Raw genomic sequence first — 1,096,605 nt, 5'->3', positions numbered from 1 at the left:
GTCTGTGATTTCAAGAGGTGATGTTTTCATGAGGACAGGGGATAGGCTACAATGACCCCTGCTGCTCCTTCAGATGCACTGAGAGATGAATCACCTCCTATGACTCCTTTTCTGCCCACACTCGCTTTGGTTTACTCTGGCAGAAGAAGAACACCGACGTTGATCCTGATGTCTATTGAGACCTTACAGTGTGCCAGGGACTGTGACAAGCATTTTTTCCATGAATTATTTCACTGAATCCTCACCTCACCCCATGAGATGGGAATTGAGGCTCACTGAGGTTAGTAACTTACCTACATATGCCCAGGAAGGAAGGGACAGAGATAGGACTTGAACCCTAACCAGTCTGGCTCCACAGTCCCTGCTCCCAACCCCTTCACAACAAAGCCCCTCCAGTCCTTTCCCCTTGGCCTGTTGCAGGGACAGTGATGGTCATCAGCATCCTCCCTGGGGGAGAGTGACTTCTGAAGGTTTGGCTGTTTGCATGTATAAGACATGAAACCATCTTAGCAAACCCCTCTCTCACCCCAATCCCTTGCTGTCACTGCCATGTCAGCTAAGGGGAGGCTATGTGGAATAATAGTAGCCATTTAGCCAAATTCCTCAAAGCACAGGCTTAGGTTATTAAATCCTCAACATATCCCTGTGGGGTAGGTACCTGCTATGATCTGAACGTCTGTGTCCCCCCAAAATCCTCATGTTGAAACATAATCCTCAATGCGACTGTATAGAGGTAGGGCCTTTAGGAGGTGATTAATTAGGTCATGAGGGTGGAGCCCTCATCACTGCAGAAATAAATACAATAAAAATAAAACATGTGCTGTTAAATTCCATGCAACACTGCTGGAAATGCCATCCTCCTGGTGAGAAAGAGCAGTGCCTGTGTTATAAAGCCTGAGTACTGGTCAAGGTAGACTCAGTTATGCTGCAGTAACAAAAGACTCCAGACCACACTGGCTTATTTCTTGCTCGTGTGATATGCTTATCACAGGTGAGCTGCAGCTGTGTCACTCTGCAACCCAGCGGAGCAGAGCAGTCTCTGCCAGGAACATCATGTTTTGTGGTAGAGCACAGGCAGACATGGCAATCGGAAGCGATACATGCTACTTTCATACACACTTCATGGGCAAAACAAATTGCTTGGCTGCTCCTGAGTTCAACAATGTGGGTAGTGGTGGTGGTATATACCCCACTCCACAGAGAGGACCACCACAAGGCACAAGGACCAAGCTTATTCCAGCAGGAGTTGTATAAGCTTCCTCTTTGGAGGGGCAGCAAATATTCTGAACAATACAACAACCTACTATAGCCTGGGTTGGGATCTTCGTTCTGCCACTGAGTGGCTGTGTGATATGGGGAAAGTAGCTTGCCTTCTCTGAGTCTCCATTCCATCTGTAAAATTTGGACAAAATGTTAAGTCTTTTTCATTCTTGACTTTCAATACGGGAGAAACAAAAGGAGATATGAAAACAGTTTCTGTAGGAATTTAGGCATTCAGAGGGGATAGAGTACCCTTTAAATGTAATTAAATGTTTTTGTTGTTGTTGTTGTTTTGAGATGTCACCCAGGCTGGAGTACAATGGCGCGATCTTGGCTCACTGCACCCTCCATCTCCCAGGTTCAAGCAATTCTCCTGCCTCAGCCTCCTGAGTAGCTGGGATTACAGGTGTGCACCACCATGCCTGGCTAATTTTTGTATTTTTAGCGGAGATGGGGTTTTACCATGTTGGACAGGCTGGTCTCGAACTCTTGACCTCAAGTGATCCGCCCGCCTCAGCCTCCCAAAGTGCTGGGATTACAGGTGTGAGCCACTGCGCCTAGCCTTGAAATTTTTATTCTCATTTATTTCGGTGCCCTAGCTTTGCTGTGCTCTGCTATCATCTGCCTTTTGGATGATCATATGCTCAATGTTATGAATTAGGATCTTTTGAATAGTCTCTATTAGATGCCAACAGAGAATGGAATAAGCCGTTTACAAGCACTGTGGTTATAAATTAGTAACAAATTGCCTGTGTCTTGTTTTCATCAACACTTGTATCCTGGAGCTAATTTTGAGGCTACCTGGTCTAGAAAAAGTGTGGACAAATTAGCCCATAGGCCAAATCCAGCCAGCCCACCTGTTTTTATAAATAAAATTTCATCAGAATGCAACCATGCTCATTTGTTAATGCATTACCTATGACAGCTTTCACATTCCAACAGCAGAGTGGAGTGACTGTGACCAAATGTATATCCTCAAAGCCCAAAATATTTACTATCTTGTTCCTTTACAGGGAAAGGTTGCTGTCTCCTGATTTGGGGCATTGGCATGGGATATGATTCACATGAGGGGGAGTTCTGTTGGTTGTCGGGATGGGGTCTGGATGGCATACCCTCCCATTGCCTGGTCTGTCTGGGGAGTCAGCAGCCTCGTGTGAGCATGAAGGAAGCAAGACAGATGGACAGAGCACAGGGACTTGCTTACTGCACTGAGCTGCTGATATACCAACCCCACAGTCACCCTATCTCTTGTCTTTTTTTTTTTAATTATAGATTCAGGGGATACGCATGCAGGTTTGTTACATGGGTATATTGTGTGATGCTGAGATTTGCGCTCCTGGTATGCCCATTACCCAAGTAGTGAAAACAGTACCCAATAGGCAGTTTTTCAACCCTTGTTCCCTCCCCACGTTTGGAGTCCCCAGTGTCTGTTGTTCCCATCTTTACGTCCGTGTGCACCCAATGTTTAGCTCCCACTTACAAGAACATGTGATATTTGCTTTTGTTTCTGTGTTAATTCACTTAGAATGATGGCCTCCAGCTGCATCCATGTTGCTGTAAAGGACATGATCTTATTCTTTTGTATAGCTCCATCCTCTTGTCCTGTTACAGAGGATACATTTTCCTTATTGTTTAATCCAGCTCTAGTTGGTCTTGCTGTTACTTGCAGCCTAAAGTGTTGTAAACAACACAGAAGAATCGCATTCTTCTCCTCCCTGGCAAGATGCTGATCCTCACCTGAGGAAAAAAGAACCCCAGTCCCTGCCCTGCGAGTTACACCATCTCCCTCCCACTCAGATGTGGCCCAAGTGAGCCAGTTCACATTCAAGCAGGGAGGAGTTTCCGATTCTCATCTGTCCCCCAAGCTTCACGTAAATTATAAATATTCCCCTTGCCTTGCCTTCCTACTGCCTGAGATCAGAAAGACCCAGAGAGAACTCACAGGATTTTATTCTTGCTGTTCAAGTGAACAGATCTGAAATTGGCCCAGAATTGTTGGTAAAATATGAAATGTTCTTTGCTAAGAGCTGGAATCACTTTGGTCAGTACAGCATGGTTTAAAATGAATTGGAAAACGCAGGAGGTCAGTTTGGGGTCAGATGGACGATCAAAGAAATCACTTTTCTTTTGGCCCTGTGTAGAAGGTCACCTCTGGGTGAGGCCAAATCAAGCATTAAAGTCTTCAAATAAATGTCGATTTCCATGGAGAGGCCCTGCCTAACTTCATGATGTGCACATTCCTGGCTTCGGCTGAAAGCTTTCCCTCTGCTGAGACCGGCGGCATTCAAGGACCAGACTGAGTCAGTTTCTATTGTTTTAGCACAAACCTGCCTCCTTCACCTGGCAAGAGCCACACCCAAAGAAGCCTCAGCTTGGTTTGTGGCAATTGTTCTGCATTGCTCTAAATAATTTTTCTTTATTATGGTAAAATGTAAATAACAACATTTACCATCTTAACAATTTTAAGTGTATAGTTCAGTGGCATTAAGTACATTCACATTGTGCAGCCATCACCATCATCCGTCTCCAGATATTTTTCATTTTTCCAAACTGAAACTCTGTGCCCACTAAACTCCCCATTCCCCTGTCCCCCTAAAACCCTGCAGCCACTATTCTACTTTCTGTCTGCATGAGGTGCCTTAGTTAAATGGAATCATATAGTATTGGTCCTTTTGTGTCTGCCTTATTTTAGTTAAGGTTCATCCATGTTGCAGCGTGTATCAGAATTTAATTCCTTTTTAAGGCCATCCTAATAAGTGTGAAGTGGTATCTCATTGTGGTTTTGATTTGCATTTCCCTAATGAGTTGTGTTGTACATCTTTTCATGTGCTGATTGGCTTTGCATTTTTTAGAAGAGAAATTGTGGTAGCCCATCTTGCAAAGTTTTTTTTTAAATGGCATCTTGCTCTGTCACCTAGGCTGGAGTGCAGTGGCGCAATATGGGCTCACTGCCACCTCTGCCTCCTAGGTTCAAACTATTCTCCTGCCTCGGCCTCCCAAGTAGCTGGGATTACAGGTGCTCACCACCACACCCAGCTAATTTTTGTATTTTTGGTAGAGACAGGGTTTCAGCATGTTGGCTAGGCTGGTCTCAAACTCCTGACCTCAAGTGATCTGCCCTGTTCGGCCTCCCAAAGTCCTGGGATTACAGGCTTGAGCCACTGCGCCTGGCCAATACAGCATTCTCAAGTGAATATTCTCACTATGTCAATGTGTGCAGGAGCTCAGAGACTATAATTATTGGCTATGGGCTAAGAACCTGGCACGCATCACATCATCAAGGCTTTAAAACAGCTCATGAGGTAGGAACGACTTTTCCTGTTTGCTCAGAGAGGTTGTGTCTTTCCCAAGGTTACCCAGATGGCAGGGAGAGGAAACTGGACTTTTACCCCAGAGCTGGCTTTTCCAGTCCCATCTCTTCACTTCACACATTAGGAAAAGAAGGCCCAGAAAACCTAAAACTGGTCCAAGTTCATTCAAAAAGTGGTAGGGGGAGGATTGGGCTCCTGAATTCTAACTTAGTGCTATGTCCATGCAGCCACATGGCATCAGACTGTTCTCCAGAGGGAAGTAAAAATCATAGCTCTTTTCCTCCGGGCAGCTCATCATGTTATTGGGGAAATGACTTAAAAGTACCAAAGAACACACAATAAAATACCAGAGGATGAAGTGTGATGTTAGGTGGTGAGCTCATTCATTCATTCTTTCATTTACTTGTTCACTCATTCAGTATTTCACCTGATTTTTCACTCTTTTGATCCTTTCTTCTATTGAAAAAGGGAGGGCTGAACGAAGGTTGGAAGAAATGAAAACAATTCTGGACATGACCAACAGTCCTTGTTGGGCAAGTATGAGTCATGAAGGTGATGAGGGCTGGGGAAGGTGTTGTTTCCAGTTGAGGAAAGCATTCAAAAAAAGATCTGGGTGTGAGGGCGAGCCTGGCTGGGGAGACAGCCAGCTACTGCCTAGCTAGGGCTGAGGACTGCTTGGAAAACGTTCAGGTACTTCACTGTCTGCATCTTCAAACAGTTGGTGAACACCAAAGGCTTGGATACAACTAGTGACGGGAGAACAGTTTGTTGTAGAAACAATTAGGGCAGGTGCTGGGGAAAAGCCCATGAGCAATAAAGGGAGTTTGGCCAAGGAAAAGTGGGGCCCCGGACAATCCCCCTGCAGCAGGGCCAACTACGTTATGGGGAGAGAAATGGGGTTTGTTCCACCACATCACCCCTCCCAGGAGAGGATGGGTGTCCTGAGGGCAGACACTGCCAGTGACAAACAAGGGTCATGTGTGCCAGTCTGTAATGATGCATGCTGCCCTTGCCAGGGGAAGCTCTTCTCCAGGCATGTGGTGGAAAAGACAGGAGAGCCAAGTTCCCTCCAGTGCATTCATTTAAATTATTTGCCTCTTTGTTTCTGCAATTGGTAAATCAGAGATCATCTACATAGCAGAATCGTTTAGGAAATGATGAGACCACTCTGTACAGAGAGTACATTTGGCTTGGCAACCAAAAGGGTTCTTTGGTAAGTGATCATAACAGTGCCACAACACTAATCAAATTCCTCCGTTTTCTCTGATGTGGGGATTTTAGAGCCAAGTGACCTCACTCTAAGCAAAGGCAGCATGTTAATATCTGGACTGACAACTGGAGGATGGGGAAGTGTGACATAGAAAATCATGAGCTCTGGGGTTCTAGTAAACACCATCAGTCAATACTCTGCCCAGAGTCCTGGCTGCTGGTGTGTTTCAGGGTGCTTTTGCTACCTGTAGTTGGTACCTTTAACTCTTCTTCCCAGGACTGCCTTGGGCTATAGAGTGAGAGTGTCCGCACCCAAGGAAGGGCCAAAGAGGCTAGAAGTGTACCTTCCTCCGGGTGAGCTCTGAGCTGATAGGCCCAGCTCCCTCGTTTTGGGAAGATCCTAAAGTGTAACTTATACCCCAAGTTCCCCTGTGGATTCAGGCTGAAGTTAACCTCCATAGTACTTTGCCTGAAATTGTATCTTTCTTCCTCCTTGTGTTACTTAGAAATTTTCCCTGAGAATATATCTTTGATGATATGGTTTGGCCGTCTCCCCACACAAATCTCATCTTGAATTGTAACTCCCATAATTCCCACTTGTTGTGGGAGGAACCCTGCAGCAGGTGATTGAATTATGGGGGCAGGTCTTTCCTGTGCTGTTTTCGTGATAGTGAATGAGTCTCATGAGATCTGATGGTTTTAAAAACAGGAGTTTCCCTGCACAAGTTCTCTCTGCCTGCTGTCATCCACACAGGATGTGACTTGCACCATCTTGCCTTCTGCCATGATTGTGAGGCCTCCCCAACTATGAGAAACTATAAGTTTATTAAACCTCTTTTCTTCCCAGTCTCGGGTATGCCTTTATCAGCAGTGTGAAAACAGACTAATACACTTGATAAGTCAGAAGCATATAAATGCCTGTCCCAGAGCCAATCTTTAGAAAATCTGACCTAGCCCAGGGGGGTCAAAGAAATCTGAGCTCAAATTCAAACCCATCATTTGCAAGTTCCCATCTCCTCTTTGGGGACCACCACTCACTCTATTCTTAGTCTGGAAACTGGGTAGTTCAGATGACGCTGACTCTACCAACTGTCCCCAGGTATGGGGCTGGGATCTAGACCAGGTGAATCAGAGGGTCACATATCAGGGGTGGTGTGAGAGGTTTGGGCTGGACACAAACCCAAGACATTAGCTAGAACTCTGGGGAGGAAAACATGAGCTCTTCTTGGATAGTGGGTACCTCAGATGCCATTTTTGACATAATGAGGAGAAATTCTGCCTGTGAATGAAGCCAACATAGAAGAAAGCAGAACAGGGGTGGAGAAGAAGCTACTGTGTGCTCAGTCATCCCTTACCTGTGATACAGCACAGTCCTTATGGGGGGATTCACTGCTGACTCCTGGTGGTCCCAGAGCTTCCAAACCCCCAGAACACCAAAGTGTTCCCACTGTGCTAAACCCATGCTGTGTTGTGCTCTGAATGGAGTGAAGAACCTTCTCCAGAAGGTCCAGCCCCACCCATGGGGCCAGGCTGGGAACTACATGCAATTTCACTGAGGATGTTTCCTGAGAAAACATAAAGCCATTTTTCTTTTAGCTGAAACATGATCTAGCTTGTTAGAGGTGACACTGGCTATCTCCAGGTGGATGGTGTCAGAATAGAATTGAATTTCAGGACACCCAGCTGGTGTCCACTGCTGCAGAATTGTGTGTGTGGAAAACCACCACATATTTGGTCACGGAAGTCTATGTGTTGATTGTTGTAGTGTGACAGCAGATGAAAAATGGGTTGAGTTTTTCCACACTTAGTGCCCTTATAAAAGAGGCCCAATAGGGTGAATCACCCGAGGTCAGGAGTTTGAGACCAGCCTGGCCAGCATGGCAAAACCTCATCTCTACTAAAAATACACACACAGACACAAAAATTAGCTGGGTGTGGCAGCGAGTGCCTATAATCCCAGCTACTCGAGAGGCTGAGGTAGGAGAATCACTTGAATCCTGGGGCAGAGGTTGCAGTGAGCTGAGATAGTGCCACTTCACCCCAGCCTGGACAAAAGAGTGAAAGTCCGTCTCAAACAAGAAAAAAAAAAAAAAAAAAAGGAGGCCCCAGGGAACTTGTCTGCCCCTTCTGCCATGTGAGGGTATGTAGAAGGCACCATCTGTGAGGAGTGGGCTCTCAGCAGACACCAAATCTGCTGGTGCCTTGCTGTTGGACTTCCTGGCCTCCAGAACTGTGAAATTACTCTGTAATATATTTCACTGTTATAGCAGCCTGGGTAGACTACAAGACAGCAAGGCATATAGGTAAGTTAAGTAACTCGCATTTTAAAAGTACCACACAATTTTTTCAGTGTGTTTACATCTTTAATCTCCTTTTATGATCACAACAGTTTCTTGAATTGGGATTATCATCCATTTGGAATTTTTAAAAAAATCTTAAAGCCCATGGTCAAAAAGTGATGCTCTAGTCAGTGCTCATTCTTAAAACCATAGACATTCAGACTTGAAAGGAACTTTGAAACCATGCAGTTCTGACTGCTCAGGTCACTGGAGGAGTGATGGGGTCTCAAAGGCAAGAGTGGTTTGCCTAAGAGCAACTTGAGCAAGTTGGGGTCTGGAGTCTTACTTTTCTCAGTTCTTTCATTCTACCGTGCTCCTCATACAGTGTGTTACTCTCTGCCTCTCTCTCTCTCTCTCTCTCTCACACACACACACACACACACACACACACACACACACCAGGGACTACTCATCTCCACCTCACCTGTGACTCCCCACCTCAGGATGGTCTCCCTCTAAATTCAGACAGAGCAGTGGGGCCACGCTAGCCTGGTCACCTCTAATGAGCTAGACAGTATTTCAGCTCAAACCAAAATAGCTTTATTTTCCCTCATGTAGGGTCCTCAGTAGGCAGTATTTCAGATTTCCCTGAAATTATATTAGAAGAAAAGCCAAGGAGGGAGACAAGTACATGATCAAGAGACCAGCATCCCCAAGTGATGGCCAGGGCACCTCTGCCCTCCAGGGCTGCTGAGAGGCCTCCTGGCTACTCCTGCCCCTCATAAATTGGGAAGATCTGCAAGGGGGAAGTGGAGGAGTCAGGCGTGGAGTGCTTGATCAATTCAACAGTCAGCAGGCTCTGCACACTCTCATGAGTACAGGGAAGACATGGTGCCTGCCTGGAGGGAGACTGCAGCCAAGGGGAGTTCACAAGACGAGATGAAAAAGAGAAACCCACGTGGACGCAAACTCTCACCTGCGCTGGAGGAGTAAAGAGAAAACCAATCTGCAGAGGCCATTCAAACTCCCACCACTCAGGCAAACCTCTCCCCTCTCCCTTGCAATAAACTAACACGTGTGGACTGGTGCATATCCCCTGAGTCAAAGTCTACAGCACATGTTGAATTAAGGAAGGCAATAGCATTGACATGCACTGTATTAATAGACCTAGGCAGAAAACAAATTAAAACAGCTTTCATAAATGAGTCCAAAGTGAGAACAGAAAGAGCATGCCTAGGACGCTAGTGTGTAGGAGAGGTGTCAGGGAGGGATGAGAAGACATTGAAAAATGATTACCAAAAGTGGTTTGTATGAAGCCTCTGGTGACAGCAACCCCAGAGATGAGCTATCTGATTAAACCGAAACATGGAAACATGGCAGTAATTCAAGGAACTGGCATCACAGAAGAGAATGAGAATGAGAGTGAAGGAAAATCTGAAATATCAAGAGTGAAGAGTACGCTGCTACGTGATTGTGTTTTGTGACTGGGAGCAAAGTGAAGCCCCTGGGGGCAGAGTTCACTGGGGAAAGACCTAGGACATTGATGGATGCCATGTCAGGGAAACACTGCCCTATACTGTCTCCTGATGGTGACAGTACCTGTACTAAAAAAAGAAGACCAGGATCAGTCAGATCTAGCAGTGATTATCATTTCCAAGGAAAATGAACCTAACACAATGGTTTCCTAAGGACTCAGGCTTCACAATGTCCCGTGAATGAATTGGAGCTGGGGCAATGGGATCTCAGGCCTGACAGTATGGGTTGGTATCTCTCCTTCAGTGGTGCCCCTATTCCTCATCCAGTGAAGAAAAGTGGAGGAAATGATATTCCTACCTGTAGTAGAGTCAGTGGTCTCACCAAACATTCCATCTACTTCTCCCCTCACCATTTCCAGGCCCTTTGCTGTTAGGGAAGGGATTTTTTGCAGTTATCTTGCAATTTCAGTTAACAGGCTTAAATGGAATTGATACATGTCCGTGCGGATGGATGCATGGAAGAGCCAGTGCAAAACCCTCTAGATGTCTCTTTCCTTGCTTTAGTTACAGATGACATTTCAAATGGAAGAGCCTCCATCCATCACCCTGAGCTTCCAAGTGAGTATGTGAAGAATCCTCCCTTCTCCTCCTGACTCCTACCACTAGCTGATCTGAATAGAACAGCTGGTATGAGCAAGAAGTCAATTTCTGGCACATTAAATGAATGATAAATCATTGTTGGGTTGAGATTTTGTTACAGCAGCAGGGCCTAGCACACTCTGACTAATGTACTACCTAGCTAATACCTGTGAAAGCATTATGATATCAGTAAGCTGTCTTAAGACTGAATTATTCAAATTAAACAAGTGTTTATTGAGTAGCTACTATTGGGACTCAGAAAACAATACTCCAAAATGAAGGCCTCAGAAGAAGTCTCAGAAGGAGTCTCAGAAGCAGAAGTTTTTCTCTGACCTCCTCCTGCCACCCTGTCTCGCTGTCCCATTCTCCCCTAAGGGTAGCCACAGAAACTAGAATCCTTCTTCCCCAAGGTGGATCATAGAAACCAGAACCCTTTTCCCCAAAGCCAGCCATAAAACCTAAAAATATTATTCTAATATTACCCTCTCCTTTTAGCGCAAAAACTGGCCATAAAGAAATTCTCTGATCTACCTTGTTTGACAGTAGGGCATAAGACTCCCCATTCCAGAGAGGGCCCTGCCCCACATCCAGAAGGAAGGAATGCTGCTCAGAGAGGCCAAGAAGAATTCAGACAGATAGGCCTTGCTGGGCTTCCCCAAGCAGTCTATTAGCATTAGACCAAACCCTTTTTGTCCAATCACATTTCTACATGGCTGTCCAGACTTTGTTGAACCTAACCATAAAAACGGATGACTTCCCTTGTATCTTTGGGTCTTCATTCTGAAGGCTCATGTGTACACATTAAACACATTCCTATACCTTTTCTCCAATTAACATGCCTTTCATCAGTTGAGTTTTCAGTGAATCTTCAGAGGGTTCAGGGAAAAATTCCCCTTGGCCCTAACAGTACAAAGCTCCAGGCATTGTGCTAGGCCCTGGAGCTGCTGAGATGAACAAGAAACAGGGTCTGCCCATCTGTCTAGGAGGCAGGGTCGTGAGTCCATGGTAATGATGCAATGGAAGACGTTTATTGTACTGGGTGTTTTATTGTACTCCATTCCCCTCCTCAGCCCCCACTTCAAACATAGCCCAGCCTCATCTAGGTTGGTGGTCCACCTCCCTGCCTCTGCAATGCCCCAGCACCCTATAGAACAGCATTTTGCAATTCTCTGCTGGCTTGTCTGTCTTCCCCATCATGCTGGAGCCTCTTGATGTCAGAGACTCACTGTAGTCCCAATGCCTGCCAGAGGGCTTGGCTCATAGTAGTTACAAAACAATTTGTGAAAAAAGTAAAGAAAAATGGGAAATGTGAGCAGTCCAATCAGAAACAACTCAAGATTTAATCACAGACCTAAGGAAACCTGTGTTCTAACTGGCTCCAGCTTCTGGGTGAGATGAGGAGGAAGGTGACAGAGGGGAGAAGCTACGCAGGCAGGAGACCAGGGGCCTCAAGCAAGTGCAGCCCAGCTGGGGAAAAATTAGCTGGGCCAGAAGAGGACTGACCTCTAAAAGCAAAAGGAGAAATAGCAATTCAGTGTGATAAGGTCACGGAGGTCCCATGAGCTATTGACTTGGTTAAATCACTAGTGAATTGGCTGTTGACCAGAAAATAACATCTCTCTTCCTCATGATTTCTAATTTATCCAAGAGCCTCTCTAGCTTTCTGGAATTTCTGTTAACACATTGAAGCATCTCAATGGTAAATTCCAAGTGTCACAGTTCTTATTAACGTTTCCTCCAGGCTGAGATCTACAGCTGATCTTGTGTCTGGGAGTCAACAAATACTCAGTGAACCCTTGTTATGGAATAGAGGCAGTGCTAGGAGCAGGGAAGGATGCAACAATAAGACATAGCTCAGTCTACCAGGGAAATAGACATGACATACACTGCACTGTCTCATGGCCCTGCAAGGTGGGAGTGAGATGCAGAACAAGCCCAGTTAACAGGCATTGGGGTGGTTCAGGAACTGAAGCCAGGCTGGGCTGGTGCTCACCCTGGAGGCTTAGGATAGGGGAGAAACAGAAGGGAGGAAAACATTTTTCTTAAGGAGAGCAAGAATCAGTAGCATGAAAGTCAATTTCTGTATTCAAGTTCAAAGAGCAATTTTGTAGCCAAAAATGGGAGAACTACTGAAAAGTCAGAAGTCAACACAGAAGACTGGAGTAGACAGTGAGGAGCAAAGATAAAAGGAGAGAGAAGATCCAAGACAGTCCCCCCATTTTTATTGGTCTTTAGCTGCACCTATGGTGAGTGGGTAGATCTGTTTAAAGGCTCAGGATCTGGATGTACATCTCAATAGTACTTTAAGCCATGACTCACAATATCCAGTCCCAAGGTGGATTTGAGGTCAAGAAAGTATAGTCCAGCAATCAGGAGTAATTTCAAAGCAAGCTCTTCTGTCCTTGACTAGTATTTTTCAAACACCAAGAAGGACACATATAGACCTCAGCCATTCTATTTTTTAAAGACAGGGTCTTAGTTGTCCAGGCTGGAGTGCAGTGGCATGATCATAGCTCACTGCAGCCTCAAATTCCCGGGTTCAAGCAATCCTCCCACCTCAGCCTCCCCAGTAGCTGGAACTACAGGCACAACACCACACCTGGCTAATATTTTTTATATTTTGTACAGGTGAGTTCTCACTATGTTGCCCAGGCTGGTCTCAAATTTTTGGACTCAAGCAGTTGGCCTCCCAAAACACTTGGATTACAGACATGAGTCCCCATGCCCTGCCAACGTCAGCCATTCTGAACACAGTCCCTTATTCTCTCTCATCTATTTTGTTCTTGTGCCACTGTAACTCTAAACTCATTTTTTCCCCCAACTACCTTGAAAAACTTTGTTTTCCAAGCCATACTCCCTAGGCCTCTTGCATTTTCCTCCCTCCTTCTTTCTCCAGATTCTGAGTATAAAGAGCTGGTCTGCCAAGCAGTGCCCTTCTCAGGGGGTGGAGGGCAGGCCCAGTCAGGATGCTTATTTGTGGGTAGGAGATCAGGAAGGTCTGGGAACATTTGTCTCTTAAACACTTTATCCAATCATGTATAGGACAGACCACCAAATGCCTAACATGTAGCCAATGCCCAGAGGAAGCCCATACACCTGTGTGTGCAGGTGCAGACAGCATTCCCTGAGTCTGCTATGAACCCTCACAGAGATTTCCTGAGCCAGTGCTGGGGGGTGTTCCAGAAAGAACATTCCATGTCCTTCCAGGGGAAGATAAATTTTCCTGGTCCATGCAGAAATTTAGAGGACATCTCCCTGTGTCTCTGTGATGTTACGGACTCCTAATGTGGGTTTGACCCAATGTTTCATGGTTGGTTTCCCTCCTTGCTGCTTCAACATCCTTAATCAACTTTATTAAATGCCTGTGCTTTGATGAGAGGGCACACCTTAGATTTTCCAGCTACCAGATGATCCTATTTTATATCACTGCAGACACTGAGTCGCTTGAATACTTCTTAGTCCTGGAATCAATCCCGTTCAAGCCAAGCTGTTGAGAAAAAGTCCCTAGTCATTTTCCATTCATCTCGAATGTTGAATTTCCTAACATAATTGCCCAATCCTGGGTGTCTCTGCCTCTCAGTCTTGCAGCTTGAGGAAATTGGTACCATTTCCTTACAGGTAGAAGAGCAGGAGGGTTAATTCTTGCATAGACAGCTACAGTATTATCTTTTTGTGAAGCATGAATCCACTAGGAACTAGCCTAATCTGCACACTGCACTTGAAGCGTGAGAACCAGAATTTAAATCTGTAGCAGCAGATGAATGTATTCAATGCCCACATTGGCCACTTCCTCTCAGACTGTCTCTGAGAGGACTCCACCCCTGGGGAGTGTCAGCTCCAGGTGTTTCTGGGTGGCCGAATATTCCCACTCAACGTCTTTCTTGCTTCACACCCTGATCATCCATGCTACCGTGCTGTCCTTGACTTCTTCCCTCTTAGGAACTCCATGACAGGTCTGCATCCTTCCCAGGGGCCAGAACCTAGCTTCCTTAAGCATCTCCTCCAGAATCCTAGCCCCTCCAGATGAACTGTGAGAAAAGGGTTTCGCCATCAGATAAATTTTGGGAAGGGCTTGGACTATAGCCCTTGCTTGGAAATTTCAAGTTGACTGTGTCTTAGTTTGAGTTCCCCACAGGCATTTATTGAGACAAAGATTCCTGTTTCCTGGAAGCGTGGGAACGAGATCAGGAAGGAAAGCAGGGGATAAAGGATGTTTTGTGGAGCCAGTTCCCATGGTGAATAGAACTTTGGCAGTCGTCAGAATAAGGGCCTCAGTGTCATCCTTCCCAAAGGGTGGTGTGGGACAGCCGGGGTATTTACACACTGTTGTCAGTCTGTTTTCATGTTGCTGATAAAGGCATACGCGAGACTGGGTAATTTACAAAGAAAAAGAGGTTTAATGGACTTACAGTTCCATGTGGCTGGGGAGGCCTCACAATCTTGGCATTGGGGTGGCAAAAGGCGAAAGCCACATCTTATATGGCAGCAGGCAAGAGAGATAAGTTGTGCAAGGGAACTTCCCTTTATAAAACCATCAGATCTCATGAGACTTATGCACAATCATGAGAACAGCATGGGAAAGACCCACCCCCATGATTCAATTACCTCCCACTGGGTCCCTCCCACAACACGTGGGAATTATGGGAGCTACAATTCAAGATGAGATTTGGGTGGGGACACAGCCAAACCATATCACACACCAACTCCAGTCTGTCTCCGATCGAGGGCTGCTCCTGGGGAGTTTTGATTCCTTCACACTTCTTGTTGCCTGTGCAGGCAAAGTGGGCTCCAAGGACCAGACAGGGCCCTCAGGTAAAGCAATGCAGGTGCTGACAGTGGCAGTGGGGCTGGTGGGTGCCAAAGTGGGAAAAGCCAGGGATGTGGGTGAACACTTAGCGTGACCACCAAAGCTTATTAACCCAGCATTTTCAAAGCTTATTTGACCACAAAACTTTCTTTGTTCTTTTTCAAAGAATATCAATTCATATACTGTGACAAATTTTGGATAAACCTGGTTCAGATATTTAGCAGGCAGACATATAAAACCCAAAACTGAATGTGGTGCTTATGTTATAAGCAGGATAGAAGATAAACAAGACACTTGAAAGATGGTGGAAAGTCTACAGGGCTTTGCCAGGCAGGGGCGCAGACCAGGCCTCCTCTTCCTGGAAGCCAGTGGACAGACTTGGCTCAGTGAAAGGAAGAAAATCTGTAATGACTGGGGCAGCCACCGACGGGATGAAGGGTCCTGAGCTTTCCAGTGGTGGAAGTGTTCTAGCAGCATCCGGTATTCTCTGTGTGTGCTTGGGGAGGCATTAGGGAGGGGACGTTTGATAGAAACCTACACATTCTGGCTCTGAGATTGTATGGCTTTAAGATCTTTGTTTTGATTCCTCCTCCAGAGTTGAAGGGCAGGAGAGGAGGAAATCCAGGGTTATTTCTCTTGTAATTGCCATGCTTAGTTGGCATTTCCAGAATTCGCTGTCTCTCAGTTCCCCCTGGAGAGCTTCTGCCATAATTTAGTTTCTGCTTGAAGGCCCCAGCTTCTGAACTTGGGACAAAAGATAAAAGATTCCCTTCAGCTCACAAACTAAATATTTCATTTACCCACCAGCAGAACTGGGCACCCCACTATGCATTTGCCCATTGGCTGAAGGGAAACCTCTTTTTTTCAGAACTGAGGTGGGAAGAGGGCGAGGGAGAGGAGAGGCCCACGGTCCTGAAGTCTGCCTGATGTGGCAAAGGCCATCCTCTTCCTTCCTTTCTCTACCACAATATGAAAAGTCCCACAAGAAACACAGCCTGTGCTGAGATTCCCCGACTGTCTCAAGGCTCCAAATTGCCAAGGAGGCTTGCAATTCTTCCAGCTTTTAACTCAGAAAGTTGTGCTTTTCTGTTGATAAGAAATAATAGTTGTTCTTTGTTCAAAGAGTCAGAAAAATGAATTAGCCCCTGCGGTAGTGAAGATTTGGCTTAAATTAATCTTCCAAAGATGTGCAGAGAACATTAAAAAAATCCCAGATTAATAATGAAAAGAACTGAAGCAGTTGTCAGGGAATAAAAATGAAAGAAAACAAGCCACTGCAATCCCCACAATCTCAGCAGCTTTCCCTTCCTGCTCTCTCTGTTATTCCAGACCCTGACAGAACAGTCCTGGGTCTGCATCGTGGTTCCAGCACCCTTCTGCCTTCTGACACTTCCCAGGTGAGAAGTGCCCTTTTGAATTTTAGTTCAGCCAAAGAGACACAATTCTGTGCTGGTTTCAGGAGAGATTAGGAAGTGGGAAAAGAGCTGTGCTTGTCGTCTACCTGTCTTCCCTCAGATCTATTTCCTGCATTCAATCTCTCTCTTTTAGAGTCAGGGTCTTGCTCCATCACCCAGGCTGGAGTGCAGTGGCACAGCCATAGCTTATTGTAGCCTCAAACTCCTGGGCTCAAGCAGTCCTCTCACCCCAGCTTCCTGAGTAGCTGGGACTACAGGTGCATGCTATCATGCTTGGCTATTATTATTTTTTTATTTTATTTATTTTTTATTTTTGTAAAGACAGGACCTCATTATGTTGCCCAATTTGTTTCAAACTCCTGAACTCAAGCAATCCTTCTGACTCAGCCTTCTAAAGTGCTGGGATTACAGGCATGAGCCACCTACATGGACTCATTCCCTGTATTCTCTATCTCTTTCGGTGTCATAAGAAACCATATCTTCCAGACTCCCTTGCTCCTTGGGACCAAGTGGTGTCATAGAAAATCATACCTTCTCGGTGCTGACTGTGCTGTCTCTGGCAGTGGCTGTGTCCCCTCCACAGCCTCTGCTTCCAAACAGCAGCAATTTAATATGGGGAACTGGTGACACTGGTAATGCAAGAGCCAAGAAGTCAAGCAGAGGATAGTGAGGAGAGCCAGTCCCTCCCTCCATTGCCCCAGGTTCTTTCCAGCAGCCCCTGCCATGGTTTTAGCTTCCCCCTGGAGGCCTGGCTCCTGGACTGCAATCCACTCCTCCCATTGTCTTTGCAGCTCATAGGTGATAGTGACTTGGTGCTCTTGCTAATTTCTGGCTCTCCTCACTATCCTCTGCTTGACTTCTTGGCTCTTGCATTACCAGTGTCTCCAGTTCCCCACATTAAACTGCTGCTGTTTGGAAGTCCTGAAATGGTTTCTGCTTTTCTTACTAAAATCCAATAAATATAGCATTAGGATGTGGACAAAAAATCCTTATTACCTTCCATTGGCCAGTGAAATGAAAAGCTGGTTCCCTTAAGTAAGTGTGCTAAGCAGAAGCCAGGCTGTGGGGAACAAGGATACGGGTCCACACCATGACCTGCAATAGCCACAGGGATCCTTAATGCCATGGCTTCCACAAACCCAATCTCTCTCATGCCTGATGAGATTGTTACTATTACTTGCTATTGTTATCCAATTTTACAAATATGGAAACTGAAGCCTCGAGAGGCAAGAGATCTTTAATTTCCAAAGATCAATGTGGGATTTGGGAAGAGGCAGTTCAACTCCAGAGCTTTGCTCCTGAATACTGCACTACTCTGCCCCCTTGATATGCAAAAAATAAGCACCACCCAAGGCCCTCTGTTTCTGATCTGCTCAGTCCTATCTTAGTTTTTTCAGGCTTTAAATAAAAGTTAAGCTAAAGATGAAGAAAAAGCAGGCTTAATTTTTCCATTCTAAATATCATTTGATTTCTGTATTAGTCCATTCTCACGTTGCTATAAAGAACTACCTGAGACTGGGTAATTTATAAAGAAAGGAGGTTTAATTGACTCACAGTTCCACAGGCTGTGCAGGAAGCATGGCTGGGGAGGCCTCAGGAAACTTACCATCATGGTGGAAGGGGAAGCAAGCACGTCTTCACACAGCAGCAGGAGAGAGAGAGAGTGAAGATGGAGGTGCTACACACTTTCAAACAACCAGATCTCGTGAGAACTCAGTCACTATCACGAGAACAGTAAGGGGGAAGTCTGTCCCCGTGATTCAATTACCTCTCACCAGGCTCCTCCTCCAACACATAGGGATTACAATTTGACGTGAGATCTCGGTGGAGACACAGAGCCAAACCATATTACCTTCTAGCCAAGATAATTCTAAATCAGACCTGCTATAAAATGAAACAGCCCCAGGTCCTAAATGCTTGGGCTATACCTGTGGTGACACTTTATGGATAAAGATGCTCTCTCCAATCCTCCCCCTCTTTCACCATCTATGTGAATACTCCAATGGCATTTGCAAGACTGAGTGAGGTTAGGGGTGAACCCCACTCACAGAATGAAGCAAAGCTCCATACTAAATGAGGGGATGCAGCCATGACTCTTGCCTCATTCGCAAATGAGTAAATATCTCTAAACAGCTGGCAACAACTATTGATGCAAACTTCTGTCCTTTCCAAAACCTTTTAGGCCATAGACTAAAAGGCTGTGTCCCTACCCATTCCCTGAGAGCAAGGCCTCGTTAAGAAAAGAACTTAGTTTGTCCAAAACTTTCTCACAATGACAAATTAACTAAGCTTTTTATAAACTGTGGCCTTGGGAATGAGGAGGAACTAGGTTATTCCCAGTGAGTCTGCTCCACTGATCCAGGAAGCCTGTTGTCTTGCAGAGTCCCGTCTAGAGTGACTGGAAAGGCACAAGGCACCTATTAAGGAAGAAAAGAATTTGCAAAAGTCAAACTCGGGCTGATCTGATTTCTTATTGGGGAACTGTTGTCCTGTGCTGAAACTAGAAATGTCAGAATTTGTTTCAGATTTTTATCATCATCACCATCATCACTGTCAACATCAAGATAACCATCTTCAGCTCCAAACAATATTTATTAAGTCTACTGGGTTAGCCACCTTGTTCTGGTAGCCAAATATATTTGGGCAGTTAATTAGGAAATTTGGGCCCATATCGGGACTCAGGTCAATCAAACATCCATCAAGCATTTTCTGAGTATCTGTGATGTGATAAATCACTGGCTCTAAGCCTAGCTGCACATTAGAATCATCTGGAAAGATTTAAAATATACCAATGCCTGGCTTCATTTCAGAATGATTAAATCTAAATCTCCGGTCATGGGACCAGGCATTTGTATTTTTTATAAAGCTCCATTGGAGACTCTAATGTGCAGCCAGTGTTGAGAAGAGCTATAATAAGAAATGTGCTAGGAACTATGGAGGGATTAAAAAAGAGTCCCATCCCCTGACTTCTAGGCACTTACTGCCTAGCTAGGGAAATAAGATGCAGTTAAAGAGCAATGCATTGTATATGTTAAATAATGACATATGACAACAATTCAAGACACCCACAATTGAAATAAGACAACAGTCTTTCAAAGTAGCAGATAACTGACACACACACACACACACACAGAGAGAGAGAGAGAGAGAGAGAGAGAGAGGTCATTGGATGAGTGGGAGAAACAAAAAGGTTCAGAAAGTGGGGAGATGAGAGAGGTGAGAGTATTCAGGAGTGCTTTATGGAAGAACTGGAAATTGAGAACGGACCCAAAAGACAGTCAGAGAGCTGTTGGGTCACTTCAAGCAGAAACAGTTTCAATCGTTCTAAAAGAGCAAATTGAACTTGCTATTTTCTGGAAGCAGTGGATAGATCAAGAATGTATTAAATGGAGCATTAGGAACAGAGAAGATAAAAAGGATGGATTGTGGATGTGCTTATTTTCCTGACTGTAGTCAGCATTTAACTACGTATCTGTATATTAAAACACTATGTTGTATACCTTAAATATGGATAACTATATATACAAAGGTAGGCTGTGGGCTGGGTTGAAAAGGTCTCTGACTGCCAGCTAAGCTGCTTGGCTTCTATCTTGTAGCAGGAGTTGTTGGTTTCTGAGCAGAGGAGGAGGAAGAGGCAGAAATTTTTGTTCCTTCATTAGGGGTTTGTATTTACAGTCAGCCCTCAGTATATGTGAGGGATGGATTCCAGAACCCCCATATATGCCAAAATCCATACCTACTCAAGTCCCTGCTGTTGGTCCTATAAAACCTGAGTCTGCAAAAAGTACCCCCGCCTCCGTAGCGGGTTTTGCATCCTGTGAATACTGTGCTTTGGTTGAAAAAAATCTGCTTATAAATGAACTGTGCAGTTCAATCCCGTGTTATTCAAGGGTCAACCATATAACATAATGAAATACAGTATGGACTGGAGTGGAAGGGAAGGGCCTGGGAGAAGAGAAGGCATCTAGAAGACTATCTGTTACCTTAGGAATGAGAATCTTGAATAAAACAGTGGCTGTATAGAAAGAGGAAGATACAAGAGATGTTCTAGAAGAAGAGTTCCTGGCCTGGGTGACTGAGCGACTGATGCTGCTATTAACTGAACAAGGAAGGGCAGCCAGCCTGGTACAGGGGAGGACTGAGGCTCAGGACAGCTGGCCTGAAGTTAAACTACGGCTTAGTCACCTGCTGATCCAATTAGCTTAGTCTCTCAGATGCAGTTTCCTCATCCGTACAGTGGGACTTACAATATCTGCCTTGAATGCTAATTAAGAAGATTTGAAATAATATGATGCCTACCACAAGACCTTGCCCAGAGTAATAATGGCTCAGTTGATATTATTAATTAATTAATTAATTTATTTATTCATTTATTTTTTAGATAGGGTTTCACTCTGTCACCCAGGCTGGAGGGCAGTGGTGTGATTTCGGCTCATTGCAGCCTCCATCTCTCGGGCTCAGTTGATCCTCCCACCTTAGCCTACTGAGTAGCTAGGACTACAGGTGTGTACCACCACACCTGGCTAACTTTTTTTTTTTTTTTTTTGATAGGGCGGGTTCTCGCTATGTTGCCCACGCTGGTCTCGAACTGCTGGGCTCAAGTGATCCACCAGTTTCAGGCTCCCAAAGTGCTGGGATTACAGGCATGAGTCACAGTGCCTCTTGGGTATCATTTTTAGTATTATTATGAAACACAGGAAAAATGTTTGAAGGGACAGAGGTTAGGTAATAAGCTGAGTTTTAAAAGGTGAAAGATTTATACCATCTGAAGAGAAACCAGAGTATTGAGTTGAGTTTTAGACATGTTATACTTCCTGCATATCTTAGGCAAAATGTCTAGTAGGCCAGAGGAAATACGGGCTCAGGATTAAAGTTAGAGCCTGACATAGAGATGTCAGGATTGGGCACAGTGGCTCATATCTATAAAAGCCCAGCTACTCCCAAAGCTAAGGTGGGAGTCTTACTTGCGTCCAGGATTTTGAGACCAGCTTGGGCAACATAGTGAGACCCCAACTCTAAATTTAAAATAAAATAAAATAGAAGGCTGGGTATGGTGGCTCATGCCTGTAATCCCAGCACATTGGGAGGCTGAGGCAGGTGGATTGTTTGAGCTCAGGAGTTTGAGACCAGCATTGGCAACATGGCGAAACCTCATTTTTACTAAAAATACAAAAAGAAAAAAAAAATTCAGCCGTGCATGGTTGCACAGGCCTGAGGTCCCAGCTACTTGGGAGTCTGAGGTGGGAGGATTACTCGAGCCTAAGAGGCAGAGGTTGCAGTGAGCCAAGATTGTACCACAACACTCCAGCCTGGGTGACAGAGAGAGACTCCATCTGAAAAAAACAAACAAACAAACAAAAAATAGGATTATAAAAATTCTATAAAAAATCTTTAGAAGATCCTGTTTTATTATTTCAAAAATAAAATAAAAAATATGCCAGGGTTATCTACATAGAGGTGACAGCAGAAACTCAGGGAGGTGGGTGATATTGCCCAGGGAAAACACATGGAGAAAGGAGAAAAGGAGCTCAAGAATGGGTTTGGGTTTGGTATCGGTCAGGACTCTGGTTATAAGTGACAGAACCCCAAAACAACTGGCTTAAGCCAAAAAAAAAAAAAAAAAGCGGTGGGGAGGGAGAAATGTTTATTGATTCAAAATAACCAAAGGCACAGACATGATTACCTGGTTGAATCCAGGGGGGTCAAAAGATGTCATGAGGCTGGGCGCGGTGCTCACGCCTGTAATCTCAGCACTTTGGGAGGTCGAGGAGGGCAGATCACGAGGTCAGGAGATCGAGACCATTCCGGCTAACACGGTGAAACCCCGTCTCTACTAAAAATTCAAAAAATTAGCCGGGCGTGGTGGCGGGCCCCTGTAGTCCCAGCTACTGGGAAGGCTGAGGCAGGAGAATGGCGAGAACCTGGGAGGAGGAGCTTGCAGTGAGCTGAGATTGCGCCACTGCACTCCAGCCTGGGCGACAGAACGAGACTCCGTCTCAAAAAAAAAAAAAAAAAAAAAAAAAAAGTCATGAATGCCATGAGGACTCTCCACTCTGCCTTCCCAGGATGGCTTAATTCTCAGGCACCTTCTCCCTGTGTTGCAGCAAAGATGGCCCCTGAGCTTCATTCTGTCAGTTTAGAAATCTCAGCAGAGGCCGAGCTCGGGTGGCTTACGCCTATAATCTCAGCACTGTGGGAGTCCGAGGCGGGTGGATGGATCACTTGAGACCAGGAGTTTGAGACCAGCCTGGCCAACATGGTGAAACCCTGTCTCTACTAAAAATACAAAAATTAGCTGGGCGTGGCGGCACACACCTGTAATCCCAGCTATTTGGGAGGCTGAGGCGGAAGAATCCCTTGAACTCGGGAGGCAGAGGCTGCAGTGAGCCAAGATCGTGCCATTGCACTGGAGTCTGGGCAACAGAGCAAGACTTAGTCTCAAAATAAAAAAATAAATAAATAAATAAAATTAAATTAAAAAAAGAAAAAAAAAAAGAAAAAGAAAAGAAATCTCAGCAGAAACAGAATATGTCTTTCCCAGCAGGCCAAAGCCCTCCTCCTTCCTACAACTATTTTTTTGGAAATAAAGTTTTATTGGAACACAGCCATGCCCATTTGTTTATGTTCTGTCTATGGCTGCTTTAGAGCTGCAGCCACAGAGCTGTAGTTACCATGGAGACCATATGGCCTGTAAAGCCTGAAATATTTACTATTTGGTCCTTCACAGAAAAGTGTTGCCAACCCTGGCACTAGAATCTAAGGCCGTAAGAGCAGGGACTTTTGTCTGTTAAATTCACGGCTGTATTCCCAGTGCTGGAAGAATGCCTGGTAGGTGGTAGGCACTCAGTAGATACTCGTAGGATGAATAAAAGGGAAGTGAACACTGGTTTGGTATAAGGAGTGGTCCTAAACCAGAAAGGGCATCAACACTTCAGGGGATTGGCTGGAAGGACTCGAGGAAAAGCAGAGGAGGAGAGGAGACTCCAGGAGGAGAGGAGACTTGAGCAGGAGCCCAGCATGGGCCGCAGCTCAGAGAGGGTCCTGATCCCCACAGGACACCTGGAAAGAGGTTGGGGAATCTGGATGTGGAGAGGACTCTAGTGAGCTCCCCAAAAGCCGTTTCAGTGGACGCAGGCTGCTGAAAGGTGAGGGGCTGGAAGGCTGGAAACAGCTAACGTGTGCCTCATTTTGGGACTTGGGTGAAGTAAATATTCAGCAACCCCCATCAGATGGAAGGCGGACAGTCTTTTTTCACATTCAAGATTTTAGAAGGGGTAAGGGCAGGCCATGACTGGAGGAGGCTCTGCTCTTAAAATGCCTGGGTCCTTTGGGGTCTGGGCTTGAGTTAACCTGTGAGTGCCCGGACTACTCCTTGTGATATCTGTCCCTCAAACAGCTGAGAGGCACATAGCACAGAGCCCAATATCACACATAAAAACACACACAATAACCAATAAAGCATCTGTGGTGTCTGCATCGACTAACTCACATTTCCCTGTAGAAGACAGAGCTTTGGGCTTTTCCCAGTGGGTTTAACATCTTCTGAGTCTTTGTAATAAGCCCTGGGGGAATTGCCCTGTATGCTCTATCATAATTTAAAACAAAGTATTCCCCCCACTTTTTAAAAAATTCCTTGCACTTAACTCAAAGTCCCCCTGCTAACTTCATCGGAGTATATTAATTGATGTCAAAATCACCCAACTCCGTTTCAGTTGTATTTGAATCCATTTAAACATTTGCAGAGTCAATTAAAGGCAGGATCAAGAGTTAAACAGTTCTGTTCTTAAGAGTCAATTCCTTCCCAGAGGAATTCTTAACGTGCTATTTTTTTCTGTGTGAGTCTGAAGTGAGTTCAGGTTGGTGAAGGAAGCACCCAGCAGTCTCAGCACTCACTAGACATTTACAAATCCATTTTCCCCTCCCTTCCCAGCCCTTCCAAAATAGGCCTGGTGCTCCACTAGCCTTTGGTTCTGGGAAGGGAGATCGTGGAGGGACTGGACTCCCTGCGAGGGAAAGCAGTCCGGGCATAAATCCATTACCTGGACTTAGGTATACAAGGAGTCCCTCTGGATGTTGTTTCAAATAAGCTTTTTTTGCATTTAGGTTTTTTTTTTTTTTTTGAGAATAGTTGTTTCAGCTGACATCCAAGCGTGGCATTTGAGGTTTTGTTAAGTCATTCCCTGGGAAGAGGGAAGATATTTAGCTGTTTCATAAAAGGCTCTGTCTCTAGGGTGCCATTATGATTTTCTCACCTTGGCTGGTGGCAGCTGCTCCTGGGGGTGTGATAGGAGCAGAGATGTGAACCCCTGAGTGGGGCGTCCCACCCCTCACTCTTTGACGACTGATTCTTCTCGACAAAAATCAAGCCAGAGCTGGGTCCTGGTTTCATGGGCACTCTGGACCAGAAGACGTGGGGGTGTGCAGAGAACTCCCCCAGCTCCTACCAGCCCTCCTGTGCGTTTCCCACCCCAGGGGCCCGTTGACCGGTGTGTCTCGCCTCACCCCACACAGTATCAGTATATGCATACGCTTGTGTGCATTCGTGTGTGTTGAAAAACCAATAGGCTAACCTCAGCCCCTAAGAAATAATAATCAGATCCATGAAAGTGAGAGGGGAGGGCGGAGGTGGGGGATGCTTTAGGCTCCGGTGAACGGCTGGAGACATTTGCGGAACAGTCCTGCGTGTTCCAGCTTGTTGCCACTAGGGGCTGCTGTGGTTAGGCAGGAGGACCAAGAGCAGAGCTGTTTACAAAGAGGGAAAACGAAAAGACACAAAGCAGCGATTATTTCAGTTCATGAATAATTTTGTTATTTCAGAGGATTTGGGGAGTGCGCTTGGCCCCTACCCTCATTTTGCAAGTATGTGACTTCTTTCTTACACAGTGGCCCTGCCAGGATGGCTCCATCAGAAAGTCCCCTCCATTTGATCCGTAGACCTTGCACTGACAGGTGCAGGCTGCTAGGACGGGCACAGGCTGGGCTAGGCTCCCTGCTGCATCTCTTACACAGTTCCCAGAGAGAAGGAGCGCTTGTCTCTGGAGAAGGTTTCCAAGGAAAATGGGTGTTGCATTCTCAGTTCCAAGTTTCCGGTAACAAACGTGGAAGAGAACAAACTAGATTGGGGAGGCACGGTATGATAGCACATTTCTCAGATTTTGCAGTTCTCCATGAGACTAAGACCCAGATAAAGAACTGTCAGTGTTTCAATTTAATTCATCTCAGTACTTATTGAGCACCTATTATATGCAGGATATCTTACTCTGCTTCCACAGTACCTATATATACTCTGTTTGGAAGAGCTGGGTTAGAAATGGGGAGGGAGTGGTAGGGATAGGGTAGAAAGGCTTTTAGAATCAGGGTCCACAGGAGCTGGGAACATAAGAAAGGCTTGTAAATTGCCCCTACTTAATTTACGAGGAAGTAGGAAATGAACGGGGAAAACAGTGAATTAAAGGGTAGGGTGCACTCTTTATTTCCTGTGGCTAAAAAAACAAGAAGACTAGAAAAATGAATCCCTGCTGAAGAGTGGTTTCCTCCATGTTGCTAAAAGATCATGGTGGCATTGTTACTCTCCGTGATTCTTATCTTAAATGTTTTTTGCTAGTGTGAGTAATTGACCATGAAGGCCATGCATCATTGCTTATCAGTTTAGCGCTTTTCAATCTGAAAAAACAAAATACGAAACAAAACCCCATTCCTCCTTGATTGGAAATAGGCCTGAAATCAGCAGCCTTAATAATGGGGTCTTCATGCTGCACCATTTTGGCCTGGACTCTGGCACCCATAGTTTGGCTCTTCAGGCTCCAGGAGAGATGTGCACTTTTTGCGAGGGCAGAGTCCAGGCAGGACTTCTGCATTCACTATCTATAGCCTTCCCCTGGGAGCAGACAACACTGGAAGAAAAACAAACAACTTGGAACCATCACCACTAGATTCTCCTCATGTGGCCAGGCAGCCCTGATCTAGGCAAGCTTTGGTGTCCTGCTCCCCAAAGATGGTAGAGGATTTCAGGACACAGAATGAGAGTCAGGACCTGTCTGTCAAGCAATAGGAGAGTAGTCTGGGACATGCTCACTTGTCTCTGAAGTCCATGAATGTGAGGAGACTTCTTTTTCTCTCTTTAACCTCCATAGTTCTCCAGTGATGGTGCAATAAGCATTAGAGGAAATGGGTGGAGTAATTCTGGTTCATTATCTGGCACACAGTAGGTGCTCAACAAATATGATTCCCTACTCCTCGCTTCCCTGTGGACTTGCATTTCCCTAACCAGAAGCTGTCAGTTCAGTGAGCTCAAGACTGCTGCCCCGTGGCTCTGGCTCTCTGGCAAGGCCAGTGTAGTCAGCTCAAGGGGCTGGAGGGCAAATTCCTTGGGCTCTCTAGGGCCAGACTGGGGAGCAGCCTCATGAGGAATGTGAAAATCTGGAAGAAAAGCTGATGACTGGAGAAATAAACTGAATGGAGAGGCTGTGGGAGTATGAAAGACTTCATTTTGCTGACAGTAACAGCACAGGGCTTTAAGTGTCTTATGGATTCTGCATGAGTTATGTATTTTCTGCCTGTAAAGCATTTGACAGGTTTTAAATGCATCAAACTGAGCAGATTTATTGTGAAATGCAGTAAACATATGCTGAGTATTTTAGTAGAATCATAGCCACCAGGAATGCTTTTTCTTCTTGTGTGAAAATACAAAGAGAAATACCTCCCCTTCTTTTGATCAGTTCACAGCACAGAGATCTCTGGATTTACATAAATATAAAGACGAACTTGTATGTCTATGAAGGAGTTCAGGAAATGCCACCTCCAAATCTGATGCTTTGGTATTTCTGATTACTTTGAACTGAAGGCACTGGGGAACAGGAGATCTGGGCTTTTTCTGTGCTCTATTGATGTGCCTAAAGACTGATCCTCCAAAAGGAACTCAACTGTCATGAATCTTCTCCCTGGGAATCTTAGCAACCAGTGAAGATTAACTTGAACTACAAGAAATAAGATTGGAGGTTGGTACCACACCCCAACTCTCATCTGCTCTTCTGAGGGCTGCTCTGAGACAACTTTTACTACCCGAGAGACCTCTTAGCTGCATAAAAACACAACCTTTTGTCAACACACATTTCTTCCCTTCACCCTCACATGGCTTTTCTCCACCAATTCTTAGAAATCCCAAACCCCTATTCCTTTCTATAGCTCAGGATATTATATAAGCTTCAATCATCTGGCCCTTCTTCAAGTCACACATGTCTGTGGGACTCTGTGCATCATATGTAATTGAATATAGTTTTTGTCTTGTTAATCTGTCTTATGTCAATTTAATTAGCAGCCCAGCCAAGGAACCTAGAAGGTTGAAGAAAGCCATTTTTTACTCTCCTACATCTGGAAATCACACCCGGCCAGATTTCTCAATCTTGTCTTTTTTATGGAAGGCTCAGCACATAGGGACTCTTAGAAATGGAAGCAACCCGAAATGATTATTGACATGAAAGGGTCGTCTGTGAACAGCAGCATCCACACTGCCTGCAAGCCCATTGGCAATGCAGAATCTCAGCTTCACCCCAGACCTACTGAATCAGAATCTGCCTTTCAACCAGATCTCCAGATAATTCAAGAGCGTAATCAAGAATGAGAAGTGCTCTTGTCCTTCAGCTCTGACCGATCTCTCTCACTTCCCCGAAAGACAGCCAGCTCTCCAAAACTTTCCTTCTCATCAGCTGTCACAGAGCTTTCCGAAGCAGTGTATATTGTCAGCCCTCTCTTCTCCAAGCAAAGCAATTAACACACTCAACAAATGTGTGTGGGGTGCTCGCTCTGTGTTATGTGTCCATGGGGAGGAGAGACACATGTGTGGGGATCCCTGCACTGTGGCCCATTCTCTCCCTTCTCCCGACTTCAGGTGTCTCAGCCAGTTCTTGGAATGACATGGCTTCCAGACCCCTTTGTCATTGTCCTTCAGCTCATACATGTTGTCAAAAATAATTCTCTAATATCATTTCATTCAAAAACATATTTGACTGAATAATTTTGAATGAAAATCTGAATAAGTCCTCCTTAAAATCTGGCAATCAAACAGGACCCTATATTTCCAAGGTTCCCTGAAAAAATGAGGAATTGAGGGGGACTTTTGTGGTCTGGATAGAATCACCTGTATGTCTCAAGTGTGAATACCATCTCTGTCTCTCACTAACTATCTCTGGTGAGTGGGGTGGGCATCTTCACCATGAAATGAGGCCCTTGGGGTGTATCACTAAGGTCCCTTGTGTTCCACATTTTATTCCTGATGCTGAAAGGAAGGAACAAGAAATGCTGCCACATTGCCCTCCTCGGCCCCTCTGTCCTTCCTTTCCACCAGTTTCCAAGCCCCCCATGTCAGGGACATCCCTTGGCCCTAGAGATGCAGCAGCGACATGAGCAAGCATGCAGATTCCATTCTAAAAAGAAAAGACTTAAAACAGAGGAACCCATAAGCGAGCATCTTAACCTGCAGCATTCTGGCCCACTCAGATGGAAACCACCTTTGCGAAAATTATAACAGTAAGAAAATTATGGCAGTAAAAGAGATATGATCTAACCCACCCCCCATCTTGCCTTTCCCTTAATTATTGCTGGGCTGAGCTAACTTTGGAAGACATTTAAGTTATAGTTTAAATGATAATAGCCCTTCCCCCAAACTCGACTCCCTCTGTAAAGCTAATGAAAGGCCATGGGGCTATGGGGGTGGAGAGGAGCCTGATTCTGCTAAGGTCCAGACATAGATTGCCAGCCATTCCTGCAGGTAATACCACTATTGTAGATTGGCCTTTTGAGGTAGCTCTGCAGGTTTTTTGAATGTCTGACACCTATGGTTCCAACCCGACCCACTGACCCCACTCCTGTGACCCCACCCAGAAGAAATTCAGCATGCAGGAGGACAGCTTCTATCCCCCCAGCCCCATGTGATTTCATCTCTGACCCAACCAATTAGCAGCAAGCACTCATTACCTGGCCGCCCTCACCTCTTCTCCCAGACTGCCTTTGGAAAACCCCTAACTATGGGCCTTCAGGGAGATTGATTTGAGTAATAACTCCATCTTCCACATGGTGTAACTGGCCTCATGTCAATTAAACTCTTTCTTTATTGCAATGCCATGGTCTTTAATTGTTCAGTGAGCAGGAAGAAGTTGTTGGGTGGTTACAAGATGGAGAGTTATTGGAAAGGGAATGAACCAGAAGAAAGTGAAACCACCTTTGGAAAATTATGACTGAGACAGTGAAAGAGATCTAATTTAACTGACTCCGTCTTGCTTCTAACTGTCCTTGTTCATTCCTGGGCATAGGCTGAACTAACTTTGGGAGAAACTTAGTTTAGTTTATAGTTTAAACAAAGATGGTAACAGCCCTTTCCCAGAGCAGACCTCCTTCTTGCCTGGGGACTAGAGTGCATTTATAGGACTAACATTAGCCACAAGATTAGAAATTATTATTTAGAAGTCATGCAACTGGAAGCTACAAGATTCTGACTCTCCCTAAACTGCTCCTAAGATCAGTGCTTGAGATATTTCACAGACCCTGCACTTGACGGATCAGCTGGCTCACCCAGATCAAGAAACTGGCTCATCCGATCTTGTGGCCTCCACCCAGGAACCGACTCAGCGTAAGAAGACAGCTTCGACTCCCTATGATTTCATCTCTGACCATTCAGCACTGCCTGCTCCCTGGCTTTTCCCCACCCACCAAGTTATCCTTAAAAACTCTACTCCCTGAAAGGTTGGGGAGACTTATTTAAGTAATAATAAAGCTCTAGTCTCCCGCACAGCTGGCTCTGTGTGAATTACTCTCTCTCTATTGCAATTCCCCTGTCTTGATGAATTGGCTCCGTCTAGTCAGTGAGCAAGGTGAACCCCCTGGGTGGTTACAAAAGGGCAGGAGGTAACACAGAAAAATAGGGTCTGGAGGCAGGGAGCATAAGGCCAACTCACACTTCACCTACAACAGGAAATATCCTCTCCATAGAGCATGCACCAAGTAAATGACTTTGTAACTTTACTTCATCTCTTCATTTACATAGGGCATACCCCAAGTCAAGGGTAGCTAAACTCTCAAAAACTCTGTAACACAGCCTTTGAGCCCCTATGCTCAGGCCCGCTCCCACACTGTGGAGTGTACTTTCATTTTCAATAAATCCCTTCATTCCTTCCTTGCTTTGTACGTTTTGTCCAATTCTTTGTTCAGGACACCAAGAACCTAGACACCCTCCACCAGTAACAGAGGGAAGGATTTGCTTCTTCTTTTGCTGTGGCCCTACCCATTGTGCTTTCTCATCTCTGTTTTGCAAGCAGCCTTCTTAAGAAGGAGGGAATGAATAAAGTAAAATAAAAGCTTTTTGGTTTCTACTAGACTCTTTCACTTACCACAAACTTCCACAATGAGCAACCGTGTTCCCTTTCTTCTGCTGTAAGAGTGTTAGCAGTAGTGAATACAGGTCTGCAGCAACTCAGTCCTTGCCTCCTCAGAGGAAAGAATATGTCTGAAGGTCATAAGGCAGAGTAAGGGACTGAGGCAAGTTTTAGAGCAGACATAAAAGTGTATTTAAAAAGATTTAAAGCAGGAATGAAAGGAAGTAAAGTACACTTGGAAGAGGGCCAAGTAGGTGACTTGAGAGATCAAATGTGTGGTTTGACCTTTGACTTGGAGTTTCATACGTTGGCATGCTTTGGGGGTCTTGCATCTCTTGTCCTCTGGTTCTTCCCTTGGAGCAGGCTGTCCACATGCACAGTGGCCTGCCAGCACTTGGGTGGGACCACGTGCACAGTGTGTTAACTGAAGTTGTGCGCATGCTCACTTGAGACATCCTTCGCTTACCAGATGAGTGTTCCTAGAGGAAGGTCATATGCCAGGTAATCTCCACCATTTGTCTCTTAATGCACATGCTTGAGTCCACTCGCTCAACTCCTGAGATCTTATCAGGAAGCGGCTGATCATTGGCCTCAGGTGTTTTCTATCTATTGAGAGACTGCCTTTCCCTGATGCTGGCTGTGATCAATGATTATTTTAGAGAGAGAGTTTAATAATTACCCGACCATCGCTTGATGGTCACCTGACATTCCTGGTGGAGGGGCCCCCTCCTGCCCTGCTTATATCTTCCTAACTACCTACTGTAATAAAAGGAGTAAAAGGAGGAGAGAAGCAGCATCAGGAAGGCATCACCTGCAGAGGGAAAGTTTCATTCGGTAGCAGGAAAGAGCCCCTTGGGGTTTACAGAGGCTTGCCTGTGGGGCTGCTTTGGTGTGCACTCTGGTAGCAAAACTCTGCCATCAAGTGGAAGATGCATGCTGATGGGCAGCCCCAGGAGTGGATGTTCTGCTCCCATACAGAGTCCAAGGGTGAAAGCTTCATGCTTAACTCAGACATTTCCCAGGCAGGGGCTTCCAAGCATCTCTTTGCCACAATAGCAGTGAGAACTGGGGGGCAGCCTTTCTACAGGGAGCCTGCCACTCTGCTGGCAGGAGGAGATGACATCTTGAATGACTTTGTGGTAGAGATGCATCTCTGGAATGTTCCTATACAAAGCCTGTGTCCCTAGGCAACCCCAGCTTAATGCAGCCTTTAGACCCAGGGTCCTCCAGGCTTGGCCTGTCTTAGTCTATTCCTGCTGCCATAGAAAAATACCACAGATGGAGTAATTCATAAATGATAAAAGTTTATTTCCTCATCCATGTCCAAAAGCTAGGAAGTCTGAAGTCAAGGTGCCGGCAGATTCAGTGCTCTCTCTGCTTCCTTGTTGCTGTGTTCTCCAGAGAGGATGAATGCTGTGTCCTCACTTGGCAGAAGGGGCGGGATGACCAGCCAGGTCTCTGAAGCCTCTTTATAAAGACATTAATCCCATTCACAAGGATGGAGCCCTCATGCCTAATCATCTCCCACCATCACTTTGGGATTTAAGTTCCAACATGAATTTTGGATGGATACATACATTAAAATCTTAGCAGCCACCAGTCCACCATCCTGGAGGCTCCAAGAGCTTCTCATGTGATTCACTGATGACTGCTGTGCACCTGCCAAATTCTGGATCTGCTCACCTGTAGCTGCACGGCCCAGCGAGGAAGGGAGGATCTATTCCTCTCTGCCCCCATCCTAATTCCTTGGCTGTCCATTAGGACCTTAATGACTAAGTATGGGGCTGGAGCTTTGGAAAGATTTTGAGTCTGCCAAACCCCTTTGCATCAGTTAGGGTTCTGGGCTACATGTGACAGAAAGCAACTTTAGCCTCTATATAAATGAAGATGTAACAGGCAGGAGCTGTTCTACCACAAAGAGGATGCCATGGCCCTTAAAACCTCCACCATTGCTATGATGAATGACCTCTAGCCATTTGCAGTTTTGCTTTTAGCATTTCCTCAACATTTAAAGTCTGTGGAGAAGACACCTCTCCCAACTGCCCTGGGATGGGTTTGGCTCCCTTCATCTCTGCAGTAAAAGTGAACATCTAAAATTATTTTGCACTAAGATTGCCCACAGTGGGGAGGGAAAGGAAGTAATTCCCCAGTGGGAAAGAGGCAGGCTATTAGGGAAAGGGTGGATGCCAGGTAACCAAAGATGATGGGGGGCCACTACCTAGCTGGCCCCAGCCTCCCCCTTGCAAAAGGCAACCAAAAGCAGCACACAGTGGAAAGTGTGTAAACTCTCCTAGTTTCATCCTGTTTGCCTTTTTTCTTTTATTGTCTTTTGAATGCAACAGAGGCACATCACATAGGAAACCACCCCCCCACCCCCAGATTAGCAGGTACCACCAGCCCTACATCTCCCAGCCTGGTGCCTTCTTCTGTGAAATGAGGTGGGTCCTGTCAACTCCGCAGAGTTGCTGAGAGGCTGAATGAGGAAACAGGTGTGGACGTTCTTGAAGAGCAAAGCACGTCCTGCAATTGAGAGATATGAAGCTTGCTCTGAATGGACCAGCTGTGCCTGTTCACCAGCTTTTCATTTCCTCCCACCCTCACCGCCTTTGCATTTGCTTTGACTCTGATTGATTTGGTTAGTTTCACCCTGCTTTATTCCACAGAAGGTTTGGCTTTCAGGTGGCAGGATTTCCTCATTTGTTCCCTGGCAGGCCTGTTTGAGCTCACTTCCTGGCCTCTGGGATTTCATGGGGGCTTTTGTCCTCCTCCTTTGCATTCTACGTGCAGCTGCTCCAAGAGCTGGGATGAATGTGGGGGTGACCTTCTGGTGCGCAGCTTTTTTCCGGCACCCACAAGTGACCAGTCCAGGGCACCCTTTCCTCCTGCGGAGTCACTGCCCACCCTAATACATGGTCCCACTCTCTCTCCTCTTTCCTCTCCTTCCCTTAGTCCTCCTTTACCTCCCCTTCCTCCTGTTCCTTTTCCTTCTCCTCTTCTTCTTCCTCTTTCTGCCCTTCCTCTTCCTCCTCCCCTTCTCCTCCTTCTTTCCCTGTCCCTCCTCCCCTTTCTCTCTTCCCCCTACTCTTCCTCCATTCCCTCCCTCTCCCCTCCCTCCTCCTGCTTCCCCTCCTCTTCCCTCTCTCTCCCCCTCCTCTGCCTCCTTCTCCTCCTAAATGCAGCTACATTTGGACTCCTGCAATCCAGCAGGCTGAGTAAGATGCTGGCAGCACCTCTATCCTCTCTGGTCACAGGGGCTGGATGTTACGCACCTTCCCAATCTATTGCCTTCCAATACCATGTCCTTCCAATGTCACAGTAGCAGAGATTCTCCTCGGGACAGAACCATGGGAGAGCAACACTCCTGAGTCCTTTTGAAAAGATCACCCAACAACAAAATTCAGCCACTTAAGAGAGGAGTCCAGATAAAGAACTAACGGTGGAGAAAAAACAGGAAAGGGGCAGGTTCTGAGCATTGGAACCATACAAATATCAACCGGGACTAAGTAAGTTGGAAATTATAATCACAGACTAACTTGTGAATGTCATAAATCTTGAAAACTTAAAAAAAACTAACAAAAATAGAGAGAGGCAGTGCTAATTTCCATGTCTTCCATAGAATGAAATGTATAAACATTATTTTAAATTTGTATACATAGCTAAAAAATGTGATTTCAACCTTTTCCAGTTTTCATTGTCATTATCATATTATTTATTTTTATTTTTATTTTTTTGAGACAAGATTTTGCTCTGTTGCGCAGGCTGGAGTACAGTGGTGCCATAATGGCTCACTGCAGCCCTGACCTCCCAGGCACAAGGGATCCTCCCATCTTAGCCTTCCAACTGGCTGGGACTACAGGCATGCACCACCAAGTCTGGCTAATTTTATTGTATTTTGTAGAGACAGAGTTTCTGCATGTTGCTCAGGATGGTCTCAAACTCCTGGGCTCAAGCAATCAATCCAAATCAGCCTCCCAAAGTGCTGGGATTGTAGGCATGATCCACCATGCCCAGCTCATTATCATTTTAAGCTAAGACGAATCTTTCAGCAATTAATACCTCTGGTGGTTTAGAAAATTTTACTTGAAATTCATAAATATTTTCAGTTTAATCACCATTTGTTTTCCTAAATTCAAGTAAAATTAAATTAAATTTATTTTTAAAAATAGTATGCATCACCTACTTCAGAGAAATGTATTTTAGTTGATTCATCTGCCCTCCTATCTGTATATATGCAAAAGAGAAAGAGGTATGTAGAGTGATATTCTTGCAACTTTTAAAATAGTCACATTATTTTAATGATATCTATTTCTGGGGGCTAGATTCAGGGTAACTCTTTTACTTTCTTCCTTATAGATTTGGCATTACTTAAAATCTTTATAATAAACACAAACTATTAAAAATATAATCATTACTCTCAAAAAAAGCATTCATCCTATAGAAGAGAACTCTGGGTTAATTGGAAAATCTGCTATATGAATGAATAATTTAACATGGATTCTTAGGTAACATGCATAGTTATTCATGTTTACGTAGACTATTTGAATATATCTAGAAATCCTGCTGACTTATAACTTGGACACATATTTTTTAAGTTTAAAGATTTCCAATTTAGGAGTTCCTCCGTCTGCTAATGGATGGTGGTATCATTGTTACAGTATGACATTTGGAGTTCACTGATCTATGCTGGGGAGCAGAGCTGGGGATAAAATTGGGGCAGAGGGGGTAAGAATGAACTCTCTGTATTAAAAGCAAATGAATGTATTATGATCAGTACCGCCAGAGTGCAGCCTAAAGGGAACAGGCAATGAATTAATGATGTGGCAGAGCAGCCGGACAGAAAGGTTCCTGTCAGAGTGACAGCAAGCCTAACATTGTGACTTAAGGCCCTGTTTTTATGCCCCTACCACCTCCAGTTTGGGCTTGATATAGTGACAGTCCCATGCTTTAAGATTCTCACTTGTTCAAGTTATTTTTCCCCAGGTGGCAATTTCTCTGCTCTCAATTCAGGGAGAGTGAACGAAGAGCAAGTGGGTTTTGGGCAAAGCCTAGGCCTGTGAAAGTCAGAGTGGTAATACACTGCTTTTCCTAATTCCCAGCCCCTACTAAGAAAAAAACACTGGAGAAAATTGATAATACCCTCTATAAAAGCAGGAGATTTTAAATTTTAATTGATCTGGAAAAATTATATTTCTACAAATTTATGCCATCATTCTGCCCCAAGCCCAGACATTGCTGCCACCAAAGCACTGACGTTTAACCAGGGATTTTAAATTTAAGCTGTAAAGCAGGGAACAAATGACCCACATTCCCTGTCCATTTCTACTAAAACCATGAGAAACTTTTGAAATTGCTTCCCACAAAGATATCAGCGAATGCATGTATATGTAATTACCCATAGAGAAATGTGGGGCATTATTTCGTGTGTATTTTAATATAAATTATGTGATACTATATATAAGCATATAAATGCATATAAAAAGTCTGTAAATCCTACCTCATAACAATGGTGGCCTTAGGCGAAAGGAGGGACCTATGGTTAGGCCTAGAAAGAAAAGGGATCTTAGCAAAGACATTTGTGATGTTCTCACCTCTATCCTCTATCTCTCCCTCCTTTCCTTCCTTTTGTTCTTCTTTTTAAAAGACACGTAGTCATACTTTACCTCCACAACTAAAAATTACTTTTAAAGATTTCAGAATAATACTCTACAGAGAAATCTAATAAGCCCAGTTATACACTTAATGATTGCCTAGTCAAATTGCTTCTTTGGTTGTTTTAAAAACTGACTTCTGCAGAGTAGCTATGTTTTGTGATGCAGCTGATCCCATATCATCACTGGGATGAATGTAAATGTCAAAGAGATAGTGTTTTGATCTGATATTTTTACCTGAATAAATATTACTTGCAACTGAAAAAAGCAAAGATTCTGTTCATGAGTGGGACACAGTAGTCACTCAACAAAATGCTGAATGCATGAAATGGATGGATGGATGGATGGATGGATGATGGCTGGTTGTTGGATGGATGGATGGATGGATGGATGGTAAATGGATGATGAATGATTGAATGGTGAATGAATGGATGGTGGATAAATGGATGTATGGTGGATGGATGATGGATGGTGAATGGATGGATGTATGGTGCATCAATGAATGGATGATAGGTGGATGATGAATAGATGGATGGATGGTGGATCAATGGATGGATGGTGGATCGATGGATGGATGGATGGATGGATGGATCAATGGATGGATGGTGAATGGATCTATTGTGAATGGATGGATGATGGAACAATGAGTGAATGGATGGATGATGAATGGATGGATGGATGGTGGAATTAATGGATAGATGGATGGATAGATGGACAGATGGTGGGTCAATGGATGGATAGTGAATGAATGGATGAATTAATCAGGTGTGAGAGACAATCACTTGTTAGATTAAGGATTACCTTGAGCACAAGTTATATAAATTTTTTTTTAAAAAAAAGAAAGTTGAAACTCATTCTCACTTACCTTTGGCCAATAGCTGGATTTGATAAAGGCAATATTTTTTTGCCTTTAGAAAATCAGCACAACAAGGAGTTGAATAAGATGATCTTAGTCTAATACAAGCTGAAGCTGAGATTTTGTAGGGGTGCAACAAGGGAGCAACAAACTGTTTTCTTCTTTCTCAACAAAATGAGGGGAAAACATACAAATAAACACTGAAATCATTTAGAATTGTAGTGGAATGATTACACAAGGCACAGGGAGAACAATGGTGCCTAGAGGGGCAGCAAAACAGTCAGGAAAACTGAATTCGCTGCATAAATATGGGTTGTTATTCCAAAAGGGACAGCTAAAGGAGACAGACAGTCACTGGCAGCCAAGTCTGCTCTCCACCTCAAATACGATAATGGAACCAATAATCCCGTAAAAAGAGGCAAGAGACTCATCTTCTCACGGGCACTCAGTGAAATGGGAATGGAGAGAGCCATTTTTGCTTGACCGGTGTGACGTCTTTTCCTCAATGACCACCTCCTGCTCCCTCACCTTCCCCTTCCCAGCTCAGGGTCCCTGTGCTGTCCTCCTTACGGTGGCTGTTTATATTTTGGCAGCTTCAGACGTGAAGAAAAATAAAGACTGAATGTGTAATTTAAAACTTTCATCCTGTGTTTGCACCACCACCCTCCCCGCGTCCTAACAGCCTGTCTCCATTCCACCTGCAGGGAGACCAAGTCCTCCCTCAGCTGACTGTTCACCTGCAGGTCTGATGTTGCCAAATCTGTGCACCTATTCGTTTGCTTCAGGAACAATCATTATCTTGCCCTTTATTTTTCTGAGTTTTGTATTTCTGATTGGCTTTAATGCGACCCCCAGAGCAAATGCCAGAGAAAAGGCAAGTAGGCAAAACAAAAAAAACCTTTATTTACAAACCAAATGTGAGGGAGGGGCGAAGTTCACCGGCCTCCAGCGGTGGAGGCCGACGAAGTCGCTCTGGCGTTCTTGGGCGAGGTTCCTAGGTCCGCACAGGAGCAGGGGCCAAGGAAGCTCGCTCTGGCGCTCTCGGGCAAGGTTCCTGGGTCCCACGCAGGAGGAGGGGCCAAGGAAGCTCGCTCGGGCATTCGCCGACGAGGTTCCCGGGTCCCGTGTAGACAAGGAGGGGCCGAGGAAGTTCGCTCCGCGGGCCCGCTGGGAGCGGCTTTTATGTCCTGGGCCTGGGAGTGGGAGGGCAGTGGGCGGGACATAGGCGGGTTGGGGGCGGGTCGATAGGCGTGGCTAGGCGGGTTCCAGTTTCTCTCCGTCGGAGGTCGGGTTGCACCTGCGCAGTCGACCCGTGTCTTTCCCGGGCACGGGAAAGTTGACAGTGAAGAACCCGGAACTGCGCCATCTTGCCTCCGTTTGTCCAAACAATTTCTTCAGGTTTGTTATTCAGTTTGCAGTAATTACTCCAGTGGCAAAGCTGTGCCATCCCCTATCTTTTAGGAAATTGTTTGGTTTTTCTTATTTCATCACTTCATGATTTTCCAGAGGCTACTTTACAAACACAATCTCTTCTTTGAGTTCTAGAAAACTTTCAGCAATCCTCTTGCCAAAAATCATCTCCGGCCTAACGTAGGAAAGAATCTCTCAGGCCACAGTGGGAAAAGCTTGGAGTCATGTGGAGCCTGAGGCTTTCCAGGAGCCGCTAGGCATGAGCACAAAGGGAATGTCTGGAAATTAATGGACGCAAGAGACAAATGGGTTTACCTATTTCATACAACCATCTAAAGAGGGCAGACTGAGGCTCTGCATGGAAAGAAGGAAGGAGGAAGAAACGAAGCCCTTCTCGCTCCCTTCCTGATTCCTCCCCACACAAAGGCTGGCAGTGATTGACTTTCTACGTGTCATATACGCATCTCTGCTTAAAACACATGCTGTCAAATGTGTTTTTCTGCACCTTGAAAAAAATCTGTCAAATGCCATAAGCCATTCTGTCAAGAAAACTCTGTTTTTAATGACTGGATCCTTTGCCTTGGCTATTTCGTCTTCAAAGCATTAACCTTCACTGGCTGTTGGCCAAATGTGAAGGAGGAAACGGATGCTCTAGTTGGTCTTCCCAGGGATTGACTATGCTATCTGGCAACACACTAAGCCGCAGGTCTCAAACTCAGATGCCTGTGGGGGCCAGGCAGGTGACATAAATGAGCAAAGCAGGCCTGACGGGAACTTTGGCAAAGTGGACTGTCCCTGTCCCACCTACAGAGGGATCCCAGTCCTCAGCACCAGCTGACAGTTGACCTGAAGGTCTGGTGTCGCCAAATCTGTGCACCTGTTCATTGGCTTCAGGAACAGTCATTATCTTGCCCTTTATTTTTCTCTGAGTTTTCTATTTCTTCAGGGTGGCTGTTCAGCTTGTAGTAATTATTCCAGCAGCAAAACTGTGCCATCCTCCATCTTTTAGGGAATTATTTGTTTTTTGTTTTTTTTAATTTTGTGACTTTAAAATGTGATTTGCTGGAGGCTACTTTATCTCCCCCATCACAGTAACTTATTTAAGGACATGCACTTAACCCAGGCTGAACCAATCCTAATACTTCATCCTCCCGGCCATAGTGATTGATCCAGCCTCGGGGCATGTGACCTGTTCAGTATCTTTTCCTGTTTTTCTCTTTCTTTTTTTTTTTTTCTTTGTTAATTGGAGCTTGGGAGCAAGAGCCTAGTTTTCATCCTAAGGCTGGGAGGGTGTCAGCTAAGGAATAATTGGTGTTCCTGGCTTCAGCCTTCAGGAAGAAGCCAGCCTCAGGGTTCTGGGGCACACAAAGAGATCACAGATAAAGTCCTGAAGTCACTCAAGTTTCCAGCTTCAGTTGTTTCAGAGAGACTTCCGTTCTTTTCAATGTTTGGAAATAAACTCCTCCTTTCTGCCTATTTTTGAGTTGAGCTTCTGTTACTTGTGACTCAAAAAAACCTGACAGATGTGGACTCTGGAGCCAAACTACGACTTAGGTTCAATCTGCATGTGACACTGGCTCACTGTGCAATCTTCAGAAGGTTCATTAGCCTCTCTGTCTCAGTGTTCTCATCTGCAAAGTGGGAACAATAATAGAACCTACCTAATATAGTTGGGATATTTGCCTCCACCCAAATCTCATGTTGAAATGTCATCCTCAGTGTTGGAGGTGGAGCCTGGTGGGAGGTGTTTGGATTATAGGGCCAGATTCCTCACGACAGGCTTGGGCCATCCCTCAGTAATAAATGAGCTCTGGCTCTGAATTCACACGTGATCTGGTGGTTTGAAAGTGTGTGGCACGGCCAGGTGTGGTGGCGCATGCCTACAATCCCAGCTACTCAGGAGGCTGAGACAGGAGAATTGCTTGAACCCAGGAGGCAGAGGTTTCAGTGACCAGAGATCACACCACTGGACTCCAGCCTGGGTGACAGAGTGAGACTCTGTCTCAGAAAAAAAAGAGAGAAAAAAAAAAATGAGGCCGGGCACAATAGCTCACACCTGTAATCCCAGCACTTTGGGAGGCTGAGGCAGGCAGATCACCTGAGATCAGGAGTTTGAGACCAGCCTGGCCAACATGGTGAAACTCCATCTCTACTAAAAATATAAAAATTAGCTGGACGTGGCGGTGGGCACCTGTAATCCCAGCTACCCGGGAGGCTGAGGCAGGAGAATCATTTGAACCCAGGACGTGGAGGTTCCAGTGGGCTGGGATGGTGCCATCACACCCTAGCCTGGGCAACAGAGTGAGACTCCATCTCAAAAAATAAAAAAAACAGAAAGAAGAAAAGAAAGTGTGTGGCACCTCTACCCACTCCCTCTCTTGCTCCTGCTTGGCCATGTGACATGCCTGCTCCCCCTTCACCTTCTGCCGTGGTTGTAACTTTCTTGAGGCCTCCCCACAAGCTGAGCAGATGCCAGCACCATGCTTCCTGTAAAGCCGCAGAACCACAAGCCAATTAAACCTCTTTTCTTTACAAATTACTCAGACTCAGGTATATCTTTATAGCAATGCAAGAACTGCCTAATACACTACCTTGTAAGGATGCTGCGAGGATTAAAAGAATCAATACATACAAAGCACAAAAAACATGTACTGTCATCAAAGTGTGAGTGAGTGGCAAAAAATGATTACACACCCCAGAACAAGGGACCCAATCTGTCTGCGACTGAAGAGCCACTGCTGCTCAAAGACAATTTGAAACCTAAAAGGTAATTCCTCTTCTATCAGTTTTTCACCCTGAGAGAGGAATAGTAACTCCACATCAGAAAGATGTTTCTCTTTTCCTTTCCCAAAGAGAAAGAAAAAAGAACTTTATAAAATCAAATTCATGTTTCATCAAGAAATTAAAAGACAAAATTAGGCAGGCAGTCCAGAATGAGGTAGAATTCATCAATATTCTGAGAGGGATGGAAAGTTGAAGAGATAGTAGAGTCATTATAATACATTTAAACACCCACCACAAAGAGAAATTACTAATGGGTGAATGTAGGTATAATTTAATGCTTGCGTTTTTGAGAAAAATCCAAAAATGACAGGTCTGTAATTTTGACTTCAGTAGAGGAGGTAATGGAAATACCGTTCAGGCTTGGAGAAGCAGAGTGTTATGAAAGTTATTATTTAATTAGAGATTGTAAGCACAGATTCAAATGAGCGAAGAAGAACTTTCTTTGTGTTTGCAGTAGGTTTGTTGGCATCGCAAAGAAATGAAGAGGCAGCCGGGAAGTGAGCTAACAACTTCTCCAAGTGAGCTAACAACTACCTGAAATCCAGTTCAGGGTGAGAATCTAGGGCCCTGTGCCCAAGGAAACCTTCCGTGCAAGCTGCCTTTATCATCCAGCACCCTTGGTACTGGTCTGAGCAGAAACAATGACATCTTCAAAAATAGGAAGGAAAAGGACAAAACTGAGCAGTGATTTTCATGTTTTAGGAAATGAACTGAAAAAGGAAGAGATTAAATGAATGTCGAAGGGATTGTAGTTTTGATAGGACAATCAGGATCTATTATTAAAGCATCAGGTTGAGGCTTTGGAGCCAGGAAGTGATGTTGCCCTTCCGGGGGGTCTGTAGGAAGAGATGGCATAACCAACCAGTAGACAATGCCAGAAACGTTGGGGAGATGGTACACTTAGGATGGTATTTATGGCTATTTTGCCCACTGCCTCCACAACACAACACATCACTGTGAGTTATATTGACATTAACAATATAACTCAAACGTGGGTTTTGGCTGTCACAGAAGGTTTTGGCACTAAATCCCTTTAAAGAGAAATGAGGATTTCATGCAAAATTCATGATGTCTGGGAAGCCCTCTTCATTAAAATGGTGGGAACAAGCATAGAAGGCTAGGAAGCAGCTGTTTGACATCACTGTTTTTCCAAGACTGGGCTTTTAAAAAGGACTTTAAAAATGGTTATTTCCAGGCCAGACATTTTCTCTCAGAGGATTAAAAAAAGGGTGGCTCACCAGCCCCAAATTTTATTTCATTCATTCTTAGTTGAAAAGAGAAAGTAAATCACACACTGTGCATTCCATGGGTCAGTCTAACTGGCACCATGACAACCTGGTCTGTCCACAAACCATGGGGTCCCATGCCCAAAAGTATTTTTAGGTTGCCTCCAAGTACAGCAATCTTTCCCCTCTTTTAAACTGATACATAATAATTGTACATATTTATGGGGTAGAGTATGATATTTCAATACATGTATACCATGTGTAATGATCAAATCAAGGTAATTAGTATCTCTGTCACTTCAAACATTAATCTTTTTTTGTGTTTGGAACATTCAAAATCTGTTCTTGTAGTTATTTGAAAGAAAACAATAAACTGTCATTAACTATAGTCACACTACAATGCTATAGAACACTATAACTTATTTCTCCTATCTAGCTGTAGTTTTGTATCTGTTAACCAACGTTTAGCTACACCTCTGCCACTTCCCAACCTCTGGTAACCAGTATTCTACTCTCTTCTTTTATGAGATCAACTCTTTTGGCTTCTGCATAGGAGTGAGAATATGCAGTATTCGTCTTTACTGGTTTGTTTTACTTAACATAAAGTCCTCCAGGTTCACCTATGTTGCCATGAATGAGAGGATTTCATTATTTTTATGGCTGAATAGTATTCCATTGTGTATATATACCACATTATTCATTTACCTGTTGATGAGCACTTAGGTCTATTCTATATCTTGGCCACTGTCAACAGTGCTGTAACAAACATGGGAGTGCAGGGAACTCTTCGAAGTACTGATTTCCTTTCCTTTGGATATACACCTAACAGTGGGACTGCTGGATCATATATTAGTTCTATTTTTAGTTTGTGAGGACTCTCCATGCCATTTTCCATAATGGCTGTGCTAACTAATTTACATTCCCACCAACACTGTGTAAGAGTTCCTTTTTGTCTGTATCCTCAGCAGCATTTGTTATTTGTCTGTTTTAGAATAGCCATTCTAACTGGGGTAAGACGATGTCTCATTGTGGTTTTGGTTTGCATTTACCTGACGATTAGTGATGTTGAGCATTTTTTTAGTACACCTGTTGGCCATTTGTATGTCTTCTTTTGAGAGAAGTCTATTCAGCTCATTTGCCCATTTTTAAATCAGATTATTTGTTTGTTTTTTTCTGTTGAGTTGTTTGAGTTCTGGATTTCAATCCCTTGTCAGATGAATCATTTGTGAATATCATCTCCCATTCTACTGTTGTCCCTTCACACTGTTGATTGTTTCCTTTGCTGTGAAGAAGCTTTTTTAGTTTAATATAATCCCACTCATCTATTTTTTCTTTTTTTGCCTGTGCTTTTGAGGTCTTTTTCATAAGACCTTTGCCCAGACCAATGTCCTAGAGCATTTCCCTTGTGTTTTCTTCTAGTTGGTTCATACTTTCAAGTCTTACATTTAAGTTTAGTCCATTTTGATTTGCTTTTTGTATATGGTGAGAGAAAGGAGTCTAGTTTCATTATTCTGCATCTAGATGTCCAGTTTTCCCAGTACCAATTATTGATGAGACTGCCATTTCCTCAGTGAATGTTCTTGGCACCTTTGTTGAAAATCAATTGGCTATAAATACATGGGTTTATTTCTGGGTTCTCTATTCTGCTCCATTGGTCTATGTGTCTGTTTTTATGCCAGTACCATACTGTTTTGGTTACCATAGCTTTGGGGTGAATTTTGAAATCAGGTAGTGTGATGCCTCCAGCTTTGTTCTTTCTGCTCAGGATTGCTTTGGCTATTTGGGGTCTTTTGTGATTCTGCATGAATTTTAGGATTGTATTTCCTATTTCTGTAAAGAATATCATTGGTATTTTGATAGGGATTGCATTGAATCTGTAGATTGCTTTTGGTAGTATAATTATTTTTCCAATATTTATTCTTGGAATTTATAAACATGGGCTGTATTTTTTTTTTCTTTTTGCCAAGGACACCAATCTTAATTCAGAGAATAGTTGTGTCTCTTTTTAGTATCTGAATGGTCATACCTTTGCATAGTTGTCCATTTAACTTCCAGGTTATGGCCCAGAGGAGGTGGCCTGGTGCAGAGAAGCAGAATTGTTTGAATCAGATGACATGGATTCTTGTTTCAACTCTGGCTCTGATTCTGGTGACCTTAGGCAAGTCATTCTACCTCTCTAAGCCAATTTCCTTTCCTGTAAACTTAAGGGAAATGGTGGTTAGCCTGTAATGTCTTGTTCAGCATTACAGTTCTATAAAGTAATTCCTTTCTATGGTAGAAAGAGAAGTTATAGTGTGAATAATATGGAAGTATGTTTGGGAGAAAGCACATTTAATAATGAATGAAATGTGGACTAGGAAGGCCAGAGAGAGCCACATCAGCACCAGGACTGCTGAAGACCAGGCAGCAGGGGTAGAACGTGGTTCTGGGGATCTTGGAGGCAAGGAAAGGAGTCTTGAAAAGCAAAGTGGCCAGAAAAAAAATCAAGAGAAAGATGAGTAGAGTCAATGCAGACAGTATGTGAGTTCTACACCAAGCTCAGTCCTGAGTTTTGTTTTTCAAAGCCAAGTTTTAGACTCACCTCCTTAAAGTTTTTCCAGACAAGTCCCACCTAACAATATTCTAGACAGGTCGGGCTTCTCTCAGAAACTATTAGTGGCTCCTCATGGCCTGAAGAAGAGTCTAAAATCCACATCTAGTTTCCAAAATTTGTTTACTACTTATCTTTCCAGACCCCTCTCTGACCTGCCTTTGTCAAGAGCTGAAGGCTTCATCCTTTCCAGACTGCTCCTGAACCTTCTCTCCTGTTTATTCTTTCTGTAAAGCCCTTCAGCTTCCCCTCTGCTGGGGGAAACATTGTCATTTATCAAGACTATTAGGCCTCATAGGATTTTCAGGAGCCTGTGACAATGTTTGGGACCTGCAGTGAAGGGGTTAGAAATAATCAGCTCCAAAATATGAAAATTGCAGAATCTAAATAATAATATTTAAAAACAAAACCACAAAAATGTTTTTGACAACAAAACATTTAGTTAATTTGGGCACTGCATGTATTTTAATATGATTACTATGTCTTGGGGTGGGGTCTTCAAAGGAAATAGTGCATAGGGCCTATAGATGTCTCACGTAAGAATGCCCTTTCTGAGACTTAGAATTGGAGTCTCTTTTTCCATATTGCTTCTTTGTTTTGGGGCTATATCTATCACAGCACTAATCTTATTGTGCCCTGTGTCAAAGTGGCCAGTGTCCACTGTTGGCTTCTCTACTACACCAGAAGTGTCTTGAAGGTCAGAATCCTACTGCCTAGGGGTCCGAATTAGCAGCCCATAGGCCAATATATAGGTGTTTCAAATAATGAGATTTCACCAAATGCCCAGGTTTCTGGCTTCATGTAAAAGTTCAGATGATCTGGTTCCACCAGTCATTCATGCTTTTGTACCAGGTAACAGGTGACTGGACTTGAGTAGGCAGAATACGCAGCCTCCCATTTGCCCAGTTTTCCTATACTCATCTCAGTTATTTGTGTCATCATAAGTCTGGGATCCTTCTGTCTTACACTTTTGGTGTAGATCCTCCTCCTCTTCATACCTAGCACAGTGTCTTGCAGAGTGCTGGTACTTAACATGTATTTGTTGAGTAAATAGGGTTTGGAACTTGACGTCACTGGAATACATTGTCAGAATCAGACTTCAAGTTGCACAAAGCAAACTTTTAGTTATTTACTGATAACATGACTCCCTTTCCCTTTTCAGTGGGCTGAGGTAGAGAACCTAATGACAGGCTATGTGGCATCTAATTCGATCACTTTACTGAAAATGATCACAAGAGCAGCAAATTATATCCATATGATGGATCTTCAGCATTACCAATTTTTTTTGTCAAATTTGCAGGCAAATTATTGTCTTAACTCCAAAATGGTGTATCCGAAGATTTGTTAATGTGAGAGCATCAGATGCGATGGAATCCGTCATCGGGGTAGAACATGAAACCAAGATAAATGTGTATCATTGAGTGCTTCCATTTTTCTTTTATCAAATAAAATTAGCCTTCCCCCATAAACTGATTAAAAATATCCTTTATGAGATGAGAAATTCGGCTGAAAGGAGTGCTAGAGCAGCCTACTTATTGTTGATCAGAGATTTCAGAGCCATCATTTCAGAAAACGGACATTTCAAATTTGCCCCTGAGACCCAAGCTACAGAGGTCAGGTTTGAGAAACATGTTCAAAAACATGCTATGCCATAGTCTCAGCCATGAAATTTAAGGTGATATTTTCAGTGAAATGGCTAGTCTATGTCAATGTGAGTGAGTATCTCAACTTTCCAACCAGACTTAAAGCAGCATGTGAATAGAAGCTGTCTCTCACCCTTCGGTCTGTTTTCACTTTCCTGCCATAGTGCCTTGTGCATAACTGGTGCCTAATACTTATAACCACTTGATAGATAAATACACCCAACTAAATTACCCTTAAATGCAACAAACCTTTGTGAAACCCTCTTAGGAAAGAGGGTTTGCTGCATTTAAGGGCAAATTAGAAAAGTGGCAAGCTCTGAAATATGGGAAGGCCACAAAAAAGTGAGTAGATTTATAAGGAGAGTCTTTGTCATTAATAATTCATGCAGGGAGAAAACTACAATTGGGAAAAATCTGCTCTTACTGCTATGGGTACATTTCTATAGTCATGCAATGGAAATACTGCCAGCTTGGTGATGAGAAATGGGATTTGTACACGGGCTGATTACATCCGATCGAATGTAGTTGTTCCATTTAGAGATACGGTTTGACCTGTGGAATACTCAAATCAAGGAAATAATGAACTAGGATGTAATAGATATCTGCGATCTCATTACTTCAAAAATCAAGAACATATCCAGCATTGTCTTTTAAGCATAATATGTGTTTCCACTCCTTGACCAAACAGTCATTGAAACTAGTAGTCATTGAGGCCCAGGTCAGTGAAGGAACGTGGCAGATTAGATTATTCTTGAAAAATGTTTCCTCTCACCTACATTATTCAATCAATCTTTATGAGAGGAATGAACTTCCCCACTCCTTGACGTTGGGCTTGGCCATGTAGCTTGCTTTGGCCAATGATAGTAGATTCTTGAGGTATGTTTGAGTAACGGGTATTACCCACTTGCACTCTGGCCATAACATGAGAAGAATATGCACTGGATGGCCAATGACCCTTCAGTCTTGGCCTACGCTGAGACCAGTGAAGTGGGAGCACCCTAGCGATATGCACATATGTGAGTGGGCATATATTTGGGGGTAATTTGTTACACAGCAATAACTGACTGATACAGTGCCCTGCCCAAGGTCAAACAGCTAGTGGTGGAGTTGTTCTACGTGTACTGGGTGATGTGAAGGTTCCCAGCATCTCAATTCCCCATCTTACAGAGCGAAGAGGCACACATGGAGCAGGGAAATACTGTCCTTGGGGACTCAGCCAGTGATTGGATAGAGACAGAGGCAGCTATGGGTGTTGATTTTAGAATTCTATAACTGGACTTCCATCACACAACTATGCTCAGAAAGACAGCCCACCTACACCGCTTTGAAAAATTCTATCATCAAAGATCTACATGAACAAACTAATTACAGACCCCCCAAAGCTCTCTTCCTCTCTCTCTCTCTGCCTAACTCTCCCTCTCTACCCTCCTTCTGCTATCCTTCATTTTAGATATGCAGGCAGTGTGGTACAATCGACTGAGCACTGGATAAAGTGTCGAGAACATGGTTCTGGTGCTGACTCTGCCACCATCCCTCTGAAATGTCGGCTAAGTTACTTCAACTCTCTGAGCTTCCTTTTTCTCATCAGTAAAACAGAGTTGATAATAACCTGCCCCACAGAGGCAGGAAGGGATTTATGAAAGAACAGTCCTCCAGCGCTCATGACAGTGTCTGGCTCAAGCGTTGCCTCTGGGGAGAGGCAGATATCTCTTCCTTTCACAGCCTCCTGTAGCAGAAAAGGTTACATATTCTCCCCCTTTGCCAGATAAAAATGTGCAGAGCCAGCAGATCCTAGCATCTTCCTGTCAAGAAAACTGGCATGTAGCAACCTTCCTGGCTGAGCAAAACAGGTCACCAGGGTCCTGCACTTCTTCTCTGAGTCCTGTGTTCTTCTAAAGACTCTTGAGCAGGTTATTGGTATTAGAAAAGTAGCACCATTTATTTTCCAATCTGGCACTTTGACTTCCCTACCTGTATCCCACATCAGGCCCTGCTAGGTTTTATTTGTGGAGCCTCAGTGAGGCTTCAACCTCCCAAATGACTTTCTTTCAGCAAAAGTGTACCCTATACAACTCTCACTCTATGCTTAGCCTGTGGAAGAGACAGAAGGGTCTCTGCCTTGTCCTCCAAGAACTCACGATCTTCCTGGGGAAAAGACTCCCAGTAGGAAATGCTCCTTTATTCAACAGGTATTTATGGAGCATCTACTACACGCCAGGCTCAGTGCCAGTTCTGGGGCTTCTATAGCAAATGAAATGGATGGTTTTGCAGACATTTTGTCTGCAGCAGAGCTGTCCAATAGAAATATAATGTGAGTCGCTTATGTCATTTTAAGTTTTCGAGTAGCTATCTTTAAAAAGTAAAATCAAACAGGGCAAATTAATTTTAATGATATATTTTGTCTAACCCAATACATCCCAAATGTTATCATTTAATACTAAAATTGTAATCAAGTGATCAAGATTTTTATATTCCTTTTTCCTACTAACTCTTTGAAATTAGGTGTGTACTTTGCACTCACAGCACATCTCAATTCGACTGGCCACAGTGCAAGTGCCTAGCAGCCACATGTAGCCAGCGGCTACTACATTGGACAGTGTAGGTCTAGAGAAATAGGTAAGCCCTGGGAGTCAAGGGGCACCTGCCTGCAGAGAGGAATGACAAGAGTAGGAAGGGCGGCTGACGCCAGGCGGGGCCGGATACTGAAGATGGGAGCCTGAGAAAGATGGCAGAAGCACCAGCAGGTGAACCCCACGCAGTTCCAGGAGTCAACTCAGCCAGGCTGATGGGGAGCATGAGGAGGAGTGGTGCCGGGTGAACCAGAGGTGCTGACCAGAGGCTGACATGAGGAATTCTCACTCTAGAATGGCACAAATTATCCCAGCCACAGAAGTGTTCTGAAGGGAGAAAAAACAGCTGTGGGTTTCATGAGCTCAACACTGGGTTTGGCCTCTAAATATTGATTGATTCATTTTTTTATTCCTGTACAAATATTTATTGAACAGCTACTATGTCTACTGTGTGAACAGGGACTATGAATACAGTGGTGAATGGGGTGGTCCAGGTCTCTTTGCCACGGAAATCCCATTATACTAGGGGAAGGTAAACAATAAACGAGCAATAAATAAACAAGATCATATCAGATCATGGTAAATGTATGATGTGACAGAGGAGAAAAGGCAAAATGACAGGCTTGGGAGGGCAGTGCACACAGTTTAGTTTGGGTGGTAAGCCAGGCTATATCCACTTACCCCTGCGAACTGACTCCTTGTTTTTTTCTGCCCTGCCCTGCGTCCTAAAAGGTTGGCCTATGTGAAGTGCACATTAGAGATTAAGGAGCCATGAGGACTGCGTGCTGAATGGTATCCTACACTGGATCCTGGAATAGGAAAAGAAAATCCAAAAAAAGTCTGTAATTTAGTTACTAATATTGCATCAATGTTGATTTCTTAGATTTGATCATTGTAATGTGGTTATGCAAGATGTTAATGTTAGGGGAGGTTGGAAGAAGGGTAGGTAGAAACTCTGCTATCTTTGTAACTCATTAAGTCTAAAATTATTTCAAAATAAAAAGTTTTTAAAAGTGCATAAAATACATGTAAATTCATGTAACAGCAAGAAATTTTCATTTAAGCATATCCACAGGACAGTATTACTAAATCACAGGAAAATTTTAATAGCATCATTATTACACTACAGGATATGGTGTTTAAAATCCATCTGTCCCAGCAAGATTGCTTTGGTGCAGAAATGAAACTAAGTACATGCTCAGAGCTCCCCTTTCTACCAACACACCTTTCAACGCAGACGCAGAGGGATGAGTTCACCCACATACACCTTCACCACTATATTCACAGTGAGTTTCAGGAGCTCAAGTTTGGCCTCTCTGGGCCTCAGTGGTTGCATCTGTAAAGTGGGAGATTGGACTGTGGGATCTCCAAGGCCCTCTGGATCTGAGATGCCCAATGCAGAGGGCAGATTTACTGGATGCTAATGATATCCCAAAGCCACTGGGGCCCAGTGGAAACAGCTAGAAACCTTGTTCTACTTATGGCATTGGAGGATAGTTCTGGTGGGAGGCAATACTAACAGCAGCTCTGCGGATGCCAAACACTTCTTGAACTTTTGCTGTGTGCTGGGCACTCCTCTAAGGCCTTACCATGTTTTAACTCACTGAATCTTCACCACAACTATCATCATCAGCCTCTTCATTTTATAGATGAGAATGCTGAGGCCCAGAGAGGTGAAGGGAGTTGCCTGGGGTTCCATTGCTAGCTCTTGACCTCTGTGTCTTGCAAGGGGCACGGGTTGTCCTGTGCCTGGAAGGAGCAGGGATGGGGCCAGGACAAGATGATGGAGTCCAGGTGAGGGTTTCCCTCTCAGATTTGGGCAGAACCTGCCTCCTATTGCAAAATGGGCACAGGGCATGCCAGCTGGTGTCTGCCTCCTCTGTATGCAGGGCCCCAGGGGCTTGAGTCCCTGCACTTAGAGGAAGGAGCACTTCAGCAACTTGCTCCCTCCAGGAGCAATTCCCTTCCAGCTGCCGGTCGTGGGGAATCGGTCTCTCACGTGGATGCTCTCCTGCCCTCTCCTGGTCTTCTCCCAGTCTGGCTCTTTATGGATGGTGTGTGCTCACATATGTACACAGTTCATTTATTTTGTTTCCTCTATTGGTTTTATAAAAATTACAAACTGACAAATGCACATTGTAAAAATAATTCAAACAGCATAGAAATGTATCATGGATGAAGTGAAAACTCCACCCTCCTCTTTCTCCCGTGCTTCTATGCTCTTCCTTGAATCTCTCTCTGCGGTAGTCACTGCAAGCAGGCATTTTCTGAGAATGTGGCACCAAGAGTTTTTTACACCAAATATAGGTCCCTTGAGAACAAGGACTGTGTCTATGTTGTTTGCTGTTGCATTCTTGGGAGAGGGCTTGGCATTAGTAGATGGACAACCACGTTTATTGATGTTGAATGAATAAATGAATGGCTTCTTATGAAATCTATTTTTTCCATGAAACAAAATAAACATTGTATGGCCCTGCTGCATACCAGATCTTAGAACTAAGCTTCATTCTTTTTTGGGGACTGCCAAGCATTTCACAATTCAGACGTACCTTAACGTATTTAACCCTCTCCTTCTTAATAAATACTTAATGTATTTAACACTCTCCTACATTATAAATGCTTAATAAATGCATTGTATGGTGTTTTTATTACATACGTGATGCAATGAGCCCTTTTACTTGTGTCTCAGAATGCACAAATGAGTACTTTAGTAAGGGGGATTTTCTGAGTCGGAGGGTACATACAGTTTAAATTTTGTCCTGGATGTGTTAAAGGGCCTTGTAGGAGCTGGACAGAGGCTATGGGGAGTGACAGGGTTTTCGAGGCCACAACCCTCCCCCCACCCTGACCCCGACAGAGTTAAATGAACATCTTTCTGCTCAGATTTGGGTTGGGGCTTATAAGGAGAGCAAGTTTCTCCTTCAGCAAGTTTCTCTTCAGGGCCATAGCCAACAAAACCCACCTTGGCAGCCTGCAGGGGGCTAAGGTTCAAGATGAGGGTCTTTCTGTCTGTACATTTGGAATTCCTTCTTGTAACTCTTACTCCAAGGACTTGTGATTTTCAAAATATCTTCACTTGCATTAGCTTCTCTGGATCTTACGATCCCATGAGGCAGGCTGGAAAGATAAAGTCTTCCCCTTTTTAGAGAAATTAATGACAGCCTGAGGTCACACACTTGTCACACTCATCAGGAGAAGTGAAAGCAACTCTACCCAGTGAGCAGGGGGAAGACAATCAGAATGGAACCTAGAGAGACTTTTTAAGGGTGAAAATATCTTTAGGGTATGCAATATGTATCTTGTCTTAGGAGGAAAAGAGAGTAAAACTTATCTGGTGTCAAAACTGCAGTAAGTTATTTTGGCCCCCAAATGAGGGTCTCCAAACAACTGAAGGTAGTGCGTGACTGGAGAAGGGGCATCAGGACAGAGAAACAAGGCAGCAGAGACACTAACAAGAAGCGAGTGTCCTTTGAGTCTTGGCTTGGAGCTTAGGACAGTTCAAGTATTGCCTCACCTAAAAAGACCACTGATGATTTGAAATTTATTCAATTTTGTTCGGGTTGGTTCTCAATGACAGTTCAATCCATTCATTTACTTGTACTGGTTGGAGGGTTTGATAACAAGATCGGCAGCCACAACAATAAAAATACCTCTTGAAACAACACCATTTTTGACTGATGGCTCTTTAGAAAACCCTTCTCTCATTCTCCATCCAAGAGGACTCATCAATCAACCCTAGAGTTTTACAAAAGCACCCTGCAAAGAGGCCCCCACTCTTGTGCTGACCTGCTGGTTGGTAAGTCCACAGCCACAATAGCCCTCTGGCCACTATGCAGAGGAAAGCTCCCCGAGGATGAGGACAATGTGATAGAAAGCAGGTTGGGAGATGGAGGGAGCCTCTGAATCCAGTTGTTCCTGAAGCCAAACTATCCCTGGACTTTCCAACTAAGAGAGTCAATGCATCCCTCTTTATGTTTAATCTAGCTTGGTGTCCATGACTGAAGGATTCCTCATTAGGAAATTGGATTTTCTTTAACAGCAAAATAGATAAGAAGAGGATTTTTGAAACTAATTGAGGATGCCTTTAAAAAGGAAAGACTGAGACAGGAGAATCATTTGAGGCCAGGAGTTTGGGACCAGCCTGGACAACATAGTGAGACCCTGTCTCTAAAAAAAAAAAATTTTTTTTAATTAACCAGGTGTGGTGGCACACTTCTCTAGTCCCAGTTACTTGTGAGCAAAGAATGAATGAGCTCATTTATTCGTGTATTAGATATGAGCTTTGGACTGATTTCTGCCTCAGGGAAATGTGGGGTTAGGAGATGCTCTCCAATATTCTACCAGAAATAAAACATATACCTATTCTGGGGGAATTTAAGTAGAATTTGTGTACATGAGTAGAGTAGGTTCCCACTAAAGGCTAGACACTATTGGTCTTTTTGGGATCAGGCAGTTCTGTGCATAGACCCAGACTTGGCCATACCTCTAGGCCACCTTACTCTTCAGATGTGTCTCTTATCTATGCTTCCCGGTGCATGTGTGCATGACATACATTCACTCACCCGTTCACTGGTTCATGCTCATTCAACAACACATTTGTGAGTATGGGCCATGCTTCAGGTCTCCCTTTTAGGATCTGGGAGTCCAGTGTAGGAAGTCTGAGAATTCAAGCTGCACTCTGTTCTGGTCATGTGAGTGGGAGTTAGATTAAATAGGTGCCAGGGATGTGCCCAGGTGATCAGAGGGGGTCTGTGTTGGCTGCATGGGAAGTGAGGAAAACACTCTGTCCAGGCCATCACCATCTTTTCCCTGGACTGTTACACACCCTAGTCTTTCCCTTTCCAATCAATCCTCTGTGCTCCTACATTAGTTTTTTGAGATGCAACTCTGAGCATTATTTATCCACATACCTTGTAAAGTGCCACATTGCGTCCAGGACAACACAGTCCTGCTAGCCTCTCCCTCCATGTTCTCTACTCTCTGAGCACACTGTTTACTATGGCTTGAATGTGTCCCCTCCAAAAACTGAATTGCCATGTAAAGATATGAAGAAGTAGAGCCCTTAAGAGGTGATTAGGTCACGATGGTCTCCTCATGAATGAGATTAAGCCCCCTACAAAAGAGGCTTCATACAGCCCTGGCTCTCTTGCCCTTCTGCCTTCTGCCACATGAGGGCATAGCACTCCTTCCCTCTGGATCACACAGCAAGAAGGCCCTCACCAGAAGCCAAATGCTTGTACCCTGATCTTGGACTTCTCAACCTCTAGAACCGTGAGAAATAAATTTGTTTTCTTTTCTTTTTTTTATTTCTTTTTTTTTTTTTTCTCTGTTGTTTATTTAAAGCAAAAAAAGGATGTTATACTGGGACACAAAATGTTAAGCATAAATAGAATAATAATTGTGGTTTTTTTCTGATAATTTTTAATGGGAGTATAATTTATGTATAGTAACATTTACAGATCTTAAGCATGCAGTTCAATGCATGCACACCTCTATCAAGACAGAACAGTACCATCACCCCAGGGAGATCCTTTGCACCCCTTCCTAGTCAACCCCTCCCCATCTCCCACCTCGGTGATAACCACTGTTGTGATTTCTTTTACCATAGACTAGTTTTGCCTCTTCTAGAACTTGAAACCAATGCCCTGCTTTGTGTCTGGCTTCTTTCACTCAGCATGATTTTCCGAATCTCATCCACATATGTGCAAATAACACCTAACATTTTTTAATACTCCTGGTGGACCAGGCACCATGTTCAAGTTACATATCTTTGTAATAATCTCATGGTGTGTTTTTAATATCCGCATTTTGTAGCTGAGAAAATGGAGACCTAGAGAAGCTAAGTCACTTGCTCAGAGTAGCATGGCTAGTAAGTTAATCATCATGATTTTAGCTCAATTGTCTGTCTCCAGAGCTTGAGGCCCGAAGGAACGTTTTGCTTCTGTCTCCTGCACTGGGCAAGTCAAACACTGAGGTAGATGAGACATCATTAAACACCTCTTTCAGGTCCGTCTTCAGCCTCCGCACACTCCTTCTTGTTCTGTTTTTGCTCTCCTTGTACCTGGGCTAAAATCTCATCTTCTATTCCCCTCTTGAAGGTGTCACCTTCACCTACCCTCCACTCCATGAGCTCTGGGGAGAAAAAATTGAGCCCACGGGGGTGCCATGCCCGCTCCATGAGTTACTGCTCTGTCTCTGCCTTCTGAGCGATGACTGTGTGCAAAGCCTGACCCATAAATGCGGTTACATTTCTGGGCCTATCTACAGAAAGAAAGATTATCTACAGCTACAAAAAAGGGTAGGGTGAAGTTAAAAAAATACGACTGCCACCCAGATAACCCAAGTTAAACAAAAGCCTTTTCCATCTCAGGTGACACCAGATTCAAAATGGAACACTGGGTGGTCAGCATTACACAGCGTGATGAGGAATGGGGACAACTGCGTCTGTTTAGAGTCTTCTGGGCTTCCTTCTACACCAGTCCACACCTTCAACCCAAATTTCTTGAGATCAAGGCCAGGAGAGAACCATGTGGTTTCTCCAGGAAGCAGGTAGGGGTAGGGAGAGACCAGGCAGCTGTGGACAAACGAGATGGGAGGGTAACAGGGTAGGACAACAGCTCCTATTTTGGCCTTGAAGGACATAGCACATTTCCTGGCTGTGCCATCTCGAGAAAGTTGCTTAATCTCTCCGTGCTATCGTTCCCCCTCTGAAAAATAGGGATCATAATAGGACACATCAGATTGTTTTGAGAAATAACTGAGTTAATACCACATACTTAGCACAGCTTCTTGTGGATAATATGTACTTAATCCATGTTTGTTATGCTGCCGGGAACATTCTAGACTGGGAGTCTAGAATGACTGGGAGTCAACGTAGATTCTCATCTTGGCTCAGCCACTTCCTTGCTGTGTGCCCCTGAACAAGTGACTTTTCCTTTCTGGGTCTCAATTTTGTCCCTGTCTGAGAAGCCAAAGAGCCATTCCAGCTCAGTTATTGTCCTGTTTGTGTGTATTGGAAGGATAGCATTCTAGCAAGCTCTGTTGGCTCTCCTCCCTGCCTGCCCCACCGCTGGAACCTGCCTGAAGGTGTCAACAACCTCTTTGCATCTCAAGATGGAACCGGGGGCCGGGCACGGTGGCTCAAGCCTGTAATCCCAGCACTTTGGGAGGCCGAGACGGGCGGATTACAAGGTTAGGAGATCGAGACCATCCTGGCTAACGCAGTGAAACCCCGTCTCTACTGAAGTACAAAAAAAAAAAAAAAAAAACTAGCCAGGAGAGACGGCAGGCGCCTGTAGTTCCAGCTACTCGGGAGGCTGAGGCAGGAGAATGGCATGAACCCGGGAGGCAGAGCTTGCAGTGAGCTGAGATCCGGCCACTGCACTCCAGCCTGGGCGACAGAGCGAGACTCTGTCTCAAAAAAAAAAAAAAAAAAAAAAATGGAACCGGGAACAGCTCTGAGCCCAGTTCAGAAAAACCAACTTCTCCCAGATGGAAAATGCATCTGTTGGCTGTCTCCCTGAAGACAGTGCTTTCAGTCAAATTGTCCAAATCCTTGCTTGGCCACTGACCAGGTGCTTGACCTTGGGCTGGTTGCTCAACGTCTCTGAGCCCCAGATTCCTCTTCTGTAAAGTGGGAGTGATAGTAGCAGCTGTCTCATACAGTTGTTGGGAAGAGTAAATGCGTTTTTCAATTAAAGAGTTTAGCACCGTGCCTGGCTCCAAATAATTACTCAACAAATGCTGGTCCTTTTTATATTAGTATGATGACGATGATCATTGGGATTTTCAGTTCTTCCTTCCCAGTCCTGTGCCTCAGGTACAAGCAGCAAACACCTCACTCAGTGAAAAACAACCTCCTCCTTCACTGCTCCTGGGAGCCGTTTGTTTTTGCTGTTCTCTTCTCGTGGGCGTGTGAGAGCACATGTACACACATGCATTCACACATGCACACCCATGCATGCACACTCGCACTCTCTGTCCCTGACAGCCTGGCTCCTAGGAGCACCTGGACTGTCTGTCCTGTTGGGTGAGGGCAGAGGCAAGGGCCTGGCATGCAGCTTCTGGCCTGAATGCAGTGATTTGCAGTTAAAAACTGGGCTATTTTTGCAGGTTTACCAACAATTTCGGCTGCTCAGTAAACACAGCCTGTGAGTCAGGGGTCAGGCAAGCTGTGTGCCTAGAACCGTATTTAAGATCATCTTTGGACAGGAGTTGGCGGTCAGAAAACGAAGTGTATAATTTTTGATTAGTGCATTACAAGCGTCCAGCTTTGCCTGGGCCATAGCAGTCTGTTCTGGAATTTGTTTTGCAACTTGCTGCCATCTACAAACAAACAGGCCCGGGACTCCTGCAACAAAAGAAAAATATTTTGTATGTGAGGATTTCTGAGGCCAAATATTTCCCTCAGTCACACACTCACCTCTCTCTCTGCTCTCTCTCCTCTCTCTTTCTTTTTCTTACACACACACACACACACGCACACACACAGCCTTGTGGTGGGGATAACAACCCCTTCCATTCATCCACCCTGGGGCTCCTCATCATGTCTCTCTTCATCTAGATGCTTTCCTTGTTCTTGCTTTTTACTGGGGCACACCTTCCTCTCTCTTTGGGCTTGGCTTTATTTCTACCTCCACTTTATCCAGGCTTGAGCTCCCAAATGACCACAATTTGGTGCACATGCCACCTTTTATATTCTTTAAAGGCAACACAACCACAATAGCAGCAGTAATAGTGATGACAATAACCATGCAGTGGCTGCTTTCTGTATGTCAAGCATGTGCTAAGTGCCTCATAGGCATTATTTCACTGCACGTTCAAAGCAGTCTTTGGGGGCTGGGCCCTACACATATTATTCTCATCTGGCTAGAAAGGAACATCTGGATTGGAGAAGTGAAGAGCTTGGCTGAAATCTCCATAGCAGTGACTGTTAATGTTGGAGCTTGGACCACGGAGGTCTGACCACAGAATGCAGATTCTTTCCTCCTGGGTCTCACTGTCTTAGGGAGTAACTGGTGTTCTTTGACAGTGTGGTTTGAATCTAGACTTGTGACCCGTGAAATCATTTTAGTGGATCATGAGCACCTTAAAAATAGTCTACCCTCAACTATCATAGAAAACATCGAAGCGCATGGTTCACATGAAAGACAAGTATTATTTCAATACTTTTATTTGGTTTGACATATACACATGTGCGTGTACCTGTTTACAACATAAAATGTATCTTCAAGTTTAGTCACAACCAAAAACAGTTTGAAAGTCTCTATTCTACGGGGTCCCTCTGGAGAAAAACCCCTAGCTGTTTTGAGCTGAGGTTCTGCCGTCCCTCTTCCCTGACTTTTCTAATTATAATAATATTGATGGCAATGATGTCTCACGGCTATGATGGATATAAAATGGCTGAGCATATTGTAAAATGTTGCCTGTGAGTAAGTTCCTGGTTGATTTTTACTTTTGCTGGATGGTTTTGTTCACATATATGGGGGTGGGGTGGCAGGAGTTAGTCATTCTGGGATCATCACTGCAGCTCCAGTGGAGTTTCCCATTTTATGGCTGCAGCCTGCCAGCCCTCAGAGTACCCCTTCCTCCAATTAGAAGCTCAATGCCCAGAGGTTAGCAGCTAAGGGGACAGGGATGGAAAAGCTTTCAGTCCTTTGGAAAGTGTTTCCAGGAGGATTTAGCCCTGTCAGCCTTTCCCCAGACATCTGAAGGCTAACCAAAACCTCAACTCGCCCGTGCCGTTAGCAGTCTCTCAGCTTCTCACAGAGAGCAGGGTAGGCATCTATAGGCTCTGTCCCCCAGGTCTGTGCTCCCCTGTTCTTTCACAGGCCAAAGAAGAGCTTGGGACTTGATTCCCAGGACAATCTGGGACTGCACCATCGGTGTCAAGAATAACAACCACCCTCTGGGTCTGCATGGAGCCTTTCTTCTAAGTTCAAAGTAATTTCCTAGATGTTGGGCTCATTTCTTCCAAGGTCACCATGGAAGGTATGGTTCTCCCTGCCAGTTCTTGATCTTGGGGTGGGGTGAAAGGATGCTAGTTTAGAAGTTCTAGCCTTGATTACCTGCATGGGGTATGGGCTGGGGATGGATCTGCCTGCAATTTGGCTTCCCAAACCTTCCATCTGATTTCCAATTTCTCAACTGTGTTTTCATCATCACCTTCCTAAAGAGGCTTTGCAGACATTTTTCCCCTATTGCCTTCCACCTCCCCCTGCTCATGAGATGTTAATAGCGCAACTCCACTGTACAGTCATTTATGGACTATATGTCTCTCTGTGCTTTATCCATAAAAAGAGTGATTTTCTTGCATTTACCACCCCCCAACCAGGAGCCAATTTTTGCTCCCTTAGGGGTGCTTTTACCCAGTTCCTCATCTGCACACTAGTGCAGAACAATGGCACCTCCTCTTGGGGGTGACTGCAAGAACTAAAGCCCACACTTCAAGTGAAGTGCTTAGCACAGTGCTTGGCATAAATTAGCACTCATTCGTTCTCACTATTGTTAGTGATCATCATAACAGTTAGCATCTACTGGGCGGGGGGCAACTGTAGGATGGATTTAGAGCTTTTCATTAATTTGGTGACTTGGTTCTCACAATAACCCTGTAAGGCAGGGATGATTATGATTATCATCATTTTACAGATAAAAAAGTGAGGCACAAAGTTGACTTATCCAAAGTGACTGATGTGGTTTGGATCTGTGTCCCTGCCCGAATGTCATGTCAAATTGTAAGCCCCAGTGTTGGAGGTTGGCCCTGATGGGAGGTGATTGGCTCATGGGGGCGGAATCTCATGAATGGGTTAGCACCTTCCCCTCACTGCTGTTCTCATGATAGTGAGAGAGTGAGTTATCACAAGATCTGGTTGTTTTAAAAGTGAGTGGCACCCTCCTCCCGCGCCTTGCTCCTGCTCCACCATGTAAAACGCCTGGATCCCCGTTGCCTGCTGCCATGATTGTAAGTTTCCTGAGGGCTCCCCAGAAGAAGATGCTGCCATGCTTCCTGTACAGCCTGTGGAACTGTGAGCCAACTTATAAAGAAACCTCACTTCTTTGTAAATCACCCAGTCTCAGGTATGTCTTTATAGCAATGTGAAGATGGACTCATACAGTGACACAGCCAGTTAGTGGCAAAGCCAGAATTCCAATCCAGGGAGTCAGGTTTCTGGGCTTATGCTCTTAACTGCAATGCTGTGTGTATTAGTCATATGAGCACAATGTTAGCATAAACATCAGTATGAACACCTGCACCCTTTCAACAATGACAGGCAGCCTTGCTGGTCTTATGGCTTCCAATGCATTCTGGCCTATATGGTCATCTTAACATTTGAAAATGAACTTTCTGATTATTCCATCCCAGGCAGAGCTGCCAGAATTACTGGCAAGGGTCAAGTTATTGAGCTGTCTCTTCCCAGACTGGGGAAAGTATTCGGGTATCCCCAAGAACCATTCCTCCTCTTTGGAGACACAATGGCACGTAGCGTGGGCTGCTGCTGTGGAGATGCATGTTGCTATGACGGCGGCTCATGCCTCCTTCCTACCCTCTCTGAGGTGCTGACACAAGCAGTAGTTTCTATGGTAACAGGGTGAGTGGAGGGTCCATAAAGAAAGGACTCATGCGTGTTCAGGCATGAGGGGAATTGAAATGAATCCAGGGCATTTGGAGGGCTACCCTGCCATATGTCAAAGAGAAATGGTCTCATCACTGCAGGAATAGTCCCAGCAAATAGAGTATTTGAGACGACAGAGTTTCTTACCTTATCCTCCCCAAAAGTTTGCCTTTTGTCTTTTTTTTTTGAAATAGGGCCTTGGCCGGGCGCGGTGGCTCAAGCCTGTAATCCCAGCACTTTGGGAGGCCGAGATGGGCGGATCACGAGGTCAGGAGATCAAGACCATCCTGGCTAACACGGTGAAACCCCGTCTCTACTAAAAATACAAAAACTAGCCGGGTGAGGTGGCGGGCGCCTGTAGTCCCAGCTACTCGGGAGGCTGAGGCAGGAGAATGGCGTAAACCCGGGAGGCGGGGCTTGCAGTGAGCTGAGATCTGGCCATGGCACTCCAGTCCGGGCGACAGAGTGAGACTCCGCCTCAAAAAAAAAAAAAAAAAAAAAAAAAAAAAAAAAAAGAAATAGGGCCTTGCTCTATCACCCAGGTTGGAGTGCATTGGCATGATCTTGGCTCACTGTAGCCTCAACCTCCTAGGCTCAGGTGATCCTCTCGCCTCAGCCTCATGAGTAACTGGGACTACAGGAGTGCATCACCATGCCCAGCTAGTTGTTTTCATATTTTTATTAGAGATGGGGTTTCACCATGTTGCCCAAGCTGGTCTTGAACTCCTGGGCTCAAGCAATCTACTCACCTTGGCCTCCCAAGTGCTGGGAATACAGCCATGAGCCACCACGCCCAGGTTGTCTTTTTTTTTTTTTTTTTTTAATAAGGACAATTTAAGACTTCAAAAGTTAAGATAAAGAGGTGGAAAACCATAGTGAGACTGAATTCTCAGGGGTGCATAAGTCAATTACTATGCAAGCAATAGACCCACAAATAACTTTCAAATATGGCTCCAGGCATCTCAGAGAAGTTTCAGAGAATAAAGGGATTGATGTTCTGCCCTCTTTGAAGCTTCTCAATGCCCAACCTCGGAAAACTCTTCCCACTGACTGACAGCCTCTGCCCTGCAGGCTGTGGTGCCCATTCAGAGCCCACGCCTTTCCTGCTGCCAGAAAGGCAAGGTGGATCCCCCTACTTCCCTGGGGCCATGGCTGGTTGCACCCCGGGATCCTGGCCCACATGTCAACACTCACTCACTTTGCACTTTGCATGCTTTAAAAGTAACAGGAGGTGTGGGAGGAAAGCCAAGTTTGTATCAGCCCAGCATTCTAAGTGCAGGCTCAGTGGGAGAGACCATTTGGCAGTGGCAACTGTTTTACATCTCCTCCTGGGTCAGCATACAGGATAAGACATGGCACCAGCTAGCTAACGGTTATTGAGTGCTTACTATGTGCTAGACACATTTCTAAGCAATTGACATCAATGGACTCACTTAGTTTTCCCCACAACCTGATGAGATAATGTTGTCCCCATTTTACAGACAAGGAATCAGACACAGAGAGTTTGAGTAACTTACTCAAAGCCTTACATTTAGGAAATAGAAGAGCTAGAATTCAACCACACATCAGGACCCTGGATTTGGGCTGTGGCCACCGGAAGAAATCAAACTAGTATTCTCAAAGAAAGCTGGGTAGAGAGTGAGCTTGCCACCGGAAGAGGTGGAAACTATTAAGATGCTTTCAGTGACAGAAATGCAGCTCAGGCGTTCTTCAGGAACAACAGGAATGTGGGGACCCATAATTCGGAGATGCCCAAGGATATGTCCAGCCTCCAGCACAGCTAATCCAGGCCCTCAACCCCCCAAGCTAAGCCCAGCCCAGGTTCCTCCTGTTGCATTCTCACACTCTCCCCAAGCAGTAGGAGCTTCAGAATGACATCCTATTTAGCTTAGCTCCAGGAGAAAAAGAGGACCTGTTTCCCGTCATTCTAGCCAAATCTTGGAGTTGATAATGTTGGCATGATTGGTCCAGTTTGGGTCCCATGTCAACCCCCAAACCAACCATTTAGTTGATCCTGTATCTCATGGACAAAACCTGGGTCATGTGCCCATCTTTGGAGTAGTGGTGGGAGGAAGCAAAACATTGGTAAGAGGGGCTCCCAGATGGAAATCAGGGTGCTGTGAGCAGAGGAGGAAGAAATGGATCCTGTGTAGGCAAAATAAAGCAGCTCCCCTTAACTCTTGCTCTCCAGAATATACAGAGAAATGGTGAAGACCAGACAGTCATTAGCCAAATCCTGCACCTATCCCTTCTGCCCACTCGGAGGCCTGAGCCATACAAGACACAGAGATGAGCCAATCTCTCCTCTCTCGAAGGAGGGAGCAGCCAGCCAGTGGGAGCCATGCCTAGCTGGTCTCTGGCACGCACTTCCCCACCTTTGCATTTCACAGGACACTCTCCTCTTTTGATGCCTGCTCTCTTCCCCACCTGCAATGGCACTGCCTCATTACCTTCACTTTCTGTGTCTCTCATCTACCTCTTTTCACATGCACCTCACTCAGGCTCTTTCATTAGAGATGCTTAAAATCTTTCATCTTTCCTTTTCTGCTTTTCCTTCTCTTGGCATTTTCCCACCGTCATTAAAAATCAAAGTCCTGATTTCTCGATTGCCTTCTGAGGGTTTTTTGTGTCCCCAGTCTGGGTACACAGGAGCCCAGAAGATTTTCTTGATGGGTCTCTGAGCATTTTCAGGCATGTGCTTTGGGGAACTGAGATTCAGGGAGATTAAGCATCTCTCTTTTGTGGTTTTATTGCTGAGGGAGCACAGCAGCTGCGTGATCTGGAATACCAAGTTTGTCTCTCTCCGCTCATCCTCCCAATGCTTCCTCCAGGCTCGGGACAAGCCATCCCTCAGTGTGAATTTACTTCATCCCTCATTGATCCTTTGTTTCTTTGAACTTCCAGACAATTTTGTGGTTACTTTGGCTCCCGGGACCTGTCTCCTGCTGTGGCTCCTACGGTCCTAAAGTAATGGAAATTAAGGCACATTTATTTGGTTGGCAGAATCTTTGGAGATCTTATTGTCTATAGTTCCTTTACTGCAGGGTGATTAGAGAGTGTTCAGAAATAAAACTGGCTCTGAAAGGCCACATGATAGGAAGGACTATTAGAGACTGAATGTTTGTGCCTCACCCCTAAATTCATAAGTTGGAGCAGAAACCCCAGGGTAATGGTGTTTGGAGGTAGGGCCTTTGGGAGGTTATTAGGTATTGATAAGTCCATGAGGGTGGTGCCCTCATAATGAGATTAGTTTATCTTGTAAGAAGAGGAAGACACAAGAGCTCTCACTTCACAAGCACACAGCAAGAAGGCTGTCATCTACAAGCCAGGAAGCAGGCCCTTGCCAAGCATGGGATGTGCCAGAACCTTGATCTTGGACTTCCCAGCCTCCAGAACTGTAAGAAATAAATTCCTGTCCTTCCAGCCACTGTCTATGCTATTTTGTTATAGAAGCCCGATATGGTTTGGCTCTGTGTCCCCACCCAAACCTCGTGTTGAATTATAATCCCCACGTGTTGGGGAAGTGGCCTGGTGGGAGGTGATTGAGTTATGGAGGAGGATTTCCCCCTTGCTGCTCTCCTGATAGAGTTCTCATGAGATCTGGTTGTTGGATACGTGTGCAACGCATCCCCCCTTCTCTCTCCATCTCTCCTACCTCCATGCAAGACTTGCCTTGCTTCCCCTTTGACTTCTGCCATGATTGTAAGTTTCCTGAGACCTCCCAGCCATGCAGAACTGTGAGTCCATTAAATCTCTTTTGCTTATAAGTTACTCAGTTGCAGGTAGTTCTTTATAGCGATGTGAAAACAAACTAATACAAGGCCCCAACAGACCAAGACACATACATTATCAACAGGAGCCAACTGTCTTCATTTGTGTAGAGAGCTCAGGCTGTGACCAAACTTCGAAATCAGAAATTCTTGATTTCATGTACCAGCTAAGTGAAAATCAAATTCTTTACCTTTCCCATGTGAGCTAGTCATTAGTGCTGCTCACTAAAATTTTCCATTCCACTGGTACGATGCAGGATTGTACTCCACTCTCCCCTTTCAGTTAGGAGTGCACAGGTAGCGCTCGTCAGCCAAGGGAATGTGTATGATCTCTTCTAGATGGAAGTTGTAAGAGCTGGTGTGTGTGGCTGATCATGTTTTCTCTTCCTTTTTTCCCCTCTGCCACAAGATCCAGCTGCTCCATCAGCCTGGGTTCTGGGGTGAGAACACCTGAAGCAGAGCCCACCCCCACACGCACCTCACCTCTGCTCTTCCATGAGCCATGAATGCAATGCAAACCCCCCTCATTAATAAACCACTGAGATTTGGAGTTGCTATTATTGTATCATAACCCGGCCTGTCCAGACCAATGGTCAAATCCTTTTAACAAACGGGCCATAAGTGGATTGAGGCCTGGAGGAACATTTGTTCAATGGAGACTTCTCAACTCCATCAGCCTAGAAGGTTCTCTTCTCCTCTACCCACCAACTCATCATATGGCTCAGTCTTTATCTTTTAGGTCTCTACCCAGATATCACCTTTTCCAGGGGAGTCCCCTGATCAGAATGTGTTAAGAAGCTCCTCCCAATCACTTTATGCCTTCACCAGGTATACATTTTAGGAATCTGGTATAATCTTATTTATTTGCTTCCGTACCGTAATGAAAGCTCCTTGAGGCCAGGTGCAGTGGCTCACCCCTGTAATCCTAACACTTTGGGAGGCCAAGGCAGGAGGATCACTTGAGTTTGAAACCAGCCTGGGCAACATAATGATACCCTGCCCCTGGTAAATAAATAAATAAATAAATAAATAAAAAATTAGCTGAGTGTGATGGCACATGCCCATAATCACAGCTATTCAGGAGGCTAAGGTGGGAGGATGGCTTGAGCCCAGGAGTTCAAGGCTGCAGTGAGCTATGATTATGCTACTGCACTCCAGTTTGGGTCACAGAACAACACCTTGTCTCAACAAATAAAATAAAATAAAATTTTAATTAATCTCCTTGAAAGCAGTGATGCCATCTTGTGCACCTCTATTTCCTCAGTATTTAGAATCCTGCCTGGAAATGAGGACTTCAAAACACTTTGTTGAATGAATAAGTGAATAGGAAAGAAGACAACAAAGAAAATCCTTTATGTTGCTATGTTTCCATTCAGAACCATTTTGGTTTGAGATGTATCATAGAAATGAATGGGGGTGGTAAAGCTTCACACTCCTCCCTCTTTCCAACTTGCTACTAATTCTATTTATTTTGATGTCAGACCTCAATTAGACTGTTATGTGTCAAAAGCAGTTAATTGCCCCAGTTCCTCCCATCATCCCTTCTGAAAGGCTGCCCTGTCCTCCAGTGGGCTCAGGATTTGTTTTACTGGGCAACTCCTAAACGCCATGGCCACAACCTATTGCACTGTTTGGTGGTGAGTTATGTGTATATGGCCCTTAGAACTTGAGCCCTTTGAGGACAGGGACTGAACCTTTTAATCTACATTTTCAGGGGCTCCCCCAGCCCCGATCCTATAGAAGGAGTTTTGGAGATGCTTGAGAGGGAATGAGCTGTCTTCTATTGTTTGTACCTATCTCCCTCCAGTCAGGGTAGAGTCAGGTTGCTGGAGGACAATATTCTGCTTTCTTCTCATCATCCTTGTATCAAGTGTGTAATAAACACTCAGTAACTGTTGCCTGCTTCCTTTTTCTTTGTCAGAGCCCACCACATTTTTCCTTTCTCACTGCATGGAGAGGACAGAGCTTGCAGCTTGCTGGTCACTCCATGAGTGGAGTCCCAGGGCTTCTTGGAGGAAAAATTAAGCTGGGAGCAAGGGTTACCACATATGGTTAATATAGTGATCTTATTTCCAAAATTTCTAAATCCCACATTACAACACGTCTGATTAAAGATTTTGGTGTCATGTTCAGGTGCATGAAATAATCTAGGAGTTGAAGTTCAGATGCCCAACAAACATTAGCCAGATGAGTAAATTGAGGTATAGCAAGAACCAAGATGAGCTGCAAAATTAAAATTTTCTGTCTCATAAGCAAATAGCATCAAGAAAATCAATCATACCTGGACTGGGATCTTCATTTTCAAAAAAAACCTTCTGAAACATCAGTGTATCCTTCAAATGAAACTGGATTCTCTCCCTTGTTTTGAGATTTTGCTGTGAAGCCCTCAGAAATTCTCCTAAGAAGGCCAGAAACATCGTGGTTATATTACAGTCAAATGCTCAATGCACACAAACGGCATTCCATAGATGGGTGCCTGGGGGGCAGGAGCCATCCTGCATTAATGTTTTCCCCACAGCTGAGTGCCTTCATGCCCCACACAGTGCAGGCTTGTGGCCACAGGAAACTCTTGTCTGGCATACTCTCTGCTCTCACTGACCCAGCAAAAGAGAGAAAACAATAAATAAATACTGGTTACAAAGGTTGACATTCTATCAGAGAAGGATACAAGGTACAGTGAACGCCGAGAAGGACATGGTTAACTGCCTGATACAGTCAGGGACAGCTTGAAAGGGATGCCTGAGCTGAGCCTTGAATGACGAACAGGAGAGGACATTCCAGGTAGTGCAGACATGCATGGCGCCTTTTGGAGAACGATCGGTGACTCAGCATTGCCGGGGAAGAGGACATCTCCATGCTGCCGTCAATCTGCTTTGCATCAGGTTTTTTGTTGTTGTTGCTGGTTGTTATTATTATTACTATTATTATTATTATTATTATTATTATTATTTTGACAGGATCTTGCTCTGTTGCCCAAGCTGGAGTGCAGTGGCACAAATATGACTCATTACAGCCTTGACATCTTGGGCTCAAGTGGTCCTTCGGCCTCAGCTTCATGTGTAGCTGAGACCACAGGCATGTGCCACTATGACCAGCTAATTTTAGTTTTTTGTAGAGATGGGGTCTCACTTTGTTGTCAAAGCTTGTTTCAAACTTCTGGGCTCAAGCAATCTTCCCACCTCTGCCTCCCAAACTGCTGGGATTATAGGTGTGAGCCACTGTGCCTGGTCTTCATCAGTTTTTATAGTCTTCCCAACATATAATCACACATATACACACACAAACACACTTGATGGCATTGACCTAAAATGCACTTTATGTGCTTCTAGTAGCCCATGAAGTCTGTTCAGAAGGCTTAGGACTCATGTAAAATGCACACACACAAGCCCGGCATGTGACCCTCGCTCAGGGCCTAAGTTAGCACATCCATTCTGCCTGTTTAAACAAAGGAAGTAGAACTGGATTTTGATTCAGAGAAATACTGGGAAAGTATCTTATATACAGATATGTAATTCCTGAATAACTTCTTTGGTTGGTTTTTGTTTGTTTGTTAAATTTAACAATCTGCTCTCTCCAAATCTTTTTGTTATACCAAATACTGCAGCAATAGCAGCTGCCAATTGCATCGATCCCTTTGCATCGATCCCATTCAAGTGTGTTTGTGTGTCCATGCTTATGTGTGTGCATATGTGGGTGAGTATGTGTCCTTGGTGTAATCCTGGATCTTCCTAGCTACCTGAAAACCAAACAAGAGCTGACTCCTTCTTGGGACTAGTGATTGAAAGAACCACCATTGCACATGCTTAACCTGACCAATGAATGAATGATCAGGGCTCATTCTGGATGACAGCTTTACAGTTTGTCATATAAAACCAAACTCCCTAAAAAGGTTAGAATTGTCAGGGCTTGTGATACAGATCTGTATGTCTCTTTGAAATCAAAATGACAGGGCCAGAATGCCTTTTCCCCAGCTGTGTTCCAATAGGCTGGCTCCACACAAACCTGAGCCACACGGGTAACATTAGGAAATGTAAAGTGGGAAGACGGCAGTGAGACTCCCACAAGCTGGCACCATCTTGGTTGGTGGGCACACTATTTTTGTTGCAGTACTGTCATTTTGGTTAAAGTTAGTTGACTTGATTTGGAACTGTGTCCCCACCAAATCTCATGTCAATTTGTAATCTCCAATGTTTGGAGGTGAGGCCTAACGGGAAGTGATTGGATCATGGGGGTGGATTTCTCATGAATGGTTTAGCACCTTGACTTTGATGTTGTTCTCATGATAGTGTGTGAGCTCTCCTGAGATCTGGTTGTTTAAAAGTGTGTGGCACCTCCTCCTTCTCTTCTTGCTCCTGCTCCTGCCATGTAACATGTACTTGCTCCCACTTTGCCTTCCATCATGACTGTAAGCTTCCTGAGGCCTCCCCAGAAGCCGAGCAGATGCCAGCAGCATGCTTCTTGTACAGCCTATAGAACTGTAAGTCAATCAAACCTTTTTTCTATACATTACCCAGTTTTAGGTATTTCTTTATAGCAATGCAGTAACAGACTAACATAGTAATAATGATTGCCTTATTTAAATATCAAGTGGTAACTTTTGTTTTCAGCAAACCCATGAGCAAAAAAGTACACTGGTATATTCTGGAGAAAAAGAAGTTAGTCAAATACCAAGATTGAAACCAGCAGCAGCCCACAGACAGAAACGGTGCCATGACACCCAACTGCCTCCAACTCCCTCTCTCACAGGATTCCTCTGTGTTTTAAATACTTACCAATAAGGCCAACTGGACTGCAAAAACTTTCAAAAAATGTGTGTTCTAACTAAGTTAGAGATTTCTTCCTTAGAAAGGCAACCAAGTGAGGTTCGTTATCTGGTGACTAAACCATTATCTCCTCTTATTCCCTAGAAAGGAGAGGCATCTGCAGAATGAAAAAGAGGTTTAAGAAGTCCATAGCTCACAGGGTGCCAGAGTGAGCTACAGGAAAGTACACCAAAGTGATCATGGCAGGGTGATGCCAACGGGATTTGACCTTGTCTCTTCCATAACTTTGTCCAAGTCCATTTCTAAAGAGTTTGTAAATATAGAATATATATTTCTGCCCATTTTTCTGAGCCTTAAACAACTTCTTTCAGAGCTATTGGCCATCTTGCAAAGGTGAATCACATTTTCTTGGAGTTAGTTACAGATAAACTCCAGTGCCTGTGTGTGTCTTCTGAAATAGAAGAAAAAGATACAAAAAGCAAGAGTAGAGTAGGGGCTCATCTAGACCCAAGCAGCACCAAGTGGCAAGCACAGTTGACACCCAGCAGATAGTTGACTCCAGCAGAGAGAGCTGGCGGTTTTACCACAGCCTCCCAATCAGGATGTTCAGAAGGGAACTATTGTAATTTTTTTTTTGTTGAGACAGAATTCTGCTCTATCACCCAGGCTAGAGTGCAGTGGCGTGATCTCAGCTCACTGCAACCTCCGCCTCCCGGGTTCAAGCAATTGTTCTGTCTCAGCCTCCTGAGTAGCTGGGATTACAGGCTCATGCTGCCACACCCAGCTAATATTTTGTATTTTAGTAGAGATGGGGTTGCACCGTGTTGCCCAGGCTGGTCTCAAACTCCTGAGCTCAGGCAATCCACCTGCCTTGACCTCCCAAAGTACTAAGATTACAGGCGTGAGCAACCGTGCCCGGCGTGTAATTTTTTTTTTTTTTCCATGCTGCACAGTTTCATGAATCTTGCCTTCCCTCAAAGGCCAGCAGCCAGCGTTCTCATGCTGGTGATTTATTTCAGTTCTGTTTTTATTAGTAGCTTCTCGTATTGGGTATAATCAAGTCATTTTGCTGCTGCCCAGAATGCAAATATGAGGCACAGGCAGAGGAGCTGGCTTGTCAGGGCATTCTCACAGATACCCACATGCATATATTTAAAGCCAAAGGACTTTTAAAAATTTACACTTTGCACTTTAAAACGCCTTCTACATTTAGCTTAGAAAAAGAAATATGTTTCAGCAGGCTGGTCTCATGCCCTCCTCCCCATTGCTTCTTCCATGTCTTTTAAAACTCAAACTCCCTTCCCCACAATATGTTATAAAAATCTCTTTCTATTCACCTCTTTTGGGGGATTTTCACCTCTACAAGTCAATGCCCTTTGAATGAATTTTGAAGACTGGTATATTTTTAATAGCATATCTGGAAAAGCAAAGGATTTGTCAGTTTGTGGATAAGAATATTACACACACAAATTCAAAATATTTTGAGGTCTGGAGGACAAAGCTAGGCATTTGGTTTTGCGAGGTCTTTTCAACATAATTCAGCTCTTGAGTTTTCCTTATTGAAATCCTGTCTTTGTTCATTGCTTTGCCTCTGGCTCGGCTCATGGTGAAAAGCTCCCCAAAGCAGGAAGATGTGCTGTCCTATCGCCCTCATCGTCTTCATGCAGCCAACTTGCTGAGGAGTCTGCTGCTGGGAGAGAATGCATCGTATGGATCAGGACCAGACTGTGTCCATTAGAAGCCACTCGCCTCAATTTCAGCTACACAAAAGGATCTTAAAATTGAGCTGTGATCAAAGCCTTTCTCTTGCTCTAAGGGGGACTCATATCCAGACCGAAGACCTCCCTCCCACACATGTGCATCTGCTCAGGCACCTGCTAGTTATCTGAGCTGGCTGGCAGCAGAGCTGAGGACCCCACATTATTTATACATGACTTTGGAGGGAACTGAATGAGTCTGGTTCTGATGGAGCCAATGTATTTTCTGGGTTACTTGTTACAGCTTGGCCTAAGAGACTCTACGTTATTAAAATGAGGTCACACAAGGCAGGGACAACTAACAATGGAATCTACAAGGGCAGGGGAGAGTCAGACTGGGGTTAGACAAAAAGCTGATGTCAGGCTCAGACACAGAGCTGATGTCAAGAAAATTATTGGCAGTGAACTCTCAGCAAAGCTGACCCTTGATTCAGAGATTTGGGAGAGAGGTGTTTTTGTTTCGTTCTTCTCAGGAGCATTTTTAAAGTATTGGGGTAAAATACACACAACATAAAATGTACCATCTTAACCATTTGTAAGTGTCCAGTTCTGTGGTGTTAGGTGCATTCACACTGATGTGCAACCAATCTCCAGAGCTCTTCTTGCAAAACTGAAATTCTGTCCCCATTAAACAGCAATCCCCCATTCCCCCTTCTACAACCCCTGGCAACCACCCTCTACTTTCTGTCTTAGGATCATCATGTTAAGTGCCTGTGCTGTTAGGGCTCTTTGAGTCATAAGTAACAGAAACACTGGAAACTGCAAAAGCAATAAAGGTTTAAGAGAATCCAAGGAGGGGTTGAGTGGTCAGCCACAAGAAAGGCAGTGACAGGCCTCAGGAACTAATGGAGCACAGGCCTTAAATGCCTTCAAACTCCTGCCCCATCCTGTGCCCCTGCTTCTTTCCACACATCAGCTCCACCTCCCTCCTTCTGCAGACAGGCTTTCTCTACAAGGCAGAGAATATGGCTGCCAGCAGTTTCATATTAACTTCATCCACCAGAGAGACACTGGGTTGGCAAGCTCTTTGGTTCCAACATAAATTCCTAGGGAAGGGGCTTACCGAATCAAGTAGATCAGATGTGCATGCCTGGACCAATTAGCCGTGACCAGGATGGTAGGGATGCTATCACTGGCCCAGCTTAAGTCAGGTGCCCACCTCTGACCAATCAACTATGGCTAGGAGAGGGGCATGGAAGATAATGACAGATCCCATGGGAACAATCTAGGTAAAGGGAGGAGCTGAAGAAGTTTCCAGCAGAAACATCAATGGTGCTGGGAGGATGTAACAGAAGGCATTCATTATCATGCTGCTGGGACTCAAAAAACAATATCCCAAAATGAAGGCCTCAGAAGCAAAAGTTTTTCTCATTCTCCTGCCTTCCTTTCTCCCAGTCTCATTCTCCTCCATGGCTACCCATAGAAACTAGAATTCCTCTTCCCCAAGGCAAGTCATAGAAACCAGAGCCCCCTTTCCCCAAAGCCAGCCAAAAAATATTAAAATAATGTTAAAATATTACTCTAACTTTCCTTTGGCCTTTTCTGTGGGGGGGAAAAAAAAAGCTGGCTGGCACGGTGGCTCATGCCTGTAATCCCAGCACTTTGAGAGGCTGAGGTGGGCAGATCATCTGAGGTCAGGAGTTAGAGACCAGCCTGGCCAACATGGAGAAACCCCATCTCTACTAAAAATACAAAAACTAGCTGGGTATGGTGGTGCACATCTGTTCTCCCAACTACTTTGGAGGCTGAAGTAGGAGAATCACTTGAACCTCGGAGGCAGAGGTTGCAGTGAGCCGAGATTGTGCCACTACATTCCAGCCTGGGCAACAGAGCGAGAATCTGTCTCAAAAACAGAACAAAACAAAAATAAAAAACTGGCCATAATGAAATGATTTGACCTCCAGTCAAAACAAAGTAGGTCCATGCCCAGAAGGATGGAATGCTGCTCAGAGAGGCCAAGAAGAAACCAAACAGACAGACCTTGCTGGGCCGCCCTACTCAGTCTATCAGTGTTAGATCAGACCATCTTTGTCCAATTGTATTTTTACATGGCTCTTAGTACTTTGTAGAACCTAATCATAAAAATGGACAGTTTCCCCTGTATCTTTGGGTCATCATTTTGAAGGCTTCTCTGTGTTACATAAAAGTATGATCAAGTAAATTTGTGTGCCTTTTCTCCTATTGACCTGCCTCTTATCAGTGATTTTTCATCAAAACTTTAGAGGATGAAGGGGAAGTTTTTCCTTGGCCCTAACAGTTTCCTTCACTTCCTCTTCCTTCACCAGCTGTCCCTGTATTTCAAAGCCATTTATGCACTTATTAGCTCCCACTCCCTCATGGTGACAAGACTTCTCCAGGAAGTACCGCCTTCCCAGATCTTCCTTTCTTACTAGCAACAGGAGATGCTGAGGTCGTCATCTGTATAGTGCCAGGCACAGTACACACATTTTCTCTCTCTCTCTCTTTCTCCCTCTCTCCTTTCCCTTTTCCTTCCCTTCCTCTCTCTCTCTCTCTCTCTTTATTCCGACAAAAGAAGAACTGCTAGGATTTTAAAATGTGATTATTTTTCCCCAGTGGTATTCTTGTACTTTACAAAAGAGACCAAGACCTTCTAAAGGGTGGTTACCCCAAATTCACTGCTCACGGTGGGATGGGAGTCATCTGGTCGCCTAATCCTCCTTCTTGAGCCTGCCCAGCAGCACTTCCCCATTGGAACAGCCTCTGAGCTGCTGGCAAGAAGACAAAGGGAGGTTTTCTCCTCTTTCTTGTTATTATCCTAATTCTCTTGTTTTGTGACATTTAACAAGGCAGGCTCCATCTGCGTTTTTATATTGGTCAGATTATCCTTCCCTTTAAAGAACTGTCTCAGCATTTGGGCTGAGCAGATTTACAGGCAGGCAAACATTTTATCCCCCAGCATATTAGCTGAGGAGAAACACCAATTGCATCCTGGGAGGCCTCCATCCAAGACCAGCCAAGGCCATAAATCTGCTGCAGCAGGGTCCCCACAAACATCCCCAGAGATACTTAGCACTCACCAGACTCCAGAGGCAGGTCAGAGGTCTCCATGCTGTCTATGTGAGAGTGCATTTAAAATAACACCACTGGGCCTGGATGGTCCCTCATATGTTTTAAAGACCCTTATCCCCAACTGAGAGTTTCCAAAGACATTTTTTAGGTCTGCTGCACCGTCTGAGGCTATTGAAATGCCATTTGCAACTTTGAGCAAAGTCAGAAAAGGGATGTTTAAAGTCTGTATATTTCTGGCCACAAGTTATTGCTCCAGACTTTTCTGCCTAAAAAGTAAGTTGGAATCATAGCATTTATAGTCAAGAAGTTTTCAATATGAGCTAGGTTTGGGACCAGCCAGGGTGAAGCAAAAGTCATTTACTGAGTGCTTACTGCAGACTCACAAAGCCTAAGGCTGTGCTCAGAAAAGCTGAAGATGTGGTCTCCACCCTCAGGAGGCTCACAGTCCACCACAGTGGAGCCATTAGTAAATAACCACTGTTTGTGTCTGCCCAATGTCCATTTTCCTTGATGCTGCTCACAGATGCCTGATTTGCTTTGGAGAACAGTTCCTGCTACATTTTCAAATTATGCAGCTTATAATGAGAGGGCTACAAATTCCATAGATGATCACATGACTCAGAGCTAACCAATCAGACTGCCCCATCCATCTGATTGGCTCATAAATGGGCACATGACCCATGACTGGCCAATCAAACTAATTTGTGGGTCTTTTACTGGACTATTGGGAAAGAGCCTTGGTCTTTCTGTCTGCTGTTTAGCTGGCAAGAGGGCAATCTGGGATATCTGATGGTTCCATAGGTCCCTATTTTGCAGATGGGAGAACTAAAGCACAGAGAAGTTAAGTAACTCATCTAAGATTACAAAGTAAGCTGGAGGAAGAGCTGGGATTCAAATCCAAACAGCCTAGTTCCAGAATCCATGCTCTAGTGATTCCCAGTGTTCCCAGAAGACCTTAAAAATTGACTTTCCAGTCAAATTGGGACTGACTGGAGGTCAGATGTGTCTTGTTGTACCCCCTCTCTTTTGCAGACAGAACAACTGACCAGCACTAATGTTAACACAGATATCATAATACTGGCAGAACAGACTATTTGTGGTAATGAGAACCTTTCATACAATCCATCCACCCTCATTGCCAGCCAACAGGGACCTCTTCACACTCCTCAAAGCTCATTTTTCCAGGAAAAGACCCCTTCCAGACCAGTCTCTAAGATCCACCAGAGATGGTGATCTCTGGATTTGGTGCATACCATAGGTTAGTAGTGTCATTTAAAAAAAAAAAAAAAAAAGAAGGAGAAAGAAGGAAAAAGAAAACATGTACACATCACAATTCGGTGTATCATGCCTGTAATTCCAGCATTTTGGGAGGCCGAGGCAGGTAGATCACCTGAGGTCAGAAGTTGGAGACCAGACTGGCCAATATGGCGAAACCCTGTCTCTCCTAAAAATACAAAAAGTTAGCCAGGCGTGGTGACGGGCGCCTGTAATTCCCGCTACTCAGTAGGCTGAGGCAGGAGAATAGCTTGAACTCGAGAGGCAGAGGTTGCAGTGAGCCGAGATCGCGCCATTGCACTCCAGCCTGGGCAATAAGAATGAAATTCCGGTAGAAAAGGAGAGAGATAGACTTTATTTCTTATAAAGGGTTACAGCCTACAAGGTGGCCATCCCACAGGGTGGGAAGCGAGCCTTTGGCAATGAGCCCCCAATCTGGCACTTCCAAGGAGGAGGGATTGGGGTGGGATCTTTGTGCTGAAAAGGTTGGTTAAACATACATAGTCAACAGATTATGGGAGGAGCTATGAGTATTCATGAATATTCATAGCCCTGACACATGCATATTGAACAAGCACGCATGTAACATAGGGCCCATGTTTGCTTTAGAGCAGAGACTTAACATTTAAATGTATTACAATTAGGCCCTGTATGTCAAAAGGTCTTTTCAGGACATGAAGGCACGCAAGTGCACAATCTCTGTAAATCGGCCAGAACCAGTCCATGGTCAGTGGTCTTCTCATCTGGAGAAAGTGATGGAAATCAGCCTCTTGTCCAATGAAAGCTATAGTTATGGCTGGTGGAGCAGGGGCTGGGGGTCAATCAGCATCTGATGGAGCTGCAAATTGTTTTAATATGGTTTATCTCAGGGCCAGCACTAATTTAGCTTTTAGAGAAAAAGGAAAACCTTGTATCAGTTAGAAAATAGTTTATTCTTTAAGTTTAGGGGTGCATGACTAAACCGTTGCTTGCCGTGGCCTTAGGTCACACTTGTAATTTGCTACCTCATTACCATAGAGAGTCTGTTCTGTCAGTCTTACGATCTCCGCGTTCAAATTAATACTGGTCAGTTGTTCTGTCTGCAAAAGACAGGGGGTATAACAAGACGCATCTGACCTCCAGTCCCATTATGGGCAGAAAGTTGATTTTTAATGTTCTTCTGGGGTCTCCTTGGCAAAAAGAGGGGTTCGTTCAATCAATGGGGACTTAGGATTTTATTTTAGGTTTACAGTAGGCTGATCTCTGGATGAAGAGCTTAAGGACCACAAAAAAAGCTAACAGCCCACCAGAGTGTCTAGAAGAAAAAAATCTTAACTTGCCTTGGGTCCCTGGCCCCCTATGAGAATTTGATGAAAGCTATGGACCCACTATCCCCAAAAGTTTGTATATACTTACAGGGTTATATATGACAAGGTTCTTATGATTTCAAGTGACAGAAGCCCAATTCAAATCATCTTGCTCAAAAAGGGGAAAGTATTGGTTTACGTAACTGTGGTAAGAGCAGAGATGCAGCCAGGTCTTACCGACAACTGGAACCAGGGACAAGGCCTTTCGTTTTTGTTTTTTCCTCTGCCTCTTTTAACACGTGAGTTTCATTCTCTCTGATTCATGGTAAACAACATGGGTGAAATTGAGTCTCATTTCACACAGAAAAACCACATCTTCACCCCAGCTCCAGCTCAAAAATATCTGAGGAAGGGACTGTAATTGCTGTGGGTGTGGGCTCACATATGTGGCCATAGGAGCAGAGAACTGAGACCACAAACAGCTATCACCCAAGAAAGAAGGTGGGATCCTCAAAAGAAGACAGTGTGTGAGGCAGACAAAACAAAGATGACCTCAGTAAAGAAACCCAGGTAGGACCCTGGGTCTGGAAGCCAGAACTGTTTCTTACAAAATAAAGTGAAAAGTTGAAGATATTTTATGACTAATTCAGAAAAACATTGACCTCACACTAAATTATTGGAATAGTTCAAGGGAATGTTTTGACCATGCTTATCCAGAATGTAGCCTCCCAACTTTTTTTTTCTTTGCTATGAATTAGTAGCACAGCCCATATTCCTGTGACCTATCAAAGAAAAATTACTTTAGAAAAATAAAAAGAAAATATGGATTTCTTTTTGGGAAATATAATGCTCTGTGAGCATGAAGTTTCTTCTGCTTCCAAATTTTAAAAGAGAAATAAAACACATTAGATCAGATTGATTTTGTTCAGGCTTTCTATATCCAATATTAATTGGGTACAATTGTTCGGAAGTGCTCAATTGTTAGGAAGTGCCTTTCTAAAGACATCCCCAACTCCAATTTTAGCCCCTTTCAACCTGTCCTCTGCACAGATGCCTGGCTAGTTTGCCTAAAACACTACTACTTCACTATGATTTTCCATAAATTCGTGGTTTTCAAAACCACACTCAATGCAGATCCACCTTCCTAAACCAATCTCATCTCCAACTACTCCATCTGGGATTGCTTCCTCAACCCTTAAAGCTTCATGCTTATCTTCATTTCTGGCATCCTCGTCTCCCTTTAACTTACTCTAAACATCCTCCGCTTTTATATATATTTGGGTTTTGTTGTTGTTTTTTGGTTTTTGTTTTTTTCTTTTTAAGATGGAGCCTCACTCTGTTGCCCAGCCTGGAGTGCGGTGGCACGATCTCAGCTCACTACAATCTCCGCCTCCTAGCTTCAAACAGTTCTCTGCCTCAGTCTTCCGAGTAGCTGAGGTTACAGGCGTGTGCCACCATGCTTGGCTAATTTTTGTACTTTTAGTAGAGATGGGGTTTTACCATCCTGGCCAGGCTGATCTTGAATTCCTGACCTCAAGATCCACCTGCCTCGGACTCCCAAAGTGCTGGGAATACAGGCATGAACTACAGCACCCGGCCTACATCCTCTACTATTGAAAGCTCCCTTCCATTTTCACCTTTGTAGAGGACTACCAAGTGTCACAGAACATACCAGTCATTTACGTTTTGCTCTCGATTCATTGCCATCTTTCTTCTGTTCCGCTCCATATGCAGGGAGCTCGTGTCTGGAAACTCCATTCCCAGGCACTCTTGTTAACTGGCTTCCAGATAGGTTTATCCGTTAAGAGGTGAGATCCAGAAGACATCTCTGAAGAGTAGCATCTCTGAGGAGTGACTTCCCTCCTTCGTGGTCAACTCTAGCTTCTGGGCTCTGGTAATAGCTTTTGCTGTCACTGATCTCTGGGCTGCTTCACTAACCCTGTTTGGTTTCCCAGGCCTTCCAACATGGCTATATCTTTGTAATGAGTCCCCCAAAATAAATTATCTTTATTTGGCTACCTGGTATGGCTTTATTTTCCCTTCATGGACTCTGTTTGAAACTCTAATCACTCTTTTCTCTGACCTCCCATAATAGACATTGTATAAATTCCCTTGTTTCAATAATATTTATTTACTTTAAAAAAGAAGTACAGTTTCTACTACTTCAAATAATATAAAATAATGAACAATGGAAAGAGTTTTCTTCTCATTCTAAATACCCAGTTCTGTTTAGAGTAAACTAGAGTTAATAATATCTTATATATTCTTCTAGAGATTTTTATATACATGTCCATTTGTACACGTTTTTAACAATGGAAGCATACCATACACATAGTTCTGCAACTTTCTATTTTCATTTAATAATATATTTTGCAGAGCATTTCTTAACTGTACATATAGATCTATTTCAGCCTTTTTAATGGCCACTTGGAATCTCCTTGTATTGGGTACCATAGTTTATCTAACCAGTCCCCTATGCATGTCATTATAAACCATCCCTGTACATGATTTTGTATACACCAACAAGTTCAGTAAATTTCTAGAATTGTTAAGAAAAAGATATGTACATTTTTATTTGCCAGACATGGCCAAATTGTCTTTAAAATAAGTTGTACTTTTTACATTCCACCAAGATTATTTGTAAGCACTGTTTACCTACAACCTTTACAAAAATTGGTATTATCAAAAGGTTTTATATTTGCCAATCTTGTAGGTGAAAAATTCTACCTCATCTCCAACCACTCAACTGGTGTTATCTGCTCAGTCCTCCGAAACTTTATGCTTATTTTAATATGCATTTTCACTATCTACTATTGTGGTTATACTAATAAATTAACTTGTAGCTCTTATTAGTACAACCACAATAGTAGATAGTGTATCAGAGCCTGTGCTAAGAGATACGCTTTTCCTCCAAATTCAACAATCCTACAAGGAAGATATTTTCCTTGTTTTGTAGAGAAATAAAGTAGAGGCTTAGAAAGGCCAAACTCCAGAAATTTGTTCAAGGCCTCACAACTGGGAGGTGGAGGAGCTGGAATCTATCACAGCAGTTTATCCCCTGAGGTTATGATCTTTCCACCACACTACATGATCTATTGAATTACAGTTAGAATGTTAATCTTCTATTTTCAATAAGGCTATTAGCTTCTTCAGCTTATCAAAATAGGGACAATGTCTTATATTGTTTGGTAAATGAATAAAGTACCAAATATTCAATTATAATCTGTTAATTGAATAGAATACTTGTCCTAAGATACTACTTACCCACAACAGTGTTTTTGTAAATGGTGAAATACTTTATAAATTACCACTATTCTTCCCATGCCAGCAACTAGCACAGCACCTAGAACAATACAGGAACTTAAAAAAGTATTTGCTGAATGAATGAGTGACTTTTGGCCTGTGTTTAGAGAAGCTTTCCTGTTCTAAAGATGACCCATGAACTAGAAGAAAATTAAAAGATGCTCAGATCCCATTAAGTTTGAAATAGTTTATCCTGGATTCCCCAAAGCCATCCTTTATGGAAGTTCTTTGATGTTTCCCAATAACCAGGCAGAATTCACATTTAGAGTATAAGCTCAGCTCCTGCTAGGTAGTATGGACAAGTGAAGGGCTAAAGGACATAGCCATGTCACACAGATGGGAACCACAATCCCCCAGCCCAGAGATCTGGATCCCTTCTGACAGGGCATCTATAGGTAGCTGGAGAAGCATGGCCTGTGCCATGATGGTAGGAGAGCCTCACAAGGACCCTAGAAGCCCATGTAAACAAACCAGGAGCAATCCATCCACAGATTGACCTAAGTTAAAACAATATTTCCAGCCTCTGCCTCCACACAAGATCAAGAATGTCATGAATTTCTACTATTCTACTGTATATTACTATACCACATGTATATTAATTGACTACTATGCCACCTGTATATTAATTGACTAATGGTCTTATTGATTCTCTTCTCAAATTTTTTTTTTTTTTTTGGCGGCGGGAGGGACTTACTTTGTTCTTCTTCCTCTGGTTTCTTAAGTTGAATACTGAGTAGTTTATTCTTAAAGTTTTCTAATTATAAAAACATTTAAAGTTTGAATTTTTCTATGAATTAACTTTATCCCATGGGTCAATTAGTCAGCCAGTGCTTAATTATTGAGCATCTATTACTTACCTTTAAAATACAATTATGAGAAAGACAAGTTTCTTACTCTGAAAGAGCTTCCATTCCAGAGGAAATGAGAGGAAGAAAATAAACAGGTCCAATAAGTGCAATGAAAAAAACAAAATAGGTAATGGGATTGAGAGTGACTTGGGAAACTGCTTTAGGCAGGTGATTCAACAAAGCTTTTTAAAGTAGATAACATTTATGTTGAATTATAAATGAAAGGAAACAGCCAGGCAAAGGTTTATAGCTGCACTATCCAAAGAGGTAGCAACTAGATGACCAAATTGAATTGATTAAAATTTATACATTCAAATTAAAATTAAATTTAAAACTCAGTTCCTCAGTTGTCAGAGTCACATTTCAGGAGCTCTGCAGTCTCGTGTGGTGAGAAGCTACTGCATGGGATGTCTTGCGCATGGAACATTTCCATCCCCACAGGAAGTTCTGTTATACAGCACTGATCCGAAGCCATGATGTATAGGCAGAGGAAAGGGTAAGACAGGAACTACCTTGGCATTCTGCTGGATGAAAAAAAGGCGGTGTGGCTGAAGGGGACTGAGTGAGGGGAGAGAGATAAGTGAGGAGGTTGGAGAGCTAGGCGGGAACAGGCCATAGAGGTCCTTGACCACCGTGGCTCTTTATGCCGATTGCTGTGGAAATCCACCAAGGTGTTTTACACAGGCTGGCAATGATTCTGATTCTGCCTCCAAAAGATCATTCTGAAGCTGTTGAAACTAAGAGCTGATAAGTCATTAATACCAAACAAGTTTTGATTTGTTATGATTTTCTCTTTGAACAAAAAAGTTATTTTAAATACAGTATTTAAAAAAAAAATTCCAAGTGGGAATTTTTTGGGGGTGGGCAGCAGGGGAAGGTTGTAATTTCATTAATTTATGTTTTTACTGCATTGTGGTCTGAAAATGTGGCCTAAAAAGTTTATGATTTGAATAACTAATTAAGGCTTTTGTTTAATTTTTCTTTGTAATTGAGTAAAGGGCCAATTTTTATAAAAAGTTTGTGGGTATAAGCAGAAAAGAAAAGCAAGAATGAGTAGTCTCTGTTTATAGAGTATCAGATATATCTCAAGATTGTTAATTATGTTACTCTTCTCATTTATATCTTTTTAATGTTTTGTTTAATTGATCTGTCAAATTTCAAAGGAGATGTATCAAAGTCTCCCAATACTAATATGGTTCTGTCAAATTCTTCAGATATTCCTAAGCACTTCTGCTATACATATCTTCTTGATTAGTTGTTTGTTGCATAAAGATTCATATCTATTATTTTCTTCTCTGCATATTATATTTTTTGCTAACAAAAATTCTTCTGTTCCTGAAAGAAAACTATTCTTCTAGTCACAACACTTCTGACACCAAAGTAGGCACCCACAACACTTTTAACACCAAAGGGGTGGATTTTCTCCACACCAAGCAACTCTTTAACTCTCTGCAGACACCAAGTGGGTGTCCTACAATTTAATTCAATTCTGACACTAACCACCTGGAGTTAGTGTAGACCCCAAAGGTTAAGGGCTCAGTCCCACAAAACTGCCTCCATTCAGATACCAATCGCAAGTCTGGGCCTCCTGTACTTATGACCAACCAGTTATAAATCAGGAGGGCCCACAACCACTCCTCAGGTTTGATCATTTGCTACAATGGCCCCCAGAACTCACTTTGCTTATGTTTTCCAGTTTATTATAAAGGATACGACTCAGGAACAGCCAAATGGAAGAAATGCATGGGCAAGGTGTCGGGGGAGGAGGACGTGGACACCTTCTAGCACCTCCATGTGTTCACTAACATGGAAGCTCATCCAATTTAATTGTTCAATAACCTTTTTAGAGTTTACTCTCCTGCACTTCTGTCCGCTTCCTGGAGGTGGGGGTGCCCATCCTGAGGCTATATATGGGCCCCATCCTAAGTCATCTCATTAGCGTAAATTCTATGGTAATCAAAAGAGGTTCCAGCCAGGCACAGTGGCTCATGCTTGTAATCCTAGCACTTTGGGAGGTCAAGGTGGGTGGATCTCCTGAGGTCAGGAGTTTGAGACCAGCCTGGCCAATATGGTGAAACTCCGCCTCTACTAAAAATATAAAATATTAGCTGGACGTGGTGGCATGTGCCTGTAATCCCAGTTACTTTGGAGGCTGAGGCAGGAGAATACCTTGCAACTTGGAGGAGGAGGTTTCAGTGAGCTAAGATTGTGCCACTGCACTACAGCATGGGCCAAAGAGTGAGACTCCATCTCAAAAGAAAAAGATGTTTCTTATGAATAACAAAAGACACTGATATCACTCAGGAAGTTCTAAGGGTTTTAGGAGCTCTGTGCCAGGAACTGGCGACAAAGACTACATATATTTCTTATTATATCACTATATATGTTTCACCTTTCTTCTATAGATAGATATTGGAACTGTTTTTAATTTTTGCTGTCTTCAACAATGCTCTTTATCCTAAACCTCTTTAGGCATATTACTTTCAATTCTGTTGTGTTGACGAAGCAAAAAAGAAAACATGAACCAATGTGTTTGAGGACACTATGAGATGGTTTTTATTAGTCAGGACCCTAAGAAATATGTGTGATGCTTTTTTAAGTTAAACTTTCTCCCTTGTTGACCCACCTTCATAGCTCTTGACACTTGGGAATCGATTTTATTACCATACTGTCAAAACTGGAGGTAACAAAATAAATTATGTTGAACAGTCTCCTTTAAGTTAGAAATTTAATACTAGTGATAAATGTTCAGAATGATTCACTGGATCACTGAGTGCAAAGTAAGAGTATTTGGAATAGAAGAAATCTTGCAGATGGTACAAAGACAACTTTGACATTTAATCCAACAGCATTAAACTGAATGAGATCAGAGGGACTTTGAAACTACAGTTCCATATGGCTGCTGTTATAGAAAATCACCAGGGACTGTTATTGAGTTTGTTGAACATTACTTACAATAAAAAATTATTATCATTTAAGGAAGGAAGAAAAATCATTGATTGCAAAGGTAGACGCTCCATTGCTGTAATTCAAATGGAATCACTTGCACATTTGTCACGCCACAGAGAATACCATTTCCAGCCTTTTCCCAACGAATTATTAATGGGGGGTTGGAGATTATTTGATGAAAGACTGACAGGGAACTACTTTGAGCAAAACAAGTGTCGTTGACACTCAGAGAAGCAGGTGCTGATGAATAAACATTGTGGCGGTAGAGTACAATGAGGCGTGGAGATGATTTGGACATGCAGTGTGTGTGGACTGATTTGAGTGACACGGCCTATTCTGGGTGAAGAAAAATAAAACAATTAGAGCCTTCAAAGAGGATATTTCCTGCCAGGGAATCTATAAATATGATTTGTTTTTGTGGTGATTCTTCTATTGAGCTACAACTCAGGCCAACAAAATATTCAAGGTGAGAATTGAACTGACTGTGAAGATATCTTCCACTCTTACATTCTGGGATGAAATTCAATTAGATTCTCCCCTTGGATCAGAAATCTCCATGAGTCTCCATGCTGAAAGCCTAGCACGCCTGTAGCACGCCTATCAGGTAGGGGGAACAGTCCCAAAGAACTAACAGACAAACACGCACTGAAATTTAGAACTACCTTTGCAAAAATTGAGACAGAAAAATCTGACATAGGAAAATCATGACAGTGAAAGAAATCTGACCTAGCCAACCCCATCTTGTTTCTAACCTCTAAACTGCTTTTGTTCATTCTTGAGTGTAGGTTGAGCTAACTATGGGAAGAATTTAGTTTATAGTTTAACTTTGAAACAAAGATAACAACCTCTTCCCAAAACAAACCCTCCCCTTGCTTGGGATTCAGACTGCCTTTCCAAACCCAACAAATTAGCCACAAGATTAGAAATTATGACTCAGGAGTCAGCCAGAGATCACAAGATTACTAACCTTCCCAGTTGCTCCTGTAGAAAACATCACTATTGTAAAACCTGAGATTGGTGTTTGAGGTGTTTTTCACACACTGCATATTGATGGACCAATTGGTGCCACCCAGGCTGGTAAACTGACTTATCTGGTCCTGTGGTCTCCTCACCCAGGAACTGACTGAGCACAAGAAGATAAGCTTTGAATCCCTGTGACTTCATGCCCAACTCAATCGCTCTCCGTTCCCTAACTCCCTGTCCACCAAACTATCTTAAAAGACCTTAGCCCCTGAATCTTCAAGGAGGCTAATTTGAGTCACAATAAACGCCTGTCCTTCCACTTAGTTGGCTCTGTGTTTATTAAATTCTTTGTCTATTGCAAAAACCTGCTGTTCTCAGTGTATCGGCTTTTTTAGGCAGCAGACAAGATGAACCCACCAGGTGATTACAAATCCAGCCAACAACTTGTTCAATGTCCAGTGCCTTAGGTGAGAAGATTTCTCTGACTTAGTGATATCCATGTCATTTCCTCCTTAGCAGATGTAAATTGCCTCTTTTTCTTGCAGAGCTGGGTCACTTATTGGCAAGGCTTATGTGGTCGCGATACACCTTTAAATTGTGAACTATCACAGTGCGTGTACAACTCCAGCACTAAGGCAGCCCCATCATCTTCCAGGGCTACAGATCCCCAGGTGTCGAGGATGGACAAGCTGGATAGACTGAAAGTTCTTGTAGCTTTTATACTCAACAATAATAAAAGGCTTCACATTGTATAAATTCATTTCCTCCTGAACTCTGAACATATGAGCAACAAGCTCTTTTTCCTCTATCTACTCTTAATGTTGAAAAAGCTTGAGCTGCTTTGGTCGAAAAGCCTTAGATTTTGTACCAAATGCACAGTTAACTGGTTCTTTTCAGCAATGTTAATGTTGTTACATTTCTAAACAAATAACAAACACAGCGTCAAAAGTAGCTGACCACCCACTTTTTCATATCTCATTTGATCCTTATCAAACTCCCTTTGCCCTCATTTAATAAAGAAACCTATGTTCCAAAATGTATGTAATTTGTCTAAGATCATACAGCCAACAAGTGGAGAAGCCAGAGTTTGAACCTATATTGGACTCCAAAGCCCAGTATTCCAATAATACCTTACTACTTATAAAGGGAGGTGGACTGTTGTAAAAACACTAAAGGCTAACTTTTTAGTTGACAAATCATAGTTGTATACATTTACAGGATACAATGTGATGTTTTGATACATGCACATAATGTGGTATGATTACGTCAAGTAAATTAACATACCCATCACTTTACTTACCTATCTTTTTTATGGTGAGACATTTGAGATGTACTGTCTTAGTTATTTTGAAATACATAATACATCATTCTTGACTATAGTTACCCTGGTGTACAATAAATTTCAAAAGCTATTCCTCCTGTCTATCTGAAACATTGTACTCTTTGATAAGCAAATCCCCACTCCCTCCCTCCCTATACCCTCCCCTCAGCCTCTGGTAACCATCATTCTACTCTCCACTTCTATGAGTTCAACTTTATCAAATTCCTCATACAACTGAGATCATGCAGTATTTGTCTTTCAGTGCCTTGCTTATTCCACTTAGCATAATGTCCTCCAGATTCATCCATATTGTTGCAAATGACAAGATTTTCACATTTTTAAAGGCTGAATAGTATTCCATGTGTATATACCACATTTTCTTTATCTAGTTATCCATTGATGGGCACCTATATTGTTTCTATATCTTGGCTATTGTGTATAATGCTGCAATAAACATAGAAGTGCAGGTAACTCATTGACATACTGACTTCTTCCCTGTGGATATATACTTAGTAGTAGGATTAGTGAATTATATGGTAGTTTTACCTTCAGGCTTTGAGGAACATCCATACCATTTTCTATAATGCTTTACATTTCTACAAACAACATATAAGAATTCTCTTTTCTCTACATCTTTTCCAACACTTATCTTTCATCTTTTTTATAAAAGTCATTCTAATAGGTGTCAGATTATATCTCATTGTGGTTATACTTTGCATATTTCTGATGATTAGTGTGTGAGCATTTTTTTTCAGGTACCTATTGGTCATTTATATGTCTTCTTTTGAAAAAGATCTGTTCAAGTACTTTGTCCATTTTTTAACCTGTTTGTTTTCTTGCTATTGAGTTATTTGAGTTCCTTACATATTTTGCATATTAATCCCTTGTCAGATGTGTGGCTTTTTTTCATCTCTATGAAAAATGATGAGTTTTTTTAATCTGAGTTTTTTTCAGATAAGTTTTTTTCATCTCTGTGAAAAAATGACATTAGTATTTTGATAGGGATTGCATTGAATCTGTAGATCACTTTGGGTAGTTTGGACATTTTCACAATATTAATTCTTCTAATCCATGAACACAGGTATCTTTTTATTTATTTGTGTCCTCTTCCATTTTTTAAGCAGTGTTTTATAGTTTCAGTATCCAGATATTTTACCTCTTTGGTTATATTTACACCTAAGTATTTAAATATTTTTATTGCTATTATAAAGGGAATTGTGTTCTTAATTTTCTTTTCTGATAGTTCATTGTTATATATAATAGAAACACTACTGATTTTTATATGTTGTATCCTGCAACTCTGCTAGATTTATCAGTTTGAATAGTTTTTTTGGTGGAGTCTTTAGGGTTTTCTCTGTATAAGATCATGTCATCAGCAAATATAGATAAGTTCCTTCTTTCCTATGCATATTCCTTTTGCTTCTTTCTCTTGTAATGGCTATCTTTTATTAAGGAGTTTCTGTGTCCCAGAAATTATGCTGAATCATAGTGCATCTATTTCTTACCAAAAACTAGTTAGAAAAGTAGTATTATTTTACAGAGGGAGAAGACACACTTGGAGAGCTAGAATGTCAGAGCTGGGGATGAAATGAGGCACATCAGCTCCGAAAGTCCAATCACTGAGCCACTGAGTCATGCTGCCTCCCTCCCAAGGTGAAGAGAAAGGAGGTAGTGTTACCTACTCTCCAAAGGACCAGAAGGCATAGTGTTTTACATCAAATTATTCCCCAAAGAAAACTGGGTTTGCTCTCTCTCGGACAGTTTCCTAAAGCAATGCTGCTTTGGCACTGATGTTGAGAACAAGGCTTCAGTCTGAGAATCCAAGGCTCAACACAAGCCTTGAGAACACAAGGTTCCAGCTTCTCTGACCCTGAGAACACAAGGCTGAAATGCCCACTTGGAACCACAGCCCTGTGACTTTCTTTTGTATACAACACACAGCTGAGTTCACCATACATCAAGGGAAAAACAGAAAACATGATGGAGTTTGAGAAGTTCTAGAGAACACTAGAAATGGAAATACAAATTATTAAAGCTTATTGAAGAAGCCTGGTATGTAAGAGACCTATTCAGTTTGGAATAAGGAAGGCTGTGAGGAGAAATGATTGAGCTGGATGGGAAAGTTGCCCTGCTGACCAAATTCTGCTATAAGATTTAGGGGATCCCCCAACACCTTGAAAAGTAGTCTCCTACAGTCTTGCAACTTTGGAGGCATGTGCCCTGTGCCTGCAATGCCCTACACATCTCTTTCACTATTTCTCAGTCATTTGCAGCCTCATTCATCAATGACTCAGGTATTTGGCTCAGGTCAGCCGTCCTTTCCCAGGGCCAACCCTATCAGATCAATGGCGCAAAGCACTCTCTATCTGCCTATGAAATTCTATCTTCTGAGCTGGTTTTACTCAACAACCCCCCAGCACACTACTCTGCAACCTCATGGAGACCTCTGGCCATTGACCCCTTTTTTTCCCTCTGTCTCCAACATTCTACCCCCTTCTCATTTTTCTCCCTGTTTTAGCTAGACCCAAAGGACCACAACTCGTGCCTACACGTCGCTTCTCTTCTGTCCTTTCAACCACCTACCCTGACTTCAATCGTGAATGACTCTGATTACCTGCCCCCTCCATGGCTGTAGGTGGATTGCTAAGCACCACTGGAGAAAATTACACAAGTGGACTCATTGGTATCACTAGAAATTCATGATCACCAGCCTTGACTGTCCAGGAAGCCTACCATTTCCCGGTCAATCCACATTTTTATTATTTTCCAATTTTTCTCATCTCCTTAGTACTTAGGTTCCCTTACCTTCTCATTTATTATTTATCCTCAAGCCCAAATGTGCAAATGTTCCTGAACTAGCACTATAGCATCTGCTGCTTGGGCCCCACCCAGATCTTCTTTTCAGGTAGGGTCACTCTTTCCCCAGCTGCTGCAGGAGTTGTCACCTTTCTCTGGAGGATTGTCCTTAGGTTATAAAAGCTGCCTTACCCAGAGATTACAGGGAGGCTGTGCACCCCACTCCACTTCCAGAAGGGCAGTCAATGGCCAATTACAGACTGATGCAGAAAAACAGGAATTAAGCCTGCTAGCTGGAAGGACAAACTCTGTGGAAACAATTCACACTCCAGAACCCCTGAGGGATCAGGCTGAACTTTGGTTTCTGAAGCTACACCTTGGCCTAGCTTTTACCCTACGACATCCTCCTTCCCCACCCTTTCTTACACATTTTTCTTGAGAACACTTCTCAACAAATCACTTGCACAAAAATCCCCATATCGGGCTCTGCTTAGGGAATTTAACCTCAGATAACCACCTTTTTTGCTCCTCCTTTCCTCCTGTGTTGGAGCTGAGTGATCTTATTCAAGGCCAGTGCCTCCTCCTGTGCTCTGGGCCCCATGCTGTTCTGTCTTCCCAGGAACCTTGCACAATCAATAATCCTTATGTGTTTCCCCCCTTGGCTCCATCCCATCAGGATTAAAATATGCTCAAGCTTCTTCCATCTTAAAAAAACAAATCTTCCCTTAACCCTCTCCCCTTTCCAGCTACTGCCCTCTCTCTCTTCTCTTCCATAGCCAAACTTCAGCATAAGGTTGTTTAAGCTTTAAAATAATTTCTTTTATGCTTACCTTTCCCTGTCATATGCAGAACATAAAGAGTCCACATTGTGGAAGGATTAGAGATTTTGGAAGACCTCAAGATGTGGTGAGAAGGGAGCCCTTTGAGGACGTGCCTGCCATTCTTACTGTTATTTTGAGCATTTCTGGCACCTACGCTGGTGAATGTTGCCCGACATGGCACTGTTTACATGCAACTCCTCCACTTCCTCACCCTCTGCTCTTTCCTTAACCCACTCCAATGTGGTCTCCTCTTCTGCCACTTCACCTCTGACCTCCGTGTTGCTAAATCCACTGGACATCTTTCAGTGCACGCCCCACTTGATTTTTTTCCTCCACTCTTTGCTGTGTTTGCTCTTTTTGGCTTCTCTGTCTTTGCACCCCTCGTGCCTGCCTCACTGCCCCTTTTTGGCTCCCCTTTCAGTTCCTCTACCTTTAACCACCCATTCAATGTTGTATCTCTCATAGTTCTGTCTGGAAGCTGATTTTTTTTTTCACTCTGCGCCTGCCCTAAGCAACCTTATGCATTTCCAAGGCTTTAATCACCACGTCAGTGAAATGGATCCCTAAATATCTAGCCCAAGTCTTTCTTCTGAACTCCAGACTCATATATTCAACAGTCTTTGTCACATCTCCATGGGGATACTTCAAATATGCCTTAAACAGAATATGTCTAGAATTAAATGCATATTTTTTCTACCAAAACTGCAGCTTCAATCTTGATAGCCTTAAGAAATTTCATCACCACCCACATAATTTCTCAAGTCAATAATTTATGAGTCAGTTGTTATTTCTCTCCAACCTTGTATTCAATCAATCACCAAGTCCTAATAATTCAATGTCTTAAATAGCTCTCAAATATATCTCCTTCCATTCATTCCCCAATGACAGTATGCTAGTTTAAGCCATCATTATTTCTTGTCTCAGTATTTAAAAAATTTTTGTATCTATTGGGGGTTAGTTGTAGGAAATCGATATCACTTTACCTTTTAAGTGTAAATGGATTTAATATGGGAAATAAGGAGATTGTTTGCACAATCCTTGAAAGACTGGAAGGCTCTGGGCTAAGCTTCCTGGAATAACATCCAGAACAGCATCACAGAAAAGGCCCAGCAGGGGAACTGCTACCCTAGCAGAACAAGGCTTTTAAAAGCGCAAGACAGATTATGAAATCCTCCTGAAAAGTCATTGGTGGTTTCCCATTGCTTGTTTTTTTTCTTTTTTCCTTTGTTTGTTTGTTTGAGACAGTATCTTGATCTGTTGCCCAGGCTGGTGTGCAGTGGCATGATTATAACGAACTGTAGCCTCAAACTCCTGACCTCAAGCAATCCTCCTGCCTTGGCCTCCCAAAGCACTGGGATTACAAGAGTGAGCCACTGCCCAGCCTTCTCATTACATTTCAAATATAATCCAAATTCCTCATCATGGCCTGAAAGTAGTGTTTATCATGTGCTTATGATGTGCCAGGCACTGTGCTAAGTGATTTTTGTGGATTAACTCATTCGATCCTCAGAATAAACCTATGAGGCAGATAAATTATCCTAGTTTTTAGAGATGAGTCAATTACGATTTAGGAAGGTTAAGTGACATTCCCAAGGCCACCCACCCAGGAGGCAAGGCCATCAGACTGCCTGACTCATAGTCCATGCGTATTTAGCACACTGTTGTCCCACTGTCTCCATCAAGACAGACCCTGGGAATATCTCCAGCCTCGCTTCTCATCAATGCCTCCCTCACTCCCTATTCTCTGCCAATGCTGGCCACCCTTAGTCATAGATATGCTCTGTCTTACCTCCAAGCTTTTGCACTTGGCTTCTTCTTCTTCTTCTCTGGAACATTCTTCCTCCTTTTTTCCCCCTAGCTCATGTCTGCTCATCCTTCAGGACAACTCAATCAAATTCCCCCTCGTCCAGGAAGCCTCTCTCCTGACCCCTTGGAAGTTGTAGAGTCTCCCAATTACCCCATCTAGGGGTAATTACCCCCACATCTACTCTCCCGCAGCACTTCACACACGTGGAATCATCCCCTAAATCATCTAGTAATTCTTTAATGTGTGCCCTCCCCATAAAGCTGCATGGTGGCAGCCACCGTGCCTGCTGGGTCTATCTCTCTCCTGGGGACCCAGAATTCTGCCTGCCACAAAATGGGCATCCAATAAATCTTTGCCAAGTAACTCACTGATAAGGGGAGAGAAATTTAAATAACTCATTATCTAAAAGAAGGATAATAAAAATAAAAACATCTTAACAAAAAGTGTGGGCAAACTCCCTTTGAAGAAAGAAAAGAGGAGTGATTAAGGGAAGGAAGGAAGGCCCACAAGACCTCAACCTCCTGAGTCCCTCCTGAGTGGGACTTCAGTGTGACCAGCTCCCTGTGCGTAACTTGGTTCTCACCCCATGCCCAGCCTGAAGCAGGGCTCAGATGTTCCACACACTCAAGAATTAGTCCCAGATCCACAATGGTATGTCATTAGATCCAAATATGCAGTGCTATATTTCCAGGAGGTTGGAAGTATGTGTTTCATACCGTGTGGCCAAACTGTGGTAAATACATCTTTAAACCTCACTGCTCTGTCCCCAAAGTCCTCTCTTGATGCCAGCCAACCCATCTCCTCTTCTTCCTCCAGAGTAGCCCTTCCACTCCGCAACCAAGACAGACCCAGCCTCCCTCCCACAGAGGCTGCCCATGTCTGTGTGTCCACCTTTCTCTCTTTGGATAAGGAGTATGGTTCACTCTTTCCTTCTCCAGGGCACATCCTCACACTCAGTCCCTGATCCACAACAAAGGCTCCTCCTTGGGATCCACATCCCTTTGTCGTCCAAAAGACCAAGATGGCTGAACAGAAAGGAGTGCTTTATTGGCAATATTGATTTGCAAGCACAGAAGACAAAGTCTCCAGTGTGGACCAAAGGTGCTCTTTCTTTGAAGAGGGGAATGTTGGGTTAGGTTTTATGCCTCATAGGGCTGGTATCATATATATTCAGCAGGTTTAAAGGAAAAGCTATGCATATTTATGAGGGGAGCTGAGCGCATGTGGATTGGGTAAACATGTATGTAACATACATCTCATGTTCACTTTGGAGCAGGGTTTTAGCATTAAAAGGAGCTGGAATTTGGCTCTTTGCATCAAAAGGTGAACTATAGGATGCAAAGACAGTTTGTGTGCAGTCTCTATAAGCTGCCAAAACTGGCCTAAAATCTGCAGTAGCTTCTCAAAAGAGAATGTTTGGAAGGCTGGTCCTCTGTTCAGAGTTGTAATGGCTTGATAGCTCCCATTTGTAAGTTTTGTAAGGCTGTAGTATTTCTTACAGTAGGAATTTAAAAATGTACCATGGCAAGTGGGCCCTGAATTCTCAACCCGTAGGTACCTTTGCTTCCTTAACCTTAGGGCCCATCTTAGTTGACAAAGGGGTGTCTGTTTTGGTCTCTCAGATCACATCCAAGGAGGCATATTAAACCTGTGTAACTTTTGGTTTTAATAATCTTTTGTTCCCAGCCATTGTAGACTCCCACATCAAGAACCATGCCTGACAGACTCAGATCACAGTTTCTTCTAGGATGTAGGCATAATATGCCCCCTTCTGCTCTTCAGTGCTGAGTTATAATTCTCAGTGCCCTGGGAAATAGACTAAGAGGCTTCCAGAGAAAAAATATGAGATGAAACAGCCTTTCCACCATAGTGAAGCATGGGAAAAAGTCAGGTGACAATGTCAGGCACGCATCGCCACATTCTCCCTCATCTGGTAGACACTTTCCTGAGATTGGCAGAAATATCCCAACAGGTAAAGGAGAGTCAAGGTCATTGTGAATCAGGGGGTTGGGCAGTAGCATGCTTCAGTGGGCATAGCCTAGGTAAAAACTACATTTACCTGGCCATATGCAAGGTGGCCCAGGGTGATGATGTGGCATCTCAGAGCAAAGTCAGATAGGAGACCTCATGGCGCCACTTCCGACTCCGTCAGGCCTGTATGTGGACTCCTAGGGGCCCAGAAGTTCCTACATGCTCCTGTGAAGATGACAGGTACAGAGAGGACAACTGGTGCAGCAGAGGCCTGGGTCAGGAGGAGGGGCCATCAGGGGTGGGACCTTGGCTGGGCATGGTGGCTCATGCCTATAATCCCAACACTTTGGGAGGCCGACATGGGCGAATCACCAGAGGTCAGGAATTGGAGACCAGCTTGGCCAACATGGTGAAACCCCATCTCTACTAAAAATACAAACATTATCTGGGCATGGTGGCGAGCGCCTGTAACCCCAGCTACTCAGGAGACTGAGGCAAGAGAATCGCTTGAACCCGGGAGGCAGAGGTTGTAGTGAGTCAAGATCTCACCACTGCACTCCAGCCTGGGCAACAAGAGCGAAACTCTGTCTCAAAATAAAAGGTGGGACCTTGACGACCAGAGGCTGTGACAGTGGTACCCAAGCAAATGGCAGTTCAGCCATTGGACCAGCTGAGCCAGCCAACAGCAAAGATGGGAGGAGGAGGACAGCATATGGACCAGGTGTCATGAGCCCCATGCCAGGAGGACTCAAAACTTTCCCCATATCCAGAAGTAAGGCAGAAGGAGGAGGAAAGAACCAATGGCTTTGAACTGACCAAATATTTACTCTATAGAGACTTGCTGTTTAAATGCTAGAGTTGGTGAAACCATGATTTGGCAAGTTTAACATGCATTGCCTGCCCCCTATCTCATGCTCAGCAGAGACAGCTGAAGGCCTGTGAGGGTCTGGCAGACGCAGAGCAACTGGAGATGCTCAGAGAGACCCAGCCCTTCAGGAGCAAGGCACAAGTCATGGGGCTAAATCCCAACATCTACATAGCCTCAACCAGGATTCTGAGGGAGGCCATGATGGAGCACAGCTCCTACCCTGACCTGAATGATCTGGTTGTTAATGAAATGTCATGCCCCTTCAGATCTCCCAAGATTGTGGCTCCCTGTAGCTGGAAGGCTATTAAAAAGAAAAATCCCAACTCTATTTTGAAATCCATATGATTATTTCTAGCAGTGAGGCCCCTATCCCAGGGGATCATGAGGAGGGAGTCAGCTGCTATTTTTCATGGAGAACAAAGCCCGCCAAAGACACCCAGCGGGCTGGGAGAAGAAGTATTTCACAAGGTGACCAGGCTACAGCCTGTCTGCACACAAATTAGAAGTGGCATTGAGTGAACGCAAAGAAAGACAGGGTGAAGATCCCAGATACAGGCTTCGTTTCAACATGGTTGCTGTGATCTCTGGTTGTGGTCTTCAAAAGATTGTGGGTGGTGGTAGGCAAGACAGAGAAAGAGAGGAGCACTGTTAGGAAGGGCTGAGTTGTTTAAATGCTATGGTTGGTCTTGCAAAGTGATTGTTATCTCAAGGCCTAAATTCTGCTGATTCAATTGCTCTTATTTGGATTTTCAAATTATTCCTGACAAGATAATAAGTCTCTTTCAAAACATTAAATCGGATAAATCTCCCGGCTGGAGATCTCTTGTTCGATTTAATTTTCTGCAGATATTCTAAGAATCTAATGAGAAATCAAAATGAAAGGGCTTAATTGGAATCCTCTAATTCCCCAACACGAGGTCTCGTGTTAAAGAATGTGGAAGTAGACATGCAGTAAGATGTTTTTTTTCTCTCTCTCTCTCTCTCTTTTTCTCTCTCTGGGTTTAGCTGAGTCCCCTCCTGACCTTTAGATGATCTTGTTAAATTTTCCAGTCTATAGAAGGCTGAGCATTAATTATAGAGCTTGATTTCTGCTTGTTTCTGTGGCCAATTTTAATACACTCCTCAGTTTTCTTTAGGTCTATTTAAGGCTGCATGTTGTGTCTTCAGCTGAGCTGTGTGGACATAGCAAATCAGATATCAGTTTTCAGAGCTGCTGTTCTGCAGAATGTGGAGGGTTGATAACTGAGCTTGTAAAGTCCCCTGGGAATTGGTTTGCCAAAATTGACTGCTTCTATTCTTAGGTGCTTTCCCAGATTAGTGACTTGGGCATCGTTTCCATCCATGCTAGGTAATAACCACTACCCTTTATTGAGCACTTACTATGTGCCAGCCACTTTGCCGAGCCTTTTACATGCCTGCTTTATTTAATCCATCTCCATGCAGCATCCCTGAGAGCCAGATGCTGTGATTATCCCCATTGTATAGAAGAGCAAGTGGGCTCACAGAGTCCATGTCATTTGTTCTAGGCTGCACCCTTAGTAAACAGTTTATGTACTGGGGGAGGATGGGATTTCACTCTAGATCTATCTGCCTTCAAAACTCTCATTCTCATTACTGCAAGAAGAAAACATCTAAGTTAACATGAAAAGCACTTTTAATGAGGTCCCAGGAATATGATATACCTTTAGTTAACAGAGCACAATCCTTGTCATACATCCACTAACATCCATCCATAGGAACGAACTCTTAATTGCTTTTCAGGACTTTGTAAAAAAGGTAGGAGGAGGGAGGGGTGCTCGTGTTTCCTCACCAAAGAAGCTGCTGTCACCCAGATTGGGAGAGAAATTGATGTGACAGTAAGCAGTTTCATGTGCCCAGTATTGCAAGAGAAGGCAGAAGTATCACATTCGCTGTTCTTGGCAAATATCCCACCTCATTAAAGAGGATATTGGTCACTTTAAAGGTTCTGAGACAAATATGGAGAGAGTGCCTCACTAGAGAATCAAGTCAACAGAGAAAAGAACACCTACCCCAAGCTTTACTTTCTCTCCTGCTTGTACCTAGACTGACAGCTCCACCTCCCAGAAGACAGATGCTCCTGTCAGCTGCTATTAATGGTCATTCCAGATTAATGGAACCAAGAGGGTAAAGACCAGCCAGCAACTGCTTTGAATGGGGATTTGAAGTGTGGAGTTTGCTCTTGCCCCATCACTTCTTGACTTTTATTACCGGCCATGATGACACTGAAAAAAAAAAATAATAAGAAGAAAACAAGAAAAAATTCTGGTCAGGAGACTTTCCTAGACTGGGTTTGCTCACAAAACTTTACTATAAATATAAGATGGTCTGTGCCCTTGCTTCTAAATTCATAAGGAAGAAGTTCAGTGAGGAAGGGTAGAGGAAGCTTATTTGGCTTAATCAGCACAAAAACTTTCCAAATGAGAAAAACTGTCATTATTCTAGGAGGTGGTGTCCTCCTTATAAATGGATAACTATGACCTGACAGGGCTCAGCCCCGGCGTCTGGAGCTGTAAGAACAGAGCTCTCCCCAACACCTGTCTTCTATCTGCAGCTCTTTTCCTCTCCCAGGCCGCCCCACACCCTCATTTTTGTCCTCCACTGGCATGGAAGGCATTTGTGCAGATGAGTTAAGGGAAATCCCCTTTGAAAAGCTTGACTGTAGGGGCTAGAATTTTAACTCTTCAGTGGAGAGAATAGTTTCTTCCAGTTTCCTGTATTATCCAAGAAGCAAACAGAGAACAAATAATTCAAATAGCCACATTACAGCAAGCAAGGACAGAGCTCAGAGGGAAGGTGCTGACACTCATGCCTGTGCTGTGATGCTGTGGGTTGGGGCTTGCTATCTCTGGGATCTAGACCATGGCTGAGTCAAACTCATTATGAACGATTTACTATTTATACCTCCTACTGATTTCCAAGAAACTTGAGGTGGCTTATACCAAAAACCAAGCCTACACTAAGCCCATAAAAACAAGACTCAAACGAAAAGAAATAGGCATTAAAAAAAAGCAAAACTGAAAATATTATCGCAGAAACCTGGACTACAATTAAGTAACAATTTTATTTTGAGCTTCCTGACATGCAAAGCAAAAAGAGGAACCATGACAAAGTACCTGCTTTGAACATCTGATTTTAAAAACACACCACATTTGTCAAGACATAGGGACTACTTTGCTTTTCACTCTGTTCCACAGCTGCACACTACACCCCATGCAAAGGTCAGACAAAATGAGACCTTCCGGAATTTGTTAAGTAAACTCTTCAAAGCTCAAGGGAATCACAAATTCTTTCTCAAACAATGACATTCTTTGGTCATTTCTCTTATGGGGAAAGATGGAGTATTTGTTCATTTCTTGATAAACTCACAGTAGGACTCTGAACGGAAGTTAATTTCATCAAAATGCCCCCTACAGGAGCAGACAAACAGTTGTCTGTTAGCACAAGCTGAAGTTCACTTCTTCTGAGCTCCATGAGAAGAAGCTAATTCCTGTTTCCAAAGGGCCGGTTACAGTGGGACAGGACAGTGTTCCAGAGAACTGAGGTGGGAGCCAGAATCGCTGGGTTCTTGTTCCAAATGAACAGCTAACATAACTGAGTGATACTGCGCAAGTCCCTTTTCTCTGAGCTGGAGTTTTCATTTGTATCATGACAGGGTTGAAATAGTTCAGTGGTTCTCAACTCTGGCGGCATTTTAGAATCAGTCGGGGGAGGGTTTTTTTTGTTTTTTGTTTTGTTTTGTTTTTTTTAAAACCGGTTACCTAGGCTGGAGTGCAGTGATGAAATCACAGCTCACTGCAGCCTCAGCCTCCTGGCCTCAAGCCATCCTCCTGCTTCAGTCTCCCAAGTAGCGAGAGCTATAGACACACACCAACGTGCCTGGCTAATTCTTGTATTTTTAGTAGAGACAGAGTCTTACCATGTTCCCCAGGCTGATCTCGAACTCCTGGACTCAAGCAATCCTCCCTTTTCAGCCTCCCAAAGTGCTGGGATTATAGGCATGAGACACTGTGCCCAGCCTAGGGGGAGTTTTTAAACATACACATGCCTTGTCTCTTCTACAGAGAAACTAATAACATGTAATTTCCTAGGGGTAGAGCCCATGCATCAGTATTGTTAAAAACATCTCAAGAAATTGTCAAGCGCAGCCAGCACTGAGACCACCAGATGCAATGATCTCTCAGACGCCTCTCCAGATGCCCGTGTCCACGGAGACATCCTTATTGTGAGGGACACCTGGGTTATGATTCCCATGGGCATGGGGCTCTTTCCCACAGAGTCAGCTAGGTTAAAAAGAGCAAAGCAGAAAGGTCCTATAAATCATGCAAAATGAGCTGTCTGCTTATGCAGCTGCACGGCAAAAACGCCTCAGTGTACAGCATGTATTTTGCCTTCTTGATGAGAAGCAGCAGCCTTGAAGCCTAATGCAGAGCTCCATTATCAGTGACCTCAACCCACCTCTCTGGCTGCCTCCTCTCCCCACACGGGCACTCTTACCTCACTTCACATGCCAGGTCCTCCCCATGGACATGCTGATGAAGAGCTGATACAGCTTGAGCTAAGCCTCAAGGGCTGGCTGGCGAAATGTTGCTGAAACATCAAATGGCTACTTCTGCCTTCATTTCTAGTAGACATAACTTAGCACCTACGTGGCAGAGGCTGGATTAGGCTTGTTGCTTCATTTTTAAATATTTTACTGCATTCGTGGAAAAGAGGGAAGATCTCCCTTCCCCACTGACCACCACCCTGAAAAGAATAGCAGCATCATGGAAGGAAGAGGTTTAGACGTAAACTTGATCCCATGCTGCAGGGGTCCCTGTGGCTAGCCTTGAAGGATGGCCAAGGGGCTTGGTAGAGCAGGTTGAGGACGAAGTCAACAAGGCAGTCCTCTCCAGGATATGTGGTGGCAATGGCTTATCCTAGGACCTGGGGCCCAACTTGCATGGTTGACCAGTAGGCCCATGCTCCAGCCCTTTACCATATTGCTCAAGTAATTTGATTGGACTCCATCTTAACATCTCAGTTAGGATGGAAGTCTTGGCCCAAGACTTTTTTTCCTTTATTCTTTTGCTTTTCTTTTAAAGACATGGCCTCACTCTGTCACCCAGGCTGGAGTGCAGTAGCACAATCACGGCTCACTGCAGCCTCAAACTTCTGGGCTCAAGTGATCCTCCTGCCTCAGCATCCCAAGTAGCTGGGACTGCAGGCGTGTGCCACCATGCCTGGCTAATTATCATTTTCTTTTTTGTAGAGATGCATTCTCGCTGTGTTGCCAGGCTGGTCTCAAACTCCTGGACTCAAGCAACCCTCCTGTCTTGGCTTCCCAAAGTGCTGGGATTATAGGCGTGAGCCACCGTGCCCAGCCAAGAATTCTACATTAACTTTTAATTCCCTGGACCATTTGAAAAGAAGATAATTGGTGTCCATATCATGATACTCTCACCTACTATACCTACCTCTTCCTGCAAAAAACCAACTTTCTAGAAAACAGAACAAGTGTTATACCCAAAGTATCTGACAAGAGTTCACCAACATAGAATAAACACTAAATTATTGAGAGGCTTCTGGTTCCACTATGGAATATAAAGACGCAACACCTTGACAAACTGAAAATAGTATAACCAACAAAATTCAGGAGGCAAGAGGAGGGACACAAAAACATAAGCAGGATAAAGGACTCATCCACCATAGTAAGAGTCAAAATCCACTTCAGAACCTGAAATAAGAGTTAACAACAGAAACAGAAAATAGAGTTAACGACAGCTTTAGAGTTAACAGTTCAAAAGCTTTTCCAATATATTTTCTTGATCATAGAGAAATCCTTCTGGGATTTAATAATATTTGGGTTTTTGTTTGTTTGTTTGTTTGTTTGTTTTCTGAGACGGAGTCTCGCTCTTTCACCCAGGCTGAAGTGCAGTGGCGCAATCTCGGCTCACTTGCTCCCTCCATCTCCCAGGTTCGACGATTCTCCTGACTCAGTCTCCCGGGTAGGTGGGACTACAGGCTGCACCACTATGCTTGGTTAATTTTTGTATTTTTAGTAGAGACAGAGTTTCACCATGTTGGCTATGCTGGGCTTGAACTCCTGACCTCAGGTGATCCTCCAACCTTGGACTCACAAAGTGCTGGAATTAAGGCGTGAGCCACAGTGCCCAGCCGGAATTTAATAATACTTGTAATAAGAAGTGTTTGATAGACATTTGGAAATTTCTTCAGTTTCTCATCAGTTCTTTCCCATCTGTTGAATTCATACAGTTAAATTTAAATATTTTTACTTTTTTAAAAAGTATATATAGTGCAATTCCTATTTTTTTTTTTTTTTTGAGACTGGGTCTCATTCTGTTATCCAGACTGGAGTGCAGTGGCACAATCACAGCTCACTGCAGCCTTGACCACTCTGGCTCAGGCAATCCTCACACCTCAGGCTCCCAAGTAGTTGGGACTACAGGCATGCACCACCACACCTGGATAATTATTTTTATATTTTTTTGTAGAGATGGAGCCTTGCTATGCTGTCCAGGCTAGTCTCAAACTCCTGGACTCAATCGATCCTCCTGCCTCAGCCTCCCAAAGTGCTGGGATTACAGGTGTGAGCCACCGTGCCTGTCCTAATTCAATTCTTAAAAGGGTATTTCTGTCTTTTGCTCCATGTATACATTCATTCCAGATGTCTGGAAACATGTTTACCAAGTGTTAATACTAGACAGTGGAAGTTAAACTTGTTTCAAAATTTGTGTTTTTCTGCCTTGTTTGCATTTTTACCATGAGCATGTACTGTACTTATATGAAAAAATGAAATTATGACTCAAAACAAGTCCATGACTAGGGGTCCATGGATAGCTTCAAGATGAACTCTAAAGTGATATGCAGTATTTTATATATACACATATGTGCACATTTTTTTCTGGAAAATGTGTCTTATTTTCATCAAGTTATCAAAAGTGTTCATGACTCTTGAGTGTAGTTCTCTGTCTTCTACATTTCTTTCTCTTTTTTCTTGAGACGGAGTCTTGCTCTGTCGTCCAGGTTGGAGTGCAGTGGCATGATCTTGGCTCACTGCAAGCTCCGCCTCCCGGGTTCAAGCAATTCTCCTGCCTCAGCCTCCCGAGTAGCTGAGACTGCAGGCACGTGCCACCATGCCTGGCTAATTTTATTTTGTATTTTTAGTAGAGATGGGGTTTCACCGTGTTAGCCAGGATGGTTTCGATCTCCTGATCTCATGATCCGCCCGCCTCGGCCTCCCAAAGTGCTGGGATTACACGTGTGAGCCACCGTGCCCCGCCTCTGCATTTCTTATACCTTCAGATTTTAGGCTTCTGGCTAATAATACAGTTGCTCTTGACTATCACCTAAGTGCCTGGCACTGTACCAGGAACTTTACATGTATTGTCTTTTGGTCCTCAAGCAACCTTATAAGGTAGACATGATCATTCCCATGTTATGGAGAAATGAGGGTCACGAATGCTCAGTCACTTGCCCAAGGTCACACAGAAATCCGAGGTAGGGCTTGTAATTTAAACCCAGCTCTGCTTGCGTCTGAAGTGCACATTCACCCTCCTACATTCTGCTTCTGCATCAGACAAGTCACTGGAAGTCATTCATCTGTCATTATTTGAGGACCTGCAGTGTGCTGGCAGGGTCCCAGGAGCTGGGAACACATCCATGAACATCAGACAACAATTTTGCTCTTCTGGAACTGCTATTTGATCATTACAATTTTCTGAGGCAGGCAGGTATCAGTACCCCTACTTCACAGACCATCCACCTAAACCTGAGAGAAGTTAAAGATTTACCCAAGTTATGCAGCTATTGGGTTATGGAGTCAGAATATCACACCTGATAAGACTCATCCTTAAGTTTAAAATATGCATTTATTTTTAAATCATGTTACACCTTAATAAAAACGGTGGAAGCGATAGAATATAAAGTTAAAGTTAAGTTCTGTCCTCCATTGTCCCTAGCCTCACCTGATGAAGGCTGTTGGACATCCTGAAACAGGCTATGTTTTTCCCCACCTCTTTCTCATTTTTCCTTTTGGGGCCCTTCTCTCCATTCAAATTGCCCTATTTTGTCACCCAGGATCCTCAATTTGCTTCCAATTGTTCAAACACAGCTGTCTGTCCTACTTCCTCTTCTCCTACTCCCCAAAATACTACTTGGCACATTTTTTCTATGTAGTCGTTGATCACTGAATACCTAGAGGATGTTGGACACGGTGGTAAGTGTGGGGAGGCACATTCAGAAAGAATAAGACACAAGCTCTCTCCCTCCAGGGCCCTGTATTTGCACTTTAAATTGGAATTTGTTCAACCCCAAAAAGGCTCTAAGATATAAAAATGCATCTCAAATGGTAGACTTTTCAGATACTTTAAAAGATGTTTCATTAGATCATTTATTAGTTATCCAGAAGCTTGCCAAAAATGCACATTCCCAGTCTCCCTCCTCAGATATTCTACATTCCATATTCTGGAGTGGGGGGCAGGAATATGCACATTGGGCAAATTTCCCAGGGTCCATGTACAACATTTTTTGAAAAGCATTGGTGTACTGGGGGAGATTGTATTGTGCACCTCCTCTAGGAATCCCAGTGTGATGGCCACACCCGTGATACTTCTGTCGAGGAACTTATCACACTCGATTGCAGCTGTCTGTGTCTACTACCAGACAGTGGAACCCTCTCCTATTCATCTTTGTAGCTCATGTCTCTGGCACATAGTGCCACACCAGAGACATGAGGCAAACATGTATCAGGTATAGGAAGATGTGCACAACTCCACATTAGTCACACACACACATCATTGTCATCATCACCATCATCATCATCGTCATTGTCATCTACTGTATTCACATGGAAAAAGCTGGTCCTAGCTCTGTCCCACTACATGGTGCCTGGGATGAATATCTGCTTTTGCAATATGCTAAGAAGGAAGGCTTTATAAAGCCATAGTTGACTTGGCAGCTGGAGAAAAGTACAAAGGCATATTGCAAGAAGAGAGTCAAACTCTTGATTTATTCCCATGTCCATCTAGCATGAAACCTGCAATAATAAAATTGAGTGTTTTGGTGAAGATCACAGAGCAAGTTGCTCAGATCTAGGAATAGAACTACAGATTATTTTACTTTCTATCAAGTCCTTATTGCTCTGATCAAACCTAGGAAATCCAAACCCAAACATCTTTGCTCTCATACCACTATCTTGTAGCACCTGTGGCACTAGTAAAAATAGAATTATGTATTTGTAAAATCTTATTTTTCATATTGTAGATACAATAAATATAACTAGAATTTCTAATTCTTGATAGTAATGGATCATCTTGCAATCACTCCACTTTGGGAAGCCCTACATTATATCAGGGGTTAATAAATGCTCTTCTAGTTTGGGAACCTCAGGGAAGGAAGCCCAGCATCATATGCAGAAATAAAAATGGAAAGATTTAAAAAGGAGAGAGAGATGAGGGAGGAAAAGCAAGAAGGCAGGGAGGGAGAGAGTGGAAGAAGGGGAAAGAAAGAAGGAGCAAGAAGAAAAGAAAAGAAGAAAGGGAGAAGAAAAGAAGCAAAGAAGGAAGAGAGGTCTGAAGCTACAGATTTTTATTTGAAGCTAACTGCATTATATGCACAGGAGATCATTTCACAATAGTAACTCACAAACAACATGGTTGGATTAGTCAAAGGGACATTAAGATCAGATTTGCTGTTGCCCACACTTTCCTCACTGCAATGAATAATTAAGTGAATTTGGTAGACACAAAGTAAAAATGCCCCTCCTTCATGGCATCCCTGATGCTTCTTGAGAGCCCATGAATGCATTTATGGTCAATATCTCTATAATCCTGGCAGCACTGTTTTTCACATTCAGCTTCCAGGCACTTGATTGAGACTCCAGCACAATGCATCCCTGATAATAGAACAGATAAGGTAGTTACTATGTTTAAATGGAGACAGCCCATTTGTGAATATGCCAGAATTTGCTGTAAGAGAATTAAATAAGAACAATACTATTGTGAATCCAGAAAATCTCTACAAGTGCTAAAACTGTTTATAACATATTGCTCTGTACTTCACATATTTTGAAAAGATTTTAAAGGTCAACTAGTTCAATCTCCAAGCTATAAATTAAATATTGAAAAACAAAGCCACATTATCTTTTGAGAGGCCTCAGTTTCTTCATCTGCAAAATGAGAGGACTGAACAAGGTTTATTCCAGTTTCAACATCTCATATGTCAGCAAGAATACCTAGGAGCAGTAATCAGTCATGGTCCCTCTGGTGCATGGTCAAGCATATTGAGTAAGGAATGAAAACTGTGTCTCTCTTATTTGCTTCAAATATTAACTTACAAATGCTAACTTTAACTTGAACTGTGTAATGGCAATCTGATTTAGTCTGGAAATCACACCTAGATACATCTAGAAATAGAAACACTTCCACTTCCTTCAGGATGGTGAAGGGTTAATTACAGGCATTTGTAGATAACCTTTCATTTCTATGATTTTACCTGACCCCTTACCAAATGTGCAAACTCAGTGGAAGTGTCAAAGGGTAGTAAAGTTTCTAAAGCTAAAAAAAAAAGGCAGGTTTTCTCAGACTTCCACAAATGCTAATTACTCATAATGACAAGTCATTACCCAAATCCATTTCTGGAAAGTCACAAGGACTTGACAGGTCAAAGCAGAAATGTCATCAATGTCATCTTGGCCTCCAGTAAGAGAATCTGCCAAATTAATCTTCAGTATACCCACACAACCTTTTTCCAAAGATGGTAAGTACAAATAGAAAGGAAATGTTAGCACCTTGGAGAGAGGAAACTGACTCAATCAAGGTATACACATGGAAGATGAGAGAGGCCACTGAGCACCAGGAGCTAACGGCTAGTATAAGGGTGTCCTCCAGCACGACTTAAGCTATGTGACATAATTATGGCTTTTTGTGGGGACAGGACTCATGCAACAGACACAAATACAACTCTTTTAAATTCAGAAGTGGGGACATGGGAACATCTGAGCCCTTTGGGACAGGAAGAGGTTGAGACGCTTAGCTGCCGATAGCACTGGATCTCATTTAAAAAATGCTGGTTCTATACAGATTCCTATTAACAAATTTATTCATTATTTAATTTATGCATTCAAGCATGTATTTAGTCAACGAATGTTTTCTGAGTGTCTGCTTTTTGCCAACTGCTATTCTAAGTTCTAGGAGTACAGTGGTGAATGACTTGGGTAGTGCTTGACCTCATCAGATTTCCAAAAGGAAAACAAATAGTAACTAAATAATCATTCAAATAAGAAAATATAATTAAGTTACACACTTTATTGAATACACTAAAGAGAATGAATAGGGGAGAATGAGAGATTTGAACAGACTACTTGACCTAGTCAAGAGAGAGGACGTAGATAAGAAGGCAGGATCTCCTAGTAGAGGGGCAGTAACAGGACTGAGAGTAAGGGAGAGCAGCATTCCAGGTGGAAGGTACATTTTGTGCAAAATCCTGAGGTGGGAATATAAGAGGAATAAGAAAGCGAGGTCAGTGTGGTCAGAACAGAAAGCAAGTGTAAGGAGTAAGGAGTGCAGAGCCTGGAGTGGCAGGCAGCAGCCTCTGAATTACCAAGGCCAGGTAGGAACAGGAGAGAGGCAGTGGGAGAGGGTGGGAGGCAGCACACTCTGAAATTTACAGGCCAAAATTGCCACAGAGAACCAGATCCCTTGAATAAAGGAGGCTGCTTGAGGGCTGTAAGTACCTGAGTAAATCATGGAGAGCCTTGTAAGTGGAGGTAAGGAGTTTGGAATTTACCCCACATGCAACGGAAGGTGACCAAAGTATTTCAGTTGGAGGGCGATATGATCTGATTATTTTCTAAAGATCACACTGGATATACATGGTAGAAATGGAAGTACAAACCCACACAGCATGAAGCATCTCAGAAAGATGATGAATTTAAAAAGCAGCCCCACAAGTCTACATACTGTGAGATACCATCTTTATACAGCTCAAAAGCAAGAAAACTAAGCAATACATTATTTGGGATAATAATGTATTTCATCCCATAGATGGGATGAAAGAGTATTTGTAAAAGGGAACTATAAAGATGACATTCAGGATAGTGATTACCTCTGGGAAGAGAAAAGAGGGTGGGGTAGGGGATACAGAAGTACTTAAGGTAGTTACTAGGTGCATGTTCTAGTCCTTAAGTTGGATGATGGGTTTTGGAGCATTCATTATATAAATTCAATAGGAGGCAACTGAAGTATTTCACTTGAAGACCAATATGATCTGATTATAAGATCACACTGGGTATAGATGGAAGAAATTTTTAAAAAACCAAGAAATATACAACATTTCTATGTATCAATTATTATATTTAAGAAAAAATGACTCGTTCTGCCTACTATGTGGCGAGTGCATGAGTGGAATCAGTGAGAATAGTTAGGGGGTTGTTTCAGTTTCCTAGATGGAAGCGTCCATTTTACAGACTCCAGAAGGTCTGAGATCAGGCCCATAGCCCACCACCATAGTGGCACCATTCTGTGAAAACTAATGGGATCAGTACATTTTTATTCAATAAGATCATGAATTTTCAAGTAGAAAGAGTGACTAGATATATTGAAACTCAAGACATAGGCTCATAATGGTTATTGAATTACCAACTCTACAGCAACTGTATGTTTACAAATCACCCTCACATTCATTATCTGTTTTTCTCCAACTACAGGAGATTCATTCATCATGCAGGTGAGAAAGTGTCTACTCCAAGTTCACACAGCAAGGTGAGGACTGAGCTGCAACTGGAAAGCTCCAAGTTGATGTAGTCTTTCCAGGATATTTGGATGCCTTTCAGGCACCAAACATAAATGATTACCTTTAGTACTACCCCACCTTACCTTCCAAACCACTCTGTTTCAGCTCTGTCATATTTTGGCAATTATCTTTCAAACTCTGTTGTCTTTATAGGTTGCTACACATGCACACACACATACACAAACACACACATATATGCACACATATATACATATATATATTTAGCATACATATTCTCTATAAAATTATCTAATTCTATATGCCCAGCCTCAACAATTTCATTCATTCATTGAGGGTGATATTTAACCTTTCTTTTTCTTTTTTTTGTGCAACCCATAGTGTTGCAACCACAGTGGGCATGTTGAGGTACTACCACCTATTACCCCAGGGGATCCCCAAAATTGATTCAGTTACTCTAGTGGCTAGGTAGGTTCTCCTTTTCCTCATTGCTCCAGACTGCATGCTCTGTTACAGATAAAGGCTTTCTTATATATGAGGGGACTGTTATTCAACAAAACTATTCAAAACAAACTTACACTCCTGCTAGAACTTTCTAAATTACAATCCCTACACCAGACACAGTATAGTTGATAAGCAAATCTTCCTCTGCATTCTGGGACAGCAGTTTCCAATTTGCAGGATCTTAGCAGACATCTGATTTCTTTTTACAAAGGCCCTAGGTTCCTTTCCTACTCTTTTTATGTACAATCCTGGATCCACCATCACACTGAAGTCCACCATCGAGAATATAAGAAATTTATTCCTGAGCAAGGGAGTAACTAAGATCAGGGTCTATCCTAGGTCTAGAAGCAGAGCCACAGAAATCAAGATGTAGGATGCTGAGTAGGTAGATGCAAGGATGAAGCAAGGTAAAAAAACTGGAGACATCAGGGTCTCAATGACCAAATCCAGGTAGGAGCTTAAGAGAGCAGTAGCAGGATATGTTAGGAAATCCTGTATTCCAAAGTTCACAAACTGAGACAGGAAAAAAGCACAGAAGGCCAGTCTCTAAGAGAGATGAGTCTTTCTGAGGACTTTAAACATCTAGTGGATTTGCTTTTCTAAGAATAAAAATGTTAATATCTATTAAGCATTACATTCCAGGTACCACTATAATCTCTTTCATGCATAGTCTCATTTAATCTGCACAAAAATATGACTTTCCTTTTTTTCCATTTTGCAGATGAGGAGGAAGCTGAGACGTGAAATGACTTACCCCATGTTACACAGCTAGTGGGAAAGAGAAGAAACAGAGACAGAGAGAAGTTGGACTGGATTTGAATCTAGACAGTCTCACATGCAAGCTACCATCTTAGTCAACAATTGATATTACTGTCAGGTGGACTGTGGCCTTCAACTCCCTCTAAGATTTGCTGACAACATACATCTGTATTATAAACACTTTAAACCAATATATATCGATTTGGCATTGACAATTGCATATGTTTGTTCTTGGAGATGACTAGAACAAGCTCAGGATTTAAAACCACGGCTTTGGGCTTGAAAAGACCCTGCAGATAAAGATATCAAGATGCTTCACCCTCGAGTCCCCTTCGGAGGAGTCACTGTCTCCATCGTAACTCTGCACAGTCCCTCCAGCAGCTGTTGGATGACTTCCATGCCCTGGATTGTTAAATGAGGAGAATGGGGGCAGAATTAGAAGATACAGAAGGACAAGTTGAAGCATCATAATTCTGATTTTAAAAAAATCAAGACACCATAAAAATTCTATTTCTGAAGATTTATACTCCACTTAATGCCATGAGGACTTGAGGTAGCTAAAAAAAAATCTACTTATAAAGCAAACAGGATTATTGGATTGTGAAATTGAGAGCCATAAAATTTAAAACAATTTCATATGAAACTTCAACTTTTTCTGAATTTCAAAGTAAAAGAGTCAGGCACTATCGAGAAAATTTGAATCTCAAACAAAGAAGAGAGGAGCCAAACTTTCCCTTTGCTGAGCAACTGAAAACCCATCATCAGTCCGGAGTGACTGAGGTTAAACACCTGCTCTGGGGCTGATGCCTGAACTTGCCCCGATTCTTGCTGTATCAGGTTTGAGACTAAAAATCAGGCATCTCCTATCTCCTAGATTCCTCTCAGTGTCTGCAGGAGGCCTCTTTCTTTTTTTCCTGTGGAAAGGCCATTATAACGTCTCTGCCCACTTTCGCCTCTTTGTGAACATGGCACCAGAACTTTGCACTTCATATGGTCTATAAGGTATCATCTTCTCATTTTTCCCCTTTTGTGTTAAATGTCTTTTTCCAGTAGAAAAGTAAGCTCTTTTAGTGTAAGGACACTCTCTGATGCCACCTTTGCTTGCTCCATTCTCAAGTGAGCAGTAGCCTAATGCAGTGACTACGATTTGAGCTTGAATTCTGAACCTCTGTGACACTGAACAGGTTCCTTATCCATTTCTTCTGTAAAACAGGGATTAAATAGGCAAAAAGTACTTAACCCAGTATCCAGCATATATTCATTCCTCAATAAGCCTTACTTAGCATTACCTTTTATTAACTGGAAGAAATGGCTTTAGGGCCTCATACATAGCTGAGGCACTCTAATGGATGATTTCCTCATTTTTGCCTCTCGAAGTTCCCAGTCCTCCCTTTTCAAGATTAGAAGCTGAACCCTTCTTGTACCCCCTCCCGCCCCCAACAGTACAGCTCCTCTCCATCTGATTCAAGTATCTATTACCATCTCATTGAGATGCCACTTAGACAAGGCCTTCAAATGTGGAGCTGCAGAAGGGGCTGGGTGTAGGCTGGGGGAGAGGACTGCCCATTCACATTCAATCCATAACAGAGACCATTAGCTAGGCAGAAAATACCCCAGCAGTAGTGATGTGAGGAAATGGGGGTGGGTTACCAAAGCAACAGGGAAACTGGAGCTGCACTGTTTCTATGGCAACACAGAGCAAGCGCGAGCATTCTCCTAGTTGGAATGACGATTACTTAGGCTCTTGCCAAGAGCATCAGTGACTCATCAGGTGGATTGTATTGCAAAGGGTGGATTAGTAAAGGATTTCTCTTCAAATCCTGGCAAGAATGAAGCCCACAGTAGGGATCCTGACTCTTCAGGCTGGAGCCTGGACTCCTTTATTAGGAATGAAGGGTCTCTCTTTGGCTACTGGCCAATTAATTACCTCCCTAATATCAGCAATTCTTATTTATGATCTGCAATCTCCATGAGTAGCCTGCTTGGACAAAACCCATTTACAAAAATCCAATTCATAAGGTACATAAATTAAGTAGTAGAGAAGCGCCCACACAATTTTCCCTTTTCCCTCAACTTTAATTTTATCAAAGAAACACACTCGCATCATTAAAAAGTCAATTAGTGCTTAAAAGCTTTAACAAGAAACATCAATCCCCACACATATAACAACCCTCCCTCTCCCTGGTTCCTAGAGGCAACCACTTTCAGCAGCTTTCGCTTTATATCTTCTGTTTACCTTCATATTTTCAAATATCTCCACATTGCCTATAATTTCCTATTAAAGTGGGTAGATAAAGCTCTTCACACCTTGCCTCTCTTAAACTCAACCTCCTAATATGATTATGCAACATTTAGTCATGCACCACTAAATGACAGGGATACATTCTGAGAAATATGTTGTTAGGTGATTTTGTCCTTGTGCAAACATCACAGAGTGCACTTACATAAACCCAGATGGTAGAGCCTACTACACACCTAGGCTGTTTGGCATGGCCTATGGCTCTGAGGCTACAGACATGTATAGTATGTGACTATACTGAATACTGTGTGTAGGCAATTGTAACACAATGGTGTTTGTGTATCTAAACATAACCATAGAAAAGTTACAGTAAAAATGTGATATAAAAGATTAAAAATGGTACAGCTCGGTAGAATATGTAGTATGAATGGAGCTTACAGGACTGGAAGTTGCTCTGGATGAGTCACGAGCTAGTGGTGAGTGAATGGGAAGGTCTAGAACATTACACTACTGTAGACTTCATAAACACCATACACTTGGGCTACACTAAAGTTATAAAAACCATTTCTCTTTCTTCAACAATAAGTTAACCTTGACTTGACTATAACTTTTACACTTTATAAACATTAAAACTATTTAAAACTTTTTGAGTCTTGCAATAACACTTAGCTTAAGACAAACACATCATACAGCTGTACAAAATTTTCTTTTCTTTATATCCTTATTCTTTAACGTTTTTCCTATTTAAATATTTTTTAACTTTTTGTTAAAAACTAAGACATAGACACACACGCTAGCCTAGGCCTTCACAGGGTCAGAATCACCAAGACATCACTAGACTATAGGAATTTTTCAGCTTCAATATAACCATATGGGACCACTGTCATGTATGCGCGTGGCCCATTGTTGAGCAAGACGTCATTATGTGACACATGACTGTGTATCACAACTTTTGAATGAATCCTATTTATGGATTATGATGTTTTCATCATTAAGGACATGGAAATATTGGCTCACTGCTTAACCAATTAGGGAAACTCAATAACATGATTTTACACAGGCTGGGGCTGGAGGCTTCCCCATTCAAGATGCAGACCTGCACCCAGTCCCCTGGGTCTGGTTTGGTACACAGGTCTCCTCTGCACCTGGAGTCTGCATATCCGGAGGCTTTCTGTTCAGTTTCTCTGAAGAATTCCCTCCCACTTCTTGGCAATCAGATGGGGGAACTCTGGCCCTTACACAGACCCACAACCCTCCCTTGCTTGCAGCCTGCATTTCTGGCTCACCTTCAGCCATCGTTGGGGCCGTGGGTTCCTGAGCCTTTAATCGGGCACTTGGTTTGACCTTTCCTGCCACTGCCCTCTTGTACAAGCAGATTCTGAGTTACAGATATCTTCTGGTGTTGTCCAAAAGGGAGTTGTGGTTCTGGTTCTCATGCTCTTGTTGTTTGGGGGTGACTTCCATAGAAGAGGGCAGAAACTTCTTTGCCTTCATAGAAACCTGGAAACCTTCTTGAAGAACTTGGCTGCCTGGAAGGTAATTTCCACTGGAGTGATTTTTGCAATGGAACTAAATTATATAAAAATACCTTCATAATTTTTAAATTACAGTACCTTACTTTCAATGTGTGACTATCTAAACCTATCCAGAGAATGATTTGGTTTGGAAAAAAGTGAATGAAATTTTTTTTTTGAAGCTTTTTGTTCTAGTATGTTATAAATCAAAGCTAGGCAATTTCACCTTTTGACTGAGGAAGATCACTTTTGAGACTCTATTCTAAGAAAAATAATTCAAGACAAGCACTAAATGAAATTGATCATTGCTCTGTTAAATATGATTGTGGAAAATGGAAAGGATCTAAATATCTAATGAGGAGAAAACTGATATGTGAATACAATGAAATGGTCTATTCAACATGGAAAATATGTCATTGTACTAAGTGAAAGAAGTTGAATGCAACATGGACTTTATGCTCTGGTTACAAGTGTGTAAAATAGCCATTATAATCTTTGTGTTACAAATTCTCCATCAGTAAAATGGGATAGTAAATTAATTACCTCATAGAGTTGCCGTGAGAATTAAAGGAAAGAATGCCCCTAAAGTTTTCAACTTGAGCCTGAAACAAACGTACCATAAATGCTAGCTACTGTTACTACTGTGATTACACAGTGCAACAGTATATATGTAAAGGCTGTGGGCTTATGTGTGTTCCAGTCCCATTGTTCTTTTTTTAGTATTACTTGTTCAATAAATAAAAATCAAGACACACACACACACAAAAACTCCATAATAATAAAGAAACATGTATATTATAATGGCATGTTTGCAAGCATTTACGTTCCGTGGTCCACTTGTTGGTTTAGAGCAATGGCTGTCAACACGGAGCTCCAGGACCGGCAGCAACAGTGTCACCTGCAAAGTTGTTAGAAATGCAGATTCTCAGGCCGCACCCAAACCTCTGGATCAGAAACTCTGGGGTGGGATCCAGCAATCTGTGGTTTAACAAGCTCTCCAGGGAATTCTGTTTAGCCTGGGCTGCACTTTGGAATCATTTTAGGACCCTAAAAATTAATAATGCCTGGCCCCATTCATATCAGTTAAATCAGACTCACCATGGATAGGGCTCAGGCATTGGTTATTTTATTTTATTTTATTTATTTTTTTTTGAGATGGGGGTCTTGCTGTGTTGCCCAGGCTGGAGTGCAGCAATGCAATCTCAGCTCACCATGGCCTCGACCTGCTGAGCACAAGGGATCCTCCCCCTCAGCCTCCTGAGTAGCTGGGATTGTAGATATGTTCCACTATACCTGCTAATATTCACATTTTTTGCAGAGACAGGGTTTCACCATGGTGCCCAGGTCGGTCGCAAACCCCTGGGCTCAAGTGATCCACCAACTTAGCTTCCCAAAGCACTGGGATTACAGGTGCGAGCCACCGTGCCAGGCCCAGGCATTGGTAATTTTAAAAAGCTACCGGGTGGTTCTAATGCATAGCCAAAACTGAGAACCATTGATATAGAGATCACTATATAGAGAGGCCAAGTCAGATGGGAGGGGCAGATAGCCTTACACACAACCTTTTAACCCTGTTCCACCATCCTTGGTTTCTGCAGGACTCTCTTGTTCCTATTCTTAATTGATACCAAGTCCAGGAGAGAAGACGGGTGATTAGTAAGTCTCTTCCAAGCCTCCCAGACATGTGTTGATAGATCTTAAAGATCAAGTAGAAATAAAAATGAGGGAGGTTTGATGTGGTAATATGAGCCTGTAGAACATGATTCTCTCTATATTTGAGAAAACTATCTTTTTCTCGAAAAAGATATTGGTGCATTGGCCTGGGTGCAGAGGTCTGGGTGCATTGGCCCCAAAAAAACATGGTATTTTCTCAGCAGCCAGACCAGAGACAATATCCAATTCCCTCCATTTTCTGCTCATGACTCCCTTTCCCTTTGAGATTTGAGCTGTGTCCCATCAAAGAGTTTAAGGAACACACTACAGGAGTAAGTTTTAGTTCTTGGCAAATTTTGTGCTTTCATCTTGGAGATTTGCCGACAAATTTCTATCAAGAAATGACAAAGAAATAAACACCCTGGTTTTATTTTCCCTTCACTCCAATTTTCTCACTTGTTTGCTTTTATCCTGTTGAATCTTACATGTTTGTATAATCCTCCTCAAATCCTGTTTTAGAATTCAGTGAGGTAAAATAAATAAGAAGCTATAAAAGCCAATCAGTCATATTCTACATTTGCTTCTTTTACGGAATCCTTCATTTATTCAATCAGTAAGCATTTATTCAGTTCATTTTAAGACATTTCTATTAAGAACTTCTAGGTGCACTGGGAACGCTACAAAAGAAATCAAGCTATAATGCCTTTCCTTTCTTTAAGCAATTTATTTACCATTGTTGGTAGATAAGAGAGAAACACCTGAAACAAACAAAGAACAGTATGTAATAAATTACTGAGCTAAATACTATCAACTGTGACAGGAAACTGAGGTCTATGGAGTGCTTACTACAAATCAGGCAGTGGGCTAGATGTTGTCCATACCTGGTCCCTCACGTTTTGGGTGCAACCCTATAAGGTGGTAATTAGGGCAATCCAGTTTTACAAGCCTGAGCTCTGGATTCCGCCTGGGCAATTTACTTAACCTCTCTGTGCCTCAAGAGTAAAATGAGGATAATAACCATCCTATTTCAATGAGCAGCCTGAGTCACAAGTTCACATAAAGCACATAGCACAGTGTTCAGTTTATCTCAATTACTTAACACGCTTTGGTGCCTGGCACCTACAGGCTATTTATCATTGTCAGATGGCATTTTAATTCCACTTTAAAGATGAGAAAACAGATTGAAAGAGAATGTTATCATGCTCTCATGGAGCAGTTACACTCCAAAACCTGTGTGTCTTCTTTTCTTCGTTTCTAAAACCAAGTGCTGAAACATTCAGCAGAGGTCCCAAGTGATTCACTATTTTGTTTGCATTATACAAACACTTAACAAACCCAAGGTTGAGCTCCACAAGGTCAGTTTGACTTGTCTCTTGATGTTTAATAAAGAGATACGTTGTAAGAAATAAGTTCCTCCCAGGCTAACAACCCTACCCAAGGCTCACACAAGGCATGAAACCTAAGCCTCTGCAGGTCTCTTCACTGGGTCTTTGATGTTTTTCTCCTCTGGCTCAAGGCAAGCTCTCTTTCTGCCTTTGTGCCTTTTTCTCACTGAAACCTACCTGCCTCTCTCCTCTTCCTCCCATTTCTCCTCTTCCCCATCCTATACTCCCCCATATTCCAAGGCCTAGCCCAAGCTCTCCTGTGGCTCCATCTCCTCCCTGCTTTCTCCTTTCTGCCTTCTCAGAGCCCACGCAGCCATGCTAAGTGCCTGGAACAAGAACCAGCCTTTGCTTACTGTGCATAGCACCTACTGGTATTATCTATTGAAGCCTCAAAACCACCTTGATAATTGTGGTTTTAGCATCCTTACTTCACAGCTGAAGAAACTTAGGCTCAAAGGGGTTAAGGAATGTGTTAAAAGTTCCACATCTTTTACAGAAACTGGAAGAACTGACTATAAACCTAGTTCTCTAGCCTCATGCTGCAATCCATGCTGTTCATGCCCGGTAGTCTTGGCCCTCCCACTAGACTACAAGTTCCTTGAATTCGGTGAGCAGAGGAATAGGACTGTGTATAGAACTAAGCATTTAAAAAGTAACAGAGCAGTCCTCAGACAGAACTCTATGCCCTGGTAGAACTTTCCTTCCCATCACAGACCCAGATTGTGCAACTGAAGGAACCCCATTCAGCAGCAGACTGACAGAGTAGGTGTTGCAAAGACACTCATGATAAAGAGCACAGACCTCAGTGACCCTCTTCAAATCAGACTTTCTGAGTAACTTGTCCCTTTTTCATCTGTTTCTATCCAAAATCCGAGGTCTTGTGGAGGCTTATCTTGTTCAATACTTGAATGGCATCAGTTCGTTCTGGACTTCTATCTATTATTTATGCATTTAAAATACCTATTGAGCACGTACTATGTGTATGGTCACTCTGCTAGGTGCTGCAACATGAGGAGAAAAAGAGATGCAGTCCCCACTGTCATGAAATACAGCCACGTAATCAAAGAATCCCACAATTCTACCACGAGAAATACTGTGATCGAGAGGTACACAATGCCAAGAGCACTTACGAGAGGACGTGACCTGTCCAGGAGGTAAGGGAAAGCCTACCTTGAGGAAGTGATCATTGAGCAGAGACCTGAATGAAAGTAAACACTATCTTAGAAAGGGAAATGGTGGGCTGCACAACACAGCTCGCACCTGTAATCTCAAGACTTCAGGAGGTTGAGGTGGGAGGAACCCTTGAACCCTTGGGAGGGTCTTGAGACCACCTTGGGCAACACGGGGAGGCTCTGTCTCTACAAAAATAATAATAATTAACCAGGCACAGTGGCACACGCCTGTGGTTCCAGCTACTTGAGAGACTGAAGTAAGAGGGTTGCTTGGGCTCAGGAGGTGGAGGCTGCAGTGAGCTGTGACTGAGCCATTGCACTCTAGCCTGGACGACAGAGTGAGGTCCTGTCTGGAAAAAAAAATGGAAGTAGAGGAGAGAGCCGAGCAAAAGTCTTTCCATGAAGGCCACAGAAACAGACACAGACCAAGGGAAAGTGATGGGAGGTGTGGCCGGAGAGGCAGGAGGGGTCATACTGTGAATGGCCTTGTGGACATGTGAAGGATTTGGGTTCTTATCTTAAAATCAATTGGAAAACCTTCAAGCATTTTAGGCAGAAGGTAACATCATAAGTTATAAGTTTCAGAAAGCTTACCTCATGGGAAACAGATGGGAGCCATGAACAAAGTAGACCAGGAGACTCAGCAAGAAAGGTGATGTGGGCCAGGGTGCTGATGGGAGAGTTCAAACAAGTGGGCCAATGGGAGACATTCAAGACATAGAGTTGCCGCGATTCGTGATGGAGTGGATGGAAGAGGATGGGAGAAAAACATGTCAGGGGAGATACCTCACTGTGTCATTTGCACCTTGGTGGAAAGGGCTTCCATTCACAGAGATGGGAATATCCTGAAAGAGGATGGCTTCTGAGGGAAACTCTTGAGTTCAGCTTTTAACAGGCTGAGTTTGAGGAAACTTTGATACATCCTTAAAGAAATGTCAGGAAGGCAGATGGGTGTATGGGTTTGGGATTCAAAGGACAAGCTTGGGCTTTTCTAACTTGAGGCTTATGAGGCATCTACCTTTAGGGGTAATTAAAGGAATGCTAATAGGGACTAGGACTAACTCTTGAGCTTCCTCAATTTTTTTTTTTTTTTTTTTTCTTGAGATGGAGTTTCGCTCTTGTTGCCCAGGCAATGGTGCAATCTCTGGCTCACTGCAATCTCCTTCTCCTGGGTTCAAGCGATTATCCTGCCTCAGCCTCCCAAGTAGCTGGGATTACAGGCATGTGCCACTACACCTGGCTAATTTTGTATTTTTAGTAGAGACAGGGTTTCTCCATGTTGGTCAGGCTGATCTCAAACTCCCACCCTCAGCTGATCCGCCTGCCTCGTCCTCCCAAAGTGCTGGGATTACAGGCGTGAGCCGCCACGCCCTGCCACAGCTTCCTCAATATTTAATGGCCAGGATGAACCTATAAATAGACAGACATCATGGTCAGAGTGGTAAGAGGAAAGTCAGGACAGGACAGGGAGTGTTTTAAGCAGGATTTACAACATGGGGTCATCTGGGCCCTAAGCTGAGCTTTGCCATGTAGTAATGCTAATAAAGCAATAGAAACGTAATCTGTTGTCATCAGTGAATTTCATGGACATAAATGCCAGAAACCTCACATTGCAGCCCTCACCACTCAAAACCTTGGTCTTGTTATTTGAGTTCAAGTCAAGTTGTTTGAAAAAAAAGCTGGTCACTCATCCAACCTATTCCAGCATTCCAATTCAGCAGAAGAAAAAAGACAAAGAATCTGAATTTGTTGATAATCTTTGATCTGTGGATCAAGATAAGAAAGACAGTAATTATCTGCAGCAAAATCAAATCTCTGTCTCATCCAAAGGTGGTGAATTCCCAGGTGGGTGCAATGTGCACCTAATGAAGAGTCCATCTGTTACAAGATGAATTGTGGCAAAGCTCCGAGAACATCGCAGCAGCCTCTGACAAGACCACTTTGTCCTTTCAAGCATGTTATAAAGACTTGGGAAAGGCTTCATTTTGCACCTGACATTAAAGCACCATTAAAGGATTCTGAATACATACTCAAAACCAGGCAATTCTGAGGATGGCAGAAGTCATGAACTCATCCCATTACTCTTAGTGAGACAGAAAACATTAAAAAAAAATGAAGAAGAACAAAGGTCTGTTTCAAGAACAGAAAAACTCAGGAATGAAAGAGGAGGATTGTAACTGCATGTGGAATCTCAGCTTAAAATAGCACACAGTGTGCCTGGCATCCTGTGAAGTAGCAATAGCTATGAGAGCATCTGTGCTCAAACACATTGTCACATGGATGTGAGGCTTGAGCCCTTTCTTCCAAAACTCTGGGTGCAGGCAATTACCACCATGCTGGGGTGGGCAGGGGCCTCTCTGTCGGCCACGTTTCCTTTCTGGTATGTGCTGGGGATCTGTAATGCACACCAAATTCACACAATGATTGGACCTAAGCATGCCTCTCACCTTTGGATAGCTAGTAAGTTCAACACCCATTGGAGAGGAAAAAGACAGAGGTTCCATGGTTGTGGAAGGGAGGGGTAGGGAGGGGCAGGTCTGTTGTTTCTCCATCATAAAGAATGATGCAATGGCTGCCACTTACTAAAGGTCTACTGTGGGCCATAGACTGCAAAACTCTTTATATAGGTTATCTCAAATCCTCACAAGAACTCTGAAAATTGGGTATTATTATCTCCATTTTACAGATAAGGAAACTGAGTCTGGGAGGAATTGTGAGTGCCCATGTCACCCAACCGATAACTGACCCAGCTAGGTATGTCTGGCTCCGAAGTGCATCCTTCTTGGACCTTACCCTGGGTTCATACTTGGTTGTGGATACAGAGTGTGAGATAGGGAGGAGGTGTTAGAAACTCAGTGGAGGAGGCCCGACGCAGTGGCTCACACCTGTAATCCCAGCACTTTGGGAGGCCAAAGTGGGTGGATCATGAGGTCAAGAGATTGAGACCATCCTGGCCAACAAGGTGAAGCCCCATCTCTACTAAAAATACAAAAACTAGGCCAGGCACAGTGACTCACGCCTGTAATCCCAGCTACTCGGGAGGCTGAGGCAGGAGAATCACCTGAACCTGGGTGGCAGAGGTTGCAGTGGGCCGACATTGTGCCACTGCACTCCAGCCTGGGAGACAGAGCAAGACTCTGTCTAAAAAAAAAAAAAAAAAAAAAAAAAAAGAATAATAATAATAGTACAAAAATTAGCTGGGCGTGGTGGTGCACACCTGTAGTCCCAGCTACTTGGGAGGCTGAGACAGGAGAATCGCTTGAACCCAGGAGGCAGAAGCTGCAGTGAGCCGAGATCACGCCACTGCACTTCAGCTTGGTGACAGAGAGAGACTCAGTCTCCAAAAACAAAAACAAAAACAAAAAAACTCAGTGGAGGGGACATCCAGCGTCCATTGTCCTTTTCAGGAGATTGCCCCTCACCCACGGGGTTAAATCATGCTGGGATGGAAATCTGGGCACCTGCTCTCCTACTGGGGAAACTATCAGAGTCCCCAGAAGCTCCTTCTGCCAGATCTTTCCTCTGCTCCCTACAGAGAGGGCTTTGGCTCCTAATCTAAGCTCAACCAACCAGGATCTCTCTCCTGAGATACTGACCCCTGAGCAGAGAAACAAGGACAAAATAAATCACCGAGTTCATTCATTCCCACAGCAGAACCCACAAGACAGTGCTGAGCACTTCCTGCCTTTTCCAAGCTCCATTCCTCAACCACTCCCCATCCAGTGAATTCTCCACTGCTTGTGACCAGTTTCTCTTGCCTACAGTTGAAGAACCCTAACTAAAATAACCCAGTATATAAAAGAGTTCTGATACTTAATAAAACAAGGAGAAGGAATTTGGGAAAACATTTCAAAGATCATATAATGGCAGTAGGGGCCTTGGTGGAACCCACTGATGGCTGTGACCAACAGAATGGGGCAGACGGGACAATTGACCGGTTCTGGGAATTGCCCTTAGCTGATCTGGAATCTTCTTCCAGTTTTTGCTTTTTGGAACACTTATTGAGGAGACACCGCCCCTAGGAACCCAGCCACCAAGCTATGAAAACTCTAAGTCCCTTGAAGAGGCCATGGAAGGGTGGCCCAGCCAGTAGCCCCCACTGAGCCCAGCTGCCAGCCAGCACCCACTGCCAGCCTCAGAAGTGAGCCACCTTGGATGGCCGGCCCAGCCGAGGCTTCATCTGGCTATGACCACGTAAGACCCTAAGCAAGAATCTCCGGTTCTACATGCAGAATTGTGAGCCATAATAATAAATTGCTATTTTAAGATACTAAGTTTTGAAGTGGTTTGTTATGCAGTCATAGATAACCAGAATAGACTGCCTCGAATGAGGATTGCTGGATAGCAGGAAAGGTGCTCTTACAATCTGACAGATACTGACAAATTCTCCTCCTTGAAGGCTATACCAATTCACATATCCACCAAGGGTAGATGACAATAAAGATGGGATTTTTTAAAGCCAAGCTCCTTACATTTTTCATAGGTATATGAAATCAAGGGCACTCATATATCACCTACTTGCACTCATGATTTCAAAACTCTTGTCAAGGAAAAAGAATAGAAGAAAAGGTATTTGAAAAGAAGGGCAGGCCATTCAGAATTCTTTTTAACACCTTACAATATATCTTTGGCCTGTCACTCAATTTACTGGGCATCCTGGTGATAAATCATGCTAACATTTGTGATAAAGGTAACTAAGCAGTGGTTTCTAATTAAATTTCACTTATACAACAAATATTTTCTGAGACACAACTCTGCAAAGCACGGAGGGGCCATGAGAAGGCTGTGGCACAAATGGAGTAGAGTTTACATTGTCTCATAAATAAGTCAAGCCTGCTCCCTCTTTTCTGCAAAATTGGAGCAGCCAGCATTGCCTCTGCACCTTGATCCTGATGCCGAGCCACCACCTTGACCCTTGCTCTTGCTGCATGTGGGTTTCTTTATTCACCAGCCTTTGTCTGTCTGAGAGGACTGACTGTCTCCAGTCCTGCCCACTTTGGTTCCTAGCTCCCTAATAATATGACTTTACATAAAGTAGGTATTTTTGCTTTATTTGTTTTGGTTTTTTTTTTTAGGGACAAGGTCTTACTCTGTCACTCAGGCTGCAGTGCAGTGGCACAATCACGGCTCACTTCAGCCTTGAATTCCTGGACTCAAGCAATCCCCCCACCTCAACCTCCTGAGTAGCTGGGACTACAGGTATATACCATCACACCTAGCTTTTTCTTTTTTTAATTTTTTTCTTTTCTTTTCTCTTTCTTTTTTTTTTTTGGAAATGGGATGACACTATGTTCCTTACCACTTTAACAAGCTGGTCTTGAACTTCTGGCTTCAAGCAAGGCTCCCACCTCAACCTTCAAAGCACTGTGATTACAGATGTGAGCCACTGCAGCCGATTGGGAAGTAGGGTTTTTACCCCTTCCTTCTTTACATCTGAATAGACTTCCAGGATGGTCTCATTATCATTGTGTGTGTGTGTGTGTGTGTGTGTGTGTGAGAGAGAGAGAGAGAGAGAGAGAGAGAGAGAGAGAGAGAGATTTCCAGATCCTGAGACTTCTAGATCTCTGGAAATTAAAGTCGTTGGGGAAAGAAAGAGGGTGAAGTCAGGGAGAGAAGAAAGTGAGTGAAGAGAAGAGAGATGCCTCCTGGATTAGAGAGTGGACAGTTCTTTCACTCCAGGCCAGGGACAGTGAAGGAGAGAAGTCCTTTTTGCACATAATAATAAGAATCTGGACTACAACAAAGATTCTCTCCTTAAGCAAACACTAATCAGGCTCTTCTGAGCTCTTTTTTCAGCCAGTCCTCAACCCCAAGGTCTTGTCTTGTACCTGCCCCACCTAGTCTTAGCAAAGAGTCCTGCTACTGATCCTCTACTGATCACCCTTGATATCTGATCAAGTTCTTCATCCCTCACCTTCGGTGTCTAAATCCTTGGCCTGCCTTCAACGAGAATCCTATCAGGCCAGTGTTAGAGATCAAATGTGTGTGTCCTCTTGCCTCAAGTCATATGTGTTAGTCCTCACCCCCAGTGTGAAGATATTTGGAGAAGGGCCTTTTGGGAGGTAATTAAGGTTAGATTAGGTAGTGAGGATATAGCCATCATGATGTAATTAATGGCCTTAAAAAAGAGAAAGAACTGACAAGATCTCTCTCTCACTCACTCTCTCTCTTCATATGGACAAGAAAGGCCATATGAGGACACAGAAAGACAGCCACAGCCAGGAGAGGAGCCCTCACCAGAACCTGCCCTTGCTGGGTTCCTGATGTCAGACTTCCAGCCTCCATAACTGTGAGAAAATCAATGTCTGTTGTTTCAGCCACCCAGTCTATGGCATTTGTTATGGCAGTCCAAGCTAAGGCAGTCAGTTTAGCAAGAAATTCTTTGCCTTTGATGGCTCTCCTCAGTAATTTTCTATTCCCTGACCCCCTCACCCTGTTCCTTGGCTGTAAATCCCCACTTATCCTTGCTGTACTTGGAGCTGAGCTCAATCTCTCTCTCCTATTACAATACTTCTATTGCAACAATCTTAAAGTCTTCCTTACTATTTTAGCAAGCATCTGAATATATTTTTCTTTAGCAAGCAAACATGAAAAGTGGAAGGGCCTTTGTCTCTTTGCACCTGGCAAAGTTTCATCCATCCTTAAATTCCAACTTTACCTCGTTTTCCATCTTTCCTTGAGGACCCTGGCCTCCCCCAACAGTAGGAAAGGGTCTCATTTAACACCTGTCTCACTTCATTGTTGTTGGGGTTTTTGCATGGCTGTCTCCTCTGTGGCAAGCCCCTGGAGGCCGGACTGTGTCTGTCTTTGTGTCTCCAGCACCCAGTCCAGACCTGGCATGAGCAGCTCACTTCAGCCTGTTTAATTACACTGCCTCACTGTAGAGTCAAGGCCTGTGCTCAAAGTGTAGGCAGAACTTTCTGGGCTGGGGAAGTCAATGAGGGTTTCATGGTGGATGGGAAGGGCTCAAGAAAGCAAAGAACAAGAGGAAGAGCACCACTGGCTTGGGAGGAGCATAGTAAACAAATGGAGGACTGTTGCACAGTCATCACGTGGGGAAGTGGCTCATCAGGCATCATCTGGCGTCCAGAAACAGCTCAAAATTGGAGCAATTTATTGTATACAAATTATAACTCAATTACAAATTAGGCTTCTTATAAATTTATCTCCCACAATGCAAGACATACGAAACTTGGCAGGTTGTCAAGACAGACAGGACGAAGTACCTGGAATGTTAGCAATATCCTGGACGGATGGCCTCTTAACTCTTGCTCTCTCCAAGCTAAACTTCTCTCAGACCAGCTGCATTTGTTCCACACACACATAGCCCAGTTCGGATACCCCCAACTCATCCCCACAGCCACGCAGTTCATAATACCTTCCAGCCTAACTGCAGAGTGGATCTGCCGCATCTCACAGAGACACTAGTTAGTAGCAGAGTTAGTCTGGAAGGTATTATGGTGCCATCAGCTATGCTATGGCAAGGGAGATGCTAAGAGGCTGTGGGGATCGACTTCCATGGTGGTGAAGAGGTCGCCTAGGCTGACACATTCATGGATGTATCAACGACAGCACATGCTGTGGAATTTGTGATTGAGACCCTACATTGGATCAGGACTGCAAATTTGAGCGCCAACTAGGCTAGGCAGGTAATTTAAAAGAGTTAAGAGCATAACAAACTGGCGAGTTCATGCTCTGCCCCAAAGGGGAAGCACCAGCACCAGAATAGAGGGTTTGCATTAAAAAGAATTAAAAAGTAAGAGTGAAATCGTGTCCAGAACTGGTTCCTTCAGGTGGGTTTTTGGTCTCGCTGACTTCAGGAACGAAGCCGCGTACCCTCGCGGTGAGCGTTTGCAGGTCTTAAAGATGGTGTGTCCGGAGTTTGTTCCTTCAGCTGTTCATTTGTGTCCGGAGTTTCCTCCTTCTGGTGGATTCGTGGTCTCGTTTGACCTAAGGAGTGAAGCCCCAGACCTTTGCAGTGAGTGTTACAGCTCTTGAAGGTGAGGGAGTCTGGAGTTGTTTGTTTCTCCTGGTGGGTTTGCGGTCTTGCTGACATCAGGAGTAAAACTGCAGACCTTCCCGGTGAGCGTTACAGCTTATAAAGGTAGTGCAAATCCAAAGAATGAGCAGCAGCAAGATTCATTGTAACCGCTTTCATGCTGAAGTGGACACAAGCCCGTTGTCACTTCTGGGTCAAGTGGACAGCTTTTATTCCCTTCTTTAGCCCCGCACACATCCTGCTGATTGGTCCATTTTACAGGGGGTGATTGGTCCATTTTACAGAGCCCTGATTGGTCCATTTTTACAGAGTGCTGATTGGTGTGTTTACAAACCTTTAGCTAGACACAGAGCACTGATTGGTGTGTTTACAATCCTTTAGCTAGACAGAAAAATTCTCCAAGTCCCCACCTGACCCAGAAGCCCAGCCGGCTTCACCTCTCAAAATCATGTCCTTTGCAGCAACATGGATGGAGTTAGAGGTCATTATGCTAAGCAAATTAATGCAGGAACAGAAAACCAAATACTGCATGTTCTCACTTGTAAGTGGGAACTAAACATTGAGCACATATGGACCCAAAGAGGGGAACAATAGACACTGGGACCGACTTGAGGGTGGAGGGTGGAGGAGGGTGAGGGTCGAAAAACGACCTCTTAGGTACTATGCTCATTACTTGGATGATGAAATAATCTACACCCCAAACCCCCATGACACACAATTTACCCATGTAACAAACCTGCACGTGTACCCCTGAACCTAAAAGTTTACAAAAAATGAAATTAAATAAAAACTAAAAATAAAATTAATTTGATTCCAAAAAAAGGAATTGGACCAACTGAAAGCCCCGCAGGGTCATGCACAGTATCTTTTAGGCAAAAAAGAGCCTCTGCTCTAGAAATATTTTAATATTGGGCTCCACGTTCCCCAGGGCGGGTATCCTGTATCCCTCTTAGAAATGCCTTTCCAAGCATGAGGACCACAGAGAGCAAACACAAAGCAATCCAGGGCTCAGCTGCAGAACGGCTCTCCTTGCACAGAAATGCAGTTGTGAGCAGCGTAATAGTCTGCCTCCTCTCATTACAGAGGCTACCCTTCCTCACAACCCACAGGGGCAGAGGCCTTCACATCTCCTGACAGCACTGGCAGGTACATGTTGAGATTTCCGGGCCTCCAGATGGGGCTGCATCAACCGGTCCTAATTGCCATTTTGAGAAGCGGAGCAAACCTGTCTCATCTGGAAGGGCCCATGCTGGAAGCGGGAGCTTCTGTGTGTGCCCCAGCTGTCTCTCCTGGTGATTGAGCATTACAACAGCACCCAGGAGAGGGCAGGAAGGTGCCGGGGTGAGCTGGCAAGGGCGAGCGTTCAGCAGTGAAGCTCATCCAGATTGCCTTTATGTAGGTTACACTCCGAACAGATCTTCTCTGGAGTTGGCTCTGGCAAGAAGCCAAGGAGTGAAGCGCCGTAGGGAGCTCAGGGCCCTGTTTGTCTGCACTTCATCTCTGAGTCCTCAGCACGCCTACTTCATTCTTTTTCCACCCAACAGAGCAGCCAGCACTACTTTCCTATCTACAAGGTAGCAGGACGGGCCACCAGCTCCCGGTTCCTGTGGCGCCTCTCTTCCATCTCTTAGCTCTGTCTGTCTCTAACAGGAAGTGACTAATCAACCCAGCTGGCATTGGCCACCATGGACTGGCAACCAACTGGCCTATGGGGCATGGCCGCACCACAGGAACGTGGCCCTTCTCACTGCACAGAAGAAGCTGGGGGCGGGGAGGGGCAGTTCTCAGAGAGGAGGTAATGGCACAGTGACTGGGAGACAACCACCAGGCTGCCCTGCACGCCGCCCTGGTGTGGGTACTGAGTACGTGAAATCCTGCTCTCTAATGTCATCAGTGACTCCTCCATGCTCCGTGCTCCCCAAGGTTAGTCATCACAAACCATCTTATTTATTTATTTATTTATTGAGATGGAAGGTCACTCCGTTGCCCAGGCTGGAGTGCAGTGGCGTGATCTTGGCTCGCTGCAACCTCCACCTCCAGGATTTAAGCAATTCCCCTGCCTCAGCCTCCCGAGTAGTGGGGATTACAGGTGCGTGCCACCACACCTGGCTAATTTTTTTGTGTTTTTAGTAGAGATGGGGTTTCACCGTGCTAGCCAGGCTGGTCTCAAACTCCTGACCTCAAATGAGCACCTGCCTTGGCATCCCAAAGTGCTGGGACTACAGATGTAAGCCACCATGCCCGGCCCCACAAACCATCGTGACAATTCTTGCCATCTTTGAGTTCCCTCTCCAGTTATCTACATAACTTTAAAAAATCAACACACGTTTTATTTTAGTAAAATTTGGCCTTGGCCTAAGCAATAATAGTCATAAAGTATTTTTTTCTACCCAAGATTATAATAAGGGCATGCCATTACATGAGAAAAGAGTTTGTCCATGATTTCCTGAAATGATTTCACATCCCCCAGTGATGTGAGGCCTGCACTTTGGGACCATTGCCCTCAGGAGGCCTCAGTAAAGAGGATACCAAAGGACAGTGGTCCTTGGAGTCAGACAGGACTCAGTTACAATTTCCTTTCTGGGCTATTCAATCTTTGGGAAGTCACAAAACTCTGTGAGCCTCAGTTTTTGCATCTGTAAAGTGGGGATAAACAACGTTTACTTCAAAGGAGTGTTATGAGGATTAAATGGAATGGAGTTTGCAAAGTGCTGGGCACAGTGTAAAGGTTGCAGGGACGCAAAACCACAGATGCTTTCAAGGGTATGTAGAGTCTTCAAAGGATGGCCATTGCTACCCACACATCTCAGAAATCATCCTGTATTCTTCAACGTGAACCAGGCTTCTGGATGAAATCCACCCCTGCCCCCAATAACAACAACAAAAAAAACCACACAGGGATGGCAGCCCAGTGTGGTGGTTAAAGTGTTGGGAACTGGCAGAGCCAAGTTTAAGTACTAGTTCTTCCATTTACTGGCTGGGTGACCTTGGGAAAGTGGCTCAGCTTCTCTGTGCTTCTGCTTCTTCATCTGTAAAAATAATGACCATAATGCCTACTTCCAAGAGGTTGTTGTGAGGATGAATGGAGGGGAGCTGGCCTTCCACGACCTTTCATCCGCCTTTGTTCTACACCAGCAGAGTCACGACAGCAGTCACCTGCCATTAGCCACCGTGACTGCGACACTCTCGTGCATACCTTGACAAGAGCTGCTATTTCAGGGACGTGACGAGCTGAGCCTGCTGCTGGAGAGGGGCTCCGTGGGAAAATGGGCTGGGCCATCAGCTTCATGAGCTCTGACAGTAATGTGTCTAGCAATGAAAACAGTCATCATTTTCCACAGCGAGAAGGGAAGGGGGGAAAAAGCATCTCCCAAACCTTTGTAATGAGAAATAATTCATGCATGAAGAAAGTCATTCTAGAGAGATACTATTAAAATTCTGCCCTTTCCTGCTATTAGAAGAACAAAATAGATAGAAGGAACAGGGGAGGAGGAGGGGGATTCTGCAGCTTCAAAACAAATAGGAAATGGCTTCTCTTTAAATGTTGACCCTAAGTTCCATCTCACTCAGGAGCAGACAGGAAGGAAAATAGGAGGGGGAAGCAGTCACTGGGGAGCAGATGGGGAGAGCTGAATGGGAGCCCCTTTAAAGAACTTGTGATTGGGACCCTGCATTGAATCAGGACTGCAAATTTGAGTGCCAACTGGTCGAGGCAGGTAATTTAAATGAGTGAAGAAATAACAAACTGGCGAGTTCATGCTCTGCCCAAAAGGGGGCAACTACTTCTCAATGCAGACAATGCCTCATGTTGGAACACCGGCCCCGAATTGCCAGATCCTCCAATCTTTCCAGAAAAGGCAAACATCTGGATTTTTATTTTCAGTTTCTTTTGAGCGCACAATTTAAATATTTTTTTTTTCTTTCGTAGACAGGGTCTTGGTCTATCACCCAGGCTGGAGTGCAATGGTGCAATCATAGCTCACTGCAGCCTCAACCTCCCAGGCTCAAGTGGTCCTCCTGTCTGAGCCTCGTGAGTAACTGGGACTACAGACGTGGGCCACCATACCTGGATAATAATAATAATTTTTTTTTTTTTTTTTTGAGACGGTTCTTCACTCTGAGGCCCAGGCTGGAGTGCAGTGGTGTGATCTCGGCTCACTGCAACCTCTACCTCCTAGTTTCAAGTGATTCTTCTGCCTCAGCCTCCCAAGTATCTGGGAGTACAGGCACACACTACCACGCCTGGCTAATTTTTGTATTTTTAGTAGAGGCAGGGTTTCACCATATTGGCCAGACTGATCTCAAACTCCTGATTTCGTGATTGGCCTCCCAAAGTGCTGCGATTATAGGTGTGAGCCACTGTGCCTGGCTATAAATATTTTTTGAACACTAAGCCAGCCAAACATCCAAACAAGCCCCCATACACCTGTGGGCCCCATTTGATCCAGCAGAAACCATTTACCACCTCTGTTTTAACCTTTCTGTCCTTGACCCACTGTCCACTCACTGAGATGGTTCCAGGCTGTCCTGCTGGTGTGGAGTCACAGCGGTGTCCCTATCTTGGGGCCAACACACCCAGTACTGAAGGACACCTGCCCCTGTGTCATTAACAGAGGGAAAATTTACATCCACACCTGCCTACCAACCCTCTGGAACATTTTTTCCCTCAAAACCACTCAATGTTTTGAGGAGGAACATTTTTCAGCCTCAGATGTGTTTTCAGCCAGAATGTTCTCTTCAACACCAGGATAATCTGCTGTGGCATAGCCTGTTTGCTTGACAAACGACGACACAGGGACTTGACAATTGGGACAGATTCCTGCCGCAGGCTCGACCCACTTCTCCTGGAAGGGTCCTCCCGGGAGCGTGGGGAGCACTGGCCGCCTCTCCCACCCCTGGCTGGTTGCCTGACACACAGCTCTCCCCAAGATAAAACCTTCAGCTTTTGGTTGTAAATCCAAGAGCTGTGTTTTTTGCTTGAGTCATTTACACATGCGATCCTGAGACGGGAGCAGTCTCCCTGGAGGGTGATGTGTTTTGATGTCCATATTTAGGGCTGGCATTAGAAGGCTTCTGGAGACACAAGCCTTGATATGAAATCCCTTCTGAGTAGATGACACACAGTACACAAACTGCTGGCTGGCTTAGCCGTTTTTTAATTGATAAAAATGGTATATATTTATGATCTACAACGTGATGTTTTGAGAGAGAGATATACATATATATATATAGTGGAAAGGCTAAATAAAGCTAATAACATATGTATTACCTCACATACTTCTTTCTGTGGTGAGAACACTTAAATCTACTCTCTTGGTAATTTTGAAGTACGTAACACATTACCATTAACTGTGGTCACTATGTTGTATGAACAATCTCCTGCACTTATTCCTCCTGTCTAACTGAGATTTCGGCTCACCTTTTATGACTGAGTGGAGACTCAGGCATCTTATAGAATATAAATCATTCTTACCATTATCATTTTAGAGATGGAAGTCTCAATATGTTGCCCCGGCTGGTCTTGAATTCTTGGCCTCAAACAATCCTCCCACTTCAGTCTCCCAAGCAGCTGGGATTAGAGACATGAGACACTGCACCTGGCTTGTTATAGAATATAAACTATCTGAGGGCCAAAATTGCCTCAGTAACTTAGCTGTAAAATAGGGATAATAACATGTATTCTTGGGTCCTTCCTGGGATTAACTGAGAAAAGGTGCATATCACATGTAGTCTTACAGGAGGAGATGAAACACTAGTTTCATTCTGTTTTTTTTGTTGTTGTTTGTTTGTTTTGTTTTTGTTTTTTGGTGTTTTTTCTTTTTTTTTTTTTGAGACAGAGTCTCACTCTGTTTCCCAGGCTGGAGTGCAGTGGCACAATCTTGGCTCACTGCAACCTCTACCTCCCAGGTTCAAGCGATTATCCTGCCTCAGTCTCCCAAGTAGCTGGGATTACAGGCGTGTGCCACCACACCCGGCTAATTTTTGTATTTTTTAGTAGAGATGGGTTTCACCATGTTGACCAGAGGCTGGTCTTGAACTCCTGACCTCCTGACCTTTGGTAGCCTAGGCCTACCAAAGTGCTGGGATTACAGGCGTGAGCCACCACGGCCAGCCCTGTTTCTTATCTAGAAAATTTTAGCCCCAAATCAAGAGATCACTGGGGAGATAAGAATTATATTGATTTAAACATTTTAAACTTTATTACTAGATTTTACAAAAATCTTTTCCTACCATCAGAAAATCTTGGATTTCTCTAACACCTGTTCTTACTAGGGTCCCAAAGTGTGCATGTTGTTATTTCACTCACCTTCATGAGTAACATAGCAATGAGTAACGACTGAGCATCTGCCTTTGAATGTGTGGTTTATCTCGTGGTTTCAGTTTGCTTTTCTGGGAAGGAGATAACTTATGCTCTGTCTAATGCATGGAGCTGGTGTAGAGAGAAGAGTGTGGTAACCTGTGTGGGAGCCCCTTGAAGAACAGGAAAACCAATAAACAAACCCAAGATATCAGTCTGCTTGACTCTCCCAGCACATATGAGAGTGCCTGGGAGCCTCCTGTCCTGATGTGACTTAGGCCATGCTCCTCAGAAGTGGAAGCAATGAAGCCCTATGAGCCTGCTCAGTAAGGAAGCAGACAGGGTGCTGAGCGGAGGGAGCACTGCCTCTAGAATGACACAGGCTGACAGGGCAAGCACTTTCACTCTCTTATCCCCTCACCCACCCCTCAGCCCCTCTCCCTCACCAATGTCTCCACCTGGTCTCTCACAGACCCTGTTGGCTTCCCCTTCAAAATGGACCCCGCCTTGACTATCCTCCCCCGCACTAGTCCAAGCCACCACCATGATCACAACAGCCTCTTCCCTGGCCCCGCTTTCCCCTTGCCCTGCTGCAGTTCACCATCCACAAAACAACCAGAGTCATTTTTCACGGTCTATGTCAGCTCAGGGCCCCCTGTCACTCCACAAGCCCCCAGTGGCCTCCTTCTCCTTGAGGGTAACAGCCAAGACCTGCCATGGACCTGAAGGACCTGCCCACGCTGACCCCTGACCCCCAGCTGCCACTCCATACCCACTCACCCCAGCCACATAGGCCACCCAAGAACTTTATATTCAGCCCCTTAGCAGCCTTATGGGGAGGAGACTCCTTATCCCACAGGCAGGAAACATGGCTTAGAGAAGTCATTTATATGAAGCCACACAATGAGGAGGTGATGGAGTCAGGATCTGAATCCAAGCATCCCTGCACACACTGATCATATTTACTTTTATCCTACAATCCATATTTTAATAAGCCATTTCAAATCCACTTTGGAGTACGTGAGGAAAAGAGGAAGAAAGGCAGGGGGCAGGCACACTTTTGGGCTCGGGACCAGCTACATCTCTAGACCAAGATTCACTGGAGGCCAAACTATTAAGTTGGTAAAAACCAGTCCAAATATTGTAGGGTGGGTTTGTCTGATGCTGCAAGATTTTGCAGATGCAAAGGAAGAAGGCATAGTTCTACCAGCAGAGAAATCCCGCCTAACCAGGCTAGCATTTGAGTTAATGGCACAGAAAATTTAGCTGAACCATCAGAAAATTGTTCTAATGTCCAGAGTTTGTGCTATTGTGCTGCTATTAACATGATGCTAATGAAATGTAATAAAATGTGACTTGAAAAGGAAATCCATCTGCTCTGAAACTTCAATTAATATGATTAAGATATAGCTTTTACACAATCAACTTGCAACTGATACACATTCCGTGCTTTATGGATTATTACAGCAGAGATAATCCAGTCAAATAGAGTTAAGTTGTGCCCAATTAACATTTGCAGCCAGCTCTATAGCCCAGAGCTCTGCTGAGGAAGACGAGCACAAGGGCCTGGGACCTGACTCCATCCCTTAGGGGCACATCATCTCTGCTCTGCCTTCCACAGGACAGAGCAGCACCCAGCCTCCTCTGTCCTCTGCTTCTCTCCACTCCACAGCACCCAGCAACATGGGTCAGGTGGGGAAGGGGCCGTGACAATGGTCTTGTCCAAGAAAATGCAGTGTTGCAGGACGGAAAGAGGAGTGTCCACTCTGCTTTGAATAGAAGAGGCTGTAAGTCAGTTGGCAGACACTGCCTTCTTTTCCTTTCTTCCCTCAATATTCTATCATCAAATTCAACAGCTCTTGCTGAGCATCTACTATGTGCAAGTCACCAGGGAAGAGGGCAAGAGATACAAAGAGAAAAAAAAGACAGCTCTCAGGAAACACGGGGAGACTTCAAGAGCACAGATGAGGCCGGGTGTGGTGGCTCATGTCTGTAGTCTCAACACTGTCGGAGGCCAAGGCAGGAGGATCACTCGAGACCAGGAGTTTGAGGTCACCCTGAGCAACACAACAAGACCCCCCATCTCTACAAAAAAATAAACAAATAAATTGGCCAGTGTGGTGACATGTGCTTGTAGTCCCAGCTACCTGGGAGACTGAAGCAGGAGGTTCTCCTGAGCCCAGGAGTCAGAGCTTGCAGTGAGTAAGGATTGTGCCACTGTACTCCAGCCTGGGTGACAGGGTGACACCCTGTTTCAGAAGAAGAAGGAAGAAGGGAGAAGGGAGAAGGAAGAGGAAGAGGGGGGAGGAGGAGGAGGAGGAGAAGGGAAGAGGAGAGAAGAGAAGAAGAAGAAGAAGAAGAAGAAGAAGAGAAGAAGGAGGAGGAGGAGGAGGAGGAGGAGGAGGAGGAGGAGGAGAAGGAGAAGGAGAAGGAGAAGGAGAAGGAGAAGGAGAAGGAGAAGGAGAAGGAGAAGGAGAAGGAGGAGAAGGAGAAGGAGAAGGAGAAGGAGAAGGAGAAGGAGAAGGAGAAAGAAGAAGAAGAAGAAGAGGAGGAGGAGGAGGGGGGGAGGAAGAGGAGGAGGAGGAGGGGGGGAGGAAGAGGAGGAGGAGGAGGAGAAGGGAAGAGGAGAGAAGAGAAGAGAAGAGAAGAGAGAAGAGAAGAGGAAGAGAAGAGAAGAGAAGAGAAGAGAAGAGAAGAAGAGAGAAGAGAAGAGAAGAGAAGAGAAGAGAAGAGAAGAGAAGAGAAGAGAAGAAGAAACAATAATGGGCCACTATGCAAAAATCTAATGTTGGTCTTCTGCCCTCAGAACAAAGCCCCTTCTGCCTTTCTCTGAATTGCACCAGAGTTCAGCTGGGCATGGGCAAGGTAGCTGATGGAAGAAGCAGAGTGGGAAGGCCAGTCTTCTCCTCCTTCAGTGGTACAGAAATCCAGAAGACTGTTGGATTCTGCTCTAGGCTTAGTCCTCATGGTGTGAGTTGACCTCATCCCACCCTCTCCCTTTCACAGGCATGGCCAACAGGGCAGTTTATACCTCTGACCACAGCATCTGGCTCAGAGACATGCACACAATCAGGTTGGACCAATAAGAATCAGGCCTAGGACTTGCTGTGGGAACTACTGGAAAAGAGGTGCTCTCTTTTTCCTCTGATTGCTCTGCTGGAGGGAGTTGGCCAGGAGCTGCTGGGGGCGTTTTCCATCATGAGGGATCCTGCTGAGAAAGAAGCCCACAGAGGAAAGCCAGACCAAGCCTTGGGAAAAGAGTGTTCTGAAGGCACGATCTGAGCACCTGGATCCAGTTGTGCCTGAAGGCGGTCCATCCCTCAGTTGCCCACTGGCTAGGCTTATAAATTCTCCTTTTGAAAACTGGTTGTAAGTCGGCTCATAAATTCTCCTTTTGAAAGCTGGTTGTAAGTCGGCTCATTGCAGTTCTGGCTGATACCAAGGCAGATGCCACAAGTACCAGAATTTTGAGGGCCCTGGAGCTGCTGGAGGGGTTTCTGCAGACTCCAGGAATGTTGCAGAACTGAGCTGAGAACTCTTGGTGGCCAGTTTTCTGTTCTGGTCAGTGGGAACTGAGTAGAGGCTGCAAACTCACACAGCTCACCCTCCTCCTCCTCACTCCCCCTCCCCCTACTCCTTCCTCTTCCCCAACTCTGTCCCACGGAAATTTCCCAACAATCTTCAAAACCATTGCAGGGATCTTTCTCCAGTTGCCCCACACTTTGTGTTTCCATTTGTGCCTAGCCTCCACCCAAGTCACATTTTCAGGAAGCTCATAGCCTGTGAGCCCCAAAGCAACATTGGCTGCCCTCCTTGGCTGAGTTTTGTCCCAGCTCATGGCCTCATGTTCAGGAGACATCTCAGGGTAGGAGAATGAGGCAAACAAGCTCCTACTCTACATATCAGAGGTGTTACCATCAGAGTTACTAGAGGTGGTGCCTAAGGACCTTACCAGAGGCTGCATTCTGGGTTTCTAGCCCCTACCACTGTTTTTTTCACTTCCAAATCCGCATTGATAGTTCTCAAAGCTGAGTTGAGCAGGAAGACACAGAAATGAAGAAGGAGGATTTTTATATTGGGTAGGCCTGGAAACAAAGCCCAATCCTGTCTTACAACAGAATGGCCTTCACCAGTTACCTAACTTCCCCATGCGTCAGTTTCCATCTTGGCAAAATGGTAATACTTTCTCTATAGGTTCATTGTGAGGACTCCATGAGCTAAGGTTATGTATTGCTTATCTCAGGGCCTGACACATCCTAAGCTTTCTATAAATCAGTTTGCATATTCCAGGCACCAAGCTAGGAGTGTTGGCATGCTCTCATGCTTTCTCATTTAATAATCACAAAATCCCTGTGAGGTAGATATGATTATTCTTGTCTTACAGGCAAAGGCTATGTCAATCAGACTCTTGGTTGCAAAAAAAAAAGCAGAAATATTTGGTCTCTTTGGATAAAAGGGAATGTAATGAAAGTATATTGGAGGTTCAAAGAATCACCGAGAGGTCAGAGAAACGGGCTTGCGGGGGTCAGGCCACAGGACCTCTCTGGCCTATGCTTCCTTTCGCCACGGGCAGGGAGCCAACTGCCAGATGGTCTCCCAGCTTTTCCCAATCACCAAGGTCATAGAAGACAGAAACGGATGGACTGAACTTACAGCATATTTCTGTCCCCTGACTGGGATAGAGGATGGAGGGAAAGTGGAGGAAGGATTTGAGAGCCTCTGCTTCCATGGTAGAGGGTGGACATAAGCACTGTCCTTTTTCAGAAGTGTACAATGAGGTGTTTCCTGAATGGATATCAAAGTGATAATAGGATAAAGGACATTTGATTCAGGACAGCCTAGAAGTCTAGAGGATCTCACTCAAAGGAATTAGATTTGGGGATGTTTAGTGACTTGCTCATTTAACAACAGCTCCCACTGACACACACCCATACACATTTGTAGCAGTCAAGGACAACTTGAAGTCTTGATTTCTGATCATCTTTTTTCCTACCCTTCTAGGACAAACTCATGCAAAGTGAGGGGAGGTGTGGTGAAAAGAGGCACCAAAAGGGAAGTGAATAGTGTGCCCAGGTAAGCCTCATGGTTGTGCAGAGGGAAACCTGAGGCCTGTCAAATTGGCCTGGTCTGAAAATGGAGGCTATCTGGGATGGGATGGGAGCGGAGGGTGTCTCCTCCAAACTGAGGAGGAGAAAGGAGAGAAATGCTGGGGGTGAAATGGGCATGTAGTGAGAAGCAAAGCACTCCTGAGGTTCCAGGTCTGGACAGGGAGTACATAGACATGCGTTTCCCAGGAGGGGCTAGAACGTTAGAACAGGCTGCCCTCAGGTGCTGAGTCAGTGTGGCCTGCAGCAGTGGCTCCTCCAAACACAAGAGCTCATAAATCAAAGCTGACAAGGGGCTCTCTGCTGTGTACACCTTTTGTTTCAGGCACAGATGGTCACTGGAATAATGCACGTGGACTTTGTGTGGTTAGCGAACTACATATGCACAGTGGAGTGGTTACTGGGCCAGAGAGCTGAAGTTAACAAAGGAAGAGATCATTTCTGCCCCAATCCCCCTTGGGCAGCAGCACAGTTTCCCAAACTTAAACTATTAGAGTGAATTGTACTATTGTTTCATAAAATTGTCCTTTTATTGAGATTCACTTTTTAATTCAAATACATATATATTTTTAAATTTTAGATTCAGGAGTCCATGTGCAGATGTGTTGCATGGGTGTATGGTATAATGCTAAGTCTTGGGCGTTTATTGAACCCATCCCCCAAATAGTGAACACAGTACCCAATGGATAGTTTTTCAGCCCTTGCCCCACTTCCTCTCTCCCACCTTTTGGAATTTCCAGTGTCTATTGTCATCTTTATGTCCACATGTATTCAATGTTTAGCTCCCACTTATTAGTGAGAACATGCATTATTTGATTTTCTGTTTTCACATTAATTCACTTAGGATAATGGCCTCCAGATGCATCCATGTTGCTGCAAAGAACGTGATTTTGTTCTTTTTTCATAATTCCGTACTATTCCATGGTGATTATGTACCATATTTCCTTCATCCAATCTACGATTGATGGGTTCCTGGGTTGATTCCATGACTTTGCTACTGCAAATAGTGCTGCAATAAACATATAAGTGCAGCAGTCTTTTGGGTAGAAATATTTCTTTTCATTTGGGTATATAGACAGTAATGGGACTGCTGGGTTTAATGGTAGTTCTATTTTTAGCTCTTTGAGGAATCTCCAAACTGCTTTCTACAAGGGCTACACTAATTTACAATCCCAAAAATATATGAGTTCCCCTTTCTCAGTATCCTCACTAGCATCTGTTGTTTTTTGACTTTTTAATAATGGTCATTCTGACTGGTGTGAGATGGTTTCTCACTGTGGTTTGGTTTTGCATTTCTCTAATGATTAGTGATGTTAAGCATTTTTCATATGCTTATTGGTTGTATAAATGTCTTCTTTTGAGAAGTGTCTGTTCATGTCCTTTGCCCACTTTGTAATGGGGTTATTTATTTTTTTCTTGTTGATTTAAGTTCCTTGTGGATTCTGGATATTAGTCCTTTGTCAGATGCATAGCTTGCAAACATTTTTTCTCATTCTGTAGCTTGTCTGTTTACTCTGTTAATAGTTTCTTCTGTTGTACAGAAGATTTAGAAAATTTAGTTTAATTAGGTCCCAATTGTCAGTTTTTGTTTTTGTTGCATTTGCTTTCGAGGTCTTCCTCACAAGTTATTTGCCTAGGCCTATGTCCACAAGAGTTTTTCCTACACTTTCTTCCAGGACTTTTAGAGTCTGAAGTCTTACATTTAAGTATTTAATCCATCTTGAGTTAATTTTTGTATATGGTGAGAGGTAGTGGTCTAGTTTCACTCTTCTGCACATGTCTAGACAGTTTTCTCCTTTACTCATTTTTATTTTGTCGACTTTGTCAAAGATCAGTTGGTTGTAGGTGTGTTGCTTAAATTCTGGGTTCTCTATTCTGTTCTGTTGGTCTATGTGTCTATTTTTGTACTAGTATCTTGCTGTTTTGCATACTGCAGCTTTGTAGTATAGTTTGAACTCAGGTAATGTGATGCCTCCAGCTTTGTTTTTTTTACTGAAGATTGCTTTGGCTATTCAGGCTCTTTTGGATTCCATATGAATTTTAGAATTGTTGGTCAGGTGCAGTGACTCACACCTGTAATCCCAGTACCTTGGGAAGCCAAGGTAGGAGGATCACTTGAGTTCAGAAGTTCAAGACCAGCCTGGCCAACATGGTGAAACCTCATATCTACTAAAAAATACCAAAAATTAGCTGGGCATGGTGGCGCATGCCTGTAATCTCAGCTACTCGGGAGGCTGAGATGGGAGAATGGCTTGAACCCAGGAGGCAGGGGCTGTGGTGAGCCAAGATTGCACCACTGCACTCCAGCCTGGGCAACAGAGCAAGACTCCATCTCAAAAAACCAGAATTTTAGAATTGCTTTTTCTAATTCTGTGAAAAGTGACATTGGTAATTTGATAGGAATTGCTTTGAATCTGTAGATTGCTTTTGACAGTATGGACATTTTAATGGTACTGATTCAAAACATGAACATGGAATCTGTTGTCTGTGATTTCTTTCATCAGTGTTTTGTAGCTATCCTTGTAGAGGTCATTCATCTCTTTGATTAGATGAATTCCTAGGTACTTTTTGTATGTGGCTACTGTAAATGGGATCACATTTTTGACTTGACTCTCAGCTCGAATGTTATTAGTGAATAGAGATGCTACTGATTTTTGTACATTGATTTTGTATCCTGAAATGTTGCTGAAGTTGTTTTCCACGTCTAGGAGTCTTTTGGAGGAATCTTTAGAGTTTCTAGGTAAAAAATCATATCATCAGCAAACAGATAATTTGACTTCCTCTTTTCTTGTTTGGATGCCCTTTATTCCTTTCTCTTGCTTGATTGCTCTGGTGAGGACTTCCAGGGCTATGTGGAACATGAGTGGGGAGAGTGGGCATCCTTGTTTTGTTCTGGTTCTGAAGGAGAATAGCTTCAGCTTTTGCTTGTTCAGTATGATGTTGGCTGTGGGTTTGTCATAGATGGTTCTTATTATTTTGAAGTATGTTCCTTTGATGCCTAGTTTATTGAGACTTTTTATAATGAATGGATGTTGAATTCTATTGAATACTTTTTCTGCATCTATGAGATGATCATACTCTTTTTGTTTTTAATTCTGTTAATGTGGGAATCCCATTTATTGATCTGCATATGTTGAACCATGCAAATAAATACATTTAAAAAAATATTTTAGACTTTCCACTACTGATCTGGCATGTAAGGAATTTGGAAATTGACACTCTGTCCCAACAAGTCAAAATCTGAGCAAGCTGAAAAATCAACAGCTCTTCCTAGATCCGTAAGAGAAGTAAGGCCAGAGGGCAGACTGTTGCCCTCCACATTTAGAGAGACAGACAGGTGAATACAAACAATCAAAACTTCCCGGAGCAGAAACCCATGACCCGAAACCTATGCAGAATCCAGTACTTGGATAGAAAAACCTGAACTGTAACTGAAAAATTGCTAGAGGCTCCTTGCGGACAAGTGTGAAAGTTAAACCTCCAGGGGGACCTAGTGGTATGGGACCCCACACTTGTATGTTTTATACATCCAGCAGCAGTATCAGTTTCTCACAGTGAATATTGGAGAAAAAATCCTCTTGTGCTTCCAACAGAGGAAGGAGAAAATGAATCATTCTGAAATATGCCAGAGCATTCTTCTTAACAAGACCTGTCCTTAGGAGAAACTAGTTTATCAGAATTCACACTTCTGGAGTTTTATCTGAGCCTAACTGACCTGGGGAAAGAAAAATATCCAACTCCAGCCTACTCTGGCCAGTGTGTCCTACCTAAAGGTGGAGTTAAGGGGGCCTGAGAAGCACTTGTGAAGCTTACCACCCAGGGGTACGAGCTCACCAACAGACTAATCATAGGACTCAACAGTCCTAATCATAAGAGTAGAGCATGCTTCCTATCCCCTACACCTTAACCATTACAATACTAAAGGCTTAATTACTACAGTTCCTTTTACCCAGTACATTGTCTGGCTCTCAAAAAAAAAAAAAAAAAAAAAAATTACAGGCTGAGTGCAGTGGCTCATGCCTGTAATCCCAGCACTTGGGGAGGTTGAGGCAGGAGAGTCACTTGAGCTCAGGAGTTCAATACCAGCCTAAGCAAAACAGTGAGACCCTGTCTCTACAAAAATTTAAAAGATTAGCCAGTCATTTTGGCACATGCCTATAGTCACAGCTACTCAGGAGGCTAAAGTAGGAGGATTGCTTGAACCAGTGATCATACCACTGCACTCCAGCCTGGGCAACAGAGCAAGAGCCTGTTTCTAAAAACAAACTACATAGCATACAAAAAGGCAAACAACGTAGTTTAAAGAGACAGAGCAAGCATCAGAACCAGATTCACATATAGCAGAAATGTTAGAATGAGCAGAATGGGAATTTAAAACAATTATGATTAATATGCTAAAGGCTCTAATGGACAAAGTAGACAGCATGCAAGAACAGATGGGCAATGTAAGCAGAGAGATGGAAATCCTAGGAAAGAATGAAAAAGTAATGCTAGAGATCAATCAACTGGATATAATAGACACCTATAGACTACTTAATCCAACAACAGCAGAATACACAGTCTTCTGGAAAGAAAGCTCTCATGGAAAATGTACCAAGTTAGACCACATTTTGAACCATAAAACACACCTGTGCACATTTAAAATAATAGAAATCATACAATGTCTACTCTCAAACCACAATGGAATTAAACTAGTAATCAACAGAAAGATAGCTGGAAAATCCCAAAATATTTGGAAATGAAAAAATGCATTTCTAACACATTTGTAAAAGAAGAAATCTCAAGAGATATTTTTAAATATTTTGAATATGATAAAAACAAAAATACAACTTATCAAAATGTGTAGGATGCAGCAAAAGCAGTGCTTCAAGGGAAATTCAGAGCACTAAATGCATATATTATTAGAAAAGAAGAAAGATCCAAAAGTAATAATCTAAGCTTCCATGTGAGAAAATTAGAAAAAGAAGAGCAAATTAATTTCAAGTAAGCAAAATAAAAGAATTAATAAAAATTGTCTTTTGCAGCAACATGGATAGAACTGGAGTCCATTATCCTAAGTGAACTAACTCAGAAGCAGAAAATCAAATAGCACATGCTCTCACTTATAAATGGGAGCTAAACAACGGGTACACATGGATATAAGAATGAAAATAATAGACACTGGGGACTACAGGAGGGGATAAGGTGAGAGAGAGTGAGGGCTGAGAAGCTGCTTATTGAAGACAGTGTTCAATATTTGGGTGATGGGTATGCTAGAGGCCCAATCCCCACCATTGTGCAATATACCCATGTAAGGCATATGCACGTGTCTCCCCTTAATCTAAATTTTTTAATTGATAGGCCGGGCGCGGTGGCTCAAGCCTGTAATCCCAGCACTTTGGGAGGCCGAGACGGGTGGATCACGAGGTCAGGAGATCGAGACCATCCTGGCTAACACGGTGAAACCCCGTCTCTACTAAAAAATACAAAAAAAAAACTAGCGGGCGAGGTGGCGGGCGCCTGTAGTCCCAGCTACTCGGGAGGCTGAGGCAGGAGAATGGCGTAAACCCAGGAGGCGGAGCTTGCAGTGAGCTGAGATCCGGCCACTGCACTTCAGCCTGGGCGGCAGAGCGAGACTCCCTCTCAAAAAAAAAAAAAAAAAAAAAAAATTGATAACGCATTTTTTAAAAAAAGACCAAAATATAATCTACCATTAATTCCATCAACTTCTAACACATGCCATAATAAACTGCCATTGAATTTCTACTGCTAAGTTACATTTTTAAAGATCTTGCTCATAAATCAGATTTTCCTTACTCAAATTCTATTCAGTCTCCATGTTACAATATATGAATACCTCTCCTTTTCTTCTAAAAAAATTAAAAAATATAGTCATACTTAAAAAAAGTAATGGATATGTTCACTCACTTCCATGATATATTTGTTTCAATTTAATAATGTAAAATATAATTTATTTATTTATTTATTTATTTATTTATTTATTTATTTTGAGACGGAGTCTTGCTCTGCCACCCAGGCTGGAGTGCAGTGGCCGGATCTCAGCTCACTGCAAGCTCCGCCTCCCGGGTTTACTCCATTCTCCTGTCTCAGCCTCCCGAGTAGCTGGGACTACAGGCGCCCGCCTCGTCGCCCGGCTAGTTTTTTGTATTTTTAAGTAGAGACAGGGTTTCACCGTATTAGCCAGGATGGTCTCGATCTCCTGACCTCGTGATCCGCCCGTCTCGGCCTCCCAAAGTGCTGGGATTACAGGCTTGAGCCACCGCGCCCGGCCTATAATTTATAATGAAAAACTAGTTCTGTAACAGTCTCAGATAACTGACAAAGTGCTATTGAATTGAGACTCTCACACTCTGGAAAATGGACTGAATTAGAGCATTGATACCTCACATTAGGATCAGAATGGAAGAAATCCACTTTTCTGTGTCAAAATATTTCAAAATTCAGATTTATATAAAATAAATGCACACACATAGATTTCTGCTTTAAGTTATGTCAGCACAGTCACTGAGGAGCAGTATATAGAATTCTACCACCAAAGAGGTTTGTGGGATGTGGTTAGGTTTGAAAACTCCTGATGCAGCCTATGTTGATAAGTGTGACTTCTTGCTGCAAGATCCAATTATATGTGGTATATAGTGAAAGTGTCTCTGATCCATTCTTCCAAATTTCTTTCTTTTTTCCTATCCCCACTTTTTTGGATGGCCTTTACTATTCATTACTTTATTGCCCATTTAGCAGTTGTCATCACATGTAAATAAACAATCTTCAAATAATTCACAGTACTCCTGGTCAACTCCCTCAACCTAAACCTCAACTTCATTTTCATGCCAATAATCTTGTGGGTGCAAAGAACTGTTGTTTCAAATATTCAGTCTTTTCGGTGTCACAGAAAAATCATCTGAGGAATTTTCCAATGATTAGATAAACAAGCAATGTATTCTTTCCAAGTTTTAAGCCATGTTTGTATATCAGCAATATAATTTGACCAATGATATAAATATGAATTGACATATAATATTAACAATAATATTGAAGAAGATTCAAGTGTTTTTTATCTTTTAAAGTTTGTTTGTTATTGCATTGCTTCTAGCAAAGATGTCTCTACTGTAAAAACAAAAAATTAATGGTTATTTTCTTTCAAATATGCATGGTGTATTTTTCAACAATAGTGCAACAGTTTCATATATCCACTGTTAACAAAAAAGATACTGGAGTTTAGGATGTTTTGCATCTCAATAACAATAAAACATATTCAAAATAAGAATATAAAAAATTAAAGTAGAATCAATAAAATTGAGAACAGGAAATCTAATAGAGAAAATTAAGAAAAAACAAAAGTTGGTTCTTTGAAAAGATTAATTAAGTCCATAAGCCTCTAGCTAGGCTAAGAAAAATGGAGATTACATAAATCACTACTATTGGAAGTGAAAGAGGAGACATCACTACAGATCCTGTGACCATTACATGGATAATAAAGAAATATTATGAATTACTCTATGCCCACAAATTTTATATCTTACATGAATGGACAAATTCCTTGAAATATATAATCTTCAAAAACTTACAAAAGAAGAAATAGACATTTGGAATAGGCCTATATCTACTGAAGAAATTAAACCACTAATTAATAACCTGCCAACTCTGAAAGCACCAGGCCCACATGAGTTCACTGGTGAGCTCTACCAAACATTGAAGAAAGAAGTTATACCAGTTCTCCACAATCTGTTGCCAAAACTTAGACGCAATAAAGATGTCCTTCAGTAGGTGAATGGATAAACTGTGATACATTCACACAATGGATTATTATTAAGATCTAAAAAGAAATGAACTATCAAGCTATGAAAAGACATGAAGGAGATTTATATACATATTACTAAGTGAAAGAAGCCAATCTTATAAAGCTACATGCTGTATGATTCTAACTATATGACATTCTGGAAAAGGCAGAACTACAGAAATATAAAAGGATCAGTTGCCAGGGGTTGAGAGTAGGGAGGGATAAATAGACAGAGACAGGGAATTTTGAGAGCAATGAACTGACTCCACAAGAACTATAATGGTGAATACATGTTATTATACATTTTTTCAAACCCATGGAATGTACATGATAAGGAGAGAACCCTAATGTAAACCATGGATTTTGGGTGATAATGATGAATTAATGAAGGTTCATCAATTATAACAAACGTACCACTCTAGTGTAGGATGTTGTTAATGGGGAGACTCTACATGTACGGAGGCAGTGGGTATATTGAATATCTCCATACCTTCCTCTCAATTTTGCTGTGTACCTAAAACTGCTCTTAAAAAATAAAGTATATATTTTTAAAAAGTACAGCATATATTCTGTAAGTGATAAGTGAATGTTAGCTATTCATTTTTAGAACAGAAAGTCGCTATAGCTTTCTTCCTCCCTTCTTTCCTCCCTCCCTCCCTTCCTGCCCTCTTTTCTTCCTCTCTCCTTCCTTTCTTTCTGAAAAATTCAGTCCAAAAGCCATCAGCTGGACCCAAGCAAGGTAGGTCTGTGTGGGTTGTGAGGCAGCCCTATGTGAGGTGTCACAAGTGAAAGAAGAAGGGCATCCCTGCAGCATGGGATGGGATGTCAGAGTCAGTGCATGGGGGTGGCAGGCAGTGGTGGTAATGCCCCAGTGCAAGGTATTGAAGCTTGAGAAGAATGAAACACAGCCATGTATTGGGGAGGGGCAGTAACAACAGGGACCATGGGGTACCCTAAGAGGACAACCGTGTAATCCAGTGTGGAGTGCTGGAGTCCCAGCCTGGTAAAGAGAACATCCAAGGGAGAGATGGCAGCAGCCAGCACAGGGTGTCAGGTCCAAGATAGGAGGGCAGCTGTGTGTGTTGAGGGGTGAGGGCAGCAGCAGCTGACAAGAAGCGTTGGAGCCTGAGCAGGGTGAGAAGCAAAAACATACGGGAATAGAGGAGTGATGGCCCAGTGTCAGGTGTCAGAGTCCAAGTACAGTGAGAAGGGCATCTGCGATTGAGGCCGCTATGGGGATTGGCCATGTATAATGGATAATGCTCCCAAAAGTAAATGTATTGAAGTTTGTGATACTGTGAAATATATATTTGGTCTTCATTCCCACTTCGTGTCATACAACTCCTAAACTCTCCAAAGTGCTGTTTTTTGTTTTTTGTTTTTTGTTTTGTTTTTTTGTATGTTGATGTTAACTGATAGCTTCAAGTGGGGCTGGTCACTGGAATGACCAAGCAGGATCAGAGGGTTGGGACTTTCAGCCCCAGCCACCAATTTCTCAGGAGGGAAGAGGGGAGAGGGGCTGAAGGTCAAGTTGATCACCAATGGCCAACAGTTTAATCAATCATGCCTACGTCATGAAGCCTCCATAGAAACCCAAGAGGACAGGGTTGGAGAGCTTCCAGAGAGCTGAACATGGGGAGGTTTCTGGAGGGTGGTGAACCCAGGAGGACATGGAATCTCTACACCTCTTCCTTCATACCCCACTCCATACATCTCTTCATTAAATCCTTTTAATACACCAGTCAATGTAATTTGTTCCCCAGAGTTCTGTGAGCCACTCCAGCAAATTAATGGAACCCACAGAGGGGTTCGTGGGAACTTCAACTTGAAGCTGATTGGTCAGAAGTTCTGTAGGCCCAGACTTGTGATTGGTGTCTGAAGGAAGGGGGGCAGTCTTGGGGACTGAGCCCTCAGCCTGTGGTGTCTGACACATTGCCAGGTAGATAGGGTCAAAATTGAATTGGAAGACATCCAGTTGGTGTCTACTGCAGAATTTGCTTTCTTGCTGGTGGTGAGAAATCCCCACATATTCAGGAGTCATAAAAGTTTTCTATGTTGATTGTTGTTATGCTGGTGTGAGAGCAGAGGAGAAATACAGTATGAGAGTTTTTCCAAAACAATGCTCATGGAAGCCAGGTTTCTCGTGGTTGGAGGAGTTAAGAATATGGAAAGAGAGAAATGAGAATGAAACTTGTGGCATTAGGTTGGAATCAGTATGAATTCATGATAGGTAGAGAGATAACTAGAATGAAAAATAAATATAGATGTTTATATTTGTATGTATTTATAAGAGTCTGTGTGTGTGTGCCTGTGTGTGTGTGTGTGGAGAGGGAGAGAGAGAGAGCGAGCCAACAACCATGAGCACATTTAACTCCCAGCACTTACAATTTCTAAATACCATTCTCCACCAAAAGTAACCAGGATTCTTTGGAGAAGTGGCAGGTATCAAGGCTGGAGCTGAAGAGCCTGGAGAACCTCGCGCCAGAAAGCAAGGAGTGCTCAGAGAATGGTGGAAACCTGAGAGAAGGAGAAAAGACAGACCAGAAAGGCTCTCATTGGTCAAACCTGGGGCAGTTTGAACATCAAAATAAATAATGACAGTAATAGATTATAATTAGTTGAATAAAATAGGAATCTATGAGTCCATATGGATATAAATAAATAAATGGAAAAAAGAGAAAGCTTTTTCTCCCAGCAGAAGGCATGATAGAATTAGAAATTCACTGCTTGGCAACTATCAGAGTAATGATTAATTCATCAAAAAAAATCAATGGATGCTAAAAGCAGTCCTTAAAATTTGAGGAGAAACAGGATATTTACATAGTATCAAAGTATCTCCCTATAAAATGCTTATAAATTACAAAGAATAAAAGAGTAGCTTTTTTATGGTGTAGAGACTTGACAGACACCACCTTAATCAAGTAATCAAAGTTAACATTAAAGTAATGGGACACATCAATATCATATGCCATTCCATATGATGCAATGGGAGGAACACAGTGTAACTTCTATGACATTTTGCCAAAGATGCATTATCTTGGTCTAATCATGAAGAAATATCAGACAAATGCAAATTGTGGGACATTCTAAAAATAACTGTCCTGTGATCTTGGCAAGTGTCAAGGTCATAAAAGTCAAAGAAAGAGAAACTTCCAAATCGAAGAAGACCAAAGAGATCTAACTAAATCTAGTGGTCCTAGGTTGGATTATTTTGCTATAAAGGACATGTGGTATAACTGGTAAAACTTGAATGGGGTCTGTGGCTTGAATGGTAACTCCCTTATTTTGATGATTGATTGTGGTTATGAAGAGAATGTTCATGTTTGTAGGAATTACACACTCAACCATTCAGGGGTGATGGGCATCATATCAGCAACTTACCCGCCAATGGTCAAGGAAAAATATTTTGTAAATTGCTTAAACTTTTCTGTAAACTTGAAGTTGTTTCAAAATAAAAAATAATTATCTTTAGTATATAAAAACAAATTCACTATAAAATCAATACAATAAAAAATAACGTTATGGCCAGGTGCAGTGGCTCATGCCTGTAATCCCAGCATGTTGGGAGGCCAAGGCTGGCAGATCACCTGAGATCAGGAGTTCAAGACCAGCTTGGCAAACATGGTGAAACCTTGTCTCTATTAAAAATACAAAAATTATCCAGGCATAGTGGTGGGTGCCTGCAATCCCAGCTACTTGGGAGGCTGAGGCAGGAGAATTGCTTGAATCCAGGAGGTGGAGGTTGCAGTGAGCTGAGATCATACCATTGCACTCCAGCTTGGGCAATAGAGCTAGACTCTGTCTCAAAAAATAAAAAAAATTTAAAAAATAAAAAAACAACTTTATTTAACTAGCTAGATTCTGTTGCCTACCAAGGGAAGAGCTGGGAGCTTGAGACCTACTTTCCCCTTGTTTGAAATAGAGATTAGCAAGTGTTCAGTGTTCAGGACTTTTTTTTTTTTTTTGAGACGGAGTCTTGCTGTGTCACCCAGGCTGGAGTGCAGTGGCGCAATCTCGGCTCACTGCAAGCTCTGCCTCCTGGGTTCACGCCATTCTCCTGCCTCAGCCTCCCAAGCAGCTGGGACTACAGGCGCCCGCCACCACGCCCAACTAATTTTGTTTTTGGGAGACGGGGTTTCACCATGTTAGCCAGTATGGTCTTGATCTCCTGACCTCGTGATCTGCCCGCCTCGGCCTCCCAAAGTGCTGGGATTACAGGTGTGAGCCACTGCGCCTGGCCTCCGGACATTCTTACAACAACTTCTGTCATTGGAAGGGGGAAATAAATTTTTTAAAAAGCATAACTTTCTTACGATATGTCTTCATGTTATTTAATACTGTTTGTGTTTACCTAAAATCATTTCCTGTACCACTCATAGTGTTTGGTCCACGCTTTAGGAGACACTGGAAAACAATTACCCAACTATATATTTAATAAACAGTTATGTGTGAGTAGATATGTCAGGATAAACTGTTTCTCTAATATCCCATTAATTGCTTGTAAGAAAAATGCAGGCAATGAGAACATTGTTTTTTTAATTTATTTTTTATTTATTTTTTTATTTTTTTATTTTTTAGGGAGTAATTTTTTTTTTTTATTATACTTTAAGTTCTAGGGTACATGTGCATAACTTGCAGGTTTGTTACATATGTATACTTGTACCATGTTGGTGTGCTGCACCCATCAACTCGTCAGCACCCATCAATTCATCATTTATATCATGTATAACTCCCCAATGCAATCCCTCCCTCCTCCCCCCTCCCCATGATAGGCCCCAGTATGTGATGTTCCCCTTCCAGAGTCCAAGGGATCTCATTGTTCAGTTCCCACCTATGAGTGAGAACATGCGGTATTTGGTTTTCTGTTCTTGTGACAGTTTGCTAAGAATGATGGTTTCCAGCTACATCAATGTCCCTACAAAGGACGCAAACTCATCCTTTTTTATGGCTGCATAGTATTCCATGGTGTATATGTGCCACATTTTCTTAATCCAGTCTGTCACAGATGGACATTTGGGTTGATTCCAAGTCTTTGCTATTGTGAATAGTGCCGCAATAAACATACGTGTGCATGTGTCTTTGTAGTAGAATAGTTTATAATCCTTTGGGTATATACCCAGTAGTGGGATGGCTGGGTAATATGGTACATTTAGTTCTAGATCCTTGAGGAATTGCCATACTGTTTTCCATAATGGTTGAACTAGTTTACAATCCCACCAACAGTGTAAAAGTGTTCCTATTTCTCCACATCCTCTCCAACACCTGTTGTTTCCTGACTTCTTAATGATTGCCATTCTAACTGGTGTGAGATGGTATCTCATTGTGGTTTTGATTTGCATTTCTCTGATGACCAGTGATGATGAGCATTTTTTCATGTGTCTGTTGGCTGTATGAATGTCTTCATTTGAGAAATGTCTGTTCATATCCTTTGCCCACTTTCTGATGGGGTTGTTTGTTTTTTTCTTGTATATTTGTTTGAGTTCTTTGTAGATTCTGGATATTAGACCTTTGTCAGATGAGTAGGTTGCAAAAATTTTCTCCCATTCTGTAGGTTGCCTGTTCAATCTGAAGGTAGTTTCTTTTGCTGTGCAAAAGCTCTTTAGTTTAATTAGATCCCATCTGTCAATTTTGGCTTTTGTTGCCGTTGCTTTTGGTGTTTTAGACATGAAGTCCTTGCCCATGCCTATGCCCTGAATGGTACTACCTAGATTTTCTTCTAGGGTTTTTATGGTATTAGGTGTAACATTTAAGTCCCTAATCCATCTTGAATTAATCTTTGTATAAGGGGTAAGGAAAGGATCCAGTTTCAGCTTTCTACTTATGGCTAGCCAATTTTCCCAGCACCATTTATTGAATAGGGAATCCTTTCCCCACTTCTTGTTTCTCTCAGGTTTGTCAAAGATCAGATGGCTGTAGATGTGTGGTATTATTTCTGAGGACTCTGTTCTGTTCCATTGGTCTATATCTCTGTTGTGGTACCAAACCATGCTGTTTTGGTTACTGTAGCCTTGTAGTATAGTTTGAAGTCAGGTAGCGTGACGCCTCCAGCTTTGTCCTTTTGACTTAGGATTGTCTTGGCAATGCGGGCTCTTTTTTGATTCCATATGAACTTTAAAGCAGTTTTTTCCAATTCTGTGAAGAAAGTCATTGGTAGCTTGATGGGGATGGCATTGAATCTATAAATCACCTTGGGCAGTATGGCCATTTTCACGATATTGATTCTTCCTATCCATGAGCATGGTATGTTCCTCCATTTGTTTGTGTCCTCTTTTATTTCACTGAGCAGTGGTTTGTAGTTCTCCTTGAACTACATGGATGTAGTTCAAGGATGTAAAGAGGTCCTTTACAGCCCTCGTAAGTTGGATTCCTAGGTATTTTATTCTCTTTGAAGCAATTGTGAATGGAAATTCATTCCTGATTTGGCTCTCTGCTTGTTTGTTACTAGTGTATAAGAATGCTTGTGATTTTTGCACATTAATTTTGTATCCTGAGACTTTGCTGAAGTTGCTTATCAGCTTAAGGAGATTTTGGGCTCAGACGATGGGGTTTTCTAAATCTACAATCATGTCATCTGCAAACAGGGACAATTTGACTTCTTCTTTTCCTAACTGATACCCTTGATTTCTTTCTCTTGCCTGATTGCCCTAGCCAGAACTTCCAACACTATGTTGAATAGGAGTGGTGAGAGAGGGCATCCCTGTCTTGTGCCAGTTTTCAAAGGGAATTTTTCCAGTTTTTGCCCATTCAGTATGATATTAGCTGTGGGTTTGTCATAAATAGCTCTTACTATTTGGAGGTACGTTCCATCAATACCGAATTTATTGAGCGTTTTTAGCATGAAGGGCTGTTGAATTTTGTCAAAAGCCTTTTCTGCATCTATTGAGATAATCATGTGGTTCTTGTCTTTGGTTCTGTTTATATGCTGGATTACGTTTATTGATTTGCGAATGTTGAACCAGCCTTGCATTCCAGGGATGAAGCCCACTTGATCATGGTGGATAAGCTTTTTGATGTGCTGCTGAATCCGGTTTGCCAGTATTTTATTGAGAATTTTTGCATCGATGTTCATCAGGGATATTGGTCTAAAATTTTCTTTTTTTGTTGTGTCTCTGCCAGGCTTTGGTATCAGGATGATGTTGGCCTCATAAAATGAGTTAGGGAGGATTCCCTCTTTTTCTATTGATTGGAATAGTTTCAGAAGGAATGGTACCACCTCCTCCTTGTACCTCTGGTAGAATTCAGCTGTGAATCCATCTGGTCCTGGACTTTTTTTGGTGGGTAGGCTATTAATTGTTGCCTCAATTTCAGAGCCTGCTATTGGTCTATTCAGGGATTCAACTTCTTCCTGGTTTAGTCTTGGGAGAGTGTAAGTGTCCAGGAAATTATCCATTTCTTCTAGATTTTCTAGTTGATTTGCGTAGAGGCATTTATAGTATTCTCTGATGGTTGTTTGTATTTCTGTGGGGTCGGTGGTGATATCCCCTTTATCATTTTTTATTGCGTCTATTTGATTCCTCTCTCTTTTCTTCTTTATTAGTCTTGCTAGCGGTCTGTCAATTTTGTTGATCTTTTCAAAAAACCAACTCCTGGATTCATTGATTTTTTGAGGGTTTTTTGTGTCTCTATCTCCTTCAGTTCTGCTCTGATCTTAGTTATTTCTTGCCTTCTGCTAGCTTTTGAATGTGTTTGCTCTTGCCTCTCTAGTTCTTTTAATTGTGATGTTAGAGTGTCCATTTTAGATCTTTCCTGCTTTCTCTTGTGGGCATTTAGTGCTATAAATTTCCCTCTACACACTGCTTTAAATGTGTCCCAGAGATTCTGGTATGTTGTATCTTTGTTCTCATTGGTTTCAAAGAACATCTTTATTTCTGCTTTCATTTCGTTATGTACCCAGTAGTCATTCAGGAGCAGGTTGTTCAGTTTCCATGTAGTTGAGCGGTTTGATTGAGTTTCTTAGTCCTGAGTTCTAGTTTGATTGCACTGTGGTCTGAGAGACAGTTTGTTATAATTTCTGTTCTTGTACATTTGCTGAGGAGTGCTTTACTTCCAATTCTGTGGTCAATTTTGGAATAAGTGCGATGTGGTGCTGAGAAGAATGTATATTCTGTTGATTTGGGGTGGAGAGTTCTATAGATGTCTATTAGGTCCGCTTGGTGCAGAGATGAGTTCAATTCCTGGATATCCTTGTTAACTTTCTGTCTCGTTGATCTGTCTAATGTTGACAGTGGAGTGTTGAAGTCTCCCATTATTATTGTATGGGAGTCTAAGTCTCTTTGTAGGTCTCTAAGGACTTGCTTTATGAATCTGGGTGCTCCTGTATTGGGTGCATATATATTTAGGAGAGTTAGCTCTTCCTGTTGAATTGATCCCTTTACCATTATGTAATGGCCTTCTTTGTCTCTTTTGATCTTTGATGGTTTAAAGTCTGTTTTATCAGAGACTAGGATTGCAACCCCTGCTTTTTTTTTGTTCTCCATTTGCTTGGTAGATCTTCCTCCATCCCTTTATTTTGAGCCTATGTATGTCTCTGCATGTGAGATGGGTCTCCTGAATACAGCAGACTGATGGGTCTTGACTCTTTATCCAGTTTGCCAGTCTGTGTCTTTTAATTGGAGCATTTAGTCCATTACATTTAAGGTTAATATTGTTATGTGTGAACTTGATCCTGTCATTATGATATTAACTGGTTATTTTGCTCGTTAGTTGATGCAGTTTCTTCCTAGCCTCGATGGTCTTTACATTTTGGCATGTTTTTGCAATGGCTGGTACCGGTTGTTCCTTTCCATGTTTAGGCTTCCTTCAGGGTCTCTTGTAAGGCAGGCCTGGTGGTGACAAAATCTCTAAGCATTTGCTTATCTGTAAAAGATTTTATTTCTCCTTCACTGATGAAACTTAGTTTGGCTGGATATGAAATTCTGGGTTGAAAATTCTTTTCTTTAAGAACGTTGAATATTGGTCCCCACTCTCTTCTGGCTTGTAGAGTTTCTGCCGAGAGATCTGCTGTTAGTCTGATGGGCTTCCCTTTGTGGGTAACCCGACCTTTCTCTCTGGCTGCCCTTAAGATTTTTTCCTTCATTTCAACTTTGGTGAATCTGGCAATTATGTGTCTTGGAGTTGCTCTTCTGGAGGAGTATCTTTGTGGTGTTCTCTGTGTTTCCTGAATTTGAATGTTGGCCTGCCCTACTAGGTTGGGGAAGTTCTCCTGGATGATATCTTGAAGAGTGTTTTTCAACTTGGTTCCATTTTCCCCCTCACTTTCAGGCACCCCAATCAGACGTAGATTTGGTCTTTTTACATAATCCCATACTTCTTGCAGGCTTTGTTCATTTCTTTTTCTTCTTTTTTCTTTTGGTTTCTCTTCTCACTTCATTTCATTCATTTGATCCTCAATCGCTGATACTCTTTCTTCCAGTTGATCGAGTCGGTGACTGAAGCTTGTGCATTTGTCACGTATTTCTCGTGTCATGGTTTTCATCTCTGTCATTTCATTTATGACCTTCTCTGCATTAATTAGTCGAGCTGTCAATTCTTCCACTCTTTTTTCAAGATTTTTAGTTTCTTTGCACTGGGTACGTAATTCCTCCTTTAGCTCTGAGAAGTTTGATGGACTGAAGCCTTCTTCTCTCATCTCGTCAAAGTCATTCTCTGAGCAGCTTTGATCCGTTGCTGGCGATGGGCTGCACTCCTTTGCAGGGGGAGTTGCGCTCTTATTTTTTGAATTTCCAGCTTTTCTGCCCTGCTTTTTCCCCATCTTTGTGGTTTTATCTGTCTCTGGTCTTTGATGATGGTGACATACTGATGGGGTTTTGGTATAGGTGTCCTTCCTGTTTGATAGTTTTCCTTCTGACAGTCAGGACCCTCAGCTATAGGTCTGTTGGAGATTGCTTGAGGTCCACTCCCGACCCTGTTTGCCTGGGTATCAGCAGCAGAGGTTGCAGAAGATAGAATATTGCTGAAGAGTGAGTGTACCTGTCTGATTCTTCCTTTGGAAGCTTCCTCTCAGGGGTGTACTCCACCCTGTGAGGTGTGGGGTGTCAGACTGCCCCTAGTGGGGGATGTCTCCCAGCTAGGCTACTCAGGGGTCAGGGACCCACCTGAGCAAGCAGTCTGTCCGTTCTCAGATCTCAACCTCCATGTTGGGAGATCCACGGCTCTCCCCAAAGCTGTCAGACAGAGTCGTTCGCGTCTGCACAGGCCCCCGCTGCTTCCCCTGTTGGTCTTCAGCTGTGGGCTGTCCCCAGAGGTGGAGTCTACAGAGACCGGCAGGCTTCCTTGAGCTGCTGTGAGCTCCACCCAGTTCGAGCTTCCCAGCGGCTTTGTTTACCTACTTAAGCCTCAGCAATGGCGGGCACCCCTCCCCCAGCCTCGCTGCTTCCTTGTGGATAGATCACTGCAGACTGCTGTGTTAGCAATGAGGGAGGCTCCGTGGGCGTGGGACCCTCCCGGCCAGGTGTGGGATATATTCTCCTGGTGTGCCTGTTTGCTTAAAGCGCAGTATTGGGGTGGGAGTTATCCGATTTTCCAGGTGTTGTGTGTCTCAGTTCCCCTGGCTAGGAAAACGGATTCCCTTCCCCCTTGCGCTTCCAGGTGAGGCGATGCCTCGCCCTGCTCCAGCTCTCGCTGGTCAGGCTGCAAAAGCTGACCAGCACCGATTGTCCGGCACTCCTTAGTGAGATGACCCCAGTACCTCAGTTGAAAATGCAGAAATCACTGGTCTTCTGTGTCGCTCGTGCTGGGAGTTGGAGACTGGAGCTGTTCCTATTCGACCATCTTCGAGAACATTGTTAACTGAAAACCTCAATTTATCTCCATGCTTGACCCCATTTATCTCAAATTCTTTCACACTTGACCAATGTAATGTTCAGCCTCCTTCTCTTGATACTCAGTCTTTGAGGCCTAGAGGGTCCATGAAATGTGTTCTGAGCTCCAGACTCCAATATTCAGCTGCCTAGTGGCACCTCAGTATGTACACCACACCAGCAACAAGGCTAAACATTTCCTCTCCTCCATCCCAGCTCTCAGATATGCTCCTTTCCTGCCCATCCTGCCATGGTGAGTGGTGGAACCCTCATCTACCTGTTTCTCAAGCCAAGATCCTGGGCATCATTCCAGACCCCACCAGATCTCCCTTCTCTTCTCCTTTCTTCTAGATTCTCTCCATAACTGAGGCCTGTGGTGCATCCACATTTCCCCACATCCACTACCCCCATTCCAGGCCAAGCTCCTAACTCGTCACTCCACTCCCACTCCTGCCCCTGCCCCTGCCCTCTCCAATTCACTCTCCAACCTGCAGCCAGAGTGATTTTTTCAAAAATAAAATACACTTTTTTAGCTCTCTTCCATAAAACCTTTCAAAGCTGTGCTGCCTAATGCAGTAGTCATTAGCCACGTGTGACTATTTAGATTTAAATTAATTAAAATGAGATAAAATTAAACATTCAGTTCCTCCATTGCACTAGCCACATTTCAAATGTTCAATAGTCATGCAGCTAATATAGGACAGCCTATATGACAGAACACAAAAACTTTTCATTGGATAGTGCTGCCTCAAAAGCTTCCCATTGCATTTGAATAAAGCCAAAATTCTTTCCGAGGTCTACAAGGCCATCTTGTTTAAATCTGAGCTTCTTTTCCAACCTTCTTGCCTGCCTCTTCTTCCACCATCACCAACTCCAGGCACACTGGGCTTCTTCTCATTTCCTCAAACAAACTAAGCTCTTTGCTATCTCAGGGACTGACTTAAGGTGCTCCCTCTGCCTTGAACATTTCCCCCATTCCCTGTCTCACTAACTCCCACTCACCTTTCAGACTTCAACTTAAACATCACTTCCTCCAAAAGTCCTTTCTTACCTCCCCAAACCAAATAATTAGCCTATTATTATACTCTGTTTTTGCATCCTCTTTTTCTTCTTTTGTGTTATTTATCGTACCCAGAATGGTGATATATTTATTTGGTGATGTTTAATATATATCTCTCTAACACTGTTAGGAGAGAGTTTTTTGTTCACCACTGTATCTCTGTTACCAAACCAAACTTGGATCCACTCACTCAGCATGCAGAAAAAGGAAAACACCAATACCAGGGTTTGTAGTGAGAGAAATTGAGATGTTTATTGCAGGGTGCTAAGCAAGGAGAATTGGGCAACTAACACCATCTGAATTCCTCAATGGATTATAAGGGAGGATTTTTAAAGGCAGAGTTACATTTTAGGAAAATAGATGTTACAGGCAAAATCATGAATCAATACAGGGAGATTATATATTGCTTTGGCCTAGAAAGGCAGGATATCTTGAAGCAGGGGCTTACAAGTCAGAGTGAGAGATGAAGCCAGCTGGCCTTCTGGGCCCCATGGGGACTCGGAGAACTTTTCTGTATAGCTAAAGGATTGTAAACTCACCAATCAGCACTCTGTAAAAACGGACCAGTCAGCACTCTGTAAAATGGACCAATCAGGACTCTGTAAAATGGACCAATCAGCACTCTGCAAAGTGGACCAATCAGTGCTCTGTAAAATGGACCAATCCCCGCTCTATAAAATGGACCAATCAGCAGGATACAGGCAGGGCGAACTAAGGCAATAAAAGCTGGCCACCCGAGCAAGCAGCGCAATCTGATGGGCTGCCCTTCCACCCTGTGGAAGTCTGGTTCCTTCGCTCTTGCAGTAACTCTGACTGTTGCTGATTACCTTTCTGACTACCTTTACAAGCTCACCGCTCATATATATAGAATACTCACCGCGAAGGTTTGCGGACCACAAACCCACCCCGAGGAGCGAAGCACACCTCCTTTAAGAGCTGTAACACTCCTCTGGGAAGGTCTGAGACTTCGCTCCAGAAGTCAGTGAGACCACGAACCCACTGGGAGGAATGAATAACTCCGGATACGCCATCTTTGAGAGCTGTAACACTCGCTGCAATGGTCTGCGGCTTCACTCCTGGAGTCAGTGAGACCAAGAACTCACCGGAAGGAACTCGGGACACATCTGAACAGCTCAAGAACAGTTAACACTCACTGCGAGGATCCTTGGCGTCATTCTTGAAGTCAGAGAAACCAAGAACCCGCGGAAGGAACCAATTCCGGACACAAAAGGTAGATTTGGAGATTTTTTTTTTATGTATTTGCAATTGGTTAAGGAAATAAGGCTTTGTGTAAAACCGTGAGGTAAGCAGAAAGGAATGTTAAGGTTTGGCTTGTGGGCATGACTCTCCAGGCCTCTTATAAAGAAATTAGAACAAGACAGTAGCCAGAATTTAGTCCTCAGTTTTTGCTTTTCTGTGGTCTTTGTGTCAGTGGTCAGAATTTTTCATCTGGTGGGGATGTGGGGGTCCTGGTTTCTGAAAAACAACGCAGGGACATATGTCTAGATGTTATCTTTAGTTTTTATAGGGAACCAAACATCTTGTGAATCTGGCTTTCTTGGGTGGTTATTGCTTACATTATTATTTTTGTTTAGTGGGTTCTTTATTTGCTTTTTAAATTGCTAGTTGGCCGCCTATCCAGATGCTTAGAATTTGTGTTGAGGGGACAAAAAAAAATTTCTTTTATTTCTATGCTTTCAGAAAGGAGCCGGACAGCCCATAAGAGGGGTCCCTGCTCCATCTCATCTGTAGTGCCTAGCATAGTACCTGGCACGTGAAATCCACTCAAACATTATTGAATGAATGAAAAAAATGACTTTATAGCAATGTAATACTATAATCTACAGGCTTTTGCAGGGATTCGGCTGTGTGTGATGTGAGTAGCAAAAATCAGGAGTTTTTAATGCCATCTTTCTACTTTACCACTTCTTATAGAACTGAGTCCCTGTCTTCAAGGCAAATTTTTTTTTTTTTTTTTTTGAGGCGGAGTCTCGCTCTGTCACCCGGACTGGAGTGCAGTGGCCGGATCTCAGCTCACTGCAAGCTCCGCCTCCCGGGTTTACTCCATTCTCCTGCCTCAGCCTCCCGAGTAGCTGGGACTACAGGCGCCCGCCACCTCGCCCGGCTAGTTTTTGTATTTTTAGTAGAGACGGGGTTTCACCGTGTTAGCCAGGATGGTCTCGATCTCCTGACCTCGTGATCCGCCCATCTCGGCCTCCCAAAGTGCTGGGATTACAGGCTTGAGCCACCGCGCCCGGCCAAGGCAAATATTTTCTATTGAGGCAGTCCAAGAAAAGGCATTTTCTCTATTCTCTTGACTTCATAATCCAGTATCAGTTCCTCATCTGTGAAATGGGAATACATTCTCACTGCCTAATGTCTGGGGCTGTACTAGCAGATCTCCTGAGAGCCATTCCTGTTCCAATATATAATAGTATGACCCTGTCTAGTGGAGACTGGTTCCCTCCACTGGCAAATTTGAAACTAAGTAGCCTGTTACAGAGGCCACTTGCACAGGAAATGTAATTCCTAGATCATCAAATTCCTCCCGTCCCATGTTTCTGCTATTAGGCTGCCATTAACACTGAGCTTAAAATGACCTAAAAGTATCAAGAAAGAAAAGAGAACAAGAAGAAACCGAGTACCTGAAACACCCATAATCTGGATCATGTGCTATGAAAAAGGGAGAGTTGATGTTGCTCACCACAGAGCAGGCATGGAGTCATTGCCACCCAGCCTGATGGGTAAAATTAACCATCTCTTGCCACAAATCCCTCTCCACAGGAGAGAGACAGAAGACTCATAAGTCTCCTACTTAGACTCATAAAACAGTAGAGCTGGAAGGGGGTATTAGCAGTTCTCGTGTCCAAGCATGAATGTTTGCATTTGTAGAAGTGAGCCAGGCTCTCAGGACTCCATTCCCGGTCTGCGCACTTGCAGCTCAGAGCATTGCCACAGCACCAGGTAACAGGTGGTGAGAGCTGAGTTCATATTGTGTTTTTTTATTGCATCTCAGACCCAAGGTTGTCCCATCAAGAGTGACAGGCTATGTGTATGTGATTACAATGCTGTCATCCAGGTGTCAGAAGGAAGCTTCCATCCACATCCACCCTGAGTGCCTGACATTTGAGTCTTGCTTTAGATCAGATCAGAGAGTCACAGGTGCTCCATTTTTAAACCACACACTTACATTAGGCCATGAGTCGGTAAGACCTCTTATACTCTAGGACTGATTCTTTCATTCCAGATGAGTGAGGGCACAGGGTCCCCATTCAGTCACAAATTTCATCCATCTTGACATATTTAATGCAGAGACCAAGTCCTTTCCTCTATACTCAAGAGTCTGTCTTGATCAGGTCCCAGGGCAGGAAAGTAGCTCTCTTGTATCACTATATCCAACAGGAACTGGACAATTGCAATTCACCCGATCTCCCATTTGCAGAAAGAATGGCTGACAAAAAGACATTTCGTTCTTTTTCTGCCTCTCCTGGGTGAATTGAGTTACGCACTGGGGCTGGAGAAAGGAATAGCTGGAGTATGGGGAAACAAAAATTGGAATAACTTCCCTACTGAGATCTCATTCAGACTGTAAACAATACTGATACAGCACAGAAAGTTATTAAAGTTCCAGAGAGTACACAAAGTGTGATTTGGAAAACATGAAAGAAGGACCACAGATCAGAGTTTCTAGAGGTGAAAAGTCACCGATGAACCGTTCTCTGTCTCCCCACACCCCTCTCTCATACACCTGAAGTTACTTTCACAGTATACTAAAAACCTAGAAAATGGCTGTTCCAATGAAGAAATCTGAGCATTTTCTCAAAAGAAATACATTGGGATTCATTAGTTACTAAGGAATAAGAAGATTAATGTGGCCAGAACAAATTCTGTTCTACCTGCCAAGGTCCTGAGTTATAAACAGACAACTTGCTTCCTTTATTCTGCTACATAAACAGTGGCTTCTCTTCGGATTTCCTACTGCTGGCTTCTGAGAACCATTGCCTGGGCCACCAGCAGGGCTGCTGATTGGAGAGCTGAGCAGGTTTTTTCCTAAAAGTCAGGACAACATGGTGAAACTGGGCACATTGCCGCGGCTCCTCTAGCATCCTTTTGGAAAGCTTGCTCTTCTTCACATAAATGAAACTTGCAAGGCACAGCAGACAGAAGGCTGAAGGTCAAATGATAAATTCTGAATGCGAAGACATGCTTTACTAACTCAACTTCCATGTCCTGCTGTGCCTTTGCTTATACAAGGCAAAACTCCGGGGGTAAAGAGCAAAGATTCACAGACAGATGCAGATGGCGGTCAAGATTGAGGGAAAGATGGTCACTGACTGGGGACTAGTTACTGTTGAACGTCTACAATGTGCCAGGTATAGATAGATGTAAAGGTAGATGGAAATAGATGGATAAATACAGAGACAGATAGATAGCAGATACATATAGACAGCTAAATATAGCTAGCTAGATACAGATAGATGAGGAATGGTTGGATAGATAATAGGGATAGCTAGCTAGCTAGAGATAAATGATAGAGGTAATAGAAAGATATTTAGTTTCATGTGTGTGTATAGATATGCGTGTATAGGCACATAAGCTTGTATATGCATATGTATCTTAAAGATGTGTTTGTGTATATATATGTGTGATGAGAAAAAGCTGAGAAAAGCTGAGTAAGTGTATTGGTTTGTCCCCAAAACAGAACTTGAGACAAAGACTTGAGTGCAGGTAGTTTAGTCGGAGGTGACCCCAATAAGAGAGAGGGGGGTGGGAAGAGTGATACAAAAGAAGGAAGAGTCAACACACAAAGCACATCTTTGAGCTGACCATTGCTGTGGGCAACTGGGCTCAATCCCACTGGATATTCACGAGGAAATGGTATAAAATAAGCTTCAGAATTGCCCCTTCAAAGGATGAGAAGCCAGATGCTTTTCTGGGCTGCACCCGTGTGATACTGTAATTTACAATAAGAGATATACACATATATTGGTGTTCTTCCCTGATTCGTGACACAGCTTCTGAAACCCCTGTGATTTTTTCCAGAGTTCTCTCTTAAAACTTAAGAATTTCTCACATATGGAGAATGTTGAATTGTCTCTACTAAGGCTTGACATCTCCCCCAAAGCAAGGACCTGTGGGAATGGGTTACAGGACAGTTACCTAGAATGTCCAGGCTGTCCTGACACTGCTTATGCCCACACCCAGAAAAAGGACAGAGTGCAAAGAATATGAAATATCTGGAGCTGGGCAGGTCACTCTAGCAGGTTTCTGTGGCCCGTCATCATTTCCACTCAGCCCACCCGTGATTTCAGCTGCAGTGAGGCAAGTTCCATACAGATACGGAGGAAAGTTCAAGTTCCATACAGATGAACGCTTCCCTCAAGGCCACCTGACTCTTAACCTATCAGCTTCCCTGCCTCAGATCATCTCCAAAATTGGGGATCCTCTCTCAGCTCACATGCAGATTACGTGGAAATTGAATCAATTGCAGAGTAAGAAAAACATTTTCTCCTACTACTGTATACTGTATACTCTCAACACAACACTTCTGTGACAAGATGTGTGGGGCTTTTCCCTGACACTGACCAAATTATCCAACACCAGCTGGATGACCTAGAATTCAGTTCAATTCTGATGCTGTCTACCTGGAGTTGCAGTCAGATTCTACAGGTTAAAGACCCAGTCCCACAAGACTGCCCCTCACTTTGGATGCCAAATACCAACCTGGGCCTCCTGGTTATAAATTTGGGTTCCCATGACTTCCTCCTTGGGTTCAATGATCATTTGCTAGAATGGCTCATAGAATTCAGAAAAACATTTCCTTATGTTTACAAGTTAATTATAAAGAATATTGCAGAGGATACAGATGAACAACCAGATAAAGAGATATATATAGGGTAAGGTATATAAGAAGGGTGAGGATCTTCCATGCCCTCTCCAGGTGCCTTCTACATGTTCAGCAATGTGGAAGCTCACCGAACCCCACCATTCAGGGACTTTATGGAGGTTGCATCACATTAGCATGATTGGTCATTAACTCAGTCTCCAGCCCCTCTTCCTTTCCAGAAGATGAAGCTGAAAGTTCCAAGCTTCTGTCATGGCTTGGTCTTTCTGGTGACCAGCCCTCAACCAGAAACCCACCAGGAGTCACCTCAGTATAACAACATATGTTCCCATCGCTCAGGAAATTCCAAGGGACTGGGAGCTCTATGTCAGGAGCCAGAATGAAGGACCAAATACTAGAACAGAAGATGCACCTAGCACCCGTATCTGCTTAGGAAATTGTAAGGTTTTAGGAACTCTGTGCCAGAAATCAGGGATGAAGAGATATATACATGTAAAATATGTATAATATATATATGTAAAATATGTATATCATAGATAATATATGTATACAATACATACGTATTATATACATACATGTATGTATATGTAAAATACATAACAAAGTATATATTATATTATATGGGTCACAATGTAAGGTCTTTTGAGATACACTATGTGCACAACTAATGAGCTATCTATAAGATGTTCCATAAGCCCAGGGTGAATGACAGAAAGTCATAATGGGAATGTCTGCACCAGATGGAGAATTAGACTTAGATATTAAAGGAAATTGCAGGGCCCTCAACAGAATGGTGCCCACCCACATTAGTGAGAGCAATATTCTTTACTCAGTCGACTGATATAAGTGTTAATCTCTTCCAGAAAAGCCTCACAGACACACCCAGAAATAACATTTTACCATCTCTCTGGGCATCCCTTAGTCCAGTTAAATTGAAACAAATTAACCATCTCAGTGGCTGAAAACCACCACCACCACTTATTTAACACACAGTTCTGCAGGCTGACCATTTAAGATGGGCTCAGCAGGATGGGTCGTCTGTCTTGAAGGTCACTCATGCAGGTCATGCTGGCTTGGTTCATCTCTGCTCCATATTGTCTCTTATCCTCCAGCAGACTAGCCTGGGCTCATTCTCATGGAAGCTGGCAGGGTTCCAAAGATTTTGGAAGCTTGTAAGGTCTCCTGAGGCTTAGGCTTAGAATTGTCACGGTCAGTTCTACCACATTCTGTTGGTTACATCAAGTCCAAGGCCAGCCCAGACTTAAGGAAGGGGAAAAGACATTACCCACTGACCTTTTCATGAAAGAAGATGTAAATTCTTAATTTTAGAATTGACATGCATGATTATCTTGTGCAATTCCTTCATTTTATAAATGAGGAAATGAGATTCAGAGTGAATGGTTAACTCATTCAAGATCACACAGCTTGTTAGTGGATATACCTCCTTCCCTCTAGTAGGCTGACCCAACCAGACCACGTGGTAAAGTAATGAAACCAGTGAAACTACCCATCCAGGAGTGCAAGATGAGTCATTTGTGCTGAGAATAATGAAAATTTGTTTCGTCTCCTTGCCCAGGGTAAGTCATGAAAAATTGCCCAGCCCATACTTCAAGCCACATTACTGCAGTATTCCCTCAGTGAATCTATTCTTTATTGAGAATTAAATGATTTATAGCATAAAGCCCATAATTACAGGTATCTTTTAAAGATCTTTTCAAGACAAGTGGCATAGGTATTGAAATATTCTGCTATGAGCCAATTTGTGTTTTTCAAAACAGAAAAAGGACACAAGGGACAGAAATTTTTAGTAAAGTTGTCATTTTTAGTTAATATACCAAGAAGAATGCAGCAGTTCATTGCATGCAATTCATCATTGTTCTTTTGTATACATTTTGATGAGCTTTCTTAAATTCTCTTGGTAAATCACAAATATTGTGGGCTTTTTATTAAAACTTGGGAGCAACTAAGCATAAAATGAAATATTAGTTTCCAACAAGCCCGGCATTACCATTAATAGGAACGTTTCACCAATGCAGGTTTCACTTGTAGATTTTGCTGAGTTATATTTTTATACTTCTCATTTCTGATTCGGGATAAGGAAAAAAACAAGCTACTCATTAGGCAGAGTACATAATTCATAACAAGAAATAACAAAGATCCTTTCTATGTGCTATTCTGAAGAGACTACAGTCCTTAGCCACTGTCCGTACCTAACCTCAGGGTTTAAAAGGAGTGTTTGAGCAGTTTATTAAGCATGTTTGCCTTTTCTTTACATTTAAATTTTGCCTGGCACTTGAATTCTCATGGTTATAGATTGACGCAGTACAGACAAACTTGTGAGTGATGTCCACCCCCATATTTCCACCCCTAGCCACCTCCAGTGCCACTTATCTCTCATGATGTTTTCACATTTATGACATAGCATATAAAGGCTTTTTAAACTTTACATAAAGGGCATTTTTTTCTACACTTTTGCACTTAAATTCATTTTTTACATTTAATCATATGTCTCAGAGATCTTTCCATATTGTCACATATAGATGCACATTTTAAAAAATGCTACATAGTATTTCATAGTATAAAAGTATCATAATTTGACTTGCCCTCTATTGGTGGGCCTATGGATTATTTCTGATTATTTTTGTTATTACAACTAGTATTACAGTGAATATTCGTGTGTGTGTGTGTGTGTGTGTGATTGTACTAATGCTTATTTCTGTAGTACAACCCCTAGAAATGGAATTGCTGAGTTAGGGAAATAGGTATGCTAAGTTTCAATAGATTTTTTAAATTGTGTTTCAAAAAGGCTGCATAAATCATGTTTTGTGTTCAATGCAGACCAGATGGGGTTTGGAAAGCCCTGGAGTCACTCAGATAGAGTTCATATTCAGTCTCCACCACATCCTAAGTGATGACGTGGGAAGTTATTCAAGCTATTTATGCCTCAATTTCCCCACTGAAAACATAGGACTAATGCATATCTTTAAAGAGTCTGGAGAATTTTTAATGATAGTTTAAATGGAAGTGCCTGGTCTATGATGGGTTTTCCCAAAAGTAATAATCTAATTTTCAGACATTCATATGAATTAAAATCCCCTCTTTGCAGCACAGATTCTAAGGCACCATCCCCAGAGATGTGACTGGAGTGATCAGAAATACGGGCCTGAATGTCACACTTTTTAACAAGTTTGCCAGAATATTCTTCAAGAATCATCTCCTTACTAGGTAAGTCCCAATTCCACTGATGACTCCTTCGTCCTGAATGGAATCCTACTTAATTTAGACAAACATACAACGTCCTGCCCTTATTTAGAACTGTCTCTGTCATTTCCGGTATAAGAGTTAGAGTGAATGAGAGAGGAGCAGGGATGGACATAGCTATGTATATAATTTGTTAACCAGCCCTTTGAACTCCATGGACTTTGAGTTATTTTTTGCTTTCAGGCAGAGAAAATTTTACGTAATAAGTTTATAACAATCATAACTGCTCTTGGAGAGAAACAGCCCTGTATTCAGCTGGAGGAAATGCCATATGCAATCAAACCTAAAATGCTAAGAAATAAAAATGTTGTCACTTATAATTATAAGATGTCTTTTATTGTAAGTTGCATTCTAATTTCAGAGAAGTTAAAATGTGAGAAAATCTGTCTTAGAACTGATGAAATACCGAAATTTTTTATAAGTTATTCAACATGCAAGGGGAAAACAAAATCATGTCCAACTACAAAAAGATGATCACCAAGCCATCTTCTAAATGAGGGAGTCTTGCTGGCTGGAGGTCATTTGGTTTGCTGAGCTCCCAGATGAGTTTGGGTATACAAGATGGGGTGAAGCGTAGGCAGAATTGCTGTGCTTGATAGAGGATAGAGAATTATGAAGTCCTGGGTGGAATACCAGGAGGTAAGAGAGAAGTGAGGATTCTGAGTACTAGAGGAAAGGAGCAAGAACCTTAAACACATGCACTGTCATGAATGTGCACACACACACAAATTCACCACGTACTCGCTCGAACACAGTCCCTGTGGAATATTCCTTAAATGTGGGAAGTGCAATGAAACCCCTTTCTCCTTTTTCTTACCGGATTTTCAGTAAAGTTGCCATTGCTCATGTAAACCAAAAATAAAATCCTGAGCTCCCCAACTAACTGAAAGGACACCCCTCTTGGACAAAGGGCTCCCAGAGAAACCTGAAAAACTAAATTCCTGCCCAAGACAGAAAGGGAGGTCAGGCACATCTCATTATACTCCTGCCACCTTTTTTTGGAGTTTAGGCACAATTGACCAGCATCAACGTTAAAATAGAGATCATAAGGCTCACAGAACAGACTCTTCGTGGCAGTTAGATACAAAATTCCAATCTGGCTCTGGTATAGCATCACGTGATGGATAGCAGACCATGAAGGAAATCAAAATATTTTATAACAAAATATATTTATTTGACATGTTTTTAAATGGCTGTGCAAAGCCATCATTTGTAGGGGAGAGATTAACTAGTAGTCTGACACCTTTTAAGGTCCAAAAGGAGACATTTACCATCTATTCTCTCTGAAGCTTGTTACCTGGAGGCTTCATCTACATAACAAGAACCTTGACTTCCACAACCTCCTTTATCTTAATTTAAGCGTTTATTTTCATTGACTTCATCTTTAGACAAAGCTTAACCAATTGCTGATCAGCAAACCCTTGATTTCACCTATGTCCTATAAGTCATGACACCCACCCACCCTATCCACTCCCCTACTTTACCCCCACCCCAACTCCCACTTCAAAATGATCTGCCTTTCCCAGCCAAATCAATCTATACCTTACAAGTATTGTTTTATTGTTTTGCCTGTATGTTTTGTGTCCCTAAAGCATGTAAAACCAAACTGTAACCCAACTGCCTCAGGCACACTTTCTCAAAACCTCTTCAGATTGTTCCCCAGGCCATGGTCACTCATACTGGCTCAGAACAAACCCTTTAAATATTTGACAGAGTTTGGTTTTTTTTCCATCAACACTCATTACACTCTTTATGTGAGTGAGTTCTTTGGGGGTATTTAGGTTTTATTTCCACCTTGGCGGTAAGCAAAGGCAGAAATCTCAAGCTGGGGAGCTGAAGGATGAGGAAATGGCTGCCAACTGGTTCGCAGTGTCAGATTTTAACGTAATTCATAAGGAAGGAAACTGCATCAGAAGAACTAAGAGGCAGCTCATCTGACATCATTCAATACGTCCGAACCCCAGCTACAGTGCAGATCCCCTTGAGTTATCTCTGTTTCCAGGTCTTGCACTCCTAAAATCAAAGAGTTGACCCTTCAGTAGTCAATATCTAATATTTTGCTCTTTAAATTTAGCTTTGGATGAAAATTTTAGACTCCAAGAGACCCGGCACTCCTAGTGAGTCATTCTGCTGTTCATTTCTCTACTCAGGCAGTATTATACAACTTACAGTCACTGACACTGTGACTGCACTCCTCTGTGAGATTTGTCTCTCTTTTCCTGGCATGTCCAAAGAGCTATGCTACCCCTGACCCTGGCAAAAAGGCATGGGTAGCCAGGGAAACAGAGTTTTGTTCACAGTGGAGTATCTGCTACAAAGAGGGGTAGCCATGTTGAGCTCTCTTCTAACCTCTCTTGGAGAAGTTATGACTGGGTATCTTTGAGTGGACGTAGCACTATAATTTGGATGTGCCACAACTCTTGGCACTCTGGATGCCCCCAATTTGAAACTCAAACTGTCTTTAATAGAAAGGACCAGATCCATAAGCACAATTAAACTTGATTCTCAGCAATCATCCCAAAGGAACAAAGCTATCAAGAAAACCTGTTCTGCCTTTGCAAATTAAATGGAATGCTTAATAGTTCACATGAGGAAAATACAAAACCTGTAAACAGCTCTTTCAGGTTTAACAAGCTAGGACTTAGCTGAATGTTTTCTGCGAGTTGACAGTCAGAAGTGGCATCCACACAATGGGGGTGTCACTCTTCTTAGTAGATCCATTCTTCCTTTGCTAATAAATGCAGGTGTCTCATGGAATCCACTTATTTAATTTTCTGCAGCATAATGCAGAACTAAATCACCAGCACCCCAGCAAGTTTCTAACATGCTCCCACGGGATGAATAGAATCTCCAGAAGGACACATGCCTGTGCTGATTCCATTTTCTCACTGGGGAAACAGTAGAAGGAAAGAGAGGAGTTGTGCATAGACAGTCATCTCTGGTGAGTCCATGCCAGTTTGGGGGTGTTTTGTTCAACTTTATGGAGGCATAATGCACATTCAAAAGATTGCATACATTTTAAGTGCTCAGATCAGTAACTTTGACAAAGGTGTACACCCACATAACCAATGCAATCAAAATATAGAACCTTAAGATCACCCCAGAAATTTTCCTTCTGACTTTTTGCAGTTAACTCCTTCCCAACCCACAGCCCTGGAAAATCAGTGATCTGTTTCTGTCAATGTATGTTAGAGTTCCCTTTTTTATAGTTTCATATAAATGAAACCATGTCACATATTCTTTCATGTCTGCATTTTTCACTAAGCAAATGTCTGTGAGGTTCATCCATGTTGTGTGTATCAGTTTTTGTCCCTTTTTATGGCTGTGTGTTCCATAACATGGATGAATTACACTTTGTTTATTCATTCATTGCGTGAGAGACATTTGGATTGTTTCCGGTTTGGTCTATTATAAATAAAGCCGCTATGAACATTTGTATACAACTGTTCGTGAGGAAGTATGTTTTCCTTTCTCTTGGGTGATAGTCTGAGACTGGAATTTCTGGGTCGTATTGTAAGTGCATGTTTAACTTTACAAAATTTGTCCATTTGCCAATGTGGTTGCACTACTTTGTTGTTCTTCAGTTTCACCAACCCTTGGGATTTTTGTTATTTGTAGCATGTTCTGATGGATGTCACAGGTATCTCACTGGAGTTTTAATTTGCGTTTCCCTGAAGGCTAATGATATTGAGCATCTTTTCATGTGCTTTTTGGTCATTCCTATATAGTGTTCAAATAATCTGCCCAGTTTTTACACTTTGTATTGTATCTGTATCTCCTTATTGAGTGTGTGTGGGTGTATATATTTCTTACATATTCTGGATGGAACTCCTTTGCCAAATATGCTTTATATGTGTTTTCCATATGTTTTCTCCCAGTCTGTGACTTCAACTTTTAAATTCTTAATGGTTTTGTTGTTGTTGTTGTTGCTGTTGTTGTTGAGGGGCAGATACTTTTAATTGTATTGAAATCCAATTTGTCATGTTTTTGAAAACTTATTTTGTGTAAAAGCAGAGCATCTCCAAAAAAACCTTTGTCTACCTCAGTGTCATGAAGCTTTTTCTTATGTTTTCATAAAAAATCTTTATGATATTATCTCTTCTATTGAAGTCTCTGATACATTCGTAATTCATTTTTGGTGATAGTGTAAAATATTGTTTTTTCCAGTTGTCCCAAATTTCAGCACAATTTGTTGAAAAGACTCTACTTTTCTCATTGAATTTCCTTGACTTCTTTGTCAAAAAACTCAACTGACCATATATGTGTAAGGTTTTTTCTGTTTTTTTCCTAGACTATTCGGTTTCAGACGTGTATGTTTATTATAATGTCACATTATCTTAATCATTGCAACTTTATAGTAAGTATTCAAGTCATGTAGTTGAGTCTTCCAACCTTGTTATTTAAAGAACGAAATTGAAAATTGATATTAATGAAACAACTAACAGTAGCATAGCAAATGTGAAACACCTAGGGATAAATTTGAGAAAATATGCACAAGACCTGTACAATAAAAACTATAAAACGTTTCTTAAAGAAATCTGAGATCTAAAAATGAAGAGATATATAATGTTAATAAGATTTGAAGACTCAATATTTTAAAAATATAAGTTATCCCCAAGGTTGATGAGAGTTTTTTAAATCATAAATTGATGTTGAGTTTTATCAAATGCTTTTTATGCATCTATGAAAATAATCTTGTAGTTGCCTTCCTTTGTTTAATTAACATAGTGAATCACAGTGATGGATTGTGGAATATAAAACCAGCCTTGCATTCTTGGGATAGCCACACCTTGTCATGAGGCATTATGTTTTAAAAATATTGCTGGATTGGGCTGGGTGCGGTGGCTCATGCCTGTAATCCCAGCACTTTGGGAGGCCGAAGGGGGCAGATCACGAGGTCAGGAGATCTTGGCCATCCTGGCTAACATGGTGAAATCCTGTCTCTACTAAAAATACAAAAAATTAGCCAGGCGTGTGGCAGGCACCTGTGGTCCCAGCTACTCAGGATGCTGAGGCAGGAGAATGGCGTGAACCTGGGAGGTGGAGCTTGCAGTGAGCCAAGATTGCATCACTGCACTCCAGCCTGGGCAACAGAGTGAGACTCCATCTCAAATATATATATATATATATATTATATATATATATATATATATATATATAAAATGCAAATTTAAGCCACAATGAAGTAATTATTTCACATCCATTGGAATGACTAATGAAGAATAAAAATACTAAACATTGGCAAGGACATAGAGCAACTGGAATTTTTAAGTGATGCTAGTAGGAGTATAAAAATGCTGGAAACCTTAAGAAACCCCAACAGTTTAAACATGTACTTTCTGTATAACCTGGCCATTCCATTCCTAAGTATGTTTTCAATAAAAATACAAATATATGGCACAAAAAGACTTGAACACAAATGTATACAGAAGCTTTATTAACAATTGACAAGAGTTGTAAACACCCGAATGTCCATCAACAGGTAAATTGATAAATTGTGGTACATCCTTATGTACATACTCAGCCATATAAAGGAACAGGTCATGCTACACACAGCAACATGGAGGAATCTCAGAGACATTAGGCTGAGGGAACGAAAACATACACAAAACAATGTATGCTGTATTCCATTTATATGAAATTCTAAAGTAGGCAAAAATAATCAGGTGATAAGCGGGGAGTAGGATTTAGATAGGGGGAGACTGACTGGAAAGGTGTATGAGGAAGCTTTTGGAGAGATGGAAATGTTCTATATCTTAATTAGGATGGTGGTTACATAAATGGTGGCATTTGTCAAAAGTCATTGACCTATAGATTTCAAATGTGTGAATTTCATTGTATGTAATTATATTTCAATAATATTGACTTAAATTTGATATATTAAATTTTGCAATTATTTATTTGGGTGGATGTCTTCCTCATTTGCCCTCAAGCTCCATGAGATCAAGGACCATGTCTGCTTTGCTCATCATTGAGTTCCCAGTGCCTTCAAAGCATGGCATTTAGCAAATGGAAGGTACTCAACAAATACCTGTTAAAGAAAGGAAAGAGGAAGAACTTACAATCATATTAAAAAATAAAAACATACACACACAGAAGGTGAAGAAACAAAGAAAGGAATTAAATAATGCTCGAACGAACGGTTGAATTCACCAAGTAACAGCAACAGTTCCGGGAGAAGAGGAATAAATCTGTGTGTTCCAACGCCGTTGAAGAAGACACTTGAAAATCAAGTGAGTTTTAAATATACAATTTAGGGAGGAGGAGTATAGGAGAGATGGAATTTCTGGTAGAGAAATCTTCATGAATAAAAGCATAAAGGTATAAATGAGTGGTGAATGAGGTGCGAGGAGCTTTTCATCTTACTCCCAAAGTATGCAAATGAAGAGAGTCATCCTGCAGCCCTAGCCCCATCCCTTAAATCCAGACCACTCTCCTTCTCCACTACCCTGTGCCTTGCAGCCCCCAGCCAGCCGCCATGATGGAGCATCCCACCCAGGCTGAGAGCCCTACGATTCCGACGTTCTCACCATTCTCACTGGTGCTTGGCGAGGTCCTGGTGCTTAATGGAGGTCCCAGGCCTGGGGCATGTGCCTCAAATGGACTTCAAAGAGAGCATCACAGGTCTTTCTCAGCACCACGCTCACCGGAAATGGCAAATTACAAGCTGAAAATTCACTACATTTGTGAAAACCCTGAATTTACTTAGACAAAAGCAGATGGATAGATAATCTCATTACATTTCAGCACGCCACACTTGATTCAGAAGAAATGAAACAACGCATTACGCGTTCCTGTCTTTCCATCTGCTCTCCCTTCCCTAAGTTCAGGTTTATTATTAATATAATGAACTTATCCTGCTTCCCTCTCCATTCCATTAGCCCGTACTCCTAATTAAGTTTTGTTCACGTTGTCCTTTTCAGCGTCTCAGCAACTCTTTTTTCGGTATAGCTATTTTCCCCCACACCTCAAATCATTTCTACAGATGAACTGCTGTCACCAGGAATATAAAATGTCTTCATCAAATTATAATTTTTCTCAAATGTTAAGAAACTATGTAGGCCTTTCTGTTCCCCCCAAAGCAGGTCTGACTTGAAGGACAGATTCTGCAGAGGATTAGAATCAACTCTTGACTTGGGTTTTGGGAGGAGGAGGCAGGAGTTATCTTCCTCTGATTCCAAGCAGCTTGACCTTGGTTAGTTCACTATTAGCCAGATTATTCATTTTCCCACTGCCCTCCATCCGTCACTGGTTTATTTCCTTTCCCAAAACAAATGTAATGAATGAGTACAGAAAGTGCCTTGAGAAAAACCCACTCCATAATTAGCTAGGCGTGGTGGTGGGCGCCTTTAATCCCAGCTACTGGAGAAGCTGAAGCAGGAAAATCACTTGAACCTGGGAGTTGGAGGTTGCAGTGTGCCAAAATTGTGCCACTGCACTCCAGCCTGGGTGACAGAGCTAGACTCTGCAAAAAAAAAAAAAAAAAGGAAAAAAGAAAAATCAACTCTAAAATAAAGAAGGCCAGGTGTGGTGGTGGCTCACACCTGTAATCCCAGGTGTCAGGCTGAGGCAGGAAGATCACTTGAGCCTAGGAGTTCAAGGCCAGCCTGGGCAATACAGTGAGACCCCATCTCTAGAAATAAATAAAAGAAATAAATGAAAAGCCCAAGCCTCAGAGACAGTAAAGACAGAAAATACGATTGTCAAAAAGTGCTGAGAGGGATTCAGTGAGTCAAAGACAAGTCACCAGCTCTCCCTAAACTCCACTCGACATTCAAACAGGTTAGGATTTTGTAGCATTTCTGTTCATAACCATGGCAGCTGGGAAAGCAGATTGTGCATGTGGCATTGTTGTCAACTTCTCTAGCCTGAGGAGTCTGAGTGTAGCTACTGCAGTCTCTACCTGAGGCATTTTCCACACCCCTCGGCACTCTGGTCATTTTCCAGACCCCAAGCAGGCATGAGTCAATGCTAGTGTCCCTCAGGCAAAAATTCCTTTAGGTCATGTATGTGCCTGCCTTGGAGAGGGAATTCTTCCTGGAGTTCGAAAGAGCGTGTTTTGGAATCTTGACTCTTGCAGTCAACTCCCAGCTCTGCCTCCACCTACCAGGGCAGACTCGATCCAGTGAATTTGTGCCTCGGTTTCCTCACCTGTAAAACAGGGCTAAAGATCCAAACCTACTTCATGGAATGACTGCAAAGATTGATGCGAGAAAGTCTGACAAGTGCTCAGCACAAGGCCTGACACACGAGTGTGCAGAAAATATTGACTGTCGTTACTAATGGCAACTGCCGAGACTCTGTTACTATTCAGGGAAAACTTCAAGTGTCCTGAATTTGACCCCAGCTCATGCTGGCGTGCGTACTTCTGCACCCTAAGATCTAGGAAAGCCACATACAACTCAAGCCACAGTAGTTTACACCAGATATTAAGGAGATCGAAATTTCTCTCTTGGGTCAGTTCCATAGTCCACTCAACTGAGGAACTGTCATGCTGATGGAAGTTGTACGGTAAATTTGAGTGTTACCATGTCTCCTGGACACCAAACCACAAAGGAAGTTACTCTCGACTACCTTATTTCAGCCCTCCTGGAGGTTATTCATGTTTTCAGTTAGAATTTCCTTCCTGTGGCATTGCATTGCTAATAACGCCAGGTGAGGCTGGTGTTAGCATGGGTCAAGGAAGTCTGCTATTGGTGTTTCGAAAATCGGCGAGTAAAATCTATCCACTTCTCTCCACAATGCTAGGACCCAGATCACAGGGAAGTTGACCTGGCCTCTGGCCTTTCACTCTAATTGACTCTGGCCCTCTCCATGGCTGACCTCTGAAATCACGAAGCTATGGTAAGTCGGACATTGAAGCCCTGATTAACGAGCTGCTTTTCTGGAGTGCTTTACCCATTACCTGTTTTGTACCTTGAGCAAGACACCTCTCTGACCAGGTGCTGTCCTTCCTCAAAGCAGGGGCGCAGAGCAAGCTGCTCAGGTCAGCTCCTGAGGCTGATCCTGCACTCCAAGTGAATGGCAGAGTCACTCCTGCCTTTATCACAGCCTTTGAAAGGTTCTGGAATGAACCCACATAAACCACTACTTGCAGAACGGACGGGCGAGTTCTTTATGACTCTGCTCCTGGGCTCTTAGTAAGCGCACATTTTCCCAAACTTAAATCTTCTAAATTGGAGTTGCCACGTTTAAAGGGTAAGCTGACCCAATGTCCTTGATGGTCAAAGAAATTTCTTCCAAATGCAGAAAAATACTTAACACTTTCCTTTTCAGACACGGGAAGAAAGAGGCCACAAATAGGTCAGAATATTGGCTTAAATCAAATCAAATTGTGGGAGCCGTTTGAATTTACTTTTATAGATAGAAAAACTGGAAAACGTCAGTCCGTCCTACTTCCTCCTGTCTATGTCTCTCACTCAGCCATTACGTGGATGTGCTCTGAGGCCTCAGAATCTTCCAGGCTGACTGCCCTCCCCACTAAGCAGGCATGATCTGGACACACTGATGCAAAAAGGGATGCTCCTTCACAAATATCTGTTCCAGTGCAGTGATTAAGGCAGGACAAAATGTCACCGCAGTGTTCCACCAGCACCTGTGCGTCTCTGTCCCCAGGCTGTGCACCCACCCAGGCCAGCTCCATCACTCAGGTAACAGCAAATGTGAGCGTCACTGGTTGCTGAGGGAGGCTGAAAGACTGTAAAAGAATACCTCTGACCTGGAAGACTGTGCTGTCTTGGAGGGATCCAGGGTATAGTCCTAGAGAATCAACTTCAGGGCACTAAAGACAAATAACTTAAAATCTAGGGCCCTGGAGCCAGAGTCCCTGAGTTAGAATCCTGTCTGCATGATAATTGTATGATCTTAGAGAAACTGCATTCCTTCCCTATCCTTAAAATCTCATAGGGTAGTTATAAGAAAAAATCTGAATATGAAGAGTATTCAGTACAGTCTTGATTTTTGAAACTCTTATTTAAAAACTCAACCATCTCACATTACTGCCTACTAACCGCTTTCAGTCTCAGAGGGAAGAAGACCCAACCTCCCTTCATAGGACTGCACAACCTCCCCTTGCCATCTCTGTGGTCTTGGTTCCCCCACTCTCACCCTTGCTCACTCAGCCTCAGTCACGCTGGATGACTTCTGCTCAAACACAGAGTCCTTCCTCCCACCGCGGCACCACCACTCTGTCTGCCTCTCCATCCTGAGTGCTGTTCTCTCAGCTTGTTCCCTAAGTCTATTCAATGTCATCTTTCCCTTGACCACTTTTTCTAGAATAAAAATGTACCGTGGTTGCAGGTTTGGATGTGGAGAAAGGGAAACCCTTGCCCACTGTTGGTGAGAATGTAAATTAATATAGCCACTACAGGAAACAGTATGGAGATTTCTCAAAAAAACTAAAAATAGAACTACTGTACAATCCTGCAGTCTTACCACTGGGTATGTATCCAAAGGAAAAAGAACTCAGCGTATCAAAGGGATACCTGCACTCATATATTTATCTATCTATTTTTGTAAATTTTTATTTATTTTATACTTTAAGTTCTAGGGTACATATGCATAACGTGTGGGTTTGATACATGGGTATACATGTGTCATGTTGGTTTGCTGCACCCATCAACTCATTTACATTAGGTATTTCTCCTAATGCTATCCCTCCTCCAACCGCCACCCCCCAACAGGCCCCAGTGTGTGATGTACCCTGCCCTGTGTCCAAGTGATCTCATTGTTCAATTCCCACTTATGAGTGAGAACATGTTGTCCTTAAGATAGGTTGCTGTCCTTGTGATAGTTTGCTGAGAATGATAGTTTCCAGCTTCATCCATGTTCCTGCAAAGGACATGAACTCATCTTTTTATGGCTGCATAGTATTCCATAGGGTATATGTGCCACGTTTTCTTAACCCAGTCTATTATTGATGGACATTTGGGTTGGTTCCAAATCTTTGCTATTGTGAATAGTACCTAGTCTATTGAGAGTTTTTAACATGAAGGGCTGTTGAATTTTGTTGAAGGCCTTCTCTGCATATATTGAGATAATCACATGGCTTCTGTCATTGGTTCTGTTTATGTGATGGATTACGTTTATTGATTTGAGCATCCCAGGGATGCAGCCAACTTGATGGTGGTGGACAAGATTTTTGATGTGCTGCTGGATTCGGTTTGCCAGTATTCTATTGAGGATTTTTGCTCGATATTCAACAGGGATATTGGTCTAAAATTCTCCTTTTGTTGTGTCTCTGCCAGCTTTGGTATTAGGATGAAGCTGGCCTCATAAAATGAGTTAGGGAGGATTCTCTCTTTCCCTATTCGTCAGAATAATTTCAGAAGGAATGGTACCAGCTCTTCTTTGTACCTCTGGTGGAATTCAGCTGTGAATCCATCTGCTCCCGGACATTTTTTGCTTGGTAGGCTATTAATTTTTGTCTCATTTTCAGAGCTTGTTATTGGTCTATTCAGATATTCAACTTCTTCCTGGTTTAGTCTTGGGAGGGTGTATATGTCCAGGAATTTATCCATTTCTTCTAGGTTTTCTAGTTGATTTGTGTAGAGGTGTTTATAGTATTCTCTGATGGTACTTTGTATTTCTGTGGGAACAGTGGTGATATCCACTTTATCATTTTTTATTGTGTCTATTTGATTCTTCACTCTTTTCTTCTTTACTAGTATTGCTAGCAGTCTATCAATTTTGTTGATCTTTTCAAAAAACCAGCTTCTGGATTCAGTGATTTTTTTGAAGAGTTTTTGTGTCTCTCTTTCATTTCCTCTCTGATCTTAGTTATTTCTTGCCTTCTGCTAGCTTTTGAATGTGTTTGCCCTTGCTTCTCTAGTTCTTTTAATTGTGATGTTATGGTGTCGATTTTAGATCTTTCCTGCTTTCTTCTGTGGGCATTTATTGCTACAAATTTTCCTCTACACACTGCTTTAAATGTGTCCCAGAGATTCTGGTGCGTTGTGTCTTTGTTCTCATCGGCTTCAAAGAACATCTTTATTTCTGCCTTCTTTTCGTTATTTACCTAGTAGTCATTCAGGAGCAGGTTCTTTGGTTTCCATGTAGTTGTGCAGTTTTGAGTGAGTTTCTTAATCCTGAGTTCTAATTTGATTGCACTGTGGTCTGAGAGATAGTTTGTTATGATTTCTGTTCTTTTACATTTGCTGGGGAGTGATTTACTGCCTACTACGTGGTCAATTTTAGAATAAGTGCAATGCAGTGCTGAGAATAATGTATATACTGTTGATTTGGGGTGGAGAGTTCTGTAGATGTCTATTAGGTCTGCTTGTTGCAGAGGTGAGTTCAGGTCCTGGATATCCTTGGTAACCTTCTGTCTCATTGATCTGTCTGATATTGACATGGGATGTTAAAGTCTTCCATTATTATTGTGTGGTCATCTAAGTCTCTTTGTAGGTCTCTAAGGACTTGCTTTATGAATCTGGGTGCTCCTGTATTGGTGCATATATATTTAGGATAGTTAACTTTTCTTGTTGAATTGATCCCTTTACCATTATGTAATGGCTTTCTTTGTCTCTTTTGATCTTTGTTGGTTTAAAGTGTGTTTTATCAGACACTAGGATTTTAACCCTTGCTTTTTTATGCTTTCCATTTCCTTGGTAGATTTGCCTCTATCCCTTTATTTTGAGCCTATGTGTGTCTTTGCACATGAGATGGGTCTCCTGAACACAGCACACTGATAGGTCTTGACTCTCTATCCAATTTGCCAGTCTGTGTCTTTTAATTGGGGCATTTAGCCCATTTACGTTTAAGGTTAATATTGTTATGTTTAAATTTGATCCTGTCATTATGATGTTAGCTGTTTATTTTGCCCCATTAATTGATGTAGCTTCTTCATAGCGTCGATGTTCTGTACCATTTGGCGTGTTTTTGCAGTGGCTGGTACCAGTTGTTTCCATGTTTAGTGCTTCCTTCAGGAGCTCTTTTGTAAGGCAGGCCCGATGGTGACAAAATCTCTCAGCATTTGCTTGTCTGTAAAGGATTTTATTTCTCCTTCACTTATGAAGCTTAGTTTGGCTGGATATGAAATTCTGGGTTGAAAATTCTTTTCTTTAAGAATGTTGAATATTGGTCCCCAGTCTCTTCTGACTTGTATCATTTCTGCCGAGAGATCTACTTTTAGTCTGATGGGCTTCCCTTTGTGGGTAACCTGACCTTTCTCTCTGGCTGCCCTTAACACTTTTCCTTCATTTCAACCTTGGTGAATCTGACAATTATGTGTCTTGGGGTTGCTCTTCTTGAGGAGTACTTTTGTGGTGCTCTCTGTATTTCCTGAATTTGAATGTTGGCCTGATTTACTAGGTTGGGGAAGTTCTCCACGATAATATCCTGAAGAGTGTTTTCCAACTTGGTTCCATTCTCCCTGTCACTTTCAGGTACACCAATCAAACATATATTTTGTCTTTTCACATAGTCCCATATTTCTTGGAGGCTTTGTTCATTTCTTTTTACTCTTTTTTCTGCAACCTTGTCTGCTAGCTGTATTTCATTAATTTGATCTTCAGTCACTCATACCCTTTGTTCCACTTGATCAAATTGGCTATTGAAGCTTGTGCATGCATCACAAAGTTCTCATGCCATGGTTTTCAGCTCCATCAGGTCATTTAAGTTCTTCTCTACACTGTTTATTCTAGTTAGCTATTCATCTAATCTTTTTTCAAGGTTTATAGCTTCCTTGCGATGGGTTCAAACATGCTCCTTTAGCTCGGAGAAATTTGTTGTTACCGACCTTCTGAAGCCTACTTCTGTCAACTTGTGAAAGTTGTTGTCCATCCAGCTTTGTTCCATTGCTGGCAAGGAGCTGCGATCCTTTGGAGGAGAAGAGGCACTCTGATTTTTGGAATTTTCAGCTTTTCTGCTCTGGTTTCTCCCCACCTTTGGTCTTTTTTTTTTTTTTTTTTTTTTTTTTTGAGACGGAGTCTCGCTCTGCCACCCGGCTGGAGTGCAGTGGCCGGATCTCAGCTCACTGCAAGCTCCGCCTCCCGGGTTAACACCATTCTCCTGCCTCAGCCTCCCGAGTAGCTGGGACTACAGGCGCCAGCCACCTCGCCCAGCTAGCTTTTTATATTTTTTAGTAGAGATGGGGTTTCACCGTGTTAGCCAGGATGGTCTTTGATGTTGGTGATTACAGATGGGGTTTTGGTATAGATGACCTTTTTGTTGATGTTGATGTTACTCATTTCTGTTTGTTAGTTTTCCTTGTAACAGTCAGGTCCCTCAGCTGCAGGTCTGTTGGAGTTTGCTGGAGTTCCACTCCAGACCCTGTTTTCAAACTAGGTGTCACCAGCAGAGGCTGCAGAACAGCAAATATTGCTGCCTGATCCTTCCTCTGGAAGCTTTGTCCCAGAGGGGCAGCCACCTATATGAGGTATCTGTTGGCCCCTACTGGGAGGTGTCTCCCATTTAGGCTACACAGGGGTCAGGGACTCACTTGAGGAAGCAGTCTGTCTGTTCTCAGAGCTTAAACGCCATTCTGGGAGAACCACTGCTCTCTTCAGAGCTGTCAGACAGAGATGTTTAAGTCTGCAGAAGTTGTCTGCTGCCTTTTGTTCAGCTGTGCCCTGCCCAGAGAGGTGGGGCCTAGAGGCAGTAGGCATTGTTGAACTGCAGTGGGCTCCACCCAGTTCGAGTGTCCTAGCCACTTTGTTTACCTACTCAAGCCTCTGCAATGGTGGACGCCCCTTCCCCAGCCAGGCTGCCGCCTCACAGATCAATCTCAGACTGCTGCACTAGCGGTGAACAAGGCTCTGTGGGCGTGGGAGCCACCAAGCCAGGTGTGGGAGAGAATCACCTTGTCTGCCAGTTGCTAAGACCTTGGGAGAAGTGCAGTATTTGGGCAGAAGTGCCCCATTTTTTCCAGGTAGTCTGTCACAGCTTCCCTTGGGTAGGAAAGGGAAGTCCCCCGACGTCTTGTGCTTCCCCAGTGAGGCAACGCTCTGCCCTGCTTCAGCTCACCCCTCCATGGGCTGCACCCACTGTCCAACCAGTCCCAATGAGATGAACCAGCTACCTCAGTTGGAAATGCAGAAATCACCCATCTTCTGCATCAATCACACTGGGAGCTGCAGACCGGAGCTGTTCTTATTTGGCCATCTTCCATTTTAGTGTCTGCACTCACATTTTACAGCGCTGTTCACAATAGTGAAGCTGTGGAATCAATCTAAACATCCATCAGCAGAGAAGTGAATAAAGAAAACCTGGTATACCTACACAATTAAATACAATTCATCCATAAAACAGAAGAAAATCGTGTCATTTGCAATAACATGGATGGAACTGGAGGCCATTAGTATATTAAGTAACATAAGCCAGACACAGAATGACAAATTTTTCATGTTCTCACTTACATGTGGGAGCTAAAAATGTTGATCTCATGGAGGTGAAAAGTAGAATAATAGATACCAGAGGCTGGGAAAAATGTGGGGGGGGGGCGGGTGGAGGATATGAAGAGAGACTGGCCAATCATTACAAACATGCAGTTAGGCAGAAGTGCTAAGGTTCAATAGCAGAGTAGGGTGACTACAGTTAATGACAATGTGTGGTGTATTTCAAAGTAGCTAGAAGAGAGGACTTCAAAGGTTCCCAACACATACAAATGATAAATATTCAAGGTGATGGATACCAGCCCAAATGCCCTGACTTGATCATTACACGTTCTGTGCATGCAACAGAATCACATGTGCCCCATAAATATCAATAAAAATGTGTAATCCTTGCTACTCTCCCTCACCTTTTTATCTTTTTTTGTAAAATACCCCTACCTTAAATTATGATTTCTTTGTTTTGTAATGAATGATCTCTAATGATAATGAATGATACGTAACATCAACAAATGTTAATTTCCTGTGTTATGTGAAATGTGATATACAAAATGGTGTCCCTCGGGTTCAGAGCTCTAAAGTGAAGTCAGGAAGCCATTCTAAGCATGACCTGCAACCCTATAAACAACAACAACCAAAAATAAGACCCAGAAACTTGCCTTGAATTTTTGGGCTGGGCCAAACAACCTCGACAGCGGCATTCTGGAAAGCAGCTGAATTTCCCTGGTGCTGCAGCTTCTGAACAGAAACCACCAATGAACTCGTGTACTAAGCCATCTGCCTCTACCAGTGATATCTCTTTTAAAACATTACTTGTGTAATCATCAGCTTCCTTTTAAAAAAATTTTTTTTTAGGCACAGGGTCTTGTTCTGTCAAGTTGGGTGGAGTAAAGTGGCACAGTCCCAGCTCACTGCAGCCTCCACCTCCGGGGCTCCTGTGATTCACCTGTCTTGGTCTCTCAAACTGCTGGGATTACAGCACCACCATGCCCAGCCCTCAGCTTCCTTTTAAAAATCCATACCCCAGCTGGATGTGGTGTTTCATGCCTGGTAATCCCAGCACTCTGGGAGGCTGAGGCGGGTGGATCACCTGAGGTCAGCAGTTCAAGACCAGTCTGGGCAACATGGTGAAACCCTATCTCTACTAAAAATACAAAAATTAGCCAGGAGTGGTGGCACACGCCTGTAATCTCAGCTGCTTGGGAGGCTGAGGCATGAGATTTGCTTGATATAGGGAGGCAGAGGTTGCAGTGAGCTGAGATCACACCTCTGCACTCCAGCCTGGACAACACAGTGAGACTTCATTAAAACAACAAAAAAAAACTCCCCTCTCTTCAGAACACAAATTGGTTTCTAGCCATATCTATCTTCCAAATTGCAGTTCTTAAGACTCCAATAAACACCTTCTCATATTGGATTGCACTCTGGTCTTTTACCACTTTTGAGTTGACAATTACTATGTGGCAGGTGGCTCAGGTGCCCCTCTTCTTATTGCCCAGCCCACCTCTGGTTTTAGCCACAGCTGGGTGGACAGTTCCATGGCAGCCCCAATTATTCAGCTCTTGCTGGCTGGCTCTCACCTCAAGCACTCATAGACTTTTCTTTCTGCCCTAGGGTCGTCTTTAATGTCCTAGGATTCCACTACCTCTCAACCCACGTGCCGCCCTTGAGTGTGAGGTTAATGTTCCCAGAGGAAATGTACAACCAATGGAGGTATTGCAAAAGCCATTGCTTTTTCCCTCCATGCTTCAGGCAGACCGCCCTTCGAGGCCTTCTGCAGGCTTCCCTGGAGCAGTGGGATCCAGGCCCCAGGGCCCACAGCAGTAGCCTCAGTGTCGCATCCTTACAGTGGCTTCTCATTCCTGTCTCCCTATCCCCAGCCTCTCACATCTGCTCCCTGGGATCACTTCCCAGATGAAGCCCTTCCCCCACCAAGTCTTGCCTTAGGTTCTGCTTCTGGGGAAACACTGGATGTTGAGTTCCAAAGTGGCCTGAGGAAGTGGGCTCACAGAGCTGTGACCAGGGTGGATAAAGCAAGAGGCTTCCTGGAGGAAGTGAGCTCTCAATTGTGTTTCAGAGGAGAGGGATATGATTGGCCACTCAGAAGTCCTTCCGGGCTGTGATTACTAAAGAGCAAAAAAGCTGAGTCCGCAGTGCCACAGTCTCACTGTGGGAAGGTAGTGACGGTGGCCAGAGGTTTCTGGCTTCTTCATCCTCAGTTCATCAGAGAGACAGGATTTATAAGAATGCTTTTGCCTTCCTAATGAAAATCCAGGCTTTCAAGTCTTATTAACTCTAATGGGGAAAAAATACCTCAATTTTGTTTTTTCTGGAGGTAAGAGCAACGATATTAAATGATCTAATTTAACCATTTTGAATACCACTTTGGTCGCTAATGAAGATGCATCTGCGACATAATGTGTGGTTCACACACAGGGCGTTGCTGCTCAGATGAACACTATGCAGATAGTTTCATGCAGTAGGAAAACATTGCACGTAAATTTAACTTTTGTGAATAAAATGCTGCTTTCCTCTGGACTCACAAGATTGTTAGAGAGTCATAGTTTCTGTCTGTCAGGGCCTCAGCAGACAGTTCCCCCATACTCCCCTCCCCACTGCCAGGTGGCTGATGGCCCATAGGTACATAGATGGACAAGGGAGGGCTCCTTGTGCTGGAGCCACGCAGAGCAAGCTCTGGGCAAGCGCAAGTTTTTAGTAGTGTGTGCTAAATTTATTAATAATCACAAATAGGCTACCTGCTTTGATGGTAGCATGTCATCACAACTGTTCTATGAGGTAGGCATATTATTATTTTCATTTTCATAACTGGGAAACCTAAGGCTGAAAGGCTAATTGAATTGCCCAGGGTCACACAGCTACCACAGCCACCCTCTTTGCCTTAACTCTACACTCCCTCCCAGGAGGAGGAATTAAAATCCAAACCTGAGTCCTGTGATTCCAAAACCTGTGTTTTTGCTATTATGTCCTAGAGTTACACAAGCTTCACAAATGATATTATACACTTTTATCTGCTTATACTGATAGACAGTAGTGCCCCTTTATCCGTGGTTTTGCTTTCCACAGTAACCCATGTTCAGCTACAGTCCGAAAATATTAAATGGCAAATTTCAGAGATAACAATTCGTCGGTTTCAAATTGCTCACTGTTCTGAGTAGCATGATAAAATCTAGCACCATGCCACTCAGCCCTGCCTGGGATATGTACCATCCCTTTGTCCAGCATATTCTACACCATATAAGTTACCCACCTTATACAATGTGATTGTATGGGAAAAACACAGGATATGTAGGGTTCAGTACTATCCTGTGCCTCAGATAATGATTGAAATTGACAGATGATTACATTAAGTGTAATCTTCAAATTGAGGTTTTCAGGAACAGCATTCAAGAAGACAGTATGTTAAAGATTTATTGTGCTTATGAACTATTTTTGTGAAATTATTATTATTATTATTCGAGACGGAGTCTCACTCTGTCACCCAGGCTGGAATGCAGTGGCATGATCTCAGCTCACAGCAACATCCACCTCCCAGGTTCAAGCTATTCTCCAGCCTCAGCATTCCGAGTAGCTGGGATTACGGGCCTGTGCCACCACACCCAGCTAATTTTTGTATTTAGAGGCAGGGTTTCATCATGTTGGCCAGGCTGGTCTCGAACTCCTGACCTTAGGTGATCCACCCACATAGGCCTCCCAGAGGTCTGGGATTACAGGCGTGAGCCCCCACACCCAGTCTGTGCAATTATTCATCAGCTACCTTGGTAGTTCTAGCTGCAGTTTCAGGCATCCACTACTGAGGGTCTTGGAACAAATCCCCAAGAAGAAGGGGGCGCACTAACACAGGTAGTGGTTGTGTTAGTTGATGCTGAGGGCATTTTAAAATGGTAGAAAATGTTCTTCACTGAATTCTGTCTGACTTAGTGTCCATCACAAGTGAGATTTATGACCTATGTTCTCTATGCTCCTTCCACTCATCTTGGAGACATGGTAGATTAAGATGGAAATAATGATATAGGCAGAATTTTGAGAGAAAAATTCATTCCACAAGAGCCGGGGAGTTATACCAAAAAGTTCACCCACTGGGGACAGTACTTTCTCAGAGAAAATCCATTATTCCAAGAGTAAGGCCCGAGGAATGATGTGGCATCTTGAACTCAGGCCCTGTGCATTTGGCCTTGCTTTGGACAAACTTGTCCTCATGAGCCATCAGCTGCCTTGGTGGTTCCAGCTTCCATGGCAGCTTGTCACGTATTCCTCTCAAATTCATCATTTATATAATAAATACCAAATGAACTCTATTTCAAGTGTGAATACATGAAGTGAACAAATTAACGATGAAAAATTCGTCTCTGAATGTATTTATTTGTAATGATACATGAAGTCTGGTGTTTAAGAGAGACAATTCTCTAAGCAGAAAGGTACCGTTTACAATGTGAATTGTCAGAAGGCTAACTCCAAAGCAGAAGCAGCACAGGATTTTCCTGCATATTAAATGCACAATCAAAGAACCATCTGCCCCAGATGATAATGATTGAAATTGACAGACAATTCCATTAAGCATAATCTTCAAATTGAGACTTTGAAGAACAGCATGCAAAAAGATGGTGTGGAAAGATTGATTATGCTTATGAACTATTTTTGTACAATTATTCATAACAGACTTGGAGTACATTATTTTGTAAAATGTGCTTGAAAATGAGTGTGTACATTTAGACCTTTAAAGCATAATCATTTACTGAAGAGCTTCTCACAACCTGTCCTTTTATTTGGCATACAGTTTGTGTTTTAAAATGTCAGCTAAGTATTTCTTTGTTTAGGGATTTTTTTTCAAGCATTTCTATAAGAAATAGAAAACAAAATGTGACTGCGAATTCAGTAAAATTACATCCGGAGGGACAGTGAACTCTCTGAGTGTGCTGTCCCCATTTTGTAAATGGTGCTTGATGAAACAATGGAGGAGGTTGGTGTATTTTAAATATGGATGAGAAATAAGTAAGATAGGCACTAATGTCTTTATAGATTATTTATGCTGCCCTACGCTGTCAGAAACTTTTAGCCACAGTCTTACACCATAATTCAAGCTAAACTTCAATCTCTTTCATATCTGTTCTCCTAGCGATCTTTCTTACACCTTTGTTTTTTCAAGCAATTCAGACACTTCCCATTACCTCCTTCACTTTGATCTTGTAGGACTTCAGGGTAATGCAGCGTATTTCTCCTTCCTCTGAGAAGCCAGCCCCAGAATATTTGGATTTTATATGCATAATTATACTCTCAAATCTGGTCCACCTTCCCGTCTTCTCTTTTTGATAGCATGTTATCATGGATTGGATTGGAAGTGACAATCCAAAGATATAGTTAGGCCTATTCCATGGGGGAAGACCAAGGCAAAGGGGAAAGAAGGGCTACATGCAATTTTTGCTGTTATGGCCAAGAAGTATTTCAGAGTCTCTTGTTCTCTCCCCCATCCACCACTCCTGAATTCTCAAGGAAAGGAGGAAGAGTTGCTACAAGTTTAGTTTTTGGCATACCTTTTGGAGGCTTACCACTGGCTACAAAATAAATTCTGCTAGAATGAAATATCAACCTAACTAAGAGAGAATGCAGAGGTAAGGCGAATTAGGAGTTGTTGTACCACCAGAGGCAGACATGAAGAAGGAGCCAGATTATTATTTTTTGTTTAACAAACCAAGGCTCTACCCCTACCAAAATTACTCCCCAAGTGTAAATCCGGCCCAGTTGGAATGGGAGGTTTCTTTTCCCCACTGCACCATCTGATTTTTATTATTCTCTTTGCCACTCTAGAAATTGCAGTGCACTCCAAATTTACTCTCTTCTCTATCCCAGTATACCAAAACTCAGCCTGTCCTTTACTTTGCCCTTGAGTTAAAGACATTTCCAGTCCTTGAATGAATGAGTTCAAAGTATTTCCCACGGAGCTCACAAGTCTTCTGTTTTCTTCTCCTTTGTCTCATGGTAACTTCAGATGCAGGGAAAGAACAGGGGTTTGTGACCAAATCAGAAAGCACTGATGAAAGCAGTGCAGAGATCAGTTGGGGAAACTGAGGCCCAGAGAAAATGCAGCTGAGCCAAGGTCACATAGTCAGCATGCAGCAGATCTGGGGTCAGCCAATGTGAGGTAGAGATGCATGAACTCTGAGGGCTGGCTACCAGGAATCCCAGTCTGGTTCTGCTACTTGCTAGTTGAGTATCCTCTTAGAGCCTCAGTTTTCCCACCTACAAATATGGGTTATTAATTGATATCTGTTGTGAGAATTCTGTGAGTAATATAGGAATAGTTCAACCAGTTAGGTTCAATAACTCAACCAGTTAGGCTCAGGCTCAATAACTCAAACCATGCACACTAAACTAACAAAAGACAGATTAGCAAGAGAAAAGGCATGTGGATTATACTGATATTAACATTTCTATGTTTATAGGTACCTCTCATAGAAAAGGAAGTGATAATCCAAAGATGTAGTTAGGCCTGAGAGCTTACATACCATTTTAACAAAGAGGGATAAATGTGTGGAGAAGTGACCGGACAAAGGAAAAGAGTTTGGGTTTTTAGGGGTGGTATATTTTGGAAAGGTCAATATACAGGGAAAACTAATGGAAAATAAGGATTATTTCAGTAAGGTTTGTTTGTGCAGATTCAAGTCAGTGCCATCTCCCATGATAAGAATCTTCTATTTTTGGTATGGGAGAAATGAGTGGGACACCTTCACAAATGGAAATTTATGCCCTGCGTGTAGGCAGAGAGGAGGAGGAGAGAGAGCTTTGTTTGCACCTGCTGTTTTTGAATTGCCTTCAGCTCAAAATAATCTTCATGCTCAAGTGGCATATATGGGGGTTGCATACTCTGAACCCCTTTGCAGTGTTAATGATTATACTAACAGACTGAGTCATTACAGAATGATTATTCACCCAATAAAAGAATCACTTCTTTACCCAAATGCTGCTACTATAGAAGTCAATTTTCCTTTTTACTACCCTAAGATTTAGTGTGCCCACTTACTATTCTGTGTCTAAAATTTTTATTCTCCCTATTCAAATTTGAGAATAAACTTTAATGAAGCAATCTGCCACTCCTTCTGCCCAAAGTGTTCTCAAATACATGAAATAATATTCCCTGCTGCCCTTGGTGACTGGCCACATAACTAAGAATAAAAGGGAGGGGGCAGAGAAGGGTCAAAGAAGGAAGGAAAGGGAAAATGCACATAGTAGGAGAGGAAGGACACCAGAAGGTAAAGGAAAAGGAAAATAGTGCCCTGTATGATCAAACAGAATTCCCATCTAGATAGAACTTTTCAAAAACCATTTAATCGAGCCCTTCTTACTACATTTGGAGACACTGAGGCATGGAGAGGGATGGGTCTCCACAGTGGCAGAGACAGGTTATGAACCCAGGACCAACTTTCTCAAATTTTCCTCTGCCTAGAATGCCTTTTATTCTGAACCACCATCCCAGTACCACCCTCTGCCGAGTTAATGTCTATTAATTTTGAAATCGCAGCTCAAACATACTTTCTGGCAAGTCTTCCCTGACCTATCCCCTTCCTATCTGATCCAGGTTCCCCTAGCACTCTCAGAGCACCTGCCAGGTGATTCTTCCCCATTTCCCCATTCTCCACCCACCACCCCGGGCACATAATTGGCACTCCATAAACTCATGAGTCAATTAGCGAGGTGCAGACACGAAGCATGTGCTCTATGTGGGATGCCTTTCACTACAGCAAAGAAACAACTCCATACAATTCATTCATAAAGCAAGGGACAGAAATAGCTTCCATTCGTGGATCTTTCAATAGGGAGGTTCACACAGGATTCATTAAAGGAAACTTTTAATTATGACATTTACTCTCCTGCAGAGTCAGTGTAGTAGCTGTTTCTCTCTAGTCAGCTCCTCCTTTCAAGGCAAGCCCTGCTAGAGAGGACAAGAACTAATAAGCAAATCCCATGAATTGTTCTAGTGCTTTTTTTTTCTAACTCTTGCTCTTATCACCCCAGACATACTTTATATGGAACAAATTGATTAAAACATAAAATGAGAATTCACTTTCTCTTAGGCTCTGCGGTGTGTCGTTATTATAATATAAAAAGATCCAAGTGGCTTAACTAAATCCAAAAAAATCCATCTCACACTGTCTTATCTTCAGCTCTAAAGTTTAAGCTTCTTGCTGAGAAAGGCAAAGAAAGAGAACTGACATTGAGTTCCTACTATACTCCAAGCATTGGGCAAGTAGATCTTCATCTTTTTATTTATTCAGGAAATACTTGGGTACCAGGCACTGTTCTAGGAACTGGGGAGACAGCAATGGAAAAGTAACTCACTCCTGTTCTCATGGAGTTCTGTTGTTGTCGTTGTTGTCATTGGTTTGTTTTTCAGACAGGGTCACGCAGACTGGAGTGCAGTAGAGCAATCATGGCTCACTGCAGCCTCAAACTCCTAGGCTCAAATGATCCTCCCATCTCAGCCTCCCGAGTAGCTGGGACTACAGGCACAACTACATGTCTTGTCTTTTTTTTTTTTTTTCTTTTTTTTCATAGAGATGAGGTTTCTCTATGGTGTCCAGACTGGTCTCAATACCTGTCCTCAAGTGATCCTCCCTCCTTGACCTCTCAAAGTGCTGGGATTACAGGTACAAGCCACTGTGCCCAGCCTTCATCAGAGTTTTCAGACAGACAGGAAGCAAATAGACATATCACATAATATCAGATTGGAATTACGGCTATGAAGAGAAAGAAAGTAGGTTAAAGAATTCGGAGTGATGGGAGATATTTCAGGCTGGAGGGCAGGAAAGACACTTGCGGAGATGACCTTGGAGCAGAGACTTGATTAATGTGAGCGAAAGGCTTGTGATTATTGGAAGCAAAAGTGTTCCAGCCAGAGGAAACAGCCAGCACAAAGGTCCTGAGGCAGGAAGATGCTTGGGAGGCTGGAGATGCAGGGAGAAGGCCAGCACACTGGGAGCACACAGAGCAAGGCAGCAACAAACGAGTGGTGAACAGGGGGGCAGACAAGGTCATATCATGTAGCAGCACAAAGAACTTCGAACTCTATTCCCAATTTCATAACAACCCTTTGGAGGGTTTTGAGTGAGGGCATGCGGCAATCTGACTTTCTTTATACATGGTTGTGTCTTACTTAGTCTTCAGAACTATCTTATGAGATAAGCAGCATTAACCTCACTTTACAGATGTAGGAATTGGGAGTGAGGGAGTTCAAACATCTTGTCCAAGTTTATGCTGCTTGTAAATGGTAGATTTGTAATTCCAATTTAGTGTGGTGTGATTCCAAACCCCTGACTCTTTACATCACCCCACGCCATCAGGGTCTTGAGTGACCCTGAAACATGGTCACAGTACCCAGCACGTGGCCACTGCCTGGTAAGTATTTTCTAAATTAATACATAAGACTCAACTCAAACTCTGCCACATTCCTGCAATGCCTGGGCGTTTGGGTCATTGACATGGCAAATACGGAGAGTACAGGGATTTTTATAATCAAAAAGAGAATGACAGAGAATTAAGATGTTTTGATCTGTGCTCTATTTTGGGCAATACCCTTCCATGGAAAAACATGATTTTTTTTTTCAGTGATTCCATTTTTTTACCCCACTTGATACTTTATCTCTTCTACATCAAGAGTTCCGTGTGCACACACACATCAGTGCTGAAACAGTCATCTTGCCCTTTCTAATAGTCCAAGGGTCTGTTGGAAATGACATGCACTGCAATTTAGCTGAGTGTTGAGTTTGCTCCTAAAGGCTATTCACATGCATATGTCAACTCAAGAAGAGTAAACGTGAATGGATCCTATGCCTATTCTCCTTCCTACACTCAGGTAACCCACCACGTAGCAGCTCCTTTTTCTCACCCTTTTCCCAGGGGTGAACTGAAAGACAAAAGATCATTTTCAGATGAGTACCTATTATATACCCCTCTACTGACTCATAGTTCCCCACTGAATACCCCAAGGCTGCTCCCAGGCAGTCATGCATGCAATAAAGATGACTAAAGAAAGGAACTTTCCTGTGCCAGCCTCTCCCCCCTGCTGACTGCACTAGTGAGCAGAGCCTCAAGCCTGCCCTGGCTCACAGGAGCCTCTCAGGTTCCTCAGGTGGAAGAGGCCAGGCACATTCTCACGCAAATATGAAACAAGAAAGGCACTGAAGGAAGCAAACCAGAGGTTCTAAGAGTTTCCAGCCTGACCTCTTCTGGGGTGGAGGCACAGAGGCTTGTCTTCTGACTAGTGACAGAGGATGGGTGGACACTGAGGAGATGAAGAGGGGGAAAGGAGCACATTCCAGGCTTGGAGCTTTCTCGGGGATCTGAAAAGCGCAGAATCAAAGGGTGCGGAAGGCTAGCATGATGGGTCACAGGGTCAGGAAGGGGGCTGCGGGTGAGAGGCAGGGACTTTTAGGGTATGATCTTAACATCTCCTTTACACCCCCAATACTCACAATACTGGGTGTTGACTCAGCCTCCATAGGAGATATCACAATGAACGAGTGAAAACAGGCTCAGGAAATCCTCGGAGCTCCCAGGGTGTCTAAACACAGGGATTCTATAATCCTGCCAGGAGAGGGAGTGGGAGAGGGATTTGCAAAGAAAACCATTAACATCACTTCCCCAGGGTGAGCAACTCCAGGTGAGGCTCTAGGGGAACCTGGCTATGCACAGTCCTTTACAGCCTGCGTCTCCTGGAGCCTATGAAATGAGAAGCAGTCATTAGCACAGCAAGCAGCCCTCATCCTTCCTTTTTGATAATAACACTGTCACCAGAGGACGGAAAATTACCCTGACGTCTCTATATCTCCAAATTGCACTTCAGAGACAGACTGTGTAAGGCAAACAGACCCTGAATGAAAACCTCCTGGCTAGACTTCCAAGCCAAGGCCTAATAAATAACCCTGAAATATACAAACTGATGGCAGCTTTGCTCTTGTGGCTCGTGGCTTCTGCCCTGGGAAGGACCATGAATTTCAGGGCCTGACAGATGGGGTCAGAAAGTGGAATCTGTCTGGTGGGTTGAGGACCTTTGAATTAACCCCATAGCGGTGGTTTCAGAACAAGTGTGCCTGCTCAGGCAAAGACTAAACTCTCAAGAAAGCAGGCCCGGAGGTGAGGCCCTCTGGGCATGAAAGAATCAACGCCAGTCCACAAAGTCCAGAGATGAGCCATCCTGCCTGGAAGAGGGAGCCCTTTGCATCACAGGATCAAAGAAGCCAAACAGGATGTTTAGTGGTGACTGAAAATGCTCATTAGGAGAAAGGCTGCATGGCATTAAGTGAACCCCATTGAAAGTTGCAAAATTTTCATAGTCTGTATTTTTCTTTCTCTGTCAAAAACACCATGATTTGCTAAAGCACTTTAGCAATCATTTGTAAATTGGTCTGCCAGGGTCTCCATGAGAATGTTAAATGACAAGAAGAAATCAGTTCTCATGGCTGATGCGGGGGTGGGCATTCAAGTCAAAAACAAGATTCAAAGTACTGATAGAAGGATGCAAAGATGTTGATCTCTTGGGATGAAAAATAGTTAAACAAAAGGTGACAAATGCCAAGCTAGAGAGACTCATCTAAATAGCTAATATGAATACAACATAGACAGCTATAGATGTTGAAGCTTTTTTCTTAAAATCAGATTTCTTCAGGGGTTACTGATAAGCAATTACATCAAAAAAGATGATCAAGAATAAGTTGGTTCTCACTTAAGCAATGGCTGCAAAAAAAAACTGTGATGTGAAAATAAAATATTCCTAATGTGAATAATTAAAAAATATAAACAATTTTGGAAATAGGAAATGTACAGAGTTTACTACAAAATCTGTATCCTAGAAGAGGTATTACATTTAGAGGTAGGAGGCTGCATTTAGGAAACCAATAATTGTTAGCATTTATCAAGTATTAGTTATGTGCCAGGTACATAACTAATGAGTGCCTTTTTGTAAACAGGTGGGGTTTTTGTGAACAAGTAGTTTTTGTGAACACACAGTGAGCTCTGCGGAGTATGTAGATTTATAATCCTTATTTTGTAGATGAGGAAATTATGGCAGAGAGGTTAACTATCTTACCCAAGATGACACAGCAAATCAGATCTGGGATTCCTGTCTGAGTTCCAGAGTTGTTGCTGTTTGACTCTACTCTTTATAGGGGTCTATCCATTTGGCTTAGGAGAAAGGGAGTTTAAGGAGGACTAGCTAAAGATTCTCACTAGAACAAGAAGGAGCTTGAGAGCTTTATCCAAATTTTTTTTTCTGGGAGGAGAGAAGGTAGGCATCGTTTCAGGTATGGCTGTCACCAAGGCTGAGTTTTGGTTTTTTTGTTTGTTTTGTTTTTTCCCTTGATGCCTTTTCAGAGGCTTTAAGGTTCTGGCTGGAACTTCAAAGAGAATCCTGGGTTTTCTCTAAATACAGTTATATTTAGCAAAATAAATAAGTAAACATGAATTGGGGAACAAGAGTCAGGACAATCATATCTCAAGCTGCTATAGGAAAAGAAAATTTAGCAAAGTAGTCATTTGAAATATTTTAAAATAATTACACAGCAACAAGCCAGAAAGTCAAAACATTTCCTTGTTCTTCAAGATATTCTGACTTTTTTTGCATCTCTACCTCTTGGAATAACAAACCATCCTCTCTTTATTTCTTTTCTGTTTTGGAAAAGCTGCAAAAACACCTCTCAAACTCATGCAAATTATCAGTGTGTCCTGAAATATTTTCCTGAAACATTGCAAAGGCTGGTAATTAGATCTTTCAAGAATAAAACTGGGCTTTTTTTTCTTTTTGGCTTCTGGTCTTAAACCACCAACATCTTCTTTTTCCTCCCAAACAAATATATGAATAGAATTCTCTTCCCAAACAACAAATGGATCATTTTCTTGTTTCATTTTAGAAGGAAGATTTGGAGTCATTGTTGATGCAATTCAAGCCAACAGCTTCTACCAGTAGATGCCAATGGTCCTATTTTCTGTGCATTTGATAGCCACATTGCTTATTTATGGCTCTTTTATTATCCAGACCTGCTTGGCCATGGATGAGGGCATTAAGTCAGTTAATTGTGTTTGGATGCTGCAGGATGCTGTGTTTTGTGAGGCAGCAGAGGATTGCAAGCTTGATTCCGAGGAAAGAGTCTCAGAGAGGGAGAAAGAGGATTAGATGGTTTTATGGGGAAGGCAGTGAAAGAGAACCCACTGGCCAAGAGGCCCAGGTGTGAATTGAATGATGATGCAAAGAAGGCAAGGTGGCCAAAAGGAGCTAGCTCAGCTCAATGAGTTTCTTCCTCCCAGCCAGCAGATCAGGTCTCCCTCCTGAGGTCACAGCACTCTCTCTCCTCCTCAGAGGTTTCTTTCTCTTTGTCTTCTTTTCTGTTTCCTTCACCATTCAGAAAGCCTTCTCCTTCACTCCTTCCCCTTTCTGTCACCTTCCCACCTCCTCTGTCTCTGTCTCCTTCTCTCCCATCTTCCGTTTATCATGAATGCTTTACAGGACTCACTCCGTTTGGCTGGCAGGGAATTGATATGCAAGCTTTTGTTCTTTCACGCTGTTTTTGTTTCCAAGAGACAAAATACCTACCTTGTGTCATGTTCTCTTGTGTGTAACTAATGGTAACAGAACAGTTATGAGCTGTACATTTGTCTTCTTGGAAAGCTGAAAGTAGTACCATTTTTAATATAACAATTGTATTAGCACAAATTGTTTGCTTCTAAAACATCACACGTGAAAGCAAATTAAATGGCTTAAATTATATATGTCCATTGACTACTAAGCCATTATAAAGTAGAGACTAGTAATTCTTAGTTCCAAAGGCTGCATGATTTCTGTTGCCTGAAAGCTTCTAAGATGACTGTGTTTGGCTTCTAAGAACAAAAGGGCATCTGGGTGGGAGGAAATGGCAGATACCAAGGCCAATCATGTGCATCTGTTTCCATTTCTAACACTCACTTTCTGTGCTGATTCCCTCTTGACATTTTGGATATAGCAATTAATATCATTCATAAAATAAAAGGATTTAAAAACTAGGTTTTCCCACAATTGAACTTTTACTGGGTGAATGAAGGAACGAATGGATGGTAGAGGGATAGATGAATGGGTGATAGATGGCTGGCTGGATGGTGAACAGAGGGATGAACGGTGGGTGAATGAAGAAATGGATAAGATAAATGGTGGATAGATGGATGAATGGACGGTGGATGTGAATAGTCTCTTGGAGTCAAACCAAATCATCTGAGGAATATCAGCAATAAGTTTGCTCATTTCCAATTAAACTGGCACCTGTTCTATGCAAGAGATCAAGGAAGTAGATGGATTTTTGCTTTTTAAACATTTTTTATTTCCATAGGTTATTGGGGAACAGGTGGTGTTTGGTTACGTAAGTAAGTTCTTTAGTGGTGATTTGTGAGATTTTGGTGCACCTATCCCCCGAGCAGTATATACTGCACCCTATTTGTGGTCTTTTATCCCTTATCCCCTTCCCACCCTTTCTCCCTGAGTCCCCAAAGTCCATTGTGTCACTCTTATGCCTTTGCATCCTCATGGCTTAGCTCCCACTTACATGATGTTTGGTTTTCCATTCCTGAGTTACTTCACTTAGAATAATAGTCTCCAATCTTATCCAGGTTGCTGCGAATGCCATTAATTCATTCCTTTTTATGGCTGAGTAGTATTCCATCATATACATATATATGTATATAAATAAATCAGTTTTTTTTCTCATTGATTGATGGGCATTTGGGTTGGTTCCACGTTTTTGCAATTGCAAATTTTGCTGCTATAAACATGCATGTGCAAGTATCTTTTTCATGTAATGGATTCTTTTAAACGAGGTAGATGTTTTGAGGCAAAGGAGAAGATGTTGTCCATGCCCTCAAAAAAGTTGCAGTTTTATTTGGAAATAAGACAAAATAGAAATAACAATACACATATGATTAAAAATGATATGGTACAGATTGTTCAAAGGAAACTCAGTTGGAAAAATATGGGGGTGGGAAATTCCAAGAAATGGAGTATTCAGGGAAGGCCTCATGGAGGAGACCTCAACCAAGCAAGAGTTTAAAGCACAGATTACTTTTGAACAAGTGGGAAAGAGGGGCCATTCCTAGGGAGAAACAAATAAAATTTGGTGGCATCAAGTCATTTCTTTTTAACAGTCTCCCATTGTTTGTTCAAGGGCTTTGAGGAAGAAACATCAAAATTTTGTCTTTTCTTTAATTGTATGCTCTGCTGCTAACACAGTATCTTGCACAAGTGAGGAGCTGAATTAATTCATAGTGAATGAGCGGGTTGAATCAATAAATGGACAGCTATAGCCAAAGTCCCTACCCAGACTATAGTCCCTCCTTGGGATTCTCGGCATGAAATGAAGCTCAACCACACTCTAGCATGGGTTGCATTGGATTAGATTTTTCTTGGACAAAAAGCCCTGGTAGCAACTTAAAATATGGATTGGGAGTAAGTTAACGAAATACAACTTGTATTTTGGCAGTAATGGAGACAAACTAGTTTCTTCACATGTTTCTAAGAGGAACCCTTTCATAGTTGAAATGAAAAGAAAAGGGCCAAAGGGGAAACCAGAGCCACGCTTTGACACAATCTTAATTAAATAACTTTACTCCCAGCTTTTTAGAAAAATGAAATCTAATAATATTCTGCCCATCGATTGTTCTTCAAGAAGATAATAACAAATCACTCTACTGACTTTAGCCTTGCAACCAGCAACGTGCAGTAATTTAATTAGCTGATGTGCCGTATCAGTAGTTTAGAGACTGCAGTTGTCTACTCTCTGAACTACATGGGAAGCTTGACTGGGAAGTATTATGGCCTCTAAAGGTGAATGTCCTGGCCAACAGGTGGCTTGGGGAGTTTACTAATGAGTTTTCTTTTTTTTTTTTGAGACAAGGTCTTGCTGTGTGTCTCAGGGTGGAGTGCAATGGTGCAATCATGGCTCACTTGCAACCTCCATCTCTTGGGCTCAAGCAATTCTCCCACCTCTCTATCTCCTGAGTAGTTGGGACTACACAAGCACATGTCACCATCCTTGGCTATTTTTTAAAAAAAATTTGTAGAGATGGAGGTCTCACTATGTCGCCCAGGCTGGTCTCGAACTTCTAGACTCAAGCAGTCCTCCCATCTCGGCCTCCCAAAGTGTTGGGATTATAAGCATGAGCCACCATGCCCATTCTATCTATTTTAACAATCCCATCTCGTATTCTGACTCTCTTTATTCTCTATTCCCTTGCCATGCTTTATTTTTTCCATTAGTATTTATTATTATACAACATAGCTATAGTAGTTGTCAGTCATCTTCCACAACAGTAAATGGGGTGAGAACCTTGTCACTTGTTAGTTGCATTTACTATGACTACTTTATCTTTGCCTGAGGCTAGAACAGTACCAGGCACACAGAAGGCACTCAATATTTCTTTAAGAATGAGAAAATAAATTTATTGGGTTTTTGCTTTGCATATTAGCCCTCAAAGAGCTAAGCTGAAAGCAAGAACTCCAACAAGAGTTATTGTTCATTGAATACCCATTATGTGTGAGGCACTGTGTTAATCACCCTACATTTATTAACTTGTCTAATCCTCATGACATTGTGAAGTAAATACTATTATTACCCCTTTTATAGGTGAGCAGACTAATGAAGTCAGCCTGCTGGGCCTTGGGTTGTCAGAAAGAGATTCTGTATGAGGGCAATTATATTTAGGGCTATCCCCTTGGCAGCCTGTGTATGTTGAAAGTAAAGAAACCACTTGCATCATGATGATGACCTTGATGATTATGACAACGATGATGAGAATGGTGATGATGATGACTGATGATGAGGATGATGAGCTGATAAATGAAGTACTAACTGTGTGCTGGGCAGTACAGTGCAGCGTCCAGCACACAGTAAGTGCTGTGATACTTATTTAATCTGTACTGAAGCCTTAAAAAGTAGATGCTGATACTATCTTCAGATTATAGATAAGGAAAATGAGCATGAGATAAGTTAAATAACTTATTGAAGGTCACACAGCTACCAAGTGTCACAATCTGACTCCAGGGCCATATAGAAATGCAAATGCCATCAAATCAAAAACAGAAAAAATGAAAAAGGAAGTCCAAACAGAAGATTCCAGAACTAGAGTCCACATCAGCCTCGCAAATCCACAAGCTGGAACTCAGCAGATGCCGCCATCAGAGTGGAGTTATAAAGAATCCAGCGGCGAGGGCATTCTTTTTCCCTGAATAGACTTATGCAATATTTACAGAAAACTGCTCACTGAAGAGACCATTAAAAGTGGAACCTCTTACCAAAAAGGATTTTTATACCTAATAATCACTAGGTAAGTGAAAAAAATTCATGCTCCGTGGAGCTAAAAACACTCTCCCTAGGGGATGGAAGAAGCAGTCTCTAAAATAATAAAGGATATGTTGGATCATCAGTGTATTAAATAATTTACACACAAAAAAACAAAAGGGCCCAGTTCCTTACACTTAGCTGAAGGATTTTTGTTGTTGTTGAATAAGGTGGTTTTACTTGCTTCTAGGTTATTTCTTTTTCCACTTGAAATGCCTCAAAAAGAGAACTTCAAAAGGAAAAGTTACTGGGAATGGAATTCAGTAATATTTAGGAAGAAATGAAATTAAATATTATTTGATGCCACGATTCCTGGCTGGCCACACAGAAGTTCCTGGCAGGGAGCTCACTTAAACTTCAGGAAGCATTTTCAATGGGTTTGTGAATTCTACAAACACACCATCGTCACTCACTCACTCATTCAGTCTTAAAGTGTGGGTAGGACTCAGGGACAGGAGAGAAATAACCAAAGTCTTAGTTCTCTAGAAGCTCCCAGAGTAAAGACCAGAGGCTGTAGCTTTCCTATCACTTTTCTTCAGCCAACTAGAGTCTTAATAATTTAAACACTAATAGTTATTATTTGTTGAGCACTTTAATGAGCCAAGAACTATACTAAGTGCTTTCTAATTATTGTATCTTTTAAATTCTCACAATAAGCTCATGAGAGAGAGAAAGGAATTAAGCTAGAAAGGTGAGCAGCATTTACCCCAGCCTCATAGCTAGTATGAGGTATGGCTGAGATTTGAACTGTAGTATGAAGTGTTGCTGAGATTTGAGCTGTGGCAAGTCTCACTCTAGAGCCTATACTGTCAACCACCCATAGTAGTTAAGAACACTTTTGGAGTAGCTTTGGCTCTAGACAGAGCTGAGTTCAATTCGTACCTCTAAACCTCACAGAATGAAGCCAGTTGAGAAATGTTTCCTCCAAATGAAAAGGTGGGCTCTTTGACCAGAAGAGGAAATGGAGGAGAAGAAACAGATTCAAACCAGCAGCTGTCATTTAAACGTGCATGGATTTGTTTAGGAGGTCACTTTCTTCCTCACAGCCAGCAACAACATGATGGGAGATTGACGGGTAGTCAAGGAACACTGTCCAGATGTGACTGCCTTCTGAGAACCTGGGAATTAAGAGAGGTCATTTCAAGGTACAAGGACCCCAAAGACAAGCCACATGTTGCTCAGTGATGCCCAAGACCACTTTTGCACTGGAAAGAGTGGTTTGTCACCTGTCGTCTCGAGTATTAGCTGAAATGTCATCTCACAGGGCACTGGAATAGAAAATGCTAGGCAGGGCAAGGTCAGATGCAAGGTTTTTTTTTTAATTTTCTTTTTTGAAAGGAGTCCAGCGTACTGTCTTAGGTTGGGATCCCCAGAAGCAAATCCTGAGGCAACTATTTAAGTGCAAGTTGCTTATTTGGTAGGTGATCCCGGGAAACCAGGAGGAAAGGGAAGCCAAGACAGCATGTTCGTGGGGAGGCTCTTGCTGAAGGCATTTAGGGTTCAACCCTGCTCAGGACCTCCAGGGGACAATGTAGAGTGTGCCTCAGTGCCCAGGTACTTCTTCACCACCTCCCATCCACCTCTTGAGACCTGCTCCCAGGGGCAGCTCCCTGATGTTTCTGTTCCATCCTGTGGGTAGGCTGAGAATACTCAGGTGGCCAAAGAAACCCCCCAGGGAAAGAAGTAGAGGGAACTGCAGTCAGAAGCCACCTGGCTGGTGTGCAAGGGGATTGGAGGTACCAGGGGAGGAGGGCTAGGCACCAACAGTGCCTGCCATGGGTACAGAAAACTGTTTTTCTACTGGGGAAAAGGTGATAGCCTCTGTGTCAGTGAGAAGCTGAATAAGCTACTTGGCTTCAACCAATTGTTGGGCATGCAAGAATGTGGAGTCATTATTCAAGAGAAACTACAAATCTAAATTATATTAGAAATCCCTAGATTTTCAGATGTCTTGGTAGCAAATTGAAAAATTTTAAAACACTGGAGGCTACACAAGCTCATGTGCTGGTCCCAGTTTGTAGCTTCTGATATAAGAGATCCTGATGCCTTTGCTCGGTGTTGGTAATGCACCTACCTGTTCCTTTCTTGAAAGCCTTCCAGCTGCCACCTCACAAGCCCTTCATCACATCCCAGGCAAGAGCTCATTTTCTGAGCGAGGTTACTGCATAGAACACATCTCAGAGTTGTCCCACCCGAGAGGTAGAATTCAAGGTGAAGGACTTTGCTGAAGGCATCACAGCTAGTTTGTGACACTAGGGTCTCCCAGCTGTCATCTTTTCTGACGATCCACCTGATAGTTTTATGATGGTGCCACCTCTTTCAGGTGAGCCTTATCAGAGGTGGCTGCCTTAGATCAGGGCTTCTAGAGAGACAGTGTTTTCCCCCTCTTTTCCCACCTACCATACAGAGATAGAAATTTCTCAAGGGTAAATAGCAGCCATTTGATCCTATTTCTCTAATAACTTTCACACTAGGAAATTCTGTTCTCAACAGCCTTTCAACAGCATCCTAAAATGTAGTTTAACGGTAGACATGAGAACAATAAAAATGATGGTAGCAATAAAAGTGATTCTCTAAACAGTCACAGACCACCTTGCACCTCTTTAAACTTCCTGAGAGGTCATAACCAGGGAATGAGGACCAGACTCATTCATTCATTCAGAAGGTAATGACTAGTGCTGAATGCCAGGCACAGTTCTAGGTGCTGAGGGTGAACCAACAAGCTCCCTTTTCTCATTCACAAACACCTTCTTCAGGGGAACACCCACCCACATTGGAGAAGTTGAGAATGCAGCTCCAGCTTGACTTGACCAGATGAGGATAACGCCCCCGACCTGCCCATCTTACAGATGTGTGTTGAAGTTGGATGAGACCACAGGTGTGGAAGGAGTTGGGAAACTGAAGGACTCTTTAAGTAAAGGCATGTTTATTACTTGCCTTGTCTGTCTATTTGGCCTCTCCCATGTGGAGGGGAACAATTGCATCTTGGGATCACACAGGATGAAGTGGTTAGGTAATGTCTTCAGTGTTTACCCAGAATGAGATGCCTGCTTTATTAATCGTTAGACAAAAAGGACTCCCGTTCACAAAAATTCACTGTTTCACAGCAAATTAAGGGGTTTTGCCTTAAACATTAGTGCTGGGAGATCCAAATCAAAGCCTGAAGGCCTGTGTTTGGATGTTTCTTATAAAGGTGCACTCAATAAATATGCTATTCAAAGGCGTGAAGCCAGAAAGGGTCTCCTCAGCCATTCTTCATTTTACCACTGGGAAAATTGAGGTCCAGAGAGAGAAAGTGACTTGCCAGAGACTGCTCAGTGGATGAGGGCAGAGCAGAAAGGGAAGCCAGGTCTTAGTCCAAAGCACTTTCCACAACAAATTCAAAAGTGACCTTCCATATGAATGGTGTAGTTTATTCAGTACATTTGTGCTGAGCACCTTTGGATGAATGGTCCTTGGGTTAGTGCCTTAGACAAGTGCTTTATTCATATAAAGGTCCCGGGTGCTTTTGGGGTTTTTCTGACTCAGGAGCTCTGAAGTGGAGCCTAGGAATCTATATATTATGTATTATAGCAAATGCCTCTGGGTTATTCTGGGAGCCAGGCAAGTTTGTGGAATGCCAGCCTGCTTGGCTTGGGGTGTGGTCTTAACCAAAGCTGGGCAGGACCATCTCAGAGCACACACTCCCAGGCTCCGCCACCAGCGACACCTCATCATTATTTCACTGTACAGCAAATCCTGACTTCACTTCGCCAGTATGTTCTTGGATGCTGCAACTTTAAGCAAAACAACGTATAGCAAAACCCATTTTACCATAGGCTAATTGATAGAAGTAAGAGTTAAGCTCCTATGTTTCTGGTCACAGAAACATCACCAAAACTCTAGAAAACACACACACACACACACACACACACACACTTCTGATGCTAAGCGCTGAAATAAACGTGAACTGTCCATACATTAAGAAAGATTAATTGAAAACAAGTAAGATAATTATGTACCCAATTATTCCAGTTAAGGATTTTAGGAGCCCATCCCAGCAGCTCAGAGCACAAGGAAGGAACTGACCTGGCTAAGATGCCATCCCATGGCAAAGCACACACACCCACGCTCACTCCAAATGGGACTAGGAGACCCTCTAGTGAGCCTCCCGTGCACAACTGGGATGTGGAAGGAAACCAGAGTATCTGGAAAAAGTCACACAGGTGTTGGAAGAACTTGCAGACTCCACACAAGGGGTGGCCCTTGACGGGAATCAATTTCTTTTCCTCATCAACATTATAACAAAATGGCATTGAACAAAATGACATTATTTAAGGACCTGCTGTATTTCCAAAACCTTTCCTGGGTGAGCCTGATCCACACCATATGCTCAGGAAGTCCTGGCCTCATTGTTAATTAGATCACTGCCATAGAGCGGGGGACACACCTGGGCTCAAGTCCCAGCTCCCCAATCACCAGCTGTGTCACTTGGAGTAAAGTTATTTACCCTCTTCAAACCACGGGAGATAATAGCAATAGAGCCCAGATCAGAGGGCTGTTTTGAGGATTAAACAGCGCGATATGTGTTGGGCCTTTAACACAATGTCTGGCATATGGACACCCAAAGAATGCTAGCTATTATTTTTATTTTATGTAGTCTGGCAAACCTATACTTGTCTGATAGCCGAAAACTCCACATAAAGCTACAGCCTTATGAAGGTAAATAAGGTTGAAAGGGAGCATGTAGCCAAATGTTTTGTACTAGGCAGAAAAAAGATACAAAAACCTTATAAATCTGAGGCTGGGCATGGTGGCTCATGCCTGTCATCTCAGCACATTGGGAGGCTAAGGCAGGAGGATCACTTGAACCTAGGAGTTTAACAAGCATGGTCAACACAGTGAGATCCTGTGTCTACAAGAAAGTTTTTTAATGAGCTGGGTATGGTGGCACATCCCTGTAGTCCCAGCTACTTGGGAGGCTGAGGTGGGAGGATCACTTGAGCCCAGGAGATTGAGGCTACAGTGAGCCATGTTCGTGCCATTGCACTCCAACCTGAAAAAATCCTATAGATATGGACTTTCAATATTAAACTTTGACCAAAAGAAAGAACCTATTCCACTAGGTGAAAACTTCACTCTTTTCCTCCATATCTGAATTCTGTCTTCCTGTATATTCTCCTTAGCTGAGGGACAAATCCTAGCATGAGCATTTCAGTAAAGGAAGAGCTTGGAATGACCTTGGCATTCAAGCCAAAGCACACACTGTGGATTTCTCAGAAAATCTCCAAATCTTCCAAGGTTACCCAAGCACACACTGTTGAACTGATGGAGATGTTCTGAATCAGGCCACTTTTTTTTTTAAGCGCCTTCCCTGATGAGGGGTTACCATGAACCATCCATTTTGTTGTTCTGCAAGGAAATTACCCCATTCCAGGGGATAAAACTGTTTCAAAGGAGCTAAGAAAATAAATGCATTTTCTCTGCATTAAAGGCTCTGCCTTCTTTGAACTTCTCATTTTTAGAATATCTCCACTTATAAGGACAAATGTAATTTTCACCGTCAGTGGATCCGAACAGACAATTACATTAAGGCAAATAAGACAGGGTGAGGCCAGTGATGTGAATCACATTGTATGCATCTCATATGCAAACAAAATTCTCAGATAACAATGAACACCCTCAAAAGCAGTCAACTTTTTTTTTACAGTAATACCAATATTTATCAAATGACAGTTACAACATCTAATTGAAAAAAAAACAGCATGTCTCTTTACAGAGGGGGGAAATTTCTCAAATTTTTGGAAATTAAAGTTGTCAACAAGGCATGCCAATTTCAAAATGTTCACAAAATGAAAAATCCCACAATCAAGTGTAATGACCTCTTTGGTAACTTGGCATTATCTCTCCCCAGGTGACTAGAAAGCATTATGAGGCCCTGTGCCTCCTCACCCTCTGTCCATTCCACCCATGGAGAAACTCAGAGTTTCCATGCTGCCAGAGGGACAAAGAGCATTATCAATGACCACCAAGTTGAGGAGCTGCTTCCCTCCTTGCCGCTTCTCCAGTTCTGCCTTCACATCTAATTGCTGCCTCAGCTTGCCAGACTTTTTCACCGGTGCTGGGGTTGAACTCTGCTCTTCTGATGCTTGAATCGTGTGGGGTGGATTAGCAGATTTAGAAGCAGTCTCAAGAACATCAGAAGAAGCAATGGCATCTTCAGTGGGCCGTTCTTTTTGAGGTGTGTGGAAACTATGACCATTTTCTTCAGAAGATACTCCAGGCACTTCAAATCCCATAGTTTGCTTCTTTCCAGATACAGTCATTTTAGCAACTTTTGGCACAATTTCAGATTCACTTCATGATGTCTGGGAATCTACTGGTTTTCCTTTCGCTATCTTTCTTGTAGATACTGTTCCCTTATTCTTGTCCTTCAAATTCTGCACTCTATCTTGTTCCAGAACCCCTGACAAAGCCTTCTGCACATCAAACTTGTTCTTCAGAACTGCTTCAATTAATATTTCATCTGGCACAGCGTCTCCAAGTACCTCTCTCATGTGATCAAGGCACGAATAAAGACGAGCTTGATCAAATCCACTGAGCTGATGGTTCGAAACAGAATTGGAAGATTCTTTCAGATCTTCATAATCATATCCTTCTACAGGCTCAACGGAAGGTTTGTCACGCTGTGAATGAATAAACTGAGCAGCTGTTGATGGTGAAATACAATAATCATCCTCTACAGACTGGCCATAGAGATCATCATCTTCAAAATCTTCATCGTAGTTATAGCCTCGAACATTCTGATGCCGGGCCATGACGGCGGAGAGGGCGTTTGCCACAGCCCCTTAACTCCTTCCAAAACACTCGGCTTAGATACTGATAAAGTGCCAACTGCGCCCTGGAGAACCTCTATGTGCCATCTTGGCTTCCCGCAGGCCTCTGCGCCGAGCGCCTGCGCAAGCGCGACGTCTTATCTGTGCTTTTTTTTTTTTTTTACATCTAATCAGGGCTCAATTTGCATAAACATTTATTTACCTACCACCACCACAAAATCAGTTACTGATTTTGGTCTGGGGAGAGGGGAGAATTCGGTCAACATTTAAGACATTTTCCCTAAGGGAACTGCTCAACTCCCTCAGAAAGGGCTTACAGGTGCTTAGCGGAAGCCATGCCCTCATTGCTGCAGCAGGGCAGGTTTACAAGGCGCACTCATGCATGTTGCCTGATTGGTCCTCACCACAATACTACGAGCTTGGAAATTCAGATCATTTCTTATCTTTATAACGAAGAGAAACCCAAGATTACAAGTGGTTTCATAGAAAATGGCAGGACTGGGATTGAAGTCTTACTTTCCTCTGGAGAAGCCTAGGTTTGCCTCTGAAATCTCCATCCAGTCAATGAATATCAGCCAATCCAGTAGATTTTCAATGGTCTGATGCTGCTCTTATGCCCAAGCACAGAGGGAGACACTGGTTTAGAACTCTGCAACAACACAGAAACTTGGAAAGGGGTAGCAGGAACTGAGCTCAGCCCCGCTGAGATTTACATTTTTGCAAGTGGCATTTGAGTCAGCCAAGTGCGGGAAGCAAAAGGTTAGGCTCACAGAATGAACTCCGTGTTGAGCTTTTGTGTGCAGGAGAAAGGGAAAGAAATGATATTCAGGAAAGGAGTATGAGGGAGACCATGGGGAAGGTAAGACAGGTCTGAAGGCACATGTAGAGAAAGGCAACGGCCTGCTCTTTAAAGCCTGCCTAGTGCCTTGGTACCAAAGAGAACAGAAGTCCAGGCAGATGTGCCTGGGAAAGGACGTTGGTGGCTTATGGGGTATTATTTGCAGCCAACAAGCATGGCACTCAACGTTTGTGAGGGCCTTGGGTGCTATCCCATATGGGGGTGCACTGGTGTCACAGAGCTAAGCCAGCTCTCAGCCCACCCTCCACTCCTCGGCCATTGATGTGTTTCTGCCTCCCCCTAGCTGCTGTGGTGGGTGGTGGAGGGCACTGATGCTACTTTTCTGTACGGGGGCAAGCATGGCACAAGAGGGAGGAAGGGATGAAGGTTGAGGTTTGCAGAATGAGTTTCTTTGGGTTTCTCCAGAGAAACAGCCCATGAAAGGGTTCAGTCCTGTGTTTTGCTACTTTATGCATCATTTCCAGGGAAACGAGAGACAGAGAAAAAGAGAGAGGATGACAAAGGGCATTATTGGTGGGGAAAAACAGCTTGCAATCCATGACCTAGATATTTACTGGGGCTCCATCCAGCTCTGAGGCTCTAAGATTTTCCCCTTTCTACCAAAAATGGGCCTGCTTCATTTCTCCAGCTTAGTGTTTTCTTGCAGTGAGATAAAGTGTCAGCAGGTATTTTATATGGTACTTGGAAAGCATTATTTTAACAGTTATGCATTTATTTTAAAGTATTGTCTCATTTACGGCAACTGATGCTGGATTTACATTTATGACAGTAATATGAAGTGTTTTTTTAAAGTCAATTTATTTACACCTTTAAACAATGAGTTGCTTTCATTATTGAGTAATTATTAAGTAGTGTATGTCGAACATGGCATGGCAAAAAGCAGGGCATTTGATTTCACAACAGTTTGGGACCTGCTGTGCCAACCCAATTGATAGAGTTAGCCAAGCACTGGCATAGAAGCCAGTGGAGTACCCAGCAGGACACCCAGACCCACCCAGTCTCATAGCAAGTCAATGGGAAACTATGGCTGCTGCACGGTAATTCACAACTGGCCACGCATGGCTCCCATCCCAGGGGGCAAGGACAGGCTAAAGACACGAGATATAAGAGGTAGTGGCAAAGCAAAGGCACTGCCCACAAAGGGTAGAGTTGGGGAGGACCCATGGTGGGGGGGGAACAGATAGGACCCTTTCTGAGCTTGTATCCAACCTCTGCCCTCTAGCCTAGCTGGTCTATACCATCCTATATCCCCGCTGTTTACTTTCACCTCCTTATTTTTATGTTTCCCATGACTGAAATGGCCTCTGCTCTCCTGTGTATATTTCAGAACTCAAGCCCCACCTTCTCCGTAAAACCTTCCCTGAAACTCCAATAGCATAGATGTTCTGGTGCCTCCCTTTGGTAGTTTCCATGCTCTGTCCCATATTGCTGCAGCCTGCCTAGCAATGGCAGGAAATGCGCCCCATTGACGTGTGAGATGATTTAAGGGTGAGCTGACGTAGTCTTAAATAACATTCAATCGCAAAGTGAGAAAGTCACTCCCTTCTGCTTCTGCTTCAGTGTGTCTGATTAAATCAAGAAGAAAGTCTCAGCTTGGGAGTAACATGTCTTTAACAACCACACCATTTGCTAATCTCCCCTTTTAACAGAGAGTTTTGGATGAGAACCCTCCTCATGTAATAATATTCATCCAGAACTTAACATTATTTTGTTATATATATATATATATATATATATATATATATATATTAAATTAAAGCAAATTATTCTGGTTTTTCATTTGAAATGGTGATTTTTTTAAATCAATGTCTTTAAATCAAAATCTAGTCAACTGGAAGAAAATATTAGGCAGTAGCGCATAATGCAGCTCCATGTAAGGTGCTGTTGTGTGGACATGGAAAACATTAGGAAGGTGCTACGGGAATGACTAACATTCAGAAGACATGGGTCAAACTTTTCTGTGGGTACAGTTAATCCGTTCCTCTCCACCTGTCACAGATTGACTGGGATGCCAGGAATGAGAGTCTGGCATCATCCTGTCCCGGCTTGTTGACCCCATCTTCCATCAGCTAGACTCTGTCATCCATAAAATAACAAAAAACAAGCAATAAACAAAAACACGACACAGCAGCAACAACAACAAAAAAGAGAAACAAAACACACTTACTGGAGGGGGACTGAAGACTCATAGAACCAAGAGGAACTGTGAGCAACGCAGCAACCTCTGGAGACCAAAGAGGAAGCATAGGAGTTTTCAGTGGGATGCACCCACCACTACCATCAAAGAGCCCTGACTGACTATCCATTGGTGTGTTCAAAGTCTGTTGAGAGTGTTTGGCTGAGCCCAAGTCACAAGCTGGTATGTTGCTGCCAGAGGACAAAAGAGGAAAGCAGAGCCCCTCAGCTCCCACAGCTAGTAGCCAGGCCCTGCCTCCTCAAAGACCAAACTCAGTAGGGATTTCCTCTAACAAGGAGGGTTGGGTGGATGCTTAACAGCCCAAACATGTCAAATGTTCACAAACACACACGCACACAGCACACATGCACACACACCTGCCTATGCTGCATTTCATCCCTGCTGCACTTCCTAATGCATCTCCCTCTCAGTTACCCTCTCTCTCTTGCAGGTATGTTCAACGTCTCCCTCTGATACAGTTTGAACGTTTGTCCTCTCCAAATTTCATGTTGAAATGTGACTCCCAGTGTTGGAGATGAGGCCTGGCTGGAGGTGTTGGGGTCATTGGGGTGGATCCCTTATGAATGACTTTGTGCTACCCTTGTGGTAATGAGTGAGTTCTTGCTCTATTAATTTGTGTGAAGGTTGTTTAAAAGAGCCTGGCCTCTCTCTTGCTCCCTCTCTCACCATGTGACACGCCTACTCCCCCTGTGCCTTCCACTATGAGTAAAAGCTTCCTGAAGCATCACCAGAAGCTGAGCAGATACTGGTGTTATGCTTGTACAGGCTGCAGAGCTGTGAGCCACATAAACCTCTTTATAAATTACCCAGTCTCAGGTATTCCTTCATAGCAACACAAAACAGACTAATGTACCCTCTCTACTTGCCTTTTCCGTTGAGCCTGTAAACACTTTGAACCTCTCTTATCTTTAAAATCTCTCCTTTACTATACATTGCTTATAACCTATTCCCTAAGAGTTGGAAAAGTGGTCTTCACTCACCACCTGTACTTCCTCACCACTCATTCACTGCCCATCCCACTGTAGTCTGACTTCTAACTCCCCAGGCCTGGCACTTCCCTGAAGCTGTATTTTCCAAGGTTAGCAATGAACGTCAAGTTACTCAATCTAAACAGCACTCTCCAGTCTTGAGGTCCTTTGGAAGTTGATCACTTCCTGTTTTTTCTGCGACACTCTTCCACCTTGGCTGAGACCCCTCACATCTAATTTTTCATTCAGTAGATGTGTATGGATCACCATGACTCAGTAGAGCAGACACTGTGGTTGTAACTGGAGATACAATAATAAGTAAGATGGCCAGGGTCCTGTCCTGAAGGCACTGAGAACCTAGTGGGAAGACAAGCAACTAGGCCAAGGCCATAAAGCCTGACACTCAGAGGTGGAGTGGGTTGGATTGTTGTCCCTAATTCTTCACTTCTTTCCTATGATGAAATTGCATGCCTATGACCTCTGCCTTGTGAATCTGTACTATGGAGTCTGCTTTCCTGCCCCTCTTGACTTTGAGCTTGGCCAGGTTCCTTGCTTTGACCAACAGAATGTAAGCAGATGTGACAAAGCAGAGGCTTTCTATGTGCTTACAGCTAGGCTTGGCCTCTTGCACTTCCACCACCTGCAAAAATAAGAGCATGTCCTAGAATGAAAGCATGTCCTAGAATGAGAGACATGAGGAACAGACATCATGAGCTGCAGCCTGCAGCAGAGCTGCCCCAGCTGGTGCCCCATAATGGGCAAAAAAATGAAATATTTTTCATTGTGAGACACTGAGATTTGTCAGTTGTCTGTTATATTAACATTATAGCAGAACCCTGACTGTTTGTGTGGGACTGCTGACCCTCTGGGAGCACAGAGAGTGGGATCTAGCCTTACAGGGGTTGATCTGAGAAGGAGGTGTTGATAACTAAACTGAGTCATGAAGGATGAATAAGAGTTGGCTGAGAGAGTGGGATGGGGGGCAGAGGATTGTGGGGAGCTCCAATGGAAGAAGTAAATGCACTGAGATGAGAGAGGAGCCAGTAGACTTGGAACAGACTCTCTGTTCACTGTAGCTGGAGTGTGGAGTGCAGTACCTTGTTCCTCTGCTTCTCTGGGCCATCTCAGCACCTTCTATGGCTGTCTTTATCATCTTTGTGCTGACTTCTCCTGATTTTACAGCTCCAACTCAGACTTCTCTCAAGCTCCAGGATGCCATCTCAATGGGGCTCTCAAAGTGAACATGTCAGCATTTCCATTGTTGACCTTCTTAGACCCCTTAGACCTGTTCTGTGCTCCTGATCTCAGTAACAACTCCTGCTCCTACCCTTGCCAGTGCCAAGGCCAGGAAGCTTGGCCTCCTCCTGGAGTTACTTAGCTCCCCGCTTAGCTCTACATCCAATAGGTTCTATGTAGTCTACCTCCTTACCTCCCACACCTGCTCCTCACTTTCCATGCCTCCTTCCACTGTGACTAGCCACAGTGTTAGTGGACATCTTGACTTTGTTCCTAATTTTATTGGAAATCCTCTGATATCACCAATAGTAGGATGCATGTTAGAGACTTCTAATGTATACACTTCTCAAGCTGAGAATTTCCCTTCTATTCATAGCTAAGAGTGTTTTTTAAATAAGGAACAGGTGTTAATTTTGTAAATCATTGTTTTCCCGAATTGATTGAAATAGTCACATAGTGTTTATTTTTTTTATGAGTTAGATATCCTGAGTCGTCATAAACCATACTTGGTGGTGATGTAGTGTTCCTTTAATTCAATTCTTAATTTTGGAGAGGGATGAATTCTATTATCATTCTTGTGTTGATTTCTCCTAGTCAACATCTCCAACTCAGACTTTCTGCATTTACGTTCATGAGGGATATTGACATATCTCTTTCTTTATAATATTATGTAATATTACATGACATACTTTAGTAATATTATTAAAAACTCATACAATAGGTTAGAGCCTTTTAATCATTTTCTACAATCCAGAAATTGTGTGTGTATCTGTAAGTAGGTAGGTAGATAATGTTTACAATATGGAAATTATCCATTCCTTAATGGTTTTATAGAACTCACTTAGTAAATTACTGGATCTAGGATTAATTTACTGAGTTCTATAAAACCATTAAGGAATGAATAATTTCTAGGATTATATCTTTGATTCCCTCTTCAATTGCTTGCATGATTATTGGTCTTCTCAAGTATTTTCCTAAAGTCTAGTCAATTGGATTTTATCAATCAAATTTAATTAATTTTCTACTTTATTAATATAAATTTTTATTAATTTTATTTAGCCTTTTTACTTTCTTTGGTTTATTTTGTTACCTTTTCCAGTTTTCTGTGTTGAAGATGAGCTCATAATTTTCAATATGTCTTGCTTTCCATTGTATGTACTTAAAGCTATATATTTTCCTCTGAGTACCACTTTGGCCACCTCCCATTGGTTTTGATTTGTGGTGCCTCTATGGCATTTATTTAAAATGGCTTGTAATATCAATTTAGCTATGTTATATGGCAAGACACTTCAGACTGTTTTTTGGCTCCATTTGGACATTTAGTCTTCCACATATACAGGTTGAGTATACCTTATCCAAAATGCTTGGGACCAGAGTGTTGCAAAATTTTTATTTTTTCAGATTTTGGAATATTTGCATATACATAATGGCATATCTTGGGAATGGGACCCAAGTCTCAACATAAAATTCATTTATGTTTGATACACCTTACACACATAGCCTGAAGGCAATTTTATATAATATTTTAATAATTTTGTGCATGAAACAAAGTTTTGACTGTGTTTTGACTGTGACTCATCACATGAGGTCAGGTGTGGGATTTTCCACTTCTAGTATCATGTCAGTGCTAAAAATGTTTTAGATTTTGGGGCATTTTGGATTTCAGATTTTTTGATTAGGGATGCTCAACTTGTTAGGGATGCTCAACTTGTACAATAAACAAAATAGTTTAAGTTTCCTACTGTGGTTTTAATTGAGATTTTATAACAGAGTTTATAGTTTAATTGGCAAGAATTAATAAGATTTACTAAGAATATGGTATATGTCTCTACTTGTTTAGATCTTCTTTTACGTCCATCAGTAAATTTTATGTTGCTTTTACATAGGTCTTTTGCATCTTACTAAGTTTGTTCTTGCTATTGTGAATGGAGCCTTTCCCCTTTATGTCTTCTAATTGGTTATTAATGATACATAGGATAACTAACAATTTTTACTTGTGACTTTCATATTTCACTACTTTATTAAACTCATCAGAATTAATAGTTATTTGGTTTATTCTCTTGGATTTTCTAGGTAAGCAATCAAATCACCTGCAAATTATTACACAAAATAGGTGCTCAGTAAATACTTGTTGAATGTCTGTGCTTACAGGAAGTGGAGACAATCTTGTACAATTTAGATATCCTCTAAGAGCCTGGCCCTACAGAAATCTCTAAACACTCTAAATTTTTTCAACGAAATCTTTGTACTTTGGTGATTTATTTTACATCGTGTTAGCTATCTTCTAGCCTTAAGTAATTTAGAAGAATCAGAACATAAACAATTCACACACAGCATTCTCACAAATATTAGGGCCTCAACAGCAGATACTTTCATATTTCTGAAAGGTCTTCCACATCAAACCTACGCATCAAGAGTGAGAGTGGCCTTCTCCTTCCACTTTGCAAAGGGGCATTGAGGGAAAATGCCCTGTCTTCCTCTCTAAAAGCACAGACTGACTTCTTGGCTCTACCAGCCCTTGCACACCCAGACTCTTCCTACAGAGAATGAGCAGAGAAAAGAAATGCTGAAGCTTTCCTTGGTGGCAACACCCATCCAGGAGGACTTGAAAGATTCGAGAAAGGCAAACTATCTTCCCAGAAACAAATTTGCTTTTTCTATATTTGCTTTAAGCAATCCAAACTTAAAAAAAAATCAATGCTGTCTAGGGAGAAGAAAGGAGGCAGGAAAATGAGGCCTTTGAAAATTCCTCTAGAGAGCCAACTATAGCCTATTAATATTAACACAGGGTACCTCTACCCTTGGATGCTTTTGGAAAGCCATGGCTGACTCTCGGGAGCCCCGCTGTGCACAGTTCTTTTGAATGTTAGGAATAAAACCCACAGCCTCTGAGTCAGGCAGAAAAATGCCCATTTTCCTTTGTGCTCACACTTTCAGAGGAAGCTGCCTCAGGCAGAGAAAGGAAGAAGGAAAATGATGAGAATTCTTAACAACAGACTGTTCTTGGCAAGGAAAATCCGTATTTAAGAATCTTGCAAAGTGAAGGATGAACAGAAGACAATGAGGTGAAGCTCAAATCCATCTTGAGAAAGTATATTTTTCTGAGATAGACTCAATTACTGATCCTGCGCGGATGGTGACTTGCAGCTGTTGGTACCTAAAGCAGCACAGTGAAAACAACAAAGAACCTCGGGTCTAAACAGAAAATGACTAGAGGGAAGGAAGACTTCACAAAATTAGAAGAAAGGGAAATAAGTGCCTCAGCTATTCTCAGGTACATGAGGCTGCTTACTGGAAATTCAGACTTGGCCTTGGACTTGAAACACTCACCAATAGGCATCTCGAATGGGACCGGACTTACCAAGCAATGCCACGCTCGGCCCTACTGCTCCATATTGAATCCCCTGAGCTGTGCTCCTTGTTTGCACATCCTTGTATGCCATGATCTCCCATTCCCCCTTAACTTGCTAACTTCTGCGAGTCTTCACAGTGAGCTGAGATGCCATTTCCTCCAAGGACCCTAATTTCCCCACTCCTGTGTCGGCCTCTAGCGCAGCACCTATCGCAGCAGATTCTAATTGTCCATTCAGTGGTCTATCTTTTCCCAGTAGACTTCATGTCAGCTGGCATTGAATACTGCTCACCTGACACAGTGCCTGGTGTAATATATGGCAAGAACTCAATAAATATTCATTGAATGAATGAATGAGCAAGGTATATAGACCAGCACAGCATTTCCAGGGGCATTAGTTACCCTCTTGCCCTAGGGCTGCATTTCTGTTTGAAATGAAAACATTTTCAAGGTTAAATATATTCTTGGAGCCACATTTAATTGGCTGGCTTCCCGAACACTAAATCATTTAGTTTCAGGAGGAAGAATTTTTTTCCCTTGGCAAACATTTCCTAAAGAAAAGTGGATGAGGCAACTGTCAGAAGAAAATGAAGCATTGCTGTGAAGCTGCAGAGGTGTCTAAATACTGCCAAAGATATCCCACGGGCTTGCCCACTCAGGGAATATCTATAAATATTTTCTGCAGTTAGCCTATTAAGACAAAATTATCTTGAAAACACTTTCTAAACATTAAGTCACAAGTGTTTGCTAATAATTTGTTGCCCTTCCTTCCTCTCCTTTCCAATACAATTGGATATGAAGGGTGTCCTTCATTTCACGAGTCCATTTGAAATCTTTGCCCTTTTCATCTCTGATAAGGAAAGGCAAAATAGTTAAACTTCAGAGTTTGGTTAAAAGAATTTTTCACTCAAATCAGGGGCTGCCATAATAAACTACCACAGACTGAGTGACTTAAACAACAGAAACTTATTTTTTCTCAGTTCTGGAGGCTGGAAGCCTGAGATCAAGGTGTGGGCAGTGCTGGCTTCTGAGACCTCTGTCCTTGGCTCTGTAGATAGCCACCTTCTCCCTGGGTCTTCACATAGTCCTGTCTCATGTATGTCTGTGTCCAAATTTCCTTTTCTTATGAGGAACCAGTCGTGTTGGATTAGGAGCCACTTTAATGACTTTATTTTAACTTAACTACCTCTTTAAAGACCCTGTCTTTAAATACAGTCACATTCTGAAATACCTGGGGTTAGGAATTCAACAGATGAATTTGGGGGGATGGCCCATAACAGCAGGGTACCGTTTATTTCCTTGGACATTTCTGGGTAGGAATGGAAGACACAGGATCAGAGACTCATGGACAACTTTTTTCCAGAGTAAAAAGCTGTCATTTCTTGAAAACCCAAGAAAAACGAAACCTGTCTATTCAACATTGAATGATCTCTAGTGGGAAGTGCTAAGATGAGAAAAGCAGTGATTTGATTCTTCTGTGGCTTAAATGATCTCCTCCCCATCTGTGTAAAAATGAGATCACTACAGACTTTCTTGGACTTCTACTCTAGTTTCCCCACCTATCTTTTCATTTCCAAAGTACCTGGAGACCGAGGACAAGGGTGGGAGTCATCAGGGACTACTGAGGGTGGGTCCTTCCTGCCCTTCCCCAGGACTGGGATGCCCTTGTTATGAATGCTTCACCTTCCTTGGGATTCAGGGCGAGGGTAGGAGGTTGATCTTCTCTAAGGAAGAGAGAACAGGATGAAAAATGACTTTTGGATGTTGCAAACCACATCTTCCCTGACTTTGATTAAACATGCTGCTCACTGCTTTTAGTAGATAAGCAGTGTTTAATAAGATAGGCTAAATGTGCTATCACTCTTCACCTAGCCATAGAGATTTTTCTAGGCAGATGGGAACGCAGGCTGTCAGGAACATCACTTACCCTCATTTTGGCAACAGCAGGAAGACCTGGAAAGAAGTGTCAGAAGCATCCGGGACAGGACCCTGCAGCGGACACCTCTGGTTATTTCTTGTGCCCTGTCTCATTTCCCCCTTACTTTGCTCAGAACATTCTGATTTTCCTTTGGAGAAAATCCCTGATGTTCTTCCTACCGAGAGATTGCCGTGATTCCTGTCCTTTCCAAAATCATTGGGGTTATTTATTTCCTCCTAGTTACCTTGGGTTCTGTGAACTAATCATAGCTCCCACCCAGGCTTCTGTCTCCAACTTGCCTCATATATCCAAAGACCTGTTTGACATCTCCACTTAAATATTTAGCAGGCACCCAAACTCCTAATCTAACCCCTGGTCTCTCTTGCAAACTTGTTCTAGCCACAGCCATCCCATCAGCAGATGGCAACTCTGTTCTTGCAGTTACTCGGACAGAAACCTTGGAATCACCTGACTCTGGCTTTCACGTTCTACATGCAAACTGCCAGGAAATTCTATGGACTCTCCCTTCAAAATTGATTCAGGACCCAACTTCTCCCACCTCCCAGCCACCATCACCTCCTGCAGGATTTGTCTCCTGGTTCTTCCATCACTTCCCACTGTCTGCTCCCCCTAGAAACCAGAGCGTGTCTTCCAAAACGAAAATGAGAGCATGCTTGCCGGGCGTGGTGGCTCACGCCTATAATCCCAGCACTTTGGGAGGCCAGGGTAGGTGGATCACTTGAGGTCAGGAGTTGGGGACCAGCATGGGCAATATGGTGAAACCCCATCTCTACTAAAAATACAAAAATTAGCCAGGCAAGGTGGCATGCATCTGTAATGCCAGCTACTCAGGAGGCTGAAGCAGGAGAATCACTTGAGCCTGGGAGGCAGAAGGTGCAGTGAGCCGAGATCATGCCACTGCACTCCAGTGAGCCAAGATTGCGCCACTGCACTCCAGTCTAGGTGACAGAGTGAGACTCGGTCTCAAAAAAGGAAATGAGAGTGTGTCAGTCCTCTGTTCAGACCCTGCAGGTGCCTCATTCGATTCAGAGTAAGACTGAAAGTGCCTGCCACAGCTCTCAGGGGCCCACGTGATATGGGGCCCCTTTCTGCCTCTCTGACCTGTTCTGTTGCCACTCCTCCAGTTCAGTCCGCACCAGCACATTGGCCTTCTTGCTGCTTCTGGAACACTCCAGCGTGTGTCTGTCTTCGGGAGCTCTGGCTGACAGCTCTTCACCCAGAGACCCCACAGCTAACCCCTCACCAACTCAGGTCTCCCCTTTCCTGGGTGGCTGTCCAACCACTCGGGCACTCCTAATACCTTTGCCTTGCTCAGCTTTTGTTTTTCTCACATATCCTATAGCTTACAGTAATTCCCCACTTAACACCTTCCATAGGTTCATGGAAACTGCATCTTTTAGGCGAAGCGACGTATAATGAAACCATTTTTACCATAGGCTAATTGATACAAACAAGAGTGATGTTCCTACAGCATATTTCTGGTCACAAAAACATCACCAGTCTCCTAAATAAGGACCTAAAACTCTTCTGATGTTAAACGTTGAAATAAATGTGATCTATTTATTTAAGAATAGATTTAAGAATCCATTTAAGAATGATTAAGAAAAACAAATAAGATCATTATTTACCCAATTTTTAATTTGTTGATTATGGCTGCTTGTGAGTTGTACATATTTATGGGGTGCGTGTGATGCTTTGCTGCAGGCGTACAATGCATACTGATCGGATCTGAGAGACTGGGGGATCCATCACCTCAGACATTCACCATTTCTTGCTGTTAGGAACATCCCAAGTCCACTCTTTTAGTTATTTTTAAATATACAATTTATTATTAACTATTGTCCTTTTGTACTACCAAATACTAGATCCTATTCATTCTGTTTACCCAATTTTTGGTGAATCAGTGAGTCCCAGTGGTGGTAGTTATAGTGGATTAAACCAGGGAATAAACGTTTGCAAAGCAAATGTCTCAGGAGCACCTCCAGCCACCACAAAGTTCACAAACAATCACAAATATGGCAGGTTCACCAAACACGTTCATGCCACATCATTTAGTGTCATGTATTTGTGGGATTATCGTTGACCTTAGACAATTTTTATCTTACAATAATTGGTATTCATTCATTCATTCATTCGTTTCCCATCTCACTTATTCCAGTTCAGAGTTGCAGGTGGCCAGAGCTCATCCCAGCAACTGAGGGCACAAGACAGGCACCCACTGTGGACAGAACACCATCCCATTACAGGGCACACTCACCCACCCACACACTTCGACTGGGGCCATTTAGACACGCCAGTGAACCTCATGTGCACAGCTTTTGAATGTCGCAGGAAACAGAGTGCCCAGAGAAAACCCATGCAGACATGGAAAGAATATGGAAGACTCCACAAAGACAGGGGCCCCAGCCTGGAATTGATTTTTTTTTTTTTGCTTATCAATGTTATAATAAAACTACATTATTTGAGGACTTGCTGTATTTGCCCTTTCTTTATTTACTGTCTGTCCACCCACACTTTCCCTTCCCCTCCCCCTTGCTGAACAAGAAGCCAGTTTCTACATGCACAAGGATCTCTGTTTTGTTCTCTGAAGTATCTCAGCACCTGGAATTGTGCCTGGCATATATTAGGTGCTCAATAAATGATTGTCAAATGAAAAAAATTATAAAGCCCATATCCTTCCAATGAATCCCTCTTACTTGGTTGAGCTCAAGTGTGCTACCATTGCTTGAAAGCAAAGCCCCCGACTGAGAGAGTGCCCTTCTCAGCACACCATGACTCCAAAAGAGCCTGCTATATATACTTTTCTGCGCTAAGAAAAGGATCAAAATCAGACAGAAAAAGAAAAAATACGGACTGCCTGATTGTCTCTATATGAATTCGGCTGGTACTTTTGGCCGCCTGTGTAGTCAGGGTTCCTAGAGGGAGAGAACTAATAGGATATATATAGAGATATATATGGATCTATATATAGGAGATATATATATATATATATCCTATATATATAAGGGAGTTTGTCAAGTATTAACTTACATGATCACAAGGTCCCACAATAGGCCATCTGCAGGCTTGAAGAGCAAGGAGAGCCAGTCAAAGTCCCAAAAGTGAAGAACTTGGAGTCTGACGTTCGAGGGCAGGAAGCATCCAGCACGGGAGAAAGATATGGGCTGGGAGGCTAAGCCAGTCTCGCCTTTTCACATTCTTCAGCCTGCTTTATATTGGCTGGCAGCTGATTAGATCGTGCCCACCAGATTAAGGGTAGGTCTGCATTCCCAGCCCACTGACTCAAATATTAATCTCCTTTGGCAACACCCTCACAGACACACCCAGGAACAATACTTTGCATCCTTCAGTCTGATGAGGTTAATACTCAGTATTAACCATCATGCAGCCCTTGTGAGTAGAAATGAGTAGGAAAGTCACTTGACTCAGGGCCAGGACACCCAGCTGTGCCTGCAGATCCTGCTGCTTCTGGAGGTGTGGCTTTGGCATCACTAAGCCTCCCTGGACCTCAGTTTCTTCATCTGTAAAGCAGACCTAAAAACCCCTATTTCCTCAGGGTTGTTGTGAAGATTAAATGAGATCCTGAGTATCTGGGACTCTGAGAAGAGACCTGCCGACTCCTTACGGTCAGAGCAGCTCTGTGTTGCAAGGAAGGATTGGGCACTGGGACAGGCAAACCAGTTTGAATCCCACCTTCGCCACTTATTGCCAGGCAGCCTCGGGCACATCACCTGGTCCCTCTGCGCCTCCATTGGCTGGTCTTTAAAAGGGGGATAATTAGTGTAGCCTGCATCCAAGGACAGTCATGGGGATTGCTGAGTCCATGCCTGTGTTTTATCCCAGTGCCTGGCACATGTAAAGTGCCCAAGAATAATAATTTGTTGTTGCTATTGCAGGGGCTCAATAAATGTCGTTTCCCTCCTCATGACAAGAGCTTTGGCACCTGAGCCAGATCATTTACTTCTTTTTCTCTTTTGATGCCAATGATGACACATAACTTGCCCCAACAATGTAGCTCCCCGGGAAGATTTTGATGGGATAACAAAAATGTGTGTCTTGGGCTTTCTACAACTACAGCCTTATGACTCTTGGCACGGAACTATCAAAACAAGGTGAAACGTGCATGGGCTTCCTTTCTCCCTGCACTGTCCCTACTTCCACCCAACCCAACCCTTCTGCAGAAACACATTGTGTCAGCCATGCTTGAGTGGTTTGGCAAAATAGGGCTCATTTTAGCTCCCGTTGGCAGAACACAGGGTGGTGTGGAAAAGGCCTGAGGGTAGAGGCACGTGAAAATGGTTCAGAAATGCCTGGGAGATGCCATCAGTTTGCACCAGGCGCTAGACGCTAGGGTTATGGCTGCTGTGCCCTCGTGGCTGACTTTGAGTCATGGCTTGTGAAACTCTGCATGCTGATCAGGAATCAGAGCAACTAAGGGCAGACAAGGACACCCATCTACCTTGAATCAGGTCCTTCAGAGTGATCTGAGATGCCAGGGGCAGCAGGCGGCTGCCAAACCTTATTGCCAAATTATCATAGCTCCTTTGTCATTTCTGGTTTTGATATGAATCTTGTAAAACAGAGACGCTTCTGCTTCCTAAGGTCTTGGAGTCAGGAATTTGTAAAAAACAATTTCACTTCAAGTTTCCACAAACACACCATTTCCCCTGCCTCTGCTTCCCTGCTGTGACCAGGAAGGCAGTACTATCATATGGTCAAGCCTCACATGAGATAAATAGGACTCTTGAAAGCCACTGTATTCCATCCATAAATTATCAGCTATACAGATGCAGACCTCTGGCTGACACAGAAATCACTCCTACAAATCCCCACCATGTATAGGCATTTAGAAACAACTGATTGTACTTCACTGGTCCCCTGTTTCCCTTTAGAGAGGTTTATAGTGGTCAAAACTCTTGGGTACAGATGACAGAAACCCACCTGAAATTGACCTAAGCACAAAAGAAGACATACTATTCCCATGATAGAGACACTTGGGGGTAGTTCAGCTTCGGGCACAGCAGGATCCAAATGTCAAAAAAATATTTCCAGCCAACTGCAGGGGCTCATGCCTATAATCCTAGCACTTTGGGAGGCCAAGGTGGAAGGACGGCTTGAGCCATGAGTTTGAGACCAGCCTGGGCAAGATGGCCAGACTAAAAAATAAATTAGCCAGTCATGGGTGATGTGCGTCTGTAATGCCAGCTACTCAGGAGGCACAGGTGAGAGAATGCCTTGAGCCCAGGCATTCCAGGTTGCAGTGAGCTATGATCGTACCACTGTACTCCAGTCTGGGCAACAAAGGGAGACCCCATCTCACTCTGTTGAGCTCATGTTGTCCAGCTATATATATACACACATATATACACACACACACACACACATATATATACACACATATATACAGACATACTTATACATATATATATATAAAACCATTTTACCTACATCTTATATCTTATGTAAATCTTACCAGTTTAGCCTTCCCAGGAGAGTGAGGTTTGCTTTGCCAGTATTTCCAGCAAAAATCTTAGCAAAGGATGGCCATGTCTCTGAGTGGCCCTGCCTGTGTCTCATGCCTACCCAGGACCCAACCTCTGTGGCTAGGGGTATATAATAATACCCTTACATGATCCCCATGTTAATAGCTGTTATTGTCTACTATGTGCCAAGTCTTCAACTAGATTATCGCTCATCTCACAACAAAATGAAAGATATCTATTTACTATCCCCATTTTTCAAGTGATAGAACAGGATTAGAGAGGTTAAATAACTTGCCCAAGTTCATATCCCCCAAATGGAGAAACTAAAATTTTGGCCCAGTTCTCCAGGAGTGCCAAAATGGCCCATCTCCCTGTAGCTGCAGAGTAAGTGAGCTGTCTCATAAAATGTGCATTCATTCCATAGACATATAATTAGGCACTGCTCTGTGCAGTGACAGGTTATGACTGGAAGATTCCTGGGGCATTTCAGCACTCTATACACTAACTTCCTCAAGCCCCACACGGACCCCTTCTGGAAACTCCCCTGGTAATAGTAGGACCCTGGTCTCTTGAGAGACACGTGGCTCATCTGGTAATTCTGGGTAGTAGAACCTTTCCAAAGAGGAATAAGTCACCATTTGCAACTTCTGCCCTACCCATTTGACTCACTCTCAAAAAGTCTACCATCTAGGTAAGATAAAAATAAAAAGGGGGTCACAGACCAAGTTTGCTTGGTCCCTGTAATATTTTTTCTGAATTGGATTTGTTGCCAATACTGAAAAGTTTGGACTTTTATTTCACAATCAAAGCCATGTTTCTGGTTTCTTCTAAATACATCAAATGTGGCAGTACAGAGCCCGGATTCTTACATGGCAAAGGTCAGTGGTAACTGACAAGAGGACAGGCTGCTGCTTTGGGGTGGGGCGTGTGCTCTCCAGTTTGCCTTAGTCCCTTTCATTCCTTATTGCCTTATACCAAGGCTGCCTTACTGATTGACATTACCTGCTGAGTGAGCAGCACAAATGAAGTTTGAAAGAGCACAAAGAAGAGGCAATGAGCATGCAGAGAGAGGAGCAATGAGTTCCCCTGGGTGGAGAAGGGGAAATGAGAAAGAGGCTCCCGCCTTAAAGGAGGAGTAGGGTTTTAAATATCAAAGTCTCTTCACATGTAGAGTGGATTATTACTGGTAGAGTGGACAAATGTGGGGAAGGGATTTGCCAAGGTGAGCGATGAGCATGGGGAAAGCTACAGGCAGAACATCCACCTGGTGTTTGGGGAGCCCTGCCCGCAGAGGCAGTATGTCAGGAGGTCACATCATGGAGAACGAACAGCAAGATAAAAGACCAGCTGGACTGGATTCTGCAGCGGCCTTACCAGCCCACTGGGGCCTCCGAACACGCACACACATACGCACACACACAACCCCAACACACACAGGAGCTCATGGGTCCAGAGGGCACTAGAGCCCACTGGTCCCTAGGGACCTCCAAGTGGGCCTGGGACTGGGAAGCTGTGCTCCAGACTCAGGCACACCTTGTGCTCCCCATGAATGTGATTGTATCTTCCACCAGCCTGGTGAGTGTCTTGACCCATCCTGCAGGGGTCAGGGCCTCTCACTGCTCCTCCCAGCATCTTTAACACCTGCCACCCTGGCGGCTTCTGAGCCAGACTCCTCTCAGAACAGGGGTGTGTCCCCAGCTGATTCTGGGTCCCAGGGTTATGTGTTGCCCTCCTTGGGCTGGGGCCAGTGAGGTGCATGAAGGGAGGTCAGGGAAGAAACAACCATGCGCTCAGCACATCGGGTGCTTCCTCCAGCCCCACTTTGAAGGTTGACATCTTTATCCTGACTTTCCAAGGAAGAGCCTGAAGCTCACCGAGGTTGGTGACTGACTGCAGACAAGGCCTCTCAGCATCCATCTTATCCTCTGTAGAATGAGGATCATGTACAGGTCTCCCCAGTTTTTTGTGAAATTTAGAAACTGTGAGTAAAGTGCTGGCCTGGTGCCTTGTATGCGTTCATTACTTAAAAATAATTAGTGATCATCGATTATATTCCAGGCATAGTGCTTGGTACTAAGTTAGAACACTCAGCAAGGCAGACTGTAGAGAGTTACAGTCAGGGGTGTGTGTGTGTTGAAATTCTGTGTGTATGTTGGGACTGTGCATGTGTGTACATTGGAGGCATGTGTAAAGGTGGTGTGTGTGTGCTGAATGTGTGTTGGGATTCTGTGGGTGTGTTGGGTGCATGTGTGCTTTGGGGTTGTGTGTGTGCATTGGAGGTGTGTGTGTTAGGGTTGTGTATGTGCGTTGGAGGTGTGTGTGTTGGGGTTGTGTGTGCATTGGTACGTGGGTTGTGTGTGTTGGGGTTGTGTGTGCACGTTGGAAGTGTGTGTGTTGGGGTTGTGTGTGCATTGGAGGTGCGTGGGTTGTGTGTGTGAGTTGGAGGTGTGTGTGTGTTGGGGTTATGTGTGTGCGTTGGAGGTATGTGTGTGTGTTGGGGTTTGTGTGCGTTGGAGGTGTGTGTGTGTGTTGGGGTTGTGTGTGGGATGGAAGTGCGTGGGTTGTGTGTTGGGGTTGTGTGTGTGTGTGTTGGAGGTGTGTGTGTTGGGGTTGTGTGTATGTGTGTTGGAGGTGTGTGTGTTTGTGTGCTGGGGTTTGGGAAATAAAGAGAATAAGCGACCACATACCACACAATGGAAAAAAGGCGAACGCTTGTGGGGATGGCAGCACCTCCCAGGGATAATACTGGATTTGGGAGTTCCAGGAGGATGTGCCATCTCCATGTGAAAACAAAGAAATTCCGTGTGGCTGCACCAACAACATGCCTTGGGGAGAGGAGAGAAAGGAGAACAAAGAAGAGCATGGGCTTAGATGGGGCCAGGTCAGGCGGGACCTCACCCACCATGCGAAGGGGGTTGCTTTTCATTCCGAGGGCCCTGGGCAACTGTGTGGGGGAGAGGAGATAAAGAGACTGGGGTCCCATGCGGTAACCTCCCAGCTGGTCCTTTGGCCCACTACAGTTTGTTTCAACTCTGTAGGCAAAGTAATCCTGTTAAAATGTCCATCGGATCCCACCGCGCCTCTGCTCAGCACCCTTCAGAGGCTCCCTGTTTACCTCTGCGTAAAAGCCGAAGTCCTCACAAAGCCCTGAGTGACCTGGTCGTTACCTCCCTGCTCATTTCAGGCAGCCCCACTCACCAGCCCACTAAATGAGATGACCCCAGCCACAGTGGCCTGGCTGTTCCTGGAATGACAGGCTTCCCGCTTAGGACTGAGATGGAACAGGGACCCCTCTTCCCACCCCGACCCCCACCGCCCAAGTATGAAAATAAAGGAAAAATGTTTAGTTCCTTCACAGGAAAGTCCAGGCACCCAGCCCCTTCCTGAAAAGTAAAAGAGCCACCTGAGAAGTGAGGAGAAATGCAGATAGATCCCCACCAAATGGATCCACTGGCACACAGACCTCGGACCAGGGGAAACCAAGAAAAAGCTCTGACCGCCTGTCGTTTGTTCTCAATTTCTTCCTGAGGGGCCTGGAGGAAGTCATGCCCATGGGCCAGATCTTATCATTCCTTTCTGCTGACCCCAAGATTTTAGACAAAACTTCTCTTCCTTAACCAATCACAAATTAGAGAGTCTGAACCCACCTATGACCTTTTAGCCCCATGACTTCAGATATCCCACCTTTTTAGGCCATACCAATGTGTAACTCCCATGTGCTGATTTATGATTTTACTTGTAACTTCTGCTTTCCTGAAATTTTTCCCTGCCTGAAAAAAAAACCCTTGCATGCAAGCCATCAGGAGGTGAGGTCTTAAGTGTGAGCTGCCTGATTCTCCTTGCTTGGCGTCCTGCAAATGAATGCCGCTCTTTCTCTCACTGCAGACCCTCAGTGTGGATGTTTGGCTTTACTGCACCAGGTAGGAAGCCTCCATTCAGCTCCACCCTGGCTGAGCCTCTAGAGGGAATGCTGTCTCTTCTTCCCTCGTCACCTTTCCATCTTTGCCCAGATTTTGGCTTCCCAGGGAGACTTACGATGACCACCTACTTTTTACTCAAAATTGCTCCCCATGGTACTCCTAATCCCCCTCTTTTTTGTATCTTGCTTTGCTTTTTCTATAACCCTTATCTCCTAACATTGTACATGCCCTCTGGCCAAAGCCCACCAGGAACACACATGCAGCTGGACATGTTCAGTTTCTCACTGTTGCAGTGAAGGAGATCACATACCAGGGGACTTGAGGGTGCCTCCCTCATTGCAGTCATTGCAGCGTACAATGGCACCTGTGTTCCTGGTGGTCCTTGCTTGGAGAACATTGACGATCCTATGTACGTGACTTGTTTCCTATGTTTTTCTTGTCTTCCCCTTCTAGCTTCAGGGAGGTAAGGATGTTTTGACTGTTCTGTTAACTGATCCAAGTGCCTAGAACTAAAATCACCGTAGAAGCCCAATTTATATCATTTGCTGAGATGGGGAAGCCTGGAAGATGAGCGGGTTTGCAGGCTGGGGCAGAATTAGGGAGCAATTGATAAGCTTGAGCTACTTCCAGTCCCAGAATCATTGGTTCATCTTCCTGTGTCAACCTCACCCACCACTCAGCAGTGATCATAGCCCTGCCTCTGCCCCACCAACACACACACAGGCCTGCCTCAGCCCTCAGTAAGCCCCTTAGCAGCAGCATTGGCAGCACCATTAAAACACACCCCAGGTGGCGTTCTAAACACAGATTGTCTTACCAGGTTGGCATTCCTGTGATTTTTAGAGATAAGGAAACTGCGCACTGCATAATGGTTCACACCTATAATCCTAGCATTTGAGGAGGCCCAGGAGGGAGGATTACTTGAGGCCAGGAGTTCGAGACCAGCCTGGGCAACATAGCAAGACTCTATCACTCCAAAAAAATTTTTTTCATGAAAGAAAAAATGTATATTCAGAAGTGAGGAAACTGAGCACAAGAAGAATAAATAAGTTTTGAGTAGCCGAGCTGAAATTTGAATATAGATCGTCCACCCCCAGAGCCTAAACCTCTCAGAGCATTTCATGGCCATCAACTTAGATGCCGAGAAAGGAAGGTGGGGTGAGGAGGTGCAGCAAGACCAAGGCAAACTTGACTTGAAGTGTAGCAAGAGGAGATAGTTTTCTTTCTGTTAGGAGGAGGCTGTCTGCAGCAAACACTGCTCTGTCTCGTGGGAAACCCCACAGGCAGCCCAAAGCCCTCACAGAGGCCCAGTCCCATTCAGGCCTGACTAGTCCCATTGAGTCAGAAGGGTCTGGTGTCTCTGACACGATGCATTAATTGGGGCATTCATAAAAATGAAAAAGGAGCCAAGCCCGGCCCTTTTCCCCCACCAAAGGAGAGCAGTAGAGATCCGAAAAACAGGGTGATTAACTCCACCAGGCACTCGAGTTGCCATGGATACTACTGACCAGCATGATGCCTCTTCTGCCCCTTGGTTCTGAGGCTGCCTGTGCTCTTCAGCCCTGGCAGAGAGGGTTTTCCTCCTCACTTCCCAAAACTGGTTCCAAAAGCACAATAGACATTTGAGGACTCAGAGCTGGGGAGAGCTCACTCCATCCCATGTCTTTTTTTTCAAAACTACATTTTTCCATCTCTGTTGCACATCATGTTAGCTGTATTTGTGTTAATGGGAGCTTGTGTGTGTGAGTACAGCTGTACCTAGAATGTATGTAGCTACACTACTACTTATGATTAAATACCTTGGAGGTCTGAAGACAGGTAACTAAGAAGCAAATTAAAGAGGTTTTTTTTGGGGGGACGGGGCAGGGGGACAGGATCTCACTCTGTCACCCCGGGTGGAGTGCAGTGGCATGGTCATAGCTCCCTGCAGCCTCCAACTCCTGAGCTCAAGTGATTTTCCCACAGGCAGGAGCAACTGTGCCCAGGTCCACAAACCCTTGTGTCTGTGAATATGTCTATTATAATGATTGTCACTGGTGGTCTTGACAGCTATATTGAAATTACAGTTATCGGTACAGTAAAATGAAACCTAAACTTTGCCACTAAAGTGAAGTATCCATATACCTCCAATCCAAGGACAGTGATTGATCTTTGTGTCCAGACTCAAGCCCTCACAAAAAACTGTGTCAGTCACTAACATTCTCAATAAACACTGATCAGATAATCATATTTGCGAACTGCTTTTAACTTTTCAAATAGTCATCTCATTTGAGCTTTACAAGTACATGAAATCAACAGTAACAATTGTCCAACCCAGGCCAAAATCAGTAATATGAATTTTAAGCATTTTTAAATGCTACAGTGGAAACATATATGAAATGCACAATCCAAGGTAGATTAATGGAAGGACAGAGGGATGACAGGTGGAGACGTATGCGAACAAGAAAATACAGTAGAATGTCAATAGTAGAGTGCCTGGGTTGGAAAAATTTCAAAGGTCCTTTCATTCCCCTGAATTCTATGTTTTTATATTGATTTTCTAAGTATGTTTCAGATACTCTAAAATGAAGATAACATTGGTCAGCTAAGATCAATTTAAGGTTAAGCTCTGTAGCAACTCAGAACTGAGCTGAAGTGTATCAGTCAGGGGCTAGTGTATGCTGTCGTAGCAAACATCATTACAATCTCGGAGCTTAAAACTACAGAGGTTTATCTCTTGCTTCCACGATACAGGCACCACAGATGAGCTGGGGGCTTTGTGCCTGCATTGCCATAGACACTGTCCTCTTTGTTCTATTTCAGGGCCCAGTGAACAGAGACCCCCCGGATATTGCCGGAGGGAAAGGAGAGAGCCCAGCAAAGCACACAACATATCAGTCTTTTCACGTGTAGTTGGGTGAAAGGAAGTCACATGGGCCAAGGAGGGGAAGCAGGTGTCGTCAAAGCAGTTCCACAGTCCTCCAGGCACAGTAACAGGCATGCTCTTTTGTCCTTCTCTCCTTTTAGATTGTAAGCTACCCAAAGTCAATCTCCATGGGTTTTTTTTCCTTATATGCAAACTACCATATGACAGGTGTGCCAGGCAGCAATAACCCAGGTATACCTAAGAGTTACCCTATAGTCCAAGAATGTTGGTTTTGAGCTCCGAACTAAGGAATCCGGGAGCTGCCAACCCAAAATTTACTCCTTATCTGTGGAGCATAGCTGAACCCCTGGCCCATTTCTTGGAACAGGATGTGTGAGGAACCAGGGCCCTTTGTTTTGAGCTAGGTGGAGGTGGCCAGGTGGAGGTGGCCAGGCAGAGGTGGCCAGGTGGTGGTTGCTAAGCGAGGACTGCTATACTAACTGGGTGCTCTTTACAAACCATAGTGGCTACCCCATTCATCCAGCCACTCCTGGACTCCCTGCATGTTCAAGTTCCCCAATAAAACTTACGACTTGCTCACGGTCTCTGGGTCTTTTCTTCAGCTTGTCAGACACGGTGCCCTCCCTGGGCTTGGATTCAGTGGGGGTACTACTCCACAACTACAATGCCCAAAAAATGCCCACCTCTTTCTGACACTCAGTAAACATCTGCCATTGGCAATGATTGAGCTTCTAACATCTTTACCCTCTAAGGAAAAGCAACTCTTTTCTATGTGTGATACCCTTACTTTGCTGGTTCAAGGATGGTGTTCAGGGTGGGACTTAGAACCTGTGGCACCAAAGACTGTTGTTGTTTTCTTTGCCTGGTGGATATTTGAGGCTCAGCGGTAGGAGGGTCTCTCTTTCTGGAGGCTGTCAACCTGATGCTTTGTTATTGTGTCTCTGCAGGGGGGAGCAGGGAAATAGGGCATCACTTAAGGACCCTGGGGCTCCTGTGGAAATTCTGCAAGAGAGAGGTGATAATAAAGACTCAATGGAGTGGGACAATTGGGAGGGAGATAGCTATTAGCAGTCTGAATAAATGGGAAAAGGGGGCTTTAAAGAAACCCTAAGGCTTGTTTTCGAGACAAAGATCTCATCTTCTCATTCCTGTGGCTCCCTAACCCCCTGTGTGCCTCCCCTCCACGGATTTCTTTGAGTCTCTGTCTTGCAGTGATATACGAGGCCAAGCCCCCTCCCCAGAGGCCATCGAGCCAGATGATTCATGCTGAACAATCTAGTACATTCTAACATAGCATTCTGTGAAAGGCAGCTTGGCTCCAAAGCTGCAAAATACAAAGCCTTTCACAGCAACAGCCAAACAGGTACATAAATGAATCAATACTCGAGCACTCAGCACATTCACGCATATTTACTACGGGAACATGCTGGACCAGGCCCAGTACCTGGGCTCCTAACTGTGCTAGTCAATATCACTTGTCAATTAAAACCTAAAGGAGTTTTATCACTCCCCCTGACACCCTAGACTCCTGGCTCATAAAATGGATTTCAAGTCAGTGTAAATAGCTTGCTTTGCCCAGCAGCTGTGTTCCTGAAAAGTTTCTTGTAAATCAAATCCTCTTTTAAAATGCATGAAACTTTCTGTTTAAAAGGAACCCTGTGATTAATCCTTTTGTAAGGCAAAACATCTTCCTGTAATATAAAAAATACCACCTGCCCCCATCTGGCTCTTCCTCCCCTTGCCATCTCCTGGTTGCCACCTGCCCACCTCCACTCCATTCCATAGGTCAGCTTTAGGTATTTTTTAAGAGGATTCACATTTTTGTGACTTGGAAGCAAACCAAAGACCCATCTTTTTATCATGTATCTTACAAATATCCTGGTTGAAAAGCCTGCAGAATATACATCACTCGTTTGCAGATACCACAATACACAATCACCAGAAATGCTGATGAGCTTGACTATGAAAGGAATGAGCTGATGCTCTCTGAGAGGATGGCTCATCATCCCTTACTCAAAACAAAATCGAAGGCAGCATCTTGGAAGGCAGGTGGAGACACGATTAAGGACGCCTTTACTTCCCCTCCGCAGCTCACGCCACCGCTTCCTGCTAGTGAAGATTGAAACGTAGAATGAATCATGGAAAATACCATTCTCCAAATGTCATTGGGAACATCAGTCTATATTTTCGCCTAAAAGTGAGACTAAAGACTAGCCCTGTGTTTCTCCTCCTTCCAACATTTCAGATTTTCGCCACGCCTGTGAGCCACCTGTAGCATTACTTACTCGGTTTTAGTTAAATTGACTTCTTTTTACTTAGCCTCATGAGAACTGAGGGCCAAGGAAGAGCTTTCCCCTTGACCCTCTGAAGGTCTACTAAAAAGTCAACTCACGGCCGGGCGCGGTGGCTCAAGCCTGTAATCCCAGCACTTTGGGAGGCCGACACGGGCGGATCACGAGGTCAGGAGATCGAGACCATCCTGGCTAATACGGTGAAACCCCGTCTCTACCAAAAAAATACAAAAAACTAGCCGGGCGACGAGGCGGGCGCCTGTAGTCCCAGCTACTCGGAGGCTGAGGCAGGAGAATGGCGTGAACCTGGGAGGCGGAGCTTGCAGTGAGCTGAGATCCGGCCACTGCACTCCAGCCTGGGTGACAGAGCAAGACTCCGTCTCAAAAAAAAAAAAAAAAGTCAACTCACAAAAGACAGACAAATGTTACACACACGTAATGGGTATACACAGGAGCCTTGAGAATGATGATGCAATTCCCTGGCGAGGTTCCAAAGCTTACATACCATCTCGAGGTTACAGAAAGAATGCATGCTCAGAGCATGGCCCAAAACAGGTTAGGTTGGTAGATCAAGTTTAGTGCCAAGGCAGGTTATGACATGGGTAGAGGAAGGGGCCTGGCTACCAAAGGGAGTCTCGTTATGTAGAGTAAGCCTCTTGGGTGGCAGCCCTTGAGAATATATGGTAAATGTCCCTTTTCTGACCTTTAAATGGTCAGGCTCTAAATCTCCCCTAGATCCAGGGAAGGCCTAGAAAAGGAAGGCCTGTCTGCATCCATGGCGTTCTCTATAGAAGTAAGTTTCCCCCACAAAAGACAGCTCTGCAAGCCACTTGTCTGTTGACTCTGTGGTAGCCATTTCAAAATATGTCAAAGAAATAGATTTGGAGTAAAAAAGTCTTTATTTCCTTCAAGAAGCAATGAGATCCATGAAATCGTGGGTTTGAGATGTAGTTATATCTTTTCTAGAACACATCAATGTAAGCTTATAACTGAAACCACCTTTGGAAAAATTATAATAGTGAGAAAATTATGACAGTGAATGAGATCTGATCTAACTCACTTTCATCTTGCCTTTACCTCCAAACTGCCCTTAATTATTCCTGGGCCTGGTCCAAGGTAACTTTGGGAGACATTTAGTTTATACTTCAAATGGTGATAGCCTTTCCCCGAAACTCTACTGCTTTTGTAAAGCTAATGAAAGACCACCAGGTCAGGAGGATGACAGGAGCCTGAGTTCTGCTAACATGGAAAGGATTACCAGCCATTATGCTGGGGTTCACAAGATCTGCAACTTCCCAATTATTCCTGCAGATAACATCACTCTTGTAGAACCTAAGATTGGCCTCTTAAGATGTCTTTTCAGGTTTTTTCATTTCTGATGACAGATGGCTCCAAGGTCCAAGGGGTCCTATGGTCCCACCCAGAAGCAGACTGAGCCAATACAGGAGGATCACTTTCCATACCCCTATGATGGCATCCCCAGCCAATCAACAGCACCCATTCCCTGGTCTGCCAAAGTATCCTTGAAAAACCCTAGTCTCCACATTTTCAGGGAGACTGATTTGAGTAATGAAATTCCAGTCTCCCATTCAGCTGGCTCTTCTTGAATTAAACTCTTACTCTAATGCATTTCCCCCATCTTGATAAGTTAGCTCTACCTGGCCAGCAGGCAAAATTAACCCATTGGGCAGTTACATAACTATTTAAAAATGGATTCATCCAGGTGCTACCTAAAGTCATTCTGTGGGCCACTGTTGATACACATACCACACTTTGCCACCACACTTTGAATGGACAAGGTAACCAAATATGATTGAGCCATGCTGGTCTTAATTCCCTCACCATTGTTTGCCTACTTGTGCCTGCATTCATTCAACAAACATTGTTATCTACTATGCGTGGGCATTGTACAAGGCATGAATGAGAAGAGAGGAGAGACTGTGCCTTTGAGAGCTTACAGTTTGGTGGAGGAAGCTGAAAGAGAGAGAGTTGTGATGTAGCATGTGATCTAGCATGTACAAAGAACTGGAGGAGCACAGAAGAGACATGAACTCTACTTCAGGAATAGGAACTTCAAACACAGCACATTGGCTGGGCTTAGAAGGGTGAGCGAGATTCACTCTGATGAGGGGAGCAAAGAGAAGACGTTCCAGGAGAGAAAGCAGCAGTGTACAAAGGTTCAGAGGTATGTGACAGGAAGATGCAGGCAGAAGGGGTGGGTGCTCTGGGTGGTAGGAGAGAGGACAGTTTTTAAAAAGCAAATTATGGGGGTGTTTGGTGTAGACTTGGTAATAATATCCTCAAGGTTAATCCATATTGTTGCATGTAACAGACTTCCTTCCTTCTTAAGGCTGAATGATATTCTATTACAAGCTGTTATAGATTGAATTGTGCCCTCATCCAAGTGTAGAAGCCTTAATTAACCCCCAATATAACTACATTTGGAGACAGGCCCTTTAAAGAGGTAATTAGGTTTACATGAAGTCATAAGTGTAGAGCCCTAATCTAATGGGACTACTGTCTCTACAGGAAGAGGAGACACCAGGGAGGCACTTACACAGAGAAGGCATGAATGGGAGGACATGACAGGAAGGCAGTCCCCTGCCAGCCATGGAGAGAGGCCTCAGATAACCCAACCCTGCCACACCTTGATCTTGGTCTTGCAGCCTCCGCAGCTGTAAGAGAATAAATTTCTGTTGTTTAAGCTACCCAGTTTGTGATATTGGTTATGGTAGCACTAACAAATTAATAAATATGTCTATATGACATTTTGTGTATCCATTCATCTGTCAATGGACATTGGGGTTGCTTCCACCTTGGGGATATTGGGAATCATGCTGCCGTAAACATGGATGTGCAAAGATCTCTTCAAGACCCTGCTTTCAATGCTTTTGGATAAATATCCAGAAGTGGAATTGCTGAATCATATGGTAATTCTATTTTTAATTTTCTTGAGGAAGTCTGATACTGTTTTCCATAGCAGCTGTGCCATTTTACATTCCCAGCAGCAGTGCACAAGGGTTCCTATTTCTCCACATCCTCATTAACAATTGTTTTCTGTGTGTGTTTTATTTTTTGTTGTTGTTGTTGTTGTTGTTGTTTTTGATAGCAGCCATTCTAATCTGTGTGAGGTGGTATCGCATTGTAGTTTTTCTTTGCGTTTCCCTAATGATCAGTGATAGTGGGCATCTTTTCATGTGCTTATTGGCTATCTGTAAGTCTTCTTTGGAGATTCAGTGTCTATTCAAGTCCTTTGCACATTACTGAATTGTGTTGTTTCCTTTTTTGTTGTTGAGTTTTAGGAGTTTTCTATATATAATGGATATTAATCTATTATCAGGTATATCATTTGCAAATATTTTCTCCCATTCTATTGGTTGATTTTTTACTCTGTTTATATTGTATTTTGATGCACAATTTTTAAAGACTTTCATGAAGCCTAATTTGTCTGTTTCTTTCTTTTGTTACCTGTGCCTTTGAGGTCATTTCCAAGAAATCATGACCAGATCAAATGTCGTAAAGATTTTGCCCTTTGTTTTCTTCTAAGAGTCTTATAGTTCTAGGTCTTATATTTAGATCTTTTATCCATTTTGAGCTAATGTTTGTATATGGTGTTAGGTAAAGGTCCAACTTGATGCTTTCGCATGAAGATATCCAGTTTTCTCAGCAAAATTTGTTGAAAAGACTATTTCCCATTGAATGGTCTTAGCACCCTGACCATCATCTGGCCAGCTTATTTCTGGGCTTTCTGTTTTATTATAGTGGTTTATATATCTGTCTTTATGCCAGTAGCACACTGTTTTGATTATTATTTTTTTTTGAAACACAGTCTCACTTTGTCACCCAGGCTGGAGTGAGGTGGTACAATCATGGCTCACTGCATCCTCTACATCCCTGGGCTCAGGTGATACTCCTACCTCAGCCACCTGAGTAGCAGGGACAGAGGCACACACCACCATGCCCAGCTAATTCTTGTATTTTTTTCTTGTTTCTTTTTTTTTTTTCTTGTAGAGACAGGATTTCACCATGTTGCCTAGCTAATAATCTGGAACTCTTGAGTTCAAGTGATCCTCACACCTCAGCCTCCCTCCTGGGCTTATAGGCATGAAGCGCCATACCTGGCCAATTACTATAATTTTTTGGTAAGTTTTGAAGCTAGGAAATATGAATCCTGTAACTGTATTTTTTTTTTTTTAGGATTGTTATGGCTGTCCAGAATCCCTTGAAATTTCATGCAAATTTTAGAATATACTTTTCTATTTCTGAAAAAAAAATCATTGAGATTTTGATAGGGATTTCATTGAATCTGTAGATCATCTGGAGTAATGTCTTAAAAATATTAAGTCTTCCAATCCTTGAACATATGATATAGTTCCCTTTATTTATGTCTTCTTCCATTTCTTTCAACCATGTTTTGTAGTTTATAATGTGCAAATCTTTCACCTCCCTGGTTAATTCCCAATTGTTTTTATGCTATTGTAAATAGAATTATTCTTGTAATTTCCTTTTCATATCGTTCATTGTTCACACATAGAAATGTAATGATTTTTGTGTATTGACTTTGTATCCTACTACTTTACTGAATTTGTTTATTAGTTCTAACAGGTTCTTTTTTTGTGGAATCTTTAAGGTTTTCTACATATAAGATATCATCTGTCAACAGAGATAATTTTACTTCTTTTCCAGTTTGGATGGCTTTGTTTTTTTTTCTTGCCCATTGCTCTGGATAGAACTTCCAGAACTACATTGAACACAAGTGGCAAAAGTGGGTATCCTGGCCTTGATCCTGAACTTAGAGGAAAAGCTCTCACTCTTTTACAAAACATTGAGTATCATATTCACTGTGAATTTTTCATAAATGGCTTTTATTATGTTGAGGTAGTTTTCTTCTAATCTTAGTTTATTTCATGTATTTTATAGTTATTTTATGCTTTTGTCTTTAAATGCTATACAATAGTTTAATTTCTCCGCAAGAATTTAAGGTAGATTTATGCACCAAAATTACAATGATACAGGTTTCTATGTTTGTCCATGTATTTGCCTCTACTAGATAACTTTATGCTTTCACATGTCTTCACATTGCTGTCTAGTGTCCTTTCATTTCACCTTAGAAGACTCATTAGCATTTCTTGAAGGGCAGGTTTAGTGGTAATACACTTCCTCAGCTTTTGTTTATTGGGGAAAATCTTAATTTCTCCTTCATTTTTGAAGGACAGTTTGCAATATCGATTATTCTTAGTCAACAAGTTTTTTCTCCCAGCAGTTTGAATCCCATTGCCTTCTGATCTGTAAGGTTTCTGCTAAGAAATAAATTGATAATACTATAGAGGCTCCTTTGTACATTGTGAGCCACTTTTCTCTTGCTGCTGCTTTCAAGATTCTCTTTGTGATTCACCTGTGGCAATTTGATTAGAATGTGTCTCAGTGTGGGTCTCTCTCAGCTTATCCTAGTTGGAATTTGTTGAGTTCCTGAATTTGTTCTTTTCTTTTTTGAGCTTCTTAGTCCACCATCTTGCTGATGTCACCCCTGGGGCTGCTTGAGGGACTGGTTTCTGTTTCTCCTAACTTGGAGAGCTAATGGCAACAGTTTAGATACCAAGGATGGTGTAGATACCAGGTTGGAGGCCACAGTGAAAATAGAGGCAAACACTGCAGCATGTTAGCAGCAGGGAGTCTGCAGTTCCACTGACAGGCATTAGGGAAGCAAGAGATTATGATCACAGGAATATAATAAAGAACAGAGTGAGACCCAGTGAGATAGGGTCTCATTCTGTTACCTAGGGTGGAGTACAGGGGTGAAATCGTAGCTCACTGCAGCCTCAACCCCCTGGGCTCAAATGATCTTCCCAACTCAGTTTCCTAAGTAACTGGGACCACAGACATGCACCACCATGCCTGGCTAATTTTTGTATTTTTTTTTTTTTTGAGACGGAGTCTCGCTCTGTTGCCCAGGCTGGAGTGCAATGGCGTGATCTCCGCTCACTGCAAGCTCTGTCGCCTCCCGGGTTCATGCCATTCTCCTGCCTCAGCCTCCCTAGAAGCTGGGACTACAGGTGCCCACCACCATGCCAGGCTAATTTTTTTGTATTTTCAGTAGAGACGGGGTTTCACTGTGTTTGCCAGGATAGTCTCGATCTCCTGACCTTATGATCCGCCCACCTCAGCCTCCCAAAGTGCTGGGATTACAGGCGTGAGCCACTGTGCCTGGCCTAATTTTTGTATTTTTTTGTAGAGATAGGAGTCTCACAGTGTTCCCCAGGCTGGTCACAAACTCCTGGGCTCAAGCAATCCACCAACCTCAACCTCCCAAAGTGCTGGGATAACAAGGAATTGCTTCCTATTCATTTATTTCCTCAAATTTGGGAAGTTTTCAGCCATAATTTCTTTCAAATAAGTTTCTCCCCTTTTTCTCTCTTCTCCTTCTGGAACTCTCATAATGCCTGTGTTGGTCCACTTGGTGGCGTCCCATAACTCCCTTAGGCTCTCTTCACTTTTCTCCATTCTGTTTTGTTTTTTTGTGATTTTTTTTTTTTTTTTTTTGGTCTTATGACTTGAAAATATCAAATGACCTGTCCTCAAGGTCATTGATTCTTTTTTCTGCTTGACTAAGTCCACTATTGAGCCCTTCTAGTGAACTTTTCAATTTAATTATTGTATTTTTCCACACCAGAATTTGTTTAGTTCTTCTTCATAGTTTCTACCTCTCTGTTGATATTCCTAATCTATTCATGCATCCTTTTCCTGATTTCATCTCTTTGTCTGCCTATGTTCTCTTTTATATGGCTGAGCACCTTTAAAACCACTGACAGTTATTTTAAATGCTTTGTCAGGTGATTCAGGTATCTGAATGTCTTTAGCATTCATTTCCAAATATTTATTTCATTCCTTTGATTGAGTCATATTTCCCTGTTTCTTTGTACGTCTTGTGATCTTTTGTTGATATTTGGGGATTTGAATAAAAACATACCTCTCCCAGTGTTTATAGGCTGGTTTGTGCAGAAAAAGTCCTTCACCAATGAGTCTGGCTAGAGGCTCTGAGACCTCTCAAACATTTTCTGGTCATATGTCTTCTTTGTACTTGTGAGTGTGTTTTTTATTCCAGTATATATGGCTGCTTTTAACTGTCTTAATTTCCCTAATAAGCTTGACCCTGCTTCTTCTCAGGAGCTTTTGGTTTCCATTTCTATTACATTCCTGTGACCATAATCTCTTGCTTCCCTAATGCCTGTCAGTGGAACTGCAGACTCCCTGCTGCTAATAACATGCTGCATTGTTTGCCTGTATTTTCACTGTGGCCTCCAACCTGGTATCTAAACTATCCTTGGTATCTAAACTGTTGCCATTAGCACTCCAAGTTAGGAGAAACAGAAACCAGTCGCTCAAGCAGCCCCCAATAAGCCGATAAGCTGGAATGTTGAGTGCAAGTTCCACTCTTTTCTTCCTGTCCCAAGGGAGGAGACAGTAATGGGAGGTTTCCTCCCAGTGGTGCTACAGTGCACCGGGTAGGAAGAGAAGCTAGGGTGAGCAAACTGCCTTCAACTTTCCTTCGCTTTTCAGCTTTTTTTTTTTCTTGGTTGTGCATTTCCCTGGGTCCTGTAGCTTCCCAAATGGTTTCCAGAACACTCAGAAACATATTTTCATCCATATATTGCTATAGGATCTCTGTAAGGGAATAAGGATGTTGAGCTTCTTAGTCCACCATCTTGCTGACGTCACCCCATCAATTGATTTTTGACAGAGGTTAAAAAGGTAATTCAATGAATAAATCATAGTTATTTGATTGAATTATAGGCCAAACTGTAAAACCTAAAATTATGAAACTTCTAGAAGAAATCCTAGAAGAAAATTTTTGTGACCTTGATTATACAAAGATTTTTTGCATGTGATATACCGAAAGCATGATCCATAAAAATTGTTTTGATAAACTGGGCTTCATCAAATTTAAAACTTCTGCTCTTCAAATGATTCTATTAAAAGGAAAAGATGTCTAAGATAGTAAATTTTATGTTGTATGTATTTTACCTTAAAAGAAAAATTGGGGCCGGGCGCGGTGGCTCAAGCCTGTAATCCCAGCACTTTGGGAGGCCGAGACGGGCGGATCACGAGGTCAGGAGATCAAGACCATCCTGGCTAACACGGTGAAACCCCGTCTCTACTAAAAATACAAAAAAAAAACTAGCCGGGCAAGGTGGCGGGCGCCTGTAGTCCCAGCTACTCCGGAGGCTGAGGCAGGAGAATGGCATAAACCCGGGAGGCGGAGCTTGCAGTGAGCTGAGATCTGGCCACTGCACTCCAGCTCGGGCGACAGAGCAAGACTCCGTCTCAAAAAAAAAAAAAAAAAAAAAAAATTGGGTAACAGAAAAAGTCAAGCCATGTACTGGGAGAGCATAGATTAGATTGAAGTAATGTATCAGTTTTAATTTCCTGAATTTTATGGTTGTATTGTGGTTACTGTGGTTACTGTTTGGACGAACGGAGGCAAGATGGTGCACTTCTGGGTTCTTCTTCACCAACTTTTCCCTTCCCGTGCGCGTGAAAATGCAGCCAGCGCCCAGGGAGGGTGCAGACCAACTGGGTATGCGCCAGGTGACGTCAATCCGAAGAGACCAAGATTTACCTGGTTGCACCTGCGGAACACCCCCGACACGCCCGTGCCCCGCCTATTGCCCTCCCACTCCTAGAAAAGCCGCTCCGGAGGGACGCCACGCGCAGCCTTCCTCAGTCCTCCACTCCTGTTGGGATGTCAGGACTGCAGGAACTCCGTCCGAGAGCCCCACCGGGGGACTCTGTCGGCCTTCTTTGCTGGAGGCCGACAGACCTCTTCCCCACACCTTAGGTGACCAAAATAAACTTGCAGTTTTGCTCCTACACTTGCCTACTCGCTGGTTCTTTTGTGCCCGCTCTGGTGGTCTTAGAAAACAAATCAGTTGGTGCCGAAACCCAGGAGGAGACCCCTCCTCAGGCCTCTAAGGGTTGAGGAACCTCCTCCTGCTGCCACGCAGCAGATGGACCAGGACCTGAGACCCGCTTCCCTCACTCTCACGGCCTCTCTGGGGTAAGTGCCCTTGTCTCCTCTTTACCTCCCTCGGCCAAAATCCTGTGCAGATCCGAGGTCCATTTTGAGCCACCAAGTGGCTCGGGAGACCCGTTCAGGACGGAGACGTCCGCCTGAAGATAATCTCCACTTTGGCTCCATGAGCCTCCAGTCTGTCTCTGCTGGTTCCAAAGGACGCTTTGAAGCCAGGCAGAGATCCACTTCCATTTCCATTGTGTCCATTGTGTCGGTAAAGAGGAAACAAACGGGAAACCCCCCAGTCCAAATTTCCAAAGAGCACCCCCTTAGGGTGCCTCCTAGCCAATTTAAAAACCTTACAGGTCAAACAAGACCTTAGGATGAAGTGGTTAATTTTCCTTTCCACTGTGGCGTGATCGACCTCAGCAATTTCTGCCAGTGGCTAGGCAAGTGGTCTGAAATTAATTACATACAAGGCTTTTGGGCCTTACGCTCTCGTCCCGATCTGCCCTATACTCCTCTTTCTCTCCCCGCTCTCTCCACCCCCTCCCTTTCTGCCCAGACTCCTCCTTCCTCCTCCTTATCTACTAGTAATCCACTCAGTCCTGTGCCTCCTTCTGGGCCCCCAACTGGCTGTCTTGAGTCCCTTATCTCTGCCCACACCCTCCTACAGTGTTAGCGCCTTTGCGAGAGGTGGCTGGGGCGGAGGGGGTAGTCAGAGTACATGTCCCTTTTTCATTGGCCAATCTTTCCAAAATTGAGAAGCGTTTAGGTGATTTCTCAGCTAATCCTACCATATACATAAAGGAATTTAGATACTTTTGTCAGGCCTATGACTTAACTTGGCATAACCTCCAGGTTATCCTAACCTCTACCCTAAACTGACTGAGGTTCTAACCCAGTATACCCGGTTAGATCCGGCCTCCCCCACAGGGGCCACCATTTTGGCATCTTATTTCATTTCTCAATCAGCTCCTGACATTCGTAAAAAACTTCAAAAGGTAGAGGATGGTCCTCAGACACCAATACAAGACCTGGTTAAATTAGCCTTTAAGGTCTATAACTCCAGAGAGGAGACGGCAGGCTCACCTCAAACAGAAGTTACAGCTCCTAGCAGCGGCTTTACAGCCCAGGCCAGAGAGTACACACTCTGCAGACTCCAAGGCTACGAAAGGAGCCTGCTATAAGTGCAGCAAGGCAGGACACTATGCCAACAGGTGTCCGCAAGGTCCCCGAGCCCCAACGCAGCCTTGCTATAAGTGCAAGGCATCAGGACATTGGGCCAGTGAATGTCCTAACCCTCGTCCACCAGGAACCCCCTGCCCTGCTTGCCAGCAGGGAGGACACTGGAAGTCTCATTGCCCCACCCTGAGAACAGATGCCGCGTCTCCACGTGACCCCCTTTCCCAGGATCCTGGGAGCTCCTTCCAGCTCCTACATCTGGACGACCATGACAACTGAAGGTGCCGAGACTCGGGGACCCCCATCACCCTTGCCGAGCCGCGGGTAACTCTCTTGGTAGTGGGTAAGACAATCAATTATTTAATCAACAGCGAGGCTACCTCTTCTGCTTTGCCGTCCTTCTCTGGACCTAGCCTTCCATCCAATATCTCTGTAGTAGGAGTAAGCGGAAAGCCATCCACTCCACAAAAACTCCACTCCTTAATTGCTGCCTAGCCAACAACTACTCTGCGCACTTGTTCCTCATTCCCAGCTAAAAAGGGCCCCTACCAAAAGCAATCAGTGGAAATCAGTTTGGCTTTCCTCTACTCGCCTCAAACTTACTAAATTTTCTTAACTATCTCATACTCCTCAACCTTGCTGGGACCTTCCTTCTGGGTTTTGCCCCTATTCCAACAAATGCTTCCATTCCTCATTCCTATACTAATACTGTGCCTTATTTTATTCTTCATCCATACGTCCAAATGCCAACCATGGGCCCCGACCTTAACGACGCCCCTTAACAGCAGGAAGTAGCCAGACAGACCACGGCGCCCCTTATCACTATTACCAATGAAAGGTTGGACTGTTTGGACGAACGGAGGCAAGATGGTGCACTTCCGGGTTCTTCTTCACCAACTTTTCCCTTCCCGCGCGCGTGAAAATGCAGCCAGCGCCCAGGGAGGGTGCAGACCAACTGGGTATGCGCCAGGTGACGTCAATCTGAGGAGACCAAGATTTACCTGGTCACACCTGCGGAACGCCCCCGACACGCCGGTGCCCCACCTATTGCCCTCCCACTCCTAGAAAAGCCGCTCCGGAGGGATGCCACGCGTGGCCTTCCTCAGTCCTCCACTCCTGTTGGGATGTCAGGACTGCAGGAACTCCGTCCGAGAGCCCCACCGGGGGACTCTGTCGGCCTTCTTTGCCAGAGGCTGACAGACCTCTTCCCCACACCTTAGGTGACCAAAATAAACTTGCAGTTTTGCTCCTACACTTGCCTACTCGCTGGTTCTTTTGTGCCCGCTCTGGTGGTCTTAGAAAACAAATCAGTTACTAAATTATTTGAAGGTAATGGAGCTTAATATTAGCAACCTATTCTCAAATGGTTCAAGAGAAAATAAGTTTTTGTATTGTTTTACAGCTTCATGTAAGTTTCAGGCTGTTTCAAAAATTAAATACTCTAACAATTGTAACACTTGTTTGGATAAGTCTCAATGAAATTACAAATGTGAAATTATCAGAGCCCTTATCAGAGTAAACGCAAGATGATGAGCATGAAATTGGCAAGATTTGGAGACTGTTTGGATGAGGGAGCAGTGATAGCAGGTGGTGTCTAAGATGACACTAAATTTTCAGGCCTGGAAGATTGAGAAGATGTTGGTGCCTTATTAGAAAAAGAAGGGAAATAGAAATGCATAAGTCAGGAAGAAGATTAGGGTTGAGGAAGAAAAATAATGAGTTTGTTATTGTGGAAATATTGAGTTGATAGAGTAGTTCACAGTATGTTCAGATTCCAGGTCCTCATGAGCATTTGGATAATAAGAGATGCTAGACACAGTGTGTGTTTGTATGTATATGTGTGTTTGTGTATGTGTGTACATGTGTGTTCGTGTTTGTGTGTACAATGCTTGGCTTGGCTTGCTCTGGGTCCACCCCAATAACTGTCTGAATGTGCTGCATCCCTACCATGAATTAGCCCTCTTACCAGTATTCTGGTTGTCCACGCTAGTGAGGGGAATGAGCCTAAATATATAATTGATTATTCTTGGAAGATTGCCAAAAACAAAAGCCAGAAATCTCCCAAGCTGTCTCCGGATCATAATGTATTTTCAGCGCACACAAAACTCCGTTGCCAAATGGTCTATCAATGGCCTGGATTGTTAAAGAGACTGAATGCATTTTGGTTGCACAGATGTGTCCTCTGATTACTTTATTATTTAATGCCCTCTATAAAAGAAACTTATGGCCCGAATACCTTATCTTGGCATTTGAGGTGCTCTCCAAACATAATTTTGTAGACCCCTTTCCTCTTGTCTCCCAACTAAGTCCTCACTCCATCCAGCTCGGTCTCCTTCTCATTGTCAAAGCTCGTCTTGCTGTCTGTCACTTTTGAGACCTTACTCACCCTGTTCTGCCACTTGGAATCCCGACTGTGTGCTGAGAGAGCATCATGCTAGGCACTGTGGAGGCACTGAGCTGATTAAGCCACAACTTTCATGCTCAAGGAACTTGCATTCACAATAGAAATACGAGGTGTTTATATGAGGGAAAGGAAGATCTTTATGAAGGTAGACGCAGCAGAGGAATGGGCATGTGCACCTCTAGATTGGGTAGATGCTTGCTTTTTCAATTATGACTTGCAGTGAAGCCAACCTGTCCCCAAATCGTCCATTTACCACTGGCTTCTCCCACTTCCTGGAACATACACATCATGTTTTGCCATGCTCACTGTATCTCATTCTTCAGGCCTAAATAAAACATCTTTTCCTCAGAGTGGCCTTTCCTGATGCATTCCTACCACAGTCTACAATACGGTGAGAAAGTCCAAACTCACACTTCCTTTTTTTGTTCTCATCAGGTAAAACACTAGGTGCACTATAAAGAAATGAGGGCAAACATAAAAAAAGGATGAGTTCGTGTCCTTTGTAGGGACATGGATGCAGGTGGAAACCATCATTCTCAGCAAAGTATCGCAAGAACAGAAAACCAAACACCGCATGTTCTCACTCATAGGTGGGAATTGAACAATGAGATCACTTGGACTCTGGAAGGGGAACATCATACACCGGGGCCTATTATGGGGAAGGGGGATGGGGGAGGGATGGCATTGGGAGTTATACCTGATGTAAATGACGAGTTGATGGGTGCTGACGAGTTAATGGGTGCAGCACACCAACATGGCACATGTATACATATGTAACAAACCTGCACGTTGTGCACATGTACCCTAGAACTTAAAGTATAATAATAATTTTTAAAAAAGAAAAAAAAGAAATGGGGGCAAAAAAAACCAAAGAGTTTCAGAATCTCAGAGCTGGAAAGGACCTTAGCCAGCCCAGCCCCTTGTGCAGCAGGTGAGGAAACAGGTTCAGATAAGGAAAGTAGCTTACCACACACCACACAGCTCAGATGCTTTGGATTGCAAGAAATTAAAATCTCAATCCAAAAAGGCTTACACCAAAAGGAATTGGTTAGTTCATATAATTGAACAGTCTAGAGGTATATCTAGCTTTAGATCAGACTTGATCTGGGACCTCAATAATGAGATTTGGATTAAGTCAGTCTCTCTCTCTCCCGCCAACCTCTCTTCTCTTCTTGTCACTTCCTCCTCCTCCTCCTTCTTCCTCTCTCTTTCTCTCTGTCTGTCTCTCTTTCTCCCTCTCTCTGTCTTTCTCTCTCTCTCTCCCTCTGGATCTCCCATTGTAGAACCAAAATGGGCACTAAGGCATCCTACATGCTTCCTTCCTAGGACTCCATTTTCCCCAACAACTCAACTGAAGCTCCAGAAGTTAGCCTCATTGGCCTGATTCACCTGCCCTGGGACATAGTACATCTCTGAACTCAACACTGTACCCATTGGAATGGGATGTGAAGATTGGCTTGAGCAAAACAGGGCTTTGCCATAGAACAGGAGGTAGGATCAGTTCACCAAAATCTCATGGCTGATAAATGTTGGATGCTATTGTGAAGGGGAGAAGATAATTGATGCTAAGGGTACAATACACGGAAGTCCACCCAAGAAAGTTACTGGCAGAGTCAGGGCTGAAGGTCAGGTCTCTTGGCTCTAGGTCAATGGTTTCATCACATTCTTGGAAAGGTTCAGTGCCAGCGAAGGCTCTGTGATAGCAAGATGTAGCCAATAGAGCTTTGCATTAAACCAATTCTGTGATGACTCCAAAGTGGGAATGCTAAATTCATCATTACTCAGGCAGGGAGAGAGAAATAACTCCAGGATCTGTGTCCAGATAGAGACAGGGTACAAGAAGAAAAGGGATGATTACTGGAACAAGCTGTAGATCCAAATCAGGAATTAGAAGTAGAGAACCTGAATAATAATTGTCCTCCATATGCTGTCAATGGAATAGAATCTGCATAATTGATTTAATCTATACAAAGTGAGACAGGCCTTCTGGAAAGCTGCCCATGAACAGATCAGCAAGACCCATAATTGGTGTATTAGATGAAAATAAAGTGAAGACTAAAGATGGAATCTTTCCAACCTACAGTACTCAGAGTGAGGCAAACAGAATCTGACTGGTTGGAGTACAGCAGGAAGAAGGATGGCAGCTGTTTGTGATTCTGAAGCAGCCATAGTTCAGAGCTGGCTTCTTCAGGATTCCTTATCTGTGTATTGTGTATAAAATGAAGCTCACACGCAATACACTCTATTCCCAATAATGTGTCATGTCATATGTGCTTGTTTCTTGGTTTAACCACACAAAAATATTTCATCTGCTAATCCTCTTAGAGTCCTCCTAGTCCTATAATGATAACCCTCCCGCCCCGGCACATAATACTGTCACCAAATAAGCAGGAATGACTCATGAGTGTTTTGACAATTTCACCTCCATCCTTCTTCAGTGTTCTCCTGGAGAGACGGGCTAGAGAAACACAGGATAGTTCTATCCCACAAGGATCCCATTATGGCACATATTCAATAAAAAGAAAATTCACATTTCTTGGCAAGTTGCTCCATAATCTAGTCCTGGCCTGTCTTCTAAATTCAACCGCTCATGTGTCCTGTTCAGTTCCCATCACAATAAACATCTAGCAAAGAGTTTTCCCATATAGCCCCCATGCTTGTTTGATGTGTTACCTTACACAAGTGCTATCCTTTGCTTTATCACATATCTATGGGCTAGACTCAGATGGTGGCCTCCAGTTTGACTGCCATATTAAAATACCACCTTCTTGATTAACCCTTCTTTGATTCTCAACAAGAAAAAATGACTGCTCTCTCCTTTAGACACCACATCATTTTGCGTATTTCCCCCCAGACCATTCATTGCATGCCTTGTGTTGCCATGATTTGTGCATTCATCTTATCTTTCACATGGATCTCTGGATTTCCAAGGCAGACACCACAGGTGATTTATGTCTTCAGTCCTAGCTTCAATGGATTTATCAAAGAAAATGCATAGGGCAGGAACTGTGTGTATTTTGATAATGGTGGCATCTGGAGCAAGTGTAGTCAGATATCTCATGGAGGTTTTGAGGGTAAGAAAATGGGGAGAGCCCCTGGGTTCACTTGCTGATGAGACTCCCTGAAACTTTCCTTTCATTGCCTCAGCCCTAAGTCCTTTACTGTGGAGCTATTTGTTATCCTCAGCCCAGAGGAACCTTCACTCATTGAGTTACTGTGACCCTGGGCAGGTACTAACCCATGAAGCAATTTCAGGCCAACATTCTTGGTGGTACTGATTATCTGTAAAACCATTTGTGAGATGACATCCAGCTAGTAACATGCCCTGGGGTGGGTTGTTTCCAGGAAAGTTGTCTAGATTGCAAAAATAGACTCTTAGGCCACCAGTCACAGAATTGGATTCTGATACCAAGGAACATTTTATTTTTCTTTTGGATTATTTTCCCCCTATGCTGCCACTACCATCTTACGCTTGGACACCGGCTATCCCTGTGCAAGATGACAGTGAATATTCCACTAAGAATATGGGTTCTGGAGTTAAGATGCAAGGTTTGGAACTGGCCCATTTTGTTGAGAGATCTTGAGCAAGTCATTTGACCTCTCTGAGTCTCCATCAATTTATCTGCAAAGCAATGAAAACAATACTGTCTATCAATAGGGTTGTTTTGAAAATTAAGTTAACATGCAAAGAAAGCTCCTAGCATAGTGCCTGGCATATAATAGCACTAAAAAATGTTAGCTACTATTTTATTGACTTCAATATCATTATTAGCAGAATTTCTAGTGATAAAATTCCCAGGTTAACATCTAAAGGGAGCCATAAAACAGACTTTTGACCACCTTCTTTCCTGGAGCTAGAACTCTCAAGATACCAAGATCCCTCTTCTACCTGCAGAAATATCTGTTTTCATAGATCTTTGATAGAATGCACCTCATCCTTTTGTCAATCTGCAAGAACAAGAGCTAGAACCACCAGGTGGAAAATATGAGGATGCTGGTGTCAGCTCAATGCAACAGAACTTTCTCACAGACAGGGCTGTCCAATCATGAGATAGACTGCTCTGGAGGTAGTGAATACCTAAGCACAGGAGATATCCAGGTAAAAGCTGGACAACGGCTTGTTGGAAATATTGTGAAATAACCCAGATATCATGTGCAGGGATTGAACTAGAAGAACTTTGAGGACCTGACCAACCACAGAATTCAATACTATAGTTTTCTTTTTTATTCCTAGAATTTCCTTACAGAAAAATAATTTGATAACATCAAAAATTAGCCAAAACAGCCACTACAGCTGGAAGTCTGCTTTGTGGAGCATGACATTTGCAAAGCAAAGATCCTGAAACTGTTTTTTGAATCATGGAAAAGAATTTCTAGTACACATGCTACCAATCCCTACAAAACTCATACTTGAGAAGTCAAAGAAAGCTCTACTTGGTAAGCTATTATTTTAAAAAGGCATTCACTGAATTGCTTAGCTATGTGCACCTTGAATTAAATTAAGTTCTGGAACAAAATGTATCAAAATATGTCTGCCTTCTAGGTTTTAATCTGTTATACCTTCTGGCATTGAACTATGTCCTTCATCTTCTGGGAAGAATAAAATCTCTCATCCTAATCAAAGAGTACTTATTAGATGTCATAAGTTTAATACAGAATTTAGTTTTTGTCATAGGAGATTTTAACACCCTTGGAATTTCTTGAGCCATGGGTGTCGTTGTTATGCTAATAAGGGGACTCATAGTGGGCCCTTAAATAGCTTCAGGATGGGGACTGGTCACCAGAAAGACCAACAAGGTGATTAAAGTGTTGGGATTTTTGGCCAGATAAACCTCCAGGAAGAGAATGGAGGCTGGAAATTGAGTTCAATCACATGGTCAATGATTTAATCAAGTGTGCCTGTGTAATGAGACTCCAATAAAAACTCTGGATAACAAAGCTCAGTGTAGCTTCTTGGTTGGTAAATACACTGATGTGCCAGGAAAGTCACATGCCTTACTTCCTAGAAATAGAGCATGGAAGCTCTGTGTTCAAGACCTTCCCTTCCCTTATGTGTGTCCTTTAAAATAAAGTTGTATTTATAAGTATATTGCTTTCCTAAGTTCTGTGAGTCATTCTAGTGAACTATCAAAACTTAGAGGGTCATGGGGACGCCTAAAGTTATAGCCAGTTCATAGAAGTGCTGCCTGGAAACCCCCAGGGAGTGGTTGGTATCTGAAGTCAGCACAGTCTTGTGGAGGACGGAGCCCTTAAATCTCTAGAGTTGAACATTAATTCTGGGTGGCAAGTTGTGGTTGAAATAGAATGGATACCATAACACAAAGTTATTAAATGGGATAGGTTGTGTCTTGGCTCTCCCTTCTATGAAGGTTTGGACCACAAAATATTGACAAGGATGAGGGGAAACCAGGGTTACAGACTAAGAACATAGTCTTTTTTTTTTTTTTTTTTGAGATGGAGTCTCGCTCTGTCGCCCAGGCTGGAGTGCAGTGGCCGGATCTCAGCTCACTGCAAGCTCCACCTCCTGGGTTTACGCCATTCTCCTTCCTCAGCCTCCCGAGTAGCTGGGACTACAGGTGCCCACCACCTCACCCGGCTAGTTTTTTATATTCTTTTAGTAGAGACGAGGTTTCACCGTGTTAGCCAGGATGGTCTCGATCTCCTGACCTCGTGATCTGCCCATCTCGGCCTCCCAAGTCTTAGGAGGTAACATAAGGAGCCAGATGGGAAGGAACTGGGCTAGTGGGAGACATTGGGGAGCATGAAAGTTCTTTACTCCACAGGCAGCACAAGTAGGTCTGGTGTTGGAAATTTAGGAAAGGGTGGGAATATGGGCCAAAAGGAGTGCTTGTTACAAGTTTTCATTTAATTGTCCTACAAATTTATGATAGTCATCATCACTTTCTCTTTACAGATGAGAAAAATGAGACCCAAAGAGGTTGAGTAATAGGAAAAAACCTATACATGTCAGAGTCAAGATTCTTAATCCACATCTATTTGATTTTAAGCCCCTTGCAATATTTCATGCTGCCCTTCCCTGTAAGGGGGACTGGCAATGTCTCAGCACCATGGTCTGCAATGGGAAGCCTCTGAACAGGAGATGGGAACACAGTCACTCAGCCAAGACTAGGGAACAATCTTTCAGTGGTAGGAGAGGGAAGAGGACAGGGGAGGAGAGGGGAAGGTTTTTGTGAGAAACTGAAGCATATGGCAAAGCTATAATGGCTGAGATTCACATATGAAAGCATAAATACCATAAACGGAGTAGAGGGAGGAACCAGTAACAGAATCAAAGTAGAAAAGAGACAGAGTCACACCAGCAGCATCTCAGTAGCCTGAGTGTTGAGCAACCTGGATTTCCCCTCTTAGAGGTCAGAATCAATCCCAAAACCCCAGCTCTCTGGCTAGAACTCTGTAGAGACAGGGATTGGTGAAATAATGGAGTCATTGTTCTAAAAGGAGCAGCTAACGTAAGTACAACAGGAAGTAAGTGCTTGCATTGTGATGAAGCCTAAATCCAGCTTGATTTATAAGGAATCAAGACTCTTTTTAAAACTGAGCGTAGGCCCCCCAAAAATGTATTCATCGTGTACTAGCGTGTCAACCCAGGACAAGTGGAAAGTATAATATTCATTTAGGGAAAATAGGAAAAATGGGTGAGCTGGTTTCTTCCATGAGAAGGTGTTGCAAGGCAGATACAGACAAGTTTTTTCCTTAATTCACATAAGAATGAAATGTACTGACATCAAAATAGGAAGAATTGTTTGAGTGTCAAGGAAATTAAGAGGAATAAAAGACGAATGAAAGCTATGTCAAAAAGACATAGATGGGTCTACCTTTCTTTTGATTGTTAACCTTCTAGGAGTTTTATCAAGTTCTAACATCATGTTATCCAGTTTTTCAAGCACTATCATACTGAAAGAGCTATAAATTGACTTTTTATTTATCTAAATTGAAATTAAAGGTAAGTAGCCCCTATCCTTTTAAATTATGTTGCATATTTAGGGTTTGACAAAATTTGAATCCACATATTCATCTGCCTAAAAGCAGTTAATAAAGCAACTGACTTACTAGATGACCCTCCAGCCCTGTGATTCTTAACTTCATTTTCAAACTTGTAAGCTTTTTTAGTGTGACATATATCACATATACAGAACAGTACACTATTCAGATTTTCTATCTCTTCTTGTGTCATTTTTAGTAAGTTGCATTTTAAAGAAAATTTCCTATTTTATCTATTAATGTTTTATGTCTGTAGGATTTGAAGTGATGCCTGCTTTGTTCAATCTGACATTGGTTATTTGGGTATTCCCTTCTTTTTTTAATCAGCCTCATCAGATATATCAAATATTATTAGTCTCCTTAATAATTTAATATTTCATCAATTCTTCTCTTATAGAGTTATTATTTCCTTTCTTCTAATTTCTTCACATTTGACTTCACATTCTTGTTCCAACTTCATAAAATGGATGCTTAGCTCATTGATAACAGCCCTTTTTTTAAAATATGCATTTAGAATTATAATTTTTCCTCTAGGCATAGCTTTAGTTACATTCTACAAGAAAGTTTTGAATGTAGAATTTTTTTCTTTTTTCTGAGACAGTCTCACTCTGTTGCCCAGGCTGGAGTGCAGTGGCACGATCTTGGTTCATTGCAGCCTCCACATCCCAGGTTCAACCAATTCTTGTGCCTCAGTAGCTGGGGTTACAGGCATGCGCCACCACACCTGGCTAATTTTTCTATTTTTAGTAGAGATGGGGTTTTGCCATGTTGGCCAGGCTTGTCTCAAACTCCTGGCCTCAAACCATCTGCCCACCTCGGCCTCCCAAAGTGCTGGAATAACAGGCATGAGCCACCGCACTTTTTAAAGGGTCATTAATGCAAATGAATAACTGAAAACGGTAAATTATTACAAATGATTTGTGTATGATTGAAAAGAATAAATATTTTGCATTTTTGAGTGTAGTCTTTTAATCTTTACAAAACACAGGTTATTTAAATATTGTTTATTCTTACTGATTTTTTGCCTGCCTTTTCAAGCAGTTGCAGAAGGAAAGATACTTTTAAATCCCCCATTATGATTATAGATTTTCATTTATTATTCTAGCTTTGTCATAATTTACTTTATACATTTTGAGGCTATGTTTTTAGGAACATACAAATTTGGAACTGTGGTATTTTTCTGGTGATTTGAAAATATTATTGTTTTGAGATATAACTACTGCTTTCACTGTGTCTTATTATATAATTTTAAGTGTCTGCTCTAGGGATTATAATAAACATACATCTGATCCTCATTATTTATGAATTTTGTATTTGTGAATTCCCCTACTAACTAAAATTTGTTAACCGCAGAGTCAATATTTGTGGCAGGCTCTTTTGCAGTCCTTTGCAGACATGCATAGAATGGTGACAAGTTTGAGTCACTCAATGAGGACATTCTCAGCTGAAGTTGAACCAGGTGACAGTCACTTCCTTGTTTCAGCTTTCATAATGTAGCCAACTATCCTTTTCATGGTCTACTTAGTGTCACGTTTTTCACACTTTTATGCTTTCTTTTTTGTAAATTCAATGTTTAAAATGGCCTCCAATCCTGAAGTGCTGTCTTGTGTCCTTAAGCACAAGAAGATTGTGCTGTGTCTTACAAAGAAAAGATGTGTGTTAGTTCAGCTTTATTCAGGAACAAGCTGAAGTGCCGCTGGCTGTGAGTTCAATGTCAGTGAATCAACAAAATATATTAAATAAAGCACTTTTAAACAGAAACATACATAAAGCAAGGTTATGTATTAATCAGTTGCTAAAAATTTTGTGACCAAAGGCTTACAGGAAACTAACCCTAGGAGTAATCATTTAATATTTGCTAATTCAATGTTCATGGAGATTTTATAGAACAAAACTACTAAGTAACAAGAATCAACTGAACTTAAATTTTCACAGTCTACTTAGAATTAGTATTTATCACTTCATTTGGAATGTCAAAACTTTACCACCCTACATATCCCTTTACCCTTCCCTCTTTATCCTGCAATTATATGTAGTATATCGATGTATATTGAAAATTCTACTGGACAACGTTACAATTTTTTTTTGAGATAGAGTTTCACTCTTGTTGCCCAGGCTGGAGTGCAATGGGCTGGGCCTTGGCTCACTGCAATCTCCACCTCCTGAGTTCAAGCAATTCTCCTGTCTCAGCCTCCCAATTAGCTGAGATTACAGGCACCCACCACCATATCTGGCTAATTTTTGTATTTTTAGTAAGAGACGAGGTTTCACCATATTCACCAGGCTGGTCTCAAACTCCTGACCTCATGCAATCTGCCCGCCTGAGCCTCCCAAAGTGCTGGGATTACAGGCATGAGCCACTGTGTCCGGCCTTACAATTTTTACTTTCAACCATCATTCATATCTTGACTTAAAAACTTAAAGGGAGAAAACAGTCTATTACATTTGCCAACAAAGCTTTTCTGTTGTTCTTACTTTAACCTTGAATTTCTTTCTAGTATCATTTTTCTTCCACTTGACAAACATAAACTTATTTTTACATATCTTTTAGAGCAGATACGCTGGCAATGAATTATCTTAATTTTCCTTCACCCAAGGGTGTCCTTTTTAAATCTTTATTCAAGAAAGATATTTTCACTGGATACAGAATTCTGGATCTTTGAGCACTTAAAAAATATTGTTCCACTGCTTTATGGTCTCCATGGTTTCCAATGAGAAATCTATTCAACTTACTTATGTCTGTCTTTCTCTGGCTGCTTTCAAAATTTTTTCATCTTTAGAATTTATCAGTCTAATTATGATGTGTTTCTGTGTATATTTCTTTGAGTTTGTCCTGTCTGAGGTTTGCTGAGGTTCTTGAATCTGTAACTTTATATCTTTTGCCAAATTTGGGAAGTTGTCAACATAAAATACGTTTCCTCAAACATTTTATTCACATTTCTTCTTCTGCTTTTTAGAAACTCCAATGATGTAAGTGTTAGACCTTTTGATATTATCTCATGGGGAATTTTATTTTTAATCTTTTTCTCCTCTGTCTTTCAGATTGGGTCTTCCCTATCTATCTTCAAGATCACATACTCTTTCCTTTGTAATCTCCATTCTGCTACCAAGGATATTAAGTTAATGTTTTATTTCAGTATATACGTTTATATTCTAAATAGTTCTAAAACTTCCATTTGGCTCTTTTTTGTTTTATAGCTGTGTTTCTTTGCTGAAACTTTTCATTTGTTTCAAGATCATTCAACCTTACTTCTTGGAGCATGGTTTTAATAGCCACTTTAAAGATTATGTCGGGTATGTTTTGGGGAGCGGAGCAAGATGGCCGAATAGGAACAGCTCCAGTCTCCAACTCCCGGCACGAGTGACACACAAGACCAGTGATTTCTGCATTTTCAACTGAGGTACTGGGGTCATCTCACTGGGGAGTGCCGGACAATCGGTGCTAGTCAGCTGCTGCAGCCCGACCAGCAAGACTGAAGCAGGGCGAGGCATCGCCTCACCTGGGAAGCGCAAGGGGGAAGGGAATCCCTTTTCCTAGCCAGGCGAACTGAGACACACAACACCTGGAAAATCGGGTAATTCCCACCCCAATACTGCGCTTTAAGCAAACCGGCACACCAAGAGATTATACCCACACCTGGCCGGGAGAGTCCCACGGCCACGGAGCCGCCCTCATTGCTAGCACAGCAGTCTGCGATCTAACCGCAAGGCAGCACCGAGGCTGGGGGAGGGGTGCCCGCCATTGCTGAGGCTTAAGTAGGTAAACAAAGCCGCTGGGAAGCTCAAACTGGGTGGAGCTCATAGCAGCTCAAGGAAACCTGCCTGTCTCTATAGACTCCACTTCTGGGGACAGGGCACAGCTAAAAAACAACAGGGGAAGCAGCAGAGGCCTGTGCAGACCCGAACGACTCTGTCTGACAGCTTTGAAGAGAGCAGTGGATCTCCCAACACAGAGGTTGAGATCTGAGAATGGACAGACTGCCTGCTCAAGTGGGTCCCTGACGCCTGAGTAGCCTAACTGGGAGACATCCCCCACTAGGGGCAGTCTGACACCCCACACCTCACAGGGTGGAGTACACCCCTGAGAGGAAGCTTCCAAAGGAAGAATCAGACAGGTACACTCGCTGTTCAGCAATATTCTATCTTCTGCAACCTCTGCTGCTGATACCCAGGCAAACAGGATCTGGAGTGGACCTCAGGCAATCTCCAACAGACCTACAGCTGAGGGTCCTGACTATTAGAAGGAAAACTACCAAACAGGAGGAACACCTATACCAAAACCCCATCAGTACGTCACCATCATCAAAGACCAGAGGCAGATAAAACCACAAAGATGGGGAAGAAGCAGGGCAGAAAAGCTGGAAATTCAAAAAACAAGCACGCATCTCCCCCTGCAAAGGAGCGCAGCTCATCGTCAGCAACGGATCAAAGCTGATCAGAGAATGACTTTGACGAGATGAGAGAAGAAGGCTTCAGTCCATCAAACTTCTCAGAGCTAAAGGAAAAATTACGGACCCAGCGCAAAGAAACTAAAAATCTTGAAAAAAGAGTGGAAGAATTGATAGCTAGAATAATTAATGCAGAGAAGGTCATAAATGAAATGACAGAGATGAAAACCATGACACGAGAAATACGTGACAAATGCACAAGCTTCAGTAACCGACTCGATCAACTGGAAGAAAGAGTATCAGCGATTGAGGATCAAATGAATGAAATGAAGCGAGAAGAGAAACCAAAAGAAAAAAGAAGAAAAAGAATGAACAAAGCCTGCAAGAAGTATGGGATTATGTAAAAAGACCCAATCTACGTCTGATTGGGGTGCCTGAAAGTGAGGGGGAAAATGGAACCAAGTTGGAAAACACTCTTCAAGATATCATCCAGGAGAACTTCCCCAACCTAGTAGGGCAGGCCAACATTCAAATTCAGGAAACACAGAGAACACCACAAAGATACTCCTCGAGAAGAGCAACTCCAAGACACATAATTGCCAGATTCACCAAAGTTGAAATGAAGGAAAAAATCTTAAGGGCAGCCAGAGAGAAAGGTCGGGTTACCCACAAAGGAAGCCCATCAGACTAACAGCAGATCTCTCGCAGAAACTCTACAAGCCAGAAGAGAGTGGGGGCCAATATTCAACATTCTTAAAGAAAAGAATTTTCAACCCAGAATTTCATATCCAGCCAAACTAAGTTTCATCAGTGAAGGAGAAATAAAATCCTATACAGATAAGCAAATGCTTAGAGATTTTGTCACCACCAGGCCTGCCTTACAAGAGACCCTGAAGGAAGCCCTAAACATGGAAAGGAACAACCGGTACCAGCCATTGCAAAAACATGCCAAAATGTAAAGACCATCGAGGCTAGGAAGAAACTGCATCAACTAATGAGCAAAATAACCAGTTAATATCATAATGGCAGGATCAAGTTCACACATAACAATATTAACCTTAAATGTTAATGGACTAAATGCTCCAATTAAAAGACACAGACTGGCAAACTGGATAAAGAGTCAAGACCCATCAGTCTGCTGTATTCAGGAGACCCATCTCACATGCAGAGACATACATAGGCTCAAAATAAAGGGATGGAGGAAGATCTACCAAGCAAATGGAGAACAAAAAAAAGCAGGGGTTGCAATCCTAGTCTCTGATAAAATAGACTTTAAACCAACAAAGATCAAAAGAGACAAAGAAGGCCATTACATAATGGTAAAGGGATCAATTCAACAGGAAGAGCTAACTCTCCTAAATATATATGCACCCAATACAGGAGCACCCAAATTCATAAAGCAAGTCCTCAGAGACTTACAAAGAGACTTAGACTCCCATATAATAATAATGGGAGACTTCAACACTCCACTGTCAACATTAGACAGATCAACGAGACAGAAAGTTAACAAGGATATCCAGGAATTGAACTCATCTCTGCACCAAGCGGACCTAATAGACATCTATAGAACTCTCCACCCCAAATCAACAGAATATACATTCTTCTCAGCACCACATCGCACTTATTCCAAAATTGACCACATAATTGGAAGTAAAGCACTCCTAGCAAATGTAAAAGAACAGAAATTATAACAAACTGTCTCTCAGACCACAGTGCAATCAAACTAGAACTCAGGACTAAGAAACTCAATCAAAACCGCTCAACTACATGGAAACTGAACAACCTGCTCCTGAATGACTACTGGGTACATAACGAAATGAAGGCAGAAATAAAGATGTTCTTTGGAACCAATGAGAACAAAGATACAACATACCAGAATCTCTGGGACACATTTAAAGCAGTGTGTAGGGGGAAATTTATAGCACTAAATGCCCACAAGAGAAAGCAGGAAAGATCTAAAATTGACACTCTAACATCACAATTAAAAGAACTGGAGAAGCAAGAGCAAACACATTCAAAAGCTAGCAGAAGGCAATAAATAAGTAAGATCAGAGCAGAACTGAAGGAGATAGAGACACAAAAACCCTCCAAAAAATCAATGAATCCAGGAGTTGGTTTTTTGAAAAAATCAACAAAATTCACAGACCACTAGCAAGACTAATAAAGAAGAAAAGAGAGAGGAATCAAATAGACGCAATAAAAAATGATAAAGGGGATATCACCACCGACCCCACAGAAATACAAACTACCATCAGGAATACTATAAACACCTCTACACAAATCAACTAGAAAATCTAGAAGAAATGGATAATTTCCTGGACACTTACACTCTCCCAAGACTAAACCAGGAAGAAGTTGAATCCCTGAATAGACCAATAGCAGGCTCTGAAATTGAGGCAATAATTAATAGCCTACCAACCAAAAAAAGTCCAGGACCAGATGGATTCACAGCTGAATTCTACCAGGAGTACAAAGAGGAGCTGGTACCATTCCTTCTGAAACCATTCCAATCAATAGAAAAAGAGGGAATCCTCCCTAAATCATTTTATGAGGCCAACATCATCCTGATACCAAAGCCTGGCAGAGACACAACAAAAAAAGAGAATTTTAGACCAATATCCCTGATGAACATCGATGCAAAAATCCTCAATAAAATACTGGCAAACCGGATTCAGCAGCACATCAAAAAGCTTATCCACCATGATCAAGTGGGCTTCATCCCTGGGATGCAAGGCTGGTTCAACATTCACAAATCAATAAACGTAATCCAGCATATAAACAGAACCAAAGACAAGAACCACATGATTATCTCAATAGATGCAGAAAAGGCTTTTGACAAAATTCAACAGCCCTTCATGCTAAAAACACTCAATAAATTCGGTATTGATGGAACATACCTCAAAATAATAAGAGCTATTTATGACAAACCCACAGCCAATATCATACTGAATGGGCAAAAACTGGAAAAATTCCCTTTGAAAACTGGCACAAGACAGGGATGCCCTCTCTCACCACTCCTATTCAACATAGTGTTGGAAGTTCTGGCTAGGGCAATCAGGCAAGAGAAAGAAATCAAGGGTATTCAGTTAGGAAAAGAAGAAGTCAAATTGTCCCTGTTTGCAGATGACATGATTGTATATTTAGAAAACCCCATTGTCTCAGCCCAAAATCTCCTTAAGCTGATAAGCAACTTCAGCAAAGTCTCAGGATACAAAATTAATGTGCAAAAATCATAAGCATTCTTATACACCAGTAACAGACAAGCAGAGAGCCAAATCAGGAATGAACTTCCATTCACAATTGCTTCAAAGAGAATAAAATACCTAGGAAACCAACTTACAAGGGATGTAAAGGACCTCTTCAAGGAGAACTACAAACCACTGCTCAGTGAAATCAAAGAGGACACTAACAAATGGAAGAACATACCATGCTCATGGATAGGAAGAATCAATATCGTGAAAATGGCCATACTGCCCAAGGTTATTTATAGATTCAATGCCATCCCCATCAAGCTACCAATGAGTTTCTTCACAGAACTGGAAAAAACGGCTTTAAAGTTCATATGGAACCAAAAAAGAGCCTGCATTGCCAAGACAATCCTAAGTCAAAAGAACAAAGCTGGAGGCATCACGTTACCTGACTTCAAACTATACTACAAGGCTACAGTAACCAAAACAGCATGGTACTGGTACCAAAACAGAGATATAGACCAATGGAACAGAACAGAGTCCTCAGAAATAATACCACACATCTACAGCCATCTGATCTTTGACAAACCTGAGAGAAACAAGAAATGGGGAAAGGACCCCCTATTTAATAAATGGTGCTGGGGAAATTGGCTATCCATAAGTAGAAAGCTGAAACTGGATCCTTTCCTTACTCCTTATACGAAAATTAATTCAAGATGGATTAGAGACTTAAATGTTAGACCTAATACCATAAGAACCCTAGAAGAAAACCTAGGTAGTACCATTCAGGACATAGGCATGGGCAAGGACTTCATGTCTAAAACACCAAAAGCAACGGCAGCAAAAGCCAAAATTGACAGATGGGATATGATTAAACTAAAGAGCTTCTGCCCAGCAAAAGAAACTACCATCAGAATGAACAGACAACCTACAGAATGGGAGAAAATTTTTGCAATCTACTCATCTGACAAAGGGCTAATATCCAGAACCTACAAAGAACTGAAACAAATTTACAAGAAAAAAACAAACAACCCCATCAAAAAGTGGGCAACGGATATGAACAGACATTTCTCAAAAGAAGGCATTCATACAGCCAACAGACACATGAAAAAATGCTCTTCATCACTGGCCATCAGAGAAATGCAAATCAAAACCACAATGAGATACCATCTCACACCAGTTAGAATGGCAATCATTAAAAAGTCAGGAAACAACAGGTGCTGGAGAGGAAGTGGAGAAATAGGAGCACTTTTTCACTGTTGGTGGGATTGTAAACTAGTTCAACCATTATGGAAAACAGTATGGCGATTCCTCAAGGATCTAGATCTAGATGTACCATATGACCCAGCCATCCCACTACTGGGTATATACCCAAAGGATTATAAATCATGCTGCTATAAAGACACATGCACACGTATGTTTATTGCGGCACTATTCACAATAGCAAAGACTTGGAATCAACCCAAATGTCCATCTGTGACAGACTGGATTAAGAAAATGTGGCACATATACACCATGGAATATTATGCAGCCATAAAAAATGATGAGTTTGCGTCCTTTGTAGGGACATGGATGCAGCTGGAAACCATCATTCTTAGCAAACTATCACAAGAACAGAAAACCAAACACCGCATGTTCTCACTCATAGGTGGGAACTGAACAATGAGATCACTTGGACTCGGGAAGGGAAACATCACACATCGGGGCCTATCATGGGGAGGGGGGAGTGGGGAGGGATTGCACTGGGAATTATACCTGATATAAATGATGAATTGATGGGTGCTGACGAGTTGATGGGTGCAGCACACCAACATGGCACAAGTATACATATGTAACAAACCTGCACGTTATGCACATGTACCCTAGAACTTAAAGTATAATAAAAAAATTAAAAAATAAAAAATTAAAAAAAAATAAAGATTATGTCTAATAATTCTGACATTGGAATCATCTTGGAGAAGGCATTTGTGGTCTTTCTTGCATAGTGTTTTTTTTTCTGGTATTTTGTATATTGAATAATTTCAGATTGTATACTGAACATTTTGAATATTGTGTTGAGACTCCCAGTCCTATTTAAATCCTATGGAGGATACTTATTTGTTTGTTTATGTTTAGGAGGCAATAGACCCAATTAGGATCAACCACAAGCTTTGATCAACTGTAGTTCCAATGTCAGTTCTGTTTTTAAATTATTTGCAATGCTATTCAGACATATGCTGTGTGTGTGTCACCCACACATAGGCCCACTGGAGACTAGGATGGTGGTCTACCCCTATAGTTCAGTTCTCAAAATCATTAGCATGCTGTTTACAATCAGCATGTGCAGCTTAGGGACTGAACCCATGGGTTCATCCACAACCTCATGGGATCCTTTTCTCAAGCTTTCCCCTCTCCACAATCTGATCTCTACACTCTCTCCTGGGAGCTCCTTTCCTGTCCTCTGGCTAGAAACCCTGGGCTTTAGTCTCCCTAAAGTGCTGTGCACTTCCCACCATTGGGTCCACCTCAGAGGTCAAGTGGTTTGAGTCTAGAGAGAGAAAAAAACAATGAGGATCTCTCCAATTCTTCAGACAGCAGTTATAGCCAGAGAGAAGGATTTATGTTCCTTAGAATTTTAGGTGCTGGCCTGGCCACTGCTGCCATCATTGCCACTGGGAACTTTCAGGAATAAGGAGAGAAATAAAAAACACACAAAAATTTCCCACATCTTCTCTGCTCTCTCTGTCTGCTAAGGGCTCCTCTGCCTACTTCTCTAACTAGAAAGGGGTTCCCTCGAAGCTAGCTAGCTTGCTTGCTTGCTTGTGTTTGGGATAGGATCCTCCTCTGTCCACCCAGGCTGGAGTGCAGTAGCATGAGCTTGGCTCACTGCAACCTCCACCTTCTGGGCTCAAGAAATCCTCCTACCTCAGCCTCTTGAGTAGCTGGGACAACAGATGTGTACCACCATGCCTGGCTGTTTTTTAAATTTTATTGGGTAGAGATGGAGTCCCACTATGTTACCTGGGCTGGTCTTGAACTCCTGAACTAAAGTGATCCACCCACCTCGGCCTCCCAAAGTGCTGGGATTACAGACACCAGCAACTGCGCCCAGCCTGACTTCCCACCCCGCCCTCCCACCCCCGCCCCCCACATTTAGTGAGCTGTTCCAGGATTCTCTTGCCTTTGAGTTAACGCCAGAATATATAGAGGGGGAAATGGCAGGGACTTCACAGCCACATCAGCCATATTTCAAGTTCAGATTTTCTCCCCAGTCTGCCTGATCCACATTTACTTTTCAGTACTCAGATAGTTGCCCCACATATTCTTTTCAAGACTTTTAGTTGCATTCCGTGGGAAAAACAGAATAGAATAGAATGTGCTTACTCCACCTTAATAGGAATTGAAAGTGGTTTGTGTATTTCTAAATTTTACAGAAATTGTATCAGACTATATTATTCACAATGTGATATTTCATCTAATTCTATATTATCACATAGCTCTAAATAATACAAATATAGCAACTGCTATATCTAGTCCCCTATTGATGAATATTTAGTTTACTTCTGGATTTTTACTGTTGCAAGTAATGTTGTAATGAACATCCCTGTACATGTTTCCTTGTCCACGTGTGAGAGTTTCTCCAGGACATATACCTAAAGGTGTCATTGTTGAGTAGAAAGATATATCCTGTGTTTTACCAAATTGCTTTCTAAAGTAGTTGTATCAATTAACAGTTGTTCTGGAAATGGTTTAGCATTCCTCACTCCTTTCCTACATCCTTGCAAGCAAATAGTGTCATCAGATTTTTAAAAACAAATTTTTCACTTTGATGGGTGTGAAATGACATCATATGATTGTTTTATTTTTCACTTTTCTTTGAAATTATCTTCTGACTTCATAAATATATATACACTCTAAAAGTAACATATGCTATTATAGAAATATAGAAAAATTGGGGAAAATAGAAAAGTATAAAGAAGATTGCTTTAAAAATCCAATAACCAAACAAACACCAGGTGTTATCTTAGAATGGAAGGACAGGTAGGTAGAACTGGGCATGGTTGTTGAAGGGGATTGAGCGTTAGTGTAATATTTTAATTTTTTTTAAATAAAAATGTACTCATACGTTTTATATAATTAAACATTAACTTTAAAATAAATGAGCCTCTTGTTGGGCTATTTCTGTCCATTGTATACATTGTATATTTATATGCTATGTCATTACATAGATATGAGTAGACTATATTTGCAACTTAAAATCTTGGTTTTTACATTAATTATGATGTAAAGATTTATTTATATAAGAAAACTTTATGAACATCTTTAATGATTGCACAAAGTCCCATCTACTATAATTCACTAAATTGTTCGCCCCTTATGGGCATTGGAGTTAGTTTCAGTTTTTCCTCTTTGGATGGAAAAGTAAGACTTCAAGGAACATCCATGCCAACATTCTGGATTGTTTTTTCAGGATAAATTCCTGGAAGAGTAATCAGCGAATTGAAAGGTACAAATGTTGTTGAGACTCTTGATATGTTTTACGTTATTGTTCTTCAGAAATATTGGGTCATTTCCAGCAATTCCATTATTAAGTATATATTCAGAAGAAAATAAATCGTTCAACCAAAACACACGCACTCATGTGTTCACCGCAACACTATTCACAATAGCAAAGTCATGGAATCAACCTAGATGCCCATCAATGGTGGACTGGATAAAGAAAATGTGGTACATATACACCATGGAATACTATGCAGCCATAAAAAGAATGAAATCATGTCCTTTGCAGCAACATAGATGGATCTGGGGGCCATTATCCCATGTGATTTAATGTAGCAACAGAAAATCAAATACCACATGTTCTCACTTATCAGTGGAAGCTAAACATTTGGTACTCATGGACATAAAAATGGCAAAAACAGACACTGGAGACTAGTAAAGGGAGGAGAGAGTGGGGGCAAGTGATGAATTGGCTACTAGGCTCAGTACCTGGGTGATGGGATCAATTGTACTTCTAACCCCAATATTAAGCAATTTACCCATGTAACAAACCTGCACATGTATCCCCTGAATCTAAAAGTTGAATGTATATTTTTTTTGTAAAAAAAGAAGTATTAGGTCATTTCAACCAACAATACATGAGAGCACTTTGTCAGTATTTGAAAGTTTTGTATTTTAACAGTTCTCTAATTTCTATTTCACGTTGCTCACAGAGGAACTCTAAAAAATGTCATTTAATTTGTCTAAAATATAGTACGCTAGAGAGGGGGAGAGAGAGAGTATGGTAGGGGGAAGCGGAAGAAAAAGAGGACGCATTGTACTCCCAATTAAAATATCACAGTGGGCAATCACTGAGTGAATCAGATTTCAGGAAAGACAAAGAGAACAAAATTAATTTCCTCCTTAATAGAAAACGTTTTCCAACTACTTTTTGTAGCAGCAGTCATGTCACTTCTCTTACTTTTAGGACCACCTTCTAAGCCCAGCCACAAGTAGGTAAGACAACAAATTCTACTGGTAATACCACTGGGACTTAGTCCACTTGCTGCATCCTGCAGGTGGAGGAAACTGGGAACCCCAGTCTTACCCAGCAGAATTCATCCCTGCCCAAAACAACACAGAATGCTCATTTCATTTTACTTTAAGGCATTTTAGATCCCGTGGGAAATGCTATTAAGTGATTGAATTCAAAACAGCATTTTATACTGTATATACAAAAAACAGCTTTTTGCTCATAGTAAACACACTTACAGGTTCTCTTTGCAACATTCAAATCATACAAAAATCAACCACTCACAAAATGTAGTCACATAAACCAATTCATAATGCTAGAAGCTAGTATTAAACGTTGAACGTAGACTTACTTTGCAAAGATGAAAATAATTTGAGTTTACTAATGAGATTCCCATTTACAGCATTATTTCTAATTTTTCTCTGTGCATATTTTTGTTATTGAGAAAAGAGCATAGGATTATTTTTATAGTTTTTCTTTTGCTTAATATTTTTAAGAGACAGGGTCTTGCTCTGTCACCCAGGCTGGAGTGCAGTGGCATGATCTCAGCTCACCACAACCTCTGCCTCCCAGGTTCAAGCGATTCTCCTGCCTCAGCCTCCCAAGTAGCTGGGATTACAGGCATGCACCATCATTTGTATTTTTATTTTTATTTATGTACTAATTTTGTATTTTTAGTAGAGACGTGGTTTCTCCATGTTGGTCGGGTTGATCTCAAACTCCTGACTTCATGTGATATGCCCACCTCGGCCTCCCAAAGTGCTGGGATTACAGTCATGAGCCACTGCACTTCACCCACACTTGGCTAATTTTTATCTTTTGTGTAGAGATGTGGTCTTGGGTTTGAGGCCCAAGCTGGTTTCTAACTCCTGGCCTCAAGCAATCTTTCTGCCTCAGCCTCCCAAAGGACTAGCATGACAGGCGTGAGCCTCTGTGCCTGGCCTGATTTTTCACTTAACTTTTTAATGTAAGAAGTTTACCTGTGGCTGGGCGCGGTGGCTCAAGCCTGTAACCCCAAGCACTTTGGGAGGCCGAGATGGGCGGATCATGAGGTCAGAAGATCGAGACCATCCTGGCTAACATGTTGAAACCCCGTCTCTACTAAAAAAAATACAAAAAACTAGCCAGGCCATGTGGCAGGCACCTGTAGTCCCAGCTACTCTGGAGGTTGAGGCAGGAGAATGGGGTAAGCCCAGGAGGCGGAGCTTGCAGTGAGCTGAGATCCGGCCACTGCACTCCAGCCTGGGCGACAGAGCCAGACTCCGTCTCAATTAAAAAAAAAAAAAAAAAGTTTACCTGCTATTCATCACACTCCATAATACTATTTTTAATAGCTATGGAATAAACCATAATTTATCACTTGTCTTTAGTCATCTGGAGAGTTATCAAATGTCAGACCCTGTGCTAACCTCATTTAACCCACGTGATGTTCTTATAAGGCAGGTTCTATTATCATCCCCATTTGACAGACAAAACTGTTGCACGAAGTCTGGTATCTTATCTGGGAGATGAAAAAAGAAATCACGATCTAAACAGTGATCCCTGATTGCTAACTGTGATTTTCATAGAAACTGAGAGTCCAAATAATCTCTGTTTTAAAACTTCAGTTACCTTGTTTTAGCTGAGCTGGTGTCCATTTCTGTGGAAACAGATGTAGCAGCAGAGGAGTGAAAATTGGCTTTGGTGAGCGTCAGAAAAAATTGCTGCCCAAAAGCAGGACTGTCGCTTCCTAAATCACACCTGCCCAGCCTGAGACATAAGGTACATGGCTGGAGTTTGTAGATTATTGGCTTTGGAAAGTAAAAAGGAGAGTTCTGCCAAATTTGATGCTTAACTCCTCAGCTAGTCTCACTAGTCAGTCCAAATAATTCAGGCAAAATTAGGGTGCTTTTTTTTAACCCAGAGTTTGCAGAAACACTGTCTAGTTGTCTCCAACATTTTTTAGATAATTGCCAAATATTCTATCTTGTTCACAAGGAAAAAGCTTGCTTTTACCAAAAAGTAATTACTGTCGTTGAGTGACTATTCACACTATGTGTAGCAATATAGGGTAATAATTTTATAATTACAATCTCACTCCTTAAGAAATTGTCACATATAACTTCAAGCACAAATAGTTTAAAGTTTTAGCATGGAAATTTTGAAACATCTACTAAACTAGATAGAATAAGGCAGAGTCGGAAAATTTTGTCCCATGGGCTACATCTGGCCTGCCACCTGTTTTTGTAAATAAAGTTTTAGTGGAATGCAATCACGTTTATCCATTTACATATTGTCTATGGCTGCTTTCATGCTGCAGTGGCAGAGCTGAATAGTTGTGACAGAGACCATATGGCCTGCAAAGCCTAAAATATTTACTATCTGGCCCTTTAACAAATAGTATACTGACCACTGATCTAATGAACACCTATAGACCCATCAGTCAGCTTCGGCTCATGAGAAGCATACATTTGCAGGTGAACTTGACAGTTTGAAGTCTTTCTTAGTGCCCCTTGAAAGCCATTCAATTGTTTATACAACATAAATATCAACAGTTAAAAATTGTTGCAAGTACAGGTACAATAACCAAATCAAGAAAATGTTTAGATAACAACATGGGATTGCTGTGATTTCTTCTTCCCTCCTTCGATGTGTGTCACTCTGGAGTTGGGTACTGTAGAAAAAGAGAGGAGAACAAAACCCAAGGTTGAGAAAGTGGAAAAGGTGCTTCAGAGAGGTGGATGGCAGCATAGGAGTGAAAAAAGAGCCGACAAGGAAATCTACAGAATCCTTTCCCCTTTGCACCAAGCCCCAGGAACCTGCCCAGCACACACCACCAGCACTGATGCCAAGATTTGCTTACACCGTAATTTATTTGGGGCACAACCAGACTGTGTGATATGTACAAAAGGACATGGGCCGATGGGGAGCTCAGCTCAGCCCCTTGCTTGCTCTGCAGTATAGAGCAGTTCATTCACCAGCTCTGGGCAATAAGTCTGCAGAAGATTCAAGTTTGCCCTGAAATAAAAGGGCATCATCCTTGTCTTTTCACAGGATTCCTCAGATCAAATGCATATATGCATATGTGTGTTTCTTCAGAACACTGTAGTTCACACTCATAGTAGATCTGTAGTTCACACTGTAGTTCATAGTGTGGTAGATCTGAGAAATCATGTGGTGCGACCACCCAACTAACACTCAAGAATTTGGAGTGATGACATCACTATCATCACAAAAATGCAAATTAAAACCACAATGAGGTACCATCTCACACCAGTCAGGGTGGCTATTATTAAAAAGTGAAAAATAACAAATGTTGGCAAGGCCATGGAGAAAAGGGAATGTTTATACACTTTTGGTGGGAATGTAAATTCATTCAACCCCATGAAAAACAGTACGGAGGATTTCTCAAAGAACAAAAAATGGAACTATCATTAAACTCGGCAGTCAAACTACTTGATATCTACCCAAAGGAAAGGAAATCACTCTATTAAAAAGACATCCACATTCATATGTTTATCATCACACTGTTCACAATAGAAAAGTCATGGAATCAACCTATGTACCCGTCAACAGTGTATTGAATAAAGAAAATGTGGTCCAGCTACACGACGGAATAGTATGCAGCCGTGAAAAAGAAGAAAATCATGTCCTCTACAGCAACATGGATGCAGCTGGAGGCCATTATTCTGAGTGAATTAATGTGGAAACAGAAAATCAAAATACCACATGTTCTCACTCGTAAGTGGGAGCTCAACAATGGGTATACATGGACATAAAGATGGAAACAATAGACACTGAGGACTCCGAAATGAGGGAGAGTGGGAAGGAATCAAGGTTTAAAAAACTGCCTACTGGGTACTATGTTCACTGTCTTTGAGTGGTGGGTTCAATAGAAGCCCAAACCCCGGCATTATACCATACACATCTGCACGTGGACCCCTGGATCTAAAATTAAAAATAGTCCGGGCACAGTGGCTCATGTCTGTGATCCCAGAACTTCAAGAGGCTGAGGTGAGTGGATCATTTGAGGTCAGGAGCTCAAGACCAGCCTGGCCAACATGTCAAAACCCCGTCTCTATTAAAAAAAAAAAAAAAATTAGCCAGGCGTGGTGGTGCTTACTTGTAGCACCAGCTACTTGGGAGGCTAAAGCAGAAGAATCACTTGAACCAGGGAGGCAGAGATTGCAGTGAGCCGAGATCATGCCATAGCACTCCAGCCTGGGCAACAGAGACTCTGTCTAAAAAGAAATAATAAAAATTAAATAAATGACATTGAAAAAAATGAATTTGGAGCAAAACAAATCAACAACAATAACAACAAAGGGGGGAAGTTCTTCCTTTGTCTTCCTCACATCTTGTAACATTTTTCAATGTGCTTTCAGATTTACAACCATTTATTTTATCCTCAGAACCCGCCTTTAAGGTATGTAGGCAATTTATCTGAATCTGCCTTTTATAGATGAGGAGTACAAAGCACTGAGACGGAAACACCATTTCACAAGGTCATGTGGGAGCAGGATAGTGCTGAAAGCCAGACGGGGAATCCAAGCAATCCGACTTCGACTTCAGATTCTAACGCGTGCCACCTTTGTCTCCTTAAGCAAATTTCTTAATCCCATTTTATGTCTTTTTCCTCCTTTGTAAAAAATGGATAACACCTAACAGGTATTTAACACGTTTTTTTCATAATGTAGTATACTAGGGAGAAAAAAGAAGCTGAAAAAGATTTTTTAAAACTTGTCTGGGGCTTTTATAGGCAAGGTATGTAGGGTTAAGAGGAAAAGCAGTGTCCTGCCCCGACTCTGGGTAAGCATTAAACATGGACAATCGTTCCAAATGGCAGAGAAGGACAGATGCCCGTCGCTGGAGAGAATGCCCGCCATTTACTGGCTCTTATCTCAGACACACTTTCCAAAGCAGCAGCTCTAAATGATCAAACAGCATAGCCACAGCTTTTAGCCTTGACGTTCAGAAACTTAATCTTCACCAAAAACTTGAGTGAGATGATTTTGGGGCTTAGTGAACAAACTGACATCTCCATCCAAAGTCCAAAAGTCACTAAGGCATCAGGAATACAAAGGTGTTCATGCTTACAGGCTGCTGAAAACTGCACCTCCCCAGCTGTAGGGCTGTCCTTTGGGGAAGGGGAGATTCTGCAGGTTCTGTTGTGAAGACACGCAATGCAAGCAGAATCTGTGGCACAAAACTACAGGGCTGGCACAGAAACGGCTAAGTGCGCGAACCATCACATTCTCTTCCTTCCGCCTGCTCAGAGTCACACCTCTACATTCCGTTTGCCAAAGTGAGATTTTCTCCCCTTCAGCCTATTCTCCTAGCATTCATCTGTCCTGTCAACACACCATAAATTGTTTATAATGCATCACTCCAGAACAGCACTGAAGTAATGAGAATAAATAGATCCTGATAGACATATTGCTACCCACTGAGACTGAACCGTTAAACAGCTCATGCATATTTAGGAGGTGTTGACTTGCTTCTCACCTCATCAGGCATTTGGGAAATTTTGCCATAAATGTTCACAAGTTGGGGGTCTGATGTTGGGGGAGCCATGAAGAAGCAACGAAATGAAAGAGTTGGGAGTGGGGCACTTTCTAAGCTCTATCACTAACTGGAGTGATTGGCTGTGAGTTTCTTAGCAAGTTTCTTACAGTCTCTGGGTTTTAATTTGCTTACCTGAAAAGTATCTCAAAGGTCTCTCTTAGGTTTGAAATTCTGATTCTGAAGGAAACAGGTGTTTTCCACATGTCCCTTCTGTCCTCTTGCTCTCACCTGTGTCGGAGCCTTTGTCTCCGGGCCTTGGGTCACTTGTTCCAGCCCCAGCCAGCACTGTGATGAGCAGCTCAGCCCAACTCAACCTCAGCCTCACAGGCACATGACCCGACAGTGGTTTGTCCTGGGCCTGCAGCACCCACCGCTAGCTTCATTATCCTGGGACACCCTCATTTGACACTGAGGCATGAACACCCAGGCTACAAAGTACAAGGCCATTCATGCCCTGTAGGTCAAAGGTTAGGCCAGTGAGAGATGGGATCTGGTAGAAACTCTCTTCCCTTACTCAATCAGATGGACTACGCTAAGGATTATCTTTTTATTTGGTCTTGAAGAAGATGGCCCCATGCAATAGAGCAACCAGTTACCCTTACCAAGTAGTGGCCAACTTACCACAGCTCTCCCTCCTTCTCTGGCTCGCTCCCCTTGTCCCTGCGATTTTACTCCCTAATAAAGAGGTAACACCTGAGCTTTGCCTCAGGCCTTGCTTTCTGCGGATACTAAGCTAAGACACTGGGAATAGCCATGGAACAAATCAGACAATGTGACAATTAATTTATAGTCCAATAGAAACACCTGGAGTCCTCTGTTGGGTTTGTGATGATTGTTGGACATTTATTTGGGGCACTATCATTGAGCATTCACTTTTGCCTGTCTGTCTGTCTAGCTATCTATTTATCTAGAGAAAGAGATAAAATTCCTCTTCACAAATGATCTTAGTGGCCAGGCACAGTGGGTCACACCTGTAATCCCAATCCTTTGGGAGGCCAAGGGAGCAGGATCACTTGAAGCCAGTTCAAGATTAGCCTGGGCAACACAGCAAAACCCCTGTCTCTGCAATGTCTTTTTTATAAATTAGACGAGTACGTTTGTGTGCACCTGTAATCCTAACTACTCAGGACACTGAGGCGGGAGGATCACTTGAGCCCAGGAGTTCAAGGCTGCAGTGAGCTTTCATCCTGCCAGTGCACTCCACTCTGGACCACAGGGCAAGACTCTGTCTCCAAAAACAAAACAAAACAAACAATCTTCAATCTTTAAGTGAAACGAGAGGAAGATAAGACATGGACCTTCTTATGACTGAGATATCTAAGATAACCAGCGTTCTTTCTTCCACGGCTGTCTTGCTTGACTTGAAGCCAAGAAGGCGTCAGCACTCACCCCTGTCCCCTGAGGCTTTGACTATCCTCACCATCACCACTCCCTGCCACATATCTGGGATTTTGATACTGGGTTTCTTCAGAAAATAATTTGACAAGAAATTTTTATGCATTTCCACATCGCCTCACTGGAGAATAAAGGGTCCTGGTCATGAGAGAAAACACAAGTTCCAGGAATGGAAAACAAAAATCTAAGGTTTTATACAGAATAGTCTCGCTTCTGTATACTTTGGGTTATTCTCTCAGGTCCTGGAGATGCTCCTCAAATGTGCATCCCATCATGTATGGATTCTCCGGAGCTACCACTGCCATCTATGCAGCATGCTTCCCCAGTCCCTACTGTCACCTTCTTCTGGTCACAAACCTTGTTCCCTGCACAGGGCAGAGTATATGATCCAAGATGGACCAGTCGAGTACCTTTCCCTGCTCCTCAAGCCAGCAACAGGTCTGGGGTGATAGGGGTACTTGACCCAATCTAGGTCACTCACAGAATTTCACTGTTGTTTTTCTTAACAGAACTAACATGGAAGACACTCCTTTTCCTTTGACAAAAGCTACAGGAATGAGATCCCAGCAGTGATCACAGCCACACAGAGAAGACGTGCCTGCTCTACAAGAGAATGAAGCCAAGATGGGGAGAAAACCAAGGACGAGAGATGAATAGAGATATACAGATCCTTGGTGTCATCAAGTTGCCAGTTCCAGTCTCTGAGCTTCACACAGTCCTGCAGCTCATTTTTATTCTCTGAGATACCCCAGTAACTTACCAATAAATTCCCATCTTTGCTTAAGCTGCCTGGAATTGGGTTTCTGTCACTTGCAATCAAAAGTATCCTGGTTAATATAGATGTGTATAAAATGCAAAGCTCTCACTCGAGTATGCCTTGCTAGTTTTTTCCTCTGGGCACAAGAATAAATTTGATGTAGAGAAAAAGCAGGACCTTGCAGCTACCTTGTGTACTGGTTAGTTAACTTGGATTTTAGGATCATCCGTGGACACTGATCTATCCATCACTTCTTTTTTCATGCCATAGAGAGGTTTTATTTAGATGTCTGCACAAACCAGAATAAAAAACCATAGCTTAAAATGACAAAGAAAAGTCAACAAAGACAGTTTGCTCTGCTTGCTAATGCTAAATTTCACTCATGTGTATAGCAGATGGAGAAGGAACCAAGATGTTTAAATTTGGTTTTTGCCTGATTCAGACACACTGTCAGGTAGGTAGAAAGCCTGGGTTTATTCTTTGGATGGAGGCTTTTCAGCATGGACTTTTGTGATCATTTATTTTAATATATTTCAGAGGCACAGATAGTTAATTATGCAAGACGGAATACCTAATTGCAATCAATAATTACATAGGAAGCCACAGTGTGGAAAATAAAGTTACCAAAATAACACATTGTTTCTGACAAAATAAGAGGAAAGTATGGTTCTGGCTCCAGCAGGAACATCTGCCTGCCGTGCCATGCCCACTCACCTGGGCAGCTCTAACCCCTGTGCCCATGAATGTGAAATATCCCAAGACACCCAGAGGAGCTGACTCTTGCAGCTAGGACATGTCTTTCTCTGAAACAAATTTTGTGGGCTCCTTCCTTGCTTGAAAAGAGCTGTGTTTTAAAAATCGATTCTCAGGCACCTGTCATTCTAGCTTTTGAAACGTCTTCTTCAAAGGTGTAGGTGCTTCAGGATGGGGCCTCACAGCTCTACACCTGATGTGTCAGTTTTCCAGCTCCAGCAGACCTGCTAACCATGTGCTCTGGATCCCTGTAGGAGCCCATTCACTCCAATACACAGCAGGAAAAAAAGCCCTTTGCATTTGTATAGCATTATCTGCTTTTCAAAGTCCTTCCATGTTAAACTTAACTTTCACCTATTACGTTTATAAGGCAGGAATTATTATCACCATTTGATGGAGAAAAAAAACCTGTGGATCATGAAGAGCTGCAAGATGAGTCAGCTAACTTATACAGATAGTACGACCTCCCTGTTACTCTGCACACACACACACACACACACACACACACACACACACGAGAGGTGTCAATTAGTAGTTATTATCTTCCATCTGATTGTTTATCCTGGAGATGTGAGATCGCTCCTAGTCTTTCCTTACCTTGACCATGGTTACTCCATCACTGGATAAAAAAGTTAACTGTATTAATAATCAAAGTATGGATCAGTGACCCCTTTCCTTCCTGCAATCATCAGCCAATTTTGAGTAACTGTGTGTCAATCCTCATGACTTCACAAGAAGAAAAAACTCATAATGTTATCAGTCTACCCCAAGGCTCAGGATTCTTTTTGTTTTAATTTATTTCCAACGTTTAAGTTCAGGGGAACATGTGCAAGATGTGCAGGTTTGTTACATAAGTAAATGTGTGCTGTGGTGGTTTGCTGCACAGATCATCCCATCACCTAGGTATTAAGCCCAGTGTCCACTAGTTATTCTTCCTGATCCTCTCCCTTTTCTTACCCTCCCAAAGCCTCTGACAGGCCCCAGTGTGTGTTGTTCCACACCCACCCCCACAATCTGTCCATGTGTTCTCATCATTCAGCTTCCACTTATAAGTGAGAACATGCAGTATTTAGTTTTCTATTCTTGTGTTAGTTTGCTAAGGATAATGGCCTCCAGTTCCATCCGTGTCCCTGCAAAGGACATGATCTCATTCCTTTCTATGGCTGCATAGCATTCCATGGTGTATATGTAGCACATTTTCTTTATCCAGCCTATCATTGATGGGCATTTAGGTTGATTCCATATCTTTGCTATTGTGAATAGTCCTGCAATAAATGTACACATGCATATGTCTTTATAATAGAAAGCTTTATATTCCTTTGGGTATATACACAGTAAAAGGATTGCTGGGTCTAGTGGTATTTCTGCCTCTAGGTCTTTGAGGAATTGCCACACTGTCTTCCACAGTGGTTGAACTAATTTACATTGCCACAAACAGTGTAAAAGCATGCCTTTTTCTCCACAACCACTCCAGCATCTGTTGTTTTTTGACTTTTTAATAGTAGCCATTCTGACTGGTGTGAGATGATATCTCACTGTGGTTTGGATTTGCATTTTTCTAATGATCAGTAATGTTGAACTTTTTTCCATGTTTCTTGGCCACATAAATGTCTTCTTCTGAGAAGTGTCTGTTCATGTCCTTTGCCCACTTTGTAATGGGGTTTGTTTGTTTCTTGTAAATTTGTTTATGTTTCTTATAGACACTGGATATTAGACCTTTGTCAGATGCATAGATTGCAGAAATTTTATCCCATTCTGTAGGTTGTCTGTTTATTCTGTTGATAGTTTCTTTTGCTGTCCAGAAGCTCTTTAGTTTAATTAGATCCTATTTGTCTATTTTTGCTCTTGTTGCAATTGCTTTTGGCATCTTTGTCACAAAATCTTTACCTGTGCCTATGTCCTGAATGGTATTGCTTAGTTTTCTTCTAGGGTTTTTATAGTTTTGAGTTTTACATTTAAGTCTTTAATCCATCTTTAGTCGATTTTTGTACAAGGTGTAAGGAAGGAGTCCAGTTTCAATTTTCTGCATATGGCTAGGCAGTTTTCCCAGCACCATTTATTAAATAGGGAATCCTTTCCCACATTGCTTGTTTTTGTAAGGTTTGTCAAAGATCAAATGGCTGTACGTGTGCAATCTTATTTCTGGGTTCTGAATTTTGTTCCATTGGTCTATATGCCTGTTCTTGTAACAGTACCATGTTGTTTTGGTTCCCATAGCCCTGTAATATAATTTGAAGTTGGGTAGCATGATGCCTCCAGTTTTATTTTGGTTGTGTGCATGTGTGTGTGTGTGTGTGTGTGTGTGTGTTTCTCTTAGAATTGCCTTTGGCTGGCCAGGTGCATGGTGGTGCACACCTGTAGTCCCAGCTAACTGGGGAGGCTGAGGCAGGAGGATTGCTTGAACCCAGGAGGTGGAGATTGCAGTGAGCCAAGATCAGGCCACTGCACTCCAGTCTGGGTGACAGAGGGAGACTCCATCTCAAAAATAAATAAATAAATAAAAATAAAGAATTGCCTTTGGCTATTCAGGCGTTTTTGGTCCCATATGATTTTTAAATTAGCTTTTTCTAGTTCTGTGAAGAATGTCAATGGTAGTTTAATGGGAATAGCATGGAATCTATAAAATGCATTGGGCAGTATGGCCATTTTCATGATATTGATTCTTCCTATCCATGAGCATGGAATATTTTTCCATTTGTTTGTGTCCTCTCTCATTTCCTTGAGCAGTGGTTTGTAGTTCTCCTTGAGGAGGTCCTTCACTTCCCTTGTTAGCTGTATTCCTAGGTATTTTATTCTTTTTATGGCAATTGTGAATGGGAGTTCATTTGTGATTTGGCTTGGGGCTTGCCTGTGGTTGATGTATAGGAATGCTAGCAATTTTTGCACATTGATTTTGTATCCAAGTCTCAGGATTCTTAACATGGGTGTGTGTCAATTGACAAAACATTAAAGTACCAACAAAGAGCTTTAGAAAATCCCTCAAAAAAGTGGTACAGAAATAGAGGGAATATGGGCAGGGCACTATATGGTCATTGAAATAAGCAATTATCTTCAATCATTATTAAAAGAACATGAGCACAATATTACAAAAAAATTCTATACAAATATCACCAAAAATTGCAAAGATGCCTCTTTCATAAAACATTTGAAGTCACTGCAGGTGAATTTCACCAAGGAGAAACCTAAGGCAGTGATGTCAGTGGAAGGCCAGCATCTAAGGTGAGGGAGGAACGTGCGCTGATAATGTCTTGGTGCATCTTTCTGATTTTGTGCAGTGTGAAACATCACCATGCAGAAAGAGCACCAGAGAGGTGGTAATCAGGTCATCCTCACCTGCTGTGATGAGGAGGCCTGGTGTCCACTGTGAGTCTATAGTAGATCTTCCACATAAGGTCATTGGAGAGCTGCGACAAACTGAAGCCTGAATTCATCAGACAGTGAGTCGGTGAGAGGAGCTATCCCTGCTCAGAGTTCTATGACTTTTAAGCCAGCTGCTTATTGTTCCAGGTACATAGAGATAATCTCTGAGAGGTGCTTCCTAACTTGCTAACCTCAGAGAAAAGAGAAGAGTGGTTCTGAATAATTTGTGAAAAAAATGAATAAACAGTTTTCTGAACATAGAAGACTGTTTAAAAATGAGAGAGAGAGAGATAAGGAGAGAGAGAGAGAGAGAAAGAGAGGAAGAGAGAGAGGTGCCTCTTATTTTCTTTCTGTTTTTGGCCTTACATTGTGTATATTCAGATCATCAAAGTCAGTGTTTCAAGCAACTCATGTTGAGAAGTGTGAGGGCCAGGCATAGATGAAGTAGGTGGGCACCCACACTGTGATTTAAGGGGTGGGCAGACTTCAGATCCTAATATAGCTCCTCCCTGGCTTGATGGAGCACATTAAATAGAGATTGCCTCAGGTTCCTCTATTTAAATGCAAATAACTCTGGAAAAGATAATACATTATGAGAGTCATTAAACAGAAGTGTGATTAGCTTATCAGATAATTTTCCCACTAGACCCCTGAGAGAACCTGGTTCAAGGCTTACCTTGGCTTATGCAATAGTTTGTGATCTTGGCCAAATCCATTAGCCTCAATGTGCCTCTGTTCTCTGTTGTACAGACACCATGGTTTACCCCATCTGCCTCTCAAAACACTTGTAAGAATTGAATGAGGTGATATGTCTGTAACAAAGAGACACAGACATTATGGCAGTGTCTGAGAGAGAAGGGTCCTGAAAGGTGAGAACCACGCTACACCCTATGGACCAGTCTTGGACATCTATTTATTTTCATATCAGATGTCCCTTGGGAGTTCAAGGAAACAGCATTGAATTTAGAGTTAGAAGATCTGGATTTAAAACCTCTCAAACAGGAAAATAGGAGATTATGAGAAGGAAGTTAAAAATATTTAAATGACAAAAAATGCTTGAAAAATTCCAATCTCACTATTAATATAAGAAAGGCCAATTAAAACAGCAAGATGCCTTTTCACCCATAAAATGATGAGAAGTATGTTTTTAAATAATAATACTCAGTGTGTATGAGTGTAGAGAAAAATGGACTGCTGATGGGAGTGCGAATTGGGCTATTTAGCAACTTGGATCAAAGGCCTTACATTGTGTGACCCAGTAGTTCTAAGAGTTATCTTGAAGAAATAAAGAAGAACATGCATAAACATTTAGCTACAAGAGTTTTCATTACAGTATGGCTTATTGCAAAGACAATAGAAATGATCTAAATGTCCAACAAAAAAATTGGCCATAAATCATGGTATAAACCCACAATTATATACTCTTCCTATTTTGAAGTGCTGAAGAACTATGTTTATTAATACAGGGAAAAGTATCTAATAACTTTTTCAGTGAGAAACTGGCTGTAAATAATATAAACAAAGAGTGATGTCAGCAAGATGGCCCTTTGCACTCATCCACCTACAAGATATCCAAAGTGATGAATAAACAACTTTATTTTGATGAAAATAACTAAAGGAGAGTGCCAAAGTACAGCAAAGGAGTAGCAGAAATCTTGTAGCACATGCACACCCAGGAAGGCAGTATAGCAAAGGGAAGGTAACACTTACTCTGCCATCCTATTCCCCAGTCAGGATGAGTTGGAACCTGAGGGGAAAAGGTAAGCAAAAGGAACCCAGCATCCCCCATCACCACCCTGGTCACAGTCTTCACCATTGACAACTCCTGTAGTCCTCACAGGTGCCAAGCCCAGCTAAAGGAGCTTCCTGGAGTCCACATAGTTGTGCTCCTCCCAGAGACGTAGCCAGTGGTATTCTCCTCCCCTCCTGGCCTGCGTGGCTACTGCGCTGCGCCATCCTGGAACCGGAACCGTTGCTGGAGTGTACTCTGCTCCAGGGGCAAGTAGCTATTGCACCTTTCCATTTGAGAGGGTTTGTCACCACTGAACACCCCTGTCTGATGGCTTACCATATACAAACCAAGCCAGACAGCTGTGCCCTTCCCCTCCCAGTCACTGCTGCACCCTGCCCTCTTGACACCTGTGCTGAAACAGCACCCACCCCCTAGGGAAACAGTGCCTTTGCCTCCCATGGCAGTCACACCCCTTGGTATCAGAGCTGAAATAGTGCCCTGCTTCATGAGGTTATCAGTGTCTTGGCTGAGCTGAGTAGCTGCACCTCTCAGAGCTGGGCCAGTGTGGCACTCTGTCCCAGGGAAACAGAGCACTAACTGAGCTGGGACACCTCACCTTCCAGGCCAAACAGCGATAGTACCCTGCTTCCCCGGAACTGGACTAGTCCCCAGGGTCTGAGCTGTTGAGGCACCCCACCTCCCTGGGTAGTGGAGTCATTGCTGTACTGTCCCCTGCCCCTCAAGACCCAAGCTACAGCCATGCCACACCATTCTTGGATTCTTACTGCCACTGCACTTGGCCTCACAGAGCCTGAGATACTGCTGTGTCCCACCATCCCAGGGTCCAGAGTCACCACTACGTGGTGCCTCATCCCCCAAGGCCTGAGTTGCCACTGTGCCCTACTGACTCTGATTCTTGAATTGCTGCTGTGCTTTGTTCCCTGGAGCCTGAACCTCTGGAGCACCTCTTCTTCCCCAGAACTGGATTAGAGTCATAGCTACAACCTAGCTCCTTATGTCCAAGTGGCTGGAGTGTGCCTCAGAGTCACAGACTCTAGTTCTGTGATCAGTCTGCATCTACTCATGCCTGAGACAGTGACCTTACACTTGAAGTGCCAGATACTATAGCAGAGTGGTGAGACCCTGAGTCTAGAACCTCCACTCTATAGCTGATCCGGGCACCTGCACCCTGGACACCAGAACCACTGTGGCTGCCTATGAGCCCTAATTGAACTGACACCATAGGGGATCCCTTCAGCCATAAACTCCTGCAATCTAGGCCCCTGAGACACCCACACTCAGCACCAAAATTGATCTCAGCTGAAGAACCTGTACAGAAGGTATGCCATGGCATTCACTTAGAAACAGTTCCACTATACCCTTCCCAACTGGTACCCTAGACCCATCTGCAGGTGAAATTATTTCCTCATGAGAGTTTTCTTTAGAAGATGTAACAGCTCCACCAGATGTGCAGACATTAATGCGGGGACATAGAAAACATGAAAAAGCAAGGAAATATGATACCACCCAAGGAACACAATTATTATCCAATAATTGACCCACCCTCCAAAAAGTGAAAATTTACAAATTGCTTGAAAAGGAACTCAACATCTTTGGGAGGCCGAGGTGGGTGGATCACGAGGTCACGAGATCAAGACCGTTCTGGCTAACATGGTGAAACCCTGTATCTACTAAAAATACAAAAAATTAGCCAGGCGTGGTGGTGAGCGCCTGTAGTCCCAGCTACTTCGGAGGCTGAGGCAGGAGAATGTCATGAACCTGGGAGGTGGAGCTTGCAGTGAGCCGAGATTGCGCCACTGAACTCTAGCCTGGATGACAGAGTGAGACTCCATCTCAAAAAAAATAATAATAATAATAACTCAACATAATGATCTTAAGGAAATGCACCGAGATACAAAAGAATACAGATAGAGAATTCAATAAAATCAGAAAAACAATTCATGACCTAAGCAAGAAATTCAACAGAGAGATTGACATCATAAAAAGAACCAAGTATAAATCTTGGAGCAGAAGAATTCAATGAATGAAATAAAAATACAGTTGGCAACTTCAACAACAGGTAGATTAAGAACAAGATAAAAGCTCTGAACTTGAAGACACATCTTTTGAAATAACCCAGTCAGAGGAAAATAAAAGAATGAAAAAGAGTGAAGAAAACCTACAGGATCTATGCAACAGCATAAAGCAAATAAATATTCATATTATGGAAGAGAGAAGAGATGGAGAAAGGCACAGAAAGCTTATTTAATGAAATAGTTGCTGAAAACTACGAAGTCTTGGGAGAGATATGGACATTCATATGCATAAAGCTCAAACGTTGGGAACAGATTCAACCCAAAGAGGTCCTCACTGAGTTACATTATAATCAAAATGTCAAAAGTCAAAGACAAAGAATTTTAAAAGCAACAAGAGAAAAACGTCAAGTGGCACAAGGTAATCCCATTTAGACTATCAATGAGAAATTCTTAAGGGAAGGAATTCTTCAACTAGAAATGAAAGGACAGTACTATCATGAAAACATATAAAACTATAAAACTCATTAGTAGAGGTAAATTCATTGTCAAATTCAGAATATTTCATTATTTTAATGGTGGTGTGTAAATCTTTCAAATCTATAGTATAAAAGTTAAAAATCAAAATGGTAAAAGAATAACTATGGCTACAATAAGTTGCTAAGAAATACACAATATAAAAAGATGTAAATTGTGACAATAAAAATATAAATTTTTCGGGCAGAGGTAAAAGTCTAGAGTATTTTTATGTGACTGAATTAAGTTGTTTTCAGTGTAAATAGTCTGTTACAACTATAAGAAGTTGTATGGAAGCCCCATGGTCACCACAAAGCATAAACTACAGCAGATACACAAACAAGAAAGAGAAAGGAATTAAAACTTAGCACTAGAAGAAAATCACCAAATCACAAAAGTAGACAGCAAGAGAGGAAGAAAGGAACAAAGGAGCTACAAAACAATCATAAGACAACAAAATAGCAGGTATAAGTTCTTACCTATCAATAATAACCTTAAATGTAAATTGTGTAAACTCTTAAGACGTAAAGGGGCTGCGTAGAATTTTTTAAAGCTCCAATCATATGCTGCATACAAGAGACCCATTTTAGCTTTAAGGACAAACATAGGCTAAAAGTGAAGGGATGGAAAAGGATATTCCATGCAAATAATAACTAAAAGACAGCAAGGGTAGCTATATTTAATATCTGATAAAATAGATTGCAAGCCAAAACTACTACTAGAAATAAAGAAGGTCATTATTCAGTCATAGAGGAGTCAATTATTCAGGAGCACAGAAAATTAGAAATACATATGCACCCAGTATGAAAGCACCCAAATAAATAAAGCAAAATTAATGACATGAAGGAATAAATAGAATGCAATAATAGTAGAAATTTTAATATCCCACTTTCAACAGTGAATAGATCAATAAACAGAAAATTAATGAAAAAATACTGGACTTGAACTGCACTTTAGACCAAATGGACCTAACAGAAATATATATCATTTTCTACCTAATACCAGCAAAATATATATTCTGTAGTGCACATGGAATGTTTTCCAGGATAGAACATATATAGGAAACGTAACAAGTCTAAACATGTTCACGAAGATTAACATTATATCTACCATTGTTTCTGATCAAAATGGTATGAAACTAGAAATAAATAACAGGAGAAATCTTGGAAATTTCGCAAATATGTATAAATTAAACAATATCCTTCTGAACAACCAATGAGTCAAAGAATAAATCAAAACAAAAAAATAAAAAAATCTTGAGACAAATGAAAATAGAAATACAATACACCAAAAACCTGTAAGATTCAGCAAAATCATTTTTTTCTCTTGGAGGGGGTCTCACTCTGTAACTCGGGCTGGAGTGTGGTGATGTGATCGTGATTCACTGATGGATCACTGTAGCCTCAACTTCTGGGTTCAAGTGATCCTCCTGCCTCAGCCTCCTGAGTAGCTAGGACTACAGGAATGTGTCACCACACCCAGCTAATTTTTCAATTTTTTTAGAGAGGGGATCTTACAATGTTGTCCAGGCTAGTCTCACATTCCTGGCCTTAAGTGAGCCTACTACCTTAGGGTCTGAAAGTGTTGGGTTTACAGGCATGAGCCACTGTGCCTGGCCAGCAAAAGTATTTTAATTGGGAAGTTTAGAAAAATAAATACCTCCACTAAAAAGAAAGATTTCAAATGAATAGCCTAACACTGTATCACAAGGAAATAAAAAAAAAAGACAGACAAAATAGAAGGAAGGAAATAATAAAGATCAGAAGAGAATAAATCAAAGAGAGTACAGAAAAACCATAGGAAAAAAATAATAAAACCAGGAGTTGATTTTTTGAAAAAATAAACAAAATTGGGCCAGGTGTGGTAGCTCATGCCTGTAATCCCAACATTTTGGAGGCCGAGGTGGGCAGACCATGGGGTCAGGAGATCGAGACCAGCCTGGCTAACACAGTGAACCCCATCTCTACTTAAAATACAAAAAATTAGCCAGGTGTGGTGGCACACGCCTGTAATCCTAGCTACTTCAGAGGCTGAGGAAGGAGAATCGCTTGAACCTGGGAGACAGAGGTTGCAGTGAGCTAAGATTGCACCACTGCACTCCAGCCTGGGTGACAGAGTGAGACTCCATCTCTAAATAAATAAATACATACATAAATGGAAAACTTCTAGAAGCTAGACTAACTAAAAGAAAGAGAAGACTCAAACAAGAAATGAAAGTGGAGACGTTACAACACTCACCTAATAAATAAAAAGGATAAGTGACTATTATGAACAATTATATGCCAATAAATTGGATAGCCTAGAGAAATGGATAAATGCCTGGGAAATTATAACTTACTGAGGCTGAGTCAGGAAGAAATAGAAAACCAGAACAGACTAGTAACAATAAAGAAAAGCCCAGGACCAGATAGCTTCTGATATGGTTTGGCTCTGTGTCCCCACCCAAATCTCATGTTGAATTGTAATCCTCAATGTTGGAGGAGAAACCTCGTGGGAGGTGATTTAATCATGGGAGATAACATCCCCCTTGCTGTTCTTCTGATAGAGTTCTCCCCAGATCTGCTTGTTTAAAAGTGTGTAGCACCCCCCTCCCCCACCCTCCTTTCATCATGTGAAGATGTGCTTGCTTTCCTTTCACCTTCTGCCTGATTTTATGTTTCCTGAGGCTTTCCCAGAAGTGGAAACCTGTACAGCCCACAGAACCATGAGCCAATTAAACCTCTTTTAAAAAAAAAAAAATTACCCAGTTTCAGGTAGTTCTTTATATTGGTGTGAGTATAAACTAACACACAAAAGAACTGGTACCAAGAGTAGGGTATTGCTGTAAAGATACCTAAAAATGTGGAAACAACTTTGGAACTGGGTAATGGGCAGAGGTTGTAACAGTTTGGAGGGCTCAAAAGAAGACAGGAAGATGAGGGAAAGTTTGGAGCTTCCTAGAGAATTGTTAAATAGTTGTGTCCAAAATGCTGATAGTGATGTGGACACGCTGAGGTCTCAGATTGAGATGAGAAACTTTTTGGGAACTGGGGTAAAGGTCACTCTTGCTATGCCTTAGTGAAGAGACGAGCAGCTTTAGGCCCCTGCTCTAGAGATCTGTGGAACTTTAAACATGAAAGTGGTGATTTAGGGTATCTGGCAGAAGAAATCTCTAAGCAGAAAAGCATTCAAGATGTGACCTGGCTGCTTCTAAAAGCCTACATTCATCTGCATAAACAAAGAAATGACCTGAAATTGGAATTTATATTTAAAAGGGAAGCAGAGCATAAAAGTTTGGAAAATTTGCAGCCTGACCATGTGGTAGAAAAGAAAAACTCATTTTCTAGGGAGGAAATGAAGAAGGTTGCAGAAATTTGCATTAACAGGAGCTGAAAGTTAATAGCCAAGGTAATGGGAAAAGTGCCTTCAGAGACCTTAGCTGCAGCCCCTCCCACCACAGGCCTGAAGGCCTAGGAGGGAAAAATGATTTTGTGGGTAAGGCCTAGGATCCTGCTGCTCTGTGCAGCCTCAGAACATGACATCCTGAATCCCAGCCACTCCAGCTGCAGCCATGGCTAAGAGGGCCCAGATACACCTCAGGCCACTGCTCCAAAAGGTGCAAGCAGCAAACCTTGGTGGCTTCCACATGGTGTTAAGCCTGTGGGTGCACAGAGGGCAGGAGTTGAGGCTTGGGAGCCTCCACTTACATTTCAGAGGATGTATAGAAATGCTTGGATGTCCAGGCAGAAATCTGCTGTAGGGCCGGAGCCCTCCTGGAGAACCTCTGCTAGGGCAGTGCAGAGGGGAAATGTGGGGTTGGAGCCCCCACGCAGAGTCCCATTGGAACACTGCCTAGTGGATCTGTTGGAAGAGGGCCACCATCCTCCAGACCCTAGAATGGTAGATCCACTGACAGCTTCTACCGTGTGCCTGAAAAAGCCATGGGCACTCATCACCAACCTGTAAAAGCAGCCACGGGGGCTATACCCTGTAGAGCCGTAGAGGCAGAGCTTCCCAAGGCCTTGAGACCCATCCCTTGTGTCAGTGTGGCCTGGATGTTTTGACATGGAATCAAAAGAAGATTATTTTGTGGCTTTAAGATGTAATGACTCCTGGGTTTTGGACTTGCATGGAGCCTGTAGCCCCTGTGTTTTGGCCAATTTCTCCTTTTTGGAATGGGAGCATTTACCAAATGTCTGTAGCCCCATTGTATCTTGGAAGTAACTAGCTTGTTTTTCATTTTACAGGCTCATAGGAAGAAGAAACTTGCCTTGTCTCAGATGAGACTTTGGACTTTGGACTTCTGAGTTAATGTTGGAATCAATCAAGACTTTAGGAAATTGTTCAGGAGGCTTGATTGCGTTTTGACCTGTGAGAAGGACATGAGATTTGGGAAAAGCCGGGAGAGAATGATACAGTTTGCCTCTGTGTCCCCACCCAAATCTCATGTCGAATTGTAATCCTCAATGTTAGAGGAGGGGACTTGTAGGAGGTGACCGAATCATGGGGGGAAACTTTCCCCTTGCTGCTCTTGTGATAGAATTCTCCTGAAATCTCTTTGTTTAATAGTGTGTCACACCTCCCCTTCTCTCTCCTGGCGCCATATGAAGATGTGCCTGCTTCCCCTTCACCTTCCACCATGATTGTATGCTTCTTGAGGCCTCCCCAGTACCAGAAGCCTGTAGAGCCCACAGAACCATGAGTGATTAAACCTTCTTTTTAAAAATAATTACACTAGTTTTAGGTAGTTCTTTATAGCAGTATGAGAATGAACTAGTAAAGCTTCACAGCTGAATCTACCAAACATCTAAAGAAAAATTATTACCAGTACTAATTAAAGTCTTGCAAACAATAAATAGAGCTAGAGAGAATACTTCCAAACACATTTTACAAGGCAAGTATCATCTTGATACCTAAGCCAGACAAAGGTATTACAAGAAAATAAAACTATAAGCCAATATATCTGAGATAACTACAGGCCAATATCTGTGATGAATATTGATGCAAAAATCCTCAGTAAAATATTAGCTTGCTGCTCTTGTGATAGAATTCTCCTGAAATCTCTTGTTTAATAGTGTGTCACACCTCCCCTTCTCTCTCCTGGCGCCATATGAAGATGTGCCTGCTTCCCCTTCACCTTCCACCATGATTGTATGCTTCTTGAGGCCTCCCCAGTACCAGAAGCCTGTAGAGCCCACAGAACCATGAGTGATTAAACCTTCTTTTTAAAAATAAATTACACTAGTTTTAGGTAGTTCTTTATAGCAGTATGAGAATGAACTAGTAAAGCTTCACAGCTGAATCTACCAAACATCTAAAGAAAAATTATTACCAGTACTAATTAAAGTCTTGCAAACAATAAATAGAGCTAGAGAGAATACTTCCAAACACATTTTACAAGGCAAGTATCATCTTGATACCTAAGCCAGACAAAGGTATTACAAGAAAATAAAACTATAAGCCAATATATCTGAGATAACTACAGGCCAATATCTGTGATGAATATTGATGCAAAAATCCTCAGTAAAATATTAGCTTGCTGCTCTTGTGATAGAATTCTCCTGAAATCTCTTTGTTTAATAGTGTGTCACACCTCCCCTTCTCTCTCCTGGCGCCATATGAAGATGTGCCTACTTCCCCTTCACCTTCCACCATGATTGTATGCTTCTTGAGGCCTCCCCAGTACCAGAAGCCTGTAGAGCCCACAGAACCATGAGTTGATTAAACCTTCTTTTTAAAAATAAATTACACTAGTTTTAGGTAGTTCTTTATAGCAGTATGAGAATGAACTAGTAAAGCTTCACAGCTGAATCTACCAAACATCTAAAGAAAAATTATTACCAGTACTAATTAAAGTCTTGCAAACAATAAATAGAGCTAGAGAGAATACTTCCAAACACATTTTACAAGGCAAGTATCATCTTGATACCTAAGCCAGACAAAGGTATTACAAGAAAATAAAACTATAAGCCAATATATCTGAGATAACTACAGGCCAATATCTGTGATGAATATTGATGCAAAAATCCTCAGTAAAATATTAGCAAACTGAATTCAACAACACATCAATAAGATTTTACATAACAACCAAGTGGGGTAAATCTCTAGCATGCAAGGCTGGTTTAACATACGCAAATCAATCAATGTAATACATCACATTAACAGAATGAAAAATTAAAACTTGATCATCTCAACTGATGCAGAAAAAGCCTTTGACAAAGCCCAGCATCCTTTCTTGACAAAAACTTATAACAGCTTAGGTATAGAAGGAAAGTCCTTCAACAGAATAGAGATATTTTATTAAAAACCTACAGCTAACATCATAATCAACAGGGAAAAACTGAAAGTGTTTTCACTAAGATTCATTACAAGGCAGAGATGCCCACTCTCACCATTTCTTTTCAACATAGAACTGGAAGCACTAGCAAGTGCAATCAGACAAGAAAAAAAAAAAAGACACCCAAATCAGAATGAAAGAAGTAAAATTATCTCTACTTGCAGATGACATGGTCTTATATATAGAAAGCCCCAAATATTTTACAAAACAACTGTTAGAACTAATAAGTTAATTCAGTAAAGTTGCAGCGTACAAAATCAACATGCATACATCAGTAACATTTCTATACACAAATAATAACCTAGCTAAAAAGAAATCAAGAAAATAATCCCATTTATGATAGCGTCAAAAAAGGATAAGAATAAATTTAATTGAGGTGAAAGATATGTACACTGAACACTCTAAAATCTTGATTAAAATGGAGGGTATCCCACGCTCATGGATTGAAAGAATTAATGTTGTTAAAGTGTCCATACTACCCGAAGCAATATACAGACTTAATGCAAACCTTATTAAAATTCCAATGGCATTCTTTATAGAAATAGACAAAAACATTCTAAAAATCAAAGAATAACAGAAAAACATGAATAGCCAAAGCAATGCTGAGAAAGAAAAACAAAGCTGGAGACATCACACTTCATGAAATAAAATTATATTACAAAGCTATAGCAACTTAAACAGTATGGTACTGGCACCAAAACAGAAACATAGACTAATGGAACAGAATAGAGTACCCAGAAATAAATCCAAACTTATATGGTCCACTAATTTTTGACAAGGGCACCAAAAGGACACAATGGGGTAAGGATAGTCTCTTCAATAAATGGTGCTGGGAGAACCGGATTTCCAAATGCAAAATAACAAAATTGGGCCCTTTTCACACACCACTAACAAAAATTAACTCAAAGTGGATAAAAGACCTAAATGCAACACCTGAAACCGTAAAACTCCTAAAAGAGAACATAAGGAGAAAGCTCTTTGATGTTGTTCTTGGAAATGCTTTTTGGGATATCACACCAAAGCTCAGGCTACAAAAGGAAAAATAAATAAATGAGACTATATCAAACTAAAAAGATTCTCCACAGTAAAGGAAGCAATCAACAAAATGAAAATGCAACCTATGAACTGGAAAAAAAATTGCCAACCACATATCTGATAAGAGGTTAATATCGAAAATTTAGTAAGAATTCTTACAACTCAATAGCAGTAAAAGAAATAACCAAATTAAAAAATAAGTAAAGGACCTAAACAGACATTTCTCCAAAGGAGACATAAAAATGACCAACAGGTATATGAAAAGGTGCTCAGCATCACTAATCATCAGGTAAATGCAAATTAAAAGCACCATGAGATATCACCTCACACCTATTAGGATGGTTATTCTCAAAAAGGCAAGAAACCAAAAATATTGGTGAGAGTGTGAGGAAAAGGGGACCCTAGTACACTGTTAATAGAACTGTAGATTTGCACTGCCATTACGGAAAAAAGTACAGAAGTTCTTAAGGAAATTAAAATTAGAACTACCATATGGCTCAGCAATTTATCTTCTGGCCATATACCCAAATGAAATGAAATCACACCTCATTAAGATATCTGCAGTCTCATGTTCGTTAAAGTGTTATTCACAGTAGCCACGATATGAAAAAAACCTAAATGTTCATCAATGAATGAATGGATAAACAAAATGTGAGATATAAGTAAAAATAAACACGCACACATAAACACACACAGTGCATGTAGACAAACAATACAATATTATTCAGCCTCATAAAAAGAGATCCTGCCATTCGCCACAACATGAATGGACCTGGAAGATACCATGCTAAGTAAAATAAGCCAGACACAGAGAAAAAATATTGCATGATCTCAGTTATGTGGTGAATCTTTTTAAAAGTCAAATATATAAAGATTGAGAATAAAACTGTGGTTTCCAAGAGCTGGTAGCCAGGAGGAAATGGGAAAATGTAAATTGAAGGATACAAAGTAGCAGACATGTAGGATGAACAAGACTAGAGAGCTAATGTACAACATGAAGACTATGGTTTATAAAATTGTACTGTATTTAGAAAAAATAAAAGGCTGATATAACAACTGGAAAGAACAATATATGCAGTATTATATCATGTATCATCTATTTATCTATCTATCTATCTATCTATCTATCTATCTATCTATCTATATCAAGGAATGTTTACCAAAATGTTAGTAGTTCTTTATGGGTATGGGGCCATATTTTCATTTTATTTTTTGTTTATCTGAATTTCTGAAAAATTCTCACAATTAACTTTGTTTACACATATTAAAATATTTGTTTTACAAGACATCCATGGAAATGAGAGACATTCTGATAAGAGTAGAGATTTTTAGATTCAAGCCAAGGATTTTTAATCCGTAATATGAGGGGAAAGGATAATACCTTCCCTACATAGTCTAGAGAGCTCTCAGGAAAAAAGCATAAGAAATGTGTGAAAAGAGTCTGAAACCCATAAATTTCCCTGTAATGTGAAAGAAGTGGAAAACCACAGAAATGTTATTTCCTTTCAGGCACTCGTGGAAAGTAAAATTGTTTCAGCACCACGGACAGCAAGACAGCCTCGTTGCTATGACCAGGTAATGGGGGTGGGGAGGGTGGGTTGTCATGGGAGTGGGGAATGGTTAATGGGTAAAAAAAATAGAAAGAATGAATAAGATCTATTATTTGATAGTACAACAATGTGACTATAGTCACTAGAAATTATATAGTTTAAAATATCTAAAATAGTATAATTGGATTGTTTATAACACAAAGGATAAATGCTTAAGGTAGATACCCCACTTACCCTGATATGATTATTATGCATTGTATGCCTGTATCAAAATAGCTCATGTATCCTGTAAATATATACACCTACTATGTATCCACAAAAATTTAAAAATGTTTTAAAGGAAGAAAGGCAAACGACGTTTTAAACTAGCTTTTAAGTGTGTCAGTTAACTCAAGAACTTATTTTGTTAAAATGGCTACAGAGTGATTAGTCAATCCAATTAATTACTAAAATTCTCCTTTCCCCCCTCCATAAATATCTGCTCCTTTTACCTCTGGTGAAAATAGGGGAGAGCCGGTACTGTTCTGCTATTGTCCAGTGCTCTCCATGCACATGGTTCACTGGAAGCTTCACAATCAGAGAGGAGGGGACACATGCAAGGAACTTTATCCTCTCAACAGCAGCAGAACTACCCATCCTGCATCCTCAAACTCTAAATCCTCACCAAAATGTAGTTCCTTGCTTCACATGTACCCTACATAATAAAGGGCTCTAAAGCACAATGCAGAGGCATTGTACAACCTCCCACCCACTGATCTCCCTCTGTAGTTGCCAAAGTGTTGCCAAGCACTTTGCAGGCAACAGCCACCCACACAGATCAGCTCCCATACTCCAATCACAGCTCTGGGTCAGCAATAAGGTTCAGAACCAGAGGCAAGAGGGGGCAAGCCCATCTAGAGATGGGGAGAGGGAACTGGCTGCCTCCAGAGATGTTTTCTGACCTCTAAAGCCCCTTTCTCCTCCATTCTACTCCTACAAAAACCCAAATTTCACCTTTGAAGACATTCTTTCATTTTTCAGAAATATAATAAAGAAAATAGTGCCTGGAACTATTCTGGGCATGCAGGATACAGGCAGTGAACAAGGCAGATGAGGTCCCTGCAATCAGGGAATTTACATCCTGATGGAAGAGACAGACAACACACAAATAAATGAGAAAGCGATAAGTACCATAAAGAAATTAGAAGAGGACCATAGGAGAAAGAGTGACTGGGAACTGGGTGGAAGCAGGCATCTTTGGATTGGGTGGGAAAGGAAAGCTTATCTAAGGAGACTTGAAAAATTAGAAGAAGGCAGACATGAAAAATATCTGAGGGAGGAGTATTCCAGGCAGAAGGATCAGTGAGTTGTAGAGAGTTTGAGTTGTGAATGAGCTCAGAGTTTTCAGGGAACCAGAAAGTTTAGAAACAAGGTGCAAGTGGGATGATACAGGACCGGGCAGGTGGGCAGAGTCTAGATCATGTGGGGTCTTGCAGGCCATGGTACAGAACTTGGTACACACTTCTGTATACAATGGGAGGCCAACTGGGGGATTTTAAGACAGGAAATGACATGACTTTATGTATATTTCTAAAAGATCCCTCAGGCTGTTGAGTGTACATTTTTTAGTAACTTAAAAGTCTACTTTTCCAGATTCCCATTTAAAATGCAAGCACCCTCATGAAGGTAGCATTTTAATAAAAGTCTACTGATCATACCCTCTTTTCCCATTCTCATTACAGTCCAGGAAGAGTGAAATCACTGGATGTCTGACTAGGGCCTCTGAATACAGGCATATGTGTTTCAAACAGTAAGAATATACATATACCTAAGACCAAACAAAACTGACAAGAGCAGGTCTTGAAAACAGATTCTCCAGTTGGACGAGGAGAGATTGCAAACTGTGGAATCCACTAGTGCTAAATTCAAAATCTGGTCCTCTAACTCCCCTGCCTTCTAACAGTGGGGCCTTAGGTAAGTTCCATTCTTAGAGAGTTTGTTACAAAGCACATGGCATAAACATTACTTGGAAATGTACTGAAATTCATCTCAGTTATCTCCGTGAATTCCTGAATTGACTACCACGCTATAGAAGCACATTAGGATTTAATTCAATATCATAACAACTGAATGTTTACAATATGCCCAGAACTATGCTAGGTGCTGGTGTTTCAAAGATGAATCAGTCGGCAATAATACCCATATGCTTTTATGCACACTATTTTTCTCAGAAAGTGATAAAATTTTGGAAACAGACTTTGGCAAAGAAATCTTCTCAAGCTAAAAATAACAGGCAGGATAGATATTCCACCCACCCCAGCTTTCAAGCATTTTTAAATGTCTGTGTGACTCTCCACCAGTATAAAAGAATGTTGCTTTTTGGAATATCTTCTCATTCTGAAATAATTAGCAAGGTGAGTTGGAATCCATATCTAATTCTTAGGCGATTTGGCAAGATGGCAGTAGCTCTGCAGTGTAAACAGTTTACCAATGAAGCTAATGCCTGTTCATTTGCTTTGATGTGTGGCATGCTATTCAATTGCTCCAAGGGAGGGGAGGAGAGAGGATTTCTCCTAATAGTCAGTCTTACCCATGATTGCAATGTCTGCATGCCAAATGAATTCACAAATACTAAAGAACAATTCTATGAAACAATCAGTTGTGGAACACACAGAAAATCTGCCATGACATGAATAGGATATGTGTGAAGGAGCAGAACTGTAGAGACTGCTGGAGAGAAGGGACCGTGTTGGATTCGGGCTCAAAAATGAGGACCCAGTCCCAGGGAGGATTGGAAAAACATGGACTAAAGTTCATTCTAAAGAGAAAAAGGAGGAAGGAGGATCCATTTTCTAACAGCTTTCCAAAGTTTCCTCCCACAGATTCTATCTGCTTTCCAATGCAACACCATAGCCATACACATCCTCAAAGCCAGGAAGGAGGTTGTTGAAAGGGGCCATTCAAGGGCACATACCACAGTGTTTGGATGTTTGACCATCTCAGCCTCTGCTGTTCCAAATAAACAATTGGCATTCCAACCCATGAATTAAAAATCTCAAACATACTTTATAGCCAGCTCCCTCAAGCCACAGCCTATCACTGAGCTGATATAGACAGGCCTTCATCCCTCAAAGTCAACTCACTGGTAATAAAAATATGTCTGGTCAAAGTTATTTTTCCTTTAAAATTGGAGTATTCCTAAGAAGTTTTAAAAGGTTTTTTCCTTAACAATTTAGCTAATAGAGAGGGGGACCAAAGTGTCAAAGTTGTCTATACCTTCCGAGTTCAATGCCAATTTGTTTTAATTTCAAACCTCTATATGATGAAATATAATGTAACTCAAGTAAGTAAATAAGTGACACCTTAGCAATCATTACAAAAGCAAAAACAAGAAAACATTTACTCAGGTCTTAAGATGAGGAGGTGGGATCACTGGTCAGTAACCTTGGCACCAATAACAAAATGACAAAAAAAAAAAATACTTCAAAAACCTGGGGAGCAAATGTTGGTAGCTGTGTATAAGGAAGTATTTTCCAATGTAGTAAAAAGATTGGAGTAGAAACATAAACGCTTGCGACATCATTTGTCTTAGGTCAGTTCTCTGGGAAACAGACTGAGATGCAGATTTGCATGCCAGAAGTTTATTGAAGAGTGACTTAGGAATTAGCACCTGTTTGGGAGTGAAGAAAGTAGAAATGGGTAAGGTGAAAAGGTGAACTTCGTTGCAGAAACAAAAAAGCCTCAGCTGATCCCATGTGGAACTCTGGTGCTAGAGTGACCCTTAGTTGCCCAGTCTGAAAGCAAGCAGGCTGGACCTTTGCATCCCTCATTGGCCAGGACTGTCATTGACCTCAGGAAGGGGCATGAACTTAGATGAGGTGGGTTTCTTGGGCTGAGAGTAAGTCCTACAAAGCTACTCAACCAAGAGCTGTTGGTTGCCACCCTCCCTGCAGCTAAGGGAACAGATGCCTCAAACCTAAAGCATATCTGAGCATCAAGCCACCACATTTGCTGTATCACTGAAGGCCAGCGGTGTGCCTGGTTGGTCCAGGATGCAGGTCTGCCCTCACGGAATGCCCTCAAACCTTTTACATTTCCATCCTGCCTTCTGCCATTGGAATAGGTTCTCTTCCAACGGTACTCTCTGTTCACTGGCTTGACTTTACCAGTTATCCCAGTTATCCAAATTGAGTCTTCCACACTTTGGTCTGCACTCTCATTTCCACTGAGGAGGGAAAAACCTGTTCTGGTGCACATGGACTCTCTGCTTCTCCTCTTTCCTCCATTCTAATGGCACTCATGGGGCTCCCGATGTTCTTGGCACTGCAGTCAGCCTGGGACTTGCAAGATGAATAGGACACCAGCCCTGTCCTTGCAGAACTCACAATCTGTTATTACAGGAAAGAGTGAAGATAAATTTCAAAGCAATGTGGTAAGAGCAATTATAAATGTCATGAACAAAATATTTTTGAGAAGCTAAAGGAAGGAATGACCAAACTCTGCTTTGAGAACATCAGAGAAAGCTTTCTTCTGGAAGAGATGCTTGATCTTGACTTTGAAAAGCAGGTTGAGAGCTGCAGGTTGGGGAGCTGGAGAGTGGAAGTGCTAGGCAGGGTATGTGCAGAGGTGCAGGGCAGGGGCTAGAGTCACTTAGGTTAGGGTTTGGGGAACTATAGAGTGTGGCATGGCTTGGATATAGGGTATGAAGAACCCATTGTGTCAAGCTAATGAGTTTGGATTTTATTCTGTAAGAAACAGAAAACTAACCTAATGGAGATTTTCAAGTCAAGGGTGACATAATCAGATTTATTTATTATTAAAATATTTAATGGAATTGTGAAAGAAGAAAGAGAGTGAAGGGGAACTTCCAAACAGGAGGTCAGACAAGAGACATGAAACATTTTGTTATTAAATATTCCAAATTTAGAGAATGTAATGAATATCTGGTTCATATAATAGATTCAATCAATTCTACCCTTTTGGGATATTTGCTTCAGATAGTCTAAAAATAAGAAATAACAGCATACAGACACTGTTGAAGGCCTTATTGTGTCTCTTCCTTGATACCTCCCTTTCCTTCTCACTCCTTACTCCCTGCGACAGGAGACAGGAGATACAGCCTGTGAGAGTAGGCTCTGGAAATAACTGAGGAGTGAAAAAATAAAGGATGGTTTAAAGCAATGGCAATTAGAAAGAAGGTGAGAGAGCAGATTCAAAGGGGTTTCTGGGGTATAACTGATAAAATTTGAGGGGAATAGATTAAATGAAGGAAAAGAGGAGGAGAGAAATGGATTGCAATTCAGCCTGTGATACTGTTAAGGAAACATAAGAATGGGTGTGGTCTTCGGAATACTACACAGCCACAAAAAAAAAAAAAGAATAAAATCATGTCCTTTGCAGCAACATGGATGGAGCTGGAAGCCATTATCTTTTTTTTTTTTTTTAGACGGAGTCTCGCTTTGTCACCCAGCCTGGAGTGCAGTGACGCGATCTTGGCTCACTGCAAGCTCCGCCTCCCGGGTTCACGCCATTCTCCTGCCTCAGCCTCCCGAGGAGCTGGGACTACAGGCACCCGCCACCTCGCCCAGCTAGTTTTTCGTATATTTTAGTAGAGACGGGGTTTCACCGTATTAGCCAGGATGATTTCGATCTCCTGACCTCGTGATCCACCCGTCTCGGCCTCCCAAAGTGCTGGGATTACAGGCTTGCGCCACCGCCCCCGGCCTGGAAGCCATTATCTTAAGTGAATTAATGCAGGAAGAGAAATCCAAATAGCACATGCTCTCACTTAAAAGTGGAGGTAAACACTGAGTATCCATGGACACTAAGAAGGAGCAACAGATTCCAGGGCCTATGTGGGAGTGGAGGATGGGAGGAGGGTGAGGACAGAAAAACTACCTATCAGGTATTATGCTGAGTATCTGGGTAATACAGTGATTTGTATACCAAATCCCCACTCCATGCAATTTACCCATGTAACAAACCTGCACATGTACCCCTTGAACCCAAACTAAAAGTTGGAAAGAAAGAAAATATCAATGTGGCAAAGCAAGTTTGGAGTAAACAATAAAGTTTGACTTGCATAGTTCTGGAGCTCCTTGAGATATCAGGGCTAGAGTGACCCCACTGACGTTCACATGTAGATGATGCTCTGAACTTTGATCTCCTACAACCTCTGCCTTCTTGTTTCTAATTTTTGTCTTTATTGTAAACAGTATATAGATGGAGCTTCTGAGGGAACTGCCAGATCAGAATTACAGAGCTATGAGGAAGGGAGCATTTGGCATCCAGGATTTGAACATACCAAGGATGTGCAGGAATTCCTGTCTTATAGCTCACTTTTACCAGAATCGACTATTATCATTTTGACAAACATTTACTAATCTGATAGGCAAAGAATTGCTTCCCTTACTGTTGTTTAAATTTACATATCTTTGATTATACTGGAAGTTGAACATGTTTCCATATGCTTGTTTACTGCTTTGCATTTCTTATTTTGTGAATCATCTGTTTGTGTCCTTTGCCCATTTATCGAGTTAGGTTTAAATGTTTTCATCATTAGTTTTAAGAGTCCTTTATATAACAGCGCTATTAACCCAATGTCATGTGGCTGCAAATATTTTTTCCCCGTGTTTCCGTTTTTCATATGAGGCTGGGTTTCATTTTTCTTTTACATGCATATATTTTTCATACTTACTCTTTGCTTAAAATCTTTCTGCATTCAATTCCTGAGCATGGTATGCAAGGCCCTTCGAGGAACAGCGCCTTCAACCTCTGTTCTGTCAGTTCATCCCACTAAATGCATGCTCTAATTATTCTCCTCCCACATAAATGCAAAAAGTCCTCCCATACTTCTAGGATGTAACACTTTCTCCCAGGAGTCCTTCCTGCTCTCATTCACCAAAATAACTTCCAGCCCTTCCGGATGCAGGGCAAGTCAGTGTGATGGAGGAGTTCCGTGCATGGGGTCTGGGTAAGAGCTGCTGACCTGGACTCGCAGCTCTTTGGCTTACTAGCTGCATTTGCCAGTTGATCTAAACCTTCCAAGCCTCCATTTCCTTACATGCTAAATGAGAAAAAAAAAAAAAAAAAAGCAGTGGTTCCTCAAAACATGAACCACAGAGTTACCATACAACCCAGAAATTCCACTCTTCAGCACAGTCTCAAGGGAACTGAAAACCGACTGCCATGGTCTAAATGTTTGTGCCCCCCACTCAGAATTCATATGTTGAAACCTAACTCCCAAAGTGATTGTATTAGCAGCCTTTAGGAGGTGATCAGGTCATAACGGATTAGTGCTCTTTAAAAAGAGACCCTAGAGAGCCTATCTAGCCCCTTCTGTCATGTGAAGACACAGTAAGAAGGAGTCATCTAGGAACCAGCAAACAGACCCTCACCAGGCACTGAATCAGCTTGCACCTTGCTCTTGGACTTCAGCCTCCGGAACTGTAACAAATAAATTTTCCTTCACTGAAGCCCCCAGTCTGTCGTGCTTTGTTATAGCCACTCAGGAGACTCATACAATCACCAAAAGGCTGTCGAATGCCTGCTCAGAATTGAACGCTCAGGAGAGAAGCAGCCCTAAGCGATGGATCAAGGAGAAGATTAATGTGGAGAGAGCCCAGCCTATGGGCCTCCCCATCTATTCCTCTCCTCTCACCTCCTGTTCTTCTTTGCCACACCTGCGATCTCTCCAGCTGCAGAAAGAATTATCAGGTATTGTTTAAACAAAAAGGAGAGCTGGTTCTAGGAAGAGCAGGGAAGAATAAGATGGAACCAATCCGGAGGCCAGAACCAATGTCTTGGCTTATAATTCAGAGCAGCCTCCTCCCTCTCCCACCCCCAGGGTGACCTTATCCTGTAAATTAATCCCATGAATGGTTTAAGACACAGGCAATGAATTAAATGTGACTCATTTTCTATTGCAAATTCTCCTTACTGACTTAGTTACTTTATATGCCTGAAATTATTTTATTTTTAGTTAACACATTTTTTAAAAACCAGAATGAAATGCAAATCCTTTCAGAGCTTGTCCGACTCCTGTAAAGCTTAACTACATAAAATTTTCAATGTATTATTTATATCCAGATATGCTACAGCTGAATTTCACATGTAAATGTTCAGAATTCCAAGTTCCTTAACTGAAAACTTAAAAAAAAAATCTCTCTTCGTCATCACTGGCTTTCTCCCCTCTTTTATGAAAGAGTCTGTTAATATGTTGCAACATGGCCCTCTTGCACATCTTGGAAGGAGATCCAAGTCTTGTTCCCTTCTTGGTCCAGCCCTGTGACCTTGTGATGTCACATGATTTCAACAACATGAAATGAAAGCAGGTGACTGTTCCATGCTCCGTGGAACTCTGGATTCTAAGAATTTACATGGGGGTTGCAGAACATTCTGGTACCCCTGCACCATCGGGGGTATCCCAGCAGGCCCCAGGAATTCCAGTCTCTGGAGGCAGTTTCCTCCCCAGCGCAGGAAGATGAGATAAGTGAGCTGGGTTCACAAGTGGGCTGCCTCTCTGGGGAGCTTGTCACTGTGCTAGCAATGACTCAGGGAACATTTCCTGGAGGAGGTGGGTTGCAGGAGCAAGAAGCCACCAGAGAACTTGACAGAAGAATGAATGAAGAAAGCCAAGGAGCCCCAAACGCTCAGGTCCTAAGGAGAGGGGACTTTGTCCCTGGAAAATAGAGAGGCCAAGGGGATAGACGCCAGGTGCAGAGGGAGCCCCCGAGGTCACTGTAGCCTCTGACAAGTGCAGGGCACTCTGAGGGGCACGTTCAACTACATGTGTGTGGCTAGCTGGGCGCACAGGGGGTACCCATGCACTGAGAACCACACCAGGAGACCGTTCCCAACAAAAGGGCAAAGTCCTAGGCATCTCCCTGAGGACTGCAGGGTGGGTGGGAGAGGGCTGGAAAGAGATCTTCCTGATTCCTCAAAGATCCTGGGTAAGGAGGGTGTGAAAAGACTCCCTAAGTACAAACACTACTGTAATAATAACACTAAGATAACAACTAGTGTTTCTTAAGCACTTAATATGTGAAGCAACAAAGTGAGCAGCTCACGTTTATCTCAGTAATCTTCACCTGATTCCCAGAATGTAGATAAGATTACCCCATATTTCAGATGAGAACCCAGAGGCACAGAAGAATTAAATAATGTACCCAAGACAATACAGCTAGGAAATTTCCCAACAGGGAGCTGTTCCTACTGGATCAGAGAGAACTTGAGTTTTCAGGCTTTTGGAAATCCATGGAGCTTCTTGCTGTTGGTACCTCCTGCCTGAGCCCTCCTAAATAAGTGTTTGGGGGTCTGTCTTGGGAAACCAGAAGGAGGGAGCTAGGGTGGTGCTACCTCCAGGCAGGTGCTGGGGAGAGAGGAACACCGGAAGGCACAGTGAGGGTGGGGAAGTGCTGGAGATAAGCGGCACGCTGACCAGGAGGAAGGGGTCCACTGAGAAGCCTCAGCCACAACACCTCCTACCCTTCCATAAAATACCAGGACACATTGCTTGGGAATTTGGGGATTGGATCAGTCCAGGTTCTTCGTGGCGACCAACAAAAACACAGGGAGTCTGTTGACTGCATCAGGACCCTGGAATCTGGGGAAAAGGTAGGAAACGAGGACATCTTGATGTCGAGCAAGGCCTGGGGAAGCGCTGCCCCTCTGCGTGCTTGAGCAACCACTCAGGACACCTGAGCAGGGACTTCCAAGTGTCTCCTCTGTGTGTGCAGCCACCGCTCAGAGCCTAACCTCCAAGAAATCCTGTTCCACCACCGGTTCCCAACAAACCAGAGATGGGGAGAGGAAAGAGGGCTCTGTCTGCCCCGGTTGCTGCAGTGGGAGTAGGACTGGAATAGTCCTCTCTCACCTAAGGCAACCAACACTGGGAGAGAGAAAACTGCCTGAAGGAATCTGGGTGCTGCGGGGCAGGGAGATGAATTCTGGGCAGACAAAGGTGAGAGATGCACACTTTGATGTCAGTGCAAATGAGCCCCAGACAGGAGTCTGAAGAGAAGAAGCCCATCCTCCTTGGCCACCTCTGCAGAGGAAGCCCGCATCCAAGTGCCCAGAGCATTCAGCTGGTGCCCAGAGCCTCTGGGGTGCAGCAAGTCCCTCTACCCAAGGCACTATTGTCAGTCCAGGCACTAAAGGTTGGAGGGAAGGGGGTAAACGATGAGTGAAACTGTAGTCTGAGGAAGCAACTGGCAGGTCAGAAAGGACCCAAGGGTCTGGAGTGGACCTCCAGCAAACTCCAACAGACCTGCAGCTGAGGGACCTGACTGGTAGAAGGGAAACTAACGCAGAGAAAGGAATAACATCAACATCAACAAAAAGGACATCCAATCCAAAACCCCATCTACAGGTCACCAACATCAAAGACCAAAGGTACATAAAACCACAAAGATAGGGAGAAACCAGAGCAGAAAAGCCGAAAATCAGAGTGCATCTTCTCCTCCAGAGGATCACAACTCCTCACCAGGAATGAAACAAAGCTAGATGGAGAATGACTTTGACAAGTTGACAGAAGTAGGCTTCAGAAGGTTGCTAATAGCAAACTTCTCTGAGCTAAAGGAGCACGTTTGAACCCATTGCAAGGAAGCTAAAAACCTTGAAAAAAGGTTAGATGAATGGCTAGCTAGAATAAACAGTGGAGAGAAGACCTTAAATGACCTGATGGAGCTGAAAACCGTGGCATGAGAACTTCATGATGCATGCACAACCTACAATAGCTGATTTGATCAAGTGGAACAAAGGGTATCAGTGATTGAAGATCAAATTAATGAAATGAAGGAAGAAGAGAAGTTTAGAGAAAAAAGAGTAAAAAGAAACAAACAAAGCCCCCAAGAAATATGGAACTATGTGAAAAGACCAAAACTATGTTTGATTGATGTACCTGAAATTGACGGGGAGAATGGAACCAAGCTGGAAAACACTCTTCAGGATATTATCAAGGAGAACTTCCCCAACCTAGCAAGGCAGGCCAATATTCAAATTCAGGAAATACAGAGAACACCACAAAGATACCCCTCGAGAAGAGCAATCCAAAGACATAATTGTCAGATTCACCAAGGTTGAAATGAAGGAAAAAGTGTTAAGGGCAGCCAGAGAGAAATGTTGGGTTACTCACAAAGGGAAGCCCATCAGAATAAAAGCAGATCTCTCAGCAGAAATGATACAAGAGACTGGGGACCAATATTCAACATTCTTAAAGAAAAGAATTTTAAACCCAGAATTTCATATCCAGCAAAACTAAGCTTCATAAATGAAGGAGAAATAAAATCCTTTACAGACATGCAAATGCGGAGAGATGTTATCACCACCAGGCCTGCCTTACAAGAGCTCCTGAAGGATGCACTAAACATGGAAAGAAACAACTGGTACCAGCCACTGCAAAAACATGCCAAGTGGTAAAGAACATCGATGCTATGAAGAAACTGCATCAATTAATGGGCAAAATAACCAGCTAACATCGTAATGACAGGATCAAATTCAAATATAACAATAACACCTTAAATGTAAATGGACTAATGCCCCAATTAAAAGACAGACTGGCAAATTGGATAAAGAGTCAAGACCCATCAGTGTGCTGTGTTCAGGAGACCCATCTCATGTGCAAAGATGCACATAGGCTCAAAATAAAGAGATGGAGGAAGATCTACCAAGCAAATGGCAAGCAAAAAAAAAAAAAAAAAAAGCGAGACTTGCAATCCTAGTCTCTGAAAACATAGACTTTAAACAAACAAAGATCAAAAGAGATAAAGAAGGCCATTACATAATGGTAAAGGGATCAATTCAACAAGAAGAGCTAACAATCCTACATATATATGCGCCAATACTGGAGCATCCAGATTCATAAAGCAAGACCTTAGAGACCTACAAAGAGACTTAGACTCCCACACAATAATAATGGGAGACTTTAACAGCCTGCTGCCAAATTAGACAGATCAACAAGACAGAAGGTTAACAAGGATATCCAGGACATGAACTCAGCTCTGCACCAAGCAGGCCTAATAGACATCTACAGAACTCTACACCCCAAATCAACAGAATATACATTCTTCTCAGCACCATATCACACTTATTCCAAAATTGACTACATAGTTGGAAGTAAAACATTCCTCAGCAAATGTAAAAGAACAGAAACACAACAAACTGTCTCTCAGACCACAGTGCAATCAAATTAGAACTCAGGATTAAGAAACTGACTCAAAACCACACAACTACATGGAAACTGAACAACCTGCTTCTGAATGACTACCGGGTAAATAACGAAATGAAGGCAGAAATAAAGATGTTCTTTGAAACCAATGAGAACAAAGACACAATGTACAAGAATCTCTGGGACACATTTAAAGCAGTGTGTAGAGGGAAATTTATAGCACTAAATACCCACAAGAGAAAGTGGGAAAGATCTAAAATCAACACTCTAACATCACAATTAAAAGAACTAGAGAAGCAAGAGCAAACACATTCAAAAGCTAGCAGAAGGCAAGAAAATGACTAAGATCAGAGCAGAACTGAAGGAGATAGAGACACAAAAAAAACCTTCAAAAAATCACTGAATCCAGGAGCTGGTTTTTTGAAAAGATCAACAAAATTGATAAACTGCTAGCAAGACTAATAAAGAATAAAAGAGAGAAGAACCAAATAGGCACAACAAAAAATGATAAAGGGGATATCATCACTGATCCCACAGAAATACAAACTACCATCAGAGAATACTATAAACACCTCTACACAAATAAACTAGAAAATCTAGAAGAAATGGGTAAATTCCTGGACACATACACCCTCCCAAGACTAAACCAGGAAGAAGTTAAATCTCTGAATAGACCAAAAACAGGCTCTGAAATTGAGGCAATAATTAATAGCCTACCAACCAAAAAAAGTCCAGGACCAGATGGATTCACAGTCAAATTCTACCAGAGGTACAAAGAGGAGCTGGTACCATTCATTCTGAAACTGTTCCAATCAATAGAAAAAGAGGCAATCCTCCCTAACTCATTTTATAAGCCAACATCATCCTGATATCAAAGCCTGGCAGAGACACACACACAAAAAAAAGAATTTCAGACCAATATCCCTGATGAACATCGATGCTGAAATCCTCAATAAAATACTGGCAAATGGACTCCAGCAGCATATCAAAAATCTTATCCGCCATGATCAAGTCACCTTCATCCTTGGGATGCAAGGCTGGTTCCACATATGCAAATCAATAAATGTAATTTATCACATAAACAGAACCAAGGACAAAAACTACATGATTATCTCAATAGATGCAGAAAAGGCCTTTGACAAAATTCAACAACACTTCAAGCTAAAAACTCTCAATAAACTAGGTATTGATGTAATGTATCTCAAAATAATAAGAGCTATTTATGACAAACCCACATCCAATACCATACTAAATGGGCAAAAACTGGAAGCATTCCCTTTGAAAACCAGCACAACACAAGGATGCCCTCTGTTACCACTCCTATTTAACATAGTGTTGGAAGTTCCGGCCAGGGCAATCAAGCAAGAGAAAGAAAGAAAGGGTATTCAATTAGGAAAAGAGGAAGTCAAATTGTCCCTGTTTGCAGATGATGTGATTGTATATTTAGAAAACCCCATCATCTCAGCCCAAAATCTCCTTAAGCTGATAATCAACTTCAGCAAAGTCTCAGGATACAAAATCAATGTGCAAAAATCACAAGCATTCCTATACACCAATAACAGACAAACAGAAAGCCAAATCATGAGTGAGCTCCCATTCACAAATGCTAAAAAGAGAACAAAATACCTGGGAATCCAACTTACAAGGGATGTGAAGGACCTCTTCAAGGAGAACTACAAACCACTGCTCAATGAAATAAAAGAGGACACAGACAAAGGGAAGAACATTCCATGCTCATGGACATGAAGAACCAATATTGTGAAAATGGCCATACTGCCAAAGATAATTTATTGATTCAATGCCATCCTCATCAAGCTATCAATGACTTTCTTCACAGAGTTGGAAAAAAATACTTTAAAGTTCATATGGAACCAAAAAAGAGCCTGCATTGCCAAGACAATCTTAAGCAAAAAGAACAAAGCTGGAGGCATCACATTACCTGACTTCAACCTATACTACAAGGCTACAGTAACCAAAACAGCATGGTACTGGTACCAAAACAGAGATATAGACCAATGGAACAGAATAGAAGCCTCAGCAATAACACCATACATCTACAGCTATCTAATCTTTGACTAACCTAACAAAAACAAGCAATAGGGAAAAGATTCCCTATTTAATAAATGGTGCTGGGAAAACTGGCTAGCCATATGTAGAAAGCTGAAACCGGAACCCTTCCTTACAACTTATACAAAAATTAATTCAAGATGGATTAAAGACTTAAATGTTAGACCTAAAACCATAAAAACCCTAGAAGAAAACCTAGGCAATATCAGTCAGGACATAGGCATGGGCAAGGACTTCATGACTAAAATGCCAAAAGCAACGGCAACAGAAACCAAAATTGACAAATGGGATCTAATTAAAGTAAAGAGCTTCTGCATGGCAAAAGAAACTACCATCAGAGTGAACAGACAACCTATAGAATGGGAGAAAATTTTTGCAATCTACTCATCTGACAAAGGGCTAATATCCAGAATCTACAAAGAACTCAAAGAAATTTACAAGAAAAAAACAAACAACCCCATCAAAAACTGGGCAAAGGATATGAACAGACACTTCTCAAAAGAAGACATCTATGCAGCCAACAGACACACGAAAAAATACTCATCATCACTGGTCATCAGAGAAATGCAAATCAAAACCACAATGAGATACCATCTCATACCAGTTAGAATGGTGATCATTAAAAAGTCAGGAAACATCAGATGTTGGAGAGGATGTGGAGAAATAGGAATGCTTTTACACTGTTGGTGGGAGTGCAAATTAATTCAACCGTTGTGGAAGACAGTGTGGTGATTCTTCAAGGATCTAAAACCAGAAATACCATTTGACCCAGCAATCCCATTACTGGGCATATACCCAAAGGATTATAAATCATGCTACTATAAAGACACATGTACACGTATGTTTATTGTGGCACTACTCACAATAGCAAAGATTTGGAACCAACCCAAATGTCCATCAATGATAGACTGGATTACGAAAATGTGGCATATATACACCATGGAATACTATGCAGCCATAAAAAAATATGAGTTCACGTCCTCTGCAGGGACATGGATGAAGCTGGAAACCATCATTCTCAGAAGACTATCACAAGGACAGAAAACCAAACACTGCAAGTTCTCACTCATAGGTGGGAATTGAACAATGAGATCATTTGGACACAGGTTGGGGAACATCACACACTGGGGCCTGTCAGGGTGTAGGGGACTGCGCGGGGAATAGCATTTGGAGAAATACCTAATGTAAATGACGAGTTGATGGGTGCAGCAAACCAACATGGCACATGTATACCTATGTATCAAACCCGCATGCTGTGTTCATGTACCCTAGAACTTAAAGCATAATAAAAAATAAAAAAAGAAAGGACCCAAGGAAGGTTCACCATGGTGAAGTGAATGCACCTACTCCCGGGGAACAAGGAGGTAAAAAGAAACCAGCAAACTACTCATTAAAGAGAAGCCTTTCAGCTGCACCAGGCAGGGTGCCAGGCGCAGAGAGGCATCAGCAGAGAGGAGAAGCAGCTCTCCCCCAGGAGCCACAGGGAGAGTCCCTCCCCACTTCCTCTATTTGCACATCTTTCTGTTCCACCTGGGGAAGCTGCTGATGGTTTTCTAAAGCTCGTTGCATGGCTGTTTTCACTTCCATTTGACTGCCCTTTGCCTAAGGTTTTCTTTCTCTCTCCAAGGCTGTTAGATTTAGAAGGAGGGGGAGGACAGTTCTAGATGGTCAGACACTGAGGGTGGTTGGAGGTACACAGAGACAGAGGGAATGGAGAGTGTGTGGAACAGAAGGGCTGCCAGAGTCTGGAGACCTGGCCTCTCTTCCCAGTCATACTGCCTCTCCACCTCCCAACCCTGGGCACTCGACTGCCTCTAGCCCTAAAGGTGGCTTTGTGCAAAACAGAAAAAGCTACCCCTTCCTCCAGGCAGATGCAAGCTGTGGACTGCTTGGAAAATCTAGCACTAGCTGTATTTCAGCTCAAGTCATGCTCCTCCTGGGTTCCTCATACAGTGAAAAACCTGTACAACTTCCTGTGGCAATTCTGTTCAAATTACATAACCTCTGTGCCTCTGTTTCCCCATCTGCAAAAATAGGGACTAATACCAGCTGTCCAGCTTGAATTGCATATATGTTTTATTTAACTGTTTTATTGTGAAATATATCATACAAACAGAAAAGTGGATGAAACGATGTACAGTGTCCCAGGGATGTTTGAGGGGAATAAAATAATGTCAGAGAAGGGACCGTGGGAGTTAACAGTGCTGAGTTAACCTAACTGGTCATCAAGTTGGAGCCTATGGTCTTCCCACCTTCAGAGGGAGGTCTAGGCTGAGTGTCTGCTCCTGTTCTGAATTGAGTCCCTTCTGGAGACTCAAAGTCAGGGGACTCCAGTAGCTACTGGCTAGGCCACAGTAGAGGCTCAAAGCTGAGCTACAGCACTGGTCCAAACAAGTGGGAGTTGGGGAGGAGAGGAGGGGGGTGTCTGGGAGGGTGAGGGCAGCAGTGAGGAGACTGCCGGCACTGGTTCCTGTTGTATGGTGTTGGGTTAAGAGCAGCAGCAGAGACACTGTAGGGGTTGACTGGCAGCTTACCCTGTCCTCCTCCCTGCTTCACAACCAAGAATGACTTGCCTGAGGAGGTGGAGCCTGAATCACTCACCCATTCAAATATCCAGAGTCCCTCAGTACCACTGATGAGAACTTCCTGACAGAGTCGGATTGACCTGACCCACTGCCTTGAAGCTATGTGACCTGGAGCATATCACCTTACCCCTCTGAGCCCCAGTGTCTGTATCTGCCAACAGGAGTAATAGGACCTGTCTCATAGGATTGTGTCAGTTTTACCTGAGATAAGCAGCCAAAAGACTCCAGCTATGGTTGTGATTGCAAAGGACTAGAACTCAGATCACCCGGCGACTGGGCTCACTGCTTTCCCTAACCCCATGATGGTTCCTGATGGAAGCTCACCACCCTGCCCCTTTGAGAGGAAGCCACTCAAAGAACTTTTTCCTCCAGGTCACAAGGATGATTTTTAATGAGAATCTTCAATAGCTTGAGAAGTTACGTAGGCATGTGCTGAGCAAAGTCACTTGATCCTGGCCTCTTGGAAGAACCCCTTGCCCTACTGACACTGAATGTGGTTGGGAAGAGCCTTATTTCTTAGGAATTGTTTTTGTTTGTTTGTTCATTTGTTTGTTTGTTTGTTTGTTTGTTTTTACAGAAGTCAGTCTCTTTCCAGGTCCTTGGGAAAAATGTGTCAAAGACCATAAGGCTGCTGCCCCCAATATTCAACTCAGCTGGCCTCTTGCCTGCTCTGCGTGGGCTGTGTCAGCCCCTCCTTTTAAGCACAGAGGCACAAGGCCTTGGGTATGACAGCTACAAGGTGCTATTCATGGACAGCCATGACTGAGTGGGCTCCACTCCAGAGAAGTGGTGCATTGAAAAGAATCCCCCACTTCCAGCCTGCTAAGTGGGAATAGAGATCATTTAGATGAAGGGGTTCATATACCTCTTGACAGGGGCACATCTATGGGTGGACCCAGAGCATTTCTAAAATCCCTGAAATTACTCACAAAATTTTACCTATGTGTCATATGTGAGTGACTTTAGGAAGAGAGTAGAGAGTGTGCATTGGTTTTTAAGAGGGTAGAAGTTATGTGGTTACTTGGAATCAAAGGCCTACTGTAATCAACTGTTAGGTGGACAGAATGGCTGATGAGATGCATCATTATGGGCTTATGAAGAATGCAGAATGTTAGGTATTTCTCACTGTATTAAAAAATTTAAAGGAAAAATGTTATAGGCTCTGGGTTATATACATCTTTGGCTCAAGGCACAATAGGAGAACTAGGGAGTTTTTATAACTGCTAAAAATAAATCCTATTTTTTATATCCACAGGGTAGATATAAGCAAAAATGAGAATCAAAATCTGATCCTATAAGCTGCAGCATTCTTAAAACCATTTATGATGCTTTGAGTACAAATTAGGGTACTAGATTGGTTTAAAAAAAATGATACCCTGAGAATTAAATTGATAATATTTGGGAGGAGTTAGTTGACTCTGAGTATTCTAAACTCCCAAATCCCACTGATGACCCTCTTGCAGTGGAAATGGCCATTCCTACTCTATCCAAAGAGTGTGATGCTGCCTCTGTTTAAGAGCCCACACTGACCTCACCTGAGGTGGTTACATTGCAAAGAAACGTTAATTCTCCTCATATCCCATACCCAACGTCTCCCATTGCCTTTAGGCTGCACTCCAGACTCTAGAGTCAGATCAAACTCAAAGTCAAACCCATAAGGGGAAGGGCATAATGCTAAAAATAATTGCAAAATTTGCAGATTCATCAGTAAAAACTGAGGAAATGTATTAAATGGATACTGAAAGCACTGTGCACAGGAGGCAGAAGCAGCTGCATCCATCAGTGTGAACGCACTTACTAGAATCTCTAGATTCAGTGTGTTGGAGACAGCTGTGGTTCTAACTGGCTTATTCGGTTGAGTGAGACTGGACTAAATGGTGAGTTACACTGAATGTAGTGTAAATGCCAGAAATTCATTGGTACAATATAGGGGAAGAAATTCACAGACATAGGAGGATGGAAGTGTTGGAAGGGACTTATTATGCTAAATAAGATTTAGAGGAGGCTACTTATTTGTTTGAACGGAGCTCTTGCACCAGGCCCAACAAACCAAACCAAACTGGAGTCACTCTTGCTGAAGTTCCACACCACCAAGCTGACACTAAGCTGTTAATCTAACTTTCTAAGAAATCAGGAGAGAGAGAGAATAACCAAATCTCCAAACAGGCCAGTTTTAGCCTGCATGATTTCACAAAGTTACTTCTGCTTTACAAGAAAAGTAACTTTGAAACAACCAACCCACTTTTTGTTATGTTTCTGCTTTCCTCAGCCCTTTTCTGTCTATAAAACCAACCTCCTTTGCTTGGCTCAATGGAACACTCATTGTGTTTTATGAGTTGTTGCCTTATTCTAGAATTGCAGATAAAAACCAATTAAGATCTTTAAACTGAATTTGTTGTAATTTTGCCTTTTGACAATCATGTGTGACCTGCTCACCCAACCCTTAACAATATGTTTCCAGAGGGCTCCAGAGACACTTCCTTCACTGGGGCATTGAGAGTTACATTATATTTCCACATGCCCAATTCCTTGGATCAGACTCAATTCCTCTTTCCCTCCCATCCCAGATGGAACTATAAGCAAATCACAGTGATTTTCCCTTCAAAATACATCCATAATCCAAGTGAGGTTGGAGGAGGGCTCAGACACCGGACCAAATTGAGGACTAGTTAAGACAGGGTCAAGATGAAAGCAGCTTTCTATAAGACACCCCACCAGTGTTCCATGTCAGTTTACCATTGCCATGGCAACACCTAAGATTTATTGCCCCTTTCCAGGGCAACACCAGAAGTTACTGCCCCTTTTCTAGAAATTTCTGAATAGCCGACCCCTTAATTTGCATATAATTAAAACTGGTTATAAATGTGACTGCAGAACTGCCCCTGAGCTGTTGCTCGCTCTGGGCACACTGCATTATGGGGTAGCCCTGCTCTGCAAGGAGCAAGACCTCTGCTGCAGCCATACACTGCCACTTCAATAACAGCTGCTACCACCACCAGCTCACCATTGAATTCTTTCCTGGGTGAAGCTAAGAACTCTCCCTGGCTAAGCTCCAAATTTGGGGCTTGACCACCCTGCATCACAAGTATGTCTTATCAAAACTGCTGCTATCTCTCCCGGTTACTTACATTAGGTGGCTGGTTTATCTCCCTGACTCTTCTGCTGTTGGTCCCTTTCCTACTACCCTCCACACAATAGTCAGAGTGATTCTGTGTTGTGTTTCTTTTCCAATAGCCAATTCTCTAGTTCTCTGGTACCAACTGAATTTCCTATAACTCAACTCATTATTGACAATAACTACCCAGAGTTAGGACAGACCTCCACAAGTTAAGGGTTCTACAAGTTCCACAAGACTGCCTCTACTTCAGGACCCACAAACAAGGGCCCAGCAACATATGGGGTCCCCAGACTACCTGCACTTCTTCCTGGTCAACTACAAATTCAAGAGTTCCCACTACTACTCTCTCTCCTTCAGTTTGATAATTCGCTATAGTGATTCACAGAAGTAAGGAAAACAAAGGCTATAACGCAGGAACAGCCAAAGGGAAGAGATGCATAGGTGAAGGTATTGGAAGATTAAGGGTGGGGTGTGGAGAACTTCCGTGCCTTCTCCAGGCAGTTGAACTTCCCAGCACATCAATATGTTCATCCACCTGGAAGCTCCCCTACCCTAGTAGTTCCAGAGTTTTAATGGAGCTTTTATTCCATAGGCGTGTTTAGTTAATCATTGGCCACTGATGAATGAAGTCCATCTCCAGTCCCACTCCTCTCCCTACAGCTAGGGGGTAAGGCTGGAAATTCTAACCTCTAAGCATGGGTTGGTTCTTCTGGTGACCAGCCCCATCCTGAAACTCTCTAGGGCTTTTCCACCCCTTGAATCATCTTGTTTACATACAAAAGACACTCCTATCACTCAGCAAATTCCAAAGGTTTTAGAATTCTGTGCCAGAAACTGGAGATGAAGACTACATGTATTTTTTATATCACCTTCGGCTAAACCACAAACCATAGTATGTCACTACTCTGTACGAAACCCACATTTCCTTCAGAGTAAAAGCCAAGATTCCCACAATGGCCCATAAAACAATACATTCTGGTCCCCCTGCCCTTCCCCTAACTAACTCCCTTCCAGCCACAAAGGCCTCAAATAATATAGACAGGTTCCCACTACAGGCTCTGCACAGTTGCTATTTCCTCTAACCAGGCGCTCTGCCCCCAGAAATCAACATAGCTCCATCCCTCTCTCCTTTTCTCAGAGATCATCTGAGTTGTAAGGCCTTATCTGACCTCCCTATTTAAACTGTGACTCTCTTCTAAGACTCCATTGTTTTATTTTCCTCCAAATCACATATCACCACCTTGCATAGTATGTGTTTTGTTTTATTATCTGATTCCCTCTACTAAAATGGATCTTCTTCTTCTTCTTGTAGATTTTTAAAAATATTTTGTTGATATGTTATAGTAGTACATATTTTAGGGGTACGTGTGATATTTTTATACCATTATACAATGTGTAATAATCAAATTCGTATCATTGGGATATATATCACCTCAAACATTTATCTTTTCTTTGTGTTGGAAATGTTAGAATTCTTCTCAATGAATTATTGTTAACTATAATTTCCCTACTATACTAGTGAATACTAGAACTTATTTCTTCTATCTAACTGTATATTTTTATGCCTTAATACATTTATGTTCATACCTCCCTTTCCTTTTCCCTTCCCAGCCTTTGGTGACCACCATTCTATCCTTTCCTTCCATGACATCCACCTTCTAAACTCTCCCATATGAGTAAAATACATGATGTTTATCTTTCTGTGCCTGGCTTATTTCACTTAGCGTAATGACCTCCAGTTCCATCTATGTTGCTTCAGATGATAAGATTTTTCATGGTCAAATAATATTCCATTCTGCATATGTACATATTCTTTATCCATTTATTCATTAAGGGACACTTAGATTGATTCCTTGTCTTGGGTATTGTGAATAATGAGGCAATAAATATGGGAGTAAAGATACCGCTTTCAGATACTGATTACCTTTCTTTTGGATATATACTCAGCAGTGGAACTGCTGGATCATATAGTAGTTTTATTTTTAGTTTTTGTATGAACTTCCCTGCTTTTCCCATAATTGTGTACTATTTTCCTCCCCAACAGTGTATGCATGTTCCCTTTTCTCCACATCCCCACAAGTATTTGTTAGTTTTTGTCTTTTTTATAATAGCCATTCTAACTGAGATGACATCTCATTGTGGTTTCAATTTGCTTTCCCTGATGATTAGGGATGTTGGCCATTTCTTATATATCTACTGGCCATTTGTATTTGAAAGAGATAGAGACACAAAAATCCCTTCAAAAAAATCACTGAATCCGGGAGCTGGTTTTTTTTAAAAGATCAACAAAATTGATAAACTGCTAGCAAGACTAATGAAGAAGAAAAAGAGAGAAGAATCAAATAGATGCAATAAAAAATGATAAAGGGGATATCACTACTGATCCTACAGAAATACAAACTACCATCAGAGAATACCCTAAACACCTCTACATAAGTAAACTAGAAAATCTAGAAGAAATGGATAAATTCCTGGACACATACACCCTCCCAAGACTAAACCAGGAAGAAGTTGAATCTCTGAATAGACCAAAAACAGACTCTGAAATTGAGGCAATAATTAATAGCCTACCAACCAAAAAAAGTCCAGGACCAGTCAGATTCACAGCCGAATTCTACCAGAGGTACAAAGAGGAGCTGGTACCATTCCTTCTGAAACTATTTCAATCAATAGAAAAAGAGGGAATCCTCCCTAACTCTTTTTATGAGGCCATCATCATCCTGATACCAAAGCCTGGAGGAGACGCAACAAAAAAAAGAGAATTGTAGACAAATATCCCTGATGAATATCAATGTGAAAATCCTCAGTAAAATACTGGCAAACCGAATCCAGTAGCACATCAAAAAGCTTATCCACCACAATCAAGTCACCTTCATCCTTGAGATGCAAGACTGGTTCAACGTACACAAATCAATAAATGTAATCCATCACATAAACAGAACCAATGGTAAAAACCACATGATTATCTCAATAGATGCAGAAAAGGCCTTCAACAAAATTCAGCAGCTCTTCATGCTAAAAAAATCTCAATAAACTAGGTATTGATGGGATGTATCTCAAAATAATAAGAGCTATTTATGACAAACCCACAGCCAATATCATACTAAATGGGCAAAAACTGGAAGCATTCCCTTTGAAAACCAGCACAAAACAAGGATACCCTCTGTCACCACTCCTGTTCAACATAGTGTTGGTAGTTCAGGCCAGGGCAATCAAGGAAGAGAAAGAAGTAAAGGATATTCAATTAGGAAACAAGGAAGTCAAATTGTCCCTGTTTGCAAATGACATGATTGTATATTTAGAAAACCCCATTGTCTCAACCCAAAATCTCCTTAAGCTGATAAGCAATTTCAGCAAAGTCTCAGGATACAAAATCAATGTGCAAAAATCACAAGCATTCCTATACACCAATAATAGATACACAGAGAGCCAAATCAGGAGTGACCTCTCATTCACAATTACTTCAAAGAGAAAAAAATACCTAAGAATCCAACTTACAAGGGATGTGAAGGACCCCTTCAAGGAGAATTACAAACCACTGTTCAACAAAATAAAAGAGGGCACAAACAAATGGAAGAACATTCCATGCTCATGGATAGGAAGAGTCAATATTGTGAAAATGGCCATACTGCCCAAAGTAATTTATAGATTCAGTGCTATCCCCATCAAGCTACCACTGACTTTCTTCACAGAATTGGAAAAAACTACTTTAAAGTTCATATGGAACCAAAAAAGAGCCCTCATAGCCAAGACAATCCTAAGCAAAAAGAACAAAGCTGGAGGCATCACATTACCTGACTTCAAACTATACTACAAGATTACAGTAACCAAAACAGCATGATGCTGGTACAAAAACAGAGATATAGACCAATGGAACTGAACAGAGGCCTCAGAAATAGCACCACACATTTACAACCATCTGGTCTTTGACAAACCTGACATAAACAAGAAATGGGGAAAGGATTCCCTATTTAGTAAATGGTGCTGGGAAAACTGGCTAGCTGTATGTAGAAAGCTGAAACTGGATCCCTTCTTTACACCTTATACAAAAATTAACTCAAGCTGTATTAAAAACTTAACTGTAAGTCCTAACACCATAAAAACCCCAGAAAAAACCTAGGCAATACCATTCAGGACATAGGCATGGGCAAAGACTTCATGACTAAGACACCAAAAGCAATGGCAACAAAAGCCAAAATAGACAAATGGGATCTAATTAAAGTAAAGAGCTTCGGCATAGCAAAAGAAACTACCATCAGAGTGAACAGGCAACCTACAGAATCGGAGAAAATTTTTGCAATCTACCCATCTGACAAAGAGCTAATATCCAGAATCTACAAAGAACTTAAACAAATTTACAAGAAAAAAACAACCCCATAAAAAAGTGGGCAAAGGATATGAACAGACACTTCTCAAAAGAAGACATTTATGCAGCCAATAGACATATGCAAAAATGTTCATCATCACTGGTCATCAGAGAAATGCAAATCAAAACCACAATGAAATACCATCCCACACCAGTGAGAATGGCAATCATTAAAAAGTCAGGAAACAATAGATGTTGGAGAGGATGTGGAAAATAGGAATGCTTTTACTCTGTTGGTGGGAGTGTAAATTAGTTCAACCATTGTGGAAGACAGTGTGGTGATTCCTCAAGGATCTAGAACTAGAAATACCATTTGACCCAGTGATCTCATTACTGGGCATATACCCAAAGGATTATAAATCATTCTACGATAAAGACACATGCACATGTATGTTTATTGTGGCACTATTCACAATAGCAAAGATTTGGAACCAACCCAAATGTCCATCAATGATAGACTGGATTAAGAAAATGTGGCACATATACACCATGAAATACTATGCAGCCATAAAAAGGATGAGTTCCTGTCCTTTGCAGGGACATGGATGAAGCTGGAAACCATCATTCTCAGCAAATTATCACAAGGACAGAAAACCAAACACCACATGTTCTCACCCATAAGTGGGAGTTGAACAATGAGAACACATGGACACAGGTTGGGGAACATCACACACCAGGGGTGCGGGGCTGGGGGAAGGATAGCATTAAGAGAAATACCTAATGTAAATGATGAGTTGATGGGTGCAGCACACCAACATGGCACATGTATACCTATGTTACAAACCTGCACATTGTGGACATGTACCCTAGAACTTAAAGTATAACAAAAAAAATCTGTTGCAATGATCATATGGTTTTTGTCCTTGATTCTGTTGTTGTGATGTATCATGCTTATTAATTTGCATATTTTGCACCATTCTTGCACCCTTGGAATGAATCCCACTTGATTATGGTGAATGATCATTTCATATGTGTTGTTGAATTTGGTTTTCTAGTATTTTGTGGAGGTTTTTTTGTATGTATTCACTGCAGATATTCCTTTTTTGTCGTGTCCTTGGTAATGCCAAGCTCATAAGATGAATTTGAAAAGATTCCCTCTTCTTCAATGTTTTTGAAGAGTTTGAGTAGAATTGGCATTAGTTCCTAAGTGTTTGGTAGAATTCAGCAGTAAAGCTATCAGGTCCTTAGCTTTTCTTTGATGGGAAATATTTTATTATAGCTTTGATCTTATTACTCATTATTAGTTTGTTTGGGTTCTCTATCTCTTCATAGTTCAATATTGGTAGGTTGTATGTGTCCAGGAATTTATCCATTTCTCCTAGGTTTTCCAATTTTGTGACATATAGTTGTTCAAAATAGTCTCTAATGATTCTTTGCATTTCTGTGGTCTCAGTTGTAATGTCTCCTTTTTCAGTTATGATTTTGTTTATCTGGGTCTTTTTCTTTTTTTCTTAGTCTAGCTAAAGTTTTGTCAATTTTGTTTATCATTTTAATAAAATGGATCTTTCAAGATCCTCTCTTTGTCTTTGATCTTTGAGAATTTGTTTATAGTATATCTTACAGTAGTTTATTTGGGCAAACTTGCACTGGTGACCTTTGAAACCCTGATGTATCTGGATATTTATACTTTTCTCAGGTTTGGAAAGTTTTCTTTTATTATTTCTTTGAGTAAGACTTCCACCCTTTTGTCTTTCTCAGTTTCCTCCCTAACTCCAATAATCTGAATGTTTAATGTCCCGTAGCTCCTGTAGGCTTCCTTCATTCCTTTATATTCTTTTTTTTCCTCTCCTCTGAGAAAACTATTTTCGAATAGTTTGTCTCCAAAGTCACTGATTCTTTCTTCTGTTTGATCAATTCTGCTGTTGATGTTCTCTGTTTCTTTTTATTATTATTATTTCATTCATTTCATTTTTCAGCTCTAGGATTTCCATTCCATTTTTAAAAATTATTTCGATATCTCTGTTCAATGTCTCTAATAAATTTTTAATTGATTCTATGTGTTTTCTTGAAGTTTATTGAGCTTCTTAAAATAGTTATTTTCAATTATTTCTCTGAGAGATCACACATGTCTGTCACTTTAGGGTCAGCCCTTTGTACCTCATTTTGTATGTTTGGTGATGTCATTTTTTGCTGAATGTTCTTGATGCTTAGGGATATGGGATAATATCTGCACACTGAGGGATTAATATTTATTTTAGTCTTTGCAGTCTGGCTTGGCTTGTGGCTGTCCTTCTTCAGAGGGTTTTCCAGGGATTCTAAGCAGACTGACTATTGAATTCCCTGAGCTTTTGACTGCTACAGCCATCTTAGCAATGGAGGATTCTCCAAGCCCAAGGCTTGTCATGAGTTTTGCAGGGACTGCAAGTTAATGTGGCTTTCCAACCTAGATAGGCCTACATTCTGACTCTTGCAGGAGACTTTTTACTGTGGATGGGCACAGAATCTTTGTTGTTGTGGGGGAATATAAGTGGGTTACCTTCTTTCTGCCATCTTACTTACATCACTCTCTCTTTCCAGTTATATCTTTTTTTTTTTTTTTTTTTGCCTCAGATATTAGGATACCTTGTTAGGAAAATGTACATTAAGGATTGTTATATCATCATTAAGAAATGTCCCCTTTATCATTCTGTAATACATCTTTTTATCTCTGATATTTTCCCTTACTCTGAAGTCTGTCTGAAATTGATATAGCTACTCCAGCTTTCTTTTGATTGGCATAATATATTTTCCTCCATTCTTTTATTCTCTCTTTTAATTGTGGTTAAAAAACACAACATAAAATTTACCATCTTAACTATTTTTAACTGTACAGTTCTGAGCGCTAGGTATATTCACAGCCTTGTAAAACAGATCTCCCAAGCTTTTTCATCTCTATGCCGCATTAAAAAACAACTCCCATTTCCCCCTCCCTCAAACTCCTAGTAACCACCACTATATTTTCTATGTCTATGAACTGACTACTTTAGATACCTCATGTAAATGGCATCACACAGTATTTGTCTTTTTGTGACTGGCTTATTTCACTTAGCATAGTGTCTTCAAGGGTCATCCAGGTTGTAGCATGACAGGACTTCCTTCCTTTTTAAAACTAATATTCTATTGCATATATATTCCACCTTTTGTTTATTCATTCATCTATCAGTGGACATTTAGATTGCTTCCATTTCTTGGTTACTGTGAATGACATCACTGTAAACAAGGGTGTGCAAATATCTCTTTGAGACACTGCTTGCAATTCTGCTACATATATAACTAGAAGTGGAATAACTGGATCATATAGTGGTTCTATTTTTAATGTTTTTAGGAGCAGTCATATTTCTTTCTATAGTAGCTGCACCATTTTATAGTCCCAACAATGTACAAGAGTTCCAGTTTCTCCACATCCTCAACAACACTTGTTATTTTCTGTTTTGTTTTGTTTGATAATAGCCATCTTAGATGTGATGTCACATTGTGCTTTTGATTTGCATTACCCTAATAATTAGTGGTGTCAAGCATCTTTTCATATGCTTCTTGGTCATTTGCATATCATCTTTGGGGGAATGTCTATTCAAATCCTTTGCCCATTTTTTTTTTTTGAGATGGAGTCTCGCTCTGTCACCCAGGGTGGAGTGCAGTGGCGCAATCTCAGCTCACTGCACCTCGCCTCTCGGATTCAAACAATTCTGCCTGCCTCAGCCTCCTGAGTAGCTGGGATTACAGGCCCCCACCACCACACGCAGCTAATTTTTGTATTTTTTAGTAGAGACAGGGTTTCGCCATGTGTTGGCCAGGCTGGTTTTGAATGCCTGACCTCAGGTGATCTGCCCAACTCAGCCACCCAAAGTGCTGGGATTACAGGCATGAGCCACCATGCCTGGCCCTATTTTTTTTTTTTTTTTTTGCTTTTATTTTTTTTTATTATATGTTAAGTTCTAAGACATATGTGCACAACATGCAGGTTTCTTACATATGTATACATGTGCCATGTTGGTGTGCTGCACCCATTAATTCCTCATTTACATTAGGTACATCTCCTAAGACTATCCCTCCCCACTCCCTCCACCCCACGACAGGCCCCAGTGTGTGATGTTCCCCTTCCTATGTCCAAGTGTTCTCATTGTTCAATTCCCACCTATGAGTGAGAACATGCGATGTTTGGTTTTTTGTCCTTGCAATGGTTTGCTGAGAATGATGGTTTCCAACTTCATCCACGTCCCTACAAAGGACATGAACTCATCCTTTTTTATGGCTGCATGGTATTCCATGGTGTATATATGCCACATTTTCTTAATCCAGTCTATCATTGATGGACATTTGGGTTGGTTCCAAGCCTTTGCTGCTGTGAATAGTGCCACAATAAACATACGTGTGCATGTGTCTTTATAGCAGCATGACTTATAATCCTTTGAGTATATACTCAGTAATGGGATGGCTGGGTCAAATGGTGTTTCTAGTTGTAGATCCTTGAAGAATCACCACACTATCTTCCACAATGGTTGAACTAGTTTACAGTCCCACCAACAGTGTAAAAGTGTTCCTATTTCTCCACATCCTCTCCAGCACCTGTTGTTTCCTGACTTTTTAATGATCACCATTCTAACTGGTGTGAGATGATATTTCATTGTGGTTTGGATTTGCATTTCTTTGATGGCAAGTGATGATGACCATTTATTCATGTGTCTGTTGGCTACATAAATGTCTTCTTTTGAGAAGTGTCTGTTCATATCCTTTGTCCACTTTTTGATGGGGTTGTTTGTTTTTTTCTTGTAAATCTGTTTGAGTTCTTTGTAGATTCTGGATATTAGCCCTGTGTCAGGTGAGTAGATTACAAAAATTTTCTCCCATTCTGTAGGTTGCCTGTTCACTCTGATGGTAGTTTCTTTTGCTGTACAGAAGCTCTTTAGTTTAATTGATCCCATTTGTCAATTTTGGCTTTCATTTCCATTGCTTTTGGTGTTTTATACATGAAGTCCTTGCCTGTGCCTATGTCTTGAATGGTACTGCCTAGGTTTTCTTCTAGGGTTTTTATGGTTTTAGGTCTAACATTTCAGTCTTTAATCCATCTTGAATTAATTTTTGTATAAGGTGTAAGGAAGGGATCCAGTTTCAGCTTTCTGAAACATATGGCTAGCCAGTTTTCCCAGCACCATTTATTAAATAGGGAATCCTTTCCCCATTTCTTGTTTTTGTCAGGTTTGTCAAAGATCAGATGGTTGTAGATGTGTGGTATTACTGCTGAGGCCTCTGTTCTGTTCCATTGATCTATATCTCTGTTTTGGAACCAGTACCATGCTGTTTTGGTTACTGTAGCCTTGTAGTATAGTTTGAAGTTACATAGCGTGATGCCTCCAGCTTTGTTCTTTTTGTTTAGGGCTGTCTTGGCAATGCAGGTTCTTTTTTGGTTTCATAGGAACTTTAAAGTAGTTTTTTCCAATTCTGTGAAGAAAGTCGTTGGTAGCTTGATGGGGATGGCATTGAATCTATAAATTACCTTTGGTAGTATGGCCATTTTCATGATATTGATTCTTCCTATCCATGAGCAGGGAATGTTGCTTATCAGTTGCTTCCTATCCATGAGCAGCTGAAGTTGCTTATCAGTTAAGGAGATTTTGGGCTGAGATGATGGGGTTTTCTAAGTATAGAATCATGTCATCTGCAAAGAGGGACAATTTGACCTCCTGTTTTCCTAACTGAATACCCTTTATTTATTTTTCCTGCCTAATTGTCCTGGCCAGAACTTCCAACACTATATTGAATAGAAGTGGTGAGAGAGGGCATCTCTGTCTTGTGCCAGTTTTCAAAGGGAATGCTTCCAGTTTTTGGTTGTGGGTTTGCCATAAATAACTTATTATTTTGAGATACGCCCCATCAATACCTAGTTTATTGAGAGTTTTTAGCATGAAGGGCTGTTGAATTTTGTCAAAGACCTTTTCTGCATCTATTGAGATAATCATGTGGTTTTTGTTTTTGGTTCTGTTTATATGGTAGATTACACTTATTGATTTGTGTATGTTAAACCAGGCTTGCAATGCCAGGGATGAAGCCCACTTGATCATGGTAGATAAGCTTTTTGATGTGCTGCTGGATTCAGTTTGCCAGTATTTTATTGAGGATTTTTGCATCAATGTTCATCAGGGATATTGGCCTAAAATTCTCTTTTTTTTGTTGTGTCTCTGGCAGGCTTTGGTATCAGGATGATGCTGGCCTCATAAAATGAGAGGGAGGATTCCCTCTTTTTCTATTGATTGAAATAGTTTCAGAAGGAATGGTATCAACTCTTCTTTGTACCTCTGGTAGAACTCAGCTCTGAATCCATCTGGTCCTGGACTTTTTTTGGTTGGTAGGCTATTAATTATTGCCTCAATTTCAGAGCCTGCTATTGGTCTATTCAGGGATTCAACTTCTTCCTGGTTTAGTCTTGGGAGGGTGTATGTGTCCAGGATTTTATCAATTTCTTCTATATTTTCTACTTCATTTGCCTAGAGGTGTTTATAGTATTCTCTGAGGGTAGTTTGTATTTCTGTGGGATTGGTGGTGATATCCCCTTTATCATTTTTTATTGCATCTATTTGATTCTTCTCTCTTTTATTCTTTATTAGTCTTGCTAGCAGTCTATCAATTTTGTTGACCTTTTCGAAAAACCAGCTCCTGGATTCCTTGATTGATTGAAGAGTTTTTTGTGTCTCTATCTCCTTCAGTTCTGCTCTGATCTTAGTTATTTCTTGCCTTCTGCTAGCTTTTGAATGTGTTTGCTCTTGCTTCTCTAGTTCTTTTAATTGTGATGTTAGGGTGTTGATTTTAGATCTTTCCCACTTTCTCTTGTGGGCATTTAGTGCTACAAATTTCCCTCTACACACTGCTTTAAATGTGCCCTGGAGATTCTTGTGCATGATGTCTTTGTTCTCATTGGTTTCAAAGAACATCTTTATTTCTGCCTTCATTTTGTTATTTACCTAGTAGTCACTCAGGAGCAGGTTGTTCAGTTTCCATGTAGTTGTGTGGTTTTGAGTCAGTTTCTTAATCCTGAGTTCTAATTTGATGGCACTGTGGTCTGAGAGACAGTTTGTTGTGATTTCTGTTCTTTTACATTTGCTGAGGAGTGCTTTACTTCCAACTCTGTGTTCAGTTTTGGAATAAGTGTGATGTGGTGCTGAGAAGAATGTATATTCTGTTGATTTGGGGTGTAGAGTTCTGTAGATGTCTATTAGGCCTGCTTGGTCCAGAGCAGAGTTGAAGTCCTAGATATCCTTGTTAACTTTCTGTCTCGTTGATCTTTCTAATATCGAAGTGGGGTGTTAAAATCTCCCATTATTATTGTGTGGGAGTCTAAGTCCCTTTGTAGACTCTAAGGACTTTCTTTAGGAATCTGGGTGCTCCTGTATGGGGTGCATACATATTTAGAACAGTTCACTCTTCTTGTTGAACTGATCGCTTTACCGTCATGTAAATTAAAATTGTCCCTTTTGATCTTTGTTGGTTTAAAGCCTGTTTTTTCAGATACTAGGATTGCAACCCCTGCTTTTTTTTTTTTTTTTTCTGCTTTCCATTTGCTTGGTAGATCTCCCTCCATCCCTTTATTTTGAGCCTAGGTGTGTCTCTGCACGTGAGATGGTTCTCCTGAAACAGCACACTGATGGGTTTTGACTCTTTATCCAATTTGCCAGTCTATGTCTTTTATTTGGGGCATTTAGCCCATTACATTTTAGGTTAATATTGTTATATGGGAATTTGACCCTGTCATTATGATGTTCACTGGTTATTTTGCCCGTTAGTTGATGCAGTTTCTTCATAGCATTGATGTTCTTTACAAATTGGCATGTTTTTGTAGTGGCTGGTACTGGTTGTTCCTTCAATGTTTAGTGCTTACTTCAGGAGCTCTTGTAAGGCAGGCCTGGTGGTGATAAAATCTCTCAGCATTTGCTTGTCTGTAAAGGATTTTATTTCTCCTTCACTCATGAAGCTTAGTTTAGTTGGATATGAAATTCTGGGTTGAAAATTCTTTTCTTTAAGAATGTTGAATATTGGTTCCCGCTCTCTTCTGGCTTGTAGGGTTTTTGCTGAGAGATCTGCTGTTAGTCTGATGGGCTTCCCTTTGTGGGTAACCTGACCTTTCTCTCTGGCTGCCCTTAACATTTTTTCCTTCATTTCAACCTTGGTGAATCTGACAATTTATGTGTCTTGGGGTTTCTCTTCTCAAGGAGTATATTTGTGTTGGTCTTTGTATTTCCTGAATTTGAATGTTGGCATGCCTTGCTAGGTTGGGGAAGTTCTCCTGGATAATATTCTCCAGAGTGTTTTCCAACTTGATTCCATTCTCCCTGTCACTTTCAGGTACACCAATCAAATGCAGATTTGGTCTTTTCACGTAGTCCCATATTTCTTGGAGGCTTTGTTAGTTTCTTTTTACTCTTTTGTCTCTAACCTTGTCTTCTTGCTTTATTTCGCTAATTTGATCTTCAGTCACTGATACCCTTTGTTCCACCTGATCAAATCAGCTATTGAAGGTTGTGCATGCATCACGAAGGTCTCATGCCATGGTTTTCAGCTCCATCTGGTCATTTAAGGTCTTCTCTACACTGTTTATTCTAATTAGCCATTCATCTAACCTTTTTTCAGGGATTTTAGCTTCCTTGCAATGGGTTCAAATATCTGCCCTTAGTGCAGAGAAGTTTGTAATAACCCACCTTCTGAAGGCTACTTCGGTCAATTTCAAAGTCATTCTCTCTCCAGCTTTGTTCCATTACTGATGAGGAGCTGTGATCCTTTGGAGGAGAAGGGGCACTCTGGTTTTTAGAATTTTCAGCTTTTCTGCTCTGATTTCTCCACATCTTTGTGTTTTTATCTACCTTTGCTCTTTGATATTGGTGACCTACAGATGGGGTTTTGGTGTGGATGTCCTTATTGTTGATGCTGATGCTATTCCTTTCTGTTCGTTAGTTTTGCTTCTAACAGTCAGCTCCCTCAGCTGTAGGTCTGTTGGAGTTTGCTGAAGGTCTCCTCCAGACCCTGTTTGCCTGAGTATCACCAGCGGAGGCTCAGTCGGAAATGCAGAAGTCACCGGTCTTCTGTGTCCATCACGCTGGGAGCTGCAGACCGGAGCTGCTTGTATTCGGCCATCTTGGAACGTAACCTGTTTGTTTTTCCAGTTTAAATGTGATATCCCTTCATGTAGACACTTTTGATCTGGGCCCTGCCTGAACTTCCTGAATCTGTGGTTTTACATATCTGTCATTAATTTTTGAAAATTCTCAACCATTATTGCTTCAAATGATTCTGTTGTTTTCTCCTCATTCTAGAATTCACATTACATATATGTTATGCCTTTTGTAATTGCCCTGTGGTTCTTCGATATTCTGCTTTATTTTTTATTCCTTATTTCCTTTGTATTTCAGTGTGAGGAGTTTTCTAGTGATGTATCCTTTTTTCCCGTACTTCTTCATGTTTTGGATTTATTTTGCTCTTTTTAAAATTTAGGCTCCTGAAATGAGAGCTTAGATTATTTGTGTTAGACTTTTCCTCTTTTCTAATGGCATTTTGTACTATAAATTTAACTTTCAGCACCTTTTTAGCTTTGTTACATATAGTTTTATATGTTATATTTTCTCCATTTAGTTTGGTGTATTTTTTTATTTATCTAAGAACTTCCTCTTTGATGTGTGAGTTATTTAAAAATATATTGTTTAGTTTTCAAACTCCTGGCAATTTTTCTGTTATATTTATCTTATTGATTTCTAGTTTGATTCTATTGTGGTTAGAAAATATGTTCTTTGGCTATTACTTAAAAATCAAAAAATAACATGCTGGAAAAGTTGTGGAGAAAAGGGAACCCTTATACACTGTTGGTGGGAGTATACGTTAGTTCAACCATTGTGGAAAGAAGTATGGCGATTCCTTAAAGAGCTAAAAGCAGAACTACCATTCAACCTAGCAATCCTATTACTGGGCATATACCCAGAGGAATGTAAACCATTCTACCCTAAAGACACATGCACAAATGTTCATTGCAGCACTGTTCACAATAGCAAAGACATGGAATCAATCAAAATGCCTATCAATGACAGACTGGATAAAGAAAATGTGACACCATGAAATATTACGCAACCATAAAAAGACAAGATCATGTCTTTTGCAGGAACATGGATGGAGCTACAGGCCATTATCCTAAGCAAACTGACAAATCAAATATCACATATTCTCACTTATATGTGGGAGCTAAATGATAAGAACCTATAAACACAAAGAAGGAAACAGTGGACACTGGGGTCTACTTGAGTGGGGATGGAAGGAGGGAGAAGACCAGAAAAGATAACTATTAGGTATTGAGCTTAATACCTGGGTGATGTAATAATATGTACACCAAACCCCTGTGGCACATGTTTATCTATGTAACAAGCCTTCACATGTACCCTGAAACCTAAAATAAAAAATAAGAAAATACACGTTCTGTATGATTTTAATTTTAAAATTTTGCCAGCATTTGTTTTATGGTTCAGGACATGAACTGTCTTGGAATATGTTCCACAGGCACTTGAAAAGAATCTGTATTCTGCTGTTATAGGTAGAATATGCTATAAATTTGATCCTGTTGGTTGATGGTTTTGTTCAGTTCTTTTATAACTTGCTGCTTTTCTGTCTAGTTGTTTTATTGTGGATTTGTGTATTTCTCCTCTCAGTTCTATCAGTTTCTGCTACATATCTTTTTCAGCTGTGTTGTTTTATGCATATGGTTTTAGAATTTCTATGTTTTTTTTTTTTTTTTTTTTTTGAGACGGAGTCTCGCTCTGTCACCCAAGCTGGAGTGCTGTGGCCAGATCTCAGCTCACTGCAAGCTCCGCCTCCCGGGTTTACGCCATTCTCCTGCCTCAGCTTCCCGAGTAGCTGGGACTACAGGCGCCGCCACCTCGCCCGGCTAGTTTTTTGTACTTTTTTTAGTAGAGACGGGGTTTCTCCGTGTTAGCCAGGATGATCTTGATCTCCTGACCTCGTGATCCGCCCATCTCGGCCTCCCAAAATGCTGGGATTACAGGCTTGAGCCACGGCGCCCAGCCGAATTCCTATGTTTTGTTGGTGGATCGGCCCTTTTCTCATTGTATAATACCTCTCTCTGTCACTGATAATTTTATTTGCTCTGAATTCTACTTTGTATGATATTAATACAGCCACATCAGCTTTCTTTTGATTAATGCTTACATGGTGTATTTTTCCACCATTTTACTTTTAATTTGCCTATTTTGTTACATTTGAAATGAGTTTCTAATAGATTTTGTATACTTAGGTCATGTTTTTTATTCACTCTGCAAATTTACCTTTTACTTGGAGTAGATATACACCATTTACATTCAACATAATTGTTTGTATGTTAGGGCTTAGGTCTTGTGTATTTACTTTTCTTTTGGTTTTTGTTTGTTTGTTTGTTTGTTTTTTGTTCGTTCTCTCCATTCTGTTTTCCTTTGCATGTTCTCTTATGGGTTACAGGAACTTTTTTTAGAATTCCATTTTGATTTATCTATGGTGATCTTCAGTGTATCTCTTACTATAGCTTCTTTAATGGTTATTCTAGGTATTATGTGTGTGTGCATATGTGTACACATATATATGTATGTGTGTGTATATATACACTAGAGTCATTGTTTTACTAGCTTGTGTGGCATCAAAAATCTTACCTTCCTTTACTTTCTTTAACCCTCCTCTATTTATAATATAATTGTCTTAAGTATTTTCTCTCTGTGTATTTAGAATTCAAGAGGATAACAAAGTGTATTGTCTTAGCCATATTTTTCCTTATCATGTCCCTTCTTCTTTCCTGATGTTTCTAGATTTCTACTTTATCATTTCCTTTCTGTTTAGAGAATTTGCTTTAGCCATTCTTTGAGGATAGGTCTACAGGCAACAAATTTACTTAGGTTTACCTTGTATGAGAATATCATGTTTTCCCCTTAATTGTTGAAAAATATTTTCACTGGGTATAGGATTCTTGGTTAACAGTTTTGTTTTCTCTCAGCACCTGAAAAATATTGTGCCACTTCCTTTTGACATTCATTATTTCTTTCAGAAAAATGCTGTCATTCTAATTTTTTCCTAATAGTGAAAATGTCATTTTTCCTTTGGATTTCAAGACTTTTTTTCTTTAGTTCTCAGAAGTTTAATCATGGTGCATCTTGGAATGAATTGTAAAGGTCTGTCTTATTTGGGATCTGTAGGTTTATATCTCTTGACAAATTTGGGGGCATTTTCAGTCATTATTCTTTAAGGACTTTTTCAGCTATACTCTTCTTTTTCCTCCTTCTGAGACTCCAGTGCCACAAATATTAGATCCTTTGTGATAGTCTTTTATGTCCTGAAATTCTATTCAGTTTTTTAATTCTGTTTTCTCTCTGTTGTTTAGATTAATTTCTATTGTTCTCTTTTCACTTATTTTCTCCTCCTCTATTCTCTTCATCTGATGTTGATCTCATCCACTGGGGGTTTTTCTAGTCATTGTGTTTTTCAGTTCTAAAATTGCATTTGGTTGGTTTTTATGTTTTCTATTTATTTGTTTAGACTTTTTTTTTTTAACTTATCACAAGCATATTCATAATTGCCCATGGAAGTATTTTTATCATGACTGCTTCAAAATCTTTGTCAGGGCCGGGCGCGGTGGCTCAAGCCTGTAATCCCAGCACTTTGGGAGGCCGAGACGGGCGGATCACAAGGTCAGGAGATCGAGACTATCCTGGCTAACATGGTGAAACCCCGTCTCTACTAAAAAAAATACAAAAACTAGCTGGGCGAAGTGGCGGGCGCCTGTAGTCCCAGCTACTCGGGAGGCTGAGGCAGGAGAATGGCGTAAACCCGGGAGGCAGAGCTTGCAGTGAGCTGAGATCCGGCCACTTCACTCCAGCCCTGGCGACAGAGTGAGACTCTGCCTCAAAAAAAAAAAAAAAAAAATCTTTGTCAGATAATTCTAAAATTTCTATCATCTGTTATTAATATGTATTAATTATCTTGTTTATTCAGTTTGAGCTCTTTCTGGTTTTTCTTATTTTGATAAGTAATTTTCAATTGAAAATTTGACTTTTTCATATTATGTAATGAAACTCAAGATATCATTTAAAACTTCTTTAAGCTGTATTTTTCTGACACTACTCTGAAAGGGGAAGTAGGGGTGCTGCCCTGTTACTACTGGATGAGAGTAGAAGTTTGGGTTTCTCACTCAGCCTCCAGTGACACCCATGTGTTGGGGGCTCTTTGTTATTGCTCAGCAGGATTGTGATTTTCAGCTCCTCACATGATCTCCACTGACACTAGTGGGGGTGGCCGCATTATCACTAAGCTATAGTAAAGGTCTTGACTCCTCTAGTTTTGATTTAACACCTAACCAATGCAGAGAGGATGACTACCTCATAACTGCTGAATGTGATGTAAGCTCAGGTATTCTACATAATCTTTGCTGATACACAAAGTATACGGTCCCAGCTCCCTGCTTGTCTTCCTCTGACACCACCTTTTTGGGGTGGTATGGGGTTTCTTTCTACAGCCGCACAAGGGTGAAAGTCTAAGTTTCCATTTGCCCCATGATGGCATGGCAGGGCAGGCCAGGGGTGGTGCAGGGAAGGACAGAGACCATAGATGTTTTTCGTGGTGTTTGGCTGAAGTGAAGAGATCATTGCCTGAATATTTTTTTCTTTTGAAAGACTTGCTGGTTCTGATAATTTAATAAACAAATTAAATGTTTTAAATTTCTTTTTCTTTTCAGATTCAAGGATGGGTTTGTTACATAGATATATTGCATAATGCTAAGGTTTGGGCTTCAACTGAACCCATCACTTGAATAGTGGCCACAGTACCAAATAGGTAGTTTTTCAACCCTTGCCCTACTTCCTCCCTCTTTTGGAGTTCCAAGTGTCTATTGTTCCCATCTTTGTGTCTGTGTATACCCAATGTTTACCTCCTACTTATAAGTGCAAACATGTGATACCTGGTTTTTTGTTTCTGTGTTTTGTTTTTTGTTCATCCAATCTTGAATAAAGAAAATATGGCACATGTACACCATGGAATACTATGCAGTCATAAAAAAGACTGAAATCATGCCCTTTGTAGCACATGAATGCAGCTGGAGGCTATTATCTTAAGCGAATTAACACATAAACAAAAAACCAAATACCACATGTTTTGGGGCATCTAAGTTGATTTGATGTCTTTGCCATTGTGAATAGTGCTGTGATGAACATACAAGTTCAGATGTCTTTTTGACTGAACAATGTATTTTCTTTAGGTTATGTGGGGAAAAGAAAGAGAGATCAGCCTGTTACTGTGTCTATATAGAAAGAAGTAGACATAAGAGACTCCATTTGGTTCTGTATTTGAGATACTGTTAAACTGTGACCCTACCCCCAACCTTGTCCTTGCAAGAGACATGTGCTGTGGTAACTTAAGGTTTAAAGGATTTTGGGCTGTGCAGGATGTGCTTTGTTAAACAAGTGCCTAAAGGCTGCTTGCTGGTTAAAGGTCATCACCATTCTCTTAATCTCAAGTAAGAGAAAAGCATTTGTCTCCTGCCTGTCCCTGGGCAATGGAACATCTCCGTGTAAAACCCGATTGTATGCTTTGTTTACTAAGCAAGGAGAAAATTGCCTTTAGGAATAAGGTGGGACTTGCTGGAGCAATGCTGCTAAAAGGTTTATGGAGATGTTTGCATATGCATCTCAAGGCACAGCATTTTCCTTTAAACTTATTCATGTCACAGAGATATTTATCTATATGTCTTACTGCTGATTTTCTCCCTAAAATGATCCTATTGTCCTGCCACTTGCTTATCTTTTTGATGGTAAAGATAATTATCAATAAATACTAAGGGAACTCAGAGACCGGGTGCCAGCATGGGTCCTCTGTAAGCTGAGTGCCAGTCCCCTGGGCCCTGCTTTTCTTTCTCTATACTTTGTCTCTGTGTCTTATTTCTTTTCTAAAGTCTCTCATTCCACCTAACAAGAAACACCCACAGGTGTGGAGGGGCAGGCCACCCCTTCAAGGTTATATACCCAGTAATGAGATTGCTGAGTCTAATGGTAATTCTATTTTTAGTTCTTTGAGAAATCTCCCAATTGCTTTCCACAGAAGCTGAACTAATTTACAGTCCTACCAAAAATGTCTGAGTATTCCCTTTTCTCCATAATTTTGCCAACATCTGTTCTTTTTGACTTTTCAGTAATAGCCATTCTGACTGGTGTGAGATGGTCTCTCAATGTGGTTTTGATTTGCATTTCTCTGATGATTAGTAATATTGAGCAGTTTTTTTTATATATTTGTTGGTCACTTGTACATCTTCTTTTGAGAAGTGTTTGTTGAGGTCCTTTGCCCTCTTTTAATGGGGTTATTTGTTTTTTCTTATCAATTTGTTTAAATTCCTTATAGATGCTGGACTGTTCCCTTGTCAGATGCATAGTGTGCAAATATTTTCTCCCGTTTTTTAAATCTTTTTTTTTTTTTTTTTGAGACAGAGTCTCAGTCTGTCACCAGGCTGGAGTACAGTGGTGCAATCTCAGCTCACTGCAACCACCGCCTCCCAAGTTCAAGCGATTCTCCTGCCTCAGCCTTCCGAGTAGGTGGGGACTACAGGCGCACCCCACCATGCTGTGCAGAAGCTCTTTAGTTTAATTAATTCCCAATTGTCAATATTTGTTTTTGTTGCATTTGCTTTTCAGGACTGAGCTATAAATTCTTTGCTTGGTTGTCTAAATATTTTCTTTCTTCATAAACTACTCCTTCCCTAGACCTTCACCGAGGCTTTTGTTGGTTTGTTTGTTTGTTTGCACTTATTATTATTTATAGGTTGCCAGTTTCTTTAGCTCCAAGTCTAGGATGTATCAGGCCAAAAGAAAGCCCAGAGTGCTCATCATCATATTGTTCATCAGTCCCAGAGTTCCCTAGCAGGCCTCCCTGCTTCTCTTCATGTTTCTTTGTCTTCTTGTACTTATTTTGTATATAATGTCCAGGGATTTTAATTGTACTTAGAAAGAGGAAGAGAGGGCTAGGAGTGGTGGCTCATGCCTGTCATCCCAGCAGTTTGGGAGACTAAGGCAGGCGGATCACCTGAGGTCAGGGATTGGAGACAAGCCTGACCAACATGGAAAAATCCCATCTCTACTAAAAAAATACAAAATTAGCCGGCCATGGTGGCACATGCCTGTAATCCCAGCTACTCAGGAGGCTGAGGCAGGAAAATCACTTGAACCCAGGAGGCAGAGGTTGCGGTTAGACAAGATCATGCCATTGCACTCCAGTTGGGGTAAAAAGAGTGAAACTCTGCCAAAGAAAGAAAGAGAGAGAGAGAAAGAAGGAAAGAAAGAAAAGAAAGAGGAATAGAGAAAAGTACACTTACTCCATCTTCCCAGATATGGAAGAACCACTTTTACATTTGTCTTATTGAGTTGTATGTATAAAAAGCATTTGACAGAATCTAACATCTAGTTATATTTAACTAGATGTTTTATGACTTTTATGACTACAAGTCCTTTTTTAATATTTTTATTACAGTTTTTTCTTTCAGTCTGGGGTCTTTTTCTAAGAGTGTCTTTTGAAAAGTAAATGAATGAGTTTAATTGTGATGAAGTACAATTTATAATTTGGTGTGCTTTTTGTGTCATATTTAAGAAATCTTCTCAAATCCAAGGTAACTAAAATTTGTGTCAATGTTTTCAAGGTTTTAACATTGTAGGTTTTACATGTAGATCTATGATCTTTCTTGTATTACAATCCATTGCTGTGTATTTGTATATGCTATGAAGCGAGGGTCAAGGGTCTCCCCCACCCATGAGAGTATTCCATTCTTCAAGAACCATTTGTCAAATATTAAATGGCCATATGCCTGTGGGTCTATTTCTAGACTCTTTTCTGTTCTACTATTCTATACATCTGTCTTTAGACAAGTGTCACATTATTTGATTCTTGCAGCTTTATAATAGATCTGGAAATAGGTAGGAAAGCCTTCTCGCTGTGTTCTTTTCCTTCAAAATAATTTTGGTTATTTTAGGTCCTTTGTATTTTAACATAAATTTAAAATCAGTTTGTCAATTTCAACAAAAAATGCCTGTAGATTTTGATTGCATTGACTATATATATCAATTTGGGAGGAAATAATGTCCAAATAATATTGAGTTTTCCAGTGCATGGGTATGGACCCCATTTCTTTCTGTTGGCAATGTTTTGTAGTTTTCAGGGCACAGCTCTTCATATCCTTTGTCAATTTTGTCCCTAAGTGTTTTCATATATTTTGGAGTTATGGTAAGTGGTATTGAAAGAAGTCAGGCACATTCCTCAGCCCTGGGCCCAGTACAAACACCATATATCTCTCAATTTCCTGGGCCCAGTACAAACACCATGTATCTCTCATATCTCTCAACTTCCTGAGCCCAGTACAACACGTCCCACCATATATCTCAACTTTAGAAAAACACCACTGGAAAAATCCCTGATAATGACACAGCCGTTTGTAGTTTTACTGAAAGCACGGGAACCAATAGATCACCACTAAATGTATAACTTAATATGTTAACCAATTGTAATGCTGTAACCTAAAGAATTCCCTTGTTCCTCTGTAACCTTACAAGTCCTATTTACATCGGGCTATAAAAAGCGAGTGCACACATTGTTCGGGGCCCTCTTGTATGTTGTGGAACGGAGGGACCAAGTTCGAACTTGCAGTAAAGATCCTTGCCACTTGGCTTTGACTCTGGACTCTGGTGGTCTTCTTTGGGGAATAAACGGTCTGGGCATAACATCTGGGGGCTCGTCCGGGATTCCCCCAAGCCCACCAGACCCCCGGTCAACGGATCTACTAGGATCGATCTGCTAATAGGTGAGCCGGCTCGTCTCTGTTTGTCTGTCTGTGTCTGTTCTGAACCTATATCTGTGACTCGTGAGGTCTGAAACTGAAGCTGACACAGTCCTGGTGGATTCACTATAGGACAGCCAGCGGAGACCGGTGGGAGACGTCCCCTGGCTCTCGTGTGATTTAGATCCCTATCTGAATTGTCTGACCTGATTCTGACTTGTCTGAACTGATTCTGACCCGGGCTTCCAGAGCACGCTTGTGACTAGATATTATTGATACTCCAGTTTTCCTTGGTGGGAATTCTAACCCATATTCTTTTGCAGGAAAGAACTACAAACTATTACAGAATGGGTAATATCCAGAGCACACCCCTATCTCTCCTTATAAATAATTTCAAGGATGTTAGGGCAAGGGGTCATGATCTCAGTGTGGAAATTAGGAGGGGAAGGCTAATTACTCTGTGCCACTCTGAATGGCCCGCCTTTAATGTAGGGTGGCCACCCGAAGGGACATTCTGTCTTCCTGTCATCACTAGAGTAAAGTCCAAGGTTTTCCAACCTAGGCATGCTGGTCACCTGGATCATATCCCATATGTCCTCGTATGGCAGGATCTAGCTGAGAACCCGCCCCCTTGGCTGTCCCCTTTCTTATTAACCCCTGAACCCTGTAAGGCACTGGTTGCTCGGCCACTAAAATCCATGCAACCAACTGCCCCCCCCATCCTGTTCTACCTGATAGCGAGGACCTTCTGTCCACAGAACCCCCTCCGTACCCCTCCGGTCCCCAGGTCCCAGCCCCCTGGGTGGAGCTGCAGGAGGGAGCAGGCGAACGGGAAGCGGCAGGTGCGCCCGGACCCGCTGAAAGTGAAAGTAACTCTGAAGGGCCGGCCGGGCAGACGCGAGGGCATAGTTTGTGGGTTACCCCTCCCCAGCCGCCTGACTCCACAGTGGCTTTACCCCTTCGGGAAATAGGGTCCCCAGATGACACGGGAATTCCCAGGCTCCAGTACTGGCCATTCTCCACCAGTGATCTATATAATTGGAAGGCTCAGAGTGCTCGGTTTTCAGACAACCCCAAAGATTTAATGGCTTTACTAGACAGTGTCATGTTTACCCACCAGCCTACTTGGGATGATTGTCAGCAGCTCCTCCGACTCTTGTTCACTACGGAGGAGCGAGAGAGAATACAGGTGGAAGCTAGAGAGCTGGTCCTGGGGGGACGACGGTCAACCGACTGCCAACCCTGACCTTATAAATGCGACTTTTCCTCTGACCAGACCAGCATGGGATTACAACACGGCAGAAGGTAGGGGATGGCTACACCTTTATCGCCAGACTCTAATGGCAGGTCTCCGGGCAGCTGCTTGCAAGCCCACTAATTTGGCTAAAGTATACTCTGTTCTGCAGGGAAAGACAGAAAGCCCAGCTAACTACTTAGAAAGATTAATGGAGGCTTTTAGACAGTACACCCCCATAGACCCAGAGGCTCCAGGAAGTCAGGCAGCTGTTGTGATGTCTTTTGTAAATCAGGCAGCCCCAGATATTAAAAAGAAACTCCAGAAATTAGAAGACTTAGAGGGAAAACAGCTTCAGGACCTTCTTCAGATAGCCCAGCGGGTTTACAATAATAGAGATACTCCAGAGGAAAAAATGACCAAGGTCCTGGCAGCAGTTGTACAAAAAGAGCATCTACAGCCAGAGAACACCCAACCTAAGCGGTCCCCCAGACATGATAACCTGAGTGAAGACCAATGTGCCTACTGTAAAAAAGCTGACCACTGAGTAAGAGACTGCCCCAAAAAGAAACAACAAGGATGGGGACCCCCTAGGTCTACACCCATACTAGTCACTCAAGAAGAAGACTAGGGAAGATGGGGTTCAGTCCCCCTCCCCGAACCTAGGGTAACTTTGCAAGTGGAGGGGTCCCCAGTTCAGTTCTTGGTCGATACGGGAGCACAGGACTCAGTCCTAGTTGAAACTAATGGAAAATTATCCTCCAAGTCCTCGTGGGTACAAGGGGCCACAGGAATTAAGAAGTACCCCTGGATGACACAAAGAACAGTAAGTCTCGGAGCCAAGAATGTAACCCACTCTTTCCTGGTCATCCCTGAGAGCCCCTGTCCCCTATTAGGGAGAGACCTGCTAACTAAAATGGGAGCACAGATCCATTTCCTCCCTGAGGGACCCATCATGACCAACTCCCAAAACCAGCCCGTGCCTGTCCTGACTATAACTTTAGAAGATGAGTACCGGCTCCACCAGGAGCAAGTGGCCCCTGACCAGGACATAGCAACCTGGCTTCAACAATATCCAGGAGCCTGGGCAGAAACGGGAGGTTTAGGACTAGCAAGACACCGTCCTGCCTTGTTTGTTGAACTCAAGCCTGGGACAGACCTGGTTCGGGTATGTCAATACCCAATGCCCCTAGAGGCCAAGGAAGGGATTACACCACATATATGCTGGCTTCTCGATCAAGGGGTCCTTCGGCCCTGTCACTCACCCTGGAATACTCCATTGTTGCCGGTACGGAAACCTAATAGTGGAGAGTACAGACCTGTACAAGACTTAAGAGAAGTCAATAAGAGGGTTATGGACATACATCCAACTGTGCCTAACCCGTACACCCTCCTGAGCACTCTAAACCCTAAACACCAATGGTACACTGTTTTAGATTTGAAAGATGCCTTCTTCAGTCTGCCTTTAGCCCCTCGAAGCCAAAAGCTCTTCGCGTTCGAGTGGACTGACCCTGAAAGGGGCATAAGTGACCAACTGACATGGACCAGACTGCCACAGGGATTCAAAAACTCTCCTACCCTGTTCGATGAGGCCCTCCATGAAGACCTGGGTGAGTACCGACGTAAACACCCTGAAATAACCTTACTACAGTATGTTGATGACCTCCTGATTGCTGCCGAGACCTGAGAAGCTTGCCTCCAAGGGACCAAGAGTCTCTTACAAGCTCTAGGGAGTCTAGGCTACCAGGCCTCGGCAAAGAAAGCTCAAATCTGTAAACCAGAAGTAACATATCTGGGGTACCTGCTAAAAGGAGGGCAGCGCTGGTTAACAGATGCCCAGAAGCAGACTGTTCTGCAGATCCCCAGGCCACAATCCACCCGACAAGTAAGGGAATTCCTGGGGTCGGCGGGATTTTGTAGACTGTGGATACCTGGCTAAACCCTTATATCAGGCAACACGGGGACAGCAGCCATTTAATTGGACCAAAGAGGCCGAGTCGGCTTTCCAACAGATCAAAACCGCCCTACTCTCTGCGCCTGCACTGGGACTGCCTGATGTCACTAAGCCCTTCCACTTATACGTGGACGAGAGTAAGGGTGTCGCCAAGGCAGTGCTAACTCAGAACTTAGGCCCCTGGCAGAGGCCAGTTGCCTACCTGTCAAAGAAATTAGACCCAGTGGCTACCGGGTGGCCCCCTTGCCTCCGAATGATCGCAGCCATGGCCCTGATGGTACAAGATGCTGATAAACTTGTCTTGGGACAAGAATTATGGGTCGTTACCCCACATGCCATTGAAGGTGTACTCAAACAGCCGCCTAACCGATGGATAAGCAACGCCTGGCTCACCCACTACCAAGGACTACTATTAAATCCCCTCAGAATAACTTTCCTGCCCCCAACAACCTTAAACCCTGCCTCGCTGCTGCCCAACCCGGACCTGGATGCCCCGCTCCATAATTGCACCAAGATATTAGCTCAGGTGCACAGAGTTAGAGAGGACCTGCAGGACCGCCCACTTCCTGACGCTGACCTCGTTTGGTTCACTGATGGGAGTAGCTTCGTACACCAAGGCCAGAGGTACGCTGGAGCAGCAGTGACTTCAGAGACTGAGGTAATCTGGGCGGAACCCCTGCCCCCGGGGACATCGGCCCAGAAGGCCGAACTGATAGCGCTCACCCAAGCTCTTACCTTAGGGGCAGGGAGGAAACTGACAGTATACACAGACAGCCGATATGCTTTCGCTGCCGCGCACATACATGGGGCCATTTATAGGGAGCGAGGGTTGCTAACGGCTGAAGGAAAAGAAATAAAAAACAACCAAGAGATCCTAGCCCTGTTAACAGCCCTATGGAGACCAGTAAAATTGGCTATTGTACACTGTCCAGGGCATCAGAAACCAACCACTCCAGTTGCTCAAGGCAACTTTCTAGCAGACCAAACTGCAAAGAGTGTGGCAAAGGCTTCCAGCCAACTCCTTGCACTCCAGCTCCCTGATCTGGGCCCCCGGGACTTGCCATATCTCCCTGAATATTCCAAACAAGGTCTCCAGTGGATCGACAAACTTCCCCTGAAACAGATCCAGAATGGGTGGTGGACTGATACTAATGACCAAATTATCCTACCAGAAAAATTAGGACAGCAAGTGTTAGAACACATCCACCGAACCACCCATCTGGGTGCCCGGCGGATGATAGACCTGATCAGAGGCTCCAAGCTCAAGATCAGACATATAGCCGAGACGGCCAGCAGCATCGTGACAAGTTGCAAAGTCTGCCAGCTTAGCAACGCCTATCCCCAACCCCAGGCTGCAACGGGAACAAGACTCAGGGGAACCAGGCCCAGTATCTACTGGGAAGTAGATTTCACTGAGATAAAGCCAGGAAAATACGGATATCGGTACTTACTTGTCTTTGTAGATACTTTTTCAGGGTGGACTGAAGCATTTCCAACCAAAAGAGAAACCGCTCAGGTTGTAGCAAAGAAAATTCTGGAAGATATCCTCCCCAGGTATGGCTTTCCCGTCCAGATAGGGTCAGATAATGGGCTGGCCTTCGTTGCTAAGGTGAGTCAGGATTTGGCTTCCATCCTTGGGGCTAATTGGAAATTACATTGCGCTTACAGGCCCCAGAGTTCAGGACAGGTAGAGAGGATGAATCGGACCTTAAAGGAGACCTTAACTAAATTGACTATGGAGACTGGCGCTAATTGGGTGGTCCTTCTCCCCTACGCTCTGTTCCGGGCCCGGAATACTCCTTACAGACTAGGCCTTACCCCTTATGAGATCATGTATGGCAGACCTCCACCCCTGGTTCCTAGCCTAAAAGATGATTTGCTCAAATCTGAAACAGAAAATGTCTCTGAACTCTTGTTTTCTCTACAAGCCTTGCAGAAAATTCATCAGGAAATCTGGCCCAAGCTGAAGGAACTATATGAGACCGGTCCCCCACCGACACCCCATCCGTACCAGCTGGGAGACTGGGTCCTGATTAAGCGACACCGACAAGAGACCTTAGAACCCAGGTGGAAGGGACCACTCCAGGTACTCCTAACCACACCCACCGCCCTGAAAGTAGAAGGCATCGCGTCGTGGATCCACTACACCCACGTCAAACCGGTGGACCTGACCTCTGACCTTCTCGGACCACTCACGGCAGCGACTGAAGCTCCGACCACGTGGACTGTGGACAGAGCTATGAACAACCCCTTAAAACTCACCCTGCGCTGGCAGCATAGCTCACTGCAAACATGCAGCTAGGTAGTCTAACCCTAACGTTAGTCGCCCTAGTGGCCACTAGGGCAAATACGAAACCAGCTCCTAATCCCTTTGTCTGGAGATTCTGGCTTTATGAAAACCAAACCCACCCTGGGCAACCTCATAAGCCCAGGAAATTATTGGCCAGCACCGATTGCCCCTCCTCAGGGTGCAATGCCCCAATCTTGCTAAATCTTACCACCGAGTTTTCTAAAACACATGGAAGGTATCCTACAATATGCTTTGAATTTGATCAAACTAAATATAACTGTAAACATTATTGGTGGCATCAAAATGCAGGCTGCCCCTACAGCTACTGCAAGATGCACACGCTCCAAACAAAGAGACCAGACAGTGACCCAAGATTGGCTCTAGAGATACCTGAGAAAAGAGGGGAATGAAAGAAGTCAGGCACATTCCTCAGCCCTGGGCCCAGTACAAACACCATATATCTCTCAATTTCCTGGGCCCAGTACAAACACCATATATCTCTCAATTTCCTGGGCCCAGTACAAACACCATGTATCTCTCATATCTCTCAACTTCCTGAGCCCAGTACAAACACGTCCCACCATATATCTCAACTTTAGAAAAACACCACCTGGAAAAATCCCTGATAATGACACAGCCGTTTGTAGTTTTACTGAAAGCACGGGAACCAATAGATCACCACTAAATGTATAACTTAATATGTTAACCAATTGTAATGCTGTAACCTAAAGAATTCCCTTGTTCCTCTGTAACCTTACAAGTCCTACTTACATCGGGCTATAAAAAGCGAGCGCACACATTGTTCAGGGCCCTCTTGTATGTTGTGGAACGGAGGGACCAAGTTCGAACTTGCAGTAAAGATCCTTGCCACTTGGCTTTGACTCTGGACTCTGGTGGTCTTCTTTGGGGAATAAACGGTCTGGGCATAACAGTATCTTTTTTGTTTGTTTGTTTTTGAGATGGAGTCTTGCTCTGTCACCCAGGCTGGAGTGCAGTGGCATGATATCGGCTCACTGCAACCTCCACCTCCTGGGTTCAAGTGATTCTCCTGACTCAGCCTCTGGAGTAGCTGAGATTACAGGCATGCACCACCATGCCTGGCTAATTTTTGTATTTTCAGTATAGACGGGGTTTCACCACGTTGATCAGACTGGCCTCGAACTCCTGAACTCAAGTGATCCGCCCACCTCAGCCTCCCAAAATGCTGGGATTACCAGCGTGAATCACCACGCCGGGCTGGTATTTGTTTTTAAATTTAAATTGTGATAGTTTATTATAAGCATATAAAAACAAAGTTTTTTTCCATATTGATCTTGTACTCTGCAACTTTGCCAAACTCATTTATTTGTTCTAACAGATTTTTGTAAATTTCTGCATATATGGTTATATCATCTGCCGATAAAAACAGTTTACTTATTCCTTTTCAATCTTTTATTCCTTTTTCTTTCTTCTTGTGCTGGTTTAGACCTCCAACAGAATGTTCAACTGAAGTGGTGAGGATGGACATTCTTGCTTTGTTCCATATTGCATAGAGAATGTATTCGTTTTTCACCATTAAGTATGTTATTAGTTGTATGTGGGATTTTTTCGTAGTTGTTCTTTATCAGGTTAAGTTCCTTTTATTGCAAGTTTGCTGAGAGGTTATTATTTTTATTATAACTAGATGTTAGATTTTGTCAAATCCTTTTTATATATTTACTGAAATGATCATGTCATGTGTTTTCTTTTTTCTGTTAATAAGTGTTTATAAGGTGAATTACAGTTCGATTTTCAAATATTTAATGAGCTTTTCATTTCTTACACAAGAATTTTTTTCTGTATCTATTGAGATATTTTCACTTCTTTTTTTTAATATAGTGAATTGCATTGATTTTGTTTTTTAAAACTGTGTATATTCATGGGGTACTAGTGCCATTTTGTTACATTCATATAGGATTGTGGTGAGGTCAGCGCCTTCAGTGTGTCTGTCCATCACTGGAGCAATGCACATTGTGCCCACCAAGTAACTCCATCATTGTCTGCCGCCCACTTACTCCCATCCCTCCGAGTCCCCACTGCTCATCATTCCACACTCAATTTCCATGTGCACATGTTACTTAGCCCCCACTTAGGAGTGAGAACATGTGGTATTTGTGTGTCTGAGTTGTTTCACTTAATATAATGGCCTCCAGGCCGAGGGTGGCGGATCACCTGAGGTCGGGAGCTCGAGACCATCCTGACCAACATGGTGAAACCCTGTCTCTACTAAAAGTACAAAAATTAGCTGGGTGTGGTGATGGGCTCCTATAATCCCAGCTACTTGGGAGGCTGAGGCAGGAGAATCCCTTGAACCCAGGAGGCGGAGGTTGCAGTGAGCCAAGATTGTGCCACTACACTCCAGCCTGGGAGACAGAGTGAGACTCCATCTCAAAAAAAAAAAAGAAAAAAGAAAGAAAACAGATAATGGCCTTCAGTTCCATCTTTGTTGCTTCGAAAGATGTTGTTTCAGAATGCATTTTTTTTTTTTTTTTTTTTTTGAGGCGGAGTCTCGCTCTGTCGCCCAGGCTGGAGTGCAGTGGCCGGATCTCAGCTCACTGCAAGCTCCGCCTCCCGGTTTACGCCATTCTCCTGCCTCAGCCTCCCGAGTAGCTGGGACTACAGGCGCCCGCCACCTCGCCCGGCTAGTTTTTGTATTTTTAGTAGAGACGGGGTTTCACTGTATTAGCCAGGAGGGTCTCGATCTCCTGACCTCATGATCCGCCCGTCTCGGCCTCCCAAAGTGCTGGGATTACAGGCTTGAGCCACCGCGCCCGGCCCAGAATGCATTTATTTTTTAAAAGAGACTTAGAAGTTATCCTTTGTGGGCAGGGGATTAAGATAACGGCCACTCATAAAATGAGATCTTCCTTTTTCAATTAGAATGATGCCATCCAGGAGTCACAGAAGACAAGTGGCAGCACTTAAAGACCTGAAGCAAGCTGGGCACAGTTTCTGAAATTGGCAGCAGAGCCCAAGTGGTAATTAGAAATATGTGAAATAACCCTGGACAGGAGTTATTTAATCATTGGACTCTCTAAGATCAAAACAATGAGTAACTCTATGGTCCCACTTGCTCTGTGTGATTGATCATGCTGTGGATCTAGCAAATAGGACTCTTTTGAGTCATTATTAAAAAAAAAAAAATCACAGTCCCTTACTCAGTTCCAAGGCCTGAGTCAATTCATAGACCCAGAGCCCTTGGAACAAAGGGAAAACCAGGTAAACATTGAGTAAGAATAGTAAGATAACACAAATGTATACTGACAATCTTCTTCCTTGCCATGGCCAAGAGGACTAGAGACCAGAGTAACTGATGATTAAGAAAGTGAAAACGCCAGAACCATTTAGAAATAATTAGACTCTGACTGTGAGTAAGCACTAGTTCTTGAGAAATTCTAGAGGGCACTATGATCCACTTGTCAAAGTGTGGACTTAGAAAATTTTCTTCCCATCTCTGTAACTTTGGAGTTGGTTAATTTAGAGGTTTTAGAATTCAAGAGGAAAATACTTCTAGCAGGGGGTTACAGCAACACTTCCATTAAGCTGAAAAAAGAAAATTCCAGCTGATCATTTTGACTTCTTCATGCTGCTGGATAAACAACCAAAAAAATTATTGTGTTGGTCGAGGTAATTGGTTCTAATGCTCAAGAAGAAATAGGGGTGCTGCTACAATAACAAGAACAAGAAGGAATATTTCTGGAACCAGAAGATCCTTGAGAGAAACTCCTGGCCAATATTGCACTGGGAACAGTCTCAATGGGATTGTAAATCCAGATGTAAAGAGAGATTTCATGATCCTTTTCCTACCTCCCCAACAGCTACTAACGAGTGTGTACATGCCCTAAGCCTGATTGGACAATCTCTTCTTTTTTTCTTTCCTTCCTTCCTTCCTTCCTTCCTTCCTTCCTTCCTTCCTTCCTCTTTCTTTCTTTCTTTCTTTCCTTTTTTTCTTCTTTCTTTCTTTCCATTCTCTTTCTCTTTCTTTCTTTCTCCCTCCCTCTTTTCTCTTTCTTTCTTTCCATCCTTCTTTCTTTTGTTCGTTATTTTTCTTTCTCTCTTTCTTCTTTCTTTCTTTCTTGTTTTTGTTTCTTTCTTATTTCTCTTTCTCTCTCTGTCTCTCTCATCTTTTAGTCAAAGGTGATAGGATGAAAGAAATGGTTGGAGCTCGGTCACTCTAGCTGGCTATACTGCAGAGAAAACCACTAGCTGCCCACTAATATCCATGCTCCCATCTCCCATAGTAAGCAAGCCTTCATCAACATTGGACAATACGTCTCAGATAATTAGGAGAAAAAGAAATAGACTTATTTGTTCTTACAGCCACTAACTTGAAGGGTTTCTCTCACAATCTTAATACATACCCTAATGGTCAATTAGCTTCTATCTTGATCTTAGGCCTGGTGTCCAATCTTTATGCCAATTCAGTGATTTCTATAACCAATATGATAATCACAATTGTAATTACCCTTGGGTAAATGAATACTACAATCAGTCTTCAGCCATTGCATTAGCTGAAAGGAAATCAGTTGACAGTCCTCTGGAAACAATGCTCTGTCATAGGGGATGCAAGTGTGGCAGAGATTACTGGTTGTTGCCAAATCTGTTTTCTCCTTCTCTTGTAATAATAGATCCCCCACATTTACAGAATACATGGCTATTCAGCATTCCTTGAAACAAGGTATATGACTAAGTCCTGGCCAATGGAATGTAAGCAGAAGTGATTTGTGCAGCCATCCAGTTGTGCTCTTAAAAGAGAGGAAAACATCCTCTCCTTACTCTGTCTGGAAAGTAAATACAGTATGTGATGTGCTGTACTAGTGTATCAGGTGGCACAGCAGAGACAGCAAAAAACAAAAAATATATGTACATATATACACACACACACACATACACACACACTGCCTGACACCATTGACTGCTATAAGAGAGAGAAAAACTTCTATCTTATTTAAAACACTTTTCGGGGTGGCGGGCAGGGGGGTCTCATTAGAACCAGTATCCCAATTGATGCACATGTGTTCTAATCATAAAACTGAGATGTTGAAAGGGACACTCAAATATGTGGATTAGGTGTCAGGAGAAGGGCTCTGCCTTCCCCAGGGCCACTTACTTGCTAGGTGAGTTGGGCAAGTCCATTCCCTTCTCTGGATCTCAACTTCTCCATTGGTAAATGCAGCCCCTGACAGCTTGAACAGCCAAGACTAAGATGAGAACGTGCCATACCAAACATGACAATGAAAAAGAAAGTATAGGCCGGGCGCGGTGGCTCAAGCCTGTAATCCCAGCACTTTGGGAGGCCGAGGCGGGCGGATCACGAGGTCAGGAGACCGAGACCCTCCTGGCTAACACGGTGAAACCCCGTCTCTATTAAAAATACAAAAAACTAGCCTGGCGCGGTGGCGGGCGCCTGTAGTCCCAGCTACTCGGAGGCTGAGGCGGGAGAATGGCGGGAACCTGGGAGGCGTAGCTTGCAGTGAGCCGAGATCGCGCCACTGCGCTCCAGCCTGGGCGACACAGCGAGACTCTGTCTCAAAAAAAAAAAAAAGAAAGAAAGAAAAAGAAAGTATAGGCACAAGCAAGTCCTGCCAAAGGCGAACAAATTCTCGGAAAACATCTTTTGAAATGCATGTAGTCGGGGCAACTCCATGCCCATTCATTTGTTTGTTTGTTTGTTTGTTTGTTTGTTTATTTATTTATTTATTATGCTTGGTGTTACTCTCCAAGACATTTGTGTTTTTGAATAAATCTTGCACATTCAGTGCCAAACTTGCATCTGCCTCCTCCTGCTGAGAAGTCATAATGCCATGTTTATGACACTAGCCTCTGTTTCCATGGGGATGATTGTATCAGTGTAATTCCAGCATTATGACTTCTGGGTACGTTTGAGAAGATGGGGGAAAGCAATGAAAAATATTTAAGTGTACACATTTATTATGATCCCAATAACTCACAGGAATGATACTGCTGAAAATAGAGACTAGGAATCAGACAGATGTCCACTAAAGGCTGAGGTCATTTTTTTCTGATGGCTAAAAAGGATGCTTAACCCCTAAGTCCTTCCTTCTTGAAGTCTTTGATCTGCTTTATTTTAAATGTTTTGTTTTAGTTTTTAATATGACATAATTGCCATTAGGCATCTGTAAGGCTTTTATCTGCTCATTGCCTAAATCTTTCATCTGGATGGGGACTGCATTAAGCTCATCCTGAGTAATGGCCTCTATTATTTAAATCCATTATTCAAATTCAGTTTTTCTAAGAAGTTATCACTCCTACTCCATCTGCAAATATGAAAATTTAAATGTAAAGGTCCCTCTTCAAATTTTCCACAGGGAAAAAACATGTCATCCATTTAAGTGCATGCTTCATACACTGCATATTCTGTAAGAAGGCGATTTTAACCTATTTCTTTTTAAGATCAAAATTGAGATTTCAAAAAATTTTGCTAATTACAAAAGTAATTCATGTTTACTGTGAAAAAGAAAATCAAACACTGAAGAATTTGAAGTAGAAAGTAGCTACCCAAAATTCTATCCAAAATTGCTATAACCCACAGAAACATTGTTTTATCCCTACATTTTTCTAAATGTTTAAAATGTTAAAAACATGAATATTTACATAAATTGGATCATATGATTCTGTGGCAGACAATTTTCCAAAGATGGTCACAACAATATCCCTCATCCTGCATGCTTTTCTGCAAGTTCCTTGCCACTCTCCCATCAAGAAATGTTATTTCGCCACCTCCCTGAATCTCAGCAGGACTTTGGATTGCTTCAATCAATAGAATAGAGCTGATACAATGTTATACTAATTCTGTGTATAGCCTTTAACTGGCCTGGCAACTTCCACTTCCTGCTTTTCGGAAGGTAGACATGTTAAGAAGTAGAATTATCCTGAGACCACCATGCTAAGAAGAACTGAAAGATGAGATTCCTTTTTGAGAAGTAATGAAATCAAAGTGCACCAAGGCACTAGATATGCTTTTCAAATGCAGATTTGTCTGTTGTTTGGTTGATTTGTTGCTTGACTCTACCCTTACCTACATACGTATCAACACACATAACATGTAAGACTTGTAAGTGAAGAAGCCATCTTGGAAGTAGATCCTTCTCTCCCACCTGACCCGGCTGACTGTAACACAAACCACCCAACTGAGCCCTTCTTGAGTACTGATCTATTAAACCAGAAGCAGAATAAAAGAGTTACTTTAAGCCCTTAAGTTCTGGCATTGTTTGCACCGTTGACATTTAAATAACCAAAACACATGGTTTGAGCATTTTTTATTTTAAAACAAATCCATCTCACCTATTTAAGTAGCTCTCATAGTATTCTGTCATATGCATTTACCCTATGTTAACTCAGCCTCAATGTATGTACTTTTAGACTATTTTCCATTTTTATTATGCCATAGCAAATATTTCTTTACATTTATCTATATGTATCTGATTGTTTTCAAAAATAAATTCTTCTAAGTCTTATTACTGGGCCAAATGAGAATTCAAATATTACATTTTGAGATCTTCAGCCTGATTATATTTCAGAAATGTACAAATTTATTCTCACACTAGGAGCATGTAAGAGTTTCTCTCTCCCACACTTTCATCATCACTGGATTTTATCAATCTTTATAATTTTAGCCAATCTGCTGACATATACATAGTTTCATTTTTATTGTTCATTTTTTATATTTGGTAAGTTGCTGACTTATCAAGTATAAACCATTTCAAAATCATTTTAAAGCTTAGTTTCTTATATAAATAATTTTATAAATGTATATCCAGCATACAGATAGTATATAGTATATATTGTATATATTATTGCTATTCACCAGTATTTCCATTCCTTCTTCCCTTCTAGAGGAGCACAAGAGGAACAGATTTTCCTGACTCTTTGAACTTATCTATGACCATGTGTTTTGATTTGGGAGTTGGGGTATGGGGAGAACAAGTTAACATGCATCAATTCCAGATGAAAACCGTTAATTGCTGGCACATAATACTTTATGTTCTATCTTCCCCAGCTGCAGCCATCCAAAAAACATGTGTGGACAGAAAGAGTCCATAAGACCTAAATGTCCTGGAAGGTGAAGCCAAACTACTGAGAAAATTACCTGAAGAGTCTTCCAGAGGCTGAGACTTCACGTGAGCAAGAAATAAATGCTTCTTACATTAATGCATTGTGATATTGCATTGTTTAAGAATAAGAATAATCTAACCTACCCTGAGTGATATATACATGTATGAGCCTAGACACATCTTTCAAATGCAGACTTGGTTGGTTGGTTTGTAAGTTGCTTGACTCTACTCTTACCTACACAGATATCAACACACATGACATAGGTCATCTTAGTAGAAGGGTTTTAAAATCTGATATGTATCTTTCTATATTTTTCCTTTATACTCATAACACTATAGAAATATTCATAGTGTGTATGTAAAGTGGGATCCTAGTCTTTGTTCTACAAAAAGAAAGCAGACTATTTTACACCTGTCTCTGTATCCCTCTGTGTTTCTTATTCAGTAAGTGGAACCCATCTTACAACTCTAATTCACTCATTTTACTGATTGCCCAGCAGAATGCAGTATGCATGATGCAGGAGAATTTATTCAACCAGTATTCCCCCACTATGGGCTTCCACTTTGATCTAGCTTTGTGGCATTGAAAACAACGCTGCAGTAAACATCTTAGTGCATTAATACATCCATTAATACATCTACTTTTACATCATGGGTTGTGTTTGTTTGTTTGCTTGTTTGTTTGTTTGTTTGTTTGGGGGCAGAGTCTGGCAGTGTCAGCCAGGCTGGAGTGCAGTGGCATGATCATGGCCCTCTGCAACCTCCACCTCGCATCTCAACCTCCCAAGTAGCTGGGACTACGGGCACGTGCCACCATGCCTGGCTAGTTTTTGTATTTTTTGTAGAGACGGAGTCTCCCTCTGTTGCCCAGGCTGGTCTTGAACTCCTGGGCTCAAGTGATCCACCCTCCTCAACCTCCCAAAGTGGTGGGGTTATAGGCATGAGCCACCATGCCTGGCCATCTACTTTTATTTCTATTGGCATTCTCAGGAGAGGCCTGGTAAGGTTAAAGGATACATGTGTTTTTATTTTTCATACATGCCACAAGATTACTTTAGCCAAAGGCTATGACACTGTGCATTTCCACCAGGAATATGAGAATATTATATTCTTATATCCCTAAGAGCATTAAGTGTTGCAGCTCTTTTCAATGAATGTAAACTGGAATCTCACTGCTCTTTAAATTTGCATTCTCTTGGCTACCAGTGAATTTAAGCATTTTTTTCTACATCCATGACAATTTAAACTTGCTCTTCTGTGACTTTAAAGTTAGCTCATTTCTTAACAATGCTGTGTTTTTCTTGTCAGTTTGGAGAAGCAGTTTGAATAATATAGACAACTTACCACTATCTGTCATTTGCATTACACCATTTTTTCTTGATCTGTGTGTCTATTGATTTTAATTGCTTCTTTAGCCACACAAAGGTCATTATCTACTTTTTCTCTTTTCTTTTCTTTTTTTTTAAGAGATTGGAACCTCACTCTGTTGCCCAGGCTGGAGTGCAGTGGCACAATCATAGCTCACTGCAGCCTCAAACTCTTGGGCTCAAACAATCCTCCCAAGTAACTGGGATCACAGGCATATGCCACCACACCAGCCATTATCATTTCTCTTATGGCATGTATGTTTCTTGTTCTTGTTAAGAAACTCACTGATGCCTGTGTTACAAGATTTTCTTAAAAGAGTTTTTGCTTGTTTGGTTCGTTTTATTTTTTACACTTGCGCATTTCAATCCTAAGAAACCTATTTTAAAATTAAGATATTATTTATATAAAATAAAATGCACCTATTTTAAGTGTACAGTGTCAGGCCTCTGAACCCAAGCCAAACCATTGCATCCCCTGTGACTTGCACATCCGCCCAGAGTACCTGAAGTAACTGAAGAATCACAAAAGAAGTGAAAATACCCTGCCCCGCCTTAAACGATGACATTCCACCACAAAAGAAGTGAAAATGGCTGGTCCTTGCCTTAAGTGATGACATTACCTAGTGAAAGTCCTTTTCTGGGCTCATCCTGGCTCAAAAAGTTCCCCCACTGAGCACCTTGTGACTCCCACTCCTGCCCGCCAGAGAACAACCCCCCTTTGACTGTAATTTTCCTTTACCTACCCAAATCCTATAAAACGGCCCCACCCTTATCTCCCTTCTCTGACTCTCTTTTTGGACTCAGCCTGCCTGCACTCAGGTGATTAAAAAGCTCACACAAAGCCTGTTTGGTGGTCTCTTCACACGGACGTGCAGGACATTTTGGTGCCATGACTTGGATCAGGGGACTTCCCTTGGGAGATCAATCCCCTGTCCTCCTGCTCTTTGCTCCATGAGAAAGATTCACCTACGACCTCGGGTCCTCAGACCCACCAGCCCAAGGAACAGCTCACCAATTTTAAATCAGGTAAGCGGCCCCTTTTTACTCTCTTCTCCAACCTCTCTCACTATCCCTCAACGTCTTTCTCCTTTCAATCTTGGCGCCACCCTTCAATCTCTCCCTTCCCTTAATTTCAATTCCTTTCATTTTCTGGTAGAGACAAAGGAGACACATTTTATCCATGGACCCAAAACTCCGGTGCCAGTCATGGACTTGGGAAGGCAGCCTTCCCTTGGTGTTTAATCATTGCAGGGACGCCTCTCTGATTACTCACCCACGTTTCAGAGGTGTCTGACCATGCTGCAGGGACACCTGCCTTGGTCCTTCACCCTTAGCGGCAAGTCCTGCTTTTCTCGGGGAGGGGCAAGAACCCTGACTGCTTCTCTCCTTGTCTCTACCCCTTCTCTGCTTTTCTGGGAAAGGGGCAAGAACCCTGACCCCTTCTCTCCTTGTCTCTACCCCTTCTCTGCTTTCCTGGGGGGCAAGAACCTCCCAACCCCTTATTTCTGTGCCCAGACCTCTTATTTTTGTGCCCCAACCCCTTATTTCTGTGCCCCAACCTCTTATCTTTGCACCCCAACTCCTCATTTCCATACCCCGACCCCTTTCCCGCTTTTCTGGAGGTCAAGAACCCCCGAACTCCTTCTCTCCATGTCTCTACTCTCTCTTTTCTCTGGACTTGCCTCCGTCACTATGGGCAACCTTCTGCCCTCCATTCCTCCTTCTTCTCCTTAGCCTGTGTTTTCTAGAACTTAAAACCTCTTCAACTCACAACTTCAACTGGCCTAAACCTAAATGCCTTATTTTCTCCTACAATGCCACTTGACCCCAATACAAACTCGACAGTAGTTCCAAATAGTCAGAAAATGGCACTTTCGATTTTTCCATCCTACAAGATCTAAATAATTCTTGTCATAAAATGGGAAATGGTCTGAGGTGCCTGACGTCCTGGCATTCTTTTACACATTGGTCCCTCCCTAGTCTCTGTTCCCAATGCAACTCGTCCCAAATCTTCTTTCTTTCCCTCCCGCCTGTCCCCTCAGTCCCAACCCCAAGTGTCGCTGAGTCTTTTTAATCTTCCTTTTCTACAGACCCATCCGACCTCTCCCCTCCTCGCCAGGTCAAGCTAGGTCCCAATTTCTCCTCAGCCTCCGCTCCCCCACCGTATAATCCTTTTATCACCTCCCCTCCTCACACCCAGTCTGACTTACAGTTTCATTCCTTGACTAGCCCTCCTCCAGCTGCCCAGAAATATCCTCTTAGAAAGGTGGCTGGAGCTAAAGGCATAATCAAGATTAATGTTCCTTTTTCTTTATCCAACCCCTCCCAAATCAGTTAGCATCTAGGCTCTTTTTCATCAAATATGAAAAACTCAGCCCAGTTCATGGCCCGTTTAGCAGCAACCCTGAGACGCTTTACAGCCCTAGACCCTAAAAGGTCAAAAGGCTGTCTTATTCTCACATACATTTTATTACCTGATCTGCTCCCGACATTAAATAAAACTCCCAAAATTAAATTCTGGCCCTCAAACCCCACAATAGGACTTAATGAACATCGCCTTCAAGGTGTACAATAATAGAGTAGAGGTAGCCAAGTAGCAACTTATTTCTGAGTTGCAATTCCTTGCCTCCACTGTGAGACAAACTCCAGCCACATCTCCAGCGCACAAGAACTTCCAAATGCCTGAACCGCAGGGGCCAGGGATTCCTCCAGAACCTCCTCCCCCAGGAGCTTGCTACAAGTGCCGGAAATCTGGCCACTGGGCCAAGGAATGCTCGCAGCCCGGGATTCCTCCTAAGCCATGTCCCATCTGTGTAGGACCCCACTGGAAATCGGACTGTCCAACCTGGCAGCCACTCCCAGAGCCCCTGGAACTCTGGTCCAAAGCTCTCTGACCGACTCCTTTCCAGACCTTCTCAGCTTAGTGGCTGAAGATTGACGCTGCCCCATTGCCTCGGAAGCCTCCTGGACCATCACAGACGCTTTGGGTAACTCTTACAGTGGAAGGTAAGTCCGTCCCCTTCTTAATCAATGCGGAGGCTACTGACTCCACATTACCTTCTTTTCAAGGGCCTGTTTCCCTTGCCTCCATAACTGTTGTGGGTATTGACAGCCAGGCTTCTAAACCTCTTAAAACTCCCCATCTCTGGTGCCAATTTGGACAACATTCTTTTATACACTCCTTTTTAGTTATCTCCACCTGCCCAGCTCCCTTATTAGGTCAAGACATTTTAACTAAATTACCTGCTTCCCTGACTATTCCTGGGCTACAGCCACATCTTATTGCCACCCTTCTCCCCAATCCAAAGCCCCCTTTGTGTCTTCCTCTTGTATCCCCCAACCTTAACCCACAAGTATTGCATATCTCTACTCCCTCCTTGGCAACTGATCATGCACCCCTTACCATCCCATTAAAACTAATGACCCTTACCCCACTCAACCCCAATATCCCATCCCACAGCACGCTTTAAAAGGATTAAAGCCTGTTATCACTCGCCGGCTACAGCATGAGCTCCTAAAACCTATAAACTCTCCTTACAATTCTCCCATTTTACCTGTCAAAAACCCCAATCCCTTCTAGAAAGCAACAACTCCTTTCCTTGCTAGGCATGGTTAGTGCAGTCAAAATTCTTACACAAGAGCCAGGACCACGTCCTGTAGCCTTTCTGTCCAAACAACCCGACCTTACTGTTTTAGGCTGGCCATCATGTCTCCGTGCAGTGGCTGCTGTCACCCTAACACTTTTAGAGGTCCTAAAAATCACAAATCATGCTCAACTCTCTACAGTTCTCATAACTTCCAGAATCTATTTTCTTCCCCCAACAATTGCTCAAGACAACGCTTATGCTGATTAGGTAGCTAAAAAAGCAGCCATCAAAAGGCATCAGATCCCATCGCTCAGGACAATGCTTATGCTGATAAGTTAGCTAAAAAATCACCTAACGTTCCAACTTCTATCCCTCATGGCAGTTTCCTCCTTCACATCAGCCACTCCCATCTACTCCCCCACTGAAACTTCTACCTATCAATCTCTTCCCACACAAGGCAAATGGTTCTTAGACCAAGGAAAATATCTCCTTCCAGCCTCACAGGCCCATTCTATCCTGCCGTCATTTCATAACCTCTTCCATGTGGGTTACAAGCTGCTAGCCCATCTCTTAGAACCTCTCACTTCATTTCCAACATGGAAATCTATCCTCAAGGAGATCACTTCTCAATGTTCCACCTGCTATTCTACTACTCCTCAGGAATGTCTCAGGCCCCCTCCCTTCCCTACACATCAAGCTCAAGGTTTGCCCCCGCCCAGGATGGGCAAATTGACTTTACGCACATGCCTCCAGTCAGGAAACTAAAATACCTCTTGGTCTAAGCAGACACTTTCACTCGATAAGTAGAGGCCTTTTCCTCAGGGTCTGAGAAGGCCACCACAGTCATTTCTTCCCTTCTGTCAGACATCATTCCTCGGTTTGGCCTTCCCAACTCTATACAGTCTGATAACGGACCAGCCTTTACTAGTCAATTCACCTAAGCAGTTTCTCAGGCTCTTGGTATTCAGTGAAACCTTTATATCCTTTACCATCCTCAATCTTCAGGAAAGGTAGAATGGACTAATGGTCTTTTAAAAACACACCTCTCTAAGCTCAGTCACCAACTTAAAAAGGACTGTACAATACTTTTACCACTCTCCCTTCTCAGAATACAGGCCTGTCCTCAGAATGCTACAGGTTGCAGCCCATTTGAGCTCCTGGGTGGACACTCCTTTTTATTCGGTCCCAGTCTCATGCCAGACACCAGACCAACTTGGACTGCACCCCAAAAAACTTGTCATCCCTCCTATCTTCTGTCTGGTCATACTCCTATTCACCATTCTCAACTACTCATAAATGTCCTGCTCATGTTTACACTGCCAGTTTACACTGTTTCTCCAAGCCATCACAGCTGATATCTCCTGTTGCTATCCCAAACCACCACTCAAAATTCCCTCTTAAAGTAAATAAATAATCTTTGCTGGTAGGGCTGTGCTGAGCCTCCTTGGGCACTCTCTAATTAGATGTCCTAGGTCCTCCCAATGCTTAGTCCTTTAATACCTGTTTTTTCTCCTTCTTTTACTCGTACCTTGTATCTTCCATTTAGTTTCTCAGTTCATCCAAAATCGTATCCAGGCCATCACCAATCATTCTATATGACAAATGTTTCTTTTAACAATCCCACAATATTACCCCTTACCACAAGATCTCCCTTCAGCTTAATCTCTCCCACTCTAGGTTCCCACGCCACCCCTAATCCTGCTTGAAGCAGCCCTGAGAAACATCGCCCATTCTCTCTCCGTACCGCCTGCCAAAAATTTCCACCGCCCCAACACTTCAACACTATTTTGTTTTATTTTTCTTATTAATATAAGAAGGCAGGAATGTCAGGCCTCTGAGCCCAAGCCAAGCCATCGCATCCCCAGTGACTTGCACGTCCGCCCAGATATCCTGAAGTAACTGAAGAATCACAAAAGAAGTGAAAATGCCCTGCCCTGCCTTAACTGATGACCTTCCACCACAAAAGAAGTGAAAATGGCTGGTCCTTGCCTTAGGTGATGACATTACCTAGTGAAAGTCCTTTTCTGGGCTCATCCTGGCTCAAAATCCTCCCCTATTGAGCACCTTGTGACTCCTACTCCTGCCCGTCAGAGAACAACGCCTTTTGACTGTAATTTTCCTTTACCTACCCAAATCCTTTAAAACGACCCCACCCTTATCTCCCTTTGCTGACTCTCTTTTCAGACTCAGCCTGCCTGCACCCAGGTGATTAAAAAGCTTTTTTGCTCACACAAAGCCTGTTTTGTGGTCTCTTCACACAGATGCACATGACATACAGTTTGATGACTGTGGTAATTGTATGAGATCGAGTAATCACAGTCAAGAGTTAAAACAGTTCCCCGACCATGTTTTCCTCTGCCCCCTGCACCTCCATCCCCTTCCAGGAAATCACTGACTTGCTTTCCATTATGACAGCTTTGCCTTTTTCTAGAATTTTGTATAAATGGAATCACTCAATATAGACTTATGTTTGATTTTTTTCACTTAGCATAATGATGTTTTTGAAATTCATCCATGATTTTGAGTACATTAATCTTCTCTTACTTCTTAGTACATACCAACTATACGTAGTGTAGAGAAATCACAATTTGTTTATCTGTTCACCAGTTTTTGTCTATTATAAATTATCAGCTATAAACATATAAAAATACATGTCTCTGTGAACATGTTTTTATTTCTCTTGGGCAACTACCTAGGTATGGAACTTCTGGATCATATGGTAATGGTGTGTCATGAAGTTCAAGATACCTTGTTTTCCAAAGTGACTGAACTATTTTGCGTTTTAATCAGCAATGAGTGAAAGTTACAATTGTTCCACATCCTCATCACCACTTGGTATTGTCAGTATTTTTCAGTTGAGCCATTCTAGTAGGCGAATCATGGTAGTTTTTAATAAGCTCTGATGACTAGTGATGTTGAATCTTTTCATATGCTTATCAGCCATTCACATATCTTCATTTGTAAAATGTCTGTTCACAAATTTGGTCCTTGTTTTACAAAACCTTCCTCCCCATCCTTTTTCTTGTGGAGTGGGGACAAAGTTTTGCTCTATCACCCAGGCTGAAGTGCAGTGGCACAATCTCAGCTCACTGCAACTTCCGCCTTCCAGGTTCAAGCGATTCTTGTGCCTTAGCCTCCTGAGTAGCTGGTGCTACAGGTGTGCATCACTACACCTGGCTGATTTTTGTATTTTTAGTAGAGACAGGGTTTCACCATGTTGGTCAGGCTGGTCTCGAACTCCTGACCTCAGGTGATGCACCCGCCTCAGCCTCCCAAAGTGCTGGGATTACAGGCATGAGCCATGGTGCCTGGCCTATGAATATCTTTCTGCCAATCTTGATTGCTATAGCTTTGTAGTAAGTCATAAAATCAGTTTAGGTCTTCTAAATTGATTCTTCTTTTTCAGATTATATTAGCTATCTAAGTTCTTTTTATGTAAATTTTTAAATCTACTTGTCAATTTCTTCCAAAAGTCTATTGGTTTTTACTGTTCTCAGAGCCAGGAGCATCCCAGATGCAGAGTCCAGAACTGGGGGGATGTGGTACTGAGGGACCCCAGAGTGGATGGAGTAATAAGGAGGGAATTTGCCTTCCTGCTTGAAGCATCTAACGAATCTAACAAAGTATATTAAAGAAAGTGTCTCAAGACACTGGATATCAGGTAAAAATGAACAGGCATACCTGAGAGATGGGATACAAATTAGATGAGCCCAACCTTTGAGATGCTCGCCTAGCTATGACCTGGAGAGCATTTCCAGACACAGCACACGGACAGGCAACCCAGGAGGAGCACAAGAGTCTCCCTCTGCTGAACTAGGATGGGGCATGGGGAGCCCCGGGACTGAGGCTGCTACAATTCGCAAGGCAAGATCCTGAAGAGAAGAGAGCCGCAAAGAAATAGAACTCCAGAGATCTACAAAAGTTTCAACACTCTTCAGCATGTGCATGTGAGAAAACTATCAAAAGGATTAGAGGGAAAAATCCCTACCCGGGGTGGGAATAGTGCCTGTTCATACCATCTGGAGTGGAAAATCTTCATAATTACAGGGATTGGTAGAATATTCAAGAGTCTTACCTCAAAGTGGAGAACATTTTACCTTAGACTAAATGTTGCTCTGCTCTCTCCTTACAAAGCTCAAAGGAAGACCCAACAGGATGAAATTGTTTCCAAGTCACTTAACTACATCCTAAAATGAACTCAAGTATATTTATAGGAATACAACAATGTACAGCACTCAACAAGAGAAATTTCATGAAGTTGGCACACATTCAAAACTAACGAGGCGTGCAAAGAAGTAGGACAAATGCAACCATAATAGAGAGAAAAGTCAATCAAATGGGCCCAGTAATGACACTGATGATAGAGTTAGTAGACAAGGCCATTAAAACAGTCATTATAACTGTGTTCCATATGTTTGAGAAGCTTGAACATGTCAAATAAAGACATGGAAGATAAGAAAACACTCAAATTGAACTATTTTTTCCCATCCTCTTTTGTTCATCTTTGTTGTCATTTTATTTATCATTCTGTCTTCAAATCCATTTCTCTTTCCTCTGCCATAGCCATTTGGATTTTCATTTCATTCAGTGATTTTTTTTTTTTTTAATTTCAGAGGTTGTATTTTTCTAGAATTTTATAATTCTAGAATTTTTATTTCTGTTTATCTGCTGAGAGTTCTTTTTCTATGCTGAGATTTTCATTGACAATATGTTTTGTTTTACTTCACTGAGAATACTTAGAAGAGTTACAGTCTCTTGAGAATATGTTCTATTTTCTTAGTTCTATGTATGTTAATGTTGGATTATATCCTAGATATTATGAGTGTTAAGTGAAAACTTTTGGTTCTGTTATTTGTTCTCTTATAAGTGTTTTTTCCTTTGTTTTAGCAGATAATTTTGTTGCCTGGGCTTAACCTTCAAACTCTGCTCCTTGAATAGTGTCAGTGGCTATAACTTCAGTTCAGATCTTTCGTCTTTAACTGAGCTGCTTTGAGTCTTCTGCATAGGTGTGGTTTGAGAGTCTGTCAGACTGGGTACACAGAATGACCCCCACCACCACAATTCTCGTAAGTGTTCATGGTAGTCCAGCTTCAATTTTCTGATTCCCCAGGCCAGGAAGAAGGGAGGTTTGTCCACATGCACCCCAACAGCTGCTGTGTGCACTATATGGAGCCACAGGGATGGGACCTTTCCTGGACAACTTCTCATCTCCCCTCTCCAAGTAGGTGGACACTTCACATTGGTGTCTGTCTGCTTCTCTTCCTCTCCCACACTTTCAGGCAATTACGTTTGTATTATGTCCAGGTTTAATACCTGCTGCCCCATAAGAGGGAGGGTGGGTGGGTTACTCAGCTTGGCCTTCGTCCATCAGAACTGGAACCTAGACCGGGGAGAAATGTGTTTTTGGAAAGAGTATTAGATGAGAGTCAGTAAGCTGGATGGCAAAATGTTCTAACACATTTATTACATAACTTATCTTTTCCCCATGGAGTTAACCAGTTTTGTCATATGTTAAATTCTCAAGTACTGGTACTTATTTTAAAGTCTCTTTTCTATTTTCCTGGTCTGTTTATTCCAACACAACTATAACATTGATTTTAAAACAGTGACTTCCTGTATAATCTTAAAAGGTGAATTTTCCATCATGGTTATTCTTCGCAGCTTTCTAGCTTATTCCTAGGTACTTTTTTTTTGTACATATCCTAGGATTATTTATCCAGATTTTAAAAGTATTTCTAGCAGTAATTGGAATTACATGAGGTTTACATATTTATTTAGAAAAAACTAATACTTAAAATAAGTCATCCCTTTCAAGAACAAGTTTCTTGGGGAGACTTTCCTATTATCGATATGATTTTCTAATTATCTTCAAATGGTCCTGAACCTTTAAAATAATGTAAATTTTATTCTAAACACTATATAACCTGTCTTTATAAATAATGCTTTCACATTTTTATGTACTGCTTTTTAGGGTAATGTAATTTTTTTTTATTATTAATATCCAGTCATCTTTCCAAAATTTGATACCTTTTTAAAAAACAATTAAAAAACCCTCATAAACCAACCTTTGAATTTTCTGAGTTTATAGATAACCATTAGCAAAACATAGCTATAACTCTTTTTTTCTGATATTTATACCACTTTTATTTCATGCTTTGCATTGTTGCCATTTTTACAGACTTAATACTAAATAGTGACCACACCATGCACCCCTTATCAATTGGCAAATTAATCAAAATGAGTTTATTTGCTGTTCATTTTTCCTGTTGGAATTTTTAGATTACGATTTATTTTCATAATTCAAGTTTCCTTTTTTTGCTATTTCACTCAGAATTTTAATAGCTACTGAATTTTATTAAATATTTCTGTACCTGTTAATATAATATGACTTTCTCCTTTACTGCATTATTATAATGGATTACACTGATAGATTACAATATTAACCTTGCATTCCTTGAATAAATCATATATAGTTATTATTTTATACACAAATTCTGAAAGTATTAGCAAATAGAGTTTAGCAATACTTCTATATTCATAAGGAATATTGGTTTAAATAAATTTTATATAAGAATTATCACGATTACATTGGTGTTCAAATTATGCTGGTTTCATAACGTGAATGCACAAGATTTGCATTTTCTGTGGCCTGAAATATCTAAATAACATTGGAATGATCTATTCTTTAAAGAATAAATTCATCTTGATAATGGTACCAATTATAGAACTTGAATCAACTTTGAGGTTTTCCTATGGCCATTAGTTTATTCAAGTTTTCCAATTTCTGAGTAAAATTTAGCGATTTTTATTTTGCTAGGAACTATCTTTTTCCTTTGGGTGTTAAATCTGGATAACAGAGTTGCACACAGTATTATTTTGTAATTTTTAAAATGGTTATAGTCCCTTGTGCATTCCAAACCTTGCCTATTTTTGTCCTCTTTTTCTTGCCTTAATTGAGCTTGCAAATGTTTCTGATTTACTGGTTTTTTTCAAAGAAACTGTTTTTTGGATTTATCTTTTCCTTTTTCTGTTTCATTATTTCAACTTTGATCTCTATTAATTCCCTCTTCTTCCTTAGGTTATTCCATTCCTTCTTCTAACTTTATGTAATGAATATTTCGTTCCTTTCGTATTTTTGTCTTTCTTTTTTAAAAATGAAGGTATTTAAAGTTCTAGATTTTAGAGAGTTCAGCTTTTGATGGGTTCTTTCATTTTATCTGTGATTTTTTAAAAATTTCTTCTTTAATTCAAGGGTTTTCTAAAAATATGCTTTATTATTGTTCTATTATTTACTGCTAATTTTATTGCATTATTAGAACTGCCAAGTAAAAAGGGGTCCCTGGAGAATCTCCCACCCAGCTGAGCACTACGAGGATGGGGTGGAGCCTTGGTAAGTTTGTGCTTTGCAGGAGGGAGGAGCCTGGCCTCTCCTGTTGCTGGGTGGTGACCTGAGATACATTCGCTGAGGTGGAGAGCCTGTTAGGAGGATTCCATCTCACTTTGCTAAGCTGTTTTTCCTTGTTCTTTTTCACCCAATAAATTGCACTCCTTACCCTTCTATGTGTTCATGAGCCTAATCTTTCCTGGTTGTGTGATGAGAACCCACTTCTATCTACAACATTATAATCAGAGAACGGTCAGAAAAATTTAAGATTTTCTTCATGGTCAAGACCGTTTTTTAAACATGTATTCAGACATAGAAAAAACTCCTTTTGTATTCAAATGATGCAAAGTTCTACATGCAATTATATCAAGTTTGAGTGTGACCAAATTCCCTTTCAAATGATTTTTTTTTTTATAATTTTGCTCAAAGGTACACTGGAACCAACTGGAAGAGCACTAAAATGTTAAAGCTGGAACATTTTGAGCAACAAAATAAAGTAGTATAGAGTGATAGCCTAATGTGTAAAATAAATAACCATGAATTCATTCTGATATAAATAAATGACTGAATAAATAAATGATTGGGGGAAAATAGATAAATCTCCCTGGAGAATTCCAAATAATCTACATGGCAACTCTAGCCTTGAGTATATATGGAAACTAACTACCCACCCCTTCAGTGTGGGCTGTGCCTAGTGACTTCCTTCCACAAAGTATAGAACAGACGGGGGAAGGATGGAGAGCAACCTTACAGTGGAGAAACATGACAGATGCTACTTCATCCAGGTAATCAGGGTTAGCATCCGCATGATAACTCATGCTAATAATATGTCCCCTTGATATAATGTACTGGGAGTGGCACTTGACCTCTGCAGTACTCTCCCCAAAACTCCAGGCTAATCATGAGAAAAAATATCAGACAAATATCACTGAAGGGGCCCTGCAAACTATGATTAGTACTCGAAACTGTCAAGGTTGACACATCAGCAAAAATATCAGAATAAGGACCTGCCAAAGCTCTCTCTCCATAAATGCAATTTTTAAAACTGGCAAAAATTGTCAAAAGTCAACTCTTTCAAAACCCTGGAAATTAGTGTCAGGCTCACAGCAACTTTGAAAGCATTTAGCCAAAATTAAGAACAAACAAACAAAAACTCTGAATCTCAATAAGAATAGCAAGCTTTGTGGCATTTTAGCTTCTTATTTCCATTCCCCATTCCACAGCACTGGGGAAGCCTTGAAAAATAACAGCCTGCACTCCTGGTTTAAGAAGGGACAGAATGCACTTATAAGTGGGAGCTGAGTGATGAGGACACATGGACACATTGGGGGCACAACACACACTGGAACCTGTCTGAGGGGAGTGGATGGGGGTAGGGAGAGCGTCAGGAAGAATAGCTCATGGATGCTGGGCTTAATACCTGGGTGATGGGATGATCCATGCAGCAAACCACCATGGCACATGTTTATCTATGTAACAAACCTGCATATCCTACACATGTACCACTGAACTTAAAATAAAAGTTGGAGAAAAAAAGAAAGAAGGAGAAGAATGGGGCTGGAACTCTTTCTCAAAGCCTCAGTACCAAAGAGAAGTCATTATTTGACCATTCTAGTTGTTTCTTGGAAGACCCCACTCAAAGGTTTGTCTTTATTTGACTTCACTAGAATTATCCCAGTGCTAGAAGTTTCTCTCTGGAAGACATTTGTCAAATGTTTTAAAATCGTGGCTGCTTCAGGCAATGGATAACAGTTGGGGCAAACAATAGACTAATCCATAGCTTTAAAGGAAAGGCTGAGGAATGAGATTTCCATAGATGCCAAAAGACCATGGACTAGACATGGGGCTGTGCATATGCTCAGGAAAGACCTGAGACAAGGCTCTAAGCTCTCAAAGCAGAATGATTTTGAGGCTTTGTGAAAGCAGCAAGTGAAAGCTGAGAAAGAGTTGTAAATTACCTTGCTGAGTTCTGAAGCTGTGCTTCAACATGCACTCAGAGCCCACTGGCAAATACACAGAGACTTATTGACTCCAGGCATTTAAGGTAATGTCTGTCTAATCAGCTGACCACTAAGCTAATCAAGTAGAGACTTCAGTGTTCACATATGAAAAAGACTTTAGAGGATTCATTCAGAAGTCACTAAATAGGTGATATAAACTACCACAAGCAGTGCCAGCAAACCCTGTGTAATGGAGAGAATCTGATTTCCAGAGTTACCATATTTATTATTTGAAATGTCAAATTTTCAACAAAAAATTACGAGATGCACAAAAGAATCTATGATCCATACACAGGAATCAAATGAAAATTGTCTCTGAGGAAATTCAGACATTGGACTTACTATACTAGCTATTTTAAATATGTTCAAAGAGTAAAACAACCAAAACATCATGTCTAAAGAACAAAAGGAATCAGAAGAGCAGTGTGTCAGCAAAGAGAAAATATCAATAAAGGACAGTAATTATAAAAAGGAACCAAGTAAAAAAGCTGGAGTTAAAAGTGTAACTGAAATGAAAAAGTCACTAGATGGGCTCAATATAAGATGTAATGCTGATGTAAGCAGGCAGAAGAAAGAACCCGTAAATGTGAAAACAGCTAAATTAGTATTATTCATTCTGAGGAATAGAAGGAAAAAAGAATGTAGAAAAATGAACAGAGCCTCAAAGACCTATGGAACCCTATCAAGCACACCAACACAAGCATAATGAGAGTCTCAGATGGAAAGAGGGAGAGAGGAAGAAGGAGAAGAAGGGATGGGCAAGGGCAGAAAAATATTTGAATAAATAACGAGTGAAAACTTCCCAAATTTAATAAAAGACATGAATCTACACATCTAAGAAACTCAGTGACCTCTACATAGTATAAACTCAGAGATCCACATCTAGACACACCTTAAATGGTCAAAAGACAAAGAGGGAATATTGAAAGCAACAAGAGAAAAGTGACTCTTAACAAATAAGGAATCCTCAATAGGATTAATAGCTGATTTCTCATCAGAAACCTTGGATATTAGCAGGCAATGTGATGACATATTGAAAATGCTAAAGACAAACACTGTTAATCAAAAATTCTATATCCAGAAAAACTCTTTTGAAAAATGAAGGGGAATTCTAGACATTTCCAGTTAAACAAAAACTGGGAGAGTTCATTACTAGTGATCTGCTCTACAAGAAATACTGAAGAAAGTCCTTCAGGCTGGAATGAAAGGACATAGGACAGTAACTCAAATCCACATGAAGAAATAAAGCGTATCAGTAAAGTTAACCACATAGTTAAATATAAATGACATTTTAAATGTATTTTTTGTTTGTAACTTCATTTTTTTCCTGTCTGATTTAAAAGACAACTACATAAGGCAATAATTATAAACCTGAGTTGATGGGTACAAAGTGTATAAAGATATAATTTTGGACAAAAACATAAAGGAAAGGGGAAAAGAGATACATAGGAACAAAGTCTGTATACATTATTGAAAATAAGTTGGTATTAAGCTGAATTCTCTTGTTATAAATTAAGATTTTAATGGTAATTTTCAGGGCAACCACCAAGACAAAACTCAAAAACATCTATAGTAAAAGAAGTGACAATGGAATTTAAAAGATTCACTGAAAATACCTAGCACAAAAGAAGGAGGTAATAAAGGAAATGAGAACCAAAAGATACACGGAATATAGAATACAAGTAGTAAAATGGCAGACATAAATCCTACCTTATCAGTAACTACATTAACTGTACATGGATTAAATGCTCCAATTAAAGATACAGATTGGCTGAATGGATTTTTAAAATATGATTCAACTATATGCTACCCACAAGAGACTCATTTTACATTCAAAGACGAATAGGTTGAAAGTAAAATATAAAGAAAGCTAAACCATGAGAACAGTAACAAAAAGAGAGCTGGAGTTGCTATACCAATATGAGACAAAATATTCTTTAAGACAATACTATTACTAGAGACAAATTGTAACAACTTATTTAGGAGTGTGTTGTTTACTTTCCAAATATTTGTGAATTTTTCAAATTTCCTTCTGTTATTGATTTCTAATTTCACTCCATTGTGGTCAGAAAACATACTTTGTATGATTTCAATTCTTTTAAATCTACTGAGACTTATTTTATGGCCCACCGTGTATTCTATCCTGGTAAATGCTTTATACACACTTGCAAAGTATATGTATTCTGCTGTCACTGAGTGGACGGCTATATAAATGTATGTTAGGTCTGGTTGGTCTATAATGGTGTTCAGATTTTATATTTCCTTTTTAATCTTTTACTTAGTTGCTCTACCCGTTATTGAAAATGGAGTATTGAAATCTCCAACAATTCTGCCATTGATGGGAGAAATAGCAGAAGGAAGGAAATAATAAACATTAAAGTGAAACTAAATTAAGAGTGGAAAAAAATATAAATCAGTGAAACCAAAGCTAGTTATATGGAAAAATCAACAAAATGGAAAACTTTGATCTAGACTGACCAAGAAAAAGAGAGTAAAATTACTAAAATCAGGAATGAAGGAGGGGACATTACTATCAACCTTACAAAACCAAAAGAATTATAAGAAGATACTATCAACAAATGTATATCAACAAACTATATAACTTAGGAGAAGTTTGTCTCTTTGTAGAAAGAAACAAACTCCAAAACTGACTCAAAAATAAATAGAAAATCAGAATAGACCTATAATAAATAAAGAGACTGAGTTGGTAACCAAAACGCTTACCAGAAAGTAAAGCCCAGAACCAGGTGGCTTCCTTGGTGAATTCTACTAAGCATTTAAATAAATGAATTCACACCAATTCTTCACAAAGTCTTTCAAAAAAAATAGAAGAGGGAGGCCAGGCACAGTGGCTCACATCTATAATCCAGTGCTTTGGGAAGCCAAAGCAGGAGAATTGCTTGAGGTCAGGAATTCAAGACCAGCCTGGACAACGTCGTGAGACCCTGTCTTTACAAAAAATTTTAAAATTAGCCAGATGTGGTAGCAAGCACCTGTAGTCCCAGCTACTCAGTTGGCTGAGGCAGGAAGACCACTGAGCCCAGGAGTTTGAGCCTGCAGTAAGCTATGATTGTGCCACTGCACTACAGTCTGCATGACAGAGCAAGACCCTGTCTCTCTTAAAAAAAAAAAAAAAAGAAGGAAGATTCATTATCCTAATACCAAAACAAGACAAAGACATCACAAGAAAAGGAAATTATGTGGAAATGGATGCAGAGTTCCTCAAAAAATTAGTAGCAAACTAAATCCAGCAGCATATAAAAAGGATTATAAATCCTGACCAACTAGAATTTATCCCAGGAATCCAAGGTTGGCTCAATATCTGAAAATTAATCAATGTAATACATTTCATCAATAGAATAATAAACAAAAACCAAATGATTACCTCAATAAATGCTGAAAAACATTTTACAAAATCCAACACCTTTCACAACAAATTAGTTTTAGGACTCAGAAAATGATACCCCAAAGTGAAGGCCTCAGAGCCAGCCTCAGAAGGAAGGTTTCTCTCTCACCTTCTGCCCTCTTTCTCTCCAGCAAGCCATGGGTAGAATTCCTCTTTCCCAAGGTGGATCATAGAACCCTTTTTCCTGGAAGCCAGTTATAAAATGTAAAAACATTACTCTAATCTTCCCCCTACCTTTCTGTGTAAAAGCTGGCCATAAAGAAGTTATCTAACCTACCTTGTTTGATAGTAGATTATAAGACCCCTATTTCAGAAAGGGATGCCTCATACCTGAGAAGAATTAATTCTGTATAGACAGAGGCCAAGAAGAATCTGAACAGACAGGTCTTGCTGGGTGTCCCCACCTCAATCTACTAGCATTACATCAGAGCCTTGATGTTTAATCATATTTCTATACTACTGTTCTTTCTTTATCAAATCTAAGTGTAAAAATGGGTAGTTTTCCCTGTATCTTTGGGTCTTTATTCTAAAGCCTCCAGTGTTATATAAAACTATAATTAAATAAGTCTGTTATGCTTTTCTCTTTTTAACCTATCTTTTGTTATAGGAGTGTTGGCTGTGTCCCTTATGATGTTGGGGGAAAGGAATAACCTTTTTGCCCCTAGACTAGGAATACAAGGGCTCTTACTTAACCTGATGAAGGGCATCTGGAAACCCACAGTTTACATAATACTTAAAGACTGAGTGCTTTCCCCCAAATCAGAAATGAGACGTGGATGCCCACTCTCACCACTTCTATTCAATATCTTACTGGAGGTTCAAACCAGGTGATTGGTCAAGACAAAGAAACGAAGGGCAACCAGACTGGAAAGGAAGGAGTAAAACGATTTCTATTCATAGATGACATGATCATAGAGAAAACTCTAAAGCATCCACAAAAAACTATTAGCACTAATAAATGAGTTCAGCAAGGGTGCAGGATACAAGATCAAAGTGCAAAAGTAATTGTGTTTCTCTACTCCTTCTTTCTTTCTCTTTTCTTTCGTTCTTTTTTTTTTTTTTTTTTGAGTCTCATTCTATTGCCCAGGCCAGAGTGCAGTGGTGCAATCTCAGCTCACTGCAACCTCCACCTTCTGGGTTCAAGTGATTCTCCTGCCTCAGCCTCTCAAGCAGCTGAGATTACAGGTGGCCACCACCATGCCCAGCTAATTCTTTTTTTTTTTTTAAGTAGAGATGAGGTATCACTATGTTGGCCAGGCTGGTCTCGAACTCTTGACCTCAGGTGATGCACCCACCTCAGCCTTCCAAAGTACTGGGATTACAGGTGTGAGCTACCATGCCTGGCCTATACTCTTCCAATGAGAAATCCAAAAATGAAATTAAGAAAAGCAATTCCATTTACAATAACATAAAAAAGAATAAAATACTTAGAAATAAATCAAACAAAAGAAATGCAAGATATGTGTGCTGAAAACTATAAAACATGATGAAAGAAATTAGCCTAATTATTCCTAATAATCAAAAAGTGAAAATCATCCAAATGTCTATCAACTGATGAATGTATAAACAAAATATAGTATATATACATGTACAAATTAGAATGCTATTCAGCCATAAAAAGGATTGAAGTATGATACCTGCTATACTATGAATGTGTCTTTAAACCATTATGCTAAGTGAAAAAAATCCAGTTACAAAAGGCTACGTATCATATTATTGTATGTATTTAAAATATCCTGATTAGGCAACTCTATAGAGATGGAAAGTAAATTAGTTGTTGCCTAAGTCTGAGGGGATGAGGTGACTGGAGGGTGATAAAAGGTACAGGGTTTCTTTCTAGGGTGATTTAAATGCTTTTAAATTGATTGTGATGATTATTTCACAACTCTGTGAATAAAAAACTTCAAATGGATGAATTGTATGACATGTGAATTATATCTCAATAAAGATGTTACCAAAAAATAAACAGCTGTCAAGGTCATCAAAAACAAGGAGAAACTGTCACAGCTAAGAGGAGACTTAGGACACTTGATGACTTACTATAATGTGGGATCCTGATGGGATCATGCAATAGAAAAATTAAGGAAATGTGAATAAAGTATGTATTTACTTAATAATCTATCAACATTGGCTCATTAATCACAATAAATGTACCATCCGATTGTTAAGACGTTAACAATAGCAGAAACTGCCCATGGGGTACTATCTTTGCAATTTTTCTTTTATCTAAAACTGTGCTAAAATTAGAGTTTATTTATTTATTTATTTATTTAGAGACAGTGTATCATTCTGTCCCCCAGGCTTTATAGTAGTGGCACAATCTCGGCTCATTGCAACCTCCGCCTCCCAGGTTCAAGCGATTCTCCTGCCTCAGCCTCCTGAGTAGCTGGGACTCCAGGCGTGCGCCACCACACTCAGCTAAGTTTTGTACTTTTAGTAGCCACCACGCCTGGCCAACTTTATTTTTAGAAAGACATCTTTGCAATTTTGAGAGAGGTGCTTGAGAAGTCCATTTAATTACATTTGTATCAATTCTCCCTTGCTTTACATATTTAGTTGCTATTGTTTTTGGTGCACACAGATTTGACTTATTCACACGTCATAGCTTTTATCAGTAGCTTTTTATGTTGTTCAGTGCTCTTTCCCCTAAATCTCATGTTAATTTTAATAAGGCTATTTTAGCAGCCCCATGGCACACATGGTTTCTGCGTGGCCACTGTAAAGTGGCATCTTTGGTACTCATTCACCTTCTCTCCTCATCATAGACTCCTTCGGAGTCTCCACCACTTTAAGACTTCGGGAACTTTTTTGCTTAACCTGTGTCCCCACCTCCCAGTTCATAAATTTGCTGAATACTTATTAGAATCCCCCACATCTCTTCTATTTCAAGGATTTTTGCCTTTGCTCGCTCGTGTTTCATGGCAGCAACCTCTCCACATCCATCCATAGTGCTTTTGTTATTTGCCTTATTTTTCTGGTTTCCCACAACTTGAGTTCTCTGTTCTTTGCGGGGGGCAGTTAGTGATTTCTTAACTATTTTCTTCAGATGGAGCATGTGGGTGATATACACCAACGTTTGCATAAAAAGAATATTTTTAGATTCTTTTTTAACATTTTATATCCACTTTTAAACCTTTAACTACTTCAGAAACCAAAGGAATCCTGAGGTTTATGAACAATTGAAGAAGGCGTTAATGAAGAGAGATCGCGATTCAAACTGTCTTTCTATCCCTTGCTTTCTGCAGAAGAGTGGGAAGATCTGTTTCCAGTCTGGGAAAGTGGAGCTTTTTCTCTTCCTTGAGAGACTCAGAAATCTCCAGGAGTGGGCCGAGTGCAGTGCCTCATGCCCGTAATCCCAGCACGTTGGGAGGCTGGGGTGGGCGGATCACCTGAGGTCAGGAGTTTGAGACCAGCCTGGCCAACATGACAAAACCCTGTCTCTGCTAAAAATACAAAAATTAGCTGGATGTGATGGCGCACACCTGTCATCCCAGCTACTCAGGAGGCTGAGGTAGGAGAATTGCTTGAATTCGGGAGGTGGAGGTTGCAGTGACCGGAGATTGCACCACTGCACTCCAGCCTGGGCAACAGAGTGAAACTCAGTCTCAAAAATAAAAAAGAAATAAATCTCCAGGAGTGAAGGCAGAAATTGAAGGAGCAGCCAGAAAGTGTTTAATGCAAATGTTAATTAAGTAGAGGCCAGCTCAGCCTGTCGGAAAGGGAGTTGAGGGTAAACAGAACAGAGGCTCTGGGAAAGGAGCCAGCCAAGCCAGCCCAGGTGATAAGAGGTAGACCGTCCTTTTTTTGCTCTCACCTCAGAGCCCTCACCACACAAGGCCTGGTTTCTTAAATAGCCTTCCTTACAGATAAAAGCCATGCCTCAGTACAAATGAATTCTTGCTCTGATACCACTCAGATGTATTTTAAAGCATTGTTACAATAGACTGATTCCACAGTAAAAGGGAGGAAGGGTGGGGTGAGAGAAAGGAGCCCAGAGGTTTTCTTGTCTGTCTCTATGTGAGTCCACTAGGCCTTTGTAACAATCACACTTAACTTGAGAATATCTGGAAGAATGGGCCATTTTTTGTTTTCCAGAGAGAATGACCAGCACCTACAGATTTAATAGATACAGAGAAAGACTAAACATAACATTTAGGATCTCTGACAAGTTTAACTGAAGATTGCACCCCAGGACAAGTAGGGTGAGTTACTTTGCTATTTCCTCCTATATAGGATATAATTTTTAGTACAATCACATTTTCTCAGATCTCAAGGAAGAGCCCCAGGGGATATTTTTAATTATAAGGTAGACTTAGCATTTGGCCCTATGTATTATGAAACATCTTTGCAGACGTCAGGTAGTTGAGTCCTAGGACCAGATGGGAGCATTCATATGGGCTTATATGAGGCACTTCAGTTCCTCTTATCTTCAAATTTGCTCTCACCTCATCGTCTAAATGTACAACATCTGTGGCTTCGTTCTCCCTCACACTCTCTCATGGGAAGTTGCATAATTCGATCCATTGTACATTAAAGGTGTTTCGTTAGGATGATCATTTAAAATACACACACAAAAAGGCACACTCCAAGGTGCCACATATTAAACATTTTATTTTTTTTTTCAACACAATCAGAGCTACATGTTTTTACAGATAATCCCAGACCTCATTATAGGGGAGTAAGTGCACACTCTTATAAACCATTCTTTCTCAATAACCTGGCTTATGAATATCTTCCTCTGCTCTCTTCCCATTTTCACATTTAACCGAGTTTCCTACCTTTTGAAATTCAGCAGAATCTTCTCTGTCTTGTGTAGCCTTGGCTGTATTCTCCTGACCTCAGATCCAGAGACGATTCCTGTGGGTTATCTACCTAATGCCACCCACAACATGAAAGCTGGCCTGTAGCCGGCTGTCAGGAGCTGCTGCCTTCATGTGATTATCATGCTCTGCATGTCTTTTGGAAAGGAAAAAAAAAAAATCAGTGAAGCACTGCTGGTCTTGCTGCATCTTCAGGCATTATTATTATTATTATTATTGAGAAATAGTTGACTCTGCAATTGGACAGATTCTCCTTCAAAAGGCAAAGATGCCACAGAAGCAAAGGAGTTGAGACACCTCGTTGTCTATCCCCTGTCTCTGGGATGGGCTGGGGCCATTCTAGAATTTCAGAGCATTCGTTCTCTCCACATAGGATGGCTCAAAGTTTATGCTTAATTACAATACGTTTCCTTAACATAGCAGAAGCTTCACCGGACATTCTCCAATTCTCCCAGTTAACAGCGGTGCCCCTCCTCCTCCACCAGGCTGAGCCATTATAATCTCTTCCTCAAGAATGTGGATTGGGAATGTATAGCAAGACCCCGGTATGTAAACGCAGGTACTGCTGCTGGCTGTGTTTTCTACTGTGTGGACTGGAGAACGAGGAAGCAAAGACACAGGAGGAAGAGGATGTGCAGAGAAGAGTGAGATGAAAGCAAAGAAAGGGTCCCCCTTGCTGACAGCCAGGCCCCTCCCTGGTTCCATTCTTCCCTGAAAGCCTTGCTGCATCATGGGTCCATGAGTACAGTTCTATGCTTACAATTCTCCCTTACTTATTTTGTTTTTGTGTTTGTTTTTTGAGACACGGTCTCACTCTGTTATCCAGGCTGGAGTGCAATGGTGCAATCTCAGCTCACTGCAACCTCCACCTGCCAGATTCAAGTGATTTTCCTGCCTCAGCATCCAGAGTAGCTGGGACTACAGGTGTGCACCACCACACCCAGCTAACTTTTTATAGTTTTAGTAGAGACAGGATTTCACCATGTTGGTCAGGCTGGTCTCAAACTTCTGACCTCAAGTGATCCGCCTGCCTTGGTCTCCCAAAGTGCTGGGATTACAGTTGTAAGCCACCACACCCAGCCTCTCCCTCATGTATTGTTTCCCTTAAAACAGCTCAAGTGAGCTTCTGATATAACCAAAAGCTTCCTTACTGATAAACACATGTAATTTTTAAAGAATTGTTATTCTTTCTCTTCTCTGTTTGCATCTTCCACTTTATTATCTGGTGTTTTGCCTTCTTGGTTTTGCTGTGGATGCACATGTACACTTGTGCATTCTAAATCGACTTGCCAGTGCATATAGAAAACATGAAAGACAGATTCATCCTATTCATAAACAAATGCAGGGAAAGGCATTTCAGAGCCTGCCCTGGTGAGTCATCTGCACCCCCTCCTGTGGGGCGGTCACTCTTTAGCACAAGTCTGTGTGGAAAGGCAGAGTTGGGGATTGTAGGTGCTTTTTTTTTTTTTTTTTCAAGAGAAACCAGAAATAACCATTTTTCTGACAGATCTCTTAATTTTGAATTGTCAACTCAAATTATGTTTAAATATGCAGTAGACCAGCCCCTTCCCCCCTTGCAAAAAAAGTTTGCAGGCTGCTTGAGCTCTCTACTTTACATCCTGTTAGTCATACTGTGGTCTGAGGACCCGCTGCATCAGCAGCACTCAGGAACTTAACAAAAATGCAGAATCTCAGGCCTATCCCAAACAGGATGAGTCAGAATCTGTATTTTAACAAAGTCGCCGGGTCATTTCTCTGCACATTAAAGATTGAGAAATTCTGGCTTGATTCACTAGTTCCTAAATTTGGTTGCATATTGAAACTGCCCAAGGAACTTTTAAAAAAAAATACTAATACCTGAATTCCACTCCCAGATATTTTGTTTTAATCAGTCTGGAATGTAGCCTGCGCATGAAAAACAAAAACAAACAAACAAACAAAAAACAAAAAAAGAAACCTCTCTGAGTGATGTCAACAGGTAGCAAATGTAAATGTAAAGAACTGCTGGTCTACCACAGGACCCAATACCACTTCCTACTGCCTCCCTGGTACTGTCCAACAGTTCACTCAGACCTTAGCTGCCTTGGCTTCTGAATCGGCAGCTCCAGGTCTGGAGTCTCAAGACTTTCACAGGAGGTGCAAGATGTAGCTCCACAAATATTGCCAAAAGATAATTTTGGGAGAGGAGTGGGGAAGAGTGTTTCCATTTTTTTTTAAATTTAATGATCCTAAATTAGAAGACAGGACTTTCTCAAATGCCACAAAGAAACAGTGAGTATGAACATCTTAGAAAAATAACTATTACAGTCAAAAGTACTCAAATGCACAGTACAAAGATTCCAAACACACAAGACTTAAACCTGTATCTTAAATGATCTTAGGCTTCTGAAAATCCCAGTTCTTTGAAAATGTGGCCAAATAAGAAGGGAGAGAATAACAACAGCAAAATAACCAAGGTTGAACCCTGAGAGAAAGGATGCTTAAAATTAGCGTGCAGGAAAAACATCTTCTTTTATATTCTGACCCCTCGTCTCACCAGTCTGATCATTGCTTCTATAATACATTCCAGCAGCTAAAACAAGCTTTTTGTTTGTATCTGAGTGTCTGTATAAAATTCTTCCAGTATGATAAACTGCATACAAAAACCAAACCCCCAATTTTTTATCCCCCCTGTATCAATGTCCTGTGCAATGTGATCTGTGACTCCTTCCCTCAAGAGGTAGAGTCTTTCACCCCGTCCTTTGAATCTGGGCTTCCTGTAGCCAATAAAATGTGTGGAAACTGTGCTCCCAGTCCTGAGCCTAAGCTTCAAGAGACCTGGCATGCTGCTGTTCTCTCTCCTGGAGCATCACTACTGCAAAGTGAGCAAGCTGGATTCACTGGATTTGGAGAAGACCCAAGGCCCTCCTAGACCTCCCAACAGCCAGCCGACCCCCAACAGTTGAGAAAGTCCCGCCAATATCAGCAGCCACCTGCCTAACCCACAGCTGACCAAAAATGCATGAGCAAGCCCAGTCAAGGTCAGAGGAATCACCCAGCTGGACCACAGCATAGTGACTTCAGTAAATATTTCATTGGTTACATAGCAATAGCTAACAGACATAACCAGCCTAGAGAATTTCAGTTTAAACATTAATGTTCTAAAGAAATGGAGTCCAAAGAAATAACTGGAAAATAGTTAGGCAAAACTAGGGAACACTAAGGAAAGAATAAGCTTCTTTTGTCAATTTTGTTCCTCCATTGAGTCTTTTAGGGACTGCTGTGTTACTTTGCTAAGTCAAGGAGCTGAGCAAAATTGAGGCCAGCTGGTTGGAGGAGGTACATATTGAGAGGATGTCCCTGGGCACCAGCATCTGACAATGACATCCTATCCACTTCCTAATTCCACCTCCGCTACTGCTCCTTTTATATTTTCATCTAAATTATTGAGCGTTGTAATTTGAAGACCAAACTTAAATATGAACAATGTTCATGTTCTGAATAACGTCACGTTTATGGATTCCTTAGATAATTCTTATGACTGAGTACGATTTCCAAAAAGATAAAAACATCACATGTCCTAGGGTTTTCTGCAAACTTCTTAAGAAAACTGAACTGTTTCATAAGAAACTGCTTTCAATATTCTTGCTAGAAAATCAGTTTAAAATTTAACTCAAATGGCAAAAGAAAAAAATGTCAGCATTTATAAGATACCATATGCATCACAGACTCAGTATTCTCTCTCCTCTAAAAAATTAGAAGTAGTGTTCAATCCTTGGGCAGTAGGCAGCTTTGTAGATGAGAGAATTATTCTGCTTGTAGCTCCCTGTGACATAGGATTAAGGCTGGATTTCCGCAAACTTCTCCTCGCCTTCATAGCTGACTTGATTTGCTAAGAAGTGAACAGAATCAGCCACATAATCCTATTCTAAGGTCATTCACAGTTTCTGAGGAAGGCCTGTTGCTGCCCCAGATCATGGGATAGCGCAAAGATGAACAATATTTGTATTGAGAAGCCAGATCTACTTTCAGGAGGTAAATAGAAGCCTCACTTCCAGGTAAATACAAGACTAATGAAGGAAATTGCATTTTTCTCTTAATAGTGAGATTGGCAAGCCAAGCACATGGCGTATTTATGGATCTCTGTACTGGGCATTATGAGGAATAAAGAAGCCATCTCCCATGCAGTGACTGCTGTCAAGGAGCTCACAATCTGGTTAAGGAGACACCATGGTCATATCTGAGAACAAGGCATGTAGATCAATACTTCCAAGAGGTGTCGTTCAGATGGTGAATGGTACCCGAGTGACCAGAGTTAGAGGACACAAGACTATGCTGTGAGCTGGCTAAGTCATGGAAGGCCATGGGAAAAAAGTCAAGAAATCAATGGCAAGATTGAGCATGCTGTTTACTAACTACTCCTCTAGAAGTATATACTGGCTGGCTGACTTGTTCATACACACACACACACACGCAACGATAATGCTGTATTTGTCCCATCAAACCACCCATCTACTGAGAGTCTCAGGAGAGACAGCTGTGTAGTAGGTCGCTGTTGTCATTTCTTCACAGTATCTTGAGCTAGACACCACCTGGGACTGGAAAGCTCCTAGAGAAGGAAATGGCCCCAATGTTACCAGTGAGATGAGAGCAACTCAGACATGTGAATCAGGAGCACACAACAAAGCATCTTTTGATACGTCCTTATGAATAGCAGTTCTTAGAAAGCGTTCCATCAGGCACCATCTGGATGCATAACTACCGTTATGACAAAATAGCACTTGCTTCCACTCCAGCCATGCTTATATCTTATATCATTGGCTCATAAAACTCCCAAGTTTTATGAGCCTTTACTTATTTTATTTATTTATTTATTTAGACAGAGTCTCGCTGTGTCGCCAGGCTGGAGTGCAGTGGCACAATCTCGGCTCACCGCAACTTCCACCTCCCACGTTCAAGCAATTCTCCTGCCTCAGCTCCTGAGTGGCTGGGACTACAGGTGCGTGCCACCACACCTGGCTAATTTTTTGTATTTTAGCAGAGACGGGGTTTCATCGTGTTGGCCAGGATGGTCTTGATCTTCTGACCTCGTGATCCGCCCGCCTCAGCCTCCCAAAGTGCTGGGATTACAGGCGTGAGCCACTTCACCCAGCCACGACTTTATTTTTAAAAATTAAGAGAAACTTTATCTTTACACTGTTGGTTTTAATACAATTGTAGCACATTTTCCAAAATGCCAAGTAATCTCAATTTACATCTGAGCTAGGAATAGGTCAGGTTTTCAGGATATTTCTCTTCCTACTTCCTAAATTGTGCTCTGACAAATCTAGTAGTAAAATTAGTTAAGTATTCAACTAGGCACAAACTGCATGATTAGAGAGGATAGCTGTGAGGACTGGAAGGAAACCAGGCTGATTCAAAATTTATCAAGAGATGATTTAATTCCACGCAATAAGCATTTCCTGCACTGTGAGGAAACTGGCCATCATTATTCATTAAGACACAACCCACATGCAGTTAGATTAGGGGATGATCATTCAGGGACCTCTCTAGTTTTTCCATACAAATTTGACCCCATAGTCCTAGCAGTGCAGACCAACCTATAGATGGCAATTTTACCTTGTGGGTCATTAAAACGAGCCTCTCCTTCTAGCTTTATCCAGCAGACACTGCCTAGCCATGCTACAATCAACCTGAAATGTGCTGCACGTTGCATCTTGCTGCCTTAATTAAAGTACACCAATCATCCAATTACACTGCATGATTTCTCAAGCCTCTCTTAAAACAAGCCCCATGAAAGCCAGGAGGAAAAATCCAACTGAAGAAGGAAGCCCCAGGATTTCAATAGGTTCTAACCACAAAGGCTTCAATTTGCTCCTAGGTGTATAATAAGCAGAAATGAAACTAGATTCTTAATCTCCTGCATGACCTTTAACAGGAAGGAAACACAGCTCAGCTGAAGGAGGTAAACACGAAGCTGCTCACCCAGCTTTATGCTACGCTACGTCTGGCCTCTCCAGTTGTTTCTCTTCCTCGAGGCTGACCAGGCTGGATGGCCTCACCTTGACTGCTAGCACATAAATCTTTGCAAGGAAACAGCTCACTTAACTGACTATATCATCTACTAGCAAGGTCCTGCTTTACATTTGATAAAGTGACCTACAAAAGGGATCTTTTACTGAATGAGTGCAACCAAATGTCTCTTTACAAATAAAAGCCAAGGGTCCCTGTATAGACTTCTCTTGAGAAATGTAACCAAGCCTTTCTGACACAACACAAATCACTCAGTACCCGTGATCTCATTTAATCTCAGTCGCCCTACATGGGGACCTTGACATTCAGAGAGATTAAATAACGTGCTTACAGACAGAGCAGAGGTAAACTGCAGAATAAGACAATGTTGTTGAACAATTAGAGAAAACAAGGTCAGATTCCATCCACTTCCTCTCAGAGGACAGTGAGACATGGTTGGGAGCATGGACTCCAGAAGCAGATCAACTTAGGTTTGAATTCTGTGTTTATTGCTTTCTAGCTCCATGGCCTTGACAAAGCTATTGAACCTCCCCTGAGCCCCAGTTTCTTCATCTCTAAGATGGAAAAACTCCCCTCTGTCTTAAAAGGTTGCAATGAGGATGAGATGCAGTAAGAATGCATGTGCAGTATCTGACATGACGAGCGTATTCAGTTGATGCTGGCTCTTATTATTTATGGAACAATTGTACTTGGTTTAATCTCCTTTCAGTCTCTTACCAAAGTAGCTTGAGAGCTTTAGGTAAAACAACTTGTAACAGATGGACCTAAAAAGCAACTGGAGATCATTTGCCATGATGGTGATGAAGCATTAATTAAGTTGGAATTACCACCCAAACTCAACCAGGCAGGAGAGATCACGGAGGAAATCCAGCCTATTGGTTTCTCAGCAGAGGAAGAGCTCTGCTTATGGTAAGACTAGAGCTGGAGGCACAGGGATGTGGAGGAGTTGAGTGGAAGTGGGGAGCCCTATGGTTTTCACTTTGGTTAAGACTGTGTTCTTTTTTTTTTTTTTTTTGAGATGGAGTTTCACTCCTGTTGCCCAGGCTGGAGTGCAGTGGTGCAATCTAGGCTCACTGCAACCACTGCCTGCCAGCTTCAAGCAATTCTCCTGCTTCAGCCTCCCAAATAGCTGATACTACCTGCAGGCACGTGCCCCAATGCCTGGCTAACTTTTTTGGTGTTGTTAGTAGAGATGGGGTTTTGCTGTGTTGGCCAGGCTGGTCTCAAACTCCTGACCTCAAGTGATCCGCCTGCCTCGGCCTCCCAAAGTGCTAGGATGACAGGCATGAGCCACCGCGCCCGGCCTAAGACTACATTCTTTGCACTACACCCTTGACCAAGATGAATCTTGAACACAGAGTGCTGCAAGAGACACCATTTCAATCCACTGGCTCCCAGGGCCAGCCATCTGCCTTATTCAATTGGGAAGCAGAGATGAAATTAAATTGCTGCAGCATCTCTCCCCCACTCCTAAGAAACCAGTGAAGGATAGCAGAATGGCTGGCTATGGCCATTTAGAGAGCAGACCATTCTGTGTTAATGAGGCAGAAACCAGGCGGACTGCAAAGCTGGGAAAGATGCATCTTTTCTGTGTTCTTGTAGAGGGACCTCAGAGAAAGACAATATCTACAGCAAAGTGCATGAAAGGAATCAGTATCTTGTTAGTACGATGACATCTCTATCGGTTCAAAGTTTCCCAAACCAGAAAGGGCATGAAAAACTTTTCAAAGAGTTAGAAGAGTAACCAAAAATAAGAAAAAAGAATTATATATGAGCCCACTGCCCAAACTTCAGAGCAGCACAAATCACCCACAGCATGGAGATGAAAGGGGTTGGATTGGATTTGAGAGCCATCATGAAAGACATAGGTGGACCAGAAGCAAAGGAAGCATCCAGTCCCATCCAGAGGCACCGTGGGGAGGGAAGGGGAGGGAGAAGGGGCTGAGGATGCTCTCTCTCCCAAGGTGATGTTGCCCCAGTGTTTCTTGTCGTTGTTCCATATTCTGTGTTCTATGTTGACATAGGTGAAAGACACCAAAGAGCCTGAGCATGAAAGCAAGACTACAAGATATAGCAATCTTTTAGCAAGAAACGCAGAGAAACAGCCCGGAGGTGACCTGTGCTTGCTGCAGCCCATTCGCCAAACAGCCAGGGACTTCTGTCGTAACCACACTTGCAGCTCAGCGATGTGTTTCATCACTCGGTAGCGGGGCTGCTGCTGATTCCACCTCTATGGAATGTTGCAGAGTAGAGACATTTTACAGGGAGAATGTTGTCAGAGTGCTGTTCATCTCCACGGAGGCACAGACAGGAGAATAAATAAACCCAGGCTTGGAAAGTGGGGATTGGTTATGGCCTCACCCTGTTTCTCCATCCCTTTATGAGTGAGACCACCATGGCTTGGGAGTGTTAACCAATTTCTGTAAGGTTTCACAGCCAAGGTCAGAAATAGAGCTAGGACTAGAATCTATACAGATTTAGAGGAACAAAACTCTTCATCGTTAGGAAGTTAAACCCAGGAGTGTGACGGAATGGATGGGAAATGAAAAACAGGACTGATTTTCTTACCATTGTGACAGCTCACAAGAATCTTTCAAAATCCTTCCCAGGCCTAAGAGGCTACAAACCATGAAAACAACAACGAAAGGGAAAAGCCAGGAGTTGGATGGTGCGTGGGCAGGAGATAACGCAGGATGCGAGGCAGGCAGATCATCGAGGAAGACTGCTGGGCTGAAATTTTACCACAGTTTGGCCTCAAGCAGAGAAACGAGAGCTTCCAATATACAAGGCGCCCTTCGGGTTGCTGCTGAGCACACAGAGATGAAGAAGCACCCGCCAGAGGGCAGGGAGAGGAATAATGCCACAGTGTGGGACCAGATCTGACGGAGTCACTGTCATGTACGTTTCCTCATAGTGAGCCCCTGAGCTAAGTATTGTTTTCCCTATTTTACAGAGAGGAACATGAAACTGTGACAGAAAAAGAGTCAGTGTGATGTGTTTGCGCATTCTCTTCCTGTCCCCCTATGGAATTTAGACGGAAAAGGGTAAATACATAGAGCAACTAGGATGTGTTCATGAAAACTGATGTTTCAACAAATCTAAAGACAGTAACATGGGAAAATGAAAGAAGCTCTCTGGTGTCTGCAGCCTTGCCATCTCCTCACGCACAGGGATGCATCTCCTCGAAAGCGCCCTTGCTCTGCAGCTGAACCAGAGGCTGCCTGACCCTCTCCACCACAGGGAGCGAGGCAGAGCACCACTGTGAGGCTTCCCTGAGGCACAGGTTAGGACATGTGGACATTCTTCTGGAAACAGTGGAGAAGTCACAAAAGGTTTCTGAACAGAAGAAGAATCTGATTGGATATGATGCTTAGAGGGGAGCTGGACTGGGAAGACAAAACTCAGGTTTGAAAAGCTGGTGGGAAGATATGGAGCAGTCAAGACGAGAGGTAGCAAAGAGAGGTGCTGAAAGTGGAAAGAGAAACAGGCCCTACCTTTAGACAGCCTGCAGGGTAAATCCATGTAGATGTGGTCGTGTGGTACAGTCCCATCAGGCCAATGCCTGCATTTAGCAAGACTCTCCTAGAGATGATAGCTTCAAGCCAAAGGGCTATTATGGTGAGAAGTGTACCCCAGTAGGTAGCTGGGAAAGGGCCTCTTTCTGGGAAGGAAGGCACTGGAGCCTTTCAAATCCTGGCAAAGCGACTCCTGCTTTCCTTAGCTCCCCATCACCAGAGAGCACCTTTCTCAATCACCTCAACCAGATGCGAAATGAAAAGACAGGGATTGTTGTTGTTGTTGTTCTGTTCCATCGTTGCTGTCCTTTTCTCTTCTTCCCCTTGTGCCCATGTTGTAACTCAGAAGTGTTGTTCCACCAAAACCACTTTGCTGGTCCCCTGAAAAGCAGGCAGAATCCTGTCTTGCTCCTGAGAGACTATTAGAAAAGCACTTTGATGATTACCTTTTGTTAATGTGCAGAATAGATTTTTAAATGGTCAGTTCTATTACCCAGCCCTATCCCTGGGCTTCCTGCAGAGCTGACCCTGTGCTCTGCTTTCTTCATCTATTACAAACATAAAAACTCTGTAAAGATCCATTACCTCCTCCTGCACCCCCCATTATTATAACCTTAGTTCTAGCTGTCAAGAGACCTTGCTACAGAAAAGAATGCTATAATTCAGCATTAGCTTATCAGAAAATGCTGGTGGGTGTTGAAGTCTCAAGCGGGCGGAGAATAAAGTAGAATCAAAATTCATCATGAAGCCATTTTCACCTCCCACTCTCCACTCTAACCAAGACAATAACCCTTGTTTGTGAGGAACAGAAGATTTGCTCCTGTGGATCTTAGGAAGAACATTGTGATGGCTAGCCCCTGTTATTTGTTTGACGTGTTAGGATTCTCACTCCTCCTCTGGAAAAGAGCCATATATTTTAGAAATGCTCTGATATCTTATCCACAATCAGCAGGAAAAAAGTGTATAATTTAGCTCATTTTCAGCAGACGATGTTTGGACTGGATTCCAAAAGCAGATGACGTGGGTAATTGGCAATTCTCTGCCACTGAGGACCACGACAAATGGTGCAGAAGTGCTTGGCCAGCGCTTCGGCAAGAAGTCCTTTGGAAGCCCTTAGGTGCCTGCCTGCGCCCTGATTGGGAGGATGGGGAAACAGCTTTTGGAGTAGGCTGGCTGGCTTCAGGCACCTAGTGATTGGATGACAGCAGTTTTAAAGGTAGAGAGCTAACTCTACTAATGTGGCCAAGTCATCTTAATTAAAGCCAGAATCACTTTATTAAAAAGAAATGGCGTTTGAGTTCGGAAATCCACTCTAAGTTGCCACCATGAATTGGAAAGGATGGAGGGCATGGGCTGACCATGCAGCAAAAGGCATGTGGGATTTTCAGTTGCTTTTTTTTTTTTTTTTTTTCGATTTTTGAGATAGAGTGTCATTCTGTTGCCTAGGATTGAATGCAGTGGCTCGATCTCAGCTCACCGCATTCCTGGGCTGAAGCGATTCTCCTACCTCAGACTCCCAAGCAGCTGGGATTACAGGCTACACCACCACACCTGGCTATTTTTTGTATTTTTAGTAGAGATGGGATTTTGCCATGTTGCCCAAGCTGGTCTTGAACTCCTGACCTCAAATGATCCATCTGCCTCCACCTCACAAAGTGCTGGGATTACAGGCATGAGCCACCACGCCTGGCCTAGCTGCCTTTTCTTAAAGCTAGTCATAGATTAAAGGCCAAGTGGCTAACCAGGGCCAGGGGTGGTGGTCTGCTGAGAACTAGTGACTCTGGGACTTGGCTTAGATACTGCACAAAGCCCCATGAGCCTTTTGCCAGGAGCTGTCCCTCTTTGTTTCCAACCCTTCAGAGTCCCTTATACTCTTCTTCCCCATACCAAGGCATTCATGTCGACCCTTCCACCCCCTGCACACTAAAAACCTCCAATGTTTTCCCACTGCCTTAGATCAACACCCAAACTTCTAGCCAAGGCCTGCAGGGTTCCCAGCTAGCTCCTGCCCTACCCTTGAAACTCACATCTACCCAGTCCCTCTGTTCACTCCAGTTCAGCAACTCTGGACTTCTTTCTGTGAACACAACGGACTTGCTCCTTCCTGGGACCCTTGCAATTATAGCTCTCTCTTCCTGGATGGCTCTAAGCTCAGAGCATGGCTGATTCCTTGTTGTAATTCAGCTCAGATGTTACCTGTTCATGAAGCTTTTCTGACCCACCCTGTGTCAGGAGCAATATCCCTTGCTCCTTCCGTAACTTTCTAACCACTACCTTGTTATTTTTCTTTGTCATCCATCTCCAATGTTATTATGTATCTTTACTTGTTTATTATTCTGTTTCTCCACACTAGAATATAAGCTCCTTGAGAACAGAGACCTTGCATGTCTTGGCCACTACTAAATCCCTAACACCGAGAACAAGTACTCAATCAATATTGAATGAATGAATGAATGAATGAATCAATCAATCAATCTGTTAGGAGAATCACTGTCACAAATAATTGAAAATTCGGAACCAAGTCTTTAAAAATCTTGCAGCAATCAAGCAAGTCCATGTGATGCCAGTCTAGTTATACTGTAGAGAGAATTCCGCATGCATTTGGATGGGAGCCACCACTGAAACTCCAGCCAGCCCTGTGCTCCTGGCTGGCACTTGACAGAAGTAATTTGTAGGAACTCGCTTTATAGCCAAAATCAGGAGTTCTAGTTTTTGCTCCCCAGAGCCATTGACATGCACTATGGGTATTTTTACCCAGAGATGCATCCCGCAGCCACCCATTAATATCTTACATAAACAAGCAGCAAGGAACATCAGTTGAAAGTCTTTAAAATAATGTCTCAAGCAGTCTGTGCACAGGCAGTAATCTCAAAGTCAGAGTGATGCCTCTACTTGGGAAAAGGGGTCTGCCACTAAAAAGATACTGGAATTGAACCCTCCTTCTGAAGTTCACTTACCTACCCTTTCTTCTTACACATCGATTGAAATGTTGTCCCAGGCTGCCACACGCACACCCAGGGAACACAAAAATAAGGCAATTTTTCCAGTTACCATGCTCACTGGAGCATATTTTGCTTTATCTTGAGTCATCAGTCTGGAAAGGAAAGTAGAATGAGATGAAACCAAATGGGGCCAAACACATCGATTGAATTAGGTTCCCTTTAGGGCCATTCTAAAATAAATAAAGGTCAGTGCTTTACAGAAAGAAGAAAGTATGGACAGGCTGAACTCTCCCCTGTAGAACTTACTTCCCCTAGAAATTGTAGGGAACAACTCTGTGGAGTGAGTTGTGCACAGAGCTTTGAATGTTCCCTCGGTATGAGGACTGTGACACGGGGGATCATTTGGCTGTATCTGCAGGTCTGAAGCTGGCCATGTGCTGCAAGAGGAAGGCTTTGGGAGGGGAAACCAGGGCTCTGATGGGCGTGGAGCCTCTAGATTCAGGTGACTGCTTCCAGCATGACAGAGGTCTCAGGGCATTTCCATAAAAAGCATTAAAATAGTAGGGTGTAATACATTAAAGCCAATCTTTCTCAAATTTAAGAAACACAAAACATTGACAAAGCTACACCCACTCAGAAGGGCAGCCTTGTCATATACTCACCCTCACACCACTCAACCAATATTTAAGCACATACCTCATACGCGTCACCGTGTTGCACGCTAGGTAATCAATGGTAAGCAAAATAGACAAGTTCCCCGCCTCTTCTAGAGCTTTAGTGCACATGTAAGCCTGTCTTTTTTTTTCTTTTAAAGACAGTTTTTTGGGGATATAATTCACACACCACACAACTCACCCACTGAAAGTATACAATTCAAGGCTTTCTGTATTTTCACAGAGTTGTTCAACCATCATGATAATCAATTCTAGAATATTTTCATTATCCTAAAAGGTAACACAAGGTTTTAAGGAGCTAATCGCTTAATGAGTTGCAATCATGATTATTCCTTCTACTTCCCTGAAAGAATAAAGCATGTAACATGAGGGGGCCTTTGGTCTTGGGGTTTCGATAAGGCTCTCGGCAAAGTGACATTTGCACTGAGAGCTGATGGCGGAGTAGGAGAAATCCAGGCAAAAGGAGTGAAGTGAACAGGAGGAGGTAGCAAAAACACAGGTGTAAATTAGGCTTTTTGGTGGATCTGTGGAACTGAGAAAAGGACATTGAATTTTATTTTAGAACAATGGGTTTTCTATTGTTTTAAGAGTTTTAATTAAGTCTTCCTGTCTACTCCCATCTTCCATGTCCAGATTTTCATTTCAAAAAAGTATCTCCTGCTGAGGGTGAGAGAACGAATTGGAGGGAGGCAAGCCTGAAAGCAGGAAGGTCAGTCAGGAGTCCATCACAGAAGTCCAGCAAGGAGATGAGAGTGGCCCGGATCAGGACAGTGGAAATGGGGCCAGTGAGTTCATTCAAGATTTATTAGGAGCAGAACTGAAAGACCTTGGTAATTGATTCACTGGGAGGAGTGATGACTTCTAAATTTGATGCCTCCACTGCTGGGTATATGGGTTATACAAGGAAAACTGGAAGAAAATTAAGATTTTTGGAGTCGGTAGAGAGATCATCAGGGTTTGTGACCAAGCAATTAATGGGTTCGCTATCCAATGCACAGAGGCCAATACCATGCACTGGCTTTTGAGAAAAGAAAAGTTTTATTGTGAGTCAACCAGCAAGGAGAGAGGAGGAAATGCCCAAATCTGTCTCCCCAAGCTGGGGTTTTGGTTGGGTTTTATAAGTGTAGGTTAATAAGGTGTGATCTGATTAGATCTTGCAATGAGGTAACATTGGGAAGAATGGTCTGACTGGATTCTGCTGTGGGGTGACTCTAGAGCTCGAGCTGATTGGATCCTAGATCCTGTCATGTGGTCTCTGCTTCTTAATCCAGAAAAACAACTCACAGCTTTGTTACAAAAAGCCGAGCCAGATTGGTCTGGTGTGGTTACAGGCTCAACATTGGATATATTGACTGAGCTGTCAGGTAGGCAGTTGAATATGACTTTGATATCAGAGGTGAGATCTGGGCTGAAGAAATAAATGTAAGAGTCATTGTTGCACATTGGCCATTGATGACCTGCAAGTAGGTAAGGCCACCCAGGGAGAGATGACAAAGCAGAGAAGGGGCCTCAGGCTGGGCCAAGGGAAGCTCCAACATGTCAATGGTAAATGGAAGAAAATGTGCTGGTAAAGAGGCTGAGGGAGAGCTGCCGAGGAGGAGGAGGTCAACCAGGAGCATGCGATGACTTGGAGCCAGGGGAAGATGGTATTTTAAATGGGGAGAGGCTATTTGTTTAAAAGCTGCTGAGAGATGAAGGCTAAGAGAATGTCCTTTGAACTTGGTGACATGAAAATTATTGGTGCCCCTAGCAAGAGTCATTTCAGGGACAGAGCAGTTGGTGGAAGAATGGAGAGAACATATGCAGAAAACTCTTCTGAGAAATGTGGCTGCACATGGGAGCAGGAAGATGGCCTGGATGAAAGGCCATTTGCAGTGAGGGAGGAAGAGTTATTTTAAGATGGCAGCGATATAAGCAAACTGTAATGCTAATAGAAAGGAGCCAGTGAAAAAGCAGGTAAGAGAGATGACTGTTGGGTAAGGTGCTTGAGATGGGAGAGTGGCCCTGAGACCCCAGCACATCCAGAGGAACTGGCGTTAGTTGGAAGGGAAACTTGCTTTTGCGTGGTGGGTCCTAGAGCAACAAACCTTGGTTTCACTACAGCCATCACTGAACCTGGGCCACACTGGAGGCAGGGATGTTCTCCAGAAGCCTCACTGGACATTATCTGCTACTCACCTACTCGCCATGCCACCGGGGGTGGGATGAAAGATCTTCTCTTTGTCCCTCATCAAACACAACTCCCTCTTTCTCTCTTGCATTAAACACATGTTTTGACAACAGGACATCAGAGGCATCCAGGAACCTCATGGATGGAGAATCTATATCTACCTCCTGCCTCCTTGCATAGCTGAGACTTCAGTTTAGGCCTCACACATCAAAATACCCTTTCTCGATGCCTCCTGCTCCTCAGAGTTCATAGCTTCTATCCTTCACCTCCTCGGGATAGAAATAAATGGCCACACCTCATGGTGTGTCAGAAGTATCACATCCCTCCAGAGAGGCAATGTCACCCCAAGACGTCATTTCCCCAAGTGCAGCAAGACCGGCCTTGAAAGGGATTGTGGCAACAGAAGAAAGCAGCTGCTGCCTGACTCCCTGCCCCACTTCTGGTTCATGGGGTTCATGAAGCCTCAAGCCTGAGCTGTGAGGGGGGCCGCTCCCCATCACTTCCATCTGCACCCGCCACTGGGCACACTTTGGCCCAGCACTGGCCACAGAGGTCAAGTGCATTGGCCTTCAGTGCAGCTGCACCATGGTCAGGCAGGGGCAAGGACTGAGCTGGACATTGGGCCACAGGTTTAGGAGGAAGGGAACCACCTGGGCCCCAGAGCAGGAACCCAGTAGTTGTGAGGACACAGGGAATGATGCCTGTGAAGGATCCTTGAACAGGGAACTAATGTAGTGAATTATCGTAACTGTTATTTTAGAATTTGTTTTCTGCATTTTCCTTTTTTAAAAAAAGTTATTGTGGGTACATAGTAGGCATATATATACTTATGGGGTACCTGAGACAGTGCTGTGTGCCTGTAGACCCAGCTACTTGGGTGGCTGAGGCAGGAGCCCAGGAAGTCAAGGCTGTAGTGAGCTATGATCGTGCCACTGCACTCCAGCCTGGGTGACAGAGTGAGAACTTGTTTCAAAATAATAATAGCAATAATAATACGCCAGGCACAGTGACTCATGCCTGTAATCCCAGCACTTTGGGAGGCCAAGGCAGGCGGATCACCTGAACTCAGGAATTCAAAACAAGCCTGGCCAACATGGTGAAACCCCGTCTCTACTAAAAATATAAAAATTAGCCAGGCGTGGTGATGGGTACCTGTAATCCTAGCTACTTGGGGGGTTGAGGCTGAAGAATTGCTTGAACTTGGGAGGCAGAGGTTGCAGTGAGCTGAGATTATACCATTGTACTCGAGCCTGGGTGACTAGAGCAAAACTTGGTCTCAAAATAATAATAATAATAATAATGATAATAATAATAATAATAATAAGAAGAAGAAGAAGAAGAAGAAGAAGGCTCATTCATTCTCTCTAACTATATTTTTGTACACATCAAGTGCAGTATTAACATTGGGAGGATTTGGCCAAGATTCGGGTGTGGGAGGGTTGAGGTCAGCCCGAAGCCCATGTGGTCACTCTCCTTCATGCCAACATGGACATATTAAAGTCAGGCTCCCACATGTACAACAATGCAATGTCTGTTAAAAGATTCAAAAATGGTCAAGCTTCATTTTTATGCAGTGTGTGATAGGATAACCACCCTGCAGACCTGGTGTCTTATGGCAAGCAACCTTCAATAATTATATACCATATATTAAAGTGTTATAACACTTTTCAGGGTCCTTTCTTATGTATTATCCTAATTTTAGACTCTGATTGGGGTCACTCCTGGTTTTCCTCCGCTTCTGATGAGGACAGGGAGCAGAGAGATCTAAGGAAGAGCACTTTTCCTCCAGTTCATGGGAAAGCACAGAGAGGGCAGGCAGCCATTTGCTTCACCTCACACTCTGCGTTGCTCTTCTGGGCCTCTTCTCAGTTAACAGAAAAACCACTCTATACGATGTTTTAAAGAGGTTGATTCTGGCCAATAGGAGTGACCACGGCTCAGGGAAAGAGTCTCAAGGAGTCCTAAGGAAGTGAACCCCACACGATTGGATTACAGTTTGGTTTTATAATGAGGGAGGCGGGAGTTATAGGCAGAGACATACTTCAGCACTGGGAACCAATACATTGGTTTGGCCCAAAAAGGTGGAATAGCTTGAAGCAGGGACTTAGCGGTTATAAGTGGATTCAGACATTACTTGATTAAAACAGTGAGGCTCTTTCTAAAACTTAGAGTCAGCAGAAAGGAATGTTTTAAATTAAGATAAGGATGCTATGTAGCAATATTGAGGGCCTGCAGGTATGACTTAACCCTTGCCTTACATGGCCTTAGATCTTGTCTGTAATTTGGTATCTTATTGTCACAAAGAGTCCATTTTGCTAGTCTTATGATCTCTATTTTAACACTAATCCTGGTCAGCTGGATATTAAAAGGGAGAGGGGATAATGAGGTGTGTCCAACCTCCCTTCCCATCATTGCCGGGAACTCCTTTTTCTTTTTCCTTTTCTTTCTTTCTTTTTTTTTTTTTTGTGATGGAGTCTTGCTCTGTCTCCCAGGCTGGAGTGCAGTGGTGCAATCTTGGCTCATTGCAACCTGAGCCTCCCTAGGTTCAAGCGATTCTCCCACCTCAGCCTCTGGAGTAGCTGGGATTACAGATGTGTGCCACCACACCCAGCCAATTTTTGTATTTTTAGTAGAGATGGGGTTTCACCATGTTGGCCAGGCTGGTCTCGAACTCCTGACCTCAGGTGATCTGCCCACCTTGGCCTCCCAAAGCACTGGGATTACAGGCATGAACCACCATGCCTGGCCCAGGAACTCCATTTTTAAGTTTTTTCTGGGGTTCCCTTGGCCTAGGGAGGGCTTGTTCCATCAGTAAGGGGCTTAGGATTTTAGTTTTAGTTGACAAATCCCAGGAAACTTTCACAGTACAATGTATTTAATCAAAGAGCTGCGACTAAATTCTATCAAGGACATAAGGGGTCAAGCCAAAGGAAGAAGGAATTGTGTTGGGATCATCCTCCACCTCCACAGCAGAGAAAATTAATGACACAGTCCTTGATGCATCTGAGAAAATCACTTAGCTAACTGCTGATTCTGCTAGTTCAGGTTATTTACTCACCTGTTCAACAGTAGTTGAAAAGTCACCTGTATTATTAATTTGCGTAAAACCTTCCAGCTTCAGAATGTGACTCAAGCTATTTTTACAAAGCAAAGTTGGAATTCTAAGCTTTTTGCTTACAAATTACTAAAGTCATTCATCAGCGGTTCAGATAAATGCCAGGCTTACAATTTTTTTTAACCTTCCATTTTTCAGAGGAGAGCAACATGCACAGGTTTACTGAATTGCTCTAATTCTGATTACACACTCAAATATAAAACTACCAAAACAGCCTTTAGTCTCTTTCTTATTTTCAGACAATCAGATAATTCTATCTCCCTTTAGGCAAATCCCCATTCATAATAGATATTTATTGTTCAGTCTCTCTCTCTCTCTCTCTTTTTTTTAAGCAATTAGCAAGCATTTTTTTAGCCTCTACAAAATGTTCAGCTCTGTAGTGGGCACTGGGTGAAGACACCCAACTTATTTAGCCTTTATTGGATGCTGGGCCTCGGAAGGCTTCTACTTTAGCTAAAGAAAGTGCTGACCTTCTGAATCATTAATTCACCAGGGAATCGTCTGTGGTCTATAATTGTATGGAGCTACATGGAATCCCTGAATTCAAAGATAAAATCCAGTAGAACCTCTAGAGTTCTGGAAGACAAGAGGAAACAAGAAAGAAATAAGACAGAAGGAGAAGTGCATTTCAGACAAGGGGACCCCCCCGCCAAAGTGTGTTTGTTTTGAAGGCTGTGAATAGCCGGGACTGACTCATAGAGGCAGACAATAGGGAGCCAATGAAGGTTTATGAGTGAGGTGATTATAGATATTCAATTCTGCTGCAGTGGATAGAAGGTTTTCCTGTCAGAACCCTGACTCAATTGTCAATGAGAGTTGTTTTAGTAGGCAGCTCCCTCGTGTAGGGAACAGATAGTGAGACTCGAGTCCTACAAGTGGATGGGCAGAGGGCATGGTATTTATCAGTGGGATAGATCCCCTTAGCAACAGAAAGTCACCTGCTCATCCCCGCCAGTGGAAGAACCCAGGAACAAAGGAATCCGCAAGGATATTTGGGGTATGGGAGAAAAAGGGAAGGGGCACATTCATTCCCAACAGTCAGTGTGAGCGGTCCCACCATTTGATCATGTGTTCCTTCAAGGATTCTAGACTCGCCAGGATAGCATCGTTCTTTTCCAAGGCAGCAAGAAAAATATCATGACAACCCAGTCTAGGTCCCTGTTCTTTTTAGTGGGGTCCAGGGAGGGTGGGGACTGGAAGGTGGACTCTAAGGTGAAAATAAAAGGTACCCTCCCCTACAGAAGATGTACTCCTCCAGCCGCAGGTCTGAGTTGTTAGGGACTAAACCTCTGGGTTCAAAATAACCATCCCACATGAGTACAACCCTGGAAATGCCTGGGCCTGCCTGCAGTCTCTGCCTCCCACCTCCCCTGACCCCTCTGCAGTGCCCCTAAGGGGTTTCACTCCATGTGGGTCCTCACCAGTATCAGGGCAGGGCACAGCTTGGGAAGAAGCCCCTGTCCCTCCTCCTAATCATGGCATACAAACTGCATGGTTTTAACCAAATCCAGGTTTTTCTTTAGAATCCATGGATCTTAAAAGGTGTTGAGTCCTAGACAGGAAGAGATGTTTATAAGCCCTTCTATCTTCATCAATCAAAGGTGCCATGTCCATGGGAAGAAATGGCCAGAGAGACGACTCCCACAACCAAATCTCTGGAATTCTAAGGAGAGCCATCCTGAACTGGGCTCAAGAACTCCATTAAGGATGGGGAGGGAGGATGCAATGGAGGCAGAGGCAGCAGAAATAGAAGAACGTTTCCATTCTTGGAACAGGGGGGTTCTCAGGCGGGGCGTGGTGGCTCACACCTGTAATCCCAGCACTTTGGGAGGCTGAGGTGGGCGGATCACCTGAACTCAGGAGTTCGGGACCAGCCTGGCCAACATGGTGATCCCATCTCTACTAAAAGTACAAAAATTACCCTGGCATGGTGGCGCACGCCTGTACTCCCAGCTACTTGGGAGGCTGAGGCATGAGAATCACTTGAACCTTGGAGGCAGAGGTTACAGTAAGCTGAAATTGTACCACTGCACTCCAGCCTGGGAGACAGAGCAGGAGTCTGTCTTGAAAAAATAAAACAAAAAAGCAAAAAAAAGAACCAGAAGAGTAGGGGGACTCTCCCACCACTTAGCCATTGTTGTTGTCGACTAAAGACAACAATTAAGCTTTTAAAGAATTAAAGTTAGTTTTATTCAGAAGTCTTAATGAGGACAGTAGGCTGAGACCTAGGGCCCAGAGCAGATGGGTCAGATTGCTCCAAAGCAGTTTCAGCCACAGCTTATATGCAAGTGGCGGGGGTTGAGTATGTGCAAAATCACATTAAAGTTTGGATGTGAGAGTACATCTGGTTCTAGATGACTAAAGTACCTCTGGGTAGAGATCGTAACTGCATAATAACTAACCCTTTCAGACATTATTTTATGTGCAGGCAAAGGCAAAGGTTCAGGTCATTTATCTTTTCAAGGATGTAGTGACTCAGGGAGAGACGTGGGTGGCTGCCGGCTCTGTCCTGCTTTGTCTTCAAGGCATTGTTCCAGAGGACTGCATTTCATCACAGTGAGGGGTTCAAGCAGAAATGAGCAAATATGGCTTTTTATGTTTGCTATCTTGTCTCACGATTGTCATTAAAAAAAAAAAAAAGAATGTAGAAGTTAAAAAATAAACCAAAAGGAGCTGGTTAAAAAGGTAAGGCAGATGAGTGCAGGTTGTTGATAGCCCAGATCTGGAATCCTGCAGACCTTGGCTCTAAGCCCCGTCCTGCCACTGGCCTGGCACGGGCCTGTTTAACCTCTTAGCTACTCAGCTTTGTCATTTCTCAAACAGAAGCAGCAACAGTCCCTTCCTCACAGACACAGTGTCAGGACTAAATGAAATCAATCACGAAAAGCAAAGATGGAGCCAAAACTCCTGACGGACACTGGGCCGGGTGTCCCAGGGAGTGGGTGGCCAGGCCCTGCACAGGGTCTGACAGACACTGGGGTGAGTGTCCCGGGCAGTGGGTGGCCAGGCTACGGGCAGGGTCTGACGGTCTCTGGGGTGGGTGTCCCAGGCAGTGGGTGGCCAGGCTACGGGCAGGGTCTGATGGTCTCTGGGGTGGGTGTCCCGGGCAGTGGGTGGCCAGGCTATGGGCAGGGTCTGATGGACACTGGGGTGGGTGTCCCAGGCAGTCGGTGGTCAGGCTCTGGGCAGGGTTCCATGGGATGCATCTGGCTCCCTGGCTTTTCAGTTTCTTCCTAGGGCCACAGGCATCCATTCCTCTGAACTGAAGGCTGAGTCCTAAACCACATTATTTCTTTGTCTCATTTGTGGTTTTCAATGACAGACGGCAAGACAGGCAAGTGAGCAGTCTCCACTCCCTGTTGGGGAACTTTTTCCTGGTTCCAGCCAGATATCAAGTGGGTGGTTACTGAGAAACAAGGCCACTGGGTCCTGGGAGTGGGAGCAGAAAGGAGATGCCGGATTCCGAAGACAGAAGACAACAGTAGGACTTGGCAATTGATGAAGAAGGATATTAAGTATGAGTGCAGGTTCTGGGATAATGAGGAGGCCATAGAGAAGAGACCTTAAATCCAGAATGGAGAACTGACTATATTGGGAGGAAATAGCAAGTTCTACAAAATTTGGATAAGAGGTTTGATGAAAGATAGTAGGAGAGATTAAGTGGAAGTTTCCGGTGGTTAAACAGCAATATAGGATCCATATCTATTCATATCTATATAGATGTATCTATACATCGAGATGTATGTGTGTAGGAGTTATCAGCATAGAGGGGAAATTTAAGGCAAGGGAATGAGAAGCTCTTCAAAAGACAGACACAGGGGAGTGAAACGCTTAAAGGAAAGGGATGTAGTTACAGAAATGGAAGACAAACTGATAAAAAGGTAGAGGTGGAGGGGAACTTTGCAAAAATCCAGCCCAATTCACTCACTTAAAGGATAAGGAGACTGCGGTTCAAAGAGTATCAGTAATTTGCTGAACGGTTGACCATGTCCAGAAAAAGGGAGATACGGGGCCTGAACCCATATTCTCAGACTCTCAGAGAATTCTCAGACTCTGTCCTTTCCCACTGGAGACCTGGACATGGCTACTTGCAAGTGAAAGTTAATTAATGTTGATCACCAGGATGAAACTGGTGATCGTGCAGGTCTAAATTGGCATAAAATAAACTTATGAATCAAGAAATTGTGAATACTAAAAATGTGAATACACATTTTCCTTTCACATAGGTTAGTAAACAAACACACACACATAAAAGCAAAACCAGAAAAAAATCTTAAAATTAAACAGCCTTGTTAACTGAGGGCAGATTAATGATTTCAATGGCTGGAGAATCTTTCCGCTATATATATATTTTTTTTTGGAAAAGGCAGTTGCAGGAAAAAATCAGATTCAAAGCATCTCCTTTCTGCCTGGATTCATCCTGCTGTTTTCAACCCAGAGTCTTGTAGGAAGTTGTCCAGAAGGGAAACGATTGTGCTGCAAAACTTCTAGGCCATGAGCTGTGCTTTCATAATTTGCAATGTCTCTATAAAAAACAACTGAATCTGAAGAACCAGAAACACGTGTTGCATGAAAGGTTTCTAATTACAGCCCCCACTTTCAATCTCAGGAAACAAACAGTTCTCCAAATGATCCCAACCCTTCTGAATCCATCATCTTTACTGGTGGCTCAGCTGACATTTGAGCCAAAATTGCCACTTAAACCTGCCCCATTTAGTACACTGTACTGATTACATAAGATGGGGCCGTTAATTATCTACCTTGCGTTCTGTTTCTCCTCCACCATGGTAGGGTGGGCACTTGACAGTGGGCGACTGATGTTACTGAGTTTCTTCACTTTCATTTTATGGTGGGATCTCAAAGGGAATAAAATACACTCATGCTGGGAATGTCCGGGCTTATTTAGTAGCTCTTAGTGCTTTCCACAAGATGGAATTGGGGCTCGCTTTTTCTGTCAGATCTGCCTCAGGTAATCTTTTTGCAAGAAAGGATTAAGCCAGGTTTCGGAATAAATACACTTCTCTCAGAGCTGCAAGGTTGCTGGCTTCTTCATTTAGGGAAGCTGCTCCCGGTTGCCCCCATTCTGCTGTCCAAGAGATACCGTACCTGTCACAGAGGAGCCAAGGTTATTGTAAAAGGGGGCACAGACCTGGTGACAGCGGGTCCCTCCAGCCCTACCCCAGGCTTCTCAGCTCTTGGAAAACAGATGAGCCTGTTTCTTCATGAAGCACCTTTGAGGCAGTCATGTTACAAGTTTGAGAATTTTCTAATGTTGCTATGTATCATTAAAATTTTAAATGTCTTCTACATCTGTGATGACTTCTTCTTTTGAGCTCTAATTTGGTGACTTGGAATCTGACTGTTGAGTCATTTACTATTTGTGAGACCTTGGGCAGAATGCTTAAACCCCGTGCCTCAGTTTCCCCATATGCAAAATGAGAATAATAGTTCTTAACTCATAAAAGTAGAGCTGATATACATAAGGTACTAAGCCCAGTGTCTAGTATATTAGGTGTTCAAAGCTATTATTAGTCTCCATCATTACTCAATTAGGCTGACTGGGGGGGGGTATAGCTATCTAACAGTTTCTTCAAAAAACAGTTTTTGGGGACTAAATAGTTAATAATAATGTCTACTTGAAAATTACTAAAGGAATAGATCTTAAATGTTCTCACCATTAAAAAATGTGAGGTGATAGATATGTTAATCAGCTTGATTCATTTCACATTGTGCATCATAAATAGATACAAATTTTGTCAATTACACCTTAATAAAGCTGGGGGGAACCCAGATCTTGGATTTATTCAGTTTTCCTGTTATGAAATTGATTTCTGTTTCACTTTATCATTTTCATTCTTGTGCTTATGTTTATTTTGTCATAATTTTCAAAAGTTTTTTTGAAATTAACATTTAGTCAATTTATTTCCATTCTTTCTTATTTAGTAAGACATTTAAAGCTGTGGATTTTTTCTCTGAATATGGTTTTAGCCATCTTATATATAGAAATTCAATCATAGTCTAGGTATTCTGAAATTTTAGTTTTGGTTTCAATTTAGAAAGGAATTTCAAAATTTCCAAAAGGTTGGGTTTTATTTTTTTTCTATTTTGGTTATTAAACTGTGGATTTTTTTTCTTTTGTTTGACATAAGAGAGTGCAATCTGTACTATTTCTAATTTTGCGATGCATGGAGGCTTTCTTTGGCACCCAAAATACAATCAGTTTCAAGAAATGTCTTAGGGGCAATAGAAGATACAATCTGTTTGAATATGGAATTAAATAGAATCTTTGTTTGGCTATGGAATTAAATATTTATATATTAATATGTAACAATAATTACATATTATTCCCATCCCCTATATCACTATTTATATGCATGGATTTTATTTGTCATAGGTGTTAAAGTCTCTCTGATTATGTTTTTGTTTCTCTTTGGATTTGCAGGTACTTGTATGTGTGTGTATATATTTAATTAATGTATTTATTTATTCAAGAGACAGGGTCTCTCTTTGCCACTCAAGCTAGAAGGCAGTAGTGCGATCATGGCTCGCTGCAGCCTCAAATTCCTGGCCTCAGGCGATCCTCTTGCCTCAACTTCCCTAGTTGCTGAGACTACAAGCTCAAGCCACTGCACCTGCCCACTTTATATATTTTGATACTTACACTGTGTAAACTGCTGGAACAAGTAAACCCTCGCCTCCCTGCCCCCAAATAAATATAATAGTTTATGCTTTCCATTTCCTATTTTAGATCTAATTAAACAATTCTTTGAATTCTTTCCATCCAGATAACTGGGATAAATTTTCTGCCTTCTGATAGAACCCTGGCTCAATTGTCAATGAGAGCTGATCTTGTAGGCAGAGCGGGTGTGGAGAAAACAGAGACAGCCTCACAGTTAGGAAGCTGGGCTGAAGCCATGTGGCCATCTCCAATGCCATCACTTTGGTCATTGTCATTCCAACCTACGGGGAAGGGGACAAGCACAGAGGGCAGGCACGAAGGTTTATGGGCCAGGCCTGGGCTGGCACTCACCTCTGTTCACATTCCGTTGAAGTCCCAAGCAAATGCCGGGTGTATCTGAATGGCCATGTGCTTATCTGTAATTTTGGGTCGTGTAAGGGGAGAATAGGTTTTGGTGGACAGCTAGCAGTTTCTGCCAGAATGCTGTTTTGTGTTGTATAGAGATTTAGGCCACTTACATTCTTGTTACAGATGCACACTTTTTTTTTTTTACCTTTATTTCAGCGCCGTCTGATATTAAAGTGGAGAATCCCAGTTGTATTGGATCTGGAGACTGTCATTTCTCTATTTTTTTATCCTGAGCTATATGGTCAATTTTCTGATGCATTCTCACCCCTGCCACCCTTCTGGTAATTGAAAATTACTTAAAATTTTTATTTTTATTTTTTTTAGAGGCAGAGTCTTGCTGTGTTGCCCTGGCTGGTCTTGAACTCCTCCTGGGCTCAAGTGATCCTCCCACCTCTGCCTCTCAAGTAGTTAGGACTACAGGTGCATATCACTCCACCTGGCCACTTTTGTATTTTAAAGGATAAACTTTAAAAACTTCTAATATTTTGATTAACTTTAAAAAACGAAGTGAATATTGACTTCCTGCTGTGAAAGACAAGGAAATTAGCTCACTCACACTGGCCGCTCAGCCCTTACTGAGTTGTCAACAAGCTCTAGGATTTTTGATCCAGCCCATTAGTTATAATATTTTAAATTGTGAAGCTTGTCTTTCCTTCTTACATTCTTTGCTGTAACTGTAAATCTCATTAATTTTAAATTTTGATGGAGTCATAGTTTATGGTTTTTTTGTTGTTGTTGTTGTTTTTTTTGAGACAGGGTCTCACTCTGCGGCCCAGGCTGGAGTGTAGTGGTGCTATCATGGCCCCCTGCAGCCTTGAACTCCTGGGCTCGGGAAATCCTCCTACCTCAGCCTCCCTGGTAGTTGGGACTACAGGCACGCACCACCACACCTAGCTAATTTTTAAATTTTTATTTTGTAGAGACGGAGTTTCGCCATGTTGCCCAGGCTGGTCTTGAACTCCTGGACTCAAGTGGTCCGTCTGCCTCGGACTCCCAAAGCGCTGAGATTACAGGTATGAGCCACTGTGCCCAGCCCATAACTACTTCTTATGTTTTGTGTCTTCTTGGTTACTGTACTCTTCACACTGATTCTCTTGGTTGACTGGATTTCATCAAATATTATTTTCAAGAGAGGTTTGCAGGTGTTATGATTCCTGAGTCCTTGCATATTTTAAGAATTCTTGATTTGCCTTTATAAGTGTTTGGGGAAAAAAATCTCAGGTCACAATGTACAACATTGAACTGATGTGGAGAAACTGAGTGATAGATGACTTTTTTTGGCATAAACTTTTCCAAGTAAATTATCCCAAGATATGTTTCAATGTTGCTCATTCCGTATTAAATTTTTCTGAAATATGATGTGTTCCCCTGACCTGCAGATTTAGTTCTTTATTTAGGGAAAACATCATTTATTTGAATTTTTTCTGTGCCAATCTTGTATGCTTCTCTACCTACTAGTTTTGTTTATGTTGTATCAACCTTGTCTACCCCCCCATCTCTTTTTTTTCCCATCTGATCAAATATCCCCTTATCAGTGGCCTTCCCACAACTCCAGGAAACTTAATAACCTATGTCACTCTTTCCTCCTCATCCTGCCTTATTTTCCTCCACAGCATTTATCATCAGTACATGCCACCTGTGTCCTCACCCCAGTGAGAACATAGCTCCACAAGGACAGGGATTTTTTTTTTTTAACCCTGTGCCAGAACAATGTCAGGTGCATATAGATGATGCTCAATAAGCACTTGACTGAATTATCTCAAGGGTTCTGTGTGTCGGCAACTCAATTTTTAGCTGTGTGTATTTTGTTCTTTGCTATTTCTTTTTTTTTTTTTTTTTTTTTGAGACGGAGTCTCGCTCTGCCGCCCAGGCTGGAGTGCAGTGGCCGGGTCTCAGCTCACTGCAAGCTCCGCCTCCTGGGTTTACGCCATTCTCCTGCCTCAGCTCCCAAGCAGCTGGGACTACAGGCGCCCGCCATGTCGCCCGCTAGTTTTTTGTATTTTTTAGTAGAGACGGGTTTCACCATGTTAGCCAGGATGGTCTCGATCTCCTGACCTCGTGATCTGCCCGTTCTTTGCTATTTCTAACTTATGAAACTCATTTCCTTAGCTCTAAGTTTTCTTTCTATTTTATTGTGGTGTCTTATTTTGTCTTTGACTTCTTTTTTCATTGATCCCTTTTCTCTTCAATTTCTTTTAGACTATCGAGCATTTGATGTGGAGGATGTTCTATTTCCTAAATTTTCTTTCAGAATGGGTTCTATATCTATCCTTTTTTTCCTGTAGTATTATTTACATTGTTTACAGGCATAAGGCTGGGTATGGTGGTTCACACCTAATCCCAGCACTTTAGAAGGCCAAGGTGGGCAGACCGCCTGAGGCCAGGAGTAAGAGACCAGTCTGGGCAACATAGTGAGACCCTGTCTCTACAAAAAACAAATAAATAGTTGATGGACAGTTTCTTTGCATCTTTCTCATGGCTGCACAGCAGCCTTGTGGGTCCACAGTTACAGTGTGGGTGGTCTTTGAAACTCTCCCACCCACCCTGAACTCTTTGGTCTTCTCCAAGCTGCTTCCAGCTGAGTCCCTTCCTTTTAGACAATATAGACACAAGTCAGGAATACGCAGTCCTCAGAAGACAGAGAACTCAAAGAGAAAAAGTACCAGCACAAGAACCAACCGAGCAGAGGGGAAAGGGACTGACGGACAGCCCTGCCCTAAGTTCCCTACTCCCATGAGGAGGAAAGCTCCAAAGCCATCTGTTTCTCCCACTTTTCTTCCCTGGCTAGGAGGAGAGGAGAAGAAACTTCCAGAGAGATGTGATCAAAGGAGGTGGGATTTATCCCTGAGGCTAAGCATTTCTGTCACAAGTGAAAAAGTTTACCCTGTTTGGCAGAAACACCCACACTGGAAGATGCTGTCCTGGGAAACAGGATATGCCCCAGACTAGGCAGAGTGAATTCTGTCCAGTTTTAAACATTACAGAAAAAAATAAGAAGAGGGGACAGTCAACTCCAATCACCACTCCTTGTAAGCTCCACCCTCTTAGGTAACAAAAGCCAGGTCAGGACCAGCTTCCAGATCACCTGCCATTGGAGACAGTGAGTTCTGGGGAGCCTTGCTCCTCATCTGCCTCCCTTCCAGACAGAGTCAGAATGCCACTCCCGACAGCTTTCCCTTCCTTGGGGAGCAGGACTGAGACAGTCATGAGGTCGGTGCACTGCATAAGGGAGCCAGTGAGAATGCAGCTTGGGGCTGAAATCCAGTTTACTCTGAGCCATGTGTCCTGGTGTGGGGCTGCAAATGCTCAGAGAAAGGACCTTTCTCTGTACAAAGATGCCACTCACTCACACACAGGGCTGAGCGTGGGCTGGCAGTAGCCCTGCTATATGATGCCGGATGATGGTACGTGTGGTGGGGGAGGAGCTTCCCACCTTGGAGAAACACTTTCTGACTTTTCCCCTAGGTGCATTTGATTTTTCACAAATGAACTGATCTTGTCCTTGCCCATGCACAGCTTCTAGGAAGCCAGAGTATAGGAGTCAAATTCTAATTCTAGGAGGTCTTTTGTCCACTGCTGCTTTTCAGAGTTTATGGTGTGAGGCTGTACTACCCACTTCCTTTGTTTGAATGCTGCTGGTATGGTTTTGCTGGTACATTCTGCCTCATTTTTCATTCATGTTTTTAGTTTCTGAGATGAGGGACTTTTATTATATGGCTGCATACTGCTACATGCTACTTCCAACCTGTTCTTGATTTAAATGTGGTCTTTCCGTGCTGCTATAACTGTTTCCACATTGTGAAGTGTGAATATGCACTTTCATATGCCATCTATTTAATATACATGCTCACAAAGGCTTAAAGTATCTGAATCACTTTTTTTTTTTTTTTTTAAAGACAAGAGTCTTGCTCTTTCACCAAGGTTAGAGTGCAATGGTGTGACCCTGGCTCACTACAGCCTCCAACTCCTGGACTAAAGCAATCCTCCTGCCTCAGCCTCCTGAGTGGCTGGAACTACAGATGTGAGCCACCACACCTGGCCCTGAATTTACTGTTTTAAGAGTTTTGGTGAAAAGCTAAATGTATTCAGCTGTTCAATAAATGTTATTTGGTGTGATTAAGGCACCACAAGCTTATAACATATTGAAAATGACATCAAGCTGATCCCACATTCCGATTTTTAAAATAATTTAAATTCTGGGATACAAGTGCAGGAACTGCAGGCTTGTTACATAGGTAAACGTGTGCCACGGTGATTTGCTGTACCTATCAACCCATCACCCAGGTATTAAGCACCACATGCCTTAGCTATTTATCCTGACACTCTCCCTCCTCCCCACCCCCATAGGCCCCAGTATGTGATGTTCCCCTCCCTGTGTCCATGTGTTCTCATTGTTCAGCTCCTACTTATAAGTGAGAACATGCAGTATTTGGTTTTCTGTTCCTGTGTTAGTTTGCTGAGGATGATGGCTTCCAGCTCCATCCATGTCCCTGCAAAGGACATGATCTTGTTCCTTTTTATGGCTGCACAGTATTCCATAGTGTATATGTACCACATTTTCTTTATCCAGTCTATCGTTGATGGGCATTTGGTTGATTCCATGTCTTTGCTATTGCGAATAGCACTGCAAGGAATATAGACGTACATGTATCTTTATAATAGAATGATTTATATTTCTTTGGGTATATACCCAGTAATGGGATTGCTGGGTCAAATGGTATTTCTGGTTCTAGGTCTTTGAGGAATCACACTGTCTCCCACAATGGCTGAACTAATTTATACTCCCACCAACAGTGTATAAGGGTTCCCTTTTCTTGATAATCTTGCCAGCATCTGTTTTTTCTCGACTTTTTAATAATCGTCATTCTGACTGGTGTGAGATGATCGTTTCTTTTGCTGTGCAGCAGCTCTTTAGTTTAGTGAGATCCCATTTGTCACTTTCTGCTTTTGCTGCAATTGCTTCTCATGTTTTCATCATGAAATCTTTGCCCATGCTTATGTCCTGTATGGCACTGCCTAGATTTTCTTCTAGAATTGTTATAGTTTTGGGTTTTACATTTAAGTCTTTAATCCATCTTGATTTAATTTTTGTGTAAGGTGCAATGAAGAGGTCCAATTTCAATTTTCTGCATATGGCTAGCCAGTTTCCCCAGTACCATTTATTAAACAGGGAATCATTTCCCCATTGCTTGTTTTTGTCAGATTTGTTGAAGATCAGATGGTTGTAGATGTGCAGTCTTATTTCTGAGACCTCTACTCTGTTCCTTTGGTCTATGTGTATCAGGACCATACTGTTTTGCTTACTGTAGCCTTGTAGTATAGTTTGAAGTCAGGTAGTGTGATGCCTCCAGTTTTGTTCTTTTTGCTTAGGATTGTCTTGGCTATATGTGCTCTTTTTTGGTTCCATATGAATTTTAAAGTACATTTTTTTCTGATTTTATGGAGAATGTCAATGATAGTTTAATGGGAATAGCATTGAATCTATAAATTACTTTGGGCAGTATGGCCATTTTCACATTATTGATTCTTCCTATCCATGAGCATGGAATGTTTTTCCATTTGTTTGTGTCCTCTCTTATTTCCTTGAGCAGTGGTTTGTAGTTCTCCTTGAAGAGGTCCTTCACTCCCCCTTGTTAGCTGTATTCCTAGGTATTTTATTCTCTTTGTAGCAATTGTGAATGGGACTTCATTCATGATTTGGCTCTCTACTTGTCTATTGTTGGCATATAGGAATGCTTGTGATTTTTGCACATTGATTTTGTATCCTGAGACTTTGTTGAAATTGCTTATCAGCTTAAGAAGCTTTTAGGCTGAGATGACGATGAGGTTTTCTAGATACAGGCTCATGTCATCTGCAAATAGACACAGTCTGACTTCCTCTCCTCCTATCTGAATACCCTTTATTTCTTTCTCTTGCCTGATTGCCCTGGCCAGAACTTCCATTATGTTGAATAGGAGTGGTGAGAGGCGGTATCCTTTTCTAGTGCCAGTTTTCAATGGGAATGCTTCCAGCTTTTGCCCATTCAGTATGATATTGGCTGTGGGTTTGTCATAAATGGCTCTTACTTTTTTGAATATATTCTATCAATACGTAGCTTATCTAGAGTTTTTAGCATGAAGAGGTGTTGAATTTTATCGAAGGCCTTTTCTGTGTCTATTGAGATAATCATGTGGTTTTTGTTATTGGTTGTTTCCCCATTTTGATTTTTAAAAATTGAAATATGATGTTTTCAGGCTTAAATAACATGGCAGAAAATCTGGAAAACACCGTTTCTTAAAATGATGCTCTGAAAATGTAGTTGAATTTGATATTCAGTCAAGAGTTTCCAACAGACGTTGCTTGTACAATAAACTTATGCAGTGAATCTGCCATTGTGATAGAGGAGGCTTTAAATCAGATTTAAATCTTGTCATGCCTAAATAAATGTGCTAATATTTTCTGTTGGTCTCTAGTGCAGTTGTTAAAGCATTTGGGCTCTGCAGACCAAATGAAACTTCTAAATTTCATATGAGTTCTTTCTCCTTCTCCTTCTCCTTATTTCTCCTCCTCCTCCTCCTGCTCCTCCTCCTCCTCCCCCTCCTCTTTCTCCTCCTCCTTCTCCTTTTGTTTTTTTGAGACAGAGTCTCGCTCTGTCGCCCAGGCTGGAGTGCAGTGGCCGGATCTCAGCTCACTGCAAGCTCTGCCTCCCAGGTTTATGCCATTCTCCTGCCTCAGCCTCCCGAGTAGCTGGGACTACAGGTGCCCGCCACCTCGCCCGGCTAGTTTTTTGTATTTTTTAGTAGAGACGGGGTTTCACCGTGTTAGCCAGGATGGTCTCGATCTCCTGACCTCGTGATCTGCCCGTCTTGGCCTCCCAAAGTGCTGGGATTACAGGCTTGAGCCACCGCGCCCGGCCTTCTTATTATTTTTTGCTTTTCTAATTAGAAAACAGGCATTGGCTTTTGTATAGGTGAACAACAAGATTGACTGATTCTAAATATAACTTTCAGAACAATAAATTTTGAGTATCAAAGCACAAAGTCAATACATGTCACAGATTCTGAATGCTTTCAGTAGTAGCACAGGAAAACTTCAGAATTTTGCATATGTAACATTTAAGCAGGAAGCTATCACTCAGAAAACACATTTGCAAATAATGTTTGATTTCAACTAGGATAACAGTTTTCTGGTAACTTTGCTCAGCTAATCAGATTTTTAAAAAAGATTCTTAAAACTACAACACAGTTTACTTTCCTACAAATTTTGGCAAACAAAAATTTTAAGTCTCTCCTTTCTTTAATTTCCAGTTTCCCTAGTTATGAAGTGTCAGTTCTCAATTCCCTCTCCATGGGCTTCATGCTTAAGTTTTTTTCAGGTGTAAGTTTTACAAATTAGCTTCACCCTTCATGAGTATCTTTTCATAAACTCCCTCAACACATTGAGTCAGGTAGTTTAATTCTATTCTTTTTCATATCCCCCTCCTTAGTTCATTAGGGTCCAACTGTGTCTCATTCATCTCAATTTTGCCAACTAACATCCATACAATTTCTTATGCAAAATCTCGGCACTATACCGCAATGTTGTGAGAAATGTGACTGACAGCAGATTTTTCCATGTGCTCACGCATCCATTCATTTGGTATCAATTGATTCGATACTGAAGCCACTCATTCTTTCTTACATCCTTTCAAAACTCTACAAATAAGCTACATTTTGTTATGTGGCAAATCTATCTTCTCAGGTGAAACACCAGTTAAGACTGATCAGAAAAACAACTTTGTTTGGGGCAAGGGCTCAAACTCATGGACCTTTTTTTTTTTTTCTATTTAGGAAAGAAATAAATAAAATTTAAATGTTTAATCTACTTTCTACTTTTATTGAAGTTTAAGTAAACTGGGCAACTAAATGTGTATAATGGTAGGTACCATAGATTCTCTTCTATTTTACCTCTAAATCAATTAAATGAAAACAGGAGCTTTAAGCTCAATCTTGTGAACCTAGGAACAAAGAATGTGTCCAGATACGTTCATTGATTCAGAAATAAAATTTAATGACTCTTAATGTTGTTTTTACTAGTACAAAGTAGGTTAACAGTCTTTAAATTTAACATATTTCTTTTTCTTTTTCTTTTTTTGAGATTTAGTCTTGCTCTGTCACCTAGACTGGTGTGCAGTGGCATGATTTCAGCTCACTGCAACCTCCATCTCCTGGTTCAAGCAATTCTCATGCCTCAGCCCCCTCAGTAGCTGGGTTTAAAGGCACGCACCACCACGCCTGGCTAATGTTTGTATTTTTAGTAGAGACAGCGTTTTCACCATGTTGGCCAGGCTGGTCTCGAACTCCTGACCTCAAGTGATCCACCTACCTCAGCCTCTGCTGGGATTTCAGGTGTGAGCTACCGTGCCGAGCCTAAATTTAACATATTTCTGAACAATCATAGACATGTCCTATTTTTAGCAGGAGCTCAAAGAAAATGTTTGATAAGGTATAGATTTATTATATTTTAGTCCAACCCCTATATTTAGCAAATACAAAACCATAGTCATCTTTACAATGTAAAAATTGTAGAATATCTCTGTATACTAAAATATTATTAATAATGCAGTTTTTGAGAACCAAAATATCAGCTGGCTGACTTTGCTTTTATGATGTATATTAACATCTTTTAGCATGACAATACCACTAAGAGAAGTTCACCATTCTTTCAATATCTTTTGATTTCCAGTATGCATTACTAGTTGGCAAATTTATTTTAATGGCAGTATGGTAATAATTCAGTCCAAAGAGCAAAGATTCATTTTGATGAACTACTTGATCATAAAACATGTAGTGGCAAATTTTCAATTCATAAACTATTTTTATCACTCAGTGAGGATTACTACTGTAGCTGGCATAATCATGAGAACTTTTTCATATTTGATTAAAAGCATTTACCATTACCATTAAATTGGCTGTGACATGCAAGAGGTCCACAAAGCTGCCAAGGATGTGGCAATCACCTCCCCAGCATGCTCAGTTTGTACATTAATGGCTGCCTTGATTAAGCTTGAACACGAAACACAACATACTTCAGAACATGTGTCTCAACAGAGCTTCCTACACCTTCCCCACTAGCTAATGAGACACGGATCATCATTGTTTGGCTTGACTTCTCCTTCCAGCAGCAGATTCATCACCGCCTTTGTCAAATAGCTGCATGTTCCTCTTTTTCCCAGGGGAGGAGTGTTGTAAAAGGAAGTCATGTCATCCTACAAAGGAAAACAGTAAGCAAGGCATTTGATCTTCTGTTTGTAAAGAGTTGACAGGTAAAATCAGTGTCATCTTAGGGGGAAAAATAAATTCACATTAAGATTTCCCTACGGAAAATATGAGATTCCTGAGCTTTTCTTTCATTTTCCTGAGGTGCATGTAAAACAAAGACATTTTCAGTATTCTCTCCCTCGTTGATAATTTTTATTTACTTAGAGAACCTCTTTACAGTTGAACATAAAATATTAAACAGAGAACCTGGAAGGGCCTATATTAGGCAGTACACAGCAGCAACGTAGCCTGTCACTGCATTCTTATTGTCCTCAGAATTTAATTTTATAGCCTTCTGGAGTCTATGCTTCCTCTCTGATAAAACTTTTTTACGCTAACCATATAAAGGAAATTTATCTCTTTCTAGATTTCTTTTTTGTCAGAACTTCACAACTGAATTGACTAGTAATTAACTAAAAAGTAACATTAATTCCTCAAAAAAGGCAGACTGCCCCTCAAGTATCCTATTTTGCACCTGTGAATCTGTTTTATAAAGTAAATGAAAATACGTTAGGGATATTTTAAAGAATTGAGACAATGAAAAAATTCTACAAACAACAACAACAACAACAACAAAAAACGCTGTTTACTTACTTGTTTTTCAATTTCCTTTAGCCGACTCTGATCTTTTTGAAATTCATTAAATGCTTCTTTGACCAGTCTGTCTAGATCTACTTTGTCTTGAAATTCTAGCTCGGGGTTTCTTTCCAGTACAATGGATACAACCATAAGTAACTAGGAGAGACAGACACTGAAAGCCAATTATATGAACCATAACAGTGACATGTTTTCACTCTTTCATCAGAAGGATGGGTGATCCAAAGGATGTTCTGTATAATGAGAGGCTCAAGGATCACCTATGGAAGGAAGCTTCCTAATTGTGCAAGTTATCTGCGTAAGTTCTGTTTGAAAAGTGCACCTTTTATTTTTCATTGTGTGTATCCCTAGATATGTTTTTTAGTCAGTTAAATAAAACCATTAACTTAGAAAAATGACTTTCCTAACCCATCGTGTACATAATACATGATACCCTATTCACTCAAAGTGTCTGAACTCTTTCTGGGCCTTTGGGTGTCAATCCTTGTTGGCAAGACACCAAAACATTGTCTGTGGAGAGAAGGGTCAGAGACCAAAGCCAGAGAAGCCAGGTGTGTTCAATGGAGACTCTGGACCTAGGTTCAGGATCAAATGACCTGGAGCCCAGGGCCAAGTGAGTATAAGTCTGTGATGCCACAGTAGTTTCTCAAGGGATGGCCATGTTTTAAAAAAATACATTTAACTGTGACCCCTGTGACAAGAGTTCTATTTCGTCTGTATAAACTATCTTAGTTTAATGAATCACCCTATTGCTTGGCCATCACATACACCCATCCTAAGTGGTAATGTTCATTTTAGATGCCAAATTCCTATAAACAAAAATAGTATCTGCATACGCAATAATTGGTAAAGGCTCTCTGATGATGTTTATGGCTCCTAATTTGTACACTGAACAGGAAACACGCCTCATAATTCCCAATTTGGGATTCTTACTGACTGTATTTTATCTAGCTGCTTCCAAAACAGAAACTGAAAGAACCAAAGGAAACACAGTAAAATCCAGGGAAACCTTAGGGCAGGGCTTTAGACATGAGAATACAAAGTTTTGCTGTAGGTCTAAAGGAAAATGTCTTCTGCAGAGGGAATGACCTCACTGTGGTCAACAAGAAGGATCTCTATGTCCACTGTATGTCCCAGATGCTGGGTACTAGACATGGAAAGCATTCACCCGTCTCATAACCCCATCCTTTCCCAATCCATTCTGCCTCATGCTGTGAAAATGACTGGCTGATACTGTTCCACATCCTGGGACATCAAAGAGGAGGCTGAATCTACTCAGCTCTGACTGCAGCTCCAGACATGCTAGATTTTAGGAGGTGCCAGTCCAGGTTGGCGGTCACACAGAGCTTCTGTAGCAATAAGACATATTATCTACCCTTGAGAAACACAAAAGTCGGAGGGATACATTCCTGGGGAAAGAGACAAAGTGCGGATGAGCTAAATATTAACCCATCAACTGGTGGCTTCTCTATGTATTTGGGGTGATGTTTAACATAACAAAAGGGCACATGTGTTCTGTTAATTTTACATGTAACTTTATACAGGGCAGAGATACAGCATGCAATGACATGTCTTCTCTTCATATAGAGATGTCTAGAAAGATGTCCCTCAAAATATTAACAGCAATAATCTCTTGCTAGTGAGTGTGGGGTAAACTTTTATGTTATTTTCTATAATTTTCTAAACTGCTGAAACTTTCTACAATAGTTGTGCATTATTTCTGTGAATAGAAAAAAAAAAAGAAAACAAAGTGGATAGAAAAAGGTCACTTCCTGTACTTTTATGATGTTGCTGATACACTTGATGCTGAGGGGTGAGTGTGTGGCTGAAAAACAGGGGTCAGTTCTCCCTTCCTGGAAGAGCCTGAGGTGTCTGAATTGCTCGTGTGCCTTGCCTTGGGTCAGGGGTGGCCATCTTCTTGAGGACTGGGCTGGGAGACATCAGGGTTCCGGAAAGTATAGGGTTCTGCGCCTCATAGGAGAGATCAGCGTTCTGGAAAGAATAGGATTCTGGGTCTCATAGGCAGTTTCCCTTATACTAGTTTTCAGGGAGCAGAGAGAAGGCATTTCTTCAGCAATCTTCATTTCTTACTACTCACCTCTACAACGATCTGTCTGTACTGTGGCTGGTCAATATTTCCCAATGTGTCTTCAACAAGGAGAGAGAAATTCATCTCATACATGGTCATATCTGACAGGGTTGGTTGCTGAAAAAAATAACTCCACATTAACATGCTGAACTGTTATGCTCTGGTTCTCATTTAACAGAAGACTTTCATTTTCTAATAATTAATAGTTTTCAGTTTTTATAAAACCTTGGGGAGCATTTTCAGCTACACAACTGGATTTTATATATGTCAAACTACTAAAGCCAACCAGCTGACTACTGTGCTGAGATAAACCTTCCATTTTTAGTAGCTACCTTCACTATATTAATGTTTTTGAGAAAAAGGACTATATTAGAAGACCACTTCAATACACAAAAGGAATAGCCAAACACTGAGACAACAAATAGTGTACATATTGCTTTCAGAATTTACATGAGAAGTTATGCTTGCTGTCAGGCTCCCGCACGGAAGTCACCTGCTATTGAATTTACATCATTTCTGTGGTAGTTCCTTTCTGAGCTGGCAGCGTAAAAATGCATACAAACAAGCAAAAACAATATTATGTGCAGAACTGGGAAGGAAACAGGAAAAAAGCGAAGCTAAAAGAGTTTCCTCTACTCTGCCCTTTATCTTTCATTTAAAACAAGAACATTGTGTAGTTTTCCATTCATTTTTACAATCCAAATGAAAGCAGAAAATAAACTAAAATTCAAATCCAAATCTGGGCATGGGGAATATTCCTCAGAGGATGGAAGGGAAGGCTCTGAACATTAGGCTTGTATGGTGGAAAGCAGATGGGGTCACTAGATCATTACCAGAGAGGCAGAGATGATGAGACATACTTGTTTTCACCTCAATGATAATTTACAGTGAACTCAATCAGGTTCAGAACCATGTTTATCTACTTACCACTCAAAATGGGACCCAATGTTCTCTTTCAATCAAGTGACAGCAAAATTGTTCAGCCTGGTATAATAATGCTTTAGTCCTATATTCAATAGATATTCAATACAACTAACTACTGTATTTCATAGTCAATATAATCCAACGTATTATTAATGTTTACAGGTAGTACCTAATTTGGGGAAAACAAAGTCCCATTGCTAAATATAGTTATAACTGGCTAGATCTCTAGCAATGGGCTTAATGGGGTTACAGAAGGAAAGGAAGACCCTTTCTTGGTTTCACATTAATTTCTTCTTAATAGATCTCATTTAAAAAGTCAACCTAGCTACTGTGCAACTAGAGAAGAGATACCAAGCTTGCCTTATTTCCTACTCTTCTGAAAGGACTTAGGGTAAGTAGTGTAGCACAGAAGAGAAAAGGCTCAGCAGCTACACTGCCAGGGGTCACACCCTGGGGCAGCTACTTACTACATGTGTGACCTTAAGAAAATCATTTAGCTGTGTTTCAGTGTCCTCTTCTGTCAAACTGGAATACTAATAACAAAGCATCTGCCTCAAAAGATTGTCTAATGGATTAAATGAGCACTTAGAAAAGTGCTTGGTGCATAAAAATACTTAACATATATTTATTGTCATTATTGTTATTTTTAGCAAAGAGAGGATATTAGCAAAACAAGGATACTACATGTTAAGTGGCCCAGGCTGCCAGATAATTAAATGAAAATCTGGTAAGTATTAGTGGGGGCTGAGAAAGAAGCTAACAAGTGATTGTGAGCATGCACTGCCTAGGTAGGCAGAGAGAAGGCCTTGCCAGAGGGTTTGAACTCCAGCAACGAGGCGCTGCTCTCTGCTCTCAAGAGATGGTGCTGCTCCTGAACAGTAATCATAGGGCACCCAGGAGAGGGTTGGTCCCTGCACTGACAGTCAAATGAAACTACTTGCAGTCTGTGAACAGTATAAAGAATACTTTTTAAAAATTTTTATGCATTTTTTTGAAAAAGTAATATATTCACACATTCAAACTTTGAAAGGTTTAAAGGGTTCCAAGGAAGAGCCCACATGGTCCTCCCAGTCACACAGTTCCTTTTACCAAAGACTAAGAAAAGAATACTACCAATTTCCTATGGGTCCTTCCAGAGACACTCTTAGGTAGACACATGCAAAATGAGTGTGGGTCTGTGCCTTTGAGAATACTTTATTTGTATAAAGAGCCACATCAAAATTTATTTGGTTGAGATTTCAACACTAAAAACAATTACAGTAAAGACTAATCCTTCTCTTTTGTGTATAAGCAGAATGACTTAGATGCCAGGATTAAATAATCATATCAAAGAAGCAGGCCAGTGTATATCACATGGGAAACCATCAGAAGGAGAGGGCACTAACTCACTTGGACCACAGGTAAGGTATATTTGGAATAAAATAAGTGATTATCTGTCCAATGACCTAAAAAGTTACTGCATTTTTCACATTCAACACAATTCCTAAGTGGTGATTTCCTCATCCACAACACTACTAGGCCCCACTGTTTCTTAGGTCTGCTCTGGTTCTGTCTTTCCAATGCATGCTTTACTGTTTGTGAGGCCCCCCAGCACTGACCCACCACCACTTGGGGTAGTGAAGGGATACCCACGCTTGAAGTAAAGCCAATATAGGAAACTCTAAGCTGGTAAGTAAACAAAGGAAGGACAGCTTGCTCAGCAAGAGGTTTGGCCACATGGTTTTTTAAAAGGGAATATCCTCAAAATATCTAAAATATGACAATACCAATAATTTTTTTTATTAAATACAACTTTCAGCAATATATCCATTTGGTAAAGTGAGCCTTTTCTGCCTACAGGGACACTAAATTTGAAAAATAAAAGTAACTCAGATTGGGGAAAACAATTTTCAATCCAATTGATTAGACTTATTTTCTAGTATTTCATCCCTTCTTTGAAAAAACTCTTAGAATGCTGAAAAGGAGAAAAGTTATTTGCAGGGCAGGAGGAAAGGATTCACTATCCTTTGCGAAATCCCCTTTCTTTACGTGAACATGGTGGGGCTTTACCTGAGGCAAATGCTTCCCAGCGACAATGATGCCATTGGGCGTGCGCTCCAGGATCTGCCACACTCGGTCATAGAACCCGGTGGGAGTTCTATTCAAAGACCCATCGATCTGACGCCTGTTCAGCCAACATCTGTAACAAAAGGCAAATGTCTTAGAGTTGAAGAACAAGCTTGTTCTGGTAGAAAGCAGGGCTTTCAATATGAACTAATTGTTCCGATAGGGTAAGCAATAAAAGCCAAAGCCAATCAATGATGCATATCTCCGTGTGTTACAGAGGCTAGTAAATATTTCATAATGAAAACAGGGCTGGCAGGACAGGAGGAAGTCTCTAAGATTCTAAAAAATTTAATAGACAAAATGTCATTCTCTAAGTAAGCTATGAATTGCTCAGTACATGCTCAAATGATTTTCAAATATACAAAGCAGCTCCCTTTAAAAATGCAGCAGTTGTGAATTTCATAATAACTTTATGTTGTTTTCACATATAATAAAATGTAAGCTCCATGAAGGCATAGAAATCATATAATTTGATCACTCCTATACACCTCTCCCAGAAAGGTGCTTTGTAAACAATTAAAAAGTGAATGAATAAGTGATGTTCAAAAAAGCATTTTATATAGAATAAAATTACCTTATTTTAAACTTTATAGAAGTTTGCCATGTAAACATAGCTAAAGTTCTCTTGCTGAAAAAAGATATAAAATCTTACATTATAATAACAGAATGTAGTGATACACCAAAATTTTAGAACTTTTATTTTCATGGATTAAGCATTTAAGCATTAAATCTTAAATATGTAATACATCATTCACAAACTGCTAAAAATGCAGAATTTGAATAATTTGAAAAGAACACACAGTGACAAAGTAACATATTCTTGCAAAAGCTGAAGGACAGATACATTTATTTATTTATTTACTTATTTACAAGACAAGGTCTTGCTGTGTCACCCAGGCTGAAGTGCAATGGCTCAATCATAGCTCGCTGCAAACTCTAACTCCTGGGCTCAAGCGATCCTCTCACCTCAGCCTTTCCAGTGGCTAAGATTACAGGCATGCACTACCATGTCTGGTTACTTTTTAAATTTTTTTGTTGAGACAGGGTCTGGCTATGTTGTCCAGGGTGGTCTTGAGCTCCTGGCCTCAAGTAATCCTCCTGCCTTGGCCTCCCAAAGTGCTAGGATTATAGGCATGAACCACAGCACATGGCCCAGATATACGTTTTTTACACTTAGTATTTTAAAAGACAGCAGAGTGAAATGTATACTCAATTACAAGGGAAACATGTCATGACCAACACTATTTTTAGGTACGGCAATAGCTATGCAGGATACAGTAAACAGAAAAAAACATTTTTGCTCTGGAAAAAGAGGACTAATGAAAATTTATCCCTACATAGGTAAGAGAGGCATCCATTTTTGGATACACAACATTTCTTCTAATAGGTACAGCCTGGTATTGCTGGTTTTAGTGTTTCACCAAAGTGACAAAGCTCAAAGGGTTCCTTGGTGATGTTTTACTTTAGATAACTGGATACCCCACTGCCTGCATTTTATTTTCCCCTCGTTCCCTTTGTTTGGCAATTAAAATATATGTTTTTGGAGTTATATGAAGTTATGATTAATATTTTAAAAAGGAGATACTTAGTAGGACAACAGAAAAAGTAGAAATGTGAGAATACTCACAATGGAGGTAGAAAATTATTTTGAAAGATCCTTTCATTTTTTCTTTTCATTTTGAAAAATTTCAGACTTACAGAAAAGTCATGAATATAAGTCATAAAGTTCCTGTATACTCTTAACTTCCCTTCTCCTTTTTTTTTTTTTTTTTTTTTTGAGACAGGGTCTCTATCACTGAGGCTGGAGTGCAGTGGTGTGATCTCGACTCTCTGCAGCCTCCACTTACTGGTTTCAGGTGATCCTCCCATGTCAGCCTCCTGAGTAGCTGGAACTACAGGCGCATGCTGCCACACCTGGCTAAGTTTTGTGTTTCTTGTAGAGATGGGGTCTTGCCACGTTGCCCAAGCTGGTCTCAAATTCCTGGGCTCAAGCAATCTGCCTGCCTCAGCCTCCCAAATTGTTGGGATAACAGGCGTGAGCCATCGTGCCTGGCCTTCCCCTACTCTTATTATCTTACATAACCATAGTATAAAACTAGGAAGTAAACAATGATACAATACTATTAATTAATCTATGGATCTAATTCAAATTTTGTCAATTTTACCACTAATATTCTTGTTTTGGTCCAGAATCCAAACCAGGATTGGTGTTTAGTTTCCATGTTTCCTGAGGCTCCTCTAGCAGTTTCTTGGTTGTCCTTTATTCTTTCATAACTTTGACACTTTAGAAATGTCAGTTATTTTGTAAGATGTACCTCAGTTTGGGTTGGTCTGATGTTTCCTGATGAATGGACTGACATGCATTTTTGGCAAGAGTATCTAGAAGTGATGTTGTGCACATTTCTTATTTATTTACTTATTTTTATAGAGATGGGATCTTGGAATATTGCCCAGGCTAGTCTCAAACTTGTGGGCTCAAAGGACCCTCCTGCCCCAGCCTCCCAAAATGCTAGGATCACAAGCTTAAGCCACCATGCCCGGCCCATCATACCCCTTTCAATGCATCATATCAGGGGTTATATGATGTTCATGTGTCTTATTACTGGCGATGTTCACCTTAATCTTTTGGTTAAGGTAGAGTCAGCTGGGTTTCTCCACTGTAAAGTCACTATTTTCTCCTTTACAATTAGTAAGTATCTTGAGTGGAAACACATTGGAATGATGAAACTCTCCATTTTTCACCATAATTTCATGCAATGATGGTTTTTGCCGGCAACAATAACTGTTGTATTTGTCTATTTCTGTCATCCTATCTACACTTATAATTGGAATTCTATTATAAGAAAGGGTCTCTTCACTCCATTTGTCTGTTTATATCAGCATAGACTCATGGGTATGTAAGAATGTTTCTTCCTATTTTCCACTGGGATTCTGGTTGTCTTTCCCTCAATTTTTAAGAATTCTTGGTTATAAGCTCATTTGGCATATGTTTTGTTCCAGTTTCTCAGTTGTCTTTTGCCATTGGTTGTCTACTTTTTGCCATACAAAGTGCTGTTTTTAATTTTCACATAGTCTTATTAACTTTTTCTTTTGTTGTCCTTGGGTTGAGCCATTATTAGAAGGTCTTTCCCATACTAAGGGTAAAAAGGAATGTCATCGTGTCTTCTTGTTTTGTATTATTTCATTTTTTACATTTAGATTTCTAATCTATTTGGAGTGTATTCTTATGTGTGGTATAAACCACAGGTGTGATTTTATCTTTTTGCAAATGGCTATCCAGTTGTCTCATGACTATTTAAAAAGTCCATCCTTGGCCTCTGTCACACATTAAATTTCCATATATACTTGGGGGTCTATTTCTGGACTTTCTATTCTGTTCAACTCTTTTGTCTGTTGTGTACCAATATCACACTGTTTTAATTACAGAGGCTTTATAGTATGTTTTAATGTCTAGCAGGGCAAGTCGTTCTTTCATGTTTTTCTGATTATTCTTATATGTTTGGTTTTTCCATATGAAGTTTTGTATTAACTTGTCTTAACCTCATAAAAAGAGCTTGTTGAAATGTTATTGGAATTGAATTATATTTACAACTGACATCTTTATAACATGAATGTTCTTATTTAAGAACAAGGATGCCTTTCCATTTATTCAAATCTACTTTTGTGGAAGACAGCTTTCGTAAAAGGCCTAGGCAGATTTTTCTAGGCATATAACTATACCATTTGGTAAATGCCAGGCACAAACGTACTCAATAAATACTTTCCTAAATACTTACATTAAAGCTATTTCTGTAATGAAAAAGTTCTTCAAGTCAACACAATCCATACATATTTGTTTTGTTCTTAGTGTAAGCTTAGCACAAGTCTAGGAAAGGGTTTAGCACTGAAGTCTATTTAGGGAGACAAAGCCACAGGCAACATATTTAAATAATGTTACCAAACCCAATCCTATCTGCCAAAATGCTGGGAGGAGACGGTGAGTGCCACAAAGGTTCAGAAAAGGAAATTGACTTCAGAAAGTGGTATGAGGTGTTACATTTTGCACAGAATAATAAAAATGAAGAAATGCTTATACACTACATTGGAAAAAAAGTATAAAATTAAAATCAATGCAAAATAATAATTGAGGAGAGACATTTTGATTGGTCTTTCTATTTACACTTTCTATTTAGTGGGGTGGCCTCTGATACTCTGTTGCATTTTATTTCTTATTAATGTCTTATCAATTTCATAGATATATCAAGCTAAACATTATGAAGTTATTGTAAATCCAGAGTATCATGTAGGTAACAAGGGGCCCTCATTACCTTCCATTCTGTTGAGGCTGCAGAATATCCAGCAGAAGCTGTTTAACTTCACTAGGTGATAGCTGATACAAGTCCAAGGCTGGCTTGTCTCCACCACGGATCTGAAGTTCGTACTCCATGGCATGGATGATCCATCTGAAATAAAACAGGGAAGCATGAATCAATAACTCTTGAAATAAAATCACCTTCTGCTTCTGTCAGTAATGCCCTTACAGCACTGACCCATTCAAAGGAGAATGAAGAAGAGGCCATTTGAATTTCCTGAACCGTTGATACAATTACTTCCATCAAGATTATGTGACATGATCAGACTCTTAAAAATGAGGCCTGCCCTTGCACAGGTGGTGAGGTTTTACAACATTAAAATAGGTAAGTACTTAGGTTCTTAGCAAGTGAGATTTTACCCATCCATTGTGGTGTTATTCTGTACACAAACAGCTGCCACACTATATTTTCTTAACACTAGATACATGCAAAAAAAAAAAAAAAAAAAAAGGAAAGAGAGCAAGAGAGAGAAACAACACATTCCAAGAAATAGGCTGAGGCCGGGCGCGGTGGCTCAAGCCTGTAATCCCAGCACTTTGGGAGGCCGAGACGGGTGGATCACGAGGTCAGGAGATCGAGACCATCCTGGCTAACACGGTGAAATCCTGTCTCTACTAAAAAATACAAAAAACTATCCAGGCGAGGTGGCGGGCGCCTGTAGTCCCAGCTACTCAGGAGGCTGAGGCAGGAGAATGGCGTAAACCCCGGAGGCGGAGCTTGCAGTGAGCTGAGATCCGGCCACTGCACTCCAGCCTGGGCGATAGAGCGAGACTCCGTCTCAAAAAAAAAAAAAAAAAAAAAAAGAAATAGGCTGAGATATGCTATTATGTAAATGTTCCTTTCTCTGAAATCTCAAGCTTCTTTTTAAAACCAATTTCCTTTACTTTGTAGTCATTCCTTTGGGGTGAGAGGAGCCAGACAAGTACCTGTCTTTGAAATATAAGGATACAATTAGTTATAACTTAGTTACAGTTGTACATTAAAGATGTACTTTAACCAACAGGTTGCATAAGAGCCAAAATATTTAATTATTTTATGTGTAAATATTTTTTTGAGGAGATTTTAAAAAGCATTTTTGTAGATTAATTTCATTTCTTTCATTTACTATATTCTGAGGACAGAACTCAGATAAACTAGTTATGAAAACCAAAGAAAATTCTGGAAATAATACTGTGCCTTAGGGAATGAGAAATTTATACATGATTAGGAAAAGCCAGGGAATTAGTTTTACACAGCAGATTCCTATGCTTCATCCTTAAATCCTTTAGCGAACACTGCATAACAAACACAGGCAGTGCAACTGAGCATCTGGAAATAATGCATCTTTATTCACCCATGCTGCCTTTCTCCCCCATGCCTTCTCTTTCTTTTTTTTTTTTAGGAGCAAAACTGCAAGTTTATTTTGGTCACCTAAGGTGTGGGGAAGAGGTCTGTCGGCCTCCGGCAAAGAAGGCCGACAGAGTCCCCCCGTGGGGCTCTCGGACGGCGTTCCTGGAGTCCTGACATCCTGATAGGAGTGAAGGACTGAGGAAGGCTGCCGCCTTCTCTTTCTTTTGATACACTTCCTTGAAAGACAACCTACAAGGATATTGTAGGTACAGAGATGAAAATGTTAGGGTAGATGTATTCAAAAGATTAAAGTTCTTTTTTCTGCCAATGCTGGTTTGTAAAACAACAGTGATGCATCCTCATGGGATGACTAATGTCTCTTGATGTAGAGAATAGTAAGAAAAAATGCTAAGCCTTGCTGGTTGAGCCAGAGAGGGTGTCAACCAGGCCTGCTGGGCCAGGCCATAAGCCACAGGGTGACATGTATCAAGTTCTATGACAGTTCTAACCTCTACTGCCCTGAGCTCAGACAACTCTCAGCTCTTCCTACCTTCTCCCCTATTGTTTGTTGGTGCCATTTCTGGAAGTTGGGAGTTTAGTCTAGGGTAACACTGAGATAGATTATAAAGGCATGAGAGATACACAAGGATGAAACATACTAATATTTTAGAAATCAATACTATTACTGTTGATACTATGTAATGAATATTTAATAGCTGTTCATTGGTAAGAGCAATAAAGATGAAGTATTTACAAACAACAAATGCCTGAAAGCTTCCTGTTATATACAACAACAGAATATGTAACAGAATTAAGATTTACCATTTATATTTCTCTAGTCAGTCGAAAAGAAAAACTGGACTACACCTATGTTACTGGCAAAGACTAGGCTTTCTTTATATCGTCCTCATTCTTACTTACTGTATTTAGCGAAAATGTTACACAAGCATAAAAGTGAAAAGAACATAGTTCTTTTGGATGCTTTGATGTTTAAGCTGCTTAGGAAATTAGCTAGTACAGCAACATTTTAGTTACAATAAACTACTCAGTGGGCCTTTTCTTTAAATTAAAAATTTATATTTTTATTTTATGGACTAGGCATAGAATTGTCTTCTATTTATTTTATTTATTTATTTTATTAATTTCTTTACTTAGATTTAAAACTTACATTTGAGGCAGCTTAGAATAACAGAAGGAATACTGAATTAAAAATCGAAAGACCTGCCTGTTGGTCTCCTCAATAAGTCAATAGAATGAAAAGGAAAGTGGGAGTTTCTGCTGTAGATGAAGTGATTTAAGAGATATAACCACTAATACCATGAGCCTTGTTTTATGTCATGATTCAAAAACAGACCAACTATAAAAAGTCATTGCAGGGATAACCCAGAGAAATTTAAATAAGAATTGAGTATCTGGTGATATTAAAAAAATTATTGCTAATTTTGGTGGCTATGATAATGGTATTGGGATTATTGAGATAATGTCCTTTTTTTGAGATATATACTCACTAAAATATTCACAGGTAAAAGTTAAATGTCTGGAATTTGCTTTATAATATACTATAGCAAAATAAAAGACAAAGCAAATATAGCAAATACAAATAGCTAAGCACTACTTATATCCACTAAATAATGAGTATTTGGGAATGCACCAAATAATTCATTATACACTTAAAATTCTTCATAACGAAAAGCAAAGACAGACTTAAATACTAATTCTGTCACTTACCAACTGTGCCCCATTGGCAGGTTACTTTCCAAATGGGAATACTACTATTACTCATTGACCTTACTTTTTGAAATTATTTTGAGGAACAAATGTCTATAAAAAGGCTCTGAAATGTTAAAGAGTCATAAAAATGTTAGTAAACTCTTGTTATGTGACTTCTTAAACTCAGGTTAGAGGAAGGTAATGGAAATTTTTAACTGAAGTCTTGGAGTTACTTAAGCCAAGTATCACAGTCAATCAACTTCAGGAGGTATCTTCTAAAATAAATAACATTTTTATTTTTAAAAGGCTTACTTTTTAAAGTCTTCCACTAACTTGAGTTATTAAAACTAAACATAGTTTATCACATTTATCTTTTAAAATCCTTAGTATCACGCACAAAGATAGCTGGAGACCTTAATGTTTTCCCTTAGACTTCCTTCTATTGACAAAATCTCAGCAGTTTTGTGGGCAAATTATTGACAGCATTGTTCTCAAAAATCATCAAAGAAAGAAGGTTGTTCATTCATTCAAGCACAAATAAATACAATCTGTCATATTATTAAAATACATTTATTGGCCGGGTGCGGTGGCTCATGCCTGTAATCCCAGCACTCTAGGAGGCCAAGGCGGGCAGATCACGAGGTCAGGACATCGAGACCATCCTGGCTAACATGGTGAAACCCTGTCTCCATTAAAAATACAAATACAAAAAATTAGCTGGGCGTGGTGGTGGGTGCCTGTAGTCCCAGCTACTTGGGAGGCTGAGGCAGGAGAATGGTGTGAACCAGTGTGAACCCAGGAGGTGGAGCTTGCAATGAGCCCAGATCATGGCACTGCACTCCAGCCTGGGCAACAGAGCGAGCTCTGGGAAGGAAGGAAGGAAGGGAGGGAGGGAGGGAGGAGAGTAGGGAGCAAAGGAGGGAGGAAAGGAGGGAGGGAGGCAGGCATTTATTCATTAAAATTGTTGGTCAAAGTAATCTTTTTATTCTTTGGAATTCTTCAAATAAAAATGGCAAAACAGCCTTAGACATAAACTATACAACTATTAATAGCTGTCAGAAATCTACAGAAAGTAAATTACCAAGTAGTAACACAGTTAAGAATATCAAAGACATTTTATCCATTTGTAGGACTACTAATAAAGGAGGACATAGGAAAATCAGGCTAATTATCCCTCATTCCCAATGACAAGGGCCATAAAATCTGATATTGATCATTTTAGTACAAAAGCTTTTTTTTTTGAGGAGTCTCACCCCGTCACCCAGGCTGGAATGCCATGGTGCGATCCTGGCTCACCACAACCTCCGGCTCCCAGGTTAAAGTGATTCTCCTGCCTAAGTCTCCTGAGTAGCTGGGATTACAGGCATGCACCACCACGCTGGCTACGTTTTGTATTTTTAGTAGAGACGGGGTTTCACCATGTTGGATGGGCTGGTCTTGAACTCCTAACCTCGTGATCCGCCCGCCTCGGCCTCCCCAAGTGCTGGAATTACAGGCGGGAGCCACTGTGCCTGGCCAGTACAAAATCATTTAAATACAAAATGGGGAAAGGAAACGATGGATGCATGGATGGAAGGAAGGAAGGAAGGGCAAAAGAAAGAAAATGTGGAAGGTCAAAATAATGAAGGTTATGGATGGCCCAGATCCTTATACATTCAGTCTGTCTAAGAGCCAGAGGTGCTCTACTTGCCAATAAGCAAATGAGAAAGTGGTAGATTCACCCGACTGACCAAATCAGCCTTCATATATATCCAAGTTTGACTTGAGGACAATGAATTCTTTGGGACTGCTGGAAAAGCGGAAAAAGGAATATTAGTATTCCTCAGACAGTTCTGGGAATAAGCTTATCCTTTTAAAAACACTCTTGTTTGGAGGTTAGTAAGGATACAGTGTGTGTATTGGCATGTTTATTTCCGATATGCCCCAATGAAGGAGTACAATATAAAATAAAGTACATGGAAATCTGATAGCAGTGGTAAACCAGAACACCTGAACTTTTCTTTTTTTCTTTTTTGAGACATGGCCTTACTTGGCGCCCAGGGTAGAGTGCAGCTGTGTGATCTTGGCTCACTGCAACATCCACCTGTTAGGCTTAAGCAATCCTCCCACCTCAGCCTCCCAAGGAGCTGGGACTACAGGCAGGCACCACCACACCCAGCTAATTTTTAATTTTTTTGTAGAGAAGGGGTTTTGCCATGTTGCCCAACTGGTCTCAAACTCCTGGGCTCAAGTGATTTACCCACCTTGGCCCCTCAAAGTGCTGGGATTACAGGTATGAGCCACTGCACCTGACCAGCTGAAATTCTCTGGAAAAAAAAAATGCCATACAGAATAGAACTGATCCTTGGAAAAAAAAACAATTTTTTAAAATAATCATTTTAAGATTGCAATATAATACAAGGATCTGCTAAGTTTGCTGTTAAACAAATGATTAGATGATTTTGTGCAAACATTTAACTAAGCCGTATGTTATGGGCTGAATTCTTTCTCCCCCACCAAATTCATATGTTGAAGCCCTAACTCCAATGTGATGGTATCTGGAGATGGGGTCTTTGGGAAGCAATTAGGTTTAGATGAGGTCATGAGGTTGGGGCCCTTATGCTGGGATTAGTACCCTTATAAGATGGTATACCAGAGAGCTCTCTCTCTCCAACAGAGGACACAGAGGACACAGAAGGCAGCTGTCTGCAAGCCAGGAGGAAAGCCCTCACCAGAAACCAAATCGGCAGGGTCCCTGACCTTGGCCTTTCCAGCCTGCAGATAGTGAGAAAATAAATTTCTGTGTTTAAGCTATTCCATCTATGGCATTTTGTTATGGAAGCCAGAGCTGACACACCAAATGACAGAAGATGGGAAAGTTGCAAGAAGGGACTTTTTTGGCTTGATTCATATTAATATGGAGAGGAGTACAATTTGATGAGGCAAACTGAGCTCTGTGGTGACTGAAGGATGTGGACTCACTCTATCACTGATCCAATCACAATATAATAGGGGTAGGGGAGCTTCATCATCTCACCTCCTGATCTCATATCAAATGTCAAAAGCAAAGACCTCAGAATGAGTATCAGAACCGTGCTAATGAACTTGGTGCCATAATTATTTTCTCTTTCCTTTAGTGCATAAGCAATGTTATCGTCTGCTATCTATGACAACAATGGCTCTCTCTAAGCTTCGAATGTGTGATCCACGGATACAGTTTCGGGCATCAGAGGACAAGGTATGTCTGGATCATAATTGCTTACAGAGGATGTCCTGGCAGTATGAAAAGCAGAGATGAAAAAGGCTTGATAACATATATCTTCTGGGATTATCTCTAAGTAAAGCTTGACTGACAGACCTGCAGCAGAAAGCAGTTGATTGGAGGTCTTTACAGTAATGGGCCTGTCAGGAACTTGATCTATTTCAACAGGAAAGCTGGAGCACAAATCAATAATGAGACAGCAAATCAAATCATTATCAGACCAAAATACCATTCCTGTGAGCAGGTTAATTTTGTTCACTGGAGTGCCTGATAGCAGTAAAGTTGAAGGAATTGCATTGGCAAGATTAACCTTGGAAAAAAGAGAAAAGGGACATGGTGCTATTGGTTTAAAAGCAATTGAAGTAGTGGGTAATGTAAATAAATAAAATTTAAAAAACACTGAGAGAGAGTAGTTAAACCAGAGATAAAAGTATACACAGAGCAAGGGAATTCTGGGTAAGAGGTACCATGATTAAGGCAAATGTTCTTATTTCTTATGTCCATTCAGCCTAGTGAATGCTGGCATTCCAAGAAGAATATGGTATCAAACGTGACCAATCAATCTCTTTAATCATAATTAACATTTAAAAGAGAGAAACAATACCCAAAAGCCAAGTAAGAATGAGTCTGATGTGCTTATTGTACCATAAAGCAGAAAAAAATAACATATTCTATAAATCCCCTCCCTATCTTTCTTTTAAAATTGTGCCACAACCAGTACAATACACAAAGGACTAACTCAGAAGTAGTTACATGTTCAACAATTTATAGGAAATTTGACATTCAAGGACTCTATAAATGAATAATTTGCTCACCAATTTTAAGCAAATGAAAAACCTTCCAGGGACTAATTCAAGGTAAAATTTGTAAAGAAACATACTGAGTATGTATTTGCTGCTGCTAATAAACAAATATGCAAGGGGCCCATTCACTTAAAAGGGCTCAGGTCTTAGTATAATTTATTAAGGATGAAGTCTAATAAAAACATAGAAGACACAAAAGTATCTTTTTACTCTTCAGAGGGGCACTATCACAAGCCCCACAGACAGGATCACAGTTACCTGAAATTGTCTGATATCCCTAGAGAAGAAACAGCATTCCCAAATCTTTGTTACTGTGGTGGGAAAGTGCTGTGGGCATAGGTCTGAGGGGATTTCAGGGTGTTTGCCACAGGTGTCATGAGTGTCTACCAGGTAACGCAGAGGTGACACCATGTTAGATTGCAAGATACAACCCCAACAGGATTCTGAGATGGAGTTTCCATAAGAGATGCTTTGGGATCATTCCACTGGGCCTACAGGGGACTCAACCATGGCTGAAAGGGCCCCCTCCTCCAGGGTGAACTTCTCTTGTGAGAGTACATGGCCTTTGCAAACTTAGGACCAGAAGACAAGAGTGAGTGAGACACACACACACAGAGAGAGAGAGAGAGAGAAAGAGAGAGAGAGAGACAGAGAGAGTATGTGTGTTAGGACCAGAAGACAAGAGTGACTGAGACAGAGAGAGAGAGGGGAGAGGAGAGAGAGAGAGAGAGAGAGAGAGAGAGAGAGAGTGAGTGTACGTGTGTGTTGGGAGAAGGGGGAGGTTCCTCCTATGGCACTTTGAGATTTGTGGTGTGTAAAAAGCACTCCCCAGATGGAGCTGTTCTCCAAATGTCATAGGGAGAGGACCTCAAATTATCAAATACCACAGTGATAATGGTGAAGCTTTGCCCCTGCAAAACAGCTTCACATTCTTTACCTAGAATCACCACATCCAACGAGGACACCAAAGCAGGGATAGCCCCACTGTTACCGACCAGGGTAACTTTTTTCCTTTTCTGTTTATTGTCAGGTTGAGCTCCTTTTCATTCCACTAGTTTTACATGTAAATGTGAAGTACTTTTTTAAACATTATTACCCATTTTTCCTTCAAAATCACATGTGAAAAACGCATTGCCTATTTGGCAATATCTGCATACATCGTAATTCATCAGTTCTCATCCAAGGAGTTTACAGTATTCACACAAGTACCATAAAGATATATTTTGCAGCAGTCTTCATTTCAGCATTATTTGAAATAGTGAAAACATTGGGAACAACCTAGATGTTCATTAGTAGAAAATAGTTGGAATAAATTGGTTTTCAGCCATATAATAAAATGCTGTGCTACCATTACATTGAACAAGATAAAGTCCTATATACTGACATTTATGAATGTCCTAGATAAATTAAATGTAAAAAAAAGATGCAGTGTATTGTTCCACTTTTTATAAAACAACAATACCATACATATATATCTGTGTAATGTACGTGTGCAAAAGTATCTGAGAAATATACATCAAATTGGTGTCAGTTACTTTCTCTCGGAAATTTCTACTTTCTAAGTTACATTTTCAGTATTATTTTATAAATTAGCTTATTATTTTTAAGTGATTTGCATGATTTCAGCTACAGTATATTTCAGTCAAATTTCCTTATCTTTCTTTGTCTCTTCTTTCTTTTGACTGAAAGTAAATTACCTGCATAGAATTTGACCTTCACTCTTATCCCTTAAAATAGTTTCTTTCGAAGATTTGGAGCTATTTTGAATCAGTTATAAGAACTTTGAGTTATATCCTGATTTGTTCAGTCTGTTTGCCCTGATGTTTTCAAATCCAACCTCTTGACTCCATATGAGGATAAAGAAATGGTTCTTTCATGTGAGTTAACTCTAAATGAAAAGAAGTGTGATTCTCCATCTCCGTACACGGAGATGGAGTCTATTGTCACAGACTCAGGCATTGATCTGAGACAGACTGAGAAGTATAGGTTATAAGTCTTCCAAAGCACATTCTTTGTAATAAGTGTTCTAGTTCAGGGAGCCTTTTCAAGTGACAGCCATCCTTGCAGAGGTTTAAACAAAGCCTTAGAGTGAAGGCAAACAGTTTCCCAAGATTTTACACGGCTGTGTTTTTCAGTCTATAGTAGTTTTTCCTTTACTGCTTATTCAGCATTTTAAGCTAATTTAGGTCCTCTACAAGTCTCATGTAATTCCCTTCCTTGAATTCAACTCTAACCTGATGCTTCTTTCTATTCATGGGAATGGGTATTTATTCTAAAAATAGCGTTCTTTCCGTTTTGATATCTATTATTCTGTATGTTCAGTGCTTTTCATGAGAAATGACATACAATTTTTCCTTATACTGTGTCACCCAAAGTAAAAATGTCCGGTGGCAACATGTGACTTAGTATTTAACAGTCAACTGACTCATAAAGAAATTTGCTATGAAACCTTAATTATTCACCATCCTGAAACTCATTCTGGGATTGTGGCATTATATTCTCATTGTGAGTATTAATAGTGTCCCTGCCTGACTTATGATGTATATTTCACTCTTATGTGCATCTCACAAGATCAGTTCTAATCACTAGGACAATTTCAGTTGGGGAACAATCTAGTATTTTTTTTTTTTTTATTAAGGAGTGATTTATTTAAGAAATTTACTTCTGCTAAGGATAGGAACTAGATCTTGTATTACTTCCTGTCTGTCTTATAGTTTCGTTCATCAGAGATGCTCAATAAACATTGGATTGTTTAATATATGGTATATAAGCAGAGTCAGGTGGTTTGCTTTGAGCTAGTAATGTGGGATTTAGGAAAAGCAAAAGGAAAGCATGTCTCTGTACTCTTAGAGAAGTAAATGGCTCTTAATTTTGATAAACATACTTGATTTTGTGAAGCATGATATTGGAATTAAGTATAAAAGAAGATTTAATTAAATCATGTCCTTCAGGAAATGACCAAGTTAAACAGGGCCTTGTTTTTATGAAAGTCCAGTCAAATATACAGAAGATATCAGGATGTAGCACTTTTCTCCATGGAGTTATTAATGGAATGGTGTAGTTAATCATATCAGAGTATAGGACAGGTTGCCTTACAATCGTACATCTCTTAGCAGTGTTTCCAGTAATGATCTAAGAGGAGACAAGTTTAAATAACATGTGATCACTGCACTCAAAAGATCACTCTAGTAAACCTAGTATACTAGTAAACTCTAGTATCCTCTTCCTCTTCCTCCATCACTGTAGCCACAAATACTATTTATTGAATATCTATTATATGCTAAGCAATGAATGATAGAAGAAAAATAAAAATTCTTCACATATATTATCTGACTTAATCCCTACAACAACTTCGAAGTCGGCACGAGAACCACCATTTTACAGCAAAGAAACTGAGATTTGGAGAGTGTACATGGGCTGTTTTTGTCAGTAAGTGGAAGAACTGGGATTTACACTCAGGTCTGCCTAACTCCAGTGTTCTTATTCTTCAGTCTTATGTACTTCTGCATGTTTTTGCTTCTGTATACCATTGCCATTATCTCACAGAAACAGGCTTTAGTGTTTATTTCTAAAACTTTATGGCTTTTATGACTTCTCATACATGATTTCAATTTATGATCCATATTGTATTCGAGTTCATGTAGTAACTATGATGTGCCAGATGCCAGATTTTTTTTTTTTTTTTGGTCTTTTGTCTGCCAGGCCTCCGATCTAGGATCAGTATTGTTTAGCATTTTACAGTGTAAGGAACTTGAGTAGGTACAAGTTAACAGACCAAATAAATGAGATTTTGCACCTTAATTCATCACAAGACCGAGAAAATGGGATGATTCTAAGTTGGCTGCTTATATACTACAGTAGATATATTGTGTTGGTGCAAAAGTAATCATGGTTTTTGCCATTAAAAGTAGTCGCCGAAACCACAATTGTTTTTGCACCAACCTAATATTAAGATGCTATGAAAAGTTCAGAAAAGTCTAGAGCAGACTTTTCACTTCCTTGTAATATTCTAGGATACCTCTGTCAAATACAGAGCGCCTCATTATGTTAACCACAGAAAAAAAGCTTTCTGAAATACAAATCTGCCTGCCTGTTGCTGCATCAACATTGGCTTAGGAGGCAAAGCGTAAGAATAATGTGAAATTATATTTTGTCATACTTTCAATGTCAGTATTTGCAGAGGAAATAATATTTTCCTGAAGACTAATCCTTCTTTGTAGGACCAGGGCAGATGTTGTTGTTCGAAGTTAACAGCCAGTCAAATGTGTGAGTTAGTGAATATGCACTGAGCCCTTGGTGCTGTTTACTGGAACCAGCAAAGGTAGAGACAATGGGATAAGGACAAACGGTAGACAGTTGCCACATAACTCCTCTACAGAAAACCTTCTACCTCCCCTAAGGCAAAACCACCCCTGCCACTGAATTCAGCTCTCTGGATACCACTAATTTGAGAGTTACAAGTGGAAAGCCTTGAATTTTATTCCCATTTCTGCCAGTAACTTAAGTGACTATCCCAGGCAAATGAGTTCTCCTTTCTTATGTTCAGAGGAAGAGATCTAATGTTTGCTGAGGGTCCATTTTCTAGGTGCTTGCCCTTTGGGTTATCTCAGATAATCCTCACAAAAACTCTGTAAGTTTACACACAAGCTGCTTGAAATTCTGCAAAATTAGATAACTTTCCCAAGGTCATGGGCCAAGAACCAGGATTTGGAACTAGTCACTAGTGTGAGTGATGCAGAGTTCATGCTCCCCAACCGTTCTAATGACAGATGGAGAAAGGTATGGCAGTAATATTTGACAAACAAAATTCAATTGTTTTTTATGCATGGTAGCAGTACTGCGTTTATGTTTTGAAAAAGTTCTTATGTTTTTGAGATGCAAATTTAAGTATTTACAGATTAGAAGATATGGATTTGCCTTTCAAAACTGACAGGGTACTGTGGGGACAGGTGGATAGTAGATGGGGGTATGGGTGAAGTAAGACGGACCAGATGATAGTATTGTTGAGGCTGGGTGATCGTACGGGCACATAAGTCTTTATTATATGAGTCTCTGTATTCTTGTAAATGTTTGAAGTTTAAAACAAAGTTGAAAAGTAATCAATGACATGAAGATATATTGGTAAAAGTTATGAAGTGACATGGACAAAACCAAAGTTTTAAACTACACAAAGCGGTCAGGTGAGGTGGCTTACACCTGTAATCCCAGCATTTTGGGAGGCTGAGGCGGGCAGATCACTAAAGGTATGGAGTTAAAGACCAGCCTGGCCAACATGGTGAAACCCTGTCTCTACTAAAAATACAAAATTAGCTGGGTGTGGTGGCACATGCTTGTAATCCCAGCCACTTGGGAGGCTGAGGTGGGAGGACTGCTTGAACCTGGGAGGCAGCAGTTGCAGTGAGCTGAGATCGCACCACTGCACTCTAGCCTGTCTGACAGAATGAGACTCCATCTCAAAAAACAAAAAATTACATAAAGCAAAACTGATAAAAATAAAAGTGCAAGGAGAAATTGATACAACCACAATTGTAATGAGAAATTAAGACTTTTATCAGCAATGATCAAATACAGATAGTAGAGATATTAAAACTCCAATTTTACAGTTAGCACTTATTTCACACTCATACACATACATGTATGTTTGCATCCAACAGAGAATGTATATTCTTTTCAAACACTTGAGAAACACCCTCCAAAGTTGGCCACATGTTAGATTACATGATAAGCTCAGATACCATTGGGCTCTTTTACAATCAGGGCATACTCACATGATACCTATACAATCAAAAATGTATTTAAAAAAGAAACATTTATACTTTCTTAGCTTGTCATAGACTTTTAAAACATATCTCATTTCATTTTCATATAAAACAAAGAAACTGGTATTAAAGCGAGGCTAGAGAGGTTCAGTCATTTATCCAAGGTTACTGAGATGACAATGGCAGTCGGAACTTGAACTCAGTTCTGCTGAATCCCAGAGCCTGGTTAATTTTTTCTACACATGCTGCCTCATAAAATTCTTGATTACGAATATTCAAGATCATCAGAGCCTTACTTTTGATTTCTTCTCCAGGAACAACAATATTAAAAATCAATACTTAGATTTTGGTAGAAAATGGGTATAGAATATTCTTTTTTTTTTTTTTTTTTTTTTTTAGTAGAGACGGGGTTTCACCGTGTTAGCCAGGATGGTCTCGATCTCTAGACCTCGTGATCCACCCGTCTCGGCCTCCCAAAGTGCTGGGATTACAGGCTTGAGCCACCGCGCCCGGCCAGTTTTTTTTTGTATTTTTTAGTAGAGACGGGGTTTCACTGTGTTAGCCAGGATGGTCTCGATCTCCTGACCTCGTGATCCGCCCGTCTCGGCCTCCCAAAGTGCAGAATATTCTTAAAAGGACCAAATTTTTATCTGAATGTGTCCTCCTGACAGTTTTACTGAAAATTATTCTTCTCTTAAGGCCTATTCATTTTATTTCTAGAAATTTTTGCAAGTACTGTGCTTAGTGTTTTACACGACACAGCTGTTGAAATTTCTGGGGTTTGATTTTACCAGACAACAGAGTTACTTCACTATATCTAATTCAGGTATGAAATAAATGTTAAGAATTCTTTCAGGCTAGTGGCATTTATTTTGCATACCCCCAGATATTGCCTGCATGGCTTAGAGGACAGGTGCACTTTGCTGAATACTCACCAGACACCAGGAACATTGCTTCACTTGAAGAGGCTGGGTCTGTTAGAGGACAACTTGAACAATTCTCTTTATGCAAATGCAAAGGACTTCACTCACCCGATTCGTATTTTCAGCATGCCACTGAATAACTCCGGGTTATTGGAGATGATCCAGCCAATATGGATGACCAGTTCTTGCTGAATGACCGCTTCCCTCTCATCATGGGTGTTACACTTATAATAGATGATGTTTTTAATCACTCTTGGAGACAAAGGATTAGAGATAACTTCTTCTTCATGCCCAAAGGCACCCAGAGTTACCTACGAGTGACAGAATTTTATTGTAAAATTCTCCTAGCTACTAAAAGATAAAAATAAAAAAAATTCAAGGCTCAGGATGACTGGCAGGCTGAAATTACTCTATATAAGCTAGGGAATTAGGCAGAGTAACTGTTCCTGCTGTTTATTAAAATGGCTTTCAAAGTGTGACTCCCACTGGAAATCATGATGGTTCACAGTCTAGTCTCAAATATAAGGGCAGGTGAGGGTTCCAGTTAGGGGAGTGGAGGTGAGTGGATAAAAGCAGGGAAGGAATATAAATAACTAATAAGTTAAAATTATTCTGAATGACTTTAGTTCTAGAAACTCCCCAGAGAAACCAGAATAGGTTAAAGAGTTTCACTTTACTGCACAGTCTACACAATTTGGTATTTGAGAGATACACTTTTTGATTCTTTTATAGTTTCTCAGGCAGATTCTTTCGCCTCAACAACACTATAACGCTTCAAAGGCAAGTGTGACGCCACCCAGTTCCTGTGTAGCCCTCATTTTTCTGGGCATAATGCAAGGTGCCTGGTGAGGGTTAAAATATGTGGTGACAGATCTCTCACCTGTGGAGGGGAAGGAACAGGCTGTTCATAGCCTGGGACACCAGAGAGCACAGAGCAAAATGGCCAAAAAAAAACTCTGAGCAGAATGCTGCTGAAGCTGGCAAGGGGAATAGGCTGGTCTCTCTCTCTCTCTATCCCTGGCATTCTGCTCCCAGGGGACTCTGCAGATCACCCTTCTCCCTGAGTACCCCTTCCCATCTCTTTTCCATGTACAGTGTACCATCATAAAAGGCAGGAAAAAAGAATAGCATATCAAAGGCCACAGAGATGAGGGAAGAGAGCAGAACATGGAGTCTATTGCCTCAATTTTATAATAGAGTGAAAACTGCGAACTGCTGGTTTATTATATCACAAGTGGCATGAACCAGTTAGTCTGAGTGTGGATACTTTCATTAAAATGTCAGTGTGTAAAGAAGAAAACAAACAGAAGGCACATCATTGCTTCTGGAAGCAATGATGACTAAGCCATGATTTCATTCCACAGAGCTTGAGGTGATCTGAATGTGCTTGGTAGAAACAATATTACTTCAGTGCTTAGGGCAGTCAGAAAAATTTGAATGCTCTGCTCTTATTTCTTTATTGTAAAGAAATAAGGTGAGGTCAGAGAATGGACTTCATGCCTCTGGTAATGAAGCTGAGCTACTGGCCTCCAAGTCTTGCCCAGCTCTGTAAGTGACTTACCCTGGGAGACATACTAGTGTGACTTACCCTGGGAGAGATACTAGTGTGATGAGCAATGGTCCAGGCACAACCTTAGGGCATGCTCTGAGGCTTCCAGGATGTGGGAGCAGAATCTCAGGACCACAGGCTGCAAGCTCCCTTTAGATATTGGGTAGTTGGACAGGACCAACCCTAACCCACCCTTTCTCCCAGTGTCAGGTGCTGATGACCTTGAAGATCTCCAAAAGTTTCTGAGCGTTCATATGCAGAGTTAACTCTCTTTTCAGATATGCTACAAGGACCTAAAATCCAAGGAAAAATATCTTCTCAAAGCCTGTTTAACTTTCTTTCAGAGGTGGCTTGGTTCAGGGCAAAAATATGAGACTTTCGCTGGAGGCAAGAATTCTGGTGAGAAAAGGCACTAGATAAGTTACTTCCTGTATTTTGGTCTGTTTTAGCCAACAAACAGGGATAAAAATTCTACCTCTCAACAATTTGGAAAAAATAACATATATGAAGTGATTTAACTTTTTCTTAGGAGTTTTTCTATTTTTTCTTTTTAATTTTTTTAAACGACAGGGTATTGCTCTGTTGCCCAGGCTGGAGTGCAATGGAATGATCACGGCTCACTACAGCCTCAAACTCTTGGCTCACACAATCCTCCTACCTCAGCTTCCCAAGGCACTGAGACCAAAGGCATGTGCCATTAGGCCCAGCTATTTTTTTTTTTTTTTTTTTTTTTGCAGAGATAGGGTCTTGCTATGTGCTCAGGCTGGTCTCGAATTCCTGGCCTCAAGTGATCCTCCAGCCTTGGCCCCCAAAGTGTTTGGATTACAGGTGTCAGCCACCATGCCCAGCAGGAATCTTTTATTAGTACAATTATTTTTAATTATTAAATATTACATGAAACAATAAATAGCTTATTATTCTAACATTTCAAAAGCTAAATATAAGGATGAATAATTTTAATCTTAATGAATTAAGACCCTGAAATATGACCAATGGGTTGATTCCATTGAAGAGCGTTAAAGTACTTCATATTACTAAAGCTTATTATATCCCCAGATTAACTCTCAGGAAAACACAATAAAGCACATATATTCACTGAGAAGAGATGGAGAGTAAGTGAACAGGTTTTCATTCTAATCAAAGGATGATTCAGCCAGGTAAATTAGAGCTTATAGAAAACAAAACAGAAAATGAGCAGCCACACCCCACATGCACAGGCTCAGTTCAACCCACATTCACCAAGTGCTTTTTCCAAGCAAGGCCCCATGCTGGGCACACTAGGATGTGTACTGGACAAGACTCAGACTCTGACCCCTGGGGGCTCACAGCCTACCATGAGGTGAGAGACACACATTAAAATGAACTGGGACCCAGGGCAGATTGTGGGAATTGTCACAGACCTATTTTGGGAATCCAGAGAGAGAGACCACTGCTAACTGGAGATGGCTCCGTGAGGAGGAGGTGACAGAGCTGGCCCTGGCGAATGGGGAGGAGCTGGGGTTAGAGATGGCCTGGGGCGGGGGATCTGGGGAGCAGCACTGGCATGCAGAGACCCTAGCTGGGCACGAACACCATGCTTTCTAAGGGGGGAGATCTTATGTGGAGCGGAAGGGAATATGTGCCCTTCGCTGTTCACCTACCTCTGCTCTGCCTATCTGAAACCTGTCTGGAGTACTTTAGTAGTTAGTGGTCCATTTTCTACATTAGCATCTGCATTGATCTCAACACAGGAGTTGAAGATTACAGCTCTAAGGTGCAGCAGGAAAAGGGGAAGGCCCATTTAATATCTTTCTGACTAGATTTTGCTTGAGGAAGGAGACTTTTGTAGCAATGCCTGAGCCCTTATAAATCTGAAAGTGAGAGGCCTATGACACTGAGGCTTGCCAGACTTAAAAGTAAGGGTCCTAGCCAGAAATCTTTGCCACTGGGACCAAATAAGTGTCTGAAAAGCAAATACTTACCTGTTTGCCCTGCACTAAAACATTAGTAATGGATGGGGCCAGGCTGTCCACTACTTTACTTAAAAGACTTGCTGCACGGCGTACAACCGACCTGGGGGCAAAGAAGAGAGCAGGCCAGATGTTCACAAATCTAAAATATGAGGAATGCATCGGGCTCTGACTGGGTAATCTTTAAAATATACACGGTTGAATCCTCACATCATCATTTGGAGGAAACACTGCCCAGGACATTGAACCTAACAGCTGAAATTTCCCAGACTGCAGGACCATTCAGAATTAGGGAGGGATCCCTCCACCTCATCCCTGCCACCAAGCTGTGACAAAAATATTACTGATGACACTATCGATTTAAAAAGCAAAAAAAGAAAACCTAGTTAATATTTTGATTAGGGAGGGAGGGTGTATAGGAGGAATTAAGAGGGTATTCTGATTTTGCATTAACAAGTTCATTACTAAATCTGTCACTAGTACATGTGACCTATTTCTATAACCATTCTAAGTCATGTTTCTTTTGGTGCCTAGATAACCAAATCTCTGGATTAGAGGATTCACTTAGTACTGAATTTTAGAAAGTGCTACAATGAAATACCAGTATTTCTTTTTCATGATAAAGTCATAATGTTGGGGGAAGAAATTCACACTGCTATTTTTATATTACTGAAAAAGTCTTAGAACCTAGGGAGAACAGATTTTTTTTTAAAGTACAGCACATGCAATACATAAGATAATTTTTTTTCCCTCAAAAGTAAAACTTCACGTGGAACTTTTAGATAGAGAAAGTAAAATAAAAATGTAGTTTTGAAACTGGCTGCAATCTTTAGGTATTTCAGGATATCCACAGAAGCTGACTTATAAAAAACATTCATATTTCTTAATTTCAACATAGATGACTAAAAGAAAATTCAGTCAATAACTAATAAAGTTAGTGAAACAAACACTTCCTACTTCTAGAGAAGCTTTCACCCACACACTCTAAGACCAAAAGACACGTTTAACCTTCAGAGTGCAAATAAGCCCACACATTTCAAGCAGCTTGGGTTTTCAAATTCTGTGCATGTTACCTGTTTCCCATGTACCAGAAAAGTAGTAATGTGTGGGGCTATAGAGGAAGAAAATTTCTGGGTAAATGCAGCCCCGTAGCGCACCGCCAACCTGGGTGTGTCAGTGGAAAGCCATAAAAGGGAAAATAGAGTAAATACAACTTCCAGGAGTTCTTCCAAACATAACAGTCAGCATTCTAAATGTTTGCTGGCTAATGATTTATCTGAAATGCATAAAGTGTAATACATAAAGCAAGAACAGATGTGCTTAATCAAAAATAAGACTATAGACCATACTTGAAATTTACTGGCTAAGAAAGTTTACCAGAACTATCACTTATTGGCTTGATGTCTATCTTACTGTACTAAGAATTTACAGTGAAAATTTGAGAGATTTAACTATAGGATTATTACATTATTTCTTCTGAGGAGGAATGGTATATTTATGATAAAAATAGAATTGAAATATCCTAAGAGATTGTTTTGTCTAATCCCCTTATTTTAGGGATTAGAAACCTGAGGCTCACTGAGGTTAAGGGAGTTTCTTATGACATTCTTGAGACTTTTTTTTTTTTAAGTGGATAATGTATCATTAAAAAATGTGTGCATGTGTATATATATCTATACATACACTTTGACTTTCAATATTTGTTAGATTCAGCTAGTAAAACATTTCTGTAGAATTACATCAAAATGCAGAGGACCATGCATTTAGGCATTCCTACTCCATTGTGAATTTAAACAACTTTATTTATTTAAACTTTCCTACTTCTTTTTTTTTCAATCTCTGGGAAGAGATTACCACTGTAGAACAAATTGGTTATTTTTCATGAAGCAGCTACAATCACTGGGATTCATTCAACTTAAGTGACAAGAGAATAGCCTTCTCAGTATATTATTTTTGCTTATGGTTAGATAAATCACTGGTCTCTTTCCATGGCCTTCTATAATAGCAGAACAGGTTTCCTAAATTAAAAAACAGAACTTAAAGCACCTTGCTGGGGCAGAGAAGGTGTAGAGTAGGAAAGAATTCTTAGCATATCATTCCAGTGAATACTCCTCAGGTTCAATCCCTACAGTGTCTTTGTTTTCAGAATTTTGGTGGAGGAGGTGCGGGGAGAGACATGCTACATAGGCACATTCTTAGGAAGTGCTGTAACCTTGGAGGTTAAAAGTAAAAATTAGGATGAATAACCATCTTTAAGACTGGTCCATTTTCTTTAGGCTATCGAATATGACAACACAAAAATAAAACGTAACAACAAGGACACTAATACAAACCAAAGTTTTTTGCTGCCAGCTCTTCTATAGACTCGCTCAATGTGATCAGAAACGGTACCTAGACATTGGATAAGAGTCTTTGTTGAACAAAACTTTTAATTAAATACATAACATTTCTTCCTCTTAAAAGTACTCAAATTTTCACTGTGCTTCACTAGAGTTGATACATCGATCCATTAATGTTCTGAACTGACATATTTAAATATGTAACTCAAAAATATAGAGTGTGATTATCTCCAGCACTTGATACTATTTAGTCTGAGTATATAATTTTAGTACTTTATTTCTTGAAATTCAACTATTTTCCTAATTAATATGCAATCTAAACTTTTAACAATACAAATGCTATTTTAATTTACTGCAGGAAAGAGGAAAAGAGAATATAGTAAAAGAATTAGCAATTGAACAAATATTGTAGACTCTAATATATATGACTTTTCGTTTATTTGTTCAATAAAACTTTACTGAGGCCTTGTTATGTACATGGGGCTATGATCATTCCAACATACGCTACTGCTCAAAAGACACCAGTGGGTTTCATTATTTGGCCACGATTTTGTCCATAAAATCACAATGTGACAGGAAAGAGCACCAAAAGAACAAGATCTTTAACATTTTACTCTAAACTTTTTATAGCCTTTTAACATATTAGATAAAATTATATTCAGATTCTGTAGATGCACATGATTTTCAATGTTTCACATAAGGTTTTATAGATTTAAAACATTTAATGAATATTATTCTCAAGTTTATAAAAATGGTTTAAAAAATCATTCCCTTAGCATTTTCATTATAAACTATTTTATATAAATTTTATTTTATTTAAAAGCACTAAAACTTTTCAATAAAAAAAACAGCCATCCTGAATTCTAGGTTTCTAATGAAATGCTTGATTTTTAAAAATCCTACTGTTGGCTGGGCGCGGTGGCTCAAGCCTGTAATCCCAGCACTTTGGGAGGCTGAGATGGGCGGATCACGAGGTCAGGAGATCGAGACCATCCTGGCTAACACGGTGAAACCCCGTCTCTACTAAAATGTACAAAAAATTAGCCGGGTGAGGTGGCGGTGCCTGTAGTCCCAGCTACCCGGGAGGCTGAGGCAGGAGAACGGCGTGAACCCGGGAGGCGGAGCTTGCAGTGAGCTGAGATCCGGCCACAGCACTCCAGCCTGGGTGACAGAGCGAGACTCCGTCTCAAAAAAAAAAAAAAAAAAAAAAAAACCTACTGTTTTAGATAAAGTGCAAATTTCAGTGAATGTCCTAAATACAACTGAGATTCTGCTTATACTTACAGTTTTAAGGCTAATTAGAAATATGCAAGATTCTGTTTGAAATTTGCTAAAAGTTCCTCTGCCTTTAACAAGCTAAGAAATGGAAAACGATTCAATTCACATGTATAATACTCAAGAAGGTTATCTCTTAGCTATAATAAGGCAAAAACTAAGTAGATCTCATTTGAATAAATAACTATGCTCGGTTAATTACCAGAACCAAACGTATTATTAATTCCACTGCTGTTTTTCAGTTCTAACCGTATCAACACACACCTCTTAACAGAGTACTTTCAAATAAGCCAAAGATTTTTGAATAGCTAGACATTAAGTACTTGAACTGTATTCTGCATTATTCTGTATTACAAAATGTCAGAAGTGGACCATGGTGGAGAACTTAAAGATTCCTTACAGTGGTGACTCCACATGCAAGTGTGAATCTGGGGGATAACTGGGTTTCATCCTTAATGCAGAGTGGACATAGACATGATTACAAATGATTTATTTTTATTAACCATCTTCAGAGCACAATTCTATTAAATGTCATGTTCCATTCCAAATGGCTGCTGCAGATCATGAGGGAGCTAATTTTTATAGACATAACAATTCAATGTTATTCTTGAAAAATTAGAGAAGATAAAACTGGAAATAGAAACTGTCAATAAACAACTATGGAATTCACCAGAGGTTAACAGTCACAGGTACAATCCAAGCTCCAATACTTTTCAGACAATCAGAGAAACAATCAAGCATCACTGCATGAAAGCCAGTTAGGGGTTCATACATCAGTCTCCTCCACTCTAGGGGGTATGAATGAACATTTTCCATTCAAAAGTGAAAAAGAAGCTTTAATGAAGGGGGAAATAACTTGCAACATTTTAGTGGATAGCTTATGCATATTTGATATATGTTCAACGCTACAGCGGTCCTCTTATTTAAAATGTTCTCTTAGACATGTACTCTTACCTTCCTTTGTGATGAAGTTGGGGCCTTCTCTTTTGAGCAGTATACCCAGCAGGATGGCTTGGCTAGCCAGACAACTGCAATCCTGAAAATATAAATCACGGTGAGGAACTGAAATGAAATGGGTACAGGAGTTACTACAGAGGGTAACTAATCACAAAACCACATGATGCAGAGAAGAAATACTTTACTATGAACTGAGGAAAGATAAACTGTCATTGATATAATATAAAGCATAAGATGACATTATATAGCGATTCATACTTATCTTAGATATCTTAGAGATAGAGGGTAGACAAGTGACAAGCTGGATTCCTGGGGTGGTAGGATTTAATAATCAAATTTGCCAGAAAACAAGATAAGTAATGAACAGAAAATATTTTATCTACAAACAATAATAGTGATTTTGCCACTCTCTGAGAGACTTGGCCAGGTTATTTAACCACTCCCTTCTTGATTCTTCTTATTGGTAAATGGGAGACCATGTTGCTAGCAAACTGTTGTGAAGAGATAGATGATAGGAGGGCACTTGTTTAGAGTGTTTATTACATATTAGGGCACTGTGCTATGTGCTTTATGCCATTTTATATCTTATTCATGCTTATTTGGATCTATACAATATCCATCAACAAGCATTGGTCACATCTGGAAGGATATATATTTGGTCTACATGCTCAGATTTGTATGCCCCAAACAAAACGTCACAGTGCTTATTGCTCTACTGGAGAATTTCATTTCTCTGAATCAGTACTACACCCTATCCACCCTTACTCTTCTGAAACGTAAGTAATCTTAGGAAAGATAAATATTCATTTGCCAAAATATTTGTATGAATGCAGTGAAAGGACTGCTTTACTCAGTGACAGGACTGATCTAAAGCAAGCATTACACCTAAACACTGGGGCAGGAGACAAGATGGGGGCAGAAAGGGAGAAAGAGGGCTCTGAAAGAGAAATCTGGAGAACCCACAGGCAACTATCATTGACTTCTTTAATGGCTCATACCATACTTGTGTATCCAAGACAAACATATTCACCTGCAATTCTTAAGCATTTTAAAAGATATCTATGCAGATGTTAGACCAAGAGAACAACTTCTCATGATTGCCCTGGGTGTAGACAAGTTATCCACCTCCAGATTAATTGCTACCTTCACTGAGAGGACAAAAAGACATATGGTCTGACTCTGGGAGCCTCTGCTCCAGCAACTGAGGGCCATGTGGGAACTGCATCTGTCTCACATTCAGTTTTTGAAGAATTTCGTGGGTGGGTTTGTCCTTCCATTCACTAATGTTGACATCCGGCTGCTGTCCCAGTTCAGGAGCACTAGGGGTGCTGCTTTGACGTTTGACTTTTGAATGTTTGGGAGGTTCTAGTTCCTCAAAACTCTTAAATTCTGGAAGCCTAGAAAGTAAAAGAAAAGGTTTCATATTTTCTACTTTTGTAATGTAATTTCAAAAAACCCAAAATGAAATAACCCAAAGGGACTTACTCTTCTGTGTCACTGATTCGTAGGAAATCAAGTTGTTCTACTACAGCTCCAGATATGAGTGTCTGAAACGTGATCAAAAAAGGATTAGAAACTCTTAGATACATCAAGCCATACTCTTATGGCCTGTGTGCATACCTTTCTGTAATTAAGTAATACTTCAAAAAATTGCTTAAAAATATATACAGTTCTGGGGCAGAGCAAGATGGCCGAATAGGAACGGCTCCAGTCTCCAACTCCGAGCGCGAGCAACACAGAAGACCGGTGATTTCTGCATTTTGAACTGAGGTACTGGGGTCATCTCACTAGGGAGTGCCGGACAATCGGTGCTGGTCAGTTCCTGCAGTCCGACCATCGAGAGCTGAAGCAGGGTGAGGCATCGCCTCACCTGGGAAGGGCAAGGGGGAAGGGAATCCCTTTTCCTAGCCAGGCGAACTGAGACACACAACACCTGGAAAATCGGGTAACTCCCACCCCAATACTGCGCTTTAAGCAAATGGGCACACCAGGAGAATATATCCCACACCTGGCCGGGAGGGTCCCACGCCCACGGAGTCTCCCTTATTGGTAACACAGCAGTCTGCGATCTAACTGCAAGGCAGCAGCGAGGCTGGGGGAGGGGCGCCCGCCATTGCTGAGGCTTAAGTAGGTAAACAAAGCCGCTGGGAAGCTCGAACTGGGTGGAGCTCACAGCAGCTCAAGGAAACCTGCCTGTCTCTGTAGACTCCACCTCTGGGGACAGGGCACAGTTAACAACAACAACAAAAGTAGCAAAAACCTCTGCAGAGGCAAACGACTCTGTCTGACAGCTTTGAAGAGAGCAGTGGATCTCCCAACACGGAGGTTGAGATCTGAGAACGGACAGACTGCCTGCTCAAGTGGGTCCCTGACCCCTGAGTAGCCTAATTGGGAGACATCCCCCACTAGGGGCAGTCTGACACCCCACACCTCACAGGGTGGAGTACACCCCTGAGAGGAAGCTTCCAAAGGAAGAATCAGACAGGTACACTCGCTGTTCAGCAATATTCTATCTTCTGCAACCTCTGCTGCTGATACCCAGGCAAACAGGGTCGGGAGTGGACCTCAAGCAATCTCCAACAGACCTACAGCGGAGGGTCCTGACTGTTAGAAGGAAAACTATCAAACAGGAAGGACACCTATACCAAAACCCCATCAGTACGTCACCATCATCAAAGACCAGAGGCAGATAAAACCACAAAGATGGGGAAAAAGCAGGGCAGAAAAGCTGGAAATTCAAAAATAAGAGCGCATCTGCCCCTGCAAAGGAGCGCAGCCCATCGCCATCAACGGATCAAAGCTGCTCAGAGAATGACTTTGACGAGATGAGAGAAGAAGGCTTTAGTCCATCAAACTTCTCAGAGCTAAAGGAGAAATTACGTTCCCAGCGCAAAGAAACTAAAAATCTTGAAAAAAGAGTGCAAGAATTGACAGCTCGACTAATTAATGCAGAGAAGGTCATAAACGAAATGACAGAGATGAAAACCATGACACGAGAAATACGTGACAAATGCACAAGCTTCAGTAACCGACTCGATCAACTGGAAGAAAGAGTATCAGCGATTGAGGATCAAATGAATGAAATGAAGCGAGAAGAAACCAAGAGAAAAAAAAAGAAGAAAAAGAAATGAACAAAGCCCGCAAGAAGTATGGGATTATGTAAAAAGACCAAATCTACGTCTGATTGGGGTGCCTGAAAGTGAGGGGGAAAATGAAACCAAGTGGAAAACACTCTTCAGGATATCATCCAGGAGAACTTCCCCAACTAGTAGGGCAGGCCAACATCCAAATTCAGGAAATACAGAGAACGCCACAAAGATACTCCTTGAGAAGAGCAACTCCAAGACACATAATTGCCAGATTCACCAAAGTTGAAATGAAGGAAAGAATCTTAAGGGCAGCCAGAGAGAAAGGTCGGGTTACCCACAAAGGGAAGCCCATCAGACTAACAGCAGATCTCTCGGCAGAAACTCTACAAGCCAGAAGAGAGTGGGGGCCAATATTCAACGTTCTTAAAGAAAAGAATTTTAAACCCAGAATTTCATATCCAGCCAAACTAAGTTTCATAAGTGAAGGAGAAATAAAATCCTTTACAGATAAGCAAATGCTTAGAGATTTTGTCACCACCAGGCCTGCCTTACAAGAGACCCTGAAGGAAGCCCTAAACATGGAAAGGAACAACCGGTACCAGCCATTGCAAAAACATGCCAAAATGTAAAGACCATCAAGGCTAGGAAGAAACTGCATCAACTAACGAGCAAAATAACCAGTTAATATCATAATGGGAGGATCAAGTTCACACATAACAATATTAACCTTAAATGTAAATGGACTAAATGCTTCAATTAAAAGACACAGACTGGCAAACTGGATAAAGAGTCAAGACCCATCAGTCTGCTGTATTCAGGAGACCCATCTCACATGCAGAGACATACATAGGCTCAAAATAAAGGGATGGAGGAAGATCTACCAAGCAAATGGAGAACAAAAAAAGCAGGGGTTGCAATCCTAGTCTCTGATAAAACAGACTTTAAAACATCAAAGATCAAAAGAGACAAAGAAGGCCACTACATAATGGTAAAAGGATCAATTCAACAGGAAGAGCTAACTATCCTAAATATATATGCACCCAATACAGGAGCACCCAGATCTATAAAGCAAGTCCTTAGAGACTTACAAAGAGACTTAGACTCCCATACAATAATAATGGGAGACTTCAACACTCCACTGTCAACATTAGACAGATCAACGAGACAGAAAGTTAACAGGATATCCAGGAATTGAACTCATCTCTGCACCAAGCGGACGTAATAGACATCTATAGAACTCTCCACCCCAAATCAACAGAATATACATTCTTCTCAGCACCACATCGCACTTATTCCAAAACTGACCACATAATTGGAAGTAAAGCACTCCTCAGCAAATGTAAAAGAACAGAAATTATAACAAACTGTCTCTCAGACCACAGTGCAATCAAACTAGAACTCAGGACTAAGAAACTCAATCAAAACCGTTCAACTACAGGGAAACTGAACAACCTGCTCCTGAATGACTACTGGGTACATAACGAAATGAAGGCAGAAATAAAGATGTTCTTTGAAACCAATGAGAACAAAGATACAACATACCAGAATCTCTGGGACACATTTAAAGCAGTGTGTAGAGGGAAATTTATAGCACTAAATGCCCACAAGAGAAAGCAGGAAAGATCTAAAATTGACTCTAAAATGTTAGAGTTAACATCACAATTAAAAGAACTAGAGAGGCAAGAGCAAACACATTCAAAAGCTAGCAGAAGGCAAGAAATAACTAAGATCAGAGCAGAACTGAAGGAGATAGAGACACAAAAAACCCTCCAAAAAATCAATGAATCCAGGAGTTGGTTTTTTGAAAAGATCAACAAAATTGACAGACCGCTAGCAAGACTAATAAAGAAGAAAAGAGAGAGGAATCAAATAGACGCAATAAAAAATGATAAAGGGGATATCACCACCGACCCCACAGAAATACAAACTACCATCAGAGAATACTATAAACACCTCTATGCAAATCAACTAGAAAATCTAGAAGAAATGGATAATTCCTGGACACTTACACTCTTCCAAGACTACACCAGGAAGAAGTTGAATCCCTGAATAGACCAATAGCAGGCTCTGAAATTGAGGCAATAATTAATAGCCTACCAACCAAAAAAAGTCCAGGACCAGATGGATTCACAGCTGAATTCTACAGAGGTACAAGGAGGAGCTGGTACCATTCCTTCTGAAACTATTCCAATCAATAGAAAAAGAGGGAATCCTCCCTAACTCATTTTATGAGGCCAACATCATCCTGATACCAAAGCCTGGCAGAGACACAACAAAAAAAGAGAATTTTAGACCAATATCCCTGATGAACACTGATGCAAAAGTCCTCAATAAAATACTGGCAAACCAGATTCAGCAGCACATCAAAAAGCTTATCCATCATGATCAAGTGGGCTTCATCCCTGGGATGCAAGGCTGGTTCAACATTCGCAAATCAATAAACGTAATCCAGCATATAAACAGAACCAAAGACAAGAACCACATGATTATCTCAATAGATGCAGAAAAGGCTTTTGATAAAATTCAGCAGCCCTTCATGCTAAAAACGCTCAATAAATTCGGTATTGATGGAACGTACCTCAAAATAATAAGAGCTATTTATGACAAACCCACAGCCAATATCATACTGAATGGGCAAAAACTGGAAAAATTCCCTTTGAAAACTGGCACAAGACAGGGATGCCCTCTCTCACCACTCCTATTCAACATAGTGTTGGAACTTCTGGCTAGGGCAATCAGGCAAGAGAAAGAAATCAAGGGTATTCAGTTAGGAAAAGAAGAAGTCAAATTGTCCCTGTTTGCAGATGACATGATTGTAGATTTAGAAAACCCCATGTCTCAGCCCAAAATCTCTTAAGCTGATAAGCAACTACAGCAAAGTCTCAGGATACAAAATTAATGTGCAAAAGTCACAAGCATTCTTATACACCAGTAACAGACAAACAGAGAGCCAAATCAGGAATGAACTTCCATTCACAATTGCTTCAAAGAGAATAAAATACCTAGGAATCCAACTTACAAGGGATGTCAAGGACCTCTTCAAGGAGAACTACAAACCACTGCTCAGTGAAATCAAAGAGGACACAAACAAATGGAAGAACATACCGTGCTCATGGATAGGAAGAATCAATATCGTGAAAATGGCCATACTGCCCAAGGTTATTTATAGATTCAGTGCCATCCCCATCAAGCTACCAATGAGTTTCTTCACAGAATTGGAAAAAACTGCTTTAAAGTTCATATGGAACCAAAAAAAGCCCGCATTGCCAAGACAATCCTAAGTCAAAAGGACAAAGCTGGAGGCATCACGCTACCTGACTTCAAACTATACTACAAGGCTACAGTAACCAAAACAGCATGGTACTGGTACCAAAACAGAGATATAGTCCAATGGAACAGAACAGAGTCCTCAGAAATAATACCACACATCTACAGCCATCTGATCTTTGACAAACCTGACAGAAACAAGAAATGGGGATAGGGTTCCCTATTTAATAAATGGTGCTGGGAAAATTGGCTAGCCATAAGTAGAAAGCTGAAACTGGATCCTTTCCTTACTCCTTATACGCAGATTAATTCAAGATGGATTAGAGACTTAAATGTTAGACCTAATACCATAAAAACCCTAGAAGGAAACCTAGGTGGTACCATTCAGGACATAGGCATGGGCAAGGACTTCATGTCTAAAACACCAAAAGCAATGGCAGCAAAAGCCAAAATTGACAAATGGGATCTCATTAAACTAAAGAGCTTCTGCACAGCAAAAGAAACTACCATCAGAGTGAACAGGCAACCTACAGAATGGGAGAAAATTTTTGCAATCTACTCATCTGACAAAGGGTTAATATCCAGAATCTACAAAGAACTCAAACAAATATACAAGAAAAAAACAAACAACCCCATCAAAAAGTGGGGAAAGGATATGAACAGACATTTCTCAAAAGAAGACATTCATACAGCCAACAGACACATGAAAAAATGCTCATCATTACTCGCCATCAGAGAAATGCAAATCAAAACCACAATGAGATACCATCTCACACCAGTTAGAATGGCAATCATTAAAAAGTCAGGAAACAACAGGTGTTGGAGAGGATGTGGAGAAATAGGAACACTTTTACACTGTTGGTGGGATTGTAAACTAGTTCAACCATTATGGAAAACAGTAGGGCAATTCCTCAAGGATCTAGAACTAGATGTACCATATGACCCAGCCATCCCACTACTGGGTATATACCCAAAGGATTATAAATCATGCTGCTATAAAGACACATGCACACGTATGTTTATTTCAGCACTATTCACAATAGCAAAGACTTGGAATCAACCCAAATGTCCATCTGTGACAGACTGGATTAAGAAAATGTGGCACATATACACCATGGAATACTATGCAGCCATAAAAAAGGATGAGTTTGCGTCCTTTGTAGGGACATGGATGCAGCTGGAAACCATCATTCTTAGCAAACTATCACAAGAACAGAAAACCAAACACCGCATGTTCTCACTCATAGGTGGGAACTGAACAATGAGATCACTTGGACTCGGGAAGGGGAACATCACACATCGGGGCCTATCATGGGGAGGGGGCAGGGGGGAGGGATTGCATTGGGAGTTATACCTGATATAAATGACGAATTGATGGGTGCTGACGAGTTGATGGGTGCAGCACACCAACATGGTACAAGTATACATATGTAACAAACCTGCACGTTATGCACATGTACCCTAGAACTTAAAGTATAATAAAAAAAAAAAATATATATATATATATACAGTTCTGAAGTAATTCTTAAATGAACATTTGAAAATCACACAGGTTTCTACACACACACACACACAAACCCCTAAAATAGAATATACACATCAAGTTACAAGTTTATGAGTCATTATAAATAGGTCAACATGAGATGAACTCTCTGTTCTTAGAATTGCAGGCATTTACTTTTAAGCTGGAATTAAAATAATTCAGTAACCATTAAAATGCTAAAAAAAATTACATTTCTGACTGGGGGGCAGTGTCTCATGCCTGTAATCCCAGCACTTTGGGGGGCCAAGGCGGGTGGATCACGAGGTCAAGAGATCAAGACCATCCTGGCCATCCTGGTGAAACCCCAACTCTACTAAAAATACAAAAATTAGCTCGGCGTGGTGGCATGTGCCACCTACTCGGGAGCTACTCGGGAGGTTGAGGCAGGAGAATCACTTGAACACGGAAGGTGGAGGTTGTAGTGAGCCGAGATCGCACCACTGTACTCTGGCCTGGCGGAGCGAGACTCCGTCTCAAAAAATAAATAAAGTAAAATAAAATATCCAAATTAGAAAACACATATAACACTAAAATTGTTTTGGGAAAAGATGTGAAACTGCACTTTGGATTCTGCTACTGTAATGTATTTCTGGGTCATCCAATGATAGGATACTGACAAGACTCCATTTTTTTCAGGAACACGAAGGTATTGGTTATCCAGGCCAATGCTTCTCTGCATTCTGGCGTAGGGCTACCCATATTTGGTCATTTTATTTTCCATTAGTTTCTGATTATAGGCTGAACAAACTAAATGAGTCTGAACTGAAACACTGTTTGTGTTTGTCAGTGGTTCACGGTGAACAGTATGAACAGTATAAATGAATGATAAACCTACAGTGATTTTTAACATTATGTGTCACTTCTAATTATCTGATGAATTGTCAGAGAAAATTGAGAAATGTACTCATAAAAAACAAGCCATAAATTATTACTTAAAAATAAGGCAATATTTATTACATATTTATACAATATTTATAACATATATTATTTTCTCTATTTTCTCACTGTTCATCTCAAATGTGAAGAAACAGGACACTGGGAATGTTGCTTTTGTTGGCTGACTACCCAGAGTAGTAGTGCCTTCTCCTCTAGTGGAAACTCATAAACAAAGTAGATCAACAAATGCCCATTTACAGATGACAGGATGGACATATTAATAGCAATCATAATAAAGTTTTCTTGAGTTTGAGTGAGAAAGGTCGACTATGCAGTTGATCTGCACATTTTTACTAGCCTGGCTATAGTCAGGTCACTCTGGAACAGTAAGTTCCCTAAGAGCAGGGTCTGTGCCTAGGCAGGTTCATTGAATGATATTTCCTAATATGTAGGCTAGCATGTATACATCTTGCTCTTCAGTTAAATAATTTGTTAGACAAATATTTATTGAAGGCCTACTAGGTACTATGTTAGGTATTGAGGATACAGTATGAACAAAATACATAACATTCTTGCCTTCTTAAAACTGTTCTTAAAGGTATGTGTAGCGGACAGACAATAAAAAAGCCATACACACACACACACACACATACACAGTCATGCATCGCTTAATGACCAAGATACATTCTGAGAAATGCATCATTAGGCAATCTTGTTGTTGTGTGAACACCCATAGAGTGTACTTACACAAACTGTGGTATAGCCTACTAAGCACTAAGCTATATGGCACAGCCTATTGCTCTTAGGCTACAAACATGTACTGAATACTGTAGGCAACTGTAATATGATGGTAAGTATTTGTGTACCTAAAGATAGAAAAGGTACAGTAAAAATACAGTATTAAAATCTTATGAGACCTCCACTGTATACATGGTCCATCACTGACTAAAATGCTGTTATGTGGCATATGACTCTATGTATATAATAATTATAATATATATTATTACTACATATATGTATTTATTATGTCAGATGGTGATAAGTGCAAAGTAGAAATAAGAAAGGTAGGGGATGGGGAGTACCAGGGCAGGGGAGTAGGATGAGGGTTGTTAGCTATTTCATATAGGTGATCAGAAACGATTTCTCTAATAAAGTAACATGTAATCAGAAACTGAAGAAAGGACTATAGTCAATGATATGGATCTGAGGGAAGAGTGTACGGGGCTGGGAGTGGTAAGTGCAAAGGTCCTGAGGCAGGAGCATGCTTAGTGTCTTTGCGAGCAGTAAGGAGGAAAGTGTGGTTGAAATAGAGTAGATGGGGCAGCTGATAGGAAATGAAATAAGAGATGTAGGTCCAGACCATGGAGAGCACATAGACCATTTGAAGAACAGTGGTTTCCAGTTTGTGTGGGAGAGGAAATCATTGGAGGCTTATGATATATGACATAATCTGCCTATGACCAGGTAGAGCATGAACAGGCTGTCTTATGTCTAGTTGGAATTTAGGAGATCATTGTAAAAACCTAGGTGAGGGATAATGGTATCTTGGACCATGATAATAGCACTGAAGGTGATGGGAAGTGGTTAGATTCTGGATACAATTTGAGGATAGAGACAACAGGACTTAATAATAAATTGTAACACAGGGTATGAGAGACAAGAGAGAGTCAAGAATTACTTAATTCTTAAAGCTTATAGCTAATGCTGAAACAGAAAAAAATTGTATTTAATAATTTCCATTTTATTAGCCCACTCACCCTTATATTCTAATTCAGCCCATAAAATAAATGTTTACTCTGAGTTAATAGACAAATGTTAAATTCCATTAATAATCTATAGGGCTTTTGATTAAAAAAAATTCAGTTGGTTGTAGAAGCTCCTACATTAGTATTGGAAAAAGCAAACTTAACAACAAATTTGCTAGGCATTAGTGTTCTATTTCTGATGGTAATTAAATAATACTGTATGTGTGAAATGCAATATAATATTTAAAACACTCAATTATATCCCACCAGGTCCTTTCCAATAGACCATCGTACCCAAGACTGCATTCCTTCCCATCACTCTCCCAACCTACCTTTGTTTTCTGTTGGGCTTTCCCTTTAGAATTTAAGTCCCATGTGGTCAAAAACCTTGTGTATCATATTCATCACTACATCCCTAGTGCCTACAGTCGGAGCACAGTAAATATTTGTTGAATCAATGAGGCAATATTTAAATATTTCCCACGGATAACAGTAGTGAGGAGAGTACTCTGGGGATGCAGAGATGAGTGAACCTTGAGCTGAAAAGGATTACAAACCACAGAGCGAGGCAGGCAGAAGAAACTAGCTAAACATAAAATGAAAGAAGAGCTATAGCAAACATTCAAGCAAAATGTCATAGAAGGACAATGAAAGGAGAAATTAATTCCAGTCCTGGAGGCTTCACTAAAGACGAAACATTCACCTAAGCTGTAAAATTAAAGTATGACATAGAAAGAAAAACAGAAAAGGCAACTCTAAAATAACCATCATAGCATGAGGGCATACAACTCCAATTACATTTAGAGATTTGGAAACCAAGTATATTTGGGGCATGGAAAGCACGGCTAGCAACAAACTGCCTGGAGAGATGTCCTGGGTAATGGGGCTGGGAGAAGAGGCTGGGATCCTAGTAATGAGTAAAACTGGATCAGGGGATACGGAAATTTGAAAGGATTTGAAATAAAACCCAAGAGGAGCATATAGATGCCATTTTCATTGATTATATTAGTAAAAATAATGAAGGTTGGAGTGTGGGGAGAATGAGGAACTGTTGTTTATGAGTATAGAGTTTGAGTTTTGCAAGATGAAAATAGTTCTAGAGATTGTTTGCACAACAAGGTGAATGTAGTTAACACCACTAAACTGGACACTTAAAAATGATTAAGATTGCAAATTTTATGTTATGTATGTTTTACCACAATTTTTAGAGATGTTTAAATTCAGAAGATCTTCAAAAATATCATTGACATTTTGGGCTACTGATGACTATAAGTCTAGAACAGTTATGTACTTACATTTTGCTTTTGATAAATATTTTTAATTTAAATAAAAGAAGGAAAAAGTGAAAACACAAATGGTGAACTTCCATTTACATTTTTTAAAAAAGGTAAAACTCGGCCAGGCCCAGTGGCTCATGCCTGTAATCCCAGCACTTTGGGAGGCTGAGACGGGTGGATCATGAGGTCAGGAGATCAAGACCATCCTGGCTAACACGGTGAAACCTCATCTCTACTAAAATACAAAAAATTAGCCGGGCGTGGTGGCACATGCCTGTAGTCCCAGCTACTTGGTAGGCTGAAGAAGGAGAATCGCTTGAACCTAGGAGGTGGAGGTTGCAGTGAGCCAAGATCGCGCCACTGTGCTCCAGCCTGGGTGACAGAGTGAGACTCTGTTTCAAAAAAAAAAGTAAAATTATTTGAATCATGACAAAACTATTGACCTCTTTCTCCTATAATTTCTGAAACACAACTAAAAATGGGAAAATGAGATAGGTAGTGAAGTAGACATTAAACTCTGCTGCAGAAAAGAAAGTGATGAAAGTTCAGGTGCTTGAGTATAAAAAGTAGTGAACTAGGAATGGGAAACCATGAATTCTATTCCTATCTTCAGTAACTAGTCTTAGGACTACAGACAGTTACTGTCCTACAAAGAGCTCTAGTTCTGTTTGTAAAAGGAGGGGATTAGATGAAATATCTTAAGGTCTTGACCAATTTGAGTTTTGTGTATAAGGATATATAAGCAAAAAGTTTCCCAATTTCAGATGAGGCAGGATTAAAAAGGATATCATTCTAACTTTAAAACGCTATGCTGTGCTTGACATTAAAAGAAAATAAAAAGAAAAGGAGAAACCTTCAATTTATTGACTTGAGAGAAAATCACCGCATTTTGCACTGTCTTTATAATTTGTCTATGACTCTTCAAATAAAATGAAAACTTTCCACAACATGGTAGAATATTAAACTTCAAAGTAAAGTAAAATTATTTTCAACTCAAAGTCATCACAAAACTAAGAATTTGTCAACATTAGGGGCTAAAACTGATAGCTTATGATATGCCCAAAATAAAAGCTTGAAAGTATTTTGATTTCTTCTTAAAATAAACATCTTTTAAAATTAAGTCATTTAATCCACCTGAAATGTATTTTGGTGTATGATGTGAGGTGATACTCTAACTTCCTTAATTTTCCCCAAACTATATATTAAATAATCTATACATCCACCATTAATTCATTGTTTCCTTGATCACATATTATTTTAAGTTCTTGTGTGTATACTGGGGTGTTTTTCTGAGTTACCTATCCTCTGCCATCAATTATAGTGAATAAGTACTACACTGTTTCACTGACCTCAATTTTGGTGACTAAATTTTTCATTTAGAATTTCTATTTGATTCTTTTTTAATATACTATTGAAGTTTCTAATAAAATTCTCCAACTTGTTATCTAATTTCTTCAACATAGTGATCGTAGTTATTTTGACGTCTATGTCTGATAACTCTAATATCTAAACCAATGTAGGTGGCTCTCTGTTGTTGATCACTCCTAGCATGCCTGATAATTTTGAATGAAAGACAGACATTGTACATATTTGTAGAAATACTTTGGGGTTCTGGATGTTATCCACTACCCTTTGTGAGGAGTGAACTATTTCTGATTCCCTTTTACTCAAAGGTATAGCTTTTCAAGAGGGTCATCTGAAAGTCTGAAGTATTTACTGAAATCCCTCTTCCCTGGTGGGCCCTTAACCATATGAAATTGCCAAAAGCTCTACTCCACTGAAATGACCGTGATTATAATAAACTAGTAGACTAATTTAGGAGGTACTCACATTTTTGTAATAGTCTTTTTATCCAAGAATATGGTATAGCCCATCATTTATTCAAATCTTGCATTTCTCTTCAAAATTATCTAGGTCTTTTTTCTTTTCCATATAGGCCCACTTATTTCTTAAAAGGAATAGAAAAATGCCTAGCTACATCCTGGAATGGAAGGGACATTTAAGTATAACATCAAAAGTAGATTTCTGGCTAATATGACCAAGATATATATTTAATTCCTGTTTTTCCTAAAATCCCTAAAATAATAGTGGAAAAAAATGTTTAAGGTATAAACCCACTAAGGTATAAATCCATTAGGACAAAGAGAACAGGAAAGAGCCTCAGGACCCTGAGACCCAGACACTGCTGGGATTCACGGACATTCCACGTAGGAAGACTGGGTCTAAAAGTTCCTTTCCATTCCCTGAACACTTAGGGAGTTACTATCTGCTTCCAGCTCCCTGATTTTTGAGAGACAAAAGGCTTTTTCTCTGGTTAAAAACACTGTACTCAAGAGTATAAGGCACGGTGGAGAGCAGGAGATACAAGGATTAAACAGTGGATTTGGTTGGAGACTGCATACTTCACAGTGAGATCCCTGGTTCCCTTCCTTCACCCTGCTCTCAGGATATGGAAACAAAGTGTAAGTCCTTTGGTCATGATGTTAAAGATGTACTTTCTGGGTAGACTGAAAAGCCTTAGAGAAAAGAATTTCAGATATTGGCATCTGAGGCTTTCTACAACAAAAAGGAGCTTTTGCTATCAGGTAATCTTATAAGTGAATTCATCAAGAATCTTTCTCCTAAACACAGGAAGAAACATAAAGAAAAAAAAAAAAAAAAGCTCAATATCACTAAGCATCAGAGAAATGCAAATCAAAGCCACAACGAGGTTGGGTGCAGTGGCTTATGCCTGTAATCCTAGCACTTCAGGAGGCAGAGGCAGGAGGATTACTTGAGCCCAGGAGTTTGAGACCAGCCTGGGCAACACAGCAAGACTCTGTCTCTACAAAAAACTAAAAAATTAGTCAGGCATGGTGGCATGTACCTGTAGTCCCAGCTACTTGGGAGGCTGAGGTGAGAGGGTCCCTTGAGCTTGGGTGGTTGAGGGAACAGTGAGCTGTGCACTCTACTGCACTCCAGCCTGGGTGACAGAGTGAGACCCTGTCTCACAAAGAAAGAAAGAAATACACACACACACACAAAACAACCCACGGTGAGACAGCATCTCACATTAGTCAGAATGGCTAGTATTAAAAAGTCAAAAGACAACAGATGCTGGTGAGGCTGTAGAGAAAAGAGAATGCTTATACACTGTTTGGTGGGAATGTCAATTAGTTTAGCCACTGTGGAAAACAGTTTGGAGATTTCTCAGAGAACTTAAAACAGAACTACCATTCACCCAGTGAATCCTAATGCTGGGGCAGTATTAAAAAAAAAAAAAAAAAAGACCACTAGAGCAGGGAGGGAGGAAGGAGGGCAAGGAATGAAAAACTATTGGGAACTGTGCTTAGAACCTGGATGATGGGACCACTTACACCCCAAATCTCAGCATCATGCATATACCCAGGTATATGTATCCCCCGAATCAAAAACAAAAGCTGAAATAGTAACAAAAGAAAAAGAGAATCTTTGTACCCAGACACACAGCTTCCTATGAACTTTTTACTCCTTCACTTTTAAAAATTAATAAATAGCTAAAGAATACTGGACATCTGACAAATGCCTCCAACATGAAAGACTGAGGGAAAAGCCCCTGAAAGTCATAATGCAGAGGAAAGGAAAATTGAAGAAGAAGAAAAAAACCTCTAGGTGATATCCTCAGAAAAGATAAAATATGATATCCATGAAATATCCATAGGACAGGATACTACGAAAAATGAAAATTTAAAACATGATAGCCAACATGCAAAACTCAATAGAAGAACTGCAAGATAAAAATCAAAGAAATTGCCTCAGGAGGTGTTACAAAAAGACAAAGCAACAGAAAATAAAGGAAAAAAGATAAATGCCTAGGTGAAAATCAAGTATGCAAAATACAATCACCAATGAATGAGTATGCAAACATGCCATTTATAACACTATGTAGGTCTTTCTTTATAAACTTTCCTCTTTCTTATTTAATATTGAGCACCTACTATGTGAAAGACCCCATGGAATAATCATTATTATTTTACAGAAAGTATATAAGCCTATATAATAGACCGCAATCTTAGTAGTTAAAGGTCACGAAAGCATGTTGAAGAACAGAAGTATGTTTGTGGTCTGGGTGATTTTGTAGAGCTGCCCTTAAAGTCTGGTAAGACCTCAAAGTCCAGTAACCCTGAAAGAAGGAAGGATATTCCAGGCAGAGAAAATAGTGTGAGCGGAGGGACAGAACCCCACAAAATTCAAGACACAGTAATTATTGTATTGGCTGAAGCACAGAGTGTTTAGTAGGAGAGAACTGTGGACAGAGAGGCTGTTATGACCAGCAGTGAACAAAGAATGTTTCTGTAATTTAGGAGCTGTGAAGATAATGCTGTGAAGTTCTGAACGGAACAAGGTTTATTCCCAGGTTGGATGTTAGTATAGAGCAGGAAAAAGAGCACTGGACGAACAGTCAGCCAATCTGCCCCTAAAAGCCCAAGGTTATAAGGCAGGTCACTTCACTACTAGGGACCTAGCTTTTAGAGATAAGCTACTGAAGTCTAAAATTCTGCACAGGAAATCGCTGCAAGTGTTCAAGCATCTGACTTCGTGGGATCAGATAAACTGGAAAGGTGACAATAGGAATAGGAAGATAGGTAGAGAATAAAACCTTAAGACAAAAACCTTAAATAGAACATATATTAAGAAACATAGCTGTATTGTAGATTAACTGTCCTGAAAATAGAAGCATACTGAAAATCAGAAGGCTACCTGTAGACGATCCACATGAACTTTGACTCCTCCAATTATTCCTTTTTTAAGGGCTGCCAGCATATCTAATATGGGGTTGAACCGGCTACCTCTAAAAAATATAAATAAACAAAATGTACAGATTAACAACAGAATGGTGAATTAATAATCTAATACTAAGTGCCCCTTATATATACAAAGTATTCTACCACCTACTAAGAAGTATACAAAAATATCCAAGGAGGCCTTTCTTCCCAAGGGCTCACTGCATTCATGGCAGTGAGACACTTGCATCTTACTTCTTGTATCAACCTACCTTATATTGTCTTCCCGGATGAGAACAAGGAAAAGTGGACGTCCGTGCATTTTCCAATATTGTTTAATGAACTGCAGTGCATTCTGTCAAAACAGAATGAGGTAGGATGTAATGACACAGTATCTAAGATGAACAGGATGCTCAACCATGAGTGCCAAAGAGCCAACAAAATTCTTATGTAGCAAGACAGTTCACAATCCAACCCTGAATAACTTAGACTACTTAGGGGTAGAAGTGCTCTAGCAGGTTCTGTGGGTACATGCAAGTTATGTTGAACCCACTTGGAGTTCAATGATTTCAAACTTCATTCTTAAAAGTAATCACACTACATTTGTTTTAATGGTTTTTTTACCCCTCTTTTAAAAAATTTTAATCTATTTGTCTGTTTATTTATTTAGAGACTGCCAAGGTTGGTCTAGAACTCCTGGGCTCAAGTTATCCACCTGCCTCAGCCTCCCAAAGTGCTGGGATTACAGGTATGAGCCAATGTGCTTGGCCTCCTTTTTTTAAAAAGCCTAAAATATACAGTTCAAGAATGGCCTCAGGGGGAACAATCATGCCAGCCATTCAGAAGATTAACTCACTTCATATTACTAGGGATTTATATTACAGCAGGTGGAGAAGACTGGACTGAATTTATACAGACCATTAGCAATGTAGAGGGAGTTCTTTATTTGACTAATTATCTATCTATCTATCTGTCAATCAATCATCTCAAAGACTTAAATATAATCATCATCATCACATCAAAAACTTATACAATACTTCACCATATGTCAGGCACTATTTTTAGTACTTTACATATATTAACTCATTTAATCCTCAGAACACCCCTTAATTATTATTCAGTTTTACAGATGGGAAAACAAGGCACAGAGGAGTTAAGTAACTTGCCCAAGAACACACAGCTGGCAAGTGGCATAGCCAAGATTTTAACGAATGCAATCTGGCTCCAGATTTCATGCTTTAAATCATGATTCTAACCTTCTCTGCTCTGTAAGTAGAAAAGGGAGTGAAGATTTTAACTCATGGAGTTATGAGTTAGCTGAGGTTTTACTGGATATTCTTCATGAATAAAATTATTTTGCTAATTTACCTTTTGTTCAAAAAGAGATAAACTGTCATATGAACATATTTTTCAAAATAGGTCCCCCTGTTTTTCTGAATTGTATCTTTTCATTTCATTTGTAGAAAGGCACAATCAGCAGTCATACAACTGTCTATAAGACAGAGGTCATCTATTATGCCAATGCTGCAAGTAATTCACACACTCCAAAGCTATGCAGGTGGTTTTAGTGTCATGCTTTACACTGTGTTAACCTAGTATCACAGATATCTGGGAGTACTCAATATAGTAACATATGATAAAATCAGTGGAAACAAAGTCATTCCATTTTTAAGAAAGGTGTTCCGAAGCTACCTTTATGTCATCTATCAGCAGGAAAACATCCTGAGACATGTAGAAATCACTTAGGTCGAAAATAATCGGGTAACAAACCACAGTCTTTCCTAAAATGCGATAAATCTGTAAGGGAAAAAGTTTTAAAACAAATAACTAAAGAACATACCAAAGGCAAAGGTGCAGTACTATAAGTCTCAAAAATAAAAACTGATGTTTAATTCTGAATAAGCATATAAATTAATAGCTTGTGACATCCACATAATATTTAAAAATTTTAGTTTCTTGATTGAATCAGTATACTAATAAACTTAAAGCAGTCTACCTCTAATATGATGGAAAAAGTCTGTGAGTAAATATTGTTATAATTAGATATTTTACAAAGCTTAGAAAAAATATATTTAGCAGTGAGGTGCTCCTTCATATTTATAAGACTTATATGATATTATGCAAAATCAGTAAGATTTACTAGCAGAAAATAATACTTTAGATAAGTAGTCTGAGTACATAATGAAAATGAAAAAGGATGCATAGCAGGTCAAACACCATTTCAGTATGTGGTATTAGAATCCAAAAACTACTTTTTGAGGACATTTCATGAGTACCTTTGATGTACCGAGGCAGCCAATGGGCCTATCTGGCCTTCCGGAGAGTCCTAACTTTTCGTTGATACCCAGGTGGAAATAAGCCTGTAAGACACAAGTTTGTAAGTTAGAGTCAGGTAAGAATCCATGTCACTTTCTTGCCCCTGAGTATTGCCCTGTTAATTTTTGATCTTTCCAGAGAGAAAGAAGCTAGGGAACCCTAATCCAAAAACTTGTAGGAAGACAAGCTAGCCAAAGATGTCAGCTTAGATTTTGGATTACTGAGAGATTTGAGAGCAAAACTTTTGCAGATCTACTTAGCAATATTCTTAAATCTGATATTGTTCTTACACTGCTATAAATGTACAACGTGCATGACTCTGATTCATAAAAGAACACAAAGAGGCTAAGGCTTCCTGTATCATTAAAAAAATCTAGTTGTTTAACATTGTTAAAACTAGGCCCATAATCTCCTACTAAATTTCCACCTTCAAGTATTTCCCACCAAAATGAAAATGTCTTCATTGATTTTTTCTGATTATATACATTTTATGAAATATTCAAACCATATACTCAAAGTGAATGTTCCTGTTTATTTTCACAATCCCTTTTGCAACAACTATTTCTCTGGTACATGCTGAAAGGAGTATAGTTTATTGTATGATCCCTAAGGGGCACCAAGAGTATAGATAGGGTTAAAGACTCTTAAAAGTACATCAATAAATATATACTCATATTATACACATGTCAATACGTGTGTATATTTCCATAAATGGGTTCATATAACATATATTCTGTGTCCCATTTTTTAAACTTAATATTGTGGTATTCCAGTTTCAAGATGTTAAAATGGGCTGGGTGCGGTGGCTAGCGCCTGTAATCCCAGCATTTTGGGAGGCTGAGGTGGGCAGATCACGAGGTCAGGAGATCGAGACCATCCTGGCTAACATGGTGAAACCCTGTCTCTACTAAAAATACAAAAAATTATGTGGGCATGGCGGCGGGTGCCTAGTAGTCCCAGCTACGAGGGAGGCTGAGGCAGGAGAATGGCATGAATCCAGGTGGTGGAGCTTGCAGTGAGCCGAGATCATGCCACTGCACTCCAGCCTGGGTGACAGAGCAAGACTCCGTCTCAAACAAACAAACAAACAAAGATGTTAAAATGAGTCTATACTTTTTCTGTACATTCCTATGTTGAAATGATTGAAGAAATATTAAAATTGAGGGGGAAAGCTGGCCACAGTGGCTCATGCCTGTAATCCTAGCACTTTGGGAGGCCGAGGCGGGTGGATCACCTGAGGTCAGGAGTTCAAGACCTGCCTGGCCGACATGGTGAAACCTAGTCTCTACTAATAATACAAAAATTAGCTGGGCATGGTAGCACACACCTATAATCCTAGCTACTCGGGAGGCTGAGGCAGGAGAATTGCCTGAACCCAGGAGGCAGAGGTTGCAGTGAACCGAGATGGCACCATTGCACTCCAGTCTGGGCGACAAGAGTGAAACTCCATCTCAAAAATAAATACATAAATAAATAAAAACTGAGGGGGAAAAGTCTGCAGAAGTATTACAAAACAGGGAAGGGTGTCACAGTGGAACAGAAACTTCTAGAATTTCTAGAAGGTTAAAAACGGAGAGTCTTGGAATGAATTAGGAGTTAATCAGTGTCAGAGCTGAGCACTTAATCTAATCAAGAAGCCCCTTTACCTTTTTTAACTCCTATCTCCTGATAAAGGTAGCTCCCATTTTTTTGTTATTTTAAAAATAATTCAATAAACATCTTTGGACAGTGTGTCATTATATCTGCAGGATAATTTCCTAGACTTGCTGGATCAAAGAGAATACATTCTCTTTGAAATATAATGTAAAGTTGGTCACCCTCTAGAAATAATGTACCAATTTATACTGGTATTAACTGTGTACAGGCCTTGCCACCTTCTTGGGTCAAAATAATATTTTGTTTTATTGTTTAAACTACTATATTAAAATATTCTGTGGTTCAGCATTTTCTAATATATTTAATGACTATTTGTATGTTTTGTAACTTTTTTCATTTGTTCCCTTTTCTATGGGGGAATTTGGCATCCTTTTTTGTTTTAAGAAATCTTGGTATATTAAGAGTATTGCCCCTTAAATACTTTGCCCAGTTTGCTCCTCTTCAGTGTTGTTATGAAATGTGAGAATGACTGCACAGTACGTGGAATCTCATTTCAACATGTGGTATTTCAATATAAACATTTTTCTATTAGGAAATTTCACAAGCACCTTTGATATGCCAGGCTGTTCGCTATATTTATTTATACAGTATTTGTCAATCATTTCCTCAATGGCTTTCTGGCATTGGTATCATTCTAAAAATGGACTTCCCTTCCCAACAGCTAAAACATATTCTCCTATTTTTTATTCTAGTGCTTTTATATTTAAATAATTTTAAAAGTTTTCAATTTTTGATCTGTCTGCAATTTATTTTTACATTTAATGAGAGAAATTAACCTATATTTTCCTAAATGGAAAATCAAACCAACTATCTCTACACAATCTAGTGATTGTGATTTGGACCAATTTCACATAATAACTTCATTGTATACAAAATTAGTGGTGTTGCCAGAGCTCTCTGTTCACTGACATAGTGCACACATCTATGTGAGAGTTGGGTTTGTATCTCTTTCTCCTTTCGAGTTGTACATTCCTGTAGAACAGCAGCTCAAGCTGGCACTGTGCCTAGTATGTAGCTGGTGCTCAGGAAATACTTGATAGATGAATGAGGGAGCAACTGAATATTCTCCTGAGCCACACGTGCTGTGAATATTGATTCTGGAATAGCAGTGATTTTAGACAAAGTCAACTGGCCAGAAACGGTGCTTTATAAGCATTATGTTGCATAGCTGCACTGAAGCCACAGCACATAACACTAGATGCAGCCCCCTTTACCTCATATATTAATAGTTTCAAATTTTCAGAAATAAATGTATAGTAAAATGTGTTGATCTAGGTGGGTTTCCTTTAAATACTACTCTTTGTTACAGTAAAAGGATTCTCCTTAACTTTCTGAACCATGGTATGGCAGGTCTGTGACTATTTAGTGCTCCCCACATTCCAGGGTGCATATAACACTGCCCCCATGTTGTACACATTCATAACATTTAGTGCACCGAAAGACATAGTAGTGACCAAACTACCCAGAAATACAGAAGTACTTCATACTAGGTCTGTACCATAGAGCAGAATTCTGTATTCCGATCCCCATGAAGCAAATCACACTACAGTCATCAGATCATGAATATTAACCATATGCTGTGTAAAAGCCCTGCTCTCAGCTGTCTGCCTTCACATCCTCTTCAGTGGGCTGAGGGAGGGAGTGGCTTCTCAGAAGAAAGGGAGCAACTGCTAGCATAAGAATATGTGCATCAGCTAAGATTTGAGGGAACACCTTTACTTTGAACAGGCAGACTTATAAGGAGCAGAATACTAGGTAATATATCTTAGAGGATGAATTCCAAAGAGTAGCTACTTAGGAACACAGACGCTACAGCTACAACCAAAAAACAATCTTCCATCTCAACACATGCATAGGAAGGTTGGCTCTTGCTCACAAGTCTGTCTTTTTAGCCACACGACACCAAAATTGCAAGTCGTTTGTTAACACCATCTTTAAAACAAGATATAAAATAAGCCAGGAACTGTTTTAAGTCTTCACTTGCTCTGTAACAGAAGGCCTTCTACTGCCTCTGATTCCACAAGCACTTTGTATGAACATCTATTATAACAGTTATCAAAGTGAACTGTAATTCACTGTTTTTTTTCTGTCAAACCAGTAAACTCAGAGGTCACTGAGAACAGGGACAAAGTCATTTCATCTGAGTGTCCTACACAGTGCTCTGCATATAGCATGTGTTTGTTGCTGAATGAATGAATATCACATTCAAGTCATCTGCTCTCCATGTTAGCCTTTTAAATCTTGATTGCATGTTGTCTGGTAGGATATAAACTCACCTACTATTAAAATAAGTTGCTAATATTAATTAGACTAGAAAAAACAGATTTGGGTTAATTTGTTTTAAGAGTATGTTTATCAAAGAATAAGCTTTGTTGGCATTCTCTAGAGCTTTCAGCAGGAGAGCATAAAAGTGTATTAGCAGCCGACAGCCTGCAGCTAATACTAAGAGCTCAGCGTGGGAGCCTTAGATTTTGGCATCCTTCCCTCTCCTTCCATGTTGCTTCCACTCCTTGCCTTATAACATTATGTACATCTGGGTATGAGTTTAAATTGTTACCTACTCTAGGGATCCTTGTATTTTCAGCTTTATCTCTTGGCAGGGTGGCGGTGGTTAAATTTATTAGAGAAGGTGGAAGGACTCTCCAAGACCTGGTGCTCTTGGTGACCTGACACCCAGGTTCTGGTTTCTGTTGCCTAATGTCAAGATCCAGCCCTGATACCAGAGTCCTGCATTTTCCCATGTAATATGTACCTTTCTTTTCTAAGCCTTCATTTTTGTGTTATAGCAACAAGACTTTGACTACAACCATTTATATTAAGCTAACAAACTTAATCATGTCTTCTTGAGATATACTGTTATAAAGACTTCTACTACACACTGAGCAGTTTGTTCTTATGTTATTTTTAACAATTACTAAACAAAAATGGCAGTTTATAAATAAGTAGTCGGTGGGAGTCAACAATGTCCTGTCTCTAATGAGCAAGAATATTCACAAGCATAGGCAATAACAGATCCATCTACAGAGCAGTGCATGCAAAAGGCCTCAAACATTACCTTTTAATTCCATCCCAAATACGTATGGAACTACATCAATGATAAACATACAGATGTTACTTTTACTTTGTAATTGCTTTGAGACCCAGCAAACCAAAGGGGCTAAAATTACTTCAGACACCAAACAGGAAGGCAAGAGAAAAAAGGAAAGTAGTAAATATCAAAAATATTTAGGTATGAGAAGGTTTTCTTTTAAACAAACCTTCTCACATCTAAATATTTTTTGATAATCAAAGACAAAAAAATCAAAGATAAAAAGAGGAAAAAATCAAATCAAAATGTAAGAATACATTTTGATAAAAGAGAAAAAAATCAAATCAAAATATAAGAATAATTTTATTTCTATTAAAATTTAGACTAACTTGTTGTTTAACTGCTCATCCTAGGTTAGTAATAGAGTTAAGAAAGAAGTAGAAATCAACAAGACCTATAAACATAATGTACACACACACACACACACAGAGTGCAAAGTTTTTTTTAGTAACAATTTCCACTAAAGTGAACTTTGCCATTTAATTAGAAGCTTTTGGATTACTGGTCCTATACCAGAATCAGATTTTAACTGTGTGACTTGTCTGTAAACTAAGTCCAGCCATCAAGCTCTAGTACCTCTACAAAGTAAGGAAAGTAAAAGGCAGAATCACTTACTTTTACAAGCTCCTGCTGAGGCCATATCTGAATGGGTTCTACTTGTTGAGGAGTTTGAGTTTGAATACCATATGTGTTCAGAAAAACTTGAAGTCTAAAGATCATAGGGAAAAAAAGAGATGTTTTTAGAAAACACATTTACAGTTTAGGAAGCAATGGAGGAGGAGGATAAAAGGGAGCATGCTAACTTGGCGGGCATTATTAATTTGTTAGTATTAGCAATTTGCCATCTGCACTAGACTTCAGAGGTCCTTATGGATCCTCCACGAAGCATCAGATGGAAACATGAGGGGCTGGCAGGGAGGGTAAGCACTGATTTTGGTAATCCCATGTGTTTGCATGAATTTCTCAAAACTACAACCCAGGCAACACTGGCACTGGTCACAGTCTTTAATATTCACAACTAAAACAAAATTATTTTTAAACATGAAAAGAATAATATGCTGGCCATTTAAAGTGACATTAATGATAGCCCTGAAAGCCTGTAAAGGAGTTTCTGAAGTTAATATCTTCTACCATACTCGACATTGTAAACATAAAGCAATCATTTCCCCTTCCCTCCCCACAAAAAAACACACCACCCACTTGGATTTCATACCTTTGGCTTTCTGCTATAAGTGCCACATAAACTACCAAATCATTTTCCAGTGGGCCCTGTAATGCAGAATAAGGGAGGGGGAAAACATTTTAAAAGATCTGGTCATCATCAGCTACAATGAGAATCAAGGACAATATTAACCATCTCTAAGCAGTTCATTAAAATGATGGGCACTAGCTGGCTCTCAGCGGCCACCTTTCTTTCCTTGCTTGCCACTGCCTACTAATCAATTTGATGGTGTAGACAGAGTAATGGAACACCAAGGAATGGAAAGCCGTAAACCTCATCACTACCACAGGGGCTAGCCTGTCAGGGTTATTTTGAATGATGCATAAGAGTAGTTTGGGGACCGAGAGTCATTTTCCATCATTTAACTCTAAAGGGAAGAGGAGGAACTAAAAGTAAAAACCCAATTTATGTATTCTCTGTAAAAAAAAAAAAACGACCATGAGTTAAAATTGTTCATCTAACATCTTAACCACATATAAGGTTATTCCCTTTCTTGTTAGCCAATTTTCCTTTGGCACCTTCTACATCTAAATAGCTTTATTCTAATAGATAATTCTTATAATAGAGCATGAACTACCCAGTTGACTATGTAATTAACATTATGTTCATTAAATACAAGCTGTTGGACTTAATAGTTCTAATCAAAGATAGTGTTGGATATTTGCTACTCATCTTTTGTGTGATAAAGATTCACTATAACATGTATTATACATGTTAAATTGAACCCAATTTTGGAACCTGTATATAATTAACAGAGAACATTAAGAAGCACCAATAAATTGTAGTATTAGGGAGCTCTGAAAATACTGATCAAACATAACTCTTATAGTAATGAATCCAACAGTCCCAATAATATGCTGTAAAACATTTGATTTATCATCAATCAGTTCCTCTCTATGGTATTCAATATGCCACTGAAATTTATGTATGATGGAAGGCAAGAAACACCGGCATACATATATCAGCAGTAAATACCATACAATCAAAGGGATGGCTCCCAGAATCATCGTGAGTGTGCCATTTCAGGCAGACTTTCATTTGATTTAAATGAATGTGCAAGAGAAAATGTGATTCAACAATACAACAAAAAAAATTACCCATTTAAAATTTTATAAATTCTGTTTTTACTTGATAAAGACCTTATAATTAAATGTTTCTCAAAAGGATGAGAAAAAACTTAAGTTTTCAAAGCCTCATCAAGATTTCTAACAACAAATGAAAAAATTAAGCTCTGTTTCTCTTGGATGAGATCTAGTATTTACTGCTTTAAAAGGAAGAGTAACCTTAGAATAGGCCATTATGTACAATCTTCAGGACAGTTATGGGATTCTTAAATAAAAAGCAAATGAAAACATACTAGAATACAGATGGTATTTCAATAATAAATAAGGCAACTTACAGATTGTAATTGGCAAACTGGAATCTTCTTTTTGAATCATAGGTCTGTTTAGGATATTGTTTCCACTTGTGTAACAGAGTACTCAGATCTAAAATGGTCACTATACATGTTGAATCATACTGAGCATCTAGTTAGGGGACTATTAGAGGGCTGAAGAGCTCTTTGATTGTAAAAACTAAGCATTTCAGATAGTCTGGTTCACAAACCATCTACCACAATGAGCTTGGACTTAGAACTCCAGCCCAAGTGGGACCCTTTGCCCCATTCACCACTGAGAGAAAGAATTCAGCTCGGACAGCCCCACTCCTAAAACTCTCTTCCTTTCACTGCCAAAGTTGAAACCATCTGTTCTGTTTTTACCATTTTCCTCAAACCACCACTATTGGTTTCTTTGTTTGTTTGTTTGTTTGTTTGAGACAGGTTTTCACTCTGTTGCCCAGGCTGGATTGTAGTGGTGTGATCCTGGCTCACTGCAGCCTAGACCTCCTGGGCTCAGGTGATCCTCCTGCCTCAGCCTCCCAAGTAGCTGGGACTACAGGTGTGCACCACCACACCTGACTAATTTATATATATTTTTTTTAGAGACAGATTTCACCATATTGCCAAGGCTGGTCCTGAACTCCTGGGCTCAAGCGATCTGCCCACATTGACCTCCCAAAGTGTTGGGATTAGAGGTGTGAGCCACTGCATCCAGCAAACCACCACCACTGTTGTTCAAAACCCATTAAGTCTCTCTGATAATTTCCTAATAGTAATTAATACCTTCTTTTCTGAATGGCATTTTTCCTAATAATATAATAATACTTTCTGCTCATAGGTCACAAACACACACACACATATATACACACACTCAAGCCCTGTGTGGTACTAGTAATCTTCATTTTACAGACATTTGTTGACTCATTCATCTGACCAAGAGGACACTAATCCACAAGACTCCATGTTAGAATATGAATATGATCCAATGTCTCTCCTTGAGGAGTTCAGTCTACTAGGAGAGATGGATAACAGATAAGATTTCACACACGTGTTTACTATCACATAAAAGTATTTTACTGGTATCTTTCTTTGGCAGATCTACCTCATTAAAAAAAAAGTGACTGCAGGACATGACATTCTGTGGATATACCATACTTTATTTTTAAAATGTTTATGTTGATGGACATTTAAATGGTTTCCAATTTTTCATTTCTACAGAGAATATAATAATTGTGGCTGGGCGCGGTGGCTCAAGCCTGTAATCCCAGCACTTTGGGAGGCTGAGACGGGCGGATCACGAGGTCAGGAGATCGAGACCATCCTGGCTAACATGGTGAATCCCCGTCTCTACTAAAAAATACAAAAAACTAGCCGGGCGAGGTGGCAGGCGCCTGTAGTCCCAGCTTACTTGGGAGGCTGAGGCAGGAGAATGGCGTAAACCCAGGAGGCGGAGCTTGCAGTGAGCTGAGATCCGGCCACTGCACTCCAGCCTGGGCGACAGAGCGAGACTCCGTCTCCAAAAAAAAAAAAAAAAAAAAAAAAAAAAATGTCCCTATCTCAGAAAACTGCAAACAAAGTGCTAAGCACAGTATTTCACACAAAAACACTCAATAAAGGGCACTAATTCTTGCTGTAGTTGCACATTTGCTTTATTGTTATCTTCACACCTATCCTTGGACAGCTGCTGCCCTCCTCCTTGTCTAGATTTGGTATAATGCCTATGTTGCCCTAGATCCCATTGGCTTCCACCATTCTAAGACATCCTTTTTTTTTATATGGCTAGTTCTTCCCCAAATGATTCTGAACGTCTTTTTAAAGACATCCTCAGGTGACTTAACACCTTCTTTAATGCTATGGTCTGAATGTGTATGTTCCTCCTGAAATTCAGGTTGAAATTTTAACCCCCAAGGTGATGGTATTGGCAAGGGATAAGGGGCTGCGGAATGGAGAGGGGTGCTTTGGGAGGTAATTAGGTCATGAGGGCAGAACCCTCATGAGCACGATTGGTATCCTTATAAAACAGGTCCTGCACCCTTTCCATCATGTGAGGACACAGGGAGAAGGCATCATTTATGAACCAGAGAGCAAGCCCACATCAAACACTCAATCTACCAGCACCGTGGTCTTGGATCACCCAGCTTTTAGAACTGCGAGAAATAAATTTCTGATGTTGATATGCTACCCAGTTTATGGTATTTTGTTATAGCAACCTGAACAAATTAAGACACTTAGCTACTACCCATTTTTTTCCTTTCATTTCTCAAACATAAGACTATAATTATGTCCTTACCTTTCTTGCCTCTGAACTTCTGCCCTCTACAATCTATCCTGCCCTGTCTTTAGAGATACATAATCCTAACACAAGTCTATGGTCACATATTCATTCTATTCATTCTCTTTCTCAAATCTCATAAACTCTAGTAGCTTTAAGCTATTATCTCTAAGTGTCATAGGATCCTTGGGGAGTCATTTTGCCAGTCAGAAACCTCTGTGGCCAGTGGAGCCTTCTACTTGAATATTGTCCACACCAACTGGGCTCCTTCCACCCACGTGGCCTGGTAGGCTGTGCTCAGCTTGCACTACCAGCCTGGATCTCACACTTGCCAAGGATGAGCCAGGCGTGGGGTAGTGAGGGGTATGTGGGTGAGCAATGTGATGAGCCGGGCAGAGGGGGGTGGTGCATGTTTCAGCCTTGTTTGTGTTACAGCTCTTTCAGTCCTGCCAACTTGGTGAGTCCCAAGTTTTTGTCCCATGTCCAGGAAGAATGAGGTACACAGACAACTAGAGGGTGAGCAAGGCAGAAAGGAGCTTTATTGAGTGAAAGAATAGCTCTCAGTAGACCCAAAGTGGGTAGCTCCTTTCTGCATGCAGGTCATCCCAATGAGTCAAGGAGACCTGAAGACCTGAAGTGGGTAGCTCTTTCCTGCAGCTGGTAGTCCCTACGTCTGGCTGAGTCTGGGGGTTTTTATGGGCTCAGAAGGGAGGAAGTGCATGCTGATTGGTCCATGGGTGGGCCTGGAAAAAGCACAGGTTCTCACTCTGGGCTGCAGACTCCACCCAGGGGTGGCAGCGTGGCCCTCAGGCTTCAGGTAATCCCTGGTTTGAAGGTGGAGTTTCACCAGGGACCCGCCACACCTGCTGCCCAGGAGCCTGTTTGCTTCCTGCCATCATTAACATGCTGTCCAGGGTGCCCAGGCTGTTTGTGCCAAGGGGTACCTGTAGGCCCACGACAAGCTGCCCTTAGCCCCACCGGCCTCCCTTCTGTGCTCAAAGCCCAGAGGGGGCTGAGGCAGCAGGGGGTTGGCATGTCAATGCTGCCCTGAGCTGATGCACACCCAGCTGTGTTGCATCAGCACCCAGGCTCAGTCACAACTTTGTTCCGTACTGCAGCAGGTGCCGGGAGTGGGGAGAGGCCAGGGAATGAGAGCAGGCACTTCTGAACCTGTGGGGGCTTCCCAGGCCCCCATGAGTACAAGGATGCCTGGGTCTGGATCTGCGGCTGGACAGCTGCAGCTGCACCTGAGAGCATGGGGCTCCTGCCCCACCAACTCAGTAGGGAGTGGGCCTCCTGCCTGCTCCTGGCCCCCTCTGGCTCCATGGAGTGTGCAGCCCTGGCCACACTTCCCCTGCTGCAGCTGGTGTCCCTGCAGTGGCTGCTCTAGTCAGGTTGCTGCCGCTATTATAAGCAGATGTTTCCATGTTTATATTTCTAGTCTTGACCTTTCTCTTAAGTTCTAGTTCCCACATTTTAAACTGTTTTCTGGACATTTTCTCTTGGCTATTTCCAAAGTTAATAGATCTAAAACTCAGTCCTCATCATCAACCCCACCTCCATCCCAAACAGGTTCTTATTCTTTAATCCTCATTCAATGGGTCACTCTAGCTCAGAACCTCAGAATCATCTTTGATGCCTCTCTTTTACGTAACCTCCATATGCAATTAGTCACCAGAATCCTGTGAATCCTTCCTTTGCACAGTATCTTGAATGTTGTTTTCTTTGCATTTCCATAGCAATGTTCAGGATTTAAAAGTAGCAACAACAGCGAACACTTTACGTAACTATACTCCACATGCCAGGAACTGTTTCAGTGCTTTATCAAACTATTATCCCATTTTACAGGTTTAAAACTGAGGCAATTTAGTTTAAGGAAGTTTATCCAAGAAACTTTAAGCAATTTAAACTTAAACAGAACATTTAAGCAATTTATCCAAGGACACAGACCTAGTGGAGCTAGAATTCAGACTCAGGCAGTCTGACTGCAGATTCTATGTTCATAATCACTCACTTATCCTGCCTTTCAAAGAGCAGAAAGAAGACAGACTTTAGATTGAAAGATCTACATACAAGTCCTATCTTGTCACTTCCTCTAGCAATGATCCTGCTCATCTGATGAATGCCTTAGATTACTGTGGACAAAATTGACCTGATCTCCATCCTTAAATCTACTAACTCCCAAAGCATTCCTTATCTCTATAAGGCCCCATATTATGAGCTCATTTGCTCTGGCCAAAAAAATGTGTAAGTCATCCTAAATTCCTTTTTCCTTCAAACCCCATAACCAATAACAGCAAAAAAACCAAAACAAAACAACGACCAAAACTGAGAACACTTATTGAGAATCAGGTGGCTATATTAAATTATATACTCTTAAACACCCCTATTAGGTAGGTTACTATAATTATTCTCATCTACTGATGAGAAAACTGAGGCAAAGAGTGGTTAAAAAACTTATCCAACATGATAAGCTAATACATACAGCTATTAAGTGGCAACACGGAGATTCAAACATGCGCAATCCAATCTACTTCTTATCCATTATAGTATACTGTCTGCCTCTGTGACGTGCTGCTAATTCACCAAGTCGTCACATTGGCTCTACCTCCAAAATATGTCTCAAACATACCACTTCTCTCCTTCTCCACTGCTAATACCACCCTACTTAAAGTAACCATGATCTTTTGCTTGGTCAACTAACTGGTCTACTTACCTCAGTCTTAAACCCCATTCCACCCATTCACAGCAGTCCATCCTGAAAACAGTAATTAAAAAGTGTAAATCAGATCATCTCACTACTACTACACCCCACCCACACATGCACATGCATATGAACACTCTGCCTAAAACTCTCCAGTAACTTCCTGTAGAATGAGAACAAAACTGCTTATCAGGCCCAAGAGGCCCTCCATGATCTAGCTCTGGCATGCTTGCCTCTTCTTTCTTATTCGCTCTTCTCTTCTTCACCATGTTTTAGCCACCTTGGGTCCTCTCTGTCCCTTGAACATGCTAACTATGTTCCCATCAAGTGCACCGGTTACAGCTGTCTGGTATGTTTTCTCCTCCAGGTTGCAGAACGAATGCTCTCTGGTCATACAGGTCTCAACCAACATCCCTGCCACACAGGACTCCTCTCTCTACCATGGCCAAAGTTGTTCTCCTCAGGCATCTCCAACCCCAGTCTACCACTTTATCTTATTTTGTCTGCCTCATAGTACCTGTCTGATACAGAAATTATATCATTTATTGTTATTCATTCCCTTCAGAAAGTAACTCCCTGAGAGCAGGGAACTTGATCTAGCTGGGCTACTGCCACCGCCCCACGCATGGAACATAGTAGTCATCCTTACTATTTGATGAATGACTGCCAGGGCAAGTTTCTCAATTCTTTGCTTATCTGTAAAATGGGAAAAGTATTTACAGTGCCTACCACAAAAGAAGAGGATCAAACAAAAGAGGGCAAGTAAAATATTTGCAAACTTTGATCTGTTACACAATGATACTTATACTATTATTTGCTGTGTGACTCACTATGTCACTTAACCTCAATAAGCCTCAGTTTCCTCATCTATAAATTGGGAATAATAAAAATATCTATTTCCTAGGTTTATGAGAATAATACATAATATATAAGCATTTAACACTGGCATAAAGTAAGTGTCCAAAAAACATTAGCCATCTATCAATGCCAGTAACACAATCACAATCCTGGGTCACTGCAATAGGCTTCCTCAGCTTTCTGCTCCACACCTGCCTTTGCCCGTTGTCTGCACTTTATGGTCAGGTTCATTTTCTTGTATCAATGATTTGCACAAAGGAGGTGGTCAAAAAATATTTCTTGAATGCATGAAGAAAGGGAAGAGAGAAGAGTTAGTAAACAGATATAGCAATATTTAGGATATTACCACTCTACCCCAAAACTAATGTTTCCCAAATAAAGCCCAAACTTCTCGAGGACTTTTACAACTCAGGGATGACCTACTGCTTCCTGTTGGTCTCCCATCTGTTTTAGAGCACTCCATCAAAAAACAGTTCACTCATGTCCATCTCACGTTTCTGTCCACTGTCCCTTTATATTTGGACTGCTCTCTCTGTTCTTTTATCTATCCAGATCCTGACTCACTCTTTTAACCTAGTCTCCTCCCAAACTCCCCCAAACATCAGGGTATCCAAATATCTTTTGTCCCTACTAGAAATAGCTGGCACTGCCTGTATGAGACACTTGGCACGAGTCTTGGACCACCTCATGCCATGCCTTTGAAAGCGTTATTTAGCTTTTAGAATGTGTATGAGTGGTCTGTGAAACTACAGGGGCCCTTCATGCTTACTTTTCTCACTTAGGATGTAGGCAATACCTCGTACTAAAAGAAAAGCAATTGTTATTCATTTGATGGTCTGGAGGAAGAACTTTTTTTTTTTAGTATTGCTGGTTACATTCATTAGCAATACACAAATATTTCCTTGAGAATACCCAACAAATGCTTGCAAATGTAAACAAGGATATTTTTAACAAAAGAAAATAATCAGTAAAATGTACACATTTATATACACTATAAAAGAGTGTACACGTCAGAGTAACAATATGACTGAGGACCAAAACCCTGTAGTGAGACACATTCTCATTCAAAATTTTCATTTCTATAAAGTCAGATTGTGTTTTTCTAACATTTTTTCATTGTAATAAAACCCCCACATAACCTAAATTTAACGTCTTAACCATTTCTAAGTGTACAGTGGAAAAGGAACTTTTATAGTATAACCTCTCTATAAGCTGGGCACTAACTATATTAATATTGCAACTCATCATGCTCAAAATTTAAAACTACAGTAATTAAGACACTGCAAGTCTACCTGTCTAGATTCTAGTTTTAAAATTACTCAAATCAGGTCAAAGTAGTAAAGCTAGGAGATCTGCAGCTGGAGGCTATAAATAAAACACTGTAATCTAACTTTCAAAGGGCACACAGAGAAAACTTAATGTGAATGTGCCCTAATAGTGTTCCTTTTCCTTGTTCTTTTTTTCTAATTTAATTTTTTCAATAGATAATTCATTCATAAGGTTCAAAAATTTAACAATTATGAAAAAGTTTTCAGTGACATGTCATTCCCATCTGGGGCTTTCATCCCCACAGTTTCCCTCCATCTAACAACCAGTCACTGCTATGATTATTTATGTCTTGCTCTACAGTTTCCTCATGCCTACAACAGCAAATGCAAATACATATTCTTATTTTCTTACATTTCTACACAAAAGTTACTCTCAGCACCTTTTTCTAGTTAATAATTATATATCATGGAACTCTTTTCATATATTAACACATAGAACGCGTCCTCATTATCACTCTGCTTGGTATTCCATTTTGTAGATGTACCATATGTATTAATGTCATCTTTACACCATTTTAATCAATTAAGGCTAGTCAACTTTTTACACTAAAATCTCTGGAAATGGTTATGGTTATATAGTGGCACCATTAAATATCAAGTTTTAATTTTGCTTATGAGAGTAGAATAAGCACTCAAACTAAATCATTCAGAGGCATTGCTACCACTGGATTATGTGGGTAACTAGATGACTGTTACAAGAAAAAATCAGTAGGTTTGGGTTTGGGGAGGGGGCAGTGAGAAGTGTCTGAGTCTTTTCTAGGAGGGTGACACAGAAAGAAGCACAGATGTCCATTTACAACATGTGGAAATACATGACAGCTTGTAGATAAGAGTTATCTCATGGGATTGCTGGGTCAAATGGTATTTCTGATTCTAGATCCTTGAGGAATTGCCACACTGTCTTCCACGATGGTTGAACTAATTGTGGCATTGTTCACAATAGCAAAGACTTGGAACCAACCCAAATGCCCATCAATGATGGACCAGATAAAGAAAATGTGGCACATATACACCATGGAATACTATGCAGCCATAAAAAAGGATGAGTTCATGTCCGTTGCAGGGACATGGATGAAGCTGGAAACCATCATTCGCAGCAAACTAACAGAAGAACAGAAAACCAAACTGCATGTTTTCGTTCATAAGTGGGAGTTGAACAATGAGAACAAATGGACACAGGGAGGGGAACATCACACACTGGGGCCTGTCGGGGGGTGGGAGGCTAGGGGAGGGATAGCACTGGGAGAAATACCTAATGTAGACAACGGGTTGATGGGTGCAGCAAACCACCATGGCACATGTATACCAATGTAACAAACCTGCACATTCTGCACATGTATCCCAGAACTTAAAGTACAATTTAAAAACAAAAAGAATTATCTCATTATGTTCTTGGTTACAGTTGTTTTGTAGTCTGGTTTGGAATGTTAAGGAATTAATACATCTTGACAGCTTGCTATGTGCCACATGTTACTCAAGAGCTTTGTTGTGTATTCTCACAAGAACTCCCATTGTAAAGATGAGGAAACTGAGGTGGAGAGCGGTTAAATAATTTGTCAAAAGGTCACACATCTAGTCAGTGATAGAGTTTAACCTGACCACACGTATGTCCAGGTCTGAAGTCAATATGGCACATGTCACAGTATGTATTTCACAGATTATGTGCTGCTTGCTGTAGTAGGCAGAGATCTCTAGAGAAACAGGAGAGAGAGGAAGGAAGAAGAAAGAGATTTGTCATATGGATTGGCTCACACAATTACGAAGGCAGGCAAGTCTCAGGATATACAGGTGAGCTGGCAATCTGGAGACCCAGGAGAGTTGATGGTTTAGTTCCAGTCTGAGTCTGAAGGCCTAAACCCAGAAAGGCAGACAGTGTCATTCCAGCCTGAAGACTGGCAGGCTCAGATCCAGGAATAGCTGATGTTTCAGTTCAACTCCAAAGACAGGAAAAAAGCCCATGTCCCAGCCTGAAGGCCATCTCACAGGCAGAATCCTCCTTTTCCTCAGTGGAGGGTCAGCCTTGTTCCTTTCAGACTTTTAGCTGATTGGATGAGGCCCATTCCCATTAAGGAGGGAAATAAGCTTTACTCAGTCTACTGATTTAAATGTTAATTTCATCTAGAAACACTATCACAGAAACACTTGGAATAGTGTTTGACCAAATAGCTGGGCAGCCTGTGGTCCAGACAAGTTGATGCATAAATTAACAATAACATGGGTGCAGGAACATGTTACATTCATGGGGAGCAGAGTCTGCAAAATTCCACCAACAGTCTCTTCTTCAGCCACCTGAGATTAGATTTTAAGAAAACTCAATTCCAAGCATTGTTTACAAAACACCTATTTTCTTATTTATTATTATTATTTTTTTGGCGACAGTTTCTCCTCTGTCACCCAGGCTGGAGTGCAGTAGCGAAATCTCAGCTCACTGCAACCTCTGCCTCCCAGATTCAAGCGATTCTCATGCCTCAGCCTCCTGAGTAGCTGGGATTACAGGCATGTGCCACCATGCCTGGCTAATTTTTGTATTTTTAGTAGAGACAAGGTTTTACCATGTTGGTCAGGCAGGTCTTGAACTCCTGACCTCAGGTGACCTGCCCAACTCAGCCTCCCAAAGTGCTGCGATTACAGGCCTTATCTGCTTTTTGATAGAATATAGTTCTTTAGTTCTTGACAAGCAAATATAAAAATGACTGCCTTTTCTATTAAATCATATAGCATGTAAAGTTCATAATTCTTATTTTTGCAATTGTATTGAGCCCTGGTCTAAGTAGTTTTATTTTTAATATGCCCTATATTGCATAAAATAATCTACTGTGTCTGGTTTACATAGGTCTTTTATTGAAAGAAAGGCAAGGGAGGAGGGAGAGAAGGAAAGAAAAAGGAGCCAACAAATAAATGGGTCCTCCAAGGCTGGTCTTGCCTCAAGGGCAGTGTATTTGAAACATTCTATGCCTCTGCTTTGGGGCCTTACAGAACACTCATTTATGCTCATTAGACTTCATCAGTAGGTCCTGCCAACATCCAGCATTTTTTCATTACACTCATTTTTCAGCAAAACCTCATTAGCTGAAGATATCAGGCAGATGCTTTATACATCTCAATTCCAACTGGAAACACTGCACCCCCAGTATTTTTCCCATAGGAGCCAAGTAACAGGCTACAGCAGTTTGAGCACAGCCATGTCCTGACTGAGACACACTGGCATCTTGTTCTGATATTTCCAATCAAGCCAAAGCAGCAACATGTGAAAATTAATAGGAAAGCAGAGGAAAGTTAAGTAGAAATATCAGAGGAATAACAACATCAAGCATGGTTAAAAAGCTAAACTTGACTCAAGAGTCGACTTGGCCTGGGAGAAAACGGTCCTTTAGGCCCTGTGTATTTATATATTGGATTAGTGATTACATAAGCTTTCTATTTAAGAGGAAAACAAATGAATTTTTAAAAGTATTCCCAGATCTCAAACACACAGTTTCAAACACCGAAATGAATAAATCAGGCAATGTTTTTTGACAGCAGTTCTTTCAATGACTGCGACTATAGTGGAAGAGAATACCGAACACTTTGTCACAACGAATTGATTTGTAAAACTGTTTTCACCCCTTTCTAAGTACTTGCTGTAACTGGTCTTTCTATATTTTTATCTTAAGGAAATGACAGTGCTAACAGTCTTGCTTACTGCCTAGAAACGATGCCAAAATGGCCACATAAACCCAGGTGGAGAAACTCTGACCTATGGTGTTCTCATAGCTTTAATCATGACATAGGGGAAGAAAAAATGATGAGAACCTCATAGAAACACAACAGGAAAGATCAACAGCAGGAAAGATGAGTAAGATGAGGGTGGAACAGAGCAGGAAGAGGCAGAAAGGGAAGAATAGATTCCAAGAATCTAGTCATTTAACTCTCAGGTTTTTTGGTCATTTAGAAACACCTCAGGTGGTAGGTTATAAGCAAAGAAAGGTCCCTAGTTGTAAACCATAAGAAACCAGGTTTTAGAATCATGGGGGAAAAAGAAGCAAGTCCAGTAAACCAATGTGTTTTTAATTTTTCTCCTTTGGGTGCTTGTACCAATGGGATCTGTTCCCTGGGATTTGAGTTGAAAATGTCAGAGATGGGAGGGGGGGCATTTCTATCATCTGGCTGTAGGAGGGGTCTATGAGAGAGACTAGTGGCAGGACTCCATTTCAGCCAGAGCAGCACAACTATTTTATATGCTGAAAATCTACTTAAGATTTTGTCTGAAAATGGGCTTTCCTTGATAAAATCAGTAATCCACTTGATGGATGAGAAGACTGAGGCCCACAGAGGGGAAATTGCCCCAGTCCTTTTGCAAGTTAGTGGCAGACCCAGAAGCAGAATCTGTTTCTGGACTGACTTGGTCTAGAGTTCTCTTCGCTAAGTCAGGCTGCTGAATCTTACTGGTTGTACCATAAACTTTTCAATTCACTAGAGAATTGCCAAGTGCACCATTCCACTTAGGAGAGGAAATGAATACAAAGGCCATATGAGAAGTTACTACAGTGTGAAAGCCACCTAAGAAGAGAGGCCCTGGAAGGGAAGGGCACGAAAACCTGCTCTACTTTCCTTTTGGCACTTGACGATCATCTGAATGACAAAAAGACCTGGCTGGAAAGACAATGCAAGGGCCAACTTGAGGCAAGATTTATCATCACTGGGTCAAACCCAACAACTACAGAGGCATCCAACAGGCTCTAGAATCCACCAAGCCTTTAGCATCGCAGAGCCATCTTCACTGAGTTGAGGCCAAACTGTTTCTAGTGAGAATTCACACAGGGGACCCAACTGCAGAGGAGATACTCTACCATCACTCTTTGCAAGTAAACATAAAGGTTTTCTATATCAATGAGATAATCCAAAACTACAATTTGTACACTAGAAAGGTTTCTGCTAGGGAGAAACCTTTGAGAGTTTGCTAATTTTTTCATGCATCCAGACTTAGTAAGCACTAGGATGGCAGAAAGATGAATGAAACATTTTCTCTATTCTTTATGAACTCACCATGTAAGACAGAAGACAACTACATATGGAGTTCAATAGGATATTAAATACGATGCTCTTAATGGGCACTTTGAGGGCAAGAGAGGGAGCATCCAACTTAGCCTCAGGGAATTGACAAGGACTTTATAGAAAAGGTATCTGAGCTGTTCTGGAAGATAAAAACTTGCCATTAATGAATTGATTCAGTTAATAGTTATCGTTTACTATGTGTCATTAAGACAATAAAATCCTTTAATTAAACTTATATTTCAGTGAGAGAGATGATTAAATTTATATAAATAAACATAATAAAAGCAAAGGGTAATATATTAGAGTGACTGAAGACAGAAGCTACTTTAGATTGATGGTCAGAAAATAACTCTCTTAGAGAGTGTCATTAAATCTGAGACTTAGAGACAAAAAGGAGTGTGCTAAGGTCTGGTAACAGGCACTTCGGGCAGAAGCAAAAGTGTGCAAAGGCCCTGAGAAGGAGAGAGCCTGAAGTGCTGGAGAAACTGAGAGGAGACCAGTGTGTCTGGAGCATAACAGGCAAGCAAAAGAGTGACAAGAGATAAGGGGGGAGACAGCTAAGGCCCCACAGGGCCCTACAGGCAACAAGGCATTTGGCTTTCATCTAAGTAGAATGAAAATCTATTAAAAGGGTTTCAAACAAGGAAAAGACTCAATATAATCTACATGTCTACAACAATAGTAATAAACACATATATGGTACTTATATGGGCCAGGCCCTGCCTAAGCACTTTACATACATATTAACTCACATGATGGTGGCTCTCTTGCTGCCATATAGAGATGACTTACACGCGGCAGAGTAGACATATCGAGATTAGTTGGAGCCTGCAGTTGAGAGATGATGGTGACCTGGACTATAGTGAAGTGAAGAGGTGGGAAGAGGGAGCTAGGGAAAACATTTGGGGACTATTTAGAAAACAGAATTCGGACAGGACTGGATTTAGAAGAGAAGAGGTGAGGCAGACAGAGAGGAATCAAAGATTATTTCTATGCTTTTACAGTGTTTAAAGGAGGAAGGAGTGTTCAATTGTGCTGAATGTCTTTGAAGTCAAATAGACTGGCATCTGAAAAGAGATCACTGGAGTTATCAATTAGGAGGAGATTAACAACCTGTTGCATGTGGTTTTTGTAGAGTGGCAGTGTAAGAAGCCAGACTGTGCATTACAAGGAGTGACTGAGAACTGAGGACATGAAGATGGTGCAAGCATTTTTCTAAGCTGCCTGAAAGGGAAGGAAAGAAGGGAAGTAAAACAGGCCCTTGAGAGAGGTGAATAGCTGCGGAGCACTTAAATACAGTCAGGGAAAGAAGTAAGTAGAGAAAAAGGTACAAAATATAGAGGAAAGAATGAATATCAGTTGGAACAGCTGAAGGTAGAGGGGAAAAAGCTGGGTGAGTTAATGCCTGGGGATGGAGGTTTTTCTTAGTCTTCTGGGATTCAGAGGAAGAGATCCAATTGTAATTAGAGGCAATGATCTTAGCATGTATTAGAATCCATTAGCCTAATTTTAATTTTATTTTTATAAACCCTTCTGAGAAATTAAAGCTCCATCTCCCACTTTGCACAATTTTGACAAGGAAGGGCTCATGTTCTGCTCCATAGGGTTATTCATTCTTTGTTGCCATATTAAATTCATATTCTTGGGCTGAATTTATAGTTTCTTCTGATTAATGATATGATTAGGAGCCATAATCAGTGCCCAGATACCTGACCATGTTACAGTGTCCCTCTCAATTCATCTTCATAAATCAGTTGGTTCTACAAACCACAGGCTCCCATACAAGATATTTTTAAATAAGGTTGGGGAAACAATAAAGATGCTCACAGAAATAAATGAGGAGAACATTAAAATATGAATATTTGCTCAAAACTCATGAAGATTCATAAACTTTATGAAAATTATTCATGAAAATATATAAAAATTATATGAATTATATGAATATGTAGCCTTCATTGAGCTTCTGAAAATCATTTTCAAAAGGCAGGTTTCTTAGGCATTATATTCTGATATTTCTAATTCAACACCATTCTTAAGAAGTATAGGATACAATAGAATAATGTAATCTGAGAAGAGGAAATAAGTAATTAAGCTGTGTCTATAACAAATCAAAACTGTCAGGCTGGGTGCAGTGGCTCACGCCTGTAATCCCAGTACTTTGGGAGGCCGAGGTGGGTGGATCACTTGAGATCAAAAGTTCAAGGCCTGCCTGGCCAATATGGTGAAACTTCGTCTCTACTAAAAATACAAAAAAAAAAAAAAAAATCAGCCAGGAGTGGTGGTGGGTGCCTGTAATCCCAGCTACTCAGGAAGCCGAGGCAGGAGAATCTCATGAACCCAGGAGGCAGAGGCTCCAGTGATCCAAGATTGCGCCATTGCACTCCAGCCTGGGCAATAAGAGCAAGACTCCGTCTCAAGAAAAACAAAACAAAACAAAATCAAAACTGTCAATATATGGAGCTAATTTTTTAATGGAACCAAATAAAAAAAAAAAAAACCCAAAAAACAAAAAACCAAGTTCAAAAGCCATTAAAACAATGGCTTCTGTCTATACAGTGATAGTCTTAATCAGAGATACACAAAGGGATAAAAGAAACCTAACAGGTTAAATACTAAACATTTAATTTCTTTCTAAGTTGAATACAGTCTAAAAAATATATCCAAAACACTGAAAATATAATGTTTTCCTCCAGACTTTTTAGGATTTTTTCTCATCTCTTTAATGAGAAAGAAATATTACTTATATAATAAATTATTGAAATAAAGAACAGCAATATTATTTATTTAGCTTGCATAATGTGTCAGACATTTGGTTACGAGGTTTACAGATACTATCATTTCATCATAAACACAACCCTGATTTAGGGATCATTATTCCCATTTAAAATATGACAAAAGAGGGGCTTAGAAAGATTAATTCAATTGTCCAAGGTCACAGAGTTAATAAGTGGAAGAGGCAGGTTTTATAGCTAGGCCTATATGAGATGCAAAGCCACTATACTATATTACTTCCTTAAAAACAAAAATTTATTACATATATATGCAGTGTTCTTTGATCTTTAAGAAAGTAATTCATGTAAAACTCTATGCATCTGTATTTTTAGAGGAGAAAGCATGAAACTCCCTCTTTCTCATTAATTTGAAAAATGAGAGACCAAGTGTACTATATGTTTTTAGCTGAGATCTATATAAATATGTACACGATTTAGCAAACAAGTACTGACTTTCATCCGCAATTTGGAAACTTGCAGTACAGAAAATAAGCTTTTATGACTAAAAAGCATTCCTTTCATACTGGCCTTTTCTCCAAAGACTGTCAAAGTAGATCAATCCATTTTAATTGGCATATTAAATGGGCTAGTCTACTTCGCAGAGTCAAAGCTAGGGTGTCACTGAATATGAAACTGAATTCTCTCAAGGGTGTGTCAATACACATGATCTGCTCTATCATGATAATTCTGCCATTAATGTAAAATACTGCCTCAAGTAGCTGACTAAAAATACTTGTATTTTATTCACCTGCATGACGGCAAAAATACATGGAACTCTCCAAGGACCTCATGAGAGAAAAATCATTCCTCAAGAAAGTAGGGGCTCCTAAAGCCCAATCCTCTGGCTTAGAAGGGGGCAACTTGTCAGGATATAGATTATTAAATATGGTGGAGCTAGAAGGCATTAATCGATAGGTTTTCTTCAAAGATCACTAGACCTTCAAAAACTGCGAATGGATTCAAAACAGGAAAAAAGTGAAGTAGGTAAATTTCAGGTTAAATTCATAAATTTATTCATATTTATGAAAAACTGAGATTTCTTTCTTCAGAGAAAAATGTCAGAAATACAGATTCATTAAAACAATACTAGATCACAATAATCCTTGTATGTCTTTATTCTGGACCATAAATCTTGCTTTCTCACTTCTATTTTTCCTCCTTTTACATTTTAGCCATGAGTATAAGAAGTTTCCATCCTGTAGATGAAATATTTTATTATACATCATGCCTATTATTGAAGCTTTTAATTTTAATAGGTTCAGTGTGTTACTTAGAATTATGTTATTAAATATGTTTAAGCTCATTTTTTTGACTTCCAATTCAAGTTTTCTCAGTTCTGGATTTTTTTTTTATCAAGGCATTGAATTTTAATTGGCTCAGGTATAAATACCAATTGATAAGAAACTCTTCATTACCCTTCAAGACGGCAGACAGAATTACCTGAGGAGAAACTCTGTGTGGCTATGGCATATTCAGGCTAGGCTCTCTCAGAAGCATCTTTGATGCCTTGACTATTTTATTCTGTTTCATTATGATAATCGTAAGAACTTCTATTCAGTACTCAAATTCACTCCCATGCTTGTAGATAAATTTGGGTTTTGGGACCCACATAAACACTTTATTTCTTTGCCAAGCTAGTGAAGTTGTTGTTGTTATCTTTTAATCTTTTAAGTAGAAATTAGGTCTCAAATTGGTTAAACTATTTGAGAACATTAGAATAAATAAAACAGAGCCACATGCAAAATTTCCTTAACCACCTTAAATTTCCTGAAATCTTTTTAAAGACTAATAAATCTTTAAAAACTGAATAGATTTGAAACAAAACTTTAAAAAAGGAAATAGCTACAAGTCCATATTGTAGGAGTGCTATATAATGTATCTACTAAATTAGGAGGGGCTTATAACCTTTCTTGGATTGCAGTAAACTCAACTTCCTGAGCAGATGGTCTTCCACTATATAACTGCTCTTTAACTCCTTACAGTCTGGCTTCTGGGCACACTACTCCACTAAAGTCACTCAGAGGTTACCAATAACCTAGATTATGGAAGCCAGCAACAGAAGCGCTAGAAGGCGATTTACGAATTAAACCCAGCCAAATAATTTTACAGATTAGAGAACTACACTCCAGAGATGCTAGGAGTCCTTCCCCAGATTATACTGCAGGTGAATCACACAAGGTCTAAAGAACTAGCACCTGAATTTCTGCCAGTGCTTTGCTGCTCCTCCCAGCCAATGAGGTAGTCAGCCTTCCTGAACCAATACATCAAAATTCTTTACACCTTACACTGTTTCAATCTTCTTGCTAGATTACTCTGTCCTGCCCTTCCTGGAACATCTTTTTTTCTTTTTCTTTTTGAGACAGAGTCTCACTCAGTCACCCAGGCTGGAGTGCAGTGGCATGATCTTGGCTTACTGCAACCTCTGCCTGCTAGGTTCAAGCAATTCTCCTGCCTCAGCCTCCTGAGTAGCTGGGACTACAGGTGCGCACCACCACACCTGGCTAATTTTTGTATTTTTAGTACAGACGGGGTTTCACCGTGTTGGCCAGGCTGGTCTTGAACTACTGACCTTGTGATCCACCCACCTTGGCCTCCCAAAGTGCTGGGATTACAGGCGTGAGCCACCATGCCCGGCCAGAATATCTCTTTACTCCACCATCCGCATTACCTATACTGTGGGAAAGAATGAAGCCTGGAGCCTGGCCTTCCAAGAATTGTCTGCTCCCATAGGTTAATTTCCACCATGAACCATGTTCAATAGAATACAATCTTACATCTTTTATTTATATTAACTACTGGGCACCTCAATTAATTGTCATGTCTGCATTGGAACTATCAAAATACAAGTAACAACAATAGCTAAGCCCAAGGTTGGATTCAGAAGCATGCAGTGTGCCTCCTGTGTTCTTAACCATTTTGCTAGGCAGAACATCCAAACAATATGAAACCTTTCCTATTTGTACTCTTGAATATTGAAATAGTATTTTCATATCAGATTTTTTTTCTATGATTCTTCCCTTGACACTAGAATGGCTTATTTATGTAAAAATCCCGCTTTATCCAACAACATCAATTTTGAGAAACAACATCAATTTTTCTTAAATTGGTTTTAAAACAAAATGAAGGGGGAAAAAAGCAATTCCTGGCTGGCTATGGCCTGTTAAATATAATAGTTTCAGACAATATTCCAAAAACATTTAAAAAGGTATGAGGTGTATTTTCCTACTTAACCAGGAATCTTCTGTATTCTAATTAGTATAATACACATGTAAAAATAAGTCCATTTGCTACAGAACTCCAGAAACCCACCCCTTAGTTACTATAATAGATGTTCTCTAGGGATCACCTTATCCCTAGTGGACAACTATGCAAAATACAATAAATCAATAAAATGCATATGGCCAGCTGCTTGCAGTTTCTGCTGCAACCAGAGCTCTCCCAAGTTTGAATGAGCTTCAAAGGCTGGAAACAACAGTCTTCAAGAAACCATTATCTCACATTAGAGGTGCTGCAGTATGAACGACGAAGGTCTCATTCATAGATAATCAGTGGGTACCCGGCACCAGAATTACCTAGGCAACAGAAGATGATGGGTCCTTTAATAGGAACAAGTTAGGGTGAACAGGGAGAGGGAGTAAACACCTCCTGAAAGTGTTTTCCTTTGGATAAGGAAGAAGAAAATCCCTGCTAAAATTACTGTTATAGATCTGTGGACTTGGTTTCACCCTAGCATAACAGGGAAGAAGAAAGAAGGAAATAATTAACATGATGATATAATGAATCCCAGCATACATTTTGTACTGATGGGGCATCTTCATATTTAATTTTTCAGATCACTTCCACAGGCCTCTCAGCATCGTAAGGCACAGGTGCAACTGTGTTCCTATGATGTGATATTCAGCCAGGCTGTTCAAGAAACAAGCTATTTCTCCTGTTAACTCCTTCACACCATTACAAAAATCACTGCTTCCAAAAGCTTGACATTCCCTCCTTCCTTTCCTTCTTCAGTTAACACCTTCATATTGGTTTTGTCACTTGACAACTGTGTGACCTTGAAGAGATTACTAAACCTCTCTGAGACTCATGTTGTCTACCTGTAAAATGGATATAATATTTGTCTCAGAAAAAAATGTTAAAATCAGATATAATGTGTATAAAAGTGGAGTGTACACTGCCAATAAACAAAAGAAACACAATCAATAGTAGTTATCATTGTATCTATCAATTCTATTCTCTGGTCCTGTCAAATACCAAACTAGGCTAACAGAAGACAAGAGTAAGACACATTCTCTACTTTCAGGACCTCTTTGAGGAAGTGAGGCATGTAAACCAACAACTGCAATAGTGACATGTGTTGTACATGAAGTATGCAAAAGAAATCAGTCTTAATGGCACAGCTTCTAAACACATGACTTCTTGCCCGGGAGTAATTTGTAGGATGGGATAATATAGTATTTTGTATAATTTATTTTCCCCAAATCAAATGTGCCATAGAAACGTGGGGGTAGAGAAGCAGATATTGTTACCCTGTTTATAAGAATAAAGGATGGTCCAATGAACAGTTTGCGGTAAATTTTCCTTTAAATATGACTTTCCCAGACAATTTAGTAAGTCTGGTGTTTAATTTACTTGGTTTGTATCTATTTGGGGCCATCACAACTATTTAGTAAATATCTACCTCTACTCATATATATCACAGTGTTTGGTTTATTCCCTAAGAACTGAAGAAACATTGGGTATAGAAGGAGAAAAAGACACTCAACAGAAACCGAGGAAAGACTCAAGCACAGGAGGTGAGGCCTGGGCTCCTAGTTCCAGAGAGCAGAGTGCATATATGCTCTCAGTTCTCATCTCTCTTCAGATCCCAGAGAAAAGACTGGCTACAGATTTAAAATAAACAAAAAAGACTAAGCCAGAGCAATGACAAAAAGAAAGAAGGTCATGAGATAACAAGGTATTTAAACACATTTCTAGTGTAAAAGATGGCAAATAAAAATGCATTAATGAATAAAGCAGAGCAGAGAAAATCTGTATAAAACAAACAATACCACTTAGAGTATCACCAAAGTGCTGCAGCAGGTATGAGAGCTGACCCACCAACTAGAAGAGACCCAGAGGGGCACTTGGTTTGCAAGCACAATGGAGGACAGGTGGGAGAAGCGGAAGTGAACAGAAGGACTGATTAAAGGCCACAGTGGCCAGCCACATGTACCACACAGGGAACCACAGTCAGCAATAAAGCAGGGCTTTTCTCCAAATATACAGAACAAGCTGGCTGGGGTGAGTTAAGGCTTCCACTGCAAACAACAGATTCTTCAAGCCTTTTATGTTCTGGCATTTGGCAAGGGTGATAACACGAGTCTTGTTTGTTCCCAATCAGATCCCTGATGCATCAATAAGGTTAGCCAGGAGACAAAACTCCCATCACTTCTCCCTCACCTCTGGATGGGATGGTGGGGGTAGCAGACTACTACTTAATATATTGAGAATAATCAGCTCACTTATCACACTAATATATGATTGAATGATGAGGTCTACCAGGTATGTGACAAAATAACCAGTAGGAAGAAAGAAAAACACCATACTAATGAAACAAACATTAGTATGGAAATTATGCTTAGTGAAATAAGCCACACACAGAAGGACAAATATGGCATGATTCCACTTATATGAGGTAACTAGAATAGGCAAATCCATAGAGACAAAAAGTACAATAGAGATTACTAGGGGCTGGAGGGAAGAGAGAAAGAGGGTTACTGCTTAATGGGTACAGAAGTTTTGTTGAAGACGATAAAAAAGGTTTTGGTATACATAGAGGCAACAGCTACATTACATCGTAACTGTACTTTATGCCACTGACTTGTACACTTATGAATGACTGAAATGATATATATATCTTTTATATGTATGTATAATATAATATTTATATTACATATAGATACTATATATTATATTATTATATAAATATATTTATATAATATATAGTATATATTTATACATTATATATTGTTGGGAATAGGCCCCCAAATCTGGCCATAAACTGGCCCCAAAACTGGCCACAAACAAAATTTCTGAAGCACTGTGACATGCTTGTGATGGCCTTGACGCCCACACTGGAAGGCTGTTGGTTTACTGAATGAGGGCAAGGAACACCTGGCCCACCCAGGGTGGAAAACCGCTTAAGGTGTTCTTAAACCACAACAATAGCATAAGCAATGTGTGCCTTAAGGACATGTTCATGCTGCAGATAACTAGCCACAGCCCATCCCTTTATTTCGGCCCATCCCTTTATTTCCCATAAGGAATACTTTTAGTAAATCTTATGACTGGCTTGCTGTCAATAAATATGTGGGTAAATCTCTGTTCAAGGCTCTCAGCTCTGAAGGCAGTGAGATCCCTGATTTCCCACTCCACACTCTGTGTTTCTGTGTGTGTGTCTTTAATTCCTCTAGCGTCACTGGGTTAGGGTCTCCATAGCCAAGCTGGTCTCAGCAATATATAATATTTATATACATCATATATATTTTACTTTATTTTAAAAAAAGAAAAAATGTACTGTGAAGAATGAACAAATGTTGACAACTGTATAACCACATGCAAAGAATGAAGCTGGCTTTATACTTCACACCATATATAAAATTAACTCAGAATGGATCACAGTTCTAAATATAAGAGCTAAAACTATAAAATTCTTAGAAGAAAATACAGATACCAATCTTCATGACTTTGGATTAGGCAATAGTTTCTTAGACATGATACCATAAGCACAAGCAATTAAAGGAAAAAATAGATAAATGAGGCTTCTTCAAACTTCCGTGCTTCAAATGACACCAAGAAGAAACTGGAATGATAATCCACAGAATGGCAGAAAATTTTTACAATCATATAAAGGTCTCAGAATATATAAAGAACTGTTACAATACAATAATAAAAGAAACAAATCAATTAAAAAACGACCATAGTATCCGAATAGTTCTGAATGTTCTAAAATTGGTTCTGGTAAATATACTAAAAACCATTTAATTGTATGCTTTAAATTAGTGAATTGTATGGGATGCAATTCTACCTCAATAAAGCTGCCATTAAAAATAAGTACTCAATAAATGATAGCCATTATTGTTTAAAAAATTACTCTGAAGAAAAAGATGAGTAAAGGAACAGAAGAAATCTTTTTTACTTGTAGAAAGACTTATGAACATACATTAACCACTATAAAAATTGGAAGTAGGAATAAGATGGCCTAGACAGATAATATTAAAGGATTCTGAAAGCTGGAAAGAAAGCAGACCGGACTGGCCAGAGGCCTCAGCCCTTGAAGAACGGCAATACAGTGAGATTCTTGAGACTACATATATTCTAGGCTGGGCAGTGCAGGAGTCTGCAGCCTGAAATAACCAATAGGCATAGAAAAAAGAAAAATCTGTTTCTCTCACCAGAGGACTGAGAAATGGAAAGCACAACGGAGACCAAGTGGGGAGCTCTAATCTCAGCTCTTCAACTGAGATACCAGTTGGCCAATCTGTCTTCAGCAGCAACTTCAAAGTCCTGGTGAGCCAACCCAACCCAACCTCTGCTTCAAAACCAGAGCACTAATGGGCCAACATATTTGCAGCATCAACAAAGAAGCCCCAGAGAGCTTCCTGACTCCACAGTGCTCTACTACTCAGGTACCCTTGGGCAGTCCAATTCACCTGCAGAGGTTTCAAAGCAATGACAGTCCTACTCAACCCCTGCTCCACACCAGGGGCAACAGCAATTAGGCTGATCCTCCCATGTCAGCTGAGCCTGGTAGCTTCTGGCCCTCCACCCAGTGGCATAAGGAGACTTAGGACAAGAAGAAATGGGGCATTACCTGTAGAGGAACACAAATTTGAACTGACAGGGAATTTCTCATTTGAAACTACGGAAGCCAGAGGAAGTGGCACAATATTTCTTATTGCTGAAATAAAACAATTGTTAACTAGCAATCCTATATCCAACGTAACTACCCTTCAGGAATGAAAGTGAAATAAAGATATTCTCAGACAAAGAAAAACTAAGAAATTTGTTGCTAGCAGACCTACCCATAGATAATGTCTAAAGGAAAGTCTCCAATCAGAAAGAAAATAACAGAAGAAGGCTGGGACATTCAGATAGGAAAGAACATGAAATGGTAAAAACTGAGGTCAGCACAATAGACTATCCTTCATCCCATGAACTTCTTGAATCAAAGTTTACGGCTGAAGCAAAATCTTTCACAAAATTTGATGTGCTGCTCAATGAAGACAGAGGAAATATTTTTAAAAATTATGTTTAAGAAATGAAAAAGGTAAGGGAAACTAATGGAAGAAGTAAGGTTTCTATAATTCACTTAAAGTGGCAAAATGATACCACTACACTTTTGATAACTTATGAATGTATACAGTAATTCCTAGAGTAACCAACTAACGCAAATTTAAAAAGTGATATATGAAAAAACATAATAAATGAACATTATGAATAAATTAAAGTGGAATTCTAAAAAATGTTCAAATAACCTGCAGGATTTTCTTCAATGTGTGAATGGTTAAACAAACTAAGGTACCACCATACCATGGCATACAACTCAGCAATAAAAAGAAACAAACTATGTGATATGGTTTGGATCTATGTTCCCACCCAAATTTCATGTCTAGCTGTAATCTCCAGTGTTGAAGGTAGGGACTGGTGGGATGTGGTTGGATCATGGAGGCGGAGTTCTCAAGAATGGTAGCACCATTCCCCCTTGGTACTGCATAGTGAGTTCTCACAAGATCTGGTTGTTTAAAAGTGTGTAGGCCCTCCCCCTCACTCTCCTGCTCCTGCCATATAAGACGCCTATTCCTGCTTTGCCTTCCTCCATGAGTAAAACCTCCCTGAGGCCTCCCCAAAAGTCTGGAAGCATGGAAGTTGCTATGCTTCCTGTACAGCCTGCAGAACCATGAGCCAATTAAACCTCTTTTCTTTATAAATCACCCAGTCTCAGGTATTTGTTTATAGCAGTTGAGAATGGACTAATACACTGTTGATACATGCAACAACTTGGAGGAATCTCATGGAAATTATGTTGAGTGAAAAAAGCCAATCCCAAAAGGTTAGGTACAGTTCAATTTTTATAACACTCCTAAAATGACAAATTTATAAAATAAAGAACATATTAGTAGTTGCAAGGGGTTAAGAACTGGGGTGAAGGAAGTGGGTATGATTATAAAGGAGTAACACAAGGAAGTCTTACGGTGATATGGGATGGTACAATTAAGCATCTTGACCGTGACGGTGGTTATACAAAATTTTAACAAAATGCAATTAATGTAAAATATAGTCAAAAATAAAGAAACAGAAAACATTTGAGAAAAACTAAGAGACTCACAAGATGATAAGAGTGTTTTGCATGCCTGAGGCCTTGGGCCACGGTGTACCAGTTTGTCCAGAGAGTTTGCACTAACAATGTGATTTACAGTGAACATCTGGGTTTTCCCTGTGGGGCTGGTACTTAAACAATTGAGATGCTGCATGCCTACATAACTGACCTTTAGTAAAAACCATACACAAGAAAGCTTGAGCAAGCTTCCCTGATTGGCAACACTATGCATGTGTTGACACATCCTCGCTAGTGTAATTAAGTGTATCTCACTTGACTCCACTGGAAGAAGACACTTGGAAGCCTGTGCCGAGGTTCCTCAGGACTTGCCCCATGTGCCTTTTCCCTTTGCTGATTTTATTCTGTATCCTTTCACAGTAATCACCCCTAACTGTAAGTGTAATAGCTTCTAAGTTCTGTGAGTCCTCTAGTGAATTACAGTGGCTGAGGGTAGTCATGGGATCCCTGACATACCTTCTTTCGAGGGTAAGCACTTCTACCATTTTCAGAAACTGCTTGGACTTTACTACTTCCTATTTACTTTCCTAACTTGTGGCAGGGTTTAAAGCACCTAGTGAATTCCCACAGATTAGTTAGTTACAAAATCTCACCTGTTCAATCATGACTAAGTGGCTACTGACACCAACATTTCAAACAGAGGGCTGCATATCTGGAGATATCTCTCCCCCTCTGTTTCATCAGTCCACTTCACCCAGCTCCGGGAACAGACACGGGCATGCCAGGTCTTGCCTACTGCTTAAAATGGCTGAGAAAGTGGCAAGGCAGCTTCAATATTTTATATATCACCACAACCATGTGGCGACATATCCACTCCCAGTAGTTTTCTGCTGCAAATATCCCCATCACCTCCCTCTCAGAAACTGTATACAACACTGCACAGAGGTATTCTGCCATGTGGCTACAGGAGAAGAGCATTTCTCTTAGCTAGGATGTGGCTCCACTTGGGAGGCATGATACAGATAATTCAGTAGCAGCAGTACAAAGTAATTTTGAAATAAAACCTACCTGCAGAGTGAATTCTCTTTAAAATTCACTCTCAGTCACTCATATCCTGATAAGCTTTCTTGAGCAGGAGAGAAAGAGTTGCAAGCAGTATATTGTACACCAAAATTTACACATAACCCACAGCCATCATTATATGTGTCAAGCATGAAACAACTGTTTAAATTGATGATTTTGTTAGCCATATGCCTATGAAAGGCTTTGATGTTCTCTGGCTCCTGTCCGCACACCTCAAATCTGTGACCTATTAATTTATTTTCTAAGAAAAGGCTTTGAGGTTTTGTCATTCTAGAGAAGTGGGTCACACATGTGAAATACTATTTAAGTGATACATATTAGTCTTAAAATGGCTCAGTCCCAGCACTGGTAATATGAAGTTAAATGAATTCCCTATTTTGCCATGTCTTCAAGTAAAACGGTGTATTTCAAATCGGTACAGACTGTACACTTGCACTGCACCTACAAACACTTGTTTTGTTGACATGACACAGTCTGAATCCATAGCTACTAAATGCAAAAATTTAAAAACGATTCCTTCCCCAACACGTCACCAAGTGCTGAGAACAACTCTGCCAATTGTACCAACATGAGCAGTAACTAAGATAAAGGCCAAATCCCCTCTTACATAAGGAGTTAACAGGCCAGTGGGAAATTTCCATCACATATTAACACAGGAATTTTATGTTCTTGAGAAAACCATAGCATTTATTTACAAGTCTCTCAAATAGCTTCTCATCCATAAATAACTCAGAGTCATTACATGTTTTGTTGAAGACCAGCAAAAGAGTCAGAGAAACAGTGCAATACAATCTAATGGGGCCATTGGCTCTCCCTTTCTCTTATTAAAACAAGCACTTATTGCTCTGTGTGTATGTGTGTGTGTGTGTGTGTGTGTGTGTGTGTAAAATATGTAATTTTTTAAATATAAGGAACATTTCCATTTGTAAGATTATCTTCTGTAAGTGTTGATACCAATCTTATTAAATGTATGTTCACTGCTTAGAATCCAAGGCACACATGCAGGTTCATTCCCTTTCTCCTCAGGCAGTTTCCGCAATCCACAACATTCTCATTTTAACAGTCCTCATTACTGGTATCATTTAATACTTGAGGGTTTGCTCAAGTCAATATCAATCTTGCTGATCCTACAAACACTTATTTTGTTGACACAACACAGTCTGAATCCATAGCTACTAAATGTAAAAATTGTAAAAGTATTCCTTCCCCAACACGTCACCAAGTCGCTGTTGCTGTAACAACTCTGTCAGTCACTCAGCCTTGTCATGGAGCCACAGTGCAGGGGAGACATCAAGCACAGGACTTTTGGGGGATCCCAGTCCCTTCGATCACTGGTCCTCCTGCCACCCAGATGCACTGCTTCTTCTCAAAGACACTTGACACCTTAAACTCAACATTCCGAAGATGGAAATGTTTACCTGGAAGGCACTTTGTTGGACCCATCTGAAACCCACTTCCTCATTAACAAATAGCCCTTTACCACAAGAAAATCTTAACTAACCAGAAGAGGGAGAAACCTTTCCTTCAGAAGGAACAACAAAAACCTATTCAGAACAAAAATACACTCTTCAATTAAGCTTAAATGTCTCTCGGCGAGTCTAAATTAAGAAATACAATATCTCTTTACCTGATTGGAAAACCTCATGCTCACGTTACGCTGATCTTTTAGTGGGACATAGCGCTGCACAGGATCAATGTCTTTAGGACTGATTAGTTCATCAGCTGAAAAAAAGAAGGGGAATGACATTACCGAAAATGCATTTGCATAACACTATAAACCAACTAAACTTTTAGAAAATACTCCAACAAGAGCAGAATATACATTTTTCTCAGTGTACATGAAACATCCTCCGCTAGGATATACCACATACTAGGCCATAAAATAAGCCTCAATATATAGAAAAGGACTGAAATAATAAAAAGTATATTGTCTGACCACAAGAGAATGAAATTAAGAATCAATAACAGAAAGAAATCTTATAAATTCACACATACGTGGAAATGAAAACATACTACTAAATAACTAATGGGTCAAATAATAAATCAAAAGGGAAATGAGAAAATATATTCTAATATACTTTCTGATGAGATTAATGAAAATAAAGACAAACATCAAAATCAATGGGATGTGGGTAAAACAATGCTCAGAGAAAAAATTATAGCTATAAAGTCCTATATTAAACAGAAGGAAAATCTCAAATAAATAACCTATTTTTCCATCTTAAGACAGTGGATGAGACGGCTGGGCACAGTGGCTCATGCCTGTAATCCCAGCACTTTGGGAGGCCGAGGCGGGCAGATCACAAGGTCAGGAGTTCGAGACCAGCCTGGCCAACATGGTGAAACCCTATCTCTACTAAAAATACAAAAAAAAAAAAAAATTAGCTGGGCGTGGTGGTGTGCACCTGTAATCCCAGCTACTCAAGAGGCTGAGGCAGGAGAATCACTTGAACCCAGGAGGCGGAAGTTGCAGTGAGCCGAGATTGTGTCACTGTACTACAGCTTGGGCGATAGAGAGAGACTCTGTCTCAAAAAAGAAAGAAAGAAAAAAAAAAGACAGTGGATGAAAAAGAGCAAACTAAATCAAAAGCAACAGAAGGAAGGAAATAATAAAGATTAGAGAGGAAATTAATGAAACAAAGTATAGAAAAACAATACAGAATCAATGAAATCAAAAGTAGTTTCTTAAAAAGCTCAATAAAACTTGCAAACCTTTAGCTAGATTGACCAAGAAGAGAGAAGACTCAAATTACTAAATCAAGAATGCAAGAAAGAACAGAGATATAGACCAATGGAACAGAACAGAGCCTTCAGAAATAATACCACACACCCACAGCCATCTGATCTTTGACAAACCTGACAAAAACGAGAAATGGGGAAAGGATTCCCTATTTAATAAATGGTGCTAGGAAAATTGGCTAGCCATAAATAGAAAGCTGAAACTGGATCCTTTCCTTACTCCTCATACACAAATTAATTCAATATGAATTAGAGACTTAAATGTTACACCTAAAACCATAAAAACCCTAGAAGAAAACCTAGGGAATACCATTCAGGACATAGGCATGGGCAAGGACTTCGTGTCTAAAACACTAAAAGCAACGGCAACAAAAGTCAAAATTGACAAATGGGATCTAATTAAACTAAAGAGCTTCTGCACAGCAAAAGAAACTACCATCAGAGTGAACAGGCAACCTACAGAATGGGAGAAAATTTTTGCAATCTACTCATCTGACAAAGGGCTAATATCCAGAACCTATAAAGAACTCAATCAAATTTACAAGAAAAAAACAACCCATCAAAAAGTGGGCAAAGGATATGAATAGACACTTCTCAAAAGAAGACATTCATACAGGCAACAGACAGATGAAAAAATGCTCATCATCACTCGCCATCAGAGACATGCAAATCAAAACCACAATGAGATACCATCTCACACCAGTCAGAATGGCAATCTTTAAAAAATCAGGAAATAACAGGTGCTGGAGAGGATGTGGAGAAATAGGAATACTTTACACTGTTGGTGGGACTGTAAACTAGTTCAACCATTGTGGAAAACACTGTGGCGATTCCTCAAGGATCTAGAACTAGAAATACCATTTGACCCAGCCATCCCATTACTGGGGATATACCCAAAGGATCATGCTGCTATAAAGACACATGCACACGTATGTTTATTGCGGCACTATTCACAATAGCAAAGACTTGGAATCAACCCAAATGTCCATCAGTGACAGACTGGATTAAGAAAATGTGGCACATATACACCATGGAATACTATGCAGCCATAAAAAAGGATGAGTTCGTGTCCTTTGTAGGGACATGGATGCAGCTGGAAACCATCATTCTCAGCAAACTATCACAAGAACAGAAAACCAAATACCGCATGTTCTCACTCATAGGTGGGAACTGAACAATGAGATCACTTGGACACAGGAAGGGGAGCATCACACACGGGGTCCTATTGTGGGGAGGGGGTGGGGGAGGGATGGCATTGGGAGTTATACCTGATGTAAATGATGAGTTAATGGGTGCAGCACACCAACATGGCACAGGTATATATATGTAACAAACCTGCACATTGTGCACATGTACCCTAGAACTTAAAGTATAATAAAAAAAAAAAAAGAAAAAAGAATGCAAGAAAGAAACATTACTACAGAACTAAAGGATTATAAGAGAATAATATCAACAAATATATGCCATCAAATTAGATAACCTAGATGAAATGGATGAATTATTCCCAGAAAGACACAAACTACCAAAACTGACTCAAGAAGGAATAGAAAATCTAAACAGATTTGTAAAAAGTACATAAAGTGATTGAAACTTCACACACACACCACACACACACACAGCTCAAGACTAGATGGCATCACTGGTGCATTCTACCAAGCAGTTAAAGAAAAATTAAAACCAACCTTTCACAAACTGTGCTGCCCCTCCCAAAAAAGAGGGAACACCTCCCAACTCATTCTAAGAGGTCAATATTATTCTAATACCAAAATCAAAGTATCACAAGAAAATTACAAAGCAAAATCTGTTATACAGACACAAAAATCCTCAGCAAAATACTAGCAAACCAAATCCAAGCATAAAGAAGGGATGACACATCATAACCAAGTAGAATCTATCCCACAAATGCAAGGATGGCTTAACATCACAAAGTCAATTACTAACAGACCCTATCAACAAAATAAAGAAGAAAACACTATATGATCACTTCCACAGACTGAGAAAATACACTGACAAAATTCAACATCCTTGAATAAAAACATTCAACAAAGTAGGAACAGAAGAAAATGTATTCAACCAAATAAAGGGCATCTATGAAAAAGCTACAGCTAATATCACACTCAATGGTAAAAGACTAAATGCTTTTCCCCCAAAGTTCAGGAATAAGACAAGGATGTTCACTCTCACCACTTCTATTCAACATTGAACTGGAGGTTCCAGCCAGGGAAATTGGGAAAGAAAAAGTAATAAAAAGTATCAGATTGGGAAGGAAAAAAGCTATGGTAATTAATAGTGTGGTACTAGCATAAGAATAGACACAGAAATAGAATACAGAGTTCAAAAATAAACCCTTGCATATATAGTCAACTGATTTTTGACAAGGGTGTCAAAACAATTCAGTAGGGAGAGAAAGGATTTTTCTTTGTTTTGTTTTGAGACAGTCTTGCTCTGTTATCCAGGTGGAGTGCAGTGGCACAATCTCAACTTACTCCAACTTTCGCGTCCCAGGTTCTTCTGGTGCCTCAGTCTCCTGAGTAGCTGGGATTACAGGCATTTACCACCATGCCTGGCTAATTTTGTGTTTTTTGTAGAGACAGGGTTTTGCCATGTTGGCCAGGCTGGTCTTAAACTCTTGGCCTCAAGCCTCAGCCTTCCAAAGGGTTGGGATTACATGCGTAAGACACTATGCCCAGCCAAAAAAAGTTTTTTTTGTTGACCAATAGTGCAGAGACAATTGGATATTCAAATGCAAAAGAATGAAGCTGGACCTTTTCCTCACACCATATATAAATATCAACTCAAAATAGATCCAAGAGTTAAATGTAAGAGTTAAAACAATAAAACTGTTAGAAGAAATTATAGGAGTAAGTCTTTGTGACTGATTTAGACAAAACTATGACATCATAACAAAAGTGACAAAAGAAGAGATAAATTGGAGTTCATCAAAATTATAACTTTTATGTGCCGCAAAAGATCCATCAAGAAAGTGAAATAACAGTCCGAAGAACGGTGAGAAAACATTCACAAATCAGGTATCTTGTAAGGGATTTAAACCTAGAAGATACAAAACACTCATAACAACACAATAATAAAAATTTTAAAAACCCAATTAAAAAATAGCCACAGTGTCTACATAGGCATTTCTCCAAAGGAGATATACAAATTACCAATAAGCACATGAAAAAATGCTCAACATTAGTCATTTGGGAAATGCTAACCAAAACCACAATGAGGTATCACTTTATATCTATTAGGAAGGCTACAATTGAAAAAGGAAAATAGGTAAGAACAAGTGTTGGCAAAGATGTAGAGAAATAGAAACCCTCACATAATGTTGATGGGAAAGCAAAATGATACAGCAGCTTTGGAAAACAGTCTGAAAATTGCTCAAAATGTTAAATGAAAGAGTTAGCATAGACCCAGCAATTACATGCCTAGGTATACACCCAAGAGAAATGAAAAATATGTCAAACAATAATTTTATATAAAGTCTATAGCAGCATTATTCATAACAGCTAAGAAGTGAAAACAACCCAAATGTTCATTTGCTGATGATATGGGTAAATAAAATGTAATGTATACATACAATGGAATATTGTTCCGCCATAAAAAGAATGAATTGCTGAAACATGTTACAACATGGATAAACCTTGAAAATATTACGTTAAGTGAAAGAAGCCAGACACAAAAGTCCACATTATCAGTTTCAAGTTATATGAAATGTCCCAAATAGGCAAATCTATAGAATTAGAGAGTAGGCTAGCCATTGCCTAGTGCTGGGTGAAAGGGTGAAGTGATGAGAGGGAAATGAGGAGTGACTGCTACTAGGCATGAGGTTTTTTGGCAGGGAGATGATGAAAACATTGTAAAAATGATTGCAGTGATGACTGCACAACTCTATAAACATATCAAAAATCACTGAATTGTAAACTTCAAATAGGTAAAATATATGGTATGTAAATCATATGTCAATAAAGCTATTTTAAAAATAATAGGAAAGAAGTCAGTTAGATTTCTTTCAGAAAAATCAGAAAAATAAAGGAAGGAAATCAGTTTGTTAAGAAGCAGTGTTTCCTGATACAAAATTCTAAAACAGATTTCTGAGAAGGGGCGTTTTTTTTTTTTTTTTTTATGGGGCACTGACCAACATGAAGGCAATGTCCTCAATTGCTGTTGCACTGTAAAAATGGAAGCCCTTTTAACATGGTAGTTCCTTATGGCAACTTTTGATAAAATCCGAGGATATAACATGGACAGAAATTTAGAGTGAAAGGCCGTGGGGAGGAAGGCACTAAGTCTGTGGTTCTCTGCTGTCTTCTGTTGTAACACACTTGAAGAATACCCATCATCACCAGAGACTCACTCACTACAGCAGGATTTCTCCATGGGCCTAGAAGAGAATATGTGAGGGAGAGGTGGTGGTGGTAGGAAAAGCCCCTGAAATGCAATTCTGCAAAATCTCCTTGGCGTGCAAGTTGTCAGTTACCTACACAAATTTACAGTGAACATATTTTCCAACCCAGCAAGTCTGCATCTATAAAGTTATCTTAGTTATGCTCACACATGTGCAAATTAATTGATAAAAAACAACAAAAAAATCCAACTTCTAAAGTGAGTCAGCACACTTCTTCATTTTTACTGCATGTAAGCTATAAAACATGTTTATTTCATTCTTGATCTTTGGCTCTATGCTGATCACTTAAAAACAATACTATGCTGAGTTTTGTATAAATGTACCTGTGTATAATATTTACTAAAAAGATAACAGTTCATTTTCCATAGCTTTTTATATATTGCTTTTAGGTAGTGAATATGACAGAGCAGGGAATCAATGGTTATAAATTTATTTGCAGCTTTAGGAATATTTCTACATTAGATTTCTATCCTGGGGTACCTTCCAGGCACATCTGAATTGTTATTTGAGACAAAATCACCAAAGGATTTTAGTGACTCTTGGAAGATCTTTTCAATAATAATTAAAGTAGTATTAATAGTAGAATAACAAGAAGGAGGAGGAAGAGCAGCAGCAGAGTCTGCCAGAGCCACCTCAGCCTCTGCAGCAGCAGCAATACCTACACAGTTATTAAGCTCCAGGCATTGTTTTAAGTATTTCACATATATTCATTCATTAATTCTCACAACAACCTTATCATTTTACAGATCATGAACCAGAGGCATCTGAGTGTTTAGGCAACTTTCTTGTGGTTGGTATACAGCAAAGCTGAGACACAGTCAGTTGGCTTCCAGAGTGTGGGCTCTTAATCACATAGTAATCCTGCCCTTTAAGAACACTGACATTCTACACTACATAGGTGAAAATAATACCAGAAGGAGGATGAAGTAAAAAAAACTATTTAGACATGTTACATTTTTCCTATCTAAATCAGGTTGCATAATACCAATGTTCTCCTTTCTCTCTGAAAAAAATATACTTTTTAAAAATTTAAACCAAATCAATAAAAGAAGCAGATATCGACATATAATGTTAATGTATTAATTTCAGTTTAGCTCATGATACAGGGTTAACACACTGATATTCTAAATAGGCAGTAAATTATTTCCCTATCTCAATTATATGATCACCGAGATGTAAACAAATTTCTAAAACCAACAAGTTTTCACTGTCATGCTATAGAAATTAAATTCTATCTTTATTACAATATTTTGTTATTTATAAATAGTGACAGATAAATTAAGAAACCTTATATCATTGTAAAGCATAAATGCTAACCTATTAAAAGTGGTAAGAATCAAATGGTTAACCAAGTCTTTCAAAAGCTTATTTCTTTGCATTTCCTTCATATTTCTCTCTTTGTGCCACACTTCTATACCTAGATTGATGTTCCTACTTACACCACGTGCTCATCTATAACCTCATAGACTGTATGCTTCTTATACATGACGCCCAGTACCTAGCACAGCCGCCAGCACCTAGTAGGCACTCAATACACTTACTAAGCAGAATGATAAATTAGTGGGTTAGCAAATACAGAAACGCTAATTGGCGTAATCATTACTTTAATTTCCATAATGGTATAAAAGTGACAAATACCATTAAAAGGTCAAGTTTATGGGCATATTTTCTCCCCACTGCATTGATTTTTATTATTCAGGAGGCAAAAATAGAGGTCTTTATTGTTCCAATTCAATGAAACTGGTTTTCTGGTGAAGAGTGACAATCCTGAAAGAACTTATATACAACAAACTACAGAATATTCAAAATGAAAATAAAAGAGCGAGGGTAAGAGATCAATGGCTTTCTACATTTACAATATAGCACCACACCTCCAAGACAATCAAGAATTTCTATAAAAGAGAGATATCTGTCTTTAAATCCTTAGAAAATAGGAATTAAGTTAATTAATTTTTTTTTTTTTCACAGAAGGTTTATAAAATATACCCTGGGCTTACCTCAAGCAAAAATTGCCCAGCATAAAAAGAAAATATTAAGAAAAATCTGTTTCTTTAATGAAATAATAATTTAAAGAAAATTTAACAGAGCAAATATTTTTTATCATGACACAAAAATTACATAGGACATACTAAAATAGGCTCAGCAGATATTTATAGGGTAAAATTATGTACTTCAAAGCCTAGCTGATTCTCAGCTATGGTGACACATATTAGTAACACATGAATTATGAAATGAGCTATTTGGAGAAAAAGAAAATGCAGATCCTTAACCTCATATTAGAGCAAAAAATTCTAAATATGTATGTGTGTGTGTGTGTCTGTGTGTGTGTGTGTTTCTGTGTTTGTGTGTGTATGAATTTTACTCAACCGATTAACAACGATGGGCTTTCTAAAATTAAATGGTAAATTCCACAGCAAAAATTAAATAGGAAAACACTGGTAGATCTGAGTGTGTAAAGATTTTAAATTCTGCTCATGAAAATATAGCAAAAGCAAAATTTAAAGACAAACAAACTAGGAAAATATCAGAGAGGTTTTATACACTTAATATATAAAACATTCATGTAGACTGATAAGAAAAACCATAAAACCAAGATTAAATGGGCAAAAAAAAAATTACTAGACAATTCACAGAAGAGTGACTAAGAAATATGTTTCTAACAGTCAGAATGTGAATGAAAACAAGACTCGATTTATTATCTTATTAGCAATGCTTTTGTTTTTAACAGGAATATTTAATGCCACAGAGGTTACAGGTGACACAAGCACCCTGTAGATTCCTGAATAAATCAACAAACTCTGTTACTCACGAGCTCTGTAACCTTGGGTGAGTTGTTAAACTCTTGTGGGCCTAAGTTTCCTCACCTACGCCACGTAGTACCCATCTCAAAGAGATGTTAGGAAGATTACTTAGGATGATGTTTGTAAAAGGCAGAGCACGGAATGTGACATATTTTAAGGTAGGTATTATATTAGTGTTTCTGAAAATCAGTGTGACAAACATGTAAGAAAAGCCCTCTCAGAGTCTATTACTACTCTCATATTCAACTTTACTAATATATGTAAGGATGAGAATAATGTCTACGCAAATTTTCTAGCACTTGTACTAATTCAATAAAAACATTTTAGCTTTAAGAAAGTCAGTTATCGGCCGGGCGCAGTGGCTCATGTCTGTAATCCCAGCACTTTGGGAGGCCAAGGCGGGCAGATTGCCTGAACTCAGGAGTTTGAGACCAGCCTGGGCAACATGGTGAAACCCCGTCTCTACTAAAAATACAAAAAATTAGCCAGGCGTGGTGGCATGCACCTGTAGTCCCAGCTACTCAGGAGGCTGAGGCAGAAGGATTGCTTGAACCCTGGAGGCAGAGATTGCAGTGAGCTGAGATAGCGCCACTGCACTCCAGCCTGGGTGACACAGCGAGACTCCATTTCCAAAAAAAAAAAAAAAAAAAAAGGAAAGTCAGTTATTTATACATGAAGCTAAAGAAAGAAAGTCTTCCCAGGTGAAGCCTTTAAAGTAATACTACATATGCTTCAAGATGTTTATAATGCCTGCTGCACAGAAATCCCACTTTAGGTCACTAGCCATCACATGAGTAACATGAGAAAGATGATGAAAATATTCTTGAAGTTTCCTAAAGTACAACAACTGGGAAATCTCTTAGCAACCAACATGTAAAAATATACCTATACATTCTTATCTATTCATTTTATCTTGAACTGAGCAGTAACAAAACCACGTGCTATCCTGAAGAGTCAACTGTATTTGAAGACAACAGACCAAAGAAAATCAAGACCTCAGTTTCTTATGTCCTTATATACACTAGGGGACACTTGACCAATGATTTTAAGTTTAAAAAGCATTAGATTTCCAGGTTTAATCTGTAGCTTTTATATTTGAGATCAATTAGGCAAGAAATGTCATGAATAAAATCAAATGCAAAAGGGCTTATTTTTGTGACAAACACTGGAATTAGGAAGTAGTATGTCAGAATAATTAGGTTGCCCTTAGAGAGAGACAGGCAGAAGTATTTCCTATAACTCTTGTTAGTGAGCTACTGGATATCCATAGTCACTATCGAAGAGTAGGCTTCTATAAATAGAAGCAGAGATCAACAAGTAGATGAATGGTAAAGTAGGAACAGAAAGCAGAAGAACCATTTAAACATGTATTTGTCCCACAGTAAATGCTTTATGTATATTTCCTTACCAGCTAAACCTTATAACATAAAAATAAAGAAATTAATGTTCGGGGAAGTTAAGAAAACTCGAATCACACAGGTAGTAAGTGGCAGATCTTACATTCAAACCCCCCCAAAAAAAAAGAAAAAAAAAGGGAAGAGAAACTAGAGAGGGAGAAAGTAGAAGAAAAAGATGATAATGTCAGAGAAGTAATTCATAACCCCACGGTTACAAGTTTGCTGGGTGTTAATAATCATTTAAAATATAATTTCTACAGGAAAATAAGTTGGCTTCCAAACAATGACTTACCAAAGAACTTTGGGAACCCAAGAAATTAAGTTGTGAACTTTGTATATACATAACACTTTGGAAATTTTAAAGTACTTCTATATCTATTTTATCACTTTAAAAGTAGCTTGTTAGTGTTCCAAAGAAATTAAGTAATACCCATCCCCAAAGGAAAAAGATCCTGCCACGTGTCGTGATCTGTGCCTGTAGTCCCAACTACTCAGGAGGCTGAGGTAGGAGGATCACTTGAGCCCAGGAGTTTGGGGCTCCATTGAGCTATGATCGTACCACTGCACTCCAGCCTAGGTGACAGAGTGAAACCCTCTTGTCTCTTAAAAAAAATTCTGTTGTGAGATTCAAGCAAATTTTCATTAACTTGAGTATTCTGGGAGTTTGTGTATATTGGAGAGAAAGTTGTAGTTAACTAAAATTGCTTAATATTCAAGTTTACCAAGAGAATATATCTTGTTTTAACCGTTAATGTTTATTAATATTTTCAAAATATCCACCCTAAAAATTATTGTATTCACCTGCCTTAAATTATACAGTATGTAAAGTTATAATCTTTAATGAGCCGGGATCATGTAGTAGTACCTGAATGAAGATCATCACTACAAATGTCTGATGTACAGGATAAGAAAAGTTAGTTGCACATATGGAAAAGACAAGCTGAAGTCTAGAAGTCAGATTTTTTTTTTTTTTTTTTATTTTTGAGATGGAGTCTTGCTCTGTCACCCAGGCTGGAGTGCAGTGGCGCGATCTTGGTTCACTCCAACCTCCGCCTCCCAGGTTCAAGCGATTCTCCTGGACTACAGGTGCGTGCCATCACGCCTGGCTAATATTTTGTATTTTTAGTAGAGATGGGGTTTCACTGTGTTAGCCAGGATGGTCTTGATCTCCTGACCTCATGATCCGCTTGCCTCGGCCTCCCAAAGTGCTGGGATTACAGGCGTGAGCCACCAGACCTGGCCCTAGAAGTCAGATTTTTAAAAGCTGATATGTTAGCATCTCTTTTTAGGACATACTGAATAAGCACATATATTAAAGTTATATAATGGCCTTTATAATGGTTTTCTAATGGTTTTAGAGTAATGTTATCATTAACTTTATATTTCTTTAGTTTTCTGAATCTCAAAAAAAAAATTTCAATCCAAACATCAAGATTTTCAAGCAATTTTTTAATCCTTTTTTTGAGACAGGGTCTCACTCTATCACTCAGGCTAGAGTGCAGTGGTGCAATCACTGTTCACCACAACCTTAACCTCCAGGGCTCAGGTGATCCCCTGGCCTCAGCCTCCTGAGTAGCTGGGACTACAGCCATGCACCACCATGCCTGGTGAGCAGATTGCCTGAGCTCAGGAGTTCGAGACAAGGCTGGGCAACATGGTGAAACCCTGTATCTACTAAAAATACAAAAAATTAGCCAGGTGTGGCGGCGTGCACCTGTAGTCCCAGTTTCTAGGGAGGCTAGTTGTGAACTCCTGGGCTCAAGCAATCTGCGTGCCTCAGCCTCCCCAAATGCTGGGACACAGGCGTGAGCCACTGCACCCAGCCTCAAGTGATTTTTAATGCAATAAATCAGTCATGTGATGATGCATAAAGATGTCCCATGAGATTATAATACTGTATCTTCACTATACCTTTTCTATGTTTAAATATGTTAGGTACACAGATACTTACCATTGTGTTACAATTGTCCACAGTACTCAGTACAGTAACATGTTCTACAAGTTTGTAGTCTAGGAGCTATATCATATAGGCTAGGTATGTCGTAGGCTAAAAATCACCTAATGACACAATTCTCAGAATATAGCCCTACCATTAAGCAATGAATGGCTGTACTTTTAAGGTTATTTATTTTTGCAAAGAGCTCAGAAAGGTACTCGGATTTCTTTAGACTGGTCTTACATGAATGGTTTCTAAACTTTCAAGTTTGAATAACAGCTGAAGGTATAACTAATGATCATTTTATTCTAAAACATGTCAATGTATCTGAAGATATGTCTTAGGGGGTTTAAAGTATACATGTTTATAATATATTTACCATTATATAGAAAATATTGATTTTCTAAAAGTATAAATTTCATAAGAGAAAAGGAAATACTGTGAATAATGAACTTATTTTTTAAGAGCACAGTGGGGAGTTCAGGCCTTGGTTCAGGATATAGCATACTGTGTCTTTTCTTTAACAATTGAATAGAAGTCACAGTTTTGTTATATAATTATTTAGCTAGGCATACATAAAGCAAAATATTATTAGACTTCATTGAGATACAAACTGGCCTGAATTAGTCAAAGTCACATACTATAGAGTATTTTTAAAGATTCACTATTATATTATTTTCACGTAAAAACAGTAACCACAATTAGCTGCCCACAAAATGTTGTCAAGCAGATATCCAACTGAGGCTCCTTTAATAAATAAAGATGATTTAAGTAAATGTTGTATCTGGAATCTTAACGAAAATCCATAGAAGTCTGATGGTTCTTAGGGGTAGTATACAATAGTTAAGGGCAACTAAATGATTCAGTCTTCTGAGATGTTATTCGTCTTAACCAATGAGCTGTTAACCAGATGACACAAAGCTAGGCTAGACTACTAATGAATATGCAATATTTCTTTTTTTCAGCTGGAGATAAGTATGTGGTTTCATAGTATGCAACATACCTTCTGCATGTTCTTGCTGCCTTTTCAGAAGATCAGCAGGGAAAAGAGAAACTGACTTTCTTTAATGGTAGCCCTGCAGTATTTCTTATTCTTTTTGGTCAAGAAACAGAAATGGAGGCATGACCTGTACTATTTCTGTTCACTCTGGTCTTAATATAAGAAAATACTGTCTTCACTCAAGACCTGTCTACATTCAACACATTTATTTTGGAAACTTCAATGCTTTTTTACTGATACTATTGTCATTCTTTTTCTTTTTCTTTTTTTTTTTTGAGACGGAGTCTCGCTCTGTCGCCCAGGCTGGAGTGCAGTGGCCGGATCTCAGCTCACTGCAAGCTCCGCCTCCCGGGTTTACGCCATTCTCCTGCCTCAGCCTCCCGAGTAGCTGGAACTACAGGCGCCCGCCACCTCGGCCGGCTAATTTTTTGTATTTTTTAGTAGAGACGGGGTTTCACCGGGTTAGCCAGGATGGTCTCGATCTCCTGACCCCGTGATCCGCCCGTCTCGGCCTCCCAAAGTGCTGGGATTACAGGCTTGAGCCACCGCGCCCGGCCTCTTTTTCTTTTTTTAAAGCTCAATTTGCTTATGTAGGGTGTGGTCAATTCCACCTTCTCAATTCACTAGCCTTGTCAATTTTATCTAGAGGTTTTGCTCAAACAACATTCTTTCTAGTTGCACTAAACCCAGTCTGGATATACGGCAAAAAGCAGGATGAAGAAGGTTTTAATTTCATATCCCAGATCCCAGGTTCCAGTTTTCAGCCTCAGAATCACAGAAAAAATTCCTCATGCTCATTTGTAATTTCCAAATGTAGTACATAAAAACTTTAAAAATTTTTAAAAACTTTAAAAAAATTCTAATATTAAAATTCTTATCCTTACATAAGTTAACTAGTCCTCTACTAAAACATGTTTTACTTAACTATATCAACAAAGCTTCTTTGTAATTATGCTAGGGAGATGGAAATAACAATCTAACCAGAGATAACTTTCCCAACTCGGGTTGATTATAAGAAAACTATTTCATGTGCCTTTCCCCCCACTTTGGAAATTCTAAAAGCAAAGCCTATATAAATAATATCAACACCTTGTCAAAAAGCTGTCCCTTTAAAGGAGGAAGAAAATGTTTCTTCATGTTCTTAAATTAGCATTAGGTATATATAGAGACCCAGAAAATAGAGTTAGGAAAGGAGCAAACTGAGAACAGCATTAACTTAGTTTTCACTTATTTGGTTAGCTTCTGCCTGCTCTTACATATCATTTATGTAAAGCTCAAATTGGAAATCTGTCCTGTGAAATATTCTTCCCTAATGGAATATTTTTTAAAAACTGAAGATGATTACTCTTATGGCACAAATTTATTAGAACTTATGCAGTAATGCTAGAAACAACAAAAATCATAACAGTATTTTATACAGTAGGCAGTTCTTTTAGTGCAGGTACAGTATTTACAGTTAGCCTATTTCATAATCTTTTTGCCATAAAGGAATTCTGACTCTAAAGTGATAGCCTTTTTGATGTAAATGCTAATAACATTTAAAATTTGAACAAGGAATGTTGCAGGAAGATGCATAATGCTTTCCCTGTGTTTATCAAATTTGTCTTCATTTCAAAGCGTCCAAGAGTGCTATGATTCAGCTCAAGTTGTAGAAGATGAAAAATAATTCTTCAAAGAATAATGAATAATGGCCCTATTAAGCCTCCAACTAAAATTGCCAATATGTATTTATTGGACAGAAGAGAACTTTGAGATGACCAATACCTTTTGGCAAGTGGTTTACTAAAGGTATGACGAAGCATGACTGTTACTGTTTTCTTAAGTCAGAATTTTTAATATATCATATAAAAGTAACTCAAAGTTTCTATAATCTTCTGCAGGAAACCTATATAGTAAGCCAAATGCAGCCCCCTAAATGATCACAAATGGTACCCATACCTATTGCGCTTTTTTCCCATAAACTGTCCATCATCATTCAGTGAAATAGATATATTAATATACCACTAGATACTAAGAAACTCCCCAAAGACCTCCTAAGAGCATGAAACACCACCACAAATCCAACATAAACATCAGCAAAGGCATATTTATTTCTAATAGTTTAATAACAAGGAAAAAAATTCCATTCCCAATCTTCTCCACTTACCCAAGAGTTTTGCGATGATATAAAGTGCTTGTCCCCAAAGAAACAGTTTTCCATCACGGCCACAGTTGCTAGGAAATCGTTTTTGACTACCAGGGTTATTTTTTTCATATTCTACAAAGTCAGCTGGCACATAATAGTACTTTGGTACAACAGGATATCCTATGGAGTTTAAAAATACATATTTAAAATATAACAAATCTGTATTAGTCCACTCAGATGCTACTAATAAAGATATACCCAAGACTGGGTAATTTATAAAGGAAAGAGTTTTAATGGCCTCAGAGTTCCACATGGCTGGGGAGGCCTCACAGTCATGGTGAAAGGTGAAGGAAGAGCACGGGAATTACTATAATTCAAGGTGAGCTTTGGGTGGGGACACAGCCAAACCATATCAAAATTAGTGTCTTTACACGGTGTTTTACACGGTGGCAGGCAAGAGGGCTTATGCATTTATAAAACCATCAAATCTCCTGAGACTTATTCACTACTATGAGAACAGTATGGGGGAAACTGCCCCCATGATTCAGTCATCTCCACCTGGCCCCACCCTTGACACACGGGAATTACCATAATTCAAGGTGAGCTTTGGGTGGGGACACAGCCAAACCATATCAAAATTAGTGTCTTTCCCAAATGTTCCCTTCAAGACACTGTAATGATTAGAAAGTAGGGAGGAAGACTTGTTGTGCAGGAGGCAACAGATTTGATAAGCTATAGCAAGCCGGATATTCTGGTTCCTTTCAGATATTGCCAGTGAAAATTATGGAGGAAAAAAATTGACTTTAAAACACTAATTCAACAGCAGATTGTTATGCTTTGGCTAACAATGAGTACATAATCTCCCTCAACAACATTTAATTTTAATATCTTTAAATGAATCAACAAATACACAGTATACAAATATTTAGAGCCATAGAGGAAGCTATTTTTAATAGGATTAGTCTACAGAAGCTTCACAAATGAGATACTGTGTAATCTTAAATGAAGAATTATAACTCTGAGCCATTGCTAGAGCAAAGAAATCCCCATTTAAGCATTAGGCCCATTATCTACCATTCAATATCACTGAAGAGGAAAAGCCATCCCTCCGTGACCATTTAAAAATGGATTGGTAGGAACTAAAATTATTATTTAAGAGTAGAATATTTGTGTATGATAAAATGGGAAAATAATCAACAACCTATGTAGGATGCTACAGAAGACTTTTTGCAATATTAGCTCACAGTAAACTTAATTTTTCTAATGAAATTGCACAGATTTCCCTAAAATTTTGCTTCCTTATGCATCAATCAACAATATTTGTGTCTAAAATCAGTAAGAAGGTCTATGATATACAGATAATACTTTGAACATCACTCTCTGAACACGATGAAACCTGAAGCGAGGTACATTAAACTGCTACACCTTAATGCATCAATGATCTAACACTAAACATTAAAAGATCTGCTTCAAAGGATTTCAAATATTACATGCATTACAAAATTTAATGCATTATTTCTCACACTGGACAAGGGATTATTTGTAGCATAAAGACAAAATTGACTTTTAAAAATTAATATTCACTTTGAAATCAATGTTTATCCATAAACATTTCACAACTTTTAACATTACAAGCATGTTAGTGAGCATATAATATGAAGTATTTACTCTGAGATATCTCTGGAAAACCCCAAAGAATATCACAAATTTCATGTGAGATAGGAATGGGGCTCAGTGCTGTGATTGTCAGTACTTTCAAGCCCCAAAGACATCTAGAACATCTCATTTGGAATTCCTTTGAAAATTGGTTTTCCAGTTATACAGAAAATTCAGTTATGTTTTTTGAGGGTCCCTGCTGGTGTTTGACTGAAACCAATATACCCTTACTCCTAAGACTGGGTCTTCTGACCATTTCTAAAATACTAAATCCATCCTCAAAGGATGATGTTTTAGCACCATGGCAGATGTTCAAAATACAATGCTAAGGACCCTAGAAAAAACTCTAAAGAGGAGGCCAGAATATTCTCAGCAATTCTAGTGCCTTTAGACAAGGGCAGAACCTCTCCAGGTAGCCCTCCACGGGGGGGCACTCACCTGACTACAGCATTTTTAGTGACCTGGATAAAAACTAGTCACTTTCTATTACTGTCACACTATACAGAGTAATGGAGTTACATAGTAAATAACAGATGGACGAACTCAGTCCACCTGACAAACTATTTTGGAATGTCTATAGCCATGCCCACCTAGATTCATCTCCATCTTTGTCTTGCTTAATCTTCTTTCTGATTTCATTTCAGGGATCACTCATTTTTACAATTTAATATAAATTATTGTGTTTTACAAAGGACTCATTTATACATTTTAAATAAACACTAAGGAAATGTTGGTAGGAAGAATTTCTTAAAAAGACAACTATACCTTCTGTGGTCTGATGAAGTATTGGAGTCAAAAGATCCTGATATTCCTGTACTTGCTTAGGATTGCCTCTAAAAACTCCTAAAATATAAAATCCAATAGCAGCTGAGCTTAATAAGGATCTCAAAAATTTTACCTTAGAAAAAATATATTAGGCCAGTTACAATTATTTTGGTAATTTTCCATGCAAATGGCAAAATTAAAATTGAAAAAAAGTAATGCAAATCTGTGTGATATTTTTCCAAGAAATTGGTTTTAGAAAGTCACATTAGCATTTAGAATTGAAAACTGAATTTTAATTGAATTTTCCCTATTCCTAAGTATGAATGTTACACACACTCACATTATCAAGGATTACAGTATTAATGATTTCTACTAATAAAAATTTTTCTATGTAAATATGAATAATATATATGGTATCATTTTTTAAATGTTTCCAAGTTTTTTTTAATTCTTTAAATGATTTAGCATTCACTCAGCAAAAGAGTCGCATATATAAATGCAGGGCAATTAACATCACTGAAGTGCAGTCTGTTTTTCTAGCTGAAAAGAGTCATATTTCATTTCTGCTCTTCTTTAAACCACTTAAATCCTATAGCTTAAATTTCAGGAAAAAGCTTACTTACCATCAATCATCATATAAAGGAAAAATATGGGAAATTCACATTCAATGCCATCAAATAGCTAAAACAGAAAATAAAACATTAAATTTTTCACTGACAGTTAAATTATTATTATTATTTTGAGACAAGATCTCACTCTGTGGCCCAGGCTGGAGTGCAGTGGCACAATCATGGCTCTCTGCAGCCTTGCCCTACTGGGCTCAAGGGATCCTTTTTCCTGCCTCAGCCTCCCAAGTGGCTGGGACTACAGACACACACCACTGTATCTGGCTATCTCTCTCTGTCTCTCTCTCTTTCTTTCTTTTTTCTCAGAGATGTGGTCTCCTCCCTGTGTTGCCCAGGCTGGTCAAACTCCTGGTCTCAAGAGATCCTCTTATCTCGGTCTCCGAAAGTGCTGGGATTACAGGCATTACAGGCATGAGCCACTGTGCCCAGCCACTAACAATTAAATTAGAAGAACTATAGTTAGGTGGTATGTCAAAGATTTGCTTATAGCAATAAATTGAACTGATTTTCAAAGCAGTTTCCTTGTTCTTTTTTTTTTTTTAATTTCCTCAGGTCTTATTATTCAAAAGCTCACTCATTCAGTCCATCAAACTGCAGTCCTTCAATAAATATTTACTGAATACTTACTGATGCCTGGAACCAAAAAGACAGAGAACTTCCCTCAGAGGCTCACAGTCTAATAGGGAGGCCAGCATGTAAATAAACAACTACTATGCAGTAGGAAATATCTACACATGGTATGTCAGGTTCATAGGGAGTGGAACACCTGAGTCTGCCTTGGAGTCAGGGAATGTTTATAGGAAAGGAGATGTTTCAGCTAACGCGGGATGGACTTCACTGGGGAGATGAGCTAAAGTAACTCAAGGCAAAGGAAATAATAGTTACAAACCACAGATGCATAGAAGCACAAAGTATGTTAAAGAATCTACCAGCAATTCAGTATTTCTGGAATAAGCAAGGACGAAGTAGTGAAAACTGAAAACCCTACAGATGGGCCAGGCCAGCCAGATCAGGAAGGGCCTTGCAGGTCATGCTAAGTGGCTAAGACTTTGGTCTGGAAATAAAAGAGAACCATAGGTGAATACTCAGCAGGATCAGATTTACTCATTATATTTACTTGCTAGACTGAGCAGCTGGTAATACTGAAGAGAGTTGTAGGGCAAGAAACAGGACCAGCTGGAATTCTGCTGGAGCAAAATCCAAAGAGAAAAGATGACAACCTAAACTGAGGTTTCTTAACTTCGGCACTACTGACATTGTGGCCAAATAATTCTTTGTTTTTGGGTTGTCCTGTGTGGTGCAGGAATGTTTAGTAGCATCCCTAGTATCTGCCTTCCAGATGTCAGTAGTACCCACCATATTGTGACAACCCAAAATGTCTGCAGACATTGTCAAAAGTCTCCTGGGGGGCAAAATCACCCCAGATCCAGTAGCCTAAACCAGGGAGTAATAGAGAGGAAGAAAAAGAATTTTAGGATTTTTAGGAGGCTAAATCTGCCAGCCTTGGTGATTGACAAAGGTAGATGGGTGAAAGGAAGTGCCTAGAATGACTTCCTTCTAGGTATAGGGCTTGGGCACAGGAGTGGAAGCTGAATACAGGCAGACTGTAAGACACCTAAGCGAGGATGTCCACAAGGCAGCTGCGTACAGGGGGTGGGCACTTGAGGAGAGGTATGAGTTAGGGATGGAGATCTGTTGTTAACAGCTATAGCTGAAGCTGAGAGTTCACAGCCAGAATGAAGAGAGGCTAGGGCTGTGGATGGACCCTAGGAGAAGTGCAATGTTTAAGAGGGGGCAGAAGAAGAGGAATCTGCAAAGGAGAATAAGAAGTAAGTGAGAGAAGTGGAGAATAAAGAATGGGGTCACAGCCAATGGAGAATGTTCCAACAAAGAAGACTCAGCAAAGACACTCAAATGCCAAGAAGTTCTGTGAAATGAGATCAGAAAAGCATCCACTCCGACTCAGTAATGTAAGCGGATTGAAGCCAGCACAGCTACTGGGGAGTGCTGGGAAGTAAGCCAGTTTGTAGGGGGAAAGAGTAAGCGGGATGTAAACAAGGAGACACCAAGTAGAGGCCATGCTTTTCAGATGTGTGGCACAAAGAGAAAGAGGATGGAGGTGGACAGGGAAAGGGTTGAGGAAGGGTTTTGTTTGGTTTCTTAATGATAAACATCGATGTGCTTAATGAGGAAAAAAGCTAATTTAAGTTGGGGAACTAAGACAGAGAAGGTAGAAATGGGGAAGATGAGGAGAAAAAAGAAAGAGAAATAGATATCCTTCTATCACAGAATAAAACAAGTGAGGGTGTCAAGAAAGTAAAAGAGAATAGGATGGGGTATACACAGGACGGGTTAGCCTTAGAAAGAACAGAGAGCTCCTTCTGTGAGGCAAGAGAGACAGAGGGAAGTATGGATGAAGGAAAGACACGGTGGAGGAAGCCATGCAGAAATGAAAGGCTATCAAGTAGAAAATAAAAAGGAAAGTCTGCAAACTTGAGTACAAATAGGAAAAAGCTGGAAAAGCTTTCATGGGGAGTTCCTGGCAGAGTCAGATAGCAGGACTGACAAGAACTGACAGCAATGATGAGGGTGAACCAAGACAGATCTCCTGACTGTGGGGCAGCTCCTACCCACAGTGCTGTGGCTTTCCTTGGTGGTGCTCAGCAGAAGGTGCAGAAAACTTGCTGGACAGATCCAAAGTTGGAAGTGTGCAAGGTGGTAGTTAGTTGCAGGTGGTCCAATTCAAATGTAAGTGCTGTAAATATTGGCACAGAAAATGTATTAAATAGGAAAGAAACATTTGAAGGTGTTTAAGAGATAAATGGATCTTTTGGTCCAACCTAACAGATTGTAACACTGCCAACACTGCTGAAAATTTCAAAAGTGCACACAATAAAATGGTTTCCAAGTGATAGTCAACTGTGAAATTAAATAAAATAAAGCTGGGTGTGGTGGTGTATGCCTGTACTCCCAGCTACTTGGGAGGCTGAGGGAGGAGAATCACTTGAGCCCCGGAGTTCCAGTACAGCCTGGGCAACCTAGTGGGCTCTGGTCTCTATTTAAGAAAAAAAAAAAAGAAGAAGTTAAATAAAATGATAAATAGCTTGTCTAGTTTTTCTGCAAAAGTGTATGTTAAATTTTAAAACAGTATGTTAATTGCCAAACAACTTAAAAGGTATAATGTTGCCTACACATTTTCTATATACAGATTCCTAGGGACCTTACCTACCTTCAGTGAGTGAGCCAATTATGCCCATGCATACACAATATCTTTCAGCCGGGCACAGTGGCTCACGCCTGTAATCCCAGCACTTTGGGAGGCCGAGGGCAGATCATTTTAGGTCAGAAGTTTAAGACCAGCCTGGCCAACATGGTGAAACCCCATTGCTATTAAAAATACAAAATAATTAGCTGGGCATTGTGGCATGTGCCTGTAATCCCAGCTACTCAGCAGGCTGAGGCAGGAGAACTGCTTGAACCCAGAAGGTGGAGGTTACAGTGAGCTGAGATCATGCCACTGCTCTCCAGCCTGGGCAACAGAGCAAGACTCCATCTCAAAAGGAAAGAAACAAAAAAAAAAAAAACAAAATACCTTTCAATACACTATGTTAAAGCAAAGTCCTCAGCAATGTGCATGACTTCTTACTTTTTTGGGGTGCTATTTTCTAGATGGCTTAAAAGCAGCTAGTATAAAACTAGATATAGTGGTATGTGTGTTTTGAAATACAAAACATTTTAAAACTAAATATTTAGAGGACTATATTTTAAAAGAAAGTGTCTAAATGAAATAGATAAAGGAAGATGGAATGGCCTATCAGTTTTAATAAAAGAATTTGCTTAAAAGATTGAAAGGAATATTGCAAACAGATATTTAATATTATAGAAGACAAATAGTATGGATCAGGCAAGCAGAGGACTGAAAACGCAATAGAAAAATTATTCACCCAATAGATCAACATGGCCCATTATCAGTAAATACCTCACCGGTAATAAGAGCTAGCACTTACTGAGCATTCACTATGTGCCAAGCACTATTCTAAGCACTTTTATGTAAGTTGTTTAGTCGTCATAAGAACCTCATGATATAGGTACTATTATTATTTTATCCCAATGAAAAAAATTAAACACAGAGACAGGTTAATTAACTGGCCCAGGGCCACATAGCTAGTAAGTAGCAGAGCCAGAATTCAAACCCAATGGTCAGTCTCCTGAATCTGTGCTTTTGATTGCTCTGATATGCGATTACCATGGAATATTTTTTAATACCTTAATTTCAGCTGGCTTGTAGTAGCATCTGTTGGGATCTTCCAGTGATGTTCTATACCCATCTCTCAAGAAACGTTTAAATCCATATTTTCCTTTTAATTTTCTAACCACTTTATCAAGTGTCTGGCTAAACAGAACTTCATCATCCAGGGCAAATGCAGGATAACTGATGCAGGGGAGCAGGGCGGCATCTGTGTTCTGGAGGCAATGAGAAAGAGAGACTGTGAGTGTCCACAGCAATGTGATCAACACAGCCCAAGGAGAATGACAGAGATGAAAAGCCAGTGAGGTTATGCAGTCAAAAGTGAGCACGCTCTGCTCCCAGGATCAGACAGCTGTTTCTATGGCATGTTCCAGGAAACCTTACAGAAGAGATAAAACTTCATTTGTTGATAGTACTTTCAAGGTTCAATGGGCTCAAATGTCAAAATATTAATTAAAATGGTGCGCAAAAATTTAATAGTTGTCACAACTTAGTCTGTCACAACAATTTGCTTACAATAATGAAAAAGAGGAAACAACCGAAATATCCAACAATTAGCTGAGTAAATTAGCAACTATTAAAATTTATATTGTAGAAATCCGTTTACTGGTATGGGACAATATCCACTCACAGAGCTAGGTTATCAATCAATATAAAAAGTACTCTTACAGCTTTGTAAAATACAAATATTATATATGTCTAAAAATAAGTGAAAACATATATACCAAAATGTTGTCAAGATTGTATCAGAGTGGTGGCATGAGTGGGTATTATATTATTTGCTTATTTGGGGAGCTTTTTTTAAAAATTATAATCTTACATTACTTACACAAAACGGTTTTGAATAACTAAATTATTCCATTTTGGGTGTTTTCTAAATAACAGAACCACAAACAGTCCCTAGAAAATTCTGCAATCAGGTAGGATAAGCATACAAAAGTTCATCAGGCAAGGGGAAAAAGTGAATTGAATGAGAGAAAAGAAATAAGGAATGGAAGATTATTTTATCCAAAAGATAAATACATTATGAAAAATATTTTTCTAATATACCATGGCAAAAAAATAATTCATCTTGGCCTAATGTTGCTACTCCCCCAAAAGAAAAGTCTATTTTTGTATTCTCCTGCAAGAGATTCAAAGGCCAAAGCAGCCCTGTCCACAAATCTCGTCCATTTCCTAAGACCTCCCCAGGCCAGAGGAGTAAGGGGAAATATCTATCATGTCTTCTTATTCCTTTCGGACGACCACTAACATTTTAGAGTACTTTATTGGAAATTCAGGTAAAACTACATAGAAATCATAAACAATAGTTCATGATCTTTATTCAATGTCTCACATGTGATCTTGATTCTCTGGGTAACAGCGAGCACAAAGTTTGCCTGTTGCGATTGTGAGCATCGAGATCCACAAATATAACTGACCACGAACAGCCCTGGAAAGAGAAAAAGAAAAACATTTCCTAAATTTAGAAAAAAAGACTTGGAGAACATTTGGCATTTTGACTGTGAAAACTTCACAAAAATTCCTACATTGACTGCATTGAGTGTGGAGTTCCAGAAGATTTAAATTTTGTTTGTACTTTGAATATTTCTCAAATTTCCTGTAATAAACATTAACTTTATAATCATAAAAATGTTATTTTTATGTTTTCCCTAGCTTTCCTTGACTTTCTTATAAATCCAAATGTACTGATTACAAGATAGCCACTATATTAGTGACATTTATTTTAATGAAAATACAATTAGTTTAGCTAACATGACAAAGAATGAGAATGCAGATTCATAAAATCTGAGTTATACATTCCTCATAAAGAATATTGACTATATGATCAAACTAAACAAATTTAGATATAATCTAGATGAATGTAAAAGAATACTATATTAAAATATGAAGACAGTAGAATCTCAAATAACAATAAAGCAACTAATCTGAACTAATACTCACTGCATCAGGCACTATGCTTTATGTGTCACCTGGATTGTCTCATTTAATATACTGAAAAGGACATTAAATCTTACTTTAACAGAGCAAAGGTTCAAAACCAAGTCTCTGACACAGAGGCCCATTCTTTAAACACTAGATTATACAATTCCCCCATATACATATATATGTAAATATTTTATACAATTATCCCATATATATATATATATACACACACACATATATATATATTTCAAGTAAGAAAAAAAAGCTTGAATAAAACAAATAGGTGTAACAAAATGTTAATCTATCTGCTAATCAGGTTAAAACTACTGCATTCCATATTCAACAGCTTTACTGGGGAGTTAAATATTTGAAATCACATAGAACGGGATAGGAATAAGGAGAATACTCAGAAAAGTACATGGGGAAAGGGAGAAGAGAATTATAAATTTCATGTTACTTTAATACTATTTTCTGAATCTCATCCCAATTCTCACCAGCATCACAGATGCATTCACACTGAAACAAAAATATCTCCAACCAATCACCTAGACTGAAATTCAAAATCTAGCAGCACCAGACCCCATATCCAGATGCCAGATTCACTAGAGGAACTTGCTTCCTAGTAGCCCATGTTTTATGAGCTAATGAAAATTTCATTAGCTATTTCATTAGCTAATTTCCATTAGCTCATAAAATAGAATGATTTCTCATTCAGAGTATCATTTTTAAATCTTTTTAAAATCTGACAAGTAAATAAATAAATGAACAGTGATTCGGCGAGGCTGTCTCTCAACCACCATATGAATGGTAAACTGTCCTTTCTATTACTCAGGAGTTCCAACCTCCCATCTCTACTGGTTCATGCAGCAGCTGCCACTGGCAAGGTATTGTGCACTCTGCTTTGAGGAAAACAAACAAGATCAAATTTGACCTGTGCTCTTAAGGAGCTGACCCATGCGACAGTCTTGAACAAGATTATTAAGAAAACAAAAAGGCAGCACATCGCAACACATGATTTACTTTCATCAAAGTTAGTAGTTTAAGGGGGAGAAGAAGATTATAAAACAAGTCCCCAGGGAAGTTGGGGCACTTCATAGAGAAGGTGAGGACCATAGCTAGGCTCTGAATTTTGGTGAAATGGGAGCAAGTAGGGTAGTTAGAACAAAAGAGCAGAGAAATAAATGGATATAATATGTTAGGAGCCTATGAATACACAAAAAATAAGAGCTATAATTTATCTTTAGGCCAAGAATTAATAAAGTCAATTGCATACCAAACTATCGGCCTGGAATTAAATTTTCAAAAGATACAATCTAAGTGGGATAATTTATAAATAATGAAGTGAAATGGCAAATTTGGCAATTCTCTACGTTACTTGATTAATGTAAACAGTCAACTTCTACTTTCTGGCCACAAATAAGTAGCTTATTTGTCTAAATCCATCAAAGTATTTATTCAGCTCTCAATTTTTCTCCGCCAACCTAAGCAATATGCCCAAAGGGAAAAATAATCTCATAATGTTGCCATATTTTAACACCGAGATCAAAGGGTGATTAACTATACTGTTTGGCTGTCTTCTCACAAAAATATTCCATGCTTTAGGCATTACCGTCCAGATTTCCAGGAGGGTAAAATCACCCAAGGTCATGGGCAGCTATTCCCAATCCAGAAGCAAGTCTTTTTAAAAGTCGTCAAGGAGAAACCACAAATGGAATTAATTATCACCTACTTTAAATCATCAGACACATTAATTTAAGGTCTGGAAATTTCAAAGGGAGCTAGATGTCTGAACTGCTTTGAACACTTTACATAACATGAGCAATCTCTCTAGTCATTACCTTTTAGATTCTGGCCTCCGCTCATTTGTCAGTATCTTGATTTCCCCAATTAAGGACAGGAATATGAAAGGATGTTTTACATGTATATGTCACTTCAGAGTATCTGATTAACTTTGGATATTTTATTTTCATCTTCCATTTCCTGAAATCATTATAATTCTGCCATAATATCCTGACTCCACCTAAAGAGCTTATTTTAAGACCGACAGCTCAAACTTTACTCCCTAATCAAGTTTCTGTAATTGTCTTAGTTCTAGTAAATGCATTGGAACTGGAAGATGATTCTGAAACCTGATCACTGTCATGGGGACTTGAGTTCCAGTGGAGGGGAAGGGCTGCACTGCACTTCCCTTAATCCCATGAGCAGAACAACCACTTTTGAGACAGTCTCTAAGGCGAAGGGTACCAACTGTAAACATAAGACTTTGCTGATCTAACTTGTCTCAATTCAAAAGAAAACAATTTAAAGACTGTCTGATCTTTCTTTTCTTCATTAATCACTTCTCAGAGCCTGAGCTAAGGGACTTGCTGCCCTTATCTAGAATCAAAAAATAAAACAAGGTACAACTGGTCACTGGATCTACCTACCGTACATGATCTTCACATTCTTATTCTGGAACAAAACCACACCACAAAACTATGGTCAGGAGATTTTCTCCCCTAGTTCAGTTATGAGGCTGTCACTGAGCTCTGTAGCAGATCCTGGAGAAATGTATTCTTCCAGAAGGGGTATTTACTGATGGGAATTTCCCTTCTGCACCACGGCTATGGTGGCAATAGATGTGTAAATAGCCAGCTTTTGCTTACTGACCCAACAGCTCTTTCCAGCAGCCCCACTCACAACCCAAGCTTCTTTGTCCTCACGCACATACTGTAAAAGGAATTCTCAAACTACAGAGAAAGATAAATTTGAACATTAATTTTCAGGGTCTCAAAAGAGCAGAGCTGAGACTCGAACCCAGGAATCACAAAACTGTTGCTTACTATGACTATGACATTTGATGAAAATAAATTCTGATAGACTAAAATATTATTGTTTAAATATTATCAGACATTATTTAAATAATATTTAAATATATTTGTCATGAAATTTATACAGAATATGTTTGAGATCATGACGAAATATGTGATTCCCATACTGAGGATTATATGTTTCTAAATGTAGCTCTGCCCCAAATTAGCCTTTATTGTAAACAAATCATTAAGGAAACTAGGCCATTTTATCACATTTTATTCTTAGTGTCCCAAAGAAAAATAAATTTGGAAAATAGTTTCAGAATGAAGATTTAAAGCGTTTTTTTTTTTTTCCCTTGAATAATAAGGAAAGTTATTATTGGAAAAAAAGGAGGAAGTATAGGAACGCATAATAACCACAACCAAAGCGAAAAACTTTTCCACCCAACAACTGCCCATAAAAATAAAATTAACATTTATTTTATCTCACATGATGAAGCCAGGGGCAAAAGGCAAGCCTTTCACACTATTTGTGAAATGGATACCTCTTTCAGAAGCTCAATAATTATTAAACAAAAAACAGCTTAAGAGTTTTCAAAGAAAATGCACAGCTCCCAATTCTAAAAGTAGAAAGTGTCCAACAGCTGAAATTTCCCATACCAACAAGTTGATCTTCTATTAACAGATTCATTATGGAGTGGCATTGGTTTAATTCCTGGTTTTGCCCCTGTGTGGTGTGATCTGAGAAACACGACCTCAATCTTCTGATCATTCATTTTGAGAGAAGGGCTCTACCATCTCCAAAGATCTATGACTCTCGAGTTGCCACCAAGAGGGAATGTACTTTTTGAAAGTTCTAAATTAATTTAGTTAAAGACACACAATCAGGTCTTCCAAAACCTTATACCAATGGCCTTTAGAAATAACTGTGAATATCATTATGATCTGAAATCCCTTAAGTCTTGAGGTGGTTTCTATGGATTTTCATTTGAATAAAGCATTTTTTTATGTCATTTCTTTTCCCAGCAACTGACTTTTAATTAGATCACAGCTCTTTTAAGTATATACAATGACATTATAAAATGATTAAACACTAAAAAGATCACATGCACTTTTAAATGTGCTACTGTTTAGCAGGCACATTATTAATTTAACTGCTGTAGAGGTGGGAATAGTAACATTTTCAAACTCATATTTCTGCAATTCTCCACATCAGAAAAAGAGATGGAATTTGTAAAACTAGGACACTGACACTATCTTGTAAAAATGGAAGATGAAGGGACTTTACTGGCAACATATGATATTCTTGTGGCTAAAAAAATAAGACATGGCCCGTCGTGGTGGCTCACGGCTGTAATCTGAGCACTTTGGGAGGCCAAGGCGGGTGGATCACCTGAGGTAAGGAGTTCAAGACCAGCCTGGCCAACATGGTGAAACCCCACCTCTACTAAAAATCCAAAAATTAGTGTGGTGACACACACCTGTATTCCCAGCTACTCGGGAGGCTGAGGCAGGAGAATCGCTTGAACTCAGGAGGTGGAGGTTGCAGTGAGCCGAGATCGTGCCACTACACTCCAGCCTGGGTGATAGAGCAAGAAGTTGTCTCAGAAAAAAAAAAAAAAAGAAATAAGACATTATCTGTCCATATTTCTATCTGAAATAACCAAGTAGTAGTCAATTCAGCAAATATTTGGTGCATAGCTCCATTGGAAATAGACATGACCTGAACAAAGCCAAAAATTAGCTCAGCTTAGAGCAGTTGTTCTCATCCTTGCTTGTATATTAGAATTCCTGAGGAGTTCCAAAAAATCTCAATGCCAGGGCCTCCCCCTACACCAATTGAATCAGAATCCCTGGAAGTAGAGCTCATATATGAGTATTTTTTTAAATTCCTCAAATGATTCCTATGTGTAGTCAAGACTGAGAAACTGGCTGAGGAACAGTATCAGCAATACAGTTATAACTCAGAATCCAAATGCAGAGTAAAGCAATTTACTGATTTTAGAATTATAGCTGAGCAATCTATGAAAGCTTCCTGGGAAAAGTAGAGCACTGAAAGATGGGTAGAGTTAGGAAATGTAGCTTGTATGTATGTGTGTGAGTATACACATAATTGGAAGGGGTGCATACAGGTATGTAAGCAACATAAACTAAGACTCACGTACTTCAAAGGAGATGACACAATTGCAAAAAAGAGCTGGCTACTACCATGTAACAGCCAACCAAGAGACACTCAGCTCCACTCAGCTCAGTATTTGGTATGCCACAGAAGCCAGGTTAGCAAGACCTGTACCTTTCCAGACTGCTGATAACACCACCTCTGGTTTAATCCATGCCTCCTCTCAGTCTCCTTGATATATGCTCTAGAAAGCTTTCAGTTCTTTCTCTTCATTTCCCTTCCTTTGTATTACCATTACTTCATAAATAATAGTAACAAGAGATGGCATTTATTAAAAGTTTAATCTTTGCCAAGCACTATGCTAATTAACCTTTATTTGCATGAAAACCTCCTGAGTTAGGTCCTATTATCATTATCTTTATTTTTTTAGACGAGGAAGTTGAGGCTTAAATAGCTAAACTCACTAGTGGAATTGAGCACAGAGCATGCAGTGATGCTGTCTCCTGACCCCTAATATAATGCCATTCTTTAAAGTCATTTTATCCTCCTACTTCTGTATGTCTGTCTGTCTGTCTATCCATCCATCCATCCATCCATCCAGGAATATGAAAATGGGTGATCCAGAGTGTGTGGTAATTCCTCATGACCTTCATGTAGACAGAGCCCATCCATCCTCCAGAGGGAGTTGGGGTAAGAAGAGTGCTTGTGTATGTAAGGAGGAGAAGCGAGGTGGCTGCATTAATATACTACAATTAAAAATATTCTTAAATTCAAGACTTGAGTAAATAGTATTATAATTGCCATAACAAAAACCATGTCATTTTTTTTGCACAACTGTGTAACCTCCTAAAATGTTTCTTTACTGACTTAGCATTTCAGTAGCTTAGGATTAATTATAATATCAGTTACAGACTTCACTTTACCTCACCATCTTAGGAACCTTTATAAAAACTGCTAAAGAAAATTAGCCTACTTCTTGATCCAGAGTAGTAACCTCTATTCCTACATTTTATTCCTTTCCACTGACAACTCAATCTATGGTCACTTGATTAGATTCTTTCAGTACAAAAACTGGCTAAAGATCTAATGAAAATTTAAGACGACCGTCAAGGTTTCTTTTTCATCCCCAGAGAAAATGAGATTTTAGACATTTGATTGTAGCCAGTTGAAGGTGAAGCTGGGATCAAAACTCCCAACTATCTGGCTAAACACATCACACAAATTCTCTTCTACATGATATATATTGAAACACATTAAATTGAAACCAACATGAAAACTGACATAAAAATATAAATATACAACGCCAAATAAATTTAAAAATGTGAAACTCTCTATAAAGTAAGTAATAGACTTGAGGGAAAAGTCACTGAACCAAGGAAATCAGAATTCTTTATCAAAATTTTTTCTTCTTTTTTTTTTTTTTTAAAGAAATTAAGCAATGGCCTTTAGTTACAAAACTAAATTTTAACTGGCAAATCATTTTCAAAGGAAAAGTTCAAGTATGAGCTTCTACATAAATTTTGGACATTCACTGATTATACGGAAATGACTTTGTTAATGCATAGTCAAATTAATTAAATGTGCAATTCAAATAATCAAAGATTCTGGGGCTCTTATTTTTTACCTGGTTGCCAAAAAGGTTGAATCCATTAATTGCTTCTAGAGCTGCTTTTGCTAAACCAACAGAGCTAAAAGAGAAAAGGAAATACTGTAATTACTCTAATGTATGTGGCTACAAAACAAGAACCATTATCTGATGAATATTCAAAGCAAATTTCTTTATTAACATTTATAACAAATTCTGTAAGAAGAATAATGTCTAAGAGACCTCATTCTGACATTTCAGCATTTTAATTTTTCTTTTTTATAGTTAGTGATCACCTGGGAAAAATATTTTTAGGTTCACCTTGATCTAAACTAATGGTCATACTATTGATGGGAGTAGTTTTAATTACAGAATCATTTTTATTCACTAACTCAAGAAAAAAAGAGGAACTTTAGAGGAAAGTATATTATGATGATAAGTGCAGTAATTAGCAGGTTGGGCATCATTAGTTCAGATCAATGTAACAGAGCTTTTCTGACATCAAATCTGAGTCTTAAGAAAGATCTTGCATATCATACAACTATCAGAGTGTGGCTTAAGGTATTCTTCAAATACTCTTGCTTAAGATCCAAAAAATAGGTATTATTTTATGCTCACAGAACAACTGATCACCTTATCTCTCATTTTTTGCTATATTCTTCCCTTTATAATAAAATGAATACTATTTCCCTTAGTGTCCTACTCTTTTGGCCTCTCAGATGTCATATACTATAGTGCTGGAGAATGGAAAGACCCATTTCATTAAAAATATTATATCATCTTTTAAGTATCTACTTTTAAATATTTTATATCTAATGCCCAGTTTAATTATTACAAATTTTTAGTTGTTTTACTCAAAGCAACTGTATTTGTCATTAATATCATTTAAAGTTAATGATCTGTCATCTATTCAGCATTTCTCTGAAACAGATGATCAAACTATAGTCCTCAGAGCAGCACCTTCAGTATTACCTGGGAACTTGTTAGAAATGCTAGTTCTCAGTTCTTCTTGGGAGTAGGACTCCATAATCAGTGTTAAAAAGCCTTCCAGGTGTTTGAATGCACTTTAAGTTTGACAGCTACTATTCTAAGCTATTCATGTCATCATAATCTATATCCTATAAGTTGTTTCATAACCTGTTTTTAAGAAATCATCACTTTTATTGCAGGACAATAAATAGGTCAGAAACTTATTTTAAAGATACATAGATGGGAAGATGGAGTAGACATAATTTTCCCTAGTCTTCTCACTAGGTACAACCAAGAATCTTGGACATTACACATAAAACAAACATGAAAAGACTTAGAAACACGGATAGAAGAAGGCAGTTTAGCTACGAACTTTAGGACTCTACGATCAACACTATGGTAAGTGCCCTAGGTTTCCTTTTTGCCTTAAAGTCAAAGGAGCCAACCACTGAGAAATGCCAGCACATGCGTACAAAAAATCCTCAGCAAAAGCCTCTCTAGCCAAAGGACAGGAAAACAGCAGCCAAGCAAAAAGAAAACTTTTAGACAGTAACCACTCAGAAAAAACTTTACCCTACCCCCATCCATTCCAGCAAAGGCTGAGTAGAAACCTAGACTTCTACATTCATGAGTCGATCATGAGGCACAATGTTCAACTCCAAACTCTCTCAGTCATGGTGGTGTCAGAAAACTACAAGGAAGAAGTCAACACTTTCATTTCCAATAGGTGATAAGAAACCACTTCATCACCAATCAAGAGGTCACACCTTTTCTCCTGCCCTATAAAAGAAGGCCAAATGAGAACCAGTAATGAAGCACTCCTGTATTTCCCGGCCAAGGAGGTATCAGTGGAGGCCTACTGGGGAGCTGGATGTCAACAAAAATAATGGCCTTATATTCCTACCTGGCAGTAATGAGGTGATGTGCCCTCACCCCTTCTTATACCAGAGTGGTATAAAAAAATACAGCTAAAACAGAAAGTTAAAATAAGATCTAGGGTCTTACGCTATTATGCCGAAAATACTCATATGTCAGTCAAAAAACATTCCTCATACCTGGAACCAGAAAGATCTCAAACCAAATGAAAAAAATACACTCAGCGGATGCTAACGTTGAGAAGAAAGAGTTGTCAGAATTATCTGACAAAGATTTTAAAGCAGCCACGATAAAAATGCTTCAATAAGCAATTATGAACATGCTTGAAACACATCAAAAAACCAGAAATCCTTAAGAAACAGAAAGTATCAGCAAAGTTTTTAAAATTGAAAAACATAATAGTGTAAATAAAAAGATCAGTAGATAGGCTCAACAGCAGAATGATGAGGAGAGAGGAAAGAATAACAAAACTGGAAGACAGAACAACAGAAATTTAAACAAAACAAAGAAAATAGAATGGAAAAAAATTAGGGCCTCAGGAATTTGTGGGATCATAACAAAGTATCTAACATTCATGTCACTTAGATTCCTAAAGGAGAGAGACAGAGGGCAAAGCAGAAAAATTCCCACTTAGCAAGAGCCATAAACCTACAGATTCAAGAAGCTGAGTGAAACATAAACAGAATAAAATTTAAAATGTCCATTCTAAGACACATCATAACTTCTGAAAATTAAAGACAAAGAATAAAATCTTGACAGTAGCCAGAGATAACACATTACCTATAGGGGAAAAATAATTAGAATGACAATGGATGGTTTATTAGAAACCATGAAGGCTAGGATGTGGCATAAGAGTTTCCAGTGACTGAGGCCGGGCGCGGTGGCTCAAGCCTGTAATCCCAGCACTTTGGGAGGCCGAGACGGGCGGATCACGAGGTCAGGAGATCGAGACCATCCTGGCTAACACCGTGAAACCCCGTCTCTACTAAAAAAAATACAAAAAACTAGCCGGGCGAAGTGGGGGGCGCCTGTAGTCCCAGCTACTCGGGAGGCTGAGGCAGGAGAATGGCGTAAACCCAGGAGGCGGAGCTTGCAGTGAGCTGAGATCCAGCCACAGCACTTGAGCATGGGCGACACAGCAAGACTCCGTCTCAAAAAAAAAAAAAAAAAAAAAAAAAAAAGAGTTTCCAGTGACTGAAAGAAAAAAACTACCCCATCAGAAAGTTATACCAGTAAATACATCATTTAGCAATCAGGAAGAAACCAAGACCATCTCAGATGAAGGAAAATAAGAGATTCTATCACCAGCAGACCTAACCTGAAAGAATGGCTAAACTCCATTCTCTAAACAGAAAGGTAATTTTTTAAAAAGAGGAAAAAAATCAGAACACCAAAAAGAAACAAAAAGCATTGTAAGCATAAATATGGGTAAATACAATAGATGTTTCTTCTCCTCTTGAATTTTATGTTGAAAGTTGAAGCAAAAATTATAACACTGTCTGATATGATTCTAAATGTGCATGGAGGAAATATTTAAGATAACTATTATAAATTCAGAATGGTAATAAGACATAAATGAAAGTAAGTTTTCTATACTTGACTTAAACTAATAAAATTATGACATCACTACACTGAAGTGTTACCTACAGCAATCGCTAAAAAGCTATACAAAATGATACAATCAAAACCACTATTGATTAATCAAAAATAAATTTTAAAAAATCTTAAAAGTACCCACAGGAAGGTAGGAAAAATAAAACAGAAAGAAGAAAAATAGAATAAACAAACAAAAAATCAATAAAATGTTATCAGCTAAGTTAGGAAAAGGTGGAAAACAGTTAAAAATAACATTAAAAAGAAATAAATAAAAAAGAAAATGGAAGACTTAAGCCCAAACATATGGGAAATTAATTAAACTTAAAAGCATGAAATATACCAATTAAAAGAAAGAGATTTACAGAGTTAAAATATGGCTCACCTATGTATTGTCTATAAAAAAGTCCCCTCAAATATAACAATATAGACATGTTGAAAGTTAAAGAATGGAAAAAGATATATCACACAAACAATCAAAATAATGCAGGAGTGACTATATGAATAATAAAGGAGACTTCAGAGCAAAGAAAATTATCAGAGAGAGAAGGGTATTATAATATATAATAAAAAAGGTCAATCCACCAAGAAGACATAGCAATCCTAAATGTGTATGCACCAAACAACAGAGTTGCAAAATGTGTGAAGTAAAACTGATAGAACTGAAAGAACAGACAAAACCACAGTTATGGTTGGATACATGCACACTTTTCTCTCAATAATTGGTAGAACAACTAGACAGGAAACCAGCAAGGATACAGAGGAAGTAAATGAGCATTGACATTCAAAATCCTTAAAAACACATTTGTAACAATATTCAGCAATATGTAAGATGAATTATCACCATGACTAAGTAGGGTTTTATGCCAGGGAAACAAGGCCGGTTCAATAATAAAAACCCAATTAATATAATCTACCATGTTACCTGGCTAAAGCAAAACAAAATAATATGGTCATATCAATTGATGCAGAAAATTCATCGAACAAAATCCAACATCCATTTATGACAAAACTCTCAGAAAACTAGGAATAGAGGGAAATTCCACAATTTTTTTAATGATGTGTCTTTCTTTTAATCTATAAAAATTTAAGAAGCACAAGTGCAGTTTTGCTACATGGAGATAGTGCATAGTGATGAAATCTGGGCTTTTTTTTTTTTTTTTTTTTTGAGACAGAGTTTCGCTCTTGTTGCCCAGGCTGGAGTGCAATGGTACGATCTCGGCTCACCACAGCCTCTGCCTCCTGGGTTCAAGCAATTCTCCTGCCTCAGCCTCCTGAGTAGCTGGGATTACATGCATGCACCACCGCACCCGGCTAATTTTGTATTTTTAGTAGAGACAGGGATTCTCCATGTTGGTCAAGTTGGTCTTCAACTTCCAACCTCAGGTGATCCACCTGTCTTGGCCTCCCAAAGTGCTGGGATTACAGGCATGAGCCACCACATCAGGCCTGGGCTTTCAGTGTAACCATCGCCTGAATAACGTACATTGTATCTATTAAGTAATTTCTTATCCTTCAAACTCTTCCCACCCTTCCACCCTCTCCAGTCTCCAATGTCTATCATTCCACACTCTATGTCCATGTGTACACATTATTTAGCTCCCACTTTTAAGTGAGAATATGCAATATTTCACTTTCTCTTTCTGAATTAGTTTAGTTTCACTAAAGATAATGGCCTCCAGTGTCATCCATGTTGCTATAAAAGATGTGTTTTCATTCATTTTATGGCTGAACAGTATTTATTTGTGTACATATACACCACATTTTCTTTATCCAATCATCTGTTGATGAATACGTAGGTTGATTCCATATCTTTGCAATTGTGAATTATGCTGCAATAAACATATGAGTATAGGTATCTTTTTGATATAATAATTTCCTTTCCTTTGGGTAGATAGCCAGTAGTGGGATTACTGGATTGAAAGGTAGTGCTATTTTAAGTTATTCGAGAAACCGCCAATACTGTTTTCCATAGAGGTTGTGCTAATTTACATTCCCACCAACAATGTATCAGTGTTCCCTTTTCTCCGAACCCTTCCAATACGTTAGTTTTTGACTTTTTAATAACAGCCATTCTGACTGGTGTAAGACAATATATCATTGTGGTTTTAATTTGCATTTCTCTGATGATTAATGATGTTGAGCATTTTTTCATATGCTTGTTGGCCATTTGTACAAATTCTGCATTTGATTTACAAAAATTCTAGAGCTAACTCTACTTGATGGTGAAAGAAAAATTGAATGCTGCCTCTCAAAACAAAAATATCTGCTCTCACCATGACTAACATAGTACTGGAAGTTCTATGTGGTAAAATAGGGCAAGAAAAGGAAAAAAAAGAATATAGCTTAGAAAGGTACAAATGAAACTGTCTATTTGCAGATGACATATGCTATGATTTGAATATGGTTTGTTTGATCCTGCCAAGTCTCATGTTGAAATCTGATCCCCAGTGTTGTAGGTGGGGCAAGGTGGGAGGTGTCAGGATCCTGGAGGCAGATCCCTCATGAATGGCTTGGTGTCATTCCCATGGGATTGAGTGAGTTCTTAGTCTGAGTTCCTTTAAGAAATGGTTGTTGAAAAAGAACCTGGCACCTCGTATTCCCTCTCTTGTCATGTGATTTCTATACTCCGGCTCCACTAAGCCTTCTGTCCTGAGCTTCTTGTATATACAGCCTGCAAAACTGTGAGCCAAATAAACCTCTTTTCTTTATAAACTATCCAGGCTCCAGATTGGAGGCTTTGTTAGAATGCCTCACCCATTTGGAAAGAGCAAAATAACATGCAGAGATTTATGCTGTAAACTTTTATCCAAGAAGAAACACAGAAACTCAACAGAAAAAGTGAAAGAAACTTCAGACACTTTGAAAGCTGTGGATGGCAACCTGCATGGTGAGTCAGGTGAAAATCTGTCTCCAGGGTGTGATACACATTTACACTGGGGAGCTGGGCAATCCAGGCCACAGGGCAGTGTCTCAACCCTACCAAGCACTGGTGCTGATTTGGTGCCGCAAGGAGCATACGAGAAGTGGTGGCTCATGCCTGTAATCCTAGAACTTTGGGAGGCTGAGGCGGGTGGATCACCTGAGGTTAGGAGTTCAAGACCAGCCTGGTCAACATGGCAAAACCCTGTCTCTACTGAAAATACAAAATTAGCTGGGTGTGGTGGTACATGCTTGTAATCTCAGTTACTTAGGAGGCTGAGGCAGGAGAATTGCTAGGACCCGGGAGGCGGAGGTTGCAGTGAGCCAAGATCGCGCCACTGCAATCCAGCTTGGGTGACAGAGCAAGACTCCATATATAAAAGAAAAAAAAATTGTTTTGCGTGCACTCCCACACTCTAGCAGGAATGGAGGGAAGCCATTGCTGATCCTACTTCATAAGGGACCTCACAGAATTCTGCCAGCTAACTCAGACAGAGGTCACAGGTTGGAAGAAGCTGCCAACTAAAATAAGCAATCTGATCTACAGTGTGTATAAACCCCATTGATCAGAAATGAGAGGTGAACAGGAAGCAGGTTCTTGCCAGAGGCAGCAGCTGGGAGCCCCTGCTTTGCAGGCAAACTGGGAGGGGTGTGGCCTGGAAGCCTTGGTCTTTGTCTTGGGCTGGAGGACTTACAACCTGGGGCAGTTTTGCATTCTGAGTGCAGACTGCCTGGGACCCAGCCAGCTGTTGCCAGAAGTCTGTGAGTGCGAGACCCAATATGTTAAGAAAGTGAGAGCTGGGTGGGTCTCACTCCTGCCTGTTACCCCTCTCCCCTCCCTGAGGATTATTTTATGCGACAGAGGCAGTTCCACTGCTCCGCGGAACATTACCCCAGTGGCAGGGGAACTGCCCTTGGATCCCTACTGGGGTTACAGCCTGAGTCCGCACCTGGTGAGCCAGAGTGAGGAATTGCCTGATCCAGGCCCCACAGGCTATGCCCCTATGCCCATCTTGGTAGCCTAACACCACAGACAGGGACTTTAGGGAGTTCCATGACCCTTGCCATTGCCTGGGATATGAGTGTTTCCCCAGGGCAACATAAGCCAAGTATAAATCCCCATGGTCACCACTGCATCTGGCTCTCTCCTGCTAGTGCCACCTCACTGTGAATCCTACTGCTCCTCTGAATTTGCCTATCCTGTGCAGCTATCTCAAGCCAGTCTGGTGCTGGGGGATATTTGGAAGGGATCTAGTTATAGGAAGACACAAGGGTTGAAGGTACTTGAGAAGAACAAACTTCCACAATGGGTACACATCCAGTATGGCGCCCACTACTACAGCTTAGGACCAGAGGGAAAGGGAAGGGACCTTGTCTGAGCAAGCTAATGGCCTCAACAAGTCCCTAAATTGCAGTTGGAGGTCAACTGATACAGCCCTCTACAACGTCTGCTAACATAATAACACGGTGCTCAGGAAGGAGAAAACTTTTGCACGACCTCAGCTAACACCATTACTCATACCACTCAGGCTGTTCAGGAGGCCTTGGGCCTGTTCATGTGCCCAGTACATTACTACTGCATCTGGCAATTGAGAAAGCCATTGCACTAAGGCTACTTATAACCAAGGAAATCTTACAGAGTTCATGCCACTCCCCTACTGTCACCATCAGAGCTGGTACCTGCACAGGCCCCTATGAGATGAGAGGACAGGTCAGCCTTGTCCAGCTCCACCCAACATCACCCACCTCTGGAGCTAAGAGTGGAGCCCAAACCACTACACATCCCATAGACCTGTCCACAGCCAGAAGCACTAAAGAGTTTCTCCAGATGGTTGACTAGAGATGCTGGTAATCAATTCTCCTCAGAAGGAAGAAACAAAATCACAAATAAATAGTCACATCCCAAATACAGTGTTACAGGGAGAGGGCTGGAGTCCATTGGAGAATTCACTGGAAGGATCCACAACACGCACACAAAAGACAGTAACAAGAAGCTGGCAGAGTATCAAACCCTGAGAGATTTAGTATTCTGTGGAAAGGGTATTCTCTAGTCTTTGACTGCTAGTATCTAAACTCAAGGAGAGCTTTTCTGCCCTCATGAGTCCAAATGCTGGAGTGGGCTGCAGTCTGGGGACTTCTTGGGTCTTTGCTCACACAAAGTCCCCTCCCTTTCCCTCTGGTCCTGAGTTGTAGTAGCAGGCACCATACTGGGCGTGAACCCATTGTGATCTTTTGTTTTGCTCAAGGACCTTCAGCCCTTGTGTCTTCCCCATGACTATATCCCTTGCCGAGATTCCCCAGCACAGGCCTGGATTGTGGCAGTCCCTGAGGCGGCTAAACCCAGATAAGCAGCCGGATTCACAGTAGTCTGGCCCACACAGATCACCACTCCCACAGGAACAGGCAGTTCACCACACCAAGGGAACACTCCTTGGGACAAAAGAAACCAAAGTATGAACCTTGAGTACCACGACTTCCCGCCTGTGGGAAGTTTCTTTCAGCAGAGGAACAGGTGCAGTACAGGGCTCAGTGGGGAAAGACTAAGGATCTACCCTAGCAGCAGAGGAGCCCCGGTGCTTGTGAAGAGGTTTCTCCTCCCTCTTGTCCAACACTGCAGATACAGCTGGGGCTTCTCCCACAGGAGCTCGGTGAAGGTAGACCTATGGAGGACCTTTCTCAAGCACTTTGGGGTGACTGCATCCCCTTGGGAGGAGTGCCCTCTGGGCTCAGGCTTTCATGAGAGATAAGAGTCCCACTGTCTCTGGACGTGGAATGTCAGTGTTCATGTAGATGGACAGAGGTGCCTGTCTGATCTAAATATCCAGAATATAGGGACGGGGGCAGGGGAGGCATGACAGGGAGGTTGCTTTCCTGCTGGCCTGGTAGTGAAGCTGAGGTGGCTCCCTCCCCTCCCGCAGTGAAGACCTTAGTGCATTTCACTGGGACCCCACCCCCTCACCCCGAAAAGCTGCCTCTGTCAAGGCTGAGACTTTTGTCCACCACTGGGGTACTGCATATACCCACCACCTGCTTCAGCTGCAGCTAGTTTTCACCCATGGGCGCCTCCTACTGGTCTGAAGGCTGAACTACTCAACCTAGTGAGAAAAAGACTTGGGAAGTAGAGTAGTGCACATTACTGGGGAACAGGATGTTTCCTGAGACCTCTGCCATTCTGGCCCCACAGGAGACAGTGAACCTTCCCACACACTAAGTACACTGCTATTAAAACCAGTACCCGAGAAAGCCATCGCACACAGATTCTCTATAACCAACAAACTCAGTAGAGACTTTGCCACTGAAAACACCCAGAGCTGAAGCTAGGTGATCACATATGATACACATTAAAGTCACATCCTCACGGGAAAAAAAAAAAAAAAGAACCCAGTCAAATCAAAAGTAAATTCAATAATAATAAGAAGAAATAGTTTATCCAGATGGGAAGAAACCAGAAAAATGATTCTGGCAATATGAAAAAACAGTTTTATTTACAATACCACCCCCTCCCCAATATACACTAACTCTCCAGCAATGGATCCAAAACAAAATGAAATCCTTGAAATACCAGATAAAGAAGTCAAAATGTTCATCATGAAGTTACTCAATGAGATTCAAGAGAAAGTTGAAACCAATATAAAGAAATTAAAAAAAAAAAAATACAGGATATGAATGAAATTTTCTAGAGAGATCAATATTAAAATAAAAAAAAAAGAACTTCTGGAAATGAAGGACTCACTTAAGGAGTTACAAAATGCAGTGGAAAATTTTAACAACAGACTAGACCAAGTAGAAGAAAGAATTTCAGAGTCTGAAGACAAGGCTTTCAAATTAAACCAGTCAGACAAAAATTAAGAAAAAAGAATACAAAGAAGCAAATAAAATCTCCAGGAAATACGAGACTATGTAAAACATCCAAATCTAAGAATCAAAGTTGTTCCTCAGGGAGAAGAAAAAGGAAAAAGTTTAGAAAACCTACTTCAAGGAATAATTTAGAAAAACTTCCCTAATCTTTCTAGAGATTTAGACATCCAAATACCAGAAGCTCAAAAAACTCCTGGGAGATTCAGTGAAAAAAGGAGATCACCAAGGCATATATGGTCATCAGGCTATCTAAAGTCAATGCAAAGGCAAGAATTCTAAGGGCAGTGAGATAAAAGTATCAAATAAATGATAAAGGAAAAACTATCAGACTAACTTCTCAGCTGAAATCTTATAAGCTAGAAGGGATTCAGGTCCTATCTTTAGTCTCCTCAAACAGAACAACCGTCAGATAAGAATTCTGCATAGAGCAAAACTAAATTTAAGAAATGAAAGCAAAATAAAGATTATCAAAGAAAAGCAAATGCTGAGGGAATCCGTTACCAGTAGCCCAGCCTTATAAGAAATGCTCAATGGAGTTCTAAACATCTAAATGAAAGGGCTAGGCTAGGCGTGGTAGCTCACGCCTGTAATGTCAGCACTTTGGGAGGCCGAGGCAGGTGGATCACTTGAGGTCAGAAGTTCAAGACCAACCTAGCCAACATGGGTGAAACACCGTCTTTACTAAAAATACAAAAATTAGCTGGGCATGGTGGCGTGCACCTGTAAGTCCCAGCTACTTGGGAGGCTGAGGTGGGAGGATCGCTTAAGCCTGGGAGGCAGAGGTTGTAGTGAGTCAAGATCATGCCACTGCACTCCAGCCTGGGTGACAGAGTGACTCTGTCCCAACAAATAAATACATACATAGACACGTACATAAATGAAAGTGCTTATAACAATAACACAATAAATAAAACAAAGCAACTAGGTAACAATCAATACGATGACTGCAAGAGTAGCTCACATAGCAATACTACTTTCAAATGTAAATGGTGTAATGCCCCACTTAAAAGATACAGATTGGCAGAATGGATTTTAAAAAACACAGACCAAACATCCGCTGCCTTCAAAAGACCCACCTAACCCATATAAAGATTTTTGTAGACTCAAGGAAAGAGATGAAAAAAAAAATATTACACATAAATGGAAACCAAGAGAGAGCAGGAATAGCTATTATTATATGAGAAAAAACAGACTTTAAACAAAAAACAATAAAAAGACAAAGAAAGTCATTATATTATAACAAACAGAACAATTCAACAAGAAGATATAACAATTCTAAATACATATGTACCTAACACTGGAGCACCCACAGTCATCAAACAAATTCTACTAGACCTAAGAAGAGAGGTAGACAGCAAGACAGTAATAGTAGGAGACTTTAATACTCCATTGACAGCACTACATGGATCACTGAGGTAGAATGTCAACAAAGAAATACTGGACATAAACTAGACTCTAGAACAAATGGACCTAACAGACATTCACAAACATTCAACCTGAAAACTGCAGGGTATACATTCTTATCAGCACATGGAACATTTTCCAAGATAGACCATATGACAGGACACAACACAAATCTCAATAAATTTAAAAAATCAAAATCATACGAAGTGTCTTCTTAGACTACAGCAGAATAAAACTAGAAATTAATTCGAAGAGGAACTCTCAAAACTATACAAATACATGAAAATTAAACCATATGCTCCCAAATGATTTTTGAGTCAACAATAAAATCAAGATGAAATTTTAAAAAATTTTGAAATGAATAATAACAGTGAAACAAGTTACCCAACTTCCTGGGATACAGCAAAAGCAGTGCTATGAGAAAAGTTTATAATGCTAAATGCCTACATCAAAAAGATAGAAAGATCAAAGATTGGCAACATAATGTCACGCCTCAAGAAACTAGAGAAACAACAAACCAAACCTAAAGTTAGTAGAAGAAAAACAACAGAGATCAGAGCAGAACTAAATGAAAATGAAACCAAAAGACAATACAAAGGATCAATGAAACAACAGGTTGGTTCTTTGAAAACATAAACAAAAATGAAAGACCACTAGCTAATCAAGAAAAGAAGAGAGAAGATTCAAACCAGTTGAATCAGAAATGAAAATGCAGCAATTATAACTGATACTGCAGAAATACAAAAGATTATGCAAGACTACTATGAACACTTCTATGTGCACAAGCTAGAAAATCTACAGGAAATGGAAGATTCCTAGAAACACATAGCCTCCTAAGCTTGAATCAAGAAGATAAAGAGATCTTGAGCTGATCAGTAATAAGGAGTGAGATTAAATCAGTAACAAAACATCTCCCAACAAGATAAAGCTTAGGATCAGACATAGTCACAGCTGAATTCTACCAGAAATTTCAAAGAACTGGTACCAATCCTAGTGAAACTATTCCAAAAGACAGAGCAAGAGGGAATCCTCCCTCATTCTACAAAGTTGGTATCACCCTGATACCAAAGCAAGGAAAGGACATAACAACAAAAAAGAACTACAGACCAACATTCCTAATGAATACAGATGCAAAAACCTCAATAAAATACTAGCAAATTGAATCCAACAGCACATTGAAAAGATAATTCACCCTGATCAACTGGGCTTCATCCCAGGGATACAAGGATGGTTCAACAAATGCAAGTCAATAAATTGATTCGTCACATAAACAGAATTAAAAACAGAAACCATATGATTATTTTAAAAGATGCAGAAAAAGCATTCAATAAAATCCCGCATCCCTTCATGATAAAAACCCTGAACAAATAGGCATAGAAGAAATATACCTTAAAATTACAAAAGCCCAAATAAGACAAATCCACAGCCAACACTATACTGAATAGGGAGAAGTTGAAAGCATTTCTCCTAAGAACTAGAACAAGACAAGAATGCCTGCTTTCATCACTTCTATTCAACATAGCACTGGCAGTCCTAGCCAGAGCAATCAGGCAAAAGAAAGAAATAAAGGGCACGTAAACTGAAAAACAGGAAGTCAAACTATCTCTGTTTACTAATATTATGATTTTTATACCTAGAAAACTCTAAAGACTCCTCCAAAGGACTCCTAGATTTTATAAATTCAGTAATGTCTCAGGTTACAAAATCAAAGTACATAAATCCATAGCACTGCTATGTATCAATAACGAACAGGCTGAGAATCACATCAATAACTCAATCCCATTTACAATAGTTGTGAAGAAAAAAAAGAACTACAAAACAGTGACGAAAGAAATCAAAGATGACACAATGGAAAAACATGCCATGATCAGGGATTGGAAGAATCAATATTGTGAAACTGACAATACTGCCCAAATCAATCTATAGATTCAATGCAACTCCTCTCAAAATACTAATTATTTTTTCACAGGTCATTTTTCACAGAATTAGAAAAAAATAATCCTAAGGTTCATATACAACCAAAAACCATTCTGAGTAGCCAAAGTAATCCAAAGCAAAAAGAAGAAATCTGGAGGCATCACATTACCTGACTTAAACACTACAAGGCTATAGTAACTAAAACAGTACAAAAATAGACACACAAAGCCTCTCCCAACATGGCGGCCTCAACAATACCAGTTTCCAGTGTGATCTATTATTGACCTTCAAGAACTAAGCAAAAAAGAAGAATAAGAAGGGGAAGACTATCTCCCTAGCAGACTTTCTGGCTGAGGATGGGGGGACTGGTGGAGGAAGCACCTACGTTTCTAAGCCAGTCAGCTGGGCTGATGAAACAGATGACCTGGAAGGAGATAACAGTAATGATGAAGATGTATATAGGGCACCTCCAATTGACCGTTCCATCCTTCTCACTGCTTCACGGGCTGCTTGGGAACCCAGTATCAACTGGAGCCATCTTCCCAAATTGCCACCCTACATTGCTTTTCTAGGGAACCTACCCTATGATGTGACAGAAGAGTCCATTAAGGAATTCTTTAGAGGATTAAATATCAGTGCAGTGCGTTTAACACGTGAACCCAGCAATCCAGATAATTTGAAAGGTTTGGTTATGCTGAATTTGAGGACCTAGATTCCCTGTTCAGTGCCCTGAGTCTCAATGAAGAGTCTCTAGGTAACAAGATAATTCGAGTGGATGTTGCTAATCAAGCACAGGATAAAGACAGGGGTGATCGTTCTTTTGGCTGTGACATAAATTGGGATTGTGACAAAACAGATACAGACAGGAGGGCTCGTCCTGCCACAGACAGCTTTGGTGACTACTCACCTAGAAGAGGTGATGACAGCTCTGGAGACAAGTATCGAGACCGTTATGATTCAGACCGGTATCGTAATAAGTATCAGGAAGGCCCACCCAGGGATATGGATCGATATGGTGGCCGGGATCGCTATGATGACCAAGGCAGCAGAGATTATGATAGAGGTTATGATTCCCAGATAGGCAATGGCAGAAAAGCATTTGGCAGTGGGTACTTCAGGGATGATGACTACACAGGAGGTGGGGACCACTATGAAGACTGATCCAACAGACAGGATGATCGGTCGTGGAGCTCCAGAGATGATTACCCTCGGGATGATTACAAGCGTGATGATAGAGGTCCCCACCAAAGACCCAAACTGAATCTAAAGCCTCGGAGTACTCCTAAGGAAGATGATTCCTCTGCTAGTACCTCCCAGTCCAGTCGAGCTGCTCCTATCTTTAGAGGGACAAAGCCCACTGACATAGCTGCTAGAGAAAGAGAAGTAAAAGAATGGCTACAGAAGGAACAAGAGAAGTTGCAGCATCAGCTGGATGAGCCAAAACTAGAACAATGGCTTCGGGAGAGACACCTAAGCTGGCGAAGTGAAGAAACTCAGGAACAGGAACGGTTGAGGACAGGAAGTGAGTCATCACAGACTGGGACCTCTGTCACATCCAGCAGAAATGCATGAAGGAGAGTGAGAAGTCTCTAGAAAATGAAACACTCAATAAGGAGGAAGACTGTCACTCTCCAGCTTCTAAACCTTCCAAACCTGATCAGCCCCTAAAGGTAATGCCAGCCCGTCCACCAAAGGAGAACACTTGGGTGAAGTGAAGTTCTAACCCTCCTACTTGATTTTAGAGCTCAGACACAGAGCAGCAATCCCTACAAATGTTGGGGGAAAAGTTGCTCCAGCTCAACCATCTGAGGAAGGAGTGATGAAAATAAAGTAGATGGGATGAATGTCCCAAAAGCCAAACTGGGAACTCTAGCCATGGTCCAGGAGACAGAGGGAACAAAGACCACTGGACAGAGTCAGACACAAAAGATGGCAAAAAGGATCAAGAGTCCAGATCTGTACCTGAGCCAAAGAAACCTGAGGAAAATCCAGCTTCCAAGTTCAGTTCTGCAAGCAAGTATGCTACTGTCTCCACTGATGGTGAAAATAAAAACAAGAGAGAAGATAACGCTGAATAGACCTCAACATCCTGGGCTTTCTCCTACTTTCTCTCCACCCTGGAACATTCGAGAGCAAATCAAACCTCTATCCAGCCAAGACAAAATAAAACTCACTATCTCCTGGGAAAAAAAAAAAAAGACACACAGACCAATGGAACAGAATAAACAGCCCAGAAAAAAGCCAAATACCTAAAACCAACTCATCTTTAGAAAAGCACATAAAAACACACACTGGGGAAAGAACACTCTATTCAATAAATGGTGCTGGGAAAATTGAACAACAACATGCAAAGAATGAAACTGGATCCCTATCTTTCTCTATATACTAAAATTAACTCAAGATGGATTAAAAACATAAGTCTAAAACCTGAAATCATAAAAATTCTAGAAGAAAACCTGGGAAAACTCTTCTGGACATTGGCCTAGGCAAAGAACTTATGACTAAGACCCCAAAAGCAAACGTAACAAAAAGAAATAAATGACATGTAACTAAACTACCATCGGATCCAGCAATCCCGCTACAGGGTATCTACAGCATCCATAAGGAACTCAAGCAAATCAGCAAGAAAGGAACAATCCCACTAAAAAGTGGCCAAATTACAGGAACAGACATTTCTCAAAAGATATACAAATGGCCAACCAACATGAAAAAAATGCCACTAATGTCAGTAATCATCAGGGAAATGCATATTAAAACCACAGTGAGATACCTCCTTGCCCCAGCCAGAATGGCCATTATTAAAAAGTCAAAAAACAACAGATGTTGGTGTGGATGCAGTGAAAAGGGAACATTTATATGCTATTGATGGGAATGAAAGTTAGTACAATATTTATGAAAGACAGTATGGAAATTTCTCCAAGAACTAAAAGTAGATCTATCATTCGATCCAGCAATCCCACTACTGGGTATCTCCCAAAGGAAAAAAAGTCATCATATAAAAAAGATACCTGCATGTGTATGTTTATCACAGCACATTTCAAAATTATAAAGATGTGGAATCAACTTAAGTGCCTATCAACCCATAAGTGGATTTAAAAAAATGTGACAGGCCGGGTGCGGTGGCTCAAGCCTGTAATCCCAGCACTTTGGGAGGCTGAGAAGGGTGGATCACGAGGTCAGGAGATCGATACCATCCTGGCTAACATGGTGAATCCCCGTCTCTACTAAAAAATACAAAAAACTAGCCGGGCGAGGTGGCGGGCGCCTGTAGTCCCAGCTACTTGGGAGGCTGAGGCAGGAGAATGGCGTAAACCTGGGAGGCAGAGCTTGCAGTGAGCTGAGATCCAGCCACTGCACTCCAGCCTGGGCGACACAGTGACACTCCGTCTCAAAAAAAAAAAAATTGTGACATACACACACACACACACACACACATACACACACATACCATGGAGTGCTACTCAGCCAAAAATAAAGAATGAAATAATGTCTTTTGCAGCAACTTGGATGCAATTGGGGGCCTTATCCTAAGTGAAGTATCTCAGGAATGAAAAACCAAATACCACATGTTCTCCCTTATAAGTGGGAGCTAAACAAAGGGTACACAAAGACATACAGAGTGGTACAGTGGACACTGGAGGCTCAGAAGGTGGGAGGGTGGGAGGGTGTTGAGGGATAAATAATTACCTACTGAGTACAATGTACATTATTCGGGTGATGGGTACCCTTAACGTCCAGACTTCCCCACTATAAAATTCATCCATGTAACCAAAAGCCATTTCTATCCCTAAATAGAAATACAATTTAAAAAACAAAAAGTAAAAAAGAAAGTAGGGTTTAAATATTTGAAAAGAATGTTAAACGTACTCTGTGCTCTAGAAATGGAAAAACAAAGTCTGAATGACAGCACATCTGTTTACAGCATGGTTTCCTGAATATTTTAAGCCCACTGATAAGACCTAAGGCTCAGAAAAAAATGATTCCCTTGAAAATATTACTACTTATTGACAATATACCTGGCCATCCAAGAGCTCTAATGGAGATGCACAAGGAGATTAATGTTTTCATTTCTGCTAACACACATTCATCCTGCAGTCCATGGTTCAAGGAGTAATCTTACTTTCAAGCCTTATTATTTAAGAAATGTCTTGCAAGGCAATAGCTGCCATAGATAGTGATTCCTCTGATGGATTTGAGCAAAGTAAATTGAAAATCTGGGAAGGACTCACCATTCTAGATGCCACTAAGAACATTCAAGATTCATGAGAGGAAGTCAAAATGTCAGTATTAACAGGAGTTTGGAAGAAGCTGATTCCAACTGTCATGGATAAGTGTGAGGAGTTCAAGACTTCAATGGAAGAAGAGCGAGCAGATGCGGTGGAAATACCAAAACAATCAGAATTAGAAGTGGACCCTGAAATGAGACTAAATTCCTGTAACCTCATGATAAAACTTGAATGGATGAGGAATTGATTCTTATGGATGAGAAAAGAAAGTGGTTCTTGAGATGAAATTTACTCCTGGTAAAGAGCTGTGAATATTACTGAGTTGACAACAAAGGATTTAGAATACTTCATATATTTAGCCGATAAAGCAGTGGCAGGGTTTGAGAGGATTGACTCCGATTTTGAGAGAAGTTCTAACGTGGATAAAATGCTATCAAACAGCATCATATGTTACAGAGAAATCTACTGTGAAAGGAAGAGTCATTCAATGTGGCAAACTTCACTGCTGTCTTATTTTGAGAAATTGTCACAGCCATTCCAATCTTCAGCAACCACCAGCCTGATCAGTCAGCAGCCAACAAGACTGAGGCAAGACCTTCCATAAGCAAAAATTTACAACTCACTGAAGGCTCAGATGACTGTCAGCATTTTTAAGCAATAACGTATTTTTAACTAAGGCAAAGTCCTTTTTCCAAGATGGACACCCACAGTGACAAAACCACATCACTGGAGGGTGCTGATCTCACCCTGCTGATTCTCAACTCAAAATAGGCTGGAGGAGGCAGAAGCTACATCTCTTTTTGTTCAGCAATTTGTTCCTTTTGTCTACCAAGTGCAGGAAATCCTTTAAGATAAAAAATAAAATATTGCTGAATAACCTGTGGACAGCTAGCTATGTGGACAAAGTGGGGAATGGCCACATCTCTACTGGGAGGTCCTTTCTCTTGGGCTGGCCCATGGCGAGCTTCGTGGCCACATTTTGGGCTCTGAAGATTACCAGCTGTGGGTCACTTCTGGCATGAAAAAGGCCTTATGTCCACTCACTGGGCATGCATTCTCACGGAATTAAAACAAGCCATCCCCAAGCCACTATACTCCCGTCACAGGGACAGGGAACTCCACCTCTCCTTCCACCTTTCAGGAGCCCTTCTTTTGGCAGGGTTCTAACACTTGCCAGGACAATCTGTGCACGACTCTACCAGCCTTAAAGCTGGGATGTTTGTGAGAATGACAACATACTCAACCCCTCTCTGGATATGCCTTTTTAAAATCAACCAAAAAGGGCCACTCAACAGAGGGTATTTTCAGAAAATCGGCAAATATAAAATCATGTCGAGCCCTAAAGGAGAAACTAAATTCTGGAGATAAAGTGAACTTGGACAATGAGTCTATTCTTCTGGAAACATCATTCTTAAATGAAAGAATATCCAAGGAAGTATATTTTCATCCAATCTCTATGATGAATGGCTTGGTGTATTCATTAAGGGAATGAATAGGAGAAAATAATTGCTACCTAGAGGCTTTTAGACCAGCTGCCAAAAGTTCTCTTGAGATACCTTTTTGGAGTGTACACATTGAACATTCCTCATCCAATCAGATAATAGCCTATAATTTATCAGCATGTACAGCCCCCAAGCATTCTTCAGCTGTCTACTTCCTGTAGCTCAAAACTAGAAAATGAATTCACAAAAAGTCCAGTGTGATGACTCTGATTTTAAAAAAGAGAGTTCAAAAAAAAGGTTTCTCTTGTACAATTTCTCATTGAAAACTGCCTCATGATATTTGGAAAAGACATCACTTCCCACTTTGGGAAGAACTCAGAGTTGTGATAACAGCCAGAAGGCTTTAGTGAAAACAGAGCAACCTCTTTAATCCAAGCCAGTAAGAGTCACGGTGGTTTACAAGAAAACCACAACTGTAGAATGATGCCCAGGCCCATCTGGAATGGGTCCACCCAGCTACCCGTCCAGTTACTGAAGATTCAAATCTTCATAGGCACATTTGACTCTTCCTTTTCTTTTATTTCCTTAAGTGTTCCACTGAGAACAATTTTCCCAAAATGTCTGCAGAATTTGGATTAAATCCTCAGGTTCTTTCCAAAAATAAGTAAATTTCTTGGCAAAAGAATGAACATGTGGCACCTTAAACTAAGACAACCACTGTGGATCATGTTTTTAAATCACTTGTTTTCAGTTGAACACTGAACGAGAACCTTCCAACATCCCAGCTCATCCCATTTTCTTTTTCCTTATCCCATATATACATATTTGCAAAAATCTTCCCATAAAATATACCTTCTATCTTTCCATCCTTATCATATTGTATTATTACTTTTCCATTGATATAAAATAAATGTATATATTTTTGGAGTAAAAAAGAATTCTACAGTTTTAACTCTTACATATGGGTCTTTGATCTATTTCATATTAATTTTTGTATATGGTGTGAAATAGGGGTCAGATTCATTCCTCTGCATGTGGACATCCAGTTGTCCTAGCACTATTTGTTGACAACTATCCTTTTCCCCTGAATTGTCTTTGCACATTTGTGAAAATCGATTGACTACAGATGTGTGGGTTTATTTCTGTACTCTTATTTCTCTTTCCCCGATCTCCTTGTCCTTATGCCAGAACCACACTATTTTAATTATTGTAGCTTTGTAGTAAGTTTTGAAATTGAAAAGTGTGAGTCCAATCTTGTTCTTTTTCGATGTTGTTTTGGCTAGTCCGGTTCCCTTACCTTTCCATGTGAAGCTTATCAATTTCTGCAAAAAAGATAGTTGGATTTTTTATATAGATTACGTAAACACAGGACATCTTTCCATTTATTTAGGTCTCCTTTAATATCTCTTAACATTTCTTTGTAGTTTTCAATATACAAGTACAAGAACCTATGCAAGTCTTACACTTCTTTTGTTAATCCCCTCTACTTTTAAGATAAGGAAACAAGCTCAGAAGAGCTTTAAAATCCATCCTTACTTCTGCTCTCTGGTGAAAACTTTGTACCCTACTAGAATCTATGCTGACCAATTTACCCTGACTTTCAAGAGCAATTGAGCCAATAATCTGGATTTAAGATAGTATCCTAATGAATCTAATCTGCAGCCTAGCATATCACTGCCAGTGAAGGTTCCCTGCCAGTGAAGGAAGTACTTGATGCTTCCACAGCTTAAACAAATTTCATGACAATTCACATGTACTGCTAGCATACTAATGGCAGCAGGCTCTTTGCAGGTCTAAAGTTGTTTTAGAGAGAAATAACAAGGGCTGGAACCTAAAGGAATAAAATCCAAGTTAAGGACCTGTGGTGGTTTAAAGCATGTCTGAAATTCTTTGACACTCCTCCCTATCAAGAGGTGGAGTCTAATATCCCCTGCTAGAATACAGACTGGTCTTAGTGACTACAACAAATAGGATGTGGTGGAATTTACACTGCATGACTTCTGAGCCTAGGTCACAGATAAGAAAACAGCTCCCACCTAACTCTCTGCCTTGGATTCTGGGCCTTGGAACCCAGCCACCATGCTGTGAGAAAGCCTATATGGAAAAACTTCACATAGGCTTTCCAGTGGACAGGTCCTGCCAAGGTCTTAGTCAACACTCAGATACCCAAGTGACAAAGCCTTCAAGATAAGCCCAGCCCCAGTCACAGTGATGACAAACACATTAGAGACCCTGAGCACACAAACTGCCCAGCTTAACTCAGTCTACCATCTTAATAATAAATAATAATGTAAGACAACAATAATAAAAGATTGTTGTTGTTTTATGCCTCTAAGTTTGGGTTTATTTGCAACAATAGGTAACTGGAAAAAAATTCTAAGTCAGATTGCAAACTCTACCAAGTACCCAGAACAATTAGGCCAATCATAATTTTGCATACTGTAAAATAGTAACCAAATTACCATAGTATCTGAATAAGAATTTTAGAGCCTTAGACCCTAAGGGATAGAAAAGTCCCTTGGGGTTGTATATTTGGACTGTTTGTGTAAAAACATTCATTGTTTTCTTCCTTAAGAATGTGTTCCTGATGACCCAGGAGCTCCCTTAGGCCCCAATGCACAAAATTTTACATTCAGTTAACCCAGTAATACCAGAAAACTTCCTCCTACAGTATGAGGTACATATTTTATTAAATATTTATAATATTTTGAAATGTAAAGAGAAAATAACTTATTCAAAAGGCAAACACACATGAAATTCAGTACTTAGAAACACAATGTAGCCAGCCCAAGGTTCTGTCTTTAATGGTACAAAAAAACAGTTACGGGATGAATTTGCAAATTGTCACCTAAATGTGGCATTTTAAAAGAAACAAGGCTGGGCACGGTGGCTCATGCCTGTAACCCCAGCACTCTGGGAGGCCGAGGTGGGTGAGATCACTTGAGGTCAGGAGCTCAAGACCAGCCTGGCCAACATGGCAAAACCCTGTCTATACTAAAATCACAAAAATTATGCAGGGTTGGTAGCACATGCCTGTAATCCCCGACTAGAGAAGAGACTTGCTTGAACCCGGGGGCAGAGGTTGCAGTGAGCCAAGATCGCAACACTGCACTCCAGCCAGAGCAACAGAGCGAGACTCTGTTTCAAAAAAACAAAAAACAAAAACAAACAAAAACCAAAAAGAAATAAATACTGTACCTGAACTAGAGTAAAATTCACAAATACGTTAATTTATTATCCACTAGTTGTTCAAATATCTGGCAACAGCAAGCTATTTAGAAACCCAACCACAATCATAATATGATCTTACATTTTAATGGCAATTTCTACTGTTGGCAATATATATTGTTGTAAGAATTTAAAAATATTTTAAGGGTACAAGACACTCTCAGGAAACTAAATTATTCTATTATTAGCTATTGAACATATTAATAGTAGATGACTAATATCAACAGAACATTTGCTGATTTGATTATTGCAAGATGGTACCTTAACATCTTTATTCTAATATTCACTGAAGATAGCTAAAATAAAGCAACATTTGTTTGGGAGATAGTGATTTGTTGCATAAATCAAAGCTGTTATAGAAAAGATAGGTCTGACTATTTAATTTCACACCTACCATGTAATTCACAAAAGTAACTGGCAGGCATGAGAACTAAATTCACAATCTTCTGCTCATTAACACTGTTTTAAATCCCTGAACTACCCAATCATATTTCCTAGAAGAACAAGGACTTCACAGTACTACGGTTTGTTCAGTATGGCAAAGATACATAAAATGAAGCAGAATGGTTGGACGGCAGCTTCTATGATGAAAATATGAAAAATGACTTAAGAAGACTAAGTCGTTACTTTAAGTAATAAGCACCATATGGAATAAAAGGGTCACTGAAAGCTTCTTAAACTGAGTAAAGTGGTGCTATGATTGTTATTTATCTGATATTTTAGTGATGGCTTTCTTTATTAGAAAAGCCAAGAGAATAGAACATAAAACCACTTTAAAAAGCTAAAAAAGTCAGGAGTCTGGCAAGATGGCCAAATAGGAACAGCTCTGGTCTGCAACTCCCAGCAAGACCAAAGCAGAAGCCAGGTGATTTCTGCATTTTCAATTGAGGTATCTATCTGGCTTATCTCACTGGGACTGGTTAGTTAGTGGGTACAGCGCACTGAGAGCAAGCTGAAGCAGGGTGGGGCGTCATCTCTCTCGGGTAATGCAAGGCATCAGGGACCTCCCTCCCCTAGCCAAAGGAAGCCATGAGGGACTACACCGTGAGGAATGGTACACTCTGGCCCAGATACTACGCTTTTCCACAGTCGTTGCAACGCACAGACCAGGAGATTCCCTTGGGTGCCTACGCCACCAGGGCCCTGGGTTTCAAGCACAAAACTGGCTAGCCATTTGGGAAGACAGCGAGCTAGCTGCAGCAGTTTTTTTCATACCTCAGTGGCACCTGGAATGCCAGGGAAACAGAACCGTTCACTCCCCTGGAAAGGGGGCTGAAGCCAGGCCACCAAGTGGTCTAGCTCAGCAGATCCCCACCCCCATGGAGCCCAGCAAGCTAAGATCCACTGGCGTGAAATTCTCATTGCCAGTACAGCAGTCTGAAGTCGACCGGGGACGCTCCAGCTTGGTGGGGAAAGGGGCATCCACCATTAATTACTGAGGCTTCAGTAGGTGGTTTTCCCCTCACAGTGTAAACAAAGCCATGGGGAAGTTCCAACTGGGCGGAGCCCACCACAGCTCAGCAAAGCCACTGTAGTCAGACTACCCCTCTAGATTCCTCCTCTCTGGGTAGGGCATCTCTGAAAAAAAGGCAGCAGCCGCAGTCAGGGGCTTATAGATAAAACTTCCATCTCCCTGGGACAGAGCACCTGGGGGAAGGGGCAGCTGTGGGCGCAGTTTCAGCAGACTTAAATGTCCCTTCCCGCCAGCTCTGAAGAGACCAGCAGGCCTCCCAGCACAGCACTCGAGCTCTGCTAAGGGTCAGACTGCCTCCTCAAGTGGGTTCCTGACCTTTGTGTCTCCTGACTGGGAGATATCTCCCAGCAGGGGCCAACAGACATCTCATACAGGAGAGCTCCAGCTGGCATCTGGTGGGTGACACTCTGGGACAAAGCTTCCAGAGGAAGAAACAGGCGGCAATCTTTGCTGTTCTGCCGCCTTCGCTGGTGATACCCAGGCAAACAGGGTCTGGAGTGAACCTCCAGCAAAGTCCAGCAGACCTGTAGTAGAGGGGCCTGACTGTTAGAAGCAAAACTAGCAAACAGAAGGGAATAGCATCAATATCAACAAAAAGGACGTCCACTCAGAAACCCCATCCGAAGGTCACCAACATCAAAGACTAAAGGTAGATAAATCCACGAACATGGGGAGAAACCAGTCCAAAAGGCTGAAGATTCCAAAAACCATTCGCCTCTTCTCCTCCAAAGGATCACAACTCCTTGCCAGCAAGGGAACAAAACTGCATGGAGAATGAGTCTGATGAACCTACAGAAGTAAGACTTCAGAAGGTAGGTCATAACAAAGTCCTCCGAGCTAAAGGAGCATGTTCTAACCCAATGCAAGGAAGCTAAGGACTTTGAAAAAAGGTTAGACGAATTGCTAACTAGAATAACCAGCCTAGAGAACATAAAATACCTGACGAAACTGAAAAACACAGCACAAGATCTTCATTACACATACACAAGTATCAACAGCTGAATCAATCAAGCAGAAGAAAGGATATCAGAGACTGAAGATCAATTTAATGAAATAAAGTGAGAAGACAAGATTAGAGGAAAAACAATGAAAAGGAAAGAACAAAGCCTCCAAGAAATATGGGACTATGTGAAAAGACCAAACCTATGTTTAGCTGGTATACCTGAAAGCGATGGGGAGAATGGAACCAGGCTGGAAAACACTCTTCAAGATATTATCCAGGAGAACTTCCCCCACCTAGCAAGACAGACCAACATTCAAATTCAGGAAATACAGAGAACACCACAAAGATACTCCTTGAGAAGAATAACCCCAAGACACATAATCGTCAGACTCATCAAGGTTGAAATGAAGGAAAAAATGTTAAGGGCAGCCAGAGAGAAAGGCTGGGTTACCCACAAAGGGAAGCATATCAGACTAACAGCAGATCTCTACAGAAACCCTACAAGCCAGAAGAGAGTGGGGACCAATATTCAACATTCTTTGTTTTATTTTTGTGTTTTTTTGTTTTGTTTTTATTTTTGAGACGGGGTCTTGCTCTGTTGCAGTGGCGCAATCTCAGCTCACTGAAACCTTCACCTCCTGATTTCAATGGGTTCAAGCAATCCTCTGCCTCAGCCTCCCGAGTGCCTGGGATTACAGGCGCCTGCCACCATGCCCGGCTAATTATTGTATTTTTAGTAGAGACAAGGTATCATCATCTTGGCTAGGCTGGTGTCGAACTCCTGACCTCATGATCCACCTGCCCTGGCCTCCCAAAGTGCTGGGATTACAGGCGTGAGCCACCAGGGCCTCAACATTCTTAAAGAAAAGAATTTTAAACCCAGAATTTCATATCCAGCCAAACTAAACTTCATAAGCAAATGAGAAATAAAATCCTTTATAGACAAGCAAATGCTGAGAGACTTTGTCACCACCAGGCCTGCCTTATAAGAGCTCCTGAAGGAAGCACTAAATATGGAAAGGAAAAACTGGTACCAGCCACTGCAAAAACATGTCAAATGGTAAAGACCATCGACACTATGAAGAAACTGCATCAACTAACGGGCAAAATAACCAGCTAACATCATAATGACAGGATCAAATTCACACATAACAATATTAACCTTAAATGTAAATGGGCTAAATGCCCCAATTAAAAAACACAGACTGGAAAATTGGATAAAGGCTCAAGACTCAGCAGTGTGCTGTATTCTGGAGATCCATCTCATGTGCAAAGACACATAGGCTCAAAATAAAGGGATGGAGGAGTATTTACCAAGCAAATGGAAAGAAAAAAAAACAGGGTTGCAATCCTAGTGTCTGACAAAACAGATTTTAAATCAACAAAGATCAAAAAATACAAAGAAGGCCATTACATAATGGTAAAGGGACCAATGCAACAAGAACAGCTAACTATCCTAAATATATATGCACCCAATACAGGAGCACCCAGATTCATAAAGCAAGTTGTGAGAGACCTACAAAGAGACTTACACTCCCACACAATAATAGTGGAAGACTCTAACACCCGACTGTCAATATTAGACAGATAATGAGACAGAAAATTAACAAGGATATTAAGGACTTGAACTTAGCTCTGGACCAAGCGGACCTAATAGACAGAACTCTACACCCCAAATCAACAGAATATACATTCTTCTCAGCAACACATCACACTTATTCTAAAATTGACCACAGGAATTGGAAGTAAAATACTCCTCAGCAAATGCAAAAGAACAGAAATCATAACAAACTATCTCTCAAACCACAGTGCAATCAAATTAGAACTCGGGATTAAGAAACTGACTCAAAACCACACAACTACATGGAAACTGAACAACCTGCTCCTGAATGACTACTGCGTACATAACAAAATGAAGGCAGAAATAAAGACGTTCTTTGAAACCACTGAGAACAAAGACAAATGTACCAGAATCTCTGGGACATAGCTAAAGCAGTGTGTAGAGGGAAATTTATAGCATTAAATGCCCAAAGGAGAAAGTGGGAAAGATCTAAAATCGACACCCTAACATCACAATTAAAAGAAGTAGAGAAGCAAGAGCAAACAAATTCAAAAGCTACCAGAAGACAAGAAATAAACAAGATCAGAGGAGAACTGAAGTAGACACACACAGATACACACACACACACACACACACACACACACACATACACACACAAACCCTTCAAAAAAATCAATGAATCCAAGAGCTGGTTTTTTGAAAAGATTAACAAAATAGACCACTAGCCAGACTAATAAAGAAGAAAAGAGAGAAGAATCAAATAGACACAATAAAAAATAATAAAGAGATATCACCACTGAACCCACAGAAATACAAATTACCATCAGAGAATAGTATAAATACCTCTATGCAAATAAAGTAGAAAATCTAGAAAAAAATGGAGAAATTCCTAGACACATACACCCTCCCAAGACTAAACCAGGAAGAAGTCAAATCCCTGAACAGACCAATAACAACTTCTAAAATTGAAGCAGTAATTAATAGCCTACCAACCAAAAAAAGCCCAGGACCAGATGAATCCACAGCTGAATTCTACCAGAGGTACAAAGAGGAGCTGGTACCATTCCTTCTGAAACTATTACAAACAATAGAAAAAGAGGGATTCCTCCCTAACTCATTTTATGAGGCCAGCATCATCCTGATAATAAAACCTGGCAGAGACACACACAAAAAAAGATTTCAGGCCAGTAAGCCTGATGAATATCAATGTGAAAATCCTCAATAAAATAGTGGCAAACTGAATCCAACAGTACATCAAAAAGCTTATCTACCACGGTCAAGGCAGCCTTATCCCTGGGATGCAAGGCTGGTTCAACATACACAAATCAATTACATAAACAGAACCAATGTCAAAAACCACATGATTATCTCAATAGCTGCAGAAAAGGCCTTTGATGAAATTCAACACGCCTTTATGATAAAAACTCTCAATAAACTAGGTATTGATTGAATGTATCTCAACATAAGAAGAGCTATTTATGACAAACCCACAGTCAATATCATACTGAATGGGCAAAAACTGGAAACATTCCCTTTGAAAATCGGCACAAGACAAGGATGCCCTCTCTCACCACTCCTATTCAACATAGTATTGGAAGTTCTAGTCAGGGCAATCAGGCAAGAGAAAAAAAATAAAGCGTATTCAAATAGGAATGGAGGAAGTCAAATTGTCTCTGTTCGGAGACGACATGATTGTATATTTAGAAAACCCCATTGTCTCAGCCCAAAATCTCCTTAAGCTGATAAGCAACTTCAGCAAAGTCTCAGGATATAAAATCAACATGCAAAAATCACAAACATTCCTATACACCAATAACAGACAAAGAGAGAGCCAAATCATGAGTGAACTACAATTCACAGTTTCTAGGGGGAAAAAAAAAAAAAAAGCAGGGATTGCAATCCTACTTGCTGATTAAATACCTAGGAATAGAACTTACAAGGGATGTGAAGGACCTCTTCAAGCAGAACTACAAACCACTGCTCAAGAAATAAGAGAGGACACAACCAAATGGAAAAACATTCCATGCTTATGGATAGGGAGAATCAATATCCTGAAAATGGCCATACCACCCAAAGTAATTTATAGATTCAATACTATCCCCATCAAGCTACCATTGACTTTCTTCAAAGAATTAGAAAAAACTACTTTAAAGTTCATATGGAACCAAAAAAGAGCCTGCATAGCCAAGAAAATCCTAAGCAAAAAGAACAAAGCTAGAGGCATCATGCTACCTGACTTCAAACTATGCTACAAGGCTACAGTAACCCAAACAGCATGGTTCTGGTACCAAAACAAAGATATAGACCAATGGAACAGAACAGAGGCCTCAGAAATAACACCACATATCTACAACCATCTGATATTTGACAAAGCTGACAAAAACAAGCCATGGGTAAAGGATTCCCTATTGAATAAATGGTGTTGGGAAAACTGGCTAGCCATATGCAGAAAACTGAAACTGGACCCCTTCCTTAAACCTTATACAAAAATTAACTCAAGATGGATTAAAGACTTAAATGTAAGACCTAAAACTGGCCAGGTGCAGTGGCTCACACCTGTAATCCCAGCACTTTGGGAGGCCGAGGTGGGTGGATCACGAGGTCAGGAGATCAAGACCATCCTGGCTAACACTGTGAAACCCCGTCTCTACTAAAAAGTACAAAAAATTAGCCGGACATGGTGGCGGGTGCCTGTAGCCCCAGCTACTTGGGAGGCTGAGGCAGGAGAATGGCGTGAACCCAGGAGGCAGAGCTTGCAGTGAGCCGAGATTGCACCACTGCACTCCAGCCTGGGTGACAGAGTAAGACTCCATTTCAAAAAAAAAAAAAAAAACATAAAAACTCTAGAAGAAAACTTAGGCAATACCATTCAGGACATAGGCATTGGCAAAGACTTCATGACTAAAACATCAAAAGCAATGGCAACAAAAGCCAAAATTGACAAGTGGGATCTAATTAAACTAAAGAGCTTCTGCACAGCAATAAATAAATAAATAAAACAAACTATCATCAGACTGAACAGGCAACCTACAAAGTGGGAGAAAATTTTTGCAATCTATCCATCTGATAAAGGGCTAATATGCAAAATCTACAAAGAACTTAAACAAATTTACAAGAAAAAAACAACCCCATCAAAATGTGGGCAAAGGATATGAACAGACACTTTTCAAAAGAAGACATTTATGCATCCAACAAACATATGAAAAAAGCTCATCATCACTGGTCATTAGAGAAATGCAAATCAAAACCACAATGAGATACCATCTCACACCAGTTAGAATGGGGAGCATTAAAAAGTCAGGAAACAACAGATGCTGGACAGGATGTGGAAAAACAGGAATGCTTGTACACTGTTGGTGGGAGTGTAAATTAGTTCAACCATTGTGGAAGACAGTGTGGTGATTCTTCAAGGTTCTAGAATGAGAAATACCATTTGACCCAGTAATCCCTTTACTGGGTATATACCCTAAGGATTATAAATCATTCTACTATAAAGACACATGCACACATATGTTTATTGCAGCACTGTTCACAATAGCAAGGACTTGCAACCGACCCAAATGCCCATCAATGATAGACTACTGGATAAAGAAAATGTGGCACATATACACCATGGAATACTATGCAGCCATAGAACAGGATGAGTTCATGTCCATTGTAGGGACATGGATGAAGCAGGAAACCATCATTCTCAGCAAACTAACCCAAGAACAGAAAACCAAACACCGCATGTTCTCAGTCATGAGGGGGAGTTGAACAATGAGAACACATGGACACAGGGAGGGGAACATCACACACCGGGGCCTGTCAGAGGGTGGTGGGCTAGGGGAGGGATAGCATTAGGAGAAATACCTAATGTAGACGATGGGTTGATGGGTACAGCAAACCACCATGGCACATGTGTACCTACGTAACAAACCTGCACATTTTGCATATGTACCCCAGAATTTTTAAGTATAATTAAAAAGCTAAAAAAAATCAGACTTCAATTCCTTTTGCTTCTGTAGTCCTCTATATATCACAAACACAAGACTTAACAAAGTGAAACAGGAAATTATGCTGTTAAACACAAAGTTCTACTTAGAAGTTTATTTCTGTACATTTGGACACATATGCACATTAGTAAATTATTAAGTACAGTTTTCCTTTTTGTTTCCCAGTAGCCAAAATAAATCAAAATTAGGGTTTGGAATTCAATTCACATTTTGTAACAAAGACTCATCTCTTCTTCAAAACACACAGGTACAGGTTGAAAGGTAGCCCAAGGAGTAGAAACAACCTTACATTAATGAGGAGGGAGAAATTTAAAGATTAAAATATTTGCATTAAATTTGTAGAGACTGAGAGGACTTCTTTGACGTACAACTCTGGAAATTCAGAATTACTGCTATAATAAACAGGTACCAAAATGATATATGGTGGAATTAAATATAATAATATAGAATGTAAGAAAGTATGGGCATGCATTAAAAGACTGAGAGACTTAACAGGAAAAAAGAAGAACATTATCCAATATAGCTCCAGACACCTTAGGAAAAATGGAAAGGGGTGTGTTGTTTGAGGAAAAGCAAACAGAAAACTCAGAAGAACAGGGAATGGTTAATTAGGAAACATTTCAAGAGAATCATAGTGAGATCAGAGCAATAGAACCTTAAATGAAGCCCTGGAAAGGGTGAGGCTGCTGTTAGAATGAGGTTTTGATCAATGTAAGGAGAGTATTCTTAACAAAAAAATTCTGGGGTTTATCTAAGAATACTAAACAATTCAAGAATTTGAATTAAAAGGGTACCAGCCAATCTGGGGTTGAAACGGGAGGGCAAACAGGGTCTCACCAAAGCATTAAGCCGAATCAAGCTATACTGATTACTAAGCTACGATATCATCCTTGAAACTTATCACAATTTTATAGAGCATTTACACCATGCAGTACTTTCACACTTTAGAGAAACTTTTATGACTTTGAAATACAATGTGACATAGTAAAAATGATTTTGGAGTTGTGGGCCAATGACATGGAATCCAGTTCTGGTTCTACCACCCATTGAGTTATATGATGTAAGGTGTGGGGGGACCCCAAAGTCTTCTAAACATTTGTTTCCGCCCATATAAACTGCAGTAATGTTCCTGGCCTGACCTAAACATATTCCATAACTGTCAGTGTCACAGATTGCAATTATTAAAGGACAGCTGGACATGGATGCTGAAGAGATAGCCTCTGACCTCAGAAGAGTACATGTGCGTCTTTTGGGGCCCAGGGGTCGAAATCTTCTTTGATATGAGGTGCAACTTAGAAGGGATGTACTCAATGTGGCAAGGAAAGGAAGAGTCAGTCACTTCAACTGAGGCCCTAGTGAGCACCAAGGCAACACTGAGATTATGCTCTGTTCTCTCTCTGACTCCTGGTACAGATGACTGTATAGCACAGAGAAAGGAGAGTGGTAGAGACAGTGTCAGGCTACAAAGGGAAGTGTAAGTACTTATGGCAAGTATTACTGTGTATTAATTCAAGCTGTCTGAAATTATGAGAACACCTTCAGGATATAACAAGGATACTGCATTAAGCAGTAAAGAATAGATCCAATAAACCCCAAATAGTTCTGGGGTATCCTACAGCAGAGACAGACTAAGAGGTATGACTTGATTCTAGGCTAGTAGCAGCTCTACATTCCACTACATAGGCCTAAGCACAGAAAGATACTGGCCGCCCACTACCACAGCCGTCACTGCCTCTGTGAGCACATGGAGCTCAATTTTCTTGCTGTTTCAAAATGTATCCTTTGGACATCAGAGGTGATAGATTCAAAACAGAAGACCTGACTTTGGAAACTTTCAAATAAAAAATTAAGGTTAAAGTTATTTTTGGGAATTTTAAAGTGTTATACTATGGACAATTACAAGATCAATGTCAAATAAAGTATAAAACCCATCATCCAAACTTAAATGACAAACTTCATCTCTTATCCATTTGAACAAAATTGGCTAACTACAATTAAGATTAATTTTGCATGCAAAAGATGGCAAAGAACATCACATAATGATTTTTCAAGCCTTCAAACAAAAATCTTAATGAATCAATTTAAAGACTGGCACCTCAGTTATAGGAATACAAGTTGGAGCCTGTTTTGTCACCAGGGACCTTCTAACACCCTTACTTTCTAGGGTCAGTAGTAACTTTTATTTAAGGTTCTTTCTGAGTTTACTACAGTTTATTTTTATTGTTGTTTTTATTTTTGAGATGGAGTCTCATTCTGTCACCCAGGCTGGAGTGCAATGGTGCGATCTCAGCTCACTACAGACTCCGCCTCCCAGGTTCAAGAGATTCTCCTGCCTCAGCCTCCCAAGTACCTGTGATTACAGGCGCATGCCACAATGCCAGGCGAATTTTTGTATTTTTTTTTAAGTAGAGACGGGGTGTCACCATGTTGGTCAGGCTGGTCTCAAACTCCCAACCTCAGGTGATCTGCCCGCCTCAGCCTCCCAAAGTGTTGGGATTACAGATGTGAGCCACTGCTCCTGGCCTACTACAGTTTTTATAAACAGAAAAACTTCTAGTCTAAATATTTCACGCTGAAAATAATGGCAACAGGGTCAGACTGACATATTAAAAGCTTATTAAAAAAGGAAGAGATCTGATAATCATATGTACTGAAAAGGTAAATTTTAAAAATCATCGTATCTAATTAGATCCAATTTCTTATTATTTGAGTGATAATCTGGAATGTTGAGAACTTAATTTGGATGAGGGCTGAATTATAACATCATCTATCTAATTTTAGTATTTGCTAGAATCTGTTTAATGTCTGAAATGAACTTTACCACAAATTATTCCTCTACTTCACTGACTTTTTCATTGATTGATACTATTCTGGTCTATACTGTAAAAATTCCTCACATGAATCATAAAACCTATAGAAAAATGTTTCTATGTTAGTTAAGGATTAAAGTCCCTTTAATTTAAATATTTTTTTATTTTTTATTAAAATATTCTTAAATGTGTAAGTACACTAGCATTCTAGTGCTTACTTATGTTAGGCATTCAAATGCTTTATATACACTACTACAACAATGACAACGATTATTACAACAATGAAATAAAGTAGAATTATCATCTTTATTTTACAGATGAGAAAACTGAATCATAAAAAGGTCACATAACTTGCTGAGGGTTATATAGCTAGTGATCTGGAGCCAGTTTTTAGTTTACTAAATATCTTATATCAACTTATTTTTGTGTGTGATTAGTCTATCAAAAAATATAGACCACTTTGGATTCCTCTTAACCAGTGTTTTCTAGAGTGTTTCTTTTTTCTTTTTCTTTTCTTTTTTTTTTTTTTAACGGGGTCTTGCTCTGTCATGCAGGCAGGAGTGCAGTGGCACGATCTTGGTTCACTGAAACCTCTGCCTCCCGGGTTCAAGCCATTCTCCTGCCTCAGCCTACCCAGTTGCTGGGAATACAGGCATGCACCATCATGCCCAGCTACTTTTTGTATTTTTAGTAAAGACGGAGTTTCACCATGTTGGCCAGGCTGGTCTCGAACTCCTAACCTTGTGATCCTCCTGCCTCAGCCTCCCAAAGTGCTGGGATTACAGGCGTGAGTCACCGTGCCTGGCCTCTAGACTGTTTCTTTACTTCATTTAAGTCTCAATAATCCAAACTAACCTACAGTAATAACTTTTAGCTTAAATTCATATATCTTTTAGTGCAACATGGATAGGACTTATTGAACTATATTATTTTGTTATTAAAATATGATCTCCTTGGCATAAAATTAGGATTTAGGAAAGGTAAAATCAGTCACTGAAGTTATTTCCTTAACCCTAAGGATTAAAAGAAATTCATAAACTACTAATATCAGCTATCAGCTATTGTTGCTTATTCAAAAGCACTAAACCACAGCTCAAGATGTTGATCACAGATCTTACAGATGACAACGAATGTTAAGTTTTACGTGAACAGTGTAAGAATCTGTGGTCAAGATAAAAATCAGTTCTATAACATGGAAGGAAATTTTATATTCAGTGCATATACAACTGGTGTTTGAAAATTTTAATGTACTTGACATTTCAAATGAGGTAATTTCAAAGAGGAAAAAGAAAATGACTTGGTTGAGCAGAAAGGCCAAGCTGTGGATTAACGATGAAGGCTGATATGCATGTACTGACACGTTGGCAGGTTGGGGAAGACACCTACTCCTGTCTTGTGTCTGTTTATGGGCACTGAGAATGGGCTCTTTTGTGTAAATTTTAAGTGACTTCCATCTGCATCATAGGTAGAAAAAAAAATTGCCACAAATTAACATATAAATCACAGTTCCAATCTAATGCATCAGTATTTTTCCATATTCAAATTCCACACATTTAATTTAAAAAAAAAAAACCTCAGAAATCAGCAAATTACCTCGAATGTAGCTCTGTGCTGCCATTATTATATTTGCTTCCTCTTTCCCAGACACCAAAGTCAGGCACACGGTAAACTCTTTCCACACAAAATACAAGGTTTTGAATAAAAGAGACCTAAAAGAAAAGAAATGAAACATAAGGACATACTCAATAACAGGACATAGGCTGGGTGCAGTGGCTCACGCCTGTAATCCCAGCACTTTGGGAGGCTGAGGCAGACGGATCACATGAGGTTGGGAGTTTGAGACCAGCATGACCAACATGCAGAAATCCATCTCTACTAAAAAATACAAAAATTAGGGGTCCATTCCAAGACGACTAAATAGGAACAGCTCCAGTCTGCAGCTCCCAGTGTGATGAACGCAGAAGATGGGGTGATTTCTGCATTTCCAACTTAGGTACCTGGTTCATCTCACTGGGACTGGTTGGACAGTGGGTGCAGCCTATGGAGGGCGAGCTGAAGCAAGGTGGGGCATCGCCCAACCCGGGAAGCACAAGCAGTCAGGAGATTTCCCTCTCCTAGCCAAGGGAAGCCGTGACAGACTGTACAGGAAAATTGGGACACTACCACCTAAATACTGCACTTTTCCAATGGTCTTAGCAAACGGCACACCAAGAGATAATATCCTGTGCCTGGCTCAGTGGGTCCCACGGCTACGGAGCCTTGCTCACTGCTAGCACAGCAGTCCGAGATCAAACTGCGAGGCGGCAAGCCCGACTGGGTAAGGGAGTCTGCCATTGCGGAGGCTTGAGTAGGTAAATAAAGCAGCCAGGAAGCTCCAGGTGGAGCCCACCACAGCTCAAGGAGGGCCCCTGCCTCTGTAGACTCCACCTCTGGGGCATGGTGTAGCTGAACAAAAGGAAGCAGAAACTTCTGCAGACTTAAACATCTCTGTCTGACAGCTCTGAAGAGAGCAGTGGTTCTCCCAGCACAGTGTTTGTGCTCTGAGAATGGACAGATTGCCTTCTCAAGTGGGTCTCTGACCCCCCATAGCCTAACTTGGAGACACCGCCCAGTATGGGCCAAATGACACCTCATACAGCCGGGTGCCCCTGTGACAGGAAGCTTCCAAAGGAAGGATCAGGCGCAATATTTGCTGTTCTGCAATATTTGCTGTTCTGAAGCCTCCACTGGTGATACCAAAGGAAACAGGGTCTGGAATGGACCTCCAGCAAACTCCAACAGACCTGCAGCTGAAAGACCTGACTGACAGAAGGAAAACTAACAAACAGAAATGAATAGCATCAACATCAACAAAAAGGACATCCAATCCAAAACCCCATCTGTAGGTCATCATCATCAAAGACCAAAGGTAGATAAAACCACAAAGATGGGGAGAAACCAGAGCAGAAAAGCTGAAAATTCTAAAAACCAGAGTGCCTCTTCTCCCCAAAAGGATCGCAGCTCCTCACCAGCAATGGAACAAAGCTGGATGGAGAATGACTTTGATGATTTGACAGAAGTAGGCTTCAGAAAGTTGGTATAACAAACTTCTCCGAGCTAAAGGAGGATGTTTGAACCCATTGCAAGGAAGCTAAAAAGAATAGATGAATGGCTCACTAGAATAAACAGTGTAGAGAAGACCTTAAATGACCTGATGGAGCTGAAAACCATGGAACAAGAACTACATGACACATGCACAAGCTTCAGTAGCCAATTCAATCAAGTGGAAGAAAGGGTATAAGTGATCAAATGAATGAAATGAAGTGAGAAGAGAAGTTTAGAGAAAAAAGAGTAAAAAGAAATGAACAAAGCCTCCAAGAAATATGGAACTATGTGAAAAGACCAAATCTACATTTGACTGGTGTATCTGAAAATGATGTGGAGAATGGAACCAAGTGGAAAACACTCTTCAGGAATTTATCCAGAAGCCCCAACCTAGCAAGGCAGGCCAACATTCAAATTCAGGAAATACAGAGAACACCACAAAGATCCTCCTTGAGAAGAGAAATCCTTCCTTATTCCTTATATAAAAATTAATTCAAGATGGATTAAAGACTTAAATGTTAGACCTAAAACCATAAAAACCCTAGAAGAAAACCTAGGCAATACCATTCAGGACATAGGCTTGGGCAAGGACTTCATGACTAAAACACTAAAAGCAATGGCAACAAAAGCCAAAATAGACAAATGGGATCTAATTCAACCAAAGAGCTTCTGCACAGCAAAAGAAACTACCATCAGAGTGAACAGGCAACCTACAGAATGGGAGAAAATTTTTGCAATCTACCCATCTGACAAAGGGCTAATACCCAGAATCTACAAAGAAGTTAAACAAATTTACAAGAAAAAAATCAAACGACCCCATCAAAAAGTGGGTAAAGGATATGAACAGACACTTTTCAAAAGAAGACATTTATGCAGCCAATAGACACATGAAAAAAATGTTCATCATCACTGGTCATTACAGAAATGCAAATCAAAACCACAATGAGATACCATCTCACACCAGTTAGAATGGGGAGCATTAAAAAGTCAGGAAACAAAAGATGCGGGAGAGGATGTGGAGAAATAGGAATGCTTTTACACTGTTGATGGGAGTGTAAACTAGTTCAATCATTGTGGAAGACAGTGTAGTGATCCTTCAAGGATCTAGAACTAGAAATACTGTTTGACCCAGCAATCCCATTACTGGGTATATACCCAAAGATTATAAATCACGCTACCATAAAGACACATGCACATATATGTTTATTGCAGCACTATTCAATAGCAAAGACTTGGAACCAATCCAGCTATCCATCAGTGATAGACTGGATTAAGAAAATATGGCACATATACATCGTGGAATACTATGCAGCCAAAAAAAAAGAATGAGTTCATGCCCTTTGTAAGGACATGGATGAAGCTGGAAACCATCATTCTGAGTAAACTATTGCAAGGACAGAAAACCAAACACCGCATGTTCTCACTGATAGGTGGGAATTGAACAATGAGAGCACTTGGACACAGGGCGGGAAACATCACACACCAGGGCCTGTTGTGTGGTGGGGGGATGGAGGAGGGATTGCATTAGGAGAAATACCTAATGTAAATGACGAGCTAATGGGTGAAGCAAACCAACATGGCACATGTATACATATGTAACAAACCTGCACATTGTGCACATGTACCCTAGAACTTAAAGTATAATAAAAAAAAATACAAAAAGTAGCCAGGTGTGGTGGTGTATGGCTGTAATTCCAGCTACTCGGGAGGCTGAGGCAGGAGAATCACTTGAACCCAGGAGGCAGAGGTTGCGGTGAGCCAAGATCGCCCCATTGTCACTCCAGCCTGGGCAACAAGAGTGAATCTCTATCTCAAAAAAACAAACAAAAAAAACCAGACATTTAGATACTGAAAAATTACATACCAAATACATACTTGTCTCCCAACACATTTTCAATATGCTGAAATTTGTGTGATTATTACATTACTATGAATACTATTTTTTTCTAATATTAAGCTCATTTAAGCTTAGAATCCAGTATTATACAGTATAGAAATAAAATTTAAATCCTCTCAATGCTCCAACTATCATTCTTCAACAATGTATCTATTATTGTTTTAAGGACTATACATCTTAAGTACTAAGAAAAGTATAAAGCATGGTTTTATACTAGATACAATATGTGTAATCTGAAATGTCCATATGAAATGTTAGTCTAAAACTTCAGAGATAAAAAAAAGTACTTATCTGTTCTATAAAGTGCCAGTTCCGTGCTGGGTCCACCTTAAGTTCTGAGTCTGTTCATTAAGCCTGAAATCCAATCTTCCTCCTGCCTTTTGTATAGCTATAGGTACATTGTTATAAACTCAAAGCTCACAGGTGGAAGTGGGCTCCAACCAAAGGGCCAGGAGTCAGAGCTTCCATATGAAGATTTCAGACATGTGATAAAATGTATACTCTCAAAAGAAACTATGGAAGACAAAGATTAGGGTAAATTCTTAGTTAATAAAGTTCCTTTATTTTCATAAGGACAATTTCTTATGTGGGCTATGTCATGCGCGTCCGTGTGAAGAGACCACCAAACAGGCTTTGTGTGAGCAACATGGCTGTTTATTTCACCTGGGTGCAGGCGGGCTGAGTCTGAAAAGAGAGTCAGTGAAGGGAGATAAGTGAGGGGCTGTTTTATAGGATTTGGGTAGGTAAAGGAAAATTACAGTCAAAGGGGGGTTGTTCTCTGGCGGCCAGGAGTGGGGGTTACAAGGTGCTCAGTTGGGGAGCTTTTTGAGCCAGGATGAGCCAGGAAAAGGAATTTCACAAGATAATATCATCGCTTAAGGCAAGGACTGGCCATTTTCACTTCTTTTGTGGTGGAATGTCATTGGTTAAGGAGGCAGGGCATTTGCACTTCTTTTGTGGTTCTTCAGTTACTTCAGGCCATCTGGGCATATACATGCAAGTCACAGGGGATGCGATGGCTTGGCTTGGGCTCAGAGGCCTGACAGGCTACAGGTTCTGATTACAGGGTTTTAAATTTAGTCATCGCGTTAGGTTCAATATGGCAAACTGAATACACGCATCTGCCCACCCTTCAACACAAAACCCTTCTAAAGTGGCAATACAAATGTCTCACCTTCACCCCACACACATGTAATTAATATAATGTATATACTTTTAAGAAAGAAACAAGCTCAGAGTCAACAAACACAGAGATAAAGAGTTGATCAGGGATGAGTCTACTCAGGTTATCTCATGAAGGATGAATGGCTGGGGCACCTGAATCCATGATGTTTACACTCTCCTCCCCAACAGAGACATCTGCCCTCGGGGCAAGAATATCTCCCTCATTTCAGTGAAGGAAAGAGCAACCAGGGTGTTGAGGCCTCACAGAAATAGAAGAGAGTGTGAGTTATTTCTAGATTTCTCCAAAACATGCACCTATTCCAGGACCACTTCACCCAAGAGTAGAACAGTACATCCCATAGTCAACTTTTTAAAATTTTGAATATTGATGAGGGTCGCCTCAGCTTACCAGACTCAGGCTACCTTGCCTATATACCTTAAGGGAAACCTTCTTGTGTAAAAAACCTGCTCACTTTCATGATGTTAGCTATTTCATGGTCTTAAAAGTTACTTGGATTTTATAACACATACAGAAAATACTTGATAGTTTGTCACGTCTCTAAGTTTAAAGCTTCGTGGCTGGGTGCAGTGGCTCATGCCTACAATCCTAGCACTTTGCCTGCTGGGGCAGGCAGATCGCTTGAGCCCAGAAGTTCAGTATCAGCCTAGGCAACATAGCAAGACCTGTACAAAAAAAAATAAAAAATTAGCTGAGCATGGTAGCATTTGCTTGTGGTCCCAGCTGCTCAGGAAGCTGAGGTGGGAAGATTGCTTGAGCCTTGGAGGCTGAGGACAGTGAGCTGTGATTGCGCCACTGCACTCCAGCCTGGATGACAGAGAGATCTTGTCTCAACTTAAAAAAAAAAGAGAGAGAGAGAGAGAGAGATTTTCCATGTATGTTTACAATGCCTGCTTAAAATTCAGTGATTTTTCCATTCTAATCCTGAATACGTATAACCTGTACCTTTGCTTTTATACTCAATTATGAAATATTTCCACTTGAATTTCCCATTAAACAATATGTTCTAAACCCTTCCGCCTGGAAGAACTTTTCAATTCTGCTTTTTTCCCATCAGATCACTCTTTGCCAGGCTCTCAGTCTAGAAATCTTGAGATCAACTTTGACTACTGTTCAATAAAATTTATAACACGACATTGATCTGTACTGAGCTCCTGCAGTATGCCCAAGAGACCAGACCAAAGCAGAATGTAGTCGCTTATGCTAGGTGACACACAGCCAAACTAAACGTTGAAAGGGGCCAGTTTTCTGAAGAAAACAAAACAAAACAAAACAAAAACAGGAGATTCCCAGCAGCCAATCAGAAGGGGCCCAGTTTCCCTGAGCTGGCATGATAAGGAAGTCCTCTATATTTTAACCCTGTAAGGAAAGTAACTTTGAAACAACCAATCAGCTTTTTGTTTCCTGTTTCTGCTTTCTTGAACTCTTTTCTGCCTATGAAGCCAACCTCTTGAGCATAACTCATTGGAGAGCCTTTACCAGATCTTTGGAAGAAACGCCATTGATTCACGAGTCACTAATAAAAGTCAATTAGATCTTTTGAATTGTTGCAATTTTGTCTTTCGACACTACTGTTTCCTTTTAACCCCATATTCATTCCATAGGAAGCCTGCTATTTTTCACATTGCTTCTTTGATCAAAAAAGTTTTGTGAATCCTGACACAGTATTACAATTCTCATATTTGACATTCAAACCCTCTATATAATCTTCCCACTCCGTCCTCACAGAACTCTTTTCATTCCACAATCCTCCAACAGGAACCTGGGTTCTAATTGGGCTGGTTGGCCATTAATCTTGCTCATTTCCAAATGCAACACTTTTCTATGAATCTTCCTTCAGCCCCCGTTCAGAACTTTTCTTGGTGAAGTCTCTAATTTCTCCTAACTCTCACTATACTTACAGCCAAGACCACAGCTCTTAATTTTTGTTCCATGTGTGTTTTTTTTTCCTCACCTCTAATTAGTACGCAGGTCTACCATCCCTTACTTGCAATTCTAAAATGCCCCAAGTTCTGAAATCCAATTGTTTTTTCTTAACTCATCTGTCAGCAATATCCAGAACTGAGATGAGATTAGCTGCCTTATGTTCCTCACTTTGCGTGAGTATGTATATGTCTTACTGCAAAAATATTAATGTGCAGATTCTGCCCTAAGTCATGCTGGGGTTATTATACAATAAAAGGTATCAAAACAGTGTACTTTTTTAAAACTCCAGCAAGTTTTAAAATCTAAAACATATTTGGTTCAAAATGTTTCTTCACATAAGAAACTGTGGTCCTGTAATAACTTCTCTGAACTCAGAAATGTAAATTTCTTGTAGTTCTCACACAAATAATACTATGATTTAGTAAGAACTGGGCTGCTGAGGAAGTATAACATTGCTAGAATATAAAAATAAAGATCGGCTCACGCCTGTAATCCCAGCACTTTGGGAGGCTGAGGTGGGTGGATCACGTGAGGTCGGGAGTTCGAGAACAGCCTGACCAACATGGAGAAATCCTGTCTCTACTAAAAATACAAAATTAGCTGGGTGTGATGGCACATGACTGTAATCCCAGCTACTTGGGAGGCCGAGGCAGGAGAATCGCTTGAACCCGGGAGGCAGAGGTTGCTGTAAGCCGAGATCGCACCACTGCACTCTAGTCTGGGCAACAAGAGCAAAACTCTGAGGAGTGGAAAAATACTGAATATCAGAGGTCAGAAAAGTCAGGAAACTCCCCTTAATGCTAAAACAACAAGGTTATCTAGAAAGCCCCTAGCAGGGCAAGCGGCCGTTTGTGGTTTGGTCAAAGGGCGGGAACCAATGAACAACTGACTAATGTTTAACTTTAAATGTCAGCCAATTGTAAACCTACAACTGTAAAAATCCCCAGTGACTCTGTAACTTGCTGTAACTTGTTTGTGTCTGACTATAAAAGACGGCTGAACACCGAGCTCGGGGTCTCTCCCTAGGATCTGATACCTAGCTGGAGGGAACCGAGTTCGAACTCGAAATAAAGCGATCCCTGCCGCTTGGCTTTGTCTCTGGACTCTGGTGGTTGCTTTAGGGTCATCGCGGGTCTGGGCATTACATCTTGGGGGCTCGTCTGGGATTGCCCCTAAGCCCACCAGACCCCAGGCCAATGGGTCATCGCAAAAGTGAGTAAGCCGGCTCTGTTTATATGTTGTCTGTCTGCCTCTGAATAATCCCGTGGGGTCTGTATATGAGACTGATCTAGTCCTGGTGGACGCGCTATAGAACAGTCAGTGGAGGCCGGTGGGAGACGTCCTCCGGTACTCATCTGGGGCTCTGTATTCTGTGGCCCATCTGCTTCTGGTCGGGTCCTAAGCCCGAGACTCACTAGCGATCAATATATCTTGGTTGTTGGAAGTTATCTGTTGTATGTCCCTTACTAATTTACCTTGATTTACAGGAGCTTCGGAGCCAGTCCTGTACCAGGCACTAATATCCCTTACCACCCATCTTCTATCAACAGGACTTCCTCGGAATGGGCAACTCCCAGACCACACCACTTTCTCTCCTTGTCAATAATTTTAAAGATGTGAAAGCAAGGGGGCATGATCTCAGTATAGAACTTAAAAAGGGAAAATTAATAACCCTCTGCCACTCTGAGTGGCCCACCTTCGGCGTAGGCTGGCCAGCCGAGGGGACTTTTTGCCTCCCCATTATCCTCCAGGTAAAATCAACGGTTTTCCTGCCAGGTCGTTCAGGACACCCAGATCAGATCCCCTACATTTTAGTCTGGCAAGATCTGGTGGAAAATCCGCCCCGGTGGCCTGCTCCCTTTCTGCTGACCTCTGAACCCTGTAAAACCCTAGTCGCGCAACCAACTGGGACCACCAAAAGACCAAAAACTCCAACTGCCCCCTTGCCCCCTGTGTTGCCTGACAGCCAGGACCTCGCATCCTTGGAACCCCCACCTTATCCTCCCCCTCCCGGACCCCATGCCCAAGCCCAACCGGCCGCCCTCCCAGGAAGCCATGAGGGCCGAGAAGCGGCCGCGGCACCAGGAGAAACTGAAAGTGAACATGGCTCAGGAGGGCTGGCAGGGCGAACGTGCGGGCGTGTCCAGCGTGAGGCAACTCCGCGAGTTCCCGATTCCACTGTAGCGCTCCCCTTAAGGGAAATAGGACCCCCCGATGACACAGGTAACCCTAGACTCCAGTATTGGCCATTCTCTACCAGTGACCTGTACAACTGGAAGACTCAGAATGCCCGGTTCTCTGATAACCCCAAGGACCTAACAGCCCTTCTAGATAGTGTCATGTTCACTCATCAGCCCACCTGGGATGACTGCCAACAGCTCCTCCGCATTCTGTTCACAACGGAGGAACAGGAGAGAATCCAGGTAAAAGGCTAGAAAGTTGGTTCCTGGAGATGACGGTCAACCGACTGCAAACCCCGACCTCATTAATGCAGCATTTCCCTTGACCAGGCCAACGTGGGACTACAATACAGCAGAAGGTAGGGGAAAGCTACTCGTTTATCGCCAGACTCTAATGGGGGGTCTCCAGGCTGCAGCTCGCAAGCCCACTAATTTGGCTAAGGTATATTCCGTTTTACAGGGAAAGACAGAAAGCCCCGCTGTTTATCTAGAAAGACTAATGGAAGCCTTTAGACAGTATACACCTATAGATCCAGAGGCACCTGAAAATCAGGCAGCAGTCATTATGTCCTTTGTCAACCAGGCGGCCCCAGATATTTTTAAAAAGCTACAAAAATTAGAAGATTTGGAGGGAAAACAGGTCCAGGACCTCCTTCGCATAGCACAGAGAGTTTACAACAACAGAGATGCTCCAGAGGAAAGACAAATTAGGGCCACTGAGAAAATGACCAAAGTCCTGGCGGCGGTCGTTCAAAAAGAACAACCACCGCCAGGAAGCACCCAATCCACGCGTGCCCCTAGGCGCAATCTGAGTAAAGACCAATGTGCATACTGTAAAGAAATTGGTCACTGGAAAAAAGACTGCCCCAAAAAGAAACAGCGCCAGCCAGGCCAAGGACAATGGCAGCCCAAATCTATGCCGATACTAGTTACCAAGATACAGACTAGGAGAGACGGGGTTCGGATCCCCTCCCCGAACCTAGGGTAACTTTACAAGTGGAGGGGTCCCCGGTCCAGTTCCTGGTCGATACGGGGCACAACATTCGGTCTTAGTCAAGCCCTATGGAAAGTTATCTTCCAACTCCTCCTGGGTTCAAGGGGCCACAGGAACAAGAAATATCCATGGACAACCCAGAGAGCAGTAAACTTGGGAACCGGGAAAGTGTCCCATAGCTTCCTGGTCATCCCTGACAGCCCTTGTCCCCTGTTGGGGAGAGATCTGTTGACTAAAATGGGGGCACAAATCCATTTTCAACCAGAAGGGCCCAAAGTGACTGACTCCCAAAACAGGCCACTATCTGTTCTTACCGTAACTCTAGAGGATGAGTACCGGCTTCACCAGGAGTTAACGCCTCCTAACCAAAATATAGACTCCTGGCTCCAGAACTTCCCGGAGGCTTGGGCAGAAACAGGAGGGCTAGGGCTAGCAAAGCACCGTCCCACCATTTTTGTTGAGCTTAAGCCCGGGATGGACCCTGTTCGCGTGCGCCAATACCCAATGGCCCTGGAAGCCAAAGAGGGAATTATACCACACATCTGACTCCTAGATCATGGAGTCCTACGCCCCTGCCACTCACCATGGAACACTCCGCTGCTACCAATACAAAAACCCAACAGTAAAGAATATAGGCCGGTACAAGACTTAAGAGAAGTCAATAAAAGGGTAATGGACATACACCTGACGGTGCCAAATCCATACACCCTCCTAAGTACCTTGAGTCCTGAAAATCAATGGTATACTGTTCTAGACCTAAAAGATGCTTTTTTTAGCCTGCCTTTAGCCCCTAAAAGCCAGGAAATGTTTGTCTTTGAGTGGACAGACTCTGAGAGAGGCATAAGTGGCCAACTGACGTGGACCAGACTGCCACAAGGATTCAAAAACTCACGAAGACTTGGGTGAGTACCGACGCCAACACCCCAGTATAACTCTCTTGCAGTATGTTGATGATCTCTTAATAGCAGCAACATCCCCAGAAGCCTGCATCCAAGGAACCAAAGACCTCCTGAAAACCTTGGGAAACCTGGGTTATCGAGCCTCAGCTAAAAAGGCCCAGATCTGCAGGCCAGAGGTAACCTACTTGGGGTATCTACTTAGAGGGGGACAGCGCTGGCTAACAAATGCTCGAAAAGAAACTGTCCTACAGATCCCCAGACCGCAGTCAACATGACAGGTAAGAGAGTTCCTGGGATCTGCAGGGTTCTGCAGACTCTGGATATCTGGCTTCACTGAACTGGCAAAACCCCTCTATCAGGCTACCAAAGAGCAGCAGCCCTTCAATTGGACTGAAGAGGCTGAGCAAGCTTTCCAGCAAATCAAAACTGCTCTGCTCTCAGCCCCCGCGCTGGGTCTTCCAGATGTCTCTAAGCCTTTCCACTTATACGTGGACGAAAGCTGGGGCATAGCGAAAGCAGTATTAACTCAAAATTTAGGTCCCTGGCGCAGACCGGTTGCATACCTCTCAAAGAGACTGGACCCGGTAGCTGCAGGATGGCCTCCTTGCCTCCGGATGATTGCTGCAACGGCCCTGATGGTCAAAGACGCTAACAAACTGGCCATGGGCCAAGAATTACAAGTCACCACCCCTCATGCTGTCGAAGGCATCCTCCGACAACCCCCTGACCGATGGCTCAGCAATGCTCGGCTTACCCATTATCAAGGGCTGTTACTAAACCCCCTCAGAATAACATTTAAGCCCCCGACAACCCTAAACCCAGCATCACTGCTGCCAGACCCAGACTTAAGTAAGCCGCTCTACAACTGTGCTGAAATACTAGCCCAGGTACATGGAGTCAGAGAAGACCTCCAGGACCGACCGCTACCAGATGCAGACCTCACCTGGTTCACTGATGGAAGCAGCTTCGTTCACCAAGGACAGAGGTATGCGGGGGCGGCGGTAACCTCAGAGACTGAGATAGTTTGGGCTGAGCCTTTACCTCCAGGAACATCGGCTCAAAAGGCTGAGTTAATAGCCTTGGCACAAGCCCTGAAACTAGGCAAAGACCGTAAACTGACAGTATATACTGACAGCTGGTATGCATTTGCCACTGCCCACATACATGGGGCTATATACAAAGAGAGGGGGCTTCTCACAGCTGAAGGAAAAGACATTAAAAATAAAGAAGAAATCTTAAATCTTCTGGCTGCCCTTTGGGAACCCAAAAAGCTGGCTATCGTCCACTGTCCGGGACATCAAAAAGCCACTAACCCAGTCACTCGAGGAAACAACCTGGCTGACCAGACTGCAAAAAACGTGGCTAAAACCACTCCTCAGCTGCTGGCCCTCCAGCTGCCTGATCCCGGGCCCAGAGAATTGCCCTTTCACCCAGAATACTCAGAAGAAGACCTCCAGTGGATAAGTAAACTCCCCGGAACACAGGTCAGTAATCAGTGGTGGGAAGATTCTAACAATACCATTCTCCCGGACAGGTTGGGGCAGCGAGTAATAGCACAAATCCACCGAAGCACTCATCTGGGCCCGCGGCAGATGTTAGATTTGATTCAACACGCTGGACTAAAAATTAAAAACGCCCCTGAAAAAGTAGACACCACGGTTAAAAACTGTGTAGTATGTCAAGTCAATAACGCCAGTCATGGGACCCAGACCACGGGAAAAAGACACAGGGGAGATAGACCTGGTATATATTGGGAAATTGACTTTACTGAAATAAAGCCAGGAAAATATGGATACAAATATTTACTAGTTTTTATAAATACATTCTCAGGATGGGCAGAAGCTTTTCTGACAAAAAAAGAAACTGCACAGATTGTGGCCAAAAAGGTCCTAGAAGAAATCCTGCCCAGGTACGGCTTTCCAGTCATGATAGGATCGGATAATGGGCCGGCCTTCACCGCAAAGGTAAGTCAGGGACTGGCTTCCATCCTTGGGGCTGACTGGAAACTACATTGTGCTTATCGACCCCAAAGCTCAGGTCAGGTAGAAAGAATGAATAGAACATTAAAAGAGACCCTAACTAAATTGACCATGGAGACTGGCGCTAACTGGGTAGTCCTCCTCCCCTACGCTCTATTCTGGGCACGTAACTCTCCTTATAAACTAGGACTTACCCCTTATGAAATAATGTATGGCAAACCACCCCCATCCTCCCTAACCTTAAAGACAATCTCCTCAAAGCTGACACAGATAATGGCCTTGAACTTTTGTTCTCCTTACAAGCCCTACAGAGAGTTCATGAGGAAGTCTGGCCCAAGCTAAAAGAACTATATGAAGCTGGGCCTCCACCCATTCCACATCAATACAAACCGGGAGACTGGGTCCTCGTCAAGCGCCACCGACAAGAAACCCTAGAACCCCAGTGGAAAGGACCATTCCAGGTGATCCTGACTACGCCTACGGCCCTCAAAGTGGAAGGCATCGCCGCCCGGATTCATCACACCCACGCCAAGCCTATAGACCCACTCTCGGACCTTGTTACATCCTCGACGGGAGAGGCAGCAACCTGGACAGTTGACTGGACCAAAGAAAACCCTCTAAAACTTGTTCTACGCCGTCAGCAACCTAAACTGTAACTATGACACCTACCTCCTTTATAACTCTTCTACTCTTATGGATCCCTTGTGAGGAGACCCAGGCGAACCCAGCAACATCCCCTTTCGCTTGGCGTTTCTTCCTGACTGAGAACTGGACCAATTATGCTCAGACAGAACAAAAGGGCTATGTATTAGGCTCTGCTGACTGTCCCCCTGGGGGTTGTAGCACTCCCATCCATCTAAATTTCACTGATTTTAAACACCAGCCAGGAAAAGCAGCACCCGCAATTTGTTTCCTCTTTGACCAAACACTCTCTTATTGTAATAACTCATGGGTAGAACAAAATGTTGGCTGTCCATATAGGTCCTGCAAAATCCATACCGTTAAAATCCTAAAAACTTCTGAGTCCCTATCCAGTCAAACGTGGCAGTCACACAATTTCTTTAAAACCACATCAGGCTACACCTGGGTTATCTGGGACCCCTGGGACCCCCGCTGGACTTCCCAGCAAAAAGGGGCTATGTACTTGACTTCAGGAACTACCTGGCCTAGTGGCCGTCTCTTTCTCTGGCGTTCCCTTGTTCAGATCCAGACCACCCTACACGCGGCTATACAGAACCAGGAAAGGGAATTAAATGTCCAGCTTTCAACTTTAACTCCTACCCGCCCCTTTTCCTGGTTATCACTATTAAGAGAAGGGTTAGAAATCGCAAGCACCACTGGCCTAGGCAATCTCTCTGCATGCTTCTTCTGCGCGGCTCTAGGGTGACCGCCGTTAACCGCAGTTCCACTTCCAGGCCCATCTAACGCTTCTCTCAGCCTAAACCCTAACAATAGCCACATAGCACCCCCGATCCCTGACGTCCCCTTGTTCCTAAACCCTGGACAGACACAAGTTTCCTTTTGTTATTCAAATGCCGGCACTACCCTCTGTAATACAACTGCACTCCCAACTCAACCTCTTTGCCCCTCCCAGTTCTTTCTTCTGGTGCAATGGGACCCTATATAAGAACCTTTCCACTCAGGCCACTATAACCTACTGTGTCTCCCTGTCACGGTAGTCCCCCAACTAACCTTGCGCACCCCTGCAGAATTTTCCAGGTGGGACTCCGCCCCTTTCCCTAGACCAAACAAGCTATATTCCTCCCCCTAGTAGCCGGAGTCTCACTCACCACGTCCTTAGTTGCTGCAGGACTAGCCGGGGGAGCTTTAGGTCACTCCCTTATCAGTACTGCAAAACTCTCTCATCAATTCTCCATAGCTATGGAAGCTTCCGCCGAATCCCTTGCCTCATTACAGAGACAATTGACTTCCCTTGCCCAAGTTACTTTACAAAACCGCCGTGCACTAGACCTGTTAACGGCCTAAAAGGAGGGACCTGTCTTTTCCTCAGAGAAGACTGTTGTTCTACATAAATGAATCTGGACTCGTAGAACGCGAGTTCAACAACTACATAAACTCAGCCTAGAATTGCAGAAACAACAATTCACCTCTGCTGCCAATAGCTGGTGGAATTCCTCCATGTACTCCTTCTAGTGCCCCTCATAGGACCATTCATAAGTATACTTCTCTTACTCACTATAGGACCATGTATAATAAACAGATTAACAAACTTTGTAAAAGAAAGACTCAACACTGTCCAGCTTATGGTCCTGAGAGCCCAGTACCAACCTGTACTCACCGAGACTTCCGAGTCAGACATATAAGACCCAAGATTGGCTCTCAAGATACTAGAGAGAGGGAGGAATGAGGAGTGGAAAAATACTGAATATCAGAGGTCAGAAAAGTCAGGAAACTCCCCTTAATGCTAAAACAATACGGTTATCTAGAAAGCCCCTAGCAGGGCAAGCGGCCGTTTGTGGTTTGGTCAAAGGGCGGGAACCAATGAACAACTGACTAATGTTTAACTTTAAATGTCAGCCAATTGTAAACCCACACCTGTAAAAATCCCCAGTGACTCTGTAACTTGCTGTAACTTGTTTGTGTCTGACTATAAAAGACGGCTGAACACCGAGCTCGGGGTCTCTCCCTAGGATCTGATACCTAGCTGGAGGGAACCGAGTTCGAACTCAAAATAAAGCGATCCCTGCCGCTTGGCTTTGTCTCTGGACTCTGGTTGTTGCTTTCGGGTCATCGCGGGTCTGGGCATTACAACTCCATCTCTAAATAAATAAATAAATATCATAACCATTTCCAAGATCAGGATATTCTGTGTATTATTTTCAATTCTGACTCTATTATGTACTCAATGTTGTTTGTCCATTGTTCCATCTTCATACCAATTTCTAATTTCTGTTACCTTGCTTTGAAAGCATGTACCTTTGATATTCACTTCTGCAAAAAGTATGTAGAGAAATATTTCTAATTTTAAAGAGCTAGAACAGTCAGATACAAACGTCGTCTGTGGTATTTTCAGGATATTTTAAGAGTATCATTAAAACAATAATGCCAACATCTGAAATACTTTCAAAACAGAATTAAATGCAAATACAGTAATATTTGAGATTGAATTAGAGTAATACTGTACTAAAAATCAAAATCTTAATGGACTTTATAAAATTTAAGGTATGTGTGCTAGAAACAGGTTAGAGATTGAGAGGGACTTATATTGTATAAAATACAGTTTTAGTTAGTTCACCAAAACTCCAAAAGCAAACAATTATTTAACTCTCTCTCCATATATTGCTAAAAACAATCAGTATAATAAATCAGTATATTAAATCAGTATTAACTAAACTGTATAGTAACTCCTCAATTCTGAGGGATAGGCTCTTAAAAACATCTATGGTAACACAATTTGTTAACAAGAAATTTATTATGGAGAAATTAGATAAGGAGATACTGAATTTAAAAATGACCACTGAATGTTCACTAAAGTAAAACAATTCAGACCAAGCACAAATGCTAAGTTTAAAGGAAGTTTTTGTTATACATGTTAAATTAGTAATACTGGGTACTATACAAATGATTTCCATTTACTGTTCCTTTACCACTAGAAACATTTCAGGATTTCTCTTCCCCAAGTTTCAAAAAGATATTTGTCAGTTAATTTGGCTTAATGAAGGTAAGTGCTGATTGAAATGTCTTCTCCCCTGTGTCTTATACAGCTAAATACTTAAGGTTTTTATGATTTCACACATTCTTTTGTGTAACTGAGCCCTACCTGCAGTCAGTAGCTGCTCAGGAATAACAAAGCTTTGCCTAACCTTAATTTACTTCAAAAACACCCTCCCTGATACCCAAAGTGAAGTAGTTTTAGTCCTCCTTGTATTTCACTGCCATTTCTCCTTAGCTTATTTTTTCCTCACTCATTCCTCATTTCTTATAACCTCAATAAATTTTATGTTATTTTGCCTCATGTCCCTCAATTTCAATTTGTCTAATACTTTCCCATGATTGGACAGAAGTAATGCATTTTTTGGCAAGCATATCATAGAAATAATGCTGTGACTTTCTTAAAGCATCATAGCACAGGATTCATGATGTCAATGTATCTTCTCGCTGGTGGTAACAACCACGATCACTTAGTTACAGCAGCTCCTACTTTATAATGTTATCATCTTTCCTTTGGTAGCTAATAAATATCTTGAGGAAAATGCTTTGGAACTATGTATAAATCCTGTTTCTCCTCATAATTTTATCCACTAATTTCAGCATTTATCAGTGGATCTTGTTTACAGTAATTATCACTAGTTCTTGCCTAAAGCTTATTTTCTATTTCCCTCTTTATTTCTACATTTATGAATTAAAATCCTATCCTAACAGTTTTTTAATGCAACAGTGCTGCAATGAAATTTTAGTATGTCTCTACCAAAGAGCTTCCCAATCATTTTGACATCATGGTACATACAGAAATAATATTTCTATACATACATTGAAGTAACTAGGCAAGACTCCTGGCAGCCAGAGGTTATCGGCCAGGGAGGTATGGCTAAGTCCAGGCCCCATCAACACCTTTAGGATGAAGACTCATTACCATGGCAAATCTGTAACCCCTTCCGAGTTGGGGTGGGAGCTCTCCGGATGTCACTGAAACCGCCCAAGCCACAGCTGAAGACCAGGGCATCTCTGTACTCTTGGGGCCCGGGAAGAGTGGCGAGCCCCACCATCCTGGGTGCAGCTGCAGCCACCCAAGTTGTGGCTGCAGACCCAGGCCTCCTGCTCCACTGAGCAGGCAGGACTCCTACCCTCCCAGATGCAGCTGCAGCTGCCCAAGTTGTGGCTGTGGACCCAGGTCTCTCTGTGCTCTTGGGGGGCCGAGAGCAGGCAGGAGCCCTGCACCTCTGACACAGCTGAAGCCACCCAAACTGTGGCTGAGATCCAGGCATCTCTATACTCTTGGGGGCCCAAGAAACCCCCTCCCTGCCCTCGCAGGCTTGGAAGTATCTGCTCCTGCTGCTTGGCTTCTCCCTGCTGTCAGTGCCCACTATGACCCTGGAGCAAAGTCAGGGTCAAGCCCGGATGCTGTAACAGCCCAGCCAGGTGTGCACAAGCTCAGGCTATGCAAACATGCCAGCCTCCTGCAGCCTTGGCCCCCTCCAGACTCTGGGCATTGATAAGCACCTAAGGGAAGCCAAGGCAGGGCTGAGGGTGGCTTGGCGCTGGCCTGAAGGCCCTCCTTGGCACCTATAGCCTAGGTGCCATGAACAGGCAGGAGGCAGACAGGTTCCTGGGCAGGTCCTTGGTGAGGCCTCACTTTCAGGCCAGGGAGAGCGGAAGGCTGGGGGCTAGACTGCCAGTCCTGTGGACTGGAGTGGGAACATGTGGTGCCATTTTTGAGCCCAGCTATGGACCAACGGGCATGCACTTCCCCCACTCCAGGGTCTTCTCTTTGCTGAGAGCTGGAGAGATGATGGCATGACCTGCTGAAAGAGAGGAGCAATCCACTCCAAAACCTCCTCACTGTTGAGAGCTGCATCTGCTGAGAGCTGCAGAGATGACGGGATGACCTGCTTGCAGAGGGGAGCTTCCCACTCCATGGTCTCCTGCCTGCGAGGAGCTTAACACTTATCAGGATAACCCGGTTGCAGAAAGTGGGTTGCTACCCACTGCAGATCTCCTCTAAGCTGTTCCATTGTTCAATAAAGCTCCTCTTCATTTTGCTCACCCTCCACTTGACTGCATACCTCACTCTTCCCAGTCACAGGATAAGAACTTGGGACCCGAAAAATGGTGGGGCTAAAAGAGCTGTAACACAAATAGGGCTGAAACATGCCCCTTGCCCACCACATTGTGGCCCTTTGGGGAGCCCAGACCTGGGAGCTTCCTGAGCCAGGGCTGTGACTCCCTCTTTGGGGTCCTGTGGTTCCTGGCATCTCCAAGCTTCCGGGTGCCACCGTGTTCCCCAGTGCCAGCGGTGGAAGCTGCTTACAGTGCACCTGGTACAGCTGCAGCCTTGCAGAGAGCTAGCAATCCATGCCAACACCTGGAGCTGCCCACCCCATTGCAGCAGCCAGCATGTCTGACTGTACAGTGTCCAGACCCTACACTTGCTCACACACCCCTCACTGCTCCACATCTGGCTCATCCTTGGCAGGCATGGGATCCAGTCCAGTAGTGTGAGCCAAGTGGAATGAGCCCAGCAGGCTGGAGCAAACCTTGGGCAAAGGTGCCACTGGTCACAGAGGTTTCTGGCCAGAAAAGCAACACCCCAAGGATCCCATAACACTAAGGTATCATCTAAAAGCTGAACTGGTGAATTGTACACCAAGTGCACCTTCAATTTTACTAGATATTGTCAAATTGCTCTCCAAAGTAGTTATAAGAACTGATGCCCACCTCAAGAGGACAGGGAATTATCAACACTTTGTATCCTTTACTGATAAGTAGGGTTATCTAACTCTTGTTACACAAGTCTGATGCATGTGAAGTGGCATATAATTAGGGTTTAAATTTGAATTTCCCTAATTAGGTATCCTAATTTCCCATAATGAGGGTTTTTTTAATTGGTAAGTAATAGTCCTTTATTCTACATACGTATCTTGTGTCAGATACATGTGTTACAAATGTCTTCTCTCAACTCTTGGCTTTTCTCTTCAACTCATTTACTGTTGTTTTTTGATGAGCAGATTGTTACTTTAATGAATCAAATTGATTTTAAGTGTGTATGCATTTCACATTTTTTTTTTTTTTTTTGAGACGGAGTCTCGCTCTGTTGCCCAGGCTGGAGTGCAGTGGCGCGATCTCGGCTCACTGCAAGCTCCGCCTCCCGGGTTCACGCCATTCTCCTGCCTCAGCCTCCCCAGTAGCTGGGACTACAGGCGCCTGCCACCGCGCCCGGCTAATTTTTTGTATTTTTAGTAGAGACAGGGTTTCACTGTGGTCTCGATCTCCTGATCTTGTGATTCGCCTGCCTCGGCCTCCCAAAGTGCTGGGATTACAGGCGTGAGCCACCGCGCCCGGCGCATTTCACATTTTTATGTCTTACTGAAGAAAGCCTTCCCTTCCCTGAAATCAGAAACATATACTGTCCTAAAGTTTCTTCTCCAATAGTAGTTCTCAGATTATGATATAGGAAAATTAAGAGACCATGCAGTTAAAACTATTTTGCCTCTCATTGTCTCACAAACGTAACATGAGTTTTCTAGTGGCTACATTATATATGTAATATTGCAATAGAGTGATGGCAAAAGCAGGTAGAGAATCCAAGTGTCTTCTATTAAGCCAAAATTTAGATATTTTCAAAAATGTAGAGCAATGCTATTATTTTCATTCAATTATTTTTATTTTGGAAATGTTATTTTTATTAAAATATTTATGTTAGCCTGTAATGGATTATTTAAAAATTAATAAAATAAATATACTTAATGTATCTTTTACTTTCTAATATAATAACTATCAACAGATATAAACACACACAATACAAATATAAGCATATAAGGTCAAACAAAAGCTCTATGGGGTTCTCAAAATTTTAAGAATATAAAGGATCTTCAGATAAAAAAGTTTGAACACCCTTGCTCTAAAAGTATAATCTTTGTGCCTTTCACTATTCACACCTGGGAACTGATTGTCACATAAAAAGAGGCTTCCAATATCTTTTATAAAAATAACGGAAACCCATTTATTGATGAGACCATCCTATGGCTCTGGAAAGCCTACACTTCCATAAATCTAACTCCATATATGTATGTGTGTGCAGGAGGGGTGTATATAAGTCATTTCTGGACCCTCAATTCTGTTCTACTGACAACACGTCTAGCACCATATCAATATCACATTGTTGAACTTCCATGGATGTATGGCTTTTATATCCGGTAAAGTAAGTCTCCCTTCATATTTTTCCTTCTCCAAAATCGCCTTGTGTATTTTACAGTTTATTCTTCTAAATAAACTTTAGGATGAGTTTATCAAATTCCATGAAAATTCTGTTGAGACTTCTATGGAAATTTTGTTGAGTTTAGAGATTAATAACATAGCAAAAATCAATATCTTTACATTATTAAGCATTCTTGTGTATTGACATTATTTATGCTAATATTTATTTAGATCTTCATTTTATGATCAAAGTTTTATAATTTTGTCCATCTGATATTAGGTTCCTTCTCAGGTACTTTAGAGTGTAATATTTACTTTACATTAGACCAATTTTCTAACTAGTTATTCCTGCTCTATAGACAAATCATTGCTCTCCATATGTTGATCATGTATCTAGCTTTGCAGCTATATTTTTAATGACTTTTAGTAGTTTATCTAAGAATTCATTTCAATTTACTAGACATTTACTAGAAATTCATTTTAATTCACTAGAAATGAAAACTTTTTCATTTCTGCCATCGCCATCCACACCTATTACTTCTTGCTTTATTGCTTTGGCTAGGTCACCGGTACAATGTTAAACAGGAGTTTATTGGCCAGGCGCAGTGGCTTTCCCCTGTAATCCTAGCACTTTGGGAGGCTGCAGCAAGCGGATCACTTGAGGCCAGGAGGTCAAAAACAGTCTGGGCAAAACCCATCTCTACTGGGTTGGCTAAACCCCATCTCTACTAAAAATACAAAAACTAGCCACGCATGGTGGCACACTCCTGTTATCACAGCTACTAAGGTGGCTGAGACATGAGAACTGCTTGAACTCGGTGGGCAGAGGTTGCAGTAAGCTGAGATCACGCCACTGTAATCTAGCTTGGGTGACAGAGCAAGACTCTGTCTCAAAAAAAAAAAAAAATAGGAGTTTATAAAATCAGTATCTCCTTTTCTTATCCCTCAAACTAAAGGGTCTGCTTCTAATGGGATATCTGCTGTAGATTTTTGGTAGATATATTTTACTAGATTAAGAAAATTCCATTTTATTAGAATGCTTTTCATGAATAGGTGATGAATTCTTCACCAAATATGTTTTCTGCACCTGTTGAAATGGTTATATGGTTTTTCTTTCTTCCTTAATTTGCTAATGTGATGAGTTACACTAATGGATGTTCTCATTTTAAATCATCGTTGCATTTCTAAGATTAAACATTACTTGGTCCTGGCACACGATGCTAGCTGATCACCAATATCTAGTCTTTCTTCCTTTCTTAATAAAACCCTGATTTTAACTTCATAAGACTCCATAGCAGCAGGAATGGTTATGTGACCAAGTTCTGGTCAATGAGATTACACAGATGTCGTGGGACCAAGCTTCCAGAAACTTAAAAAATATATGTTTTTTAGGCTGGGTGGCTGGGTACAGTGGCTCACGCCTGTAATTCCTGCACTTTGGGAGGCCAAGGTGGGTAGATCATGAGGTCAGGCGATCAAGACCATCCTGGCCAACATGGTGAAACCCTGTCTCTACTAAAACACAAAAAGTTAGCCAGGCATGGTGGCGTGTGCCTGTAGTCCCAGCTACTCAGGAGGGTGAGGCAGGGGAATCGCCTGAACCCAGAAGGCAGAAGTTGCAGTGAGCCAGTATCACACCATTGCACTCCAGCCTGGCGACAGAGCAAGACTCTGTCTCAAAAAAAAAAAAAAAATTTTAAAGATTTTTGTAGCGATGAGTTCTTGCTTTATTGCCAAGGCTGGTCTCAAATTCGTGGCTTCAAGTGATCCTCCCACTTCAGCCTCCCAAAGAGCTGGGATTAGAGATGTGAGCCACTGCACCTGGCCTAGAAACTTTTTTAAAGCTTCTTCCTCTTTTTTGATTCTTACATACAAGTGTAGACACGATACCTAAAGGAATACCAGCTATATTATGATTATTTGGATAAATGTCTCCTGCCAAATACAGCAGAGGGATAGAAAAGGAATCCATATCCTTGATGACCATTAAAGCCTAGGAAAACACTTCCAATCCCCAGAGTTTTTGGTGTATAAAATAAATCCTGGCCAGGCATGGTAGCTCACGTCTGTAATCCCAGAACTTTGGGAGGCTGAGACAGGTGGATCATGAGGTCAGGAGTTCAAGACCAGCCTGGCCAAGATGGTGAAACCCAGTCTCTACTAAAAATACAAAAATTATCCAGTGCCGTGGCAGGTGCCTGTAATCCCAGCTCGGGAGGCTGAGGCAGAAGAATCGCTTGAACCTGGGCGGCAGAGGTTGCAGTGAACTGAGATCGCGCCGCGGTACTTACGCCTGGGTGACAGAAAGAGATTCTGACAAAAAAAAAAAAAAAAAAATCCTTTATTTATTGAAACCACTGTTGGTTGGGTTTTCTTTTATTTGTAGCCAAGTGAAACTTTAAATGATACCTTATCCATGACTCATTTACATTCTCATTCTGCATGTTTCCAAAAGAATACATGAAAAAAAAAATATTGAGCCTGGTTTAAAATTTGATTTTTTCATACTAACCTCATCAACTTTTATAAAATTATACCAATCTCATAAAATTTATTGAGGAGCTTTTCCTATTTTATAAGGCAGGAGTTATATCTTCCTTTAAGCTTTGATAAAAATGTGCCTATTAACTAGCTAGAGAGTTATTCTCTTTTTGGAGAAGATGAAGAGAAAAAGGAAGATTTTTGAAAAACGATTTACTTTCTTCAAAGGCTACTGATCATGCATTCCTAGGGAGGTTCAAGAGAGCAAGGAGTAAAAAAAATCTCAGCTATTACAATAAGGTCTGGCCCCTCAAAGCTCAATTCTACCCAACAAAATCTTACTCTTTAGTATTTAATTTCTCACATTAGGGAGAATTTAAATTAAATAGTTTTCCCTTCCTTGGAGGCAACAACAAAAATAACAACAACAATAAAAAGCTTAAGAAACACTATTATAAGTCTATTTCATTATTCTATTTCTTTCTAAGTCACTTATAGTAACTATGTCTTTGCTAGGGATGCCATATAAAAAATACCACAGTCTGGGTGGCTTAAGTAACAGAAATTTCTCTTTCCACAGTTCTGACCGTGGGAAGTCTAAGAGCAACGTGTTGGCAGGTCTGGTTTCTCCTGAGGCCTTGCTCCTTGGCTATCAGAAGGCCATCCTCCTGCTACTTTGTCCTCACGTGGCCTTTCCTTTGTACACACACACCCCTGGTATCCCTTTCTACATCCAAATTTACCTCTCTTATGAGGACACCAGTCAGACTGGATTAGGGTTCACCCAAGGGCCTCATTTTAATTTACCTCTTTAAAGACCCTACCTTTAAAACACTATGTTTATATCTCCAAATAGTCACATTCTGAATGTATGAATCTTGAGGGGACCTAATTCAACCCAAAACAGTAAATTATGGTGTTTCTAGAACACATTCCATTTGGATAGTTTAAAATGTATTGCCATGTACTTTCTTATAGCAGATTGCTTTTTTCTCTTTTAATCTCTACTTATTTACAGTTATGTTCTCCTTTTCATTGTGAATATTATTTCTCTGTTTAACTCTTCCTTATCTGCTTGGTAAATTTTTTAAGAGGTCAGTTTATCCTGTTAATCTTTTTTAAAAAAATAAAGCTGTTGATTTTGAGAGTCTCTATCCTACCTTTATATTTGATACCATTATTCCTATTTTTATCTTTATTACTTTCTTCCTTCTACTTGTGCTTACGAAGGCATACTTTTTCTAACGTTTAAAATCGAATATTTAACTTAACAATTTTCCCATCATAACTCTTTTCTACTATCTGCATGTGATATAGTTTGGATGTGTATCCCCTCTAATCTCATGATGAATTGTAATTCCCAGTGTTGGAGGTGGGGCCTGGTTAGAGGCAAATAACTCAGAATAATTCACGGAGGCAGATTTCTTAAAAATGGTTTAGCACCATCCCCTTGGTGCTTTCCTGGAGATAGTGGGTAAGTTCTCACCAGATCTGGTGGTTTAAGTGTGTGGCACCTCCCTCCCCACTCTCTCTTGCTCCTGCTCTGGCCATGCAACTCGCCTTCTGCCGGTTTGCCTTCTGCCATGAGTAAAAGCTCCCTGAGGCCTCTCCAGAAGCTGAGCTGATGTCAGTGCTGCGCTTACAGAGCCTGCAGACCTGTGAGCCAATTAAACCTTTTTTGTTTATAAATTACCCAGTCTCGGGTATTTTCTTTATAGCAATGCAAGAACGGCCTAATACAACATTCAAGGCTAAAAACTGCTCACCAGAAACACTTCAGCTATATACTACAAGTATTGATATGATGTGTTTTCACTTTTGTTCCATAGTATTTCTCAATTTCCATTTTCATTTTTTCTTGAAAACCATAAAATAAAAGCTATTTTTTTCCTTTTTGCTTTGTTGTTTAAGAGATGGAATCTTGCTCTGTCACTCGGGCTAGAGTTCAGTGGTGTCCTGATAGTTCACTACAGCCTTGAACTCTTGACGATGGGGACTGATTGAGAGGGGAACCAGCTATATGATTATATATATATTTATATTTATATATTTTTTTTTTTTTTTTTTTAAGAAGAATCTCACTCTTGCCCAGGCTGGAGTGCAATGGTGCGATCTCGGCTCACTGCAAACTCTGCCTCCCAGGTTCAGGCAGATCTCCCTGCCTCAGTCTCACGAGCAGCTGGGATTACAGGTGTCTGCCACCATGCCCAGCTAATTTTTGCATTTTTAGAGAGACGGGGTTTCACCATGTTGGCCAGGCTGGTCTCGAGCCCCTGACCTCAGATATCCATCCGCCTTGGCCTCCCAAAGTGCTGGGATTACAGGCCACCGCACCCAGATGGCCTGGTCTTTTTTTTTTTTTTTTGAGACGGAGTCTCGCTCTGCCACCCAGGCTGGAGTGCAGTGGCCAGATCTCAGCTCACTGCAAGCTCCGCCTCCTGGGTTTACGCCATTCTCCCGCCTCAACCTCCTGAGTAGCTGGGACTACAGGCGCCCGCCACCTCGCCCGGCTAGTTTTTTGTATTTTTTAAATAGAGACAGGGTTTCACCGTGTTAGCCAGGATGGTCTCGATCTCCTGACCTCGTGATCCGCCCGCCTCGGCCTCCCAAAGTGCTAGGATTACAGGCTTGAGCCACCGCGCCCGGCCTTCATTTTTTTTTTAACCTAATTTTGAGGCCCTGGTTAGAGGCTGGTTAGTTCTTCTTGAGTAGCAGATCTATACCCCAACTACTTCCTGGATTAGTTCTCACACTGGACCATTATGTATCTATCCTAACTGCCCCAGGACCAGCTATCCTGCAAAGTGAGGAAACCCATACACAGGAGCCACAAAAGGTATTCAAATTAGCTAATCCATAGGGAGCCCAAGAAACCTAGTTAACCCTCCCCTCCTCATCATGCATAAACTTGTGTGGTCCTACATGGGGGCTTTCTCTCATTCACAGCTATAAATAACAAAGAGAGTGCATTTCATCTAAAGATGAATAATGAAGAGTTGGGCGTTTCACTTAAGATGAACAAAGACTTGTGCTTTTCATCCTTGCGTTGTTTTCGGCTAGCAAAAAAAAAAACCCTTAAAGCTCATAAAACACAGGTTGGTGGGGCAGATTAATGGATATTAATGCCAAAGGTCATTTAGGGACCCAAGTTCCTTCCATCTCTTGTCCCCTAGGAGTTTTCTTGGACAGGGGAGAAAAGAGTTATTTTTATCTATTTTGTATAAGATGTGTTTTGTTCAATTCAGATTGACAGTCATCATCTCTTCAAATAGTGCTTTTCCCCAATTCCCTCCATTTTGAAATAGATTTACCTTATTTCATACATTTTCCCTATTTATACATCTGTTAACACTGATAGAAAGTAGTTACCTTTTTAATGCTCTGGCATTATTGAAGAAAAAGTCACGCTCTTCCTAAAACAGTGATCACTTGTGGGCAAAAACTCCAGACATATTAAAATCAAAGAATAAATCTTTTCTTAGCTAAACTGTACCCTGCCTCCTGCTCAAAATATTAAAATAGTTCGTCCTTGGGGAGGAGTTCTCCCTCTCCTGCAGGTGACAAGTGAACCCTATGCAATACTAAAGAACTTTCATCCAAGAATTTCAAGATTTTAGGGAAAAAATGGATAATGTATGTCATTATAATAAAAATTCTACTGAAAATTCACAAAGTTTGCCTGATTCAGGATACTAAAGCCAACTAAAAAGTAATAGCCACTTTTCAATAACACTAGATACCAAATAACATAATTTGATTTAAAATTCCCATAAAAGAATTTTTTTTTTATTTTTAAAAGAGTTGTAAAAATCTAGGCCGGGCGCGGTGGCTCAAGCCTGTAATCCCAGCACTTTGGGAGGCCGAGATGGGGGGAACGCGAGGTCAGGAGATCGAGACCATCCTGGCTAACACGGTGAAACCCCGTCTCTACTAAAAAAAAAAAAAAAAATACAAAAAACTAGCCGGGCGAGGTGGCAGGCGCCTGTCGGCCCAGCTACTCAGGAGGCTGAGGCGGGAGAATGGCGTAAACCTGGGAGGCAGAGCTTGCAGTGAGCTGAGATCCGGCCACTGCACTACAGCCTCGGCGACAGAGCGAGACTCCGTCTCAAAAAAAAAAGAAAAAAGAAAAAAAAAAAACTTAAGAGAGCCAAGTAGAATTTTCATGATACAGTAAAAGAAAAATAGTTAAGTGTTCCCTTTTAAGACTTCCCAGTCAGGCAACATGGGGACACTGAATGAAGGAATTTCAGAACTGGAAAAAATATCCTCAAAGAGTGTTATTAGCAGATCAAACAAATGAATACTAATGTTAGCCCCAATCTTATCATCAGTAGCTTCATTCCCATAGTGGCTGAGAATATGTGGTCAATAGTAACTGATTCAAAATACACAGATACTGCAAAGAAATGACTAAGGAAAAATAAAAAATAGGTAACTTAAGAAATAGATAACTCAGGAAAAATGAAGAAACATCTCGGAAATGCAGAAACATCTCAGTGACTACATCTCACAGTGCTCATCTAGAACAAATACAGGATAAATCAATCTAACATTTCATAATGAAGTATACTTTGAAGGTCCAAAGATAAATTTCCATTATTCATATGACAAGCTTTAATAAACATGAAAACCTTAAATTTATTCAATTAATGGCCATATATCTAACAAAAATTTCCTGATTCCTGTCCATTTGCATTATGAAAATTTACTTCAGTATATTATAAGTGGCAGGTAAAGAAAGCAAACAACCACATGCAATAAATGAGGTAGCCATTAGCTACATGTGGATACTGAGCAGTTGCCACGCAGCTAAGCAAAAATGACATGGGCTTTCAACGTAAAACATATTCCAGATTTTGAAGATTCAGCAAAAAACAAAGAATGCGCACTATTTCCTTGACAATCTTTTATACTTATTACATGTTTAAACATTATTATACTGCATTAAATAAAATGTTATTAAAAACAATTTGGGCCAGGCACGGTGGCTCACACCTGTAATCCCAGCACTTTGGGAGGCCGAGGTGGGCGAATCATGAGCTCAGGAGATCGAGACCATCCTGGCTAACACGGTAACACCCCGTCTCTTCTAAAAATACAAAAAACTAGCTGGGCCTGGTGGCGGGCGCCTGTAGTCCCAGCCACTCGGGAGGCTGAGGCAGGAGAATGGCGTGAACCTGGGAGGTGGAGCTTGCAGTGAGCCGAGATCTCGCAACTGCACGCCAGCCTGGGTGACAGAGTGAGGCTCTGTCTCAAAACAAGTAATAATAATAATTTCATCTTTTCTTGGGCCAGGTGTGGTGGCTCATGTGTGTAATCCCAGCACTTTGGGAGGCTGAGGTAGGCAGATGGCTTGAGCTCAGGAGTTCGACAAGCCTGGGCAACAGAGTGAAACCCCATCTCTACCAAAAAAAAACCAAATTAGCCAACCCTGGTAGCACGCACTCGTACTGCCAGCTACTTGGGAGGCTGAGGCATGAGAATCGACTTGAGCGCAGGAGGCAGGGGTTGCAGTGAGCCGATATCAAGCCACTGCACTCCCATCTGGGTGACACAGCAAGACACTGTCTCAAAAAAAAAAATTATAATAATGATATCATATTTTCTTTAATGTGGCTACTAGATATTACACACATAGTCCACATTATATTTCTATCGAACAGCACAACTATAAGAAGCTGGAAAAGGGCCGGACGCGGTGGCTCAAGCCTGTAATCCCAGCACTTTGGGAGGCCGAGATGGGCGGATCACGAGGTCAGGAGATCGAGACCATCCTGGCTAACACGGTGAAACCCTGTCTCTACTGAAAAATACAAAAAGCTAGCTGGGCGAGGTGGCTGGCGCCTGTAGTCCCAGCTACTCGGGAGGCTGAGGCAGGAGAATGGCGTAAACCCGGGAGGCGGAGCTTGCAGTGAGCTGAGATCTGCCCACTGCACTCCAGCCTGGGCGACAGAGCAAGACTCTGTCTCAAAAAAAAAAAAAAAAAAAAAAAAAAGCTGGAAAAGAAATACATACTTTCTCAGCTTTCTTGTTCAACTGGAAATGGCCTTATAATAGCAGAGTCCAATAAGGCATGAGCAGAGGACCGCTACAGACTTTGGATATGTCTAATAAAAATGTGATTTCTGATGAAAAGGAGCTAACACTCTTCTTTTGTTAACTTTTTTGTTAGCATTTTTTAGAGCAGCCATTTTGAGGTCATAAAGAAAAGGAAAACTAACCAACTAACCAGTAAGCTATCTCTAGGCTTCTTATTAGATGAGAAAGATAAGCACCTTTTTATTTAAGCCACTGTAGTCATTCCCAACAGATATGGGATGAGTTAATCTAACATTTCATAACAAAGTATAATTTAGAAGGGCCAGGTTGAAAAATAAATTTCAGTCATTCATATGATAAGCTTTATTAAATATGTTAATTTGAACTTTATTCGGTAAGTCATGTATCCAACAAAAATTACAAAAACATTTCTACATAAATACTTGAGAGTTCAACTTTAATTCAAAAAAATCAAAGACACTAATTCAGATATAAGTATAAATTCACTGCCCAAATGTAAAATCAATGGAGTTACAGAAATCTCAAAGTAATAGCTGAATTCTAAGAACTTCATAAAAATACTAAGCAAAAATGGGTACAAATATTCGGCAGCATGACAGCATTACTTTTACAATAGAAATATACTGCAGTTAAGCCTAAATGTACTAGCAAAGGCCTGGTACACAACAGGGGTTCACTAAATATTTTGAGAATAAATGAACCACAGGCATTTGGATGTGTATTTCTTTTTTCTTTTCTTTGTTTTTTTTTTTTTTTTTTTTGAGACAGAGTCTCACTCTGTCACCTAGGCTGGAGTGCAGTGGCACGATCTCGGCTCACGGCAACCTCCACCTCTGAGCTTCAAGCGATTCTCCTGCCTCTGTCTCCTGAGTAGCTGGGATTACAGGCACGCACCACCACACCTGGGTAATTTTTGTATTTTAGTTTCACTATGTTGGCCAGGCTGGTCTTGAACTCCTGATCTCAGGTGATCCATCAGCCTCGGCCTCTCAAAGTGCTGGGATTATAGGCATGGGCCACCCCGCCCAGCCTGACTGTATATTTCTGACACATGTTACAGAATGTCAAGCAGCCATTAAAAGCATTGTATAATAGATGTTTCAATGTAGCAAAATGTATGCAGCATATTAAAGTTTTTTTTGTTTGTTTGTTTGTTTGTTTTTAAAGGGAGTTAAAAAATACATTAGGACTCCAGGGTTAATTGATCTTATAAAATGACTGAACTGCAGGATAAAAGGGTTTTCTTTGGCTGTAGGGGAAGGTACAAATGTAAAGTTACATAAACAATAATTATGAAAAAACAAACAACTAATAGAAATTCAAATCACAGAATAGCAGAGGAAAGGTCTCAGGAAATCCAATTGTTCACACAAGCAGTAAGAATACTGACAAAAATCATCAAACTTTTTCAAAACTCTGGAAATTAAACAAGAGCATGCAACGATCCAAGCATTAAATCAAGAAAAATGGCTGAAATCTCAGTAAGCAGAGTGAGCTTGGGGTATGTGAAATTGCTCTATTCTCAATCCTTCTCCCCAACTCTGTAGTAGGTTTATATATCAACAGCCACAAAATCATAGTACCCATGAAAAACAGCAGACTAGCAACAACAGGAAGGAGGAACAGAACAGCTTTAGAACTCCCCCAAATCACCATCTTAGTAAACTGTTACTATTTGAATGTCTGACAGCTTCTTGAACACAGGCATTCAGAGCTTTTCTTTAAATGACCTCAGAGCTCACAGATGCAAATGGCCTTTTATCTAGGCATACAAAGGAAATAATCAGTTGCAACCATTTAACACTGCAGCTGCCTAAAACAAATTTTCTTAAAACTGGAGGATGAAGTGTCCACAGGGGCCACTGAAAATCTCCAACATATTCCTGGAAAGTCAGAAAGCTATGCACACACATAGGCGTGGGCCTGTAGTAAGTAAGGACCTGAGATAATACTCTCACACCTCTGGCTGAACTGGATGCTCTACAAAAGCGGGAAGTGAAAGCTCAAGTAGAATTGGGCACTTCCTATGAGAGCTTTCAAGTTATGCCTAACACACACAGTGAGAACCTCTGCAAACGTTAGGAGACTGATTGGTCCAAAGCATTTAAGTAAATTTCTGTTCAATCATTAACTGACGAGTAAGCTAACTCAGCAAAGATATCCATGGCCACCTATGACAAAAGAATACATAATTCACAGAAAATTTTCAGGAAAGATGCTCAACAAACAGGCAACTCCACAAATATAAACATCAACACCACCACACTTTGAAGCAGGGAGACCTGATTTCTAGAGTTAATATATTATTCTAAACGTCCAGTTTTAACAAAGAAAGATGAGATGTGCAAAGAAACAAGAAATTGTGGTCTACATACCTGAAAAATGAAATTAATAGACACTGTTCCTGATAAAGCCCAAACGCTGGACTTACTAGACAAAGACTAAATGAACTATTCTAAATATGCTCAAAGGGCTGAAGGAAATCATGTACAAAGAACAAAAGGAACCCCTGAGAAAGATGTCACACCAAATAGACAAGATCAATAGAGATAGAAATCACTAAAAAAAAAAAGAAAAAAAATTTTTTTGAGTTGAAAAGGGCAATAATGTGAATAACCATGTTCAATAATGTACAGAGATCATACCAAGTATGTTTTCCAACCATCACGGAATGAAATTATACATCAGTAACAGAAAGAAATTTGAAAAATTCACAAATATGTGAAAATTAAAACACTGTACTACTAAATAAACAATGGGTCAAAGAAAAACTCACAAGAGAAGTCAAAAATCACATTGAGATGAATGAATTAAAAAACCCACAGAATATCAAAACTAATGGGATGCAGATAAGTAAAGTGTAGATGGAAATTTATAATTGAAAAGGCCTCTATTTTAAAAAGAAGAATGATCTCAAGTCAATAATTTAATCTTTCAGCACAAGAAACTAGAAAAAATAAGAGAAAAATAAACCTAAACCAATCAGAAGGAAAAAAATAATAAAGACTAAAATAAATAAATAAATAAAATGGAGAAGAGAAAAATAATTCTAAAAATAAATAAAACCAAACGTTGATTTTTTGAAAAGGCTAACAAAAATCAATAAACTTTAGCTAGGCTGACCAAGAAAAAAAGGGATAAGACTCAAACTATTAAAGGAAGGATGAAATAAGGGACATTAACATCAATCTTAGAGAAATAAAGAGGACTGAAATAGGATACTATGAACTAATATGTGCCAACAAATTAGATAATTAGATAATCTAGATTACATAGACAAATTCCTGGAGAAACACAAACTACTAAAACTGACTGAAGAAGAAATAGAAAATCTGAAGAGAAATAGTAATCAAAAACATTTCCATAAAGAAAATCCCAGACCCAGCAAGCTTTACTGATAAAATCTACCAAACATATAAAGAATTAATACCAATACTTCAAAAAATAGAAGAGGAAACATTTCCTAACCCATCCTAGGAGCCCATTATTGGCCCTGGTACCAACACCAGACAAAGATATCTCATACACATATATAAACCAACAAAACACAGAATGGATATATACCAATATCCATTATGACCATTAATGTAAAAATACTCAACAAAGTATCAGCAAATGAATGCAGTGACATTTAAAATGCATTATACATCATGACCAAACAGGATTTATTCCAGATATTTTAGGTAGGTTCGAAATAAGAAAATCAATCAATGAAGTAGTACCCATCAATTAAATAAAAAACAAAAATCACATAATCATCTCAACAGATATAGAAAAAATATTAAAAATCTAACAATTTTTCATGATGAAAGCACTCAAGAAATGAGGAATAGAAGCAAACTTTCTCAATCTGATGAAGGGCATCTCCAAAAAAAACCCACAGGTAACACTTTTCTTTTTTTTTTCTTGAGATGTAGTTTCACTCGTTTCCCAGGCTGGAGTGCAATGGCGCCATCTTGGCTCACCACAACCTCTGCCTCCTGGGTTCAAGCAATTCTCCTGTCTCAGCCTCTCCAGTATCTGGGATTACAGGTGTACGCCACCATGCCAGGCTAAGTTTTGTATTTTTAGTAGAGACGGGGTTTCATCATATTGGTCGGGCTGGTTTTGAACTCCTGACCTCATGTGATCCACCCACCTCGGCTTCCCAAAGTGCTGGGATTACAAGGGTGAGGCACCGCACCCAGCCCACAGGTAACACTTAATGGTGAAAGATTAAAAGGTTTTGCCCTAAAATCAGGAACAAGACAAGGATGTCCACTCGCATCCCTTATCTTCAACATTGTATTGGAGCATCTATCCAGGGAAATTAGGCAAGAAAAAGATTTAAAAGCCATCCATATTGGATATGAAGAAGTATACTATTACTATATGCAAATGACATACTACATAGAAAACCTACAGAATTCATAAAAACGATTAAAGCTTAAACACAAGTTCAAGATTTCAGAACACAAGATCAATTTATAAAAATCAAATGAATTTCTATATAGTAGCAATGAACATTCTGATAATAAAATTAAGAAGCTCCATTTAACCTAGTATACAAAATTAAATATGCAGAAAGAATTTAAAAGAATGAAAGATTAATGTATGAAAAACTCCAAAACCATATTAAAAGAAATTTTAAAAGACCTATGACACCTAAAGCACAAGCAACAACAACAAAAAATTAGACAAATGGGACTTAATCAAAATTAATAAAAAACTTTGAGCTTCAAAGGATATTATCAAGAAAATAAAAACACAACCCATTCTCTGTTTTCCCCCACAATAATATGGACTGCATGATGTTACAGACTAATCTCTTTTTTCATTTTTTATATTCTCACTATTTAGCCCATTATGGAAACTCAATAAATGTTTTTCAGATAGTTGTATAATCCATGCAAGGATGCATGAACAAATACAAACAACTATACGTGAATAAACCTGCAAGCCTTAGGTCTCTTTGGCTGCCTTTGAAGCTTGAATATGATGTTGCCACATGACATATATGTCACTCATATCTGTACAGGTTACACAGAGATCTAACACTTTCAGCGTAGAAAATGAACTCTTGAGTCAGACTACTTGGTTTAAATCCCAGCCCTGCCATGTACTACATATGCCACCTGGAATAAGCCACTTAGTGGCTCTCTGCATTATTTTGGTCATTTGTAAAATGAAGACAGTAACTGTACCTACCTGACAGAGTTGCTATAAGGATTAAATGAGTTTTTATATATGCAAAGCACTTTGTACAGTGACAGCACGTAAGTTCTATATAATGTTAAGTCATTATTACTATTGCTACATATAATTTTAGAAACAAGGACAGTGTTATATTTCTATTTTGAGAGGAAAAACCATCCATAAATAGTTTTGAGCAACTTACTTATTTCTCTGTAAATTGATGACAAGCAGGAGCTAAGAATACCTTATAATGCCTCTAAGATTACTTATAGAAAAGATTTATTTGTTCCAACTTTTGAGATAGAAACCCCTCAAGTTCAGCCTGATAACCACCTCACAGCAAAAGGTAGAATCTAGGATACAAAGTTTCCATACAATAAATAAAAGCCAGAAAAATTTTTTAACATTTTAAAGAGAAAACATGTACACAACAACTTAGTAAATAGTAATAGAAAATAATAGAATAAAATACCTATCTTTAAAAGAAAAATCTTAGTATACAAGGAAAAAAAATCCCACCCTAAAAAATCTCTCTAACAAAGTTGAACTAAAAACTACTGCTAAAAACAGGAGGCTAGCTCCCGATCATACAAAACTCCTAGTATCTAAGCCCTTGTGAAAACCCTGCCTACACTGAATAACACTGACTTGTGTAATAAATAGGATACTGAATAAATGTAACTTCTGAGGCTAGGTCATAAAAAGCACTGTATTTTTTATCTTGGATCACTTGCTCTGGAGGAAGCCACCTGCTATGTCATGAAGACACTCAAAGCAGCTCAGTTGGAGAGGCCTCTTGCTCATAACAGTTGGGGAGAAACTGAGACTTCCTGCAAACAGCCATATGAGTAAGCCACCTCAGAAGTGGGTCTTCCACCCTCAGTAAACCCTTCAGATGAGTGCAGAGCCAACTGACATCTTAAGTGCAGCTTCATAAGAAACCCCAAGTAAGTACCACCCAACTTAGCTGCTCCCATATTCCTGACCTATGGGCTGTGAAATAATAAATGTTTAATCTTTTAAGCCACTAAGTTCTGAGGTAGTTTGTTACATAGCAAAAGATGATTAATACAGTAAGAGAGAAATTCCATGTGTCAATCCAATCTGAAACATGACATACTTGAAAAGAGCTCCTAGGTCATATGGTAGAAAACATCTTTGCAAAAAAAAAGTAAATGACACATAAGTTCATAAAGGGGACTTCCACAGGTCTTATGTTGAACAAGCACCTACAGTTCTGTGCACAATTTTTATTATAAGGCTTGCAACCTAAATGCACTCTTAATAACTTCCATAAGAGACATAAAAAAGTATCTCAAACACAAAACAAAATTTCATTGTTATACAAATTTGAGGGGGTACTTTGACTTTAAATGAAGTAAGTTTCTCTGGACCCACTTGTAAATGATTTCTTTCTTATCTCTATGAATCTACTTTTAGAATATTTATTAATGGAGAATGTCACGAAATGAGACATGGAACACCATGTAGCAGTTCATTACTTTGCCTCCCTCCAAGAGACGTAAATAAGTTATCTCTATTAGAAGGACTGACTTAGGTAAATTTATATTTAGGTCTAAGTTTAACATATATGACGAGTTTCTCTCTAGATAAAGAAAGCAAACAGCAGTACAAGGGCAGAACTATGTAACTTTGTCATTTTCAAAGTTTTTATTTTTTATTTTATTTTTTTTTATTTTTTTGAGATGGAGTCTTGCTCTGCCACCCAGGCTGGAGTGCAGTGGCCAGATCTCAGCTCACTGCATGCTCCGCCTCCCGGGTTTACGCCATTCTCCTGCCTCAGCCTCCCGAGTAGCTGGGACTACAGGCGCCCGCCTCGTCGCCCGGCTAGTTTTTTGTATTTTTAAGTAGAGACAGGGTTTCACCGTATTAGCCAGGATGGTCTCGATCTCCTGACCTCGTGATCCGCCCATCTCGGCCTCCCAAAGTGCTGGGATTACAGGCTCAAAGTTTTTATTTTTAATAAAAAATGAGTATGACCAATGTACACAGCAAGCCTTTTATAGACACTAGGAAATACTGATACCAAGGAAACATGGTACACCTGTGTGGGCAACAAAAGATGTTAGAAAATTAGCATACACTACTGTGTCTGCCCTTAGGAAATACAATCTCTAGCAAAGTTCATCACCACAAACATGGCCACTCAGTAGGTTCACTGCCCCTTTGTAAGGGTGTACATGACCCTTAAGAACATGGCCCTCTCCCAAAGGAACTACAGTATAGATACAAAGTTTATAAAAACAACAGAACCGGTAAAGATATGATGACCTGCAAAAGAAAGGCTTATCAAAAACCCCAAAGTCCAATGATGCAATACCATATTCTATTACATACGTACGTATGTGTATGTGTGTGTGCACACATATGTTTATCTCCAAACTCTGAATTTTTCAATCCTAAGAAAAATAAGCATTATGGCAAATTTTACATTTTATAGTAAATAGAGAAGGAAATAAATGGTAATCCCACTGACATCCTGGGTCCTTAGATTGCCTTAAAATGTAAATGTAACTAGGAACTGAAGATGTGATAGGGTTAAGAACTAGCCAAACCAGAGCCTAAGATACAGTTAAAAAAGAAAAAGCTTCTAAGTCATACCATTTTTCAAAGAATTAAATCGTCTGAGATGTTTAGATAAAAAGAATTTCATTAACTGATTCGATGCAGGTCCATTTACTGCCTCTCCATATGATCCAACACATTATATAGAATCTCAAGGAAAAAGATTGTGAGCAGAAATGACATGTTTTATTACTCTAGGATTTTTAAGTGTACATATTGAAGACTATTGATACTTAGCTACATAAAAACTTCACATATAGTAAATAAAAACCACAAGGCCAAGAAAAACCACAAATAAGAAATTTTTTTAAAAAAAGAGTTTAAGAAGGAAAGTAAATATCTAAAAATTTTAAAGCTTCATAAGCTATATAAAACCAAATGGAATGGCTAAAGCAATATAATATTCATGAAAAATGGCAGTTGACAAATAAAAATATAAAATGAACTATGACATATAGTGAGAAAGCAAAAAGTAAAATTTTTACAATTAAAAATAAATTACTGAAGAAGGCCAGGTGCGGTGGCTCCCAGATGCAATCCCAGCACTTTAGGAGACTGAGGTGGGCTGATTGTTTGAGCCCACGAGTTTGAGACCAGCCTAGGCAACATGGTAAAACCCATCTCTACAAAAAATACAACAGAAATTGGCTGGGCACGGTGGTGTACATCTGCAGTCCCAGCTACTGAGGAGGCTGAGGTGGGAGAATCACCTGAGCCCAGGAAGTTGAGGCTGCAATGAGCTGAGATGGTGTTACTGCACTCCAGCCTGGGCAGACAGAGTGATACACTGTCTCAGAAAAAAAAAAAAAAAAAAAAAAAAAAAAAATTACTGAACAAAACAAAGCCACTGCTAACTAAGGCAATTTCAACACTACCATTTTACCTCCAGTAACATTAGTGGGAAAGCAATTGCAAGCAATATTAGTTGCCACTAATTGTAAATGGTTATCATAAGATGTTCCACAGGGATCTAGGATATTTCTCTCAGTGCTTTGGAGATGTTATGGGTAGAAAAAAATGAGAAGCTAAGTGGGCTGGTTCTGGAACGCCTCCTGTCCTCAGTCAGAGTCATGCCTCTTTTATTTGTTTTATATTTCAGCATGCTCTTTAAGATTGGTCTAAAACAGGAGTTTCCCAGCTCCTCCCCCTTATTTGTTTTATATTTTAGCATGCTCCTTAAAATTGGACTAAAACAGGAGTTTCCCAGCTCCTCCCCGACCCCAAATGCTTGAATAATCCCACTTCACAATATTATAAACACTAACAACTATTTGGATTAAATGAAACCATAGAATTCTTTGACAAATCAAATAGAAGAAACACCATACTGGGTATTATTAATTTCTTACTACCATAATTTCTTCTTCATTATTTATCTTTACTTCTAATAGAATTTACTTACTGTATGAGACTACAAACTCATACACTGTAAGTGTGTATGAGAATATAAACTACTAGAGGGCAGGGCTACATGCACCTATTTTGTAGCAAGTACCCTCAGCACCGTCCAATGACAATTTTGGTGTTGAGTGTCGATGTAACTGTTCTCCCTTGCATGGATCACAGGAGAGGAATAGTAACAAGCATATATAGTATATCTACTCTTTCACAGAGATCTCACTGCATGTACCAAGTAATGAAAGCTTTTTTGCTCCCACTGTGGCACATTTCAAAGTATATCAGCACATGTGCCTATGCGTTTGTTCAAGCATTAATGCCTGTGAAAGAAATGCTTCTCATCTTTGGGATATGAATTCTTTACAATTTTCCCAATAAGAATAAGAACATGGTATTTGTCTTTTGAAAAACATGAAGAACCCTACTGAGGTCCTACAAATAAAAATAATGTAAGAGGATAAAAGTTTCTCTTTACTTTTGAAAGGGTAAGTTACAAAATGCAACTATGTAAAAATAAAAAAAAAAGGAGGCTGGGTGCGGTGGCTCACATGCCTGTAATCCCAGCACTTTGGGAGGCTGAGGTGGTCAGATCATGAGGCCAGGAGATCAAGACTGTCTTGGCCAACATGGTGAAACCCCGTCTCTACTAAAATACAAAAAATAAGTTGGGCGTGGTGGCGCATGCCTATAATCCCAGCTACTTTGGAGGCTGAGGCAGGGGAATCGCTTGAACCTGGGAGGCAGAGGTTGCAGCAAGCTGAGATCATGCCACTGAACTCCAGCCCGGTGACAGAGCAAGACTCCATCTCAAAAAAACAAAACAAAACAAAACAAAAAGACAATAATTGAGAAAATCTGCAAATGCTATTTTGCTTTCATTGTTACTAAAATTTTGTAAAAGTTACATGATTTTATTTTAGATCACCTGAAATAACAGTCTCCACAGCAGTAAAGTTTTACAACCCGTTACACATTGTGTTCATTTTAAAAGTGCAATGCATTGAAGATATAAAGACTTGTTCATTCAACAACCAACATCTATATCTGATTATATAAATGTAATAGGAATACATTTTTTGTAAACTAAAAATAGCTGTGAAAACTAAAAAAAATAAAAAAATAGACAGATATTTTCAGAGGTGAAATTTAGTAGTAGAAAATTTGGGGAAATGATACCTCATCAGTGTTGTAGATAATCTGGAGTCCTGAGGAAATCATTTCCACAAGGTAAAGGAGATAGAGTGACACTGCATTTATCTGCAACAAACAGAAACATTAAAAGGTTAAAGGAAACAACCAAAACAAGTTCTAAAATTAACTAATTAAGGCTAAAATTACAAGTCATCTGCTCTAATAGTGTCATAAAACTATTTCCTTTCCTACTGTGAAAGAAAGGTGTTGTGAATTTGGTTCATAATAAAATCCCAGCTTTGTATGCAAAATTCTAAATTCTCAAATTCACTGTAATGGAAAACACTGGATCAGGGAAACGGCTTCAAATAAAACTGTTAACAATTGTTTCTACATCATTTGTTTTCTTTACATGGCAAAAAGAACTTTGAAAAAACAGGAATATATCATTTGCTTTTTAAGATTTATTTTCAAGCTTTGGGTCTAAAGTACTTCTACTTTGCCCCATAGGCAGTATGAAATGCCAATCCACCTCCAATGTATGGAAATGAAAAAAGTTATTTGGTAAGCAAGACATTATGATAGGCCAGTACCCCATAAACAATAGGCGGTGCATCTTGAAAACAGTCTTATATTCAGTGAATACAGAATTTCTGTAAACAACTGCAGGAACATATTAATGTTAATTGTATAACATAATTTAAAACATGTTTATGAATGAATTAGTTTTATGAACAAAGGAGGTATTATTTTAGTGTATTAAAAATAGATATTTTATGATCTAAACAAAAAAATACTAATATCCACTTTAACAAAAAAGGACACTCACAGAATCCTGAATGGGATGTGTGAATTGTCTCAGGTAAAGAAGCAGGAAATGTAAGTGCCACAACAGGCACAACCCTTGTTTGGTTCATTTTAGGTGTCAACTTAACTGGATAAAGGGAAACCTAGACAGCTGGCAAAGCATTATTTCTGGGTGCATCTATGAGGATGTTTCTAGAGGAAGCAGGCATGTGAGTTGGCCGGCTGAGTGGGGATGATTTGCCCTCAAGGTAGGCAGGCACCACCGAAATGACTAGGGGCCACCCAGATGGAACAAAAAGGCAGAGGAAAGGTGAATTCTTGCTCTCATATGCCCTTCTTCTCCTTCCTTTGAACATTAGAACTCCAGGTTAACCAGCTTCCATCAGTGGCCCCCTGAGCTTTCGGGCCTTCATCCTCCAACAGAGAGTTACACCACTGGCTTGTATGGTTCTGAGGCTTTCAGATGTGGACTAAGCCACATTAGCGGCATCCTTGCTTTTGCAGCTTGCAGATAGCCTCCCATGGGACTTCTCAGCCTCCATAATTGTGTGGGTCAATTCCTCTAACCTCTCCTTCCCTCCCTCCCTCTCTCTCTCTGTCCCTCTCCTCTCTTCATCATTATTAGTTCTGTCCCCCTGAAGAATCCTGACCAATACACCTTGAAAACACAATGCTAAATTTAAAAAGCCAGTCACAAAAAGATCATTTATTGTATACGAAATGCCAAAAGTAGGCAAATCCACAGGGACAGAAAGACTGGCTGCTGCCTAGAGCTGGGGGGCTTTGGAGAATATAGGGAATACAAAGTTTATTTTTGCAGGTAATGGGTATAACGTTTCTTCCTGGGGTGATGACAATGTTCTAAAATGTATAGTGATAATGGTTGAGAAACTCTGAATATACTAAAAACCATCAAATTATATACTTTAAATAGGTGAATTACATGTTATGTGAATTATATCTCAATAAAACTGTTATTAAATAAGTAAGTAACAAAAAAAAAGGCAGTGAAAAACTTTCACTGAGCCGGGAAACTGTAAGCCTGAGTTAAAAACAGAGAGAAAGCAAGGTGTAATTCTATTCCCATAGAATTCTAACACAGATTATTTTCCTCTGACAGCTCGAGTGGCTATGTCTTCCATGACTCTCCTTCGGCCCAACTGAGTAATAGATGGAAAATTTGGGCAGAAAATTATTGGTGCCCTGGAGGCCTTGGGCAGAGCAGCCCAGGGCCTGGCACTGCTGGTGACCGTCTCAGGAACCAGGCTGATCCCAGGTGTCTCCTGACTTCCCGGCACTCAAGGGTCCATTGGATGTCAGGGTCTTGTCAAGGTCCAAGTGGGCCACACAAGAAGACGCAGTATTCTGGTTTTAGGTTTTTCAGATTTACGCTAACATTTTAGTGACTCTTCTTAAAACATGGTTGTATGGTGAGAAGGGTTTCATCCCACTGCCAGGCTCCCCCAGATGTTCTCTTACAGCATTGACGCTAGCCTGTCAAAAATGACTTCCAAGAAATTTCATTCCTATGGGCAGCCTTTTACAGGGAACACCTCTAAGAGCTCTCTGCTCTGACTTGTGGGATGCTTCTGTGAGAAAATGTCAGTACATCATAAGTTGTAAAGGGACTACCATATAACAGGTTGACCAAAATTTATTTAAGGCCAACTATGTACCAAGTGCTGAGCTGAATTCTGGGATAAAAAGATAAATAAGCTGTTATTTTCTGAAAACCCTACTTCTGATAGCAAACATATTTATCAAAGGAAAAGGCACATACAATCTGATTATGCTATAGTTATAAGGTTAAGGTTGAAAAACTATATATTCATACAACACTAACTCTCCAAGGAGCTATTTACAAATAAGCACAAGAGTTTCTGCTGCATAGAAATGAGAGCACCGCACTTTCTGTGTTTAGAGAATATATACTAAAGTAAGACATTTCAGATCTCTAGAGTAAGAGGGACTATAAAAAGGAGATACTCTTAATTTAGTAAGGAATATAAGAATAGTTAAGTATTCTGTCCCAAAGACAGAGAACCAAATGATGAGCAGAAAATCGATTAAACATAAATAGAATGTATTTGTATCCCAGAAACAACAGAATGTGCAGCTAAAAAACAATACACAGATGTGAGAGGGGAATAAAATGAAAAAAAAATAAAAAACCTCACAGTGTGTTCTACGCATAGGTATAAAATTTAATATATTATATAAGACAAAATTTATGGACTTCAGAAATACCTTTTGGAATTATATTTCAGTGACATGTTTTTAGTTTTACTGAAGGATGATACATTAAGAAATGAACTGCTGTTAAACAAAACTGATTTGCTATTACACCACTGTCAACTGTCTTTTGTCCCCTAGTTCCTAAATGCTGAAATTCTTCTAAATTTGATAACATGTAAAAACTTTCGTCACTGAAATAATTGTAGGCTTCCTTCTTTTGCACATTAATAATATTATAATCTAGGCCAGGCACGGTGGCTCAAGTCTGTAATCCCAGCACTTTGGGAGGCCGAGATGGGCGGATCACGAGGTCAGGAGATTGAGACCATCCTAACTAGCTGGGCGAGGTGGTGGGCACCTGTAGTCCCAGCTACTCAGGAGGCTGAGGCAGGAGAATGGCGTAAACCCGGGAGGCGGAGCTTGCAGTGAGCTGAGATCCGGCCACTGTGCTCCAGCCTGGGCGACAGAGCGAGACTCCGTCTCAAAAAAAAAAAAAATATTATAATCTATCCGTTTACCCTTTTTGCTTGAAGACCAAGAATTTACTCGGATTTCATGTTCAATTGCCACAATTAACTCAGCCCTGGTGGCTGCCATTTCACCTTCTTCTCCATTACAGGGTTGATTCTGTACTTCTATTTTGAACAATTTATAAAATCTAATTTAAAAATTATTTTTAAACAGCCTCAAATCCTCTATGACAGGGCTTCCCAGCCTCTGGGCCAAAGACTGCTATGGGTCCATGTCCTGTTTGGAACTAGGCTGCACAGCAGGAGGTGAGCGGCAGTGAGCAAGCATTACCGCCTGAGCTCTGCCTCCCCTCATATCAGCAGTGGCATTAGATTCTCAGAGTAGCGCAAACCCTATTGTGAGCTGCACATGCAAGGGATTCAGGTTGTGTTCTCCTTATGAGAATCTAATACCTGATGATCTGAGATGGAACAGTTTCATCCCAAAACCATCCAGCCCCTACGCCATCTGTGGAAAAATTGTTATCCACAAAACTGGGCCCTGGTACCAAAAAGGTTGGGGATCACTGTTCTATGCTATAGAATATAAGGAGAATAAAATTTATAATATCTTTTTACCTGAAGATGACCATATTCCTCATAGGAGAGCAACTCATCTCCTGTATGCACATTGAAAACAGAGTGAAGACATGTTGTTGGGCGTGGATCCTGCTTAAACTGCTGGACCTAGAATGAAATATAAAATTTAAACAATGTTAGTAATTCATAAACTTATCCAAGACTATAGATTATATAAGCTATTTTTCATGAAACTTTTTAATGAACAAAGCTAAGGTAGAGGACCGAACAAAGCAGAAATGTTACCTTTTCTCAAGAAACAAACAATACAAAAAGTTCATAACTACTAACTTGATAGAGTTAACATGATTCTCAATTGATATTTCACATGCATAGCAACTCAGGTACTGTACGGAGCAGGTTAATGTAGTAGCAATGGCTTTTTGTTTTGCATCTTATTTTGTTTTAGAGTAAAATTCTGCTTTATGTTGTGAGACAGGATTTCAGTGATTGTATTCCACTGCACTGTTATTTGGAAATGCCTACATGACACTCATAATGAAAAAGGACCACAGGCCAATTCTAGTTCAGTAAGTGTTCAAACTTCAAATACAATTTCTTTCTCTAAGGGTCGCAAATTTTAATGTATGCTGCTGTTAACGTGCTTTCATTTCCCCTTCCGTATATATTGTACACTCATTACTAAGACATCAACTCTAAGAGAATATAGGCCACACCATTATTTATTAGCTAGACAAAAAATTTTACCATTTTAGAATAAGTAAATACCTAAATAATCCAACAGAAAAACTCTGGGGACCAAAAAATCCACCCATTTCTTTAGGGCCTGTTCAATTCAACATGGCAAACATTTACTGACGCCAATTATGTGACAAACACTGCGCTAATTCCTGGAAGTCTGAGATAAATAGGAACAAAAAAATGAATTGCAAGATATATAGCTTTAGGTAAATGCAATAATTCTCTTTTAAAGAGGAGTATGAGAAATAAGTGATGATAATACCTAAGTCATTGCGATCTTGCCTTGTTTCAGTTTACTACGAAACTATATAGAACCATGTTTTCTTCTCCATCTTTAAAAATTCTTCTTCTCCTTAAAATACCATCTTAAAAAATCTTCTTTTATACTTTTTGAACTCTCACCAAAATTCCTTCCTCTGGACTCCCACATCAGTGTAGTTGTCACTCAATTATTTTTCCTGTTTTGTACTTTTACTAGCTGTATGTATCTCCCTGTGAAATTGCATAATACACATTTGGTCTACCTTCGTAGTTTTGGGCACAGGGCTCTAAGAACCCTTTGAATTTCCTGAGCAACAGGTGCAAAAAGAATGTCTTTTTTTCATATAAGTCCCTTTCAACCATACTTGAGTTTTTGCTAATAATGTGACTCTTGATAGGTCCCTAGATAGCTTCAAGATGGGGGACTGACTGCCAGAGGAACCAACCAAGTGATCAGAGGGTTGGAACTTTCAGCTCCTCACTCCCACTCCTTACTTCAGGGGACGTGGAGAAAGGAAAAGCTGGTGAATGAGTCAATCACCAATAGCCAGTGATTTAATCAATCATGCCTACATAATGTGATTGCTATAAAAACCCTAGATGATGGTATCTGGAAGGCTTCTGGGTCAGTGAACACATCTGCATGCCAAGAGGGTAGTGCACCCCAGATACCAAGGGGACAGATGCTCTTGTGCTCGGGACCTTTTCTGCACCTTCTACCACTTCATCTGGTGTTTGCTTTATATCCTTTAAAACAAACTGGTAACAGTAAGTAAAGTGTCTCCCAAGCTCTGTGAGCTGCTATAACAAAGTATTGATGCCGGGGAATTATTGTAGCCAAGTCAGAGAGAACTGTGGGTAGCCTGGGGATCTACTACTTACAATTGGTGTCTGAAGTTGGGGGTAGTCTTGTGGAACTGAGTCTTAACCTGAAGGATCTGTTTTAACTTCAGGTCGTTACTGGAAGAATTGCAACAAGCTGTATATACCCAATTGGTGTCTCAAATTCGGGAACTGCTTAGTGTGGAAAATCCATACATTTGGTGTCAGAAGTGTTGTGAGTAGAGAAACAGTATTGCTGTAGAGTCCTACTATCTTGTAAACTTCTACAAGCTATGCTGTCCAACACGGTAGCCACTAGCTACATGTGACTAATTAAATTAAATTACAATTAATTATATTAAATTAAAAATTAAGCTCTTCAGTCACAATGGCCACATTTCATGAAATCAATAGCCACATGTCACTAGTGGGTACTGTATTGCTCAAGAGTAACATGGAACATTTGTATGCTCATAAAAAGTTCTATTGGGCAATATTGTTCTAGACAGATGTTACATCTTTACTGTCTCCAAGAGCCCTACGTAAACAAACACAGCCCTCCCTATGATTAAAGAACCTAATCAGCAAAATAAAAGTCTGAACCTATCAGTACATAATCAGGACCTAGAGAATGGGTACAGTTAGGGATGTAAGTTCTCTATTAATAAAGTGACAGTCATCTGGTGTTAATTCAGAGAAGATGACTATCCCTTCTCAATATCTGAAACTGCTTGTAGTAATCTGAACCTACACAAATAGAAATCAATGTGGTCACTCTTTTCACACTATTATCTCAAAGTCCTGAATATTATTCTGAACTCCTATACAAAAATAGTAAAACTGAAGCAAAACACATTTTAACCACTTGATACAGATCTAAAAGGATAAGGTTTTATCAGTTTAATAAAGTAACTCCTGCAGTTGACAAGGTGGTGTTTGTCTTTTGTCTTCAAGACATGCAAGAACCCAGCAGGACAATTTATATTCAATCACTATGTCAGGGGAAAAGCAAGTACTAAATGATTAAAGATACCCAAATGGGGGATTATATAAGTACATTTTGAGTTTTAAAGTCATTAAAAAGACAAGTAATTTAAAATTTCAGAAAAAAAAAGGTTGAAAGTATAAGCTTTGAAGATTAATGGGGCATGCTGTATGTCAATTACAAACAAAAAGTCATCTTGAAAGCAGACAAAAACAAGAGGATGCTAATTAGTATTTTATACGATTCTGGCATCTGGCAAGTAAAAATAAAGATAATAAATAAAGCAAAATTTTCTAGACTAAAATAAATCTAGAATAATGCCTCTTCCACTTGTATTTTGCTCAGATTTTTCCTGAAAACTTTTATCATTGTGAATAAACAGTTTATCATTTGGGAAAAGGTAACTGAGTATTTTGCCATCCATTTTTAACTTATAGCCTTAAAACATGCATTTAGAGAAAAAAAAATCTTCTCAAAAGGGAATCCTGGAAAAATAAATTTTATAAAATTTTAATGATTTCTCATTAATTAGAAACTAGCATTTCAAACAAAAAAAAATTTAAGTAGATAATTAGATACAGCAACATTTATAACCTATTATAAAGCAAATGTCTGCCCTCTAAACTAATTGCAGATTGAATCAACTCTGAAAAACTCTGAATGCCTCTCTGTAAGTAGAATTATAAAAGACAGCAAATAAGAGAATAGGTATCTGCATACTGAGAGGTAAAACACAGCTGACACTAATAAACAGGCATTAAGATAAGTGTGAAGACATAAAACCCAGAAAACAGACTGCTCTAAATTCTGTAAATAAATCAAGAAAAAGTCTACGTATTCACTCAAATTCATAATCAACTTAAAATACCTTTTAGCTAGTATTTTTAGAAAATACATCAGGAAGCGTGTTTTATGATGAGAAATCAATAGAAGTGGAGAAGGGAGACTTTCTAGGTCATGGTTTTACTTCAAAAGACAACATGAGGCTATAGGTCAAACGGTGAATGAACACTACAAATGTGCTTTGCTTTAGTTTCAAGGGAAGACCAACAGAGAAATGTTTCACATTTTAAGATACGTTTATATTCCCTCTTGCAACAGTATTGTAAAGGAAATGGCCAAGACTGGAGGAAAAGAACAGTGAGCAGCAATAAGATGTGAAGGTATGGTCAGAGGCTTTGAGCTGGGTGTATGCTTCAATCTCCCTGAGTCACAGTCCCTCACACTCATATGCACTAGAATAATATACTCCTTACAATTCATATTTACATTAATGGTCTATATCATAGCTACATAGGAAAGAAATGATAATCCCTTGTAATTTACAGAATTTAAGATAGCTTAACTCAGTCAGGCATGGTGGCTCATGCCTGTAATCCTAGCACTTTCAGAGGTCGAGGTGGGAGGATTGCTTGAGCCTAGGAGTTTGAGACCAGCTTGGGCAACATGTTGAGACCCTGTCTCTATTTTTAAAATTAAAAAACAAAAACAACCTTAGGTCACACTCAAACTGTTTTAGAAGAAAACATATTACAGTTATGATGCTGGTTAGTAACATTGAGTAAGAAATGCCATTATAAAGTCAAAACGCCTTTGTAAAGTCAAATCTCAGCAGAAAAGCCACTAACAATTGGCTAATGGCCAGGTGCTAATGGTCTACACATCATAGCTACATAGGAAAAAAAATGACAATCCTTTATAATTTAAGGAATTTAAAATAGCTTAAGTTGGCCCAGCATGATGGCTCACGCCTGTAATCCTTGCACTTTGGGAAGCTTAGGTGAAAGGATTGCTAGAGCCCAGGATTTCAAAACCAGCTTGGGGAAACATGGAGAAACCTTGTCTCTACAAAAAATACAAAAATTAGCTGGGTGTGTTGGTGTACGCCTGTAGCCCCAGCTACTTGGGAGGCTGAGGTGGGAGGGTTGATTGAGCCTGGGACGTCAAGGCTGCAGTGAGCTGTGATTACACCACTGCATTCCAGCCTGGGCGACCCAGAGAGACCCTGTCTCAAAAAACCGGCCAAACAACAATAAAAAAAGCAACTGGCTAACCATGCCACAAGGAAAAAACCTTAATCCAAGCTTGTCCAACTCACAGATTCACAGCTTTGAATGTAGTCCAGCACAAATTCGTAAACTTTCTTAAAACATTATGAGATTTGTTTTGCAATTTTTTTTAAGCTCATCAGCTACAGTTGGTGTTAGTGTATTTTGTGTGTGGCCCAAGACAATTCTTCTCCTTCCCATGTGGCCCAGGGAAGCCAAAAGATTGGAAACCCCTGCCTTAAACTAATACGTTATCAGACTTCCTTCTGATAATTCTACTTTGTCAGCTTGTTTGGCAAACCCATGAAAACCATGATTTTCACAGTGTGTCCTAGAAAGAAAAGTTGAATTAATAAAGACATTATGCATTTATGAAATGATACAAATGAAATAAACAATAACACCTCACACTTAGGAAAAAATTAACTTTAATCACAATTATTTCAACATAACATATGACATACTAGTTTAATTCCAGTATGTCAATCTGTGACATACTACTTTATTTCAAGCATCTGAAAAACCTTTGCAATATTGATTTGTACAGTCAAATCTCAGTAGACAAATTAAAGGCTTTTCATATGTCTCCATTCACTTTTTCTCTATAACATTTTCTTGTTGCCATATTCTGGTGGCAGAATATTAATGATTTTTTTTTTATTTTGACTTGAATTACAGGCCTGAAGAAGAAGATTTGCTATCACTTTTTTTATTACTTTTTTTTTTTTGAGGTGGAGTCTCACTCTGTTGCCCAGGATAGTCTCGAACTCCTGACCTCGTGACCTGCCTGCCTCAGCCTCCCAAAGTGCTGGGATTATAGGCGTGAGCCACCATGCCCAGCCTATTATTTTCTTTTTCTTTCTTTTTTTTTTTTTTTGAGACAGAGTTTCCCCTCTGCTTCCCATGCTAGGAAGCAATGGAGTAATCTCAGCTCACTGCAACCTCCTCCTCCAGGGTTCAAGTGATTTTTGTGCCTCAGTCTCCTGAGCAGCTAAGGCTATGGGCACGCGCCACCAAATTTGGCTAATTTTTGTATTTTTGGTAGAGACGGAGTTTCACCATGTTGGCCAGGCTGGTCTCGAACTCCTGGCCTCAAGCGAGCCACCCGTTTCAGCCTCTCAAAGTGCTACAATTTTAAGAGTGACCCACCGTGCCTGGCCTATTATTTTCAAGTGTAGATCAAAACAATATGTTCATGTGATTAAAAAAATACAAAATATTAAGTGATCAAAACTGTCTGCAAAGTTCCCTGTGTGCATCTCTGCCAAAAGACAGAAGTTGGAAACGCATCTGAAACGTGGTTTAGAAGGGAGAGGGAAAACTACTAATGATCACGACACAAATATTTACTGTATGTTCACTTGATACCAGCCCTTGTGCTATGTGCTCTCTTTCATCCAAGTACTGACCAGCCCTGACCCTGCTTACTTCTGGGATCAGATGAGATAGGGCATTCAGGTGGTATGGGGCCAGACACCATGTTCTCTCTATACATTATCTGCCCTTCTCCACCCCCACCCATTCTGATTTCTGTGACCGCCCTCCTCCTGTATCAACCAAAACCTTTCCCAGGATCTGATGAGTATGGGGGCATTGAACACCTTAATCTGGCATTCAGTTCATCCCACAGCGCCAGGTATGCTTACTAGAAGTGGCCCACTAGGCACTCGCATTCCATACCCAGCTCCACGCACCAGCAAGCCAGGCTTCTTACCCATTTAAAGTGTGAGAGTAGGTGGAGATCCTTCGGGTCCTAAAACCTTCAATCATTTGCTTTATGGATGAAACCACGTGGGGTGGGTTTTGGAAGAGTGCCAGCCATCCCGAGGGAAACCTCAGAGGGAACTAGCTACTAGATGGTTCCATCAGTCTTTCACCCATGTATACCCAGGTCCAATGACCGATTGATTTACATGTCAGGACCACTAGGGACTTCCACTAGTTTCCTCCAGCTTTGCCCTGACCAGGCACAGTTCACTATCTTTCAGATCCTAACAAGTGCCCTGGTGCTCCAACCTCCGGGGCGCTGCCCTGGGTGAGATGGGCCAGTGGTGCCCCCTCAGGGGACCGGAGAGGCCTCGGGATCCCATCTCAGCCAGTGAGTGCGCCGGCCTTCATCTTCACTGTGCCAAGACAGCTTTCTTGCAAAACACTGACTCGCACACGTGCTTTATTTCTTAATCCTTACAAAACCTAAGAAAGGTGGTATTGTTGGTATCCGTATTTAACAGATGAAAAAAACGGAGGCACATGGGAATTAAATAATTTGTCCAACATCACACACCTGGAAACAGACTGGAAAGCAGTACATTCATTTATGTTGACTGTCCTGAAAAGAGTTAATATAGTAGGCCTGAGACTGCTAACCTCAGAAAGAACTGTTTGTAAGGTTGCCCCTTGGCTGATATGTGGACACTCAGATTATGAAAGGGTTTCCACTATTCCCTCACAAGAGTGGCTCACTATACCTAAAGTGTTTACATCAACAATGTGGTTGATACTACACACCTGGTTTCCTTCTGGCTGTCTGAAACTTTGGTGAGTGCTAGACAGAGGATACCTACATGACCAACCACCAATAAAAACCTTGGGCAATAAAAACCTCAAGCTTCTATTGAACTTCCCTGATAGACATTTTACACATGTCATAATTAGTCACAATCCGTTGCTGGGGGAATGAAGTGCATCTGTGTGATCCCACTGGGGATGACTCCTAGGTGCTGGCATCTGGCTTCCTCCAGACTGTGTTCCATGCACCTTCACCCTTTGCTGATTATGCTTTGTCTCCTCTCATGTAATAAACCATAGCCACAATTACGATCATCTGCTGAGTCATGTGAGTCCTTCTAGTGAAGCATCAAACCTGTGGGTGGTCTTAGGGACCCATGATGCATTGATGTACACCTATGGGCACTTACTATATTAGGACCTGGGATCATGGAGATGTAGATAAGTAAGGGAATAGCCGTTATATCTGTATAGAGCTTTATAGTTTTTAAAATGTTATGTATATTATTTTCTTTAATTTCCACATAACCCTCTAATGTTGTTTTCTTTTTGTTTTTTGAGATGGAGACTCGCTCTGTCCCCAGGTTAGAGTGCATTGGCACGATCAAGGCTCACTGCAACCTCCCCCGCTCTCGGATTCAAGTGATTCTCCTGCCTCAGACTCCCGAGTAGCTGAGACAACCAGTGCGCACCACCATGCCTGACTAATTTTTGTATTTTTAGTAGAGATGGGGTTTCACCATGTTGGCCAGGATGGTCTCAATCTCTTGACCTCGTGATCTGCCTGCTTCGGCCTCCCAAAGTGCTGGGATTACAGGCAAGAGCCACCGCACCCGGCCTGTAAAGCTGTTTTCTAAGCCTATAATTCCTTGTCTCTTTGTATGTAAATGAATAAAGTGTTACATTTTTAAACTAAAGTTCACTTAAGCCAGAGCAATTCACATGTCCAAAAGTAATTCTGACAAGGATATTCTTTAACTAATAAAATACTGATTAGAATTATCGATATTGTGAGGTTCCTGAGAAACTGGGTCTTTATCAAGCAACACCAGATGCAAAACGCAAAGAAATCAAAGTCTAAATAACAATTCTCAATCACCTCTTGCCTAAGGTGTTTGTTCCTTCAATCTCAGGATTTCAAACCCTGGGCTAGAATGGCAAAGGTTGTTTTAACCTATCTAGTCCGCCCTAGGATGTGGCTTTCCCTTTGAAAAGTACACATTCTTCTTTAGAAGAAGCCATTGCTATACTAGTTAAATTAATCCTTCAGAATGATAGGCGAATTCCCGTCCACACCACAGTGTTTTACCTTATCGGCCTGACGCATATAGCAGTAGAGAATTCCTCTCATGCATTTTATAGCTGAGTGCTCCAGCTCATGGGTCCTTCCCTTGTCATCATCAATGCGCCTGGGTGAGAGAGATAACTCATGAAACAAATTGGAAATGCATTTGAAAAGGAAGCAGAACTTCTGATAATTAAGTATTTAACTATCTGGCTAATCCTGTGTTCTGGTGACATCTACCAATTCTGTCACAGTGAAACTCCATTTTCCCAGCAAAAGTAGAAATGCTGCAATGAAAAAAAAAAAAATCCTATGATGAAACTTAGGTAGATTTTTCCTTCTTTCAAGGAGGTAAGCCAACTCCTTTTAAAAATAGTATACAATATTTCTACAGTGATTTGGCTGAAACTTTAAAGAATATTTCCATTGGAAAAAAAATCCAGCAACAGATTGTTTTAAACTCACTGTTATGAAATAAAGCCAGTTTTTATTACCTATCCCTGTAGGTTATGCAATGGCCACTTGGATGTAAGTAGCAGCCACAAGTTAAGGTAGGTGCTGGCTTTCTTTGCTCTGCAGTATGTTCAATACCGTCAGGGCAGGCATTTAGTCACAGTCAAGGATGCCTTCAACTAAGCACACATCCCGGATGACACATGATGTATTTTGGCATAAAGTTTTACATTCTCTGGTTTTAATTTAAAATCAATTGAGAGTATTTTACATCTCTTGCTTTTAAAAATAAAGAACAGCTAAAATCTAACTATTAAACTAGGTTAAGATGTTACCTCTGTCCACAAGTTGCTTTTTATTATAGATCAGTAACTTTTCAAAGCTGGATGAGAGTCACCCACTACTAAAACATAAAAGTGACTTATTCATTGTTTCACTTAATCTTAACTAAAAATATGTGATAATCATTCTCACATCATTAAAAAGTATCACTTCTCTCCTTAAAAAGTATACTATAATTACCTCCCAGTTAAATCATAGATCGCATATACCATTCACTATTGGGAAGAATGATTATTATTTTGACACAGTATGGTGAATGTCAGTAAAAAGTAAGTTATTCATCATTAGCACATCATACCTTCTTTTTCATGCTGGCATTGCACAAAAATTAGCACGAATTTGCTCTATACAGTACTTTTCCCATTGAGGTCAGACACAAGTATTTTAATAGAGGCATATTCTACATAGACAGTGTGCCTGCAAAGTAAGGACTTTAAAGTCTCTATCTGATGTTAGAAGCATTCTGGGAAAAGGTTAATATCTGACTCTTGTCCATATGCTGCCTGTACTTCTGTATTTGTTAAAGCAATTTTCCTGTAAACATTTTATTTAGAAAAATTTCAAATCTACGTCCGGGCGCGATGGCTCGAGCCTGTAATCCCAGCACTTTGGGAGGCAGAGGCAGGCAGATCATAAGGTCAGGAGATCAAGACCATCCTGGCTAACATGGTGAAATCCCGTCTCTACTAAAAATACAAAAAATTAGCCGGGCGTGGTGGCGGGCACCAGTAGTCCCAGCTACTCGGGAGGCTGAGGCAGGAGAATGGCGTGAACCCGGAAGGCAGAGCTTGCAGTGAGCCGAGATCGCACCACTGCACTCCAGCCTGGGTGACACAGCAAGACTCTGTCTCCAGGAAAAAAAAAACAAATTTCGAATCTACGAAACAGTTAAAAGGATGCTATAACTTAGATTCACCATCTTAATATTAGCTTGCATTCTCTATTACATTTTCTTCATTGTTTGAAAGTAAGCTACAAACATCATGACCCTTGACTCCTACACACTTCAGAAGTATCTCTAGAAAACAAGATTCACCTACATAATCATAATACCATTATTATACCTAAGAAATTTAATACTGATACTATAAGATCTAATACATAGTCTTGGCTCAAATGTTGAAGTGTCCCAAAAATGTACTTTACAGTATTTTTAAATGCATGATCCAATGAAGGATCATGTATTGCATTCGGCTGTTGTATTTATTTAGTCTCTTTTAATCTAGCCATCCTCATACCTATTTCCTAGTCATCTGTAGTACTGACATTTTTAGAGCCCAGGCAAGTTGTCTTATAAATAGCCACAATTCAGCTTTGTCCGATTTTTTGTTCATATGTAGACTCATGTTAGATAACTTGGTAAGATGTTAGCACAAGGTGTATTTCCCATTGTGTCAAACCAGGAACGGCAATTAACATCAGTCTGTCTCATTATTGGCTTCACGACTTGGTGAAGGTGCTACTGATGCTCCCTGTACTCCTAAGATCAGTAGCAGTTTTACATTTAATAAAGCCATATTGTTCTTACCTAGAATATGTAAGGAAATGCTTTTAGTGATGTCAGCATTCAAGTGTGCTAAAGAAGACTACTGCATATTATCTCAGTGTTTCTCATTTTAAAATCCAACACATCAGTAATTTCAAACAGATAAATCATGTTCATGTGGAAGATACAATTTTTAAATCAGAAACATAACTATGGGTCACTTTCAGAAAATTAATATTCAGAAAGTTAATCTTACTAATCTTAATTATGGTTAAAATGTATTACCACTGACTATGTGTTAGCAACCACATTCAGTGCTTTCTACATATAATGAAATAAATAAAGGAGAAATTTTGTAATGTCAAACTATGTCTTTTTTTACTTTACACAATTTTTTCACTTACGACCAGACCTAATAACAGATACTTCGCTGAAGTGCAGTGATAAAACCGGAAACGAGGTAGGGGAAAAGAATTCTGACCCTGGCTCTATCATTAACGAGTTGCATCACTTTGAACAAATTTGTTAAGGACTCAGGGCTCTAATTTTATTACCTGCAAAATTTAGTCATCATCAGTTCTCTCCATGATTGAAACCAATCAACACAACGAGAGTGTGTAGGTAGTTCATTCTACCAATGACTAATAATGCAGATTTAGAAACCTAGAGACAAAGAGTTTTGTTCACAAAGTCATAAAATCTTAGAACTGGTCTGATACAAGCTTTTAGAAAAATGAAATGGTTTAGGCTGGGTATGGTGGTTCACACCTGTAATCCCAGCATCTTGGGAGGCCAAGGCTGGCGGATCACTTGAGGTCAGAATTACGAGATCAGCCTGGCCAACATGGAGAAGCCCCATCTCTATCAAAAATACAAAACTTAGCCAGGCATGGCAGTACATGTCTGTAATCCCAGCTACTTGGAGGCTGAGGCAGGAGAATTGCTTGAACCCAGGGGGCAGAGGTTGCAGTGAGCCAAGGTCATGCCACAGAACTGCAGTGTGGGTGACCTCATCTCAAAAAAAAAAAAAAAGAAAGAAAGAAAAAAAAAGAAAAAGAAAAAGAAAATGAAAATGTTTAGAGGCCTAAAAAGGGATGTGAGCAGCCATAGGTCGCACAGTGAGTCAGCAGCAGAGCCAAAAGATAGGTGCTCAATTAGTCTTGGTCCTACAAAACCCTATTATCCATTCTCACAGTTACTAGGAGAGCACACACCAGCTCACCTGTATGCAAGAGCCAAAGCCCAGGCCCCAGCAGCGCAGTATAGACTGTCCTGGATCTTGGCCTTCTGGTCACCACCACATGTTTTAGTGGGAAAGAGACCGGTAGTTGGACTTTGATACAGCAGCAATGTTGACTTGACTGCAATTGAGGACAAGACAAAGAATGAACTGTACAGCGAGCGACTTCCCTTGGGCTAAGTGTTTTAATCTTCTTTGGCTTCCTCATCCCGTTTCTGACAATTTTGTTTCTCAACTTGCTATAGTATAATACTTCTGAAGATGTGGAAACAACTTCATGTCATTCCAGCCTTAGTGGGAATCCACCCTACACAAAGAAATCTTTCCAGTTTTTAGGAAAAGACTCAGCTAACTAGGACTTAAAAAGCCTTTAGCACATCCCCGGTAATGTCAATGTGTGTTAGAAATCTTATTAGGACAACATCAGGTACAGAGGGAAAAAGAGATCAAGCAAAAGACTAAGTATAATAATTTTAAAAAATCAGTTCAATAGGTAAACTTAAAGCAAATGCACACGAAAGAGTAGCATACATTTAGTAAATCACAAAGCCACCTCAACTGCTACAATACATGATCAACAATGTAGGAAGGGCGAGGGGAAGATCACAGAACAGGCTGGAATCCCGTGTTTCACTGACGGCTAAATTGTGCCTGGTCTTCAGAGGAGTGTACAGTATTCATTTTACTTTATTGTACAGGTTAGGAAAATGTTTAACATTTTAAAACTGAATTCCATCCATATATAACATGAACACAGCAGCAAATAAATAATTTTTTATGAACATTTTACTTAAATAAGTCTGAAATTAATGTTTTATTATCTTTTATAAATGGGCTTTAAAATAGGAAAACACACACACTAAAATTACATTTACTAAAAGCTGTTTTATTGCTATCTAACTATAAATGGATGGGTAATGCTTTTCCTAAAATGCATTACATTAACCCTATCTAGATTGGCAACTACCTTTTTGTTTTGAGACAGGGTCTCACTCTATAACCCAGGTTGGAGTGCAGTTGCATGATCATAAGCTCACTGCAGCCTCTAACCCCTGGGCTTCAGAGATCCTCTCAACTTAGACTCCCAAGTAGCTGGGTCTACAAGCAATCACCACCATGCCAGGCTAATCTTTAAACGTTTTGTAGAGAAGGAGGCTTGTTATGTTGCCCAAGTTGGTCTCAAACTCTTGGGTTGAAGCAATCTTCCCATCTTGGTCTCCCAAAGTGCTAGGATTATAGGCATGAGAGATCACACCCAGCCATGTTATCTACTTTTTGGGATAGTTTTTCAAAGGTCAAAAACATTATGTTCTGTCACAGAGATTTAAAGAATTAAACTTTCTTTTTGTTTTTCTCAGACTAAATTTATCTTTTTTTTTGAGACGGAGTCTCGCTCTGTCATCCAGGCTAGAGTGCGGTGGCACAATCTTAGCTCACTGCAACCTCTGCCTCCCAGGTGCAGGTGATTCTCCTGCCTCAGCCTCCTGAGCAGCTGCGATTACAGGAGCACACCACCACACACAGCTGATTTTTGTATTTTTAGTAGAGACAGGGTTTCTTCATGTTGGTCAGGCTGGTCTCCAACTCCTGACCTTGTGATCCGCCCACCTCCGCCATCTCAAAGTGCTGGGATTACAGGCGTGAGCCACTGTGCCTGGCCTCTAAATTGATCTTATCATAATCGTTTCTTTCAGAAAACTGGGGTATTTATTATTTTTCCCAGTGTAAAGAATTAGTCCTAAGAATTCAAAGTACATAATTGACATTAAAAAAGTTCTCTTTAGCTAGTTATTGCCAAAAAGATAATAAAATGGGCAACTTAATGCATGTAAGAATCTTGACTAAAATAAGTGAGATTGAAGTTTTATATGAAGTTGAAAGAGATGAAAAATCCATTATCTTAGGGGGAGAGAAATCAAATTTTATGTTTTCTGCCATACTAGTACAAGTAAAATGGCATAAAATGTAAACTGACAAAAAGATTAATATGCATTCTAATATATGGTCTGACAAACAAAGAGGAGGCCCATATACACATATCTGAAAGTTGCTTACTCACATTGAAAAACAAAATTTGTAAGGCTGGTCCTGGAAAAACAAAATAAACAAAACACCAGGACCCTGATATTAATAATACTAACCTGTGATTATCTCTTGTATCTCAACTAATTAGAAATGGATATAAAAAGTTTAGGACTATCTGGGAACCATGTTTAGGTAAATGAGCAAATTAATACTTATGTGAAATATTTGTGTATTAATCAAAAAACATCTTCAAGGTCTCAAATCTGGTAACGTTTAGTAAGGTTTAAAAAACACAAAAGATATTGGTGACAGTTTTAAAATTATTCAAGGGCCAGACATGATCTGCCAGATTCCTTTCATAGTCCTGGTATTGACATACAATTGGAATACACAGCTACTTAAGGACTGAAAGTACCCCAACATCCCAATGACAGAACAATATCATCCATATAATGTACACGATTTAACTAGGGTAAAGGGAATACTAATCACAGATACCTAAGGACATGTTTTCCTCAGGTTTTGCTCACCAATTCTGTAATAATGGTCCAATTTATCCCAGAGAGTTTCATTATCAGGTCTTGGAAGATTAATGCTTTTAAGAGGTTCATACACTGAGCCTAAAAGAAAAAATAAAAACCCATCAAATTCAGTCATTTTCACAAAGATAGATAAAGAAAAACTCTAAACAAATGAAGAAGCAGTGCTTAATTTCCATTATTTTATGTGAAGTACCATACTTTACTACTTGTAAATCTTTTTGCTGGGGGAACAAGAGGGAATAAAGTACCTTTGACAATAAATACAGAAGAACTTGAAATGTCATGGGATATTCCCACCCTTACCTCCAGCACTGAGTCCAACTAACTGATGTGTGTATGATCCAAACAACTAAGTGTCACTAATACTCAGGTGGTAGCCATTTGTCAATAGATTCTAGTTATTAAGAAATATGTCTAATTCGGTGACCATAAATCCACACTTCATTCCTTATGCTAATGTTTCATCACACATTTTTTTCTCAAATAATCATACCCCTCAACTCTCAAGGAAAGAAGATAATGTTCACACACTCCAAAGCCATACACTCCACGAATATTCAGCTAGGTTCCATGCTGAAATTCCTAATCCTTTACTTTCTCCCAGGTAGATGATATTCTTGCCTTATTATCTGGACTATAAGCAGATCATTTCTACTTTTCAACCTTGGAAACTACTCAAAGGTATTAGCAGAGTCAGCTGCTCAAAAGCTAGAAAATATACAATAATCATGATAATTTACCATGAAATGGATACAGAAAATGTTCACTTGACTAGTGCACTTTCTCAACTGCTAACTGAAAGAAAGACATCTGAACCTTCAGCCATCAGACTAAGTACTGTCTCTCATTCTTGTTAAAAGCACTCAGAAATTATAAACATCTCAAGGTCACAAATAATCCACCTCTGGATTCAGGTAATGTATACCATGTAGCCTAAGAACATAGCACAAAAATGAACCTATAATTTACCTAGTGAGGGAAATCACATTGGCATGGATTAAGATTCTGTTTTTAAAGAAAATTAAAGCCTTTACGCTCATAAAATTGCTATGTCCAACAGCTAGTTTAAAGCCAAGGTTTTGGGGAAGCCTTTATGTTTAGGCAGATAGTAACATTAAGAAGAAAGTAAAGAAAGAGCCTATATATTCAGGCAACAGTCTCATTATCTCCTGTTGAACAGACAGACTAAGTACTGTCTCTCATTCTTGTTAAAAGCACTCAGAAATTATAAACATCTCAAAGTCACAATTAATCCATCTCTGGATTCAGGTAATGTATACCATATAGTCTAAGAACATAGCACAAAAATGAACCTATAATTTACCTAGTGGTAGAAATCACATTGGCACAGATTAAGATTCTGTTTTTAAAGAAAATTAAAGCCTTTATGCTCATAAAATTGCTATGTCCAACATGCTAGTTTAAAGCCAAGGTTTTGGGAAGCATTTATGTTTAAGCAGATAGTAACATTAAGAAAGTAAAGAAAGGGCCTATACATTCAGGCAACAGTCTAATTATCTTCTGTTGAAAAGATAGGTAATTTGTAGATAAGGCTTGCTCTGAGTGAAAAGAAGATTTTCTTATAAGGGTATTCACAATGGCACCAACAGGAATGGGTCCACAGTGAGGAACAGAAAGACCTATCAACAGATGGAGCATCAGTACTCCTTTCCTGCTTCAAAGGAAAGGACCCAGACACCCCCCAGCCATGCCCCTTGCCTTCCTGTATTCAACTAGCTCCCGGCAGGTACAAGTATATGGGTAGCCCAGCAATCAGAAAGGAACAATATGCCACTGCTAGATCATAAGGTAATAAGCTCTAGGAGTCTATACACTCCCAGCGAAGCTCATTCACTATGAAAGAAAATAAATTAGGTACAAATAATCATAATTTATAAATTGTGCATATGTATATATAAAAACTAAAGGGGACACCTTTGCTGGGGTGGAAGAACTGTGGGTAACATTTCTGTTTTTAGTTAGATCTCTATTAGTAAAGGTAGTATTTTGCTTTACATACAAAAAATAAATCACCAACAGTTGAGTATATAATTCCATTACAATTAAATGATACATGAGCATATGGATACAGAACATGCAAACTGAAATCAACCTGCATCACAATGGTAGGTAAATTGATTTTGAAAGATTGTTTTAATGATATTTAATCAAGATTTTAGATTTTAAAATATTTATTTTTAAAAGTGGTACGATATTTAAGATCTAAGAGACTATAGTGATTCTGTCATCTAATTTTTCTTAAAAAAAAAAAGGAGTTTTATTAGAGGCAACAATAAATAAACAAAAGGAAAAGCAGGCCTCTCAAGAAAATAAGAATCTATTCAGTAATAGGAAAAATAGAACAGAAAGGGTAAAAGTAAAATCATCTAAATTATACATTCAAAGAACGCCTATGATAAGAACAGCTTGGTTAGATAAATGTTATTATTTTAGTGATCACCATTGTATTGTTTCTAAAGCAACTACATAAAATTAAACAAGGATGTTCTACACAATTTATGGTAAACAATACCACAAATCTAAGTCAAAGGAAAAGTAATCAATGTTAACATTTTAAACAAAAATACGACACCTGGAAAGCATCAATGCCAGTAAAAATGTGAAGAGAGCAATTAATAGAGCATGAACTCCCAAAGCAAATTAAAGAGCTACAAAATAACATAAAATTCTACTAAATAATTAGTTCCAATTGAAATGAAATGGTAAAATGTTAATTTTTCTTTCCCATGCTTTTCCCATTTGAATTATGTCTATATACAAGCATCATAAAGTAAAATAAAACTTATCAGTGATAGGAGAAAAATAGCTCAGAGCAGACTGAGCTAGGTGAGGTATGCAAAACTTACCAGGCTCAGGAAGACAAGAGTATGGGACTTTAATCACACTTTCCCTCCTATGCACCCACACGCAAGGGCTATGTTTACAGGCATTTTTGTTCCTGACTAGCTGCCTTACCCATTATCTTCCAGTTCCTGGAATTTGTGATACAAAGAACAATATATAGCTAATCAATAGCTTTTGTTATTTTACTATAAGTTATTGGTAAACAACTTAGAAGTCGCCTCTTCCTTCCTTTAAAATTCACTTGTAACTGATGCTAATCAGAGGATATATTCAGGGCAGCTTCTAACTATGCTTCCACATAGATTTAGGCTTGAATAAACTCTACAATGAATCACATTTTCTGAATCTAGTTATTTAAGGTTAACATTTTGGCACCCTAGATGAGATCGAAAGTGGACCTCCAGAGAGCCCCACCACCACTTTACCAGCAATCGGCACCTTGGTACCAATGCGGTAAGTCCTCCTTCACCCAACCTTGCCAAAGTCAGCAGGAATCTCTGGTAAGGCCCCTGTTGGGATGTGAATCCACCTGTCTTGATTGTGGATTAAGACTTTATTCAATTTGTACATATTCTTAACTAGTTGAGGCTGGAAGTGAAGCTCTATAAAAGATAAGAGTTTCATTTGTTATTCTCTAGAGATCTGCTGACCTCAGATCTGTGACTTTCATTTTCTCTGATGTTATTTTGAACTACTAGTTGGAGTTTTTCAACTTTTTCTATAGTTTAAACTTTGGTCTTTGAAAAGAGGAAGTGAATCTTTGTGGCTTAAGTGGAAAACTTGTAATTTAAAAACTGACAAATCTAAAATCTTCTTGAGTGACCAAAATAATAAAAGGCTCTCTATGTGTCCCACTAGGTTTCTGGTCATTTGGGAAGGAAAACAAAAATTATGGACAACTATCTCTAAAACCTAGACTTTGTCCTTAAAGAGTGACCCACCATTAGAAACACCAGCTGGATTTATATTTAACGCTTATGGTGCCTCTTCATGCTACCATTTAGAAAACTGGTCACACAAAACTAAAGATGACCCCAAATTACAATGGTTGAAATAGTGTACTTTTAAAATACCTCAACTAGTTTATCTGTGTTCTCAATTTTAAAAAACTAGCTCTAAAATAAAGTAACTAGGAGAGCTATTTTCAATGATACTTAGAAGTTTCTAAAAGAGATTCTGACAAAGTTATTTCTTTGCCAAAGGAAAATGTAAAATTGTATAAAGTGACTTTTAAAATGAAAAATGTTGCTGATTATTGTTCCTCCTCCTCTTTCTGTTTATTCTTTATTCTAACTGCTCCTCCCTTCCCTCCTCCTGCTCCTGGTGTACTGGCCTCATTTCAGGAATGAGACAGGAAGTATAAAGAGGTCCGCAGAGAACCTCCAACTGGCCTGCACATTGGGAAGAGTGTGCAATGGGTGGAGCCTCAGGAAGTTCACACTGTTTGCCACAGGGAGGAGCCTGATCTCCCCTGTTCCAGGGTGGTACCTAGGATTCAATCTATGAGGCAGGAAGCCAGCTAGCAGGACTTTGGCTTTGCTGAGACTCTCTGTTTCCCTTTGTTTTCCTTTTCGCCTGATAAATTCCATTTTTCTTGCCCTTTAAAGTGTCTGCGAGCCTAATCTTTCATGGCTGTGTAACAAGGACCCCATTTTTAGGTGAACTAAGGAGAAAGTCCTACAACAGTTTAGCACCCAACACTTAAGAAAGGGTGAGTGAGATGCAAACCAAATCTCTTTTTCTCTCATTTCTAAGCCTTTTCATCCTCAGACTTCTGAGGGTAGGGGAAACCATGCCCCCACCCCCGTCAATCCCAGGTGTTGAGAAGGTCAGCCTCAGTGTCCATGGCATTTTCCTTTCTTTGTTGTGACAGAAGGGTGAGCAGGGGCTCCTGCCACCCTCCCCTCCCTGCCAGGGCTGGGACGCATGAACCAAGGGTGCCCAACAGCAGGCAGCTCGCCCTGCCAGGCATCCACAGAGCCTTCCGCTCCCCGAGCCAGGAGGTCCCACTCCCTTGGACAGTAATGAAGTCTTTCTCACTGGCGGAGGAATCTATTTGCATAAAAATAAGAGGTTCCTCTTTAGGCATTCTAACTGGTTTTTTGTTTCCTTTTCTCCACCAGATCAGGAGTTGACTTTTAAATGAGCTTTTTTTTTTTTTTTTTTCTTTTAGAAGACATTTTAACTAGGCTAGGAGTGATAAGGATCACTGTTTATATTCTCAGTAGAGTTTTTTTTTTTTTTTTTTTGAGGCGGAGTCTCGCTCTGTCGCCCAGGCTGGAGTGCAGTGGCCGGATCTCAGCTCACTGCAAGCTCCGCCTCCCAGGTTTACGCCATTCTCCTGCCTCAGCCTCTCTGGAGTAGCTGGGACTACACGTGCCCGCCACCTCGCCCGGCTAGTTTTTTGTATTTTTTTTAGTAGAGACGGGGTTTCATCGTGTTAGCCAGGATGGTCTCGATCTCCTGACCTTGTGATCCGCCCGTCTCGGCCTCCCAAAGTGCTGGGATTACAGGCTTGAGCCACTGCGCCCAGCCTCAGTAGAGTTTTAATTATGAAAAAGGATTTGTGAGGCTGGTCTTAACCTGTAGCCAATCTAGTGTACTTTGTGCATCTTTCCATAGCAAACTTTGCAGCAGGCCTCCATCTTGTTTCACATCCTTGGGAGCAAGGCCTGCAACCACATGGCAATGTTTTGTTCTAGCCTCATCATCTTACAATGGTAGCCAGGAGATCAATCCGGCCGTAGGGAATGAGTTCTTTCGAGTTTGATATCTGCATGACCTTTGTCATTTTTTGATTCCCTGCCCCTCCACAAACTGCCTTGGGTTGTCCTTTCTCTGAGCCTTTGGTAAAGTTTGAAAGCCAGAAATATCAGTCATTTGGCCTGGCTAAAGTTAGGTATTAAGAAATTTTAAAAGGACCTTATTAAAGAGTGCTATGGCTAAAGTCAGTTTAATTAAAACCAGCTATTCAAGCTCTAACAGCCTGGGACTCCTTGGGAAAAACAGGGGGTGCCAGATATCCCATTTTGCAAAACACCTCTGTTTTCCCCATGAAACCCCAGGAACTGGAAGTGGATAAATCCCTCTCAGAATATAGGGTTCTGTTCTGTTTAACATTGTGTTATCTAGCATTTTTTACTTTGGGGAGGATCAGAAATTACTTCACATTATGAGAGAAATGTAAAGACTGGCAAAAGAAAGGTCTTGCAACTACTGAATCTTCTTCTGTCTACCTGTCTGTGTAACTATATATGTGTTGAGTGTGATGTCTATAAAAAGAGCTCTAAGTAATTGGCCTAAAGGAAGAAAAGGGCTTGGATTAAATATTTTTTAAAGGGAAGATAAAAGCTATGGTACCTTTTAGTTCATGTGGCTTTAATCTTTGAGAAATAACAACAGCCTTAAAGATTATTAGTAAAATGCAGATATCATCAAAATGTAAATAGGAGGACTAAATTATGCAGGTTAGATACTAGGCTCACTAAATGTTTTAAGGTTACAAACTGCCTTTTGGGTTTTAAGAACCATTTGACTTGCCTGTTCCACAACTGGTAAGGCAACTGACATATAGACATAGTTCTATATGTCTGTAAGGGGACATATGGAACTATATGTCTGTCCCCTTACAGACATATAGAATTAACCACATCCTTAATTATGCTGGAAGGACCTTGGCTGTATCTGGCACACAATTAAAACAACTTGCCAGGGTTTACATTAAAGTTCAAATTGCTAGGAGTTACCATTAAAACACATAATTGAAACTACTGGAAATAGATTTACATGCTAGGTGTATAAGAACAATAAATGTGTTTTCAATGAAAGATTATTATAAGATAGGAAAATGTAAATTATTGGCTACGGTTAAAGGATTGTTTTGAATTAGATAAGATAAAGCTGAAAGTTCAAACAAGTGGTGAAAGAATCATGGAAATGATTCTTGCAGAAGAGGCTTTCTGTGTGAACATATTGACTAGGTTCTGGGGGTTATTATGTGGTTTCTCTGCGGGTTGAGCATTGGAATGAAAGCACAACAGGGTACTCTTGGGGGCACTGATCTGACCTTTGGCAAAATTTGGAAAGGGTTATAAAAGGATTTTGCTTCATTAAAATTTCTGAGTCTTCATTTTGGCAAAATAAATAATTTATGGTAATCTGGAAATCAATTTCATAACATCAAGTGTTTTAATCCTCTAACATATTTAACAGGCTTCCCCAAATCAAACTTGAGCCTCAAAATTGCCTTTCCTGACACCTGGCTTTGGGAGGCTTTAGAGGGCCCCTGGAACCTCCAGAAAAGAGGTAAACAGGATCATCTGACATGTTTAGTTACATGGGATTGCCAAAATGATGTTCAATCTTCTTAAGGTTATATTTTGGTGAATAATACTAATACTTGTTCCAAAACTATATGGAATTTCTAAAATTCTAATATCTAAGTATATGTTAGCAATCATAATTAAGGTTAAGTTAGTGTAAACCACAGAGATGACCAAACTTCTTTGACAATTACGTTTCTAACTGTAACTACCCTGGACATTTTGCTCTTCACAGACAATTGTTGTTTTCCTTTAATTCTTTTCAAAGGATGCTTTACAATAAGTGATAGAACTTTGACAGGTGCTCTCAAATACAGGTTTCTGATAACTTTGTAGATTGTAACATTGGAATAAAGAAAAAATGTACAGGACTCATGAGGAGCTGAAATGTTCATAAACATCAAGAAATCAAGAACTAAATGGACTGAATTCAGAAAGCTGAAGCAATCATTTTTGACTTTTAGTTGAAATATTGCTGATCCTTGTTTTCTTTTTCAGTGTTAAGGAAACTTATTTTAAATTATTTACAGTCTTTAATAATTGAGTAAGGTACATTCCTGTGAATAAAATTTGGAACTGTTTGTTTCTCTCTGCCTGATTCCTCGAGAACTTGGAAACTATCTGTGAGTATTCTTAACTTATGGCAATATAGTTTTCTGCATCAGTGCAATAAGAATCCATTTTTCTTTTGCAGCAGGACGCAGTTGGAGAAACTGGTTGTTTTACCAAGATTTCACTGGAAGGGTATGCTTCCCTTTAAAGAGTCAAGCTTAACTTGCATAGCTAATAAAAGCCCCATGGTAAAATCTGGCCTCATACCATTGCCTACGCAGTTCTTGTACAGTGCTCCTGACCTGTGGTTGGTAAAGAATGTCACTTTCTAACAGGCCTACGAGCTCCAAGTTTATCTTGGGACCTTAAGAGGAGAGGGTCACCCAACTCACAGGTATTTGAGGATACAAACCCATGGCTGGGCTCAGCTTTAAAAGGTCTTATCTGAGATTCCTTGTGGAACAGAGCTCCATCAAAACCAATCTAAAAAGCCTATGTAGAAATAGTTATTCTTGCTGTACTAATGCAAATAATCAAGACAAGTATAAGACGAAAGTCTATTTTGCAAACAACTCAGTCCTATCATTTTTTTTTAACAAAAATGAGTACTAGAGGAAGATAAATTATGTTTCAAAACATATCATACATTTGTCATTAAATTCTAAACTCATCGGAGTTCTCACGAGGTCAGGAGATTGAGACCATCCTGGCTAACATGGTGAAACCCCATCTCTACTAAAAATACAAAAAATCAGCCATATGTGGTGGCACGTGCCGGTAGTCCCAGCTACTTGGGAGGCTGACCAGGAAAATCGCTTGAACCTGGAAGGTGGAGGTTGCAGTGAGCCAAGATTACGCCACTGCACTCCAGCCTGGGTGACAGAGCAAGACTCCATCTCAAAATAAAATACAAATACAAATAAAAAAACAGCCATACTACCCAAAGCAATTTACAAATTCAATGATATTCCTATCAAACTACCAATGATATTTTACACAGAATTAGAAAAAAAAAATTTTAATTTATATGGAACCAAGGAGAGCCAAAGCAATGCTAAGAAAAGAACAAAGCTGGAGGCATCATACTACCTGACTTCAAAAACACCATTAGGCAGCTACGATAATGAAAACAGCATGGTACTGGTATAAAAACAGACACACAGACCAATGAAACAGGCTAGAGAAACCAGAAATAAAGCTAAACACCTACAACCACCTGATCTTTGACAACATTGAAGAAAACAAGCATTGGGGAAAGGACTCCCTATTCAATAAATGGTACTGGGATAATTGGCTAGCCATATGCAAAAGATTGAAACTGGATCCCTTTCTTTTACTGTGTATAAAAATCAACACATAGTGGATTAAAGACTTAAATGTAAAACCTAAAACCATAAAAACCCTAGAAGAAAAACTAGGAAATGCCATTCTGGACATAGGCCATGGCAAAGATTTATAACAAAGAATCCAAATGCAATTGCCACAAAAACAAAAACAAAAATTGACAATTGGAACCTAATTAAACTAAAGAGCTTCTGCCCAGCAAAAGAAACTATCAATAGAGCAAACAGACAACGTAGAGAATGGGAAAAAATATTTGCAAACTGTGCATCCAACAAAGGTCTAATATTCAGAATCTATAAGCAATTTAAACAGATAAATAAGCAAAAGCTACACAACCCTATTAAAAAATGGGCAAAGGACATGAACAGACACTTCTCCAAAGAAGACATACATGCAGTTAACAAGCATATGAATAAAGCTCAACCTTACAAACTATTAGAGAAATGCAATTCAGAACCACAATGAGATACCATCTCACCCTAGTGAGAGGGGCTATTATTAAAAAGTCAAAAAAGTGACAGATGCTGGCAAAGCTGCAGAAAAAAAGGGAACATTTATACACCACTGGTGGGCATATAAATTATTTCAGTCACTATGGAAAACAGTTTGGAGATTTCTCAAAGAACTTAAAACAAAACTATTATTCGATCCAGCAATCCCATCAGTGAGTCTATACTCAAAGGAATATAAATCATTCTACCATAAAGACACATGCATGTGTATGTTCACTGCAGCACTATTCACAATAGCAGGGTCATGGACTCAACCCAGGAGCCCATCAACATTGGATTCATTCAAAAGGTGGTACCTATATACCATGAAATACCATGCAGCCATAAAAAAATGGAATCATGTCCTTTGTAGCAACATGGATGGAGTTGGAGGCTGTTATTCTAAGCAAATTAATGCAAAGACAGAAAACTAAATACCACATAGCTCGTTTATAAGTGGAAGTTAAATACTGAATACCTGTGGACACAAAGAATAGAACAATAGACACAGAGGCCTCTTTGAGGGTGGAGGGGTAGGGTAGGGTGAAGATCGAAAAACTACCTATTGGGTACTATGCTCATTACCTGGATGATGAAATAATCTATACACCAAACCCCTGCTGCAACACACAATTTACCCACGTAACAAATCTGCACATGTACTCCCTCAACCTGAAATAAAAGTTGGAAAAAATATATATATATATATATAAATATATATAAAAACTCTAGTATCTAATAATATAACATTTGGCCTATGTATGTTTTCTCATAGACATAATATTTTAAGGCACGATTTCAAACCTATCACAGGCATATGATGTTTACAAATACCTTAGATAACAGAGCTTTATGGATAGTCGCATTAATGTCTGCAAAATTCCTCATTGCCTGAAGCAATATATTGATTTAAAAAACATTTTATATAGCACTGCCTACTGGACACTAATACTGAAAGTTAAAAATATTACACAAACAACATATTTTCAGATTTCTTTGGGTTTTGGGTTCTAGCAGAAAAATACACCAAATCTGTGAAAACATACTCTTACCCCAGGGAAGGACTCAGTCGGTGTTTACCATTTGTGTTTCATTCATGATTCTCTACTTTTGGGAACTGAGCAACTTGAAATTTACCAGTTCTAATTTCCAACTTCAGATTCTCCTCCTGCCTTAGCTAACTGTAATTAGATAATCTTCCAGTTATGGGGCATGTAAAGAGTAGTAATCTTTCAGAATCAGGAATAAATCTCTGAAAGCTGAGGTGTACAATTTTTGAAGACTGCATTGCAGAAGTTAACAAACTAAGAAGAAAGTATGTACAAAGAAGCAGTGTATAATCCAAATCCCTGGGCTAAGATGTTCCCCAAAAAGATAATCAAGAACTAAGCATAATGTGAAGATCTGTTATCATAGAGGGTCAAAGAGTCCCACAGTTCCAAGAGGTTTGTATATTCCGGGTACTCATACATGCACACAGGAGGATGAGGAAGGCAGGAAAGTTGCAGATGGGGTAGGCATGGGAGAGCAGAGGAAAGAGGCTTGTATATGAACATACAGTCTGTCAGCAAAACTACATCTGTGGCTTATTAAGTAAATTATTAATACATTAATATTTGAGCTGCTGAGATAGCAAGCATTCCCATAGAACAATAGTCTATATGTTTGTCCTATGACTCATCTATACAAGATACAATATATTTTCAAGCAGTTTTGAAATTTAAATTACATCATCTTCAGGCAATATTTTCTTCTTTTTAAAATTCCCGTTTACTCCTTCACTGATACAAACTAGTGAAAGGACAAGTCACTCCAATACGTCCTCAACTTTGGATCTCTAATGCTGGCACATAGGAGGTTCTCAGTAAATATTTATGAACTGAACTGAGTGATCCACATTATTAGGGGAGGCCTTCTTTAATTCCCACAGCAGAGTTAATTGTTCTATCTTCTGCAACCTTAATCACAGTGCTTGTTTATCAAAAGTGATCACAATACATTTTATTTTTGGCATTTGATTAATGTGTTATTTTCCATACTACATTGGAAGACGATCAATAACAGGGACAACATCTAGTACATGGTAGGTGACAGTAAATGTTTAGTAGGAAGGAAGAAAAAGGAGAGAAGTTGAACAAATACGTTTCAGGAAACTCTTTTTTTCTTTTTACTACTTTTTGTTTTTAATCTTGTGTCAACCACTGACTTTCAACAGAAAGTGGTGAGGCACCAGGCACAGTGGCTCATGCCTGTAATCCCAGCACTTTGGGAGGCCAAGGTAGGAGGATCATTTGAGCCCAGGAGTTCCAGATCAGCCTTGGCAACATGGTGAAACCCCATCTCTACAAAAAAATTTAAAAATCAGCCAGGTGTGCTGGTATACGCCTGTAGTCCCAGCTACTCAGGAAGCTGAGGTGGGAGGATCACTTGAGGCCAGGAGGCAGAGGTTGCAGTGAGCGAAGATCATGCACCTGGACTCCAGCCTGGTGACGGAGTGAGACCTTATGGCTAGATAAATAAATATGAACCAACCAAAGAAAGCAGTGAGGGAGTTGCTCTGCTATGTATGAAACCCTGACCCAGAAGCAGTGTTTCAGGAAACTTTTGATGACTAGTTTACAAATTTATTCTCACAGGCTACCCTATCTCCTGCTACTGTCCCATCCACATTCTCTGATTTAATAATGTAGTTCCACCTCCTGAGCAAGATTTCCATGATTAGACAAGTTGGAAAATTTGTCTTCCTCACTTTAGAATGGATGCATCTTAACTTCCATAGTTAAAAAGATTTGAATATGTTATACATAGATTCAGCACTGTGAGCATCTTCAAGATGACTGATATCTCCTTGAGAACAAAAGAAACAAAACTTAAACCATGATTTATTCTCTGCACAGTTCCACCATACATAGAAATTTAAAACATTATGGAATAAATGTGCCCTCAAAAGAGGAATAAATAAATAAATTATGACACCTTCATTCAATGAAGTATCTTAAAACAGTTTAAGGAATAAGGTAGTTCTATAAGTATTATGAAAGACTAAACAGTGTGGAAAAGTAATGTTACAGAAGAAAACATGTTTAGCATGATCCTAGGTGTTGCAAAGCTAAGCAACAATAACTATATATGTATAACGTTTGAAATGTATATGCATATATAGATAACTAAGTACTTTAAAAAGCCTAGAAGGATACACACCACATTGTTAAAAATGATTACCACTAGGGAAAGGAGTGTGATTTTTATTCTTTATAGTTCTGATTGTAAAAATACTATATGACAATATTATATGCATTTACTACTTGTGCAATTTTTTAAATGGAAAAAGGAAATTTGAATGCCTAACTACTTATGCATTGCACAAGATAGTTTATATACGTTATTCCATCCCATCATCCTGACAAAGCTGTGAGACTGGTATCACACCTTTATCATACCACATAGAGGCACACAGAAGTTATTAAATGGCAGTCTGATTTGAAAACAGGGCTCTGTGAAGAAAAACTGTACATGTGCACTTTTCCTTATACCATAAAAGCTCACAAAAAAAAATGCTTCACTGAGAAGCATTGAGCCTTTAATCCTTGCTTTCACTTTCTGCTTTAAACATGAGATTGCTCCAAAATTATTTGTATATGTATACATACATATATATGTACTTTTACTTCTCAACTCCTATTTATTATTATACTTCATTTGAACCCTCAAGATTTCAGTCTACGTTTCTCCATGATGGATAGCAAAGTGGGTAAGAAACATATTTCACATGTAAAATATGAAATGGCAAATATGAAATAACATAACTTCATAAAAAGGAAGTAAAATTTGCCTATTCAACTTATCCAAATAAGATGTGAAAAGGCCATTCCACCATTCCCATTTTATTTTTAATAAAAAGGTATTAAGTTCTTCCAGTGACCTTTAGAGAAGGAGCATGGCCTATAAAATCTATTTCAGGATATTAAACCTGGTTGATGTTTCATGTGTTGACCTTATGAATAGCAATCACTCAATTAGATATTTCATTTTCCTTTCTTATTTATAGTACCTTCCCATAATATACTATGATTTTGTATGACTTCTGTGAGGTTAGAGCTGTATTCCAACAATTCTAATCTTTCTACAAAGTTTTTGGAACTCCATTTTAGGAAACAAATGCATTTAGAAGTGGTTATTTAATGTTATAAATGGCAATTGTTTTATTCACTGAAGTAATCCCAGTGCCAACAGTGCCTGGCACATAGTGAGTGCTTAATAAGTATTTACTGAACAAAATGAAATCACTATACTGATCTCTAAACCTTGTCAAAAGTTACTGTGACTCAGCCACAACGAATAAGGTGATGAATCAGTGCAGATGAAGTGAAGTAAGACTCACTCATCAATAACCTTAACTGTAACTATAAAGTAATTCATTGTTCTCTTATGTTAAGTGTGTTCTATTCTATTCTCTTATGTTCTGTTATTCTATTGCTTATAAAGGGAGATGGGAATGAAATAAAAAGAGATGATTAAAAAACGATTTGAGCAATGGCAGCACCACTAGAATAAACGTATGTAGCCTTACAAGTGGATCACTTTATAGAGAATAATACTAATCTGAACATATAATAAGATTTCTCAAGAGAAACTCAGCATCATTATTTCATACTTATACTACAAGTAAAAATTTAAAATTCCAAACTTCTAAGGCTTAAATGACAAGAGTCTTAGTTCACTATATTAATTGAATTATATGGAGGGGAAAAGAACTTCACTATATACTACTATAAATCTTTACAGAAAGAAGCAGGTGCGGTGGCTCATGCCTGTAATACCAGTACTTTGGGAGGCCGAGGCGGGTGGATCACTTGAGGTCAGGAGTTTGAGATCAGCCTGGCCAATGTAGTGAAACTCCATCTCTGTTAAAAATCCAAAGCTTAGCTGGGTGTGGTGGTGGGCGCCTGTAATCCCAGCTACTCAGGAGGCTGAGGTATGAGAATCACTTGAACCCAGGAGGTGGAGGTTGCAATGAGCCAAGATCATGCCACTGCACTCCAGACAGGGTGACGGAATGAGACTCTGTCCCAAAAATAAAAAAAAAGAAAAAAGAAAAAAAGAACTTATTTAATAGGCCAGGCTTGGTGGTTCACACCTGTAATGCCAGTAATTTGGGAGGCCAAAGTGGGTAGGTCATGTGAACCCAGGAGCTCAAGACCAGCCTGGACAACATGGCGAAACCCCATCTTTCCTAAAAATACAAAATTTAGTCAGGCATGGTGGTGTGGGCCTGCAATCCCAGTTACATGGGAAGCTGAGGTGGGAGAATTGCTTGAGCCCGGGAGGCAGAGGATGCAGTGAGCGGATATCACTGCCACTGCACTCTAGCCTGGGTGATAAAGTCAAACCCTGTCTCCAAAAAAAAAAAAAAAATTTAATTGTATCATGTCTTGTTATTATAGTGATAAAGATGTGATATTAGGCATTTTATTGTGTCATACATAGTTATTCCACACAAGTCCTACAGAAATACTTTCAAGTCATTCAGCATTTTGAAAAATAGACCCAAACTATTTCCATTTTTCATTTACACTTTGATGAAGCCTGTTCTATATTCTTGTCTTGGCAAAATTCAGCAGTACATTTAATATGAATGTTATTACTACAATTAGAAATTGTATAGAAATTATAATCTGTATAATTAAAATAAGTATGGGAAGTCTTGAATGTTAGCAGAAAAAAATCACAATAAAGTATAAATTAGCAAAATAAGCAGACTGTAAATAAAAACCAGAATAAAACTAGACATACTTCTGAAGGACAGTATAGAGTTTGCAGGTAATGAATGCTAGTTAATTTTCTTCCAATCGAAACACAGTGAAGTTTTGTTCATTGGCTAAGTGAAACACGGAAGAGATGGCATTAGCCTTTCCCACACTATACTTATGTACAACCCTTAGACTTCAGTGATTTGCTCCAATGCTGTCCTGAGAATCCCTGTGAGTAAGTGCCTTGCAAAGACCTACCTATAGTATAATCATTAACTGACCAAACTTTCTCATATGGAAATTCAAGCCACATTTTTCACAAGCCAACTTTCATTCTTTAGTGAATAAGGTTAAACCCAATGTTAAATCAAGTAAAAGAGAGAAACTGCCTTCCCCTACCCCAGCCCTCAGAGTATCAACAAACCGCTGGAGGGGAGAACGTCTTCATAGCTACAAAGGTCACGGAAATGACAGCATTTTGAAAACAGGAAGAACTGGACTGCAATCACAGCTATATCACTTCATAACTTTCAAGACCTGGGTTCTCTCCAAGCTAGGTCTTCTCATCTGAAAGTGGAGAAAATTATATAACCTCACAGGGAAATTGTGAGGCTTAAGTGAAATATTTTAAGTAAAGCAACACACAGTGCATATTAAATATGAATTGTCATCTCTTTGCCTTAAATTTTTTCATCTACCTCAGCACTTAGAACAGGACTGGGGCACAAAGTGGGAAAACAATGATTTCTGGATTAATTGGGTTTGTCAGGTTAATGTCAGAATCCTCTTGATCAATGCAAAAATGGATGACCCACATAATGATTTTTAAATCAGCAAATTAAATAATCAGTAATTTTTAAGAAACAGAAAAAGACAACTAAGTGAAATAATGTGAAGTTAAAGCAGCCTTGGGCTGCTACAGGTAGTTCAGTGATTATGAGCAGGAGCTGCAGAAAAACAAGATGACCACTTTTTCTAACCATGCCACAGGGAAGAACATTAATTACATTAGATGAGGGATAAAAGCTCCAATAAAATATGACCCTGGGCTACACAGGAGTGATGCTAATAAGTCTTCAAGAAAAAATTTATAACCCAAATGAATGATTATTTCTGAAGCTTGACTATTCAGAGCTAACCTTAATTCCACCAAAAGTCACTAACAACCGTCATGCCTAACTAAAGCCAGTTGTCAAACATCCCAGAAGAGCAAGCTGTCTCTGTGGGAGACAAAGCAAACTCAGGACCCTTGGGAGTGGAATCAAATATCTCATAGAGAAGTATAGAATGAGTATGAAGTTTCCACACCCACACTATAATGAAGACATCAAAATGTAAATTAATCTACTTTCTAATAAGTACATTTAAAATTACAGAACTGGAAAGCTATAATAGGCATTCTTTAAGTTCTAATTCATCATTCAATATGCTATTCAGACCATCTAGTTTGGCTTAAAATTTTTTCACGTCTAGTCTAAGTGTAGCTTAACTTTATAATATTTTTATGGACTATTAGTTTTTTATGTAATACGAAACTGAAAGAACGTGACTACGGGTGAACATTACATCTATTAAAATTTTGCAGTACTTTAATTTGCATTAAAATTTAGTTATAAGAATTTCATTGTAGCAAAAAATTGAAATGAAAACTGAAGTTATGACAATGGATATTCAAGGTACTCAGCTCATACTACAGCAAATGAAACTAAACTATTTCTGTAACATGAAACTATAATGGAAATCAGCCTTGAACTTGTCAGTTTTTTGTAGTTAGTTTGAAGACTCCTTGCTGTTTCCTCTACTTTTCAAAGAAAATTATAATTCTTGAAGCACCTACCCCTATTTTTATGGTCATTCCATTATACTGTTGAATCTTACAAGGATACCTAGGAAAAAAAGAACTTCTAAAGCCAGTGTTTAATAGTATTGTTCTCTTTTAAATGATAAGCTGCATGAAATATGAAAGAGGCTGGAAGGAACCAAATCCCACCAGCACTAGCAAGAGCCTCCACAAAGACCTTTAAGCAATTAGCATATCAGTTTCTCAATGATACAAACGTGGAAAAATAAATTGGACTCGGTGGAAATCAGCTTAACTTCCAGTGCTAACCAGTTATACCTCTCATTTCCATTCAATTGGTTAGGCAACTGTTTGAAAATGGAGGCAGTCATTATACCCTGAAGCAGAGCTCCCTACTGAAAGGACTGCATGATCCTCGGGACACAGAACGGATCACCAATTACCAATTATGTATGATAAACAGATGAGACAGGAGATACAGATATATATATATACTCATTTCCAAGAGCAACAGTTGGAAATTTTAACGTTTATAGCAATGTACAGCAATGGCTTCAACATGGAAGCCCTGAAATGGGCTCAGACAAGTAGAAGGATCTGGGCCAGGTAAATCCAGGCCAGAAGTCAGAACCTGGAGTACACCAGAAAATCGACAGAAGCAAAGTGCCATACCAGTGAAAGGAAGCTGCAAAAACAGCCATGGATCACACCCAGGAACTGTGGGTTTATGCCCAGTGGGAATCAGGGACGCAGATAATGACATACTTATTCAAAGACTAAGTTCAAGTTTGGAACAGGAAGATGCTTAATTCAGAGCCCAAGATCTGCAAACTGAATTAGAAGACAGAGAAGAGATGAGGATGGCACAAAGGACTGCTGCTCAACAAATATGGTGCTGTAGATAGACTTCTGCTCTTCAAAGTGCAGGCCATCCACAGGCAGCAAGGGCCTCACCTGGGAGTTTGTTACAATAGCAGTTTCTCAGGCCCTATCCCAGACCTGCTGAATCGGATCTGCATTTAAGTAGATTCAGGGCTCTACAGTGATAGTACCACTATCTTGTAAAAAATTTTAAAAAAAAGGGAAAGAAAAAAAAATGAGAGAGAAGAGGGGAGAGAACAAGAGAGGGTGTAAGATGTTGAAGATGCCAGAGATCAAAATTAGACAGCAGCTTTGTTGTCTTAGGAAAATCTAGCTCTACAATCCCTAGAAAGTAAGACCATGAACCGACTAAAACAGCTTAAATATCAAAACTAACATCTTGTTCATCAAAGCTTGCTTTAAGATCTTTGCATCACTGTACTGACAAATCCAAAGCTATTATCTCATCAACTCAATTTTCACAATCACAACCAGTTCTCCGTCTTGTAAGATCTACCTTGAAATCATCCAGGCTCAGCTCTAAAACCATATAAGTACTTTCCCCTAACTCCCCTGATAGTCAATGATTGAGTGCCATAATATTTTGAAGCAGAAAAAAATATTAACAAGCTTCTGGTCTAAGTCCCTTATTTCATGGAAGAAATTCACAACTTGCTCAAGGATGCAGTGCTTTTTAAGCATAAAACCAACACCAAAAACAAGATCTCCAGACTCTATTCAGGGGTCTGATATTTTTAAAATACATTCATTATTTTAGTCTGTTTGTTCTGGACAAGGACATTGCTTTATGCTACTATAATTCACCAGTGTACCCAGAACACCATGCTTAGTGGGTGCTGTCAATATGCAACATGCCAGAATGAATACAAACACATAAATTTAATTTTAACCAAAGAGCTCTAAAAGGTTAAGAATAATATCATTATAGTATGATTATCAGCATCCTAGTAAGAACTGACAATATCAGAGCATTTACCACACACAAAGTACTGTGTTGAGAGCTTTTTATGTATGATTTCATTTAATCCTCACAATAACTCTCCTAATAATAATGGTACTATTATTACCATTCTAAAGATTTTTTTTTAATGGGGTTTAGTAACTTAACCAAGGTCACACTGGTAGTAAGTGGAAGACCTAGGATTTAAACACTGAACTATGCTTTGTTTCTTTTTCTCAGGTAAAGCAAAAAAAAAAAAAAAAAAGTTCACAGCAATATATAACCTGCTTCCAAGGTAACACTTAAATCAGAAATACTGCTTTAATGACAATTTTCCCCAAAATATGAAGGGGTTTCTAAGCAATTCTGGTATTGGATCACTGCACTCTGTCCATGTCAGCCATGTAAATGAACCATTTCAGTTGTCATGTTACTTGACCCATCTATCCTTTACCTAGATTTCACTTCTTTCTATTTCCATTTCAATACCATATTAGTTGAAGACAACTGCAGTTCACAAGAATAAAAAGAACTCTCATCTTGTAAATTAAATACATGATAATTGCTAGACTCGGCTCTAAAGAAGTCTAAGGTAAAAACATAGATTTTTTCTCTAGTGCATTATTTAGCATTATGTTCAAGACTTTTCCAGAAATAGATGCTATATCACTTCTTATTCTGAAACTTACTCTAGATGGCAAGATTTAGGAAGTTTTTCTCTATTTTATTTAAAAGTATATCATTTTCTTTTTCTTTACCATATTCCTGAAATTTAAACAGTTAAGTTCAAATTCCTCGGTATCTTAGGTAAAGTTTACACTATGACACACAAGGCCCATTAAATAGCACTGACTCACCCTATGCATGAAGGAATAAACATGCTACTGATGACTTACATTTGGATTACAATGCAGATGAATAATCTATGTGATTTCTTCCATTTTCTCTTCAGGGAAAGAAAACATCAGTACACAGAGATGGCTCAAAGTTTGTATACAAGGGGCAAAAGCAATCAGAGCCACATACTTTGGCCTTGGAGATGCTGTCCACAGTTTAAGAGAAAAATCAAAAGTGCCCTCATCACGTCATAAAGCTATTATAAACCTAGGTCGCTATTTTATTTAATACATTTATTTTATGAGTCTGAATTTTGAACCTTTCTAGACTTGACCAGTAGATTTTTTTTTACTATGAAAATATGTTCTTATTCAAAACATGCAGGAAAATAAATAAACTGAATTTTATTCACCAAGTAAAAAGGTTAAATTATTAGACAACACATAGTGCTATAAAGTTCATTCTGAACCAAAATTGTACTAATTCTTCTAACATGATTAATTAATTCATTCAACTTGTGTTCTTATTCAACACTGAGTCCCTAGCACCCAGCCTTGCATCAGGGGCTATACAAAGTTGCAACAGATCTTGTTGGTGACCTGAAGGATTTCATAGCCTAGTAAAGAAGAAAGATGGCCGGGCGCGGTGGCTCAAGCCTGTAATCCCAGCACTTTGGGAGGCCGAGACGGGCGGATCACGAGGTCAGGAGATCGAGACCATCCTGGCTAATACGGTGAAACCCCATCTCTACTAAAAAATACAAAAAAACTAGCCGGGCGACGAGGCGGGCGCCTGTAGTCCCAGCTACTCGGGAGGCTGAGGCAGGAGAATGGCGTAAACCCGGGAGGCGGAGCTTGCAGTGAGCTGAGATCCAGCCACTGCACTCCAGCCTGGGTGGCAGAGCAAGACTCCGTCTCAAAAAAAAAAAAAAAAAAAAAGAAGAAAGATATATAATTATCTAATAGCAATGTAGTGACATCAGAGCTAAAAGAAGCCTGAATAAAATGTCATGGGAACCAGCAGAGCAATTAATTGAAACCTGAAATGCAGAGAAGGGAGTTGTCAGAAAATATGTAAAAACAAGAGATCACTGGAGCAGAATAAAAGATTATGGAGTGCACCAAGCTTACAGAGGGAACTTCATGATAAAGGTGCAGAAGCCAGAAAGAGAGTGACCCACTTTTGAACTGCCAGGTACATTAATAACATTGCAGCAGAGAATGTGAGGAAGACAGGAGGCTGGACAGGTATCCAGAAGTCTAATAGAGAGGATGCTGAACAGCAGATTCCAGGTGTGCATTTTATCGTTTAGATACTGAAGAGTCACCGAGGCATCATATGATCCAAACTCTAAAAGATATATCTGTTGGCAGAGCAAAGGACTGTTAGACAGGGAGTAAGCCCTAGGCATAAAAGTCTAGTTTGGGTAAAAACAATCATTCTAGGGCCTTCTATTAAGACAATGACACCAGTAATGCACAAGGAAGGAAATATTCAAGAAATATTTAAATAGTAGAATTTAAAAACCTAAGAAGGACTTAAATTTGGTCTAGGTCTTAGGTACAAGTATCAATATAATAGGAATGAAATAGAGCAGGAGAAAGAGTGCATTGATAAATTCTAACCCTCAAATAGTTTTTTTATTTCTTCAAATTATAATAATTAAAACCTTATATCCTGATAGATCTTTTTATCCTTGAGGTCATTGAGTAAATGATTATTATCAAAGCTACAAGCCTATTAAGAATTGGGATAAAGTGGGTATTAACAAATTAATTGAGCTTTATTGTGTATTTCCACGAAAAACAGATAACCAAACAAGAGGATCTCTGAATGGGTACAGAGAGAAATTCATATAAAAAGATTCCACAAAACAAAAATAATTTCCCTCAGAAATACATAAGTTAAGAAAACACGCTTTTATTTTAAAAGCCTCTATATTAATGATATTTATCATGAAAACTACTTTATCAGTGGACTACATAAAATCAGCTTAACATTAATGAAAGTTAAGGCCTTACATTTTAAAATCAAGGCTCACTCATATAATCTCAGCACTTTGGGAGGCTGAGAAAAAAGGATTGCTTGAGGACAGGAGCTTGAGAGCAGCTTGGGCAACACAGCAAGATCCTGTCTCCAAAAAAAGAAAGAAAAAAGATTAGCTGGGCGTGCTGGCACATGCCTGTAGTCCCAGTTACTCAGGAGGCTGAAGCAAGAAGATCACTTGAGCCCAGAAGTTCAAGGCTGCAATGAGCTATGACTGCACGACTGTATTCCAGCCTGGAACACAGAGGAAGATCCTGACTCTAAAAATAAAATCAACATGTTTACATAAGCCACAGTTAAAAGGTGCTCCATTTGAACAGGAAAACTGTCAAAGCAGGAAGAACATCAATAGAAATGATTAACACTCTCTCAATGCTTACCCCAATACCAAATAAAGCTGTTTAATTAAGATTTTTTAAATAATTATTTTAAAAATAAGATGTATTTTTAAATGTTCTTTGGAAGCATGGGAATTTGATAAGAGAAATGTCACCAAATAAGGCATGGTTCTATTTACTACATTTAGCAAAGTCTTATGATACACAGTATATTTTCTCTAGAGTTCCATCCAGGTTTCTCACTACAAATTTCCAGATGAAGTCCCCTAATCAAATCTATAGCATCAAGTTGGCCAAAGCCTAAGAGTGATGCCTACTTCGGAATCATTTAGCCATAGAAGGTTCTGTTACTCAAAACTTATTAAATATATTGTTTTTGCTTAAGGACAGAGGAAATAATAAGGCTGCCTCTATGAAGACATCGAGATCTGTGGTCAAGTTACCGAGATAGAAAAAGAAAGAAAAAGCATGCTAGAACTTGAGATGTCCCAACTTCCATCTTCAAAATGTATCAGTAAACACTTAAATCAAAATATTTAAAATCAAAGATCACAGTAAATGTAAAGGTTTAGTCTCTTGTCCTTAATTTTTGAAGAGTTAGACTTGCCTGACTCCCACTTAGTTACAAAGATGGAAATTTATGACAAAACATATTTAGGAGGCAGGGAAAAAAAGATGAGACTGAAATCATCCTATATCAGAAGCCATTAAAAGTTTAGATGTGAATTATAAAAAGTAAGCAATAAGCTGTCCTGTAAGCAGAAAACCCCACGAACGGTCGCAGTGGCTCACACCTGTAATCCCAGCACTTTGGGAGGCCAAGGCTGGCGGATCACCTGAGGTCAGGAGTTCAAGATCAGCCTGGCCAATGAGGTGAAACCCTGCCTCTACTAAAAATACAAAATTGGCCGGGCGTAGTGGCACATGCCTGTAATCCTAGCTACTTGGGAGGCTGAGGCAGGAGAATCGCTTGAACCTGGGAGGTGGAGGTTGCAGTGAGCTGAGAATGCGTCATTGCACTCTAGCCTGGGCAACAAGAGCGAAACTCCATCTCAAAAAAAAAAGGAAAGAAAGAAAATAGTCCACTGACTGAAGTCACAATAAGCTAATTTTTTTGACATATTGTTGATTTATAACTAATCAATCATCAGATATTTACAAGCAAGCTGACAAAGTTAATGTAACCCAAGTGAATATACAAAGTAAATGTACCACTTTTTTTTAATATATAGAAAATTCTTCACTGGTTCAACTATTGGAGGATGACAGAAATATAATAAAGAATACAAGTTAAGCACCTGATGAGTATATTTTCAAAACATACCAGGAAGCTAAAGTATGTATGAAAAGGAACTATCCACAGCTCAATAGCCCAATCCCAGACTCTGTGTCTGTCCTTCCTAGTCTCCATCCACAGCTTTAGCAATAAGACTTGATCTATAATCGAAATAACAGCATAAGTGTTCATCTCTATGTCGGGTGCCTATTTCAGTCCTAAGCTACAACACTTGAATCATAAATGGCCAAAAAGGAAGGCCATGTAAACACTGTGAGGCTATTGATAACAAAGGGAGTAAAACAATAAACTAAATTTTAAAGATTTTATATGACAAATGAAAAATCAATGATATATATTTTGAAAAAAGAGCATATATGACATATATCAGAATGTATAAACATGACAAATTTCAATTATTACACAAGATTCTCAAATGTTGACCAAAGGGTACAAAATTTCAGTTAGGTAGGAGGCAAAAGCTTCAGTGACCTACTGCACAGAATGGTGGCTATAATCACAAAGCGTTATATATTTCAAAATTGCTAAAAGAGTAGATTTTAAATGTTTTCATTATGAAAAAATAGTAAGTATGTGAGGGGCCAGATTTGTTAATTAGCGTGATTTAATAATCCAACACTGTAAGCATATATGAAAACATTATATTGTACCCTGTAAATATCTACAATTACTACTTGTCGAGTAAAAAGAACATTAAAAAAATTTTCATTAAGGCTGTTGGAAATCACTTAATGTTTAGGTCACATCCATTCATCTACACAAACTCATCCTCAAGAAAATTGTGAAATATGAACTGAAAGAGAAGAAAGCTATAAAACCAAGAAGTTAAATATAAAGAATAAATTTTAATGGACTAATAATCATGTGATTGTTGGTAAAACTAATAAAGTCTATAAGAAAAAGGTAACAAATAACAAAATAAAAAACAGCAACAACTTTTTCATCTTTTAAAAACTATTTCTAATCAAGGCAACCAAGGCCTAATGTGAAAAAAATGAGAACAAGTATGAATGCATTCAAAATACATTATAGAGACCAGATGCAGTGGCTCACGCTTATAATCCCAGCACTTTGTGAGGCAGAGTCAGGAGGAGTGCTTGAGCCTGGGAGTTCCAGACCAGCCTGGGCAAAATAGTGAGGACTTATCTCTACAGAAAAAAAAAAAAAAAAAATTAGCCAGGTGCACACCCATAGGCCCAGCAGAAGGGAATGCTTGAGCACAGGAGACGGAGGCTGCAGTGAACTGTGATAGTGCCACTGTACTCCACTCCAGCCTGGATGAGAGAGCAAGACCCTGTCTCAAAAAAAAAAAAAAAAAAAAAAAAAAAAAAAATCCTAGAAGCTACAATGAACCATCAGAAAGCATTTTCAAGACTAAGTACATAATATAGGCAGTTACAATTTTCTATTACTTGCTTTCTTTTTATTTTTGAGACAAGGTCTCATTCTGTTACCCAGGCTGGAATGCAGTGGTGCGATCTCAGCTCATTGCAGCCTCAACCTTTCAGGCTCAAGCTATCCCTCCCGCCACAATCTCCAACCAGCCATCCCAGGCACCACAACACCTGGCTAATTTTTTTTATTTTTTGTAGATATGGTTTCGTCATGTAGTCTCAAACTTGTCTCAAGCAGTCCGCCTGCCTTGGCCTTTTTAAGTTCTAGGATTACAGGCATGAGCCAACACACTGGACAGTTGTTTTCTAATCAGGGATTTGAAAATAGATGTGTCCCAAAATCATAAAAGATATGTCCTAACTGCATATATTTTCTACAAGTCTATTATGATTTTTTTTTTTTTTTTTTTTTGAGATGGAGTCTTGCTCTGCCACCCAGGCTGGAGTGCAGTGGCCGGATCTCAGCTCACTGCAAGCTCCGCCTCCCGGGTTTACGCCATTCTCCTGCCTCAGCCTCCCGAGTAGCTGGGACTACAGGCGCCCGCCTCGTCGCCCGGCTAGTTTTTTGTATTTTTAAGTAGAGACGGGGTTTCACCGTATTAGCCAGGATGGTCTCGATCTCCTGACCTCGTGATCCGCCCATCTTGGCCTCCCAAAGTGCTGGGATTACAGGCTTGAGCCACCGCGCCCGGCCTATTATGTTTTAAGAGGTAAATTAATGTCTAAATGCATCCTTCTGCCTGAATCAAGCAAAGAATCAAGGACCTTGTGTAGCTTTGCAGACTATTCCTCGGAATAGAATGGTCAATATGCCATTTTAAAATGTGAAAACAAAATAGCATAATGACATAAAACTAACTGTATCTAAGATTTTACTATATATACACACACATATATTTCACACATATACTTTTTTTTTTTTTTGGAGATGGAGTCTCGCTCTGTCCTCCAGGCTGGAGTGCAGTGATGCAATCTCAGCTCACTGCAAGCTCCGCCTCCTAGATTCATGCCATTCTCCTGTCTCAGCCTCGCAAGTAGCTGGAACTACAGGCGCCCGCCAGCACGCCCGGCTAATTTTTTTGCATTTTTAGTAGAGATGGGGTTTCACTGTGTTAGCCAGGATGGTCTTGATCTCCTGACCTCGTCGCACATATACATTTTATATTTGTATATATGCACCTAAATTATGCATTAGAACCTACCTACCATTTATATCTCTGACTCAATAAACTCACTGTCTAAAGTTAGTTTATTCTCCACTTAACAGGAAATGGGCCACAGGAATATTCCTCCAAAAGTGAGTTTACTGAGTCAGAGATATGTAGGTTCTAATGCATAATCAAGGTGGCCACATCTTCTGAATCCAGAATGATGATATACTCAATATCTGTGTCTTCACAGCCATTCACTATCAAACATAGATTGAGTGTCCCTATGCATCCAGCATGGTGCCGTGTGTTAAACATAGAGATACATGACACACAGCTTCTGCCATGAGGTTGCTCCCTGCCTTTTTGTCACCTTCCAGTCTATTTTTACGTAACAGACAGAGAATCATCATAAAATACCAATCTAGCCTTACAACTCCACTGCTTCAAATGTTCACATTCCCTTGCATTTATAACAAATTTCAAACATCTTCAAGGCTCCCAAGGCCCTGCCCAACTCAGCCCTTCCTCTCACCCATTCCTGTCATTCACAATGCTTTACCTGTAATGGCTTTTTCAGTAGGCTTTAAATATCCAGCTCTATCTAGCCCCAGGATCCTCAGCCTAGAGCCCTCCTTACCCCAACTTCTTCACTGACTCCTATTTCTAGGAGTTAAAGATCACTTTAAGTTCCCTTTCCTTGAAGTCCCTACCTCAACCCTGCAGGAGATAGAGAGCTGATGAGTGGAGATAAGCAACCACTTAAGGGTTAGTTCATTTTAGAAAAATCACCCAGGCAACAATAGTGTGCATTGACTAGGGAGATAGTACAAGGAGAGGTGATGGCTCTAGTAGCAAAGTTCAGTAGGAAACAACTGGAGGAGTCCAGGAGAGAGACATAGTGAATGTATACAAAAGCACTGGTCTCCTTGAGCTCTGTATAAATTCCATCAGGCTATTAGCTCTCTCAACCAGTATTATTTATTACAAACTTCCTACATCAGAGAGGTCCAATAAACATCAGTTAATTAGAAATGAATGAAAGGAGAACAGTAAACATCAAGAAAACATCAATAGTAAACACCAGTTAATTAGAAATGAATGAAAGAAGAACAGTAAACATCAAGAAAACATCAATAGTAACCACTGTTGTTTAGTTATGGAGTACTAGGCACTGTAGATGAAAAAGAGAAGGAAGACAGCAGTGGCTAGGAGAATAGGGTTGGCCAGAGTTTGTCTGGGTGACTTTAAGTAAGTTACTTTATTTCCCTGTGCTTTGAGTTTTTCAAAAGGGGACAGTAATAACACCTACAAAAGAGGACTTCGGTGAGATTTAAATGTAAAGCACTACCCGTAACACATTAAGTAATCAATAAAGATTAGCTGCTTAAAAAGTTGCCACTGCTGTCATCATAGCATGAAAAATCATTATTATCATTAGTACTACTACTACCACCACTAGGTACTTCCTAGACATTACTTCATCTTCACAAAATAACTTATGAGGAATATACTATTATCTCCATTCCACAGTACAAAAAATTAACTGCAAAACAGTTGACGCAATTTGTTTGGTTTTAGGGGGAAAAACATTTTGTTTCTTTCTTTCTTTTTTTTTTTTTTGAGACAGAGTCTCACTGTGTCGCCCAGGCTGGAGTGCAGTGGCGCGATCTTGGCTCACTGCAAGCTCCGCCTCCCGGGTTCACGCCATTCTCCCGCCTCAGCCTCCGAGTAGCTGGGACTACAGGCGCCTGCCACCACGCCCGGCTAGTTTTTTTGTATTTTTAGTACAGACGGGGTTTCACCATGTTAGCCAGGATGGTCTTGATCTCCTGACCTCGTGATCCGCCTGTCTCGGCCTCCCAAAGTGCTGGGATTACAGGCTTGAGCCACCGCGCCCGGCCTTTGTTTATTTATTTCTAATGATTTCAAATTTGTTTTAGATTTAGGGGTACATGTGCAAGTTTGTTACCTGGGTATCATGTGATGCTGAGGTTTGGGGTATGAATGATCTCATCATTCAGGCAGTGAACAAAGAACTCGACAGTTAGTTTTTCAACCCCTGCCGCCCTCCCTCCTTCTCCCCTCTAGCAGTCCCCAGTTTCTACCGTTGCCATGTTTATGTCCATGAGTACCCAATGTTTAGCTCCCGCTTAGGAGAACATGCAGTAGTATTTGGTTTCCTGTTCTTGTGTTAATTCACTTAGGATAATGGCCTCCAGCTGCATTCATGTTGCTGCAAAGGATATGATTTAATTATTTCCACAGCTGCGAATTATTCCCTGGTATATATGTACCACATTTTCTTTGTCCAACCCACTGTTGTTGGGCACCTAGGTTGATTCTATGTCTTTGCTACTGAGCTCATACAATTTGTAAGTATCAATACCAGTATTTGAGCCTAGTTGTATGAGTCTAACATGCATATAATAACCACATTATGACACTGTCTCTCAAAAGAAGGACAGTCTCCAGTGTGATATATACTATATGATTTACTGAACATTTTTTATGTTCCAAGAACTCTTCTGGACTCTAGGGATACAGCTGTGAACAAAACAAGTAAGTCTCTGCTTTTATATAGCTTATATTCTAGTGGATGAAGATGAACAGGAAAACTAAGAAGGGGGAAAAATTACCTAATAATAAGGACACTACAGAGAATTAAAATTAAGAGTGATGTGTCTGGGGGCTACTTAAGATTGGGTGGGCAGAAAAAGCCTTTCTAAGGAGGCTACATTTAAGACGATAACCTAAAACTCAATCAGAAGGAACAAGCTACCTAAAGAGCAGTACAGAGAGCTTTCCAGGCAGAGAAAGTAGCTATTACAGAGAGCCTAAAGAGCAAATGAGATTGCATCATATGGACCCAAAGATAGCAGTGGAGAAGAAGAGGAACATTATGAGAGGAGGTCAGAGGGGCAGGCAAAAGCCATGTCACCTGGGACTTTGTCATTCAAGGGAAGGGAATGTAGAATTTATTATTTAGTTAGTTAGTTAGTTATTTTATTTTATTTTATTTTTTGAGACAGAGTTTCGTCTTGTTGCCCAGGCTGGAGTGCAATGGTGCAATCTCAGCTCACTGCAACCTCCGCCACCTGGGTTCAAGCGATTCTCCTGCCTCAGCTTCCTGAGTAGCTGAGATTACAGGCACACGCCACCATACCCGGCTAATTTTTTGTATTATTAGTAGAGACAGGGTTTCACCATGTTGGGCCAGGCTGATCTCAAACTTATGACCTCAGGTAACCCACCCGCCTACATTTTTTTTTTTTTTTTAAGACGGAGTCTGGCTCTGTCGCCTAGGCTGGAGTGCGGTGGCCAGATCTCAGCTCACTGCAAGCTCCGCCTCCCGGGTTCACGCCATTCTCCTGCCTCCGCCTCCCAAGTAGCTGGGACTACAGGCGCCCGCCTCGACGCCCGGCTAGTTTTTTGTATTCTTTTAGTAGAGACGGGGTTTCACCGTATTAGCCAGGATGGTCTCGATCTCCTGACCTTGTGATCCGCCCGTCTCGGCCTCCCAAAGTGCTGGGATTACAGGCTTGAGCCACCGCGCCCGGCCACATTTTTTAAAGACCCATCTCACTGCTGGGCAGAGAACAGACTGTAGTGAGGTAGGAATGAGGAGACAGGAAATCAGGCAATTTCTATAGTGTAGACCAGAGATAAAAGTGGACTAGGGAGGTAGGAGTACAGCTGGAGAAAAACAGATTTGGTATGTGTTTTAGAGGTAGAGTAGAAAGGTTTTACAGATTAACTGAATAAAAAGGTTGAAGGAAAGAGAGGAATAACCTCTGTATTTTTAGCTTGAGTAACTGGAAGAATAATGGTTTAGTTTAATGAAATAAAGTATACTTAAGGAGGAACATGATTGGGATAAGAATAAGAGTAGAAAATAAGAGTTCTGTTTTGTTCCGGTTACATTTGAAATGCCCATCATATACCCATTTGGAAATGTGCATAGGTACCTGGATCAGAATCAGGAATTCTAGGGAGTTCCTCTTACTCTTTCTCTGATTTCATAAGACACTGAAGATAAAACAGCATGAGGAAAATAACTTTTAGAATGCACAATGTGAGTATTGGTGATAATTTAAAGCAGTGAGACAAGCTGCTGCGCTCTTCATGAAACCACTTCACTTATGAAATGTGAAGCATCATTTTTGCTGGGCATAATGACACAGAAAGAGAGTAAGTCTGAGGGTCAATGAGATTCATGCCAAGGGGGTTAAGTCATATGATATGGCCTCTATTTCCTAAATCTTGTAAGATTACAGGGCAGGTACTAGTAAGAGGTCAGAGTTCCAAGTAGGATACAATCAAGGGGTGCTTCTGAGAATTCCATCCTACATGAAGGGAGCCCAGTGCATATCTGAGACAAAAATATCTTTTAAGTATATATAAAATAACAACTGCTCTACCTGCTATCTAATAGGAGTTTCCATGGAAACTGTCAGAAACAATTTCTTTAGAGTTATAGTGATTACTGACAAAAACAAGATGGACATAGAGTAAAATAAGAGCTAAATTTACAAAATGGAATGGACCATATTAAATAACACAGCTCTATGAATATTAAATTCTGAGTAATCTGATTCAAGCTAGTTGTATTTAAGCATAACAGATTTTCTTAAAATGGCTATTTTGAGCATACATATCAAAATGAGAGAGAGAGATAAGAAACCATATTTGTTGTATATAAGTCATTAGTCTTTAATACACATCAGCAATATTGTAAAAGACACATATTTTTAGGAAAGATAACTAAAATTTATTGAGCAGTTACTAAATATCAGGTGTTTTGCATATAACATCTTGTTTGATCTTCACAATAATCTCTCCAGGTAGGTTTTATTAACATCATTTTTACAAAGCGGGAAGCTGAATCTCAAAAAGATATAGCTTCCTCAGGTATATCTGATCATATAGGTAGTAAACAATAGAGCCTGAATCAGACCCAGGTGTAGGTGAACACCAAATGTACACCCTTTCATTAGGCTTTTAAAGGAGGCCACAAGCCACAAGAGTCCAGGAGACTCGGGCCTATGTTCTCCTCCAATCACAAGAATCATCTTTTTGATTAGTTGACGGTTAGATTAGTTAACTGAAAACAAGGCTGCTATATAAATTCCTTAAAAAAACAATGTCAAGCATATACAATTCAAAGTTTTGTTTTGCCCAGAATATATAATAAAATTTTAACAGGTACTGATTTGCCCATCAAATTAAATTAACAAATGAAAGTTAATCAAAGAACATAAAGAGAAACAAGTAAATGAAAAGACTAAATGAAAAACAAGTAAATGAAAAGAGTACTATGTTGAAGCTCACTTATCAGCTGCCTGATAAACTTAGGGAGCCAAGGTAGATAAGGTCATGAGGCACTATAAAAATGAATAATCTCTTAAATTATCTTTGTCATTTAAGGATAAAAGCAAAAATGCCAAGCCGTTTCTTACCACATCACAATATGCTATAATCATTATTCCAAGTAATTGAACTGTATTGCCAAGGTGATTGCTACAGCTGACCAACTTTGCTAACTTAATATAACCGTAGTGGCCACATGAGAAATGGAAGCAATCTAAGGTATTGAATGTTACATTCCTTCTCTAATAATTATTTAACTTATTTTGGCTGTTGAATTTCTTTATAAATTCATGCTCTTGTACATTTTACTTCAAAGGTCTTTAAAGAAAAACCTGAATATCTAGATCCCTCTTTCAGTTTAAGCAGTCAAAACAAATTTCTTTCAACCGCAGCAAATACTAGTACATTAGCAGTCAGAGCACAGCTCAAGTATGCACACACAGAAATATAGGACTCACGCTAAATTCCATAAAGAGGAGAAACAAAGAAAAAAACCAAAAGCAGAAACATATCCAAAAGGAATATGAAGTGTTAAAATACATAAAACAATGCAGGTACATTGAAAATGAATTTTTCAAAATCAAGATACTACTGGCTTTCACGTTTGGCAATACCGAATAGTTTCTGGCCAAAGTACCAATGAAAAGCTCAGCTGTGAAGCAAGGACATGCTTTAAAATAATTGTCAAATGAAATCGCACAATAAAACATATGCCTAAAAGATAATGTCTAAAGAACTACAATGGGGAAAGCAAATCATTTCCAATATAAATGGAGTATTTCTAAATAAGAAATTATAAATGCAAACCACTCAGAGTACTTAAATGCAAACACGACAGACCACATTCAAAACACAATGCAAAGATAAGCCTAAACACCAGCAGGAATGGTACTTATTATTTTAACAGATGCAAATTTTAAGTGTGTCTTTATAGTTTTAGTAAATTTTGGTTAGATGAACTCCCAAAAAAGTGTCAACACTGAAAGTAATTTATAAAGAATCATTCTTTAAAACGGATTATAACACTAAAGTTTGATATTTTTCTAGTCTGTTTCTTGGTGCATTCTATTTCAATTCGATGATACAGTACTGGAAAAGCTTCTTGTATATGCCTTCAAACACTCTATGTAATGCTAAAGCACAGTTCTTGGGTTTAGAAATTTTCAGGACTGTTGATGCATAAAAGCTGTCTTTAAACATTCTATTTCCCCATTACTACTGAATGACTCTGCTAGTGCTTAAAACCACTTTCATTCTTAGTAGAAAAGCCAAGATGGAAAACAGAGCTCGGTCCTTATAAGGAAAGAAAGCAGAGTCTAGAGATATATGTCCTCCTGTTCTTTTAGTTCACAGAATCAGAAATCAATTGGCATTGTTACATATAATATTTTCTCATTTAGCAGATGACACCTAGAGATAGAAATCATTTTCGTTCCTTAAAGAGCTTTTGTTTTATCCTGTTTGAGTCTTCCTTAAGCTATTTCTTATTTATTTTCTTCAAGATTTTCCTCCTCTATCTTGCCAGAACAGGACTTGAAATATAAATGAAAATGAATGAGGAGGGAGAAACACTTCTGAAAGGCTATGGTGAAGCCAAGGAGTTTTCAGTGTGTTTGGGGGTGCTCATCTCACATTTGCCTGTTCATGAGTCCTGAGGCTTGAAATATTCTGCTTAAGAGGCATTATAAAAAAAGTAGCCTCTTACCAGCAGCCTTCTCCGGGTTTTCTAGCACATAATAGGTTTTAAATGGCCCAAGTTAAGCCATTTAAACTTAAGCCATAACTACAGAAAAGGTCTCTAAATGTTTCGGTTTTCATTTCAGCTATGTGGCCACCTAACAAAATGTGTGTCTTCTTCCATAAAGTGAGACTGAATACACCCAAAGACCTAGTTCCTAATGGGAATGCATAGGTAATCATGTCTGAGTCCACGAATCACCCAGATTGTTTTCAAAATCCTGTGCACACATCTGAGGGGTGCATCAACACAACGGTCAAAGAGCCATTGTGCCAACATCTGTTCCAGCCCTTACACCAGGATGCCACAGGATAAAGGCCAAAGCACATGTCCTTAAAATATTCCCTGGGGTAAGTCGCTTCCTGTCTATGAAAACGTATATATTAATAACCTGCTTCACAGTAAGCTGATGAAGAATAGATAAGTGGGATGTTGAGCAAAGATTCCTAATCTGTAAAAGTTACTTCCTTTGTGGCAAGCAGACAAAAATCATTTAAGAAATACACTATGTGCACAATTTGACACTGAGGAACTGCCTCTGTTCAAACAGCTTGCAAGTATCAGGGCAGGCACTCCACTTTCTGTCCTTTTCAAACCCCACATGAGAAGAACACAATAGGCCACATTGAAAACACAATGCAAAGTTAAACCTAACACCAGCCTGGTACTCAGGCCTGGGCCCACCAAACAAGAAATAAAGACATAATGATATCTTATAGTGAAATCAACTGTCAGAAACAAAGGTATTTAAAATTACCAAGTGACCCTTTTGGGGTCTACAACACTTACCAGACCTTAAGAAAGTAGAAGACGAAGAGACGACTGCATCAGGCGAGCAGGCCATTTCAAATTGTTGGCTCTAATCATAAGCGTCGCAGGCTAAGCTATAGCAATTTTAAAACTGTTTAGTAAAGGTTAGAAGCAATCAGTGTTAAATTAATTGAAAGCAGTGTGAGCAGTTATTAACATGATGCAGTGCGCAACGAAGGCAGTAACTGAGGATCATTATAATTTTATTTTCTCTTTTATGACTTGAATATGTGATTTTCTTTGCTTTGATAAATTACACTTGCTCATATGGGTGAGGCAGGAATTATATAATATCCACTTATTAAACATTACATAAAAGTAGTATCCTCTATTGTGCAGTGAAGTAATTATGCTACTATGTAACAATGCTCAGAACTCTGTGGGGAGGACTCTATGCTCCAGGCAGGTTAGTCGGTTTCTAACAAAGCTCCATTTATATATTCTTCTAAAAGTAACAAATAGAATCAAGTTGATTGTTTTTAATGACATAGGAAGTTTTTAACTCGAGTTATTAACTTTATCATCTGTACTTCATATACTTATAAGAATCTGAAACCTCAAATTTAACTACTAATTTGGAGGATTGAATTCAAGTGGTATCTCTTTTTACTACTAGGATGTAAACATACAGGAACATTCAACATTGATACTATGCACTTTGCACATAAAAGTGGATTTAAATAACTGCAATCAACAACAGTTAACACTAAAATTTTTTTTCTCAGCTAAGAAAAGAGAAGTAAGGTTTTCAAAGCTTACTGTTAATGACATGCATTTCAGAGGAAACAAAGACTAACGAAGAAAATAAACTCTATGTGCTTATGAAAGGAAAAGAGAAATCTTGCAAAAATATATGTTGGGGGCAGTACTCAGCTCCCTGTAAGAAAACTCCGGTTACTCTCTTTGTTCAGACATAACCAATCCAATAACACTTTTTATATCCAGATAGCCACAATGTTAGTAGCCACAGTATTTCTATATGACTCAAAAACAATTTAAGAAAAAGTGTGAAACAAATACATCTGACTATTCCAAGTCACTTTATTGATTTTCAGTAGTACTAAGGACTACTTTTTGAAAAAATTACCTCATACTTCATAGTTGATAATTTTACTATAACCCTAAGTAAATAAAGCTGAACTTTTTGTAAGGTATAAAAAACAGAATGTTGGGTGTATGATTTCTGAAATTAGATTTTCAGAAATTATACTTTCTCCAAATTAAAAAAAAAAAAAGTGCACAACAGACAACTAAGGACTTCATAAATGGGAAAAGCCCAAAACATAAGGGGGACATATTAGCTGAGAAAATAATTTCTTGTTTTTCTTTTTTTTTTTTTGAAACGGAGTCTCCCTCTGTCACCTAGGCTGGAGTGCAGTGGTGTGACCTCCACTCACTGCAGCCTCTGCTTCCCAGGTTCAAGCAGTTCTCCTGCCTCAGACTCCCGAGTAGCTCTGGTTACAGGTGCCCGCCACCAGGCCCAGCTAAGCTTTGTATTTTTAGTAGAGATGGGGTTTTACCAGGTTGGCCAGGCTGGTCTCGAACTCCTGACCTCAGGTGATCCGCCCACCTCGGCCTCCCAAAGTGCTGGGACTACAGGCGTGAGCCACCGCACCCGGCCGAAAATAATTTCTTAATATCAATGCAAGTGCAAAGTTAATTTTCCTAGCTAAGGCCTTTCACACCACCGCCCCCCCAATGATGACACAGTTCATCAGTTCTTTAAAAGGGAAGCTCCTTAGTTGAAAACCTGTATTCCGCCTTCCACCTTTCCTGTTTAAGTACATGCTTTTTGCTCAAGATTATATCCAGCCAGCCAGGAATACGGGAAGTTTTAATCCCGGCTTTTAGAGGAGTCATCAACCACAAGTGCTGATAATGCCACAAGTCATGACTTGCAGTTTGAACAAGTCAGTTCGGGACACTTGGAACTGTTAAAACTGCCTGCAAGGCACCTTCTGACCTCTACGCTTCCTGGCTTGGTAACCACACAACCTGGAACCACTTAAGGAGCCCTTTTCCTTCTGAGCCCTAACAATGCACTTCAAAACCTGAGGCCCAGTCTCCTTCCATTTCTGCTAGACAGATGACAGGTCTACTGCTTAGAACCTGTGGGGAATGTAAAAGGGATATAAGACATAAGGAAGGAGCAGATGCCGGTTTTCTGCAGACAGATCGTAGTTACATCTGACTTGATCTGATTAAGCTATCTGACTTGTGGGGAGAACATTCACAGCGAGGACACATTCCCTTTCCCAGGAATGTGCAGCGGCCTGATTTTTAAGTTAGAAGACTCTAAGGGAAGTCCGGACCGCTGCCTACTTTCCGAGTGGGGATCACAAGTTGAATAGAGTCGGGGGCACACACAGAATGGAGTAGGCACCGCCACCTGATTTTTAGAGGTGGAGGAAGATATCCGAAGCAAGGCCAGGGCCGCCAACTGTTTCTAAGGGAGAACTCGGGGCACAGGTTCATTCCCAGGGCCCCACCTGCCTCCCACCAAGGTGCTTGAGGAGAAGCACCACCCCAGGTACTCGGGTAGGGGGGGCGGCGCCCCAGCCAGCCAAACCTGAGCGCTTGGTCCGAGCTCTTCGCTCCAAGACCTTCCAGCTCACTTCGGCCGTGAGTCCCGCCGCCCCCGCCATAGCGCTCCCGCCGCCGCCTTGGCCACCGCCCCCGGGGCCGCCTGTCAGCAATGCCCGCTCGGCCACGCCCCCCGCACGACACTGTCGGGAGGCGCGCCTGCCGGAAGTGAGCGTGAGGGCGGCTTTCACCCTAGCTCCACTCTTTTTAGCGTCGGAAAGGCAGCCCTAGTGGGAGAGAGAAAAAGGATCCGGCAGCGGCTCTTACGCGTCCCGGGGCTGCGAGCCACTCTCTCGGCCGGTAACGCGGTGCTTTACGGCTGCCGTCAAGCGCGGCGCTGGGCCGGCGGGCGGGGGCCGAGGGGCTGCCATGGCGGCGGCGGGCCGGCTGCCGAGCTCCTGGGCGCTCCTGTCGCCGCTCCTCACGGGGCTTGCACTACTGGGAGTCGGGCCGGTCCCAGCGCGGGCGCTGCACAACGTCACGGCCGAGCTCTTTGGGGCCGAGGCCTGGGGCACCCTTGCGGCTTTCGGGGACCTCAACTCCGACAAGCAGACGGACCTCTTCGTGCTGCGGGAAAGTCAGTGCTTGCCGGGCCCTCCCTCTGTTCGCTGTCCGTGTGCCCCTCCCGGTGTTCCCCAAACCCATTGCCCAATGGCCAGTCCTTTAGCATTTCCTGGCCTTTCTCTCCCAGCCCTGTGGCCTTCCTTTTAGCATTATTGACAGTTTGTCCTTTTGCACCACCCTTTCCAACCCCAAGTTCTGACCCAGCCACCCTACAGTTTGACCTACCCCCAAAAGCCCTGACAGCACCCCAGTTTTTTTTCTAAGAAGTCTGCGGCCTTCGCCCAGTCACCCTTCCCTCTCCTCCCCATGGAATCACCTGCCTTCCAAAGTGCTTCCTGATTCTTAGGAATCTTTGTAGCTTACCTCAACGTTCGTTCCTAAGGCCCTCTCATTCCATTCTATTTTGCTTCAGTCTTCCTTCCCTGTTGATGAACAGGAAAAGGTGCAGCTTGACGATCTCTTCTCATAGGGGGCTTCTCCTTGCCTCCCCACCTACCTAATTCGGCCCCCCCCCCTTGTCAAGGCCACAGCTTTCTATGAAGCAAATGTACTCTTCCAAGGGCGTAAACACTGAACAGCTCACACAAGCATTTTGCAGGGACCACTGATGAAACCAATGCCTCCTTGGGAAAGCAGCCTCAAACGACAGAAATTTCTCTCTTGAGCTGCCTGTTCTTTCGTGTACACTTTCCTCACCTTGGTCATCACTTCAGTGTTCCAAATCTCTACTTTCTTTGCTAACTTGTTCTTGGAAATTATTTGCTTTGACCATCATTAAACTAACTTTTTTTTATAAATCTTAATGCTGACAGTGGGCATTAGGGGGTCTTAGCGTTCTTGAGTACCTACAAAAGCAGGTGCTGCTTAAAGATCAATGCCACGAAGGAAGGAAGGAAGAGCTACTCAGAGCTTGTCTGACAGGATCATGAACCAGACTTCTTGGGGCCCTTGCCAGGATGCAGGAGCCTCTTACGGACCCTGAATATTTTTCCAATCTTTTTGACTCCTCATTTTGCAATGTACAGCCAAACTTGTTGCCACTCTGTCCAAACTGGATATAGAGAGTAGCCTTGACTTTAAAGATGGTCTGTGTTTGATTAAACAATTCCAAAAGTCTGTCTCAATGAATGCTAATTGAGCTCCAAGAATGTGTCAGCCTCTAGAGGATGGCCCAGTAGGAGGAGGGTCTTGGAGGATTCAAGGTTTTACCCTCACATGCTTAATTATGCCCTTGTCAGATATCTACAATGGGAGTCCCTGCATCCTTGGTATGATGCATCTGTGTAATGAACCAAACAGCCTTACAAGGGGCAGCATTGCTAGATTCGGGGAAGACAAGTCTTGACATGTAGTATAGTTATAAGGCATCTTCTTTATATGGTTCTTTTAAGTCAACCAGTCTGACTCCTTGCAGAATCCACTGGCTTCAGTTTCTCTTGATCAGCTGCTTTTTCCCATGTTCATCCTTTCTATTCCTCTGCTACTTTGAACATTGAACTTGTGATATAACGTTAGGCCTCTCCATTGGACGAATGGAACTATCCTTGAGAGGGCAGATGAACTGGAGTAGAATAAAAGTTTTCTTGTTGAAAACAGTGCCCAGAAACCTTCTTGTAACCACTGATGGGATATCTTACCAAGAAACATTTTTCTAATATCATATATTTGTTTCCTTTAGGAAATGACTTAATCGTCTTTTTGGCAGACCAGAATGCACCCTATTTTAAACCTAAAGTAACGGTATCTTTCAAGTAAGTACAAATATGATTATTTTGATAAAACATTAGTCATTAATGTAATAATGGCTATGCTGTAGCTGATTGGATTGTCTTTAAAGTCAGCCTTACCTGTAGTGTTGGGATGCAAAACCACTAGTTGTGAGATATGAGTAGGAAGTGATTTTTTCGGAAAAATAGAGAAAATACCAAAGTTTAAAAATGACTTTAAAGAAATAAATTTGAGTGGATCCAGGTTTGTTTCTATATAAACACCCTTTATTTCCTTGCAATCTCATACCCCTTCTTCAATGTGTCTCGTTCTGTGCCTCATCTTGAGGGAGCAGTCACTCACAGTAGTCTCATTGTGTTAGCCATGTGTTGTGTTTTGTGGAAGAGTGGCCTATTTTGCAGTGGGGGAAAAGTCAGTGTTCTAATTTTTTTTGTTTAATTGACTGATAGATGGTGAGTTTTTAAGGTTGACTTGAAAGGAATTCAAGTTTGATTATCTGAATCTTTTAAATGTTCAAGTAATAGTTATTTTTCTTTTCTGTGGTTGGCATTGCATGAAACAGTGACCACTCCCACACCTCTACTTCCATGATAGTGACCCAACACAGTTTTGAAACTACATTCATTTGAAACTACAAACTACATTTGGAGCAAGCATTTGTGACAGTCTGAATTCAAGCAAGAAGAGATGGGTCAGTGCAGGCCAAAGGGGCAGCTTCCAGAGTCGTGGAAGTTGAGCTTGACCTTAGTATAAGTAAAAAGTTAGATGAAGATGTTCAACTTTGGGGACAGAGCATTTATAAGAGATAAAAGTAAGAACAGCATGTTGTGAATAGGAGGTAGAAAGATCTGCCTGACAAAAGTGGAAGGTACACTTCAGGGAGTTAAGGACTAAGAACATGAGATAAGAAGCTTTCATGAGACTGGTAGCCTTCAGAAATATCAAAAAGACTTTGAACGCAGTCCCATTAGAAGAGGGGAATCATCAGGTCTTTGTGCAAAGGAGAAATGGTGAAAACAATATTTTAAATTGATTTCCTTGTAAACTAGGTCCAGAATGAATTGGTTTGTAGAAGATTACAAGACTACTTAGGAAACTGTTTTTAAAAAGTCCCTGTGTGGACTAATTAGTTCTCAGACTCTACAGTATTTTAAGTAAACTCAAACTCATGTTAAAAAAAAAAATGGCCTTGAACAAGAACTTTGAGGGGAGAGTTATAAATGGATAAACAGGAACTTGTTTCCCTTGAGAAGTGTTCCTGGGTAGTGAATGTCAGCATGCTTGGAGTGGGGAAGAAACTGAAGTTGATGAGTGTATATGAGAAGTGGACTAACTGCATAGAGGTGATTTTTTTTCTGATTAGAAATTAAGGAAATTTAAAGGATGTAAATGGCATGTGTTCTGATAAGTTAAATATTCCAGTTAAATTTTTAATGAATGCAATGTACTTTCAAAATTTAGAAACTCTTGTTTGTGTTTTAATTTAGAATATTTTTCAAAGGAAAAATAATCTGTTCTTCACCCTTATACTCCCCCACACCCCTATTTCTCTCCCAGATGCAACCACTTTTAAAACCTGTAGCTGATTCTTCTAGTGTTTATTACCATATTTTAAAATAAAATTTTACACTAATTTCTTGAATTAGCAGTTATTCATTTGTTGTTTTTTATTAACATAATTTATCTACATTGTCCCAGTGTAGTTAAATCATAATTTTTTGTTGAATGAGTAATCATTGTTTACATTTTAACCATGTAGTGTCTGTGTCCTTCAAAACCAAGTAATGTACAGTATTTTTTTTTTTTTTGAGATGGAGTCTCACTCTGTTGCCCTGGGTGGAGTGCAGTGGCATCATCGCAGCTCACTGCAACCTTCGCCTCCCAGGTTCAAGTGATTCTCCCGCCTCAGTCTCCCAAGTAGCTGGGATTGCAGGCGCCCGCCACCATTCCTGGCTGATTTTTTGTATTTTTAGTAAAGACTGGATATCACCATGTTGGCCAGGCTGGTCTCAAACTCCTGACCTCAGGTGATCCACCCACCTTGGCTTCCCAGCGTGCTGGGATAGTATTTAATTTTTTGTGCAGCTTGCCCTGCTGGAATAAATGATTGCTTTTTAAAAAATAGATTGCATAGTTTTCTATGTACATATCCTTAATTTATTTGCAGATATTCTGTCATATCTGCCATATACCTATCATGCATTTTTCTTTTTCCCATTGGATCCTCTGCATTGCTGTCCAGTCTGGATTCATTCTCCAGGCCTTTTGCAGACTTACTATATGGGGAATTTCCCCATTTAAAAAAAGAAATTTCCTCGTTTACTTCACAGGGGTGTGTCCTCCAGGAAATTCCTGAGAAAGGATGCATGATAAGTCCTGTTATGTCTAAAACCTTTTTCTACCCACTTTTTTTTTTATTTTTTTTAGAGATGGCGTCTCGCTCTGTCTCCCAGGCTGGAGTGCAGTGGTGCGATCTCAGCTCACTGCAACCTCTGCCTCCCTGGTTCTAGCAATTCTCCTGCCTCAGCCTCCTGAGTAGCTGGGACTACAGGTGCACAGTGCCACACCTGGCTAATTTTTTTGTATTTTAGTAGAGATGGGGTTTCACCGTGTTGCCCGGGCTGGTCTCAAACTCCTGAGCTCAGGCGATCTACCCGCCTCGGCCTCCCAGAGTGCTAGACTTACAGGCTTGAGCCACCACGCCCAGCCTCTACCCACTCTTAACACTGTAGTTAGCTTATTGTGTTCTAGCTTCATGGGTTGCTGTTTTAAAATTCAATCCTATTATTTCTCCTAATCTTTTAAATGTAAATTGTTTTAATTTTGGAAGCTATTGGAGTCTCTTCTTTTTCCATTTTGTTCTGATTTCATGATGATATGCTTTGGTATAGATTTGTTTTTCTTTTTTGATAAAGACAGGGTCTTTCTCTGTCACTCAGGTGACAAAGGAGTGCAGTCACATGATCATAGCTCACTGTAACCACATAATCCTGGGCTGGAGCTGTCCTCCCACCTTTGCCTCCCAAAGTGCTGCAATTACAGGAATGATTATTCTTTACTTATTATGCTAGGCATTATGTGGGCCCTTTCAAGCTAGAGACCTCTATCCTTGGGGGCATTTTGAAACTCTTGCATTATTAAATATTTCTTTGAAAAATTTTTTTGTTTGTCTCTTTTAGGAATGCCTATCAATTGATTATTAGTCTTCCTGGGTTCATCCTTTGTTCCTTTATCTTATCTGTTTCTTATTTTTATCATTTTGTTTTGTTTTGTTTTATTTTCCTTTGCAGGAGGTTTTCTCAACTTTCTCTTCTAAATTCTAAGTCCTTTTTTTTTTTGACATGGAGTCTCATTCTGTTGCCCAGGCTAGATAGAGTGCAGTGGCCCAATCTCACTGCAACCTCCACCTCCTGGGTTCAAGCAATTCTCCTGCCTCAGCCTCCCAAGTAGCTGGGATTAGAGATGCACACCACCATGCCTGCTACTTTTTGTATTTTTAATAGCGATGGGGTTTCACCATGTTGGCCAGGCTGTTCTCAAATTCCTGACCTCAAGTGATCCATCCACCACCACCTCCCAAAGTGTTGGAATTATAGGTGTGAACCACCACGCCCAGCCAGGTGTCACGTTTTTAATTTCCAAGGTTTTTTGTTTTGTTTTGTTTTCTTACTGATGTTTTACGATCATTCTTATGATGTCTTTTAGCATACTGTTTTTCTTTATATATATATACTTTTTTGTCTTTTCTAAAGTGTAATTTTGAAGTTTTCTTTTGTTATGTTAGCTCTGTTTTCTTCAGGTTCCTTATTGCTATTTGTTTTAGCTCTCTTTAATAGTCAAAAGTTTTCTTCAGAAGGCAAAAGGCAGGTGTCTACTCATATTTCCAAGTAAGGTGCTAAAGAAATAATTGGAAATGCATTGCCTAGTGGGACTTGTCTACTATCTTTTGCCCTGCATGTATGTTCTTGATGGACTAACATTCTAGAAATAGGTAGAGCTGTGGGCAAGTGTTAAATTGTTCCTTTTGTAGACTTTTGGTTAACTCCTGTGTTTAGCTTAAGGCCAAAACCTTACCCATTACTGTAACTTAAATCCTTAATTTTTGAGACTTTCCAGAAATGCACCACTTGGTTCTTACTTTGCTGAGTGAGAGGGAGAAAGGACTGCCATTGATGCTTTAAGAAAGTATTTATCTATAGTCTACTTGGAAATTTGTTGTCTTGCTATTTGATCTGAGTAGTATTAAATATAAAATGAATTAAGGTCTACTTTTTGCTTGTGTCACTCAGACAACAAGACTGCCGGATGTTAAGTTTTCAAGATTCATATAAATAATTTTAGAATTATTTTGTTAATAAAAATATATCAATACCTATGACAAGGGAAAAAATAAAAATATGCATATAAAATTAGATATATATGTTTGGATGCTGTATTGATTGCCAAGTTTGGAAAAAAAAAATTCCATTCTTAATTTACTAGCTTTCAGAAATAAAATGATTTTTTAATTTTTACTATAAATTTTGAATTTATGTTAAAATCCAAACTAAATATTTTATAAGTAATATCTTTTAATTGAAAAAATCCCAGTGATATTGCTTACTGCTTGAGCAATTATGAGCCTCCAGTTGTTAGAAACACCATCTGAATGTCTTGGTGTCCTTGACAAAGGAACTATATAGAAGGACTATACTAGCCATTGCTTGAACATAATAAACATGTTTTCTCTTGACATATTTCAGATTTCTCTTATTTTTTGAGACTATTCTGCATTCATTCTGAACTCTTTTGTAGACCAAAGAGGTCTAAATACATCTGGGGTGGAAAGATAGGAAAGAGAAGGCAATCGGTCAGTTATGTGAAGTTTTAAGTTTTTCATTTTTTTTTTTTTTTTCTTTTTGTGGAGAACGGGGTCTTGCTATATTACCCAGGCAGGTCTCAAACTCCTGGGCTCAAGCTATCCTCCCACCTCTGCCTCCCTAAGAGCTGGGATTACAGGCGTGAGCCACCGCGCCCAGCTAAGTTTTTCTTTGAAAATATTTTTTTATGGTAGAAATACAGAGTTGTCCTTTTCCATTACAACTTGTCTGATATTTGTAAATGCTTGTTTCTTTTAGGAATCACAGTGCATTGATAACAAGTGTAGTCCCTGGGGATTATGATGGAGATTCTCAAATGGATGTCCTTCTGACGTATCTTCCCAAAAATTATGCCAAGAGTGAATTAGGAGCTGTTATCTTCTGGGGACAAAATCAAACTTTAGGTGAATTTGTTTTAAAATTTTTAATATTTATCATTGAATATGAAGGTAAATGTAACAAAATATTGTTCTGAAATCAGTTCAAAAATACTGTTCTTGGGTGTCAATAATTGTAAAAACCTTTTTCAAAGTTTATTTCCTGATTTTTCTTTTTCAACCCTGAACTGGGCAGGGGTCACTTCTACTAACAAACTTCACTCTTACTAGCTTAAAGAGGACAGAGATTTATTAAAGGGTTTTAATGGCTCACAGAATTATTGGGATGGCTAAAGAATAAGCTTTCAGGAGCAATCCCAGTATCATCAGAAAAGCTTCTGCCTCTTTCCACTATCAGAAGTGGCTAGTTACACAACTGCTGCCAGAATGATGCTTGCTGTGCCTGCAGTGATTCTCCTAGCAAAATGAATGCTGCACCTGGTCTCTTGATACTCCCAAATTCAGTGAGCAGACACAGAGAGAAATAGCAGAGAAACAGTCTTTGCCTCATTCATGCCTTTAAGACTCACAGTGTATCTGATTGGCAAGGCTTAATTTTTATTCAGCATCTCAGATGCAATGATATCTGGAAAATGCTATTTTTGGTTTCTAGTCTCCTCAGCACAGGAAAGCACAAAAAAGTTGAAGTATAGCTTGAGAGTCAGTCTACCTTCCCTAATCACAAATCATCAAGCCATATCTGAAAAGCCAATTAGTTATACCTACATAGGCAACTTTGTTCATGGAGTCAAATTTCAGTCATGTTGTCTGCACCATTTGGGAACGTAAACAGTAACCTCAATATATTATATTCATTAAGTCAATAAATATTTACAGAAGGAGTACCATGTACAAAGCTTGTATATAAGCATGTACATTTTAGAGCCAGGAAGTTTTGCATATATGGCCTTCTTTACACAAAATCCTTATTAATTGTCAGCCTCTCTAGTACTAAATTGTGTAAAGACAAAGACTCAGCTAGGAAATACTTAGATGTGTACCTCAAAAGGAAGTTATTGTAATGCTAGTCTTCACTGTAGAATGTACTTTCCCAATATTTTGTCTTTGCAAGCTTGTTCATTTGAACTAGATTTATAGTATCTCTTTAATAATAATAGTTGGAATAAATTAGAGATAAATCTTGAAAAGAGTAGAAGAATATTTTTTCGTAAGTGTAGATATCAAAAGTAATATAAAATGCCTGCTATATTTCTTTTTGCAGATCCTAACAATATGACCATACTCAATAGGACTTTTCAAGATGAGCCACTAATTATGGAGTAAGTATGTGCTTGCTTCCTTTGAGATGATTTTAAACTTAAACATCAAATAAAATCTTCACATAGGAAGCTACTTTGCTTAGTAATATAAACACTAAATTCACTCAGAGGCCTGTACCTTTGATTATATTGTATTTATTTGCTATCAGATAGGACAAAGGAAAATGAAATTTATTATTTTGGAAAGAAGAGATTTGTGTTTTTGTTTCAGTAGCTTCAAGTGTGTCCATTATGGATCTATGCTGTCATTACTGAAAGAATTAAGATAGCTGTTTTTGAGTATAACTGTTATGTTTAGTATGTAGGATACAATTTCCTCTAGAAAGTTAGAAAGATTCCTATATTAAGGAGAAATTTTTGTTCTTTTTATAACTCTTCCTTTGTGTTATTATTTATATTCTCAGTATAGACTCATGTACCAGGATAATTGATTTAAATAACTGATGTAAATTTGGATTTACAAATTTATGACAGCGTATTTTGGTAGAGGTCGAGATCATTCCTGGGACTAGAGCAAAGTTTGGCCACATTCTTGTTTCCAGTACTGCCTTTCTTACAGTTATTGAAATTGTACCCATACAACAGTGTGTCAGTGGCCATTAGAAGTCTGAACTGTAAATCCATGGATTAATATTCTTAATGGTGCCCCGCTAGATTTCTTTCATAGTTGTGTATTTTTTCATTGTTGTTAAAATAGTCAATGGCTAGTATGAAGTTTTATACCAACTAGGATTATTTTTCTGGGTTATTTCTCCTAAGCCCATCTAAATAAATGAGTTGGCTTATGATTCTGAAGTAAGTTTCTAGGAATTAGTGCTATATCCTTATCATTCAAGGATAGTCTAGATAATGCAAAGATTACAGACATACCCAAAATCCCACAAAAGGAATCTATTTCTTGCTCTTACTATATGGCCAGTGTGGGTCAACAACAGGCTCTGCTCTGTGCTGTTGCTTAGAGTGAGGCCATCTGAGACCCCACTGTCTTTGTAGCTAGTCCATCTGAATCACAGTGTCTTCTCATTGCTATGGCAAGCCTGGAGATGGCTGGAGGGGCCGGTAACAGAAATTATACACTTTGGCCTAAAAGTGACACATGTCACTTGTGCTGACATTTGACTTACTACTTATCACTAGATACTGGCAAGCATTGTAATGTCTACTGTACTTCCCAAAAGTTATTGTTTCTTTTAAAGCTAAATTAGAAGTAAGAATTTAATGAAATAGCTGCTTATTGTTTTAATTTTTTTCAGTTTCAATGGTGATCTAATTCCTGATATTTTTGGTATCACAAATGAATCCAACCAGCCACAGATACTATTAGGAGGGTGAGTAAATATGATTATAACTATGTAATTAATCATATATATTGCTGCTACTTTAATCATTGGAGAAAAAATAGCTCATTGGATATCTTTGTTTTTAAAGATTTTTAAATGAGTATTTGGTCTATATATATAAGCTTTCTCAAATAGTTTGGATTTGGCCTGCAACTGGTTTCCAAGGGCCAGCTTAGTCCTTTTATCTCTTTGAAAATTAGAGATTGAAACTTTGCAGGTCTCCATTTACATATTGGTTCATTAAATGTTTTTGAAATGGATAGATTTCACGTAAATAGGGAGGATACCCGCAGTCTTGAGTGGACCCTCCCTACCTTAGTCATGTTAGCTGCTGGACTTTAATTGATAAGATTTGTTTCTTTCTGTCATTTGTTCAGTGAGCGGTCAATAATGGTCTAATAATGTAAGCACTCCTCTAAGCTCTGGAAACTTGTCAGTGTATACATTATCCTTCACCAGTGTGTGTGCTAGGCCTCTCTTACTGCCTAAGTGTGCATTTCTTAGGGAAAAGTGCCTGGAATCTTGCAATTCCAAGAGATCCATTGTAATTACTCTGGACTTAAATAGAACTGGTCTCGTAACACAAGAATTCATGATAGCAAGATACTTTTCTTTTCTTTTCTTTTTTTTTTTTTTTTGAGACGGAGTTTCGCTGTGTCGCCCAGGCTGGAGTGCAGTGGCACGATCTCGGCTCACTGCAAGCTCCGCCTCCCGGGTTCCCGCCATTCTCCCGCCTCAGCCTCCGAGTAGCTGGGACTACAGGCGCCCACCACCTCGCCTGGCTAGTTTTTTTTTTTTGTATTTTTAGTAGAGACGGGGTTTCACCGTGTTAGCCAGGAGGGTCTCGATCTCCTGACCTCGTGATCCACCCGCCTCGGCCTCCCAAAGTGCTGGGATTACAGGCTTGAGCCACTGCGCCTGGCCTAGCAAGATAGTTTTCATAAGATACCTTCAACCTGGTTAATTTTTTTCTCTATCTGATAAGATAAAGTTTAGTTCAAGAGTACAGAACACATTTATTTACTTTTTTGTCTTTCTGAAAGTACGAAGGACCACCCTTGTCAATCTGTCTTTCCCAGCTACTTGGAACTGTAGTGACTTTTCTCTTTGTGTTTTATAGAAGTAGTTTGTTTTTATGATTCATTTTTGAAATGTGATTTATAGGTATGCAGAGGAGTAAATTGTCAAAATTTAAGGTATTCTGAAGAGACACGTTCACATTTCCTATTACTTTTTCTGGTCTACTGCCATGCCACCCTGAATGTGCCCAGTCTCTTCTGATCTTGGAAGCTAAGCAAGGTCATACCTAGTTAGTGCCTGGTTGGGAGATCCCCCATTACTTTTTCTGTAGATTTTTAATAAAGAATATGGGCGCTTCGATGCTAGTTATAGTGAACTTTGAAATAATTATTGTGAATCCTGAATGAGAAACCTGTTTTTTCTCCAAACTTTGAAAAATACCTTGAAGAGAGTCTTGCTTTAGAGACAAACTGGAAGGAGATCCTGATTTGCTTTTGTGGCCATATCCAATAGGAATTGAGTGCAGGTGGGGTGCAGGGAAAACACAGGCCACTCCCCTCCGCCTCTGCACTCCTTCCACAGCAAATGGGGACTGCTCAGAAAACCCTGTCCTTTCTTTTCCTCTCTTCAAAGGCAGACATGTGATTGAGAATGTGATGGTGACTTCTGGCCTGTTTTATTTTATGGTAACTTCACTTTAGTCAGGGGAATAATAGGAATATCTTTAATCTGATGTAGTTTGACCTTTAGAAATTGAAAGTGAAACAGCTATTGTTGATAATTCACAAAGTATTAATGAAACTTCTATTACCTGTGCAGATTTTTTACTTAATCTGCGAGAAAACTATTTAGAATATTATGGGATAGTGCCATAGCTTCTTTATTTGTTCTTAATTCTATATTAGATTTTTTTTTCTCTGCTTCATGAACAAGTTCAGATTTTAAAACATTATGCCTGAAGACATGTCCAACTTTATTTTTTATTTGTTATATTCAGTCCAATATACTACAGTAATTATACTCTGGTATTTTAGGATATCTGTCATTCGAACCTCAGTTACAAATTAAACAATAGTAGCTAACCATATCTAAGTGATAAGTTTGCATCTAAGATTTGTCCTGATGCCAGTTTGAAGAATTTCAAATTTCAGCTGACAGAAATTTGCATTGTTTAGAATGATTGTAGTCTAACAATATCATGGTTCAGACAACAGAAAGCTGAATATGCCCCTGTGGGACCAAACATTAATATGTTACTAAAATATGAAAAATACATTTAAGCCATGTCAGTTTTATAAACAACAGATAAAATACGTGCATTGGTGCATAAGTGAAAAAGTCATCAGCATTGACATTTTGGGCTATTCACCTGATCTTGATTGGCAGCCTAATCTTATTTATCAAGAAATCTACCTTTTACAACTTAAATATTATGCATTATGGGTATGCCAAACCCAAGATTATCTTTTTTTTTTTTTTTTTTTTAAGGGTTTTTTTTTTTTTTTTTATTATACTTTAAGTTCTAGGGTACATGTGCATAACGTTTATATCATGTATAACTCCCCAATGCAATCCCTCCCTCCTCCCCCCTCCCCATGATAGGCCCCAGTGTGTGATGTTCCCCTTCCCCAGTCCAAGTGATCTCATTGTTCAGTTCCCACCTATGAGTGAGAACATGCGGTGTTTGGTTTTCTGTTCTTGTGATAGTTTGCTAAGAATGATGGTTTCCAGCTGCATCCATGTCCCTACAAAGGACGCAAACTCATCCTTTTTGATGGCTGCATAGTATTCCATGGTGTATATGTGCCACATTTTCTTAATCCAGTCTGTCACAGATGGACATTTGGGTTGATTCCAAGTCTTTGCTATTGTGAATAGTGCCGCAATGAACATACATGTGCATGTGTCTTTGTAGTAGAGTAATTTATAATCCTTTGGGTATATACCCAGTAGTGGGATGGCTGGGTCATCTTTAATTGAATTTGACCAGGACTTTGGTTTGAGAAGCACGCAATGATCTTTAAATTGAGTGTGAAATGCTTCTGTAGAATTATAGCAGAAAGCCCTTGCTATAACCTGGCCTAGTGCAGACATGCAAATCTGAGATAGCAGAACCAGTTTGGCTAGACTAAAGGTGCAAATAATCAGTCTAAATAGCAGTGGTGATGAGCAGAAGAATTCCTTATAATTGGTACAGTGGGGTTATCTGACAGGAACAGGAAGGGCACTCACTGCATCTAATGAGGTTCAGGAGATAATTGAAGTGTGTTAAATGGTCAGAGGTGAGACTTTAGTTTGAGCTTCAACTTCACTTATAATGACTTGAAATAATGTAATAATGTGCCATATTACTTAGAAATAACACCTAGCTATTAAGTGTCACAACTGCTTCGGCAGTGATGTGACATTGTTAATGAGCATTTTCTGTGAGGACATTGGAAACTGATGTTGGATACTCATTCAGAATATTGTTTTTAATGTTGAAGTGTAAACACTTGTACCTGTAATTTTAGTCAAAACCAAATATAATGTTGGTCTGTCAAAATTTTCTGACTCACGTACTGAGTTCATATACATTTTGGGTCAGGCCCAAGTTGTATAGTTGGAGATATTAATGTAGGTATGTGACAGATATATACTTTGCTGTACACTGTTTACATCACAAGTGATCGCATGAAAATATTGAATGTAGTATAAGTAGCACTGAAAGCAATCATTTTTAACTGTTTTGCCCCTCCATTATTAAAAAAAGCTGTATTCGCTATTTAAGTGTAGTCAACTACTATCAATCCAGAAGAAATAAATCTCCATTTTTCCATTTAGCCTTTCATATTTTCTCATGTTATGACCAATGACTGATTTATTAAATCACCCTTCATTTTTACTGTTGATTTTGTTTGTTTGTTGCTGCATTACAGAAAATATTATATTTGTTTTAATGAAGTATGATATTGTATCACTTAAATCTATTGTTTCATAAGAATATGATAATTATGATGAGATTTATAACACAAAATAAAACCAAATAATATTCAAGGCAGCTTTTGACTTTGTAATCAGCATTAATACCCATAACAAAAAAAGATAACTTTGAGATGATTTATATTTTCTTCAAATTCCCGTGGCAGCACCCTCCCTCCCTCTCATGCCATACAACATTCATATTTTTAATACTGTTGCTAAAAGGAATCTATTAAAATCTGAGTGATGAGGTATTTTTTTCTAATCAGTATTTCCATGGATACATTACATCAGTTTTCTAACTTTTCTCTTTTCCTAAAGGAACTGTGCTATTAGAGATACATTAATTTCTTTTCCCAGTGTTTCTCACCCAGACCTTTTTTCTTTTCAAAGTTAAACTGCAGAAATAGTGAAAAACTTTTAGCAGATGACCTATGTGGTGGTTATTTCAAGTGGCATATTCATTTCTTAAGGGTCTATAATTTTATTTCCTATAGTCTCGCCAGATGTGTTGGAGGGGTCAATTAAATTACCTCAGATTTTGACTTGAACCCAGGAGGCAGAGGTTGCAGTGAGCCGAGATCACACCACTGCACTTCAGCCTGGGTGACAGCAGAGTGAGACTTTGTCTCAAAAACAATAAATAAATACATAAATAATAAATAAATAAAAACTTAAAAATTAATTACCTCAGATTTCCTGGCAACTTATACTGCTTTATTTTGTGTTCTGATTGGTAGTGTTATATTTAAGTGAAATTGTTTGTTTCTAAGTAAATGGTTTTAAGATGTTATCAAAATTTACTCACCTTGCTTTTAGTTAAATCTTAATAATTTTTAGATGTATATTTGTAATTATTCAGAAGATCAGCTTCTTTTGAGAAAAGTATAGTGTTACAGTTTCTGTGTAAAAAAAATTGATAGTAACATTTCCTTTTATTGGCATATGTTAAAACTTTGTTTCCTTGTTCAGGGAGAAACCATTTTGCTTTATTTCATTACTGTTAATACTTGTGCTGGCCGGGCACGGTGGCTCAAGCCTGTAATCCCAGCACTTTGGGAGGCCGAGACGGGCGGATCACGAGGTCAGGAGATCGAGACCATCCTGGCTAACACTGTGAAACCCCGTCTCTACTAAAAAATACAAAAAACTAGCCAGGCGAGGTGGTGGGCGCCTGTAGTCCCAGCTACTCGGGAGGCTGAGGCAGGAGAATGGCGTGAACCCGGGAGGCGGAGCTTGCAGTGAGCTGAGATCCGGCCGCGGCACTCCAGCCCAGGCGACAGAGTGAGACTCCGTCTCAAAAAAAAAAAAAAAAAATACTTGTATATGTATTGAAACTAGTATAGGCTGGGGCAGTGACTCAATGCCTGTAATCCCAACACTTTGGGAGAATGAGGCAAGAGGATCACCTGAGCCCAGGAGTTCAAGACCAGCCTGGGCAACATAGGGAGACCCTGTCTCTACATACAAAAAAGAAAAAGAAAAAATTAATCCGGCATGATGGTGCGCTTCTGTGGTCCCAGCTGCTTGGGAGGCTAAAGTGAGAAGATTGTTGATCCAGGGAAGTTGAGGCTGCAGTGAGCCTTGATTGCACCACTGCACTGTAGCCTGGACCCTATCTCAAAAAAAAAAAAAAAACACTAGTATAGTTAAAAAAGCCATGTATATAGCAGTTTTTGAGTAAGATTAGTACATATTACCATTTCAATTTAGGGTGAAATGAATCAGAATCATAATTTCTGAAAACATAGATTAAGTCTTCTTTCATTAGATTCCAGTTGCATTTTTTCAAAGTGTATATACACTGTTGAAAATGCTTTGCAAATACTTGATTTTTACCCTGGAGGTCTAAGCTCTGAGTTCCAGTTCCTGAGTGAGTTTCACAGTAGTCCCGAATGTGGGTGTGCGTTCAACTGTGGGACGCATGCTTCTTTTCAGACTTCCTGTTCTTCCACTGTATTTGCCTGTCTTAGGAGTCAGTGCTGTCTCTTAGGTGTTATGTTACTTTTGCACACCCTAGGAAAGTAGGAGTATTGGGCAAAGTATAATAAAAACATGACTGAAAGAAATCTTCTTATTTCCTCTTATGTAAGAAATCTTCATATTTTCTCTTATGTACCTGAGACATTATTGTGAAAAGTCCTTAAGATTTATCCAGAACCACACCTTTTGGTTCTCATTGAGGCCCAGAGTGAGTGATTCATGAGGAATTTACCCGGGTGACTTTGTTCTCTAGTGATGCTTTTCCCAGTCTTCTCCTATATATCTTGCAGAGGAGGCACACCACGGAATTGTACAGCTTTTCTGTCCCTTTGGAGGCTCAGAGTTGGATGGGGAACGAAGAGGACAAAGAGTATCTCAAACAAGCTTGTTGTTGTTTCATTAAATGTTTATTAAGTAACTCTGAGGTTGGCACTTAACATCAGTTGCCTCTTTTTTTTCCTTTCTTAAAACAGATAGCTTGTGTGGCTAACAGTGACTGAAGAGTCTAATTCAAAGGTTAAGGAACTACCACAAGCTCACAAATGTGTAAATAAATCCTAAATCTGGGAATTGAATCTGGATCATCCAAGTTCTAAAACCTGTGATTTTGCCTTCATTCTTGTACCATCATTACCATCATTATTATAGTCACCGGGGGCCTTTGGTGGTGCTCCTTCATATGACCTCCCCCGTCTCTCCATGGCTAGCTTGGACTTCATAATGGATGCTTTTTAGAAAGCATTCCATGAAATGTAGGCAGAAACTGCGTCTCTTAAGACCAATCCTGGAAGTTAAACAAGTGTCATTTCTTTTATATTCTTTTGGTCAAAATAGGTCATGAGACTAGCTAAGATTCAGTGGAGTTAGTAGATTATAGACTCTACCTCCTGATATAGGCATGGCAAAATTGAATGCGAAAGAGCATGTGAGATGGGAAATAATATGACCATCTATGAAAACACAACATAGTAGCCTGTGTTTATTTACTTTACCATAACTAAAGACTTGCAAAGGAATATGGAAATACAGATCATTTTAAGCATGTTAACTTCTAGAATCTCAGGCTTCATAGGTGTTCTTAGCTAAAATTGATGTGCCCGAGAATGTACCTATTTTCACTGTAACTTTCTCCTTCACATAAGAATGCCATCTTCCTTAAATTTCCTAAATCTTACTAATGGTGATTTGCTGGGTTGTAAAAACCCACACATATAAAACACGGGGGAAATCTTTTTTTTTTTTGAGACGGAGTCTCGCTCTCCCAAAGTCCTGGGAATACAGGCATGAGCCACCGCGCCCGGCCTGGGGAATCTCATGATTAACTAAGATATCTCAAACTAGTAGAACTTCCAGTTTTTCTTCTTCTTTTTTTTTTTTAATGTACATTTCTCTTAACATGAAGCTTGCATACAAAAGCAGACGTCATGGTCCTCCACGTTGATATATTCTGAATTCGGATGCACTGGAGTGGGGTTGTGGTAGTATGACAGTTTTTGTTTTAATGACTTTGCCATTTCATTACTTTAGTATTGTCAAAAATTCCATTATTGTTGAGAGAGACCCTTGGGAGAGCAAAGAAAAGAGAGCATCCATAAGAAAAACCAAATTCCAAAAAGCAGATCTTATAGCTGTTCTTAGCACTGTATCCCAGGACACATCATTAATTGGAAAGAAGGTAACTTTCATGCCAAAGTGATTTTGGAAGGTGACAATGATTGTCGCAGATGTGACTGGAATATACTCTAGGACTATCAAACTCATAGGTAAAGCTTTTGCATAATTTGTTTTATATTTGGTATGCATTTTTCTATAAATGCATACCAAATCATATCAAGAAATCATATCATATCAAGAAAATTCCATTTAAAGTCGAGCATCTTATTTTATCTTACGAAATTTTATTTTTACTATTTTCTGTATCCTGTTAATATAATAATGCTATCGCCTAATAAATAAATTTACATGTTGGCTTCTGAGCCAAATAATGTTTTGCAGTATATACCTTTTTCTTTTTTTTTTTTTTTTTCCTTTTTGAGATGGAGTCTTGCTCTGTCGCCCAGGCTGGAGTGCAGTGGCGCAATCTCGGCTCACTGTAAGCTCTGCCTCCCGGGTTCACGCCATTCTCCTGCCTCAGCCTCCCCAGTAACTGGGACTACAGGTGCCCACCACCACACCCAGGTAATTTTATTTTCTTTTTTGTATTTTTAGTGGAGACCAGGTTTCACCTTGTTAGCCAGGATGGTCTCAATATCCTGACCTCGTGATCTGCCCACGTCAGCCTCCCAAAGTGCTGGGATTACAGGCGTGAGCCACCGCTCCCGGCCACCTTTTTCTTTTATTAAATTCATAGGAAAAGTTTGTTACATTTGAAGAAATGAGAAAGACATGGTGTTATTTCTTTTTTTAATACACTAAGTACTCCAGAAGCCAGACCCAGAGTAGACTCTGCACATGCATTTACTGAAGAACTATTACATCTTTTATCATATTTCTTGTAACATAAATTATTCTAGCTGCATTATATTGCATTGCTGTAAGTTAATTAATGAGAAATAGCATGTTGTTTTACAATCTTATTTTTATAACCTATTTTATAAAAGTGGATAAATCAATTTTATCTGATTTACATTATTGTAATCTTGACTGCTTTTAGCAATGTGTCCTACAATATACATACATTGAGTTATTTCTCAGCAGTTTTTATAATATTCCTTGAAACACATATTAGCACATTTATTTGAATTGAAAATAAAAAACAAGGTCACACTCTTTCTGGCAGAAAATAACTTTCATTTGGAAACAGCTTTTATAGTAAGTACTGGCTTTGCTAATTGGGTTATGTGGCACACATTTTCTGTAAATTGAATAAAATAAATCAGCAGTTCTAAATTTGTTTTTGTGCTGGGATTACAGGCGTGAGCCACGCTCCCGGCCACCTTTTTCTTTTATTAAATTCATAGGAAAAGTTTGTTACATTTGAAGAAATGAGAAAGACATGGTGTTATTTCTTTTTTTAATACACTAAGTACTCCAGAAGCCAGACCCAGAGTAGACTCTGCACATACATTTACTGAAGAACTATTACATCTTTAATCCCAATAAAATTACATTTTATTATGGAACATTTCAAACATATAGAAAGGTAGCTGAATGAGATAGTGAATATGCTTCTAATAGAACGTACCTGTCACCCAGCTTCAGCAATTACCAGCTCATACCCAGTTATTTTTTCATCCACACCTTTTCTTCCATTTTCCTTTTTTTACACCTTGGACATTATGAATCTATAAATATTTCAACATATATCCTTAAGAGATAAGGCATTTTTTTTTTCTTTTTTTTTTTTTTGGAAGTGGGGTCTGTGTCACCCAGGCTGTAGGTGCAGTGGTAGGATCATAGCTCACTGCAGCTTTGAGCTCCTGGCCTCAAGTAATCCTCCTGCCTCAGCCTCCTGAGTAACCAGGACTACGGATGCATGCTGTCATGCCTGACTAATTTTTTAAAATTGTTGTTGGAAATAGGAACTCACTATATTGCTCAGGCTGGTCTTGAACCCCTAGGCTCAGGTTGGGATTACAGGTGCCAGCCACTGCGCCCAGCTAAAGGTTTGTTTTCAAAAATACATAATCACAACATGTTCATGCCTAAAAAACTAAGAATATTTTCTTACTATTACATTTCCAGGAATATTTTGATCAAAATGTATTAAAGCATACAATAATGTAGAAATATTTTATTAAGCCATATATTATTGGCAAAGATACAATAAAAAGATTTCTCAAACTCTTTGTTAGCATACTTTTACTTGATTAAATGGGGTGCCTCTAAATGAAGAGTAATTGGTATAGTTAATAGTTATTTTTTTAACAGTGCTTATAGTTATTTGATAAACGTATATAATGCTTTTGTTTTACTTCTCAAAAATTGAGAAGGTAAATGGGTCTAATGAATGGATTATGTATACTTTTACAACTCAAGGGCTTTCCAGCTGCTTGCTTTGAACAGCTTAAAGGAAGAAGACCTAATGGACAGAGCCCTGAAAGTTATTTTTGTTGATAAGTAACTGTGATTTTTTATATTTGACTACAGAGAGGTTCAAAAAACTGGGAATCCTTGCTGTAATAAACCTCCTTTCATTCTAATCTGCCTTTTTATATGAGCAAGATTTCTTAGCATTTACATCTATGAAAACGAAAAGTGAGAATAGGCTGTATGCCTGGAAACTGTCTTACTCTAGCAAGAACGCATATTATTTTAAGGATAAATAAATTAATATATTTTAAAGCTTTATTCATCACTCTTAAAAATGCGTTTCCAATAAAATTTTACCTTTGGCTTAATTATCACAGTAATAATATGTATTTTCATCAATTGTATGCTAATAGTTTAAATAATTCAACTTCAAAGAGAGTTTTTTTAAACACTGAGATCCATGAACAAAACCAATTAAATGCAAACTTCATTTTGTACAGCAGTTCATAGACATATTTTTTCTTTGGAAAATTATCCCAGAACCATCACTAAAAAGACTTCACATATAAAATCATTTTACATCATGATAAAGTTTTCTGAGAAAAATGGAATGGAAGGACAAGTTTAAGGATACAAGGGAAAGATGTACAATTTCTGAATATTCAAGAAGACCTTCATGTGTTTTTTTTGTTTTGTTTCGGATTCTTTTGTGGATGATGGGGGATGGATGACAATTCAGTTATGTTTATATTCTACTGGATGCATTTTTTTTTTTTTTTTTGAGACGGAGTCTCGCTCTGTCGCCCAGGCTGGAGTGCAGTGGCCGGATCTCAGCTCACTGCAAGCTCCGCCTCCCGGGTTTACGCCATTCTCTCGCCTCAGCCTCCCGAGTAGCTGGGACTACAGGCGCCCGCCATCTCGCCCTACTGGATGCATTTTTAAAGTAATTTTATTTTAAAATTTTAATAATTCTAATAGATTCAAATATTACCTATTTTGCAGCTATTTGTGCTGATGAAAACATTTAGATTGTTTTCTTAGAAATTATTTAATGTGTTAGCTGGTATATGGTTTTTCAAAATTATTTTGAAGCATATCTGGGGCAAAGATGTTTGAAGACCACAGGACTAAAAGAACTAGGCAGCCTGTAGAAGTAAATTCTTCTTCATGCCAGAACCATTTCCTAGTAACTGCTTTTACCTGGATATCTTAAATAATGATATTCAATATAAGCTGGTCATTCAAAAGTGGGCAAATTAACAGTCATACAAAAAACAGTTACTGTAGGCAACCAGAAGCTACAGTTGGCATTAATTACATTTAAATTCATCATTTGACAAATGCTATTCTTTGAGATTAAGGGAGATGATGCCCACAAATTAGAACACTTTGACATAATTTTGTTTCTTGTGGGGCAAAAGCTAGTAATTGGAATTTTCTACAGAGGTCAAGAAATGTCAGTGAATACACTCAACATGGCTTAGAATGGCCCACTTTTTCTTCTCTTTCTCTTTTTTTGTAATCAGAGCAGTTTTTATTTCTGACCTTAGCCTTCAAATGGTGTTGGGCACATATATGAAAAGGTTATACTTTATGTGAATTCAGTTGCTTGAAAAATATGGTATCTGCTTTTTATTGCTGAAAAACTATAATTTGTACAAAGAGTAACTTTTTCTTTAGCTTTTAAGTTCAGGGATACATGTGCAAGATGTGCAGGTTTGTTACACAGGTAAATGTGTGCCGTGGTGGTTTGCTGCACAGATGATCTCATCACCTAGGTATTAAGCTCGGCATCCCTTACCTATTCTTTCAGATGCTCTCCCTCCAAACCCCTCCCTCTGAAAGGCCCCAGTTTGTGCTGTTCCCCCCACCCCATGTGTCCATGTGTTCTCATCATTCAGCTCCCACTTATAAGTCAGAACATGCAGTGTTTGGTTTTCTGTTCCTGTGTCAGTTTGCTGAGGATAATGGCTTCCAACTACATTCATGTCCCTGCAAAGGACATGATCTCATTCTTTTCATGGCTGCATCATATTCCATGGTATACATGTACCACATTTTCTTTATCCTGTCTATCATTGACAAGCATTTAGTTTGATCCCATGTCTTTGCTATCATGAATAGTGCTGCAAGGAACATATGTGTGCATGGATCTGTATAATAGAATGATTTATATTCCTTTGGGTGTATACCCAGTAATGGGATTGGTAGATCAAATGGTATTTCTGCCTCTCAGTCTTTAAGGAATCACCACACTGTCTTCTACAATGATTGAACTAACTTATATTCCCACCAACAGTGTAAAAGTGTGTTCCTTTTTCTCCATAACCTTGCCAGAATCTGTTGTTTTTTGACTTTTTATTAATCGTCATTCTGACTGGCATGAGATAGTATCTCATTGTGGTTTTGAGTTGCATTTCTCTAATGATCACTGATGTTGAGCTTTTTTTTTCATGTTTTTTGGCCACAGGAATGTCTTTTTTTGAGAAGTATCTGTTCATGTCCTTTGCCCACTTTTGAATGGGGTATTTTTTCTTGTATATTTGTTTAAGTTCTATAGACTCTGGATATTAGAACTTTGTCACATGGATAGATTGCAAAAATTTTCTCCCATTCTGTAGGCTGTCAGTTCACTCTGATGATAGGTTCTTTCGCTGTGCAGAAACTGTTTAGTTTAATTAGATCCCTTTTGTTAATTTTTACTTTTGTTGTAATGCTGTTGGCATTTTCATCATGAAATATTTGCCCATGTCTGTGTCCTAAGTGGTATTGCCTAGATTTTCTTCTAGGATTTTTGTAGTTGTGGGTTTTACATTTTAAGTCTTTAATCCATCTCAAGTTAATTTTTGTATATGATGTAAGGAAGGGGTCCAGTTTCCATTTTCTGAATGTGGCTAGCCAGTTCCAAAGAGCAACTTCAAAGGTAGAAGGATTAATGAATATTATTTTCTACTATAAATCTATTAACACTTTAGTTCTTATTGACAACTATATATATATATATATATATATATATATATATTCAGTTTTTCACTTCAGCTCTTACTGACAGCTATATATGTATGTATGTGTGTATATATATATATTCAGTTTTTATTCATCTTAAAATGCACCACAAAAACGAACAACTGTTCTTTCATTTTCTCTACACCTTTGGTAAACATCAGAACAGTAAATAGACACTGAATAAAATAAACTCTAAGGATCATCTGCTGCCTTTTAAGACGTGTAACTGTAAAATAGCAAAGCATAGGCACTAAGTATAAAGCTTAAAATACTGTGAAGAACTTAAATGTTGATTTTAAATGTTCAAAAAGGCAAGATTGCAATTAATATATTGTTAGGAGTGACAAATTCATATTTGTCAGGAGTCAGGAAGGAAACCAGAGTGAGTGAAGCAATTTGGGAAAATTAACACTTGGGTTGTCTTTAGACACTAGCTCTGTCTCAACAAAGCCAGTTGGTTGCCAGACCATCTGATATTTCTGATATTTCAAGAGTAGCTGGAAATCCAGACTTTTATATGAAATCAGATTTTCTTTTTAAGTTATAGCAATGAATTCAAGATTCTTAAAGTAGTATATGGGCCAAATAAAACACATCTTTATGCTCAATTTGGCTGATGGTCTGTCCCTTTATGACTTTCGATTTATGACTTTTCTAGAGTCTCCCTTTGAAATAAACATTTGGTTAAATAGCTCCTAGGAAAAAATGTCACAAGGTAGTTGAGTTTTTCCAAAATTCTAGCTATACCTCATTTCACAGTAAGCCTACTAAAAATTTTATAGGGAATGAGATCAATAACTGCTCAGGTTAGAGACAGAGCCACATGACCAACCTCATTGAGCTTTACTCTATAAAAGTCTGTTTTTAATCATTCTTGGCCTATAACGTGAATTTGATGGCAACATTAGGAAAGTTTTCTGAAATGACTTTGGGTTAAACTTGTCAGAGAATCTTTAACCCGAGTTTGATTATTTTGTTAGTAATTTAAAATACTTTAATGCTTAGAAATTATTGAACTGATGAATAAATGGTCTATATCTTAAAAATAAGTTAATCAGTCGTTATTAAACTGGATATAAATGAAACTATTTTAAAGATTTCTAACCTTATATATGGTGAAAGAATAATCAAATCCATTGCTTGGCATGAATTACCTTACAACATATGCTAAATGCAATTTCTCAATTCATTTTAATATTTTCTTATTACCATGACTTTATATTATAGAGTTCAGTTTAAAATAATGAAATTAGTTTATATGAATACTGCTTGGTTTTGATTTTACTATCTTATTTAGGTTAAAGTGTGTTTAGGCCCTGCTTGTGCTAAAATATGTGTAGGCTGTTGGAAAGAGGTTGCTGTTTGTAGAACACATTTTGTGTAGAGAAAATTTTCTCCTGATGAATGCTTATTCTTTTTCCCAGATTCCACCTGCCAAGAACAAATTAGTCCATTGTGTCTTTCTGATTTCCAAAGACATCAAAACCAGATTCACAGTTATAAACCTTGTTTGCTATCCAGTCAGTTGGATACTGCGTTGACAATTAACTTGGACTTAAATAGCCTTAAATTGCTCTATGGAGATGACATATCTGTGGTTTCATATTGGACTGGAACATATTATTATGAAAATGGTAGTGAATTCTAACTGCTGTAGAGAAGAATCGGAAATGCTGCTTGAGACTGAGGTTCATTCTAGCCGGCATTCGCTGACATTTCATGGGAGCCAGGTCCTGGTTAGGCATTGTGGGTACAGACATTGATGAGTCAGGGTTTCTGGGGGAGCTTTACAGCATCAAAGAGAAAGTTCCTAGAGTAACTTTAGTGCAAACCAGAATGCTATTAGGAAGGAATGGTGTAGCAGGAAAACAGTAAGAGAAGAGAGAAGATCTTTTGGAGAAAGCTGATTTGAGTAGAGCCTTGGTAAATGGGAGTATTCTTACCTAGTGAGAAATTATAGGGGAATGACTTTATTTAAACTTGCTCTTTCTTCTATAGTTGATAGAGGTACTACCAGTGTTACCTTCTGGTTTTGATATTTATACTGTGGTTATAAAAGATGTTAATATTAATGGTAATCAAATGAGAGATACATGGAAACTTTGTGCTATAGGCTTTTCTTAGTAAGATAAAATTCATATAACATAAACCTTTAAATTTATCATAGAATCCCTAGTTGTATAATTTATAAAATGTACAATTTAGTATCATTTAGTACATTTACAATTTTGTACAACCATCTGCTCTATCTGGATCCCATACCGTTTATCACTCCAAAGGGAACCCTGTATCCACTAAGCCAGCAGTCCCCAACCTTTTTGGCACCAGGGACTGGTGTCGTGGAAGACAGTTTGTCCATGGACAGGGTCAGAGGCCAGGTGGTAGGGGTGGTTTCGGGATAAAATTGTTCCACCTCAGATCATCAGGCATTAGATTCTCATAAGGAGCGCACAACCTAGATCCCTTGAATGCGCATTTCACAATAGGGTTCACAGTCCTTTGAGAATCCAGTGCCACCGCTGATCTGACAGGTGACAGAGCTCATGAGGTGATGCTCACTTGCCTGCCGTTCACCTTCTGCTGTGTGGCCTGGTTCCTAAAAGGCCATGGACTTGTAGTGGTCCACAGCCCAAGGGTTAGGGAACCCTGCATTAAGCAGTCACTCCCTTTTGTCTCTCAGCACCTGACAACCACAAATCTGCTTTCTGTCTCTATAGATTTAACTATTATGAATATTTCACGTAAATGGAATTCTCCGTGCGTGACCTTTTGTTTCTTCCTGTTTTCACATAGTATGTTTTTAAGGATCATCCATTTTGTACTTCTCTGTATTGTATTGGTAATTTATTCCTTTCTGAGGCTTAATAATAGTCCATTGTATAGATACATGACATTTTTGTTTATCCATTTATCCACTGATGCGAATTTGTATTATTTCCACTTGTGGGCTATTGTGAATAGCACTGCTAAGAGCATTCATTTTTCAAGTATTTGTTTACTTATTTTTAATTATCTTGGATATATAGCTAAGTGTAGAAATGCAGGATCATGTAGTAATTCTGTGTTTAACTTTTTGAAGAACTGCCAAACTGTTTTCCAGAGATGCTTTTAGTTCTTTCATCCATTCTGAGTTAACTTTTGTATGTAATGTGAAGTAGGGGCTTAAATTTATTCTTCTGCGTGGTCCAAAACTTTAGAATTAAATTTGTAAAAGAGAATCATTATTATTTTCCACAATATTAGAAAACCTTCTATGACATTAATCATTTATTTTCTGATTCATTTAAAAAAAGATTAAAGATAATAAATATGACTGCTACAACTATAAAACTCTTAGAAGAAAACAGGTAAATTTTCATGGCCTTGCACTGGGAAATGGATTCTTGATATGATACCAAAAGAATAAGCAAAAAGATGAAAAATTGATATATTGGACTTAATCAAAATTAAGAACTTGTACTATCAAGAAAGTAAAAAGATGTCCGGGCATGGTGGCTCATGCCTGTAATCCCAACACTTTGGGAGGCCGAGGCGGGCAAATTGCCTGAGCTCCAGAATTCAAGACCAGTCTGGCCAACATGGTGAAACTCCGTCTCTACTAAAAAAAAAAAAATACAAAAAATTAGCCAGGCATGGTGGTACATGCCTGTAATTCCAGCTACTTGGGTGGCTAAGACAGGAGAATCGCTTGAACCCCGGAGGCGGAAGTTGCAGTGAGCAGAAATCACACCCCTGCATTACAACCTGGGTGACAGAGTGAGACTCTGTCTCAAAAAAAAAAAAAAAAAGTAAAAAGACAACCCACAGCCTAGGAGACAAGTCGTATACTAGCTAAAGGCCTAATGTCCAGATTATATAAAGAACTCTTAAAATGCACCAACAGGGACCGAGGGCAATGGTCTTGTAATCCCAGCCCTTTGAGAGGCCAAGGAGGGAAGATTCCTTTAAGCCAGGAGATCAAGACCAGTCTGGGCAAAAAGGCAAGACCCCGTCTCTAAAAATGGATGGATGGAGGGAGGAGGGAGGGATGGATAGCAGTAAAACAATACATAACATACACAATTTAAGAATGGAAAAATAATTTGAGTAGACATTTTTCCAGAGAATATATACAGATGGCCAGTAACCACAGCAAACATGTTCAGCATCATTAGCTAGCAGGAAAATACAAATCAAACCACAGTGAAATACTGTATCACACCCTCTAGGATAGCTATAATAAAATAAATGGACAAAAATAAGACAGGATTTGGAGATACTGGAATTCTACATTGCTGGGTATAAATGTAAGATGGTGAAGTGGAAAAACAGTTCAACAATTCCTCAAAAAGTTAAACATATATTCCTCTATGACCCAACAATTCCACTCCTAGGTATATAACAAAAAGAATTGAAGACATATGTCCACATCAAAACTTGTACATTAATGTTTGTAGCAGGCAGAAAGTGGAAACAAGCCAAATCTTCAGATGAATGGATAAGCAAAACGTAAAAACCCAAACAGTGGAATATTATTCCACTATAAAAAGAACTGAGGCACTGACACATGTTTCAACATGGATGAACTTGAAAACATTATTCTAACTGAATGAAGCCAAACACAAAAGACCACATATTGTATGATTTCATTTATGTGAAATGTCCTGAACAGAGACAGAGTGCAGATTTATGGTTGCCAGTGAGGGGAAATAGAGTACACAGTTTCTTTTTTGGTGTGATGAAAATGCTTTGGAGTTAAATAGTAGTGACGATTGTACACTGTGATCATACTAAAAACCACTCAAGGCACTTTAAGAGAATGACTTGTATGGTATGTTGAATGTATCAATAAAAATAAATAAATTTTTAAGTGTTTTGCATGCAGAAATTTTTATTTTAAAATAATGCTCATTTGATGTTTACCTTAAGAAAAGTATTTTTATTTTATTTTTTAGAAATTTATCATGGCATCCAGCATTGACCACTACAAGTAAAATGCGAATTCCACATTCTCATGCATTTATTGATCTGACTGAAGATTTTACAGCAGGTGAGTTGCACATAAATCTGGAATTGTTTTGAGTTGCCAAAGAAGTATGGGGTTTTATTTACTCTACACTTCGTATTTAATTGCTAATGAAGTAAATGTTGAAATTAATGTTAAAAGGACGTTAGAAAGTCAGTGATTTGGAAACATGGAAAAAGTACTGACTGTAATAAATAAGTCTTTAGCTATTGTCGTTTTGGTTGTTTGTTAATAACTGCCTCAGAATTTGAATTCTCTACTTTTTATGAATTCATGATAATTTCACCACATTTTGCCTGCTGTTTTTTTACCTTTCTTGTTAAAATTTAAAAAAATAATATGTGCTACAAATTTAACGATAAGAAAAATCTTTAGCTTATATATAAGAAGAATTTCACAGGCATTTAAAACTTGTTATTACGGAAAATTGTAAACAGAAAATTGGACAGAATGTCATAATATATGCCCATTTAACCATCACCTAGCTTCAACAATTATTATATGGCCCAATCTTGTTTCCCCTGTAAATGCACCTACAAGTTCCTCCTATCCAAGATAATTTTAAATTAACCCCCAAACATATAATTTCATTTTTAAATATTTCCATCTGTATCTCAAATTGTGAAGACTTTTTTATTTAAAACTGCCAGATCATTTTGAAACCTAAAAAAATTAAACAATAATTTCTTTTTTTGAGAGAGTCTCACTCTGTCCCCCAGGCTGGAGCACAGTGGTACATACGATCACAGCTCACTGCAACTTCTGCCTCCCAGGCTCAAACTATCCTCCCACCTCACCTTGAGACCATCTAGGACTACAAGCATGTGCCATTATGCCTGGCTAATTTTTGTATTTTTTGTAGAGATGGAGTTTCCCCATGTTGCCTAGACTGGTCTTGAACTCCTTGGCTCAAGCGATCTGCCCACTTTGGCTTCCCAAAATGGTGGGAGTACCAGCATGAGCCACCACACCCAATCAACAATTTCTTAATGTCATTGAATATCTAGTTGTTATTCAAATGCCCAGATTTTCTCCTACATGTTTTTATCAAATCAGAAAGTTAAACAAGGTTCATGCAGAAGTAGAGAAACCATCTGTGCTATACACATCTGTGCTATACAGTTGTGTGGATTTTTCAGATTGTATCCCAATGGAATTAACATGTTACATGTTACTGTGTTCCTAGTATCAGAATTTTTAAAATTTTTTTTTGGAGACAGAGTCTTGCTCTGTTGCTCCGGCTGTAGTGCCATGGCACTGTCTCCACTCACTGCAACCTCCACCTCCCAATTAGCTGGGACTACAAGTGCATGCTGCCATGCCCAGCTAATTTTTTTGCATTTTAGTAGAGATGGGGTTTCACCATGTTGGCCAGGCTGGTCTCAGAACTCCTGAGCTCAGGCAGCTCGCCCACCTTGACCTCCCAAAGTGCCGGGATTACAGGCATGAGCCGCTGTGCCCAGCCACAGAATCAGAATTCTTTTGTGGGTGGTGGGAGTGGGAATATCAAGAATATTTCCTAGGTGTTGCTGTATGTTTCAGCTCATTAGGTGATGTAGTTTAAGTTCTCTCTCTTATGTGATATTAAAATTGATCAGTAGGTTCAGTTTTCCTCAGCATAGATCATCCATTACAGTATTCTTTAATGGTTAGGAGGTATGAATGATTATTGTCAGGCCCATTATTTCAATAGGAGTTGCAAAATTGTGACACACTGAATCTATCACTCTACTGCAGGTATAATTAGCTAAATTTTCTGTTAAAAGAGGGACCTGCCATGCTCACTTCTTTAGTCACCTGCAGTACAGTTGAGACAGGCAAGATAAATTATTGATTTCCCCACCCCCGCTCCCACTTCCCACCATTTTATGTCAGCATTCAAACACTTAACAGTCTGATTTTACAGTTACATTTTTATATAATGTACTAATTGCAAGTGAGTAAAGCAGGCCTGGTGGCTGTGAGATGTAATAAAACTTATTTTCTTTAAAAGTATTCCATGATGCAAAACCAAATTTTCATTGAGAAACAGGTAGAAAATAATATTGCATAATTTAAACCTCTTAATTCTGGATTGATTATGACTTTTGCTACAACATTTTCATTATTGACATAGTTTTCAAAGTTAAAAATATTTATTGCCCAAATACACTGTGGATTTTACTGACTTAAAACCACAAATTTAACCTTTTATCTAGTAAATTTTTTTTTAATCTAAGATTCTAGGTACTTGAATATGCTTTGTATGTTTTGGTTGGGAAGAGAGGGGAGAATTTAAGAAAACAGATTATTTTTAGTATGGTTTATCTGGTATGCCAAATCACATGGAAACCTCAATAATAAGGTGTTGACTACATTGCAATGGAAGTTGTCTTAGAAGCTTGCTTTTCAAGATGAGAACATTCTATATTTATAGGTTCATTTTTTAATTTTACTTTTGTTATACACACATATCCAAACTTTTGTTTCTTACAACTCCTTTTTAGGAGAAATCTATCTTAATGAAGTTTTAGAAATGTACTTTTAGTTCAGTAGCATGAGACTTCCTTAAACAATACTGACTTTGCATTTAAGTAAGTTCCACCATGGCTGCTGCTACCCATCTGCACAAGCAAAGTGAATGAAGGAGAAATAAGTCTTTCCTAGACATGCAAAAACTGAGGGAATTCATTACCACTAGAATGGCCCTACATGAAATTCTTAAGGGAGTCCTACATTTGGAAGCATAAAGACAATATTTACCATCATGAGATCACACACAAGTAGAAAACTCACCGGTAGCTCAGACACACAAATAAAAAGGAGTAAAGACTCAAATGTTACCAGTACAGAAAACCACTATATCTCATTGATAAACAATAAGAGATAAAGAATGAACAAAGGATACGTATGCAAAACAACCAGAAAACAATTCATAAAATGAAAAGAATAGATCAGGTGCAGTGACTTACTCCTGTAATCCCATCATTTTGGGAGACTGAGGCAAGCAGATTGCTTGAGCTCAGAAGTTTGAGACCAATCTACGTAACATGGTGAAACCTTGTCTCTATCAAAAATAAAAAAAATTAGCCAGGCATGGTGGCACATGCTTGTGGTCCCGGCTACTCAAGAACCTGAGGTAGGAGAATCACTTGATCCTGGGAGACAGAGGTTTCAGTGAGCTGAGATCATGCCTCTGCACTGCAGCCCAGGTAACAGAGTGAAGACCTTGTCTGAAAAAAGAAAAAAGGAGAGTTGCTTCCGAGATGGCTAAATAGGAACACCTCTGGTCTGCAGCTCCCAGTGAGATCGACACAGAAGATGGGTGATTTCTGCATTTCCAACTGAGGTACTTGGTTCATCTCATTGGGACTGGTTGGACAGTAGGTGCAGCCCAAGGAGGGCCAGCTGAAGCAGGGTGGGGTGTCACCTTACCCAGGAAGCACAAGGGATCAGGGGATTTCCCTTTCCTAACCAAGGGAAGCCATGACAGACTGTACAGGGAAAATTGGGACACTGCCACCTAAATACTATGCTTTTCCAATGGTCTTAGCAACGGCAGAGCAGGAGATACCCTCCCGTACCTGGCTTGGCGAGTCCCACGCCCACAGAGTGTTGCTCACTGCTAGCACAGCAGTCTGAGATCAACCTGTGATGCTGCAGCTTGACAGCGGGAGGAGCATGCGCCATTGCTGTGGCTTGAGTAGCTTACAGTGTAAACAAAGCAGCCTGGAAGCTCAAACTGGGAGAAGCCCACTGCAGCTCAGCAAGGACTATTGCCACTACATTCCACCACTGGGGGAAGGGCATAGCAGAACAAAAGGCAGCAGACAGCTTCTGCAAACTTAACATCCCTGTCTGACAGCTCTGAAGAGAGCAGTGGTTCTCTCAGCATGGCGTTTGAGCTCTGAGAACGTACAGACTGCATCCTCAAGTGGGTACATAACCCCCAGGTAGCCTGACTAGGAGACACCTCCCAGCAGAGACCAACAGACACCTCAAACAGGCAGGTGTCTCTCTGGGACAAAGCTTCCAGAGAAAGGATTAGGCAGCAATATTTGCTGTTTTGCAGCCTCTGCTGTTGATACCCAGGCAAACAGGGTCTAGAGTGGACCTCCAGCAAACTTCAACAGACCTGCAGGTGAGCGACCTGACTCTTAAAAGGAAAACTAACAAACAGAAAGGAATAGCATCAACATCAACAAAAAGGACATCCACACCAAAACCCCATCTGTAGGTCACTAACATCAAAGACCAAAAGTAGATAAAACCACAAAGACGGGGAGAAACCAGAGGGGAAAAGCTGAAAATTCCAAAAACTAGAGCACCTCTTCTCCTCCAAAGGATCGCAGCTTCTCGTCAGCAAGAGAACAAAATTGGACGGAGAATTAGTTTGACAAGTAGACAGAAGTAGGCTTCAGAAGGTCGTTAATAACAAACTTCTCCTAAGCTAAAGGAGCGTGTTCTAACCCATCGCAAGGAAGCTAAAAACCTTGAAAAAAGGTTAGACGGATGGCTAACTAGAATAAACAGTGTAAAGAGGACCTTAAAAGACCTGATAGAGCTGAAAACCATCGCATGAGAACTTTGTGACGCATGCACAAGCTTCAGTAGCCGATTCAGTCAAGTGGAACAAAGGATATCAGTGATTGAAGATCAGATTAATGAAATAAAGCGAGAAGACAAGGTTAGAGAAAAAAGAGTAAAGAGAAATGAACAAAGCCTCCAAGAAATATGGAACTATGTGAAGGATGAAATCTACGTTTGATTGGTGTACCTAAAAGTGACGGGGAGAATGGAACCAAGTTGGAAAACACTCTTTAGGATATTATCCAGGAGAACTTCCCCCAACCTAGCAAGACAAGCCAACATTCAAATTCAGGAAATACAGAGAACACCACAAAGATACTCCTCGACAAGAACCACCCCAAGACACATGATTGTCAGATTCACCAAGGTTGAAATGAAGGAAAAAATGTTAAGGGCAGCCAGAGAGAACGGTCAAGTTACCCACAAAGGGAAGCCCATCAGACTAACAGCGGATCTCTTGGCAGAAAACCTACAAGCCAGAAGTGAGTGGGGAGAATATTCAACATTCTTAAAGAATTTTCAACCCAGAATCTCTTATCCAGCCAAACTAAGCTTCATAAGTGGAGGAGAAATAAAATTCTATACAGACAAGCAAATGCTGAGAGATTTTTTTCACCATCAGGCCTGCCTTACAGGAGCTCCTAGAGGAAGCACTAAACATGGAAAGGAACAACCAGTACCTGCCACTGCAAAAACATGCCAAATGGTAAAGACCATTGATGCTATGAAGAAACTGCATCAATTAATGGGCAAAATAACCAGCTAACATCATAATGACAGGATCAAATGCAAACAACAATATCAATCTTAAATGTAAATTGGCTAAATGCCCCAATTAAAGGACACAGACTGACAAATTGGATAAAGTCAAGACCCGTTGATATGCTGTGTTCAGGAGACCCGTCTCATGGGCAAAGATGCACATAGGCTCAAACTAAAGGGATGGAGGAAGATCTGCCTAGCAAATGGAAAGCAAAAAAAAAAAAAAGCAGGGGTTGCAATCCTAGTCTCTGATAAAACAGACTTTAAACCAACAAAGATCAAAAGAGACAAGGCCACTGCATAATGGTAAAGGGATCAATTCAACAAGAAGAGCTAACTATCCTACATATATATATGCACCAATGCAGGAGCACCCAGATTCATAAAGCAAGTCCTTAGAGACCTACAAAGAGACTTAGACTCCCACACAATAATAATGGGAGACTTTAACACCCCACTGTCAATATTACACAGATCAACAAGACAGAAGGTTAACAAGGATATCCAGGACTTGAACTGAGCTCTGGACCTAGCAGACCTAATAGACATTTACGGAACTCTCCACCCCAAATCAACAGAATATACGTTCTTCTCAGCACCACATCACACTTATTCTAAAACTGACCACATAATTGGAAGTAAAGCACTCCCACAGAAATACAAACTGCTATCCGAGAATACTATAAATACCTCTATACAGAAAAACTGGAAAATCCCGGAGCAAGATGGCCGAATAGGAACAGCTCCAGTCTCTAGCTCCTAGTAAAAGCCACACAGAAGACGGGTGGTTTCTGCATTTGCATCTGAGGTACCGGATTCATCTCACTGGGGAGTGCCAGACAATCGGTGCTGGTCAGCTGGTGCAGCCTGACCAGCTAGAGCTGAAGCAGGGCAAGGTATTGCCTCACCTGGGAAGCACATGGGGGAAAGGAATCCCTTTTCCTAGCCAGGGGAATTGACACACACAACACCTGGAAAATCGGGTAACTCCCACCCTAACACTGTGCTTTACCAAGGGTCTTAGCAAACAGCACATCAGGAGATTATATCCCACACCTGGCCGGGAGGGTCCCATGCCCACAGAGCTTCCCTCATTGCTAGCACAGCAGTCTGCCATCTAACTGCAAGGCAGCAGCGAGACTGGGGGAGGGCGCCCACCATTGCTGAGACTTAAGTAGGTAAACAAAGCCACCAGGAAGCTCGAACTGGGTGGAACCCACAGCAGCTCAAGGAGGCCTGCCTGTGTCTGTAGACTCCATCTCTGGGGACAGGGCATAGGTAAGAAAAAGCAGCAGAAACCTCTTCAGATGCAAATGACCTTGTCTGACAGCTTTGAAGAGAGCAGTGGATCTCCCAACATGGAGGTTGAGATCTGAGAACAGACAGACTGCCTGTTTAAGTGGGTCCCTAACCCCTGAGTAGCTTAATTAGGAGACATCCCCCACTAGGTGCAGACCGACATCCCACAACTCACACGGCAGGGTACACCCCTTAGACAAAGCTTCCAGAGCAAGAATCACACAGGAACACTCGCTGTTCAGCAATATTCTATCTTCTGCAGCCTCTGCTGCTGATACCCAGGCAAACAGGGTCTGGAGTGGACCTCAAGCAATCTCCAACAGACCTGCAGCTGAGGGTCCTGACTGTTAGAAGGAAAACTAACAAACAGAAAGGACACTCACACAAAACCCCATCAGTACATCACCATCATCAAAGACCAAAGGCAGATAAAACCACAAAGATGGGGAAAAAGCAGGGCAGAAAAGCTGGAAATTCGAACAATCAGAGTACATCTCCCCCTCCAAAGGAACGCAGCTCATTGCCAGCAACGGATCAAAGTTGGATGGAGAATGACTTTGACGAGTTGAGAGAAGATGGCTTCAGACCATCAGACTTCTCAGAGCTAAAGGAGGAATTACATACCCAGCGCGAAGAAACTAAAAATCTTGAAAAAAGAACGGAAGAATGGATAACTAGAATAATCAATGCACAGAAGGCCATAAACGAACTGACAGAGAGAAAAACCATGACACGAGAAATACATGACAAATGCACAAGCTTCAATAACAACCGACTCTATCAACTGGAAGAAAGAGTATCAACGATTGAGGATCAGATGAATGAAATGAAGCAAGAAGAGACATCTAAAGAAAAAAGAGGAAAAAGAAATGAACAAAGCCTTCAAGAAGTATAGGATTATGTGAAAAGACCAAATCTACATCTGATTGGGGTGCCTGAAAGTGAGGGGGAAAATGGAACCAAGTTGGAAAACACTTCAGGATATCATCCAGGAGAACTTCCCCAACCTAGTAAGGTAGGCCAACATTCAAATTCAGGAAATACAGAGAACGCCACAAAAATACTCCTCGAGAAGAGCAACTCCAAGACACATGATTGTCAGATTCACCAAAGTTGAAATGAAGGAAAAACTGTTAAGGGCAGCGAGAGAGAAAGGTTGGGTTACCCACAAAGGGAAGCCCATCCGACTAACAGCAGATCTCTTGGCAGAAACTCTACAAGCCAGAAGAGAGTGGGGGCCAATATTCAACATTCTTAAAGAAAAGAATTTTCAACCCAGAATTTAATATCCAGCCAAACTAAGTTTCATAAGTGAAGGAGAAATAAAATCCTTTACAGACAAGCAAACACTGAGAGATTTTGTCACCACCAGGCCTGCCCTACAAGAGATCCTGAAGGAAGCAGTAAACATGGAAAGGAACAAATGGTACCAGCCATTGCAAAAACATGCCAAAATGTAAAGACCACCGATGCTAGGAAGAAACTGCATCAACTAATGAGCAAAATAACCAGCTAATATCACAAAAGATCAAGTTCACACATAACAATATTAACCTTAAATGTAAATGGACTAAATGGTCCAATTAAAAGACGCAGACTGGCAAATTGGATAAAGAGGCAAGACCCATCAATTTGCTGTATTCAGGAGACCCATCTCACATGCAGAGACACCCATAGGCTCAAAATAAAGGGATGGAGGAAGATCTACCAAGCAAATGGAGAACAAAAAAAAAGCAGGGGTTGCAATCCTAGTCTGTCATAAAACAGACTTTAAACCATCGAAGAACAAAAGAGACAAAGAAGGCCATTACATAATGGTAAAGGGATCAATTCAACAGGAAGAGCTAACTATCCTAAATATATATGCACCCAATACAGGAGCACCCAGATTCATAAAGCAAGTCCTTAGAGACTTACAAAGAGACTTAGACTCCCAGACAATAATAATGGGAGACTTCAACACCCCACTGTCAACATTAGACAGATCAATGAGACAGAAAGTTAACGAGGATATCCAGGAATTGAACTCAACTCTGCACCAAGCGGACCTAATAGACGTCTACAGAACTCTCCACCCCAAAGCAACAGAATGTGCATTTTTCTCAGCACCACATCGCACTTATTCCAAAATTGACCACATAATTGAAAGTCAAGCACTCTTCAGCAAGTGTACAAGAACAAAAATTATAACACACTGTCTCTCAGACCACAGTGCAATCAAACTAGAACTCAGGACTAAGAAACTCAATCAAAACCACTCAACTACATGGAAACTGAACAACCTGCTCCTGAATGACTACTGGGTACATAACGAAATGAAGGCAGAAATAAAGACGTTCTTTGAAACCAATAAGAACAAAGATACAACATACCAGAATCTCTGGGACACATTTAAAGCAGTGTGTAGAGGGAAATTTATAGCACTAAATGCCCACAAGAGAAAGCTGAAAAGCTCTGAAGTTGACACTGTAACATCACAATTAAAAGAACTAGAGAAGCAAGAGCAAACACATTCAAAAGCTAGCAGAAGACAAGAAATAACTAAGATCAGAGCAGAACTGAAGGAGATAGAGACTCAAAAAACCCTCCAAAAAAATCAATGAATCCAGGAGTTGGTTTTTTGAAAAGATCAACAAAATTGATAGACCACTAGCAAGACTAATAAAGAAGAAAAGACAGAAGAATCAAATAGACACAATAAAAAATGATAAAGGGGATATCACCACCAACCCCACAGAAATACAAACTACCATCAGAGAATACTATAAACACCTCTACTCAAATAAACCAGAAAATCTAGAAGAAATGGATAATTTCCTGGACACTTACTTACACACTCCCAAGACTACACCAGGAAGAAGTTGAATCCCTGAATAGACCAATAGCAGGCTCTGAAATTGAGGCAATAATTAATAGCCTACCAACCAAAAAAAGTCCAGGACCAGACGGATTCACAACTGAATTCTGCCAGAGGTACAAGGAGGAGCTGGTACCATTCCTTCTGAAACTATTTCAATCAATAGAATAAGAGGGAATCCTCCCTAACTCATTTTATGAGGCCAACATCATCCTGATACCAAAGCCTGGCAGAGACACAACAAAAAAAGAGAATTTTAGACCAATATCCCTGATGAACATTGATGCAAAAATCCTCAATAAAATACTGGCAAACCGGATTCAGCAGCACATCAAAAAGTTTATCCACCATGATCAAGTGGGCTTCATCCCTGGGATGCAAGGCTGATTCAGCATACGCAAATCAATAAATGTAATCCAGCATATAAACAGAACCAAAGACAAAAACCACATGATTATCTCAATAGATGCAGAAAAGGCCTTTGACAAAATTCAACAGCCCTTCATGCTAAAAACTCTCAATAAATTCGGTATTGATGGAACATATCTCAATAAGAGCAATTTATGACAGAACCACAGCCAATATACTGAATGGGCAAAAACTGGAAAAATTCCCTTTGAAAACTGGCACAAGACAGGGATGCCCTCTCTCACCACTCCTATTCAACATAGTGTTGGAAGTTCTGGCTAGGGCAATCAGGCAAGAGAAAGAAATCAAGGGTATCCAGTTAGGAAAAGAAGAAGTCAAATTGTCCCTGTTTGCAGATGACATGATTGTATATTTAGAAAACCCCATCATCTCAGCCCAAAATCTCCTTAAGCTGATAAGCAACTTCAGCAAAGTCTCAGGATACAAAATGAATGTGCAAAAATCACAAGCATTCTTATACACCAGTAACAGACAAACAGAGAGCCAAATCAGGAATGAACTTCCATTCACAATTGCTTCAAAGAGAATAAAACACCTAGGAATCCAACTTACAAGGGATGTCAAGGACCTCTTCAAGGAGAACGACAAACCACTGCTCAGTGAAATAAAAGAGAACACAAACAAATGGAAGAATATACCATGCTCATGGATAGGAAGAATCAATATCGTGAAAATGGCCATACTGCCAGATCTGGAGGATATTTGTATGGAAATTAATGCAGAAGTTCCTCATTACCTTGAGGATGGCACCAAGATATTCGTGTGGGATCTGCCCCCATGATCCTTACACTTCCTCTTAGGCCCACCTCCAACGTTGTGAATCAAATGTCAACATGCTTTCCAAACTATAGCAGACTCCTCCAGTACATTAATAGTTGAGCACTTCAATCTCACACTCTCACTGTTGCACAGATCATCTAGACTGTCAATAAAGAAACATTGGATATAAATTATACATTAGACCAAATGGGCCTAACAGACATTTACAGAACATTTTATCCCACAGCTACAGAATATGTATTTTTCTCATCAGAATATGGGTACTTTTCCAGGATAGACCAGATGTTAGGCCACATAAAAAAAATCAACCAATTTTTAAAAATTGACGTCATATCAAGCATCTTCTCATGCCATAGTGGAATATAACTACAATTCAATGACAAGAGGGTCTTTGGAGACTGTACAAGTACATGGAAATAAAACAACATGCTCTTGATCAACCATATACTCAATAGATTAAGGCAGGGCATGGTGGCTCATGCCTATAATCTCAGCACTTTGGGATTTGGCTGCAGTGAGCCATGATTGCACCATTGTACTGCAGCCCGGGCAGCAAAGCAAAAGCTGGTCTCCAAAGGAAAAAAAAAAAAGAGAGGAGATAAAGAAAAAAAGGTGAAAGAATCTGCCCAATAATACCTGAACTAGGGCGGGCGTGGTGGCTCACACCTACATTCCCAGCACTTTGGGAGGCCGATGTGGGCAGATCACTTGCGATCAGGAGTTCGAGACCAACCTGACCAACATAGTGAAACCTCATCTCTACTAAAAATATAAAAATTAGCCAGGTGTGACTGCGGGCACCTGTAATCTCAGGTACTTGGGAGGCTGAGGCAGGAGAATTGCTTGAACCTGGGAGGCGGAGGGAGCAGTGAGCCTTGTGCCACGGCACTTTAGCCTGGGTGACAGAGTGAGATACCATCTCAAAAAAAAAAAAAAGACCTAAAGTAAGGCCATGAAAGTGCAAGGGAACAGTTGCAATGGTTCACACCTATAATCCCAGCACTGTGAGGGGCCAAATTGTGTGGATCGCTTGAGGTCAGGAGTTCAAGACCAGCCTGTGTAACATGGCAAAACCCTGTCTTTACAAAAAAAATACTAAAAAATTAGCTGGACTTGGTGTCATGCTCCTGCAGTCCCAGCTACTGGGGAAGCTGAGATGGGAGGATTGCTTGAGCTCGGGAGGCTGAGGCTGCAGTAAGCAATGATGATGCCACTGCACTGCAGCCTGGGTGACAGAGTGAGACCCTGTCTCAAAAAAAAAAAAAAAATTAAGAAAGAAATCCCTTAAGGCCAGGTGGTCAAAGCCACAATACACTATGATTGCAGCTGTGAATAGCCACTGCACTCCACCTTGGACAACATCGACAGACTCTGTCTCTAAAAACAAACAAAAAACTTAATAAGCCAAATCCAAGAACATGTCAAAAAGAAAATACAACATGAACTAGTGGGATTTATCTCAGAAATACAACGATGGTTCAACATATGCATATTAGTAGATAAAAATAGATATGCTCATGGATCATAAGAAATATGACCATATTTCCGAAAGCAATCTACAAATTCAATGTAATCTCTATCAAAATAACAATGGCTTTCTTCACAAAAATGGGAAAAACAATCCTAAAATTGTTATGAAACAACAAAATACACTGAGTAGTCATAACAATACTGAGCAAAAAGAACAATTCTGGAGGCATCACACTGCCTGAGTTTAACATGTGCTACAGACATATACTACAAACCTATAGTAACCAAAACAACGTAGAACTAGTATAAAAACAAACACAGACACGAAGACCAGTGGGACAGAATAGAGAACCCAGAAATAATTCCACAGCCAACTGAATTTTGAGAAAGGCACCAAGATTATATATCATGGAATAGAAACTTCCTTTAATAATTAGTGCTGGGAAAACTGTACATCAGTATGAAAAAGAAAGAAATTAGTCCCCCCACCGTGATATACAAAAAAAATCAACTCAAAATGAATGACCCAAAGCTATAAAATTACCAGAAGAAAACATAAGGGAAACACTGCAGGATGTTGGTCTGGGCAGTGATTTTACGGCTAAGAGTTCAAAAACTCAAAAGCAAACAAAAACCAAAAAAAGTTTCAAAAACAAAAAAATAGATAAACGGGACTACATCATGCTAAAAACCCTCTGCACCTCAAAGGAAACAATCAGCGCAGTAAGAGACAACCTGTATAATGGGTGAAAATATTTGGAAATTATTCATTAGACAGGGGACAAATATCCATGATATACAATGAACTCAAATAATTCAACAGTAAGAAAGCAAATAATCCTATTGAAAAGACGGCAAAGGATCTGAGTAGACATTTCTCAAGAAAAGACTTACAAATGGCCAATAGGTTTATGAAAAAATGCCCAACGTCTCTAATCATCAGTGAAATTTAAACTACAATGAAAGATCTCATTGTTATTCAAATGTCTGTTACCAAAAAGACCAAGAAAACAAAATCTCAGATGCTGCTGAGGATGCAGGGAAGTGAGAACACTTATACATTGTTTGAAATGTAAACTAGTACAGCCATTATGGAAAACAGTATGAATGTTTCTCACAAAAGCTAAAAATAGAACTACTATACCATCCAGCAATCACACCAGTGGGTATTTATCCCAGGGAAAGGAAATCAGTGTATCAAAGGAATATCTGTACTCCCATGTTTATTGCAATAGTACTCAAAATAGGCAATATATGGAATCAACCTGAGTGTCCTTCAGCTAATGAATGGAAAAAGTATGGCATATAAACACAATGGAATCATATTCTGCCATAAAAAAAGCCTGTTATTTGCATCAACATGTGTATTGAGGTCATTATATTAAGTGAATTAAGCCACGTACAGAAAGTCAAATATCACAAGTTCTCATTCATATGTGGGATCTAAAAGAATTTATCTCATACAGATAGTCAGTAATAGTTACCAGAGGCAAAGTGTAGAGTGGGAGATGAAAAAAGGGTGGTTAATGGGTATAAATATACAGTTAGAAGAAATAAGTTCTAACACGTTAGAGTGACTATAGTCAACAACAGTATATTGTGTATTTTAAAGTAGCTAGAAGAGAAGAATTGAAATGTTCCTGACACACAGAAATAGATATTCAAGATGATAGATGTCCTAAATATCCTAGTTTGATCATTATATATTATACACATGTATCAGAGGCATTTGCTTAATATGTTATATAAAATGTATAGAAATTATCTTTGATGAATGATCTTTCAGAAATTAACTTATATGAGGAAGTCTTAAAATTTTAATTATTCTAGTTGGGTTATATAGAATCCTGTTTCTGCTTTTGAAATCATTTCAGCAAACATTGAGAGTACCTGCCTCATGCAAAGGCCTCTGCTGTTCATTGTATGAGATATAAAGATGACAAGAAGTGCCATCAGCCATCAAAGACAATTTAGTTTACTGGGAGTAGCTGACAAGTCTAGCCATTATACATGGCAGAATGAAATCAGTGCATATTAGTTAAAAACTGCTATGTAACAATAACAGAGGTAAGAGTAGGCAGTAGTCCTACTATCTTGGGACTCTCATGTCCTACAAATTTAGCTAAGAATTTGGCCAATTTTTTTTAAATGGTGTTACACAGTTCTCATTGTCCAGAATATATTCATTCCTTAGAACACTGTGTTAGTCCTTTTGTGTTGACATAAAGAAGTACCTGAGACTGGATAATTTATAAAGAAGGGGTTTATTGTGGCTCATGGTTCTCCGTGCTTCTGGGGAAGCCTCAGGAGGCTTCCACCCATGTTGGAAGGCAGAGGGAGAGCAAGCACATCACATGGTGAGACAGGAACCGAGAGAGAGCGGGGAATGCCAGACTCCTTTAAACAATCAGCTCTTGCTTGAACTCAGAACCATGGGAGGGCACCAAACCATTCATGAGGGGTCCACTCCCATGACCCAGACAGATACCTCCCACTAGGGCATACCTCCAACATTGGGGCTCAGATTTTAACATGAGATTTGGAGAGGACAAACATCTAAACTATATCAGACATATACAACTTTTGCAAATAATAAGTTTTAGCTGAAATTCTTAATATAAGGAGAACTTCCTATTGAAGAAAAAACAAGTAATTTATATGAATTCTCAGTTTTTTTCTTTTTAAATGTTTTTACTTCTTAATTTTTTAAATAGTCAAACCTATATGGCTTCTAATGACTTATCCACTATATGATTATAACAATTTATTTAACATCTCTTTTTTTTTTTTTTTGAACAGTTATGTATGTCGTTTCTGTTTTTTTAAATTTTTATTTTATTTTTATTCCTCTGGTGCCTGATTTTGTGGACATTGCTCATAATCTCGCAGAGTTTCTGCATATGAAATAAATGGTTAAACAAGTAAAAGTTTTGTGCGTGCGTGTGTGTGTATGTGTGTTTTGAGACATAGTTTCGCTCTTGTTGCCCAGGCTGGAGTGCAATGGCACGATCTTGGCTCATTGCAACCTCTGCCTCTTGGGTCAAGGGATTCTCCTGCCTCAGCCTCCTGAGTAGCTGGGATTACAGGTGCCCACCACCATGCCTAGCTAATTTTTGTACTTTTAGTAGAGACGGAGTTTCCCCATGTTGGCTATACTGGGCTCGAACTCCCAACCTCAGGTGATCCACCCACCTCAGCCTCTGAAAGTGCTGAGATTATAGGCATGAGCCACTGCGCACGGCAATATTTTTAAAGAGGTGAAACACTTATCTTGCCCTGAAGAATAGCTCATAAGAGTGCTTACTTCTCTCATTTTTGCCAACACTAGGTATTACCTTTTTTGAATTATCATTGGATGATTGGATCCAATCATTGATGATTGGAAAAAATGGTATTTCATTATGATTTTGATATGCATATCTTACATTATTGAAATGGAATTCCTTTTCCATGTGTGAAAACCATTTCTGTTTTTTCTGTTACTGATTGTTGGCTTTTCCTAAATTCTCTGCTTTGCAAATTCTGTTATTCTGACAACCAAGGCATTTATATACAACCACAGGCAATTCTGATTCGTCTCTGCTACAGCTTTCCAAATAGTCTTCAAGGACTGAAGTTCTTTAATACCCCATTCTTTATAGTAACCTGATCATGTTATTCTGATCATCTCACTTTCTTCGATAATCCACTTTAAGAAAATAAATTCTGGCTTTTAGTAACTTACCCCACTCTTCCATGCACAGCAGAAATGGCTGTTACCTAAAGTAGACTCTGTTATATTCCTTTATTCTTGCAAAAGAAACTCAACCTTATAATCTTTTCACCTAATTTCATAACTAAAGAATAAGCATCTGCATTGAGGAAACAATGACAAAATATCAGCATCCAGGTTCTTGTCCAAAAATGGAATATATGTATCATAAGGACAGCTGAGAATGAAGATGGTTGTGGTTGAAACACTGCAGACACATGGGAACATTAATATCCCTTGATATTTTTGATTTGAAGAATTTGATTTTAGACAACAGTGTATTTGAGGGACTGGATGGGATATTCATGCAGGCAACCAGTTTCAGTTTGTCCCGAGAGCCTGAAAAACAGATCAAAGTCAGAGCCTAAAGTCTAGAGTTCTTCCAGATTGTTGAAGCCATGAAAATGGCTGAGCTTCAATGAGGTGAACTTATAGTGGTAAGGACAGAAGGCTATGAACTCAATGTTTGTTTTATTTTATTTTTAATTATTTAAAAGTAGTATAATTAAGGTAAGAAATTAAAACAGTTTAAAAGTGTATAGAGGAGAGGCAACTACTATCTTCATTTTCTTCTTCCTGAAATGTTCTTTGCAGATACATGCACATTTTCCTTTTTTATCCAAATGGAATTGTGTATAGAGTTGTGATTCTTTCTTAATTCAGATATATTAGTATATTGACACATATGGATTGACCTGGGTTTTTGTTGGTGTTTTGGGATTTTTTGTTTTTTTTGGATTTTTTAAGACAGAGTCTCACTCAGTCATCCAGGCTTGAGAGCAGTGTCGGGAGCTCAGCTCACTGAAACCTCCGCCTCCCAGGTTCAGGTGATTCTCCTGCCTCAGCCCCCCTAGTAGCTGAAATTACAGGCATGCATCACCTCACCCAGCTAATATTTTTGTATTTTTGGTAGATACAGGGTTTCAACATGTTGGCCAGGCTGGTCTTGAACTCCTGACCTCAAGTGATCTGCCCACTTGTGCCCCCCAGAACTGGGTTAAAAAAAAAAATAGATCCGTGGTATTATTCCGTTACATACAGGTTGTAAAATTTAAACATTCATCTCTTGGTGGGCATTTGTGTATTTCTTTTTGTTTGTTTGCAGCATTGCTCCGTTAAACCTTTTTATAAGTACGTCTTGGCTGGACGTGGGGTCTCACGCCTGTAATCCCAGGACTTTGGGAGCCCAAGGCGAGTGGATCAACTGAGGTCAGGAGTTCGAGACCAGCCTGGCCAACATGGTGAAACACCGACTCTACTAAAAATACAAAAATTAACTGGGCTTCGGGGCAAGCACCTGTAATCCCAGCTACTCGGGAGGCTGAGGCAGGAGAATCGCTTGAACCTGGGAGGCAGAGGTTGCAGTGAGCCGAGATTGCACCATCACACTCCAGCCTGGGGAACAAGAGTGAGAATAAGTACATCTCTATGTTCTTGTACAATCCTAGGAGTATTAGACAGTCCCTGCACTTTACAGTTTTATTTTTTTGCAAATCAAATGATATTTTAGTTGATTTTGGAGTTGCTTTATTGTGTTTGTGGGCCATGTACTACAGTGTTTTTTTTCAAACAAAATATTGCTCTGTTGCCCAGGCTAGAGTGCAGTGGTGCCAACTCAGCTCACTGCAGCTTCCACTTTCTGGGTTCAAGTGATCCTCCCACTTTAGCCTCCCAAGTAGATGGGATTACAGGTGTGTGCCATCAACACCAGGCTAATTTTTAAACGTTTTATAGAGACAGGATTTCTCCATGTTTCCACCTTGGCCTCCCAGAGTGCTAGGATTGCAAGTGTGATCCATTTGACCTGGCCTTAAGTGTTTTTGTGGTTAGCAGGTCTTATTCTTTCATTTCCATATTTAGCACTCCCTTAAAGACTTGTAAGACTGACATAGTGGGAATGAATTACCTTAACATTTGCTTGTCTGAAAAGGATTTTGTTTCTCCTTCACTTAGCAGTTTTGTTTGGCAGAATATCAAATTCTTGGTTGGTTCTGCTCTTTAAGTATACTGAAAATAGGCCCCCAATCTCTTCTTGCTTGTAGGTTTCTGCTGAGAGGTCCACTGCTAGCTTGATGGGGTTTCCTTTGTATGTGACCTGACCCTTCTCTCTAGCTGCTTTTTTCTTTCATGTTGGCCTTGGAGATTCTGATAACTATGTGTCTTGGGGATGGTCGTCTTGTATAGTATCTCACAGGAATTATCTGAATATCTTGAATTTGCCTGTCAACCCCTCTAGCCAGATTGGGGGAAATCTTATGGACTGCATCCTCAAATATGCTTTCCAAGTTGCTTACAGTCTCCTACTGGCTCAGGAATGACATTGTGTTGTAGGTTTTGTTTCTTTATAAAAGCACATGTTTCTCAGAGGTTTTGTTCATTTTTTAAAATTATTTTTTCTTTATTTTTGTCTAGCAGAGTTGATTTGAAGGACCAGTCTTCATGCTCTTAGATTCTTTCCTCAGCTTGTTCTATTCTGTTTTTAATTCTTCCAACTGTTTCATGACATTTCTGTAGTGAATTTTTCTTTTTTTTTTTTTTTTTTGAGACAGAGTCTTGCTCTGTCACCCAGGAGGGAGTGCAGTGCGCAAATCTTGATTCCCTGCAACCTCCACCTCCTTGGGTTCAAGTGATTCTCATGCCTCAGCTACCCGAGTAGCTGGGACCATAGGCACACACCACATCTTGCTATTTTTTTTCTTTTTTTTTTTTTTTGTCTTCAGTAGAGATGGGGTTTTGCCATGTTGGCCAGGCTAGTCTTGAACTCCTGACCTCAAGCCACTGTATCCAGCCTTTGTAGTGAATTTTTTGACTTGAGAAATCCAGTTTGTTCTTTTTTTTTTTTTTTTTTTTCTTTTTCTTTTTCTTTTTTTATTATTATACTTTAAGTTCTAGGGTACATGTGCATAACGTGCAGGTTTGTTACATATGTATACTTGTGCCACGTTGGTGTGCTGCACCCATCAACTCGTCAGCACCCATCAATTCGTCATTTATATCAGGTATAACTCCCAATGCAATCCCTCCCCCCACCCCCCCATGATAGGCCCCGGTGTGTGATGTTCCCCTTCCAGAGTCCAAGTGATCTCATTGTTCAGTTCCCACCTATGAGTGAGAACATGTGGTGTTTGGTTTTCTGTTCTTGTGATAGTTTGCTAAGAATGATGGTTTCCAGCTGCATCCATGTCCCTACAAAGGACATGAACTCATCCTTTTTTATGACAGCATTCCATGGTGTATATGTGCCACATTTTCTTAATCCAGTCTGTCACAGATGGACATTTGGGTTGATTCCAAGTCTTTGCTATTGTGAATAGTGCCGCAATAAACATACGTGTGCATGTGTCTTTATAGCAGCATGATTTATACTCCTTTGGGTATATACCCATTAGTGGGATGGCTGGGTCATATGGTACATCTAGTTCTAGATCCTTGAGGAATCGCCATACTGTTTTCCATAATGGTTGAACTAGTTTACAGTCCCACCAACAGTGTAAAAGTGTTCCTATTTCTCCACATCCTCTCCAGCACCTGTTGTTTCCTGACTTTTTAATGATTGCCATTCTAACTGGTGTGAGATGGTATCTCATTGTGGTTTTGATTTGCATTTCTCTGATGGCCAGTGATGATGAGCATTTTTTCATGTGTCTGTTGGCTGTATGAATGTCTTCTTTTGAGAAATGTCTGTTCATATCCTTTGCCCACTTTTTGATGGGGTTGTTTGTTTTTTTCTTGTAAATTTGTTTGAGTTCTTTGTAGGTTCTGGATATCAGCCCTTTGTCAGATGAGTAGATTGCAAAAATTTTCTCCCATTCTGTAGGTTGCCTGTTCACTCTGATGGTAGTTTCTTTTGCTGTGCAAAAGCTCTTTAGTTTAATTAGATCCCATTTGTCAATTTTGGCTTTTGCTGCCGTTGCTTTTGGTGTTTTAGACATGAAGTCCTTGCCCATGCCTATGTCCTGAATGGTACTACCTAGATTTTCTTCTAGGGTTTTTATGGTATTAGGTCTAACATTTAAGTCTCTAATCCATCTTGAATTAATTTTCGTATAAGGAGTAAGGAAAGGATCCAGTTTCAGCTTTCTACTTACGGCTAGCCAATTTTCCCAGCACCATTTATTAAATAGGGAATCCTTTCCCCATTTCTTGTTTCTCTCAGGTTTGTGAAAGATCAGATGGCTGTAGATGTGTGGTATTATTTCTGAGGACTCTGTTCTGTTCCATTGGTCTATATCTCTGTTGTGGTACCAGTACCATGCTGTTTTGGTTACTGTAGCCTTGTAGTATAGTTTGAAGTCAGGTAGCGTGACGCCTCCAGCTTTGTTCTTTTGACTTAGGATTGTCTTGGCAATGCGGGCTGCGGGCTCTTTTTTGGTTCCATGTGAACTTTAAAGCAGATGACATAATTGTATATTTAGAAAACCCCATTGTCTCAGCCCAAAATCTCCTTAAGCTGATAAGCAGCTTCAGCAAAGTCTCAGGATACAAAATTAATGTGCAAAAATCACAAGCATTCTTATACACCAGTAACAGACAAACAGAGAGCCAAATCAGGAATGAACTTCCATTCACAATTGCTTCAAAGAGAATAAAATACCTAGGAATCCAACTTACAAGGGATATAAAGGACCTCTTCAAGGAGAACTACAAACCACTGCTCAGTGAAATCAAAGAGGACACAAACAAATGGAAGAACATACCATGCTCATGGATAGGAAGAATCAATATCGTGAAAATGGCCATACTGCCCAAGGTTATTTATAGATTCAATGCCATCCCCATCAAGCTACCAATGAGTTTCTTCACAGTTTGTTTTTTTCTTAAAGTGACTGTGTCATCTTTCAACTCTTGGATCATTTTCTTGGATTCCTTAGATTGGGTTTCAGTTTTCTCCTGGATCTCATTTAGCTTTTTTGGCCATCCAGATTCTGAATTCTGTAACTGTCATTTCAGCCATTTCAGTCTGGTTAAGAAATGTTGCTGGGGATCTAGTGCAGTTGTTTGGAGGTAAGGAGACACTCTGACTGAGTTACTGGAATTCTGTGCTGATTCTTACTCATCTGAGAGAGCTGGTATTCCTTTATCTTCTTGGAATTGCTGTTGTTTCGATGGTGCCTTTTGTTTTTATATTCTGTATTTCCCTTGAGGGTTTGACTATGGTTTAAGTTGAATATTGGCTTTGTTTCTGGGTTATTTCTGAGGTCCAAAGCTCTATACGGGATCTTTATCTGTGGCTAGATTTCTGCATTGGGTTTCACAGTCAATGTATGCTGGAAGAATTTTTTTTGGTGGTGTAATATAGGTTGCTATGCAGTAGATGGCACTTAAGAGTAATGTGTAGCAGGTAAACTTAATTCAGCAGTTCACCTCTTTTGTATTTGACTACATTTGCAAGAGCACTCTGTGATGGGGGAGACTAGGGTGGCAATGATGACCTCCTTGCCAGACCTGTTCCCAGGCCGTATGGGAGCCACCTCCAGTCATTAGGACTGCACCCATCTTTCCTTGGCTCTAGTGGGGGTCCTGGTGGGCTGTACCTCCCCTTCCCTTAGTGGTTGTCCGAGTCGAAGGTTGGTCGCTATGAGACCAGCATTCAGAGTCCTGCTAGTCATCCGTCTGTGCTTGGCAGAGTCAGAGCAGGTTATGGGGTATGTCTGCAAGTGGTCAAGGGCAGGGGATCTCTGGGCAAGGCGGTATTGCCCTGAGTTGCAGCTGGTATGGCACCCACAGCCCAAGGTTTTGTCACTCAGCAAGACAGCTTTTGGGACCACCCAGCACACCCTCCCTCCACCAGTCTCCTTCTGGTGGCCTCCCCGGTATCTGCCCCAACCAGCTAGTTTTGTCTTCCAAGCCTCCTGCCCCAAGATCACTGGTGGTGTGTTCTGGTGGTAGGACTACTGCAGTCACAGGCTGTGGCTGGCATATGGGTCACACCCTTCCTGGCCCATGCCTGTGGAAGGAGGCATGCTCAGTTCCCATGCCAGTCCACAAATCTGTGTCTCATTTTTCTCAGTGTTCTGAGAGTGAGGGCTACTCCTCCATTCAAGTGCCAGCCACAAATCTCAGCTTGGCGCTTCTGAGCTGTGTGCTCTCAACCTGGAGCCTGATCCTGCAGCTTTTTCCTCTGTCCCTGGATCACCAACAAGCCTGCAGGTAGGGCTGCCAGCAAAGAACTTGGGCTGCTCAGTGGAGGTTGTGCTGTGGGCACGCTCTGGTGGGAGCTGCCAGGCAGGGGCCTTGGGAGAGGCTGGCGGATTGGGGGGCAAACAAACATACCCTGGTCCCACAAGAAAGACAGCCCTGCTCTTTCCCTGGCCCTGATAAGAGCTACCCAGAAGAAGATGGAGAGCCTTGGGGAATGGGTCCCCAGTGCTATGTTTTGCTGCAGATGCCCTGCACACAAAACCCCTCAACCTCTGCGCGGGCTCAATATCTGTCTCTGCCTACTCTCCAGGTAGATTGCCTGCCACTTCCAGTGTCTGTGGGGATTGTGGGGTATCTTGTAGCCAAGATCCCAGAGGTTCGTGGTGACAGCGGGCTGTGCCACAGTTCCTTCTCTCACACCTTCCTTAGGAGCTGTTTAGGGCCAGGAACTTGTCCTGGTGCTCAGCAAGGCCATGCAAGGGTCCCAGCTTCCTCCCTCTTCAGACTCGTCTGCGTCACCTCTCTGCCAACTCTCAGTGTTTTCTCTCAAAAGATCTGTTCAAAGTATGTTGATTTACTCAATATTTTAGTCTCTCAGTGGGAGAGGCGCTTCCTGACTGTGTCTAGTCAGCTGTCTTGTGCTGAATCACTCTATATCGTATTTTGATTAGCATGTCCTGAGTTATATAACTAATATTAAATAGCTTTTCATATACTAACTGGCCATTTACAATTATTTTTCTTGGAATTGCTTATTTACTACATACTTTGCCCATTTTTCTGTTAGAGTGTTTTCTTTTTTTAGAGGCAGAGTCTCTGTCACCCAGGCTGGAGTGCAGGGGCACCATCACAGCTCACAGCAGCCTCAACCTCCTGGGCTCACCTAATCCTCCCACCTCAGCCTTCTGAGTAGCTGGGACTACAGACAGGCACATGCCACCATGCCTGGCTAATTTTTCTTTTTATTTTGTAGTAGAGACGAGGCCTCACTATGTTGGCCAGGCTTGTCTTGAACTCCTAAGCTCAAACGATCCTCTTGCCTTGGCCTCCCAGAGTGCTGGGATTATAGGCATGAGCCACTGCATCCACCTAAGTTTTTTTCTTGTCTTTTAGTAATATTTATTTCTAAAAGTTCTTTGTGTCTTAAGGAAATTAATCCTGCTTTTTGATATATGCTCTGCATATCTGCAGCTTATTGTATAACTTTTTACTTTGCATAAGAGGTTTTTTTGGCTATATAGAATTGTTAAATATTTACTAATCAAATTCATCTTTTCTGTCATGGTATCTGTATTTTCTCTCATGCTTGGAAAGTGCCATTTATATGTAAGATTTTTTAAAACAAGTTTTAAAATTTTTTTGGGGGGGTCAGGCGCAGTGGCTCATGCTCATCTATATATACACACACATATATATAGTGTATGTGTGTCGTTATGTATTTGCATTTAAATCTATGATCCAGTTGGATTTTTTTGTTGGTATTTTGGTTATATCTTTAGATACTCATCTCTGTTTTGATGACCCTGAGGATTCCTTATTTAGCAGCACAGCTCTGATTTTACCATAGTTTTTCTCTCGAGAGACTCAAAAACTTCAGTGTGGAAGTCAAAAGCTGAATTTTGGTTCTTTTTGCAGTCTTTCTATGATAATCCTAATTTTCCCCTAGGCCACAAGCCCTTTGAGAGGATCCAGGAGGTCAAAATAATTTTTCATAAAACCCATAAAAAATTGTTTGCTTTTTTCACTGTTTTTCTTTCACAATTATATATTAGCATTTTCGAGAGACTTCATAACATTTAATGACTTCATTACTCTGACACGTTACGTATATGTGTATGTATTCATATGTTTTAAAAATGTCTTTTAATTTTTCATATGGTAAAAATCGACAAGTATAGATTACATAAACAAAAGCTCTCTGAGGTCCTCAATAATTTCTAAAAGTATAAAGAGGTCCTAAAACTAAAATGCTTGCAAACTCCTGCCGTACACAGAGCTACCTTTGGCTGACTGGGATCACTGTCCAAAATAATGAGAAAGAATAATATCTTCAATATATACATACATCAAGTCAAGATAAGATCTCGGCTATGATAAGTCACATAAATTAGAACTGTCACTCTGAGCACCACTCCTGTTCTTGCTTTCTTTTTTTTTTTTTTTTTGAAAATAGTTATCATGGTTCTGATTATGGCCCTGAGATAAAGGAATTAGAGTCTGGTCTATTGATGAGATATTAAATATATAGTCCTTGACTCCAGGGACTCTTTACCTTTTTCTTTATTAGATCATTTGTCTACTTCTTATAAAACTGGAAAGATCTCTCTTTACATGGCCTTTAGCCTCACATTCATTGGTCAAGCCAAGCATATGTTTTACTTTTAGAACTTGTAAGCTCACACTCAGAATGCCTGCCTAGGAACTTCTTTGTGCAGAGTGGATGGGACCTGTTGGGCATTTAAAAGGGCAAGTGTTATGTCATTGGTCGAGGGAAACATAACCTGAAAATTTCTTTAATATCGTACATACTTTTCATTCATCCATTCCTCAAATTCAAAATTATTTACTGAGACTTTACTCTTCCAAACATTGTGCTAGGAACCAAAGACGAAAAACAAAATCACCAGACTCAAATAATACTAAAGTGTATGAACCTCAAGGAAGTGGTTATAGCCTGGCATCACTCTATTTATTCTGTATTGAAAATTTTAAACTTGATTTTGAAATACACTGATTTGCATTTTAAAATGTGGAATTTCAGATCCAGATGTACAGTAATACTCCAGGTATCAGTTGTTTGTAGTGTATTTAGTGGAGCTATACAGGAGTCTTGTTTTTCTTTCTTTGCTCACTCTTGGTGATCTCATGGCTTTAATAAGCACCATCTACTGGGTCATAACCTGCATACTAATAACATATGTATATATATGTCCAAGCTAGACATTCCCCTCTGCTCCAGATCCACATATCCAACCACCTACTAGCCATGTCCACTTTTATGTCTATGTTTGATGGACAGTTCAGACTGTTTTTCCGAAACTGAATCCCTGATCTTTCCTCCCAAACCACCTCAACCCTTAAACTTCTCGTCTCACTAAACGGCAGTCCCATCCTTCCAATTCTGTCAAAACATTGAGTTAGCTGGGCGCGGTGGCTCACTCCTGTAATCCCAACACTTTGGGAGGCCAAGGCAGGCGGATCACGTGAGGCCAGGAGTTTGAGACCAGCCTGGCCAACATGGCGAAACCCCATTTCTACTAAAAATACAAAAAAAAAAAAAAAATTAACCAGGCATGTCTGTAATCCCAGCTATTGGGGAGCTGAGGCACGAGAATCACTTGAACCCGGGAGGCAGAGGTTGCAGTGAGCCAAGATCACGCCAGTGCACTCCAGCGTGAGTGACAGAGCAAGACTCTGTCTCAAAACATAAAAAAAAATTGGAGTCATCCTTGCTGCCTGTTTCTGACACACCCAACGTCAAGTCTGCAGGGAAATCCTGTTCATTCTTCCTTTGAAATATTTCTACAATTTGTTCACTTCTCACCACCTCCACTGTAACCTCCTGGTTCAAATCACCATCATTTCTCACCTGGACTGTTTCAGTTACTGGTTTCCTTGCTTCCACCCTTGTCTCCCATTATTTGTTATAAATGTAAATCACTCTTCCCAAAATCTTCCAGTGGCTTCTTCATTACATTTGGATAAATAGCCAAAGTCCTTAAAATGGCCTTCTAGGCCACACATACTCAGCCCGCCATTATCTCCTTGACCTTCCATTCTACTATTTTCCTACTTGATGCCTTGAGCTAGCCACACCAGCCTCCTTCTTGTTTCTTAAATACAAGACAAGGTCCAACCTTAGGACTTGGGTTGAGTAACTATTTTCTCTGCCTAGAATGTTATTCCTCCAGATATCCAGATCACCTCGTTCAAGTTATTTCTCTAAATATACTTTACTTGCTTCACCTGCCCTTTCACCTGCTAAAATACTATATGCTTAATATTTTTATTGCGTCTTCCCATACTAGAATGCAAACTCCATGAGGGCATAGATTTTTGTTTCTTCTGTTCACTGTCATTTCTCCAGTGCCCAGAACAGTGCCTGCCACCAAATAGGGACTTGACAGATATCTGTTGAATAGCCACATTTTGGGGGAAGGACAGAACCTTAAGGACAGCTAGCATATTTTTAAGTACTCAAACTGTCCCTAATTGGTAGGCCTTTTTCAGCTAAAGATTTAACAACTAACAAAAGGAGCTCTTGATGAAATTGGTGTTAGTTTGCAGAAGTTCAAACATACACTATTGAATGAGCTTCCTTTTAAAAACTCCAGAAGATTTTCAGAAATATATACAATGCTTAGAAACTCTGGCTGTGGGAATTTTATCTAAGCAGACATAGAAAATAACAGACACATTTTTCAAGAATTTTGTTTCTTTTTCTAAAAATACAAATTAAACCACTCCAACCTTAAGATATCGTAAGGTTATCGTACAAATCGCTTCTAAATGCATCATTTGAACTGATTCAAATTCTGTTCTAAAAAATAGTTGATCTTTATCAGCAAAGATGAAGAGACCTGCTTACTAAAAACTGCAGTTGTTTCTAATGTTACATTATGTTCTCTGATAAGGAAGGGGCACCAGAGAGACAAAGTAATGGAAAATGTTTTATTTCAAGTATGCTGTAACTTCTGTGATATATACACACATATATTCCTGGACTAAACACTTCTGAGAGAAACTTCACAGAGATATTGTGTTGTAGCTATATTACACCTGCTTATCTCATAGTTATAAGTATCTATTATTAGAACCAGGACTTATTCCAGGAAAGAACCCCCCTTATCCCCCCAAAAAGTCTATCAGAGCATCAAACCTGCAACAAATGTTTAGTCTTTATCTGAAATACAGTCATGAATAAATAATGAGAATAACAACTGCTATTTGTTGAGCATTTAGATGAGTCTAGCACTATTCTAAGCACTGTATATGTATTTGCTTTTTCATCCTCACAATCACCTTACAGAGTAAGTTCTGTTATTAACCTCAGTACACATATTGTAAAACTGACATACAGAGGTTCAGCAACTTCTCCATGGAGCCCAAGGGCCTTTCTGCCTCTAAACTTTCATTTGATATAAAGTAAATGTTAACATAAATTTTTTTTTAACCATTAAATGCACATGTACATTTTCATTGGCTCTTAAAGAAGAAAAGAAGTTGTGAAAGATATTTTGGGAGGCCGAGACGGGCGGATCACGAGGTCAGGAGTTCGAGACCATCCTGGCTAACATGGTGAAACCCCGTCTCTACTAAAAATACAAAAAACTAGCCGGGCGACGTGGCGGGCGCCTGTAGTCCCAGCTACTCGGGAGGCTGAGGCAGGAGAATGGCGTGAACCCGGGAGGCGGAGCTTGCAGTGAGCTGAGATCCGGCCACTGCACTCCAGCCTGGGCGGCAGAGCGAGACTCCGTCTCAAAAAAAAAAAAAAAAAAAAAAAAAAGACAGCTGGGAAAATATGGATATATGTTGCCCATAAAACTAAAATGTTGTGGCCGGGCGCGGTGGCTCAAGCCTGTAATCCCAGCACTTTGGGAGGCCGAGACGGGCGGATCACGAGGTCAGGAGATCGAGACCATCCTGGCTAACACGGTGAAACCCCGTCTCTACTAAAAAAAAAAAAAAAAAAAAATACAAAAAAAATTAGCCGGGCGAGGTGGCGAGCGCCTGTAGTCCCAGCTACTCGGGAGGCTGAGGCAGGAGAATGGCGTAAACCCGGGAGGCGGAGCTTGCAGTGAGCTGAGATCTGGCCACAGTACTCCAGCCTGGGCGGCAGAGCGAGACTCCGTCTCAAAAAAAAAAAAAAAAAAAAAAACTTAAAATGTTCTATTCATAAACAGCCTAAAACCTGTTTAAACTCCCTAGGTGGTCACCTGGTTAAGAATGAAGTAATACATGCTCACTTTAAATACTCAGGCGTTACAGACATATGGTGCAGAAAGCAAAAGTTTCATAGTAACTGAAACTTTAGATATTAATATAGCTACTGCTTTGGTCTGTGTATACCAGATTGTTCTTCTACGTGTATTCTCTACATACAAGAAATTATATGAGGTTTTGATTTTATGGGTTTTTTTTTAAATGATATAGGGAGTATGTCAAAATATAAAACCACTTTTCATCAGAGGATGTCATTACAATAAAATGACAGGAAAGCCACAAATTGGGAGAAGATATTAGTGACATATATTATATGACCAGCCATGAATTGAGTTCCAAAGTGGAGAACTCCTATACATCAAGAAAATAAGACAAACTACTAGAAAAAAATGGGAAAATATATAAATGGGCAAATCAGAAATAGGACAGGCTAATAAACATACGTGTTTAACATCTATAGAAATCAGAGAAATTATGTAAAAACCACAAGATAACATTTTACATTCGTGACATTTGCAGAAAGTATTAATTGGGAAGACTGTTTTGATTACAGGTGGACAAAATTAAAGAACTAAAGCTTAAACACATTAACATGGATGAGTCTCAGAAACAATGTTGAGCAAAAAACGTTTCAGAAGAGTGATAACATTTAGGTAAAGTTCAAACCCATGCAAAACTAAATAATACGTATATATGCACTTGTGTGTGCATACGTGTATGCATCATAAACTATAGAGAACAGTGGGGAGATAATAAAAAGAAAGTAACCTTTGTAGAGGAAGAAGAAAAAAGATTTATCAGAGACATACTAGATTTGAGTAGCAAAGGGGCCACCTGTTTGTTAAGGGAATAGAGTTGTATTTATTAGTCTTTATATCTCTAATATGTTGTTTAGCTTATATGAGTTGTTCCACATTTTTTAAATGATTACCAAAAAAGAGAGCCCTATACTATTTTGTAACTTCATTTTTCACTAAATTTCTTAGAAGTCATTCCATCCCAGTACTTAGATGTGCCTTATTTGATCATAGCTGAATTATACTCTCTTATGTGTTATGTATATTTCTTTTTTTTTTTTTTTTTTTTTTTTTTTTTTTTTTTTTTTTTTTTTGAGACGGAGTCTCGCTCTGTCACCCAGCTGGAGTGCAGTGGCGCCATCTCGGCTCACTGCAAGCTCCGCCTCCCGGGTTTACGCCATTCTCCTGCCTCAGCCTCCCGAGTAGCTGGACTACAGGCGCCCGCCATCTCGCCCGGCTAATTTTTTGTATTTTTTTAGTAGAGACGGGGTTTCACCGTGTTAGCCAGGATGGTCTCGATCTCCTGACCTCGTGATCCACCCGTCTCGGCCTCCCAAAGTGCTGGGATTACAGGCTTGAGCCACCGCGCCCGGCCATGTATATTTCTTTTAACTTGTTAAGCCTTGCCATTAAAGGCAGATTGGAAAGTCTCCCAGTAATAAGTGCACTTAACATAATCTGGTCTATAAAGGGACTCTCTGTGTTCTTGAGGATTTTTTATATTGTCTCTAGAGCACTGGCCCCCAACCTTTTTGACACCAGAGAATCGTTTCTTGGTAGACTGTTTTTCCACAGACGAGGCCTAGGTGATGGTTTCAGAATGATTCAAGGGCATTACATTTATTGTTCACTTTATTTCTATTATTATTGTTACATTGTAATATGTAATGAAATAATTATACAACTTACCATAAGGTGGAATCAGTGGGAACCCTGTGCTTGTTTTCCTGCAACTAGATGTACCAGTTCCTAAGCAATTCTGGTCCATGGCCTGGGGGTTAGGGACCCCTGACCTAGAGAAACCACCTAGAGTAAGCATTTCTCTCTCTCCCTCTGTGTGTGTGTGTGTGTGTGTGTGTGTGTGTGTGTACCAAGAGAGATCAAAATCAACTTTTTTTTCCCTGAACTGTCTAAAAGTGAGTGTTAAACATCTTAACACTTCACCTAGAAAATACTTGCACACGCATCTCTGAAGAGTAAGGATGATTTCCTATACAACTACAGCGCCATTAGCACATCTAAGACAAAGGTAATTGCATAATGTCATCTAATAACCAACATATATTCATATTTTCCCAGTTATCTTAAAAATATCTTTCACAACTTTTCTTCTCTGTTTAGGAGCCAATGAAAATATACATGTGCATTTAGTGGTTATTTCTCCATAGTGTCTTTTAATGTAGCTGTAGTTTCACCCTCTCCACCTCCTTTTTTTTTTTTTTTTTTAATGAAAATGACTTTTTGAAGAGTCCAGGACACTTGTATTATAGAATTGGCCCATATGGGCCAATTATAATATAATACAATGGACCCTGGAATGGCCCACGTTCTGTCTTTATCTTGTTGTTTCCACACAGTGTTTGAGACCCTACTTACAGTTAAAAAAAAAGAAAAGATAAGTAAGCTTGGAATTGTTGGCTTGGTATAATTAAGTGACTGAACCAACTATTTTGTGTGTTAGGAGGAAAGGGAGGGGAAAATTCTATAAATACTTCAAATACCATCTTTTTAAAAAAATTTATCAAGTACAATGAGTGTGTATTACATTACTATAATTTTGCAGGCAGCAGTTTGTTGACTGTAAGCATTTATAGACCCTCTTTGTGATCTTTTAAAAAGCAGTAAATTTATATTGTTGTTTTTCTTATTATAATTGTGCAGTGTATTAGTTATTGCATAGAAATAACACTGGAATGTCTATGGTTCTTTCTTTGGTTCAGATAGTTTGTAGTTGTTGCATGAAGTATGATTCTTTTCCCATGTATTTAAAAGAATTATATTTCAGCATCCAAGATAATAATGTTGTACATTTATTCTTTGGTCCTATGCAAAGATATTTGAAACACATTTATATAATTTTAGAAATAAAAACATAGTCTCCTTATGTGCATGATTAATTTGGTCATTTAAATCACTGACCAGCAAATTGAGTCTATAAAAACTGTTGAGATAGACAGAATCGTTTTAGTCAACTGGGCATTTGATACCAAATGGAAATAGTTCTCAGATATTTGTCATCCCAGAGAGATAAGTGAACATGAACCCCCATGTGCACTGGCTCAGGCAGCAAGAGCCGGGGGATGCTGTGGGGAGCAATGGCTGTGACATCCAAATGGCACAGTGTAGGTTCTCCCCACAGCCTTGATTTTGGGCAAGTCCCTTTTAAGCCTGTCTAATTTGTAAAAGTGGGGATAATATGTAATTTGATGCAGCGGTTTAAAATGTTTCTGACAGAACTATAATAAGAATATATTTTATATCACAATCTGTACACACATAGTTACACCATGCACTTTTACAGATGTATATTTATAGACATATAAACATTTTTATATAACAATACTTATTTATACTGTGGTACAAGTGAATTTTTAGATGTTGATAAAATTTATTTCATGACCTTCTGAAGGATAATCATCCTCAGTTTGAAAACACTATATAAAGATTCGGTGAGTTTCAGATTCTGCTACAAAAATGATGCTGCCATTTTGGTCATTCAGTCACCAGACATTTATGCATGGTTATCATGTGCCTGTATGAACAAAACTAGGCATCTCTACCCTGTGGAGTTTGCAGCCCCTTGGGGAAGATGAAATAAACGAGAAAATATGCCATCATGAAGAGTATTCTGAGTTGTGAAAAAACACATAAGGGGCTCCATGAAAGAATACCAAGGAGGATCGGCTTTAGAGTGGACACAGGATGGGGGTAGTGGAAGTCTGCTGATACCAGAATGAAAAAAACCAAAGGAACCAGAGTGAGAATAGGGGAGAGATTCAGTGGGATGTTTGTGACCAGATAAGCTTGAGAATTGTGCTTTAAGTCATGCCTCCAGAGGTCTCTGATTTTTTTTTTTTTTTAATGAATGTGTTATAATCAAACACATAAAGAGTGCTTTGCACAGATAATTTTCCAAATTGTTTTTAATACTTATCTGTTCCATTTAATAGTTACCTGCATTGTCAATCACCTCCACCTTGTTTCAGACACCCAGTCCCATGGACATACCAAGTCCTTACCTCCCAGAACTTTTCACAACCTCCTGCCCTTCTGGCTCTTACTTAACCTCTAGGTAGCATCTGACACTTCCTACTTTTGTGTCCCTTTTTCTTTTCAGTGTCCCATAAGTGTGGGTAAAGCTCAGAATTTTTGTACTCAGTCCTTTTCCTTTTTTATGTAAAACACTCACCTTGAGCACTTCATTGACTTGGCTACTTCCACAGCTTATATCAGTTACATTAGTTATGCCACCAGCTCCCAAATTTATATATCTTATTCTAGACCTCTCACGGATTTCACCCCATATCCCACAGATATTTCAACACGTGATCTTTCCTTAAAACCTCTTCATTCTCCTGTTTCCTATCCCAGTGGGTGACACCATCTTCACAGTTGTCAGGTCATTTCCAAGAGTCACTCTTGACTCCTCTCTTTCTTACATCCAATCAGTTCCCAAATCTTTATGATTCCTGCTCCTAAAAACCTTTTGAAACCATCAACTTCTGTGCATTCCATTGCAGCTACTCTGGATTCGACTGCAGGTACCTCCTGCTTACTTTATCATGACAATTGCCAGACTGCTCTTATAGCCACTAGTCTCCTTCCCTTCCTGTTCAGTCTCCAGATGGCCAGCCTCTTAACATCTAAATTAAAGATCGGATCTTACCACACCCTTTCTTAAAATCTCTGTGTGGCACCTTGTAACCAACAGAAAGACTCACATGCTTTTTGTCATGGTGCACAAGGTCTTTTCTGGTCTGGTCCCTGCCCAGTGCTCCAGCTGTAGTTCTCTTGAACTACTCTTCCTTTGTGCTCCTGCCACATGGAGCTTACATGCTGTTTCCCGTGCCCCAGATCTTTCCCTACCTCTTTGCTTCCCCTACCTCCTTTCACTGAACTGACTTTTACATACCCTTCAGGTCTCAGCTGACACCTCTTTTTTCTGGGAAGCCTGCTTTCACCCCCAGTACAATGACCGCTATTCTGTGTAGTTGCTTATTTGCTTATCTTTGACCCCTAGTAGAATATCAGCTCTTGGGGAAGGTGACTCTGTCTTCCCTGTTAACTGGTTTTGCTCCAACTCGTGACACAATGCTGGTGTCTAGTGATGCCTTTGTGTGTGTGTGTGTGTGTGTGTGTGTGGAAAGTGACTCTGCCTTCCCTGTTAACTGGTTTTGCTCCAAGTCCTGACACACTGCTGGTGTCTAGTGATGCATGTGTGTGGTGTGTGTGTGTGTGTGAGAGAGAGAGAGAGAGAGAGAGAGATGGGGCTCACTCTGTCATGCAGGCTGGAGTACAGTGGTATGTTCATAGCTCACTATAGCCTCGAACTCCTGAACTCAAGCAATCTCCCGACCTTGGCCTCCCAAAGCACTGGAATTACAGGCCTGAGCCACTGCACCTGGTCTCTAGTGGTACATATTTCAATGAAGGAAGGAAGTAAAGTACAAGCAAGCCAGTTGCAAAGGAAGACAATGGAGCCACATGGTTAAGAATGCAGGTTCTGGGTTCAGGTGGATCTGGGTGCCAATCCTGGTTCTACCACTGACCAGCTGGGCAAATTTAGCCTCATCTGTAGAAATGGGGCTGTTAGTAGTTCCTGCCTTGCAAGGTGATGAATCGAATGAGAGAACACATGCAAAGTATCCAGTAGAGCATCTGGAGCATAATCAGTATATCATAAAGGTTAGCTGTGATTTCCTTCCATTCTGATCTATGAACAAATAGAACCCAAAAGCCTTCCAATTATCACTGTATTATTTTTTACAATAAAAGCATACATATGTAGAGAAATAAATGACCCCACTGACAGAGATTGCCTAAGATATGAGGCATGTTACTATATATGGCCTTCAACCCCTAAAAATATTTTTAAAAGGTAACTGATTTCCCAGTTGGATAAAAATACAATTATTATATGAGACAAAATCTTTACTCATTACAGAGGACCGTCAGACTCAACTAAATTAAAAATATGCTTTATAAGTGTATACTGCATGAAATGGAAGAGAGAATTTATTGTAACCGATAACAGATGGGAAAGAATGTGAGCTTTCTTAACTTTCCTTTTTTCTTCTTCTTCTTTTTTGTTTGAGACAGAGTCTCACTCTGTCGCCCAGGCTGGAGTGCAGTGGCGCAGTTTCAGCTCACTGCAAGCTCTGCCTCCTGGGTTCACGCCATTCTCCTGCCTCAGCCTCCTGTGTAGCTGGGAGTACACGTCCAGCTAAATTTTTGTATTTTTAGTAAAGACAGGGTTTCAGCATGTTAGCCAGGACGGTCTCGATCTCCTGACCTCATGATCCACCCGCCTTGGCTTCCCAAAGTGCTGGGATTACAGTCGTGAGCCCCTGCACCTGGCCACTTTCTTAACTTTCTGTGCAGAAACCACTGTCTACAAAGTTGTATCTCCTAAAGTGTTCTTTCTTAAAGAAGGAAAATAAAAAATTTCTATTTTTATCTCAGTAAAAATTCACTTAATAGAATCCCTCCATTAGACTTTATCTCGTTTTTGCTGAATTTATTATCTATTAATAGATGATGCCAGTTAATTTATTTACCCTTTGGTAACATTTCTTATACTCTGCAATCTCTCTGAGTGCCTCTAGCCCTCCTTTTGGTCTGTAACGAGAGGGAAGCACTTCTCAGAGCTAATTAAGGGTAAAGGGAGGGATGTATGTACTCTTGTCTCCTTCCTGATAATAGAAGATTCTTCCCATTGTAGGATTTATCTAGCTGGATCCATGCATGCGGTTTGAAGAATTGGGCTTATCTGTAATAAATTTTCCCTGAAATATTGCCTGGTGAATAAGCCTTCCCAAAGTATAAACAAAGTGCCGTTGAAATAGTATTAGCTCTTTTAACATCACTAGGGCTTCATTTGGTACACTGGAGAAGGAGTAAGTGACTTTTTGGTATTGTGGTATCATTCTGAACAGAAAACCTGGCAGCAGATTAAATTCTTTACCTGACAGAAAAGATCTGATTCACTTTGGGACATTATTGCCTTGCTGACCTTGTTTGGTGTCTAATTTATTTTCAGAGAGAAAACAGGAAAGGAAACTTAAATCAAGTTTAATATTTTCTTTTTAGAAACAGATTGCCTTGCTTTTTATAAATTACCATCATCACTGAAAGTAATGCTGACTGAAGTGATCCAAACAAACTTACAGAGCAGCTAAAAACTGGTACAAATCCAGAAGCTTAAGTTGTTAGTAATGATTTCCTTCTTGAAGAGGAGGGTTAAAATAATTGAAGAAATTTAGTGAGCCATGTTTTAGCTTTAGTGAATATTTCCAAAATCTAGCAGTATGGTTTGTGCTCACTTTTTCAGGAAGAATCCAGATACTTCTTGATTCGGGCCTTTTTCTTTTTCTTTTTCTGCCGCTTCTTTTGTTCATCAGTGCCTTTAAATAGTCACTGGGGATGAAGAGACAGGAAATTAAAGTTTCGTATTTTCTCTGTTTTTAGTAGTTGAAGGAGGTGTGTGACAGGCTGTTAAAAGCCATGCAGCTTAAAGTCTGAATTTCAGGCTAGCCTACTGTATGCGCGCGGTCAAATGTGGGACATGATGTGTCTCATCCAGGGCTTGACTGTTCTAATAAGGAGATGAGCCATTAATAAAGCATTAAAGAATGATTAAAGACATACTTGAGAGTGCTTGTAAACTGAAAAGATAAATTATTGATAAGGCTCCAAGTGTACGTAAAGCCTCCCAACTCAGTGATATTGTAACATTGGTTTGCTCAAAGACCTTCAGTGGCTCCTCTTCATCCTCTAAGGTAGACGCTAGTTCCCTTGCCTGCCTACAGTGTGATCCTCTCTTCCTTTCTAGCTTTCTCTCTTGGTCCCCTGCTGGCATCCTATGCTTCAGCCAAACTCTCCTTTTCCCAGTTTCCTCTAGTTTTCCTCATTGCCTTGCCTTTGCTGCTTCCTCTACCTCAGGGTTTCTTAATTGTGGCACTGTTGACACTTTGAGCAGGATCCTTGTTTGTGGTGGGGAGCTGCCATATGCATTGAAGGATGTTTAGTTTAACACCATACCTGGCTTCTACCATCTAAATACCTGTAGCAACCAAAAATGTCTTTAGACATTGTCCAGTGTCTCCTAAAAGGCAAAATAGTCCCTGGTTGAGAATCATTGTTCTACCTAGTAAGCTGTCAACCTGTCTACATCATACTTGTCTTTCTTTCAAGCTTTATCTCAAATGCTGTTTCCTCTAAGACTTGTTACTCTCTTCTCTTTGCTTACTTATCTTGTTAGCCACTCTGTTTCCCATGCCCAGTAAGAGTGACCATTCCCTTGAGCTCTGTCTCCTAACTTACCCATCCCTGACCTCTGTGCTCCCTCCCCTACACTTCCACTCTGTCTTCTAAAATGCCAGTTCCACCATCAGCTCTCATCTGTAGTCTTGCTTCTTTTCACAGAGTTCCTTTCACACTTGTGGAAGCATCCCCCATAGCTGTCTCTAATGGAATATGCCACATGCCTCATATTTTAGTGTTTAGAGATCAGCAACTTTAATCCCCAGTACCACTTTCAAATTATTTCTCCCCGAAATGTCTGCAGATCTCCTCCTCCTATGAGGTTTCTGCCACCCAGTTATACCAAACGTCATTTTCCTTTTTTTATTACTAGCATCTATCAATTTCTAGTTCACTGGAGACATAATATCTTCTGGGCAGTTGTCTAACTCTTGCTATCATTTTAGGTGATTTCAGTGTCTGTGGAGATGAGTCAGCCCAGCACCAGGACCTCCCCACCTCAGCCAGCTCAGTTCCTTTCCTACGCCTTGTAGGTACCAGAAAATATACCATCTCCAAAACCACTAGTCACATAGCCTCTCTCCTACTACCACCCCTTCTCTCTCTAGGTTACATGCTTAAGTGCCCTCCCTGCAACACTTTTTGAATCTCACTGGGGCCTGCAGTCCACTGATCCTGCTACTTTATATCTATTCATCCCCCATCCAGCCTCCACTTCCTTCCTATCCATGGTAAATTATTACTAACCCTCTCTTGCAGATATGCTTGGCTTCTCTCATTCTCTCACATTCAGACACCCTGATTCTAGGTAAACCCTGCCACCTTCATTCTTTCTCTCTCTCTCTCTCTCTCTCTCTCTCTCTCTCTCTCTCACACACACACACACACACACACACACACACACAGAGTATATTAGGTTAGGAGACTGTCCTTGATCTCAGTCTGACATTCTAAATTCAAGTCCTCATTGTGTTCTTTCTCATAGTTCCTGAAGTTTTTCTTCATTTCTGTCACAGTTTGAATTCGAAGTCCCCTTTCTTATCTTCATGTATGGCAGGTGGTCTGTCTTGCTCCCTTCCTCTGCTCTCCTCCTCCTCTCCCCTTCTACTTCCTCCCTCCTTTTTGCTCCCATTGGAGAAGCAAGCAATGCATACATTTTAGCAACAGCTAACAGCTGTACCTGCTCCATTTTGGCATTTAACAATGTATTTGCTCTGAGTTGCAGCAGATTAACTTTTCTTCAGAGGCAAATGTAGACTTCTCTCTCCTTCTCCTGACCACCCACCGCAGTATACTTAAGAAAATGGAAAGGGATAGGTGAGTGTTTTCTGCTACTATCATGTAGAATAAAGTAAAGGAATATCCTTTGGATAACAGAGTAGATGTAAATTGGGTCTTCAGATATCTAAACATTAGGCAGGCTTTTACCAAGAGACTGATACGACATTTAGTAGCAGATTGTGTTACATGGTTTGGTATTTCTTCACACCTGCTTTCTGAATATAGATGCGTTTTTAATCTGATATCTAGGATTGCATACTGTTGACGATAGACATGAGGCAATAACATTGTATTTTCTGCATAAATGCATGAAAGTTTTTGAAACTTCACTTTTTTGACATTTTGAAATTGAATATTTTCATTATTAAGAGAACTCTAGAAGAGAAACTCCATTTAAAAACAGTATATGGTGCCGGTAAATACTCAGCTCTTACTATAAAGTGAGGACACATTTTTTAAATAACAAAATAGAATTACTGTTTTGCTTTTATTATAGTGTTTCCCATCTATTAATTTACCCCCAACAGTGATTCTTAGTCACCTAAGGGGATTGCTTTCAATCATAATTGATAGATTTGTTCTGACGTTTTAACTTTTACTAGTTACTTTTTTCATGAGTTTAGATTGTAATATAGATTTTTGAATCAAGCTTTTTGCCTGGGCATGAAACATGATTTAGACAGTGTGACCTGCCAGATCGTTTCATCGGAATGACAATTTACGGCATCCCTAAGCAGCATATATTATGCCAATGAACATAAATGATCATGGTGTCTCATTGATATTTTCATTTTCTATTTTTATTTTTATCTAATTAGACTCTTTAATGAACTGTGTATATTGTGGAGCAAAATGTCATCATAATTTTAATATATAATATAATATATGGTAAATAGCTTTAAATTGAATTCTTATCTAGTCAGGTTGAAGATGAACCAAGTCTATTTCTATCCAATATAGTTAGTTTACTATGAACTAAGGTCTATTAATACTAAATGTTCTAGACCACTGATGTGGTTAAGAAGGAAATAAAATTAGCATTCAACTTCAGTAAGCCATGTAAAAATGTTTTGTCTAAGATGTTCACATTTCTCTTAGTAGAAATTGTCCATAATCATAATGGACTCTTCATATTGTATATTGGCATAAAAAACAAAAAATATCTAAAAAGTATTATTTAGCTGCACCACTCTTGTCTATCTCCCAATACCAACAGAAGTAACTTTTTTCATAAATGGTCTTTTGAAAACTAACTGAAATCATGGAGTAACATGAAACTTTAGTTTTTAATTACTGGAGATCTCATTTCGCCCTTAGCACTCAGGATCTCAGATATCATTCATAGGAATCAGGTGCTTATTACTTGAGAATTTTTTTAGTACACATTTATAGAAATACAAGTTAATAAAATATGGGATAAAATGAGCTGAAATTATGTAGGATGACCTATTACAAATTGAGAGATTTGTAGAGAGATGTGTCTTTTTATTCCATTTAGATTTTTAGAAGCACCTTAATTATAGTGCTTCTGGCGAGTAATGAAAACTTGGCCTTTCTGCTCTAGGAAAACATAGTCCACATGACACGGTACTTTTGTCGGAATTCTCAAAGACAGTGTTTATTTGTGTTTTTGTGGCCTTTACCTAAAGAGAAATAGAATTTTGTTTCTGAAAATGCTTTAAAAAGTGGAAATAATGTATGTCAATGAGTCATGAGCGATTATCAAATCTACCAGGAGGGCAAAGCGAGCTAAGGTTGACGGTACTTTTTAACACCGTAGAATTGCTCAGCTGACTTAAAAGTATATAATATTTTCTCATCAATTTAGTAATTCTGATCAGTATGCTAAATGTACATACACACACTTTTTCTTCTTAAAAGCAGCACAGACTATATCTTCAAGATGGCTTTGATAAATATAGGTTTAAATTTGTCTGTCCTCTTAGGCCACAATGAATCTTTTGTGCATGTTAAAAACATGATACAAGGGGTCTCTTATAAAAACGTGTAGAGTCTGTACTAAATAAGTTCTTAAATCCTGCTGCTGTGGAGTATATCTTTCCCATTGTTCACAAGCATTTCTAGCAGTATCCTGAAATTAATGCTAATTCCAGTGTACAGATCAAAAAGTATTTTAAAAGGTTGAGTTATCCTTTAGGATGAGTCCTAACCTATTCTGTTGACCAAATTTTAATTCACATAAAGAGACTTAAAACATACATTTTAAATAATACTGATACGTTAGTGTGTTATGTTTGCCTATAGGCAACCCCTTAATCTCCAAAACATATAACAGCCAAATGTTTGATGAAGTCTATTACAATTATGTGGTCTTGTATTTAGTGATTTTGTCGCTGTAGAAAAACCAAAAAAAAAATTTTTTTTTTAGACAGAGTTGCTCTGTTGCCCAGGCCAGAGTGCAATGGTGCAGTCATGGCTCACTGCAACCTCCACCTCCTGAGTTCAAGTGATTCTCGTGCCTCAGCCTCCCTAGTAGCTGGAACCACAAGCCCATGTAACTACGCCCAGCTAATTTTTATATTTTTAGTAGAGATGATGTTTTGCCACATTGGCCAGGCTGGTCTCAAACTCCTGGCCTCAAGTGATTCTCCCACCTCGGCCTCCCAAAGTGCTGGGATTACAGGCATGAGTCACCACACTCAGCTGCCACTGCTCATTCTTGAAGGATCTTTCCAATCTACCAAGGACCTTCTCCTTAACACCTAGGAGTTCAATGCCAGTATAGCCCCTTGGATAGTGTATGGTGCACGGCCTCACAGCATCACACTGCTAGTTATCTAATTATGCAAAAAGAATACAGGCTCAGGCACCCTAGAGTACAGTGTAGTCAGAAAAGCACACACATTAAGAGGTGTTGCTGTCTCTTGTTAAAGGGCCAGGAAACTCTGGGGACTATGTCACCTTCCCTATCTCTTCCTAAGCATCTAAATTCTAGTTGCCCTAAAATGGCAGTGCTACCTCTTTTCTAGCTCTGCATCTCTTGATATTTGTTTCTCCTCCCTCTACTAGCTAGTCAAATTTGTCTGTCTTTCTTTTTTTTTTTTTTTGAGACGGAGTGTTGCTCTGTCCCCCAGGCTGGAATGCAGTGGCTCGATCTCTGCTCACTGCAAGCTCCACCTCCCAGGTTCACACCATTCTCCTGCCTCAGCCTCCTGAGTAGCTGGGACTACAGGCGCCCGCCACCACACCTGGCTAATTTTTTTGTATTTTTAGTAGAGACAGGGTTTCACTGTGTTAGCCAGGATGGTCTCGATCTCCTGACCTCATGATCCGCCTGCCTCAGCCTCCCAGAGTGCTGGGATTACAGACTTGAGCCATCGTGCCTGGCCGTCTGTCTTTCTTCATTTAGAATTCTGGTCCAACGAATAGTTATTATCCGTCTTTGAACACAGCTTTTCACGCTTGCCTCTTCTTTAGGTACCTGCCAGTTGTGGAGGGGTGGCCTTAGATGAAGATACCTGTGAGCTAGTCAGTAGTTATCTGAGCAAAAACGTGTGGCTGGATGATTTTTCTGTTGCTTACTTTTAGGTTGTTAAATATTTTGTCCCAGAGGGCTCTGTAAATTTTGTGAGACCAGTGTCAGGTATTGTTCCTTACTATCCGTGTGATAGCACCTCAAAGAAACTAAGATTTATGAAGCCCCTTACAACAGAGCACTGTGTTAGACAGTCTCCCTACATTATTTCATTTCACCCTTTTCCGATTCGTGCGTGAAATCAACTTACTGTAAATGGTGATGTTATACCCATTTTATTGATAAATTAATTAAGAAGTAGAGAAAACAAAGGCCCATAAGTCACACAGCTAATGACTGGCACAACTGATGCTGATTCCCAAACCTGTGTTCTTTGCGGTCTGTACCATAATGTGTAAAACTCAAGTCCTTACAATGGATCGCAGGGTTCTGCATGGCCTAACCCCTCACATGTTTTTTTATTTCCTCCTCTCCTGCTGCATTTCCCTGTCCCAGCCACACAGACCTCCATGGCCTGTGTTCCTGAAACACACTGTCACCTCCAGCCTTTACACGGCTGAGGCCCGGCAGAACGCTCTTCACTCAGATATCCATAGGACTCACTTCCTCATCTCCTTCACATCTATTTGTTTTGTGGTTTTTGTGGGCGTTTGTTGTTTTCGGGTTTTTTTGTAGAGACAGAGTCTCTTTATGTTGCCTGGTGCTGGTCTCAAACTCCTGGGCTCAAATGATCCTCTCGCCTCAGCTTCCCAAAGCACTGGGATTACAGGCATTAGCCACCACACCCAGCCTCCTTCAGATCTTTACTCAGTATCACTATGTAAGTTTGCTTTCATTAAATTCCAAACACCCCTCCCAACACCCCTCCCACATGGACACTTCTTATCTTTATTTTTCTCTTTAGCATGACCTATTTTACTTACTTATATGTAAAAATAAAGGAGCAAAAGTTTCTGCCAAGAAATACTCTTGTATCTCCAGTTAGAACAATACTTGGCATATATTAAGCACCTAATAAATATTCCTTGAAAAATGGACAAAGGAATGGGTGTATATGTCTATGCATATATGTCCCAATAATGAAATAATTCCTAGGATATTAATGCATCAGAGGTAATATAACTCAGTTCTGATTCCCATATAAGAGTGTCAGAGTGGGCAAAAAATAATTTAATAACCAAATCCTTCAGTAATCTAACAAGGTACATGCACATATATATTTCTAATGTTTATCCTGACTTCCAAAAAGGGTCTTCAGAACCTTTTCATGTAGGTCACATAAGTATAACAGAATCATTCTTAGTGTTTTTATTACTGTTTCTGAAAGAATTTGAAACAACTTTAAACACTATACATGCTGCAAAATATGGACAAAAAATTTAAAACATCTCAGAGATGAGCTGGAAGATCTCAAGAGTTGTTAGGCCCAGGGCATTAAATACAACCTAAACATTTAAGCAACATTAAAAATTTGTGCACTAGGCTGTGCGTGGTGGCTCACACCTGTAATCCCAACACTTTGGGAGGCCGAGGCAGGTGGATCACGAGGTCAGGAGATTGAGACCATCCTGCCTAACACGGTGAAACCCCATCTCTACTAAAAATACAAAATATTAGCCAGGCATGGTGGCGGGCGCCTGTAGTCCCAGTTACTTGGGAGGCTGAGGCGGGAGAATGGCGTGAACCCAGGAGGCAGAGCTTGCAGTGAATGGAGATCGTGCCACTGCACCCCAGCCTGGGCGATAGAGCAAGACTCTGTTTCAAAAAAAAGAAAAAAATTTGTGCACTAAATTTTACTCTGAGTAAATTGGTAGCTAAGACAAAAAAGGAAAGTTATTTGAACGTCTCATAGAAGAAAGTACCCACATTCATCTACAGAGATACGTTTACTTGGAACTTCAATTCTGTGAAAATATAAGTGTCTTTATCTAGTCTTATCTTCAACTGTAGGATTATAAAGCATTCAGAAACTTTGCTCAAATGTATACTATGTATAAGTGCCTTGTATAGTAGTTGAGGACATAATATTAAATTATAACTAAGCACATTTCCATGAGTAACCTGATCTGAAGTTCTCTACCATATCCCTTTCCCACCTTTGTGCCTCTGCTTGTGGGTTCTCCGTGTACCTATATGTGTCCAGATAGTTCTTGTACTTCAAGGCCTGATGAAACTTTATTAATGCCCCCCGGCTGCTAAGATTCTCTGTGGGCTCGGGATTCCCATGGACTTTGTCTCTTCCTAAATGATATTTTTCATTTCAACTTTATATAAAAATTATATAAAATTGAATTACAAGTATTTGAAATAGTTGTCTAATCACTCATGAACTAGATTTTTCTTTAAGTATATTGTATTATATGCAGTTATATTCATTAAATATTTGTTAAGAGAGCAAATGAGCCTATTTCAGTATTGGATTTTTAAAGTAATACCTTGTACAGTTCAGGCAAAATTTTTCTATTAATAAGCATTATTGGCCGGGCACGGTCACTCATGCCTATAATCCTAGTGCTTTGAGAGGCCGAGATGGGTGGATCACCTGAGGTCAGGAGTTCGAGATCAGCCTGGCCAACATGGTGAAACCCTGTCTCTACTAAAAATTAAAAAATTAGCCGGACGTGGTGGCAGGTGCTTGTAATCCCAGCTACCTGGGAGGCTGAGGCAGGAGAATCGCTTGAACCTGGGAGACGGAGGTTGCAGTGAGCCAAGATCGTACCACTGCACTCCAGCCTGGGCGACAGAGTAAGACTCCATCTCAAAAAATAAATAAGAATTATTATATCTGGTTTTATTTCATTCTGAAGTTATGTCAGTTGATGTAAGGTTATTTGCAACATTCATCTGTCTTTTGCCCTTGATTTCACATACAGAACTCATTACCAAATAAAAAGCAAAGACTTGAAACCTCACAACAAACTTTCAGCTAATGATACTTCCTTAGGACTTCTCTGTCACGATGACTGTTAATGTCAGCCCATGCCATGCCTATGTCACATTCAGTCCTGATCCTCAGTGATTACCACCTTTATCTAAGTGTGTATAACTGTCCATCTGGTGAACTGAATGGATGAGCTCCGGTCTTAGCAGATTGAAAAGGAATGCTTCTCCATACACATCTCATGCTGCTTTTTTTTCCACGTGGAAGTTCATGGACCTGAAAATGGCTTATTTTAGGGAGAGCATTAGCTTTGTACCCAAACTAAAATCTTTGCATTTAGTAGACATTTTTTGTCCAGTCTGACAAGCTCTGTCTCTTGGTGGACTTGTTTAATCCACTGACAAGCTATTAATGTTCTTATCTCAACAGGTGAGTTTACATCTGCTTTTTGTTTACTATGTCTCAGTCTTTCTTTGGCCCTCTATTCCTACGTTACTGCTTTCTTTTGCTTTTGGTGAATATTTTCTATGGTAACATCTTAATCCCTTTAATAACTATTTTAACTTTTTATTTTGATTAGTGGTTGCTATCGGGCTTACTACATATATCTTAACTCATCAGAATCTACTTCAGATATGTACTAACTTAATTCCAGCGAGATATGTCACTCGTTTATAGCTCTATTCTGTTCCCCCTTACTGTAATACATATTACATCTATATATGTTACAAACCCATCATACATTGTTATGATTATTACTTTATATAACTTTATGTCTCTTAAAGAAGCTTAGAGAAGACAGTAAAGCAGATATTATTTACAGTGTTTGTTATATTAACCTTCTTAGTTACTGTTTCTGGTTCTCTTCCTTTATTCCTGTGAATTCAAGTTACCATCTTGTCATTTCTTGGTGTAATTTTCTTGGTCCATTGCAATTTTGCTCCCACTCATCTTCTTAGTGCTCTTGCTGGCAAATATATTACATTTCTATATATTATGGGCCTAGTGATACAATTATATACATATTGTTTTATTACAGTTGCATTTTTAAATCAATTAAGAAAGGAGAAGGAATATACATTTAAACTGTCTTTTATAACTACCTAATTCCTATACTAATTGCACTGTTTTTTCCTATGGATTTGAATTACTCTTGGGGTCATTTGCTTTCATCCTGAGCAACTTTAGTACTTTTTATAGGGTTGTTGCAGGACAATCAAAGACTGGAGAGACTGAAAAAGGTTCTGAAGAGTTTATTAAATTAAGGTGATCGGCAGATCACGAGGTCAGGAGATTGAGACCACGGTGAAACCCCGTCTCTACTAAAAAAAAAAAATACAAAAACTAGCCAGGCGCGGTGGTCCCAGCTACTCTGAAGGCTGAGGCAGGAGAATGGCATGAACCCGGGAGGTGGAGCGTGCAGTGAGCCAAGATCGCGCCACTGCACTCCAGCCTGGGTGACAGAGCGAGACTCCATCTCAAAAAATAAAAATAAAAAATACAAATAAATTAAGGTGATCCCCAGCTCAGCCAGACATACGTCCAGAAAGTCTGAGCCCCAAACAAAGGGCTTTTCCTACTTTTAAACATCTTAAGGTGGGAACTACGTGAGGCGGGAAGCGAGTTACAGAAGCAAGGAACAAAGGCAGCATTACAACATTCCTTACATCTTCAGGGAAACATGTCTTGCAACCTAAACTTACCGGTCTTGTGACCCTGCAGCTGTGCAGGAACTTGCTGGGCCTGTAATAAACTTTGAGGAATGTGGAGTTGGGGAGTATGGATAAGGTCCACTGTCCACAGAGAGAAGACAGGCTGTTAATATTCTCTTTTAACTTGAGTGTAAGGCAGGGTCACACTTCACAGCAACTTTAAGAGGATTTTAAAATTTCTGTTACTACTACTATTAGGTTTTAGTTGATTTCATTAATTCCTTCTTCAAGGTGAGTCTGCTAGCAGCGAATTATCTCAGTTTTCATTATCTAGAAATGTCTTTATTTCCTCTTCAATTTTAAAATTAGTTTTCCTGAATGTAGGACTTTTGGTTGACAGGAGCTTTTTTTCTTCCATCACTTGGACTATGTCATCCCACTGCCTTCTGGCCTCCATTGTTTCTGATGAGAAGTCACCTATTAAACTTATTGGGATTCTCTTCTACATAATGAATAGTTTTTCCCTTTCTTCTTTCAAACATTTTATTTTTCTTTGGTTTTCAGCATTTTTGCTATGATTTATCTATCTGGGTATCAATCTCTTTGCATTTATTCTGCTTCACATTTATTGAGCTTCTTAGATGTGAATATTAGAGTTTTCCATCAAATTTGGGAAGTGTTTTAGCCATTATTTCTTCAAATTTTTCTTTGTCTTCTCTCTCACCTCTACTGGAGAACTTCCATTACATATACCTTGGTGTACTTAATTCTGCCCCACATTTCTTTGAAGTTCTTTTCATTTTTTTCTTATCCTTTTTTCTCTCTGTTTTTCAGGCTGCATAATCTATTATGAAGTTTGCTAATTCTTCTGGCAGTTCAAAGCTAATGTTGAGCCCTTCAAGTGAATTTTTTATTTCAGTATATTTACTTTCAGTTCCATAATTTCCATTTGGTTTTTTATCATTTCTGTCTACTGATATCTTGTATTTGATAAGGCATACTTCCCTTTACTTCTTTAAGTATAATTTCCTTTCGTTTTTTTAACATATTTGTAGTGGCTGCTTTAAAGTTTTTGTCTGTGAAATTTACATCTGGTTCCTCTCACAGCACTGTCTGTTGCCAGGTTTTTGGTTTTCTGTTTTCTTGTATATGGATTATACTCTCTTGTTTCTTTATGGGTCTCATAATTTTTTATTGGACATTTAGGTAATTGTTGTGGTCATTCCACAGAAAAAGTATGCACAGTCTTCCCTCCAAAATTTGGCTCAGAAGCCGAGAAGTATGAGAAGTTTTGTTAATCACATAAAGAGGCTTTGTGGGAACTGCAAGGCAGGTCTTCCAAACTGGTCTGAAAATGGTTTGAGAGACCAAGGACAGGAGACTGCCTTGGAAGGTTATTTGTGTGCTGTTTGGAGGTGGGGCCTGGGTGAGGTTCCAATGCATGAGCAGGGCTTGAGGGGCATGAACCTACCACCAGCACCAAAGGAGGCTGGCTTTTTTACCAGCTTGCCCAAATATAGGGTGCAAGAGGAAAAGGGAGGGATAAGATTTAAAAGCTGTCAACAGACAAATATTTTAAAATGTAGCCAGATTCTTTTCCACAATAATATACTGTAGCAACTTTGGATACTGCCCTCCACTCCCCAGAGCTTGTTTTTGTTGTTTGCTTGTTCATTTGTTTAGTGATTGACTACACTATTTCAGGGAAGAGTATTTTCCCTGTAGTATGAAGCCTTTGATGTTGCTCCTCAGAGGCTACAGCTTTAGAGATGTTCCTTGTCATCCTGGGATGACAGTGGTTTTAGCAGGGCTCTCTTTTTCTCTTTTGGGATCACACTCAGCTGTTAGACTTAAGTAATTGCCAGCTGATTGCTCTATTTTTGACAATTCCTTGGGGACATAAATTGCTCCATGGTCTGATATAATTACATTTGGATTCCTTTTCAGGTTTGTTCTGTAGGTTAGTGTTGTAGGTTTGTCCAGACTTCAGGAAAGTTATTTGTAGTTCTTCATTCCCTAGTTCTCTCTGTTAAGCCCTGGTCAGTGATTTAGTTTGATTCTTTCATGAGGCTGACCGCCTTTTCTGTTGCTTTCCATCAAACCTTCATTTGTTTTGAATACACCCTTAGGATTGAACTTCCCCACACTCTGTTTTAAATATTGGGGGACAGCTTTGTAGCTGCCTGTTACAGCCTGACACTTCTGGGCAAAATTCCTGAGCATGACTCCAGAGGTGAGAGTGAGGACAGTGACACACTTTCCCCTGAAAGGCATCCCTGCTTTCGGCACAGAGCACTGCATTGGAGTGGTAGCTTCTGATCTTTGCTTCCCTTTACAGCATTGAACCAAAGGCCTACAAAAGGGCTGGTGTGTGAGTCACTAGGCCCCTGCTATTCTTAGTGTGCTGAACGAGAGATAGATCCTACACCTTTGTGAGTAGGGGTCGGGTTGAAGAAGGGGTGTCCCTGGCCTCTTGGCCTCACTCTCTTGGAATCTAGCCTCTACAACATATAGCGGGGGGGGGGGGGGGGGGGGGACGAGAAATGGTGGCCTGCCCCGCAAGAAGTTACCACAGTCATTGACTAGTAGCTGGGTGGAGCAGGAGCCCTGTGTTTTTGGCTGCAGCTTCCTGACGAGGAGTTTCCATCGCACTAAGAGGAGAAGAGAAAGAGCAGGTAGTGGTTCAGAAGTCACAGGCTCTCGCTCTTCTTGTCTGATTTTAGTATATTTTCTTGAATAAATGTTTCTTCATTTGTTGTATGCTCCCAGAACAATTTCCAGAGACTGTAAATTTTTAAAAAAATAATTTCCCCCAGTTATGTTTGTTTTACTGGAGAGCAGGGCTGTAGAGCTCCTCACACTGTCATTCCAGAAGGGAATTTTTACAATTGGTAGGCATTTGCTGACCTGAAAGTCATCAGTCCTAATGCCAGATAACAGATGGTTTTTTTTGTTTAAGTCAATGGCCTTGAATTTTGTTCACTGTTTTGGCTGTGGCTTTTTTAGGATGAAGGTTTTATCATGTATGCTCCAAAGGAATATTCTGCCATGTTACAGATTAGTCTGTAAGTTAAATATGATCAATTTACAAAACAGCATTAGAACTTTCCTGTCTAGCTTAACAGCCTTTCCTTGTTTTCAGTGCAGTGTTTTTAAGTCTTCAGTTTTAAAAGCTCAAAGTTTTGGTTCTCATGTAAGTCCCTTTAACATTAAAAAAGAAAGGTTGGGCCGGGCGCGGTGGCTCAAGCCTGTAATCCCAGCACTTTGGGAGGCCGAGACGGGCGGATCACAAGGTCAGGAGATCGAGACCATCCTGGCTAACACTATGAAACCCCGTCTCTACTAAAAAATACAAAAAACTAGCCGGGCGAGGTGGCGGGCGCCTGTAGTCCTAGCTACTCGGGAGGCTGAGGCAGGAGAATGGTGTAAACCCGGGAGACAGAGCTTGCAGTGAGCTGAGATCCGGCCACTGCACTCCAGCCCGGGTGACAGAGCAAGACTCCGTCTCAAAAAAAAAAAAAAAAGAAAGGTTGAAGTGTTCTCATTGAAGTGAGCACTCAGCATGACCTATAAATAGCATTCTGCTATTACAACAGGCAGAGGAAACTGAGGAAAAAGACGGCTCGTTAGAAGTTATTAGTCACTGTAAGGTTTACTCTTTGCTGCATTAGAATGATTGAAGATAGACTTTCAGAGTTAACATTGTTTTTAAAATTATTTCTTGTAGCTTTTGAAAGGAAGCTTTAATATTTTTAATGTACATTTCATTTTCATGTTTAATCACTATTATACTTGTTTCTGCTTCAAGAGAAATTTTTTATAGTATCACATATAAAGTTTAGGGACTACCTTAATCAAATGCCATATGCCAAGGAAATTATTTACTTCTCAGAATTACCAACTTCAGATTGTGTACAACTAGAATGCATATAAGAGCAATTTTTATAATTGTTAAATGTATTTAGTATGTATTTTACATTAATAAACTTTAATTTTTTTTAACAAATTAGAGGCCATGAGCATACCTCATTATTTTAATAAATTACTTTAACCTGAAGTTTCTTAATAATCTGATTGTTTGATTTTAACTTACTTAAAACATACAAACCTTTATAAACACAATGTCACATATTGGTAATATTAGCATTTCACTAATGTGAATATAATAACTTCTAAAAACGAATTGCCCATTTAGTTTCTGACCAGTGCAAATGTCACTTCCTCAGTGAGCCCTCCTCAAATTCATCCAATAAGAGAGTACCTCTGCCAGCTCTGTTCCAATAGTATGTATTCATAATTCTAGCAGAGCCATTACCACATAGTATTTGTCAACATCTGCCTCCTCAAGGAAGGAGTAGAGAGGAGTAGTAGAGACAGTAACCTCACCATATTGACCAGGCTGGTCTCGAACTGCTGACCTCAGGTGATCCCCCACCTTGACCTCCCAAAGTGCTGAGATTACAGGTGTGAACCACCATTCCCTGCCGTCATTTGTGTTTATCTCTCAAATACCTAGTTGAGTGCCACGCTGTCAGAGGTATTTAAAAGACGTTTGAATCCATTGGTGGATATGACATGGAAAAAAAATTTTAAGATCGTTCTTTCACATCATTTTATAGGCAAGTAAGTGAAGTCCAGAAAGGTAACATTTTGCTTTACTTTTTCCAAGTTACCGTACTGTATTACTTCAGGCATTTTATTACTACAGTGCTCTAGATTCAGGAAAAATATTCCCTTCCAGTATGTTCCAGAAATAATGTGTGGAAACCTTAGAGAGAGGTTATTTCATTAAGACCAGGGTTATTCTAGCAGAAAATGCCTCTCTGGTGTGTAGAAAGTGAACTAAGAATAGTTAAAAAAAAAGAAGACAGCCGGGCGCGGTGGCTCAAGCCTGTAATCCCAGCACTTTGGGAGGCCGAGACGGGCGGATCACGAGGTCAGGAGATCGAGACCATCCTGGCGAACACGGTGAAACCCCGTCTCTACTAAAAAATACAAAAAAACTAGCTGGGCGAGGTGGCGGGCGCCTGTAGTCCCAGCTACTCGGGAGGCTGAGGCGGGAGAATGGCGTAAACCCGGGAGGCGGAGCTTGCAGTGAGCTGAGATCCGGCCACTGCACTCCAGCCTGGGCGACAGAGCGAGACTCCGTCTCAAAAAAAAAAAAAAAAAAAAAAGAAGACAGTACACAAATCAGGTTTCCAGACTGGATGGAGCATAAGTGCCTACTGTTAGAGGTTTGATTTTCAGTTACAATGAGTTTAAATCATTTTAAATAACTAATTTTGTATTTTTAACCATCCTTCCCTTGGATTGAGAAGATAAATAAACTGCTAACCTTAGCTGACCACCTGTATTGTGTTTTGCAGTTCAGTCTGAGGTAGCAGTTATTAGAGAGACCAGCAACTTCTACTCATAACTCTTGGAGCATTATCACCTTGATTGAATTGTGACACTTAAGAAATAAATCACTTGCAAGTTGAATTTGATTTTAAGTGTCTGGCCACAATTTTTGTGAATAAAATTAAGAGTTTTTTTCTAACACATACCCCATGACTAGAGTCCATCATGTAGTGAAAATTTAGAGTTCTGTCAAACATGTTTCTCTCAGGAGACAGAAATGCATTAAAAAATGTAATTTTTGGAAGTCCTTTAACATCAGCATAAACTGACATACAGTCTTTTCTTTTCTTTTCTTTTGAGACGGAGCTTCACTATCGTTGCCCAGGCTAGAGTGCAGTGGCGCGATGTTGGCTCACTGCAACATCGATGTTGGCTCACTCCGCCTCCTGGATTCAAGCAATTCTCCTGCCTCAGCCTCCCAAGTAGGTGGAGTAGCTGGGATTACAGGCATGCGCCACCATGCCCAGCTAATTTTTTGTATTTAGTAGAGACGAGGTTTCACCATGTTGGTCAGCCTGGCCTCCCAAAGTGTTGGGATTACAGGCGTGTGCCACCACACCTGGCTAAGTCTTTTCATTTGGAGGAAATAAATACTCAGAAATCCAACATGCCATGTTTCAGCTGCTAAAAAAATAAAATAAAATAAAATAAACATTTTTGGATAGTAACGCTTGTATAGGCAGCTATTGAGCAACTAGAAAGTGTCACATATTTATAAATCTGTAATGAGGCACAGGTGGACAAGATAAGAAAGCATCAGGATTTTGGAATGAAAGGGATGAATGGAAGTTAGTAACCTTAGTACATAAACCAAATTATTGTAGACTGACTTCATTGCCCCAAGAAAAACACATCAGGGCAAATATAATTCTAAAATGTATATTTTAAAACCTTCATTTAAGTTAATTTACATAAATGAAAGTTGATGGGAAATCAGAAAATCTTAGCAATTATTGATGCCAAGGTCCTGTTCTCCAGTTCTTTCCATCATTAAGTATTATCTCTGTTGATTTCTTTACCTTCTGGAACATAGAAGACTTTTTGAGAAAGTGGAGAGTCTTATGTTTGAAGTTTGAATTAATGTTTGTTAACCCATATAAACATTCCAATATTGAAAATATTAAAGCTACAAAATCTCCTGAAATTCCTTAAGGTCCTAACCTCACAGGGGTAGAGGAAATATGTGACTTCACTTGATACATACATTTAACACCAGAATTCAAAATATTGCTAAGTCTTTGGGGACCATTAACTTACCATAATTGTCTTGATTACATTTCTCCTAACAATTCAACATACAAGTTATGAAAAATAAATTCCTATGATAAAAATGTAGTAATTAAAAAATATTTACTCCTCATTTGTTAATAATCCTCTTAATAACCCTCACCAAGTGAAAATTATAATCCCCGTAGACATTCCATTTCAGTGCGGTTAACAGGTTCTTATTATTTGCTGCCAGCAGCCTGTTACTTGGAATTTATTGGTTTTGCCTAAAATTTTTAGTTTATATACAATCTGAAATAAATAAAGCCAGTGTTGTTTGTTTGTTTGTTTGTTTGTTTGTTTGTTTTCCCCCACTTAGAACAAAAATACTTCTGATCATGATTTGACTGACGAGGGAAGACAGGGTAGGAGTGTGTTCATTGTTATCATTAGTGGCTTTCAGCCTTGTGTGCCTGGATTCCAGAGTGTGGTGTCTGCGTATCTCTGTATCTTGTTGTGTACCTTCTTGAATCAGAGATCATCAGAGCTGTCTGCTAAGTATGGTGAATCTTCATTTTGGTCCCCATGTTTCAGGAAATAAAGAGAAAGAAAGTCTAGATAGAAATAATGAACTTAAAAGTTGAAATTTTAGGGCCGGGCGCGGTGGCTCAAGCCTGTAATCCCAGCACTTTGGGAGGCCGAGACGGACAGATCACGAGGTCAGGAGATAGAGACCATCCTGGCTAACACGGTGAAACCCCGTCTCTACTAAAAATACAAAAACTAGCCGGGCGAGGTGGCGGGCGCCTGTACTCCCAGCTACTCGGGAGGCTGAGGCAGGAGAATGGCTTAAATTCGGGAGACGGAGCTTGCAGTGAGCTGAGATCCGGCCACTGGCACTCCAGCCCGGGCGACAGAGCGAGACTCTGCCTCAAAAAAAAAAGGTTGAAATTTTAAAATTATTCTTAGAAATGTAGACTTGTGAATGGGGAACAATTCAAGCACGTTTCTCATATCATCTTACTAAATTAGTGCATCTTTATAGAATGTGATCTGGCAGAATTATTTGATATAGGGAAATATAGGAAATAGGGTTGATCTTCTGCAAACAAAACTATGACTAATGCAATCATCTCTATCAGAGGTTTCAAGCCAATACTTGTGAGCAAAATCAGCTTGGAGACATGTTTTGAGTTTTTTTGACCCATGCTGTGTTTCAAATATTTTGAATTAAGTTTCAGTATTTTAAAAGTATGATTTTTCATATTAAAAATCGTATTTCTATAACAACAATAATTGTCTGGAGCTAATTAATTCTGTCCCCTCTGGTCAGTAATGATCTCTTTTGCTTCATCCAGTTCCCTCACTTACTACTGTCTCTCTTATCCTGAGATGCTTATTCAGTTTGTATGCCCTTGCCTTTTTACTATTTGATCATCTTGTTTGTACCAGGCCCTCTTAACTTATTTAAGTTAAGGCCTTATGCCTTATAGCATTTCAATTGATGACCTCTGAGCTACAGAATGCAATTAAACTGCTGCTGCAAAGAGTGAAAGCTGGCATGAACTGGTTTGTCTTAGTGATTTCAGCAGTCATATGGCCTTCAGTATACTTTTTAATGAGTAAGTGGGGGGAAAGGTGTTTTATTTTAAAGATTTTTTATGCTACATTGTTATGCTGCCCTTCCAGTAATATAACTGGACCTAAGAGAAACTGGATAGTACTATAGAACAAATATAAACATGAGGTTGGCATAGCCTCCTAGCTTGAGCATAGAAACAGTATAAGTTATGATACTGCTTTGAGCCATTCTTTGTGGAAATGTCTCCAGACATTTCAGCTTATAGAAAATACTGAGAATGTTTTATTAACTGTTTTTCCAAAATAACCTGTAATATTATTCCTTTGTGAATAGTAACTGTTATTACCCAAGGAGAATTTCTTCATGCAGGAACTCAAAATAATATTATGAATAGTTTTTTTAAATTTCCATTGGAATATTTTTCTTAAAACTTGAGACATCACACTGAAGGATATAGTGCCCAAAATCACAATTTTCAACATCTTCTTTTATACCATAGTATATCAAAAGGATATTACATGCTCATGATTAATCATTAAGCTTTGTTTTGAGTTTTTCTAACATGATTTAGTTCATTTAGACTTCCAATTTAAGTTTCTAAAACTCCTGAGGCTTCCTTTTAATGCCAACTGTAATCGGAGAGCTCTTCATTTGAAAGGAAGGCTAAGCTGCAGTTGACAAAGATTAAAATGCAGTAGCTTACTCCTTTCAAGCTACGAATGGAGATAATTGAAGCATAAACCATTTAATGTTTTTGTACACACTTGTCTATGTGTAATTTCTGAGGAATAAACTACATGTGCATTTAATATTTTCACTATTTTACTTGTTAAATGAATCTAATGGGAAAGAACTTAATTGAGTTTGCAGTTTAAATCCTGAATTTTTCACGAAATCATGATGTGATCTTTTGTTATGGAGTATTTGTTCAAGTGAATATCAGTGATGTCAGCTATCATTATGTTGTTTCTACTAGCATTTTTAAAGTTAGTTTTTAAGACAGGAAAGACAAACCCATATCCAAAATATATATGGTCCCTGTAAATGAATTGCTGCCATGTCCAGGGTGAAAGGAGTCCAATGTAGTCGCCATGCCACCAACTCTTTATACCAAACCGCACCTCACTGCACTCTCCCTATACCAACCCTGTTCTTCCAACCCCCAACCCTGCCTTCATCAAACACATGCAGAACTTAGTCTCATGCACACTCTCCTGGCTCCTGCCAGTACATGTACACTAGGTCCTGGACTTAATTCAGAGTGCAGTCCCTTCCTCCTACCTGTCCATCACATTCCTGGCTAAGTTTACACTGTAATTTAACCTTACTTTTTGGCCTAGTGGCCAGGAGATAAGGTGGGCAGAGCAAAGGAATGGGGGTGTGAATCACATAATGAGGGCAGAAACTGCTCCATCATCATCATCAAACAAGAAAGAACACTAGCTGTTAACAGTGAAGAGTGGGCTACTTCTACAGACTGTGAAGTTTTGCGTGAATCTGAGGACTCAAAAGTTTCTGGTTCATCAACCTAGATGTTCCCTTTCCATGGATCATGTATTTTGTTTCCGTCCTAGGGCTCTAACGTTAGCATAGCAGAGCTGCTGTGGTTGAAAATTTAACCTTCTTGGGTTCTCTTCTTCTACTCTTACTGGTCAAAGTCCTCCTTGCCCTTTTGGTGCAGGATGTAAGAACCTCTCTTTTATTTGCTACCCAAGAGACCCTCTTCCTTTCACATTTAGGTTTTAATTTCTGATCAATCATGTTCAGCCTTTGTATCTGTCTTGTGCTTCCTCAGTTGAGCTTAGCAAAGCTGTCTAATTGCCCTGTCCTTGGCATTAGTGTATGCCTCATATTTCTCAAAAAAAAAAAAAAAAAGTATCACACCGCCACTAGTGGATTTCCTCCCACCAGAATACTGTCACAAGACAGCAACAGTAAAAGATGACTGGGGGAAAAGGTGTTTTATTTGGGGGCTGTCTCTGCCTTATCCCCAGTGAAGGAACCCATATTGCCTGCCCCATGATAGGTGATCCAACTACAGAATCTCATCTTTTTTTTTTTTTTTTTTTTGAGACAGAGTCTCGCCCTTGTCACCCAATCTGGAGTACAGTGGTGCCATCTCGGCTCACTGCAACCTCCGCCTCCCAGGTTCAAGCAATTCTTCTGCGTCAGCCTCCTGAATAGCTGGGATTACAGGTGCACACCACCACGTCTGCCTGGCTAATTTTTTTTTTTTTTTTTTTTTTTTTTTTTTTTTTTTGAGGCGGAGTCTCGCTCTGTCGCCCGGACTGGAGTGCAGTGGCCAGATCTCAGCTCACTGCAAGCTCCGCCTCCCGGGTTTACGCCATTCTCCTGCCTCAGCCTCCCGAGTAGCTGGGACTACAGGCGCCCGCCACCTCGCCCGGCTAGTTTTTGTATTTTTAGTAGAGACGGGGTTTCACCGTGTTCGCCAGGATGGTCTCGATCTCCTGACCTCGTGATCCGCCCGTCTCGGCCTCCCAAAGTGCTGGGATTACAGGCTTGAGCCACCGCGCCCGGCCTAATTTTTGTCTTTTTAGTAGAGACGGGGTTTCACCATGTTGGCCAAGCTGGTCTTAAACTCCTGACCTCAGGTGATTTGCCCGCCTCAGCCTCCCAAAGTGCAGGCATTACAGGTGTGAGCCACCACGCCTGGTCCAGAATCTCATCTTAGTGTCTGTTTTCTCAGATCACTTTTGGTATCAACTGTTGTTGGTTGGGTTTCTTGGGAAGCAGACTTTGAGATTCACAGGCATGAAGTTTCATTTTATAGTCAAAACCAGTGGAAGGCATGAGACAGAAACAGAGTTGGGCTGCGATTCAGTGTCAGTAAAAGCCTCAAGTGACCCCTGGGGAGCTCTGAATGTGGAATTGCCTTGTAGAGTTATCCTGAGCTGTGGTGAGTGAGTCCAGCCTTTTTACCTCCAGATTGACCATTGATTGGATGCAGGCTAGCCCAGAAAGGGATGCAACCTTCTGCAAGGTAACTCCTTTTCAGCCAAAATTGTTCCAAAGAGGGCTAACCACTTAGGATTGTCTACCAGAAGTATTTCTAGGAGCTGAGAGAATAAATCCTTAATTCCCAAAAGGGCATCTGGGTGGCATGTCATATCCATGACAGTTTCTGGAGTACATTTCCTTAATTTTATTTTGTGAATTACTCTTAGCCATGTGAGAGGGTGAGAACTTTATTGTTTCATTGATTAAAAATTTTCTTCTAGGAGTTTCTTCATTCTCATTTCATTCAAAGTCTGAGGCATGATTCTTTATATTTAATTACTAATAGTTTTCTCTATTTTTGTTTCTCCATGTAATGAATCATTTATTTTTTCTATGGCCCCTTTACATAATTGAATAGTAAAACGAGATTTTTTTTAAAATCTATTTTACAAGATACTTCCAATCCCTCATCTAGCTTTACTACTTTTCGAAGTTTCAATAAATAGCTAGCGAAGCCATGGCAATACAGTCAGCATTGTGTGTTATAGTTCCTAAATTCTTCAAATATGCATGAAAGAACAGGGCATAATTTTCATCTTCTATGCAAATATAGATTGTGACTAATAGAACACCAGTGGGGGAAAAAAAATTTTTGAATTGTTTTTCAAGGAGTGGTGATAAATTGCTGGTAGTTACACTACTCGCTCTAACTATCCCCCTTAACCATATTCTAACCATATGTGGTCACAGAGTCATTCTTCTAATCCCATGATGCAAACTGCCTTATCAAGACACCAAGCCTTTGATTTCTTGTTGAAAACATGTCTCCACATTTATTCTATTTTCAAGTGGGTTAAGAGTTTCAAAAGTTGGATATTTTCAGTTTGCACAAATTCACCTGTAATGTAGTAGCATGCTTGCCCCTTTTCTGGGTTTTACTTCTTTCAAATAGCTCAGAACTTGCACTCATGCTTCCCTTGTGATTCTTAGAACTCTCTTTGGCTGTTAATCCCTAATCACTTTCTTATGCTGATTATTCACATTTTCAGATGCTATAAAAATGTAACACCTTTTAAAGATACTTACTACAGTAGTCAGTGTGATTATTTTTAATGAAACACTTTAACGTAGACCCTTCTTTTCCCAAGACTTTCCATTTAAAGACATAATAAAGCAGTTATTTTTAGACGTCCAAGCAAATTTGCAAGAACTACAGTATACATATAGCATGTTGTCCATAATTATCCAACAATCATTTGAACATGTTATATTTCCTAGCTCATAGAAGCAGCAGGGATAGAAAAATTTTGTTAGGCATGATTCCTGCCCTCAGGGAGCCGACAGACAGATGTGAAGCCAGAATACCATGGTAGGTTGTAATCACCGCCATGACAGAGGTAGCACAGAAGAATAACAGTGGAGGGAAAGCTATTAGTCTAGGGAGAGGAAGGAACTCTGGAAGGAAGAGGACATTTCAGACAGTTTTGAAGAATCCGTTCACCACGTGGCTGTGAGGTGGAAAGGCACTACAGAGACAAGGAATGACATGTACAGAGGCAAACAGATATCAGAAAACATGATAAAATCTGGCGACTACTTTGCTCTGTCTGAACACAATCTTCTTGTGAGGGAGTAGCACAAAATTGAGGCTGGAAAGGTAGGTAAGGTGGCCTTCACATAACAACTGAGGAATTTGCCCTTCATCTTGAAAGAAAAGGAATGAGGTCAAATGACTTTGGAAGTAACACGTCATTGGGAATGCATGAGTAACAGTAAACAAATCACGTTCATAGAGAACTACATTTGTATATCCACAGGCAAAGCGTTATCCTTGTTGTGGAAATAAATGCAGAGCTGTTTGATACATGGACAAAAGAATGGTTCCACTTGGAATGAGGAGTTTTGAGTTCAACTAATTATGAAAATAAATTCCTTAGCTTTTGGGTGATTCCATGAAAATCTTTATTATTACAAGTATTAGATAAATTAGCTTCATCAAATTCATATGACACCCTTAAAGAAAACACATTAAAATGTGGTTGATCATTTTCTGAGCATATCTAATAAAGGAAAAAAAAAAAAACTTTTTTTTTTTTTTCAGTAGTTATGGCCTTCACATCACTCTGGAATAATTTTTTTTCTTTTTTTTTTGTTGAGACGGGGTCTGCCTCTGTCGCCAGGCTGGAGATCAGAATCTCGGCTCACTGCGACCTCTGCCTCCTGGGTCCAAGTGATTCTCCTGCCTCAGCCTCCCAAGTAGCTGAGACTACAGGCGTGCGCCATCATACCCAGCTAATTTTTGTATTTGTAGTAGAGACGGGGTTTCACTCTGTTGGCCAGGTTGGTCTTGATCTCTCACCTTGGCTTCCCAAAGTGCTGGAATTATAGGCATGAGCCACTGCACCTGGCCAGTAATTTGTGTTTTAAAGCATAAAAGAGTACTGTTATTTTAATATTCCTATAAGCCACCTCATCATTTTAATACCTTATATATTCACTAAGTAAAATTGCCATGATGCAAACATAGTAAATGCTGCTGGCCGGGCACGGTGGCTCACGCCTGTAATCCCAGCATTTTGGGAGGCCGAGACAGGCAGATCACGAGGTTAGGAGATCGAGACCATCCTGGCTAACACCGTGAAACCCTGTCGCTACTAAAAATACAAAAAATTAGCTGGGCGTGGTGATGGGCGCCTGTAGTCCCATCTACTCAGGAGGCTGAGGCAGGAGAATGGCATGAACCCGGAAGGCTGAGCTTGCAGTGAGCCGAGATCACACCACTGCACTCCAGCCTGGGTGACAGGGCGAGACTCTGTCTCAAATAAAAAATAAAATAAATAAATAAATAAATGCTGCTACTAGAATAGATTTATTTGCAGTAATAGGCCTTTGCAATAACAGGATGTTTGATTTGACTGTGAATCTGTTTTTTTTTTTTTTTCAAAGAAATTTTATTAAAATTATTGTACTTTTCAGTAAAACAACCTTTTGTTAGCTGGAATTTATGAAGACAATTCTATTACTGAAAATTTGAAGCATAATTCATTTAACATGTGTGCAAAAACTTTTGGATGAAATACTATGATTTAAAATAATGCTGAAAACTATAATATATAGGTAAGTGTTGCTTTCAGGGTGAGAAAGCAAATATGATTGCGATCAGAATATCTGTTTTAAAAAATATAGTACACTTTGGAATAAAAAAGATTGAAAAGCATACGATTTTAAAAAGTGCTACACATAACTATTCTTGAAAATAAGGAATGCTTTTGAAGGACTAATACCAAATATCCTCGTTAAATACATTTTCTTTAATACAGGGTCATCCGCTTTTTTTTTTTTGATGGGATGAAACTTGTTAAAATATAATTTAAAATATGTTTAGAATCTTATTATTTTAATGTATTGCAGTTTTTTTCTGTTTTTAAATGTACACATCAGTAAGACTACAAAACTTTACGTTTTTATTATTTTTCCTTGTAGATTTATTCCTGACGACATTGAATGCCACCACTAGTACCTTCCAGTTTGAGATATGGGAAAATTTGGTAAGAAATCTTTTCTTTGAAGCATTTTAAAATGATGGCTTTCAGTAAAAGCACACAATTTTAGAAAATAAAATGAAAATAATCACTTGGTTGATTTCAACAATAAATAGAAAACTTTAAGAGCCTTTGGTTGCATTGCTGCATTCAAAACTACTGAATATTGCTGAAGGAAGTGATTCACTCAGCATCAGTTCCTCTGCAGGTTTTTAGGCATGACTGCCAATTAAACCAATCAGGCTGCCCTAATGTGCATGTTAGCAGGACCCCCGCTATGCTGTCAGCTGTTGAGAGTGGTTACTGTCACTTAATTTGTCAGCATGATGGTTTATGAAGAAAACTATTTTAGAAAGACTAATTTTTCCCCTTTGCCTTTAGGCTTATGTAAAGAAATAAGACAACAAACACCAAACTTACTGCCAGGTTGACTAGGATCAAGAAATCTTTCCCAACAGGGTTTTATTTTGTTTTTTTTAATTGTAAGTAGAAGATTCCCAAACTGATGTCATGATTTTATTTTACTTTTAGCTTGATGTGAGTTATATGATGGGTTAATTACCAGACAAAACTGGCCATCACAGTGATATTCGTGAAGTATTGGCCAAGTATCGAACCCCACTTTCCACACACAGAAAATTGGTGTAAGAGCCTCTGCTTCACAAGATCTTTGTGAAGATCATGCCTGACATGCAGTAGGCATTTATCGAGTTTTAATTTTAGGTCTGTTGATTTCCCATCTGCAACTCCTGATTGTATTTTATTCAATCCAAATTAAACCCATAACTTTTTTAAATTTTATTAAAATGCTGATGAAAAATAAGCAAATTTTTGAAATGTAAAGCACAAACTTATGGAAGGAGACTCATTATTAGCCATGCTTCATAATATGGTAAATGATGCTGGTCATGACTCAGATCTCTTCATGGAAGGAACTACGATGGGGGGTTGCTTTGTTTAGACGAGATCAGAGCTTCCAACTACTTCCAAGCTCAGCAATTTGATTCTTTTTTTTTTCTTTTTTAATGGGGCAAGGGAAAGTAAGACATCTAAATCAAAAAAGACTAATGTACTACTTTTTTAAAAAATGTAGTTATATTTGTTTTTCTGATGATAGAAATATGGTTGCTATATTTTTATGACTGCCATACATTAAGTCCCCACTGCTGGGGGAAGTTTGTTTGCAGGTGGCCTTTCATTGCTACCGCAAATGAATCTTGTAGTATTAGAAAATGAGAGGTGTATTTGATTAACTTGTATCTGGGGGTCGGGGGAAGCCTCATTATAATTAGGTAGGACATCTGTAGAACATAATGAAGCAACCTTAAGTATATGAGGTTCTTTCAGTCTAGGCTGAATTAAACGTAGTGGAGTGAAGCAACTCAATAGGAGAAGATTCTTGATGAAGAAAATAGATTTTGATAGGGTCTTTTACTATTGTTTTCTTTAAAGAAAACTAATAAATTCGCTGTTAGGAAATGGGGACTAAGGACTGTTCTTATAAAGTGACTGGGTCAGTAAGCAACTTTTAAAGAAAAAAGTATTTTTAAACTCTTGTTAAAGATCGTAAGGCAGATTTTCTTTGAGAGGGCTCCTACAGTGGGGTTTTGCAGTAGGGGGACGAGATTGGACTCACCTCCAAATACAACAAGGGAAATCAGGATGTTTTAACCAATGAGCAGGATGGGGGTCAGTGGAAGGGAAATTACTTGGGCAGGGTAGTGGTTGGGATAAGTTAAGCAGAGTTCTCAGAAGAGCCTAACCAAAGTTTGGTCAAGGAGATAATCTTTCTCAGTTTCCACAGTAACAATAGTTAATCATTAGTAGATTCAGAATTAACTAGTATAGGTAAAGTGTGGTTTTCATCAAATGAATGATCATTTTCAATTAAAGATTGGACAGAGACTTTGCAGTTGCATACTAATTGGCCAAAGAAACCTCAAAGCCTATAAAACCATATTAGCTAGTGGAAGAATGAAAGCTACAACAAATCGTTTTACATATCAGTTATCTTTACAGCCCCATGGTAGTGCTCTGGCAGATACAGAAGTGAATAGGGCTTGTAGGCTAGGAGCTGGAATGTGAGTATGGATGACCCTGGCTGGTATGTGAGATATACATTATGCTATAGGAATTCAAAGAGCAGTTGCTTCTATTTGGTTGCAGAATTATCAGTGAAGGCCTCAAGAAAGACGTGGTATTTAGGCCAGGAGTGGTGGCTCACACCTGTAATCCCATCACTTTGGGAGACTGAGGCGGCCAGATCACCTGAGGTCAAGAGTTCAAGACCAGCTTTGCCAACATGGTGAAAACCCTTCTCTACTGGAAGTACAAAATTAGCCTGGTATAGTGGTGCATGCCTGTAGTCATAGTTATTCAGGAGGCTGAGGCAGCAGAATTACTTGAACCCGGGAAGGGGAAGTTGCCGTGAGCTGAGATCGCACCGCTGCAGTCCAGCCTGGGCGACAAGAGCAAAACTCTGTCTCAAAAGGAAAAAAAAAAAAAAAATGTGGTATTCAACATGGCTAGTATAAATTAAAGGATTTTAGTGATTTGGAAGTGAGAAAGAAAGAGGAAAAGGCAGGCAAGAAATTGCACAGGAGACACAGGACACATCCAGATGGTGGAAAGTGGCTGGTTTAGGCCAGAACATAAAAGAGATAATGGAATGTAAGACTAGAAAAATTAGTTTATATAAGATCAGCAAGGGCTTTGATCTCTAAACTAAGTAATTTGATCTCTTAGAAATCTACTGAGAAGCGATTGTTTTAGGACTGAGAATGAGATGAATAGAACCTTCATTATTGCAATTAAATTGGCCACTGTATATCAGATAGGTTAGCATGCAACATCTGGAGGTGGGGAGATTACAGTTTATAATAAATTTAGGAGGAATTTATAATAACGTGGGAAAGAGATGAATGATTAAAGAAGGAAATGTTGAGAATAGACAAGAAGGGTTAGATATGAGAATACAGGATGACCATTAACACAATGCTTACTTACGTTTTGTTCTGGTGAGCAATAAGAGAAATAGAGGCCAGGCACAGTAGCTCACACCTGTAATCCCAGCACTTAGGGAGGCTGAGGCAGGCAGATCATTGGAGGTTGGGAGTTCAAGACCAGGCTGGCCAGCTGGTGAAACCCCATCTCTTCTAAAAATAAAAAAATTAGCTCGGTGTGGTGGCACATGCCTGTAATCCCAGCCACTTGGGAGACTGAGCCAGAAGAATCACCTGAACTTGGGAGGCAGAGGTTGCAGTGAGATCATGCCACTGCATTCCAGCCTGGGCAGCAGAGCAAGACTCCATCTCAAAAAAATTTTAAAAAAAGAGAGAGAAATAGAAAAGACAAAAGAAGTAACTAATTTGGGGCAGGAAAATTTATTTTAGAATAGAGACATGTCTCCCAGCTACTCAGGAGGCTGAAGCAGGAGGATTGCTTGAGCCCAATAGTTTGAGGCTGCAGTGAGCTATGATTGCACCACTGCACCCCAGCCTGAGCGACAGAGCAAGACCTCATCTCTATATTAAAATTATTTTTTAAAAAGCAAAAAACAGAGACAAGGAAGTGGTTGGAAATGTAGGAACAGAACTCAAGGAAGAAAGTAGATAAGTGTCATGAAGGAAGAGTTAAGAATGGAAAAACCAGATCCTTGGACACCCTTTATGTCCGAATTTTTCATCCTTGGCACTGTCACCATTTTGAGCCAGATAATTCTTTCTGTGAAGAACTGTCTTGTGCATTGTCTGTTGTTTAGCAGTATCGCTGACCTCTTCTCACTAGTTCATAGTAACCACCTCCCAGTTGTGACAATCAAAAATGTCTGCAGACATTGCCAAATGTTCTCAGGGGACTAAAATTGCCTCAGTTGAGAACCATTACTTTACATGAATAAAGATAGGAACATGCAGTCGTCATTACATACTGCTTCATGGTCAGTTTTTACCTTTATAAATACGGCAGTTTTAACATTAAATATTAAACATGAAAGCCAAAGCATTGGTAGTCATCCATGGAAGGCTACTTGCTACCACATGACACTTTTGGTTGGAATTCAAGCAGAAAATGGCAGAAAGTCTCCTTGTCAACTGGTGTGGGTTAACTGCTTCAGTGGTTTTGGTAGTTGTGGTAGCAGTAGTTACTACTAGTGTTCCTGCTACTACTACACTATTACTAATGTTAACTAAATACATGCTATGTGCTAGGCACTATACTGAGCATTTTATATGGATTATCTCCTTAATCCTCAAAATCCTTTTAAAAATACATTTTTTAATAAGTCAAGGAATGCTTAGAGAAGGACTAACTTATTCCTGCCTCATGGCTAGCAAACAGTGGAGCTGAGAGTTGAACTAGGAAATCTGTTTCTAAACCTTCTACCCTTAAGTCATTGAAATTAGTACACAATAATTCCAGAAACCAACTTGGAAAAGAAAAGATAAAGAGGTGGCTGCAATAGAGCCCCTAGTGAGTTCGTTGAATTTTCGATTGCAGGGAAACAGTGCAGATCGGTAAGAACACCACAGTAAAAAAATGCTACAGTCAAAGGATACAAAATTGCAGCTAACTAGGAATAATTTCTAGTCTTCCATAGCACTACAGTTGACAAGATGACTGTGGTTAGCAATAATATATAGTTTCAAATAACTGGAATTGACTGGAAATCGACACAGGATTTTTTCAGTGCCACTTCGCCAGCTAGAGACCTCCACCACTGGTGGGGCCTCTGCTCAAGTTTCACTTACAACCACTGGGCTGGCTCTGCCCATGCAACCTGGCAGGTTGTGCTTGGCTCGCGCTACCAGCCCTAGTCTCACACCCACTGTGGGCAAGCCAGACACAGCGTGATGAGGGGTGTATGAGCAAGTGAGTGCAGGGCAGCTGCTCCAGGCACCAACTCCATGCAAGGCTGAGGCGCATCCAGGCGTACCACAAGCAGCTTCTGACTTAGGTGCCAGAGTTTGGATGAAGGGAGCACAGTGGTGCCTGAAAAACTTGGAGACACGAGCAACTGCAGGGCCCTAAAGGGGGTGTTACAGTGGGCAACCAGAGATTGAGCAAGGTGAAGAAGAGTTCTGTTTAGCAACAGAATAGCTCTCAGCGGAGAGGGGACCTGAAGTGCGCAGCCCCTACCCAAAGGCAGGGAATCCCCACATGTGGCTGAGTCTGGGGTTTTTATGGGCTCAGAATGGGGCAGTGCATGTTGATTGGTCCATGGCGGCCTGGTAAAAGCACCATTTTATTGTCTAAGAGGCATCAAGGAAGTTCTCACTCTGGTCGGGGACTTTACCCGGAACTGGCTGCTTGGATTCAGTTTAGTTTTTCTTTGGTTTGAAGGTGGGGTTTCACTGGGGACCCATCCCTATCTGCCTAGGAATTTGTCTGTCTCCTGCCACTATTAGATGGAGGATATTTGAAGGGGTGGCCTGCCCCTCCACACCTGTGGGTGCTTCTCGTTAGGTGGAACGAGAGACTTGAGAAAAGAAATAAAACACAGAGACGAAGTATAGAGAAAGAAAAGCGGGGCCCAGGGTGCCGGTGCTCAGCTTACAGAGGACCCACACCGGCACCGGTCTCTGAGTTCCCTCAGTATTTATTGCTCAAAAGATAAGGGAGTAAATCAGCAGTAAGACATACAGATACACGGAGATGTTCCATTGCCCAGGGATGGGCAGGAGACAGATGTTTTTCTTTTACTGAGATTTAAGAGAATGGTAATGACCTTTAACCACAAGCAGCCGTCAGGCATTTGTTTAACAAAGCACATTCGTTACAGCCGAAAATCCTTTAAACCTTAATCACCACAGCGATGTCTCTTGCAAGGACAAGATTGGGGGTAGAGTCACAGATTAACAGCATCTCAAATACAGAGCCAAATGGAGTCTCTTAAACTTACTTCTTTCTATAATAACACAGTAACAGGCTGACCTCTCTTTTCCTCACAGATACTGAGGCTGGGCATGGTGGCTGACGTCTGTAATCCCAGCACTTTGGGAGGCCAAGGCAGGCAGATCATGAGGTCAGGAGATTGAGACCATCCTGGCTAACACAGTGAAACCCCATCTCTACTGAAAACACAAAAAAAATTAGCTGGGTGTGGTGGCAGGTGCGTGTAGTCCCAGCTATTCAGGAGGCTGAGGCAGGAGAATGGCGTGAACCCGGGAAACGGAGCTTGCAGTGGTCGAGATTGTGCCACTGCACTCCAGCCTGGGCAACACAGCAAGACTCCATCTCAAAAAAAAAAAAGAAGGAGGATATTGAGTATTCTGAATAGGAAGAAGTGATAAATGTTTGAGATTATGGATATGCTAATACCCCTGATCCAGTCACTATACATTACAAGTATCACACCATCACTGTGTGCCCCATGAGTATGTATAATTATTATTTATCAGTTTTTAAAAAATAGTACAGTGTAAAAAAAAGTAATGTTGTTTGTTTCATAGCAAAATTACTCTCATACTGAAAAACATAAATATACAAATAGGTGGAGATTCCAATCCAAAAGTAAAAAAGAAAGTCAGACCATGGAGTAAATGAGGACCAAATGGCAGCCTGTGAAAAAAGTACTTGCAGATCATAAGCACAGGACTGCCATTATGACAGTACCATGTAGGTGCCTGATACGTTGCGTTTTGCAGAACACTTTGTTATCTTTCATTCCATTTGACCTCTCCAGAACCCTGCAAGTAGACAGTACATTTAACCCCTTCTGAAAACTGAAGAACTGAAGCCTAGAACAGTGAGTGGCTATCCCAAAGTGACATAACTTTTCAATGAAAGCAGGACTGGAACCCACCTCACCTTCCTCCAAGTCTGGTGTTCTTTGCACCAGACTGGTCTCGCAGAATATGTACAAAATGGAAAACAGTATTTATCATGTTTCTCTTCCCTCATTAATAGCTACAGAGCAGCTTCATCTTTGAAAATGAGTGTAGTTGTGCTACACTTTAAAATGTGTTATCTATTGAGATAAAATATATTGATGATGCAGTTTATTAAATCATTTTGTTACATATTAAATATGTAAGTAACTAATCTGAATGCAAATGAAGTTATATATGTCTATACTGCTAAGCAAAGAACAAGTAATGATAATAATGGAAAAGTTGTCTAATAAAGTGTTGTCTTTTCCCCCAACTCTGTCATATGTATAATGTGTTCTGCTTACTCTCACTATGGTCAGAATGTATTCTTTTCCTCCAGCAATTAGAAGTGGGCATTGCTCTTCTATTGATGTTCAGTGTAAAAGTGGCATCTTAGAAGACATAGAAGGCTGTTACTTCAATGTTTTTTGATGGAGATAAATCATGAGGTTATATCCATATATTTCTAGATATATTTACCCAAATTCATAGACCTTCAGTGGGGTAACTTGTTCACTTCAGTTAGTATATTGAGTTGACATTCAGCTTTATGTCATAGGAGGCTGATATGTTTTAAGAGATTTTTCCATTCATTCATGAAACACTGTATACACTCTACACAATGCTGTGATCTGTCTTTCCTTTTTTTTTTTTTTTTTTTTTTGAGAGGGATTCTCACTCTGTCACCCAGGCTGGAGTACAGTGACTCAGTCTTGGCTCACTTGCTCACTCCACCTCCCAGGTTCACATGATTCTCCCGTCTCAGCCTCCCTAGTAGCTGGGATTACAGGTGTGCACTACCATACCCAGCTAATTTTTTTTGTATTTTTAGTAGAGACGGGGTTTCATCATGTTGGTCAGCTGGTCTCGAACTCCTAACCTCAAGTGATCTGCCTACCTCAGCCTCCCAAAGTGCTGGGATTGCAGGTGTGAGCCACCGCGCCCAGCCAATGCTGTGATCTTTCTAAACTGCAAAAGCACTTGACAGTTCAGCTAGGGATTTGGCAACTTTGACACATCTCTAATGCAGTTTCAGGTTCTAGGTAAGACCGGAGGGAAAGCCTAAGGCGTAATACCCTTACTAAATAAGATGTCTGTAGAAAATCATTGAAAAGTACATCAGATGCTTTAATTATGGGAGGGGAAACATGTTTCTGCACAGGGATAATGGAGTGTTAAAGTAGTTGGAACATTGCTTGTCACAAGAAAAATCTTATTTCCTTACTCATGGTCCTCAAGCATTTGGGTTTTGTGCTTTTGTTATAGCAGTGCATTTCTCTGTAAAGATCAGCAATGATTTCTTAAGAAACCGACTTGCAGATTGTTGATATTATGAAATACATATTTGATGTTAGTCCCCATTTCCTAACATACAACTTCTGAAAGACCTAGAATCGCCAAAGGGATGTCTTTTTATATGCTAATGAGTTGACTGGTGGATGGCAGCCCCAAAATAACTTCAGAATGTGGCTGGTCACCAGAATGACCAATACATAATTAGAGGATTGGGACTTTTAGCCCCTCCCCACTACTTCCAGGGACGGGTGAGAGTCTGAAGGTTAAAGTAATCACCAGTGGCCAGCGGTTTCACCAATCATGCCTACATAATGAAGCCGTCCTAAAAACCTAGAAGAATTAGGTTCTGAGAGCTTCCTGATAGCTGAACAGGTGGGGAAGTTCCTGGAAGGTGGAGTGCCCAGAGAGGGCATAGAAGCTCTGTGACCCTTCCGTACCTCGCCCTACTCTTCTCTTCATCTGTATCCTTTGTAATATCCTCTATAATATCCTCAGTAAACATGTTTCCCAGAGTTCTGCGAGCCACTCCAGCTGTGAATCCAAAGAGTAGGTGGTGTGAGTCCCAACTTGAAGCTGGTCAGGCAGAAATACTGGAGGTCCAAATAACGTGGGGGACTGGTGTCTAGGATAATTTGGGGGACTGAGCCCTCAACCTGTGGAATTAGAGGAAAGCCAGGTGATATCCACTGCAGAAATGATTGCTTGTTTATAGCGGGGGAAAATCCCCCACATGTAGTCACAGAAGTCATGTCTGTTGATTCTTGTGTGAGAGCATAAGGGAGAAAACCAGTGCTCATTTTTTCACTCAGACAGATCTACAGTATCCTTAGAGAAACAAAGAAGGAAAAACTCATTTTAAAGTATACAGATATCCTGTATACAGTATGTAGGAATCAGAGTCAGTATCTCAAACAGAAAATAGAGAGGTCAGTGATAAGAACTCTGTACAAACTTGAGAGCTCAAAATTTCAAATTCATTGTTTTGATTTCTTTTTCTTGTATAATAATCTAAAATTATAGAAGGGAAAGGCAATAATTTAAAGAAATGCATATTGTTTTTGGTAGTCAGATGTGTGCTGTTTTTGTTTGGAAAGAGTGAGTGAAACAAAGGATCGCTAATAAGCTCTCCTTTTCTGTTTAGCTTAGACACCCCTGCTTCTCAGTCAGCACGTGGCTGCTGTTGTAATCCTTTGCTTCCCTTCTAATTGATAGGTAAACTTGAATTGATGGATTGGCACTTTAAGGATCAATGGAATTCTCCTCTCATTTCAATATCTTTTCTTAATTGTTCCCAACAGAATCTTCTTCCCTTAAAATCTGCAAAACATGTCTTTGTACTTATTATACTGTTTATGTGTTACCGTCAGAAAAGCTTTCTTTCTGACTTGTATTCTATCTCCCAAATGACTGTAAGTTTTTGAGGGTAGGAACTAGTTTTATAATTCTTTATATTTCCAAAGCCTTCCACAGTACTTGAAATTATTACTCTCTGAAATTATGATGATGAAATGGTAAAATATACCAGAATCGACAGCAAGGAAAGCATACCAGATTCATATTTTCGTCTTCAACGCACAGGAGTTTCCTTTGCTTCAAAATAAAAGTGAAACAGGAGGTTGGAATAATTTTTGTGCAACACAACAAAATCCTGAAGTTATTTATTTCCCTAGTTCAGTTAGAATGCTTTGTTTTACACTTAACAAATGAGTGGACTAAGATGGTCTAATTCAAAGTTTTCTTCATTTAACAGGATGGAAACTTCTCTGTCAGTACTATATTGGAAAAACCTCAAAATATGATGGTGGTTGGACAGTCAGCATTTGCAGACTTTGGTAAGATTTGGTAAAAAACAAAAAAAAGAAAGGCTTTTGTCTTTCCAATTCTCTCCCTCTTTTTGATCTATTTATGTTAATTCCCCGTAGCAGGAAATAACTATTATAGCTTCAAAAGATCCCTATTCTATAATAGTATTGTACATGACATGTCAATTCCTTAATGAAATAAGGAGAAATTTATAATGTATTTAAAAAATAGTGTAATACTGTTTGCAGAAGTAATATGCAAAACAAGAAAATCTACTGAGACTTTTTCTAAAGAATACCAGGTATTAATTACCATAAATTCTTCATGTATATCCAACATATGGAACAAACAGAAGTGAAGGAGTTAATCTGACCTCTTAAAACCAGTACTAAAAGCCATTTTTATTTACAACTTAATTTTAAAGCAGAGTAATATCTATTATGAATTACCCAAAAGAGGACATACGAATTTCTGTTTTCCATAAGATTCTGCACAATTAAGTTCATATTGGTCAGGAACTTCCAAAGCACGTGTGGCTCTTTTTATCATTTGTCAGAGTAATTATATTAGATGGGAAAGTGGTCTGGGTGACCCCCACCTAAAAGCTATTCAGTGCTTGTTCCCGTCCCGCCGATCCTTCATTATGCCAGTAAACACCGTAGGTTTTCCTCAACGTGTAGATGAGACATCACCATGTTCAGATACCTCAGTTTCCTCATATATAAAGTGGAAATGACGATAATATCCACCTCTAAAGGCTATTATGAACAGCACAATGTAAATACAGCACAGTGACAAGCTTATAGCAAGAGCACAGGAAGTTAGAGTTTGACCTGGATACAGTGGCTCTCACCTGTAGCCCAAGCTACTTGGTAGGACTGTTTGAGCTGAGGAGTTCAAGACTATCCTGGGCAACCTAGTGGAACCTCATCTCAAATTGTAGTTTGAGTCTATTCATTGGACTTACCTGTTTTTTGTTCTTGTTGCCTCTGCTGCTCTTTATGCAGCTAACTAAATCAACTCAGTTCAGTGTCATATGGATGTGTCCTGACATGGCTACATCAGGAGTTTTGATAATGTCATATCGTGGAAATTTTAACCTGAATCTTTATATTGAATATTATGTTAATTTTGAGTAAATTTCTATTGCCTTTACAGTTTTTAATGCCGATAGTCAAGTGATAGAGCACATGACATTATTTTTTGGAATTTGCTGACTAATTTGATTAGCTAGATTAATAACAGCTCTCCAAGTCTCTCTTTAGGAAAAAAGTATATATGTACTATATAATTCTCAGGGACTGTAGAGATGTCTCTGACCCCCTTAACTCCTGGTTAAAAAAACTCCAAATTAAAGTTATATCTTTTGTGATCATGTGTTTTATATCATAACATGCCTTACTTTTAACAAAATTATTAGTAGCTTTACTTTGAGGATTTTTTACAATTTTGCTAAACATAAACATTTACACGTTAGTGTTTTTAAGATGTGCAGATTATAAAACACAGATTAAGAAACATAATTATTGCTCCCTGTTTTTAATAGTTTTCGGTAGTTTATCAGTAAACTTTTTTAAATGTATTAGTACACTTTTAATAAATATCACACATTGGCATTTTAGTTGAATATTGGCAAAAAAAGACTGTTGGGTCCAAAAATATGAATATTAACATATCGAAAATATGCATTCTTCCTGTGAAAAGTGTACATTTGAATGCATTTGTGAATTGCATCCAGCCCTCTGTCTTCCTTTCCACCTACTTCCATTGAACCAAAACAAGGGAAGTGACTGACAGCCAGGAAGTCAGCATGATTCCAGAAATTTACCATTCAGTTGATAAAGAGTGCACATGCTTAAATAAATGGTGTACGTGACAAGAAGTCTGTACCAAAGAGAAGTGTTTAAAGGCTCCCAGCTCACTTGTCTAAAAAAAAAGAGAAGACTAGAAAGAAACATAGCCAAAGGGTAATAATGGTTTTGTTAAAGTAGCATAATAGGTTATCTTATTCCCTATTTTCCAAATTTTGTTATGTGGCTAGAATAATATGTTAATTTAATAGTGAAAAAGTAAATTATAGAGAAGTAGTAGTCAACAATGGCAAGAAAGAAACTAAAGTATATACTTACTGCTGAGTAAAAAAAGTGTTAGAATTTTTATCTTAGAACTTTTGAGTTCATGTAAAATTGATACTATTTTTTGAGTGGCATGAACGACTCATTTAGAAAAGGTCATGTATGGCTTGGTGTGGTGGTTTGTACCTGTAGTCTCAGCTTCTCGGACTGAGGCAGGAGAATTGCTTGAGCACAGGAGGTCAAGGCTGCAGTGAGCTGTGGTCGAGCCACTGCACTCTAGTGTGGGCAACACAAGTGAGACCTCATCTCTAAAAATTTTTTTAAAGAATGAAAGAAGAGGTTATGTAGTTTCACAGAGTCTTTAACACCAAATAAAATGCAAAAGTTAGACCTCTGAGAAAAACATTGAATTTCTATTATGCTTTAAATATTGTGCTGAATACTATGTAAGAAAACTGATTTTAAAGGTAAAGTCCTTGCCTTTAGGAATTTTATTAGGCCTGGTGCAGTGGCTCACACCTGTAATCCCAACACTTTGGGAGGCTGAGGCGGGAGGATCACTTGAGCTCAGGAGTTTGAGACCAGCCTGGGCAACATGATGAAACCCCATCTCTACCAAAAATACAAAAAAATTAGCTGGGCATGGTGGCACAAGCCTGTGGTCCTAGCTACATCCTTTCCACATCTCTGATGTGAGAGGATCACTTGAGCCTGGGAGGCAGAGGTTGCAGTGAACAGTGATCGTGCCACTGCACTCCAACCTAGGAAGGAAGGAAGGGAGGGAGGGAAGGAGGGAAGGAGGGAGGGTCCGATGGGGAAGACAGAATATGAATATGTTAAAAAAAAAAAAAATACAAGAGTAAAGCAACAAGCTGCCACGATATAAGAGAAACCAAACTGCATTTCATTGATTATGAAATTAATGCCATGGAAAAAGTGCTAAGTCTTGCAGCAACATAGATCATCCTAAGCTGAGAAAGGGTACAAAAGTCTCATGGAAGTGGTGAGATTTTTGTACTGGACTTTGAAACAAATCTAAGGTTTGGCTAAAAATATGTGGAGATATAAAAATGGTTTGGTTAGTGACTAGTGAATAAATCACTTTGGGTTGAATCGACAGTTTCTATAAAAATATAGAAGCATAATAAATGGCCTGGGAACCCATTGGATTACAACAGATGAACAAATGTTGATTTTATTCTGTAGAAGTGATGGGAAATAGTGGAACAATTTTGAACATCTGTTAATACCTTTTTTATTAACTTCAGAAAGTAAAGTTGAACAAAATCTTCTGGTCTGGTGGGATATGCATAATGTAATGCTTCTTGAGCATGCAGTAGGAGTTCAGAGGAAGATTATTAGAACCTCTGAGGTGCCTGAGATTTTGATGTTAAAAGAGAAGCAGATTTAAACAATCTTAAAATACAGTATTTTCTAAAGGTGGAAACCACTCAGGAGACAGGTCAGGGCATGAGATGGTGGGAGCCGGAGCTGAACTACATCAGTATGTGGAGGGAATCAGTAAATTTCTGATTGGTTTGACACTAGAGAGAGTAAAAAGTAAAACACTGACTCTGAATAACCCAAAGAAGGGCAATACCATTCACAAAGATAGGTAAATCAGGAGAGAGAGCTGAATTAGGTACTGAGACACTTTAAATTTATCACATTAATCATGCTGTAAAGACAACAAAACCATCACATTTAAATGCAGACCTAAGCTGGGGGAAAAAGCCAAGGCAGTTGTGAGAGCCCTTTAAGAGGGAAGAGGTCAAGACTGAGATGAGCCTTCCAAAGAAGAAGGTGTAAAATGGAGGTGGACAGAGGGCTAAGGAGGGAGAAAAATGGGTGCTAAAAGGTGGTCAGAAGCCATCGGCGTGTATTAAAATATAATGTGAAAGAAGACCAAAAAAAGACCTTTCGATTTTCATTTTAGCAGTGTCTTAGTGGCCCAAAAGTTATCATTTGCAGAATTCTTACAGCAGTCCCTGATTCATAGAAATTACCCAATAAATACTTGCTGCTACTGGTAAGTGTCAGATGAGGTTCTGGGCTCTAGTCTCATATTTGGAACATCTGCAACCCATAAATGTCTCTCATAGCTGAGAAATCATCAAGGAAGGTGTATCTTCTAGAAGACATGTTTTCTGTCTTGCCCTACTATATAATCCTTTTAAACTGTATGTTAATCTTGAGTCTCTTTCTATGTAGGCTCTGAATATCAAAATCTAGAGTTCCTATAAGTAAGGTGTTATTTCTTATTAAATTATATAGGACAAAAAGTCAATAGAAATTAGACTTAGAGAAAATGGGTATCAATTTTGTATGTAATACTAGATGTAGTGGAAATCAATAAAAGCTATAAAACTGAAGGAAAAACAGAAACCTTATACAGAATGTCATCATTTTTTATAGACTGAATTATTGTAAATGTCATATAAATTTATTTATAAATTATACAGATCTCATGCTAACTGCTGTGTATCACATCTTCAGAAGGAGATCACACTTCTTCAAGTAAAGGGAGAATACTGAGCATGATGAATTGGGACTTGGAATTGTCAGTCAGATCTAGATAATCCTATAAAAAATAAAGGAGCTAATGAAATTGGAAAACTGTTATTCGTGAAAGTTATAAACATACTGGAAAATCTTGAACAACTTAAAGATAGTCTCATTGATGGTTAACCCCAAATATGATTCAGTTGAGTACACCCAGTACCTAGCACAGTAATCAGTGAGATTTAGTAAAGGAGAAAGGCAGGGACACCCCACATTAAAGTTGTTTTGTGAAGTCTTATAATATTTGGTAAAGATTCAGATGTTAATTCTAAATTAACCATCCTAGAGCTGATTTCAAAGCATTTATAGCAATTAGGCTCCCTTTGTTTTATGGCTAGGTGTATTCAGTAACCATCTGACAAATTAAAATTCTTTCTTGTTCATGTTTGATCTGGAAAGTAAATCGTATGAGCCGTGTATGGAAATGTAAATTTTATGTTTAGTCTGAATGCTAATTGGTAATTGAATGTTCATTTTCTCTCTCACAAAAGAATTTTAAAAGTCAAATGCCTTCAAATAGACAGGTGACGATTATATTACAAAAGAAGCTAGAAAGCAGAAAATTCTGGGTGCTATCCTTTCTATACTTGGTCTTATTATGTAAGTCATTTAAGATTGGCTTTTGGTCCACAGTCTTACATTAATGGCACACTTTGTGTGTGTTTGTTTGTGTTTTTTTTTTTTTTGGACCAGGCAATGCATTTATTTTTCAAATTCGACCAACAAATATATTATTTAACCCATAGTAGGACTAAACAAATGTCTCCTGACTAGCATAGTTCAGATAAACAAAATATAACATGTAGCTCATTGAGTCGAACAACAGCCTTATTTCCAAAGGTAGGGTTGCATGTTTGTTTGTTTCATGTGGCCTCACAGGTAACTGTGTGTGTGTGTGTGTGTGTGTGGTGTTTCTTTTTTTTTTTTTTTTTTTCTTTTTCTTTATTATACTTTAAGTTCTAGGGTACATGTGCATAACGTGCAGGTTTGTTACATATGTACACCTATGCCATGTTGGTGTGCTGCACCCATCAACTCGTCAGCACCCATCAATTCATCATTTATATCATGTATAACTCCCCAATGCAATCCCTCCCTCCTCCCCCCTCCCCATGATAGGCCCCAGTGTGTGATGTTCCCCTTCCCCAGTCCAAGTGATCTCATTGTTCAGTTCCCACCTACGAGTGAGAACATGCGGTGTTTGGTTTTCTGTTCTTGTGATAGTTTGCTAAGAATGATGGTTTCCAGCTGCATCCATGTCCCTACAAAGGACGCAAACTCATCCTTTTTGATGGCTGCATAGTATTCCATGGTGTATATATGCCACATTTTCTTAATCCAGTCTGTCACAGATGGACATTTGGGTTGATTCCAAGTCTTTGCTATTGTGAATAGTGCCGCAATAAACATACATGTGCATGTGTCTTTGTAGTAGAGTAATTTATAATCCTTTGGGTATATACCCAGTAGTGGGATGGCTGGGTCATATGGTACATCTAGTTCTAGATCCTTGAGGAATCGCCATACTGTTTTCCATAATGGTTGAACTAGTTTACAATCCCACCAACAGTGTAAAAGTGTTCCTGTTTCTCCACATCCTCTCCAACACCTGTTGTTTCCTGACTTCTTCATGATTGCCATTCTGACTGGTGTGAGATGGTATCTCATTGTGGTTTTGATTTGCATTTCTCTGATGGCGAGTGATGATGAGCATTTTTTTATGTGTCTGTTGGCTGTATGGATGTCTTCTTTTGAGAAATGTCTGTTCATATCCTTTCCCCACTTTTTGATGGGGTTGTTTGTTTTTTTCTTGTATATTTGTTTGAGTTCTTTGTAGATTCTGGATATTAGCCCTTTGTCAGATGATTAGGTTGCAAAAATTTTCTCCCATTCTGTAGGTTGCCTGTTAACTCTGATGGTAGTTTCTTTTGCTGTGCAAAAGCTCTTTAGTTTAATTAGATCCCATGTGTCAATTTTGGCTTTTGCTGCCATTGCTTTTGGTGTTTTAGACATGAAGTCCTTGCCCATGCCTATGTCCTGAATGGTACTACCTAGATTTTCTTCTAGGGTTTTTATGGTATTAGGTCTAACATTTAAGTCTCTAATCCATCTTGAATTAATCTTCGTATAAGGGGTAAGGAAAGGATCCAGTTTCAGCTTTCTACTTATGGCTAGCCAATTTTCCCAGCACCATTTATTAACTAGGGAATCCTTTCCCCATTTCTTATTTCTCTCAGGTTTGTCAAAGATCAGATGGCTGTAGATGTGTGGTATTATTTCTGAGGACTCTGTTCTGTTCCATTGGTCTATATCTCTGTTGTGGTACCAATACCATGCTGTTTTGGTTACTGTAGCCTTGTAGTATAGTTTGAAGTCAGGTAGCGTGACGCCTCCAGCTTTGTCCTTTTGACTTAGGATTGTCTTGGCAATGCGGGCTCTTTTTTGGTTCCATATGAACTTTAAAGCAGTTTTTTCCAATTCTGTGAAGAAAGTCATTGGTAGCTTGATGGGGATGGCATTGAATCTATAAATAACCTTGGGCAGTATGGCCATTTTCACGATATTGATTCTTCCTATCCATGAGCATGGTATGTTCTTCCATTTGTTTGTGTCCTCTTTTATTTCACTGAGCAGTGGTTTGTAGTTCTCCTTGAAGAGGTCCTTTACATCTCTTGTAAGCTGGATTCCTAGGTATTTATTCTCTTTGAAGCAATTGTGAATGGAAGTTCATTCCTGCTTTGGCTCTCTGCTTGTCTGTTACTGGTGTATAAGAATGCTTGTGATTTTTGCACATTAATTTTGTATCCTGAGACTTTGCTGAAGTTGCTTATCAGCTTAAGGAGATTTTGGGCTGAGACAATGGGGTTTTCTAAATATACAATCATGTCATCTGCAAACAAGGACAATTTGACTTCTTCTTTTCCTAACTGGATACCCTTGATTTCTTTCTCTTGCCTGATTGCCCTAGCCAGAACTTCCAACACTATGTTGAATAGGAGTGGTGAGAGAGGCATCCCTGTCTTGTGCCAGTTTTCAAAGGGAATTTTTCCAGTTTTTGCCCATTCAGTATGATATTAGCTGTGGGTTTGTCATAAATAGCTCTTATTATTTTGAGGTACGTTCCATCAATACCGAATTTCTTGAGCGTTTTTAGCATGAAGGGCTGTTGAATTTTGTCAGAAGCCTTTTCTGCATCTATTGAGATAATCATGTGGTTCTTGTCTTTGGTTCTGTTTATATGCTGGATTACGTTTATTGATTTGCGAATGTTGAACCAGCCTTGCATCCCAGGGATGAGCCCACTTGATCATGGTGGATAAGCTTTTTGATGTGCTGCTGAATCCAGTTTGCCAGTATTTTATTGAGGATTTTTGCATCGATGTTCATCAGGGATATTGGTCTAAAATTCTCTTTTTTTGTTGTGTCTCTGCCAGGCTTTGGTATCAGGATGATGTTGGCCTCATAAAAAGAGTTAGGGAGGATTCCCTCGTTTTCTATTGATTGGAATAGTTTCAGAAGGAATGGTACCAGCTCCTCCTTATACCTCTGATAAATTCAGCTGTGAATCCATCTGGTCCTGGACTTTTTTTGGTGGGTAGGCTATTAATTGTTGCCTCAATTTCAGAGCCTGCTATTGGTCTATTCAGGGATTCAACTTCTTCCTGGTTTAGTCTTGGGAGAGTGTAAGTGTCCAGGAAATTGTCCATTTCTTCTAGATTTTCTAGTTGATTTGCATAGAGGCATTTATAGTATTCTCTGATGGTTGTTTGTATTTCTGTGGGGTCAGTGGTGATATCCCCTTTATCATTTTTTATTGTGTCTAATTGATTCCTCTCTCTTTTCTTCTTTATTAGTCTTGCTAGCGGTCTGTCAATTTTGTTGATCTTTTCAAAAAACCAACTCCTGGATTCATTGATTTTTTGGAGGGTTTTTTGTGTCTCTATCTCCTTCAGTTCTGCTCTGATCTTAGTTATTTCTTGCCTTCTGCTAGCTTTTGAATGTGTTTGCTCTTGCCATTCTAGTTCTTTTAATTGTGATGTTAGAGTGTCAATTTTAGATCTTTCCTGCTTTCTCTTGTGGGCATTTAGTGCTATAAATTTCCCTCTACACACTGCTTTAAATGTGTCCCAGAGATTCTGGTATGTTGTATCTTTGTTCTCATTGGTTTCAAAGAACATCTTTATTTCTGCTTTCATTTCGTTATGTACCCAGTAGTCATTAAGGAGCAGGTTGTTCAGTTTCCATGTAGTTGAGCGGTTTGGATTGAGTTTCTTAGTCCTGAGTTCTAGTTTGATTGCACTGTGGTCTGAGAGACAGTTTGTTATAATTTCTGTTCTTGTACATTTGCTGAGGAGTGCTTTACTTCCAATTATGTGGTCAATTTTGGAATAAGTGCGATGTGGTGCTGAGAAGAATGTATATTCTGTTGATTGGGGTGGAGAGTTCTATAGATGTCTATTAGGTCCGCTTGGTGCAGAGATGAGTTCAATTCCTGGATATCCTTGTTAACTTTCTGTCTCGTTGATCTGTCTAATGTTGACAGTGGAGTGTTGAAGTCTCCCATTATTATTGTATGGGAGTCTAAGTCTCTTTGTAGGTCTCTAAGGACTTGCTTTATGAATCTGGGTGCTCCCGTATTGGGTGCATATATATTTAGGAGAGTTAGCTCTTCCTGTTGAATTGATCCCTTTACCATTATGTAATGGCCTTCTTTGTCTCTTTTGATCTTTGATGGTTTAAAGTCTGTTTTATCAGAGACTAGGATTGCAACCCCTGCTTTTTTTGTTCTCCATTTGCTTGGTAGATCTTCCTCCATCCCTTTATTTTGAGCCTATGTATGTCTCTGCATGTGAGATGGGTCTCCTGAATACAGCAGACTGATGGGTCTTGACTCTTGATCCAGTTTGCCAGTCTGTGTCTTTTAATTGGAGCATTTAGTCCATTTACATTTAAGGTTAATATTGTTATGTGTGAACTTGATCCTGTCATTATGATATTAACTGGTTATTTTGCTCGTTAGTTGATGCAGTTTCTTCCTAGCCTCGATGGTCTTTACATTTTGGCATGTTTTTGCAATGGCTGGTACCGGTTGTTCCTTTCCATGTTTAGGGCTTCCTTCAGGGTCTCTTGTAAGGCAGGCCTGGTGGTGACAAAATCTCTAAGCATTTGCTTATCTGTAAAGGATTTTATTTCTCCTTCACTGATGAAACTTAGTTTGGCTGGATATGAAATTCTGGGTTGAAAATTCTTTTCTTTAAGAACGTTGAATATTGGCCCCCACTCTCTTCTGGCTTGTAGAGTTTCTGCCGAGAGGTCTGCTGTTATTCTGATGGGCTTCCCTTTGTGGGTAACCCGACCTTTCTCTCTGGCTGCCCTTAAGATTTTTTCCTTCATTTCAACTTTGGTGAATCTGGCAATTATGTGTCTTGGAGTTGCTCTTCTGGAGGAGTATCTTTGTGGCGTTCTCTGTATTTCCTGAATTTGAATGTTGGCCTGCCCTACTAGGTTGGGGAAGTTCTCCTGGATGATATCCTGAAGAGTGTTTTCCAAGTTGGTTCCATTTTCCCCCTCACTTTCAGGCACCCCAATCAGACGTAGATTGGGTCTTTTTACATAATCCCATACTTCTTGCAGGCTTTGTTCATTTCTTTTTCTTCTTTTTTCTTTTGGTTTCTCTTCTCGCTTCATTTCATTCATTTGATCCTCAATCGCTGATACTCTTTCTTCCAGTTGATCGAGTCGGTTACTGAAGCTTGTGCATTTGTCACGTATTTCTCGTGTCATGGTTTTCATCTCTGTCATTTCGTTTATGATCTTCTCTGCATTAATTAGTCTAGCTGTCAATTCTTCCACTCTTTTTTCAAGATTTTTAGTTTCTTTGCGCTAGGTACGTAATTCCTCCTCTAGCTCTGAGAAGTCTGATGGACTGAAGCCTTCTTCTCTCATCTCGTCAAAGTCATTCTCTGACCAGCTTTGATCCGTTGCTGGCGATGGGCTGCGCTCCTTTGCAGGGGGAGATGCGCTCTTATTTTTTGAATTTCCAGCTTTTCTGCCCTGCTTCTTCCCCATCTTTGTGGTTTTATCTGTCTCTGGTCTTTGATGATGGTGACGTACTGATGGGGTTTTGGTATAGGTGTCCTTCCTGTTTGATAGTTTTCCGTCTGACAGTCAGAAGGACTGTCTGTTGGTCTGTTGGAGATTGCTTGAGGTCCACTCCCGACCCTGTTTGCCTGGGTATCAGCAGCAGAGGTTGCCGAAGATAGAATATTGCTGAACAGCGAGTGTACCTGTCTGATTCTTCCTTTGGAAGTTTCCTCTCAGGGGTGACTCCACCCTGTGAGGTGTGGGGTGTCAGACTGCCCCTAGTGGGGGATGTCTCCCAGCTAGGCTACTCAGGGGTCAGGGACCCACCTGAGCAGACAGTCTGTCCGTTCTCGGATCTCAACCTCCGCGTTGGGAGATCCACGGCTCTCCCCAAAGCTGTCAGACAGAGTCGTTCGCGTCTGCACCGGCCTCCGCTGCTTCCCCTATTGGACTTCAGCTGTGGGCTGTCCCCAGAGGTGGAGTCTACAGAGACAGGCAGGCTTCCTTGAGCTGCTGTGAGCTCCACCCAGTTCGAGTTTCCCAGCGGCTTTGTTTACCTACTTAAGCCTCAGCAATGGCGGGCGCCCCTCCCCCAGCCTCACTGCTGCCTTGCAGATAGATTGCGGCAGACTGCTGAGTTAGCAGTGAGGGAGGCTCCGTGGGCGTGGGACCCTCCCGGCCAGGTGTGGGATATATTCTCCTGGTATGCCTGTTTCCTTAAAGCGCAGTATTGGGGTGGGAGTTACCCGATTTTCCAGATGTTGTGTGTCTCAGTTCCCCTGGCTAGGAAAACGGATTTCCTTCCCCCTTGCGCTTCCAGGTGAGGCGATGCCTCGCCCTGCTTCAGCTCTCGCTGGTCAGGCTGCAGCAGCTGACCAGCACCGATTGTCCGGCACTCCCTAGTGAGATGACCCCAGTACCTCAGTTGAAAATGCAGAAATCGGCCGGGCGCGGTGACTCAAGCCTGTAATCCCAGCACTTTGGGAGGCCGAGGCGGGCGGATCACGAGGTCAGGAGATCGAGACCATCCTGGCTAACACGGTGAAACCCCGTCTCTACTAAAAAATACAAAAAAAAAACTAGCCAGTTGAGGTGGCGGGCGCCTGTAGTCCCAGCTACTGGGGAGGCTGAGGCAGGAGAATGGCATGAACCCAGGAGGCGGAGCTTGCAGTGAGCTGAGATCCGGCCACTGCATTCCAGCCTGGGCATCAGAACGAGACTCTGTCTCAAAAAAAAAAAAAAAAAAAAAGAAAATGCAGAAATCACTGGTCTTCTGTGTCGCTCACGCTGGGAGTTGGAGACTGGAGCTGTTCCTATTCGGCCATCTTGCTCCACCCCGTCGTTTGTTTCTTATAGTTGAAAATTGGCTGCTCTTTTGTTAAGTAGCCCCTTTTTGATTAAAAAAGGGACATTGAACACTAGTCAAAAATCAATAAAGCAGAAAAGTGTTTGAAGTTGCAGATATTCTTTCTTAAATGTACTACTATTCCATATCACTGTCCTTGCCAATCAGAAATTATCAAGTAAATGCAAATATAGAGTACTTTAATATGTGTAATATGGGCAAATTAGACATAAGTGCTGCATTATAATACTTTCATTTTCTTTGAATTGTGTGATACGTACACAGGATTCAATCAAATAGTTCAGTCTGTTTATTCTTTAAAATTGTGGAGCAATTCGTTTTTCTTCCATTTAGTTTCCCTTCTGTTTTATAATGAAATATTTCTATTGTGTACAAGGCATTGGTTAATGAATTCAAAAAATAGTTTTAGAGTTCTTACTCTTTGGACTGGCTGTGTATTCAGTGCTTGGCATATAGCCAAGCCTCAAGCATACAAAAACCCTGTTCTCGTGAAGTTTAAATTCTATTGAGGGAAGAAACACAAAAACAATTAAATTAATAAGGAATTGCAAGAAAGTGGTAAGAGCTCTGAGGCAAATAAACAAAGGGCTATCATAGGAAATGAGAAGGGCTATTTTAGGTAGCTCATTGAAGGTTACATCTGATCTGAGACTTGAATGAAGCTGTAGAAGGTTTTTGGGGAAAATGCTCCATGCAGAGGGAACACATAAGTGAAGATTCTAAGGCAAAAATAAGCTTGATGTTCAAGGAACAAAAAGAGGGCTGGCAAGGCCGGGCATAGTGGCTCACGCCTGTAATCCCAGCACTTGGGAGGCCGAGGCAGGCGGATCACGAAGTCAGGAGATCGAGACCACAGTGAAATCCCGTCTCTACTAAAAATACAAAAAATTAGCCAGGCGTGGTGGCACACGCCTGTAGTCCCAGCTGCCAGGGAGGCTGAGGCAGGAGAATGGTGTGAACCTGGGAGGCTGAGCTTGCAGTGAGCCGAGATCGCGCCACTGCACTCCAGCCTGGGTGACAAAGTGAGACTCCGTCTCGAAAAAATAAAAAATAAAAATAAAAAGGCTGATACTTGGCCAGGTCTTGTAGTGCTTTGTGGACAAAGGTAACAAGGAGTTTGGATTTTATTCTACGTGTAATTGGAAACTTCAAGGAGACTAGTTAAGAGGGAAAAGCTATGGTGACTTGGACCAGGGAAACCACCAGGAAATGGATAGAAGTAGTCTTATTTAGGACGTACTGGAAACAAAGTTAACAGGAAATGCTGATGGATTAGATGTTGGAGGGAAGAGAAAAAGAAGAATGATTTCTAGATTTTTGGTTTGAACAACTCAGCGCCATTTGATTAGGTAGGAAAGGAGTAGGAAGAGGAACTCTGGAGTTCTGTTAATTGATAGTTCTGTTTGGGACATGTTAAGTTTGAGATTTCTATTAGAAGACAAAATGAAATACATATGGGAGATACAAGCTCTGGAGAGACACAGAGTTGGATATTAGCATGTCCTTGTTTAACTGCCATATTTAGAAGACAAATAATGGATAAATGAAGGAGTGCGTGTCCAAAGCATCCTGCCTTTCTTTTTAACATTATAAATGCACCTGTGCTGCAGTCACACTGCCTTCTTGGTGTTCTGCAAATTGTCCCTCCTGAGGCCTTTGCCCTTGCTTATCCCTCTGCATGGTATTCCTCATGACTCAACCCCATACCACCTTCTGATTTTGCCACATCACCCTCTCCTGGAGGCCTTCCCTGACCACGCTATGTAAAACTGTAAACCCTACCCCCAGCACTTCTGCCCCACTTTCCTGCTTTTTCTCCATTGCAGACTGTTGCTTACTTGGTGTTCATTCCACTCATGTGCCCTCACCAGAACTCCATTGGTGTGTCTTGTCCACCATTGTCTCTCTTAAGCCTATAGCAGTGCCAGTCACATTATAAATACTAATGAATAATTTTAAATAAATTATTTAATTAAATGAAAAATACTCTATTCAACTGGATATTAACTATTCAGTATCAACATTGAAAATTTTAAAATATTATAAATGGTTTTTAAGAATTGAGCTCAAGTTTAGGACGTCTTAAGACCTTCGACTATAATCCTAAACCAAAACTTCTGAGAGTCATTCGTATGATAAAAAGTAACATATCATTACTTTTACTTATTTTGATTAAAGTTAAGTGATTAAAAATTGTTTTGAATCTAAAATGCATAGGTGCTGATTTCAGTAGGAGACATCCTGGAGCCTTATACATTGTTAATTCTTAGTTTTCCTATTTACATTTTCTAATTCATAAATTCTGACCAGTAGATAACAACATACATTATCTACAGTATTTACTATTATTTGGCATTTAAAAAGACAACTGTATTTGTATAGCTTCTTAATATCCTTTTTTTTTTTATAGTGCCACTTCTGTTTCCATGTATTTGAAGTCATCGTAACCAGTTTAAGCGGTTCTCCCTCTAACCTGTAGGACCTTTGTCTCCCTCAGCCTGCTCTGCCCCATCCCATCAAAAAAAGACAATGCTATTAGAAATTTTTGGTAAAACAAATATTTTATGTGCACTCATTGCCATAAAGCACCCAAAGTGGTAAGGTGTTCTTAGAGTACTCTTCTAATATTTGCAATACGCTTTCAAACAAATAATGAACCCAGTTCATCAGTATTTTCTTTTCATTCCATGTCTGTGATGATTGCAGTGCAATAGTTACCACAGCAAAAGTGATTAGTTCCTGAGTTTCTACTTTGTAGCAGACTTCTCTGAGGCATCTATCTTGGTGAGACATGGATGCCAGATGTGATTCTGATAAATATTTTGAATGCATTTTGATTGGAAATTATAATTTATGTAAAAATTATAAAATGGCTGCTTCATAGTCTTGACTTTATACATATCCAACATCTAAAGCAGACTAGGCTATATTAGTTTCTTTTAAGGTATACAAATATGAGGAAAAACTAGGACTCTATATCCCTGAAGCCATTTTGTACAGGTTTGAATATAATAAATTCTTGCTTTTCTAGGTAAGAGTGTTTTTTTCCTAAATATACCTCTGACATATTGTATTCTCAAGACTGTGCTGTGCATTTAACTTTTTTCTGGATTTTTTTGTTTTTTTTTTTTGAGATGGAGACTTGCTCCGTGGCCCAGGCTAGAGTGCAGTGGCATGATCTCGGCTCACTGAAAGCTCCATCTCCCGTGTTCATGCCATTCTCCTGCCTCAGCCTCCCAAGTAGCTGAGACTACAGGCGCCTGCCACCACGCTCAGCTAATTTTTTTGTATTTTTAGTAGAGACGGGGTTTCATCGTGTTAGCCAGGATGGTGTCGATCTCCTGATCTCGTGATCCACCCACCTCTGCCTCCCAGAGTGCTGTGATTACAGACGTGAGCCACTGCACCCGGCCGCATTTAATTTTTTTAATGATGCATGGTATTATGAATGTATACTTAGCCTTTTCAATATTAAATTTAATGTACTTAAAAATGCTATGGGATAATGTTGTATTTTACATTATTATATTGATATTTTGTAATTTAATAGATGGTATGTTTAATACTTTCTAATATAACACACAAATTAATTGGAATATTTGTCACTCTAAGCCTACCCTAGTTAGTATAATTGATCTATGATAAATGGAGCACCCTATGAAACTGTTCTGTTAACTATGCATAGCTCTTCGTTTTTTTATTGCAGCAGTACTATGAAAGTGATTATTGCAGACAGCTCTGCTATTGTTAGACCTTACAGATACATATACCTAGGAAGGACCAAAAGATGGTGAGATTTATTTCTCTATAGCACATTACACCTGAGAGGAATTCCCTGCCATGAATCAGAGTGGCATAGAAGCTCATTATGAAGAGCCTAGTGCCATCCCTAGGCAGAAAATATCCTGCCCTATTTTCAAACACGTCCGACTTCCATTTCAACCCTGTATTTTCCCCTCTGCAACTCCACATTATCACTCTGTGTAAATGCCCCATTCATTGATAAGCAAAGTCACAATTGTGCTTCTTGGATGTAGGCACGCACGCAGCTTTTCTGTGCTTAACCTTAACCCATTAAAGAGCTGAATAATGGATTGATGGGTTGAATGGATGGTGGATAATGCGTGGTGGATGATGGATAGTGACTGAATAGGTGAAAGTGCCCTTTACTACTTGTTCACAGCAATCTGTTCCCTTCGCCTCTCTCACAAAGCAATCCTGTTTTCCTGTTCTGTTCCCCAGTAGCAAGACAGTTCCCTTTTAGTCCTTGTTACACACAGACAAGTGGACATTCTCTATATTTAACTAGCCCCTGCCTGTCATCACATCACCCTCTGTAACTAATATATGTTGAATTTAATCAAGAGAAAGCTTTCAAGTTTTTGTTAATCAGTGACATTGAAAGGATTTACAAGTTTTGTGTATTGCAGCTGTCTCTTTGCTGCTTTTTCATAATGCTTAAAAATAGTTATTTTTGGCAGAAATTATTTTATAGAAAATATTTTACATTTATCTCAAGTAATCTTTCCAAACCTTTCTAAGGTGAAAAATATACTATTAAGCCACATTATAGAATGTGGTTATAGGAGTTCAGAGAGGTTAAGAAACAAGAAACTTGACCAAGGGCACATAGCTAGGGAGGAAGTGGCAGAGCCGGGACATGATCCTTGGCTCTGTCTCACAAGCTGCATCCTTAAACACTATCCACTCCTCCTTCATCTGCATTAGTTTACATTTTAAAATATGTTATCATGTTCAATAATGGTCACCAACAGTGTGACCCACTAGAATATGCTATTTGCTTTTAGAACCATGTATTTTGATAGTGAATCTTCTCCATCTGCTCCCTGTTTTTCACGTATTATTTTTAGAACTTTTATACTCTTTGACCACTCTCCCAAGTCATCCATCTCAAAAATATGATTATAAATATCTCTAATTCTAGAATATATAGTGTTTATGGATTCCAGAAAAAAAACAAACCCAACAGTAGTGATTTTGATATAAAATTCTTTTAAAATTGATTTCTGTTGGAATAAAACAGGCTTTCAGAATATAAATTTTTTGTAGGTTTTTGTGAATTTTTAGTTGACATATAATAATTATACATATTTGTGGGATACAATGTGATGTTTCAATACATGTATACATTGTATAATGATCAAGTGAGAGTAATTAGCAAATCTGTCCCCTCAAACTTCATTTCTTTTTGGTGAGAACTTTCAAAATAATCTCTTTTAGCTATTATGAAATAAAACAATACATCACAGTTAACTATAGTCACCTACTTTGCAATAGAACACCAGGAAGTATTCCGCCAATCTTTTTTTTTTTATTATACTTTAAGTTCTAGGGTACATGTGCATAACGTGCAGGTTTGTTACATATGTATACTTATGCCATGTTGGTGTCCTGCACCCATCAACTCGTCAGCACCCATCAATTCATCATTTATATCATGTATAACTCCCCAGTGCAATCCCTCCCTCCTCCCCCCTCCCCATGATAGGCCCCAGTGTGTGATGTTCCCCTTCCCCAGTCCAAGTGATCTCATTGTTCAGTTCCCACCTACGAGTGAGAACATGCGGTGTTTGGTTTTCTGTTCTTGTGATAGTTTGCTAAGAATGATGGTTTCCAGCTGCATCCATGTCCCTACAAAGGACGCAAACTCATCCTTTTTGATGGCTGCATAGTATTCCATGGTGTATATATGCCACATTTTCTTAATCCAGTCTGTCACAGATGGACATTTGGGTTGATTCCAAGTCTTTGCTATTGTGAATAGTGCCACAATAAACATACCTGTGCATGTGTCTTTGTAGTAGAGTAATTTATAATCCTTTGGGTATATACCCAGTAGTGGGATGGCTGGGTCATATGGTACATCTAGTTCTAGATCCTTGAGGAATCGCCATACTGTTTTCCATAATGGTTGAACTAGTTTACAATCCACCAACAGTGTAAAAGTGTTCCTATTTCTCCACATCCTCTCCAACACCTGTTGTTTCCTGACTTCTTAATGATTGCCATTCTGACTGGTGTGAGATGGTATCTCATTGTGGTTTTGATTTGCATTTCTCTGATGGCGAGTGATGATGAGCATTTTTTCATGTCTCTGTTGGCTGTATGGATGTCTTCTTTTGAGAAATGTCTGTTCATATCCTTTCCCCACTTTTTGATGGGGTTGTTTGTTTTTTTCTTGTATATTTGTTTGAGTTCTTTGTAGATTCTGGATATTAGACCTTTGTCAGATGAGTAGATTGCAAAAATTTTCTCCCATTCTGTAGGTTGCCTGTTCACTCTGATGGTAGTTTCTTTTGCTGTGCAAAAGGTCTTTAGTTTAATTAGATCCCATGTGTCAATTTTTGCTTTTGCTGCCGTTGCTTTTAGTGTTTTAGACATGAAGTCCTTGCCCATGCCTATGTCCTGAATGATACTACCTAGATTTTCTTCTAGGGTTTTTATGGTATTAGGTCTAACATTTAAGTCTCTAATCCATCTTGAATTAATCTTTGTATAAGGGGTAGGGAAAGGATCCAGTTTCAGCTTTCTACTTATGGCTAGCCAATTTTCCCAGCACCATTTATTAAATAGGGAATCCTTTCCCCATTTCTTATTTCTCAGGTTTGTCAAAGATCAGATGGCTGTAGATGTGTGGTATTATTTCTGAGGACTCTGTTCTGTTCCATTGGTCTATCTCTCTGTTGTGGTACCAGTACCATGCTGTTTTGGTTACTGTAGCCTTGTAGTATAGTTTGAAGTCAGGTAGCGTGACGCCTCCAGCTTTGTCCTTTTGACTTAGGATTGTCTTGGCAATGCGGGCTCTTTTTTGGTTCCATATGAACTTTAAAGCAGTTTTTTCCAATTCTGTGAAGAAAGTCATTGGTAGCTTGATGGGGATGGCATTGAATCTATAAATAACCTTGGGCAGTATGGCCATTTTCACGATATTGATTCTTCCTCCATGAGCATGGTATGTTCTTCCATTTGTTTGTGTCCTCTTTTATTTCACTGAGCAGTGGTTTGTAGTTCTCCTTGAAGAGGTCCTTTACATCTCTTGTAAGCTGGATTCCTAGGTATTTTATTCTCTTTGAAGCAATTGTGAATGGAAGTTCATTCCTGCTTTGGCTCTCTGCTTGTCTGTTACTGGTGTATAAGAATGCTTGTGATTTTTGCACATTAATTTTGTATCCTGAGACTTTGCTGAAGTTGCTTATCAGCTTAAGGAGATTCTGGGCTGAGACAATGGGGTTTTCTAAATATACAATCATGTCATCTGCAAACAAGGACAATTTGACTTCTTCTTTTCCTAACTGGATACCCTTGATTTTTTCTCTTGCCTGATTGCCCTAGCCAGAACTTCCAACACTATGTTGAATAGGAGTAGTGAGAGAGGCATCCCTGTCTTGTGCCAGTTTTCAAAGGGAATTTTTCCAGTTTTTGCCCATTCAGTATGATATTAGCTGTGGGTTTGTCATAAATAGCTCTTATTATTTTGAGGTACGTTCCATCAATACCGAATTTCTTGAGCGTTTTTAGCATGAAGGGCTGTTGAATTTTGTCAAAAGCCTTTTCTGCATCTATTGAGATAATCATGTGGTTCTTGTCTTTGGTTCTGTTATATGCTGGATTACGTTTATTGATTTGCGAATGTTGAACCAGCCTTGCATCCCAGGGATGAAGCCCACTTGATCATGGTGGATAAGCTTTTTGATGTGCTGCTGAATCCGGTTTGCCAGTATTTTATTGAGGATTTTTGCATCGATGTTCATCAGGGATATTGGTCTAAAATTCTCTTTTTTTGTTGTGTCTCTGCCAGGCTTTGGTATCAGGATGATGTTGGCCTCATAAAAAGAGTTAGGGAGGATTCCCTCTTTTTCTATTGATTGGAATAGTTTCAGAAGGAGTGGTACCAGCTCCTCCTTGTACCTCTGGTAGAATTCAGCTGTGAATCCATCTGGTCCTGGACTTTTTTTGGTGGGTAGGCTATTAATTGTTGCCTCAATTTCAGAGCCTGCTATTGGTCTATTCAGGGATTCAACTTCTTCCTGGTTTAGTCTTGGGAGAGTGTAAGTGTCCAGGAAATTGTCCATTTCTTCTAGATTTTCTAGTTGATTTGCATAGAGGCATTTATAGTATTCTCTGATGGTTGTTTGTATTTCTGTGGGGTCAGTGGTGATATCCCCTTCATCATTTTTTATTGCGTCTATTTGATTCCTCTCTCTCTTCTTCTTTATTAGTCTTGCTAGCGGTCTGTCAATTTTGTTGATCTTTTCAAAAAACCAACTCCTGGATTCATTGATTTTTTGGAGGGTTTTTTGTGTCTCTATCTCCTTCAGTTCTGCTCTGATCTTAGTTATTTCTTGCCTTCTGCTAGCTTTTGAATGTGTTTGCTCTTGCCATTCTAGTTCTTTTAATTGTGATGTTAGAGTGTCAATTTTAGATCTTTCCTGCTTTCTCTTGTGGGCATTTAGTGCTATAAATTTCCCTCTACACACTGCTTTAAATGTGTCCCAGAGATTCTGGTATGTTGTATCTTTGTTCTCATTGGTTTCAAAGAACATCTTTATTTCTGCTTTCATTTCGTTATGTACCCAGTAGTCATTAAGGAGCAGGTTGTTCAGTTTCATGTAGTTGAGCGGTTTGGATTGAGTTTCTTAGTCCTGAGTTCTAGTTTGATTGCACTGTGGTCTGAGAGACAGTTTGTTATAATTTCTGTTCTTGTACATTTGCTGAGGAGTGCTTTACTTCCAATTATGTGGTCAATTTTGGAATAAGTGCGATGTGGTGCTGAGAAGAATGTATATTCTGTTGATTTGGGGTGGAGAGTTCTATAGATGTCTATTAGGTCCGCTTGGTGCAGAGATGAGTTCAGTTCCTGGATATCCTTGTTAACTTTCTGTCTCGTTGATCTGTCTAATGTTGACAGTGGAGTGTTGAAGTCTCCATTATTATTGTATGGGAGTCTAAGTCTCTTTGTAGGTCTCTAAGGACTTGCTTTATGAATCTGGGTGCTCCCGTATTGGGTGCATATATTTAGGAGAGTTAGCTCTTCCTGTTGAATTGATCCCTTTACCATTATGTAATGGCCTTCTTTGTCTCTTTTGATCTTTGATGGTTTAAAGTCTGTTTTATCAGAGACTAGGATTGCAACCTGCTTTTTTTTGTTCTCCATTTGCTTGGTAGATCTTCCTCCATCCCTTTATTTTGAGCCTATGTATGTCTCTGCATGTGAGATGGGTCTCCTGAATACAGCAGACTGATGGGTCTTGACTCTTGATCCAGTTTGCCAGTCTGTGTCTTTTAATTGGAGCATTTAGTCCATTTACATTTAAGGTTAATATTGTTATGTGTGAACTTGATCCTGTCATTATGATATTAACTGGTTATTTTGCTCGTTAGTTGATGCAGTTTCTTCCTAGCCTCGATGGTCTTTACATTTTGGCATGTTTTTGCAATGGCTGGTACCGGTTGTTCCTTTCCATGTTTAGGGCTTCCTTCAGGGTCTCTTGTAAGGCAGGCCTGGTGGTGACAAAATCTCTAAGCATTTGCTTATCTGTAAAGGATTTTATTTCTCCTTCACTGATGAAACTTAGTTTGGCTGGATATGAAATTCTGGGTTGAAAATTCTTTTCTTTAAGAACGTTGAATATTGGCCCCCACTCTCTTCTGGCTTGTAGAGTTTCTGCCGAGAGGTCTGCTGTTATTCTGATGGGCTTCCCTTTGTGGGTAACCCGACCTTTCTCTCTGGCTGCCCTTAAGATTTTTTCCTTCATTTCAACTTTGGTGAATCTGGCAATTATGTGTCTTGGAGTTGCTCTTCTGGAGGAGTATCTTTGTGGCGTTCTCTGTATTTCCTGAATTTGAATGTTGGCCTGCCCTACTAGGGTGGGGAAGTTCTCCTGGATGATATCCTGAAGAGTGTTTTCCAAGTTGGTTCCATTTTCCCCCTCACTTTCAGGCACCCCAATCAGACGTAGATTGGGTCTTTTTACATAATCCCATACTTCTTGCAGGCTTTGTTCATTTCTTTTTCTTCTTTTTCTTTTGGTTTCTCTTCTCGCTTCATTTCATTCATTTGATCCTCAATCGCTGATACTCTTTCTTCCAGTTGATCGAGTCGGTTACTGAAGCTTGTGCATTTGTCACGTATTTCTCGTGTCATGGTTTTCATCTCTGTCATTTCGTTTATGATCTTCTCTGCATTAATTAGTCTAGCTGTCAATTCTTCCACTCTTTTTTCAAGATTTTTAGTTTCTTTGCGCTAGGTACGTAATTCCTCCTCTAGCTCTGAGAAGTCTGATGGACTGAAGCCTTCTTCTCTCATCTCGTCAAAGTCATTCTCTGACCAGCTTTGATCCGTTGCTGGCGATGGGCTGCGCGCTTTGCAGGGGGAGATGCGCTCTTATTTTTTGAATTTCCAGCTTTTCTGCCCTGCTTCTTCCCCATCTTTGTGGTTTTATCTGTCTCTGGTCTTTGATGATGGTGACGTACTGATGGGGTTTTGGTATAGGTGTCCTTCCTGTTTGATAGTTTTCCGTCTGACAGTCAGAAGGACTGTCTGTTGGTCTGTTGGAGATTGCTTGAGGTCCACTCCCGACCCTGTTTGCCTGGGTATCAGCAGCAGAGGTTGCCGAAGATAGAATATTGCTGAACAGCGAGTGTACCTGTCTGATTCTTCCTTTGGAAGTTTCCTCTCAGGGGTGACTCCACCCTGTGAGGTGTGGGGTGTCAGACTGCCCCTAGTGGGGGATGTCTCCCAGCTAGGCTACTCAGGGGTCAGGGACCCACCTGAGCAGACAGTCTGTCCGTTCTCGGATCTCAACCTCCGCGTTGGGAGATCCACGGCTCTCCCCAAAGCTGTCAGACAGAGTCGTTCGCGTCTGCACCGGCCTCCACTGCTTCCCCTATTGGACTTCAGCTGTGGGCTGTCCCCAGAGGTGGAGTCTACAGAGACAGGCAGGCTTCCTTGAGCTGCTGTGAGCTCCACCCAGTTCGAGTTTCCCAGCGGCTTTGTTTACCTACTTAAGCCTCAGCAATGGCGGGCGCCCCTCCCCCAGCCTCACTGCTGCCTTGCAGATAGATTGCGGCAGACTGCTGAGTTAGCAGTGAGGGAGGCTCCGTGGGCGTGGGACCCTCCCGGCCAGGTGTGGGATATATTCTCCTGGTGTGCCTGATTGCTGAAAGCGCAGTATTGGGGTGGGAATTACCCGATTTTCCAGGTGTTGTGTGTCTCAGTTCCCCTGGCTAGGAAAACGGATTCCCTTCCCTCTTGCACTTGCAGGTGAGGCGATGCCTCGCCCTGCTTCAGCTCTCGCTGGTCAGGCTGCAGCAGTTGACCAGCACCGATTGTCCGGCACTCCCTAGTGAGATGACCCCAGTACCTCAGTGGAAAATGCAGAAATCACCGGTCTTCTGTGTCGCTCGCGCTGTGAGTTGGAGACTGGAGCTGTTCCTATTCGGCCATCTTGCTCCACCTCCGCCAATCTTAACTGTAGCTTTGTGTCCTTTGACCAGACTCTATCCATATCCTCTCCCCAGTCTCTGATAATCACTATTCTCTCTACTTCTATAAGATCTACTTTTTTAGATTCCACATATGAGTGAATTCATATGGTATTTATTTTCTGTGTCTGGCTTATTTCACTTGACATAATGACCTCCAGGTTCATCCATGTTATCATAAATGACAGGACTACATTCCTTTTCATGTCCGAATGATAAATCATTGTATGTATATACGTACCACATTTTTTTTTTTAATCCATTCATACTTTTGATGGACTCTGGTTGTTTCCTTCTTGGCTGTTGTGAATAGTGCTATAATAAACATAGGGGTGTAGATATCTCTTGAAATACTGATTTCATTTCCTTTAGCTGTATACCCAGTAGTAGGATTGCTGAATCTTATGATAGTTCTATTTGTAATTATTTTTTAGGAAACTCCATACTGTTTTACATAATAGCTGAACTAATTTACATTCCCACCAACAATATGTCAGAGTTCCCTATTCTCCAGTTCTTCATCAACACTTGTTATCGTTTTTCATAATAGCCGTTCTAGCTAGAGTGAGGTGATGGCTCATTGTGATTTTGATTTGCATTTTCTGATGATTCATGATTTCGAGCATTTTTTCATGTACTAATTGTCCATTTCTGTGTTGTCTTTTGAGAAATGTCCATTCAAGTGTTTTGCCAATTTTTTAATCAGAATTTTTTTTGCTATTGAATTGTTTGGGTTCCGTATGAATTCTGATATTAACACTTTGTCAGATGTGTAGATCGCAAATATCTTTTTCCATTTTTTAGGTTGTCTCATCACTCTTACTTGTTTCCTTTGCTGTGCAGAAGCTTTTTAGTTTGCTGTAATCCTGTAATCTCATTTGCCTGCTTTTGCTTTTGTTGCCTGTGCTTTTGAGGTCTTATTTTTAAAAATCCTTGGTGAGACCAGTGTCATGAAGTATTTCCCCTATGTTTTTTTTTTTTTTTTTTTTGAGGCGGAGTCTCGCTCTGTCGCCCGGACTGGAGTGCAGTGGCCGGATCTCAGCTCACTGCAAGCTCCGCCTCCCGGGTTTACGCCATTCTCCTGCCTCAGCCTCCCGAGTAGCTGGGACTTGTACAGGCGCCCGCCACCTCGCCCGGCTAATTTTTGTATTTTTAGTAGAGACGGGGTTTCACCATGTTAGCCAGGATAGTCTCGATCTCCTGACCTCGTGATCCGCCCGTCTCGGCCTCCCAAAGTGCTGGGATTACAGGCTTGAGCCACCGTGCCCGGCCTCCCCTATGTATTTTTTTAGTCGTTTCAGAGTTCTCAGTCCTACCTTTAAGTCTTTAATCCATTTTGAATTGATTTTTTTAATATGATGAGAAATGGGGGTTGACTTTCATTCTTCTGCATGTAGAAATCCAATTTTCCCAACACCATTTATTGAAGAAACTGTCCTTTCCCCAGTGTGTATTCTTGGTACCTTTGTGAAAGATCAGTTGGCTGTAGATGCATGGATTTATATTCTGTTCTATTGGTCTGTGTTTCTGTTTTTATGCCAGTATCATGCTGTATTGATTACCATAGCTTTGTAGAGTGTTTTAAAGTCAGGTATTCTGGTGCCCCCAGCTTTTTTTCTTAAGATCCCTTTGGCTATTCAAAGTCTATTGTTGTTCCGCACAAACTTTAGGATTTCTTTTCCTACTATTGTGAAGAATGTCATTGGTATTTTGACAGGGATTGCAGTGAATCTGTAGATTGCTTTGGGTAGTGTGGTCATTTTAAGATTCCTTTGGCTATTCAAAGTCTGTTGTTGTTCCGCACAAACTTTAGGATTTCTTTCTCTACTATTGTGAAGAATGTCATTGGTATTTTGATAGGGATTGCAGTGAATCTGTAGATTGCTTTGGGTAGTGTGGTCATTTTAACTATATTCCTTCGGTTACATTTATGAATTCTTCCAGTTCATGAACACAGGGTTTCTTTTCATTATTTGTATCCAATTCAATTTCTTTCATCAATTTTATAGTTTTGTTATAAAGATTTTCACCTCCTTAGGTTTATTCTCAGTATCTTATTTGTAACTATTGTAAATGGGAATTTTTTTTCTTGATTTCTTTTTCAGATAGTTTATTATTATTTATAGAAATGCTACTGATTTTTGCATATTGGTTTGTATCCTGCACCTTTACTGAATTCATTTATTAGTTCTAAAAGGTTTTTTTTTTTGGTGGAGTCTAGGGTTGTATAAGATCGTGTCATCTGCAAACAAGAATGGTTTGACTGCCTCCTTTCCAATTTGAATGTCTTTTAATATCTGTCTTTCACCCAGTTGCTCTGGCTAAGATTTACAGTATTGTCTTTTAATAGAAGTGGTGAAACTGGGCATCCTTGTCTTCTTCCACATCTTTTTTTTTTTTTTTTTGAGACGGAGTCTCGCTCTTTCTCCCGGGCTGGAGTGCAGTGGCCGGATCTCAGCTCACTGCAAGCTCCGCCTTCCAGGTTCACGCCATTCTCCTGCCTCAGCCTCCCAAGTAGCTGGGACTACAGGCGCCCGCCACCTCGCCCGGCTAGTTTTTTGTATTTTTTAGTAGAGATGGGGTTTCACCATGTTAGCCAGGATGGTCTCGATCTCCTGACCTCGTGATCCGCCCGTCTCGGCCTCCCAAAGTGCTGGGATTACAGGCTTGAGCCACCGCGCCCGGCCTTCTTCCACATCTTAGGGGAAAAGCTTTGTGTCAACTTTTTCCTTTTCAATCATGATATTAGCTGTAGGTTCGTCATATATGATTTTTATTGTGTTGTACATACCTGCTATGCCTATCTTGTTGAAAGGTTTTATCACAAAGGGATACTGAATTCTGTCAAATGCTTTTTCTTCATCTATTGAATGAACATATGGTTTTTGTCCTTCGTTCTGTTAATATTATCAGTCTCATTTATTGATTTGTGTATATTGAAACATTCTTATGCCTCTGGGATAAATCCCACTTGATCGTGGTGATTCTTTAATGTGTTGTTGAATTTGGTTTACCAGTGTTTTGTTGAGGAATTTTTGATCTATGTTTATCAGTGACATTGGCCTGTCGTTTTGTTGTTGTTGTTGTGCCCTTGGCTGGTTTTGGTATCAGAGTAATTTTTTCTTGTAGAATAGGTTTGTAAGAATTCCCTCCTCTCCACTTTTCTGAAATACTCTGAAAAGAATTGGTATTAGTTCTTCTTTACATGGATTGGTAGAATTCAGCAGTGAAGCCATCGAGTCCTGGGCTTTCCTTTGATGGGATACTTTTTATTACTGATTCAATCTCATTACACATTATTGACCTGTTCAAATTTTCTGTGATATTTCTTCATGAGTCAATCTTGTTAGGTTGTGTTTATCCAGGAATTTATCAGTGTCTTCTAGATTTTCCAGTTTGTTGGCGTATAGTTGTTCATAATAATCTCTTATGATCCTTTGTATTTCAGTAGTATCAGTTACAATGCCTGCTTCTTCTCTGATTTTAAGTATTCTCTTTTTTTCTTAGTCTAGCTAACAGTTTGTAGATTTTGCGTATCTTTTCAAAAAACCAACTCTTCCCTGTATTGATCTTTTGTCTTTTCTGATATACGTGTTTATTGCAGTAGACATCCGTCTGACTACTGCTTCTGCTATAACCCATGGGTTTTGGTATGTTGTATTTCCATTTTCATTTGTCTCTAGAAATGTTTTAACTACTTCATTAACCATTGGTTCTTCAGGAGCATTTTGTTTAATTCTCATGTATTTATATGATTTTCCAAGTTCCCCTATATCAATGTGTATTTTTATACAGTTGTGGTTGGAAACAATACCTGATACAATTTCAGTTTTTTTTAATTTATTAAGACTGGTTTTGCGGCCTACCATATGAAGGAGGAATTCTTCCAAACCCATTCTGTAAGATCAGAATTACTCTGATACTGAAACCAACTGGTGCACATCTTGGAGAATGTTCCATGTGTACCAGCAAAGTAGTATTCTGCTGTGTTGGATGGAAAGTCCTGTATGTATCTGTTAGGTCTGTTTTGTTCTAAGTGAAATTCAATTCTGGTATTTCCTTATTAATATTGAAAGTGGGGTACAGAAGTCTCCTAGTAGTATTGTATTACTATTTATTTCTCCCTTTGTGTCCATTAATATTTGCTCTATATATTTAGGTGCTCCAATGTTGGGTGCATGTATGGTCATATTCCGCATTGTGCCGTTTTGGTCAACCATGGACCACATACACAATGGTGGTCCCATGAAATTATGGTACCATTTTTTTACTGTACCTTTTCTATGTTTGCGTATCTTTAGACACACAAATACTCATCATGATGTTACAATTGCCTACAACAACCTTGTCCAACCTGCAACCTGCGGGCTGTGTGTGGCCCAGGACAGCTTTAAATGCAGCCCAACACAAATTTATAAACTTTCTTAAAACGTGAGATTTTTGACTGGGCACAGTGGCTGATGCCTGTAATCCCAGCACTTTGGGAGGCCAAGGTGGGTGGATCTCTTGAGGTCAGGAGTTCAAGACCAGCCTGGCCAACATGGCCAGCATGGCCAACCCCTTCTCTACTAAAAATACAAAATAGCCAGGTGTGGTGGTGCACACGTGTAATCCAGCTACTCGGGAGGCTGAGGCAGGAGAATTGCTTGAACCCAGGAGGCGGAGGTTGCAGTGAGCTGAGATGGTGCCACTGCACTCCAGCCTGGGCGACAGAGTGAAACACTGTCAAAAAAAAAGGACATTATGAGTTTTTTTGCAATTTTTTTTTCTTTTTTAGCTCATCAGCTATCACTAGTGTTAGTGTATTTCATGTGTGGCCCAAGACTGTTCTTCTTCCAATGTGGCCCAGGGAAACCAAAAGATTGGACACCTCTGAGTTAGATGACTTGTTCCTTTTTTGTCCTGCCTTACCTACTGTTTTAGCCCTTGCTAAACACTATAGTAATTATTTGTTTACTTCTTTTTTTCTCCACTTACCTGTGAGTTCCTTGAAGACAGAGACCATAAACTTTCATATTTCTATTTCCAGTGTTTAGAATAGTGGCTGGCTAAGGGTCCGTCATCAGATGAATGGATAAAGAAAATGTGGTACTTATACACAATGGAGTACTATTCAGCCATAAAAAAGAATGAGATCCTGTCATTTGCAACAGCATGGACAGCACTGGAAGTCATTATGTTGAGTGAAATAAGCCAGGCACAGAAAGACAAACATCCCATGTTCTCACTTATATGTGGGATCTAAAACTGAAAACAATTGAAATGCACATAGACAGTAGAAGGATGGTTATCAGAGGCTGAGAAGGGTAATGAGGGGTGTGGGGGAGGTGGGGATGGTTAATGGTTAATGCCCGCACCAAGTATCTCAGGTAACCCCTTAATATGTACACCTACTATGTACCCACAAACATCAAAACTTAAATAAAATAAAAGTAGAATAGTGGATGACACATAGTAACCCTTAATAAATGTTTACTGAATAATTCCTTTGGAAAAAACTCTGCGTAAATAAATTATTTTAAGTTTTTAACAGTTTTATTGTAAAATTTGCATATCATAAAAGTCTCCCATTTTAAGTGGAGAGTTCCGTGAGTTTTAATAAACTATGAGACAGTTGTATAACCATAACAACAATCTCAGTTTTGGAATACTTCCATTAACCCAGAAAGTTCCCTCCTGCCCACATATAGTCAGTCTCCACTCCTACCACAGTCCCAGATGACTACTAATCTACTTTGTTAAAAATTTGGTTAAAATAATGTACAACATAAAATTTGCTATTTTAACCATTTTTAAGTGTATTAATTCAGTGGCATTAATTACATTCACACCGTTGTGCAACATTAACCACTATGTATTTTCAGAACTTTTTCTATCCCTCTAAGTAGAAACTCAATAACCATTAAGCAATAATTCCTCATTCTGATAACCTCTAATCTACTTTCTGTCTCAATGAATTTGCCTATTCTAGATATTTCGTATAAGTGGAATCCTGCAATATTTGCCCTTTTGTGTTTGACTACTTTCACCTAGCATAATGTTTTTGCGGTTCATCCATGTTCTACCTGGTATCAGGACTTCATTTCCGTTTTGATTATCTGTTTATGTGTTGATGAACTCATGAGTTGTTTTTGCCTTTTACCTATTGTGAATAATGCTGCAGTCTATGTGAATCCCTGCTTTCCCTTATTTTTAGTAGGAGGGAAATTGCTGGGATATAAGATCATTATATGTTTACCTTTCTGAGGAACTAAAAACTATTTCTATAGCCATTTTACATTCCTACCAGCAATGCATAATGGTTCCAGTTTCTCCACATCATCATTAACATGTCCTATTTTTCTTTTTAAAAAAATTATTAGAGCCTTCCTAGTAGATGTAAAGTGATTTTTCATTGTGGCTTTCATTTGTTTCTCTAATGACTGATGTTGATCTTCTGTTTAAGTTCTTATTGGCCATTTTTATATCTTCTTTGGATAATTTTAATTCAAGTTCTTTACCTATTTTTTAACTGGGTGGTTTGTCTTTTTATTGTTGAATTTTTGAGTTATTTATATATTCTACATATTAAGTCCTTTATGTGGATATTTAAACATATCTATGTCAACAGATGTGATAGGAAGATCTTTTCTCTCATTCTGTGAATTGTCTTTTCCCTAAGGGTTTTATGATTTTAGCACTTAAATGGAGATTATTAGAATCTATTTTGAGGTAGTTTTTGTACATGGTATGAGTACAAAAGGATGATTGGGCCGGGCGCGGTGGCTCAAGCCTGTAATCCCAGCACTTTGGGAGGCCGAGACGGGCGGATCACGAGGTCAGGAGATCGAGACCATCCTGGCTAACACGGTGAAACCCCGTCTCTACTAAAAAATACAAAAAATTAGCCAGGCAAGGTGGCAGTCGCCTGTAGTCCCAGCTACTCGGGAGGCTGAGGCAGGAGAATGGCGTGAACCTGGAAGGCGGAGCTTGCAGTGAGCTGAGATCCGGCCACAGCACTCCAACCTGGGCAGCAGAGCGAGACTCCGTCTCAAAAAAAAAAAAAAAAGGATGCTTGGTCTTTTTTTGTGTGGAAATCCAGTTCTCACATCTGTTGAGGAGACTATTCTTTCTCCACTGAGTGGGCTGGGTACCCTTGTCAGGTGGCCATACGTGTGTGTGTTTATTTCTAGACTGTAATTATATTCCATTGGTCTATGTCTGTTCTTATGCCAATACTATGTCGTTTTAATTACTGTAGTTTTTAGTAAGTTTTAAAGTTCAGAAATGTGTCTTCCAACTGTATTCTTCTACTTCAAAATTGTTTTCATTATTCAAGGCTCCTTGCAATTCCACATGAATTTGAGAATCTTCTTTTCCATTTCTGCTAAAAAGGCTGTTGAAATTTTGAGTGTGATTGGATTGAAAGTGATGGCTTTGAGTAGTATTGACAAATTAACAATATTTAGTTAGTTCCAACCTGTGAAAACAGATTGTCTTTCCATTTATTTAAGTTTTTAATTTGAATTTTCAGCAATGTTGTATAGTTTACAAGCATTTCAACTCTTAGGTTAAATTTACACCTAGGTGTTTTGTTCTTGTAGATATTATTGTAAATGAAATTACTTTCTAAATTTTGGGGGGATTGTTCATTGGTTGTTTATAGAAACACAACTGATTTTTTCTTGTGTGTTGATCACAAGATGAACCTGTAACTTTGCTGAATACATTGATTTTAATTCCGTTAACTTTCTTTTGGATTCTTTAGGATTTTCTAAATGTAGCATCATGTCATCTCTAAATAGAAATAGTTTTATTTCTTTCTTTGCAATTTTTATACCATTTATCTCTTTCCCTGTCTAATTTACTCTGGTTAGAATTTCCAGTATGTTGAATAGCAGCAGTTAAAATGGGCATCCTTAACTTCCTGAACTTAGGGGGAATGTTTCTAATTTTTCATCATTGAGTGTATTAGTTGTGGGTTCTTTATAAATTCATGTTCAGAAAATTTCACTCTACTTCCATTTTTCTGAGAGATATTCTGAAACTGTGTTGAATTTGTCATGTGCCTTTTATGTGTCACTTGAGATGATCACGTGGGTCTTTTTCCTTCGTTCCATTACTGTGATGTGTTACATTGATCAATTTTATGTTGAATCACTCTTGTATTTCTGAGATAAATCCCACTTGGTTGTGGTGTATAACCATTTTAATATGCTGAGGGTTTCTTTGCATCTATTACTGGAAAATTCCAGTAATTTTCCTTTGATGTCATTATCTCACTTTGATACCAGAGTAATACTGCCTTCATAAAATGAGTTAGGAAGTATTTCTTCCTCTTCTTTTTCTGGAAGAGTTTGAGAAGGTTTGCTGCTAATTCTTTTTTTTTTTTTTTTTTGAGACAGAGTCTCGCTCTGTCGCCCGGGCTGGAGTGCAGTGGCCGGATCTCAGCTCACTGCAAGCTCTGCCTCCCGGGTTCACGCCATTCTCCTGCCTCAGCCTCCCGAGTAGCTGGGACTACAGGCGCCCGCCACCTCGCCCGGCTAGTTTTTTGTATTTTTTAGTAGAGACGGGGTTTCACCGTGTTAGCCAGGATGGTCTCGATCTCCTGACCTCGTGATCTGCCCGTCTCGGCCTCCCAAAGTGCTGGGATTACAGGCTTGAGCCACCGCGCCCGGCCGCTAATTCTTCTTTAAATGATTGGTGGTATTCAAAAGAGAAGCCATCTGGTTGGACTTTTCTTAGTTGGGAAATTTTTGATTCATGGTTCAATCTCTACTTGTTATAGGTCTGCTGAGAATGTTAATTTCTTCTTGAGTCAGTTTAGGTAATTTATTTTTCGGAATTTGTTCATTTCATCTGAGTTATCTAATTTGTTGTCACAGAATTGTTAATATTTTATAATGCATTTTATTTCTCTAAAGTCAACAGTAATGTACCCACTTTCATTTTTTACTTTAGTTATATACATTTCTCTTTTTATCAATCTAGATAAAAGTTCATCTGTTTTTTAAATCTTTTCTAATGGTCTGTCTATCCCATTTTCTTTATCCTTCTCTAGTTGTATTATTTTCTTTCCTCATCTTTGGTGTTTGGACTTTGTTCTTTTTCTGGTTTCTCAAGGTGTTCTTGATTTGAGATCTTTTTTCTTCGAAAGCTGTGAATTCGCCAAAGTACTGTCTTTGTGGATCCTGTAAATCTGCATATGTTATATTTTTATTTTCATTTGTCTCAAATATTTTCTTTTATTTTTTCTTTTTTTTTTGGCTATTTTTTATTTATTTTTATGATACTTTAAGTTCTAGGGTACATGTGCACAACGTACAGGTTTGTTACATATGTATACATGTGCCATGTTGGTGTGCTGCACCCATTAACTTGTCATTTACGTTAGGTATATCTCCTAATGCTATCCCTCCCCCCCTACCCCCACCCCGCGGCAGGCCTCAGTGTGTGAGGTTCCCCACCCTGTGTCCAAGTGTTCTCATTGTTCGGTTCCCACCTGTGAGTAAGAACATGTGCTGTTTGGTTTTCTGTCCTTGCGATAGTTTGCTGAGAATGATGGTTTCCAGCTTCATCCATGTCCCTACAAAGGACATAAACTCATCCTTTTTCTTGGCTGCATAGTATTCCATGATGTATATGTGCCACATTTTCTTAATCCAGTCTCTCATTGATGGACATTTGGGTTGGTTCCAAGTCTTTGCTATTGTGAATAGTGTCGCAGTAAACATATGTGTGCATGTCTTTATAGCAGCACGATTTATAATCCTTTGGGTATATACCCAGTAATGGGATGGCTAGGTCAAAAGGTATTTCTCATTCTAGAACCTTGAAGAATCGCCACACTGTCTTCCACAATGGTTGAACTAGTTTACAGTCCCACCAACAGTGTAAAAGTGCTCATATTTCTTCACATCCTCTCCAGCACCTATTGTTTCCTGACTTTTTAATGATCGCCATTCTAACTGGCGTGAGATGGTATCTCATTGTGGTTTTGATTTGCATTTCTCTGATGGCCAGTGATGATGAGCATTTTTTCATGTGTCTGTTGGCTGCATAAATGTCTTCTTTTGAGAAGTGTCTGTTTGTACCCTTTGCCCACTTTTTGATGGGATTGTTTGATTTTTTTTTCTTGTAAATTTGTTTAAGTTATTTGTAGATTCTGGATATTAGTCCTTTGTCAGGTAGATTATAAAAATTTTCTCCCATTCTGTAGGTTGCCTGTTCACTCTGATGGTAGTGTCTTTTGCTGTGCAGAAGCTCTTTAGTTTAATTAGATCCCATTTGTCAATTTTGGCTTTTGTTGCCATTGCTTTTGGTATTTTAGTCATGAAGTCCCTACCCGTGCCTGTGTCCTGAATGGTATTGCCTAGGTTTTCTACTGGAGTTTTTATGATTTTAGGTCTAACGTTTAAGTCTTTAATCCATCTTGAATTAATTTTTGCATAAGATGTAAAGAAGGGATCCAATTTCAGCTTTCTATATATGGCTAGCCAGTTTTCCCAGCACCATTTATTAAATAGGGAATCCTTTCCCCATTTCTTGTTTTTGTCAGGTTTGTCATAGATCAGATGGTTGTACATGTGTGGTCTTATTTCTGAGGGCTCTGTTCTGTTCCATTGGTCTGTATCTCTGTTTTGGTACCAGTACCATGCTGTTTTGGTTACAGTAACCTTGTAGTATAGTTTGAAGTCAGGTAGCGTGATGCCTCCAGCTTTGTTCTTTTAGCTTAGGATTGTCTTGGCAATGCAGGCTCTTTTTTGGTTCCATATGAAGTTTAAAGTCATTTTTTCCAATTCTGTGGAGAAAGTCCTGGGTAGCTTGATGGGGATGGCATTGAATCTATAAATTACCTTGGGCAGTATGGCCATTTTCATGATATTTATTCTTCCTATCCATGAGCATGGTATGTTCTTCCATTTGTTTGTGTCCTCTTTTATTTCGTTGAGCAGTGGTTTGTAGTTCTCCTTGAAGAGGTCCTTCACATCCCTTGTAAGTTGGATTCCTAGGTATTTTATTCTCTTTGAAGCAATTGTGAATGGTAGTTCACTTATGATTTGCCTCTCTGTTGGTCTGTTACTGGTATATAGGAATGCTTGTGATTTTTGCACATTGATTTTGTATCCTGAGACTTTGCTGAAGTTGCTTGTCAGCTTAAGGAGATTTTGGACTGAGAATATGTGGTTTTCTAAATATGTAATCATGTCATCTTCTAACAGGGACAATTTGGCTTCCTCTTTTCCTAATTGAATATCCTTTATTTCTTTCTGCTGCCTGATTGCCCTGGCCACAACTTCCAACACTATGTTGAATAGGAGTGGTGAGAGAGGGCATCCCTGTCTTGTGCCTGTTTTCAAAGGGAATACTTCTAGTTTTTGCGCATTCAGTATGATATTGGCTGTGGGTTTGTCATAAATGGCTCTTATTATTTTGAGATATGTCCCTTCGATACCTAGTTTATTGAGAGATTTTAGCATGAAGGGTTGTTGAGTTTTATAGAAGGCCTTTTCTGCATCTATTGATGTGGTTTTTGTCATTGGTTCTGTTTATGTGATGGATTACGTTTATTGATTTGCGTATGTTGAACCAGCCTTGCATCCCAGGGATGAAGCCGACTTGATCGTGGTGGACAAGATTTTTGATGTGCTGCTGGATTCAGTTTGCCAGTACTTTACTGAGGATTTTTGCATCAGTGTTCATCAGGGATATTGGTCTAAAATTCTCTTTTTTTGTTGTGTCTCTGCCAAGCTTTGGTATCAGGATGATGCTAGCTTCATAAAATGAGTTAGGGATGATTCCCTCTTTTTATATTGATTGGAATAGTTTCAGAAGGATTGGTACCACCTCCTGTTTGTACCTCTGGTAGAATTCGGCTGTGAATCCATCTGGTCCTGGACTTTCTTTTGTTGGTAGGCTCTTAATTATTGCCTCAATTTCAGAGCCTGTAATTGGTCTATTCAGGGATTCAACTTCTTCCTGGTTTAGTCTTAGGAGAGTATATGTGTCCAGGAATTTATCAGTTTCTTCTAGATTTTCTAGTTTGTTTGCATAAAGGTGTTTGTAGTGTTCTCTGATGGTAGTTTGTATTTCTTTGGGATTAGTGGTAATATCCCCTTTATCATTTTTTATTGTGTCTATTTGATTCTTCTCTCTTTTCTTCTTTATTAGTCTTGCTAGTGGTCTATCAATTTTGTTGATATTTTCAAAAAAACAGCTCCTTGATTCATTGATTTTTTTGAAGAGTTTTTTTTTGTCTCTATCTCCTTCAGTACTGCTCTGATCTTAGTTATTGCTTGCCTTCTGCTAGCTTTTGAATGTGTTTGTTCTTGCTTCTCTAGTTCTTTCAATTGTGATGTTAGGATGTCAATTTTAGATCTTTCCTGCTTTCTCTTGTGGGCATTTAGTGCTATAAATTTCCCTCCACACACTGCTTTAAATGTGTCCCAGAGATTCTAGTAGGTTGTGTCTTTGTTCTCATTGGTTTCAAAGAACATCTTTATTTCTGCCTTCATTTCGTTATGTACCCAGTAGTCATTCAGGAGCAAGTTGTTCAGTTTCCATGTAGTTGATTTTTTGAGTGAGTTTCTTAATCCCAAGTTCTAGTTTGATTACACTGTGGTCTGAGAGACAGTGTGTTATAATTTCTGTTCTTTTTCATCTGCTGAGGAGTGCTTTACTTCCAACTATGTGGTCAATTTTGGAGTAAGTGTGATATGGTGCTGAGAAGAATGTATATTCTGTTGATTAGGGATGGAGACTTCTATAGATGTCTATTAGGTCTGCTTGGTGCAGAGCTGAGTTCAAGTCCTGGATATCCTTGTTGACCTTCTGTCTCATTGATCTGTCTAATGTTGACAATGGGGTGTTAAAGTCTCCCATTATTATTGTGTGGGAGTCTGAGTCTCTTTGTAGGTCTCTAAGGACTTGCTTTATGAATCTGGGTGCTCCTGTATTTGGTGTATATATATTTAGGATAGTTAGCTCTTCTTGTTCAATTGATCCCTTTACCATTATGTAATGGCCTTCTTTGTGTCTTGTGATCTTTGTTGGTTTAAAGTCTGTTTTTTCAGAGAATAGGATTGCAACCCCTGCTTTTTCTGTTTTCCATTTGCTTGGTAGATCTTCCTCCATCCCTTTATTTTGAGCCTATGTGTGTCTCTGCACATGAGATGGGTCTCCTGAATACAGCACACTGATGGGTCTTGACTTTATCCAATTTGCCAGTCTGTGTCTTTTAATTGGAGCATTTAGCCCATTTACATTTAAGGTTAATAGTGTTATGTGTGAATTTGATCCTGTCATTATGATGTTAGTTGGTTATTTTGCTTGTTAGTTGATGCAGTTTCTTCCTAGCATCGATGGTCTTTACAATTTGGCATGTTTTTGCGGTGACTGGTACCGGTTGTTCCTTTCCATGTTTAGTGCTTCCTTCAGGAGCTCTTGTAAGGCAGGCCTGGTGGTGACAAAATCTCTCAGTGTTTGCTTGTCTGTAAAGGATTTTATTTCTCCTTCACTGATGAAACTTAGTTTGGCTGGATATGAAATTCTGGGTTGAAAAATCTTTTCTTTAAGAATGTTGAATATTGGCCCCCACTCTTCTGGCTTGTAGACTTTCTGCCAAGAGATCCGCTGTTGGTCTGAAGGGTTTCCCTTTGTATTTTTTTGTTTGTTTTTTTGTTTTTGTTTTTTGTTTTCTGCGACACAGTCCTAGCTCACTGCACCTCCAACTCCTGGGCTAAAGCGATCATCCCACCTCAGCCTCCCGAGTACCTAGCGTTACAAGTGCACACCACACCTGGCTAATTTTTTTTTTTTTTTTTTTTTACAGTTGGGGTGTTGCTTTCTTTGTTGCCCAGTCTGGTCTCAAACTCCTGGCCCCAAGCAATCCTCTTGCCTCAACCTCTCGAAGTACTGGGTTTATGGGCCTAAGCTACCATGCCTGCCTTTTAAGTACTTTTTCATTTCCCTAGTGATTCTTCTTTGACCCATTGGTTGTTTAGAGTGTGTTAATTTTCATGTATTTGTGAATTTTCTTGTTTCTCTTCTGCTATTGCTTTTTTGCTTAATTCCATTGTGATTAGAGAATGTGCTTCTTATATTTTGAGGCTATGTTTTTAGGTCTATATATGATTACAGTTGTTATATCTTCTTGGTGAATTGTCCTTTTAGTCATTATGTAATGTTCTTATTTGTCTCTCATAACAATTTTTGACTTAAACTCTATTTTGTCTATATGAATATAACCTCTCCAGCATTGTTGCCCATTCTTTCACTTTCAACCTATTTGTGTTTTTCAATGTAGAGTCTCTTATAGACAACATATAGATGGACCATGTTTTTTTAAAATTCATTCTGCCAATCTCCTTTTTGATTTGAGTATTTATGTACACTTACGGTGATTAACTGATAAGGAAAGTTTTGCTTCTGCCATATTCCTATTTGTTTTCTTTTATTTTTTTCATCTTTATTTTTTGAAAACCAGATGAGAATTTTAATTTTTCAAGTAGCTACATCACAAAAATAAAGTACAGGTAAAAATAATTTAAACAGTTAATTTTAACTCAATATATCAAAAATATTATTTTTCAACATATAACAAATACAAAAATATTAATAAAATATTTTACTTTTTTCATTTGGAATATTTGTGTTTTTTTGTTGTTTTTTTTTATTATACTTTATGTTCTAGGGTACATGTCCACACCGTGCAGCTTTGTTACATATGTATACATGTGCCATGTCGTTGTGCTGCACCCATTAACTCGTCATTTACATTAGGTATATCTCCTAATGCTATCCCTCCCCCTCCCCCCACCCCACAACAGGCCCTGGTGTGTGATGTTCCCCTTCCTGTGTCCAAGTGTTCTCATTGTTCAGTTCCCACCTATCAGTGAGAACATGTGGTGTTTGGTTTACTGTCTTGTGATAGTTTGCTAAGAATGATGGTTTCCAGCTGCATCCATGTCCCTACAAAGGACATGAACTCATCCTTTTTTATGACAGCATAGTATTCCATGGTGTATATGTGCCACATTTTCTTAATCCAGTCTATCATTGATGGATATTTGGGTTGGTTCCAAGTCTTTGCTATTGTGAACAGTGCCGCAGTAAACATACGTGTGCGTGTGTCTTTATAGCAGCATGATTTATAATCCTTTGGGTATATACCCAGTAATGGGATAACTCGGTCAAGTGGTATTTCTAGTTCTAGATCCTTGAGGAATCGCCACACTGTCTTCTACAATCGTTGATTCCTATTTGTTTTCTATATGTCTTTTCACTTTTTTTGTCCTTCATTTCCTCCTCCTTTTTCATTTAGTTGATTTGTAGTGAGTGGTTTTGATTCTTTTCACATTTCTTTTTGCATATATTCTATATTTTCATGTTGTAGTTACCATAGGTATTACATTTAACAACTAAAGTTGTAGCCTTCTAGGTTGAATTGAAACCAGTTTAATGTAATACCATACAAAACCTCTGCTACTGTATAGCCGTGTTCTTCCTCTTTATGTTATTGATGTCTCAGAATATATCTTTATATAATTTGTGTTCAATGCATAATTTTTATGCATTTATCTTTTAAATTTTAAATCGTATAGCAAATAAAAAGTTGTGTTACAGATAAATAATACAATAATACTGGCTTTTATACTTGCCCAGGTATATACCTTTACCAATAATCTTTTTTCTTTATATGGCTTCTTAGTATTTATCATATAGCAGGTCTGATAGTGGAGGGAAAAAAAAAAAAAAAACTCCCTCAGCTTTTGTTTATCTCGGAATGTCTTAAATTTCTTCTATGTTTTTGAAGGAAATTTTTACATTACGTGAAATGTTGGGTTGACTGTTTTTCTCTGAGTGCTTTAAATACATCATCCCCACTGCCTGCTGGCCTCTATCATTTCTGATGGACTATTAATTTGAGTATCCCTTTTTCATGATGAATTGGTTTTTTGTTTGTTTTTTCTCTTCTCGAAATTTTCTCTTCAGCTTTAACAGTTTGGCTGTGTCTTGGTGTGTGTCTCTTTGAGAGTATCCTATGTGGACTTCTTTTGAGCTTCTTGGATTTGTAGATTCATGTTTTTTCTCAAATTTCTGAAGGTTTTTGGCCATTATTTATTGAAGTGTTCTCTTTGTTCTCTTTTCTTTTCTGGTACTTTTGTAATGCGTATGGTGATCTGCTTGATGGTGTCCGTTGGGTCCCTTCTGCTCTATTTATTTTTCTTCATCGTTTTTTCTTTGTGCTCCTCGCACTTGATGTCATTTGTCCTGTTTTCAAGTTCACTGTTTCTTGTGCCTGTTCAAATCTGCTATTGAGGCCCCCCATTTCTAGGGAACTTTATGTTTCAGTTATACTTTTCAGCTCCAGAATATCTGTTTGGTTCATTTATAATCTCTTTATTGATATTCTCATTTTGTTCATAAATCATTTTCCTGATTTCTATTAGTTATTTGCCTATATTTTCTTTAGCCCTTTGAACATACTTAAGATAGTTGTTTTAAAGTATTTGTCTAGGAATATACATTAGTACAATCATTATGGAGAACAGTTTCGAGGTTCCCAGGAAACTAAATGTAGAGCTACCATGTGGATCCTGCAATCCCACTGCTAGGTATATGCCCAAAATAAAGGAAATCAGTATATCAAAGAGGTATCTGCATTCCCATGTTTATTTTATCACTCTTCACAATAGCCAAGATATGGAAGTCCATCAACAGATAAATGGATAAAGAAAATGTGGTACATGTATATAAGTGAGTACTATTCAGCCATAAGAAAGAATGAGATTCCATCATTTGCAACAACATGGAGGGAACTGAAGGTAATTCTGTTAAGTGAAATAAGCCAGGCACAGAAAGACAAACTTGGCATGTTCTCACTTATTTATGTGATATAAAAATTAAAACAGTGGAATTCATGGAAATCATAGAAGGATAGTTACCAGAGGCTGGGCAGAATAGTAGTAGGGAAGTGGCAATGGTTAATGGGTACAAAAACAAATAGAAAGAATGAATAAGACCTAGTATTTGTTAGCACAGCATTGTGACTATAGTCCATAATAATTTAATTCTACATTTTAAAATAGAAGAGTAGAATTGGATTGTTTGTGCACAAAGGACAAATGCTTGCGATGATTACACATTGTATGTCTGTATCAAAATATGTCATGTAACCCATGAATGTATACACCTTCTATGTACCCACAAAAATTAAAAATTTAAAAAAAAAAACATAAAAAAATAAACTTTTTGTCTGGTAAGTCTGATGCCTAGGCTTCTTCCAGGATTTTTTCTGTCGGTTAATTTTGTTTCTTTGAATAGGCTATAATTTTTTTTGTTCTTTTTATGCCTTGTGATTTTTCTGCTATAAACCGAACATTTAGATATTATAATGTAACTCTGGAAATCAGATTCTCACCCACTCCCACCATTTGCTAGGGGTTTTTCTTCATTGTTTATAGTGTCATTTGTTTTTTTGTTTGTTTGGTTTTGAGAAGGAGTTTTGCTCTTGTTGCCCAGGCTGGAGTGCAATGACGTGATCTCAACTATAACCTCCCTCCTGGGTTCAAGCAATTCTCCTGCCTCAGCCTCCCAAGTAGCTGGGATTATGTATGCCTGCCACCACGCCTGGCTAATTTTCTTATTTTTAGTAGAGACAGGGTTTCACCATGTTGGCCAGGCAGTTCTCGAACTCCTGACCTCAGGTGATCCACCCACCTCAGCCTCCCAAAATGCTGGGATTACAGGCATGGGCCACCGTGCCTGGCCTATAGTGCCATTTGTTTAGTAATTTTCCAAACTATTTTTTAAAAACACTGTATTCCTTGTCATGTATGTCACTGAAATTTCTGTTCCTTCAGTTCGTGTTCATCTAATGTTTTGACAGAGATTTCCTTGAATAGCAAGAAGTAAAAACAAACAAACAAACATGAAACCAAGAAATAAATAAAACAAACAGCAATCGTATTTCCCAGTCTTTGCAGACTGGCTCTGTGCTAGGGCACTTCTTCAGCACTTGCACTGGGGCTCGCACGGAGTCTAGGGAGCAGCCCAGGTGAAAACTCAGGGTCTTCTCTGGTCCCTTTCTAAGCACACATCTTGCCCTGGCAATGCACGTGGTTTTCTAAACTCCACCATACCTCTCTCCCCAACCCTCCCCCACCACATCTCACCATACACAAGTGTTTTTTTTCCTTCTGTCGCAATCGCGATTTTATTGGTTGTGTTGAGGATCACTACACAGACATTTCAGTTTGTTCACAATCCTTAACATATGTACCAAAAATCTAAAAAGCCATGCATTGTAATTCTTTTTTTATTTTTATTTTATGAGACAGAGTCTCGCTCCATCACCCAGGCTGGAGTGCAGTGGCGTGACCTTGGCTCACTGCAACCTCCACCTCCCAGGTTCAGGTGATTCTCCTGCCTCAGCCTCTCCAGTAGCTGGGATTGTAGGCTCCTGCCACCACACCTAGCTAAATTTTGTATTTTTAGTAGAGACAGGGTTTTGCCACATTGGCCAGGCTGATCCTCAACTCCTGACCTCATGATCTGCCTGCCTTGGCCTCCCAAAGTCCCGGGATTACAGGCATGAGCCACCGTGCCCGGCTGTGATTCTTTTTTTGAAGTTATTCCACTGACCTTCCAGCTGAAAGTTTGGCATCAAAATTTCCACAAGAGGGTATCAAGTATCTATATCTTCAGCATTCATCAGCTGTCCTAATTTCTTTCTTTTCTTTTCTTTTCTTTTCTTTTTTTCTTTTCTTTTCTTTTTTTGAGACAGAGTTTGCTCTTGTCGCCCAGGTTGGAGTGCAATGGCATGATCTCAGCTCACTGCAACCCCCACCTCCCAGGTTCAAGGGATTCTCCTGCCTCAGCCTCCCGAGTAGCTGGGATTGCACGTGCCTACCACCACACCCTGCTAATTTTTGTATTTTTAGTAGAGACGGGGTTTCACCATGTTGGCTACTTTGGTCTTGAACTCCTGACCTCAGGTGATCCGCCCGTCTCGGCCTCCCAAAGTGCTGGGATTACAGGCATGAGCCACTGCACCCGGCCTCTTTTTTTATTTTTCTGTTTTCTGAGATGGAGTCTCGCTCTGTCCCACAAGCTGAAGTGCAGTGATGTGATCTTGGCTCACCGCAACCTCTGCCTCGCGGGTTCTAGCAATTCTCCTCCCTCAGCCTCCCGAGTAGCTGGGATTACAGGCATGTGCCACCATGCCTGGGTAATTTTTGTATTTTTAGTAGAGACAGAGTTTCACCATGTTGGCCAGGCAGGTCTAGAACTCCTGACCTCAGGTGACCCGCCCCCTTGGCCTCCCAAAGTGCTAGGATTACAGGCATGAGCCACCATGCCCAGCCCCTAATTTCTTAACGAATTTCCCTTAGCTTTTCCTTCAGTGCCTTATATGTCAGTTGTATAACTTGATCCATCATCTTTTGCCTCAGGTATCTGTGGGCTTTAGAGTGTTTTGAGTAATGTCTGCTGCTTTTCTGTCTTTAGTTTCAAGTTAGCCAAAAGAGAATCAAGCACCTTCTGTCCATCTTCCAGATAGTACCTAGACATGTTAGAACAGAAATACACAATGATTTATAAGTAAGATCTGCTGTATTTCCTCAGAATCCAGGGACCAGTCCTGTCACTGCTTCAGTACTGCTACCACAGCCGAGAGCAGCAGGACAAGGGCAAGGGAAAATGCTGTCAAATTTTCCTACCATTTTCAAGTTGCCTTTTTCTTGATTCAGCATTTGCTTGGTTGCTGTCAACCTTTGACCATTTTCCAGTGTTCTGACAGTTACTTCTGATAGTTTCAGCTTGTTTTTTCTGTGTGTCTGTGAGGGATCCAGGAGCTGCCTACTCTGCCGTTTTGCTGACATCATTTGATCTACTTTTTGTCTCTGTACTTTGGCCTATTCTAGACTTTTTATGTAAATAGAATCATACTATATTTCTGACTTATTAGCATCTAAGGTTCACTCATATTATAATATTTATTCATAATTTGTTCCTTTTCATTGCTGAGTGATATTCCATTGTATGAGTATATGACATTTTATTTATCTGTTTATAAACTGTTGATGGAGACTTTAGATTATTTCCAGTTTGGGGTTACTACGAATAATACTGCTGTGAACATTTGCTTAAAAGACTTTGTGTAGATATATGGTTTCCTTTTTCTTAGTAATACCTAGGAGTGGAAATACCAGATCAATAAGATAAGTGTATGCTTAACATTGTATGTTCCAAAGTGGCTATCCATATTGTCAGTACCAGGAATATGAGATTTCTATTCTCTCTACATTCTTGTCAACAGTTAGTATTGTCATTCTTCTTTATTATAAACATTTTATTTGGTGTGTAGTGGTGTCTTATTTTGCCGTTTATTTGCATTTCCCTTATGACTAATGATGCTGAACATCTTTTTTATATGTTTATTTGCCATTTGTAGGTTTTTTTGTTATGAAATGTCTATTCCAATTCTTTGTCCATGTTTTAGAAACTCATTGTGTGTCATCTTAAGTTACAGGACTTCTTCGTATATTCTTCAAACAAATCCTTTATAAGGTACATGATTGGCAGTTCTTTTACTCTCTACTCTGCAGCTTGTCTTTTTATATTCTTAATAGGGTTTTTTGTTGTTTTGGGGGTTTGTTTTGTCTTTTTTTTTTTTTTTTCCTTAGAGTCTCGCTCTTGTCACCCAGGCTGGAGTGCAATGGACATGATCTGGGCTCACGGCAACCTCCGCCTCCCAGGTTCAAGTGATTCTCCTGCCTCAGCCTTCCGAGTAGCTGGGCTTGCAAGCGCCCACCGCCATGCCCGACTAATTTTTGTATTTTTAGTAGAGACAGGGTTTCACCATGTTGGCCAGGTTGGTCTTGAACTCCTGACCTCAGGTGATTCACCCGCCTCGGCCTCCCAAAGTGCTAGGTTTACTGGCGTGAGCCACTGTGCCCAGCCATCTTAATAGGTTTTATAAAAGCGTGTATGTTTAATTTTTATGAGGTCAAGTTTATCCAATTTTGCTTTTAGTATCATGTTTCTCATGTCATATCTAAGAATTCTTTGCTTAATAACCTAAGGACAGAAAAATTTTTTCCAGTTTTCTTCTATAAGTTTTCTGATTTTAGTTCTGTAAGTCTATGAGTCATTTTGCATTAATTTTAAATAAATTCTTGATAGTTATAAAAAAATTTTTTTCTCATCTCAGGACACTATTAGAATATTTTCTTTTTTTTTTTTTTTTTTTTTTTTTTTTGAGACGGAGTCTCGCTCTGTCGCCCGGGCTGGAGTGCACTGGCCGGATCTCAGCTCACTGCAAGCTCCGCCTCCCGGGTTTACCGCCATTCTCCTGCCTCAGCCTCCCGAGTAGCTGGGACTACAGGCGCCCACCACCTCGCCCGGCTAGTTTTTTGTATTTTTTTAGTAGAGACGGGGTTTCACAGTGTTAGCCAGGATGGTCTCGATCTCCTGACCTCGTGATCCGCCCATCTCGGCCTCCCAAAGTGCTATTAGAATATTTTCTAATTGGCCGGGCGCGGTGGCTCAAGCCTGTCATCCCAGCACTTTGGGAGGCCGAGGTGGGTGGATCACGAGGTCAGGAGATCGAGACCATCCTGGCTAACATGGTGAAACCCCGTCTCTACTAAAAATACAAAAAACTAGCCGGGCGTGGTGGTGGGCGCCTATAGTCCCAGCTACTCGGAGGCTGAGGCAGGAGAATGGCGTGAACCCGGGAGGCGGAGCTTGCAGTGAGCAGAGATCGCGCCACTGCACTCCAGCCTGGGCGACAGAGCGAGACTCCATCTCAAAAAAAAAAAAAAAAGAATATTTTCTAATTGTAATATTTGCATATATAGAGAGTGTATAGAGAGTAATATCATAAAATGGGACCTATCTGAAAAATTAGACTAATGTTGACTGATGATTATTTGCTATAGCTCAGGGTGGGAAAGGAGCTGCAGGAATTTCTTGTTTGTCAGAGTTGAGATTATATAGACCCAAAAGTCAGCGTTATAATCCAGCTGACAGTTCTCCATCTATATAAAACTGTGTAATTTGCCTTGACACAGGACTTCAACCAAGCAATGAATCATTGACCCAAAACAAAAGGAAACAAAATCTCAGAAATCACTTGCTCTAGGAATTTTTTGAGGTTCACTGCTCCTACATTTAAGTGTTTGTTTAATATAGAATAAAATGTATTTTATTTTCTTTTTTATTCTTTTTTTTTTTTTTTTTTTTTTTTTCTTTTTTGAGACAGGGCTCACTCTGTCACCCAGTTTGGAGTGCAGTAGTGAGATCACAGCTCACTGCAGTCTCAACCTCCCCAGGTCAAGCAATCCTCTCACCTCAGCCTCAAGCATTTGGGACTACAGGCACACACCGCCTTACCCAGCTAACTTTGTTTGGCCATGTTGCCCAGGCTGGTCTTGAACTCCTGGGCTCAAGCCATCCACCTACTTCAGCCTCCCCAAGTGCTGGGATTACAGGTGTGAACCACTGCACCCAGCCTGAAATATATTCATGTATTGAGAGGTTCTTTGAATGGGAGTAACATTCATGGATTTCATTGTACTTAGCAAAATCAATGATTAATAAAATAGAACATGATTAAAAGCCTTTACACATACTAACACTATTATTTCACGACTTTCTTACTGGTGAGCCAAAATACCAATATGGTAAATGGTGTGCCAAATGCTGTTGTGGGTTTTTTAATTGATAAGGCACTATTTCATATAAAATGAAGTCATGTAAATGTTCATTGAATTTTAAAATCTCAATTCAAACCACTATATTTTTCAACATTTAATATTGCTTAGTAAAGACCTAGCCTATGATGAAGACTGTTTTTCTGCTTGAAGACCAAAGTAAAAAGAACTAGTTCCTTAAAGCACAAAGCAGGTCTTATGTCCACTCTGCTTCTTTTGTGGATGGGCGCTTGCAAGCCCAGCTACTCGGAAGTTACTGACCATAGGGAAGTACAGTAACATACCTGTAAGTCTTAAAGCCAAGCAGTTCTTGATATGAATCCCAGCTCTACCCCTTACTATCTTCATGAAATTATAAAAGTTATGTGGCCATTTTATATTATGTTTAATACAATGCTAATATACTTCATTAAAAGAAAAATTTTATAACGAATGTTTGCTTTTCTTATTTCTAAACTGATCAACTCAAGGTACAAAGTCATATTTAAGGGTATATTCTCCAGTGTTGGCCATTTTCCTTCAATCCAGAGAAAAAACGTATTTTTCAGCTGCTTGCTAGGTCTCTAATTCTGGGTGAACCTTTGACAAACACTTTTCAGTTTCAGGAAGAGAAGAGACATCTTTGGATAATGAACTTAGATAGACTTGAGTTAAAATTCCACTTTTGCCTGCCACTTACTGGCTTTTTCGCTGGGTGATTAATATTACCAAGCATCAATGTCCTCATCTGTAAATTAAGCATAATATTATGTGCTTCATAGTTTTTGTCAGAATTAAATAGTAATGTAGTACATATAAAATAACCTCTACTAGGACTTAGTAGATATTCGGGAATTATCAGTTTCCTTCTTCCATCCCAGGACATCCCCTTCATGTGTATAGGAATAGGAAAAAAAAAAAAAAAAAATGAGAACAACAGCTTTGGGCATTGTATATTTATTAAAATTGAGACAACTGCATGTGTAGGTGTTTTTCTCCCCTTCAGTGATTAATTCAGTGCTTATGAACACAAAGTATGTTTATAAATATGATAGTAAATGATGTTTCAATTGTTTCATACATGAATAACCTCTTAAATTGCTGTAGTACCTTTGAATAAACTGCTGCTATAATGCAGAAGTTAGTTGGAAAGCCTGACATGAAAATCCTGATGTTGTTCAGTGACTTATGCCTATCAAATTGAATAATTACCTGGTTCTGGGCCATTCCTAGATAGAGCTTGCATGGTTCAAGGACCCCGTGACTGGAGTCAAGTCTTGCCTCTCCCTGTCTATCTGATCCCAGACAAATGGCTTAACCTTTCTAGGTCTCCGTTTTCTCATCTATAAAATGATGGAGATAAAGGACATAATTTCTATGGCCCTTTATAGTTCTAACATATATAATTTGAAATCAGTGAGAAATAAGTCAAAGCTGATTGTTATATTCTGTTGACTGATTATTTAAATTAAAAGGATTGATCATTAGGAAAATATGAACAAAATATGTAAATGAAACACCAGGTTACAGGGATCTTTATACTTGTTATTAGTTAGAACATTTTACTTTTAGTGGCCATGAAGTGCTTGTAGAGGTAAAAGCTTAGAATTCCTTGTGCACCTTGCTTTTGAACTTAGCAGCTTCATAATATTTGATTCCCTATTTTTCCCTTGAAAGGATGGATAATAAAGATTTTAACATTGAAAATGAATATTCTGTGAAATCCGTGGAATATCATTGTTAGCAGCTGTTGATTTCATCCACCCCTACCCTTCTGGCAAAAAGTTCACAGCTACTTGTGAAACAAGGATTTAGTCAGAGTGAGAAAATTGCCACACTGGTTCAGACATTTCATACATAAGAGTCTTATTGAAAAGACAAAATGAGCTCTTAAAGGTGCTTTGACCTAAGAATTTGATGTCCTAATAACATTTGGGGTATTTGAGAAAATTATGTATTTGGTTGTTTCATAGGTGATCAAAAATACCTGCAAGTGGAAATTATAATTACAGTTTTGAAGGGAATTAAAGATGTTTATCTCCTGAGTAAAAGTACTAATTAGCTCATTGATCATACAAAAAATTTACTAACAACATCTAAAATACTTTTCTCATGAAAATTTCAAAATTAGCATGACGAGACTGTTCTTTCATTTTTCAAAAGACTATTTCGAATTAGTCTACTTGTTTCTGACACTTGTCACTTCTTTTACTTTTAAACTAACCCATGTTTATTTAGAATATTGTGGGTTATAAAAGGATCTGAAAGGTAAATCTCCCAAAGATAGATATTTCAATGAAAGAAGAGTATAAGCAGAAGTTAGGATAACCTTTATTCGCAGTTTTTATCAACGTTCACTTTAATGGAGCCATTTCCTTTGGGTTTTTGTTTTGTTTCATTTAATTGTTAATTTTAGTTTAGATTCAGAGGGTCCATGTGCAGATTTGTTAAATGGGTATATTTGCATGATGCTGAGATCTGGGCTTCTATTGATTGTATTACCCAGATAGTGAACACAGTACCCAGTAGGACATTTTTCAGCCCTTGCCCTCTTCCCTCTGTCCCTCCCTTCCTCCTTCCTTTTGGAGTCCCCAGTGTCTGTTTCTATCTTTATGTCCATGGGTATCCAGGGTTTAGCTCCCACTTGTAAATGAGAACATGCAGTATTTGGCTTTTTGTTTCTGTGTTAATTCACTTAGGATAATGGCCTCCAGCTGCATTTATGCTGCTGCAAAGGACATGATTTTGTTCGTTTTTATGGCTACATAGTATTCCATGGGTACCACATTTTCTTTATCCAGTCCACCGTTGATGAGCACCTAGGTTGTTTCCATGTCTTTGCTATTGTGATTAGTGCTGTGATGTACATACAAGTGCAGATGTCTTTTTGGTAGAAGAATTTATTTTCCTTTGAGTATATACCCATTAATGGAATTACTGGGTCGAATGGTAGTTCTATTTTAAGTTCTTTGAGAAATCTCCAAGCTACTTTCCACAGTGGCTGAACTAATTTACATTTCCACCAACAATGTGTGCTAAGCCTTCCCTTTTCTCTGCAGCCTTGCCAGCATCTGTTATTTTTTGACTTCTTAATAGCCATTCTGACTGGTGTGAGATGGTATCTCATTGTGGTTTTGATTTGCATTTCTCTGATGATTAGTGATATTGGGCATTTTTTCATGTTTGTTGGCTGCTCGTACATCTTCTTTTGAGAAGTATATGTTCATGTTCTTTGCCCAGTTTTTAATGGTGTTATTTTTGTTTTTCTTTTTGATTTGCTTAAGTTCCTTATAGATTCTGGATATTAGTCCCTTTTAGAATGCATAGTTTGCAAATATTTTCTCCCATTCTATAGGTTGTCTTTTTACTCTGTTGATAGTTTGGGTTTTTTGTTTTTTGGGTTGGTTGGTTTGTTTGCTATGCAGAAGCTCTTTAATTTATTTAGATTCAACTTGTCAATTTTTATTTTTGTTTCACTTGCTTTTGAGGACTTAGTCATAAATTCTTTTCATAGGCACATGTCCCAAAGAGTATTTCCTAGGTTTTTTTCTAGAATTTTTTAGGTTGAGGTCTTACATTTATGTCTTTAATCCATCTTCAGTTATTTTTTGTATATGGTAAGAGGTAGGGGTCCAGTTTCATTCTTCTGCGTATGGTTAGCCAGTTTTCCCAGCACCATTTATTGAATAGAGAGTCCTTTTTCCTTTGATTATTTTTCTCAACTTTGTTAAAGATTGTTTGTTTATAGGTGTGCAGCTTTATTTCTGGGCTCTCTATTCTGTTCCATTGGCATGTCCGTCTATTTTTTACCAGTACCAGGCATTTTCAACCCTCTTTGAAGGTCACTCTTTCATTTATGCTCCCCAGAAGAAACTAAGAATCTGTAACCCATCCGTGCCCAAATGTTGACATTTGGCTTATGTAGTGTCACCATTTGACACTTTTGAGTGTTTGTTATTCTAACAATCACTATCACATATTTAGCTCTTATGTGCCAAGAACTATGCAAAGGGCCGTGGATGAGAATATGGGCTCTGGACACAGGCTGCCTGAGTTTGTATTCTGATTCTGCCTCTTATTAAATCTGTGTTCATGGGTAAGGTACTTACCTCTTGGTACTCCATTTCTTCTTCTGTTAAATGGAGGTCATAATACAGGATAAAAACACAATTGGAGTTATGAAGATTAAAGGAGGTAATACATGTATAAAACTCATAACTGTTTTGCACATAGTAAACACTCAGTGATTATTAGTGTCATCATCATCATCATTTAATCTTTACAAGAAAACATTGGGATAGTATGCATTTTACAGATAAAGAAACTGAGGCTAAGAAATCATAAATGACTTTCCCAAGGCCACACTACTAGCAAGTGATGGCTGAGATTTGACCTTAAGTCCTTATGGTGGACTTGAGCCCACGCTCCTAAACTGGACTGTGGCCTTAGTGGAAGTGGACTGCTGGTAGCATTTTGGAATGTCATACATGGAATCTAACCTTCTCATTTTGTAGATAGAAAAAATACTGAATTGACTAAGCACCACAGTAACAGACAATCCTGAAAGCAATATCTTTCCCATTGTCCTTTCTGCTGCCCCCAAGCATGGCTTCTTAGGAATTCTTTAGAATAGCTTTAATCATTTGCATTTTGATTCTCATCTTCTGCCCAAATATAAAATCCTAGATTGTTAGGATTAAATGAAAGCTTTTCTGTATAAAGATTTCATTTTAAAATAATATTACTTTACCATCATTTTATGCTTGTTTATTCTAATCAAAATAAGAATGAACCATTTTTCGGTCCTTGCTGCCTTAAGTGTGGATTTTTATATTTAAATACATTTCTTTTCTTTTGATCTTAGGCTTTATTTTGGATGCAGGATTGTACTGACGAAGAGACTAGCAGCCACCTTTCCCTACCTTGTATGGTGGGTGTGAATAAATATATAAAGCAAAAAATAGGATTTTATTTCAGTTTCTTGCTTATTTTTAGAATTCAGATTATGGGTTTGAGTTAGCTAGTAGTTTGTCATAATAGGTTAGTTTATTAGTAAAATGAGAGACTATTGACAGAAAAAAGTTTAATCTCTTTCATTTAAATGTGCTAATCTTAAAATGATTCCCCAATGGAATTTATTTTCTGTTATATTGAGAACACTCAGAAGTTAACAGACAAAAGAAGTATTAGCCTTTAAGTATCACTCTGCTTGGTAGAAAATAAGAATGTTTAAGCTAATTAGTTATACAACAAGGATATACTAAGTGTTTTTCTTCTATTTTAACACCATATGTAGGAAATGTGTATAAATTTCCTTCTTCTCAGCTATCACATTTACTCTAAATTTTAAATAATATATGGTTTGATTTTTAAAGATATACCCCAAAATTTTAAAGCACTATTGATAGAAATATTTCTCTTCGTTTTATCTGACATATGAACATTATAGAAAAATTATACTGTATCTATGCATAGTTAAATATACACATATTTATTTTTGGTAAGGAAAGCTAAAATGATTATAATTTCATAGCACACTTAATACTTCATATAAAACAATAGCCATAGAGTTTTAGGTTTAGTCATAAGAATTTTAAGAATAATCTAGTCCCATCTTCCTCTCCCTGTTCTCTTCCAGACTTCAGAAAGTAAAATAAACAAGGCTGTTGCCATGTAGAATGTTTAGAAAACATTTCCATCATCATCAGGTGACTGGGCTGGAATTGGGTATACTGAGACCCAATCTCAGTCCACCCCATTACTACTCCAACTGACCGAGATAGTCAGCTTTTACCTTGATTCACATATTGGAGAGAACAGAGGAATCTCAGAACAGGAAAAAGAATAGGTCATGACTTTGCTTGATAAAATTCTGAGTTAGGAAAAAAAATCATCAAGGTATAGTAGTTGTCTTATTCCATTGTTGCTTATTGGTAATAGCTTTCCTCCTGGTGGGAACTCTGCAGAGTCCCAAGGCAGCACAGAGAATCAAATTACTAGGGGGCTGAGCCTGCTAATGTGCTAGCTCAGGCCTCTCTTCATTTTCTTTTCTTTTTTTTTTTTTTTTTGTTTTGTTTTGAGACAGAGTCTCGCTCAGTCACCCAGGCTGGAGTGCAGTGGCGCAATCTTGGCTCACTGCAAGCTCCGCCTCCCGGGTTCACGCCATTCTCCTGCCTCAGCCTCCCTAGTAGCTGGGACTACAGGCACCCGCCACCACGCCTGGCTAATTGTTTGTATTTTTAGTAGAGGTGGGGTTTCACCGTGTTAGCCAGGATGGTCTTGATCTCCTGACCTCACGATCTGCCCACCTTGGCCTCCCAGAGTGCTGGGATTACAGCCTCTCTTCCTTTTCTTATGGCATTTTGATTTTGATTATCATCTTCTTCCCAAATGTAAAATTCTATGGTTCTCCTCCCATGATAACCCATGTTCTTTGCCATGATTACCCATGAATTCATTCACATATTAACTAATTAATTCATGAATGAGTTAATCCATTCATGTGAGGAGAACCCTCATGACCCAATCACCTCTTGAAAACCACACCTCTCAATAGTGCCTCATTAGGGATTAAATTTCAACATGAGTTTTGGAGGGGACAAGTATTCAAATCATAACAGTAGTGAAAGAATCGGTATACTCAGCAAAATAGAATAGCATCACTAGATAAGTATCCATGAGATATTATTGAAGCCTGGCAATTATTTGGGAATTTAAATAACAAAAATGTTCATATCAATCAGAAAAATAAATAGAATGGTTTATCTCAGACCTTGGCAAGAGAAAAACAATCATCCTGAATGTCCTTTCTGATGGCCAAGTATTCACAAAGCTTAAGTTTATATTAAATACAATGTGATAACTATAGTTAATAGCTATATACTTGAAAATTGATGAGATTTTAAGTTCTCTGAACACGCAGAAAAAATGTTAAATATGTGAGTAAATGCATGTGCTAATCAGCTAGATTTAGCCAGTCCACAGTGTATTCATATTTCTTTTATGTGTGTGTGTGAGACAGAGTCTCACTCTATTACCCAGGCTATAGTGCAGTGGTGTGATCTCGGCTCACTGCAACCTCTACCTCCTGGGTTCGAGCAATTCTCCTGCCTCCATCTCCCAAGTAGCTGGTATTACAGGTGTTTGCCACCATGCCTGGCTAACTTTTTGTATTTTTAGTAGAGATTGGGTTTTGCCATGTTGGCCAGGCTGGTCTCGAACTCCTGACCTCAGGTGATCCACCCCCCCCCCCCGCCTTGGCGTCCCAAAGTGCTGGGATTACAGGTTTGAGCCACCATACCTGGCCTATATTCATATTGCAAAACATCACGTTGTAGATCATAAATGTATTAAGTTTTTGTCAATTAAAAATTAATAATTTTTTTTACAAAAACTTAAAGCTAATTTAGTTAACTTTGTGTATCCTTGGTACCATGTCACAATTTCCAGCGTTACTATGTCTGACAGTGACTGGCAGCATCTTACAGAAGTATAGCTTTTCTTTTCTGATCACGCTTAGGTTATTTAATAGTATATATTTCTTATTTTTAAAGTTCCACTAAGGCTCTAGTACTTTGTAGACTTGTCTTCAATAATGTAGGTACATTAATTCTATATTTATATGTGCAGAACTTTAAAATCAACCTATATGCTATTTAACATCTGAAGTAGAGTAAGTAAACCCATGTACATATTCATAATTCTTTCATTTATGCCATTTACAAATTAATATTTTGAAGAAATTGTTTATTCCTTCCACATAGTAATGTAGATGATATGATCTTTTTTTTCTTTTTTTCAATTTGTATTAGCACTTGTTTCACATTGTCATAATTTGGTTTATGAGCATTTTAAAAATAAAGAATTGTAAATATGTTCATGCGTGCCATCTATTTTTGTACTATTCAATTATTTTAAAATTCTTAATTTTATTCTCTAAAAGTGTCTAACCTGGTTTATATAATAATTGTTGTATCCTATGATATAAAAAATGTAGCATTGTGTGTGTTTGTAAAAGATAGAGTCTTGCTGTGTTGCCCAGACTGGAGTGCAGTGCGTATCTACAGACACAGTCATAGTGCTCTACAGCCTCCAACTCCTGGGGTCAACTAGTCCTCCTGCTTTGGCCTCTCAAGTAGCTGGGACTAACGTTTACCACCATGCCCCACTCTGTATATTTGTGAGAATAATTTCTGTTATGTTAATGATGTGTTATTCTGAAAAATACAAAGTTATGTTCTTCACTGTTTCAAAAGTAAAAAGGAAATGGATTTGTAAAAAGTTCAGCCTGTATTTCCAACTTTATATTAATAATGAATCACAAAAGAAAATGTCATTTTATATGTAAATACATTAGCTGTCATATATCTCCTATCTCTTGACAAGTGTAATGAGAAAGCCATTATTTCTGTCTATATTCAGAGTCTATTTTAGCAAGAAATGCAGTTTCAAAGATCCTGTATAGAAATCTTTCAGCCCTGGGTCTCACATATTAAAAGCCTTGAATTCTATTTAAAACCTTCTACCATTAATTAGTCATGTGATTTGTAGTATTTATAGCTCATCTATGCTACAGTCATCCATGAGTAGATTTTCCAGATGGTGGAAGGAGGCATTTTGACTTGTTCCCTGTGTGAGCTGTCGTGCCATGTTCTACTCTGTAATCAGAAATCACTGATTTATTTTTGTTTTTGAACTCAGAGTTCCAGAATGTATATAGAAATATTTAGCCATTCCACTTACAATTTTTTTCTCCATCCATGGAGCAACATTTGTCAAATTCTAAATTGTTAGTTTCATTTTTCATGACCAAGTGTTTTAGTATTTCCACTGACAACTTTGCGGTGGGTTCTTGAAGTAAGAACCCTGTAGAAAAAGTACTTCTGTCCTTCCAGGAGTTAATGCATTTTTTTACTCTTTTGCCTATGTCCTAGGCAGAGCACACCACTGTATTAAATACACAGAATACCACAGTGATAGGGCTAGGTAGGGATAATGGACTCCTTCATGTTTGTTTACTGCTTTAGGTTTTTTTTTCCAAATTCTTTCTTCCACATTTAATCCTTAAAGTGATCACATGGTAGCTAACTTATGTTCCTTTTAATCATTTTGCAGATAAAAGACAAAACAAAAGAGATTTAGTTTCTTTTCTGAAAAGTATATATCATTCAGTAATTGGTGTGAAACAACTAATGAGACATCCGTGTGTAAAAAGTGCAGTACAACTCACAATTGTACATCAAAATAAATTTTAGGTTTATCTAAGACTTAAAAGTAAAACTAATGCTCAAAAGTACTAGAACAAAACAGGGTGTGGGTGGGGGAAACAGAGTTATATGTGTGTATTGGAAAAGCCTTTATAAAATATAAACAAAATATGGAAGCCATAAAGCAAAATATTAATAAATCACAATGAAGAATAGTTTTCTTAATTTTTAAAGGGCTGCTACACACTGGCAGGTAAAAGACCAAGAACATTATTCATTAGAAAACAAAAATGAAAACGACAGTGTTATACTATTTTCACTTATCAGATTGGCAAAAAGTTAAAACACTTGATAATTGAGGTATTGGTGCAACCTCTCTGTGTGATCCAAACTATGGGCCTCTGCTGGGTGTGGTCGCACACGCCCATAATCCCGGGTACTTGGGAAGCCAAGGCAGGAGAATGGCTTGAATCCAGGAGGCAGAAGTTGCATTGAGCCAAGCTAGCGCCACTGCATTCCAGCCTGGGTGACAGAGCGAAACTCCGTCTCACAAAAAAAAAAAAAGATGAGCCTGTGGAGGGGCGGCTCCCTGAAACTCAAGGATTACACAAGGTGAAAATTATTTTTACACTAATACTAAAATATTATTTGACTTTTTCACATGTTGACATTTACAATGACAAAGCAAAACAATGGTGGATAAAGCTGCTTCCAGTGTAGCACAAATCAAAGTAGTAGCACTAAACCTCACTAGTATTCATTGTGGTCTTCGTCACCATACATTCACAATTTTAAACTGAAGGAGGAGGAGGAGGAAGGGAACAAGAAACATGGTCAGTTTCACTTAGTAATTCTTTTGATGAATCTACAAAAAACAATAATTTTAATAAGTCTCAACCCTTGAGTATACATCTTTATCATAGTCTGTGTTGGAAAATATGCGTGAAACACATCTGCGTACCAAGTATGTTGGTTGTGTTGACGAAAAGCAGTGCTGAGATTCAGTTGCAAGCTAAACTAGCTACTTCTTAAAATACCATTTCTTACTTGAAAGAACAACTGACAAACTACTGTTATTCCAGCTTCGGTAGTTGATGGACATTTTCTCTAAAATGAATGAAGTGAGCTTGTCACATCAGGAAAACAACTGACAGTATTTGGTGTCAGTGATAAAATTTGAGCTTTCAAGCAAAAATTTGAATTTTGGAAAACTTCTATCTGCAATGAACTGACAGCTTCCGAACATCTAAAGACTTGTGATGAGATTGCAGTGATGTCAACAAATGTGAATTTTTGATACAGTATAATGAAGTTTATCAACATTTAAAAGGTTCACATAACCAATATTTTTCAAAGGATCAATGTGTGATTTTACAAAGTCATGCATTTTACATGAATGCATAGATGGATATGAAGCATTCATTCAATGTGCAAGATGGACCAATGGTTTTAATTAACAGAGTAGGGAAAATTCATTGATATGGCTTTAGATTCCTCATTGCAAATAACCATTAAAAAAATTACTTATTGAGTTTGGCGATAGATGGGATAATACCCAGGGTTGTCTGAAAAGGCTGTTTTAATACTTCTACCAACTAACTGCATTTTTTTATTATTATTATACTTTAAGTTCTAGGGTACATGTGCATGATGTTTATATCATGTATAACTCCCCAGTGCAATCCCTCCCTCCTCCCCCCTCCCCATGATAGGCCCCAGTGTGTGATGTTCCCCTTCCCCAGTCCAAGTGATCTCATTGTTCAGTTCCCACCTATGAGTGAGAACATGCGGTGTTTGGTTTTCTCTTCTTGTGATAGTTTGCTAAGGATGATGGTTTCCAGCTGCATCCATGTCCCTACAAAGGACGCAAACTCATCCTTTTTGATGGCTGCATAGTATTCCATGGTGTATATGTGCCACATTTTCTTAATCCAGTCTGTCACAGATGGACATTTGGGTTGATTCCAAGTCTTTGCTATTGTGAATAGTGCCGCAATAAACATACATGTGCATGTGTCTTTGTAGTAGAGTAATTTATAATCCTTTGGGTATATACCCAGTAGTGGGATGGCTGGGTCATATGGTACATCTAGTTCTAGATCCTTGAGGAATTGCCATACTGTTTTCCATAATGGTTGAACTAGTTTACAATGCCACCAACAGTGTAAAAGTGTTCCTATTTCTCCACATCCTCTCCAACACCTGTTGTTTCCTGACTTCTTAATGATTGCCATTCTAAATGGTGTGAGATGGTATCTCATTGTGGTTTTGATTTGCATTTCTCTGATGGCCAGTGATGATGAGCATTTTTTCATGTGTCTGTTGGCTGTATGGATGTCTTCTTTTGAGAAATGTCTGTTCATATCCTTTCCCCACTTTTTGATGGGGTTGTTTGTTTTTTTCTTGTATATTTGTTTGAGTTCTTTGTAGATTCTGGATATTAGCCCTTTGTCAGATGAGTAGGTTGCAAAAATTTTCTCCCATTCTGTAGGTTGCCTGTTCACTCTGATGGTAGTTTCTTTACCTGTGCAAAAACTCTTTAGTTTAATGAGATCCCATGTGTCAATTTTTGCTTTTGCTGCCGTTGCTTTTGGTGTTTTAGACATGAAGTCCTTGCCCATGCCTATGTCCTGAATGGTACTACCTAGATTTTCTTCTAGGGTTTTTATGGTATTAGGTCTAACATTTAAGTCTCTAATCCATCTTGAATTAATCTTCATAAAAGGGGTAAGGAAAGGATCCAGTTTCAGCTTTCTACTTATGGCTAGCCAATTTTCCCAGCACCATTTATTAACTAGGGAATCCTTTCCCCATTTCTTGTTTCTCTCAGGTTTGTCAAAGATCAGATGGCTGTAGATGTGTGGTATTATTTCTGAGGACTCTGTTCTGTTCCATTGGTCTATATCTCTGTTGTGGTACGAGTACCATGCTGTTTTGGTTACTGTAGCCTTGTAGTATAGTTTGAAGTCAGGTAGCGTGACGCCTCCAGCTTTGTCCTTTTGACTTAGGATTGTCTTGGCAATGCGGGCTTTTTTTTGGTTCCATATGAACTTTAAAGCCGTTTTTTCCAATTCTTTGAAGAAAGTCATTGGTAGCTTGATGGGGATGGCATTGAATCTATAAATAACCTTGGGCAGTATGGCCATTTTCACGATATTGATTCTTCCTATCCATGAGCATGGTATGTTCTTCCATTTGTTTGTGTCCTCTTTGATTTCACTGAGCAGTGGTTTGTAGTTCTCCTTGAAGAGGTCCTTTACATCCCTTGTAAGCTGGATTCCTAGGTATTTTATTCTCTTTGAAGCAATTGTCAATGGAAGTTCATTCCTGATTTGGCTCTCTGCTTGTCTGTTACTGGTGTATAAGAATGCTTGTGATTTTTGCACATTAATTTTGTATCCTGAGACTTTGCTGAAGTTGCTTATCAGCTTAAGGAGATTTTGGGCTGAGACAATGGGGTTTTCTAAATATACAATCATGTCATCTGCAAACAGGGACAATTTGACTTCTTCTTTTCCTAACTGGATACCCTTGATTTCTTTCTCTTGCCTGATTGCCCTAGCCAGAACTTCCAACACTATGTTGAATAGGAGTGGTGAGAGAGGGCATCCCTGTCTTGTGCCAGTTTTCAAAGGGAATTTTTCCAGTTTTTGCCCATTCAGTATGATATTAGCTGTGGGTTTGTCATAAATAGCTCTTATTATTTTGAGGTACGTTCCATCAATACCGAATTTATTGAGCGTTTTTAGCATAAAGGGCTGTTGAATTTTGTCAAAAGCCTTTTCTGCATCTATTGAGATAATCATGTGGTTCTTGTCTTTGGTTCTGTTTATATGCTGGATTACGTTTATTGATTTGCCAATGTTGAACCAGCCTTGCATCCCAGGGATGAAGCCCACTTGATCATGGTGGATAAGCTTTTTGATGTGCTGCTGAATCCGGTTTGCCAGTATTTTATTGAGGATTTTTGCATCGATGTTCATCAGGGATATTGGTCTAAAATTCTCTTTTTTTGTTGTGTCTCTGCCAGGCTTTGGTATCAGGATGATGTTGGCCTCATAAAAAGAGTTAGGGAGGATTCCCTCTTTTTCTATTGATTGGAATAGTTTCAGAAGGAATGGTACCAGCTCCTCCTTGTACCTCTGGTAGAATTCAGCTGTGAATCCATCTGGTCCTGGACTTTTTTTGGTGGGTAGGCTATTAATTGTTGCCTCAATTTCAGAGCCTGCTATTGGTCTATTCAGGGATTCAACTTCTTCCTGGTTTAGTCTTGGGAGAGTGTAAGTGTCCAGGAAATTATCCATTTCTTCTAGATTTTCTAGTTGATTTGCGTAGAGGCATTTATAGTATTCTCTGATGGTTGTTTGTATTTCTGTGGGGTCGGTGGTGATATCCCCTTTATCATTTTTTATTGCGTCTATTTGATTCCTCTCTCTTTTCTTCTTTATTAGTCTAGCTAGCGGTCTGTCAATTTTGTTGATCTTTTCAAAAAACCAACTCCTGGATTCATTGATTTTTTGGAGGGTTTTTGTGTCTCTATCTCCTTCAGTTCTGCTCTGATCTTAGTTATTTCTTGCCTTCTGCTAGCTTTTGAATGTGTTTGCTCTTGCCTCTCTAGTTCTTTTAATTGTGATGTTAGAGTGTCAATTTTAGATCTCTCCTGCTTTCTCTTGTGGGCATTTAGTGCTATAAATTTCCCTCTACACACTGCTTTAAATGTGTCCCAGAGATTCTGGTATGTTGTATCTTTGTTCTCATTGGTTTCAAAGAACATCTTTATTTCTGCTTTCATTTCGTTATGTACCCAGTAGTCATTCAGGAGCAGGTTGTTCAGTTTCCATGTAGTTGAGCGGTTTGGATTGAGTTTCTTAGTCCTGAGTTCTAGTTTGATTGCACTGTGGTCTGAGAGACAGTTTGTTATAATTTCTGTTCTTGTACATTTGCTGAGGAGTGCTTTACTTCCAATTATGTGGTCAATTTTGGAATAAGTGCGATGTGGTGCTGAGAAGAATGTATATTCTGTTGATTTGGGGTGGAGAGTTCTATAGATGTCTATTAGGTCCGCTTGGTGCAGAGATGAGTTCAATTCCTGGATATCCTTGTTAACTTTCTGTCTCGTTGATCTGTCTAATGTTGACAGTGGAGTGTTGAAGTCTCCCATTATTATTGTATGGGAGTCTAAGTCTCTTTGTAGTCTCTAAGGACTTGCTTTATGAATCTGGGTGCTCCTGTATTGGGTGCATATATATTTAGGAGAGTTAGCTCTTCCTGTTGAATTGATCCCTTTACCATTATGTAATGGCCTTCTTTGTCTCTTTTGATCTTTGATGGTTTAAAGTCTGTTTTATCAGAGACTAGGATTGCAACCCCTGCTTTTTTTTTTTCTCCATTTGCTTGGTAGATCTTCCTCCATCCCTTTATTTTGAGCCTATGTATGTCTCTGCATGTGAGATGGGTCTCCTGAATACAGCAGACTGATGGGTCTTGACTCTTGATCCAGTTTGCCAGTCTGTGTCTTTTAATTGGAGCATTTAGTCCATTTACATTTAAGGTTAATATTGTTATGTGTGAACTTGATCCTGTCATTATGATATTAACTGGTTATTTTGCTCGTTAGTTGATGCAGTTTCTTCCTAGCCTCGATGGTCTTTACATTTTGGCATGTTTTTGCAATGGCTGGTACCGTTGTTCCTTTCCATGTTTAGGGCTTCCTTCAGGGTCTCTTGTAAGGCAGGCCTGGTGGTGACAAAATCTCTAAGCATTTGCTTATCTGTAAAGGATTTTATTTCTCCTTCACTGATGAAACTTAGTTTGGCTGGATATGAAATTCTGGGTTGAAAATTCTTTTCTTTAAGAACGTTGAATATTGGCCCCCACTCTCTTCTGGCTTGTAGAGTTTCTGCCGAGAGGTCTGCTGTTATTCTGATGGGCTTCCCTTTGTGGGTAACCCGACCTTTCTCTCTGGCTGCCCTTAAGATTTTTTCCTTCATTTCAACTTTGGTGAATCTGGCAATTATGTGTCTTGGAGTTGCTCTTCTGGAGGAGTATCTTTGTGGCGTTCTCTGTATTTCCTGAATTTGAATGTTGGCCTGCCCTACTAGGTTGGGGAAGTTCTCCTGGATGATATCCTGAAGAGTGTTTTCCAACTTGGTTCCATTTTCCCCCTCACTTTCAGGCACCCCAATCAGACGTAGATTGGTCTTTTTACATAATCCCATACTTCTTGCAGGCTTTGTTCATTTCTTTTTCTTCTTTTTTCTTTTGGTTTCTCTTCTCGCTTCATTTCATTCATTTGATCCTCAATCGCTGATACTCTTTCTTCCAGTTGATCGAGTCGGTTACTGAAGCTTGTGCATTTGTCACGTATTTCTCGTGTCATGGTTTTCATCTCTGTCATTTCGTTTATGATCTTCTCTGCATTAATTAGTCTAGCTGTCAATTCTTCCACTTTTTTTTCAAGATTTTTAGTTTCTTTGCGCTGGGTACGTAATTCCTCCTTTAGCTCTGAGAGGTTTGATGGACTGAAGCCTTCTTCTCTCATCTCGTCAAAGTCATCTCTGACCAGCTTTGATCCGTTGCTGGCGATGGGCTGCGCTCCTTTGCGGGGGAGATGCGCTCTTATTTTTTGAATTTCCAGCTTTTCTGCCCTGCTTCTTCTTCCCCATCTTTGTGGTTTTATCTGTCTCTGGTCTTTGATGATGGTGACGTACTGATGGGGTTTTGGTATAGGTGTCCTTCCTGTTTGATAGTTTTCCGTCTGACAGTCAGAAGGACTGTCTGTTGGTCTGTTGGAGATTGCTTGAGGTCCACTCCAGACCCTGTTTGCCTGGGTATCAGCAGCAGAGGTTGCCGAAGATAGAATATTGCTGAACAGCGAGTGTACCTGTCTGATTCTTCTTTGGAAGTTTCCTCTCAGGGGTGACTCCACCCTGTGAGGTGTGGGGTGTCAGACTGCCCCTAGTGGGGGATGTCTCCCAGCTAGGCTACTCAGGGGTCAGGGACCCACCTGAGCAGGCAGTCTGTCCGTTCTCAGATCTCAACCTCCGCGTTAGGAGATCCACGGCTCTCCCCAAAGCTGTCAGACAGAGTCGTTCGCGTCTGCACCGGCCCCCGCTCTTCCCCTATTGGACTGCAGCTGTGCGCTGTCCCAGAGGTGGAGTCTACAGAGACAGGCAGGCTTCCTTGAGCTGCTGTGAGCTCCACCCAGTTCGAGCTTCCCAGCGGCTTTGTTTACCTACTTAAGCCTCAGCAATGGCGGGCGCCCCTCCCCCAGCCTCGCTGCTGCCTTGCGGATAGATCGCCGCAGACGGCTGTGTTAGCAGTGAGGGAGGCTCCGTGGGCGTGGGACCCTCCGGCCAGGTGTGGGATATATTCTCCTGGTGTGCCTGTTTGCTTAAAGCGCAGTATTGGGGTGGGAGTTACCCGATTTTCCAGGTGTGTGTGTCTCAGTTCCCCTGGCTAGGAAAACGGATTTCCTTCCCCTTTGCGCTTCCAGGTGAGGCGATGCCTCGCCCTGCTTCAGCTCCGCTGGTCAGGCTGCAGCAGCTGACCAGCACCGATTGTCCGGCACTCCCTAGAGAGATGACCCCAGTACCTCAGTTGAAAATGCAGAAATCACCGGTCTTCTGTGTCGCTCGCCCTGGGAGTTGGAGACTGGAGCTGTTCCTATTCGGCCATCTTGCTCCGCCCCGCTAACTGCATTTTTTCTTACTTGTCAACCAAAACGACATGTTACAACAGATTGCATATAAAATCAGTGTTAAAATGTAATTTTATTTTAAAGCCAGGCAGTTGTACTCTTTTTTCAAAAGCTTTTTGTTTTGTAAAATGGTTATTTTTCATGAAATTGTTATTTGTGTTTACATGTAATATATTTATGGCTATTTTAACTTAATAAATATTGAACTCTTTCTGTCTTAATTTTTAATACAGTAAGTAAGCATAGATATAAGTCACATAAACAAATCTCTTTGGGGTCTTCAGTTTTTCAGAGTGTTTAAAAGTTTGAGAACTATTCTGCTGTGGAGCGTAAAATATAAATTTTGATTTAATGTAATAATTGAAACCATGATTTTCATTTTAGGAATTTATACTACAGATATAATCTCACAAAGGTGATATATTCAAAATTATTCACTGTTGGATTGTTTGGATCAAAAGATTGGAAACAACCCAGCATTTGCATATCAATAGAGAATCAGTTACTGAGATACCTTCATACAATATAATACTATATTATCTATATGACACAGATACAGATTTACCATTATGAAACCATCTCAAAGATTATTAAGTCAGAAATTTAGGATGCCAAAAAGTGTGTAGAGTATACTACTATTTGTGCAAAATTATATGTAGTATATGTATTTGCATAGACTGTCTTGGAAGGATAGACAAGAAACTGCTATAGTGGTTGCCACTGGAGGGGAGCACAGGATGGAGTAAAACGGTTTTTTTTTTAGTTTATTCCTGAGATTCTGATTCGTTAGATCTGGGCAGGAGCCTAGGAATTCTCATTTCTAACAAGTTCCCAGCTGATTCAGAGGCTGCAGAAGCACTGCATTAGAGAAATTGTGGTTAACAAAGTTGGGAAGGTAATCTGGGGGCAGAGCAATGAGTTCTAATTTGCTTAAACAATTCCACAGGTCAGTTAACTTCATTAGACTGAAAATATTAAGAATGCTTTAGAGAATAAGTGATATATGTGAACCTTTTGTATGTGTCTTTTTTTGTTCTCTGCTTAATTAAAAACAAAATTATATATAAAAATTCATTGTAATCCATGTTTATAAGAACAGTAACACTTTAGTTTTGCTTTTAAAATTTAAAATTTTCTCTAAATCAGTTTCAGTTTCTCTAAATCAGCTTTAAACCCTTAATTATATTTCAATAAAGTATTTATATGTTTTAGAGAAGAATTTCGTTTGTAATTTGGCTAAAGTTACCATCAAAGGGAAGTTAGCATATGTGTGTTAGTTTAGGATGATCAGTCCTGAAAAAGGCTGATTTTTACACTGGTTTTTGTAAATATAAGTAAATCAAAATGCTCTTCCTTCTGTTGCAGTTTCTCTTGAGTTTTTGAGAAGGAATTTTGGCCTTAAAGAAAACTTGAGATACGTATTTACTGAAGTCCCAAAGAAAAGACAATCCGAAGTTATACATTCCTGGTTCTTTAAGTACTGTGCCAAGTTCACAGGCCAGCACCTCCATCAGCATGCCCTTCTTTATAATCTACTCACAAAGAGACATTATTTCTCTGAGAATTTGCTTAAAGTAATTCTAGCTCCTAGCCTTGTGCCTCTGATTTTTCCCATATTAAAAATACTTTCTTCCCCAGGCATAATGATATATTAAAACATAAAATATTCCTGTAGTGTGAGATCAAAAAGATATGCAAATTATAAAAGACAAAGAAAGGCTGTGGAAACATTCCAAATGAAAGGAGGCTATTAAGTAACAGCTTTATGCAATTTCTAGTCCTGCACTGTATCCTGTGCTGCAGGGACAAAAATGCTCTACGGGACAGCAGGTCAGTGGACAAAATTGAAATATAGATAGCACATTAGATAAATGCATTGTTTGTGTGTAAATTGTGAATTGTTAACTGTATTGTGGTCATATAAGAGAATATCCCTACTCCTAGGGAATGCACACTGATACATTTAGGGGCAAAGGACCTTAATGTATGTACTTATATACATGGTTCAGAAAAAAATTTATTTCAAAGAGGGAAAGAACACAAATGATTTTGTAAAAGGGGTAAAATGTTAACAATAGGCAAATGTGGTTAAAGGCTTAATAGATGTTTCTTTTACTATTTCTGTTATTGCAACTTTTTACTACCAAATAAAAAAGCTTTTAAAAAAGTACAGAAAACTGAAATATGTAAATTTTAAAGTTTCTCTCCTTTAAAAGAGCAAATTTCCTTTGAAATCGTATTCTTGATATTGTACTCTCAAAAAGCGTTTCTGTCATTTCACCTAAATATTTTTTAAAAATAAGGCCAGAGGCAGTGGCTCATGCCTGTAATCCTAGCACTTTAGGAGGCCGAGGCAGGCGGATCTCTTGAGGCCAGGAGTTCGAGACCAGCCTGGCCAGCATGGCGAAACCTGCACTCTACTGAATATACAAAAATTAGCTGGGCGTGGTGGCGCACGCCTGTAATCCCAGCTACTTAGTAGACTGAGGCATGAGAATTGCTTGAACCCAGGAGCGGGAGGTTGCAGTGAGTTGAGATCGTGCCACTGCCCTCCAGCCTGAGCGACAGAGCAAGACTCTGTCTCAATAAATGAATAAATTATATATATGTGTGTGTATGTGTGTGTGTGTGTGTGTGTGTGTATAGCATTTAGAATAGCACAAGAAACACATTTTGTGATTGAGTTTAGTTTTCTGTGACCATATCTATAAAATATTACTGATAATTTATACTAAAATGCATGATTATGGTTAATACATGACTTAGATATATGTTTACTAGATATTTGTTAGAGCACTTGAAAAAATACCAGCCAATTGATTTTCAAAAGATTCGTGAGATATATGAAACTACTTGGAAGAAAGAGAAACTAGGGGAAAAGTAAAGTATGAATAAGATTCTAATATGAGCATTTTGTCATTGGGGTAAAAATGAAGGGAAAAACTGTGGTAATGCTCTTCAAATTGTTCTCCCATTGATTTACAGTAGAGTGATTTGGTTTTGATGAAGTCTATGTTACCACTCGAGCCAGTTTGTAAATCACATTTTTGTATTAGTTCTTTCTTCACTTGGCTAGATCTTTTTTTTTTTTTTTTTTTAAGCCATGTTATATGTTTATGTCCTTGGAAAACCTTCTCCTTTTCAAGTGTTCCTGCCTAGAATTGCATCTTTATCTGTCAACCTACGTAATTCTCAGTAGTCCAAATCTATATGTTGCCAAATTACAGATGTTCTCTACGTGTTTTATTATTAATTCAACTATTGTATTTAATGTTGCACTCCTCTAAGGCAGAGTTTATCATCATAAATGGTATTAATCATGAGGATCCTAAGTAATCAAATCATGAAATTAAATGAAAAATCATTTTTTACTTTGTTGTGCATTTTTACTTTTCCATGCTGAAGTCAGTTTCCATTGACTAGATTTTAGTTCCACTCAGCCTGAAATTCTTTTTTTTTCCTTTTGAATACATTATTGGAGACTCGATAGGCTTTCAGTAATTACATAGCTCTCAATACGTAAGTATGCTTCACTAAATACGCAATGAAACATATTTCTGTATTAATAATCCTTTTATTTTCTTCCAAGTGTATATACTACCTCAGGCACAAGTTAAATAATATAGTAAACAATAGCAAATAAATCAGTGATTAAAACAATACAAAATCAGTCCCCAAATTAAAAAGCTAAGTGACTGTGCATTGTGAATGTCCACATGAAGAGACTTAACTCTGCAACATCAAAATCTGTAAACCCCATCAGGTAGTGAGGCCATTAGGTGGGAGCAAGCACTAGAGGAGCTGACTCCTCAGTAACCCCAGTAACTTACTAACTTCCTCCGTAACCTCACCTCTATAGGCCTTAGCCGAATACTGTGCAGCTTTGTAAAAAACGGTCACTTGGAAAGGATCTCTATATTCCCTTCGTTTACTTTTTCATTGATAAAAATTTATTGGTGCTTTTAAGAAGCCAGAGTGCTGAGAAATTTATAACTATTGGACCGAAGTTCATCCAGAATAAAGGCTCTTACGTGTGTATAAAGATAAGAGTCTCACATTTAAAATACTCCGTATAATAATGGACTATCGTTGTTAATGCTTATTTTTCTCTTCGATAGCAGCAGTGATAATTACTTAAATAAGTCAAAGCTACATTTTAAAAAATTGATGATTTTTAACATTACAGGCTGAAATGGGGTCTCTTACTAACACTATACATTTTACTTTTTATAATTTCAACTTTTATTTTAAATTCAAGGAGTCCATATGTAGGTTTGTTACATGGGTATATAACGTAATGCTGAAGATTGGGGTATGACTGATCCCATCACCCAGATAGCATAGGACCCAATAGTTTTACAGCCCTTGCCCCCCTCCCTCCTATAGAAATACTTAACCACACAGAAGTGTGCAATTTAGAACAAGACACAGTCCAGATAATCAGTTGCAAGGGCCAGAATATGAATAAAATCATATTCATTTTCAAGCCACGTGTCAAATTCTTCTGTTTTATCCAGATTGATGTAGACTTTGAACAAATAATAAATTTAATATACCATACAAGAACACTTTATTTTGTGACTATTAATGGACTCTTGAAGTTTCTTTTGGCAGATGGAGATGGACACATGGATCATTTACTGCCAGGCTGTGAAGATAAAAATTGCCAAAAGAGTACCATCTACTTAGTGAGATCTGGGACAAAGCAGGTATATCAAGTTGCTTTTTAATGTAAACATTTTTTTATGTGCTTGGAAAAAAATCTTCAAAGGTTAGAAAAGTTACCTGTAGAATCAGAACAGAGGGAACCCCAAAATTAAGTTACCAACTTCCTCGTTTTAACTTAATGAAATGCATTTAAATCTATTATTTTTTAATTTGTTGAGGGAGAAGCATTGTTATAATTATTTCTGGTGAAGAAAACCCATTCTGATACTATAATTAAATGATCTTTTAGCTTTTTATATGCCAGGAATATGGCAGAACACACTATAATAAAAGGTTACGTAGAAGAACATTATATCTATTTTCGCAGCTGATGTTTTTATTTGTGTTATCTAAACCTATTTTATTATCTCATGCTGACTTTTACCTGTAACTTGTAGGTAAGCAATTTCGAATCTGACAGTCACAGTGGAGGATTAATATGGGAATGATAGGTTATAACAATCTTATTAGAATTAATGTTTTATTTTCTTTTGGAGGGTAATAAATGATAGAATAACATATTGACTTTTATAGCCCTTGTGGAAAGGGAGCATCATATTTTATGTGAAAACAAATCTTCAAACAGTCAGCATTCTAAAAGCATTTAACTGGCCAGTCTGAATACAGTGGTGTTAAGTGTACACAGCCAGTTACAGATGTCCTTGTTTCTTCTCCACCCCCACTGCTTCCCTTTACTAGCCTTAAAAATAAAATAAATGAAAGCATTTAACTGTTATACCTGTAAGAACTTTTTTTAAGGTTTTGAATCACTTAAAACTTTAGATCAAGTAACACTTAATCATTGGTTCATAATTATTAGTAATCCTAGTAATTATTGCCTATTGACAGACTACTGTAAGAATATTTTCAAATTATACAGTCATCTCTCTCTCTGGGAAGATAAATGTCACGGTTCTTTGGTGACTATTATCAGTGTCATATTGATACTGAAAAATCTTTTTACGTTTTAGGCCTTAATACATTTACTTTAACAGGAATACTTTATTCAATGTGGTTTATCCTCATTAATAACCTGTCAGCCTCTTCAGAAATTTGTGATAACGTGGCATTGAAATATCTCATCTGCTAAAATAAAACCCAACAGTTTTTAAAAAATCAAGTGAAACCATTGAAACATTTTAATGATATATAAAATAATACTGTTTTGCTTAAAGAAAGATTGAAAAATTATTAAAGATGCGTACCAATTTTTTTAAAACACTCATTTTCTGTAAATATGTCTTTTCCAAGTTTCCTTTTTCTCTGGTAAATTATACTTTCTTTGGAAAATATATAAATTATTACAGATACCCTATTTATTAACCCCTTTTCAAGAAACCATCTTTAATATAATTTAACTTGCAGCCATATAAATGAGTCACCTGCTTAGAAGGAAAGGAAAGGAATCTCCAGGCATATTTGGCCTCCTGCCATCTCAAGTCAGCTGTGCCTGCTTCTGCTCAGGCATCTTCAGGTTATGTGCCAGCATTCATACTCAGCAAATTGTGGGCACATCTATAACTGTAATGGCATGATTTCTACTCTTCAGATTTCTAGTTATTAAAAAGTAAAGATTTATGTTATCTGAAGAGAAAGGGATTTCTAAAAGCTTATTTTGAAATCAGCCTGTTCTTTCTGTTTTCTTCATGGCCGTTAATATAGAAATAAAGGAATGTACTAAAAATGTAGCTTCCGGCCATTTTAGTGACAGAGCTCATTCTTCTTAGCTGAGAATTTCCTGTCAGTTACTGATGAAGTCTGTCAGGCCTGGTGTTGTTTGCAAAGCCTCAGGAGCTGCTCGGCTGGAAGGTAATGACTGAAGTCATCTGCATGTGTAAGAGGCACAGCAGCAGAATGAACAATGGGGTCTCTGTCATTTTCTAACTTTCCTCCTAAGTTGGTCCTCCCAAAAGGACATCAGTATTAGATGATATTACAGTTTGATCTAGTTTTTTTCAAATATTCATTTGAGTGTTTCTATGTGACACAGTTTTAAATTATGTAATCTGACTAGATGTGTATTAATATCAGTTCAAGCCTAAGATTCATGCAATATTGTGAAAAACTTTCTAAGGCTTTCTGTGCCAGTTAGACAAAAATGACTAGGATAAATTCTAATGGAGACTACTTTTTTTCTTTCCCCAGAGTGTCACTTATTCACCAGAGTAAATTATGATACCCTACCATATTGTAGAGATAAAGATGTTAAGTAAAATAATGCTTATCTTAAAAAATGGACATTTGTTTTGCAAATTGTAAATTTTTTTATAACTATAAAGTCTGATCTTTTTCTCTTAATCCATAGTGGGTTCCAGTCCTACAAGATTTCAGTAATAAGGGCACACTCTGGGGCTTTGTGCCGTTTGTGGATGAACAGCAACCAACTGAAATACCAATTCCAATTACCCTTCATATTGGAGACTACAATATGGATGGCTATCCAGATGCTCTGGTCATACTAAAGAACACATCTGGAAGGTAAGGAAATTAAATCAAGTGAGAAATATTTGTAAACTGTGTGAGAAATATTTGCAAACCATGGTACTTTGCAACTGAATAGTACCTAAATATGTTATAATCTCTTAAATAAGGAACATGATGAGCTCAGTTCCGTGTTTTAATTTGGTCCCTGCACTTCTCACAACTGCTTAGAATACCTATTTTTTTCCCACAGATTCATTATCTGTAAAACAAAAATGAACATCCAGTCTGAAGTAAAAAGTTGTATTTCACTCAGTGAAACTTAATCTTTAAGAGGTCAAAAGTTTTTATAGGCAAATGACCCAATTACATTTTGAGACCGAAGACACTGGTGGTTAAGAACTGACTCTGGGCTTTGATCTCAGTCCAACCACTTACCCTCTGTGTGACCTTGGTCATATTACTCAAATTCTTCATGTGTAAAATAAGTGTAATAATTGTACCTCTGTCGTGGAGTTATAGTAAAGATTAAATAAGGTAAAAGTAAATGAATGACTTAGAAAGATATTTTTGGCGTATTGATTTTACGTTTGGTAAATGTTGTTACATTATTGTTGCTTGTTTTGTAATGACATTGGAAATTCCACCATGACTATTGATACTTTCTGTATGTGTAAACTGTGAGTACATTTATTGCATTAGCAGTGACTTTTAATGTTGCAATTACTTTAATTTTTGAACTAGAAGTACCAATAGATAAACCAATATAGTTAAACTCATAATTAGCTTGAATCCTGACAGATGCCATAAATACGACTGTTCCTAAATTTTAATTTTATCGTTTTATTCATCTCACAATTAATGATATTCCTTGGCCCTTATTCTTTCTTTCCTTTTACATTATTTTTCTGAGCATTAATTTATTTGTTGACACTGGAATTACTAGTGATTCAGCTCCATATTCAGAACCAGGCTCATGATACAAAACAACTTCTTCAGAAAAAGTCAGACCTATTATTGCTTTTAACACCAGTGTTGTCTGGAAATCTGATATTTAGAGAAATATTTATCATTAATGAGTGTTCCTAAACTATTTATAGAAAAGCGTGGAGAGTCTGTATGTTAACTTTCCTAAGCACGTTGGTTTGAAATTATAATGTCTCTGCTCATGTTTGTAGAGTTTTCCAAGGACATGACCATGGTGCTGTGTTATACAGAGTTTAATATGTACTTATAACCTACGTGTGTGAAACAGATCTGATATAGCCAAAACAAACTTCTGAATGGAACATGAGTGTTACTCCTTTTGAAAGCATAGTGATACATAAAAACAAAGAACTGCAGAATTACTTTATTTTAGACATTGGGTCTATTCAGAAGAATAAGAAATTACATTTTAAATTCATTTAATCCTGTGATTACTCATCCTTAGAATATTTAAATAATTTATATTTTACTATAAAAGTTTTTTATCAACAGTGTTTTTTGTTAACAATTCCTTTGCCATTCAGCAATACAGATGGTATCAACTGCTAACTCAGCATTCCGTGAACACTTTAGTTCTGCAGGAAAAATAAGTACTAAAGGCAGTTGTACTTTTTTGTGAAAGTCTTGATACCATTATAAAAGAGGTTGTGTAAAACTCAGTTATTTCTTTTCTGTTCTTTTAAGGTAGATGAAAATTGAAGGATAGAGTTCAGTTCATCTCAGTGTTCATTCCATCACAGATGAGAAGTAGCCCTAACTTTAAATTAAATCTGAATATTATTTAGAGTTGCTGTTACATTTCTGTAGGAAAATTTGACAAATCACATTAAAATTAATGCTCTAGACCTTGTTAGGTCATTTTCTAAAATTCAAGGACAGATTGTAATTTCCTAGTAATAAATAAATATTTGTTTAACACTGGTACTCTAGAAGTTATGTTAGTAATGTATCATTATGTCAAGCACATAGAGTGACATTCCTTCTTTTGAGAATTTTATCTAGTGACTACATTTAAGAGTGTGACTCCTAGTCTTCATTCTGACTATTCCTATCACCTTTGTATGATACAGTCAAAATGTTGACATATTTAAGAAGAGTTTTATTGTTACTAATATATTGCAAGTCACTGGATGAAACTGGATAGCAAAACCTGAGCTTCCATTGGGCTTTTATAGGAGTTCCAAGCTTAGAAGTAGCTAAAAATAAAAAAGGTTTTTGGCAGCAAGGAAGCACACTCAGAAGTCTTGAGTATCAGCTATGAGAACATCCCAAACCTATTAAATGGCAAGTACATCTGTAAGTGGCCAAATGTAATATATTGCTTGTTAGTTAATGCTGGGGAAAAAATGGTTTTTGTTTATGAAATAATTTTACTTTGTATTACTCTAGCCTCATTTTTCATAGGTTAGTTATTTATTTTACAAATATGAAAATAGTCTGAGATAAATCGGACAACTTACCCAATATCATACAGCTAGTAAGTTGGAATTCCTAATTCAGTTATAATCTGCGTATTCATCTGCATCCTCAGCTTTATACAATAATTTACCTTTACATTAATGACCCTGACTTATCAATGAAAGGTTACATTATGTTGCAAATGTTCTACTTTTTAAAAAAGGCATGGAGATTGATAGTACAAGGGCCTACATCTGTGGGAGCATTTCTAGCCACTATTCTTTTTAATTTTCTCTATGAAGTAGAGATGCCGGTGAGGCTGCAGAGAAAAGGGAACACTTATACACTGTCGGTGCGAATCTAGATTAGTTGAACCACTGTGGAAAGCAGTTTGGAGATTTTTCCAAGAACTTAGAACTGCCATTCAACCCAGCAATCCCATTACTGGGTATATACCCACAGGAAAATAAACTGTTTTACCGAAAAGACACATGCACATGTATGTTCATTGCAGCACTATTTACAAGAGCAGAGACGTGGAATCAATGTAGGTGCCCATCAATAGTGGATTGGATTTTTTAAAATATGGTATCAATACATTATGGAATACCATGCAGCCATGAAAAATAACAAAATCTTGTACTTTACAGCAACATGGATGCAGCTAGAGGCCATTTTCCTAAGCAAGTTAACACAGGCACAGAAAATCAAATACTGCATGTTCTCACTAATAAGTGGGAGCTAAACAGTGTGTACTCATGGACATAAAAATTCCAACAGTAGACACTGGGAACTACTAGAGAGGGAAGAGAGGAAGGAGATCAAGAGTTGAAAAACTAACTATTGGGTACTGTGTTTAGTACCTGGGTGATGGGATCAGTCATACCCCAAAACTCAGTACCATGCAGTATACCCATGTAATAAATTTGCTCATGTACCCTGTGAATCTAAAATAAAAGTTGAAATTATAAATGTTAAGAAAGAAAGAAATATTGTCCTGGATGTAAACTCATTGTGTCTCATTATTGAAGAAGACCTCATATTGCTATGTTGGCTAGCCTTCACTTAACCAACTCCAACTTCATAACTTGGAATTTGTAAAGATCAAAAAATTTTCTTTCAATAATATTGCCTATTCATCTGCTATAATGAATCCCATACTAAAATTCTTAGTCCCATAATAAAATGGAAAAAGAACTCCACTAATTAGTTCTGAGGGAAGAAACCTTTGTAGACAGTGAGAGTTAATTCTACCGTTAATCCCAACGGAGATACATTAAAAGATATGTTACACATTATTTATTTTGTCAGCAATCAATTTTAATTAAAGTATTAAATACCCTTACACACTAAATTTATAGTTGTAAAGTTGCATTCCTTTATACTTAAATTTTCTTTATGTCTTTAGATACGACTCCTTCACATTTTTAGTATTATTTGCCTTTTTAATTTCTTTCATCAGACTTGATAAAGGCTTCTTTCTCTGTCTTATTATTTCAGTCATGTCTGTGTTTTTGTTGGTATTGTAGAGGTTCAAAGAATCACCTTTATTTTCAGTAAGATGAATTTCTTCTATGAATATTTTCTTTATGTTTGTTTTTACTTTTTCCCGTTTTGCTTTCTTCAAGTTTATTTTTATTTTTTATTTTTTATGTTATTTCATTGAATACTAAACTAATAGATGTTTACTCTTGTTTTCTATTAAGTGCTTTTAAGACTAAATATTGTGAGCTTGGCTTCAGGTCATGTATTTTGATACTATGTGGTTTCTTTGTTCTTTCTTATTTAAAATTTTGCATATATACAGAATTATTTAGAAAGGTATTTTAAAGAGTTCACATAAATATGTTTGGGAAGTTGCTCTTATGGTTGTTTTTTGGATTTGAGTCTATCTCTTCATTCTTTATTCTTTTAGTATGGCGTTGCAAATATAAATGTGGCTTGTGCAATACTTTTAGAAACTTGCTGAAATGTTTCTGGTAGTTTAATAGCTCAGTGAATGGTTATCTGAAGTATCATTCCTGTTAATTATATTATTTAAATCTTTATTTTTATTTTATTTTCTACCTTTCATTGGATTATTCAACATTTTCTTCCTTTTATAGTTCCTAAGGGGGTTAACATATTAAAATTTTTGTTTTTGTCATAGTGGTTACATTTAAATATTAATACCTATACTTAAATTTTACCTTTAATGAACTACTGGAGTTAATATGTAAGGCAAGAATTTTAGGACACTTCTAGTTCTCTCTCTCCCCACCCCAATTACTTCTCATTCAGTGGTATTATCAATTGATGGAATGATTTTCACGTTTTGTTGCTACAGTTATTTACACTTAGCTACAGGGTTTACTGGTTTCTCTGATCACCCTTGAATATTATATCTTTCATTCTTTCTTCAGTTTCTATTTTTCTGGACACATTATCAAGTAATTCTATCTGGGAGAGTCTGCAGCCTCTTTCTGAAACTTTACATGTCTGAAATTTTCTTTATTTTCCTCCAGCCTGAATTGCTAACTTGGCTGAGTATAGGATTCTAGATTCAAAATTATTTTACTTCATATCCTTCCTTAAAAACACTTCGCCATTAAATTCCAATATTCACTTTTGCTAGTCAAGTCTGGTGATAATCTGATTGTTCATTGCAGGTAACCTCTTATGTTCTAAGATACTGGATTTGTACTTTATCCATAGTAGTTTGAAATGTTACCATGTGGAGTTGAATTGTGACTCCTGTAAATTTCTGTTATTTTTGTCTTCTTCATTCTCTTAGTTTTATTATTATTATTATTTACTTGTTAATTTGTTTCTAAAGCTCATATTAGAACACATGAGGGAAGTTGTAGGTCTGCCCTCCTTGTCTTTCTCCTGATACCCGCACATTTTTTAACTTGTATCTTTTGTGCTGTATTCTGGAAAAATGTCTTTGTTCAGCTCATTGACTAACTTGATTATAGAAGTGAACAAGACAGAAATGAAATTTACTCACTACAAGGTACTAGTCATCACTGTGAAAGCAACCCAGAAAATATGACTTACAGACACTGGGTAAGAAGTATCATTTTCCAAGCAGTTTATTTGTCTAAGACAGCACATCATTAATTACAGAGAGAAAGTAGCAAATGATATATGAGTGTATATACTTGTCTTTCCATACAAATTATGTTGGTAAATTTCATTACTTATACACTAGTGGTACCAAGATAAATTTCATCATTTTCCATGATGTCCATGAAGTCTACTGATGAGTGCACTTCTAAATTTGTTTTTACATAAAATTATACTATGATAAAGTAAAGTAAGCTTTTTAGCTGTTGAATCATCAACATATACAGTTAACTTTTGTATTTTGTAGGGCAATGCTGGGAAAGGAGAATGCCATTCTGAGATAATATACTTAAATCCATTTTATTTAATATCAATCAGCTTTTTTACAAGAATAGTGGCCACAGAGTTTTATGACTCCTAAGGAATAGTTAGCAGTCCTCTTCAAAAGAATAGTGATGTGGAAGATTTTGCACTCTTTTTTGGTATATCTTAACTATCTGTATGAATCAGACTAGTGGTTATTGTGTATGGAATCACCAGGATGGCAAGATGGAAAATCCTTCTCCTAATAGTCTGTGAATAGGGCAAGACTTAGATTCAGGCCTCTCTTGTTATATATGTACTTTCAGTCACATATATTAATAAGAGGAGAAATAAAACACAAATGGAGATTGTTTTTACAAATGTACAGACAACATTTATGCTCAAAGTATGAAACACATGCACTGCATCATCTCTCACATACAGTTAAAAGTTTACTGTTAAATGCACCTTTGGATAAGAGAATTAAATAAAGATCATGTACTTTGGATCTCAGTTGAAATGCCAGTGCTGCCACTTGTACTTCTGTTTTCTTTTGTCACTTACTTGACCTGTCTATGTATCTGTAAATTTATAAAATGAAGGTGGTTATACCTACCCTGAAAGTTCCTTGTGAAGATTGAAATACATTCATTTCTCTTTCACTCTTAAGTTTAACTAAGAAACCTATAATTAAGCTAGACTGGCACAACATGAGCGATGACTTTAATTCCGAGAGATCTGTGACAGCTCGGTCACCTCCTACCAACTGTAGACTACACAGATTATTGATACAGAAAGAACTGATGGCTATTTCATTTCTCTTCTTTTTCTAAAACTATATATCCCAAAGGATTGTTTGTTTATGTTTCAGAACATTTAAAACATGTAAGTTAAAATGTATCAATCTAAGAATATTTTTTTTCCAAATACCAGTGACTTAGTCAAATCAGACTAATTTAAGTAAAGGTAGAATCAGTTGAAAACTTGCAACAGAAAATTATTAACAGGCCAGATGTGGTGACTCAAGTCGGTAATCCTAGCACTTTCAGAGGCCAAGGTGAGAGGATCAGTAGAGCCGAGAAGTTCAACACCAGCCTGGGCAACATAGTGGGACCCCATCTCTACAAAAAATGAAATAAATTAGCCAGGCATTGTGGCAGGTACCTAGGCACTCAGAAGGCCTGAGTAGGAGGATCACCTGAGCCTAAGAATTGGAGGCTGCAGTGAGCTGTAATTACACCACTGCACTCCCACCTGGGTGACAGAGCCAGACCTTGTATCTAAGGAAATAAAAGGAAAAAGAAGCCGAGCGCAGTGGCTCACACTGTAATCCCAGCACTTTGGGAGGCAGAGGCGGGCGGATCACGAGGTCAGGAGATCGAGACCATCATGGCTAACATGGTGAAACCCCATCTCTCCTAAAAATACAAAAAATTAGCTGGGTTTGGTGGTGGGCGCCTGTGGTCTCAGCTACTCGGGAGACGGAGCTTGCAGTGAGCTGAGATTGCGCCACTGCACTCTAGCCTGGGCGACAGAGCGAGACTCCATCTCAAAAAAAAAAAAAAAAAAGGAAAAAGAAAATGACTAACACTAAAAGGGAGAATTAAAAGGTATCAGCAGGCAATGTATTTCTGTAGATTTCAGGAAGTAGCTTAAGATGTCCAAATCTTTACAGATCCTCACTTTGTAACCTTTTCCCCCTAAGACTGGTAGATTAAGTGCTATATTGGATAATTGTTTTCAATGTTGTGTATGTGAATTTTTAAAACACATAATAAGTCTTTGGTAGCAAGATACATCTGTTTACATAAGCCCATCACCTTTTCTCACTTTCTTCATAAGCAAAGATGGAAATAAAGAATACACACTATACAGAAAGAATGTATAAGGAAAATATAAATCAGCATTATTGCCTTTTTTTTTTTTTTGAGACAGAGTCTTACTCTGTCGCCCAGCCTGGAGTGCAGTGGTGCGATCTTGGTTCACTGCAAGCTCCGCCTCCTGGGTTCACACCATTCTCCTGCCTCAGCCTCGCGAGTAGCTGGGACTACAGGCGTCCGCCACCAGGTCTGGCCAATTGTTTTGTATTTGTAGTAGAGATGGGGTTTCACTGTGTTAGCCAGGATAGTCTCGATCTCCTGACCTCGTGATTCGGCCTCCCAAGCTGTGATTACAGACGTGAGCCACCGCGCCCAGCCTATTGCGTATTTTTCTTCATATATTTGTCACTGAATCTAAATAGAATATCAAGACCTCGTCTCTGTTTTTGCAGAGAAGAAGCTTGGTTCAGACTGATCTAAGTGTTTTCTTCATACCAATGTGCAAACATAACAAATGTAAGTCAGGTAGCAAGGCGACGTGGCACAGTGGCATGAGAATTAGATTTGATATAAAAAGATTTGCTTTAAAAGCCTGACTTAGCGTCATAATTTCTTCATCTGTGAAATGAAAGCATATACTTCTGGTGCATTACGGAGAAGTTGTCAAAATAAGAGTGTAAATGCGAGAGGAAAGTATAGGGTGTCCCATTAAATTAGGCTTTATATGTCTTTAATTTATTGGTAACAGCTTTTTACTCCCACAAAGTAAGTTTTTACAGTGTTTAAATTGCCTGCATCTAGTGATTGCAGCATTAAGATCTTGGACATAGTATAATAATTTAAATATACTATGTATTAGTTGTTAACATTGCTAAAAAAAAGAATACCAAAAATGTCATACGTAAAGAAGAGGTCTTTTCCTCAGCAGGCCTTCTTTTAACTGAAGTATTTTGGAACAGTGCTTATGACTTATTTTAAAAGACAGATTTCTCTAGTCTTTTAAATATGAATACAAATTTTGACTCTTAAAAGTAACTGGTAACCCTTCCGTTAATAGAAAAAAAACAAATACAAGTTCCTCGAGAGCAGGAGTCTTAAAGAACAGAATAATTCCCTCTCTGTTTTAGTAGCAGGTACTTATTCTTTCTTGTGCTGCTTTTTACATTTACTACATCATAGCATTGCTTTTATAATCAGAAACCTCAGAAACATAAAGACTTTTTTTTTTTTTTAAACTCAGTGGGGAAATTAGACAAGGTCACATCTATATGGCTGGCTGCCTCTTCAGCATCTGGCATCCTTGAGAAAATACCTAATGAAGTGAGTTAGTGGGCCAGGTCTTAAGTTTATCCAGTGCTATAGTCTAGTAATAAAAAACCTGCTTGATTTTGATCAGCCAATAAAATGAGTCCTGTTAAACAAAATTTTAACGAGGATTTTTGAATAGATTGTTGGAAATAAGCACCAGATATAGATGAAATCATTTTATAATTGATCCTCTGTCAAATCAGGCATTCCCTATATCATTATCATTTGTCAGTCATGAAATATTTAGCTAGAAAAAAACAGGAAATAGCTGGGCACGATGGCTCATGCCTGTAATCCCAGGACTTTGGGAGGTTGAGGTGGGCAGATCACTTGAGGTCAGGAGTTCAAGACCAGCCTGGCCAATATGGTGAACCCTTGTCTCTACTAAAAATGCAAAAATTAGCCAGCATGGTGGCGGGCGCCTATAGTCCCAGCTACTCGGGAGGCTGAGGCAGGAGAATTGCTGGAACCTGGAAGACGGAGGTTGCAGTGAGCTGAATCGTGCCATTGCACTCCGGCCTGGGCGACAGAGCGAGACTCCACCTCAAAAAAAAGAAAAAGAAACATTGGAAATACTGCCAGTTTGAAATAGAATTCATTTTTACTCTAAATCAACACAGACTCAATAAGGCACTTACAGGTTTGACCTTTTTATATTATAATACATTAATTTACATTTTCTCTAGTTTTTAGTCCGTTGTCTCTCAGTGAAAATCTGCACCAAGAATCATCTTGAACACTGTTCCTATGGGAAAGAGGATTGTCTAATGGTGGTTGTTTTGTTCACTGATCTGTGTTTTATTCTCATTTGTCTTTTAGTGAATCTCTCTAGTCATGAATGTTATTTACTTTTATTAAGGCACATAGATTTCTGTGTTTCAATACTTTTTAAAAATTATACTCCTGGGCTTTTAGGGCTGAAAGGAAATATAAAATCACATAGTCTACTTATTTATGAATTAATTAGGGCACAGAGAACTTAAGTGATTTATCTAAGATCACTCACTTAGTAGTAGAATTGAGTGGATCACTCAATTAGAAGTAGATCCAGTTCATTGCACAATCTTTTTCACTGTATTTATTGAATAATTCAATATTCAATACGTATTTATTGAATAATTTGTCTGTAATTACGAAGGAGCATTATGCTAGAATCTGAAAATAAATAACTGAAATTCGGCACTCTGTACCAGCACTAGCATTCTGTATTCAGAAATTCCATCGAGTGTTTCAAGATGTCTTTTTTATATTAAACTCTTTTTAAGCCATCTGCCTTCTATTTTAATGTATCTTATAAGAATCATTAAAGCCAAATTTATTGTTAAAATCTTGGAGACGCATAGGCAGCGGCCCTTCATCTGTGAGCTTTTGCCTCCGTGGCTATCCAAACGTATCATTTCACCACCAAGTAACAGTCATTGGAATTCAGAACTGTCACTCTAGGAAAGGTGGAATAGTCTCTAGTTCCTCCAGGTCTTTCTTTACTCAGGGACCTTATCCTTCTTCCCTTACCTGCTGCCCCCAGGGGTGTGAAGAACTGGACCTTCTCTCAACCATTCATGTCAGAGCTCTCCAACACACCCTTGTGACCAAGTGGTAGGGATGGCTGACTAGAAGCATTTCAAGCACACCTCATACTTCGAAGAGCAAAATAGCATGTAGACTATTACACTTAGAATACATTTTCCAAGAAGGAACGTGAAGAAGTCAACAGAAAAGAAACAAGAAAAAAATAGGAAGAAGAAGGAAAACAGGAAGCCTATTTGACCAGAGTGGGCCAGGAACTGGGAGTGATTCCCCAATACAGGAAAAGGTGAATGAGACTCTTTCTGCAGTCCACTTTCCCACTGGGGAATCATACAATCCAGACCATAGGAGAGTACCATGTCCCTCTCAAGTCCTGAATCTAACTTAGGGAGTAGCCAGGAGACTATGAGAAGGAACTGTTCCAGGGAAAGAACATCCTGTGCCCTTTCTGAAACATAAGTGGCCACCGTAAGACACCACTCTTGATCCTACCTTTTAGCGGACTATGCACAGTCCTGGGAACCAGGCCAGAACTGATAAGCAAGTGTGTCATTGGCTCCAGCCAAAGGTATGGGATTCAGGAACCTCCCCATCATGGAATTGGGCTGGGAGAGGTTTCACCTGGGAGCCACAGTTTTATGGCCTGGGGCTGTATTGCAGTCCAAAGACAAACTGCTTGTGATTTGGCTGGCTACCTCAGCGTGATGCCAGTGGCAGGCCGTAGGATGGTGTCCCACTAGGTTGAGAGCATGAGAGCAAGGCAGGTCTCACTACCACCTGCTAGGCTATGGAAACTGAGCCACTCCACTTTCCCCATGCTGGTTAGTTGGAACAGAAAGAGTTGCTCCACTTCTCCCTGAACTACTGTTCCAGTGGCCTGAGAACTGTCCTCCAACCCCCATCAGGACTGGCATTTGTGCTGGCCATTAGGAGGACCAGGTATAGACCTGCCCGTCTCAGCCCCACCCTGCTTTCTCCTCTACCCAACACCACCAGCTTTCCCCCCTATTTCCCACCTTGGAAGCAAAGTGCAGGACTGAGGCCACTGAGAATTTCAGGGCCCAACCCATTGCCTGGGAAACCCAACTACATCTCCAGGTTAACAAAGGTCAAGCCTTGACTCTAATACGACCACTGCAGCTGGCTCTCACCTGCATGCACTACCTACTGGCCAGGAGATCAGCCTGCACAACCACTACAAAGTCTGATACAGTTTCATCCTAGAAGTAAATAGCTTTGCAGCCTAAAAGGGAACAGCATTGTCTAACCTAACAGAATATTCTGAACATCGGACAAAGACAAGTAAAGATAGCAGATCCCATTCCTGCCTGTCAGAGCCATGGTGCTGATACCGCCCTTCACTCCCCAAGTGGAGACCTCAGCAGATTTCACCAGGGGCCTGAGGACTCCCCCACCACCCCTCTCAGGGCTGGTGTGTACATCTGCCATGGGGGGCCTGAGTGCAGGGTTTCCCAATCTGGCTTTACCCAGCTTTACCACCCCATCTTAGAGTGAAGGTGACTCAAGCCCTTGAGCACTCCAGGGCCCAACCCACCACCTGGGACACTGAAGCACTTCTCCAGGTGTTAACAAAGATCATACATAAACCCTACTGCTACCATGGCCGCCTGCTGTAACTGGCACGTACCACCTACTGACCAGCTCAGCCTCCAAAACACAAGGCAAATCTGCTGAAAAACATGCACAACACTCAGGAAGGAGACAGGCTTCGTGTGACCTCTGCATCCACCATCACCCATGCCACCCTGGCTTCTCAGTATTCTGAAGTGGCTTCTTCATCTACCCAGTACACCACTACTCCAACTGCCATTTTAGAAAGCCACCAAATTAAAGCTATTTATAACCAGTATTGTACAGAGTCTTTGCTACTGAATATACCCAGAAGCAAAGCCAAAACAGCCCTACTCAACAACATCATAGTCACATCCTGAAGAGAGAAAAAAAAAAAATCCCCCCAAAGAAAGTAAATTCAAAAGCAAGAAGCAGCAACTGTTTTGCTGGTAAAGACACATACAGACTGTGGGTTAAAGGAGTTGGAAAAATATTTTCCTCACATGAATGGAAACCAAAAGCAAGCAGGAGTAACTATATTAATATCAGATAGAACATACTTTAAATCAAAAACAGTAAAAAAGAAAACAAAGAACGTCATTTTATAATGAGAAAGGAATCAAGTCAACAAGAGAATATAACAATCCTAATATATATACACCCAGCACCAGAGCACCCAGATTCATAAAACTAATATTACTACACCTAAAGACAAAGATAGACAATAATACAATAATAGTGGGGAACTTCAACATGCCACTCAGCAACAGACAGAACATTGAGACAGAAAAACCACAAACACTAGACTTAAATTGGACTCTAGACCAAATGGATTTAATAGACACGTGTAGAACACTCTAACCATAGAATTCTTCTCATCAGAACATAGAACATTCTCCAAAATGATCATATGTTATACCATAAAGTCTCAAAAATTTTTAAAAAATCAAACTCGTGTCAAGTATCTTTTCAGATCACAGCAGAATAAAACTAGACAGCAATACCAACCGAAATTCCCAAAACTATTTAAATGGCCAGGCACGGTGGCTCACACCTGTAATCCCAGCACTTTGGGAGATCGAGGCTGGCAGATCACCTGAGGTTAGGAGTTCAAGACCAGCCTGACCAACATGGCGAAACCCCATCTCTACTAAAAATACAAAAATTAGCTGGGCGTGGTGGCGTGTACCTGTAATCCCAGCCACTCAGGAGGCTGAGGCAGGAGAATCTTTTGAACCCAGGAGGTGTAAGTTTCAGTGAGCCGAGATTGTGCCACTGCTCTCCACTGGCAACAGAGCCAGACTCCATCTCAAAAAAACAAAACAAACTATATAAATACACAGAAATTGACAACACACTCCTGAACAGTCTTTGGATCAACGGTGAAATTAAAAAGGAAATTAAAATTTTTTTGAACAGAATGAAAATGAAAACAACATATTAAAACCTCTGGGATATAGCAAAAGCAGTGCTAAAAGGGAAGTTTATAGTGTTAAATACCTACATTTAAAAAAAAAAAAAGGAGGCTGTACTTGGTGGTTCATGTCTGTAGTCTCAGCACTTTGGGCAGCTGAGGCAGGAGGATCCCTTGAGCCCAGGAGTCCAGGACCAGCCTGGCCGACGTAGTGAAGCCTACCTCTACAAACAATTAAAAAAAGCTTCACCAGGACGTGGTGATGCATGCCTGTAGACTCAGCTACCTGGGAGGCTAAGGTGGGACGATCGCCTGAGCTCAGAAGGTCTAGGCTGCAGTAAGTTATGATTGTGCCACTTGCACTTCAGCCTGGGCAACAGAGTGAGACCCCGCCTCCAAAAACAAAGGTAATTAACAAACTAACATCACACCTGAAGGAACTAGAAACACATGAACAAACCAAACCCAAAACCAGCAGAAGAAAAGAAATAATAAAAATTAAAGCAGCGCTAAATAAAATTGAGACCAAAGAAATACAAAGAATCAACACAACAAAAAGTTGATTGTTTGAAAAGGTGAACAGAATTGATAAACCACTCTCTCAAATAACCAAGAAACAGAAGATTCAGATAAATACAATCAGAAATGATAAAGAAGACATTACAACTGATACAACATGAGTATGAAAGATCATCAGAGAATATTATGAACAATTCTGTGCTCACAAACTAGAAAACCTAGGGGAAATGGGTAGATTCCTGGAAACATAACTTCTCAAGATAGGAAGAAATATAAATGCTGAACAGATCAATAATGAATGGTGAGATGAAATCAGTATAAAAACATCTCCCCAAAACAACAACAAAAGACCTGCATGACCATGGGGACTGACAATCAAATTCTCCCAAATATACAAAGAAGTACTGGTACCAATTTTACTGAAACTATTCCAAAAAATCAAGGAGAAGGGAATCTTCCCTAACTCATTGTTTGAAACTGTTATCACCCTGATACCAAAGTTACACAAGTACACAACAAAAACAGAAAATCTGGTGAACATACATGCAAAAATCCTCAACATAATACTTGCAAATCAAATCCAACAGCACAGCAAGATTTATTCCAGAGATACAAAGATGGTTCAACATATGCAAATTAATAAATGTGAGTCACCACATAAACAGTATTAAAAACCATATGATCATCTCCATAAGTGCAGAAAAAGCATTTGATAAAATTCATCTCTTCATGATAAAAATCCTCAAAACCTAGGCATAGTGAGCATGCCGCAAAATAATAAAATGCATATACAACAAACCCACAATCAACATCATACTGAATGTGGAAACATTGAAAGCACTTCCCCTAAGAACTGGAACAAGACACGTATACCCACTTTCACCACTCCTATTCTACATAATACTGGAAGTCCTAATGAGAGAAATCAGACAACAGAAAAGTATGAAAACCATCTAAATTGGAAAAGAGAAAGTCAGACTATCTGTATTCACTAAAGATATGGTCTAATACCTGGAAAAATCCTCAAGACTTCTCCAGAAAACTCATAGATTTGATAAAGACATCTAGTAAAGTTGCAAGATGCAAAATCAACATACAAAACTCTGTTACATTTCTATACACCAATACAAATCAAACTGAAAAACAAATCAAGAAGGCAGTTTCATTTACACTGACTACAAAGACAAAATAAAATACTTAGGAATATATTTCACTAATAAGTTGAAAGATCTCTACAAGGAAAACTACAAAACTTTGATGGAAGAAATTGTAGATGACACAAAAAGATTGAAAAACATCCCATGGTCCTGGAGCAGGAGAATCAATGTCATTAAAATGACCATAATGCCCAAAGCAATATACAGATTCAGTGCAATTCCTATGAAAATGCCAGTGTCAGTTTTCACAGAATTAGAAAAAAAATCCTAAAATTTATGTAGAACAAAAGAGCCCAAATGACCAAAGCACTCCTGAGCAAAAACAAACCTGGAGTCATCATATTATCAGACCTCAAATTATAATACAAAGCTACAGTAACCAAAACATAATACTGGTATTAAGTAAAATAGACACATAGATAGATGAAACGGAATATGAAACAGAATATGGAAACTAGAAATAAAGCCAAAAGTCTACACTTAACTGATCTTTGTCAAGACAAAAACAATCACTAAGGACAATCTTTTCAGTAAATGCTGCTGGGAAAATGGGACAGCCATATACAGAAGAATGAAACTAGACCCCTATCTCTCACCATATATAAAAATTTCCTCAACATGGATCAAGAACTAAAACGTAAGTTCTGAAATAAAAATAGTAGAAGAAATCCTTGAGAGAAAACTCTTCTGGCCACAAGGCAGCTAATTCACGACTAAGGCCTTAAAAGCACAACCAACAATGACAAAAGTAGACGTATGGGACTTAATTGAACTAAAAAGCTTCTGCACAGCAAAAGAAATAATCAACAGGGTGAACAGACCAGCTGGCAAAATGGGAGAAAATATTTTTAAACTACACATCTGATTAATGATTAAGGACTTATATTCAGAATTTATAAATAACTCAAACAATCCAACAACAACAACCAAAAAAAAAAAAAAAATACAGGTAACCCCATTTAAAAGTGGGCAAAGGACTCAAATAGACATTTTTCAAAAGAAGACATATAGATGGCCAAGAAGCACATAAAAAAAATATACATTACTAACCCTCAGAGATACGCAAATCTAAACCACAATGAGACATCGTCCTACACCAGTCAGAATGGCTATTACCAAAAACCCTATAATAATAGATGTTGGCAAGGATACAGAATTAAGGGAACTCTTATATGCTGTTGGTATGAATGTTTATTAGTACACTTGTATGGAAATCAGTTTGGAGACTTCACAAAACTAAAAATAGAACTACCATTCGATACAACAATCCCACTGCTGGATATCTACTCAATAGAAAATAAATCATTAGACCAAAACGATACTTGCATTTGTATATTTATTGCAGCAGTATTCACACTAGCAAAGATATGTAATTGCCCTAAGTTCATAAACAGATGGCTGAATACAGAAAATATGAGATATATCATATTTATATATGATATTTAATATATATCATTTGTATATGATATATTTATATATCATGCTTGTATATATTCTATATCATTTGTATGTTATATATTTATATATCATATTTGTATATGATATATATCATGTATATATGTGTATTTGTATATGATATATCATATATAGAGAGCATGGAATACTACTAAACCGTAAAAAAGAATGAAGTCTTGTCTTTTGCGCCAATAGGGATGGAATCAGAGGCCATTATCTTAATTTAAACAACTCAGAAACAAAGGGAAGTTTCTAATATGCAGAATGGACATAGATTGTAAAATAATAGTCACTGAAGACTTGGAAGGGAAGGAGGGTGAGGGGGTTTGAGGGATAAGAAGTTACTTAATAGGTTCAGTGTACACTATTCAAGTGATCATTACACTAATGTCCTAGACTTTACCACTGTGCAACATACCCAAGTAAAATAACTACACTTGTAGCCTTGAGTATTCATGAGTAAATAAAAGGGAGAAAAGTCTGCATAGAACCTATACTACTACACTCATCCATAAGCAAAATCACTACACTATTCCCAACTGGCACAATAAAATGAAACTCTAAAGTCTTTTTCTAGAATAGGCACACTAGGAAATTTGGAATCGCTAATTATTTCATCAAATGCAGAGACATCAGTATAGGGGCACAGAAAAAAACATTGAAAAACAAGGAAAGGCTGCGCGTGGTGGCTCACACCTGTAATCCAACACTTTGGAAGGCCGAGGCAGGCAGATCACGATGTCAGGAGTTCTAGACCAGCCTGGTCAACATGGTGAAACCCTGTCTCTACCAAAAATACAAAACTTAGCTGAACGTGGTGGCAGGTGCCTGTAATCCCAGCCACTTGGGAGGCTGAGGCAGGAGAATCTCTTGATACCAGAAGGTGGAGGTTGCAGTGAGCCAACATCACGCCACTGCACTTCAACCTGGAAGAAAGAGCGAAACTCCATCTCAAAAAAAAAAAAAGCGAGGAAAAATGGCAACGTGAATGCCATATCGTAACTCTAATAATGCATCCCAATGTAAAAGAAATCAACAGTTACCAGAAAAGGAATTCAAAATAATGATATTACAGAAACTCAGTGTGACAAAAGAAAATACATGTGGACAATTCAACAATCTCATAAAAACAAGACTTAAATGAGAAATTCAACAAAGGGGTAGAAATCATAAAAAAAAATAAAAATAAAAACCACACAGAAATCCTGCAGCTTAATTACTCAATGAATGAAATAAATAATAAAATAGCTGCAGTAGCAGACTTCATCAAACTTAAGAAAGAACCTCTAAATATGTAGATATATCATTTCAAATTACCCAGTCACAGATAAAAAGAAATGAGAATGCAAAAGAGTGAAAGAAAGCTTGCAAAACTTAAGTTACATCAGTAGGCACACAAATAGTAATCTTATGGGAATTCCAGAAGGTGAAGAGAAGGCAAATTACATAGAAAATCTGGTTAGTGAAATAGTAGATGAATACTTTCCATGTTGGTGGAGAGAGATGGGCGTTTCAATTCAGGAACCTCAAAGGTCTCCAAAGAGAATCAACTGCAAATGGTCCTCCCCAAGGCACATTGTAATTAAATGGTAAAATGTCAGAGACAGAAAAAAATATTAAAAACAGCAAGAGAATGAGGAGAAAAAGAAAAAAAGAACAGCAAGAGAAAATTGTCAAGTCACATACAAAGGAATCCCAATTAGAATAACAGATTTCTTGCAGAAACCTTACAGGCTATGAGTGAATGGGATGAACTGAAAGAAAAAATTGTTTTACATGATATGACCGAGAATACTGTAACTATAGTAACCAAAGAATACTATAACCACCAAAGCTGTAGTTCAGCAGAGAGAGAGAGAAATAATGTCTTTCTCAGAAAAAAATCTGAGGGAATTTATTACTATTAGATCAGCCTTACAAGAAATAGTCAAGGTAGTTCTAGATCTAACAGCCAGAAGACAATATTCACCATCATGAAAACATGAGAAAAATAATAGAACAGATATTAAAAGAAAACAGAGACAAGAATTAAACCTTGTCGCTGCAGAAAACTATGAAACCACATTAATAAACAAGATTGGAATAAAGAAACAAAGGATATACAGAAAAAACAGAAAACATTCAGCAAAGTGACAGGAGTAAGTCTTCACCTATCAGTAATAACCTTGAATGTATATGCATTAAATTTCCCACTTAAAAGACACTGACTGACTGAAAGAATTTAAAAACAAACATGGCCCATCTATACCTGTCTACAAGATACTCACTTTACCTGTAAATACATATATAGACTGCAAGTGAAGAGATGGTAAAAGATGTTCCACACAAACAGAAACCAGATTGAGCTGGTATGCTACATTTATTTATTAAAAAACAGACTTTTTAAAAACTCTAAAAAGAGACAAAGTAATTGTTATATAATTATTGAGGAGCTGATCCAGCAACAGGATATAACAAGTCTAAATGTAAATACACTCAATACCAGAGCACTCCGATATATAAAGCAAATATTCTTAGATCTAAAGGGAAAGATAGACTTCAATACAATAATAGATGGAGACGTCAGTAACTACACTCAGCATTAGATAGATCATCTGGACATAAAACCAACAAAAACATTGCTTTCAGATTGTCCTTTAGACCACATGGACTTAACAGACATTTACAGAACATTTTATCCAGATTTTTTCCATCAGCACTCTCCCAGGTGAGACCACATGGTAGGCCACAAAACAAGTCTCAACACATTTTTTTAAATTGAAATTATATTAAATATCTTTTCTGACCACAATGCAATAAAACTAGAAATCTGTAACCAAAGGAACTTTTGAAATTGTACAAATATATGGAAATTAAACAGTATGCTCCTGAATGACCAATGGGTCAGTGAAGAGATTAAGAAGGTATCTTAAATGGGTTTTGAAGCAAATGAAAATAGGAAAATAGCATACCGAAACCTATGGAATATAGCAAAAGCTGATAGAAACACCAACATCAAAAAACTAGAAAGATTTTAAATAAACCACCTAACAATGCATGTCAGAAATAGAAAATCATGAAGAAACCATACCTCAAATTAGTTGGAGGAATGAAACAATAAAGATCAGAGCAGAAATTTTACAAATTGAGACTACAAAACAACAGGATGAATGAAGCAAAAAAGTTGGTTTTTGTAAAGATTAACATAAATTTACCAATAGCTAAACTCATCAAGATAAAAAAAAAAAAAAAGAGGAAAGGCCCAAATAAATAAAATCAAAACTGAAAGGGAGACATTAAAATTAGTATCACAGAAATACAAGGACCATTAGGGACTATTATAAACAACTATATGCCAACAAATTAGAAAATCTGGTGTAAATGGATGAATTCCTGTACACATACAATCCACCAAGATTGAACCAAGAAGAAACAGAATACCTCAACAGACCGATTAGAAGTAATGAGATTTAATCATGAATAAAATGTCTCCCATAAAAGAAAAGCCCAGGACCCAGTAGCTTCAGTACTGAATTCTATAAAACATTAAATGAAGAACTAATATCAATTCTTAAGGTATTTTAGAAAATTTAAGAGGTGGAAATTCTTGCATACTCGTTATACAAGGTCACCATTACCCTAATACCAAAACAGGACAAGGATGCAACAGAAAAAGAATAGTACAGTTTACTATGTCAGGTTAGTTGAGATGCAGAAGTCCTCAGCTAAATACTTACAAACTGAATTCAGCAGCATATTAGAAAGATCATTTATGATGTTCAAAGTGAATTTATCCCAGGAATATAGGGATGGTTAAACTATACAAATCAATAAATGTGATACACCACATTAACAAAAGGAAAGACAAAAACTATTTGATCATCTCAATAAATGACAAAAGAGGATGTGATAACATTCAGCATCCTTCATCATAAAAACTTTCAGTAATTTAGGTACAGAAGGAATATACCTCAACATTGTAAAGGATATATATAACAAACCCACAGCCAACATTATACTACACGAGGAAAAGTTGAAAGCTTTTCCTGTAAGATTTGGAACGAGACAAGGATACCCATTTTACTTCACCTTTTTTAAGAGTCTCGCTCTGTCACTCAAGCTGGAGTGCAGTGGTGCGATCTTGACTCGCTGCAGCTTCCACTTCTTGGGTTCAAGCGATTCTCGTGCCTCAGCCTCCCAAGTAGCTGGGACTACAGGTGTGCACCACCACACTGGCTAGTTTTTGTGTTTCTGGTAGAGACGGGGTTTCACCATGTTAACCAGTCTGGTCTCAAACTCCTGAGCTCAATTAATCTTCCTATCTTGGCCTTCAGTCTAGGTGACAGAGCAAGACTTTGTCTCAAAAAAAAAGAAAACAAAGAAAACCAAAAGCAAATGCTGTTGAGGATGCAGAAAATTGGAAACTCTTATACATTGATGGTGGGAAAGTAAATTAATACAACCATTTTGGAAAACAGTGTGGAGGTTGCTCAAAAAATACAAAAAATAGAGCTATCATACCTGCCATATGTTCCAGCAGCCCCGCTACTGAGTATTTATCCCAAGGAAAATCAAAAGGATATCTGTACCCCCATGTTTATTGCAGCTCTTTTCACAATAACCAAGATATTAAATGAACCTAACTGTTCATCAAGAGATGAATTGATTTTTGCAATGTGGTATATAAACACAATGGAAAATATTTAGCCATTGAAAGTGGAAATGTTGTCATTCATAACAGCATCATGAGCTTGGAGGACTTTATATTAAGTGAAATAATCCAAGTATGGAAAGGTGAATAACCACATTCTCATTCATGTGGAAGCTAAAATAGTTTATCTCAGAAGTAGGGAGTAGAATAGTTGTTACTTCAGATAGAGGTTATGGTGGAATAGGTGAATGCCAAGCATTGGTTAATAGACTCATTCTCAAAAAATAAAAATAAAAATGTACAGCAGGACCATTTCTCCTAGTTTACAGGGATGCAAATAGGAAGACTTCCTGGAGGAAGTAATGTCAGCAGTTGAAGTTCTTTTGTGTGGATGACACTGTGTAAGGCAGAAGATGGTTGAGTAAATTGAGACATTTATTCTTGCCATGCATTCTAACAGAAGAGGTTAATGTTCATTTTTCACCTTAGTGAATAGACGTTTTTCCAAAGAAGATATGCATAGGACTAAAAGGCACATAAAATTTTGCTTAACATCATTAGTCATTCATGAAATTCAAAACAAAACCATAATTAAATACCACTTCATACTCACTAGGATGGCCAAAATCAAAAACTGAGACAACCCAGGTATGGTGGCACACACCTGTAGTCACAGCACTTTGGGAGGCTGAGGTAAGAGGATCGCTTGAGCCCAGGAGTTCAAGACCAGCCAGGATAACATAGTGAGGCCCTGTCTCTACAAAAAAATTTTTGTAATAGCCAGACATAGTGGCGGGTGCCTGTGGTCCCAGCTACTCAGGAGGTTAAGGCAGGAGGATCGCTTGAGCCCAGGAGGTCAAGGCTGCAGTGAGCTGTGTTTGTGCCACTACACTCCTGCCTGGGTGACAGAACAAGCCCCTGCCTCAGAAAGAAAGAAAAAAAAAATAGAGCAGCTAGGCTTGGTGGCTCATGCCTGTAATCCCCCTTTGGGAGGCCAGGACATGAGAATCACTTACGGCCAAGAGTTCAAGATCAATCCGGGCAATAGAGCAAGATCCCCACCTCTAATTTAAGAAAAAATTATATGTAAATATATATAATATGTGTATTATATATATAAATTTTATATCTATTTATATAATTTATATATATATATATAAAATATGTATATTGATACAGGTCTTGCTTGCCTCAAAAAGCCAAACTTTTGAACAAATGTATTAGCTTAACATTCCTTGAATGTGAACTACTAGAAAGGAAGGTGTGATTAAGAGAAAGAATATAGATTTTGTAAGTTTACCATATATTAAATGTGAGATGTTCAATGAGTTTTTTAACTTCTCTCAGCCTTGCTTATCTCATGAATACAATAGGGATAGTAATCCATACCTCACAAGACTGGAGGAATTAAATTGTATAATGTATTAAAGCTCAGTACCTAGCACATAGTATATAAGCAGTGTGGTACTACCCCCAGATCTCTCTTTAGGACTTAAGGATCTATTTCCTGGGCTGCTGAGAAGGCTGCTATCTGACAGCCATTTGCTATTAACACTCTCTAGCAATTATCTTTTTTTATTTTGATTTGGGGTTTCACTCTTGTCGCCCAGGCTGGAATGCAATGGCATGATCTTAGCTAACCACAATGCATGCAATGGCATGATCCGCCTCCCGGGTTCAAGTGATTCTCCTGCCTCAGCCTCCTGAGTAGCTGGGATTACAGGCGCCCGCCACCACACACAGCTAATTTTTGTTTTTTTAGTAGCGATGGGGTTTCACCGTGTTGGCCATGCTGGTCTAGAATTCCTGACCTCAGGTGATCCACCCACCTTGGCCTCCCAAAGTGTTGGGATTACAGATGTGAGCCACCACGCCCAGCCTCTGGCAATTATCTTTAACAAAGAAGGCCACTTTTTCCAGTGGTATGCTTCCTTTATCATATCATATAATTGACTAGGCAGTTTAAGTCCCAGCCCCTGGACCCATAATGGACGACAATTTGGAATGGCCATCCCAACTTCAGAGCTTCCTGTGGGGTAGATTAATGCCTTTGTTAAGACTGCATCACAGTCCAAATTCTCCCTCTACCTATGTAGAGTTCAATGTAATAAATTTACTGCTGTCCTGTCTCCATCTCAGATCTTCCCAGGGAACCCAACTTGCCCCAAGCAATGATGTTACTTCCAATCTCCCTATACTGAGCCCCTTCCCTCTGTAGTCTGCCATGTGGAGGAGTGTCAGGAAAGGCTTTTGAGAGAAGGTGGTACTTACACTGAGTGTTAAAGGAATTATAAATAATTTAGCAGTGAGTAAGTTGGGGGGTGCGTTTCAGGGAGAGCAACGTTTGCTAAGGCATACATGATCGGAGGCAGAGGGTACATGAAAGAATTATAAGCAATATTATTATAACGCATGTTTACAAAATTCTATGAATTGACTACCACTGTTTTCTACAGCTCTTATGTAATATAATTGTGTAGGAAAAACTCTCTCTGCCTATGTTTTTCCTCTACTCACACCACAATAGTCACTAACGCAGAAGACTTGGGTGACCATATGTGTGGGGTTTTTATCCCCACACACAAAACAGCAGACACCAGCTGGGTGTCCTCTAATTCAGTTCCAACACTCCCGGAGATAGTGTCAGGTCCAACAGGTTAAGGGCTCAGTCCTCAAGACCACTCCCACACACACACTAGTTGCAAGTCCAGGCCTCTGAAATTTCTGTTCAACCAGCATCAGGTTGGTTCCCATGACCCCCTCCTTTGGCAAGAGTTAATTTGCTGGAGTGACTCACAGAACTCAGAGAAACACTTACTTATATTGATTGACAGGTTTATTATAAAAGATATAGATGAAGAGATGCATAGGGTGAGGTACGGGGGAGGGGCTCAGAGCTTCTATGCCCTCCCTGGACACAACCCCCTCCAGGAATCTCCACTCGTTCAGCTCGGATGCTTACTGAACCCTTTATTCTTGGGTTTTTATAGAAGCTTCATGGCATCATTATTCTTCCCCCAGGGTATAGGGTGGGACTCTCTCATGGGAGGGTCTTAAGACCCAGGATCAGAAAGGAACATTAGAGTGAATGGAGGGCAGGAGAAGGTGAGAGGCCTGCCTCTGAGGCCTAACACACCCAACATTATAACAAAAGACTAACGAGGGCTATGGGAGTTTTGAGCCAGGAACAGAGGAAGAAAACTAATATATAAAACACCACAATAATAACAATAACACTTGACATGTGTAAATTAATTTTGATGTTGTTCTATATAAGTTTCTATAACATGATAGTTTCAATAGTTTTAAATGTTTTTATTCCTTCAGAATAAATATTGCACCATAAATTCTAATTAAATATATGTGTGATTCAAGAGAATTATACAAGCTTTAGGTTTTCATCTACAAACTTAAGAATACTTATTTGAGGACATTTTGTTTTTTGAAGATTCACAGTTACTCTTCCATGAATTATGCCAAGCACATGAATTTTTTTAAAGATACATATCAAAAATAGCACATTCATTCTTCCTTTGACTCTCTAAGGAGCACAGAAAACAATTTTAATGGGGGTGGTTGTGGGGAAGGTGAGCATTAGTTGACTTGCCCCATTAAGCATTAATCTGACAGGTAACTAAAGAACGTCATGAAATAGCTGTTTGGATTGTGTTTGTTTTTTTAAAAAGTTGTTAAAACATGTATCATCTGTTTAGATGATGGCTACACTGTATATTATAACTGCAAAACAGGATAAATTAAACTGAGTTTCATCAATCAACATGAAAACACTTGTGAGTGTGAGGAACGCATTTTGTAAGGCCACTATATAATGAACACAATATCTATTTAAATAAGTTGCATATATTCTTGACTAGAGAAATATGTTGTATCTTATTGGTACTCTTTTTTTCCTAGAATTTTTGTGTACTTTTATTCTGCTTCATTAATGTTTTTATAAATGTATAATTGTTTAACACCTTTGTGGAGATAGACACACATACCATAAACATCACACGTTGAAAGTGTACAATGTAATGGCTTTTGGTATATCCACAGAGCTGTGTATCCATTGCCACAGTCAGTTCTAAAACATTTTTATTACCCCAAAAAGAAAACCTCACACTTCTAAGCCGTCACCTCCCAAGCCATAGACGGCCACAAATCCATTTTCTGTCTCTACAGATTTGCCTATTGTAGTCATTTGATTAAAAGTGAATCATTATAATACATGATCCTTCATGATTGGCTTCTTTCACTTAGCATAGTGTTTTCAAGATTTATCCTTAATATTAATATCCTTAATGATATCCTTAATATCAGTTCTTCATGTCTTTTTATTGCCAAGTAATTTTTCACAGCATGGATATACCACATTTTATTTATCCGTTTGTGAGCTTCAGATGTTGACTGACACAATATTGTAGAAAGGTACCAAGAGTGAACCTGGTTTGTGTTTTAGTTTCCTGTTGCCATAGTAACAAATTGCCACAAATATAGTGTCTTTTAAGAAAACACGGATTTATTATATTCTGAAGTCAGAAGTCTGAAATAAGTTTCACTAAAGTCAAAGTGTTAGCACCACTTGCTCTTCTGGAGGGTTAGGGGAGAACTTGTTTCCCTGCCTTTTCCAGCTTCTCAAGAATGCCAGCGTTTCTTGACTCATGGCCCCATCCTCTATCTTCAAATTTCAGTGTAGCATATTGGTTTTAGTCAGGGTTCTGCAGAGAAACAAAACCAATAGAATGGATAGAGACAGGATTTATTATAAAGAGTTGGCATGGTGTTGCTATAAAAATAGACACACAGATCAATGGAACAGAATAGAGAACCCAGAAACAAACCCACGTACCTTCAACCAACCAATATTCAACAACGTTGACAAAAATACACAATGGGGAGAGGACAGTCTCTTCAAAGAATGATGCTGGGAAAGTTGGCTAGCCATATGCAGAAAAATTAAACTGGACCCCTGTCTCTCACCATATACAAAAATTAACTCAAGATGGATTAATATCTTAAATGTAAGACCTGAAACTATAAAAATCCTGGAAGAAAACCTAGGAAAAACTCTTCTAGACATTGGCCTAGGGAGACTTTATGAATAAGTCCTCAAAAGCAAACACAATAAAAACAAAAATAGATACATGGAACTCAGTTAAACTAAAAGGCTTCTGCATAGCAGAATAAATAATGAACAGAGTAACAGACAGCCTGCAGAGTGGAAGAAAATATTTGCAAACTGAACATCTGACAAAGGGTTAACATCCAGAATCTACAAGGAATTCAACTCAGCAAGAAAAAAGCAACCCCATTAAAAACTGGGCAAAGGACATGAACAGACATTTTTCAGACGAAGACATACAAGTGACCAATAAACATGAAAAAATATTCAACATTACTAGTCATCAGAGAAATAAGAATTAAAACCACAGTGAAACATACCATCTTTCACCTGTCAGAATGGCTGTTATTAAGAAGTCAGAAAACAACATCTTGGCAAGGATGTGGAGAAAAGGGGCCACTTAATGCTGTCATTTGGAATGAAAATGAATACAACATCTATGGAAAACAGTATGGAGATTCCTCAAAGAACTGAAAATAGAATTACCATTAGACGTAGCAGTCCTACTACTGAGTACTTAACCAAAGGCAAAGAAATCATTATACCAGAAGGATACCTGTACTCATGTTTTTTGCAGCACTATTCACAGTAGTAAAGCTATGGAATCAACCTGAGTTCCCCATCAACAGATGATTGGATAAAAAAAAAGTTGTATACATATATGCCATGGAATACAACTCATGTATAAAAAGGAATGAAATCATGTCTTTTGCCACAACATGGCTGGCACTGTCTTAAGTGAAATAACTCAGAAACAAAGTCAAATACTGCATGTTCTCGATTACGAATACAAGCTAAATAATATGTACACTTGGACATAGAGGACGGAATACTAGAGAAGACCCACAAGGCTGGCAGGGTGTAAGGGATGAGAAATTACTTAATGGGTACAACTCATGGGTACAGTAGTATATATTGTACCAATGAAGTAATTTCTCATCCCTCACACCCGCTCAGCCTCATGGGTACAATGTATACTACTGTACTGTACATGGGTACAATGTATACTGTTGTACCTATGAGGCTGACGGGATGTGAAAGATGAGAAATTATTACATTGTATAACTATTAACTATGTATATAAATAGTATATATTGTACCCATGAAGCTGAGGGGATGTAAGGGATGAGAAATTACTTCATGGGTACAGTACATACTATTGTATACTGAAAGCCCAGACTTCATCACTACATAATAAATCCATGTAACAAAACTACACTTGTAGCCCTTAAATCTATAAAAATAAATAAATAGTAAAAACAGAAAAATAACAAAGGCAAATCACAAGCTGGTTTTTGGAAAATATCAACAAAATCATTAAACTTCTAACAAGACTGACAACAAAAGAGAAGACTGTTATTTTTTAAACAATAACAAAAAGGAAACAGAAGATTTTACTACAGATGTTCAGATGCTTAAAGGATCAGTGTTGTTGCTATGAACAATCCTCCATGCATAAATTGACAACTTAGACTTAATTTAACAATTCCTTGAAAACCACAAACTATCAAAATTCATTCAAAGTGAAATAGATCATAGGAACCATTGTATAACTATTAAAGAGATTAAAACTTTTCCCACAGCCCTTCTGAAAAAGAAATCTCCAGGCCCAGACAGTTTCACTAACAAATTCTACCAAACCTTTAAAGAATAAATAATTCTAATTCTACATAAGCTCTTCCAGAAAATAGAAGACTAAGGGACACTTCTCAATTCAACTAATTTTAAGAGGCTGACGTTAACCTTAATGCCAAACCAGGCAAAAACAGTACAAAAAAAGAAAACTACAGACTAATACTTCATGAACAGAAATGAAAAATTACCCAACAACAAATTAGCAAATTGAGTCTCTGATTCTCTGACCCAAGCCTCTGACACCAAATTCCCAGAGTTAGCCTGCAACTCCACATTTGTTAAGGATTCTGTTCCACAAGACTGCCTTGACTTCACATCCCGATCTCAAGCTCCAGTCCCCAGGATACCCAAATTTCTCTCCAACTTGACTACAAATTCAGGAGTCCTCATTCCTCCCCATGTTCAATAATTTGCTAGTAAGACTCACCAAACTCGGGAAAATGCTATACATTCTATTGTAGTTTATTCTAAAAGAAGCAAGTGAACAGCGAAATGAAGAGGTACATAAGGCAGGGTCACAAGGGTCACAAGCATGGCCTTTTTGTCCCCGTGGAGTTACAGTGTGCCACCCTCACAACTGCATGTATTCACCAAATCCTGTCATTTAGGGGTTTTTAGGGAGACTTCATTACGTAGGCATGATTGATTCAGTCATTGGCCATTGGTCATTGGACTCAAGCTGCTCATCCTCTCTTTTCTGAGAAGATTGGGGGTGAGACTGAAAGTTCCAACCCTCTGATCAAAGATTGCTGTTTCTGGTGAAAGGCCTCATCCTGAAGCTATCTAAGGGCCTTCTTGGAGTCATCTCATTAGCATAAACTCAGATAATTGGAAGGGCCTGTTATGAGTAACAAAAGATGCTCCTATTGCTCAGGAAATTCCATTTAGGAGCTCCATGCCAGGAACTGGGGACCAAGACCAAATACATATTTCCCATTATACCAAAGAATCCCAGCAATATATCAAAAATAATACACCACAACCAAGTGGGTTTTATTCCAGGGATGTACGGTTATTTAATATTTAAAAATCATTTGATTCCTCCATTTAGTATTTTAAATAAAGGAAAAAGCATATCAATTAATGTAGAAAAATTATTTAACAAAATTCAATGCATTCATGCTAAAACCTCTCAGAAATATGGGAATACAAAGGAACTTCGTCAGCTTGATAAAGAGCTACAAAAAGTCTACAGCCAACCTTATAATTAATGGTGAAAGTAAAAGTAATGCTTTTCTCTTAGTACTGAGAATAAGGCAAGTTTGTGTTCTCTTTCTCCTCCCATTGAACCTAGCACTGGAAGTCTTACCCAGTGCAGTAAAGCAAGAAAATGAAATAAAAGACATATAAATTGGAAGGGAAGAAGTCAGACTTCCGCTATCGCAGGTGACATGATTGTTGGTGTAGAACATTTCAAAGAATTAGGGGGAAAAAGACTCGTGGCTATTAAGTGAATTTAAGATAGTTGCAAGATACAAGATCAATACACGAGAATCACTCTTATTTCTATACATTAGCAGTGAACAACTAGAAATATAAAGCAATACAATCCAATTTAAAGCAGCATTAAGAAACAAAATACTTAAGTATCAATGAAACATGTGAAGTATCTATGTGTCATTAACTCCAAAATGCTGATGAAAGAAATCAAAGAAGACCATTGGTGAGACATACCATATTCAGGCACTGGAAGACTCAACATCCAAAAATACCATTTCTCTCAATATATGGAGTTATTGTCATTCCTATAAAAATCCCAGTAGAGTTTTTCTGTAGATACAGACAAATTGATTCTGTAATTTTTATGAAAAGACAAAGGAACCAAAATAGCTGAATTAGTTTTGAAAAAGAAGATAAAATTGGAGAAATCACACTCCCTGTGTTAAGGATTTTACTATATAGCTACAATAATCAAGACAGTGTAGTATTGGCAAAGCAGTAGACACACAGATCAGTGGAATAACTTAGACTGCCTAACAAGTACCGCTTACTGGTACAGCTAACTGGTGTTTGAGAGAAGTGTAGTCATGGTTCCATGGAGAAAAGATAGTCTTTATAACAGATGGTATTGGAAAAACTGGGCATCCCTAGCAGGGAAAGAAAACCTTGATGAGGTTTATCGTATCTTACACAAAAACTAACTCAAAATAGATTACAAGCTTAAATGTAAAACATAAAACTATGAAGACATAGAAAGTCTTTAGAAGACATAGAAAGTCTTTGTAACCTAGATTGAGTTAGTTGAAGAGCTCTGAGACATGACACTACAAACACAGTCAACAAAAGAAAAAGGCTGATAAGTTGACCTTTATCAAAATTTAGACCTTTACTTCTGCAAAAGACATTGCAAAGAGGATGAAAAAACAAGCCACAGACTAGGAGAAATAATAATTGCAAATCTCATTCACAAAGGATTTGTATTCACAATATATAAAAAACTCAACTCAAAAATAAAAAATAAAAAAACAGGAAGATTCTGAATGTAACTTGGTTCGTAATTTTTTATGAAGGTTAAACTTTTTTTTTTTTTTTTTTTTTTTTTTTTTTTGAGACGGAGTCTCGCTCTGTCGCCCAGGCTGGAGTGCAGTGGCCGGATCTCAGCTCACTGCAAGCTCCGCCTCCCGGGTTTACACCATTCTCCTGCCTCAGCCTCCTGAGTAGCTGGGACTACAGGCGCCCGCCACCTCGCCCGGCTCGTTTTTTTGTATTTTTTAGTAGAGACGGGGTTTCACCGTGTTAGCCAGGATGGTCTTGATCTCCTGACCTCCTGATCCGCCCGTCTCGGCCTCCCAAAGTGCTGGGATTACAGGCTTGAGCCACCGCGCCCGGCCATGAAGGTTAAACTTTAAATGCAGAGGAAATGTAAGAATTTCAAGTCTTTCGTAAGTATTCACCATTGCTTAAGTTATTCCCTTATCATAAATTGTACATAGCTATGCTGTCAGTAATATTTAGGTTGACATAATTCCTATTAGCTGATAATAATCGTCATTTCCACTCCAGTTGCTGAGTTATTTTCCCTTCACATATGGTAAGTCTCTCCCTTCCTCCCCATTGCCACTACTGGCTTTTCCCTAGAGTAACAGCATTAGGAATTCAAAAATATCACTTTCACAACTTTTTTTTCTATACAGAAATATTTTTTATTTAAGTCTGTATGTGACAGATCTGTCACAGAATCACAGTGAAATTGCTGGTCCAGGCAGGAATAGAAAGAGCAGAAACAAGTCAGCCTGCTTCGCATGCGTTCTCATCTCTCGCATGCTGCCTGGGCCATGGACACTTGGGCATAATGCTCTGCCATCTGAAATGTGGAGCAAGGTAGCACAGCTGCCCCTTCTGTTCTGCCCCAGACTGACTCAGCCCCAGTCCCAATGCCTGGAAAGAAACTCCGTTTGTAAGTGACCTCTTCCAATCACCTTTCAAATCACTACCACTCTGAGAAATCTTAACTTTTGGTCACATTTGTTCAGATTATTCCAATACAACTGAGACCCCTGTGACTTGTGTTCTCCCCCGCCACCACTATTCTTTATGCCTCTTCTATTTACATGAAAACATGTTAAACACTGACACTTTTATACACAGAATCTCCATTTGTAATCTCTGTTAAGTAAGACTGCTTTAAATAAAGACTGGAAGCAGACCTCACGACCTATGAACAGATAAAAATTTAATCTCCCCTTTAGACAATAGAAGTATGAGGGAACACAGAGAGGTAGATATTTGAATAAATAATTGGTTTAATGTTGAAACAAATTTCTTCTGCCTTATATTTTATATATAATTTTGTGATATACTTTAAAGGTTATCTGTTTGCCCAAGATATTTGTTCTGATTATAGGCAATTCTGAGCTTGAACTGGAACATAAGCTTGTCTCTCCCAAATATAACAGCTGAAATAAGTTTATGTGCTAGCATATCACACACAGCCATCTCCTTGCAGAATAAGGAATTTAGTAGCATATTCTTCAAAGCACAGTTGTTTTGTTGTAGTGTGTATTTTTTGTGTGTACATACTAATTCTTCAAAATCCACTCTGTAGTTTAAAACACATCTGAATTCAGAATAGCCACATTTCAATTCCTTAGTAGCCGAACGTAAATAGTTCCTCCTATATTGCATATTAAAATGATCATATCTAATTTTCTTTTGCCAAGTTTCAAGGTACTATGTTCACTGCCGTATTGTAAATATATTCTTAAACAGTTGACCACTGAAAAGTACCAGTTTGAACTGTGCTGATGCACTTATATGGAATTTTTTCAGTAAATACAGTCAGCTCTCCTTACCTGCAGATTCCACATCCACTGCCAAACGCCGATGGAAAATACAGTATTCGTGGGATGCCAACCCTTGTACTTATTTCCTATGGCATTGGACCCCAAAGGGCTGACTATGGACTTCACTATGTGTGGATTTGGGTATGGGGACTGGGGGCTGGTCCTGGAACCAATCTCCTGTGTATACCTAGGGACGATTGTATTTGATTTTTACAATTTGGGAAATTAAAATGCGTGGATTATATTTCCAATAAAAGAAGCAAACTGATTTTAAGATAATATAATGTGTTTGATGATCTATATAGCTCAATTGAAATTATAATCTAGTACATTTTTACATGTAATTGTGTGTAAACTGCCACAATATTAATGATAAGCAATGGTATTCAGTAGGCTCTTCTCATGTGACAAAACAAAATGGGAGAGAATAGGCGTAATTATAGCTAGCTTAATGTTACAGATGTGCACAGAATGAATGCAGGTTGTTTTGCATGCAGTTTTTCTTGATCTTATTAGGTAATAATTATCTATCTTGTGGTCATAAAGATATTTTCCTGTATTTTGTCATAAAAGTTTTAGAATTTTACTTTTCATATGCAGGCTTTTAATGTACCTAAACTTTATTTTTGTGTATTGCATCAAAAGAACCTAGTTTCATTCATTTATCTTGGATAACCAGTTGTCCCCATGTTTAATGAGTAGTGTATTTTTCCCCACTGACTTGTAATGCCATGTTTGTGTGTATCCAGTTTCTCTGTGTGTATGGTCCTATTTCTGTGCCTTCTATTTAGTGCCTTACCTTGTTTATCAGTCTCTGCACTGATTTCACATAGTATTAATCATTCTAGCTCTAAAATAATGTTGGATATCTGACAGGGAAATACCTTCCCATGTAATTTTGTCTCCAGAATTGTCTCAACTTTTCTTGTCCCTTTGTCCTTCACATGAATTTAGAATTAATTATTTGACCAAAAAAATTCTGTTGGCTTCTTGATTGATTTGATTACATTTTAGCTAAAGATTAATTTTTGAGGAACTGTCATATTTGTGATGTTGAATCTTCCATTCAATAACATTTATTCACATTGTCTTTACCTTTCCCCTGGTAATGTTTTGCCATTATCTTCATAAAACTCCTACACAGCTTTTGCTAGATTATTTTTTATAACTTAGAGATTTCATTGTTATTGAATGAGATTTTTTTCCTATTACTTTTCTAATGATTATTATTGAAATTTAAGGAGGATATTGATTTTGGTATGTGGATCTTATATTCATCAATCTGACTTTATTCTCTTATTCTAATAGTTGGCATATTCTCTTGGATTTCCTGTAAAGATAATTATTTCATTTGAAAATAAAAATAATTAGATCTCTTGCTATATAAGTATTATATCTCTTCTTTCTTTTTTGGTCTTACTGCACTGGCCAGGACCTTCACTACAATGTTGAATAGTCATGGTGTTATTTGGTTTCATTGACTTGTTCATGAGCCTACATTCTTTTTATTGAGAAGAGTTTATTTTGTATTGTGTAACAGAACCACGTATGACTTAATAGAATGTAAATGTAGTACAGCATTTTTATTTTATTTAATCTTCTGATAAGCACAGATTATAGCAATTTAGGAAGTACAAATTTCAAAAGCTTAAAAATCACCCAGAGATGATCACTGTTTGCATTTTGATATGTGGTAGAATCATAAATTAGGTTTTAAAGTCAGTCTAAAAATGGCAAAATTACTCTTTAAAATCCATTAAATCACTCACACGTTAAAATATACATATATGAATTTGTGTCATCTTCCCTATACAGATACAGTAATATATATTGTAAGATAAAATGGAGAAGATTACATACGAAAACACAATTCTCTAGCCTTTTTATTATACCTCTACAGTTGGTGAAAAACAGATTATATATTGATCTCATACAGCATGCCAAGCATACAACTGGATTCAGAACGTTAAATCTATGTGGATTAACTCCAGTATTTACGTGATTTTTATCTTACTACCTTGAGAAGCTATGCTTGTGTGATGCAACTCTCTTGTATAAAATGTACTGTATTTTGTATATTTTATAAATACCTATTATTATGTATTTACTTAATAGGATTATTATTTAGCCCCATAAGTGACGTTTCACAAACAATGTCCTGTATAATACAAAAACAGCAGTTGAAGAAATATAATAACAAGGGAGAGGACTGGGATTCTCAAATCCAAAGAAAATATATTATTCCAGGTCCTTTCAGGAAGTAGACATTCAGTGTCAACTAAACAGAGTAGAATAACAGATTCATACATGTCAGGTACATGTAGAAATTTAGCAAAAGATTTACGAACATGAACCCAAGCAGAGAAAATTGTTAAAAACAACAGACATGTGATATGTAATATTCACCAGATAAAATCACTGGTTGTGTTAGCTACACTTTCAAAATTCTATTGTTCGTAAGTCTTAGAAACTCCTTCCCTACCCTTCTTCCCATAGTGAACACAGTTTGAATTACATTTCAGTTTTTTACATACCACAGAGTTTGAAATAGAATTCTAAAGAGTAAAGGAGCAATCGTGGACTTTCTGAAAGCCTTTTTCATTATGGCTAGGGTATTTAAGCAGACTTACTCAAATTTTGTTCCACAAAACGTATATTGGACTCATGGCCTTTCCCACTGTAGTTCCATCTCTCTGTGTCTTCAACAGCTTGTTAGCAGAGTATCCTTATATAGAAGTGTGAGTTTATTAGTGATATTTTCTATAAATTTTCATTATCATAGGTATTCTATGGTTTGGCAGTTTTAAAGCTACCATTATAATAAGAAGAGAGAATTTCGTCTCATAGCATGTGAAGCTCAAATCTTAAATTGGGTCACTTGGGGTGACCCAAGGCCAACAGTGACCTGAAAAGGAAAAAAGTTTTCAGTTTTTTATACTAGAATGCCTAACTGTGTTAAATCTGTTCTTTCTTTCAGCCCAAGTTTTAGTTAATTGTCTAAATGTTCTGTTCTTTTCTTAACAAAGGATTTAATAGCTGATTTTATATACATTCCTGGTTTAATCTTACTTTAATACACTTCCATTGATAGGGTAAATGTCCCTTTTTAAGGTGTGCAATTCTGTTAACTCAGCATGTTGTCAAACTTTTCTTAAGATGGTAAGATTGAATCTTAAATTGGTGAGTTCTTTTGTTTTTGTTTTTGTTTTGTTTTGTTTTTTTGAGATGGAGTCTCCCTCTGTCCCCCAGGCTGGAGTGCAATGGCATGATCTTGGCTGACCGCAACCTCCACCTCCCAGGTTCAAGCAATTATCCTGCCTCTGCCTCCCGAGTAGTTGGGATTACAGGCACCCACCACCACACCCGTCTAATTTTTGTATTTTTAGTAGAGGTGGAGTTTCACCATGTTGGTCAGGCTGGTGTTGAACTCCTGACCTCAAGCAATCCACCCACCTCAGCCTCCCAAAGTGCTGGGATTACAGGCGTGAGCCACCACGCCCAGCCGATTAATTCTTATGTCTCGTAGTTATTAAAGTACATGGATTTCTTACCTTTTATGAGCTAATGAATATTTCATAGAAACCCTAGAGGAGGAGGTTGCGGTGACCCAAGATCTAACCACTGCATTCCAGCCTGGGCAACAGAGCGAGATTCCATCTCTAAATAAATAAATAAATAAATAATCTAATAGATTCTTTTGAATATAGGTAAATTAAAACATGACAAAATATTTTCTACTCACCTATTTGACAGAAACTTTTCAACAGTCACAGTGTTATATTCCATTAGGTTTCCCTTTCTGTTGGCCTTCCTCTACAAAAAATGCTCACTTCCTTTTTTCATTCAGGTAACATGTACTATCACTCCCACTGAATCACATATCCTAGACACTGACTGGGGATAAATGGATTGCATTTGCCCAGAGATAAAGTGAACTTTATTGTAAATATCAATTAATTGCCTTTGACTATTTCTTGTTGTCAGTAGCATGTGTTGCAAAACACTTCAATAATATTTAGTATTTCAAAGTGAAAGTTTTCTATCAGCTGAGCATTCTGCACATACCATAGCAGCATGGGTTTCAGAGCATCATTGTTTTTAATGTTTCATGTTTAGAGGATTCCTAATGGCCTTATTTGTGTTTCTTCTTAATTTGTTTTTCTTCTCCATGTAAAACTGGCTTTCCCAAGGTTTATATAGTAAGTCAGACATATCCCCACATTGAAGCTCTTTTCATTTGAATCTAGGCCGATAATGAAATTGGGGAATTAAGGAAGAAAGTTAAAGACAGTCTAGAAGAGGATAACTCACTGAATATAGAAATGACTAAAATGGACATGAGCTCTAAGGGCAGCCAAGGAGAAAATCAAACTTTAAGTTAAATGATCCATCAGCTACCTCTGTTAATGAGAAATAAGACAGTTGCTCACAGCGCATTAACAACCTAGAATAACCCAGACCTTGTCAAGTGGTAGTGCATTGAGTAACACTACCAATGTTATAGCCTTTGAAGATAAATTAAAACTAGCCTCAAAAAAGTACATACTAGATATACAAATATTGGGGTATTGAGAGAAGCAACATTTAATATGTACATTTTACACATTATGTCACTTAAACATGTACCATAGGTTTTTTAAATATGTTGAAATGTTCTGCAGTTAACTTTTGTATTAACTGCTTTGTTGAGATATAATTCACACACCATACACTTCACCCATTTACTGTATACAATTTAGTGGCTTTTATAAGTGTATTCAGGCTGGGCGCAGCGGCTCACGCCTGTAATCCCAGCACTTTGGGAGGCTGAGGCAGGCAGATCACTTGAGGTCAGGAATTAGAGACCAGCCTGGCCAACATGGTGAAACCCTGTCTCTACTAAAAATGCAAAATTTAGCTAGGCTTGGTGGCTACTCAGAAGGCTAAGGCAGGAGAATCGCTTGAACCTGGGAGGCAGAGATTGCAGTGAACCGAGATCTCACCACTGTACTCCAGCCTGGGTGACAGAGCTGGACTTCACTCGGAAAAAAAAAAAAAAAAGTATTCATATTGTTGTGCATCCATCATCACAAGCAATTTTAGAACATTTTGTTACCCTAAAAAGAAGTCCCACTCACCTTAGCTGTTACTCTCCAATTCCCCTATGACTTCGTCCACTGCCACCAGGCCTAGGAAACCACTAATCTCTGTCTCTATAGCTTTCTGTCTCTATAACTGGACCTGTTCTGAACATTTTATATATGCAGTTATACAATATGTGGTACTTTATGACTGGTTTCTTTGAGTTGGTATAAGGTTTTCAAGATTTTTCCATGTGGTAGTGTGTAGCAGTATTCCTTTCTTTCTGTTGTCAATTAACAGACCATTATATGGATATACTACATTTCATTATTCATCCTTCAGTTGATGGACACATGGGTTTTTTGCACTTTTTGGCTATTACGAATACTGCTGTGAACATTCATATGCAAGTTTTTATGTAGACATGTTTTCATTTCTCTTGAGATATACCTAGGAGTAGAATATTCATTAGAGGTGGAACTCTGCGGGGGGGTTTTGTTTGTTCGTTTGTTTGTTTGTCTGTTTTTGAGATGGAGTCTCGCTCTGTCGCCCAGGCTGGAGTGCAGTGGTGTGATCTCAGCTCATTGCAAACTCCGCCTCCCGAGTTCACGCCATTCTCCTGCCTCAGCCTCCGGAGTAGCTGGGAATACAGGTGCCCGCTACCACGCCTGGCTTATTTTTTGTATTTTTAGTAGAGACGTGGGTTCACCGTGTTAGCCAGGATGGTCTCTATCTCCTGACCTCGTGATCCGCCCGTGATCCACCCGCCTTGGCCTCCCAAAGTGCTGGGATTACAGGCGTGAGCCACCGCCCTGGCCAGAACTCTGTTTTTAACTGAGGAACCACCAGACTGTATTTCAAAGCAGGTTTGCCATTTTACATTCCCATCTAAATTAAACAAGTATTCTCTTTTTTCTATATCCTCACCAACATGTGTTACCTGTCTTTTTTATTTTAGCCATCCTGGTGGGTGTGAAGTGTTATTTAATTGTGGTTTTGATTTGCAGTTGTCTGATGGCTAATATGTTGAGCTTTCTTCATGTACTTGTTGGCCATTTGTATCTCTTCCTTGGAAAACTATTCAGATTCTTTGCTTTTTTAATAATTGGGTTATTTGTCTTTTTGCTATTGAGTTGTAAAATTTCTTTAATATACTCTAGATACAAGTCCTTTATTAAATATATGATTTCAAAAATTTTCTCCCTTTCTGGGGGTTGTCATCTTACTTTCTTGATAGTATTCGAAGCACAAACTTGGTGGTGATGTCAAGTTTATTTTTGTTGTTGTTATTTGTGCTTTTATCAAGAGAGTTTCATGTATTTTTAATAGCTTAATTGGGGTTTAATTGACATAGTAAATTACTTATCTTTAAAGGTTGTAAGTTATTATGTTTTGTTATACAAATACATCTATAAAAATATCACCATAATCAAGATAATGAACATATCCATCACTCACAAAAGTTTCCTCTTAACCCTGTATAATCAACACTTTCCCTATCCCACAGGAAACTGCTGATCTGCTTTCTGTCACTGTAGATTAGATTGCATTTTCTAATATTTTATATTAATGGAATCACACAATATCTGTTCCTTTATGTCTGGATTTTCTTACGCAGCATAATAATACTGAGATTTATCGATGTTTTTACATGTATCTTTAGTTCTTTGCTTATTATTCCTGAGGAATATTCCATTGTATGGATGCATCACAGTTTGTTTATATCCATTTACATGTTGATGAGCAATTAGATCTATATCAGGTCTGACTGCTACAAATAGTCAGCTGTGAACATTCATGTGCAAGTTGTTGTCTGAACATATGCTTTCCTTTGTAAATACCAAGGAATGGAGTAGCTATGTCTTTTGAAAGATGCATGTTTACCTTTTTAAGAAAATGCCAAACATGCCAGTTTCTCCACATTTTCTCCAAAATTGTATGGTTGATCTTTTTAATTTTATCTGTTCTGTTTGTAGTAGATCTCCTTGTAGTTTTAATTTTAGTTTCTTTAATAAATTGGGGTATTTGTTTTCTTATGATTGAATGTTGAAAGTTTTTTATTTATTCTGGATACAAGTCCTTTATTATTGGATATGTTATTTGCAAATATTTTCTCGCAGATCTCTAGTTTATCTTTTCATTCTCTGAACAATGTCTTTCAAAGGGCAGAAGTACCTAGTTTTGGGAAAGTACCGTATTTCAATTTTTTTATAGTTATAGTTTTAGTTTCATAACTAAGAAATCATTACCTAACATAATGTTTTGCCCTAGAAATTGAAGAGTTCTGAATTTCACATTTAGGTCTGTGATCCATTATATCCGAGTTCCTTTTTTGTAAATTGTTCCAGCACCGTTTATTGAAAATACTTTTATTTTCCATTCAATTGCCTTTGATCCATGATGAAAATCAGTTGACAATATATGTTTGGGTATATTTCTTCATTCTCTTTTCTGTTCCCACAATCTATTGTCCATCTTTGTGGCAGTACCACACTTGATTACTATTGTTTAAAATGAGTAGTCAGTTCAGATAGTATATGCTCTCCTTCTTTTCCAGAGTTATTTTGGCTGTTCTAGTTTCTTTGTGTTTCCTATAAATTTTAGGATCAGTTTGTCAGTTTCTGCAAAATAAAAATAAAAATAAAAAGTCTTCTGAGAATTTTACTGGGATTACAATGAAACGATAGGTCAATTTGGGGATAAATGACATCTTAACAATACTGCGTCCTCTGACTATGAATGTAGTGCATATATAGCTCTTTTATTTTAGATGTTTAATTTTTTAACGGTGTTTCTGGTTTTCTATGTACAGGTCTTACGCATCTTTTGTCAGATTTATACCTAAGTAGTTTATATTTTTGATGCTATTATGCATGGTACTTTATATTTAAAAAAAAAAAATTGTTGTTGTTTTTTTAAATAGAGACAGGGTCTTTCTAGGTTGCCCAGGCTGGTCTCAAATTCCTGGGCTCAAGCAATCCTCTTGTCTTGGCCTCCCAAAGTGCTAGAATTACAGGTGAGACCCAGTGCACCTGGCCAGTATTTTTTATTTCAGTTTCCATTGTTCTTGACTATTGTATTTGTATTTCCCACCTAGCCAAACTTACTAGTTCTAGTAATTTTTTTGTAGATTTCATATGATTTTTCTAAGTACGTGGCCATATAACTTGCAAATAAAGACAGTTTTACCTCTTTCTTTCCAATCCCGATGTCTTTTGTTTTTCTTTCCTTTTACAATGGCTAGAACCTGTGTATACATTGCTGAGTGGTGAGAGCAGGCATTCTTGCCTTGTAAGAACAGGGACCTTAGGAGGACAGCATTCAGTCTTCCACTGTGATGTTCACTGTAGGTCTTCTGTAGATGCCCTTTACAGTGTTGAGAATTTTTCTTCTACTCCTAGTTTGCTGAGAGTTTAGAACCGAAATGGGTTTTGGATTTTGTCAGATTCTTTTTCTGCCTTTTTTTTAGATGATTGTACTATTTTCCTTTTTTCGTTTGTTAAACTAATGAATTACACTGATTTATTTTTTAATATTAAAGCAACTTTGCATTCCTGCAATAAATTCAACTTGGTCGTGATTTTAGTATTTCTAATATTCCTACAGTGTTCACTGAAACACGCTCGTATCAGAAATACGTCCTCTCTGTGTGATTGGCTGGTAATCACAGAGCAGAGACATGGTTCAAAAAATGCACACGTTTCAATGAACACTGAACTGTTTCAAGATATGATATGACTCAAGATACAGTCAAATCAAGATATGACTGTATTGTTGAATTTGATTGACTAGAATTTTGTTTTAAAATGTTGCTTCTATCCTCATGAAGAATATTGGTCTGTAGTTTTCTTATGATGTCTTTCATTTGGGTGTTTAATGCTGGTTTCACAGGATGAGTTGGGAACTATGTCTTTCTCATCTATTTTTTAAAGAGTTTGTGTAGTACGTGTAGTATTTCTTCTCTCAATATTTGGTAGAATTCATCAGTGAAGCCGTTTCAGTCTGGAGTTTTCTTTTTTGGAGACTGTTACACTGCAATTTCAATTTATCTATTCTTGAGTAAGCTTTGGTATTTTGTGACTTCCAGGGAATTCGTCCATTTAATCTAACTTATCAATTGTATTCGCACAAAGTTTTTTATAGCATTCCCTTATCCTTTTGAAATCACTAAAATTTGTAGTGATGTTAACTGTCTCATTTCTGATATTGGTACTTTTTACCTTTCCTTCTTTTTATTTTTTTAATGGCCATTCTGACTGAAGGCTTATCAATTGTATTGTTTTTTGCAGGAAACCAGCTTTTGTTTTCATTTATTTTTCTCTATTTCTTTCCTGTTTTCTATTTCATTGATTTTCTCCATTATTATTTACTTTTTTCTCCTTAATTTACATGTTATTTGCTCTTCTATTTTTGGTTTTTAAGAAAGTAACTGAGGTCATTTGAGACTTTTCTTCTTTTCTACTATAGGTGTTTAATGATATAAATAACCCTTTAAATACTACTATAGTGACATACAACAAATCTTGATGGCTTCATTTTTATGCAGCTCAGAGTACTTTTGAATTTTTCTTTGTACTCATGATTTATTTAGTAGTGTTTTATTTTTAATTTAAAACTATTTGGAAATTTTTGAAATAACTGTTATTGCTTTCCCATTTAATTCCATTATGATCAGAGAAAATACTTTGTATGACTTAAATTATTTTATATTTATTGAGGCTTGTTTCAGGATCCAGAATATGCTCTATCTTGATAAATATTTGATGTTACTTCTGCCTCTCTGTGAATTATCTAGAAAATTTCTTTAGCTAAAAGGATAGGATAGGTAAGTTACCAGGAAAAATTTTTATAAATTAGAATTTTAAAATTCATTGTTAGACAGAAGACAAAGAAGAAATCATTTATTCTTTCTAGTAGATGAATATTGTTCTATAATAGGTCATGAACAAAGTCATCTGAGAGTTTTCCAAGTAAACATTATGGTCTGAAAGATTTTTTCATTTGTTAAAGAATTGTTCTGGTAAACTATTTGTTTTGGAATTTTTCACCTGGAAAAATAGTTCGAAGCCAATTATGTGTTTACTAGACATCATCCAAGTTGAATATTTGGAACATTGGTTTTTATTCTGTGTTAAACACTTATAAATTTTGCTTTCTTATAATCAAACTCACCCAGAGCCATAGTAATATTTTTATGTGAACAAAAAAAATCTCTATTTACAGATTTATTTAAAATAATTATTAGAGGGCAGACATGGTGTCTCACACCTATTATCCCAGCACTTTGGGAAGCCTAGGCAGGAAGATCACGAGACTAGCCTGGGCAATATGGCAAAACCCCGTCTCTACAAAAAATACAAAAATTGGCCGGGCACAGTAGCTCAAACCTGTAATCCCAACACTTTGGGAGGCCAAGACGGGCGGATCACGAGGTCAAGAGATCGAGACCATCCTGGCTAACACAGTGAAACCCCGTCTCTACTAAAAAATACAAAAAAACTAGCCGGGCATGGTGGTGGGCGCCTGTAGTCCCAGCTACTCGGGAGGCTGAGGCAGGAGAATGGCGTGAACCCGGGAGGCGGAGCTTGTAGTGAGCTGAAATCCGGCCACTGCACTCCAGCCTAGGTGACAGAGCGAAACTCCGTCTCAAAAAAAAAAAAAAAAGTACAAAAATTAACTGGGCCTGATGGCACGCAGCTGTAGTCCAACTACTCTGGAGCCTAAGGTGGCAGGATCACTTGAGCCCAGGAGGCAGAGAGGTTGCAGTGAGCCGAGATTGCACCACTGCACTCCAGCCTGGGTGACAGAGTGAGATTGTCTCAAGAAAAATAAAATGAAAAATAATTACTATTAGAGAAAAATTAAACAATAATAAAATTTAAGCCCTATCATCTGTTATTTTCTATATGCATAAAGTGAAAGAATATACATATTTTGGGAAAATACCTATAAATAGGAGCTATTATATAAAATCACACTTTACAAAGTTACTTCTGTATCTAAAGAAAATATTTTTACATGGCATTGTATTGCACTCTATAGTAAAAATGAAGATAATATAAACACTTTCATTGAGTACTAACTGGATGCCAGGAGTTGTTCTAAGTAACTTTCCTTGCAGTGTTTCATTTCATCTTAACAACCTATGCTGTAAGTACTCTTACTACACAGCTTACAAATGAGGATCTGAGTCTTAGAGGTTAAATAACTGACTCAAGGCCACAGAGCTGCCAAATAACAGAGCCAGGATTTGAATCTAGGTAATCTAGCTCCAGAATCTAAGCTCATAAATACTTTGCCTCTAGAGTAAGAGTCAAGAGGGAAGACTTCATGGCCATGCAACATATGATGCTTCCTTTATCTGAGAGATGCTTGGCAATATCTGCCCTACTGTCTGTGAGAGCAGCTGAAATTCTGTTGTTATAGATTCATTGCTTTGAGTTTATGAGACTTTCTAGTTAAAATGCAGATATTCATTGAAAAGTAATACACATCTAAACAGATAATGACAGTGTCCAGGAACTCAGGGTCCATGACTATAGAGTAGTAAATGAGGAAGAAGGGATAGACTTGGAAACTCCATAGAAAAGGAAAGAAGCCAGCAATCAACTCGCCTATAAAATCAGAGTATTTTTGCCAAAGGTTGAAAAGGGATAGCCAACAATTTTTTAATGACAGTACTGTAAACAAAAAATGTGGAGATTTTTTCATGTAATTTCACTGTGTACCATTTACCATCTCCTTTGAATCTAGGAAATACTACAGAGCCGATGCTACAGAGTGTTGATGATTATATTAACAAAATGCCTTTCCTTTGGCACACAGCAACCAGCAGGCCTTTTTACTGGAGAACGTCCCTTGTAATAATGCAAGCTGTGAAGAGGCGCGTCGAATGTTCAAAGTCTACTGGGAGCTGACAGACCTAAATCAAATTAAGGATGCCATGGTTGCCACCTTCTTTGACATTTACGAAGATGTGAGTTCAGACCTGCACTGTGTGTTTTGAAGTTTAATTGCCATTCACCTTATAACACTTTAGCTTCATTCCATTTGACCAGAAAATGTGGACAACATAACAAAAGCAAATGAGTTAATTAAGGAAAGCCCCTTTTAATGTTAAATGGCAGATGAAACAAATCTATTGACAACATTGGCTGATCAGTACAGTCAAATATGAAAACTCTCTTATCTCATTTTGTGCATATTTGGATTAAACCGCTAAAGCATCATGCTCTAAGACTGACAGATCTGAATGTTCAACAGTGGAAAAAATTACAGCCAACAGATAACAGACGCTTGAATCTGCACAAAATCACAGAAGAATGAATTTAGTGCTGACTTTCATCTTTGTGAACCAGAGTAGCATCTATTTCCACAGATTCTTGTGACTCTGACTTTGGTTGCCAGGTGACCTTGTGAAAGGCTTTCAAGGTTCTGGTTTTCCCCTTTCTAAAGTGAAATGCCAGTTTACCACTCTGAAAAATAATAAATTCTGAAAAAAGCAATGTTAAATTCCACAATTAATGTATCACAGTATATCCTGGTAAGATAATTTATTTTTAAAAGTTAAATGCCCAATAGGACATTTATGTCCCCATTTACCCCATTTTTTATTTTATTTTGTTTTGTTTTTTCTAAGAGGCTTATTCTCAATTATATGAATTATTCAGGTCCTTGTTTTCCCCTGTTTCTCGTGCAATCAGATCTTGTGTTATTTCACTTTTCATTGGCAGATTCCAACCATAAAAGTAATTGACAGAAATATCACGAAGGGACAAAGCAAGAGAATTGACTACAAATCCATTTTTAATTTCTGTACATCAAAAACATAATGAATAAAATTTAAAATTGTTTTAAATCTGGGGAAAAAATTTTCCATGAAAGAGTCAAATAGTTAATATTCATAATTTAAAAGGGCTTATACAAACTGATATCATCAAAAATACTCTGCAAAAATAGAACATAGTTTACTACAAAAACCCAAGTTGCTGACATATTTAAAAATATGATAAATGATCAACTTCATAAAAAGAATCAGAGGAATATCAGTTTAAATGAGCATATATTTTTACCCTTCGACAAAATTAGCAAAGCTTCCTTGTTTTTGAAAGCAAATGGTAAAATGCTGTGGTGGCAAGGGGAGATAAAAAGGTACTCCCCCTGATGGTTGGAAAGGGTCTGGCAAGTCCACATCATGGGCCTTTGAAACTTCATGCAAATTTGACTGGAAGGAAACATACCAAAATGCTAATAATTATCTCCAGAGACTAAAATTACAGATGTTTTTATTTTCTTTATATTTTACTATTGAAACTTGTGTGCATATACTACATATTTTAATAGCGATTTTATTTTAAACATGAGGATGAATAAATAAGACTACATTTACTTTATAAACAATATGACATGGATTTTAATGCTCATTTTTTTTAGTTGGTCTAATAGTTTGTTCTTACCATTTTTGCTTTTTTTTCCCCCTCCAGGGAATCTTGGACATTGTAGTGCTAAGTAAAGGATATACAAAGAATGATTTTGCCATCCATACGCTAAAAAATAACTTTGAAGCAGATGCTTATTTTGTTAAAGTTATTGGTGAGTAAAGTACTAACATTTAATTTTGTTCTCTTTCTCTTCTCCTGTCTCCATGTATTCCAAAGATCAAGGACATGCTCCAATGTACAACCCTCTAGATCAGATCAACCGGTACAGCACCATACTGTCTATATACATAGATCCCATTCAGATTTCACCAGCTGTCCCAAAAATATTTTTTCTTTCTGGCCCAGGATTCTGTCCAGAAATATCTATTACATTTAATTGTCCCATCTTTTCAGACTTCTTCAATCTGGACCAATTCCTCAGTCTTTTCCTATTTTTCATGTCCGTATCAGTTTTAAAGAATCCAGGCTTTGCATTCTGTGAGATAGCACTGTTTCCTCTTTACCCAACTTAGGTCATGAATTATTTGCAGAAATTCCACTGCAAGGAGTTACAGAATTGATGCTGTGCATTTCTCAGTGCATCATGTCAGGAAGCACATGATGTTGACCTGTCCTACCACCATGACCTTAACCTTGCTCACCTGGTCATATTGATGATCACCAAGTTTCTCTACCCTAAACTCACTGTTTTCCCCTTTGTAATTCATTAGTGTTTTGGGGGGCAATATTCAGATATTGCATTAATAGTATTTTCTTTATGAAACTTTTGCCTAGCACCCTTAGAGTACATTGACAACTGCCTGAATCAACCTTCTACATTTGTCAAATAGTGATTCTGTATTTCCATCCATTGACATTCTACTGTTCATCTTGTACCCCCCTTGTCCCAAGCCTGGAATCAGACATTTCTCCAAGAAATCAGACATTTCTCTCTTTTAGTGGAGAACAGCATTTCAAAACCACATTCTGAAATGGTTGCCCAGTGTGCTCGTTGCTACTGGGTTGTCATTTCTTCTAGGTTCTCTCAATGGACACAGCTAGGAAAATACAGGTATGGATTCACATATGCACACACAAATGTACACATTTGTAACTATGTTTACATCTATTTATATTTGTATATGCTAACTATATAACCATTAATTCATTGCAATAATTTCATTTTTAATCCAAATGGAGCACTTCAGGGTTCCTTCTAATCTTGTCTATTTTTGTAGATATCTCTTCCAGCAGTGAGAAATGTGACTTCAGTTTTCCTCATTGTGTTACTTATTTGTTCATTGTAACCAATTCCACCCATGCTAGTAGTATCCTCCACCTGAAGCCCATGTTTGTCATAAAGACCCTGTACATGTTTTGTTAAGTGCATGCCTAAGGATTTTATTTTCTTTAAGATGACTGTAGAGGATATTGTGTTTTTAAGTTTTGCTTCCACATATTTTAGTATATAGAAATGAAATTTATTTTTGTGTGTTGATCTTGTATACAGTGACCTTGCTCAACTCACTAACTGGTTCTAGGAGGGTTTTTTGAAGATTCCTTGGGAGTTTCTACATAGACAACTTTGTCTTCTTCAAAGAGAGATAATTTTCTTTCTAATCCCTGTGACTTTTATTTTTCTTGTGCTGGCTATAATTTTCATTTACTATATAGAATAAGTGGTGAGAGTGGACATACTTGTTTTGTTTCCAGTCTTAAGGGGAAAACATTTTGTCTTTCACCATTAAGTGTTATATTAACTATAGAGTTTTTTGGTAGATGCTCTGTTGTATCATATTAAAGAGGTTCTCACTATTCCTAGTTTGCTGAGAGTTCTGTGCTGAACTGGTGTTTGAGAGGTGACTGTTTTTGCATTACTGTTGTGATGCAAGAGAGCCATATTGATTTGTTTGTCAAAAAAATGGCACATGTACTTTATAGAAATATTTATTACAGTTGTGAAATAAGCATAAATAGCTGAACACAGAAAAGCAACAGAATAATGTATTAGTGTTGAGATTTATTTTGAGAGATGAAACTGATAAAACATGCATCCTTCCTTTCTAAACAGCAGATTCAGCCTTAATTGAACTAAGAGTTTCACCCATCTTCATTATTACTGTAGCCACAAAATATGGATACATGAGTCTAATCATTTCTATACTTTTTATTATCCATTTCCTCTCCTTTGCCATTTTCAAGAAAGTTTTATTTGGCTATTTTAAAGCTAAAAAAATTAAATACGCTGTTTATTTGGTATACTGTTAATTTTGGAGTTTGAAGTACATTTTCTTATCTCTTTCCTTCTTCAACTGGACACCTCTAGATAAGAAGGCAAGAAATTCTTGAAACTTTTGCTAACACTAATTGTGTATGTAATTAGAATAACCAAGTTCGGTTAGTTGAAACAAGGAGATATTGGAGTAAGAGTTTGGAATTTGATTCCTTAGGGATAAACTGCAAAATCCAATACAGTCATTTGACTGAGGCAGATTTTGGTTCCCAGGGAACCAAACAGAAGTCACATAATTTCTAGGATGAAAATATCTCAAAAAAAATCAGTCCTCCCAGCACTTTGGGAGGCTGAGGCAGGCGGATCACTTGAAGTCAGGAGTTGAAGACCAGACCAGCCAATGTGGTAAAATCACTGTCTCTACAAAAAATACGAAATTTAGTTGTGCGTGGTGACACGTGACTGTAGTCCTAGCTACTCAGGAATCTGAGGCTGTAGCCTCGGAGGCAGAGGTTGCAGTAAGCCAAGATCGCACCATTGCACTCCAGCCTGGGATATAGAACAAGGCTCTGTCTCAAAACAAAAAAAAAAAAAAAAAAAGGACCAGGCGCGGTGGCTCACGCCTGTAATCCCAGCACTTTGGGAGGCCGAGGCGGGCAGATCATGAGGTCAGGAGATCGAGACCATCCTGGCTAATGTGGTGAAACCCCATCTCTACTAAAAGAAAAAATACAAAATTAGCCGGGCATGGTGGCAGGCTCCTGTAGTCCCAGCTACTCGGGAGGCTGAGGCAGGAGAATGGTGTGAACCCAGAAGGCGGAACTTGCAGTGAGCCAAGATGGCACAAGTGCACTCCACCCTGAGCAACAGAGTGAGACTCCGTCTCAAAAAGAAAAAAAGCTAAAATCAGTTATTTTACCTTTGCTCATGAGCATCATCCTTTTTGGTGAAAAGCAACACACTTTTAGTCTTCATTTATTTTAATATCACATTTAATCTCTCCTTCCTCCATCCATTTAAGAATAGTTGGCAAGCACTCTGAAATCTAGGCTTATTTATTTGTGTCATTCACATTAGCATCTGTCTTACTCCTAATATACCGTAATGTTCTAAGCAACTTAAGAGCATCATCTGTCTTATTTGTCTTTGATTGCTGGGTGCCTAACACAGGGTTTGGTACACAGAAGGCATTCGGGAAATTTATGTCAAATAAATGTCCAGCTATATTTTGAGTCATGGATTGGCTATCTTGATTAACAATGTTCCCTGCTTTTCTAGTACCTAAGCAACACTTGATGCCTCTGACTCATCTGTGTCTCTAAAAAGCATTCTATCAAAATAGGTGAAACTCCAATTCAAAGTCAGATTTCCACCTTGACCTGTTTGCTGATTATTAGGGACACAACTAGTCAGTCATTCATTTCTTAAAAAGATTGAAATGCCTTTCCTAGTTTAACTTCTCAGGTCTACCCATCTTTTGCAGATTCTCTGTGACTAGAAACTCTAATTTACATAATTTCTCAGGCTTACACCAAAAATGCACAGAAAGAGTAACACACGATGAGTAACAGTGAGTTTTTCCTCTCATTATTTTAATGGGATCCTGTAAAACTAACCGTTTTGCTCCAACCTAAAATAAGTGTGATTTGCTTCAAAAATATGCATAAAATTTAAATTAATAATTCTCTTTCAAAATATTTTCTTTCTGTTTAATGAGATAACTGTGGGATTTTTCCTTCTTTCATCTGAATTTTGCCAGTGTACTTCAGTAAACTTTTTTGAGACAGAGTCTCGCTCTGTTGCCCAGGCTGCAGTGCAGTGGCGCAATCTCGGCTCACTGCACCCTCCACCTCCCAGGTTGAAGCGATTCTCATGCCTCAGCTTCCCCAGTAGCTGGGATTACAGACATGTCTTGCTAATTTTTTGTATTTTTAGTAGAGATGAGGTTTTGCTATGATGGCCAGGCTGGAGCCAGTGTACTTTAAAGGAACTATATGCTCAAGTCTGAAGCTTAAAAACAAAACAACAACAACAAAAATAACATATATTTACTACTTAGTTCATCTGAATGTGGTATGTGCATGTGCATACCTGGACAGATTAAAGATTAATTCTTTCTAGAACAGATGTTAGGCATTAAGTACTAAGGAAAATTTTAAGTGCAAGAGGTATTAATCTGTATATTGTTAAATGAAGTTCTCCCTGTGCTCAGCAAGTTCTTTTATTCAAGCCTTGAAACTACTTTTATACTAAAAGTTCTGTTTTATACTCTTACAATAGAATGTGACTGAACTGTCTATGCTTGTGACAGACAGTTTTGCTGACTAGCATGAGGGCCTGTGACTCCACTGCTTTCCATGCTCAAGTCTGCAAGTTCTTCCTCGCACAGAGGTCCCCAGCCAGGTAGAATGGATGGGAATCAGAGCATAGGGTTTTTGTAATATTGATAAGATATTCCAGTTCCCAGGTGTAATACTAATACGCTAAAGAGAGTAGGCAGTTCTCAGGGTGCAGCAAAAGAAGGTCTGACTTTTTTTATATTGATCATTTAGAAATTATCCATGTGGAAAAATGTATGCATATAATTTAGGGTCCCAAGTTCTTCCTTGGCATTTATTCATTTACATTTTTTTAAATTACAAAAACAAGATCTTAGAGATGGGGAAAATCTCAAAAGGCATCTTGCCCAAGTCTAACCTAATGTAACATCTTAGTCATCTTCTGCTTGAATGCTTCATTCTAGTCTAGAACTTGACTCTCTAAAGGAGACCTCACCGCCTCATAATGCAATACAGACTTCTTTTATGAATCAGTTTAGTTTTAGAAAATTCAAGTCAAAATGTGCATATTTAGTTAGTTCTGTCCATTGATACTCATGTCTGGTATATAGTAGGCCCTTTATAGGTATCTGTTGAATTTTTTAAAAATTGTTCCAATAAAATTACTCTAGTTTTTATTGCTAAAGCGGACCCTAACGTAGGGATCCCCAAACCAGTCTGAGGCCTTTTAGGAACCAAGCCGCACAACAGGAGGTAAACGGCTGGAGAGTGAGCAAAGCTTCCCATGTATTTACAGCTGCATCCCATCACTGGCATTACTGCCTGAGCTCTGTCTCCTGTCAGATCAGCGGCAGCATTAGATTCTCATAGGAGCGCGACCCTTATTGTGAACTGCACATGTGAGGGATCTAGGTTGTGTACTCCTTATGAGAATCTAACTAATGCCTGATGATCTGAGGTGGAACAATCCTGAAACCATTTCCCATCTGACCCCCATCCATGAAAAAATTGTCTTTCTTCTGCATAACCCATCCCTGGTGCCAGAAAGGTTGGGGACCACTGCCCTAACTTATAATCTTAGTAACAAAATACTCAGAACAAATTATGGTCCTGCTCAGGAAAACGTAACCTTCTTTACATCATTAAATAGTGAGACAGCAAACCACCTGACAGCGAAATGACATGTCTGAGCCCTTCTTTAAAGTAATCCAGGGATGTGGAAGCTGGGCATAGATGAAACAAGGTTGGCCATGTGTTGTTGACAGTTTTTGAAATTGTGAGAAATGTGTGTGAGGTTCATTCTGCTATTATTTTTAGTTTTATATATGTTTGTACTTTTGTTTGAGATGTTCCATGGTAAAAAGTTAAAACAAAAAACCTAAGAGAGTCTTGAGAATCTCTAATCTGGAGAGTTTAATAATCTCTGGCCTTCAGCTTCCCAACCTAAATCAGGACAAGTCACCCTGCAGTCTCAGTAACATTATCCTGAGGAGAGGATTCTCACCCATGGATAGCCAATTTGGTGCAGGAGGTTTTAGTTTTAGAAAACAGGATAACTTTGCCTTAAAGATATTAACATAAATATTAATAATGTAATTTACAGAAAGGTTACAGGAAATGAGATCCCACTTTAAAGCAATCATTTGGAAGAAAAATAACCTTCTAGTTGTTTTGAGATGCTCTTCCACTCTTTCCTTTGATTATCAGTTGTTTGCCTTAAGTCAGTTAATAGTACGTAATTACCCTTCACAGCCGTCGGCAATGTCCACAGCATATTTTGCTCTTAAATTATTCTGTTACTCTAATTTCAAACCAGCCTATACTAAATGCCACTGTTTTTCAGTTAAGGAAATTGGGGCTACTTAAGCTTTTATATGTGGCCATGGCAATGTAAACTGCCTTTCTGCCTCTCTTACACACAGCACAGCAGATCCACAGCACTTGCATGAAGACAGAGACCTTGCGTATTACAGAATTGTGGGATCCCCTCTCCCCTGAATCAAGACTAGTTACCGGCTCTTATCTTTTATTGTTATTCCTGTCAGATACACTTGGAGGTTCTGAATCTTCATTCTAGTCTAGAACTTGACTCGTTTCTAACAAACCTGGATGAACCCTGTTTCCCCTAGCACTTTTAAAATTGTAACAGTATCTTCACCTTTGCTTACCAAACAAGACGAGACCTTTCCTTTGGGAAAGCTTTCTTTTTTCTTTTTTCACCAAAAGCAGATACGTAATGGGAAAGCTTTTATTCCCCTTGCCTGCCTCCGGGTTTTGTTGAAATAATATGGAAGTTTAATTTCTGGATGATTAGTTTTGTTTTACTTTTTGTGCCTTCTATTTTATAAATCCTTTCTTAATAATTCACAACCATATTATCAGTAATTAAACAAATTTTATTGCCACCTTTTTTCTTATGTACCACATTTTCCCCTTTCTTCATTCCAGCTCCTGTTTCTTCTGGTGAAGTATTTTCTCAAGTTATTTTCAGAAAGGTTGTACTTAGGTTAATATATTTTCTGAGTACTGGTATGTCTTAAAATATCTTTCTCTTGCTCTTACTGTTAACACTAAGTTTGCTATTGTAGAGTTTTATAAACATTGCTCTATTATCTTGCATATGGCGTAGTCCCCACTTATCCACAGTTTCACTTTCTCTGGTTTTAGTTACCCATAGTCAACTGTATTCTGAAAAGATGTGAGTACAGTGTAAGAAAATATTTTCAGAGTGAAAAACCACATTCACATAACTTTTAGTATAGTTTGTTATAATTGTTCTATTACTAGTTTATTGTTGTCAGTCTCTTACTATGCCCAATTTGTAAATTAAACTTTATCATAGGTATGTATAGATAGGAAGAAAACAGCGTATTTAGGATTCAGTGCTCTGCATGGTTTCAGGCACCCACTGGTGCTCTTGAAACATGTCCCCTTGGATAAGTGGGGGCTACTGTAATATGCTCATCTTTGAAATTCCCTCCTGTTCCTGTGCATGTTCTGTTTAGGTGGGGGCCATTTATATGGTTGTTCCTGTTAGTCTTCCTTCTCTTAAGCTGTTGCTTTTCTTCTTGTGCATGAGGATTTTTCTCTGCTTACATTTCTTAAAAGAATCAGTGTTGGTGGGTAGTGCGGATGGGGTGGGTCACTATACACTTCTATCCATCAGACAATTGCCACTGCTTCCTTTTTCCTTTCCCCTTTGGGGCTCACAAGCTGGGAGCCCACCTGGGGTAGAAGCTATATTTGAGCAAAGTGGTGGCTTGGGGGCTCCCAGACAGGAGAGTTGAAGTGATGCCTTAGAGTTGAACTCCAACTGCCTTCTTTGTGAAAGTCACTAGCAAGAGACCCAAGAGCCCCGACTTACTCCTGTGGCCTCAACTGAGGGCGTCGACAGGCTCTCTGAGTCTGAACACATTTGTGCTCTCCAGTGGGAAATAATGAGAGGATGTTACAGGGAGGAACTCACTGCTTTGCTGAGCCTTTTTGTGTTGTTTCATCCTGTATGCTAAAAAGTTTGTATTTTGGACAACACTGAAGTTATATAGGGCACTGACTAGAAGCACCAGCAAATCCCCCACTTTACTTTGCTAGCAAGAACTAGCAAGTAACAAATGCAGCTTTTCCTGTCACAAGCCTCAGGCCTGCTTTCCAGAGACCCTCCGTTCAGCCCTGGCATGCTTCCCCTCTCGGCTGCCGCAGCTCTGAGCTGAAAGGTTTCCCAGTGGGCTGCTGGGGGGGTCCACCCCTGTTGCCCCAGTAGCTCTCTGGCCTGATCAACACTAATTAGCTCTTTCTCAATCTTACTCACCTATTCAGTATCCTTTAAGAATGTCTTAAGATATCTGTCATTTATTATTTTTGAACATTGCAGTGACATTTAGGGAATTAAGGAAGGTAAATAATTTGTTTCTGAAATTGTCTACTAGAAGTTATTTCAAACATACTGACCTGGAACCAATACGTTTTCTGTTTTTAATTCCTTTTTTAACATTTTTTAATTTAAGGGATGCAATGTGATATTTTAGTATATGTATACCTTATGAAATTATTAAATCAGGCAAATTAACATATCCATCATGTCACATACTTACCATTTTTTTATTCGATATGTTCTTAAAGGTCAAACTGCTCCTGACTTTAGCAAAAATTTTAACAAATTTATATGTGTATGAAATATATGTATATATATTTATATAGGTATAAGTTATATAACTACCATATTTGATACTTAATATATTTGTACACATAAAGAACAAGACTAAAATTACTTCAAAGCACATTATATGTTTCTGTATTTTTTGTACAAAGAGCATATGATTTTACAGTTTAATATAATAATGAATGAAAGGTAATCAACAACAGACCAAAAAAATCTTCCATAGAATATCTAAAATAATGTTGTCTAAATGACAAGAATGTCTGGAGGCAGGTACTTAATTTTACACATGTGCTCAAAGCTTGAGTAATTTTTAGAGAGGTGATAATGTTTTTGTGTTCATGTGTCTTAAAGAAACAAACTTAAAGACATTTTCAGAGAAGGAATATGAATAGTCACTCAGAATCCAGGCAGGAATTTTTTACTTTAAACAAAACTAAAACCATTATACAGTATTGACCTTTACAGCTTTGGCTATTTAACTCATCCTTCTCCCAACCTGCACATTGGCTTAGCATTACAGTATTTATGCACGATTATTGCCATATTTGGGTTTTGGTTTTGATATTTGTGTGAAATAGCTAATATAAACTGAATCACAATGCTAGAAGCCAAACTTTTATACTTTAAATATATTTAAAAATACATGGACTATAACATACAGTATGGTTTAACATGAAATGATAAAATCCTAAGCATTATCATGTTAAAAGAAACTTGTGAATTGCACATCCTACATCCTATTGTACATGGTTTTTTTTTTTTTTTTTTTTTTTTTTTTTTGAGACGGAGTCTCGCTCTGTCGCCCAGGCTGGAGTGCAGTGGCCGGATCTCAGCTCACTGCAAGCTCCGCCTCCCGGGTTTACGCCATTCTCTCGCCTCAGCCTCCCGAGTAGCTGGGACTACAGGCGCCCGCCATCTCGCCCGGCTAATTTTTTGTATATTTTAGTAGAGACGGGATTTCACCGTGTTAGCCAGGATGGTCTCGATCTCCTAACCTCGTGATCCGCCCGTCTCGGCCTCCCAAAGTGCTGGGATTACAGGCTTGAGCCACCGCGCTCGGCCTGTACATGTTTTAAACTACAAATTAAATCTCCTAATAACCATTATTTCACATAGCTCATCAAGTATTTTAATTACTGCTTTTTATTTAATTGTGAATAGGCTGTTTTCATATTTTTTTAATCTTTAAAAACAAATTTGGTTTTAAAAGCCCCTAGGAGTATTAGAAACTACTTTTTGGAACAGCTCATTTAAAAGGGTATTTATAATAATCCTGTGTACAATTTTTGTAATTTTTTTTTTGTTTTTTGAGACACAGTCTTGCTTTGTCACCCAGACTAGAGTGCAGTGGCATGATCTCGGTTCACTGCAACCTCCGCCTCCTGGGTCCAAGCAGTTCTCCTGCCTCAGCCTCCCGAGTAGCTGGGATTACAGGAATACACCACCACACTCAGCTAATTGTTGTATTTTTAGTAGAAATGGGGTTTCACTATGTTGGCTAGGCTGGTCTCAAACTCGACTTCAAGTGATCTGCCCACTTTGGCCTCCCAAAGTGGTGGGATTACAGGCATGAGCCACTGCACCCAGCCTGTAATATGATTACAAATCATATATAATTACAAAAGCTTATGAAACGGTTAAAAATTCTTAAACTTCTAGAGTTAGCCAAAATTAGCTAGTTAAAAAACATTCAGTAACACTTGAACTAAGCAACACAGAGAGATACTTAAAAATCAAACAAAAACAGTTCTTGCCTTCACAAAGCTCACAGGGGCAAAGAACACAAATAGTAGAAGGCTGGAATTGCATACAGATGTCTGTCTGTCCTGTTAAATTTCCCTTTTCCATAATGGGCCCTTTATATATTTTAGCATACCTTCCCAGTTACTATACTTAAAAAAATAAATTTTACTTCACCCATAAACTTATATTTTTATACCAGTAATATAACTGTCCCACTTTTTAAAAATGGGCTTTTGCTGTAATCACAGTAAATTCAGCCTTGGAGCATTTAATAGTGCTTTTTTTTTTTTTTTTTTAACCTAACTGAAGCACAAATGATGAAATTCTGATATCACTGGGGAAATTATATATTTGCACTCACTTAATAGACTACTTTAAATAATTTTTACTTGTTCATAAGCTTGACATTATGGAGTTTTTAAATTATAATTTCAGGGTGACATTTGTAGAAACACCATCAGTCTATCCGTTTACTTTTTTGATTATGCAAGAGAACTTTAACACATTATTTCTTTTTTTATTGGTAAGGTTTTGGTTTAGTATTATTTAGTTTTGTTTTCTGATTACAAAAATAAGAGAGCCTATTGTAAAACATTTGGAAAGTCTGGAAAAGTATTTTAGAAAAGCTATGCTCTTTGCCACTTAGTAGATATAACCACCATGAGCACTGGGCATTCTCTGCCTGCTTCTGCTGGTTCCTGAAGTTTCAGGCACACCAAAAGAAGCTGCAGCAATGAAAGCTGACGCCTCTAAATACTGAAATCCAGAATGATAGACTCTATAGTTTGTTTTAAAAACAAAACAGTAATAGCTAACGCTTATTGTTTATCGTGTGCCTTCTGCTTTACACGATTGCTTCCTATAATCATATCATATATATAAGATTTAGATGAAAATATGTGAGTATGTATGTAATGTTACATATGCTATAAGGACAAAGAGAATGTAGAAAATTAGCTTACATAATAGCAAGTTCCATTTCTGGTTCTGCTCTGCATTTCTGACATTGAGAGGATGCATCCTCCATGATCCAGCCTCATTCATTCAGACCCAGACTATTCAAGGCTCTCTGTTCTCTAGATAATTTTGTTACATGTGAGCAAACTTACACAAAGAGCCCTTTAAACCCAGGCTACTTCCCTCTGAGCTAGGGTATTAAGCACCTGAAACTACCAGATAACAATGTAGATCCCAGTTTGGAATCAAATAATTATGAAATAATTTATAAGGTTTATAAAAACTCCAGTTTAGAGGTTTTTATAAACCTTATAAATTATTTCATCCAACTCTCTTACTTTAAATGTTTTTGTAAAACCATAAAAGAGAGAGAGGTAAAGTGATTTGTCCATGATCACATCTTTCATTAGCCAATACAGCAAGACGTGGCCCTACTTGATGAGATTTTCTGTGCTGAATGAATAGGAAGCTTGAAAGGAGTGGTGCTTATGACTTTGAGCCAACGTTGGTGTCAGATAGTTGCCTTGACGTTTACCCTTTTCAACACGCATGACCTAAAGACTTAGTTTCTGTTAGTAGCAGATTATTAATAACAGAAGATGAGCTACTAACATACATATAAAACTTATACTCTGTTGTGTTTTCCAGCAGTATTTAATTCAGTTCTGCCTTTTATGAAGAATTTATATCTAATTGTAATAAACTGTGATTGAAACCATATTCCTGATGTGTCTGTCCCTTTAATATGCTGAGCAATAAGAGGGGAAAAAATGAGAATAAAAATTTTCTTTACATGGTCTGTAAATTTCAAGAAACCTAATGTTTTTCAGACATTTTCAAATTTCATTAACTCAGGAGGCGAAGAAGATAAGTATGAGAGTAGGTGTCCTCTTTTTTTCTTATAAGAAAACTAGGCCAGGCATGGTGGGTCACACCTGGAATCCCAGCAGTTTGGGAAGTCAAAGCAGGCGAATCACTTGAGTCCCCAAGTTCGAGACCAGCCTGGCCAACATGGTGAAACCCCATGACTACTAAAAATACAAAAATTAGCCAGGTGTGGTGGCAGGTGCCTGTAATCCCAGCTACTTGGGAGGCTGAGGCATGAAAATACACTTGAACCCAGAAGGTAGAGGTTGCAGTGCACCAACATGGTGCCACTGCCTTTCAGCCTGAACAACAGAGTGAGACTCTGTCTCAAAAAAGAAAGAAAACTAAAGGGTGGGTCACAGAGGATTTGAGTGGTAAAGCCAAAGCTAAAAGTAAAATTTCATCCTTACTTCTGTAGCACTCCTTAACAAAAGCAGTATCATTACTGAATATAGCTAAAGACATATTTTCCTACCTTACATCAAACATATGTAGCTAGTAGAGCCCAGAAGCCACACAGTCTGAGTCAGCCTCACCTGCTGCATAGTCATATAGATGTCACTGGGAAAAGGACAAGTCGTTCTGTAGGTAAAATAATTTCCGAATGGACACAGATTAACCTTTATAATACTATATTGAGAGTTCAGAATTCCTAATTAAGCAATTTTATGAACCAGCATGATAATTAATCAAGGGTTAGTATTGTTTCTCCTTGAATCTGTGGTTGCAAAAAACAAGGAAATGCATACTCTATTTGTATTATGTAGATACCCCTTTTTATAACACATATCTATGGCAAATATGTATTTTTTTTTCATGTTTAATACCTAGTTTGACTTTATTGTATAAAATTTCTTAGTGGAGAAAAGATGTGGCAAAGTTAAGGTTACATTTAAGTCTTATCATGTGATCCTAATGTTGTAATGTGAAACTTCAAATTTGACAGGAGGTCTTGTGAAAAAACAAAAACAGATGCAAGAACCGAGTTTTTAGCTTATTATATACAAAATGAAAGAAACTTACATTATTTTTGAATTAGCATTATGTGGTTAATACTAATGTGATTATGTAATAGCATAGATTATGTAATACTCTATGCTAACCAAGACACAGACATTTTATCTTATACAGAAAATAACCCAATGATTCATCAATTTCTCATCTTCTATCATAGTAGGATAATGTGTTGTTTAAATGAGTTAGTTTCTTGTTGCTTGTTGAAAGCAGTGGCCACGTAGTCTTGCAAAAGAGTGCCATTCACCTTGTGACTGTGAGTATGGGCCGAAGCTTCAGTTCTTCAGTTTCCTCTTCAAAAAAAAAAAAAGAGGAAGTGGGAGGCAAGGAACAATTAGAATTATTTCACGCTCTTGATACGAAGATTAAGGAAGAGCATTTGTAAAAGAAAATTCATGTGTTCACAGCTTGGCACTTACCAGAAGATCAATAAGTGGTCTTTTTAGATGTTTGATAGTCTTTTCTGGAGAATAGTTTCATTGTGTACATCAAAAGCTTTAAGATTGAACCCAGAAATTCTGTTTTATGCATTTATCCCAAGGAAATTGTCAGAGATGTGCCAAAGATCTATGTATAAATGTACCAGGTCCACAAAGCTGATCTTGCCAATAGTGTTTTTAGGAGGAAAAAACATTGGGGTATGAGGAGGGGAAGAACCTAAAGATCCTAATAAAAAGAAGGGGTAAATACACACACAAACAATGGAATACCATGCAATTATGTGGTTGAAGTAATATTGTAATTACACAATAATATGTAGTATGATTTCATCTCCATAATTTTTTTTTTTTTTTGAGACGGAGTTTGGCTCTTGTTGTCCAGGCTGGAATGCAATGGCACGAGCTCAGCTCACTGCAACCTCCACCTCCTGGGTTCAAGCAATTCTCCTGCATCAGCCACCCTAGTAGCTGAGATTACAGGCACGCACCACCATGCCCTACTAATTTTTTTGTATTTTTAGTAGAGACAGGGTTTCACCATGTTGGCAAGGCTGGTCTTGAACTCCTGACCTTAGGTGATTCATCCACCTCGACCTCCCAAAGTGCTGGGATTACAGGCGTGAGCCACCACACCCAGCCTAAAAAATTTTTTTAAAAGAAGTATGTATGTGTATTAGTCTGCTCAGGCTTCCATAACAAAATACCACAGGCTGAATGTCTTCAACAACAGAAATTTATTTCTCACAGTTTTAGAAGCTAGGAAGTTAAAGATCAAAGTGCTGGCCGGGCGCGGTGGCTCAAGCCTGTAATCCCAGCACTTTGGGAGGCCGAGATGGGCGGATCACGAGGTCAGGAGATCGAGACCATCCTGGCTAACACAGTGAAACCCCGTCTCTACTAAAAATACAAAAACTAGCCAGGCGAAGTGGCGGGCGCCTGTAGTCCCAGCTACTCGGGAGGCTGAGGCAGGAGAATGGCGTAAACCCGGGAGGCGGAGCTTGCAGTGAGCTGAGATCTGGCCACTGCACTCCAGTCTGGGCGACAGAGCGAGACTCCGCCTCAAAAAAAAAAAAAAGATCAAAGTGCTGGGAAGGCAGATTCACTCTGAGCAGCCTCGCCTCCTGGCTTCTAGGTGGCTGCCATCTCAGTGTGTGCTCACATGTTCTCTTCATGTGCATTTAGGTAGAAACAGCAAGCTCACTTATTAGGAGACACTGATCCTCTCCCTGTGACCTCATTTAACCTTAAATGCTTCCTTAGAGGCCCTGTCTCCAAGAACAGCCACATTGGAGGTTAGGGCTTCAACATATGAATTTGAGGGAGGGGGTACTCATTCAATCCATAACATAAAGAGGAGTAAATACACACACACGATGGAATACCATGCAATTATGCATAATTATGCATAATGTAAGAGACAGGACAAAACCAAACTTTGTTCTGTCTACTCTCACACAATCACTAGCACACAGAATACTTCATCTCTGGTCACCAAAATATGTAGGGATTCTGCCTTCCCCCTCCATACACCAACCAATCAATTCTGACACTGTCTACCAAGAGGTAGTCTGTCAGATCCCACAGGTTGAGGGCTCAACCCCACAAGATTGCCCCACATTGCAGATGCCAATCACAAGTCCCAGGTCAGGACCTGCACTTCTAACTAACTGGCTATGAATCAGGCTTCCCATGACCGCCTCCTTGGATTTGATTTGCTAGAGCAGTTCACAGAACTCAAGGAAACAACTTACTTACATTTACCTGCTTATTATAAAAGGTATTACAAAGGATACAGGCACACGTCCAGATGGAAGAGATGCACGGGGCTAGGTATGCATAAGGCCATTTTTGAACATGATGTAAATGAAATCATACAAGATGTGCTCTTGGCACCTGGCTTCGTTTGCTCAACACTATGTCTGAGATTCATTGAACACATTTATTTATTTAGAGACAGAGTCTCCCTCTGTCATCCAGGCTTGAGTCCAGTGGTGCGATCTCGGCTCACTGCAACCTCTGCCTCCCAGGTTCAAGTGATTCTTCTGCCTCATCCTCCCGAGTAGCTAGGATTACAGGTGCCTGCCATCATTCCTGGCTAATTTTTGTATTTTTAGTAGAAACAGAGTTTCACCATGTTGGCCAGGCTGGTCTCGAACTCCTAATCGCACACCTCGGCCTCCCATAGTGCTGGGATTACAGGAGTGAGCCGCCATGCCCAGCCCAACACATACTTTTAAATGGAACTTTATGAAACATATTTGCATGCGTCTTGGGTTTTTTACCTTAATAAAGTATAAGCCCCCTTACAAGTCAGCGCGTACAGGCCTCCCTCATTCTTCTGATACCTCCGTATCATTCCATAATGTTATATATGTTCCACAATTTATTTCGCTTTTTATCTCTTAGCAGATTTCATAGACATGAGTTGAAGAGACTGTGTTTTTAATGTTAATAATAACAAATTATATTCCCTGAAAGTTGTAGGGATTTATATTTTCACCAGCATATAACACTATCTAATTTACCACATACTCATCTGAGAGTCCTAAATTTTTATTTCACTAATGAATTTGTTTTTAAAATAAGTAATGCAGATGGTCTATTAAAAATTTCACAGGTGTGTGATAAAAGTAAGTCTCCCTTTTACTCATCTCCCAGTGATACAGTTCTCTTCCCAGAGACAACCTCTTTGTATCTAAGATATTGTATGCATATACAAATATATATATGTATAATATAGAATACATTCAGTAGTTAAAGAAGCAATTGAAACTTCTTTAACTACTGAATAGTATCATATAGTATGGTTACAACATAATTTAATGAGTTATCATGTGGTTTTCAATCTCTTATTATGAATACCACTGTAATGAATATCCTGTAGAATAAATTATTAAAAATGGAATTGTTAGAACATATATATTTTTAAATAAACATTTTATTGAAATATAACATACGGAAAAGTATACGTAAGTGCACAAGTCTATAAATTTTAACAGAGTAAACATACCCATACAATTACACCCAGATCAAGAAACAAATACTACCAACATCCAAAATGTGCCCTCCAGCCCCTTTATTAGTTACTAACCCAGTTCACCTAAAGTAATTGCTACTATAATTTCCAGTACCACAGATTAATTCTGCCTTGTTTTGAATGTTATATTGTATTTTTTAATAGTTGTCCCTTCACAGAAATTGTATAATTTCCTACTTCCACCTAACTATATATATGAAAATGCTCTTTTCCTAACACCTTCAACAACCCAAGGGGTTATTAAACTTTTTTATCTTTGCCAGTTAGGTGAAAAATATGTCCTATTTTTATTTCATATTTTTCTTATAATGAAGTTCAGCATCTTTTCATATATTTAAGAGCCATTTTTATCTTTATTTCTATTTATAGTCCTTGTCCTTTCTTATTTTCTAATGGATTTGTAAATGTACTGCAGTATATATTTAAAAACCCTTTGTGAATATATTTATTATTTTCCCTACAGACAATTTTATCATGCTTTTCTTTTTCACCTTCTCTTGGGAATAATATTGGTTTTTTCCTAACTAGTGCAGTTGAGTGTCTTTCTCAGTGTTTTTTGATTATTTACATTTTCTCTTCTAGATATTGCTTCTTGAAATCCTTTGTTTTCTATTGGATTATCTTCTGATATCTAGAAATTCTTTTTATATTAGCAATAGTATCTCTTTATACTGTTACATCACAAAAAGTTCACCCCCTTTGTCAGTAGTCTTTTAAAATTTTATGGTATCTTTCTTATTTTGTAACAGCTTTATTGAGATGTAATTCACATACCATATCATGACCCATTTGAAGTATACAATTTAATAGCTTTAACATATTCTCAGAGTTGTGCAACCATCATTGCAATCATTTGAGAATATAGTCATCACGACAGAAAGAAACCCTGTACCCATTGTCTGTCATGCCCCCATCATCCCCCAGCTCCAGGCAACCACTCATTTACTTTATGTATCCATCGATTTGCCTGTTCTGGACATTTCATATAAACGGGGTCATATTGTGTGACTGGCTTCTTTCACTTGTAGCAGGATGAGCCGCAGACAAAACTCCTCAGACACCGAGTTAAAGAAGGAAGGGGTTTATTCGGCTGGGGGCATCGGCAAGACTCCTGTCTCAAGAGCCGAGCTCCCTGAGTGAGCAATTCCTGTCCCTTTTAAGGGCTCACAACTCTAAGGGGGTGCATGTGAGAGGGTTACGTGACTGGGGGCTGCATGCACCCGTAATTAGATTGGAACAAAACAAGATAGGGATTTTCACAGTGCATTTCTATACAATGTCTGTAATCTATAGATAACATAACCGATTAGGTCGGGGTTGATCTTTAACTACCAGGCCCAGGGTGCGGCGCCGGGCTGTCTACCTGTGAATTTCATTTCTGCCTTTTAGTTTTTACTTCTTCTTTCTTTGAAGGCAGAAATTGGGCATAAGACAATATGAGGGATGGTCTCCTCCCTTACACTTAGCATAATGTTTTCAAGATTCATCCATGTTGTAATATGCATTCAGTACTTTATTCCTTTTAATTGCAAAATAATATTCTGTTGCATATATATTCCAGATTTTGTTTATCCAGAGATCATTTGATGGACATTTGGATGGTTTCCACCTTTTGGCTATTATAAATAATACTGCTATGAACACTGATGTACAAGTTTCTGTTTGGATTTTTGCTTGTTTGTTTTTCTTGGACTATGGCTGGAAATGAATTACTGGGTCAAAGGAGAACTTTATGTTCAGCCTTTTAAGGAACTGCCACATTGTTTTCCAAAGCAGCTGCACCATTCCACATTTCCATCAGAAATGTATGAGAGTTCCAGTTTCTTCACATCTTCAACAATATTTGTTATACTTGGACTGTTTTATTATAACCATCTTAATGTGTATAAAATGTTAACTCATTGTGGGTTTTTTTTCTACCATCTTAACCATTTTTTAAATTGTGGTTTAAAAAGTGTCACACAAAATTTGCCATCTTAACCATTTTTAAGGTATAGTTCAGTAGAGTTATGTATATTTGCATTGTGGTGAAACACATTTCCAGACCTTTTTCTTCTTGCAAAACTGAAACTCTATACTCATTAAACAGCTCCCTTTTTCCCCTTCCCCCAGCCCTGACTAAGCACCATTCTACTTTGTCTCTGAATTTGACTACTTTAGATAACTCATTAAATGAAATTATATAATAATAAGTGGTTAGATAACTCATTAAATGAAATTATACAGTAAGTGGAAATTATACAATAACTGCTTATTTCTCCTAACATAATGTCTTCAGGGTTCATCCATATTGTAATATGTGACAAGAGTTCCTTCCTTTTTAAGGCTGAATAATAATCCATTGTATGTATTTACCATATTTTATTCATTCATCTGTCAGTGGACATTTGGCTTGCTTCCGCCTCTTGGCTATTGTGACTAATGCTGCCATGAACATGGGCATGCATCTCATAATGATTCTGCTGTATATTTTTCTGATAGCTAATGATGTTGCGCATCTTTTCATGAGCTTATTGGCCATCTGTATATCTTCTTTGAGAAATACCTATTCAGATCCTTTTCCTATTTGTCAACTGAGTTGTCTTTTTATTGTTCAAGTTTAAGAGTTCTTTTATTATTTTGTCTTTGTCAAATATGCATTTTATATAGGGAGGTAAACTCTAACTTTATTTTTTTCCAAGTAACCAATTATCCAGCACCATTTATTGAATAATCTACCTTTTTTTTTTTTTAGACAGGATCTCCCTCTGTCACCCAGGCTGGAGTGCAGTAGCATGATCTCAGATCACTGCAACCTCTGCTTCCTGGCTCAAGTGATCCTTCTGCCTCAGCCTTCTGAGTAGCTGAGACCACAGACGCGTGTCACCACATCTGGCTAATTTTTTTTTTTTTTTTTTTCTAGTAGAGACAGGGTTTCTCCATGTTGTCCAGGCTGGTCTCAAACTCCTGAGCTCAAGTGATCTACCCACCTCAGCCTCCCAAAGTGCTGGGATTACAGGCATGAGCCACTGTGCCTAGCCTGAATAAACCATCTTTTTTCCTCCTTTAACAAGTATTTATTGAGCAAATATGTTAGGTGAGACCCTGAGAAAATAAGGATAAAATGATGCAGAGGTAATATCTGTGTGCAAAGACATATGTGTGCGTAAATAACTGTGGGTCAGCAAGATAATGGTTTAAATGAAGGCTTGTGCAAATCATTTTGGAACAACTGGAAAAGAGCTACCAATGTCTACCTAAACTTTAGGGAAGAAGATAAAAGGAGAGTGAGAAGTGAGGGTTTTCATAATAAAAGAGTGAGAACCAGGCACTGTGCTGGGGAAGGACATTTAAACATTGAAAACTGCTTGCTAGTGTAAAATACTTATTTCACTGTTTCCTCAAGTTGAACTTAATGCAAATATTCTATAGTAAATGAACAGGTATTCTCTTTTGTGATGAAATATGTCATGCTTATTTCTTGGTGCCTTTTACCTTACATAGTCTATGTCTTAGTCCATTTAGGCTGCTATTAACATAAAAAAAAACCTGGCCGGGCCCGGTGGCTCACACCTGTAATCCCAGCACTTTGGGAGGCCGAGGCAGGTAGATCACAAGGTCAAGAGATTGAGACCATCCTGGCCAACATGGTGAAACCACGTCTCTACTAAAAATACAAAAATTAACTGGGCGTGGTGGCATGTGCCTATAGTCCCAGCTACTAGGGAGGCTGAGACAGGAGAATCGCTTGAACCCAGGAGGCAGAGGTTGCAGTGAGCCAAGATCATGCCACTGCACTCCAGCCTGGTGACAAAGCGAGACTCTGTCTCAAAAAGAAAAAAAAAAAAAAAACCTTAGGGTAATTTATAAACAACAGAAATTTATTGCTCACAGTACTTGAGGTTGGGAAGTCCAAGGTCAAGGCGCTGGCAAATTCAATGTCTGGTAAGGTCTGACCTCTACTCCAAAAATGGCACCTTGTTGCCATGTCCTCACATGGCAGAAGGGGTCAAGAGAAATTACTGGACCCTCTTTTGTCGAGGCATTAATCCCATTCATGAGGATGGAACCATTGTGACTTGATCTCTTCAGAAAGGCCCCACCTCTTAACATTGTCACATTGGGTATTAGGTTCCAAGATACGAATTTGGGGGGATACCAACATTCAAATCATCACACCCTGCCTAAGACAAACATTTCTATTAGAATGATTGTCATTCCATAGTCTTGTAATGTAAACAAACTGAATAAACCATTTTCTTCTGGATATATGTAATATACAGACAAATATTCATAATTATGAAAATAATTTGTGCTTACCAAGAACTATCAGCTCTTTATCTTATAACATGTAGCATTTTTAAATAATAGCATATAGTGTCTGCTTTCTTATCAAAGGTATCACTTCACCAAAAGTGGTAGAAATATGGTTTTATTTCAGAATTCATATTATTTAGAGATTGTTCAGATATTTTAACCTGTTTTTGCTGATTATAGAATAAATGTATCACAAAGTTATTTTTGTTTATTTGTTGTAGACTCATCAATTATTTTATAGTTATGCTCTCTATATTAGTTATCAGGGGTACCCAAAATCTTTGACTCAGAATTACATAATGGGAAAAGTCTAGTTTGACATATAAAGTGCTGAATGCTCTATTTGTTTTCTTAGTATACATTTTAGTTGGTTCTCATTTGGCACCCCTCTGTCAGAATCTAAGTCATCCTTGGAATTTAGCTAACTAATTGGAAAATAGAACCAACAGGTTCTATTTTAGGTATGGTATGATATAACCATAATTTATCTCACCTATATAGTTCACAAAATAGTAGCATCTTGACACTTCAGGTTTTTGAAATATTGGTATAAAGTGAACAACAGAACTTTAATTTGCTCAGATCTAAAGAAATGGAATTGGTTTCTGCTTGTGATTATGAATCAATAGAGTATATTAATGGATCTTAGGGAGAAAATTAGAGCTCACTTTAAATATAAACTTATAATAGTAATAATTGCCTGTTGTTTATTTTTCCACAGTTCTTAGTGGTCTGTGTTCTAATGACTGTCCTCGTAAGATAACAGTAAGTAAACTTAACTCTGTTATAAATATGTCTATGAAAATTCTCTGTATAAGTAGACTCACACAAAATAGTTGTTACAGATTATAATCAAATATCATTATTATTTGGCAGTAAAGAATCCTTCATTACTCAAGAAAACTGTGCTGAAAGTAAAGTACCTTTCCTAAAAAAAGTCTTACCTGAAGGGTCGTCTTTATGAAGCCTTTTCTGATATCCTTAAAGGAGTGACTACCCCTCCAATTATTTTAAGACATTTTGGCATTTATAATGTTTCATTACACTTGTTTAGATTAGATGCCTCTCCACACAGGACTGTAACCCCCTGAGGTCAAGAACCATGTCATCTTGTGTACCTGTATAGGTCACAGAGCCAAGCATATAGTAGGCAATTAGTGACTTTTTTGTGTGTAGTCTTAATATTGACTTGCTGTCTAATAGAATGTTTCAGTGAAATAACAAATGTGAAAATAATTAGTTTTTGTCAGAACCAATTCATGTAAACTGTAATAAGAATATTGTATTTGAAAGTATGCATGTGTTTGTGTGTGTGTACAGGGAACTGTTTGGGGTCTTTGTAGTAATCCTTGTTTCAAAAGAAATTAGCCAGTGTTTAAAGATAAGGAAACTGAGACACAGAGAAGTTAAATTATCCAAAGTCATGGAGCTATTAAATAGTGGAACTGCAATACAAACTAGATGTTCTCATTATTGTCTCATATTCTTACAGTGTAATTAAACATTACATTGACAATATTTTATGTATAGTTGGGAAACTTCCCATATTTAAGAAGTGTGGAAACAGACCTTGACACAGGGATATAATCTAGATTCAAATTGGGGGCAACACCTCTGAAGTAGTGAAGAAAGCAGCAGTGGCAGAAGGAGAAGATGCATGGGGAGCTCTGGAGCTAAGATGATCCTTCAAATGTGGCCCGAACTGAGCCAGAGGGGCCCGGCCTTTGAACTCTTGCATCAATCACACATCACATCCAGACAGGCCTCCAGGAAAGTGTTAACATTTATATGAGGCAGCTCTCTTTGGCTAAGAACTATCTCCAGGTAGGAACCCTGCCGTGAGCTATTAGCAGCCAACACATGCCAGCTCAAGGAATAAGTGTGTAGGTCCTGAAGAGAAGATCTGGATGAGGCATCACCACAGTCGCTGCCGCGTGCATGTGAATGTTTGGTCCAACCCATATACTTTTATATCACTGTAAAACTGTGGATGGGATTCATCAGCCTAAAGATTAACTTGGTCATTCAGGTATTATCTACCTACTTTGTGAAACATTCAGACCTACATTTCTCCCTCTAACTAACCATATCTCCATTCTGTGACTCTTTGATTATTGCATGTTCATGCAAAGAACTTTAAAAAGTTATAGTTGAAACCACTGATTTTACTTACAAGTTCTAGATGAAAGTTTGATAGTGAGCGCTGTATAGCCAAGGTAGGTGACACTTGTTTTTTGTTTTTTTTTTTTTGAGACAGAGTCTCACTCTGTCCCCTAGGCTGGAGTGCAGTGGCGCAATCTCGGCTCACTGCAAGCTCCACCTCCCGGGTTCACACCATTCTCCTGCCTCAGCCTCCCTATTAGCTGGGACTACTAGGCATCCTCCACCATGCCCGGCTAATTTTTTATATTTTTAGTAGAGACGGGGTTTCACCATGTTAGCCAGGATGGTCTCAGTCTCCTGACCTCGTGATCCGCCCACCTCAGCCTCCCAAAATGCTGGGATTACAGGTGCAAGCCACTGCACCCGGCCAGGCAGGTGACACCTCTAAGATCCATAAGGCTTCCTGTCTCCTTATCTTAAAATATTAAGCCACTTCTATCTTACAGTGAACAGAACCATTTGGAAAGTCACATAAGTAAAGTCCAACATGCAGAGCTGCCTTTGTAATGACTACCCTTACCGCCCAGCACCTTTGGGCTTTTCTGCAGATAATATATCTGCCTCCCATTAATTCGTTTATGACTTTCTTTGAAATTAAGATCGTGTTGAGCTGCCCTTCACATATATCATTTTCCTTCTCTCTGATATTTTACTGATACCATAGATCACAATTTTATCAGCATGTAAACAAATGCACAGTGTACTTACCCAGTATCACAAATGTCAAATGTATGCCCACTTGTGAAATTATTTACTTCTTGAAAAAGTGGTTCTTCTTCATATTCCTTTGCCATCAGATCATAGTAAAAAGTGTTATAATGGATGTGACCCAGTGTGAAACAGAGAGAAAATGTACATCCCATATAGTATTCTCTACCTCTTGAGTTAATTCATGAGTTGAATAGCTCTTCTGCTGGTTATGTGTTCTATCACACCTGATAAGGCAGACTATCAGGTGTATAGAAAGAGGAAAAAATTACTCCGCTCATGAACCGATCCCACCCATATTCCTTCATCTCCATTTTGAAAAAACTTCAGAGTGTTTTATTCATATTCAGTTTTAGCTATTCACTCCCATGGCCATAGCCCGGACCTAATCTACCAGAATGGTTTCACTTCTGAAACCCTAATTTCATTTATCCAACTCTGACCACAGCCTATTTTCCAGCCCTCCCACTCTGTTACTCTAATTATACCTGTTCCACTTTAAAACCATTAGTCTCTCCACCTGTGTCAGCTCACTATTGTCTTTACCTACCTCCTTATTTAGTTACCACACACCAACATTACTTCTGCCAGTACCTTGAACTCCTATAAAGCACTGACTTCCCACTGTACCTGCCTGGGAGAATTTCAACCCTGGGTTAGTCCAGCTATCTCTTATTCCCTCCTATGCCTAGGATACTGGGCATTTCTGAAGAAAAACCTGTAGCTCTGCGTATTGGCACAGCCCCCTCTGTATTAGTCCATTCTCACACTGCTATGAAGACATACCCACGACTGGGTAATTTACAAAGAAAAGAGGTTTAATTGACTCACAGTTCTGCATGGCTGGGGAGGATTCAGGAAACTTAACAATCATAGTGGAAGGCACCTCTTCACAGGGCAGCAGGGGAGAGAATGAGTGCCAGCAGGGAAAATGCCAGATGCATATAAAACCATCGGATCTCCTGTGAACTCACTATCACGAGAACACCATGGGGGAAACCGCTCCCGTGATTCAGTTACCTCCCACCAGGTCCCTCCCATGACATGTGGGTATTATGGGGATTACAATTCAAGGTGAGATTTGGGTGGGGACACAGCCAAACCATATTACCCTAATTCATGGTTTTCAACCTCACATGAGCACTTTTTGTATTATATCACAGTTTTATATGGAATCCCAGTCATATTTTCTTCCATTTCTTTTTTTTGGCTTCTTTCAAGATTTTCTCTTTGTTTTTGATTTTTTGCAGTTCAAATATGATATGCTTGAGTATAGATTTTTTCAGTATTTATCCTGCTTGGTATTCTCTGAGCTTCCTGGTTTTGTAGCTTGAGGTCTGTCATGAATTTTGGAAATTGCTCAATCATTATTACTTCAAATATTCCTTCTTTTGCCTTTCTCTCTTTCTTCTTCTTATATTCCTACTATGTATATTTACATCTTTGGCATCTTCAAGCTTAACTGATTCTTTCTTAGGTCATGTCCAATCTACCAATGAGTCCAATAAGGCATTCTTCATTTATTACAGTATTTTTTATTTCTATTTCCTTTTGATTCTTAGTTTCCATCTCTCTGCTTACATCAACCGTCCGTTCTTGTATGTTGTCTAATTGTTTCCATTAGCACCCTTAGCATATTAATCATAGTTATTTTAAATTCCTCGTCTGATAATTCCAAAACGTCTGCTATATATGAGTCTTGTTTTGATACTTGCTTTGTCTCCTCGGACTTTTTGTTTTGTTTTGTCTTTTGCCTTTCAGCATGCCCTGTAATTTTTTATTGAAAGCTGGATATGATGTGTTAAGTGAAGGGAACTAAGGTAGACAGACCTTTACTGTGGAAGTTTTAAGGTTGATCTGACTAGGAATTAGGCTGTATTTACTATTTGCAGTAGCTGTTGTGTTAGAGATAAATATTTCCTCTAGTGTCCTTGTTTTTGTCTCCTCTGGTGTGACGGTTTCCTTCTTAAATGAAAGATAGCCAGTGATGACGAGCATTTTTTCATGTATCTGTTGGCTGTATGCATGTCTTCTTTTGAGAAATGTCTGTTCATATCCTTTGTCCACTTTTTGATGGGGTTGTTTTTTTCCTCGTAAATTTGTTTGAGTTCTTTGTAGGTTCATCACTGGCCATCAGAGAAGTGCAAATCAAAACCACAATGAGATACCATCTCACACCAGTTAGAATGGCAATCATTAAAAAGTCAGGAAACAACAGGTGCTGGAGAGGATGTGAAGAAGTATGAGCACTTTTACACTGTTGGTGGGACTGTAAACTAGTTCAACCATTGTGGAAGACAGTATGGCGATTCCTCAGGGTTCTAAAACTAGAAGTACCATATGACCCAGCCATCCCATTACTGGGTATATACCCAAAGGATTATAAATCATGCTGCTATAAAGACACATGCACACATATGTTTACTGCGACACTATTCACAATAGCAAAGACTTGGAACCAATCCAACTGTCCATCTCTGACAGACTGGATTAAGAAAATGTGGCACATATACACCATGGAATACTATGCAGCCATCAAAAAGGATGAGTTTGCGTCCTTTGTAGGGACATGGATGCAGCTGGAAACCATCATTCTTAGCAAACTATCACAAGAAGAGAAAACCAAACACCGCATGTTCTCACTCATAGGTGGGAACTGAACAATGAGATCACTTGGACTCGGGAAGGGGAACATCACACACTGGGGCCTATCATGGGGGGGGGGAGGAGGGAGGGATTGCATTGGGGAGTTATACATGATATAAACGTTATGCACATGTACCCTAGAACTTAAAGTATAATAAAAAATAAAAAATAAAAAAAATAAAAAAAAAAAGAAAATGTGGCACATATACACTATGGAATACTATGCAGCCATAAAAAAGGATGAGTTTGTGTCCTTTGTAGGGACATGGATGCAGCTGGAAACCATCATTCTCAGCAAAGTATCACAAGAACAGAAAACCAAACACCGCATGTTCTCACTCATAGGTGGAAATTGAACAATGAGATCACTTGGACTCTGGAAGGGGAATGTCACACACTGGGACCTATTATGGGGAGGGGGGACGGGGGAGGGATGGCATTGGGAGTTATACCTGATGTAAATGATGAGTTGATGGGTGCTGACGAGTTGATGGGTGCAGCACACCAACATGGCACAGGTATACATATGTAACAAGCCTGCACATTGTGCACATGTACCCTAGAACTTAAAGTATAATTAAAAAAAAGAAAAAGAAAAGTATTACGAGGAGACTTGGTCTCTTTTCTCTAGTAATACAGCTTTAAAATCTCATAATTAACATAATTAAAGTTTTTTTATACTTTCAAAAAAAATGAAAGATAATGTTTGCAGTGCTTTGGGCTGTAATTCCCTGTTATACAGGAGCCCAGTTGATGAAGTACTGGGATAGAAAAAGTGTTCTGTCATCTTATCATTAGGTCTCACTATTTTAGTGAACCTGTGTCCCTGGGCTGTGACCTTCACAAGTGCTTCTCAGCTTCCCTGTCTTCTTAGGTGACACAGGAAGATGAGACGGAGCTGAAGTTGAGTATTTCCCTTTCCCCAGGTCAGTTAGGCTTTTATTAAACCCAAGTCAGTTAAGCTCTAGTAAAAGTTTTCTTTGAAGGCAGGCTGTTAGGGAGAACAGAGAGCATGTTTCAGAATGGTTACCTTCTCATGCTGCTGCTGGAAACATGAAGGTATTTTTCTCCAGTCTTCACAGTGAGAATCTGGTTGAATTCCTGGAGGTAAAACTCACAAAAGTGTAAGTGTGAGGGTTCCCCCCTGCCCTGAACCCTTGCAGTTTTGAATACTCAAGCTAGTCTACACTGAGCCTCCAGCAGTTTTTCAGTTAGGTCTTCTTACCTGTATTGGCTCCATCTTTGATCTGCTCTTGGGCTTCTGCTTCTTGTAAGCTGTGACTCTGTTTCCACTTGTCTATCTCTCCAGTTTGCAGAGTAGCAGTTTGTCCTGTGACCTTAGTTCTCTGAAAGATCTAAGAAAAGTTGTTGATTTTCTATTTCTTTGCTTTTTTCTTATTAGAACTAGAGTGACAACATTAAAGAACTTTACATGTCGGACCAGAAACTGAAAGCTCTCCTTGCATTGTTACTGGTTTTGCTTTATTTGAAGTTTGTTTTTGTCCGTTTTACTTCATGGCTTTTATCACTGTATCTTCCTGTGTGTCATTTATTGCTCTCTATCTTGGTTTTTTTTAACTTTTTAAAAATTTGTAAACATCTATGAAAGTATAAATTAGTATAATAAAACTCCTTGGCTGGGCACAGTGGTTTGCGCTTGTAATCCTAGCACTTTGGAGGCCGAGGCAGGAGGATCACTTGAGCCCAGGAGTCTGAGACCAGCCTGGGCAACGTGCTGAAACCCCATCTCTACAAAAAATACACAAATTACCTGGGTGGTGGTGTGCACCTGTACCCGAGCTACCCGGGAGGCTGAGGTGGAGAATCACCTGAGCCTGGGGAGGTAGAGGCTACAGTGAGCCATGATCATGCCACTGCCCTGCAGCCTAGGCAACAGAGTAAGACTGTCAAAAAAGAAAAAAGAAAAAAAAAAAAAAAAAAACAGAACAAATACATAAAATTCTTGTGCCCATACCCAATTTCAACAATATCATTATATGCCCAATTTTATTTCACCCATACCACCACCTACTACCCATCCCACCACCTACTACCCATCCCACCCACTCCTCCCTCTAGAGTACTTTAAGGCTAATCCATCATCTCTAAATACTTTCGTGTGTTGTAAATACACATTTTACTTGTCATACCAGAAGTTCTCTTTCTTCATAAGAACTATTTAATACCCTTTCTATTTCCCAGTTTCCAGTTCTCAGTAGTTAACCTTCCCTCCTACTTCAAAAAAGAAAATAATCCATGAAATGCAAATCTCTTCAACTATCTACAGTAATTTTGAAGAAGTTATTTCACTTCTGTTAAGTCTCATTCTCCATGTCTGTAAAACTAACCTGTGTAAGTTTCCTATCACTGCTGTAACAAATTAACATAAACTTAGTGGCTTAACACAACACAGATTTATTCTCTTACAATTCTAGAGGTTGGAAGCCTGAACCATGTTTCACTGAACTAAAATCAAGTTGTCAGCAAGCCTGCATCCCTTTTTGGAGGTTTTGGGGAGAATACATCCCCTTACCTTTTCCAGGTTCTTGAGGCTGCATATCTTCCTTGGCTCATGGCCCTTTCCTCCATACCCAAAGCCAGCAGTGTGTAAATCTTTGTAAACATCACACATTTGTGAAATATGGATATGGTAAATATCAGTATTATTAGTGAGTGCTACCATAAATATCTGGGACTCAAAAGAGTATTTATATTCCTGTTTTCTGATTTTTTTTCCTTCAAATATCCAACTAATTTTTGAAATCTTTTATTCTCAGTGTAAGGCGTATTCTGACTTTTCACTATGTCAGTGGAGATAATGGCCTTTTTCTCTGTGACTTTGTAATTCTTTTCACCAAAGCCTAGTGACTTTTTCCACTTTGTGGATTATGAATCTAGAAGCAGGCAGATAAGTACTTTTCCCCTTGGAGAGCAGATGGTTTAAAAGTAGTCTTTGACTTCCCCATATTCAAAAAGACTCTGTGCACATTCCTTTGACAGAGCTCCATGGGGGCAGAAAACAGTATCTCTTTTTCTTGCCAGCATATCCTAGAAACTAACAGAGGGCCTGGTGTTTAATAATTTGTCACTTGGGCCAGGCACGGTGGCTCATGCCTATAATCCCAACACTTTGGGAGGCTGAGGCAGGCAGATCACAAGGTCAGGAGATCAAGACCATCCTGGCTAACATGGTGAAACCTCGTCTCTACTAAAAATACAAAAAATTATCCGGGTGTGGTGGCGCGCACCTGTAGTCCCAGCTACTCGGGAGGCTGAAGCAAGAGAATGGCGTGAACCCAGGAGACGGAGCTTGCAATGAGCCCACATTGCGCCACTGCGCTCCAGCCTCGTCTACAGAGTGAGACTCCATCCCAAAAATAATAGTAATAATAATAACAATTTGTCGGTTGACCTCTGCAGCACTAAATATAATCCCCTCCTCCACACCCATTCTCATTGCTTTTCCTCTTGACTGAAAACCAGTGCACCAGCTGTGCTGTGGGGTCACACCTGCCTCCTCTCCGGGAACCTTATGGGCCTTGTTCCACTGTTTATTTGGCCTATGTATCCGGCCTCCACTTGTCTGCTGGTGTGTTTCCTTCAGCAGTTAAGGATGTCTAAGTCTCTTATCTGTACATACATACATATGTACCTTCTGAAACCCACATCCCCTCCAGCTACTACCCATCTCTGTTTTCTTTTCTCAGCCAAACTCCTTGAGTGGCCTGCATTTGGATCTCTCAAATTCCTCACCTCAGTATCCTTAACCCACTGTTATCGTCTAGCCTTTGAGCTTATGCCACTGCAGCTGCATGTGATACTGCCAACACTTATAGGAACACTCCCTTTTCTCAGCTGCCTTCATGCTGTTTCTTCCCAGCTCTCCTCCTACCTGTCTGCCCATTCTTCCAGGTTTCTTTATGGACTTCTCTTCTGCCTATCTTTTAAATGTTGGTGATTTTCAGGTTCCATCCTAGATTCTCTTCTCACTGTATATACAATAGTCCCCTGTTATCCACAAAGATGCATTCCAAGATCCCCAGTGGATGTCTGCAACCTTGGATAGTACTGAACCCTATGCACCTTGTTTTTCCTACACAGACGTACCTATGATAAAGCTTAGTTCAGAAATTAGGCACAGTACGAGATTAACAATAATAACTGATAATAAAATAGAACAGTTATAACAATATACTGTAACAAAAGTTATGTGAATATTTCTCTCTCAAAATACATTATGGTATTGTACAATGAGTAACTGAAACCACAGGACACGAAACCGCACATTAGCAGGGACTACTCTGAACTCTTTAAATGATCTCAACCACTCTCCTGAACATCACACCTTTGTATCTGAGTCCCTTACAAGGAAGGACCCTGAAATCTAACGTTCCCCACCCCCAAAACCCAGTCCTCTTCCCATGTTCCCTGACTCACTTTTTCCTTTCCCTTGTCCCCCAAATCTACTAGATTATCATTCTTTCCTCACAACTGTCCCTTCTCTCTGTCCTGTTACTGTATTTCAGGCCTGTTTTTTTTTTTTTTTTTTTTTTCCTGACTGCTGCAGTTATCTAAGCTATCCTTCAAAAACATACTACAATAGTGATCTTTCTAAAACACAAACCTTCAGTGGCTCCCCTATACCCTTGAGAGATTGTCTAAATCTAGCTTCCTGAGATAGAGCCCTGGTTTACCCCTTCAGCCTTATCTCTTGCAGTTTTTCCTCACGCCCCCCCACAATTCTATAATCAACTCCCTGAACCGCTATGTTCTGTCACCTCTGTCACCTCCTGCTCCTACACCTGCCTCTGTACTGAAGCCTTGTCTTCTTCACCTTCTCCTAGTTTGCTCTGTGTGACCTTCGGGTTGGCACTCAGACAACATTTCCTCCGAGAAAGAATTCCCTGGCTTCCCTTTGACACAGAATTGGATGCACCTTCTGTTGTTTCTTAGCACCCTATGCCTAGTCCTGCTACTGTCACTTATTATAGTTTAAAGTGGGTGAGTATCTGTGTTAAGTCCCTTCAGGATTGTGTCTTATTGATTATTCAGTCTTTACTCCCCAGCACAGTGCCTGACACATAGTTACATAATAAATATTTGAGGTATGAATAAATGAGCTTTCTCTAGAATTTGGTTTGCTTTTTAATGGGCCCTCATTGATAAGTTTACCATCGCATCTCTCACCCCAATAGCATATTCACTGTTGAGTATGAAAATTTGAAAAATAAATTACAAGCTATTTACAGGAGAAATGCATTCTGGAAAAGCTCTGATGCAAAGGAAAAATATTCCCTATTAACGCTCACAGAAATATCTCCTAATGAAACACAATTCTTTCCGTTGTTACAATTAATTTTTAATATATGCAACAGAACAAGGTGACTTTAACTTTTTCATCTTTTCAATCAGAAGGGGTCTCAGGCTTTTACCTATTCTATTTAGGAACATTCTGACAAAGCACAGGCCAAGTACATTTATCTTTGGGTCAGACGCCATGGCTTACACCTGTAATCCCAGCACTTTGGGAGGCTGAGGCAGAAGACTGCCTGAGCCCAGGAGTTCGAGACTAGTCTGACTAGCCTGGGCAACATAGTGAGATCCTGTCTCTACAGAATAAAAATATTTTACATTAGCTGCATGTGGTGGCACACGCCTGTAATCCCAGGTACTCAGGAGGCTGAGGTGGGAGGATCACCTGAGCACAGGTCAAGGCTGTAGTGAACTGTGATCGCACCACTGGGCTCCAGCCTGGGCAACAGAGTGAGAGCTTGTCTTTAAAAAAAAAAAAAAAAAAAAAAAAAAAAACTCTCTTATCTTTATTTTAGTGAAGTGAATGATCTGACTTGGTACAGTTTTACCATGCTTTAAAGTATAGCAGGCATTACTTCAGCCACTATTTATTGATTATAACTGATTTATTTGACATTCCTTAAAATATTACTCACTCCTTAATTCTGTTTGCCTTCTTTTGTCACTCCTGACGTTGGTAATATCATGCTTCCTGTACCAAAGATAGAAAAACGATGATACAGATATTTTCTGCATATAATATGCCTTTTTACAGTCCTTTACTTACCTTAGTCAGAGGGAAAATATCTTGTAGTTTTCATAGGAAAATAACCAGAATTAAAGGAAATGATATTTGATTTAATGTCTTAAAGAAATGAGTAAGAAACAATATAAAATTTTCAATATTAAACTAAATTGAGCATTGCAGCTAATGTTAATGAAGATAAAGACAAATGCCAGTGAATGGTCACTTAAAAAATAAACAGGATTTTTAAAAATTACCCTTGAGAAAAGTTAAGTCCATTCTATAAGTCAGCTATTTTTCTAATATTTTAGAATCATGAATTTATATCATATAATATCTAATTATTGATTATACCTAATATAATATCTTTTATATGTTTTTCCATTTTTATTTCATCATCCAGAGCCAATGATTTAAAGTATTATTTGCACTCCATTGTAGGAGCCCAAGACCTTGAAACAAACCCTTAGGTAATCAGATAACTGACACTAACATGGAAACCACCAAGATTTGGCTTACTTAAAAAGTCTCTAAAGAAAACAGAGGTATTCCAACCCCAATTTTATATGACAATAGGCACACAAGAGATGAGGTTAGTTAGAAAGAATCTATATGATACAACACCTAAACTGCATTACATCAGTGTGACATATCCTAGAACGAGAAAAAGGGTGCCAATGATAGTCTTTTTTTTACTGATAGTATGAAAAATTGAACCATCACTAATATGTCTAAATTTAACTTCCCTGAATTCTTTCAAACAAGCATCAGATGTGACATTTAAAAGGACGCCCTAATATAACCCAACTATGTAAAACGTATGAAAGATACAGCAATACTCCTTGTACCTTTATTGTATAGAAGAAACACAAAGTAAAAATTATTCCAGATCTCTTGGCATTTTCTATGAGCATAGCTATTTTTAGTATATTTTGTATTAAACATTCATACGGAGGTAAATCGCACTATTTTAGAAGAAAAAAATGAAGCTTAATGCTATGACATATGGGATAAGAAACCAAAAGACTTATAGGTCCAGGTATCAGTTGTATCATTTCAGTTGGGAAAGGAAATTGGGAATTAAATTGTTCATTATACAGATGGTGTAGAAGAGCAATTCTCAAACTTCTTGGTCTATGGACCCCAAAGAGCTTTTCTTTATGTGAGGTACATCTACTGACATTACTTTATTTGAAATTAAAACTGAAATAATTTTAAATGATACTGTTTTTAAAGATAACCCATTATATTAACATAATGTATTTTATTTTTTAAAACAGTATATTTTTCATATTAAAATATTAGGGAAAAGAGAGGCATTGCTTTATGTTATTACAAATCTCTTTAATGCTTAGTGTAATAGAAGATAGCATGTTCCCTTATCTCCTTTTACATTCAGATTTTTGTGGTATGTTGCCTTGGTTGAAATAGAGGAAAAAATTCAGCCTCACATAACTATGTAATAGAAAAGGGAGTGTTGGGCCGGGTGTGGGGGCTCACACCTGTAATCCCAGCACTTTGGGAGGCCGAGGCGGGTGGATCACGAGGTCAGGAGATCGAGACCATCCTGGCTAACATGGTGAAACCAAGTCTCTACTAAAAATGCAAAAAATTAGCCAGGTGTGGTGGCGGACACCTGTAGTCTCAGCTACTCGGGAGGCTGAGGCAGCAGAATGGCCTGAACACGGGAGGCGGAGCTTCCAGTGAGCCGAGGTTGCGCCACTGCACTGCAGCCTGGGTGACAGAGTGAGACTCTGCCTCAAAAATAAAAAAATAAAAGGGAGTGTTTTAATATCCTATTCAGATAATCAATATATACCAAAAAGTCATCAAGTGACAAGTTTCTTAAGGTTGATTGCAATGTGGATTTTGAAACTTTATCAATGAGTTGTTCCTACTTTGTTATGGTACTCATTGGTATTTGTTTATTAAAATGTTTAATTTCCACATATTTCCTTCTGTTGTTGATTTCTAATTCTGTTGTAATCAGAGAATATCATTTGTACAATTTCAATGCTTTTATATCTACTAAAGCTTGTTTTATGGTCTAGCATACCATAAAACATAAAGCTTGTTTTATGTTCTCCAGGTCCCTCCTCCATGTGTGTTTGAGAAGAATATGTACTCTGCTAGAGTTGGATGCAGTGTTCTCTACATGTCTGTTAGGTCTAGTTGGTTTACAGCGTTGTTCACATCTTCTTTTTTCCTGTTGATCCTCTATCTGGTTTTTCTATCCATTATTAAAATGAGTATACTGAAGTTTTCAACTATTATTGTTGAATTATCTGTTTCTCCCTCAAATTCTTTGGGGCTCTGCTGGTTAGGTGCATACATGCTTATAATTGTTATGTCTTCTTGATGGATTGGCCCTTTTATCATTATACAATGTATTTTATTGTGTCTAGAAACAATTTGTATTTAGTTAAGGTGTATTTGGTCTGATATCAGTATAGTCATTCCGTTTCTCATTGGGTTTCTTTTCCATGGTATACCTTTCCATGCTTTTACTTTCAGCCTATCTGTTGTCTACGAATCTAACGTGTGTATAACGTAGGTGGAATATAGTTTGTTATATTGTTCTATCCATTTGGTTAATCTTTGCCTTTTTGATAGGAGCATTTAACTCATTTATATTAAATGAAATTAGTGATAAGGCAGATTATGGCTGTCATTTTTTTGTTTTCTATATGTCATATTTTCTTGGCTCCTCAATACCACCATTACTGCATCCTTTTATACTATGCATTTTCTAGGATATGATTTTAATTCTTTTGTTGTTTCTTTCACTCTATTTTTATATTTTATTTTATTTATTTATTGTTTATTTATTTTGAGATGGAGTCTCACTCTGTTGCCCAGGCTGGAGTACAGTGGCGTGACCTAGGCTTGCTGCAACCTCCACCTCCTGGGCTCAAGTGATTCTCTTGCTTCAGCCTCCTGAGTAGCTGGGACTACAGGCATGCGCCACTGTGCCCGGCTAATTTTTGTATTTTTGGTAGAGACCACACCCAGCCTTGCTCTCTTTTTAAAAAGTTATTTTGGGCCGGGCGCAGTGGCTCATGCGTGTAATCCCAGCACTTTGGTTGGGAGGCTGAGGCAGTCAGATCACAAGGTCGGGAGTACGAGACCAGCCTGGCCAATATGGTGAAATCCCATCTCTACCAAAAATGCAAAAAAAAATTAGCTGGGCATGGTCTCACGCACCTGTAGTCTCAGTTACTCCGGAGGCTGAGGCAGAAGAATTGCTTGAATCCAGGAGACGGAGGTTGCAGTGAGCCGAGGTCGAGCTGCTGCACTCTAGCCTGGGTAACAGAATGAGACTCGGTCTCACACACACACAAAAAAAGTTATTTTGTTAGTAGTTGCTCTCAGGATTACAATTAACATCGTAACTTAGAAACAATCTAGTTCATATTAATTCCAGCTTAATTTTAGTAGCTTATAAAAACTTTGCTCTAACATATCTCAATTTGTACTATTATTGTCATACAAATTACATCTTCAAGCATTATGAGACCAACAAGATGGTTTTAGAATTACTGTTTCAAGCAATAGTCTTTTTATATCAGGTAGGAGAAAAGAGCTGCAGACAAAAATGTATTTATACCATATTTACCTACAGTTCCTTTTTTTTTTCCCCAACTTTGTCGTCACAGAATATTTACAGTTAACAGTACTCTTTATTTATTTGTGTGGATTCAAGTTACTGTCTAGTGTCCTTTCAGATCAGCCAGAATTCCCTTTAGTATTTCCTACAAGTCAGGTGTGCTAATAACAAGTTCTTTCTGGTTTTATCTGGCAATATGTTAATTTCCTGTTCATTTTTGAAGAATATTTTTGCTGGATTTTAGACTTCTTGGCTGACAGTCTTTTTCTTTTAACACTTTGAATTTGTCATCCTATTACCTTCCAGCCTCCTGGGTTTCTGATGAGAATTGAGCTGTTAATCCTTCTGAGGATACCTTGTCCATGATGAATTGCTTGTCTCTTGCTGCTTTCAACATTCACTCTTTGGCTTTCAAAATGTTAACTATGATATAATAGGTAGGGTTTGACTGTGATGTATCTTGGCGTGGATCTCTTTGAGTTTACCCTACTTGGCGTTCATTGAGCTTTTTGGTTGTACAGGTTAATGTTGCATTAAATTTAGGTGGTTTTAGCCATTATTGCTTTACATTATTTCTACTTCTTTCCTCTCTTCTGGGACTCCCATTATTGTTGGTATTCTTAATGGTGCTCCATATGTCTCAGAGGCTCTGTTCATTTTTTTATTCCCTTTTTTTCTGTCCTTCAGACTAGATAATATGAATTGACATGTCTTCAATTTTGCTGATTATTTCTTCTGCCAGTTTAAATCTATTTAAATCTATCGCTAGTTAATTTTTCATTTCAGTTATTGTACTGTAGAATTTCAGTTTTGTTCTACTTTGTGATTTCTCTTTATTAATACTGTGGTGAGACAGTGTTCTCATAATTTTCTTCAGTTATTTAGACATGATTTCCTTTCCTTTAATTCTTTGAACAATCTTTTCTTTTTTGACAGGGTCTCACTGTGTTGCCCAGGCTAGAGTGCAGTGGTGCAGTCATGGCTCACTACAGCCTCAGCCTCCCAGGCTCAAGCAATCCTCCCACCTCAGCCTCCTGAGTAGCTGGGACCACAGACACTTGCTACCATGCCCAGCTAATTTTTTTAACTTTTCATGGAGACAAGGCCTCCCCATATTGCCCAGACTGGTGAACATGTTTATTATAGCAGATTTAAAGTCTTTGCCTAATAAATCTAACATCTATGCTCCCTTGGAGGCAGTTATTTTGACTGTTTTTTTTCCCCGATGTATGAGCCATACTGTGTCTTTGCATGTCATAATTTTTTTTTTATTGAAAACTGGACATTTTTAACTATATGTCAACTCCAGAAATCTTCCCAGATTTCTCCCATTGCCTGGGTTTGTGGTTTTTGCTCTTATTGCTGTTTGTTCAGTAACTTTCCCAGACTAATACTGTAGTCTTCATTCTTTGTTGTGTGTGGCCACTGAAGTTGCCACTCAGCTTAATGGCCAGCCGTGATGGCCAGATATTTCCTTAAATAAGAGGTCAGACCCTTCTCCAGTCTTTCTGGGGCACGAACATAGTGCTGCATATGTTCATGAACTTCTAGATTCCCAGAAATAAGTCAGAGCTTTTTAGAGTCCCCTGTGAATATCTCATTTCCATTTTTCCTTTTAAGATTTGGTCAACCTCTCATTAACCCCAGCTGATAATCACTGCCTCAGGCAACTGCAATGTTAAACAATTGCTGATGATTCTTTTCAAGAAACTTTACAGTGATGGAGCTTGTTCACACAGAGCAAGTTCTCAGTCCATTAAAAAAAGACACACCCTGAGAATAGAGCTTTTCAGGGAGCTTCCGGAAAGGTCATATAGTGACATTTCTCGGGGAATGGATATCTGGGGAGCTCTAAACCTGTTCTGCCCCCTCCAGTACCTGGTAGGCTCTTCATTTTCATAGCTACCTTAGTTGCAAAGCTGTTGGTTTTCAAGGCTACTTCAGCGCTGGGAAGAGAGGCATGGAAATAAGGCAATTTAAAACACAACAGAGGTAATTATTCTTACCAAAATTCAGCATTTTTCTTAAATCAGTGCTCCTTGGATTTTTGCAAAGTTCTGAAAAAGTTGATTTCAACAACTTTCTGCCAGTATTCTCATTGCTTTTATTGAGGAGCAGATTTTTTTGAGGTCCTTACTAACCATTCCAGAAGTGATTCTACACTACTCTGTTACACTAAGATGTATTTGTCTACCTTGCACTTTAGATGGATCTTTCACCCATGAATGGTTTTGTACTGTCATGCATTGGTAATTTTGGAAATTTTGGTTTATTGAATTATGCAGATATTCCTCATGTTAACACATTTTATTGTACAATATTTTTAAATAATATTTGTTAATATTACCACTGATTGCATCATAAGTTTCTTAAGTATTGGGAAGATATCAGGCTCACAGTGGCAGATGCAAGTTTTTCAAAATTACAATATTCACTTAGAAGCTCAAATTTTATCATTTTATTTGGTTTTCTGAAAGTGGTAGACTCACTTTGTCCATTTTCAAGAAAATGTTAGCTAAATACCCAAGTCTGAATATCCGTTGTTTGGTGCCACTGCTAATTACCCACATCTTTGCTTTTGCTCTATTAGTACAAATGTTAACACTGTGTAAAATGCAAATGATGTCTTAGTATTATCATGAAAATAGTTTTTACCTAATGTGACCTTCTGAAGGTGTTCTGGGACCCCCAGGGTTTCCCTGTAACATGCTTTGAGAACCACTGTGTAGAGGAACTAGATCAGGATCTCTAGACCTTGTCTTCAAATATCAGAATGACTGGCTCATGATGGTAGGTGAACTTCAGCTTTAGGACTCTATCAGACACATGCTGACCTGATTTTTTTTAACTGAATACACATAGGAGAGAGAACAATGCTTTTCCTTGCCCATCTGCAAAATAAAAATGTAGATACATTTTGCTAATTCTCTCATGAAAGTAGTGTGTAGTACAAAGTGTAATATTCATCTTTCCATATAAAAATGTTTCTTAATAAGTTTATTTTGCATATTTGTGTGATTTATTCATGAATCATCTAATCAATTAGTAATGTCTTATGAGTAATTCCATCCTTATAGCAACCTATTTTCTCATAGCCATTGGAAGCATATGGACTTCTAAAGATCTTAAAATATCAGTCAGGCAATTGTGATGTTGATGAAATCATATTACTTCTTATCATCCTGGAGAAAAATCATTTTTAAAGCATCAGTAGCCTATCTAAATGTCATTATTAACTTTTCTGTACTTTTCCGGGAAGATCAGTAGAAGTTTGATGCTGTGAAAAATATTCAAAAGAACTTAAAGCATTTCTTAAACATTCTGTCATCTTAGGATGTCCATTGCAATCCTTGGTTTCTTTATGTTCTATTTAATTAGCCTTGGTTTCTAAAGAGAAGGAGTATGTCATTTTATTCAAGGTTTGAGGAATGTTCCAGAAATAGGAAATAGAGATAAATCTCACCATTATCATCGAGGCACTGTCAATCCATCAGATTTTTCTTAAATGAAAAATAATGTATTCTCTAAATGTGCAGAAGTTTAAATGTGGTAGAACTAATCATCAGTATTTTTTATTCTATTGTAATTATTGTGGATGCATTTTATTCATGTTGATATTTTAGTGGGAAAATGTAAACCATGTCCAATCCCTCCCGCAATGCTATATTCAACAGAATATTTGATCTTAGAAATACCCAGTTAAATAATGAACTAAATAAATGCAACTATTAAATCATTTAAAGTCTTAAGAATTTTCTACTAATCAGTTTTTCTTTTTGTTTGTGTATTATTTTTTAACACTAAGATCCTAGGAAACAACAGGCTTTCTTTTGATGTGCTATCTGTTTATGGAAGGGGTCTTTAGGAAACTGTCATCTGTGTAAGAATTTTTTGCTTTGAAAGAGATTTACCTGAAACTTCCAATAATTCACTTACTTTCCAAGCCTTAACTATTTTTTTTTTCTATTGCAGCCCTTTGGAGTGAATCAACCTGGACCTTATATCATGTATACAACTGTTGATGCAAATGGGTATCTGAAAAATGGATCAGGTAAGACCAGATACAATAATGTATGTCCATAATGTATAAAAACTTCTGCAGTCAATATATTGGCAAGGTAAACTGGTGGAAAAAATTATGTTTTCACACTCCTTAAAAAAAATCTTCACTTTCATTATACTTAGTCTTTCCATAGACTTACATTGGTAGATTATAAAAGGTTCTTATGGGCCGGGCGCGGTGGCTCAAGCCTGTAATCCCAGCACTTTGGGAGGCCGAGACGGGCGGATCACAAGGTCAGGAGATCGAGACCATCCTGGCTAACACAGTGAAACCCCGTCTCTACTAAAAAATACAAAAAAAAAAAAAACTAGCCGGGCGAGGTGGCGGGCGCCTGTAGTCCCAGCTACTCGGGAGGCTGAGGCAGGAGAATGGCGTAAACCCGGGAGGCGGAGCTTGCAGTGAGCTGAGATCCGGCCACCGCACTCCAGCCTGGGCGACAGAGCGAGACTCCGTCTCAAAAAAAAGGTTCTTATGACAAAAAATGTTCACTTTCAATTCTTCATAGATCCCTATTACAATGGAGCCAACTCATTATCCTTATTTTTTAGTTGAAGTAGCAGAGAGATTGGGTGAAATTACTTGTGTTTTATTGGTCAGAGAGTGAAGTGCAAATTAGTTAATTAAGTTCATCTTAGAAGAAGTAAAAATTAAGAATCCAATTAATACTATAATATAAACTATTACTGGTTTTTTTATATGTAGAATAGAAGCTGGAATATAGAGAGAGGGGTTTTTTTGATAAATTGTTATAAAGAAAAAATCTGGTTATACATTTAAATAAATAATAAAGGCAAATGCAGTTAAGACAAAAAAGAAATAAGATTGAGCAAAGGATGTCTGCTTTTAACAGATGGCTGACTGACTGAGGTTAGATCCAAATTACAGTAAATACAACTGTGATAATTTTAGTTATCTAAATAAGAAAAGGAATCTGAATATGCTTCTTTTAAGATGCCTAGAGTTTTAACCATGAAGAAGTATAAGCAGAGTTGCTGTCACCCCTCTATTTTTTTGGCCAAAAAAAAAAAAAAAGGAAGAACTCATTATATGAACATTGCCATGTTATATAGTGGCCTTACTAAATCAAATATACCCCAGAGTGAGTTTACTTTTTTAGCTAATTGCACACATTTAAGAGTCTCAGTTGTACTGCTTGCTTCAGCACAGAAACATTCCATATAACAATTTTTTTTTCAATATTCAAGGAGAAATTGACAAACACAATTTCACTTTTTTTTTTTTGAGACGCAGTCTCGCTCTGTCGCCCAGGCTGGATTGCAGTGGCGCGATCTCGGCTCACTGCAGGCTCCACCTCACGGGTTCATGCCATTCTCCTGCGTCAGCCTCCCGAGCAGCTGGTACCACAGGCGCCCGCCACTACGCCTGACTAATTTTTTGTATTTTTAGTAGAGATGAGGTTTCACCTGTGTTAGCCAGGATGATCTCGATCTCCTGACCTCGTGATCCACCCACCTCGGCCTCCCAAAGTGCTGGGATTTCAGGCGTGAGCCACCGCGCCCAGCCACAATTATACTTTAATATACCACTATCAGTCACTGTAGTTCAAGATAAATAAGGGTATCGATAATTTGAACAAATTACTTCTTTATGTTTTTAATTCATGTACATATTAAACCTTTACAAAAAAGGCTCTGGGACCAGCTGGTTTTATCAGTTAATTCTTTTAGATTTTGAAGATGCAGATGATTTCAGTGCTAGGTAAGATGTTCCAGAATACAGGACAACAAGATGAAGTTATTTATTACATTTCATGAAGCTAGTATAACTCAGGCAGAGCGAGAATACTCAAAACCAAAAACTAAGTTCACTGGTGGGATATCAGTGAAAATCCTATCTAAAAACTAACAACTTAAATTTGTCTGTATTTTTAAAGAATTGCCTACTTAACATAATCAAGTAGATGATTATCTAAGGAATGCGCTGATGGTTTAAAATGGGAAAATCTCTTAATTGTTATAGCAGTGCATCAATTTTTAAAATACTTTCTTTTTCTTTTTTTTTCGTATAATAATATATTGTGTACATCTCTCCATGTCTGTTCCTACAGATAATCCTGATTTCTTTGGGGGCTATTTTGTATAAAGATACAATAGCTACTCTAGCCAATCCTCTATTTTTTGTTTTACTATATAATACAACAATACAACAGTAAACATCTATTTACATATATTTGTGTGCAGTTAAATGAATAATTCAGGCCAAGTGCTCATGCCTGTAATCCCACCACTTTGGGAGGCCAAGGCAGGTGGTTCACTTGAGGTCAGGAGTTCAAGACCAGCCTGGCCAACATGGCAAAGCCCCATTTCCACTAAAAACACAAAAGCTGTGTGTGGTGGCGGTCACCTGTAATTCTAGCTACTCAGGAGACTGAGGCATGAGAATCGCTTGGACCCGGGAGGTAGAGGTTGCAGTAAACCGAGATCACACCACTGCACTCCAGCCTTGGTGAAAGAGTAAGACTGTCTCAAAAAAAGTAAATAAATAAATAATAAAATAAAAAAATAATTCTCACTTCATAGAAAAAAATCTGGAAGGATAAACACTAAATTAACATTTATCTTGAGGAACACAATTTCAAGAGATTCACTTTCCACTTTGTACATTTCTATAACTGTTGACTAGTTTTCAGTTCTTTTTCATTGTTTTAAAAAGATGGGCTGAGTTCAGTGGCCCATGCCTGTAATTCCAGTACTTTGGGAGGCCAAGGTGGGCGGATCACCTGAGGTCAGGAGTTTGAGACCAGCCTGGCCAAAATGGTGAAACCCCGTCTCTACTAAAAATACAAAAAAAATTAGCCAGGGGTGGTGGCGCATGCCTGTAGTCCCAGCTACTTCGGGAGGCTGAGGGTTCACTTGAACCAGAAGGCAGAGGTTGCAGTAAGCTGAGATCACGCCATTGCACTCCAGGTGGGTGACAAGAGCAAAACTCCATCTCAAAAACAAACAAAAAAAACATGATTGTTGATTCAGTCAACAAAATTTTCACCAAACTTATACTGCAAACTAGGCATTGGCACCTGGTATTGAACTCCATTCAGTAATATTCACTACCCATTACTATTTTTTTAAGTGAATGGAACAATATTTACTTAGCATGATTTTTAAAAATCTACCCCAAAACAGTAATGGAACATTGGATTTATTCTTACTATATCTAATATTTACCTGTCTCTAGATTGGAGTAGAAATTAGGAGGGAATTTGTAGGCATAAAAGGAAATGAAAAAATATCTAAGGTAAAAATAAATGCAGTTGAGTGCATAAATCAAATGAATGCATAAATTTTCATGGCAGAACACCGTAAACAAAAATAAAAAGTACTTACAAACTTGAACAAAATCTAAATGTGTATAAATAGAGATATAATAAATTATCTCATTTTATAATATTCTCCAGCCTACAAAATATTTTAAGATAACTTTTGATGTTTATAATAGTTGGAGGAAGACATATCTGCATGTAAAATCCAAATTGTATGTGTATTATTTTAAGTTTGTCTGTGTATAGGAAAAATATCTGAACAAAATGACGCATAAAATGTTACCACAATTATCTCTTGGTCATGGGAATGCAAATTGTATGTGTGTGATTTTTAAGTGTGTCTGTGTGTAGGACAAATATATAAACAAAATAACATATGTTACCATGATTATCTCTTGGGTTTTGGATTTTATATATTTGTTCACATTTTTGTTTACTAAATATATATTGCTTTTTAAGAAAAAGCTTTTAAAATATTTCAAACATGCTGTATTTCATGCATAAAAATGTATTCTAAGCAAGGAAGTAGCACTTAATTTAATTGACTAAGGGGGTGCCATCATGAAACCCTGCCCCAAATTTTAAAGGATGAGAATTCCCAGTTTAAATATTAAGCATGTTGAACTCCAAAGAAACATTACTTGGTTAAACCATACCTTCCATCCCATCCTACCCCATCAGCAGAGAATGTTCCACTGGAGGAAGACGATGACTACATTTATGTATTTCGGAAACTACAGCCTTGGTTTTCTCCTAGAGCAGCTGAGAGTCACTCACTACCCATTAGCGGGTCATAAAATTAATGTAGTAGCTTTTAGGGTATTTTACTTAATAGAATAAAAGAGAACAATAGAAAACAATATATTGATCAGAGTACATCGCAAATAGTAAAGTATTGTTTCATGAAATTTTTATTTAGTTGTGTGTGTGTGTGTGTCTGTGTGTATGTGTGTGTTTTCACACTAGATAATAACATATGATGTAGTTTTTATTGGGGGCTGTGATCAGAAAAGTTGGAAAACCACCACCAGAGAGAGACAACAACAACATCATAAATTAATATTATTTAGTAAAGGCCTGGCCCAACTATCCTATTGCTTACAGATAGATTATCATTCTTACCCATTACTCTGTGGTCTTACTCCATTTCCTAGCAAAACCTGAATGGCCAAACATTATTAGAGAGTTACATTACAGAGGAGTCGTTAATTTTCTAAATAATAGTTCCTGTAACAGATTTAAAAAATAAAAATGAAGTATTTTTATTATGAACTTTTTAGGAGCTTAAACTCCTGTGGTTTTGAATCTAGGATTTTGTTTACTACACTTGTAAATTAGCCAGGGATCCACAATGGGCATCCAAATTGCCTAAACAATATTAATAAGAACTTAGTAGAATGGAGTACATTGGCAAAATTTTGTAGACTAGTGAGTTGTTGGTCATTTATGAAAAATAACATTATTAGACCAAGAATTGCTTTTCTACCCCATAAATTACTTACTTGGCCCTACTGTTTAAATCCAGAGCAAAATCATTTTCCTTTTTCCTCTGTGGTTACTATTTGTTAATATATCTGAGAAAAACATAAGTAACCTTTGTCTTCTGTGTGCCCTTAGTCTATGCAAGAAGTGATGTTAAGCAATCACATGCTGTGATCTAGGGGAAAAAATATGTGTTCTACGACATGCATTCATTCAACACAGAACACATCTCTGACCAGATGTGTAGCGTTTTACCTCACATCAACCTGTTCTCCAAAACAAGCTAGGTATCTCATAATTTAATTCAATTTTGACAGTATCCGGAGGCAGACTCATATCCCACAGTTAAAGGCTCAGTCTCACAAGATTTTCCCCATTTTGGATGCCAATCACAAGTCCAGGCATCCCGTATTTCTGATGGAGAGTCTAGTCATTTGCTGGAATGGCTCACAGAACTCAGGGAAATACTTACATATACTGGCTTATTATAAAGGATATTATGAAGGGTACAGATGAACAGCCACATGAAGAAATACATAAGGCAAGGTTCAGAAGGGTCCTGAGCACAAGTCTTGTGGAACTTGGGGTGCACCACACTCCTAGCCCATGTATGTATTCAGTAACCCAGAAGCTCTCCCAACCCTGTCCTTTTGGGATTTATAGAAGCGTCATTTTGGAGGCATTATTGATTAAATTACTGGCCATTAGTAATCAGCTCAACCTTCAGCCCCTCTCCCCTCCCGTGACATAACAATTCTAATTGCATCAAAAAACGGAGCTGCAAAATGTGTGAAGCAAAAATTGAACTGAAAGGCAAATAGACAAATCTACATTTATAGTTGGAGACCTCAATATCTGTCTCTCAAGATTTGGCAAACAAAATCAGCAAGGATACAGAACTCGGCAATATCATCAACCAACAGGATCTGGTAGACATTTTAGGATAATCTGCCCAACAACAGCAATACATTCTTTTCAAATGCCCATGGAACATATACTAAAATAGACTGAGTTCTGGGCAATTAAAAAAATTTTAATTCAAAAACCTCAAAAAATTTAAACAAGTGAAACGAAACCATAGAGAGTATTCTCCAACCACAATGAAATTAAAATAGAAATCAACAGCAGAAATATAGTAAAATCTCTAAACACTTGAAACTTAGACATCATATTTCTAAATAATCCAGGGGTCAAAGAGAAATTTTCAAGGGAAATTTTTAAAATACACTGAACTGAATGAAAAGAAAAATACAACGTATCAAAAACTTGGGGACACAGCTGAAACAGTGCTGAGAGGAAAATCATAACAATGCATGTGTATAATAGAAAAGAGTAAGTCTCAAATTTATAATGTAAGCACCCACCTCAACAACCTATAAACAAAAGCAAACCTAAAGTAAACAAGAGGAAGGAAATAAATAAGAGCAGAAGTTATTGAAATTTAAAACAGAAAAACAAAAGATAAAATCAGTTAAAAAGGAAATAAATAAAATTGACAAATCTGTACCAGGACTGACAAAAAAAAGAGAGGAGACATAAATTGTCAGTGTCAGGAATGAATCAGATGAATCACTGTGGACCCTGAAGATATCAAAAGGATAATAAGGGAATAATATGCACATACATTGGACATCTTAGAAGAAATGGACAAACTGCTTAAAAAACACAAACTATCACAAATTATCCAATGTAAAATATATCATTTGAATAATCTTAAAATTACTAAGGAAATTGGGTTCATAATTTTAAAACTTTCAAGAAAGAAATAGGTAGACCCAAGTGGTGAGAATTATACCACACATTTAAAATACAGTTAACTGGTAGAATGCAATGGCTCATGCCAGTAATCCCAGCACTTTGGGAGGCCAAGGCAGGAGGATCACTTGAGTTCAGGAGTTCGGGACCAACCCGGGCAAGATAGTGAAATCCTGTGTCTAGAAAAAAAATGTTTTAAATAAGCCGGATGTAGTGGCATGTGCCCGTAGTCCCAGCGATTCAGGAGGCTGAAGTGGGAGGATCACTTGAGCCCTGGAGGTCGAGGTTACAGTGAGCCATGATTGCACCACTGTACTCTAACCTGGCTGACACAGCAAGATCCCGTCTCAAAAAAATAAAAGAGTTAACTTCAAATTCTGTACAGTCTCTTTCAGAGAAAAAGGAACATTTTCTAGTTTGTAGGTTTATGCTGATACCAAAACCAGACAGACAGTACAAAATCCCTGTAGACAGATATTCCTCACGAATATAAATACAGAAATCATGAAAAACATATTAGTGGAACAGACATGGTAGCTCATGCCTGCAATCCCAGCACTCTGGGAGGCCGACGCGGGAGGATCACTTGAGCCTGGGAATTTGAGACCAGCCTGGGATACACAGTAAGACCCCTTCTCTACCAAAAAAAAAAGAAAAAAAATTAGTGAGTAGAACACATACAGCATTATATAAGAAGAATTATATACCATGACCAAGTGGGGGTTATGCGAGGGACACAATGCCAGTTCAAGATTCAAAAATCTATCATTGTAGTACACCACATTGACAGAGTAAAGAAGAAAACAAATCACCTCGTCATATCAACTGATGCCGAAAAAGCACTGAAGTTTAAACTATTCATGATAAAAACTGTCATAAAAATAGGAATAGATAATAATTTCCTGAATTTGATACAGAATGTTTACAAGAAACCTACAGCTGAATTTATGCTTAATGATAAAAGACTGAATGGTCTGCATCGAAGATTAGGAACTAAGCAAGGATATCTCCTCTAACCACTCTAATTGTAAATTCACTGGAAGAAGGCAAGAAAAGGAAACAAAAGGCAACCAAGTTGAAAGGAAAAAAGTAAAACCATCACTATTTCCAGATGACATAATTGTATACAAAGACGACCTCCAGGAATAAAAGACACACACTCAGCAAAAACTACTGCAACCAAGAAGTACATTCAGCAAGGTTGCAGGATACAAGTACACAAAAATCAGTTGTATGTCTGTACATTATCAATGGATACATGGACACCAAAATTAAAAATACATTTCTATTCATAATCACTCAAAAAATGTGAAATACCTAAGTATAAATTTAACAAAACATATAGAGGACTTATATGTTGAAAACTACACAATGCCAGTGAGAAAAATCAGTGATCTAAATTAATGAAGAGATACGCAAGTTTCATAGATTGGGAGATTTAACAGAGAGAGATATCAGTTTTCCATAAATTGCCTTGCAGGTTTAACACAATTCCTTTCCACATCCCCAGAAGGATATTTTGTAGATATAGACAATTTCATTAGAAAATACACATGGAAAGACCAAGGAGCTACTAAGTTGCTGCAAAAGTAATTGTGCTTTTTGTCATTTTTTAATGGCAAAACCACAATTACTTTTGCACCAACCTAATAGAACTGAAACAATTGGAAAAAGAATAAAATAGGTGAAATTTGTCTGTGTAATTTCAAGACTTATTTTATAGCTGCAGTAATCAAGACTGTATAGTATTGGCAGAAGTATAGATACATTGATTATGAAATGGAAGACAGAACCCAGAAATAAGCCCATATAAATAAACATGCCTACCTCATTTTTGACGAAGGTGCAAAAAGCAATAAAGGAAAGATAGATTTCTTCACAACATTACAAAAATTAATTCAGAATGGATCATGGACATAAATGTAAAATATGAAACTATAGATCTTCTAACAAGAATCATGAGGATATTTTCTGGATCTAAGGCTTGGCAAAGAGTCCTTAGACTTTACACCAAAAGCGAGATCCATTAAAGGAAATATTTATAAGATTTCATCAAAACTTAAATACTTTTGCTCTGTGAAAGACCCTCATAAGAGGATGAAAAGACAGCCTACAGCCTGAAAGAAAAATATTTGCAAATCGCATATCTGACGAAAGTTCATTATCTATAACATACAAATAACTCCTCCAAACTGTCAAATTAAAACATGGACAAGAGACATGAAGAGACATTTCACTGAATAAGATACATAGGTAGCAATTAGCACATGAAAAGATGTTAACAGTATTGAATTAGGGAAATGCACATTAAAACCACAATGAGATATACTACACACCTATCAGAATGGCTAAAAATATAAAGTGACAACACCAAATGCTAATGAGGATGCAGAGACAGTGGATCACTTATATGTTGCTTGTGTGAATGTGAAATGTTTTAGTCACTCTGGAAAATGTTGGTAGTTCTTAAAAAAGTAGACATGAAACTACTGTATGACCCAGCAATTGCAGTCCCAAGGCATTGATCCCAGAGAGATGAAAAGTTAAATGTTCACTCAAAAATCTACACACGAGTGTTTATACCAGCTGTACTCATAATAGCCCTAAACTAGAAGCAACCCAGGCATCCTCCTGTGGCTTATTAAAATCTTTGGTACATCCATGCCATGAAACACTACTCAGCGATGAAAAGGAACAAACTGTTTTTCACAGAACAACCCAGATGAATCTCCAGAGGATTACACTGAGAAAAAGTCCATCCCAGAAGTTTATATAGTATATGATTCTATTTGTATAACATTTCTGAAGTGAAAAAAATATATGGAAATGAAGAACAAATTAGAGTTAGACAGGGATTTAGGAGTAGGTGTGGGTGACAGGAAAGTGGTTGTGGCTATGAAAAGACAGTATGAGGGATCCTTGTGATGGAAATGTTCGGGACTTCACTGCCTCAGAATCAGTATTTTACTGGCTTTGATAATATGCTGTCATTTTGTAAGATGTTACCATGGGTGAAAACTGAATAAAGGGTACATGGGATTTTGCGTTATTTCTACGTCTGCATGTAAATCTAAAATCATCTCAAAAAGTTTAATTTAAAAATCACTGTAAGAGCTGTGGTGGTAAAAATAGTATCTGTAACTATTTGCAGCCTAAATACCATTGTATATTTTGTATAAGGTTCCATAGAGTAACAATATATTATGCTTCTTTGCTTTTATTGAAATTATATCAATACTAAGATAATATTGGTTATATAGTGATCAATAGTTCTGATCAGATAGATAATATTAAATGAATGCTTGGGATATGATTTATTTCACAGTTACAACTGAATTAAAATAGAAAACATTTTAGAAATCAAATATAGTTTGATAGACAAAATGTATTCCAATTTCAAGTCTATAAAAGAAACATGCAAAAGAGTTTTAGTGATAAAGTAGGTGGGAACCACTTCATTAGATTTCACTGAACTTTGGCTATCTTGATTTTTAATACTTTTCTCATGGCTCAATTTTTAATTCTCAGTTTTTTCAATCTTCCTTATATTTTCCCCCTTCTTATTCTAAGTTGGATGACCATGATACACATTTAAAGTATTTGAATAATTGTGAGGAAGGATATTTTTTAAATCTGTCTTGTCTCTCAATTCCCATACACCCTCACTTCCCTCCGCTCCCCTCCTTGCATTGTACTCATGGAAGGAAGATAGATTGATCATCTGACTTCCTCAGTCAAAAGGTTTTACTCTTACAAATGTGCTAACCCTGATTTTAGAAAGCTAATAACAAACACAGAGAAGCTGGTTATCTCAAACAGTATCCCACTTATGTAGGATGAGAAATGATTCCAGATAAGATGATCAGCTTTTTCTGAAATTACTTTCTCCTGTATTTTTCGAACAGGAGAAACATGGAGACACATTAGAAGTTTTATTGATTACCGCCAAAACTTTTTCTTATGGTTGCCAACAGAAAATATTAATATTTGACTTCTAAGATAAAAACGATACAATAAAAGTAAGGGACTGGTGCCCGCTGATGTTAACCACCTTATGTCAGGTCCTTTCATTTGTCCTAGAAGTACAGCTCCAGGTTGTAGAAGATACAGTGCCTCATACTAGTCTCATAGCTGGAAAGATATATAAGGCTTAAAGACTCTGGGAATAAATAATAGCTTATACTTAATAAGTACTTCTAATGTGCCAAACACCTCTAAAGTTCTTATATATGGATTCATTTTTTTAAGTCTCACAATGGCTAGTAATGTAGTTCATTATTGTCATCCTCACTTTAGAGCTGAAGAATCTGATTCACACAGAAGTTAAGGACTTCCCCAGAGTCACACAGCTAGTATGAGGCAGAGCTCAGGCAGCCTGGCTCCAGGTTCTCTAGTCTTAGCCATCTTTTATAATAAGTGATAATATGATATTTATATTTATAAGTGATTTTAAAGGTAGTGGAATAAAGTTTCTGGAGTCAGCACTCCTGATTTCAAGTCTTGGCTTTTCCAGTCTCCTGCTTTGTTACCTTGGGCAATTATTTAACCTCCCCAAACTACAGTTTTCTTACTGTAAAATGGTGAGAATAATTATGAGATAATGCATACTAAGGCCTTATACAATGCCTGGTACATAGTAATTATTCAATAAATGCATCTAGTAAACATTTATTGAATGTTCACTGTCTGGTACAGTTCTTGGCTGAGTAAGTATATACTGTTGAACAAACCAGATAATGTTGTTGCTCTCAACGCATTTACATTCTGTGGAAGGGGTAGGAGGGTGGGGAGAGAGAAAATGGGAAAATACCAGGTAGTGAGTTAACGTCCTGTGGCCCCCAGGGCCCTACAAGTTCTGGATCTCTGTTCTCTCTCTGACGGCATCTGCTTGTACTCTCCCACCTTCTTAACTCTGCATCTGTTATACAAGCCCCTTTGCTGCCCTGCATTCACCAAGCTCATCTCCTCTCCCTGGGACACCCATCTTTGGATATCCTCATGGCTTACCTGCTTCATGTCTTTGTTCAGCTGTCACCTCACTGAGCACTTCTCTGATCACTTTTTTGAAAACCACAACACTCCCCACTCCTCACTATTCCCCTTCTGTACTTCATCTTGTACCAAAGCACTTGCCACCTTCTAATTATTTTATTGTGTTGTACCTCCATTAGAATATAAGAGAGCAAGGATCTTTGTCTTGTTCACTTCTGTATTCCCAGCACCTAGAGAAATACTATCATAATTTGTTGAATAACTGAATGAACGAATAAAAGCAAAAAGAGGTCCATGTAATGGAGAGTGGTTTGAGTGCTACTTTAAGTTGGTTGGTCAGGGAGGGCCTCTCTTGGGTAGAAAACTTAGGAGTTGAGTTGTGACTGTTGGTATGTCAGTCAGGTGAAGTATAGGAAGCATTCAGGCACAAGATGCCCACAGCTCACACTAACATGGTAGCAGTGATGGAGAGAAATGGGCAGGCTAGGGATATGTTAGGGAGATGGCCTCAACTGCACTTCTTCATGGACTAACATGGAATGGGTGAAAAAAGGAAAATCAAAAGTGAATCAGAGGAGGAACCTTGAAAACCTGCTAAATGAAAGAAGCCACAAACAAAAGGTCGTTTTCGTGGCATTATTCCATTTATACGAAGTGCCTAGAATAAGCAGATCCATAGAGACAGAAAGTAGATTCTGGTTCCCAGGGGCTGGTGAGAGTAATGGGATGACTGCTGATGGGTATGGAGTTTCATATTGAGTCTATGACAATGTTCTGGAATTCGATAGTGGTCAGGTTTGCACAACTCTGTGAACATACTAACAAACTGCTGAATTGTATACATTAAAGGTACATTTTATGGCATGTGAATTATATCTCAATAAGAATAAATCACAGGATATGAAGGCTTGCGCCATAGAGTAGGGTAGCTGTCTCTTACTGAGAAAGGTGACTGGTGAGGAGCAGTTTAGATGGGGGTGGGGGAGGTAATCATGTGTTCTTTGGATCCAACTGGAGAGATCAAGTTGCTATTATAGCTTAGATAGTAAATATTAACTATTATTATCAAATATTTAATGCCTGGCCAGGCATGGTGGATCACGCCTGTGATCCGAGCACTTTGGGAGGCCGAGTTGTGTGGATCACTTGAGGTCAGGAGTTTGAGACCAGCCAGACCAACATGGTGAAACCCAGTCTCTGCTAAAAATACAAAAATTAGCCAGTCATAGTGGTGGGCACCTGTAGTCCCAGCTACTCAAGGGGCTGAGGCAGGATAGTCGCATGAACCCAGGAGGCAGAGGTTGCAGTAAGCCAAGATCATGCCACTGCATTCCAGCCTGGCCAACAAAGTTAGACTCTGTCTCGATGGATGGATGGATGGATGGATGGATGGATGGATGGATGGATGGATAGATATTTAATTCCAGCTGGTGAAATTAACAAACAACTATGACTCTGATTAATTAAACGGAATTGCACACTGGTTGATGATACGATAGGAGTGGATGTTCAATCTCTGTGTGTGTTCCTAGGATGAAGTCTGTTGAAGTATGGAGTTCTCACTGGTTGCTCCAATCCTGAAAGCCTGGTTACTTCCTGTAGTTAGATAACTTCTTTCACAGAAAATTTCTTCAGAAGGCTAGAAGTTCATACCTTTATTAGAATAATCACATAGCATAGAAAACCTTGATCAATAAAAATGATCCTTTTCTGCTCTCCCAGGCTGATTATGCAGGAAATGAGGGGTTTTTACCCCCTAATTTACTTTTTCTCATCCCAATTCAGAAATGCACTGACTTTCATTGAGTGCAGTAAGAACCTGAGTCTGAAAATTTGTACGAATTGTCTTTGGACCAGTGGTTCTCAATCAGGGGTGATTTTGAGTCACGGGAGACATTTAACAATGTCTGCAGACATTTTTGATTGTCACAACTGGGAGGGTGCTACTGGCATCTAGTGGATAGAGGCCACGAGGCTGCTAAGCAAACTATAACAGATAGAACAGCTCCCTCAACAAAAAATTATCCATCCCAAAATGTCAACAGTGCTGACTTGAGAAATCCTGATACAGACTATAAAACTCACAAATATCATGAAACTTTATAAACTTATGAATATTCAGCTATGATTCCAAACTTCTATGGATATTTGGAAATCCTTCCCACCTTCCTATGTAAATAGTAGTAGTATTTGCCAGGCATCATATGGCACTGTAAACAGATGAATTGGGAAAAGATTTGGAGAGGCAGGAGAGGTATATCTGATGGTCCTGGGACCTATCTTTTGATAGTTTGGCAAAGTGCTAGCTCAGCACATGAGTCTAGAGAATACAACAGCCCAATAATTGAAGCTTAGTTCCTGACACTCCTCCTTTGTAACAAAGACAGTTTTCTCAACCAGGAAGCTCTCGTGTCTTCTAGATATTCCCAGTCTCCTTCCAATGTCCATATAAAATATAAAATGCCTCAAAGACTGGGGCACTTGAGTATTTTTCATGATGCATCTGCTGCAGTTGATGTGTGCACCTTAATAATACAGGATGGTGAGGGGAAAGGGACCCAGGCATTCAGCTACTGCTCTGCCTGTCAGTGGTTCATTAAACCTTATTTTACTTTTAATACCACCTGGCACAAATGATGTGTGTATGCATACCTCCTTAGCATAACGGTCAGACAAGAAATAGTTAAAAGAGCTATAATAGAAATATAAACAAATGTTTTAAAAACCAAAAGCTAACAGAATACAAAAGCATTTATATTAGCTGAATTGCTGAATTTATTATCTTTAGAAGCAGTTTAGGAAGAAAAGAGAATATGATGTGTATCTTAGAAATACTCTAAGCTTATAAAGTCATCTAGTTTTAAAGTACCTATTGGAGTCACTGAGGGAAGGAATGACTCACAGAAATTCAAACTTTGAAATCATAAAGTAGTTGTTTTGAAATTTTTATTATGGAAGCTGGTTACTAAGGGTGAGTCTTCGACAGGGTTGGTATAGGTTTGGTTGATAAGATTTAGCTATAACAGGTGGGCTGTCAGATGCCATGGAAAGATTGTACTGGGGATAAAAATGCTAATAATATATGTATTGGACAAAATTATATTTTTATATGGGGCCATGGACAGTTTTTCTTAGCATCACCCCCATATTTGGCAGGGGTGGGGACTTTTCATTTTTGTTTTAAATTGTGGTGAAATATATACAAACATAAAATATATCATCTTAACCATTTTTAAGTATACAGTTCAATAGTACTAAGTGTATTCACATTGTGTGCAACCATCACCATCATTAATCTCCAGAGCACTTCACCTTGCAGACTTGAAACTCTGTACCCATTAAACACTAACTCCCCATTTCCCTCCCGCTCCAGCCCATGGCATATACCATTCTACCTTCGGTCTCTATGAATCTGAGTACTCTAGGTCAGAGGTCCCCCCAACCCCCAGGCCACAGACCAGTACCGATCCATGGCCTGTTAGGAACCAGGCCAGATAGCAGGAGGTGAGCAGCAGGTGAGCAAGCAAAGCTTCATCTATATTTATAGCTGCTCCCCATCAATCACATTATAGCCTGAGCTCTGCCTCCTGTCAGATCAGCTGCTGCATTAGATTCTCTTAGGACCATGAACCCTATTGTGAACTGTTGATGTGAGGGATCTGGGCTGCACGCTCCTTATGAGAATCTATGCCTGATGATCTGTCACTGTCTTCCATCACCCCCAGATGGAACTGTCTAGTTGCAGGAAAACAAGCTCAGGGCTCCCACTGATTCTACATTATGGTGAGTTTTATAATTATTTCATTACATATTACAATGTAATAATAATAGAAATAAAGTGCATAATAAATGTAATGTGCTTGAATCATCCCACATCCCAGCCATCCCCTGGTCCGTGGAAAAATTGTCTTCCACAAAACCAGTTCCTGGTGCCAAAAAGTTTGAGGACTGCTGCTTTAGGTACCAAATGTAATTGGAATCATACGGTATTTGTCTTTTTGTGACTGGTTTATTTCACTTAGCGTAAAGTCCTTGAGGTGCATCAGTGTAGCATGTTTCATCTTCCTTTAATGCTGAATAATATTTCATTTTAGGTGTATTCCACACTTTTTTCTATTCATTCCCCAGTTCATGGACACTTGGGTTGCTTCCTCCTTTTGGCTGTTGTAATCCTGCTATAAACATAGGTGTACAAATACCACCTGGACACCCTGCTTTCAGTTCTTTTGGGTATATACCCAAAAGCAGACTTGCTGCATCATATGATACTTCTGTGTAATTTCTGAAGGAACCACCATACCATTTTCCATGGTGGGTCTACACACCATTTTATATTCCCACCAACAGTACACAGGGTGCACTTTTCTACATTCTTGCCAACACTTAGTTATTTCTACTTTTTCGTAGCCATTCTGTTGGGTGTGAGGTAGGATCCCATTGTAGTTTTGATTTGCATTTTCGTAATATTGAGCATATTGTATTTGCTTATTGGCCATTTATTTGTATATCGGTTTTGGAAAAATATGTATTCAAGACCTAGGCCCATTTTTTTCTGTTTTGTTGTTGTTGAGCACCCCCAGATGTTTTAAGATTTCTGCTTGAAGCAATACCTGTTATCTAAGTGCTTTCCCATTATGTTTCTTTTTTTTTTTTCTTTTTTTAAGTTACACCTGCACAGCAGCCTTTCAAATAATTACACATTCACGAGGTAGACTATGGAAAGAATTAATGCTAGGAGAACATTAAAGAATATTGATTAGTGTGTATCAGTGAAGGAATAGCAGACATTTTAAAAATAATTATGAGAAGGGGTTTTAACATTTTATCTATGCCATCTCTGTTTCTAATATTTAGTTTTCTAATCTGAAAACCAATCCTGAGTTTATCAATGTTGTGGCATAATTTTCTTTCGATGTTAAATTCTTCAGACCACTAGTTTCTCCTTTCCTAAACTACTAGAGTGTATTAAATGGTACCTTGCTAGGTGAAAGAGATAATTTACCTCTTAATAATAAATAGCTACCTCATCTCAACTTTTATTTGGATATCACTAAAAGAACTTATAAACTATTTATTAAAGAATGAAGGTCTCCTATTATCTAGTTCAACATAAAAGAAAAACAATAGCCTTATATAAACATGTAACAGGGAGCACTATTTAGTTCTTAGCGTTCAATTAAAGAATGAATGTCTCCTATTATCTAGTTCAACATAAAAGAAAAACAATAGCCTTATATAAACATGTAACAGGGAGCACTATTTAGTTCTTAGCGTTCAGCCGATGAGTTAGCCCTACATTTCTGACCTGGGACTGTAAGTAACACTGTTATGTCTACTTTGTATGGTAAGACTGTTAGTACTTTGTATCACTGAAAACCTTTTAAAAGTAGTTCTGCTTATATGGAAAAGTTTTAAACATACTGAATATCAGATACACAGTTAAGTTGATAAATTTAATAGAAAAATCTGTTTATGTATGATATTGTGCCAGACCCCTTGATGAGGATACAAAGATAAACAGTACAAGGTCAGCCCTTTTGCTAAAGGGCTAGTGAGATTACTGCTAAGATTTGTATAAAACTTTAGACCACTGTCAGAAAAGATTATAACATGATTAACTGTAAGATAACATATATAGAGCACCCATGTGAAATAAATTTCTTGTCTTGCTGACTGAGAACTTGATCAAAGTAGGAATTCATGGGTCCTCAATTCATCCCACAATACTGGTTAGCTCCTTACTCATGTTGTCTTATAATCAAGAAACTGTGAGAATAAGGATTTGATACAAATATAAATTCAGTAAGATATTTTTAGTTCTAAATAAGGGCAAAATAAAAATTTTCTCCTAGCCGGGCACGGTGGGTCACGCCTGTATTCCCAGCGCTTTAGGAGGCTGAGGCAGGCGAATCACGAGGTCAGGAGATCGAGACCATCCTGGCTAACACAGTGAAACCTGTCTCTACTAAAAATACAAAATAATTAGCTGGGTGTGGTGGTGTGCGCCTGTAGTCCCAGCTACTTGGGAGGCTGAGGCAGGAGAATGGCGTGAGCCTGGAAGGCGGAGCTTGGAGCGAGCCAAGATTGCACCACTGTACTCCAGCCTGGGTGACAGAGCAAGACTCTGTCTCAAAAAAAAAAAATTATCCTAAATATAAATTCAAATTCTTTCTTCTCGGGCCGGGCGCGGTGGCTCAAGCCCGTAATCCCAGCACTTTGGGAGGCCGAGATGGGCGGATCACGAGGTCAGGAGATCAAGACCATCCTGCCTAACACGGTGAAACCCCGTCTCTACTAAAAATACAAAAACTAGCCGGGCGAGGTGGCGGGCGCCTGTAGTCCCAGCTACTCGGGAGGCCGAGGCAGGAGAATGGCGTAAACCCAGGAGGCGGAGCTTGCAGTGAGCTGAGATCCGGCCACTGCACTCCAGCCCGGGCAACAGAGCGAGACTCCGCCTCAAAAAAAAAAAAAAAAAAAATTCTTTCTTCTCATGAGGTTTCATTAATTTTAGAAAAGATGATACAATTATTCTGAAAATAAGTGTTTGGGTCCCACTATCAGGTATATAGTACAGCTGTCATTAAATCTGTAGAGAACAAATATTCTCCTTATTGGCAGTGGTTCTCAAACTCTGTTGTTTATAAAAATCCTGATGTCTGTTGTCATTATCCAGTAGGACTTTTAAAACATATTATTGGGAAAATGATGCAGGAATTTAGTAAATTGGTGATGTATTACAGCTTTGTCTTTGATGCATATATTGTTTGTTTAGTACATTTTTGGCTTTGATTAGAATAATGATTCTCAAACATCAGCATACATCAGATCACCTAGAGAGTTAATTAAAACACACCTTTCCGGGCCCCACCACCAAAGTTTCAGCTGAGTAGGTCTGCTGTGGGGCCACAGAATTTGTATTTCTAACAACGTGCCAAGGACTCCTTCAGGAGTTCAAGGAGCCTGAGAAATCTCAGATAAGGACTTTTTACAACTATAATTATACACAAAGTTTGAAGTATACATATTTTCTCTTTTTTCTCTGGTTTAAAGCTTAATAGGTATTTAGGAGCCACTGACCTAAATGACCTATAAGTCATTCAGCTTCTCCATATCCCCATAATTGAAAGTTTTTGTCAAGTGTAATGACATCTAAAAATAATAATGTAGGAAATAAACTTCTGTTGTTGTTACTAATCATTGTCATCATCACTTTTGTTAATATCTGTTCAGGGTATATCATTTTCCTGGGGTAAAGAGAACTATCAAATTATTTCTAATTTTTAATTCCTACTATGTAGAAATGTACAAATGAATAATGAGCAGTGGTCCCTTTGAATCTGAAATGCCATTTTAATTTTTTGTGTGGTAGATTTAGTGAAACTTTCAAGTATAGTCATGCATAGCTTAACAGGGAGAGAAGTTTTGCAAAATGCATTGTTAAGCTATTTCATCTGCAAACATCATAGATTGTATGTACACAAACCTAGATGATATAGCCTACTTCACACCTAGACTAGATGGTATAGCCCAGGGGTCCCCAACCCCCTGGACCATATGGGTCCCTGGCCTGGTGGAAAGGGGCCACACAGCAGGAGGTGAACAGCAGGTGAACAAGCAAAGTTTCATCTGTATTTACAGCCGCACCCCATCACTCATATTATGGCCTGAACTCCACCTCCTGTCAGATCAGTGGTGGCATAAGGTTCTATAGGACTGCAAACCCTATTGTGAACTGTGCAGCACTGCCAGGGATCTAGGTTGTGCACTCCTTATGAGAATCTATGCCTGATCATCTGTCACTGTCTCCCCCAGATGGGACCACCTAGTTATAGGAAAACAAGCTCAGGGCTCCCACGATTCTACATTATGATGAGTTGTGTAATCATTTCATTATATGTTACAGGGTAATAACAATAGAAATAAAGTGCACAATAAATATAATGTGCTTGAATCATCCCAAAACCATCCCCTATCCCGGTCCGTGGAAAAATTGTCTTCCACAAAACCAGTTCCTGTTGCCAAAAAGGTTGGGGACTGCTGCTATAGCCTATTATTGCACCTGGGTTACAAACCTGTACAGCATGTTACTGTACTGAATCCTGTAGGCAGTTATAACACAGTGGTCAGTATTTGTGTATGTAAAGATAAAGGTATAGTGAAAATAGGGTATAAAAGATTTTTAAATGTTACCACATTTACCATGAATGTAGCTTGTACAACTAGAAGTTAACTCTGGGGTGAGTCTTGAGTGAATGTGAAGTCCTAGGACATTACTGTACACTATTGTATATTTTATACACACTGCATGCTTAACCTACACTAAATTTGTTTTTTTGTTTTGGTTTGTTTTGGTTTGTTTTTGGAGTCTCGCTTTGTTGCCCAGGCTGGAGTGCAGTGGCGTGATCATGGCTCACTGCAACCTCTACCTCCCAGGTTCAAGCAGTTCTCCTGCCTCAGCCTCCAAGTAACTGGGATTATAAGCCATGATGCCTGGCTAATTTTTGTATTTTTAGTAGAGATAGGGTTTCACCATGTTGCCCAGGCTGGTCTTGAACTCCTAGCCTCAAGTGATCCACCTGTCTCAGCCTCCCAAAGTGCTGGGATTACAGGTGTGAGTCACTGTGCCCAGCCTACACTAAATTTGTTTTAAAACATATTTTTCTTCAATAATGTAACCTTAGCTTACTGTAACTTCTTTACCTTGTAAACTTTTAATTTTTTTAGTTTCTGACCCTTTTGTAATAACATTTAGCTTACAACACAAAGACATTGTACAGTTATACAAAAATATTTTTTAAATTTTTTATTTTTACTTTTTAAACCTTTTGTTAAAAACTAGGACACAAACACCCACATTAGCTGAGGCCTACACTGAGTCAGGATCACCAACATCACTATCTTCCACCTCCACATCTTGTCCCACTGGAAGGTCTTCAGGGGCAATAACACCCATGGAGCTGTCCATCTCCTATGATGACAATACCTTCTTCTGGAATACCTACTGAGTGGCCTGCCTGAGGCTGTTTTACAGCGAACTTTTTGTTTTTAAAAGTAGATGGAGTACACCCTAAAAGAATGACAAAAAGTACAGTATACTAAATACATAAATCAGTAATATCATTTATCACTATCAAGTATTATGTACTGTACATAATTGTATTGCTACACTTGTATACACCTGGCAACACAGTAGTTTTGTTTACCCCTGCATCACCATAAACACGTGAGTAATGCCTTACACTGTGACATCATGACAGTTAAGATGGCACTCGGCCATAGGATTTTTCAGTTCCATTGTAATTTTATGGGACCACCATCTTTTATGTGGTCCATTGTTGACTGAAATGTCATTACAGTGCATGATGGTAATTTGATGTGGCATTCTAATACACTGGCAAAGCTGGGAACTAATATTGAGCTCAAGTTACTCATCCTATAACTGTTTCAAGTAAACATATAGAAAAGATTAGACAGTTTTGTGGTTGATGGCTGAATAATTTTGCTATTTTCTTTATAAGATTTGATTGCAACAGAACCAATATTTTATTTTCTTAAAGTTCAATCTGTAATAATAGTTTCATTTCACCACCTACCACAATGTAATCTCTGAGCCCTATAAGAAGAAATTATACTACAGAGCTTATCATATCTCAGCATTTCCTAATTTGAAATACAAAATCAGTAGGGCAAACATACTGAAGTAAAGTCACAGAAAATTATTTTGTCATGTAGTTCTCATGATGAAGAAACAAAAAAGATCCCCTCACGTTTCTGGCAGGGGTGAGAAACAGTAACCATTTTGAAATGTGGCCAAGGCTTTCTCCATCTCCAGGGAACAGACTTTACTTGGGCCAAGACACTTACCTGGCTCCAAGCTCGCAGCCTTCCTATCTCACCCAAGTGGGTGTTGTGCAACTCAGACCAGGGACGTAGAGCTACCAAAAGACTGTTGATGAAAAAGCCAAACTCTGTCAACTATTTAAAGATGTTTATTGTGAGCCAATTTGAGTGACCATGGTCCAGGGAACATTCTCAGGATGTCCTGAGCAAGTTTGGCAAGGCGGTCAGGTTACAGTTAGATTTTATACATTTTAGGGAGACAGAAGTTATAGGTAAATACATAAAGCAATACATGTAAGATATACATTGATTTGGCCTGGAAAGGCAAGACATCTCGAAGGGTAGGGGCTTACAGGTCACAGTGGATTCAAAGATTTTGTGATTGGCAGTTGGTTGAAAGAGTTAAGCTAAAAACTTAGTAGAAAGAAAGGCTCAAGTTAAGAGAAGGGGGATTGTGGAGGCCATGGTTCTTGTTATGTGGATAAACCTATAGGTAGCAAGCTTCAGAGACTAGAAGGTAAATAACTGTTTTCAGACCTTAAAATATGACAGACTCTTAATCTCTCCTAGATCGGAGAAAAGCCTAGCTGCATAAATGGAGATTCTCTACAGATGTAACATTTCCTCCAGAAAAGACAGCTTTGCGTGGCCATTTCAAAATGTGTTAAAGAAATATATTAATATTTTGGAGTAAAGTACTTTTATTTCCTTCAGGGCCTGCTGTCATGTGATGCTATACCAGAATCAGGCTGGAATCTGGTACCTTTTTGGCAGAGAATGTGTTTTGTCAGCCTTAGGATCTCTAAATTTTGTTGTTGTTTTGTTTTGTTTTGTTGTTTTGAGACGGAGTCCTGCTCTGTCACCCAGGCTGGAGTGCAGTGGCACTATCTCGGCTCACTGCAACCTCTGCCTCCTGGGTTAAAGCGATTCTCCTGCCTCAGCTTCCCAAGTAGCTGGGATTAATTTTTGTGTTTTTAGTGGAGATAGGGTTTCACCATGTTGGCCAGGCTGCTCTTGAACTCCTAACCTCAAGTGATCCACCTGCCTCAGCCTCCCAAAGGGCTGGGATTACAGGCGTGAGCCATGGCGCCTGGCCAGGATACCTATTTTAATGTTAATGCTGATCAGTTGTGCCTGAACTCCAAAAGGGAGGGAGTACAGCAAAGCGTGGGCAACCTCCCTTCCCATCTTGAATGGGAATTCAGTTTTCAGGTTTCCTGTGGCCAGGAGGGCTCACTTCAGTTGGTTGCGGGGCTTGGGATTTTATTTTTGGTTTTCAAGACTGATTATTCTAAAATCCTAAAATTTTAGAATGCTTCCCCCCACCCCAGCACTTTACTACCACACCCCCAGGGCACAATATAATACTGGACTATTATAAGTAAACAAACTGCGAGAGCAGATGATAAGGAAAGTTAGAGTATCAGAAGGAGAAGAGAGAACAGAGCAAAAGAAATAGGTGAAGTAATTAATAGCCAAGAATTTTCTAAAAGTAATGACACACACCAAACCACAGGTTTGAGATGCCCAGACCCCATACCATACAGGATAAATACCAAAAAAAAAAAAAAAAAAACCACTTAGGCATATCATTATATCATTGTCAGACTGCAGAAAAGCAAAGACAGAGAAAAATCTTGAAATAAGCCAGAGGAAAAAATACCCATAGCAGAACAAGGTTAGAATTACAGCCACCTTCTTGTCAGAAAGCATGCAAGTAAAAAGAAAATGCAGTGAAATATTTAAAGTGTTGTAATGCCAAAAGAAAAAACCACCAACCTAGAATTCTGTATCCAGCAAAATTATCTTTTTAAAGTGAGTGAGAAATACACTCCTAAGTGGGAGTTGAACATTGAGAACACATAGACACAGAGAGGGGAACAGCACACACCAGGGCCTGTTGGGGGGTGAGGGGAGGGAACTTAGAAGACAGGTCAATAGGTGCAACAGACCACCATGGCACACGTATACCTGTGTAACAAACCTGCACGTTCTGCACATGTATCCCGTTTTTTGTTTTTTAGAAGAAATTTAAAAAAAAAGTGAGGGAGAATTAAAGGCTATCAGACAGACAAAAACTGAGGAAATTAATCACCACTCAAGAAATGTTGAAATAAGTTATTCAAGGAGAAGGAATATGATAAGTCAGAAACTTGTATCTACATAAGGAAGGCAGAACATCAGAGAAGGAATACGTCGATGTAAAATAAGGTCTTTTATTTTTCTTACTCTTAATTGATCTAAAAAAAAACTGTGTTTAAAGTAATAATAGTAGCAGTGTACTAGGTGATTGTAGCATATGGATAAATGACATGAGAGACAGGAATGCCATAGAGATGGGAAGGGAAAATTGGGAGTACTCTGTTATTTACTCCAACTGGTTATTTCCTGGAAATGACAATCAAGAGTCTCCTTTCTACCAGTTTTATGTGATGACTCCTCCAGTGAAACAATAATGGGCTATAAAACTTTAATAACCTATGTCTTCAAAAATGAGTGATTTTGTAGCACCACCACCCATCCCCCCAACATACAAACACAACCACACATTTATAAAGAAGAGATGAGGTTAAATAAGGGTAAGAGGTAGTAAAAATGAAATAAAAAGAAACTTATAAGGACAAATCTATAAAATAAGTAGGAGCAAGCGAAAAAAAGATTAAAGCAAGAGAATAAATAGAAATTGTTAAGAGAGTCATAGAAAATGGACAAATGAAAAGTTCAAGAGCATCAGAATCATCTGTAAAGTATGTGTTAGCTGTGGAGGTGTGGGGGATAGTGCACATGTACAGCAAACTCCACAGTGGGTTACTCTATGAAGTTTTTTTATTATTTAAAAATTATTGAGGGGGGTAGGGGGCAAGGGGAGGGAGAGCATTAGAACAAATACCTAATGTATGCGGGGCTTGAAATCTAGATGATGGGTTGATGGGTACAGCAAACCACCATGGTACATGTATACCTATGTAACAAACCTGCACGTTCTGCACATGTATCCCGGAACTTAAAATTTTATATATATATATAAAGTAGAAAAAGTATTCATTGAACATCTACCAAATACAAGCTGTAATCCCAGGCACATTGAGGAGAAGTGTGAAATATATTTATTGTCCTAAAGAGTCTATAATTTATTTGCAGCGAGAAATAAGAAAAAAAAAAACTAGAGAAGAAGATGAGCCACTAATGAAAGATTTCTCAGAAGGGTGTTTAAAAGATGACTGACTTCACTGTTCATTAGCCCTTTCTTCTGTAAACTTAAGTGTCCAGAGTGGAGTTTTATGAAAGAACTAGGATTCCATATTCTATAAGACTTCCTAGAAATCTGATACCCTTGACCTTGTTTGCTGGATAACTGTGCATGATACTTTGCCAGGTGCTGTGAATATGAAAATATACTTAGATGAGGTTACCATCATCAAGAACTTTATATATTAAGAGCCAGACATATACATTTGAAAATACCCTCGTAAATAGTCATTACAAAGCAGTAAGTGCAATAGAATTCAAAGAAAGACCATTATTGGCTGAACTGATCGGGTAACACTTCGTGAAGGAAGTCATCATTTGAAGGATTGGTATGCATGGACCAGAAAAAGTGAAGAAGAAATGCAGATGTAGCATTAGCAAAGTCAACATAATGGAAAATGTAACTTTATTAGGAGAACACACAAAAAAAAAATTTAACAATCAAAAAAGAAAAATCCTGTTCTGGTTTTATAGGAGACACAAAAGCTGTAATATCTTTAAATGTTTTCTCTTTATTTCTTAACTTCATTGAGGAAAAACTAATATTCTAGACAGATGTTCCCACTGGTTTCACTTAGTTGCTCTAGAATTTCTGAATAACTTGGTAAATAGCCTGGAATTTTTTTTTTAATTATTCTTTACACAAAACATTTATTTTTCATTACAGTTTAGTGAACAGTTTATTAACCATTATAATAATACATTTGACTTAATTATGTATATTCACCAAAAGTAGTAATTGAGAAGATTAGTCCTCCTTTATTTCAAGATTTTACTTTATTTGTATTTATTTATTTGAGACAAGGTCTCACTCTGTCACCCAGGCTAGAGTGCAATGGTGTGATTATAACTGACTACAGCGTCAACCTCCTGGGCTCAAGAGATCCTCCCACCACAGCCTCCCTAGTAGCTGGGACTATAGGTGTGCACCAACACACCCAGATTATTTTTTATTTTTTGTAGAGGTGAGATTTCACCATGTTGCCCAGGCTGGCCTTGAACTCTTGGGCTCAAAATACAGCCTAGGCCTCCCAAAGTGCTATATTTTACATTTTAAAAATCTAAAATAGGCCTTTTGAATTGTAGGTTTTGTTGAAACAGAAGAAACGAAAATTTTTTAATAAAATAGGCCTGGTTGCCCATTTTTTGAAATACACTTTAAAGGATAGATAAGAAAGAACAAAAGAATGAATGATGAGTGAAAAATATTTTAACCTCTGAAAGCCTAGATCTGAAAAAAAAAAATTTTTTTTAATAAAATTAAAATTTTACAAAATATTTTAACCACTACAGTTTTGAGATCTTGTGGTTTTCCATCCAACATGTAAAGAGGTTGGAAGCTGTATTCTTATCCTCACCCAAAAAAAAATGAACAAGCTGAAAATCAACAACTCTTCTTAGATCCATCAAAGAATGAAGACACGGGACAGACCACTGCCCCCAAAACTAGAACAGGCAAATATGGAGAATCACAGATTACTGAGTGGAAGCCACAGCTTGAGCTAGCAACTGGTAGGAACACTTCAAGGGTGATTGACTGATTGCTAGAGACTGAGACTAGTTTAAAACATTAAAAACTCCTGGAGGCCCAGTCTTAGCGTACCTATCAAGTTCTCAGAGTCAAAAGCTGAGGGGAAAATGCCCTTGTGTTTCTGTGTGTGTAGAGGGAAGAGAGTAAACATTTTAAAACAAACAAACTTCCAGAGCTACTGCTCTCCTTAACAAAGGCCTGTCCTCAAGGGAAACTATTTTACCAACACCTAACCAAGTTGGGTTTTACCAGAGTCTAACTGACATGAGAGAAGTGAAATACCCAACTCCAGCCCCCTTTAGCCTGTCTCACCTAAGGTGGCAGGTGGGTGGTTGGGGAGACAAGATTAATAGCTAAAGGACCATTAAACACTTACCCTCCCCCGACACCTTGCCACCACATTAATCAGTCTGCTGTATAATAATAGAGATTATAGTTGAACAAAGCTCAGGCCCTATTTCAGAAGGAATCTCTAGTGTTCCATAATGAGAGGATGAAGAAGTCAGTAATAATAAATAATAAAAAGGAGTCTCTAGGGAAACCCAAAAATAAGCATTAGATGATGTTTTTACCTCTGACATCTACAGCTGCAACTACCAGTAAATGCAGCCTAACTCATAGCTAGATAAACATAAAACCTCACACTAAATGCCTATTTACCTTGTTCCTTTTATGCAATACATCATGTACAGCTTTCAATAACAAATTACAAGCCACACTAAAAGGCAAAACAAACAAAAGCCACACACTCTGAATGGATAAAGCAAGTAGACTCGGTTATGGCAAAGACAAGACTGTCAAATTATAGAGACAGGGAATTTAAAATAACTGTGGGCTAGGTGTGGTGGCTCACACCTGTAAGCCAGCACTTTGGGAGGCCAAGGCAGGCGGATTGCTTGAGCCCAGGGGTTCGAGACTGGGCTGGGCAACATGAGGCAACCCTATTACTACAGAAATACAAAAATTAGCCAGGCATGATGGTACTTGCCTGTATTCTCAGTTACACAGGAGGCTGAGGGCCTTAATCCTAGGATATCGAGGCTGTAGTGGGCCAAGATTGCACTCCAGCCCAGACCAGCAACAGACCAAGCCTGTCTTAAATAAATAAAGGCTAGGCACGGTGGCTCACGCCTGTAATCCCAGCATTTTAGGAGGCCAAAGTGACCTCTGGCCTCACCTGAGTTCAGATGTTTGAGACCATCCTGCCCAACATGGTGAAACCCTGTCTTTACTAAAACCACAAAAAAGTTAGCCGTGTATGGTGGTGTGTGCCTGTAATCCCAGCTACTTGGGAGGCTGAGGCAGGAGAATTGCTTGAACCCAGGAGTTGGAGGTTGCAGTGAGCCAAGATAGTGCCACTGCACGCCAGCCTGGGCGACAGAGTGAGATTCCATCTCTAAATTAATTAATTAACTGTGATTAATATGCTAAGAGCGCTTATGGAAAAAATGCTAGAAATAAAAAACACTGTAATACAGGCCTGTCCAATCTTTTGGCTTCCCTGGGCCAAATTGGAAGAAGAAGAATTGTCTTTGGCCACACATAAAATACACTAACACTAATGATACCTGATGAACTAAAAATTTAAAAAAAAAAAATCTCATGATGTTTTAAGAAAGTTTATGAATTTGTGTTGGGCCACATTCAAAGCCACCCTGGGCCACATGTGACCTGTGGGCTGTGAGCTGGACAAGTGACTTGCTGTAAATACGAATGAAGAATGCCTTTGATGGACTTAGACATGGCCAAGGAAAGAACTGGTGATTCTTGAAAATATGTCAACTGAAAAGTGAGGAGAAAAAAGAAAAATACAGTTTACCTTAATGAACATTCAGGTATAAAATGCTACACTAATGGCCCCCAATAATTCATGCCTCCCCAGTATTCATACCATTGTTAGCCCCAACCCACAGCCAAGGAGACATCAGCAAACATGACCCAAGTAGAACTCTGATAGCCCTTATACTGTGGGACTTGCCCTCTTGGAGTGTGGCCCTGAGAAAGCATGTGAAAACAGCCAGGCTAGTCTCCTTCAGGAAGAAAGACCATGAAGAGGCAGGCCAGTGCAGTCAACCCACCAAACCCCAACCCCAGGTAACACAGCAGCTGAGTGCAGCCACATGAATAACTTAGTCAAAACCAGCAGAAACTGCCCAGTCAACCCACTGAATCATGAGAAATAAAATGATTCTAGTTGTAAGCCAGTAAATTTTAGGTTAATTTGTTACACAACAATAATTGCAAGAAAGAATGTAGTATTCTGCTTTGCTTCATGAGCCAAATATAAACGAATTTACAAAGATGGAAGTACTGACACTGATAAAGACATATGTTTGCGCAGCTCAGGCATGAGTGGATAGGAAAGGGATAGAAACGTAGAGAAGCGGAAGGTGATGATTTAAAAGTTTAAAAGAATATGCATACTGACAGTCACAACTTTAATCATGTCCTCTAGCAAGAAGGTACACATGAGAGAACTGACTTTACTAAAGGAAAAATTCGAAGGTATTTTTGTGTTTTATGTCTATTGATAGCTAGTAATTGCCTCTAGGTCTCTCCAGGTTGAGTCACATGTATGTAATAATAGCTACCTAGTCTAATAAACATTTCTTTTAAAATCACATGTTTCAGTAAAAATAACCTATCTTGCAATTTGGGACTAAAAAAATCTCTTCTCACCTTTGGTTTTAAAGTAGTTAAGCATCTTTTATCCATGTCCCAGAACTAAGCAGTTTTGCTCCCTTGTCTTTTTTTTTTTTTTTTTTTCTTCCTACTAAAAAAAGGCCTCTTATAAGTGAAATGACCATTGGTTTCCCTCTCAGAGAGGTACAGATCTCCAACATGGAAAATTGAGTGCACTAAGTCATAAGTCAAGCTTTCCCATTTAGCTCATTTATACAACATTGTTCACTTTGGAACCTGAGGGATTTTTTTTTTAATCCAGAGGATGACAGCTGAAACATAATTGCACATAACCTCAGAAAAGTTTACCACCCTAATGCAACTCAAAAGGAACACCTACCATTAAATTGGAACTCCACAAGCAATAACACCTAATGCAGTTTGGTTTTATGGGAGCTGTGTGGATTTCTTTTATTGTTTCCCTTTGCATTATTTTTCACATGCATTTGCAATGGCTTTTTACCATTCCTTCATTAGAGGCTTTTGTGAATTAAGGTTAGAAAAGCAGTTAACAAAATCAAACTACTCAGTTCTCCAAAAAATTAAACACAAAGTTTTAGCATATGACTCAAAATTCCACTCCTAGGTATATTCCCAAGAGAACAGAAAACATGTCCACATAAAAACTTGTACATGAATGTTCATAGCAGCATTATTCATAATCACCCAAAAAGTGGAAACAGACCAAATGCCCACAAACTGATGAATGGATAAACCACAGATATGGCATATCCATACAGTGGAATATTATTCAGTCACAAAAACGTGAAACATGCAACAATATGATGAACCATGCTAAACTATTCTAAGAGAATACAGTCAGACACAAAAGGCCACATATTGTCCAACTTTATTTATATGAAAGGTCCAGAATATGCAACTTCATAGAGGTAGAAAGGACAGTAGTGGTTACCAGGGACTAGAGGGAGGAAGAAATGGGAAGTAACTGCTCTTGGGTGTGAGGTTTGTTTTTGTGGTAATGAAAATATTCTGGAATTGGTGTCAGTTGCACAGCCTTGTCGGTGTACTAAAAACCACTGAATTGTACACTTTAAAATGGTGGGTTTTGTGGTATGTGAATTATATACCAATTTAACACAAAAGAAGAGACACAAAAACTACTACATTCTAAATTTATAACTAGGAAGTAGGTTGACAGAGCTTGAACCAGCGTTCCAAGTTTCTTCATTTATTCCAAAAAAGAAATTAGAACTTCCATTAAAAACCTTTTATGGGGCTGGGTGTGGTGGCTCACGCCTGTAATCCCAGCACTTTAGGACGCTGAGGCAGGTGGATCACTGAGGTCGGGAGTTCGAGACCAGCTTGGCCAACATGGCAAAACCCTGTCTCTACTAAAAATACAAAAATTAGCTGGGCGTGGTGGCACACACTTGTAATCCCAGCTACTTAGGAGGCTGAGGCAGGAGCATCACTTGAACCCCAGGAGGCGGAGGTTGCAGTGAGCTAAGATAGTGCCACTGCACTGCTTTGTAGTTTACAAAGCACTTTTATAATACATTAGAAGTTAAGTACTATCATCTGGTAATTTCCTCACCGAATCCATGCAGTAGATGATACTGTTTGGTATAGTTATTCTAATTCTACAAATGAGGAAACATTCCATTATATTTTCATTTTTGTACCTTTAAGCATCTCCAGATCAAGGTTTGTCTCTCATCTGTGTAAAAGGCATACAGTGTACATTCACTAAATGTTTAGATGAATGAATACACAAACTAAGGCTCAAGGGGGTCAAGGGATTACTGAAGATCAAATAAATCAGTGTTGAAGTACATACCTTTGGCATCCAAATCCCATGTGTTTCCCATAATACCATATTTACAAGTCTTCTGTGTTCCCTACACATTTGTTCAAGCCCCATTAGGTAAGCTGGTATCATGTTATTATTCAAAGCCCAAGTGGATGTCTTCCACAGTGATCACTGACATGGCATATTATAAGACCTCAAGGAAAACTAAAGTTAAACGACTGCACAGATTTATTTACTCCCAAACCTTCAGTTTATTACAGCAGACATCTCTACTAAGTGCCTACTGTGTGCCAGCCACTATGCTGTATTCCCCGGGAATAGCGCATGAAAATGAATACCTAGACTGGAAGTACCTAAGCACCTCTTTTAATGAAACATTTTTCTGTCTACCACATATTTCATCACTTCATCCTATCAGCTATCTATAAACTGAGTTCAGATATAATTTAAAATACGCCAAAGGAGTAACAGTCAGTCAGTGGATTCCTTTATTCACAATCATAATTCAACTTTCAGGAAAAGAGGACAACCGTCGTTTTAAGAAGTTTTCCATGAACAATGATGATCCTAACTTCCAAAATGTAAGAACTCAGCATTTGAGCATGGAGCCTCACAAATTCCCCATATACTATTCACTTAGGGTAATTTGAGATCTTTCTGGAGCCACATTCTAGAGATCCTAGTACCACCACATACTTTTAAAAGGTATTATAACTACTTCTCTCATGAATTACGGCTTTCAGTGAAGACAGCTTATTTCTTGTCTTTATGCTGAGCACTAAGTAGGACTGTTTTAAAACCAGGAGCATTTATATAGTGACACTAAAGTAACACAGGACTTGCATTTGTAATTTTGTCACAAAATCCACTCACATTGGAAACCAGATATTCCCAAAGTCCAAGTAAAATGGTGTGCCTTAGTTGTACAGGCCAGGAGAAGATTTTACCATCAGGCAGGGACCAGCTGCTATGTTCTTTTTTCTATGTGGGTAACCATCCATTTAATTAAAGTCAGTGAATTTTAAAACAGAAAAGTAAAAGGATAAGCTGTATGATTTAACAAGTGTCTTAAATGTCAAGTGAGTATAGCCTAAAACATCTCCAAATTTTAAAATTAAATGTTAATATTTTTATTCTCAGTCATAATATCCTTTGGCTTATTTTTACAATCAAAATCTATTTTGTCCTTTTTTTGTTTTCACTTCTGAATTCTGGGGGTCAAATTATAATATGATATTGTACAATTAAGTTTATCCTGTTAACAATAAATAAGCTCTTAGCAATTACTGTACTCTATATTATAGGAATTAGTTATCCAAATAGCTAGCTAAATACTTCAGCAATTAATTTAAATGTTAAAAATCATCACTGCTGTAATACATTTCATCACTTGCTTTCTTCGGCCAATATTCTAGCCAAGTTGATAATTTTTATTTAAAAGGTGGTCCCTAGGATATTACTAGAAATTAGTATAACAACTATGATCTTCTGTTATCCAGAATATTCAAGGCATTGGGTTCTCAGATCAAAACAAATATTTAAATAAGAAGTCATTAAAATCACCTTATGTTAATTGATATCCATAGAATTACAATACGTATATGCAGCATCTAACATACATATTCTTTTCTAAAAGTTTACATGTCAGTTGTTTGATACATGGAACACTTTTTTGAAACATATCAAGGAAATAATCGCATCGTCAGAGTAGACCATGAACTCCAATTTAATTGCTAGACTTTTTTCTGGCTAGACTATCTGATTTGATATACATTTATAATGAAGCTCATCACATTAAATAACACAAATTATTACCCCACGTTGGCATTTAGAAACAAGGGAGTATGATAATTGTATAGCTGAGAAGATTTTAATAGATACATCAACCTGGTGATGTGACTCACACCTGTAATCCCAGCTACTCAGGAGGCTGAAGTGGGGGGATCACTTGTAGCTCAGAGCTCAAAACCAGCCTGGGCAAGATAGTGAGACCTCTTCCCTTAAAACATTTAAAAAACAAAAATAAATTAGCCAGATATGATGTCATGTACCTATACTCCCAGCTACTCTGGAGGATAAGGCGAGAGGATCACTTGAGCCCAGGAGTTCAAGGCTATAGTAAGCTATGATCACACCACTGCACTCCAGCCTGGGTGACAGAGCAAGACCCCCATCTCTGTTTAAAAAAAAAAAGAAGAGACGAAGATGTATGAGAAACCCTATTAGCAATGCAGTTAGACTAGCAGCAAAGGAAAGCAAGTGATAGTGTATATCTCAGCCTCCCAAGTAGCTGGGATTACAGGCGTGGGCCACCATGCCCAGCTAATTCTGTATTTTTAGTAGAAGCGGCATTTCACCATGTTGGTCAGGCTGGTCTTGAACTCCTGACCTCAAGTCATCCACCCGCCTCAGTCTCCCAAAGTGCTGGGATAATAGGCATGAGCCACCATGCCCGGTGAAAACTGTTATTTTTTAAAAATTATATAAATAACATGTACTTGAAGTATATTGGAAAATCAGACTATAATGCAAGCCTGGACAAAAGCACACAGGCATTTGAATCTGGTGGTTGGAGTGTCTGATATCACAAATGCCTTTAATGTATTATAAAATATTAAAAACGTATCACAGATACTTTACCTTTGGGTAGACAATCATGATGTGCTAATATTTATATGGTATAAATTGATATAGTATTTTTTTGTTGTGTAATACCATATTTCAACTGGAATATGTTACAGGTGTTAAGTCTGACACATTTGGGGGATTAAAATTTCTTTCAATTATTCATTAATTTAACAAAAATATATTGAGTGGCTAATATATGCCAGACCTGTTCTCAGCTCTTAGAATGTAAAAGTGAATAAAACAGACTCAAATCTCAGCCCTCATAGAGATTGCATTCTAGTGGGGGAAGACAGACAATCGGCATAGTAAGTAAGTTATTTAATACTTTCTAATGTTAGCCAGTTTAAGGAAGAGGGAATAAAGCAGAGTAAAAGGGATTGGGATTACTGGGCCAGAGGGTCTTCGATTGTATGTAGGATTATCAGAGCAAGCCTCTCTGAAAACATGCCATTTGAACAAGGATTTGAAGGAGGTAAGGGAGTTAGACATGTAGTTATCTTTGGAAGGCTATTCCAGGCAAAGAAGAAAGCCAGTGCAAAGGCCCTAAGATATAAGCACTCCTAGAATTTCCAAAGAACAGTGAAGAGGCCAGTAAGTTACAGCAGAATGAAAGAGGGAGGTTACAGAGTAGAAAATGAAGGCACAGTTAAATGGGAGGTGGAGAGTGTACGCTAAGTAGGACATAGGAAAAGATTGTATTCTGAGTGAAACTGCGGACTACAGGAGGAACAACAGTTAAAGCAAGGAAACTAACTAGAAGCTATTAAAATACTTCAGTTTAGGAACATACCTATTTGGGGTAAATAATAATAATTCAGGCAAAAGTTGGTGGTGGCTTGGACCAAGGTGATAGCAGTGGAAATAGAAATGAGTGTCTAGAGTGTGTATACATTTTAAATTGTAGATATATATTCAATTTCTTGGCAGATTGAATATAGGATATAAGAAAAAGAGAGGCCTATAACTATAACTATAGGGTTACTGGCATGACCAAGTGGAAAGTTGGAGTGGCCATAACTGAGAAGGAGCAGGTAGGGGGAATAAAATCAGGGATTATGGGGGTTTTTTTGTTGTTGTTTTGTTTTGTTTTGAAATGGAGTCTCACACTGTTGGCCAGGCTAGAGTGCAGTGGTGCGATTGTGGCTCATTGCAACCTCCGCCTCCCGGGTTCAAGTGATTTTTCTGCCACAGCCTCCTGAGTAGTTGGGACTACAAGCATGCACCACCACGCCTGGCTAATTTTTTTGTACCTTTTAGTAGAGACAGGGTTTCCCCCTGTTGGCCAGGCTGGTCTCAAACCCCTGACTTCAGGTGATGCACCCGCCTCAGCCTCCCAAAGTGCTGGGATTACAGGTGTGAGCCACCACACCCAGCCCCAGAGATTACATTTTGAATATATTAATTTGGTAATATGTGTTATACATGAAAATATTGATGTTTAGCATTTAGTTTGATATGAGAGCCTAGAGTTCAGAGATTGGCAGCCTATACTGGAATTATACATTTGGGAGTGTTGGGGACTAACCTAAGTCAAGTTAGTTACATATAAGTCTACCAAGCATTAGTAACTACAATTTTTTTTTTTTTTACCAAGAAAAGTAACTACTTTTCTTACTATCAGTAAACATAAAAGAAAATCTGTAACCAAATTCTGTGCAAATAAAGACATTAATGAAATAAACATTCATTAGCAAGCAGATACAAAACTATTCATATAATATGTTTTATATGCTCTCTGAGTATTTAGGTAATCCAGCCACTACTTTGCATGAATGGTTAATTTAAGGAAGATAAGACATATATCAGCAAAACTAAAAAATATCTTGAGATAACTAAAAACAAAACACAAACCAAACATACTGGATGAAGCAAAAGCAGTACTCAGAGGGACTTTATGGCTGTAAATGCAATGTTAAAAAAACAAAGATCTCAAATCAGCAACCTAATTTTATACCATAAGGAACTTGAAAAGAAGACCAAACTAAACTCAAAGCCAGCAGGAGGATGGAAATAATAAAGATTTCAGCAGAGATAAATGAAATAGAGAATAATAATCACAGAAATCAAAAGTTGATTCTTTGAAAAGATCAACAAAATTGACAATCTATTAGCTAGACTGAGTTTTAAACAAAAGGGAAAAGGCAAATAACTAAAATCAGAAATGAACAATGGGACTTTGCTACTGACCTTATAGAAATTAAAAGGATTGATAATACTATGAACAACTGAATATCAACAAATTAGACAATCTAGGCCAGGCACAGTGGCTCATACCTATAATCCCAACACTTTGAGAGGCCAAGGCATGAAGAATGCTTGAAGCCAGGAGTTTGAGATCAGCCTAGGCAACACAGTGAGTCCTTGTCTCTACAAAAAAATTTAAAAATTAGCCAGGTGTGGTGGCATGCACCCATAGTCCCAGCTGCTCAGGAGGCTTTAGCCCAGGAGTTCAAGGCTGCAGTGAGCCATGATTGTGCCACTGTACCCCAGCCTGTGTGGTAGAGCAAGACCCTGTCTCAAAAAAAAAAAAAAAAAAGATAATCTAGATGAATCAAAGATGTGCCTGTAATCCCAGCACTTTGGGAGGCTGAGGCAGGCAGATCACCTGAGGTCAGGAGTTTGAAATCAGCCTGGCAAACATGGTGAAACCCCATCTCTACTAAAAATACAAAAATCAGCTGAGTGTGGTAATGCATGCCTATAATCCCAGCTACTCGGGAGACTGAGGCAGTAGAATCACTTGAACACAGGAGGTAGAGGTTGCAGTCAGTCAAGATCACACCATTGTACTCCAGCCTGGACAACAGAGCAAGACTCTGTCTCCAAAAAAAAAAAAAAAAAAAAAAACAGTGTTTCCTAGAAACACAGACAATTCAAAACTGACCCAAGAGGAAATAGACAATGTCAACCAACCTGTAACAAGTAAAAGAGATTGAATCAGTAATCGAAAACCTCCTGAAAAAGAAAACTCAAGGACCAGATGGCTGCACTGGTGAAATTCTACCAACAATTTAAAGAAGAATTTCATCACTGTTACTGAAACTCTTACAAAAACTAGAAGAGCAAATACTTCCTAACACATTCTGTGAGGCCAGCATTACTCTCATACCAAACCCAGACAAAGATACCACAAGAAAGCTGCAGACCAATATCCTGTATGAATATTGATACAAAAATCTTCAACAAAATACTACCAAGCAAATCCAACAGCACATTAAAAGTGTTTATACATTATGACCAAATGGGATTTGTCCCAGGAATACAAGGATTGTTCAACATAAGATAATCAATGTAATACATGGCATTAATAGAACTAAGGGAAAAATAATACATGATCATTTCAATAAATACTAAAAATAATTTGACAAAACTCAACATCCTTTTATAATGAAAACACTCAGCAAACTAGGAATAGAAGGGAACTTCCTTAACATCATAAAGGGCAGTTATAAGAAAAATCACACCTAGTATCATCTTGTATAATGAAAAGCTGAAAGCATTTCTTCTAAGATCATGAAGAAGATGAGGATGCCCACTTTCACTCCTCCTCTTCACCTTTTTACTGGAATTCCTACACTTAGCAATTCGGCCAGAAAAAGAAATAAAAACTTCTAAATTGGAAAGGAAGATGCAAAATGATTTCTATTTGCAGATAACATGATTCTGTATACAGAAAAATCTCATATAACTCACTGAAAAAAATACTACTGCAGCTAATAAACAAATTCAGCAAAGTTATAGGGAACAAGATCAACACCCAAAAATCAGTTGTTTCCATACACCAGCAAAGAAATTTTTAAAAAAGAAAAAAAAAATAGTTCAATTTGCAACATTTAGAAGAGTAAAACACCTAGGAATATATTTAAGCAAGAAATTGAGGCCGGGCGCAGTGGCTCAAGCCTGTAATCCCAGCACTTTGGAAGGCCGAGGCGGGCGGATCACAAGGTCAGGAGATCGAGACCATCCTGGCTAACACGGTGAAACCCCGTCTCTACTAAAAAATACAAAAAAAAAAAACGAGCCGGGCGACGTGGCGGGCGCCTGTAGTCCCAGCTACTCGGGAGGCTGAGGCAGGAGAATGGCGTGAACCCAGGAGGCGGAGCTTGCAGTGAGCTGAGATCTGGCCAGTGCACTCCAGCTTGGGTGACAGAGCGAGACTCCGTCTCAAAAAAAAAAAAAAAAAAAAGAAATTGAAAGATTTATCCACTGAAAACTAAAAACATTGCTGAGAGAAATTAAAGAAAATCTAATAAATGGAAAGGCATCCCATATTCATGGATTGGAAAACTTTAAGATAGCAATATTCCCCAAAACAATCTACAAATTCAAGTGGTCTCTTTGCAGAAATAAAAAGCCAACCTTCAAATTGATATGGAACTGTAAAGGGCCTCAAAAAGCCAAAACAATACTGAAAAACAAAAACAAAGCTGAGAGGACTTATACTTTCCAAATTCAAAACTTACTACAAAGCTACAGTAATCAACAAGCATAGTGCTGGCATAAAGATAGACATATAAGCCAATGGAATAGAACTGAGAGACCATAAATAAATCCAAACATCTATGGCAAATTAATTTTTGACAGGAGTACCAAGACCATTCAGTGGAGAAAGAAGAGTGCCTTCAACAAATCATACGAGAACATTTGTATAATGACATGCAAAAAAAAAAAAAAATGAAGCGGGACTCCATATAAAATAATTAACTCATATATAATAATTAACTCATGGATCAAAGACCTCAATATAAGGGATACAAAATTCTTAGAAGCAAACATAGAAATAGATCTGCATTTCCTCAGATTTGACAATGGATTGTTAGATTTGACACCAAAAGCACTAGTAACAAAATTTAAAAATAGATTAGATTCTGCAAAAATGTAAAGCTTTTTTGCATTAAAAAACACTTTTGGCCAGGTGCAGTGGCTTATGCTTGTGACCCCAGAACTTTGGGAGGCCACAGCATAAGGATCGCTTGAGCCCAGGAATTTGAGACCAGCATGGGCAATGTAGTGAGAGCCTGTCTCTTACAAAAAAAAGTTTTAATTAGCCAGAAGCAGTGGCACAGGCCTGTGCTCCCAGCTACTCAGGAAGCTGAGCTGGGATCACTGGAACCCAGGAGATCAAGGCTCCAGTGAGCCAGGATTGTGCTGCTGCACTCCAGCCTGGGTGACAGAGCAAGAGCCTGTCTCAAAAGAAAAGAAATTTTTTTTTCTTTTCAACAAACTGAAAAGGGAGAAAATACCTGCAAATCTTGTCTCTGATAAGGTTCTAGTATCCAGACTATAAAAAGAATGTTTACAATTCAACAACAAAAACACAAATAGTCCAATTATAAAATGGACAAAGGACTAGACATTTCTCCAAAGAATCCCAAAGTGAAAGATGTCCTACATAATTGGTCATGAAGGAAATGCAAATCAAAACCAGACTTCAAAACCACTAAGATGGTTTTAATTAAAAAGACTGAAAATGACATGTCAGCAAGGCTGTGAAAAATAGGAACCCTCATACATTCCTGGTGGGAATGTAAAATGGTGCAGCTGCTATGAAAAACAATGTGGCAATTCCTCAAAAAATTAAACTTAGAATCACCATATGATCCAGGATTTCTACTTCTTAATATATACTCAAAAGAACTGAAAGCAGGGTCTCAAAGAGGTATTTGTACATCCATGTTCATAGCAGCACTACTAATAATAGCCAAAAGGTAGAAACGACCCAAACATCCATCAATAGCTGGATGGATAAACAAATCAAAGTATATACATAAAATGGAATATTATTTTTCCATAAAAAACAGATGAAGTAATGATACTTACTATAACTTATATGACCCTTGAAAACATTATGCTAAGTGAAAGAAGCCAGACACAGTTGGTCACGTGTGGTACCTTTTATATGAGGTATCTAGAGTAGACAAATCCATAGAGAATGAAAGCAGATTAGAGGTTACTGGGGGAAAAGAAAAGGGGGAGTAATTACTTAACCGGTACAGGGTGTTGGTATAGGATGATGAAAAAGTTTGCAAATGAGAGAGAATTGATAGTTGCACAACATTGCAAATACACTAAAGGCCATTTGATTTTACACTTTATTAAAATAGTAAATTGTTAAAATAGTTAATTGAATTACAGCTCTATTAGAAAATAAGAATGGATTGAAATGGATGCTTTCATTGAAAGCTAATGGAAATGTAAAGTGATGCACCCTCTCTTTAGGAAACAGGGTTTCTATATTTAACAATAAGTTTTAAACTTACTACTCTTTGATCCAGTGTTCTGTATATAGGAATCAAACAAACTAATCTGGGTGCAAATACTGATTTGCAGAGTTGTTCACTGAAGCTTTTTTTTTTCATAGTGAAGGATTAGGAAAATTCCTTTATTTCCAACAATAAGGAATTAATTTTTAAATAAGATATTATATAGGCAGGAAAATTATATTTTTGTAATGTCTGGGTAGATATCACTTTAGAAAAATAATTTTAGACGTATACATAATAATACATGTCTTTTCACTGTGGCTTTGGCTTTTCCTTTGGCTTTCTGTTAATGGGATTTTGGTGTTTCCATCATTTTTCTCTCTGCTTATTCATTTTTCAAGAATTTTCATGATGACTAAATACTCATAAAACTGAGTGAAAATAGTACTAAACTATGCTAAAATGTATTTGTGCATGCACTTGCCTTGGAGAAAAAAAGTATGTGACCAAAAGTATGCTAAAATGTAATAATGATTCTCTCTTCATTTTAAGTTGCTGGGTAATTTTACTTTGATTATTCTCCTTAATACTTTTAAGCTTGCTTATTGCATAGGCAATTTTAATAGTATAAACAGGAAAACAGAAGCCTAGTTTGATGTCATGTAGACAAAAAGAGTCAAACTTTAAGTCTTTTAACATAAGGGGTTGTGGAGACCAAGGTTTTATCATGAAGATGAAGGCTCCAGGTAGCAGGCTTCAGAGAGTAGATTGTAAATGCTTCTTATCAGACTTAAACAGTCTTTTCGGTCAGTCTTAAGGGCTTTGTATTGATGTTAATGCTGGTCAGCTGTGCCTGAATTCCAATAGAAAGGAGAGTATAATGAGGCATATCTGACCCTCACTTCCCATCATGGCCTGAACTAGTTTTTCAGGTTAACTTTTGAGTGCCTGAGGGGAGGGTCCAACAGTTAGAATTTTATTTTTGGTTTACTTCTGTTAAGTCAGTCTTTGCTAGTAGTGTCATGAAATTAGCTTGTGCTTAATTTTGAGTTTGTTTGTTTGTTTTTGAGACAGGGTCTCACTCTGTCTCCCAGGCTGGAGTGCAGTGGCACAATCACAGCTCACCACAGCCTCAACCTCCCCAGGCTCACGTGATTCTCCCGCGTCAGCTCCCAAGTAACTGGGACTACAGGCACGCACCACCGTGCCTGACTAATTTTTGTATTTTTCGTAGAGACGGGGTTTTACCACATTGCCCAGGCTGGTCTCAAAAGTCCTGAGCTCAAGCAATCCACCTGCCTTGGCCTCCCAAAGTGCTGGGATTACAGGCATAAACGGCCTGTGTTTAATTTTTAATTCTACTCTGTAAGAATAAATTTTATCTTAATAAAGATAGCTAGGCCGGGCGCGGTGGCTCAAGCCTGTAATCCCAGCACTTTGGGAGGCCGAGACGGGCGGATCACGAGGTCAGGAGATCGAGACCATCCTGGCTAACACGGTGAAACCCCGTCTCTACTAAAAATACAAAAAACTAGCCGGACGAGGTGGCGGACGCCTGTAGTCCCAGCTACTCGGAGGCTGAGGCAGGAGAATGGCGGGAACCCGGGAGGCGGAGCTGGCAGTGAGCTGAGATCTGGCCACTGCACTCCAGCCTGGGAGACAGAGCCAGACTCCGTCTCAAAAAAAAAAAATAAAGATAGCTAACATGATTATTTACTGTGTGAGATACTCTAATTTTAAACATTATCTTTCAATCAGGTGAACTAATTCTGCAGCCCATGCTGTTCACTATACTGCTTTTCAGTTTCATACACATTGTTAATGCCTATCCTTAAATTCATGTTCCTTTTCATTATACCTTACTGTTTCCAACTTAAGAACTATATAAATAATCAGGTAAATATACTTTCCAGTGATTGCATATTTTTGGATAACATTAGTGATGTTTAGCAGAGTCCCCTTGAATATTAAAATATTTATATATTAATTTTGTCATTTAAATGTTAAGTTTAAGCATGTAGAAAAATACCTAGAAAATACATATATTCTATAAAAGTGAATTACAATAGGAAAAGACTGACTATTGGAATGGCAGTGTAAGGACCACACGAACTTGCTCTCCCAGAGCCCCCAAAAAGAACAACAACAAAAATACTGGCCAACCATATAGTATCCACCATTTCAGAACTCTGGAAATTAACCAAAGCCACACAATGGACTGAATATTGTCTATTCCACAGGAAAACTACTGATCCTTGATAAGACACTGAATCTATGGCATTTTTAACTTGGAGCTATTCCCATCCTGCCTCCCGTCTCAACTGAGTAGTGCAGTAGCCATGGAAAGCCAGCGGCTTCACAGCCAATGGATATGACTGACCTCCTTGGAGCTGCATGAAAATCTCCATCCCTATTACTATCAACATTTTGTCTGAACTAGCAGCTCCCTAGAAAATCTTCGTTCTCGGCATCTTGGCTATTTCATTTGACTAGGGCATTACCAAAAACAACAGTAATCTGCTGGCAACATCTCAGCTACCTAAGCCTGTGATTAAATATGGAGGAAACAAGAACTGGTCAAAATATAAGAGGAATTCTTAGAAAACTGGAAAACATAGGCAGCTTTAAAAAGCTACAACATATTCTTGGGGATCTAGAAGACTGCAAATTCCTAGAAAGGAAAACACCTCATTCAAATACTCAGCTCCCTTCTGCTTCACCATGAAGCCCTGTGTAAGCAGGAAATGAAAACTAAGGTTGTCCTTTAAACCATCTGAACTTTGAAGGCATGCCTTCACACACAAATCACTTTGACAAGGGGTGGAAGATGTACAGGCAAGAGATTTAAGGAAATCTTACAACAAATCACTGGCTGACCACTAAATAATACTGACCCAGATATGCCAAGTAGGAAGCCCGATGTAGAATAAAAACTTTAAAAATTAAAAAGACCTTGGGGGACAACCACTACAAGGAATACAGAATCCACAGAATTCACTAAATGAAAAAAGAAAAGTCACTAAACAAACAGTAACAAAAACAACAAACCCTTGGGTGGGGTTAAGCGATACCAGAGTTATCAATATTATCTTAAAAGTCCAGTTTTCAACAAAAATTATAAGACATACAAAGAAACAGAAAAGTAGGCTGATACACATTTCTTTAAAAAAAAAAAAAGACAACAGAAAATGTGCCTACAGGGCCAGATGCTTTACTTAATTGGTGTGTGTGTGTGTGTGTGTGTGTGTGTGTGTGTGTGTGTAGTGAGCTTCTTTCATGTGTTTATTGACCATTTTCAAGGCTAATGACTATTAGTCATTTGGGAAATGCAAGTAAAAACCACAATGAGATACCACTTCACAACCACGAGCATGGCTGTAATACAAAAGACACAATAAAAAGTGTCACTGAGGATGTGGAAAAATTTGAACCATTATCCATTGCTGGTGGGAACATAAAATGGTGCAGGTACTTTGGAAACAGTTTGTTAGTTCCCAATGATGTTAAACACTCTTAGCTACATAATCAAGAGAAAGGAAAACAAGAGTAAATACAAAAATAAACCCTGTATATGATGTTCACAGCAGTATTATTCTTAGTAACCAAAAATGGAAATGACTGAAATGTCCATCAATTAATGAAATTAACGAAACAAAATGTATATATAACAAAGTGGAGTATTTGGCAAGTAACAATAATAAAGTACGGAAACATGCTACCATATAGATGAACCTTGAAAACGTGCTAAGCGAAAGAAGCCAGTCACAAAAGACCACATTGTATGATTGCAATTTATATGAAATCTTCAGAATAGACAAATCTATAGAGTCAGAAAGCAGATTAGTGATTACATATAGTTGGAAGTGTGCGGGCTGGAAACAGACGTGACTACTAATGTGTATGGAGTTTACTTCTCAAGTGATAAAAATGTTCTAAGATTAGATTGTGGTGATGGCTGAACAATTCTTTGAATATACTCAAAACGACTTAACTGTACACTTTAAATGGGTGATGTGTATGGTATGTGAATTATATCTCAGTAAAGCTGTTTCTTTAAAAAGTGAATCATTGGCTGAGCATGGTGGCTCATGCCTGTAATCCCAGCATTTTGAGAGGCCAAGGCAGGGGGATCACTTGAGCTCAGGAGTTGGAGGCCGGGCAACATAGTAAGACCCCATCTCTACAAATATTTAAAAATTAGCCGAGCCTGGTAGCACATGCCTGTGGTCTCAGCTACTTGGGAGGCTGGGAAGGAGGACAGCTCGGGCCTGAAGGTCAAGGCTCAGTGCAGTGCTACTGCACTGCAGCCTGGGTGGCAGAGTAAGACCATGTCTCAAAAAAAGAAAAAAGTGAATCATTAATATTAATGTCCTATATGTTTCACTTCACATTTTGAAACATGATACATTTCAGTACCTAAATTTTTAACATTTTATCATTTTAATATTTGATGGGAGCAATGTTTCCAGAGATGTTTTTAATGTTTTTTTTAATTGAATAATTCTAGCTGGCCAACTCAGCCAATCCGCACATTTAGCTCTCCAACTACCATACAACGTGCTTGGTTTAGGTCGGAGCGCAAATTTTCTTGATCATCTGTATGTTGGTATTCCCCGTCCATCTGGAGAAAAAGTGAGTGAAAATTCATTTTGTTTACAATTAATCTGTGTTTTAATATTCACTATTTAAGTATTGAAATTAAATAATTTGAATGTAATTGAATTTTAATTCAAATAAATCAAATATTTTTATTCCCTTTGAAGAATAAAGAAAAATGTATTGGTAGTGACCTAAGTTTATCTTACATAGAGCACATCATGATTTTAAGATACCGTGTAGTTTTTCCCTCTCCTCGCCCATAAACCTCACCTATCCATCTATCCTACTTTTTCATCCTAACATTTTTCACCACCTAACATGCACATAAATATTTTACTAACATAAATACTATTATACATATGTGTATTATTTATATAATATGTATAATCATATTACTTTACTTGCTTTGCTTATTGTCAGTTTCCCCTTAACTTGAATTTTAGCTCCAAGCAGCATTTGTACATAGCCCTTTGAACAGTGCCTCCTACATAAGTGTCTGATAAATATTTGTTGAATGAATGAATTCATAAAACACAAATATAATCTTTCCTTGAAAAGATGAGAAAATTTTCCAACAGATGGCACAAAAGCCTTATTTTTGGCTTAATAGTGGTAAACATAGCTTCATCCATACCTAGAATTTGAATTTCTCAAAGAAGCTACATTTTTCCTTATTTATTTAGAATAGTAATTGTGTTTTTTAAATGTGCTAAATGTTAAATGTTCTTAAATTCTTCTTCCAGTCTATACGAAAACAAGAGTGGACTGCAATCATTCCAAATTCCCAGCTAATTGTCATTCCATACCCTCACAATGTCCCTCGAAGGTAATGTCCTTGCTTGAACTGATTTGGTAAAGACACTGCTAACTCTGAATTATAGATACAGTGATGTCTTTTAAACTCTCTCATATTCCTGCTGTGTTCCCATGAGTGCCCATCCTTAATCTGCTTATGGCAAACTTTAAATGACTAAACATACTTACATAAACGGTCCCAGACATTTTTCATGTAGAACAAATTCAATCCTATGAGAAAAACGGCAGGTTAACTAATTAGGGATTTATACATATATTCTGCTTTAATAAACTGCTCTTCAATTTACTAGTTATAAATTCAAAATTTCAGGATACTAAATCTTTGTATAAAGCACTGATCTTTTAAATAAATTACTTGAGAAGTACTATATATCCCACAGTGGTTGGGCACAAATTTTGGAGTTAAATAGATGTAGGCTAAAAAACTCAGCTCCATTGCTGGCTGACTGCAAGACTAGGAGCCAGTCCTTTGTCCTCTCCAAGACTCAATTTCTGCATCTGAGGGTGAAATATACTTAACACAGTGCCAAGCATATGGTAAACGAACAGTAGGTATTTTTATCCTTATTAACAGAATACATTTATTTCATAATACAGCATTTAATTCTAAATCCTTAAATAATCTTTGTTCATTTTTATTTAAATTTCTAGATTGATTCTATTCTTTTTAAATTAGGTGATAAAAGTATTCACTAACATTTAAATTTCATAGGGAAAAATATGCTAGACAAATATCAACATGAGAAAATAACCAAACAGAAATGGTGAATTTGTCTATGAATATGTAACCAGTGGGGTCCCCTGCTTGTTACATTCCCTCTGAAAATACCAGCTTCATCATTCTTTATTAAACATCTCGATCGAATGTATTGAGTACCGAAACCAGCTTATGCCACCTCATGAGCTGACTCTGCATCTCTATTCAGTGAAGTCACACTGAAATCAGTTATGGTGGGAGAATCTACTCCATGAAAATTGGCAAGTATCATAAATAGGGCTTCCCCAACCCCTGTCTACCTCAGAGCCAGTTTACCAGCATACCAGCAGATGCACTTTATGGTAGATTAATGGGCTTTAGAACCAAACTACTTAAGAAGATAAACTTTATCGCAGCCTTATGCTTGGAATAAGATGACATCATTGAAACAGTTATAGTCCTGGTTCAGATTTTTTTAATGAGCCTATATTGTATGTGTTAGTTTTCTATAGATGAAATTTACAGTAAAACTAGAAAATCTGGACCATGAGTAGGAAACTATATAAAGTAGGGTACTTCTATACAGCTCAGTAGCATGACTTTTTTTCACTGCCACGGACATAGAACAGTCTCTTAAGATGGAGTGGTAAGCAAAACAACAAACAAAAGCAGCAACAGCAAAATGTAGAATAGTATGTGTAATAAGCAGGCACTGTGATTAAAAAAGAAGCTATCTACACATACATGTTCATACATGTATAAAATATCTCTGAAAGGATATGCAGGAAACTGGTAAGAGTGACTGCCTCTGAGTAGAAAACTGAGGATTGACTTTTGTCTTTTTTTTTTTTTTTTTTTACCAAAACACATATTCCTGATTTGTTAAAAATCTATTTTAAAAGTATAACTAGCTGGGCGCGGTGGCTCAAGCCTGTAATCCCAGCACTTTGGGAGGCCGAGACGGGTAGATCACAAGGTCAGGAGATCGAGACCATCCTGGCTAACACGGTGAAACCCTGTCTGTACTAAAAATACAAAAAAAAAAAAAACTAGCCAGGCGAGGTGGTGGGCACCTGTAGTCCCAGCTGCTCGGGAGGCTGAGGCAGGAGAATGGCGTGAGCCCGGGAGGCGGAGATTGCAGTGAGCTGAGATCCGGCCACTGCACTCCAGCCTGGGCGACAGAGCAAGACTCCGTCTCAAAAAATAAAAATAAATAAATAAATAAAAGTATAACTAGCAAAAACATCTCATAAAAGAACTGTTTTCTTAAGTATGAGTACAACACTAAGAGTAGCTTTCAACTAATTAACAGTATTTGGTTTTTTAAGGTTTACTTACTCTTCTGAATTTCCAGAAAATTATACCATAGCTTTTTTCCATAATCTCAACATTTTTCATGTTTCTCTTACTCTTTCCAAAGAAATGTTCTTTTCAAATTTATGTTCATAATAAAAACCAAATTGATTTTAGATTTTGAGGTATATTTTGATATTTATTGACTAGAGGCTAACTTATGGATCAATAAATTTTAATTATCCCAGAATAAGTCAATAGCTACTTGCTATTTACCAGAACAGTCTTACCTTTATTAAACTTTTAAAATAAAAATATAGCCATTACCTGTTTCTAGGGAGAACAAAAAGTTATGTGTATATAACAACCTGCAGAGTTGGTGATACAGTCCTTAGTTTTAGGCTTTCAGGGTGTGCAAATGCTGTCTTACACAGACTGTTTTAGAAGGAAAGAGCTAGTTCTGTTTACTGAAGACCTCTAGTCTGTATATTGCCATTAATAGGGAGGGACTAAAGATGATTTTGTAAGTGATCTGAACCTAAAAGTCATTGTAGTAATTGCTCCAACATGATACAAAAATTATAGAAGTTCTGCACAAGCCATCAACATTCAAAATATTTATGTTTTAGTTGGTCATATTACATATGTGACACAGGTCAAAAATGAGATGATACAGAAGGCTTCTAGGATCATGTGACTCCCTTGCTTTACAGTTCAGGATTTCAAATTAAGCAGGTAAATCAAGATGTAAAAAAAATGTCCATGATTGTCCAAAGTACCCTTGGATATGTTTACTAAGAATAATTCTCACAGGATCAAACTTGGAAGATGAAAAACATTGAAATATCTCATCAAAAATTCTATTTCAGTTGTCTAGGTGAAATATAAACCACAGCATCATCAATATTCTCAGCCCTATCTGATTTATAATTGCTTTTGTTTTATTTATAATGAATGGACAGATGAACGAATGGTTTAATGAATACATTGTTTCATTAATAAGCTGTTTTGCTTTGGGGTCTCAATATAACTTTGTTATTTTTAAGTAAAATTTGTAATTTTAATTTGTTCTGTTTTTTCTACAGTTGGAGTGCCAAACTATATCTTACACCAAGTAACATTGTTCTGCTTACTGCTATAGCTCTCATCGGTGTCTGTGTTTTCATCTTGGCAATAATTGGCATTTTACATTGGCAGGAAAAGGTTTGTTCATTTAAATGAAACATTAACTTTGGTTAATTTATTCTAGTAATACATACATTGCTCTTTAAAAACACTGTTTATTTTAAACTGTTTTCATATGACTAGAATTTCATCATTTTTCAAGTTCTGTCCAAAGCATCATTTTATTGATGATTATTTTATCCCTGGAAGTGACTAATGTCTTCTGTCAATTCATACAAATCACAGGAGATGTCTACTTTAAAAGTTTGATGCTGTACAATAGTAATAAAGTGATCATTCAGAAATCAAAAGGCATTTAGAAACAATTTCATAATGACCTGAAAAATAATAATGATTTTAAAAAATGAACTTGTGTTCAGTATCTACTGATAAAGTCATGGACATTCTTTGGCTAGGATTAACAGCTATCTCTTTGAAAAGAATTAGAGTAAAAAGAGGTTAAATTATTTTCTCAGGGTTTAGGTGGAAGGTAACAACTAAAGCAATAAACAGCCAGGCACGGTGGCTCATGCCTATAATCCCAGCACTTTGGGAGGCCAAGGTGGACAGATTGCTAGAGCTCAGGAGTTCGAGACCATCCTGGGCAACATGGTGAAACCCCATCTCTACAAAATATAAAAAAATTAGCCAGGCACCATGATGCAAGCTATAATCCCAGCTACTCAGGAGGCTGAGGTGGGAGAATCACCTGAGCCCAGAAAGTTGAGGCTGCAGTGAGCTGCGATTGCGCCACTTCACTCTAGCCTGGGCAAAAGGAGTGAGACCCTGTCTCAAAAAAGAAAAAAGCCATAAACATCTTTTTCATCTATAAGTATTCTTTGCATTCAACTGATTTCTGTTCTTTAGTATAATACTCTAAATAATAATTGAAAACAAAACTCCCAAATATGTAAAAGATTTTTATGCAATGTTTATGTGAAAAAAAAAACTGTAAATTTATTAGCAGTTTAGATATATGTGAAAAAGCTAGTTTCTATTTGTATATGGGTTCCAATCAATGCCCTCAAAATAGGGCTTCTTTGTGGCCCCAAAGAAAGGTGTTTTTCTTTTTTTGCACCTACACTCTGGATTGTCATGCCATCATAATCATTTTTTGCTAACTAAAATTACCGTCTTTGTTCTTTTAACGTATGAAAAAGAGAACATATTAGTTGTTCCATAAATGTTCTTTTTCATACTTTCGTCGCTTTTAAAAAAAATCACTCCTTTCATATCAAAAATAGTAACATGCAGTTACATATTCAGTTAACCTTAAGATTGCAACTTAAGAGTAAGATCAAGGACAACCATACATACTTTGCCCAGAAGTATCAGAATATCATCTGAAAGATTCCATAGTTCTTGACCTATGAAGCAAAGGAAATTAATTTCATTAATTCCTCAGTAGATCTGATTACAGCATAAACATTGTGTGCTTATAACAATAATTATGCAGTAGCCAAAAATTAAAGTTTTAAGTACAAGTATACATTTGACCATGTATATACTGTGTCTCCTGTGGCACTGTGGTATCTCAAAGAGGTAGAACCTCTCTAACCACTTTTTTACTTAAGCAGGCTGGCTCCTTCTACCATTTTCTCACTGCAAGCTTTCCCCAGTGTCTGTCCCTGCCCCTCTTCTTTCAACACTTTACCTGCCAATTTCATCTAAAATCATGGCTTCAGATATCCCCAGCTCTCATCTCTAAAGGTCCTTCCCCATTTCCAACTATCACCATGATAGCTCAACCTAGATGACTTACAACACCTCAAAACCAGCATTCTAAAGCTTCATCTGTCTTACTTGCCTACAAGATTTCATCAATTGCCTATGGACTCTGCCTCTGTAAGAAGTTCTACAGCTGACTTCACCTCTACATTCCTACTGCACTGCTTAACCCAGCCCCTTCTTACGTCCTACTTGGTCTCTTTCTTTCCGTTCTCTCCCCTTTCCATTCCATTTAGCACACTCATCATTCAGTTTAGCCTTCATCATGTCACTCCCCTGCTCAAAAAGCTCTAGTGAATATCCATTGCCTTTTATGTATAAAATCCTTGGCCTGGCCTGCATATGACTTCCATGTGACTCCACAGTCTTATTTTTTACCAGCTCCTTTCACATATCCGTGCTCCTTCCAGCCTTCTCATGATTGCTCATGTTGTAACCCCAGCGTGGAATGAATACCACTCTCCCCATTTCCATGCTTTCAAATACTTTCCATGTCTTTTCAAAGCTTTCCCTTTCCTCACCTGGATCTAGAAGTAGTCTCTTAGACTTGGTAACATTTTTCACTTTTTATCTTGAGTTACAGTTATACAATATGCTTTGTGTTTGTCTTTTTGGAGAACAAGATACAAAACTGAGGTTTTTTTAATATTAAAATATCAAACACAGTATTGGTATTGGGAGTATTGGAAGCAAAGGGCCAATGACTATCTGCTAAATAAACAATTTAATGAAAAAATAATTAGTACATTAGTACTTTAATATAATTAGTTTAGATTTGGTTTTGTTTGGGGTTTTTTTTTTTTTTTTGGAGACAGAGTCTCACTCTGTCACCCAGGCTGGAGTGCAAGTGGTGCAATCTTGGCTCACTGCAACTTCTGCCTCCCAGGTTCAAATGATTCGCCTGCCTTAGCCTCCCAAGAAGCTGGGATTACAGGTGCCCACTACCACACCCATCTAATTTTTTATTTTTTTGGTAGAGACAGGGTTTCACCATGTTGGCCAGGCTGGTCTCGAATTCCTCCCCTCAAGTGATCTGCCCTCCTTGGCCTCCCAAAATGCTGAGATTACAGGCATGAACCACCACCACACCCAGCCATTAGATTTGTTTATTAACATTAGTGTTAAGAATGAGAGAAAAATGCAATCATTGATTTATCCTTATAGAATCTAATGCTTATTCCTATTTTCAAGTAGATAGTAAGTGATAAGAAGCTAAGTGTTTAAGGACCATAAGTATTTAATGTGCCCTAAGTATTCAAGTATTTCTTGTTTTTTATTCAATTAGTCATTAATTATAAAACAGCTACTATAAACTACAAAAATACTAGAATTAGGAAATCATATCTATTATCTACTAATTGCTGGAGACTTTTAAAAATGAATCAGTATTTCAGAAATGAATCTTTTTGTAACATTTCTCTACCATTTATAAACGAGTCTAAAATTCTTTTTCAGAAAGCAGATGATAGAGAAAAACGACAAGAAGCCCACCGGTTTCATTTTGATGCTATGTGACTTGCCTTTAATGTTACATAATGGAATGGCTGTTCATTGATTAGTTGAAACGCAAATTCTGGCTTAAAAAATAGGGGAGATTAAATATTATTTATAAATGATGTATCCCATGGTAATTATTGGAAAGTATTCAAATAAATATGGTTTGAATATGTCACAAGGTCTTTTTTTGTTAAAGCACTTTGTATATAAAAAATTTGGGTTCTTTATTCCGTAGTGCTGTACATTTCTGTTCCTTTGTGGAATGTGTTGCATGTACTCCCGTGTTTGTGTATTTATAATCTTATTAGTGTCATGATGATGGAAAAAGATGTGTATAAATAAAAATAATTAAATGAGCAGGAATTTTTGTGTCCACTTGAGTTGGTCTTGCTTCTTATTCTAATGATGCAAATTATACTTTTGTGACTATATCACAGAGTCATTATGCATTCAGCTTCATCACAGCAGGTCAGGGGTCTCTCACTGATGACATACAATATAGTGATCAGGCTCTGACTTGGTAGCACAGTAAGACAGACTTGCCTTAAACTCCTAATTCCACCACTTACAAAGTCATTATTTGAACTTGACTCTTGTTTAACCTGTGTAGCCTCAGTTTTCTTGTTTATTCAGTGGGGCTAATGATACTTGCTTGAGTTATTGTAAACATTAAATGGGATGATGTATGTGAAGTGCTTAGCTTGGTGCCTAGCACAGAGTAAGTGCTCAATATGTGGTAGTTGTCATTATTACTATTTTAGATGATCTTATTAGACTTATACATCTAATTATAGAAATATATAGACTTGACAATTTTATTTTCAGGCATGAAGAAATATTCTTTGGAAAAGCTAAATTTTTGGCGACTGACATATAAAGATTTACTTGCTCATATTAACTAAAAATTATAGTACTCTCCAAGAATTAATGTGCCCTAAAAATTTTCCTCTGAAAACTGATCCTTATCATGTGATAATGAAGAACATTTGATTTCTTGAAAGGAAACTGCTGTAGGCAGCATCTGGGAATGCAAATCTTCAATCACATTTCTATTCTCAAAGGCTTGGAGAAGTCTATAATTTACATTCAGACTTCAATGCAAATTTTATATTGTGAATTTCACATTTCCAAAAAGTTACTTTAAAAAGACTTTAAGACTGAGAAAAAAAGTTTATCAATGCTAATAATTTTCTAATATGCAAATGGACATGTGATGCCTATAAAACAAAAATTTCTCTGAAAACAATTTTGTTCTTATTTTTTTCTTCACAGTTTACTGAGAATGGCATGTGTTTTTACTTTGTATCTAAGCATGTTAACATGTCTTCTTAATAAATATTCCTTATTGAAACAAAGTATTTCAGTGAGTTTCTAAATAATTATTTCAGAGCATGAATAGACCTTAGAGCTTATGAAAGCATTTATCTGGACTGGGAGACTGGTAAGGTGACTTGCCCACTGCCTCTCTGTGGGTCAGGGGCAAGATAGGACTCTCCTGACTGTAATATTCAGTTAAATTCACTAGTTATCAACCCACAGCACTCTCCTAGGCACTATGTGACACTTTCCCAAAGACAACTGGGCTCATTATTGATATAGCCTGAGTCTTAAAACTCATGTGGAGTCAGGGTTTACAAGACAAATAAAATGTTAATGACAATTAAAACTACAATCAGTGACATTAATACTGTTTCTGTATTTCCAAACGCAACTTCAATATCATTTATTAAGGGACAGCAGGTAAAAAAAAATGTGTCACAACATTGAGAATCACTAACAAGACCTTTATTTTAATTTTGAATATTGCAGTGGAAACAGAACAAGGCTTTGAAGTCAGACCAATCTGGATTCAGGGCCCAACTCCCCGATTTCATGACTCTGAATCAGTCACTTCTTTGAACTTTGGTTTCTTCATCTGTAAAACAAAGTTAGTGAGTAATACCTACCTTCAAGGACTGCTCTGAGTCTGAAATGGCAGTTTGTACATAGAAGATGCTTGATAAGTGCTGTTTTTCTTCCTTCCCATTTCCCATTACAGTGACAAACGAACATTTTCTGAGATTTCTTTCCCACTGACTATATGTTAGTGTTATCCATCTTTGGGGAGCTAGGAAGAGTAATTAAGAATTAATAATCATTTTGAAGATACTGTAAATACGTTAATACACCATTTATTTGAACTAGCCCTTCACATTTCCCCATCCTTGCAAGTAGCTAGAATACCTCATAAAAGGAAACAAAAACTTAAATCGTGTCCAGCAGACCTCGATGGTATACCTGAGATTGATCTAGGATATTTAAGGGCTTACTCCTCAGGATAAACGTGAATTAAAACCAGCCGTTGTGATTACCTGCACCTGACCAGTTATTTTAAAAGGCTAATACATAGTAGATTAGGGAGTGCTTTTGATCCACAACTGTACAAGGGAAAGGAAGGAAACAAGGTTAGGCAGAAAAGTCAAATTGTGATGCATTCTCAATGGAATGCCTCATAACAACCCTACATCGAGTTCTGAGATAGGATGACCTTTCCTATCTCCTAACCTGTCCCAAGTTAGAATATGAAGGCTGGGCCTTTACATTCCCACATTCATCAGTTACAGGGCACAGGATACCCCAAAGGCCTCTAACAAAATGAAAACAGGTACAAATAACCAGTATCAAAAATGAAAAGGGTATAACTACAGATAATCTATTTATTAAAAGTAGGAAGACTTGGAGAATAACTTTATACCAATGTATCTGAAAGTTTATACAAAATGGAACAATTCCTAGGAAAATATCACTAAAACATAAAAAGAAACAAAACCCTAAATATTCATTCTGGTGGATGCTGTGGTGTAGTGTCCAGATCCAGCATCAAGAATAAAGGACTTACTATCCTAATTTTTGGGAGTGTCATCACTGTTCATCTGCCAGCCTCATCTGGAGAGCAGACTCACTCAAGATCAGTCCCCTCTTCTTAACATAAAAATCTTAAGTGTTCATAAACTAAAAAGTAAAAGCCGACAGACCTGTAAGGAGAAACATAAACTCACGATTTGTGTTTGTGGGAGACATCTACACTTTTCTACGGTAACTGAAGGAAAAAGTAGGCAGGAAATCAGAACGCTTAGAGCTGACCTGAAAAGCACTCAGTCAATCTAACCTAGTGGATATTTATATAACACTCTCACCAACAGCAGCAAAATACACTTTTTCAGTGCACATGGAACACTTACCAAGATAGACCATATTCTGGGCCATAAAACAAGTCCTACCAAATCTAAAAGAATAGAAATCATACAAAGTAGATTATCAGACTATAATAGAATTGAACTAGGGAGATCCATGGAAAATACCCAGATATTTTAAATAACCATAGGGTCAAACAGGAAGTCTCAAAGGAAATTTTAAAATATTTTGAGCCAAATGAAAAATACAACATAACAAAATTTGCAGGAGGCAGTGCTGGGGGGTGGTATTTATAACATTAGATGCACATATTAAAGAAGAAACGTGATGAAAGAAACCAAGGAAGACTTCAATAGAAAGTCAGTGTGTTCATGGATTAGGAGATGCCAATACTCCCCAAAGTGATCTGTACATTTCACGCCATCCCTATCAAAATCCCAGCAGTATCTTTTTGTGGACATGGACAAGATTTTGTGCAACTTATATGAAAGAGAAAATAGACTAGTTTAAAACAATGTTGAAAAAGAAGACAAAGTTGAAGAAATCAAACTATGTGACTTCAAAACTTGTTATAAAGCTAGAGTAATAAAGACAGTGTGGTATTGGCAAAGAGAGACACATAGACCAATGGAATAAAATAGAGTCCAGGAATAAACTCACACAAATACAGACATTTGATGTTTGACAAAGACGTAGAAGTTACTAAGTGGAAGTCAGTCTTTTCAACAAACTGTGTCAGAAAAATTGATCATCTGTATTTGCCATAAATACAAAGGGCAAAGGAGAGAAAAAGAACCTTGATCTAAACCTCACCTTACACAAAAATTAACTCAAAGTGGGTCATAAATTTAAATATAAAATGTAAAACTAAAACTTTAAAAGAACACATAGAATATCTTCATAGGCTAGGGTTAAGCAGAGTTCTTAGAAATGACACCAAAGTTATGATTCCTTTTAAAAACTAATAAATGTGACTTCATCTAAATTAAAAATGTTTGCTTTGACAAAGACACTTCTGAGAGAATGGACAAGCTATATGTGCAAAGAAAAAAAAATTTTTTTTTGAGATGGAGTCGTGCTCTGTCACCCAGGCTAGAGTACAGTGGTGTGATCTCGGCTCACTGCAGCCTCCGCCTCCCAGGTTCAAGCAATTCTCCTGCCTCAGCCTCCCAAGTAGTTGGGACTACAGGTGTGTTGACACCATGCCTGGCTAATTTTTGTATTTTTAGTAGAGACAGGGTTTCACCATGTTAGTCAGGCTGGTCTCAAACTGCTAACCTCAAGTGATCCACCTGCTTCAGCCTCCCAAAGTGCTGGGATTATAGCCATAAGGCACCGTGCCCGGCCAAGAAAATATTTTCAAATCACATATCCAACAACAGACTTGTATCTGAATCTATAAAGAACTCTCAAAACTCAACAATACAAAAACTCGGACAAGATGACACCTAAGGAAGCTCCTGCCTCTCCCAAAGCTGAAACCAAAGCAAAAGCTTTGAAGGCCAAGAAGGCAGTGCTGGAAAGCATCCACAGCCACACACAAAAAGGGGTGTCTGCACTTCACCCACCTTCCAGCACCTCAAAACACTACAGCTCTAGAGACAACCCAGATATCCTCAGAAGAGTGCCCCCAGGAGAAACAAGCTTGACCACTCTGCCTGATTCCCCCTGACCGTTGAGTGTGCCATGAAGAAGACAGAAGATAACGACACACTTGAGGTCATTGTGGATGGCAAAGCCAACAAGCAGCAGAGCAAACAGGATGTGGAGCAGATCTGTGACACTGATGTGGCCTGTCAATCAGGCCCAGTGGAGAGAAGGCATGTGTTTGACTGGCTCCTGTTTATGATGCTTTGGATGTTGCCAACAAAATTGGAATCATCTAAACTGAGTCCAGCTGGCTAATTCTAAATAGACAAATTTTCACCAGTAAAAATAAAAAACAATTTGAGTAGGCAATAATTTGAGGATACTTCAATAAAGAGGATATATGGGTAGCAAATAAGCATATGAAAAGATGTTCAACAGGATAAGCCATTAGGGAAATGAATACTAAAACTATGAAGAGATACCAGTACACATCTATCATGAATAAAGAATGCTTTCACGGATAAAACAAAGAATGCTGACAATTCAAAGTGCTAATGTGGATGTGGCACACATCTCTTTCTGGTAAATTATAAAACTTTTCTGAGAAACACTACGGAAATTTTCAATAAATGCCCATCTGTACCATGTTAATGGACAGGAAGACTCAAAATTGTAAAGATGTCAAAGCCCTCCCAACTCCACTCATCCCAATGGGGTGTTGTGTTGCTGAGACTGCTAAGAGGTTTCTAAAATGTATACGGAAATATAAAAGAACAAGAACAGCCAAGACAATCTTGAAAAAGAACAAGGACCTGCTCTACCAGTTAACAAAATAATAAAGTTAGGGTGATTAGGCCAGGCATGGTGGCTCACACCTGTAATCCCAGCACTTTGAGAGGCCGAGACGGTTGGATCACCTAAAGTCAGGAGTTCGAAATCAGACTGGCCAACATGGTGAAACCCTGTCTTCACTAATAATACAAAAATTAGCCGGGCGTCATGGCACACGCCTGTAATCCCAGCTACTCGGGAGTCTTGAGGCAGGAGAACTGCTTGAACCTAGGAGGCAGACATTGCAGTGAGCCAAATTATGCCATTGCCCTCCAGCCTGGACAACAAGAGTGAAACTCTGTCTCTGAAAAAAAAAAAGGCGGGGGGGTTAAGGTGATTAACAGTGTGGTATTGGTGAAGAGATAGACCAATGGAACATATTAGAGAGTGCAGAGAAAGACTCATATACATGGACGTTTGATTCAGGAAGGAGGTAACACCACAGAGCAGAGGAATATGAACAGCCTTTTAATAATAAATAAGCTGAGACAATTCATTAACTAAAAGATAACTGCACTCCCATCACACAGAAAAATCAATTCCAGGTGGATTGAAGGTGAAATACGAATGCTTCTAGTACTTAATTTAATAACTTCATGATACTAGAGGGTGGGTTTTCTATTCATTAAAAAAACACTATAAAGGAAATTTCTGATATATTGAAGTATATTAAAATTAGTAACTCTATCCACAAGAACTATAAGAAGTTTGAAAGTGTGAAGAGACAAGTCACCAAATGAAAGAAGATATTTTCAACAAATAAAAATGACTGTATTCAAAATCTAGAAATCCTACAAAATTATTTAGAAAGAAAAAGACAGTTCAATAAAAAATTGAGCAAAAGGATTGACAAAAAGTATTAACTGCTGACAATAACCAAATGTTGGCATGGATGTGGCACAACAAAAGTCTGATACACTCTTAGCGGGACAAAGTTTAAAAAAAAAAAAGTAAAAGCAGTGGTTGGTTTTATTTAGAGTAGAAGATATGCATACTCTAAATCTACATATCACTTCTACTCTTAAGAAATTTTCACACATGTGCACCAGATTATAGGTATAAAAATATTCATAGCAACTATGTTCAGAATGGCCAAAATCTAGAAACTGCCTAAATATCCATCTACATGGATTTTTATACAATGAAATACTATACAGCCATGACATTTCATGAACTATACTTGCACACACCACATGGATTAATCTCACAAAGTTAAGCCAAAAAGCAAAACACAAAAGCATACACACATCATGATCCACTCATACATATAAAGTTCAAAAACAAGAAAAATTAAACTATATTGTTTAAGGATATATTTATTTTAAAAACTACAAAGAAAAGGTAGGAAACAACAAAAGTCAGAACAGTAATAAACTCTAGGGAACTGGAAGAAGATTACGACCAAGCAGAGGCACATGGAGACTTTAGTACATAAGCGATTTTCATTTCTTGATTTGGGTAGTATTTTCATGGCCCTTCACTTTATTAAATTGTACATACATATTTGTTTAAGGTGCTTTTCTAAATATAGATATTTCACAATTTTTTAAAAAATCTTATAAAACTTTCCCAAAGATCCCTTTGCAGATCATATATCCAGAAACAGAAGTTTCATTACAAGTCTTAGATTACATATTTTATAGCACAAAATAGTTTGAGATTTGTTAACAGTACAATAATTTACCTTTCTCAAAAATATAACAGTTAAATAACAGTGACATATAGTTGAATAGATGCATTCCAGTCATGTTTGTTTTAAATAGCGTAAGCATATAAGCCAGCACAGATATTCATAGTTCATTAAGCCCTTAAGTTGAATTTATAAGAAATTTTTATTATTTAACAAACATTACCAAATAACTGTATCAAGAATTTACACTTTATGGTTTCATATTGTGCCAATAAAGTAGCATTTGTTTCAACTTTTAGTAAATAGGTTTTTTTTTTTTAGAGGGGAGTGTTGTTTTTTAATAAAAGAACACCAGGTTAGAAAGTAAATAGGTTTAAACAAACACATCTCTTTTCAACATGGGATTCTGGTTTTAAAGAAAAAAAAAGATACCACATATGTTAGTAACTTTATTCTTAGAAAAAAACAGTCATATGTCACTTAACGACAGACACACATTCTAAGAAATGCATCATTGTGCAAACTTCATGGAGTGTCCTTACACACATCTAGATGGTGTAGCCTATTACACACCTAGGCTCTACAGTTTAGCGTATTATTCCTATGCTACAAACCTGTACACCATGTGACTGTACTGAATAGTGGAGGCAATTACAACACAATGGTATTTGTGTATCTAATTATATCTAAACATAGAAAAGGTACAGTAAAAATATGGTATTATAATCTTATGGGACCACAGTTGTGTATGTGGTCCATCATTCACCAAGAGGTCATTATGCAGCACATGACTAAAATTAGGGCATTTCTTAGTTTTTCACAATCAAATGAAAGCTGGTTTCTGCTGAGGCCTCTCTCCTAATGACCAGAAATTTTTTTTTTTTTTTTTTTTTTTTTGAGACGGAGTCTTGCTCTTCCACCCAGGCTGGAGTGCAGTGGCCGGATCTCAGCTCACTGCAAGCTCCGCCTCCCGGGTTTACACCATTCTCCTGCCTCAGCCTCCCGAGTAGCTGGGACTACAGGCGCCCGCCTCGTCGCCCGGCTAGTTTTTTGTGTTTTTAAGTAGAGACAGGGTTTCACCGTATTAGCCAGGATGGTCTCGATCTCCTGACCTCGTGATCCGCCCGTCTCAGCCTCCCAAAGTGCTGGGATTACAGGCTTGAGCCACTGCGCCTGGCCGAAAGCAATATTTCTTAAAAGCATTCTTGGTTTAAAATTATGCTAACCAGAAATTTAGAAGTTTAGGGGACAGTGTTACTGAAAGAACTCTTTGACTCCCTGACAGCTCTTCTTCAATATCGATAACACAGGAATGATTGTGGTTCATGCATTTTATGGGCTGAATTGTGTTTCCCACAAATTCACATGTCAAAGCCCTATCCCTCTATATAACTTTTTGGAGACAGGACCTTTAAGGAAATAATTAAGGTTAAATGAGGTCAGAAGGGTTGGACCCTAATCCAATAGAACTGGTGTCCTTATGAGAAGAAGAAGAGACCAGGGGTGCGCATAGAAAGAGTAAAAGGCCGCTGAAGACACAGTGAGAAGGTGACAGTCCACAAGCCAGGAGAGAGGCCTCAGCAGAAACCAGCCTTCAGAACTGTGAGAAAATACATTTCTACACGGTAAGTCACCCAGTCTATAGCTACACTGTAATTCTGCCACGGCAGCCTGAGCAGACTAATAGAATGCACTTTTTAAAAACTATAATTTTCCTCCCCTAAAAAACCTACAGTTGTGTAATAAACACTGAAATCTTCATATACTGAGACCCCACCTGATTGTTTTTCACTAAACGTCACCATTGCTGTAGCCATATTTTCACCCTGTAAAGTTCAAGATCCATATTATAATTTACTACAAATAGTTTCTACACATAAAAGTTTGGTTCTTTTAAAATTCCTCTACTTTCCTTAGTTATAATCTCTGTATTAGCTGGTTCAGCCTGCCACAAGAAAATACCATAGACTGGGTAGCTGAAACAACAGACATACTTCCTCAAAGTTCTGGAGGCTGAAGTCCCAGATCAAGGCAGGAGCCAATTCAGTTTCTGATGAGGACGCTCTTCCTGGCTTGCAGATGACTGCCTTCTTGCTGTGTCCTTACATGGCCTTTCCTGGTGCCTGTGCATGAAGAGACAGCAGGCTCTCTGATGTCTCTTCCCAACAGGACGCTATTTCTTTCAGATCAGGGACCCACCCATACGGCCTCATTTAACCTTAATTACTTCCCTCAAGGCCCTCCTCTTCAAATACAGCCTCACTGCGGGTTGGGGCTTCAACATATGAACTAGGAGGGGACACAGACAGTAAGTAACAATCTCCAAATGCAACAACCTGCTTTATTCCTGTAATGTAATAAAATGTTAACACTCCCAAACAACAGCAAAACAGAGACACGACAAATATCTGTTAAGTGTATAAACAATGATAATACAATGCTTCCTTTTAAAAAATGGTTCATTCGGCCCGGTGTGGTGGCTCACACCTGTAATCCCAGCACTTTGGGAGGCCCAGGCAGGCAGATCACCTGAGGTTGGGAGTTCGAGACCAGCCTGACCAACATGGTGAATACTCATTTCTACTAAAAATACAAAGAAAAAAATTAGCCGGGTGTAGTGGCAGGCACCTGTAATCCCAGCTACTTGAGAGGCTGAGGCAGGAGAATCGCTTGAACCCGGGAGGCAGAGATTGCAGTGAGCAGAGATGGAGCCATTGCACTCCAGCCTTGGTGACAGAGACTCCATCTCAAAAAAAAAAAAAAAAAGATTCATTCTAGTAACAAGTAAATGCCATGCAATACCATTCAAGTAAACCCAATTCAACCTATAGGAATGACTGTGAGGAGATGGAGAGCCTGAATGGATGCCTGGGAGACCGGCAGGACCCAAGGAAAGCTGAGTCCTCAGTCACCCGGAAACTGCCAGGTAATTTGGGAACAGACTGGGTGCCACTGGGTGATCTTCCAGGAAAATAATAATTCAAATAGAGAACGCCCAAGTGAGAGATATGAAAACCGCTTCGCTTTTGATTTGGCTAACATATGGCCACACAGTAGTCTCAGCTATGATCTGTGCTTTCCTACATTCCTCGAAAAATCGACTGCAGACAATTCCACCAGCACATCTAAAAGGTAGGTGTCTTAAAAGGGAGCCACAGAATGAACATTCCCAGTTGGAATCTACTTCCAAGCCAACATTCTAAAGGAAAAAAGACTTTTTAGGTTTAATCAAAATAATACAAGTAAGAGCTTCTAAAGTAAATGTAAATGTAGAAGTATTATAGATCTGCTTTTGGTATTCTTGTGGTTGCTCTAATCTCTCCCCTTTTATTACAACCTCAACTGCCAAAAGAATCTTCCCAGAACTCCATTACTCCACTATTAAATCATTCACCTAACTAGCATTTGAGCACCTATCTCCATAATCAAAGCCCACCATGTCCAACCTCATCTTTAATACCAAACACAACACTCACCCCACGTTCCAGGCTCACCCTGCTCCCTGCCTGCTGAGCTCTTCTTCTGCCTCCTCTCCTCTTGCCCCCCAAGCATTTCCATGGTTTGTGTGTCACCTCCTTCAGGAAGCCTTCTCTGATGACATCACACACAGATTTTTCCTTCAGTCAACAACTTCGCATTAAGAACCTACTATGTTCTTAAGAGCCCCTTATTTGAGAGCCCCTTCCTCTCAAATTTTTTCGGTTCACTGTTCTTTGTGACTTATACTTAATATTGTCTTCTTACTGTCCTATTCTACTAATATGCTACCTTATTATTATTTGAGATGGAGTCTCGCTGTTGCCCAGGCTGGAGTGCATGACGTGATCTCAAGCCACTGCAACCTCCGCCTCCTGGGTTCAAGTGATTCTCCTGCCTCAGCCTCTCTAGTAGCTGGGACTACAGGTACATGCCACCACGCCCAGCTAATTTTTGTATTTTTAGTAAAGATGGGGTTTCGCCATGTTGGCCAGGCTGGTCTCGAACCCCTGACCTCAGGTGACCCACCTGCCTTGGTCTCCCAAAGTGCTGGGATTACATGTGTGAGCCACCTTTTTATATCCATGGCAAAAAGTTCTTAAATGTTTAATTTCCTAATTGATTCTTTCATGCGATCTTAACTGTAGTAGGTGGTTACCTTTAGGAACCCAAACTTACCCATCTTTTATACCCCCATCCATAGCACACGGCAAAGGGTGAAACACCTGGGTATTAATTGGTGTTAAATATGTTTTTCCTTTGTAAATCTCGTGATTTATGCTTTTGTGTCTTTCTTAGAGGAATAAAAAGTAAGAGAAAAGAGCTTAACACGAAAAATGTTTCAGTTGCCTGACATTGTCTTTCCCTACAATTGGTTGAACAAACATTTATAGAGTTCCTACTACACACAGAGACAGGCATAAACAGTCTATTATGGTAAGGCCTTGATCACGCTTGTATCCCCAGCACCAATCATTGTCTTTTGCACATAAACCCAATACATAGGTGTGGAATGAAAAAAATGAATGCAGTCTCCCTGCCTGCAAGCAGCTGATATCTTAATGGTGTGGGGGTGAAGGAGATATAAAGGATGAACAAATAAATAAGGAATGTCATATCAGTGTGATAACCGCTATGGAGAAAATAAAGCAGGATCAAGAATACCACCAAGAGCCAGGCAGTTGTTGGCAGACCTGGAGACTCCCATCAGCGGGCGAAGCTGCCCAGCGTAGTGGCTAGCTGCTACGAGGACAGCCCGTGGGGAGGGTGCACAGCCCCGCCGCTCATTCGCTGTGTGGCTCTGGACGAATGGCTTCACCTCTCTGGCCTCGACTTTCCCATTCCCTAAAACCTACTTCATGAGGGGGAGTCTGAGGAGTTGGTACTAAACTGTCCGTCAACCTGGCGGGCGCTGGGGAAACGCCGGCAGCGCCGCGGGTCGGGAACTCACCGGCGCGAAGAGCACGGAGAGCCTCGGGCTCCCTCTGCCGAGGTCCGCGCCTCCCTGCCCCAGGTCGAGCAAGGCTGAGCTGGGCAAAGTTTTGACCTTCAATGGAGGTCTAAGGGACCAGGGGCCGGCGCCCCTCTGTCTGCGAGGGCTGGCGGATACCTCGCAGGCCGGCAAGGGCGCGGGGCTGAGGTGGGCGGCGCTTCCCGGGCGCCTCCGTCAGGCGGGAGGCCTCGAGGGCTCGGCCAGTTGCCCCGAGCGCCCTGCGCGGCGGCTGGGCACAGGCCGGGCACTGCCCCGGCGCAAGCCTCTCGGAGGAGGCTGCTGCGCAGCCAAGGCAAGAGGCGCCCCCGCGCGCCTCCCGCGGACCCCGCGACCCGCCGGCCTCCAGCCCTAACGGCAGCCGGCGGGGAGCAACGCCGTCCCAGGGCGCGAGGCCGCGGCGGGCGCGCGAGGCGCGGGGCGGGGCAGGGCGGGCACATGCGCACAGGCAGCGCGGCCGGCACGCGAAGCTCGCGCTCCCTGCTTAAATGAGACTGGGCGCCTCGCGCCCGCCACTTCAGTGGATCCCGCACCGGGGCCGCGGGCGGAGCTGCCAGCCACTCCCCCGCCGCGCGCCCGCACTCCTCGGCCCTCGGGCGGTCGATGGGACGGGGCGCCGCGGAGCAGGAGGCGGCGCCCGTCGGGGGGCTCGGGCCGCGCGGGGGCCCACCGGGGGGCTCGGACATGGCGGGCCGCAGGACCTGAGCCCTACCCCGCGGGGCGGCAGCTGCTGGTCGGCGATGGGGACAGAGCGGGGCCGCCGCGCCGGGCCGTGAGCGCCACCGCCGCCGCCACCACCACCTCAGCCCCTCCCGAAGCGCCGGGCAGCTCGGGAACATGGCCCTGGAGCGGCTCTGCTCGGTCCTCAAAGGTAAGGACTGGCGCTGGGGCCGCGGACGGCGCCCCCTGCGGGCCGAGGCTAGCGCGCCGCCCTGCCTGCGCCTCTGCGTCCCTTACCCGCGCCCGGGACCCGACGCGCCTCTTTGTCTGGCGGGGCTCGCGGCTACTCTGAGCGGACCGCGGGGCGCGCGCCGTGCCCGGCTCCACCGGCTCTCCGGGCGCGCCGCTTCCGACACTTGCGAGTCCGGCCGACGTTCGCGGGGCGCGAGTGGGAAGGGGGATCGGGTCGGGAGGGTGGCCAGGAGGCCCATGGGCCCAGGGGGCCCTCCGAGCGGCGCCCTGGCGCCGCTTCGGTAGAATTCCGCGTATCCCTTTGCAAAGTTGTGAGATTTCTGTCGTGGAGCGAAGGCCGCTGTTTCTCCAGATGTGATGGCAAGAAGTAATTCCACGCGAACAATAAAAGCCGCGGCCGTGACGTCGTGCAGCCGTTTTCGAAGAGCCCCGCGGCGCCCGCACCTCGCGGCGGGGAACGGGGCCGGCCGGGTCCCACCTGCTGCGGCCGCGGAGGCTGCGGCACCACTGCGGGCTCCGGGGGCGGCGAGCGGGCGCCGCGGATCCGGCTCGGCCAGGCCCCCGGGGAGCGCTGCTGCTCGGGCTGAGCCCGGGCGCTTCCCGGGACGCGGCGCTCCCCGGAACCGCGCTCCTGGTGCTCCCCAGTGGTCTCAGAATTCCCCGCCGCTGGTGTTCGGTTCTTACTAATTTGTTGTACCGGGAATTAAAACAGTTGGCTTGCCAAGAGCACAGAGCTCTAAAACACACTCCACCCGCTTTGCATTTCCCAGGAGGCGGTAATTTAGATGAAAATTTATATACATAGATAATTAGGGATGGGATACAAAGTTGCTCCTGAAACTCGGACTGAATAAATCGCCTTTTCAATTTTCAGAGGGAAAACAGCACCACCACTCAGTAAAGGACTTCCCTTTCCCCCCCTGCTGATTCAAATTGAAAGTTGACATGTTTGTAATGTCATGACATGTTCTTTTTTAAAAATATGAAGAGTACAGCTGAGGCGTTATTGACGGTGTCATGTATAACTCAGCACTGTATCTTAATATTTGTAGAGTGACAGATCATGGTGTTTTTCCTGCTCCCTAACAACACTTTTTTCAAATTTGTTTTATTAGAAAGTGCAGTATAATTTTGCTTTTGATTTTAATCGGACACATTATCTACTCTCCACTTATTCCTAAATTCGTAATTGAGATTCAGTAATTTAATTCCTGGAAAATGAATGTTTTGTTTTACTCTTTCGTGATAAATCGTATGCACGCTAGGATTTCTGATCGTGCTGCTTATCTGAAGTTTCTGCCGTTGTCAGATTGCCCCCTCACTACGGTAAGGTTGTCAGCATGTTACTGACCGTGCCTCCGAGAGCAGCCCCCGGATGAAATCGCGTAGATCTGTCACACCACTTTACCTGCAGAACTTGCTAAAATCGAGCTGGATAGGGTAGAGGCTGGTAGAGCCTCCTCCAATGGTGAAGAGATTTGCAGCGTTTCTGCCTTCGCCTTCGCCTTCGCCGTGGGTGCACACTGCCCTCTGTGGCCGTCGTGGTGAAGCGTTGAGTGTTGCACCTTTCAGGAAAGGATTCTGATGATGGCAGAGCTACGGTGAAAACAATACAGTGTCTGGCTTTTCTTTTTTCGGTGTTAGTCAGCCTACACTATTTTTACATGCTAGAGGATTTTTAAAGCTCAAGCTGAATTATTGTTTTTTTTTGTTGCTGCTGTTGTGGCGGCTTCCTAGAAAGAAAGAAAGCTATTTTTAAAGTCTTCTGTGGTATTAACTTATAAATGCCAAGAACTGGTCTGGAAAGATTCAAGAAATTGTTAACAGTAGTTGATTCTAATACAGAAATCTAGGGGATTGAAAGACAAGAATGAAGGGAAGACTGGTTTCACTGCACACTCATTTGTATCACTTGATTTTTTTTTTAACCAAACGCATGTATAACCTATTTAAAAATCAATATTTTAATTTTTAAAAATTGCCTTTTAAAAAGATACTGGGCTTTCCCATTACTAACTACTCATTGTGTGTCCCAAGGCATGAAGAAGTTTTCCTTTTATCCTATCAAGTGTATTGCTTCAACATCAAAGAGGTTCTTATCTGAAGCAGCTATTTAACATTTACATAATAGTAGATATTACCCACGGACGCCTTGTTTGGAATATTACGGTCAGTTTCTACTAAAATAAATCAGCCATAATGAGTGTGTGAGATTTTAAGTAGAAAGTAATTTTAGTTCTTTAAGATGCCACTGATTATTCTTGTTTTACCTTCAGCCATTAAGACAAAAGAATAACCTTACTAAGCTTTTAAACGTTTCCTGTGTTGTGGAAACTAAATAATTCACTTTTAACTGTTTGTGATCACTCTAGCCCTCACAGAATTTGAGTTAACCTTCTGTCAAGGTTAACTAAGCATTATAGTCCCATGAAAATATTACATAAGGATTATAAATCCATTTTTGTTCTTATTCTGCACACTTGCTTCAGGAGAATTTATTCAACTCAGCGATCTTTAAAGCTGTAGAAACTGGTTAAATTTGTGTTGTAACAGAGCAAAAATATTCCTTGGCACTGTATTTAAAAATCTTGTCTGAGATGGTACAAGTATTAACTCCTGTTATTCATTCTTACATCTCACCCAAGAACGTAAACTAGTTATACAGAAATAAGTGTGGTACTGAAAAACTTGTCCTTTAATACTAAAGCCTTGTTAAAAATCAACTTTTTGGCATTTTCTTCCAGGGTTTGGGAAGAACTGTTTTAACACTGTTAACTGAAAACTCTTATTAAGTAATGGTTTTGTTGTAGTAAATCCTCAACTGCAATCTGGTTTATCTTTCATTTTGAAATTAAAATCACTGTTTAGGAAAAACCCTGCATGACAAAACAAGTTGAAATCAAAGCCACTTTCAGTCCTTTTTAGAAAAGATAGAAAAATGATAGACTATAAATAAAGTTCATATCTGAAATTTTAAAACAATAGACTACCTCCTTCTCTTGGAGTACCACCCATCCAGCATGATCTCCTATCATTTTTCAACTTACGCTCCTATAGAATAATTATTGATACTTAGAAATACGTCTCCTTGAGGCACTGGAGATTCAAATTACTATGATCTTTGAGTTGGAAAGGAGCATCTTAAGAGGAGGTCTAATCCAGTGGTTTCCAAACTTCAAAGGAACTCTTGTGAGGAAGCACTTTTTAAAAAAAGGACAACAGAAAAGAACAGAGTTGCTGTGATTGGTGAGAGGCCTTGCCCTCTCAATCACCTCCAACACCAGGGTGGCTCCAAGAACTGACACTTCAACGTGTTTTTATATTGCTTCCAAAATTACAGGGTATAGTAATCTGAAAGTTCAGTCCTTTCTAATGAAAATGACATTAAGACATGTTGGTTTAAATGTGCCTGGAGTAACACTGGAAATTAAAGTACTAGAAGATACCAAGTAGTCTTTCAAATATGACCTGATCATGTTAGAAGGTGATGGTAGTCACTGTGCAGTCAGGAGGACTGATGTGTAATTAAAATAGAGCTTACAAAAGTTCCATCTCAGATCAGCTCCACTAAGGAGGAGTTTGTCACATTCTGCAGGAAAAAGAAAGCACTTCTGCTACAGTTACTCTTTCTTGCTAAAGTGATTGGCATGTGATTAGCATATGTAGGCTGGAGTGATCCCAAAGTTCACCATCCATCTTTGTTCTTAACTAGTAAAGTATGATTGAGTTTGATTAAATTTGGGTACTTTTTTTGTTCTTTGGAACATAGTTTATCAAAAACAAGTGACTGCCATGCCAAATAGTATGTGGACTCTAATTGAACTCTGTTCTGCTGTCATTATAGGAAATGGCAATGAGCAGAGGTGGTTCTAGCATCTTGTGTTGGATTTTAAAAGCCTTATGTTTACCACTGAGTTGCTTAACACAGGAAGATGTAGAAAGAGACACATTTAATTACTAGCAAAGGTAAATTGAGCCACCTTGAGAAAAATAACAGTGGTGGCAGGGTAATCTCAGGAGGATAGGGGGGAATCTCAATTCTTTTCCCATTCCCACATTTTAAATTTTTGTGTGCTCACATTTTAAAAAGCGAGGTCACATGTGTGGCTACTGTTTGTTCATCCAAAATGTGTGCCTGTCAGTTACTGTGCTATGTGTTGCGGATACAAAGAAGATACACTGGAGTCACGCTCAGTCACCCCCATGTGTTCATCGTGTCTGTATTGAGTACTGTTGAGGCCAGATAGCCTTTTAGGCCGTGGAGATGCATCAGTGAATCAGACAGACAAGGCCCTTCTTTCTAGTAAGAAGAGACAGACAACAAACAAGCCTCAAAATACCAGGTAATATAATAGTGAAATAAAGCAAAGCGAAGGAGAAAATGTAGCGCTTATTTAGAAATTGGGAAAGCCTCACAAGACCTGAACAACAGGAAGGAATCAGCCAAGGAGATTCTAGGCTGAAGGCACAGCTGGTCCCTAAGGCAAGAATTAGCTTGATGTGTTTTCAGTGATGGGAAGAAGGCCTGTGTTCTGGTAGAGAGCACTCAGAAGGCCAGAGAGACACACAGGCTCCAGGTCACACAGGACCTCCGAAGTCAGAGTAAGGGGCATGGATTTGTTCTAACTATAATGGGACTCTACTGGAAGATTTTAAGCAAGGCTGTGATGTGATCTGATCTGTATTTTGAAAAGATCACTGCCTGCTGTGTACGTAGTACACTATAGGGACTGTGGCAGAAACTTCCACTTGTCTGCAAATACCCATTTAACTCTTTGTCAGTAATTCTCTGAATTTAACTGAGTGCATAGTTCCCCAAAATGAAGACTATTTCCCAGTTTCCTGTTGGTTTAGGTGACCATGGGACTAAGTCTAGCCAGTTAGATGTAAGTAAAAAATGATGTGTGCAACTTAGGGGAATTGTTGTTTTTGTTGTTTAAACTTTTATTTTGAAATCATTGTAGATTATGGGCAAGTGTTTTTGTTTTGTTTTGTTTGAGATGGAGTCTTGCCCTGTCACCCAAGCTGGAGTGCAGTGGCATGATCTTGGCTCACCACAACCTCTGCCTCTCAGGTTGAAGCGATTCTCCTGCCTCAGCCTCCCAAGTAGCTGGGACTACAGGTGCATGCCACCATGCCTGGCTAATATTTGTATTTTTAGTAGAAACAGGGTTTCACCATATTGGTCAGGCTAGTCTTGAACTCCTGACCTCGTGATCCGCCCACCTCAGCCTCACAAAGTGCTGGAATTACAGGCGTGAGCCACCGCGCCTGGCCCTGCGCAAGTGTTTTTAAAGAAGGTGTTTTTAAAGAAAGTTTTTAAAAAAGCCCTTTATCAAGTCGTCATTCTTGCTGACTAAAATGCAAACATGGGAGCTATAGTGAAGATAGAATAGCTGGCACTCCAGCCTCATACTGGACCATAGGGTGACCTTGGAAATGTGCCTCTCACAGCTGGGTAATGAGACAGAAGGAACCCAGGTCCTGGTATTGATAGAGCCTTCATTCTGACGCCTGACTCCCTATGTCCAGCTTGTTCGCATGACAGAGCGATGTGTTTCTATCCTGTTTTAAACTGTTAGTTTAGGTATTTCTGTTACTCATGCCAAACCTAATGCTAACATAGAAGTGTGCGTAATCAGTATAAGAACAAAAAAAATAAAAAACAGAGACGAAGAGCTGTTGAATGATCAGAAGTGAAAAGTCTGAATGCTGTCAAGTGAAATTAATCTGGAAAGGGTTCCTGGAGAAAGCAGGTTTTAGACGGTGTACTTTCATGGAAGCAAAGAGGTCCAAGGTCCCTGGCAAGTACAGATGTTCAGAAACAAGAAGTATTTGTTAGAGCCCTCATAAGAATAGCTAGTAGAGCATTCACCTCAACTTCAACGTTTCCAAAATCAACTCAACTCCTTTTTGCCCACCCCTGCCCTGCCCAATCCATATTGGTCCAAACATGTCTCCTGCCACCACCAAAGGAGGGAAAAGGCCACCTCTGGCTGTTGCTTTCAGTAATCTGCCACGCTCCTGTTGCAGTGGTTCTCACAGTGTGGTCCCGGCTCCAGCAGCTTCTGTATCACTAGAGAATTTGTTAAAAAAGCAGATTATCAAGCTCTGCTGCAGACCCACTGGATCAGAGTCTCTGAAAGTACTCCCATCTGTGAGTTAATAAACCCAAGGTGATTATGATGCACATTATATTTTGAGGACCACAATCACAGTGATTCAGTTCCCATACCTGGAAGTAGAAATACTGGTGGGATTTGCACATTTTTGAGCCTTAATATATACTACCAGATTAACCTCCAAAAAGTTGTGTCAGTTTACAATCCAATGGCATTATATGAGTATGTCAGTTTCCTATAGCCTGACCAACACTGGAATCTGTACATACATATATATATGTATGTATGTTTGTAAGGATGAATTTTTTGGGTTTTGGCACGTTTTTATGATGGTCTAGTCTTTTTTCCCCCAGTTATTATTAGTTTTTATTTATGTGTCTGTCGTTAGTAAATGAAGGTGTTCTTCACCCCAAAGTATATACATAATTCACCTTTTGTTTTCCAATTTAGTATTTATTTTTTGTTTTTAGCTTGAAGGTGAGGTCTATTTTTATTTCAAGGAATTAATATGTTATCCCAGAACCACTTATTAAATCCATCCTTTCACCAAGGATTTCAAATACCGTGTATATCATAATAAATTCTTGGGGCTGGGTGTGGTGACTCACGCCTGTAATCTCAGCACTTTGGGAGGCTGAGGTGAGCAGATCACTTGAGGCCAGGAGTTTGAGACCAGCCTGGCCAACACAGTGAATCCCCGTCTCTACTAAAATAGAAAGAATGAGCTGGCTGTGGTGGTGCATGCCTGTAGTCCCAGCTACTCAAGAAGCTGAGGCACAAAAATTGCTTGAACCCAGAGGCGGAGGTTGAGTGAGCCAAAATCACGCCACTGCACTCCCAGCCTAGGTGACAGAGTAAGACTCTGTGTCGATCAATCAATAAATAAAAATTAATTCTTGGAGATATATATATCTATTTCTGAGCTTTTAATTTTTTTCCATTTTCTTATCTATAAGGTGCTAGAGAATAAGGACCTTGTCTATTTGGTTCATTGCCAACAGGAAGTGAATCACTACCTGTTAGACAATAGGTCGCTGCATGTGTTTAACAGATCATCTCTTTCTTCCTATGTCATTACTACATTTTTAAAGTATTGTAGCTTTACAATAACTATATCATGTATTGTTTTTATTTATTTTATGTGATTTCTAAATTTTCTTTGGCCAATATAACAAAGTCTTCAAAATGAGCATCAGAAACATTTTGTTAAGTCCAAAAACAGGACCCACTATTAAATGTGTGGCCTATTGGAAAGACTCATTATCTTTGCAGCATTATTTTACTACCCAGAAACATGTTACTGCTCTGTTTTATTCAGTATATTTGTTGTTTATTTATTTTAGTTTTACTTTCTTCCCTTAATAGCTGTAATAATTTTTCAAGTAATTCTCTTGAGGTTTTTAGGTTTTCAATAACACTGAAATCTATAAATAATAATCTTGTCTTCTTTCCAGTATTTATTGCATTCATTAGAATTGCCACTATTAAGTAATAGTGAAAAGAATAAATGTGACTTTGATTTTTTTTTTTTCAGTGGAAAGTAGGCCTTAAAACTGAAAGGCCTAGGAACAGGATTCTCTGCTTAGAGCTAAAATGACAGTGATTCAGGGTAAAAAGAGGAGGAATAAAGGGAGTGGCTTTGGGGATTGTTTAACAGCCTGAATAGCACCTATCTTTATCATCTGAGTGGCTTCATTTTAGGTCAGATCTGTACACAGGTTATTATAAGAGTAAATTCAACTCTCGAACCAGGAGTAATGTCATAAATGGTGGGCACTACCTTTCTCAAGCATCAAATCACAAGCAGTTCTCTGTACAATCAAATTGCAGGTTAAAGAGTTTAGAATTTTTATTTTTGTGTAGATTTCTACCTTATAGAATTAGTGCCTTCCTATATATATTATCATTGAATTCAAAGTCTGAAGTATTCCTGTATTTGAGATATTATTGATCCTTTTGGTAAGAGGGAACAGTGGCACCTAGATTGGGGATAAAGACAGAACAAAGAACCACAGAACTGCTTCATGTGCTAAATAATGGCAGGGTTTAGCATTAATGGAATTTGTTTTAATATCTCAGCCTGATTATAACTCAAGCAGTATACAAAGACCTTGTTATACAACTCAGGAAACTGTGTTTATAATGATATAGAATTTAGAATGGATTAATAGTCACAACTGTATTACCAAAAACTGTATCAGTAAATCTTTCTAGCCCTAATTGCTGTGCAGATTCGCCCTACTCTTTATACGTCGTTTTTATATTTAGTGGCTCAGCTCATTTGGTCGATTGAGTTGTGAATAGCTAGTAATTACTTGAGAAAAAAAAAAACTGCGCAGCCCTCTAAATAAAGTGGAAAAGAATATAATAGGCTATTTGGCCTTGCAACTTTATTTTCAGTATGATTGTTCTATCTTACTTGTGTATTCTGTGCAAATTTCGTAAAGCAGTTATTTTATACAGGCACATTTTTATTGGTCATTGTATACCATAATTGTGCTGGCACAGTTCATCCCTTTGCCATAGTTGTCATTGCTGTCTTGCCTTCAGTTTTTTGGCCTCTTACATGCCCTGTCTGCTGGCTTTGTGTGGTTATTTGCTTATAGATAGATTTGTAAATGTCAAACTGGTAAATAGTAACACCTGTGATTAAGGAGGAACGGTATACTGAGCACGAAATATTGACCAATGGCGTATGATCTGAATGATATGGGGAGATAGTGTCTTCTAATGAGATAAATTGATACAAATGGTTGGGTTATTTGCTGCATTATCAAATACCTACTATTACCTGACTTTTCTTTTTGATCATAAATCTTCTGTTTTAAAAAAATGTTTCACAACTCCATTCTTCTAATCAGATCCAGTGTAGAGATGTGAAGAGTTAAAGATCTCAGCATAATGTGAGATCTTCAACACTACCGTCAACCAAAGAAAGGGAAGGGGGAAATTAATATTATTGAGAAAAGACAGAGGAGACACAGAGGTCAGCAAAGATGTCAGAAACCAAGGATGAAGAGGTCAAATAATTAGATTTGAAGATGTGAACTGAATAACAAGAGCTACCTCTTAACCATTTCTACGTTGGTGACTTTGGTAGTAGACACCCAGTACGTGCTATTGAGTGAACAGTGGTAACTGTCTACTAGCCACTTGCATTAGCAGACTCCTGCCTCCACTTCCCTCACCCCTCTCGTCCTGTAAGTTGCACTTGACTGTACATCTGAACCATGTCATTAGTTTCTCCTCCTTTCCCTTTCTACTGCCACCACTCTGCTTCAAAGATGGTAATGCAAACATGATCACCTTTCCTTCCCAATGGTCTTCTCTCTTCTCATTAAAAGTGTAGACTCCACACAACCATTAGGATTATTGGTCTAAAACACAGAAGTGATAACGCCATACACTTGTTTAAAAACCTACAAGGGCTTCTCATTATAGTTAGAAGTCCAAACTTTTTAGCATGCCATTCAAAACTTGTTACAATCAGATCTCACCCAACTTTTCTCTAACCTACTATACCGCTGTAGCCTTCCACTTGCCAACCACACTGTATTACTCAGAGTTCCCCAAAACCTGCTGTAGGTTAGAGCTCATGCCTCCATGTTTTTATTTTATTTTATTTTATTTTATTTTATTTTATTTATTTTATTTTATTTTATTTTATTTTATTTTATTTTAGTTTTATTTTAGAGGCATGGTCTCACACGTTCACCCAGGCAGTAGTGCGGTGGCATGATCATGGCTCACTGCAGCCTCTAACTTCTGGACACTAGTGATCCTCCTGCCTCAGCCTCCCAAGTGGCTGGGAGTATAGGCACGTGCCACCATGCCTGGCTGATTTTTTTTTTTTTTTTTTTTTTTTTTTTTCCCATAGAGACAGGGCCTCTGGAACTCCTGGGCTCGAGCAGTCCTCTTGCTTCAGCCTCCTAAGGTGTTGGGATTTGCAGGCATGAGCCACCGCACCCTGCCCCCCATGTTCTTATTTAAGCTGTTTCTTTCTCCTTCTCCTGGGCTCAAGTAGTATAAGGTCCAACCACAGTATGCCTTCTTTTTTGGGAGTTTTCCTCATTCTATTTCCCTTAACCCCCAGCAGAATGGACCCTCTGCTTCCGTTATGCCTTCTGCATATCTCCTGTTAAACTCTGTTTCACCTTGTATTGTAGATTCAACAATACATTGATTCCTTGTGGATGCTGGTTTGTCCTAATCTCCATCATTTATTTAGCAGAATGCCTGGCACATAAAAGTACTATACACATTCTCTCATTTAATCTTCACAGCCACCAATGAGGTTGACCTGTTTATATGTCATCTGCATTTTACAAATAAGTAAACTGAGCTGAAAAGGCCTCACAGTTGGTAGAAGGCAAAACTTGAACCCTAGCCTAGATTCATGAAACTCCTTAAATCCACACTCTTAACCATTTTGCTGTATTTGTCTCTCCACACCTGTGCATCCTTGGTGTCCACTCTTCAGTGGATACTCTGTAAGTGCCTATTCACTGAATGAATAACTCCAGCAGTAGTTCAGGACAGACTGGCAGTGTGGTTTCCATTGAAAGGGAGAGTGTACCACCCATAAAAATGTTTCTTTAAATCTTCAAACCACATACACAAAACAATTCAGTATGTTGTTGATTGGGTCTCAGAAATGTTCAACATGGAAAAAAGCTTCAGTGTTAAATACGGCTAGCCTTTGTAGCACAGAGCACAGCATAGTACTGCAAGATGATAAGACAGTTTGAATTGATTTCTAGGAGACTGCTGCCCCCTTACTTCTGTCTTGATTATGAATGTTCTCAGAAAGCAGATACAATCTAATTGAACTTTCACTGCCATAGCACATTGCAGAGCCAGCTATACTGCATGTAAACTTTGGAATGGACTACAGTAAATAGAGGAATAGTTAGGATGAGCAAGGTCTGTTGCAAAAACTAACCTTTTTTTTTTTTCAAGCTATTAAGTTGAAAAATGCTTTAAATGCCATGTATTATTAAATGCTTGTATAAATGAGTACAAAACCACTTGTCTTTTCTTGGGTTATCTTAAGGGTTAGGTAGCAAATCAGAGCATAACATTTAATGCTTAAAGATCTTGATAGTGAATTGTACTAATAAATAGTGATTTTAGTTAATCTTTTTTTGTCATCTGATTTTCTTTATTGATTTAGTAAAATGTAGTATAGATTCAATTTCATAACTTTTCTTCTCTGTTATTTCTCTAGTGTTGTTGATAACAGTACTGGTAGTGGAAGGGATTGCTGTGGCCCAAAAAACCCAAGGTAAAGTACTTACATTGGTGACTTACTGCATGTTTAACACAATGGAATGGCTTATTTGAAAGGATTACAACTTTTGGGTACTATTTCCATCATCCCTTTGGGGTGTTCCAGTGACCTAAGGCTTTCTGTCAACCCATCAGCCTCAATTTAACTGGGTTTAGCTGCAGTTAACTAGAGTAAATTATCAGCATAAAGTCTTGCCCTGATAAATTTTAAAAATTGACATCACTAGTAGCTCCTAGTATACTGTGTATTGTGTCCAAAAATTGAATGAGATTTATATTTTATCACTAAGCAAAAATAAAAGTCCCTTTTTCTAATTTAAACAAATGAAACACTTCAATTAATATCTTATTCAAAGTCCTTTGGTCCTGTTGTTTTGTCTCGATTTATGATTGATGATTAGCTAGTGTGATTGTTTTTTTTTTTTTGAGCCAGGTTTTTATGTCTGAATTTAGTACATTTCCAGTGTAACCTTGTGTTTTATTTTCATCTAAGTAATACATACACATGATGAAAATCACAGCATTCCTAAAAAGTTAATTAGCAAAAATGAGTTCCCCATCTTGCCCTACTTAACTTCCTGCTCCATGGAAATAATCACTCTTAGGTGATTCTTTTGGTCCAATTTCCCTTCCTTTCTCTAAATAACATGCTGTATTGCTACTTCTTGGTTATTTCAGTTTTGGAAATTAGATAATGATTTTTCACTGTGGAAGATAAGAATTTAGCGCTTTCACGCACCTACTGTCCACTCCATCCATATATGAGTGTTCTTGTACCTTGCATTTGTACCACCCTTCTCAACACAGTTCTGTCATAATTCCGGTTAACTCAGTATTCAGGATTTGCATTAAGTCACTCATTCAGCTGAATTTTGTCTTTAGGAAGTTTTCTTTTTTTTTTTTTTTTTTCTGTTTTACTTTTTTAAATTCCCTTTCCTCCATTTTCTCTCTTCTGCCTTTTCAGGAATTCTATTATTTTACTTGGTTATGGCCCTCTTGGTTTTTGTTTCTAGCTCTTCTGCTTTCCATCTTTTTGCTCCACATTCTCTGAGACTTCCTCAACTTTACCTCTAAACCATGAGTTAGAACACTTTTTCTGTAAAGGATCAGATCATAAGTATTTAAGGCACTGTAGGCCCTACAGTCTCTGAAGCAACTCTTCGAATTCCTTGACTCTTCTGTCCTGGAACAAAAGCACACAAATGATGGGCATGGGTATATTCCAGTAAAACTTTCTTTAAAGCAGGCTCCAGGTCATGTTTGGAACAGGGTCATAGTTTGCTGGACTCTGCTCTAAACATTCTGCTGATTTTTTCATTTCTTCTGTCTTTGGAAGCTTTTTTTGGTTCTGTTTTCTGAATATAATATTCTGTTTGTACACTTTGTTTTTGTCTTGTGGATTTACTTGCTTTTCTTTCTCAGGATATTAAATGATTATTTTGTGGTGGTGGCGGTTTTTAAATATTTTTCTTGCAAGTCTTTATCTCTTCAGAGTTGCTTTTCTCCAGTTTTTTTTATTAATTAATTATTTATTTATATTAGTGATTTTCCTCCAATGTCTGGTGATCCTTGAGGGCTCATATTTTATGAGGGACACTAGAAACTGATCGTTAACTGTCTGCAGGTGTGGGCAAGAATTAGTTACTGGCTCTTACTGTTGCCAGATCTGACACTGGGGAACTCCTGCGTCTGCATCAAGCCTCTCCTAGGGGCTGTTTCGATTCACAGAGAAGAATCTTTTCTTTTCCTGCTTAAAGGCTCAATATCTAATCAGGAGGCCTTTGTGGGAGTTCAGCAGGAAATGAAGGCTGGGACATATGCTAACATTCACTCCTCTCCCTGTTTTCCTCCTCAGCTGTGCCTGGTGTCCTCTAGTCCAGTAACCCTGTTTTACCTTCTCCAAAGAAATCACCTTTAGTGTTCTGATGTGGTTGTAGAGCTGCTAGATTTGTGGAGGAGGAAAGGGTACTGAAAATCCAACTCATTCTAAACGAACTTTTAACTAGCCTTGTGTTTTTAAAAAGCCCAGTTTCACTCACCACCTCCCCCCCACCCAACTTCCTGGTACAGCCAGTTGTTACTGCTATATCTACCCCTCTGTATTTAAGTGTTTATATCCTTTTAAAAATCCTTTTATTGTTGTTTAAGTGGAGTTGGAGGAAGGAGCAGAGCTAAGTGCATGTGTTTAGTCTTCAATCTTCAACTAAAATCCCTCTGTAACCTTTGAATCTTCTTTCACTGTTGTGTTAAAGTAAGTATGAGGGCCCCATATCAGAGATCAGTTCCTGAGATACCTCGATTTTTAGGTTAGAACTGAATTGTATTGCATCTTACTGACTTAGCAGGTTCCCCCATACGGTTTTGCCCTTTGTTAAGTGCATATAAGCCCTTTATTTCCCTGTTATTTTACATGGCAAACTTGTCCTCTCCCAGCAAGTTTTCCCTCCCTCTTTTTCACTTCTATACTCAATTTATTGTGCGAAATTTGACAGTGGTTCTTACAAAATTTTATATATGTAGCATAGAGTCAGCAGTTGTTTGGAAAGTGGTGGGGGAAAGAGAAAAATGATTCTCTTTTGCTGTAACAAGTGTTTTTAATGCCGTTTTTCCCTAAGATGGACAAAATATTGGAATCAAGCACATTCCTGCAACCCAGTGTGGCATTTGGGTTCGAACCAGCAATGGAGGTCATTTCGCTTCACCAAATTATCCTGACTCATATCCACCAAACAAGGAGTGTATCTACATTTTGGAAGGTATTTGACCAATTTATTTTATTGGATTAATTTTTACTTTATTGTAAAACTAAATATGTTGGTAAAATGACCTATGTAAACCAGTTTGAATGAGATTTAAACATGTATTTGAATTAAACTATGTAATGATAAGTATTTCTACATATCGAATACATTTACAAGATACTAGCAGAAATGTTCGGGAAAGTTTGAATCTCCCAAAGTATAATTCAACTAGGTACATTAGTATATATGAAAAACTTCTTTGATAAGAAACTTAAACTTACTGGCATCCCTTATAAGGCTTAATTCAAATTTATGTCCACATAAGTGAGTTCCTTTCATTTCTTCTGTTTATTTTTCTGTGTATTGTGGTACATTGTATCTTGAACTAAGTAAGTATTAGCTTCTTGACTCTTCAGTTTGAATCACTCAAAAATATTTAATTTAGTAGATAGCATATGCCAAAGGAAAAGATTACTATACTTCTACAGAGTAGCATTATTTTTATTGTAAGATACAACAGTTATCATGACTTGTATAGCAATTCTCACTAAGACCTTTGTCTATGAAGCAGTTAGCAGAACAGTTGTTCTGCTTTTCTCATTTGTGTCAATACATTTATATTTTTTCTTGTTTGTGTTGCCCTGATCTGCTTACTCTTATTTTCTAGCTGCTCCACGTCAAAGAATAGAGTTGACCTTTGATGAACATTATTATATAGAACCATCATTTGAGTGTCGGTTTGATCACTTGGAAGTTCGAGATGGGCCATTTGGTTTCTCTCCTCTTATAGATCGTTACTGTGGTGTGAAAAGCCCTCCATTAATTAGATCAACAGGGAGATTCATGTGGATTAAGTTTAGTTCTGATGAAGAGCTTGAAGGACTGGGATTTCGAGCAAAATACTCATTTATTCCAGGTAAAGAATAAGTTATCTTTTAAGTGGTTGGGCATCTCACTCTAACTCTGATTTTAGAATCTTAAGGTTAGAAAAGAGATTAATTTGGTCAAGTTAATCAAGTCAAGATTTTAAATAAATTAGCAAAGTCAAAGGGAAATTAGTCCATGAACAAATAAGAAGTTAATAGAAATTGGACATAGAAACGTATCACTTGAAATTTGAAGCATATCAGAGATGGTGCCACATTTTCTTAGATATTTTTCTGTCTTATAGCACATGCTCAGGCTAACATTTAAAATATATTTTAAAATAGATACAGTTTTAAAAATAATTCAACAAATTGTCTTGTTTTCAGAATTTCCACAAAAATTGTTTTGTATTATTTTTCTCATTTAGCTGTTATAATTAACCACTCAACTGAATAAATACTCTAGAATATATTGAGCAATAGAAAGAACACTGCTCTGCACTTGGATGTCAAAAATCTGGGTTTGAATTCTTTCTCTGCCTCCTAATAGCTATGAGACTATTAAGCACAGAATTATGCCTGAGATTTGCCATTAGTAAAATGGGAATGCCTGCTGTATTAGTTTACTGATGCTGCCATAACTAATTACCTCAAATTTGGCCACTTAAAACAGCAGAAACTGATTTTCTCGCATTTGGGGAGACCAGAAGTCCAAAATTGAACAGGGCCTCATTCCCTTTAGGAACCTGGGGGAGAATCTGGTCTTTGCTTCTTCCAGCCTCCAGTGGGTGCCCCAGTCTTCCTGGGCTGTGGCCACATCACTTCAGTCTCAGCCTCTTTCTACTCTTTTCAAGATCCTTAACCTAATGGCATCTTTTACCTTGTAATATTTACTCTTTTTAAAAACTGCATATACATATATACATATATATATACGTATATATACGTGTATATATATGCACCCTACTACTCACAGGTTATGGGGATTCCAGTGTGTGTATACTGGGGGGCTACTGTGCCATCAGCCTCCTCCATCTTGTTACCTGCCTCACAGTAGGTGAGAACACTCTGAGAACTGTAAAGCCCTGTCCATTATGGCACGTACATATCCCTAATGCAGAAACACAGAGATGTGCAAGTTATTGTTCCTGTCTTCACCAAGCTTACACACTAACGAGATGAAAAAATAACAGTAAAACAACTGTATGATCTTTTTGCTTTTATTTATTTTTCATGCAAGAAATTTAACTGGAAAAAATTAAAACATTGAAATCAAAAGAAAATATCCATAATTCTTCCTTCCACCCTGTATATGAAATCAGTGTTAACAATTTGGTGTATATCCTTTCCAGTGTTTTTCTATATGTTTTTTTTTTTGTTATACAGGATTGGGATTATGGTACACATGTAACTTTATTATCTGCTTTTTTGCCTGAAAAACATAAACAACCTTTTTTTTCCCTGTCAGTACTCATGTAGGAAATTTTAAGCTTTGCTTCAGTATATATCTGCTCTTTTTAAATTTTTTTTCTATAATCCCCATAGCCAAACAAGTATTTATTTGCTCAATGCCAAAAGGATATTTCCAAAAAGTAAAATTTGTCTAATAGACTTTATTTTTTAGAACAATTTTAGGTTCCCAGCAAAATTACACAGGAAGTAGAGTCACCATAAGCCTCCTGCCTCCCTTTCCATCAGCATCTTGCATGAGAGTGGTGCGTTTGTTACCAATGATGAGCCAACATCCATGCATCATTATCACCCAAAGCCTATAGTTGACATTAGGGTTCATTCGTGGTAGGGTGTGCTCTGTGGGTTTTGACAAATGCATGATGACATATATCCGCCCTTATAGAACCATACAGAACAGTCCCACTGCCCTAACAGTCCCCTGTACTCTGCCTGTTCATCCTTCCCTTTCCCCAAACCATTGGCAATTGCTGTTCTCTTCAGTATCTCCCTAGTTTTGGTATTTCCAGAATGTCATGTAACTGGAATCATACAGTATGGAGCCTTTTCCAGTTAGCAGTATGCATATAAGATTCCTCCATGTCTTTTTGTGGCTTGATAGCTCATTTTTCACACCAAATAATACTTCATTGTCTAGATGTACCATGGTTTGTGTATCCATTCTACTGAAGGACATCTTGGTTGCTTCCACATTTTAGCAATTATGAATAAAGCTGCTATTCATGTGCAGGTTTTTGTGTGGACATGAGTTAATTCATTTGAGTAAATTCTAATACATGCCACAACATGGATGAACCTTGAAACATTATGCTAAATGAGATAAGCCAGAAGCAAAGACACAAATGTGACTCCATTTATATAAGGTATCTAAAGGAGTAACATTCATAGAAACAGAAAGTGGAATGGTTATCAGGGTATGTAGGGGAACGGGGAAGGGGAGTTAATGTTTAATGGGTGTAGACTTTCAGCTTGGGATGATTAATAATTCTGAAAATAAAAAAATGGTGATGGTTGTACAACATTATAAATATGCTTAATGCCACTGAATTGTAAACTTAAAAATGGTGGAGCCAGGCATGTGGTGCACACCTGTCATCCCAGCTACTCGGGAGGCTGAGGCTGGAGGATTGCTTGAGCCCAGAAGTTCAAAGTTATAGTGAGCTATGATCACACCACTGCACTCCAGCCTAGGTGACAGAGCAATACCCTATCTCTTAAAAAAGAGCAACATTATGAATTTTATGTTATGTATAATTTACCACAATTAAAAAGTAATAGCGGCCGGGTGCAGTGGCTTACACCTGTAATCCCAGCACTTTGAGAGGCTGAGGTGGGTGGATCACATGAGGTCAGGAGTTTGAGACCAGCCTGGCCAACATGGCAAAACCCCATCTCTACTAAAAATACAATTAGCTGGGTGTGGTGGTGCATGTCTGTAATCCCACCCACTTGGGAGGCTGAGGCAGGAGAATCGCTTGAACCTGGGAGGTGGAGGTTGCAGAGAGCCAAGATTACACCACTGTACTCCAGCCTGGGCAACAGAGCAAGAATCTGTCTCAAAAAAAGACTAGTAGCTAGTAAGCTGTTTTTTCACAGTGGCAGGGAAAAGAAAGATACACAGGATGCCCTGCCTTGTGAAATAGTCCACAGGAGTTTGAGAACCAATAGTTTATATCAAAATGACTGATTGGATTAAATTGGTTAGGTGTTTTATTTTTATTAACTAAATCAACTGACTAAAGTAGTTGAAACATTAGTGTCATGAAGACATTTACAATAGGTGATGGCTGTACATAAGTTTAGACTACTTGACAGAAAAAGACATCCAAAGAATACACTTATTTGAATAGTGTTTTTAAATATTTAAAAACAAAATCAGCCAACTTCGTATGTAAAGATACTTTGGAGTCAAGTAGCTCTTTTTCCTCTATTCATGTTATAGATCATGAGAGCAACTTTAAATGGCCTATAGTTAAAATATAGACAAAGTATAACAAAATGCTTAGGATTTCTAGAGTTTATCACCTTTCATTTGCATTTTATAGTGCTTCACAGTTTTGATAGACATTATATTTAATTTTATGCTAATGACAGTAATGTCAGGAGGATTATATAATATTTTACAGATGAGGAAACTGAGTCAGAGATTAAGTGATTTTCTTAGTTCATAGAATGGCATATCCAGGACTAGATTGCAATTCACTAGGCAATACTTCCTACTCTTATCATGTCACCTTTATAATGTGGATGAGGTCACATTGAAGAAAAGCCTTATTAAAAAAAAATGTGGATGAGAAGTCCACAATTTTATCACTAAAAGAGAAAGCCAACACATGTCAAAATAAATAGGCAATGCATAATTAGCTAAATATATCTCTGTCTGATGTTATTTCAAGTCATGTTAATAAAATAAGTTTTGTCTAGGAGTTGGTAATTCTGGAAGAAACCTATTAACAATGGTGAGAAATTCGTATTTTTTTAATGAAATTCTCTAAGCTATTGGTGATATTTACTGAGGCAGAGGCTCTTAATGGGTTGTTAGTTCCTGGATGTAATTGGGATAATTATGGACATTTTAATACAATAATGACAATATCCTAGATTTCTGGAATACATGTGAACTAGTTCTGATTAATTTGCCAGACAGTTCCAGTGATTCCCCTCCGTCATGCTGTTTAAGATTTAAATTTCTCTTTGACATTTCTCTGCAAAAGAGCCAAAGCGTCTGTTGTCCTCTTTTAGCAAGGATGAGTTTTGTTTATAAAGTTAAAAAAGAACAGTTGCTGAAATATATTCTACATAAGCTAATAATTTTTTTCCACTTTTTAAAATATGTAATTTGATGACTTCCTAAAGTGTCTGGAATTAAAGACAACAGTTTTAACAGAAATTGAGCCTCTAGTTGTACACAATTAAATTGTGAATTGAAATAGATTTTCCAGGCCAAGTGTGGTGACTCACACCTGTAATCCCAGCACTTTGGGAGGCCAAGGCAGGCGGATCACGAGGTCAGGAGTTTGAGACCAGCCTGACCAACATAGTGAAACCCTGTCTCTACTAAAAATATAAAAAATTAGCTGGGCGTGGTGGTGGGCGCCTGTAATCCCAGCTACTTGGGAGGCTGAGGCAGGAGAATCGCTTGAACCCAGGAGGCAGAGGTTGCAGTAAGCAGAGATTGAGCCATTGCACTCCAGCCTGGACAACAGTGTGAAACTCCATCTCAAAAAAATAAAAATAAACAAATAGATTTTCCAAAAATCTGAGACATTTTAGACTATCCAGCAATTTTTTTTTATTCTGGCAGTTGGGTATATACACAGGTTCTATCTGAACTTTAAAATAATTGTTTAAAGATACCTGTGTTTGTAATTTCTAAAAATTATTTTTATTGTGATAAAATATCCATAATAAAATTTACCCTTTAACCTTTTTTTTTTTTTTAAAGACTCATTTTGTCACCTAGGCTGGAGGGCAATGGTGCTATCTCTGCTTACTGCAGCCTCAATCTCCTGGGCTCAAAAGTTCCTCCCAGGTCAGCTTCCCAAGTTGCTGGGACTACAGGCATGAGCCACCATGCCCAGCTCTGTTTAACCATTTTTAAGTGTGTAATTCAGTGGCATTAAGTACATTCACAGTATTACGCAAGCATCACCACCATCCATGCCAAAGTTTAGAAGACAAATTTTAACATGCTTCAGGAGAAGGGAACTTCATTCCTTTTTAAGGCCGAATAATATTCTATTATATTGTATGGGTGATGTTCTGTTTACCTGTTGAGCTCTGATAGCTAATGTGGGTTTTCAAGTAGCATAAATAAATTATTCACTATGGAATCAAAAATATAAATGTGATAAAATAAATGTCGATCCTGTAAGTGAGCTCATAAATGAGCAATGATGTGTTGTTTTCACCAATGAAAGCTTCTCTTACCTTGCTATGAAATGGAGTGTTAGATGTAATGTAAGACATCAAAGCTTAAAGTAACTATCTCAGTACTGATGACTTTCTTCTTTTTTCTGTTACAGATCCAGATTTTACTTACCTAGGAGGTATTTTAAATCCCATTCCAGGTTTAGTATATTACCACTTGTTCCTCTTGGCATTTTTGATCAGTCTTATGTTCCTTTGAACACCTTTCATGTATTCCTTCTAGATTGTCAGTTCGAGCTCTCGGGAGCTGATGGAATAGTGCGCTCTAGTCAGGTAGAACAAGAGGAGAAAACAAAACCAGGCCAAGCCGTTGATTGCATCTGGACCATTAAAGCCACTCCAAAAGCTAAGGTATTATTATGTATTGAGTCTCTTCAGAGAAGAACATCATGATATGGCATGATTTGCAAAATATGTTATTTTGGTTTGTGAAAATATTTATTGACTACATAAACTGATATTGCAACTTTTTAAAATGTATTTTATTTCGCTTACTTTATTGGCACCTACTAAGATCCCAGCATTATTATAGTTAAATAAACTGGAATTCCTGAAATTATTCAGGAATATTACATGTATATTAAGATTCTCAGTTATAAAAGATTAAGATTCTTAAGACCTGTCAGTTCCCAATTGGTGGGTGTGCATATTGATCAGCATGATTATAGATTCATTAACATCTTTATGAGGAGGAAAATAGGCCACAAGAGGTGAAAGTGTGTTCTCAAAAGTTACAGAGTTGGTCGTAGCAATCTATAAACGAAACGCAAATGTGTCAAGTCTGTTCTTACCCTGCTGTCCTGTGCTACTCATGGGGCGCTTTTATTGGAAAGAACTGCAGGGAAGGATGTTTTTAAATAACTCCGACAGATTGAGTCTGGATACTGACTACTTCTGCGTTTAATTTATACTTCTAGGAATATCAACAGAGTTAAAATTATATTTAATGCGTATTATGTAAAAAGAGGGAAAAGAGGAGAGAGGGTGGGAAAACATACCTCTCAAGAATCATGAAAATCAGATTTAAAGATTGGGTGATATGATAGATAAAGTAACCTGAAAACCCATCTGCTAGAAGACACGTGGAAACATTGGGTAAAATATGGCAAATAATTCTTTTAAAAGCATATGTGTAAGCTCCAGGAAGGAGAAAAAGAGGGTAATGCTTATGGGTGAGAAATGAAGAGACAGAACTATAAATTAATAAATTGAAATTGATGTTACAGATGCCCCTGGCTGATTTTCATAACCTGTTACGGCACAGGGGTAGACATACTGAGAGCTTCCTTTTAATTCCCATACTGAGAAAAGAAGAGTCCTGGGGTTCACATGGCCTTTATGAGACTCACATGAAGCTGGAGCCCTCAAAGGGTGGCAACTCACATGAAAGCATAGATTAGAAAAAATGTTTCACTGCCACATACTGATGACAAACTTGTTTTTCTGGGTTTAGTCTCAGGGTGAGGTTGGGGGTGAGGCTGGGGTCCCCCCTAGCTTTATACTTAGAAACCCTGCCTTTATTAGGGTTTGAGAAATGTATTTACATTCCCTGCTCAACCCAGGAGTCACTAAGTCCAAAAACTAACAAAATGGTCCTGGGTGCATTAAACCTTTGAGTCACCTGGCAAAAATAAATCTAAAAGTCACCAAGAAAGCTGCAGGGTTGGCATGGATGAAACACTGCTGCAGGTCAGCTCACAGCCCCCAGATTCTGAAACCCCTATGCTCACAGCCCACCATGGGGACGAGTTCACCAACATAACAAACAGGAAGGAGTTCCTTAGATCTCCAAGAACTTGAGTGTTTCACGTATCCTCCAAGAAGGAAACAGATGAGAAAGAAAAATGACCACGTCCATTTTTAAAATAACCAAATAGGAGGTCTATAAGTTAAAAGTGTGGCTATTAAAAGATGTATCTGAGGAAATTACCCAGAGCATATAGCTGGAAGAGGTGGCAGTTTATTAGGATTTTCCATAACTGATACTCTGTAGTGTGTAAGTAAGCCTGATGCCCAGGTGTTCACACACACGTGATGTGCGCCTCCCTGCAGCCTTGTTACCATGTCGGCACATTGCCTATCTGATGTGAAAAGGAAAAAAAAGAAAATTTCAAGAACTGATGAAAAGCATGACACAGGGTGACTCCCAAGCAGGAAAAAAAAATTTAAGTGACACTGACATTGTACCCCACAGACAAGGAGAAAAGTTTTTAAACAACAGAGAAAATAGTCTACAAAAGGATGCTATTAAGATTGACACCAGAATTATCAATAGCAAAATAGAAGCCCGAGACAATAGAATAATGTCTTCATAGTGTTAAGAGTGTTCATTGTTATTTAAGAATGAAGGCAGTGGCGGGGATGCAGGGATGGTTAATGAGTACAAAAGTATAATTAGATAGAATTAATATCTGGTATTTGATAGCGCAACAGAGTGACTACAGTCAACAATTTATTGTACAGTTTAAGAGCGTAATTGGGTCATTTGTAACACATGATAAATACTTGAGATGATGGATCCCCCATTTATCCTGATGTAATTATTATGTACTGTATACCTATATCATGATATCTCAGGCACCCCATAAATACATACATCTATTATATACCCATAAAAATAAAAAATAATGAGGGCAAAATTAAGGTGTTTCTCTGCAAAATAATACATGAATTAAATGCTACAATTAAAATCCAAATATATCTTGTTTACAGGATAATTACAGGAAAATTTGAAAATACAGAACTAGGAAAGAACAGACAAATGTCAAAAAAGAGCTGATGTAACTATTAAAACAGAAATCAATAATGTCACTCTCTCACTAGATAAATCTCAGATATTAATGTAGCCTTAAAATGCACAAAACCTAGATTGCTGATTGTCAAGGAAAATTGACAAATCCACAACACAGTCGGTAATTTTTTTTTTACTTCTTAGTAATTCACAGGTCAAGCATACAAAAAGTTAATATGGCCCAAAAGATTTAAATAACACAGTATGTGCTTAATGGACATGCTATCTTGCTCCCAACATCCAGAGAATAGGCATTCTCTACTAGCATTCATAAAACATTTATCAAAATAGATACACGTGCTCAGCTAACAAAGGAAGTCTGAACGTATATGCAGAGCATCCTGTGACAAAAATGCAATTAAACCAGGAATCAGCAACCAAAGATTACTTTAAAACTCCATATGTTTGGAAATATAATAATATACCACTTAGTAATAAAGGCACAGAAGAAATCAGTGTGAAAATTTGAATACATTTAAAATGCATTAATGAAAATACTACATATAAAAAAACTGTGGGGTACAGCTAAAACCGTACTTTGAGAAAAAAGACTGAAATTTAGTTAAGACTCCAGAAATTAAAAGAAAAATCCAAATAAAGGGCAATCATAAAACAGAAATTTTTTTAAAAAATGAAGATACAAAAAGAATAAATCAATGAGGCCTGACATGGGCTCTTTGTAAAAGGTAACAACAGGCAGACTTCTGCCAAGATTGATCTAGGAAAAAAAGACATAAATAGTCCAGGCACAGTGGCTCATGCCTGTAATCCCAGCACTTTGGGAGGCAGTGGCGGATGGATCACGAGGTCAGGAGATTAAGACCATCCCAGCTAACACGGTGAACCCCATCTCTACTAAAAGTACAAAAAATTATCTGGGCATGGTGGCGGGCGCCTGTAGTCCCAGCTACTCGGGAGGCTGAGGCAGGAGAATGGCGTGAACCCAGGAGGCGGAGCTTGCAGTGAGCCGAGTTCATGCCACTGCACTCCAGCCTGGGCAATAGTGCAAGACTCTGTCTCAAAAAAAAAAAAGGAAAAAAAAGACATAAATAATATTAGAAATAGAAAAGTTATAAATCAACTACAGCAAGGCTTTAAAACTATTATGAGACAAACCAACTAGAAAGTAGACCTGCCGAACAAGAGAGGAGAGAAACTGTGTTTCTTTAATTAATAAATGGCAGTGGGGGGAAAAGGAAAAACAAGAACCTATAGATTAAAAGAGATATAAAAGTCAAGTGAACTTACTGATTCAAACAAAATGTAAATGGAGGGAACTGATGACATTAAGAGGTGTGTAGAAGTTTGAACACTGGTATTTAATATTAAGTTATTCATTTGTTTGGTTTGATAATAGGATAAAGATTATTTTTTAAGTGGCTTTAGTGATACAGAAATGTTTACAGATACAATGATTTAATGTCTTGAGATTTGTCTCTAGTATGTAAGAGTTAGAAGTGAGGAAAGACAGATAAAATAAGATTGGCTACGTTATAATTGCTGAAGTTGGAAGCTGGATGATACACAGATATATTTTGTCTATTTTTGCATATTTTGAAATTGTAATAAATGTTTTAGACTATCATAAGATAATATTATAAATAATGATTTGTCAGTAGATTTGTAAAGGGTATAAATGGTGATGTTTGGAGAGTATAGAGGGAATCCCTGTTTTTTTCTTTCTTAATCAGAACTTACAACAGGTTAGGAGACTAAAATTCTAAGGAAAACTTGTCTTTCTGGCCGGAGGAACTAGGTACAAGAGACCATGTTGTCATCTGGAGAATATGAAGGAAGTCTTGGAGGGGAGAGAGCTAGAGCAGGGAAACACTAATGCAGACTTTCCTTCTGAGGTGCCTGCATGTGGAACAGATCCAGGGAAACATGGCAGCAGTGTTAGGAACCACGTTACAGTATAAACCACCTCTAAGTCCCTGAGTGGGTCACACGCTGGGCAAGCCTACCCAGCACAGCAAAGTCTTTGAACATTGGGACCACCATCCAAACAAAAAGAGACAGAATTTGTGGTCTGAATGCAACCTAGTTGTCTGCAGAACCAAAAGAAATAACAAAAAACTACATCCTCCAGGGATTTTTAACAGGATCCAAGTCACACAGCATAATATTTTAAATGTCCAAGATACAATGAAAAATTACAGAGAACTAGGAAAATCTGGTTAATTTTTAATGAAAGGCAATCAATAGATCCCAACCCTAACCCAAATATTAAGAACTATCCAAAGATCTTTTTTTAATTTAAAAAAATGTTTTTAATAGAAATGGGGTCTCACAATGTTGCCTAGGCTGGTCTCAAACTCCTGAGCTCAAGTGATCCTCCTGCCTCGGCCTTCCAAAGTGCTAGGATTATAGATGTTAGCCACCATGCCCAGCCAGAATTATCAAAAATTCTAAAGCAATGATAGAACCATGCTTCATGAGATGGCAGTAAACACTCTCAGAGTAGGAAAATAGGACTCAGCAGAGAAATAAAATAATTTTTAAGTGAAAAATTTAGAAGTAAAAGAAAAATCTGAATTTTTAACAAATAATCACTGTATGGGCTCAATAGAAAAATGGAGAAAATAGAAAGTCACTGAACTTGAAGATGAGTCAGTAGAAATTATCCAATCTGAAGTACAGAGGAAAAAAGATTGAAAACTGTCCATGGGACAGTTTCAAAGGGCCTAACATTTGTGTTGTTTAAGTCCTAGCGAGAGAAGAGATTGTCACAGAATAAATATTTGAAGAAAAAATTGCTAAAAAGCCCCAAACTTGATGAAGGACATATATCTAGAGATTTAAGGAACTCAGTGAACACCAAATAGGATAAACAAAAAAAGCAATACCTGCACACATCAAAATCAAATTACTGGAAATCAAAGATTGAGATCTTGAGGTCTACCAGAGAAAAATGATGCATCTTGTATAAGGGAGCAGTGATTTGAATGACTATTTTTTCTCTTTAGAAATGATGGAAGCCAAAGGTAGTGTATCAGAATCTTCACATGCTGGGATGGGCAGTAAGGGGAACTGTGAAGTCCAAATTTTATACCCTGCAAAACTTCTTTCAAGAATGATAAAACGAAGAGGATTTATCACCTATGCACTTGCTATAAAGGAAGTTATTTAGATAAAATACATGATACTAGAAAAAAATCTTGAAACTTCATGACTAAAGGGAAACGAATGGTAAATATCTGGGTAAATTTCAACTATTTTACCAGTATCAGGAATGAAAGAGAGGATATCACTACAGACCCCACCAACCTTAAAAGGAGTAAGAAAATACCGGGAACAGCTCTATGCCAGAAAATCAGATGACTTTGATGAGATGGATAAATCTCTTGAGCTACACAACTGCCCAAACATATCCCAGTAGAAATACACAACCCAAATCATCCTATGCTTATTCAAAAATGAATTAATAAACATCTTCTAACAAAGAAAACTCTAGGCCTAGATGGGTTCACTGGCAAATTGTACCAAACATTCAAGGAAGATATAATGCCAATTCTTTTTTTTTTTTTTTTTTTTTTTTGTTGAGACGGAGTCTCGCTCTGTCGCCCAGGCTGGAGTGCAGTGGCCGGATCTCAGCTCACTGCAAGCTCCGCCTCCCGGGTTTACGCCATTCTCCTGCCTCAGCCTCCCGAGAAGCTGGGACTACAGGCGCCCGCCACCTCGCCCGGCTAGTTTTTTGTATTTTTAGTAGAGACGGGGTTTCACTGTGTTCGCCAGGATGGTCTCGATCTCCTGACCTCGTGATCCGCCCGTCTCGGCCTCCCAAAGTGCTGGGATTACAGGCTTGGATATAATGCTAATTCTTTAGTATCGTCCAGGAAATGAAAGAGCAGAGAACATTTCTAAACTTACTTTGTAAGACAAGCATTACCCTGATACCAACAGACAAAGAGATATTATCAGGAAACTATTGATCAGTATTCATCAAGAAAATAGATGCAAAAATTTCAATAAAATATTAGCAAATCTAATTCAGCAATATAAAAAAATACATAATAGTAAAGTGTGGTTTATCTCAGGAATGCAAGTCTGGTTCAACATTTGAAAAATCAATGTATGGCCAGGCGCGGTGGCTCAAGCCTATAATCCCAGGACTTTGGGAGGCCGAGACGGGCGGATCACGAGGTCAGGAGATCAAGACCATCCTGGCTAACCCAGTGAAACCCCGTCTCTACTAAAAAATACAAAAAACTAGCTGGGCGAGGTGGCGGGCGCCTGTAGTCCCAGCTACTCGGGAGGCTGAGGCAGGAGAATGGCGTAAACCTGGGAGGCGGAGCTTGCAGTGAGCTGAGATCCAGCCACTGCACTCCAGCCTGGGTGACAGAGCGAGACTCCGTCTCAAAAAAAAAAAAAAGAAAAATCAATGTAATTCACTATAAAGACTAAAGAAAACTGATTGTCTCCATTCATTAAAACTCAACACCCATTCATGATAAAAAGCCTCAGAAACAGGAACAGAAGGGACTTCCATAACCTGATGAAAGGTATCTACAAAAACCTACCAGCTAAAGCAGACACAATGGCAAGCACCCATAGTTCCAGTTATTAAGGAGGCTGATACAAGAGATTGGGAATCGCTTGAGCTCAGGAGTTCAAGGCCAGCCTGGACATCATAGTAAGACCCTGTCTCTTAGGGAAAAAAAAAAAAAGAAGCAGAAAACCCTACAGCTGACACCATACTTAATGGTGAAAACCTGAATTCTTTCCCCTTCAAAATCAGTAGCAAGCTAAGTCCTATTCAATGTTATACTAGAAGTTGTAGCCAGTACAAAAAGGCATACAGACTGAAAAAGAAGAAATCAATCTTTTTGAAGATATCATTGTCTATATAAAAATTTCCATAGCATCTAAAAAGCTCCTGGAACAAATATATCAGATTTGCAAGATTGCAAGATGGAAGACCAGTATACAAAAATCAATTGCAGGTCAGGCACTGTGACTCCGCCTGTAATCCCAGCACTTTGGGAGGCCAAGGCAGGCGGATCACTTGGTTCAAGACCAGCCCGGGCAACCTGACGAAACCCGGCCTCTGTAAAAAAAAAAACAAAATATATATAAATAAAAATATATAAATTAGCCGGGCATGGTGGCTGCACCTGTAGTCCCAGCTACCCAGGAGGCTGAGGTGAGAGGATCACTTCAGCCAAGGAGGTGGAGGCTGCAGTGAGCCAAGAGCACACCACTGCACTCCAGCCTGGACAACAAACTGAGACTCTGTCTCAAGAAAAAAAAAATCAATTGAATTTGTATATACTAGCAATGAAAATTGGAGTTCAAAATTAAGAAAACAGTACCATTTAAAATATTACTCCACCAAAAAAAAATGTGTAATATCTGTAAACTGAAAACTTAGAAGACCATAATGAAAATATTCAGAGATGACCTAAATAAATAGATATACTGTGTCAATGTATTAATAGGCCCAGTAGTGCTAAAATGTCAGTTCTTATGAAAATGATCTACACAGATGAATACAATTTCAATCAAAATCACAGCTATATTTTTTGTAAAGATTGACAAACTGATTCTAGAACATAATGGAAAAGCAAGGGATTACAAAAGCCAAAATTATTCTGAAAAACAACAAACATGAAAGACTCATTACCTGATTTCAAGACTTACTGTGAAGCTTCAATAACCAAGAATGTAGTACTGACAAAGGACACACAGATCAATGGAACAGGATAGTCCAGAGATTAGATTGATGCAAATATGGTTCATTGATTTTTTGACATTGAAAGGAAATTGAGTAGAGAAAGGATAGTCTTTAACAGATGGTGCTGGAACAATTGGACCTCCATATTCAAAGAAAAAAAAAATGAACTCTCACCTACACCCAACACTGTATTTAAAAATTAACTCAAAATAAATCATGGACATAGATGTAAAATTATAAAACATTTAGAGGAGAATATATGAAAAGAATCTTACTGGGTTAGACAAAGAGTTCTTAGATGCAACACTGAAAGAGTATCCATAAAAGAAAAATTTAGGCTGGGTGTGGTGGCTCACACCTGTAGTCTTAGAACTTTGGGAGGTTGAGGCGGGCGGATCTCAAGCTCAGGAGATTGAGACCATCCTGGCTAACATGGTAAAACCCTGTCTCTACTAAAAATTAAAAAAATTAGCTGGGCGTGGTGGCGGACACCTGTAGTTCCAGCTCCTCGGGAGGCTGAGGCAGTAGAGTGGTGTGAACCCGGGAGGTGGAGCTTGCAGTAAGCCAAGATCGCGCCACTGCACTCCAGCCTGGGCAACAGAGCAAGACTCCATCTCAGAAAAGAAAAAAAAAGAAAAATTATAAGTTGGACTAATGAAAAAGCTTTTCTATGTGAAAGACACTGTTGAGTGGGGGGAAAAAAAAGCCACTGACTGGGAGAAAAAAAAAATCACCTATGAAAAGATTTCTTTCATCCAGAACTCAAAACTCAACAATAAGAACAAAACCTAATTATAAAACAGATTTTAACAGATACTTCACCACAGAAGATTTAATCATTACAAAAATGCAAATTCAAACCACAATGAGATGGCACTATTCTCTGTTAGAATAACTGTAATTTAGAAAAATCACTCAGTGCTGGGAACTCTGTAGAGCAGCTGAAACTCTGATACATTCCTGGTAGGAGTGCAAAATGATAGAGCCACTCTGGGAAACAGGTTGGTGGTTTCCTATAAAGTTACTATGTGACTCAGCAGTCTCTTCTGGATGGGTACCCGGGAGAAATGAAAGCTTATGTTCATGGAAAAAACCTGTATGTAAATATTCATAACAACTTTATCTGTAATAACCAAAAACTAGAAATGTTTCAAGTGTTCTTTAGCTTTTGAAAGAATAGGTCAGGTGCGGTGGTTCACGCCTATAGTTCCAGCACTTTGGGAGGCGGAGGTGGGGGGATCACTTGAGGTCAGGAGTTCAAGACCATCCTGGCTAACATGGTAAAACCCCATCTCTACTAAAAATACAAAAAATTAGCTGGGCCTGGTGGCAGGTGCCTGTAATCCCAACTGCTTGGGAGGCTGAGGCAGGAGAATTGCTTGAACCCTGGAGGCGGAAGTTGCAGTGAGCCCAGATCACACTACCGCACTCCAGCCTGTATGATGAGCGAAAATTCCATCTCAAAAAATAAATAAACTGTGGTACATCCATATATTAAAATCTAGTCAACAATAAAAAGGGACAAACTATAGCTACGTGCATTAACCCCAGATGCATCATGCTAAGTGAAATGATCTAGACTCAAAGGATACATGCTGTGTGATTTCATTTATACGAAATTCTGGAAAAAGTGAACTACAGGACAAAGAACAGATCATTGCTTACCGGGGATGAAGACTGGAGCTAGGTTTTGACTGCACAGTAACAGCACAGGAGAATTTGAGTGAGTTGTGGAACTGTTCTTGAAGTGTCAGCAAGGACTGAGTAGTGGATTGAGTAAAGCAAGCAGACTCAAAAGAATTTGCTTTAGAAGTATAAATTGTCTCGTTAGAATTCAACTGTAAAGAGAAAAAATATATATAAATTGGTACAACCACTTTGGAGAGCTATTTTGCATGTGCTCTGGTAAAGCTGAAAATGGTCACATGCTACCACACAAGTATACTTCTAGATTTATACCCAAATGAAATTGCCATACCTGTGCATAATGAGAAGACAACAATGTTTACAGCAATATTAGCTAATAAAAGTAGAAGCAAGCTAAATGCCCAATAGGAGAATGGATGCACAGCGATTTATTTCTATTATTGGTATGAGGTTTTAAAATATATGGAACAATACAACATATTTTTATAGATATGTAAGTATGAAAATATTAAATGTGCATTAAATAAGTGAAATTAAACAATATTTATTAGATCTCCTTACTCTAAATTGAAATATTCCATGAAAAGATAATTCCATATTCACAAATTTTTTAGGAGTATTACCTGGAATATTGACTATAGAAGAATGTTGTATTGCTTTTAATAAAAGTAAATCAGTTATTTAAAGTTTAAAAAATTATACAGTTGACATGGGAATTGGATCAAATTTTAAATGTTTAAGTGTGTAAATAGGCCAGGCACAGTGGCTCGTGCTTATAAACCCAGCACTTTGGGAGGCTGAGACAGGTGGATCACTTGAGGTCAAGAGTTCGAAACCAGCCTAGGCAACATAGCAAAACCCCGTCTCTACTAAAAATACAAAAAATTAGCCAGGCGTGGTGGTGCACACCTATAGTCCCAACTACTCAGGAGTCTGAAGCACAAGAATCTCTTGAATCTGGGGGGTGGAGGCTGCACTGAGAGCCGCGATCATGCCACTGAACTCCAGCCTGGGAGACAGAGTGAGACTCTGGCTAAAAAAAAGGAAACAAAAAAAAGTGTAAATAGATGGTTTTATTTAAGAAATCTAAATTAAATGTTAAAGGTCACCATAACCCTTGTATACTAAATATGAGAAACTAGTTAATGGGTGATGTTTAAGAAAAATATCCATTTATAAATATAAAAAGGAAGCCAGTCATGATGGCCCATGCCTGCAGTGCCAGCACTTTGGGAGACCAAAGCAGGAGGATCGAGCCCGGGAGTTCAAGACCAGCCTAGACAATATGGCAAGACCCTGTCTCTATTTTTTAAATTAAAAATATATTTAAAAACAAATATACAAAAGAAGGCATCAGTGTTTTAAGAGTATACAATTAGTGTTTTAGTCCACTTTTATCAGTGGCCTTTTCATGATAGTAACTTTCTGGGGATTTCATTTCTGTTGGGGTCTTCAGGGGCTCCAATAAATAGCATCCCTTTTCTCTGCTGGAGTGCTGAACTAATTGAGAAATAAAAATGTCAGCATGTAGGGAGTCGGAAAAGCCTCTTTACTATAGTGAAAGCTAGGATAGAGAGAGCAACGCAGAGATGATCTAATTAGTGTTGCCAACTCCTTACCCACCAGTTCTACCTCTCACCGAAGTCTAGAACAGCCCATTCCACTCCAGGGAAAGTTCACATCTGCAGAGCAGACCAGCCTACCCAGTCCCACTTCCTGTGGGGGGCGGGAGAAAGAAACCAAACTCCCACCATCCAGGTAACTTGCCCTGCTTCTCTGGGTAGGATACAGGGATAGGGTAAGAGGTCACTTACTTGATAAAAGATGTAAGCAAAAGATCCTTTCTCATGCAATCTGGAGTAAAAGAAAGTAGTTTATGCCCTTCTCCCAACATTTCAATTTGTCAGATTCACGTTATGAATATTTCCCAAAAATTTGTTGAATTAAACGATTCAATATTTAGCTGTATTTACAGTAGAAAAGTGCTATGATTTGTTATCATTTATCTTTAACTTCATGTTTTTTAAAAAATATGTCTTTGAAGAGCATTTACTATAGCCTTGTATAATACCGTATTTATTTGGATTAAAAGAAAAGCAGAGAGTAAATATAAATACTTCAGACAGCTTGATTATTTTACTGATACTTCTACCAAGTCATAGTTTTACAAGCCCAGTCACTTTCTTATTGCCTGCCATGAGCAAGAATTATGCTGGATGAAACTGAGCCAGTGACCTTCCATTGGAAGACATCACAGTCTAGTGGAAAAGGGAAGTTATTACAGCATTAGTGCTCCCTACCACAGAGTGTGAGCAGAGGGTTTGGGTTATATAAGTTATGGAAAACTAATGAGAACTGATGATGTATTTAAGAAAACATATTGCTTCTATGTTAAAATACATGCATGAAGACTTTGTAAAGTTTTGAACTGGAAATCCCATTTCATTACCGATTTTCCACCACTCTTACAGAAGTGGTGAACCAGTCATTTCAAATAAACCAAAATCATTTAGTCAAAATTTAATTCTTTAAGCTATATTTTGTAAGTTGTTCTCTCTTAGTGTTATGCCATCAAGGTATTTGGTGGAGTAGGGGGGAATATATGACATAACATTTTTGTTTTATTAATCCCTTTGAATTAAAGGGTAGGGGTGGCATACTGCTCCCTCAGAGTAATAGCTAGGAAGTGAATACTCATTAGATGTCTTGAATGGCAATTCAAAGATAATCTTTATTTACTCACTCAAATTTTATTTTAATCGTAGAGTCACATATGAGCAACTAGAGCCCAAACAGGGAACACTGTGTGAGTATGTAAAGCACCTCATGGAATGGGAAGGACGCACATTTAGAGTCAGACCAACCTGGGTTTAATCCTTGCCACCGAATGACAGATTGATGTCTGCCCACAAAAAAGCGTGATACTTACTTCATTAGGCTCTTCTGGAGATTAATGTTTAAAATCCAAGTTTACAATGTAAGAGAAATTGTCAAACAACAATGGATCGAGAGTGTTTAGGAAATAACTTAGTACCATTTAGCTGTAAAATTTGAATGGGGGGATGCTAACAGAGCTTCCTTTGATAGTACAGTTGATGTCTGCCTGTCTGAAAATGCAGATGTTGTTAAGAGGTGAAATGATAAAGCAACCATGTAGAACAGTAGGATATTGTGTAAATAAATAATAGGACATCCAGGAATAGGTATGGCTAAGAGTATAGATAAAAACATTTTTATATGATACAGCTAAAGTAGGATGTGTATATCTTACAGGTTTTTTAAATGTGCAGAAAAACTGAAAAGAAACTCACCAATCACATGCGTTGTTGGAATAATAGAATTATGAGTGATTATTTTATTTCTCCCCTGTCCAGTACCATGAGATTGCTTTTATAATGAGAAAAATGTGAGATAGTTATGCCTTGTGAACAAAAAGTTTCTTCTCTTTATAGACAAAACACAAAGTAAGTTCCTTAGTGCTTGGTTCCATTATTAAGACAACCAAAGAAACAGATCATTAATCTTAGTTCCTCTAACTATTTAGGCATCAGTCATTTATCTATTATGGTTTTCTGTCAGCTGTTATTATTTGGTGTACCATGTTGTCTGTGGAAAATAGAAATAGAAAAATTCAAATTAATGTATCTTTTTAAAAGCAGTGTTTTTGTGTTAATACTACAGATTTATTTGAGGTTCCTAGATTATCAAATGGAGCACTCAAATGAATGCAAGAGAAACTTCGTTGCAGTCTATGATGGAAGCAGTTCTATTGAAAACCTGAAGGCCAAGTTTTGCAGCACTGTGGCCAATGATGTAATGCTTAAAACAGGAATTGGAGTGATTCGAATGTGGGCAGATGAAGGTAGTCGGCTTAGCAGGTTTCGAATGCTCTTTACTTCCTTTGTGGAGCGTAAGTAAATAATTCCTATAGTATTGAGATCTTTTACATATTTTTCAGTCATTCACAATGCACTCAGCATTTACTTTTTAAAAATATTTATTTTAGGATGTATTTTTTTTTTGTTTTACTACCGCTCTTTTTAATGCAAGAATATTAAATTTAAAATGTTTTAAATTTTATTTAATTTTTGGAGGTGGGGTCTTGATTTGTTGCCCAGGCTGGCCTTAAACTCCTGGGCTCAAGTGATCCTCTGCTTCACCCTCCCAAGTAGCTGGGACTACAGGCACATGGCACTATACCAGACAGCATTTACTTTTGACAAAAATATGCAAGTCACAAGGTAGAAGCAACTGTATCTTGGTCCCTGTTCTCTTGGAATGGACTGTCATGGGTGAAAAAACCATGTTAACATATCAATTGGAACACTCATTATAAAGGTATAAACAAGTGGTAGAGATTACAGACAGGGAAGACTTATACTTTCTCTCAAGATTTTCTAACTTATTAGTAGTATTAATTTAGCTTGGTGAATAGTTATGAATCCACGAAACTATGGTCATCAAAGATTTAGATATGCCATAGATCTTTTTCTTTTTAAATAACTTTAAACTTACAGAACATTGTAAAAATGATAGAGTTCCCTATGTGCCATTCACTCAGATTCCCCTAATGCCAGCATCTCTCAAAGCCGGAATAAAACTGAAAATTAACACAGATAACACTATTATTAACTAAGCTATAGACCTGATTCCAGTATCTCTAGTTTTGCCATGAAGGTCCTTTTATGATCCAGTTTCCCACATTGCTTTTAGTTGTCAAGTATCCTTAGCCTTCTCCATCTGTGACAGTTACTCTGTCTGTGTCTTTCCTTGGCACATTGTCAAGAGTACTAGCCAGTGTAGTAGAATGTCCATCAGTTTGAGTTTGTCTAATGTTTCCTAGGGATTCCACCGAGGCTGTGTATTTCTGTCAGGAATACCACAGAAACTGTGGTGCTCTTCTAACTACATCATGTCAGTGAAGCAGGGGTACATGGTATCATTTTGTCTTATTGCTGGTAATGTTAACTTTGATCACTTCCTTAAGGTGCTGCCAGTTTTCTTCACTAAAAAGTTGCTATTTTTTTCCTTTCTAATTAATAAGTCCCTTTGAGTCTATGCCGACATCTCCTCACCCACTAATTTTAGCATCCATTGTTGGCTTCTGCCTGTAACAGTTACTACTGTAGGGTTTACCTGATCATGATTTTCTTTTTCCATCATTCCTTCTGTATACATTAATTAACATTCTGCTGTGAGAAAAACTATCCCTTTTTCCTTACTTATTCAGTTATTAATAATTACATCAGTATGGGCTTATGGATATTTTATTTTGTTCTGTTGTTATAATATTAATATTATTATTATGACCAGGCATCATGGCTCACGCCTGTAATCCCAGCACTTTGAGAAGCCGAGGCAGCAGATCACTTGAGGTCAGGAGTTCGAGACCAGCCTCGGCAACGTGGTGAAACCCCCATCTCTACTAAAAATACAAAAATTAGGGAGGGCGGAGCAAGATGGCCGAATAGGAACAGCTCCAGTCTCCAACTCCCAGCGCGAGTAACACAGAAGACCGGTGATTTCTGCATTTTCAACTGAGGTACTGGGGTCATCTCTCTAGGGAGTGCCGGACAATCGGTGCTGGTCAGCTGCTGCAGCCTGACCAGCGTGAGCTGAAGCAGGGCGAGGCATCGCCTCACCTGGAAGCGCAAGGGGGAAGGAAATCCGTTTTCCTAGCCAGGGGAACTGAGACACATAACACCTGGAAAATCGCGTAACTCCCACCCCAATACTGCGCTTTAAGGAAACAGGCACACCAGGAGAATATATCCCACACCTGGCCGGGAGGGTCCCACGCCCACGGAGCCTCCCTCACTGCTAACACAGCCATCTGCAGCGATCTATCCGCAAGGCAGCAGCGAGGCTGGGGGAGGGGCGCCCGCCATTGCTGAGGCTTAAGTAGGTAAACAAAGCCGCTGGGAAGCTCGAACTGGGTGGAGCTCACAGCAGCTCAAGGAAACCTGCCTGTCTCTGTAGACTCCACCTCTGGGGACAGCCCACAGCCGAGGTCCAATAGGGAAAGCAGCGGGGGCGGTGCAGAGGCAAACGACTCTGTCTGACAGCTTTGGGGAGAGCCGTGGATCTCCCAACGCGGAGGTTGAGATCCGAGAACGGACAGACTGCCTGCTCAGGTGGGTCCCTGACCCCTGAGTAGCCTAGCTGGGAGACATCCCCCACTAGGGGCAGTCTGACACCCCACACCTCACAGGGTGGAGTCATCCCTGAGAGGAAACTTCCAAAGGAAGAATCAGACAGGTACACTCGCTGCTCAGCAATATTCTATCTTTGGCAACCTCTGCTGCTGATACCCAGGCAAACAGGGTCTGGAGTGGACCTCAAGCAATCTCCAACAGACCAACAGACAGTCCTTCTGACTGTCAGACGGAAAACTATCAAACAGAAAGGACACCTATACCAAAACCCCATCAGTACGTCACCATCATCAAAGACCAGAGACAGATAAAACCACAAAGATGGGGAAAAAGCAGGGCAGAAAAGCTGGAAATTCAAAAAATAAGAGCGCATCTCCCCCTGCAAAGGAGCGCAGCCCATCGCCAGCAACGGATCAAAGCTGGTCAGAGAATGACTTTGACGAGATGAGAGAAGAAGGCTTCAGTCCATCAAACTTCTCAGAGCTAAAGGAGGAATTACGTACCCAGCGCAAAGAAACTAAAAATCTTGAAAAAAAAGTGGAAGAATTGACAGCTAGACTAATTAATGCAGAGAAGATCATAAACGAAATGACAGAGATGAAAACCATGACACGAGAAATACGTGACAAATGCACAAGCTTCAGTAACCGACTCGATCAACTGGAAGAAAGAGTATCAGCGATTGAGGATCAAATGAATGAAATGAAGCGAGAAGAGAAACCAAAAGAAAAAAGAAGAAAAAGAAATGAACAAAGCCTGCAAGAAGTATGGGATTATGTAAAAAGACCAAATCTACGTCTGATTGGGGTGCCTGAAAGTGAGGGGGAAAATGGAACCAAGTTGGAAAACACTCTTCAGGATATCATCCAGGAGAACTTCCCCAACCTAGTAGGGCAGGCCAACATTCAAATTCAGGAAATACAGAGAACGCCACAAAGATACTCCTCCAGAAGAGCAACTCCAAGACACATAATTGCCAGATTCACCAAAGTTGAAATGAAGGAAAAAATCTTAAGGGCAGCCAGAGAGAAAGGTCGGGTTACCCACAAAGGGAAGCCCATCAGACTAACAGCAGATCTCTCGGCAGAAACTCTACAAGCCAGAAGAGAGTGGGGGCCAATATTCAACGTTCTTAAAGAAAAGAATTTTCAACCCAGAATTTCATATCCAGCCAAACTAAGTTCATCAGTGAAGGAGAAATAAAATCCTTTACAGATAAGCAAATGCTTAGAGATTTTGTCACCACCAGGCCTGCCTTACAAGAGACCCTGAAGGAAGCCCTAAACATGGAAAGGAACAACCGGTACCAGCCATTGCAAAAACATGCCAAAATGTAAAGACCATCGAGGCTAGGAAGAAACTGCATCAACTAATGAGCAAAATAACCAGTTAATATCATAATGACAGGATCAAGTTCACACATAACAATATTAACCTTCAATGTCAATGGACTAAATGCTCCAATTAAAAGACACAGACTGGCAAACTGGATAAAGAGTCAAGACCCATCAGTCTGCTGTATTCAGGAGACCCATCTCACATGCAGAGACATACATAGGCTCAAAATAAAGGGATGGAGAAAGATCTACCAAGCAAATGGAGAACAAAAAAAAGCAGGGGTTGCAATCCTAGTCTCTGATAAAACAGACTTTAAACCATCAAAGATCAAAAGAGACAAAGAAGGCCATTACATAATGGTAAAGGGATCAATTCAACAGGAAGAGCTAACTCTCCTAAATATATATGCACCCAATACAGGAGCACCCAGATTCATAAAGCAAGTCCTTAGAGACCTACAAAGAGACTTAGACTCCCATACAATAATAATGGGAGATTTCAACACTCCACTGTCAACATTAGACAGATCAACGAGACAGAAAGTTAACAAGGATATCCAGGAATTGAACTCATCTCTGCACCAAGCGGACCTAATAGACATCTATAGAACTCTCCACCCCAAATCAACAGAATATACATTCTTCTCAGCACCACATCGCACTTATTCCAAAATTGACCACATAATTGGAAGTAAAGCACTCCTCAGCAAATGTACAAGAACAGAAATTATAACAAACTGTCTCTCAGACCACAGTGCAATCAAACTAGAACTCAGGACTAAGAAACTCAATCAAAACCGCTCAACTACATGGAAACTGAATAACCTGCTCCTGAATGACTACTGGGTACATAACGAAATGAAAGCAGAAATAAAGATGTTCTTTGAAACCAATGAGAACAAAGATACAACATACCAGAATCTCTGGGACACATTTAAAGCAGTGTGTAGAGGGAAATTTATAGCACTAAATGCCCACAAGAGAAAGCAGGAAAGATCTAAAATTGACACTTTAACATCACAATTAAAAGAACTAGAGAGGCAAGAGCAAACACATTCAAAAGCTAGCAGAAGGCAAGAAATAACTAAGATCAGAGCAGAACTGAAGGAGATAGAGTCACAAAAAACCCTCCAAAAAATCAATGAATCCAGGAGTTGGTTTTTTGAAAAGATCAACAAAATTGACAGACCGCTAGCAAGACTAATAAAGAAGAAAAGAGAGAGGAATCAAATAGACGCAATAAAAAATGATAAAGGGGATATCACCACCGACCCCACAGAAATACAAACAACCATCAGAGAATACTATAAATGCCTCTACGCAAATCGACTAGAAAATCTAGAAGAAATGGATAATTTCCTGGACACTTACACTCTCCCAAGACTGAACCAGGAAGAAGTTGAATCCCTGAATAGACCAATAACAGGCTCTGAAATTGAGGCAACAATTAATAGCCTACCCACGAAAAAAAGTCCAGGACCAGATGGATTCACAGCTGAATTCTACCAGAGGTACAAGGAGGAGCTGGTACCATTCCTTCTGAAACTATTCCAATCAATAGAAAAAGAGGGAATCCTCCCTAACTCATTTTATGAGGCCAACATCATCCTGATACCAAAGCCTGGCAGAGACACAACAAAAAAAGAGAATTTTAGACCAATATCCCTGATGAACATCGATGCAAAAATTCTCAATAAAATACTGGCAAACCGGATTCAGCAGCACATCAAAAAGCTTATCCACCATGATCAAGTGGGCTTCATCCCTGGGATGCAAGGCTGGTTCAACATTCGCAAATCAATAAATGTAATCCAGCATATAAACAGAACCAAAGACAAGAACCACATGATTATCTCAATAGATGCAGAAAAGGCTTTTGACAAAATTCAACAGCCCTTTATGCTAAAAACGCTCAATAAATTCGGTATTGATGGAACGTACCTCAAAATAATAAGAGCTATTTACGACAAACCCACAGCTAATATCATACTGAATGGGCAAAAACTGGAAAAATTCCCTTTGAAAACTGGCACAAGACAGGGATGCCCTCTCTCACCACTCCTATTCAACATAGTGTTGGAAGTTCTGGCTAGGGCAATCAGGCAAGAGAAAGAAATCAAGGGTATCCAGTTAGGAAAAGAAGAAGTCAAATTGTCCCTGTTTGCAGATGACATGATTGTATATTTAGAAAAACCCATCGTCTCAGCCCAAAATCTCCTTAAGCTGATAAGCAACTTCAGCAAAGTCTCAGGATACAAAATTAATGTGCAAAAATCACAAGCATTCTTATACACCAGTAACAGACAAGCAGAGAGCCAAGTCAGGAATGAACTTCCATTCACAATTGCTTCAAAGAGAATAAAATACCTAGGAATCCAGCTTACAAGGGATGTAAAGGACCTCTTCAAGGAGAACTACAAACCACTGCTCAGTGAAATCAAAGAGGACACAAACAAATGGAAGAACATACCATGCTCATGGATAGGAAGAATCAATATCGTGAAAATGGCCATACTGCCCAAGGTTATTTATAGATTCAATGCCATCCCCATCAAGCTACCAATGAGTTTCTTCACAGAATTGGAAAAAACTGCTTTAAAGTTCATATGGAACCAAAAAAGAGCCCGCATTGCCAAGACAATCCTAGGTCAAAAGGACAAAGCTGGAGGCATCACGCTACCTGACTTCAAACTATACTACAAGGCTACAGTAACCAAAACAGCATGGTACTGGTACCACAACAGAGAAATAGACCAGTGGAACAGAACAGAGTCCTCAGAAATAATACCACACATCTACAGCCATCTGATCTTTGACAAACCTGACAAAAACAAGAAATGGGGAAAGGATTCCCTATTTAATAAATGGTGCTGGGAAAATTGGCTAGCCACAAGTAGAAAGCTGAAACTGGATCCTTTCCTTACCCCTTATACGAAAATTAATTCAAGATGGATTAGAGACTTAAATGTTAGACCTAATACCATAAAAACCCTAGAAGAAAATCTAGGTAGTACCATTCAGGACATAGGCATGGGCAAGGACTTCATGTCTAAAACACCAAAAGCAACGGCAGCAAAAGCCAAAATTGACAAATGGGATCTCATTAAACTAAAGAGCTTTTGCACAGCAAAAGAAACTACCATCAGAGTGAACAGGCAACCTACAGAATGGGAGAAAATTTTTGCAACCTACTCATCTGACAAAGGGCTAATATCCAGAATCTACAAAGAACTCAAACAAATATACAAGAAAAAAACAAACAACCCCATCAAAAAGTGGGGAAAGGATATGAACAGACATTTCTCAAAAGAAGACATCCATACAGCCAACAGACACATGAAAAAATGCTCGTCATCACTCGCCATCAGAGAAATGCAAATCAAAACCACAATGAGATACCATCTCACACCACTTAGAATGGCAATCATTAAGAAGTCAGGAAACAATAGATGTTGGAGAGGATGTGGAGAAATAGGAACACTTTTACACTGTTGGTGGGATTGTAAACTAGTTCAACCATTATGGAAAACAGTATGGCGATTCCTCAAGGATCTAGAACTAGATGTACCATATGACCCAGCCATCCCACTACTGGGTATATACCCAAAGGATTATAAATTACTCTACTACAAAGACACATGCACACGTATGTTTATTGCGGCACTATTCACAATAGCAAAGACTTGGAATCAACCCAAATGTCCATCTGTGACAGACTGGATTAAGAAAATGTGGCACATATACACCATGGAATACTATGCAGCCATCAAAAAGGATGAGTTTGCGTCCTTTGTAGGGACATGGATGCAGCTGGAAACCATCATTCTTAGCAAACTATCACAAGAAGAGAAACCAAACACCGCATGTTCTCACTCATAGGTGGGAACTGAACAATGAGATCACTTGGACTCGGGAAGGGGAACATCACATACTGGGGCCTATCATGGGGGGGGGGGGAGGAGGGAGGGATTGCATTGGGGAGTTATACATGATATAAACGTTATGCATATGTACCCTAGAACTTAAAGTATAATAAAAAATAAAAATAAAAATAAAAAAATTAGCTGGGCGTAGTGGCAGGTGCCTATAGTCCCAGCTACTCAGGAGGCTGAGGTGGGAAAATCACCTGAGCCCAGGAGGTCAAGGCTCCAGTGAGCTAAGGTCACACCACTGCACTCCAGCCTGGGTGACCAGAGTGAGAATGTCTCAAAAAAAGTTATTTTTCTATGATACTAACATTATTTTGTTGCTCAAAGCCCAAGCTTCAGCCATTGGAAGCTCCTTCAGTTTGCCTCCTGTGTCCTCTCAGCATACCCAATTAATAGTTTTTTAATTATTTTCTTACTTTATGGCAATTCTGGATGAACCAGGCTCAACTTGTGTTTTCTCTGACCCAACCCTAGATCAACTGTATTTCCAAGGAGCCCTTTCTTCATCTTACAGAGAGAAACCTAATTTATCTAAAATGGATTAATTTGTTTAATCCTAATATATACACAAAAAGTAACTTCACAATTGCTAATCCATATCCCTTTGAGAAATTTCCTAACAAAGTACCTTATGTACAGTTCTTTTTGTGTTTAGTTTTACTGTCAAGATACTGTTTTCCAGTTACTCAGGCTAGTGGTTTATATTTCATTTTGTGCTCCCCCCACATCATGGTTTCTATACATTATTTTTATGTGGGGGTTCTGGGAACATAACTGTTGTTCCTAGAGAGCCCACATCCCAAGAGGGACACTTGGAAGTGTCCTTGCCTCCTTCATTCTCTGCCTTCCATTTCTACCCTCTATCTGGATTTCTTTTTGCACAAATGAGCAGATACATGTGTATTTTCTTATGTGACATTTTTTCTTACTTGAAGGACAGCATTATTCTTTTATACTTTATTTTTTCAACTTAAAAGTATATCCTGGTCAGGTGCAGTGGCTCACACCTGTATTCCCAGCACTTTGGGAAGCCGAGGCAGCAGATCACTTGAGGTCAGGAGTTTGAGACCAGCCTGGGCAACGTGGCGAAACTCCGTCTCTACTAAAAATACAAAAATTAGTGGGGCATGGTAGCATGCGCCTATAATTACAGCTACTGGGGAGGGTGAGGCATGAAAATCGCTTGAAACCAGAAGGTGGAGGTTGCAATGAGCTGAGATCAGGCCACTGCACTCTCCAGTCTGTGTGACAGAGTAAGACCCTGTCTCAAAAAAATATATATATATATCCTGGAAACCATTCCATATCAATTCATAGAGCACATTTTTATTTTATAGCTGCATAGTAGAGCATTGTATATACCAACTTTATTTTATCTTCTACTTATGTTGGGCATATAGGTTATTCCCAATATTTGCGGTTATAAACAAGCTGCAGTGAATAATGTTATGCGTATCTCTTTCTGTATTGTTGGAGACGTGTCATCAGGATAAATTCCTACAAGTGGGATTGTTTGGTTAAAAAACGTTGTGTAGTTTGGTTAGATATTGCCAAATACCCTTCCAGGAGGGTTGTAGCTTTTTTTTTTTTTAACTGTGGCAAAATATACATGGTATAAAATTTACCCTCAGTCACTTTTAAATGTGTAAATCAGTGGCATTAAGTACATGCTCATTGTTGTGCAACCATCACCACTTTGTCTGGAGCATTTTTATCATCCCAAACTGAAACGCTATACCCATGAAACAGTTCCTTCCCATTTTTTTCTCTCTCCCTATGCTGGTAACCTCTGTTCTACTTTCTGTCTCTATGAATTTCCGTATTCTAGGTAACTCATAGTAGAATCATATAATATTTGTCCTTTTATGTCGGGCTTACTTTGCTTAGCATAAGGATTTCAAGGTTCATCCATGATATCTTTTCATGGTTCATCCATATGGTCATATGTATCAGAATTTTATTCTTTTTTAAGGCTAAATATTCCATAAGTAAATGCCACATTTTCTTTATACATTCATTCATCAGTTGATGGATGCTTGATTGTTTCTACCTTTGGGTTATGATGAGTAATGCTGCTGTGTAGAATTGTTGGATCATATGGCAAATCTGTGTTTAAGTTTTTGAGGTACCAGCAAACTTTTCCACAGTGGCTGCACCATTTTACACACCGACCAGCAGCACACAGAGGGTTCCGATTTATCCACATCTTCACCAATACCTGTTATTTTTCGTACTTTTGGATAATAGCCATCCTAATACGTGTAAAGTAGCATCTAATTGTGGTTTTGATTTGCCTAACGATTAGTAATGTTGAGCATTTTTCCATGGGCTTCTTGGCTATTCATGTGTCTTCTTTGCAGAAAGGTCTCTTCACATCCTTTGCCCGCTTTTGATTTTTTTTTTAAGTTGTAGGCATTCTCTGCATATTCTGGATATTAGTCCCTTATTGTGTATGTGATTAGCAGACTTTTTTGCATTCTGTTTGTTGCCTTTTCACTCCCTTTATATAGTGTCCTTTCAGGTACAAAAGTTTTTAATTTTGATGAAGCCCAATTTAATGTGGTTTTTGTTGTTGTTTTTGGTGTGATATCCAAGAAATCACTGTCAAGACCAATGTCCTGAAGCTTTTCTCATACGTTTTCTTCTGAGAGTTTTATAGTTTTAGCTTTTGTAATACGTTTAGGTCTTTGATCTATCTGGAGTTAATTTTTGTATATAGTGTAAGTTAAGGCTCCAACTTCATTCTTTTTCATGTGGATATCCAGCTTTCCCAGGATCATTTTTTGAAAACGCTGTCCTTTCCCATTGAATGGTCTTGACACCCCTGTCAAAAATCAATTAGACCTGTGCACAGTGGCATGAAATGTGAATGAACCATGAATAGCCAATCTGTAGTCCCAGTTACACAGGAGGCTGAGGCAGGAGGATTGCTTGAGTCTAGGAATTTGAGACCAGCCTGGACAGGAGTTCAAGACCAGCCTGATCAACATAGCAAAACCCCATCTCTATTTTTTTTTAAAAAAAAGAAAGACCGGACACAGTGGCTCATGCCTGTAATCCCAGCACTTTGGGAGGCCAAGGTTGGTGGAACACTTGAGATCAGGAATTTGATACCAGCCTAGCCAACATGACGAAACCCCATCTCGACTAAAAATACAAAATTTAGCCAGGCGTGGTGGCACACGCCTGTAATCCTAGCTTCTCGGGAGCCTGAAGCAGGACAATCACTTGAACCTGGGAGGCAGAGGTCACGGTGAGCCGAGATTGCACCACTGCACTCCAACCTGGGCAACAGAGCTAGACTCCGTCAAAAAAAAAAAATTTATGTGAAGATTTATTTCTGGCCTCTCAATTCTGTTGGTCTATATGCCTGTTGTTATGCCAGTAGTAATTGTTTTGATTACTGTAAATTTGTAATAAGTTTTGAAATCAGGATGTGTGAGTCTTCCAACTTTTTTCTTGTTTTTCAAAATTGGATTGGCTATTCATGGTTCATTCACATTTCATGAATTTTAGGATGACTTTTTCTATTTCTGCAGAAACACTGTTGGGATTTTCAAAGGGATCATTTTAAATCTGTGGGTCACTTTGAGTAATATTGTCATCTTAACTGTATGAAGTCTTCCCATTCATGAACACAGGATGTATATTCCCATTGATTTTTCATTCTTAATTCATTCAGCAATGTTTTGTAGTTTTCAGCATATGAATGTTTTGCCTCCTTGGTTAAATTTATTCCTAATATTTTATTCTTTTTAATACTATTATACTGGAATTATTTTCTTAACTTCCTTTTCTAATTGTTAATTGGCAATGTTTAGAAGTACAATGGATTTGTGTATGTGGGTTTTGCATCCAGCAACTTTGTTGACTTAGTTTATTAGCTCTAACAGGGTGTGGGTGGGTGGGTGGGTGGGTGTGATCTTTAGGGTTTTCTGCATGTAAGATTGTGTTATTTGTGAACAGAGAAAATCTTATATCTTCCTTTCTAATTTGGATACGTTTCATTTCATTTTCTTGCCTAACTGCTCCAACCAGAACTTCTAGTATATATTCAATAGAAGTGAAATTGGGTATCTGTCTTATTCTTGATCTTAGTGGAGCTCTGTCCTTCACTACTGATTATGATGGTAGCTCTGGGTTTTTCCTATATGGCCTTTGTCATGTGAAGGAATTTTTTTTTTCTATTCATAGTTAATTGAATGTTCTTATCATGAAAGGCTGTTGAATTTTGTCAAATGCTGTTTTGAAAATTCATTAAGCTGATCATGTAGTTGTTTTCCCTTACTGTAAATGTGATGTATTAAATTGGTAGGCTTTTGTATTATTGAACCACTCATGCATTCTGGGAATAAATCCCACTTGTTCTTGGTGTATAATCATTTTATATGTTGCTGAATTCTGAAGTAGTAATTTTCTTGAGGATTTTTATGTTAATATTCGTAAGGGATATTGGTCTTTAGTTTTTTGTATCTTTTTCTAGCTTTGGTATCAGAATAATTCTGGCCTCATAGAATGAGTAACTAGTGTTCTGGCCTCATAGAATGAGTAACTAGTGTTTGTTCTTCAACTTTTTCAAAGATTTTGGGGATTAGTGTTAACTTTTTTTATTATTATGATACTTGAAGTTCTGGGCTACATGTGCAGAGCGTGCAGGTTTGTTACATAAGTATACACCTGCCATGCTGGTTTGCTGCATCCATCAACCCATCATCTACATTTCTCCTAATACTGTCCCTACCCTAGGCCCCCACCCCCCAACAGGCCCCGGTGTGTGATGTTCCTTCCCCTCCCTGTGTCCATGTGTTCTTATACTTCAACTCCCACTTAGGAGTGAGAGCATGCAGTGTTTGATTTTGTTCCTGTGTTAGTTTGCTGAGAATGATGGTTTCCCGCTTCATCCATGTCCCTGCAAAGGACATGAACTCATCCTTTTTTATGGCTGGATAGTATTCCATGGTATATATGTGCCACATTTTCTTTATCCAGTCTATCATTGATGGGCATTTGGGTTGATTCCAAGTCTTTGCTATTATGAATAGTGCTGCAATGAACATACGTGTGCATGTGTCTTTATAGTAGAATGATTTATAATCCTTTGGGTATATATCCAGTAATGAGATTGCTGAGTCAAATAGTATTTCTAGTTCTAGATCCTTGAGGAGTCTCCACACTCTTCCACAATGGTTGAACTAATTTACACTCCTACCAACAGTGTAAAAGCACTGTTTCTCCACATCCTCTCCAGCATCTCTCGTTTTCTGACTTTTTAGTGGTAGCCATTCTAACTGGAGTGAGATGGTATCTCATTGTGGTTTTGATTTGCATTTCTCTAATGACCAATGATGATGAGCTTTTTTTCATATCTTTGTTGGCTGCATAAATGTCTTCTTTTGAGAAGTGTCTGTTCATATCCTTCACCTACTTTTTGATGGGGTTGATTTTTTTTTCTTGTAAATTTGTTTAAGTTCCTTGTAGATTCTGGATATTAGCCCTTTGTCAGATGGATAGATTGCAAAAATTTTCCCCCATTCTGTAGGTTGCCTGTTCACTGTGATAATAGTTTCTTTTGCTGTGCAGAAGCTCTTTAGTTTAGTTACATCCATTTGCCAATTTTGGCTTTTGTTGCCATTGCTTTTGGTGTTTTAGTCATGAAGCCTTTGCCCATGCCTATCTCCTCAATGGTATTGCCTAGGTTTTCTTCTAGGGTTTTTATGGTTTTAGGTCTTAGATTTAAGTCTTTAGTCCATCTTGAGTTAATTTTTGTATAAGGTCCAGTTTCTGGAAGGGGTCCAGTTTGAGTTTTCTGCATATGGCTAGCCAGATTTCCCAATACCATTAAATAGGGAATCCTTTCCCCATTGCTTGTTTTTGTCAGATTTGTCAAAGATCAGATGGTTGTAGATATGTGGCGTTATTTCTGAGGCCTCTATTCTGTTCCATGGGTCTATATATCTGTTTTGGTACCAATACCTTGCTGTTTTGGTTACTGTAGCCTTGTGGTATAGTTTGAAGTCAGGAAGCATGATGCCTCCAGCTTTGTTCTTTTTGCTTAGGATTGTCTTGACTATACAGGCTCCATTTTGGTTCTATACGAAATTTAAACTAGTTTTTTCTAATTCTGTGAAGAAAGTCAAATGGTAAGTTGATGGGGATAGCATTGAATCTATAAATTACTTTGGGCAGTATGGCTATTTTCACGATATTGATTCTTCCTATTCATGAGCATGGAATGTTTTTCCATTTGTGTCCTCTCTTACTTCCTTGAGCAGTGGTTTGTAGTTCCTCTTGAAGAGGTCTTTCACATCCCTTGTAAGTTGTATTCCTAGGTATTTTATTCTCTTTAGCAATTGTGAATGGGAGTTCATTCATGATTTAGCTCTCTGTTTGTCTATACACCTATTGGTGTATAGGAATGCTTGTGATTTTTGCACATTGATTTGTATCCTGAAACTTTGCTGAAGTTGCTTATCAGCTTAAGGAGATTTTGGGCTGAGACCATGGGGTTTTCTAAATATACAATCATGTCATTTGCAAACAGAGACAATTTAACTTCCTGTCTCCCTGTTTGAATATCCTTTATTTCTTTATCTTGCCTAATTGCCCTGGCCAGAACCTCCAATACCATGTTGAATAGGAGTGGTGAGAAAGGGTATCCTTGTCTTGTTCCGGTTTTCAAAGGAAATGCTTCCAGCTTTTGCCCATTCAGTGTGATATTGGCTGTGGGTTTGTCATAAATCTCTCTAATGATTTTGAGATACGTTTCATCAATACCTGGTTTATTGAGAGTTTTTAGCATGAAGGAGTGTTGAATTTTATAGAAGGCCTTTTCTACATCTGTTGAGATAATAATGTGATTTTTCTCATTGGGTCTGTTTATGTGATTGATTTGCGTATGTTGAACCAGCCTTGCATCCGAGGGATGAAGCTGACTTGATTGTGGTAGATAAGGTTTTTGATGTGCTGCTGGATTTAATTTGCCAGAATTTTACTGAGGATTTTCACATCGACGTTCATCAGGGATATTGGCCTGAAATTTTCTTTTTTGTTGTGTCTCTACCAGGTTTTGTTACCAGGAAGATGCTGGCCTCATAAAGTGAGTTAGGGAGAAGTCCCTCTTTTCTGTTGTTTGGAATACTTTCAGAAGGAGTGATACCAGCTCCACTTTGTACCTCTGGTAGAATTCGGGTGTGAATCCATGTGGTCCTGGGCTTTTGTTGGTTAGTAGGCTGTTAATTACTGCCTCAATTTCAGAACTTGTTATTGATCTATTCAGGGATTTGCCTTCTTCCTGGTTTAGTCTTGGGAGGGTGTATGTGTACAGGAATTTATCTATTTCTTCTAGATTTTCTAGTTTATTTGCATAGAGGTGTTTATGGTATTCTCTGATAGTAATTTCTATTTCTGTGGGATCAGTGGTGATATCTCCTTTATCATTTTTTATTGTGTCTATTTGATTCTTCTCTTTTCTTCTTTATTAGTCTGGCTAGCGGTTTATCTATGTTGTTAATCTTTTCAAAAAACCAGCTCCTGGGTTCATTGATTTTTTGAAGGATTTTTTTTGTGTCTCTATCTCTTTCAGTTCTGCTCTGATCTTAGTTATTTTGTCTTCTGCTAGCTTTTGAATGTGTTTGCTCTTGCTTCTCTAGTTCTTTCAATTGTGATGTTAGGGTGTCAATTTTATATCTTTCCCACTTTCTCCTGTGGGCATTTAGTGCTATAAATTTCCCTCTAAACACTGTGTTAGCTGTGTCCCAGAGATTCTGGTACGTTGTGTCTGTTCTCATTGGTTTCAAAGAACTTATTTATTTCTGCCTTAATTTTGTTATGTACCCAGTAGTCATTCAGGAGCAGGTTGTTCAGTTTCCATGTAGTTGTGTGGTTTTGAGTGAGTTTCTTAATCCTGAGTTCTAATTTGATTGCACTGTGGTCCAAGAGACTATTTGTTATGATTTCTGTTCTTTTGCATTTGCTCAGGAGTGTTTTACTTCCAATTATGTGGTCAGTTTTAGAATAAGCGTGATGTGGTGCTGAGAAGAGTGTATACTGTTGATTTGGGTTGAAGAGTTCTATAGATATCTATTAGGTCCGCTTGGTCCAGAGCTGAGTTCAAGTCCTGAATATCCTTGTTAATTTTCTGTCTCGTTATCTGTCTAATATTGACAATGGGTTGTTAAAGTCTTTCACAATTATTGTGTGGGAGTCTAAGTCTCTTTGTAGGTCTCTAAGTACTTGCTTTATGAATCTGGGTGCTCCTGTATTGGGTGCACATATATATTTAGGACAGTTAGCTCTTGTTGCATTGATCCCTTTACCCTTCAGCATTGATCCCTGTAATGCCCTTCTTTGTCTTTTTTTTTAATCTTTGTTGGTTTAAAGTCTGTTTTATCAGAGACTAGGATTGCAACCTCTGATTTTTTTTTTTTTCTTGCCATTTGCTTGGTAAATATTCCTCCATCTGTTTATTTTGAGCCTATGTGTGTCTTTGCACATGAGTTGGATCTCCTAAATACATCACACTGATGGGTCTTGACTCTTCATCCAATTTGCCAGTCTGTGTCTTTTAATTGGGGGCATTTAGCCCATTTACATTTAAGGTTAACACTGTCATGTGTGAATTTGATCCTGTCATTTTGATGGTAGCTGGTTATTTTGCCCATTAGTTGATGCAGTTTCTTCATAGTGTTGGTAGTCTTTACAATTTGGTATGTTTTGCAGTGGCTGGTACCAGTTTTTCCTTTCCATATTTAGTGCTGCCTTCAGGAGCTCTTGTAAGGCGGGCCTGGTGGTGACAAAGTCTCTCAGCATTTGCTTGTCTGTAAAGGATTTTATTTCTCCTTTGCTTATGAAGCTTAGTTTAGCTGGATATGAAATTCTGGGTTGAACATTATTTAAGAATGTTGAGACTGGGTGCGGTGGCTCACACCTGTAATCCCAGCACTTTGGGAAGCCAAGGCTGGTGGATCACAAGGTCAGGAGTTCAAGACCAGCTGGCCAAGATGGTGAAACCCCATCTCTACTAAAAATACAAAAATTAGCTGGGCGTGCTGGCAGGCCCCTATAATCCCAGCTACTCGTAAGGCTGAGAGAATTGCTTGAACCCATTGAACCCAGGAGACAGAGGTTGCAGTGAGCCAAGATCACACCACCGTGACAGAGCGAGACTCCATCACACACACAAAAAATAATGTTGAATATTGGCCCCCACTGTCTTCTGACTTGTAGGGTTTCTGCAGAGAGATCCACTGTTAGTCTGATGGACTTCCCTTTGTGGGTAACCAGACCTTTCTCTCTGGCTGCCCTTAACATTTTTTCCTTCATTTCAACCTTGGTGAATCTGACGATTATGTGTCTTGGGGTTGCTCTTCTCGAGGAGTATCTTTGTGGTGGTCTCTGTATTTCCTGAATTTGAATGTTGGCCTGCCTCGCCAGTTTGGGGAAGGTTTGCTTGGATAATATCCTGAAATGTGTTTTCCAACTTGGTTCCATTCTCCCTGTCACTTTCAGGTACACCAGTCAAACATAGGTTTGGTCTTTTCATATAGTCCCATATTTCTTGGAGACTTTGTTCCTTTTCTTTCTTTTTTCTCTAATTTTGTCTTCCTGCTTTATTTCATTAAACTGATCTTCAATCTCTGATACCCTTTCTTCCACTTGATCCATTCAGCTGTTGTATACTTACATATGCTTCACGAAGTTCTCATGCTGTGTTTTTCAGCTCCATCAGGTCATTTATGTTCTTCTCTAAACTGGTGGTTCTAGTTAGCAATTCCTCTAACCTTTTTTCAAGGTTCTTAGCTTCCTTGCATTGGGTTAGAACATGCTCCCTTAGCTCGGAGAAGTTTGTTACTACCCACCTTGTGAAGCCTACTTCTGTCAATTTGTCAAACTCATTCTCCATCCAGTTTTGTTCCCTGGCTGGCGAGGGGTGGTGATCCTTTGGAGGAGAAGAGGCGTTGTGGTTTTTGGAATTTTCAACCTTTTTGCACTGTTTTTCCTTATCTTCATGGATTTATCTACCGTTGTTCTTTGATGTTGGTGACCTTCGGATGTGGTTTATGCATGGATGCCCATTTTGTTGATATTGATGCTATTCTTTTCTGTTAGTTTTCCTTCTAATAGTCAGTCTGGCTTTGCTGAGCTGCAGTGGGTTCTGCCCAGTTCAAATTTCCCAGTGGCTTTGTTTACACTATGAGGGGAAAACCACCTACTGAAGCCTCAGTAATGGCGGATGCCCATCCCCCTACCAAGCTCCCAGTTCGACTTCAGATTGCTGTGCTGGCAGTGAGAATTTCAAGCCAATGGATCTTAGTCTGAAGGGCTCCATGGGGGTGGCGGGGAGGGTGGGATCTGCTGAACTAGACAACTTGGCTCCCTCGCTTCAGCCCCCCTTCCAGGGGAGTGAGTGGTTCTGTCTTGCTGGGGTTCCAGGCACCAGTGGGGTATGAAAAAAAACTCCTGCAGCTAGCTCAGTGTCTGCCCAAATGGCCGTCAGTTTTATGCTTGAAACCCAGGTCCCTGGTGGTGTAGGCACCCAAGGGAATCTTCTGGTCTGTGGGTTGTGAAGACCATGGGAAAAGTTTAGTATCTGGGCCGGAATGCACCATCCCTCATGGCTTCCCTTGGCTAAGGGAGGGAGTGCCCCAACCTCTTGCGCTTCCCAGGTGAGGTGACCCTCCACCCTGCTCCTTCTTGCCCTCCGTGGGCTGTACCCATTGTCTCACCAGTCCCAATGAGATGAGCCAGGTACCTCAGTTGGAAATGCAGAAATCACCTGCCTTCTGCCTTGATCTCATGGGAAGCTGCAGACTGTTGCTGTTCCTATTCAGCCATCTTGCCCAGGAATCAACCGATTGGTGTTAATTCTTTACCTGTTTAGTAGAGTTCACCAGTGAAGCCATGTGATCCAGAGCCTTTCTTTGTTGAGAAGTTCTGGGTTCTTTTTTTAATCTCCTTGCTAGTTTTAGGCCTATTCAGATTTTCTTTGGCTTCATTTTGCAGTTTTGTTTGATTGTGTGTTTCTAGGAATTTGTCCATTTCCTCTAGGTTGTCAGTTTGTTAGCATACAGTTGTTCTTAGTATTCACTTAGGATTCTTTCTATGTATGTAAGATCTGTAGTAATGTTTCCAGTTGCATTTCTGATTTTAATAATTTGAGTCTTTTTGTTCTTACTTCTAGCCAAAGGTTTGTCAGTTTTGTTGATCTTTTCAAAGAACCAAGTTTTGGGTTTTTGGTCTTTTTCTGTTTTCTGTTTTATTTATTGTCACTCTAGTCTTTATTATTTTGTTACTTCTGCTAGCTTTGAATTTAGTTAGTCTTCTTTCTCTAGTTCCTTAAGGTATAAAGTTAAGCTGTTGATCTAAGTTGTTTCTTCTTTTTTAACGTAGGCATTTACAGGTGTAAATTTCCCTTTTACTACTCCCCATAAGTTTGGCATGTTTTGGGTTTCATTTGTCTCAAGGTGTCTTATAATTTCCCTTGGATTTCTTTTTCGAAATCACAAGTTTAAAAGTTTTGTAAGAGTGTGTAGTTTAATTTACACAGACTTGTGAATTTTTTCATTTCCCTTCAGTTGTTGATATCTAGTTTCATTCTATTTTGATTTGAAAATAAATGTTATATTATTTTAGTCATTTAAAATATATTAAGACTTGTTTTGTGGCTGAACATACGTAGTCTATTCTAGAGACTGTCTGATGTATACTTGAGAAAAATGTGTATTCTGTTATTGGGTGGAATTTTCTGTATATGTTAGGTCCATTTGGTCTATAGTGGTGTTCAGGTCCTTTATTTTCTTATTGATATTCTGCCTGGTCATTCTATCCTTTATTGAAAGTGGGGTGTTGAAGTCTCCAATTACTATTGTACAAGTGTCTACTTCTCCCATCAGTTCTATCAATGTTTGTTTTGTATATTTTAGGGCTCCTTTGTTTTTAGTCCATATATGTTTATAATTGTTATATCTTCTGGGTGAATTGACCCTTTTATCAATATACCATGTCCTTTTTTATCCAAGACTAGTATTGCCACCCCCCAGCTGTCTTTTAGCAACTATTTGCATGTAATATCTTTGTCCATCCTTTTACTTTCAACTTTTTTGTATCTTTAAAGTGAGTGTCCTACAGGCAGCATATAGTTGGGTCTTGTTATTTTCCATCCATTCTGCAATCTCTTCTTTTGATTGGAGAGTTTATTTATGTTTAATTGCTGATGAGGAAGGACTTCTGTCGCTTTGCTACTTGTTTTCTGTGTGTCTATAGCTTTGTTGTCTCTCATTTCCTCCACTACTGCCTTCTTTTCTTTTTTTTTTTTTTTTTGAGACGGAGTCTCGCTCTGTCGCCCAGGCTGGAGTGCAGTGGCCGGATCTCAGCTCACGGCAAGCTCCGCCTCCCGGGTTCATGCCATTCTCCTGCCTCAGCCTCCCCAGTAGCTGGGACTACAGGCGCCCGCCACCTCGCCCGGCTAGTTTTTTGTATTTTTTAGTAGAGACGGGGTTTCACCGTGTTAGCCAGGATGGTCTCGATCTCCTGACCTCGTGATCCGCCCGTCTCGGCCTCCCAAAGTGCTGGGATTACAGGCTTGAGCCACCGTGCCCGGCTGCCTTCTTTTCTTTAATTGATTTTTTTGTAGTGATAAGTTTTGATTCCCTTCACATTTCCTTTTGTGTATATTTTATAAATACGTTCTTGTGGTTACCGTGGATATTGTGTTTTTATGAACTGCTGAAGTTTTTAAAAATTATCTTCACTATTTGGTAAGCATGTGGAAAGTTTTTCTTCTTAAAGTTTGTAGCTCATATACAGACAACCACCACAACTTAAAAGTGGAGAAATGTTGAGGACAGATTTTAGGATTCTTCTTTGGGTTCCTACGCCAGGCACAGTGGCTCATACATGTAATTCCAGCTTTTGTGGGGCCGAGGCGGGTGGATCGCTTAAGCTCAGGAGTTTGAGACCAGCCTGCCTAGCCAACATGGTGAAACCCCATCTCTACTGAAAATACAAAAATTAGCTGGGCGTGGTGGTATGCACCACTGAGGGGACTGAGATGGGAGGATTGCTTGAGCCCAGGAGGCAGACGTTGCAGTGAGCTAAGATTGCACCACTGCACTCCAGCTTGAGTGACAAAGCAAGACCCCGTCTCAAAAAAATAAATAAACAAAACCTTTCTTTAGGTTCCTGAAAAATCAAGTGAATAAAATACCCCCAGGAAAAACTGTTTCTGCTATATTTCTTTGCTTTTCTATCTCCTTAAACTCCTCAGCCAATTAGCTAAGGATTAAAAAAAAAAAAATCCAAGGGATACATCAGTATTTACTAATTTTTTTAAATTTTGCTTATCATGGGTACAGATCATATTATAGTAGCTTTGGCAAAATCTGCTTTCCAATATAACATCATTTTTTTACTTGAACTCGAATGGCCCTTAACTTTAATCTACATTTGGGCAGGGCTGGTTAGCCTCTCCCAACTGTCTGTTTCCTCAGATTCATCTCCTGTATAAAGAAAAATACCATCTTTTTTTTTTTTTTTTTTTTTTGAGACGGAGTCTCGCTCTGTCGCCCAGGCTGGAGTGCAGTGGCCGGATCTCAGCTCACTGCAAGCTCCGCTTCCCGGGTTTACGCCATTCTCCTGCCTCAGCCTCCCGAGTAGATGGGACCATAGGCGCCCGCCACCTCGCCCGGCTAGTTTTTTTTTGTATTTTTTTAGTAGAGACGGGGTTTCACCGTGTTAGCCAGGATGGTCTCGATCTCCTGACCTCGTGATCCGCCCGTCTCGGCCTCCCAAAGTGCTGGGATTACAGGCTTGAGCCACCGCGCCCGGCCGAAAAATACCATCTTAAGACCCATCTGAACTGCCCAGATATAGTTGAGTTTGTATGTTCACATTTATTTTAAAATTATAAGTGGTGTATCTTATCTGTTGTCATGAAAAGAAACAAATATTTTAGCTTTTATATCCTGACTGATGAATGTGGTGTAATGGTAAGCTGTATGATTTGTGCAAATACAGAGTTTGTAAATACTAAAGTGTAACAGTAAGATATCAGATATTTTTGACAAATTTGAAAATTAATAGTTTTTCTGAATCTTATAATTTCAAGGCATTATATTATTCCATGGATTCTGTATTACAATCAAGACTGTTTATGACCATATACAGGTTTTCTTATAGCTGAACTCTTCTATCCAGAAATTTAAAGGTCTTCATGAGATGCCAAATGGTCAATTGGGTTATGAAGCCAGTTTAGTCAACTAGCCTTCCTACCTGCTTTCCATTCATTTCTTTGGCATTTGTCATGTGAAATGCCATGTGTTTGATGCTAGGAAGATACAAACATGCATGGAACAGGACCTGCCCTATGCCCTAAAGGGTTTTCCAATCAGGTAAGGTGACATAGGCAAATAGTGACAGTGCAGGATTGACCGTAATGAAGACCCTTTGAGACATAAAGTGTTCTCCTGTTAAATATCCAAGTTCCTTCGAACAGACAGCATCAGTTATGGAGGAGGTGGTGTTTGAGTGCAGGTCCTTTGAGTGTGTCCTTGAGAGTAGGTATATTTTGAAGGTAGAAATGTTCATTGAGGCTGTTGTTTTAGACAGAAGCAATAAAATGGGAAAAGCATTGAAGCAGAGCTAAGGTGGGCCACAAGAAGTGTGTAGTAGAGGGAGTGGCAGAGAAAGGAGGCAGGAAAAGTAGATTAAAACTGGAATATGGGCCGGGCGCGGTGGCTCACGCCTGTAATCCCAGCACTTTGGGAGGCTGAGGCGGGCGGATCACGAGGTCAGGAGTTCGAGACCATCCTGGCTAACACAGTGAAACCCTGTCTCTACTAAAAACACAAAAAGTTAGCCGGGCATGGTGGCGTGGCGCCTGTAGTCCCAGCTACTCAGGAGGCTGAGGCAGGAGAATGGCGTGAACCCAGGAGGCGGAGCTTGCAGTGAGCCGAGATTGCACCACTGCACTCCAGCCTGGGCGACAGAGCGAGACTCCGTCTCAAAAAAAAAAAAAAGAAACTGGAATATGAAGCCCTTTGAAAAAAATCAAAGGGAAAATGTAGACTCATCTTACAGGCATCAGGGAGTTGGCACTATATAGTAACATCTTTAGTGCTGTGCTTTAGCTGGGGCATGGAGATGAGTTAAGAGTTTACTTCCATAGTCACAGCGGGAAGCCCTGGAGGTCTGAACCTAAGCAGGGGCAGTGAGGACAAAGAAGAGTGGGGAAACGGAATCCACAGGATTCAATGACCCATTCAATGAAGGCTAAAAGAATGAGTCAGACACCTACAATTTTGAGTCTGACTGACTTGGAAAATGAAAACTGAACAGACAAGATGGGGAAAGTGTCATGTTTTGGACATGGTGAGCTCCTTGGGCAGCTGGAAATGTCAGGAGCTCATGGTGGCATTTGCTGAGAGTGAACTTTGCTGCTGCCACTTCCTTCACCAGGGAGAGAACCTGAGCATGTTCCTAAACCTTTTTAAATTTGAGAACTTTTCAGACTTAAAAAACTATGCAGAGGCTGTTTCACTATGTCAAATAAACTACATATCAGTGCTTTATACAAAGATGTAGCTAACAAGAAAGCCTTTTAGCCTTCTTATTTTTCCCTCGGTTTCTGTGTGCCCAGCCTCTGCACCTGTGCTGTCCGGTCCAGTGTCCGCCAGCCACCTGCAGCCTCTGAGCACTTGTAACGTGGCCCATCTAAACTGATGTGTGCTATCATTATAAAAACGACTCCCAGATGTCAGAGGCTTAGTATGAAATAAAGAATGTAAAGTATTTCACTAACAGTATTTTATGCTATATGTTAAAATGAGAATATTTAGGAAATTGTTTCAGAGCTTCCAACAGCACCCCCATGTTAGGTGCCTTGCTGGAAGAACTCTAGGACCCAGCATTTATTTGTACTACACTCCCAGCTGGGATGGATGACAAAAGGGAGCCACCAGGGAGAAGCTGCCAGGGTTTGGACCTATCCTTGCACAGGTCCACGTACCGCGTCCTTTCCATGAGGGGCATTCTGAGTATGCCTGTTTCTCCAACAATGGCAAATGTGCATGGGCTGGACATAGTGGCTCACACCTGTAATCCCAGCTCTTTGGGAGGCCAAGGTGGAAGGATTGCTTGAGACCAGCCTGGGCGATATGATGGACAACATCTCTACAAAAAAAAAAAAAAAAACCAAAAACAGTTTTAAATGAGTTGAGCATGGTGGTGCACGCCTGTGGTTCCAGCTACTCTGGAGGTTGAGACAGGAGGATCACTTGAGCCCCAGAGGTTGAGGCTGCAGTGAGCTATGAATCATGCCACTGCATTCCAGCCTGGGCAACAGAGCGAGACTCTGTCTCCAAAAAAAAATAAAAATGCAGTAGCACACATGGAGTGTTTCTGCCCAGAGAAGCCCATTAGAGACTCAGCACCCAAGGTTCTTATCAGGGTCTGGTCACATAGGCACCCTCTGCTTTGCATGTATCAAAATTTCAAACTCTTAGCAGGAAAGCAAGTATTTGGCATAAATGACATGTTTTATACAAAGTCTAGGTACAATGAAGTACCCTTATCTGTTAGGGAATGGATGGCACCCAAGGGCCAGTCTTGCAAGCAGCACCTTTCAAAGGTAGCACCCTCAGGCCTGCTATAATGTTAACTATTTCTGCGCAGATATGTTGGGTTAAAGTCAAATTAATTCCACCAATTTCTTTTCTACTTTTTAATGTGGCTACTTGCTCACATTTTTTACTCACATATTTATTTTGGACAGCACTGGTCTGTGTCCATGATGAGAAATTCTTCTTTAATGTGTTTTAGTTAAGGTATTTTCTCTGTATACACTAATTTTTTTGTTGTTGTTAATACAAATCTTGATAATTAAACAGGTGAAAAGCCTCCCTCAAGTGATATCTTTATATTAACTAATCACCAAATGTAAGACTTAAGTTTAAATTGTAAGGCTGCAATAGATTTAACTTTGTATCCCAAATTTACCTTTATTACCCAAGAACAAGAAGAAAGCCGCCCCTGCAGAAAAAGTGTGTGTGATTAAAATAAGGGATTTAACAGAGTTTTTTAAAAACAAGAGCCAGCTGGAAAAACCTCCATTTGGAAAGCAAATTTCAGAGCTCCAATTAAATTTTTTCATGCTTATCACTAATTCAAATTATTGAACTGTTTCTTTTGTTCTCCTCTAAGCTGTGATTTGTAATTGTTACGATTTCACCCATGGAAACAATTAGTATTTCAGAAGAGATTTATATAAATGGGCTAATTCTGCATGAGAGATTCAGTTCATGCCTACCCATTGTAGATTACAGATATAACTGAAATAGAATAATTTTGCTAAAATGGATGATACAGAATAGCAATCAGGATATATTTGGCTTCTTCCCAGGCACTGAATACTAATATATACCTCACTCTTTAAGAAAGATACAATTTTAGGAAAATAATTTCTAGGACTAGAACTGTGAAAGCAGCAGCAGATATTTTTATTAGAATAAACCCGTAATATGATTTTTGGTGACATACTGCCCGTGGACCCCCTGCAGCCTTTGCTAAAGGACAGCCATCCTTCAGCATCATTGCCACATCTCTTTGAAATTGGGGGAGACACAAAATCCCAGCCCTCCCCTTCCTTTCCACACCGTGACCCAGCAGTGAGGAACGGCAGAAGGTAGAGAGTCCTCAGGCTATAAGTGGAGTTAATAACTGGCACTAGTTTTGCTTTTATTTATATAAAGACTTGTAGTTCAATCATTTTATTATTTGAATTGAAGCATACCATTAAAATCCCATATCAATAACTGATGCTTGATTGTCATTTCCACCAGCCATGCTCACCCAGTGAAAAGCCATAAAGGTTAATGTAGGTATAATTATTAATATAACTCACATTTCTATGAAACAAAATCTGACAATATCAGTGCTGTTTTCTAATCGCTGTAAATAATATGGAGAGCAGTTGTAAAGAATTTATAATAAAAACTGAAGACATTTTCCTCTCAGTGCTCAATCAGTGATGAACACGGAGTGGTAAACCTGTCTTTAAGGTCACCTTTGAAGTTATAAAGAGCCATCAAAGAGGGGGTCACATAATGTTCTGTAGATAAACCTTGAAAACCAATGGTAGTTTTATTCATGAAATCCGAATGCCAAGGACCCACAGTGCTGTTTATTACCTCATTCAGCCTGTGTTGAAAATGGCTCATCTTTCCTACATCCCCTTTTTGTGAACTAGATAAAATAGGTAGTAGAATAGAACATAATATACAATTATATTGTATGTAATAGAATTACAGTGTGGTATATAAATTAAAAAAAGAAACTCCAGTTTGTAGAAATTAGGAAATCAAAAATGGTGCATGTTTCTCTTGGCCATTTTTTAATATTTTTTAGTGCCCCCATCAGTATAATACAGTTTTATGATATCCATGACAAACCCAAGTAGATGCAATAGCTAATTTTGTAGCGTGAATAAAACACCACCATACACTCCCCAGCCCTCAATATGATGGCATGTTTGTGTAACTGACACCTGTTGTCTTTCCGATGAGCTGGAACCATCAATGTTATCTAAGAATCATGAAGTAATTATTTCATTGGTTTTAGTGATACCATTTTGACAGGTTAGCCATTTCTGGATAAATTACTTATTAGATATATACATCATTTGAACTTAAATCTAAAACAGAAGTATTATGATTGAGACCACTACTTCCATAATCTCATCAAATTTTAGAACCAGAAGTCTGAGATACACTGTATTCCATCCCCTTCATTTTAAAAGAGGAAGCCGAGGCCCAAGGAGGTTAAATACCTTAAAATGTGGATTAACTGATGATAGAAACCATTTTTATTGATTACTAGCCCGTTGTTTTTTTCTGCTTTCTGCTCCATGGTGCTGTTTCCCAAGTTCCTTCACAGTTCATAGCTATTGTGGACTCCTTCAGTCATGTCAGCCACCAAGGGGTTCTCATACTTTTGAACTGCAGCAGACGAGTACTCTGCAGGTAAACAAGCTTAACAGTTTAGTGTGAAGACTGTTGAACTGTATATAGAAAAAGAAGTCTGAACTCAACTGCAGATTGGCTTACAGTGAGGATGGGGAGGGGATAAACGAACCCTAGTTCATAATGACTATAAATTTTTAACCTGTTGTACTGGAACGTGGGTGAATAATACCATTTAGGGCATTCTGCTTAAAGAGAGATTATAGTCATACTCTTAATACCAAAGCAATTTGGATATTCACTATGGACCTGTATTTGTCAGATTATGTTTTGGAGTTATCTAGTACCTAATAAATGCCTGTTTTTCCAGCCCATGTTCACAGCCCATTTTGAAATAGACAAAGTGGGTAAGACAGATGAATGAAAAACTGTCAGTTTTATTATTAATAATGTACTGCAGTTGGAGAATGTGGTCAGATATTCCAAACTTCCTATGACTGCACTCTAAAGAAAGAGTCTTCTCTTTGGAGGGAAAAAAAAAATAATGCTTATGGCTGTTTTTAAAATTACATTTATTATATATTTATTAAAAGAAAGGTAATATTTAGAAAAAAATCTCATTAGTCAAGTAAAATTTTAGATACTAACTGTATCATGAAAAACCTTCTGAAAACTAAAAAATATTTGAGATATGTCAGTATAACATAGAGCAATTTTCGATTCTCCCTCCTTGGTGCAGCAAATATTTTCTGAAAATCACAAGTACAGAATCTTTTAGGCAGGAAATACATTTTGTCCAATTCTAATTTTAGAAGTCAAAATTATTAAGGTTTTTGAACCAGGCACAGTGGCTTATGCCTGTAATCCCAACACTTTGGGAGGCTGAGGCAGGCAGATCACATAAGGTCAGGAGTTCGAGACCAGCCTGGCCAACATGGTTAAACCCCATCTCCACTAAAAATACACAGATTAGCCGGGAGTGGTGACATGTGCCTGTAGTCCCAGCTACTCAGGGAGGCTGAGGCAGGAGAATTGCTTGAACCTGGGAGGCTGCAGTGAGCTGCAATCACACCACTGCACTTCAGCCTGGGCAACAGAGCGAGACTCCATCTCAAAAAGAAAAAAAAATGGCTAAAGTTTTTGGGCTTCTGTCGTACTGAATAGGAAAATAATAAGCTGCCTCACTTCTTGACTTTCATATGTTTTGTTTGTTTCTTTACACTGAAATACTTAATACTACTCTATTGGACTTCTGCCTCTAAGCTAGGAGTTTATTTCCTAATAGAAGTAAGCACACTGACTAATAATAATCCATTCTAACAAAGGTTTACATACACAAGGGGAGGTGCCAAGTAGAGGAGTATGTGGAGTGTGACAGGAACACACAGGAGTGACTGGCTACCCCAGAGAAGCAAGGGGATTTTCACAGACGGTAACATTTGAGATGATATAGAAAGATGAGTAGGTGGCCGCCACAAAGAAAGAAGGAGCCATTCCAGGCTGAAGGAACAACTTACACAAGTAGGAAATTATATGATATATATTCCATATACCTTTAGTGTCCTTAAAACAATTTTTTTGAATCCATAAGATTGGATTTTTTTATTATGGGTAAAATATACATAACAAATTGTATTATTTTAGCCATTTTAAGTGTATGGTTCAGTAGCATTAAGTACATTCACATTATTGTGCAACCGTTACCACTTTCCATATTCAGAAAGTTTTTGTCTTCCCAAACTGAAACTGTACCCATTAAACATCACCTCCCCATTCCTGCCTCTTTCTGGACCCTGGTAACCTCTATTCTACTTTCTGTCTCTATGAATTTGCCTCTTCTAGGCTCATTAACTCATACAATAGTTAATATGTAATTATAGGGCCAGGCGCGGTGGCTCACGCCTGTAATCCCAGCACTTTGGGAGGCTGAGGCGGGCGGATCACGAGGTCGGGAGTTCAAGACCAGCCTGGCCAACACAGTGAAAACCCGTCTCTACTAAAAATACAAAAATTAGCCGGGCATGCCGCGTGCCTATAGTCCCAGCTACTCGGGAGGCTGACATAGGAGCATCACTTGAACCTGGGAGGTGGAGGTTGCAGTGAGCCACGATCACACCACTGCACTCCAGCCTGGCGACGAGCGAGACTCCATCTCAAAAAAAAAAAAAAAAAGTAATTAGAAATAATTATGCTAAGTGAAATATGTGGCTTTGTCCGTGGTGTATGTATCATAATTTAATTTATTTTTATGACCGAATCACATTCCATTGTCTTGTAGATGCCACATTGTTTATCCATCCACCCATCAATGGGCATTTTGTTTGTTCCCACCTTCTGGCTGTTGTGCATAATGCTGCTGTGAACATTGGTATGCAAGTAACTGAGTTCCTGGTTTCAGTTCTTTGGAGTAGGTAGCTAAAAGTAAAATTGCTGGATCATAAGGTAATTCTATGTTTAACTTTTTGAGGAGCCTCCAGATAATTTTCCACAACGACTGCACCATTTTACATTCTCACCCTCAGTACAGAAGGGTTCCAGTGTCTCCACATCCTTGCCAACATTGTCTTTCAAATTTTTGAAAAAAAATTTAGCAGACTGTATACTGGTTCCATAAGAACCATTGAAAATACATTCATTATCATTACATTAAAAGTGACCTTTTGGGGCCTAGCCTAAGAAAAAGTTTGAATGAGCCAGCATCAGAGAATATTGACGTTTGTCTTATTGTTTGAATAGTACAGAGTTTATTCAAAGAAAGACCCTTGCGGTAAGAAAGTACTCATAAAGTCAGATTTGTTATGTATGAAATAAATCAAAATCGGGTGGTATGCCTGCTCTTCGCAACACTGTTTTCTCTTCCTGCAGCTCCCTGCACAAGCAGCACTTTCTTTTGCCATAGCAACATGTGCATCAATAATTCTTTAGTCTGTAATGGTGTCCAAAATTGTGCATACCCTTGGGATGAAAATCATTGTAAAGGTGAGTTTGATGTAAAGGCCAACCTTTTTGAGAAAAGAGTGGCTATTACCCTTCATTAAGAACTTAAAATGTTATTTTCTACAACAGTGCTTAGCATAGCTGCTTTGACAGAAATGGAAACATTTAAATGGATCATACACCTGGGATGTGGTGAAAACAAAGAAAAATACTCTAAACGAAAGCATTTTTTGTCTATAAACTGTTAAGTTCTAAAGTGTATTGTGGCCGGGTGCAGTGGCTTATGCCTGTAATCCCAGCACTTTGGGAGGCTGAGGTAGGCGGATCACCTGAGGTCAGTAGTTTGAGACCAACCTGGCTAACACAATGAAACCCCGTTTCTACTAAAAATACAAAAAATTAGCTAGGCGTGGTGGCGCATGCCTGTAATCCCAGCTGCTCGGGAGGCTGAGGCAGGAGAATCGCTTGAAGCCGGCAGGCGGAGGTTGCAGTAAGCTGAGATCGCACCATTGCACTCCAGCTTGGGCAACAAAAGCGAAAACTCCGTCTCAAAAAAAAAAAAAAGATATAGTGGTATGCCTTGCCCTATTTTTGTTACTGTTGTTGAGGTTTGTCATTTGTATTGTAAACATACCCTATTTAGTTGTCAAAATAATTTAGCGGTTAGCCTGAAGTATGTGGAAACACTATTTAATAAAAATCAACTTGCAGATTCCGTCTTACAACATAAAAACAGAAACATTCTATGAACTGCTTTTTTTATTTCATAACATTTCCTATACTCTATTGTGTACTCACTGAAAGATAAATGCAGCTTGTGGTAATGGTTGAATGTCTGCAAGCTGGTTGTCAGGTCACTGTGTCAGAACTAAAGATGATCCACCTCTTATCCTCTAAGACAGCAGTCCCCAACCTTTTTGGCACCAAGGACTGGTGTCGTGGAAGACAGTTTTTTCACGGGACAGGGGTGGGCTAGGGGTGTTGGTTTCAGGATGATTTAAGCGCATTACATTTATTGGGCACTTTATTATTATTACATTGTAATATATAATGAAATAACCATACAACTCACCATAATGTAGAATCAGTGAGAGCCCTGAGCTTGTTTTCCTTCAACTAGACAGTCTCATCTGGGGGTGATGGGAGACAGTGACAGATCATCAGGCATTAGATTCTCCTAAGGAATGCACAGCCTATATCCCTCACACGCACGGTTCACAATAGGGCTTCTGCTCCTGTGAGAATCTAATGCCACTGCTGATCTGACAAGAGGCAGCGCTCCGGGTCATGTGAGTGATGGGGAGCAGCAGCAAATACAGATGCAGCTTCACTCACTCCCTCGCAGCTCACCTCCTGCAGTGAGACCGAGTTCCTGTCTGTGGCCCAGGGGTTGAGGACCCCTGCTATAAGAGTTCAATAAATATCTTACTATGAAAAGGTGATGCAATCTGATATTGCTGTTATAAATACTTGACATGAAGTGTTTTCAGTTAATCATTCAAAAACAGTAGGTCATGATAATATACTGGATGGGTTAGTCTGACCATGTTAGTTTGCTCTCCGTGTGGTCATCAGTAGATGTGGGTATACCTGAACATGGCAGTTGGTCAAACCTGCCATAAAGCAGAAAGCTAAAATTGATAGAATAAAAGTATTTATTTGGCATAGTCTGTATTTATGTATTTGATTTGATTTGCAGAATGTATGCATCTGTATGACTTCTGAATAAACGGCCCAAGAACTTTATCTTTTCTGTAATCTATCCATCTATACTGTGATTGGTAACTTTAGACAGAAATTTTAATAGGGTTGTTTTATTTGCTTAAAAACCTAATTGTAAACTGCATTGTCTGTAGTATATTTGGCCCAAGTATTCTGCTTTACCTAAAAATACCTTACTAATTTGTACCAGGATTCATATTAATGGATTTTGAACACTTAACATTTCTCATTTTCTTTCTACAGAAAAGAAAAAAGCAGGAGTATTTGAACAAATCACTAAGACTCATGGGACAATTATTGGCATTACTTCAGGGATTGTCTTGGTCCTTCTCATTATTTCTATTTTGGTACAAGTGAAACAGCCTCGAAAAAAGGTCATGGCTTGCAAAACTGCTTTTAATAAAACCGGGTTCCAAGAAGTCTTTGATCCTCCTCATTATGAACTGTTTTCACTAAGGGACAAAGAGATTTCTGCAGACCTGGCAGACTTGTCGGAAGAACTGGACAACTACCAGAAGATGCGGCGCTCCTCCACCGCCTCCCGCTGCATCCATGACCACCACTGTGGGTCACAGGCCTCCAGCGTCAAACAAAGCAGGACCAACCTCAGTTCCATGGAACTTCCTTTCCGAAATGACTTTGCACAACCACAGCCGATGAAAACATTTAACAGCACCTTCAAGAAAAGTAGTTACACTTTCAAACAGGGACATGAGTGCCCTGAGCAGGCCCTGGAAGACCGAGTAATGGAGGAGATTCCCTGTGAAATTTATGTCAGGGGGCGAGAAGATTCTGCACAAGCATCCATATCCATTGACTTCTAATCTTCTGCTAAAGGTGACGTGAATTCTTAAGTGTGTATGTACGCAGCCTCCAGGGCACCATACTGTTTCCAGCAGCCAACCCTTTTCTCCCATCACAACTATGAAGACCTTGATTTACCGTTAACCTATTGTATGGTGATGCTTTTATTCTCTCAGGCAGTCTGTATATGTTAAACCAATCAAGGAACTTACTCTATTCAGTGGAAACAATAATCATCTCTATTGCTTGGTGTCATTTATAGGAAGCACCGCCAGTTAAAGAGCATTGGAAGAGGTGGTTAGAAGGAGCCAGACTCAGGCTGCCTATTCGTTTTAGCAACGGGAAGACTGCTCTTGACTGATACAGCTCTGTCAATATTTTGATGCCACAATAAACTTTAAGATTTGTCTTTACATTTTATTTTTCCTTTCTCTAAATTTAATTTGTTTTATAAGCCTATAGTTTTACCATTTCAGTTTCTTACATAAATACAAGTGGTTAATGTACCACATACTGCAATATAGGCATTTGTTCTTGAATGTGTCAAAATACAGCTAGTTACTGTGCCAATTAAGACCCAGTTGTATTTCATCCATCTGTTTCTTCTTGGCTAATCTCTGTACTTCTGTCTTTTAATTACTGGGCCTTTATTCCTTATTTTCTGTGAGAAATAATAGATGATATTTATCACCTTTCAATTACATTTTTTCTCAATTATACTGGAAAATTTCATAATCCTGGGATATAGGTACCATTGCCCACTATGACTAACAATTTGAAAAAGATAAAAATTTCTAGCAAGCCTTTGAAGTTTCCCAAGTATAGTCACATTCAGTGACAGCCCATTCATTCCAGTAAACAAAGTCATTTCATTCATTTTGGGGAGGCCTATAATTACATATATTTGCAATGTTTCTCTTTGCTAGATTGTTACATAGCTCCTGTTCTACTGATACTGCTTACCGCATATGGTAACCAAGGTTAGATGCGAGTTAAAATTCCTTAGAAACTGGATGAGCCTTGAGATTGCTTCTTACCTGGGACAGGACATTTTTCTAGCTCTTATCAAGAATAACAACTTCCACTTTTTTTTAAACTGCACTTTTGACTTTTTTTATGGTATATAAACAATAATTTATAAACATAATATAAATGCTCATTGTGTTTTTTTAGACTTTTGATATTATTTGATACTGTACAAACTTTATTAAATCAAGATGAAAGACCTACAGGACAGATTCCTTTCAGTGTTCACATTAGCAGCTTTGTATGCAAATATGCTGTGTTGGACCTGGACGCTGTAACTTATTCTAAAGACCTTGGTAATGTGGACATAAGCTCTTTCTTTCCTTTTGTTACTGTATTTAGTTTGTGATAAATTTTTCACTGTGTGATATTTATTGCTCTAAATCACTAGACAAATCCTATATTAAAATATACATTGTACCTGACCCTTTTAATCATGTTAGTTATGCTACTGAGGTTGTGGATCTTAAGGTATGTATGGAAAGGAACTCATTTATCAAATTGTAAGTAATACAGACATGCCATTTAAAAGAGGTAAATTCTTGTTTTCTATATTTTGGTAGTAAATTCTCAATGAAATGAGTTGAAGTTTCATTGGATTTCATTAACTTTTAAATATTACATATATGTGTTTTCTCAGATTAGTGAAAATTGTGACCTTAAATATGATACACATATACACTGCCTCAGAATGCTTTCTTATATCAAAGTTTATGTGTTTTTAAAAAGTAGATAATATTTAGGAGATGGAAAAACCTATACGTAATGTATTCATGATTTAAACTTTTTTTTTAAGTCACCATAGTTCCTTGTTTTAAAAATACAACTTGGAAACATGAAAAGACTTGATGCATATAATATTCAATGAACTAATACCAGAGACAGCTAAGTTTTTTCAATAGTTATGCTGAATAAGCATTTTAGTAGGTAACTTATGCCAGCAAGCATTTGAACAGCATAATAAATACTTAATATAACAACAACTATGATCTCATTCATGATGATAAAAGGGAAGTTAGCCTATTTTCTACGTAAAATTATATTCATTTTTTAAAATAGCTGTTAAACCTATATTTAATCTTTATAGTAACAAATAATACAGTATGCTAAACTGTATTATCTGTAGTCACTTGTAACTTTTTATATTTGAAATTTGATTTCTATTTTATAAGGTCTTGAAGATGCCTGCAAAATACAGAGCCTTTAAAGAAGACATGTAACAGTAAAACAGAACAGAAGTACACAGTTTTATATGAGTCAACATAGCAAGTAAAGTTGAGATAATAAGTTTTGTTCTGAATTCTCTGGCTGCTAAAACAAACAGTTTTTGCTTTTCACAGTAGAAAACAAACTTATGTGCAGAGGGTAATTTCCTCTTGAACTACAGCATGAGGGTCTGTATATAGGAACATTTCTTCAGAATGTAAAAAAGATGCAAAATGCAGAGAGAGATTATAATGGTGCATCTTAACACCCAGTGAAGGCACAACTTAATGTCACCTGGGAACACTGGTTTGGGGTCAGTCTATTTTCGGGAATAGAGCTAAAGAACCAGATGATCAATAGCTAAGCCAGCCTTAGCCTGTCACGTGTCATACGCCTTCATTGAATCATAGATGGGCATTAGATCTCATTTATTTCTTAAACTTGTCTATGCTTTTGGAAGAGGTGAGAATGGAACTAATACATCTTAGGCATTATTGCCAGAATAATGCTAATTGTTGTATATATAGCCTTTAATCTTTTAGATCAGTGAGAAAACTTTACAAATTGCTTACTAAAATGAAAGCCATAAAATTTAACAAGAAGACATGAAATGTAGCCATCTCGTGGAAGTCATTACACAGTATTAACTGTCCGCAGGGCACCCCACACAGTACCCCAGTGTTAAACACATCTAACACAAGATGCAAATCTGGAGGGCGTAAATATCTTCAATTCAGAAACAGTATTAAGTATATCTGTAGAATATTGTCACCGTCACCTTTCATCCACAATTCACTGTATCATCCCTCAAATGCCCACAGATCTATTGCAGGAAACCTACTAATCCCAACATCTAAAGCATGTAGGAATAAGGTGTGATATTCCTTGTGTGTGTGGGGAGAGTTTAAAGGTTTAACAAAAAGCAGAGAATGTTCACATTTCACATCACAAAAGATTTCAAAGACTCCTTTAATCCGACAGCGCTTATGTCAGTGTCTTTGCTATGTTTCATAGAATTGTTAGACTTTAAAAGAACCTCCTGAAAGTCTGCCTCTGAACATTTGTATGGTTCTGCCAATGTCTGATGAGAAGAATGCTTCTCTGTTTCAGGAGCGTGTTCACTGATGAGAGGGGATGGGAGAAGCCTGGTTGTGATTTCAGGAATAATTCTCAAAGGAGATTATGCTCTTACTGCAAAATGGGGTCTGCTGTATATTGTTCATGTCACTTTATTGCAAGTATTAAAAATAATATGCCTTGAACCACACTGATTAGACCCAGAAGGATCATTGAGTTTTTGGTGGTTTTAAAGATCCAAGAAAGACTATCTGGCCCAAGTGTATTAATGAGAAGACTGAAGCCCACAGAAGTGAAGTCAGCCCCAGTGTCCCAAGAACCCCAGTACTCTTTCTTTTTTTGCTGCCTCTTGCTTTTGTCAGCTGTAGGTTTTAAAAGTCAAGCACTTCTAAACAGCAGCCCAGATGTTCCCTGTAAGCTTGTCAGGCATTCTGAATTGAAATGTAATTCTCTAATTTTTTCAATGCATTATGTTTCCCCTTTAAATGTATGTAACACAGTGTTCTACAGTTTTGTTGCCATGATTCCTTGGCACCTGTGAATTCTTACTGAGCAATGTTTGTTTACAGTATACAGACTTGATACTAGGCAGAAAGAGCTCCTGTGTTCTTGCTTTTCTGATCTTTTTTAAATCTAAAGGAGACGTGTATTCTAGAAATTAAACATTTGTGTGCCATATCTCTTGAGTTTTGGAGAACGATTGGAGTTCGAGCTACTATAAATGACAAGATTATCTTGGATATCTTTTTTAGCTTTCTGCAAAATCACTTATGTTTTATGTACCTCTGCTAATAATTCAAAACTCTGAATTTGCTTTACTTTATTAACTTTTTAAAAATGTATTTTTGCAATTGGTTTAATTACTACAAAAGCCTAAAAAGCTAATGACTAGGGTGCATGTTTAGTAAGCACTGTCTAGTGTAAATTTTTTTAAAGCAGTAGATTTTTATTAGAGATTAACTTCCAGGCCATATGAGAATATGCTTAATCCTAGATTTGGCATTTTACAGAAAAGAATTTTGACTCTTGAACTAGAATTAAAAACTTGTTCTGATTTCCTTGCTTGCCTCAATTTCTAAAGTCTAGAAGTGGCAAATAATTTAGATCACTTATGCCCACAGAATATGTATTTCCTTCCAGGGCAAAGTTGGCATTTCCTATCTACTAGCTTACAAAATAAAGTAATCCTAGTTATGATAATAAGAGCAACCATATTTTATTACACTTAGAACCGTTTTATGTTTTCAAATTAATCTTCAAGTGAAGATGAACTAAAAAAAAAAATGCATTTTGTCCCGGGTTGCGTGCAGGTTCAAGTCTGCTGCATCCGGTCACTGAAGAGGCAGTGAGGACTGGCACGGGGTGGGCTGGAAAGCCAAGCTGTCCTTTCAGGGTGCACAGTGCCCCAGCCATAGCACAGCTTAGAAACATGGATGAGTAGACCTCAAGACAGGTGAACACGGAGTGGGGAGCAAAAGAAGGCAGAAACTCCTCTGAATTTCACAAGCATCAGGCACAGATCAGGGCACAAAGGAAGAAGAAAGAAGGTAGTTACCACTGGTCTGTCTCTGTAAATAGTTACAGAGCAATTTTACTTTGTGTTATTTAGGATTGAGAAACAAGTGTTATTTAAAAGTCCTCTTACCCTCCAACCTTTGTCATACTCCACAATATCTGATGCCATTTAGGCCTCTGAGCCAGTACATATTTTACTGAAACTTTTTTTCATTTGAGGCAGAGTCTTGCTTTGTAACCCAGGCTGGAGTGCAGTGGTGCAATCTCAGCTCACCACAACCTCAACCTCTAGGGCTCAGGAGATCTTCCCGCCTTAGCCTGCCTAGTAGCTGAGACTACAGGAACGCACCACCACACCTGGCTAACTTTTTAAAATTATTTTTGTAGAGACAGGGTTTGGCCATGTTGCCAGGCTGGTCTGGAACTCCTGAGCTCAAGCAGTCTGCCCGCCTAGGCCTCCCAAAATGCTGGGATTACAGGAGTGAGCCACTGCTCCTGGCCCAGCTGATTTTTTTGTTTTTTGTTGTTTTGTTTTAAGAAATGGAGTCTCACTACGTTACCCAGGCTGGTTTCAAACTCCTGGGCTCAAGCAATCCTGCCTTGGCCTCCCAAAGAGCTGGGATTACAAGTATGTTGAAACATTTTGAGTAGTTGTTGATTGCTAAAGGAATTTTCATCAGAAATCTAGGTATTCAGCCATGCTTTCCAAATCTTGTTTTATTCTTCCACTGATAATATTGGTCCTATTAAGTTGTGGTGTAGTGAAGTATTCACAAATTTCAATCCAAAAAATTATGTGAATAGTCAGGGAGTTCTTTCTGTACCCTTGAGCTATTTTATCACTGTCATGTGTACACCTCATAAGAAAGTTCCGCTCTGAGAATAAGCACAAGGAACAGATAGGAAATGTGCAGCTGGTGTCGATGTGTAGTCCTGCACCCTGCAAATCCATGTGTGTAGGAAGAGGCAGTCACTTCCTCAGTCATTAGCTTTTCATCTGAAACAACAAAACTAGTGGTAGGCAGCTTCTGAGATGGTTCCCAGTGAAACCTGCCCGCTGGTGTGCGCTCTTGTGTAATCTCCTGTCCTTGGGTGTGAGCTGGACTTAGTGACTTGCTTCTGAGGAGTAGAACGCGGCGAAAGGGAGAGAGCACTCGTGAGGTTTGGTGGCAGAAAGTCTCTGGCTTCTGTCTCCTTGCCCACTCTTACTTTTGTGCTTTCCTGCTCAGAAGGTGAGGTGTTCTTTGGAAAGGCCCGTGTGACAAGAAGCAGAACTTTCCAGCCAACAGCTAACATGGAACTGAGGCCCTCATTCCAATAACCTCCAACTGAATCCTGCCATCGAGACATGAGTTTGGAAGGGGATTCACCCCAGTGGAACTCTTGAGATGACTGCAGCCAACACCTTGATTGCAGCCTTGTGAGAGACAAACCAAGATGTTTGTTTAAGTGCTAAATTTGGAGGTAATTTTTATGCAGTTACAGATAACTAGTACAAAGCTAGAAAAAGAAAAAGGCATAATACAAATTTCATGATCTTAATGAGGCTACCAGCATCTGAAGAACTGAAATAAGGAGAACTGATCTTCCTCCCGCATGAGCACCTGTCAGCTACCTTAGTCTTACCTTAAATAAAAACACTTAACCAAATACATTATCTCTCTCAAGGACAGCAAAAGATATTGAAATTTGATGATTCTGTATTTGAAATGTAAATCAGATTACAATTAAACTCTAACTCTTGAATACTGTCCCTTTTAAGTCACTTACCAAATCTCCTTTAAGTAAGATGAAATTATCTAAATATGAATAAAGGATAAAATTCTTATTCTGATTCTATGTTCTTTCATATTTCCAATCATATAATACTAACGTTGGGTTTCCTAGAAGGCATGGCTAATTTACAACTCAATCATTGAGAAGATTCTTGAGACAAGTGATTTTTTTAAAAACACAACAAAAAGGTGTGTCACTGAGAAAAGAAAGAAAAGCCTTTTGTGTCCAGAACACGTTCTACCCTCAAGATGAGAAGTGTAGTGAAAGCTGTTCTATACAGAGATTTTTCTATTATGATAAAAAATATATACATAAATAAGATTTCCTGGAAGAGAATGCTCTTTTTTGCTTTGGCCAAAATGATTAAAAGACCAAATCAGTAAAGTTTTTCTTTCTGAATTGTTTTTGATAGCTGACTGACAGCCGCAGCTACCTGCTATAAAAGATAAAATTGTATCTTTAACTGTATCAGTGCATAAATTTTTCCTTTGAATTTGAAGTAAGCTGCTATTGCTGACATTGTTTTGCCCTGTGGATATAGTTATGGCCTAAGTCCTTTTCTGTTGTTTTGGTTTGGTTTGGTTTGGTTTGGTTTGGTTTGGTTTGGTTTTTGAGGGGAGTCTTCGCTCTGTGGCCCAGGCTGGAGTGCAGGGGCACGATCTCTGCTCACGGCAAGCTCCGCCTCCCGGGTTCAGGCCATTCTCCTGCCTCAGCCTCCGGAGTAACTGGGACTACAGGCGCCTGCCACCACGGGGCCGGCCAATATTTTTGTATTTTTTAGTAGAGATGGGGCTTCACCGTGTTAGCCAGGATGGTCTCCAGTTCCTGACCTCGTGATCCGCCCTCCTTAGCCTCCCAAAGTGCTGGGATTACAGGCGTGAACCACCATGCCCGGCCTAGCCTAAGTCCTTTTCTAATATGAATCTGTCAGCTCTTTGCCACTAGAAATAGTATGATGCCTGTTACTTTGGAAGCACCTCCTTGTACTCCAATCTCCGCAAGAGAGGCACCACATGAGTCTCTGGTGTTCCCCCATCCTGCCATTTTTAATTGCTAGATGGCAGTCTCTACTTCTGGAAGGACCTCACTGAGCTGCTCTTCTGCAGGGGTGGGAGAAAGGCCTGCCTTTCCACAGGAGCCCTGTGGGTGTTCTCTCCATCATTTAAAAATAAGCACACCCCACACTCCATTCACTGTTCCTGTCCTGCTGCTACTGCCTCCCTTTTTTTTTTTTTTTTTTTGAGGCAGAGTCTCTCTATCACCCAGCATGGAGTGCAGTGGCGTGATCTCGCTTACTGCAACCTCCACCTCCCGGTTCAAGCAATTCTCCTGCCTCAGCCTCTGAGTAGCTGGAATATTTAGGTGCCCACCACCACGCCTGGCTAATTTTTATTAGAGACAGGTTTTTGCCATGTTGTCCAGGCTGGTCTCAAACTCCTGACTTCAGGTGATCCACCTGGCTAGGCCTCCCAAAGTGCTGGGATCACAGGTGTGAGCCATCACGCCCGGCCACTGCCTCCTTTCTTGGCTTTTCCCGGTTACCCACAAATAACTCACAGATTTTTTTTTTTTTTAACGGAGTCTCCTTTTGTCACCCAGGCTGGAGTGCAGTGGTGCACTCTCAGCTCACTATAACCTTCACCTCCCAGGTTCAAGCTATTCTCGTGCTTCAGCCTTCCCAAGTAGCTGGGATTACAGGTGTGCGCCACCACACCCAGCTAATTTTTGCATTTTTAGTAGAGACAGGGTTTTGCCATGTTGCCCAGGCTGGTCTCCAACTCCTGACCTCAGGTGATCTACCCGCCTCAGCCTCCCAAAGTGCTGGGATTATAGGCGTGAGCCGCTACGCCCAGCCAGAAACTGCCTTTATCCAAAGCCACGTCTTAAAGCATGTGCCGGGGAATGCTTCTATTTTAAGCTGGCATTCTCACCTCTTTGCCCTGAAAAAAAACAGCTTGCTTCTCTTTCCCTCATCAGGTAGGCAAAGAAAGTGATTGCACACTGTTTTTAATTGCAGGTTTACATAAACCCACAATTCAAGAGCATTGATTTGTTGGACTGTAATCTACACTTTAACACACTGAGCTGCATTTAGGCAGCATGCCAGATGTGTAAAGTTGGAATTTAATGACATTTCAGTAGCAGCCCCAGAATTTAGTACAGTACTACCGTCGAATACTAATGTTCCACTAGCAAGAAAACAGAAACAGCTTCTTTATCAGTTACCTTTTTGTCCCTTTCTTGAAGATGGAGAAACTGAAAGCAATGAACTGTTTCTTGGAAACTTCATCTTATAAAGAACCTCCAATCAAGAGCATCCCACTATAGTTGTGCCTATGTTCATGCCACTTTAGCAATCAACCAAAGATTAATTTTTAACACTTTAAAATATTATGCTGCCCATTTATGAAGTTGAGGATTTTCCTGATGACTTTATCGAGCATTTTTTGCTTTCTGAAAGTGATTATGTGCATGAAAAGTACTGCAAACAAAGTCACCATGTGTTATTTCTGCTTTTCCATTTATTTTTAAATAGCAGAGGAGAAAATCTAACTTTTGAAAAAATGCATATTCTTGTCCTAAAGGATAGGGTTTCTCAAGCTCAGCACTGCAGATGTTCTGGACTGGGTAAGTCCTCACGGTGGGAGGGACAGCCTGTGCACTGCAAGGTGCAGCAGCACCACCCCCAGCCGTGATGAGCAAAACTGTCCCCAGACATGGCCAGTGTCTCCTCCAAGGAGGTGATACAGGGATGGAGAGGGGCAAAGTCAAGTCCAGTTGAGAACCACTGCTATAGAAAACAAAACTAAACTAAAAACTGTTGAATTCTACTTTAAAGAAATATTTCAAACTTATGAAAGGATATGGAGAACAATGAGCACCAACATACCTGGACCCTGCTAAAGAAATTATGTCTGTAAACACAATTACACCCCACTGCGGTCCTCTCCTGGCTTCACTTTCCCCCAGAGATCCTGACCGTGGTGGTGATTGTTTCCATGCGGGTATTAGAAGTAAGTTAACCGCTGTTTCTCTAACACTTGTGGCTGATCTTCAGAGTTTCTCATGCATACATCAAATCTACAATTGCTATTTCTACCCTCTTTCTGAACAAAACAAGAACCATACAATGCCTGAGCCGTATTCACCCCTCTTCCATCTTATGTTATTTTCATTCCGTATTTTAGTTACTTGTTTTTTATATTTCCCCAAAATGGCCAATTTTTTTTCATCTTTATGTTCCTTTATTGGAGCAAGATTCCTGATAGGTATACAGTGATGTATTTACTAAACAGAGACCTGTGCAGACATTTCATAGTATCCATCTAGATAGGTTGTTACACTTTTGCCTATTGATGGAATTGTTCCATTTATCAAGTTTTATACATCAAAAAGCTTGCCAATTTCACCAGACTGTCCGTTAATTCACCTCTGGAAAAGTGGCATTTAATTTCAGCTACTATATTTTACAGCATTAAAAAGCTTATGCATTAGGGTACTTCTCATGGCATTGAGCAGACAGAGCTGAGTCCACTATCCCATCCCAATGTTTTTGTTTTTACAGTAAATGGATTTTTCTCTATGCATACCTGTTCATTTTCCCTTCATACTTTATTGCATTCCAGATCTTACCTCTGGCATCACTTTCCTTCTGCCTTCTTTTTAAAATTATTTATTGACACTGCTGGGTGATCTGTTCAGTTTTTGCTTTTTGGAAAATCCCTGTTTCCTCCTTCTTGCATGACAGTTTATCGGGGTATGAAAGCCTGCATTGACAGTTCCTTTCCCACAGTGCTTATTTCATGATTATCTGACTTCTTTTATAAACCTAAGTTCCTGTATCTTTAATCTGTCTTTTCCCACTTAACTGATTCCACAATATTGTTTTGCCATTTCACGACAATATGTCTACATATATATTTATTTTTATATATTTTTGTGATTCCATATGCTTCTTCAATCTAAAGATAAGTATCATTCTGGAAAATTATTTCATGTTTCTTAACTTTCAATATTTCCATGTCTTCATATTTTCATTCTGATGCACATTTTCTCTAGCCACGTCTCATCTTCTGTATAACTGCCCAACTAGTACTTAATGTGAATGATTATATTGTTTATTTCCAGAAATCCTATTTAGTTCCTTTCATTTTTTCTTTTTAAAGAGATGGGGTTGTGCCATGTTGCCCAGGCTGGTCTCGAACTCCTGAGCTCAAATGATCCACCCGCCTTTGCCTCCCAAACTAGGATTACAGGCGTCAGCCACTGCACCTGGCCTACTTCTTTAAAAAATTTGCCTGCTCTTTTTCAGTGGTTTCTTTTCCTGTGTTTTGTTTTTCTTTCTCTTTTTTTTTTTTTTCCTCTTTAACCAATTTAACTGTATTTTTTTTTTTTTTTTTTTTTTTGAGACAGGATCTTGCTCTGTTCCTCAGGCTACAGTGCAACGGCACCATCACAGTTCACTGCAGCCTTGATCTCCTAGGCTCAAGTGATCCTCCCACTGTAGCCTCCCAAGTAGCTGGGATTACAGGCACATGCCACCATGCCCAGCTATTTTTTGCATTTTTTGTAGAGACAGGGTTTCATCATGTTGCCCAGGCTGGTCTTGAACTCCTGACATCAGGTGACTTGCCCGCCCCAGCTTCCCAAAGTGCTGGGATTACAGGCGTGAGTCACTGTGGTGCCCAGCCGATTTCCTTCTTTTTTTTTTTTTTTTTTTTTTTTTGAGACAGAGTCTTGCTCTGTCACCAGGCTGGAATGCAGTAATGCGATCTCAGCTCACTGCAACCTCTGCCTCCCAGGTTCAAGCAATTCTCCTGCCTCAGCCTCCTGAGTAGCTGGGACTACAGGCACACACAATCACGCCCAGCTAATTTTTGTATTTTTAGTAGAGACGGGTTTTCACCATGTTGGCCAGATTGGTCTCAATCTCTTGACCTCATGATTCACCAACCCCAACATCCCAAAATGCTGGGATTACAGGCATGAGCCACTGCACTCAGCCCGATTTCCTTCTTTTTTAATGCTCGGTAGTATCCTAATATATGTAATGGGATACTATTATCCCATGGGGGTATGCATATATACACACACACACCACATTTTCTTTATCCTTCCTTCCACGGATGGTCACGTAGGTAAATTCTATATCTTGGCTACTGTGAATAGTGCTGTGCAGTAAACATGGGTGTGCAGATATCTCTTCAACATATTGATTTCATTTCCTCTGGATAATACCCAGGGTAGGATTGCTGAATCATATAGTAGATCCACTTTTAATTTTTGGAGAAACCTCCATGCTGTTTTCCATAATTGTTGTACTAATTTACATTCCCACCTACAGTGTACAGGTTTTCCTTTAATGGCCGTTCTAACAGGTGTGAAGTGGTATCTCATTGTGCTTTTAATTTGCATTTATCTGATGATTCATTATTTTGGGCAATTTTTCATATACCTGTTGCATTTGTATGTCTTCTTTTGAGGGATGTCTGTTTAAATTATTTGTCCTGAAATCTTTTCTAAATGGTTTATTTTTGTTGAATCAAGAAGCAATCGAGTCTCTTGTCCTTCCAGAAGGTCATTTCAACAGTATGAGAGAGATACCATCAAGAGCTTCATTTCGATCTCACATCCTCCTGGGGCCCACAACTCCTGCCAACCCCCTGGAGCTCTAGAAAGACCCCCCAGAGCATTGGATGCAAGTCGCCATTGACTTTGTGTTTAGATGTGACAGGTTGACTAGTTTGTGGTGAAGTTACCATTTTTATCTGCAAATGCTAACAGATAAGCCCAAAAAGAGCCTGTGTGGGCACTGGCACATTTATGTGAATATTCAAAACCATCCTCTTCCGAATTTAAAAAAAAACCTTGCCTGACAGTAGTTAAAGCAGTAAAGACAGATTTTATTCAAGAACTGTTGCAATTGGGGAAGGAGTTCTCCGTGTGGCACTGGGCTCACTTCCAAATACAGCATGGACAAGTAGGGACGGTGGCCAGGAGCAGGGTGGGGCCAGCGGGTGGAAAATTATGGAGATTATGCAAGGGGTGCGGAGGGATTCTGGTTCATCTGATGTAACAGGATTTTCCCCAAAGGCAGGTTAGAGTGGGCTGGTATTACCTGGGGTGGGGGGTGGGTGAAGAATTTGAGCCAATATCAAGGGTGATTAGATACTGAGGTTGGGGATGGGGGTCCTCCACATTGACTTATGAAGATTTCTGCTACAGTTGGGTGACGGAGGCCTGAACAAGGACAGACTCCAAGGTTGAGGCCTAGAAGGCTGGAGGAATCTGATGCTTAGTTAAGGAGTCTTTGTCACCACCAACAGCAGGATACACGTTCCTCTCAAGGGCACACAGGATGTGCTCCAGGCTGGAATACACATTAGGACCCAGAACAAGTATTCACAAGTTTAACAAGTTTAAAATCATACAAAGTATCTTTTCTAAACCACAATGGAATGAAACTAGACATCAAGAGCAGAAGGAAAACCTGAAAATGCACAGATATGTGGAAATGAACACTCTTAACCAGTGGGTCGAAGAAGAAATCACAAGGGACATTGGAAATTATCTTGAAACAGAAACTGAAAATGAAAACACAACATCCCAAAACGTATGTGAAGTAGTGAAAGCAGTGCTCAGAGGGAGGTTTACAGTAGTAAACACATTTTAAAAATAAAGATCTCTAGGCTGGGCGCAGTGTCTCACACCTGTAATCCCAGCACTTTGGGAGGCCAAGGCAGTTGGATCACTTGAGACCAGGAGTTTAAGACCAGCCTGGCCAACATGGTGAAACTGTCTCTACTAAAAATAGAAAAATTAGCCAGGTGTGGTGGTGCATGCCTGTGATCCCAGCTACTCAGGAGGCTGAGGCACATGAATTGCTTGAACAAAGAAGGCAGAAGTTACAGTGAGCCAAGATCATACCGCTGTACTCCAGCCTAGACAACAAAGTGAGATCCTCTCCAAAAATTAAAAAAAAATTTAAAAAAGAACCAGCTACCTAACTTCACCTGCACACCTAAACAAACTGGGAAGAGAAGAACAAGTTAACCCCAAAGTTAGTGGAAGGAAGGAAATATAAATATTATCAAATAATATTATATTATAAATAATAAAAATTAGAGCAAAGATAAACTAAGTAGAGACTAGAGAAACATCATCTTTTATTTCTTCTTATGCATTGTGTGAAGAGAAAACCCAGAGTGGGTCACAGCTCTAAGTCTTTGTAACCTAGAAGTACATACTGCAGCATAATTTTTTTCCAGCTCAGTTTTCTTACATTGATGATAAAACTCTTGATATGCCCCAGCATCCATGAAACTGCCCTGAGCCCCTCATTCCCTATTTTCCTATACTTGTTTTTAAGAGACAGGGCCCCACCCTGTCGCGCAGGCTGGAGTGCAGTGGCGCGACCATAGCTTACCGCAACCTCCACCTCTTGGGCTTCAGAGATCCTCCCACCTCAGCCTCCAGAGCAGCTGGGATTAAAACCCTGAATCACTGCCTGGCCTTCATGATATCCCTAAAGGAAACCTAGGGATACACTGTTCTTGCCCCCAACTAATGTATCATCCACTGGGGACCCGAAGAAATAAAAGAGCAGGTGAGAAACAACAAATGCTGGATTGACTGACCGGGAAGCAATCAAGCATGGAGGCCCTGCAGTGCTTTCAGCGCTTTTCTGAAGGAGGAGAGGGGCCAGCTGAGGAGGAGGTAAGCACACTTCCTAACAACTGTAAGACTCAGATTGCAGGGGGATTCCTCAGGTGCACAACAAATTGGGAACTGTGGGCTAAAATGAAGGTTTTGCTGAAAGAAAGGAAGAAGGAACCCACTGTACCTCTGACTAAATGTAGACAGCCCCTTTCCTGCACCTCCAGCAGACTGTATGGGCTGGGTGTCCCACTCACCCAGGTATATTAAAAGAAAAAAAAAAAAAGGAGAAGCAGCCTGTGATGCTGAAGGAAGTAGAACACAGATGACTATTGAGGTTGCTCAGAATCGCCTGTGTACGTTTCATGCACATCCAGACTCCAGGATCTCACGCCATTACACCTTTCCATCTTAACGAGTTGGAGATGAAAGGGAATAGAACAAGCTCCAAGGAAACCAGAAGAGATGAAGGGACCACAGTTTCTTCAAATAACGCCAAAGACTTGAGAGACTCAGATTCCACTTGATGGAAAGAATGCCACAGCTCATGTCAGCAGCGGGAAGGCAGCTGCAGAGAGCCCTGAGAAGAGATCAATGAGCCCGAGCCCCACGGTACTGGGGCTCCTTTGATCTTGGTCAGTCTGCCCTTGGGGATAATGTTCCTTCTCATTCAAGACAGAACGGACAAAACTACAATCACCTTCCCTCCTTTAAAACAAAGCATTTGCGTTAGTCAAGACTCACTGACTTGAAGATAATAACAGCCTAACACAACTCAGTTTTTTGGGTTTTTTATTTCTATTTCTCATTTTTATTTTTATTTTTTAGAGGCAGGTCTCACTCTGCCATCCAGGCTGGAGTGCCATGGCATGATTATAGCTGCAGCCTCAGTCTCCTGGACTCAGCCACACCTGGCTGGTGATCAGTGGGAGTGTGTCTCTAGGCCCCCAGCTCACCGTGAAGTATGTTCTCTGTGTGACTACATCCCAGCGCTCTCCCCTGCCCATAGTTTATGGCCCTAAACCATGCCTGGTGTCACCTCCCAGCCCACACCTGACCGTGGCTCGCTGTCCCTCATTTTCTCTCTGGCTATGGCCATGGGCCTGTATGTGAGGCAGTTTCCCTTCTGCACAGATTTCTGGCTTCCCTCTTCAACTGTGGCTTGAACTTTTATTCTGTTATTCATTCCACAAATATTGCCGGGGCAATACCAACCACCAGGTATGAAGGGTCCGTGTTGAACAAGGTAGACCTGGTCCCTGTCCATGTGAACTTAGGTGCCCTTAGAGAAGGTTGATGTTAAGCAATTAGAATACTACGAGATCAGGCGCGGTGGCTCACAGCTGTAATCCCAGCACTTTGGGAGGCTGAGGTGGGACAGTTGCTTGAGCCCTGGTGTTTGAGACCAGCCTAGGCAACATAGGGAGACCTCTATCTCTACTAAAATTTTTAAAAGTTAGCCATGCATGGTGGTGCATGCCTGCAGTCCCAGCTACTCGGGAAGCTGAGGTAGAAGGATCACTTGAGCCCAGGAGTTTGAGATTGCTGTGAGCCATGATTGCAGCACTGCACTCCAACCTGGGCAATGGAATGAGACTCCATCTCTAAAAATAAGTAAATAAATAATAATAAATAAAATAAGATAAAAATCTGATGACTAATAGGAATTAGAAGGGCCTTCAAGAGCATGTGACAAGACCCTAAACCAGTCTAGTGCTCAGAGAAGGGCTCTGTGAACAGCAGATAGTTTGAAGAACGAATGATGAGTGCAAAGTGGGCCGTGTTGCATGTGCAGGGCCTGGAGACATCCAGATGAGTGCCTCACACTTCGGATTGTGTGGCCTGCTGCTGCTCTGGGCAAGCACTCTCCCACCCAGACCCGACCCAGTGCCCAGGGACGCAGCCAGCACAGGCCTGAAGGGACCCATGCTCTCCAAGTTCACCTTGAACGTGATGCTGACACATCCAGGTTTGTCATCAGAATGTTCCAGGCCAGCAAAAGAGATGAAAGGGAGCTAAAAAGATGCTCTGTGTGAAACAGGAGCTGCTCACGGGAAGCCCATAATTACACGCTGTGCTTATCATGCGGAGTTGTCAAAAAAGCTTCCTTCTAAGCACCAAGCAATTAAGAAGGGGGCAGCAAATATTTGCTGATTGATTGATGATGGTTCCCAGGGATGGGCCACAAAAACAAGAGTTCTAACTGAGGCAGGCGTAACAAGCAGCATGGGGCCAAAGAAAGAGGTGAGAAGCAGAGACGAGGGGGGCGGCCCTGGCGGGGGGCCTGGCACATGAGCTCAGCATAGCGAAGCTCCCGCCTCTGTCCCCTCTCCTGGCTGGCTTTTACCTCTCCTTGCCACCAGTCTCACTCCTCCTCCTTTCTCCCTTTCCTCCTCCAGCCTTTGCTCCTCTTAATGACAGTTTTGATTATCTGGGCTCTCTGGAAGAACCCCTCCCAGACCCAGTTCTGGGCCCCCCTGAGCCCTTCCCTTAAGGGTGGTGCCACCCGCAGGCTCACCAGAGCCCTCCAGATGGGCCTCAGCCATGGGTGGGGGACTGAGAAACTGCTGAAGGTTCCCACAGTTCTGGAGTTCACACTGGGAGTATTTGAATGTAATCGCCCCTGTAAACCAAGGATTGCAGAGAAAGCTTTCTCAGACTGAAATACATGTGATAAGAGAGAAATGATTTTTTTTCAAGTTTACAGAAAGATCAGAACTGATTATGGCTAATAACACACAAGAGGAATGGAAAAAGCCGGGCATGGGGGGTGCACGCCTGTATCCCAGCTACTTGGGAGGCTGAGGCGGGAGGATCGCTTAAGCCAGGAGGTCAAAGCCAGCCTAGGCAACATAAACCAAGACTCTTAAAAAAAATAAAAAAATAAAAAATGATTTTTTAAAAAATCTTCCTTCTAGTGGCAATAAAAAAAGAGTTTTAAAAATTTCAACTATAGGCTGGGTGCAGTGACTCACGCCTGTAATCCCAGCAATTTGGGAGGCCAAGGTGGGTGGATCGCTTGAGGTCAGGAGTTCAAGACCAGCCTAGCCAACATGGTGAAACCCTATCTCTACTAAAAATACAAAAATTAGCCAGGCATGGTGGTACGCGCCTATAATCCCAGCTACTCAGGAGACTGAGGCAAGAGAATTGCTTGAACCCAGGAGGCGGAGGTGGCAGTGAGCCAAGATCGCGCCACTGCACTTCAACCTGGGCAACAGAGCAAGACTCTGTCTCAAAAAAGAAAAACAAAAAATTCAACTGTAGTTATAACTCAAAGCAATACTCATACACTTTCCCCACACCAGCAGAACTGGAAATTGAAAACTGCATGTGACTGTGGCCATAGACAAGCTCTGGGCGCCCTGAGCCCTGGACTAACCCAGCACCTTCCACCACGAGGCCAACCTCAGCTGTTCCCTGCTGTGGATTCAAGCCAGTGCCAATTCGGTCTGAGGCTGGAACAGCCAATGGAGAAAGTGGCTCTATTGGGATTTTAAACTCACTCGTTGGGAGGAGCAGAGATGTCGGCCCCTGCTCCAGGACGCTGCCCTCCTGGATCAAAAGGAGGCCAGCTTTTTCTGCACCATAGGCCTTTATTAATTATTTTAATAATCTTTCACTACCAAAGCAATATATGTGAATTTTAGAAAACAAGAAAATACTGATGATCTCCAAATAAAAATAACACATTTCCAACCACTCGGAGATTACCACTATAGCTCTTTCATCTACATCCTTCCAGATTTTCCTGTGTATTAATATATATGTGTATTGTTTTTACTAAAATGAGGTCACACCACATTGATTTTTTCCTTTCAACTTTTATTGTGAAAATGTCAAACCTAGGCCGGGCACTGTGGCTCAAGCCTGTAATCCTAGCACTTTGGGAGGCCGAGACAGGCGGATCACGAGGTCAGGAGATCAAGACCATCCTAGCTAACACGGTGAAACCCCGTCTCTACTAAAAAAGTACAAAAAACTAGCCGGGTGAGGTGGCAGGCGCCTGTAGTCCCAGCTACTCCGGAGGCTGAGGCAGGAGAATGGCGTAAACCTGGGAGGCGGAATAAATTGAAAAAATGGCCATTCATGAATTGGTACCATTTTGCCACATTCATCTTGTCTGTCTCTCCAATGTCTACAAAGATTTCTCTGTATCTATATCCAGACATAGTGAGACCCATATAGAGTAACAGAGAGAGATTAACCATTTGAGACTAAGTTGCATATATCATGACCCTTCCCCCTAAATACCTCAGCATGTGTCTCCTGAGAACAAGGATGTTCACCTACACCTACACCACACACAATTATCACATCCAAGAAATTTAGGCCGGACATGTGGCCCACGCCTGTAATCCCAGCACTTCAGGAGGCCAAGGCAGGATGAATTGCTTGAGCCCAAGAGTTCGAGACCAAATTCAGCAACATAATGAGACTTCATCTCTATGAAAAGGTTTTTAATTAGCTGGGCATGGTGGTGCACACCTACAGTCCCAGCTACTTGGGAGGCTGAGGCAGGAGAATCCCTTGAGCCCAGAAGTTTGAGGCAAGAGTGAGCTATGATCACGCCACTGCACTCCAGCCTAGGTGACAGAACGAGATTCTGTCTTAAAAAAACAAAAAACGGGCCGGGCGCGGTGGCTCAAGCCTGTAATCCCAGCACTTTGGGAGGCCGAGACGGGCAGATCACGAGGTCAGGAGATCGAGACCATCCTGGCTAACACGGTGAAACCCCATCTCTACTAAAAATACAAAAACTAGCCGGGCGAAGTGGCGGGCGCCTGTAGTCCCAGCTACTCGGGAGGCTGAGGCAGGAGAATGGCGTGAACCCGGGAGGCGGAGCTTGCAGTGAGCTGAGATCCGGCCACTGCACTCCAGTCCGGGCGACAGAGCGAGACTCCGCCTCAAAAAAAAAAAAAAAAAACATTTCACACTGATACAATATCATTAACTAATACACAGTTGATATTCAATGTCCCTTAATTGCCTAATCCTTACCTCCTAATCCTGTCCCTTCCAGTTGGCACTAAAGGTTGGGTTGTAAGGAGTTCACACCAAGATGGACTAGGGGTGCAAAATGTTTGTAAGGCATCTGTGCCTGGGAAAGGAAGCAGGACTAAGCAGAGGAAGAACTGCCACACGGGCCTGACACAGCTCAGTCCACTTGATGGGGAAGCTCTGGAATGAGAATTGCCCATCACATTGTCCTGTATGGAGCCAGAAGGGCCTTGATGGCCCCTCCTGAATCAGTATGCATGGGGCTGACCTTGGGCAAGGCAGCTCTCCAGCCGAAGCAGATCCCGAAGAGCGAACAGCAGAGGCCAGATATCTGCTGGCCACATTCTCTGCAGGAGGCAGCCCATTGTGGGGGTACCTGGGTGCACACTTCCATATCTTCTGGATCCAATCAAGGGTCACATATTACAGTGTCATCACATCTCTTCAGTCTCCTTTAAATTATAACATTTCTTAGTCCATTTGGATTGCTATAACAAAAATACCATAAACTGAGTGGCTCATAAACAACAGAACTGTATGTCTCCCAGGTCTAGAGGCTGAGAAGTCCAAGATCAAGGCACCAGCAGATTTGGTACTAGTGACGACCTCTTCCTGGTTCACAGATGGCTGTCTTTTCACTATGTCTTCACATGGTGTAAGGGGTGGAGGATCTCTCTGGGGCCTCTTGTTTAAGGGCACTGATATGGTTTGGCTCTGTGTCCCCACCCAAATCTCATCTCAAATTGTAATTCCATGTGTCAAGGGAGAGACCTGGTTGGGGGTGATTGGATCATGGGGGCGGTTTCCTCCATGCCGTGCAGGTGAGTTCTCATGAGGGCTGATGGTTTTAAAGTGTGGCACTTCCCCATTGCTTGCTCTCTCTCCCCTGCTGCCATGTAAGACATGCCCTGCTTCCCCTTCGCCTTCTCCCATGATTGCAAGTTTCCTGAGGCCCTCCCAGCCATGTGGAACTATGAGTCAAACCTCTTTTCTTTATAAATTACCCAGTCTCAGGTATTATCTTTACAGCAGTGTAAAAACGGACTAATACAGACACTAATCCCATTCATAAAGACATCACTCTTATGACCTAATTACCTCCCAAAGTCCCCACCTCCAAATACCCTACGGTGGGGATTAGGTTTCAAAATATTAATTTGGGGTACAGGAACACTCTGTCTATGGTGATTTCCCCTGCTTTTTTATCCTTTATGAGATTAACATGTTTGAATGGCCCAGGCAGTTGTTTTGCAGAGTGTCCTCCTTTTGGATTTGTCTGATCACAGGGAGCTTCCTAACTCTCTTCAGTCCACAGTCTCCCTTCCATTTTAATACACGTTCCTGCCATGTAATACCTAGATGACAGTTAGACTTTCCTGATTACAGCTACTTCATCCACACCACTGTCCAATCCAGTACCACAGACTGCACCTGGTGGCCAACTTCCTTCCCTGTCTTTTAGTCCAGCACGGTGTTCCTTTTATGAGATGAAACATGGAGAGGCTGGACTTGTCTTGCAGAGCACCCCATCTTCTGGTTGCTTCCATGTGGCGCCATTTAGTTGGATCCCCTACTTGATGAATTCAAGTTACACATTTTTGGCTAGGCTGCATCACAGGTGCTGTACTTTGAGCATCACACACGATGTGCTCTGTGAGTCTTGAAATATGAGTCTTTTACTGGGCTTCAAATGCTCACTGTTCCCTCTTCTAGCTCCACCGCTCACCAGTTTCACAGGGAGGAGTGCACCTATTCCTATCCCCGCATTCTCCAGCAGGGAGGCGTCAGAGGTGAGCTGGAGGCTTAGGTGGGATGAGGGGTGGAAAGCAGTGAGGAAAGCCAGGGAGCCAGGAGATTTGCATCCTCATCCTAACTCTGTCCTCGCCTTTCTGTGTGACTTTAAGTAAGCCCCTTGACCACTTGTCCCTAAAACGCAAATAGAACATTTCTTGCCCTGCCTACATCGGAGGCAGTGAACACGATCCCGTAGAGTGTAGACGTGGAAGCACTTTCCAAACCAGAGCACATCAGGGGTAAGGGACGCTTCCCAGCAGGAGGTCAGGGCAGGGGCCAGATCATCCTCGTGGCATGATTAGAGCTGGGCGGATCATGAGGCTTTACAAGCCACACGTGATTCCCTTTCCGACATTCGGGACTTGCACTGTGCCAGGGAGATCCGCGTCTCCTTCAGTTCTACCAGTGACCCTGGGTGTAGGAGGCCAAGTCTCAGACAAGGTCGCACCTAGCCTGCTTCTGCCACACCTGCTAAACCCAACCTCCCCTCAGGAACGGGCATGAGCTTGAGAGGCAGGAAATAAAAGGATCCAGATCCCTTGATAGAGCTCCAGGAACCAGGACTGGAAGTTGCCTTTGGCAGGGTAGCTGGTTTGAGGTCAGCCCAGGCCAGCTTGGGTTGGATGCGGCTTCCCAGGGGTGAAGGGAGCAGCTCATACGTGCCAAGGATCCCACACAGCCTGGAAGCAGTCACTTCCCAGCTCCTGGACCTCGGGGAAGGGGGCCCAGAGAGTAGCCCAGGGAGGATGCAACAGGTGCTGACTGTTTATGGACTGGGCGTAAAATGGCTGCAGAACGTGGCAGCTTCAGGCCTCAGGGCCCAGGGAAAAGTTCGTTCCTGCCTCTACCCAGAGTTTTAGGTGGTGGAGAGGCTCGAAATGAGGAGCTACTGGTGTCTCTTAACCAGGCCTTCTGGGGGGTAAATATTGTGAATATTACTCCTGCCTGGAATAGCCCTTCTAGGGTTTCCAACTACAGGCACCTGGCCTGGTCAGACTTCATCATTCAGCCATTGTAATGGTGGTGTTGCTTTCAGATGGGCTTGAATGTGTTAGGCACTCTCCAGTTTGCCACAAGCACCACCACTCCCTACTGTCTCAGTTCAGTCCTGTGATCAGTTTTATTGCTGCCGGACTGTAGTACCCACCCTGCCCCTGGAAGAATTGTGGTTGCGAGCTCACAAGCAGGCGGTCCCCATTGCAACTCCTGCCTCTTTGGCCAGCAGCAGCCATGATCAGCCATTGTGAGAACCGAGACTCTGGTCCCAATAGGGGCCACCTGCCAAGCCTAAGTGCCTCTCCACCATAGTGCTGATTCCTGCTATCCCAGAACTACAGATTGATCCTTGAGGCCAAATGTAGATTCCTTTGGGAAAGGAGATGGCCGTATTACCTCACTAACAGCTTAGCACCAATTGGTTAATAAAATACTAGGAGAGAGAAAGAGAGGAAATTGGCATCTATTAAGAGTTCGCTCCATGCTAAGTCCTGGATACACCATCCCACTTAGCCTCCCAACACTACTGTAAGACAGATGGTATCCCCATTGTACAGTCTGGAAAACCAAGGTTAGATTCCCTTAAATTGCACAGACAGTAGAGCACAGCCAGTTTTTGAACCTGGATCTGAATGTGAGGCTGTGCTTCTTCCTCTACACACACTGTGTCACCACAAGCACCTTCTGTGTGCCAGGCACAGGACTGGGCACAGTCTGTCCTTGCCCAGCTCCCAGTCTGGCAAAGAGGACTTTGTATGCGCACTCAGCTCTCATCCTTCTCCCAAAGCTCAAGCTAAGTTTCCAAAGAATGGCAGCTGCCACTAGGGGGATGGGAGGTTATAGGTGAAATGCAACATGAATTATTTTGTTTCAATAGTTATATATTTAATATAAAAGTGGGAGGCCGAGGTGGGTAGACCACAAGGTCAGGAGATCAAGACCATCCTGGCCAACATGGTGAAAGCCCGTCTTTTCTAAAATACAGAAATTAGCTGAGTGTGGTGGCGTGTGCCTGGCATAATAGCTGGCATAATTAGCTGGCATAATCCCAGCTATTCGGGAGGCTGAGGCAGGAGGATATCTTGAAACAGGGAATCAGAGGTTGCAGTGAGCCAGGATCACGCCATTGCACTCTAGCCTGGGTGACAAGAGCAAAACTCCATCTCAATAAAAAAAATACAGTGAGTTCATCAAATACATGATTTCACAGACTGTGATAATTGTGATATGATAATAAGTATGTATTTTGGGTTTTGTCTCCAGCACCTAGCCAGAACTCCTAAAACCCGTGTAATTTCTGAGTGGTAGGGATGCTAGATATATCTTTTGTGGTCTTAAACAGCCCTCCATGTCCATGGGTCCCACATCCATGGATTTAACCAATCTCTGATTGAAAATATTCAGAATAAAAAATGGGCTAGGTGTGAGTGTGGTGGCCCACACCTGTAATGTCAGCACTTTGGGAGGCCAAGGTGGGAGGACTCCTTAAGTCCAGGAGTTTGAGACCAGCCTGGGCAACATAGGGAGACCTCATCTCCATAAGAACTAAAGAAATTGGCTAGGCGTGTTGGCACATGCCTGTAGTCCCAGCTACCTGGGAGGATGAGGTGGGAGGATCCACTGAGCCCAGGAGGTCAAGGCTGTACTGAGCTGAGATCACACCACTGCACTCCAGCCTGGGTGACAGAGCAAGACCCTGCCTCAAAAACAAACAAACAACAAAAAAAGGATGGTTGCATCTGTACTGAACACTGTATAGACCTTTGTTATTATTTCCTAAACAACACAGTATAACAACTATTTACTTGTATTAGGTATAACTAATCTAAAGATTATTTAAAGTATATGGGAGAATGTACATAGGTTATATGCAAATTCTACACCATTTTATATCAGGGAATTTAGCATCCATAGATTTTGGTTATGGGGGAGGGGGTGGTCTGGAACCAATTCCCCATGAACACAGAAGGACAACTGTATTTGTTTTTGACTCGGGTTCCTGACATGGAGCTTTTAATCTCTTGGAAATTCCTGGGTGGTAGGAACGTCTTTTGTTCTAACAAGATGACTCTGGGTTGGTGCCAGGATGGGGCTGATCACCAGAAAGACTAAGCCATGATTACAGGCTTGGAACCTTGAACCTCACCCTCATCCTCTGAGTAGGGGAGAGGCTGGAGAGTGAGTTAAAAATCAATCACGCCTATGTGATGAAGTCTCCATAAAAACCTCTGAGCTGCGGGTTTGGAGAGCTTCCAGGGTGGTGAACACATCCACATGCTGGGAGGGCGGCACACCCCAACTCCACGGAGACAGACATTCCCGAGCGCAGGACTCTTCCAAACCTCACCCTATGTGCCTCTTCATCCAGATGTTCATCTGTATCTGTTGTAATATCTTTTTTTTTTTTTTTTTGAGACAGGGTCTCATTATTTCACCCAGGCTGCAGTACAGTGGCATGATCATGGCTCACTGCAGCCTCAGCCTCCCCAGGTTCAGGTGATCCTCCCACCTAAGCCTCCCAAGTAGCTGAGACTACAGGCGCAAGGCAACACGTCTGGCTAATTTTTGTATTTTTTGTAGAGACGGGGTTCGCCATGTTGCCCAGGCTGGTCTCCAACTCTTGGGCTCAAGCAATCCACCCACCTCAGCGTCCCAAAGTGCTGGGATTACAGGCGTGAGCCATTATGCCCAGCCAGTTGTAATATCCTTTATAATAAGCCAGTAATCATGCTTCTCTGAGTTCTGTGAACCATTCTGGCAAATGATTGAATCTAAGGAGGGGGTTCTGGGAATCTCTTATTTATAGCCAAGTGGGACAGAAGCGTGGGTAACCTGGGGACTGACCACCTGCAGTTGGTGTCTGACATGGGAAATGGTCTTATGGAATAATGCAGCAGCCCTCCGCCTGTGGGAGTTGGATTGAGTTACAGGATGCCCAGTTGGTATCTGCAGAGAATTGGAGAATTTCTTAGTGTGGAAAAACCCACATATTTGGTGCCAGAAGTTCTGTGTGAGCTGTGGAAGCGAATTGGAATTTTCCCTGCACACAGACATTGCTTCAGATGAGGCTACAGTAGTTGGCCATATGAGGCCTGAGTAAAGGCAGGATACAGGAGAGGAAGTTGTTCTGTGGGACCTACTGGGCCACGGTGGTCCTACTGGGCATGAGCTCACGCCATCTCCTCTGCCAACCTTTCTGCCCTCTGCAGGGACTGCTGAAAACAAGACCTCCAGCTGGCCTTCTTCAAGTCCACAACATTTCTGACTCATTCCTGGTCAAACCTGGTGGCCTCATCCTCACCCCCAGGCCTGTTTCCCAGCCACTGTCTCAGGTCAGTGGATGAGGCTCAGGAAGGAGGCCAGAGTCTTTGGGACACCTTCAGTATCCAGGAAAATGCAGGCTTTAAAAGTAAGTCACGAAGAGATCCCCATTCCCTGTGCTGGGAACCCCATTCGGCAAATACACACAGACACACACACGCACACACACAGACACACACAAAATACACAGACACACACAGAGACACACACACTCTCACACAGACACACACACACACGGATACACACACAGACACACACCTTCACACACACACACACCCTTACACAGAGACACAGAGACACACACACAGACACACCCTCACACACACACAGACACACACAGATACACACACAGACACACACAGATACACACGTAGACACACACACAGATACACACATAGACACACACTTCCTCTCAGACACACAGACACACCCTCACACAGAGACACACATAGACACACACAAACGGATACACAGACACACACACCCTCTCACACACACACATCCTTACACATAGAGAGACACACACAGACACACCCTCACACATACAGACACACACAGATACACACATATACACCCAGCCCCTACCATGGTCACCTTCTCAGAAACTACAATACAATTAGGGCAGCATTCGGGGAATTAGGGGAATTAGACCCTCGGAAAGGAAAATAGCTGTAAGTGATTGAGAGCAATTTTCCTGACAAGAACTCATGGGAGGCAGAGATTTCAGTGAATTCAAAGAAGAAAGCAGGGTCTTCTCTGGGCTGGGGCATCACTGCCCAAGCACCCCCAGTGGCCCCCAAGCAATGGGATTTCCAAACCCCATTGCAGATAATTCCTTTCCTGAAGAAAGTGAGTTGGGTTCCCAAGGAGTGTGGCAGAGGCCAAGGAGGGAGAAGAATGAAAGAAAGACAGTTACTCCTCCAACTTGAATGAGTGAAAATAAAAACCAAAAAAAGAAAGAGGCAGAGAAAGCTGCTCCCTTAAAAAGTCAGCTTCCAGGAGAGGCCAAGTAATAAGAAGAGCTGATATTTAGGGGGCACTTGCCCCCAAGCACCAGCCCCTGTTCTTTTTTTTTTTTTTTTTTTTTGAGACGGAATCTTGCTCTGTTGCCAGGCTGTAGTGAGTGGCCTGATCTCGGCTCACTGCAACCTCCGCCTCCTGGATTCAAGCGATTCCCCTGCCTCAGCCACCCGAGTAGCTGGGATTTCAGGCGCGTGCCACCACGCCTGGCTAATTTTTTGTATTTTAGTAGAGACAGGCTTTCACCATATTGGCCAGGATGGTCTCGATCTCCTGACCTGGTGATCCGCCTGCCTCTGGCTCCCAAAGTTCTGGAATTGAAGGCGTGAGCCACCGCGCCCGGCTGCCAACGCCAGCCCCTGTTCTAAGCCCCGTACAATGACCCTGTAGGATAAGTTCTGGCATTTTCCATCCCCGTTTTACAGACAAAGGAACTGAGGCTCAGACGGGGCTCAATTACTTGCCCTAGGTCCCCCAGTGAGAGAGAGACTTCTACTGTACTGAATTTTGGAAGCTCTAACAAAGACTTAAGCATGCCCACTTCGCTGGAAGTGCACCATTAGGAACTCAGCCAAAAATTTCACTAAAAGGCAAATTATTGACTCCATTTTCAGCCCTTAAGACCTCTAGGCTGAGTATAGGATGGACGAAGGGCACAAAAGCCAGTGCGACCCGCCTTACCTGGAGATACTGATGGCAGCAGGGAGGCGCAGCGGGGGGTTGCACACTCCAAGGAACCGGTGGCAGCCCCACCCCTTCAGAGCTGGGGCATTAGCTCCCCGGGTGCCTCTGCAGCTGCCCAAACCGCGGCTGCAGACCCAGACCTCCTGGTCTACGAAGCAGGCAAAAGCCCCGCCCTCCTGGGCAGGATTACAGCCGCCCAAACTGCAGCTGTGGATCCGAGACTCGCTGTGCTCTTGAGGGGGACCCGGGAGCAGGCAGGATCTGCCCTTGCGGGTGCAGCCGCAGTCCCCTAAACTGTGGCTGCAGACCTGGGCCTTCCGCTTCACAGAGCAGCCTGGAGCCGGAGACAAGCGGGAGTCCTGCCCCTTCCGGGTTGGTGGGACTGGAGTTCCCAGATGTAGCTGCGGCCACCCTACCAGGCGCAGGCCCCAGGCATCTCTGCAGCCTGCATCCTCAAGGCGACTGGGGAAGACCGCCCAGCCTCCGGTCCCTGCTCCTGCTACCTGGCCTCTCTCCTCTCCCAGCGCCCACTCCGGTATTAGAGCAGGGCTTGGGGCCAAGCCTCAGGGGTCATGAATGGCAGCGGGAGACAGATTCCTGGGTGGAAGCAAGGGACCCCAGTAAGGCCCCACCTTCAAGCCAGGGAGGGCCTGAAGGCTGGGGGCTGGGCTGCCAGTACTGCCAACCTGAGTGGGGACTCATGGTGCCTCTTCCAGGCCCACCCATGGCCACCCACGGACCAATCGGCATGCACTTCCTCCCCTCTGAGCACCATAAAAGCCCTGGGCTCAGCAAGAGCAAGAGAGAGGATGGTCAGAGCAAGGCAGAGAAGGTGGAGGACGGAGACAGGACAGGAAGACCAGCTGCAGAGAGAAGCTATCCTTTCTGCTCAGAGCTTCAGAGACCTGCAGAGACGTGGGAACAACCTGCCTCCTGGAGAGGAGCCACTGTTTCCAGGGCCTGCTGAGAGCTGAACTGGATGGGCGACCTGCCTACAGAGATGAGCTACCCACTGCAGACCTCCCAAGCTGTTCTAACACTGTAAAAAGCTTCTCTTTGTCTTCTTCATCCTTCACTTGTCTGAGTACCTCATTTAGAACTCAGGTGAAGGCCCACGGGCCACAGAGTTTTCCAGGAAGAATATCAACATCCTCCTCAAAGATCCCGTAACAGTATCAGTAATCGTGGGACCTCCCTTTCCCCAGAAGGGACAGCCCGAGAATGAAAGACACCCAAAGGAAAGGAGAGCCAAAGCCCTCGCACCCCAGAATACCACAGCGGTGGCCCCAGCAACATCCCCAGCATCTGCTCCCTACCAGGCCCAGCCATGGCTTCCTTGGCAGCCTGCATCCTTGCAAGCACATGATCTGCCTGCAGTGCACAGAAAGGAAGCCCTGATGAGCGAGGGCATGGCTTTCCTTCCCTCCCAACCAGTAAGGAAGGCCAGGAGAGACGTGTACTGTTCACCTCTGTGTTCCCTGGGCCAAGAGAGAGTGCGTTTTGAAGTGAATTAAGTGCCCTCGAAGACTAGCAAACAGGGAGGGATGGGCACAGTGGCTCGCACCTGTAATCCCAGCACTTTGGGAGGCCAAGGCAGGTGGATCATCTGAGGTGAAGAGTTTGAAACCAACCTGTCCAACATGGTGAAACCCTGTCACTGATAAAAATAAAACAAAGTTAGTGGTGCCTGGTGGTACACAGCTGTAATCCAAGCTACTTGGGAGGCTGAGGCAGGAGAATCGCTTGAACCCAGGAGGTGGAGGTTGCAGCGAGCCGAGATTGTGGCCACTGCACTCCAGCCTGGGCGACACATCGAGACTCTGTCTCAAAAAAATAAATAAATAAAAATAAAGGCAGCATGTGTCTGTGAGAAGGGGGTGGCCAGCTCTGCAAGCAGAGGAGAGGGGAACCAGCGCCAGAGACAGACCAGAACAGTGTCCAGCAGAGCGAGTGGCCCTGCCTCAGTTCATTAAAAGAAGAAATGCTTGATCTGATGGGCTCCGGAGGAAGGCAGGGCCACAGTGGGAGAAGACCACCACTTCCCAGTGCACAAGTCACTGGAATCCCTAACCAACTCCCGTCACATGTGCCCACCATGAAGCCAGGCCTGCCACATCATTGGCCAGCAAGGAAAGAGGGCTGGTCAGGCCACACAGATCTCTGGTCTACCCAGCAGTGTTCATTTTCGTGGGTGATCTCTCGGTGAGAACATATTCTGCCTCTGTCTCTGAGGGCTTTGGAGGTGTGCATTGACCTTCCTGAGTCTGAGATGCTAACCAGGTAGAGACTGTGAGCCTGGGGCTGAGGGTTGGACCAGGAACTGTGGTGAACTCACCAGGGAAAAACTGCTACCTGGATTCAGCCTCTCTCCTCACTGTCTGCGAGCACTTTCCACCAGAAACTTCTACACAAAGCAGGTGCTGGGTATTGGATGGATGAGTGGACAGATGGACACACAGGCAAACAGAAGTGTTACTGCAAGTTGAAGCCTCCTGTCTGGCCCCTAAAGCTGAGCCTTTTCCACCGTGTGTGCCATCTCTTCAGACTTTTCCCCTCTCCCTGCTAGGACTGGCTCGAGGCCAGGACCTGGGGCTGCTTACAAAGTTCTTGCTGGCTGTTTTATTTTTTTTTTTTTACTAGAGACAGTGTCTTGCTCTGTTGCCCAGAGTGCAATGGCGCAATCATAGCTCATAACAGCCTCCAACTCCTGGGCTCAAGCGATCTTCCCACCTCACCCTCCAGAGTAGCTGGGATGACAGGCATGCGCTGTCCCACAACTGGCTACATTTTTATTTTATTTATTTATTTATGTATTTATTTATTTTTTTTTTATTATTGAGATGGAGTCTCGCTCTGTTGCCCAGGCTGGAGTGCAGTGGTGCGATCTCCACTCACTGCAAGCTCCATCTCCCAGGCTCACACCATTCTCCTGCCTCAGCCTCTGAGTAGCTGGGACTACAGGTGCCCGCCACCACGGCTGGCTAATTTTTTGTATTTTTAGTACAGATAGGGTTTCACCGTGTTACCCAGGATGGTCTCCATCTCCTGACCTCATGATCTGCCCGCCTAGGCCTCCCAAAGTGCTGAGATTACAGGCGTGAGCCACTGCACCCGGCCAACATTTTTATTTTTTGTGGAGGTGGGTTCTTGCTACGTTGCCCAGACTGGCTTCAGACTCCTGGGTTCAAGCGATTCTCCCACCTCAGCCTCCCAAAATGTTGGGATTCCAGGCGTAAGCCACCGTACTCGGCCTCTTGCTGACCATTTGAGCTGGGGTCCAACAGCAGGGACAGATGCAGTAAGCTTCATACAGTAGGGAAAGAATGCCTGTCCTCGCTGGGGAGGGTCCTGGCCTTACCCCTTTCCAGCTGTAGTACTTAACCACTTAGAAGGGAATAGAAGGCGGGGAGTGGTGGCTCACACATGTAATCCCAGCACTTTGGGAGTCCGAGACGGGCAAATCACGAGGTCAAGAGATCGAGACCATCCTGGCTAACGCGGTGAAACCCCATCTCTACGAAAAATACAAAAAATTAGCCAGCCGTGGTGGCGGGTGCCTGTAGTCCCAGCTACTCGGGAGGGTGAGGCAGGAGAATGGCGTGAACCCGGGAGGTGGAGGTTGCAGTGAGCCGAGATTGCACCACTGCACTCCAGCCTGGGCAACAGAGTGAGACTCCATCTCAAAAAAAAAAAGGATAGTGGCCGGGCACGGTGGCTCAAGCCTGTAATCCCAGCACTTTGGGAGGCCGAGACGGGCGGATCACGAGGTCAGGAGATCGAGACCATCCTGGCTAACACAGTGAAACCCCGTCTCTACTAAAAAATACAAAAAACTAGCCGGGCGAGGTGGCAGGCGCCTGTAGTCCCAGCTACTCGGGAGGCTGAGGCAGGAGAATGGCGTGAACCTGGGAGGCGGAGCTTGCGGTGAGCCGAGATCCGGCCGCTGCACTCCAGCCTGGGCAACAGAGTGAGACTCCGTCTCAAAAAAAAAAAAAAAAGGATAGCGTTAAGGACAAATTTCCCAGGGCAGTGCCTGACTGAAGGCCACATTCCACAGGCCACCCTTTTCTGGTGCTGTCTGTGGCTTCATGACACCAGGAGATAGATGTTTTATAGAAGATGCTTTGTTGTTTGTTTTAGAAACAGTGTGAAGTCTCCACCAAGTTCTGGGCTTCAGCTGGTCATATGTTGAGGAGAGGCACACAGTGCAGGCTGCTCCTACCCATGGCAGTTCTCAGCGTGTGCCTCGATGACCTCCACCCAGAGAAAAGCCCGGCCCAGGACCAGACAGCAGAAAACCAAATGGTTCAGTGCGTGCTCCAGGGGCCTGCCCATCATGGAGTTCTGGGCCCTTCTTCGTCCTCCTTCATCGTTCCTGGGACTGCTCTTGCAGGGCAGAAGGAGCTGGGCCTTCGGAGTTCAGAGATCTTGCTTCGAGCCCAGGCCAGGGCTGTTGGGTGCAGTTGTGTGCCTTGTGCCCCATGTCTGTCCGGCAGAGTTCAGCTGCCAGCTGTGCACCTGCAGGGCTGGGTTTCCCTGAAGGTGCCAGATGGGCTACTAGGGGCCCATCAAGGCCCTGCCGTGACTCACCTGTGTGAGTTTGGGAAAGTCATGGCATCTTCAAGCCTTGGTTTTCTCGCCTGTGACATGGGAGTATGGGGACATTTGTTCCACCCTCCTTGCAGGTGTGTATGTGGTTCAGCCACATGTAAGACTGTGAATCACAGAGACCTTGGCCTGCGTACAGAAGGCACAACTCCCAGGCTGTCCTTGTGGTCGTGGCCTAAGCTCTCCCACATGCCAGAGCCACTCCTGGCCTTCTCCTGGGACCTGGCCGTGCTCTAGGACTCTACCCCTTTGTCATCTGCTCCTCCTTCATCCAGCTATTTTGCCTTCAAGACCTCTTCTCAGTTGCTGCTAAATTTTCTTTATTGATTTTTAAAACCATTATTATAAAGATAACCAACGGTCCTGATTTGAACAAAAATTGAAGAGGTCTTGGGGGCAGAAGAGGAAAAGGAGAGGTTTCCCTTCCCATCAGCCGCATCCCCCAGATGGCAGCTGGAGCCTCTCCACCCTACATTTTCAGCCCCACATCTGAGAAGCCAGCTCCTTGTTCTCCCGAACAGCCCAGGACTCAACACACAGTGCTCCCCAAGTGCCCACCTGCCCCACTCACGGAAATGAGCTTCCGTGCACACCCTTGAGCGAGCAACATCAACCTCACTGAAATGTTCATAGGGAAGGAAAGAGTTCACAGCGCACACCCCTCAGTAAATAACATCCAACGTGTCCCTTGGTCATCTGTGGACAGCAACGTCAATCCCCCTGCTGAGGGAGGGAGGGAGGCTGCCACCCACTCCCACTTCCAAAGGATTGGTTTAGGGGTGGAGTGAGGGTGGGGGTTCCCGGCTGGTGGTGCCTTCCAGAGAAGGAGCTGACTGGGGTGGGTTGACAACTTTTTCTGATGTGTCAATAAATCACAAATCACTGCCTGAATCACCAGAACCAACTGCCACTTTATAAATTCCAGTCCACAGAAAGCCATTGCCCCTTCCCCAGTGCATTCCCTTCCCAAGGCAGCAAACATAAAGCCCTGATTCTGGGCATCCCACGTGCCTCTGCGAGTCTTTGGCAGCTCGGGTGGGTGGTAGGGTGGGCATGGGGGAGAGAATGCGGTGCTTTCTGGGTCTTTAGAGATCAACCAGTGGCCAGGAGGTCTGGCTTCTGGTCCCAGCTAAGTCCTGACTTACAGTGGGACCTTGGGCGAATCCCTTTCCCTCTGTTGGCGTGCTACCTCTAACCAGCATTTACTAAGCTCACCAAGCACTGCAATTGACTTGTAATATGTCTTTGAGTCCTAACAATCATTCCATAAGGTTATTACTTGTTATTACTGTCGTCTTTTTTCGTGATGGATTTAGAAGGCTGAGACATGCAGAGGTTGAAGAACGCATCTAAAGGTCCTAAGGCTGGCAGTGGGCAGGGCCGTGGTGTGAGCCCAGGTGGTCCAAACACAGCCCTGCACGCGCGGGCTGCCCATGCGCTGAGCTGGAGGATTCTTTGGCGCCGTGGGAGCCTGTTACATTTCTGCAAGGGATTGGGGGATGGAGAGGAGACACAAATCATGCAAAGCACTCTTTGGATTCCTCATCACTCAGGGAGGCCCTCAGGGTGAGTGGGGAGAAGGCAGGGGATGTCTCCACCCTGATTCCTGGAGTGAGAGCCTCCGGGGATTCCAAGTCCTGTCCAGGGCAAAAGGCCAAGGGCCACTTCATGGACACTGTTGCCTCCCGAACCCCTCCAATTCCAAGGTAGCCATGGCCTCCTCTCCCTCAAAAATTCAATGCCCCACATTGCTGCTCAGCCAGTCCTGCCCAGAACACAGGGGTGGCATGAATAAGCCCTGTGCCACACTGGTGCTGTGATTCGGGGGTTCGAAGAGGACGTAGTCTCAGTACTACTTGCCGTTCACTGGGGCTCTCTGCAGTGGGCATCGAGAACCGGGGCCTTCCCTGGTTGCCGCAGTCCCTGCAGAGACCCACAGGGAGGAAAGCCCCAGGAGGCCCTGGAAGCCTTGGTGGGCAGGGGACAAGACTCCAGTCCCTGCCACGTCATGCTTCCCAGGGGACCCCAGCCAAGGTCCTGGGTTACAACTCATGGTTTCAAGAGACAGAAACCTGAATCCAACCAACTCAAGTAAAGGGGGCTTATTCAGAGGATACCGGGGCTGGTCAGCACTGGGGTGCCTCAGGGACAACTGGAATAAAGGACTCAAACACCACGGGATGCTGCCTGTCACTGCGCTCCCCATCTCTGAAGGTGCCTTCCTGCTGCTGCCTGGTCTCCTGCACAAGGGAAGAGCAGGGCTGCCATGGCGCCAGCCATCGCCAGAAGAGTATTGCCTCCCTTGCCTTAGCACCAGCCTAACGCGTCCCAGACAGAGGCTGTGGTTGGCCGAACAGAGATCAGTAGCCCATTCCTGGCCCAATCAGCTTTGGCAAGGGGACAAGGCCACGTGTCAGAAGCAGAGCCACTGGGCTTACTTGTGTCCAGATCAATCCCAGAGAAGGAGACACTCTGGGGACCAGGAAGCCACTCCAACTGGGGTCTGTTGGAGCCTCTCTGAGCCTTCATTTCCTCACCAGTGAATTGAAGTGATATTTGGTCAGCTCAGTGGCTCACAACTGAAATCCTAGCGCTCTGGGGAATAGAGGAAGGAGGATTGCTTGAGGCCAAGACTTTGAGATAAGCCTGGCAACATAGTGAGATTCCATCTCCACAAAAAAATAAGAAAAATAATTAGCTGGGTATGTGGTGCCACCAGTAGTCCCAGCTACTCAGGAGGTTGTGGTGCGAGGATCGCTTGAACCCAGGAGTTTGAGGCTGCAGTGAGCCTTGATTGCGCCACTGTGCTCCAGCCTGGGTGACCGAGCAAGACACTGTCTCAAAACAAAACAAAAAGGTGACAGGTACCTTCTTCATGGGTGACTGTGAGTTACTGATGAGATGGTGCATGCATAAAGAGTGTTAGGTGGCTGAAAGGACTTGACAAAGATTAGCTTTGATTATTGCGGCTGTTGATGGTGTTGTTAATAGAAGGATTTGCTCTGCCAAGGACTCCAGCAAGGACTGAGGTTCCTGCTGTGCAGACTGTGGGTAGAGCCTTAGTGCTCCCGAGCCCTGCTTCTCCCATGGTCCCCCAATGGCCTCCTGAGTGGGCCACGGCCCTGAGCTCAGTGGGCACCAGGACCCTCCCCAGGCCGGCTGAAGAGGCGGCTTCCAGAACAGCCTCCTCCCCAACTGGGCACACCTCCCCAGATCTCAGTTCCCTTACCTATCAGATGGAGGACATCACACCTGCTTTCCTCTTCCACAGTGGTGAGGAATGAGCAAGAAGACATGAATGGAAGGAAAAACTAATGTGTCTTATTAGCAGTTTACTGTTGTTATTAATTATCATCTTCAGAAAACTGCTGGGATTACGAGCCTGTGTTTCCTCACTTCTCTCTAAAGGCCGTTACCACGAGGGGAGCCAGCAGACTTAATTTGTGAATGCTAGCTACTAAATTATGCAAAACCAGATCTGCTAATGAATTTCTCCCGTGGCAGCTGCTGGTGCTGAGGAGTTAGCAGGTACAATTCTTGGAGGGAGGGGTGGAAAGGGGCCTGGGTATTCGCTGTTCCACCTCGACACTCAGAACCCACCTGCCTTCACCCGCCCCTGGGACAAAGGCTGCCTAAAATGTGAATTCCCAGCTGGGAGAGGCATCAAGATGGCTGAATAGATTATTTGGTCATTCAAAGTGGTTTTTGTTTTTTCCAGTTTGAGTAGACTTAAATAGCTTGTCTCAGAAGGAAGAAAAAGGCTGCTGTTGAATTGAATGTAAGCCTGCAAATGACTTCTCTTTCTCTCTCTCTGCTCTATTTCCGATAGCTATTTATAGATTAGAGGCCCGTCATTGCAAATTAGGGACATTTTCTTCCTCCCCCATCCTCCACTACCACAGCCCCAGCTCCTTGAGGGCGGTGGTCACTGGCCAAGCCCAGGATTAGGCACCGTGCAGCGGGCAGCCTGTGCACATCCCCTTCTGAAGACAGCTGCCCCCTGCTTCCGCTCCTGACTGCGAGCTCCTCTAGGAGAGGGGCTGGGTCCGCATGTCCAGGACAAGGCTGAGGCTGGGCACAGGGCAGGCCTCATCACATCTGTGAGATGGGTGCTTCAAGGACAAGCTCAGAAACCTCCCCCGACTTATCAACGCCAGAGAAGGTGATTCATCAGAAGGCTCCAGGCAGCTCACAGATGAAAAAATGGGCTGCATGGACTTTCCCACCCTGGAGGAGGGCAAGAGTCAGGCCAGCCTGGAAACCTGAGAGCAGGAGCAGGACTTTCAAGGCCCAAATCCTCTCCAGGTGTTCTATGCCCAGTGGTTCAAATCCCGCAGGGCCACACTCACTGTGTAACCTTGGACACGTTTCTTAACCTCTCTGGGGTTGATTTATCCTGTGTAATCAGGATCACAAGGCCTTTCTCCCCATCTCCCCATACCCAAGTGTGAGCCTGCTGCAGTCATGCTGTTCTTTGGGAAAAAAAAATTTTTTTTTGAGACAGAGTCTCGCTCTGTCACCCAGGCTGGAGTGCAGTGGCACACTCTCGGCTCACTGCAACCTCTGCCTCCCAGGTTCAAGTGAGACTCGTGCCTCAGCCTTCCAACTAGCTGAGATCACAGGCATGTGCCACCATACCCCGCTAATTTTTGTATTTTTATTAGAGACAGGGTTTCACGATGCTGGCCAGGCTGGCCTCGAACACCTGACCTCAAGTGATCCATGATCCACCCGCTTTGGCCTCCCAAAGTGCTGGGATTACATGCGTGAGACACCGCTCCCGGCCTGTTCTTGAAATTTAAATGAAACTGGCAGGGACCTCAGATCCCTTGTTAATGGAAATCCGATATCCCTGTGCCCCAAGATTTCTGTGAATCCTTGGAGATTACACCCTGCTTCACTCAATTTTTTTTTCTTTCATTTCTGTTGAGCAACTGGACGATCCAGGCCAACCATAGTGGTTCATGCCTGTAATCCCAGCACTTTGGGATGCCAAGACAGGTGAATCATTTGAGCCTAGGAGCTCAAGACCAGCCTGAGCAACATGGTGAAACACCTTCTCTACAAAAAATGCAAAACTTGGCTGGGCATGGTGGCATGCACCTGCAGTCACAGCTACTAGGGAGGCTGAGGTAGGAGGATCACCAGAACCTGGGGAGGTCGAGGCTGCAGTGAGCTGTGATCATGCCACTGCACTCCAGCAGACAGAGTGAGTGTCAGAGTGAAGCCCTGAGGTAAAAAAAAAAAAAAAGAGAGAGAGAGAGAGAGAGAAAGAGGTGGGGGGAGAGAGAGAGAGAGATAAAAGAGGTGGGGGGAGAGAGAGAGAGCCTGAGAGAGAGAGAAAGAAGAGAAGGAGAGGAGAGGAGAGGAGAGGGAAATTTACTTCCTAAATTGGCGCCCTTCTTTAAAAGTGCCAACCACTAAAATAACAATTTTTCCACGCTCAGTAAATGCAGATCTGATAAGTGGGGAAGCGCTTTGAAAACCACAAAGTACGGCCAGCACAGGAAGGTTATTAAACCCGTTCCTCTTAGTCCCATTATGGACAGCACTTCCTGGAAGGCATCTAAATGCTCTCTGCTCCAGCACTGTTGGCTTGTAAGAGAACAGGAGCCTGTGGAATTTTCTGAAACAATCCTTTCAGGTTCCAAAGAACCCACTCCCATTATCTTGAGTTAAATCCATTCCAACCATCGCCTTCCACCTTTTAAATTTTTGTTGGAAAATAATTTACATACAGAAAAGTACATCATTAACATTCACACCTGGTTCAAGACACAGACCACACCCAGCTCCCAGAAACTTCCCTTCCAGGCACTGTCTCCAAAGCAGACCTCTAACGGCCGACATGCATGCTTGCTTCTGTATCTGTGAATGGAGTCCCACCACAGATGCTTTGCGCTTAGCTTCTCCCACCCCACATGACGTCTGCAGGATTCAATCACGTGGTTGTATGTAGCTTAGATAATCATTCTCATTGTTTCATCATAGTCTTTCCTGTGGAGTAACTGTTTTTCATCTACTGTTGATGAGCATTTGGGTAGTTTCCAGTCTGGCTATCATGACTACACTGCCTTGGACATTCTAGTCCATGTTTTTTGGCACACATAGGGCTGTGTTTCTGTTGGGTATCTGCCTAGGAGTACAATTTTTGGTTCATAGGGTAGTCATGTGTTCCTTTTTTTAGACAGAATGTTGCTCCATCACGCAGGCTCTCTGCAGCCTTGAAATCATGGGGGTCAGTGATCCTCTCCTCTTAGCCTCCTGAGTAGCTGGAGCCACAGGTGTGTGCTAACATGTCTGGCTAATTTTTTATTTTTATTTTTTTGTAGAGATGAGGTCTCACTATGTTGTCCAGGCTGGTCTCAAACTCCTGAGCTAAAGCAATCCTTCTGTGTTGGCCTCCCATAGTGCTGGGATTACAGATGCGAGCCACTGAGCCTGGCTATGTTAATCTTTAACAGAACAAGTGCCAAACAGTTTTCATCCCATCTTTTCTTTCTTTCTTTTATGTTTTATTTATTTATTTTTGAGACAAGGTCTTGTTCCGTTGCCCAGCCTGAAATGCAGTGGTGCAACCATGACTCACTGCAGCCTCAACCTCCTGGGATCAACTGATCCTCCCATCTCAGTCTCCCGAGTAACTGAGACTGTAAGTGCACATCAGCATGCCTGGCTAATTTTTGTAATTTTTTGTAGAGACAGGGTTTCACTATGTTGCCCAGACTAGTCTTGAACTCCTGGCGTCAATCCTTCCTGGCCTCAGCCTCCCAAAGTGCTGGGATTATAGGTGTGAGCCACTGCGCCTGGCTTTACCCTTTCTTTTGAGTGTCTACTCTCATATCACCTTCTGCAGGGAAGTGATGTTAAGTGACTTATTCCAGGCCACATGCCCAGCAGTGGTAGAGCTGAGATTTGAGCTTACACAGGCTCCCTCTCAGAGTCTGCACTCTTAACCACCAGGCTACACTGCCTCTCTGCTTCTGAGAAGTCTAATATACCACATAAAGTTGTATGCAGTGTAAACCTCCTGAAAAGGAGCCCTGAGCTTAGGGCTCCTTAGGGGCTGTGTGGAATATTTTATTTTATTTTATTTTTATTTATTTATTTGTTTGTTTGTTTATTTATTTTTGAGACGGTGTCTCGCTCTGTTGCCCAGGCTGGAGTGCAGTGGCATCATCTCGGCTCACTGCAACCTCTGCCTCCCAGGTTCAAGTGATTCTCATGCTTCAGCCTCCTGAGTAGCTGGGATTACAGGCATGTACCATCATGCCCAGCTAATTTTAGTATTTTTAGTAGAGACAGGGTTTCGTCATGTTGCCCAGGCTGGTCTCAACTCCTGGGCTCAAGCAATCTATCTGCCTTGGCCTCCCAAAGTGCTGGGATTACAGGCCTGAGCCACCGTGCCCAGCCGGGGAGCAGAATATTTTATAACGGACAGTGGGCACGTTTGCTTTTTGCTCCAGGAGGAAATGCTAACACTCGCCTCTAAGGTTGGTTGTTGTACAAACATCCTAGAAAGATCACCTGGAACCAAGGCAGCCTCTGCTCACGAGATGTGCAGACATGTGAGGCCCATGGAGGATTGTCTCCTAACAGCTGCCCCAGCCTGGACTTCGGGCTGTGGCCACATCCAACATCTGCTGCCTCCATCACCAGCAGAGATGCCGCAGCTGCCTATAGAGCCAGAGGGCTGGAGGGAGGGCTGGGAAGGGAGACTGTCGTGCCATCTGGAGGCAGCCCATGAGCAGCTGTGGGGCCAGTCGCCACCAGGCCTGTTGGCCCTGGAAAGACTGGGCTTTGGCAGGGCGCGGTGGCTCATGCCTGTAATCCCAGCACTTTAGGAGGCCAAGGGCGGATCACCTGAGGTCAGGAGTTCAAGACCAGTTTGGCCAACATGGTGAAACCCCGTCTCTACTAAAACTACAAAAATTAGCTGGGTTTGGTGGCACATCCCTGTAATCCCAGCTACTTGGGAGGCTGAGGCAGGAGAATTGCTTGAACCCAGGAGGTGGAGGTAGATTGTGTCACTGCACTCCAGCCTGGGCAACAGAGAGAGACTCTGTCTCAAAAAAAATAAAAAATAAAAAGACTGTGGGTTCTGAGGGCACCAGCTGCTCCTGTCCAGGGCCACACCCAGGCCTCCGGGAAACAGCCATTGTCCCCTCTGCCCTCTGCCTCCCCCTTAGGTATCGTCTGCTCCTCCTAGACCTCCTCTTTCTCACTTGACTCTCTCTTCATCGCTTCGCTTTCCTGCTGGCTTTTTGCAGATCTCTCTCTGTCTTCCTCTCTCGATGATTTTATCTCTGGGGCTGTATGCAAACTTTAGAAAACAAACTAAACACATGCACACCACGCATGTGAGAAAAGAAGAAAGCGAGCATCACCCACAATCCCCCCACCCAGAAATAACCACAGTGAACATTTTGGTCAGCATCTCCCCAAAGTTTTCTCTATAGACATAGCCACATATGTCACATATCCACACATATCAACATGCTCACCACAAAACTGGGATCCCACGTAGATGGAGCTCACGCTTCCTGAGCTACTCCGGAGAAGAGGAGGCCTGTGGAGGCCACAAGGCGGGGGAAGACTTTCTTCTCCTTGAGAAAGAAAATGAGAGAGAACCTGGGACCACTGCTAGCTGCATGGAGTGATGATCTTCCAGGACACCAAACCAGCCTGTGTCCCCTCTCCCAGCCCATCCCTGCCAGCAGGGTCAGGGGTGGGAGCGAGTCAGGAAGAAGGCTTAGCTCTGAGGGTCCTTGGGATGGTGACGAAGGCAGGACCACATCTGCTCCCCTCAGCCTTGAGCAGGCTTCTAGGAGGAGGTGAGACCTCCGTGCACATGGCGGGGTCTCTGTGGATTGTGGAGCAGAGGCCTGACTAGATTGTGTGTGGGGGGTGGAGGGTTATACGTCTATATGAGTGTGACAGCACAGTCACACAGACCTCCATCTTCAGTCGGCAACTGCTGGGGGAGGGAGTGGTCCTGCCACAGCTGCACAGCCACTTTTCTTTTTTCTTTTTTTTCTTTTTTTTTTGAGATGGAGTCTTGCTCTGTCACCCAGGCTAGAGTGCAGTGGTGCCATCTCAGCTCACTGCAACCTCCCCCTCCCGAGTTCAAGCAATTCTCATGCCTCATCCTCCCGAGTAGTCGGGACTACAGGTGTGCACCACACCAGCTAATTTTTGTATTTTTTGGTAGAGATGGGGTTTAACTGTGTTGGCCAGGTTAGTCTCAAACTCCTGACCTCAAGTGATCCACCCGCCTCGGCCTCCCAAAGTGCTGGGATTACAGACATGTGCCACAGCACCCAGACTTAATTTTTGTATTTTTAGTAGAGATGGGGTTTTACCATGCTGGCCAAGCTGGTCTCAAACTCTTGGCCTCAAGTGATCTGCCTGTCTCAGCCTCCCAAAGTGCTGGGATTGCAGGCATGAGCCCCCACGCCCAGCCCCCTTTCCTTGGACTCAAACCTAACCCAACTCCCATTCTTAGATGTGCCTTAATCCTCAATCCCACCCCAGGTTGAGCTGGGAGGGCAGCCTTAGGCTGGAGGGGCTGGGAAGGATTCACAGGTTTGGTGGGAAACATTTAGGTGGTTTATAAATTTTCGCTATTAAAATAATGCGCTTCCAAGGTTTTAATTGTTTTATTTTATTTTATTTTACTTTATTTTTAGAGACAGGGTCTTGCTCTGTCACCCAGGCTGGAATGCAGTGGTGTGATCATAGCTCACTGCAGCTTTGAACTATCGGGCTCAAGCCAACCTCCCACCTAAGCCTCTTGAACAGCTAGGACTATAGGTGCACACTACCATGCCGGCCTAATACTTTTTTAAATTTTTTGTAGAGACTGGGGTCTAACTATGTTGCCCAGGCTGGTCTCAAACTTCTGGGCTCAAGTGATCCCTCTGCCTCAGCCTCTCAAAGTGCTAGGATTACAGGCATGAGCCACTGCACCTGGCCTCCAAGATTTTTAAAGCACCATACTTGTTACAAGAAATTCAGACAATAACGAAGTTCATAGAACTATATCAGAAATTCTCCCTCAACCCACCCCGACTTCAGTTCCACTCTCCACAGAAGTGACCACTGAAAATAGGTTAGCATCCTCTTAGAGTTATTCTTGGACATAGACAAAAATATGAGCCCATATGAAACTGTGTTTTCTTTAATCACATACAGGTACTTCTTTTTCTCACTCACTCAACAAGCCCTCAAGGGCCTTTCCCAAGCCAGTGCACAGAGAGCGGCCTCATCAATACGAAGGTTTGCTCAGAGAGGAGAACCAAGTCAGCCTAAGACGTTTTGGCCTTTCCACAAACATTTGCAAACACCTGCAGTGCTGGGCAGGCTCTGGAGGCAGAGAGACCGGGGCTCAGAGCCCACCTCCACGCTCCACAGCCATGTGACCTTGAGGAGGTCACCCTCCTGCCTGAGTACCTACCTCGGGTGCTATTGTAAAGGTTAAGTAATCATCTGTATGGGATGCTTGGCAGAGCACCCGGCTCAGAGAGGGCCCTAAATGATGTCAACTGTGACTGTTACCTCCAAAATGAGCCAGCCACAAGGACAACTGCATAGCCTTCTGCGGGCCACCGCGTTTTCACCCTGCTGAAGAACACGGAGCTTATTTCCAGTTTTCACCGTTCGCTCTTTTATTCAACAACAAGGTCACTTCCCCCTGCTATGTTTTTCAACTCTTTACATTTGAAGCATTTGTTGGGAAAGAAGCCATATTGACCCCCACACTACTAAGCACCTTGGGCAGCGCTTGGTGTCTCTGAACCTTGCTTCCTGTCTGTAAAATGGAAGACAATTAAATTAATCCTATCTCTGCACCTGGCCAAGGTTGCCTGGAGGACAAATTAGAAAGTGGCTGTAAAAATGCTTTGCAAGGCCAGGCGCGGTGGCTCAAGCCTGTAATCCCAGCACTTTGGGAGGCCGAGGCGGGCGGATCACGAGGTCAGGAGATCGAGACCATCCTGGCTAACACAGTGAAACCCCGTCTCTACTAAAAATACAAAAACTAGCTGGGCGAGGTGGCGGGCGCCTGTAGTCCCAGCTACTCGGAGGCTGAGGCAGGAGAATGGCGTAAACCCGGGAGGCGGAGCTTGCAGTGAGCTGAGATCTGGCCACTGCACTCCAGTCTGGGCGACAGAGCAAGACTCCACCTCAAAAAAAAAAAAATGCTTTGCAAAGTCTGAAGCAGTGTAGACACATGAGGGAATGTTATGTGGACAGGACTATGGCCCCGCTAGATTCTGTTCTCTTGGGAGGGCAGACACTGTGGGTTCGGTAATACTTGCCGAATAATGAATGAATCTTCTCATCTGAAAAATAAGAAAATTAAAGGCCCGGTGTCTCTGGACTGTTTAACAAGGGAAGAGGAGAAGGAGGAAAGGCAGAGCCCACCCTGACTGTGTTCCTCTTGTCTTTTCTCCTCCCACCCTTCTCCCTTCGTTCCTTTCTTTTATTCAACACATATTCTCTCCCCTGGTTTTTGGTTTTGTTTTGTTTGAAACAGGGTCTCACTCTGTTGCCCAGGCTGGAGTGCAGTGGAGCCATATCGGCTTAGTGACACCTCTGCCTTCTGGATCTGTGACAAGCAATCCTCCCACCTCAGCCTCAAGAGTAGTTGGGACCATGAGCAGGCACCACCACACCCAGCTAATTGTTTTGATTTTTAGTAGAGAAGGGGGCTCTCACTATGTTGCCCAGGCTGCTCTCAAACTCCTGAGCCCAAGCAATCCCTCCACCTTGGCCTCCCAAAGTGCTGGGATTACAGGAGTGAGCCACCTCCCATGTTTTTTAAGGGGAGGAAAGAGAGTGGTGAAAGGGGAGGAAAAAGAGGGCAACAGCTCCTCATTTTGCACACCTCACGGTTTACCAACACAGTCACGTGATGAGTGGATTTTCTCATTTGACCACTGAGGTACACTCGCCTGTAGTTCCAGCACTTTGGAGGCTGAAGCCAGAGAATGGCTTTAGCCCAGGAGTTCAGGACCATCCTGCGCAACATAGTGAGACCTAGTCCCTGTATAAATTTAATTTTATATATGTATATATTTTTAAATAGTAATGAAGTATGTCCCAAATACTTCATGGTACATACTTATACCAAAAATTTTTTGGGCCGGGCGCAGTGGCTCACGCCTGTAATCCCTGCACTTTGGGAGGCTGAGGCGGATGGATCACTTGAGTTCAGGAGTTTAAGACCAGCCTGGCCAACATGGCGAAACCTTGTCTCTACTAAAAATACAAAAATTAACTGGATGTGGTGGTGCAGGCCTGTAATCCCAGCTACTCAGGAGGCTGAGGCAGGACTTGAACCCGGGAGGCCGAGTTTGCAGTCAACCAAGATTGAGCCACTGCACTCCAGCCTGGGGGGCAGAACAAGACTCCGTTTCAAAAATAAAATAAAATAAAATAAATTCGTTGTCTATTTGAAATTTGAATTTAACTTTGACATCCTCTTTTTTGGCAGGGGGGACAGTCTCACTCTGTTGTCAAGCTGTCGTGCAGTGGCACAATCTGGGCTCACAGCAGCCTCAAACTCCTGGACTCAAACGATCCTCCCGCTGAAGGAAAATGTACTCCCATTTGACAGATGTCGAAACTGAGGCCTGGAAGAAGTTATGCAATCTCTCCAAGTCACGCAGTACATCTGAAATCCTGCACGTCCTTCGCCAGCTTTCTCTGTCTCTCTGCCGTCCTGTCCCCTCTAGACCAACCATCAGTCAATACTCTGAATGTCTGGAAGGACAGGGCTCTGAGTGCCTCCCTTCCTCAGGGCCGTGCACTCTCTCTCTGACCAGCGATTTGTCACGGGTCTCCTGAGAGGAGCCGGGTGGCAATGGCCGTGTCCCCGCTCCCCGCCCACCCTCCCTCGCTTCCTGGACGCCGCTGGGCGTCGGGCCTCGCGGTGGGTGTCACGATGGAGACCTCTCTCACCAGAAACCGGCGGACCGTGCTCTCGTGGGGCTTTGGTGGAGACCCTCCGCACCAAAGCAGGGACTTGTCCGCGGCTTTCCCTCCTCCTCCCTCCCAGCGGGGAGCTCGGCCCTCCTCCTCCGGCGGGGAAGCCATTTCCCGAACCCGCGCGCCCTCTGGCGGCCTGAGCCGGGGCCGAGGCTGGGCTATGTTGACATCGCCCGCGAACGCTCTGCCTGGGGACCGCGCGCCGCAGGGTAGCTTCCTGTCTTCGCCTCGGAGGGACGCAGCTCGCCTGGGCGCAGGCCCCCCGGCGCGGTCCTCCCGGCTTCCCCGGAGCCCTCCCGGGGGGTCCTCCCTGCCGCCACCTCCGGAGCCTCCCGCCTGCCTGTGTCCCCGGCCGCGTGGCACTTCCCACCGTGGAATGGGGCAGCTGCGGGACGTGTTCCTCTCCCCACTGGACTCAAATTCTTCTAGGGGAGATCCCGCCAGAGGCACATCCCCGGAGTCTCATCCCCAGAGAAGAGTCTGGCACCGGGCAGTCTTCGTGGTGGGCTCTGGGCCACTTCTGAAGAAGGTGCAAGTGAACCACAGATAAACCAGCGAAGGCGCCACCCGAGGTCCTGGCATTCGGAGGGAGTCCCCCCTCCAAAGGCCGCTGAGAGGTTGCCTCGAGAAATACAGGGAGACCCACCGAAATCTTAATTTCAGATAGACAGCAAGTACTTTTTTGTGTGTAAGTATGTCCCGGCCCGGCGCGGCGGTGCACGCCTGTAGTCCCAGTTCTTTGGAGGCCAAGGCGGGAGGATTGCTTGATCCCAGGAGTCTCAGGACCAGCCCGGGCAACATGGTGAGACCTCATCTCCATTGAAATTTAATTTTACATATGTATATATTTCTAAATAGTAATGAAGTGTGTCCCGAATGCATGGTACATACATACACTAAAATTTTTCCATTGTTTATCTGAAATTTGAATTTAACTGACAGCCTCCTTTTTTTTCATACAGGGTCTCACTCTGTCACCAGGCTGTGGTGCAGTGGCACGATCGTGGCTCACTGCAGACTCAAACTCCTGAGCTCAAATGATCCTCCCACCTCAGCCTCCTGAGTAGCTGGCATGCACCACCACGAAACTGGCTATTTTTATTTCTTGTAGAAACAAGGTCTTGTTATGTTGCCCAGGCTGGCTTCAAACTCCTGGGCTCAAGTGATCCTCCCACCTCGGCCTCCCACGGTGCTGGGATTACAGGGATGAGCCACCGCTCCCGGACCTCTATTTTTATTTGCTAAATTTGACAACTCTAGCTGGGTGGAGTCATGGCCATGAAAAACCCATCTGAGCAAAATGGGGCTAGGGGAATGAGGGAATGGGTAGAGGTCCTCAGAGAGGCTGGGGCAGGGCAGGAGGGCTGAGTCTAAATCCAATTTAGGCCAGGGAGAAGAGAACAGTAATGCGAACTTCACGTTTTTACGTAGAACTTAACAGCCACTTCATCTAGGGGTGGTGAAAACAAGGAAAACTTTGCCTGTTCCTCAAGCTTCTGCTAAAATGTTTTCTCCAGCCTTTCCAACCACAGGGGGCGCTCTCTCTAGTATCTTCACAATTGTGTCTGCAGAACACACCCAGCACTTGAAAGATTTCCTCCAAATTAATCACCCCAACCCCACCCTTAAGCACAGAAATTGGGACACTTTCCCCCATGACACCTAGAGGGCATCAGTACTTGGTGTGAAATGAATTGATTCGAGAGAAAAAGCTGTGACCCAGGTGGAGCCTGCTTGTGCTGCTTTCCAGCCACATAACTTCAGGCAGGTTCTGCAACCTCTCCGTGCTTCAGTTTCCTCATCACTAAAGTGGGAATAATAACTAAGCATACCTTATAAGGTGGTTAATAGATGTATCTGAAACAATGGCTGGCTCATAGTAAATGCTGCATAAATGTGAGCCCTTAACCTTTATTATTATTGCTCAAACAGCACTTACTGCAATAGTTAGCTCCACTAATTTTTCTCCTGGAATTCCAGCATTCTAGTTCTTTCCCACATTTGGTGGCGCCTGTAACAATTATAGGACATCTTGGGGGGATTTCTTTCCCTTCCTTGAGCAAAGGCGCGGGCTCTGAAAGTGATGTGATAATGGCATTTCCTCGGTGAAACAATCTCTTGGTCTTACTTCCCCGTGACCACTGCTGTGCATCTATGTCCCTAGCAGTATTTGAACTCATTTATAATGATTTCTGGTCATTGCACTGGACAAGAGTTTGATGGCTACTAGGCCTCTTAATTTGACCGAAAAACATTTGATGCATGAAGCCAGGTGAGACAATCAGCGTCAGCACCATCACGAAATATCCTTGTACTTGAAACCGATTTTGAGTGTCATTTTTAATATCATGAATGATCCATCTTCAGATTCCAAGTTCTCGGCATCTGTGTTCTCCTGCACGAGGACGGAGAGAACAGCAACAGGCCTGCCCCGGGCCCCGGCAGCCAGGGAGGCGTAAGCCCCAGGAATCAGATTCTCAGGACATGCCAGGCACACCTGACACTTGGCTTCTTCACCAGCATCATTTCGCCTCCTGTTGACAGCAAGGCATTAGCACAAAAGGAAATTCCCACTGAAAGTCCTGGGGTTGCCATCAGCCAGTACACCCAAACTCCATAGATAGTATTGGCTGCTTTTGGCTGGTGTTCATGCCAAATCTGATGTTCAAATTGAAAATGACTCCTGAGCAAAACAGCCATGAAATTATAATAAATAAGAATCTCTCAGTCTGTGCCTTGCCATGCCAAAAGAGCTGGATTTGAAAGTTGGTTTTGTTTTTGTTTTCGAGATAGAGTCTTGCTCTGTTGCCCAAGCTGGAGTGCAGTGGTGTGATCTCAGCTCACTGCAGCTTCAACCTCCTGGGTTCAGGAGCTCCTCCCACTTCAGCCTCTTGAGTAGCTGGGACCACAGGTGCATGCCATCATGCTCGGCTAATTTTTGTATATTTTCATAGAGACGGGGTTTCACTATGTTGCACAGGCTGGTCTCGAACTCCTGGGCTCATAGGATCTACCTGCGTCAGCCTCCTAAAGTGCAGGGATTATAAGCATGAGTCTATAAAACCACTCAGCCAAAAAGTTTTTTAAAAGGCTGGGTGCAGTGGCTCGTGCCTGTAATAAAAGAAAGAGGAAAAAGCAAAACTCTTTTAGCAAGCCAGGTGTGTAATTTTCCACAATGGCAAAGACAACATATTCATCTGCATTCTTTCTATCTAAATGCTTTACGGTAATATAGATACACAATCCATTTTTTTTTTTTTTTCAGATTACTTCAACCTGCCCACACCAAAGCTTAGGAGATAATTGATATGTATACATTCTTTATAAGCACAGAAGAAAGTAGAAAGACTGTGTGCCGTGGCTCACATCTATAATCTCAACATTTTGGGAGGCTGAGGTAGGAGGATTCCTTGAGGCCAGGAATTCAAGACCAGCCTGGGCAACATAGCAAGACCCCATCTCTACAAAACTTTTAAAAAGTCAGGCCTGGTGGCATGTGGCTGTAGTCCCGGCTACTCGGGAGGCTGAGAGAGGAGGATTGCTTGAGCCCAGGTATTGGAGGCTACAATGAGCCATGATCACACCACTGTACTACAGCCTGGGCAGCAAAGCAAGACTGTTTCAAAAAAGAAAAGAAGAAGAAGAAAATAAAGAACAAGAGAGAGAGAAAGAAAAGAAAGTAGAAAGATTCTGCCCAATAAGACCTGAAGTAAGGCCATGAAGTGCAAGAGGCCAGGCATGTTAGCTCATGCCCAAAATCCCAGCACTTTGGGAGGCTGAGGTGACCAGATAGCTTGAGCTCAGGAGTTCGAGACCAGCCTGGACAACATGGCAAAACCCCATCTCTACAAAAAATACAAAAAGATTACCTGGGCCTGGTAGTGAGTACCTACAGTCCCAGCTACTCAGGAGGCTGAGGCAGGAGGATCACTTGAACCCAGGAGGTGAAGGCTGCAGTGAGCCGAGATCACACCACTGCACTCCAGCCTGGGCGACAGAGCAACACCTTGTCTCAAAAAAAAAAAAAAAGAAGAAGAAGAAGAAGAAAAAGAAAGTGCAAGATTGACTCACAGCCTGAGTCTGTCCTGTTCTCCTGTGGTGGGCTCACATTTCCCTTCACTGTCTCAGGAGTCCCTGGGAAGATTTCTTTTTCTCAAAGCCAGAGGACACATGATTCCTTTGACCTTCATTTTAATGAGAAAGAACAACACTGGGAGCCCTTGCTGGGCTGAGGAGCCCAGGGCTGCCTGGGCCTGGCAGGTCCAATTCATTTATCCTGCTCTTTGTTTAGAAACTCAGATTGACCTTAATGATGGGAAATAGGGTGGCTTCTAGGAGCATCTCTGGATGTTAATGGAGGCTGGGCACCCTTTCTTTAAATAGATATTGAAATATGCAAGAACACCTATGTCATCTGGACACCTACTTACTAAGCTACTCTAACTGCTCCTGGTAATTAGACTGTGAAACTCCAGCCATTGCACTTGTCTCCATTGGAGAGGGAAATTCATTGTTTTAATCACACCAGTAAACTGTTTTATTTCCATAGAAAGACCCATGAAACAGAAACTGGAGATAAGGATGGAAAAATAATTTCAATGTTTGTACACATATTTTGGAACATCTCTTTCCCACTCCTTCTGCCTCTACCCCAGCTGGGGGCCATGTGTGTGGAGGGAGGCGGTGGAGGTCAGCCTGACCCTGATGGATTTTAGACCATCTGCTCTTTGCTCCTACCAAGGCCAGGACAGGACTGGGGGCTGCACTGAACCAGAGGTCATTTATAGGAGAAGCCTGGGAATGGATGGCTCCAGCCGCCCTGCTGCTTGATGGTTCAAACCCAGAGGCCTGAAGGGGCAAAGTGCCCACCTCACCTGCCAGGCTGCTGGGAGCCACTTTCTGCTTTAATTATTATTTATTTATTTATTTATTTATTTTTGAGACGGAGTTTCATCCGTGTTGCCCAGGCTGGAGTGCAATGTCACGATCTTGGCTCACTGCAACCTCTGCCTCTCAGGTTCAAGCCATTCTCCTGCCTCAGCCTCATGAGTAGCTGGGATTACAAGCATGCACCACTATGCCCAGCTAAGTTTTGTATTTTTAACAGAGGCAGGGTTTCATCATGTTGGTCAGGCTGGTCTCAACATCCGCCTGCCTCGGCCTCCCAAAGTGCTGGGATTACAGGCGTGAGCCACAGCACCCGGCCCGACCTCTGGATTTATGATTGTCCATGGATCAAGATCCTTGGACATTACGGATTCCTCACCTTCCAGATGTGTCTCACTGCTGTTATGATGGGTGTGCTTTTATTCACTGGATTCACAAGATGTCTTAGATGTAAGTATGTACTGATCAATGTTAGTAGAATGTTAATGAACCACTATATACTCATGCTTTAGAATGTCTTGGTCAGATAAAAACTTTGCCAAAATAGCATTGGCAAAGGAATTCTAAAGATTTTATGCTGACCAAATATTAAATAGTTTGAGGCATCTTGTGTTGAGCAAGTGTAGTCAGTGGTCCTCTGTGAGTCAATATAAGGAAGATAAGGAAATTCTGTGGATAAAGTCTTTGAGATCTAAGCCACCCTAAAGGTGGGGAGTCAGAGGGTTTCTTTTTTTCTTTTCTTTTCCTTTTTTTTAGATGGAGTCTCACACTGTTGCCCAGGCTGGAGTACAGTGGTGTGATCTTGGCTCACTGCAACCTCTGACTCCCTGGTTCAAGTGATTCTCCTGCCTCAGCCTCCCAAGTAGCTGGGACTACAGGCGCACACCACCACGCTCGGCTAATTTTTGTATTTTTAGTAGAGACAGGGTTTTGCTATGTTGGCCAGGCTGGTCTCGAACTCCTGACCTTTTCCCTGAGCCTGAGACCCAAAACTCCATCTGCCATCTTGATATCTCCATGTGGACAAGCCCAGCTCAACATGTTCAAACTAAACTCAGGCACTTTCCCCATCTGCCCCTCCCGATTACCCCTCCAGTGCTCCGTGTCTCAAGGAAGGATTCCCCAACCTTCCAGTGCAAAACCCAGAAACCTACAGACACCTGCCTGTGTCTGCTTTGAGACGCCTCCCTCATCCTCAGCCTCTATAGCAGATGCTGCTGGTGCCTGGCCCACATGCCACAGAACTGACCTTGTCCATGGCATTGGCACATGCCCAACCACCAGGATCTGTACAAGGAAGCCAGGGAAAGCCATTCTTCCTAGGCAAGGCAGACTGGAGGTGTCAGGAAGTTAGAACTCTCCAGGAACAGCCTTTGGCCGGTGAATGATGCTCCCTCATCCTTCTGAAGTGTGTGTTTCATTCCTTTCACTGAGTTTCCCTGTGTGTGTATTTTTTAAATTCCATTTAAAAACTCAAACTAGGCTGGGTGCGGTGGCTCATGCTTGTAATCCTAGCACTTTGGAAGGCCAAGGCAGGTGGATCACTTGAGTTTAGGAGTTCGAGACCAGCCTAGCTAACATGGTGAAACCCTATCTCTACTAAAAATACAAAAAATTAGCTGGGTGTAGTGGCGCGTGCCTGTAATCCCAGCTACTTGGGAGGCTGAGGCAGCAGAATCACTTGAACCCAGGAGGTGGAGGTTGCAGGGAGCCTAGATAGCACGACTGCACTCCAGCCTGGGCGACAGAGTGAGACTCTGTCTCAAAAGAAAATTAAAAATAAATAAAAGTAAAATAAAAAGTTAAATTAAAAATGGGGCTGGGCGCTGTGGTTCACGCCTGTAATCCCAGCACGTTGGGAGGCTGAGGTAGGCAGATCACAAGGTCAAGAGATCAAGACCATCCTGGCCAACATGGTGAAACCCCGTCTCTACTAAAACTACAAAAATTAGCTGGGCGTGGTGGCACACACCTGTAGTTCCAGCTACTCAGGAAGCTGAGGCAGGAGAACTGCTTGAGCCCGGGAGGTGGAGGTTGCAGTGAGCCGAGATCGTACCACTGCACTCCAGCCTGGCAACAGAGTGAGACTCTGTCTTAAAAAAATTAAAATTAAAATTAAAAGTTAAATTAAAAACAAAATTTCAGGGCTGGGCGCGATGGCTCAAGCCATTTGGGCGGCCAAGACAGGCGGATCACAAGGTCAGAAGATCGAGACCATCCTGGCTAACCCGGTGAAACCCCATCTCTACTAAAAAATACAAAAAACTAGTCGGGCGAGGTGGCGGGCACCTGTAGTCCCAGCTACTCGGGAGGCTGAGGCAGAAGAATGGCGTAAACCCGGGAGGCGGAGCTTGCAGTGAGCTGAGATCTGGCCACTGCACTCCAGGCTGGGCGACAAAGCAAGACTCCGTCTCAAAAAAAAAAAAAAAAAATTTCAACTGCTTCCCTTTGCTTTTATGATAATAGCCAAAATCACCATGGCCCACAAGCCCCTGCATGATGTAACAGCCTTGCTTGCTTTCTCTCTGTGGGTCAACTACACTGGCCTTTCTTTTCCTCAAACTCACTGTGTTTCTTTCTGCCCCAGGGCCTTTGCACATGCTGTGCCTTCTGCCAGGAATGCTTTTCTCAGATTCCTCACTCCCTTCCACTTCCTCTTTGCCTAGCTACTTAACTTCTCTGTTTCTTGTTTTTTGCTCATCTGTAAAACAAGAATAATAATAGTATCTACCTCACAGGGCTTCCTCATCACACCGTTACTTGGATAAAAGTGCCTTGCACAGGCCGGGTGCAGTGGGTGGCTCATACCTGTAATCCCAGCACTTTGGGAGCCGGACGTAGGAGGATCATTTGAGCCCAGGAGTACAAGACTAGCCTGGGCAACATAGTGAGACCCCACCTCTATCAAAAACAAATTTTAAAAATAAATAAATAAATTAGCTAAGTGTCGTGGATGGCACCTGTGGTCCCAGCTACTTGGGAGGCTGAGATGGGAGGATTGCTTGAGCCCAGGAGTTTGAGATCAGCCTGGGTCACATAGTGAAACCCCAGCTCTATAAAAACATATAGAAATCAGTTGGGCATGGTGGCACATGCCTTGGTCCCAGCTACTTGGGAGGCTGAGGTGGGATGATCACCTGAGCCCAGGAGGCGAAGGTTGCAGTGAGCTGAGATTGCACCACTGCACTCCAGCGTAGGTGACAGAGTGAGATGACTCTGTCTCAAAAAAAAAAAAAAAAAAAGTGCCTGGCACAAAGCAAACACTAAATAAATAATTTAGCTGTTCCTTCCAAGCTTCCAGTACAATTGTCAATCCATGAAGCTCAACCATTTTAACCTGTGCCTCCAAATGCCCCTAATTTCCCTTAGTTTCTGATCACTGAAGAAGATCCTAGGCCAGCCAGGAGCTGTCTGGGGGACATTGCCTACAGGCAATCCCCTCACCCAATTATAGTGAGAAGCCAGTGAGCCTTGGAGATATTGAGGCCTACAAGCACAAAGCATGATTATCACATGTTGGGGGGACCCAGGGCAAGTGATGTCCCTCAAGTGAACTGGAAGCCCCAAGGCCTATACCAGCCTGCCCAACCTGTTCCATCCTGCTGTTGGCCTTTTTTTTTTTTTTTTTTTGAGACGAAGTCTTGCTCTGTCGCCCAGGTTGGAGGGCAGTGACATGATCTGCACATGCTCACTGCAACCTCTGCCTCCTGGGTTCAGGCGATTCTCCTGCCTCAGCCTCCTGAGTAGCTGGGATTATAGGCGCCCACCACCTCACCCAGCTAGCTTTTATATTTTTAGTAGAGACAGGGTTTCGCCATGCTGGCCAGGCTGGTCTTGAACTCCTGACCTCAAGTGATCTGCCCACCTCAGCCTCCCAAAGTGCTGGGATTACAGGTGTGAGTCACCATGCATGGCCTGCTGTTGGCTTTTGAGTGGGCAGACGCACATTTAATTAGGTTCAATTGTAGGTTATTAGAACCAGGATGTCAAACACTTCCTCTCTGAGATTCAGCCAGAGGCTTGACCTGCTCTGTGGCAATCTGATTATGGTTTACTTGGGCATCACATCCACAGAAATCCCAAAGGGCGGTGGCGTCAGTGGCCTAGACTACCGATGGCCAATGGAAGCATTGTGAGAGACTGGGGAACACAGGAGAGAGAGATCATGATATCTATGTCTGGGGAGATGTCAGAATATTTATTCCTACCTGCTGTGAAAAAGGTTTGCCGGTAGCTGCGTTGATTAAGTTTATAGTTCCTGTGAGGCAGCCTCACTCCTGGTACTGCTGCAACTCTGTGTGCTGACAGTGTCTTCCTCCCTGACCTGTAGATCCACGAGATGATAATGACTTCTTCTGTTTCCTAATGACTAAGTGCTTTATCTTCCCTTGTTAGTTCATTTGCTGGAGCAAAGCATCCTTGGTGCCAACCCTTTGAGACACTTGGCATGTGCTGTCTCATCAACTTACTCCAAAGTTACTCTTCTTAAAGGTTCTGAATCTCAGAACAGTCAAGAAAGTTGCTCAAGATCACACAGGCAAGATTGAAAACCAGATCTGCCTGGCCTAAACTCTTTCTCCAAGGTTCCATCCAGTGACCTGAATCCCAAACTCAGGGTTCCTGGACCCCATCCTCCCACTCCTAATTCAGTACATCTGGGAACAGGTCTGAGAATTTGTGTTTTTTTTTTTTTTTTTTTTTTTTATTTTTATTTTTATTATACTTCAAGTTCTAGGGTACATGTGCATAACGTGCAGGTTTGTTACATATGTATACTTGTGCCATGTTGGTGTGCTGCACCCATCAACTCGTCAGCACCCATCAATTCATCATTTATATCATGTATAACTCCCCAATGCAATCCCTCCCCCCTCCCCCCTCACCATGATAGGCCCCAGTGTGTGATGTTCCCCTTCCCGAGTCCAAGTGATCTCATTGTTCAGTTCCCACCTATGAGTGAGAACATGCGGTGTTTGGATTTCTCTTCTTGTGATAGTTTGCTAAGAATGATGGTTTCCAGCTGCATCCATGTCCCTACAAAGGACGCAAACTCATCCTTTTTATGGCTGCATAGTATTCCATGGTGTATATGTGCCACATTTTCTTAATCCAGTCTGTCACAGATGGACATTTGGTTGATTCCAAGTCTTTGCTATTGTGAATAGTGCCGCAATAAACATACGTGTGCATGTGTCTTTGTAGTAGAATAATTTATAATCCTTTGGGTATATACCCAGTAGTGGGATGGCTGGGTCATATGGTACATCTAGTTCTAGATCCTTGAGGAATTGCCATACTGTTTTCCATAATGGTTGAACTAGTTTACAATCCCACCAACAGTGTAAAAGTGTTCCTATTTCTCCACATCCTCTCCAACACCTGTTGTTTCCTGATTTTTTAATGATTGCCATTCTAACTGGTGTGAGATGGTATCTCATTGTGGTTTTGATTTGCATTTCTCTGATGGCCAGTGATGAGCATTTTTTCATGTGTCTGTTGGCTGTATGAATGTCTTCTTTTGAAAAATGTCTGTTCATATCCTTTGCCCACTTTTTGATGGGGTTGTTTGTTTTTTTCTTGTATATTTGAGTTCTTTGTAGATTCTGGATATTAGCCCTTTGTCAGATGAGTAGATTGCAAAAATTTTCTCCCATTCTGTAGGTTGCCTGTTCACTCTGATGGTAGTTTCTTTTGCTGTGCAGAAGCTCTTTAGTTTAATCATATCCCATGTGTCAATTTTTGCTTTTGCTGCCGTTGCTTTTGGTGTTTTAGACATGAAGTCCTTGCCCATGCCTATGTCCTGAATGGTACTACCTAGATTTTCTTCTAGGGTTTTTATGGTATTAGGTCTAACATTTAAGTCTCTAATCCATCTTGAATTAATCTTCATATAAGGAGTAAAGAAAGGATCCAGTTTCAGCTTTCTACTTATGGCTAGCCAATTTTCCCAGCACCATTTATTAAATAGGGAATCCTTTCCCCATTTCTTGTTTTTTTCAGGTTTGTCAAAGATCAGATGGCTGTAGATGTGTGGTATTATTTCTGAGGACTCTGTTCTGTTCCATTGGTCTGTATCTCTGTTTTGGTACTAGTACCATGCTGTTTTGGTTACTGTAGCCTTGTAGTATAGTTTGAAGTCAGGTAGCATGACGCCTCCAGCTTTGTCCTTTTGACTTAGGATTGTCTTGGCAATGCGGGCTTTTTTTTGGTTCCATATGAACTTTAAAGCAGTTTTTTCCAATTCTGTGAAGAAACTCATTGGTAGCTTGATGGGGATGGCATTGAATCTATAAATAACCTTGGGCAGTATGGCCATTTTCACGATATTGATTCTTCCTATCCATGAGCATGGTATGTTCTTCCATTTGTTTGTGTCCTCTTTGATTTCACTGAGCAGTGGTTTGTAGTTCTCCTTGAAGAGGTCCTTGACATCCCTTGTAAGTTGGATTCCTAGGTATTTTATTCTCTTTGAAGCAATTGTGAATGGAAGTTCATTTATGATTTGGCTCTCTGTTTGTCTGTTACTGGTGTATAAGAATGCTTGTGATTTTTGCACATTAATTTTGTATCCTGAGACTTTGCTGAAGTTGCTTATCAGCTTAAGGAGATTCTGGGCTGAGACAATGGGGTTTTCTAAATATACAATCATGTCATCTGCAAACAGGGACAATTTGACTTCTTCTTTTCCTAACTGAATACCCTTGATTTCTTTCTCTTGCCTGATTGCCCTAGCCAGAACTTCCAACACTATGTTGAATAGGAGTGGTGAGAGAGGGCATCCCTGTCTTGTGCCAGTTTTCAAAGGGAATTTTTCCAGTTTTTGCCCATTCAGTATGATATTGGCTGTGGGTTTGTCATAAATAGCTCTTATTATTTTGAGGTACGTTCCATCAATACCGAATTTATTGAGCGTTTTTAGCATGAAGGGCTGTTGAATTTTGTCAAAAGCCTTTTCTGCATCTGTTGAGATAATCATGTGGTTCTTGTCTTTGGTTCTGTTTATATGCTGGATTACGTTTATTGATTTGCGAATGTTGAACCAGCCTTGCATCCCAGGGATGAAGCCCACTTGATCATGGTGGATAAGCTTTTTGATGTGCTGCTGAATCCGTTTGCCAGTATTTTATTGAGGATTTTTGCATCGATGTTCATCAGGGATATTGGTCTAAAATTCTCTTTTTTTGTTGTGTCTCTGCCAGGCTTTGGTATCAGGATGATGTTGGCCTCATAAAATGAGTTAGGGAGGATTCCCTCTTTTTCTATTGATTGGAATAGTTTCAGAAGGAATGGTACCAGCTCCTCCTTGTACCTCTGGTAGAATTCAGCTGTGAATCCATCTGGTCCTGGACTTTTTTTGGTGGGTAGGCTATTGATTGTTGCCTCAATTTCAGAGCCTGCTATTGGTCTATTCAGGGATTCAACTTCTTCCTGGTTTAGTCTTGGGAGAGTGTAAGTGTCCAGGAAATTATCCATTTCTTCTAGATTTTCTAGTTGATTTGCGTAGAGGTGTTTATAGTATTCTCTGATGGTAGTTTGTATTTCTGTGGGGTCGGTGGTGATATCCCCTTTATCATTTTTTATTGCGTCTATTTGATTCCTCTCTCTTTTCTTCTTTATTAGTCTTGCTAGTGGTCTGTCAATTTTGTTGATCTTTTCAAAAAACCAACTCCTGGATTCATTGATTTTTTGGAGGGTTTTTTGTGTCTCTATCTCCTTCAGTTCTTCTCTGATCTTAGTCATTTCTTGCCTTCTGCTAGCTTTTGAATGTGTTTTTGCTCTTGCCTCTCTAGTTCTTTTAATTGTGATGTTAGAGTGTCAATTTTAGATCTTTCCTGCTTTCTCTTGTGGGCATTTAGTGCTATAAATTTCCCTCTACACACTGCTTTAAATGTGTCCCAGAGATTCTGGTATGTTGTATCTTTGTTCTCATTGGTTTCAAAGAACATCTTTATTTCTGCTTTCATTTCGTTATGTACCCAGTAGTCATTCAGGAGCAGGTTGTTCAGTTTCCATGTAGTTGAGCGGTTTTGATTGAGTTTCTTAGTCCTGAGTTCTAGTTTGATTGCACTGTGGTCTGAGAGACAGTTTGTTATAATTTCGGTTCTTGTACATTTGCTGAGGAGTGCTTTACTTCCAATTATGTGGTCAATTTTGGAATAAGTGCGATGTGGTGCTGAGAAGAATGTATATTCTGTTGATTTGGGGTGGAGAGTTCTATAGATGTCTATTAGGTCCACTTGGTGCAGAGATGAGTTCAATTCCTGGATATCCTGTTAACTTTCTGTCTCGTTGATCTGTCTAATGTTGACAGTGGAGTGTTGAAGTCTCCCATTATTATTGTATGGGAGTCTAAGTCTCTTTGTAAGTCTCTAAGGACTTGCTTTATGAATCTGGGTGCTCCCGTATTGGGTGCATATATATTTAGGATAGTTAGCTCTTCCTGTTGAATTGATCCCTTTACCATTATGTAATGGCCTTCTTTGTCTCTTTTGATCTTTGATGGTTTAAAGTCTGTTTTATCAGAGACTAGGATTGCAACCCCTGCTTTTTTTTGTTCTCCATTTGCTTGGTAGATCTTCCTCCATCCCTTTATTTTGAGCCTATGTATGTCTCTGCATGTGAGATGGGTCTCCTGAATACAGCAGACTGATGGGTCTTGACTCTTTATCCAGTTTGCCAGTCTGTGTCTTTTAATTGGAGCATTTAGTCAATTTACATTGAAGGTTAATATTGTTATGTGTGAACTTGATCTGCCATTATGATATTAACTGGTTATTTTGCTCGTTAGTTGATGCAGTTTCTTCCTAGCCTTGATGGTCTTTACATTTTGGCATGTTTTTGCAATGGCTGGTACCGGTTGTTCCTTTCCATGTTTAGGGCTTCCTTCAGGTCTCTTGTAAGGCAGGCCTGGTGGTGACAAAATCTCTAAGCATTTGCTTATCTGTAAAGGATTTTATTTCTCCTTCACTGATGAAGCTTAGTTTGGCTGGATATGAAATTCTCGGTTGAAAATTCTTTTCTTTAAGAACGTTGAATATTGGCCCCCACTGTCTTCTGGCTTGTAGAGTTTCTGCCGAGAGATCTGCTGTTATTCTGATGGGCTTCCCTTTGTGGGTAACCCGACCTTTCTCTCTGGCTGCCCTTAAGGTTTTTTCCTTCATTTCAACTTTGGTGAATCTGGCAATTATGTGTCTTGGAGTTGCTCTTCTGGAGGAGTATCTTTGTGGCGTTCTCTGTATTTCCTGAATTTGAATGTTGGCCTGCCCTACTAGGTTGGGGAAGTTCTCCTGGATGATATCCTGAAGAGTGTTTTCCAAGTTGGTTCCATTTTCCCCCTCACTTTCAGGCACCCCAATCAGACGTAGATTTGGTCTTTTTACATAATCTCATACTTCTTGCAGGCTTTGTTCATTTCTTTTTCTTCTTTTTTCTTTTGGTTTCTCTTCTCACTTCATTTCATTCATTTGATCCTCAATCGCTGATACTGTTTCTTCCAGTTGATCGAGTCGGTTACTGAAGCTTGTGCATTTGTCACGTATTTCTCGTGTCATGGTTTTCATCTCTGTCATTTCGTTTATGACCTTCTCTGCATTAATTAGTCTAGCTGTCAATTCTTCCACTCTTTTTTCAAGATTTTTAGTTTCTTTGTGCTGGGTACGTAATTCCTCCTTTAGCTCTGAGAAGTTTGATGGACTGAAGCCTTCTTCTCTCATCTCGTCAAAGTCATTCTCTGACCAGCTTGGATCCGTTGCTGGCGATGGGCTGCGCTCCTTTGCAGGGGGAGATGCGCTCTTATTTTTTGAATTTGCAGCTTTTCTACCCTGCTTTTTCCCCATCTTTGTGGTTTTATCTGTCTCTGGTCTTTGATGATGGTGACATACTGATGGGGTTTTGGTATAGGTGTCCTTCCTGTTTGATAGTTTTCCTTCTGACAGTCAGGACCCTCCGCTATAGGTCTGTTGGAGATTGCTTGAGGTCCACTCCAGACCCTGTTTGCCTGGGTATCAGCAGCAGAGGTTGCAGAAGATAGAATATTGCTGAACAGCGAGTGTACCTGTCTGATTCTTACTTTGGAAGCTTCCTCTCTGGGGTGTACTCCACCCTGTGAGGTGTGGGGTGTCAGACTGCCCCTAGTGGGGGATGTCTCCCAGTTAGGCTACTCAGGGGTCAGGGACCCACTTGAGCAGGCAGTCTGTCCGTTCTCAGATCTCAACCTCCGTGTTGGGAGATCCACTGCTCTCTTTAAAGCTGTCAGATAGAGTCGTTCACGTCTGCACAGGCCTCTGCTGCTTCCCCTGTTGTTTTTTAGCTGTGCCCTGTCCCCAGAGGTGGAGTCTACAGAGACAGGCAGGTTTCCTTGAGCTGCTGTGAGCTCCACCCAGTTCGAGCTTCCCAGAGGCTTTGTTTACCTACTTAAGCCTCAGCAATGGCGGGCCCCCCTCCCCCAGCCTCGCTGCTGCCTTGCGGTTAGATCGCCGCAGACTGCTGTGTTAGCAATGAGGGAGGCTCTGTGGGCGTGGGACCCTCCCGGCCAGGTGTGGGATATATTCTCCTGGTGTGCCCGTTTGCTTAAAGCGCAGTATTGGGGTGGGAGTTACCCGATTTTCCAGGTGTTGTGTGTCTCAGTTCCCCTGGCTAGGAAAAGGGATTCCCTTCCCCCTTGCGCTTCCCAGGTGAGGCGATGCCTCGCCCTGCTTCAGCTCTCGCTGGTCCGGCTGCAGCAGCTGACCAGCACCGATTGTCCGGCACTCCCTAGTGAGATGACCCCAGTACCTCAGTTGAAAATGCAGAAATCACCGGTCTTCTGTGTCGCTCGCGCTGGGAGTTGGAGACTGGAGCTGTTCCTATTCGGCCATCTTGCCACTATTTCGAGAATTTGTGTTTTAAAAGTTTCCTGGGCAACCCTGAAGATCAGCTACATTTAAGAACCATTTATAGGAAGCCATTGTTTCGCTAAATCCAAACAAAATGGCCCCATGAGGCTGTTTGTGGCCTTGGCCCAATTTAATCACTGGCTTTACACAATAGGCTAACAAGTCAGTGTCTAACTCATAAATCATGCCTGATGTTATTTCAAATCAAGGTTTTTGGCACCTCAATGTATAAAGTCCTTTATTTATTGACGAAATCTCTCTATTCTAAGAGAGCACTTATTCCATGACTACAAACACTGCAGACCCCTCCAGCCCTGTGCTCTTCTCACACTATAACCTTCTAGAGACAGAAATTGAGCCCCTATCATCTCACCCTGCACAGAAAGACATTGAAAACGTTTCTTACCCCAGCACATGTGACTTGATAGCAAAAGGCATTTTCCTAGTCAACCTTTACAGCAGCAATTTTGGTTCCTGGAGTTCTGCAGGTTCCTTTCTGGCAGGAAGATTAGACTAAGAGCTGCATTAAAGGTACAGTTCTGTGCACTCCAAGGCACTAATAGACTGGAATCATGTCAGAGCTTTCTAGAGCAGAACTATCTCTACAGTCAGAACTGTGAGTCCGAACCAATTCAGGAGACAAGTTGCTACTTATGAAAAGAAGACTCATTGAGCTTAGAAATGGATTTTTTATGGACTTCTTGCCCAGCTTCTGTTTCCAGCACTGAAGCATGCTAGATGACGCTTCTAACAAATGCCTTTCCCGATTCAGAAACTGAGCTTTAGATAAGAACCACTTTTACTAAGCCAAAGAGTCTATCTAAATAGTAGCTTATTTCATAAGGACTGTATTTCTCTCTATAAAACACTATAACACTATAACCCTATTATGTGTTCAACTATCATGCACAGAAAGCCTTAAGGAGCAATAACTTAGTGACAAAAGTAAGTGTTTAAATACTCTGTAAAATATATATATAGAGAGAGAGAGAGAGAGTCATATAGCCATACTTAAACATTTAAAAATAAATGTCTGGCTCTCCCGTTGAGCCTCTTTTCTACAGAGTTGGCCAGAAAAGATTTTTTTTTAAGACTTGCAGGGGTTTTTTTGTTTGTTTGTTTTGTTTTTTGAGACAGAGTCACACTCTGTCACCCAGGCTGGCATGCAGTGGCATGATCTCGGCTCATTGCAATCTCTGCCTCCTGGATTCAAGCGACTCTTGTGCCTCAGCCTCCCGAGTAGCTGGAATTACAGGCACCTGCCACCACGCCTGGGTAATTTTTGTATTTTTAGTAGAGATGGGTTTCACCATGTTGGCCAGGCTGGCCTCGAACTCCTGACCTGAGGTAATCCACCCATCTTGGCCTCCCTAAGTGCTAGGATTACAGGTGTGAGACACTATGCCCGGTCAGAATTTATTTTTAAATCTGGAAAAGGCAGATAAAATATCAGCAGTATAAATGATGCCAAAACAATTGAATAAAGAGTAGAACTTTCCATTAATTAACTCATCTATGCCATGTTAAGAAACCTGTCTGGGTTGGGCATGATGGCTGATTCCTATAGTCCCAGCACTTTAGGAGGCTGAGCTGGGAGAATCGCTCGAGACAAGGAGTTCAAGACCACCCTGGGGAATATAGCGAGACTGTCTACAAAAATTGGCAAACAGCCAGGCATGGTTGAGGTGGGAGGATCCCTTGAGCCCAAGAGTTCCAGGCTGCGGCAAGCTGGAATTGTACCACGGCACTCCAGCCTGAGTGACAGAGCAAGACCTTAACTTAAAAAAAGAAAGAGGCTGGCTGGGTGCAGTGGCCCACACCTGTAATCCCAGCACTTTGGGAGGCCAAGGCGGGTAGATCACCTGAGGTCAAGAGTTCAAGACCAGCCTGGCAAACATGGTGAAACCCTGTCTCTATTAAAAATAAAAATAAATAAATAAATTAGCTGGATGTGGTGGCATGCTTGTAGTTCCAGCTACTTGGGATGCCGAGGCAGGAGAATCACTTGAACCCAAGAGGTGGAGGTTGCAGTGAGCCAAGATTGTGCCACTGTCCTCCAGCCTGGACAACAAAGCGAGATGCTGTCTCAAAAAAAAAAAAAAAAATTAAAGAAAGAAGCTGGCCACGGTGACTCATGCCTGTAATCCCAGCACTTTGGGAGGCCAAGGCAGGCAGATCACTTGAGATCAGGAGTTCAAGACCCTCCTGGCCAACATGGTGAAACCCCGTCTCTACTAAAAATACCAAAATTAGCCGGGGGTGGTGGCAGGCACCTGTAATCCCAGCTACTTGGGAGGCCGAGGCAGGAGAATTGCTTGAACATGGGAGGCAGAGGTTGCCTTGAGCCCAGATGGCACCACGGCACTCCGGGCAACAGAGAGAGAAGAAAGAGAGAGAGGAAGAGAAAGAGAGAGAGAAAGAGAGAAAAGAAAGAAAAGGAGGGAAGGGAGGGAGGGAGTGAGGGAAGGAAGGGAGCTTGTTCAACCCTTTTCCACTGAATTGTGATTTACCTGAGTGGTATCAAGATGATGCGTGTATCAACTTTGGTTAGTGCAATTGACTTAATCCTTGCCCATCTGGCCCTGGTTGAGTAACATGTGGGGTGTGGCCTTGCTCATCTCCACACCCTTTCCTGAGCCCCTACTCCAGGCCCAGGCCTCTGCTGGCCCCAGGGGCCAAAGATGCTCAGGGTCACTTTCGGAGCATTTAGACACTGTGGCCTTTTAGTCCATACAGATACTATATGGATATAAACCAGTTACACACTGAGGAAGAGGCACAACTGAGTTTGGGGTAGGAACAGGCAGAGAGGTTTCACAGGAGGGGACTTTGCAGCCATGTGTTGTAGGATGAACAGAAGAACAAGTGGCAGGTCACACTGTCTGCAGGGATTGAGTCAACCAGCTAATTGCTGCACAGCCCTTCACTACATGCTGTGTGACCTGCGTGATGGGGCGTCCTCTCTGCTTGCAAAAGTCATCTCCTCTTGAGGAAAGTGTTTCTGGCAGAAGAGTTCCCCGGCACACATCCTCGACTTTCCTTTTCTCAGTTTCTGTGTTTGCTTTTGTTAACCCGGTGGACCGGTCCATGAAGCCTGTTGGTGGCGGTGGTGACTGGGAGCGCCCGTCTCCCTCCTCATTAGGATGATCCGCCTGTTGTCAGCCACAGCTCCTTGCAGGAAGCTGTCATGTGAGCTCGTATATGTCACTCCACTGAGTACTCATTTTCAATTCCTTTACTCCTTCCTCCCATGTGAACCCACCACCTTTCAATCCAGCGTCCTGTGCAGACCAGGGGGAGAACACGTGCAATGGGCCACCAAGCCCTTGGGGACAGGGACTGTGGGGAACTCTCCAGGGTAGAAGGAGCTTCAGCGGCCTGAGTCCTCATCCAGGCCTGTGGAGAGCAGTGACCTGTTTTGTCAAGGCTGCTGGAAGATATTCCCAGAGCCTCCCAGATGGCACCATTTGTGTACCGTGGGCCCCACTTGAACACTCCATTTATTAAAATCTGAATTGACAAAACAAATACCTCAAGGGTGCACCAAGTTTTATGCCTTCTACTCAGCATTCAGAGTGCTTCCTCAACCAGAGATTCCTGTGTTGCAGCAAACCTGACTATTCTTTTTCCATAGGGTCATTCTTCACAGTGTTCAATTATCTCAAATTCTCAAGGACACTCGTCCTTTTGATGCTGTGTCTGCTGCTCCCCTCTGATGGTGGGTCCATTTCTCGTATGAGTGCATCTTTCTCACGTGTGCGTGTGTATGGACGTGTGTGCGTGTGCATGTGTGTACATATGTGTACACGAGCACGTGTGTGTGCCTGTGTGTGTGCGTGTATGCACTTGTGCTCGTGTACATGCATGTGCGAGTGTGCGTGTGTGTGTGTGCGCATGTGTGTGTGTGCACAAGCATGTGTCCCGTGAGCTCTGGCATGTGGAAATGGCCCCATAGAGCAGCTCTAGGTTTGCCTCTGCTGAGGACCCCAGTATTTCACCACACTATGATTCATTTTCCTGTTCATTTATTGGCTCCTTATGGCCACAGCAAACAGGAAGAGTCCATTTGGATTCCATATCCTTGTGTGGTACAGATTTGGGGGTTCAGAGTCTCAAGGAAGCTTTTTTTCTTTTCTCACCCAGAGCCATGGCAAAATTAACTTCCATGCTTGGGTAGGAAGGCAATGTTTTCCAGTCCCCTCGACGCAGTGGTCCCGCCATTCCGGGCCCCAGATTTTAGCAGGGGCCAGTTACAGCTCCCCATCATTTGCATGCTGGAGACTGGGTCTCCTATCCCATGGGCCGATATCTAGGTCCACTATCTTCCTAAGCCATCATGGCACCAGCTCTCATGGGTACCACTCTGGTGCGAGCTGCCTTCATGGCTGGTACCTGGGAAATTATTTTGTTTATGGCTTGGCCATGGATTTGAACTTTTAAATATATATATAATTGTTTTTTAAGACAAAGTCTTGCTTTGTCTCCCAAGCTAGAGTGCAGTGGCCCAATCTCGGCTCACTGCAACCTCTGCCTCAGCCTCCCAAGTAGCCGGGATTACAGGTACATGCCACCACACCTGGCTAATTTTTGTATTTTTAGTTGAGACAGGGTTTCACCATATTAGCCAGGCTAGTCTTGAACTTCTGACCTCAAGTGATCTGCCTACCTCAGCCACCCAAAGTGCTGGGATTACAGGTGCGAGCCACCATGCCTGGCCTAAAAAATATATTTTTTAATTTATTATTGGCAGGAAGAGGGTGATCCACATTAGTTCATTGCATCACCTTCTGAAACTCATAGAGTCATTATTTTTTTTTAAGTAGTATAACACCAAAAAAATTTAGAGTAGACCATAAAAACCTGTGTAATTGGCTGGGTACAGTGGCTCACACCTGTAATCTCAGCACTTTGGGATGCTGAGGTGGGTGGATCAAGAGGTCAGAAGTTCGAGACCAGCCTGGCCAACATGGTGACACCCCATGTCTATTAAACATGCAAAAATTAGCTAAGTGTGGTGGTGCATGCCTGTAATCCCAGCTACTCAGGAGGCTCAGGCAGGAGAATTGCTGAACCTGGGAAGTGGAGGTTGCCATGAGCTGAGATTGCACCACTGCACTCCAGTCTGGACAACAGAGCAAGACTCTGTCCAAAAAAAGAAAAAACCATGTAATTGTTACATGGAGCTTCCTGACAGCCAAAAGGAAATGAGATATATACAAGGTTCTTTCTCTCTCTCTCTGTCTCTCACACACACGTGCGCGCGCACACACACACACACACACACACACAAAGAAAACATTGTCAAGTGTAAGAAAAATTTACTTTTTATCTTAGTACAATTTTTTTTTTTTTGAGACAGGGTCTCACTCTGTCGCCCAGGAATTCAGTGGTACGATCACAACTCAGTGCAGCCTTGACCTCCCGGCTCCAGCAATCCTCCCGCCTCAGCATCCCAAGTAGCTGGGACCACAGGCACCTGCTACCATACCCAGCTAATTGTTTACTGATTGTTTACATTTTTTGTAGAGCTAGAATCTCCCTATGTTGTTCAGGCTGGTCTTGAACTGCTGGGCTCATGCAATCCTCCTGCCTCAGCCTCCCAAAGTGCTGGAGTTACAGGAGTGAACCTCCCATGCCCTGCCCTACCTTAATAAAATTAAACCCTGATCTTCCAGTGTTGGAAATAGAGGGAGAATCTCTAGGTGGGGAGGAGTAGACAGCTCCTGTTATTCTAAATGTGTGTATAATGTTTATATTTTTTCTTAGTATAAAATTAATAGGTGCTAGTTTTAGAAAATATGACAACTCCATATAACTAAAAAGAAAGTAAAACTCTTGGTTACTTGATGTTCAATAAACCATAACCTTGGTCATGCATCTACGGAGTACTTAGAATCGATACACAG

At 40.4% G+C, this 1,096,605-nt stretch overlaps 4 protein-coding genes, 3 long non-coding RNA genes, 1 other non-coding gene and 1 pseudogene across 26 annotated transcripts; 4 read left to right on the top strand and 5 right to left on the bottom strand.

Annotated features, from left to right (window-relative positions):
* Nucleotides 1-61,944: 61,944 nt before the first annotated feature.
* On the bottom strand, nucleotides 61,945-90,124 carry LOC117088744. Its single transcript, XR_004439295.1, has 3 exons — nucleotides 89,992-90,124; nucleotides 67,152-67,268; nucleotides 61,945-64,062 (listed from the first exon to the last, which is right to left on the bottom strand). It is a non-coding gene; the product is annotated as an uncharacterized LOC117088744 (long non-coding RNA).
* Nucleotides 90,125-203,068: 112,944 nt separating this feature from the next.
* On the bottom strand, nucleotides 203,069-204,380 carry LOC117087749 (annotated as a pseudogene). Its single transcript, XR_004438902.1, has one exon. The product of XR_004438902.1 is annotated as an HBS1-like protein (transcript).
* Nucleotides 204,381-398,209: 193,829 nt separating this feature from the next.
* PHKB (phosphorylase kinase regulatory subunit beta) lies at nucleotides 398,210-645,209 on the bottom strand. Of its 5 annotated transcripts, none has more exons than XM_033218311.1 (32): nucleotides 645,028-645,149; nucleotides 642,438-642,549; nucleotides 608,522-608,611; nucleotides 605,949-606,087; nucleotides 602,470-602,569; nucleotides 593,835-593,942; nucleotides 589,750-589,830; nucleotides 550,450-550,565; nucleotides 515,678-515,741; nucleotides 508,553-508,648; nucleotides 507,234-507,431; nucleotides 502,965-503,022; nucleotides 502,342-502,419; nucleotides 499,942-500,100; nucleotides 485,139-485,233; nucleotides 456,759-456,814; nucleotides 456,161-456,254; nucleotides 450,762-450,845; nucleotides 450,178-450,282; nucleotides 448,758-448,840; nucleotides 448,463-448,553; nucleotides 433,432-433,493; nucleotides 433,181-433,343; nucleotides 431,944-432,025; nucleotides 429,709-429,766; nucleotides 427,388-427,478; nucleotides 423,986-424,188; nucleotides 410,068-410,202; nucleotides 405,704-405,833; nucleotides 402,740-402,847; nucleotides 400,639-400,779; nucleotides 398,774-399,992 (listed from the first exon to the last, which is right to left on the bottom strand). In XM_033218311.1, exons 2-32 carry the CDS (start codon nucleotides 642,490-642,492, stop codon nucleotides 399,855-399,857), a joined length of 3,261 nt encoding a protein of 1,086 aa, XP_033074202.1. In that variant the 5' UTR covers nucleotides 642,493-642,549; nucleotides 645,028-645,149; the 3' UTR covers nucleotides 398,774-399,854. The 5 variants fall into 5 exon arrangements, with proteins under 5 accessions (XP_033074203.1, XP_033074202.1, XP_033074199.1 ...); XM_033218310.1 differs by having other exon boundaries at nucleotides 399,855-399,992; nucleotides 642,438-642,532; nucleotides 645,028-645,209; XM_033218312.1 differs by lacking the exon at nucleotides 642,438-642,549 and having other exon boundaries at nucleotides 398,210-399,992; nucleotides 400,639-400,795; nucleotides 645,028-645,166.
* LOC117087748 lies at nucleotides 530,963-548,317 on the bottom strand. Its single transcript, XR_004438901.1, has 3 exons — nucleotides 548,307-548,317; nucleotides 545,778-545,785; nucleotides 530,963-531,206 (listed from the first exon to the last, which is right to left on the bottom strand). It is a non-coding gene; the product is annotated as an uncharacterized LOC117087748 (long non-coding RNA).
* On the top strand, nucleotides 558,014-564,562 carry LOC117087746 (putative endogenous retrovirus group FC1 Env polyprotein). Of its 8 annotated transcripts, none has more exons than XR_004438899.1 (2): nucleotides 558,014-558,158; nucleotides 558,497-558,517. XR_004438899.1 is itself a non-coding variant. In XM_033218323.1 (2 exons), the coding sequence occupies exon 2, from the start codon at nucleotides 563,657-563,659 to the stop codon at nucleotides 564,383-564,385; it is 729 nt and encodes a 242-aa protein (XP_033074214.1). In that variant the 5' UTR covers nucleotides 558,014-558,158; nucleotides 563,302-563,656; the 3' UTR covers nucleotides 564,386-564,562. The 8 variants fall into 8 exon arrangements, 5 of the variants coding, with proteins under 5 accessions (XP_033074214.1, XP_033074216.1, XP_033074215.1 ...); XM_033218323.1 differs by lacking the exon at nucleotides 558,497-558,517 and adding an exon at nucleotides 563,302-564,562; XM_033218325.1 differs by lacking the exons at nucleotides 558,014-558,158; nucleotides 558,497-558,517 and adding exons at nucleotides 558,672-558,697; nucleotides 563,302-564,562.
* A 36-nt stretch (nucleotides 645,210-645,245) lies between the features above and the next one.
* On the top strand, nucleotides 645,246-951,173 carry ITFG1 (integrin alpha FG-GAP repeat containing 1). The gene is made up of 18 exons (XM_033218313.1): nucleotides 645,246-645,618; nucleotides 647,284-647,356; nucleotides 652,451-652,596; nucleotides 653,792-653,849; nucleotides 655,103-655,177; nucleotides 673,066-673,160; nucleotides 733,356-733,420; nucleotides 743,330-743,411; nucleotides 811,170-811,264; nucleotides 813,568-813,740; nucleotides 857,748-857,898; nucleotides 859,406-859,514; nucleotides 881,089-881,132; nucleotides 899,501-899,579; nucleotides 943,512-943,636; nucleotides 944,347-944,429; nucleotides 947,495-947,612; nucleotides 950,757-951,173. The coding sequence occupies exons 1-18, from the start codon at nucleotides 645,411-645,413 to the stop codon at nucleotides 950,814-950,816; spliced, it is 1,839 nt and encodes a 612-aa protein (XP_033074204.1). The 5' UTR covers nucleotides 645,246-645,410; the 3' UTR covers nucleotides 950,817-951,173.
* LOC117087747 lies at nucleotides 943,393-959,845 on the bottom strand. The gene is made up of 5 exons (XR_004438900.1): nucleotides 959,801-959,845; nucleotides 952,745-952,905; nucleotides 948,891-948,940; nucleotides 944,588-944,629; nucleotides 943,393-943,625 (listed from the first exon to the last, which is right to left on the bottom strand). It is a non-coding gene; the product is annotated as an uncharacterized LOC117087747 (long non-coding RNA).
* A 3,606-nt stretch (nucleotides 959,846-963,451) lies between these two features.
* NETO2 (neuropilin and tolloid like 2) lies at nucleotides 963,452-1,031,874 on the top strand. 7 transcript variants are annotated; one of them, XM_033218315.1, is made up of 10 exons: nucleotides 963,607-963,860; nucleotides 975,251-975,307; nucleotides 977,928-978,068; nucleotides 978,721-978,969; nucleotides 984,415-984,438; nucleotides 984,543-984,670; nucleotides 998,113-998,341; nucleotides 1,027,084-1,027,173; nucleotides 1,027,671-1,027,784; nucleotides 1,029,708-1,031,874. In XM_033218315.1, exons 1-10 carry the CDS (start codon nucleotides 963,827-963,829, stop codon nucleotides 1,030,286-1,030,288), a joined length of 1,647 nt encoding a protein of 548 aa, XP_033074206.1. In that variant the 5' UTR covers nucleotides 963,607-963,826; the 3' UTR covers nucleotides 1,030,289-1,031,874. The 7 variants fall into 7 exon arrangements, with proteins under 7 accessions (XP_033074207.1, XP_033074208.1, XP_033074206.1 ...); XM_033218314.1 differs by having other exon boundaries at nucleotides 963,745-963,860; nucleotides 984,415-984,459; XM_033218318.1 differs by having other exon boundaries at nucleotides 963,748-963,860; nucleotides 978,844-978,969; nucleotides 984,415-984,459.
* On the top strand, nucleotides 986,302-986,406 carry LOC117088933. The gene has a single exon (XR_004439436.1). It is a non-coding gene; the product is annotated as a small nucleolar RNA U13 (small nucleolar RNA).
* Nucleotides 1,031,875-1,096,605: the final 64,731 nt, after the last annotated feature.

The sequence above is a fragment of the Trachypithecus francoisi genome, unplaced genomic scaffold, assembly GCF_009764315.1.
Source record: "Trachypithecus francoisi isolate TF-2019V2 unplaced genomic scaffold, Tfra_2.0 Lachesis_group10, whole genome shotgun sequence".
Lineage (NCBI taxonomy): Eukaryota > Metazoa > Chordata > Mammalia > Primates > Cercopithecidae > Trachypithecus > Trachypithecus francoisi.
This window is presented reverse-complemented; position numbering and strand designations above follow the sequence as displayed.

Excerpts from the sequence above, each read along its gene's own strand:
- LOC117087746 (XM_033218321.1), top strand. The coding sequence starts at position 561,634 with ATGATTGCTGCAACGGCCCTGATGGTCAAAGACGCTAACAAACTGGCC. Across the intron at positions 562,504-563,301 it reads GTAAACTCCCCGGAACACAG|CCCTACAGAGAGTTCATGAG; the intron begins GTCAGTAATCAG and ends TCTCCTTACAAG.
- PHKB (XM_033218308.1), bottom strand. The coding sequence starts at position 645,103 with ATGGCGGGGGCGGCGGGACTCACGGCCGAAGTGAGCTGGAAGGTCTTG. Across the intron at positions 456,815-485,138 it reads GCATGAGGTTTTCCAATCAG|GGCCCACTGGAAAATGATTT; the intron begins GTAAAGAGATAT and ends TCTGCATTACAG. Across the intron at positions 427,479-429,708 it reads GCTGGCAGCAAAAAACTTTG|GTCGGTTGTACGCCGTGCAG; the intron begins GTTTGTATTAGT and ends CTTTGCCCCCAG.
- ITFG1 (XM_033218313.1), top strand. The coding sequence starts at position 645,411 with ATGGCGGCGGCGGGCCGGCTGCCGAGCTCCTGGGCGCTCCTGTCGCCG. Across the intron at positions 645,619-647,283 it reads CCTCTTCGTGCTGCGGGAAA|GAAATGACTTAATCGTCTTT; the intron begins GTCAGTGCTTGC and ends TGTTTCCTTTAG. Across the intron at positions 813,741-857,747 it reads CTAAAGAACACATCTGGAAG|CAACCAGCAGGCCTTTTTAC; the intron begins GTAAGGAAATTA and ends TTTGGCACACAG.
- NETO2 (XM_033218314.1), top strand. The coding sequence starts at position 963,827 with ATGGCCCTGGAGCGGCTCTGCTCGGTCCTCAAAG. Across the intron at positions 984,671-998,112 it reads AAGCCACTCCAAAAGCTAAG|ATTTATTTGAGGTTCCTAGA; the intron begins GTATTATTATGT and ends TTAATACTACAG. Across the intron at positions 1,027,785-1,029,707 it reads GGATGAAAATCATTGTAAAG|AAAAGAAAAAAGCAGGAGTA; the intron begins GTGAGTTTGATG and ends TTCTTTCTACAG.